The following is a 1,153,433-nucleotide window of genomic DNA, read 5'->3' on the forward strand; positions in this document are numbered from 1 at the left end:
GCAAGGCATTCGGGGTCTTACCCACAATTTATCCCAACTTCATGCGGAGGGGAATGAAGAGGATGACATCTTTACGGGAGAATATGCGAGAAAAGTTCGAGGAGACAACGAAAGCTGATTTAAGGTTTAAAAAATATTGTTTGGTTGTTAGAAAATATTTCCATACCGTATTAAGCATTTGTTATTTCATTCCTTTCATTTTAAATAAAGGAGGATTAAAATTGATAATCAATATCAGATAAAAGAGAAAAAAAAAATCCGAACGTTAAAAAATCAAATGGACGATATTTTCAATGTGATAAGTGTGAAAAGTTTTTGTTGACCCCTAAGTAATTCTAAAAATTATATAAATATATAACTGCTGAGAGCTTTTCTCTGGTTAATATATTAATTTTTTTTCTTACGATTTCCCAATAATTTCGTGTTTGGAATTGGTTATCTCTTTTATTCCTCAAAACATTTAATTTTAGAACCAATGTAGTATAATCATTTTGGCGATTTTTTTTCTGATTGGCAGCAAACATGACTACCAATTTGGAACTAATTTTGGAAAAAAACTAATTAAACCTTAAAGCAAAACTGGAATACACTGCCAAGAGGAGGGAATATATTCGACTAAATCGATCGAAATTCTGTTTCAGCTTGATCATTTATATTTCAGTTTTTAGTCTATACTTTTTGTAATGAATCAAAAATCATCACGAATTTCAATTGGGTTTCTTGATTTGCTTCAGATTTGGCATTAATGTACTTTGAAATCATAAAAGACGACATATGTGCAGAAATTTTTATTTTTAATTCCGTTTCAAAACGCCTTCAGCGTCTACATTCTCTAAATTTTAAAAGACTATTATAAAGCATAGATATTGGAGGGAGGGAAGTGTAGTTTGCTGAGATCAATAAACTAATCGTTATAGTATTTCAGTATATTTTATTTAGGCATTTAGCAGTATTTAGTTTTCGTACATTTAGCAGTATTTCAATATTTAATTTTTGCTGCTTAACTCCATTTGATTGATGATTGATTTGATTTGATTTGTAAGGTTTTTTTTTGGCGCAAGAGCCACATTTGGCTAAGCTGCGCCATGCAAATGGTAAAATATAAAACCAGAGGTAAAATACAAGTTCAGATAATAAACATAATGTGATATAAAATCAAAAATCAAATCAAATCAAATCCACACATCTTTCCTTCTGGCTGTGGGATACGTCAAAAACTTATTCTTTTGTGACCCCATTACATTATGTTTTAACTCCATTTGAAGCAAACGTTCATTAATTCACTTTGATTCGAATTAACATAAAAAAGTATTCATATTTTCAAATGATATTTAAAAGAATTTATGATCAAAACCTCAAGTATTTTACACACATTCATTAAACAAACCAAGTGAAGGTCAAAATAAAATCAATAATCAAGAAAATGGTAAATATAAGAAGTATGGTAGTATAATCACTGTTAAATATTAACTATGCACACTTCAATTTGACTAATAGAGTTTTGTATTTTGATTTCAATTTTTTTGTCTGCCTTTTGAACAATATTAATCCAAATCCATTCAGTCATTTACTTGTTAATTTCACCATATAAACAATAAAAAAAAAGGATTGGAGTGGACTTTCTTTGACTTTTTCGTATGTTTGAACAAAATGATGTTTCTTGACAATTTCTTTTCACATATTATTCATATTCGTTTTTATTTTCGTATATTTGATAAAATGATAAAATTTTGTGTTTAATTTCGCAGTATAGTTGTTGCTGCAATTTTGCTGACAATGTTGTATCAAATTGAAACATTTCCCTTTTGATGACAGGATGCAAAATTTAATATGCATCAGTAAATTCAATCTCAAGATCTTGAGGAATTTTATTTTCACCCCTTTTTTGAAGTTTATTAGAGAGTGATTCCATTGACATACCCACAAACAGACAAATCAGACAGAGCCAACCCAGTGATAGATTTGTTCCAAATGTTAGAATACACGCACAATTCTTCAACTCTCTCTCTCTCTCTCTCTCTCTCTCTCTCTCTCTCTCTCTATATATATATATATATATATATATATATATATATATATATATATATATATATATATATATATATATATCGTTCTAAATATTACCATTTGTTAATTCTACCAATGACAATAGTCAATTGTAAACATACCGTTTTAAGAACGTTTTAGACTGTGTTTTATTGAACGTTTTAACAGCTGCTTTTGAAGGTCTGAAGCAAAAATATTCTTAAAAATCACGTAGTTAAATTGCTTACTTAATTTAATACTTTCTCTTTTTGTATTTCATAGAGGATTTAGACAAAATATCATATTTGGCAAGATTGAATTTGGCATGTTAATAGATGAATTTAATTTTTTTTTTTTTGTCATTTTAGAAGAAGCTAAATATCTTGACTTAATTCAAGATAGCAAGCTCACTTTTAAAAATCACGTCAAATACAACACAGATAAATTCTGGAAAAGAATGCCTTTAACAATTCCATTAATAGGACGAAATTCATGACTATCACTTCTGTTCAATCAAATCCCACGCCCCATCCTCAAGTACGCTTCTTTTATCTGGGGCCTTTCTGCCAAGAAAGTTCAAACTGTTCTAAACAAATTACTCAGAGTCATCACAAACGTACCATGGATTATACTCAAACATGTTCTTTATAAGAATTTAAAAATACCAAAAAATTGAAGGTCATATTAAAGAATTTTGTTAGGAAATTTTTCAACCAACTAAACAATAGTAAAAACTCTACTATCAAAGATCGCACCCAACTTATACTCCGGAAAAACTGTCTATCCATACGCTTGGACTAAATGGAACCATCCAGTTAAACCATTTTAAAAGCTTTCTCAATACTTTTCATTTTATCTTCATCTTTTAAACCATTGTCGTAGCAGCTACATAACTCTTGCTTCTCACTACTTCACCACTGGTACAAGTACAAAATGTCCTTGTCCTTAATGATTTTTTTACACTCAATATGAATAAAAATGCTTCGGTACTAAGACTCAACCAAACATGCAATAATTTATTATCTTTTCCTTTTCAGTAATAAAATTTCATTTATGTTTTTATGTTTTTAAAGGACAAAAGTCAGCTGAGACAAACTTTAAAGGACCTTTGAATTGAAGATGGCTGATGAAGAAACTGTAGAGGTAAATAATTTATAATACAAAGCTGTTTTAATTTGTTTTTAATATTTGTTAATTATAAACAATAGATATATTGTGTTGACTCATCCTTTTTACTAAAAAAAACAATTAATTATATATTTTTTTATTTGAAATGCTTTTATTATGATAATATTTATATGCTATCTGTGAATTGCTTGTTGCCTTGTTTGATATAAAAAATCGCTCTAAGCTTTCAGCAGAACAAACCACTGACCCAGAGTTACCAAATTTTTATGCAATTATTAGATCCAGTTAATGAATAATGAGAAAGATGATATTTCACAATAATTATTCCACAAATACAAAAATATTGTCGTTTGTTGTTTAGACATTTATCTCGTTTTGATTAGATGCAGAACATCATACTCGAAAACATCTTCTAGCGTCTATTAAAACCAATATCACATACACACTCATGACTTTGCCATCTGGTAAAAACTATTATCCTTTTCCTCGAAGGGTTTTTGTGTTCACCGAAGGTTTGTAAGTCTCATGGGGATTAATCTAGATTAGGTTGAGGAATGGCGTCGGATTTCACGCTTGTGTGTTTTTCGTCTTCTTTTTTGTCGCGTGTATGGAATGATATTATTTGAAAACAGAATGATACTAAGAAAAAGTTGACCTTAATATTTTGATTTGATTACCTTTTTAATTTTCATCAACGTTTCACCATACCTCTGAGTATAAATTGCAGCTGTGTTTTCGAGGAATTTGATGAAAACAGGTTCTTTGCGATCCAAAAAGAATTAAAGCATTACTTGTTTACACTAGAACAGACAATCTAAAAATTTTCTGGAACAGGGAAGCTTGCTTGCATTGAAGATTTCGTCGTTTCGATTCGCTTTCAAAATGGTGCCACCAATTCTCGACACCGATGACAATAGCTAATAAATGGTCATTTCCATTCTCGTTGTAACGCTGCAATATTATAGCTTTTATCGACTGTCTCATTATCTATAGACTGTACCTAATACTATTTCGGCAATAGGTTTTTATAAAGACTTTAGTACTTGGTATTAGTAATTTAGTATTTGGTCCTTACTCCAAATTTGAAGATTTCTATCAGACCTTGAATATAATCTGTTTGGAGGAAATCTGTTTTTCTAGTTCTACGAATATAAGGCAGCACGATAGCTGCAAACCGAAGAGTACTAAATTGATGCAATTTGATGCAAATATTTATATTCAAAAGTGTAGATACCTAGCTAATTCGGAACTAAATCCTTCAAGAAGTTAGCCATCTGTCGGTCGGTATTTTCACAAGCATATAAAAGTGATAACTCAAAAACTCAACGGCTTAAATGTATAAAAATTTGTATTTGATTTTGTGATTACAATTAGTTCTGTGTCAAATTTTTGTTGAAACAACGCGTCTAAAACACACTTTCGATTTTTTGATTACCTATTCCTAAATGCCAGTGAATAATCACCAAAAAATTGCTAAGGATTAAACGATACATTGAGAAGGAACGCTAAATTCACGTGAAAGATCAATATTTCGTAACTATTGTTGGCCAGTGGCATGTAAGGTGTTCTCTGGCATACCCAAGGTCCACAATTTTTTGCAGGGGGGAGGGGGATAACACCTCTATTAGAGAGTTTTTGAGTGGTTTTGGTAATAGTAATAGAAAAATAGAAAAGTAATTTAAAGTTTTAGTAATAGAAAAATTGTGTTTGTCTGGTACCTTGCAGTAATTTTAAAGGTTGGATACAGCATATCACAGCTATCTTTTAATATTGTAACTTCTCAAATGCTTGCAAATATATAGTGTGAAATCCTGTATATCTCTTTAATCAAAGGGTCTCGTATTTATATTTATTGATTTTCGTAGTCCAATATAAGAAATTAAAGACAGTTTTTTTTTCTCTCCCTTATACTTTTTGTTTCATATAATTTTACAATTTGTCCAAGATTTCTGGAACAGCCTGCATATGCTTATTTCTGATGGTTTATATAATAGCTGTTGAATCAAAATTAGAGTAAAATTCTTGTATATTTATGTATATCTTGTATATTTTTAAACATATAATATGGTATATTATATTTCTCAAATAATTTTAAAAAGGTTTAAGAATAAAAATTACGGCTCTTTCATTTCGAAAGTTTGCCAATCCTTGTTCTAGTAATGGAATTTAAGCTCCCAACATTTTTCTTCCTTAAGATTTATAGATACGCCGCTTTATGAACACATTGCAATATAAAATAGATAACGCATGAAATGTTACGTAAGTGAAACGATCACGTAACATAACATAGATAGTAAAATGTGTTCTTGATATGTATATGTTTCTACGCATAGATATCACCAAGTGAAAAAAAAAATCAAATACCCGTGTTTTGCTGTAAGTCTTATCGCCGAATACATCTGACTTTTTAAAAGTTCATTGACATTAAATGAGGTCCCACATATGAAAATGTTTAAAAAAATACATTATGTTATTTTATCTTGTTCCACCATACTAAAATTCCAGTGCAACTAAAATATCAGCAAGGGAAATCGAATTAAAATATTTCATATTTTGAAGGCTTTAAATGCAAGGCTAAATGCCTATTGTACAAAATATGATTTTAAATCTTGATTCTTGTTTGCTTCAAAAGTTCTAAATTTTGAATGTCAATTTTTATACAGCTTTCTAGAAACTTCTATTCCAGTATAATTAAACAAACCTAAAAAAATAGTTTTAAAAATTTCATATTTTTATTATTTCATAAAAATTTCATATTATATTTCATAAATTTCATATTTTCATATACTACTAAAAAGTAATTTTTAATATTTTTAATTCTTTAATTTATAATGAATTATTGTAAGTATTATGGAGTCATGGAATTAGCTTCTTTCTCAAATTCCAATTCTAGATTTGCCATACATATGAAATCAAAATTTACTTTAATTCATTGATTAGTTGATAATTAAACATTGACAGTAACTAAGTTCTAATAATATTAAAATGGAGTATTATTATAAAGGACATCGCAATTCTTAGACAAAATTTAAAAATTCTATTATATCAGAAATGAATGAAAAATTGATAACAGACTCTATCATTGCAAATCTTTAAATAAAAGTGCACACAAATTTAAATATATATATAAAAGAAAAACTTAAACTCATAAAATAATTAAATAAAATATATCAGTAGATGTATTTTAATATTTTAAAAAAATATATAGAAATCACTTTATTTAATAAGTGGCCATTGCTTTTTCAAATGCCAACTTGTTATTTGTGATTCTTCTTAGTACTTTTACTTTATTTTATTCCTTTTCTTGCTGCGATTTAAATGGCAAATTTATGTTATCAGTTAATGCATTCCAATTAATTACTTTTTTATTTATGAATTGAAATTAATTTTTTCATTTCACAAATTCCTGAAAATGGTTTTTTTTCCTGGAATATTCCAATTTGAATGCTGTTAATAAAATAAATGACTGCAAATATTTCAGAAATATGGGAAGCTGCTTCCCATATGATACGAATGAGGGATAAAAATATTAATAAAATTTAATCTTTCCAAAAAATGAAATTTATTGATTATCGATTTACTAACATAAATAAAATTTTAAAACATTTTTAAAAAATTATAATTTTTGAAAACAAATTTCTTTAGTACATTGTGAAGTCATTAGACTTCCAATTAAAAGTATCATAGTCAGAAATAATCGTGAATCAATACTGAATACTCTTTTTGAAATTAACTATATAAAATTTATTATTTTATTTACTTCTCCCTAAACATTTTGGTCAAGTTTTTATATTACGGAACAGTTTTGAAATATTATTTAGATTACAATAGAAGTTCTCTAAGAGATCACCCTCTCAATGGCCGTTTTTGTTTGGAATGAGGTTTTTGGTCTGTTTACTTAATGTTAAAATAACTTTTAGTAGCTTTCCGAGTGGCTGAAGCGGTCGCCCGTTTATTTTCGATGAAATTGTTCTTCTGGAAATCCTTCTATACGAACGACCTTTCGCATTATATTAGTAAAAAAAGGAAACAAAAATACACATACTCAATAATAGCAGTAGAAATCAGAAATCAGATCTAATATTATCAACCTTTTCTCAATTTAGAAAAGAAAAGTAAACCTCCCACTCTACTGGAATTTTGAAGTTTTGACTTTACGTATATGCCACAAAACTGAGTTTTATTATCATTACTTCACTGAACATTTTCGCAGCTGCCTTTGAATTCAATGCTTTGCTTAAGCAATTTGAGTAATTGTGCTGCAAAATGTTCAAAGAAAGATCCAGGAGAGGACTCGTCGTGACAATGACACCTCCATTCAGTGGGAGGAAAAAAGAATATAAGAACTCAAGGTGATAGAAATAGGCGCCGAACAGAAAATTAAATCGAGCGCGAAAATAGGTCTACTCTTCACTAGATAGAATAGGATTAGATTTAATACACAATCTGTAGAAAAATTTTATTGCTATAAAAAATTAAAACTTATTTCATAATTCCATCAAGCCGTTCAATCGTACGATTTCGCCAGTGTTAAAATTAAGATAAAAAATGGCTTTCTTTGGACATTAACTCTGAAATAGAATCTTCACTTCTGTTTTATTTCATAATATATGTATGATCAGTTATTTCATGAATTAATAAAAAAAATCGATGAAGTAACTGAATCATACATTTTAACGGTGACATTTGCACTTTTTTATTTGTAGCAATTTCTAATAGGCTGATACCATCAAATTCATATTTTTCAATCGCATTATAATAAGGTAAAGTTTTAATATATTCATTTCATATTAATAGTTTAGCGTCCAGAAAAGTCATCTAGGTGGATAGTTTGTCTATAATTACTAGCGAGTCGATTACAGATTTATTTTTTCATTTAAAAAGTAAAGCTGAAATAAATTTTATTACTGAAAAAATCTGAAAGATGTAAGCAAACAAACGTTGTATTCTTTCAGAAAAAAAATGAGAAATCTACTGGTAACAGCTTTTTTTTCCAATCAATTTTAAAACTAACTGTGATAGAAATATTGATTTAGTAGTAGTTTTAATTTTCTAAAAATATAAGTTCAACAGATTGGTCAGCTTCTTTGCACGGCTGATTTCTCGATATTTGTACATTGTATGTGCAGAGGTTCCTTTGCACATACAATATATAAATTTCTAAAGAGATAATTACTTAGGTAATTACTTAAATTAGAGTATAATTTGATAAATTATTTCTAAGCTTTTTTTTTAATTTCTGTGAAAAAACTAATACTACATTAAACTACAAAATTACTACTGCACAGATTTGTAAGGAAAAACATCGATGTTACGTTATCATTAACGTATCATTAAAGATGAAACGTTAATCATTAATCATTCTGTTTCTTTTAAAACAAATGTATGATTTTTCAGAGCCCTTCGAGATCAAGGAAAAATCTGCCGACTTCTTCGAGTTCAACATCAAAACTGGTACAAGAGAAACGCTTGAAGCACATATTTGCCAGGCCTCGATATGGAGGTAAATGAAAGCTTTCGCATCTCAGTAATAATTTTTCTATTATGTTTTTCAATACAAATTGCCTTATTACTTTTGTCACTTACTGAAAGTTAGAGTGTATTTATTACTTGTAAACTTGACTCTAGAGTAAGGAGATTTCTCATAAACCAAACAAGTTTCAAACATCGTTTTGAATGAATCGATTCTTACATATCTGTAATGTATCTGTAATATAAAATCAATCATAAGCTGGTTGTTTAAATTTCAGTATTCACCGTATGCTAATTTTTATTCGAAAAGAAATGTAACTTTCTACCACTTGAATTATTACTTTATATCTAGCTTTTTATTCCGACTATTAAAAGATGTTTAATTTGTAAAATGTTTGGCTGTTTTTAATCTTGAGCTTTAGTAATATCTTCTTTATTCTTCTTTTATTTATAATTTCTCGATGCAAAAATTTTACAAATTTCGATGCAATTTTCCTTTTGTTTGACACTGTGTGACTATAAAGAGGTCAATTCATGCTGAAATCATAAAAATAAAAAGTTCCGCATCAATTTAAATGTTGAGTCTATTGCGCATCGTGTAGTTGCTGTTATAAAGCTATAAACTTTTATAGCTTTAATTAATTGTTAATTAATTGTTTTGATTTTCTTGCTTCTTATTCTTTTTTATTACTCAGTTCTATTCATATTAGAATTATATTAGGTTTTGGAAGGGTGAATGCTTTCTTTATATAATTGAAGGTTCCTTAGAATCAGATATTTTCATTCCCATCATTACAGTAGTAGCGGATGCAGAGCTGAATCCAGAAGGTCCATTAGAGTTGAATCAGTTTTTAAAAATTAAATTTTCTTTTTTTTAATCGATTTTTTTTTATTTTTACACGTTGAAAGTTTAATGCACAATCATTTTTCTTCTCCAAAAAATATTCTTTATAAAAATAAGGACAGAATTTTATCTTAAAATATCATAAAGAAATTATTCATTTTTTTTTCTTAATTATTATTTCCATAGACTCTAGAGGAAGATAATACTTTAAAAATAATAATTTTTAGAAATAATATGAGAATAGTAATATCAAAGATAATTTATTATCAAAAACAAGTTATTAACATTTACAATTTACGAAATATGTTTTTGCTGAACAATTCCTATCAAAGTTTTTCCCTAAGTAAATGCGATTAAAAATCTTTGTTTTTCTCTTTTTATCTGGTTAGAACCGAGGCATCCAATTTTTTCAAGTCCCTATGCTCGGCACATAAGTATGAGGGCATTTGGACCAAAGAAACCAAGATGGTACCAGAGCTTGACCACTGCGCAAGTAAGTTCATCGTTGTTATTTCTTATGGCGCCATAGACAAGCCCGCTGTCGAATCGTCAGGGATATTAAGCCGAATGAACGTCTCTTGTTCTTAGTAGCGAAATCTAGGGCCAAGAGTACGACTTAGCTATTCATACGTTACAACCCATTTTACGGGACTTCATTTATACAATTCATTCATTCAACCACAAATCGCAATTTAGACCTGAATTAGAGAACGATCACCTCTAATCCAGTACTCCCAGTGGTATTGTCTCGACTTGGAGGGCTTTGTGGCTACGACAGATTTATACGTGCGCCAGCCACCACACACACGGGGAGTCTTTGGCCGGCGAGGTTCGAACTTACAATCTAAGGGATGCGAATTCAACTCCCTATCAACCAGGATATCCCGGCCCTCTAATAATATTATTAATATTTTATTTATCAGTGATTGTCTTTTTTTATGATTATCTGATTAATATTTTATTTTCGATTAGCTATACTTATTCAGAGACATTATGAACTATGTGGAAGTTGGAAGGGAGAATTATTTTCGTTTCAACGATTTCCTCGAGGCTCTTCAAGATCTCGATCCAACTATAACTCGATCTGAAGTATTAGCTGTAATCGACAAAATGGAGGAGAATGAGTTTGAAGAGCTGGATTTCGGGAAATTCCTTTTCCTTCTGGCATACGGAGATCAGGATGCGGAAAATTATCCAGGTAAAAGCAACGATTCTAATTTGAGCTTTTTTAATTCACTTTTCAAACACCTGCATAATTAGTTTTGAAACTATATATATATAAAATGCTACATACGTGGAACAGAAATAGCTCTTATTACTTATTGCTGAATGGCAACAGTGAAATGTAAACAAAGCAGTATGCGAAACATATCAGATTGCTTCATTGAATGTTTTTAAAGTTGCGGTTAATTAAATGTTTCGCTAATTAATGGAGCTAAAAATGTTATTAGAATGCATACGGATTGGCATTCCATTAAATCATCGGAAAAAAGATGTAATAGAAAGAGGCGCTAATGAGAAAATTTAACAAGTGCTAAAACTGGCTTAGTCGTCGCCAGATGGATAATCACTATGGCTTGATCGCTTAAAAAGTCAATAATCTGGGAGAACAAGCCGATCGCCAATGGCGGGTATTATTAACACTTTCGCTGCCACGACTCACACCCAATATTCGGGTCCTCTATCTAGTTAGATGACCCCTTCTTTGCTATCTCCTGACTTTAGTAAAGAAGGGTTCTTCTAATAACATAGATGGTTTGGTACAATTACATATTGTCTGTAACGCACTGGCGCGTCATGCGGCAGTCAATGTGTTAATGATATTCTTTTCATTGGATACATAAAAAAAATGGTTGAAACCCAAATGGTTTGATTTGAATATTCGTTTAAGTCCTATGCACTTTACCTTAACCTAATACAAAACGGACTTCGTGGGAAAAAACTGAAATTTAGTAAGTCTGGCAACCCTAAGAGCTGTTGGGTAGCTTACTTTAATACCGCATAAAGTAATATTTTTGGAGTGATTTAGAAATGATTTGATTAATTGTGAGGTTAACGTAAGAAAAAGCTCCAACAACAACAACAAAAAAATTCAAACTCCAACGATTATTCAGTTATTAACAGCCATGATCAATTAAAAGAATATGCTTTAATAAATAAAATTGTTTATGAAAGTTTCGGTAATGCTGTACCTGCAATACGCGAATTTTATTAGGAAAAAAAAGTATAGATTCGGGAATTACTGCCGAAATTCAATTTAACCAATAACCCATAATGTAATGGTTGCAATTTGGTTAACGGCGGTAGTCTTATTAACATGTACAAAATGTTAATATGCTCTACTTATAGGGAGGATATTTGGAAGAAATTAAAAATTGTCCAACCAATTATTGCGTACAATTACTTTTTAATCATAAGTTCTCCACGAAAATCACCCGTTTACCTTTCTTCAAGCTCTTAAGCATTTTGATACCTTTGATACCTATTAACCCCAGCATTCAGAGGATGAAACCCTTCATTGTTACATATCGTATTCTATTCCAATTCAAATCATTATGGTGTTGGCTCTCTCACACAAACTATTAGAAAAATCATTGAATATTCTGAAGACACTATCTTCCAATGTTCAATCCAAGTTGAGGGCGGAAACATATCCGTGATCATATTATTAATATCATCATCACATTAGTCGAAGGGCAGTCGTTTGAGAAAGTTTAATGGTTTTATTATTATTATTATTGGCGTCTGGTTAGTATCATGATCAGATCAGTCATATACAGGAACTGATGACAGATGACAAGGTGAAACGATTCATTTTTCCTTGACATTTACGCGAGCATGGAGCTTGACACATCGAGGTCATGGAACATTCTATAGTTTGCTACTCTGAATACTCAAAATTGTTATGCCAGGCAGATCGTCAGATTTTCCAAGAAATTCTTTTACATTCGAAAAAGTTGGCAATTTGACATCCGCATTTTTATTTCCTGGGACATTGTCTATATTTCTACGTGAACCTTAATTCTATGAAGAAATAACTAAAAATGGAAAAAATGTAATAAAATATAGTGACTTGCTCCAGAAATGAAAGGTGAAAATTATTTTCACAATGATATTATTGATATTAGCATAACCAGGAGTTTGACCATCTGGAGTGTTTTTGAGAATTGCGTCTATTTCTTGTTGAGTGAACTTTTTTTACATCGAAAAACATTTGATGGGACAGTGGTATGTTGTTTTATATGATTTTTGAGTACAGTTTTTATAATAATTTTAGTACAAATTCTGCTGCGTTTTCTTTTTAAATGCTTCCCATTACTTGGAAGATATCTGAAGGATGTTTGTATGTCTTTATTGTTGAACTGCAAGGAATTCCAAAAGGTGTTTGTGTCTGGGTATAAAGTTGTCTTCATTTTTCACATTGAACTTTTTTAACTGTTTTTTTTTTTGGGGGGGGGGCTTTTATTTTTCTAAAACACACAGTTTTATACTGAATTCTTTCCTCTTCTATTCTTGTGGGAACATCTCGTTAAGCATTTTATTCTTCGTTCTTTATTTGGAGATTTCTGCTCCACAATGTTACGTTTTGTACCAAAGGGATGCATTTAATTTTAAAAACTTGTTTGTAGATTTTAAGAACTTTGAGTTGAAGGATTCTAGTTGCGTCATAGAATTCTTTCTTAGAGTTATTGGGAATAAGAATTTATAAATACTGAACTTTAGGTCTGAAGCATTTTATAAATTCTTCAGGGCATCCACGAGCCGTTTCAAACCTTGGAAATGAGAAGGGGGCGATACTGGAATTGTTACATATTTTAATAAATTTCTGTTCACTATAAGATTCATTTGCTAAAACTTCCCATCCGCAAATAGTTTCTTTTGAATGGCTAAAGATCATTTTTAGATCGGGCCAACTTTGTCTACTCTTTTGATCAAAGGTGACTGAAGAATCGCTCCTGTAGACGAGGGAAAATGTATTTTCCGCAATAAATTTTTGGAAGTGCTTTCCTGTAAGAATTTTTCCTCTCTAACCCAATAGCTGACTAAGTGCATTGAATTCCCCCTCCCCTATCAAATATTCTTCACCGCTTAAATTCGACGTTAATTCTATTAGTTCTACCAGGATTTCTTTGAAATCTGCTTACGATGATAAATACGTAGAAACAATTTTTCCAGACGATATTGAAAAGTCAACCTTTAAAAATGTGACTCCCAATAAAGTTTAATATAATCCGCCATTGAGTAGTTCATTTTAGAATTCCTAGAGTTCGGCCATCAGATGATGCATTTGTTACATGAGCTTCAATGAACCAAAACAGTTTATGTATACTGTTTCCTCATGAATAAATAAAGATATAATAAGAATTCAATGATAATATATGTTTAGTTTGTTTATGTGTTTGTGTGTCCATAATGATGAAACTTATAATCATTTTCCAATTATGTTTACATGTTCATATAGACGAGGTATCCTAAACCATACATTCCATTTTTTTTAGATGATAATGAGGAGAAGTCACCCATTAAACATGTGACTGTCCGACAAAGTCTAATATTGTCCGCCATTGCTTATTTCGTTTTGATAGCCAGTCCAGAGGAAATCGAAAGGTATTATTTCCAGAATACTCGTAGGAAAGCTACTGTGCTTCACCATCATATGGAAGCAACAAGATTAGAAGGTAAAAGCAAGATGCTTTATACAGAAATTTTGATTTTCTTATAAGTCTTTCAAATAATCCCACATTTCTAACAAAAAGGGCACTTTTCCTTGATATTGGCAATAATACTTGTTTAAATTTGAAGCCTAACATTGGAAAGAATAGGAAATTTATATTTTTTTCATATACCACTCTAACTGAAACTTAGTACTTAATTTTCAAACAGTTAGAGATAAGATATATTTCCATTTGGAAAAAAGCTTCATAGAACCTAGCAAGTTTTTGTTTATATTATTGAATTCAATAAATGTACTGCTGGAAAGATTGCAAAGTCTAAATCTTTAAGCAACTCCCCTATTACACATATTAATTGAAATAATCTTGTCACTAACAGTTTAAACAAAGACAGTTCCACTCTTCTGTGACTAAATCTAACCAAATTATGCAGTACGTATTTCATTATTTGAAGTAATCAACGACCGCCTTGAGCTGGCATCTCCGGTTATTTGAATGATCGTTCTTGAAGTAGCAGTTGAAAAATTCTAAAAACGGTTAAAATAATGATATTCAAAATTTCAAAAATCGATCAGTTTTATTAACAGAAAAGTTGATTTGTCTTTGTTTAAAATATTTGCGTATTAAAAGCATTTTATTAAATAAAACTAATGAAAAAGAAATTTAGGCTTTATAAATTAATCAATATTAGATTTATTAACTGAAACAATGTAAAATGTGCTTCTTTACTTATTTAGAGCATTCTTTCAGCTAGAAATATACACCTACCTTTCTTATTTAGAAAATTGCTACTCGGTCACAATTAGCGTGGCTTGTCTGTATATAAAAACTAAATACCGCTCTATGATTGATTTCCCGAGAAATCTCCCAAATGATTTATGCTAGGAACTTAAAATTTGGAATGCAATTACAAGTTGGTTATCAAGGTTTACAAAGAAAAGATTTTTAAATATTTTTATAGATTTTTACTTAATTAGTATTTGCTGATTAATTACTGCTGAAAAATTATTTCATAAGCACAATTTTTGCACCATTTAAATATTTGGAAAATTATCTGTTCATTGGCATTAGTTTAATATATCTATAATTTTTCTCTTGTAGAAAAACTATATTTTTTATATGTGTTGATTCTGAATGCTTTAATGATTAATACTAAATTTTTAGCTGACATACGGAAAATCACATTTTGAAAATTTTTAAAGGGAATTTACAAATTCATTTAATGATTTACTCCGATTTAGCACTAACGGCTTGGAAATATAGCTAAAAAAATTTAACAGAGACGTCACTATATGTTTCTTATAGATTGAATTTCTCTAATAAGTTAGATCGTTCTTTGTTAATTTCTTCTCTTGCATTTTCATTGCGACGTTTAAATTGATTTTTAATTAATTATTTTTTAAAGTCGATTATATTGTCACGTAGGTACTCTAGTGTAGAACTCAATGACACACACAAGAAGTAGAACTAAACCAATTTATTAACTCAACTCTGAACTAAGAACACAGTGACAGACAGATCTTCTGCTTTTATACTAACAGGGAAAGTTCCAGAATACTTTTCTGGACACAGTAAGAAAAATCCAGAACACTTATCTGATAAATTAAAGAAAGGTCCAGAAATGTGAAGAAAAAGTTCCTGGAACATGAAATAAAGGAAAACATAATATCAAAGAATTAAATATTTACACAGACTGTGAATGACATTGTCTCTAGCGAGATTCGAACTTATGATCTCTTGATTATGAAATCAGTGCTATGACCATTCGGCCATGGAGAGTCGATTGCCTGTTTTCAATTCGGCAATATCATCAGCGATGCCAAGAATTATCAATTCGATAATTATTGACATCACTGATGATGATGAAATTAATTTTATTTTCAACTAATAAGAAATTCAGTTTCTTTTCCGAAACCAGCGGAAATTATCTTCTGTACTTTTGTTAAAGTAAACTTTCTTACATACTTTTCGTTAAAGATGTTAACTTTCCTCCCCATGTTTGAAGCTATGGACCTAGGACAATGTTGTGAACACCACGAGAATTCAGTTTATTAATTTCAAAGTCCCGAGCGTGAGAGTTTTGTGCTGTGTAGTATAGGAAAGAAAACCGCACATGAATTTTGAATTCTTTTTTATTGAATAACTGAAACAAAAATTTAAAACAGAAGTAAAACTTAGATGCTAAAACTATGCACAAAGTTTCATTTGCCTAAATTATTGCGCTTTTGAGTTTACCGCATTTATATGAATGCAAAAGTATTGACCAACAGAAGGTCAATATCCTTGGACGGATTTGGTTCTAAATTTAATACAGATGATAAAACCGAATTTCAGATTTTATCTATCTAACTGTCTACATTATCTTGCCGTTATCGTGTACTTTTATAACTGAACATTTAGACAGATCGAATAACTGAGAATGGATTTCACTTAAAATTTGATAGAAATTTACAAATTTGGAGAAATAACCACATGCCAAATTTCATTTGTCTAACTGAAATTGTTTTTGAGTTACTGCGTTTCCAAACAGACAGACATAGTTCGAAAAAACTGTTTTTCATACCCGGGAAGATGAGGAAGGTCCATCAGAAATCCCGATTACGAATTTTCTTTTGTGGTGTTAACAATACTTAACAATACTCTCTTTGAACTTATCGCATAGAAGAAAATAAAAAGAAATATTTTACATTTTATTATAAGGGTCACTGAAATTTACGACTTATAATTTACTTTTAGGCCTCTCTGAAAGACAAATGGAAGTTAAGCAACTCAATGCAGCTAAACATCTAGGACCCTTGTATTATCTTACTGGTTCGCCATATGCTTTACCTGTACCATTCATACCTCGTTTCAAGAAATCAAAGTTGTACAGAGAATTGCAGAGAAGAAAAGATACCTATCCCAGATCAGGTAAGTATTTCTATAGAAGATTGCGAAATACATTTGAAACCTCAATTTGGTTTTGTATTAATGGCTAAATGAAGTGATTTCATAAATGAATACAGACTGATCATAAAATATTTTCCTGATTACAAAAATTTATTACGGAAGTGTCATTTAATATACCAAAGTTTCCTTCACTCATTTTTTCCCGTCTAGCACATCGATATGGCTGGCGTCACACTTTCTTCCTGAGCTTGAATTATAGTTTTGGTTAAATTTTCTTTCTCAACCTCGAGATAATTTACACAGATGGATTAAATACATCAGTCTGAAAACAAGAATCACACTTCATTAGTTCAGTGGCGGATTACGTGACCTTAGCCATCTTCTTCGCGTCCTTGTCTTTTTTCCTTAGTCTGCTTTCCGTCTTGGTCCTCTCTTGGTCTCTTCCCCTAGATTTCACGTGATCTGTCTGCTTCTGACTATTTTGCAAATTTCGTCGTTGAGAACTGAGGAGCTAGGGTCATGTAAATATATTCTTGTAGAATTTTTATCCTAGAATTGTCATGCTGATATTTTTTTTAAAGACTAATAGAAATATTGCAACTAATGTAGAAATATTGGTTTTACATTTAATTTTTAAAAAGGAAACGTTTGACATATTCTTTGGTTCCATGAATACAAATTGACCATTACTACCTATTAAATCGGTCAGTGTCAATTTTGGGGGTACATAAAATATGTAGTGTTTTGCAATGCGAATTGAAGATATTAAATATTCACAGATGCTGTACATAGCATGACAGCCAGAATATTGGACAAATACCTGGCAAGAATTTGAATGCCGTCTTTACACATTTTTTTTTAACTGCAACGGATATTTACATTGAAATTTACTGATGTAACGGATTCGTGCAGTGCCCCAGATTTAAGTATGACGAGACTTCAAAGATATGAAACTCTTAATAAATCCATTTAAGTGATGCATTTAATATACATGGCACTTGCTTAACATGACATTTTTTGAGGAGGGGGCGAGATATTTAAGAAAGAGGTAGACCTAATCTGCAGTTTGTGCAGCTTATAAGTAAATACCGCCTTGTATGTATATTTCAGCAATGAATTGCCACGTTGTTTATGCTGCTTCACAGAGATTTTGGCTCAGCAAAAGGAACTCGATGATAAGTCAACCATCTAACTCTCCGACCTGCCCGAAGGCACACGGATTTAAACCATAAAACTGAATGACCAGACCGCCGCAACAGCAACATTGGCGGAAACTGCGGTTGAGTCCTAAGGGCCGCCACAGGCCACGGTACAACACTCCCCGAAGGAAGTACGTCCCGTCATCGATGGGAGGAGCCAGACCCCCACTTATTAGTGTATCCTTTAGGGTGGCGAGATCCAACCACCATGCCGGAAGCATCTCATCCTCATTTCAAGGTGCCCCCCCGGGGGTTTAGAACTCGATGATAAATTTAATTTATTAAATTACTGATAAAAATAGTGGAAAACTTCCTATAACAATATAAGGCTAAGATTTACGATTTACCGATATTTGCAATAAAATAATACTGTAATTCTAGATCGTAACATTTCTATAATATAAAATCTATTGTACTCTTATCCTTCCACCATACTGAGTTTATTTTAAACAATTCTCATGAACCACTTAACTTTATTTATTTAACAAAATGACACTTTCCATTTTGGGAATATGCTATCGTACTATTCAATTAAAAGTCCTTTAATACATTTCATTACATTTGTTACATTTCATCAAATCATTTAATGCATTTGAAGATTAAGGGCAATTTTCGTATCGACTTATAGTGTCTGAGTAATTTTACTTAAATGTTTGAGGAGCGATATTTTTATGCCTGTTTGACGGATGGGAATAAAAAAAGCTATTTAAACTTTCCACAAATTCCCGATTTGTTTGCATTTTATATAAATCATTTTCCTTTCTAGTAAATATATTGTTGATAGCATTACTCGTGTAATATTTCTCAATAAAATTCAAGCACTGCCATACGCAAAGAGACCGATCGCCAGACCAATCATTCCCATAGAAGTTCGTCGTGAACTCGGACAGAAAGCCGTCTTTGAATCCGAGGCGGATGAGATGGCCAGTAAATTGAACTACGGAAGAATTCCCCTGCCAGAAATACGTTTACCTGCAGAGAAATTGAAACAAATGAGAGCTAAAGGCTACACTGTGGAGGTGAAAGACCTTATTATGGAAAAGGTAAGAACAATTTGGTTTTAACAAAAGCTTTTGAAATTGGATCGGGTTACAATCTCATTACAATCTTTGAATTGGATTGAAATACAATCTCAGTGTATGTGTTTTTAGTTATCGCGTTTAAGCACATAAGAATGAGCCGAAATGCAGATGGCCTATCCCTTGAAAGATTGATTCAGAATTTGAAAAAATGTGACATATTAGATGCTCAAACTTACTGCCAAATTTCATCTTTGCAAGTCGTTGCATTTTTAAGTATCATATTTATATTTATGAGGCATATGACAGACGGTTAACCCTTAGATGCTTTTGCTCAACATTTAATTTATCGACACCTTGGGTGCTGAAATCGTGCACCAAATTTCATTAAATATATGTGAAACTACAGACAGACAGGTGGTAAAAAACTTGACAAATTTTGTTAAAATTTGATACATGACTACTAAAAAAAACATACTACTAGTAAACTTTAAATCTATATCCAAATCATATTTATCTAACTCTTTATATTTTGAAGTTATTGTGTTATTTTATAGTCTGACAGTTGGACAGACAGATTTTATCCAAATATATCTCGTTCGAAGTCTGAAATCTATCTACAAATTTCGTGTAAAGACCAAGTACGAAATTTCATAGTTTAGCTGAAGAAATTTTGTAGTATAATAAAATTTACGATAACCAGATGGTCGATGAAAAACAATCATACCGGAATTAAATATATGTACATATTCCATTCTTTTCAGGATTCATCCATAAAGTTGTTGTATAATTTGATAATCTATATTCATTTGGTATAAATAAATGATATGATAAAAAATTATCCATATTATTCTCTGGCAGGCTGATGAAGCTCTAAAGAAATTCCGAAAGTGCCTAAAGGAAACTGCAGTTGTCTATGCAAAACGAAATATGAAACCCATGTTAAAAGATGGCTTCCCAACTAAATATGAAAGGGATAAATTTATAGAAGTAAGTTTTTAAAATATTTTTCATCTTATCAGGAAAAAAAATCGTGTCTGATGTCGTATCTATGAGTCTTCTTGTGGGGAAATTTCAAAGATGAAGTGATGAAATATTTCAACATTTACAATAATATGAGGATAATTACCTTTATCAAAAACAAGTGTGCGGGAGTGCCCATTTGACCTACAAATATCAAATTTTTCACCTTAGAGATTGAGAATACAGACCTTGGAGTGATTTTTTTAAATCTTAATTAGAATTTTAATTTAAAAAAATCACGCTGAATTTTGACGTTTATTTGCGATAATTTACACAAAAAAATTACTGCCCAAAAATGAATGTTACACCGTTTCAAAATTTAAAAAACATATTTTTTTATGATACCAGAGTAATAGACATGTGAAATTGTTCCTGAACTTTAGCAATTTTTAAAAATATATTTTTACTGAATTTCCAGTAACATATTATAGTGTTGTCCTGAAATACAATCCATTCTCCTTATTTCATCAAATAAATAATAGCATGATTTTCTTCCATTGTTGAAAATTAAAGAAAGGGGATTCTGTTTAGTATCTGTATAGTTTAAAAGAAAAAAAAATTTAAAAATAAAGTTACAATATCGCAAAATTTAGAAGAGAGGTAAACCAGATATTTATATTTTTAATAGTACTATTATGTTATGGACAATTAACATTCCCGGCAATGCAGCCGCTCGCTTGAGGCGATTAGTTAAAATAAATATTTTAAATTTGCTCTTCCTTTTTCAATAAACTTATGCATTCTCTATATATTTTCTTAAATTTTTATTAAATGTATATCATATTTTTTTTCCAATTTCACTATTTCTCTCACAGTTATACATGAAATATTTACTGAGTTACAGCTGGCTTTGACCGATATAACCTACATAGCGCAATAACGATGCACAGATAGTTGAAAGGATAAAAATACAAATCCAGTCATGAGACAGGCATTAAGATTCTATACACTCAGTATAAAAGAAAGAGTTTATTAGATTTTGATAGAAGATGTGACTGGCATAGTCCAGAAGAATTGGCATCTGATGTTTCCAAATAGTTTCTAAAACCAGTGGGGTGCTTCTGAATCTTGATTATTGTTGCTTGCCGTTGTCTAAGAGGTCATCAAAATAGTTAAGTGTGACCTCCATAAAAACTTCAAGATTATTGGAAGATTTATGATTTAATTCCATTAATCTTTTTCTATTAAATTCCTTGCCATAGCTGATTCGTTATTTGAATGCAGAAAAGCATTTACAAAAACTAAAAAGTGAATGAAATAATTTTATCAGTCAGTATTTTTTTAAAATTAGATTGTTTTCTATATTACAACTGCAAAATTAATCTTTGATTTCAAATTGTATGCCATTTGGCTCTCAACTAAAAATGTTTCTTGATAGTAAATATAAACGCAATGCAATAGCAATACTAATTCTGAGCATATAGTTACAAAAGAATCTAATATCCAGTGAATAGTTTTACGATGAAATAGTGCAACCGATAATAACAAATAATAAATCGCAATTCTTTATTCTCTTTGGAAACCTGATTCATGGTCAACAAAATACAGACGAAGAGCGCACAAAACAGCAGCAAACCGATAATAAACAACCATAACATCCCAACGTGCTCAGAGAGAATTCGCAGGAAAATCAACTCTTCAAAGACAGACTTCGTTCAAATTCTCGCTTGAGTTCAACTTACTACTGATTAAACTAATTGACTCACATGTGCGGCTCTCCTTTGTATAGATTCTTTGACGGGACATAGAGTGTTCTAGAACAAATGCTGGAACTCGCATCCTAATGGAATTATTACTAAAATTCTCGAATATCATGGATTGTTTATATTTTTCGCCAAAGTTGCCAAGTTTGTTTCCAAAGGTGGTGATCATTGATTCTGTATCCATTCAACAGGAGACTTACTTTGAAGGACAAATTCGTAACAGTAGTATGCAAGTGAAGATTAATGATAAGTGAATTCTAGAAAGCGTATGATGGGAAAACAGTTTTTCGAGAGAATAGCATGTACTATTATCCTGTTTTTATGCTTTTGTTGAGATCAAAAAAATAGTGATGTAAACAGAGAAAAGTGCAATTTTCACAAAATTATTTATATAAATAAAAAAAATATTTAGAAAAAATAGCAAATTGTTAATGCATAATTAATATTGTAAAGTATTTCGGTTTTTTCCCCCTCTAGCATTTACCTCAAATGTATAACAAATTGCTAATTCTATGTATCCAATAGCTAGGTTTAATTATATTAACATCCCGTTAGAAGTAATACTACAAGTGCTTTGGAATAAAATCTTTTTTTAACCTTGGTCATACGGGAACGATGACACTCAACCTGGCATTTTAAATCTCAAAAACTTCTGTACCGTAAAACGCGAAAACTCTGACATCAAATTTAAAAAGCACTAGGCCCACATAGATGACGGATCTTTAGTAGTATCGGGTTTTGTAACTGGAACCGTTCGGTCCCGAAGCTAAGTCCTTACCACTAAAACACCGCGACTCCAAATGCTAGGAAAAGAATATATGTGGAAATAAAACATGTATTGTTTCGACGATATTAACTTGATGACATTTTTGGCGACTTGGCGACCAAATTGGGTTCCAGGTGCTTGATTTGTGAATGTAAGATGTCCAGGCTTGTCAAAACTTGCAGAAATTTCTAGAAAGTTCAACACCTTAACTCATTAGTCTATGAAAGATGGACAACTAGCCGTTTTGTATTTAGAAAATCAGACACTGATAGCTCGGTTTTTATTGCACTTTTTAAATATCATCGGGAATTTTATTGTTCTTATGAACCCATTTTTACGGATGGTTCTAAGTCACCTCATCATGTGGGTTGCGCATTTGTTCATGGTCATCGCATTATAAGTTATAAACTCCATCCTTTTACTTCTGTTTTTACCTCGGAATTAACTGCTATTTACTTAGCCCTCAAATATATTGATGAATAACAGATCCATAAGTCTGTTATTTACACGGACTCTCTGAGTGTTCTGCAGGCTCTAAACTCTTCATCTCTCGGTCATCCACTTCTACAGGAAGTGAAGAAGATATACCGTCTTCTATATTTCAAAAATATTAGAGTTTTGCTTTCCTGGATCCCTTCGCACATGGGTATTTCTGGAAATGAAATCGCAGATACAGCAGCTAAGTCAGCGAGCGCAATTTTGCCCCAACGTATTTCTTATAAAGATATGAGTACAGCTATTATTCATTAGTGCTATCGCCAGTGGCAAAATCAATGGGACATGGAAACTAACAACAAGCTTCACTTTATTAAACCACAATTGGCCAAATGGTCTTCAAAACTAAGCAGGCGCTATGATGTAATTTTATCCCGACTACGCATTGGTCACACTCGCTTGACACACAGATTTTTACTTTTTGCCGAGCCACCGCCAGTATGTTTTAATTGTGGAGATATTTTAACAATCCGACACATTTTAATAGAATGCGCAAGTTTTACCGATCTTCGTTGGAAGCATTTTAGGTCCAACAATTTTACCTTAGATTTTTTATTGGGTGAGTCGCATCATCCAAACGTTTTTTCGTACTTTAAAGATGTTGGTATCATACATGAAATTTAACTTCTTTCCTTGACTTTTGACTAGCTTGAACACTGTCAGTTGCACTTCTCGTAACGATAAACTACTTTTTATCTTGCTGTAAAAATTTTTTGCTTCGGCGCAGCATATTCTGCAACAGGATCTTCCGCCAGAAATCTAAATCTAAACCTAAACCTAGCCGTTTTGTATTTCATAATGAGTGAATGAATGACGACGATACCTAGAAATTCTTGCGAGTTCAGCCATATTGGCATATGATTATAACTCATACTCTATTCCAATTGAATTTTGAGTTATATAATTCAATTTGTGACTTTTTATTGAAAATTTAGTTGTTTTAATCAAAGAAGCTGCAACTCCATTTGTGCCTCTCTTCACATGCTAAAAACAATATATGATGCAATAAGATATGCCAATGTTACCTTATGAATACAATAGCTAAATTAATTTTGATTAAATTTATACCGATGAATAGTATATTGTAGGGAGAGTAAATATCTTTTTTGAATTCTCAATGGGCCATGCAGTTTAAAGAGGATGGAAATAGTACGTACAAGTTGAGATTTCTTTGAGATTGAAAATAGAAAGATGATCCAAATCATGTGAATTATCTCCTCACCAAGAGAAAGATTTCTGTAATGGAAGCTTTTCAATAATTTTTCAATTGCTTATAAGCGAAGGGCTGAAAATGATAACTCCATTTATATTTAATACATTTATAAGTTAAATATTACAACGTGAGGCAAAAGTCATTCAAAATATTCTATAAAGAAGACAGTCGGATCTACGGTTTCCAAATGTGACACATAATTACTTCTTGGGTTGTTGATGCTAATTAGAATTTTTTTATAAATTGTATTTAGGATTTTAAATAAAAATTAATCAAAATATCAATGTTTTTTCGAAACAATTTCGGATTATATGATTACAAATAACATACTTAATTATATCAATATTCAAAATGATAGCTTTTTATTGATAACAGTTTTGTTTCAGAACAATTTTGTTAAAATTTCAATACTAATTTTTAAAAGAGTTGAAACAATATATTTTACAATACATTTCATCATTTCATTTATTGCTCTTATATCCATGCTTGTAGCAAAGCTATTAAATACATTTTTTTTAGTACTTGGTATCGTTGTTAAGATTATTTCTAAAACTTTTTTATATAATTTAATGACAGATAAATCGTTTTTATATTGCGATAGTTAGACCTAGAAATTCGAGTCTCCTTTCAATTTTTTAATCTACGAATCAGACATCTTGTTGGGAAGCTATCATAAGTTTTATAAGCATTTTTCCCAATCGCTTTCATTCTCATAGCTACAACTCTTGTGGATACATTATAGAGAGTATAGAATTTTCTTTTATCTCGAGATAAAAGGAATCTGTTTCCAGCTTCCGACAGGAATTTCCGCTTCCGATTGGGATCTGCACACTCTAATGCAAGTATTCCAAGTGCTGTTGACTTGCGTGTTAATCAGCTAACTGTGAAAAACCAGAAGGTGTGATCTCCACAAAACTTTCTCGCATACACCCTAATAAACTTGCAGTGACAGAGAACGCCTTGCGTGGCATTGGTGTGTAATAGTTACGAAGTATACTTTTGGCGTGAATTTCGCCTTTTTACTGAATCTATGGCGTGATATTTGGCGATTAATCCCTGGCAAGCGTTAATGATATCCAAAAATCGAATTTTTAAACAATGTTTTCTCGACTGATTGAAACAAAAATTTGACACAATGGTGCACTTGTAGTCACAAAATCCCCTATCAAATTTGATATTTTTAAGTCATTTCGTTTTTGAATAATCGCGTTTACTAATTTTTGAAAGTACAAACAGACACATTCTCAACCCTTTATTGTATTTGGCTCAAACTTTGGCAGGTACCTATACTATAGAAGTTAAATCTGTGCACCAAATCTTATTTATCTAGCTCTATTCGTTTTATAGTTATCGTATTAATTTATATTCGAACAGCCGGACAGACGGACTTCTTCTAGACAGGTTTTACTCGAAATTTGATAGAAGTCTGAAAATTCGGTGTAAAGACAGTATATTGACTTTCAAACGAATAGTTCATATCGTTTTTAAGTTATTTTTGACAAAGATAGACACATTGACGGACATTTTCCAAAAATGTGTTTTTCGAGCTCAGTGAGGTCTAAAATGTAGAGATTCGTCAGAATCTCGAGTTCGAATTTTTTGACGATTACTATACTTTCTCTAAAATACGTATGCGAGAAAGTTAAAATTGAACCTGGCTCTTGTGCCAATAAAATCCAAAAAATCCAAAAATTGACCCACTCAGAATTGGCAATTGTCAAAATTGTTGGCACCGAAATTGATCTGCAAAAAATTTGAAAACATAAAGCTTGTTAAACAAATTTGGAAACATAAAGTAATAATATTGTTCTGAAATTTTAATGATGCTAAGTTTTAATATGGATAAATTTGAGTATACTGTTCATGTAAATTAAATAAAAACACAAAATGGTGAAAAAAGATCCCCCTCCCCCCCCCCCTTTTTTTTTGAAATCCCGGCATTCTCTAAATTTTTAAGACTTCTAGGTAATTGCCTTCTTTTTCCTTCTGCTTCTTTAACACGATTCCTAATATATCCAAATAAAAGTAAAAAACATTTCCGTACTGTTCTTTGCGCCATAAAAAGCAATCAATCATTTCACTGCTTTTTAGCTATAGTTAACTATACATAAACAAAAAGATTTTTATTTATTTTAATCATTGATTTTACCTGTTGTAATTGAGTAAATTTCGATTCACAATAAAATTTCACAAACTATAAAATAGGAGATGATAAAGGAATGCTGACTATCTTATGCATTTGCTATATTTAGTTACCTATTTCAAAAACATGCACATCTATATTTCCATGGGCTTGTGATGTCACATTAATTGATTCCAATGTTACAATGTTTCTTCTTTTTTTATATTCTTTTTAAAAATCTGTTTTTTTCTCCCTCTCATTTTTTTTTTTTTGTTTATTCCAGATTTATCAGAGGTATCTCCCGATAAAACTGAGTGACGTGAAAAACTATTCTCTGTGGGTGCGACCAGCTGGCTATCCAAGAGCACGTGACGGAAAACCACTGTATCCTGACAAGTTTGCTTTCGGTTCAAAGATTCCTTAGAACTCTGCTCCGAAACTTCTACATGAATCGATGAGCTGGAAACACAGATGCAGAGAACTATTGAAGTTTTGAACGGAATAGATTTATAAGAATTACTCTCATCATTTTTTCACAATTAAAAATATATTTCTTCTAATGGTACGAAAAATCAAAATCAAATTAAAACATACATTTAACCATATTATATTTTTTATTAAAAATATTTCATATATCTTGAAAAACCTCTCCTTTTGAAAGACTCCAAGATTAGTAAAATATATTTGCATATGCTCAGCTTTATTAAAGGTACAACGTCCATAGATATTCTTTCATTTTTGCATCCTCAAATTTAATAAATCTTAATTTTAAATGCAAAAAAGTGAATGTAATATGAACCACAATTAATACCATAGTAATTACAATGCCAAATGTTTGAAATTAAAGCAGTTAAATCAATATTTGCACTTATAATGGCAAATAATTAATTTTTAAAAATAGAACGACTGAATCAGAAATTTTAATTGCATTTAAACAGATATGAAATGAATGCTTTCGAATACAAAAATATCTATGTATAGGAAATCGTGATAATAATAGCGGAAAGATGTATCTCTCTCAGCTACAAACCTTTCCTGTTACACTTATTTTAGTGGCAATATGGAAACTTATATATGAGAATATTATAAACCCTTTACAATATACACTTATTCTAGGGGAATATTATAAACCATGAATTAAATTTCAATTTCAAATTCAAATTTCTTACTTTTATGTGACGAATAAATATTCAATTAAAAGAAAAAAAACGAGGAATTTATCACTTTTACAAGGATAATTCTCATCAGGAATTCCATTTTTTGTCATCAGAATCGCAGCATATTTCAGTTTCTTCCCATTATTCTATCAAAATATATTTTTAAGGATTCTTTTTAATTTCTTCATTTTTTAATGTCAATGAAAATTTAGTCGATTTTAAATAATTTTTTCTTAATCTTTTTTCTTTTTTAGTTTTCGAAAAATGAAAAATAATAATAAACAAGCCAACAACTTGCATTTAATCAACTTTTTGAATTTTTTTCAATAATTTGTATTTTTTTGGTAATATTTTAGTTTTGTTTCTCAAATTTTGAGAAGAATATTTCTTTTTAATATACACATATATACAGGGTGTTGCCAAAAGAATCACCATACAACATGGGGTCCCAAACAACGTTTAGTAGTTCACAATCGCAAAAATATAGGAAGTCGGAGGACTGTTGGAAACTGTAAAAAATTAATAAAAGAATAACAAATGTTGCTTCAACTATGAATTTTTTTTAAGTGAAAGCACATTCTTAATTTTTTTTCATGCTGGTAACATGCGAATTTGATGATTTATGGGGTCGTTAATTATTGAAAACGAAAAAGTAGTTTAGAACCCATATCTGCAAAAGTATTAAAACTGGCAGAAAAATAAAAGCTTGAAAATGTAAGGAATTTTATATTCTATAATTTTATATAAGCGTGTAGTGTGAGAACTGGGGTGTTTTAAAGATATTCAACAAGAACTAAAATGGGAACCAGAAAACATCGCTGCAACATCAGTATCGATGTTCGCAGATATCGTCGTCAAATTCAAAAGATATATTCAGAGCAAGGATAGTGGGAAATAAGTAGATGAAAAATTACCAGAAAACATAGGGTCGCAGGTAACGTTTATTTAGTGCAAATCGCAAAAACAGACTCGAAAAGACAATGAGTATGGCGAAGAGAATGGCCCTATGAATACGAGGATTAGGAACAAGGTAATCGAGAAGAAGAAAATCTTTCATGCGTTCGAGAAAAATAAAAGCAGCTAGCAAGTATTCATTAATAAGCATTGCAGAATTGATGGTCGTTAAACTTCATTCGCAAACAACATGTCAGATTTCACGAATGCAACTAAAATGTGCTGGTGTAACATCATGCATTAACCAAATGTTCTGCCGTGCAATTGTCAGTGTCCCCTGCAGTAAATCCGGAGGAACGTGCTGGAAGAAAATGTACTTTGTGCTACTGATGCGTTCGGGCAGAAGATACGGTCCCCATAGATGACTCTGCCTCTGTTAATATCAAATTTGTGTTGTTCGTTCCACGAGATAGTGATGTGGGGATTTTCGATTGACCAAATATACGCATTGTGCGTGTTGAGGACCTTGAAGAAAGCAGGCTTCTTCTGATAATAAAACTCTAGCAGAAAAGTGTGCATCTTCCTGTGTGGCATCAAGCATCCAAACACCAACCGATTTGCGATTTTCATTGAAAAACGTTGTCTACGACCCTATGTTTTCAAGTTATCTTTCATCTACTTAGAATTTGACAACGATCTCTGCGAACATCGATACTGATGTTGTAGCGACATTTTCCATTCAGTTTTTGTTGAATATCTTTAAAACTCCCCAGTTCTCACACTACACGTTTATATCAAATTATAGAATATAAAATTCCTAACATTTTCAAGCATTATTTTTCTCCCAGTTTTAATATTTTTGCAAATATGGATTCTAAACTACTTTTTCGTTTTCAATAATTTACAACCCCCTAAATCATCAAATCCGCATGTTACCAACATGAAAAAAACTTTTAAGAATGCACTTTCACTTAAAAAAATTCAAAGTTGAAACACTATTTGCTATTTTTTAATTAATTTTTAACTGTTTCCAACAGTCCTCCATTTCCCTATATTTTTGCGATTTTCACCTACTAAACGTCGTTTGGGACCCCATGTTGTATGGTGCTTCTTTATCCTCTTGATGCTTTCTCTCACCCTTCTGAATTTGTCGGTTGAATTCGGCAACACTCTGTATATTTCATTTCATAATATGCACACATATACATTCACCCTAAGAGTTGAAAAGGAGATAAATGCTCTATAAACTACGATAGTTTTTAAAAGCAGCTCCTTAAAGTTTCTTCCTGCTGTATTAAACTTCAAGCTAATAATATTTTCTTTTTTACAAAAAAAAAGTATGATTTGTTTGATTATATTTCACATATAGTATTACATATTGTTACAAAATTTTCTTCTACAAATACCGTCAATCAATAATAATAACGCAGCGCATTTAATCGCTAGTTCAGCAGTTTGCTTGCTGTCTAATCCTCTAAAATTGTTACTTGTCGACGACTCCGACTACTCACACACACCACTTCTTCTGACGATACACACGACTTCACTGCAGCTTCAGAGTGCCCGTTTTTTATAGTTACGGGAGGCGGGGCTAGAATATTCCAGACCAAGCAGGGCGTATCTGAGTGTATCTCGAGTTCCTACTGGATGGATCGTGAAACTTCTCGAACTTTCCAGTATAATCCATTTTATCGCCAAAGTCGCCAAATTCATCGCCAAGCCGCCAAATGGTCGCCAATGATCTGAGCACACACAGGAAAGATCTTACAAAGGTTTTAACGGTTTTTTCCAGGATGACACTATTCGTGCCGGGTAGCAAAATTACAGATTTGTAACAATATACAGAATATCGCAAAAAAAAGTGCTATCACTCTTACATTATTATTGCGAAAATTAATTGCAATGTTAATAACGAATTATATTAACGTATTTTTTATTTTGTTTTAAACTTTGTTCAAAACGGATGACCATTTCAATTCATACAGCACTGACGTCGCAAAATTACAGAGTCACTCTCAATTAAAAACACGTAGGTCAGTCAAAAAGTTAGTTGCCTTCCTTCGAAGCCTTCTCAGTAAAAGACTATTTTGATGGAATTTTGAGGACATTTATCTGTATCAAACACTCATCTATATCCACGTAACAATCTTCTCATGGCAATTTTCGTTCAATATTAGAAATTAATTTTAATAATTAATAAACAAGCTTGTAATTTTTACGCACAACCATTTGCTAAGTAATATGATCGCCAACTCATTACTCTATCTAACTACTATGGCGGGGGATTAAGAGCTTTGAGTTCAAAAACTCCACTTACCTTCTTGCAAATCAGCAATTTTTGTTTGTTTGATAATATATCGTAGATATATCTCGGAAAATACAAGTGGCGTTCAAATTGGAAATGTGCGTCATTCGGTTTTTTGTGGTAAACTTGTAATTGTCCTTACATTTATCGTCAGTTTCACAATGCGCGGGGTGTAAATGCAGAGCCAAGTCAATCTATCGCAAAGCATTATAATATGTTTGAGAATGGATGTACAATTATTAATGATGCTGAGGAAGAGGGAAGGCCATCAACTATTTTATTTTTTTATTTTAAATTTCAGAGTATTTTTAATTTGAGTCCTGCAAATTAATTTTGTGCGTCCTAGTACAGGGAAGAAAATCATGTGTGCATCTTTTACATCTTTTTTTGTTGACAAGTTGAATCTAAAATTCGACGCAGAACTACAATTATAGTAATAAGATCACACAATAAATAACATTTATCAAAATCGTTGGATTTTTGAGTCATAGCTTTTATACGCATGCGATATATAGCCCAGTAGACGGTTAACCTCTGGGCTGATTTGGCTCAAAGTTTCATACAGTTTAAATTATTAATGTTTACCCAATTTTAACCATTATGTTCATTTTGTATAGTATAGCATACATACAACTTTATAAAAATATACTACCACTATAAAATAATTTTTAACTTAGTTTTATTAAACGATTTTTATTACACTATTTTTTGATGTTTTTTATAGCGTAAAGAAGCTACCTATATACATTTTTTTTTTTTTTTTTTTTGCTTTTCTTCAAAAAAGCAATCTTGCCACGATAAGGGTTAATCATTTAATCCTTTACTTTTTATATTAGTAGTGTTCACTTGCAGACGGAAAGGCAAACAGAGAGTCAAATTTTCTGTGAATTGATTTCCTTAAAGTTTTCATAAAATTTTACAAATTTGTTGTAGAGGCATCAAATCAAATTTCATCCCTATAGATCAGAAATTTTTAAAATAATTTTGATCATGAAAGATCATAATTCAAAAAATGTCTTTTTCGGATTCAAAAGGTTTTGAAATATAATATTTCATCAAATTCTCTATTTTGAATTTTTTGACGATTACAATATTTTGTAAATCCTTTTTATATTTTGTATACGAGAAAGTGAAAAAAAAATAGCATATTTTGCATATCTAATAAATATTAATTTTTTTTCTCGGATCTCTCCGTTATCAACTAACTATCTCCAACTGTCTGTAAAATTTGTGGAAATAGATATTTTTTTTAGTTGATAATTATTTTTATTTCTATATTGAAATGGATCCACCATCTTTTACACCACTCTATAATTTAAAACTCTGCTTGAAATTGAAAGACACTGAGTGTTTTTTAAGAGCAGAAAAAAAAATTATATATCACATTGTCATTCTAATAAAAATCTTTAAATAGCAGTTGGTGAAATAATATGCAAATTGGTTCATGCTCACATAAATAAAGTGAACCACATCATTTCAAAACTTCAATCTATTGTTTCTGGTAATGATGAAAATGAATATTTTATATATATTTATAAGAGTTTGTATGTGTTTGTGATATCCAAATAAACTTATCAGCTTCTCATCCATGTAATTTGATATGCAAGTAGTTGTAATGACGATTTATTGCATTTCATAGCTCGAATTTTGAAATTTAATGTAGAATTTTTTAAAATTTAATATGTGACCTTTGGCAACCAATTAGTTAGCCAGGGAAATTGATTACATTACTTAAACTCAACTTTAGATCCATGATTCCATCAAGTCATCAGGCATTGAAACTGTGCTATTTTAATACTTTTACATATTATCCGTTCAATATCCGTATATTTACAATATCCATATACATGAGATTGGTCTCCATTAGAAATGTACATTGTAAATTTCTAATGGAGACAAATCTCATAACATCATATGCTATTAAAAACGTAATTATCCGTTTCATCTATCTTTTAACTTTCGTGATGTTATAACTTTTAATTCGTCACCTCTTTTGGATTGATTAGATATGACTTCATGTCCATGATTCCATCAAATTGTCAAACATTAAAAACGTGTTATTTTAATTGTCTATATATGTTCTGTTCAATGTGCATTCTATCAATGCCACCTATCAATACTCAATGTCATTAATTTTTTGAATGTCGAGGTACTGTAACTTTAACTTTTTGTCTTTTAAATTACACAGATTAAACAGATTGATTATTTTCCAATTTTCAACAGTGGAAGAAAGTTCACGTAATAAAATATTTGATGAAACAATGAAAACGGTTTGGATTTCAGGGTACAATGTTGGAAAGAGGGATATACATATATATATAATATATGTATGTAATGATACTTCAAAATATAATTAAAAATTAATTAATTTCCCAAATTTTTGTCTTAAATTAGCTCATATTAACTTCATTCTAAAATATTCTCTTATTTCCTGATCCCATTCCACTTTTTCTATTTAATTAATGCAACAAAAGCTATGCAAAAATGCTTTAGTCAGCGGTTCCCACAGTCCGAGAGAAGGGATAAAATACTGTCCAGCTAAACAAATTCTTCTAAAAGATCCCTATGATTCCCTTGATTGCGATTGACCTATGATTCCCTTGATTGCGATTGACACATGTTGGAAATCTCTATTAAAATTTCACAGTATATATGCACAGGGATAAAATTTTCATCAGCTTTTCTTCATTTCGTTTTGTGTCGTTCTGTGTTGTGCTCTTCTCTTCTGCTTGTACATAATTCGTGCCTCCCGGGATGCAATAAAGCGAACTTAATAGTTAAAAGTCTTTTCTGTCTTCGGGCACGACTCTGCTTCAAAATTTATGCTTACGTAAATATATATATGTATATATAAGTGTGTGTGTAATGATATTTTAAACTCTAGTTTCAATTTAATTAATTTCCAAGGTTTTATCTTAATTAACCCATAGCAACTTCATTCTAAAATATTCTCTTATTTCCTGATCCAATTCCACTTTCTCTACTTAATTAATTCAAGAGAAGCTTTGTAAAATTTTTAAATCGGCTAAAAGTCTCGTTTTCCTACACTCTGAGTGAAGGGACAAAATACCGCTGACGTGACAAATTCTTTTTTAAAAGATCCCTGTGTTTCCCTTACCTCGTCGGCGCGTGTAGCGAAAATCCCTATCGAAATCTCATTGTATATAAACACTATGGAAAATATTTTCCCTATCAATATCCCATGTTGTATAAGACCAGGGATAAAATGTTCAAGAGCTTTTTCCTCATTTCTTTCTGTGTCGTTCTGTGTTGTGTGTTGCTCGTCGCTCCTGCTTGTACAGAATGTGATGTACATTAAAATCCCAATTAAAATTGCTAAAAAAATCACTGCAAGATGTAATTCCCATCCACCAAAATATTTATGTGCCAAATTTAGTAGTTGTAAGTCAAACTGTTCTATCCTGTAGAGCACCTACATATACACACAGACACACATTTATCTTTATTGTAGATAGAGACTAGTTGACTTTGGCGACGAGATAATTACGCGGAAATTTTGTTTGCATTTACTTTTAATTAAACCTCTAATGAATCATTAACTTAATAATGGAGATTTTTTCAAGAAAATATTTTTAAGTTTCAAAGTGAGACAAATATCAAAGCCAAGTTATTTTAATAATCTTACGCCTAGTCAGTTCAACGAATCTTCATTTTCTGTCCATTACGAATGCGAATAGAGTCAAAATCAGTGACACCTTAGTGCTATTAAAATGTAATTGTTGGATTCATTTATCTCTTAGCTTTCGCCATCAATTTCTTACTCTTCATGTAAATCACAAAATACGAAAAAGAATCCTTTTTCCTTCGTTTTCAACAATGAAAGAAAATCTTGCGATTAAATATTTGATGAAACAATGAAAACGATTTCAATTTCTGATTGAACAATGTAATCTGTTGTCGGAAATTAAAAAAAAAAATTATTTTTAAAAAATTGTCCAAAAAAAAAAAAAATTTGAATGTCGTTTAAATTAGAATCGTTCAAAAGATAACTTTTTTTTAGTTTTTAAATTATATAAAAATCACTTTGTGCTGTAATGTTATCACGAAAAAAACCTCAAAACTCAATTTCATTTTAATTAATTAAAATTCTTATATTTTATGAAAAAATAACTTCAATTTGCATATTTTCTCCTTCGTGCTAATTTTGATAGTTAGGTCAAACATATACTGCCTATAGGGCGTCAATACATCGGCAGGCCCACTCGCACATTCATTTTTATTACTAGTATAGATAGAGATAAGGATTTTGTGCTATGGAAAATTTTTCATATATATTAAGCTGCAATATCATTTCTAATTATAGAAAAAGAACAGTGCACAATCAAAGAAGATAAGCAATTGTCAATCTAAAGAATTTTTTTTATTTCTCTAATGTAATTTTTTAAAATTTAAGAATTAAAAAAAAACTCATTTTTCCAAAAAAAATTTTACGGATCAAAACGAAAATTCTTGCACCCGATATTTTATCTTTATTTTATTTATATGTTTTTTCATATTTCTTGAAGTCATTATTCTACCATTTTTCTCTATTTTAAAATAAGGACTATCGACTTTTTTATATTTTCAAATATAAATGCGCTTACTACCAAAACTGAACATTATCAAATATGATGTCAAAAGGTTGAAATAGTTATTCATAGCTGTACGCATGGAACATCAAACAATCCCCTCACAGCAAAATAAACCTTTAAAATTAAAAATTCTATTTAGGAAATTTTTTTTTTCATGTGCGAACTTTCACTAAAAATTGATAAACGACAATGAAAAAGAAATCAAGTGTATACAATTTACATAATATGGTTTCAGATTTTAAAAAGATGGATCTGAAAACCGACCAAAAATCATAGACTTTTCAAATCTTTTTTTTTTTTTTTTTTTTTTTTTCTTCTTCTTTTTCTTTCAGAGTGATCTCGGATATATATGAAATTTGTAGAAGTTATATTTGGTTTGTCTTTTGAAGTCCTTGATCCATTTAACTTTCATTCGGCATTCTCCCTTTTACATTTTACTAGATGTATACAAATTATTCTTAAAAATTTTTAATTGTTTTTTTTAAATATTTGCAATTATTCTGTTATATGATTTTAATTAAAACTAATTAGTATGGCATTGAATTTTAGCTATTTTAAGCAACATGCGAATATTTTATTTATCAGTTTAAACTGAATCATTAATCCATTTTAGGAAGAGAGTTTACTGGTTGTTCTTAGAATAATACAAATTATTTTTTCACAACTTCACTTGCACTTTCATCGTTTGTTGCGAATATTTTAATTTCACTGGTCCTTTTATTTAAATCCATCTTAATTAATTTAAATGTATCTGACCGATATTTATGCTAATAGAGATATCCTTATTGTGAAAAAATAAGTGGGTACAATCATTATTATTTTTTGTTTCGATATCAGTTTTCAAAATTTTATTTTCATGTTATTATTTTTGATGGCGCTGATATTGTTCATGTTATTTGCATTCTGCTAATGGGTTGAAATAATTCTATTTTTGTTCCATAATTTTTCTTCAGTTATGATTCTAACTCGTATATTTATGGGATGTTACTGGAACAAAATGTTACCCTATTAACACAAGATTTTGTAGGATTTCTTATCGATGTTATGCGATTTTCTGAAGGCCGACCAATATCGTGAAGATGTCAAACAATGTTTTCAGGCATTTTGTGCGAATAGGATAGAGTGTGAATATCCTTCTTGAAGCGAAATATGATGAAGGGGAACTATCCAGAAGCCAAATAATCATTTACTAAGTCACTGAGGATAACTAGGGCTAAAAGAAATTATATTATGCGAGCATCCATTACTCTCGTTACGCTGCAGATTCGAGAGTATATGACAGCTCGAATAACGGTTTTTTAAATCTTTTTTCATGTACCAGATTTGATGAATATTCCCAACATCTGGCTAGATTACGAAATGTTGCATGACACACTCAGTATGAGTTCGTTTTACTTTAGTCCAACATGTTTCTTTGTCAGTCTTTTAGTTTATATTATCAACCTTCAGATAAAGAAAAATATATATATAATTAAAGAAATTCTTAATATTGAATTCGAATTTATTGGAATCTCCATATAAATCCGAATTTTTAACACTTTCCTTTAGATTGCTGCTATCATATGGTTCATCCAACTTGTTGCAGAAACTTTTCAAATCATAGACAGAAGTGTAGGTGCTGAAACTGTGCGAAATGCCATTAGACAAGCTGGATATAAAAGTTGCATTTTTACAGAGAAACCGTTCATCAACTTGCGAATTCAGAAAAAGCATTTGAAGTTTGCAAAAACTCATCAATTGAAGACCAATAACCTTTGGAAGAAAGCTATATTTAATAATGAAAGAAAACTCAACATTTTTAGCAGTGACAGCCGTCGTACTGTATGGAGAAAGCCTAATACTGCTTCGGATCTAAAAAAATTACGTCCTACAGTCAAACATGATCGTGACTCCGTCATGATATGAGGTTGCATGGCTTCATCCAGGGTAGGAAATTTAATTTTTATGGATGGCATTATAAACGATATGGTTTACTTGGATATACTTCGTAGCAATCTAGAGAAAAGTGCTCAAAATTTGGTTTTAGATGGAAATTTCATTTTCCAGTAGGACAACGACTCCGAACAGAATGCACGTAACGTCAAAATATGGTGTCAATTTCATTGTAAACAGCAGTTACATACATCTCCACAGTACCCGGACATCAATACCATTGAATATCTGTGGGCCACACTCGAAGCAGTTGTCCAAAAACACAAAATTAGAAACTAAACCCATTTAAAACAAGTCGTTCAAGAAGAATGTGTAAAATATCTTCAGACACCACCAAAAATTGTTCGAATAGGTACCACGACGTTTAAAGGTCATTATAAAAGCCAAAAGACATGCGACTAAATACTGACACGTTCTTTCTATGCGAGATACTGCAAGAATTTCATTGGTGTATTCTCAATTTTTTTAGGCAAAATTCTACGTATGTTTATTTAGAATGCTTTTGAAATTTTTCTGTTTAGAAGTTTTTCGTTGATTTTTCTTTATTTTTACTCTAAATTAAACCATTTGTTATGTGTAAAAATAAAAACATGTTTGCACTTCCCGATAATGAGTTACTTATATTGAAAGTTGGATTTATCAAGTAAAAGTATGGTGTACTCTCAATTTTTTGAGCCACTGTATATATATATATATTGATTAAAGCTTGTTTAATTTGTAGACTATATAGCATCATATGATTAGAAAAATTCCCCACGACGGCATGAGTTGTGATATTGAATTTTTGCATGTCTTTGAAAAAAAGAATTTTATGATTCAGAATTTTTTGTGGAAATTATTGAGTACTAGTGTGATTTTTATATTTAGCTTTAAATCATTTTATGAATATATTCTTTACTCAGGGAATAAAATAATATTAATCGTAATTTACTACCTTTTTAATCGATTTCGTAATCGATGAGGTATAAGGTCTGGAATTCAGAACGCAATGGTAACAAATTTATGTGTTTAATATCGGCAACAGTGTATATAATAATTTCTGAAAATTGGTTCATTTGTATTTAAATATGAATGTCCTGTTGTTATGAATGTAACGTAGAAGTTCTTATGTTTTTGTTAAGTTTAATAGATAAATAACTAAAATCATGTAAATTTTACACCCATAACGTGAAAATTTGTTTTATTGTTGTTGATTTTTAGCGTTTATCATGGCAGCGGCAGAGACTGTTAGTCCAGATCCAGTTGTTTCAGTAGTTGGTAAGTTGTATTATGAAAATTCTTTAGATGTAAATATTGAATTTGTGTATTGAAAAAAAAGAATTATGATTTTTATTCGGAGGATAGGTATTTTTTATTTATTTAGATATATGCTATCTGTGACTTTAATGAATATTAAAAGTAAATAATTCAGATCATTAAAAAATATTAGAAAATTTAAAGTTATAAAAAATAATTTTTTATTTATGTTTGCTTTGGGAAATTTTAATATTTCATAATTTTTTTCCGTGAATGTCGTACTTATTCCTTGTAGAAAATCAAAATATTCTTAATTTATTGAAAGTAAACGTGCTTTTTGTGTTTTTTTTTAATTCCAAATTATTAGTTAAAAAATATTATGAATTATTTCGTTTATACAGACATAAATTAAGATTATTTTTGATATTTATGCAGTGGCGTCATCGTCAGTTTGGATAAGATGGTATGAACTTACTTTTAGCAATGGTATTATTTTATCCAAGTTTTTTTAAAAAATGAATGAAATACAATTATTATAGAATTCTATGTTTTCATAAAGGGAATTGTACTAGTTTAAAACTGTAGAAGAATAATTTTGGTAGCTCTTCTGATTTGTATTTACTAGTGTTATAAAAATTGAAATAAAATTCAGAAAATTTTACTAAGTACTTTTGGCTAGTAATCAAATATGTGTGTTTATAGTTGGGTTTTTTTATGTTATATCAATTATATGAAAAAGGTTGATACTCTCATTATCTAATTATTTTTATCTTTTATTCTCAAAAGGAAAAAAAAAAAAAAAAAACTGCCATTGTGGTAAAATATTCATTTATTGTTGATAAGATTATTTACTCAAAACTTTTGCTTAATTCAAGATAATTTACTATTTTTTTTCATCAGTTCAATTTTTTGATAATAATAAAAATAAAAACTTTTTTATCTAAATTAAATTAGTAATTATGAATTTCTACATTAATTTAAGTAATAAAATGTAAACAATTTTAGTTTCTTGTGATTGTGATTTTTAAACTTTTCTAAAAAATTTGTATCACCACTGATAGATGAATTGTAAGCTGGAAATTTTAACTTGCATTGTGCTCATTAGTTTTATTTGTATTTATTTTCTACAAATAATATTTTTATGTATATTTATTATAAGTCTGGAATATTTGCTTCTATTAATTGAAATATTAGTATCCTAAAACATTATAATACAGGTTAAAATAATTTATTTTTTTAGGAAAAAGGGGTTTTTTTTATATTTTTTAAATTATCAATAATACCAATCAAACTATAAATCTTTATATAAGATTCTTATCAAATCTTCTGTTTGTTGCATTATTTCTTTACATACAGTAACACTGGTTTCAAGATGCATTCTTTATGCTGTGTTACACTAAGTAAGAAATTTTATCATACATCATTAAGAGTTTTAGTATAATAACTATATTCTAGTATAATAACTATATTCTTTCTGCTGTTTAAATTACTTCAAACAAAACTTTTTTATCTCTTGACAAGCACTTTAATAAATATGTAAGGAAGAGAAATCTAGCATTTTAGATCATCTTTATTTTTTCATGCCACTCTCCTTCATTAGGAAAATACCTTATTAGATTAAATCTGTTTACTTTCCTTCAAGGTACACTTTTAACTGTTGTTGGTAGCAGCTAAAGTGCTTTGTAAGGAGGCAGATTCTGGTTTTTATGGAATGTGTTGTTGGTTCTAAATTGCTGAATCAGCTTTTTGAGTTTCTAGGGAAGATCAAAGTAGGCTCTTTTAGAGTCATAACAAAAAAAAGTGCAAATTCAATTTAAACACTGAACTATAATGCAAGAAAAAGGATTAACACTTTTGTAAGCTTGATAAATTGTTACGTTATTCAACAAAAATACTTTTATACCTGGTTCGTTTCTAATTTAATATTTTTTTCTTTTAAATATAAATTTATTAAGCACTCCAATTAGAGTTGTAAGTAATCTGTTAATTATAAACAATGTTAATAGTATTCATATTGGAAACTCAAAAAGTGCAATTGTTTTTTACTGCACCCTTCTTAGAAGTTTTGGTAATTATCATATGATGAATAAGTAAAATAGATTATAAATTATTTCAAGCTTATTATCCATTCTCTTCTTATTATGTATGTATATTTTTGAAAGGGTTGATTTCAATTATCCCTTTAAAATTAACTTTTTAAAAGATTAAAGCTTTTTTTTTTTCTTTTATGTATAGGGCAGCCGACCAGAATTTTCCCACCTATTGGTAATGAATTTTTTAAATACTTTATTGATTTTTTTGACTAAGACAATACTCTTTAATTGCTATCAATATAATATTTATATTGTTTTAGTTTACAAATGCTCTTATGTCTTTAAAAATTTATTATCAAAATTTTTGCCACTTTTTCAATAAAAATGCATTTAAAAATGCTGTTTTGAATTATGAAAAGTCCAGATTTTGCTTGCATTCTTATTACATTTTGTGTATTTAATAGCTGAACAGAAATATCTTACAACTATCTGAAAAATTTCATTTATATATTAACATAATTTTCTAGTCATTATAATATCTTAATTGAGAATAAGGAAAGCGATTATTCTATTGCAACTTATTCCAACCAACATTTTGAGCTAGAACTATCAAATGTAGCATGTTGTTTTGCATCAAATTTGCAGATTTCTATTGAATTTTGAATGAAATCCTTTTGCAAGAAGTTTGCTTGTCACTCCAAATGCAAATGAATGCAATTTCAAGATGCAAAGAGCTGCATCAGTAAAATTTCACACAAAATTTTAACAACTTGATTTGTATTTCTATATTGAATTTTGAACCAAATCCATTTAAGAATTTAATGTGTGTTTGTTTGCATGCTTTCATGCATGTAAATAAATTAACTCAAGAACAGAACAATTTAAAATTGTAGTTCTTTTGCATATTTTGGGTTCAGTTGGCTGACTAAAATGCTTAAAAAATGTATACTCATTTTATTATCATTATACTGAAAAGTGCAACATGCTTTCATTCAAGACTCTGAAAATAAAAATCTGAGTACTAGTGGTTTTCATGATAACCCAAAGTTCCTAATTCATATACTGATGGGAAGGGATGATAATATTTTTATTAAGGAGTATGCAATAAAACCTGGAGAGAAGTTTTCAACTAGTTTACTTATATTGCAAGAGTGTATTAAACCATTTATTCAAATGCATTAGAGTGATGGCTCATTTTTGCCTTTATACGCTTCTGATATACTTAGCTTACTAAAATGATGGGTTTTTTTTTTTTTAAAGTTTTGAAGAACATTTTGCTGTAATTACTCTGTAATTTATAAATTAAGATATAAGAGAACTCAAATTATTGAAAGATTGACATTCCACTAGAAAAATATCCAATAAAATTATGTGTTTTTCAAGAGTGATTGTCAGTATCGTGTTTTAAAAGCATTGAACTGCATAATGAATAGATCTCCAATAAATTATGTATTGGCAAGAAATATTGTCTTAGTAGAGAACAAACTAGTATTAAAAAAAAAGAAAAAAGAAGAAGAAGAAGAAGGAACACAGTTTTTGTTATACTTTCAGCTAAAAAGATGAAAAGGCTATTTTCATGGAGTGAACATATTTTTCGTTAAATCTAAATCGCTTTTATTTGATTTTGAGAATTTTAATGGCACAAAAATAAGACTGAATGTTCTTTTAATTTGAATGAATTTGCCAAATTATTGACAGTTTTGAAAGTTATTTTTATTCTTTCTTGTGAATAAGAATCTGTTGAAAGAGGAAGAAAAGAAAGTTAGAATTTGATCTCCCTACTTCTTTATGGGGAGGGGAAGGAAAGAGAAACTTTCATAGAAAAGGACATTTTTAAATTGAATATAAAGGTAATTCACTTGTTCTACAAGACAGAAAATTGTTCACTACTAACAAAAAATAATAAATTGGAAAATGCTATCATTAACAAAACTGAAAGAGTTTGCAAACTTTTATTTACATATTTTATAAAATTAGCACAATTTTTATAACCTAGATTTCTTTGCTTATATTCTATTTATTTCACGGAATTAAAATGTTATTTAAATAATAGTCTAATTTCTTTTTCATTCTTGTTGTAGTTCTTGTTTTTTTCTCTAAAAGTGTTTATTTTTTAAGATAAAATATGACTATGCATCCTGATTGCAATAGATGTTCCTGAACTTCTATAAAATTCTTGGGATTTTGCTAATAAAATTTTATTTTTGCTTAGAATGCTTACTTGAATTTATTTTAATCATCTGATGTTGAGTAGATTGATTAATAGTTTAAATTTATTGGTATTGGGGAGACATAACTTCGGATGGAAATGCTTTCTTTTAAAAGATCATGAAATGAAAAAAAAAAAACACTTTAGAAAATTGTTACCTTGTGCAAATTATTTGGTTCATTTAAAATTCCCAGGCCTTTCTAAATTAATTTATAATTTTTCATATTGGTAATCCATTAAATTTTTATTAATGTATGTTACATTTGCTTGTTTTAAAATAGGTTCATTAAAATTTTGTTATTCATTTGAATATCAAAATATATTCTTGGAAATTTTGTATATTAAAAAGGAAGTATTGTGAATTTGCATTTGTTACTTTTAATTTGATATAGTTATTTATTTAAAAATCATATTCTTACCTTTAGAAACACCCACTCCTGAACCTACAAAAGAAAGTACATTAGAAAACCTAATGGAAAAATTGAGATCAAAAGTAGGGCAATACAGGTCATGGCCTGAAATGTCTAAATCTCTGAGAGTTGCTATAACAGTAAGATCTAAATTTTTTTTTATCATTATATTGTAATTTTGGTGCAACTTGATTTCCACAGCAACTGCGATAAACTGCCAAATCATGTATAAAAATTACAGCTAAAAATAGCCAAAATAAGAGCAACCATGCATGCATTCATTTTGGCTTTGCATATGAATAGTGTGATATAGTAATTTTTTTAACTTTGAAATAAAAATTTTGATAATCTTGTGACAAATCTTGTGAAATTCATGTGTCGAAAATCCTACATGCAAGACAAGTTTTTTGATTTAATAGTGAATGCAATTTCCAGAGATATGGAAGCCACTAACTAAATGCAAATAATTTTTGCTTGCCATCGTTTTAATACTGTAGAAATCAAGATGTACCATAATTTTCATGATTATCTTGACTGATATGTATGGTGTATTAAATTTAGAAAAAAAAATGTCACTATTCATTTTTTTAAAAAATTCTTGAAAATAAACTTTTAATAATTAGAATATTGCATTGGGTTCCATTGTAAATATTTTGCTGTGTGTTTCAGAATCACTGGTGCTTTAAAAAATAACTGTTAATTTGAGTTATAACTATAATTTCTGATTATGAAAAATATTTAATATTTGATTTTACTTTATAAATTATTATTAGGAAAAACGGCACCTTATGAACAGTGGGGACAGAACACAACTACAAAGAGTATTAGATACCCTACAGAAATCTATAAAAGGTAAAATACTCGGCAGTATTCCTTGTTTTCTTAATAGACATCTGACATATCATATTTTAACACCCTATTTTTAAAATTTTCTTTTTTATGTAAGTTATAAGCATAATCTTTATTATTTTAGTAACATCATTGCAGTCAATGGTTGAAAGGTTAGAAAGCATTAGTAGGCAGGTACAAGGGTAAGTACATATGTGTTTTGTCTAATTCATTTTGTAAAATTATTTTTAAAATTCTGATTAAATTTAATTTAAAAAATATTATTGTAATGACATATATTAAGCTTTATTATTTTTTTTATTTTATGATATTTTTCAGTAAAGAAGGAAATAGGACAATTCATAATGTCTGTTTTTGTTCCTGTTAAATTTTTATTGTATCTTTTTCTAATTTTATTGTCCTGTGTATTTGTATTGTTGGTCAAGAATTTTTATTTATCTCTTAGTTTTGTTGAAAATGGATTAATATAATCCAATCATAAAATATATCACCGTATTTATTAAACACACAGTTCAGTTTAATTAATTTCCAAGATTTTATCTTAATTTGGCCCATAGTAACTTCATTCTAAAAATATTCTCTTATTTCATGATCCAATTCCACTTTCTCTATTTAATTAATTCAAAAGTAGCTCTGTAAAATTGCTGAATTGCTAAAAACCTCACATTCCCACGCTCCACGAGAAAGGATAGAAAAATGTCCAGTAAGCACATTCTTTTTAAAAGATCTCTGCATTTCTCTTACTTGTGATTGACATGCGTTAGTAATCTCCAATCAGAATCTTAATAATATATTAGTACTGTAAAGAAATATTTTCCCTATTAAAATCTCATGTTATATAAGACGAGGGATAATTCATTTCGCTCTTCTTCCCGACTTCTGCGTTTGCAAGTCGCTGTGACGAACGTGCCTTGTCCGCACCTTCTTGTAAATAATACACGCTTCTCTTATATGAAATAAAACGATGTCACGAAATCAAAGTCGCTTCACTGTCTTCGAACCTGCATTCTGCTTAACATAAAATAATGCTCACATATAAATATTGTAAAATGAGGATAAATGTTTCTCTATAGAATTTTTAATTATGAATGTATATTTGTGTAATTTGTTTATTGTTCCAAATTTTAACATAGCCCATTTTGCTATAGTGGTATACTTTTCTTAAATTGCCTAGACTTCCCCAATCTCTGTTGCAATCCTTTTTAAAAATACTAAGTCTAACTAATTGTATTATATTCTGGAAGTTCCAGTTTTCATTCTCTGCATTCTAATTTTCGTTCATCTGTGTTTTTTTTTATTGAATTCAAATCTTTTGGATATTGAATGGATGGATGTGAAAATGAACTGCTATTTAATAATTAATTTTCAAATATTATTTAAATATCTTAAAGAATAGCATTATAAATTTTGTTGGCCTTTATTTATATACTGTTATATATTAATAGCAAAAGTTTATGTCTGTTTTTAATCTCTTTCAGATGCCTAATTCTATTTTATTTGTTGACAATATGATTTGCAAATATGAAAAATATTATTTTTAAAATTGACTGTCAATGTTTTGAACACCATTTTAAAAAACGTCGTTGCCTGTAGTGGTGTTCTGCATGTAATAAGTTGATTTAAGAATTATTTGATTGAAAATAAAATAATTTTTTTCTGTTCATCTTCAAGTCATAAACAGTAGAAACTATTTTGTTTTTTCAATTATTTTAATTTTCCATTGAAGATTTAATTATACTAATGACTTTGATTACATAATATCCTCCCAACATTGAGCATTTTGATTTTTTTAAAAATCTAATGCTTAAATATATTTAATTTATAGTGTCCGTTTTTCCAACAACTGCCCTTCTCCAGAATTGTACATATACAATGATATGTTTTATGTTGAAATTATCTTAGAGCCTACTGGTGCAGTAAAGGATGTTAAAATAAATCATCAAGCTGACCCTACTGTAATAGTGGTAACTATCTTTCTACTTTTAAAGCATTTTTATCTTCCATTATCAACATAAATGTAAAATGAACTACGAATGCATAAATTTATGAACTGAAAGTTCCATATTCTATAGATGCTGATTAATGTAATAAGTTATTTTTATGAATAATTTAATATTATAAACATAAATGCTTTAATAATTCATGAGTTTTTCTACACCCAGATTAAGCTTCTTGCATTTAATTGGTTGCCTGTAAATATATTTAAAAGTTTTTGAGTTACTGATTTTTTAAAAAATAATGAAGAATCCTTTTGGGATATTGAATGCTTTAATATGAAAAGGCATTAGTAGCATGAAGGCATGTTATTTGCAGATAATTTTTACCAATTGGTGTTAAGTGATACAGTAAATTTATTCATATTTTTTTCACAGTGTAATCGCACGTTTTTAAAATAGATCTCAACATTAGTATGAAAAATATCATGAAAATGTGGAAGAAATGTAAAGAATGACAATTCAATGTACCATTCTTTGTATTATGGCATCACTCTGTTTTCCAGTTCTAATTCTACTAATTGTCAGGTTCCTCTTACATTGTCAACTTCTAATAGTAGATATTGCATTAATTTTATTTCACTCCCTACCAGTTTTTGAATGTTTTCTTTTTTCAGCTCCTTAGTTGCATAAACTAGGATTAGTTAAATACAACTCTAGAAATTGTATTTCAAGTAAGCATTTATTAAATTCCTGCAGTTAATATGCTGATGTAAGGGTGCAGAGCACTTTTCTTGGGAATCTTTTATTTAATCTCAAAAATGGTGATATTAAACAATAAACTGAAATGATCAAGTAATATATTTGTTTATGGCAATCTGATATATCCAAGAATGTAAAAACAAGCCATTCCATTTTCCTGAAATTAGAAATCAGTAAAATACTTTTTCTGTAACTAAGCAAATGTGAAAATAACATCTGATTTGACTTATTAGTATCTGTTTTAATTTTGATTTGCATTAAAAATTATTAATAAAATTAAAATTTAGTCAGCAGAAATATATATTTTTTAATTTGAAAACATTGATTCTAATAACTATTACTGTAAAAATATCTGTGTGGTTTATTTTTTATTGAGGTTATGATAGCTTTGTATTGTTGATATTATAATAATAATGTTCTAAATCTAATATATGGCTATTGGTATCTAATGATTTGGATTTAAATATATTAAAAATTAGAAGCATTTATTTTGTGCCAATTTATAAATAAATGCCTGTTATGTAGAAAAAAATGTCTTGTATTTTATATTTCATGTTACCAGTTTGTTAAAAACTAAACATTACTGAATTAAAATAATTTGCTTAAATGCATTTTCTGCTGTAAAGTAATAGCATTTGAATGAGATGTCTTCCAATCTGCATCAATTTAATTCTATTTACTTATTTAAAAACTTTCTTAAATTGAATAAATCAATTTAAGTTTTGTCCATTTCCTTTTTTTTTTTTTAACTGTATTTTTTATGGCTCAATTAACTATCATGATTTATTGTTGTGCCCTAAAGTGATGTTAATAATTAATAAAAATATTTAAGATTAATAGTTTAAGCAGTTAAAGTTATTGATTAAAATAAATATCTGATATTCATCATTTATTTAATTAGTAAAATTACATCCTCTGATATTTCTTAAATGATTTGCATTTATATAATGTTTTTTTAATGTTGACTGCTTATTGATTTATTTTTTTATTAAATTTCAGACATGTCCTGAACTTGTAAAAGTTCTAAAGTAAGTTTTTTATTTGTTTCAAACTTAATTTGAAATGCATAGTTTTAAGCATTCATATGTTTATTTTTACCCTTGTTGCTGTCTTTTGTAAAAATCCTATCATTCTAATTTTATGTATGAAAACTTAAATTCTGTTTTGTAACTATAATGAAATAATGTATGCAGATTTTAATTCTTTTGTTTTAAAAAAGAAAAGAAGTATTTTTTTTTTCAAATAACAATTGAGATTTAATTTCATTGTAAAGTTTATTTATAATAGTATTCTTATCATTGTGAACTATTAGAATTTTTTTTTTCTTATTTATATTTTTCTTTTTGCTCAGGGCTGGGAATTTTTCCGAGTTCACAAAACATGTTGAAGGCCTAGCATCTATTTATCAGTTGAATGCAGAGAAGTATTCATATTTTTTTATTAAAAAATGATAGCATGATCTATTTCCAGAGTTTGTAAATATATATTTAATGCTTATCTTGTTATTAAATTAACATTTTACTGAATTGTGACAATATTTTATAGTAATCCTTTAAAAGATAATATGAATTTGTTACTCTTATTTGAAATTTATCTATAGATTTTTTTTTTTTTTCAATATTTAATAGTTATGATGTTTCATAAGCTGGAGTATTACTGTTGTGTTTTATGCTGTTTTTTAGTATGATTTCTAAAATCTTATGTAGACAATTTTTGTTCCTTAATAGCATAAACTTAGTAGTTGATATCTAGTTCTTGAATGGAAATTGTTCATTTGTTGCTTGTGGCATATGAAATGAGCTCTGAATTAGCTATAAAATAATATTCCCTGGGTATTGGGAAGAGAACATTGTGTATTTATTTCCTCTTGCATTGGAAAGGGAATGTAATGAAAAATGTCAAGTGCTCAAATCAATCTGAAAAGATATACTGCAATTTATTTGGATTACATTTCAGCATGTTGTGCTTTTATTTTCGAATAAGAGTTTATTAGCAAACTATGGTCAGAACTAGATTCCACCTACAGGATTTTTCACTAATTGTTGTTCTGTCTGCAGGGTGCATGTACTTATTTTAATTTAAAACTGTGAGGAGTTTTGAAAATTATTTTCATTCTTTCTCGTGAACAAGTGTTGTTTGAAAGAGAATTCAGCAGTAATAAAAATATTAAAACAGGAAATTTGAATGAAAAATATTATTTCACAACATGTAATCTATGACCACATAAAGCATTCTGACAGAATTCTCTCAGTAAACAAAATCCTAAAAGAATTGAGTATTTTAGAAACCTCAGCCAATCCAAAATGCCGCCTATTTTTATGGAAACAAATGGCCAAAGAAATAATTGTCAATGACATAAAGTTGGAATCCAATTTCTTGATCTCTTTACAAAAAAAAAGAAAAAAATTTCTTTTAAGGGGAAAAAAAAAAAAAAACTGCTGAAATTGAATATAAAGCTAATGCATTTGCTCAGCAAGCCAGAAACTTTTCACTACTAATAAATTAATCCAATGAGTTGGGACAAAAAAATTGTCAGCTAATTGAATGAATTGAAAGAGTAGAAAAATCTCTAAATGTAACAATTTTTATTTACATATTTAATGAAATTAGCATGATTTCTTTTATTTATATTATGTGATTATATGTTCTTAATCTCTTGTTTGAGGAATTATAATATAAAGTAATAGTACAATCAATACTATTACTTTATTTACATTACCTTTTTTCCCTCATCTTATACTACTAACCATAGTATAAGTAACTTAAGATATGCTATAAAAGTCTTATTAACATTTTTTTTATCAAAACTTACAATTAATATTCTTTAATAATTTACTTTCATTGTGATGGAAAATATTTAGTAATTTTTGGTAGTATTCTATATATATATATATAATTGGACTATTTACTTAGTTAATATCCAATTTAATTTATTTCATAAAACTCATAGATCTCGCAAAAAAAAAGTAATTTTTTTATTACAGCAATAAATAAAGTAGTACTAAGTAAAGTATAGTAATTTGATTCTTATATTTTCTCTAAAAGTACATACTTATAAAGTGCTTACTTTTTAAGATAAAATTAAGCTATGCAGCCTGGTCTCTTTTTCATTTTTCTTTTTTGAATTGCACCCGTCGCCCATTCAAATGGAGTGAAAAAAAATTAACTTTATTTAAACCATTAATGAAGCATTTATTTTACATTCAAGAAAAATTTATGTTTTTGTTTTATTTGACTGTGGCAGTTATCTTTAACTACTATGAATCCAAATTTTACGAGAAATAAACTGTATTTGCTTTTTTGCATTTTTACCATGAGATAGTGTTTAATGTTGGTCTCTGTTTCAACAATGCAATATCAATCTAATATTTATGTCAAGGAACATATTGCTGTATTTGATTTACTTAAAATTCGTACATTAGCTTGATATTTGTGTATTTAATTTTTAACAGGATGCAAAAATCGCAAGCATTTCTTGCTCTTCAAGCCTTAGAAACAGATCTTGGTATGCTTGCTCAATTAAAGAGGTATGTGACTCTTTAGTTTTAATAAATGCAAATATTTAAAACTTTGAATGTTGCACTTTTCGTTGATTTTAGTGGTGCTAGTAATTTTCTTTATTATCATATAATAATCCAAATAAAACCAAATAACTATTTTATTATTATTTTAGCTCAATAACAGAACCACGAAATTTGGTACATAATTCACCTGTAGGAATCCTTCAAAAAAGACGTGGTGGTAAGCATTTCATTTAATTTCTTATGGCTTTTGATAATCCAAATTTTGTAAATAGCCAACTCTCAAAAGATAATATGCTAATTTAATTAATAAAGATATTATTCATTTTCTGTATTTATTAATAATGTGAACAGACATGACACATTCATCATTTTCAAATGTGAAATCTATTATTCTTGAGATCGGTTCCTTTTCTTTTTTGTAATAATTCTACAATACTTTTTTAATATCTCAAATATTTTTTTGTATAAATTTATTGTATTGTTCAATTATTCACACTTATTGTACACTTCGTTGTTTGTGTTTGGTACAGTTTATTATTATATAAAGTTCAGTTTTTTTTGTTTTTTTTTCCCCCAAATCTATGTGATGTATTCTTTGCAATTATTTCTGGAGCATATATTTTAAAATCATAGATTTTTACGCAGTTCATTGATATGGTTCTATTATTACTCAAGTTAATAAATAGTTTTAAAAAGTTGTTTATATCATCTTGTAGATTCTCATCACTTGTGGGGGGGGGGCAAACAAACAAAAAACAGAAGAAGAAGCAGCATTAGACTGCAAATTTTATTTCCTAATGTTTTTATTTCCATCCTGTTTTATTACTTGTTAACTTTTGAAAATACTTTTAAACAAATGTAAAGAGTTTATGTAAAATTAAAAGAAATTGGTTAATATTTATGTATTTAAGGTATGATTCCCATAGCTATATCAGTCTTTATTTCTTTTAAAGCATTTTATTTCTATTGAATTATGGTGGCTATTGCATTCATGTGTAACACTGATCCTGAAATTGATATATATTCTTTCTTGATACTTCTAAATCAGTAAACGATATGACAATAAATTATTTGTTTTACATAATATTTCTGTAAGTAAAGCAATATCTAACTGCCAAAGACCATTGATGATTATTTTTGAGCATAAATTAATATTTAAGTTATATATTTTGTCACATATTGAAGAAAAAAAAAGTCTTTTGTTAGAATAGTCTACTGAAGATATTTTTAAGTAATAATTTGATTCAAAAATATTTAGACTCCTAAAGATTATTTTATCGAACCCTAATAAAAAAAATGCAAGAAATATATTAAAGATTTTTAATAAAAAGCATTTTGCATTACACAATTTTTCTTAAATTTATTTCAAATGTGCTATTATTATTTATCATATGTCTTTTAGTTTGTATAGAGTTGCAAATTATTTAATTTTCTTGGAATTTCTGAATGCTTATATTATATACTAGTCATCTTTTGAAACTAGCTATTTGACCATTAATATTATTTTATTAAATTTCAATTAAATTTTTTATATGTAACTTATCTATGACTACCTAAATTTTAAAACATTAAACCCATGTTTTACTTGTCTTGCATATGTTTCTTCATTATATACATGTATCTTTCTAATATTTTCATTATTCATAGATATATTTCTTTCAAAAATTGTTTTTTTTTTTTTTTTTTTTTTTTTTTTTATTATATGTGTGTACATTTGTTGAAAATGAACAAATCAGGTAAATGATAATAACATAATCAAAATATAAACTATTATAGAAATAGTAGAAATTATTCAAACTAAAGTTCCTCGCAGTTTCATTAATCATAAATTTCTCTTACCAATTTAGGTTATTCATTGAAGCTAACATATTTCATATCGCCATATGATCTACTAGATGCTGAAACTAAAACATCCATTCCTTTAACTGCAGAAAGTAAGTATAATTTCATAAATTTACGCATATATAAACTTGCAGGGTATTTTTTTTTAACTACTTTCTATTTTGTCTACCAATTTTTTTTAAAAAATTTTCATTGCAAATACTTGAGAAATGATTTCATTACAAAAACTTGGGTTTTGTTATTTTTAACTGTAAATATTTAAAGCAAAAAAAATAAAAGTTTGTCAATTTTTAGATTTATTTTTTAAAATATTAGTTGAGGAGTCCCGTGTTGGACATATGAAAGCTAGCTTTCTTGGGATGATATTTATCTGATATTTTTGGTCAACTACCTTTTGGGGTGGAAATCTCTTTCCTTAGATGAAAAAATGTTATCTGGTGAGGAAATTCAATGTTGATTTTTATTTGTTTTAAGTACAAAAAGATATCGAAATTCCATCAATACAGTATTGACCATTTAACTTCGACCATCATTAGTAAGCTATTTAGTAAGTCTATCTGGCATCCCATCACCCTTCAATAAATAATTCGTTTTTTTTTTTTATTTAAAAAAATGTGAGTGTTAATTTTAAAAATTGGAATATGCATACACATTATTATGTATAGCGGTTGCCAGTAGATGTACAGATATTTACCACTAATTTTATACTTTTAAATCTGTGTTTCATATTTGAATTTTTCATTGTAGACAGAACCCATAGTTAACAAGATAAGTTAGATTAATAAAGGTTGGTAAATTCTAAAGAGAATATGCTGATCACACAATAAAATATACTAAATTTAAAAGCCCAGCATATATGCAAGGAACTGTCTTGAAATATCTTTATTTTTCTTCTTTGGGATTAAGTAAAAAATTCAGTTTTAAGTATGCATTTTTTTTTTTTTTCCCTCCTCTTACTTTGATTTTATCATAAGTATTAGAATGACTCATGCATCAACTGATGAATTTTTCTTAAATTTAGCTGTCTGTATTTATTTTGTTTCTTGGTTTCAATGCTGTTGCAACAGTATAGAATACAGGAATTGAACTTCAAGAGTTTGTGTATCTACACAATTCAAAAATTGAAGGATTTTTTTTTTTTTTTTAATGTTTGAATATTAGTGGTTAGAAATTAATCATTAGAATTATGGTAAATTGAATTTTCTAAATATATATCAAAGAGAATGTGTGAATAGGTTTTTTTTTCCACAATATTATTCAATAGGTTTTGAATTCAATTTAAAATTTCAATTACAAAAACATTCCTTGAATGAAAATTCCAAATTATCAAAGAATTTGTGATTTACTCTTTAAAGATGAAAATTTAAATATTGAAACCTTTGAAATATTCTGTTCAAACTGGCTTCAATTTGTTATTCATTAGTTTATTTCTAAATAACAGAATTCCAATTCGAACTGTATTAATTATATTTCATTGTCTCAAAAAGTTGGATTGTAAATTGTATATATAAGTTCATATGCAATAAAGAATTAATTATATTATAAATTAATATTTTCTTGTTATGTATTTGAAACGGATTGTATTGGATTGTTAGTTTTAATGGCACAAGAGCCAGAAAAGGCTATACTGTACCATGCATATGGTCAATAAGAAAACTAAAATTGTATAAAAGGTTCAAAGAGCGTATAATAAAGTAAAAGGTGCATAAAGTTCAATGATAAAACTGCAGAACAATTCGTTGATGTGTTTGACAATAATTAATATAGAGTTTTAAATGCAGTGGTAAAAACCAGTTGTATATATTTGAAACATTTTAATGATTGTATTGTGAATTATATATATATTAAAATTAATTGTTGCATATAGCTGTGATAGAAAAAGGCCTTGGTCAGTCAGTTACGGTGTGCATTGAGAGCTCTACTGCCCACAAACTCCAAACAACTTCATTGATAACTGTTACAAAAACTACAGATGGCAGAAGGTAATAAGGGTAGACTTTTAATTATTTTTTATCATTTTTGTACAGCATTGGATAAGATACTTGCATTCTGTGTCAATTTTTATATATTAACGAGGTTTTTACTTATCACAGTGTTTGATTATAAAATCAAAACTCTTAATTTATTCCCTCTTAAAATCATAGGAAATATAGCTTGAATGAGGAGGATTTGCTAATTATTGTTTTCTGAGGATTTTTAATATTAAAGACCAAGCTAATTTTTTTTCTTTTTGCAAAGAGTTTATTATTTATTGTTTTGTATATTTAGATGTTAACATTTTTAGTGAGAAAAAAGAAATGAATATTAATAACTTTTTTTTATTTTAATTTTGTGCTTTTCAGTCTGCTCTTAAAGTGAAAAAAAAATACTGTTGCTTTTTTTCTCTCTGTTTCTCTCTCTATCTGAAATTTAAGGGAAAAAAATGACGTGCAATAATTACCTGTTTCTTTTAAAGTATGTATGTCATTGTTTTTAAAGACTTGCCGAATTTTTTCTTGTTATCTTTTGGTAATTTTACTTCCTAGTTTAATAATTAAAACATTTTGTTGGCATTGATATTTCTTTATTTAGTAAATTTAATTAGTTTATTTTCTCTTTTACTACATAGTCAACCTCAGTTTGCTGCTTTGAGCAATTTAAATAGTACAATACTACCAGCAAATTTTGTATTAAAATTACCTAAACCAATTCCGATGGCAATAAGTTTGGTGAAGGATATACAGAATGTGACTAATGCAAGTAAGTTTGTTTTGCAGTTACTGTACCTCTCTTTTAACTTCCCAACTCAGTTTCAAAATGCTATTCCTAAATATTTAAATTTTTTAACTCTTGAATATTTATGTATTACATTGTGTGTTTTCTGCATAGATTTTCTATATTTATTACTAACCACCTTTGGTGATTAGTGTATTTGACAAAATCAGTGATAACTAAAAATTTGAATTAAATATTTGGTTAATTGTTGTAACGGCTTTCTCAACAAAATATTTTTAAACTTCATATTGTAATAGTCACATAGCATATATTATTTTGGAAGCCATGAGATGCTGCATTCTTCAGCAAAAAGCAAAACGAAGTGATACACCTTAGCTGGTAATATAAGAGTGCTGATGGCTCACTATTTTGGCAGTTTTAACTCAAGTTTCTGTTTGAGTTCATTTCAGACTTTAGCTTCCATTTTTGATTCCATTGTTTTCGATGATTCCTCTTGGAGAGATAATGACAGTCACAATTGTTCATGGAAACAACTTGTTTTGTTTCCAGAATGTACTCAATTTAAGTGATGGTTATTCAAAAGTTATTTTCCTTCTGGTTGACTGTCTGTTATTATTTTCATCTGTTAACTTACCTTTTTAACTATTGTTGATTTTGATTAAAAGAATTTATTAAATATTCTGTTATTAATGCACAGTATCTTTACTTGAGATTGGGTACTATAATTGGGTCCATTATACCATTTTAGAAACCATACTCTTGTTTTTGTCTCCCCCTCCCCCACTGCATTGTGCTATACATTTCCCTCATTTTCTGTCTTTATCTTGATGTATTCACTTATATCACAGAAAAGAGCAGCTATATTTAAAAATGGATTTTAATAGACTAAAAAATTTTCACCCTTGCTTGATTTTGAAGTTATCTTTGTAAATACAACAAATGTTCAAAAATGTAATTAAAATCTAATCATATGCTAAAACCTACTCAACATAAAAAAAAATCAACCAATATCTTATCTTGGACATTGACACATATTGTTGGTATCGGTTTTTTTTTTTTTAGTGGAAATTTATTATTCTTTAAACAAATTAATTTTCTTTTATGTGATAATTATACAGTACTTTTCATATCTCGAGCTTTTTTTTTGCATAAATTTATTCAGATGATTTTTTTTTTCAATTAACCACATTTATTTTACTTCTTAGTGTTTATATTTGGTACATTCCATTATTTTATAAAGTTTTACTTCTCCTTTTTCAAGTCAGGGATACACAATATATTTTAATCATCAACAATGAAGGGGGGGGGAACTAATGGAAAGAAATGCGAGCAGCATCAAGGAAAATGATTTGCATTTTACTTCAATAATAAAATATTTTGCTGTAAAATGTACTTAAAATATTTTTAAAAAATAATTTAAAATTAAGAATGGATTGATGCAACTAAGTTAGTTAATTTTAAACAATGTTGTAATATTTCTGGAAATTATTGTAGAAAATTTTGCTTAGTTTTTAATGAAACAAATTTTTAAAAAAAACTTCAAAGTATACATTTTCACCGTCCAAAGTATATATGTGCTAAGCTCAGTCTAACTAACTAGGTCTAGCAATCTGGCCTTGTCAATGTCAACATAGAAGCACACACATTCATCTTTGTTAACAGAAGAAATTAAGTTTGGTTTAAGAATATATATTATAGTTTTTATAATAGTCTGAATGTTTGTTTGTTTTCATTCATCAGAAATTCCTGATTGTGGGGATTTATCTAATGCACAGCCATTATTATCTGTTATCATAAATGATGCCTCAAATGGAAAACTTTCGGCTGGAGATCAAGGTTTATGGGTGGTATGTATTAATTTTATTTTTTGCATCTATAAACGATTTTAGATTGTCATGAATCCAAAACAAAACCTAATACAAAATGTATTAATTATACTTTTTTTTATTATAAGTTCATTTAATTGTTCAGATTTTGTTTGCTAAGTAGTTTCATTCTGAAAATAAATGAAGAAATAAAATAAGCATACCTGAAAATTAATTGAAATAATTTCAAATAGAAAATGATAATGGGTAACTCAGTAGTGTGCATTTTATTAAGAGTTTTTTAATATCCAAGCAATGTACAATTTTATTGAGATCATGATTAAATGGAGAGTTCTCCACATTCTATAATTTAATGCCCTTATCCCATATTTCTTGGGTGGCATTAAGACAAAAAGATAAACTGCTTAGCAAAATTAATTCTAATTTGTTTCTCCTAAGATTTCAAAATCTGTGAGGTATGCAGGTTTCTGCAATAAATAAAAAATATGAATAAGTAAAATGGATTATTATTTTATGTTATTTAGAAAATGAATTATATTTTACTTTTAATCTTGTAATTTTTAGCTATAATTTTTTTTTTTTTTTGTCCTTTTGTTTTTGACAGTAATTTTGTAATTTTTTTCTTTTTTTAGACATTACCTGATCAATATCACTGTTACTTCTTGAATTCCAGTCCTGATCTTCAAGGTGTCATGGTATCATCCATTCCATTTACTCATCCCACTCATGTGCCTCAAATACTTGTCTTCTTGAGACAACAAATGCTTTTTAATACTGTGATTAGTAGTTGTATTCGCCCAGGGAGCAAAAAAGGTAATTCTTTTTTGTTTCTTCTGTTGTTTCGAGTTATATTAGTATTTCTCTATTTTTATCATAGATCATGGGTTGTGCAATGTTATAACACCAAATAAAATTTAATCCTAATGCTTCTTATATTTATAAGTGATCTGAGAAGTGTTTAAATTCATACTAGAAATATTCTTCATAGATGGAAGGCTACATTGTGATTCTTTTTTCAAGAGATAATTGTGGATACTACTTCATTTCAGTTGTTTGGCTCTTGTGGAAATATAAGTTGTCAAAAATCACTAATATTTATATCTACCTAATCGATTAATAAGACATGATTTTACAATTTAAGCTCAATTTTCTCGGATATTGTGATATCTAAGTTACAATATTATTATTAAATTATATAGAGAGTATTTCATTGGTGCACATTACTAAATATGAATTACTCATTTGAATTTGTTCATACAATATATATTATTTTTCTCTAATTTTATAGATGCAGAATCTCCATTTATGTTTGAAGGCATGGCGTACTCAACATCTCATATTCTGGTATCATTTGAGCATCCTTTGGAAGAATCATTAGCGACTGGTATTTAAACTTTTTTTTATCAGTTTTGTTTCATATTTTGATGAAAATTTTTCATTTTTATTATTTAATGTTCGGGATTTTTATTATTTGTTACAATATTTTTATGTAAAGAAATTAAATTTTAATTATTTAATTTTAAAAAATAAGTATTCTCTAAATAAATTTTGTCATTTCATTGTTCAGGGAGACTGATAACAATCCAAATTTTTAGTAAGTCTTAATATTAGAAAAGTAATCTAGTATATTTTAAGATTATGGAAAGTATCTAACTTAACTCTAGTTTATTGATGAAGATCCGAACTAGAATATCTTCTGTAATTTCCCTTCCTACGTGAAAGTAGAAATTATGAAAACCTCTTCATAATGAACACGTGTTTCACTTTGCACTTGCAAGCATGTGTTTCTGTTTATATTTGTGAAAATCGAATGATTTATAGTTATCCGCAAAACTCCAATCTGACCTTGAAGCATGAAATTTTAATGTGCAGAACCAAACTTATGCAGGAAAATAAACTAATAGCACCACTTGAAGAAAAAAAAAATTCTAAAAACTTGAAACAGTCATGCTTCAATATTCCTGCAGATCAAATCCAATTGTAATTCAAAGATGTGGCGTTCAATCTTGTAGGGAGACAAATGCAAGCAAACACATATATGTGTCATTTGTCCAACAATGTTAATTGAATATCCAAAAGTATTGTCTTAAATTTGTTATCAATATATTTAATTACAGAAAAAAATGATAGTGCTTCATATCCTTTATGCTGTTTAATTATTATTGAATTATTATTCATAATTATTAAATCATTTATTTTACTAAAAGTATCTCAAACTATTCAGTTAAATAAATTAACTGCTCAGGCTACATAGATGTGACCTATGATCTTAAAAGTTTAGTTATGACATTCACTTTCTTGCTGATTTTGTGTTTGATAAGTTCTTAATGCAAATTTGCTTTAAAAAAATTAACTAATATTAAACTTGAAAATCTAAAATAGTAATTCTTAGGATGGGAACAGTTGCCAGTTAAATTATATTCTATATTCTCTGCAATTTTGAAAATTTTCAAAATCAAGATTAATATTTATGTTAAAAATTAGGTATGTTACTAATTTGTTTATCCTACATGTAAAAATTAATTTACGAATTTACTATGCAGGTTGCTGTAAATTCAAGTTATTCCATTTTTAATGGGCTAAATTCAATCTGTAACTTATATTATGAAAATATTTTTACCATTTTTGTCTTCTTTTATTTTCATTTTCAGCTCATTAGCATTATTTTAAGTATCGTCAAGAATTCTAAGCTCTAATGCTCAGGTTGTACCAGTTTAATTTTATCTTTGATTGTTATTGTTATTTTAGAATTAAGAAATGGGTAAGTTTCACAGATGGGAAAAGAATTTATCGAAGAATAGCATTTTATGAATAATTTGGAGTTTTATTTTATATTCATCGAACTGGCTGATTTGAATATTAGAATTTTGGATGATTGGCTAAAATTCCAAAATTAAATAACAAAAAGCATCATCATAAAAAATAAATTAATCTTAATTGAATTAGGTTTAACAAACATAAGCTTTTAGAAAGTTGGAAATATCTTTAGGTTTCTATTTAAAAAATAAATATGTTTGAAGGTTCATTATTTAACTACATATGTTTTGAAATTATAAATGAATTCTGCTTTTTGCATGCACATTATTTTAGTTACTAAAAATTTCCTCCTTTGGTTGAAAAAAAAAATCATCAAATCATTGATTGTACTCTCACTACTATTTTCCCAATTGTGATATAATTTTCTCTCAAAATGATTTGAATAATTGGGATTCTACTTTAGATTCAATCTATATATGAATATGGTATCTTCTAGTAATGCTTTTTTTTTCTTTCCCCTCACTGTAGTTGATATTGATCTGAAGGACATAAATAAAGTTAGCTGTAAAATTTATACACTTAGTAGTGATGCGACTATGTGCACTGATGATTATGCAAGTAAAGTTATGCAGAGGTGAGTGATTAAGAAACTTATTCTGCAAATACATTGCTGTAGTATTTGAGTTTTATGTTTTATCAAATGTTAATTGAAACAGGTGTATTTCTGTTTCTTTCTCTCTCTCTCTCTCTTTCCCCCTTCGTAGAATAATGGTAATCTTACTAAAATAATTGTTTTAAATGTTATATTATTTATTGTATTATCATTTAATTTAATTTTAAGAGTTTTTAGATATGGGCTTTGAATAGTTTTTTCAGCTTTATAATTTCTTTCCATCCCTGAAAATAGCAAGCAAAAGCATTTGTAAAATGATTTACTTAAAGTGTTGAATTAATTAAACAGCATTTCATTTCATTCTTGACTCACTAGAAGATATGCCCATCTTGATTTATTGTTATTTTATTAACAATATCTCAAATCTAATTGTCACAGATTAATTAATGGAAATTACAGTAGAATATTTCATGGCTGAAGATATATATTTAAATAAATGAGATGTAAATGTATAGTTACATTAAAAGTTTTATTTTGTTGCAGTGGTTTATTATTTTAACCATAATGTCCATAAAGACTTGAATCAAAACTAATCAATAAAGTCAGTTTGAAACAAATAATGATCTAATAAATAAAGTGCTATTCAAACATACTTTCATAAGCATTTCTAAGTTCTGTTCAGGATTAGCAATAATAGATGTTTCTTTGTGATCTCCCAAATACAAAATTATATATATATATATATTTGCCAAACATAAAAATTAAAATTTAAAAATGTTGCTGAAATAAAGAATTTTGTGAATTGCACCAAACTAGCTATTGGAAAAATTCTTTTTATCAAATCCTTTGCTGTATTTAATAGAATTATTTTGTTTTATCTTTTCTTAATGATATTACTGTTAGTAATTGTAAATATATTTTCTTGACTCCCCCCCTAAAATGCAAAGTCACATAATATAAATTAACCTTAGCTCATTGATGTTTGTTACAATCTGGTATTTAAACAATCTAAATAAAAATCTAAAGATTACAATACAATAACTAATTATTATTCATGCTTAATTATGTCTGTGTGCATTAAAAAAAGAATTCTTTGAAATGCTACATGCCCAAACAGAAGTTAGGATTTTGCATTAGTAGTATTATTTCTGTTTGAATTCTCTCCTGACTGAAATTCAGTTTTTGATTTTAAAAGTCTACTACTCTTTCTAGGCAGGTTTTTTTTCTGGGTATAAAAATAATTTGTCTAGTTACAAATTAAATCAAAATTAAAAGGCAATATTTTTAATGAGAGACAGTATTAAAATTCATTTTTTTAATCTCTTCTGTATGAATTAGAAAATATATACCAGAGAAATTTTTTTAAAAAAAATTTTTCGAAGATATATGTATTAAGAATGGTTTTTATTTTTTCTTAATTGAAATGGCTTACAATATATATATTGAAGTGAGGAAATTTCTTTTGTCTGGTTTCTTCTTTCAATTATGTTGATGATTTCTTTGTTCTGTAAAACTAATCATATGCTTCATGATGCAGTTACTGTTATGAAGTTTTAAATACTTTACAAAAAGTGTTATATTTATTTTCAACATTACCAATTGTCAGATATTAAAACAATGTTTTAATAGTTTCATATTTTCTGTTCATTGTGCATTTGAACATTTTAATGGAGATAATCCCATGACACCATTAGCATTGTTAAAAATGTAAAAATTTGTTTAATCTGAATTTTACAGTATTGTAATTTCACTTTTTTTATTTGTCGTATAAACTACATAGATATTTAATAGAATTCTTCTTCTACATCTTTGAATAATGGAGGAAAATCATACAAATAAGTATTTGATGAAACTGAAAAGGCATGTATTTTGAGGCTACAATGTAATCTGTTGTTGGAAATTAGGCAGGAAAAATATTTAAAAAAAAAATTGCTAAAATTCAATAAAAATTTGCATTATTATTAAATTAATATCATTGAAAAGGATTTTTTTTTTTTGAGGTGTAAAATTTATTTTTATACAATTATATTTTCTAATGTTTTTCCAGAAAAATGCCAAAATTCAGTTTAAATTTTAATTAATAAAATTTCAAAAACTGCTCTTCATAATCCCACTTTCCAAGGTATACATGTACCAGATTTGATAGCTGTATATCAAATGGTCTGACATATAGAGTTCTAGTACATACATTAATCCAGGTTATTAGTATGGATTTTAGTATTCTAAAGAGCATTGTTATCCATATCGGAAATGTATATAATGTAATGTTTTAGACTGATACTGAAATTCCTGGCAGAAACCTAATATTATAAAACCTTACTATCTTAAAAAAAATATATCATGATCATGTAATAACTTTTTTATTAAATGAATATTTCAAATACAATATATTTCACTGATATTTCAAGAGATGTTGTTTAAAAGAAAGGTGGGCATTTTTAAATTTGTATTATGAATGATAAAAGTTAATTTAGTTTGATTTAAAGCTTTCAAAAGCAGGAAGGAGTATGTTGAAACAAAAATTAGAGAAGTTCTGCAAATCAGTAAAGTTGAAACTGCTGAAAAAGAAAATGTTTAATATGATATTAAAACAACATTCGACATTTTTTTAAATAGTTAATTTGTATGCGTTGTTAAAAACTAAAACTCAGTAAATTGTAAAAACTTATTGTTTTCATTATATGTAAGATGTAAATGTTCTTTTTAAAATAAAAGGTAATAAACCTTATAAATTGTTCCAGTGTGCATTGAAATTAAAGAATCAAAAATTTGAAGTTTTAAAAAATATTTGTTTTACATTTTCTTTGCTATTTGTATTAAATTTCTGGCTTTAATAATATTTATATTCTCTTACAATAAAACCATTAGAATGTTGTAATCATTATATCTGTTTATTCAGTTAACAAATAAAGATATAATTTTTTCATATAGAATAATCAGTATTATAATATAGTTCTGAGTGAGTAGTGTTTTATGAAACTAGTAATAATAATAAATATTTTGCAAATTAAAGTAATGAAATTTAATAAATTATTTTACCACTAAACCTATTACTATTTTTTTTATATCTATATAGGTGTCTGTCTATTCCTATTACAATGAGAGCAGTCATTCGAAAAGCACAAGGACAGCAACAGCTGATGAGGTCATCGAATCAGGGAGATTCATATTGTGCTACTGTTAGCAGCAGTGGCTCTGTTACTTACCTTTCTCATATACCTAATTATGAGAACAGCCTTACTAATGGTTCAACATTTTCAGGTGGAGATTTTTCTAATTTAGCTTCTAGAATGTGTAATAAACCTTGTGATGCCAACAGTTCGGGGAAAATGGCAAAAAACTTGTCTGGCAGTCAAAATTCTGAAAGCCAGAATTTTGCTCATTCAAATTCTGAAAATTCAAATTTCAACTCTCATGATCTTGAATCTGATGCATCTGTATCAAATTCCAATAACAGTTCTAACAATTATACTTCTGATAATGAAAAATCAAAAAACTCAATGCAAAACAAAAATTCGAATTCATCCAATCAATATCAACATAATAAAAGACATGCTAATACAATGCTCATGAGCATGCTCAGTGATGTTCCCGCAGCAAATGCCTCTAGTTCATCTTTTCCATTCCTTGGCAACAGTGATAATAATAATAGTTCCCTTACCGGAAGCAAATCTCGTAAAAGGAAAAGGAGATCTGATAATCGTAGTCCAGGTGGTTCCGTTGGACGAAGCCCAAAAAGGAAGTTGAGTGAAGAGGACTATGTCAGGGACAGATCCACTCCAGATGGAGAAATATGTGATAGTCCATTAGCATATGAAGCTTGCAGTAGTCTACCTGCATCTTTACCATCATCTTCTACTGAGCAGCATATGAGTCATCCAGTTGGTTCTGTGGAGTCTCTAATAAAAGCTGAACCTTCACCTGTGAATTTTCCTCAAAGATCTGCTAGCACTGATAGCTACTTGATGCATGAGGAATTTCAGTCCCAGCATGTTTTAAATGTAAATGATTCAAGTCGTATGAGTGAAGGTGGTACATCAAACAATTCTGAACTTATCAGAAATTTTTCTCAAATAAAAAATCAATATTTTGGATCTGAAAATATTCTTGAAATGAAAGGATATCTTACTGCTTCAGAAGCTGCAAATTATCCTGATCCATCTTCAGTCACTAGTGATGTTGATATGGAAGATGACAATTCTTTTAGTATGGATTCAAATCCTCCTAATACTGTGTCAGTAAAATCAAACTCAAGTGAACGGCCAGCAAAGAAAAAGAAATATAAAGAAAGGGTTGAAAGTATATCTGAGAACATTGATTTAAATATCATAAAGCATGAAAATATTAGTAGCGATGAAAGTAGCATTGGTGAAATGTCTCAAAAATCATTTAGTGAAGCAGAAAACAGTCAGTCTGAAGATTCATGTACATCATCAAAATCTGCTGCAAGTCATATGTCTCAGCAAGTCTTTCTTGGAACTAGTTTAAAGATTGCTAAATCTGGTGATGGTCATAAAGTTTCTAAAAGTGAAACTAAATTAAAGCAGAAAGATAGCAAAAGAAGTGGTGTAGAAGGTTCTGAGAGCTCAGGAAAGAAGAAAAGTGATGCTAAAAAGGAAAAGAAGCGTAGGAAAGCTGAAAATTCAGGTAATATTTCTGGTAGATCTCCAGTTCGACCATTACATTTGAATATAGATTCTTCTCTTATGCCTCCTCCATCTTCCTCTTCTGAAACTTCTATGATGGTTTCTTCTTCTGATACACAACCTATTCGTCCAATTACTCTTAATGTTAAAACATCTCCTATATCATCATCTAATTCTAGTTATCAGGCAAAATCTCCTGTCTATTCTAAAAAATCTAGCTCCCTTAGTAGTACATCTGGTAATGTATCTAAAAGCAGTAGCTCTAAAACTAGTTCTGAAAAGGCTGTAAAGCCATCCCCACCAAGGTCATCTCATTTTCCTTCCATAAAAGTTACTAGTTCTGAATCTGAGTCAAAAAGAAGTTCTGGGCCTACTACAGTTAAAATTCAAAGTAAACATAAGCAAAGTTCAAGCAGTAAAAGTAATTCTAGCAGTAGTGGATCTACCCATTCAGGTGGCCGCTCATCACCTAGTAAAGTGAAATCTGCTACTCTTAAGTTTAAGAATTATCCTGTCCCTTCATCAGTTACATTGACACCTATTGTAACAAAAGTAACTTCTTCACCTACTTCTATATCTGCCTTACCTTCATCTGATTCTTTGGTTATGCAAACTTCAGTTTTAAATCCGTCATCACCAACAGGAAAGAGTAGTTCAAGTAATTCAAAATTGAATAAATCTGTTGTACGTTCCCGATCTCTAAATGCAGTTATTGATAAACTGAAAGTATCGGCCTCTAATGCTCAGTACAGCATACCAGATGGACTAGACAATTCTAAGTGTGAAGGTGGTACAAGATCTGAATCTGTGGTTGATAGGAAAGATTCAAAATTAGAAAGAAAAGAAAACTGCAAAGAATCAAGAGATTCTTTAAACTTATCTAAAGGAAGTGAAAGTAAATCAAAGTATTCCAGCTCTGAACAATTTACAGTAAAGCAAAGCTCTCAAGGAATCAAACTGACAGTAACTAAAACCCGATCTGGTGATGGAAGCTCCAAATCCAGTAAATCAAAGCAGTCAAATAAAAGTTCATCTGCTGTCACATCAAGTAGTTCATCCAGTGTTGGCAAAGCTACAAGTTCATCAGGGAACAGTAGCACTTCAAAAAGTGGAAGTGCTTCTCCAGCATCAAAAAAGATATATTCATCATCCAATGTCAATGTTTCTACAAAAGTTTCTACTTCTAGTAGTAGTCAGCCCAAACAGAATCCAACCACATCTCAGAAAATATCTTCACCATCAAGTGCATCTGCCATGTCACCTAGAACTGCTAATTCTGCTAATAACCTCTCCAAATCCATTTCAAAGCATATTACATCATCATCTCAAAGCAAAGTCAGTGGATCTGGTAAAGTATTTGACAAAACTGATAAAAAATCTGTTAGTGACTTAAAAGTTGCCTCAAGTGAAATAAAAGACAGTGTATCTACTAGCAGTGTAAATCTTATTACAAGCCTTATGCCTCCACCTGCTCCAAGTAAACCTGTTAGTGAGTCAAGCCGCTCCTCATCTAGTGGGAGTACCCCTAAAAGAATTGAAGATAGCTCTCGTCAGTCGCCAAGACTTACTCCCACCAGAGATACTGCATTAGATGAATTAGATAATGAGAGAGCTTTTCGAATGCTTTTAAGTCAATCGAAAAATGAATCTGCCAACGGATCAGATCAGAGTAATCTAACTTGTAGATCATCTCAGATGCTTCAGGCTCCAGTTGATTATAGTAAAGATTATTCCAAAATGGAAATGATTAAATCAGAATTGGAGGAGAAGGGACAGTGGGTGTCAAGCAGTAGTGACATAAAAGCAACTAATGCAAATTTAAAGCATAATCAAGAACAAATGCTTTTAGATGAAGCAAACTGTATACCAATGAATGATCTTGAATGCAAACTCAATGCACAGATGGAAGTTTCTTCAAGCAAGCATGACACCATTGTTAATGCAAATGTTGTTTCTTCAACCGAAGAAATGAACAAACAGTTAGCTCCTCAGTTGAAACCTATGAAACAATCAAAGCGGCCAGCTGGACCTTGTAACGAAGATAGCAGTCCAGATGAGTGTTTAGTTATTGACTGTGATAATGATGAGAAGTGGTCCAGTCCATGCTTAGAATCTAGCATTGTTTTAAATGTTTTAGATGATAAACTTGAGAAATCTGAAATGTCACCAAGTACTTTTGCACTGAATCAATCATCTCTCATAAAATCCCCTGCACAAATTCTGACATCCTCCAATCATTCATTAGCTAGACCTATATCTTATGCAATAGATGATGACCTAATGAATGAAGCTGTGATGCCCATTGAAAAATGACTTTCATTTGTTTGTCCTTCATTTCTTGTACATAAAAATTACACTTGTTAAAATACATTTCATCATTCATTGACATTTTTATAGCTATTTTCTGGTGCCTGAAGTTTAAGTGCATTTACATATTGTGTTAAAACACAATGTAATATGCAGAATATTTTGTGGACATCTTTATTTTGCTGAAGTGTGTGTTAGTCGTGTCTTTCTGTTAAACCGATTTTTTTTTTCTCTCCATATGATGTTATTTTAATGCTCAAAGTTTCATGACTTTTGTACAGTTTTAATTTATATTCTTTGGACAATTTAAATTATGAATTTTAACTTTGGGAAGGATGTACTTAGGTATATATATGTATATGCAAATCTCTGCATTAAGAGTACTTAAGGCAAAACTGCAGATATACATATGCTCCTTATTACTTTTTTAATACTTTCTAGCATTAAATATTGAAAATTTTATTTGTGGTTTGAGTCCACAAGTTTATACTGTTTTACAAGGTTTTGGTATAAATTTATATTTTTAAGAATATACAATTTTAAAAGGTTAATAAAAGTTAATTTTTAGGTTTAAAATTTGATTATTTTTTTAACAAAATTCAGGATATGTGGAAAAAATTTAAATATAATTATATGTTGAGCATATTAATGGTTTTAACATTTTCAAATCTGTGAGTAATTCAGAAGCAGATAAAACATATTTTGGTATTTCAGTAAATTCATATAATATGTGTACATAAGCAACATTTAGATTAATGAAAAATAAAAATAATAGCTGTTCATTGAAATATTATGCATTGTTTTTCTCCTGGAGGTTGATTTGCTGTGTTTACTTATTTTCTTGGACAGTACTCTAGTCACTAGATTAATAGGATTCATCATTCTGAGGGCTAGGATTTGATGATGTTGTACATTGCTGGTTTTGAATATGTTTTTAATGTGAATTTTGTCTTCATTTACAATAAATTTTCTTCTGGTTGTCATTTTAAAAAGTTGAGTTACTTTTCCTGTATTAAATTTGAGGAACCTTTTGGAGGAGGACGTTTTTTTTTTTTTTTTTTTTTTTTTGATGACTTTTTTTTTTAATGACTACTGGTCAGTTTTTTTTTAATAGGATATCTAAATATGTATTTTAATTTTTATTCTTTGGTGTCTTCAATATCATTAATATATCTTTAGTTAGTTAATCAGTTTTAGAATTAATTGATATGCTCACTTTTTTAATTTAAAATGTTATAGTTTAAAGTCTGCAGCTCTGCCTTGAATGCCGAGATTTAAAATTTATTTGTATTCATATATATTTTATGCAATGTGAAGAGAAAATATTTGTTTATATGTATTTATTTATGTGAAATTCATTTTGTACAGCTTTAGCTTGCTATTTTGAACATATAGTCTTTCTATTTTTGTAAAGTCAGCTTTGCAAAATCATTTCAATATATCTACTGAAACCATAATTATGTACTCTAAATTATTCACCTTTTTATATCAAGATATACTTCAAAGCAGTATCAGATAAAAGACAGGTACAAAATTATATTGTTTTTCAGACTTCTTTACTTATATTTAAATAAGTTATTTGTAATTTATGAACACATAAAAAAAAGTAACCTTATAAATATTGCAAAATGAATTATTCATTTTAAGTATGTTACTCTTATCAAAGACTATATTAATAGTTATTGAAATTATAAACTGAAATTGCCGTATTTGAAAGGCTATTGTATTTCTTGAAAAGTAGAATTATAAAAGGAAAGAAATTGTCTAAAACATCTTACTAAATAAATTGCAGTTTTAATTTTATCAATACTTTCATTTTATCTTTATATGAAATCACTGTTTTTTTTTATCTCTTTATTGCTCATTACAGATCTAAAATATATTATGGTAATCATTAATTTTATACTAATGCAAAAATTCATTTCAGTTTTTTATTATTATTATTATTATAAAAAGTTATATAAGTCTTGGGAATATGATTGAAAACCTTCTGAAAGACTTATCATACACTACTCAATTAAAATTCATTACTTTAAAATCATAATCTACTTTCTGACTAAAAAAGTGCAAAGACCTATAAGTTTTAAGGCATTTACAGTATATCATTATACACCGAATATGCCATGTTTTTATTTGAGAATGGTGAATGTGAGATGCAATTTCTTCCATACATGCAATAATACACATAGTTTTTTTTTTTCTTTCTGTCTTCTTTTTAAATGATAACTTGTGCATTTATGAGTTACTATACCATTGTATAGTAAGTATTTTCAATATGTTAGATATTCCATCTTTTGGAGTTAATTTTGCAAACTTCAAAATCATTAAATTTAATTGGTCTTTTGGGTGAATTTCTTTTCAAGCTTGCTCCTTACTCTGTTCTATGGAAAGGTTTATGATATAATAATAAAGCAAGCATAAATCTTTTTCAAATTTAAACTTTTTGCTTTAAAAATATGGATTATTTTCTTTTAAAATTTGGATGTTATTGCAGTTATATATGAATAAATTCATTTAGGCTTTTAAAGTTATAAAAATCTTATATAAAGAAACCAGTTGTTATACATTTAAGAAACTTATTGAAACATTTTATTGAGATAGCATTCTTAAAGTAGAATCAAAATACTCTTTGTTGCCTCATTTTTGACAATCATATCAACCATCATTCTCTTTAATATTTTATGTGGTAAGTTTCATCTGTTTAAATTTCATGTCTTTTATCATTTAATTCCAATAAATATGCAAAGAGGCATAATGCTACCTATCCTGTCTATTGTAATATTTAGTTTGATAAATATCAAACAATGCAATCTAGGAAAAAAAAAAAAAAAAAAGGAGAAGAAAGGGATTATGTGCTGTATTTACTTGCACAATGCAGTATTCCATATTATCAAATAGTTTTAATTATATTTCTCTTAATTAAACAGAGTTTATATATCAATAACATACAGTTTTAAACTGTTTGATATAATGGAATTCTTTATTTTTCAAATGAATTCAATGCCTTATCCGAGAAAAATATCTAGATATTGTTATTTGATGTCCAATTTCAATTGATATTCAATTGATAATTTGTTCATAAATGTTCCATCCAAGTGTGATTGTTGCATGTTTACCTCAATTTGTTTGAATTTTTCTTATTAAGTATTTTGTTAAAAATCGGTTTCTTTTCAGATTTATGTTTAGTTTGGGTATTTTTAATAACCATTTAAAATTGTTCATTAATATTAATATGGAAATATTTTTAATGTTTTAACATCATTATGTATGTATGTATACATATCATTTCATTTCTCTCCTCTATGTTTACTTATAAATTTTTTTTATCCATTTAGAGCTCACCTGTAGAAAATCTTGTGCTATAATTACATCCTGTGGAGGTTTGAGAAAAAGAATCAGACTCCTTTAAGAAGGTTAGAAGCAAGTTCTTTTTTCAGAACTTGCATTTGACTCTTAGGTTCTTTAAAAGAGATATATATCCTACTGTAGAGTAAAATTTATCAAACTAATTTTGTACCATAAACAAGACAAGAATTACATTAAATTATATTTTTTTTAAAACTAAAGTTGTTTTTTATGCTCTCTTTTATAATTTAAAAAAATATCTTTTTTACCAAATTTGAATCTTGTTTCTTGCTTTAATGAAATATTTTTCCTTATTTTAAAATCTCTCTCTCTCTCTCTCTCTCTCTCTCTTTTTTTTCATTTAAACTTGTCAGTATAATTTTGTTACTCTCCTGAAATTTTTATATATTTTTGATAACATCGTGTTACTAATATATATGATATAATGTACTTGGCACTTCCCCCCTGAAAACTTAGGTTTGCAATATTTTTTAAATGTTGAGATGTGAAAACTGGTTGATTGATACAGCCATTTCAGATTTCTGGTTCTCTTTCTCATTAAACTGACTTCACAAGTATTTCATTACATAAAATATATTTTCTATTCTTTAGTTCTTCAAAATGATTAATAACTTGTTAATTTTTGTCTTTTAATAACTATAGCAATAACATATATTCCACTATGCAGACAACTGTGTAACTAGTTTCTCTTCTTATGAAATTTCTATTGTCTTTATGTACTCTTATTGATTTTCCATTAATGAGATTAAAATAGTTTTTTTGGGGGGTGCAGTTTCCTAATATGGACTTATGGGTTTTTTTTTTTTTGTTTTTTTTAAGTTTTAGTTGTTTTTTAAATTTAATGTAAAGACATGTTTTTCTTCAATGTTAAGTCAAATAAACATCATCTTCCTCTAACTTTTTATGTAAATGTTTGAAAATGGACAATTGTGCATTTATGAGCAAATGGCTTGGAAAATGATAAAATGTGCAAAATAATTTTTGGCTTTGCTCTTGAATTCTTCATTCAATTTTATCACCAAATCTGAATTTCATCTTGAAGTAAACTAGTGAAAAATCATGACAAGAATATATATATATCATTTTAGTTTTATAAGATGTTGTCTGAGTGCAATTAGATTAATTTACCATAAAAATTTGTATCATTCATTAAAGGAAATTTGGTTGGCAAGAAATAAACCTTATAATAAAGGTTTATATCATTAAATAGTGAATTATAATTAATAAATAATCGAATATATAATTTTAGTCAAGATTAATAAAATCAAAACTTGGTTTATATACTTAATATATAAACACTCATTAAAATATCAATTCATTAAATAAAAGATGAGCAGACTTCCTGAAATAATGTTCTTTGCTTATCTCAGTTTATATTTTCTGCAAAATACTGTTGTATAAGATGAAAATCTCATTATAATATTAACACATTGCCGCACACTTTTAATTTGACAATCTTGCTCAGAGACACATTTTTTTTTTTTTTTCAATTATTTATGATTGTCGTATGAAATTGAGATCAGTTTTATGTTTGGAAGTGAAAATTTTCACAATTTTTCCATGAAAACTCTAGACGGCTGTAACTATCATTTGCTCATTACAGCATTTTTTTTTTTTTTTTTTTTTTTTTTTTTTCCTTTTCCTAGAGCAAATGATAGCTATAGACGTCATTTGTGGCAATGTGTTAAGTAAACATAGTTGATAGAAAGTTGCTTTGAATCAAAACATTGTTGTGTAAGAAAAAAAGCTATCAAGATTTCGTGTGACGGATTAAAATGTTTAAAAACACAGTTCCAAAACGAATATGCCATAGCACCAAAAGCCTGAAAGATATTGCATAATTCTAGTTATAAAAAGAATTGTATTATATTCTATGCCTTGAAATAGCAAAATATTTTATCATCTGAAATGTGTACTTTAATTTTGGTTACGTCATTGAAATTTAACAGTTTTAATGTTAGATTTTTCTACATTTTTTTATGTAATTGCGATTTTATCTGTGATAATTCAAGCACATGCTCTTTGTAATTTTTACATAAAACATAAATTGAAAGAAATATTGGTGGCACTAATCTAATATAAAATATGCACAAGTCCAAAATCTTCCATAAAAGACTACAGATTTTGGAAGTTTTTAAAATATATTTTAAATAAGAAAGCAATACAAACAAACTTGAATCAATCAACAACGCTGTACCACAATAATTTGGGTAATATAACCCAAATTCAAGAAGATTTTCTAATCACAGATTTTTATTGTGTGAAATTTCCAAAATAAATTATTAACGGCATAACAGTTTAACTAAACTCGCCAATTCGTTTCCCCCCCCCCCCCTCTTTTTTTTTATTGTCAAAGGAATGCCTTACTGTTATCCTATGTATCTTATTTTATTAATTCTTTTCTTAATAAAATGAAGATTATTCTTAAATTTTTCATTTTTTGAAATATTGTATTTTTACCGTTTTGAACTTAAAATTGGTAGACAATCTTTGTGTAGAAATGAGAATCTGTATCATATTGTTATGTAAAATCGAATGAAGTTACTATCAATTTATGTATCTGTTTTTCATTAAAATCCTGAAGTTTTGTATAAATGTTGAGTCCCTTTCTCCAATAATCATTTGTTACTATTGTTACATGTAATGGTTGAGATTAAATGTGCCATTATTATTTGGTATTGTTAAAAAAAATGTATATAATTAATGAAGTATTGATTAAATGATTTGAATTTGTATGAAAAGTTATTCTGACCTCAAAAGTTTCATATTTGTCCGTAACAATATTAAATGGTATTTAAGAATATAAAATTCTATATGAAGTATTAGAACTCTTGCCTTTCACAGTAATTTTATTCAATTTTTAACTCCTTTGAATTGCAATATGATTCTGTAAGCTGTTACTTTTTTTATATATATGAGCAGCTATATTCATTGTTGTCTATATAGATATGTTTTGTATGCTGAACTGTACTAGCAATAATGATAAAATTCTGAGCAATATTCTGTTGTCATTCATTGAAGTTATTGAAACAGTTAAGGTATATATAAATTTCTAAACTTGAGTGATATATCCATAGTAATTGTTTTGTAGAAACATTTTCACAGTTTTATTTTTTGAATGATTTATAAAAATCTGATTAAAATGTTATAGACTTGCATTCACTTTTATGTTACTTTTTAACTTATTTTTAAAATTTAAGCTTCACTAATAAAAATCGAAAATTTGTAAATAGTATATTTATATATTATATCTTGGCATATGTACATAAAATCATCTCTGTAGAGTAATTATATAACATACATTTTCTGCAAATCATACTGTAAATGCCTTGTACATATATCTTTGTAAAATTCCCATACAACTGTATAATTTAAATTAAATACTTTTCAGTAATTCTAAATCATTTATTTTTCTTGTTGTTTATTTCTGTTCTAATCAATTATATAATCTTTAAAATTAAATGAACTTACATTATTATTTTATATCATATATTACTAGCCGCCTTTGGCAATCAGCTGGTTCGCCACTCTAAATGCTCGTTAAATTGTTAATAATTAAACATTTTATGTAACTCCTATTTTAATAGCTTCATCATCAAAATATTTTAAAGCTTCAAATTTTGATAGTCATATAATTTATTTATAATATTATAAAGGCCTTCAGCCATAACATAATATGTATCTTTAATTTTCTTTTAGCACCATATAATTTATGCTTTAAATTAAAGTGGAAATGGTTAAATTGCGATTAATATAAGAATTTTTTACTGAAACGAAGCCTTTTTTTTTTTAATATGAGTACTGAAAACAGTCACTGAGCATTTAAATCTTATGGGCACTAAAGAATATATTTCTTAATTTATATAATATCTCAAGAAGTTTTCTACAAAATTTTCTCAGATTCATCATGAGCAGATCAATTAATTAACAATGTTTAGTTTTAAATGCATGAAACTCTAAGAAAATAAACAGAATCGTTTGAATTAATCGGTAATTCAGCCTTCAAAACCAAGTCCGTAACCGTTGAAAATAGAGTTGTCAACAATCAGAAGACAATGCGCATGCGTGAATTTTCAACGCTAATTATGGTAATGCAAATGCGTGAATTTTTTACACCAGTTTTAGTAACGCTCCGCAGATTAGAAATTTTTAATTTCCTTTATTCTGTTTTATTTTAATTCAAAAGTACTTCAGAATGAATCTGAAAGACCGATTAATTAACAATATTTTATTTTAAAATCATCAAACACTAAGAAAATAAACAGAATCGTTTGAAATAATAGGGAAAGTCAGTTTTTAATTAATTAAAATTCTAATTAAAAATTCAAGAAAAGGGACCCCAGGTGCACATTCCCGACCTCCAAGGTATGCATGTGCCAAATTTGGTAGTTGTAGGTCGAACGATCTGGCCTGTAGAGCGCCAATACACACACACACACACACACACACATTGAGCTTTATATAAGTATAGATAGATTACATATGGCAATTGTGTACACATTTTATGATATTTAACTGAAATATAATTGAGACAAAATAAACTCCATGTGTAGTTTGAATAATTAAAATTTTATAAAGAATCATTTATATTTAAAAAAATGAAATTTTTGAAATAGAGAAATAAATAAAAATAATCTATACTTACATAAAGCACAATGTGTGTGTGGGTTTAGTTCCATCGTATAGTTATTAAAAATGAAGAAATTTATAATTCAGAAAAAGATACTGAGATTTGTGTATTAATTTTGCTCCCTCATATTTATCCCAATGCTCATTACTTATTTACCAAGTCTTGTCCTTTTATTTTCGAGATATTGGACTGTAATACAATTTTGATCTGAATGAAAACATTAAATTTTTCTTTGGAGTGTTTTTCATAATTAACACTCGAATAAATTTTGGTGCTGTTTGTGATCGGACATGACTGTAGAACACACTCATGAGTCACGAAAAAATTAGAAGAAAATTGACTTAAAGACGTGGTTGTACGGTGACTAAATGAATTCTCTCCATGCATATTGTAGAAATTGCTCTGGAAATTGAAAAGTTACATTATTTATCACTAGTCTCAGGCGACCAGCAGTTCGCCAGGAATACTGATTATAATTGTTTTCAAATGAATCATTTAGATATAATTTCACTTCCATGATTCCGCTAAATTGTTTCGCGTTAAAACCTTATTATTTTAATATGTCTTACTCTAAGTACTGTCTACTTAACTCCTTCTTATTAAATAGTGTTATAATGTCGCTCCCGTGACATCATAATACCATTAAAAACATAAATAGTCAGTTCGTTTCTATCCTAAATTTTTCAGGATTGTTTTTTTATTATTATTTTATCTGTCTTACAAATTACACATATATTAAATAGAATACTTCTTCTGTAACTTTCAACAGTGGGGAAAATCACGCTATTAAATATTTAGTGAAACAATGAAAACGGTTTGAATTTCAGGACAGCAATATAATCTATTTTTGGAAATTAAAATATATTTTTAAAAAGTGCCAAAATTTGCTTGGTTAATAAGTTGATAACATTAAAAAAGCAATTTTTATTATTATTTTATTTTTTGAGATCTTTTAAAATATATTTTTATGTAAAAATATTTTTCAGAAATTATAGCAGGAAGCCGCCAAAATTCAGCTTAAATTTTAATTAAAATTTCAGAAAATCTCTCTGAATTAAAATATTAAAATATAGCTTTCTCTTTTCACTTTCCCGCCCTCCGAACTATGTATTTGATAAATTTAATAGCTGTACCTCAAAATACCTGGCCTGTAGACCGCTAACAGACGCACATATTTATTTTTATTAGTAGTATAGATTTGCTTTAATCGTATACCTGGATGCTAGAAATCAAAGAATTTCAAATTTTCTTCATTTTACGTACAACAAAATATCAAAAAAATTCTTAAAAACGTGTCTACTCAACATGGAAAAATAAATCGAACCCTAAACACAAAAATGGTAAAAAAAAAAAAAAAAAAGATGAAATAATAACAACGATATTTGAGTTTCAGTACAACAGTGAAATATGTTGTTGTAAAATACACTTAAGTATTTAAAATACAATAAAAGCAGAAAAAAATTAATTTGGCAAAAAATGGTATAGATAATTTTTAATGAAAAAGATATATATTTTTTTAATTTTAAGATGTACTGAAAACGATTTTTTGTTGTAAATTTTTGGAAATTATTGAGTGCTAACACACACATTCATCTGTAGCACTAGCCAATTTCGACGACCAACTAATTCGCCACTTAATGCTCGCTACAATTTTCAGTTAAATATTTCACATACATTTGTCTCTTAATAGCTCTCCCCCAAAATATACTTCAGTTTTGAATTTTGATAATCATATAAGTCACACTATTAAAGACGTAAGTCGCTTTTTACATTGAACTTCCATGCATCTCTCTACTTTTTTGTCAACTTCCATAATATTTATACTTTAAATTAAAGTGAAAGTAAAACTTCAATTAATTCAAAAACATTTTCGCTGAAACGAAGCATTTTTTTTTTTTCAATATGAGTACAGAAAACAGAATCGTTCGCCAATGAAATCTTGTGTAGACTAAGGACGAATTTTCATAATTCATACAATATTTCAAAAAATTATTTAATAAAATTTCTGTGGTACATCGTAAAATTTGGCTTTTCGTTTTACTTTCAAAAAAATTTAAATGACATAAATAGTAAAATTTTATTTTGTTTCGGTTCATAATTGTATGTACTTCAAAAAAATTACAAAATTTTATAATCCTTATAATTATATTCTGTGAAATATTCTTGACACTCCGCTTTTTTAATTGAAGAAAAAAAGTTTTTGTGATCAAATCGAACCGAATAATGAAGGTATGAATATTATGATTTTAGAACAATCAACATTTTCATGATTTTTGACCTATCAGCTTTGGGGTATCTTCTTTCAAACAGTGGATGGAATAGTCTAACATTGTGCGTTTTTTAAGATAGTAATATTCAAATTTTCATTTCAGTCAGTTTTAGTTGCGACAGAGTGGATCTTTCTTTATATTTATAAGTAAACTCTTTCACTTTAGCGAAAAGCGTATTCACTGTGAATATTGGTTGCAGTTACTTTTCTTTAGATCTTGTATTTATAACTTTATATCCAGGATTCAGCCAAAATATCGGGTATTAAACCCGTGTTATTTTAATTGTCTCTTACATTTACTCAGTTTATTGAATACATACTGCTTTCTAATAGAAATCAGTCTCATGACATCATTGTGCCATTAAAAACGTAAATAAGTTGGTTCATCTAATTTTGTGCCTTAAACTATATGGATATTAATCAGAAATCTTGTTCTTTAACTTTCAGCAATGGAAGAAATAACGCTATCAGATAGTTGATGATACAATGAAAACAGTTTCAGCTACAGGGTAACAATGTAATCTATTGTTGGAAATTAGGCAAAAAAATAAATAAATAAACAAGTAATATATATAAAAAAAATTTAAGTCAATTCCATCTTAGGCCCACAATTATTTTTATTTTAGTTACTTTTTATGAAATAATTACGATTAATATAAATATGTACATATATATGGCAAAATTACAATATTAAGTGGAAAATATAATTTGGCGACCAAATAGAAATTACTGGACAAATTAAATTAACTAATTAATATTTGAAAAAAAAAACACTGTATTTACATCAAGTGTCATCCACTACAAGTTTTAAAAAAGTGTATTTGAACTTGAGTGGACGAATAAAAAGTATTATATTAACAAGTATTATTTGAACAGGATACCGGGTGTTTCAAAAATGACCGGTATATTTCAAAAATCAATAAAAACTAAACGAGCAGCGATAGAAATGCACCGTTTTTTGCAATATGCTTGGGACAACAGTAAATTTTCAAGCAGACAAATTTGTGAAATTTGTTACAATTTTCAACAACAGATGGCGCTGCAGTCTGGAAAAAATCTAAACTGCGATATTTTCCAAATATCCACCATGCGCAGCAATAACATGGTGTAGTCTCAGAATGAAATGAGCAGAAACCCGTGTAAACGTCTCAGGCATCCCGAGCAGAACACACGTATGCTTCAGTTGTTCAGTTGCTTCTGGATTGTGGCAGTTCACCTGGTCTTTCAAGTGCCCCCACAGAAAGAAGTCACAGGAGTTCATGTCTGGCGAATTGAGAGACCAATCCACGCCGCTTCCTTTATGTGTGGGATAGTCCAAAGCAATCACGCGATCATCGAAATGTTCGTTCAGGAAATTAAAAACTTCGGCCATGCGATGTTGCCGGGCACCATCTTGCATAAACCACGAGGTGCTCGCAGTGTCCTCTAAGGCATTTTGTACTGCCACACATTCACGAAGAATGTCCAAGTAGCGTGGCGCAGTAATCATTGCGGATCTGAAAAATGGGCCAATGAGTCCTCTGGAAGAAATGGCGGCACAAGACATTACTTTTTTCGGATGCAGAGACGATGGGACTGCAACATGGGTTTTTCGGCTCCCCATATGTGCCAGTTCTGTTTATTGACGAAGCCGTACAGGTAAAAATAAGCTTCGTCAATAAACCAAACGTTGCCCGCATGGATATCGCAATCCTTTGCACCATATCGTTAGCAAATATCTCTCGTGCATTCATGGAAGCAGCGCTGGGGGGTTGTCGAGTTTGAATTTTGCATGGATAGAGGTATAAACTCTGGCGCATAAGACTATACGTGGATGTTGGCTTTATTTGGACCGCAGCTGTAATAGGGATGACGAATATTTTCAGACCGGTTATTACGTAACCAATATCAAAAGTCATAAATAGAAGTGATCAATACTTTTCAAAGAGGGATGTGATTCAAATCCTTGATACGATCTTACTGATGATATTTCGATTACAGATTTTGGATCACGATAGAAAGTAACAATCGATACGATATCACTGAAATTTGCCGGAGCGGTGACTTTACTGGAAAGTAATAGTCGATACGATCTGTCCAATGGAAGCTCTCGAAAGAAATCTGTGATTGGATTGAAAAGTGAACGGACCGGTTATTGGAATTATCGTATCGTATCATTGAATTGCATATCACTGAAATTTATCGGAGCGGTGATTTCACCGGAAAGTGCGAGGCTTCACTGGAAAGTGCGAAGTCACCGCTCCACTTTACGGGAGTGACCGATATTCGTATTTGATGATGCACTATTCCATACAGATCATTTTTAATTGCTCGTGACATGATTGACTTTGATTACATGTACTATGTTGACTGCTGGCGCCAGCTATTGGTAGAATATAGGACTAAAGTAAACATTTTAAAGAAATGACATATATTTTTAACTCATCCTTTCCAGAAAATGGTTCTCTCTAATAAATAAATTAAATAAATAGTTTTGAGAAAAAAATAAAATTTAAGAAGTATGCTGAAACCGATAAATTAATTCAATCACACGTTAATTAAATTAGTAAATTAAGTATTAATTACAATTAATAAATTTTATATTTAATATTAAGTAATAATTTTTAATTAATAATATGATTGAAATAACAGATATTTGGAACGCATATTTAAAAATAACAATAGCAATATTATTGGTTATTAAAAAAATCGTGGATTATGCATCTCTAAGCTGCAACACGGCGAATGGAAACCCGAGGCCGCTGTTGGATGACCTGTTGCACAAGCTCAGCATTGCCCTCTGTGATTGCCGTACGCGGTCGCCTTATAATTTTAGCACATTCATTCTTCACGTTCCCAGTCCGTTGAAATTTCCAAACAGATTCTTTATTGTATCGCTTTTCGGTCCTTTGGTTACATTAAACTTCTGTTGAAAATTTCGTCTTGTTGCAACAACACTGTGTTCTACGCGGTGGAATTCCAACACTAGAAAAATCCTCTGTTCTAAGGAATAAACTATTTTTTCACAGCAAATTTGCAATTTGTGAACAGCACACGCTTAAAGCAGAAAGACGACTTAAAGAATGGCGAACTCACAGATTCGTTTTCTTCTATATCTTTCAAATCACCTGCAGCGCCATCTGTTGTTGTAAATTGTAACTAATTTCGCAAGTTTGTCTGCATGAAAATTTACTGTTGTCCCAAGCATATTGCAACAAACGGTGTATTTCTATCGCTGCTCATTTAGTTTTTATTGATTTGTGAAATATACCGGTCATTTTTGAAACACCCGGTATATATAGAGATAGGGAGAATGTGAGGTAATAGTTGGAATTGAAAAAAATACCGCACTTCCTCAAAAATTTTGCAGGACTATTAAATTGCTATCACAAATCTTTTTTTTTTTTTTTTTTTTTTTTAATTCTGTAACCATGTGAAATTTACTTTTTTTAAATCATATTTTCAGAAGTTATTGGGTTTGGTTTGGTTTGGTTTTATGGCGCAAGAGCCATCTTTGGTCATATTGCGCCCAGAAGTTATTGGGGGAATGGAGCTTCAGCTTAATTTTTAATTATTTAAAATTCTAATTAAAATTCAAAAATAGCCCCGAATTGCATATTTTCGAACTCCAAATTATGCATATGCCAAATTTGGTAGGATTCTGTAGATCAAACGGTTTGACATGTAGAATGTCAAAACTCACTCACTCTCTCTCTCTCTCTCTCTCACACACACTTACTTACTAACATCTATATCATTAGCTTAGATTAGTAAAGATTACTGATTCAAATTGTCTGGGACGAATATTTTTAAATTGATTTTCTACTTTTTAAGTAGATAGATATTTATGATTATAAAAAAATTAATCTTTCCTCTTAAATTTTATTGCAATTTATAAATAATTTGTTAAAGAATAAAATAAAGGTGTCTAAAACATCTCAGCAAGATATCTACTTTTTTTTATTTTAAGTGTTCAAAATTAAGGCAAAAATAATATGGTAAAAATAATCAAAAATGCATTTAACAACTCCGCAATGACATAATGACGTTGTAACGAAAGCAGTAAAAGGTATCTTTTTAAAATACGCTTAAGCATATATTTAAAAGTTTGGTAAAGGAAAAAAATCGTACTGAACTAAAACCAGTTTATTGGAAAAAACTAATCATTAAAATGTTTTGTGAGATAATATATTTCGAAGTTAATTAATATAAAAATTCTCAGAATTTTGATTAATGCTTAGTTAAAAATCTCGGTAAGACTTTGAAAAAAAAAAAAAAACTTTTTCTTGGTGGAAACCTACTATCCAAAAGAAACTACATGCCAAATTTGGTAGTTTTGACATCTGTTTGATCTGACATAGTTTTGACAAAAATGACATCTTCATCAACAGTAACTACAACTGATGTTTAGCAGCAATGGTTGATAGGTGTGGTGAATACCGATTTGACTGCTGATCAGCGTTTAATCATCAGCTGATGTTTAACAACGGTTGGTGAATACGGCCGATAGGTTTAAGTAAAAAGAGGCTTGTATGTTTTTCATCATCATCGCAAACACTAAGCTTATAAACATTATCATATTAAAATGATTTAACTAACAAAATTTACCCTATTTTTAATCGATTATATCAATAAGTGTTGCCTTGAGAGCATTGTCAATTATTTATTTATCAAATAGATATTTTTATTTTTCATGAAATGAACTACTCGCTTACATAAGCTGCTACATTTCATCGAACCGATTCATTAAGATGGAAACATTTTTGCTTATTATATTTGTTTCAGTTTTTATCATCTAGTATTATTAACTACTTTTTGATTAAGCAACTTCATAGATAATTTTAGAAAGTTTTTTAAGAATTCCTACATACAGATATAATACATATACATTTTCCTACTTATGTCTTATGCATCTCTCCCCTCTCTTTTTCAAGTGTCTAATCCTTCTTTTATATTATCGGATTAACTTATTAAAAAATTAATAAATAGAAAGTTTCAGGTACAATTCAATTAATAATTCATAATTTTTTTTTCTGAAGAAAATTAAAATTTTTGAAGGGAAGGGGGGGGGGGAGAAAAAAAAAAGAAATACTTGTTCGTTTCGGTTTCAGAGTGATACAAAGAAAGGAAATGATGTGAAATGAACACAAAAGAAATTGCGCGCGGCAAATGAATTTGTAGTAAATGTGACTTTATTTTGATTTGGACATGCCTTTGAAAGATGTATAACCATGGCAAAATGTTTCACACTTCTTAATATTTGCTTGCTGTTCTTATATATTTAGTTTTTGTGACCAAGAATTCAAATTATCACGATTTTATTTAAGATTAGAAAGTGCTATCAAAATTTGTATGCGTTCAAACAGTAGACGATTTAGTAAGTTATATTTGTTTATTTTTGGTTAGCGTATTCTGCAAATTGATTCCTGTGTTTGTTCAAAATAAATGTTATTTTTCAATTCAAAATATATAGATTTAGAAACTTTTCATAGTTGATATAGAAATTTAAGATAAATTTTATTATGTATTTAGTTGCATTTACATAGTTTAAATTAAATGTTGCAGTTTGTTACGGTTTTCACTTTCTGCCTCCCCTCAGCCCAAGGTTGTTATTAAGAAGGAAATGGCAGATTTCACGAATATTCACAAATTTTCTGGTAAGGTTTGGATTTAATTTGACTTTTAAAAATATTTTTAATGTTTACTATTAAAAGTTATTTTAATAGTAACCATTTCTATACATCTTTTAATTGCTTTTAGAAATTATAAATTAAATAAGAATATATAAGGTTATTTAATAATATGCAATCTTTTTTAGATGTGAGGGCTGTTATCAATCATTTGAGAGAATGGAGTGAAAACCAAAGAGAAAAATTTCTCGACAAACAGCGGGCTGAACACAGAAATTTATTGGAGCAATCAAGAATTAAGAACATAGAAAAAATAAAGCAAGATCTTCTGTCTGAAAATAGTTTAGGTATTAATGTATACTAAAGATACATAATATATATATATATATTTGTAATGATATCTTTAAATCTAAATTAAAGCCTAATTGATTTCCTAATTTTTATCTTAATTTAGCCCTTATACATTCTAAAATATTCTCTTATTTCCTGATCCAGTTCCACCTTTTTTATTTAATTAATTCAACAGAAGCTCTGTAAGATTGCTGAAATCGACAAGTTCCCGCATTGTGAGTGAAGAGATAAAAATTTGTTGATCTAAACAAATTCTTTTAAAAGATACCTAGATTTCCCTATCCTAAATCGACACATGTACAAAAATCCGTATTAGTATCTCACAGTATATAATCATAAGGATAAATATTTCTGTCCTTTTTTTGCTCTTGTATTGCTTTTTGAACGGACACCAGTTTGTCCATGTTTCTTATACATAAATTATGCCTCCCGGATGGAATAAAAGTGATATTTTAAAATTATAAAAGTTTCTCCTCTCTTTGGCCATGAAACTGCTAAAAATGTGTTTACATATTTGCTTATGTGTTTACATATATATAAATCTTGATGGAATGATAAGAAAATATTAGGATAACTCAAAAACATGAATTACTTCCAAATTAATATTACAAAACAGTTTAAATGAAATTGCATATAAAATTATGTACGATATTATTTGAAATTCATGTGAACTGTTCTTTTTATGCTGCATTATTGTTAAACATAATTGCTTAATGTGAAGCATTTGTTACTGAAAAACTGTTAAAAATAATTTTATTTGGAGATGTATTAAGATAATTTCTGTTTTGAGTAATTAATGTAGGAAGAAACACAATGTGTTGTCTGTTTGTTAAGCATCTTTGTTTTTCCTTCATTTTTTTCAATATTTTTTAAACCTGTAATAAAATAAGATTTTGATTTCTTTAATTTCCTACTATTCTTTGTGTAATCAAGTAGTTTTATTTATTTATTTATTTTATCCAAACATATTAAAGTGTCAGTAAGAATTTTTTTTGTTTAAAATAATTATATTTTTTTACTCATTTCTGTTAGTGACCTTTTATTGTAAAATCATTTGCTAAATAAAATTTTGTTGATTCTTCCATATTTTATTGCTTTTGAAATGGAAGATTTACATTTTTGATAATCATATAAGTTTGAAGTGTTCCAGAATTACTCAAAGAACTTTAAATAAATTTTGTATATGAAGCATTTATCAGTTGATGGCAATTTACATTTCAAATAAATTTCATGAATTAAAAAAATTAGTAGTAATTTTAATTAAAAAATTAAAATTATTAATGAATTTTAGTTTAATTATTTTTAGCAATAATTTATAATTTATTTTATATTGTAAATTTTTAATTGTATATAAATGAATTGAACTATATTTAATTATTATAACATTCTCTAGGAACTCTTGCTAAGGACAGAAAACTATTAGATGAGATTGCTGATAAAAATTTATCAGAATCTGATAATACTCTTCAAGATTCATCAGTAACAGGGCATTTAATGGGTTGTTTTAGTGATTCTTCTTATAGCAGTACAAGTCTTCACAAAAGCAAGGTTCTGTACTTAATTTCTTTTCTTTTAGGTAGTATTTGTAAGCTTTTATTTTTATAAATACCTTTCATTGGAGAAATGAATTGATATTCTTTTATTTTTAAATAATACTTTAGATTGTTTTGTTACGAAAAAGACAAATGCATCCAGTTTCCTTTCTTCTTGAAATAATAATAATAATAATTTATTTATGATAAATAGAATTAGAAACTATCTCAACATATGAGAATGTCCCCCCCCCCCTCAATCTTAATACGTCAGTAATTTTTACAGTTAATTACAATAAAAATGGAATTTTGTTAATCAGTTTTTGAAAATGCTTAAATAATATATGAAAGAAATGTGATGATTTTTTTTAGGAATGCTGGAAACAATTTTAAAAAAGAGAACACTATATTATTAAGAGCAAAAATTATATAAAACAAAGAAAAATTCTTTAAAATAAAAAAAAAATATTTTTCATTGCATAAAAATATACATGTTATGTCAAATCAGTATCTTTACTAGGTGACATGTCTTGAAAGGCTTCTTTGTACATGAATTATGATATTCTTAAATATGATGTGCATAAAATCCATTTAAAGAGTCATTCAAAAATGAAAAATGGAGCATTATTTCTTTCTAACCATTTACTTGAAAATTGTCCATTCCAATAATTTTTCTAAATGTCACAAAAAGTTTGATTCTGCTATGGAAGCTCTATAAATTTAGCATGTAGATATGAAGTGTTCTTTAAGATGGATGTTATATTTTTCACTTTCCTTATATATATTAAATGTTATGTTTAAATACACTGTTACAAATTTACTGTTATTAAATAATCATGACTTTTATTAAATTTTTCTAAAATCGAGCTTTTACCTAATTTTGCTTCTTATTATTTTCAGGATGACATTGCTGATGTGGATGATGTAGTTTCTAATAGTAAGATTATTTGTATTTTATCGATCAAAGTATTAGATCAATAGACGTTGAATTTCAAGACAGAATTTGACAAATTTTCTTTAACTTTTTTCATCTTTCTAATTTACTTGATATTTTTTTTATTTTACTAAGATGATATGTATTTTAAATATTTTATACTTAGTACAATTTCAAGGTTATCAATTTACAAGATGTTGTTTTACTATTTTTTTTAATATTATTCATAACATATCATGATTTAACAGACTTCCAATTTTGTAATCATTTTTTCTTCTTGATTAGTTGGCTAAATTGAGAGCTTACTATATTGATTTTATATTCAAAATTAGTGATTTTTTTTCATAACAATATGGTTGCTTTATGGATACTGAGAATAAAAAACAATTTCTGATTAAAAAGTTTTGCTGATTTTAATTCTTTGTTTCTACATATAACAGTTATCCTATAATTTCTTGCATAAAAAAAGAGTAATATTAAAATTTTTTTTAAAAAGTTACCTGTTCAGTACATATTGTAAATTCAAATTAATAAAGAAAAGAAAATTAAAAAACAACAACATTTTCATTATTGTATTTTTTTTGTGTGTGTGCATAGAAAATGTACTGAAATTGTAATGAATCTTTTTTTTTTCTCTCCCCACAATTCAAATCTTCACAGCAAGGCTTGATATAAAGAAATAAAATTGTTTTTATGGTATATTTAATATTTTAAAAATATTTTATATCAAATTTCAGATGAATCGAACTTTCCAAGTGGTATTTCTCTGAAAGAGAATGAGGTAATTTTATTTAAACATATTTTATGTATTTTTCCTCATTTTGGTGAATGTTTGCAAAGTTTTTCAATAATTAGCTGCATTTGTTGCTAATGTTGTTATTGTATTTTCCTTAAATAATAACTTTTTTTTCAATTTTTATGCAAACCTATTATTGAAGCAGCTCAAATTTTTTTAAAAGATTTCTTACATTTGAAGTATGTAATAACAAATTGCTATAATTGTCAAAATATTTGATCACAAGATTTAAATCATTCCCGCTTTGTAGTCCCAAGTCTGAAAAACAAATTTTTAGAATTATGTCTGTGTTCTTATTTGTCATTCTTTATGTGCGTAAACTAATAAAATAAATAAATAAAAGAATGAGCTAGACATACAAAATTTGATCTGCAGTTCTTACCTTTAAATGTAGGTTTGTATCAAATTTTGATTTAAAAGAAATCCAACTATGAGCATATTGTCTCTAAGTGTCAATAAATACAGTAACTCAAAAATTCAATGAACTAGATGAGTGAAATTTGCTTTGTGTAAAAATGGATAAAATGAATTTTATGTAGAATGATGAATGAAATTTCTATCAAAATTGACTAACCATATCAAATTTTTATCAAATCCATTAGAAGGTATTATATTGGAATTCCTTTTTTATTCAATAAAGCATATGTTGTGGAAGTGTATGAGAAAGTTAAGGGGAGCATATTTAAGTTTCTGCTATTAGAGTATTTTTTTTAAATGTATTTTTGATTTCTGGACATATGACAGGAAAGAATATGACAAGATTATTATTGTTATTATTATTATTATTTTTTTGTTATTGAATAATAAAGCTGAAACTCTTTGTACCTCATTGTTATGGTATGTTTTTGTTTAAGGTATGATAGTATGATTTTTTTTTGAAGTTTTAATCAGTGATCTTTAATTTATTGTGATGTTCCTCTTTTGTAATAGAAAAGTGGAATTTGTAACCCATTTCACTTTTATCTGACAGATAAAGTTTATTCTAGTGTTTAAATATAAATCAATTTGTAGATTTGTTTTCATCAAGTTATTTGGATATTTTATTATGATTTCTATATTATCTTATTTATTATTATTATTTTCTAAAGGATAGTTCACCAATTGCAGCAATGCCCCCTATAAGACCAAAGCAGCCATTTTTGAGAAAGAGGTCAGGGTTATTACGTTACCTCCCCAAACAAAATACAAATTTGACCAAAACAAAAAAAATCTCATCAGCGCAGGTATTTAGTATTGTTAAGTTTTTAATTTGGCCTTTGTACCAATTCTGTATTTGTTGTATTAATACATGTAAATGTACATTTCAATACAATAACAATATTTTGTTAAATCTTATTTTATTTTATGAAGTGTTATCCAGTTGGAAAAAAAAAGTTTTATTTCAGTGTTTATTAAATTTTGAAGATTAGAATTCCTAATTATATAATTTTTTTTATTATTATTTTTTTATTGTTGTAAGATTTTTTTGGTATTTCAAAAAAAAAAAAAAAAAAAAAAAAAATTTGGTCCCAAAATCTGAAATATGTTGTAAATTGAATGTTTTACAATTATTTTCAGAAAATATTTTCATAATCTCTTTTGCTTTATTGTATTAAGTAAAAATTTTGAATGAGAATGCTTTCAAATTTTTATATTATTTATTTGCAGAATTTAGTTTTACATGCAAACTTTATAGCAATAACTATTTCAATTAACTATAACGATTAACAAACTTTATAACAGTTTATTCATATCATATTAACTATGTTTTTATTAATTGTTGAGCACTTTGCCCACATACTGTTGAATGTGTAAATTTTTAGATCTTTGAATTTTTTATTAAATTGAGAATATTGACTTGAAATTCAAAATCATTTTAACTGATGCCATGAAATCCAAATCAGTGAAATTAGAGCAAATGATAAGGGATTCCAATTAATCTACATCAAATAAAAAATGATTAAAAAAATAACTTTTTAACAGAAAGGAACATGGTTGCAAAATCATCACAGTTAATATTGAAACTTAAGAAACTTCATAAAATTCAAAGTTCTCATTAGAATTTAAATAATAATGCATGAATTACACAAATATTAAATATTGAATGTGCATGTATGAAAATAAATTTTAATTTTCCACCTTGAATGGCTCTAAAAATTAGATTAGAAGTCTTTTCTTTATTTTTTTAAAAATTTAATCCGAAGTACATCAGAATAAATCTGAAAGATTGATTAATTAACAATGTTTAGTTTTCAGTGCATAAAGCACTAAAAAAATTAACATTTTTCAAACAATAGGTGAAACACTTTTTTTTAAGCCTTGTCTCATAGGTATGGGAAAAAAAAAAAAAAAAAAAAACAGTATTTAAAATTCTATTGATTGGTATTCTATTAATGCTGTGAATATTTATATATATGACTCTAATTTCATTTTGAACTAGCCTATTTAGAGATATTTCTTTAGAAATTTTGATTATATTAATTAGTTTTGCAGAATAAACATTAATATTTTCTTAAAGTTATTGATTGCATTCAACAAAGTGATTTCTGTCTGCCAAGAATAAATTGCTCTTTATTATTTTTCAGAATTCAGATGTTGAACATCAAACAAAGCCTATTTTGAAATTAAACCCAGCCTTTAAAATAAATCAATCAGATCCACAAAAAATAAAAAATGTGAAGTTCATTGAACATGAATTATTTGTTCCAAACAAAGCATCATCAGATAAAGAAGAAAAATTATATGACATGCCTGGAAGTTCTTTAACATTGGATGAAGATAAATATATAGATATTGGTAATTCTGAGGAAGATTGCAATACCTTAGAAAGCGAAAATTCAAATGATGATCAAAATAATTGTGTTGAACGTCTAAACATGGTAAGTCTTCCGAGCTGATTTTTAAATTCAAATATATTTCTTTAAAATAATATTTTTTATGTCTTTTTTCCATCTGAACCGCATTTTATTTTGTATGAGGTTATTATAAAGGTTAAAAAAATATAAAGGCTATTGTCATAAATGTATGAAGAGTTAAGGGACGCGTTAGGATAGAACCTGGGACCTTTTGGTTAGCAGTCCAGTAACGATCCGATTTCACCAAAACAGCTGTTCGGGTAGAAGCGCTGTTACTGGCTTGTATTCAATTCACCACATGTATTATATTTCTTTGTTATCCAGTCATATTAATAAAAATTAACATAATTTTTTTTTTTATGAATTGTCTATGATTAAAATAATTAAATATTTAATGCTAGCAAGTATATTGAAGGGTATTTATTGTATGATATTTGTTGAATTAAGTATGTAGTTTTATTTTATATCAATGAATTGGTAAAAAGATGTCCATTTTCATATTATGGCCTTTTTTTTATTTTCACAAATCAATTTGATAATTGTAGATCTGAACATTGGGTGTATATATAGTATAATATTAGTCTCCTTTCATTAGTTCCTAACATGTTTTAATTTGATTGAGACAGAAGGACAGAACATATTCAAACTTAAAATTTTAGGTACTTTCCGTTAGCTGGGCGCAAGCGGGAAATCGCCAAATAATGTAGAATTCCGCCAAATTTCTTAGGGCCACATGCTCTATTCTCTGAATTCGCTTGGTGACTTGGCTCGCATTTGGTTCACAATTGGCAACATTTGCGCCTGGCTAATGGAAAAGTACTAAATTTTATTATCTTAAATTAAGCATTTTGGATTAATATTGTTTTTACTGATTCAGGTATCTTAACTGGAATGGTGTTATTTCATTTGCTACTAGTTAATGTTTTTCTATTATATTTCAGAAAGTTTTGAAAATTTTTGTAAATTTTCTGAAGATAACACAAAGTGAAATTTAATTGAACTCTAGTAAATATTATAGAGTTAAAAAAATAACTTGGATGCAGTAAATGGAAATTATGTAAATAACAATTTCTGCTGTTTTAGTATATGAAAGTGTAGTTTTAAGATATTCAAAAGAGGTGTCTCTATCTTTTGAAGTCTGCTGAAATTGATTGAATTTTCATTGTTTTCTTAATTATTTCTGCTAGTACTAAGTTTACTGACAGCATCAAAAACAAAGATTTGTGTAATATATATGTGTTTTATAAATAGTTTTTAAATATTTTAATTAAATTTGATTCAAACATACTAAATTAATCTAATCATAATTTGACATATTTGAATTCTTCTAAGTTATTTTGTGTATTTTAACTTTTTCGCTTCTCAATAAATCCAGATTTTTTTATTAATTTATTAAAAATACCTTTATCTTCACTTGAAAATATATTTTTGACTTTTTCATTTCATCAGTAAATTTAAAAAATAATGTCATAATAGTAACAAATTAAGAAATTGGTACTTTTATTTTACTATTGTTTACTAACATGCTCATTTTTAATGTCATTTCAATGATTCTAATTAAAATATTGCTTTCATTTTTTCATTTTTTTTTCTCACAATATAGTTACAAATTCAAACATTAAAATATTGTTTTCTTTTTCTCACAATATAGTTACAAATTCAAACATTAAAATATTGTTTTCTTTTTCTCACAATATAGTTACAAATTCAAACATTAAAATATTGTTTTCTGTTCCTGAAATATTTGAACATTGGCTAATTAGTTTAATTTTGTTAAAACTAGTTTTTATAGATAACTTTTTAAAAATGGTTTAGTAATATTGCAAGGAAAATTTTTCAAGGTTGTTAAAATATGAGCTGCATCTTAGACTCCTGCTTCAATAATTATGAAAGATATTTTAATAAAGTTTTTACTAAATAAAATTTTGTTGAAATCAGTACTGAAGTCATAAATATGCTTTTAATTTTATTTTTGTCATGTAGTTTTATTGCTTACAAAAATTTTCTTTTTATGAATGCATATATGAGTTCTTGTTTGTATACTTTTTGAAATATATGAATTTTGTTTGTATTTCTAAATATTATAAACTATTTGATTTTTTTTTTCTTTGACTGTCAGGAAAAGAAAGAACTTGCTGAATTTGAATTATTAGAAAATTGTGCTCAGAATAGTTCATTTAATAGTGATTCATCAATTGTTCAAAGAGTTTTACAAGGGGAATCCATTCAGGTATTGATAATTTCACATTTTCTATTAAGCAAAATTTAGTAATAGCTTTTATTATTAATAATTTTTTATTTAATTTTTTTCATTTTGTATTTTATTGTATATCTTATTTTAAATATATATTGTTGTTATACAGGGTGTTTATAAAGTCCCGGACCCATTTTGATGTTTAATAACTCGTAAAATAATAAAGATATAAACAAACTTATGGCATTTATTGATGGAATAACTCATATATTTTCCTTTTCAGGTTTGAATATTTTTACTTTTGTAAATATCGTCTGCACGTGTGGTTATTTTCAGATAATTTCATTTTCCAGTCTAAATATCTGTACTTTTCTAAATATTGTCTGCTTATTAATTGCATTTTTCTCTCTTTTGTTTTTGGCAACTATTGCAATGTTATGTTTACTTTTGATGTGTTTGTTCTATGTAGTACTTTTGTATGTGATGTTTTATTCGAGTGGATATTAAGGAGAATGCGTACACCACAAGAGAAAACACAGATTTTATGGTGGTTCATAGAAATGAAATCGATAGTGCAAGCACAGAGAAATTTCAGAAGAATTTACCAAAAAGATCCTCCATCCAAAAACAGCATCTTGCGGTGGAAAAAGAATTTTCTAGAAATTGGAAGTATCGAAGATAAGAAACGTTCCAGACGTCCTTGCACAAGTGATTTTGATGTTGAGCGTGTCAGGGAGACATTTTTACACAATCCTAGAATATCTGTGAGATCAGCGGCAACAGAATTGGATATGCCAATTTCGAGGGTGTACAAGGTTATTAAGAAAAAATTAAGACTGCATGCATACAAAGTTCAAATTGTTCAAGTTTTGGAACCGAACGATAGGCCTAGGAGGATGGCCTTTGCAACAGATATGCTAAGGAGGATAGAAGATGCTGCTGATTTTCTGAAGAGCATAATGTTCTCCGATGAAGCATCCTTTCATGTTTCTGGCATTGTTAATCGCCATAAAGTGCGCAAATGGCTCTGTGGATGCCGACATGCTTGTCGCTACCTGGCGTGAAATTGACTATCGACTTGATATTCTCCGTGCGACGAAGGGGGCACACGTGGAAGTTCATTGACAAGGGTCATGAAACTTTTTGAGTCTATTTAACCATTTATGTTATTAATTTTAATCTATCTTTATTATTTGATGAGTTATTAAACATCAAAATGGGTCCGGGACTTTATAAACATCCTGTATATTAATAAACAGTGTAGAAAAATCGTTTATTATTATTCTGTATAAAGTATTTATAAAATAATTATGTAAATGTGATTATAAAATTATGAAAATTTATAATCTAATTATCTCTAAATTATGAATATTTAAAGGAAAACAAATCTGAAATTTATCTACAATTCTTTTTACATATGATTTAAAACTCATATGTTACTATATTTGTATGTCGTATTCTTGTATATTTATATTCAATTAATTGAAAGTACTCTTACAGCACTTTTCTCATAAAAAATTGACATTTCTGTACTATTTTTACCTAGTTGGATTAATTTTTTTAATTAATGGGATTTTTGATATAATAGTATTTATTATGCTATTTGTATTGATGTTTAAATAGATAGCACCGATAATTGATGTACTGAAAATAGAAGTTATAGAAATTTGTGAAACACTGATGTAAAATTAAACTTATGGTTTAGAAATATAGTTGATTTGCCTGGGTGTGAAAGTATCTATTTTTAAATAAATTTTTTCAAGTTACATGTAGTAAAAATAAAAGAATTTTTAACTTTAATTATGCTAAGAATTGTACAAGTTGTATATATTATGAGTTGTATAAATTGAATTTCTTAATTCAGTTTATCTGCATTCTTAAAATTAGTCATTTTCTGACCATCTGAATTGAAACATCACTTTTGATTTCTAGTTAAATGGGCATTTGGCTTTTTCATGTTTCTCATAGTCTTATTTTTATAAGTTTAATTGCTCATAATTAATCGGCTATATTGTTTGAAAATCATGTGGCTGAAATAAATGCTTGTGCAGCTAGATGTTGGGAAGATCCCTTTTAAAGCTATTTTAACTCTGAATGTAGTTTCACTCTCTCTTTTATTCTGCTTTATTTTTCTGAGCACTTATTTCCCTGGTTATGGATTTCATAATAATAATAATAAAAAAATTAAAGCTGCTTAAACTTAAACCTTTCACTTTTCATGACTTAGTCATGAAAGAGGAGAATAAGGATGCAATTTTAAGTTAATTTTTCTCCTATTTATTTACTAGAAGTTATGTTACTCTCTCACTCCCCAACATACATATACCTTTAAAAATGTTTCATTAAAAGTCTCATACAGTAGAAGCATATTTTTTCTTGCTAGAAATATTTATATGAATATTTAAAGTCTGAATGCTGAAATTTTACACATTTGCTATGTAATTATGGGTGAATAATTTTAATAAAAACGACTAACCAACTGAATCACTCTTGAATGAAATAAAATGATTGTATACTATTTTATGAGGTTCCCTTGAGCAGTGAGATTCAAAGTTAAAGTCTGTAAACAAATAAATGTCATGTGACAAAAATTTAATTTTATAGTCATAATTTCAAAGCTTTCATAAGTGTTGATATAGATCTAAATGTCATATGACAAAAATTTCAATTCCATAATTGTATATGCAAAATTTTCAATCATTGATTTGCTACGTAATGACATTACTCACTTTTAGAATAGAATATATACAAAGTTTGTTTCGTTGTTTTGTTAACGATTTTCAATACTGTTATGTATTGCTGGCACACACACACACACACAAAAAATATTTTCTTTCCTATTTCTCCCAAAATTATATGACTGACATATTTTAAATATCATAAAATTGACTTTGGTTGTAATACTGAATAACTTTTTCTAAATTAGTTTTTAGTCTTTTTTTTTGTAGGTATTTTTTACATTGAAGTTCTAAGATATTTGTTAATTGGGGAAAATTCTACATAAATGTCCTTTTATTTCTTAGCTCATAATATAAGCAAAAACAATTTTTTGAAAATTCAATAAATTTAATTTGATTTTGTTTCGTCTTTTCAGCCATTGTATCGAATGAGGAAACCAAGCCCTCCAGTTAGTGCAGGATTTGATTTGTATGCATTAAGTACTTTCTTGTTTATAATTAATATTTAATTTTCATTTTTGATGAATCATTTGTATAAAATGTAGATGTATTTTCTGCTAAAGACAGCGGTTTTCAAAAATAGTTTTATTTTTTTCTTTATTCCATTCATGGAAATTTTATGGAGGTAAGTTAAGTGTTGAAAAATGCTTTATTCATTTTAAATACTCCTTAGATTTTTATTATCATCTAGTTTTTTTCCCTTACTATTTTTACTGACATTCTTGTTCATACTTTTAATTCATTGTGTATTATTTTAAAGAATAAGTAGGCATGCAGGAAAATACATATGCAATGTATTATTTTTAATGCAAACTTTTGAATGAATACTTATTATGGAATGATATGAATTTTATATTTTGTTTTACTGAATGCGAAAAAATATATGGAAAATTAAAATTATACATAACTGGAGTTTAATATCTGATTTAAATTTTAAAGTATTTGATTGATAATTTTTTTTTCATAATAGGTGCATATTAGTATTTATATATGAATTTAAACACTATTTTTAAAAATTGGTTCTTATGATTGACATGAAAAGAATATGTCGCTCCTCACAAAAGTAAACTATCTAGTTATTAAGAGGAGTTATGATATTTACGAAGTCAATGATAATCTTTCAATTTGACTTTGATTAATTTTATGCAAAAAAAATAAAATAAAATTATAGAGTGAGTGCTAATGTACTAAAATATGAGAATAACTAATTAATTTAAAAAAAATCTAATTCTCTTAATAGTATTGAATAAGACAAATAAAAGTCTAGATTTCTATTCATCATAAAAATTTTATTTTTATTTCAGTGATCATTCAGAAAAACTAAATAGGGATGAAATCCCTGTTAATTCTGAAAACTTGAATCTTGGTAATTTTCTGGAAGAACAAAGAAAACAACGATTGCAAGACATTATATTGGATACAGATCTTAGAATAGCATCTCTAAAAAAGGAAACGTCTAGTATAAATAAAGATGCCTATGAAGAGAATTGTGTTCATGAAAGGTGTAGCACGCCTGTTGACCTGAACAATAAAGTAAATGGTCAACTTTCTCCAGTAGTGCTTGATAGTGAGTCTAGTACAGATTCGTCATCATCTTCTGTCATATTTAATCCTGCAGCAGATGCAACCAGTCATGTTAAAGCTGTAACTGGATCAGGTAAAGTAAGCATTTTTTTAACATTGCTGCCTATTTTGAACTAATATATAATATTGTTTTAGTTGCATTTATATTATACTGCACATTTTAATTTCTGCATAGAATTCTTAATTACTAGTAATTTTATATGGTTGTATAATACAAATTTTAATAATTATGAACTCTTTGATTCGATAAAAAGTTCTAAATTTCATTTTTTGATCTGATAAAAAGGAAATTCTGATATAAATTATTTAGAAATTTTAAGTACTATACTTAATGTAAATCAACTTTCATTCCAAGATGATTTTTCATTAGTCTGTGCTAACATAATCTGTATGCCTATTGTTGGGAATATGCTCTTCAAGCATATAATTTTAAACTCAATTCAAATATTTAAAATTATTTAATGTTTTTAATTAGTGGTTTCTATTTTTAGATGTGCTTAATTCTTATGAAAATGAAAAGACTATAAACGGTTTTCAGGTAAATAATATTTTTTTTCCTATTTATTGATTGATAAATTGAGGTTATGGTATGGTGTAATATTGTATTTGATGATTGTGTATTGGATGATTGTATACTTATAAAAAGCTTTGGGAACTATTAGTTACATTGCATATATATATTTTCTTTTTAGAGGCTGTCCGATTAGTTATTTTAAATATAGATATATGAATATTGTTTGTTTAGATATATGAACTTTTACTTTCTACTTTGATTTTAAAAAGCTATTTTCTTTTCTGTCTTTTCACTATAATTGTGTCATTTTTTTAAATTTATTATTTCAGTATGAGAATATCATTACAATTTATTGTCAGTTTGATATTGATTACATAGTATTTAGCATAGTATTAAAAAATCTGATCTTGGCCATTGTTGTAGCATTGTACGGATCCTTTAAATAATAAAAATATAATTATTGAACATCATTGATTTGATTAATAAAATTAATAATCTGAAATGCTTCAGAATGAAATGCCATAGTTTTTTTTTTGTGTACATTTAATAATAATTAATGCAGAAACTTTGTAAGATCAAATTATACTAACATGATATTAATATTATGTTAATTTTATCATCTAATAAAATTTTGGAATATAACTGACTATGTTAAAAAATTTGTTTTGGCTGCAAAGTTATGATTTCTTGGTAATTAATTTATGAAGAAATACATATAATATAAAAGATTAAGAAACTAACTTTGTCATGTATGCTTTGTTTAGAATAATAATTATGGTATTCCGAAATCATCATATGATCAGAATGACATATCAGAGGTAAAAGCAAAACTTTGCCAAAAGATGGAAGAATTAGAAAAAGAAATACAAACGTATCAAGAACTTATTTCTGAACTTGAAAAAGAGAAAAAGACTTATCAAGAGCATAATTTGCATTTGGCAACTATTCGTGTTGAAAGAGATGAAGTAAGCATTTATTATAATTTGTTTGTATTTTCATTGTTAAAGATTTTCAAATATATTGTTTAGTACCTGGTTATCTCAAAACTTTCATGATCTTGCTGCTTTTAGATTAATGCATTCGTAATATTTTAGTATCAAAAGGATTTCTTCTTAGTTATGTCTCATTCTTATATCAATGAAGATAATCACATCTAAATTATATTAATTTTTTTTTTTGCAATTGTTTTTAAAAGTATAGCTTGCCAAATTATCAGTGCATTAGTAAGTAATAATACTTTGCAAGAAAGAACATTCTTAAATTTGTATTATAAGCTCCCATAAGCATTAAATTTAAAATAAAAGACCCAAGCAAGTTTTTTTTTAAATATCCATTACAATTATACAAGTAAGTTACTTTCTAATCAAACAAAGCACTTTCTTAAATTATTATAAAATTAATTAACAAAAGTTACACTGTTGTAATTATCCCTATTTATTTTTCTTTTATATAGAAATGTTTTTATAATCCCAATAAAATTATCTTTGTGCATTCAAAGAAACTACTCCCGGTTATCCTTTAGACAGCACCTAATATATATATATTCTTTGAAGTAAAAAAATGAACTCTTGCTGTGAATAATTATGAATCCTGTCACTTTTCCCTGTGCAAACTTAATATTTGATATTGAAAATAAATACTTTAATAATGAGGTAACTCATTATTTGAAAATTTATCTTTCCAACATACATTTTAAACCCATGTAACAAAATTTTTCTTTTATTTTCTCTGTTAAATTGATTTTATAGCAAAAACTCTGCACAGTTTTAATAAAATTTTCTGTTTAAGGGCATATTATTCTGCAAGATGCATTTGTGTTGAAACTGTTTTATTTTTAGAATTTGAAAAAATTGCAAAAAGGTTGGGATGAACTCCAAAAACATAAGGAAGAAGAAGAGAAAAAATTAGAAGATAAAAGGCGTCAGTTAAAGCAAGTATCTCTTTGATGGTCCTATTTCTAATTTCAAATGTTACTATATTTATATTTTGTCACCTTTTGTATTATTTTTCATACAGGTTTCTTACAGCATTATGATTCTCATTTTAGATTTAAAATCTAACAGACAAAACAAATTTTACTGACAATTCATTTAAAAAATAAGTATTTAAGTTTATAAATTTATTAAAACAGACCATGTTTTGTATTTAGAATCATCAATTTAAAATTTTGATACTACAAGCAAACTATGATGCATTTTACTGATAACTCTACTGAAAGAAATAGGCATTTTGAAATAGTTTTTTAGTTATTTATTGGCTCATAGTATGCTGATGCTATTTACCAAGCAAATTTACATTTTATTAATCTAAGTGTTTATGAATTGTGATGTATGTTTTTACCTGTTTGAAAAGTTAAAAAAATTATTTTTCTTTGTAATGCTTATTTCTTTACTTGAATAAGAAAAGTTATTCCTGTGATAAAAAGAAGTAATTCATTGTTATATCATATATGTTGTTATTAAATTAATGGTCATAGAATATTTAAATTTTATGGTTATAATTTCTTTCTGTTATTCAAATATTTTTCTATAAAAGTGCAACAACATTCCATGTATATAATTTAAGTGCAAATCTTTAGTCAGACTATCTGTGAATTTTTGCTTGGAAAAGATGAAGAAAGAAACATTTCTATTTAATCTACTATTATAATCTTGAAGTGTGGATCATCAAATTTAATGATAAATGTTCAAATGGAATATTTATTTATATCTGACATTGGAAATGAAGATACTTCAAGGGAAATGATGAATAAAACATTTAATGTTTATATTTACATTAAAATTCAATTTTATATTTATAAATGAATACCAAAAAATAAACTTGTAGATTTAATTTTGTAATTTTTTTTATAATTGTAATACTTTTTTGAATTATAGGATGCGAGAAGAAACTTTCAATAGGTACCAAAAATTGCGGAGGGATAATCCAAACAGAAAAGAACGTGAAGAATTGACAGTTCTGAGACAAGAGGTTACTGTTGTTTATGGAAATGAATATTAAAAACATTCTTTAAAAAAACTTGTTGAATAACTCGTTTATCATTTCATTATATATATCAAGAATACACTAGAAATTTAAGACGGATATAATATATATATATATTAATTTCAGATTCTTAATGAATATTGTTTGATTTTTGTATAAGATTTTAAAGACAAAAAATTAATATTGTCATTTAGTGAATTGCAAGAAGTAAGTTAAGTTGCAAAGTAAATTAAATTTAAAACAAGATGGAAATGGAAAAAAATATTTTGTTTCAGATGAGATCAGTAGATGACTTAAAAATTTTATACAGATCATCAGCTAAACAAAATAATCTTTTATAATAATAATTTAAATCTCTCTTTGGATATGTACAGATTTGATATATACTATTCTTTTAAGGTTTCTATGTTTTTATTTTATTACAGGTTTTAATATAAATGGCAGTATGTTCATGTGTTCATTTTAATGTTTATCTTAAACCTGTGAATAACTATTAAATGTGATGCCAAGTTGTATCAGAATTTATGCAATTTAGTTTTCTAAAAGGTTTTGTCTAGTCTACTTATATGTGGAATATTTCTTAGTAGGTAGAAAAGTTGCAAGAAGAATTAAAGAGACAAAGAATTAGGTTTACTAATGAAAATAAAAGGTTGAAGAATCAATTGATAGCTGCAGAACAAGAGAGAGATAGTTTAAAATTAGAAAATATAACTTTAGAAGAGCAGTGTCAAGATTTACTGGCTACTTTAAAGGTTAGTATGAATACTTCTTAATAGTGTAATAAAATAATTAATATCTAAAATAATAGATTAATAAAAATAGAACTGCCTTAATACAATAATCTTAAGTTATTTATACAGTATTTGTTTAATTTTTTTGTACTTTTGAGATGTTTCTTAACTAATAAATAAATTATTGCAAATAATTTTTGAAAAAAAAAAAAAAAAACCTTCAGAAATTTAATTCTTTTGCTTTATTTATAAAATGAGTTATATTTAAGATTCTATGTTTTTTAAGGCTTTGTTGTAAATAATATTGTTACCAAAAATTTTCAGATCCATGCATGGATTGTACAGTGAAGAGTTTAACTGGCTCAATAGCAAATCATGATGCTTTATTCAACGTGAAAGCAAAAAAACACAGTAACAAAACATTACTGAAACATGCATACATACAAAAAAAAAAAAAAAAAAAAAAAAAAAACAAGTGCAGTAAAAAGCAGCACACAATCAAGTAATCTGTAACAAACAATTGTATCAGCATGGAGTACTCAGGGACAACTATCGAAAGAGAGAGATATGTTGACTTGTCTGACTGATTTTCAGTTTTGTCTCTTAGCTTTTTATAATTTCTATGACAAAGCATCAAACAAACAACCTAACTCAAATCCTAATAGTGCTATTACCAAAATTCTTGTAGTTTCCAAAATTTCTCATATTTTTGCCAAGGCCGTAAGTCATTGGTTGAACTAATATCCATTAGAACTATTTGTAAAACTATCTTCCTTATTAGGAAACTTACTGCATTAGAAAAATGTATTATAAATTTTTAGTGGTATTTTATCTATTATAATGCTTCTTGAAAATAAAAGGGATTTGTTTATTATTTTTATTTAGAATTTATTTTACGACTTAATAATATATCTGAGATGTAAAAATAAATCTTCAGTAAAAGAAAAAAAAGTTTTGATATATTTATAATATATATGATATATTAAAAAGTTTGAAAAGATGTAAATTCTAAAGATGCAAGATTTTCCATACTGAGTAATAGTAAATGAAAAAATAAACATATGCTTATTTATTATCTGGTTTAAAATTTTCAGCTTCCAAATATTTGCATTCTTTATCTCAATTCATTAGAAATTTGATAAGCCAGTACTGCTTCACTTCTTTTTCTTTTTGGTTCTTTAACCTTTCACGTCGCAGAATTGTTTTTATTGAATAATATTTTAAGCTTAGGAGGGGGAATCATATGTATATAATTGAAAATTTAAAAACTGAAGAGCATTTGTACCAATGTAATTTCAAGAAAATAAATAATTAAGAAGAATCTGAATTTGAAATGAGCATTGAAAATGTGAAGTGCTAGTTTGGCCTCTTGGAGGTTTGACATTGTATTTGTATGCATTCTGTCTTTTTATTGAATCTGTAGTGGAATATGATCAAGATTTCTAAATCAATTAATCAATGGTCCTTCTTTTCAATTATATTAGTTATTTAAAATTAATTTTAAAGACATTAAATTCCTTTAAAAACAACTGAAAGTATGAATTCATGATCTTAAATTTTTATCATTAGCATAAAAAAATAGATAAAAGTGGTAATATAATTTTGTATAAAAATTTTACTAATGACGTGCATTGAAAGCTAAACATTGTCTTATATTTTTAATCCTGCTATCTCTAATATAGCTACTAATTAGATGTGATACAACATAAATTTTATTTATTTATATAACATTTTTGAATCGGCATTCAAAAATTCAGTCCATTTGCAGTTATAGTTATATACTTTATTGTTTTCAAAAAGGATTTTGCACTAATGATTAAAATAATAAAAAAAAAAAAACTATCAGTAGGCTTTCCTTTAAATTATTTTTGGGAATTATTTATATTTATATATATTTTTTGGGTAATGTAGCATATTTTTTAAAAAAATTCTTTTGTTTTGTATTATATATGCAATTCTATAGTCTAGGCACATAAAAAAGAGACCTGAATCTGGAAAGAAATTAGCAGCAAAAAGGAAAGAATCTCCCACATCAAAAAGTCATTTAAATAATAATGTTCCACTGACTTCATCAGAAACTACAGCTAAGTAAGTAAGAATTTCATATTAGACAGCTATATTTTTATAAAATCTTGGAGTCAGAATTATATATATATATATAATTAATAAATATATTGCTTTTTTGTTTTATTAAGTACAATTTTTAAAATTTCAGGAGCCATGATTCAGAAAATGATGATAAAGCTGATAGCAACTCTTCTAAACATCGAGTTCGCTTTAATTTGATTCCTGAATTCGACAACAGACAACCAGAATCATTGCAAAGCAATTTACAAACAGGTGATGGAGATGGTGCTAATATCTCTAATGCACCTTGTAATCCGAATGAAGCGAATAGTGAAAGTTCTATAATTAATGAATCTCTTAAAGAGGAACTTCCATATGAGGAATTAAAGCATGATAATCAAGTAAAGCTTTTTTTAAAATTTTTAATATATAAATTAATTCTGCAAACACATTTGTGTTTCTTGAATTTTTTGAAAAACAATAATGTTATTTATTTTTCATGTTCTTTTTTGGTAATAAAACTATTAAAATATCTTTTGTTAGATTGAGAGAATTTATTTTTCTGTTGTTAGATTGAGAGAATTTATTTTTCTGGTGAAAAAGAAATAATCAAACCTAGTGGTATTATAAAGCATATCAGTGCTGATGGTGAAACAATAACATATCGATATCCAAATGGTGATGTGAAAGAAGTCTATCCTGACAGCAGTGTAGTAAGTATTCAAATTGCTATGTATCATTTTCGGAAAATCAATGCTATATAATAATCAAATTATATAATTAATTTTCTTTAATATGCAGATTTGCAAGTTTATTACTGGTGTAATTGAAAAACGTTTTCCTGGAGGTATAGAAGTCACAGAACATCCAAAGTAAATTTAATTCTGATTTAGTTTTTTGTTATGTGTTCTTTTTTGAAATAAATATTGTATAATATATTATATCTTTTCATTAATCAGAAAGCACATAGAGTAGATGTTATATTAAAGCAGAATGTATGGATGGAAATGGTACTTAAAAGTGTTAACATTTAAAGAGAGAATTTACATAGGGAAGTTATATGATAGATCATTAAATCTTTGTTTCTTATATTTTATCTAACTTTTATAATAAGTAGTATAGAACACTAAACTCAGAACAAGAGAGATAGAACCCTAATAAGTGAGCAAGACAGGCATAATAAAAAGCAAATATGAATTATTTAATTTTTATAATAGATACTCGAACTTGTGATCATTATCATTGAAGAATACATTTGCAAAGATCTTAGGCATTTTACTTTCATTTCCTATTACAGCCAAGTTTGTCTTTATTCAACTCCACAATACTTTTGTAGATCATGCTGTTAATATTCTTCCGCATCCCTCCCCCAAAAAGTAAATAAATGTTATGTTGAATTTATTTAGTTGTCCTCAAAATAGTCCATTTCAAGTAACTAGCATTATATTTTATTAATGCATATTATTACTATATTATCTTAGTAACTTTATTTTTATAATAGTGGTCAAATTGAAAAACGATCACCAGGCCTTGAGGAGGTAAAATTTCCTGATGGTACTACGCAAACTCGTTATCTTTTTCCTGATGGGTCTGAAAAAATTGAATATAATGATGGAACAAAAGTAACAATAGAAGCAGATGGCACTGAAATTGCTCAATTCAAAAATGGAATAAAAGAAATTCGGACAGCCAAATATATGGTTAAGCACCTAAATGTTTTTTTATTCTTAACATTTTTCAATTTATTGTAAAATTATGCATTAATGTTTTTCCCCCCTTTTCTTTTTAGCGCAAAGAATATCCAGATGGTTCTGTAAAGATAATTTATGAAGATGGAAGTCAGGAAACACGCTATTCAAATGGTAGAGTAAAGAAGAAGGATAAAGATGGACGTATCTTGTTAGATACCAAGATCCTACAGGTAAAGAATACTGTTTGAAATATCTCAGGGTTGCCACAGCATGGGCCAACTGAAAAAAAAAATGGGAATTTAAAAATCAATTCTAAAATGGAAAATGAGGAAATTTTGAATTTCTTAATCCAAAAAGTGTTGGAAAGTGGAAAATTAATTAATTACACTTTCAAACTAAACTGATAAATATTTCTAAAATTAAAGCATGCTTACTTCATTGAATCTTGATGATCCCGTTTTCTATGCTTATGTATTGATTGTAATTTTATAGATAAAATAGAAGAAAAATTGTATCCAAAGATATAAAGTCCATAGATGTTATTTGAAATTTACTGTTAGAAATTAAATATTTCCATAAATAAGATTTTATCATTAATAGACAACAAAATTTTTCAAGTGTTGTACCTACTGAAAATATTTTCTATTTTAAGCAGAGTGTATGATTCATATTACATTTTCATTAATTAGTATATGTTTTATTGCAGAATGAATTCAAACTTTCAATTCAAGGATTCACATGTAGCTAGGTATATATATTTTTTAAAAACTTTGTACAGATATTGAATTTAGTAATGCTGCTACATTGTAAATATGAGTATTGTGAGCATGCACATAAAAAAGTGTTTTTTAGATGTTATGCTATAACTTGATATTTTTGTATGTATGTATATATATATTTAAATGAAATTAATTTTATGCTGAAGTATATATTAAATTTTTGATAGACTGATTTAAATGAATTGTTCTCTTTTGCTTATATTTTGTGAGCCCAAGATAAAAAAAAAATTAATACTAATTATACATATATGATATGGAACAGAATATGGTTGAGGTTCCCTTTTTCAGTGAAGATTCAGTTACTAGAAAATTTAGGAGAAGGATTTACAACCACCCTTTTCAAAGGCTGATAATTCTTTAGGGCTTTCGTCAATGGTTTTGTTTGTTGTGCAAAATGCATATTTATAGCAAACAATTTTTAACTACACTTGTGTAAAATATAGCATTTACTTTGGAACTTTAATATATAAGTTCCAGTTGGATAGATACTATTATGATTTAAAGTGCTATCAGCAGTAAGCTGCTCTCAAAGCAAAGCAAAATGACAAGGGATTTTCTACAAGTTGATGTTTTTTAAACTTATATAAAAGTTTAAAATATGCCAAATACCCTTGCATACTTAATTTATTACATAATAAATTTTAAATTATGTTACACAATATTATAATTCTAATTTGATTAGCATAAAATATAATAAATAATGTAAATAAGTAAGCAGGAGCATTATATTTTTAATTTTAATATAACAGTTTGGATGAAAAGCTCTCATTATTAAGAGTAACTGAAAATCAGTATCATAAATATGGAGCTTTTATATATCTGACAGAAGAAAAACACATGTTTCGCATATGTGTTGTAATCACAATAATGTATTTTATAACTATTTCACACAACAAGCAAAACTACTGATGAAAGTTCTAAAACATTATCAACTCTCTGTGAAAAAGGGCAAGGTCATTTCTTTTCCCAGTTGGTCTCCCAAATACCTGTATTATCAAATCCATGCCTCCTTTATGTGGTTGAAATTAAACACATACAGGGTAGTTATAATTAAAGTGCAAGAGTTTGAAGGACTGTAAAAGAAAAACTACTTGGAGTATGTTGAAGAAATTTGGTATATGTTATATTTACAACATGGGGAAATAAATTGCACAATAATAATAATAAATTTAGTTCATTTTTTTTTGCAATAGTTATTTGTAGATTATTAAAACATTGTTTTTGCTCTGTATTATGTTAAAATGAATACCACTTTAATTTAAAAATTATTATGATAATAATAGTCATGTATCTTTTAAGTTATAGCCATGACTTTGTCAAAGGTAGAACATGCTCTGTTAGTAAAATGTTATTACCAAAAGAATATCGCCGTCTTAAAGATTTGAGAAAAGGACCAATGTCTGTGAATGGCTCAAAGAAAATGATTTATACAAATTTAAGCTACAGGAGAACTCCCTGGAACTAGAGAAAGAAGATCTGTGAATCAGGAACCTGTAAGCATTAAAAGTGTAGCAAGAATGTGATCATACACAAAGTCTTGCGCTACATCTTAAGACGATATCCATATAAAATTAAAATTTTGCAGCAATTGCTACCAGACGAATCACGGATTCGAAAGATTTTGTAGACTGATGCACTTGCATTTTACTTCATCCGGACAAGTCAACACCCATAACTGTAGGTTATGGAGCTCATCCAACCAGCATACTGTTTTTGGGAAACCCTTGCATTCAACGTTTATAAATGTTGAATGCAAGGTAAGACTGTTGACTTTATTATTGGTTCATTTCCCCCCCCCCCCGAAAATCTAACACCAACTGAGCTAGTTCGCTGCACCATAACAGGCACTAGTTACACTCAAATTGTAGAAAGTAATGCAATTCCTGCTTTGCAAGACAGAAATTGCCTCACCGAACTTTAAGTGAGGATCGTATAGTTAGCAGATGTTTCCAAAATGCATGACCACCTCGTTCACCTGATTAGAATCGTTGCAATTTCTGGCTGTAGGGATATTTAAAAGATTGCAACTATAAGGACAAACCTAACTCTGTTGTTGCTTTAAAAAGCAACATTACTAGACATTACGTGCTACTGTGGATCACGCTGTCTTGCATCTGTAGCATTTGATAGGATCCCATAAATATTGTCATTAAAAAGTACCACCAATGATAAAAAGTTGAACTATTTTTTTTTATTGTGTAATTCATTTCACCATGTTGTAAATAATATACACCTAATTTCTTCAACAGTCCTTCTAACACTTGCACTTTAATTATAACCACCCTATACTATACATCTGAAAGTGCTAAATGATCTTCTGAACTTGCAATGAAATATTCAGTTCTTAATGTAAGAAGGTATAATGAATCACAGTTCTAATATTGTATTGTATACAAAATTTAACTCTTGCTAGACCTTTGATTTAGAAGCAGACTTTTCTGCTGTCTTCTAGGATATGTAACCTTTAAATTTTTAAGGAGAGGACTGCACCAGTTCCTTTTGTGTCAACTTATAAATTTTAACAAAAATAAGACAGCTAAAACCAAACATATATTTTAATTGATGGGTCATATTCTCTGATAAGGAATAAGATATACATATTTTGGCATATTTACAATTCATTTGATATTTAAAAAGAATCTCATAATACAGGATTAATATCATGTAAAATGATTTTCTTTTCACTAATTATGTTTTTAACAGTCAATAAAATTGTATACAAAAGATGTATCATACATAGGTAGGAATGGCTCAAGAGCATCTACCTTTTAAATATTTCTTAAACCTTTTGTTTTGATCCATCACAGAGTGCCTTACAGTTATAGTTTTGACCAGAACTCTGATCACAATATAACTTAAGGTATAGAAAGCACTAAGGAATCAACTTGGTCACTTGCCAGATCTCATGTTATGGCCAAGGTTATTTGAAGCTGCACCTTGCAATTGCCTCATCATACTTTGTAGTCCACTTATACCTCCTAAAAAAATGGCACATTTCGTTAAAAATAATCCTTGATAGTATTTATTTTTTAACAATGAGATACGTATAGCTAACAGTAGGAAGGAAAGGGGGAAAAAAAAAAAAGAATTTCATACCCATTTGTTGTAGAACTCTAGGATCCATCATTTTTGCCATCTGTTGATTCAGTTTATTGATTTGAACAGAATTGACATTTTTAGCAATATCACCTCCTGTAAAATAAAAGGAAATTATCCACAGTGAAAGAAAGTTGATCTACTGATTAAATTAACATTTTTCTTACAGACTGAAACAGCTGCTATTTCAATATTCAAATCCCTTCTACATCAAACTAATCTACCCCTACTCTTTTTTTTTCTACCCACTAGAAGAAGCTAATGATTTAAGAATTCTTATTGATAAATAAAGTACAGAAAATATTTAATCACCTTTAAATAAACCTTTAATGCCACCCATTTTCTTCACCATTGCTGCAAACTTTGTATATTGAGACAACAATTCTTGAACATCTCTAGTGGCGACACCAGCACCTCTTGCAACCCTAGTAATACGACCAGGTTGTCTAGAAAAAAGTTTGGCTCCTTCTCGATGGTCTAATTCTGAAATTAGTATGTTTTAGAAAGAAACAATGAATATGTTCATATCTTAATTATTTCAATTTAAGATATTTTTTTAACAATTGTGTATAAGCACAGTAATTTAAGAATTGAAAACAATAATTTTGGTTCAATAAAAATAACTTTCATACATTTTACTTTACAATAGTAAAAGGAACTTTGGATAAAAATAAACATACAATTTCGATATGTTTCACAGAACTAACCTCTATCATTCATACTATCCATGATTGTCATAAGTTTTTTAAGCCTAGACATAGATTCTTGTTCATTTCCTTTTGTCATGAAATCGCTACTGAAACCTGGAATCATACCCTAAAAATAGAATAATTAGTTTAATGATATTGACAGTGCATTTAAAGCAATTTTGCTATTGTTATCCAAAATTATCAAGTTGATTTTGGACACTATGAGCATAAGAATTGAATCATTAGAAAATTTTAAGAAATATTAAATTTACATACAGAAGTAACGAATCTGCTGTGTTTTGTTATTAGAAATACAGTAATGCCAAGAAATAAATCAAATTTTTAACATCATAATTTTAAATATGAATGCAAGCAATAAATTCTATTTTTATTTAAAAAACACAGGGGATATATATGGATATTCTTACCATTATTTGACTAAACGGGCCCATTTTCATTATATTTTGAAACTGTTCATACATGTCTCTTAATGTGAATTCACCTGAAATTCACATTAAAAATAAATAGTTTGAGTATACAACATATAAATATATCATATAAAATAAATTACAAAGGAAGTTTTATAAATGAGAACGTTTATTACATGCAGGAAAGTATGGTTTAAATCAATACAGAAATTAATTGCCTATAATTAACAAGCATATATACATTTATAAATGCTGGACGGTAGTATAACTTCATTTTTAAAAAAATCAATAATTTGTCATGACACATTTTTATTACCATGAATAAATATTAATAGAGACTAGAGGCCTCTTTATCAAAAGTTATAATTTTATTCATGGTCATGCAAATCATTTTAAAACATCCAGTATTATATACCAATTATTTTAAAGATGAGATTATTTTGACCATCTTTCATATAATTATCAAGATGAAATAGCATTTATTATAGATTGATTAGTTCAAAACAAAGTTGAATCATAGAAGTCTACTTCACATATTCCTGATTTGAATAAAAACATGTAACAAAAATTTAAACCCAATCACAGCAAAAATCTATATAAATATATTGTACTATATATATTAGTATACTATATTGTATTTTAGCATAGAGATAAATTATTGGAAAAGTTGCAAATGTTTGTAAAATATAGTTTAAAAACATGGCTTATAAATGTGTAATGCATACTGGTCCACAACAAAAATGTATGACAACTATCTATCTCAAATTTTACAATGATATATAATTGTTAAGCATGTTTGAACTTGTATCTCCATTTATGTTGAATCTTAATAACACTTTCAAACTTCACTATAATGTTTTAAAATAGATTTCCATTACGCATTTTTTAATACATATTTTGTAGTTTTAAAAGAATTTTCAAATTTATATTAATACTTAGACCAGCAAGAACTAGGTAAATAATACAAGACAAATCATGAAAAAATAAGTAAACCTCCTTTTAAAGGGGGGAAAAAATGATATTTAAAACTCATCCTCTTTGAGCTAAAAATTATTAAAGTTAACAAAAAACAAAAATTATGACAGAGTCAAATAATTAAAATGTAGACTTAAATTTTTGCTTACCATGCTTCAATTTCTCAATTAATTCTTCATTGTCATCTAATTTTAATTCATTTACTTTATCAATAAGGCCTTCAATATCTCCCATACCTGAAATAAGAAGTAATAATAAATAAATAGCCAGAAAAAAGTTTGCAAAACTTAATATAATATGTGATTACATAAATTAATAAACACTTTATTGAAGAATTATTGGGCATTAGAAGAAACATATTTGGAAAATTATTATTTATCAATTTCAAAAAAATTACACGATTTTAAAATTAGAATTCTATTAGATTTCTGTTCTCATTGTACAATCAAAGGTTTTTAAAATGCACAGAAAAGCATCATCTTCATATTTTCTTAACAATATAGTTCACATATAATAAGGCTTTTAATTTCTCTTTAAGAATTTGAGCCTGTTAAAGTTTAAACTGGATTTAATTATAATTAAAAGTGGGGCTTTTTTTCATTCTTTTTGAATAAGAAATTAATATTTTGAACTGCATACTATTATTTATTATTGTAATTTGATTAGAATAATAATGGATAAATATGAAAAGAATGTTTGTTAAAGAGTAGAGTTTTTGCTGTAGTTTTATGCTGTAAAAAGTTTAAACACAATTTTAAATTTCATATAAAGCAATTGAATTAATATTATATAAATAGACAGTAATAATGTCTACAAAATTCAGTTAAATTGCTATAGGTGTCTTTTCAACTTTACATATTTTATGTGCAGTTTTGCATATGAACAGTCATCATATTATTCAAAATATTATAAATTAAGAATAATTTGTCATACTACAGTTGAATTCCTTAAGAAAATGAAATATTAAACCTATCAATGGCATTGAAAGAACAGACTGATACTCCACATGACGATGAAGTTATTTATTTATCAAATGGATTTCAAGCATTCACAGTTTTTATATAAAGATAATCAAAAGAAAAATGGTTACTCTTACCCAGTAATTTACTAACAAATGGTTTTACTTTAAATGGTTCAAAATCATCTATATGTTCTCCTGTCCCTATAAAAATTATAGGACTCTGAGTAGCAGCTACCCTGTAAAATATAAAGAATAAAAAGAATCAACAAAATGTTTCACAGTCACAAGGGTGACGTTTTACACTTCATTAAACTAAATATGTATTCACTCTGGATTGGAAAAAAAACCCATTTTATGTAATTTATTTTGGAGATCTTTGTTGGTTTATAATTCATTCAAAATTTTAATTATACATTATTCTGGTATTAAATTCTATCCTCCCAAATCTATTGTTTCTCTTTAAGGTGTGATACTTTTCCTGTATCTTTTATATTACAGTAAACAAAATATTTATTATTAATGCTTGCATAATTTGTCTCTTCTAAGAAACTGATATTAACAACATAGTAATTAATCAAAAAATTTTTTTTAGTTAAATTATTATTAATTTTTATTTAAATTATAATATTCATTTTAAATAGAAAATGTATGTATGAAGATTACAAGACAAAAATAAAAAGGATATACTTACGCACTCAAAGCTCCACCACCTTTTGCATGACCATCTAATTTAGTTACTATCACAGCTCCAACATCAACCTTTTCTTTAAAAGCTCTAGCCTAAGTAATGATTAAATAAAGGAAAATGCAAAAAATTATAAATAATTTAAAATACAATCATATTTACAAAGATAAAAACATACAATTTATCCCTATATTTAAAATAATAAGGGAAGCCTATAAACCAGTCACCTAAACCCAACCACTAGTCTGATACTGTCAATTTTTGTTTCACATAAAAGCTCATGAACCTTAGATATATCTTATCAATGGACGCCTTCCCACTAACATCCACCATTTTTGAGATAAAGGAAAACATTATTTTACTGTACATTTTTAATGGGGGAAAATCTCAACAGAATTTCACACCCATTTGTTCGATTCTGAAAATTTGTTCCCATATAAATACTCATGGTCCCCAGATATGTCATGAATTTTCAGTTATCTCTTTCCTCTTTATTTCAGGAGATGCTGTAAAATTTAATGTTGAAGGAACTCTCTACTGAATCTATTAATTTGATCATTTTTAAGCATCCAAAATGAAAAAACCTGAACAATCCATAGCAGATATGAAGTAAAACTTTGAACATGTAGTCACTCTGAAGTACAGTTAACCAATCAAAATACTCTATTCATTATTGTGCTAGTATAATTTAGAATAATTCTTTAAACATGATAAGATGCAATTCATCAAAATTGATTTATAAAGCTAATTAATACTTATCTCTTTTAGAAATCATAGAATGGTATTAATATAATCATGTCAACCAACTTTTTTTTTTAAATATCCTATCAAAACAAAATAAAAGTTTATTTTAAATTGTGATTATTATTGATAGAGCATTCTGTTTGGTTAACTTTCCTTGCAAAGTGATGAAATTATTGAGGTTTCAGGTTTTTCCTTTAATTTTGAAATATCTTCCAAAAATATAAGTGGAAAGGCCAAATGAGCCTGGATGAAATATCAAGAGGATAATAATCTTTCATAGGAAATAAAGATTAGCAAATTTTGTATATGTGACTGAGAAATTGTCAAGATTTTTCTGCAAAGAGAATGTACAATGAAGTAGAATTTTTGAGATTTCTCTTCAAAGTGGACAGTGGTGGAGGGCAACGAATTATACTTATTCCACTGATGGCATTCTATCTACATGTCATTAATTTTCTATTAAAAATGAAGGAGAAAGTGCAAGTGCTGGTCAACTATAGAACAAACCATTTGATCTAAAGCTACCAAATTTGGCACAGATATTCTTTGGAGAATAATATGCACCTTGTGATTTGTTTTTATATATTAATTAGGATTTTAACTAATTAAGAAAGACTTTGGCATTTTCTCATGAGAAATTTTGAAAATATCATATAAAATTATCTTCATGCTGTTTTATAATTTAAAAACCATCTCTTCAATGATACTAATCTAATTGCCATGTAACTTTCAACACTTTTCTACAATTACTATTGGCAAAATTTTCAATAAAAGATTTCATTGTTGCAATGAGATTCAATTTTTTTTTCATTGTTTCATCAACTATTAAATTACATGATATTCTATTGTTGAAAATTGAGAAAGAAGAAATATGTTTAATATATAATAGTTTGCATGAGGAACAAGTCTATTTACAATATTGCAAAAATTAAAAGATGTATTATCCAAACCATTACATTTTTATAGTACTGTGATAACATGGCCCTTAACTTTATTAGAATGAATTATATAATGAACAGAACAAGTGTAAAGCAATTAAAATAAAGTTTTGATGTCTATTACAATTTCATGCTAACAAATATTTTTTAAAAATGTAATAAGAGATTTGATTGAAATTAAGCATTGACGAACACTCCAAGTGAACAAGCTGGTCACTAAAAACAACTAGTATGAAATGAAAATTGATGAAATAGGTACAGTGGTTGTGGCTGAAAACCGGCTCTTTTGGCAATCTTTTTAAATAACAGATGTTAAGGAACATTTGTTCACTGAAGGCAGCTATTTTACATATTAAAAACTAAATCAAAGTTCATTATCATACCATTTTAAAAATGTTTACATTTACTGTTCAAAGTGACAAGATGAATAATTTACACAGCAATATCTATAATTTTAATAAAGAATTATTATAATTATTATGTATTTTAAGTGTAACAGTATGCATAAAAATTAAATATGAAACAATTATTCTTTCTGTGATAGTTGCTCTAAATGTGTTAGACATAGATATATTTTTTTCCAGAAGAAACTGATTGCAAGTTATGTATTAAACACAATGTAAAAAAAAAGTGGTAATTTAAAAACAAGTGTTAGATATATAAATATGTATTACATACTTGGGCCTCACAAGCTTGGCCAATTGAAGCATCCATTACGAAGATAATATTATCTGGATTCTAAAATAAGGAAAAACAGAATTGTTACAAATATGTAATCAGGACTCCTATCTTGTAATACACATACACAAAATTATTCAAATAATTTCTACTTATATAAGATTGAATAAAAACTATCATTAATCAATGATAAATTCAACATTTAGAATTCAAAATAAATCTGCTTTGTTGATATGTCATAAAAAATCCGTATGAAATAAATTATTTTAACCCTCTAAATGGGCAATTACTTTCACTTAATAACTTACAGTTCTGAGAAATGAGTTTTTGAAATTGACAAATCTCAAGCAATTAATCTCAAATAGAAGAAGAATTTTTTAAACCATGGAGACAGTTAAAAAATATGCATATAAATGTAAATTACTGAATTCAGAGAAACCAAGGGGAAAAAAAGTTCAGATAAAGAATCTATATTTTGTAATAACCCTAGTTAAAAAACAAACAATTTAATTGTAATGAAATTTCAAATATTTCTAAAAAAATAAATAAAAAAAAATAAAGCACACAGTAATATTCTTTTTAAAAGAGAAATGAATTATACAGAGTTATAACAACATTAAAAAATGACTAAATGAACTTATTTTTAAAAAAGAAATGGAAAAATTTAAACTTACTGTAACATTAGAAACTTGCAACATTTCTTCAAATAGAGAATCTTCTTGTTTATGCCTACCACTAGTATCTACAATAATTATCTCAAAATTTTCATTTTTAAATTTATCCACACCTTCTTGAGCAATAACTACTGGATCAACTTCAGTGTAACTAATAGGGAAAAAAATAATGTTTAGATAATATTTATTTAATGGGGATGAATTTTTAATAAAAATATTGTTTCTGGCAACATAACTAGTTAAGTATTATTGAACACAATGTCATGCATCAAAAGTGCTTTTTGATGAATGTAAGCACTAATTCAGACATAAAGTAAATTGTAAAATTTAATACACATACCTTCCATAAAATGGTATTCTAGCTTTTGTAGCATTCTGTTTCAATTGATCAAAGGCACCAGCTCGAAACGTGTCAGCACAAACTAAGCATGTTTTCCATCCTTTTTTTAAGTAATAGTATGCAAGCTGAAGTATATAACATTTTAATATTAAGAGGCATTTTAAACAAATATTTTAATAATGTACAGTATATTTACATTCAGGAAAAATACAATAGCATTAAAAATTATTTAAATGATTAGACATTTTTCACACTATTAAGATATCCATATATACACATATATTTTCAAAAAAAAAAAAAAAATGACTAATGAAGGTAAAAGTACATATATACATAAAGTAAAAAGGAAAAGATTAAAAATCGAATTTTCTTTAACATCATTTCAAAAAGTGATTTAATTTTAAAATTAAAAATTTTAGGAAATATTTTGTAACAAACAGCAGAATTTAAATAATTGAAAGTTCAGTATGATGAGCAAAGAATTTTGAAGCAGACAATGGTTTTTTTTATCAAAAACTCCTAAAAAGTTTAAATTTGCATATTAATAATTGTTGAAGTTAAGGGACTTAAGCATATAGAATTCATAGAATGCATAACTAGTATGCTATTTATATACAATAAATTATTCCAAAATTCTTTATCAATAAGGCCTTAGAAAGTTTTTCAGGTTATTTTGAACATGGTATAATAAAATAAGAAATATCTAATTCATATAAATTGGTTTTAAATCAAAATTTATTTTAGGTAAAGTATCTACTACACTTTTCAAATCCAAAACACACTTCATTGAAACACTACATAGTTAATTAACTATACAGATCTTCAAAATATGTTCAATTGAATAATGCAATAAAAATAGAACAGCCATAAAAATTACATTAACTTCATTTATGGATATTTAATTTTGTCTTACTTTTGTACAAGTGGTAGTTTTACCACTGCCTTGTAGTCCAACAAACATTATCACATTAGGTTTTCCTTTTGTTGGCTGCCAAGCTTTCACGCCAGGATCAACAAGCTATAATAATACACAATATAAATATCTATTTAAATTAAGTCATAGCTAACTAATAATCTTTTACTGAGTTAAATAGTAGAAAAAAATGGTTTAAGGAAAGGAAGGTCTTCAATGGTACTTACTGGTACTTTAAGATGCAAAAATTTTTATAAACTAACATTTGGCTATAACAAGGATTATAGCCATAGAACTTTTAGAATTGATTTATTTATATGTAAATCTTTTTCCTTTCATTACTAAAGACATTTTTAAAAACAAAAATAAAAGGCTTGTAAATAAAATTATAGCACAAATATAGATGAGATAAAATACTGATTTAGTTGCATTAATATTTACACACCAAGACTTGATAGCAACTCAGAAAGAGAAAATTAATTCTGATATCAAGAATAAAGTTAAGCTTCATTCAGTGACTGAAGATGATGTCTGAGATTTTCTACTCAATTTATATATTTTAGAAAAGAGCCTTAATGCAAGGGAAGAACCAATTATACACCAAACACTCAATCCACATCTGTCTCTGAAATCTGTTCTACCTCACATATAATGGGTCAATTTTGCAGGATATCTACTACCATATAACATACGATGTTTTTCTGGACTTGAGCATTACCACCATCATACCTTACTGATTTATATGCTCAAATATTAGAAAGAATAACAAGTTACATTTTTTCCAATCAAATTCTGCAAATTTTTACATGTTTTACAGATTTTATGAGGTTTGCTCTTAAAGTAGGCTTTAGTCCATTTCATAAATACATATCAAAGATACTGTAGGGAAGAAGCAAGAATATGAAATTCCATTATCTGTACAAACAAAAATAAGAAAAAGTAAAAACTGTTTCAATTTGATAGGTCAATTAGATTTTTTTTCTTTCATATAATCAATTAAAAGAAATCTAAAAGTAAGTAATTTTTCTTCATAACTTAAGATAACAGTACAATTTGCATACATGTTGGTTTTCCAAAAAAATATTTGTTTAAAAAAATCACTATACAGCTTGATAAAAACATATGAATGTTGAAATTCATTCTTACTTTTATTAATTCTTTAAAGACTGCAGACTGTATCATGCGCCTTTTATTAAGACCAGCAGCCATTTCATCGAAATCAATAACAGATCTGAAATAAGAATTCTGAGTTTAAAAATGCAATATTAATACTGAAGTACATACTGGTTAAATGTAAAGTGGTATAACTTATTTGTATTAACATGTAACATTTTTTTAAAGGTAAGTAATATTAGATTCTGCTGTATTAATCTTTTAATTTGACTGCCAAAGTAGCAATTCAGATAAGACAATGGCCAAAATGACATATATCCCCCTCCCCCTTTTTTCAAGTAGTCTGGTAAATGGTGTAAAGATATTTTTTTTCTTTCAAACAGTAGCTGTTCTCCTTCTCTCTATCATTCTTGATTGATGTTTCTAGTAAATGTTTGAGAGCAGATGCTTAATTTACATACAGCTTTCTACTGTTTGTTTAGATGTTGGAAAATTTTAATTCAAATAGAAATTAAAAAGCTATCGTTCAATGATAATGATAAATAAGATATACATTTAGATGGTGGACATGATGAATTCAATATACTTCAAATTCTTTCCAATATGTAAATCTATCTATTTTATAAGAAATTATATTAATATATATAATTCAAAATTTATTAGTATTGTTATTCAAAAATAAAAATTGTCACATTATATATATTCAGAAATATACCTAATATTTGTAAACAGGAAATGTCACCTAGTAAAAGAATATATTTTAGAATATTTATTCAGGAAATAACTTTATTTTTTTACGTAACTATGTATATTTTAATAAGTTTTAACACTGAAAGCTTTTTTCTTATATGGAAACTAATAAATACATGTGAGCATTTGCTTTTATATTTTTTGTTATTCAAATAAATTAAAAACCTTCTTAATAAACCTCATAATATATAAAATGTTTAGAGGATTATTGACTAAGAATGATATAATTTTTATGATGATTTTAAAATGGTGCCTACATGCTCATTAAAATATAAAGTCAAGTTTCCATAACAAAATTCTCTTTTATTATAAACAATAAATTTTAAATCATATACTAAAGTTAAAAATGAAATTTTTAATCAGTGACATTACAAAGTGTTATTACAATTTGTAAACAATCCTTTAATAATCAATAATGGTTAGATGAAGATACAAAAACACCCTGACTACATTAACAAACACTTGCTTAAGAGACATGTTAAACCTTTTTCATCTCTCTCTCTCTCTTTTTTTCTTTTTCCCCATTTTGGATTTTTAAAAAACTAGATTTCAAAGAATGGTAGGTTTCAGAACATTAAAATAATTAATACCAATTTTTTAATCATCAACTACATTTATTGATGAGAAAAAATTGCTAAAGATTTTTGTTTTCATGTAAGTTGTTTAATCTAAGATAAATCTCAAAGATTCATACACTTATTTCCAAAGCAGAATAAGTGATTTTCTAATAAATTTATCTCATTAGCATATCAGTAAATTTTGATAAGGGATAACTCTATAATTCTTTTAGGAAAAATTGTTTAAAGCAAATCAGAAACTAAGAAATATATATCAAATATAAATAAAGATGAAAAACTTATAAAATGTAGACATATAAATATAATAAATATAGACATAGACATGAATAAAATACAGACATAGAAATATAACAACTGTTAATATTCTTTTAATTTAACTACACTAAAATACGTCAACGTACCTGACATTTTCCCGTAGTTGTTTTACAAGCTTTATATTCACATCAGCTTCAAGCAGAGCTGTGCATATTTCTTTTAGCATAGAATCTAAAACCTAAAATTAAAGTATAATGCATTCATGAAAATGCTGAAGCTTACCATAAAAAGTGCATGTAATAAAACTACACAGTATATACACAAATTCTAATAAAGAAAAAATTAAATATATCATTACAGTATAATACACACAGCTTTTCTAATTCATTAAAAATTACATCAGAACCAATTCCTTGTAACTATATGAAATTTGTTAATTATGTTTTGAAAAAATCCAAGATTATAGAGGGGAAAAAAATCCTCAATTTAAAAAGTAATTATTCAAAATAATCTTGTTTCAGTGAATATTTTGCTATAGTTGCTGAAGAAAGGATACCACAGGTATAATTTTTAGAATGCAGTATCTTAGTTAATCCTTAATTAGCAATTATTATTTTATAAATTTATATTTGGTGAGTTTGCTATTATCTTAATGGTAATTTACATAAGTTGTTTGTAACTTCTCCCTCCCCCAATTATAATGAAAACAGTCTCCAAAATCATTAACCAATGTTTATTTTTAAAAAAAATAATGATACCATATTCAGTAAAAAATACTTAATCTGAAAAATATATATCTCAGTTTCAATGAAAGAATAGAAAGGCCAAGCTATTAGCAAATATAGTATGCACAATAACATTTATTTAAATTAGAAAGGTCTTCTCTAAGTGTTTAAGTGGCATTTAGATTTTATCACGAAAGTGTGATTACAACAACCAAGACATATCACACCACATCTCCAGATGGCTGTATTATGCATAATGGAACATTGCATTGCCGAAAATCACAAAGTAAACTACGGGCCACTATAAGATTCAAGAACAAACCTTGGAATCTTACATGCATGGTGTATACAATAAAAAAAAAATTTTATTTAGCAATATTGAGAAAAAGCATCATGTATAATAGCAATAAAGTTTGCCAGATATTAGTTTATTACTTCACAGACAAAATTTAAAATAACTCTTTTCTACAATTTTGACAATATTCCTTGCAGAGTAAAAGGGCTGGTATAAAATGCAACCTATATCAATGTGATAACTTCAAAAATGTTTCTAATAAATATAGAAAAAAATGTTTGTAATACAGGAAATATAGAAAATATGCTTTTTTTATTATCCAAGTGATATAAAATTTTAACAGTTGCACATTTTATCTGTTATAGAGCCAATGAAAAAATATGCTTAATGTAGGTTGTTTTAAAATCCACTTTAGATAGTAATAATTTCTAATGGGAATCTTCTGCGAATTACTTCAGTAAAGTAAAGTTTGCAAGATAAGAATTAAAATCGTTGCATTGGATAATAGTTAATGTAATTATTATCCTTGTTGAAATCACGCAACTGAATGCCATTATTCTAAATACTATTAAACAAATCATTCTTGAACACATTAAATCAGCTTTGTAATTATTGGAATGAAAGAGTATTGATAGAGTACACTACCAGCACTTTTAACATGTTATTTAATAGTATGGAATTCAGCAATTTTATTAAAAAAAACTACAATTCAGAGATGATTTTTACATATAACAATAAAAGTACTAGGATATCACATGGTTCTAAAATATAATAGTGAATCCTTAAGGGACATACAGCATCTTAAAGATACTTAAAAAATTATATTGTCATGTGATAAAAGAATTATAAACCTGTCTGCCTATGAAGATCTTTAGGAAACCCTCTTTACAGTTACAGATAGAAGAAGAAAATAATATTGCTTATATGAACTGATACTTCTGTATAGATTTATACTGTTCTCAAAAAAGGGGGAAAAAGCACAAAAGAAATTGAGGTCGACAAAATAATACAACAATTAAAAAAAATAGTCAACATTAAATAAGTAAGAAAAATCGACTACATATTGGAATTTCAAAAAAATTATTAAAAGTAAATAAAAAAACAGCTTATATGCATATAACTTACAAATAATTAGAATATAATCATTATTATATTGTTTTTACACTGGAAGCTAAATTACTAAAATTTATTATTTAATTAGTATTACTATTATTATTTTTGTATATTTCTCTGCATTTTGTTTATATCAACCTTCAAATTTTTCTCATGGCTTTTGTCAATTAATGAAGTTTATTAAGGAATTTAAGTATATTTAGCTTCTATGTAATAATTTTAAATAGTGAGGACTATGTAAAATTACAGATTGCAATTAAAAAGTTATGATTTATATCAATGACCTACTTAAATAAAGAAAATATTTTCTATTTCAATAACATATAACATATACACACACACAAAAAAAAGAAAATTTTAGAGATCTATGGGAATGAAAAATATAAGATATATCTTAAACATGCAAAATTTAATATATTAACAATGGCTAATACAGATTTTTATAAAAATGAAAACTGATTTATTTTTTAAAAATATCTAGGCTTAAAACAATTATTATTAACACAACCGAATTAACTGCTAAAAACATTTAAATATGGCCAACTATCAAATATGTTAACATATACATACATGTTAAAAAATATTATCTCTACTTTCAAAACAGCATAGGCTTAAAAAATCTCATTAGGCATTTCATCAGTACATTAATTATAAACTTCCCCAAAAGATGCATATAAAATTAGCATACATATATGAATACGGTTAAAATTTCAGATAATATAGATTGGTTCTTTCAGTTCATAGTTCAAATTTTGAAAAAGAGCATACAAAAATATTCACTTTGCAATTCATTTTTAATTATTGCAGAATTAATATATATAAAACCAGAATATAAAATATGGTTCCTAAATCTCATTTTCTACACAGGTAAATTTCTGCCTCTTTAGAAAGGATTAAACTTCTAAAACAGACAGACAGATTATTCCCTATAACAAGATTACAAGTTTCCAAACATATTGCGAACATAAAATATAAATATATGAGGAGATGAAACATGCGCCGAAAGACTTATATTTGGGATTACGAATATAGCTCAATTAAATACAATTTAGTGATTTAAAAATTGTAAATAATTTAAAATAACTATGTAATGACAGATAACCAGTGAAACAAAACAAAATGATGCAAGATATTTACCTCCTTATTTATAATGGTTGCATTATTAAGTGAACGCAACGCATTCGTTATTTTGCGCCCTAAATCTGCAAGAACCATCTTGATAGTTTTGTAATAATTTGTTACAAGTTAACACGATGTAAATAAACAATCAGTGCTTCTTAAATTGCTGAACACAACATAGCTCACGCTCTACACGTAGGATAGAAAACAAAGTGTTGCCAACTTTTGATAATAATTAGAAAGTATTGCACTTTGTTGAGTATTTAGTTAAATGCTGGAGCACTTCTACACAGAGATGTACTTTAAAAAGAACTTTTATATCAGTAAATAAAATCTTTCTTGAAACATAAACATGCAGAAAGCAAAGAAAAAAATAGTTAAATAGGGTATTATATTTAAATATCTCATAAAAACATGAAGTTTGATATAGCAGTCTGATGTTTCCCTCCGAAACGAAACATTTCTATGAATAAGTTGGCAACTTCTGAAAGCAAGTGTAAATAAACAAATCTAGCTGTGTGTTCTGTTTCTGTTCTTTTGATTGCAGTAAATATATGTAAGTATAGCATTGATTATAGTGTAAGTATAATTATTTTGGTTTATTGCCCAAACTATTTAAATAAGAATATTTATTGAAATATTTAGCACCTCAAGACTTTTGAGTATAAATGCAATAGATTTCAAAAAGGGAATAAACTGATTTAATGCCTTCATCTGTGATAGAACATTAGTATAACAGATTATTATCTTTCAATTATAGAAATTTTTCGTTTCTTGTTTTACACATATTATACAAGTCCAGTTGATATGAATAGATGCAAATTATAAATTATAATTTGTATTTTATTATAAAACATTTGCTTCATTAAATTTCTACTATTAAATATGTGATATATCTTGTTTGAATAATTTTCATCTAATACTAATCAGTAATTCTGGATTTAAACTTTTATTTATAATGTTGAAGTTTTATGTACCATTTTATTTATTTAATTAATGTGTATTTGTACTTTAAGAAAATTCCTTGAATTGAAACAGCATTAGTTTGTTTTATTCAAATTATTTTTGCAAATAGTGTCACTTTGTATATTTAACTGGTAGTCAGTGAATGCCAAGTTTTAAAAATTTGTTAATTTAGTATAAAAAGTGTCAATAAGAACACTATTGCTTATATATGGTCTTTTTTTTTTTTTTTTTTTTTTTTTGCTACCAGTTTAAGTTTTATGCTTGTTCATATAAAAATTATCTTAATTTAATTCCAATGGATTGTTAAATAACATTAAGTGACTTAAAGATATCTTTGTTATTCAGATGTATATATCTTCATTACTCATTTGTATTCTTAAAAAAAGTTTACTTCAGAACTTTAACTATATCTTTTTTCATTGACTTTGTTCATTCATTTATTTTTAGAACTTTTGATTGACTATTATGGTTAATATCAATTTTTGAGGATTTTTTTTTCTATTGCAAAGTAAATAAACTTTTGCAATAAATTAAACTATTATTTCTATAAATAAATAGTGTGAGTACTATATTAAATCCTGTATAAAGTATTATAGGGCATTGAATTAAAAGCTATTCCATAGTACTTGATTTTTCTCTGTAAAATTTCTATCAGTACCTGTAATGTCAATGTTTACCCCCAAACTGAATAACTTTTATGTGTATGATTTTGTTAATATAGTGCAATTTTTATTGATATTAACTTAACTTATATTTTATAAATTTTTATTTGAAATGTATAATAAGGCCATTTGTAATTGAAATCTTCTAAATGTTTGAATTATCTATCACAAGTAAATTTCTATTGAAAATTAATGTTGAAATCAATTTGAATTGCTATATTTTTAGGATGCTGGCCCCAAGAATTATATCCAAATCACGGTACTATTTACCATACCTTACTCAACAAAGATTCATGAAAGTTCGTATTTTACCTATAAAATATGATGAATTTGAAACCCCCTTCATGAAAACAAGAAAACCTGGGGAATCCATATTGACAAACTTTTATGCCTTTGTAAATAGAAAATGGACATTTGCTGATATAAAAAATTACCAGAAATGGAAAAGAATGGATGTAGTACGTAATAGTCAAAGGTTTGTGCATTTTCTTTAAAAATTTTTTATTTTTTTTAAAACTAGAGTTTCAGATTTTAATTTTATTTCTTTTGCATAAAAGTTTAATTATCGATATTTTATCAGTCTGTTGTCTTTATGGCCTGTTTCATTATAAATAAAATTGGAATATATCGGTAATTAATGTTTGGAGAATCTTTAACCATAAATTTATGGAAGTAATTTATTACATTGTTCAGTTACTCAGATAAAAGGAATATTGATTAAAGAAAAATAATTTTTAAACCAGTTTATTATGTTTTTAACTAAACTAAAACTAGAATAAATAAAAAAGGATAAAATCATAGAAGTCATTTAATAATTTTTTTTTTGAATGAGATGGATTAAATTTTATATAATCATTGCTTTCTGGATGATTATACTTTGGTATAAAAATATGATAACATTTTTTTATTCAAAGCATCTTTTAGTATGTAAAAATGAAAATATTTACTAAAATACGTACTTTCTATCATAAAACTATAAATAGATGTCAAAATATGTCTTCATCAAGGAGAGAAGCTTAAAGAATCCATAGATGGAATAATTAATGAATCCAAATATTTATTTAGATAAATAGACTGCAATAAGTCGGTATGAAATAATGATTAAGGAGAGTCATCAATTAAGAAACAATTCTCTGTAGTACACTACCTTTTAAAAGTTAAACTAAAAAAAAAGTTTTTAGGTGTATAGAACTAAAGGCAAAATTTCGTGTAATTGCACTCACCAGTTCGATTGTATGGGTATTCCATCTGTTGTAATGCTTTGCCACTAGAGTTCAGCAAAGTGCAATAAAGTGAGCCTTGTAATGAAATGTGAAAATGAATAAAACCTCTTGCATATGAATAAAAAAATGCTACTTTATACTTGTGTGGCAGATTTAGCATAGCCCAGGGTGTACTATAAGAAAGCATACTAAGATTACTGCCTGAGAGTAATTCTTGAGGCATTTTCTTTGCTTTTGAAAGATTTAATAGATCTCTTTGTGCCATTTCTAATGCAATTTATTTACAATAGAAATTAACTGCAGTTACCTTTATAGTAAAAAGAATCATGTGATAGCATGTATTAAAAATATTAACACAATTGTGGAATGTGTGAAATATTGATTGTATGGAATAGCAAAACTTAAGATTGAGGGCAAGAAATGCAAAGTAGAGATGACTTTGCAATTCTTGCTCTGCAAAGTAAAAATGATTTAAGCTAATGATTAAAAAATAAATAAATAAACATTAAATTTTAAAGATTCACAGTCAGTCATTTCTAAAAATTCTACTTCTTCCTTTAGAATATTTTTTGAATTGAGTTTAATTTCTTAGGGGGGGGGGGGTGTTAAAGAAGAGAAAAACGGGAAATGAAGACACACACTTTCTCTTTCCATCATAGCATCTTGCCATGTAGCCTGATTGATGCAGTGCTCCAGCTGATGGAACTCATAATTTTATTTGACAATTATATAAATTCTTTCTGCTTAAAAAAATCAAATGTAGATTAAATAGTTTAAGACACAGCTGACCAAATAATGTAGAATATTTTTCCAACAATTTTTTTATACCGGGGGGGGAATCAAATTCCCCTGAAAAAATATTCTTTTGCATAGCTTGCTATAAGTGAAAATTATGGATCTGCTTGATTTGGATGCTATATATTATTTGAGGAGAAAAAAAGTACATCATAAACTTTTTTTTTTTTCAATTTATAGCTAAATTTAACAGTTAAAAAAGCAAGTGAAGTTGGGTATTCCATGTCATGAACACTGTGATACAAAGGATTAAAAGAATCGTACTATTTCTTACAACAAGTTTTGCTTACTATGCCTAGTGTGACAATAGTTAAATTTCAATCTTTTCTTTGTTTGAATAATTACTATATATATGTACATTATTTAGAGATATTGCAATTACAAATTGCATCTTCCAATCTAAATTGTATATGAATTTAATTAAGAATGACCATTTATTCATTATTACCCTAATAAAGTTATTATTGAGATTTTACCATGAAAATAATTTGTAATTATAAAAACAGAACACTAAGAAATAATAAAAAAAATAAATAGAAATAAAAACATATAAAATGTGTTTTACTGAAATATTTTTACAGTCCTAGTTTTTTCCTCATTACTTTTTTCTCTAATATTTAACTTTAACTTTCTTTCTGTAGATATATAAGTGAGCGACATAAAATTTTAGGTCCTGATTTAGCTACTAGTCATTTTCTGCTCACTCGAGGAGGTAAAGTAAAATTTAAAGGACAGAATGAATGGATGACTAATGAACATCTAAGCAATGGTCAGATACCATCCAGTTATGTTCCTGGTTTTTTTGTAGAGGAAATAGATGCAACGGAATCGATGTTATTATATGAAGGATTTGAAAATTTGTGTAAGTAGTTTTAAATGATGTAATTATTGTGCTGTTATTGATAAAAACTTTTTATTTGCAGTCTTGGAAAGTGTATAATCTAAATACTTCATTGATTCACATTTTGATTGTTTATTTTTATATTATTATGAAGTGTTCAAATTTTGCTGTACACTACTTATTTAGTGGTGAAGCAATTACATATGACTTCACTCTCCACTAACGGAATATTACTGCAGACAAAAGAAAACCTTATGATTAAATTTATGAAGTATTTGAGATTTGTCATATTGAACTGTGGATGGATTTGATTCTAATATCATGAAGTTATTTAGTTTATGTTTCATAATTATATGTATTTTTTTTGTAACTAATGTTTTTTGCTTAGAATATTATTTTGTATTTTATTATTCTAAATCTTGAATTATTAGTTTTATATAAGAAATGTTTATATATTTGCATACTGGAAAAGTATAAAATTACTTAATATTATTATTTTAAGATTTTTAATCTCCAAATAACGATTTTTGAAAGAAGAATTTTTATTTGTATCCACTTGTTCTTAATTGTTTTATGATGATACAATTCTTAATATTCTTAAACAGAAAGTTCCTTTATGTGGAATTTTTTTACGAGTTAATGTTTTAAAGAAAATAATTAAAAATTATTCAAAATTGAATTGTTTGAAATAGTTTGTTATCACAAAATATATTGTTTCAATTCATTGCTTACTTTCAATTATGCAGATGGGTGTTTTGGCTTTATGCAGTAAAATGAGCATTTATTATTTCATTCTTTTTTTCTTCTTCTTTTTATTTAAGTTGTTACATGTTTCAATTGTTCATGTTTGTCTCTTAAAAATTATAGGTTATTTTATCTGTTGTAAAATTTATGAAACTAATTGATATGTCTCATTTCCCGCTAGTTTAATACCTTTGAACAAGTTTAATTTATTTTCTGTTTAATTTTAGGTAACTTGCAAGAGTTGAAAAAACTAATTTTACACAATTGTCCCTTTGTGGATGATTGGTGCTTAAACAGAATGTACATATTTGCAGATACTTTAGAGTATCTGGACCTTAGTGGATGTAAAAATATTTCTGAGAGAGGAATCTGTACATTGCATGTTTTAAAGTAAGTTACCATTTCTGCTTGATAATTTGTAAGATATTAATGTCTTGAAGTAATGGATTTATGTGTTTTCAGTTTTCATGGCAAAAGATTCAAAAGATTTTTTTTTTAAATCTCAAATTAAAAATTTTAATTAGTGACTATTTATTTATTTTTTACTGGTGTTGTTCAGTTAGTAATGACTAAACATTACAGGGGTTAGGGAGAAAAATGACTGAAGTTTTCCTTATTTTGTATATTATTCTTGTATATGTTATATACTCAAATAGTGAATTAAAATAGATTGATAAAATATAAAAATGATTGACCAAAATAATCCTGTGTTGGCCTATTAGTCTCACCTTTAGAAATATTTACAATGCTAGAATTCTAAGAAATTCTGTTTTAAATTTTTAGAAAAAATGTAGGTTAAAAAATAAATTTTTGGCTTAAAAATGTTAGATATAACATTTTTAGTTAAAAATGTTAGAGTTAGATAGTATTAGGTTAACTCATGTGAATTCATAGGGACCTACTCATAGTAATTTCTCTATGAACTTAATTTGTTTTGTTATAGATCTGTATTTGTTTTACATGTTCTCTTTAAAATTTAAAATGTATTTCATTGCATTTAAAATATTGTACTGATTTTTTCCTTCTTTTTTTATTTATAAAATTCTTTTTAGGAAATTGAAAACTCTGGATATTCGTGATACACCAAATATACAAAACAAAGAACTCGTGTCTCTTCTTTTACAAGACATTTTGCCAAAATGTGAAATTATAGGTGTTGATTATGAAGACCCAATTCTTTTAAAGAGGATTGCAAAATATATGTAGGTTAGGTTTATTTAGAATAATATTGTACATAGTAATAAAAATATTGTATTAAAGAGCTTTTTGAGTTGTTATTGTTTTCAAATAAATTATTTAAGCAAAAAGTAGCTCATTTAATAGATATACTAATAACATAGAAAATTTTTTAGACTATACAAAAGAATATTGCTACTTTATTGTCTATAACATTCTGTTATAGAGTATTTGTTTAGAAATTTTTCAAACATAAGTTGAGAACTCTGATTAAATATTATTATTGTTGATTGTTATTGAAGAGGTGTTTTCTGCATTTCTTGAGGTTTTTAATCCTCTCTATACTAAAATGCAAATTATTCTAATTATGTTATTCCTTAGATAGGCAACTTTTATGAAATTCTATATGGTAATTGATAATATGAATAAGTTCTGTTTCTTAGACATTAAAAAAAGGAAAGAATGTTGATCTTAACATAAGTATTAGATATTCAAACAGAATCTTGTTTCCATCAAATTTGGTGTCTCAATGAATGAATGCAATTCAAATTCCTTTTCTATCACATTTAGATATTCAGCTCAATCCTTTTAAAAAAGGTACTCAGTACTTAAGTCTTGTTTGTGTTTTCAAATGAGTTAATTTCATTAGAACAGAAAATATATCACATCCTAAAGAGCTATTTTTTTTTATACTGTTCATATTACATATTTAGCAGCAACAACATTTTGTCAAAATATGATATAATGATCACATTTTTCTTCTGAGAGGTGTTATTAGATGTATGCATGATTTTTTTTCTTTTTTTTTGTAAAATCAAACAAATTCAATATATTTTTAAAGCATTCTTTACTTTTTACTACTCTGCCATGAAAACTGACTTTGTTGTTTTTAAATGGAGTCTTTTAATTTTAATTTGGTCTTCATAATTCCACCAATAAAGTATTTTTCAACTTTATAGTTTTTTTCAGTAAATTATTTTTCAATTGCAATAAACTTCTTTATTTTAGAAGCCTAAATTTTGATCTCTTTATTGTGCTCATGCATTTCCCTCACAAATTCTATTCACAATCATAAAACAGTGTAGTTGTGCCGACTTTAAATGAAGTCTCTTAATTGTAGTTTGGTATTTAGATTTTTTTTTTCAATAAAGTATTTTAAGTTCAATATTTCATTCATTTAAAGTACTTTTTAGTTGTGAAAGACAATAAGCTGGTTTTAGACGCTTTGCTATTTTATTGTGCTGTCATAGATGAATAAGGATGTAACTTTTAATATTATCTAGCATTCAACCATATTATTATGCAATTGTCTCATTTCATTTTCATCCTCTGCTCAATATTATGCTCTTTTACTTTGCATGAACAAAACTGGCATTAGAAGAAGTAGAGCCTAATTAGAAACATTTTTTTTTGAGGTTTCCGTAATCTAAGTATTTGGAATTAAGAATTAAATCTTAATTTGCCTTTTTGGGATATTTACTGAATATGGCATGTTATATGCTTTTTAATATAATGATACAACTTTCTGTGCAGTTCTTTACTCCCATCAAAACAGTATTTGAGGCAAAAATAAAATTTTGATGACAAGAACACAACAAATTTTATTTATCTAAAACATTATGATTTTCAAACTTTGACTGTTGACAGACAATTAACACTTTCATGGATTTGATTGAAAATAAGATTCAGATTTACAATTATCATAGCCAAACCATTTTCTAAATTTAATCATTCTAACCTTTTTCATTTTAATCATGTGCACATGCATAGGGAAAAACAGCAGGTTTGCATTCTAATGATGGGTTTTGTTCAAAATTTGCAGTTTTGGTGCTATGAATAAACCATATTTTATTCATTAAGTTTGAGTTGTTGCCAAATCAATTCCATTTTTTTTTCTTTTTGATCAAGAGAAAATTATCACCTGTTTTATTGGTCTGTTTATTGAGTCGTGTATGAATTAATTGCTATTTTTTTTGTATATTTCATATATTGCAATTTAAGAAAAATGTATCTCTTAAACTCTTTAATTCAATTTTGCATCCTCTGAAAATGTGCGCAGGGCATTTGCCTTGCCTAATCCAACCCTATTGGCACCACTGAATGAAGCTGAGATTCAGCAGCATTCTTGATCCTGGTGTCTAATTGGCTAAAGACCGATGCTGGGCATCAGAACCAATAATATAAAAAATTTTATTTACAGGTTGTTTTAATTTAAAAAGTTAATAAACAATAAAAAAAATCTGGTTGAAATTAAATTATTATCAAATTTAAATTGAGGGGAAATATTTCATAGTTGATAAAATTAGGGAATTTGTTTTATTTAAAGATTTAAGAGTAGCTCAGGAGGGAGATTATTTTATTCTGAAATATGAATATCAATGCTTTCCAGTAAGGAAGATGAAGAATAAAGTGGCTTTATTGTTGAACTATTGATATGACTTCTACCATATTATTGATAAAAAAAAGTCTGATGTATTTAATATCACTTTCAACTGCTTCATTTCTGTGTGGGTAACTAAGCTTTTGTTGAACAAAGAGAATTAGATTGGAAGAAGTTTGATTATATGCCTGCTATAGAAAGTAGTATATTGAGTTTATTCCGGAATTTTTTTGCAAAATGTTCATAGCATTCGATAATTAAATTGGTAGTTCATTTTACACTTATTATATGAGAAAGAATGGATTCCATTACATATTTTTTATTTTATTATCTCTTTTAAAATTTCAATTTTAATAAAAAAGCAGAAATGACGAGAATTAATTTAATTCGGCTGGATGCTACCTGAATAGAAATTTGATCATAAATATAAATGGAAAATAAGTAGAATCATTCAACATCCTAAGCTTATGTGTTTTACTGAATATGATGAATAGTATACTTAATATCTTGAACAGATTTTGTTTACAGATGCTATAAAAAATTCAGTGTTGCTTGACTAGCAAGTAAAATTTCGAGTTAGCATTATAATAGTATTTATTTTATATATTCAAGCTAACATATAAGTTCAGTAAAGATTAGCAGTTTTTAGAAATGAATAGATGCTCATTACTTTTATAATAACGGTCGCTTTCTCAAAATTGTTATTCATCGCATCATTTTTTACTTCTACTTTAAATTTGAATTGCAATTAATCCCAAAGCTTTAAAAAAGCGTTTAAAATTTTTATAAAAATGTATTTTACAACGAAACCTACTAAATATACGCTGAAAATAAACAGCATCTTCATATCTTAGGTTTTAATGAAAGATAAGATAAATGTGTGATTAAAAATTTGTAGTGACCTTAAAGTGATTTGAATTCCCTATAATAGTAAAAAGTATTATTGCCTATTATACGTAACATTTCTTTAAAAATTATCGAAATTAGGAGAAAAATTGCATGATAATTGTTTTTCATGTGATAATAATTTTCTGAGTTTTATGGTTGTGAAAAAGCCATTTTTGTACGATTATATTTTCCGAAATCATTCCCGATAAACGTTCATAGTTCGTTTTATTTGAAATTCAGATAAAGAATTAAAAAAACTAACTTCAAGATGCACATCGTCACCCTTTGAATAACGTTATGCCAAATTTAGTAGCTCTAGGTTTTAACGGTCTAACTTGTGAAACGTTTACAGTTTGATTTTTATTATTATTAGAATCTTGCTTCAATGGTCTAAAAGCTTTAAAAGTAAAAACACTGGAACTTTTAACTTTTAAAAAACACACACATATTTTGCCAATATCCTTTTATTCAGGTATTATACGTTTGTTTAGAAAAATAATAATATTTTATATATTTTTTATAAATATTCGCTTCTAAGTGCTGTATCAGGTCAAAAGGGTGAAGTGGGTGTGGCAATATTTGTCAGCCAAGCTATATGTGGCCCTTTTTGTATCAACAAACATGGATTTGATGGAACGAGATTTTTTTATGACCCTGTAGACAAGGGCGTTTCCTCTGCAGTTTGATCTAAATTCTATTTGCGCAGTTGATGCTTACTTCCAAAACAAAAGGTAGCGGCATCTTTTTGTAATGGATAATATTTCTGATATCAAATCAAGCACCAGGTATATTTTTTTCAGGTGAAAGTCTCTTAATATTTGTAGATACCCGTTTTTTTTTTTTTTTTTTTTTGTCTGTCAACAGTTATCAGCTAGAAAGATGAGTCTTGATCTACAATAACACATTTTTTGGGAAGTTATGCTGCATCTATTTGTACAAATTTTGCGTTATTTTCGTTGCTTTAAATATTAGCAATTCCTGTCATAAGATGAATATTTACTTTCTCGATGATACTCATTTATACTAATTGAGACTATTATTTGTTGTTGCCGCAGTAGCCTAAGAAAATAAGCCTCTGAAGTAATGACGAAACTTGAAGAACTATTCCTTTCACATTTGTGCATGTTCGGGTTCTTATAGTGGCTCTTAGCCAATGCATTTCTGCCCCACCTTCAATCTCTAACTTCCTACACCAGATGTTTTTATTGATCTTAATTATTTGTGCAAGCATTTGTTTCTAACAAAACATTTAATTATAGGGGCCCTTCCGAGAGAGTTCGTTTTGCTATAACTCATATAAAAAAGATCTATGATTCAAATTTAAAATAATTAAAAAACTTTTTGAACACTATCGAAATATTATTTAATTGTATAATCAAACAATATTTAAAAAAATATCCAATAATATATATATATATATATATATATATATATATATATATATATATATATATATATATATATATATATATATATATATATATATATATTAAGTTTTTAACAATATAATATAAAACTTGTAAAAGATATTTAATTAGAAATATTTTAATAATGTCTTAGTATTTAATTGACACTTGATATGAATTAGTTCGAGTCCATGACCTTTGTAAATGAAATATTAGCACAAAATTAATAGAAATAGAAGATACTGCAAAGAAAGGTAGCAAAATTATGGGGGCCCCAATGTGGGACCTGGAGGTAGTTGCCTATTTCGTCTATTTGATAATCCATCTTTGCGTTTGTACATTAATGGTACTCTTTAATACACAATTTAAATGGATTTGTTTTTATTACTAACCGCCTTTGGCGCCCATCTGATTCACCAAGGATATCGGCTGTACTTAATTTCATTTAAATCTCTCGGACATAATTTTATGTTCATAATTCCGCAAACAAATCAAACAAAGCACCAAACAATCAGACATTTAAATTGTTTTGATTTAATGCCTTACATATGTTCTACTCATTGTATACACGAACCTTTTTAATGGAAATCACTCTCTTGACATCATAGCGCGATTAAAAATATAACTGTCCGGTTCATCAATCTTCGAACTTTCCCGGTACTGTAATTATATATATTTTTACTAACTTTGCAGATATTAGCTCCTTTTTTAGCTTTCAACAATGGAATAAATTATACGATTAAATATTTGATAAAATAATATTATTAATAATAATTTGAATATATTATTCAAAAAGTTATGTAAAAATAAAATGCAAAAATGTTTTAAAAATTGTCAAAAGTCAGAAAAAAATTAGACGACTTATAAATTAATATTATTAAAAAATTATTTATTAAATTTTAAAACTTTATAAAATTTTTTATGTTGTGATATATTTGGAAATTATCGCCAAAATACACTGTAATCTGGTTTAATTTTTATTAAATTAAAATTCTAATTAATTGCTCTAAACTTCCAACTTATTTAACTTATCATTAAATTTATTATTAAACTTATTTAACATTTTAACTTTCAGAAGTCTATTTGTACTGAGTTTGGTAGCTCTAGGTCAAATTTAGAGTAATTTGTGTAGAGAACTAACATACACGCACCACACCACCCAGATTTTTTTTAGGCATCTCAAAAAATTGGGATTAGGCAATTGTTGGGAGACATAAAACAATTGATGACATATCTAGATATCAAGGACTTTTTAAATGAATTACACATTGTTGAAATCGGAAGAATAGTTGGGACTGATAATCTGGTTTTTCTGATTTCTCTTAATTTTTTTAATCACTACTAATAATAAAGATGAATGCGTATGTCTTTGTGTGTGTTGGTCTTTATAAGTCAGACCGTTTTATTTAGTTACCAAACTTTGTACATATATATTTCGGAGAGAATATGCGTCTAGAAGCGATTTTTAAAAAATTAAAATCAAAATTTTAATTAATTAAAAATAAGTGCAATTTTGGCGTTTTACCACGATAACTTCCAAAAACATAAAAATGTTTTTCCCATCATCTTAAAATTTAAAAAAATTATATTTTCTATAATATTTATAGGTTTTTATTTTTAATTAATTTTCAAAAATAGTTTAAAGTCCAGAAGAATTATCATGAAAAATAGCAAAATCTTGAATAAATACATAAAAGTAATTTTATTGGCTTATTTTGTTGAGCTGATTATTCAAAACAAGCCAATAGATTTGCACCCAGATATGTTATCGGATAAGCTGCTTTGATTGCATTTAAAAACATCAATTTCCATTCGCCTAAAATTATTCAACGTCTAGCTTCAAAAATTTATACAAGGAAAAAAACTGATCCAAAAAATCTCTCTTTTATGGGTATCTGGCCACTCTAGTATCGTATGAAACAAAAAAGCAGTTGCTCTTACAAAAACAGTCAAAGAATCCCTGCCGTTCATAGAGTTTATCTCTCCAGAGGATATGATCTCCAGTGTGTGAAAGAACTCTATCTAAATCGCCTCAAATACAGGGCGTGGCAGAAAAACCCGGACAGACCATTTTTAGTATAACTTTATTAAAAACAAATTAATTAACAAAATATAACAAATAATAATAAGATTAGACCTTTACTAATAAATAAATTCAGTTGGTTTCAAAATGACCGCCTTTTGAAACGATGCAGAGGCGCAAACGCTTATTGAAATTTTCAGCAATGGGCCGCAAGTCTTTTACCTATAATCTATCCCATTCCCGACGTAGCTATTGCTTTTGAGAGTCCAAACTTTTGTATGGTTTAGTGCAAGCTCTAGACTCCAAAATGGACCATACATTGTAATTCATGGGAATGAGATTCGGCCATTTTTGGCCCACTCTCCAGATGATATCGCGTCCGGAAAATGCGCCTTGCATCACTCTTGTGTCTTTTTAGGCTTGTGAGCTGGAGCGGAGTCTTATTGAAATTTCTTTTACCTTGCCGAAGTGCGTTTTGGCTCACGGAAGTAAAACAGCTTCTAGAATGTTCTGCTGGTGAAAGTTTTGATTTATTTTAACGCCCTCATCCACAAAAACCAGAAGTGTTTTGCCGCTTGCGCAAATTCGCCCCAGACAAAGATCAACTTAGGATTTTGGCGATGTTCAACAAATGCCGAGTTGCTTGGAGTGTCTAGAGACCAGATCCTATTGTTCTGTTAGTTATGAGCTCGTTGGACGTTAAAGAGCTTCTCATAAGTGAAAAGGAATCTCCCCCAGCGCTGACTTGCGGCAAAGTTTTCGGCATCTTTGGGACCGCATGAATTTGATTTCTACAGTGAGATGCTGAACTTTTTGGAACTTGTAAGGCTTTAGTCCAAGCTCTGCTTTTGCCATTCGTCACCCTGATCAGTCACTTATTTCCATTTCACAAGCGATCTTTCTCAGGGAAACCCTTGGATTTGATTGAACTCGCTTTTTGATAGCCTTACGGCTATTAAAAGTGTCCACCGTACGTTTTTGTTCAGTTCCTGGACTCCGACTATTATTGTCAAATTCTTTGAAATGACAGATTTCCTCAGATGCCACTTGCTGAGACACATTAAACAAACGAACGGCTTGACACTGTCGTTTTCCTTGCTAAAACAACTCTAAAATAGCAGCACTTTTATTTGACATTATAAAAAAGCCAAAAAACGATACGTAAACTAAAAGATGCATTATAAAATATCTCGTAATTGAAGTGGTAGACAAAAAGAAATGAATACAAATTAAAAAAAAAATAGTTAACTTCTATTCTATTATGCAATAACTTTGTCCGAGTTTTTTTGCCGCACCTTATAATTATCACAATATCAAATATCTAGCTTTGAGTGGGGATTTCACAGACATCAGCACAATCACTGATTGAACTAGAAATAGGGTTCAAGATAAACTTATTGCAGGTGTGATTAGTAAAATGGTCTCTATTCCTAGTCTTCTTTACGGGTTGAATCGCTCAGACAGTCCCCATGTGCATCAAATGCAACGAAGACAACGACATTTCCCACATCTTGTTAAAATGTTCAAAATATACAGTCTACAGAGAAGCGCTCTGGAAATAAACTTAACATCGAACAGCCGAACATTTCCTTTGTCACAAGCTCTCGTAAGCAAACATCATCTAAGCATTTTTATTCAAGCCCTCAAGTATTTTGAAATCCATTAATTGTTACTTTTTCTCTCCTATGGATTTGCCGCTATATCCCTCAATGTTTATATTCTTCAAGAGGTGAAAGCTAGTTGAAATTTCAACATCTGCCTTTCGCGTTTAAATAAAAAGCTATTAACCTGTGAGGAAAACTTTGAAAACGCCTATAAATGTAATGATAGATTAAATAGATCAAAAGTAAATTTAAAAAATCAAATTTGAAAAAAAAAATATTATTATTTTTCAATTTGAGCGAAATTGGAATTTTCTGTAGGAACATGTTATATGGAAGGGAATATTTGGTAAAATTTTCAAGACAATATCTATGCTATTTTATATAAAAAATTCGACTTTATTGGACTGAAAAAAAAATCCTGTTGTAAAAATGTTGCTCTACGATTTCAAATGATATAATGGGCGATTTTCCAAGATAAGTTGTGAAAATCAATTTTGAAAAAGGCTCATCGGTAATGATCTTCCCAAAACTTTATCTTAAATTCTTTAATAAAGATATTATCATCCCTTCTCGCAAAGAATTGCGAATCTTGGGTAAGACAGAGAACTCTTGCTTAGCATTGGACGGAATATTAAGCTTTGGTGTGAATTTAGCACTTTTACTGCATCTACCGTGTGATTCTTGACGATTTTTTTTGGCGATTAATCCTTAATTCTAACATCCTATCTATTCTATATTTATCATGCGTTTAATACTATCTGAAAATCAAATTTGTGTTTTAGATACGTTTTTCCTAAGCGATTGAAACCAAAGTTTGACATAGAACAACAATTGTAATCACAAAATTATATCTCAAATTTGATATATTTAAGTCATTATGTTTTTGTGTTTTCGCGTTTAATGTGAAAGTACAGATCGAGGGAAAGTCAATCCCTTGAAGGATTTGATTCCAATTTTCGTAGGTATTTACTTTTTAGATGTTTAATCTGTGTACCAAATGTTATCCATCATCGTGTTAAATTATATTCGGACAGTCTGAATGAATTTCACTTAAAATTGCGTAGAAATCTAGAAATTCATTTCTGAGATTATGTTTTAAGTTTCATAAGTCGAGCTTAAGGCATTTTTGAGTTATATTGTCACAGACAGATAGACATAATTCCGAAAATTATTTTTTGAATTTCGGAAGGTTTAAAGCGCCTTAAAATCTCTTCGAATTAGGTCGAATTTTTTGATGGTTGATATGCTTTCTGTATACTTCGGATACGAGAAATGTAAAAAAGTCTTACCTTATAACAAGTGATTCTCGAAAAACATCAAAAACTAGTATTTGCGAGCTTAATGGTCATTATAAAAGGCATTCAGGCTTACAAATTCAGACAAAATTCTTACTTCAAATTTAATTTTCATCAATTTTGTAAAAGTCGATAAATATGATATTATTTGAAATTGTAGAATAAAACTTTTAAAATAAATATTTTTTCGTCGTACGAAATTGACCAAAAAAAAAAAAAAGTAGTTTTTGACAATCTTGTTTTTTTCCCAAACAAAGTAGAACACAGAACAATGTAGATAATGATCTGAAAAATTTTATTATTTATTAAAAATTTTATTAGTTATTTATTCACAGATTTCACTAAAAAAAATTAAAAATATTTTTCTTCCAAATGTTCGCTTTTTTGTATTTTCACTTGACATAGTTAAACTATTATTACGTTTTCAATAACACATTTTATAATTTTTTTTTGTATTTATAACTTTTTTATTTAAAATTTTCCTCTCAAGTTAACAGATTTTAACTAGAACGTCTGGTGTTCAAATATCGAATTCTGCATAGCTGTTTAATCTGTAACATATCCCGGTGCAAACTTAGAGGCTTGTCTTGAATAACAAGTTCAACAACTCCAAGCAAAAATTGCTGTTATATATTTTTTACAAGAAATAGTACAATTTTTATTGAACTATTAAGTATTACAATATATATCATTGTTGGAGTGAAACTCAAATTGTTGTAATTTTAGCTACAATTATTTTTATTCTTCCTTTTCTTTTTTTTTTTTTTTTCTTCTTCTTCTAATCAGGATAGTTAAGATTTAAAGATTCGACTTTTTTTTTTCACTACATATTGAGAAAGTTTTATATGAAACATGATTTTTATGATTTTTTTCTTCTTCAAATTTTGTGGTATTTACGGTAAAGGTTTAATTTCAGAGAAATCAAGCAATGACGAAAACTTATAGAATTCGCCATGTTTACCGTTTGTTAACGGCATTGTTACCGTTTCCTGCGATATAATTGGATATATAAAGACAGAAAATTAGAGAAATAAACAGAACGCTGCAAAGTTTCTAAAATATTAGTTATATGTCATCAAAATTTGAAATTTAAACTATTTGTTGAAAAAACCTCAAGACCAAAGTTTACAAAATATTTAATTGAAGTTTTTAGCGACCCTTAATCCCAGCAAACGAACTGGTCAGATAGTGGGTTATATATACAAAAATACTGATGGATATTAAATCATTCTGTGAAAAAGAAATAACTGCTATTTCGTTAAAAAAAATAACAATAGAAAAACGAACCAAACATTGCACTGGCACTTAATATTAGCTACCCAAAATACAGAGCCATACACATGTAAATAAAAGCCCCCCCCCTCTCCTTTATAAATCTCTATTCTCATCAGAATCTTTCCCTTTCTTTCAAAAATAAGAATTCTGGTTTGTTCGTGGCACGTTCCAATCACATATGGTAAACTTACCATGGTTAAGAACAAATAATTTTCCAGGGTTGGAAATTGAACTTCGTCTTTTTTTTTTTTTTTTCTTCCTCTTTTTTTCCCTAGTGATTTGAATATAAAAACTTCTTCATTTCGTACGCAGAATCATCGAAAGGTTTGCCCTTTTGAATTCCTGTTAGAAGCGGATTGAAGAGTGAGAAGTTATACGTTGTTGGAGATTATTTACATAAAAGAGTTTATTGTTACCCTTCTGGTACCCATCTAATCAGCAGGCGGAACGCGAACACGCCAAGGTTCCTTCCAGTTTTGCATTTTCCAGTGCATATGTTTGCTTTTCTCATACTATGTATTTCATAAGTTTCTTTGCCACTGAATTCAATTTTTGTATGATGATATCGAAATGCACAATCGATAAGTTTCTATTCTTCTTTGAAATCAGTATCATTCAACTTTCTCCATAAAGACCTCGCCCTGATTCACGATGATGATATTCTTCTAATGAACAAGATTGGAAGTAAGCAATTATAGGCACAGTTTCAGAAATATAATATAAGTACTATTTTCTGTATTTATATTAATAGTAAATTTTCAAAGTTACAATTTTCTCGTATATTCCGTAATAAAGGTGTAATACTCCCGCATTAAATTTTGGTCCATGGGCAATATTGTGAATGTCACATGTTCAGAATTTTATTTCCTGAGTCCCGCAAGTAAGCGTTCTGTGCTCTCTAGTATAGCGAAAACTGAAAATGCATTTTTTGAAGCATTAGGCGCCGATTTAATTTTTAATTTTATTTAAGTTGTTATCGCGTTTACATGCATGAGACTGTACAGACAGACAAATGGTTAATCCATTAACGGATTTGATTCAAAATGTATTAAAATTCTTTATTTAAGATGTTAAAACTATGCATCGAATTTACTTTATCTATTGCATTTTTGTATTTAAAATGTAGTCAATAGTTTCTTGCATATTTTTCGAAACATTTTTTTTTCAGTACACATGGTGTAATATTTTTTCTGAAATGATGTGAAATCTTATATTACAATATTTGTAAGTACTATATATATTTCTGAAATTCATTTATATTTATTTCTGTGCTATTGTATATTTTTAAAAGGATACTTATAATGAAAAATATCATATATTTTTTTAGATTTTCAAGATATATGACATTCCAGAGTTTAATTTTTTTATTTAAAGTCCATTAAAAGAGATATGTTTACTTTAATTAATTATCTTAAATCTAATTAATTAATAACTTATCAATATTATTAATTTGGAAGTTATCTTATTCAGAATTCTTTGAGAATATGTACTTTTTTTAGAAATTATAATTAATTAAAATTTAAATGAAATTGCCATTTTCCACCATAATTTTGGAAAATATTTAAGCATAAAATTCATTTTTATATCTTTTTAAAATTTAAAACATAATCTTTTTAATAATACCGTTTTATTTCCGTGCAATTTTCTTTTTAAGTTTTGGCATTTTTAAAAGATTTTTTTTTACATAAATTTGGCAATGCATTTTCTTTGTCGTTATGAAATTTAAACCATTTTCATTATTTCAACAAATATTTAATTTTTTTCAATGTTTTAATTTCATTGTTAGAAGGAAAGGAACAAAGATTATGCTTAATATGTATAAATTTATATGAGGAATAACAAAGTCAAGTTACTGTAGATAGACAGATGAACCGAGCAGTTATTTTTTAAAAGAGCTATGATGTCGTCAGCGATATCTTGGCATCACCAGATAGATTCATATAATTAATGAACAGAGCAGCCGATGTAAGGCTATTAAAATAATACAGCTTTAATATTGTTACGGAACTTCACTTCAATTCCATCACTAAGTCCGTAAATTCACCGGATTCTCTTGTAGTGGGTGTATGGAGTGAACATATGGAAAACAATCAACAGACCTCAAACTAAACGACGTCGACTTTTATTAAACACGAAGACAAGGGCAACACAGAGACGACAAAATGTACACAGACAGAAACACACTACAACACACGATAGCACAAAAGTAGTAATCGGTAGAAATAATAACCAGAGCACACTAAGCGGCCAGACAGAATTCAGCAGTAGAAGGAATCTTCGCAGCTTCACTCTACGGTCTCTCCAAACGGCTGCAATTCTCCACTGTCCCCTCGCTTTAGCTGTATCCAGCTGCCGACACACTACTACGCGACTCGATGCTGCTTCCACAATAGACACCAGGACTCGACACACAGCTCAGTTCAGCAATAGCTTGGGCTCCACACAACGCTGGCACTTCGCCGGATTAATCCAACATTTCGCCATAGACTCTTTACACGATTCCGACTTCGTTGATCTCTGACTACAAATGATTACGACTCCCGTCTCTGGTTATGATTCCTCGGGAACTTGAGACTGCCGACCTTTTTATATTTCCGGGAGGCGGACCAAGAATGTTCTGGATCAATCAGGCGTATTTCGATTCCTATTGGATGAATCGATAAAATTCTCGAAATTTCCAGTGATATCCATTTTGTCGCAAAGTTTGCCGCCAAACTCTGAGAATACTGACGCGGCACCCGATCAGAACCCAACAGGGCTGATCATAAAATGGTCTTTCTAGTGATTAAACCAACCGTGCTGGGAAGCAGCATTACATCTTTGTAACAATATCTATCACAGTTTGATGCTTAAAAATAACTTTATCGGGTGAATCACAAGCATCAAACCATGGCGCTACTAAAACAAGAGACGCTCCCTTGGCTTAAAATCGCTGACTTCGTCAGCGAGCTTGTCCATGGCAAGTGCCATTATAAACAACAACAATAAATAATATGTAAATTTCTTTTTTTTAACCAAAGAGTAAAATAATAAAAAGAGATCCAAATAAAGAATGTATTTCTGCGAGTTTTTATAATAACAGTTAATTTTATATAACGCAATATTTAAAAAAATTAATGTTCTAATTATGAAAGTAAATTATAAAGATTAGTTATGAAACAAACCAACTTTAGTGAAGGAAAGAATCATCTTTTTTAAAAATCATATTATTAGATTGTTCGCTGACTATACATTCTTCTAAAATGAATCGCATAATGAAATGAGGCAATTGTGTTTTAACCATGTTAGCAACTGGTGGAGGCCAACTAAATTAAATTTTTCAAAACGAATTAAGAATATTAAAAAGCTTCTAAAAGAATTGTTCTTTTAGTATTTTTCTTTTCACTATATTTTAGGATAACATCATTTCCAGGCATATATCCCAATCTTTTTTCCTCGTTTTATTTGTTATTTTTCTTCAAAAATTCCTTATTCCCAGCTTAATTATCTAACGAAATTATAATAAAAAATTTATGATTCCATTCTTACTGTAAGCTAAAATGGATGGTGATTTGACATTCTAAAAGGAATTCAATAATAATTTAAAGTAAATGAATTTAATCTATCAGAACGTTTGCTTGACTTTTCGATTAAAGCACTACAATTGAATTAAAACTGTTTCAAGAACTACTTTTCTGTGCAAGCGCAATGGTCTTGCCATTTTCCACTCTTTAAACAGTCCAGAAACTAGTACCTCGTAATTGTGTCCAACGTCGTTTCAATTTTCTTCTTGACTGAAAGGAAAGTGAATTGCCTTGGACATTCATTGAACCTCTGTCTTACAATTGTCGGCGGGGGAATTATCTTTAAAACAGAATAGGATAGAGTTGAGAGGATTTAACAGTTCAAAATGACTCAAGCAAATGATTTGGAGTGTTCTATTATACTTAACAAATTTGTAAAACTTGTCTCTGTGGTCTAACAAAGAGATTGCTATATTAAATAAATTGAAATGAAAATTTTAAAATTTATTCTTCATTTTAAATGAATTAAATGTATCATATGTCGTGAAAAATTTTATATGCCTACGTAGTGACATTTATTATCTTTTTTTGGCAAACTTTGTTACAAAATAAGCTTTATGGGCGATTTCCAATTATACATATATTTGATCAGCAGGTCCATGAGTACGTGTATGTGAAGATTGAAATTTACGGAGACATGGATATCAAAATTCCGCAAATAATTCCAGATTCCCCCCCCCCCCTGTATTTGATTTCCTTTTGTTTAAATAGTTGTAAGGAAAAAGAAATACACAGTTATTTCACTACGTTAATTTTTCCTTCTGTTATTTAAAAAAAATGTTATTGCTAAAACCATTTTTTATTATTTTTTTTAATTTTGTTTCATATTCTGCATAATCTATGACAATCTTTCTTCAACAACATTTCATAAAGTAGTTATAAAAATACAAGCAAATAAAATTACGGAATAATTTTTATATTTGTTCAGATAGAGATTGCAAAATCAAACAGCTAAATGAAAAATCGCAGTTGAATCGTATAAAATATCATCAAACAAATGTTCATGTTTCTACGTCTGTCTACTACATGAACTTTTCCCGATTATTACATATTTTTGGAATTTTTTTGATAATCATGCGAATAATGTTACAATTATTAGCATTTTTTGCATTAATTTTTTTCATGAAACTTATTTTTTATGACTGACGCAATTATATTTAGAAATTAACTCATTAGATTTATTTATTATTTTTAAAGAGCAAAACTTAATTATTTGGTTTCTTGTACAGACTTCTACAATTTCTCATTTTTTAAATTCATTTTCTCTTGACCACATTTGAAAATATTTTTTTTTCTGCTTCATGTATATCATCCTGTAATGCAGTAAGAAAATGGGCAGATAAAAAATTAATTTAAATGAAATGCAGGCATTTGGTCTGAAATATCGTAGTATGATACTGTTTTAGGAGTAATTTGCATGCATCTATCTTATTCTTAAACATTTATGTTATTATGACTATTAATATTGTAATGATAATGTGAACACACAAAAATGCAGAATGTAACCAAATTTATCCATGATTATAAAAAATATTGGACAAAAACTATTATTATTTGGCATACATTTGCTTTGAAATATTATAAAGACGACTGTAAAATGTTTAATAAAATCATTTACGCCATCAAATTTCAATATGAACACCCTTGGTAGTTCGAAAGTGTTGTCTAAATGTTGCCAAATATTTTGCCAAGTTTTGTCTAATATTTCAGTTGTCACTCTAGACACAGCATCTGTGATCCTAATTTTGAGTTTATCAGTATCTTCAATTTGTGTTGCAAACACTGTCCTTAGTCAGTACTGACACTGCACAGTAATGGCCAATTTAAATTGAGGAAACCAGAGAATACATTGAATTTTTCTTTTGTTAATTCTATTTTGATAAGAATAGAAAGAAAAATACTATTTAGTTATTTGTTGGATTTAAAAAAGATTAAAGAATATTGTTACGAATCTGCGATGCGGCTTTCCAGCATAGTTGGTTCCATGGGAGGTCCCAGAGCTTGGCGACCATTTGGCGACTTGGCGACGAATTTGGCGACTTTGGCGCCAAAATAGATTATACCCGAAACATCGAGAATTTTCCCGATTCGTCAGGTAGGAACCGAGTTACGCCTCGAACATTCCTGATTGGTTGAAAGGCTTCTAGCCCCGCCTCCTGATGCCTATAAAAGGAAGCAGTCCTGGCGCTGCCATTTTCATTTTTTCATTCGGTCTCCAGCCATGGAAGGAGACGGTCGCTCGGACGCATCTAGTACGAGCAGCAAATGTAGTCTGAGGAATGGTTATCCAGAATATCGCACGCATGTCACCGAAATTATGATGGAGATTGAACATCGCTGTAGTAATCTGGCGGTGGCGTACAGAAAACTGAAAGATTCTGAGAAAAGATTAAAGGAATTCGAGTTACGACAAAACCTTCCCAGTCACATAAAGAGCGAGAGTGATAGACAAGCATGGATAGAGGAGCTCAAAATACGAATATCCGAGAGTGAGGCGGAGATAAAGAATTCGAAACCCTGCATCAAAAGAAATTGCCACGTGCATAGCGGCGCCAAAAACCTATGTGCACACATCAAGCATCTCCAAACCAGACTTCAGCAACAAAAAACCATTGAATCCACCTTCATAGACACCTTAAAACAAATGAGTGAAAGCAACCTTGACAACACAACCCAATACCTGGATGACTACAACAAACTTAAAGAAATACAAGCTGACATCGTCAATATTGATGGAGAGTTAGGGGAATTATTCCCATGCCCTATCAGGAATTGTGACAAACACACCCCTGTCAACGAAGAACAGCCCACACAGATGGATGTAGAAATTGAACCGCCTTTCCAACCTGTCGACAAAAGACACACGGCCAAAAGGAAAAACTCTGATGAAAGCCCTATTGTATCCACCAGTAATAAATTTCAGATCCTCGAGGAGGATACTCAGCAACTAAGAAAAGAAATTCCCCCAATACATCTAAAGCTATCAGACGGGTACAACCTGACCTTACAAGAAATTAACAGAAAATTCCCCAACACAGAAAATACCTACTATAATGGATTCATCAAAATCACTCCCAGCACCGATGCAGACAGATTGGAAATCCTCGAGTACCTGAGCGAAAAGAAGCTAGAATACGTTTTAACGGAAGACCCTACTGAGAGACCCATCAAAATTGTCATTAAAGGGCTGCCTCTCAATCATGACATCACAGATATCAAACAAGAACTGGAAGCTCTAGATTTTAATATTGGTCGCATCTCCCAGCTTAAAAATTATCGGAACAAGACCCTCTATCCCATTTTCCTGGTAGAAGTCAAGAAAACGGGTAATTATAATAACATTTACAATATCAGCCACCTGTCCTACATTAGAATAAAAATTGAAACCTACAGGAGACCTGCGAAAGCAACGATGTGCTACAGATGCGCTGGATTCCATCACAGCGCTAGGAATTGCAGATGCAATCCGCGCTGCATTAAATGTAACGGGGAGCACATGACCATAGAATGCCCACAGAAAGAGAAAATACTAGAGCCTGTATGCATTAACTGCAAAGATACCGGACATCTGGCCTCATGGAAAGGATGCCCTGCCTATCCAACTACAGCCCCAGCACCCAGAAATAGAAGATCCTTTGCAGACGTCCTTAGAAATAGAAATACTACCCCTGAAAAAGTCATTGAAATTACACAGAATCCACCCGCACCCAGACAGAGACCCCAGCGCCAACAACGGTTACCTGATCCGACCCCAACTTTAGAAGCCCACGACCCTCAAATAAGCTTACCGGAGATGAAGGAACTTTTTGAAGCCTTCAGAGAAATAAGAAACCTACTGAAAGAATTTCCCGGATTACTAACAGTGGCAGCCAAATTAAAAGAAACTAAATCCAAAGATGAAAGAAAGCTGGTCCTCCTTAACGCACTTCTCGACTAAGTCCAGACCCACCCGCCCACCATCAATAAGCAAGCTCCTGATTCGCCCTTCTCAAACAATGGATTATCCACCACCTGGCTCCGAAAACTGTCTAGAAAATGTCAACAACACCCTCTCCCGCACTCCCCCAGCTAGCTGTTCCTGATTGGTCACCGCCGCACCTACTCCCCTTGCCTTTCCTGCTTCACCGGTTCCAACCTTGCTAGGCTTCATTTCTTCCTTGCAACGAGAGAGGACGGTCCTTCGGACCGCTCCTCTCGATGTAAAAAGTCCACGGCATTTATGGAACGCTAGGTTTAATTTCCTCAACTTCCTGCCATCTACAGGAGATAGCTTCTACGGAAGCGGGCTCTCCTTAAACTCCAACGTCTCGCTGCCGAGCAGTGGTGAACCAGTGGTGAATTGGGTTGCGAACCAGTGGAGTCGAAGAGTAGTCGGAAGCGAAAGAGTAGTCGTCGTGGTGAACCAGATCGGAGTCGTAGTCATGAACCGGTGGTGAATTGAGTCGTGAACCAGATCGGAGAGTTGTAGTCGGAAGCGACGGTGAAGAATTCGTCTTCCAGGGAGTAGCGATGAAGTCGAGCTGCTGTGTATACTGTTGTATGCTGCACGTCTCGGCTGAAGTTAATCGTCTTTTGCGCTGTATATAGTTGTCTTTGTGCTGTCCTGTGTGTCTTCGTGTAAATAAACGTCGTTGCTTCACATTCTACTGCCGCCTGCTGATTGAGTGTTCTCCACACCATATAACTCCCACTATCCAAACGAACCCCGGGAAATTTCGTAACAATATAATTATTTTATAGTAAAAATTTTACAATATTATATTTGAAGATACTTTCATAATTTTTTTGGAATTTAGGAAAGATTTTATGACCACCTTATATATTTAATATCTTTGCAAGGCGTGTGCATAAAAGCAGTAATCACAACACTGATGATTATTGTTGCAAAATTTACTTAAAGTTTTTTTTTTAATTATTAATATTTGAGAAAAAATTATATAGGAAAATATTTTTATAATTGGAAAGCTAATTGCTTGAATTTTAAAATGGTGTAAAAGTGGTTTATGCACTTTCGCCGCTATTATTGAGGAAAAAAAGTTAACATTTTGATTTATTTATAATTAAAAAAAAACTTATTCAAATAATGAAAAACCGATTTTAATGAGTACCTATTGATCATGAAATTACTATGCGCCAAATTTTGTACCCTATCTCCAACAGTTGGTCCCACAGAAAGTTTTTAACGATGCATGTCTCATGAGTTTACAGATATTATGTCAGACCATAAGAATTATTATTTTAAAAAAATGATGAGATGTTTCTTTACAAGGACGATTTAATTTAAACTTTTATGAAATCTTTACAAACGTTTGAAAATAAAACTGATAAAAGGCTAGGAATCTTTGTCACGATTTAATGATTATGCATTATTTGGAATTTGATTCAAAATAACTTTTAAAAATCTTAACCAAAAAGCAGTCTAAAAGACATAAACCCTTTTAATCCCTCAAAATACTAATAATCTATATATTTATATTAATCAGGAATATCAAATAACTAGTCTTCCAGCCTCAACTATAGGTAAAATTTCTGTAATTTTTATTTTATTTGTATCCTTGTGACATTTAAGTATTCCATTCAACAGTCCCCATTCTGCATTTTAAAGTAAAGTTTAGAAAACTCTACTCAATTGTATATTCCGTAAACGGAAAAGCCCACACAGCAGCCTAATAACTAATATTGATTTGAAATATTTTTATATCGATAGTGTACGAAAACTATCATGAATGGTTACTCGATTCTCCATCATTTTAAAGTTTCAAGAGATATCACAAAAGAAAAACTTTGTCAACTCATCCAGCCTTAACAATAAGTTCGATTATGTCTTTTTAAATTTCGCTAATTTTTTTATTTATTTTCAATTTGAATGGTCTATATTTATTGTTAGTTTAATTCAAAATAGTACTTTCGTTTGTTGCGACAAGATGTAGTTGTTGCTATGACTAGATTAATATTATTAGTGTGGTTGCCACACAGTTGGTCTCTGAGAGAGGCTAATAATAACTATAATAGAAATGCTCAGTGCATCATTTGGGCATGAGGCTTTGAATATTACGCTTTTAACATTTATTTGATAATTTAAAAATTCCTTAATGAAATCTGATTATTGGAATGAATTTTCTTGATGTAAGTTAAAAGTTCGCGGGGAATACTGATATTTAATTTAAATTAAATTTACAAAGGATAATTTTTTATGGCTCCTCAAATGATATTTGTAAGTATCAAATTGTGATAGATAAAAGTCGTGTTATTTTTAGCTATAAACCTATTCTGTTTATTGTGCGCATAGATATTCTTAATGGAGTCGAGACCCATGCCAAACATAATATTATTAAAAGTATAAATATGCTATCAATTCATTTTCTAATTGCATGTTGTCCGTCATTTTATTCTAACTTCACTTTTTTTTCCCCTCATGCAAACTATACAAATATTAAACTAAATTTTTTCTTCTTCGCTTTCAACAACAGGAAAAAAAAAATAACGAAATTTAAATATTTCATGAAAGATGAAAATTACTTGATTTTATTGCAAAAATGAAATCTTTTGTTGAAACTGCAAAAATGTTTTTAAAAAAATTGTTCGAAATTCAAGGAAAGATAGCACAGTAATGGAATCGTATCATTAAAAAGGCAATTTTTCAAATTTTAAAACCGTGTAAAAATTATTTTGCACAATAATACACGTATTTTTGGAAATTACTGCAGAGAAACACCTAAATCTCTAAATAATAAAAATCGTCTAGTTTTCATTCTTTACAATTCAAAATAAAATTTCTTAACAATCGCATATTCTCACCTAAAATACGTCTGTACTTAATTTTATGTTGTAGATCTGAAAATTTACTTGTCAAGCGCTGACACACATAGAACACTTCTTTCTTTAAGTGTATAGAAATTATAAACTACTTAAGTTATTTCAAAATTACAGATTTTTTTATTTCTCATATTCTTGCTTTTTGGATAAAAAATTTGAATGAAATTTCTTTTAATTTAACAAAATGTTAATTAAAATGAATGAAAATTTTGTGAAATAACTTTATAACAAACTCTCATCTACATAATTTTCTTTTCCCCTTACAACTTTTTAATTCCTCGAATTTGTATTGAGAATTGTTATAATAATAATAATATAATTGTCCATACTCGGATTCAAAAACCCTCCGCGCTTTTGCGCATGCGTCAGGAAGTGTTTATTTTGTCAAAATGAAAGGAAGATATATTTGTATTTAGTAATAGGAGAACTCAGATTATTCTCAGAAGTAGGAGACGTAATAACCGCTCATCTTTAAACGAATACCATTAATTAGCAAAGTATAAGTCTCGAGAAAGTAAAAGTGCAAAGTACTAGTCTTGAGATCCTCAAACAAACCGTTATGATGACGATGAATAATAATAATGATAATAATAAAATTGGAATATTATTTATTTTTCGGTGTATCTATGAACACGATTACGCGAAAACTGATAAACTGATGAATGAATTTGGTATTTGACCTTTACTCTTAAATTGTAGATTTTTGTGAAATTGGGCAATGGGAAAAAAGCTTGCATATGAACATGAGAATTCAAAAATGCTCTGAAATCGATAGATAAATTAGATATATAGCTATTGACTAAACAATTGAACTTCCTGAAGCTTTCTCGCCCACTTTCAAATAAAAATGTTATTTCCCTCTTCCACATATAAAATAATGGGCCTTATGCAAGACCATAAAAGCCTTGCGTTAACAGTATTTTGTTATCAATTGCAGGCACATGAGAGTTTTGTGCTTCATAGTATAGCAAGAAAAACCAATATGCATTTAAAATCTCTTTTCTTATCGATAAAAATTAAAGTTGACATAGAACTACAATTTTACCAACAAGATTACATAATGAACTATATTTAAGTTTTTGAGCTATTACATTTATATGCATGCGGAAGTAGAGAAAGCACATAGTGAACCCTTTGACGGATTTGATTCAAAGTTTGATGCAGATCTTTCAATGACAAATCTATTTATTAAATTTTATCCATGTTTATTTTTGAGTTTCATAATCATGGTGCTAACTTGTACTCGCACAGTCCTTCATACAAAATTCCCTGGAATGGATTTCATTCAAAATTTGATAAATATTTACATTTTTGGTGTAAGCCTCACATATCAAATTTCATGCTACTAATTCAAAACATTTTTGAGTTACCATGTTTGTAAACAAAGAGACCGAATTCAAAAAATATGTTTTTCTGATTGAGGAAAATCTGAAACGTAGAGATTCATCAAAATCTCAATTTTGAATTCTTTGACGATAGCAACTCTCTTTGTATATTCCGCTTATGAGAATGTAAAAATGGAATGAATTTCTGTTATGCAATGTTCTGCTCAATGCAATTGAAACTTGGACTCTTAACTAGGTGACTAAGTGTTCTATGAACATGTTCGAGAGAAAGAACCTTAAAAAAATCTTTGGCCCAGTACTAGAGAGAGGATGTTGGTGAACTGTATTCAGTTTTGAATTATAGAAACTTTATAGGCAACCACAGATAACACTGGTTATCCGGAGCAATAGGGTAAGATGGCCATATCTGGAGAAGCCCTGAAAACAGTGTCCTCAAGATATCCACTTTTAAAAATCCTATGGGATCACAGGTCAGAGGAAGATCTCCAACTAGATGGCTGAATGATGTGGGAAGAGACCTGAGTGTTCAGAGGATAAAGAATTGGAAGAGGGTTGTGGGAGATAGAATGTGCTGGAAAGTGCGCGGGGTTGAGACAGCCAAGGTCTGCAAGGAGCTGTTGTGCTCATGAAGAAGAAAAAGGGAACGAGCTACACAAACGAAATTTAACATATAGTTTTAGACTTAATACGTCTGTTTTTTCAAAACGCATTTTCTCACTTTAATTTTTTTTTATTAAACTGCAGTGGTTACACAAATTTAGATATCATTGAGAAATTTCATTTTTTAAATTCTAAAGAGGTGTAAAAATCTTTTCGCGCTACAAGGTGCTATAAAATTAAGGAAAACCATTAAAATTGCATTTAATTTTTAATTAAAGTTCTCTTTAAAACTTTGAGTAACCCTTTATTATTCAGAAATATGGCCAGATTATCAATTAGACATAGTAGGCAACCACTTAATACATTCATTAAGACGAGATCACCACAGTATTTATGTGCTTTCAAAGTCTCGAGACTGTGTTATTTTTTTTTACTCGTTTCAATTTTTTTGCTTTCATTTGATTGCAAAAAAGACCATGTATTCGAATATGTATTCCTTGTTCAAATTAAAATCATGTGTCGTTTAAATTTCAGAATTTTATTCTCTTGTCTTTTTCACCAGAATTACAAATTCATTTGCATCACATGATAATATTTTATTTTGTAATTGTTTGACTGATTTATAAATGAACAACAAACTTTGTTTTTAAATATTTAAATTTGTTAAAAAGTTCTGTAATTCTTTTACTATTGCGTTTAAAATTGTTTTAAAAATTTATTAAATCTTTTTTTTACTCAAGATATTGAGATCTATTCTCTTGAAAGTTACTTGCAATTAACTGTTTCCTTATTTCAGCTTTTTGTAATATTTATTATTTGAAATCTGCTTAAATAAATATTAAATTAAAATCAATGAAAAATATATGGATTTTAAAGGGAAAAGGTAGCCTTTGAATCTGAAATGGCTATTTTATTAGAACAATACTTTGCTTGACCTTCATATTGCATCATATTTACGTTGAATGATATTTTCACAATACATTGCACGATCGAAATTCTGATTGCAGCATAATATCAGAAGGGCATCCTAACGTTATTGGGTATTTTTTTTTTGTTATTATAGTAAGGTACATTACAGAACTGAATGCAGCTTTATTAACACGCAACTATGTGCAAGTTTGGTAGTCCATCCTGTAGAATATTGCATTTTGCACACTAGGTATCAAGTTTCACTTCTGTTAGTGCGATTTTTGCACCGATCAATTTACGGAAAATAAACCAATCTAAAAACCTTAATAATCATGTTAAAAATACCTGAAATATATTGAACAATTTTTTTTCCATGCATGACCTGCGGATAGTATACCTGTCTATCAGTATTATTATGTTAAAAGCATAAAAGGCGTACTTAACATGCTGGTACTACTTCATGAAATATGATGGCAATAAGATACTTAAGATAAGGACGAATAAGATAGTCATCAAAGATAGAGAAGCATAAACAAATGTTTTTATAAGTTTAGCAAAAAGTGTCATAGTGCAAGAAAAGGGGCTTAATATATCAACAAAGATTTTTTTTTTCTTTGATAACTCTGTTCCAGCTAACAAAAACCTCTCTATAGCGGCCGCTTTTTACATTTTTAACTTCATGTTTGTTGTATAAACGACTTTTTTTATGTTTCTTGACTCACCCTTAAGATTTTATTCATGATTTAGAGATATTTTATATACATATATCTGTATTATTAAACATAGAAATAAAAGAATTCTTTTCTTTTATATAATATCTACATTTATTCTTCTGCGTCTTTTTCATAATCAGTTTGAAGCTTTTTTATTCCTTCTATTTACGCTATTCAAACAATATATGAGCTAATTTTTGTAGAACATTTGACTCTTTTAATTTTTTATGATATTATAAATGTCTCCGCACAATGCCCTCTGAAAAGCGATCGTTCGAATCCAGTGCGACAAGTGCCAACGCTTAGCGACAATATTTCGTTCACATTTTCATAAAATCTGGCAATAGTAGGTTTGTTTTGATGTTTTTGTTGGTTCAGAGAGGAGTGTTGTTAAAATACCGAATGAATGCGGAAGATTGTATGAGTTTCCTTTTTGCCTCCATTTCACATTTAGTTATTTTTTAACGATGGATAAAATTAAAAGTGTGAAAATAATAGAGTGTGATGAATCATTATATTTAAGACCTGTTCGAATGATATATGAGCAGGTAATATTTTATTATTTACTTTATATATTAAGTTCTTTGAGAACGATCGGTTTCGTTTTTTGATCTGCTTTATACAATTTGAATCACATTTTTGTAGTTTTAGTTTGACTTAAGGCATTCCTTTTATCAAAGGAACGAGCAGTATAATTCAAAGCATACATTGATTAAACCAAGTCTACAATATGAAAAACTGATCAATAGATTTAATATTTTCCTTATAAAATTCAATAAAATTAGTTATATTTAATAAAATGCGTTCAGTAAGTTTACGCTTAATTATCTATCTTGTCTTTGTTTTGTAAAGTTAGATATTATTTAGTTTTAATTCAATTTTGAAAGTAAAACATATTCATGCAGAATATCTATTTTATCACCTGCCTTAATAAATTTTTTATTTCATATATTCTATTTGATAGCTAAGATCTGAATTTTTTTTTTGTCGGCATAAATGTAAACATTGATAATTTAGATATTTTTTGTGAGAACAGATACATATTAGATTTATTGCTATTTAAACTAAAAACTGCATATTTCAGGATATTTTTTATATTGTTAACTTAATTTTATATTTAAAAAATAATTATTAATATTTTATAATATTTCTTTTCTAATTAAACAACACTATAAGAATTAATTTATATGTTTGATGACAAAAATTTATTGCTCTATAGAACCATTATTATATTTAAATTTTTTGTTTCAGGATGGAAATGAGAAATTTTGGGATTTAATGCGTGTTCATGATAGGTAAGGTGCAAGTCTAATTGTTACACATTTGCAAATATTTTCATGAAATTTCAATAAAAAGATTTTTATTTAACTATTAATTAAGCCTCATTGAATATATTTTTCAAAAGAAAAAAAATGTAATATTTTAGAAATTTATGTAATGAAAATATAATATGAAGATATATTAGATAATTTAAACAAATTGTGCAAATTTTTTTTATTGATTATTATAGTGATTTTGTTGTTTACTGCAAGGTATTAAAAATAGGCTAATAAAATATTTAAATGAGATAAGTATGATAAAACTATTTGTAGGGTGCTTAGACTTAAAATTAAATTGATCAATGTTATTTATACCATTTTAAATTATGATCTTTTCTTGAAAACTTTAGTAAGATAACAAAAATCATTCTTTCAAGAATTGCAAAATATGTAAATTGACCAAATTTTTAGAAATATATTAATTGCCTCAATTTGATTTGCGAGATTTTTTTGAATATTTATTACAAATATATATTTCTATTTTCAGTGTTGCTATTATCATTTACAATACCACAAGACAGAAATTAATTTTTGTGAAACAGTTTAGACCTGGTAAGTATTAGAATTGTTAACATTCATGAATGTTAATTTTTTTTTCATTATCAGAGATTCTTAAAGGAGAAACCATTTATTGTGTGGTGATTTTGTATATATTGACAAAAATAAATTTAGTATAAGAATAAATTAATTTACACTTTTTAAGACATTAATTTACAAGTATGCAATTGTTTTGTCAAAAATTTAATAATTAATGACAAAGATTTGTACTTAAATATTATTATTACATATTTTTTAATATAAAAAGTATTTTTTTTTTGTTATTATTGGCAAGTTTGTTTTTCACTCTAAAAAGTTAATCTTTTTATATATTTATTTTGTCCCAAATGATAATAAATATCTTAAAGTAAAACCAGTTGTTGATACTGTAATGAAAAAAAAAAAAAAAAAATGCTCAATACCTAAAGATAATGTTATCAATCTTTTAGAAGCAAAGTAAATAAATGGTTTTGTTATTCTATTGTATTACTAACCTTCTTTGCTAGTGTTAATTTTTTTTGTGTTTTTTCATCTTGAAAAGAATACAATTGATTGAAAGTTGATTTTTTTTTTATAATTGCACTTTCAGAAAAGTTAACTTTTTAAAGAATAATAATTTAAGATTTTATCATAAACTTTGTAGCACATATCTTCCACATTATATTGCCAGGTTATGTTCCAAAAGGAAATTCACTCCACATCATTCTTGAGTAAATTTTTCTGTTAGTCCCCATTATCATCTATGAATCTGAATTTCTTTTCTGGTTCCCACCAGTTCATTTTAAGATGAAATATCAGTTGTAATTATGTGTTTTCTAATATGACAAAATCGATGCAACTGTTATTATTATATCTTATTAATAGACATAAATAAAACTGTTTGTAAAATTTTTATCTTATAGTATCTATGTCTTATTAATAAACATAAATAAAACTGTTTTTAAAATTTTTAATAATCATAGGAATTGTTACAATGTGATTGTATAGTGTATTAAAAATGTGCAATGTTTGAGTAATTCGTAATTTATCACAATTTTTTTGTACATAAAATAATTTGAATTTATTAATTCCATATTTTCATTTATTCAGTCTAACATTTTATATCTATGAAATAACATTTTTTATATAGTATTTTTATTCATTAAACAGCTGTTTACTATGCTGAAGTGAAAAATGAGGATTGTGAAGGCGAAATTGATGTTAAGAAGTATCCCCCAAGTTTAGGATTAACTATAGAACTTTGTGCTGGTATTGTAGATAAGGATCAAAGCTTAGTTGAAACAGCAAGAGATGAAGTGTTTGAAGAATGTGGATATTCTGTCCCATTATCAATGTTTCAGAAAGTAACCTCATATAGGTAATAATATTCAATTTCCATTTTCTTAAAAACACATAATAAGATATTTTCTTTACCTTATTTTTCTTTTCTTTACAGTTTGCTGTAAATTTATATAAAAGCACTTTTTTAACCAAAGAGTTATGAATTTCTTTAATAAAGATTGTTTCTTCATAGAAAATAATTGCTCTATAATTTTAAATGCTATTTTTATACAAAATCAAATTATGCATTAAAATACATCAAATATTTTTTTGTAAGTAATAATTCCTATTTGCTTTAAATCATATAAAACTTTACTTAAAAAGAAGTCAATTTTTTTATATTAAATTTTTGGTGATATTTTACTTAACAATTTTTTTAAATGTTATATTAAAATGAATGTACATTATTATTTTTTTGTAATTAAATCTTTCCTGCTAATTTTCACAGACCAGAATGATGTTGATGTTTAGAATGAGATGTACTTATATTTAAGTAGATAAGAATTGTTACATTTAAAGACTTTCATAAGTAATTTCATTTGAATCTACTGACAGAGAGTATAAATAAATTTGTGATATTTAAGTATTTATTGCTAACATTTGCATAAGGATAAATATTAATTCTACCTTTAATAACCACTGACTAGGATATTTTTGAAATACAGCATTGCATATTGTTTGTGCACTACATTATTTTTTTTTGTGTATTTTTAATATGATTTTATTGCAATAGGGAAAGAAAGTTTGTTTAAATTATTTGATATCTACTGTAATTTTTTTCATCATCTTATTATAGTGACTTTTTCACTGCATAAGAATTCTATATCATTGTTAAATATCAGCAGATCAATATTAAAAGTTTATCCCTTTTAAAATTTTACAATTTTTTAAATAGTGATTGATCAAATAACTAACTTGTACTCAAATTGTTTTTTAAAAAGCATATATTTAAATATTAATTAAATTAATTATGTATGTATGATTATTAATGTATGTATGCATGATGTATTAATTATTTATTTTCTCTTTTAAACATTTTTTCATGAAAAATATAATAATTTTTTTTTTAGATATGTAGCTTTTTTCTATTTTAGAAATTTTATCAATGCATACAATATGCATATCTGTTGATAATATCATTTAGAACATTCAGCTGAAATTATTTTGTGTTTATTTCAATATTGTGTTAATTTTCTTTCTTATCTAAAACAGTTTGTTATCCATTTGAAAAAAGCTCCATTAAAAATTTTCTCTTAATTAATCTGTGATTTTATATTTTTAATAGCTTGTTGTTTCTTTCTATTTTAGATCTGGTGTCGGTGTTGCTGGGTCTGTACAAACTCTATATTATGTTGAAGTTGTAGATTCCATGAAAGTTACAAGTGGTGGAGGAAATTCCCATGAAGGAGAATATATTGAAGTAATCGAAATGGATCTGCCAGAGGCGCATTCACTAATATATGATGAAACTGCTCCACGCCCACCTTCTCTTTTAGTAGCTTTGATGTGGTTTTTTCAAAATAAGGCTTCAGGAAGACTATCCCAAAAATTGTAAAAATGTATATTTAATTTGTAAATATCTTTCTATATAGTGTATAAAAATAAATGTTAGTTTTGTGTGTTTTTCATTGATTAGGATTTTTTAAAAAAAATGCTATTTCCTGCAATTTTGTGTCAATTTGTTGTCATGCATAATTATATTGATAACATAGGTTTAATTTATACAATTTTGACTTGCTTCAAGGATTTGAATTTAAATCATAGTCAATTACCATTTTATCTATGCCTTGGGAATCATTAATTTAAATACAAATAGTTGATATTACAAGTAATTGATATTATCTTCATGTTTTTTCAACAAAGAATGGAAACTGAACAAATACTAACATTTGATTTGGACTATCCCTTTTTTCAACATTGATTCACTTGAAATGAAAAGCCTGAAGTGAAGTTGCAGAATGTAAAACCGTGGTACCTCTGCCTATGTCTGACAGTTATGGGATATTTTTTTTATTAAAGTTACTAAGCAGTTGAAAAATGATATATTGATCTAGCAAACCAATGAATCTATCTTTAAAGTGGACATTTTTACAAAAACACCAAATTCCTCTTATTAAATGCATTTCTATATACAAATTACATTTATAAATAGAATGTAAATGTTCTTGTCCTTTAGAATTATAGTAAAGAAAGTATAGCTATGATTAAAATAAATAAATAAGTTCATTTTAAACTTGAAGGTTTTGAAAGAGAAAGTTGGTAATCTTTCAACAGTTTATTTGTGAAATTCCCCATTTCAGAAATGAAACTAGAACTAAAATCAAGAATTGCTTGAATAATAATTTAAGACAGTAACAGTTCTTGGATCTTGAGAGGCAGAGAAAATACTGACGTCTTAATTATAAATTCTAAGTGTTTTATAATTTTAAATTTGAATTTATTTATTTATATAAATCTGAAGTTAGATCTATTTTTTCATATTAAGTAAAATCGTTTTAGAATTTACAGAAATGCTTAGAAAGCAACTATTTTATATGAATGCAAGGCTATGATATAATGGAATACAGAAAGAGATGTTATTAAATTGATTAATGATAACTCATCTTTCTCCCCAAAACAATTTTTAGCTTTCATATACAGAAGTAAATATAAAATATTTTTAGGTAAGAATTATCTAATGTCCAAACCTAATTATTGAATTTTCATGGAATCACTTTTGATTTTAATGAATGGTCCCTACATAATGCTCTAAAATACTTATTATAAATAACCTATAATTGCTGTTTTGATTTTAGAGTAATATATAATGTTATATTAAATTTATTGTTGTATAATATAAATACTTTAGTGCATAAAATATTTCATTTAAGCTAATGTATAAATTATAGATTTTTCTCCCTTTATTTTCAAAGATATTTATTAGTTGGCTTCTTTTATGTTGTTAAGGTAAATGGATTTTGTCATTACAACCTATTTTTAAAGACTTGATTATCAGCTACATCTGATCCTAAGTCTCTGAAATTTGGAAGACACAGAATATTGTTTAAGAAATGTTACTATTATATTTCAATCAGGAGCGTTTGTAGTTTTTAGTTACTTAGATACAGAAATAACAAAATGTCAGTTATTAATCTTAATAATATGTGTACTAGTCATTACTAGTAACAAAGGAGAATGTGTGTTGATATTGTACAGGCCAGGTTGTTTGATCAGAGCTCTCAAACTTGTCGCAAATATATCACGCCTCATGGCAATTTAAAAAAAAAATTAAGTGAAATTTTAATATTTTTCACGATACTTAAAAAAATATACCTGCACAAGAATGATTTTTGTATCGTTTTAAAATTATTTTTTTTATCAGTTTAATTCTCATAAAATTTTTAAATCAAGATTTAATTAATTTTTAAAGATAAGTATATTTTATATTTTCATTGTTATGAATGAACCAAACCATTTTCATTGTTTCATTTAATATTTACTCATGTGATCTCTCCTTCCCACCATTGTTGAAAGTTAAGGGGAAAAAATTCTGTTTAACATGATTTACATTTATTATTAGCAGAGTGAGTAAATTCCAGTATAAGGCATGTCTTTAATATTAGTTAAGTGTAAAAAGAATACACTGATTGGTCCCATCAATAGAAAATAAGAATACAGCAGGATGAATTTAGTGCGCCAGTGATATATCGAACATTGCAAAAGTTGTTCTAAAAAACACAGTGAAACTTCTTTTGTACATTGCACGTTTGATAATCATTCTCATTAATATGTTGTATGAAGCAATCCCTTGAACGACCTATTTAAGGGATTTTAATGTACCATATTGAATTTTAATTAATTGCGGTGTGTAATTACGTTAGTCGATCGTGTAAAACCTAGTATAATGAGATTTTAACTTGAAACCATTCATAAGTTTTCAATAACCGTGATTTCTTTTGCACCCCCCCCTAATGTAACCATCTGATTGGATCTCGGTTTTAGTTTTTAAGGGAGAACCCCCCCCCCCATCTAGATTTGGTGTTTGAAAGTTTTAAAGAAATAAAAGGTTTTCGAAACTTACAACTTTTATTCTTCTGGGTTCAGATTCTATTATTTTATAACGATGTTTTTTCTTAATGTCGATTTTTTCCCTAATGAAGTATCTTTTTACATACAAAGAGTTGTCCTGATTGTAAGATCAACGTGGAGTATAAACTATTGAAGTTAGGATCATGAAATTTGGGAAATTACTTCTTGGGTATTGGAGTCCTAACGGATTTTTCAAAATTTTAATTAGAAGTTTAATTAAAAAATTGCTAGTTTCCATCATAACGTCAAAGCATATTATAGCACAAAAATTATTTTTACACCATTTTAAAGGTTTGAAAAATTTCTTTTCTAGGATACCAGTGTTGCTATTGGCAATAGGCGAGGATCGAACTCGCAACCTTATGGTTCGTAGCCGAGTAACATGACCACAAGACAAAAAAAATTTCTCATGCCTCGTAGCTGTTATCTGGCTTATAAAGCGTCACCACTCCAGTTTCGTTTGAATGAATGGATTTTTCCCCCCTTTAGTTTCAGCAATGTTTGAAAAATTAGTTTTGGACATAATTTGTAACAATAATTTTTATTATAATGAAATTTAAAACAGTATCACTGCTTGTCCGAATCGTTGAGCCACGTTTTATTTTACCACTATTAAAGTCATGATAAAAAAAAAAATAGGTGCTTTCTTTGCTTTAATTTAAATAAAAAAAGTTTTTTTAAGCAGTTCATTTAATAACATTCATTTGATTTGTTAAATGTTGAAGCAATGGGATTTATTATCTCGCGCTGTTTTTAAAAAGTAGTTTTAAAAAATGCTTCAACTGGCATTTGTTATTTTAATATTGCTTCTAACTATAACTTTTTTTTTTTTTAACTTCGTAAATTTGTTTCCGTTATTTATGAAACCTACCACTTATAAAGCATTTTTATCTCTTCGTAAAATATATAATCATGTTTTACTGTAATTTTTTTTTTTTTGCATATAGGTTAAAGAGCAGATTTTTATTACATTTTCGGAATGTGAAACGTTCAATAAAGGCATTTACTAAATTACAGAAGTGAGAAAAAATAATATATTTTTTTATTATTTGACCATTTTTGAAAGCTGCTATTCTTTTCTATAAAAAATGACATAAAAAGACTTATTTAGAACATGGCATTGTTCTATCGTCAATTTCGTGAATCTTGTAATGTTAGCCATTCCGGAATACTTTAATTCTTAGCTTTCTAAGACTAAATAAAATTGCTAAATATAATGAGTTAGTGCGAGAGAAAATTTATACTTTCTATCCCAGCTATGTCGAATATTATTTTTTGTTGAATTTATAAAAATCAAACACAAAATGTTGGCCATGCTATGTTTCTACATCACTATCGACATTTTCAGAAATGATGTATTGCTATTACATATATTTATCGTTAATTTTAGATAGGCTATTTAATTTTTATATTATATAGGTTATTATATTTTTTTCATTTATATTTCTTTGTCAAAATCAAAAAGATATAATTTGTTTTACAATAGAAAGTATTTCAAATTTATATTACATAGATGTTGTGTAAATACAAAGAGTAAATATTAAAATTTAAAGAATACGCATTTACAATTTTTAAATGAAACCCATGCATTATTTTCAATCAGAAAACATCTTATGTTTAGAAAATATGAGGGTTTGTGTTTGTATACATGTAGGAAGGTGCTTAATTTTTTTTTTTTTTTGGGGGGGGGGCTAAGAAAATTGCTTTAAAGTATTTAATTTTTGAATTCTGGAATTCTGTTTCAAGAACATTATGGAACAGCTTATGGCGAAAGAAAGTCATTCAAAATAAGGAAATAAATAATAATAAAAAAATGCATTTAAATACGTAAAAGAAAAGAAGCTGGAACTAGCTGAGAAGCGAAATTACCTTGTTACCCTGATCGGAAAAGTTAAAACTAATTTCTTTGGTAAGGATTACACAAAAATCTTTTTATACACAAATGCTAAGGTGCATAGCAGGGAGGGGGGGGGGAAGAAAAGAAAAAAAGAGGCTAGTTTCTTTTCTGCTGATGAAAACTACTGGTTTGCTTTCAAAATAAAAATGGTAATCTCTTTTTATTAGGCATTCCGCACATATTACTTACCAGCTGTTTAGAACAAATAAAATGATCGTATCATTTCTCTAGTGTTGATATAAATATCAGGCCATAACGGCATAAAAAAAATATGAATTGAACAATAATCGCTCAAAATCAGAGGGAAGGTCTCCTCAAAGCTATCTCGCATACTCTCGTATAAAGGTTTATCCTTTCCTCTTTTTACGAATAAAGTTGTGAACCTTGGCAAGGTTGCAAATGGCCTGCATGGCATTGACAAACAATATTTATGGAATATAAATTTTTGACATGAATCTACTATTTTTTACTGAATTGGTCTTGCGAATATGTATTTTGAATGTCTTTTTTTGACTGATTAAAACGAAAATTTGACACATAATTAGAATTGTAGTCACAAGATTATATACCAAATTTCATACTTTTTTAGTCTTTGTATTTACATACATAATGTATAGGCCAATAGATGCTAAACCCTTTGACAGATTTGGTTCAAAATTTAATAAGAATGTACATTTTAGATGCGAAACCTGGGAAGCAAATTCTATCTAACATTTTATGTTTTGCAGTGATCGAATTCATTTGTACAGCCAGGCAGATAGATATCTCCACAATTTGACAGAAATCTACAAATTAAGCCTGAAGTCCTTATACTAAATTCCATCTGTTTATTTTAAAGCATTTTTGAGTTATCGTTTTTACAGACATAATATCAAAAATGTGTTTTTCGAACTTGTGGAGTTTGTAAAAAATGTGAAGATTCACCAAAATCACGAGTTAAAATTTTTTGCCGATTATATTGTTACGAATCTGTGATGCGGCTTCCCAGCATAATTGGTTCCATAGGAGGTCCCAGAGCTTGGCGATCATTTGGCGACTTTGGCGCCAAGATAGATTATACCCGAAACATTGAGAATTTTCCCGATCCGTCCATTAGGAACGTTCCTGATTGGTTGAGAGGTTTCTAGCCCCGCCACCTGAGACCTATAAAAGGAGCTGCAGCTGCCGGGGAGTGGTCGTGAATTGAGTAGAGTAGTCGGAAGCGACAGAGAAGAGTAGTCGGAATCGACGTTGAAGAATTTGTCTTCCAGGGATTAGCAGAGCAGCGACGGAGTCAAGCTAGTGCTGAACTAATCTGTGCGCTACTGTCTGCAGTAGAGTCTTGTTGTATGCTGCACGTCTCGGCTGAAGATAATCGTCTTCTGTGCTGTATATAGTTGTCGTCTTTGTGCTGTCCTGTGTGTCTTCGTGTAAATAAACGTCGTTGTTTTTTTTCTTCTACTGCCGCCTGTTGATTGAGCGTTCCCCACACCATATAACTCCCACTATCCAAACGAACCCCGGAAATTTCGTAACAATATTTTCGATTTTATTTGCCGATTTACTATATTTTCTCCCTTATAAGCACAAGATATTGCACGAACGATATTCCCACGATGTTGTTCGATGTTTTGAATGCCGGCCCAAGTCGGGTAGATATCTCAACAATGTTGTTCGGAATTTTGTATTAATAAGGTCTACACTTCGTATACGAGGAAGTAAAAAACTTCAGACACTCAGATCATAACCACCTAATTAATTTTAATACAAAGAAAGCAATGTTAAATATCAAAATGGGAAAACAGCTATTACAGACAAAATTTATTTTTAGACAATCTCACCTGCTTCCTTTAAATTGAAATATAAATGTTACCTTCTTCTGTTTCCGAACTCAAACCTTTCTCATCAATGAAAAATTATTCAAATACTGTTAATTACTGTTTTCAACATGCAGCTTCTAAGGAAATCGGAACTAGAGAACCCATATTATAATTTACTTGTCACAAATATGAAACAGTATGGAGTTAACTATTAGCAAAATAGTATTGTCCTTTTGTCTTTTGAATGCATCTTCACTCAAAAGAACTTGCCGATGGAAAAAGAAAAGAAACAATCACACTTCTTAAAAGTATTTCTTATCAACATAATAAATAAAGCATTTCGAAATCACCCTGGAATTTTTAACGCTTTGACCCACATTTCTTTCAATTACAGACGTAGTGGCTAAAAGAAAACATGTCCGAAATACCAAACTTTAACCGTGTACCATTGTGTTTCTATATTCGTTCTGGTGTAACAAAATTTTTTATCGCAAAAATATATAAAAAAATTCTGACAGTTAATAATATTATTTCTTATAATATATGAGAAAGAGAATATATTGACGGATTTCCAACTAGGAAGCTGCCTGGTCTCGCAAGGAAGTCAAAAAATTTTATTTTTCTAGCCGCCAAATAAATAAGTCTGTAAAATTTTTTTAGCTATGTGGATGATAAAATATTAGGAAATATTTACATTTAATGAAGCTTTTATTGGTCAGGTTTCTGTACGTTTCATTGCGTTCACTGAGTTATTAAAATATTTAAGACATCGAACCTTCAATAATATTGTATACAAACATGGATCTAGGTGGCCTGGAGCCAAAACAGATATTAAAAAATATATATGCATTCACAAAATTAATGTAATGAAACATATATTAAATAATCACTAACATATGAAAAATTTGAAAAGAAAATATAAAAAGGAGGGATCCCATAATGTTCAATGTCCAGGGCACCAAATACTTAAATCCACCATTAAGAGAATAACATGTGAATAAAATTAGATGAAATGATTCAAAATAAGTCCACTAGAAATAAAATAGATAGGCTTGAGTGAACTAGAGAATTTTCAGATCAACATCAAAATGACTAAATCAGCGAATGCATCTAATTAAACATAATGAAAGTACTTTTCATGATTATATATATAATTTTTTTTATATTTGTATATGTTTTAAATTGAAAAAGAATATTCAATAATTTTTGTATTTAATGAGAAGTTGTACACATGTTTCTGAAATCCATATAACTATATTTACAATTGTGAACATATATTTTGTCAAACAATATGTTCATATATATTAATAAAAATACAGATGCTTTGTATGATATCAGGCAGTAAAATATAGCAAAGAATAACGAGACATCTTACCTTTTAATCCATGAGATGATTCACTAACCATCTTGAAAATTACAATACTACAGACAACGTAATCTAAAATGAAGCAACAACAACGAAATGTCGGCCGTGGTTTCGAGGTATATGAGTCTTTAGTGTCTAGCAGTATGGCGCGCCTATAGTATTTCTAAGATGGTAGTGAAGTTATGCGTAATACGAGAGTAGATTCATCCTTTGGCACATTTGACGTATCAGTACGTCATGCATTGTTTGGGCAAAGAGCACATGACGCTCTGATACGTCATTGAAACAGAGACGAGTATATATAATGTAGTATATATAACGAATAATATGAAATGCTGGTGCCCTGGCCTAGGGGTAGCGCGCCTTCCCCATTCTTTGGGCATCCCGGGTTCGAGTCCTCGTTCGGGCATGGTTGTTCCTTACCCTGTGTTCTACATATGAGGTGTTTGAAAGGGAATTAAGCAGGCACAAAGAAAAACCCTCTACTCAACTGTAATAGAAAGAGTACTTGCACACGGCGCAGCCATCTGGTGCCAAGATCCCACCGAGAGGATGAAACGGAAACTTGCAGCCATCCAACGACCGTTTCTACTAGCCATATCGGGAGCCTATAGAACTACCTCAACAGCAGCCTTACAAATAATTTTGGGAATCCCCCCTCTGCACCTCCAACTACAAAGAGAGGCAAAGGGCATCTCGTTATATAGGCTCAAAAACCCGACCAACAACTGCGACCTTCAAATTAGCGAACTAGAAATAGACTGTAAGATTTCAGGCTGGACTTCTCATCCCTCGGTACACCTAGAAGATCACCAGATTTCACTTGACGACGGAGGCTTGAGATCGGACCCGAATGGAATTTACACAGATGGATCGAAGACGGACAAGGGAGTAGGAGCAGCGTACTGTGTCTTCAACAATGGAGTAACTACAACAACTTGGGCAACAAAACTGGCCCACCACAATACAGTATTTCAAGCTGAGATCCTGGCCCTATACAAGGCCGCAGAATTCCTGAAGTCCACATCAGCAACATCTACCATCTACGTCGACAATAGGGCCAGCATCTTAGCAGCAAAAAATCCAAAATCCAATAACAAATGTGCCAGGAAAATCTTTGCAATACTTTCTACAAATGCAAACATAAAGATATCCTGGATTAAAGCCCACGCCGGATATGCAGGTAATGAGAAAGCGGATAGACTTGCCAAACAAGCTGCTGATACAGACAGCCCTATTCAGCCCGAACCATACCCAATTTCATTCATAAAGTCCAGTCTAAGGCGAAACATGTTGGAAAAGTGGCAAACGGAATGGGACAATGGCGAAACTGGAAGACTCATCTACCAGCTTCTTCCAAAAGCCACTCAACAAATTACGCCCTGGAGAAGGGAAGAAATTCTCTTCTTCACAGGCCATGGCCCATTTCCCACCTACTTAAAAAGGTTCAATTTAGCAGACGAACCTTACTGCACCTGCAGCGAAGTGGGGTCACCACTCCACTACGCAACAGAATGCATTTTAACTACATCTTATCACCTAACGAAACCATCAGCTAACCTTCAACAGGTCTGGTTCTCCAGGGTAGCAGATAACTCTCTCAGCAGGGCCAAGATCAGAAAAATGGTTCAATTCCTGCATGAAGAGTCACAGCTGTTCAGATACTGACCACCACTCCTATAACATCGGAAAACCCATCTCACCACCTGCACGACAAGACTTCCACCCAGGCCCGGAAACTCCACCAACCAACGCAGCGCATCCTCAAGCTCAGACAACTCCATTCAGTCCTGCATAGCCCATGACATCCCTGCTCCAACCCAACCTAAAACCAACCATTCCTGCTCTAACCCAGCCAAGTCAGCTCCTCACCAGTCTAACCGAATTCAGCTCACCTACTCCAATGCAACCCACTGCAGCTTAAAAATCTTTAACCCAGCCAACTACAACTCTGCCAACATCAGTATCACATCATCAGCCCAATCACCATTACCTCCACATCATTAGCTTAGCCATCTGCAACTCTCACTCTCCATGTCCACCCAACTGTTTAAATAATCGTTAAGATTATAGTCGCAGGGGCATGGAGAGGTGTTAAGTGTTAAGGTGTTTGAAAGAGCCCCCCACTGTAAAAAGGGGTTGTGCAAGCCAGTGTGTGAGTGTCATCTTCATACGAGCTTCAAACTTCTGCCTTCGGGTGCCCAGGGGCCTTTACCCTTAGAAGCTACTGAAAAAACTCGGCTTAAAATCGCTGATTTTGTCAGCGGGCTTGTGTAGAGTAAGTGCCATAAGTAACAACTACAACATAATACGAAATAAATTAATTTTTGCATCAAATCTACTATTCTTACTTACCCATAAAATTAAATATGCTATAATATATAAAGTGCAAAAAAAAAAAAAAAAGTAAAAAATAATAAAAAAAAATAATAACAAGTAAATGTATATCCAAAGGGTTAAGTTAAGCAGCTCTAACTTAACCCTTTATGCATGGCCCCTTAAGCATGAGGCCAACTATTGTGCGAAATGGAAGGTCACGCCTACTTCAGGAAGATCATATGACACAATGGGCCATGTGATGTTCCTGATGTAGGCATGGCCTTCCATTGCGCACAATAGTTGGCCTCGTGTGAACGCTGCTTTATTCATCATCTTGTTCAGTTTTCCCCGTATTTGGGAGACTAATATCTACCTGAAGAGCTCAATGAAGTTGTAATGTTTATATGCAAGTAAACAAAACCAACAAACTTTTGCTTAGTTAGCAAGTCCTTAAAAGACGAATATTATTAAAGGGATTTTGCACTCTTCAAATTTTTTTAATGGTACCAATGATGAGCATAGGATTCGAAAACATATCCTACACTCAGAGGTCACCATATCTATCGTTGTTGGATTTTTTAAAAGACATCAATTGTTCATTAAGTGGAACTGATTTGTTTTGCTATTCAATTAACAGTCTACTTTTAACCTGCAACAAGATTTTTCTTATATGAATATCTTCATCCTTGACAACGAATACAGATTTTTACATTTAACCTATTTCCATTATTTGAATATATATACGTGACATTTTCCTGGACATTATGGCCAGAATGCATCTAAATTGAGTATTTGGAATTATGCATTTATAAAGTATATAAAACTATTAATATTTCTGTTTACGCTATTCTTGCTTAGATTTTTTATATATTATTGTTATTCAATCAAATAAGTTTTTGGTGATAAGGGAAGAATTTTCAACTTGATGCACATGTGTTAATAACTTTTCCTCAACAATATATTTTATGTATACATATTTCAAGTCGTTAGTATAAAATCAGAATTCGAACTCCTATGATATTCCAATTACGAACTCAAACTAATTACCAATTTTTAGCCATATATGTATAGATTTGAATCAGGACTTTCGGAGTGAAATTAGATACTACATGCCTGAGGTTGTTAATACTGAGACAAAACAAAGGACAGTCAATAAATTAATTAAGAGATAATTTCTTATGCACATAGAAACACTGACGTTATTTATGTGACGCACAATCTTCATTTTTTAAAAATGTATATTAGCATATCTTGCTGCTTCCATTTGTTAAATCATTCACCACAAACAAAAATACTGTTAAATATTTCTTTAATTTATTATTATTACAAATCAATAAACAAATTCAATATTTCTCACTTACAGCAGGAGGACTTTAAATACAAAATTGTTTATCATATATATTATACAAACATTCTTCGAAACTTCGCTTTTGATGCTTGCAAATTGTTTTTAAAATGTCTTATAATTTTTTTATAGGTTTTACACTGTTTTAGAGAGACACGTAGATAACTGTATTTTGGAGCGGAAATTTGAGGTTGGCACTAATGGTGAATATTTTGAGAGAACTGCCCTCTATTTTGTTCAGTAGAAATCTAGGAGGCGACAGCAGAGTAAGCTGGTGCAGCACACTTCCTCGTCTGACCTGTGCAGGGCTCTCTCTCCACGTCGACAGGATCTTCTATTGGGTAAAGGCTGCTGACTGATGGCTGTCGCTGGGGATGGACCTAATGGTGATGGAGGACTTCGCGCAGGCGCTGATGAACTGCGTTTGCTGGAACCTGGAATGCACAAAATTAAGAATTAGAAGTGTCCTTATTCACTAACGTTTCTGTTCACTCAATAAGTTTTACGGATTCACTTAAACTTTCAGATTTGTCACTAGCAATTTGTTTTACAGGATCATTTTGAGAAAAGAGAATAATTTCTTTAGTTTAGTTATATTAACGTCCCGTTGTAAAACAACACTAGGGCTATTTTGGGATGGACCTTGTAATTTTGAACCGCGATCAGATGACGAGGACGACACCTGAGCTGGCATCCCCTTCTCCACACCGCACCACACCAGCGGGTCTGACGGATTTAACGTGCAACAGAACCCCTTACACGACGGTTCTTCGGTGGAATCGGGTCACGAACCTAAAACCCTACGGCTTACAAGCCGAGACCTTACCACCAGGCCACCGCGGCCTAATAATTTCTTAAATAAATCTTCAATGGAAAATTAGTAAAAAGCTTCGAATTAAAGAAGATCCTCTTTCATTCAAAATGAATAACAGCACAGTAATCTTAAAAGCCGTGTTTTATCGAAGTATAGCAGAGTAATTATCAGTTAAGGGCAGCTTTAGAAGGTATGTGATCCATTTGGAAACAGTTTTCGCCAACATTTCTGTCTTTCAGAACTTAAAAATCCAAGGAATTAAGAGAAATCAGTGGAATTGGTTTCTCCTGGAATTTCTTATGAACTAACACAGTATGATGCATATTTTTCCCTGGTTCATGAAAGATTTTTAGCAATATATAAACATTATTTTTATCCTCTTTAAGTACATTAACATTACGGCTTTTCATACTAAAAAAAGCTTTCAAGAAGAAATGAACGAAATGAAATGAATTCAAAGCTAAATAACTGTCAATTTTTATGTCAGAAGAGTTTTCATATTTTTAAAATATTAAAATGCCAAAAATATTTTATTAAATATGACTAATCAGATAGGGAACTCCATAAAAATTTAAATTCCTTATTTTGTTTAAATAGTACATTTGTTGACTAAAAATTACATTAGATGAATTCTTAAAAGATTTTTATAGTTGAAGATATATAATTGTCAATAACCGCTCAGAAATTAACTATTGGACCCATGAACACTACCTATGTACCTTGAAATAAAAAAATTAGACTTACCGTTCGATCTTCTTCTACCCTTTCTACCTCTTTCACCCTTTTCCATAGAATCCTCATTGCCTGATTCTTGGCTGGATGATAGGGGTGTGCCTTCGCTGTCCCTCAACATGCTCTCGTAGCCACTGCTGGTCCCAGAGAATTGTTGTGTTTTGGCCCCTTTTAAGAGTAGTTCTTTGGCTTCTCGAGGTTCACTGCTATTCACACTACTTTCACTGCCATGACCACTGCTTGTCCTCTTGTGATGGTGATGATGATGGTGACTCACATGGACATGCGGGACTTTATGATAGGGCGATGCTAGAGCTCCAGAAACACTAGCATGGCGAACTGCATGGTAGTGCTCGCTGTCTGTAAAGTCCGTGATCGCAGTGTCACCACTATCCACACAGGTACTTGGAGAACTTGTACTTCGACAGATGCTTTTAGTCCTCTGTGACTTTCTACTGTCTTGTGCTGATTGCTTTTGCTTCGAATGGCTTGGTACTGGTTTAGTTTTGGATGGGGTTTTATCTTTAGATTTTGTGCCGGCACAACACATTGTTGTTACTCCTGACGTACTGCTGCTGGTTGGACTCGATCGCGTTGGAAGTTTGCATGCATTACTGTTCATTGTCCTTGTTGTTTTACTGCTATTTCCATTGGGAACATTCCCATTGCTAATGTGGTTTTTGTTACCTGGACTTCGGCTAGAGTTATTTAGATGTGTTCCTGATCTGTGTGGCATTTTTGATGTAGAAGAGGAAATTGAAGATTCTCTACTCCACAAAGAAGAAGATGAAGATTGCGTTAAAGGTTGTTGTGAATGTACGCTTTGCCCATCACCATTTTTTATTTTACCTCTGTGAAGTCTAGATTTGGGGCTAATACTGGGAGACTGTCCTACTGTTAGCATGGTAGTATCAATAGTTTTGTTGCTCGATGTTCTAGAAGCTTGCTTTGATTCACCACGTTTAATACTATCACTAGTGTCCGTAGATTTTTTAAGGTCTCTTTTTTCCGTAGACCTTCTTTCAAGCTCTGAACCTAAGTCGGTAGCTGTTCTGCTAATTTTTGTGGGAAGGGTATTTTCGGATGAACTAAATTTGGCTGATTCTCGCTGTAGATTGCTTGTTGATGAAGGCTTATGAAGTAATGTTGTAGAATTTGTTTGAGTTCGGCAATATGTAGATTGTATATGATCTTCATCGTTAATGTTTTCGTCAACAGAAGTTTTCAAATAGGAAGAGTTAGAAAATTGCTTGTAACCGCTATTGTTAATAAAAGTAGCACTCTCGGATCTCTGATTTTCTAATTTGTTAACTAAATATAGATTCTCTTGTTCATAAGTCAAAGGAGGCACAATTTGTGTAGGTTTTAATGAGGAATATTGCTCTAAAAAGGGTGGCACTTTTTGTATTTTCTTATAAAATTCTTCAAGTTTCAGTCCATTCATTGGTTTGATATTTAATTTATAGTCATATTTATCGAGATCTAGATCTGCTGGCTCACTCTGAGTACTTGTAACTTCTGCTGCTGATAAATCTTCCATACTAGAATCTCTACTGCCTCCTAAAATTTCAGGCATTGTATATCGGGAACCTGATCTGCTAATTGGACATGTTTTAAATATTGATTCGACTTTGGTTTGACTTCGATGCCTGGTTAAGGGTTGAATTAAGTCTCTTAATTTAGATATTCGTTCTAATTTATCATCAACTTCATTATTTTTTACGGTAGCTAAATCATCTGCCGTCCTGCGTTGTTTCTGTTGCTGTTCTTTAATTCTTTGAAACATATTACCATATAGAAGACGCCATGTAACTGCTCCTCTATCTCTTAAACCTTCACGAGTATCAGGCACACTGATGCTGTCTAAATCAACACTAACGGACCTGGAATCAGTGAAGGAAGAGGGGAGGTTAAGGTCTTCTTCACTTAGAATTCTTAAAGGATGTTCATTGCTACCACAACTGCTTTGATCCACTTCTGGCAGAGGATTTTCCGACGACTTATGCCTACGTTGCAACCAGTATTCTGCGAGAATGTCTTCTTCTGTAACCTGAAGACATGAATCTACCATAGGAACCGATTCTTCAGGCTCATAGACTTCGATTGTTTCTACGTAATCATCAGGCAAGCTAGCCTGAAACGTACTCGCAGAAATAGATGGATGCAGGGATTGATTTTCTACCCCATTTTGAGATATTTGTAAAATATGTAAATCTGAATCATATCCACTTGCCTCTGCATTTTCCTCATTATCTGTCTCATCAACATCTGCAGAGTTACTGGCACTGTCTGCCTCATCTATAGTTTCTTCTTCTTGTGGAAGCAAATTGATATCAGTGGAGGATATAGTTCTTACCATTTCAGTTTTAGGAGCTGTTGTTCCATGTTTAGACGATCTTTTTACCTTTGGTGAAGACTTTTCTTCCTTTTCTAGTGTAGCGCCAGATACATCTACTGTACTCCTTTGTGTTTCACTACCCTTTTCTGTGTTATTTGAGGGATAATCTATCCAAACTTCATTCTTCCTCTTAGATGAACTTTGGATTTGCTGCGAGTGTTCTTCGATCCATCGTTGAATCATATTCTGCTTATGATGATCCATAAAACCATATATATTTGGAGGACCATCAACCCATTGTTCTTTCTGTAATTGATGAAGTGTCTTAGAATCGAACTTTGGTTTCGTGAAACGAGGACCATCAATCCACGTTTCGTCACTCTGCATTTTTGATGGTTTTGTTGGTAATTGTATTTTACTACTTGATGTAGGTTGTTCGATCCCTGTTCCTTGATCTTGTTTCTGTGAAGACCTATGTTTTGATTTTCTCTGTGTGTGAGCAGTGGAACTTTGAGCGGATTTAGTACCGTGAATCGCATTTTCAGCTCCTTGTGTTTGAGTGCTGGCCGGCTGATGACGTGAAGACAGAGGGGAATTTTTAGAGCTCTGTTGCATTTTTTCACTTTTAGTCGCCTTACTCGTACTCGGATGATGACCACTGGAGTCTGCTGTTGAGGTATGAGCGATGTTGGACGATTTATCTTCCGATTTTCGTTGATCATCGGCACCGGATTGTGTTTTACTTATTGAGTTATGTCGCTTCCTTTCTAAAGATGAAGGGGCGTCTGTCCCATGCGTGGATTTGTTTTGAGATTGTTTTAATTTAGGAACTATGGGTAATGAAGTTGGAGGTCCTTCATTGTCGGTAAAGTCTCTCTCATTGTGCGTGAGGTTGCCCACGTAAATGACAGTGTCACATGACTGCTCGCTGCTGGACGTGTAATCAGGATCGCTACTCCCCGATTTAACATTATCTTCTGCATGCATGCGGACGTAAGGACGGACACATCCTTTTTCATCAGTGTCCATGAGTACATTGGGATACTAAAAATACAGATTAACATAAATTATTATTTAAATGTGAAAGAAGATGAAAGTTTACAAATCTAAGTTTAATAAAAGCAGAGTTTAAGATATACGAAATTAAATTTTGCGAAAGTCTAAAAGAATAGAAAATTTGGACAATACTATAATATAAATAATTATGTGTTATTTTTAGGTGAATATTTAAATGGTAAGAAACATGTAGGTTTTTATTTGATATTTAATTTGTTTCATGAAGCTCTGATTGATTGATTTTCCCAAACACAGGATCATGGTTTGTTTGGTGTTTTATTAAAGATGCGATTGGAAAAGTTAAGGGATTTGTAATTTTATCATGTGATTATTTCAGCTGAAAGAATACTAGAAGACCATTTGCAAAAAATTCAAGAATGCGAAGAAAAATTATTATATATATATATATATATGAAAGAATTATGTTAAAGTGAAACAATAAGTAAATAGCATATAATAAAAAATTATTACTGAAGAAATCTAGTTTCTCCCAAAAACTGGAATGTTATTTTTGTTATTTATTTGCAAAGAATGTTGACATGCGAGTTGTTATAGAGTTTTATTTTTAAAAAAGTACCCTTTATCACTTCTAAAAACAATACAAAAAGCGTGTCTTTGTGCCCAAAAGATATAGTCTGGAAGGGCACAAATATTGACGACAACGCTGTCAGAGATATAGAATAATTGTAGTAAACTTACTCATAAAATATAATTGTATGATTAAATTCCTATATTTTTGCAAACATGTTTTCTCTTCCTCTTCCTTCATATAAGCTACCTAGCCATCCGCTCTGCCGTTAGCTAATATTTGAATTCCATGTCTACATCATTTTCAAGTCGGCAGACAGCATTTAAGCATGAGTGAAACTGATGTTTGGCTGATATATAAATATATAGTGCTTCACTAAACCAACAGTTAAAAAGGAAATTTAAGTTAAAAATGATTACCATCTTTCAAAATTATTTTGATACTAGTATTATTTAAATTTATTTTAACTTGAACTGTTGAAAACTTATCTTTTAAATAAAATAAATATTTATAAAGCGCTTGCTAATCTAGTTTATCTGAATATTCAAGTAAAAGACCCGAGAAGAATTTTTATTATTCTTTTGCATTATGCCAACCTATAAATATTTAAAGCTTGAAGTTATGAGATTAAAATATACAGGGTGTCCATTATAGTCAAAGAATACTTTCTAATCTATTAGGGACTTGGAATATACTTTTTAATCGGAGGAAAGATTTAAAATAACGAAAAAGTTATACAGAAAAATATTACAAAAGGGCCATTGAAGGTAAATTTGCAACTTGTTCTTTGGTTCCATAAATTCACATCGATTGTTTCTTTTAAAGTTAATTTTGGGGTTATATAAAGAACAATGTTTACAAGCTAGTTGACGACTCTGATAATCTCCAAATTAGGCTCACAGATGATGCTGTGTCCAGTGTGGCAACCGAAAAACTGGACATTACTTAGAGAGAAATGGAGTACCGTCTTGACATTCTTCGAGCAACAAAGATTCTTCTCAATCACTTAACATCAGTAATGGAATTTACTGATGTTAAGTGATTTAATTAAAAAAATATATAAGCATATTTACAATATATTGCAAACAACCGTATACCAAGTTATGATAGTATTTTTACTGTAATTTTTTATAGTTAAGGAAAGATTTTGTGTCCATTTTTTTATATTGTTTAGTTTTATTTGGTAAAATATATTTGACATTTTAATATTTTAAGCATAAACAAAGTTTCAGTCTTCTGCGAGTAAAACTTACCATTATGAAGCTTTGAACTTCATTACTTTAAGTCATTTTAAACCATTTCCACAATCGATTCCGGCAGGATCCACGAATGGAGGTGCTTTGTTTACTCCAGATGGATGTTGATTGATTTAAAATAATGAAACTAAAAATTTCATAACTCGGTCAATTTTATCCTCAAAAGAGAGGAGCTTTTTTAAATTTAAAATATTATTCTGCCAAGATTATTTTACTAAATATGAGTAATAACGCCATGGGAACTGTATAAATATTTAGGCACATTTTTTTCTGCAATACATTTACTGATTTAAACAACATAAAATATAATTCCTTACATCATTTAAATAATTTTACCAATGGAAAATAAACGCCTAGAATGAAAAGTTTAAAAATTAGGTATTGGACCACAATTAAAGTTAACTATCTTTGTAAAACTTCCTTTATAATTTGAACGAATTTACACCAAAAAAAAAAACATATTATGTTAAACCATATTCGCTTCTGACTAACTTTCCTCATCAACTTTAACTACTTTATCCATCACTTCAGTATCCATTTTACAGAGAGCCTCACGATAACGCGCTTCCAATTTCTTCTTATTCCTTTTCACAGAATAATAACCAAAGCCTGGAAGGGGTGAAGTTTTCACTCCGCGACTTTCTGCTCTATCTGCTGTCATTACTATTTCAGGAAATCCGGACAACGGCAGCGCATTAACTTTTATTACGTTCGATATCATAACGAATCGCTGGTTTACCACTAATGGAAATGATAGCGAATTCCCCTTGCCCGATTACCGAAGATGGTCGACTTTACCGTGAATAAATTACACCCAGCGAGTCATTTCCTTGAGTTGGGGTGTTAATTAAATACAGTCAAATATTGCCCGCTGATGATCTATAGACACTCCACTACGCGGCTGGGCTCCAGATAAACGAAGCATATTTTATGCATGGCGCAGATAGCCGTTTGTTTTAATCAGCGGAGACGGAGTCGTGTTGTTTGAACAGATTCCGACGCCTTGTCTTTATACATCATCATTACGATCATTGGAATTGGAAGGAATTCTGGGACATTAAATCGAGAGCAAATATAGGAGATGGATGGATTTGGCGGATTAGTGGTGACCCGTGATGAAAATGAATGTTGCACTTTGAAGCCGGGGAAGGCAAACTTATCGAATTTGTAAGCGAGACCGAGACAAATGGGGATTTTTCCGTAAGTGGACTATCCCACTTTCAGAAGAGGGCGACAGGTAAAGGGTTGGTGAGTTATAGGCATTTTTATATCGGAGAAAGTTATGAGAAGCGTAGTTTTGTGATGAGGGATGTGATATGCGTTCGGATTAGTGGTTTGTTATGAGGCGGCTTTTGGAAGGGGATGTTTTCGTACTGAATTATTTTTGAATGAAGTGAAGTCATGTTTACATTATAAATATTAATTTGCTTGCGTTTATTCAAATGTGAATCCCATTGCGCATCGTGCAATTGTTAATCGTTTTTGGTGAATAAACCTTTTGTTGGTTAAAATAATGGTTAATTTGTTTATTTAGCAATTTTTTCGGTAGTATGATTTTAATTTTTATAATCGATTTTCAATGAAGTTCCTTTTTTTTCTGTTGTTTGTTTTATTTTATGAATTTTTAATTGTTCACATTTATTAATCTTAAATTTAATTTAGGTTATTTAATATCTTTTTCTATTTGTATTAGTATCATTTGTTTTTTAAAGTAGGGAGGCCGAGGATTCATTATGAGAAATTTCGAAAAAAAAATTAATTATTTTAACGATTAACGGTTTTTTTAGTGCAATCTTTTTGATTACAATTGTTTTTTCTAATAATTTGACTATTTTTTTCATAATGTGCATAACAGTTTTTGATAACAAATTATTATTACTCGTCATTGCTATTTAATTAATTAAAATACATGACACATTTGGTAATTATTAAGAATTGGCATCTTAGCGTAGTGATAATTAACGAAATCAAATGGTCTATAGTAAAATAAAGACAAATCGGTTCTTTTGCATCATTAACGATTGCCTAATTAAAGCATTAATGATTTTAGGGTCACTAACGATTGCTCACTTCTATGCTCGACCTCTTCATGTACGCATGCTTTACACGATCGGCAGAACTGAGTCTGCCACATATAAATATTGGTAAACATTATATACTAACCGCTTTTGGCTACCATATTTTTCATCAAGATTATTATTCAAGATGAGATGAAAATCTCATTTTGAAGTTAATGTCCAAAGAAGTCATTTCTTTTCTTAATTTTAACATTGGCAAAAGCATATGATTGAATGAGTCTGAATTCCATCAAAACATTATAACAGATTATGTATCAAATTAAATTTAAAAAACTGATTAAAATTAAAGAAAAAAAAACACCCGAAAATGAAACTTGAGCTTTTAAAAAAATATTTTTGTGAGTTTTAAAACAATGCAAAAATCATTTTTCTGCGATAATAGTTTAAAAAAATGTGATGAATTTTCATAGGTGTGTCATAACGATTACTCATTTGGCATCGGTCAAACCTATTTATGCTCTCGGTTAAACTTTCTGTTTAATGCTTTTTTCTATAATCATGATTTCTTTTTCTTCTTTCCTTTGAATGAATGAAGATTTCGGTGACATAGTGAGGTCACTTCCGAACATTTCGAATAAAATTTTGAAGTTTCATTAAGCAACTAAATGAAGCAATGAAATAAGTGCAACTGTATTACTTTAAGTGATTTGAAACGATCATATTGAGATTTATTTATATTTGGCTATAAATAGTTACTTCGATAACGATTATCATTATCGAAGTAACTCGTTCTTGCTACTTAATAACGATAATAAGTAACAAAAACAATTTTTGTGCCATGTACGTTTAGAGTGTTTTCAAATATATATTACCGTAATAGAGAGATATCTCGCAAATGTCGACATTCACAGGTGAATATTGACATTGTCTTCGATTTTTCATAGAAACATTTATATTAGAAGATGAAATAATGGAAATATATTATATTAAAAAAACGCAGCCCAACAGAGGAAAAGTAAAAATACTCATTCTTCTCAATGGCAAGGACAGTTGCTTATTTTTATTATCCGCTATAATTAATCAATCACACATTAAAAATTTAAATAACATTGTTATTCAAAAATCTTATACTTTTCTCTATGATCATTTTGATTTAATTCCTTCATCAAAAATTCAAACTCTTAAGAAATCCGAAACTTCTAAAAGTCGAGTTCGAGGCTTAGAAAATTTGAGCCAGATTCTATTTTAAGACCAACTAGAGTACTTTGTGTCGATACGTGGTCCAAAGTTTATAAAAAAAAATAAAGCAGAAATCGTGAGCACGGAAGACATTACTCTTGAGCAGATGATCATCTGCTTGATGGCACTCTGTCTTACATGTATCCTGTTTCCACTTAGAGGCGAGAAAAGAAGCAGCTCACCTTTATTTTCTTTCTCCTCATTCTGTGCACTCGAGAGGCGAGCTGGATGGTGCCCAATATTTCCGAGTAGTGACTTGGCTGGGATGAAATATGAGCTATCATGGCCACTCGACACGTCAGAGAGCTCATCGCTTCTTTAAGCAACTGCGTCAGTTTGCTTTCCCTAGGGGCAGAAAAGAGAAAATTAGTTCGTTTCGGACCATTAAAACAAGGCTCGATGACAGCGGAATTAATAAAAGTTGCGCTCTTTCAGATATATGTGATTCTTGTAGTTGTAGAAGAATCCCAACACAAAAGGGCAAGCTGAAATGATATCCATGATATCCAAAATATTTCTAAATGCTGGTTGCATTTTGTATTGTGAATGCTATTGGATCTTTAAATCTGTGATCTGAATTAAATCTCTTGAACCCTTTTTGTCTTCCTATATTTGAAATGGTAATTTAGATACAGAATTATGAGCTAAATAAAATAAAGAAAGCTGTTCAACTACCTTTTCAACGAAAGGAATTAAAAACCCCTTCCACAAATCATACAATGAAGTGATAAAAGAAATGCTGTATATACAAAACGCATATTAGTTGAAACTTTGTATACGTTCTACGTAATGTGGTTATTATATCCTCTTATCAAACTTAAACAGGAAGGTCATTTAGCATATGACCTTATCGACGGTGCTATATGACCGTATCAATATCTATATCCGTATTTAAATCTATTATTTAAATATAATTTGTTGAAGTTTATTTGTCTTTATTTGAAATGGCCATTTAGATACAGAATTATTAGCTAAATGTGATATATCTACATGTTCGTGCTAAGAAACAATTTTTTCAGAGTCAGTAAGAACAATGATTCAGAATTATGGAACAACTTTAAAAGTCAACGAGCTTAGAAAGACTGACAATGAAAATATATTTTTATTATTATTATTATTGAGAAACTAGAATTCATTGATAACAAACATAATAACAAGGTAACAAGATTATTGCATCATTTTTGCATAATTTCCGATGGTGTGACAGAACATAAATAATAGAAATGTTTCTTATTGCTGTAAAAAAATGAATAGCTCCTCATCTAATAACTGTATTTTAGCTATGAGCGGCACGTTGAACAACAATCGCCTATGACGACCAAATGGTTCGCCGGAATTAATGGTTGCTATAAATTTCAATTCAATTCCTCTGATGCAATGGTAATTTTTTATATACCTGCTCTTAAAAGCTTTTTAAGCGAATTATTCACTAACCTCAACTTTTGGTTGGCACGTAATTCATACCATTTTTTATTGCCAAGGTCATAAAGAAATGAGTCGTTTAATTATAATGTATGTAAGAAGATGATACTTTTTTTGTCTCTATTAGATGAATATAATTGGATAAAATGAATAAGAGATACATGATGCACCCTGAATTCTTATTTTAATTCTAATTTATGTATTGAACACTTTTTTGTTAATTAATTATCTTTGTTGCGAGTACCTGAGCTTCTACTAGGCAATAAGCATAGCACGATCATATTGTTTCATATTTTTTGCATCATTCAGACATTAATATTCATAATATATAAGATATTAATATACAAATTTATTTTTTATTTAAATGAAACAGCATTATTAAATGTTAGTCTTTATGCTAAATTTTATTTTTGTGATTTATTTCGTGGCAAATTATGGTACCTGTAAGGTATATGATCTGGCCTTTAATGGGCTATTGCTTACACAATGCTGAAAAATTATTATTTAATTTGTTAATTTCTGTTTTTACTACTTTTTGATAAATGTGGACTTTTAAATTTATGTGATAAGTAAACTGATTAATTAAAAGGACCACATTATGCAATACTTCATCACAAATAAACGAATCAAACTTTCAGGCTTAGAAATGCAACGATTATCGATGGTTTTCAAGATTCTTCGATGCTTTTTTGTGTATTACTTTAATTTGCATTCGAAAAAAACAATCTCAGAATATCTCTAAGCATTTATGAAAAATTCTTTAAATCAGCATCACCTCCCTCCCCTTTTGATAAAACGAATATCTTATTAATTTTACAACCTGTAGATCCCCCCTTTGACACTTCATCATTCTAGCCTTGGGATCGGCGAGATTGCTTTAAGCGACTGGCGAATTTAATTACAACTTTTCTCGCCAGTGCCAAGTCATCGCCAAATTCAATCATCATTATAATATAAGTTAATTAATGCTTCGTGGCTGAATGAAGATAGTAATAATAATAATAACACAAAAAAAAAAAGGAAGCAGGATTTTCACATTAAAAAAAAAGGAAGCAGCCTCTAGCAGTTGATGACAAGCCGAACCGCAGAATGCTTCCAGTTGAGAAAATCGGGTAATTAGTTTGTTATAAGGTGGCCCTTTCTGGAGCTGGAAGATAGCGCGTGTAATCAATTTCCAAGTAAAAACTCTTCTAAAGGACATGAATCATTCACTCTTGAATGCGATTGTGTTTGGTGTTCGGACAGAGATAATGTCAAGAATTCCGGCGTTCCTCGGGAGTGTTTGTAGAAGGGCTTTGGCGGCTCAGCCTGGTATTTGTTGAGCTGAGATAGGCCAGGCACAGGCGCGGGCGAGTGTTTTCTTTCTTTTTATTTTCTGGTCTATTGATCGCTGCACGGTAAATTAAAATGTTTTCAAAAATTTCACATACTTTTAAGTTCAAAGTACTTTTAAAAAGTAAAAGAAAGAATGAAAATAATTGTAATTGAGGAAAATGCTAGTGTTTTTCATGATTTCATTTTCATTATTTACCACGTGAAATACTTGGTTTATATATAGCAGAATTAGGCTTATTGTAATCTGATGGAACTGTAATGAAAATTATATTTATCCAAAAATTCGAGTTGATATAAATTAGGACAGAAAATGAGTACAAAAGAAAGAACGATGATTATTTATCTGAAGATGGCAATGAAGATTTATATGTATCGTTATATTTATTTATAATAAAGATGAAGTGTGTGTATAAGTGTGTATGTGTTTGCGTGCGAACGTGTGTGCACATATATGCGTGTATTGGTGTTCGTCAGGTTAATAACTTAGAACCACAAATGTGGCACATATATACTTTGAAGGGTTATAATGTGCATATCGGATATGTTATTTTTAAAAAATTTAATGAATCAAAAATTATGCAAGTTTTTTTTTGCGTTTTCCTGCAATGATACCGGAAAATATTTGTCGTACACAAATGAATTTTACATGATCTTAAAATTCAAAAAATCATCTTTTCAAAGTTACTAATTTTTTATCATGTAAATTAAGCTTTTATTTTTAATCAATTTAAAAAAAATATATATATTAAGCATATTTTGCAACAATTTTTTTTTCAATAAAAAAAATAAAATTTCATTTTTACGAGTACGTTACGCATACATGAGAAAAAATTAGTTTTTATCAATGTGTTACCATCACCTTTAGAAAGCTCAAATGAAAAACTAAGTTAATTCTTACTGTAAACTAAACGGAGAAAAGTGTAGTTTTTAGCACATATCTATAAGAAATGAAATAAACATGAAAATAGAGATACATGCAAGAAAAAAGCTTCTGAAAACTTTTAAAAATTTATATTATCAATTCAATAATTCTGTAATATTTAAGGCAAACAGGGTTTATATATATATATCCGGCCTAATTGGGTCCCAATACCTAATTTCTAAGCAGTTATTTATTAAGTGTATACATCTAATAGAAAAAATAGTTTCAATGAAGTAGTGAATACTATTTTATGAATCAATTGATGTCATATGTTCTGATGGATTATGAAATTTATATTTTTAAAAAGGTCCTCGGAATCATATTTAACAAAATATTCTTAAGACTTTAACATTATTGCTTTTTTTATTGAATGCACTGCGCATCAGTTTGTCTACGAATGATGTAAGGACCTTTAAAATTATTTATTTTCAATCACTAAGGATATCAAATACAGAAAATTTAAATAGTAAAAACAATTCAAATACAAAAAGTTGTTAACAGATTTTACAAGTCAATTAAATGGAACAAACTCGAATTATTAATAAATTCAGGGAGAGAGAAAAGTTCGTATTTAAAATTAGTCAAGTTGCACTGCTAACAATAATTAACTCTCTATAATTTTACAGAATCTTTTAAGCCAAATGAATTTTTTTTTCAAACAGAATTAAAATAAACTTAATTTTATATTTATAAATCAATAATTAAATAACTATACTTAAGCTGCTTAGTGTAAGTTTTTTTATTAATTAATCGTTTTTAAATAATCAAAGTAGAATATATTTCCCTTTAATCAAAAAAACCCTAAAATAATAACGTTTTATAATTGAAGCTAAGTAATATTTGACATCAAAGTAAAACAATGAATTCATACATAACACTGTTTGAAGCTTTATTCAGATCCTAGATTAGCCACTATTTGTAGCATATTCTTATTAAAGATTAAGCATCATTTGAAGCGTATTCTTATTTAAACATTGTTCGAAGCATATTCTTATTTAAACATTGTTCGAAGCATATTCTTATTTAAACATTGTTCGAAGCATATTCTTGTTTAAACATTGTTCGAAGCATATTCTTATTTAAACATTGTTCGAAGCATATTCTTATTATAGATTAGGTATTGTTTGAAGCATATTCTTATTATAGATTAGGTATTGTTTGAAGCATATTCTTATTATAGATTAGGTATTGTTTGAAGCATATTCTTATTATAAATTAAGAATAATTGAAGCATATTTTTACTATAGATTAGGCATTGTTTGAAGCATATTCTTATTATAGATTAGGTATTGCTTGAAGCGTATTCTTTTCATTCATTAACCATTGTTTAAAGCGTGATTAAACAATTAACAATTATTCGAAGCGTATTTTTATCATAGATTTCTTTGCATTAAAAGTTATTCTAATCTTAGGTTCGATTTTTAAACGAGGAGAAATCAATTATGCTTTATAATTGATGTAAAAAAATTTATTATCATCGAAAAATAACATTATTCTATTAGAATTAAAGTTAAATTCTAAATCGATATTCTATCTTTCTAGAGAAAGATACTTTAATTCACCTAGTTGTTGATTTAGAAAATTTAATTTAACGACTCACACACAGTATAAATTGTTTCCATTATGATAATTTTCTACTTTTGTATTCAGCTCACCATAAAATATTCAGTGTAAAAAAATAATCGCCGGGGGATAGTTTGCGAAAAAGAGTTGTTCCGAGTCAGGAATTCCCCTTTCAATGTTTGTGCCTGTGGTAAAAACCGTTGAAAATGATACCCATGGGTGATCATACACAATTTATTTCATTGTTTAAGGCAAGTGTCAATTCAGTTGAGGGAAATTAGGAAATGAGGGAAATGTGTTTCAAAGTTAAAAACAACTCACGTGACAATAGATTTTTCAAGTCCGTATTATTTCCGATGCAGATGGCGAGTGCATTTGAATTACTTTTTATTTTATCCATTCCTGTGTAATTTTCCTTCCTTTTTTTCCAGTTTGAACTGTACTTTCGGAATTTGTATGACTTTTTTTGCTAGATTTAATTAGATTTTATTTTCTGAATATTTGTTAAGGGATTAGACAGGTACTAAATCTGAGCAATGGATATTTTTAAGCGGAAAATATAAAATATGAAAGAAATTTTCTATTTAAAAATATATTATAAATATTAAAAGAAAAATATCGTATTATTAAAATATCGTTACATATATTATTTAAAAATTATTATTATTGTTGAATTATAAAACAAATGCAAAATTAGTAACTTTAAAGAGAATATAAATACAAGTAGCAAGAAATAAATTTCCCATTTCAAAGGGCTCTAAAATGCGTTCTATTGATCCAAATGAGATAAAATTTGAACTACAGATTATTGAGATGATGCGCTTTACATTTTTAAATAAAAAAAATTAGCACAAAAATTCACCGTTAGGTGGCGTTGTAATACACATAAAACCATTTAATATGGTTTATAATTGTTAAATAAAGTAAAATTAAAATTGCTCAATATGTCTTCCTTCATTTTCAACAGTATGCTCTAATCGGAGAACCATATTTTCTATAGATGACCGGAGTGAGTCTGCCGGAATGTTAAAAATTGGCCTGAATATTGCCCTTCAGATCTAATAGAAATGATGGCCTTTGACGGTAGATATTGTCCTTCAAATAACCCCACAATCAAAAGTCGCAAGGGGTGATGTCTGGTGAGAGGCCATGCTATTGGGAAATGCGGCTGATAACTCATGCTTCTGTGAAATGCTGTATTAACAATCGCTTTACACGACGATCAATATGAGGTGGTGCACCATACTGCATGGAAATGATGTATTGAAGGCATGAACGCTGTTTGAAGAGTTGGGATTACAAAATCCTTCAGCATATCATGGTACCGTTGTCCTGTGAAGGAACAGGTTTGGAGTCCATTTGAAGTTATCTCTTCAAAGAAATACGGTCCAATGATAAAGGTAGCTGTAAAACCACACCATACTGTCACCTTTTCAGGATGAAGCGATTGTTCCTGGATAACATGAGGGTTTTTCTCTGCCCAAATTCGACAGTTGTGGGTGTTAACTTGCCCATTGAGGCAAAAATGGACCTCATCACTCCACAGAATGTTCCATGGCCAAGTTGTGTCAACCACCATTCGAGCAAGGAACTGAAGTGCAAAAGTTTTATGGACCTCTAAGTCCCCGTCCTGAAACAGGTGCCCAGACTTGATTTTGTACGGATAAAAATGCAAAATCTGCAGCATCTACAGATTTTTCGTATAGTTGAATACGGCATATCCAGAGCACGGGAAACAACTGGCAAACTCACACTATTATGCGGCGACTGACTGTTGGTTTCAACAAGCGCAGTCGCAACATTTTCGATGCGGATTTTTTTTTCGTTCTCTACTTGGAAGAATGCCAAGTTGCCCAGTTTTTTTTCAAATTTCTGCATCATCTTGCATAGGGCACCTGGAGACATTGAACCTCTTCGTATCTGCTTCATACGACGAAATTTCTTTAGAGCTGCAATGGAGTTTTGTTGATTCTGATAGAACAATATCACCAGTAGCGCTTTTTCTTGCAACGTAGGCATGGCGAACAGAGAAGAAACTAATGTTCGTGCAGAACCCGTCTCTTTTTTTATCCATAGACATGCGCTGTAACGCAAATTATGTTTCACATTTTCAATATATGCAAATAAATGGCATTTGTGTTATAGCGCCATCTATTGGCGAATTTTTGTACTATTTTTTTAAATTAATAAATGTAAAGCGATCATCTGAATAATTTGTAGTTCAAATTTTATCTTATTTGGACCAATAGAACACATTTTAGAGCCCTCTGAAGTGGGTAACTTATTTCTTGCTAACCCTACATTTCATGTCTCGATCTTGGATACGTTTTCATCACAAGAAATTGACTGTCATATGCTCCATCTACAAAATTATTCATTAATATGTATAAACCTTAGTAATATAATATCAAAAACGATATTTTTTTCCAATATCAGACCCTATCAAATGTGCATGTGTAGTACAAACAGCACTTTATGAGGAGAGAAGGTAGGAGCTGGAGGGCTAATTAAAAGTGAACGTTAAGCCCTCAAATTAAACTTTATTAATGGCTTAGAAATTAATATCTATGCTTGTATGCTTGTGTAAAAATTTGCGTGAATGCTTAGTAATAAATTTAAATGATGTAAATTAATTAACTGATGTCATATTTGGTACTCAACATGGACTCTGGATTTTACAAATTAAATTCATAAAAACTAAAGCAAAAAAAAGAAAAGAAAAAAAGCTTGCTTCTTCTGAAGAAATGTGTACATAGTTAGAGAAGATATAGTTTTTTTTGAAGTCATAGTGACAAAAAACCCTTTTTTATGCTGTTTAAATATAAAAGCAACAGCAAGAAGCAAAATTTTGCAATCAAATGTAAATATAAAGTTTTTCGCTTACATTCTAAATTTTTTCCACAGTTAAATATCTATTATCCATGTTTTTAATGAAAATATCAAAGATCTTGTAATTTTTCATTAAATTAGAGAATATTCTGAATCCTTTTAAAATTTATTCCTTTCCTTTAAATAAACTAAATTAGCTCGCAAAATACACTGGTCAATCGGAAAATTGGCATGTCTGGCAATTCATTAAATATTGCATTATACAGAAGCATTCCTGTTATAATGTATGCTGTTTACCATATAGAATGGGACAGGACAAATCACATTATGCATATCATAATTAAACTACTTTATTCCAAGGTATGTTGGAGGGAATATAATATAAATTTATAATATGTTTGTGGTAAATAGGTTAGGAGCTTTCTGGTTTAGACTTAAATGATTCAATTTCATTGCTCCAAGCAGAGCTGAACATCACAATTTATACATCATTCTTTGATTATAATTTAATTTGGAATGTAACAAACTTTGAAATACCTTGTATTATTTAAATAGTATTATTTTACACAAAGCTGTAAAAGCTTTATTGTATATTGCTAGTAATGTATTGAAGTCTGTTCACCCTAAGGAATGACATGGGCATGATGTGATATGCAGCATATGGTTTAATAGAATTAAAAATCTTTCCTACATAGGTGAATTTATTTAATACTGTTATAAAAACTAATTTCTTTTTTAGGCTTACTTAATATCTTACATGCTAGAAATTCCTTTATTTACCGCTGATGCCAAACGGAGAATAACCAACAACATTAACTTAAATTGCCATTGTTGAGAAACAAACTATTTCTAAAATGCGTGCCATGATGACTTTATATATAGTATTATGCATGTTCGAAAATGATATTGATTAAGTTTAATTAATTCTTCCTTTTATAAAGTATTTTAATATTTCTAGAAATGAATTTTTTTTATTGATGAATTAATTTTTATGAATGAATTTTATTGATTTCTTTTATTTTTGAAATGCTTTTAAAAAAATTGAATTCTAATTGCTAGAAGGTAATCAATTTTAATAATGCATACATGCAATAAATATCCGATTCCAGCTCATACATTTTTAGATAGATTGTTTTTTAAACACATTACAGAAAAATATGCTTTTATTGAATCTTGCAAATATTTATAATTGCCTTTTAAATAGTTTTTGTTGTAACTGTTTTAGTTTTGGGCTGCAAATTACCTATTGTTCGTTCTCGGATTTGAAATCCCTTCGCATTTTACGCATGTGTCAGGAAGCGTTTATTTCGTCAAAATAAGAATGAGAGGAGATATGGAAGAAGGCGATGCTTACATTTAACAATAAGATGAAATCGGATTATTTGCAGACTTTGGAGGCATAAAAATTGCTGTTAACTCGTAACATCGTCGGTAAAAGATATCAATTCTCAGAAAAATACTTTAGAGCAATGTTTATGTACTGTAAAAGTAACGAACAATAAATTATGACGATTAAAGAGATGATTTCTGTTTTTAAAATTTGGTAATTCGCTGTTTTTTAAAAAATAATAATAAATTTTATTTTAAAATAATAGTTTTTTAAAATCCTTATTGGATTTTTTGACAAGAGGGAGACTAACAAAAGTAAATAATCTCGATCAAGTTTTTTGATATTATACAAAATATTCTTCTAGTCACACCTGAAAGCTTTTTTGACATTTGAACTAATCATATAAATAATCAATACGCAATTTTGAGTTAAAATAAAATAGCACGGGACTTATATACGTATAGAAAAAAAAATGACCGAAAAAGTATCGAATGGGACGGAAATCAAGGTCAAAGAATCACAAAGAATTCTTTAAAGGGCTCACCCCTTAACGAGGTAGAATCGTCGAGAAGTGATATTCTCGAGATACTGAAACGAATACTAAATGTATGTATAGTTGTTGAATTCTTATTGTATATTTGCGCCCAATTTAAATTTCATAAGAAGATATGATATCAACTACATTACTTAAAACGTAAACAAAGCTTCAACTAATATTTGTTTTGTATAGAGAGCATATAATCCATATAAATGTAACCAATTAATTCTCTTGCAATTCCGTCATCAGTTATTTCTTTTATGGATGATTTCTTCGATGCATTATTTGTGGACGGGGCTTTAGATTTCATTCGTTAAAAAAGTGGTTGAACTGATGACAGTTGCAAGACAGTGGTATAAGTTGAATACGTACTTATAAGGCACATGTTTCTGTCCATTGAAGAGGGCCAGGATAACATTTCCTAAAGCTGATAAAGACAAGCATCCTCCGTCTCGAGGTTTGGTGGAGATCTTATCGCAACTGCCCAGATCGAAAAGATGGAGACGGCTTCGACCGCCCGCCACTGAAATCGATTTAGCAGATTAGTGCTGATCAGGCAAAACAGATAGTAAAACAATTATATTTCACCAAAACTCTTTAGTATATATCATTTATCTGTAATACCCTATGTTTTTGCGGTTAGTATTAATCAGAGAAAAGTGACAATAAAACTGTTTGATCTATATTATTTACAGAAAATATCACATGTTTTCGATGAATTTATATGCAAATATATTTTCTGCTATTACAATATAAAAGTAGTAAATATTGAGATGAAAGCTTAATAAATATACACAAAATTTATTTTTTAGCCCAAATCAAAATATTTAATTGAATATATATATATCTACTTGATTAAATAATTAAAATTTCAATTGCAATTAAAATAGTTAAAATAACCAAAAGCTAGTTAACTACTATTTCAATGTTTAGAAAAATTTCGATTCTGACTTATAAGCTAAATTATTGCTTACTCATTTTCATAGAGACTTTAAAAGACCATCAAAATTGAAAAAGAATTTTTATAAAATATATAGAATTCCCTTTGTAGTAAAATTCACTCATAAGTAGAATTCACTTGCATTTGCATTGCACATAATATTCCATTAACTCCCAACTAAATTTAAAGAATAATTTTTAGTGTATTTCTTTTACATGTTAAAAACACCATGATATAAAATTAAATTCCTATAAATTTTTTTGTAGGTTATAATTTTTAATTCTTCTAGAAAAATTGTTGAAAAATCGATAGTTTATATATATATATATATATATATATATATATATATATATATAAATAAGGTTTCTTCCGAATTCCTTATTTTTGAAAATAAATCAAAGAAAAAATTTCAAAGTGATGAAACTTGAAAATTTGTCTTATTGAGTATATAACTAGTTAAATATAATTTAGGAATTTAGAAATACATTTATTGACTGTTTAAACAAACCAAACCAGAAATAAAGTACTACTTTCAGCATATCCTTATCCTTGCTACAGCTTGTTTACAATTTGTATTATATTGTGCAATATTATATGATATTAATCAATATTACACTATATTATACAATATTGCAAATACTGATCAATGTCATACAATACTACAGTATTCGTGTGCTACTAGCGATATTGAAATGAATAAAATGCCGGGCATTAACAGGTTAAAAGGAGTGAAAAGTTTCACAACTAAAATTAAAGTACTTATTACAAACAAAAATTCATTCAAAATAACTGAATGAATCTTTAGGAAAATCGTATATCGTGTTGTTTATCAACCATGTTTAGATTAAAAATCTTCGCATCACATAAAGTTTAATTTAGATTTTGATTCTTAGTGCAATAGATACACACAAAAATCATTCAAAATATAAAAGAAATCAGGAAAATCTTTATGATATTATAACGTGCCATGGAAAAGAATACAAAAGAAATCTGGAAAACCTTATGATATTATAACGTGCCACGGAAGAGAAAAGAATAAGTATCATTTTGAGATAGTTCAATTTTGGAATCTCCGAGAATTGTGCAAGTGTAGAGCTGCAAACCACTCGTGGATGAGATCGATAGCTGTAAATCCAATTTGTAGCCTACTATAAAGCATACATCTATTATAATGTATATTATGCATATCCAATGAATATTGCAGTACATTCCGAGTTGTCAGTTATTACCAAGACCTGTTAGGATCGTTGCACTTAATATAGTTGCGGATCTAATCAGAATTTCATGTTTACACGTTGAATGGATATTAACATATCTAAACTGATTTTAAATTTTGCATGATTATTTAACGTATATTTTCTCAAAATTGAATGATTATTCTATTTAGTTGTAATAAATTTGAGACTAGTTATTACTAAAACTAATTAAGATTATTGCAACTAATTTAGTTTCTAATCTAATCAGATTCTTAAGTCTGCCATTATATTGCAAATTGGCATATTTGAGTTATTACAAACTGTCTGAATTGCAGATTAGCACAACTAAATGACTGATTTTAAAATTTTATATGATTATTTAAAGTTTATTTTCTCAGACTGATATGATTATTTTACTCAGTTATAAAAAATTTGAATCAGTTATTATGAAAAATTAGATTTGTTGCAATCAGTATAATTTGATTTAATAAGAATCTCGCAAATATATACTCTGACCTATAGACTAACACATCAAAATGTTTTATCTATAGGACTATCTTACTTGTTTTTTCTGAAAATCACATGATTCTTTCATTTATTTATAATAAATTAGGGAAATATGATTTCTTCCTTTCTCAGAAATTATTATATAATCTATAAGATGATGCTTTTGAACTAGAATAGCAATTTAGTTCAGTCATATTAACTTAGGTTTAGAAGCGGCACGAGGACTATTTTGAGGTTAGCCGTAAAGTTGAGTCCTAAGGGCTCTCAGAGACCACAGTACAACTTTTTCCGAGGGAAGCACTTCCCATTATAATAGGAGGTAGCCGACCCTCAGCATTTCTGTACCCATCCGGATGGCGAGGACCATCCATTATACTGGAAACTTCTTATTCTTAAATCTGAAAAGTCCTCTCGGTGGGAGCGTTATATAGGGCAATGGACATAAAATCTGGGGATGATGTAGGCATAGTTAAAATATATCATGCATACTCATAGTGTTAACAAGGTAGAATCAATTGATATCAGTCGAATTCAAAAATAGGTGCAGTACCCGATTATTTTAGTCGGCTACAGTTTTCGGTACCTTATACTTTGTATCAAGTAAGATAAATATATAAACTGTATCAACCTGATGCAAAGTATCAGGTTGATGTAGTATCGTCCAACTATACATCCAATAAGCCACTACTTTAATCAAAGTTCTTTTGTCATGGCCTTCCCTCTTCTACAAGAATCTCAATGAAATCCAATACTAATTTGTGAAGTGCCTTTGACGTGCATTAAGTGAGCTTGACTAATTCCATAATAAAAGGATGAAACGATTTTTTTTAGCAAAGTAGAGATTAAAAATAAATTAAAATGATAAGCAATAAGCTCTTTTACAGGCAATTTTTACTTAAAACTGAATTAGCACAGGCCAAGGAATATTTAAAGTCTATCAAAACAAAATTTTTCAAGCAAAAATCCTGGCTCTTCCGTGTGAAAGATGCAGGCAAATATCACTATCCTTAAATGTGAAAAATGCAAAGTCATTAGAGATACTTTATAAAAAAAAATAGCAACTGCATAAAGGAACTTCTGCAGGGTAGTCAACAAAAATAAGGCATGAAATTGATTGTTAAAAATATTTTAGCTTCCAGAAAAGCGAAATAAAATTTAAAGGGGAAAGAAAAAGAGAGAAAAGATTTGTGAGTTTTAAAATATTTTATCTACGAAAATTTCTTTTAATGTATAGCATTTTTCACGCTAAATTTTTTTGATACAGCTTAATCATTTAATAGTTTTGCAATAAATAAATAAATACTATTTAATCTATATGCTGATGCTTTGTATTAGCCATTAGATATTAAAGGAAACACAATTTTTCATCTCATAAATATATGATAATGATAAAATGAATTGGTATGCAATTTAATGTATTAGAATTATTGACGAAATATTATATTATCCCTTTTGATTGTATTTGTTTTTATATAATTACAATGTTTATGACATATAATACGGATTGTTTATATTGTAAAGTAGTAGTTTTGCTACATTTATGATAATGTTGAACTATACTGTGTTAATCATTAGAATAAAACATTTTTATGATTTTTCCTTTGTTTTTGTTTAGTTATTAGTTAACAAACTTTGTATAGAAGAATGAATATTGATTGCTAACTTGAGAACTTTTTTAACTAATATTGATTCATTCTATCATAGATTTTAGAAAGTAATGTTGTGGTCCAAATTGTTGTATTTTGAATATCGATTACGCTGATGTTCTTCAGAAATGCTAGTGGCTGTAATTTGTACACCCATAACGGCAGAGCAAATTATCAAATTTTTATTAATATTTCTATTAGCCAAATAAAAATTCCATACACAGAAACAGAGCCAAAAATATCGAAAGTCTTTCGAAACTTTATTATTTATAAATAGAATTATGCACGATGTGAATTCTTTTTTATTATTTGGAATGTGTTATTACAAGTTCAAAAAATCTGAAGAGAATCTTAAAGTTAATTATATTTTTTCAGATTTGAAGTAATTATTTCATGTGATACAGAAGCTTATGTTCAAAGGATAATGAGTGATTTTGATACTTACCTCCTCCTTTGCCTCCTCTCTCCACTCTGTACTGATAGAGGTGCAATGTGAAAAGGAAATGCGAATTTCTACCTTCATCATCGCCATCTAAAGGAAAATATATAAGCAATGATCACATCAATACATTTTTACATAAGTATTGATTACTCTAATAAACCAAAGAATATTTTTTTGTTTCGGATATCTTATTTTGAAATTCACTATTTAATATTAATTCTGTAATCTTTAATTTATCTCTGAAAATGTAATAAAATCCTTAATTTTTCTGAATATAATTTTGCACTGACATAGAATGTTATTTCAATTTATTTTTACTTTTTTGTATACAAAATATACATAGCTAAAAAAAATCACGCTGAAAATCTTTCCGAATTCGAATTTTTTTATATATTGTATATCTTTGTCTTTCAATGAATAGTATGATTCAAAAACTCGGTTTTCTAGGTAATTTAATTTTGGTATCTGGCCTTTGCAATAAAAGTTCAAATATGGGAGAAATCCGGCAGAGCTTGCCCATATGAGCCTTTGCCTTTGCATATGAATAGAATTTGAAAACGAAACTTGCTAAATGGATGAAATACAGCTAATGATTTTGTCACCAGTATTGTACACTTATTCCAAATTTTGGTTTCATTTAATCAAAGGGAGTAGATTAAAAATGCATTCTAATTTAGCATTATATGACTAGGCTAAACATGGTAAGTTTAATATTTTGTAAATATACGGGAAAGTAAAGGAATAAACACTCGCGCTGATTTTTCATATAAACTCTCATTGATGGTAACACAGCTTCATAGTTTGTCAACAACCAAACAAAGCAGAAGTAGTTGTGGTAAAGTAAACCAAATATTCGTTTTGCAAGAACATGTTATTGACGATAAAAATAATCACTGAACGCTTGCAGTAGCATAGAATTTTCGAACAGAAGTGTTTTAATAGTTTTTCTATGAATGACAACTAATGAAAGATCACGCACTCATTTTTAATAAAAATGGAGTTGAAAAATAAATAAATTAACCCCTTAACAGGAGTGTCTATGTTTGGTTCACGCATTGAATCATCGTATTTTTAAGCTTAAAATTTGAAATCAATTCAATGATTTATCCATGGTCAGTATTAGGTAGATAGAATACAACTAGAAAGAATATTTGTAAGCTCCAGTTTCAGTGAATTTACATTGCAGGTTTACTCCTTTAAATTTGAAGTGAATTAAAAAGAAGCCTTAAAATCAAAAAGAAAAATAATGCAGACTCATATTTTTAACACTTACTTTTAGGAGTTTGGTTCAAAAAAGGAGACTGGAATTCTATTAAAACATTATTATTGTTTTATTTCTTGCCTATTTTATCTTCTTAGAGTTCTGACGCTTTCTATCAATAGTTCAAATCTCTATCGAAGGAAAGAAACATGAAATAAAAGAGTAAAACTTTGGCTATCGCTGACGATATTTGATTCACGCCAGTGATTCATACTTGCTATCTAATTGGATGACCTCTTCTCTACTTTAATTAAGAAGTATTAGAGAAGGGACTCCTTTAATTAGATAGAAATTGTGAACCGCAAACATGAGTCAGGGCAACGAATACGTTAAGATAACTAGAAACCAAACCATCTAGGGCGTAAAAGAGATTTTATAACTTGATATAAAATATATATTGATTCCAAGGTTTTAACCTATAATGACTTAATTGATTCTAAGGATTTTAACATAGTTTCACTCTCTGATAATGATGCCCAAGGCACCAATCGGAAGTAATCGCTCCAATCGATTAAACTCAGCCCTGCGTAGATCTTATAATTCAATAAAAAATACATGCAATCTATAATCATATCGAGTGCCGAATAAACTCTTAGCAAAATCAATATGAGAACATATTTACAAAACAGATGTCATTTAATTTAATAATAAGGAAAACAACATGATTAAAGGATTAAATCCTTACTAGATATAAGATTTAAATCACTACTAGATATAAGATTTGTGTATAATTGGAAATATCGATTTACAATCGTATTGTTCTAAAAATAATAATCGAGAAATATATTGCTTCCTTGGAGAAAAGGAACATGGAATAATCCTCGCCCAAAACTAATAATGACCTCATTTAAAACACATATTAAACTAATTCTATCTAAATAAAGGATTTATTAAGAATGGAAATTCCTTTTACTACTGTAATCACCACTTCAATTATAAAGCAATCCAGTGATCAAAATGGCTCGAAGTAACGAAAGATATTCATATCTGTCTTCCAAACATGTTGCTGACCCTTTCACTTTCACATCACACATACACAACTGTATATTTTTCACATTCCGCCCCTTCACCTCTGAGTGCGCTAATTAAAGTGTGAATTTTTGTTATTAAAACCGCTTTTAGGAAATTGCTTGTAATGCGCGTTACTACCATCAAGGAAGTGAGTCACGCAATCCTCAACAGGAGTGCATGAATGATGTGGAACACGCCAAACGTTTAGGAGCTAATGCTTCTTGGCGTAAAAAGTACTTCGTCTTGTAGCAACCAACGGCTGGTTTTAAATTGCGGTTAGAAGCTGAGAATCGCAAATGGCAGTTCTCATCGATTTTTTTTCTTATCATTCTCCAAAGGGCTTTGATTTCGGTATTCGAATAAAAACGAGCAATTTTGCTAATTTTTCATTAGTTCTTTTTTTTCTTTTTGTCTAAGTAGAAAACTTTTTCGTAATGGCATAAAAGAAACTAAATAATTTTTTTCACAAGGGAACAGATTTCTTGGTCATTAACTACTCTAATTAAAGAATGTATTTTTTTTTGCATTTTCTTAATTTGGACATAATGATTCAATAAGAGCTACAATCCGTAAGCGGATAAATCACTTAAGTCATAGACAATGTTTTATACGCTACATCTTTGTAATTCATGCTTTCGAATGATCGAATGGTATAGTTATTGACATTTCATGTGACTGAATAGATAAACAGTAAAATTGAAGAATATGCATGAGATGGATGTTTGAGTTTCTCAAAGAGAAATGATTCACATCTGTGCCTTACCATATTATAAACTTGGATAAAATATGTATTGGCGAGTATGTTCAATGAGTTTATACTCTTAAAAGTTATTTTTGACTATCCACATCGTGTTCGGGAACAAAAACAGGTAGTAAAAATCCCAAAAGAATGCCTATTATGAAATAATCAGATCAGCTTACAGCACTCATTTGTAAATTTAGAAATGGGCAGCAAATGAAACATTACTAACAATCAAAAGGATATTGTAATGTTTGACACGACCATAATATTCTAGAGTATCGACTTGAGTGAGTGTCATAGCATATACAGCAAGTATTATGCTATACAGTGAATGCATACAATGTTGAGTTGACATAATTAGAATGTTTTGGCTGCCATTTATCTCATGTTTATGAAGAGACAGAGAGGAGAAAAGAACAAAGGAAGATCGATCGTATTGCGAAATTTTTATATCAGTATGCACTACTCGTTTCCTAATTTAGAAATGGTCAGAAAATGAAATATTTCTGGCAGACCAAAGAAAATTATAATGTTTATTCAAGAACAAGATCTCAAAGTTATAAGAATTTTGATATTCTTAGATGTGGTAATATCTATAGTAATCAAAGTGAATATAAAATAGTGTATACTAGGAACAAACAATTATGGGAGATGTTGTTGCGGCAAGCAAGCAAACAATTCTGTATGATTACTTTTAGCTTGAGTGGCATCACTTTGTTTTGTTGTTATTCTAAAACTACTTATATGCTTGTACGTCTACTTATTGTGAAGAATAAATGTATGTTTTACTAACGCCTTCGTCTGTAATAGATGTAATGCTGGTATAAACATGACACTATTCACCAGTCAGTTTTAGCATATAAACAGCTTGAGTATTTATAATTCCTTCTAGATTAGAAAACTGAGGAATTTCCAGAGTAGGAACTCAATGAATTGCATCTATTTCCAAACTCAGGCTGTGCTAGGAGCGCCAGTGCATGAAAGTATTCAAAACATTTGCCTCGGCGATGTTCTAGGATCATAACACAAAAGCAGACCAGATTCCAGTGGGCTAAACTATATCAATACTGGATTGTCGTTGATTATTACCAAGGTATAGACTTAAATGAATTGATATAGCATAAGTCTTCTTGAAAAAGTTCTTTTTGGAAATACTAGTATAGTTATTAGTGCTTGAGAACTTTTTTCAAGTAGTACGTGAAATAATAAAATTGCATTAATTATTTTGCATGAATTATAGTATCTGTTGTATAAAGATGCATAATTATTTCTCGCAAAATATTTGCAATGTTTTTCCAGTCAAAAAGGATAATATTTTTTAATTAATTATTACATAGAGATTATTATGTAAACAACGATTGTTAATTTGTATAAATAAAGTGATAGAAATAATGCAATTTAAATAATAAAATGTTTTTTTTTAAATTGTTAATTTTGTCTTATCTTTCTGCAATGACGAACAATGATATATCTTGATATCCTACCCTAAGTGTGAACATTTTTACAATGTATAAGAGTCCATCAAAGTATTTCCGCCAGCTTATTTAATGCATCCTTTTATCCTTTTGCGTTCTTATGAGCTCCTAAAACTCTATTTGAATTATTGAGCATTAAACCTGCGTGATGCCGTTGACTCATTCATTAACAACAGTACCTTTTTATTGCTTACCATGCCGGCCAGGTTAAAGCACTTTCTTCCTAAATGAGGAAATTAACGTACAGGTATTCGTCGTTTTATGCGAGTTTTATTCCTCGGTTTAGTGCAAAAACCTGTACCAGAAACAACGCCTTTCTTTTTATTCATGCCATATATCGATTCGACAGGCGCAAGAGGTGGTAAAATGGTACCCGAATAATTTACATAAAGACTTAAGTGCCAGAATAAACTTCTTATTTCTGCTTATAGATCATATATCTTGGCAATTTATTTATTTGGAAATTTTTCGTCCGGATGATTATTTTTTTAGATTAATCCCTTGTAAAATGCATTCTGTAAGTGAAAGTTTTTGTCACATGGGAAGATTTTTAAAACATACAAGGAAAAGTTGAACTTTGATATTATAAATAAAGTAGTTGCTGCAACGATAGGGTTGGGAGTAAAATATACATGGTAACTATTAAAATAAATATTTACATCAGAAAACTGAATGAATTCAAAAACATTGCCATTTTTTGCTATGAAGAGAATTGTTAACAATCTTTAATGTCGTACTAAATTTTCAGTTGATGTTATTGAACATAGTGAAAAAAAAAGTAAACCACATTTATGTATTTTCAATGACAGTAAGCAATTTAAATGTTTTCAGGGATTAATTGCCAGTTCATCGATTCATTTAATTAAAATTTGGATTTCATACAAGTGGCGCCATCTGGTAATGAGCATAAGAAAAATCTATTTAAAGATTCCATAAAATTTATAATAATAAATTAAAATTTAAAGTGTAAGAATAATAATAAAAAACATACCTTAAATAAACTAATAAAAGTATTTTTTTAATACTTATTTCAATAAGATATTAAAAAATGATATATTTTACTCTTATTCCAGTAGTAATAGAGTTTAAAAAATACCAGCTACCCAACATTTGCAACGTGGAACTGAGCATTTATCTTTCAGCAAGAAAACAGAAGCGAGCAGTTAAAAAAAATACCCCCAGTTAAAATCTTTTTTTTCCATCCCCACTATTAACATTTTTCATCACAGAGCGTAATTTTTAACGTTATGAAGATAGGCAGCCAACATAAATGTATAAACAACAATAACAACAAAAAGAATAATCCAAACCCTTACCAGGCATAGTTTTTCAAGTCACGTAGCTCCCTGCTTTTAGCTTCCATTACAGAAGCTTAAGAAGATATATGAAGGGCCGTGGGGAGAAGGCAGGGGCTGAAAAGGCTTTATACTGATCTCCCCTCTTTTTTTTTTATTCTCATGAATATTCGCAGAGGATCCCCTGAAAATGGGGCATTTTTTGAAAGTCCGTTCACGCACTTTTTTAAGCGCTTTCTGAAGGGTGTTGGGCTTAAATGTGTATCAGTGTGCTCGTCCTACCCTACCAGCAAGCACTTGCTTGCCGTTATTTACGTCCGCAAGAAGAAGTGGAAGCCCATTCAATAAGGTATTAAGTCCAGTGCAATTTATGATCGGCTTGTTCAGCGCTGAGGTTCTAACGTGAGAATGGCGATAGGGTCATTGTGGCCGAGACAAAGTACTTCCGGAAGGTCTTTTTCTAGGGTCTTTGTTCTGGGAGACTTATGCCAGATCAACTCATTTATGCCAATCCTCCGCTAAGCCCTTCTATGAGTTTGGAAAAACACTTATTCGACAGTTTCTGTCATTAGATTATTGTTTTTATATGCAGACCGAGGAATAAATGGAGCCCTCTAAGGATGGGGAGGGGTGGAATTTAAGCTGTAGAACAGTGGGAACTCTTTATTCAATCTCAAAATACCACTGAATTATCTTTAGGGGACTTAATTCTTAGGTAAATCCTTAAAGAGGATTATTAAGAGGAATTATATCCATTCTTAGAGTGAGATGTTTGAATAATGTTACAAAATATTTGAAAGGATGTGTGTTTTACTTGTAAAACAATGCGTATCTTTTGTATTAGAAAGGCATTTCGGTTTGTTTAAGAAACTGAATTCTGTATTTCTCTCATTCTCATATTACAGAGAAGTTGATTCATTTCCAGGGATTATAAAATGAGAGTGGAAAAATTAGGTTACAAAGCTTTTTGGGAATGTTAAATTCTCTAAAATATTTATAGAATATTTTAATTGTGGAAGTCGTTTTTATTTATCAAATATGAAACAATCTATTAATTTACTGTAAAGAAAAATTAGAGGGAAAATACGATGTTGAAAAATTATAGGGTGATTAGCAATAAAATGCGCAAATAAATTCTTCAGAGAATTATAATGATAAAATCAATAGTCATGAAAATATAAACCTAGTAAACGGGTATTAAGTCACTGGTAAACCTCAATGAGAAAAAGAGAAGTGAATGATTATTCACCCTGCCTCCCAAAACAAAAGGAAGATAATTATTCAAAAAATAATCATATTTTTTATATTTAGTAATTTTGTATTTAAAATATAAATATCTATTAAATTGACATTCGGGCTGTTATAACAATCAGTATTTTTTGAATTCCTATAATGTTAATAGCTCACATTTCATATTCATGACTACTTTGATTGAATTATTATACTACGAGAATTTAATTATGCAAGGAACTGCTCATTTATATGACTTATTTGTATATGACTTATTTGTGACATTCTTTCCATTTATTGAACTTATTTGTGACATTTCTTTCATTTGCAAGACTTTTTTGTGACATTCTTTTCATTTATTGAACTTATTTGTGACATTCTTTTCATTTATTGAACTTATTTGTGACATTTCTTTCGTTTGTAAGACTTATTTGGTACATTCTTTTCATTTATTGAACTTATTTGTGACATTTCTTTCATTTGCAAGACTTATTTGTGACATTTCTTTCATTTGCAAGACTTATTTGTGACATTCATTTCCTCGTCTTTTGAAATTTATATCACTGAGATCTTATGTTCTGACGAATTCTATTTTTTTTCCTATTTAGCGCGGTAAATAGGCATATTTTAATTCGAGTTATCCGGCATATATATTTAAATCTATGGTTATAAAATCTATATCAGTTTTAAATGTTGAAGAAATGAACACTCTAGACAAATTGAGAATTTTAGTTTAATGAAGTAAATTCTTAATAAACCAATTACATAGTTGTATAAAAACGCAATTACAAATTTTACGCAGCTTGATAAAATGGCATATAGGATGCCAGCAGTATTAACAACAAATCTTTGAAGCACCTAAAATCAGCACTAAAAAAACTCGTCGTCTCGTTATTCACGCTTCGCATGTTTTTATTTATGTAATTGCATTGTACTATATCAGATTTATATCCAACTGATTTTATATTAATTATTATCTTGTGAGAACATGAACGTGATGTTGTTTTGGTTTGAAGTTTTTGAATACACAAAATATATGGGCAGAAAATTGGCGATTTATCGCTTTGAGGCGTCAATTTTTCGCTTTTAGGGTTATTAGAAAATGATAAAGAAAAATTAAAGAAAAGATAAAATGTTGTCACATTTCCCGATTTATATAATTTCTAGCTGGCAAAAAAAGTTTTGGAGCTCGAATGATTTTGAAATGGGAAAAAAGCCTTGTTTTCTAAATATCGGCGCATGTGTAATCTCATTTGATTGTTTCAAACGTGTTTAAACTGGTTAATGACTTAAATTAATTAAGGCAAACAATGACTTAAAATAAATAATGTTCTCACATGATAACATGAAATTTGCGATAGCAGATTTCACTTTTTTGTAATTTCTTTTATATTTTCGATCCGTTTGGTTTATTTAATTCGCTGGCAAAGAGCTTACTCTAGCAATATTCTCTTACCGTACGATCTCATGTTCAATGGTTTATAAATAATTTGTTCCTGACTTATCCTTAACGTTTGTCTAAGTAATTTTGACTCTTTCTGTAAGTCACAAAATGAAAAAAGAAGAACATTTTCCGAAGATTCAGAGAATATGCATTACCTCTATTTCTAGCAGCCAAAGCCGCGTCCAGAAGGTAAGCGGCTTTCTCTGCGGTTGGGGCTCTTAGCTCGCTTTGGTTGATGAGTTGAGCCCCAAAGATGGGATCATCCCTTAAGTACACACCTGGGGATGTTCCGCTACCCTCTGTACCTGAAAGTATAAAAAAGTAAGTCACAAGATGCGTCTTGAAAGTCATTTGAATTTTGATCTGCTTAATTTCCTCATAAAACTGAAGGGTTAGCTTAATATTTTAACCATTTATTGCTTTGAAAATGCACACAAATGGTTTGTAATGGTTTGTAATGTAACACAATGGTTAAGTAATTAACTATGTGGTTTTCTCTGATTTTTAATTCGATAGTTTATTCCAGTTTAAGTATGAATAGTTAGTTTGGTTTCTCTTTAAAGTCATAGAATACTTGAGATATTTACGTTTTGGATAAAATTTTTGGTATTAGTAATAGTGTAAGCGAATAATTTAATTTTAGTTTTATAAATTTATGAATACGATTATTCGATATTTGTGTTATTCATGGGTAAACTAGAAAAAAAAGGAAAAGAAAAGAAAAAAAAAAAAAAAAAAAAAAAAAAGCTGGCATCCTGGCATAGGGGTAGCGCGTCTTCCCGTGATCTGGCCTTACCGGTTTCAAGTCCCGGTTCGGACATGGTTGTTCTTCAACTACGTTATATTTGTGAGATGTGTGAATGTGGCCCCCTGTAAAAAGGGTTTGTGCAAGCAAATGTGTTGCATGAGTAGATAAGACGTACTTTTGACCCTAGATGGCGCTACTGAAACAAGAGACGCTCTCTGTGCTTAAAATCGCTGATTTCAACAGCGGGTTTGTCTATGACAAATGCCGTAAAAGACAACAACAACAAGAAAGAAAGAACTTAAAGGAGATTTCAACTTCTAGTTCAAAACATCGCAGTATGATAACGTTTTAGGGTTATTTCTTCAATCTTTATTTTTTAAAACGTCTCTGTTAATGACTACTGATGTTCTTAACATCGTCGCATTGCTAGTGAGTGTAAATTCTGTAACTAAAACAATCAAAAGTATTGTTACAAAATATACATAAAATATTTTGAAAAAATATTTAAATTCGAGAAAAAGCTGCAAGGAAATATAATTGGTATTATTAAAAAGCTAAATTTTAGAGTTTTAAAATAATGTAAAAACGGGCGGTGCAATAACTTGCTTCGAAGATATTGAGGAATATATTATTTTGCTTAATTCTTAATTAAAAAGCTATTAAAATTTTGGAAAAATCCTACTTTAGTGAGAATTTCTATCTAAAAAGTAATTACATGGGAAATTTGGTAGCTCTAGATCCAACGGCCTGTTCCGTTTCAACTATTTTAAATTGTGCACACAGAGATTTACAGATAATTTGACAAAATATAAATAAAGGATATCCCAAAATGAACGCAAGATTTGAATTTGCCACTATTCTTGCAGTAATGTGTTGGCAACTCTATTAAGTATTATTCTACTCTATCTACTCTTATTAGTAGAAATGCAACGTTACATAACAGAAGTAAAAACATTTTTTTTCTTTAACGTTATATTTTTATTGAATCGTAAAGCACACAGGATAAGGTTATGTATGGAATAATACATAGGGCAAATGACCACCACGGCTTTGCTGACACATACGCACTCTTTTGTCGAAATTTTCCATGACCATTTTGCATAAATGTGGCTGAATTTTGTAGATGCAATGTACGCGTGCTTGTGGGATTGTTGGCATAGACCTTTGACTTTAAATAACCCCATAAAAAGAAATCTAATGGTGTTAAATTCACACGATATAGGGAGCCAATTCTCAAATTTTTGAAATGTGGCCGAAAGACTTTTATTTTTTTTTGACATATTGTTCAACAATGAGAACACGTTGTTCTATCTGTAATGCTCCTTTTTTTACGAACCCTAAACTATCAGCTATAAAATATGTTTTAGTGTAAATGTGTGTGTGTAAAATGTGTAATAGGTGGCCAACACTTTACTGCATGAATGGTAGCAAATTCAAACCTTGCATTAATTTTGGGACAATCTTTATTATCATGCTAAAACTTGATATCAGCCAGTTCAACTTTTTCAGTTCCTTATGGTCTATTTAAATAATTTTTTAAATGAATGGATTTCTCCTTTTATATAATTTTAAAAAAATGTTAAACCAAATTATCTGTTTATAGAAAACTCTATTACAATTTCATTGACATGCCAAATATTTGTACTATAGGCTATAATTTCTCTGAAAGTACATTAAATCATATACATTCAGGTAAAATTTCTAATAATTACTAATTTTTATAAAGTTTTTCATATAAAAACTTTATAATAATTCAATCGAAGAATTTTTTAAAATCAAAAATGGAGATTGCTTTTAGAGCAAAAGATTTTGACTTAAAATTAATAAACCTTTTAATATGTTGTTTAACACAGAAAACAGCTTTCAAATGTCCAAATAACTGCTTTAGTTGAATTTCATTTGGGCCTATATTTACGAGTTTCCGAGCATCAGCGATAAATGTAGTCTCAACTCTTATCATGTCGTCCTGACATGCAGTTTCCGCACAGACGCCACTTGTAGACCGTTCGCTGCTGGCTTTAATCTGATTTAGAAGATATGACGCTGCACATTCAAGGGCTGATGAGGATATGCATTCTGCCAGTATCAGGAGCATTTCCTCATTTCAACATTCACAGAGTTTTATTCATCAAGGGTTTCAAAGCGTTTCTGGTGTTCTCTAGCAAGTACAAGAGATAAATACATCGAATTATTTAGTAATAGAGAAATGCCTATGGGTTCCATAATTTTGGGGATCCAAAGCTTGGAGTTTTTTTTTACCAATATAATTTAATTCTGCCCTTAAATTAAATGTAATAGTCGTTAATTGATTAGAAGCGAAGAATAGTCATTAATTGATTAAGTGCAGAATTATAATTTAATTCTGCGCTTAATTAAAATTGTGGTGCGCTCGCACTTATTCAAATTCAAATCAAATATCATTTAAATTTTGGAACAATATTATAACAGCATTCGTCATTTACTTCCAGCAAGTTTTATATTATGCTATTTTATAAGGCCAAAATGGTATAATGCTTTATTATTATTTATTTATTTTAATCAGTCGTTAATTGATTAGAAGTGAAATAGTTAATAAGAACATATATGTTAATGTGTATGTATAGAAATGTGATACTTTCTTTTAGAGTTTTGTTAAAAATAAACTTTTAAATTTTAATTTTCGAATTATTTAAAAAAAATCGAAATAACGAAACCGGCTGTCATAAAGTGACTTAAAATTAAATGTTTCTTTCTTATAGTTTCTCAGCTTTGGTACTTAAATTGGATGTATGAATTTAAACATTAAAATCTATAAAAATATAACTTCTTTTGAGGTAGGGGAAGGGAAAGGAAGACTTGTATACAAGGGAGACTTGTAGTGTAGACGCCTAAAGAGTTTCCTCCGGCCCTGGTTGCACAACTGTTGCTAACTTATAAGAAGCAAAATAGTTAACAAGAATATACATTTTTACAGGTATTTTTTTCTATTTTTAAAGTAATAGTAAATTCTTTCTTCTATTTTTAGGTAGAGAAGAAATTTTACTTCTGGTGAAGAAATTTTACTGTACATTCTAATTTATTGAATTTTAATTTAATTTATAAATTCATGATGCCCAGATATTTATACTATTTTCTACTTTATTATTTTATATGCTCTACTATTAATATTTGTACCTTTATGTACAATATTCGTAATCGAATACCCTTTTTGGGTTGCGACTGCCTGCTAATAAAGTTTTTGCTTCGTGGTCATAAGATTTCAGGCTCGAAACTCGATTTCACAGAAGAACTACAATGCAAGCGAGCAGGTTAAATTTGTCGAAATCAAATGCCATCCAGTTCGTAAGGTGTAGAAAAGGCAAAAATGTCGACTCATATGTCTTCCTAACCATTATATCAAAATAGCTCGTTTTGCTTCTAAATGAAGAGTAAGCATAACAAAACTTTTCATTATTGATTATTTTAAAAATTGAATTTTAAACTTATATATTTGTGTTCTCTAAGTGGTAAAATTTTTTACATGTTTTAATTTGAATATTAATACTTCAGTGTTTAATGCATTTACATTTTGGAATTTATAGGATTAGTTTCGATTTGAAAAAAGATGAAACTAGAAGTTAATTTCTGAGATATATGGCAGTATAAAATTTGAAAAAAATATTTTACTTCAGTAATTTTAACTTTTTTTAAAGATTGATTGTTAAAATTACTATAATAATCAAAATAAAAAAAGAATATATTTCTTTAAGAATATAATAGAGCCACCAATTAATAATAAAATTTTTTTTAGATAAATACAGTTTAACTCTACAGTGCATTGTGCAGCTATATGGTTACAAGTTTTTATTTACGTTTATAAGCTTCACATGACTGTAACAAAGAACTGCAATGAGCATATGGAAATCCTTTTTTAATTGATAAAAATTTGTAGAAAAGACCGATACAAAGCATTAGCAGTATTAGAATTAGATTTAAACTGAAAACGCGGAGAAAATATGAAGATGGCCATTAAAAATATTATCCATTATTTCCTATAAAAATATTTTCAATTTTTTTTTTGCATTGTAAAAATATTTAAGTAAAAAGTGACTTTTATCTTTATTGCAGATTGTTATAATCTGATTTGTGTCACTGGGATATTTCTGACACATTGCAATCTTTAAAAAAAATTAAACAAGATTTTTTAAAAAATAATTTTTTTAAATTATAAAAGACTATTCAAAACACACACAAGCAAACGCATACACACACACACGCATACGCACGCACGTACACACAAGCACACACACACAAGCACGCACGCACACACATGTAAAAAATAACGCATTCTAGGGTTAATTGAGGAATGGTAAATACACTTTCAGAAACGGCAAATCTACTTTTAGAAGGAAAAATAGTAGTCGAAAAGTTGAATCACATTCAACTATATCAATTCAAATTTTATGTTCCCGAGTTCTTTCAAAGAAGAATTCTTTCAGTCGTATACCTAAGTATACCCGAACAATGAAATACACACAGAATTTTTTTTTTAAAGAAGGAGGGAAAAAAGCTGAAAATTGTTACAGATCATTTCTGATACAGCGAGAACAGGCACTCGTTACCCACGTGGGACAGTCCTTGGGGCTAAATTTTTTTTATTCTCTGACCAGTGGTCAACGAACCGTTAAGAAGGTTTCCTTCTCTCATGCATCCCGGAGGCTCCTTCACTTCAATCCTCACGAGGTTTGGATCCCGGCTCTCTCTCTTCCTTCAGGTAGATGTAGTACAACATCCAGAAAGCTTGGCCCGGCGTTTCTTTCTCCGCGTCTCTGAGACTAGTAATTGGATGAACAAACTGAAGGAATCCAGTAACAGCACGTTAATGCAGTTTGCCGCTGCAGATGGAATGGGGGTGCAACAGTTCCGGGTTTCGATTCCCGATGTGGGTATTCCAGTTTTTCCTCACTTTCTGAAGGGGAGGGCCTGATGAAATTAGGACCTTTCCTGCAACCTTCATTACAAGAACGTTATGCACTATAGGAGGAGGAGAAAGAATCAATTGTTTCCACCATATGCAAACAACCCCCCTCTTGTCTTGGCGAACCAAGGTCTTGTTGATAGAAGATAGTGGTTTGGCCCATGTAGCTTTCTTCTTGAGGATATATTTTTTTTGTGAAAAGTGGTATTTTCAGTTAGAAACAACAGAATAAAGTTGAATGAATAAGTATTACACTATGGGATTAGTATTGATTTAGTAAAGTTGCTGGCGCCATCTGGCGCCCCCTTTTTCAATTCATGTATACACCCTTTTGTTTAAGATTTGTTATTTTCTGCAATTTATTTTTAAAATTTATTGTTTTGTAATGGGGTATTTTAAAAAGTAGCTTAAAATAAAATTAATTTTTTTACCTTCTCTACAAATTGCTCATTAATAATATGATAGCAATAACAACAATCATAGCAATAAAGCTAATTCACAATCCATTGTTATAAATTTGTTATAAAGTATAAAAGAAACTATGAGTAGAAATTTTCGTTGAAAAATTAAATGTGAAGAAAAAGTTAAAGCAGATGAAATATTTATTGTTCAAAAATAAAAAAATGCATGACTTCACTTATTATAAAACAAGCAAACAAACAGACGACAAAAAAAAAAAAAAAAAAAAATGAACATTAGAGAGAAAACTTGGAAATTTACATATGAGGTCATGACTGCTCATTTCTTATATAAAAGAACTCTAAGAAGTAAAACCATGATATTTTCAACGTTTCTGACAAGATAACAGATTTTATATATAACAACAACAAAAAAGAATGTGACAGCAAAGATACATTGCACATGTTCGTTGTGTTGTCTATCATTTTTTACAGAAAGATGAAGGCTCGATGTCGCTTTCTTTAAAATATTTGAATGTTCATGTGCTGATATATTACGAATATGTCGAATGAATCTTTCAGTTTTGATATTTCCTGTAGTAGGGAAGATGAGAAGAAAATGCCTTACAGAAAAATCCAAACGTCATATGCTGAATTCATAAAACTGAGAATTCATATAACTGAATAAAAAAAGTGACATTTAAGCTATCTATTGTCATTAAAATTTTGCCCAAGTAGCTTATCGGATATGAAGCAAAGACCCTTCGTTCATAGAGATAATGCTAACAAAGATGTCTCGATGTTTATTTACATGAGCACATACGATGCCTAAGATTACGTACCACGTATTTTAGTAACACGAATTAATAGCGGATGGAAGTGATGAAGCATGTTATGGATTCAGACACAAATATTCTTCAAAGAAATATAAATAAATTATTAAACTGACTTTAAATATTAGATTTTTGGATAAATGCAATTAGATGAAAAATTTTAGAAATTTCTTGTAAATTAATTCTCTAATTATATATGCTGATATCTCACTTTAATGAAATCGGGACTTGCTCTTTTATAAGATGACAGAAAAGAGCATATTTCATTTTTTTTGAGGATAATAGGGAAACATCTTTTGAACGATTATAAAAGTTTTATGGAAATATCATGATTTCTACAATGTTCTACAATCATTTCTACAATGTTCTACATGTTACAAATAGCTCTGATGAATATTGAAGGGATGCAGTTCTGATGAATGCTGTATCCCTTCAGAATCATGTTCAAACTTATCCCTAAAATTACTGGCCTCCAGCAGTCATGAAGAATTTGATGACAAAAATCGATCCCAGAAACAACAAAATTATTGACTTTAATTCCATTATGATTCGAGTTATATAGCTTGTTCTAGAAACTTCTATGTTCTGACTTGAAAACAACAAAAAGTGGAAGATAAAGCTGAGAGTCAGCCAAAATCAGTCTGAAAGTAAAGATTAGCAGACAATCGGGAGCCGTGAATAGTTGAACGCAGTCTCTTTCCTGCGATTTTCTTTGAGTAATGCAACATTTATTTATCATCGATGCGCTGCTTGTGTGCTGCTGTTTAATGCAAGTTTTATTCTTGTGTTCGTTTGGGCCGTCTTTTGGTTGCCTTTTTGTGTTTGTATTTCATGTGAAATAAATCGTCCTTATCTGTTATTGATCCCTTTGGATAATTTCAACCTTTACCCACTTCACCGGACCTTGTTTTTCAGATAAAATTCCGTAACATTATCCATAAGAAGTCCTTGATAAAAGCTCCAAAGATACTTCAGCAAGATTCTCAGTGTTTCTGTCTTGATCATGGAGCTCTTGTGGTCTCGTGGCTTGTGTTTCCACCAGACGGTTGGGAATTCGAGACTTGATTTAATCAAAGATTTACTACATAGTCAGTTCTCTGAAATATTTACGTAGTTAGAGTGAAATGTTCTTCTTTTGATGTGGTGTAGACGTTTGCAGGTGGCGATGCTAGCTTACCTGAAATGAGTTTCCAATTAAATTACGAGGTCTGATCCGAAATGGTAATTTCGAAACAGGATCCAGTTAAACAGAATCAAACTCGCAATTTTGCAGAAGACAAAGTATATATAAACCACTTAATACAAATGGACTTAATGTAGCTAATTAAAATAGCATAGCATATTAAAATGGCAATTTTGAAAAAGACAAAAATTGTATATGGTGTGTTACAAAGTGTAAAAGTTAATACAAATGGACTTAATATAGCTTAATACAATGTAATTAATAGTTGAAGGTACAAATAAAGTACAGTAGAAATATCCTTGAATTAAGTATTTCAACTCAGTATTTTATGACACTTTAGAAGATGTTTAATGAGCTGTTCTTTCCTCTAGTCCAGATCCACAATTTAAAAAGCCTTGAGAGAAAATGCTTTTTTATTGATTCATCTTCGAAACAAAGGATCGCTGTTCAGAACAATAGCATACCAGGACGAAACTAAAAGCTTTTAAACAGATCATAATAACTTTTATGTCTTCAGTAATATGTCTAAGCTCCCTGAAAGTTTCACTACGATTATCTTTTAATTTTAGGAGAAATATCCTCATAAAAAACACAAAGGATCCTCACTTTATAAACCATGCCTCGGAAAAGTTCTCTTGAAATACAAAACTCTACAGATCCGCAAATTCGTTCCGTGTGCCTTCATTCTTTCTAAGCCTCTTTTCTCCGAAATATTCCCCTTGGAATTGCCTACAAAAGAAAACTTAACAACGCACTGCCTCAGTTGTGCAAGCATTATGTTTCTAGTTTATTAAGGTAACTCCTTCGCGCTTGCTTTTACTACAGATATAAAAAAAATCGAGAAGGGGGAATACTGAATTCTTTTTAAAAATAATAAAAGCAGGCGTAAGAAGACACTAAAACAGGCTGAGTCGATGGAGTAATTATTTCTTTCATTTCAGAGTAACACTGTAAATGTTGTTAATTTTAGCAGCTAAAGAATGAGAGTGTGAGAAGATACACGCACGAAAAAAAAATGTTATTAAAAGAATGGATTCTTTTTTCCCCCCAGCAATGATGGCCTTTTTTTAAATCGGCATTCAAGGAAGAATTTATACCTGAAGGATAACAATTAGCTTTATTTAATTAAAGTTAAATTCATCGAAAGGTCACGAGGGTGCCTGAATGTGTGGCTTATTCCTTGGGGAATTTCAGAAATTGTTTACAAATAAGAAAAAGTTTCAATTGTATCTGAAGTGGCATTGATATAAATTGAAACTGCCAATAATTAGATTTATTTTTCTGTTGTTTTCCATTGCCTAGAGATGTTTATCGCCAAGAGAAAAAGGGAAAAAAGTGCTTCTAAACTGTATTTTGCAAACTGAGTTGTTAGTATTTAGATCTTAAGGTGAAGCACTTCATTGCTTTAAACAAGTAAATGACTGAAAAAGAAATGTTGGTATTGTTAAAATTTTAATGATATAATTTAATAAGACTCCACATATTTAATGGAAAGAAGTCCTTTGAAAATAATTAAGTAAAATACCAAATTTGCATTTTTTATTATTATTGTATGATTATTTAATTCCCATTGTTGTAATAAAAAGATACAAAACTACGAATCAGATTTAAAATTGTTATTTTTTTAAATCTCAGAAAGATCTAGAAATGAATTATCGATTTTTTTTATGGAAGAACTTTTCAAATGCTTAGCAATTAGAAACTCTAAATGCAATGAGTCTTAGTCCATTTATAATAAAAACTTGATTAAAATGCTTTATAATTAAATATACATACTTCAGATGAGAATATACTATAATATATAAAATAGACAAGGGATATATAAAGAAAAAATAAAATAAATAGAAGACAAAACGTAATAGATAGATGAATAAAAAGGACATCTATGTTTTTAAAAATTATAAAATAGCACTGATGACTACAAGTTAATTTCATAAAATTTTCATTATTTCATGAGTTCTTGCATATTAAGTCACTTATGCTCTTTGAAAATAAAATTTAAATGACAACAAATAGATTTTTAGTTCATGAGAATCTGTGCTAACCTGTAGTTATAAGTTTTAATTATATTTTCAAATTATTTATTTAAATATTCCAAATAGAGCATCTATACATTTGTTGCCATTGAAGGAAATTCTTTAAACTGCTCCAAGAAAAATTGCTCACTTATGTCTGAAATAAACTCAAATTGAACAAAAACTTTTTCCCCTCCAAAAATTAAGGTTACAGAGATAAAATAAAAATCCCTTCTACACCACATCTGTTCTACAGGGATTCCGCTAACTTTTCTGTCAACTTGATATATATTTCTTTTTCAACAGAATTTTCTTTTTGTCTAGTTTACTGCGGTTGTTAAACATGACGGAAACTAGGAAATCCCCGAGGGAAATCCTAGAACCGAACACTTAACCAATCCGAAGCAACAATGCGATGAAAAATGGAAGACAAGAGAACTCGATTACTAACTCGAACCATTTGTGGGAATCTTGCCATCGTATCCAGTAGGGATTACTGGCATTTTCATTGCTTCTATTGCTTTTTTTGCGTCTCGTCTTACCTGCTGCATATTCGGACAGTAGGTCCCGGAGTGTTTCGCTTCTTCCTGACAGCTCGAGCGCGGAGACTCGAACAGAAAAGCGGGCTCCAGTCTTTTGTCTTTGCTCGTAAATGAGGCGAAAGAGCCAAGAAATGGCGCAGGGCATCACACCCAGATCTTGAGGCGAGTCACTTTTCCCAACCATTGTATGGGTTTTGCCTGTATAAAAAAATAAATGGGGTAAATACTTATGATTAAGATAATATTATTTAATATGTCATAACGATTACAAGCTTTTACTTGCATTAAATATTGAGATTATTAAAAGATTCCACTTGTAGATTTTGTGGATAGTTTATTTCAGTTATAGTAATGTACCGTTTTAAAGCAACACTAGGACTATTTTGGAATGTACCTCGTAATTTTGAACAGCAGTCAGATGACGAAGACAATACCTGATATGCACCCACCTCTCCAAGCTTCCACATCATCAAGTTTGCCCCAACGGATTTAACACGCACCAGAACCGCTTTACACGACGGTTCTTCTGTGGAATCGGGTCTCAAACATGAAAACTTCTTGTTCCGAAGCTAAGATCACCTTACCGAGACCACCTTACCACCAGACCACCGTGGCCCATTTATGATCAAGATAATACCATTTAGTATTTCATTACGATTACAAATTTTTACTCGCATTAAATATTGCGATTATTAAAAGATCCCAATTGTAGATTTTGTGAAAAATCGATGCTTTGGATTTTACTGAATCCTGAAATAAGTTTTATGGAATAAATCTTTATTTATATGTGAGTGTAAATGCGATATTTTGCTCTTTTAAATGTTGTATGAGACCAAGGTGACTTAATGATAGAGTTTGAGCTTCTGGACTATGGTATTGTCTATAGCTCAATAAAATGAAGTGGGCTGTAGTTTTTTCAAACAGTTTATTGTGAAATTTAACAAAGATATATCAAATTATGATTTGACTAATGCTAATTAAATTATTATAACATTATAAAGTTACAATATTAGATCACACCCTCGGTGAATAGTAGGTGATGAATTTCATCTCCTGCTTAGTAGAGGAGCATCTGTCTCTTGGTCTAGCTCATACGGGAACTCAATCTGACTGAGGGGTTTCCTCTTTCACCACTCTTGTGGAGGGGGGCTGACGCTGCAAGTGATCTTAAACAGGTATCATGGGTTTGAGGCACAGTTCCATCAAAGATACCAGCGTGTGTGGAAATAAGTGCCAGCTAATTCTGTAACTGTTAATCGGAAGCCTTAATATTAGTGGAAATAGAAAGTTGTGCGCATAGTGTCTTCATTATCTGATTTCATTAAAAATGCGAGGCCCATTCCAAAATATTTTTATTAAAAGATTCAAAATGACAGACCGATGAAGTAAAAATAGCATAAAAGAATCGATATTCAGTATTTCAATCAAATAGGAACATACTGCAGTTTTAAAACAGCAAAATGATGAAGCAAAAAAATCGATATTTAGTATGAAATAAATAGAAACATACTGGTAATTTTAAAACAGCAGACTGACGAAGCAAAAGAAACAGTATTCAATATGAAATAAACAGAAACATACTGCAGTTTTAAAACAGCAAAATGATGAAGCAAAAGAAACAACATTCAATATGAAATAAACAAAAACATACTGGCAGTTTTAAAACATCAGAATGCTGAAGCAAAAGAATAGATATTCAGTTATGAAATAAATAAGAACATGCAGCCAGTTTTAAAAGATCAGGGTGATGAAGCAAAAGTGGCATAAAAAGAAAAGACTCTCAGTATGAAATAAATAGGAATATGTTTGTAGTATACTGTATAATAACTCGATGTTAAAGTGATGTTATACTGTATAATAACTCGTCTTAGCTACTCGCCTAGTACAGACAAATAGACTTAACTTGATGTTAACAATTCCATGTTAAGATTTCTTAACTTTTCCATTAGCATTCTTCATGCAGATGAAAAATAAATTTTGAAAAGACAATAACAAATTTTTGTAATAGCATTTTGTAAATAAAATAAAATTACTCTTCGTGAAAAGACATTAACAAACTTTTGTAATAGCATTTTATAAATAAAATAAAATTACTCTTGGAGAAAAGACACTCATAAAAATTACAATAGCATTCTGTAAACAAAAGATATTCACTTCCTTCAAGCATAAAAAAATTTATTTGTAAAGATATATATACAATGTTTCGTTACGGCATTCTTCACCTTTAAGAGAAATTGCTTAAATGTTATTTAAAAAAAAATTCTTGCCAGAAATCATTTGTTTTAAGACCTGGATATCAATTAAATTTCTCGAATATAAATTAATCTATAATATAGTTACAATTTATTGATATCACATCAATAGGTTATATATTAAAAGAGTTATACATATCTTTGTTCAAAGCAGCACACAGTTTCTACAAGAATGGAAAAATAGATATAAAGATGTCACCGAATATTTTATTAGATAGCTCAAAAGATAGAAACTGTATTTCACACAATATATAATTTATAAACATTTTTGTGTCTCATTGAATTGCGGGAAGTGAGAAAATAAAAAACGCTTACTCCCCAAAACTATACAGTAAAAAATTATTCCCTCACCGAATTTTAAACCTGAGAATCTGCTGCAAAATAACCGCATAACTTTATTCCTTATTTCTTCACCCCTCACAAAAAATTTTCTTTTTTTTTCCTCCCTTTCTCCTTCTTCCTTTTGGAAGACACCACGAAACGATGACGTCATAAATCCTCACAGTAAAGGATTTTTGCTGAGTCCTCTCTCTCCGAATATTTTCTGCCTCAAAAAACTCTAATCCGATGGACATTTCAAATGAAATATATTTATACAAAGAGAAGTATAAAAGAAGGAGAAATATTTTCTATTCTTGCGAAAAGAAGGAGAAGAAAAAAAGAAAAGAAATATAAAGAAGGATTCTATCCAGTGTACGTCAAATACGCTAAGGCAGATAACAATAGAAATTTTATGGAGCAGAACTTGAAGGGAAAAAAAAAGATAGAGATAAAATTGAGGGTGTGCGTTTGTGAATGAAACTTTTCTTGTAAAATGTATTTGAATAGAATAATGCGTAATGTATGGAGGTAAAAAAATGATTTTTTTAAAAAAAAAGTAACAAATGTAACCGAATTTTCAAAAAAAAAAAAAAAAAAAAAAAAAAAAGGTTGTTTGCTTATGACAAGATTTTTTAAAATTAGATTTATGAATGGTGTACTAAAATTAAAGAATAATCTTTGACAAACGTAAGTAAAAAAAGAAAGATTTATTTTAATGTACGTTACCGAAATGAAAGAAAGAATAATAGAAATTTTATGAAGCAGAACTGAAAAAAAAGTATGGAAAAAGAAATATAAAAAGTGAATGATATTTTCCTATAAAATTTGATGTAATGGAAAAATATATTATGCATGTGAAAAAAAGTATTTTTTTTTCTATAAAAAATTAAAATAGTTATATTAGCTTGCCATAAACTATAAATATAAATCATCATGCGAAAATAAAATTAAAAAAATAATCAAATAACAGTGATTTTTTGAATTTTTGAAAAAAGGAACACTAAAATAAAATTCAGGTCAACTATTCCCAAATAATATAAATTTTTTTCTTCAAAAAATAGACATTTATAAAGGCTGTTCGTAGATGGAATCACTTAAAAACGGCAAAAATTTAATATGTTATTTAAACATAAATATTAAATAAAGTTTTTATGAGAATTTTAATATAAAAATTAATGAGAATATGTATATATACATTTCAAATTTCACATATTTTCAGGAAAGAAATTAAAACAATTTATACAAATTGCATAGTTTTTCCATGAAGCGTTGGGAAATTTTAGATAAAATTATTTTGGCATTTTTATATAAAATTATTTATTTAAATTTTTACTTTTCAGAATAAAAGATTTTTTTTAAAAAAATTAGTAAAGACGGGATCGTTTTTATATTTATTTTTCTTAACTATACTTAATTTTTTACGGCGATATAGGTTATTAAAATATTAATGATATGTAAATTAAAGACATTCTTATAGCATAATTTTGATTAATATTTCATGAAATATAAAAATGTGAAGTACCAATTCCCTATAAAATGTAATTTGCATCATAAAGATAATATTAAAAATAATTTATCTGTTAATTTCCACTATTCACTTTACAGTAATTTCTTTAATGATATGGTAAAAATATTCTAAAATCTAAATTTATTAAGAATTATATTCTTCGCATCATACAAGCAGAGAAATATAAAGATCCATATGCTTTCAGATGTAATGACATATAATTAGTTATTAAAATTATTATTTATTTATTATTATTTATTATTTTATTTTAAAATTTATTATCAGTCTTTATCGGTATTAAAAGAATTGCTCTTAATTTGTCAGTTACCATAAAAAAAAATCAAACAGACAGGAAAAATTAAAAAAAAAATGCATCGGAATCAATAAGATTAAAAAGTTTTAGATTTATAAATTCCGAGTTCAAATCTTTTGACAATTGTAAGCTTTCTTTTTTCGTACTATAATTATATGCCAGAAATCAGAAACCCACAAATATTAAAAAAATTTATGCAATTGCTTTTGCATTTTAGCTGCAGAAGCAATAATATGAATTGAATGATATATATCAGTGATTTTGAGAATTATTCTTTTGTTTCATTTTTATTTTACTATATTTTATCATTTTTCTCTATTCTATCATATGTCTTATTTGTATAATTAACAACAATGTTCAAAAACTTAATTATATTTATATTTCCCCCAATGTATGCATATGTAGTTCTGGAATAATATATATCATACTCATTTGCATTAGGATATAAAATTTTTGAATTGTTGTAACAGCATTTTTGCTAATTTTGCATTTGTCCATTTACACTTATTTATATTTTATTTATTTATTTTTATTGAAATTAAAATTTTTTTATTTATATTTAAATGAAAACGATATGAGTTTTCATGTAGGTGTAATCCGCACCAGCGATCTTAGTGATGTATTTAACAACTGAACTCACTGGAACCGCTAGTCATTGTGTTCTTTACTACAAGCTGGGTGGAATGTATTAGCTTTCATGTCTATGTTTATGTAGTCTGTATTATGATTTAAAATCTTTTATATTTTTAATGTTTTTATGAGTATACTTATTTAAATGATAGGGCTATTACAATTCCGAATTTGGGGCATACTATGATGAAAAGTAAATCTTGTTGTTGTAATTTGTGTCTTGTTTTCAATCAAGAGAACTATGAAGACAGCATTTTATATGTAAATATCAAGGGGAATATAGACGACGGAAACACACCAACTCTCTGAAGACGTCATGCACAACCCTATATATTAATCAAACACACGAACAACTCGATAAATTAATCAAACAGCTTAAACCTCATTTAAAAATTTTGATTCAGAACAATGAGGAGGAATGGTAATCCCTTAAGTAATTAAGTAATCCTTTAAATTAAGTAATTAATTAAGTACAGAGATAGGATAATTTTTACAATCTCGTTCTCAGTTAGTCTTACTCCCATTAGCCGCATAAGAGAACATGTTATCTTCTTTATTTGACATGACACTTTCACTGCCAACCTCAAAAGCTACCGTCTCTCTGCCAGTAATCATGTAGCTATGACGGGAATAGCACGCCACGCCACTATGCTAAGGATTACAATCTCACAATGTTCTGGTACATGAAAAAGCCAGCACCAAATTTCGAACAACAATGACCAAAAAAAGTCATTAATAATTTCTTCTCAAGGTAAAAAAAAAAATCCACAGGTTAGTTTGAATTTATCAGTGAAAGTACAGAATCCCATCCTGCTCTCCTACGCTAGCATGCAGCTTTCGTGTGTTTCAAATGCGTGACAATTCTGTATCTGAAACATCAAATGTCTAGCATGCAACGTATAAGAAACAGCAGCATTACCAATTCACCACGCTTATTTGTTTAGATATCCAACTATTTAAAATAGTTTTTATTCTCACATTTCATAGACAAAATTTTAATTTACACCATAGTATACCACCATATATTTTCACTACAACAAAGTAGAAAATTTGTTAAATTGGTTATAGTTTATATAAACTGTAGATACTTTTAACAATAAATATTTACTTTATTTTAAAATAAAATATCTTTGTGCCATGTCCATCAAACAATTCATTGACCAAAATCATCTAGTGTATAGGGGTGTGTGTATAAGATGGTTTTCTGTTCTGCAGTATAAAAATACGTACCACTATATACTACTTAAATAAGTTTGCCCACGAATGCTACTTTATGAAAGTGAGATAAAAAATATTTCTTAAATTCCCCAGAAAAAAAAGATAGGACGATGTGTGAAACTGACTTCTCCCACTACTGGATAAGCTTCCTAAAAACTACTGCCAACAAACAAAATCTCAAGGAAAAGAGCTAATCCTTAGATTTCAAGATGCTCGTCTCTTGAGGAGAGAGGCAATGGAAGATTTCTGTGCTCTTCAGTCGCTCTAAAGAGCAATTTTATTTTATTTTGAAAGAAGCAATATGTGTATACTTCTGGCAAAATGTCGAGATTTCAAATACAGAATAGATTTTACAGAAAGATATAAGGTTCAAAACGTTGCACACAAATGAAATAAAACTTTAAAAAATTTATCTCTCAGATTAGTTTTGCGTGATTTGCTGTCAATAAAAAAAAATGGTTGAAATACCATGGATGTTAAATAATATTTTTACATCTTTTTGATATATAACTGTACATTCTTTTCGAATTTAAATAATGAAAGATTTCCTTTTCAATGTATGTATATATACATAAACTTTTATTCATTTAGATATATAATTCAAATTATATAGATTAGTTTAATATTTTAATTATATATATATTTAATACTCTTATTCATTATTTAATAATATTTAATTCGTTGGCTTGATTTTTCTACTGAGGTGTTATATAATTCTTAACTATATCGTTGCCGAAATATATCTCTACGATTAATAAAGGAGAAAGTGTATATTAGCACTCTATGAAGCAAGCCGATTCCCTTAAAGTTATCAAATTTTTTACTAAAATTTACTTTTATACAAATTCATTGAAAAGAATATAACTTTTCAAATGAATAATGCAGGTCAATAAAAAATGTGAGCTAGTATTTTTTTCTAATTCACAAAAAATTAGCTCGCAAATTATTCCGTGCATATATGCGCTTATGACAGAAATGTGTTAATACAGAGAAAAGAACATTTTACAAGTTCTCATATGTCAATTTCCCAATTAACCCCTAGCAACTGTAATGATGAAAACTTTCGTTTAAACGAAGCAGATCTTTATTTATATAACAGTTTTTGAAAACAGAAATCTCCTGAAAGCAAAATTAACTTCTGAGGAGTGTCTGAAATGTAATATCGATATCGTGATTTCGGATTAATTCAAAAATCTATATATTAATAGAAGAAAAATTATCTGGGTTAATTTAAGCGATGAAGAAGAATGTAAACAAGTTGTTTCACTATTCTTCAAAGACTTCCATTTTGTCGAAACAGTATTGAAAAGGCATTCAATAAACTTAATTCCCTTCATAACGCTCTACTAAATATACACACACCATCAATTCATCAGATGATGATTAACCTCTTATCTGTTTTGCCCGAGTGACATGCGTACATCAATTTATCGAATTTTGATAGTTATAAGCAAAAAATAAACCAGTCGTAACGATTATAATTCAATATTAAAATTACTTCGAATACATAAATAAGTCAAGTATTCAATGGATTTCCATTTGAATCAAAACAAGAAAATATTCTCAAAATAGAAGGTGTCATCTTATTAGATAGTAAAGAAAATAAAACAGTTAAATGGTTAAAGCTTTAAAAGAAATTAAACTCCTATTTGCATTTACGTAAATTATCTTCACTAATAATAAAGATGAAAGTATGTGTGTTGGCTCTTTACAGGCCAGACAACTATCAAATTTGGCCTATTTAGAGATTGAAACTATGCCTCTCGAAGCGATATTAAGTTGCATTTGACGTATTTTTGCAAAGTTGCATTTGACGTTTTTCGGCGACAACTTCATAAAAGAGTGGTGCAAAAATAAAAAAAGTGTTTTTTTACACCATTTCAAAATTGTTTCTTTAATGATATCAATTTAATGACTAAGCAAACATTTTTCTTATTTTTGGAATTGAAAAAAATATTTTGGCTAATTTTCTACAAATATTATATTGTTGACATGAAACTTATTTTCATTGTTCTATCAAAGTTCAATCCAGATATTTTTGTATCATAGTTTATAACACAGAAAGAAGGATTCTGTTTAATATTTGTGTGGTTTATAAGACGAATAAAAAGAGAGTTTACAATATAGGGAAGGTTTGGAATGAGGATCGAACAATTGCATTTTTATAGTACTACAATGTCATTGGATTAGACTCCATTGAGAAAATTTATGTATACAGTAAACAAAACATACGTAAGGCTGTTAAAAAAACATGGTTTTAATGTCTGAGACTTTATCGGAATCGGATATGAAATTATGCCTACGCGATTCAAATGAAATTAAATATAATCAATACTCCCAGAAAACCAGCTGGGTGCCAAAAGCAGCTAATATAAAATCTAAAAAAGATGTATAACTTATTCTCAAGATAGATATAAAGATATGTTTTTTCTTATTTTATTATGCATGCATAATTTTGGATTTTATTGTTTTCAATATATGCTGTAATATCTTAGAAAATTTTAAATTCATTATTTTTAAATGGACTTCAGTAGAAAAATTAAATTGTTAATAGCCAAAGCTATTTATTAAAATTTTGATTATACATCTATCATTATATAGGATCGAGTTTTATTAAAATATGTGCTTTAATTGCTAATCAAAATTTAAGAATTCTCCCTTTCTAGAAATTGAGGGTATAATTTATAGCAGGAATTCTTTTTTTACTTCTTTTAACTGTCGCTCTCAAAGTAATTCATTCTTTTTTTAAAAACTTTTTTCCCGGATAATTAGACGAATAACGTTACCTCCAGAAAACTTCATTTTTAATAAATTCAAGATTTCATCAAATAATCTCAGAGTAAACTCATACATTCCCTTATTGATAATAAAACTTTTAGGAGTAATTCGGCCGACGTGCTTGAGATTATCTTCAAGAACTTTACGATTCTAAACCTCTATTTTTAAACTGTGGTAACATTTTTTTGAAATACGTTTTTTTTTTATCCTTGTGGTGTTGGAAAGAACGGCATATCCGTCCCCTTAGGTATTCGCTTCGTATGGGAATAAACGAATTTTTCAGCAGCTTGAGCAGTAAAAGTTTTATGATCCCTTCTTTTAAGAATATTTTTAACAGAAGGTTACTATCTAGGTCGGAAGATAAAAAATAAAGAAAAACAAGATAAAAACGCTCGACATTTTTGTCCACCGCCAAAGTCCTCTCTTTTACTTTCTTTGTATTATAGAGAAAACATTGTGAACTTAAAGCTCCAGATTAGCACCGAAGTTTACAGAATTCAAAAATGTGACTTTCTAAGTACGGTAATTTAGAAATGTGACTCGATGATAAAACTATAACTGTTTGGGTGATTTCGATCTCTTTTTTTGACCTGATCATGACCTAATGTGGCAATAAGTGGACCTGCGTTCTATACTCTAAAATTTATATACCTTGCAAAAGTGCGGTTTTTAGTTAGTCAATCCCCCAAATTTACTAGCGTCATACTAAAAAATAAGATGGACCTTATTTAAAGAACATGAGGGATGGGGATGAAAAAAATATGATTGAAAGTCATGATAGGCAACAAATTCAAAAAAATAACTTTCTTAGTACGATAAATTCAAAAATGTATCTCGATTACAAAATTATATCTTTCTGGTGATTCCGGTCTCTTCTTTAGATTTGATCGTGACCTGATGTCACTGCAATTTTATACGCTGAAATTTCTATATCTTGCAAAAGTGAAGATGCTTAGTCAATCCCCAAAATTTATCAGCGTCATACTAACAAATACGTGGATCTAATTTAACAAACATGAGGGATGGTGATGGAAAAAATGAGATTGAAAGTCAGGATAGGCAGCAAATCCAAAAATGTGGTTTAAAAAATGAAAATACAACTTTTTGGGTAATTTCGACCTGACCTGATTGTGATCTGATACCAATGACAACACTCGGATCTGCATTCTACACTTTTCATACATTCTACATTCTCATTCTACTCTACATTCTTCTGTACATAAGAGACAATAATTCAACCAGAGCAATATTAACAATCAAAATAAATTTTATTTAAAGTATATGACGGATAGTGATGAAAAAAGGCGATTGGAAACCATGGTACTTGGGCAGCAAATCCAAAAATGTGACTTAATGATAAAAATACCTTTTGGGTAATTTTGACCTTATCGTGATGACAATAACAGCACTTGGATCTGCATTCCACATACTAAACATTCTATACCATGCAATAAAGAGAAGACAAACAATCTTTCAACCAGCTTCATATTAAGAGAAAACACGATGAACCTTTTTAACAGATATGATAGGCAGTGAAGAAAGAAATGTGATTGAAACTCATGATTCTTTGACTAAATGTGTGTCTTAAAAATGTGTCTTCAAAAATGCTTCTCGAGATAAAAGATACAGATTTTTGGGTAATTTTTCTTTCTACACTTGAATCGTGATTTTTAAGGAAATGGCAATAAATGATTGATTCTGCATTCTACATTTTAACACATTACATGCCATGATCAAGTGTTTAATATTTACCATGAAAACACGGCATTCTTTTTTTCTTTAATTCGCATTAGATTAAATTATTTTAGTTTTATCTATTTTTTGCTTATTTTGATGTCGCTTACATACGAGTGACGAGGTGACCACGTACTATTACTTTATATAGACAAATACCAAGCTCAAAAAGCAATTCCCTAGAGGACAAAATATCAAACACTCATATAAAATACATTGTAAGGTCGCTGAATACAATGCGACGTAGCTATAAAGATGACAATACCCGTCACACACATTTGCGCGACGAACGCAACTTCTATTACATTTCTGGTTACAACATTTGTACCATATAAATTTGAGTATAATATTGGCATGAATCAATAGATTTTATCAGGTTCACATTAACAGATATGATGGATCTTGTGGTGTTGTTTCTCCGTATTGATGGAGAACTGAGTTTCAAGATAAACCTTCGACTTCGACAGTTGTGTCTCCTACTACAGGTGTAAATAACTATTTATTTAACCAAGATTAGAACAAGTTGTTCTTTTGTATATATAGGGCTGTAAAATAAAGAATTGTCTGGAAATTCGGCTTCGTTATTTGATCAGTCTAGATTAAGATATTACAATCTTATTTCCCGAACATAATAGACAGTGACGAAAGAAATGTAGCTGAAACCATGATTCATAAATAGAGAATCAAAAATTGTACTACCGAATGAATGATTCTATTTGCCAGTTTTATAGATTTCATAAAATTAACTTTCTTATAATTAACTTTTCTTATAATGATAAAATTTACTTTTACATTAAAAAAAAAACTTTTACTCAATTTTATTTGTTTAAGGCTTACAAAGTTGGAATTCTTGAACCGCTTTTAACTCTCTTTCAGATGTGATAGAGTTTTGAAATTTGATACATTTATATATTTCAATGAAAATATTCTTAGAGTTGAGTTATTAGTTAATCATTATTTAAATTTAAAAAGTTAAAAATCATTAAAATATTTTTTTGCCTTTTAGCACCCTAATAGAAATGTGTTCTTAAACACTGCTTTATTCAAATTTAATGCTTTTAAGATCATATTTACGTTTTGCATTTGAATCTCTTAAGTGTCTTAATCTTTTTAAAAATTAATTACTGCGGTACTTAAGGTTTTAACCGTTTGAAAGTTTAATCGATAGCTGTATATATGCTGATTTCTCTAAAAGTTTATAAGTAGTTTACATTTTTAGCGTTTGGATTGGAGGAACATGATTATAACTGGCATTTTACCTCATTAGGACGAACGAATACATAAAATACAAATTTGAAGTACAAACGCCGATCGAATGGAACACTTCCGAGAAAAACCTTCTTATTTTCGAGTAGGGATATAAGCTCTAACATTCTGAAGTATAAATATCTGATCTTCTAAACATATAATTAATGATCTGATGTACAAAAAACCGATGTCCTAAAAGTATTTAAAAAGTGCCCTTCGGTGGGTGAATAAGTATCATAACCACACAAAGCTACTCCATTCCGCCTAATTAAAGGTATTCGGATTAAATTTGATTAACCTCCAAGTCAGGAACTAAGGTTGATTTCTAAGGGCCATCACCGGCCACGGTACAACCTTTCCCATGGGAAGCATGTTGCATCATCGATAGAAGGTGTCCCTCCCCAGCACTACCATTTCTGCACCTATAAGGGTGGCGAGAAACAATACTAGCAGCTTCTCATCCTCATTTCTGGTGATTCCCGGTCGAGAGAAATGAATATCGTAAGAAAGAAAATTCGTATGAAATTTGAGGATTGGACAGTGACTATTGTCTACGAAAGATTGTCCCCCCCCCGTGTTGGAAGGAAACTGCAAGGGAAAAAATCATATGAAAATAGAAGATTGGACAATAACTATCGTATTCGAAAAATTGTGTCCCCCCCCCCCCCGTTGGGAGAAACTAATATCATGAGGGAAAAAATCCTATGAAAATAAAAGATTGGACAGTGACTATCGTCTTAGAATGATTGTCACAGAGTTATAAGGGAATTAAGCTATAGTGAAAATTATAAGAAAGAAAAATACTTTGAAAATCGATGATTGGACAATGATTATCATTTCCGAACGATTATGTATGTAAACAGATCACACTCGATAATGATTAAGATATGATTTATGTATATGTTTATTTATATATATATATATATATAACATATGATCTATTATTTATCATAACAAAGTTTAATGATAAACCAATCAACGACTCATTTATATTATTATTCACAGCTTCTGCTAATATATCGATTTTGGGATAAAGATAGTTCGTATCGTAATTAAACTTGACCAAAGATGGCGTACGGATTAAACCAGAGATGACGTCTTTGCCATAGAAGAGGTCTACAGTTCTCACCTCTAGAGACCATTACCGAAGAATAACAAAATAAAAAGGGGAGTCCTCACGAAATAGGAAACACATGCAAAAAAGCAATTTCAGAAGTCCCCGAAGAAAAGAAAAATCATGTTTGCTCTCACATGAAATGTATATACACACAAGTACTACACCTAAAGGAATCTAAGAGATCTTGCAGGGAAAAAAAAAGGAAAAACTTTCCTACCCTTTGGTGGTAAAAAAGGAAAAGGAAGAAGAAGAATCAACGCGAAGGAAAGTGAAATTGGAATCTAAAAGGAGAATCGTCTTTTCCAGGTAAAAGGGGAAAGTGTCTCTACGCAAATATAAAAAGCGGGGAAAAGGGAAAATATGTTTCTGCGAACCGTTTTTTTATATATTTCTGCGTGCGTACATGGCGCATTGGTTAATGAACATGCAAAAATATAATGAAATTTCTTGTTGCAAATTTATTCATTTGGAACGCTTTTTTCTTCTAATCTGACAGGATTGTAAAAGGTGGTTAGCGATTTGTTTTGCAAGACCAGCTGTATTTTATGGATTTATTTATTCCATTAGCTCAAACGCATAATTGATAACATTTAATTAACGCAAGGCTGGATATTCCCTAAAATAGAAAAATGTGAATCATTATTCCTCAAATCATGAGAAAAAAACCCAGTGAGTTAATTATTTTTAGCATGTATTTTAATATAAGACATTTTTAATGGATGGGCCATAAAATGTACGGGAACATTAATCAGGTTGTGATGCAATGGTATAGTATATGACAAATGATTAAAATACCTAATAAAATTGCAATCTATATTCCACAGATCACGCCGATTTAATTTTGGGATAATTTATGCATCTTTCAAGAGCGGAAAGAAAGGATCATCAGAGTACTGTTTAACCCTGTAACTGCCAGTTTGTTTAACATTAGCATTTTGATGTAACGGTGGCAAATTAACTCAAATATTTTTCAGAAAACTCAGAAAATTGTTCTATATTACTACGCAAACTCTACTAATAATAAAGATGAAAGTGATTATGCCTGTATTGTTGGTATTCTGTAGTATGAACTAAAGCTATCAAACTTGGTGTGTAAATATATATATATATATATATAATGGATTTCAAATCCTGTCGGCTAAATAATATGTAACCTTATTTTGGTTGAAGCAGAATGCAGGTTTGACAAGCAGTGAAAAGACTTAGTATTTTTAATTTCGTTTTATTCTCTCTCCACCACCATCCAGGAAAGCATAATTATTTACAAGAAGATGCAGCACGACACAGAAGCAGACGTAAGAAAGAAGCAAAAAGGGCCGAACAAATGATCACTAGTCTTATATAAGATGGATTTCTGGTCATGCGCCAATTCAATACATGTGGTGCTCTTTGACACCTTTTCAAGGGTACCGAATTATCACTTTCATTTGAAACGTAGTTCTGATGGCACATTACACACACACACACACACACACACACACACACACACACACACACACACACACACACACACACACACACACACACACACACACACACACACACACACACACACACACACACACACACAAATTTTGGAGAGATGATTATTTAAAAAAATTTTCATTAGAACTTTAGTTAATTAAAAATTTAACGTAATTTTAGCGTGCTTCCACTGCAGTCATCGAAAATATTATAAGACAAAAAAATTTTTTATCTCATTTTAAATTTTACCTTATTCTGTAAAAATATATTTCAACTAAAAAGGGTCTAGTACTATAGCTTTTGTCTGATTCCCGGAAGTCGCAAATTATCATTAACCATTAAAACAAAGTTTGTCTTCCCTAGCATCGCACATACATTATACAGTATTGTATGATATTAAACACTATTCGGAATATTGTATAATATAATATAAAATTGCACACAGGATGTGCCACTTAGGTTGATCAGATTCGAGTTCTTCAAACTTATCACCTTTAGTTGATCACCGTCAACACCATCAATTTCACAGAAGTATGAAAAAATGGATATTACTCAGGTACTTTCAATACAATCAATAAAAAATGTATATTTGTTGAAAAATCAACCATTGAAGATCCCAGATTATTTCCTTCATTCGCTTAACAATCACAATCGTCATTTTCCGATTCTTTTCTCAACTTTGCATTTCTACCTTCTTAGACCTTCCTTCTTTTCTTCTATTTTTGGATTCAAGCGTCTTCAAATAATTATTAATAACAAACTATTATAAATGAAAAGTCACATTTATGTAGATCCCATGGGAGATTCCTTGAAAAATATCAATATTGATTTGACATAAAATAATGAAAATTATTGGAAGGGAATTGATTCTACCGTGTTCCCAAATTAATATCAGTTCCTATCGTATAATAAATTATTCCAAATGCATGACAAATGAAGGCTTTTATTAAGTTAAAAACCTACACCTAACAATAAAAATTGCCGATGGTATTAAGAATACTATCTTATTTCTTAGAAGAAAAATCCTAAAATGGAAATTAATTCTTAATCATAACCGTTATATCTTACAGATTCAAAATATATAATTTAGCAAATTATTTTTCATATAATTACAATATAATTTTCATATAATTATTTTTCATACAATTACAATATAGTTTTCATAAAATTATTTTTCATACAATTAATGATAATTAGGAGAGCTTTAATTTCATTTTTTAAGTAAGTAACTTTAGAAAATAATTCTGAAAATTGTGGGAAATAGTTATTTGTGTACCTCTAGAGTACTTAGAATCAGGTACATGTATTAACTACATTTTACCACATTTTTAATAATGAAAAATGTGGTCGAGTTTTTTGCGAACCTCTAGAGTACTAAAAATCAAGTGCATGTTTTAAGTACTTACTCTAGAGGTACACAGGTGATTACATCACCTGTATGTACTGTAGTCACCGTTCCTAATTGCACTTTCTGACCCTACTACAAAAAAATTGTAAAGTATAAGTTGTCAATAAAATTGTTAAGCATTTTTCAATTGTGCGAGGTAATTTATTATTTAATACATCAAAATTAATTTTACAAAACTCATTCACTTACTTTATTAAAAAAAATGTAGATAATTTCCGAATGTCGATTGCTGTAGATAATTTCCCAAAAAATTATAAATTATTAAAAAAAATTTTTTTTATTGGCGCCAGAAAAAACTTTGAGTGGTCTAACATATTTTATAAGTTATATAGTATAAATTTATTCAAACTTTCAAAGAATTTAAATGATATTGCCATTTTTTAACTAACACACTGTTCCAAATGTTAAGATAACATCAGTGAAAAGCATTAATCTATTTTACATTTTAAAATTTTCAAATAAATCCAGTCGATATCTTGAAAAACTCCTACGTATAAGAATGCGTCCTCAGAAGCAAATGTAGCAAAAGCATTAATACTCAAGTCATACAGTATTTATACTACGGAGGGAAAGATCTCTTATCTCTTACTCTGAGGTCCTACGGTGTTTTCCATCTTATTCACCTTTCAACATAAACTTTCTCACACAAGAGCGTGAAGCGTGTTTGCATCCAATTTTTTCCAGGAGTGAAATATAGGAGGGATAGCATCAAACGGGCTCAAGTCAACCCCTAAGAACTTTCGATAGTGCTACGCGTCTCACTCTTTTTTTGTTGATGGATGTATATTTTTCTTTTTGGGGAGAGTCTTTTTATTTCTAAGGATCCTATTTCCAAAAATAGTCGAAAGTTACTTTTAACTCCTTGTCGTATTTTTATGAATCTGATACGTGATAACAAATTTGATTCAGACATCAATATCAATAGTTACACTAGTGCAAAAAAAAAAAAAAAAAAAAAAAGATGCAAGCCAAATGTTATTGTCAAGAGTTAGACTCGTGGAATTGAGATTGCGTTAACAGTGAACATCACGATTCAGATCCGTGGAATTGAGATTGGGTCAATGTTGAATATCACGAGTCAGATTTGTGGAAATGAGATTGGTTTAAAGGTGCACATCACGAATCAGGCTCGTGGAATGAATATCAGACCATATATATTGTTGTATAAAACACGGTTGAATCACCTATTTAATCGTGTTAGCAACTCTCGGCATATTAATGCTGTGAAAACGCTAAAGGAAAAACTAATTCTCAGTTACAATTTATTCTTATAAATTGTTAGTTTGTTGTTGTTACTAATCTCGGAACCATCTAGCAGGGCTTGACATCCCCATGAATCCAAAAACGTCTAAAAACAGTTGAGGGTCCCGGGGACTTCGTCTTAAAACCCCAAAAAACCAAAATATGGTCAGGAGAAGCCAGGTCTACTGAACACCAATGGCACTCAAGGTATATTTTTTGACCCTGCCGAAAAGTGAGGGCTGTATTGTGGTTACTCAAGAAGCGCGAGAAGGCAGTTTGGTGGGATCTGGGTCTAAGCTGGAAGGACCCACTCGGATTTTTTGCGAAATATCATGAGTGGTTGGGAGGGTTTTCGAAAGTTTTTTCAATTCTATTTTTGCCAGGGAAGAAATCTCACTAAAGGTGAGCTTCCCACAATGACTCGCATCCTCCTCAGCAGCGGAGCTGGCTAAGGAGTCGGCGTTTTCATTACCTTCAACCGCAACATGTTAGTTTGCAAAAGCAATTTACTTGCATTATTATATTGTGACAAAATATATCTAAAGAAAGAATTAAATTAATTTCGATTCCAACTAGAGTTATATCCTGTGAATCATATGTACATAACTCATATGCCGACACGATTGCGATTGTTACCGTGCATCATTCTGGTCCGTTTAGCGCGTACCATGTTTTTTACCGCTGATCCAGAATCTCTTCAAGATTAACGATACAAAAACTGGTTAATATATAACATAATTAGAGAATAATCGGGATTAGAAATATATAAGAAAACTGTGCGAAATTTTTATTCATTCAAATCCCCCCCCCCCCTGCTAAAACGTATATAAGTTAGCAAAGTCTATATATGTTACTGGCGAAATTTCAGATCTGGCATTCCATAGATTGTCTAGATATTTTTAGGCAAATTATATAAAGAGTAGTATTTCACATATTTTCTAGGCTTTTTATATATTGCTAAATGGTAAACTAATAAAACATGAAATACTTCGCCATTTCCTTGGAATATCAGTTCTTTTCATACTTTTCTTAAATAGTTTATGGCATTCTATTGAATTCTTAGATATTTACCTCATATATAGCGAATGCCTAGTGAAAGTATACAACATATTAAAAAAATCTCATATTTAAAATTTTGTTTAAAAGCTCCCAGGCAATAAAAAGATATAGCTGAAAAAATCAAAAACTTGATTAATTTTTTAATTATATTTTCATCAGTTTTTAAATTTTGAAACTTTGATAGTGATATTCTGTTTAGAGAGTTTCTACATGCTAAACTTTATCAAAATTTGGCAAAAAATAGTAGATTTGTATAAAAAGTCATACAAACACGCACTCATCTTTAGATATATATATTATTAAATGACACGATTTTAATGCTAAGGTCTTAAGAAAATTGTGTAAATCTTTTAGACACTTGCTGAAATTGTTGTTTATGGTACCGCGTGAGGTATCACCTGCGTTGCTAAGTAACCAAATATAAATAAAATAATGGGTGAAATACAATTCAGCTATTCGGCTCATAATGTTTGTTTCATTTTTGGCAACTTAGATACATTCTATGCGTTCTGTTAATTCTTCTTGATAAAGACTTCAGATGCACTAAATAATGGCTGCTTTGCTAAAAGCTGCGATTCTAATATTTTTTTTCTTTTAACTGAGACATTCTAATAGTTTACTTCGGAAAAAAAAATACTAGTGAGGCAATATAATATTTATCTTGCATTCTAAATGACCTACTGCAGAAAATGATATAAAAATGGTAGGAATCATTTGAAATACTTGAATCTATTTGTATAATTAATATATATTCACTCGGTAATATTAGAAATGTTTAAAAACTGGCAAAAATTTAACGATGAAAATTTATAATATTAAAAGAAGCACCATTACTTTGGCAACAACTTTATGATACTCTTACACAGATTAGTGTAATTTGAAGATAAGTTATTCAGATGTTCAAAGAAAGAATGACATTATTAAATATTTTCTTCAAAGAAATAGTAATATGATAATTACAATTTACAAGTTTGAAACTTAAATGAAAGTAATACTTTTTAAATGTGAATTTTTCATATAGGTTTTTATTTAATTTTACGTTTGTCAAACACTTTTATTAATAAACATAATATTTATAATTATTTCTGAAATCCCAGATTACGGAATAGCCTACTTACAAACTTTTTTGAATTTGACTTGCTTCATTTTTGTGAAGATGGAATTTTATATCACTTTTTCTTTTACCTTTTTGATATGCTTGAGTTTTTAAACTTTATGCATTTATGTGTCCTTGATGACAATACGCTGTTTTAATATCTTCTGTTTTCAATCATTAATCAAATAATTGCTTCAAACAATTATTTGAAATTACTTAAAAAGTGTTTAATTTACACAATAATTAAATTTTGAAATTATTAAATAAGTGTTATATTTAAATAATTAAATTTTGAGCTGCACAAGTGACGCCCTCTGAAGTTTGAATCTGAGAAAATATGATTAAAATATTCCATAATATTTATAAAAATTAGTTATAAATTAAAAATTAAAATCAATAAATAATTAAACTAAAAAATCTGACCTTTTGGTGTATTAATAAAGATGTGTTTTTGGAAATAGTTTTGATTAAATTCTGTTTAAAAGGCGTCTTATAAAATCTCGATTTTTTTGTATGGAAACTACTAGACACATACATATTATATATGTTAGTACTTAGAAAAAAACTGAACACTGTATAGATAAACAGATTAAAGTATTAAAATTTATTGAAGCAAACATTAAAACTTTTTTAAAAACAAAAGTGAAAATAATTCTATTTTGCCGATTTTACTATCAGTTAAATTAGTTCTAAAAAGAATTTTTTAAATTAATTCAATATGAATGCAGTCATGAAATAAGGAAACAGTATGTATGTTTCACAATTTCAGTTTTGAAACAGATATTTCAGAAAAAATTACAGTAAAAAAGTTTCCAATGAATAAATTTTTTTTTCTGAAAATGAATTTCTTAATTATAAATAATTTTTTAGTGGAATAATTTTTATTTTGGACGATTGTATATTGACTAAAGGCAGTTAATGATGTTGAATGGAGTTTCATTAAAATTGCGAGATAAATATTTTATTGATTTCAGTGCTTTGTCTGAATGTTTTATTAAGAAAGTAAAAATTGTATTTTGCAAGCGAAATAAGAAATAAATAGGAAAAAACAAGGCAAGAATGTAATCTTAACTTTTTCATGTAGGAAATTTAAAAAAAAAAAAATCAAATGTTATACGTAAAAATGAAACCAATACTTCATCCAAATACATCTTCAAGAGCATTGCAACATAGACCACAGTTCTCTTCAAACTTATTTTTGAACAACTAACTCAAGTTCATTCTTTTTTCTCCTTCTTTCGCTCAAATTTTTCCTTTAAAGCTGATGTGCCCCCAGAAGCAAGCTGCAATGATTATCGAAAAATATATATAAAAAATAAGGGAATGCAGAATTCTTCCAGTTTTTCCTCTCTTGTTTTTTATCAACACATGAAGTTAAAAAAAAAAAAGAAGGAGAAGAGAGACAGGAAAAGAGAGAAAAGGAGATCGATGGTATATCCAGAAAAAAAAAGTCAGCCGGGTTTTTATTCATATAAATTTTTTATATCTTTCTTCCTCTTCTGTTTCCGTGACTTAATACTTTGAACCAGATCTAAAAAAGTGAAAAGGAAGAAGAGGAACACATTCACCAAATACATGGCAGTGTGAGTGAAAATGATTTTGTTTTGAATTTTTCTGTTACCTGTTTAAGATGGATGAAAAAAAAGTATTATCTTCTCTTTTTTTTAAATGGTGTTTTTAAAAAATGATTTTCAAAGGTAACGTTTTGAGATTTTGGTGAAAAGTAACTACTGCGATAGTTTTTATACATGGTGGATTTTTACTTGAGAATATGTAACGGAAAATTGTAACGACAAGTTGTTACATTGGGTAATTATGAGGAGAAAGTATTTCATAGAGGTAGTGAATCTGTATAGTTTTGAAATATATTTTTGAAAATGAAGCAATCTAATGCAAAAAGTATTTATTTAAAATGTAAATTGTTTTTAATACTGATATTATAAGAACACTATATTTTATTCAATACTTCATATCTGCAATGTATTTTTAAGGAGGAAATTTTTACTTTGAAGCTAGAAATTAATGGTATAATTTCATAACTTCAAGGAATTTAAATGTTTCAAGTTATTTAATCTTTTTCAGTACTTGTCGGTTATAACGGCCGTCAAAAAGCGCCAAAAGATTTTGCCAATTTGGCGATTTCAATCGTCATCTATATAGCATGTGATTCTACTATAGAGCAACCTAGACAACATGCGATATAGCACTTGAGTATATTTTTATAATTTGGTGAAATGTTTCCTTGGCGCTTTTTGGTCGCCGTTAAAATAGAATTGTACATTTTTTTTACTCCAAGACAACTGTATTTTATGACGATGGTTATAATTTATTCTTATTTATTTTATTGTAACAAATTATCTATATTTTATTATTTAACTCCATGATACCTATATTCCGTAATAGCATTGTTATTATATAGTATTGTTAAGACATAGATTCTCATTTTGATTTAAGTTAAAATTTGTTTTAGCATTATTTGTTTATTAACCAGCTTATTGCATGTATATGATATGATGTGATAACACTATTCGTTCAAAAGATTCAATAAAGCAGACCATTGTTTTTTCTTCAAAAATATAATAAAATTTTAATTAATTAAAAAATAATTGAATTTTAAAGTTTTCAGTCAATAATTTTAAGCTTATCAATCGCGTGAAAACTATTTTTTATTCAACTTGAAAATTTAAAAATTGGCTTTACAAAGATATCAATTTTGTCTACGTAAAATCTTTTTTCTTTAATCTTACTAAAGTTTTTAAATTAGCTTTAAACACTGTTTTATAATAAAGTTTTGCCTTTAAATCAACGAAGCAGCAGAATAGCATATCTGTGAGTAATCAATGTTTTTAACAATTCGCGTGTGATTAAGTAAAAAATAAACAGTACACTTTTCAGTTTACCACTAACTATTACTTATATTTATTGCATTAAATATTTTTAATATGATGTTGCTTTTAGAGTGGCATGCTTTCTGTAAATTTATATGATGTAAAATTCTTTTACTGAATGTAACGGCTTATGCAATCAAGCTAAAGGAAGGCAGATGATTTGAAACTAAAACATTGTTGTTTTGATCTAACGTTTCGAATTTTCTTTAATTGCTTTTGGGTTGAGAATATAAAGTACACTATAAGTGTTCATAAAAAATATTTTTTAAAATTTATATTTGAAATTCAATTTTGGTTGTAAGGGTGATTTTCCAGATTGGAAATCCTCCTTGTTATGGAGCATTTTAAATTAATGATAAGATATTTCCTTTAATTCGAATTTTGATAAGCTTTCTAAAACATCATTTTGATAAAAAATATTAACCGAACAGAAGGTAAATTTACCATTCACTCTGTCGCCATTAAAATTTAACAATAACAAAATTTTGCAAAATATTCAATTTTCCTAGTTAATTAACGAAACAAAAATTTAATCTAAAGCTATTACATAAGGAACGAAGTGTTCTTTTTGTACTAAATATTATTAGAGAGGAAATTTAATGTTTTTATAAATTTTGATGAATATTAATATATTAAATGTAATTTCTTATAGGTATAAATTTGACTATATAGTTATGTAATCAAGATTTTCAATACTTCAAGTCAATGAATTTCTGCTTTAAATTGAAATTATAGGTTATTTCGTGTCATAATTTGAATGCAGTATGTTCTAATAAAACATGCAGCTATATTTCATTTTCAGAAATTCAATTAGAAAAAATGTTCGATGCATGTTTATTTTTTACCTGTGTCAATCTATGTATTAAAACTGTTTTTATCTGATAATAAAGAGCAAAAAAAATTCTTATTGTTAGTTAACAATAGAAGGGTCAAAATGTATCTTTTAAAATTCATTTAGATATCGCTGTTATAAAAAAAGAGAATACAAAATTACGGAAATTTGTCTATGTACAATTATTTACAAATTACTATATACAATTACTTTCGGCCAAGAAGTCAAAATTTGCAGTCCTGCGATAAACCAAAAAAAAAAAAACTACTTATAGTTCGTACTGCACACAAGTTATATGTTTGAAGGTGTTTTGGCATCGTTAATATTTCCAATTCAGTACTTTATTTTGGAGTGGTGCAATAGGATATATATTTATCGATGATCTTATAGGAAAAAATTTCTTATAAGATCATCGATAATGCGTTCATTCTGCGCATTATCGATGCGTTCATTCTGCGATATTAACTTACTTAATTAATTAATTAATTATGCGTTCATTCTCCGATATTAACTTACGCGACAAAAGCAAAAAATATTTTTTTAAAAGAATTTAGAACATATTCCAATTTCTAGATAGTATTATATTAGATTACATATAATCATACATATATTATATTATATTAATTGCATATAATAATTAATATTAGATTACATATAATCAATTATTATTCTTACTATCAATAACTATTCTTTATCTATTAAAATCTATTTCACCAATTTAAAGTCTATTTTAACCAACTATGGAATATAACACATACAAATTGATAGAAATTGGCAACAAGAAAAACAAAATAAGCATACATTATTAAATACTTTCCTTCCTGGATTACATCGCAACTTTATTTAAACTTAAAAAAAAAGATTTATAACATGGAAATTTAACGTGTCTATACAACATGAAATGTAATTAAAAGAACAAGTATTTCTTAAGAATGAAAAATTCCGAAATTCTTAGCATTCCTGACATTCACCTATAAACCTTGTTGATATAATTAGCACACAAATAGTTTAAGCACCATACTCATTCCAGTATATCTTACTTTTTTCAAAAAATTCCATTACGAGCAAATAAAATAAGGGGAAAAAATGAAAGAGCCCTACACCCGCCAGATGTACAACGTTTCGGTTAGTAGTCGCTCCCCCACCTTTTCCCGCGGAGTTTTCCGGATGGCCGACCACCCCCTAGCTTCTTTCCAAAGAATTTTCCTTCTCCATACTTTGTTCTTCGATGGTCTATTCTTCACGCTTCGGGTCTTGCGGCAATTATTCGCTCCAGCTCAGCCCTTTTGTCTTCCGCAAAAGTATCCGACTCTCAAAAACGCCGACGGAAGATGGCCCATCTCTCTCCCTCTCTATCTCCCTTTTACCGTGCGGGAATCCCGTGAATAACGGGCTACCGTAAAAGTTAAGGTGAAAGAGTTTTATCCATTACGTCTCTCTTTCTCTCACTTCCAGTAACCAACACCTGATGGTATTCTCCACACTCCCCCCACCCCTTCGAAAAGATCGCCTTATCTGTGGTGGTGGGAAAGGGAGGTTGGAAGTTTCATGATGAAATGTGGAATCGGTTTAACTTCCATCAGTCGTAAATAAAAGATTTCTGTAGTTAGGAAAAGGATGAAACCGATTGTAATGATGAAAGGGTTGGGATTCACTTCAAAGTGAGCAGTGGGAAAGTGACAATTTTAATTAATAGTGAGAAAGGAGATATATATAGAGAGGAAGCGATTATGTTTTTCCCACCAGGAACAATGGAGTTCTATTGATGGTTCTGTAGTTGTATATAGAGTCGTAAATAAACGATGGTATAAGAAATATTATGATATTTAAAGCTACTATGTAATTTAATGAATTTTATGGTCTTTATACATGAAAGCTTAGAATTTAATGGGAATCTTTATATGCATTTTTCAGAGCATAATTTTAATATCATGAGATCATAGTTTTTCTGTACAAGTAAACGTTTATAATGCGATCAAATATCCTCTTATTCTTTTTATAAAGAATTCTTTGAGTCATTGGTTCGATAGAAGCAGAGTTTCTTTTTATATGTATGCTCATTCAACCATTCTTTCAAGTTGTATGTAGATTATAAAGACTGAGTATTAAATAAATTTATTTTTCAAAGTCTTATGACAAACGTTCAATTAATTTAATTCTAATATGTCCGGAAAAAGGAACCTGCATAAATTCTTCAGTTCGTTTTTGGGTTCTGATAGATAATGGCTTCTGCCATAAGTAGTGCTAAGTTGTGAGTCCAGAATTTCCAACAGCGATAATACCATTGTTTTAGATGAAAAAATAAGTCGCTAAGACATACAGATGTGCAATTAACGACGTTCAAACACGCGAATGATTTGTAAGTTGAATCGATGCTTGATTTGCAATTATTTATACAACAGAGTAGTCAATTGCTCTGTTGGTGTGCTATTCTAACTGATATAAAGAAAAGCAGTGATTTAAATTCAACCGACACAAGTAAGCCAGTGTTTCTTTGATACTGATAGATAGTTGTTTCTGCTAAAGGTAGCGACAAGTGGCGAATCCAGAATTTCCAGCAAAGATAATGTTATTGTTCTAAATGGCAAAATGAGTCGCTGAGTCATGCAGATGAATGGAATCAATGACGTTCAAGCACATGAAGGATTTGCAGGTTTAATCGATGAAGGATTTGCAGGTTGAATCGATGAAGGATTTGCAGGTTGAATCGATGAAGGATTTGCAGGTTGAATGATTTACAATTATTTTGATAACAAAGCAGTTAGTTGGTCTATTGCTTGGGTATTCTAGCTTATAAAGAGAAAGCCGGTGGCTTGTATTCAATCGAGACACATAAATCAGTGCTTCAATAAGCAATTTGTTTTCTAAAACTTTTGTTTAATTATGTCTGATCCAATTTATTTTTTAATGAAAACTTTGAGAAATACGATTGTGTTTTCCTTGTATCTTCGTACGAGTATCAGTATAATTTCTTAAAAAAACGCCCTTTTTTCATTATTTTTAATTTTTGAATCGATTCTGGTAAAAAATACGTGTTTAAAGGAAGCGAGTGATTCGCGCTATATCTCTGCAGTTCACCAGTTTCCTATTGGTTCGCCGAGTTCATTTGCTTTATGTAATATCACGCTACTTTTTTTGGTGCGATCCATTTTTTATGACTTTCTTTCAGGTCGTAGGTGCAGTGATCAAATGATTCATGTTTCAATTCGCCACCTCACTACAGACTACTTTGATTTCATGTTCATTACGTTAGTTTCTTTTTCACATTGATCGCACAAATTTTCAGAGCGGGTGTTGAGCATGCATACCTTCATCGAAAGAACAAGATAAATCACGAAGTAAATTTTTTTTATGATTGATTACTCAATTAAGAGTGGTGTTGAACCTTTTTACAGTCTAGTGTGGATGGACTGGTAACTGATTTTTCTTTAAATGCGTTTTATTTTAGAGCTTCTTCACAGTAACATTCTTATATTTAGCTTTTTTATATCTTAACATAATTGTTTCATTAATATTATTGTATGTTTACAAAACCATAAAATTACTTTTATTAAACCTATTAAAATTTTGATTGCTTCAGTAGCTTTTAGAACTAACGCGTCCATGGAGAAAGCCGATTAATCAAACTGAATGATGTAATAGACATATTCATTATTTTTGTATCAAATGGAAATTTATTATCTACAGCTACGTATTCATTATGAAAACAAATTTTTTGCCTTCTGATTTTAGTATGTCAGTGATAATATACTACTACACGTGCAATATATAGCATCTACAGCAGCAGCAGCAAAGAAAAATTCAAAGATCTTTCGACAGTTAAAAGTTTGAAACGTCATGTCATAAATATTTCATCTTCATCAAACTCTAAATACTTATCTTTCCTCATTAAAAATAGATAAATACAGTTTGAAACGGATATAGTCGTTTAAAACTTTTAATGCAAATTAAAAATTTAGTTTATCATTAGCCATTATGTTTATCAAAAACATTTTCTAATCACTTCTAACTATATGTAAATATTTAATGCTTTCTTTGAAAAAATGAATTATTAAGAATACTGTTATTAATTAGAGGAATTATTATTATATACAGGGTGGTTATAATTAAAGTTCCACTTTGAAATGGTAATAAAAAGAAAACTACTGGACCAAATGTTATCAAACTTGGCAATAGTTTAAAGGAAGTCATGGGAATTTCTTTTCCTCCAAAAAAAGTTCACAAATTCATCACCAGGGGAAATGACGCTGTATGCAATATTGTTCAGCAAAATAGGACAAGGTGTGTTTAATCGTTTCTGAAACGTATTACAAAGCATGTTCAATGTGGCGTCCACCATTTTTTGAAAGCAAGTTAAATCTCATTACTGCATTTTCAACAGTAGCTCTTATCATATCAGGAAGAATTTTACACACACGTCTGTGTATTGCATCTTTCAGTTCCGTCAAATTGTTTCAATTATCACCATCAACAATGCTTTTGAGATAACACATATTGAACATGCTTTGTAACACGTTTCAGAAACGATTAAACACATTTGAAACCGGTGTCTTCGTGCCGTATTTTGCTTAACAATATTATATATAGCGCCATTTTTCCCCTGGTGGCGTGTTTTCGAATTTTTTTGGCAGAAAAGAAATTTCAATGACCTCCTTTAAACTATTGCTAAGTTTGATAACCTTTAGTCCAGTAGTTTTCCTTTTATGACCATTTCAAAGTGAAACTTTAATTATAACCACCCTATACATTGATATTTGAAATATTAAATACAGCTTTAATATCAAATTTTTTATATTATTTTCTTATCGATTGATGTTTTATATGTGAAGGCTATCATTAAATCGAAGAAAATCAATTTTCTAAGGGTACCACATCGAATTAAGAAAAGGCCTTCTTAAAAGAAATCATTTCAATATAAAATGAAATTACTGAATACTATTAAGGTTTTTTCAATGCACTGTCTGTCTGAATTTTTAATCAACGGAAACGATTAATTTAATTTTCTGATGAAAAATAATGCCGCAAAAATTTGAGATGGGCAGACGGAGAGACATCCCATTTAATTAAACGACACTTCAGAATTTAATCATGTTAATCTCTGATAAGAAAAAAGCGAGGTCAAAAGTTAATTTCCGCGGATAGGCATTCAGCGAAAAATTCAATTTTTTACCGTGTTTCCATTCAAGTAAATAAATCGACTTACCTGGAATTGTTTTTGAAAATTTAATGAAACCAGCAACACATTAACATACAAGAACAAAAATAAGAAAATTCTTTAATTTTAAAATTAAATAATGTAAAATTTTATTTCCCTTTTTCGAGATAATCATCGAGGGTAATAAGTGAGGTTTTTATCGCATTTAATTAATAAATTTTTCCATTTGAAAGATTCATCCTAAAAAGAGAGAGAGAGAGAGAAAAAAAGAGCTACAGTAAGGAAATTGAATTACTGCTGATTAGCATATTTCGCTGTCAAACAAAATGTAAATTTATGCTCTAACTTTTTGGGATGTAAATGATTTATCTTGAATGCATATTTTGTTTTAATGCCAGATTATAAGAAAAGGATTTGATCAACCATTTCTAAGAGATATATTGAACTTTTGATGTTTTATTTCACAATTTTATGAAGTGAATCACATATCGATCATAAATTAAAAAAATCAATGCGCAAGTTTTCAAAATAAGGAAAGTACAGCCATAGCAGTATAAATGTAAAATTTAAGGTTTCTCCAACTTTGCCTTCCGTGGTTCAACGGAGTGTGCATTAGAGAGTATATACTAGGTAATTATTTTTGTTTATTAAAACTATAACTGTATTTCTGTATTATATTATTAATTTAATTTTTGTCTTTTTAGAATTTTATTCTTGTGCTATAAGATGGTAGTTATATCCTTCTCAGCAATGGCAACACTATTTTAAGTGATTGCCATTATATTTTTCCTTCCCATGAATTATCTTCGGGTTGCAATCTCGTTATTTCATTCATATTTCATATTTAATACTTTAATTCCAGATTATATATATATATATATATATATATATATATATATATATATATATATATATATTGTGCATTTATAGTGTTGTCTGAAAAATCGACTGGATTTCGATTAAATATTTATTGCCAATTATACACATTCAGTTTTTAAATTAAGTGTTAGAAGTAATTTTAAACATTCTCTTTAAATGGGAATTTTGTCGAGGAAAAATTTAAATTCCTCTCTATCTTTCAAGTCATTCGAAGAAAATAACTTTTTACCTGCCGAAAAAAAATGGAATTTCGCATTCTCCCTCCAGAATTAAATATAATACTGAACACGTAGTGATATAATGGATCAGAGTGAAACTATCTATAGGGTAATTAAGGATTTTACAGATAATATACGAGAGGATTTAAGTTAGACTAACGTTCTATTTTATTATATAAGAGATTATATAAAGTTTTTGGAAGAATTTCATGATTTTGGAGAGCAATAAGAGAGCACAAGACGCTTAATTCGTTTCTCAAGTAGGGCGGCATTTGACCTTCGACGTATTTAAGGTGATGCGAGTTCGTTAATGGATCTCGAATTCACAAATTTTCAGTTCAAAACCGAAACTGATATGAAAACCCTGAGACAATAATAAAGTTAAATCTTATTAGCTTAGTAGTATCAGGGTTTTAAAGACCTATTTAAATTGCGATATAAAAACGGTGATACCAAATTTTATACTAACCATAAGATAAAGTTCAACATAATTCTCGAAAAATTTTGGATTAGATCCATTTCAACAATCTAAAAATTGACTATTACGAAAGAAGATATATTCTCTTTAATCTCACTCAATAGGGCAGATGACTGAATTATGCCTTTTAGAGAGATTTGTGTAGAAAACTTTCTATTCAAACATTTGAAGAAAACTGGTATACATTTGCTTTCATATCAGATAAATACACGAGAGACTTCTGAACAATTCACAGCAATTCTTTTACAATTTTTAATCTATTCATCGTATTTTTAGGGATCATTAAAAATTGAAGTTTTTTGCACAGACATCTAGAGATGCCAGTATCGTGCCAGAAGGTTTCAAAATCTATTCGACATATATAGCAGTGTACCGCCGATGATGAATTTCAGGGTACTGGGTTGAGGACGAGGATCAAAACAACCTTGAACCTATAAGCTCATATTGCCCAAATCTGCCAACACTGGCTAGTAAAAAAAAAGTCCATTCTAGTTCGATCCAAAATTTCACAAGTTTCCACACGCCAGAACACTAATTCCACAATGTACATTGAATATAACCAGGAAGCTTAAATCCAATCATTTACACATATTCAAACATGTTTAACTGAAACAACTTCAAACATCTTTTCATTTACAATTTAAATATTCTTTTCTTCGAATTAGGAAACGTAAAATACTTTTCACGGAAGCAAATCAGGAAGAAAAGTCTCACGCGAGAGCAGAAGAGAGGGACAGAGAAAGAGAGAGAGAGGAAAAAAGCACAGAGAAACAGAAAAACGGCTCGTACGTGGTGTTTAGGTTAAAGTGATTATATTAAGTGCTGCATAAACTAGATAAAAACATCTGACGAAACGACTGAATCAGAATATTTAATTTCAAAAAAATCTCTCTTTTTCTCATTTTTTTTTGGTAGGCAGCAGCAGATAAAAAACGCATCCTATCTCATTTTCTTTTATATCTTGTTCATCGCAGTACGCAACAGCCTGTTTCCGTTGCAAAAATTGAAGGCGGTTAAACCACACAATGCATTTCATGTTAAACGCCTTATGCCTAGTTTCCCTAATGTGGAGGGTAAATGGATTTCTTTGAAAAAACGAGGGAAGCCTCTAATCTAATAGTCTGGCAGCCTTTGTGCGGTCAGCGGTGTTTGCAGAATGGATGAGATCTTTTTGGGGGGTGATTTCCTAAGGCGTCAGCAGCATCTTCACTTATCAGGCCACAAAAGAATTTTCTGCTGTCATAAAAGGTACCTGATTATACATCGGTGGGCATTTTTCGAAAAGCAGGTGTGTATAGGGAGTAAAAAAATGCGCTGGTTCTTCTTGTTGTTGTGAAATGACGCATTAGAAAATTGTTGAAGGAGTAGCTACACCCTTTATGTAAACAATATGGCTGAATATACCAGTTGACATTTAAGTCATGAGACTTGAGGCGTCTCATGACTTAAGTAATGGAAGATGTTGATATATTGATGGTACTAATCAAGAGAAAAAGTATTCATAAATTTTTTTCTTTCTCAACAGTAATTAACGATACTGTTCATCTCGATTTTTATTTTTGGACAAGGAGAAGTACCATAAAACTGGCAGTTTGTATTACATGATATTCCCATTCTTTTTTCCTAGAATAAAAACTATTTGGTTATATCAGTTTTATTATTATTTTTAAAACTCCAAGAGTAGAACCGACTTTAAAAGATTTACACTTATATGCCCTCTAGGAGTAAAGAAGAATTAAGGATAAAAATGGACAAAAAAAAAAAAGAAATTAACATATAATGTGTACTGAAAGGGTTCACACTGAACTTCTTAATGACTTATAAACGTATTTCATCATCAATTAAAGATGACACTGTGCCTTCATAATCACCGTGAATCAAAGAATCACCGTACCTTTTCAAGAAATAAAAAAAAAAATATTGTAAAAATATTATTATTTGGTATAAGGATATTTCGACACATTGTAAAGACGTTTATGGAGTTTTAACAAAATCATTTAATGTCAGTAAATTTCAATGAAAGAATCTCTGGTAGCTCGAAGCATGTGAATGCGGCGTTCCAGTTATCGCCAAGTATTGTCCAACATTTCGTCTGTCACACTAGACACAGTGTAGTGAAAGCTTATAAGCCAGTTAACAGCCACGCAGCACGAGCAACTGCTTTTGTATTGTGGTCATGTTACTCAGCTGCGAACCACAAAGTCCCAGGTTCCCTCCCCGCTCAATTCAATCCACCACAACGGCATCTGACAACCTAACTTTCAATGTATCGATATCTGTAACTGCTGTTGCAAACACTTTGCCTTTATGCATAGTATTGGCCGATTTGAATTTATGGAACACATTGAGTATTCCTTCGTTGACGTCATTTTGCTAACAATCGAATATAAAATCTTTAGTTCTGCATCAGTTGAGCCATCTGTTGAACTAAAAATATTTAAGAACATAACTGATCCATAGTAAGAATTTTTAAGTATTGTAATTAATGATTCTTTCTCAATAATTTTTTGTAATCAGTTAAAGATTTTATTGAAAATCCTATAGAATTTATATAAACTTCCCAATATGTGTTCCGGATTCTTTGTTTAACAATATTTTAGCACAAGGTAAATGAATTTCCCAAGCTTAGGTTGGTGAATTCAAAGATTTTATTTATAGAAGATAATTTAACGTAAAGATCTGGATAATCTACTTCACCGTAGATGCAATAATAATGGGAATATAATGAATTATATCAAACTTGCTGTTCTTTGAATGGAGACTTTTTTAGACAGATAATTTATGCACTCTCTAATTTGTAATTTATTTTGTAATTTTAAACTGTAGCCAAAAGACGGTAATTGAATTTCAATCGCATCTGCATGAAGATTTTTTGGATTGTATAATTGTACGAACCTTCTTTCGAATCTGATATCAAATATGCAATGCTCTGCATATTTGATAAAGTTTTTTTTTTTTTTTTTTTAATTTTGCAATAATGAAAGCTTAAGGAGTTCAGGCTTTTTTTTGGAATCTGATATCAAACTCACGATTCCCTATTCTAAAAGTTACCATAGCATCCTCAAACCATTATGGTTTCATGGAAGAAAATATAAACTGCTTATCATTTTGTAATAATGAAAGGTTAAATTTAGGGGAAGTATTGTGTTTATTGATGGATTGAAGCTCTGAATATTTGAATTATTATAAGCAGAAATAAATTAAGAAAAGTTACGGGTGGGTAGAGAGTTGATATAAAATGGTTATAATATATGGAATGAGAAATTGGGGATTATTAAATAAAATAGTTTATGCTTCTTCAGAATTTGATATCAAATCTGCAAACTCCTAATCCATAAGCTAACACTACATCACTAGGCTATTATGGCTTCATGTAAGCAAATAAAAACTCTCTTTCTTTTTATGATAATGAAATGTTAAGTATAGGATAAAGTCAGGCATCTTTATTTGTATTTGCTATTGGATTAAAATTTTAAATATCTGTATTATCATAAGCAACAACAAATTCAAAATGCTTACGAACAGCTTGGAAAGTTTAGATACTGCTTTCTTGAAGAACATGAAAGGGAGTTTAAGATTATAATCTCTATTCCCTGGTTTTACTTTTAAAATTGATAGAAGAATGATTGATTTTCTAATAAATGTCCACTGAGGTTAGATTAGTGTTAGAGAGTTCCTGGTATTTCCAAAGTGAAACAAAAAGTGGACCAGTTTATCTTGAAAGTCATCTAAGAAGGCAACACTCCATTTACAGATATTAAACCAGACTTCTATTTTAGATGCTATCTAGCTCTTTGTGTGAATTTGAGTAGAAAAAAGATGCTGCATTTCTGTTTTATCATGATTCAAGGATTTAGGTATGTACTAGACTAAATGAGATTGGAATTATTACCAAAAATTAAAAAAAAAAGTCTTATGGTATCAATACGACAAAAAGAAACATCACATTCTTACATGACTTATATTTCGCAATCATCAACATTTAAAAAAAAAACGATGGTTTTTAACCATCTGAAAAGAATCGAGTTCTAAATTTTTTTTTTCTCGAAGTCAGAATTTTTTTTCATGAAAAATCAGTTTAAACCAGTTCTAAACAATCATTTGACTACCAGATGACGCATGCGCCGATATTTAGAAAACGATGTATTTTTTTTATATATATATCTCAAAACCGTTCGAGTTCCAAAACTTATTTTTGAAAGCTAGAAAGACTGAAAATTTTAAAATATTGTATATATATATAACTTTCGATACCTTCCACGCTGTTTCGCGTTCATTCCCTTTTCTTCTTTGTTCTTCGGGGGCTAACTTCTTACGACTCTGCCCTTTATTCACCAGACAGGAGAATCGGCTGCATGAGGGACATTCGCGTCAAGCTGTAACTTTTTGTTGGCGCTAAGTCACCAAATGTGACAATTTTCTTTATCATTTTCTAATAACCCTAAAAGCGAAAAATTGGCATCTCAAAAGTGATAAATCGCCAATTTCCTCTGGTGCATTTTGAGGCTTTAAAAACCCCAAACCAAAACATCATGGTCTCACACATGATAATAATATCGCAAAGAAAGTCTGAAGCACTTATTTGAACAAAATTCACCATCTAAATTATGCAACTTCACTAACAGAAGGACTGAATAAGACCTTTAATTGAAGCCCTCTAATTATATTATCAGAAAAATTATATCTTTCGAAAGTGAAATAAAAATATAACTTTAAATGTCAAAGCATTTAACATAAGTAGTCTCCAATTTACAGCCCTTTTCTAACTAATTAAAGATAAAAAAAGATTTGCATAACCATGATTAAAACGATTTTCGTGCTTTCAATTTCGTACTGACAAAATTTGCCATCTAAATTCTGATATCTGAGTGTCATTAAAGCCGAGAAGGCAAACTTCCACTACTTCCAACTACTCATAATTCATGTATTCGAGGGTGCTTTGCGTAAAAGTGGAAGTAAAAAAAAGTAAACTAAATGGCCAAGGTGGTCATAAAATGAAAAGAAAACGAAAAGTTCCGAGGAAGAGCCACTTTTCACTCAGATAGTTGGTGGGGAGAAAGTTCCTGCGAAATATAAAAATGTTGTAGGCCAAAATCACCGGTCATAAGCATCAGTCATCAAATTATTCAGCATTTTTTTCCCGCTGCTGTATAATTTTGCAACTTAGATAGCAAATGCTCTTGGAGGAAGTTTGATATAAGTCATCAGATTTAAAATTTTTCCGCATTTCCAGAGTTTTTCAATTTTATAGTTCATTATTGAAAGTAAGAAAAATTTTGATACTCTAAAGGTATATTTGGCTTCGATGAGAAACAATGTAAAACTTTTGTGTGTGAAGTGTAATAGAGAAAATTCAATGCTTGAAAATTTCGAAACTATTTATATAAATTGTAAAATACCCAATCTGATATATTTTTTGTAAATTAACGAATATAATTGTATATTCAGTACAAGGAATTTTACTAAATCCATGGCAGACTGCCTTCTAGTTTATATCAGTTTAATAATCCATTTTAAGGCCTCCCCAACACTTTTTTTGCATACTCCCTAATAAACTTGTCAACCCAGAGAACGCCTTGAATGACACTGGCGTACAATAATTAAGACATATTAACTTTTGGCGTGAATTTAGATTTTAATGCATATATCATGTCTTCCTTGGCGACTCTTTTGGCGATTGATCAATAGCATCTGTCAAAAGTATCCAGAAATAGAATTCGGGTTTCAGATATGGTCTTCCCAACCGATTGAAGCATGAATTTGACATAAAGGTATACTTAAAGTTACAAAAATCGCGTACTAAATTTGATATATGTAAGTCAATGCATGCATGAGTTATGCATGTACTGACATGAGTAAAAACATTAGGTTTTTGAATTATAGGTTTAATATGTTTCTGAAAGTACAGACCGACAAACGGTCAACCCTTTGTTGGTTTTGTATTCCTCTTTGATTGATGTTTACATTATAGATATTATTTCTGTATACCGAATTGTATTTATCTAGCTCTCTTCGTTTTGTAGTTATCAGGTTAACTTATATTCGAACAGCCAGACGGACTTCCTCTGAATAGATTTTACTCAAAATTTAATAGAAATCTGCAAATTTGGTTAGTTTAGTTTAATTTAGTTATATTAACGTCCCGTTGTAAAGCAACATAAGGGCTATTTTGGGACGGACCTCGTCCAAACCTGCGGTCAGATGACGAGGACGACACCTGAGCTGGCATCCCCCTCACCACGCCACACCACACCAAACCAGCGGGAAGACGTTTGGCATGACTGATTTAACGTGCAGCAGACCCCCTTACACGACGGTTCTTCGGTAGAATCGGGACTCGAACCTGAAACCCTACGGCTCACAAGCCGAGACCTTACCACCAGGTCACCGCGGCCCCCTGCAAATTTGGTATAAATATAGCAAATTCGTCTAGCTCAAAGCTTTATCTTTCTCACAGACAGAAATTTTTAAATCAAAGATAAATATCTGACGCATTCCTATGCTATAGATTTTTATTTAATAATGTCTCAGGAATTCATCCCTTTAATCGAGACGTATATCTTTAAAACAGATATTGTACATCATTGCTACATGCATTTAATTCAACAGTCAGTTTAAGAGATAAAGGGGATACATATTTCAGACTCTCACGAGTTGAAAGTTCCTTACATTAAAGAATTTTGAGTTCTGCAACTGACAAAATGGAATTCATTTGATAGAGATTAAAAGAACAGTTTAAGTGCAATTAGATAATTAGTTATATGATCTGTTTTAAACCAAACAAGAACTATTTTAAGACGCATTTGAACCATGGTTAAATGTGTGCACGAAAACTATAAAATCTTGACTACACTATATCAAAGGATGTTATCTACATTAAGGGATCTATATCTCAGTTCATCAGATTTTCTGTTAATTTTTTCCATTCAATTGTTAGTTTAGTTTCTTTGGTTACCATGAAGCCATTTTAAGTAAAATGAAACATTTCGAAAAACAATTATGGTAATAAATGAGATACGAAGGTGGGTAGAAAAGTTTCCGGCTTAACAAAGAAAAAAAAATCTATTTAATGATTGATGTATTTTTCAACGTGATCTTCTTCCAAAGATATACACTTGCTCCAGCGATGCGGCAATGCTTGGATCACCTTCCCGTAAGAACTTTCTTCTAAGCCTCAAAGTAAGCATTCGTCACTGAGATGACTTCGATATCAAAACATAATTTTTTTCCGACCAGAAATTTTTGAAGTTGGGGAAGAAGTTGTAGTCCGAGAGGACCATATCAGGAGAATAGGGTGCATGAAGAAGAATTTCCTACTTCAGTTTATGAAGTTTTGCCATCACAATGATAGCCTCCTGGGCGGGAGCATTGTCCCGAAAAACAGGACTTTCTTCTTGGCTAAATCTGGTCTTTTTTCTTTGATTTTGGAATGCAATTTATCCAAAAGACTAGCGTAATATTCAGCATTAATGATCCTGACTTTTTCTAAATAATTCAGTCATAAAATTCCCTTAAAGTCCCAAAACACTGTCGCCATAATCTTTTCAGCAGACGGCGCACTTTTTGCTTGTTTTGGTGGTGATACGTCCTTTGCTGTCCATTGTTTTAATTGCTGTTTAGCCTCTGGAGTATAGTGACGGATCCATGTCTCATCCACAATAAGGAAACACCTCAAAAAATCAGTTCGGTTTGAATTGTACAGCTCCTAAATTGTCCGAATTTTTGATCTAATGTCAACAAATGTGGCTCCAATTTGCTGACAACTTTCTCGTACCCAAAATATCGATTAAAAAATATCGATGATATGTTCGTTTTAAAGATATGCCAACAGACTCAGCAACCTCTGTCAATTTCAATCGACGATCATTCATAATATTTTTGGGAACTTTTCTAACGATTTCATCTGTAATGGCTGATTTCGATCTTCCAGAACGCTTCGCCTCTAGAGTACTTGTACAACTATGTTTAAATTCTGTAACCCATGTTTTAACAATTTTAAATGAAGGAACAGATTACCTCAGTGCAGTATCTAGTTCATTTTTAATTTCCGTTGGAGATAAGCCTTTTATAAAAAAAATATTTTATCTCAGCTTTATCTATACTCGGCTAAAAGCAAAAGAAGACAATTCTGAAACTGCACCGTACAAAAACAATCAAACACAAATATTTTAAAATATGCAAGAAGCACTAAACAAAGATGGCCCTTTGAAGTGTTTTAGTCAAAGTAATTCTGGGAGCGCCATCTCTAGGTCAGGCCGGAAACTTTTCATCCCACCCGCGTAATTAATAATAATTTTTCAAATTTTATAGGATAGGCTATGCTTTCAGATAATATTTAGCTATCCATAAAAATAGACTCGAAAAGAGATCTTTTATTAAAGACTTATAATTCAATCTTTCGTCGGCAAGGTAAGGTTTCATCTTAGAAAGATTTCAAGTTCAATATCGGATCGAAGTTCCATCGTATGCCTGGTTTTAGTACACATTAAATCTGATATTGCAATTCATATGTTTAGAAATTTGGAGAAGGGATGCCTGATCTAGTGCCACAATCCTCATTTAACCTTTATATAACCTTATTTTAACCATATCGTAATTCTAATTTTTCATTAAAATTATGATAATTTATTCCCCAAACCTATAGAAAGCTTTCACTGATGGAATGAGACATGATATATAAATTGAGGAAGGACCTGGTAGCTTAAGGAAATAGGATATAGATGTCTAACCGAAGGAAATGAGAGGTCCTAATATGTAACCTGAGGAAATGGTACATAATATATAACCTCAGAAAATGGCAGTGTATATTAACTAAAATGAATAAAATGAGGAAATGAGAAAGACTTGACATATTGTGACCTGTGACAATGACATTATGTATAAACTATACTATTACAGGGACATAATGCATAAATTGTTCTATGACAGAGACTTAATGGATAATCTGAATATATAAACTGAGTAAGCGGGAAATTCATGTAACTTAATTTAAAATCCCTGTTAATGAAAATCAGAACGACATATATGAGAATTATAACTGGGAACGTTTCAAACCAATGACATATCTAGGAATCTTAATTAAGAAAAAGTTTCGAACCAATGGTATATGTGGGAATCTTAATTAAGAAAATTTCGAATCAACGACATATGTGTGAAGAAATAGTTTCGAACCAACGACATATGTAGGAATTTTAATTAAGAAAGAGTTGCGAACAATGACATATGTGGGAATCTTAATTAAGAAAGAGTTTTAAACCAATGACATACGAGGAAATTTTAATTAAGAAAATTTCGAATCAACGACATATGTGTGAATCTTAAGAAATAGTTTGAAACCAATGACATATGTAGGAATTTTAATTACGAAAGAGTTTCGAACCAACGCCGTATGTGAGAATCTTAATTAAGAAAGAGTTTCGAACCAACGACGTATGTGGGAATATTAATTAAGAAAGTTTCGAACCAAAGACATATGTGGGAATCTTAATTATGAAAGAGTTTCGAATTAACGACATATGTGGGAATCTTAATTATGAAAGAGTTTCGAATCAACTATATATGTGGGAATCTTAAATTAAAAAGTTTCGAACTAATGACATATGTGGGAATAATTAAGAAAAATATTCAAACCAAAGACATTTGTGGGAATCTTAATGAACCAATGACATAAGTGGAAAACTGGATTGGGAACTAGATTTGATTCTTCGATTTCAAAGCCATTAGATTACCGCAATCTTAGTTGCATATTAGGTGAGCAAGTAAGAAAATTTATTAATTATATTCGTTTGAATAGCAATAAATACGCATTAGGCAATCTATTGGTTTTTAGTTGTAACATTATTATTAATTGCCTTTTAATAGAAAAACATATGCTTATGAAACATTTAAAATATTTTTTCTTTCTTAATAATTTTTCAAGCCATATTGACCAAAAGCTAGTATAATCCACAGCATGGTTTATTGGCGAAGAAATTGCCTGACATACACCAGTTTGGCTTTGAGTGAAATTGCTTTTTAGGGAATGGAAAGGAATTTGGAGCCAAAGTGAAACAGCCATAGTTTTAAACTTTCAGCCACGATAGATTGAATAGGAAAAGAAGAACATTTCATGGAGTTGTAGATTTGTATTTGAAAGGAAGCAACCCAATTTCAGAAAACAAATTTCCAGGCTCTTGACTGAAATTTGCTCTTTCAGGTTTCAGTCTGTGAGGGAGGTGAGCTCGTTTAAGTTTCAAATCACTTGAGCATAAAGAGTAAAAGCAGGTGGAGATCTGGAATGGAAGGCCATAACATCTGCAGTTTTTAGTAAAAGCTATCAAAGCTATCTTCATATTTCAAGTACAAAGAAAAAAACCTGAAGACTCAAGATCGTTTTGTTGCGCGATTCAAAGTTATTTATATTCCTCTTAAAACTGAGAATCTTAAATTTGGAGAAATGAAATGCCTAAAACTTCCGAATCTTCAAAATGATTATTTTAAAATATTCGGTAAGAAATTCCGTGATTCTGAAATGAAATGTATCTACTTCTGAAGTCGTCTGCGGAAGGATCCTTAAAAGCATAGATGGGAATCCGAAAATGTATGATTGGAACAATTTATTGCTTATAATGATAAAGAAAAAAAAGCCATATACACATATAACCTGAGGAGAAGAATTTTGACAAAAGTAAATTTGGTTTGAAAAGCAGCAGCAGCTGTATAATTTGGAGTATATTTTGTTAGCTCTAAGTGGAAATGATAGCTTTTAGGAGTAAAAGTTTTAAGAGAAAGAAATATAATTTTACGAAAAACGAAATTTTAGTTTATTATAAAAATACTGTAAGAAACATGCATTTCTGCTAATGGAATTGTGAATTAACAAAATATTATTTTATAATAAATAACCTTTATATTTAAAATATCTATCAGCTTAACGGTTTGTGCATTAAATAATTTTGATTTAACTATTAAAAGTGAAGAATATATGCAAATTTATTTTACTAGTTGCGTGGTTTGTAGCCGAAGCCAAGAAGGAACATTTTTTTTTATGTACAAGAAAAGCTGATAAAACTGCTCCCGTTTACATCGTGATACAAGTGCAAAAATACCATAATTTTTTTCCTTCAGTGGTTTTACTATGAGATTTTGATACGGATTTTTTTGACACGTGTCAATTTAGGCAAAGGAATTTTAGGTATATTTAAAAGAATGTTGAATGTTGTTAGCACAAAGGATTTTTTTCACTTCACTCGAAGCGTGAGAAAATGCTGAAGCAAGCAGTTTTATAGAGCGCGTGTAAAATTAATTAAATAAAAAAAGTGGAATTGGATCAGGAAATAAAAGAACATTTTATAATGAAATTAATATAGGTTAAATTAAGATAAAAATTAGGAAATTAATTAGAATTTAAATTAGATTAAGAGATATCATTATATATATATATAATAAAACTTCTGATAAATGTGCAGAAGAGAAATGAAATCGTTGTTTTATTCTTCTTCATAATTAAGCAAATTTTCAGTTTTTTTAGTATTATTTAAAGTTTTCTTGTGAAATCCATGACAAGGGAGCGGTGGTCTCGCTATTTCAAGAGTACAAATCAGAAAAAAACCCATGGCATTATATTTCGATTTTACATAGCTTCAAAGGGAATTTTAATAAATGTAGCTGAGAAAGCGTTAATTTTACTCCATGATTAACATGGTATTGCAGCTTCACTTTGAATAGATAAAATTACTGAAATTAGACATTAATAATTGGGAAAGCTAAAACACGGTCCAAATCAAGAATTAAATTTAAATTTAAATTATTAGATAAGAATTAATTTCAAGTATAAGAATAGTTTAATTTATTATATTTTTTATGCATCATTTTTAAACTGTATTCATTTATTTCTTAATAATTTAAATGTCATATTAGTACCTGTCAAGTAGTGTACAAGGAAAAAAATTTCTCAACATGAATATAGTTATGGATTTATATAAATATTTCGAAAACATAAATAAAAAAATAAAACCACATGCAGAGAAGAAATATAGTACTATTTCTCAAGAAATATTAAAATAATATAGCAGAATTTATTAAAGGTTTTCTAAGCTGCCACATTTTTGTAATTTTCCTCTCGATTGGTTTGGTTTGGTTTGTTTATATTAATGTCCCGTTTGAAGCAACACTTGGGCTATTTTGGGACGGACCTCGTAATTTTGAACCGCGGTCAGATGGCGAGGACGACACCTGAGCTGGCACCCCCCCTCTCCACACCACACCAGCGGGAGGACGTTTGGTCTTGACGGATTTAACGTGCAACTGACCCCCTTACACGACGGTTTCTTCGGTGGAATCGGGTCACGAACCTGAAACCTTTCGGTTCCGAAGCCGAGACCTTACCACCAGGCCACCGCAGCCCCCCAATTTTCCTCTCGAATGTAAGTAAGGTATTGGCTCATATTGAAGAGATTCTAATTGGCCAAAGTGCCATATGAATTTTTTTTTCTTTAGAAATGTTTAAAATGATTTCAATTCTTAATTCTTAATGATTCTTAATGATTTCAATTTTTAATTCTTAACGTTCCGTTAGTCGCGACTTATCCTTTAGATATACGATTACTTCTTTCTTTCAGTAACAGATGATGCTAAATCTAAGAGAAAATTCTTTTGTGCCTTTTCGGAGTTTGTTTTGGAAAAACAAACATTATTGTGTTTTTGTTTGTATTTGCTTTAAATTGAGTTTATTTAAATCTTCTTATTAATTATTATTCTATTACTAATATACAAATACCGCACGACCATATTTATTTGAAAAAAAAAAAAAAACGCGACTAATAAGAGTTAAGCCTAAAATTGAAGCAGTTCGGTGGAATCAAGTTTTTGCGCCATTAGAGTGTAAAATAGTTTAAACTTGAAGCACATACTATAATCCTTGCCTCTTTTTACTTCTTTATTTTTCCATTTCTTCTGCCATAAGAAAAGAAAAAAAAATTAAATAAAGAAAAGTAGTGAATTTAAAAACAATATGGATATTATGACATTCTCAAAGGAAAATTTAAATTAAATCTGGGATTTACAATGAAAAAATAGATGAAACAGTTAAAAATAAAACACAACATGTAATATAGAAATAACTTGATGGTTTTATGTGTTAGATTTATCTGCTAATTTCAATTTGTAATAAGGACTCTCATAAAATAGATATTTTAAATTCAAATCATCATATATGATTAGGTAGCATCTCTTTCTCGAGACTACCAACAAAATAATGAAAAACAAATAATAATATCTCTCCGATCATTTCGGAAAGAAAGCGAAGAATGCGAAAGAATTCGCTTAAAGCAATCAACAGAAAATAATAAGAAAATTAGATTTATTGGTGATAGTGCAATCGGATTTGATAAAGAATCATGTAAAGAATGCTTATTATTTGGTTGATGAGATATATTGATAATTATTCATAAAAACATCTCCAGGAAAAATTCATTCAATAATCGTAATCTACACACCAGAAACAATACGATTAGTTTTTTTAGGGGATTTTTATTTATGAGAATCTTTTACGTGGTTTATTATCTCAATGAATGCTTGTTCTTTCAGATGTGAATATATTGATATTGCATAACTGCCTTCGAGTTATTTGGAAAATGTGAAATGAATTAGAGTGCAATCAATTTTTTATTTACCAAATATATAAAAAATGAAAAATAGCACTAAATCTGAAATAGAAACATATTTTTTGGTTGTTTACAAACAATATGTTTTTGTTACGTCTCGGTTTTTACAGATTTTAACCCACGTATAAATAGCCTGATTTAGTTATATTAACGTCCCGTTTTAAAGTAACCATAGGGATATTTTAGAACGGACCTCATAATTTTGAACCGCGGTCAGATGATGAGGACGACACCTGGGCTGGCACCTTTCTCTCCACACCGTGCCACATCAGCGGGAGAGCGTTTGGACCGGACGGATTTAATATGCATCAGACCCACTTATACGATGGTTCTTTGGTGGAATCGAGTCTCGAACCTGAAAACCTCAGGGCGCGAAGCCGAAACCTTACCACTAGGCCACCACGGCCCCTGAATATCTTTGACAATATAATATTTATTAAAGAGGTTTGGAATATATATAGTGCTATGTGTTATTAACAAGAAATCATCGATAAACATAATATTTTTAGCACAATAGAAGAGAGTATATAAAGGTTCTGCTTCATTGCTGAAGATATAAAGAAAGAAAAAGCCATGCTAGATGACTTCCTAAAAATTCTGGTCTACATTTGAGACCGAAAAAAGGATTTCATTGTTAAAAAGCTGTAGAGTAGCAGTTTTTACTGGAGTTTTCATTCTACGAAATTACTTGTTTTTAACTACTTTAATTGACAGTACAACATCGCTCTATCTCCATTCTTATTCTTTGAACTAATCATATCCTTTTGCATTTTACTATTCCCAGCCAGCGGGTTTGTTGGACAACCGTTGCTAAAAGAATATTACTAATTAGATATTACATGTACTGACATATTTTAAACAAATTACTGAAGTTTAACAACTTAGAAATAACTTTTTAAACTATGCTTTTTCAAAAATCATAAAACATCACTGTATATAATATTGTAAAAAAAAAAAAAATCTTTTCAGTGAAACGGAAATATCTGATGAAAATGATAAATGCTTGAAAGATTTGAATATTTCAGGGATTAGAAATATTGCACATAAAATTTCTGCTAGAATCAAGTAAATTAGAAAGACTCTAGATAGAGAAATAATAAGAAAGCATATTAAAAGAGCTATTCGAGCTAAACGGAAATGAAAATTTTTATAACATGAGCTAATAACATCAGTAGACAATCACTTGCTATTTTAAACACACAATCGGAAGCAGTAAGAAAAAATATTGAGAATGTAGGTACTGCTTTCTTTGAACTCCTGCCGACTACATAATAATGGAATGTTGCTCCAGCATCTCACTCACATCTTAATTATCAATCATTCCAACATAATGATAATACTATTACATAATAATACTAAAGATAACAATACTTTTGTCTTAAGATGACTGATTTTACGAATCTGATTTCACTTTTAGTTCGCTTCCTATTTCAGACATTAAGCAAGACCACATACAGCGACAGAATAAGTTCTAGTTGGAGCAGAGGATTGTTTTTGGCTAGTAAATCAGAGGAAGGTGGATACGAAACCGATTACAAATGAAGATCCATTGTGGATCTTCATTGCGGGATTGACGTTCTTTTAACATATTGATGAAGTCACTATGCCAGGCTGGCCACGTGCTGAGTTCGGAAAGACATGTAAGAGTTCAAGACATGATCTTGCAGTCTGTGGTTTGCAGCATATTTGGGTTGGAGTATATCTAATGTCAAAAATGATCGATACTCGAATTTTTAAGATGAAAATTCTATGATTCAATTAATTACAAATAATCCAAAATCGCTCCAAGTATTCTATGAATTCAGTAACACAGCAAGTTCTTGCAACTAAAAGTGTCATTTAATTAGAAATTATGCTCTGGTGTGAACCTGACTAACGTCTGTTATGAATTTGACCATGATTCAGCATTAAGAAGGCTGTTCCAAAATAGCCTTTGTGTTGCTACAAAGCAATCGTTATTTCATTGCTGTTATTATGTTTTCATAAGATTTTAGAGCCGGCGTCTTGGTATAGGGGTAGCGCATCTTCCCAGTGATCTGGGCGTCCTGGGTTCGAATCCCGGTTCGGGCATGGTTGTTCTTCATCTGTGTTCTATCTGTGAGGTGTGTGAATGTGCCCCCCCCCCGTAAAAAGAGGTTGCGCAAGCGAATGTGTGAGTTTCATCTTCATATGAGCTAGAAGGCAGACTTCTGCCCTCGGGTGCTCAGGGGTCTTTACTCTCAGAAGCTACTGCACCCTCTTTCCGTGGTAACGCGGACACGACATCATCATCATAAGATTTTAGAAGAATCGGATACTGGTTGAAATGACATCATCATTTTTCCACGGTATAAATTTACGAGATTCATATGGAAATAGGCCTAGTTAGCTTTATCTTTAAAACGTGGTATAACCCAAATTGACGATTAATGGTTTAAATGTTTTGCTTTATTTATTATCTTATTAAACGACACTTTTCGTTTCAAGAACGTTCTATATTACTGAATTGATAGAATGCTTGAGACGGTTTTGGATTATGTGTAATTTTTGTGTTGAATTATGGGGTTTTTACAATATAAATATGATAATAGATAGTTCCAGGCACGGGATTGATGATTAAACGATTAATGCACTAAGAATACCAACAGTCACATGAGTAAAAGCAAACAAATTATTCATTTTATAAACGATAATTAGATGCCGGTATGACGCACGGACATGACGTTTAAAGGGTTAATGCACTATGAATACCAACAGTCACACGAGTAAAAGAAGATAGATAACCATTTTATAAAAATTTTAAAACTCTATAGAATTGGATAACTTTGTTCTAAAGACGAGAATCCAGCGAAATCGGATTTCTTTTTATCCAGTTTATACAACTTCATCCAATTCGACATATCCATTCTCTAAAAGACAAAAATAACGGAGTTACGTCTCACCCAATCAGCACCCAGACCACATTCCCAAACATTTCCAGAATCTGCCTTATCTAAACAACGCCAGACGTCTCCATTCAAATTAATAATTCAGAGCGTAACGTCGTAGACCGACTCAAAAGAGTAAATATGAAGACAAATTGTTTCTTGACACAACTTTCATCGGGGGAAGTAAATCACTGGCCGAGCGATGACACCCACGTGACGCATCATCGGTCAACATCGCTCCTCGATTGGCATCCGGATATGGGAGACAAGTCCGGGTTTTTGTTTTTGACACGCATTAACCTGCTGAGGGAGAGAGTGTTTAGGCAATGAAGGTAGGAAGGAAGCTGAGAAAATTGATCGCACACAGAGGATGTGACTAGGGTAAATAAATAAGTCCATCGCTATCTTTACGACGTCTGTCATTAGCCAAAAATGTCTGAAGCATAACGCCTAGAGTATACTGAAATACATTTAGTAGGGTTTATAGATGTGACAGAAGTGGTAAATGAATTCTATTAATTATATCATATCCCTGAAGAATTTATAACTTAATGGTTAAGATCATACGAAGAGTTCAAATCTTGACCTATCAAATAATTTCATACAATTTTGAAAGGTTTAGGTTCAAATTTAAGGTTCCGATTAAGTTGGCGAGAATTTTAGAAAAATAAACAATTATTTTAATGCTTATATAATGTCTTTTACTGATATTAAAATAATATGATGAATAAAACAGAAAATATTTTAATATATATATGTAACTTTTGAAGAAAAAGCATATTTTTGATGCCAATTTTAGCATTTATTTACAAAAACTAGGATCATTCAAAAGAAAAAAAAAATCATTTTTTTCTTCCAACTCTACATGTTTAATGTATCTTAGAGTGCAATTAATTATTATCTAAGATTTATATTCAAAAATAAAATTCTTGTCTGTAATATATGAAATTTCGGAATATTTTCAACAATATTTATATGAAATAATAATAAATCCATCCACTTCTGGAGCATTCAGTAACATGTATCCATAGTTCATTACATTCTATATAACATAATGAGTATTAATTATAAATTTCATTGAAATATCTTGATTATTTTTTCAGATATAACGATACTCATACAGTAGAATTGTAAAAAATACTCGTTCTTCAGAAAATGCATTTAAAATTTTTAAAGCCTTATAAATAAGCCTCCCTTACATGTTAATTGTTTGTTATAATTTGACTTCTAAATGACACAGGGACAAAATAAAGATATCACTGAAAACTAAAACGAAACTATTTTTTAAAACCACACACACAAAAAAAAAATGCGAATTTTATTCCAAATTCATTGTTTTTACCTAGTCGGATATCTTCAGCTTTAAATCTTTTATAAAATATTGAATTAAATATCTTCATTGAGAAAATGAAAATAAATTTCTCATCTCGAAGAAGTTTAAAATAAATAGTTTTTTTTATAATGGAAAAATAACAATCCAATTTATAATTTATTTATCCATCTCGAATTACTGGACATCTGAAGGAAAAAAAAATTAATTGCTAAAACTTTTCTCAAACATATACTACTGAAGAAGAAAAACTTAATTGAGATTTATATAGACTTAAAGACAAAACTTCAAAAATACTTTTAAAATTTTCTATTCATTTTCAAAACTGCTGTCAACTTTTTTCATCTTTGAATCGTTGAATGTCAGTTACATTCCTTGGCCACAAAATTAACCCTTTGCATTCAGAAAAGTAATTCGATGCATAATTATTTACCTAATACAAGACCTTGTTTATTATTATGGAAAATAAATTGTACTTTTTTTTAAGTTGAATGTTCCTGAAAAATTTATCTACATATTCTTACTTATTTGTAGGTATTTTTAACAATAAAAATAAATAAATAAAATGATGCACCGCCTTGAAGGTCATCTGAGAAGAGCCATCCAAGTGCAAAGGGTTAAAGACTTCCATATAATTTTTTTTATCAAAATAATAAACTATTTTACGATGCGCACTGATCGAAAGAAAATGTAGATAATCTCGCTCTAAACTATAACGGAACATTTTACAAGCTATAAATACAGAAGTATTTTGTGACACAAGCAGAACTGAAGATGACTTGAATGCTGAAGTGAAGTAGTTTGTAATTCCACAATTGGAATTTGGAATTTTTGAATGATTTTTGAGTTGCATTTTTTATTTTTGTCTTATTAATAGAAATTTCTTCGAGTATTTATTGTGAAATATATATTTTATCAGATTTGAGAAATCTAGAATACCAGGATCAGCTGTTAAGGTTTTTAGACGACTAGAAACATAATAATTTATTTTTTAGAAGTGTAGAAAATAATTAGAAGATTTGAAGATTTTTTAAATTTTATCTGGCTGGAATAAATACATAGAAAGTAAGAAAAAAAAATGGAAGATGGTCAAAAATAACATACAGCTTCTTGTTTAATTTTCCATATGGGCAAATAATACAATGCATATAATTGGGAAAAAAACGTGGTTGAATTCATCAACCACGTTTTGAGTTTAGATTGACCATAAATGTGCTTCAGTAGATAATTTTTCTTTATCTAAGTAGCATACGGATAGCATATGCTACTTATATGGATATACATATATACGTAAAGCAATGCGTTTAAAATGTAACTAGAACATGGAAAAACTCATAAATGAAGATTAGTGTGTTTTGTCTAATTTATATCATAAATGAAAAAGAAAATCGATGCATCTAGTTGTAACAAGAGCATGGTTAAACTCACCAAGTTTCGATTGGCCATAAACGAATAAACATCCATCTGTTCCGCCAACGACGGCTTGGATTACATCAGGTAAAGAACTAGAGCAAACCTCAGCCTATTAACAAAAATATTTTATTACATTTATGTAAATTAAATACGCATATAATAAAAAAAGTGGGACAAATAAAGCATTTTTTTTTTGCAAAAATGTAGCTTTATAATAAATTTTGTGTAATTATTTTTCCAAAATCTATCCTTTTTCAAAACTTTTAACAAAGATGAATATCATTGAAAAATAAAATCAGCCACACCCAATATTAGGGCAGAACAGTACTCTGTGAGTAATCAAAGATCAGTTGGAGACAAAGAAAGTGAAGGAGAAATAAAGGCCATAAAGTGAAGAAGTTGATGGACCTTTTTGTATAATAAAAAAATTGAATAATCAATTCAAGACGATCTATTTCGACCTATTTTGGGAATCTATACAGTGTCTTAAAATGTCTTTTATAAATTTTCATCGCTCACAGGTATATAACAACAAATTTTTATAATAAAGTATGGGATGGCAATGTAAACGATTACCGCTACAGTTGCCAGTTAGTTAGCGACATAAATAAGAAGAAAAAAATACACCATATAAGGTGAACATCACAAGTTTAATGAAATATAAATTCACAGATGCATGTATAAAAAATTGAAAATCTTTTGGAGCATGGCAGGTATAATGGAGAATAGTATGAAGTATACATAATCAACTTTTGGGGTATTTCTCGTAAGTGTTCAAAGTGTATATTTGCCGAAGGAAGATTTAACACACTCCATATCCTATTATTCGTGGAATTGTATTGTTGCAATTGGTCTTGGTATATGCTTTATTTATTGTATCTTTTTCTTTTACTTAATTCATAGACAAATAGCCTCGGCAATTGTCGTCATTTGCATTCACAACTCCATGTTCTGAGTGAAACTGATCTCTTTATGTGCGCTTAACTTACCAAAGTTTGATCATTTTAAAGTTTTGTAGATCATTTATGTACTTAGGTATCGGAAGCTATATACACTTATAGCTATTCATACAATATACAATTTTTGTTATCTCATTTCACTGATAAATAATTCCTTATAGCGACCACCGTTTAAATTTTTAGCTCCATGTTTGTAGAAAAATGATTTTACAACTGCGTACCTTTGTCTTTTATAATCTTTGAGCCTATATATAAACAAATGAAGAAATGACAAAATTATCAAGATTTCATTTTAAGCTTAACATTTAAAAAATTAATTAATAATTTCCAGTTTTAAGAAACAGTAAATGATATTTTAATAATTTTATAAACAAATTTTAAAATAATTTAAATTATTAATTCAAAAATGGAAATGTGCAAAATGCAATTTACATCATACATCTATATAGCATAAAAAATAGGACTTTTTCAATATATATAAGAATCAAATGACTATATTATATACGTATATATGACAAATAGAATAAATTGGATATATATAAATATAAAAAACACGTGTTATCGAGAGAATAACACGTGTTTTTTATATTTATAAAAAGCACCTGTAACAGAGAGAATTGGAATTGTAGAAAATGTTAAATATGAGAAAAAAAAATTCCAAAATTTTGGATTTACACTCTGAATTACAATGATTTATATTGAACTCTAATTAGATAATTGAAAATATCTCTGCAGAAAGATTATGGTATTAAGATCAATCTAATTTTTGCAAAATATTTCAGATCTGCTGATTAAGGAATACATTTAATGTGATTAACTATTGTTTAATAATAATCTCTGAGCAGCTCTCAATTATTTTTCAGGATCAAAATTTATCCTGGAATTTTTTTTTCACATTAATAAAATTTGCAACAGCAGATTTCATTAAAAAAATTTTTTTTTATGAGTAACAAAATATTATTTTAAAGATATTTAGAACATTTAACAAGTACAGAAACCAAAATATGTTTACCAATCCAGAGATCTATAAAGATTTACAATGTGTTAAATTTCTTATTTCGCATTCTCAGAATTTCTTATTTGAATAATATCAAAACTTTTTTTTTCAGGAAGTGATTCATGAAACGTTAGAATCCATAAAAAATACATAAGAAAACAGAAACAACAACAAGAAAAAAACATTGGCAGAATTTATTCTTACTTGAGCGTCATCTGGAGAAAAAATGGCGTCAAAGGCGAACATTTTTGGCGCGGAAACTCCCGTTCTTCTTTCTGCTGGCGACGATTGATCACTCGCAGAGAGATCATACACCGTGATCTGTTTCTTACGTGCGTCGATGTTCAAGAAAGAAGAATTCAGTTCTTCGGAATCACCTTTGATTCGAAGCATCACCTTCACCTGAAAAAAAGATATCCATCGTTGTCAGAAAAACAGAAGAAAGAAAAACTGCGTGATGGTTTTTTTCTATATACGATTCTGCTACAAGAAAGTAAAGAATCAGAACTAAGGCCTTTAAGTCTCCTGTCTTAAAAACATTAATAAAAACGATTCTAATTTTTTTAATCGGCAACATATCTCAAAATCAATCTCTGTTTTTTCTAATTTTTTTAACTGGCTTGGTAGCTAATTAAATGCATTTTGGCATAAATATTTGTCCATTATTTATCTGCTTATCTGTTAATTTGTTCATTTATCTGTTTATTTGTTCATTATTGTAATTCTGTTAACAATATTTTAGATCCAATTATCACAGATTTGTTAACGAAAGCTGTAATAAAAAAATCTCTTGCATATTTTCAGAATGTTGAAGAAATCATATATATATAATTGTAAAATGAAAAAAAAAAAAAAAAAACATTCAAACCAACTGCCCATGAAGGCCGAATATAAAAAAAATCAGCATAATAACAAAAATACTGCAGATCTCAGTTCATTGATCTTTGTTACAATCCAGCATAAAAAATGAAAATAAATCATGATGTTTACAATTTCACAACTAATTTGTAATCATTTTTATCTTTATTCGCGTACTTAAAAACAAGCCTGTCTTAGTGACTTGACGCTAAAACAAAAGTTGGAATTTTGCATTGGAACAATTTTAAACTCCATCCACTGTTAGAGACGGCGATGGACAGTTGTGTATACTACGTTTTTGATAATTGTTTTGAAACAAATAAAACTTATAGTTTACAGACTTAACACCAGTTAACTAAGCTAAGTAATTTAATATTTTTGGCTTGATTATAAAAGTATTTCCCAGCATAAAAATATTGATGGGTTGGCATACTAACTGGAAACTGTGTGCGACATGCATGATGCAAAAAGGGTTCAAGACTCTATATGGGTCAAATATATGACCTGGAATCATGAATTTTTGCATAGAAATATTTCTTAATCAGAACTTGTTGAACTTGTTGTTGACTAAGAAAGGATTTTTTAAAATTCTAATAAAAATTTTAATTAAATGCTAACCGAAAAAATCTTTTTCCATAATAATTTCCGAGCCTATTATTGCATAGAAATTGTTTTTACGCAACATTAAAACAAACTTTCCGAAGATGCCAATTTTATTTCCCTTGTAGTTTTTTCCTTTAATTTTAATATTTCAAAATATTTTAAAGTATAGTTTAGAATAATATTTTTTTTTATACTTTTAATTACTGGATGCATACTGATGCGCATTCTGACGTTATTAAATATAGTTTTTGGTGATCTGTTATAGAATTAAGCTCAAATTTAAACCTGAAATAAAATGTAGTTATATGAAAAAAAATCTAAATATAGCATTCCGATTCATTTGAATTCGAATATTCGTTACTGAGTTTGAAATTCAAATATTCTTTAAATTTTTTTACAGATCAATAAATTGTTTGACAGATTAATAAATGCATTTAACGTACACCATGGTTCATTTTTAAGCTTTTCATTTTATATTTATGGCCTTATACGTGAAGCATTTTGACATCTTAACTGTTATTATTTAATTAGATGACATCTTCTTCCGTTTTGGGAATAGGCTGTCAATTCGGAAGCCTACTTTTTTGGTGGATTTTGTGTAATTTTTATATCGAATAATTATAGCACCTATGAGTATTTTAATTTCAGCTTATACATTTGAGAAGCAATAATTCGACTTCAGTGTAACTCAGGGCAAAAACATTAAAGATTTAAAATATTTTTAAAAATTTTTTTAGAGCCTTATACATCTATATCTATACTTATAAATAAAGCTCAATGTGTGTGTGTTGGCTCTCTACAGGCCAGGTCATTTGACATACAGCTACCAAATTTGGTACATGTATACCTTAGAGGTCGGGAATGTTCGCCTGGCGTCCCTTTTTTGAAATTTTAATTAGAATTTTAATTATTAATTAAAAACTAACTTTCCCGCCAAAAAAATCTTCCATTTTCCCCACCGCCAACTTTTCTGCCAAAAAAATCTTCAATTTTCCCCACCGCCAAATGAGTAAGACTTCAGTTTTTTTTCTCCCAACAGTAATGAGGCTAGGGTTAACCTTTTTTGGCGGATTATTTCAAACGATTCTGTTTACTTTCTTAATGTTTTATGCATTTAAAATGAAACATTGTTAATTAATCCATGTTTCAGATTCATTCTGAAGTACTTTTGAATTAAAATAACACAGAATAAAGGAAATTAAAAATGTATAATCTGCATAGCGTTACCCCAACTGGCGTAGAAAAATTCACGCATTTGCGTTACCGTAACTGGCGAAGAAAATTCACGCATGCGCATTGTGTTCTGATAAGTTGACATGACAACGGATTATCAACGGATGATTTAAATTATTTTTAGGTTAGTTGCATGCTTTTGTAAGTAAATTGTATTTATGTTAGTTATATATTTTTTGAATATGCTTATAGTTTTAAGTACATCGTTTTTTAAGTAGTATTTTTTTACCTGTTTTCAATGATTGAAATTATTTTTAGGTTAGTTGCATGCTTTTGTAATTAAATTGTATTTATGTTAGTTATATATTTTTTGTATATGCTTATAGTTTTAAGTACATCGTTTTTTAAGTAGTTTTTTTAAACCTGTTTTCGACCGATTATTTTAAACGATTCATTTTATTTTCTTAGTGTTTGATGCATTTAAAATTAAACATTGTTAATGAATCGATCTGTTCATGATGAATCTGAGACAATTTTGTTGACAAATTCTTGAGATATTACATAAATTAAGAAAGATATTCTTTAGTGCCCATAAAGTTTAAACGCTCAGTGACTCTATTATCAGTAATCATATTATTAAAAAAAATGCTTTGTTTCAGTAAAAAATATTATATTAATTGCAGATTCATCCTTTCCACTTTAATTTAAAGCATAAATTCTACAGGAGCTAACAGAAAATTAGAGACATACATATTACGTTATGAATGAAGGCTTTTATAATATTATGAGTGAATTATACAACCATCAAAATTTGAAGTTTTAAAATATTTTTATGAAAAATCTATTAAAGTAAAAATTGCGTAAAATATTTAATTATTAAAATTTAAACCAACATTAAGATTGGCTTCTTCTTGCGTACAGCCGACCACCCCGCCACCACTGAACGTAGGCGGCTAGTGTTAAATAAATTGAGTGGCTATCTAGTTTTATGATTAATGCATAACAAATGAAACTGTGGAGATCTTTTAAAAGCAATCTAAATCTTAAGATATTTTAATACAAATTTTGTATAAAAACACATTGTAAAAGCATCTAATAATGAGATTTTGGTATGTCAGGGTGTTTTAGGTCCCACTGAATTGCAATTATTTTCAACATTATGTCTTTTAATCTGCATATATACATGATATCAATTAATAAGAAACAAAGACAGGTGAAATTTGAAGTGTTTTTCTTACTTAATAACTGAATATATTGAGCCAAATATATCCGTTTGAACGAAATCTGTCAATAGAAAATAACATATTCGCAACACAGATTCGATTTTCTTCAATTTGCTAAGAAAAAAACAAAAAAACAGATAAGAGTTATCTTGATAATTTTTTGATTCATTGCTATCCACATCGAACTCCATAATGTAAGCTAGACACAAAATCTCATATCCATTATAGTTCATAGGCACTTGTTCAAATCCTTCGGAGTTGCATTCGTCAACGCTGTCCAGCCAAAACTTTTTCAGCATAAACATAAGGGTTATCTTCAAAAAAGGACTCAACACAGTCTGATAAAGTTAATCCAATTTGTTACATCATGGTGACTTCTTCCCACTCGTCCTGCGAAAAATCGCTCTCTAAGCAAGTCTCTATTTACATTTTGTTTTGTTCTTTTTGTACTTGTAATGCGTGGCGCTCGTTCAGCGAGGTTTAGTTTTATAACAATTTCTGCCGATATATGACAATTTTGTGATAATTTGACGCAAAATAATAGAAAAACATTTCCCCACCAAATCAATACAATTTTCTATATAGTAAATCAGGAAAGACCGGAATTTTATTAAAGCAAAAAGTAAAAATTAACAATCAAAACAAATAATTTATGTAACTGTAAATTATAGTTTTCTCTTTATTTGTTTGAACATTTTAAAATAACAATTTGTGACCATTTCATGTGCAAAATTATAGAAAAACCTTTACATCATATCAATTCAAATTGTAAGAAAAGGATGGAATTTTATTAAACTAAATAAATAAAAAAAAAAGGTTGAAAAAACGATATTTTCTAATATAATGGGGTTAGTGAAGAAAAGAGTAACGTAAACATAAATAAATTTGATAACAATGAATAGTTATTTTAAAATAATTTTTTTGACAGTGTCGATGAAATAAAGAATGAAAGCAAGACTTTCAAAAAGAAAGCTTCGTATAATATGTAAAATCTATATGAAAACACGAAAAAACTGTTTCTATAACGAAAAGCGTTTTAGACAGAAATAGAAAATAAGATTTATATAAACGTTATTCAAAAAGGTTTATTTAGAAACAAATAGTTTTTGGATTGCAAAATGGAACATTTATGATCTTCCATGCTAAAACAAAATCGGGGATTTATTGAATAGTAATTTTTGATTTAAGAAAGGAAGGCAAGCCATCGGAATCTGTAAATCGATACGCCGATTTGGAAAGCAAAACGACTTTTTAACATCTGCTCATGCAAAATTTAGCAGATGTAAAACTTTGACATTTGGTTCGGAAATACTTTGATCCTGTATGCAACGTTTTACTTTCACACTTGAAGGGGAATATTAACTACGGAAGGATTTCACGGGATGCATCTCAAATGTGCCGTGACAGTTTAATTTTGGATTCTATTGAATTTTTTTTACGATAAGAAGTGACATGACGTAATAGCATACATAAGATAGTGTTTTTTAATCTCTACTAAAACCATAAGGTGTGGTCTTCCCAAAGCTTTCTCGCATACTCTCTAATAAATTTGTCATGCCTTACATGAAATTGGTGTACTATAGTTACGAAATATTAACCTTTGGCATGAATTCAGCATATTTACTGAACATATGGTGTCATCCTTGGCGAGTTATTTGGCGATTAATCATTGGCATGCTGTTAATAGTATCGAAAAGCGAATTTGTGCTTTAGACGCGTTTTTTCCAGCCGACTGAAATAACAATTTCACACAAAACTACAAGTGTAGTCACAAAATTAAATGCCGAATTTGATATTTTTAAGTCATTCTGACTTTGAGTTATCCCTTTACACGTTTATAAAAGTACATAACGTAAAGGAAGAAAGATTATGTAAATAACCTGAGTAATTTACATGAGGAATTAGAAATAGAAATTAAATAATAGTAAAAGGTAACGTGCAGTTTGATAATAATTACCCAGACTCAATTAGAGTTTTTAATGGCATAATGATATCACGGGCCCAGACGCTATATAGAAAATTCATGTACATAGTAAATTGAACAGGTATAAAGTAATACAGTTTTATTATCTATCATTATTTCTTTTTAAAAAAATACTTTATTGACGAAATCATGAACATCAAGTTGTACAAAAGAGATTTAGTTACATTAAACATAACCAATCGTCTTGTCGAATCATATGGTTGCCAAAGATAATTAGTCTTTATACTCCCAAGACACGCTCAGAGATAGTCTATAAAAATATTTTAATAGCGCGAATTGTATTTTAATAGTATAATAAGTTTATATTAATGCCCCTTTCTTAATTTTCAGTGTTCAATTCAAGAATGCGTCCATCTTTTTTTTAAAGTTATGCACACATACAACGAAAACCGAAATTTAAAACTGCAATTAAATAACTTTCTCCTTATACAAGATATAAAAGAATTAAAAATATAGTATACCCATTGTAATAGTGTTCTCAGTAATTGATTTTTAAACTGTTAGAAATAAACATATAATTCTAATTAGAAAAAAAAATCCCGATATTTTTACAATGAACATTTACTTTTGAAATAATTATAAAAACTACAATTTTATAGTTCCCCAGTGCTTATTAGTTATATTTAATAAAATTTTATAAACAATCAAACATTTGAAACACAAACAAAATCTTATGTGAATCTGACTGAATTATGAAGCTTTGAATTCCTTTTGTTAGACCAATTACTTGTTACTTCGATGAAAGTGAAACCATTGATTGGATAATGTTCCTTGAGGCAATCGTCAAAATTCTCTAAAATCGCATAAAATAGTGATATGCAAAGTGTTATGACTTACTCAGACTTTGTTAAAAATGATAATATATTATTAATTTTTTAATAAATCATTAATTAAATAAGATTAATAGGACGGAGAATCATAAACATTTAGACATCATTATTGCAGTGGTATATTTATTAGTTAAATCAGGGTAATATATTCTACACGTCAATTAATATATTTTTGTCACGGGATCTATATGTCTGTCTCTAATGGTTTAAAAATTAATTATTGGACTAAAATTAGAGTGGTCATCTAATTAATATAGATAAATTACAGAATTTATTTGAATATTCATCTGCCAGTATCAAGGAAGAACGAAAAGCACATAACTTAAGGATCAATGCACATTGCAATTTACATCGACTACAATTAATTTGAACTATTTACAGCAAAATTTAATTAAACGTAAACAGGCATTAAATGGTTTCCAACTTGTAATTTCATACGTCGTTTCATTTATGGAAACCAAACTACCAAAGTGGTTTTAATTTTCAGCAATCAGAAGAAAGATAAATCATTAGAGAATTAATTGGCAGTTAAGTTTGATTAATGTTTTTGGAAATAAAGTAAATGAGCTCAAATTAAATGTTTGTGGTACAATTGAATAATATGAAGATATACTGATATGCATTAAAGCCCAGAAAATCGTGGCTAAATGAATGTAATGAATTATCAAACATAAGTATTTCAGTTAGTTACGAAAAGTTTTAAGTTATTACAGTATGATAATTCTTTTACTACTTTCTCGTACATGAAATGCACAAGCAGAAAATATTGTAATTGTCAAAAAATTCGAGTTCGAAATTTGACGAATCTCATTCTTCGTTTCACATTTCAGATCTTCATGTAGCCAAAAAACGACATTTTTATAATTATATCTGTCCATGAATACGATTATTCAAATGCATTTTCAGCTAGATTGATGAAATTTGGTATTATACTCTGTACCATATCTGTAGATTTCTATCAAATTTTGAATGAAACCGATTTAAAATTTGATATACAAGATTTAGAATTTAAAATGTAGATTCTTGTGAATCAAATTTGTAGAAAGGTTGACCATCTCTAGGTCTATACTTTCGTACGCATATTAAAGCGATAACTTAAAAACGCAGTGACTTATATGAAGTTTGGTATGTGATCTCTCCATAGCAAATTGAGTTCTATGTCATATTTTTGTTTATATCAGTGTGAAAAATGGCGTTCAAAATATATATTTGATTCTTGGGTATTTGCGTATTAATCGCATATCAAAGATTAAACGCCAGAGGCAACACGATGGATTCAGTAAAAATTCTAGATACGAGCAAGATCAATATTTCGTATTAATTGTTTGCTAATGCCATATAAGGTGTTCACGGGTTTACCAAATGTCCACAATTTTATGTGGAAATAACACCGTCATTAGAACGATTTTAGTCTTGTTACAAATCCATGGAGAATCATGCTTTCTTTGGCAATGGGTGGAGTTATGTTCAATTAGTATTGGCGCATGATAAGTTAAAAAAGGCAATGAGTCAGATACGAGGAAATTGAACATGCAATTTTAGTGCGAAATCTACAGATATATATCAAAATTTGGACTAAATGTGCCTGTCTGTATGCAAATGAAGATACATATTGACAGATAGAAGGAATTGTTTCTCAAAGTGCAAAGAGTTATAGGTATAAATTTTAACGTATAGAATTATCCTGAGAATTGTTGATTTTGGTTCAAATCTGCCAAAAAGAGGGCCATTTGTTGTTTTCATAGTTCATATTTGCTTGCATATTAATGGGACAGCTTAAAACGCAATGTTTCAGACAAATGGAATTTGGCGTGCGGCCTTAAGACCAACATTTTAGATTTGTGCCAAATTTTGGATTCAATCGATGAAAAGGAAGGCATCCAAAAGGGATACTCTGTTTTCTTTATAACATTACTAAGCACAAAACCCGTCATATTGCCTCAATGTGAGATAAGGACATTCATGTTCGCGGACTACTGTGATCTTCGAGTGTTTTGTCACTTCTCACCTTGTAATATTCCAACCCTACTAAATGTGAATACACAGGAAGAAGGAAAGAGAAGAAGAAAGAAAATACTGATCATCTAAATGTTGGAGATAGTCTAGGGGAGAACATTCCATATAGTTAAATTTATTTCTATGCATCTATTTACACGATACCTCGGAAAAGCTATCAGCTAGATCAATGAAATTTGGTATAAGTTTATTTAACAAAATTACATATTTTTATGAAATTTTGATCGAAATATATCCAATGGAAGTTTTACTCTTAGTATAAGTACAAATGAATATGATAACTCAATAAAATAACGAGCTAGATAGAAGAAAGGAGGAATATCGCTTTTTTTTACTAGAACAGATCTATTCCTAATTTTGAATCAAATCCTTCTGAGCCAATAGATTTTCCAGTAGAGTTTAAAAGTTGACCTCCCATGACATTAATAGCTGACTGCCGATGATTTGGATTTTTTTAATTAAAAATATAGATCTATTTCAAATTTTAATCGAATACATCAAAATGTATTGATCTTTCACTAGACTTGTTAATAATGACTAGACTGAATAATGATTTGGCCGTTAATAATGATTTTGACTGTCGATTGATCTTTCAATAGACACATTGTGGATCAATATAATTCAAAAGCACAATAAGCTAGATAGGTGAATCTTAATATAATATAATTTCATAATAAATTATAATTACATGATAAATTATTCATTAATATAATATTATTACAAAATAAATTAAAATTATAGAATAAATTATTAATTAATATAATATTATTGCATAATAAATTATTGATTACGTTTTTACTTTTAGTTTAAATTTGTCAACAGGTAGACTGCTTGTTTGTCTATAGGTCTATTTGTTCACAATAGCTTAAAAATCAGCAATTTTAAATTTTTTTAAATGGCTATGTATAGAATGGTAATCCCATTTACACCAAAATTAAGTGCTTAACTAAATTTCTGTTGGCTTAATGATAATCAAGAATTACCATTCACACCAAAATTAAGTGCTTAACTAAATTTCTGTTGGCTTAATGATAATCAAGAATTACCATTCACACCAAAATTAAGTGCTTAACTAAATTTCTGTTGGCTTAATGATAATCAAGAATTACCATTCACACCAAAATTAAGTGCTTAACTAAATTTCTGTTGGCTTAATGATAATCAAGAATTACCATTCACACCAAAATTAAGTGCTTAACTAAATTTCTGTTGGCTTAATGATAATCAAGAATATGTTTTTTACTTATTTAATTATATATTTCTTTATTAATATTGATGAGTACTTTTAAAGAATATAAGACAGTTTCATTTAGGAGCTTCGACTAAAATTTAGAGTGTTTTATTGTAAGAATTATGAAAGGAGTGTCTTCAATTTGATAACGCCCCCTAAGATTATGAATCTTGAGGAAAATTCTAAGGCTTTGGCGTTTTATGGTGGGACGTCGAGTCAGCTTCTCCATCTTCCAGCCCTCCTCCCTCGTATTTCCCTTCAGCATCTTTAGCAGACGCTACAAATCAATACAAAACCATTTAGGGGCCCTGAAACCCTAAGAAACGGAGAACCTATAGGATAAAGCATGGCTAGAGTACTCTGATAAGATCTGCGGCCATTTTTGGGCACGTGCACATTGCAATGAAGCATTTTTTTTAAAGGGAAAAAAATGAATTATGGCAGGAGTATATTTTTTAACTTTTTAGTTGAAACTTATGCCATTTGTTATTATTCTAACGATAGTTTTTTTCAGTTCTTCAGTTTAAGTTGAAAGAATGAATATGTGAGGTATCAACTATTTTAGATTAGATCCAGGTTGAACATTAATCCAGGTTGAATTATTAATCAACACGTTAAATTTTTGTTTCAGCACTAAATTATAAAATATTTCAATAATTTTTATACAAATCATGTATCTTTTAACATGTATCATATATCGTTTATCAAGGCGAATATTATTTCAAAGAACCAAATTAAAGCTTTCGGTAGTACCTATAGTGGTAACATGAGGCACTATAAATTTTGGTTGCGAAGATATGAATGTAATAAAGACAAATATTTTCCAAAGAAATTCTATTAAGAGCTTTGTTCAAAATAGGCAGGCAAAAATTGGCATAAAGAACATAGTCCAAAATAGCTTGTAGAATCTTCTATATTCAAATTATTGTTATTTTATTTCAATTTCTTATTTTTACTTATTTAATTATTGCTCTTACATTTTTATATGTGCTTAAATTATTTCATATTATTATTATTTATTTAATAGTTACTCTACAAGCATAGGTTTTAATGTGCATTTTCAATGCATTATTCATACTAATAGATTATTTAATAAAATTTTGGCTGATTAATAATTATCCTGAAATCTGTAACGCTGTTTCAGAATCTAACCAATTTCTGTTTTGATTTTTTTTGTTGCGAATGAAACTACACATGAAAAATAATTAATTACGGATAACTTATTTCATACTTTATTTATATTTTTTATGCTGGGTTGTAGCAAAGTTTAATGAGCTGAGGTCTGCTGATTCATAATATTCTCTCTTCATTTGGGCGTTTACTAATATTTTCTTTTAGCTTGATTATAATTTAGTATTGGAATTGCATTTTTTCTACTAGTGGACCACTATTTGTTTCACACTGATTTTAGTGATTAGTTTTGATTTGAATATTCGTGAATAATATGGATAGACAGAATGCCACTACAAAGGAACCATACTCTTAATATAACAATGTATATGCATCTAAAGTAAATTAATAATAATAATATATATATTTTGTATTATAGATTTTTAAATTAAATTTTATTTTAATTAATTTTTTTTATTTTAAATTTTCTATTGTAGATTTTATTGGAAAATCTGCATCATCCATATCTGATATATTGTTAACAAGATAGCATCTATCAACGTAGATATAAAAATCAAAAGGACTATAAAAAAGAAGAAATATTTTTATTAAATATATTTGTATTTATTTGCATATTAGAACTTTCACCTAAAATTTTGAATATTAAAACCGAAAATAGAGATATAATCATACGCTTACAGTCATACGCTTAGACTATATAATCACACGCATTATATAGTCTAAGTATGAGCATATAATCATATATATTAGATACACTTTTGAATGTCTCAATATAGACTTATTGATTTGCATCTACCTATATATTTTTTCTTTTATTCGAGTAGTTGAAATAATAAACGTAGAAATTACGAGAATTTCTCATTTTTCCTTAAATGAAAAAAAGTCGAAAATTTACTGTCAAAAAGTCGATTGGTAAAAATCTCATACTTAATAGATGTTTCCTAAGTAAAGTTTTGTTTTCAAATTATTGATAACACAGGACAACGATGTTGCAGTATTAAATTTAGATGAAAAGGTTGAAGTGCTTGGAAAGTTGAGTGTAGGTCGTAATCATGACGGCAATTTTCCTTGACCGGTTTCAAACCCGAATCTGACAAACATGATATGCGACTTTCAAACCTCCATAGCTTCTTCCGAAATTTGAATTGCATCTAATGAACTACTTCAGTTTTCACCTTAAAACTATTAAGAAATCCTTCCTCTAATCAACCGACACATCAATGGTAGATTACTTCTGTTTTTCCTCTGCTACTTATTACCTCAAACTGAGTAGAAGTACCTAGGCACTAAGCCTCTCCATGCATCTAATTCAAGAAGATTAAAGTATTAAATTTATAGAAAACTAATTATACATTTGTATTTGACTTTTAAATTTCGTTTGTATAAATGATTTATCTGAAAACTGTACTTCATCTTTCTTTCAGAGTTTAAAGGGAAAGAATTTAAGCTATTTATGTTAGCCGATATGAATAAGATTCATGTTGATTACTAATGGTTTCTTAGTAATGTTATACCAAAGCATTCGGAGTCGGTGATTTATTAATGCCGTGACAGTACGGAAACAGAACTTAGATTGAGCCATAATGAGCATCATCTGCTGAAGTACAATCCCTTCATCCGTCATTAAAGTCGATGTAACATATCCCGATAACATCGATGCACCCAACAGGATAGCGAGAACTAACCACTCAACCGGAAATTTCTCATTTCCATACATGATATTCCTTCCGATGAAGTAAGTTTCTCATTCAAATTTAGCAGATTAAAAGAGGTACTAATATTTTAATATTAAAATATACAGAATATTGATAGAAGCATTCGAGAAGCGTACATTAACAAAAAAGATGTTGGGATTATATTTTCTGTAGAATAACAATTAGTTTTCAAATTAAAAAAATAGTGTTTAAATTTCTATTTAAAAGTAGATAGGACGTAGATAGTTCTATATCAAAGTAGTGTTTAAATTTCTATCTCCACTAACAATAAAGAGAAATGAGTGTGTCTGTGTGCACTGGTTTTATATAATCAAACTGTTTGACCTAATATTATGAAATCTGACACGATATTACTTTGGAGGATGGGAATGTGCATCTCAGCGATTTTTTTTGGAATATTAATCTTAATTTTTAATTAATTAAAAATTAAGCGAGAATTCTGCGTTTTCCTACAAAGACTTCCAAAAATATTATTTTAGTGTTTTAAAAATTAAAAAAAAATATTTTTATTGATATAATTGCATTTTTCTTAATTCTTGATAATCTTTCAAAATTATTTTTGGCAAACATCTCAGTAATAGTTTTCATTGCTGCAATAAAATCCAAATGATTTTCTTTATTTCATCAAATATCTCATTACATGAATTTCTTCCATTATTGAAAACTAAGGAAGAAAGATTCTGCTTAAAATATGCACAGTTTGCATAAAGATTAAGATAGTGAAGTTAGAGCATTACTTACAATTAGAGAGTAGAATATAGCTTACAAGCACGGTTATGATTTTAATGGGATCATAATGGCCTGAGATTTGACTCCACTAGGCACGTTAATGTACATAATTAACAGAACAGATGTAAGGATATAAAGATAATACGGCTTTAAGTATAACGCATCTTGAAGCTTAAAAATAGTTTGTTCGGAAAACGTGAGTATTTCATATGTATGATATTTAATTGAAATGAAATAAAAATCAGAAAATTTCACGGCGAAACAACTTGTTGCCAAGGACGATTAGTATTTAATACGTTTTGATACTTCAAAATAATTGACAAAGATTTAATTATGAAAAGATTTATCAGATGATGCTACCTGAACCAAATAATCTTAGCTTATTGTATTCTAAGCAATATTAATTTTTAAATAATTATTGCGAAACAAGCATCAGAAATGTGATACTGTTTCTATTGTATTTTACATTATAATTTTAAAAACAAATATAAAGACAATTTGGAAAATTATATGGGTACATACTTGATATTATACTGAAATGCATCGAAATGAGAAAGAGAAATTTGCTAAATTAATCACAGTTGTTTGAGAGAAAACAATTTTCAATAAATATTTTCTTTCCAATTTGGAACTCATTGGATAATTTATTAGATTTTCGAAACCTAGTTAAACTTGTCACCGTCATTAACTTTTATTATGATACAAATAATTCCATCTCTCTTTTACGCAATTAAAGTGTTATTGTTAATAGAAGTGAGAATTAATTGTAAATATTCCCAGAAGACTTTCAAAATTAGATTTCCAATTAAATGATTAAAGGAAACAGCTAAATTGATTTCAAATATAAATTATGGGCAAATAGGAAAACAATAACCTTTTCTCTGTTTAAACTGAGAATTTTCATCCTTGCTATTTTCCCTGCATAATAAAATAAACTAGATTCACTCGAATAAGTTATTAATTAATCAGGAAAGTTGTTAGAATAACACACAAATGTTTGCAATTATTGTTGCAGTCTCAATAATATCATTTGAAAATATTCTAGCAATAAATGAGTTAAGTTCTGAAAGAATTTGAAAGAAAGTTAAATTAAAAAACAACAACCAAACGATTCGATCTGAAACAATATCTCTTGAGAATAGATTCAATACAATTACAGAAAAAAAAATTAAATTAATATTTAGCTATACAAATTCTTACTATTTTTAGACCATTTGTGTTTTTGTATTAAAATATATTATTTAGAACACAATATAATCTGATTTATCGTATAAAATGAATTTGTTTGTAAAAAATTTTAACTATAATTTTTTGATTTTTTTTCTTTTTTTCTTTGATTTTTTTACATGGAAACATATATGAAATCAATAATTTCATTAATATTTTGAGGTAAGAAAAGTTTTGTTAGTTTTTTAAAATTTTTTTATTGAATAGAATTTCTTACAATAACTATTTTGGGCAAAGATATTAATATACAGCTAATTACACCGTGGATTCTTCGTTTCTTTATAGTTTTCTATAACATTTCAGGAATTTCGAATGTAACATAAAAATTGTATTGTACATTTTTATGAGAAAATATAGTAATATTGTAGTGGCAAGTGACAAAGTCACCAAACTTTGAAATTATTTTGATTTGGTGCTTTAATCTTAATAAGCTGGAATTTATTCGTCAACTTTTACTGTAATATCGAATCTCATAGGATAATGAGATTGACTATGAACAAGGTCTTCATTAAAAAAATTGAAAATCACTTTTCTGACTATCCATTTTGTTTGAGGTTCGAAATAAAAAAATTAAGTTTCAAATATATTTTTATGTTCGGAATTAAATTAAAAAATATGTTTCGTTGTTTTGGAAAAAAATAAAGGTAATAAAGAAGCTGCAATACTACAAATGTGAAAAACTATGTGAAAAAGTGAATAACATTTTATCAGTTGTATAGATTTCGAGTTCTATATTCGTATAATAATGAAAATGAATAAATCTCAGATATTAAAAATGAATTACGATCACGATTCGAAACATATTAAAGAGAGAAAATTTAATTATGAAACTCTTTTACTTTTTGAATTGGAAATATATTATGTAGCACCTCATTTTCCTCTTGAGCAGAGAGCGCCCCCTTGTGGCGTTTACAGACAAGCAGTTAAACGGGAGACCTGCATCCTGAGGTGGACTTTTTCCTATGCGCAAGCCTTGTGTTAACGCCGACTGCTTTCGGTTGGAAACGGTGGAATCCCTCCACTATACTGTTTACTTTAACCTAATTGTTAATGTGTGGTTGTAAATCTTGTAGTGTAGATGTGTTTGTGTAAATTAAAAATATTATATTTAATACATTATATATATTTAATCATACAGTTCATTAGAAAATCGCAACACACTCACTATATAATTATAATTTAATTGACTATTAAAACCTCATTTATCTAGATGTAACACACTATAAAATTAAGAATTTTTTGTGATATTTGTTGGATACATAATTAAAAGCTTAAAGAAAATACGTTTTTTCATAACTAATTTGTCAATCAGTTAAGAACAGATGCGATTTTGACAATTAGATAAGAGTTTTTCTTTATTAATATTTCAACTAATGTATCAATTCTTGAATGCATAAACCTTTAATTTTATTCTATATATGTACTCTTCACACAATAATTACTAATTTAATTTGATCTTTTTGTATATGAATTATTAGTTAACCTTAATTTTAAAGTACTTGCAATAATTTATTTAAAAATATTTATAATTAAATTATTTATTATATAAAATATGTTTAATGGATTAAACAGTAATAGAAACAGTAATATTTATAAAAGACGGTGAGAGTATTATATTAATGATGTAAATATTTGCAAATATAATATAATTCTCGTTTATTAAAAGTGATTGAATTTCATTCTGAAAAAGTTATTCTTATTTTAATACAATTTGGAGATTTATTTAAAGAAGGATGATGACTCAGTTTAAAATTTGTATGCCGCATTCTGTTTATTGAAAGATAATATTGAATACTAATAACATGTTTTCAATATAAATATTGTTTTTGACTGCGGCTGTAGCCTGGTGGCAATTTTTTGGGAATTTCTTTTGTTGAGAATTGCGGCTATTCAAGTATTATCGAACGTTAATTCAAAAATGCGAGATTGACTATATTTAAGTATCATTTTCAATCAACTAAGATGGAAAATAAAGTTAAAGCTGCCAGTTAAAAAAAATCCTACTTTCTCACTTTTCAAAAAAATAAATGATATTACTTTTATATTTTTATCATGTTAATATAATGAGTATAACCTTAAAAACCATTCTATTAAAATGAAACATTTTTAGTCACTTTAAGAACATTTATACTATATTTCGACTTATACTAAATGTTTCAGCATTTTCTTTTTGTTACCTATTGTGACTTATTATTATATTTTTTTTACATTTAAGTTTTTGATTCAAAGTATTTTCTATATTCTACAAAGTAAATTAAAGATTATCAATCATATTTTTTTTATTTTGATTATTTTCAACTTATTAATCTTTAATATATTTTATAATTCATTATAACAAATATTTATTTATTAAAAGAAAATGCACACTACACAGAAAAATTCCCTTCAGTTACGGAGTGCAATATAAAATAAACGCCACACACAAACTAAAAACTACAGGAAGGGAATTATAAAAGCATTAAAAAATATATTAGGGATTTAATATGTGTTTGCAGTCAATCAAAAACATTAAAAACATATTAAACAGTAATTATATTCAGAAACATTAAAATATGTATAAAAGATTTTAAGCTAATTTTATTCAATATTAAAAACAATTGGGGATTTAAAAAATGAATCTAATCAATCTTAAAAATTATTATAATACCAGGAATTTAAAAAACGTACATCATCAATTTAAAAAACTTTAAAAACCGTATTAAGAGTTTAAAAACTGAATGCTTTTAGACTTAAAAAATTAAAGAAAACAAATCAGAAATTTAAAAACTACAGACTATGGTTTTAAAAACATCAAAGTACGTATTAAAAGTATCAATTTTTCCAGGAAAATTTTTTTGAATATTTTATAAAATTATTAAATGATAATTTATTTATGTCAATAGATTTGACAAACATATTCTCATAAAAGTTGTTGGTTTTCTAAATGTCCTGAGTGGTACAGCAATTATATATTCTTATCATCAATTGTTTTGTAAATTCATCATCAGATGGCGCCACGCATTTAAGGATCAAATTTTAATGAAATTAAACAATTAATAGATAATTATGTTGAAAAATATTAAATAATTATTTTGAGGCAATAGAACACGAAATTTCAAAAATCAACTATACTTATATTCTATACTTATAAATATAAATGAAACAAGTTCAGTAAGACCAAACATGGCTGCCTGTACATATTCGATAACGGGTTTTGTTCTCACGCATTTTCAAAAGTAATCGATATGGACACGAGTTGCATACTGATGTCACATATTTTGCTTTAAGCCCCCCTCCCTCTCATATGTCGCTGTCAGCTCCCTATGGACTACCCCCAGCTGTGACTTAATTGACTGCGGATTCTTAAGTACGAACCCTCTCTCGATCTTTTGCCTTTTCAGAACTCTGGTGCAAGTACTTTTCTCGCCAGTATTTTTCTTTTCTAGAAGACACATTATGTAATTAGGATGAGGCGAACTTGCCCAGAGTTTATGTTGATGCATCAGGTGTTTTAAGTCCTTAAACTGCTTGGCTAACACTAAATAAATTGTTGGTAGGCGAAGTAGCTGGAGGGGAAACAAATAGCTTCATGCTTGTTTTTAAAACTTTTAATTACCGTAATGAAATCAGTTTCTAAGTCTTATAAAAAATAATTCATTAACTAATTGCTTATAAGTACAAAATTAGGTATATGATCTAAACATGATAGCAAGCATTCAGAATTTGGGAAAGTGATACCGAATATAATTGTATTTTTATTTTATAATTAAAAAGTTATTAAATATACCTATTAAGTTAATATCCATTTGTTAAATTGGATAATTAGTGAATTTAATGGGTTAATTAGAAATTTGTATTGTGTCATGCAAAATTCAGGATTCTGCTGAAATTTTAAAATTGCATTATATTGAAAATAAGGTCTTCGAATCCAATAAATTATGGCAGCTGTGTTGAATCTGTACGCCAGAATATTTAGTCGGTTAAAATAAATATATATCCAAATTGTATGAATGAATTAATGAAATTAATGTAAGACAACATAACTTTGTATATACAAACTGTAATTAATTCTGGAAATTATATAAACTCAGAAACTAAAGTTACAGAGTTTATATACAGTTTCAGGAAAATATCTAGTTTATTTATGTTATGTTTCTTCAGAACAGTCTCAATTAATTTAATATTTTAATTAAGTTAATAAAGTATACTGAATCTATGTGTCTGGACTATTAGTTAAGAAATGCACTTAGGAATAAATTATTCTACGAATATAAAATTATTTCATTGTATTTGCATCGCGATTTAACATATTGGGGTTATTTAGAGAAATAAAAGAAAATAAAATTAATTGTAATAATAGAAAAAAATAATATAGGGAATCACAGGGAAAAAATATCTTTTGTTATTCATTTGAGTTCAAAGCAGTCTTTATGGAAACATTTTTAATTCTTGCGCAGCTGTCAAATTTTTCATTCCGAAGTGGTAAATATATTTTATTATAGATTTTTGAAATATATTTTTAAAAATATATATTAATACAGCACTTTCTCTATTAAAAATGAAGGCAAATGTGTATGTGTATATGGTACAAGTAAGACTGTCTGAAATTTAAACACACACAATACACCTGGCAAATCAGCTGTCTTCTAAGAACAACAAATTTATTATATGCTGAAATTTTAAGAAGCCTTATGTTAATTTTTGCTATAAAGTGAAGTAAAGTCTTACTTTTCTAATAATATTTGCAATTCTTTTCATTATACAAAAGCATTTTGATTTGTTAAGTTCAATTAGTGGAATATTATAGCAAAATATTAATGAAATATAATGCGCCTTATCAACATAAGTAAATTATTTACATTTTATGACATCAATATTTTAAATAAAACATTAGCCTCCATTTATATGATTTATTTTTATTATTCTTATTATTTATTTTTATCTCATTATACAAAAGCATTTTGATTTGTTAAGTTCAATTATTGGAATATTATAGCAAAATATTAATGAAATATAATGCGCCTTATCAACATAAGTAAATTATTTACATTTTCTGACATCTATATTTTAAATAAAACATTAGCCTCCATTTATATGATTTATTCTTATGTAAGTATATTTCTTTCAATTTTTCTTATTTTTTATTTTCAATATTATCTATATCACTGTATATAAAATATTATCTTAATACAAATTAAGTCATTGTAGCTATGTTTGTATATTTATATGTATGTTCCACATCTCATCCTAAATGACGTGGTCAGATTCAACTAAAAGTTATACTCTAATTACTATAAGAATATGAGAATGAGAAAGAATACTGTCAATTTTCTAAAATATATATAAAAAATTAACTGTTCAATTAATTCAAAATTATCAAAATCTTTGTCTCTTTTTTGCAATTTGAATTACTTTATCACTATTTTCTTTGAATTTATCTTTTATTATAGTAAGACTTTTGAAAATACTTATAGTAGTGATTTAACTATGCTTAAAAATAAGGTTAAGTTAGTCGTTCACACTAAAGCAACCTTCCTTATATTTAAGAATTGAGCAAAATTTGTTGCACTAATATAACAAATATTAATTTATGGATAAAGATATGGGTAGGTTTTAAAAATCGTCTGGTTCAAATGATATTCTAATTTCAATTAAAAGCAGACAATAAAACACGATCAAAATTTTAGATGGAAAAAATATCTTTTTTTATTATTATATTTTAATCAGAAGTAATTTTTATGTTAGATATATTTCACAGGGAAAAATTTTAATCCCGAGAAAGGGCGAGTATATCAACTAGTTTCTTATTAATGCAAATATTTATGCGATATCTGAAATATTTAATGACGACTTCAAAGAAGAAAAAAAATGAATATGCTTTCATCACGAAAGACTTCGAAAACTTTTTATTTTAAGATTCAGATCACTAATGCTTAATTTTATGAAAGACAATTAATCTTTTTCTGTGCCCTGAGCGATTTGAGCAAATCAAAACATTCTTTTTCTCTCTGTTTTCCAATTATGACTCGCAATAAAACATTTCCCCTCAAAGTTAGTCCCTCTTATCTTTATAAATAATTAAAATACCCGTTATGATTCAGTCATCGCTCGAGAGCATTGCGTAACTTCTCACAATTCTCAAAGACAACTCGGAATTCCACTTCAATTTGTCGTCCCGACATTCCTTTTGAGCATACCGGAATGTCATTTTCCATTCATTACTGAGAACCTACTCGAATCGAATAAAGAGCTCAGCCAAGGATACGGTCCTTTAATAACGCAATCTAGAATAGCAGAACAAAATACATATACAAAATAAGGCAGTAAGAGCCTTATTTTGTATATGAAAGGTATCTTAAGGATTAGATTATTATATTCAACAGAAAAATTTAAAACCATGCCATATTTTAAATAATCTATTTTAATAAATTTTAATGCTATATTTAATGTCTTTTAATGCAGTTCTATTTAATATAATTTATTCGAAATTTGTGAAAAAAATTTTTAAGTTGTTTTTTATTTACCTTTTGATATGCTAAGGTTTTGTAATGTTATACTCATTTTCAATGTCAAATAAACTATTTTGAAAATAAACTTTAGTAATCTTTTCATTTTAATATTCGATCCAATTAATTAAATTTTGATTGTATACTTGTGGTACCACCTAGTAGTCAATGAGAGAGAAAAAATCTGATTCCCAATTAACATTTATTATAATGAGCTATAATTGAAAGATGAAAATAAGTAAGTACAATATTTTACTTTTTAGTACAATAATAAATATGTGTTTTGGACACGTGGTTTTGTCATTTTTTATAAGTAAGTTATAGAAATGACAAGTTATAAAATATTATGCGAAATTATTCTTTATTTTCTTGTTGATACAATTATGAGCAAAACAGCAGCAAAGAAATTATTAAAATGAATTCTGCGCATGAGCATCATGTTTACGTCTACAAATGGACTAACTATGGGTAGCGCATGCGCGATATGACTTTTTATTGTTTGTTACATTTGATAGTATCAGTTATAAAGAAAAATACATTTTTAAAGATCAAAACAAAAGCGAATTAGAACTATCTTAAAAATTTTAATCTGTCTTTTTTTCAGGAGAAAGTAAGCTAATAATTAAAACACTCATACATGTTGAGGTCAATCTATATTATTTCTTCTTTGTATTTGAATTTTATACAGATTTTAACTTCATAATTTGCATTTTAAAACATTACTGAATTGTATTTCTTTTATTATAAATTCACCACTAAGAAATGTCCTGATTTTTAAATATTTGTAAAACTTTGAAAGAAAGCAATCATTATAGAAATATAAAAACATTTAATAGTTTGAAATTGAAGAAAGTGTGTTTCGGAGTTTAACATTTTAAATTAAATTGTACCTGAATACATAATTCGGAAATAATCGAATAAAAACCCAGGATGAAAAAGGAAGAATTTACCTATCAAAATCTTAGAAGCTGCTACTATTTTGAAACCATCTTTATTAAGTTCAAGCTAATTGTGAATGCAACAGAGATAATAGAAACTGGAATCTAAAGATTTATTTCTGCTAGAAATATGGGGAAGAGATTATCAACAATTAAATTATCAATTATAATTATTCAGTTAATTTATTTGCAGTTACACTGAGGACATTTATGAATTGGTTACTCTTAAAACATTGTATTGTCTCGCTAAGGGAATTTTAAACTCAGGAACAGGAAGATTCATTTTTCAATATTACTGGTTGGTTCGCTAGTTGATTGATTGGGTTTATTGGCTGAAGAGCCATTTTGTTCTTGCTGCGCGAAACGTATGATTGCTAAACAAGATGGTGGTCAAAATATAGGTGATTTTGCGTAAAAGGAGTTAAAATTCTAAAATAACATTGAGATTTTTCATGGCGTAATTCATAAATGGTAAAATACATTTTGTCAATTTTCACATCACAAAACTATAGTGTAAATTATGTTTAAACATTCAATTACGGGTAAAACAAATAGCAACAGAGGTGTAAACTAAGTATATAAAATGATTAAACATTGTCCAAGGAAACAATGCAGTGTTAAAAATATACACTAAATTATATTTTAGGAGTAAAGCTTAAAAGAAAGCTGAAGATAAAAAAATAACAAACAATCCTAAAGAGAAAAAATGACGCAAGATTGCTACATGCCTTTGTATTTTATCGGAATAAAAAAATACATACTAATAAATCTATATTTAAAAAAAAATTAATACGACCAATAAGAATCTTTCCGCATTATTTATAGCAAATAAAAACAGGAAAAAGTTGAAGGTTGCAGTCAATATTAAGTACAGTTAAGTCATCAATGGACACTCAAATCTATAGGCTCGATATTTGCTTTATTTCATGTTTAATTCTTTCGATTTTGTACAGTTTCCGTTTAAATTCGTAAAACCGAAAACATTCTTTTATCTGGGTTCTGTCGATCATTTTGCCAACCCATATTCTTCCAGAAAGACTCTGTATCTTTATATTATGTAGTTATTTTAGTAATTTGAAAGCGGTATTCCAATATAATTAAACAACACTGAGTTCAGAAAATGATGAGAAATATTCTTTCAAATCACTTAGACTAACATATATCTGCATTCCATAATGAATAAATATCAAAACATATCTATCTTTGGGCGTCCAAATTAAGAATTCATTATGCCTAACTTTTCTTTGCTTATCGTAATAAAAATATAATCTTTCAATATCAAAACACATCTAAAACCCAAAAGCTATCAAAGATCAACAAATCTGATCATTTCCAAATAAATAATCTTTAAATATCAAATAATCTGCTTATAGGTTTTCAAATTAAGAATTTCTTATACTTGACCTTTGACTATTTAAAGCAATAAAGAATATAATCTGTAAATATCGAGACACATCTGTCTAAAAGTCACCTCAACTAGAATTATAGACAGAACCACCAGAAATTCAACTTCCTTACAGACAATTTCGAGCTCGGATAATTCCACCAATTTCACACCTCCATTCATTCAGACATTCTTTTTTTTTCTTATTGTCTCTCTTTCAGAAATGATAATGGAAATAAAAAAAAATGGCGATAAAAAAGAAGAAAAGAAAAATTCCCCATTCGTCTTCGTCACGGAACAACTTCTGACTTTAAATTAATCGTTTTCCTCGGAGGCCATCAAACATACTTACTCTTATTTTTCATTTTCTTTTACTCCTTTGCTTTTGGCAGCACCACTGGTCTAAAAAGTGAGCCTGGTCATCACAGGAGACCCAGGAAAATTCTTTCATTACCGCCAACAGCTGAGTCTACAGCTAATTACCAGCTTCACGAACATTCCATTCGGTTGTATGGATTTGGTAAGTTTCATTAAGTCCAGCACGAATGGTTGGATTATGGAGCTGGAATTAAATTGCCGATGAAGATTCAACGAATCGTAATCGGGTAGCCACCTATTAGCTGTTTTGAATAATCGATTGGAAATGAATTTTAAACGTGTTTGAATGAACAAGATTCAAAAATTTGATATTGGCTTTCGAAAGCGCAGGGCAGTTTACTTAAGATAAAAATAATAAGGGTTAGTTTGGAGCTTTTTGAGAATTATGTATTTGGAATAAGGGGTACAAATCAGTCAGTTTTGTGAAAGAGTTTTACTCTTCAGTTTCAAATAAGATGGAAAATACATGTAAAATAACGTTATATTGAGAAAATACGCATTATTAAGAGATTAACCATCTTTGGAGACCATATTGGTTTGTTTAACTTCAATCGAATCTCTTATATATGATAATTATGATTCTCTCAACAAAGTATTTTTAAAACATCAAATTAAGATTCACCTATTCTATTTGTGGTGTGTATGAACATTCCCTATGGAATCCGGAGTCAGGACATTTAAAACACAAATGCCAGGATAATCTGTCATCTAATTGAACGCTGTCTTTCGTGGTACTGAAATTTCCTTTTATTAACTAAGCAAACATAAATAGATTTTTTTTGTCTTAAGCTTTCAATGGTTTAAGTAGTCAAACGATTAAATATTGGATGAAACATTAAAAGCAATTGGATGTTTTTATGCAACAATAAAACGTATTACTGAAAATTAAGCAATTTTTTAAAAGAAATTGTTAGAATTTAGGTAAAAATTGTATTCAGGAACATTGAATTGTTAAGTGAATTTCGAGAATTTTAAATTCCTGACAATTATTTAAACATAAAAACAGTTTTGGAAATTGTCCCGGGAAAACGTCAAACTCGTGCTTAATTTTTAATTAATTTCATTTAAAAAGAATTGTTTCCAGATGCACATTCTTATCTGTAGGGAAACGGACTACAGAACAACAGCAACATACCAGGCTAAATTTTAACCAGGCGCTCACGCACGCGCACGCACGCACGCACGCACACACACACACACACACACACACACACACACACACACACACACACACACACACACACACACACACACACACACACACACACACACACACACACACACACACACAATTCCAAGTACTCCACATTTCTACGACAAACACTGACCGAATTTAAAATTTCGTATTTCATTACTTATACACAATTCCAGATTATATTAAAGGCCATCTCCAAAAATGTACCAATCAAAGGCTGGCATCTGTAGCGGCCCTTAATTTCCCTAAAATAATTCAATTATGAAATTCAAAATTTATAACTTAGCTAATTTTTATGCATTTTTTTTTGTTTATCTAATTATATAGCGATAACATATCTTTAAAAAATACATCTGAAATATTCAACATACAAAGATGTTGCAAAATGGTTTTAACATATTTCTTCTCAAATCATTCAATGTTTTGTATATAGTAAGTAAAAGCAGAGAACAAAGAATTTTATTTTGTTTCACATCACTTCCAGCAATAAAATTATTCGAATTCTGAAAAATGATTGATGCCATTTCAACATTCTGTAATGGTATCAATATTATTCACAATCAGATATGACATATACGACAGAAAAATATTTGCAACCGCATCGAAATTTTGAGGATATGGTTATACCGAATGGCAATGCAGATTAGCGTCGCATTTCAAAAAAACAATCATTCTGGATATCTTTTTGTCTTGGGTCGTTACGAGGCGGAATTACATTTTTTTTGGCGGGAAACTCAGTATATTTCAACTTTCCTCATTCCATCCATCGTTTTTGTCGTAGCTCACCGAAAAGCTGAAAATATACGAGAACTATTTTCCCTTACTGTGGATTTCTAAAACGGAAATGGATTTTGAAAAATTATATTTTGTTGATTCGTTGTTTTTCTGTTTTTATTTATTTTATTCTTTTCATTCGCGGACTTGGTGTAAAAATAAAACGGTAGAATATTTCTTGATGCGAATTCGAAGTCACCAGGTTGTGCATTATTTGATCTCGAAGCGAAAGCCCCCAAGCGATTTCTGTTTTTGTCGTTTGTCATTGAAAGCGCCATCTTTTATTTCCATCCTTCGTATCTAAGAATTTTTATTAGAATTTTTTTTTACTTCAACTCCAGAAAGATGAGAATTTTTAAATTTGTATTCCTCTCTAAAGGATTGGTTTTGTATTAAATATCAAAATTAAGACATTCTTGAGCTTCTTTGTATTTCTTTTCATATTTCAGCATAAATAAAAGTCATTGTGGCAATATTTGCATGTATGTTTATTCTAAATCTCTTAAGAAACACGGTTGAATTCATTCAAACCTTGCCTACTTATTATTTAAGAAAAGATTACGAACATTGTCACTTTTTCAAAATGTCAATATTAATTAAAGTATACAATGAATTAGAAACTAACAAAAGTTTGCCTTTTTACATAGCAACTTTGGAACAAATTACCTTATGGCAAATAATTTTCTGTGATTTTAAATTTAAAACTTTTAACTTTCCAATCATTCCAGTTTTATTTTCAATCAATTTTTCTTTTGAATTTTTCTTGATTTTTTCATAATTTAACAAATGATTTAATAGATACAATCGATATTGGAATAAAGAAATTAAAAGATATCCATTGCTAAACAACGTCTAGGACTTAAACTACTTTACATTTACTTTTGATTATTCTGATTTATTTAAAAAAAATCTTGGCAGTTTTTTTTATCGGTTTTAAAATGTCAATTCGCACAATATGTTTTAATTTTAAAGAACAAGAATTCAAAATAGAAATTGTTGCCAGAACAGAATTGAAGAAAAGTGAAAGCAAATGATTTAAAATTTATATCAAGAAGAACTGGCGATTAAATTTATTGATGTGGAAAAAACTGACTATTGGCGTTTTTCAAAAACCATCTGGTTTAAATGCTATTCGCATTTTAATTAATAAATGTTCCAGATAATTCAGTGTTTTATAAAATTTTCTTCAAAAATAATTTTTAAATTAAAAGTATTACTTATGAAATTGTTGTAACTTGAACAATGCTGTGTATCTCAGTTAATATTTAAATAAATACCTTAACATCCATGATTTTAATTATAAAATCGTAGTGAACTTTATCTTTACTTATTATAAAGATGAATATGTGTGGTATGTGTTGATACTCTACAGGCAAGACTGTTTAATCTAGAGCTACCAAATATAGCACAAACGTATTGTAAAGAGTGGGAATGTGCACTTTGGATCTATGTTTTTGAAACTTTAATTGAAATTTTCATTAAAAATTAAATAAAAGTTTAACGTTTATTAATTACAACTTTTCAAAAATTACAGTAGAAAATTAATTTGTCCATCATCTTAAATTTAAAAAAGTCACTTTTCAATGATATCAACGGTTTTTACAGAAAAAATATTTTTTATATTTAATCAATTTTTTGGAACTTAAGCAGAAGTACGATTTATCATCGGGTATCGACTTTGTTAAACAGGCAATACTACCATTTCTGTACTATCTATTAGGAATAGATAAATGTGATCTAATCATAAAGATTTGTATGAAACTATGGATGAAATGGAAGATTTGTGTATCTATTCATTATCCATTGCGTATGGTAATTAAAAACAGCAGCAGGCTAGGTGGAATATCCATGGAATCTGACATATAATTTTATTATTTGAAACATAGATTTTTATCGTTTATTGTGAAATTTTCTCTAAAGCTTTCTTTATGGATCTTAGTACAAAGAAGTAAATCTATTGGGTTGTTTGGTTTTTTTATTGCAACAATAAAGAGACATTTCAATTTTAATTATTGTGATTACTGTTTCCTTTTTCATCCAATCTATTTTACCATAGCGAATTTTTTATATAAAAATAATATACATGAAATTATTTGAATTCAAAGCAATGCCATGTAAATCAGCTTATATACAAATAAATACCTTAATATCCATGATTTTAATTATAAAAGCGAAATAGTACATCATAAAAAATTCTTTTTCAGCATATGCACTGATTATATATTTTAATAAAGAATAAAAGTTAAAGCGAATTTTCAATTTTGACATTTTCCATCTAGAAATGGATGATCGAGTAAGATTTATATCCAGCTGATCTGTTCATAAAATATATTCTAAGTTAAAAACAAAAATGATATATCAGAAAAACAAGCTTAAAAACACTTGAGAAATTGTGGCAAAAATTTAAAAAAGATCGACAAAACTTTTATAGGAATACTATACTTTGAAATTTCAAGAAGGCCCTTTTTAAACAGAGTTGTTCAATTAAGCAGGATTAGAGAGTAATGGTGAGAATTTCCAACATACTTGCCATTCTTTTGTGTTGCCCCATCATTAGTTCTGAGCTCCCATTATCTTACGCTTTGTAACTTCAGTGTTAACTACAAAATACGTATGTTATCCCAACTAACTGTCTAAAAGGCAGGGAAAAGTTGATATGAATCATTACTCCAGTGTATAACCAAATTAATGTCATTTAGTAGCTGGTTGGCAATTTATCTTGTTTGTAGGAATTATTTTAAAAAATTCTAATTATCTAAAATTTGTTATAAAAGGTAGTTTCAGCCAATATATATCCATCGATCAGAAATAAGGAACAGGTTTCGTTTCTTTTTTTATACGAAGAGTTGTAATTAGATTATTAGATATATTATAATCATGAAAAAATTCGAACTCATGTTTCTTCATCATTTAGACCTTCATGGCTCTGATTACGAATTAAGCTCGCCTGTCTCTGAATACAATAATTCAAAAATTCTTTGAGCTGATTGGATGAAATATGGTATGGAGTTTTTATATTACATTTTAAGATTTCAATCCAAATTTTTAATGAAATATATTTACAAGAAGTATGTCTGTCTGATAGTAGGTAATCACGATAACTACAAAACGCAAAGAGCTATATAGATAAAATTTGTTATACAGTTCTAAGTGTAGATTCTTATGTTAATTTTCACCCGAATCTGTTGAAAAGTTGATTATCTGTCAATCTATATGAATTAGATTTCAGACATCATTTTGTCTGAGATAAAGAACTGAAGCATCTAAGTTTCTGAGTTACTAAAAAAATTTGTCAGAACTTATGCCAGCCTACATAATTTCATACAAAGATTGATAAATTTGGTGGGAAGCATACTTCCAACGGCCTTAGAAAGGGTTAAAGGCAAAATATCATTAATGACCCTGAAAATTCTAATTAAGGTATATGTAAATATATATAGAAATCTTTCTATATAGTTCATAACAGCTTTATATATTAAAGAACGATAGTTGCATTATTAGAATGTTTTTTATGAAATAAAAAATATATTATACAGAAAAAAATTACATAAATTAGAATATTTATTTATCACAATCTGTTGCGTATTTAATTCTTTTTTCAAAACATTATTTCAAACAAAACTCATGACTTAACTTTGCTCAAACTGTAACGTACGTGATTTACAGAATAAAGAAAGAAAATCCAATAAAGGTTCAACAAGATTTTTTTGTTGTTGTTTCACTTTGTTCCGAAGTTTTCCGCGAAACGTAGCATTTTCTTTGTAGAAGTCAGTTGGCTGATTAGTCGGTAATTCTTCCCTGATTGGTCATTCAGCACTTTGTCTCAAGTCAGCAAATCGTTTTCGGATGCTTCGATGTATGATCGTAATTTGTGTTTTCTGCAGAAACCTTTTTCCAGAATTTGCTGACGAATGACGGAAATTACAACTGCGGGAATCGATCTTTGATATATAGAGAAAAACAGACAGAAGGAAAAAAAGATTGCAACAATTGTATAAAATTAGTAGGTTTAATTAATTTCAGAGGAAAGAAGTGTTTATCTTATATTCAGTTGATTGAAAAAAATGCTCTTTGCTAGAATTTAATATGTTCTAAATGTAGCAGAAAATTGCACCATCCAACGTTCTTCCAAATATTCAGAATTTTAATAAAATGTATATCAAGCCTATTTATATAAATGGGACTGAATATATTTCATATCCGATTGAAATAATGCATATCTTTTATTTCATAACACTGTAGAAAGAGACATTGTTTCAAAATAAATGAATTCCAGTGACACGTGTGAATTCTTATTTCAACATTTTAAAAATAAAAAAATAAATTGAGTTTTAAAATTTTACATTGTTATTTTAATATAAATATCGTCTGTTCTTATATTAAAAATTTAATTTTGGAATATTGCATTGTTATTTTTATATAAATATTAGTTTTAAAATTCTACATTGTTATTTTTATATAAATATCGTCAGCTTTTATATTAAAAATTTAATTTTGAAATGTTTCATTGTTATTTTTATATAAATATTGTCTGCTTTTATTCTGCGATTTTTACTTCATAATGAAATCAGTCGGTTCATGTTTAACTCAAATTTAATAATGAATTTCCATGCGTATCTTGTAAGAGAATAAAAGAAGTGACATCACAGTTGAGAATAAGCCAATGTAGAATTAGAAGGCAAGCACAATTACATTTATCATCTTATTGTACTATCACATTAATTATTTAATCGAGATTATTCAACTTTGATTTTGCAGTGGTATAAATAGTATTTATTTTATTATTAAATAAACAAGCGTGTGAATTCTGAAATGTATGGCCATTTCTGTTATTATGATAAGTAATTTTGCATTTAGAAATTTCATGAAAATTTCTCAAGAAATTGTGAGCGATTAATGTGGTTAATTGGCTAATAAGATTTATTATCGGTAAAAGTGATTAATCGATTCATCACATTTACAGGTTAGGATGAATAATTACTAGTAAAACTGATGAATCGATTTATCACATTTTTAAGCTAATTGATTTATCCTATTGATTGGTTAAACTGAATAATTACCGGCAAAAATTAATTAATCGATTTATGATATTGATTGTTTAGTATGAATAATTACTTGTAAGAGTAATTAATATCAATTAGTATGGATAATTAAGGTTAATCGATTTATCATTCCCTACTGGTTTACTGATTAATTAGAATAGTGGCCTTGTAAAAGTGCTGATAATATTGTAAAAATCTAGATGATAAAATCAATGAAATCTAGATGATAAAATCAATGAAATCTAGATGATAAAATCAAGGAAATCTAGATGATAAAAATTGATACATAGATTTATTACTAGAACTATAGAGCTGTATCAAATTTTTGAGCAAATTGTTTTATCTGTCGGTAAAAGAGGGCAATGAAAAATGCCACAAGCATTGATCATGATACCTAAACTGTTAATCCGCTTCAATTTATCACTCGATCAGTGGAAAGCAAGTTTAAAATGAGTACCTTCATTTTCTATGAAAGTACAAAAAAAAAAAAAAAAAAAAATACTATTTTGCGTAATCTTATAACTTGAAACGAGCAACTCTTATATATAAATAAATTTATTTCGAGTATATCGGAAATAGTTCTAACGATGTGGATAAAATTATAGGTGTCTTTACTGAAAAAACGCGATTCCACACACACACACACACACACACACACACACACACACACACACACACACACACACACACACACACACACACACACACACACACACACACACACACACACACACACACACACACACACACACAAATTATGTAATTAACTATCAAAATATGTATATTCAACTTCCGGTTTGAAGTGTGGTTAGTGCAAAACAGTGGTCAGAACAACATGAATGACGTTTGAGTAAACAGTTCGAGTCACAATTTTTGCTTTATCTTTTTTTACTTATGTATTTATATTTAATATTTTTGCTTTTTAAGTTTATCTATATAGGTGTCTTTCCTGCAAAAATGCGATTTTACACACACGCACACACATAACATTTTTTATAACTATTAGAGATTTTTTCTATTTGGTCTCATGCCGGCGATGATAGCACCATGTTCATACAGCACCATCTCGTCCCTGATTTCATCATGGCAAAATTGAGTGCATGTTCAAAAATATAATTAATGATAGATAAACTGTAAAATGAATACTGTCATATGGCAGATAGTTTCGAATAGCATGTTAAACTAAGTGCATTCATGATTTTTTAAAATTTAGATGACAAGTACTCATATGTGATTCGCATCTAAATATTTTATCTGAAAAAAAAACACACAATTTTACAAGAAAAAGAAAACTGCCAAGACAAGCTCTGTCTTCCAGGTATTTATGAGAGAAAATTTATAGAAATACGGTGAACAAAATCAAAATTTATAACATAATACCTAAAGATAATAAACAAAAACAACCACAAACCACATAAATCCGAAATGAATGATCGAAAGAAAACATAATTTTGCCTCATCTGTCACTTTATTGCCAATTCCATTGGGGCTAGCAAGCACTTCATATAATTTATTTTACAGGTATTATAGTGAAACAATACTACCTTTCAGTAATAAATTAACGCAACAGGAATGAATACCGATGCTATTTTTAATTTGAGGCTCTTTTACTACACATTTTTTTTCGCCAAATAAAGAAATTATCCGAGCGAAGAAGCACTACAATGCTTTTTCTTTCCTCGAAATACAGTTGTCTTTTATTTCATTCCCGTTCCCAGCTGGCATAAGAGAAAACAAATTCCTCTCGCTGATGCAGTCATCAACAGATAACAAAGTATTCCGAGAATTCAGACGGTGTGATGTGATCTGCTACAATCAGAAGGCGCCGTCCTATTCACTCGGCGAAAATGCACTTAAAATTCAAAAGGCAAATAACAAGGGCACGTCTGCAGTGCTCATTGAAAAACATGAAATGTATCCTTTGAGAGGAAGACTAACGAAAAAGGCGGCGAAAGAAGCGGAAACCTTGATCCATTTGCCGAGTGAGAACCCAGGATTCCGTTCATGAATAAGATTTAAACGACTTGTTTTCTAGCAATATAGATCAAGAGTCGTTTCTCTTAGGGTACTTCGAAGGGTGACATGAATTTGGAATTCCGCAGGCAAACTAAGTATTGGATCACGAATTTGGTATCAGGTATTTTTTTTTTCGTTGTAAAAGGCAACATTTTCGTATCATTGATGGCCCTTGTCAGAACAAGAGTTCACCTGGTACACCCTTTTGAGTTTGGTTTATGTGAGGTTGGAGCTAGAAGCTGTGAATCATGATAACGTGATTTATGGATTAAAGAACATTTTATCCACCTGGTCGATTGAATAATAGGAGTATATTTATTTTTAATATGAATTGTAAAAGCTGTGTTGTTTTGTTTGTTGTTTGTTTCGTATGGCACTTGCCACTGACAAGCCCGCTGTTACGAAGACAGCGATTTAAGCCTGAGGGGGACGTCTCTTATTTTTTATAGCAGCGCCAACTAGGGCCAAGAGTACGACTTTGCCACTTCACGCATCATTCATTCGCTTGCACAACCCCTTTTTACAGGAGGGCACATTCACACATCTCACAGATAGAACAACAGAAGAACAACCATGCCCAAACCGGGACTCGAACCCGGGACGCCCAGATCACGGGGAAGACGCGCCACCTCTATGCCAGGACGCCGGCAAAAGCTGTGTAGTTTGAGCATGAAAGATGTGTTTGATTACATTAATGTCAAGCTGAAAATAAGAGACCCAGAAACATGTTTTCTTCATTGGAACGGATGGGTTGTTATACTGAAAACTCTTTTGTAAAATTGGACAAATGATACGATTTCTTTCTATTTTGCATAACTAAATGGTCACCTAATAAATAAGTTATACTAAACTATTCGATGTGCAAGTATAAAGCCGCGTTCCGACGGCCCGTTGCCTTTACGAATATGAACGTAAATCTGCCATTTTACTCATTGTAGGACCACACCCTCTTGTGGACGTCGATCGGGAGCTTCTCGCAAATTGTCGGTAAAATGAAAAGACATCAAAGAATCCGGAAAACCAAAAGTGAGGTGAAAGAAGGGAAAATACGCTTGTCTCAAGACGCGCAAGGGGCTTAATATGAAGCATTCACCTCTTCTGCTAACCACTAGGAAATGTGCTGAATGAGCAAGTGAAATTTTAAATCCCCGTTTCTAAAAATTAAGACTAATTTATTCGCTACCAGTACTCGACATGTAATTCGGACCATTTTTCTAATTATCTGACATATTCTTCCCCTTTTCTTAATTGAAATAGAAAAGGTATCATCTAATATCTATCTTAAATAACAGGTGTGAATCACAGGCGAATTACGCAGCAACCAAAGTGTTGACTACCTAATTAACTTACAATTTAGACAGAGCTTTTTCTACAATTTATAACATTAATATTAGAAACTCAATTTTTGTTTAAGATAGGAGTTAATGAAAAAAGAAATATGAATGATAGATAAAATATTGCAATACCAATAAAGTGGAAAATAATATTACATTATTCCACAAAATTTCTCTTTATTTTATTTTTAATGAATGCCATATAAATTGAATTCATTAAGAATTCTTACTCCGTTTTATCTTAGGTCTATTCAAAACCAAATATCGTCTCAACTCATAGAAACACACAAAGAATCCAACCAGACAACCGACAACTATTAAAAATAATTGCATAAAGCTTGAAACGGAAAAGGAAAGCGCCAGAGAAGTATTTAAAAACTTCAGAACCAGACCAGACCCTAATCCTTATTCATAAGCTGTGATATAATCTGAAAGGACAGACTTATCATCCAAGCCGAAGAGTCTGAAGCCTAATTTCGAGCGGCGCAATTGTCAGTTCCTTTTCTTAAAGACTCTTTTAAATGGACTCTTTTTATCCACCATCGACAGAATTAAATGTGTTGACGCTCTCCAGTCAGCGCGCAAGTAAGAAGATTAAGATCCCACTTTCGGTTTTCAGCATAAAAACAAATTAAAGAGGCCCGATCGGGCAATGCATAATGCATGGAATCATAACGTGGATTATGGACTCCGGAAACGATGCCATGCATTATGTAAACGACTATTGAAAAGTGAAATTGCTTTCGCCCCACTGCCTTTATACGTTCTGACGGAAGAGAGCGCTTGACTGATGAAAAGAGAGAGAGAGAAAGAAAATAATAATAATACAACAAAATAATAAAAAAATGCTCGCTTATCTTATTAAATAATTTTTCCTGATGGATGAAAGAATATTTCTATGCAGTTTGACAGATAACAAATGTTCCGTAAAAGACGGAAATGAAAAAGGACATATTTTTATAAGATACAAAATGGGAAATCCTTCATCTTGGTTGGGTATAAATTAAAAGAGGGGGAAAATGGAAGAGATTGTGATTGGATTATTTAAAATGTCCTTCTATTTCTCTTTCTCAATCTTAATGAACGTAAACCTTGGATCTGTGTCAATATTGATGTTTCTGTCTTTTAATAGAATGGTCTGTCTTAATGTATTTCTCTTCTTGTTGATTGGCAACGGAATAAAACGATTCTTTCAGCCTTTTCATAGGTTAGCGGTTGCCAGATTAGCGTAAAATTACAGTAACTTCATCTTAGAATTTAATTTCTCGTCAAATATTTCATTTAATGGAGTGCAGTTTTGGGTTTCTATTGATAAAAATATATTAGAATAAATAAAAGATCTTATCAGCTTTATTTGATACTTCATTACGCTGGAGTATATTTAGTTTATTTCTTGGTTTAAGACTTTATTGATTTACGTCTTCTTACTTGTTATTATAACTTATTCCATTTAAAAAAGTTTATGGATTATATATGTTCATTCAATTTAGTAGAAAATTTGAAATGATAACGAATGTAATGTTTCTTATATAACCCTGTATTAGTGTCTGTGAAATAAAAATGTTTATTTACGTAGCAATGCAGAACAATAATATATTCTATCCCAGAGACTCGATAGAATTCGATAAGAATATTGAAATAAATGATACAAAATGACATTGTTATAATCATTCAAATGTTAGAATCTCCTTTTAGATACATTTTGCAGTTGATTTATACTCAATCTGCAGAAAGATTTTTTTTATGCACGATATTCATCTATTCTAAAATTGTAACATGATAAATATGTTCCAAAATTTTCCCAGAATCTTATAGCTTTATGTAAAATCATCATCATATGCTAGGAAGTAGGCATGAAGATAAACTCTATTTTTGGTAATAAACAATATTGAGTCATACAATTAAAAGAAATATAAATAACCATTAAAGTTTTTTGCAGATGTCTGAATATTTTCTCAAATAAAAATTGTAGTTCACGATTAGTAAATAATGGCCATTCATTACTTCCCCCCTCCCTTCCGCGAACACCTTACTAGCATGCATCGTGAATCCCTCCATTCCAAGCATTCCAAGCCCCTGCATCCTTACCCATATTTATTGGATACCTAAAATGAACTGAGGGGATATTTATATAAAACTCTAGAGTTCACGCCCCTCAACTCTAGAGTTCACGTCATTTCTGATAAGGTGTTTCGCTTTGACGATAGATTAAAATGCCTCCATTTCTTTGACGAGGTGAAGAGTGAACATCGGAGTTCATCGTTTCCTGGAGACACCAAGATTCCTGGTGACGAGACACCCCCTCGTTTCCTGGGAGACTCCAGGAGTACGAGGATGAAAAGTTGCTGTTTAAATAAGTAGGCTGTTGCTTCCTTGATACTTATACCCCAATGGTAATACTACATGTATGTTGCCCCAATTCAGATTATGGCCATATCTCATTTATAAAGGGTTAAAGCATGGATCGTGATGAAGGATTTGTAACGTTTATATTGCAGCGTGTTAACATGGCAGTGACAATTTCATCTAAAATCCAAATCCCAAGGTAGAGTAGGAATTTATCATTTTGGTTATTTCTTATTCTCTAAAAAACAATATATATTCTTATAAAAAATAATATTTATAAAAATAATGATCCAATAGCTATTAATAAGCCAATGAAGCTATATAATTTCTACGAAAAAGCAACAATATTTTTCTAATTTTACGCAGTTCTGCCACTGAGAATCAGTGACAAATTTATGTTTCTAGTTGTAACTATTTTTACAAAATGTTAAAGTAGGATGATAAATTGCATGAATTATCGAACATTATTAGATATTTCTTTTTAAATTAGATAATTATAATTTATGGAGTTTGGTTTAATGTGATTCAGTGAACTGCATGCATACATGGAGATATTTAATGCAAATTTAAGTTTATCTTAAATCTGTAATAAAAAAAGTCATGTGGTTAGGCATATACTATGCATGTTCTGTTTTATTTAAAAATATTTTTGGCATTAGTCCTAAAACCCATTTAATCAATACAATATCTGTAATAAGATTTTTAATACAATATTATTTGTAATATTATAAATGAGGAAATATTACCAGAACAAATTAGAATTCTGGAAGAACCTTAAAAGAAAAGACAATTAATAATTTATATAAGAAAAAGCGTTGATTCGGCTTATTAATATGTTAGTTTGTAATCGGATAGTTGAATCGTCTGCTTTAATTAATATTTTCATTTTAATTAAATAATATATCAGATGATAAAAGGATTTTTATGTATTATATTGTATGTAAAATTAGTTTTTACATTAACTATTTAAAATATAAAAGTATTTTTATTCTGAGCAAATACGGGTATATAAACTATTCGATTAATAAATTTGTAATTAGCTTATAATTGTTGCATATTTCTGACAGAGAAATTACTGAAGCAAAGCCATTAATTACATTGAGTTGAAAGTGTCTAGGGGTTGGAGATTATACAATATGATTTTCCTTGACGTTTTTTCTTGGAGGTTAAATACAAGAAATTCCGCTGAAATACAAGATTTTTCATGCAATTCGTTACCACTTTTAGCCTTCACCAATAATTTTTTAAAATTCAATTGCAAAAGGATAAGAATTATATAAGAAATTATTGAATATCGTAATAGCTACAGCAAATACTTTGAATTGAATTACTAGGGCTTAAAAGCCTTGCTATAATGGAAAAGGCGCTTAGAAAACTAATATCCAGTAATGTAAAAAAATTGGTATTAATTACTAGATGCCTTAATAAAAAAACTACTTGGTTAGCCAGAATTTGTTAAATACTTATATCATCCAGAATAAAAATTGAAAGCTTCAAATTAATAAGATAAGAGTAAAGCACATTAAAGGAGATTTGACTGTGCCAGAAAAAAAATTAACATTCCAGAGCTCATTACTAGAATAGAAGATCCTTATCGATTTCCGAGCTTAAAGAATACTATTTACTCATTTTAGTGTCTTGCTAGACAAAATCTGTGTGCAAACAGCGTGTTAATTGCGTTAGTTAGTCTTCGTAGATTTGTAAAGAAATGCACACAGGACATGGAGGGGAAAAAAATCTGTAACATGAAGCTTTAATGAAAAATATGTTCATGAAATCCTTTCTACCACAGTACGATGAATGTGATTAACCTCTTTCTTTGCTGTTTCTGGGGTGGAACATCGCGTTTTGAGAACCTTTTCTAATCATGCATAATTCATTTTGAGTTGTGTAACTGAAGATTCGTTGCGTTTTCTGTTTCCGTGTGGGTACACACACATGCGAATTTTTGAACCTTTATTTATTTACTTATTTATTTGTGTTTTTTCTTGCGTTCCTTCATTGTCTTCTCTCTCCCATGCTGTGTACTCTCCCCAGTACCAAGGCCGCCATTTTTTTGTTACATAAAACTCGACGATGGCGATATTAAACAAAATGAAAAAGGGGTACAAAATAATACTAAAAAAAAAAGAAAAAGAAAAGGAAAGACGCTACAGCGAAGCTCTAATGCATTATTTATGAGCTTTGTTCAATTTTTTCCCAAGTCGAGCATAAGATGAACAACAAGTCGGTTAATTTTTGCAAAGCGAATTTTATTTGTGCAGTTTTTTTTTCTCCTTCCCCCGCTACATAGTGTCTTGTAGTAAAAGGGGAAGAAGAAGAAGGAGTTATTACGCTACGCAGTTTTGAACTTTCTTCTTTTTTTATTTGTGCGTAGCTTATGTTTTTATATCATCCCTTTTCAGAGGGGCATATGCTTGCTTGATCGTACATTAGTAGTTCAGCAAGCACGTGGTCCTGAAGGTTTTTTGAAAATATTTTTCTCGGATTTTAATTTTAGTTGAAGAAAAGTGTTTTTAAACTTATGTTATTCAAATATCGGAGATCGCGATGCAAAGAACCGCTTCGAAATATGTTAACATATTCATTCTTTGAAAAATTGTGACGTTTCATTTGAAAAGCGGGTTCTTCAATTCAGTGGTTTGGATCAAAAAATATTAAAAAGATTCTTGTAGCAAGTCTTTTAGCACTTCTAAGAAATTATATTTTTATTTCCTGGTTGCTTCGTTTTGAGGAAAGTATAATTATTTTTTTCACTGATGATCCTCCCCCCCCTCAAACATTAGGAATTATTTTAGCATGTGTTTGATTTATAATGCACGGTAGACATATAAAATATGTATAAGATATTTTTCTTACTCGATACAATGGTTTTGTTTTATATTTTCAGTTTCTACATAATTTAAGATTTTTGTGTGAATTTTAAAATGCCAACTTGATATCTGAAAGAATGATTATGATAAATTATCACAAATTATTCATTAAAAATAAATGCTACATCATGCTATTGTCGAATAGTATATATTAAACATTTGTTTCAATAAAAAAATAATAAAGAGAAACATTTGAACGTGTTTGATAAATGTTCTATCTATAATGATATTAAAAAAAAAATGGCAGTTGGAAGATAGTTAGCTGGCTGCAATTTTGCAACTAGGAACTAATTCAATTACACATTTTAAATTAAGAGCAATTCAGTAATTTTTCAAAATGAATCATTAGAACTGTTCTGCAAAACATCTCAGAAAAAATCGAATGCTGTCTTTTTCAGAAATTAATTAATATATTGGTAAATAATAAGTTACAAAATGGTCTAACTTATGTATGGAAGAATGGATTTTACTTGCTGGGAAAACTTCATCATCCTTACTGAAGTTATAATGGAACGAAATCCTTAATGGAATTCATTGGAATCGTGTCCAATCTATCAATTGGACACGATTCCAATCAGTTCTATTATACATACTATTCAAATTAGAAATCTGTTGACTGTATACAGAGTGTCTCAAAAACCTTGATCGTGGTTTTCCTTCCTTAAATATTGATCATAGACATATACTGTAAATTACAAAGTTGCGTAAAAAAAAGGTGCAAAATGTTATGAAATCGATTAAAATTTTTAGAGGATTAAACTTTAAAAAAATACAAAATTTAAATTTTTATACGGCCTCTTAGAAAAAATTCCCAATGAGTGAAATGTGCCCCATCCTTTAATTAGGTAATGTACAAAATTTCAGAATTTTATCATAAAAACTCCCAAATACATGTTAAAACAAAGTTGGTGAAGGGTCAATCACAAATGGGTGGTGAAGGGTCAATGCAAATGATTACAGCTTCAGTGCAGATGACGCGACGCAGTAATGCACCATAAGGAAATAAAATATGCTTCATATCTTTAGTTTTAAATACAAATTTTAAAATATATGCTTCCTGAAAAATACTTTAAAATTTTATATCATGAATTACAGAATATAACTTAAAATAGCAAAGTCAATGAACTTGTAAAAAAAACTTATGTAATCTTTCCTTTAAGCTATTATTTCTACAAATTTTCAATTCTTTTGAACCAATAAACAACAAAATTATTATTTATTTATTCAATCATTACTTTCTTTGTTAATTTGTGTACGACCCCTAAAACACGAACATCCGACATGATTTTTCCTCTTTGCGAACTCATATCTAGGCATCGAAAAGTGGTTTAAATCAGCATTTATGTAGTTTCATATCTTTGAGACTTTTTGTGATAAATTGCTGAAATTTTGTACATGACCTTATTAGAGGATGGGGCACTCACTGTTAAATTTTTTACGGGGTCCGTACAAAAATTTGAATTTTGTATTTTTTGAAGTTTAATCCCCTGAAAATTTTAATTGATTTCATAACATTTTACACCTTTTTTTACGCAACTTTGTAATTTACAGTATATATCTATGATCATTATTTAAGGAATAAAAGCCACGGTCAAGGTTTTTGAGACACCCTGTATATATCAAAGCGAAATTTTGTTTCCACTTTCAAAACGCATACATCTTGAAAATGTCTCTTGAATAAAAATATGATAGATTTAAATATCGAAATATATCTTTGTATACCGAAATTAAGTTCACTACGTGCGTTATAGTGAAGAAACTTTCAGTTGTGAATTAATATCCATTCGCTAATAAATTAACAAGCGTTATCACATCTGAGATGAGAAGAAAATTTCTAATAGTAAATATTGTAAGTTGGGGATTTAATCTCAAAAACTATGACACTTAACAAAATAAGACCACTGCAGAAGTGTAGAACATTTAGTTTAAAATTAGAATAGATTTACGATGATGAGCTTTCTTGTAGATACTAGATTACAATTTATATTGGTAACTTGATTAGAAGTTCTGAAATTCGAGAACTCATTATTGTAACTGCTCAAATAATTCAAGAGCGACATTCTTTTTTTCTTCTTTATAATATCATGTTGTAATAGAGGAGTAACATTCATATTCAAATACAAAATGCTTCGACAGTTTTAAAGATTTACAAAATTCTACTTTTACTATTAAACCATAACTATACTATTAAATTATAACTATGTTATAAAATATGTTTATTACAGTACGAATTGAAATATATGTGCATGCTTAGTAATAGCTATCATTTCTATCATAATGAATATCTTTTAAATATTCATAACATTTTAAATTTTGTATATTTACATAACGAATAATTCTTTTAAAACCAAAACATATTTCTACAAAATATATTACATAATCAAGAAAAAGGAGGAAACATGTTATGCCCCCCCCACATAAATCCATTCTTTAGATTTTCAAAATAATTCAATTATCTGCTTGGGAAATATTGACGAAATAATGTGAAACAAACGCAAGGAAATAAATTGTTCTCGGTTTTTGAAAATAAATGATTATGTCTTTATTTTTTACGTTACTTTCAAACGAGTCTATTGTCTAACAAAACTAAAACACGTTTTTAATACACGAGGGTGTTTCAAACGCGAATCAGAACTATACATTACTCAGCGAAAATCTCAAAATAAAACACAGTTTAGAAAAGAGCAACGGCTGAAACAAAACAAAGCCCCAGTTTGTATTTTAAATGATTTCTAATTCAATTATAAGGAAGTGAAGTATAAAAAGAGAGCAGCAGAATAGCAATTAACGAGGGAAAAATGTCTCTTCTGTTATTAATGATCGTTGTATAGGAAAGCAGCACGGCAGAATGCGCGTTTATTGTTTTAAAGCCTCTCCCTCTAGTTAAGTTTATTGAAGAAGACAACGCAAATTGAGTGAAAACACTGGTACGATTTGTAGTAAGCGAAAATCCTTCTCTAGAGTGTCTCCCATTCTTTTCAATTAAACATATTCTGTTATATTGTGGAAATAGAAAGTTTAGGTATTATTTAATTTGGGAATGAAGATTTGATATTTTTGACTGAATAATTAGAACTAAGTCAGATAAAATTTTAATATTCTGTTATTTAAGATATTCGACGAAGTGCGAATATTTATTGAATGGTAAAATATTAACATGATGATGTTTATAAGATAGTTTGAGCACTAATTGGGAATTGCGTCATGTAACGTATATGTTGCAAACAATCGTTCGAAACTCTATGTAGGTAAAATCGTCAAATACAAGTAATCTTATTTAGTATTTACTATCTAAGAAGTAACTATGTGTCAATTCATTTCTAGAGTGTCTCCCATTCTTTTCAATTAAACATATTCTGTTATATTGTAGAAACAGAAAGTTTAGGTATTATTTAATTTGGGAATGAATATTTGATATTTCTGACTGAATAATTAGAAGTAAGTCAAATAAAATTTTAATATTCTATTGTTTAAGATATTCGACGAAGTGCAGAAATTTATTGAATGGTAAAATATTAACATAATAATGTTTGTAGGCCGGAAGGTATATTAACTAGAAATTGCGCCATGCGATATGTATGTTGCAAACAATCGTTCAAAACGCTGTACAGGGCAAATCATTGAATCAGCTACAAAACTTGGCAATAGTTACTTCTTAAGTAGTAGATGTTAAATAAAAAAATATTTTCCGACATTTTGATTAGATTGTTTTAAATTAAATATCAATAGAATTAAGTTTTCCGTTCATAATTTTGGAGCATATTATTGTAAAAAAAAGCTATATTCAAACACATTTAGAATTAAAAAAAAACCACTTTTTGTTATTAAAGTTATTTTAGTGCAATTTTTAATCTAATTTTAATAAAGTAAAAACATTTTATGATATTTTTTATAACAAAATGTCTTATAATTTCAGTAACTCGACTAGATAACTTAATTTGGAACACTGTTACTTCTTGGGTTTTAATTGCTCTCAAGGAAAGGACTGCAGTTAAAAATCCTTCCAATAACCACAAATAATTTTGGAGTATATTATTTCATAAATATGTCCTTTTTTTTACTTTAAAACTTAAAAAAAACATTAATTTCTTTTTTACAAAATTTATTTCCTGTAAAATTTTTTTCTCCAGTTTTAATATATTTTTTACTTTTATGCTTTTCATTGTTTTTACAACTAGATTAATATTCAGGCGTTTTGCAATGATATTAAATGCAGTTTATGTGTATGCGCGTTATTGCGATTATATTATAAAGAGCGAATTTCAAAAATGAAATGAATATGGACGAGTTAAACCTTAACTAATACCACATTGTGACTCTTCAGAATAGAGTTTCGAATTTCCTTAAAATTTTAATTAAAATGGATCAAAATATAATTAACTTATCTTAGATATGAATTATTGAAATTAAGAGATACCAGATGACCAAATTGTGACTCTTCAGAATAGAGTTTCGAATTGCCTTAAAATTTTAATTAAAATGGATCAAAATATAATTAACTTATCTTAGATATGAATTAACGAAATTAAGAGATACCAGATGGCCAAATTGTGACTCTTCAGAATAGAGTTTCGAATTGCCTTAAAATTTTAATTAAAATGGATCAAAATATAATTAACTTATCTTAGATATGAATTATTGAAATTAAGAGATACCAGATGACCAAATTGTGACTCTTCAGAATAGAGTTTCGAATTGCCTTAAAATTTTAATTAAAATGGATCAAAATATAATTAACTTATCTTAGATATGAATTAACGAAATTAAGAGATACCAGATGGCCAAATTGTGACTCTTCAGAATAGAGTTTCGAATTGCCTTAAAATTTTAATTAAAATGGATCAAAATATAATTAACTTATCTTAGATATGAATTATTGAAATTAAGAGATACCAGATGACCAAATTGTGACTCTTCAGAATAGAGTTTCGAATTGCCTTAAAATTTTAATTAAAATGGATCAAAATATAATTAACTTATCTTAGATATGAATTTATGAAATTAAGAGATACCAGATGACCTCATTGTGACTCTTCAGAATAGAGTTTCGAATTTCCTTAAAATTTTAATTAAAATGGATCAAAATATAATTAACTTATCTTAGATATGAATTTATGAAATTAAGAGATACCAGATGACCTCATTGTGACTCTTCAGAATAAAGTTTCGAATTTCCTTAAAATTTTAGTTAAAATAGATCAAAATATAATTAACTTATCTTAGATATGAATTAATGAAATTAAGAGATACCAGGTGACCACATTGTGACTCTTCAGAATAGAGTTTCGAATTTCCTTAAAATTTTAATTAAAATGGATCAAAATATAATTAACTTATCTTAGATATGAATTATTGAAATTAAGAGATACCAGATGACCACATTGTGACTCTTCAGAATAGAGTTTCGAATTTCCTTAAAATTTTAATTAAAATGGATCAAAATATAATTAACTTATCTTAGGTATGAATTATTGAAATTAAGAGCTACCAGATGATCTCTGATGCTGAAAGATTATTATCTTTTGAATTTGTTAAATTATATAGAATTAATTTTCTTTGATTTTATTTTTATGATATCATTTGCCGATGATCTATCCGAATCATTTATTGAATTACAAAATTATGATATTTATGTCTGTAATTAAATTTAAAAAAAATCAATTAATTTGAAAAACAAAAATCACTTCGACATGGTTGCGTAGTTCAGTTGACTTTCAAGCTTTTATCTGCAATGTATATGTTTCAATTTACAGCTGTTATCATTTTAACTGCATTATTGAATCAAGTCAAAAAACTTTTACATCCAATCACATTAAAAGTGTTATTTTTACATTGTGCACAATAAATATATATCAAATAAGGGGGTAACAGGAGCGTTATTTGTCCCTTTCTTCATCATTCGTTTAGAAAAATTAAATAGCATCTTTGCATAGTATTTTTTTTTCTGTATATCCATTCAAAAATTGACGTAAAAACATGTTTTGCATCAAATAATCACATAAGGATCGCTTGGATATCTAATTCTTCTTGATGCCGCTGACAGATCTATAAAGGTTTAAGGTAGCCGACTACGTTCGAAGCAATATTTTTGAAAAATGGGATTTTTTTAAAACTATTTATGGTTTTTAGATGTATTGTCAATTATAAACACTATATATACAAAAAAATTATTTGGAAATATAATATATTTTGAGAAATAGGAAAATGTGTAGTAAATTTTAATGAAATTTAACCTAAACGGTTAACACTCTACACAAAATTGTAATGCAGCAATCCTATTTTTCTTTGTACACAAGTTAAAGAATATAATGATGAATGAAATGAACCAAAATCTAAGAAACATTTTGAGATACAAAGAAATTATGGGTAAAAATGTACGTATATATACATTTTTTCCATAAATTTACAACTTAATTTTTCTAAAAACACCTATAAATGAAAAAGTATTTCACCAACAATAAAACTTTTGGTTCATTTCATTGCCCACAGTATTTAAAACACACGCTGAAATTTTTATGTAAATACCTCTATTAGTTTTGGAGATATCATGTTAACGGTGGATAATTTTTATAAAAATTAAAGTTTAAGAAAATTGAAGTTAAAGAAATATTTTAGCTAAAAAATTGTTTAAAATTATCCTGGATGATAGATCAGACCTTCCTTTTCCTAGAAAATACTATTTTGGAAAGAGGAAAGCCTGAACTACAAGAAATAATAATAAAAGAAGAATTCGCCAATGTGGTCGAAAACCAGTATTTTTAACGTAGTCGGATACCAAATATGCTTGAAAAGAGACTTTGCTTGAAATCGGACCAGTTATTGAGGTGGAGAGCTCTCAAAATTTTATTTTGCATAGTATCTCAAAAACGGGAGGGGGGGTAATTGAGATCATGCGATAATTTATGGTATACTTAGGTGCCATGAAATTCCATATGAAATAAATAATGGCGAAATCGGTGTAGTGACTGACATGCATTGAATATGACAATGATGAAATGATACATTGTTGATGACATATATTGAAAGATATGTTTTTGAAATTTCTTCCAAAAATCGAGGGGAGAGATAAAAGGCCATTAATAAAATATACAAGAGACATAAACTTTCATAAGAAATAAAAATTAGAAGGAGAAATCAGTGCAGTTAATGTGGGTAGGGACTCCTTCGAGGTTTCTTCTCATATAGAACCTACAATGAAGCATGTTTTTCAGCTTTCTTTCAGAAATGCGTGGTGGTGGGGGACACCCATCCGTTGATGATATATTTTAGAGGGGGGAAGAGTCATCAGCATTCCCACAAAAATAAATATTAGAGAACCAGTTGTTGGGACTAGGAAAATGGTTCTTTCGTTTTTGTGAATTATTTTAAATATATATTTTGATACATAAATCAAGATCGCAGTTTAAAGAATTCGATTTATTTTAGAACGAATCTGGTAATTTTGACTCTGAAACGATTATAAAAAATATACAAGATATTTTTGTGTTATTATTCATATCCTGGTAATATCAGTATGGTTAGTTCAATAATCACCTTATTATTATGATGTTATACTTTACCAATTTGTGATGAATCTCGAGATTTTGATCCATAGCGAGATAATTAGGATAGCACCTAACTTGTCTATTCTTCGTCAAATTTCCACACCACTTCAGCAAACAGGATGAAGGAACGCACAAAAACTTTACCTCTGATTATGGTGCAATCGAATATCAGACCCATAACGTTGAAATCACACACCATGCTTCCAAAAATAATTAATTAAAAATTCGATATTTCTTGAGATTTCATTGAAATCCCTCATAGCATATCGTATTTTATTTATTTATTCTTTCGTAAATTCTTAAGAATGTAATTTTCGAATATATTTCTGAAATGAAGCTTATCTAAGCTGATATATGCCACCTTAAAGAAAAAAGGATTTAATAACATCTTTTCGTCTGCCAATTCTAAATTTTGCTTCAGAAATAAAACGCGAGAAAAATATTTCGAAAAATATAACGTATCTCAGTAACATTAAATCCTTGTTTTGCAGAGCTTAAAAACTATATTACCCCTCATGAATTTTAAAAAAAGAAGGAGCGCCTACCTGAAAAACATTCTATACAGTTTCGAATACAAAGGAAGCTGTATCATCCAGGAAGGATTACTTAAAAGCAATCTAGAACGTCTGACAATGCGCTTCTAAAGCATTAAACCATTTTGTATCACAAAAGAGATTCTTGTTTTATTCTTAAAAGGTTCGATCCATTTTTTTTCACTGGATGATTATAGAGAACAGTACTGTGATATTGAGTTTTGGATTAGGCCTCATATTTCTCGTGAATGAGAAGAAAGTTAATCTCAACTGTTTTAGATAGAGAGAAAAAAACATTTTTGTTTGAAAATAATGTGCTTTGCTCTAAAATTAAAAAAAATATTCGTTTTTAAAGAACATACTGAATTGAACAACATTGATTGAAAATTTAAAAAAAACAAAACAAAAACGAATATTTATTTCGGAGCAAGAATATAACCAATTTAAATCTTGGGAAACAATAATTTTGATACCTTTATTTTATTTTTAATATCAATAATTAGTTCTCAAGATTTAGCTCTTTTTAAACTAAACAAAGTATTTATCCGATTAGATTTAATACGCAAAAAGAAATTCCACATTTTATTATTTTATTTTTTTCCTTTTTTGTGGAGGATATAACACCAAACAAGAAGCAGTATCAAAAACAAACCTTTAGGATACTTAAAGTAAATATTCACAGAATTTGCCATCAGAAGTTCTAAATACGATTTGTTTATTTTCATTCAGACGATTGTGTTGTTGTGATACTATAAATTTGCATTCCTTTAAATGCGTGTCGTACACTTTAAGTTAAGTATTTTTTTCCTTTTATTTCATTCTCTAAGGAGTACCGATTTTAGTTTTGTGTTGGTATGTAATATTGTACTGATGATTTTTAATTAATGTTATCTAATTTTAAAACTAGTCCTAGAACTTTAAAATCACTTGTATTTGTGTATTTAATTATGGCTGGAAAATTGAAGGACATTATTAAATAGATATTGAATAAATGTGTGTTTTCAGTTCTGTATTTGATAAAAGTGAATATAGATTATTGCCTTAACACACTATTATTCATTGAAGGAATTGTTGTATTAAATTATGAGAAAAATTTTAATACTAGAAATCATTGTCGATGGATATTTAACTATTAAATGAAAAATGAATCTAATTTAAATTAACTTAGCCCTACATTATTGGGAAAGTTTATGAAGATAATAGATTATCTGATTGCGGATTTAAATTACGAGGTCCATTTCAAAACAGACTCAGTGATATTTCAAAATATGACATGTAGAGGAACGAGATTCTTTATAACTTCATTATGAGGTAGATGAAAATAATCGAGGAGTTTCAGGAATAATTATTTAATTATTTTCTAAGTTCCACATTTCACAAGACAAAACAAACACGAACACGAAAATACACAACACTCACGTAGAATACAATCTGATAATGATTCCCAAGAAGAATCATGGGAAATATTTCTTGATATTAAGAAGGTAACGCCATCTGTTGTATTAAAAGAGAAGGTAATAGAATTATATAACCGTCCCAGATATTAATATAACCAAAACTACAAATTAATGATGATATTAAAAAATGGATGACTTAAATGCAAAACGTACAATACTTAAATTTTCCAGAGTGTTTGTACCACCTGCTTCTTCTTGCTTTAATGTATTGTGTCGCCCTCTATATCCTGTTAGAAATTACTTCATTTTACTAATGAAAATAAAACAAGCTATCTGAAATAGCTATAAACTTTCCAGTTTCATTCAGAATAAACAAAGTATTTCTTCTTGAATCAGTCTGTTTATTTCGGAAGATTCAATACTGAATTCAAATATAAGGATAATCGAATGATTTCTAAGTATAGGGACAAACTTCGTAATTTATCGTATTTCATTTTAGTCTTGGCTTCGAACACAAAACAATGAGAAGAAGATATATTCCTTAGTCCCTCTTAGAAAAAAAAGTACGACAGAATTACAAGAACAACTAGATTCAATTCCCGAGAGATTTAACAGAATTGGCTATGCTAATCTCTCTGTTGGAAAAGTGCTACAGACTGGCGCTGATACAAATTCCTCAGTTCGTGTAAGATCCTTAATTCAATTTCAGGCTTTGTTTATACCTCTCAGGCGCTTACGATTGATTTGTTCCTTTACATTCTCTTTCTTCTTTCTAAAAATGATCATTACACGCAAGAAAGTAATGTATTTATAGTTTTTCGTACTTTCGATTGCCGAGAAAGTAAATTTCATTTTTTTTATTTGCTTTTTCTTTTTGTTATTCATTCACGCGAATAAATGCCATTAAATTTTTGGTAGTATTTTCAAGTGTAAAATAAAAATATATGCATGATGTAAGCAATTTACATGAAGCTCAAAAATTAAATTCTTTTAGAGGGGGTGTCACCAGTTTGAAAGGTATATTTTTGTACTCCAAATCAGTCTAATTTTATCAATAGGTAAAAATGAAGACGTATGAAGATGTTAATATTTTGGGAAAGAAGCTCATGCATTAGCTAAAACTATTTTTTTAATAACTTATTGTTATTAAAAATAATTATAATAACAATAAAAAAAAATTGAAATTTGCTATTAATCTTTATCAAGTGAGAACATTACTTTTTTATGTCACGTCATATCAATCCGATAGAAAAACACCATGTTCTCACATGACTCATATTTCGCAATCACCAACATTTAGAAAAGCGATGTTTTTTTTTTATCATCTTAAAATCAATAGAGTTCTGAAATATTTTTCTCGAAGCCAGATTTTTTTTTGTGAAACACCATTTGAAACTAACTATCAGATTACTCACGTGTCGATATTTATAAAACGTCCCCCCACCTTTTTTTAAAGCTCCTCCTTAAGCTCCAAAACTTTAGATATATACAAGACTTTCGATACCCACCTCGGTGTTTCGCGTCCATTCCCATTTTCTTCTCTGTGCTTCCTTGGACGATAACTTATTACGACCCTGCCTTTTATTGATCAGACAGAAGAATCGAGTACATGGCGGATATTCGAGCCAAGTTGTAACTTTTTGTTGGTGATAAGTCGCCAAATGTGTTAACATTTTTTTTATCATTTTCTATAATCTTAAAAGTTAAAAATTGATGTCTCAAAAGCGATAAATCGCTAATTTTCTGCTGTCATTTTGTGGCTTCCAAAACCTCAAATCAAAACAACATCATGTTCTCACATGGTAATAAAAAATAATCAAAGAACAACATTAAAAAACTACAATAAGATTTCTTTAATAATTAGTGTAATTATAATAGTTATATGTTTGAAAGAACTAAACTAAATCCAAATTTGATTTTATGCAAACATATTTAAATTGAATATACAAATTACTGAATTTTTTCTCATCGCCACTCAGGCAGGGTTGCTATTTCTAATGTCAAGGCTTTAGTTTGAAAATCGAAGGTTGAAGTTCAAAAATTGATTATATCGAAGATTCATTGGATGGAATCGATTTGGATCTGACGAGTGTTAAATATGATTTATCGAATTTTCTTCGATTATTATACCATGGAAGGTTAAAGATGAAGGTGTCAATCTGGTCATTCAAACATCAAATTACTCTACAGATTTCAAAATAGTTTTTTGAATTTCGTCAAAAATTGCAATTTAATAATTTTTAACAGGTTTTACACTTTTTTTTGTCACTTTTTGTCAAAAATAAGGAATTAAAATAAATGCTTCTTTTGTTGCTTTATTGTATTGCTAAGAATTTTTTATTTTTAAAGCTACCTTGTTATTATTCTATTTAATTACTTTTTAACAACGGAAGAATAGACAATCATGTGAATACATTGCTTTCAAGATTAAAATTACTAACAATTATTAGTTGAAAACATCGTTAAGAAATTCCTTTTAAGTTACTAGTGAAATTAGTATGGTATTAAATCCGAATTTCAAAAAAAGTTACATTTCGTTAGAAAAAATGAACTCACGAGTAGGTTACAGAAACCTTTTAGGAAAGTTTACAGAATCTGCGAATGCCGAAAGAGGTAAAATATATTGAATATGGTATTTCAGTTAGTATTTAACGATTTTCAAAGTAAATGGGACAGGAAATCTTTACTTCCAACATGAAACTATATCATGTAAACAATTTTCATCATTTATGATCGCTATCTGAAATTACTGAAATAAAATTTTATCAGTAATAATAGCAACAGTCTTAATGTAAATCAAGAACTTTTTAATCCTTTATTAATGTATATAAATAATGAAAGTATCTTCTTCTAAAACAACGTACATCAAAATGAAAGTTTTTTTTTTAAATCGATTTAAGCCCTAATTATCACAGCAGTTATTATTGCTATTCTTACAAATACAAGTGAAGTGAATTTGTAATCTTTCGACTGCTGCATATACATATATATATATTTATTTATTTTACAAATTGCATTTTTTTGTACAGATATACATGCCCATTAATGTTCGAATTTTCGGTTTCAAACTGCATTTTCTAGAGCATTCAAAACGACACAAAAGCAATTTCAGACAGAATACCAGAATATTTTTAGACACAGTGAAAAAAAAAACGCCAGAAATAAGCAACATAAAGAAGGATTGTTAGTGCAGTATACAGATAGATACCTGAATAGATTAGAAAAACTGCTCTGAATTCTGAGATTTTCTACGACATGCTATAAATTCACAAAGCAAAGACATTATCATTCCTGCAACGATACTGCAGCTGCATACACATCGCCATTCCACGAGCACGTTGTTATGGCCGAGACATCTGTAACCATTAAAAAAAGTACGACTTTATGGACTTCTGAAGACTTGTTCTCTTTTAATTTTATCATATGTCTCCCTTGAAAATACATTTACCGTAGGGGTTACGAATCTGCCCGTTTGTGAAGATACCTTAATACACCGCTTATTTCGGTAATTTATTTATATTCTTTTTATTCTCTCTCTCTATATCACCCCCTTCACCCTTTTTGTGTAGAAGAACAAGTAATGGGTTGCAAAATAAATGGACGCAGAGAAAAAATTCGTTTTCTTTTCTATTTTTTCTTTTCGTTTTTTCATCTGCATCCTTTTCTTTTCCGTGTTTGGATCTCAATTTTTTGGTAGTTGATGCCGTAGCAGCCAGGAATGGGATGGCCACACATAAAAAAGCCATCACAGCCGAGTTTGCTTCCTTCTGGTAATGAGACGGGGGGTTAGTAAGGAGGGGAGGGACTGGATTCTTGTTAGCGATACGGAGTTCTGAAATAGAAATTCGTCACTTGACCTGGGGACCGAAAAGAAACTTCCTATAAGAAGCTCAAATCGCATTAGTGTCATAAATCCGACGGAGCGTAGCTCTGACCCGTTTCACTTTTAAGGATTCGAAGGCAGAAGCAACATACCTTTCAGATTTCACAAGGGAAGGGAACAATCTGCTTTTAAAACAATTCTTTTTTTTTAATGATATCTCAATACCATACATGAAATACAGTTGCATATGAATTTATTTCAAGAAATGAAACTGATCGAAAAATGTATTCAGTTTGCGATCTCAAATACAGTGTGGTTATAATTAAAGTTCCACTTTGAAATGGTCATAAAAGAAAAACTACTGAATCAAATGTTATCAAACTTGGTAATAGTTTAAAGGAGGCCATAAGAATTTCTTTTCTGCCAAAAATTCACCACCAGGTGGGAAATGGCGTTGTATGCAATATTGTTAAGCAAAATAGGACATAAAGGAAAACATCGGTTTCAAATGTGTTTAATCGTTTCTGAAACGTGTTACAAAGCATGTAACAATGTGTGCTATCTCAAAAGCACTGTTGATGGAGATAATCTAAACAATTTGGCGGAACTGAAAAATGCGGTATACCGACATGTGCTTAACATTCCTCCTGATATGCTAAGAGCTACTGTTGAGAATGCAGTAATGCGATTGAACGTGCTTTCAGAAAAAGGTAACGTCACATTAAACATGCATTATCACACATTTCAGAAACGATTAAACACATTTGAAACCGATGTTTTCCTTTATGTCCTATTTTGCTTAACAATATTGCATATAGCGCCATTTCACCGCTGGTGATGAGTTTTTGAACTTTTTTTTTAGCAGAAAAGAAATTACTTTGACCTTCTAAATTATTACCAAGTTTGATAACATTTGATCCAGTAGTTTCCCTTTTATGACCATTTCAAAGTGGGACTTTAATTATAATCACCTTGCATATAAAAAATATTGCAATTGTTAAAAGATTTAATCCTGAGGTTTTGACATATGTTCAAAATTTAGGTTTCTCTGAATTGCAAAAATTATTTTTTCAAATGAATTTTTTTTTGTTTACGAATAAGACAGCCCCATGAAGGTAGCTGAAATGTGAATAAAATCTTTCAAGTATCTTTAAATAAAAATTTCAAATTTGTATCAAATTCCTCTAATATCTTATTACTATTTTTTATAATATCTTAATACCATACAGGAAATGCAGTTGTATATAAATTTATTTCAAGAAACGGAACTTATCCCTCAAAAAGTGTACATTTTACTATCTGAAATAAGAAGTATTTAACAAATATTGCAATTGTTAAAAGATTTGATCCTGAGGTTTTGATGAATGATCATAATTTAGATTTCTATGAATCCCAAAAATTACTTTTTGAAATAAATCCTGCATGCTTATGAACAATATAACTCATTACTAGAAGGTGCAATGCGAAAAAAATTGGTCAAATGTGTCTAAATGAAAATTTTAAATCTGTATCAAATTTTGCATCCATTCTTCGAAAATGAAGAGTAAATAAAGTATACGAAATTCATGAATAAGAAGTCTGTCTGCTTATCTGCAGTTTACATATGAACATGATAACACAGAAACGTAACCAGTTAATGAATGAAATTTATCATATATTTATTGCACAAATCTATATACATTAAATTTTGAATAAATAGTTTAAAATGGCTAAAGATTTATCAATCTTTCCAGTTGTGTGTATGAAAACACTATGAAATAAAAATGAAACAAACTACGTACATGAAATTTGATATGTAATTTTAATACCAATATTGTAAATTTATATCATGGTTTGGAGAGAATGGATCAGTTGAAAAAAGACCATAATCAATATTCGAATTTCGACATAAAAGTAAGATATATAATGGAAATATTTAAGAAAATGAGAAGAGAACATTTCCCTTAGTACTTTTAACCGTTTGCGCTCAAAAAAAAAAAAATTGATGCATAACTATTTACTTAATAGATGAATTTACTTATTAACCGGCGTCTTGGTCTAAAGGTAGCGAGTCTTACCCGTGATCTGGGTGTCCCAGATTCGAATCCAGGGTTATTTTTTGCCCTGTATTCTGTGAAAGAACCCTCCTGTAAAAAGGAGTTGTGCAAGCGAGTGTGTGAGTGTCGTCTTCATATGAGCTGCAAGTCAGACTTCAGACCTCAGGGGCCTTTACCTTCAGAAGCTACTGCGCAAACTCGGCCTAAATGGCTACTTTCGTCAGTGGGCTTGTCTACGGCGTCTTAAGAAACACACAACAATAATAACTTATTTATCACACCAAAAAATAAATACATACAATTGTTTTATGTTGAATTTCTCTGAAAAAAATTAATATACATCTTTTTACTATTCTGTAGGTATTTTTAACAATTAAAATAAATAAATAAAAAGTCAAAATGATGCATATCTTAAATGGTGATTGAGAGACACCATCCGAATGCAAAGGGTAGATAGAACGAAAGCTTTAATTATTGCTACAACAGCTTACAGGCATGACAGATCACAGTTTAAGTCAGCATTTCTACCTCTATATTGATTGATACTCACTAATTTTGTCTTTATTTTGGAGATACGAGACTCAACAAAAATGTGCTGTGAGCTAACATCTGTTGTATGTTGCATGCGAATTAAGCCCCTTGTTATCCCTTTAAACTTGTTCCAGACATTTTTATTTCGATGTTTTGTTTAAATTTCATACCGCCATTTTAAAAAGAGAATCTTCATCTAATCCATCATCTTTAAATTTTGGGATGGTTTTCCATGTTTTTTTCTCATAGGTACTTTTAAACCTCAGAAACCTCTCCTAGAAAATCATTTTCGATGGAGGATCTACTCTTAAATACTTAACAACAAACAATGTATTTCGGTTGCATCTTCCTTTGAAATAAAGTGATTAAAAAACTTCTATTAAATCCCGTATCTTTTATTAAAAACAAGTTATTTTTAATCCTGTAAACGTATTGATTATACTTTTATTAAACGTATTTGCATAACTTTTCGAATGCATGTGTTCTCTTATTCCAATTGTTTGCAAACAATGATTTAATATGATATCTATTAATAAAGGGGTAGGGGAACATATTTATACATCTGAAATTTGTACCACTTAAAAATAAGATAAATTTTCGAAATTTTTGATTGTAATAATATGGAAAAAATTTATGCTAAAATTTTAAATTATTCCCTATAATTGACTGAGATGATAGAAGCACATTATATTTGTCATTCACAAATATCATACATATCCTCAATGCTACCTATGCTTACCAGTGACGAGAATTTTCTACACTTCTAAGTTGGAAAAATGAGTCACAACACGTGAGAAAATATCTGAATTTTGAAAAGTTCCTTGCTATTCACTCTACCTAAAGTAATCCAGTGATTTCTCTGATAAACAAATTAGTGATTTTTATAAATTAATATTTTGACAAAATAAAAGCGTGTTTTTTAACATAAGAAATAGAAAGAACTAACAATTGAAACTGAATGATTAATCTAACCATTAATGACATTCGTATGAGTGATTGTGCTTTATTCCTTTATGTTACTGTAAAGAGGCTTAAGAAGGGGAAAAGTCAAATATTCCATTTATTCAAAATATTTCATCACCATTTATCATAACCTTAATGTTAGCATCAGTTACGGAAACATTTAATAGAATGAAAAGTTACTGAGTTAACAAATCAAGTGGATTAATGACATTTGTATGAGTGATTTTTCTTTATTCCTTTATGTTACTGTGAAGAGGCTTAAGAAGGGGAAAAGTCAAATATTTCATTTATTCAAAATATTCCATCACCATTTATCATAACCTTAATGTTAGCATCAGTTACGGAAACATTAAATAGAATGAAAAGTTACTGAGTTAACAAATCAAGTGGATTAATGACATTTGGATGAGTGATTTTTCTTTATTCCTTTATGCTACTGTAAAGAGGCTTAAGAAGGGGAAAAGTCAAATATTTCATTTATTCAAAATATTCCATCACCATTTATCATAACCTTAATGTTAGCATCAGTTACGGAAACATTTAATAGAATGAAAAGTTACTGAGTTAACAAATCAAGTGGATTAATGACATTTGTATGAGTGATTTTTCTTTATTCCTTTATGTTACTGTGAAGAGGCTTAAGAAGGGGAAAAGTCAAATATTCCATCACCATTTATCATAACCTTAATGTTAGCATCAGTTATTGAAACATTTCATAGAATGAAAAAAAAAAAAAAACTTACTGAGTTAACAAATCAAGTGGATAAGAATAAAGATTTCAGCTCTTTAAAAAAAATATACTTTCAAAATCATTTTGAATCAAAAAAAGAAAGTCTCAACCACTGTAAGATTTCAAAATGTAGTGAACTTTATAAGATAAAGCAAAACATAATGCTAAAATTATAAATCGGCATGGTGGCAGCTCTAACTCATTTTCTAAAGCATATGCAGCCAAATCTATGAGACTAGAACCAATGGTAAATTAGAATGTGATTTTCTGTTAGTACCTGAGGTAGAAATCTGACTTACTTCTGTAAGTGTGAGCAGGGTGTTTGCTTTATGGTATTTCAGGAGAAACTATGTACACGTTTTATTTTTAGAAAAACCTTCAGTATATAGCCATATCGCGATGAGCACGCATCTGTATTCATTACTAACTTATATTTTATGCTGCCATTTTTTAAATGAAGTAGGTTGCGAGAACTGTTTTAACCGTTTTAAAGGAAATTTATAGTCTTTTCACATAGATTCACATTTCTTATAAATGTCCTTCTCAGTGGTACTCAAAAGCCAATAAAATGAGTTTTTTCCAACTTTTACAAAAAATAACTTTTAAAACAACCTTGCAATGAAATGTAATAAAATAAAATAAAAAGCAATAGATTGTTACTTTTCATTGTTTTGCGAATTAAAAATGCATTAAAACAGTATAAAATAAGCCAACATATGATGCCTCAAATTAATTAATCGTGATCCGAGAATGATTGAAGACAAAAATACCTTAATGATCAGAACCATTTGGTTTCAGATTGCAAAACGGAGCAACCCCGAACAAAAAAAAAAAAAAAAAAAAAAAAAAAACCATCCCTTTCTCTTGTTTAAATTAAATTCTCTTTTCATTACCAAACCACAAATTGGGTTTTTTTGTTTATCTCTTCAGCTAAAAATAATTAATCATTATTTTGCATAGAAATTATCCAACCTGACCAAACTTCGTCATTTTCATCGTCAATTTGAAGAAGACCCCCTCCGCGATCAACGTATTTTTAACAAAGTATCTGCTCTAGACACGCCTGATGAGTATGTAATCTGAATTCGGCATCTGTTTTTGTCACCCAAAGTACCATTAAACGACAATCAAGTTCCCTCGTATGGTGGATAGAAAGTCAAAGCAAAATACCTTCTGACGTTATTTAGAAGCCATCCTGCCTTAAATAGCGTGTAATTTAAAAGAAGCCATCATTTAAATGGGTAAATAAACATTTAGTCAAAAAAATATTTCTGAGAGCTCGTTCTTGGAAGATTCAGTCGTTAAGACTTATTTCGTCCGATGGAAAAATCAAGATTTATTTATTTGTTGTTTATTTATTTATTTTATTTATTTTTTACAATTGCTTTTCCTTCGTCGATGAACGAGCATTATAAAAAGTTTACGATCCTCATTTGTAATTTATATCGATAAAGATTACCTTTAAGAAGGCTCATTCCATGGGAAAGGCGATTTATTTGGTGCCGAATAGAAGTACTTTATTCTAGATAAAAGTGATCAGCTGGAGGGGGAAAAAAAAGGAATGATGCATTAAAAAAATTGGTGTTTATTTAAATCTTAAGTAAATAAAAGAAGAGAAAGTCAATATATTTTTAGATGATGAGGCACTAAGTGTAAATGCTGCACAATATTTATATTCGATGTTTCTTGTTTTTAAATTTGTGAAATGGATTTCCTTCGAAAAATGTTGAACAAACTCATTACTTTTTCCCGCTTTAAAAATAAAAATTAGGCTATAAAAATAAATGACTCACTGGCTGAACTATTTCTATTCGTGTAGTTTATTTTATGAGCTTTTTTATCAAGCTTGTTATTTTGGAGTTGATTTAGAAAGATGATGTCTTTTTATGTATTAGTAATTTTCTAGAATAAATTACAGGATAGCATCATAATGGATTAAAACGAAATACAAAATTTGCTATATTGCAATACATAAAGATGAAATATAAAATCTATATAATTTTTTTAAAATGCAAATAATTTTTTTCTTGTTAAATATTGTAATTGGATTAATATTTCATTCAAAAAATGTATTTTAAAAAGCAAAAACAAATTTTCTGGGCATTAAGACAATATTAACGTTTTCCAGTCGAAAGCACAATACAATCAATTTTCTATGATAGAGTTCTCATTGTATGTTTTACTCAAGATTCTAACGATATATGTATGATATAAAAATCAAAATATGGGTAAATCAAGATTGCTATATCGAAGTATCCAAAATAACACTTATACTTATTGACTGATAAATGGAAAATAATTTACTGAATTAAATATTCTGGATAAAAACTTTTTAATATTGTTTCTTTTTTTTTAGGAAATAATAATTTTAAGAGACACAAAATAGAAATAATAATTTTAGCATTGAGTGTAAAAAACATTAATGATATATAATAATTGCAGAATAGTAGGTTTAAATATAGTTTTTTTATTGTACATATAACCTCCAATAAACAAAATTTAAATATTTACTTTCAAATATAGTTCAGCTTTTATGCAAAAAAATATCCAAAAACGTATAATTAAATATCAGGAAAGAAGAAAATGTATGTTTTAATTTCTATAACAATTATTTTTCATAATTAATAAAAGTTATAACTTTAACCGGCCACTCCGAACCGCTCAAAGGCACAACGGAAAAATCCGATTGATCGGACCGCCATGACTGCAACTTTGGCGGGAATTATGGTTGAGTCTTAAGGACCATCACCGGCCACGGTACAATCCTTACCGTGGAAAGCACGGCCTGTCATCGATAAGAGGTAGCTGACCCTCCTACCATTTATGTACCCATAATGTTTGCGAAAACTAACTACCATATTAGAAACTCCTCATCTTCATTTTTGACATGCCCACTGGTGGGAGAATAAAAGTCATAAATAATTAAAAAGCATTTCTTTATGTGTTGACATCTTCAATATTTAAATGAATTATTCTGTAAAATGGAATGCCTTTTTTCCCTGACAATTTTTTTTCGGAATAATCCAATTTATTGTAAAATGCATGTTTGATACATAAATTTTTCAAATAAATTAAGAAATTCATTTTAAAAATTTTGAGATGCGTACATGTATGAGTAATGAAATATATCGAATCATAAAATATGACATAAATTGAATTATTTATTACTTTAATCTATGATTCAAAAACTTACAATCAAATCATGTAATATTAACATCATATAATCAGTTATTCATAGATTCTTATATGAAATATGAGTTATGATGTGAAACGTTCTACCCTAATTTTTATGTATTTTTACAAAATTTTGTAAACTGGTATGCTTGGTGAAAATGTAAAAAAGAAATCTAGCCATTAACCAGAACAGCAATTCAAATAATAACAATAAACACATTTTGAAATAAATTTAATAATTCACTTCAAAATATTTTGTGTATGGATAATTTAGATATATCAGCTTCGAAAATATGAAGATTTTGAATTATCATTTTGATTTATGGTGCAAAAAAGCAATAATTAAATCGGATAATATTACCATTATATATTTACTCAAGTGTTCTCATCTGAAGTATATATAATAAAGATAATAGATTTTTTTTTGTTCCAATTTTTAAAAAGTTTTACAAAATATTGTAAATTTTTACTTTTGCCGATATCTAGTCAATAACCAAATAAACACCTAATCAATTAATCAAGACAGTTATTCAAATAACGAGAAATATTTTGCATGTCTAAAACTTCGATTTTTCTTCATTTTACATTCTATTCTAATTCTTGAAAACAGATTCTTTTTAAAACAGTTACATCTTAGAAGATACCTTCTTATTAAACTTTACTAGAAAAATTCAACGATTTTATTAATCAACTTCCCTGGGAAAAAAATCCAAGGAATACACAAAAGAAATACACTAACAGACTCCAACTCTTCAACATACACATGATGCAATAATCGATGAAAAGATTCCGCTCCCTTTAGTCGAAGTTTGCAAATTAACTGAATTTCTTCTCAGTTTAACACTTCCAGATTTCTCAAGCAGGCAGTCTTTTGAAAAGCACCCCGGGCGATATTGTTCAGTATTCTGGCTGTCAAACGTGGAATGACAATCGGCTTTATTAAAATGTCAGTCTCACCTGATACCCGTCTGTTATTGCTCTTGTTGCATGTTGGAGGCAGAGGGGAAAGCAATGCCATCCCTTTCTTTCTGTATCCACCAGGGCGAAACTAAATAAAGCACAATGGAGAAGAAAAGGAGGTGAAACCGTTTCTTTCCGTGTGGCTAGAATGAGTGGCCTTTTGAGATCTATGTTCAGGTTGCCAATGGATGTCATTGAACTTGGCAAGTTGGTGACCGATGAGTGAAACAAAAAGATGTAATTCCAATAATAAAAATTGAAGAGATACCACAGTGATATTCTATTTTGGTTTTATTGCCTCAAGTTACACATATAATAATACAATTCCACAATGCTACATCACTATGGCCATTTTTATTTTTTCGTATACAAAATATACAAAGTGAAAGCATTGGAATCGTTAAAAAAGATCAATCTCGTGAGTTTAATGAGAGACCTGAGCCGGAAAAACATATTTTCTATCTCTCTATTAAAACCATTACTAAAAAAAATAAAATGCATTGATCTAAAGAAATGGTTTCAGAGAGTCCTGAGTTCGAAAAACATATTTTCTCTCTATTAACACTATTACTAAAAAAATGCACTGATCTAAAGCAATGGTTTCAGACAATCCTGAGTTCAAAAATATATCTTATATCTCTCTATTAACAATATTACTAAAAATACAAAGATCTAAAGAAATGGTTTCAGACAATCGTGAGTTCGAAAAGCATATTTTCTATCTCTCTATTAACACTATTATTAAAAAATGCATTGAGCTAAAGGAATGGAATTCGGCATACGGTCCTAAAATGAAATCTGTGGATTTTATCAAGTGAGCGACACAGGATCCATTCACAGGAAACCTGTCTGTCAGTGTGTATGTGAACGCGATAACTCAGTAATGAAATCTGATGTATCATGTTATTACGAGAAACTAAGATATGTATTAAATTTTGGATCAAAGCCTCAAGGGGTGACCCTTTGTCGAACTGTTTATTCATATGTATATGAACTCGATAACTTAAAAATGCAGGAAAAAAGGAAATTAACCTTAGAAAAATGGAATTCGGTGTGGCATTTTGCGATTACTATTGTAGATTAATATTAAAATTTGGATTCAATCGGACAAAAAAAGGAAAGGATTCCAAAATTCATACTCGCGATTTTTATAATACTACAAAACACAAGGCCGGGATAGCCCGGTTGGTAGGGCGTTGGATTCGCGTCCCTTGGGTTGCGAATTCGAACCCCATCGGTCGAAGACTCTCCGTGTGTGTTTTGGCTGGAGCACGTATAAATCTGCCGTGGTCCTTATGTCCTCTATATCGAGAGTAATACTACTGGAGGCACTGGATCAGGGGTGATTGTTCTCTGATTCAGGTCTAAATTACGATCAGTGCATGAGTGAATGAAATGATTGAATGAAGACCACCCCGTAAAAAAAGTTGTGACGTGTGTGTAGCTATGTCGCACTCTTGGCCCTAGATGGCGCTACTGAAAAAAAGAGACGCACCCTTGGCTTAAAATCACTGACTTCTAAAGTCAGTGGGCTTGTGTATGACAAGTGCCATCAGAAACAACAAAACACAAAACTGCATATTTTGAGTTATAATAATGAAAATAGAATGTGGGAGGGACTCTCTTTTACGACTTGCCGTGACCTTAAAGGATTTGCAGTTCGAAGGCTGCAGATATTTAATACAGCCAAAAAGAAGGTGCAATGTTGTCTGAGTGTATGAGAATGACGAGGTGAGAAAATTTCAATGGCAAAAATTAAAATAAAATTGAAATGATTAAAAGTAAATAATTAAAATGATTAATATTATAAAATTGCAATGATTTTTGGCGATAAGATGACATTAATTAAAATCGTCTTATTAGTTATGTTTTTGCTACTTTTTCATTTAGATCCTTGATTTTTTTCCTCTTTACCTACTTTTCCTCCATTTCCCTTCTTTTTTTTTTTACTTTGACTAACAAACGATTATATTTAATTTGGAGAGAAGACTTTAAAATTTCGAACTTTTTAAGTGGATATAACCCAAGATTTCAAAAATGTCTTTGTAATATTTAGAACGTTAGTGATATCATTGTATAGTATTTATTTTTCTTAAACCAATATTTTAATTATGAGTTTATCTATTATGGTCGACATAGGTGGTTAGGGAATAATAAAGTTGAAAATCAATGTAGCAGAAATTTATAAAACGATGTAGCATTGTCATTTAAATGAAATACACTTAAGTTGATTTTAATCATTGTTTCGATTGCAGCTCAAAATAAGACATGGCTATTGTTTTTGTTACCATATAAAATACATTCATAATAACGCATTTAATAAATAAACTTCAATTCTTTCCTTTAACTTTTACAAATGCAAAGAAAGCCCTTTTATGAGAGCAAACAAGACTTAAGATTTTTTTAGGACTATTCAGTTTCTTTTCCCGTCAAAGTATAAAAATTTATTAACTTTCTGGATATAATAAGGACAATTTATGTTCTGGAAAGCTGAAAATATGTGATTATCGTTCTGAAACTACCAAAAATATAACAAGAAATTTATCATTTTTTTTTGAAATTGGATAAATATTGATTACATAATAGCAAAAAAAAATGAGGACTCAGCCATAAAAAAAATCAGGTTATAAATTTATCAAGCCAAGGTTTTCATAGTCCACTTATTAATTTATTTACTTATTTATTCAGTGAAGATCCGATAGTTCATGCCTATTAATAAATGTTTGCTTCTAGCCAACGCCCATTAAATGACAATGACACAAAAAAGCAAGAAAAAGACAAAATTTATATGAATATACAACCCAGAAATGAAGCCCCTACCACATGGAATTTCAATAAAAACAATTGTAATACATTCTCTGCTGTGAATAAAGAACAGTTTCAAAGGAGAAACTTTAAAAAGTAAAACTGTATCTTAAAACAAAATATAAGCTAAATAAGATAACTCTATAAGAAACGGTGTAGATATATTAAAAGCTTATTATTTATTTTTAGTACATTCATTTGCGCATAAAAATAATTAATATTAATATTTTTGTAGCTAGATTTGCTGCTTTATGTCAAAAAAAAAAAAAAAAAATTTAGTCAATGTATTTCTTTTGCTTAATTAAAACTGCTTCCATCATATTTCGCTTTTATTTAAAAGTAAGAGATGTCGAAGCTAATTTTTGCGAACAAAGATATGAAAAAGATACGAACGTGAAAAAAAAAAATGATGAATTTTGCACTCAAAGACAAAAATGAAAACAAAAGCACTTTTTTTCACCCAATGTAACATTATTCTGAGATTAAATTTTTGAGAGTTGGATCAAAAATATAACACATGATTAAAAATAATTCGATTTTTTTTCAAAAACATGCAACAAAATGTTTTTTTACGTAATATCGACATTGCTTAATTAGTCATTCGAAATTTAAAATTATTCAAGGAAAAAAAAAAGGAAATTAAACTGATATATTTTTTTTCTGAATATATTTGGACAAATTTGATAAGGTGTAAAGATGATGATGTTAATGAGAAAGTTTTTTTTTCCTTTTCGAAAATTACAGTTTTGATACATTATTAAAAAAGAAAAAAAAAGGCTAACCTTTCTGTGAAAAGAGATCGCTTTCATTCTTTTGCATAAAAATCGCGTGAATTTGCTTGTAATTTTCTTTCTTAGATAATAGATTAAACGTTTTTATGCTCAGAACAAATAATGCAGAAATATCTATTTAAAATAAATGTCCGGGATTAAATCTCTGAACTAAAGCAGAAGTGGTACATCAATAAAACTATGCAGAAACAATGCAAACGAAAAATGATAATAATAAAAAAGATTTAATGTTTTCAATAGCTTCTCGACTCTTTCGTGTAATGCAAAATCGCTGCCAGAATTTTTTTATTCTTCTTTATAAAGGAATTTTTTTTTGTTGAAAAATTTTCCTTTTTATTTTGAGATTGCAGCAGCCATTTTCACGAGATTAATCTTTTGTTATCGTTCTGAATAATAAGTGAGATAAAAGAGTGATCCGCTTTATTCTTCGACAAAATTTGCATAATTGCCTCAATTTGTGAGAAGAAATTCATTTTGTAGAAGGGAGAAATAAAGTAGCCTCTGCTGTTCTTACTGGCACTTTTGAGCTTTAATTACAGACATAGTTAGACTATGAAATATTTCAAATTTATTTTTCCATTTCTTCTCTGTCACATCTTTTAGCACTCAAAAGAAGTAAAAAAAAAACTAAATAATTACATTCATATACTTAAAGGAGAGAAAAAATAATATAAATAGTTTTCGGATGTTTTACGAATACATAATCAGGTCTAGTCTGGAAATGTTCTTAAGAAATGATTGGTAATTTTTTAATGAAATATTGCTGGCATCTGCTACTCAACTAAGCTCTTTGTGAGCAAATTCGTAGACTTAATTTTAATGAAGCTTTGATGAAAAATCTTTATACATAGCACTTTGAACTAAAAAAAATCAAGCAGATATTTAAAATTTAAAAATTTAACAGTCTCTTTTAGTACTTTTATACTCTAATTCATGATTGTTTTTAATTGCATATAATATATTTCAATCTTATATAAACAAAATGATAGATGAATTCTTAACAAAAATAAAAAAATAATAAAGCGAAGTTATCGCAAAGTAAATGAAATCTTTTTAAAGCAATAGATTTTTAAGTTTTGAAGGAAATGATATATTCCTAAAATGCTATAATTTTAATCATTTGCATGCTATCATTACTCTGTTTACTTATCAAGTTCTTTGCCGAAAAAATTTAAACGGTAATTTAAAAAGTAACGTTTTAACGCATTAAAGTCCTTAATGCATTTTCAAAGTATTTCTGTGTAGGCATAAAACGATTATCTTTCTTTAAACTATTTCAATACACATGCTTTTAGTGCGCTCAATTCTTAAGATATAAGATATTTTAAAAAAAAACATAATGCAGTCTTGCCTATATGTAAACACATTAAAAATAATTTCATGCTCTTGTCTGAAAGGACTTACCTCTATATCTTCAATAAATAAACATGTTTTGAGTTTCAAAAATTATTTATAAAATATTATAAGTATATTCTCAAAGTAAATAACTCTCTGATTGAACAGTCTAAAAATACTTAATATTTTATGATGGTAAAATAAAAATATCCTTTGAAGTTGTCTTTTGTAAATTTCAGATTCAATTTATCTATTATGGAACTAAAATTCTCAAAACCACCCACGCTTATAAAAAATATATAAACGGAATTCCATTAATTTTTACATAAACAAATGCCTACATACAGTGGCTCAAAAAATTGGGAGTACACCTTACTTTTATTTGATAAATCCGACTTTCAATGTAAATAACTTATTACCGGGAAGTGCAAATATGTTTTTATTTTCACAAATAACAAATGGTTTAATTTAGAGTGTAAATGAAAAAAAAATCAACGAAAAACTTCTAAATTGAAAAGTTTCAGAAGCATTTTAAATAAACATGCGTAGAATTTTGCCTCAAAAAATTGAGAATACACCAATAAAATGTTTGCAATATCACGCATAGAAACAAGGTGTCACTATTAAGTTACATGTCTTTTGGCTCTTAAAATGGTCTCTAAACGTCATGGTACCGATTCGACCCATTTTTGGTGGTATCTGAAGATATTTTATCCCATTCTTCTTGCAACACTTGTTTTAAATGGGTTTTGTTTCTAATTTTGTATTTTTGAACCACTGCTTCGAGTGTGGTCCACAGATATTCAATGGTATTGATGTCAGGGTACTGTAGTGGTGTGTGTAACTGCATTTTACAATGAAAAATGTACAATATTTTGACATTACGTGCATTCTGTTTGTGGTCGTTGTCCTACTTGAAAATGGAATTTTCATCTAAAGCAAAATTTTTAACACTTTCCTTTAGATTGCTTCGACCATATGGTTCATCCAACTTGTTGCAGAAACTTTTCAAACCATGGGCAGAAGTGTAAATGCTGAAACTGTGCGAAATGCCATTAGACAAGCTGTATATAAAAATAGCATTGTTAGAGAAAAACCGTTCATCAACTTGCAAATTCAGAAAAAGCATCTCAAGTTTGCAAAAACTCATCTATTAAAGCCCAATAACCTTTGGAAGAAAGCTATATTTAGTAATGAAAGAAAACTCAAATTTTTTGGCAGTGACAGCCCTCTTACTGTAAGGAGAAAGCTTAATACTGCTTTGGATCCAAAAAATTTACGTCCTACAGTTAAACATGATGGTGACTTTGTCATGATTTGAGGTTGTATGGCTTCATACAGGGTAGGAAATTTAATTTTTATAGATGACATTATAAACGATATGGTTTTCTTGGATATACTTCGTAGCAATCAAAAGAAAAGTGCTAAAAATGTGGGTTTAGATGGAAATTGCATTTCCCAGTAAGACAACGACCCCAAACAGAATGCACGTAATGTCAAAATATGATGTCCTTTTTATTGTAAACAGCAGTTACACATACCACCAGAGTACCCCGACATCAATACCATTGAATATTATTGGGCCATACTCGAAAAAGGGTTTCAAAAACACAAAATTAGAAATAAAACCATTTATAACAAGTGGTGCAAGAAGAATGGGGTAAATTATCATCAGATACCATTAAAAATTGGTTGAATCAGTACCATGACGTTTAGAAGCCATTATAAGAGCCAAAAGACATGCAACTTAATAGTGACACCTTGTTTCTATGCGTGATATTGCAAACATTTCATTGGTGTATTCTCAATTTTTTGAGGCAAAATTCTGCGTATGTTTATTTAAAATGCTTCTGAAAATTTTTCAATTTAGAAGTTTTTCGTTGATTTTTCTTTATTTTTACTCTAAATTAAACCATTTGTTATGTGTAAAAATAAAAACATGTTTGCACTTCCCGGTAATAAGTTATTTACATTGAAAGTCGGATTTATCAAGTAAAAGTAAGGTGTACTCTCAATTTTTTGAGCCACTGTATATCATTTTATAACTCAAATTATTAAGTGCTTTTTCCATATTATCATTATCTTGTAAACGAGAAAACAAGAGTAATTTTATTCCAATTTTAAAAGGTTTTGGAAAATGTTGCAAAAAATGTAAAAATCTCCAAGGAATTCAGATGGTCCATCTAGTTAGAGGGATAGGAAATGGTGATGGTGCTGGTTTGAAATTTTCATTTCGCCAGACCTTCCTTAATATTGAAGATAGAAAAATGAATGAAATTAACTAAGTTAGAGCCTCATTGAAATGGACAACTTTTGTATTGAAAGTTTTTCGAAAATCTGCAGTTGCTTATAAGTTAGGGATTAAAAATAATTTTCAAGCACTAATTTTGACTGTTTCTAACATCAACAATTTAAGTTGCCAGTTTTGAAAAAAAAAAGGAAATAAAACTTCTATTTTTATTTTTATAGTTTGAAATTGTTTAAATGCGCGTGGAGTAAAGATTAAAAGCCTGAATAAACTTAAATAAAAATAAAAAAAAAGTAAATTTAATGGCCCCATTATGTACAAACGATCAGCTTAAAAATTCTCAGAAGTTTCTAGTTTTTTATATATATTTTAAAACTGAACATCGTTATTCCAGAACTTTTGTTTATTTGATGATCCTTTGGTTTGATGATTGCTGAGAGTATACTGTATTAAAAATATTGTAATAATAAAAGGCAATCTTTATGGTTTAAACCCAAGTATGGGTACTTTTACAGCTAGTAGCAATTAATTGCAAAAAAAAAAAAAAAAAAAACAGCGGCAAAGATATCATGTTAGTATATTGATTATGTTCGCCAATGATATGAGGTTAAGGCTAAAGTTGCCAATGGCATGCTGTTAATAAATAAAATAGTGCCAAAGAATATTTAAAATAACTGATGATAAATTTCCTTTCACTTCAATTAATAGTTATAATTTAAATATATAAATGCGCAACAATAAGATCTTAGTTCCAATATTAATCAAGAAAAGCAGACGATTTTCCCCTCCAAAAATAAATGAAAAATCAAAAGATAAATTCTTACTTTCTACCATAAAAAATTATTGTTTGCATTTAATAGACTGAACAATATTTGCAAACGATAGCTAATTTCTTCAAATATATTAAAATGCAGAAATAAATTTTCAGGTTTTTTGCTGACTAATACAGCCTTTTGGCATTTGTTAAAAACTTCAAAGCTTTTCAATTATATAAACTTTGTAACAAGCCTACATTTGAACATTATTTTTATAATATTTCTACTTTGATATCATTTATTTCTCGATAAATACTGAATTGTTCGATAGCAATCTAAATATTACTATGGTTGCGTCAATATGTATTATTTCATTTTCACTTTATTATATAAGAAGTACAGAAAAATTGTCAAAAAATTGAAACTAGAGATTTTGATAGACTCTTATAGAGATAGATAGACTTTTCGTTTCGGACGTCTCTGAATCCGATATTCTTTATTTGACTTTATGATTCCATTCTTTTTTTACAACAAATGATCAGCATCTACAGTGGCTCAAAAAATTGAGAGTACACCTTACTTTTACTTGATAAATCCGACTTTCAAAATAAATAACACATTACCTGGAAGGGCAAGCATGTTTTTATTTTTACACATAATAAATGGTTTAACTTAGAGTAAAAATAAAGAAAAATCAATGGAAAACTTCTAAATTGAAAAGTTTCAGAAGCATTTTAAATAAACATACGCAGTATTTTGCCTCAGAAAACTGAGAATGCACCAATGAAATTCTTGTAATATCTCGCATAGAAAGAACGGGTCAGTATTTAATTACATGTCTTTTGGCTTATATAATGGCCTCTAAACTTCATGGTACCGATTCGATCAATTTTTGGTGGTATCTGAAGATCTTTTAACTTTCTTCTTGCATCATTTGTTTTTAATGGGTTTTGTTTCTGATTTTGTATTTGTGGACCACTACTTCGAGTGTAGGACACAGATATTCAATGGTATTGATGACGGGATACTGTGGTGGGGTGTGTAACTGCTGTTTAGAATGAAAAAGACACCATATTTTGGCGTTACGTGCATTCTGTTTGGAGTCGTTGTCCTAATGGAAAATGAAATTTCCCTCTAAATCCAAAATTTTAACATTTTCTTTTTGATTGGTGTGAAGTATATCCAAGTAAACCATATAGTTCATAATGCAATATATAAAAAATAAATTTCCTACCCCGGATGAAGCCATGCAACCTCAAATCATGACGGAGTCACCATCATGTTTAACTGTAGGACGTAAATTTTTTTGGATCCAAAGCAGTATTAAGCTTTCTCCTTACAGTACGACGGCTGTCACTGCCAAAAATGTTGAGTTTTGTTTCATTACTAAATATAGCTTTCTTCCAAAGGTTATTGGGCTTTAATAGATGAGTTTTTGCAAACTTGAGATGCTTTTTCTGAATTTGCAAGTTGATGAATGATTGCAAGTTGATTGTTGGTTTTTCTCTAACAATGCTATTTTTATATACAGCTTGTCTAATGGCATTTCGCACAGTTTCAGCATTTACACTTCTGCCCATGGTTTGAAAAGTTTCTGCAACAAGTTGGATGAACCATATGGTCGAAGCAATCTAAAGGAAAGTGTTAAAAATTTTGCTTTAGATGAAAATTCCATTTTCCAGCAAGACAACGACCCCAAACAGAATGCACGTAACGTCAAAATGTGGTGCCTTTTTCATTTTAAACAGCAGTTACACACACCACCACAATACACCAACATCAATGCCACTGAGTATTCTTGGGCCATTCTCGAAAAAAATGGTTGTAACACAGAATTAGACACAAAACCCATTTAAAACAAGTGGGGCAGGAAAAATGGGGTAAAATGTAATCAGGTACCATCAAAAATTGATTGAACCGGCAATATGACGTTTAGAGGCCATTATAGGAGCCAAAAACATGCAATTTAACAGTGACACTTTGTTTCTATGCGAGATATTGCAAAAATTTCATTGGTGTACTCTCAATTTTTTGAGCCATTGTATATGATTTGATTTGGACTTTTTTTGGTGCAACCTCCATCCTTGGCTAAACTGCTCAAATATCGATATAATAACCATCTTTTAGTGCAAATAAACAAAATTGGGTTTTTGGCCATTGTTTTTCATCCCCTTTTCTGAATTATTTAACTAATTTAGCTCGTGATTGTTTTATAATCACTACGAATTAATCAAAATGTCATCTTAATCACAGAGCTTGAAGCCTTAAGTATTGAAGTACGTTCTTTTTAATTATTCAAAGAAAATACATAATCTAATTTAAAAAGAAAGCTAGCAAACATCGAATTATTTGAAAGCAGAAATAAAAATACAGTGGAAGCACTTACAGAAATAAATAAATACTTAACAAAAGCGGTTGAAGTAAGATTTCAAATAGCAACCAAAATTAGCACTGAATTGTATTAATATACCGATATAACAATAAAAAAGCATACTGGCATATTTAAAAAGTGTAGAAAAACATTTTTAGCTGCCTTAATGTTCAATCACCAGGGACAGAGTGTGAACAATTTTCGTAACGTTACTAGTAGATCATATCTCAGAGCAAATTCTAAAATCTCCAGCATTCAAATTTTTTTTTTTTATATTTTCCTATTTTTCCATTTAGAAGAAATCCTACACTGTGAGGAAATGAAGGAGGAATGCTGGTACGCTTTTAATTTCCCTCTCAAAATCCCTACCTGTCTCCCAAGAGGGATGAAGAACTTGGAAACGAATTGGAACAGACATGACAAAAAATGTATTCCAGATGCAGTTTAAAGTGGGAGCATTAATTTTTCCCCGTCTCCCCTTTCTATACAGATGAGAATTTAAGCTACAAATCGATATTAAAGGGAGAACAGGCATTGGAAAAAAATTTCCGCTTAAATTGTAATATCTCAGCTTACACATTTCTAGTGAAACAGGATTTTATAAGGAAGCAAATATAATTATGTATCATTTTTGTAATGAAAGATAGAGAAATAATAAATTACTTATTTATATGATTTTTCTCTAAACTAAAGAAAATTTTATAACATTATTATCTCGATTTCTGTGAGTTTCTCTTTCAAAAGAGCGATATAACCATTTTTTCCCATCAAGTTAAAAGGTTTGTCGAATGGTGAGAATAATTTTTTGATTTGATGTTCTTTTAATGAAATAAATTATTGGATGTTCTTAAAAAAGATTTATGAAAAAGAAAATTTGAATAAGTAAATTTAATATTTATTTAAACTAATTTCCTTTTTTTTTAAGAGTAAATCTCATTACTAAGTATATTTCAATTTAAGGAATGTAATAGTTTGTTGTAAGCTTAATTTTTTTTTCGAATAATTTTTTTAAAGAAAATGATTATGCGTAAAGTTTTCATATTTTATTCACATTATATCTGATTTAGTATTATTGATCAGTTATTGAAACATAATAACTCTTAAATATTTTATTTTTTTATTCAAGAAAACTCAAATAAAACACTTCATTATGACAATTTATTGTTCTTAAGTGGAATGGTAATTCATAAATATTTAATTTTTTTTATTCAAGGAAGCTCAGCTAGAATGCTTCATTATGGAAATTTATTGTTTTTAAGTGGAATGATAATTAGTAAATATTTCATTTTTTTATTCAAGGAAACACAACTGTAATAATGCTTCATTAAGGAAAATGCATAATTTTCAATGGAAAGATAATTCTTAAATATTTTATTTCTTTATGTAAGAAAACTTAACTAAGATATTTCATTATGGAAATGGATTTTTTTTTAAATGGAATGATAATGTGTAAATATTTTCTTTTTTTGTTCAAAGTAACTGAACTAGAATCTCATCAATTAGAATCAACTTAAGGAAAATCTCTTCTTTACAATAGAAAGATAATTCTTAAATATTTTAGTACTTTATGTAAAAAAATTCAACTAGAATGCTTCATTATGGAAACTGTTCTTGAATAGGAAAGTTAGCAATGTCCAAACACAAAATAATGGTTAAAATAAATAAAAAGATTTACAGAAGTTATAGATAATTAAATAAACATTTATACATTCATGCAATCTTCTATAGCTTGGCAGTGACGAATTGGTGAGTGTTATGTAAGGTTTTTATGATAATAAAGAAATTTACTTTGATAAGATAAGTGACGGATACGAATCAAAATTTGCCCTCTTTGACTGCTTTGCGATTTTCCATGATACTCATTTAGATAAATCAGTAATGAAAGGTAAAGTAAAAAGTGCCCTCGTTGAATTTATTAAAACGCTTATTTTGAATGTTATAGTTGTATTTATTATAACACTTACTTTGAATGTTATAGTTGTATTTATTACAACACTTATTTTGTATGTTATAGTTGTATTTATTACAACATTTATTTTGAATGTTATAGTTGTATTTATTACAACATTTATTTTGAACGTTATAATTGTATTTATTACAACACTTATTTTGAATGTTATAGTTGTATTTATTACAACACTTATTTTGAATGTTATAATTGTATTTAATACAACACTTATTTTGAATGTTATAGTTGTATTTATTACAACACTTATTCCTTCGCAATTTTTTTCCCTCTTATCAATTTCACGCTTGAAGACACATTATATTAGTTAACATTTTGTAGATTCTGGGTTTGTTATTTTGAATAGTACACATAGGGTTTTTATGAAAATAAATCTGACCTAACTTCGCATGTTACAAAATAAACTGCTTACAATGCAATATTTAATTTTGAAAGAAAACAGCGACTAAATATTTTTCTGTTTTTCCATACGAAAGTAGCTCATTTCAAAATGCTTGTGAAGAAGCTGGTTCCTAGTAATGTGCACACACTTTTATATAAAGAATTACTAACACATATCAATATTTCATAATTGTAACGAAATAAAATCAATGTAGAATCTTGTTTATTGAGAAGAGTCATCAAAATGTTTTTCTATATCCACTAAGCATTGTTGAAGATTACGACTGCCGAAATAGAAATGTCGCAAAGTGCACGAAGTATTATTGGCCAAATTCTATAACATTGCTCATTCTCAGCATGTATATTATGGTTGAAATTGAGTAATAGGTTTTGCATTTCACAAAAATTATTATTAGAAGAAATTCATTGAGAATGAAATCGAGAAGTGCATGGAAAACTGGGTTTCACATTTCACTTTAACGTATTCGCTAGAATTATATTAAAATAGTCTTCGATTAATCAAAAAAAATTAATAAAACATTTATTCTCACGGTACAAATTTTTAAACTGAAAGCGAAGCTTTAAAATACTCCACTAAGTGCCTTAGTCAAGATACATGCATATCTATATTTTTCTGTTTCAACTAAAATAAATCAGTTGTTTTGTTGCTGATTTCTTTGCGATATAAATTCGATTAGATTCCTAATATTACAAATTTGTAATATTGCTTTCCTGATTAATTAATTTCCTGGTAAAGAACAAAATAGCGGCCGTGCCAGTGACACATGACTTTACCGACAAATTTAGTGATACAAATTAAGGACTTGGAATATTCGAGAATATTGGCGATATCTTGGTTAGGAGCGAAGATACTATATACTTCTAGAAGCTTCTTCACGGAAACTATAAAAAGTCAAGAAACTGAATTGAAGTTGAGTGTAATCTCTCCAATGAGTTTTGTATGAAAGCTTTGTGCTGTTGTTGTGCTGAGGAGGTATCGTTTTCAAATTATAATTTTTAACATTTTAGAAGTAATGCTGTATCCCTAATGAATACACAGCAAATAAAACTTTTCAAGATCGCGATGAAAAAGATATCTAACAGTTTTTTGGACTCGGAGTCTACTATTCACAGAACTGTTAATCTTAAACGGAGAAAAAACGTGTTTGATACTATGTATTAAAGTATCAAGATATTTTTTTTTAGTCTTGTAGCTTATTTCTTTTAGGAACACATTTCTCCCTTTCCATTTTTTATATATAGGCGTATAACACTTTCTGGCAGAAAAGGCGCACCATCCAACTTTTCAAGAACTCCGAGGAAATAAAAACATCACGCGCTGCAAAACTTGACGAAAACTAAGAAATATCGGGGAAAAATTCCTCTCCCTTCATTGTTCCTGGATGTCACGTAATCGACCCCCCTGCGTTCGATATCTCGATCAGATTCAGTTCAGATTCAAGACTGTGCCCACGTGGGGGGTTTTGAATTACATGAAGCTCCGTCAGTTGTTAGGCAACTAATACACTCACTTCGTTGAACATTCAGACATTTTATTTTTTTTTATTTTTTATTTCTCTCTTTACCCCTTGCCCGTCTCCTTTTCATTTCTGTTTTGACTGACCCTCCTTCTTTTTCTTTTTTCAAATTTTTTGCCCAACCCACACCCGAATTTTCGTCTCTCGTCAAAGAAACTGATACGTGACAAGGTTTGTAACTGTGCAGTGGATACATATGAGATTAAATGAAAAAAAAGCTCAAAGCTGGTCGAACGGGGTGATATTATTATCGAGGTGGATTGAATTTGGTGTTGGGTGGATGTAGAGAATATATTTATAGATGAAGAAAGTGAAATCAAATTTATGTTTGTGAATTCTTCGGTGTAGAAATAGTTTTCATCGAAGGAGACATGAAATTCTATGATATGGAAATTATAATGTGAAAAAAGTTACTCCTCGTTTTTTTTAAAGCAGGAGCGTAATTTCGTTTTAAAGGAGATTTGTTAATATCCTTTGTTACGTGAATCTTGAATAGAGTGAAATTTGAAATTGAATTACAAAAAAATATCTTTATGTTTTATGTCTTTGATAAATATAAAAGTTAAGATTTGATTTCATGAGTATTAAATATTTTATGATTCAAAACACGTTAAAGGAAAATATATCGACTTTTCTTTGAAAGCCAGTAATTTAATAGACAAGGACTTAAATATTTATAAGTTGTTGAATTTTTATTTCAGGCTGAAAGGATATGCTTACGAAATGTTGATGTATGAAAATAAAATTTTTTACTAATAAAAACTATTAAAATTAAACTTTTTAAAATTCTGTGTAAGATCTTAATGATACATATTTAAAGAATATATAGATGAGACATGTAAGATGCAATACATTTATTAAGAATCGGGTATGAATGTGATTATAGTTTAATACTACAATAGCAGGAAGAATGGAAATGTTCTTCAACAAAAATTGTCACAATCAAAGAATTTGTAAAAAAGATAAAATCCTTTATAATCAAGTAGAGATCTTTTAAGAGTTTTTTAAGATAGTAGCGAGTTGCGCTTTTTGATAAAATGACTTTGGATTATAATTGATACTCACGATACGGGATCAAAAAGTATGTTTTCTGTAAAATATAAGATTGCTTGGTCTATATACTAGGTCCTAGGCTTGTCATCAGTTTCCTAGTAACTAGGAAAATGATGACAAGCACCCCCTCCCTGTACTCTGCTGCTTAATTGTCACACATGCATCGATGGGGGCCAAATTATTAAGTGGGTTATCGAAATAAACTTATGCGCAGATACCTATTTTCCATGAACTCTCTTTTCTCCACTGACTATTCAATGATCACAATATTTTTTAACTTCTTTATTATATTTAATTACTAACTTTATAATTTACTGTTTTTTCTCTTTTATATGAATTGATTGCTTTGTTTAAGTATACATATAATTTTGGACTATCTACTCACTATGTTTGTAAAAAACTGACGGTTAAGTAAAGTGTTGTCCGCGCAGTTGATGGCTGAGTAATATGTAATTTTTCTCGTGAATAAATGTTCTACTAATGATCAATATGGAAGGTTTTGTTATGAAAGTACCAGCTTTAGTAGCCTATGCTTTCCTTCGCGGTTGTTGTTCTGAGAGCAGCAGCTTGTCGATTGTGCAGGTAGCTTTGGCCAAATCGGATTATAATTTGCACACATTTCTACTAAGATGATCCTAATTAGCAAATGTTGGCTTTAACGCAGAACATTATTCACATTGTATTTGCTATTTAGGTCAATAGTGAGTCATCCTGAGATCATGTTTTATCCTTCCATTTCCTGCAAAATGTACTGCATTGCAGGGTTCTACACTTTGTACAATGATATGACGCAACACGGAAGATACCCGCCAACCAGATTTAAATTGCTTTGACTCTAACTGTAGAAAATCCATGGCCAAGACGAATGTCCAAGGATTGTCAGACTAATGTTGGTGAAAGAAAGGAGAAAGTGTGCTCTTGCTGTAGAGAATTCATGGTCCATGATTTGTCAAATAACTGTTTTTTCAAGAAACGGGATATATTTCTTCTATCCGCAAAGAATCCTTGGGTGAAATGCATGTACAAGGAATGTCTGACTAATATTGGTTAAAGAAAGCAGAAAGATTGTCTTTTTGCTTTAGAGAGTTTATGGACGATAAAGGTGTCCACGGATTGTCAAATTATAATAATGATTAAGGAAGAAGAAAGCGGTAAAATTGTCATCGGTTTGATCTGATTTAGTGCAATTTAATAACGAAAAAACCATTCTTGAGCATGCTGTGCCAAACTTATGGCATGAATTAAAATTTTGTCTTATAAACTTTTAAATAAAATCTTGTCAGTTCTCATGATTTGTTAACTTTTATGATATGTCTTAAAAAGTAGCTGTAAGAAAATTTCAAAATAGAATTATTTTTAATTAGATCAAATAGTAGAAAACAATTATTTTTAAGACAATGGGAAGATGTGGATGATTAACTTAATGAAGAATGCCCTATTAGCACAAGATATTGTACGATATCTCCACGATAATGTTCGGTACTCTGAATGTCGGCCATATCTTTTATACATCGTAATATTATTGGGCATTTTGTGGTAATAGGGTGTCTTTTAAAATGATACAGGAAGACTAAAAACAACAGATACATTGTAAAATAAACTGTGGGCAATCTATTAGAATGTGTTGAAGTGACATTGGGCTCTGGCATGCTGTACATTGAGGGGTGGGTTCTCTCAACAAAAAATGTCTATGTATGAATCGAGTGTGACCCTATTCTGAATCGAGTAAGAGTTGTGTCATGCTTTCTGTTAGATGAACTGGGAAGATGGAAGAGGCATGTGTCCACGGATTGCTGGTTAAAGGAAGGAGATAGATCGCGTCTGGATGTAAAGAATTTTTGGAGGAGATACGTGATTACGGATTGTCAGACTAATGTTGTTTAAAAGAAGGGAATAAATCATGGCAGTAAGAGGCGACTTTGATTCCTATTATTCAGATAAGGGATTTAATTTAAACTTTTCTCTTCTGTTTTTGTTACAGATAAAAGAAGTTTCGAAAGTCACACAATCATAACGGATTCTTTCAGAACTGAAACATCAAGCAAAAATGAATTTAAGACAGAGATTCTCGTACGTAATCTTGTAAACAAATTCAATTCGTCGAACATAATTTTCCATCCACCAATTTTTGTATCTTTTTATTTATAAATATTTATGTGTCTATTTTTGTATCTATCAACATTATGAAATTGGGAAAAAAAACGTGTCATTTTCAAATTATTTTCGACAACATTTGAATTTTTTATGTCAAAGTTTAAAAATTTAATAAAAAACAAAAGTTAAATGATAATTGAAATTTAAATTAAATTTTACAATTTTCCTGACATTTTTTAAAAGTTAAGTTCACATATTTTAAGTAAATGTAGCACTTTTATCAAGTAATTACTAAAAATTATAAATTATAAAATGACTTTACATTGTTCGTAAAGATAAAGTTAATAAAAAAACACATTACAACAATAATAAAAAATTGTGAGATCCTTAAAAATGTTCAGATATACAACCGAAATCACATTTTTTTATAAATTAATAATTAATTTGTTACTAATAAATATACATCAAATAATAAATATATTTTTTTAAATGACCAGTCATTCCGATATGTTATGAAGTTACGTTTAGAAACCCAAATAAATGCGCTGCTTCCTTGGTATTTTCGTTTTTGGAAAAAGTTCAGGAAAACATGTATGAGTACTCACATGTACCCATTTGAACCGACAACTGAAGACGGTTTTGATCCACTGCCAGTAAGCGCATTCAATTATCCGGGTAATCCCATTCTAAAATTCAGCAATCATTTATTTTCTTTAATATCTGCATGATGAATCGGCTGAGCATAAATAATGAGTGTAAAGACAGTTAATTAACTTCTGTGCTGGTGCTCAAGTGTTGAGGCTAACCCCAATTGTCAAGGAAAGAAAGAAGAACGCTGGCACAAGGACTGAGAAATGGTTTCTTGAGACGATAAAGAGTCCGATAGATCTGTTCGAAGAAACCGAACTGGCTGGTGGCAGACGTGACGACGCACGGTTGGATTGATCGCCACGAGGGGCGTAATTAAATACGCCCTCCCTATTTGAGCAATTAATCATCTTCGTCCGCACCGTCTATCTGACGATGTGGCTTTCCAACCCGGTTTATCAGATTTTGAAAATTTGCGAAGCTCGGCAGCTAAAAGACGAAGGATTTAGGTTCACTTTCCCTGCAAATTAGTTCAGAGGCAAAGCAAAGATAAACTTAATTTTTTTATAATATTTTTTTTATCAAAATAGTTAATATGCAAGAACAAGTTATTTTATATTATTGATGAATTAGAATTTTAAGACGCGGGAGTCAGAATTGAACACGCAGCGCCAAATATACTGTATAGCAAAAGTTATGCTACAATTACAGCAACAAATATCGATTATTAGCAATCATTTAACATCATTATCTGATGGTGTGCTAATAGTGATTCAACCCGTATGGCCAATATTGGTTCTTGCATCATGCACTCCAACTAATAAATCAATCATATAGAATAAATTATACTTTCTAATTATTACTATTATACTATAAGCAATTTTGATAAAACAATGTTTAATGAAAAAAAAATGTTCATTTTTACCTTATATAAGAATTAATTTGCAATGACGGGGAATCTAAATTCTTCATCTTCATTCTACAGAGTTTTAAAATACGATAAACCGAATTGGAAAGTTGCATCGTCAGATAGCCAGATTTAGTTCAGATTGATGGATCGCTTTGACGCTACAAGAACATTGTTTTCGTAATCTTAATCGACAAGAAAGAGATCTCAGCTATCACTTAATTGCTGCCGGCGTCCTGGCATAGGGGTAGCGCGTCTTCCCCGTGATCTGGGAGTCCCGGGTTCGAGTCCCGGTTTGGGCATGGTTGTTCTTCTGTTGTTCTATCTGTGAGATGTGTGAATGTGCCCTCCTGTAAAAAGGGGTTGTGCAAGCGAATGAGTGATGCGTGAGTGGCAAAGTCGTACTCTTGGCCCTAGTTGGCGCTGCTATAAAAAATAAGAGACGTTCCCCCTCAGGCTTAAATCGCTGTCTTCGTAACAGCGGGCTTGTCAGTGGCAAGTGCCATAAGAAACAAACAAACAAACTTAATTGCTCAAATTTCCAAACCGGAGAATGTATAATCCGATGCTCATAGTCTAAAACGATATCACTTCGGCACAGAGCGGGTACAGCAGAAACACTGAATTTAAAACATAATATCGTTATCTTTTACTTCTCTACTAAGTTTCACCAGCATTCGACAGACTGAAGACTACTGTACAATGCGGTTGCACATTATATGATTTCGCATTTCAGTTTAATTTAGTCGTATTAAGGTAATCTTTTAAAGAAATATAAGCCTATTTTGGGACGGACAACGTAGTTTTGAAACTTGGCCAAACGATGATGAGGACGACCACCCGCAATCTGGTAAAGTGTTTTTTAATTATTGTGTTAGCTGGCAAATAACGTCAAAAATTTGCCAATTTTGTTGATAACGCCAAAACTGTATTTTTCGGAGATTTGAAATGAAAAGCGTCCTCAAAATCTCGCACAAGACACTTTTTTGACGATTACAGTACTTCCTCTATACTTTGTATACAAGAAAGTAAGAAAAGAATGAAGAAAAAAAATGATGTAACTTAATGATTTCTTGTAACAAAAACTTTAATATTAATAAAATATACAATGTCACTCAAGTCAATATTCCTTAGGGCACAGCTGATGATTTTATTGCTAATATATATAAAAACCGAATTTTATATATATGACTAAAAAAATATTAAACCATAAAACATTTTAGTATAACAACGGTCCGGTTGTTAAATCAAATAAGCAATTTTTTTGAGCAATCACATTATTACAACAGTAAAAAGATAAGAATTTCGAAATTTCAATCATATAAATATTAGAGAGAGTTTAGATGATCAAAATAAGACAAACTCTCAAATAATGACTGTTTCTTCCTTTCCAAAACGGCGGATCTCTTGTCCATAAATGAAATGACAATATGAGCTACATATAATAAAAATTAATAACATAAGGGGGGGGGGTTAAAATATTGTAGTGTCTTTATCCTATAAAACTCAATGACCATGCATTGTAATATTATAAATCGGGAAAAAAAAATCTTTAGAAAATTATTTGAAAATTAAATCCAATTGTTTTTAAAACATATGAAATATTTAATACTTTAATATAAAGTACTGCTTTCAAAAAGAAATATTTATTGTTATGGAACTATTTATCTCACATTTTATCTGAAATTTTGACAATCAGGGATAATGTATCAAGCCAGGTTAAGAAGGCCAGAAGATGTATAATGTTCCTAAATAACCCAAAAACGTCTTATTCGTTTCTGCATTTATGCATATAAATCATCTGTTTAAAAATGCTGAAAAATTTTTAAAAACTAATTTGAAAAATAAATTTAGTTGCTTTTAAAATCCGTGACATATTTAATACTTTAATATAAAGTACTGCTTTCAAAAAGAAATATTTATTGTTATGGAACTATTTATCTCACATTTTATCTGAAATTTTTACAATCAGGGATAATGTCTCAAGTCAGGTTAAGAAGGCCAGAAGATGGATAATGTTCCTAAATAACTCCAAAAAATTTTATTCGTTTCTGCATTTGTACATCTAAATCATCTGTTTAAAAATGCTGGAAAAGCTTTAATTGTAAACAGCCTTTGCATTTGTTTCAGCATTGCAACTAGATTTTTTCATTAAAAAAAAACCAAAAATAAATAAATAGATAAAGCAAATACAACATTTTTTTTTTCTAACAGACCTCAGCGAATGACAGTATTTCAAATCAAACAAATATTTCAAACTAATTTACTAAAAGATTGCTTTTTCGACTTTTAAAGCGCGTAACCGCTTTTAGCGTGTTTATAGTCATTTGAAAAAATTATCATTGCCATTTGTGTACAGAAGTCAAAAAGGCTAACTTCACAAACATCACATAGACACAGAGAGCAATATTAAATATTCAAAAGTTAATTGATGTTTGGTAGTGGCGAATACAGTTTGAAATCGAGAGCTGGCGTTTTGGAAGCAAGTTCTCCATTTTCTGCCGACGGCCAGGAGGCTTGGATAATTAATTTGTTAGCAGAATTAATCATGAGAAATGTACACTTCGGGGGTTTTACGAGACTCCTGGAACAGCTTTTACGAAAGGATCTCGTAATTATTTTTGCGGGAATGAAATTCACTAATTAATAATGAATGCTTCGACCGTAAATTGAAACAAACCGTCATTCGGAAGCGAAGGTTTGAAAATTTTATGCCGTAATTGAGTTGAAAATCGAAGCGGAGGAGTCAGAGAAATCACGTTTGGTTGCACCGATTGGTTTCGGGGAAAAAGTGGTGTGATGTCACTAGATAGCTTTGTTTTATACTAGCTGATTCGGGGGGAGGCGATATTGGTTATGTTGAATGTTATTTAAATCTTTTACATTTAACTTGCTGTTTATGGCTTTCTAAACAATTGGTTTAAGCCTTAAAATGTGACAGATATCATAGGCGTGTTATATTAATAACCATACAACTATTTTTGTCCATTGTGCAAATGAATAATTTTAATTGAGTTATATGCCAAGAATCCATGATGTCTATGAGAATCCATGAAATTGTAAGTGTTCTATTTCATCGATTTTTTTTAGTTTTTGTAGCACTGTATTGTCATTTTCTAATTCATACAATAAAAGGATTACACAGATATTAAGTAAAATCTTTCTTTGCCTTTTATCGGTGGAAGAATATCACGCGATAAATATTAAATGAAGTAATGTAAAAGGTTTAAAATTCATTACAACAATGAAATCTATTGTTTAAAATTATAAAAACCAATAATTTTGAAATTTGAAAATTCTTAACAAATTCGCGAGACAGCTAAATTGGCATCTTTAATAGGATTTTTAAAAATTTTAAAATAATGTAAAAATTAGTTTTGAAAGTAATATTTGAGGGAATTATTATAGTAAAACGAAAAAACATTACTAATTTTTAATTTGATAAATCTGCGCCAAATTTAATTATTCTCTCTCTTTCTTACACACACGCACGCACACACACACACACCGAATATCTCCTGGATATTGGTTGGAAATTATTAATACTCAAGAAACCATAACAAAAAACATTTATTCTTTTTAACATAATGTTATTTTTGAATAAAAAAAGGAAGAAAGATTCTTTTTTTCGCAATTTGTTGCCACAATTTATATTCTCTGTTTGTTATGATGCTTTTTAATTTGCGCATGAATCAAATATTTAAGTTTCTTTCGAATAAAATCGGTATTTCTTCATGAAAGAATATTTTACTACACAAGAAAAGCCTCACCTATAAAACTGTAATCACACAGGAATAATCTTGTAAGACTAATTTATCTAGTTAATCAAAGATCAATCAGTATCATTTTAAACTCTAATCAGCGCGTCTATTCAATACTAACAGTGGATGTATATCTATAGACATCATGATTAATTCAGGTAATCCAAATACATTCTAATACCTGAATAATAGATACTCTGTTTGGGTAATGCCAAAATCTATTTAGCCTTGTAAGTCGAAGATCTTGGGAATAACAGTGATTGGTAACATATTGATAAACGTGTGAAATACAGACAAAATATTGTATTTGTCAAAAAAATTCGAAATTGTGATTTTGACTTATCACCACGTGTCAGGCCTCCCCGAGGTTGAAAAACACAATTTTTATTTTATGTGTTTGTCCGTCTGCCTATGACAAAGATAATTAAAAAACGCTTCGAGCTAGACAGATGAAAGTTGGCATATGGTCTTTACTCCGAATTGTGTAGATTTTCATCAAATTTTGAACAAAATCTATTAAGAGGAAGTATGACCATCTGTCTGAATGTCTATTAACACGATAATTCTAAAGCTAAGAGATTTAAAGACATATTTATAAAATTTAGTGCACAGATTTAACACCTATAAAATAGATGCCTAACAATTTTGAAGCAAATCCGACAAAGTGGTGACTTTCTGTCAAGCATTTAAACACGATCACTCAAAAACTCAATTACTTAAATATATAAGATCTGGTATGTGATTTTTTGATTACAATTGCAATTTTAATCGATCGGAAAACAATGCCTCTAAAACAAAAATTCAATTTTAGGGTATTATTGCTAAATGCCAGAGATTAATCGTCAAGGAAACCCCCCAAGAATTATACGATGAATTTGGTAGAAATGCTAAATCCCAACAAATACCAATATTTCATAACTATTTTTAAAAAATATCATGTAGGGCATTCGCAAGGGCACATAATTTTATGCTGGTACGGGACATAACACCTTTATTAGAGAGAATGCGAGAACATTTTATGAACACCACACTAGCTGGTTAAAATAACGTTATTTTAGAACAAAATGAAATATTTTTAACAATTATCTCCTAATTATGAGGATTTTATTTAATTTACTCATTAATCTGGTATAAAGAAACTCTTTGGTATAAAATTCCATACCCACCATACAAAAATCTCACACCTCCACGTAAAGTTCTTTTTTAATAACATACATAGCAAGAAATATTTCATATCTATTCAATAACATTTAATATATTCATCAGCATTAATAATACGTATTTAAACAGCAATAGAACCGATATATTAACACTAATCAATAAAGACTGTTAAGTGCAAAACTAACCCATTAATCCAATTAAAACACAGGCTACCAGTGAGTTATCTTCCATTGCTCCCGATAATCTGCAATAAATATTTAAGGGGAATATTTATTTTCATTTAGCTATTAGTCGATAAATTCTGAAATCGTTAAAATTGGTATGAGTAGTGGTGGAGCATATCATGTTAATGAGTCCGCCGCTGTCTCTAGGGGTGAGGGGTGTGCCCGCTGAAGCACGACACAAAGCAAGTGATTGTAATTAAAATGAAGGGTATTTCACTTCCTTCTGTGCGTTTTACAAGTCTCAGGTGTCTTTCCTTTGAATTTTATCACGGAGGAATGGGATGAGGAACTCTTCCGATAATCCTCGGCTCTATTGGAGGGGGTCGTGCACTAAAATGCAAAAGAACGGATGGAACACTTGAGCCTGGAGAGTTGGTTTGGTGAAGGGGGGAGATATGAATAGAGTCAATTCATGTGACTTTATAACCGGACGACAAAGGTCATTGAACATGTCATTTTAGAATGCATCTAATTGTTGTTATTGTATATCACAATGCCGTGCCATCTAAAGTCCTACGCTTAAATTTTACACAAATCTTTTGAGTATAAGTGCAAATGTGATGAAATTATATTGCTTTGGCTGTTTTAATGTAAAAATTAAAGTGGTTTTTACTGTTATAAAAATGTGCAATGGTAAAGAAAAGTAATCGAGTGTTATCGAAAGCATAATATTTTTCTCTTATTATTAAAATAATTATAGTTTCAACATTATAATAAAGTCTTACCTTTTCCCCTTGCTATAAAAAAGGGGAAATATTATTATTATAAAAATTCAACTTTATAATTATAAATTTTAAATTTTATTATAAAGTTTGAACTTTATAATAAGGTCTTAACTTTTCCCCTTGTTATTAAAATTATTGTAATTTCAATACTGTAGTAGAGTTCACATATGTTATTACAAATTTACAAAATGTGTTAGAGAAAATGGGAAAAATCAATAAAAATAAATTTAATAAACTTATCCAACCTCTTCGTGAAGTAACAGCTATTTTTGTTCAAAAAAAATTGCCCTGTTTAAAATGGAAAGATTTTCTTTATTTCTTTAAAGATTTTTCTTCCTCTCTATTTCATTTTTAATGTTCCCCTCTTTTTTTCGTTAAACATTTCCATCTTCATTTTTTAAAAATCATTTAAAAATTCTTTATGAAAGACTCACAATTTCCTTTTTTATTTATTACTTAGGTCATAAAATTTCTACTAATGTACCTTTAATTCTGTTATCTTTACAGTATTTAATTTCAGTTATTTTACTTATTGTTTTAATTATTTTGTTTATTCTTGACATTTAGTCTCCTGCAAAACATGGCACTTCTCTCTAACTACGGTAACCATTCACTGATTGGCACACCTACCATTGTAATTATATGGCTTTAGCGAGATAGAAATGTTAATTTTCTCCAATATAACAAAGCTGAATATAGTGTCTCGATATTATTACAAACAAATACGATGTGCCATTTTCAATGAGGAAAGCAGTTCGAATCTATAAATAAAGTAATTATAATTATTAACTTTTGTATAAATAATTTATCTGCATGTGATACCAATACTGTAAACGAAGGATGGTCTTTATTTTTCCTTTTCTAAATTTTATTAAAACCGTAATTTTCGTTTTTAATTTAAATTAGATTATATGCATAGATTTTTCTCTTCTCGAGATTGTTTTACAGACTTTTAATTGCATTCTGTGTGTAGATACTTGGCATCTCGTTTTCCTCACTATTACTTAGTAAAACATAAAAATTTTAGCTTTTTTTTCTTAATATTATTATTTAATGCATTAATTAATTCATGTATTTATAAATATTATTTATTATTTTATTTATTTACAGGTCTGTTTATTGATTTTTTTTATTTCCTTCTTATATTATGTAAATGTTATTTATATTTTTATTATTCCTTTTTCTTTTTATTGCTGAACGTAATTTTACAAGTATACAATATCGCTCCCTTATTCTATTAGACTTATAAAAAGAAAGAATGATTTATAAAGATTCTTAATGGATGCTATTGTCCCAATTTCTGAAACAAACTTGGTAGTAATTTGTGGACAAAAATAAAGGTTTTGGAAAACACAAGAATCATAGTCCTATCTCTCTCAAGATACAAGAGTTTGAAAGTGACGTCACATTCTGGTGGAAAATTATGTACATTTGAGATGCTCAAACGAATTATTCTCTTTGTAGTTTTGCTTATAGAGTGAATTATTAAGCTATTAAATGCTGAGTGCTATTGATAAAGCTATTATTATTACTTAAATAGCGAATTTCTGCTTACGTTGTTAATCTCTATAAGTGCTATTCTTTCTGCACATCTTGATTGCATTCTTGTAACCTCTGCTCCTAGCTTCCTGGATTAATGTTATAAAACATATTTTTCCATTATCCATTTTATTTCACTGTTGCCATCTACCGATTTTTGTAACAGTATATTTTGTTATTTCATTACTGTTCAAATAATGTGAAACTTCAGTACACCCATCAAAGGTGAAAGAACTTTTGCTGGGTATACTAATATTTTTCTATCCGCCGACCCATGTCAGCTTTACATCTCTCGGGTAAGCTAGGCCGGTGAGGGAGATAACAAAAAAACTTAGAATATTAAAATTTCGAATAAATAATGTAACCACACGTGGCACCAACATTTTCCTTGCAATCAAACTTTGCAAATTCAATCCATCATAAAAGAGAAAGCGGCAAAAATGTTGACACCAAACATCAGAAGAAAGCAAACTCACCTTCCCGATAGAGAAGTTCTCCTTCTTACCAACTGAGCGAAGGAGAGAGGGTGGTACAGGTGGGGGAGAGACCCGTAAAATCTCGGCGAAATTCGTCAGGAACGGTGGAGGTTCTGAGTCTGGGTGATGATGTTGACGTCGCCTTTTCTTGGATGACAAGTTCAACCGCTGAGCGGCCCTGTGTGGGAAAGAAAACACAAAAATCAAATTACACATCTTAGCGCTACCGACACTTAGAACATCCTGTCACATTTTGCTACGTTCCTGAAATTTTAAGTGTGCTAATTTACAGCTACGGTGTGGAGTTCACATAAAGTATTTAAAGCCGGCTACAACTGCAGAGTTGTGGTTGGTTTAATTTGTTCTGTCTAAAATTTCTGCATGGGCAAGATATAACAAACTTGATAAGAATTTATAAAAAGGATTTGTATTTATTATTGGCTTTGAATAAAAATTAAATTAAAGGCAAGAGAAAAATTGTTTATTTATGGATAATAATGATTACTATGATTAGAGTAATATTAATATAACCACATCAATAATTATTTTTAATAAAAAATCAAATATGAATGTTATCTACATTTTTATTAATGATAAAAAAATGTGTGTGTTTACCAATATTAGCAGTCCATAGGTCACAGACTAGTTGTTTTTTTGTTGAGCTAACAAATTTGTTTAGAGGGCAAATTAGAGGACAAATTCAAATCAGAGCATAGAAATATGCACTTTGAAGCTTTTTTTAAAAAAATTTATTAATTAAAAATTAAGCAAGATATTTTCGTTTTGCAGCAATAGATTTTAAATTATTATTCTACAGAAATAATTTCCTTCCACGTCATTTAAATCTTAAAAATTATTTTTTCAATGATATTAATTTATTTGTTGTGTTATTTATTTGTTTTCTCAATTTCACAATTTTTAAAAACATTTTCCAAAAATTATTAACAATATATTTCATTGAAGGAAAGAAATTCAAATCAATATCATCGTTTGATCAGACAGTTAAATACTTGATAATCTTCTATTGTTGAAACCTAAAAGATTTTTTTTTCTTTATTTCCTGCATAGTTTATATGAATAATTTAAAAAGTTGAAATTAAAGTATAGCGATTGGCAACGTGCGATTAATAGAGTGTTTACCTCGGTAATTATACTTTCAAATGTCCCCATGGGATTTGGCTACATTAGGAAGGTTCATACACTGAATAAATAGAACATGTGTAGAATCAAAATAATACGACTCTAATGTTTATCGCAATTGATGCTTAAAAAATACTTTTACTGGAATTATAAGCATGTAATTTCCGGATAAGATGTTTAGTGGAAATTTTTAAAAAAAAATCAATATTTTTAATTAACTTGTTGGATGTCAAACACATTCAAATTATGATAGAAAATCTTATTTAAAAAAGTTAGCTGCAGAATGCGAACCAATATTTATCTTTGCTTCAAGAATATTGCAAAAAAAATCTTAAATAATTTTATAAATTTATCTTCGTCTATGGATGTTATAGGAAAATAACATAAAAGTATCACAGAAATAATTAATAACCGATTGATATGAGTTTAGAATTAAACTTATCCTCTACATTTTTTTATGAAAATCTTTATTTATGATAAATTAAAAAGTGTTAAATAAAATTTCTCTGAAAAAAATCACCTTTATTCTAAAAAATGTATAAAAATATTCTAAGCATATTTTACATCGATAAACTTCATTGTAAATCAAATCGTTTTTGCTGTTTTACCCTGATTCCCCCCCCCCCTAATATCCATGTGCGAGATATGAAGATTCAAGTTATTTTTTTCATGTTGAGCATATTTCAGAATAAGTTATAAAATAAAAAAACGAAATTTTCTTGTACTAATAATTAATGTTCACTTCATAATAAAGCAGTGGTTAAAATTTTTTAAAGCGCGTCATTTTTTAAGTATTGCTGTTCTTTTCTGTGATATAAAGATACGTACAAAGATTTAGGCACAATATTACAAAAACGCGCGGCTCAGTGAACAAAATCATGTAAAACTTCTGAAATTATGTGAATTATAAATGAAAAATTTTAAACAACCTTTAATTTTGATGGATATCAATTGGTCACAAAAAGCGACTTGAAAGTAATATAGTTTGTTTGCCTCTTTGGTTCTCGTTCAGCCCCTCCCCCGCATTCTTCTTTATAATTAGAATACGTTTAAATATTTCAAAAATAAAAATCACAACATTTTTTAATATAATTAATGTTTTTCCTATTTTCACTATCATTGCAATTCTACTTTTAAATGAATATATATATATAAACTCTCAAAATTTTAAAATTAAAACGTGTAGTTTATTTAATTTGACAAAAAATCAATTCAGCTATTAGTTTAGTACAATTAGATTAACGTCAAGTTTGAAACTATAGTATGCCTATTTTGAGATTAATTCGGCACTTTGAACAATGCTCAGATGACGAATATAAATTCGATTCGGTCGATAGGTTTTCGATTAGATATTTGATTGCATCTCCACCCCCATACTTACACGCGCATGCACTCGCTCATGTATACGCTTACATATACACATTCAAGAATCTTATTTTGCAGTAAATTTATTCAATAAAATGTTTATACTGTTCTTCCAATTTATATTAAATTTCATATTACTCTAGAAATATGGTTATAAACAATTCCAGTATTATTATATAAAATCAATCTTTTCGTGAAAATAAGCTTTTCCTTTCTAGTTTTGAATCATGATTTATCATCAATATTATCAAGTGTATGCATAAGATATTAAATAGCATTAAATAGTCACTACTTGAAATTGTTGGATAAGTTTTGAAGAAGACAGTTTGAAAATGATTTATTTAATTTCACAAGTACAGAATATTCGAAAAAGAATTTGTTGCGTCTATTTCAATTACTTATTAACTTTCACTAAATTGAATTTATTATCTGCGAGAATAAAATATTTTGCAGTATTTGATATAATTCGAAAAAATTAATTTCTCTGTCGAGAAACATCACCGTTGAAACATTCACTTTCCCCATTACTATGCAGCTAAAATCTTTCATTTCGGGAATTTAAAATTCTAAGCTGATTATATATTTGAATGTTCGTATCGTTTTATGACAGAAGCTATATCAAACCTCCGTAAAATCCAAATATTGCATTCTTGGTTCAAGTAATTATTGAAATCATATTTGTATTTAAATAAATATAACTTGACATTGAATACTTAAGTAATTCTGTAAATGTATTTTCCGAGCATGAAGAGTTTATATGCTAGAAAGAAAACATTCTAAGCAATGAAATAGAATTGAATGATGGAGAAATTTTTTAATTTAAAGCGTATTTAATAGAACGTTTCTTTATGTATTGATTTTTTTCATTATAATTTTATGAAATTTTTTTTTATTATGAAATTTTACAAATTAGCTGCCTTTGAATAAAAAAAATTGTATTAAAATAAGTTCCTAACATTTTTTAAGAGATGTTTGTTTAAATTTGAACTATATCTGTCAACAGGTAAAGCATCTCTTTGTTTTGTCAGTACGTATGTGAAAAATATAGTTAACCAGGATAATGGTCTCTCTAAAATTTTCTCGCATGCTTCTTAATAAATATACTTTTGTATTATTAATTACTTGCCATTGGAGAACGGTATTTACCAAAAAGCCTATTTATGCGTTATCTTATAGTGAGTTTTTAAAAACGATTAATAGCTGGGGTGCGGTTAGTACATAAGTGACAGAAAATCGAATGTGCATTTTGGACGTATTTTTTGCAATCGACTAAAATCAAAATTTGACCCAGAAATGCAATTGTAGTCATAGTTAGTCACATGTCACATGTTAAATTTCACATATTTTCACTTTGCATCTTTGAGTTAGCGCATTTACATGTTTGAGAAAGGACAAACCAATAGACGTTCAATTCCTCAATGCATTACTTTTCAAATGTGATTTATTTCAAATTTCAAATCTTAAATGTCTGTACAAAATGTTATCGATCTCTTCGTTTTGTAGGCAGGGTATTAATTTTTATAGCGGTAGCCAGATAAACGTTCTTTCGCTGAACAGATAATGTTTAAAATTAGATAATAATCTACAGATTTGGTATAAATATCATAAACCATTGTCATTTTCAAAAAATTATCGGCTGTACAGGCCTGTTACTTGTATTACCAGCTTACTAAGTTCTTTTATGTAACAGAAATTTTTTTTTACAACGTTCTCGAAATCCTTATATATCAAACATTAACTCCTTTTTTTCCTTCTTCCATCAATTATAACAGCAATTTCTCGACACAGCCAAAGCCAGCTCTTTGCTGGTGACTTTTTGCGGCCAAAACCCAGGCAACCCCATCAGAAATCCCGTCCGTTGCCCATTTGTTAGTGATAGCATCGGGCTTCCATTTTCCTTTGGCTCGATCGAATGAATAGCCCACCAACTGCTAGACAAACAGATTTACAGGCAGCAATTTTTTTTCAAGAGCTGTCAAGTGACGTTTGTGTGTATACACGGGGGAGAAGGGATTTACACGGATTCTTTTGGTACGGAGGGAAAAAATACGAAGAAAAAAAAGTTACCAGAAAAGACCGGTGTTGAATCGGCTGCCTAGAATTCTCTGACAGGTGAAAATAGATAGCTAACTAAACGCCTATTGATTTCTAGCATCGAACGGGGTGTATAAGCCAAAGTGAAAGGAAGAAAAGAAAAAGTGAAAGAAATAAAGAAAAGTGGAGATGATATAAGGCGTCCAACGTTCCCCAGTCGCGCGCTTCGATTTTTGAGATTGAGATTTTTTTTTTCCAGGGAAGAAAAAGTTAAGTCCTAGAAAATAAAGTGGGAGCTTGTTTACAGATTTTTTTTTGTCTTAGTAACAAAGTGAAAGTAGGGTTTGTGTTTATGAGAGTCTTATTTTTTATATATATATATATATATATATATAAACATGCATTAAAGCAGAAAATATGGAAAATTTATCGCATGGAACTTAAAAGGACATCTGTTAGCTGTCTTCATACATAACAGAGATTGCAATTTAAGTATCTGAAGCATGGATTTTTCACAGATGTGTTAAGAAAACTGGTTGTTACTTAAGATAATCCATCATAAATGGCTGTAAAATTGGTTCTCTGTATAGTAGAAAATTGACTACCAACAGATGTTGCTTCTTTGACCAAGGCAAGCCACATAAGACAACTATTATGTATCTAAACAAGGTAAAAGTTTTTTTCTAATCTGCAAGCCATGGGGAATAAAATAATTATATTATCAAACGTAGAAAATTTTCGTTAAAATTTTTTTAACTAAAATTGTAAAAAACCTACACAGAAAATAATACCTGTTTCGAAAGAACAGGAAAAAAGAACATAGGATGACATTTTTCTAATCCAATACTTGAGTTTAAAGCCTAGATACAAGCGCCTAAACCTTGACGAAATGCAAAATCAGATTGTCACCTTATTTTTTAACGTTGAATACCGGAAATACCGTGCCGTTTTAGCTATAATGAGTTAAAATTACCAATGACTTTTATATTCCATCAGTTTTCGAAGCAGCTTATAATAAACCATATCAGAATTTAAATCCGAGTATCTTGATAAAAATGGTGTCATCTTATAGTTCCTTTTTGTTCATCATCGGTTCTTTCAAAATATATATTTATTTTGCATGTAAATCTCTAAAATCCTATAAAAGGGGATTTTTTTCCCGACTGGAACATAATTACTTTATCCCTCATAATTTACAAACGATAAGAGAGAGCAGAATTCCCATAATGTTTTATGATTACTATTCTTGTGCCATGGATTATTGTGTCACATGGATTCTTACAAATCCACTTTCGTTTGGTGGATTAGATCAAACTTACCTTTCATATTGAAATATTATGTTGAAATTTTGTTTGCTATCATTACTTGCAAAGGTGACAACCCTTTTTAATGGATACCATTATTATGAGAAACACTGCACATTTACGATTTAATAATAGTAATTATTAAAACGTAAACACGCAGAGATTAATTACCATGATAATGCGAATTAAGTTAATCATGATCCTATTTTATTATTTAGAACATGGAAACAAATACTGCATTACAAATCTCAATATTGAAGTTCAAATTGAGGAATCATCAAAAGAATCAATAATAGTTAGAGAGTCAAAGTATTCGATAAAAGCGTTTCTTAATGTAACTGCATAATCGAATGCTATAATTATTACAGGGTGTATAAATGAACAGCCCATTTTTGTTCAACTATTAAAATAAATAAAATAAAATAAGATATAAATTTGTTATTCATCGGAAATCAAAAATGACAGTTGAAGGTTTTGTGCGGTGTTATAATAAGTGTTCAATGTGAGTCGCTCCACAAACATGAGCGATATTGAGGAGACAATTATTCATTTTGTATTTTTTCAGCATGTATGTTGTGACGCTTTGAAGTTCTGCAGATTTGCGTATTTTAAGTTTGTCAAAGTTAATAGCGACAAAGCAAGCTGCTTAATGTAGACCCAGAGAAACAGTCACGCACTTATATCTGCAGCTCTTCAAAGCGTCACACCAGACATACAGAAATAAAAAAGTGACGGATGAGTTATCTTGTCGTACGATACTGTTTGTCTTTCTGGAGGGGTTCACTTTGAACACTCATAACTGCTCTGAATTTAAACTTTAAGCTGTTTGTTTTTGATTTCCGATGAACAACAAGGCTGTACTTTGTTTTTTTTCCTTTTAATAGTCTTGCTAAGTTGGAATATTTGTTTATGAATACTCTGCATTTTAAATACTTTAAGTATGAAATATAGTAAAGATGACACAAAAATAATTCTGGAATAAACAAACGGGGTCTTTCATTAATTGCGTGACCTAATACATTTCATTTTATGTCTAATAATTTTCTTAAATTTATTTCGTTCAATTCTGTCAAGATTTTTTATTTGTGAAGGCACGCATTTTTGTAAGGGCGAGTTCATTAAAATAAAATCTCAATAAAATAATTCCTGGAAACTATACCGATATATTTCGAATGAATTTAATGAAATGAACATAATAAATTTTTATTGAATTCATATATTCAAAAAGGTTGAATTTTAACAGAATCAAATCAAATACCAATTTGTAAGGAAATGAGACAATATAATTTATTTATAAATAGATTTTCATAAACACATATTCATATTCTATTTTCATGTACACCAAGGAATAATTCTTTTAAATAATTTTTTAAATCTTTTCTTCTATATTCTTTTAATTTAGTAATTTAAAAATAAATCACAAAGGTGCTTCTTTATAGAAAAAGAAAATTCTTTACAAACTTAATACAATAAATTTCATAATAATGAAAAAAAAAATGGTTTAAAAACACACTTTTTGCAAACATAGTATTTTAATGGTAGCAATTTTGTCCCCTACTTTTTAGTCCTTAATCTGTAATTCGTAATTATGGATTCTGCCGATCAATATTATACATATTTACCACCAGGTGGCGCCACTGTTATTTAATAAAAAATTATTTAATTAATAAAAAAACCCTGCTAATTAAGTTTTGAAAATATTAAAATAATGCATTGATATCAATAATACATAAGAGTACAAAATTTCAAAAATTTATTTCATCAAAAAGGGAGTGAAAAATGGATTAATAATCTTTTATTGCAAATATGAAACAAGCGAAATTATATAAAGGCATATAATAATAGATGCATTTTTATCATTTAACAATTTTTAAAAACTGTTGATGAAAATTAAATATCGGAGGAATAATTGAATACAAATTCTAATATTGATTATTTTATACATCGTAAATAAGCTTACAATACTTAAATTCAAGCGTATTTTATATCATATTATTTAACTTAAACAGAAGTCTAGAGTGGAATTAGCACGCCATACAAGCTTCATATCTTTCTAATGCATCAGCTTTTATTATTCCGAATATTATTAAATACATCCTACTTTAAAAAAAATTTAAATAAGCCAACTAAATTCCAATAGCTATCAGCAACGCGTTATGAGCAATCATGCACAAGTTTGCAACAATAAATTTACTTCGTGCATTAAATCTCCGCAACACTCCAATGAGTGAGCGTGACTTGCAATAATTATAATTCCGAAACTTATTAAAATTATTCTTCATAATTCCGAATTTTATTTATAAATCCGAATCTTATTAAAAATTTTTATTTATAATTCCGAAGCTTATTAAAAATTGTATTTATAATTCCGAATATTATTAAATGTATCCTACTTAAAAAAATTAAAATAGACCAACGAAATTCCAACAGTTATCAGTAACGCGTTATGAACAATCATGCAAAAGCCTGCAACAATAAAGTTACTTCGTGCATTAAATCTCCGCAACGCAGCAATGAGTGAACGTAACTTGCAGATCAAATCCAAACGGGTAAGTCATACTCAGAAACGCATAATAGATTTAGACGATTTGCATGTTGCTACGAGCTTAAATTACTCATTATGCATTCAATCCTTTCCATGCTCGATCGAAACAAGCCTAAACCTCCGTTAAAGTCGAGTCTCTTAAATCCTTATATGAATATAATCTTCGACGACAGAGCGTTGGTATTAGAGGAATTCTGCATTCACTGTCTGCGATTTCGAAGTGGAAACCAAAGCAAACAGGGTTATTCCACGCATTCTGCCAACTCGGCCGAACTTATTTTTGGTCTAGAATAGATATGACATTTGCTGTTGGGCATAACAATAATTAGATGATCGCAGCTATTCCTAAATCAGTAAAATGCAAGTTAAACTTGCCAAACTGGTTTGACAGCATTGTTTAATTAAGTACGGTGGCAGAACTGTACTATTTAGTATAAATTATAAGGTTATATTTTACAGCTTGCAGTATTGTTCAAATAAAGCGAAAGTGGTATATGAATTTTCAATGTTTCTTTGAAATCGAATAAAGGACAGTTCTTTTAATATCTTACGCTTCATATACTGTATTTGTTTAACTATATTTTAATAGTCTTTAAAGGATTTCAAGGTCTTTAAGCTTATTAAAGTATAAAAGGCTGAATATCAGTTATTGTCAACTGAGGTATACATGAAATGACAAAATTTAAACTGATAATTATTGACAAATAACTATCAAAGTGATTATAGAAATAAAGGCTAGAAATCTGTAATGTATATAAATATTCACTGCAATTGCTGAGAGTATAAATGAAAGGCCACCATTTCTAATTTAATACGTTGAACCAGATTTTTTTTATTTGAAATGATTCATTTGAAATCTTTCTGTTAATACTATACAGTATAGTAAAGCATTAATAGAAAGACTTTCTTTAAATTTTTATTAGTATATTATAACATGTTAACTTTGGAATTTTTGTTGCACATTTTAACTCATTATGTATTTTAAGCTCATAGTTACTGCTATCATTACTGCTATTTGTCAAAGTTAAAAATTTGCAATTTGAAAAAAATCTTAATTGTAAATTAATTTGCATTTCGAATTATATTCCAAGCATAATTCATTGCACAAAATTTTAAATAAAGAAGAAAAACTATGCCTTGTCATATCTCCAATAAAATTGGCATTATAAAGAAAAGCAATGATGATAACAAATTAATGATCTAAAAAATTAAGAAAACTGAGCGATAACATTCTATAATGATAGCACATAAAACATTGAAGTGATAATATACTAAGGTACGTAAAGAACTCCGGTCTACAATATAATATAGTGTTACTATATAGAAAACTATAGGCGACCGCATGCTCTAGCGACAGAAAATTACGGGTGATTGCTGGCGACAGTGAGGGCATAGAAACAACTGGCGTCCGCACAATATAGTAGCACTATGTAGAAAACAAATGCAGGCCGCATACTATAGTGACACTAGGTAGTAAAAAAAATGGTACCCACACAATACTATATTAGTACTATGTAGAAACTACTGGTGATCGTATACAGTAGCAGTATATAGAAAACTACTGGCGGCTGCACACTATAATGATTGTATATAGAAATTTAATAGTGGTTAGAAACTTTCAAGAGAGTTTATAGAAAATTATGGGTGAACCTATAATACAATGACTATATGTAAAAAAAAAACTACTAGTTATCTTATGTTTTAGTGATAGTACGTAAAAAATTACGGGTGACTGTTTTCTGCAGTGAGTGCGTAGAAAACAACCGACGGCCGCATAATATAGTGGCACTATGTAGAAAACAACTGGTGGCCAGATACTATAGTGGTACAAAGTAGAAAACTATTGGCGGCAGCATAACACAGTGACACCATGTAGAAAACTACTGGCGGCCGTAAACTATAGTGATTGTACGTGGAAAGCTAACAGTGGTCAGAAACTCTGAAGAGAAAATATAGAAAATTATGGACGATCGCAGGCTATAATGAATATCGTTAAAAAACTACTGGTTATTGCATGTTGTAATGACAGTATATTGGAACTATAGGCGACCACATACATCTCATGCCGGTTGCATTCTGAAGTGACAATACGTAGAAAACTACGTTCGATCACATATTATAGTGGCAGTGCGTTGGAAGTTAGTGGTGCCCAAATAATATTGTGACAATGCATAGAAAACAAATGGCAAATAATGCGATTCGCATTTTAGAATATAAATTAAAAAGCCTTTATTTAAAATAAGTGGAAATTAAAAAATTTCGCAGTATATATTGAATTTCTTTATCAACAATATTGATTATTATTGACCTAATTTAGATTTTGATCAAATATCAGAATCGTTTAAAATTAAGATCATATTTACTTTGCATTAGATCTACTGGATTAGATGTGATCGACATTTAGATCACATTTAGCAATATTTAACCGATGTCTTTAATAATATATAGCATATTTACTCATTTATTGAGGTGCTGCCGAACACAATGTTAATAGAGACTGATATTATCTGATAATACAAATGTCTTAAAGACATTGTCTACATATTGACATTAAACATGTAATAAATCCTATAATAATAATAATAATAGGTAATTTATTTTATTACACTTCTAAAAAAGGACTGTTTCTTATGGAAGGAATCAAAATAATATTTACAAGTAAGATATTATTATAGTAAAGGAATCCTACTTAACATGCACATTTCTTTCTTAGAAGAATGAAATATAATTCAAATCAGGAGAAATCTCTGAGTTTCGCAGCTGATGAAAAAGTCATTTCCAGCTATGTGGTTTTCGATTAGCTCAATCATCTGATATATATACAGTAATCATCTCTCTTGGCTGTAAATTAAATTTGAAGACTTCATTTGCGGATTCAAGAACTTTTCGCTCCTTTTTTCGATTTATTTGATTTTTGGCGTCGAGAATGGCGAAGTTAAGCCAATCCATGCCCGCAGGATGAGAGAACAACAAAAAAACGTTCCACTTTAGCAAAGTCGTCATTCTTTTAACTTTATTTTGGCGTCAGCCGCCATCTCGCCTCGAGCTGGTCCTCTCAACTGCAGATTCTGAAATTAACTTCGCTGCTTTCCAAAAACCAAAGGGGTGGGTGAAATTTTCTACTACCCTCTTCTTTTTCATCTCACTTCCATTTTTTCTTCTTTTCCTTTCCTTTTTTTGCTTTTGTTTTTATTTTTATTCATCTCTTTGTTCCTTCTCAAGGATGATGTAAAAGTTGTGCAGAAGTAGGCTGGGTATTTTGTGGGAAATCTCGCCAAAGTTATGGTAGTTGAATAAAGGACCACTGGAAGCGTTTCTGATTAATTTATGCTTGAAAGAATGTATGATATAACCAGAATATGCTTCTCATTTTTATTGTATCAGAACAGATTTGTTTAGAAAAAAAAGGGAAAATATTTTTGGTTAATTTCAGTCGTATTAAATTCTTATCTCTTTCATAATTATAAACGGCTTACTAGTTTTAACTGATTGAAATTATTTTATATTTCAGTGCTATTGAACATCTACTTTGATGAGTTTTATAAAAATATCTATCCTATTGAGCCATTACCACGATGTAAATGACCAAATACTACATGATTTTAGCAACTTGTAAAATATTCATATATATTGATCCAGAATTTTATCACTTAATAGTGTATTAAAATATTTTATTGGTATTACACGCCTATTTGCAGAGATTATTTGTATATCTTTAGTGCGCGTAGTTGAGGAAGCCACGGTCGGAAAGGGACTGTTGTGCTCATGAAAAAGAAGATTTGCATATCTTTAGAAAGATTTTTATAAAGAATTAAAAAAATACATAAACGTTTTGAAACAAAGATATCTGGAAAAAGCTTATTTGAAATAAGAAATATAATCAATCATTTTTAAATTTAATCTTCCTTCAAAATGTCTCATATAAACAAGCAGTGGATTGAATATTCCTTCCGAAAAGAAATGTCTCTATTCCGTAATTCAAAAACATTGCAAAATGCATTGTACAAAAATTTCCAAGTGCAAAACAAGCAACATTACTAATTGGAAAGGGAAAAATCGTCAATAAATTGTAAACTTCATTAAAATTTCTTCCATATTCTTTTGTGGGTTTTAAAGAATACCTTTAAGTACAGTTAATTATTAAATTTTAGAAGAATATAAGCATTGAAATCAAAAAAGTAATGCGAGAACTATGGGATATGTGAAATTCAATAAATTATAAGTAAATCTGTTGTAAAATAAAATTTGAAAATCCAAAAAACTCCGAGCCAAATTTTGAAATTCGAACAATATTTTAAAAAGTAGGGTAAAAATTCTGAAAGGAATGATACCATAATTAAATAGGTAGATTACAGGTAGGTAATTTACAATAAATCTATCATCATGAATTTTATAAAAATGTGACTAGTTCCGGTTTATCCTGTCATATTAAAGCCAATGTAATTGCTCGGTTAATATTAATACTTAATCACTTCATTAATCACTTTTACCAATTATTATTAATAATAAACGGTTAATCACATTAACCATGAGACACTATTAGATAGAAATTATAATCAAACGAATATATCAATACCAACAACTAATAATGAACCATAGCAGTCACAATGAATTTATTATGCATTATAATAATAATAATTACTATGATGTTAAGCATATTAATAATAACCATGAGGGGAGAAAGAGAAGAACGAACTCTCTTTGCATTGCTGGCATTATCTGCTTAAGAAATAAATAATGAATAAAGGAAAATGTAGTTTATGCACGTATGTAATAATTTTTAATTAAATTACGTTCTAAAAATAATTTCTTAATCACGCAAACTCCAGCTTAACTGTAACTTTAATTCCTGGCAGCACGAGCTATTGTTTTTTAATTTTTTTAGTGGAATTAAAAAACTGTGTCGACAAATTCTTTTCTGAAACTATAGAAGTGTTGAAGACTTTCTCGCAGAGTCTTTACTTTGTTTCTCTATTTGGTATGCTGCTCGACACATGCCATGTTTTGAACAAAGAAATCTTGATAAAAGATGAAACTCGACAAAGATAATATTTTATAAAAAATAAGAAGATTAAAAAGTGTTAAAGAACTCCATGACTCTTTCTTCAAAGCAATGCTTTACATATATATAACAAAATGTAAATCATTTATGGTAAAAGGTAAAACAAGCAACCAATTACAGTTCAAAAATAGGAAAAGTAAACGGAAGAATTAAAAAGAAACAATAAATGGAGACAAGATTAAAAAAATTCCACGTCCCTAAAAGAAAATATATAATTCAAATATATTTTATATATAATGATTTTATATATTGAAATACATTTTATATATTGAAATATATTTTAAATATAATGTTATGTTTCTTCTGAGATAGCATAACACAAGCACTATGCTTTTTAACAGTTAAGGAATATTCCATCCTCTATAAGATTGTTATTTTTCAGAGTCAATATTCATTTTTCTACTTTTTTACTGTTGACTTGCTATTTGACATTTCAGCTTATTTTCGGTTTTTGAGTTGTATTTTGTTTTCCAGCGTCTTTTTTTTTTATCTCATATATATAATCTTATTCTCTATAAAATGCAAAAAAATAATTTACTATTCCGGACATTTTTTGGTACATTTAATATGTCAAAAACATTCTTAAATATTTACTTTTATCATTAAACTAAAATTTAGAAATTATTTTTTTATTTTAATTGTTTTTTACTTTTTAGTTTTGAAATTTATTGTCATATATATTAAGGAACTTTGAAATCAAATAAAAAAATTACTACCAAGTAGTGCGATACGTATGGAATTAAAATTTAATTAAATTAATCAAATAACTGATAATTAAATTTTTAGAAAATTAAAAAAAGTGCATCATCAGCATTATATAAATTCACTAATTTTCAAAACTCTAGTAAATGAAGAAATAATCGAGAAAACGATATCAAAATTTCATTTTTAGAAACAAAATTTCAATTTCATAAAAATAAAAAAATATATAAAAATGTGTGAAAATACTTTTTAAAGAACCAAGTTCAAATATATTTCTTTAAAAAAATGAAATGAAATATATAAAATATTTCAAGCTTTGGATCAAATAAGAATGCAAAGGAAAAAACATAATATATACTTCCAGAAACATAAAGCTATAAAAGTAAGAGGTGGTGGAATCGATTTTATCTTGTCAATAACTTCTGCGACTCGAAGCGATTTAATTAAAAGTTCCTTTTTAATATGTGTCTTGAACAAAACATGTTCAGCTCAAGGCAGTTTAGAATACAGATTAATCAATAAGTTTGTATGTTTGAGTTTTTCTCTATCTAATATCAAACCAAATGTTTACGTAAGAGAGATGTTTGTTTAAAATTATGCATAGATTTTTATCCTTATAACACAACATTTATTATTCCAAACGTAATAATTTAAAGAAACACAGCAAACACACAACAACTACTTTTTCCTGCAATTCAGTTCATTTTCTTGTTTTTCTATATATTAAAAATGATAGAAACAGCAGCAAAGCCAAGAAAAAATGAATGTAACGAACCAACTGTTTTGAATAGATTGAATTTTGTTTTGTATTTCATTGACTAATCTTCTACTATCCATGATTTATATTTTGTAATCGATTTTTCTCCAGCATTTGCCACAGTCTTTAAGATAAAAGCTCTAATTTCCAGTTTTTGTTATTATTAGTTAAGTTATGCCATTAGTCTTTAACGATAGGAAATGGACATTTTATTATAGTTAGATTAATTAGATTTTATTCCATAACTCTAGTTTAAATCGTTTGAGTTAATTTTGTTGTATAAAGAGATTCAGATCTTACTACTTCATATTCAGATAAATTCATATTGACATGATAATATTTGTAGGTTTAATTTGTAAACTGTGTCATTATGACATGTCTAATTGTGTCATATGACAGAAGTTATTAAAAAGTTTAATAGAATAAATCTTTGGATCTTGTATATAAAATTAAGCACATTAATTTTTGTGTAAAGTAAATGCAAAATAAGATTTAGATTATTTTATTTGATAATCGGTGGAAATTTTTACATTCCCTCTCAATAACATCGGAGTAAATTATCGTAAAAAGGCTATTTTTACATGATTTCAAAATTAAAAAAAAAAGTGCACCAGTATTATTTATGTACTTTTATTGTTTAATTTTCCTATAATATAATTAATAATTTCGGAATATATTATTGTAAAAAAGCCATTTTTATATGATTTTAAAGTTAAAAAATTGTTTACCAGTATTATTTTTGTACAACTATTTTCCTATAATTTTAATGATTTCTTAAAATTATTTTTAAGTATGAAGTTGCGACGATATTAAATACAGATTTTTGTGTTATCACTGCTAAATAATTAAGAACAAATTTTGAAATAAAATAAAAAATAGAGGAACAAATTCTGCAATTTAATTCTTTGCACTTGGAAAAGTAATTCGATACATAGTTAAGTTACTATATGGACTTGTTTATTACTCCAAAAAAAAAATACATACAAATTATTTTAAGTTGAGTTTCTCTGAAAAATTAATCTAATCTTTTTATCATTCTATAGATAATTTTAACAATTAAAATTAAATAAATAAATAAAACGACAAAATGATGTACCGTCGTGAATGGTGAGAGGCACCATAAGAGTGCAAAAGGTTAATTATGTAATGATGTTTCGGACCAGTGAATCTCCTTTAAATTTTTATTTTGGACTAAACAACAGGTTACAGCAAATATTTACTAATATATACAAGTTTCATCACAATATCAGGCCATTTCACGCGCCAAGACAGAAAATTTGAAGAAAGGGCCCAAATCTTTCGTTTTTACCAGAATCACAGATATGGATCGAAGCTCAGATAAATGAAAAATCCACGCCGGCAACTTACTTCTTCGGACAAAAGTGTCAATCAGAAGGACTAGGCAAAGAAATTTCTGGAGATTTAAGCCTCCAGGGGGCTTTTTTTCGTTTTTTTTTCTTTCCCATTTTTCGGGTCCCTTATTTTTTTATGAGCAAAAAGAAATTCGTTTCGGTTGTATATGGACTGATTCTCATACAGTTTTTTTTTCTTCTTTTCTTTTTCTTTTGGCGAGATATCAGAAGGATCTATTTTTGCGGTGTTTCAAGTTAAACCTCCAGGGTGCGTGAAACAGACTTTGTGTATTTTTATAGCTTATGTTTGTTATTATGTTTTGCTCCTAAGGAAAAAAGTGTTTTCCACTGCGTCTGAGATGACGTCTGTGGGATGAAAAAATTGTATGTGTGTGTGTTTGCTTTGATGTGATAAGAGAGTCGCGTCAAAAAATTTATTGCTAAGCCTCCTTTCAACAAATTAGGGGGTAGAAAGAAATACAGAACGTTGAAAGTTCCTGAGACAGTTTTAGTTTGGCAACATTGAATAACGTACAAAGAAACAAAATTATATTTATGAGTCGAGATTTCGAATAATCTCATCACAAAATTTCAGAATTCTTTTACGGAAAGGGTATTTATCATGCGCATCAGTCAATAACATGCATGTAATAAATTCAATTTATCCATGTTTTTTAAAAATTAAATATTTTCTATTTCCTTAATTTCAAACTTAAAAAGCACTTCAAACATAACTTCTCAGTTGCGAGGGATTTTCATATTCCTAGGGATCTAATAGCTGTAAGTCCAAGTAATTTACACTGTTTAAGAAGATTTTTAAATTTTAGTTCTAGTTTCACTTTCAAAACGGAGGATCCCTCTTTCTGAGTTCTTGAAGGATTGCAAATATCCTCTTTCGTACTCTTTCTACTCTACAATCTTCACTTGCGGATTAACTGTTTTTAGGTCTCTTTTAAATTGCCATAGATCAAGTCAATTATAATATCTGCGAATGTTTTAAAATTTATTTTTAATCCAATAAATACCGTTTAAATTAAAATTATGATTATTAATACGATTGCATTTTATTCAAGTCTCTAATGCACAACATAATTATGTGTGCATTAGAGACTTGAAGTTATGTGCGCAAGTGTGAGCTTATGTGTATGTTAAACAAGTATACACATAAGCTCACACGAAAATGCTTATCATTTAATAAAAAAATATATATTCTTCGAAGTGTTACGTGAGTAATACTTAATATAATTTCTCTAAAGTTTAGACTTTTCGATTGTTTACTTTGTCTTAAATTTGTATGTATGGTATTTTCTAATAGTCCTTCTTAAAGTACAGCTAATTGAATTTAAGGCGAAATTAATTACTAATACCACAAAACTTAACTGTTGGATATCGATACTCTATCTGAATAAATACGTATATAAGATTTGATATCTGAATGTATTAATGAATTTACTTATAAGCAAATGTTGAACACATACAATTTAAAATCCCTTTTTTGTCTCAAATCTTACATTTTATGTAGTGATTTATAACGTATAACACACATTCTACATATTAGAGATTTCATTAAAAGAGACTAGCATAATCGGATGAATACAGATTTTCAACGTCTCAGTAAATGAAAACAAAAAATGATGCCAAATTGAAGCTTTGAAACAGTTATTTAAAATAGATTTTACTAATGCATTTTAGAATGCTACGAATAACGGACACTTTGTACCTTACGCTTTGTATTTGAATAGATCAGACATAATTAGACAGAATAGATAGACAGAATTGCATTCTGATTTTTATGGAAGCATATGGTAATTTAGAATACAGAATTCAATCACTTTTTCATCGCATTAAATATCGAAAGAAAATTCATTCATATAATTTTTGATGGAATTTTGATAATAGAAGTTATAACTGTTTAATATAATATCATATATGCAGGAATTCAGTTATCACATGAAGAATTACATTATTTTGCAGCATTATTATTATTTTAGAACAATATGAGAAAAAATATTGTTGTTTAATGCTGAGAAAAATAATTGTTTTTTTTGACAGCTAAATTATTTAATGGATGATAAAGCCTTAAACTACTACGAAACATTATTTCAACTTTTTTCTTATTTTATAAAACACACAACTTCGATAACTGCAGAGCAGTCTGGTGATCTAAATTGTAAACATTTCTACTAATAGTTCATGCACAGAATAAATTTTAGTTTATTGACAAAAAAAGTTTGGTTGTGCTACCATCCTTTCTATGCTAATGGCATCTTTCAGTCTTCATTTATTTGTAAATTACTGCATTTTAAAATTTCTTTGAACTTTTGAATCTTCCTGTATGTTATCCATTCCAATTCAGATACAACATGCCTAGTTCATGCACACAATGTAAGTGTTCTTCTCATTCAAAAATAAATGTATAAAGTAAAACAAAAAAATTTGAGGAAAAGTAACCATATCTCAAACCAAAATCATTACTTTTCACCATTTGAGAACCAAACTTTATCAGATTGAAAGACAAAAGATATAGCCCAAAAATCTCGAACCTCCCGATAAAAACAAAAGCAGTGAAAATAACCAAATCTCGGCTCCGTCGTGTCACGTAGCGTAGTTTTAGATCATTCATTAAGATCGAATGTATATATAGCTCGAGATATCTCGCTGCCTTTTCTTTTTCTATGTAAGACACACACGCACACACGCGACTGGCAATTCCTGAGTCCCGGATCAATGGGGCTTGAGGAACCCTGGGCGTCGAGCTTAAGAGGTCAGTTAAGGGAGAAATGGGGTAGATAGGGAGAAAGTCGTTTCCGAAAATGAGATATTCTGATTGGCAGATAAGAACTCCGGTTCGTTACGGGACCGAATTTTCTCGTTTTCCGAATCGGCTAACTTCTTCTGAGCCAATCAGGGTTATCGGGCTTTATTGAGTGGTACCTAAGAGCTCGCCGGAGCATAAAAGTGAGCTTTTGATGCACGCCATGCTGCTGTCCATGGGAATAACTCGACGCTGAAGTCTCGGGCGTGCGTGAGATTCCCATAAGAAGAAAAATCCTATACCATCCAAATCTATCGTTTAATTTACCGGATTCTTTAAATAGCCTCACTGCCTTCGATTCTGATGGTCTGGGATGAAAGATTCTGGAGAAACTTGTCGTCCTTATTTACTTATTTAGTATTGGCAGCAGAGAAATATGGTGAGCTAGCTGTACCATTTCGGATTAAATGATCTTGTAGACGTGTTTATTGTGCTGAAACAATTAGAATCAAAATATGTTCAAATATCGGTATTGGCAGCAGAGAAAACTGATGTGTATAGAGTGCTAGCTGTACCATTTCGGATTAAACGATCTTGTAGATGTGCGGATTGTGAAGAAACAATTGGAATCAAAATAAGTTCATAGAATGATATTGGAAACAGAGAAAAAAGTTCTGCTAGATGTACCTTTCAGATTAAACGATCTTGTAGGTTTGTTTAATGTGCAGAAGAAATTGGAATAAAAATGTTCAAATATCGGTATTGGCAGCAGAGAAAAATGGTGTGCTAACTGTGCCATTTCAGATTAAATTATCTTGTTGATGTGTTTATAGGTGTGCCATCTTGTAGGTTTGCTTATAGTGCAGAAAGAATTTTAATCAAAATAAGTTCATAAATTTAAAAGTTTTAGTGCAATTTTAAGATTAAAAATGATATACATGATGTCTATTTTAACAGTTATCCGATAGCTAACTTTTAAATCGTAGAAGATAAGTGTACATTTCCAGATATAGAAAAGCTTTATATAGATATATATTAAGTTCATAATGTGCTAATTAGTCAAATTTAGTAAAGTTATTGCTAGTAAAGTCACTTTAGTTCAAAATTACTAAAGTTATAATTTACTATTAGTTAAATTTACTAAAATTCTTGGAGCACTAATATTAAAAAAAAAAAGAAGAAGAAGAAATCCACACAGCTCTACAACATAAATTAAAAAGCCTTTGGATCTTTTTATTTTAAGTTATTAAAATAAAACTGTGGCCTCGAGGAAACTTTGTGCCTTCTTTCACAAATTTTCCTTCAGGTAGGTCATGAAAATGATTTAAAATAATGAAATTCAAAGTTCATAACGCCGTCAGTTTTAATCACAGAAGAGTAAAGTTTATTTTTGTTTAAAATGTTAATGTATTTTTACCAAATATGACTAATAGAACAGGGAAATTCTATTAAATTTAGATTTCGTAATTTTCAGCGGTGCATTTATTGACTTGAACAACATAAAATTAACACTTTCTTTTATTTAAAGTATTTTTTTCAATTTGAAGTGTTTGTCGATTTTAGACAGTTTAGAAATCGGGTATTAAGCACTCATTAGAGTGCAAAACCTGAATGTTGTTTATTTGTCAAGCTTTAATTGAATCTAAAATATTTTCTTTAATTTCTTTCTCAAATGTTTTATTCCAAAATATAATAATTAGGATCGAAAATGATATTTTTGAAAGAAAAAATATTCTTCTGCATAAAATGACCTAAAAGAAATCTCTTTTATTTCAAAATGATAATTTAATTCTTTATAATAGTTTAGAAAGATATAATGCTTAAAAATTTTATTCATTTCTCAAATTGTATTAATTAAAAATGTGAAAAATATTATTAACGAGGAAGTTTTAATTGGAGTATTAGAAAGTATCTGCTTTCAGATCGAAAAAAAGCTAACTATGAAGCTAACGTAATTGAATAATTTCTCAGTTAAGTAAGATAAAAATTTAAAAAGCACAATTTCACATGTATTAGTGCTTAATACTAAAATATAAGAATAAAAGATAACTTTTGATTGTTATCTTATAAACGTAGATACTATGTTCTTCCATATTTAAATTCTTTTAAGATAAACAATTTCCATCATCATATTTTATTGTTATTTTTTAAATTGGTATAAATATGTTTCAAACTCAGAACAATTATCTGAGATATAATCTCAAGATTAAAGATTGTGTTTTTAAAATTAAGTATAAGGGCCTTCACCGGTAAAATTCTTTTTTTTTTGTTACACTCATACTTTTTATTCCTAATAAATAACTAGCGATGATATAAACATCAAGGATTAGAGCAATTTATGTACACTTATAATTTTATTTTTGAGCTATATTCTTTTTCTATTTGTTTCATCTTAATAAAAAATGAAGCAATATTCTTATTCGTTAATGAAGCAAAAATTTATTATAATTATTAATTGTATAGAATGAAAATAATGTTAAAAGTGCACCTGTATAATTCAGAGCTTTATGTGCATATAAAATGTAACAGAACATTTTCTTGTTAATCGATCTTAAATAAAAATCAAGAGACTTTTTTTTTAGTTTGAATGTTGTAATAATTCATCAAATTGATTTATCGTTAAAATATTTATTATTTAATAAAATTTAGTACTTTTTATTCAACAGACAATCATAGTAACTATGCAATTCAAATTCGATAGCCTCTAAGATTCATTTCACTGGTATAATTAACATTTTTTTTTATAATATACTCCCTTTATCTTTCGAAATGGCTAAATACACATTGGATATATATAGTTTTGAAGATTTAAAGGATTTCAGGGAACTGACTTCCAGCAAGCTTTGCCAAATTGCCAGTCAAAGATTTGTCAAAGTCTTTGAGCGCTGCTCTTACGGTTATCTCAAGAGAATTAGTTGATTTTTCCATCATTCTGAGCAAATGCTTGTTCTCTATTCCCAAGAGTGTCTGGAAAGTTTAAGAAGAGTTTTTGGTGTTTACATTGCAGGATTAAACGTCTAAAAAAATCAAAACCCTAAGGCTGCGTTAGTTTTCATCGGCACTGGGAAACTAGTTACGTAGATTCAAAGAAACAATAAACACGAAATATCTAGAATGTCAGAGAATGAGTCGATTTTTCCATCATTATGAGTTACTGATTGTTTTTTTTTACAGAGAGCGCCTGATAAGCTTTAAAGAGAATTGTGAGTAAAAGCAGTGGTTGAGGGTAGTTCGAAATGAAGTTGCTTTGATTTTTCATCTGAACTAGAGCATTAGTTACATACATTCAAAAACATAAAATGTGTTAAAAAAATATGAAGAGTTTAACAGAAAAAAAAGGAGTAAAATAAAGCGAAAAAGTTAATACCGACATTACAATTTACTTTCTAATATACTAAATATATAAATAAAAAATAATGTAATTGTCAAAAAATTTGAACTCCAAATTTTGAGGAGTTTAATTTTCAGACTTCTCCGATTCCAAAATACGAATTTTTGGAATTATTTCAGTCTGTGTATGGACGCTATAACTCAAAAAATATGTTTACACCAAATTTGTAATCTTTTTATCAAATTTTGATCAAAATCCATTTACAGAGAATATTTTCCCGGATTTTTGAGAACAAGAAAATACGGGCACTATAAAACTAAAAAAGCTAAACAGATAAAATGTAGAATTTTTTTCTTCAAATTTTGGTTCACATCGAAAACATAATGATTTAAATAAATGAATAAATTTTGGTATGTGATTTTGCAATTAGAATTGTTTTTCTTCTCAGTCAAATTTTAGTTCCAATTCGGTGGAAAAAATGCGTCTAGAATTCAAATTCTTCTGGTATATTAACCACATACAAGGATTAATCGTCAAAGACTATATGATAGATTCTAGGGAAATGTTAGCTCTTTATTATTATTCGCCAAAGCGAAGCAAGGCATTTTCGGCCTTACCCAAGATGCATACATTTTGGCGGAAAGAAGGGTATAATACCTTTATAACAGAGTAGATGTGAAAGTTTTTGGAAGACCATTCCTCCGGTCCATTTCAAAATGTTGAAAGTGGCCTGAAGGTTTTTTATAGGTATGTCCAATTACTTTTAATCGAAATAACTAAATTTCATACTTAAAGGGTTTTTAATACGGAAAACCATTTTAAAGAATAGAAAGTTGTTAAGAGTATGCTATAGGAGATGTGAAAGTGATATCATATATGAAGACGACCTCATATGCAAATTTTATTTTTAGATACTTAAAAATGACATATCGCTGAGTCGAAGTATATATTATGATTGATTTTAACATTCACAGATTGTAACAAAATAGGAAATATTCGAATGCTTTTCTGATTAATTAAAGATACTTTTATTTTTTTAGAAAATGATTCCTTTATGCAATATTAGAATAATCAATGTTGCTCGGAATCTGTTAGCTTAGCTTGCAAAAGATAAGCAACAAAAGAAAAACATATCACATTTATGATTTAATCCCACGATATACATAGGTAAGTCAAAAAGTCATTTGGATTTCTTTTAAAAATTATAGGTGAAAGGATATTTGATGAAATTTTGTGGCAATATTTCTGACTTGTTTCTGTATTAAGTGACGAAGCAGCTTTCAAGAGACAATTTGAGTTAGCCTGATACCCAAGTATAAATAGCAATAAATGAGGTCCAAATTGGAAATGTGTGCAGTAATTCGTTTTTTACTCGCGGATAGGGGTCATTGCACTGTAATTATCGGAAATTGTATGAAGTGTATGTCGAAAATGTAATGGCAAGCTATAGAGAAGTAGTGCAACATACTTGAGAAGGAATGTCAAATATCGAAGACCAACAGTTGAGTCTCGGATCTGAGATCGCTGCTCGCGTGCGTGGCATTGGACGAGATTTCTTTGAAAAAATTGTGACATGCCTCAGCAAATGTTTAAATAACGAAATTAAATACATAGAAAAGTAGATTTTATATGGAACTTTAAGATACCAATACAGTCATTGTAAAATTTTGATGCAACTAACTTTCTCCTTGGTTTTCGTATTTTCTTATAATTTAATTTAATGTTCCATCATTATGTAAAATTCAATTTAAGGAATGCACCTGAAATAATTCTGTTTATGATATGCTAGGAACAAATTTACGAAATATTCTATTGTGACAAAATATTTTTTTTTTCTATAATATATGGGAGGGCTGTCTAAAAAATATCCGCTCATTCCGTTTGGCTAGGAGAAATATATTAATTACGTGACGAAATTGGGACCCTAATCCCCTTCAAAGTAGGCCCCTTACGCCTTCACACACTTAGCCCACGGATTCTTTCACTCCCGGAAACCCTTCTAGAAGCCTTTATTTGGAATGTTGTTCATCTCCGTTGTAGCATTCTGCACTATCTCTTTTCTACTAACAAAATGAGACCCTTTTAAAGGCATCTTCAATTTCAGGAACAATCAGAAGTCGCAAGAAGCGATATCTGGAAAGTAGAGAGGTTGGGAGATGACTGGAATTCTGGGTTTCGTCAAGAAAGTATTCATCAAGAAAGGTGAGACGAGTAAGACGGAGCATTGTCATAATGCAATCACCAGTTTTTCATCGTCCAGAGGTCTGGTCTTTGTGCCAAACTGCCTCTCAGAGTCGGCTTTTGAACTTTTGATAGTGTACTTTTGTCGCTGTTTGCCCTTCCGGTATGTATTCATGATCATCTACACCGATGTGCAGCCATTTTTGAATCGGTTAAACTACTCCTTCACTTACGTTACTCTTATAGTATCGTCTCCAAATATTTGTTGAATCTTTCGAAGTTTCGCTTTGAGAATGGCCAATTTCAACAAAATTTGATGCAGTATCTTTGTTCAACTCGTTCAGTCACCTTAGGAGATGTCAAAAATCGATGAACATTTATAAGAGCATATTACTCAGCGACCATTAGGCAGCGACTGACACACCCGAATACGGAGACAAAAAATTCAAGCAAGCGTATTAAGCAAGCAAATTAAGTAGTTTTCTTCCACTATGCACAATGGCGCCATCCTAGCATCATTACCGCTGCAGGAAAATTCAAGGTCAGCTACTTTTTGACAGCCCTCGTAAAATAATAACCTTGCTTCAATACTGACTATAATTATTTAGAAAGAAAGGTATTTTAGTTAATTATCATTTTATCGACCAAACATGAAATAAATGTTTTAAAATTACTAATTTTAAGGAAATACTTTTCATCCTCTATGAAATACATTCTCTGGGTGTCACTGAACAGTTTGGCTCATCATTTTTAAATTACGTATCTTAGTAATAGATTTATTGTTACACAAATGAAATTTTAAACTCGACCAAAAATTGAATAAATGTTTTAAAATTACTAGTTTTAATCAAATATTTTTCATCCTCTGTGAAATATATTCTTTGGGAGTCACTGAACAGTTTGGCTCATCATTTTTAAATTACGTATCTTAGTAATAGATTTATTGTTACACAAATGAAATTTTAAACTCGACCAAAAATTGAATAAATGTTTTAAAATTACTAGTTTTAATCAAATATTTTTCATCCTCTGTGAAATATATTCTTTGGGAGTCACTGAACAGTTTGGCTCATCAATTTTAAATTACGTATCTTAGTAATAGATTTATTGTTACACAAATGAAATTTTAAACTGCTGGGTACAATAATTGCATTTATATGGGGCACATTTATGTAATGAATAGCTTGTTTCCAGTTTTTCAAGCAACGTCTCGTTAAGAATTAGTTTACGAACTTCCATACAACAAAAAAAGAAACCAACTAATGTTACTTTGAGAGTTAAAAATGTCTCATTTGCCTCATGTGTTCAGTTTATGCTCTCAAGTGCATGCAGATTACTTTTAAAAACGAATCCCTATAATAATAACCGCCACATTTTTGGAAAGGAAAGACACAATCCATTGTTTTGAAGTTTTGGAAAATACTTCACCGAAAAGTATTTTATTCCAAACTCTCCATTCTTAATGACGCACTTGCGTTTCGCATTCCGGTAATTGCTAATTACTTGTGTGAGAAACCTAAGTCATTTCGTTTCGACAGACTTCGAACTTCAAAGGGCAAATCGGAAAATAAGATAATGCCTCAGAGACACAGTGAGCAGCCGGGTATCTGTATTTCTTAATTAGCTTTCGTGAGCAAAAGAGGACATCTTTGAGAAAAAGCTTCGCTCAAAAATCTTGAAAGTAATAGAGCGGTAACAAGTAAAACCGAAAGGATTCGTTCGGCAATGCAGTTTTTAATGCGTTATTATGATGGAAAAGAAAGTGAGTTAATTGGACTTATTTTCAACAGAATAATGACGTGATTTTGTTTTGAACACTTTTGTAAAAGGAGATGGGTTTGGAAGGAGGGGGGGAGGGGTCTTTTTTCGATTCCTATTAATATTAATAATGTTTAATTTGCGCTTAATAAAGGAAATGCGAGTTTTTAAAGTAGTTATGCCACTCAGTTTAGATTGGAAAATGGAGATCTTTGAAAAGGCGAAATGGAGTGTTGCTCTTAAGAAATGTTTGTTGATTCTAAAGGAAATCTTAATTAAATTTAAATTAAACGAATCTGTAGATGTCTGAGAGAATAATGAGATGCAGTTATAGGGAAAAAAACTTACTACATTTCGATCAGTTAGAGGAAAATGAGGAGGGAAATCATTATGAAAAATTAGGCCATGATTTATTAATTATTAAGTAAATATTGAACGGCTTATGCCTGTGGGGCTCTAAATAAAAGTATGTGGAAATATTAGTGGGAAAAAATGAAATTCAATAAAAGCAAGGTTCTCGCGGGTTTTGATCAATTAAATATGGTTACAGAAGCAAATGAATATCATTAATACATTAGACGGTAGCATTCATTAATTACTGAATCAATTAAGATTAATTTTTATTGATGAAATATTATGGCTATATTAATTAAGATACTGGTGTAAAAATTTAATTGCTTTATAATATTATAAAGATTTCTTTTTTATTTTCGTATACGAAGCATGGAGAAAGTATTGTAATGGTAAAAAAAAATCGAACGCGAGATTTCGTCGAATGTCCACGTTTTAGAAATCTCTGAGTTTGGAAAAATTGTTTTTAAAATTATGTCTGTCTGTCCGTCTATCTGTGACAAAGATATCTTAAAAATACCTTGAGCTGTACCTATTAAATTTGGTATATGGTCTTTACAGCAAATTTGTATGTTTCTATCAAATTTTGAGCAAGATTTAATTAAGAGGCTCATCCTTCCGGTTGTTCAAATATAAATTAACAAAATAACTATAAAAAGAAGAGAGCTAGATAGATAAAATTCGGTATACTGATTTCATATCTATAATTATATTTAATTTTAGAAGTATATAAGAATTATCGAAGAAGTATAAAAGAATTTTATCTTTACATTTCTCTAGCATTGTCTGATACATTGCTGCTAAGTGGAAGAGTTCAGTACTTATTCAAAGACTTTATAACATATTGCAGAACATGAAAATAACATTTTACATGAAATAACCATAAATAAAAATAGTATAATAGAGATTATTTTACCTTTTCATAATACGCTCATAAAAAAAATCTTACGTGAACTTTATTTATTTACATTCTGAGCAATTATGTTGCCAAAATCAGGATAGAAAATATTTCTAAATCTCATAAAATCTTTTAAAAATTTTACGAACAATGCGTTTCACTTTTCTTTTATTTTTTAAATCTATTTTTTTCTATCTATAAGCAAAATACTCTCATGCCACTATTGCAGCAAGCGAAATGATTATATAGTTAAAACTTTTTAAACATTCTTTCAAAAGAGATTTAGAGAAATAAAATGTTCAAAAAAATTAAAATATATCAAATCATTCGTAATGCATGGGAAGAAACAATATGCTAGGAAAGTTGAACAGAAAAAAAAGGATGAAAGTAACAACAAAAGAGCGAGGCATACATACACAAAGAAAAGGCACTATGTTTAATCTTCCGATCAAAATATTCATGAAAATGTCAAATGGTGTTGCTGTTTAAAGTATCCACCCCACGTATCGGCATCTTTCCATCTGCATATATATCTATACGAATGAGAACGCACGTAACAAATTCAGAAAGTACGAGATGTGTTGATCGGGAACATACGGAGACCTCGTATTAAAGGCTGAGTTGATAAAAAAAAAAAAAGAATTCCGAAAAGTCCAAAAGAAGGAGAAAAAAAGACACACAGAGGTAAGAATAAAAAAAAAAAAATAAAGAATAGATTTAATCACAGGCAAAAGCTAAGACAGACAACTGGAAGGAAAAAGTAAGAAAAGTAGGCAATGAATTACAAAAGAAAACGACTGCTTGAATCAATGGGTAAGATGTCGAGAATTGTGACACGGTGATACACCTTGTCCAGGAATGATTCTTACTTCATTGACAGAATAGAAGAAAATTGGATTGAGTCACTTTCGTAAGTTGGTGCAATTGGGAAGATTGCAAAACAAAACATTGATATTATTAAATGTAATGTTTTTAAATATTTCCAATAGGATTGCACATTTGAGTATTAAAAAGATCTTTAACCTTAAAAAATCTTTTGAGATCGATATTTTAAACCATATTTGTAATGTTTTTTTTTAAAAGTTGATTGAAAAAATCTGCAGTTTTTATTAGGATTTATTTAAAGTTTTTTTTTCAGTAAAATAATAAAAGAAACTATTTATAACAAATCATAACTACTTTATACTGTACACTTATTAAAAATTAAATAATTTCCGTTGAAAGTACAATTCCAATAAAATGCAATGTATAATTTTTCGTCGTAATAACGTTATAGTGAATAAGAGCAAATAATATTTGATACTGGATGCTATATAAAATAAAAAATTTGATTATTTACTTTTAATTAAATATTTAGTGATGTTTGTATGATTATTTTATTACCAAATATGAACATATTTTATGTGTGTTTGCTTATACAATGAAAAAGAAAAAATAATTGTACTGCTAGATTAAAGATATGCTATCATAAGAATGCATTTGTTTTTTTATATAAAAGGAATAAATATTACTTCAACCTCAATGAGAAAATTTAATTTTTATAACATTTCATGTAATTTTAAATCCATAAATATTATTCTAAACTATTTGTAGTATTTTTAATAATAATATTAAGTAATAACTTATTTATTGCAATAATTTAACAGTAATTATTCTATTCAGTGTCCTTAATATTGAGTTCTCATTCTACGCTGTCCTATTATACATCACATATGGTCATGAGTCAAACATTAATATGGTCATATAAACATTTAAAATATGGTCAAGAGTCAAACATCAATATGGTTATATAAACATTTAAAATATGGTCATGAGTCAAACATTTTCATGATGGCATAAACATTTTCATGATGGATTTCATGGTGAGGCATAAGCTCAGATGCCGTCCATGTTATAACTTCACAAATGAAACTTTTAAGGTCATTTTCAAAATTGATCAAGAAAAGTCATAACCAAATTTTCAGCTTTAGTTTTATGAAACGCATAAAAGAATGGAGTCACATAAAATTACTTAAGCAATAAAGATATGCTTTTTCATAGTCATTTTAATTATACATAACCTTAACCAATTGCAACTTTCTGTACTTTAATATATTAATAATGAAGTAACTTATCTTACAAAATAACAGCATTATAATTACTTAAGTAACGTTTTGCTAATAGACTGAGTCAACAAATATGCAATTTAGAAATGGTCCTGTAATGTGTATTCAGTTTAACAGATTAAAATATGAATGAATTTTACACTATTATTTCCACATCTGAGTTATCCATTCCCTGCTTAGGGATTCAATGAAATCTATATCACCGTTATCATGAGATTAGAATAGGGATAGAACGGATGTAGGAATTAAGGCTGAGTTTTAATGAACATATCGATGACGGCACAGGTACTACTATAGAACGTTTCGTCAAGAAAATGGAAATTCCTCGACTTTACAATATTAATGTTTCCAATAGGAAAGCGAGAACTAACCAGTAGAAGCTTCTCATCTCTATAATTGAGATGACCTTTCCTAGGAGGACCCAAAGAATAATATTACACAGATAAATATATATTAAATAAAAACAGAACTGCTTTATAATATAATTTATCTATACATGCTTGACACAGAAAAAGTGTGACCTAAAAATTGAAATTTCACAAGAAATTATATTCACTAATCTAATTCATTAAATATTTTGTTGCATCATATTGGGTATAGCTTTCTACTACCATTCAACATTTGGCTCTGTATCATATTTTTAGAACTTAACTTCTTACAAAAGATTCACGATTTCCTCGACAGTATAATAATGGTGAAGACTTGAATAATCTCAACTAAAATGACCAAAAATGTCCCTCGAAGAGAAGGGTGGAATGGAGCCGCACTGAGTGATCTTTAGCTTCCTTTCCGAATGCTTTCATAATGACAATCATTCACAACCCCGATTGTTAAGGCATGGTGGCGTAATTTATTATAAATTTGATTAAGAATGCTAAATGAAAAAAAAATTATACATTATAAATAAATAAGTAAAATAAGGCAATAAGGGAACCAACTTCAATAGTTACATTTGCGGTACAACTGTTTTTGTAAATCATTAAAACATATTCAAATGTTCCAGTGTTCAAAAATCACTTATTGCCTTATTGGGAAACAAGATGACCAAATTCAAATTTACTCATCTTCTGCGGTTTCTGCAAGATAATGAAGAATTGATTTTCCAAGACCCAAGCTCTGAAAAATTTTTTTGTCTCCTTCCTCAATCAAGCCCTTCTCTAAGAAATATTAACTTCATCAAAATTCTTGAACTCATACTTCCCATCGAACACTAATCATTATTGTATTATGTATAATTTTTATTTTGTGTCCTGTATATAAACTTTAATATTATTTTTCCATTTAATAAATCTTTCTACGTATATCCATTCAACCGACAGGGAATCCTAGAGATTTCAAGTTCGGGGTTATCCTGTGAGAAAAAGAAAAGAGAGGAGAAAAAAAAAACTACTGCCTTATAACATTTATTGCATACCTTCTGAGACTGTTTCAGTTACCCATTAAAAACATCTCACATTTTGATGAGTTTGAAACAATGAATGCGAAGTCTACAAAATGATTGCTAATTATTTCCTTTTAATTGTTTTTTATCGAAAGATAATTTTTTAAATATATAAGTGTTAACAAACATCAAAACTATGTAATATATAAATATTTTTTTTTTCAATTTTCATTTAAACAAGAGAAATAAAATAAACAGAGATAAAAGTTTCTGTATCATTTTCATTGCTACAATTAATTTTGCAATTATTTTTATTTCGACTCATACCAATTTCATCCGAAAACCTCTTCCAGTCTTTGCAGGGGCCGAGTGTAGTTTCACGGTTTTGCAATCACAGTAAGGGAAATTGGCTTTCTTCTTCCTGCTTCTTGCTTTGACTTTGGAAAAGAGTTTAAAGTTACGGTAATAAATGGAAAAGAGGTAATCTAGAAGCGATCTGTTCAAGTCATTAAAGCCTCGGTAGAGAAAAAAAAAGAAACAAAAAAAGAAAGAGGAAGACGGTAACTGGATATAAAAAGATACTCAGCAAAAGTTAGGTAGAGACTACAGAAAAAGTAACTCCAACCGATGTTAGGTAATGGCAGTTAAAAAGAGAAGACAATTGAAACGAATGGCTTTGCCCTTTTTTATTTAAGAGTAACACCAAGCAACAACCGCATTTAAATTTTATATGGACATTCGGAATCGGGAGAAAGAAAGAGTGACGTTAAAAGGAAGAATTTAATGTTGGTTTTATTTCCTTTGGGAATGAATTAATATAGTTATTACTTTTGTGTTATGTTTTACTAGCCGCTATTGAAGATAGTTAGTAAGCTTAGAATATTGCTTAGGTTTAATTTCAATTAAATCTGCCATGCATAATTTAATTTTTCAGGATTCTCAAAGTAAAATAGACTTAAGCACTGAATTGTGAATAGCTATTAAAGTCTGGCTGTTTCAATAGTCTTACACCAGTCTATTTATCGTATACATAAATTTTCTTATTGGAATCAAGTTGAAAGATATCATAATAGCATTAAAAACATAATTTTTTGGTAATTTATCTTCTAATCGTGCGTTGTCTATCGAGGTCAAAAACTAAGTAGAAAATTAACAGAATATTATTTTTAAAGCTTTCATCAGAAGAAATTTCAGAGCTAATAGAGGTCTATAACAGACGAACATTGCAATTATGAATTTTGGCTAGATTACCAAATCCATCTAAATTGATATCCGGGATATCTATAATTGATATCCTATTCTTTATACTTTTATATTTTGTCAACTTGAAAATAAGGTTAAAAGGTAAGATTATGAACAAAGTTCAAGATTCTAGCTCTTTTTCTTTTCTCTATTCCTTTTCTTGTTCTTAAGTTTATATATAACATTATTTTAATTTTTATTTATCATGAAGATTTCTTTGTTAAAGCCATTAAGAGCGAATAGCAGTATATCGAACTAACAAAGCAGAAAGAGAGAAGAAGGCGATGAGAGAAAGTATTTTGAACCTATACACTTTTAGAAAGCAATTTGTTGATACCGCTTTTCTTAACTTAGCGAGAAAATAAAAGTGTGACAATCCTACAGTTCATGTTGAATTTAAAGCAGAGTAATTAGGAAAGGATTTTTAGAGGAATCGTATCACACACACACACACACACACACACACACACACACACACACACACACACACACACACACACACACACACACACACACCTTATTAGGTTACTATTAATGATAATCGATTAACTACACTAACGGTAATGTTTGCATTAAGACCAACCACTAGATTTTGTAACACTAATCCTAAAATAAAGTAAAATATTGATTAACCCTTTAACTATTTCCCTTTTTTTTGTTATCAAACACTTTCCGCTACGAGAGTGTATATTGTTTTACTGATTGAATTAAGAATCCAAATAACAATTGAGGTGTGTTGTGGATTAATTGTAATTCTTTATGGAATTGTAACATCATCGAATGATTTGATTTCAGTTTATAAATTTGAGGAGCGAGAACCGAATCATAATTCGATTCCCATGTTATACACGGATACAATAATTAAGCGGTTAAAGCAAAGATATCAAAAGAATAAAATATAAAGAAACTTTAAACTAAAACGAATATCTAAGAATTGAAAAATTTTCAAGTAGAAATCCAAAAGATGGACTTGCTTTATAATATAATATTGTTACGAATCTGTGATGCTGCTTTCCAGCATAGCTGGTTCCATAGCAGGTCCCAGAGCTTGGCGACAAACTTGGCGACTTGGCGCCAAAATAGATTATACCCGAAACATCGAATTTTCCCGATCCGTCCAGTAGGAACGGAGATATGCCTTGAACGTTCCTGATTGGTTGAGGGGCTTCTAGCCCCTTCTCCTGATGCCTATAAAAGGAAGCAGTCCTGCCGCTGCAGAGTAGTCGGAATCGACGGTGAAGAACTGGCCTTCCAGAGATAAGCGGAGCAGCGACGGAGTGAAGCTAATGCTGAACTAAGGTGTGTGCTACTGTCTGCAGTTGTCTGTTGTATGCTGCTGTTTTGTATGCTGCACGTCTCGGCTGAAGATAATCGTCTTTTGTGCTGTATATAGTTGACGTCTTTGTGCTGTCCTGTGTATCTTCGTGTAAATAAACGTCGTTGTTTTATTTTCTACTGCCGCCTGGTGATTGAGCTTTCTTCACACCATATAACTTCCACTATCCAAACGAATCCCGGAAATTTCGCAACAATATGTATATGTACAAGATTAGAATACATGTTTGATAAAACTATTTATGTATGATGTGTAAGCAATTAAATATATCGGTATCTTAACATCCTTTTCTTTTGATTAAATAAGCTATCCTATAGTTAAAACACAAATTAAATCACTATCAGACAAACATTTCGTTACCTGAGCGAGATAAACATTTCGTCACGTCATAGATTATAGAAAATTATTTTTCATAGAATTTAAAAAAAAATTAGTCATGGTTTGTTTATTTCAAAGAGGCATGTTTATTCAGAGCCGAGGGTCTCGTAACAATACCTTGCAATTTTATTGATTAAAAGGGAAATTAATGAATTGTTGAATTGTTTTTACCTGAATCTTTGAAATTTTAATTATAAAGTTCTAGACTTTGCTTTTTCTCCAATCATGATTAATCGTTTTCCGGTACTTTGAAAGAATGGAAGTCAAGTGAAGAGATTAGTCTTTAAGAAAATTTTCTTTTGGCCTATAGCGTTGAACAACTTTTAAATAAATCTTTTTTACTTCTTACTTTTAACTAACTTTTAAATTTGCTTTGTTGAGCAGAAACTAATTTTGACATTCCTAAAAGTTGAAATTAAACAAAAAAGTTTTCAGTCTTGCTTTTCATTTACATGGATTTTTTCTTTTCTTTGAAGTAATGGAGAAAAGAACCAAGTCATTCACTGATATAATGCCCTGTTGATAATTCTAGTGTTTTCGATTAAAAAAAAATTTCTAAAAAACGGGATATAAGGCAAAATTTCTCGTAAAATACGGGTTAAAAATACTTTTAATATAGAAGTAGTAATATAATTACGAGTTTTTAATACTCACATTTTTTGTTACTTTAAGCATTCTCAAGTTTAAAAAGTTTATTTCAGAATTTTGGTTCTTCTGTTTAAACATTACTCTGAACTTATCATTTTGAAATTAACGATTATAAAGTCAATTTTATTAAAACTTGTATTGGATTTAAGGCGATGAAAAGGGTTACACGTTTCAGAGTATTTATTATGAAAAATTGAAAATGATAAATATAAGAAAGATTTCCCAAAACACATACTTTTATTACTGTATTAAAAGTAGAAAATAATATTTTTCTGATCATAATTGTAAAGGACTGATGTTTTTGAAACAATATTGTAAAAAATTTTGAGCCTAAAAGAAAATAAAGAAGGAAAAATACAAAACTTACAATAAAATAAAGATAAGTGATAAATTTGATTAAAGTACCAATTTTCTTCGAATATTTCTATAAGCGCCTTATGCTTCTATAATTTCCTTTTTACTTGCATGTTACTGATAGAAATTATTTTGTGCTTTTTAACACACTAATGTTTTAATAATTTTTTCATTGCCCTAGAACTTTACCAAATAGAGCAATATGAAATACAATATCAAAATTTTCATCTTACACTAAAGCGGCTGCAAATTTTAATAGTTATTTTACTCATAACACGTAAATCTTATCAACTTTAAAATAACAGAATATTACTGATTTAGAACAGAAGCCTTGCACAAAGATAACATTTTATTACAGCAGTTGTAGTACTTAAGTTTCTACACTTTCATATTTACCTTTATATCTTGAAAACGCAATAAAATCATATTTATTATAAAGACTGGAAACATAGTGCTTTATGAGTTCCGAACTTACCATTTATGCGATATTAAAAATCACATGACTTTTTTTTCATTTCTTTCCTTATCTTACTAGTTCACTTTCGTTGATAAGACCTAAAACCTTACAATAGTGGCATAAACTTTTTTACGATATGAGGTTTATGACCGTCAGTATATTTCAAACCATTGCCTTAATTACAAAAATTCATTTTTATGCGAATAAAATTGCATTTTCCACTCCAGCGAAAACTATAAAACGATTCTTATCAGTTGAAGTGAAATAATTTTAGCGGTTTATAGCTCCCAAACTTTATATTATAAGTAGAAATAATTAAGATTAATAGGTGCAAAAGACGGTGTAAAATTTAATATGCAGCTCGTGTTTATGATTTTTGGGGTTATTTTTCTGAAAAATCGTACATGAGCCATTTTTCAAGTATCTTTTGTTTCATTGTTAAATATAGAGATAATATTTATGAAAACTAGAAAAAATAAGGAAAAGCTTGCAGTATACGTAATTTTTAAAAAATGAAAAACTTGGTGTTATATATAATGCTATCTGATATACCTGGGTTTGTTCAAGATTAAAATATTTTCATGCCTGGTATTTTTTTATGTTGAAACTATTTTTGTATAAAAAATTATAATTTCTAATATTTTTTATCATTTGAAATATTTGTAATAATAATTGCAACATCTATCGAACCAGATAATTTTTAAAAACCGACGATAATTAACTTTCTACATATCAATAAACCGAATCGAGAATTTTCCTGATATAAATTATTAATCGTCTTTTTTTCAACTTTTCTTATACAGTTCTTCAAAATTTTTCAAAAGGGTTCTGGAAGCTGTTCTTCGCATAATTATTTGAAAACTAATAAAAAATCTGCCAAAATTATTTAAAAAATGAATAAAAATAAATATAAAAATGATGATGGACAAGTTTAAATACTCATTATTGCCTAGGAATAGAATATCTATCGATTTCCTTTCTTCAAAATCGTTCGAATCTATTAAAATATTCATTAAATTAGAAAAAAAGTCATAAAAATAGAAGAAAAGTTTGATGACAATAAAAACTGACATAACTGAAAAGATAAAAGTTTGAATTTTAAGATAGTATAAAAAAATTTGTGCGATAATTTAATTTTGAATAGCCCTGTGAAGAATTTAATAATTTCAACTTCGTTCTTGAGGAAAAGAAACAACAATAATGGAGCGTTTTCCTTTGTTGCAGATTTTTGGAAAATAATTAGTTCATACCTATGATTATTAGGAAAATGATACCTAAATACCGTTAAAACATTCCACCTTACTAGTTTAATTAATTAATTAATTATCTCGTTAATAAAAAAAGGTATTTTCTCTTTCGCTCAAAACTAGCCTTTCTTTATTAAATACTGACTCAAAACAAATTAAAATTCCTAGTTTCTTGATGAAACTGAAATCATTTTATTATTTTTTGAACAAATAATAAAATAATTCTTTTTCATTACTAAATGAGTAGTATAATTATCGTTTGGCTCATCCAAATAAAGTCTTTAATCATTAAAAATGCAAAAATGTTAAAAAAAATATTTTCACCATTTTATAACTTTTATAATTTTTGATATCATTATTGATTTGGATAGACTTTAGGCAACAAAAAAAGTTTTCTAATAGACATCTATAGGTATTTTATAACATTTAATTAAACATAGAAAAGAAATACAAATAATCCAAAAACACAAACAAGTTTTTCGTTACTAGAACGGGGTAAACCACCTATAATAATATAGTGAATCGATCATAGGTTGTATAATAGAACCAATAATATTAAAATAGGCAGATTAATTTCAGGTAAATATTAAAATATCTACTTCAAAGCTGACTTCATTTTTAAATCTGAATACTTCTGAAAGAATACTTTGAATTTCAATAAATAATTTATATCAGAAGGAAAGCGAACGTGTATTCTACATTAACACTTCAATTTAAGAAAAAAATTTACAGATTTAATAATTTAGAAAATATTTTAGAACCTGTTCGATAAATAAATGATATTATAGCTTACAATGGCTTTCATTTTTCAAGCATAATCCTCCTACGACATACAAAGTAAAACATAAATAGATAATCTTCAAGTGAAATGATTAAAAATACAATTAAAGAATTCAGCCACGCATTTATTTCTTACCGTGTCTTATTTTTCCCTTAGGAAAAAAATTGATATCTTTATTTCTTTTATAATTTCCTAAATATTACTAAAATGATATTCAAAATGAATAGTCTTAGTGAATTCTATACAAACAATTTACTTACAGAATATGGTATTTGATGCAGGAATGCATGATCTTAAAGATGTCGAAAATGGCCGCTTATTCCAAGAAACATGAAGCAAGTGTAAGCAAACGAGAAAATGTGAAGTCGGCTTGCATCCATCGAAAGCCAGAGAATGTTCTGCAAGTGGAATGCTACTTTTGCTTAGTTTGGCTCTTTAACCAGAAGTATGACTCATTTGAAATACTTCTTGATGAGTTTCTGAGAAAAAGAACCCATGATATCGATTGTTTTTGGAAGAAAATCATCCATTTCCGGAATAAAGTAAATGGGTTTTTCCTGCTAAGTTTTAGCATCACTCTGAAAACTATTTGTTGATTTTTGGTTGGTTTATTAAATTAAGATCCCATTTTGTAGATAAGAGAGAGGCTATAAAGGCTGTGTGTTGAAATTTGAAGTCTTTGTCAAATTGCTTATTGGAATCAAGTAACGAATAAGCAACATGAACTGGAATTTCATTTTTCAAATTTTTATGCACATTCAAGATAGGACAGATGAATTTTCAAGTGTTTAAAATGCGCTAGATCCGGAAATACGGGAATTTTTTTTATAGAATTATGTTTCGAATTTGAGATAATAATTCATATTAAAGCAAGTGAAGGTTATAAAGACTGAATTTATCTTTGTAGTATAGTAAAGAGTGTCTCAGAATTAACGTAAGATTTGAATTCGCCACCATTCGTCCAGTAAAGTGTTGGCAATCCTATTAAAAAATCATTTGCCAGCTGGTAGTTTAGGGTTAATAAAAATTGAGTGTTACAAGATAGAACAAAGTGTTATTGCAAGATCTGAATTGAATAAAAAATACAGTTATATTTCTTTAAATCATTATATTTTTATTGAATCGTTAAGTACATAGGATAGGGTTATGTATGGTATAACACATAGAGCAAGTGGTCTCCACGGCTTTGCTGGCACATACGCACTGTTTTGTCGAAATTTTCATTTTCATAAAGGTGGCTGAATTTCGTTGATGCTGCATTGAATTACCTCCATCAATGCACGCATGCTTGTGGGCTTGTTGGTATAGACCTTGGACTTTAAATAACACCATAGAATGAAATAAAATGGTGCTAAATCACAACATATAGGGTCCAATTCTCAGATTTTCGAAATGTGGGTGCCAGACATTCAAAATGTTTGAAATATTGTTCAACAATGAAAACATGTTCTATCGGGTAACGATCTATTTTCACTAACCCTATACTATAAGCTGTCAAATGTTTTTTTTTTTGTTTTTTTTTAATAGAGTTGCCAAAACTTTACTGAACTAATAGTGGCAAATTCAAATCTTGCGTTAATTTTGGGACACCATTTATTAAGGAGACGCATACTTGCTCTTGATAAAATTTAATGTTTATATCCAGGTCAAGTCATGTATTTTTCAATCAGATGATAATATTCTGAACGAAAGATTTATATTGTAGGATACATAATTTTTGATGCATGTATTCCATCAATTCATATATTAAAGATCAAAGATTACAATAAACCTTTGATATTTTCAACAATGACGTTACACCAAGAGCCAACTCGCATTTGTTAGATTTTATTTTCAAATCTGACTTGAAAGTCAGTGAGTAGAATTGAAAATTTACTTTTATTATCTTTATTTGAAATGCTTTCAATTTTAATTTAAATCGAATTTTTTACCTTTTAAATTATATACAAGCTAAATTTCTTCTACAAACAAAAATGATAGATAAAAAATAGGAAAATGTTTCTATTCTTATTAATTAAAACAAGATATGTAGTTCTTTTGGATCATCTATACGGTAATACTTGTCTTACAACGTTGTCAACAAAATTACAGACTAGATCGGAAATGGATACAGGAGTATTTGGATAGAGAAAAAGCCAAAAAAGTGAGGAATTTCAATACCGTAATGACACAGGCATATTCATTTACAAAGTCTGTACTGCCGAAATGGAAATGGTAAAAACATCATTATAATCACCTGTAAAAATATCTTCCAGGATTAGTGTTACGTTAAAAATCCATTTATTACTTTTCAGAGTTCTTGTCATATTCTTGATATTAAAACTGCATGATTATTGAAGGTTTTTTAAAATAAAATATGTCGCCAAGACGAAAAAGTTACATGCTTCTTTTAATGTTTCAAACCATTTGTCCTCTTTTTTACTACATACATATAAATTTCTTTAAATTCCCGATTAATTTTTCAGGGACAATAAAATCGATTCTAGATCTCAATTTTCCTGAATCTGTGGATCGAACAAATAACGATTTAAAATGGTTAATTGCAGAAGTGCGCGGGTAAATTATTTAAAACTGGTGCTTCGGAGAAGTAACAATTAAAAGGTGGGAGTTGAATTATGTGAGTTTTAATTGCCTCCGTTCCAAGTTTTCATTGACTGTCAGGTTTAATAACCCATTTGATTGTGAGCTGGATTATAGCCGTCCTTTTGGCTTAATTGAGAAAACGTTATCCCCGGCATCATCATGTTTTCTTACACCCAAACAGTTCCGAATTATTTCCTCATTACACTCCACCTGGAAAAGGAAGAGGAAAAGCGTTTTGCAAAATTACGGATGCAGGGGTCGGAAAATTAAATTTTACTTCCGACGGAGGTTCGAATTCCCTCCTGCAATTGAAGATTAAAAGCAAGGAATGGGCTCTAATTTCATCGGCTCTGTTTCCACTCGCAGTAGAGAGGATAATTATGAGGTTCTCGATCCGAAATGAGCTGCTTTACGGGTGGAAAAAGGGAATAGTTTTTGTAGTTTCTGTGTTTGTTGTTCCAATATTTTAGGATAGGTTTCTGAAAACTGTGAATTCTAATTCAAAGTGGGGTCACGTAAAAAAAAATAATGGCATCGAGAAATTTCTTATAGGACTTTTATCTTTCAGGATGTCATCTTTGTAATCAATGAATTACTGGGTTTGAACATTGATGATTGAAAACAAAGGAATGGATTCATTGGTTTGGTTTTCCACTGACAGTAGAGGCTTTTGATCCAAATTGAGCTGTTTTAATTGAGAAAAAATACCGACTGATATTTGTATTTTTTGTACATGTTTTAGGGTAGAATTTTGATGATATTGTATTCTAAGTAAAGTCACATAAACAAATGGTAAGGGTGTGCAATTTTTCATATGATATTTATTTTTCAGAATGTTTAACATTTGCAATCAATGAGTTGGAATCTAAGCATTAAATACAGGAACAGAACAGTGCTTGCATTTTATCAGGAGAGGAAAGTTATGCACCTTTAGATCCAAAACAAGCTGCGACATTTGAGAAAAGTGAGTTGTTTTTGTGTTTCCTATTTCGAATTTAAAAGCAGAATTTCTCAAACTGTTGCTCCTGATACTAAAATGGATTGCATAAAAAATATTAAAGTCGCTATATTTATTCATAGGAATTTTATCTTTAAAGAATTTGACATTTTGTAATCGCAGTATTATGGGTTTCTCGTTATCGAAGATAGATACATGGGCATCGTTCTATTTCTATGCTACGTTTAAAGGAAAATTTTAAGACTTCGATACAAAACGAACTGTTATAAGGCAGGAAAAAGAGGGCTTGTTTCCTGTGTTTTTATGCTAATATGCTACAAACAAAAGTTAAATTATGATTAGCGATCCGAAACGTTGCTGCAAAGCAAATTTTTATTGAACTTTTTCAAGTTTTTTGACATTTGTAAATGAAAATATTCGCGAAAAAATTCTGCACTTCACAGACTTCGCTACAATTTTCTAAATCTTAATTTATTACTGAATTTAGTCTTAGTTTTCAATAATTGGTGGGAAATATGAAATAGTGTGCCTACAAACTTTTCTTGATTTTGAGTAAAATATTACAAATTGCACAGAAGTGAGCAAGAATTGAATAATTTCCTATCAATTTCACAGCAAACCAATTTTAATACAATAATTAAATTTTGAAAAATGGAGCATTAGAATAATTTCGATAAAGTTTAGTAAAAATATCTCTTTCGAAAATATTTGTATTTTGATACTGATTTCCGATGACTTAACTACTTCAAAATAATACTTCACTTTGTCGCTTTATTTTTAACTTTGCAGGCGTGCCAAAATTCTTCAGAGAAGAAATCGAAAAATTTTCGAGTTTGAAAAGGATTACTTAAATGAAGGTTAAATATATAAATACAAAGGTCCTGAAAATGGAAAATGATGTAGTTCTACTAAAATCGCTTTATTTGAAATATTAACTAACGACTTCATTTATTAACATAAAATTTACTCCAAAGAAACAAAAATATATTATTTTTATGCATATTATAAACAGGAAACATCATATTTTAAATCATCACGAAAATACAATATTAGAAAATAATTGCCAAAAAAATTTTTTAACATCCCAATATGAATGAATCATTTTTTTAGATAGGACATCTGAAATCGAAATTCATATAATATTAGTTTTTTTCCCTCATTTGTGAATTGAATGATGTTAAGAAATGACAAATAATAGAAAAATAACATAGGCAATGCAAAAATCAAATTAATTAAGAAGTTAAAATACAATCTGCATGAAAGTTACATTCCTGAGAATATATAAATAATCCCTTTTCGACTATGTTATGACATTAAATGAAAAAACATGACTATTCTGTAAACTTAATTAATTATCTACACTTTAAGCTAAAACACTAAAAGCTAAGTTGCTCTTCTTAAGTAACATTAAATCTTACTTTCATCGATTAAGTAAGTCTGATAAACGACTTTTTACACCAAATGATACTAAACCTTGTAATTCCAAGTATCTTTCTTACAGGAAATTAAACAAGAACTTAAGTCTCCCTGGAGTAGCAAATGACAAGTCTTTGACTCCCCTCCTTTTCTCCCCCCTATAGAATCGAAGCACCCCCTCTTGGATCCCCCCCCACACACACACAGAGCCCCCAGGCACCAGTACACTAGTAGGTTCCTTGTGAACGGAAGAAGGAGTAGATGTTTTATGAGATATTTGCTCTTGTTCAAGTGCTCGTTCCTTTTCGGCTCTCGCAACTTCTGCTTCTCTGCCAGAAAAATAATAACAAGAAGGTAAATAAGAATGCTTCCCCACGGATTCGTGATGCCCTGTAAATTACAGTCTGTTGAGAGAGATGAAACTTGTTGCCTGGCGATGTTGGTAGTTAACTCTGGGATGATCAGAAAATTTCTTGCAATATTGGGAAGATGGGGTGAAAGTTCTTGGAAGTAAATAAGTCTTTTTTTCATACCCCCCCCCCCCTCCACACTATCTTTTGTTTTCTTAGGGTAGGGATGGAGATGCGTTTTTGCGATGAAAACTTCCAGGTTGAAGGATAGTTTCCAGTCAGAAAATTTAAGTAAATTAGTACAAGAGGAACATGAGATCGATATCTTGACAGAAAGATTGCACTTAAGTAAATTATTAGAATTTTATAAGATATAAATAATATGAGATTATATTGCGCAAAACCAGTTTTGTTTAACATAGTTCATATCATAATTTTTTTACACCTTTCTTATTTGTTAATAAAAGCTATTTTATTATTATTCCTTAAAATCTAAAATATTAGAAAAGGAAACATGTTTGATACTTGTTATGTAAAAGCATTGTTGGTAAAAATTTCGTCGCTTTCTTCAGTCCAATAATCAGTTACTTTTTTTTTCAATTTAATTGTTTGTAAAGATGGAATTTTTAAACTGATTCAATGCTGTCTTCCTAATGGGCTAGAAGAATAAAATTTCTATACTTGTGCAATCTCGTTCATTAATCATTGTTTTAATATTTTCAGAACTTAATTATCAGTAAATCATCTATTAAATCTGGTTTTGATTTTGTACCCGTGGTTCCATCTAGTATTGAATTCAGGAGACAGTAGATTTGAAGACTATAACATAGAAAATAATTAAAATAATAAAAATTGCAACCTATTTCAATATCACGAGTTTGTTTTGAAAAAATCCTTTAGTCAAAATAATTTTTTTAGACAATATATGCTTATTTCCTATATTTTTTCTTTTTATGATCTCAGTATTCATCAGAAACATAACATTATACAGAAATTTGTAGCATTTGCAAGGTAGCTGTTTTTAATTTAATGAAATCATTCCCAATATTAAAATTACAAACTATTTAAATTCTAGAGTTTTTTTCTTCAGATAACATTGAATTGGTATTCATAGTCTGTTAAAGTAATCTCATTCTAAAATTTCAAGAAAAATACAATCACCTCAATAAAATATATTCTGGATAAAAGAAACACTAAACCATCGACTATTAAAGATTGCTTTCGGAACTGAATTTATCCGAATCAGTTATTTATTTCGGAATAAAATTATGTGATAAAAATGCATTACTTTAATATACTGTAAGTTTCTGAATATTTCAGGATCACTATTAAATAACAAGACATTTGAAAAGACCCATGGCAAATAGATTTGATGCTCCTCACCATTGTTTGAATAATTTTAGAAAATGATTATCAGTTAACCATTCACTAAATCAAATTTTGATTTCGTAACAGCGGTGAAACCTAGTAGTGAATTTAGGAAACAATAGATCTTAAGATTAAAATATTGAAAATAAGTGAAATAAAAAATGTACTGTATTTGTTCACTACTGAAAATATATTGTAAATTAAAAAAAAAAAAATTCTTAACGAACTGAGATCATTTAGAAAACTGAATTTATTCAAATTAATTATTCATATTTGAATATAATTACATGATAAAAATGGATTATTTCAAGACCACTATTTCAGAAATAAGAAATTTGAAACTCATGACATGAAGCTTTCGACGCTCTAAAAAATAATAGGAATTTCCTCATAAATCTGACGTGTTTCTTAAATGAAGGATATTAAACTCTGAAATATATCATGAAAGCAAATAAAAAACAATAATATGAGACAATGAAATCTCATTATTAACTAAAATAATGACTTAAACCACTGTTTGCATCAATAAGACAGATTTCTCCCTGCTTACTTTTTCGTGCTGAAGATAGCGCTGCTCCAATTTTAATTGCCTCGCATTTATACTTAATAGGATTACTTCTCTGCAGATGAAATATTCTTCACGTTGAGCCTTTCTAATTGCTCTGGATAAGAAAACAGTGCCGCTTCGATTTTTGGGATTTTATTTTCCTAAAGTGATGAAAACGAACCCTGCAATATCTACTGATGCCATGCTGTGAGTGAAAAAAAAATGTAGTGTAAACTAGGGGATGATATTTAATTATCGTAGATGTCGTCTACAAGTTGAGGAATGCTTATTTAGTTTCTTGAGAAAAAATTTTGCTCTCTTTCATTTCTTTTTGGGACTTAGGAGGATACTATTATAACATAGTCTTCTATTTATGTAATAAATCTGACAAATTTCTTATAGCAGAAGTTCCAAAAGATTTAAAATATAAAATCTGTAGCGACCCACATGATTTTTAATGCTATATTTAGACGAAAAGTGCATAAGCTTTCCGAAAGAGGTTTCATGCTCCAAAAAATTGAATTAAGAAATTAAATTTAATAATTTTTTTACATAAATAATGACGAACCACTTCAAAATTAACGTGTACAGAAACTGAGTTGTTGCTTATGAAGAAATTAATTTCTAATTATATGGGCAAAATTTGAGTTGGCACGAGTCGCTAGTTTACGTATTGCTCTTTTTTTTTTTTTTTTTTTTTTGTCGTGTTCCTACCATACGGCAAAATTGAGATTTTAAGTTCGCAATAGACTTTTGAAAATTGAGGAAATTTATAGATTATATTTCCTGTGATATATTCAATTCAAGATTTTCTCACGGTTGGTCAAAAATTGGTTTGTGAATCACCAGTGAGTCGACACCCACAGTTTAGGAACTCCCAATGCTAGAAGACATTCGAAGCTACAGAAATATATCAATCAATTTTAAAAGTTTTTTTTCTTTTACTATAATTATGATATCGAAAGCATGTGTTAATATCGAGCATTGCATAAATAACTTGATTAATTTTGTCTATCATGGTTACGTCCACTTCACAGCGGCTGGCCATTATTGGCGTACATTTTCGCAGTCGCAATAGAGATGAAAATTTCAAAAAGACTGACTTCATTTTAAAATTATTATTCATCAAATATATACCTAATATTTCAAATTATATATTTTCCCTTCAAATCATTTTTATGAACAGATGGGGATTATAAGGCCCAGGAAAATGGGGATTTTTATTTATAAAATAGTAAGATGTATATAATATGAAAAGTATTAGATGGTTCAAAAATAGTTTTAATTTTAGAATATCAAACATAATAGTATTTAATAAAGAATTTTAATGATCTAATGAAGAAAGAAAAAGTGTTTTTAACAATAAATAGCACATTAAATAACTGAATAAAAATTTCAGTGGAAGAAACATTTCTATTTTTTGTTATATATGGATTATTGTGGGTTGTTACAATGTTTGGAACAGAAAGGAATTTTTTCATTTGATAACGAACAATAGCAACAGGAATTGTAGAATAATATAGAATATAAAATACATTAGAAATTGTAGAATTAAATAAAATCTAGAATACAGAAATTGTAGCATTGAGTCGAATCTAGAATATACTAGAAATGGAAGACATAATCTAATTGAAAAGATCGCCGATATATGTAGTTAAAAAAACTTATCTTTAAAATTAGCGGATAGGAAAATTTGTATTAAAACATCGTTTTTATTTCTTTATATTCGACAAATAAATACTAATAAGTGTGCGAATCCTTTATTTTAAAAGCTATTTAAAAAGTATTGAATAATTAATTATAAGTAAACGTCACAATTTAAAATCGCTGCCAGGAATACTAGTAAAACTTCTTGACACAGATAATACAAAATATAACTTTCTCCCAAACTGTGCTAGCACCAGACAGGGATTTCGCCTCGATGAAAATTGTAAAAAACTTCGCAGTAGTTTTCGAATTTTTCACTCCCAGACGAAAATATTCGAAGACGCTTGCATTCGACTAAGAATGAAAATAAAAAAAGGAAAGAAATGAAATCCCTTAAGGGTAGAGAAAAATATCAACTGTATACACAGATTTTTATAGAAATTTCTTTAAAAATTGAAATGCTTGCAAATACTCGGTATTGGAATTCAAGAAATGACCTTTCTTCGAGGTTTATCTCTCTTCATTTATTAAGTTCCGGCGAATATGTTGACATTGTGTATCTGTATTTCATTTCAATGTTATATAAAAATTGTTCACAAAAGAAAAAGAAAACTTTTCAAATTCTGATGTTTAGAATTTTAATAAACCAATAATAACTTCTTAGTGAAGAAGTATTTTTAATGATCTATTAGATAGAGAAGAAAGTATTAATTCATAATTTAACGACAAAATAAAAATATTTATTGAATATAAACAAATTCAATACCGAAATTTTTTATGAAAAAATATTAATTTAAATGCAATTACTTGAAGTGAATAAAATATACAATCCCTTTAAATTGCATGAAAAAATTTTAGATTGGTTGATTGACACATTTTTTTAAATAAATGTCTCACTGTTATAGAATGTGATTATTTAAATTCATTTAAGTTTTTAATCATCATTTTTCAATATAAAATTTTTATTGACAATTTTTTAAAATTTTCTATTTTATTTCTCAAACAAAAATTATGAGTAATTTTTTAATTATAGAAATTTTAAAGTCTTTTCTACGAATTTTAGACTGCCATAAATAGGTTATGCATATTTTTGTAAATTATTTCTTGATCTGAAATTAATGCATCTTCTTTAAAATTTTCATTTAAAGCATTAAGTAGAACAATAGCTTTTGAATATTCATAAAAATGAACCACAATTTACTATAAACGATTAATCAAGAAAAAGAATCTGTGGAGAAATTAGAGCATTTGTGGAACTGGATAATAAAATTAATTTTAAGGCACCCTGATTAATGTTTTTATGTTAATAAATGGTGAAATATAAAATTTATTGCTTAATATAAGGTTTTTTTATCCTTGCAGAATTTCGATCGAAATATATTTATGAAACAAAATAGAAATATATCTGTTGATCAAAAGGAATTCTCCGAAACGCTAACAGTAACGATATAAAATTATGCATGTTATTCAAAGTTATATTTCTAGAATAATTGCGAACTTTATAAAATAACTATTTATACAAATTTTCAATTTATAAAATAACTATTTATACAAATTTTCAATTTATAAAATAACTATTTATACAAATTTTCAATTTATAAAATAACTATTTATACAAATTTTCAATTTCAATCAAATTTCAAGAAAAATTATGAAATTATTAATTAAACGATTAAAATAATTATTTAAACTCATTTATCAAAGTTAAATTTTAAATTATTTAAATTAAAAGCATTATTTAAGTGAATTTAAAATAGCGATGGAAATGTTTATTTATAAATAATTCTTACTCAGGTGAACCCGAACGTGTGAAATGACTTTAAATTGATTACAAAAAATTATTTAAAAAAACTAAATTACTAAAATATATTTATATATTTAAATTTAAAACTTTGAAAATCACGAGGTATTAATATTATGCGTATAACAAAAAATTATAACAAAAAAAAATATATAAGAAATAAAAAGTTCAAACTTTTTTCAATTATTGCTATGATTTATAATTGTCTTCTTTTAATGACTGCTACATGAAAAACGCAATAATGAAAAAAAATATTTTTAATTGTCAAAACAAGACAATAGTGAATGTTGCAGAGCATCACAAATATTGCTGCTTTGTTTATAAGCTTCACAGAAATTTTTATTGTATTGTATTGTACTTTATTTTTTAATATACTTTTATTGCATTTGCTTATATTTAGAAACTATTTCTTTTTTCTAGGCATTTGCATGTTCTTTTAGATAAAATATTTCATAAAAAGAACAAAAAGATATTGATCTCCCACTTTCATATTCAAATACACATGTATTTCAAGATATTATGTATTTCCATACAGATATTAAAAGTTTAGAGGGAATATTATGATTCAATTACTTGTTCAAAATAAAGTGTCTCAAAAATGGTAAAAGACGAATAATATAAAAAATAGTAAAAACATAAGCGAAAAAATTATTACTATTTAATTCCCTTTAGTTGACGTAATCAATAATACAACTAAAAGTTAAATAAATTTTCAACTGCTGCAAAATTTTAAAATTATTTAAGGGGAATTGATTTCCACGTCGGGTTTAATTAGATTTCAAATCCCTGGATATATTGCATGATGTAGAGAAAACCAACCAAAAAAACAAATTTTAGATTTTAATGACATAACTATCGTTTAATCTTTCTTCACCAATTTTGTCAACTAGAAAAAAAAAGTAATGGACACATCTATCCTATTAATGATAACGATATCATCAAACGGTGAGCTGGTTGATGATTCTTTTTCCTCCCCCATCTCTTCCAGTGCTCCACGAATAAATCTTCCACCCACTCTACCTGTCCACTTCCATCAAGCGGTCACGACCCACTGACCCAAACAAAGTGTCCTTTTTGTCCATCCATACCCCTTGACCCCCTTCCTTGTCTTTTTGCAAGGTGGTTATTTGGACACTGAAGGAGACATCTGACAATGTATCCCTCCGCCGGGAAACATCTGTTCCTCTCAGCAAAATAAGTGCGCTAATCAAAGAAGTCCATGGTTCATTTCGGTACCTCTCCTGGGAAAGTGAGTGGAAAGCATCACGTGGCAGGGGAGGACCATTTATGATGCTGCTAAATCTTCTCATTTTCCCTTTTTTATTTGTCCACCCCTCTCCAGATTGCTTTTAGAAGCTCTCTGAAATTGATACTGGCCAATTGCCTTTTAGTTGAGTCTTCAGAAATGATTCTTCTTTTTTATTGAATGAGATAACGAATCTTAGGATCGTTGTTGTATCAAATGGCTGTTAGCAATAAAACGCAATATCGGGAGAGCTCTGATCCCCCCCTAAACTTAGATAGTAATTGTAAATTGGATTATGTATTGAGTAACAGTAAAGAAGCAGGATAATTTTACGTTCTGAACAAAGATTAGATTAGTTTGTCTTTCTACACATCTTCGGATTAATTCAATCAGAAATAGTGAGTGCTTTGAAATTGAACTATTTAGTGTTTAAGCGTCATCATTTTTACCAAATTCGTATCAGTAAATAAACAAAGAGGCAACTGCCTAAGGGTTTCGCAGTTCTAGGGAATTATAAAATCACGAGAAATTTTATAAGGTTTTGTGTTTTTAGAAATTTTTTTTGTGCTTTTATTTAATTTATAAGTATCGTATGGTCAAATTTGCTCAAATAAAATCAAGTATTGTTTAAATTTTTTTAGCATTATTCTAATAACAATCCTAATTAATTACCTTTTGCAATCCTTTTACCTTATAAATTTATTACCTTATTTACCTTATAAAATTACCTTATAAATTTATTACCTTATTTACCTTATAAAATTACCTTATAAATTTATTACCTTATTTACCTTATAAAATTACCTTATAAATTTATTACCTTATTTACCTTATAAAATTACCTTATTACCTTATAAAATTATTATCCTTATTTACCTTATAAAATTACCTTATTACCTTATAAAATTATTATCCTTATTTACCTTATAAAATTACCTTATTACCTTATAAAATTATTATCCTTATTACCTTTTACCTTATAAAATCACGAGAAATTTTATAAGGTTTTGTGTTTATAGAAATTTTTTTTGTGCTTTTATTTAATTTATAAGTATCGTATGGTCAAATTTGTTCAAATAAAATCAAGTATTGTTTAAATTTTTTTAGCATTATTCTAATAACAATCCTAATCAATTACCTTTAGCAAGTTTTGCTTTTATAATTGTAAAAAAAATGTATAACTTAATTTTTTTGAAAAAAAAAATCTACAATTTTACACAAAAATAGAATTTTGATTTGCTAAAAATGTTTTACCATTTCTTCTATTACTTTATTAAATATAAATTGAAACTTTATTTAATGGCATTGAAACGAATTCTCTTGAAAGAAGTCCGAATTTAAATGTTTTTTTTTTAGTTTTAGTTTGTCAAATTTTGTTATTTAAAACTGATTATTTAGAGATTAAAACAAAAGCCAAATAAAATATATCTAATTTTGGACATTGAAAAAATGAGGGGTGAGATTTATATCGCTTAAAGGTCTCTAAAGGAATCAACCCGACACTGATTCTTATATATGGAAGAATGGTAACCATTTAACAAAAAGTATGACGCATGCATTTATATAATTCTGTTTCTTATCATTCTCTGGTAGAAAGAAACCATATGCCTGAATATTAAACTGATGTATTTATATATTTATGACATTTACTCAGAGGGCCAACTTTACCTATGATCAGGGCCGTGTTATGTCATCTAGGGACCTTACATAATGCAAATTTTTATGTTGATTTATCTCTCGAAACTTTCAAAACTAAATATTTTATTTTATCGATTTTAATTTCAGTTTTATTATATATTTATAACATTTTCTCAGAAGGCCAACTTTACCTACGATCAGGGCAGGGTTAAGCCATCTAGAGACCCTTAGATAATGCAAATTTTGGTGTCATTTACCTCTCGAAACTTTCAAAACTAAATAAATTTTATCGATTTTAATTTCAGTTTTATTAAATAGTTTAAACTAACAAAAATTTTGAAAGTTTGAAATATCAAAATGCTTCATTGCAGGTCACTCACTAAAAAGTATTCCAATAGAGTACAAAAAGACGCACATCTAAAATTTAAACAAAATAGTAAACAAATTTTTTTTGAAAAATTATTCTTAACAATAAATTGTTAATAATAAAATACGACATTTTTAAAAATGAACAATTTATAATATTTAATAATTATAAAATACCATAATATAAAACATCCGAAAGGTAAGTAATTGAGAATTTTATTTGGATGATATTATAAAGCTAATTTAATCATTACTGAATTTTTATTTGAATACGTTCAAATGCACGGTCTTAATGATTCAATGAAAGCACAAAATTAAATAAATTTCAAAATTTGACAAATAAATATCGAGAGTTTAATCCCTTTAAAGTTGTGCTTTAAACAATGCTTTTATTATCTATTTAATAGTTCAGTCCTTCCAGTTATATTAATTTTTATCTTAAGTGTGAGTCAATTTTGAATTAAAATACAAACAAAAATATAAATTAATATGTAGATATAGGATAGCATAGATTGAAGCAAAGTTGATTAAAAGTTAGTTCATTAAATAATGATAAAAAGTAATATATCAACACAATTTATCGCAAAATCTTTGACCAAAATTGAAAAAAAAAGTAATATAGAATAAAAAGTAATTTTATATAAATTCGGTGTATAGTACTTCATACAATATTATAACACTATCACTAATTTTACTATTTCATCACAAAAAATATCTTATTTACGTAAAAAGATAACGACGATAATTAGTATAAATAAGTGACAAATAGTAAAAAAGTAAGGATTTTTCAAAAAGTAATCTACTTTTAGCAATAAACTTTTTAAAAGAATTATAATTTTGATGGGAAACGACATTCAAGTAGTTCATTGTTTTTGTTTGCCATTAAAAATAAAACTGAATAAACACAAAATTAAGTAAAAATGAATTATAGCAAAGTTTATACTATTAATTAACATCTTTGTTAAACTGATTACGTGCATCTCTTTCCCTTCGGTTTTTTTTTTACTACCAGCTATTCCTTTTTCACCAACACGTTCAACAAAAATATGCAAATTTGCTCTGCCATAAAAAGCGAGAGAAAGACATACTACGTGCAAACTTTTTCCTACGCTTTCCAAACTAATTTGCTCTTTTGAAATTCATAATGAAAGAGAAATAACGCGAAATTTTTATCATTTGCAGCTCAGGAAGCTTTGAGGTAAAAAATTATAATTATTTTTAGTCGTACCGAAATAATGCACGTTGCTTCGCATCGTGTTAAAAACGTACAGGGCAATCTTCATCTTAAATTACGCTTTTTTTTCCCCTTCTCCTTTCTTGAGAATTTTCATTCCAAATATCTGTACGCTTCACATAATTCAGAGATAGAAACCAACTAGCAGTTATTTTAAAAATGCAGCCCACGTGGATAATTTTATTCATGTTATCATTTGTGGTACTTGAGGACTGTTGATGTTTTATTTTTCTATCGTTATAAAATAGCATTAGTTTTTTTATTTACTTACTTAACGAACTACAAAAGTGTACTTTGATTATGAGATTCCATAAAAAATTCTCTTGTTCTTTTTTGTTAGCAATTTTGATTGGTTTTGAAAGCAAAAATCAAAGCAATTTTTTTAACGGCTCGTTATTACATCGTTAACATTTATTTTTTTGGATGATTTTCGGCGGCTTTAATTAAAAGTCAATTTATGTTTATTTAAACAATGCATTATTTTTTTAAATAAAATAAATGTAAACGTCCATTTTTTTTTTTTTAGTTTCAGTATTCAGAAATCTTCAACAGCGGAATTTTTCATTGACTTACGACTTTGTGATGTTAAACATGAATGAGGGTTGTAATTTTTGAGAGAAATTCATGGAAAAATGCGAAAAATAAACCTTTTTTGCTTCTTTAAAAATAATGTGTTAATGTATTTTATATTATCTATTGCTTTTTTTCAGACTAAAAATTTCATTTATCTAACAAAAATTTGATATGTTTTATTTATAGCGAGTTACAATAAGGTTTGAACGTTGAATAATTGAAATAAATATAAATAGTATTCCAAAATTTCTGCCTCTTCTTTAATAAAAATGCAAGACAAAGCATATAAGAAATTTTCATAATTACAGAAAAACAGTTATGCAATATTTTATGTGCATTATAGGCAAACAAATGATTGAAGAAGAGAGGATCACGTTCTTTTTTGTTAATGAATACATTCGACTACTTTTAAATAATTTGAATGCATGTTACCATTGCCAGTTTAAAAATTTATATGATTATAAGCGTTTTGAAAATGTTTTAACAAATCACATATGTTATTTATATTGTCGCATAAAAGATTGTGATATCCATTTCTAACTGGAAGCTTCAAAGGGATTATGAAAGAAACTTAAAGAAAGTTTCTATAAAAAGGGAGAATTCTGCAGCTAAAATTATACTAAAAAACCCAACCATAAAATTTAAATGATCAAAAATATTCCTATGACGATCTAATGGCCAGAATCTTCACATTGGAACTAGGTATTCACAAGTTTAGAGATTGGATTCCACCGAGAATTCCACACCAAAGACTTCATGCTAGCCTAGTGTATAATAAATTTGTTAAACAAACATCCTGAAAAAGAGTGAAGGAGGGTGGGTCTTGAAAAAACGAATTTATCGTTATACGACTTAATTATTTTAAAAAAATAACATCTTTCAAGTGCATTAGAATTTATTCATTTTAGGCTCTAAGACATGCAAAACCAATTGAAAAAAAATTACGAGTTTTGAGTTTAATAATTTTAATATTTTTAATTTGTTCAAAATACACTTTTAAACGTTACAGTATAACATTATGCGTATTCGGTATGTATTATACATTATAACGGTTTGAGATTTGCTTTTTTTATTGTTTATATTATTAATTCAAGTTATATTGTACTCTCTTCAGTACAATATAAAAATAAGCTTGTGAGTGTTTAAATTACTACAATTCATAATTTATCCAAAATAAAAATTTTACCCAATTGCGAAGTCCCATTTATCAGAACAATCTTATAGAGCGACAAATTAATTTGAGTTCAGATAATTTGTATAAATATGATTTCCTTCTCTTGAAATATTTTTTATTAGACAACTAGTCTCTTTTAATGACCAGCTAGTTCGTCGAGAATATTGGCAATATTAATTTTCAATTAAATCTTTTAGATATTACTTCATGCCCATGAGTTCTTCAAACTGACAAACAATAAAGCTCTGTTATTTTAATTGCTTTATGTTCTGTTCATTGTGTATACAAATTATTTTAATGGAAACTAATCCCATAAAATCATAGAGCTATTAAAGCAATAAATATGTAATTCATCTATGTTCTAAATTTCGTAATATTGTAAGTTATGTAATTTCTGTTGAAAATTAATATGATGTTAAGCAATGACGACCATGAATTTACTTGCATCAGTTTTCCACGTTTACTACTTCAACAGTAAATTGTTATTTTATTATAGCTACAATTGCAACTATGAAATCGTAATTCAACAAATATCTAAAATGCACTTTAATTCAGGAATTTCAAATCATATAAAACATTTAAAGTAGTTAAGATTCTAACCATAATTGGATTGAAATATCTAACAAAATGAAGGAATCAAGGACTTATGATGAGAGCTCGAAATAAAAGAGGACTGAGGCATCTTGTATAGTTTAACCCTTTAAAAGGCCATTTTTTCAAGTCAAGATATATTAAAATACATTTGATTGAAATTCATTCAAGAAAGGTGACTAATTTAGCTTATAAGATAAATTAAATTTGATTAATTAATTAATTTGGTTAATTAATGAGTGAATAACAGATCAAGAGACGTCATTTTGTGTCAGATGAGGAACTAAAGTATCTAAGTTTCTGTCTTATTGGAAACTTTGTCAGAATTTATACCAACCTACATAAGTTCATATAAATATTGAAAAATTTGGAGTAAGCATGCACCCCATGGCCCTAGAAAGGGTAAAAGCATCAGAGAGATTATAGATAGCGTATGACATCTTATATATGGAAGTAAATTACTCTAACAGAAGCATTTGTAGGGAAAATAACATAAAGTTTGTTAGAAAAACTCGGAAAATCTTAAGTAGCTGAGCCAACTGCTGAGAGCACTTCATTGCTAAGGCATTTTGAATAATGGTGAAAAATAAATCTAAGTCAATACAAAAGTAGAATCCAAATTCCTTCCTTTAATCAATTATTTATATGCTTTAATCCACTATAACAAAGGTATTAAGTTAATCTGTAATAGAAGATTGCAAATTGGGTCGTTGCCCAAATACTGACCTCATTATCTAACTACGAATCTAGTATGTTCGTTTTCAAGAACCTTGGTGCAATTATAAAAAGAGACATGTTAATCCAGCAAATCAAATTATTTATAAATAAATCGTAATTAATTGTGAGTGATAAATTACAAACAAAAAGGGCATAAATGAATCAATTACTTAACAAATAATAATTAAATCTGCTTAAACATAGAAAGAACAGCTCATAACAAAAAGAGAAAATCTCGCAGATGTTAGCTATTTTTATCCGAACACTACATAATGTTTTATCATTACATCTAAAGTAACAGAGAAAACAAGAGAATTCTTAGATACATTGCATTATTTGGACCCAATTCTAGGCAACCGAGTAATTAGTAATAAAGAGAGTCATCAGAGAAAAAAGAAGACGCTACTTGGTCGAAATTATTTCTCCGCAAGTTGTTGGAAAGAAGCCAAAGTCGACATCCAAGAGAAAACACTGAGGTTCTTTGTTTATTTCGGTGAATAGCGTAAACAAGAGAGGAGAGATTTACCAATTAAAAGACTGGAATATTACCTGTGAAAATTGGTTTTCCAGATAACTGAAGAAATGGCTTAGTTGATAACTTGAATTAATGTGACATCCTTAAAGATCCCAGTACAAAAGGCAATAACATAAAAGCAAACACAACAAGCAATTGCTTAAAGTGAACTGAAATTCCTAACTAAGCTGTCGTCTCCAAGGATCATTTTTTTTCTCGCAAAGCACTAAATGTTGGATCCAATGATGAATAAACTACAGATATCAAGAGAAATGAGAACGTGTCAAATTGTACGCCTAAAATTTCGTTAATATTACATAGAAGCAAAATTCTAAAAATGGTAGCTTGTACTAACTCGAATCCAAATGAAACAACAGTATGATACGAACTCTGCTTGCAATAGATGGTGCTGTGTGACACCAAGATTGCACAATGCCCTGTCCAGAAACTGCCAACCACGGATCCAAACTTTGTCCTATTGGCACAAAATGTTCAAAAATATAATTACGATATCTCCATGATATTGTATAATATTAAGAATATAAAACAACATCGTGAAAATGTCTTGTATTCTTACAGGACAATGTCCATCTAACAAGCTAATATCTTAATCCATTTTATGAGAGATGGATTTCTAGAACATTTATTCCTTAAGGAGGTTTTGATAGTTTTTGTCTGAAACAACAAGAGTTGTTCCTTAATTATGGCACAACAGATTATTTGCTTTTAAATTATTTCCAATACATTAAAGAGTCTTTTGTACAATGTACGCCAAGGTCACATTATTCATTGTCCTGTATGGCCATGAATCTAACTTCCTTTATTACTTTTCCAGGGATTTTTCCTTTTCCCCCAAGAGTTTGATAGTTCCCATGATCAAGGTTAAAAGTTTTGTGATGCGAGTCTCCATAATTGATGAATTTACAAAAAGTTACGTCAAGTATTTACAAAAAGTTAATATCCAAGGGGAAAAATCATTAAAAAGATAATTATTTTAATTCAACAATGATACTTTTTCTGCGTCTCTCTCTCTCTCTCTCTCTCTCTCTCTCTCTCTCTCTCTCTCTCTCTCTCTCTCTCTCTCTCTCTCTCTCTCTCTCTCTCTCTCTCACACACACACACACACACACACACACACACACACACACACACACACACACACACACACACACACACACACACACACACACACACACACACACACACACACACACACACACACACACACACACACACACACACACACACACACACACACACACACACACACACACACACACACACACACACACACACACACACACACACACACACACACACACACACACACACACACACACACACACACACACACACACACACACACACACACACACACACACACACACACACACACACACACACACACACACACACACACACACACACACACACACACACACACACACACACACACACACACACACACACACACACACACACACACACACACACACACACACACACACACACACACACACACACACACACACACACACACACACACACACACACACACACACACACACACACACACACACACACACACACACACACACACACACACACACACACACACACACACACTTTTTTTATGTACATCCATCCATTCAGACTGTACATTATAAAAATATTATATTATAAAAATAAGGAACATATATTATAAAAAGAAGGATATATATATTATAAAAATAAGGAAAGTAGTAATTAAATAAAATTTTCTCGACTTCCCTACTTAAAGTAGAGAGAATTTTACTTATTATATTTTTATATTTATTTATCTCAGTGTTGCCTTTGACGTTGAACAGAATGTTAAATATATCTATTTTATACGGGAGGTAGAATTAAATTTCTTTTATTGTGAAAATTATAAGAGAAAGTAATATGCTATTTAAACTAACATAGTTGAAAATAAGATATTTTTGAAGTCTTTTAGAGACAGGCAATAAATGTCATGAACATAGAAAAAAAATTCTACATGTTTTTCTTCTTTAAAACATAAAATATTAAAACGGTATTTCTTATGAGTGATGAAAACAGTTCAAAAAGAAGCATTGGTACAAAAATAATAAAATGGGTCGTATTTTAAAAAATAACAAATAGCCACAAGGAGCTACTTATGCATCTGTTCATCAATTATTAAAGAAATCCTGTTAAAGCGAGTATACCAACTGCTTTTAAGAAATATAATCCTCTAGAAAAGTCTTATCAAGTACTATTTCAATATAGTAGATTTTTCCTTGGATATAAATGTTTTATAGTACAAACAAAAGTTTTCCTTTAAAATGTGCTGTGTTTACGATGCATCATATTACAAGAGAAATAATATTTGCCTTCCTTTATAAAACTCCATTTTATTTCAAATTTTATACTTTGAAGATGTTGTTTTAGAAATGTAAGGAATTTTTTTCGATAAGGAACAAAGAAAAAAAGAATTTATAAATATATAAACTGAAGGAATTTGAGCTTGATCTGAAAGTTGTTTTGAAAATGCATTTTATTTTTAATGTTTTGAATATTAAACATATATTACAATAGAGTATATGAAACTGAATTAATGGAAAAGACAAAAAGATGATGTGTTTTTATTTGAGATGCTAATCTTGAAAACATACTAATGTTCATCGTTTCTGATGTACTCTGTGCATAAAGTCATTTCATGTAAAATTTATTTTATTTCAATATCCTTAAGCTTTTAAGAATTTTACCTTTCAACTGGAATAAAATTGTTTTTGAAAAGAAACAGGAAGAAAAATGTATTTTAATAAGAAATGCTCAGTTATATTTATTTTGTGATAAGGAAACTTAGCAAACAATGACGAGTAGAGAAAAGTTTTAGAATAATGGAGATTGATTTTCAGTTTTTTTAAAAGTATGTCTTGAAAATATCATGCTGAATATTGCTAATCACCGGATTTTATAAAAATTTAATAAAATTTTTTTGAGATAGTTAAAGAATATTTGAGTATGTGTTAAGTTGAACATAATTTTTAATCAGCTATCTCAATCTTTATTAATAATAAAGATGAATGTGTGTATGTTTTGGTGCTCTACATGTTCGAATGTGTAATTTACAGTATAAAACTCGTAATATATGTGTTTTGGAGAATAGAAATATGCACTTAGGAATTTTTTTTTGAAAATTTAATTAATGAAATAGTAAGCAGAATTTTAGCATTTGTTGGGAATAATTTCACAAAAGCTTATACAAAATATTATAGAGCAAAAATAATTCTTCAATTATCTTAAATTTTTAAAAAGTTATCTTTTCAATAACACTAAATTTTTTTATCTTAAAATTTTATTTCTGTTTTTAATTAATTTAAAAATATTTTATCCATACTCTATAACAATATATTTCTTTACTAAATTGAATCTTTTTTTCATTGTTGTTACCAATAATTTATCCTTACGTTGATGCTCAAAATATGAATATTCGACTTGCTTTTCTATATTGAGTAGATTTCGGTAAAAGACATGTTTTTAATATAAAATTATGAAATTTTGTTATATTTAAGGCTTAGTTTCAAAATAAAGCAATGATAAATTAAAAATTTTGTAGTGCACCTCATTTTTAAATACTGCTATTCTTTCCAATTATATATTTCCAATGTAATTCGTTGAAAAGAAGTGGATTATCAAAGTACAAAAAATATCGAGAATAAATGAATAGATGCTTGTATCATTAATTTGATTTTTCTAATTTAAGAACACTTTGAAAATCAATTATAGTATCATTTTCATCTAGAAGCTCACTAGTATTTTGTTTTATAATGACATAATTTTAATTGGCAAGTTACAAATTACGTGAAAGAAGTAAAGAATCATCCAAAACATTCCATCGCCCATTGGGTTTAGAGAACAAAATTTCCAAAAGTTGAAAGGCTTAGTTTCCTGTGTAAGTGACGCTTCATTTGCCGCCTTTTGAATCCAAGGACTTTGACACCTGTCGACCGATTCCAATCTTCAGTGTCTTCCATTATTTCCATTGTGTGTTCCTTTGAAATCCCAATTTCTTTCACGGATCCTCTTTAAAGTGCGAAAAAACCAGCCCATGTCGGAAACTGAAGATTTCTTTTTTCGTACTTCTTTTGGGGAAGAATGTCTGAGAAATGAGCCAAGAAGATGTCAGAAAAGAACAAAATGGAACTAGTTTAAGAATTTTTATTTTTTAGGAAATTTTTACCAGAACAGAAAAGATAGCAAGCCTAATTTGTGGAAGATTTCAGTTTTTTTCCCACTATTTTTGCACTAATTGGAAAAGTACGATTAATTCGTACTCAGCAACTGTTCTTCTAAATTAATTTTTACAGACGAAAATTAAAAATAATTAGTAAAAATGTCTTCTATTTCGGATTGAAGTTTAGGAATAATTGTAAATTTTCTGAGAGATTCAGCAATAACTGAAAATTTTCTGAGAGATTCAGCAATAATTGAAAATTTTCTGAGAGACTCAGCAATAATTGAAAATCTTCAGAAAGATTCAGCAATAATTGAATTTTGTGATCAAAAGTCATAGTCACTTACTTATTCTATTTCTACCAATAATAAAAAACGAATATGTGCTTATTTTGAGATTATACAAAACATATCGTTTGATTTATAGTACCAATTTTGAAACAGAGGGATTAAATTGTACATATAGATCGAATTAAAACAATTTTTTTTAAGAATTTCATTTAATTAAAGAGATATTTTGGCGTTTTGTAATACTAAATCTGGAAAATAGTTATTTTTATGCGAAACTGATTCTTATATTATTTAAAAAAAAAAAAACTGTTTTTAGCTAAGCCAATTTAATTGAGACAAAATTATTTACTGAATTATTAGAAATTTTTTAAACATAACTTTGCTGACTTCAAATAATATTGTTCATTACCGCAATTAAATTAACCCTTAATTGACTGGAACTTAGAGAGTAGTTTCAATGAGTTTTGCCAATAGCAGCTGGAACGCCTTCGGTTTAGAAAGATCCAGCTGTTGGACAGTTATCGGTAAAAGAGGTTACAAGCATTTACATTCTTTCACCAAATATTTAACCACGTTCTTTTTTTTCTTATTGTTCAAAGCCAAAGAAGAATGACCATCCTTTAACTTTCAGCAATGGAAAAATAAAGAATTAATCAGGAAGTAAAATTAAATTACAGCAAAATTTAACATGCAAACTGAAATATATTACATAAAAACTTGCATTTTTAACAGCGCTGTGATGTCATGGGATTCGACACCTTTAGGAAAATACATGTACGCAATAATATAACGCTATTAACATATCTGTGCTTTAATATAAGTCACAATTTGATGCTTTAAACACTCACGAAGTTTCATGAATACAAAATTTTATGACAAAATCATGAAATTGTGTATAAGATATTCAAATAAAATTAAACACAAGTTATGTGACGGAAAACTAGTTGAACATTAAAGGTGGCTGGTATTAAATATTAACTAAGATATTGAAAGAAAATTAAATGAAAATTGAGAAACGCATATGCAATCGGAAAAATTTTAATACAAATTATTAAAGAAATTAATATTAATCTTTTGAATGCCATTTTTTTCTTCGAACATATTGTAGATATGTTCAGTATATAATCATCAGTTTTAGTTGATTATTTTTTCTCTTTGATTTTTATAATAGTAGATTAGTTTGTCAATTACTTTCAAGGAAAAATTCCTATCGGTAATTTTTTTTTATTTCTCTAAGAAAGCATGAAAGATACAAATTAAATGATTAATTATTCGTTAAGAAAGGGCTTGATACTTTGAAATATCAGTAACAAATGCTTTGTCATTCAAATGACAAAGCAGAATTGAAAATGCTGTTTGTTAAAAATTTAACCAAATCCTAAATGTAGGAAAACTCGACAGTACACTTTAAATTCATTCTAGTCACAATAATGATTTTAGAAATTTTTTAACTGAAAATATACCAGCAATTTAAACATCTAATTTTAAATGTAATTAAGAAAAACTCCTACAAAAATTTAAGCAAATATCACCAATATAAAAAATTTTATGATGATATTTACATACAGTATCTTTTTGACAAATGAAAATTTAAGAAAAAAAACCACTCTTAAATTCCTCCTAAAAAAAGAAAATGATATCAGACACGTTCATTGAGAATTTCCGAATTTGATTGATGAAATCTAAACTACTGACATTACATAATATAAGGGAAATAGAACTTAATGCTGAATTCAAAATCATGCCTTAAGAAATCATTACTTGACCTCTTTAACCCTTTCTAGGGACGTGGGAAGTATGCTTCCCACCAAATTTATCAATCTTTGTATGGAATTATGTAAGTTCATAAGTTCTGACAAAATTTTTTTAGTAAGTCAGAAACTTAAATGCTTCAGTTCTTTATCTCAGACAAAATGATGTCTTGATTTGTTACTTAATTATTAATTAACCTAATTAATTAATCAAATTAAATTTATCTAATAAACTAAACGAATCCCTTTTCTTATTCTAATTTCAAGCCTAAAAATATTTTAACATAATATGACTAGAAAAAAATGGCCCTCTAAAGGGTTAGCTAACCAAACTCATTAGAAACATTACTTAGCCATCATTATTTAATAAACAGTTTAGTTTAGTTATATTAACGTCCCGTTTTAAAGCAACTCTAGGGTTATTTTGGGAGGGACTTCGTAATTTTGAGCAGAGGTTAGATGGCGAGGACGACACCTGAGCTGGAACCCCTCTCTAAAATTCCACACTACACCAGCGGGAGGACATTTGCCCCGAAGGATTTAACGTACACTAGACCCGCTTACACAAAAGGTCCTCGGTGGAATCGGGTCTCGAACCCGAAATCGTCCGGTTCCGAAGCCGAAACCTTACCACCAGGCCACCGCGGCGCTGTACTTAACAAACATATAAAAAATGCTTCCAAAAATAATTCGAGGCAAAGAGGACCGTGGAAATACATTGACATAAAAATAAACTCAAAATTATTAAAATACATTTTATTTTAAAAGCATTAATGCAAAGTGAAAAATTTTATTTAATCAATCATCTCTCTCAATTGCTTAATGGTATTACATAGAAACCATAATGACTTAAAATAATCACAGTTATGATTGCTATTCAGATTTAATTTATTTACAATTCAATTATTATAAGCAAATTGAAATTTACCAATGGCGTGTTAAAATGCTGAAACATATCTTTATCCCTTTGTTTTACATTATTTAATTCGACCCACAATGTACCAATTCGATCATTAAGTCCCACTTTCATTCCAAGTAATCCACCCCCAACTTCTAAATTGTGGCTTCCCTGTCATTCCCCCGAGGGCAAGCAAAAAAGACAGTTTTACAGGCTATCGAAGAACGGAACCTGTCAACGGCACTTCTTATTTATAGATTTTTATGAAGGCCTCGCCTTCCAGTTTTGTCAAGGGGTAATCGTCAGAATTAACGGCCCTCCAGTCACACGACCCCGAATTTTTACACCAGCTTCTCATCTTTCTGTGCGAAAGCATCAAGATAATGGGGAACACAGGGATCCTAAAATTTGGAGATTTACATGCGTTCTTTTATTTTAGTAGCTTGGCCCGATTTTTTTTTTTACTTTTGTTTTTTCCTTCCAAAGCACAGGTAAGTCATAAAAGACTGGAATGATCCCAAACTTTCGCCGTTTCCATGGGCACGAGGTGGTCGAGATGAGGGTGAAAAACATATTTATGCAAAAGTAGGAGGTGCAAACGAGACAATGGAAGCGCTGTGTCGGGACATAAATTCTGCACATTCCCATTGGGAGTTTTTACTTAACGGAAATGTCAGATGATAAAAGAAATGCAGGTCTGCTGGAGGAGGTGCGGGGGACTTAATGGAAGATTAAGATAAAGCGGCAATGAGAATTGTTTGGTTTACACATGGATAAAAAAGTTGATGCTGTTTCGTACATGGGAATTTGTGAGTTATAATGTATTGGAATTAAAAAAAAAAGTTTATGATACTTCATTTTACGAAGTATCTTTCTCTTACTAAGGTAAAATTTGAAAGGCATTTCTGTTGAGTCGGATAATTTTTTCCATAATTCAATTAATATAATGATATTAGTAAATCAGCCTGATAGATATTACAACCTCAAACAAACAAATACATAAAGTATGAGTTCTATAGGAACAAACATTTCTGTTTAAAAAAAATGAGAATTGTATAAAAAAAATCGTTTGGTTTTCAAACTATTCTTGCATATGAAATACAATATCTTAAAGTTTTCATAACCCTTAAAAAATAAAGGCATAAAAATATTCGAATTATTTTAAAAATTTATTAAAAGTAATATAATTAAATAAACGTAAATAAACAATATAAAAAATAAAATTTGATCTAGGAATTGCAAAAATGAAACATAGTTCAGAGTTAGACAAAGAATATTAATGAATACATTGGGACAACAATATTGTCAAGAGATGCAAAGAATAACTATATCAAATTTACTAGCTTTAAGCAGCTCGTAACATGCAGGCGAAGAACTGATCCCACTGCTAGTGGAACTCAGAATTTATACCTTTACAGAACAATCTAGAATTATAAAGAAGGTTATAGAGAGTTCTAGAAGCTTCTAGAACATTAACAAATGAATAATAAGAAATTAAAATTAAAGTTCAATCTTTAAATTAATGCGACTTGGCTGGGATTCGAACCCTTGACTTTGTGCGATGCAAGCGCGTAATTTACATCTTAGCCACGCTAACTGTGCGTAGATGTTCTTTCTGCGACAATATCATGACTTTTGAATTACTCAAACTAGATGAATTAATACAGACAATCTAGTATCAATCTGAATTGGGTCGCTAAAATATGGCGAAGTTGACATTGTTTGATCCTCTTTAAAAATTCAACAAATTTCAAACTTATTTTATTTTTGAAACCATTAGTGGATTCATAATAATGTATTAACTCATAGACAGTCAACGCATAAGAAGACAATTGAATATTTTTTTTATTACTCTAATCAGCATGTGCATAAATTGTTTAAAAAGAGAATTTGCCTTCGAATTATGAATAAAGGTATGATTTTCTTTACTTTTAAGTTAAATATATAATTTTGAAAATTAATTGCTGCCTTCAGTACTGGGTTATCATACAGTAGCACTATCCTTAAAGACTTAAAAATTATTAATTTTTAATTAATTTTCATGATCAGATACAGATTTGGAACAAAAACTCTGAATTTCATAAAATAATGAATTATACCAAACATAAATATTGAGAAATAAACTAAATATGATTATTTGAACACTATAAAAAATTATATAAAAATTACTTTAAAAAATATCTTTGGATTATTGCATAAAAGAAAATCAATTGATATTAAGATGATAAAATTCAATTCCAAAAGCACTAAAACCAACGTTTCCATGATATTGAGTCACTTCTGGTAATAAACTTAAAATAATCAAAATTGCTTATAAAAATTTTGATTATATATCTTCACATTTGTCTGGCATTTTAATATCACACCTTTGAAAGATGCATAAATAATATTTTATAATAAATAAAACCAGATTAAATTAAAATACAAATTTAATAAATGAAAATACAAATAGAAATCTATCTGCATTTAAATTTTGTCAACAGAAGAATATCATCAGGTAAAAAGCACAAAATAAATTTATTCACTCATATTTTTTTACATTCAGTTAAGATATCTGATTAGATTCGTAGGGGACTTTTAAAAATATATTTTAATGTTTATATGATGTTCTTTATTAATATAAGGATAAAATGATGAATAAAAATGAAATTATTTAAATATATATGTAGATTTTGAAAAAAAAAAGCATATTTTGATTTAAATTTTAGCATTTATTTACAAAATCTAGGATTGTTCTATAGAAAAAACTTTTCACGGTTTTTCATTTTTTTTTGTAACATGACGTATGTAACACATCACAATGTAACTGACAATTATGAATTATATTTAAAAGTGCAATTTTTGTATGTAATATATGAAATTACTACGAAATTTAGGAATTTTTTTTCAATAATATTTACATTAAACAATCTTAAATCCACTTCTAGAACATTCAACATCAGATACATAGCTCATTATATTCTACATAACATAACGAGTATTAATTATAAATTTCATTAAGATATTTCGTTTATTTTTTAAATATTACGATACTGGTACAGTAAAATTATGAGGAAAAAAAAACGTCCTTCAGAAAATACATTTAAAGTTTTTTAATGCTTATAAATAACCATCACTGACATGTTAATAGTTTTCTATAACTTGGATTAGAATTTATATCTAGACAAAATAAAGATATGACTAGAAACAGATACGTACCTATTTTTTAAAACTGCAAATAAATAAATAAATAAAAATTAAAATGTGAATTTCATCGAAATTCATGTTTTCGACCTAGTCGGATACCTTAACTAAAAATGCAAAAATCATTTATCAGAATGTCAAAAAATTCAAATAAAAAATATTTCCAAAAACAACCTTAAAGTATAAATGCATAAAACAATACAGAAAGAAGAAATAACTTTTATTAAAACTAACGATCCAATCGAGACTATAATTTATTATTGGTTGTGGAAACCAATTCAATCTTTCCAGCTTGCTGAGGGATATCTGAGCTTTAAGTGGTCAGCATTTTTCTTCGAGAAGAAAGGTCCAATATTTTTCTAGTCATTAAAGACATAAGGCATCTTTGGTATCAAGATAGTCTGTCTTCCAAAATCCGAGGCAGCGTGTCGCCTCTGAGCTGGCTAATACGGGATTTCTTTCAGCAAGAAATTTTCTTTTATCTCCCCTGTATTCTTCCAACTAAGCTCCATTATTTTTTATTTGCAGAGATATAAGTTGAAGAAAACAAGGAGGAAAAAAATAAAACAGTAATTTAGACAAAGATAAATGGTAAGGTTTGAAATGAATGTTGTTTAGAGTCGGAATTAAATGGAAGATAACTTTTGGAAGAAAACGTTATGATGCTGGAAGATTTTTGGGAATGGTGTAAAAATCTGTTGGTATGTTTTGTTACAAACGATTTTTATTTTTTCAAAATTTACATTTTTGCTTGTTCAATAAAAATAAATAAGAAGAAAACTTAATGATGCTAGATATTTTTGTTAATAATGTAAAAATCTGTTGGTATGGTTTGTTACAAACGATTTTTATTTTTTTCGAAGTCTGCATTTTTGCTTCTTATAGAAATAAATTGTAATAAAATAGAATATTTAGCGATATACAGCATAGACTAAAAAAATATTAATCAATATAATGCTATTTTTTCCACTAAAATAAATATTTCTAACTGCAGTAGGGAGTTTGAATTTCATATCATATCTGCATTATTTGAAAATTAAATTATAGTTTTATCTATATTTATAAAAAAAGAAAATGAATGTGTTAGTTCTCTACAGGTCAAACCTTTAAAATCATGATTATCTAATTTAATGGTAAATAATGTGTAAATAAAATTTTAAAAAATATAATACATTTTTAATGAATTAAAAATATCGCGAGATTTATCGTTGAAATAATATCGCTTTCGTTGTTTAAAAATATCGCTTTCTCACTGTAATTGAAAATATAATTGAGCAAAAATAATTTTTATATTATTTTAAAATTAAAAAATATCTTTTTAATAATATTAATTAAATTCTTATATAATTTTTAGATCATTTTCCAAAAATACGTTTTACATAATTTTAAAAAATACTTTTCATTATTGTAATGAAATTCAAATCACTTGCATGGTTTAATTTCACTGCTTAAAAATAAAAATAAATTCTGTTTATCGTTGGCACAGTTTATATTTGGAAAAAATGAAGTTACAGCTTAAGAAAAGATTGGAAATAGATTCTCTAACATAATATTTTAATGACATTATCGATTGCATTAAGAAAGCTCAGAGTTCAAATTACTTTATTGAAGGAATCATATTATCTCTCAAGCTATGCATATGAGATTGATCTGAAATAAAACTTAAACACTATTACAAGCAACCAAATTGGTTGTTAAAGGAGCTGGTAATAGAATATAATAATTTTCTGTATCGCAGAAACTTGCAAATCATATATAAACATATGTATAATATGCTTAAATTATGTAAAGAGCTTTATATATCTATATATATAATCGATTATAATTTTTTAAATTATTTTTTTCATATGCAACAAAAAGTCGAAAAATTATTTTTGCTTCAGTAAAATAAATAAACAATAGCAAGAAAACAACTGGGTAATATATAGAAAATTCCAGTATTAACTTTAAAAGAAAATAATAAATTAATAAAAAATCTATCTTTTACTTAAAATCATTTCGTCCAATATAGCATCAAATAAAAAAATACTGTTCACATTTTTGAAAGATTGATATTCGAATATATACTGTTTGATTCAGCAGTTGGTTGATTGGACAAAAATATCCACATTTTCGCAAAATAAGTAAAGTCACATCAGTATAAAATAAGATTGAAATATCGAAAACTGAAAGGCATGTCTATAACTATATTTCAAAGAGAATTTGGGTGATTTAGATAACTGAGAAACTGAAAACTTAAAGTACCCATAGCAGATGTAAAACTCAGAGGAAATATATTTTACTCGAACAGTTTAACTGAAAACGTATGAAGACTTTAAGCGCCCGGAAAAAATGCTAGTTTTTTTCCTCTGATTTCTACTATATAGCTTTGTTAAGAATCTACGGTAAAAAAAGACAGAGAAAAATCGGCAAGATGGAGCACCCTATTTCATATCAAATCTTCTCTCTTTTTTATTCCACATTCGAAGCTAGAAAGAAAGGGAGAAAATGTCCGTTATTGTAAGACAGCTTTGAAAACATGCTTTCTCTCTGTAACATTATGCATTTTTGGCGGAGAAAAGGATTACTTTCCTGTTCTTATTTTGAAGCTCCTCATTTTTCATCGATGATCGGAGAGATAGTGTATTCATCCTTTTCAATATTTGACGAGCTCTCTGCCTGAAACATAGGCAGAAATAAGTTTTATGCACAGCTGTTTGGACCTCTTATGGTACTTCCTCTTAACTTTGCGAGTTTTCCGTAGCAGAAAAGCCTTTTTTTTTTTTTTTTTTTTTTTTTTTGTAATCAAAGTTTTTAGTCAAATGCCGGATGGGAAAGAAAGCATGAATTTCAAATAGAAAAATTGTGTGAAAAAATAAAAATAATTTCAATTTAACAACTGTGCAGTTGAAGATAAATCATGATGGTAATATGAAGGAAATATAACAGATGTGATGATTGTGAGTTTTCTACTAATTTTGGTTATTTAACAGATCAGAAATAATATTCACCTGTAAATTAGTTTCTAATAAATAGATATTTTAGTACTCATAAAAATATACTAATTCCGAAAAAATAAATTAAGTTTTATAGAAGGTAAACCCAGCTTCCACTCAATTCCTCAACATGTTGCTATTTAATAGAAAAACAGACATATATATTATAAAGATTATACAAAAAAAAGTAACAATGTCCGTTTGAGCAGCATATACGGAAGATGGAACAGATCTAAACATAAATATTCTAGTACATTGCAAGAGACTAGTTTTTTTCGCAATCAGTCAGTTAATAATTAATGTCCGTTTGAGTAGTATATACAGAAGATTGGACAGATCTAAGCATAACAATTCCGGTATATTGTAACAGTCTTAGTTTTTGTTCGCCATCAGTTATTTTTTTCCACCATGCTGCTACTACAGAAAAAAATTGAAACAGGGATGTAGTACTCCAAGGATAATCACGAATACGGCACTAGATGATTTGGAATTTTACTTAACAAGTATTAGTATCAAGTAGTTATTTTGCCCTAGACATGTGGCTAAAATAATGAATAAAACGATGATAATACACATTGTAAAATCATAAAATCAAAAATAAGTTAACGATACGGATTCTACGAATTATACAAAATTTGTAAATGGTTACTGTTAAAGTAATGCAAATAAATTCAACCAAATCTTAGAAAAAGGGTTCAAAATGCCATCAATGCTTGCATCTTATTGGTATGGTAATGTAAAAATATCCATAATAGCAGACCGAGAAATTGAATCCAGAATTTAATGGTATTTATTTTATCAGATGCTGGTCATCTTTTAAAAGCCTTTTGTGTGTCTCTAAGTGTATCCTCAAGAAGTACATACATTAATCTAGGTAGGTGATTAAGTATTAAGTTTTGTTCTCTGAATGCCTGAAATTAATCAACGAGTGTTAATAAAAAATATTTTTATTTGTTCCCAATTTAGCTTTTTGTATCGTGTTTTTTACCCCAAATAAAAGAGACGTGTTTTGCATTTTTAAACTCGCAGAATAAGAGTCTTTGAATGTCACAACATGATTAAAATATTCTAAAAGAATTTGTAGCCAAAAAGCACTGACAACCCCTTTGAATTTCTTCCACATATTATTTTGCAGTCTGGGCAATAAAGATACAATATACTTACATTTTATAATTTTAAACCACATTCATACTTTAGAATCTGATCCTTTATTGAATTATTATTTCTAACACTGTAGATAACGAAATTCCATAGATAATGCTAATAAATGACCATCCATAAAATGTATCTATTTAAAAATAAATTAGACCATAAACCAAATTATCTAATAAAATTTTCTAAAACATTCTAATATTAATAATTGTCTGATAATTTCGCCAAATATGGTAATTCATTTTTAAATCAATCAGACATAGAAATTACATCTGAAAGGTTTAGATTGAGTTATTCATATTATTTCTTAATTATCTCAAACAATTTTCATTTGAAATTCCATAACAAACAGGCAAAATTGTGACATGGCGACATTTTAGACACAAAACATTCTGACAATTAACATAACCATTCAGTAGCTCATTAAGCCTTAAATCCACCTCCATCCACCCACTTTCGTCAGAATTTTACAGGCCTTTCCCGCCATACAAAAGGGGATGTCAAACAGTGAATGGCGTTCATCCGAGGGGCACCAAGTTACTAAACAGAGCAATACCATAATGCCCTTTTCCGTCCTTGGACGCGAGTTCCGCGCACAGCCAGCATCCAGTCCGTTCCAAATGGCTTCAATGAGTCCAGCCGCGGTGGGCGCAATTCATTTAACTAATTAAAGATCTTAAGAGCTTTGCACACATTCCGCCATTAGAATAACAATGATGATGAATATTTACTGCAGAGATAACCCTGGACGGATACGGACATTTCCGCGACTCGTTTGAATATTCATGGTTGAACAACGTGTAATGTCTTTGTGGGGGATTAGGTCGCGATTAATCGACGTGTTATGGGGCGCGCGGATGCTAAACGGATTATCGAATTATAAACCGACGTAGTTTAAATAAGTGCCGTTTGGTCGACAAGAGAATTGGAGGACACTGCTCTCGAAGTTGGAAAATAACAAGGTTGAAAGAGCTGGGTCTACAGAGATGTGCAGGAAGTAATATGGTTGTGGCAGGTTTGGCAAAAATGGTGAAACAATGTTGGGTTTCATTATGGTGTGCTATATACAAAATGAATTATAAAGTGTTGTTTTTTACTATTTATAATAATAAGAACGATATATTTTAAAAATGAGGAAAAATAATTAAAAATATAATTATTAAATTTCGTTACAAACATAGATAATGTATTAAATATACATTATCCATCTGTTATTTAGATAGATGGATATATGTATTTTTTCATTCAGAAAAATGGAATCTACAATGGTGTTTCAGAAAATAATATGACTATGGATGGTTTGGAAAAATTACGAAATAGTGACGGTTTTTTGTTATGGTTTGCGACATATAAGATGATTTATTTAATAGAGCCTGCAACGTTTTATAACGGGATGAACGATGCATATTAAAAACGAGAAAAATATTTGAAAAAATAATTATTAGGGCACATTTAAAAAGGTAGATAATGTGTGGAAAATGTTTGTAAAAAAAGAGAGAGAGAGAGAGAAGAGATCTATGAGGTTGATAGATTTGACAAACCCATCATCTATGAGATGATGGGTTGGTGGAAGATTTGACAAAAATCAGGAAACAATAGCGTTTTTCATCATGATCTGAGACGTGTAGAATAAATTATTTAGTATAGTTTTTAATGATTTACAACAAAAAGAGCGAAGCATTTTTAAAATTAAAAAATAACATTAAAAAAATGTTGCGAAGGTATTCTACAAAGGTGGATATTATGAAAGAGATACTTACAAGTACAAGAAAATGCTGTTAAAATAGCTTTTTCAAATTTTCAAAAATGAAATAGAAGCTCACTCGTTCTAAATAATAATTTAATAATTCTAATGAATTAAATAATAATTTAATAATTTTAATTATTTAACTAAATAGTAAATTAATAATTTTAATTATTTAATTAAATAGCAATTTAATAATTCTAATTATTTAACTAAATAGTAATTTAATAATTCTAATTATTTAACTAAATAATTTAATAATTCTAATCATTTAACTAAATAATAATAATGTATTTCTAATTACTAAAGCTTTTACAAATTTTCCAAAATGAAATAGAAGCTCATTCACTCATTCTAAAAAATAATTTAATAATTCTAATTATTTAACTAAATGATAATTTAATAATTCTAATCATTTAACTAAATAATAATAATGTATTTCTAATTACTAAAGCTTTTACAAATTTTCCAAAATGAAATAGAAGTTCATTCACTCATTCTAAATAATAATTTAATAATTCTAATTATTTAACTAAATAATAATTTAATAATTCTAATCATTTAACTAAATAATAATATTGTATTTCTAATCACTAAAGCTTTTCAAATTTTCCAAAATGAAGTAGAAGCTTACACATTCTAAATAATAATTTAATAATTCTAATCATTTAACTAAATAATAATATTGTATTTCTAATTACTAAAACTTTTCAAATTTTCCAAAATGAAGTAGAAGCTAACACATTCTAAATAATAATTTAATAATTCTAATCATTTAACTAAATAATAATTTAATAATTCTAATCATTTAACTAAATAATAATAATGTATTTCTAATTACTAAAGCTTTTACAAATTTTCCAAAATGAAATAGAAGCTCATTCACTCATTCTAAATAATAATTTAATAATACTAATTATTTAACTAAATAATAATTTAATAATTCTAATCATTTAACTAAATAATAATAATGTATTTCTAATTACTAAAGCTTTTACAAATTTTCCAAAATGAAATAGAAACTCATTCACTCATTCTAAATAATAATTTAATAATTCTAATTATTTAACTAAATGATAATTTAATAATTCTAATCATTTAACTAAATAATAATTATTGTATTTCTAATTACTAAAACTTTTCAAATTTTCCAAAATGAAGTAGAAGCTCACACATTCTAAATAATAATTTAATAATTCTAATCATTTAACTAAATAATAATATTGTATTTCTAATTACTAAAACTTTTCAAATTTTCCAAAATGAAGTAGAAGCTCACACATTCTAAATAATAATTTAGTAATTCTAATCATTTAACTAAATAATAATATTGTATTTCTAATTACTAAAACTTTTCAAATTTTCCAAAATGAAGTAGAAGCTCACACATTCTAAATAATAATTTAATAATTCTAATCATTTAACTAAATAATAATATTGTATTTCTAATTCTTTAAAGTTTTATTAATATACGAGAATGAATTTGTTAAATTATTCCATCATTTTTATGAAATAAGTATGACTGTATGAATTAAGATTACTGCTAAAACTAATTTCCTCTGTCATGAGTAAATCTGACAGCTGAGATTAGCATTGAAAATTAAGATACAACATTCCTTTATAATTTTTTTTTGTTCAAAATTGCAGGAAAAAAGAAGAAAACACACAAGTGCGCAAATTAATGTTATCCCCCCTCTGGTTTTCAGCCTTATGATAAAGTGAAGCTGATAAGGCTTCAGATGGTAAAACACGTCATATGATCACTTAGGATCAGAAGCCATAAATAAAAATGAAAAAGCTTAAGAGAAAATCGGATTATGCTTTATTTTTTCAAGAGTAATATAAGAATGAAGTATATTTTACTAAGCGACAATTTATGTTTGGGCCAATATAAAAAAATTGATTTTTATTGAATAAATTTATAAATATTTGCTTATTTAAAGTTTTAGAAATAATCATAAAAGGACAGTTTTTTTATATGAACAATATATTTTAACATTTTCCATTGTTGAAAAGGGCAAGATTATCTGAAAATTTCAAATAAAAAACAAAATCAATGAATTTATAAATCCATTTGAAAAGCAAGATTTCGATGAAATAAATTCTTGAAATTAATAGTAATTATAAATCGATACAGCCAAAAATAATTGTTATGAGCTCTGTTGAAAAAATAATTGCTAATAGATATTTGTCAAAAATGATGAATTCATAAAATGTTGTAAGACAGAATAAAATCAAATTAGTCTTGAATCATGCAAGATATGAGATAAAAGACTTAAAATTAATGCAGTCAATACTTAAAAAAAATAATATATTTACTCAATAAAAAACGCAGTTAAAAGCTGTATATAAATTAATGGATATTATTTTCATTATTGTATTTATGGTCATCTTTAAAGTGATTAACAATCGACGACAAAATCAACCACGATATTCTTTTGAATTCAGTTCATTTTCGAAATCCAATTTAAAATGATAAATGAGACCCACTTCTCGTAAATCTAAATAATAAGAAAAAAAAGACATTTAAATTAATAAATATTCTTCATTAATTTAAAGAGACGACTTTTAAAACGATTTACCTGCCATTATTATTTTAAATTATAATCGAACCTATTTATAAAGAGTGAAAAGAATTTCTTTTAATTAGCATTTATTGAGTTTTTATTAGAAAATAAAATACAATATTACATTGGGAAAAAAATTCAACAATCTAAAATAATGTAAACAAATAAAAATAACCGCATATGGTGATGCATGTCAAAATGCTAAATTAATCTATTTAGTCAATCTGTATCTTCTCTGTTCTTTCAAATATATTCAGCTATAAAGCATTGAAAACTGAATTATAAAATGCATATGAAACAGAATTATAAAATGCTAAAAGACTTTTCAAATGTGCTTCCACAATTTCTCAGTCATACAAAAGAGAATTCGCACTACTTAATGAAGTAATTTCACTTAGAATAATGTCTCATTTCGGAACTTCATATTATTTCTTTTTCGGAGTTTTGAATCCATCTCAAGTGATGATACAACACTTCGAGCCTTTGCCCCAAACTCCAAACAAAAGTCCTAACAATTTTGGCATTTTCTGCGATAACTTCCGAAAATATTACTACACAAAAATGGATTTTGTCCCATTTTAAAATATAAAAAAAATTATCTTTTTAATGATGCCAATTTAATAAACACTAAAACTAAATGTATTTTAACAACTTTTTAAATATTTTTTTTCCAATAATAGATTACAATGTTACCCTGGAATCCAAACTGTTTCCATTGCTTCATTAAACATTTAATTGCATGATTTTCTCTCATCATTGAAAGATAAGAAAGAAATATTCTATTTAATATTTGTATAGTTTATATCGCAAATAAAAAATGCTACAATACTGAGAAATATAGAGGATAGAGGAGCTGGATATATACATTTCTAATAGCGCTTTGATATTATGAGGCTGTGATATTAGAAAGGTTAATGTACGCAATCAATAAAACTTAAGACAATCGAATAAACATGACTTTAACCATCAAGCTGCGTATCCTGTGATTTCCATGGGTTTATGGTCAGTTCATTTTCTATTGCATCTTGCGTTTTTTGCAGTTTATTGTATTTATTTTTACGATTACAGATTTTTTTATTATATCATATTATTATTTTGCAACTTATAGTATCAGCTCACTTTGTTTGAAAAATATTTGAACTTATTTGCAAACATCGCATCTAAATAGTTATTTTTAAGAATTAAGCAGACAAAGGGTTTGGTAATAATGAAATCAAATGATTAGGTAATAATGGGCATGAAGTTATATGTAAACGATTTATCTGAAAATAACTATAACCAATAATCTTGCCGGATCATCTTGTCACCTATGATGACTAGTAATCAAGATGATAAATCCTAAGTCACACGCTTCCAAAACAATACGATACTGAAAATATTTACAAAGATATAATATCCATCCCAAAATGCATTTCAGTGTCTTTTTCTAACCAACAGGAATACCTTAAGGCGTCCGCGAAAGTAAACAAACAATTAAATCCATTTGCCACAAAAATGTAGTCAATGTCGCCTCTTTGGGCATCAGCAGACAAGTTATTTTTTCCATTGCCCTCCTCTTAGCCCTTCGAAGAAAGAAAAAAAAAGGAAGACAGCTAAGAATTCGTCCAGGAAAAGAGCAGAGGCAATCTGCAGTTACAGGAGGCGATCCCTACGGTGACAGATATGTGACAGCTTTCGTTGGAAGATGACTTAAGGGAGCGGTGATGGAAATAACTTTCCCGATTGTATCTCGTCACAGAATATCCCTCCTGCTTCCGATTTCGCTCATGTCGAACGTCGTTATCATTAGCTTCAGGTGCGGTTTGCGGTTAGATGAAGAGATGGAAATGTTTCCCTCCGTCTGTCTGGTGATATTTTTTTCCCTCTCTTTTGTGCATGGGAAAGGTCGCGATTACAGTGTGATTTGGGTGGGCTGGGAAGAATTGAAGTGTAATTATAATGAAATTTCCCTCGTAGAAGCAATAAAGAAAAAAAAATTAGAAACAATTTTTATTTTTCATTTATCTATGCTGCTGCTGTTCTACTTTGGTATAAATTTAAAATGAATACAAATATGTATCTATAAAATGTACTCGAATGTCCAAAAATTGATTTTAATATTGATATTTAGAGACAAAGAGTCTTTAATGATTATTAATTAACAGTAGGTTTACCAAGGGGTTGTTTTGACCCCTCTGAGAAAACTTTTCGTTCATTTTCTTCAAGAAAATTATTGCCGTATTTTATGAGAATATTTAAATTAATTTTTACTTACATTTATAAGACATATAATCGAAAATATTATCTATTTATTTTTTAAATTTTGGTCGGAATGTATACCTACTTTTACCGAAGGGGTCATTTTGACCATTCGAGTAAATATCGCTGAGAATATGTATATTTATATTTAAATATGTAACGAATTGATAGGGACACATATATATATATATATTTATATATATAGAAATAAGTAAGTGTTAGTAAAATGTGTGTATATAAAAAGCAAGAAGCCGAAGCCGAAAGTCTGTATGATAGAAGTTATAGGTTGTTAGTAAGAAGACGTGTGAGTCAATGTTTTCGTAGATGATGATGGTTAAAGAATATATGGTCTTGACGATCTAAACAAGAAAATAAACACTTTTTTGGTAAATAAACATAGAGGAACTGCCTTTTCATCACATCACACCTAAACAAATATATTGAAATTATAGAAGTTTTTTCTACTTTAACTTCATAACAGAGAAGCCATTTTTTTTTCTAATTAAATACCGAAAGGGGTCATTTTGACTTTTTTGGTAGAGATAGGTATATGGCACCTCATGGCAAATCTAATGTTGATGCCATCATCATTCTGCATGAAAATGTGAGTTTAATTTAATTATTTTGACCTCCCATTTTAAAACAAATTAGGACTATTTTGGGACTGACCTTGTAATTTTGAACCGTAGTCAAATGACGAGGACAACACCCTCCCCTACAAACATCCACATCACACCAGCAGGAGGATGATTGGCTCGGACGGATTTAACGTACACCAAACCCGCTTACACGATGTTTCTTCGGTAGAATCGGATCTCGAACCTGAAGCGAGACCTTACCACCAAGCCACCGCGGCCCTGTATGGAAGCGTAAATCTTATAACTTGTATAAAAATTTGACATCGGACTTAACTTTCGCTTAGATTAGACTGTTGATTATGCCATGACGCAGAACAGAGTCGAATACCATTTCCTTTCAATATCATCTAATAAAAGTGATTTGTTACCAGTTTCTATTAAGCGGATATTTCTATCTAAGCAGATTAACAGCATTTGTTAATATTACCTATCATAGTACAGAAAAATATTAATTATCCAACAAAGATGTGCAGATATGACAAATCCACTTGTTTATCCATCAGCATAATACAAATAAAATATCTAGGCAGAGTAAACACTAATGAAAGTATTTTGCGCTACGGCTTGACTATAGAAGAAGTGTTAATATACATCTACCTGCGTTATAAATTCTCATGACTTAATTACTTTATCCGTTATTCTTACGAAAGAATTATTCGACGAAATAATTATATTTTTACTCAAGCCTATAACTATTTTAACAATATTTTTGAATTTTATATGCATGCAAAATGTTTGTGGTTCTATATATATTCCTATTATGTACATTGGAAGTACTTCAAAAATATATACACAGTTAAGTCATTAGTTAAATTAATTTTTTAATGCAGTAAGCCTTATTAGTACTGCAAAAATTTCAAATATGGATCGATAATTACATGATCTCTTCATATTTCTAACCAAATTAACCGTATACCAAGCTGCTTGCTTTATTGTATTTTTTATAATATTAGGTACACTTTTAAAAAATTTCACAATTAATTTAAATAAAAGCATTAAAGGCCAGATTATAATTCTAGACGTTTCAAGCAATAACACTGGAAATGGTCCCGAGTCTTGCTGGCTGGGTAGACAGCATCATTTAGCAAAGGGTTAGAGAAATGAAAAATCAGTAAAACACACGAGAGCCCGGAGCAATCGTTTCCGGATCTCTAGAGAGGACCGAGGAGATTATGAGATGAGGGTACATCCCTCAGAGTCCAGGGGCCACCTGCCATCCATCAATGTCTGAATTCCCACCCCCGCCTCGTTTTAAAACAGCCCTAGAAATCACCTGAGTTAAAGTGTTTCCCTTCTTCTTTTTCTCCCCTTTCTTGCCTTTTCCGCGCGTCGATTTATTCGAATTGTTCTTTTCTTTTTCTCTCTTTCTCTTTCTACCGCCTTCGCCCCCTCCCCTGCATCTCGCATTTTTGCAGTGCACACAGATCAATGATAATGTGATTAAGTGACGCACTATTGAATACGCAGTCTCTTGTGCAAATACAGGCTTCCTGTCGCTTGTCAGGATTGCAAACTTTTTTTTTTTCAACTCTCTCTTCTTCTTTTCCAGCCTTTGTTCTGGTGACTCTTTAAAGTCTGCTCTGGTCCAATGAAAAGATGATGATTTTTTTTTTTTTTTTTGAAAATAAAATGTGTCTGAAACTGGTTTTGATCTGTTTTTGTCTTCATTTCACAAATTTCAGTTTCTTAATATCGATGAGATATTTGTTATTTGAATGTCTGAATTACGATGAAATCAATAAATAAAGCATGAATTTCTGTTTTTCCAACAAATGCTCGTTTTTTCCACCAACTTGGATTTTAGCATTTTTTTTAACTATAGCAAAGGAATTATTTGTACTTCTATATCCATATGAATAATAATAAAAAAAAAAAATGTGATTGTTATTCGAAATTATAACTTACATATTATATATATATATATATATATATATATATATATATATATATATATATATATATATATATATATATATATATATACTTAGTTTTTGGCCTATAAATATGCAAAGTTTCGAATTGCTTATTCTTTATTTTTTATTTATTTTTACTCATTATATTATTATATTTATTGGGAAAACAGTACAATTTCGATCCCTTTCCGATTATTCACTTGTTATGTGCTTCATTCACTTCATCCTCGCAATATTCACTCAAAATAAATTCATCTTTTTTCTCATGCGCTCTTTAGCTTTGTCAATCACATAATATGTGTGCACTTCCTAACTAAAAACAAATACATGTATAAATTCATTTTAAATAAATAAAATTACTCGTTGGCATTTTGTATTCCATTATGTATCGTTATAGACGTGATACAAATTTTATATATTAATAAAATTAAAAAAAAGCAAACATTCCAGACCTTCAAGATCATTGCCACGATTTTTCTATAATGCCATATATGTTTTTTTTATTTTCATTAAATAAAATAAAATAAACGTTCGTTAAATTTTGCTTCATTTTATTCAAGGCTTTATTTGTCTCATTCCTGGATTATTCACTCAAAGCAAATGCCTACTTCCTGCATAGCTCACTCAATCCAATTGTTTCATTTACCTCATCTTCGGATTATTCACTCAAGACAAATGCCTCATTTTTGTATAGCTCACTCATGCCAATTGTTTCATTATCTCCGGATTATTCACTCAAAGTAAATGCCTCATCTTTGGATAATTCACTAGAGACATGTGCTTCATTCGCCTCATCCTCGGATAATTCATTTCAGGCAAATGTCTCATAATTGGATAATTTACTCAAAGCAAATGCTTCATTTTCCTTATCCTCGGATTATTTATCCAAGGCAAGTGTTTCATACACCTCATCCTCAGATTATTTTTTCAAGGCATGTACTTCCCCCGCCTCATTCTCCGATTATTCAAGGCAAATGCCTCATCCTTGGATAATTCACTCAGTCATAATGCTGTAAAAAATCAATTCAATTCTTTTAAAACAAATGCTATATATATTCAATCGCACATTCAGAAATTTGTTGTAAATAATCTTCTATTACATTCTTCCAGAAAATATTTAATGCTTATAACCAAAACTATGCAGCCATCAGTAATCAGCAAGTTTTTCTATCTGTTTTTGATTTTCTTATCATTTTTATTACATAAAATTTTACATTTTAAAATTTTAATTAGGAGTTTTGAACAAGATAGAAAGAAATTAATAGTGATTTTCTTCTAATAAAGTATATTACACAGACGAGGTACTAAAAGTCACTTTAAAAAAAGAACCCTGTTTATTCTTTGTTGAGGTAATTAAAAGAATTTCGGTGTTTTTGAAGAATACCATGCTGTTTGTGGATCACTTCCGCTTTTGAAGTCATGAGTTGCTTGTTTCGGCATCAAAGAACTATTAATTATTATCAGAAAAAAATAGGAAATAAAAATCAGTGTATTTCGAATCAATTTGATTAATTCTCTTCATAAAAGAATCCTTTTAAAATCAATGAATAAAATCAAGATATGTATAATTAAATAAAGTGGTATTTTGAATCAAATATTACTTGATAAAAGGGAGAAGTAAGACATTTCAATAAATATAAAAAGTATACATTCTGAGATGGAAATAATGCTTCATACAGCTCTTTATTATTTCGTTTTTTTTTCTCATAGAACTATTTTAAAGCGAAGCGCAAATTTAAGAGCTAATTCGCTTTTAATTCAGTAAAACTTGAATGCCCAATTTTTAAATAATTTATTTGCATGTGATGACGGATTGTATTATGAAGAGTTTTATTCTAAATGAAAAGTAAGGAAATAAAAATATTAAATGTTCCATCCAGCATATAGGATGTGAAGAACTCTTTGAATTCTTTAAATTTAACTGACTTTAATAAAAATCCAATTTATGCTAAATTTATTTAAAGAAGAGCATGAGCAATGCAGGTTTATTTGGATATTCTAAGAAATTTCGAAAATCGATAATTCAGAAAAGAGGTAGTAAATGTCCTGGAAAGATTGTAATTATATTTTTTTTTCATTAAATAATTAGGTATCAGAATTTATAGGGGAGAGAATTTACATCTGAAGTCATATTATGGTGCCGCATTTCTTGGAGGTATGTATTACATCTGAAAATACAATGAATAGAGAAACAACTGAAAAGTTTTTAAAATCTCATCCACCATTAAAGAAAATTACTACACCAGGAATTATATCTGACACAGAGGCAAATATCTATTCTGCCTATATGACAGGATATAAGTGAGAAAAATATTATTCTTTTGATTTGGATGATTCCTATTTTTTTTTATTTTGGCTTTGAAGAATTGAAGCTTTGAATTTGAGATTATGACTTAATTATTACTTATGGTTATTTTCATGATAAATAAATTCTTAATGCTAAACGGAACATAAATAAACAAAAAAAAATTAATATTTCTACAAGAGCATCATAGGAAAGGAGAGGATGCAAGAAACAATCAATGATTGTGATTGTCTGACAAGCTGTACGACTTTTAAGGCAGATTATTTCAAGAAATAAGCTAAATATGTATTTCTTTGAATAGTTGCCAAATAAACTATTTCGGATAACAGGAAACGGATGAAAGGAGCGATTAATACGGAATTTGTAAACTACATAGATGAAATAGTAATTTTTATATTATTCACATATAGATTCACATAATTTGTAAAAATGAAAATCGCAAGCTTACAGAGGAAAAAAACCCAATCAGGTCTCAATAGGATTTCAAAAAACAATACAGCTTTCAAATTGAAATGGGATTTCCAAGTGTGCTTCGCTATACTACAATTAACTTATACTTCGGCACCAATCAGTTTCAGAAAATTTTCCCAAAACAAAATCAAACGATATCCCGGCAAGTTTAGTAATTTCAAAATCTTGTCCTTGGTCCTGCGTTTTTAAATCATCACTATAAATCTGAGGAATTTTATGATGATTCACTATATAATAATAATTCTAAGAATTCTCCTATATAATTCTTCTGCATAACAACAATTCTATTATTTCAACGAAATGCTCCAAAAACTAGTTTCAACTGGGAAAAAAAAATCTAATGCGGATTACCAACAAATTAATTATTTGGGAAATAAAAAAAGAAAAGAGGCATTTACATCAATTTTTTAACAAGGCTCGTTTCAGTTATCAACCTTGGATCTGACTTAACCAAAGATCCACCATACTTAAAGCATCATAGACGTTGAGATAAAAGGGGAACTAAATTGTTTCTCTAAATGAAACAACTTGGGGCACGTGCCCTTGGGGGTGGAGGGGTGGAAACCATCCCCTCTCCTAACCTGACCTCCTGAACCCTGAATCCAGAATACCACAAAATAAAACATCATCGGAGTGGTTTCGTTTGAGGCTTTTCCCCGCGTCCCATAAAGGGGTACTGGGGTGGTAACTATTGATCGGTTTCTGGAATTAAGGAACAAATAGGCGTTCCGCTCTAAGGACTTATTGTTTGGGGTGGAGACCTGGGGGGGGATAAGAAGGGAATTTAATGCATACTGTACTTTAAATGGTTTCTTCATCTCCGTTCTCTTTTTCTCCAAGGAGCAGCCACAGACATGGGGTGTAGGACATTAATCATAAAATAATACATTTATCTAATTCAAGCAGCTGGGCTTATAGGTAAACAGCTGTACTTTAAAGAATTTCAGATCTTTTAAAAAATTAAAGTTAGATCTTCTCTTCTATAGCTTCTAAGTTGCTATTGCATATAATATTTAGTACGATACAATTAAAAAAATGATTTATATAAAGATCTATTAAAAAGAAAATGTATATTTGAGTTTCTTTCATATAGTTATATGTATTAGTTTGCGTATCATATTCTATCAGATAAATATATTTGTAAAGAATAGGAAGAGAAGTATATCTGTAAAAAAAAGAATGAATATTTGAGTTCCTTTTTTATATATATTAGTTATATTAGTTTGTATATATAACTAATATATATGAAACTAACTATTATTAACATTATATTAGTTATATATTATTATAGATAATTAATATATTGATTATATTATTATATATATTAATTTGTACATCGTATTCAATCAGATAAATATATCAGTAAAGAAAGAAAAATATCTCTAAATATATCTGTAAGAAAAAGAACATGAATATTTGAGTTCCTTTCATATAGTTATATATATTATTTTATGCATCACATTCTATCAGATAAATAGATCTGTAATTCATATTGAAAGACAGGGATGAGTATATTCAATAATACAAAAGTTAAGTTGCATTCGAGAAAAAAAAATTAGTTAAATGTTAAGAAACCAACTTATAGAATATAAGTCCAAAATTGGAATGTTAAGGTACCGAATGAATTTAATATTATCTCTAAAATGATTTTAGGCATATATGTTAGTGTTTACATCGATCAATTCTTCCAATGTTTACGGAAATTTCCGAGTTGATTAATAGTAAAATTTATAACGAAAAAATTTACTGCAAATTAAAATAACAATATAATTAATGGGGAATATCAAATTTATAAGCTAAGCTAATACGAAAAATTTATAATCACTAAAATTTATTTGTAATGTGTAAAAGTTTTAGAAAAACTATCAAAATTAATAAACAAACATAAAGCAATTTTAATGAATGTAATTTAAAAGTTTTTAACTTTTAAAGATAATCTAAATAAATAAATATTTAAAAAAAACAATACACAATACTAGTGAAAAAAATTATACAGGTAAATTTAAAAATAAATAAGAAATAAAATAAGCAATTGTAAAAAGAACAAATCAAGTCTAAAGCACTCACAGTTTTTTAGAAAGTATAAAGCTTTCAGTTTCTTTGATTGAATATGCTATAAAATGTTAAAATCTCTGAGTTATTAATGATCCTATACATTATTCCCTTAAAATGTCTGAAGAGTCAAGATAGAGCGTATTTTAAAAAAAAACGAAAACTATTCAGAAATAAACACAACTTATTTGTTTTGATTTATACTTATTTGTTTTGATTTCTAATTAATCAAAATACATTCAAATTATAGATCATAATATAATATAATAGGAAATTCAAACAAATACACGAAAGTCAAATTCCTGACGAATTCGAATTCAAAGTGCTTGAATTATACAGGTTCCATTATAATAATTGCTCTTAATAATGGTTAAACAAACAGGAAAAAATAAGATTTCACCCTACTATTCTTCTTTGAAAATAATCATTTATGAATATTGGATTAGTTTTAGTTTAGTTTAGTTATATTGACGTCCCGTTTGAAGCAACACTAGGGCTATTTTGCGACGGACCTCGTCATTTTGAACCACGGTCAGATGACGAGGACGACACCTGAGCTGGCACCCCCCTCTCCACACCGCACCACACCAGCGGGAGGACGTTTGGTCATGACAGATTTAACGTGCAACAGACCCCCTTACACGACGGTTCTTCGGTGGAATCGGGTCTCGAACCAGAAACCCTCCGGTTCCGAAGCCGAGACCTTACCACCAGGCCACCGCGACACCCTTATGAATATTGGAATACCGCCGCATATGAATTATATTTGAATCTTGGCTTATTGACAAAGTATAAAAGAGAAGAAAGTGTTGTTTAACATTAAAAAAATTTAATTGCTCGCAAATGATTTGCTCATAACATCAGACTCATTTCCGAGTAAAAAAAATATCACTTTCGAGCAGGGCCAAATAAGAAGCACCCATACAGATCTACATTTAGTTATACAATTGGAATTGGTTCAACGAAAATAAATTCACAAATAAAAACTTTTTTTCATAACTGACAAAATGATTGAACCCTTTAAAGGGCCATCTTTTTCTAGTCATATTATGTTAAAATATTTTTAGGCTTGAAATTAGAATAAGAAAAGGGATTCATTTAGCTTATTAAATAAATTTAATTTGATTAATTAATTTGGTTAATTAATAATTAATTAACAAATCAAGACACATCATTTTGTGTAAGATAAAGGACTGAAGCATCTAAGTTTCTGTATTAAAATTTGTCAGCCTACATAATTTCATACAAAGATTGATAAATTTGGTGGGAAGCATACTTCCCACGGCACTAGAAAGGGTTAATGATCATTGTTTCATAATGAGAAAATTAACTAAACAAATTCGAATAATAGATTCGATTATAATATTTTTAACAAAAAATTAAAGTTAGCAAAAAAATTCAAATTAAGGATGAATTAAACCTTAAAGCTCTCGAATAACTCAAGTTCCACTATAATACCTGAATCTAACGAATGGGCAAATAAACATGGGAGACAAAAACTTTGAGCTGCCATTCTTCTTCCTGGAAGAATTATTTACAAATATCTGAGTTCCGCCGCATATCAATTACATTTCAATCTTGGCTTAGTGACAAAGCAAACACTACAGAAGAAAGCGCCATTGTTTAACTTCGGAAAGAATTTCATTGGAAGCAAATGATTAGTTCATACCATTGTACACATTCCCATATAAAAAATATCACTCTAGTGCCGGAATAAGAAACACCCATACAGATTTATATTTCGTTATACGACTGGACTTAATTTAGCGAAAATAATTCTAAAACAGAAACATTTTTTTCATAATCAAAACAAATTCGAATAATAGACGAAATCATAATATTTTCAAAAAGAAATTCAAATTACTACAGAGATATTCAAATAAATAATGAATAGCTCAAGTTCCACTATAATAACTGAGCCTAACGAACGGGTAAATAAAATGGAATAAAGAAAACTCCAAGCTGCCGTTCTTCTTCTTGGAAGAGTTATTTATGAATATTGGAATTCAGCTGCATACGAATTACACTTCAGTCGCGGCTTGATGACAAAGCTAGCAAGCGGAGAGAGAGCGCCATTATTTAACTTCGAAAAGACTTTCGTTGGTGGCAAATGATTTGCTCATAACATTAGCCCCATTTCCGTAAAAAAATATCACTTTAGAGCAGAGCAGATAAGAACCACCCCACACAGAGCCGAGATGGAAAATTTCCATTACTAATGATTGCACACCACGGGAATGATATATTAACGGTTTTATTTTCTGAGGCAAAGCTGTTCTGGAAGAATTTCTTAATCGTGGGACCGCGAACTCAAGGAAATCGATAATGAGAAAGGGGAATTTTCTTTGCATTTTTGGTACTAATAAGCCACAGATATGCCTGGCTTATGGTGATTAATACGATTTTTATGACTGAAGTGGCATATACTTTATCACTTAAGTTAATTATTAAAATTATCTATTGTAAAATTAATTAATTAAAGAAGCGAATAATGTTTTCATTGATGATATTCAGCCATGAACTTTTTATTAAATTTTATTTCAATCTCTTTTCTATTATTCTCATGTGTGTTTTTCAACAAACAATGAAAACATTATATTGTTCTGAAACTATTATTGAATTGGAATTTACTCAAGCACATAAAAATTATTTTTTTATGGAACAAAATTTCGCAACCCAAAAAATATATTTTTGAACAATATTTATTTTTATTTACCCTACCCACTTTCATTGGCTATTTGTTCACCGACCGTATTAACAATATTAGTATAGTCATATTTATCACTTTCTATTTAATATATCTTATCCAAATAAACGAAAGAATCATTTATAATTATAATTGTATAATAATGATTGCTCATTCTGATTAGTTAACACTATTAATTAAATAAATTAAGAAGAAATGAAAATTAGCAAAATTGATCCAGCTGTTAATAGACCCTGTTCAAAGCTTTATTTTGCAGTATCTCTCAAAAATGGAAGAAATAGACAAACTTTTGATGACTTAAATATGAAAGCTTAAATAAGAAACATAAATTGGTGAAGTCGAGCTATTGTTGAAGCTTAGATATTTTGTAATGATTTTGTACAAATATCTGTACAGACAAGTAATATTTTGACAGTTTTCTTGAAAAGGAATTGCAGTATAGGGCAAGCAATCATTGTTGATCTATTTAGATATCATTCATATGAAATAAAAGTGGCAAAAACGATTCAGTGTTTGTGGTTTTAACCATACATAATATAATGTTTGGTAATATTTTTGAGATTTTTTTTCAAAACTGAAAAGTAGATAGGGGCATGATGATATATCCAGGTGTCATATCTAGAAATCATAAGAGTTAACATAAAATAAAATTCTGTGAAATTGGATCAGTGACTGGTAGGGATTGCAATACCGGTATTCCGGGATACCGAATACCGGTATTTTGAGCCATTTGTTCAGTTTTGTAATACCGGTATTCACAAGTTTAAATACCGGTTTTTCGGTATTTACTAGAAACTTTTAAAATTGTCTCCGCTATATGTTCAGGGTGGCCAACATAGAAAAAAAAAGGAATAGTATACGTTTTTGTTTTTATATCTCCCTAACGGGCGAAATTAATTAGCTAATTAATGAATTAATTAATTGCTTAAATCTAAATTAGCGAAACATGGATTATCTCTGAAAGAAAATATTGTATCCATAACGGCTGATGGAGCAACAATTATGAAAAAAGTTGGAAAGTTGACTGGTGCAAATCAGCAGTTGTGCTATGCACATGGAATTCAATTAAGAGTAATAGATGTATTATACCAAAAAAATAAAGAACAGAAGAACACAAATGCTGTGGATATAGAAACTTCGGATTCCAACTTTGAAAAGAGTAAGAGTGAGAGTCATATTGACAATGAAGATAATAACAATGTAATTATTGAAGAAGATATTGCTAATGAGGATGAAATATTAACCTATCAAGAATTGCTTCCTATAATTTTGAAAAATATAAGTTTGAAAAATTGTTAAGATATTTAAATGTTCCTCTATAAAAAAGAACATATTACTGAAATATATACCAACTGAAAATAAAACAGAATATATGTTAATATTAGATTCTAAAACACATTGGTACTGTTTACTCCTAATGATGGAACTATTTTTGAAACAGAAATCCAATCCAAAAAGCAATAATCGACTTTAATCTGTAAATTAAATTTTCAGATAGTGAATTCGACTTAATATCCAGAACTGTATCAGCTCTACTTCCAATAAAACTGACTATTGAGGTATTATGTCTGAGAGATTCTAATTTATTACGACTAATGCAACAATAAATTTCATGTTGCAGTCACTGAAAGAACACCACATCACTATCTGAAGAATTACATATTATACTGAAAAATCGCACAGAACAAAGGCATACCGAAATAGAAAATATCTTATGGTATTTACGTAATTATAATGATTTTAAAAATGAAAAGAAAAAAGAAGAAAAGAAAATAACCAATTTAAATCTGATTAAGTATAGTAAATTTTCTAAAAATTTTTTACCCACAAACCTATCCACATTCAGAAGAATTCGGTTCAAATATCGAAGATTATGATGATACTAATGTCGATAGTGAAAAGGAATTGTCTCTTGAACAAAAATTAGAATTAGCGATAAAAAAAAAATCATCAACCCAAAATACAATACAGAAATCAGCTATATCCAAAGCCATCCGAAGAGAAATCGATTTACTTGAAGATAGGGGATTTAGAGGTAAATACTTGCGAAAAGTATATCGCGCATTGCTAACAGTACCACCAACTAGCGTAAATGCCGATAGAGCGTTTTCGACAGCTGGTAATTTTTACACAAAATTACTTTTCAGGCTTAATGACAGTGCAATGGATGCATTATGTTTTTTAAGATCGCATTTCAAAAATTTGTAATAGTACCACAGACTGAGTAGTGATATTTACACTTTTTTTGTGATTTAAATAAATAAGACGTTTCTTTACTTTTTGGTGATTATATACTGTTATAATTTATAAGTTACAAATTATTTTTTGTGATATTTACACTCTCTAACAAAACTGACAAATAAAACAAAGAAACACCTGTGTTTTCTTTCTTTTTCTAAAATTTCTAATACCGGTATTAAAACCGGTATTCCGGTATTAAGATTTAAAAAATACCGAATACCGGTATTGAAATTTTGGTCCGGTATTGCAATCCCTAGTGACTGGGGAACTAGTTCTAGATTCTGTCAATTATATTAATTATATAGACATTTTTAGATCCCATTATTAATTATTATTTTTAGGTGTTTAAGAACACTAAATAAAAAGTTGTATTACAGGAAGTTCGTATTAAAAAACAAAATCCAAGAAATGTTATAGAAATTCACTTTTAAAATATAGCTAGCTTTTAAGATTTTATTTCTCATTATTAACATATTTATTTTTCATTACTAACATAATATAAAGGGGTAAATTTTCATCACGTAGGTATATCACACACACACACACACACACACACACACACACACACACACACACACACACACACACACACACACACACACACACACACACACACACACACACACACACACACACACACACACACACACACACACACACACACACACACACACACAAGAAAATAAGCTTTAAATAAGAGATTAAATTCAAAATTTTTAAAGGAGAGGGGAAGGTGAATTAATTTAGCTTACATCGATCAAATGGAAGAAATGTATATTGTTACGGAAAAATCCGAAATCCATCCTGGTTTGACGGCGGAAAGTCCTACAAAATCAGTAAATGATCAATATGTTTTATTCTTTTCGAAAACACAGATGCATGGCAGGAAAAAAAACAGCACGTGCACAAGAGCACTGCTTGCAAGTTGCACATCAGCAGAAAATTTCTAGTAAACAAGTGCAACAGCACAAGCGCTCAGAGAAAACTCGCAAGAGGCATTGCTCGACAACTTGTTTGAGATCAACTCAATTCTCTCTAGACTAAAACTAGAATTTCCGTTTCTCGGGGTTTATGGCTTTCGTGAGTGGACATCGAATATTTTAAAACAAATACAGATGGAGCTGTCATCAAGATTTTCAAATATTGTGGGTCCTTCATTTTTTTCGCCGAAGACTCCATACGGGCACCAAGTTTGCCACCACATTTGAAACATTGATAAACATTTGATATATCATAAACATTTGATATATCAAATATTGAAATTTTAGTTTTCCATTACAATAATCTTCATACAAATTTGTGATCTGCATGTGAGGTATGGAAAACACTACAATCAATTTACAGAGAGTTTAAATTCTAAGACTGTCCAATTACTATGCATATGGGTACACGTAATTTTGAATTACTAGTAATATTTCAGCCTAAAACTAATATTGAAAAAAGGAACGCTTCTGTTTTAATTATAAATTGTATTCTGAATGGAGGAACTAAAAATTATAACTTAGCATCTCACAGAATGCGTGAAAAAACTGCCATAAATGCTGTTTAAATCATGGAACTTCTGAACTGTCGCTTGACGTTCTTCTTGATAAATATATCGTAAGGAACAAGAAATATCATTCATCAATTTGATTACATACCGTTTCTTTTTTTTTTAAATCACCAGGATACATTTATTCAAGCACTCTTTTGAGGAATATTCAAAATTTGAGAAATGCATTCTTTTCTCCATAAATTCTCTCTCTAAAGATATATGATCTAAAATTTCTATGTTCTTAAATCGACAATTCCAAAGAATGAATTCTACCTGAAGTTTATAAAAAAAAGAATTCTAACATTACTCAAAAATCCCAAACCAAAATGCGACGAATACTTTAACTAAAAGAAAAAGTCGAGGAACTTATTCTCGATTAAAAAAAAAAAAATAACCAAGATGGAACAATGTCTCAAGTCGGAAATGAAACCCCTTATAAAGATTTTGTAAAGCCGCAAGAAAAACGAGTGCAGCTCTTTTTTTTTTCTTTCAGCTGCCGCGAAATCGATAAAATGTACTTCTATCCTTTTAGACATGAGGTCGAAGAGAAACTGCGATGAAACCATTAAATCCACGTGATTTAAATTTGGACAGCTATAAAACAGGCCGGGCGTACCTCCCCATCGATTGCAAAGGCCATTTCCTGCTCTGAAAAATGATTCAGGCCTCGAAAAGAAAAGAGAATAATAAAAAGAGTGTGAAAAAATTTCATCTTCCACCAAGAATTAGTAATGTGCCTTTTAGAAGTCGATACGGAACGCAAACTGTTGCTGTTTTTGGAAAACTACGTGGCTTTCTTTTTATTTTTTAGGTGTGAATGGAAATAAAGTAAGTTGTGTTGAATTCAGTGGAAATGTCAAATGGAATTTTTTATTGTTGTGAAAGTTATTTTTTTCATCATTTGATGCAGTAAAAATGAAAGCATTCAATAGAAGAACGCTTGTACTGTATGATGAAGGTCCTTATTGGCATATAAAACACGTACCTTTATTTCTCACAAAATTAAATCAATATATTTAAAATAATAAGCAAAATTTCTTTTTTTTTTCAAAAAAAAAAATCAAAATTATATAATGTTTAAAAGATTTTAGGTAATTTAATTTTATGTTGCATGAATGGTATAATTCAGTTTCTCTGAACTTTGCACATCATAACTCTTATATCAAATCATAAATGTAGTTGAAATTCATTAACGGGTATCCCTTCACATCGCCAAAGTATGCCAAGTTATCAATGCCAAATAGTATCCTACAGTTGGTGACTTGCCATTTGTTAGTGTTAGCTAATGTATATTCAAGTATATTCAAGAAAATTTAGTTTTCATATTCAATTTGTTGCGCTGTTTGTGGTAAATTTAATATAACGAAAGCCTCACATTTTTTCTCGGATCATATATTGATTTCTCTTCACTACAGTAATTGTTTCTTACTCTGCTTATATGTATATAACTGCATTTATTATTTCTTAAAATAAATTTTTTAAGCATAGAGTATATGGCTAACACAAGTAATATTATCTGAGATAATCAAATTCCAATCGATTTTTAATATTTATTTTTATTTTAAAGTTTCATTACTTTGTAATTTTATTTCGTAATTAGAAGTTAAATCAATCTATTATAAAATTAGTTTATATAATTTTCCCTTCTTACATTCAAAGAATAGCAATTTCACAAAGATGCTTCTATTAATAAAAAATTATATTAATATCAATGGTTGAAAAATTGTCAATCATTGTTTTAAAAGTAATAATTGAAAAAAATAAAGAATTTTAATTGGAAACCATAAAAAAAGCTAAAAGCGAATTATGATGCACCAAATAAAAGCGTTTGTTCAATACTAATCAAATTTGGCGATCAACGGTTTCTGCAGAAATACTGGAAATGGTGAATTTTAATTAAATATCACTTAAGTATAATTGAATCTTGGTCACATCAATAAAATATTTTTAGGCATCAGATTCTGAAATATATAAAAGTTTTTTTTAATAGCTTGCACTTTTTCTATGTACTGTTGTATTGCCTGTAAAAGAATATGTTTGCAAGGCATATTGTCTTTCATGGTTTTCTAACTTCTCTTCCTTATTTTCCATATAAATTACTGAGATAATAGATTTTTTTATTATTATTCTTTAAAACGGAATAAATTTACAGGATAAAATATCATATCGAAGCCTGAAAACGTTTTTGATTTCATTGTAACAATGAAAACTAATGGTGAAAGTTAAACAAAAAAATTGAAATAATTATTGAAATTTCAGAAAATATTACTTGACAATTAATTTGGTATCATTAAAGAGATCATTTTTAAAATTTTAAAATGATATAAAAATTGTTATTGTGCTGTAATATTTTCAGAAGCCATGGTAAAAAAATTACCAAAATTTTGTTTAACTTTTAATTAATTAAAATTATAACTAAAATTTCTCTAAAATCTAACAAATTGTTCAAAATTGGATATATCTAGGTCAAACAATCTGATCTGTAGTGCGCCAACACACAGATAGATGTGCCGATATTTTCTTTTGCTATTAGAAGAGATTTTTTTATATATAAATAAGAATTAATTTGTTAAATATACAAGGACTTTAATTTAGGATTCTGAATAAATTATAAATTAAAACAACAAACACAACTTCCATTATTATTAGAAGTTCCTAAATATTTCATTTGCTTTAAAGTGTCAACATTTTAATGGAATTGTAATTTTTAAACCACGCATAGAATTAAAATTTTATTTCCAACATAAAATATATGAAATTCATTTTAAATGTAATGATATATATTATATTTTTAAATATCTATTAAAGCGGTTAAGCTATTGAAACGGTAGTCATATCTGGCATACCGATTACAAATAAAATTTCTTAAAAATATAAACAAAAATCAGAAAAACTTCTTTATAGCCTTTTTTTTTCCTCGCATACATAATATTGAGAAAGTATTGTTATCTTCAAAAAATTCGCACACGAGATTTTGACGAATTTTCATGTTTTAGACCTCCCTAAGTTTGAAAATACATATTTAGAAAATATCCATCTGTCTATCTGTGACAAAGAAAGGATTTGAGCTGGATGTTTGAAATTTGATATAGGTCATTACAAATTTCTATCAAATTTTCAGTAAAATCTTCTCAGAAGAAGCTCATCTCTTCGAATATAAGTTAACACGATAATTATAAAAGAAAGCTAGATAGATAAAATTCGGTATGCATATTTAACATCTATATTGTAGATTCCTGACAAATTTTGTGCCAAATCAGTCAACATGTTGACTGTCTGTCGGAAACATGTAAACGCGATTATTCAAAAACGGGAGAACTTAAATATATCAAATTTGGTATGTTATGTTTTGACTAACTAAATTTTGTGTCAAATTTTTGTTTTAATTGGTTGAGAAAAACAAATTTTAAATACATATTAGATTTTTGAAAACTATTACCGTATGCCTGGGATTAATCGCCAAATAATTCTCCAAGAATGGCACGATGGATTCAGTAAAAATGGTACCCAAAGTAATATTTCGCCATTTGTACGCCAATGCCATGCAAAGCGTTCTTTAGCACGACACATTTATTAGAAAGTTTGGGAGAAAGCTTAGGAGGGACCATTCCCTCTGTTTAATGCTTGAAAGAATTTTTATAAATTAAGACATATGTTTCTTTTTTTTTCAGTTGTATGATTGCAGCATAGAAAAGACGAATATGAATATAAGTCCGTTGTATTTAAACCACATTCTTCTGAGCAATTAAGAATAGATATTAAATACATATACACGGAAAAATATTTCATTATATCCGATATGGATAACTCGATTCTAACCATTCCGATATTCACCACTCAATACAATAATAACAAATGTTTTAAAAATAATTTCCATGCCGATTTTCAGAATCTATTTTGGAAATTTTCCATGCACAAATTACATTTAAATAGGCAGATAAAAATAAGACTATTCCATAAACAAAGATTATTCACAAAAAATCCTAATATCCGTTCTTCCACTTAAGGGTTCCCTTCGGATTTTAAAAACATTTTTCTTCAGGAGATGGCGCGCCAATCGATCAAACCTTTACCGCTAATCCCACTTAATTTGACAAATTTCTTACCACTATCACCACTCACTTCCATTTTATTAAGCACAGGGTTCATAATTACTGCAATCAAGACAAGCCCGGGCAAATTAGGCACTTACACAACTCACAAGACAAAAATTTCTTCTCTCCGTATAGATGAGTGTATTGGTGATGCCCCAGAAAAGAGTTAAATAGATTCCATCATCTTCTTTGCAGACGATGTTAAAGGGGGTGGATGTTTCCTGGATGTTAATGGGCCAGGAAGTTTTAACAGCACCTGAGACCAAGAGAGTCGTTAGGCCGTGACTTTTTGAGGGCAGGTTATACACGCTACCGATGGCAGCAGCGGAAAGATTCTCTTTCCTTTTTCTTTATTGGTGTTGGCAACCAAATTATGTGCAGTTTTGGAACCGGGAATTAGAGTGGTGCAATGTAGTGTGAGAGAGAATTTCGATTTTTGCTGGTTTCTTCTTGGAAACGGAGAAAAGAGCTGCAATTTTAAAAGTAATCGTTGGTTTGGCTTATTTGCAATATTAAGTCATAAGAAAGATAATGATAGTGTGATTTTTTTAAACAGAAAATAACATTTTTTATTTCTCTACGATTTATTATATTCTTATAATGATAAAAAAATCAGAAATTACTTGTTTACGAGTGATTTGAGTAATTGTTGGTTTCAATTATATATGCCAGTTACTGCGATGCATATTAAAGGAGAGCAAGTGAGGCAAAGCATTTATTTTTCTTTTCTATAATATTTTGGGGGGAAATTTGAAAGAATTATTGTGATTCTTTGAATCATTCCGATAACAAAGATCCATAATGATAGTAATAGATCTTTGAAAGAAAATATGGAACAAGAAGAAATTTATCAATAATTTTATCTCTGAAATTAATATTCGGTATTTTTTTCAAGAATTAATACATATGGCAAAATTTTAGATTGTTAAAGTTTGAATACTTGAATATATATTAATAAATATTACATGGATTTTCTGATTCTAGAAACAATACAGCACACAACTGAATAGGGTATCTAGTTTTGCTTTCCGTTGTATTGTTGGTTAACATCTCATAATATTGAACCAAAGGATCAAATTTTGTTAACCATACTTATTCAATAATCCTACATAAATTCAATAATCCTACATCAATAATCCTACATCTTATAGAGAAATCCTGATAATAATAACTATTTTATTCCAGTGATTTTTTTTAAATGATAAAAACCATATTGTGACTGAAGTTCCAGTATTGCCATTTACAATATACATAACACTTTAAACTAGATGATTTATCGATTAAATATAGCCAAATTAATTTATTTACTGTAATTAATTCATTTCTGAGTTTTGGCAATGTCGAAACAGATAAGGCTAGATCGTTATTTAATATAATACAGGTACAGAGTTTTTTCAACAACTGACAAGGATATAAAAAGTTTGCTAAGAAGTTTGATAGGTGTGTCACATGTTCCACCTACAATCCTTTCCGTGCGCCGGGTTGCAAATTATAATAAAACTGTTGATTCTCGTGACGAAGAGTACAGATTCCTTGCTAATCTTAGCAGATGTAAACGCCGTTTTTTCCTCTTGACCGCAATTGGTGAGGATTAACCGTTAACCATTACCGTTTTTTACATTCACTACCCTTCTTTTCTTGTAAGTTTAGAAAGAAAGGCAAATTTTATTATATACATGTCGCAAAAGATATTATTTTAATTTTTTAAATCTTCAAAGGTACATTTCATTGGATTAATTGGTTCAGCCTCTAATTAATTATATAATTTAATTAAATACTTTCTAAATACTTATTGTAAATATACTTTCCTTTGTAATTGTATTTAATAAGTAATGATGTTCGGTCATAAAATGTCCTCGTTATTTAAATTTTTTATTTGATAATAAAATTTGTAATAATATTTGATAATTTATTAAAAACGTGGACGTTTGCTCAATTTAAGTTAAATTGCGCTTTACCAGCGCGACGTGTTCTTGCTACCTGGATACATATTAATAGACGAAGGTCTTAAATTCAATTAAAATAGTGATATAAGAAATAGTAAAAACATTTAATTTTCATAATCGGAAATAGGGAGGAATTAACAACGGTATTCAATTTATAAAGATATTTTTCTGAAGTTAGTAATATCAAAGAAAACAAGTTTGGATTATATTAAATTCTTATTTCTATGCATGGCACTCCTCGGTGGAATCTTTATGAAATATGACACTTATAAACTAAATCTAACCCACGAAACTTTCAATAAACGAAAATTAAATCAGTCGATTCCGCAACGGAAAATTCCAGCATTAAACCACCATTTCCAAAGCCTATTCTAAATCTCACGGCTATTTCTTGGAAACATTTCATTCACGAGCTCTCCCTGCCCATATTAAATATATTTATGAAGATGATCCGACTGAGAAGAAGTGCCCTATAAATATAGCAAGGTGAACTACACTTTTACAACCACCGCCTCCTAGATGAAGACGTTGGTGACCGGAAATGGCGATCGCGTGATACGCCTTACCAATGAATATCGTGGGTCATTTCGGTTCATTCAATAACGATGGTCATCAGTCATGTCGGCATAAAGTGGACTTCTCTCTTTCCTGATCAGAGGCATTCCTCTTCCAGGAATATTGCTAAGGCCAGCTTCCTCTGGTACGCCTGATGGCTACTGATTTTTATTTGGTTAGTGTGAGAATCTTACTGGATTTTCTGGTAGGGCTTGACTTGCCTTAACCAGAAAAGAATGGCCTTGCATTGTTGAGGTCCATAAAACAAAACGCATTCTCTTGAAATATTAGGAGTACTCTGTTAAAGTACCAGAATGTAAGAATTAAAGTATATCTAGTTAAAGGTACTCAGGCAAAGTACCTGGCGAGAAGTTTATCTTCAGAAGTACTGTCAGGAATGGAAAAAAAGATCAAATGGATAAAAACTTCAAATTTCGATAGTATATTATATATATATATATATATATATATATATATATATATATATATATATATATATATATATATATAATGAATGATACAAAAAAGCTCTAAAAGGGAAAGTAAGTTGAATAGATTCCTATTTCTCTCTATTTAGAGTTTCACTTTGAAGTTCTCCAAGTTCTCCTAATTCTCTCTATGTAGAGTTTCATTTTGAAGTTCTCCTAATTCTCTCTGTTTAGAATTTCGCTTTGAAGTTCTCCTAATTCTATCTGTTTAGAGTTTCGCATTGAAGTTCTCCTAATTCTCTCTGTTTAGAGTTTCGCTTTGAAGTTCTCCAAATTCTCTCTGTTTAGAGTTTCGATTTTAAGTTGTCCTAATTTTCTCTATTTGGAGTTTCACTTTGAAGATATTATTTGAAAATACTATCAGACCAAAAGATTTCTAACGAACCACATTTTATTATTAGTACCAAGAACTTAAAATCATAGTACTATAAACAATGGCCACAAATTTGTTTTCTCTGATTAGAAACATCTATGTCTTTAAAACTAAAGAACGGAATTAAACTTGTTTCATAGACAGACTGTTGAAAGCATGGGCAAATGAATTCAAGGAAAAAAAACATCCATAAAAAAGTAACAATAAGAAAAGAAAAGAAAAAGGTTAGGAGAAATTTCAGCTCTGTTGGAACGAAAATACTGAAATCAATAATTACAATGAACGAACTGAAAAATGGATTATGCAAAATTTCATTAATATTCGAGTGATTAAGAACTACACATACAGAATGAAGGAGAAGAAGCATGCAACTCAGTGGAAATATTCATTTATTAATCAGCATTAAGATAAAATTTTCAAAATACTGACCTTACCTTTGTAAATAAGACATTGGATTGACTTTTTTTGCTGACTTTATCTCTTTTACTGTCCCACGATCTGCGGATACAATTTTGTTTCATTTCGTTCATAAATTTTAACAACACAGATACAACCAAATAGTGAAGGATATTTTATGGCCACTCTATATTCATTAAAAAATGAATGACGCAAATCCCAAAATGAATGACATAGGAACATAATTGGAAAGTTCCCTAACCCATAATCAATTATCAACATACTTTAATTCATTTACATTTGAGATTCATATTTACTAGCATAAGAAATTATTATTATTGATATTACTAATAACTCTCATAAATTTTCCAATAACTATTTTAATAAGCGTATTCAGTAAAATGAAGTAAACCATACAAAAATTACTCAAGAGATTCTGTATTTTTTACTTGATTATTTGTCTTAATTTTAGTCATCTATCAATTTTTCTTCGTTTTCTGAAATGTATACCATTTATATGACAACTCGTAAAATTTTTACAAATCGATTTGTTTGCTGTTTGAAAAAGTAGAATTTGTAGTAAAATTTTCACTCATGTCCTGATATGCTAGCGTTTCAAAATTTTGTAAAAAATTTTTTTGATGAAAATATGCTATTTTAACATTTTTTAGAACTTGATTACTAGTTAATTTATTAAGAAATTTAAATTTTGTATTTAAGTGCATGGAACTTCCTGATAATGGATTTACCATATTGCTATCACAAAGTGAAAGCAATATGATAAAAACTTTCACTTTATACTAACACTTTCACTTTATAAAAAAATAGTGGAAGTTTTAAAGTGGATTTCCAAAATGTTTATAATATTGAATTATAAATAATTATAAATTAAAAACTATTATTTAGAAAATAAGGAAAAACAAATTTTTAAGTAGTAGTAGAAAATGTAGCATGCATCCATCCTACTACGATCCATGCATTTATTAAAATTATTTTTTAAACTTTTTATTATATGATTAAAAGTGCACTTTTAAAAATTAATTTTACGAAATATTATCTTATTTTGAATAGAAAATTTTTATACTAACCATCATGCTTAAGCTATTTTTGAAATCCTAACAATAAATAAATTTATTTTTAATTAATTTTCAAAAATATTTTTAATGTAGTTCAAAAAGAGAAAAGGGAAATCGTATCCTTTTATATATATATAGCCTAATAAATTCTGAAAGCATTCTTTTATCAATAAGCTGCATTTAGAAATTAATTTCATAATTTAAAACTTTTCATCATCAGATATAGTGGAGTTTTTTTTTTACAAAAAAAACAAAAACAAAAACGTAGATTAAAGCATGTTTTCAAATGTTTTCTTCCACTTTTAATTAATTTATAAATTGTAATCAAGGAAGAAAATGAATAGTGAAGAAATAATATGTTTGAAATTTTTTTCAGTATAAGTAGTTTCAAAAACTTGAGAAATAATATGGATTAGTAAGATGTTACGTAATTTAAATTATTTCTAAAGTTCATTTTCGGTTTTATTTTTATGATCCAAAGCTTAAGACAATTATTTATTGAGTTCGTAATAAATCTATAGTACGCAACAAATACACCCAGAAAGAGAAGTATTCCGCATTTTTCATAAAGTAAAATTAAATATTATTATCACGTATAAGCATTATATTATTTGGCTAGACGTCTGGTAAAAACCAAAACAATAAAAAAATATGAATGGCTGCAGCAGAATAGAATACAAACATTTTTGTTTCGCCAGACATACTGTCGAATTCGTTTTCAATGTTTTATTTCGTATCGTTTTATTTTACACTTTGCAAGGTATGAGCATATTTAAAGAGATTTATTGTTTACATTTTCTTAAGCCATTGTTTAACAAAGTATTCTAAAGTGTAACAAAGACAAATGGTTGAAATATAGCAAACGCGAACATTCTAACACGAAAAAGTGTTCAATTTTTTAATAAACTGGGATTAAATATTAAATATTTCATTATACTTTTATTTTCGCTTATCCTTTCACTTTTCATTCATGCATTTAATATGAAAAAGAAAATTTATTTTGAAGAAATCATCACTAAAACAACATTCATACTATTGCAAGGCTTCTTTTTGACAATACTCTTGGTATTGGAATCATCATAGCAATACCGAAACATATAATATGACACGTTGGATTAAATAGCATATTTTGATATTCAAGATAATTTTCAAATTTAAACAAGAGATAAATGAACTTGATATTTGAAAATTGTGAAACTGATATTCTCTGGATATTATGTTGATTGGGATATTATGTATATTAAATAAATATTTCATATTTGCAATGAAACGCTTTGCTCTTTCTATGGGATAAAATTTCATACAACTAATTTGTAATTATTTGCATATTTTTCGTAGTATTTGGAGGAACAGAACTTTTTATTCTGCATTCTAACCAAGATACGAAAAATAATCAGTTTCTAATTTTGAAATAATTAGAAAATAAAAGATGACTCTTCTTACAATCAAAAAGGCAATGATGCTACGCATATATTTTAAAATCTGTTCATTTCGTTGATGGTAAAATTCAGTTTTTATAAAATTTTCACAACTGAATCCGATAAAAATGTATAATTTTATAATTTATGATCAATGAATTAATTAATATAAATGCTATTCAATTGTTAGAGCTTTCAAACATATTTGAAGTAAAAAAAAAAAAATATATCCTAGAAATTTTCTTACTGTTCTCACAATCATAGTATCTCTTCGAAATGTCATTTCAGTTATACACAGGCAAAAGTGAACTTACCTAGAAGGAAAAAAAGAAATAAAATTAATGTACATAAAAACAATCATACATACATATTATATCTTATTTTAAATCCTAATTAATTTTCTAGATTTTATCTTAATTTAGGCTATGTTGACTTCCTTCTGAAATGTTTTCTTATTTCTGGATCCAATCCCCACTTTTTTTTATTTAATTACTTCCAACACAAATTGGCTGATTCCGCCTTTCCACACTAGAAAAAAAAAGGATAAAAATCCATAACACCTGCACATCTTTTAAAAAGATACCCAAGATTCCCTTGCCTAAGTCGATACGTGGCATAAGAATCCTTATCAGAATCTAATACTAAAATTACTGAAGTGGAAATTTCCTATGAGTTTGCTCTTGTGTGGCGTATAAAAAGATGCCATTTTATGATCGCTTCGCTTCTTTCCTGTATAAATTATGGCTATGGTGAAATAAATCGAAATTAAAATTTCAAAAGTTTCTTCTTTTTGGTCATGCATCTGCAAAATTATATATACGTATTTTTATTTAACTTGCTTTCATACCTTAAGACATTAAGATCACAATTAAGACCAAGATATCTATTTCATAGAATTTGTAATAAAATTATGATTTTCGAAATTAATATATATTTTTAATATTGTTAGTAAATGCTTTCAGGAGTTTACTAGTTTCCATCATTTACTATGCTTTTAATCAAACTATAGTTTTAAAAATAAAATAAATTCATATGCAAAAATTTCATTAAATTACTGCTCCTATATAAGAATCTTATCAACTGCATTTAAAAAAAATTAAGATACAGAAGCGATTTTAGAGATGGCCAATCATACATTTAAAGACCTGTCATACAAATAATGATAATCAATATTTTATAATTAAATAAAAATATCTTATATCAAAAAATATTTGCCTTTATTCTGATTAAATGTGTCACACAGAAAGTTTAAAATTATTTGAAATAATTAATTTAAATCTAGAACTGCACGTTTATGAACGAAATAGAGAGGCAAATACAGCAGTTGAATTCATCAAAATAAACTGATTAGAGGTATAATTTAGTCACGGTTTTACATCAACTAGTCATAAGGATTTTCCCCATTCCTCTTTGATGACGTCATTTAGAAAAAGATGACAAATAATTTATCTTCAGCGGGTAATGAAATGATGACTGGTGATTCCTATCTAATTCACCGAAATTTATATCACTATATAGTTTTCAAATAACGTTTGAGCTTCCGATAAGGAATCGCATTATACACAAATGCCAAACGATGCTTTTCAAGAATAAAAGGGCGTGTTTTAATCAGTGAAAAAGGAGATTTTGATACTTACATAATTTTTCAGAGTGGCTTTTGAAATTTCTTAACCTCTGTTCATCGAGAAGTGTAAATTAATTGTGATAAACAATTCTCTATATAGCATACTGACTTTCAAGTTTCGCAGCAGTTATTACCAAGTTTCAACAGAAAATCCCAACAGGATACATGACAAAAGTTGATTTGATCCAATTTATTTTAGTTTCACCTAAATACAGATTTCTTTGGTGCATTTCTGACCAAAGGGATATTTAAAAAGAATATTTTTTAATTCAAAGTTTGAATTTTATTTTTGATAAGAATAATGTGATTTTCTTTACAAAAAATTTAAGACAATCATTACTAAAAAAAACGTTTATTGCTTCATTTTTGTTAGAATTATTATTTAGAATTTTAAAGAAAAAAAAGAAATCAAATATGCCTGGAAATTTAGTGGAGATTTTAAGTATCAGAAATTTGAATTACTCTTGTTTTTTATTTCAATTTTTATGGATGCTGACTTGAAAGAAAACATTTAATCGCGGCAATGGAAGTTTTTTTCGAGATTATTTCCAAAAATATTATTGCATAAAATTTATCTTTGCACCATTTTAAAATATAAAAATATTCTTTTAATGATCTTGTAAGATTTTACTGAATTTTGATAATTTTTAAAATATTCTTTGCATGACATTTAACAATAGATTTTTTTAATTGAAAAGAAATTCGAAGTTAATTGAAAAGAAATTCAGCTCTATGATGTCATAGCATTTTTCTCTGTTAGAATAATTTGTCCTTATTTGGAAGAATTATAACCAAGGCATGCATAAGAAATTTAATTGAAGTTAAATTCAACTAATAATCTAATTGGTCACCGAAGGCAGCTAGTAGATCAATATAGGCACGATAATATATGAGAATCGGTAATAGTAGCTTTAAATAGAATATTTTAATAAATTCACAAGTTTTAAATATCTTTGAAAATATTTAAAAAAATACTCCAATTCATTTGATATGGATACTGAAAATTTTATTAATGACACCAAATAATTTATAAAATAATTACAAAAGTCTTTTATATATAAAATTAATATTACTTTTGATTTGTGCCATCATTTGATTGTATTATATATGTAAAGTAAAGAATTTTAGTTTCGATCAGCCGATTTTTGTTAGCAAATTTTCATTTCAGATTATACATATTTTTCGTTGCATACATACATGCATACACATATTATATTATATATATGTAATTATATATCTTAATCTAATTTAATTCTTAATTAATTGGCAGATTTGTATCTTAATTTAACTCATATTAACTTTATTCTAAAATTTTCTCTTAATTTCTGATCCAATTTCCACTTTCTTATTTAATTAATTATACACATGCTCTAGAACACTGCTAAATTCAGCAGGTTCTCACGCTCTGAACGAAAGGAGAAAAATCCCCAATGTTTATAATATTCTTTTAAAAATACCTAAATTTCTCTTTCCTAAGTCTACACGCGTCATAGAAAATCTCATTGTAAACCATTGAAAGGAAAAAATTTGATCTTTTCTGCATTTGTATCACGATGTAAACGGACTTCAGCTTATCATCCTTGATTATAGTACGCATCCCAAGATGAAATAAATCGAAATTTTAAATTTTAAAAGTTTCATCTATTCAGTCATGCAACTGTAATGTATATATGTAATGTTTTTCGAATCCTGTCGGCTAAATAATATGGAATGGGTTATTTTGGTTGCAACAGAAGGCAGGTTTGAAGACATAGACAAGACGTTGTATTTTTAATTTCGTTTTATTCTCTCTTTAATATCTATCTCGGGAAAACAATTTATTTACAAGCAGACGCAGCATGCTACAAAAGCAGAAGTAAGAAAGAAGACAAAAAGGAACGAAACAAATGACCACTAGTCTTATATAACATAGGATTTCCGGCCACATACCGATGGTATGACCTTTGACAAAGGCAAAAGTATCACTTTCATTTGATACGTAGTACTGATGACGCATTATTTTTACAAAGGGATTAATTAAACCGAAAGTGGAACTGGATCACGAAATAAGAGAATATTTTAGAATGAAGTTAAGATGGGATAAATTAAGATAAAATCTTGTAAATTAATTAAATTGAAATTAGAATTAAAATATCATTACATATATATATGTTTTTTTCATATTTCTTTCTCAGGAGCAAAACACAAAAAGACAAAAATGCTAAATGTTTTATTTCCATGCAAATTAGCAATCACATTTACAATAATAATTTAATGATCATTAGGTTAAATCAAAATATTTATTAGATAATATATTCAGGTTAAAAAGACTACATGTCGAGCCATAGTAGCGTTTAACAAGACGCGACGTATTTCAACCAAAGACAGCCGCCATTTCCTAGGTAATTGATATGTGATCAATCTCATTTGATCATGCAAACAATTGACACAGGATTAGCATTGATTTACATAAATGACAGACAGTGATGTTTTTGATAGATTAGGGTTGGCAATTAATTATTTTCTGTCAGCTTCGATCCAGAGCTGTTTACAATCCATTCGTCTCCGTGCAGTAATTGATATACTATACTGAAAGACGAATATGTTATATTGATTTTAATAAACCATAAATCAAGGGGAGAATATTTTATATAACTAGAAAATTATCTTTTAATGTAATTGCGATACTTTTTCTGCTGTTTTCAAAATACAAATTAGTTTTGATTAAGAAATTCAGACAATTTTTCGTGCACGAATTAATGTGGTTTCTAAGACATAATAATTTGTTTTATGTGTATATTTTCGTAAATTTATATCGAAATTTTTTTTGTTATGCATAGTGCTGCTTTTGTATGACAGCTTTAAAAGCCATTAAGTAAAAATGGAGTGATATAAACCTTTTAAATTAAAATAAATCAACTTTTTCTTGGCGTTTATGTTATGTTTTTGTATATTCCGAGGATCGTATAAATTCACACTTAATTCTTATTTATTATTAAACTTTTAAGAAAACGAGCCACTGTTAATGACTTAAGTCTAGACGTCACTAGAGGTTTGTCCGGTTCTCTAAGAATAATTTGATGCGTTTAATTTTATTTTAATCTCTAATGCGAAACTTGACTTTTATTAGTGCCTCAGCAAAAAAGTTTTAAGCATCAAATTGTGATGGCTATTAAAGATGGATTATTTTAATAGCCTTACACATGTTTTATTTATTGTACATGGACCTTCCTGTTTGAGACGAGATCCGTGGCATCATAGTGCCATTAAAATGTGTCTGTTCGTAACCTATCATCGGAAGTTTTTCCAATTTTAAGATATTTTCCCTTCATGTTTTCATTGTTTCTTGTAGATTGGGGTGACCCGGTTTGTTCAGTAGTTGACCGGCTGATTTAACAACCTTGACAATTTTTTTTAAAATTATTCAGATTGCACACACACACACACACAAAAATTAACATATTTAAAAAAAATACGGTAATTTTTTTTAAATGTAATTATTATTTAAAAAATACATTTAAATTCACTCAAAGTTTTAAAGCGATATAAGGGAAACTAAATCAATTAAGATGACTTACAATCAAATATTTTGTTACTTCAATTTTTATTAATTATTATTAGTTAAAAAGTTTTGGAAATCGGTGAAAGGAAATTATTCTAGGCGAACCAGCCAATACCTAATAATGTCAGGACATAAGTCTTCAAATGTGGTTCACTTCCTTGCAAGTTCAACTACTTACTTTTAGGTAATAAATAAGAAATAAGATTAAATTGATATGATCACCTGTATACACAAAAAATATAACTTAAAAGCCAAGAAAAAGTCGATTTACTTTAACTTAAAAGCTTTATATCACGCCATTGTATGATGCTGAGTTTGTCTATAGAACCATCTGTTTTTTTTTTGTCATAAAAATATACCACAAAAATTGACACCATTAATAAATTGGTGGGAAAATTAAATAGCAAAAAACTCTTAATGTTTTTGAAGTCAATTTTAAGCAGGATTTATTTAAGAAATGCCCACTATATCAGTGAGAATCTTATTCATTTCTAAAAATATTAATTTTCAAGTTAATCTAAAAATGTTAAGGAAATGACTTATTCTAAATCTAGTCAGTCTTTCAGACTTTTAACAAAAAAGGGAAATGGCAGTCATTATTTTTTACTACATAAAGCTCCATGAAAATTTTATTATTTTTAAACTTCCAACTTTTTTATAGAAAAATCCTAAAGAATAGGAAACTTCTTTTAAGTTATCTTTGAAAAACGAGATGCAATTTAGTAGGTATTAAAGCTACTTAATTAGTATTCAAGAGCGGTATGGTATTTGGAAGTCTCTCCTTTTACATTACGTTTTCTTTTCCTAACTCTAAAGCTCTGGTATCTCTTTTTGTTCACCTTAAATAAAGTAGTTCGAATATTAACTAAAAGTCTTTATTTAAAGTTTTATAAATAGCGCAAATAAGCCTTTTTAACTGTATTATTTCCATCCAAGAGCCTACAATCTCTTTATTATTCTTTGGTCTGCTGTAATTTGTTATTTAACGATCGGGTTGGGAAAAAAACTGTTTTATTTATGAGTATATTTAACGTGAAGAATCGTTTTGTATTTTCTCCGATCGAATTTCTTTTGTATTGGGGAAATTTAAAACTCAAAGAAACATAAATGAAAGTTCATTAAAAAGATCGTTTGACTAATTTTCGTTAATTTCTTAAAAAGAAAATAACTACTTAAAAACTGCCCAAAATGGCTCTAGAAAAACGTATAAATTCCACAGAATAATCTTCAAAATATTTCAACAAAGAATCGTGAATTTCGTTTTCGTTTCGGCTCTAGAAAAAAAGTATAAATTTCACAGCACAGTCTTCAAAACATTTCAACAAAAGAACGCGAATCCCAATTTGTTAAAAACCTATATACAAATACATTACCTTCCTTTTCTATTTATTGTATGAGATTTCGATGTGTTATTCCTTATAACTTGAAATGAATTGCAATATTATCATTTATTGTCATTTAAATCGCAGAATTGTTGAAGAGCTAGCTATCTACTTGAGTCATTCAAATATTTTGAAACAGAAGATGAAATGTTACCTAGATCTCAAGTTTATGCATCTGTTCTTTGAAACAATCAATGCAGCTTTTAATTCAAAGAATATAATATCTGCTCAAATACTTGTTATGCTTCTTAAAATGCGAAATGGATGTATTTTCTATTCTGGAGCTCGTGAACAGTTTTAAGTGAGATGTTCTATCATTTGTTTAATAAACAAAATGAAGTCAAAAATCAATAAATGATCCCTTAAGATGACCAGTTTAAGCACTGAAACAAACATTAAGTATAATAACATGATAGTATATACTAATTTACACTATGGAAAGCTCTAATTATTGAAGCAAAATTTCTGTCATTTATTAGATTTACTGACTGATCTACATAGTCTAATGCATATAGCTAAATCCGTCAGTTAATGATTTTTGACAGAAATGCCATAATTTCTATTACTCAAAAATGTCATTGGAGTATCAACGATCATTCGATATAGGCCTTGCTTAATCTCTAGTATATAAAGTATGCATCTTTTTTAAATATCTTTTAGGACAAATTGACCTGTTTTTATCTTTCGATTTCAGGAAAATAACGATAAATAGCAGCACCCAGTTATGCCAAAACGCTTACAGCATACATGGGTCAATCAGTTTCTGAGCAATGCTGATTAAGAACACAATTAGAACAGAATCTATGACCTTCCTGCTCTGATTCGCATTACCTTAGCCATTCATGATTTTAACAAAATAGAATGCAGGAAGTGCAAAATGAGAAACAAATAATATTTATTAAGCCGAAAACTAACAAATACGCTATGCATTTAATTGAATAGTCATTGCGTCTGGAGTTTTGTCAAATTTTGCAGCTTCCGAAAACATCAACTATATCAATATAAACTTCAATTTAAATATAAAAAAAGTAAAAAAAAAAAAAAAAAAAATGCGGACTTTTAAGAATCTTTTTTTTTTTTTTTTTTTTTTTTTTTTTTTTTTTTTTTTGACTGAGAGTAAGCACTAAATTATTTCTGTAACTTCTTATTAGGATCTTCTTTGTATTACTTTATTTTAAGTTCAAATCCCCTAGGGGGAAAACTTCTCCCCTCTCAGATATGGGGATGAGAATCTTCTGGTATGGTGGTTGGTTCTCGCCACTATGGTGTATAAAAAAGATTGTGAGGTGATTACCTCCTACCGATGACAGGACGTGCCTCTTACGGGTGGGACGGTATATGGTCCAGTGATACCCATTAGGACCATAATTCTTGCCTATGCTGCTGCAGTGGGCCGGTCATTCAGATTTATCCATGTGTCTCAGTATGGGACAAGGAGTCGGCTGTAATGATTACTTTATGTTCATAATCCCATGTGGCATTCAAAAATAAGAATGAGAAGTCTCTGGCATAGTGGTTGCTTCTCTCTGCCCTGGTGGATACAAAAATGGTGCGTGACCCTTATTGAGTTATGACTAGACGTATGCCTTTAAAATGGTTTGTACCGTGTCCGGTGATGGTCTTTAAGACTCAATTATACTTCCTTAAATTTTCATTTATGTTTTTAATTATTTCAAATGCGGTGGGTTTAATAAAAATAGAATATAACACTACATATTGCTCTAATAAATGTTGAATAAATCTTATACTATTGCAGATTAACATATTTTTGTGAAAAATATACTTCAAAAATTAATAGTCTTACCAAACGTTATTGCATTCATTTCGAGATCCTTTCCAAATAGTAAATCCCTCAAAGAATATGTAAATAAAATTAATAAAAGTATGATTTTCGTATATATACATACTAATTATAGACTAAATACAAGAAAGCAGATTTTTAGATTCAAAAAGCAACATTTTATATATATGGATCAACATTTTATAAATATTTATCAACATTATATATATATATGGATCAACATTTTATAAATATTTATCAACATTTTATATATATATGGATCAACATTTTATAAATATTTATCAACATTTTATAAATATTTATCAACATTTTATAAATTTTTATCAACATTTTATATATATGGATCAACATTTTATAAATATTTATCAACATTTTATAAATATTTATCAACATTTTATAAATATTTATCAACATTTTATATATATATATGGATCAACATTTTATATATATATATGGATCAACATTTTATAAATATTTATCAACATTTTATAAATATTTTATAAGGAATATTTTCCCGAAAGTTTCAGGAAATATTCGAATTTAGAAAATAATTCGGGGCAGTGTAGATCAGTATAAGAACAACTAAAACAAATATTTAGATTAGTACAGTCAAATAAGCGAAAAAAAAAGTGGTAATTTGCAAATCCATGAATTAGTATTTTAGCCCTTAGCAATATTTATTCAGGAGTTTAAGCGAATTCAACTGTTTAAAACAAAAACAGAGAGTAAACAGCAATTACAGAAAATATTTAAGAATCTTAGCACAACAAGAAGGAATTTCGGCTCTTAAATTTTTTAGAAGGTAGCTGAAAAAAAATATCCGGAAATACTTCTGGGTATCTGAAATAGTTTTAAATATAAGAACAAAACGATATGATGCCACATTCTTCTTCTGTGTAAAACACATATTTTTCCAGGAATTACATGCATTTTTCTTTTGCAAATATTTACTTTGAGGTTCAAAATGCCAGAAAGTATTCACTCGAATGTTTGCGATGTATGATCTCGGCTAAGGTTCTGATTCGATTTTTTTTTAAAAAAAAGAACTCCACTCTTGCGAAACGTTCAACGAGGCCTATTTTGTTTTCAGAAGGGCAACCAATCAGAAATGGTGCCTTGAAAATTCTCTTCTGCATGGAACTAGTATGTGTATGTATTGCAGCCCTAAGGTGCAAGTTGAGGAATTTCAATCATATGTACCGTTAGAAGTTCCAGATCATTCGCATTAACCCGGTTATGTGGAATATATATATCTCAATTCAGTAAAAAATATCTATTCTTTTCTATTGGAAGTTTTTTTTCTATTGGAAGAAGTATAAGTTCTTGGTTTTCGAACAGCATAAATAATTCAACAGAGTCCGAGTTCAATCTTACAAGTTTTTCTTTTTTTTTTTATCAATGCCTTCCCTCCTTAACCCCCTAGCTGTGAAAAATTCATGATATATCTATATTTTTTATGTTGAAAAAGTGGTACAGGCACATGTTTGGGACTCTGCGTCAGTGACTAAAATCATAGACTAGAATTTCAGGGGAGGTTAGAATTTTAGAAAAAAAATGAAGCATATCTCGACTCTAAAATAGAAGTAGATATATAGGAAGTGACGTTTCTTTGATAGGAGAATGAGAATATTAGATAGGTAATAAAAATTGTAAAAAAATGCTTTAGAAGATTAATAAGAGCCTATTTTTTGAAAATGATAAAATCTATTTTGAAATTTCTATTTATTTAATATAACAGCGGCTTGAAAATAAAAAAAATAAAAATTCTTATCTTGTTTTAAGCAATATTGAAAAGCTTCTAATTCATGCATTCAATTAAAATAATGGAAAATCTTTAAGACATCCAATATTTATAATATTTATTATAGAAATTTTATTGTAAACACAAGAACACTTAAAAAAATTTAGCTCACCCCTTTTTTATTAATAGATATTAATAGATCAATGTATAATGTAGGTATTGTATATCTAAGGCAATTTTTAATATTGAAATGAATTTTATTTTTTAGATAGCAATTTTCTGTATCAGTTTAAATTAATTAATATTTCAGTTATTTGTAGAGATTAATTTACCACCTTGTAGTTCCTTGAATATTATTTTAAGATTTCATATTTTATATTGTGTTACGATCCTATTCCAAGGAAGAACTTGAACCGATAACCCATTCAAAATTTCTTCGCAACAATATCATAAGACGTTTGACTCAGGTCGGCACATTAAAAAAAGTATCTTTGGCAGGAAAAGATTCTAATCCGTGATTTCCAGATAAGGAAGTTAGCCAAGACCTTGCTACGAAAGGTGTTTTTCTACTATAGAATCCAGGCGCTCATAAATAGAAATGTTTACTCTTATCCTAATAATTCAAAATTTTTACATCAATTATGAGAAGTTCTGTTTTAAATGATTTAAATGCAAACTCGGGAATATATTTCAAAAAACAAATTTATTAGTTGCACAAATCCATTTCAAATTTACTCGTACATTGTGACTAAGAATGAAAAATAATTAACGAAATGAATGCACATTCTTTTTAATATCACATATTCCCTTTTTCATAGAAGTAAGAACTTAAGTAACTTTTATTTAAATGCAAAAGTCAACAAACTATAGTATGTTGCCCTTTAATCTGCTTTTAAGTTTTAAACAATTTTTTAAAGTATATTTTTAGCACAATAATGTATAAAAAATAAACAATATAGTTAATATTTTTATAAATATGATTTTATGCTATAATTTATACTATAATATTTAAATGAATATAATGGTACTTTTATATACATTTCACTAAACTGTTTCTAGTTTAACACTATAGATTGGTAATGTTTAACAAAGAGAGGAACAAGTTTTTTAAATAAAATAATTCAGTTTTCTGAAACTATACCTAAGCCATCTTGCTTTGGATATCCATTGCTTCGTATTTCAAAAGGCAAATATACTGCATTTTTTTAAATCTTTAAATGCAAATATTTGTCTATATATACACTGATTAATTTAGTAGTTTAGAAAAAAATGAACGCATTTATTTCTGTTTAGTCCTTATAAATAATATCTAAATTTATTTTTAAAAACGTTTCAAAACGTTAAAATGTATATCATATATACCATAATCAAGTAAATGATTTAAAGTAAATACTTCGAATAATTTGGTTATCCCCTTGATATAATTAGAATTACGATTTTCTTATGCAGCAACAGTTAACATATTTTTAAATTCAAGTAATATCAATTGCTTATTAGAAAACAAATTAGAATATATTAAATAAAAACCCTTAGCTAATTTTTTTATAATTTCTATGCTTAAAAAATTATTATAAAAAAACTAAAAAATTCCCAAATGGTGAAAACAAAAACTGAAAAATTTTCAAATAGTAAAAAACTGAAAAATTTCTAAATAATAAAAAAAGAACAAAAAAAAAAATGAATACACGAGATTCATTGCTCAACAAGAATACCATTATGGTTCTTGTCACAGAACTCAAGCGCATTTCAACTAGAGGGTATATTTCAAATACCAGATAAGAAATGATGTGACGAGCTTGAGCGAAAAAAAGTGCAAAAACACGAATTTCAGTACGAATCCTCCGTTAAGTCTCAAGAATAACTGACAACGTCTTGCTGTCTTCACTTCTGGTGAGAATTTCTTCTTTCTTTTTCCGTGAAAGAGGCCCTCTTGTGAAGAAAGGTACTGAAGAACCATTTATTCTTTTTTTTGTTCTTATTTTTAACAACCCCCTGCCCTATTCCTAACTAGAGTCGACCTCCTCTCATCAGTCTTTCACCCACTCTCACCTATCCACGCTCTGGCAATGCCATCAGACTTTAAAGGGACTGATGACACGGTTTAAGAATGCTCCTTTATTTTCACTAATGTCTTCTATCATACCTATGTCTTTCAACCAAGAATATTATCCCATATGCTCTTTCATATCCCATATGCTTTTCTCATATGTTCTTTCATATTTGCATTATTACAATGCAGATATGAAAGAGCATATGGCAAAAAGCATTGAATGGCACAGAGACGAAAAAAATTCCCACTATTTTTCTTTTTCTGATGGAACAGAATTAAGCCGTATATGTGATCTTAAGCAAAATAAATTTTATGACCCCTTTTCCCTTACAAAATCAGTTTCTCAATAAATTTTAATTTAATTTAATTTATTGAAGTAAAAGCAAATATTAGAATGAAACAATAAATGCTGAAATGATATAACATTTGATAGTGATACACATTTAATTGATTGATACACATTTAATTGATTAATGATACACATTTAATTGATTAATGATACACATTTAATTGATTCATGATACACATTTAACTCTGAGGCACCTTCAAGTAAGTTTCAGTATTTCGAGTATAAAAAGTTCAATGTAATTTTATAAACAGTATGATAAAATATTTTTATCACATTCTTAATACACAATCATCTGTTGACTTATAATCCAATCACCGAATTTAATTTAATCTATCGAAGCAAGAACAAATATTAGAATGAAATAATAAATGTTGAATATGCTGAAATTATAAAAAGTTTAATTATGAGACACCTTGATGAAAGTTTCAGTATTTCACGTATAAAAAAAATCGAAAGAATTTTATTAACAGGATGGTAAAATGAAATAAAATATTTTTATCGCATCAATGTTTTGTTTATTGACTTAAAATCCAATCACCCAACTCGGATTGAACCATATTAATCCGATTGAAAACATCAAACTAATTATAAATTTTAATACTAAATTCTTAACTGAAATTTAAAGCATATTAGATTTTAACATGAATACAAACGACTATACAATACTTGTAAATCAAATGAAGCCATGAAATTAGAAGACTCTGAAAATAACGCAAGAAAATTCGATAACTCTTATATTAGGGGTATCTCTTAGACTATCACCTTTTTAGTGTATTTTATAATCAGATCATAAATAATATAATTCAATTATTCCTAATTAGAATAAAAAAAGTCTTTATAAATTCATTTCCATTATAATATTAACGTTATGAAAATGGTATGAATTTAAATAAATTTAATCTTAAATCTATAATTTTTTTGTCAATTAACTGTAATTTATGAAAAATGACAGAATTTTAGATTAAATTTACACAGATAACTCTAGTTTGAATTGAATATTGAACATATATCCACAACTGGGTGCCATAACGTTGGAAAAGATGCATAGAATCTCCGAAAAAATATTAAATTTCTGTCTCCTTCGCAAATAAACCATAATCACTTCCATTATTTATTTATATTTTTTTGCTTAATTATTATTTAAACGATGCTCTAATTCATTGGCTTAATATGTCAAAAAATAATTTTAAAAAAAAGAAAGAAAGAAATCATATTTTTCTGAATGAAATTTACAGAATATATGTATAATTGACATTTTCCTATAATTAATAGCTTTATCCGCAATACTATCTTGAATTACCTTTAAATATTACTCTTAGATCTTAGCCAAAACGCCAGAAACTGATTCATTAATACTGAAAGTTTTAGAAACATTTAATATAAAATAGATCATATAAATCCAAATAGAGAAACCAAAACTATGAGAGTGCAAAATGAAAAGGTGTCAGTGTAATAATTAAAAAACCTATATACATGATATGAAGATTACTTACTACAAATATGGAATTAAGGCTCTAGGAGGACTTTTCTTGTAATCATATCGGAATTCTGATTTTAACATAATTATGTTTAAAAGCTGGCGTACTATCTATATTGTAACATATGTGATGAAAATATCGTTTACAATGCTTAACATAACGAACTAATGAACTTAGTGATATCAAATTTGGTACATGGTCACATCTCGGTAATAGTGGTTATCATTAAATAATTTTAAAATTTCAATTAATTTTTAATTAAAAATTAAAAAGAAATTTCGAAGAAAACTTCAAAGCATGCAATCACAAAAAAAACCTCCATCACTTTTACATCAAAAATAAAATAAATAGTTTCTCTATGATATCAATTTTATTTAAACAGTTTAGTTCGATAGTTTTTCCCTCTATTCCAGTTAAATTTCAAAAAAATATTTTTACGAGTATTTTACAGCAATATGTTTCATCGTTTTGAATTCTATATTTACTATTAGTTTGAATTTGTATATTTACACGGGTTGTGTGTTGTGTATTGCGGAATTTTGGAGAGGGGCTGCCTGCTCCGATGTCGTTCTCGTCATCTGACCAAGGTTCAAAATTACGAGGTCTGTTGCAAAATAGTCTTAGTGTTGCTTTAAAACGGAACGTTAATGTAACTAAATTAAATTATACTTACTCGCGTTGTGAGGATTTTAAATGAACATTTCTTTATATATATATATATATATATATATATATATATATATATATATATATATATATATATATATATATAACATGTTATTGATGCTATATAATTAACAATTAATTTTATAAATAAAATTAAGAAAGACGAAGCACTATCCAACCTAAAACATTATCATATTGTTAAATTTTAGACGAGAGGTTGGGAACTCTAATTTTTTTCTCCCATTTTATTCTCAAAAATTCATTCTGTTTTATCTATAGTCTTCTGAAGAATGAGTCGATTTAATTCATAGGTAAAAAATGCGGCACCATGTTTGATAAAGTGCGCCTTCCATGTCTCCGGAAAACACCCGGATTATGAATGTCATTCATTTCCTTTCGGGTCATACCTGACCAGTTCCCCCTTTTTCCCGTCCGCGGCTAAATCTTGTCATTGGTCACTTTGCCTGACGTCGCCCACTTACACTTGATATACTCGCCAGATTAGCGGAAGCTATTTCTGACTTTTTCAAAGCCCAACTTCTGGCTGCCAAAAATAATATTTTATATATACATGGTATTTTAAAAAGTAGGGGTAGATTTAAAACATTTCTTACTATTCGCCTTTGATGACTAGCTGATTCCACGAGAATTTAATTTTATGAAAATTGTGTAGACATAAGCTAATAATTATTATTCGTCAATTAAAAGACAATAAACTCGTAATATTTTAATTGCCTTACACACGCTTTATTTATTGTGCACGTGTTGTGCATTGTGTTTTAACAGAGAGAGTACCATTACATCATAATGCTATTAAAAACGTAAATAGGTTCATTTATCCTTTGAATTTCACGATATTTTTATTTCCCTTTTTTATTTGGCTTGTAAACTACACAGATATTAAACAGAATCACTCTTCCTTAGGTTTCAGTAATGCAAAACAATCACATGATTAAATATTTGATAGAACAATGGAAACTATTTGAATATCAGGGAATAATGTAATCTATTGTTGGAAATTAAGAAAAAAATATTTTGATAAAAAAAATTGTAAAATTCAACAAAAATTCGCACGACTATTAAATTAGTACCTTTAAAAAGGCATTCTTTTTTTTAAAAAATTTTGAAGCGTCCTAAAATTTACTTTTGTATAATAAGATTTTCGGAACTGCGAAAAAAAATCCTAAGATTTACCTTAGATTATCCAAGATTATCATAATTAACTAAGATTCTAATTAGAATTCAAAAAATATCGCCAAAAAATAAAATATTCTTATCCTTTAAGGTATATTATGTCAAATTTGATAGTTCTAGATCAAACGGTTTGACCCAAAAACGCACAAACACACACATCATGAAATTTTGATGATGATTATGATCGATAATTATACATAGTTATGATATCTATAATTTCTCGTATTAGTAGAAATGCATAACAAAACGGCGATCAAGTGAATCGAGCTGACATCACGTAGTGATTACAAAAGAATCACATTTTGATTCTTGGGGATTGGTGAATGGAGCGAACAGAGGCCATAATCCTCTATTTATTAGTTTTTTAATTATCACGACAATTTTTAATTATCACGCCCATTTAACTTAAATTAGTTCTTTATTTTTTATAGTATTCTTCAAGAAGTTACTTTATGACAGTGAAAATTAAAACATATTCAAGATAAATCTCAAACACCGATAAATATTTTCATAATTCTAAGAAATTTTTATGAATTCACAAAATTTTTCTTTTTCTTTTTCAGTCTCGTTTTATTTGCATAGAATCAATTTCTTATTAAAGATAATTTTGAAGTAGTCGAAAACAATTCTTTTTAATAAATCTAACTTAAATTTCCCAAAACGTATTGATTTTTTTTTAACTACCTGAAACTAAAATACATAAAGTCGGAAACAGAATGAATAAAAAGCAAACGATAGTGAAAGGAAGTGCATATAATTAAATCTAAGAAAATGGCAACAGTAAAAATAGATAGATGTTTCCGGTAATAGAGATGAATGAAAGGCTTAAAAATTCTCAGAAAGAAATTCTACGACAACTGTAGTGAAGCATGAATTGAAATAAAATTATTTAGGGCAGTTTTAAAAATTTTAAATTAAAGAATGACTTCTTCTCAAACAAGAAGATTCTTCTTGCGTATGTAATAAGCAATTTCCTTAAGTCCTGCTCTTCGTCGTTTATTTATTTTATTGAGTTGAAACACAAAAAGAAATTCTTTGAGATAAAGATTTAATTTTCCTAGATTCCGGATTTCCTCATTCCTTTATTCTCCGCCATTTTTTAAAGAATAATAAGCAAGCCATAAAAACTACTAAAAGCTAAATGCATTAAAGCCTTATGTGATTCTCCAGAATCTAGTTTAGAATTTAATTAAGTCCATCTCAAAATATCTTTTAGGATTTCTTAATGAAATCTTTGGTGCTAAAAAGGTAAAATATAATCGACATAGATAAATTAATTCATATATACGCGTCCATACTATGCCTATTTGATGGGACTACGATTTCATAATTAGATTTGAGCGATATGCATTTTAAATAGCAGATGATATGCAACAAAAAAATTAATAAATAAAAGATACGGGGTTTCATTATTCTACGGTATCTCTAAACAATCTGAAAGAAATTCAATTATCTTAATTCTGTGGGTAAAGGCAAAAGGTGCCATGAGCGCTCATAACGTGATAAGCACTTTAATAAAGGTTATTAATCATGATGCAAAAGTTTTGGAATAAAAGAATAAATAGCTTTCAAAAATTTTTAGGATGGAATTACGTATAATGTTTTCCGTCTAAATATCTCGAGCAAATATGTTGGAAATGGATCTTTTTTCCTTACTCTTGGAAGAATCAACAAATGCATTTAAAGTAGTTCTGTTTGGCATTGAACAGGAATTTAAATTAAATTACGTAATTGACTACTTAATTGAAAATAGATTCTAATTTTTATTTCAAATGAATTTCCTTTTTGATCCACTTCGTATTGCGTAAATAAAATTAAAGTATACTTTCTTTTATGATTGTGTTTATCACTTTAATGATAAGAAGAATATATGTTTCCTTATGCTAACATGTTACCGAGTACATCGCCGAACCAGATTTATAAAGTTTCGTATCAAGATAATTTGAAAGGTAAAAATATTCATATTAGAGTATTTTTTTAAAATTTATTCGAAGTTTTGATTTATTAAGAAAAAGTTTGGGGCTTTTCTAAGAAATTTTAAGAAATATTATAGCACAAATCTTAAGGGATCTTAAATCTAAAAGGATATGTCAATCTCTATACTGGCACTCAACAGAGTAGACTTTTATGTAGAGAAATATATTTCTCTACATAAAAATACCTTAAAAGATGAAAATATTTATCCTCGGAGCATTAAAAAATTCCTTTTCAAAATTTTGAATTATGAAAAATTAAATGAAAGTTTAATTTTTTTCCTTGAAAATTTCATGAAAAAATATAGCACAAATATTGTTTTTACATCAATTAAAAAGTCAAAAAATTATCCACTCTTCGATGCCAGTTAATTACTTTGATTTTTTTCTCTAATTTTAATAATTTTTCGGAACGTTTTAAGTATATTTTATAACAATATTTTTTTCTGTTACAATGAAATACAATTTTTTCCATTATTAAAAAAAATATTTTAACAGAGATTTTTCTTTCATTCGCTGTTGGCAATCAAATTATACATTGAGTAGGTTTATTTTTTAATAATGATCTTTAAAATATTTTTGATTATTTTTAGTTTTGTGGTTATCTGTGATAACTGCAGATAAAACTTAACGTCAAAACTAAATAATGATGAAATATTTTTATGGAATGTATAGTTACAAAAACTATTGCCATTTCGTGTTGATAAAAAAAAAATGATTCTTAAAATAATTTTTAGCTAAATCTTATTTCCTTATTTTCTTTGAATGTTACATTTGATGAGAATTTGAATACCAAATAGTAGGTAAAAGATATTTCTTCAGGAAAAATTATTTCGTTAAAAATATTTTGAGTGATCTATGGCATTATTTAAACTTATGAGAATTATAATGAAAAATCTACTAAAATTTATGATGATTAAATTTAATATAATTTCATCATTCTTAATAATTCGGGTTTGCGACATATTTGTTTAAATTAGCATTATAAAATATGACAAACCTGAATGTAAAACTCTTTACTCTTCAGAATGGAATTAATTTGCATCTAATAAATAATGTTACAAAATCTAATAAATTCTAATAGGAGCACAAGACATGTAATATTCTTTAATAGTCTTTATTTTTAATATTTTTTTATTGTTAAATTTATTTAAATTTATCAAGAAAGAAATTATTAAAATTTATATTGCAATGGAATTTTTTAAAAATAATTTTTTCGTATTTAAAAAACTTAAAACTTTTAAATAGATTTTTTTAGCATAAATAAAAACTATAATAAATTTAATTTTTACAAGAACAATTTTCAAATACCAAATCTACAACTATGAAAATTTTCAAAAATATATTATTTTAAATTAGGTATACGCGATAGAATTTATTTTAGTTGCGATAAAAATCAGCTGCAGTAATTCAACATTATTTAAACAGTAAAAGTATAAAATTGTTATCGTTTCCGTCATATTTTCGCTTTTATATAATTTAAAAGATCTAAAATAGACTTTATTTGAAATAAAAAGAAAAATATGTTCAATTTCAATATACGACATTAAGTAATGCGGAAATATTTTTTCATAACATATATTAGAATAAAATAATGTACGTTATATAAAAATAATTATGTATATTTAAGTTTTGGTGTATTTAAAATGAGAATCAAAATGACTGAAAATGGAATTTAGTATGCATCAAACAGAATGAAACGCTGAAGATAAACAGAATAATGAAAATGGAATAAATAATTTTCTTCTAAGACATTTTCTCAAAAACAGAAGTAATTTTAAAAAGGAAACACAATATAGCACTATTTTTTTTTTACCTCATCGTTGTTTAATGCAGTTTGAAAGAAGAAATGAAACTCATAAACCAAAAGCTTCAGTCAAATAACAAAGCAGTTCTTTCTATAATTCTGAATTTTAAAAATGAAATAAATAATCCTTGCAAGAAAATGGCTAAATGCATTTCAATAAAGTTTCATTAAAATGTCTCTTAAGCTTTCATGAAAAGTCATTGCACTATGACTTCTGATTAAAATGCAATGTTCTGTTTTATTAGGCTTAGGAACTCGTATTTATGCCCTTTACGTCTTAATAGAACTTAGAATTTTTTTTTTAAGGAGGAAGGTAAGTTATGAAGACGCTAAAGGAGTTGATACCTTTATTTTATGGGAAAAAAAATAATAACTTTTAATGTTTTCCTTTATTTTTCAAGCTCACTTTTTTCTTTAGAATTTTTAGAGACGTTACTTTCTTCAAAACGGTAATGAATTCTGAATAATAAATAAATGTAAGAATGAATAAATAAAAAAAGACATATATTAGATACGGCTACAGATATATTAAAGTTTAGCTTAATGATTACAACATGTATAAAAAAAATGAAATTTTCAAGTTTTATTATTTTATCTAAGGAATGAAATTGAATAATGAAATTTGCTTTTATACTATTATATAATACTTAATATTACTGTGTTTAGTTCAAAAAGAAACCGGTAAAAATGGAATAAATTCAAAATGCAAAGTAAAATTAAATTAAAAATTAGAACTATTATTAAAACTATCTTATAAGATAATTTGATATAATGATTATTACAACTTTTTCTAATTAATTAATAATAAAATATTTAAAGTATTTGACATGAATTTTATTCTTTAATATTTAAAGTATTTGACACTAATTAAAAATAAAAACATGAATTTTATTCTTTAACATTGAATAACATATACAAATATTTATCAGAATACATTTGTTTTATATTATAATAATCGTTCCATACTAGAAAATATAATTTTATAATAAGAAAAAGTATTATTTTGATTGCTATAGAAAATTTCTAAAAACCTTTGACGGATTTAAACAACAAAACAGAGCTTTTATTTAATTTCGAATTCTCTCACAAAAAAATATATATTTAAGATATATTTTGAAAAATAAAAGGTTTTTTTTTTTTTTTTTTGTATTATGAAACAAAATGTTATCGAATGCTTTTAACTAAATTTCTCTTTCATAATCGAGATTCTATTTTAAATAAATATTTTCTGTTATTGTAGTTCAATTTCATAATTTTAATGTTTTTCAGCTTAACTTCTATTCGACGTAAATAATTTTTTGTCATCTTGCAAGTGAAAATGTTTATCTATTCAACGATGGTAATTTGATTTATCTTCCCCCCTCTGATTTTCTCAAGTTAAAACATTTGCTTTATTTCTATTTCTTATAACGTACATAGATAAATAAATGCATTTACATTTCCACTGTGAGTGATGGCACACATGTAAATAAACTAATAACTCAAAATATACACAATATTTTCTTTGGACGTGAAGGAAACTCTAAGATAAGCAAATTTAGTAGTTTTAAATTTAATGCGCATATTAAAAATACTATAATTATAGTCTTTATTTGTTTTTCGTAAACCATTGGATTGACCACCTGGATTAAATGGGAAGCACCATTATATTTTGATGGATTTGCTCACAAGGATAGACAAAAACACAGATATAATTTTTAAAAAATATTTTTATTTCCTTCTTTAAGATATATATATATATATGAAACTATGTTAAGAAATTTTTTAGAAATTTCAATGGAATCCGTTTGAACAAATAAACGATATTTCCCCAATTTTTGAAAATTTTTTAAAAAAAGCTAACAAAATTATGGATTTATAAGTTTTTTTTATAGCTAGTAAAGAAAATATTAAATATGGTCTAATTGTTATTTTCTTTAATTTAGACCATATTTTGTTATTTTCTTCAATTAACCTTCTAATTGTTATTTTTAACAATTAAAAGTTTTTATCATATGAATGTTTTTTATCATAGATAGAAGGTACGGATGATTAATATAATATTTTCGGTGATTCTGAAAGGTATAATGGATTTCGACTTTGTAAAATTCTACGAATGGTTAAGAATATGTCAACAATTTATTAATGATTTTGATTGCATATAATTCGCACTTTAGGCATATTTCTGTTCCAGACAGAAATTTATTCGTTACATATATTTATTTACGTACATTTTCCTACATTTCTTACAATGACGCAACGTAGAAGCGATAATGACAACATCAGTGAATGACAACATCAATCAAATCGAATTCGGCACAAAAAAGTTCTTCATTTAAAAGGAAAACATTGGATTCTTCATTTACTGAATTAAAAAAATTATAAAAGTGTATATCTTTGCTAATTGTTTAACATGAACTTTGAAATGCGTAAAGATAATTTTCGCACAACTTTTATTTTAAGTCCTATAAAATTGCGAAAAAAATCACCAAAAATAGAAAAATAAGAAGAAAGTTTACCAAATATTTTGCGGATATATATACACAAGAAGATTTCTTTCTAGTTTTGAATTTTATCAGTTACAAATTCAATTCATTAAATGATACTAAGTATGAAAGGAAAAGAATTATCCATGGATTCTATATTATCAATTATTAAACTGCTGACATCGTACTTCTGTTATTTCAGAAAATTTCAATTGTGGTAATATATTAATATTCAAAATGAATATAATATGATTATTAAACGCAATTTTTAAGCACCGAGAAAGGCATTGTAACATTAAGACATAGAAAATGCCGTTTTCAAGATGCTTTTCATTTTTCTTTCAGTTAATAAGCATAAAAATAGAAAGCCAGATTTATATAGAAGAAAAAAACGCATAAAGATTAAGAGATGTGTGTCCTATACATTATCATGAATTCGATTTTTCAATAATATTAATTCATTAACTATGATGGAATAGTTAAAGAAGAAAGAACAAATTCATTTCTCATCAGTAAAATATTTAATAACGAAATTTTATCTTTGTTTAATATTCTGATCTCTAACAAAACAAGAACATTAAAATATAAACTTCTAAACAAACTTCAACTTAAGTGGTGTAAAAGTGCATAATAACATCATCATATCCCCTCGAAGTTGGCTCCTTTCCAATAAAAAGCGAGTTCAAAAAAATAAAGAATAAAAACAACACCTTATTCCCTACAACCAACACCAGCATCAAAACAAAAGGTTGAGCAAGCCTCACACGAGCAGTTTTATATTTTGATATGGGTGTTCCGTTCTGGAGCGTCGGGAGAATATACGAACACTTACCTGTCGTGCTCCAAAACTTCGAGAAGGAGCAGTTCCTCCTTTGAAGGCTCATTGAAGACGTGAGGATTATGTTGATCTCTGAGCGGAGTGTAAAACCCCGCTGCAGCACCCCCTCCAGCCATCGATGTTGGTCCTTTTACTTTTCTTGGGAGGAGGAGGAGAGGAAGAAATCCTGGAGAAATCCTTTTTAGGACTCACCACCCCCTTAGAGTTCCTCGACAGGGATTACAGTAGGCACATTAGCAAGCGACTTCGGCTCTAGGGATCATATCCTTCTCTCTCTTCCCATCCTGCAGCCAGGATAAGGGATAGATGTATGGATGGATGAAGTGATGATGGTGATAGTGAAACCTCGGCTAAGGATTTCGACGTAAAAAGCTACAGAAATGGTGGGTGTTACGTACACCTTCAAAGTACACTTAGCGTTTTCTTTTTTCTTTTTTTCCTTCTCACTTTTTCTCTGGATCTATTTTCCTCGCATAGGGTGGACTTTGATAGATAACCATGACCCATATAGAGGTATCATATTCTTTCTGCTGAGTATTATTGTGTCATCGATGGTAAATTGAGGCAAAGTCGTAGTAAATCGCATGGGAAATCAAAGAACGCCAAATCTAAAGATTGGATAGGGATGGAGCATTAATATTGTTTAACAAAGAAAGTCTTTTGATGAAAACAAAGCATTTGTTGAGTTTGTTTAAATGCTGTAAGTTTCAATTGTTTATCTGAACACTGCAATAAAGCAATTTTATGTAAGCAACAAATAAGCACATACTTTTACTTAGTCACTCATTAGTCTTCAGGTGCATATATTTTCTCAAAACTAAACTTCTAACAACTTTAAATGTTTCGAAACAAAAACTACTTTATTTTCATTAGTAATTTAGTTATAATTTTAATTCCATTGAGATATTATTTAAACACTACGAAATGGATACTACAAATCAAAATCACGAAATTTTAGACAATTATTTTCAATAAACTTCAGGTAATCAATCAATCAATCTCTGTTATATTTAAAGCATGAAGCAGTTGAAAGAAGTTTATAACTGTTTCTTCTTTTAATTTTTCTTTTGTAACATGTGATCATATGCGAGGTTCGTTAAATAATATGTTAGCATAAATCTTTCACTTAAATAGGTAACCTTTCTTACTTCGCCTTTTTCCATTCAAATTAGCTGAATCTTCTATCTTACAATGTAAAATAAGCACAAGTTTTCATTTTTAGTCACGCAAAGTGTGTATTCAGCGTCTGAGAAAGTTGCCCGAAACGATGTTTAAAACGTATAAAAGTATCCTTTACAATTGATGAATAAATCTCGCTCTCACAATGCACAGAAAACTGTCACATCGTCATCAACGCTAAACGTATTCCTTGCACCATACTTCACACTCACGAAATACATCCATCATATGTGTAAATCCCGAAAGTTCTCTCACTTAACAGACGATCCAAGTTCAAACCGCACCGCATGAGGCAAGCAAAATAATTGACATAAGGCTGAAGACAATGCGAAAAGTCACGTCTCCTTCCAGAACGTCTCCAGGCAATACCTCGTGGTAAGACCCGAGTCCGACGGAAATACATCAAGACCTAATCCATAACGAAAGATAAAAACTCCTTGACTTGGGACCTCTCGCTACTCATCAACGTGAAAAAGAAGTTCTCTTTCGGTGACAGAAGACGGGGAAGACCCTAACGCATTCTATAATTGACCTGGAACAACGCGGGAACGCCCCCTTCTTGCTGTCGAAGAGCGAAAACGATTCCTCCAGCTGGAGATGACTGTCTTTTAGCGGTAAACAGTCACCCGGTTGTGCACCAGTGTCTTCTTTTAGGTTCTTTTTTAAAAGGAGGGTCTTTGCTTAAGAAGGAAGGAGGGAAGGGTGGATGTGCTCAGACGATGTGGTGAGTGATTCGAGGATGATGGGAGGGAGTGATGATTCCGTGTTCGCGAGAATCCGTGGGGATTAATGTCAGTCTTCGTGACAAGAGGCAGGTGATGAGCTGTTCACTAGGTGAGGAATTCCCTTTGGATTGAATGGCCCGTTACACAGATCATTATCGTAGGCGTAGAGAACTTTTCAACAGAGGGTCTTCTTATGGGTTGTTTAGGAATTATTAACCGTCTAATTAGTGTCAAAAAGATCCTATTAGTCGATTTGTTTTTTCTACTACTAGCCTTATAAATAATGGCTTGCGCACCCTACAACGGAACGAAAGGTGTAAAGGATCTGCCCCAAACCTTGTTGTGGATTGGGTTACAGTACCTTGGCAATGAAAGATTCCATATTAAAGCTCAGTTTAATTGGGGATTTTAATATCTTTTGAATATATTTGAAGACACTGTTTTGAGATATTATACAAATTGCTTGAAAAATGCTCAAACTTAATTTCAAGAAAATATAGTTTTAAAATAAATTTCGGTTTTATTTTTTATGAAAAATTATTATACGTTTTTATTATAATTATTATTCCTTTAACCCTTTATTTACCGAATAAATTAATCATAATTTTTTCAAATTTATTTTTGCACCAGTAGTTAAGCTTCCTTGCAAAATAAATGACAAGAATCTAAGAATTTTTTTTAATTAATCGAAATATCTTAGATAATAATTAAGCATTTTATATCTGGGTTACATTCTCCATGTTCTTTTGAGTACCATCAGAAAATATAGTCATATTACGAAAGTGTAAGCCGGATTTACATGGTACTTTTAAGTACCGTCAGTAAATAAAGGGTTAATATTTCAATTTATGCTCATATCATATATATACTTTCAATTGATGGTATTCATTAATAAATATAAATTTCATACGAAAGTCCTTACAACAACCAAATGAAATTAATATAAGAAAAGTTTTTTTTATTTGAATAAAAAAAATGCATTATACTATTAACAAAAAATTGCCGAAAGACACTGTTGTGATATCTTACTGACATTGGCCGGCATTCAGAACATCGTAGGAGTATCGTACAGTATCTTGTTCTAATAGGGTATGGATAATTAATTTATATATCTTCCAAAAATTGTTAACTAATAATTCCAAATTAAAAAAGATTTTGAATATATTTATCAAAATGGGACATAATGCATCGTTTTAAATCGACAATAAGAATCATCCAGAAAAATTAATATTTCAGAATTCATAGTAATTTCTTTACGAATATATACTTTTCTTTCATGAATGTTTTTTTAACCGTAATGTTCTGTCTGTAAACAAGTTACCTACATGCCCAAATCTACATGATCTTAAATCTTTGTTCGAAAGTTCAATAACTTACTCATAACTATGCAGAGGAAAGTACATGGCTAAGGAGGGCAGAAAATCCATTCGGAAAAATTCCACACACGATAATTACACGCAATTCAAAAATCTTCCACGAAAAGGGGATGGGTTTCGGGATTGTTGTCATTCCCCGGCCATATCCAGACAACCAGAAGCTCCCAGGATTTCCAAACAAGACGGAGTCGGAGTTTGCTCTGATCCTCCCAAGAAACCAATTACAAAGTGTTTGTGGGCGTGGGTCCCCTAATCAAGGAAAATAAGGGAAGCGGGAGAGTTATGGAGGCCATTAAGCATTTGCATACCTGAGCCGTCACGATCGCATCCATCCTACTGAGTTATAAGGGCCCATAACCTATTCATTACCCTCCAGGAAGGGAAACAACGGGATCCGGACCGTAGAAATGGACTGGCTCCGCCCTATGCTATTTCGGGAAATGAATAGAGGTTTCGTAGAAAAAAAATCAACCTCCAATGGAAAGCATAATGGGAGGCGTAACAAAGGGAAAATAACATACGATATTACAAAAAAAATAAATTCGGAACTATTAATCTTTATATATATATATATATATATATTAGTGAGCAAACCAAAGAAATATAGTGCATTTCATCTTGGAATCAAGAAAAACTAATAATATTATCGTAATTTAGATTTTATCTGATCAAACTTTAAGGAAAAATAGTCAAGAATTTTTTTTAAGAATTTTATTCAGGGCCAGTTCCACTAAGATCAAAGAAGAAAACCACTTAAATGCGTTAAAGCGTGAACCACGTAAGGAAAGCGTTATGGGAGGCGTAACAAAGGAAAAATGCACCCGATATTACAAAAATATTTTGAAACTGCTAATCTTTATATTATATAATTTTAATTCTAATTTCAATTTAATTAACTTCCAAGATTTCATCTTAATTTAGGCCATAGTAATTTCATTCTAAAAATATTCTCTTATTTCGTGATCCAATTCCACTTTCGGTTTAATTAATTCCTCTGTAAAACTAATGCACCATCAGTACTACGTATCAAATGAAAGTGATACTTCCGTTGCCCTTGTCAAAGGTCAACATATCTATTCCATCGGCGCGTGGCCTATGACTAGACTAGAATAAGACTAGTGATCATTTGTTTCGCTCTCTTTCTTACTTCTGCTTTTGTGCCTCGCTGTGGCGGACGTGCCTTGACAGCGTCTCTGCTTGTAAATAATTATGCTTTTACGAAATGGATATTAAAATTAATTTAAAAATATAACATGTTTCTTCGACGTCTTCGAACCTGCATTCTGCTTGAACCAAAATAATGTTATATATATATATATATATATATATATATATATATATATATATATATATATATATATATATATATAATGATATTTTAAACTTGAAATTTCAATTTTCAATTCTAATAAATTTAACTGAAGCTTTGTAAAAGTGATTGCGTCAGCGGTTCCCATGTGCCGAGTGAAGGGATAGAGAATCTGTGATGTAAACAGATTCTTTTAAAGGATCCCTCTTTTCTCTTGTCAAGGTCAATATGTGTGAGAAATTCCTGTCAGAATCGACAGGTGTCAGAAATAAATATCAAGATCTCATGTTATATAAGATAGGGATAATTTGTTTATCCCTCTTTTACCTCTCTTCTTGCCTAATCTGTTGCTGTGAGCAGACGTGCTTTGCCTGCGTCTCCTCTTGTAAATAAATTATTCCTTCCAGGGATGGATTAAAGAGAATAAAACGAAATTAAAAGTGCAAAGAATTATTATTGTCGAACCTGCCTTCTGCTTTTAAGAATTATTATGTTTACCTATAATATTAGTGATACAAAGCAAATCAAAGAAATATGATCATTTTGTCTTGGAATTAAGAAAAAATAATCTTATTATAGTAATTTAGGATTTGTACTTTATCAAACTTGAAGGAAAAATAGTGAAAAAGTTTTAAAGCATTTCATTAGGGAGGATTCCTCAAAGATCATTGAAGAAAACAGCCTAAAAAAAGCGTAAAGTGTAATGGGAGGCGTAACAAAGGAAAAATGGTACAGAATATTACAAAATATTTTTGGAACTTTTTTTTTCATACTAGTGATCAAAGTAAACCAAAGAAATATGGCACATTTTTTCTTGAAATCAAGAAAAAATAATATTAGGGTAATTTAGAATTTACCTGATCAAATTTTAAGGAAAAATAGTCAAAAAGTTATTAAGGCTTTGATTCAAGGCCAGTTCCCCAAAGCTCAATGAAGAAAACCACCTATATTAATTAATTATTGGAACGAAATGTTAACACTATTAGGATCGAACATATACACAAATCGAACATCAAATCTATAATTTCAAATTTTGGTTATATTTCTGATCCTGAATTTAGGAACAGTTAGTCTTATAACGGAAAATATTAATTTCTTATCATAAAAAAGCATCCGGATTGAATTTTGTACCATTTCTAGAAGCTTTAACCTTTTGCAATCGGAAAAATAATTCGATTCAAAATTATTTAGCTAATACAAGGACTTGCTTATTGCCAGGAGCAAAATATTTATTATAGTTTTAAGTAAAATTTTACCTAAAAATTAATCTACATCATCTTACCATTCTTTAAATATTTTTTAAAAATCAAAAAATTAAAAAAATGTTAAATAAAACGTTAGAATGATGCGCCGTCTTGAAGACACCATCCGAGTACAAAGGGTTAATATTATTTATTATTTTGGAGTACAGAAACTCATAAGGAATGAATCCTTTTAAATCTTCTAGGAGCGTCAGATGATTTAATAATATTTTTAAATAAATATAATTCCTTATATGAAAATTATTCTTTTACATACTAAATTTGGATTTCAGCAAAAATATTATTATTAAAAACTTTTGATATCAAAAAGCTTCCTGAATATAAATCCAGTATTAGAAAACAGATAAAAAGTTTGTAAAGCTAGAGATAGATAAGTAGCATTGAAAATATCACTACTGATCCATTACATTCGAAATCGATATTAAGGCTTCATCAGTAACTCAGAGATAGTAAATGGCGGATAAATCTAATTAGTTCGAAAAATCCTTATAAGCCTACAAAAATTCAATTATAGACGTCCCTAAAATCGTGATGCTAGTCGGAATTCGTATGAAAAAATGAGGAACTTCTATATGTTTTAATACAGTACTAAGATTATGAAATATCATTATTATTTATTTGTTAAAATATAACAAATTCTCAAGCTTTGAAAATTATCATAGCTCATTAATATCTACGTAAGGAATGTATTTTGCAAACAAAAGGAAAAATAATTTCCATGAATAATAAAATATTTCTCAACTAATGGCACAGTTAAAAAAAACATACCAATTCAAACAAACGTTAAAAATTATTTGCATCATTCTGATTAATGTAATACCGTATTTGAGGACTTTATAACGTGTGAAATTACATCCCTAAGCAAATCACAAGCTGTTATTCATAGTGGGTTTACAATGACAAAATTATACAAATTTTTCTTCCTTGCTTTAATTAATGATAGCATTCACGCGTTTTAGGTAATCTATGACATCACGTCGGAGTTTGAATTACGCCGCGAGACATATTTCATGGACCATTAATAAAACACTTTTATTTATCTTAAAACAAGCGTAAAAAAATTATATAATTTCGCAAAAAATAGAACAAATGGATAAAAAAAAAAGATCAGGAACGTGTAAACATACACTTCCATTATGTTAATAGAAAGGGGGAAACTGAAATTTATAGCCAATCTTCGCACCAATAAAAATTAAAACAACAAAAGCAAGATAAAAGAAATAAAAAACGCCAACAGCGCCCTTCTGTCATGTCGTAGAACTTAAGGGTGAGAACATGCTGGAGGGAGGGGGAGTAAAATAAATCGTTCAGAGTGAAACTGCTATTACACGGCCAATTATTTGCTGAAGGACTCAAATAAATAATGGGGACAAAGAATTTCTTCTATTAGTCAAAAAGTGGAAGAACAGCCAGAGTAAAGAGGCGATATTTTTTTGTCCTGACTATTTGTTTTCCTACTGGCAACGAGGCTTTTGAGAGCATGGAATGCTCATTTTGAGAAAATTTGTGTCCCTTTAAACCCTCTTGGAGGGGGAGATGGGCCAGATTAATACCTATAATATTTTTCGATTTGGTAATTTGATAGAGCTACTCGTTGCAAATGCACATTGGTTAGATCATATTTAAGAGATTTGTTTTTTGGTGTTGTTCGAGGAGAATAAATTAATCTAAATCAAAATAATTTATGTTTTAAACAATGATTTCTAACAAGATTTTGCTTATTTATTCTTTTCAAAGATGAAATTTAAAAAAAAAATAATCAAAGAATGGGAAAGACACAGTAATTTTTTTTTTGAAGTTTTCAAATTTAGAACCGTGAATTTTTGTTTTTTTTTATAAAGAGTTATTTATCAATTTGATTATTAACTCTAAATTCTAAAATAAAAATTTTAAATTTTAAAATAAAAACTCTAAATTCTAAAATAAATTTTGGAATAAAAATTCTAAATTAAATAAAATCTGAATGAATAATATTCTAAATTCTAACATAAATAAAATCTAAATAAATGATATTCTAAATTCTAACATAAATAAAATCTAAATAAATGATATTCTAAATTCTAACATAAATAAAATCTAAATAAATGATATTCTAAATTCTAACATAAATAAAATCTAAATAAATGATATTCTAAATTCTAACATAAATAAATTCTAAATAAATGATATTTTAAATACTAACATAAATAAAATTTAAATAAATGATATTCTAAATACTAACATAAATAAAATCTAAATAAATGATATTCTAAATAAATGATATTCTAAATACTAACAAATAAAATCTAAATAAATGAAATTCTAAATTCTAACATAAATAAAATCTAAATAAATAACATTCTAAATTCTAACATAAATAAATTCTAAAATAAAAATGATAAATTCTAAAATAAATTAGTAAAATTCTAAAAATTTCTTTTAATCTACGATACTAAGAACAAGCTACAAAAGATTTTTTTTCGTTTAAATCACATGCCAAAAGTCATAAATTTTCATGTATTTTCATAATTAATTGAAAAATATTACCTAACATAAAATAAATCTCTTCTGTTAAAAGAAAATGTGTGGCTGCCCGTATGTACTGATGTTCTATGAACAGAACTGTCTAGTGTTTCCAAATTTGGTACACATACAACTTGGAAGGTAAGAATGTACACCCCGAAGCGATCTTATTAAATTTTAATAGAATTTTAATTTATTAATAAATAAGCGAGATCTCGTCATTTTCCTCCAATAAATTCAAATAACATAATTGTATAAAAAAATTTGCAACAATTTTAAAAATTAAATTTTTAATAATATCAATTTAGTTGTAATGAAAATATTTCCTCAATTTCGGCTACACTTTTGAAAATATACTTTTTTGTATAGTTTTCAACAAAATAGTTTTTTTAATTATGAAATTCAAGCCTCTTTTATTGATTCGTTAAATATTCATCGCACTATTTGCTCCTATTGTTGAAATATAAGGAAAAATAATTCGATTTTTAATTTAGGTAAATTATAAAGTATAGTAACGCGAAAGTTAGAAGACTGATTATCAGGAGAGTTATTTTTTTCTTACCCTTATGCTGTAAAAGGACTCGGCTGTATTCTAAATGCTCTAGATATGCACAATACATAGAACAGGTGTAAAGCAGCTTTCACACGAGGTTAACTACTGCGGGCAATGGAAGACCAAGCCTACATCAGGAACATCATGTAATCTCAACGGGGCAATGGCAAATGGTTAACTCACCGAGGCAACTATTTGCTACTGTCCTATTGCGGTTAAATGATCTTCCTGAAGTAGGCGTGATCTGCTGTTGCGCGAAATAGTTGCCATCGTGTGAGACCCTGCTTAAGGCTATTAACACAGCCTTATGTCTGTTATAATTCGATGCTTATAACCAATTTTTGAAGGAAATTTTTAAAATTATGTATTAAATATTTAATTGAAATTAAACATTACCAATATTTCCCTCGAATCAGTTAATCGCCAAATGTAGGCAATACTCTCTAAATGTAAAATTTCCGTATATTTTTGTCCATAAGATTATATAATAACTATCAGCCTTTGGCGACCAGCCGGTTCGCCAATCTTAATGTTCGTTAAAATTTTCATAATTAAATATTTTATGCAATTCCTACTTTAATAGCTTCTTCATCAAAGTATTTTAAAACTTCAAATTTTGATAGGCATATAATTCACTCATAATATTATAAACGCCTTCAGTCAGAACGTAATATGTATCTCTCTCATTTTCTGTTGGCTCCCGTAGAATTTATACTTTAAATTAAAGTGAAAAGGATTAAGCTGCAATTAATATAATAATATTTTTTACTGAAACAAAGTATTTTTTTGTAATATGATTATTGAAAACAGTCATTGAGAGTTTAAACTTTATGGGCACTAAAGAATATCTTTCTTAATTTATGTAATATTTTAAGAATTTGTCAACAAAATTTTCTCAGATTCATCATGACCAGATTGATTCATTAACAATGTTTAATTTTAGATGCATCAAACACTAAAAAAATAAAACGTATCGTTTAAAATAATCGGTTGATCGCCAAATGTAGCCAATACTCTCTAAATGTAAAATTTTCATATATTTTTGTCCATAAGATTATATAATAATTTTGTATTGCATTCTGGGCATTATAATTTTCTTTATTTTTCTCTGTATATATTTTCAGATAATCGTTTCTATATTTTTCTGCGAAAATTGAAAATATGTATGAGAAGCGTGAGTAGTACATAGATTTTTTTTAAAAAGCGATTATGTGTTTGGAACCCCAAATGCATAAACGGATATATTTAATCTTTATGTTAATTATCAAAATAAGGCGATGTAAATACAGTCATTAAAAAATCGAAATTACGAATTGCAAGAATCGAAAATAATTAATATAGAAATTAAAGTTTTTGCCATCATTAAAGGCCATCACAGAAACTTCAAGGTTTTAATGTCTCGGAGTGAAATCATTTTCGGAATTAAAAGTGTTACGAATCTGTGAGGCGGCTTCCCAGCATAGCTGGTTCCATAGGAGGTCCCAGAGCGTGGCGACAAACTTGGCGACAATTTGGCGACTTTGGCGCCAAAATAGATTATACCCGAAACATCGAGAAATTTCTCTATCCGTCGAGTAGGAACGGAGATACGCTTCGAACGTTCCTGGTTGGTTGAGAGGCATCTAGCCCCGCCTCTTGAGACCTATAAAAGGAAGCAGCCGCACCTGCCGGGCAGTCCTGAACCGGGACGGTGAATTGAGAAGTCGGAAGCGGCAGAGCAGAGTAGAGTGAACCAGAGTCGTCGTCGTCGTGAATTGGGTTGTGAACCAGTGGAGTCGGAGAGTAGTCGGAATCGACAGCAAGAACTGGCCTTCCCGAGATTAGCGGAGCAGCGACGGAGTCAAGTGAGTGCTGAATTAAGTTGTGCACTACGGTCTGCATTAGAGTCTGTTGTGTGCTGTTGTCTGCACGTCTCGGCTGAAGATAATCGTCTTTTGTGCTGTATATAGTTGTCGTCTTTGTGCTGTCCTGTGTGTCTTCGTGTAAATAAACGTCGTTGTTTCATTTTCTACTGCCGCCTGCTGATTGAGTGTTCTCCACACCATATAACTCCCACCATCCAAACGAACCCCGGAAAATTTCGTAACAATAGAATAAAGAATGGTGTTTTCAAACTAGTTATTTATCGCTCTTGAGTTGATTAATTCAGTGAATAGGCAGTGCACTTTTACTACATTATTCTAATTTCTTAAATTTTAGTTAATCCAAATCAGATATTTATATTCCTTTTATATTAATTATTAAAAATTTATACCTTTTATTCTACTTTTATAGAAATTCTATAGAAATTAAGTATTAATAAAATCATTTTGGAAATTACAATATAAAAAAATGAATTTTTTTCATAAAAGAATCAATTGTATAGTAAATAGATTAATTTATGTTAAAAGTACAGCTTGCTAAAAAATGACAACTTTTTTGTATCTCCATATTTTTTGTATTCCTATATTTAACTTTATTTTATTCCAAATAAGATATTTATATTCTTTCTACATCAATTATTCAGAAGTTATATCTTTTTTTTCTTTTTTGCTACTTCTATAGAAATTTCATAGAAATTAAGTATTAATAAAATAAATTTTTCATGTATTTAAATTAGCATTTTCAGAAATGATGCGCCATATCTAACTGCCGTATCTGAAAGTTTGTATCGTCATTTTATTTTCAGTTCTCATTATTAGATTACAAATAATAATAACAAATGATAAGATTCTGAAATAAAACAAAGCTAATAAATGGAAAATATAACTATTTGTTTTACATTATTATTCATTTTATTCAAAAAACATTTTTAAAAATGACAATATAGTCTTGAAATGTAAGTCAGAGGGATTTGCATCAATTTTATCAGTTTTAAGTCTTTCCCCTTTTGACAGTGTAATTATCCATAAGTAAAAAAACAAAAATTAAATAATGATTATATCATAAACTAGTTATATTAGTTATTTCAATTTTTGTTTAGTTGATATTAAACTGACAAAAAACGTAAATTTATTTTTAATGTCATTGATCATGAATTTGCTTTGATCCATTAAGTTAAGAAGCACATTTAATTGGTCATTTGACATTTTTTTTTCTTGCTCAATGATTTGTTAGCGATTAGGGAAAAAAAATTACTGTATTTTATTTTGACAATTTTTTTTCTTTGTATGGCCAGTTAAGTGAAAATGTTTTTTCTTCCTCTCTAAGGGAAGGGTAATAGATTTGAAACGAATGACGGATATTAAGCTAAATGTAAAGTCGTTAAAAATTGCTCGTACAAGAGTCGCCGTATGCTTTTATTAAATGAAACTATGGACGTTTAATCGTCAATTTACGAAGCCAAATTAAACAAAACAGATGGCCACTTTAAATAAATGAGTGTAATTACAATTTCAGCTTTTCTTCGCTGGAAACTAAGTGAAAAAAAAAACGATTAGCGGAATTTCAGGAATTAAGTGTTTTCTCAAGAACCAGCAATATCGTATCATTTCTCTCAAATATCAAGAGTATGTTGTTATTATTTAATTGAGGATTAATAACACATTGTTTAAAAGCTCTTTAATGATATTCATGATGAATAGAGGATATGTTATAACAAGCGATGTAAAATCTATTTTTTTCTCGAATAAGTTGCAATTTACTTCGAATTAAATAAGAATGGGCGGAATTTAAATCAATTGTATAGAAAGAGTAGTAAAATTTTTATAAATTGATTAAGACGAAATTTATTTCACAAAAAAAAAATGAGGAATAAAACATATTCTAAAGAAAATGAGAATTCCTTTATATTCGTAATAAGTAAACGATATCATATAAAGGAAATGGCAACATTTGAACCTTGAGATTTAAATTTTAATTTCAGAGCATGAGTTTTAAACATTTTAGTTATAATACCTAAAATCTGACAAAAATAATGCTTCTATACTTAATTGTAAATGAAATATTCTCCTGAAGTTTCAAATAATATTACAAAAAGAATTCTTTGTTATTTTGGTATTAGGATTTGAAAACAATCACTTTAAATATTATTTCAGCAACCATAAAAAAAATGGAAAAAAAATTCGTCAAAGAAGTATCAATCCAATAATATTCTATAAGCTCAAAAACATCACTATAAGAATTTCAACGAACTTTCTTAAACATTATTAATTGTACAACGATTAATTTTCATTTCTAAAACAAATAGTTTACAAACAAAGATTTAATTATCGTTTTTCTTTTCTGGGAAATTTACAATTATAAATTGGCATTGCCATGTTATACAAAATAATCTTATATTTTTTATGTCTTTTTTGTATGTTTTTGACAATTTTTACATCATTTTTATACATTTTTTTTTAAAAAGCAAATGATATGTTTTGTGCTTACAAGTTTACTAAAGAATTTGAATAATTTCTATTTTCAATGAAGATTGTATTGCAGGAAATTTCAAAATCCCCAAACCCTCAAGTATTATATATTCATAATATTTGATAATTCATAAAACCCTAATACGTATCTTTATACTACGTGTTGCCTCTGAACTGGTAGGAAAATTGAAACACATACGGTTTCAACAAACTATGAAATATTTTTTGTTATTAAAAGTAAAGTAATTTTATTCATTCTACTAGTCTTCTGTCTCGAAATTAAATCATGGACTATTAAAATGTGAGCACAAAATGTAATAATCAATATTTTTCTTAATCATGCTTTGCATCATCAGAGTAGCAATAACTAACAATTTTTTTAGAATACAACTTATTACAAGAGTAGATGTTTACTGCTACGAAAATTCAAAATTTGACTCTTTATCTGCTGGTCCCAAATGTAGAACAACATATCTGCAAAAAGTTACTTCAATTATTGTCGTCTTTTATGTCAAACCTCGCTTCTTAAACAACATAAAAAGCAATAAGTTTAATGATATTATAAAATTTCATTGTAAATATAAACTATATTAAATTTAAACTTAAATTACAATAAGTGTAAACTATACTACAATCAATAATATCCAATTAATTCATTTGGATTCTAAATAAACAAACAAACCTGTCCAATAAATTCAGGTCTCAAAAGGTAATTTTATTTCCATCCTTCCTATCAATCTTCATTTAGCAATTTATTGATTTTAAATGTTGCTCCAGAGTTCGCAATCCCCCTATTAATTGCATTAGCAAAACGATTTATTTAACATGGCTTAGTTATATAATTAAATAAAAAGAAACTGGATAAAATAAAGGGAAAATATCGTATTAGATATGCAGATGGAAAGAAACAAAAGCGTCTAAAATTTTAAACAACAATGCACCCTTCCGTTTTATATCGACCATTCCCCAAAAGCTGACCGTGAATCCGGTGAATCTTTGAAATATGAGCTCCATGACTACCACCAGTACTCTCCCCTCCTGCACTGATTCCGTCCATCCATTCGAAGTGGCCATCCATTTCAGCCAGCCCAGGAGACCGAGCAGACACTGAAGACCTTCCCTTCTTTATGTCTCTCCTCGATCCCGAAGTACCCAATGCCGCAGAAATCGAATTTAAAGGGATTTCTGTACGAATACATTAAAGGAGGAGTCAACGGAAAAGAGGCACCCCACTCACCATGGTCAATATGTCGAGATGCGAGACGGGTATTTACGCTTTATTTATGTGTATATGCAAAAAGAAAGTTCTGTTTCCTCCTCCTCCCTCTGCAGGTGCTTTGTCTTGGGAAGATCCCTGTAGGAGAAGGAGATTGTTGGACGGTTTTGAAGGGGGTTTCGAGGAAAAATGGCCATCCGGCTTCGAGTCAAATGCCGTGACGGAAGATAATGGTGAATCGTTTCTGACGAGATGAGATGTGCATAAATTTCAAATAGAGAGCCTTCTCATGTATCTGTGCAAGCAAGGTATGTATGTCTTTACATTTTCCAAGTGTTTCCTTCGGGGAAAAGACATAAAAATGTGAAAGAGACAATACTTCAAGATGGCAATTAATTGCTTAAATCTTCTTCCACTGCTTTTTGTCATTTATAAAGGTTATTTATAGTATGGGTAGGATAATTTTATCCTTGTCAGAACTTTGTAGAATATAATCAAGGTTACAAATGCTTCAACTTTTGATGGAATATACTTTAACACTAGAGCTACCGATGTATTCAATATCGGTAGTTCTAGTGTCAAAGTATATGTCAATAAAAGTTGATGAAATTGTTATGCTGATCAACTTTTGATGACATATACTTTAACACTAGAGCTACCGATGTATTCAATATCGGTAGTTCTAGTGTCAAAGTATATGTCAATAAAAGGTGATGAAATTGTTATGCTGATCAACTTTTGATGACATATACTTTAACACTAGAGCTACCGATATATTCAATATCGGTAGTTCTAGTGTCAAAGTATATGTCAATAAAAGTTGATGAAATTGTTATGCTGATCAACTTTTGATGACATATACTTTAACACTAGAGCTACCGATGTATTCAATATCGGTAGTTCTAGTGTCAAAGTATATGTTAATAAAAGTTGATGAAATTGTTATGCTGATCAACTTTTGAAGACATATACTTTAACACTAGAGCTACTGATGTATTCAACGATGTACTTTAACACTAGAGCTACCGATCTTATGATAAATTACATTTCTTTAAATCATTCACGAGATTTCAGTCACATAACATATTTAACCCGAGGGATCGGTCTCTTGAGAACTTCCTTCCATATTCTCTAATAAATTTGTCATGCCAGAGAACCACTTACACGGCAGTGATATATAACAGTTATGAAATATTAACTTTTAACATGAATTTGGTATTTTTACTGAACTTATCGTGCCTCCTTGGAGAGATATTTGGCGATTAATTCCTGGCGTGCATTAAAGTATATGTCAATAAAAGTTGATGAAATTGTTATGCTTGATGACATATTAAACATTTTTTTGATGACATATACAAAAATCAAATTCGTATTTTAAACGCGTTTTCCTGGACCGATTTAAATAAAAATTTGATTAAAAATTGCATTTGTAGTCATAAAATCCGATACGATATTTGATATATTTAAGTCATTGCTTTTTAAAATTATATACTTTATATATTTCTGAAAAAGTACAAATCGATAGATAGTCACCCATAGTTGGATTCGGCTCAAAATTTGTCAGATGTCTATGCCGTACACTTTAAATTTGTTCACTGAATTATATCTATTTAGTTTTTTTTGTTTTATATTTATCGTGTTAACTTATATTCGAACAGTCGGGCAGACGGACTTCCTCTGAACAGATTGTACACAAAATTTGATAGAAAATACAAATTCGGCGAAAAGACCGGATAGAAATTTCAACAATCTAGCTCAAAGCACTTTTGACTTTATCACAACAGACAAAAGGGCTTCCAAAAATACATCTTCCTAACTTGGGGAGGGGGGGGGTCTAAAACGCGAAGATCCGTTAAAATATCGAGTTCAAATCTTTTGATGATTGTTATACTTTCTCTATACGAGAAAATAAAAACTGGTCTTTTTCTGAACAGAAACATTATTTAATATAGTATCACACTGCATGACCAATGTGGTTGCCGCCAAAGGCGCTAATTTAAGGAGAATAGGAAGGATATATATAAATGAATATATATATGAAAAAAGCAAAAATTTATAAAAAAATCTTATTTATTCGATTATGATTTATTAATCAAGAATTTAAATCTTTAATGCTTTTAATTGATTTACCAAAAGTAATTAAATGTACCGCCAATGGTACATGTACAATAGGTTGGGAAAAAACCAATTGTATGGTGATCTGCCAATATTAAATTATTTAAGGAAATTATATTTATATTACATTAATATAAAATTCTCCTGTGTATAAAATAATTTAATAATTCTATCAAGTCTGACTGCTTTGTTCTCAGATTTCTTTAATTCAACTTGCATATTATGGCAGGGAAACAAAATTAGAAGTCAAAAAAAAAATAATAATGAAAAAATTTCAGTTGAACTCAAAGTAGCTGAATTTAAATAAGTAATTTGGAAAACTCATTTGAATATATCGACTCATTTATATTTCAAAATATGTAACATGTTTCATCATGGTAAAGCTAAAAATTCCTACACTTAAACTGCATTTAATTTAATATTCAATAAAACTTCTCATTAATATTTTAATAAGAGATTCCAACAGAAAGTTCTGTGATAGATAGAATTAATCGTTTATCATGCTTGCGGAGTGATCAGGTCATTCGGATGCATAATTGAAAAGGTCTGAAAACATAACAAATTCTCGATTATCCTTTTCTTATTTCTAGAAGTAGATCGATTTCATTTTTTATTCATGTTTCGTGCCGTTATTAATCAAACGGTACGGACGTATGCTTCATTTTGCAATTGAAAAGAAGATAACATTAGCCGATTGCATTTATTCCGCTCGATTTTAATTGTATTCTTGATTCGCCTCTCAGAAGTTCATTCTGGTTTTTTCAATTACTGATTTTTTTCACTTTCTCCTATACGAAATATACAAAGAATACTTACAAAAGTTTTCAAAGCTTCGAACTCTAGATTTTGACGAATCTCCTGGTTTCTTACGTCATTGAGTCCGGAAAACGAATTTTTTTTTTTTTAATTATGTCTGTCAACAAGATAACTTAATAAACGCCTAGGGCTGATGGCTAAAATTTAGTATATGGTCTTTATACAAAAATATGGCCTTTACACTAAATTTTTGATGTAGATTTCCAGCAAACTGTGAACGAAATCTATTGAAACTGTAGGAAATATTTAGTATATGGTATTTGCATCAAAATATAACTTTGACAAATCGTTGATGTAGATTTCAGTGATATTTACACCAAAATATGGAAATTACAATAAATTATAAAAATAAATGAATTTCTTTCATAAAATAATCAATTGTATAGTAAATAGATTAATTTATATTTAGAGTACAGCTTGCTAAAAAATGATATCTTTTTTTGTATCTCCATATTTTTTGTATTCCTATATTTAACTTTATATATTTAACTTTATATTAACTATATTTAACTTTTAACTTAACTATTTTTAACTTAACTATATTTAACTTTTATTTTTAACTTCCAAATAAGATATTTAAATTCTTTCTACATCAATTATTCAGAAGTTGTACCTTTTTTTTTCTTTTTTGCAACTTCTGTAGAAATTCCATAGAAATTAAGTATTAATAAAATAATTTTTCATGTACTTAATTAGCATTTTCAGAAATGATGCGTCATATCTAATCTGAAAGTTTGTATCGTCATTTTATTTTAAGTTCTCATTATTAGATTACAAATAATAATAACAAACGATAAGATTATGAAATAAAATAAAGCTAATAAATGGAAATATACTATTTGTTTTACATTATATTTCATTTCATTCAAAAAACATTTTTAAAAATGGCAACATAATTTTGAAATATAAGTCAAAGGAATTTGCATCAATTTTATCAGTTTTAAGACTTTCCCCTTTTTTGACTTCGTGTAATTATCCATTATTAAAAAAGACACAAATTAAATATTGATTATATCATAGGCTAGTTATATTAGTTATTTCATTTTTTGTTGGTTGATATTAAACTGACAAAAAAAATGTAAATTTATTTTTAATGTCATATAATCATAAATTTGTTTTGACCCATTAAGTTAAGAAGTACATTTAATTGGTTATTTGGCATTTTTTCTTGCTCAATGATTTGTTAACAATTAGAGAAAAAATTACTATGTTTTGTTTTGATAATTTTTTTTCTTGTATTGCCAGTTAAGTGAAAACGTGAAAAAGTGTAATAGATTTGAAACGAATGACGGTTATTAAGCTAAATGTAAAGTCGTTAAAAATTTTCGCACAAGAGTCGACATATGCTTTTGTTAAATGAAACTATAGACGTTTAATCGTCAATTTACGAAGCCAAATTAAATTAATAAATCAGTAAATAGTACTTATACTAAAACATCTTTGACTAATAACTCTTCGATATAGACTTCCAGCAAACTTTGAAAGAAATCTATCGAGAAACTGTCGGATAAAATTTAGTTTATAGTATTGACATCAAAGTATGGCCTATACACCAAATCATTGAAGTAAATTTCCAGCAAACTTTGAATGAAATCTTTTTAGAAACTGTGGAATAAAATTTAGTATATGGTATTTACACCAAAATATGGCCTTTACACCAATTCTTTAATGAGGATTTCCAGCAAACTTTGAATGAAATCTATCGAGATGCTATCTTTGTCTCTCCAAAACAAATTAATGCGATTACTACAAAATTTAAATACATAAAATAATGGTATATAAATTTATGATCTGAAGTGCAGATATATATCAGATTCGGTACCAAATTTGTCTAGGGATTGATCGTCTGTTAGTCAGTATTTCCACGTGTATATAAATTCAATAACGCAATGACTTGAATAAATTTAATTTGTTGTGTGATTTTATGACTACAGTTATAGTAACAGGATTTTATAAGATCTGTATAAAATTTTGCCTTTAATCGGCAGGAATAGAAAAAGGCATCTAAAATAGATATTCGATTTCCTGGTGCTCTTGTACTAAGCACATCCCAGCGATTAATCGTTCAAAGATCGCATATTAATGAGCTATTTCGAAACTATTGTTCGCTAATGACATGAGTTTAAAAATTAAGAACACAAACATGCACAGATATTGTTTTTTTGTATTACGAAGCGCACAATTCTCATGTATGTGGATATGAAGATAAATATCTGAGCACTCATGGCGTTCATTACCTTTCTCAAGGTTTTTGAATGTATAGAGAAAGGAATAACATCTTTATTATGCAGTATGCTAGGAAGTTTCAATATGCAATATATTGTTTAATATTTAAAAAAAAAACATTTAAATATAACAATGGTAGCTATAATCCAAAATTTGTGCTATAAACTATACATACTTTTATATATATATTTATCTTCTTAATAAATCTCGATTTTAGTAGCAAGATTAATTAAATTTTTATCATTTTGAATAGAAATTAAAAACATTAGGTTTAGAACCAGCTGAAATTTCTTCCCTGAATTTTCGCAATTCAATTTACATACTCTATTTTTTTTTTTTTGGTTCTTCTATTATCCTTTGCATCTCCTGAATACATAGCGAGGATGGGTAATTTAGAGCTAGAGTCGGCAAACTCTTGAAGGTCACGGCATTCCGTGACATGACCAGCACATAGTGATTTAGTATGTTATTCTTTATGCTTCGTAATAGGATGAACAAAATTGAAAATATATTTTAAACGAGTTCCTTTACAACAAATAGCTCAAAAATCTCACATGGTTTTACAATTTTGGCAATAAAATCACACAAAAAATTTTATTTATCTAAGTCATTACATTTTTCAATTATCCTGTTCATTTACTTGTGATTATACATATTTATAAATTGCCGTAGACTTATTTGGTTCAAAACTTAACGTACATTTACAATTTTAATGATAAATCTCTATATAAAATTTGATTTATATAGCTCTTTGCTAAACTGTGTTATCCTATTCGCATGCATATAGGCAGACATATATCGGTATTATATTGCTTTTCCCCGAAGAAAATAAACTTCCAGTAAAGATCTGTTAATTTATAGAGATGATAATAAGTTTTTGTTTGACAAAGAATTCTAGGATCTTAATTCAAGATCTCGATTTGTTTCATCCTTATTACCAGCCCTTGCTTTGGAAACGAAGCAGTCCGTATTCTCATCAGTAGAGAATTCATCTGAGATTAATTCGGCGGTGACATAATAAAAGTGAGAATCGTGAGCAATAAACGTCTAAGTGGTGCATTAAGGTGAATTACAGACTCGAGGGAAGTTCAAGAAGGATGACCAGGATCTCGACACGCATGACCACAGGAGAGACAATTGAGTAGAAGAGGATCTGTTTATCCGAATATACGAAAGAAGTTTTTTTTTCTATTCATCTGCAGGTTACTAAATCTTACAACTTTAAACGAACAATTGTTGTATATATAAATTTATTTCGTGTATCTCGGAAACGGCTGTAACGATTTTGATAAAATTTTATGTTTAGATAAGGTTTTGCTTTTTAAGTTTATCTGTATAGGTGTCTTTTCTGAGAAACGCTATTTCACAAGAAACATTTTATACAACTAAATATTGACATGTGGCAATACATAACCTGCATAAGTATATCAGAAATGGAGTAGTTGTTAGAGCTTCAGACGCCCATGTATTTTCCTCATGTTCAATCCCGCGTTTGAAATACTGTCACGTGGATACTTTAGTGTGGAACGCAATGGCACACACAAGAAGTAGAGCTAAACCAATTTATTAACTCAACTCTGAACGGAGAACACAGTGATTGACAAATCTTCGGCTTTTATACTAGCAGGGAAAGTTCCAGAATACTTTTCTGGAGACAGTAAGGAAAGTCCAGAACACTTGTCTGGTAAACTAAAGAAATGTCCAGAATCTTCTGGAATATAAAATAAAGGGAAACATAAAATCAAGGAATTAAATATTTACACAAACTGTGAATCGCATTGTCTCTAGAGGGATTCGAACTTACAATCTCTTGATTACGAGATCAGTGCTATGACCATTCGGCCATGGAGAGTCGAATGCCTCATTTCAATGCGGCAATACAATTAGATTTCGTTTATAACTTTTAGCGAGCCATAAGACAAGGTTTTATTTACGATTTTACATTTAAAAAAAACTTCCGGTAGATACTCGATCTCCCATGTACTATACAGAAATAAGAGATAATTTTTTGAATTTCTTTTCCGGGACAACTGATGAGAACATATAATATACAGAGGTACGAAATTTTAAGGTCTTAAAAATAACAAATACATAAATAGTCTTCAAAGACAAAAAAATTTATACACATTTCTTTGTTGAAAATTCATTAACTGCTTGTCCATCATCTGTATGAACTAATGGGCTATTACTCGAGCCACAAGCACAATATCAGTTTCGCTAATTATTTTCGTATGAAATTAATATCACTGATAATGATATGAAGGTTATTATACAAAATCTTATTCTGTCCAATCCTGACGATCAATTCAAATTGTCACTAAATAGCTTCACCTAATACAAGATACAAAAAGAACCTGTAGACAATAAAAAAAAAACCAATTCGAGATCATCAATCAACTCCACTTTCCTTTACACAAATTCATATGAAGGCCATATGAATTATTTCACTAAAATTAATTTAAAATAATTTGGTTATTATGGGGTTTTTATTTCAGCAGAATATTTTGAAGGTTCAATTTTTCAAATGCATTTGAATTGTATTTTTAAAACTTTAGCGTTTGACCTATTTATTAATTATTGAACTGTTTATCTTATCCTTTTCTATTATTATTTATGTCCTATAAATAGTTTTCTTTAAGAGTCTAACTCCACCATTCAATAATCTAGTGCTGAAAATAGGGTTATGGAAGTAGGTGGTTATATTCTATGGCCCTGTCCTTATCCAACGGTATTTAGAAATTGGTAGATCTAAGAGTACGTTAGCAAAGGATTGCCCGCTGTGGTCTGAATGACTCTAGGTTTTCATCGAGTGGAGCACGAATTTGGACTAGTTTTTCTTAAAAGTTTTTCAGTTGCTTAATTCACCTCCAAATATTAAAACTAATTCATACTTCAATAGATGCTCCAAAATCTCAGAAACTAACGGAATATATCACATTTTACCTTCTTGATTCAAAGATTTGGATAAATATATTAGTACGAGTAGAATTTGAACTAATAGCATTAGAGACGATGGTTTTTTTAAAAATTATGAATCAAAGAACTATTTCATTTCATTTATGTAACAAAATTTATTCTCTCGATTCCTTCCATTCTGAAATGATGAAAAATAAACAAATGAAAATTTAAAAGGAAAGTTTTTCAGTACTATAGTAACAAAAGATGGGATAGAATTTCACAGTTCTTCCCAGACGTATAAAATTTTTCGTTTCTCTTACTGTAGTCGCAGTGGAGAAACTTTATTACTTTTCGTTGCCACATCCACTTTCACAAGGTGCCTGGTATTAAATAAGACACGCGTGTTCAAGACAATTTCCTCGCAAGATATCGAGAAAAAGTCAATTTTTGCACGACGTAAAACTGACACGTGAGATTCTGCAAGAAATGCGTTTAAAGCGAATGGATGTAGAATCCTAAATTCCGAAATGTACGTAGGGGTATATAATTTTTTTCTTTTTTTCATTTACCACATTGTTTGGTAAAATTGCTTTTGGTAAGATATTAGGGTTATTGGAAATAATGTCTGGTGAAAAATGTTTGAAATGAACAGATACTTTTTGTACTTATTTCCAATGACGAACTTTGTATCAATTTTTTTAAAAATATTTTCAGAAAATAAGTAACATGTACTTTTGAATGAGATCTGGTACTATAAATTGTTGCTTCGAATGAATTATGCTCTGTTATTAAGTACAAGATTTATGCAGATAAAAAAATTGTTTATGAAATAAAATTTAAGCATATGATAAATTGAGTTGCTGCACTAAATAATATTTTTTAGTAATTCAGAATGGATATTGGAGAGATTATAATTAATGGCCCATATGTAAAACGATTTAAACATTGATACAAAAATGATTTTTATTTCATTAACAACTGATCTGATCTAAGTTCATTCCCAAACAAATTATTTATTTAATACGCCAATTATGAAAAGTTTCAAAGTAATTATTTACTTAGATTAGTTTTGTTAGATTTATATACCCTTAAAAAGACAATCGAGGGTTGCTTGTATGAACTTTATTATTTTGAAGCATTAAAGTTGAAGGGCATAGTAACAGAATTTGGATACCATTTTTAACCCTTTGCACCCGGAAAAGTAATTCGATGTATAATTATTCTCTTAATACTAGGGCTTGTTTATTTCTCCAAATAAATATATATACTATTGTTTTAAGTTGAATTTCCCCGAAAAGTTAATCTATGCCTTTTTACTATTCTGTATGCATTTTTAACACTTAAAATTGAAAAATAGATAAATAAAGCGTCAAAAAGATGCACCATCTTAAATGGTGCCTGAGAGGCACCATTCGAGTGCAGTGGGTTAAGATATTTACACATGTCCATTGTGAAAATATGTGACATGCAACCGACTAATTATCAACAATTGTATATAAATGTATTATCTTTCGATTTTGAATTGAAAAGCCATAGATTCTGGCTACAAACGCAAATAAAAAAGTCAAATTCAACATTATTGAAATCAGCTGTTATTTAGTCTTCAACAAAGGGTACTTTTTAATTTTAGTTATATTAATGACCTGTTTCTAAAGCAACACTAGGGCTATTTTGGAGCGGAGTTCGTAATTTTGAACCGAGGTCAGATGATGAGGGCGACACCTGAGCTGGCATCCCCTCTCCAAACTTCCACACCACAAGAGTGGGAGGACATTTGGCCCCAACGGATTTGGCGTGCACCAAGCTAATTTACACGACAGTTCTTCGGTGGAATCGGGTCTCGAAACTGAAACCCTCTGGTGTCGAAGCCGAGATCTTACCACCAGGCCACCACGGCCCTTCAAAAAAGGGTAGATCTCTCATTATTTCATATCAAGATTCTATGGCTGTCACAGTATCATCTATGAAATTCTATTTGATTCTGCTCTAGCATGGGTTAAACAGTCGCTGACATTTTTCAGGCATCAGATACTGCGTTAATATTAATTGACAGAAATGCCGGGAATAAATATCTCGATGATTGCCTGTGTCATATTTGTGATTGGGAAGATGAATATACACCTTTATGGTAATAAATAAAATTCAGATACGTTTTAATGTGATTTCAATGCTAGCGCACTAGGTTTTGGTGTCAATACTCCGTTTGATTATTATTTATGTTAGGTTGACCCCAAATATTTGCATGACATGAAAAATCATGTCACTATTTTACAAAAATATAAGATACGATTTAAAAGAGTAACAGAATAAAACTAAAAAAAAAGCATCAAGTATATGTATCTAATACATACTTCATTGTAAATATTTCATTTCTATGCGATTATTTAATTTTTATTGAAATATACATATTTACAAACAGCATATTCACAAATACAGATTAAAATATTCTGGTGTGAATCGAATGCCACAATGTAAAGCGCATCTAGCTAAATTCACGCGTCATGTCTGGTTAAATCCATTCTTGATAAATGTCTAATATTGTATATTCTAATTGTCAAAATGATCTTGGAGGACCTGAGGTAGATGTTTAACTAAGCTCCAATATATTTGAGTAAATTGCTTTTCAGAAGAATTTTCAGAGTAAACTGGTAAAATTTGTGTTTTATATGTAAAAAACTGGAAAGAAACTTCAGCAATTAGTTTGAGATTGAACTTCAGCAATTACTAACGAGCAACTTATTTTTAAACCGTGCAGTTGGTCTATTTACTTTGATTACTGCTGGTTAAGACCATAGGTATACCCATGTAGTATTTAGAATCTATAGCCCTTCATCTTCCTATTGAGTTTTCTCAGAAATATATCTCAATTCACTACATATGTGACACTTTGGACAGTTTTAATTTTTTCGTCAGAAAATATTGTGTAAAATGTGCTAAATATTGTGTGCCCTCGATCAAAACAGGAATCAATAAGTTCAGTTTATAAAAGATGCGATAAGTCTTTGTTTCCGCTTCATACCAAATCAATTGAATGAATCACATGAAACAATTGATTTAAATTTCATCTAAGCTACCAAAACAAAGATTTTATTATTTGCACACATAAGACCTTTTAAAACTGATGCTTTATATCTTTTACTAGCTTAACGAAATGCGACGGATTTTTATCTCTTCCTCTTTCAGTTTCGCGCGTGTGTGCTTTTAAGATAGATAGAATTCCTTCCTCAAACACGGCCATGGCAGATTACGACCTTTCCCCATTGTACCACTCTTTTCCCGATAATCACACGTAAGCAAAGCCTCATAGGTCCAAAGAGATCGAGACCGTTTTACGACTCATTCAGTAGCGACTGCTTTACGAGCGAATCAAAGCGACTTCCAGGGCCTTTTATGGCTCCCGGGGCTTATGTGCCAAGCGACCTGCATTCCACCGACTCAGTGGTGGAATTAGAGATACCCAGACAAGGTTCACGAAATATGATCAACATCTGGACCGTGTCATCTCTTAAACGCAAACCCGAAGAGATGGACCAAGTGAATAATAAAATCGCATCAGTTTATACTGCCTTCTCAAGAGATACAAGCTTCTTCCAGTGATTAAGCCTAAAAGAACAAGCTCTAATCAGGAAACTTTCTCCGGAAGAACATTAAATATCATCTGGTACACTGAGTCATATATATAAGATCCAATAAATCAACAAACCTAACATTTCAAGAATTTTTATTTTTCAGAGATATTTGAATTAATATGGATACATGTGTATAGAACGAATTTTCATTTTAATGCTTTTAATAAATGACCCCACTCACGAAAAAAGAGTTCCCTATATCTTTTGCTCTTAATTATATAAAAATACCCTAATAATCTCTCAAAATCAAAAAGAAAGGATAATCCAGGATTAATTTATTTTTGTTTGAAAATTTAAGGTAATAATTTAAAATCTAGAAGAATTTCTTAATCCACTCACGATAATAAACTTTAAAATCTCTTACGCCTTTCCCCTTTAAAGATAGAGACTGCTTTTTTTTAAAAAAGTTTTTTTTATTATTTGAAACTTTAGATATAAACAGAAAGATAAAATTACCATAAAAGTATTTAATGATGACATGAAATATTCGATACAATTTTATATGACATCATGCATTAAACTTTAATGAATATAGTTTTTTCAGTGTATTTGTTGATTATGTCACTGCAATTCTTATTTGAAAAGTTGCTATTTTGAGTTTAAACTAGTCCTTTAAGTAGATAAAATCGCATCATTACAGTACACTCCCAAATATCGGGCCTAATGTCGCGGAAGGGCAGGCCTGATAGCAAAAAGCCGTATAGCCGGGAGTTCTAAGAATCCATTTCTTCGCCCACCAATACCAGATTACAAAGTTTTTATACCGAAACTCACTGTAGTAATACGTTTTTTCTCACTTCTTATAATAAGCCCTCCATTTATCTCAATGTGAACGCAAGCAGTTGCCGATAATGTGTCGAGTTAAAATAGAAGGCTCTGTACTTATAGTTTATATATATTTACATACTGCACTGCACTGCACGTTTCAATAGTTTATTAGAGAAAAAATAAGTTAAAGGATATAAACTGTTCACATTTTAGCATAAATTCTGTAAAGCCCATCTTAAATGCAGGAAACATGAACAAAACATTAACATTGATCATAGGCCTAATTGTTAAGAAAATTGACTCAAATTGATTTTATTTTTCACTGATAAATGATTACACAGATACGAAAAGTTAACTCTAAGATAAGAGTCTAAAATTACAATTTTTTAGGTTTTGAAAAAAATTAATAGATAATTTAATAGACGCCTTGCCTTCCTCATTTAATTACGATAAAAGAAAACTAGGCCGGATAGTATGGAAGCCGGATAGTCACGAACCGGATACTCGGGAATTACTGTATTCATAAATAAAAATTTTAGAAATAAATAAACTGCGTAAAATTTAGAAAAATTATCTTAACCATGATTTTTATAATATTGATTATGCATTCTTGAAAGAGATATTTCTTTACATAGCTTCGAAAATACTGATATGAATCATTTAATAATTTAAGAATTCAAATATTCTTTACCAATATAATTTTTCTTTAATACAAAAATTAAATTCTGAGATGCGATAACATATGTAAGTAACAAAGGCTAATGTTATTTCATTTATTTATGTATACATCAGTAGATTAATTTCCCAAATAATTATTCCATGTTTCTAAGAAACGTCACAATTAATGGAACAGAAACATTAACCTTGAATGTGAAATATTCCATTCAGCAAGACTCCCTCTGACATATTTGACATACGCATGCCAAGCAAATATTGTCCAACGGGATTCAATTTCCTTTTCCGATACGTTCAAAAAAAGTAAAGCAAGATACGAAACGCGTTATGACGGATATTACGACGAAGCATGCGGAAAAAAATTCCAGCTTTCACGGCACTTGCCCTTAAAATTGCTGCTGAGCCCTTTGCGGTCTGGTGGAGGACGACTTCGAATCAATGACCACTACCTCCCACCGTACCATGAACACTTACAGAAGAGGAAAAAAGATCTATGAAGCATGCAAGCTGTTTCTTGACTGTCTTCGGATATTATAGGGCCCCATAACTGAGGATCACCCTTCCCCTAGCGTTCCATCAAGGCGCCTAACTGCGGAACCAAATGGTGCAATGCTAAGAAAACGATAAATTTTTCCGCTTGCAGGAGCATTGTAGTTTCAATGGATGTCGACCCGTTGTGATTCTATGAGGGAGGAATAACAACCTGGCGGGTAAAAACCTTGCACTTTTTTGGTGGGGGCAAATTGTTGCTCCACCCCACCCACGTCTCCAGGTCCTCCAGCTGTAGAGAATTACACCACCCGATTGTTGCTATCGCTCGAAGAAGGATTGGATCTGAAATATTCTCCCTGTAGCAGGAATCAGTTTGGCTTCTTCCCAAACCTCAGCAATGTAGCTTTATGTCTTTTCCCTTTATGTTCGGCTTCCGTTCGGAAGTTACAAGATTTATGCCTTCGCCGTTTTACTGTTCCGCTCTCTAACACTTATTTTAGAGGATGTTTTGAGTCACTAAAACGAGTACGATTCAATTTTCTTTTCTGGTTTTTATCAACAAAAGAATTTCTCCTTTCTCTCTTTTTTTATTTGTACATGGTAACCGTAGACTCACATTAGATTTTATTTGATCATCTGGAGAACTCCGTTTCGAAATATTTTCGCTCGCGGAAGGAGAAATATTGCCCATATCTGCTTCCAATGAAATAAAATAATAATAAAAAGAAAAATCAAAGGTTATCACTGTGTGTATCAAGTGAAGTGAAAGGAAGCACGTGGTGAAAGTGCGAATATTCCGTTTCCATTTTCTTCAAATGAAACTTGATGTTTATAACATACTTTACAAAATGAAGATAAAAAATAGAAATCGCCATTGTTATAAATATCTATTCATTATTAACATCAGTAGCTCCTTATAAAAAATACGGGAATGAAAACGATGGTGTACGTTTCTTATGTAAATGTTGTACGTAACACACGTAATTTAATATTTAATTAAAAGTTATTTTTAAATATCACTTCATGTCAAATTTTTAAACATGTAGTTTTGTCTTATTCTATCACTAATAATCATTGGTAGCCGATTCGCCGAGAACGCTGGTTACGATTAATTTCAAGTGGCTCATATGTTGTACGTTAATTTAAGACACAGATCTGCTAAAATGGTCTAAATGGAAAATGATTATATTTTATGTAACTTGATTCAATAAATGCTCTAATAAATAACGAATTTTTGATTTTACATAAAACTTCTGCTGTGGAAATCACGAATAACAAAATGTTCTTGAAACACTAATATTTTAAATAAAAAGAGTTAATTTCCAATCAACTAAAATCAATCACTTAAACTGACTGATTTATGAAAATTTGAATATCACTATTCAATAAAAAAAGGATAATTTTAGATTTTCCATCGATCGTTTCAAAGAAAATACGCCAATCAGCGCGAAGGTTTCTCAAGATTCATTGGCCTAAGATTATGAAAATGTTGAGTGTTTCTAAATTTTTAACATTCAAAACTTCATAAATCAGTCTTAGTTAATCGTGGAAAATAGAAAAATTCATTCCTTTATTTAAAATTCGGTGTGTTCAGAATATTTCTCAGAATATGATACCTTACTGCATAAAATTTAGACTTCATAATTTTTCAAATATATTTATAGGCCGGAACAAAATATTATTATTGATTTCATTTCAATCCTTTTGAAAGCAAAACTAAAAACTGAATTTTATGCTGAATCTGAGAAATTTTTGTTAAATTATTCTTTGAGATATTACATAAATTATGAAAAATATTTTGTAGTTCACATAAGACTTAAATACCGAACGATTCTGTTTGCAGTACTCATATTCAATAATAATAATAATAATAAATAACAAAAATGATAAATAAAATAAAACGCTTGGTTTCATTAAAAAACATCTTTACATTAATTGCGATTTCAGCATTTCCACTTTAAATTAAAGTTGAAGTTTTACCGGAAATGACAACAAATTAGCAAAATATATATAGTAAATTGAACGAAACGATCTAAATAACAGTATAAGTTTGGTATGACTATCAAAATTTGAAGATTAAAAATGTTTTGTTTGAGAATCTATTAAGAGACCAGTTACTTAAAATATTTAATTGAATCGGCTGGTCGCTAAAGGCGGCTAGTTATTAATAAAAGTAAAGTGATCAATATACTTTCACTGCTTATGAATGAAATTAATTAAGATCTCCCAAGCTCACAATCAGAATTTTAAAAGAACAATACATTAATTAGCTACACATAACATCAAAATCACATGATAGTTGCAAATGCATCGATATTTTGCATCCTTTTAAAAGATGTCGCAGACTATTTTGTGAAATAAGTGCTAAAAATTTCAAAGTTAAATTCGCATGATGCTTTTATGAGGATCATATGAATTGTGTCCATTAAGTGATATTGTAAATTGGATTCAACCTTAATTATTTCATATAAAATGTATTTTTCTATTTTATTAGATTATTCATCAATTAGATCATTCATGACGCATTTTACACAAATTAAAAAACATTCAAGGATATAAAAGCTGTCCTTGTTCTGTCGAATCTTGCAAAAGTTGTGCATATATAAAATTCCAAATTAAACTAAGCTATCTTGTTTTTCCTTTTGCATAATGTTTCCTTTCCATCGATGCTCAAGTCTTGTTAATTTATGTGGTGAATCAAATTATATGGTATCAGAAACTTTTCGTTTTTAATATCCCCCACACATTTCATACATCATTAATGGAAAATGTAATAATAGAAACATAACTCTTATAACCAAATTGCATAATATATGAAAGCATAAATAAACTAATGTAATCAAATATATTTATATGGAGTCAAATTGAATTTAAATTCTATGTATTCTTGCCAATATTTTAAATCAGAATGTTTTTCGAAAATCAGAATGTCTTGTTACATGACACTGCATTCATTACTTTGTTTCATTTCACGGCATGATTCGATAACACTGTTACATATAAATTCTATTCGATATTATTTCGATTATATTTTACATATTATCAAGTTTTGTTGATGCTATACAACGAATAATGTCAAAAATAACGAGATTGCGCTCAGAAAATTTCAGACATAGACAGCTAGATAAAATGTATTTGTACTTCGGATTTGCATGGCGAATGCAAATGAAAAATAAAGTTATTCCGGAGTAGTGATTATCAACTGTCTAGATATATAAAGTTTTTTTTTTTCAGCATTCTCATATGAATTTTTAAAAATTGTTTATAGGAAATGTAAAAATTGTATATAATGTATTTTCTAGAAATCAAATGGGCATGAATTCTAAATTAGCCCCTGATATTAAAATTGTTATTTCCAGATAAGGTAAAATACTATAAGGTATTGTTCAATATTGCTCTTTATTACAGAATACTGTATAATATTCAACAATATTCTCTATTAAAAATAAAGAGACTGTGCGCACCTGTGTGTATGTTTGGGTGTTTATGAGTGTAGACCATTTGAAATATAACTATTATATTGTGCACATACATAACTTAGAAAGAAAAACTGTGTAACTTGGGAAGATTTTTAAAAACTTTTAACAAACTTAATTTCAAATTAAGCTAAAATTTGGTGTTTCACCCGAAATAACTTATGAAATTATTACTGTTATTAATCATAATGTTATTATAATTGCTTAGAATTATAACTATATTGTTACGAATCTGTGATGCGTCTTCCCAGCATAGTTGGTTCCATAGGAGGTCCCAAAGCTTGGCGACCATTTGGCGACGAATTTGGCGACTTTGGCGCCAAAATAGATTATACCCGAAACATCGAGAATTTTCCCGATCCGTCCAGTAGGAACCGATATACGCCTCGAACGTTACTGACTGGTTGAGAGGCTTCTAGCTCCGTCTCCTGAGACCTATAAAAGGAGGCTACCGCAGCTGCCAGAGTAGTCGTAGTCGAAAGCGACAGAGAAGAGTAGTCGGGATCGACGGTGAATTGTTGAGTAGAGTAGTCGGAATCGACGGTGAAGAAGGAGTCTTCCAGAGATTAGCAGAGCAGCGACGGAGTCAAGCTAGTGCTGAACTAAGCTTTGCGCTACTGTCTGCAGTAGAGTCTTGTTCTATGCTGCTGTGTATGCTGCAAGTCTCAGCTGAAGATAATCGTCTTCTATGCTGTATATAGTTGTCGTCTTTTGCTGTCCTGTGTGCCATCGTGTAAATAAACGTCGTTGTTTTTTTTCTACTGCTGATTGAGCGTTCTCCACACCATATAACTCCCACTATCCAAACGAACCCCGGAAATTTCGTAACAATATTAATATAATAATTATTATTTTATTATTAATATGCTAACAGATTTTTATGCCGTTTTAAAAGTTAAAAAAAATGTCTTTTTGTTCATTTTAGTTTAATTCAATGCAATTTTTTCTAAATTTTCAAAAATTATTAAAATTATCTTTGCATAATTTTTAACAATAATTTTCATTGTTGATCTAAATTCATACCAATATCATTGTTTCACCAACTATTTAATCGCCAATTTTTTTTAAATATTAAAAGCTAAGAAAGAATTATTCTTTTTAATATATTTACAGTTTATTTGAGGAATAAGAAAATAAAATTACAGTATATGGAAACGCTTTCAATAGCATTATGATATCTCGGGAGCCATAAGGAGATTTTTGCGCAAACTGTCCGATTCTTGCACAAGGCTACTAAACACAAGACTTTATCATGATTTGATACTCACGATCGTTTTGTTGAAGGAATAAAAATACCATTAAAAGGAAATTTTATTGAAATTTGAAATATTGAAATACTCAATGTTCCTGGCAAATAGTTACCAAAGATGGTCAATATTTTGACAAACGATAGTATGTAGTACTATACAGTATTATATAATATTGTGAATTTTTGATTATATCACACAATGTTGTTGTTGTTGTCGTCGTGTGACAAGTGCAATAAAAAATAAGAAGAAAAAAATGGAGAGAGGGGAACATAGTTAGATTGGGTCGACCTGACGACATCTTCAGCTTTATCGGAATAAAGAATATTCATACAATGTACATTCAGTTATCATACAATATTGAAGAATATTAGTGCACTACTTCGGATGTTTGAGCATCATATAATAAATAATTAACAACTCATAAATAATTTTTCTTTTTTCTTTTTAAATAAATTGATTTTATGTATTCATAAATTTCATTTAATAAACCGATTCGTTCTCTCTTAAATCTGAATGAATAATAATAAGAAATTATTTAAGGTCTTAGTTTTGAGGTTTGCATTCTGTTTCAGTTTTAATATAGTAGTTAAACTAGATACATAAAATAGATACATGAAATAGGAATTTTTATATTTTAACACCTACCCCTTATTATTATTACTACTTTTTATTATTACCCTTATTAATATTAATTCTTATTACTTTATACGCATTACACTGTGAGACAATAAAATGGACATTATAAAAATCGACGCTAAAAAGTTTTCGCCTCTTTTCCCCTATACATTAAACAGAAACAAAGAGCAAAAACATGCTCACCTCCCGATAACATCAATATGGGCTGAATAAATAATTTCCTATCGTAAAATGCACAAAAGTTTTCCCACTGAGTGCTCAGCAAATTCAGTTCATGGAACAAGCAAAGCAGGCCTCATTTTATTTCCCTCCGTGATTGCGCGTTCGCGAATTATTTTATGTATCATCGCATATTTACGACCCTCGTTTAACCGGCTTCCATCGCCGCCTTCGGGCAAAAGCAAAGCAGATATTTTCTTATCGTAAAAATAACGAAAATGCGGTATCCATCCATACGGATACGAATGCAATCTCCCCAGATCCAGTGAGGGACACTCCGGAGATAACACCCAACCCAAACAACCATTTTAGATTGCCCATTTGTCCTGGCACTTTGTAGGCAAATTGCCGTCAAGAGAAACTGCTTCCTATCTGGGAGCCTAAACAGTGGAAGGAAGCCCCTGGTCCTATGTATCACCTGAAAAGCAGGAAGCGCGCCCATCCGGACAGGAGTAATACTTCACGCCCACCCCCACCGACCCCTGGACTCGCCCGTTCTAGCTGCCGGAGCCAACCGTTTTTGCTTTTTTGTTGGCTGTGCTACTTGCACCGGGGTGTTCTGGAACAAAATGGCTATAAATAAGCAGCACGACTTTGCATACTGCGTTAAAGCGTAATGAAAAGAATGAAACATGCATGGGATCTAGTAACAGCTTCTTAAGGACCACCTGCGCTGGTTTTCAGTGTTAATTAAGTGCTAACACGAGATCATTTTTCGTTCAACTCAACAGACCCCTACCGGGCATTTGTTTGAGTAACAGGTCATTAAAAGTACTCTTTAAAAGCCGTCAAAGTGTGTAAGCACGCACGGCGATTTAAAAATTTATCACCGGAATTTCATAAATCACAATTCTTTAAATATGATTTGTGTTCTCTTATTGGGTGAAAGTAGAACGTGGTGTGTTTATCATCGGCAGGGATTAATTTAAAATTTTCCACACCAGCGGTTGGATAATGTTCCGGGTTACTAGTACAAAGTACTATAAGGCATTGGTTAACAGTTGAATTAAAAGACGTTTTCGAAGTATTTGTGTTTATATAAGATCCCCCCCCCCTTCATGAAGTTATGTGATGTTAAAGGAATAAGATGGATGTTGATACCATCATGTAATTTCAAAAGGGAAATTATCTGAAATACAATTAAGGCTCATGCATTGAAAAAAAAGCGAAATTGAAAAAAATGAATGAAGGATTTCTTTCACAATTCCTTGATCTTCGAAACTAATCACAACTCCTAATTCATTTTGCGAATACGAATATCATACATCCTTCTTTAACCAAAATTAGCAGCCAAAGAATCAAAAAGAAAGATTAAATGAATCCGGCCCGAAGACTTTCTCAAGGGTCACCCTCAGGCAGGGGTCAGTTTGTTGGACGAAAGTCAGACCCCTCACAGAAAAAATCCCTGGTTTGAATCCTTGCCTGAGGGTGGCCCTTGAGAAAGTCTTCGGGCCGGATTCATTTAATCTTTCTTTTTGATTCTTTGGCTGTTAACTTAATATTTATTTCTAATTTTGGTTAAGTTCATTTGTGTTTTAGTTGTAGCAGCATTAGCGCTCTCTAAATACAATGTATATTTTATATTTTATTATATAAATTATATAGGTGTTTTTGCACATTGTTTATTTATGGATTGATAGTTTCATACATCCTTCTTTCATATTATTCGAAAAGAAAATAATATGTTATTGATTTTGCATAATATATATTTCGAATTATATATATTGAAAAAAAAATGTATATATAATATTGATTTTGCTTAAAATTTATTCTTAGAAGGATTATGTTTGGAAATTAACTGTTTTTTCAATAAGATTAAAAAATCTTATTCGCAAATCGTTTAATTTTTAATCTGATATCTCCTATAATAATTTTATTTATTCCATAATATGTATGAATCCCATGAAATTTATATGTTGTAGCCGCTGGCTGCGCTGTGTATACTCAATAAATTCAATTACTCAATAAATGTTGATTGATGTTACTTAATGAAAAAAAAAAATCCTTCTTACAGGCTGGATATCAACTGAAGGATTTACAAATATGGCACAGAACAATTGGTAGATTACCAAGCTGACAAACTGTTCTCATGTTATAAAGAAAAGCTAACCTTCGAGCTTACGGATTGATAACAGGGTCTCTTCGACGAACAAAAACTAGAACAGTTTTACTATAGTTATTGTCTTCTTTAGACATGTTAGCTCAAGTAGTATAAGAAACACCATAATATTTTTACAACAACGACACATCTATAATAACACTATGTTTTTTTCAGGATCTCTTTTTTTTTTTTAACCTTCCGTCGGGTGCAATATAAATCCTAACACGATCGGGCGCAATTCATCTAAGAGATTAATGTACTCAATTAATGCAATTTTTGAATATATGTTAAAAAAACATATTAAACAGAATTTTTCACTTACATTTGAGTATATTTAGTATGAGTATTTGAGTATATATGAGTACTCAATTAATTTGACTTCATCTCACAGATTAGTTGCGCCCAATGGAAGTTTAACTAATAGAAGATTTAGCTTACAGAAGCTAGAAAAGTGAAATGCGTTATGTTGAATCGATAGAAATGGGCAAAGTCGACACTTGCTGATTTTGAAAATTTTGCCTCTCACTACCTTACAGAAAATAATATTTCACCTGTTATCGACCTAAAAAAAATGGAGAAAATTAAGGACAACGACCTTGTTGCTAAAGTGAGCTGAATAAAAAAAATATTTATAAAGATTTGATTCTAATAATTGCACTTTTATTTAAAACTTAACATTTTTATTGGATTTTGATCATTTTATTACAAAGATGCAGAATTGTTTTTGTACTTTTATACGGAATGACAATGTATTACAAACAAAATTAGCCACATGAATTCGAAGAGCACTATAAATTGTATCACGAATTTCGAAAGCAAAATAATTTAAATACTATATGCATAACAACGATTAAAAAATAAAGTAAATCTAAAGTATATGTTTTTTAAAACTATTAGATATAATATCTAATTAGAAAAAATAATAAAAATGAGAAAAAAATATATTTCTTTTATGAGTTAGTTATGATTGACAAATAAAATTTTTTTATTGATGATAGTTAAGCATTTTTACAAGCTCGTGATATATTTTTGTTAAGAAATTTTAAACTAATGGCAGTAATTGAATTTACATTTACTAAAATGAAATTCCATTTCAGTATTAATTAAAATGTTGATTGATGATTTTTAACCGTGTTTTAATTTAATTAAAATGTTGATTTTTTTATGGTATCTATGATTGTTTTATTATAGGCGAAATGAGGAAAATGCTAAAAAACATACGTACATAGAATTAAAAGACATTGAACATTAGAGAAAAACATTGAATAAATTAAAAACAGTAAATATTTTTAATTAAATAAAATTACAAGAAACATATATTATAAAATTATAATGAACATATTACAAAATACAATTACGTAATTCATTCCCGCTGATTTTGATCAGTTATCAAAAGTATAAAACTCTGAAATTAATTGGGAATACATATTATTCATAATTTAATTTTAATAAAATTGCTGAAAACAACATTTTTAATTAAAAATACGTATTAATACATGACATAAATTTGATTAATTTCCTTTTTTGTGCTATATTTTAGATTATCTGAAACTGAATCGCAAACTTAATTATAGATTTAGCAAATTAAAAATTACTAAATTTGATATTTGTTATAATCATATACTTAACGCATTCTGATTGTCAGATATAAGTATTTATTGAATCAATTTTCATCCTTCAGTGACAAAAAAAGAAATTCAATTTATTAAATCTCATTTATACCTAAGCCGACTGAAGAAAATTCCTCATATAAATAAATTCGCCGAGATCAGACTTCCAAGTTCGAAAAAAAAATAATGAATTTGTTTAATTATGAAAACTTTTGTATTGTTTGGTATTAACTCTTAATCATGCTCCTCAAATTAATCAGAAACCACAATATATGGACTAATCTTACCTCATTAAATGATTAGAAATTTAATTAAAACTAAATATAATTTTGTCTAACATATTAGGATTTATTAAGATAATAAATCCTAATACGTTAATCACCAATTTTTGCATTATTAAATATTTGCTCATGATCTTATTTTATATGTGTCTTAGTTATTCAAAAATCACAATTCCATGACATTTTTTTTTGTTCTTATTTAGAGATTAATAATTGGGATAAAATAAAAAAGAAATCACCCAAATAATTCACTAAATTCCAAGCTGGGGCATAGATAATAAATCCTAATATATTAATTAACAAATTTTGCTCATAATCTTATTTTATATATGTTTTAATTACTCAGAAATCCTAACTCCAAGCCAATTTACCCAAATAATTCACTAAAGTCCAAGCTTGGACAAAGGTAATAAAACCTCATACGTTAATCAACAATTTTTGCGTTATTTAATATTTGCTCATGATCTTATTTTATATGTGTCTTAGTTATTCAAAAATTACAATTCCATGACACATTTTTTTTGTTCTTATTTAGAGATTAATAATTGGGATAAAATAAAAAAGAAATCACCCAAATAATTCACTAAATTCCAAGCTGGGGCATAGATAATAAATCCTAATATATTAATTAACAATTTTTGCTCATAATCTTATTTTATATATGTTTTAATTACTCAGAAATCCTAACTCCAAGCCAATTTACCCAAATAATTCACTAAATTCCAAGCTTGGACAAAGGTAATAAAACCTCATACGTTAATCAACAATTTTTGCGTTATTTAATATTTGCTCATGATCTTATTTTATATGTGTCTTAGTTATTCAAAAATTACAATTCCATGACACATTTTTTTTGTTCTGATTTAGAGATTAATAATTGGGATAAAATAAAAAAGAAATCACCCAAATAATTCACTAAATTCCAAGCTGGGGCATAGATAATAAATCCTAATATATTAATTAACAATTTTTGCTCATAATCTTATTTTATATATGTTTTAATTACTCAGAAATCCTAACTCCAAGCCAATTTACCCAAATAATTCACCCAAATAATTTTACCCAAATAATTCACCAAATTCCAAGCTTGGACAAAGATGATAAATCCTAATACGTTAATCAACAATTTTTGCATGATTAAATATTTGTTCATAATCTTATTTTACATGTGTTTTAATTACTCAGAAATCAAAATTTCTTGGCACATTTTTCTCTCTTATTTAGCGACTAATAATTGGAATAAAATAAAGACAAAACCATTCCTAAACCGGTTCGATAAAAACCTTTTTTTCCAAATCAAACTCACTCGAATCGAAAACTTCCGTGTTTGAACGAGGACAATAAATCCTTATACCCCTCTTATGAAAACCCCATTAAGGGAAAATCCTACCTTCACAAAGTTACGCTAAACGAACGAAACAAAAAGCCTTAAATGGAAAAGTAAATAACTTCATATGCTTCTACTAATAATAAAAAAATAAAATAAAATAAAGACGCGCACGAAGAAGAAGACGAAGAAGAAAAAGAAAAGAGTTTTAGTTCGTATGTGATCTATCGTGTGAAATAATTCCACGGTACCTTAAGCCTGCGAGTTGAAGAGTTCCGTTCTTTTTCTGTTATTGATATAGTATTAGAGGTTTGGCCAAAAGTGCTGGTCGGAATGGCCGCAAGATAATACGTGTGAAGAGAAAAAGAAGAGGGCGAAGCAGAAGAGCAAACAAATAGGGATTAGTGGCCGGGTGATTAAATGGTGGCAGGGATGGCGCAGGGGGATTTGGGGCCCGAAACAGGAAATGGACGGGGAGTGCAACTGCTTCATAAGAACATTCCCTCATTCTACGTGATGTGCTTCTCCACGAGAATTCTGAGCATTGATTCGTGGAAGAAAGATTTCTGAGAAGAAGTCATATCCAGCAGAAAAGGTAATTGGTCAATAACGAGGTAATCGAATTTCTCCTCACCAAATTTGGCAATCTAAAATTACCATAAACCATATAAGTAAAATTTCTTAATCATATGAATCCAGTTTTATATCTATTAATATAATTCCGTTAAGTCTTAATGCCGAATTCATTAAGAAATTCGATACTACAATTGTTGCATCTATTTTATGTGTGCACATGTGTAAAGACTGAATATTCTTAAAAGATGCGAATTCGATCTTTTAAGAATAGTGAAATATTAATCCTTTCCATTCGAGATGTGACTCATGGTCACCATTCAAGATGGTGAATCATTGACATTTTATTTATTTTTCAATTTCCATGGTTAAAAATACCTACAGAATTGTAAAAAGATGTAAATCAACTTTACGTGGAAATTCAATTTGAAACAATATGTATATTTATTTATCGGAAAAATAAATAAGGCCTTATATTAAGTGAATAGTTTTACATCGAATTACTTTTCCGAGTGATTTAATATATCGTAAGGTTGAAATATTAAATTCTCAAAAATAAAATTCTGGACATTTCTTTTGCAGAATTTTTTTACAATTATTTAATTCTGCATTTCATTTAACTATGAAAGTCGTAGAATAGAATTTATATTAAAATCAAGTATTGATTAAATTTTGGAGCATTGTTCTAATACCATTCTCAATTAATTGCCATTTGCAAGTTTTATATTATACTATCTTATAATTTTCAAAAAATATGTTGCTTTATAATTAAAAAAAAATTCGATCCCTTAAATAAATATTATTTAGATTGTGTTTAAAAACATTCTGTTCTCTTTTTCAACTACTTTATTTGAAGTTACTTTGATATTTTAATTATGTTTTTTATACACGATATACTGAACCCACTCTTTTAAAAGTGATCCCTCCACAATTGATTTTTTTGGATTTTAAGTTTGTCGAAATTTGTATTTCAATTTAGTAATATGTAGTTCAATTGAATTCAATAAAATTATTTGGTTTTAAAAGATGAAGAGGGAAAACGGCTCCAACACGCGCAATGCCTATGGATCTTTAGAACATTTAATTTAGCCCATTTTTGAAAAGCATACATTTTTCTATAAATTTTATGGTAATATTTATTACCATTTTATTAAAATTGTTATTATTTTCATAACTCTGATTTTTGTAAGTTACTATGCAATTTAATACGATAAAATATGATTTGATAAGATTTATTTTAAATTTCTAGTTATGAAATAAAAACACTTAGAATTTTCATATAATATAATTCTTACATTGTGTCGTACATATTTACATTTTAATATTTCTTTATTAACTTCATTAAATAAACATATTTTTTCAATAAGAATATTGAAAAGGACTTTCTTCTAAAATGCTACGTTTTAAAAACGTTTTTGCAGCGTATTTTAGGGCTATTTTTAGGATAGTAATACATTAATAATATACATTTAAATAGCGATGTTATGAAGTGAAAAAAATTGATATTTTTCTGAATTCTCCTGAATACAAATTCAGGTGCACAAGGTAAATACAATTTTTTAATGCTGAATATGAATAAATAAATTACAATAATCTCTCAACAATTTTATTTTTAAATTATATATATAATTTTATTTTATTTTATTTACCTTAGAACATTTGAAAACAATGTTTCAAAAACCAATAGTGTTTTTATCCATTAAGACAATTAATATGTTGTATATGCATCTGTAAACATCTACGTGAAATAGATTGTTATACTAAAAATATTCTATTTCAATATATTAAAAATATATCAAAAAGATTCTATCTAAAGGAAAAAAAACTTGGCAAATATAGAATAGTTTAAATGGTGTGAAGAATAATATTGATGGCTTTTGAGTTAACAGTTTCTTAAAAATAATAATAAAATTTTTTAATTGCAATTAAGAAATTAAAACATCAAAGTTTCTTTACTGAAAAGTATATTTTCTTTACTACTGATATTTAGACGTTCCCCAAAATCTTACATAATAATAATAATAAAAACTTTGAATTAGTGTCGTGAGATTTAATATGAAAAATCTAACTTAGAAGGTCTTTGGTGGCATCACATCTTCCGAGTCCTGATACTTTTGCTTCAGCTCAGACACTACCACTATAATATTTTGAGATCCACGATCTTGACATTAATTATTAGATAAAATATTTTAGTAGAAATCGCAATCTAATTGGAGATGTTCATTTCTATACAGTATTTTCTACTCAGAAACAGTACATTAATTTCAAATAACCATATAACACATTTAATTGAATTTTACATTTTCTTAAATATTTCATTTTATTTTATTGGTTTTGAATGAGCGGGATCCTCGAATGTTGTAAGCTGCATTGGAAACTAAAAAAAGGTTTTCCGAACCAAACACTTAAATGTATTAAAAGTTAAAAAATTCCAGCAAAAGTATATGGAAATAAATCTACAGCAATGTCACAAGACTCGAATTTAAGAAAGATAAGAATAAATAAAATCAAGCATTATGACAGATATCAGCAGATATGATAGATATCTTCAAATGCATGAAAAAAAGTCACAATGTGTCCTTTCTCCAAGATAAAAAGCAAATTAAAATTGCTTAAGTAAAAGCATTTCCGAGTCCTCAACTTGTATCTCTTGAAAGCTGTACAGTCTATTAAAATATGTTGAACAGTTAATGTGTAACCGCAATGGCTACAAATTGGAGAAGCATATTATTATTATTATCACTGTTACATTATTAGAATTATAATATTGTTGAGGAAAATCAACCGATGAGTATACAATAAGAAGGCTAACAGATTCAATAATGGATAACGAAGTTTTATACCACAAAGAAACACACAGCTAAAGTGCACATGAATATAGCATTTACAGAAACTTACAAGCAGATAGAACACAACTATAGAGCTCAGAGTGCATCTAGAGATGTTTATGTGCAATCAATACTCTCAAGAGAGAACTCACTAAACTGCATCGCTTTAACTTTCACACGTTAAAATAAGTTTTCTGAACAGGGCATAAGATTTTCTAGAAGAATTTATGAATCTGGAGTCCCAAGAGATATCTTCATAATTCTTGTATTTTCTAGAATCTCCTTTTTTGGTCACCATGTAATCGACAAATATGTTGCAAGGTCATAGGGAATTCGTCTTGTATCTATTAAAATGGTTGTAAATATTTCTTTCATACTATGAGATTAACTGGCAGTGAAGAAATATTTTAGATTCTTAACAATATATTTGTGTTACAGCAGGTATATATATGAAATATAAAATCGAGCGAATATTAGAACTTTACCTCCTGAAGCTAAAGAAAATGTCTTCCATCACAGTCTGCTTTTCCTGAGTTTACTCAACGCACTATCAACTGCCTTTCCGATACAGTATATTCTCTTTCTATACAATACCACAGATTCCTCTTTTTGTTTCAAGCCATGAAAAAGAGAAGACATAAAATATTTCCCAGCTTATCGCCAATTTTTCTGCTCCTCTGCACCTCATTTCCTTTACACATTCCCACCGGACCATCGGAACCAAATACACAAACAGTCCAACACGAAAATTTTCCCACCCCAACATCCAGCCTTACCAGGGTTGGGTGAAAGGGGGGCATATTATTATAGGTATACTCAAGTTGATTGCTCAGCCCCCCCCCTACTCCCAAAAAGAAAGTTCAAACTCCTGCGTATTTTCATCCTGGATTTCTTCCGTTCTTTGCACACTTATTTTTACCAACCCTGTCACGTGACTAGAGGTCGAAACTAGTCGAAGTAACGAGATTAGATCGTGGCAGTCGCCAGCATTGACCGGTGGTTGCAATTTCCTGGCTTAAGCCCTCAATGGGTAGCATTAGACGGCTATTTCACTTCAGAACGAGTGTTTTTGAGATCTGATACATCCTCGTAATATTGTGAAGATGAATCTCCATGGCTGGAGAGGGAGAATTATCCGATGGTGATAGATCTCCATTGGAAATTCAATTCAGGAGTCGGTGGAATACTCGTTAAAAGTGTTTTGACGGTACTCGAAAAGTCGAATCGATCACAGACGCAGTTCATTTATTCAGGTGTAGATTATGAAATTCGAAGAGCTGTAACAAGTAGGAGTGAGATAGAATTCATGTATTTAGAATTTGTGAAATTGAGCTTATTGGTGCTTTCTGGTTAATATGATGCATTTCTATTTACTACATTTTTTTTTATCATTTCTATTTACTACAATTTTAATCATACAGATTCGATATTTTTATTCAGTTAATTTTATAAAAATTAATTTATATAGATAATTTTATAAAAATTAATTTATATAGATAATTTTATAAAAATTAATACATATAATTCATAATACATACAGATAAATTTTATAAAATTAAAGCATAAAATTCATAATACATACAGATAAATTTTATAAAAATTAATGGGTAAAATTCATAGTACATACAGATAAATTTATAAAAAATTATTTTAGGATGAGTACAATTAATTTTACAAAATTATTTTTAAAATAGAGTAATATCATATCATTTTACTAAAAATATTAAAATTTTAATAAACATCGTGGATATAAAGATAAAACCAAAAATTTAATCTTTTATTAATAAATTTGTATTTCTAATAGCACACATGTCAGAGAAATGTAAACATATTTTTGAATCTTAAACAATAGATGTATTTTGAAATAAATATTTAATGTAATAGAATTGATCTAATTTAGATAGAATATATAAAAATATAATAGAATTATTTGAAATAATAGAGTTATTTGAAATAATAGAGTTATTTGAAATAATAGAATTATTTGAAATAATAGAGTTATTTGAAATAATAGAATTATTTGAAATAATAGAATTAATATAATTTAATAGAATAGAATTAAGCATTTAATATAATAGAATTTGCAAAAGTATTTTTGAATTAAAGTAATGAAAGAAGAATAAAGAAATAATTAAAATTTCAAATCAGATAAATATAAATTATAAATACCAAATTAGCAATCTTTCATTATGAATATATTAAAAATATTTCGTCAAAACCAAAGAGCTAGTACCCCGATCTCGCCAAAAAAAATTTTATATGGAAATTCATGACACGTGAATATATTATTAATGGTCACTTGTACCCCAATCCCTATTTTCGAATAAAATTTCAAAAAACTGCTTCATTCTCTAACAGATAAAATAATCACGACAGAGTCTCCCAACCTCTGCATCTATTTCGTTAAATTTTATTTTGCATGAAAGCTCATGTAATAGACGTATGTTATCAAGGGTCATTAGTTCCCAATCACCCTTTGGAAAAGATATTGGAATGTAAAACCCTGATGCAACTCGAGGCTCAACAACTGACCAAGTGTTTGATAGTTAACCAATCGGAATTTATATATACCAGGAAAATATAATTCAAAATAATATTTTCATATAATAGGACAAGATGCATTTTATTAAATTACTTTGACACTACTAAACTGATATTAATATGGTGGGCAAAGGAAGATAGTTACGGAAGTATAAGGAATTTATAGATTTATTTTAATAGTTTTTAAGTTATACGAAAAAATTTCTGAAAATGGATGGAATTTTCTTTTATTAGCCAAAACATTATATTAATAATTTCGAATTGTCTATTTTGAGTTATCGATATAAATCAAAGAAATGAATAAGAATGAATAATATGAGAAACATGCAATTCACAATGCAACACGCAAAGGATTATACCAGAAAAAGCTATTTTACCTCCCTTTTTGTGTTATTTATCGAAAATGGGTGAAAATAATTTTCTAAATATCTTATTAAATGTTAAACGTTTTGTCAGATAAAACCAAGGAAAAGTGAAATCCTTTCTACAATTGACATTATTTAATTTTACGGCTAGAAGAAGAAACAAAATATTAAAAAGTAAATTTGATCTTTTATTATATTCATTGCGTTTTTATCAATCTCAGTATTGCTATGCATTTTTATATCAAAACATATGATACCAAATACTCTTTTCTTTCTTTTAGAAATAAACAGTGTTGATCCTAAACATTATTCAATGACTTTTATAATCCTAACAAATGCCGCAAAATATTTTCCAATTTCACAAATGACGAAAGGAAGATTATCCTACACTACCTGAACATCAAGATCTAAATAGCGTTATCTTAAAAAGCCTGTACGTTGCTTTTCGTAATAATACATAATAAAATATAATTTTGATTTATATTTATTGATGTTATTTAAAACATTAATATGCTTTGCGATGAAAGAAATTACAGAGAAAATCTTTCTTAAGACGTTTTACAGTTTTAGTAATATTTCCAACGCTTCCGGAAGCATAGAACCCTGTAAAACAATAAAACTCTTTTGTAATATCCATTTTACAAGCCTCATAAAATTCTTAACACTTTCTGTAGAGAAAAGTATTCGCCTTAAAAGCTAATTGCGCTGCTGCAAGGAGTCGGATTTTCCGAGCATTAGGATTTTCTCTCGGACGTTCTATCATTTATTCTCTTTATTAGTAGAACTGCAGTTGTTGAAATGAGAGAACGTATAAGAAATTACTTTTACAGAAACCTGAGATGCCTTCATGCTAATTCTTTCTTCAACGCAAGCAAAAAGAATACTTAAGAAAAAAAAACTAATGTAAAATCAGGTGTAAATAAATAAATAATATTTTTATAATAAAATTAATGTTATAATCACTTTGTTAATTGTTTGATAATTTATAGCATCAATTTAACCAGTAATAATCTTTACTTATAATAAAGATGAATGCATGTGTGTGTGCATGTTTTGGAGTTCTGCAAGATAGACTCTTTCACCTACAGTTACCATATAGTTCAGTACAAATATACCTTTGAAGATATAAATGTGCACCTCAGAGTGAATTTGTTTTTAAAATTTTAATTAAGCTGAATTTTGCCATTTTCCACGATAACTTTCGAAAATATTATTATACAAAATTGATTTTGAATCATTTCAAAATCTAAAAAAGTGTCTTTTTAATAAATACACTTTAATAAGCGATGAAAAAAATGCCATTAATTTTGCTAATTTTTTAAATATAATTTTTTGTCTAATTTTCAACATTAAATTTCAAAGCAGAAATGTTATCTAAACAGTTTTCAATGTTTCATCAAATATTTAATCGCATTATTTTCTTTTGTTGTTGAAGGAAGAAGAAAGTTTCAATTTAATATCTGTTGAGCACCCAGCTTTAAAATGTGATTAGTATATTCCATTTTCAAATGTTTTCACTCATTTCTTTAATCATTTTGATTTTGCTTTATATTAGTGATGATAGAATTTTGACAATATACAACTTTGGTACTTTTAGTTATAAATATCAGTTAATGCATTAATTTAATTAAATTTTGATTTCATAAAATTACACTTAGTGCTTGTAAAAGATTTTAAAAATGTTTCATAATATTTCTAGAGATAAAATTAATATTAATGATTAAAAATGAAAAATAATTAAAATAGAATTAATTACTTTTTAGTATTCTAATTAAACTGGAGTTTTAAAAATAATTTTATTAGATTTATCTTAAAGTACATCAATTGTTTTGGAAGTCTTGTGATTGCTGTGTAACTTACATCATCAATTGCACTTTCAAAAGAAAAAAAAAATTATCTTCTTAAAAATTTGGTTTAAAAATTCTTTCAAAATTTACTTTTTAAGTTCTTCAATAAAGTATTTACAAATGGAGCGATGAGAATAAGACTTGACAAAACAAAGGTAACAATGATTTAAACAATATAATCATAAAAAGTTGAAATCCGGTGTTTAGATAATTTTATATAAAAAAATGTTTGACTATCTAAATTAAAGAAGTTTACACGAAAACTATAACATTTATGACAATGAGTAGTTTCAATGTTATTTATTGTGAATTCAGATAGACATACAATCTATCTTACCGTATTTAACAGGCCCCCATAATCATCTGTGCAATTTTTACAATCAAAGCATATGTTTTAAGAAGTAGTAGAGGAGTAAATAGATGACGGATAACGTTTAAATCACAACTCTATTCTAAATGTATTCTGTTTCAAAACTTATACAGCATATGAAAGCAAGTGTAGCAAGAAATTCCATTTTCTTCTGGTAAATTCATTGTACATTTTTCAGTCGTAAAATCTTTGAACAATTTTTATCATCAAAATAAACAATAACAACTCCATTAATTTTTTTAAAAAAATAATATGGATAAAAAATTTTTAAATATTTTTATTTGTTCCTGGATTCTCTGACGGAAAGTGGTAGATAAAATTATAAAGAATTATAGAAATAAAACACATTAAAGAAAAATTACAAAGAAAAACCTAAAAATGAATGAAAATGTATCCATGATTTAAAAAAAAATCAAAGAAGCAATACCACCATACAGAAATTATTATATGAAAGTAACCACATCTGACACCAAATCACATTTTTAATGATTTGATGTTATTTGAAATTATAGCTGTGGTTATTAAATATAAGAAGATTTTTGTGCGTTTGCAGACAAATCTAATGTTTCATTTAAATTGAATTCTAAAACTACATCGTATGTATATTAGTGTTCTTGTAGTACAATAACAAAATCATACGAAACGCTTAATCTTTATGACGACGTAGTGTTTCGCTGCTATTTTTCATGCTTTAAATAAAGGGAGAGCATCTACCAAAACCTACAAGCCCCGTGAAAATCTGAGTACTTTCCTACAACAAAAGACTCGCGCCTTAAAAGCTAATTGCACGGCTGCTACGATACGCATTTTTAGCGCACGGATTTCACATCTCTTCATTCTTTCATTTCTTCTCTTCCTCATTAGAAGTGTAGCTAGTAAAAGGAACGAAAGAGCAAGAAATCTGAAAAGGGAAAGAGGGTGGGGTGCAGGAGGAATAAATACAAGGCTGAAGACGTCCTAATCCTGGTTCTCTTCTAAATGTGTCCGCCGTGTTTCTTTTCAATCCCCTAGTTCCCCAGTGTGACCAAATCCCCAGCGACGCTTACGGAATTTTGATTCGAATGTACTTTCCCCAGAAACTAGCAGCATCCTGACCCCCATCTTCTACTGGGAGCTCCACCCCTCCCCCCACAAGCTTCCTCAGCTTCTTCTTCCCTTTGTTTTTGCGCGAGAAATTGACAAAGACTTTCAATGTGAAAGTGTGGACGGGGGATGTAAGCTGGTTCGAGTTATTTCTTTCGTTTTTATGGAGCAGTGTGCCACGCTGAATTTATAATAAGATCGTATCGGAAGAGATTTAATGAGGGTTTCGATCCGTTCTGCCGAGTACACTAGGAATTCGGTTTCATTTTTTTTTGGAGTTTCTGTCAGTTTTTGTTGTGGTGGATTGTTTTTGATGATTGTTTAGGGAAAGAAGTAATCGTTTATATTTAATTTAGAGAGTAGTGAAAAACACAATAAAGAAAATTAAAACTATTTATAATCATAAAAGTTACAGAAAAGAGAGGTTATATTTTATGGTATAAATTTATGACTGGAAGAGTTATATAAATTGATATACACTGAAAAATTATGCGAAGAAAAACTACCTAACCTTCAACTCCTTGAATTATTGTAGGAAAAAAAATTAGGATAAAAGGGATAAGTATTGTACAATGAAGAAAGGCATGCTAAATGACATCTAATCATTATATTCTAAAAAATGTTTATTACCTAGAAATCATATTTAGTTATTATTATTTCATCATAATAATTGATATCAAATTTCATATTTATGGAGTTTATGCTCATTAATACACCTCCACATAGATTAAATATTTTTATTAATAAAGAATGCACACTCTCTAATTATAGCCGAATATCTTATTTTTAATCGTTAGAATTAGACACATAGTTTTTGTACAAAAAAATTAACTATATATCATAAAGGATAACATTTTTTGCTATTTATGAGAAATACAATACAACGGAAAAAAATTTCTGAGTTTAAACTTTTATACGATCTCTAATCATAACAAATATATTTAGGAAAATATTCTTGCCATACTGACATTTTTTGAATTTAAAAAGTACACACACACAGTAACAAACATTTTTCGCACTTCTGCGCGTAAAGCTGACCAAGACATAAAACTTTGGACATCATCATTTTTAGATGATTTTAGACCCTTCCGATCGTTAATTCTAGCAAAATTCATCAGTGAACAATTTAGTTTTCATGAATAGAATGGGTACTCCATATATTGCTTGGCAATTTTATTAGAATCATCTTATAGAAAAATGAAAATCCAGATGGGTAGTTGGATGAAATATAATTTGATGAAATGAAAAATGTGTAATCTAGAAAGAATATCTTAAACCTCCGAAATCTATTGCAAACTACTGCTATAACAAGAGACGAATTAAAAAAAAAATAATAAAAATAAACATTTAATCAAAAACAGCTTCATTCTCAGTGTATATTGATTAATGGGCGAATTATGGGAAATAATTATATATATTTGAAATTTCTAATTTAAAAATAAATCAAAAATAGAAGTATAAAAAATTATTCTTATTGGACCACGATTAAAATAGGAAACCTATATATTATTTACGAATATAATTAAAATTCTATCAAACCCAAACGCCATTTTTCCTACCCATTTAAGAAATCTATAAACAATATACTTCTGAAGTTTATTTCTAAAAGTTTATAATAAATTACTATTGTAACAGAAAACAAATATAAATATTACTTCGATAAATGCTTCAGCAAAAACAGTTTCATTCTCAGGGTGTTTTGATAAATGGTTACTGAACAATGAGAAAAAAATTATATATACAGAAGTAAAACCAACCACTTTCAATTCACAAAACTCAAGAATAGGAGAATAAAAAATTATTCTTGTGAAACTCATTTGACAACCATTACAAATTTGATCAATTATTCTTCCCCGCATAAAAGAAACGCTCATTCGACAATTCATAAGCCATCTGCTTGTGATTCTAAGATTCGATTCTGTGCCGCAGCGAAAAGAACGGAACCACAAAGGCAAACACGAGGCTAACCACAAAAATGATCAGCGAAAAGAACAGATACATTAAGAGGAGATAAAAAAAAGACAGAAGAAGACTCAGGGGAAATTAATAGCTGCGTGTCATATAAGATAGACCCTATCTTTCGCTAAAGAGCAGCTCTAGCTACGTAGCCATATTTTTCTGCTCCTCATGCTTTTGTTTGACTTGCAGCTCGAAGATGGATTTGCAGTTGTCAAGGTTATAACTCGAGGTCATATTTCATATTTAAATATTCGACAAAAAATGAATAACTTCTTTCAGTCGCTTTAAAATGGAGAGCTCTATTGCAAAAAATAAATAGCTATTTTATTGTTAAGATATTGATGGAAGTGGAAATATGTAAATATTTTATTTGGAATAGTCCAATCATTATAATGAAACTTTTTTAGACATGAATAAGTGAAATTGTTTATTTCCATTTTAAATAGAAGCAAGGAGTTTTATTTGTTTTCAAAAAAAGTAATTTTAATTTCAAAAAACCCTGCAAACATTTAATTTAGAAAAGTTTACCAGTGACAGAAACTAAATTTTCAATTATATTAAAAGAATTAAAATTTTGCTTTGCTAATAAAAAATCATAGAAAATATCAGAATTCGGTCTTCTGTTAAATATCCGCAAAAAAATATTTGAATTTCGCTTGATATAAATTTTTAAAAACAAGGTAAATACAAAAAATAATCGATATTTGGGTAATTTTGAAATCTTAATACGCCTATTCATATTTTCACAGCTTTTTTCCCTAAATAACAGTCCCTGACTCAACTTATTGCAAGATTTCTTAGTGAAATTAATAATTCACTTTATCAATTTACCACTAGACATTTAGTGGAAACTATTTCATACTATGCTTTGCTTGGTGTAAAAAAAAACCATTAATAGTCAGTGTGACCGTAATAAGAAACTCATTAAAATATATATATTGGCCTATAATTTTTTGAATAAATACTGGTTATGTGGAAAGCCAATGCATAGCCCCCAAAATCTTCTTCCTGCAATCCAAATCCCTCAATCAAGCATTGCTTTAACACATTAAGGCATTCAATATTAACAATTACTTAGCAGACAATTAATGGTAATAATTTACTTGAAATTTCAACTTTTTATGTAAATTACTGACTAGGATTTTAAATAATATGAAAATTTAAATACTAAATATGGTAATTACTATCTGGTAACTTGTTAGATACGAATATTAGTTGCACTTACCTTCAATCAAGTCTTTTATGCAAAATTTAATATTCATGATTTACTCATGAAAATATTTTGAAGCATCAAATAGTGATAGAAATTAAAGCCATGTTTGTTTGATGTACTTAAACATGTTCCATTCATTGTATATATGAATAATTCTAATGGATTCAAGTCCCATGATGTTGATACACTTTAACATCATTTACATTCAACCTTTAGCATCACTGTAACTTCACTTACTTATTCATCATGTTAACTAGACAGATATTAAACAGAATCCACAACCTTAACTTTCAACAGTGGAAGAAATTCACACTATTATATATTTCAGGAAACAATGAAAACATTTAGAACTTCTGTTAAACAATGCAATCCATTGTTAAAAAATTAGACAAAAATATTTTTATAAAAAAAAGTCATCAAAATTCAGAGAAATTTTGCACGAATATTAAATTGATATCATTAAAAAGTACAATTTTCAGTTTTAAAATGGTTTTGTATTCATTTTTGTATTTTAATATTCGTTAGAGTTATCGTGGAAAAACGGAAAAATTTCGCTTACGTTCTAATTAATTAACATTCTAATGAAAAGTTTTTAAAAATTCGCTCAGAGGTGTACATTCCAATTAACCAAAATATATATTTGATAGTCATATGGCGCATCTATAGAGCGCACACAAACATTCGTTCTTAATATTAGCAGAGAAATAATTTTTGAGTAAATTGACGTTATAAATTATTTAAGAGTTATCAAGGTAGCATTAAATTTAAAATAAGAAGATTTTTTAATTATTTTTTTAATTCTCGATTTCGCATTAGTTTTGTAAAAATTTTATTTTATTATCATTGAAAAAAGAATTCGCATTCAGACATCCTTTTTTTTTACGAATTCCATCTAGAACAAAGATTTCTTATTTGTTCTCTCTTATTACCAGCTTTAGTTTTACTAATAAGGAAAAGACATGATAAAATGGAGATGATTCATTTAAGAAATAACATATATTGATTATAAAAATTACTATGAAAACAGTATGATATTTTATTACGATACAAAGAATAGAATCAAAAGGCCGTGGGAATTCAAAGTAAGAATGTTACTTGAATCAACAAGTTTATATAATTAAGCGCAAACATTTAAAAAGAAAAGAATTTTAAAAATAAAGAAAGTGAATTTAAGATTCAAGACTGCTGTTTGCATTTCATGATTCGAAGATCTAAGAGAGCTATTACCAAGAATAAATGGTTAAAACATGTCAGAAGTTAATTTCACTAGACAAACAAAGGAATTAAATTTTCCATTTAAATTTATTATGTCTCGAGTCGAGAAAATAAATTATAAAAAGCAATTTCTCTTACTCTGTCTCTCTATTTATCTCAAAAAAAAATATATGTTTTAAAAATTCTCGAATACACTAGCATACAAATAAACAGACTTTATAATTGAATAACTTTCATTGAAAAATTCGGGAAAAATTCAAAATAACAATACACATACTTGAAGTCAGCAAATATTTAAAAAAAAATTGAATAAAAACTTGTGAGTTGATTACACATTGGAGATCTGCTGTTAGGATTCTATTTAAATTATAAGGCAGAAATTTCTTTATGAAGATGTTTAAAATATGCAAAAGGTGTTTGCTGCTGTAGAGAAACAAATTGTTTTTGAAAATCTGGAGGATAATTTAGTATGAAATTGTATAATTTTCGAATGTTTCATCCTGTAATTCCTTTTTTCTAAATAATGTTAAGAGATTTTAATTTTACGATAGCTTTTCTCCGAATATTTATATAACTTTTTCATTATTTTAATAAGAAAATAATTTTGTCCCTAGATTAATAAATTCTAATTTTTTTTCTTGTTGTACTTTAAACTTTTTATTTGTTGTACTTATACCAAAGCTTAATACGGATCTTTCTCAAAGTCGCATTACTTTCTAAAAAATTTTAGTTAAAATATTTCCATAAAATATTTTTCATTAACTTTTTAAAAAACTGTTCAAAACCAGTCATTTTAACTCTTTTTAGTTAAAATTTTTTAAATGATAAAATAGAAGAAATTGTGATTGATTTCAACAGCAACAAAAATAAAACATAGATATATTTCTTATATTTCGAAAATTCTAAAAATTAAATATAAAACAATGAAACAAATAAAACATTGTGCATCTTGTGAAATGCTTTAAATAATGTAAATATTTATACTTTATATCGTTTAATATTAATATAATACTGAAAATTAAGAATCTAAATTCTTCTTTTGATCAAGTGTAGAAAAACAATTATGCATTTTTATAACAATAATAATATTTTAAATAATACACTACATTTCTGCCACCAAATATAGCCAAGTTATGATGCTTATAATCTCATTATATTAAACTAGTTAACAGTCACCAAGAACAAACGTTTGATTCGCAAAGTTTAGTTTTTACCTCTGAAATTATCAATGATCGTCTAATTATTGTAATAAAAACTTCAGAGATAGGTCTGCTGTAATCACAAAGGAGAAAAATGAAAGGAGGAAAATATTAATGTGGCAAAAGATATTTTATCTAATATGACTGATAGGATAGGGGGACTGTATAAATATTCACCATTCATAATTTTTCCAGCAGTTAGAATCATTAATCGAAGAAAATAAAATTTGAATATTTATATCATTCAGATAATTTTTTCAGCTGAAAATATACGGTTTTCTTCAATGATTTAGAAATAAATTATCGCGATATGTTTAGAATAAAAATCCGGAATATAAAATACAATAAAATTTTCTACGTGTCCAAATTTCTGAATATTATCTATACTTTATAATCTTTGATAAAGCGTGTTTTGGTTAATTGTCATTTTACAATTTGGCAAAAAATGAGCTGCTTAATCAAACAATTTTTAGTGCTGAATCCCAAATTTAAAATGTATTAATTATTATTAAATTACACTTTATCACAAACATTTATCATTTCAAATAATATAAAATGTGTTTGAATCATTTGCAGCAAGAATTTTTATGTTATAATGGTGAAATTCGTTAAAATGGTTTGGAAGCATGAAAAAAAGCTGAATTTTAATTTCAAATAATTAATATTAACATTGATCATATGAAAATTTTTCAGAAATTGGATATATACTTCTATACAATAATTTGTTCACATTCACTTTATATATTCATATTATATTAATGAAGGGTAAATTAAACATATTTATAGTTTAACAATTATCTATGATATAAAACCATAAAGTTTCTGTTAATGTACATAAATGGCATATGTGAAATTGGGTATATACTTATGTACAATTAATTATTCACATTCGTTTAATGTATTAATATTATATTAATGAAGGACAAAAAACATTTACCGTTAACCAAGGATCTACGAAATCAAATCAAATATTTTGTTTATATATATATATATATGTCATAGATGAAAGCGTTACTGAGTTTTTTAAAAACAAATTTGAAGTTTCGAAAGCGCAATATGAAATTTACCAATAGATTTAAATAGATTACTAAATAAATTTTATATATTTCCACATTCATTAAAAAAATAGAAAAGAAACATACTTCCTCAACCATCATAACCAGTAGTATGATCGACTGGAATAAAATTATAAATTCTGTTATTATAAATAAGTGATTCCCAGAATAGAGATCTTGCACGTCATATTTCTCCAGCGAGAAAAATTGCCACGAGGGCGTCAAGTATCCATCTTCTACTCGAACTCCGTACATTTGAAGAACGTCCCCGGATCTTCATGGAAGCGAAACATGATTTTGAAATGAATCAATATGCCATGAAAAATAAGATGTAGAGCAGAAAAGCAATTCACTTCGGGGAAGAGAATAGTGATCATAAATTATTTTTGCATCTTGTTCTCCCAAAACCGCCGTTTGAGCGATCGCCATAAAAACTGATCCTGTTCCTGATGCCAAAGGAGATTGGGGAATTATTTTTCTCTGCCCAGCGCCAATGCAAACGATGTTACTCGATGAACATTCCATAAATATTTCTCAATTTGTTTTTATGGAGCTCGCACAACACCATGCCTATCTGGTAAATGCGAGAAGAGAGAGAAAAAAAGTAAGCAGAGACAGCGGGTTGTCCATTAATCTCATAAATTAAAATGCCATGATCCTAATTTGACGGAAGGAGTATCGTCGGTTTTGACTCGCCAAGTGTAATCTATCCCATAGTTTATTAATGGAAAAATATTAAGTACACGATAATGCGATTTTTGGTATTTTTATAACTAATTACATAGGACGAAAAATATTTTATACAATTAAAAATCCATGGCGGAATATAGACACTGATTTATTTTTCAACCTTGTATTTGTTACGGTCCATGAAATTAATCGGTTAATATTAACAATAACTGCTCAACAGTATAAAGGAAACCATTGTGATTAATGACTTTTATCAGCTGTTATTAAAAATGAATGATTTATTACATTGAGTCTTATATATATACATTAATAAGGATAAAAGAATATCGCAAAATGCAAATTGCTGTCTGACTGCATGAAATCAAATAAATGGTGTGAAATATTAGAAAAACTGGAAACAAAAATTATGGAAGATTATCTAAAAATTTGAGATATTTTGAAATTATAATTGGGATCTTCACAAAAAAAAATCATCAACAAAATGATGCGTATAGTAATGATTATATTCTCGACATTCTTATATTTTAATTCCAAAATGCTAATTCTGTTAACAACTTTTAGCATTTAGAATATTCAAAAAACTTCATACAATCAAGAAAAAAAAATATTTTTAAATAATACAAAAATGGACAACTCATTACTTTTAAGTGAATGCAAAGAATTCTATAAAATATTGCCTGGCGATCTTGGAATTCTGCACCATTGTTAATTACATACACAGTCATTGTAGTAAGTCATTTACACTGATACCATCAATTCAGTCAAAGATGACTCATTCTTAATCATAGACGCAATTATTGCAGTAAGTCATTTACACTGATACCATCAATTCAGTCAAAGATGACTCATTCTTAATCATAGACGCAATTATTGCAGTAAGTCATTTACACTGAAGCCACAAATTCAGTAAAAGAAGCTATGTAGTTCACCATTAACCTGTTAACCGGGTAGTTAACTTACATCAATTTGTTCCGCATTGAAATATTTCGTCATACCCAGTTAACATGTTAATATCTTCAGTATCTTTTAGGAAAATGTTTTTTTTTTATTATTTGACTCATGATAATAAACATGATTTCCATTTGCTATTCCTTATATACAGATATATCCTCAATACGTGCTGCGGGTAACTCCGTCCAATGAATAAAAAGCTGCTCATTCCATTTGCACTGACAAGACATAATAAGACGCCAGGCACCATTCCTCAGCAATACCACAATCTCGTTCCATCTGTCGCAAGAAATTGCAGACTACATCGAAAAGGCAGGATAAATGTTACCACAGAGGTTAAAGTAAAGATCCGTATCACGGGGACTTCCCCCTCCTCGGCTCTGATTGCCTTGGCCAGAATTAAGATTGCTCCAAAGCACCCTCCTTGATGAACCTTTTGGCCCGATCGTGTGGGAAGAATGAGTCCATTGTTTAGTCAAGGATGCAGGCGGGGGAGGCAGAATCCCTTGGGTGTCAGGAGGGGTTGCTCCAGAAGATGCTCATCTGCCTCAACATTTTACCTCATCCACAAGAAGGTGAGATACAAGGGTAGGAAGAGGGGGGGGTTAGTTGCTTGCCTCCAATCAAATTAAACATTAGCCAGATGTGCAGCTGGCTGTTGCGAGAAGTGAGAGCAATCTTTCATTTTGTGGAGTAGAAAAGTCAGCCAAGCGTGGAGAAGGTAATAGACTTAAAATTGGTATGGTAGAAGGTTGTTTAAAATTAAATATAAAAAAAAATAGTAATGCAAAAGGTCAAAGGGTGATGATATCGTTATTTAAGCAATGCTATAATGTTTCTGTAAATAACTTCAATATGAATTTCTTATTTTGCAGGTAAAAAATAATGTATGTTCTATTATAAGGAAATTATTAAAAAAACTGACCACTAAATATAAAAATATGGACATTGATTGCTCCTGAATGACAATAAAGAATGATAGCTTTAAAAATCGAGGAAATGCATTCTTACATAAGATGCATCTACCGTTTGATCAAACAGAAATATATATATATTAGCACACAGGAGGAACGAAAGTCTCAATGAATTTAAATGATGCAAATAAATGTAGTTCAAACTTCTAAAATTTATTTAAGTAATGCTGTTGCTTTGTTTTCCGAATGGGAATAAGGTAAACTAAAACTATTGCCAAACATAAAGATCCGATATACCAAACATATCTGATACCAAACATAAAGATAATAGTGGAGATAAGATAAGCAATATTATAACAGTATATATAATTTTAAAAGAATCATTTTACTAAATTAAATTTAGATTTAAAATTGCCGAAAATTAGATTTCAATATATTTGAATACAATAAGAAAACAGCTTTAGCATAATTTAATTGATACTTTTCTTACAAAACATTACAAAGATTATAAAGCTGCATTCTTCTAAGATTAACTAATGTATTATAACTAATGTGTTAGGTTACGGATTGACTTTAGTTAAATTCTGCAGAGCAAACTAGACACCATGTATTGTTTGATATTAAGAAAACGAAATACATTAAATTGTGTTTGAATCCATCTTTCATAATGTGTCGATTTGAAAGTATTTCTAATTGTAACACTAAGTATTTATTTTAGCAGCAGTAAATTGTTTTACATTTTTATGTTAAAAAGTACATTTCAAACTTTAATAAGCACTATGACTGCATACATGGTCACATTCTTTTATAAAATTTGATTATTTTCATTACCTTTACGACGAATCATCCAAATGCCAAAATATTTTTATAGATTAAAAATATATTTTAACTTTTGTTTCGACAATTTTAGCCTGAAAAATATGAAAAATTGTACATAGAGGTTCAATTAATTTTTTGAATATATTTACATATATATCGAAATTTCTCAAATATCTTCAGCATCAATAATTATTCTTCAGCAATAAACACAAATAATAAGTTTATATATACGAAGCTATGCAAAAGCAAACAGAAATCTGAAAAAGAATATTAACAAAATGGCATTCAGAATAATATTTCTATTATTTTAAATGTAAGTAAAGATGCACTCAAAAATATCTTAGTATTAACAATGTGCAATTTCCTATTATATATAAAAAAGAGATTTCAAATGTATGGAAGAAGAATGCTATAAATTACAGCCAATTATCAATGGCTTGATATGCTTATTCTTCAGATTATTTGACCAAATGTCTAAAGATAGCAGAACCAAGCAGACATTGCTTTTATTACCAGGAAAGGAAGCGAACTAAGGGTTCTATATCTAATATCTTAAAACAGATAGTTCAATTTGAAATATGTGGTTAACGACACCATCATGCGTTAAGCCAATACAGCGAAGATTTATCCTTTCTGCAAATGGCTCCAAGCTATTCGATAAGAATACAAGAAGTTACATTTTTCTACAAATTTTAAAAGTAAATAGATAGTTTATTTTGAAATATTTGATTAATGACACCATCATTCATCAAGCCAATACTACTATACTTTGTGTAAATGGCTCTTAGCTATTCAATAAGAACGGCCAGACGTTACAATTTTCTATAAATTTTAAGAGCAAGAGGGAGTAAATAGATAGTTTATTTTGAAATATCTGATTAATGATACCACATTCATCAAGCCGATACAGCTAATTACTATACTTTGTGCAATTGGCTCTTAGCTATTCAATAAGAACTGCAAAATTGAATAGCTAAGAGCCAATTGCACAAAGTATAGTAATTAGTTGTATCGGCTTGATGAATGACAATGTTATTAATCAGGTATTTCAAAATCATTCATCAAGCCGGTACAACTGACACCATCATTCATCAAGCCGGTACAACCAAGTATTTTCCTATGTACAAATGACTAAGCCATTCAATAAAAGCTACAAGAAGTTGCATCTTTCTATAAACATTACGAGTAAGAGCATTTAACCTAATGAAGGCCATTCAGTTACAATGAATCATTTAATTTTCCGCTCGCTGATGAATGGGCAAATTACTTCCAAAGTTACCCGAATGCCTTACTGAGTGGACATCAGCCAAACAGGGTCAGGTCCAATTGGAAATATCCCTGACCAAATTCAATTATACCTCCTGCATCAAGATCCTGAGAGCGTGACACCAATTCAGTAAACACCCAAGAACCCGGATGAATTCGACATCGGATGGGGTGGAACACTTTAACTCCCTTTTCTCCAACCCCCTAAAAATGCTTCTCCAAGTTCTTCAAGGGAGAAGAGGGGAGACGCAATTGAATAACACCCCAAATAACTCATGCTTTTGCCCTGCCATGTCTTCGTTTACGTGGGGTTGGCCGAGAATTTAGTGGCCTTGGGGGGTTGGGATCCCTTTCCACATCCTAACGATATCATGGAGAATTAATTCAATTAAGGGATACTTCTTAGGGGGGTGGATGGGAGATTTGTATTTGTTTAAAAGGCGGGGGAAAAGAGAGGCTGTGTTGATTGTGGTGTCAGCAGTACAGAGGTTTGTCTCGGCGTCACCTAGCACTATTAATTGAGCAGATCGTTAGATCGCGGGAGACGTAGGGTAAATGACTCATGAACCCTGTTCTGTGAGGTTTTTATGCCTTTTCCCAGAGATCGTAAAGCAAATGAAGGAGAAGGGATGTAAAAACGAGGTGCATTAAGTGCTAAACTTTTCTCTTAAGTGCTCTAATTGAAATCCTAAATAGACCCACAGGAAATGTGTATATTGAGTGCATGATTGTAGAGTTCCAATTGAAGAAGTTTTGTTCTTCTGGAAGAGGACAGAAAAGGTTCTCACTAAAATTTATTACATTTTAAAATTTTAGTCCCATTTTATATTTAACTTGTAGCTATTTAAATAAAAAAATATGTATTCAAATTTCCATATAATGAAGTATAATGCTAAAACTATTTTTTTTTTCGGATAAGATTAATACATAATGACTATCTTTACTCATGATGATTACTGATGACTCTTTATTTTTATTAATAATGACTATCTTTACTCATGATGATTACTGATGACTCTTTATTTTTATTCATAATGACTATCTTTACTCATGATGATTCCTGATGACTATTTTTATTCGTAATGACTATCTTTACTCATGATGATTCCTGATGGCTATCATTTTTCTTCATAGCTAGAGGTTATATTGAAGTAAGTTAATCTAATAATATTAATATCAAATTGAGCCATATCCGAATTAAGTAAAAAATTTTATCATTGGCTTGAAAAAATAATTTGAGTAAACACAGAATAATCACAAACAGAATTCAGCGAACCTTTCCAAAATAACAACTACAGGAAACGTTAAGGTAATTCTCACATTCGATTAAAAATGTTCATTATAATTAATTGTATGGTTATCTATTTTTAAACAAAATTATTAATTTATAGTATGGACAGCATTCAAATTGCTATCATTCATGGAGTGAAAAAACAATTGCAGATAATCACTACTAATCCAGATTAAATAGAATGCAGAAGTTTCCCTAATCACCTTCTCATCTTTGTGCTGAATAATAGAAAACTCTAAGACAGGACATGTCTGATAATTTTTTTGATTTTGAGCTAACATTTTGAAATTTCCAGAATATTTATTTGCCAGCAGATTTTTTTTTTTATAAAAATGACCTAATCTGAAATAAAGAGTAAAATTATTTTGTTTTTAAACCCAGATTCTTTAAAATTTCTGGAAAGACTTTATTCAGTTCCAAGAATTTAATTTTTGTTTTCATGATAGAAGCAGTATATTTTAAAATTTAATAAGAATAATAATTTGAAGCAAGTAAATACAGCAAGCAAGAATACTTCAAATAAAGAAATAAAAACAGCATACTGAAAAGATCCAAGTAGTTATTTTCAAAACAAAAATCCAACTGGAATTCTTTGCAACAGTTACAGGTTTGCAGAACAAATGATTATGTGAAGTAAAGATAAAAATGTTTTTTACGCAGACAGTTTAAAATAAATTGAGAGGAGATGTTTCCAAAGAAAATAAATATTACTGTTTTTAAAACTATGGTTATAAAATTCAGAATTATTAGTTAAGTATTAAAAGGTCCATAATATGCTTTGACGTGCGATCGTTGCATTAACATTTGCCGAGGCGAGCATCAACTTTCAACAGCTGTAAGTCATTCTCGTAGCTTCATAATCCAAGGAAACGTAAACTAATAACTTTCAGAGAGCAGTAAAAGTGCCTTATCGGTTTTTCCCTGACAAAAACAAAGTCGAGTGGTAAGTGACAATTTTGCGCCATTGGTGTTCAAGTGGGTGGATTTAGTTCGAAACGGCAAATGGAGTAAGTCCGAGTTATGGTCCTGGTGTGATTATTGGCACTGCCCCAAAAGTCCGCATACTCCAGAACAGACAAACTTAGCACAGCTGTAGCGAAAAGCTGCAGGTTTACGATGTACTTAGCTAAGAGATACGACTTCGCACCGCGCTCTCCTAGACGAACTGATAGGGGCCGTACCAAAAATGAATGCACATTAGCTTGAGGTAAATTTCTTATCACTATAAAGACATTATTGTATCATACATATTTTGTATAAATTTTATTATTATATTTTTTCCCAAACGTCCTTGCTTAAGTTAAAAATTTAAAACCCTGGTTTGAAGCATTTAACATTTTAATCACCTTTCATACAAGAAAAAAAAAAGACTTTATTTTTATTGATTTTAAACAAAGCCAATAAGAATATTTTACAGTTGATTTGCTCTTGTATTTACACAATACGAAAGTGTAAGTAAATACAAGAGTAATATATGCATTTTAGATTTTTTCCTTAAAATAATTATATATATATATGAACAGATTAAAAGACAAACTCTCATATATTATTAGAAATCTATAGATTTAATGGACATATAAAACCCCCACCATAGTTATTAATGCATATAAATACATGATCTATGACTTTCTATAAGCTTGTATACAGAAAAAAAAATGCCGCCATTGTTGCGTGATTGTAAAATTTCTCTCGAATCCTGTTACATAAAAAAATTAATACTTTCATTAACTTAGTTTCTGGAAAGGTCAGTTTCAATTCAAATTTAGGTAGCTTTTAAGCCAACACGCTTAGAACAGATTAATCCATGTTTCTATAAGATAGCTGATTAATGTTACGATCGAACAAGTTACGTCATGCAAATATATATTGAGATCTCAGCAAAATGGAGCGAAAACAATAATGCAATTAAATGAATAAATTCAAATATTGATCCAAAGAAAAATGCAAAATAAGATTATGCCCATATTTGAATTTTAAAAATATAATTAAATCTATTTACTTACAGTTTGCAGTTCAACTTGGGAGATTGAGCGAGTTAGATCGATTTGATAGGGGCCATCAGTTTTATCGTAGTCAAGTATCAGAAAATATATGCCGAGATTTGAGCAAAATACGCCAAATCACAAAACAGTAAAGCAATTAAAGGAATGAATTCAGGTATTCATCCCAAGAATAAAATGCATAGCAGTTTCATGCGCCATTTTGAATTTCAAAAATAGAACCAAATAGATTTCCATACAGTTGACAGTTTAGTTCAACCTGGGAGTTCAGTTCAGTTCACTTCAGATATCGATTAGCTGGAACCATAAATTTCTTCGTAGACGATGAGCCAAAGAACAATACAAATATACATTGAAGTTTGAGTAAAATGTAATAAAACAGTAAAGTAATTAAATGAATGTGTTCAAATATTGATCCCAAGAATAAATGATATAACAATTTCATTCCGATATTTGAATTTTAAAAATAGAATTAAATCGATTCACATAGAGTTGACAGATCAACCTGAAAAGTTGTATTTAGTTAGGTGTATCGAATTCGCTGAGGTCATAAGTTCCATAGTAGCCAATAAATCAAAGCATCGTATTAGCTCAGGAATTAAATATCGGGATAAAGCGTTAAGCCCAAGAAGATTCTTCCCAAGACCAAATTCCCGATGATGGAGTGGCAGGAATGCTGGATGCTTGCCACATGGTAGGGACAGGTTTGAATCCCAAACGAGAATGATGTACATGCTGTTGTAGGTAGTCGGTCCCAGAGAATTTTAAAAGTTTGTGCTCCATTAGATGTTCAATAACTAATCTGCTGGGCGTTGTGGAATCAGCCTACATTTTATGCTGCAGTGTTGAAAATATAATTTGTCTCTATATAATTTTTTAACAGGGTAAACATTATCTTTGATTCAATTTTAAATATATTTAATATTTCATATCAATAAATGCAGAAAGTACAAGCATAATTATTTCTTTAAAAGACAAAAATATGATGATGAACAGGTAATTTAATGATTACTTTTTTAATGTTTAATAAAGCATCCTTTTAAAGCATAATGTTTAATGTAGCATCCTTTTCATTATTTGAGTTGTGCCAATGACGTCATATGTTCCCTGATGTTTTGTTATTAAAAATGATTATGGTAACTAAAGTACGAATTTGTTGGAGATAATTGAATGCATATTTATATAGAGCATTCATTCCATTATATCATTTACATACAATTAAAACATAATTTTAATTAAAATGGGAATATTTCATCGGATTACAAAAGAGTCAGAATTTCCATGTCCATTTCCATTAATCTTAGTATCTCTTCAAATCGTTCTATTAATTTTGCAAGACAATACTTACCTTTTATGTTAAGTATGGTCTTTTCATATGGTAGCCTAATGAATAGTTATGAATGATGAATATAATCTGTAGCTGAAACTTACAAAATCTACAAATCATTTGAAAATATAAAAGAAAATGTGTCAAACTGATTAATATTATGCTTGAAGATGTTTCAGTAATAACAAACATATCTTATCAGTTTTTATCTCATAAAAAGAAAAGCACTTTTTTATGATTTTTTTAAAATAATGCTTGAAAGAAAAATTGGAATGTTACGATTTATTTTCTAAATGTTTCATACATTTAATAGAACTCAGTCCACTCCCTAAATAGAATTTCACCTGCTTTGAAATGAATTTCTGATTAATATATAATAATTTTACTTAACTTATTCATCTCTTCGCATTTATAATTATATTTACTTTGAGGACTGAGAAACTGTGTTGTATGCAAATAATTTAGCACCTAGAAAGCTCCAAAGGCATACAATCATAACTGAAATGTTAATAAGAAGTTTATACGGAATTGTATATAATGTAATTTTGTTATTACTTATTGATGTGTTGCAAAGTAAAACAGTTTATCTAATTACGTTTTGAGCTGCTTTAATCGTCCAGCAGCAATTTCATATCTTATACAACTCATTATATTTTACCTTCAAGATTGGATCCGTTATGAGATTTAATATTTATGCCAGTATGTCTGCTGTCTATAGTTAAATCGAAACCAATGTTTTGTTAGTTAATAGCAAATACCAAAAATATTAACTTCTGTGTGTTTGCAATCCCTTATATTCTTATTTTAGGAAAGTTATATATATTGAGGATACAAGCATAATTTGATCACTTTTTGAGAATGATGTTGGCATTAAATTTCTTGGATACAATTTTGAGTGTTATTTATGAAACTTTGTATGTGTTTAAAAAACATACATCTTTGAAAGTTATCGTCTTTAAGTACATTCTGATTTGTACAATATCTATCAGCATGAAGGAACTCAAATATTTCACATATTTTCTTAATTTAAAAAAAATACATCTAGTAATGAAGGCTGAATTTGATTTTATCATATCAAACGTTTTTGTTTTCTTATCACTGATTTTTTTTTCATTCACTATGCAAAGTGGGAAACCTGACATCCTGTTTTCTTTCTACTTAGAACTGAAAAACTTGAGTATCTGGGGTCTACATTTCCCAAAAGTACTTTTCCGCGTGGGATAACTTTCTGATCCACCCCTTCGATTGCAAGCTGTCACGAAGGGGGTTCACGGACCCAGGGAAAACGAAGTGCCTCTGCCACTGCCAAGATTGGATCTCCCTTTTCCCCTTAAATGGTGGGCTTTTACTTCCTCGGAGATTTCTTCTCCCAAACAATCGCCACAGCTGCGTCGAGTGACCACCTCCCCCAGCTTTTGTCTTAAACAGCCCCTACCCCTGCGCCCCTGCACCAGCTATCGACTCGCTTACGATCCGTATTCAAGGGTCGTAAAACGTGTACCCCCAAAACATCGCTGTGACAGTTATGTTCCGAAGACAGCGGCTGGAATGATTCTGCGATTGCATCTCCTCTGGTACAAGAAGGGGCTCGTGAATTGCAGAAAGATCGAATTCGGGTCCGAGAAGTAAAATCATGTTAGGAATCCGCAGGGAATGTGAAGAGGGGAAGTTATCAGACTTTTGGAGAGGGAGATTTTGGTTTTCTTCTGGATATTACTTGATGGAAGTGGCAATAATTTATGTTGTTCCTATATTGGGTGCGGTTATTTGTTTTTAAACTGACAAAAGATATAAGGGTAAGAAAGGGTTGCAGAGATATAGGCAGTTTGATGTGCTTGCTAGTTGACATAAAAATCTGGAGATGTATTATTTGAAAGAAAAAGAGAAAAAAAAAAACTATAAATATATGATGAATAGATGCTGATAATGTTTCAGTCTCATTTAAGTCAAATTTCTTCCACAATTCAACAAATTTCAAGAAAGATAAACTATCTCGTAGCGTTTTTTGTATTTAATAAATACTAAGCATAATTTTGTGTAATTACCTATGAGTTCCGATTTTTTTTTTTTTTAAAGAAGAGCGATAAAAATTTTGAGAGACACACATTCTACGAGAAGTGCTTTCTTCATTTTTTTAACACATGATAAATATAAATAGCTATTTTTTTCTATTCTTAACCGAACCATGCATATCATTTCTTTAAAATCAACTAGAATTTTTTTAATTAAACTTTCTGAAAAGGATATTTATTTATACTTTTTTTAATTACATCTATTAATAGATGGACCAAAGTTTCATTATACGGTGAGAATATCTACTCTACATATTTAATATTTTTAGGTGGAGACATTAAAAACATTTTTTTATAATCACTTTCATAATTATCGGGTAAAAGAGAAAGTTTTAATGATTATTTATCAAGAGTAGATAATTACCAACTGAGCACAAGAGAATTATATGCCAGTAATTTATTTTTTGAAAAGAATAAAAACGTAACTTTCAGAAAATGATTTTTTTTTTCATTTGCATGTTTTAGCACGGGTAGAGTGAAATAAAGAAAACTTTATTATAGGATATAGAAACTTATTGTTGTATATGAAAAAATTTCCTGTTTTAAGGACTGGTTTATAACAAAGAACATATATTTTCTAATATCCATATTACATAAGAATTTAATAAAGACATTATTTTCTCTTAGTATCAAATTTGGATATTAGAAAGATCTTAGTGTCAGTTTTCTTTACCTTATACAATATCCCCCCCCCTTGGGTGGGCACCTCGAAAAGAGGATGAGATGCTTCCGGTATGGTGGTTGGATCTCTCCATCCACCAAGGGTACATAAATAGGTGGGGGATCTGGCTCCTCCCATCGATAACGGGACATACTTCCTTCGGGAAGGGTTGTACCGTGGCCGGTGATGACCCTTAAGGCTCCACCATAGTTCCCGCCAATGTTGCTGTTGCGGCGGTCCGGTTATTCAGTTTCTTTATCCGTGTGCCTTCGGGCGGGTCGGAGAGTCAGTGATATGACTTACCTTATACAATAAATTTTTTGACTGCACTCTTGCTGAATAAATAACGTTTTTATAAACGTCTTTAGACATAATATGTATTAAAATAATATGTATCATAATATGTATTTAAATCAGCAGCGGTCGAGATTTATTTCACCAACTTTCCTTATTACATTCAAAGACTTTTCCCCAAGAAGCACTCAACAGAGCTTAGATTTTACACGCATTTTGCATGATAGAACACGCCTCTCATGTAAAATTAATTCTATCTCTTTCCTATGCACAGATTTCTAGGGGAGAGGGGAAAAAACAGGCCCACCCACGCCCGTAAATCATATCTAAGCGGGCCGCCTTGGTTCTAATAACCGGAGCTGACATTCCGCAGAATTGAAAAGTTGCCCTCGCGAAAAATGGAGGCACAACCAAGATTTGCGATTGAATTTGACTGTGTTTATTGTCCAAGTTTCGGCGGCTGAACGCAACTCGTTTTGACGGGGGTGGAAAAGGGAGGGACTGTTTCTATTCCAATCGTTTTCCAAGCTGCGGAAATTTACGTGCCTCGAATATCTCTGGAAAGCAAGTCGACGCGCCTGCAAATAGATTTAGCCACCCTCCCTTCATTTCTCATTGGATTTCAGACCTGTATGTTTTGTTGAGTATTGTGTTTGTTTATATTTTATACCTTTCTGTGACCAACCGATTTCGTTTTTGTTCCAAATGTTAGCAATAGTTATGTTAATAAAGATTTCACAGTAGAATCATGTTCACTAGTTCATCAGATGTGAAATTTGTGTAAAATATTTTTATAATGTCAGTAGCATTTCATTACAGTAATAAAGGTTTCACCATATAATTTCGCTCATCGGTTCAACTGCCGTGAAATTTGTGTAAAACCTCATTCTTTATAATGTCAGAGAAAAATGTTTTCATTTCGTAAGGATTGGCATGGTCTATGGTTCTATATTCATGGTCTATAAGGAAACCATGGTATTAGTTTCATAAGGATTGGCTATGGATTTTTGTCTTCTCTTATGCGATCTGCATCAAGAAAAAGACTAAGATTTTCGATATTGAGATATTAATGAATCTACTTGTTATTCCCTATTAGTGCAATATATTGTACGATATTTATCTCTATGATGTCGTTGGATATTCTGAAGGCTGGACAATATATTGCAGTCATTGTAACAATACTGTGATGAAATTTGTAATAATAAAGTTAGATATTTCTAAGGACAATAAAAATATTTATTCTCTAAAATATTTATTATTATGTCATTAAATCAAAATCACAAAAAGTTAGAAAGATGAAATTCTGCATGTAATTTGTACATCAGATATTAGATCTCAATGAAAGTTTAAATGAAAACCGTCAGATGGATGTCCATTTACTTGTATTTCACGTGTGTATGAACATGCTTCACACGAAATAGATGAAATCTGGCATATAATTTTATTTTACAATCGGAAATTTGATTAAATTTTGAGCAAAATCTACTATAGATTTGACTGTCTGATGGACTGTCTTTTTGTGTGCATATGAATTAAGTAGTAACTGAAACAAATTATATGTATGCATTTTTATTTGAAACCTCAATACTTAGACATTGCTGTGTATAAAATATTGCTGTATTATTAATTAAAAACATATTTTAAATAATAAGATGTGTTATTGATTAATACTTACTACATTCCTTGCAAAGAAAATGGCTGCCACTTAGCAACATGTGTTTTCTGATCTTTATACTATCACTTTACCTCTCATGAAAATAACATTTTATTTTTTTCAAATTCCATTCGACCATAAAAAAAATGAGAAGAATAAAGAACAAAATGAATTTATTACAAAAAGTTAAGCCCAAACATGGTTACATTTTTGAAGTAATTGATCTAACGATTTAAGCATTGACCATATCAGTGGAATCAGCTTTTCTGAAGAATGTTTAAGTCCGATATATATATAAAAAAAATTTTAAAGTTTCTTTGAAGATCTTTTGATGCTAGAATCTCAGGCGATGAGCTGGTTGATCAGTATATCATAATTGCAATTTGAAGTATAAATGTTTAGATATTCCTATTTCATATTGCATCTTAGAAAAAACTCAAATTATTTCCAGACTAATGATATTTTTTTTAATAAAAAGAAGAAGAATGTTTAAGTTATGGCGGCAATGATCATCAATAAAAGACATGGAAACTTGGTCCACCGATATGAGAAATATCAGGATCTTCAAAGTGATTATGCTGAAAAATAACGATGTTTTATGCATAACTTTCGGTAAAAAATTCATTTCATTCTCAACTCTGCTTTTTCTTACGGTCCATCGGATATTTCTAAAAAAGAAGATGAAAAATCCTTGCATATTTCGATTTGCTGTTATATGTCGATAAAACTTTCAAGGCCTTGTTTTATGCATGAATTCCATTATCAGAGTTATCCTTTCATTATGCTTGTAAAAGATAATCTCCTTGACGAAGAAAGATTGTTATTTTGATATTTCACTGTTAAGTTATTGTAAGAAGAATTTTTAGTTATATTTCACAGTAATACTAAGAGAGGCTTGAAAATTGAAAGTAACAATAAAAGCTGTCTAGAAATGCCCAATCTAGAAGCATTATAGATAAAACTGGCAAAGAATTTCACCCGTCTCAGTAAAGATGTAAAACTGCCACTGACTTACCCTTTTATACTAGTGACGAATACTGGCATTGTCATCCTTATATTTTTTGTGCACTTTTTTTTACATAGATGCCATTATCAAAGTGGTGGATTATTCCATACGCTATTGCTAAATACATTTCATTTAAAGTCCAAAATAGTAGAAAAGTGAGAAGAATAAGAAAGGAAAAACACGTTTTCGAAAAAGGGAGAATTATGGTAGATCTAATCGGTTTTTCAGTCGAATTCAGGCATTATAAGCTCCTTTCAAATCTTTAAGTGGTATTATAAAACTTTTCAGGTGCAAGTGAAAGGTATTGTCAACCTGAAAAAAAATTCGTTTGTCGCCCTTTCAATATTTTCTTTGAAAAGAGAAAGCGGAGAAAGAGTTATATTGACGTTGATTATACATCGGTCATCTTAAGGTTGATTACACAAGGTACAAAGTCTATTTTAATAGCTATTTTATATACCATTAGTATATAATTATATAAATATACAGTTGCAGATGGAAAATTTCTCTAATTGACGTAGTAAAATATTATATTTAATGTTTTTTGAGTCAATAAATTTGCTAAAAACTGCGGAAATTTTTTATATAACTTCTCAGTTCTTACAATCATATATCATAAAATATTTTTTAACATACTAATGTTTTAAATAAAGAAGAAGTTCAACACTTTAGAGAATAATAAGGCTTTCAATTATTTTGTCAATTAACGGCCAACCCGAAAAACGGAGGGTTATCGAAAATTATTTAAAACTATTATCATGCTATCAGCCAAGGCTGTCATTATAACAGTCTAAAATCGTCTAAATATGATTTGTGGAGAATAATACATTTTTTGCCATTATTTTTTTGTATTTAACCCTACAAGTTTCAAATCTTTTTTTTTTTTTTTTTCTGTTTTCCATATGTAATTCGAAAAAGTAATTCACATTTATATTTTCTGGATCATCCATAGCTATATGATTCTTGAGATCTCAGAGACATAATTTAATACATAAAAGTTCAATTCATTTACTTTAAAAACCAATTTTTCTAACTTGAAATCTATAAGATTAAAATAATGAAACACTCAAAAGTGTTTAAGATCATTTCTTAAAAAGTTAATTGCAATTTTTTGCAGCAAAATAAATGAGAAAATATCAACCACTTTTTGCAAAATAAAAGTATTACTCTATTATGGTACATTAAAAAAAATGATAAATTGCCTTGATACTTGGGCAATTTTCCTGTAAGTTTTAAAATCTTATAAATACTAAATGAGTTTTAAAATTTATTTCATTCGCTGTTTTCTTTCAGGTATTGACAAATTGTCTTTATTTGTGTTGCCAATCGTCCCACTCTCTATACGTAAAAGAAAAGGCTATTTTTACTAAGAAAAAATAGGAAGAAATATTTTTGTTTGAAGAAGCATGACAGTGATTTTATAAAACAGCAAATGAAATAAAATGCTAAAGAACTTGGGAGAAAAAAATTTCAATCTTTCCTCATTTATTGATACTTTATACACAACAAAATAAATATCTTTGCTGTCTTCCTAGGAGTCCATATTTTATAATGAAACGCTCTAATAGAGTTACGTCATTTCTGAAAGGTCGGTCCAAAAAATAACTGAACACAAGACGGACCGACTCGCATCGGTAAATGTGATTGAGGGGTTCCACACCCCATCCAAGCGCTGTCACCGAAACTGCACAACCAAGCATTATGGACCGACAAACAGAACTGAAACTTAATTATGGATGACGGAGTGGCAACGGTGCGAAACAACCCTCTTCTGCCCCCTGGTGTTCACTTAGGAAATGGGATTTGAATTACATCGAGGACCGTTTTATGGAATTGCGTATAAGAAGAACGATTATATGGAAAAGTACTTAGGATTCGACTGTGTTGTTGTGCCATATGTAGAGGAATTTCTGGAATTCTTTGAAGGAATTTTACTAACTTAATATCCAGAGTTTGATATAAAATATCTTCTGGTCTTTATATCTCGATGCATTTTAAAATAAATGCGGATATATTTCTTTTGTCTAACAATTGTTACAAAACCAAAATTATTCCTTTTTATAATTTATTTTTTTATAAATTGCTCAAAATTATATATTTTTTTTTCAGGCGACGATGGAATATTGAAATGATTAAAAACGAATAAATTATGAAATTTCCTGTCTACTATTTAATCATCAAAATATACATTTATATTAACCTAAAGTAATATTATAAAATGCGTTGCACATTTAAATGAATATTTAAAGGGCTTAAAAGTAAAAATATATTTTATGACACCGTCTCTAAGCGATGCTAAAATTAGATTTTAATACCTTTAAAATGTTCCAGATGTCTTAATTTTTGAGAAAATTACATAAAATATATATTGAAAATTTTGATTCAATAATAAAAGATAACTGGGTATTCATTTTTCTTTCAAATTCTTTTAAATATTAATAGTCAAATTCACTTCCCGCAAATACAAAATTCTTCTGAAAATTCAGAGCATGATCGTGAGATTATTTCTAAAAACTTTTAATTGTAATTAAAAGAATTGCACCCATTTTTGTTCTAAATAAAAAATAAAATTCATATAGGGCAATAAAGAAAAAAGTAATAAAAAATTAAAAATTCTGTCAGCTGAAATATTTTAAAATCTTTAAAAATTATATGTATTTTTAATTTTTTTAAAAAAATAATATATTTTCTTTTGAAAATTTTTTAAGATGTTCGTATTTATATTTTATTATATATGCATAAAAAAAAATCATAACTATAACTGAATGAATCGTAAAGGCCTAATAGAGTCCTTCATTTCCTTAAAATGTTTGAATTTAATACTTAAAACAAAAGTTAAATATACAAGAAACATAATAAATACCTTATATTTACTATATTTATGAAATTTTACAGCACTTGATTATTTTTATAACGATAATATTCATATAATTAAAAAAGGCAACTTTCTTTTATTTGGATGTTCCGTCATTGAACGAACGTTAAGGATATGAAAACCAAACCGATTGTTGAAAATTGTAGGTAAAATATCATTTATTTAAAATTTTTACAAATAATTTTAGCACGCTGATGCCTTGTAAAAAATTAATTATTAGTCATTAAAATATTTAAATATTTTTTTCAATAAATCAAAAGAATTACACGAGTTGGATATATAGGTTGTATAATATTTTTCTTTATTTGACATCTCACTATATGGGAAACTGAATAATTGTACATTTTTATAATGCGATACATAAATAATAAAATGTTATTTGTCCCTTCCTTATTTCTACCCTTGAAGGCAAATCCCATGAAGCAAATATCACCTAACAAACCAACAACTTTGACTTTACTCTAATGCATTACCACTACTTTAATGAATTCATGCTAATTTAAAATAAATCCCGGAAAACACTTTCAATTCGAAAACTGAATTAATACGGCATATCAGAGGATAATTAAATCCCCATGAATCCATTCGATTACGTTTACTACACTTGATAATCAGAACTCTATAATACGATACCTCGATGATGCGATAGCTAGACCTTCAACACTTTAAGACAGTCAAGCAGACAACAATATTAGTTTACCTTACTGAAATGCTCTGTTATTTCCACACATAATTACACAACAGATTTTTTCATTTATCAACTACAAGTATTATTTACTTGTAGAATTTGTATTTTAAAGCACCATAATTAATAAATGCAATCGTATAATTGCTTAATCACTCTTGTTACAGAATCCATCAAGTTTAATGTCAAGTAGCGTGAGATATTTTAGATGTTAACACTATGTAACTGAAATTTTATAACATTTCCAAAGAATTACAAAACATATTTCTTTATTTATCGATAACGCCTTCGCTTTATTTTTGAAAACTTTATACTCAACAATAAATAACTGCTTAAATTTTATCTGCTTTCGAGCCCGTTATAAATTGGTCCCGGACTAAATCCATCGAGTCAAATATTAACTTTTTACGAGACATTTTAAAATTATCAAATTTTATAACACTTTCACAGACAATTACAAAACATATTTTTTGATCTATAGATAATGCCTACTCTTTATTTTTGAAAACTCTATTCTCAATGGCAATCCATCTATCTTTATCCATCATATCTAACATAAACTGGTACGAATCATGTTAAATTTAAATCTAAATTTTGTAGCGTTTCCTTTGTAACGAAACTTTCTACTTAATCGAAACTTTATAGCGTTTCTACAGATAAGTGAAAGAAATATTTCTTGATCTATTGATAATATCTACTATTTATTTTTGGAAATTCTCCATTCTCACCGCCCAATACCATCTGTTTAGGCTCAACTGTTTTCGAGTCTATCATATTCAGCGGCATTTAATAAGAGCTGTACCAATGAAGTTTCGTAATTAATGTAATAAGTCATTAACCAGCGGGCACTGTTGTCGCCAAACAGTTTGGAACGGCGATCTGCCATCATAAAAAGCAGCAGCAAATATTTTTTGATGAAATTACTCTCCTCGCCCCTTTGTTGCATCTTCTTTGTTATCGCCCCGTCTCGACCCGACCCATCTGCGTCAGAAGGGTAATGGAATATGAAATTATGCAGTCTTAATTATCTTTATGAACCGTTCATTAACCCCGATTGTCTGCAGCTCTTGATGAGGGTTCCCATTAAGAGGGGAGAGGGGGGGGATGCTTGCGAATCTTGATTAAAGAAACACACACAACTTTTTAGCCCTAAAATTTGCGGAAACTGAATTAAAAAGTGAGAACTCCTTTCCCACCGTAGCTTAGTTCTACTCAGGCGGAACGGTTATTAATATCGATTCAGTAGACGAAGAATTGATGAAAGGAATAACCATTGGGGTGATAATTTTTGGTAATGGAAGGTCTGCTGTGGCTGTTATTTGAAAATGAAAGGATTTTACTGCATCGATCTGGTTGCTATCTTTGAATGTAATAAAAAAAATGACTATGCTGAAGCTAAACTATTACAATTCCTTCTTTATTTTTATTAATTACGACAAATGCACATTCCTAACACTTTATATACCATCACTATTATGACATGATGAAAGATTATATTGATAACACTATATTGAATTCAAAATATTGATAAATGAGAAAGATCTCTATCTCTACTGCTAGTAATGAAGGAAAAAGTTGTCTGCATGTATGTGTATATTTGAATGTGCGTGTGTGTATGTCGGTGCTGTATTGTCCATTATCTATAAAATTTAGCAGAAATATAGTTACAGGTTTACTGCATCGGTTTGGATGTTATCTATGAATGTAATAAAGAAAAACGACTACGTTGAAGCTAAGTGATTACAATTCCTAACGGATTATTTTTCTTGATTAGGACAAAGTGCATTCCTAATATTGATATTCCATTACTTGTATGCCATTTATGAAAGATTATACCGATAATGTTATTATGAATTCAAAAGAACTGATAAATGAGAAAGATCTCTATTACTAGTAATAAAGGAAAGGGTGTATCTACCTGTGTGTGTATATCTCAATGCGTGGGTGTATATTGGTACCCTATTGACCATTAGATATAAAATTTGGCAGAAATACAGTTAGAGGTTTATTGCATCGGTTTTTAAGATATTGTTACGAAATCTCCGGGGTTCGTTTGGATAGTGGGGGTTATATGGTGTGAAGAACGTTCAATCACCAGCCGGCAGTAGAAAATAAAACAACGGCGTTTATTTACACGAAGACACACCGGACACCACAAAGACGACAACTATATACAGCACAGAAGACGATTATCTACAGCCGGGACGTGCAGAATACAAAACTCTACTACAGACAGTAGCACACAGCTTAGTTGAGCACTAGCTTCACTCCGTCGCTGCTCCGCTTATCTCTGGAAGGCCAGTTCTTTAACGTCGGTTCCGACTACTCTTCGACTCCACTGGTTCGCAACTCAATTCACCGTCGGTTCACAACTACTCTCTTCTGTCGCTTCCGACTACCACTCTTCGACTACTGGTTCACCACTGGTTCACAACCCAATTCACCACTGCCCAGCAGCTGCGGGTGCTTCCTTTTATAGGTCTCAGGAGGCGAAGCTAGAAACCTCTCAACCAATCAGGAACGTTCGAGGCGTGTCTCCGTTCCTACTGGACGGATCGGGAAAATTCTCGATGTTTCGAATATAATCTATTTTGGCGCCAAAGTCGCCAAATTCGTCGCCAAGTCGCCAAGTTTGTCGCCAAGCTCTGGGACCTCCTATGGAATCAACTATGCTGGGAAGCAGCATCAGAGGTTCGTAACAATATCTTTGAATGTAGCAACAAAAAAAATGACTATGCTGAAGTTAAATTATTACAATTCCTAATTGGATTTTTTTTTGATCCAACAAACGTGCATTCCTAATATTTTTTGTTCCATTACTTTTTTATGATAAGATGAAAGATTATATTGATAACACTGTCATGAATTCAGAAGATTGATAAATGAGAATGATCTCTATTTCTATTACTAGCATTAAAGGAAAAAGTGTGTCTGCATGTGTGTATATATCTGATTGCATATGTATGTATCTGTCCTTCTCTATTGACCATTATCTATAAAATTTGTCTGAAATATAGTTTAGAGGTGTACATCAAACAGTGTACAAAGAATATAAAATGTACCCATCGAAGAGGCTTTTTTTAGAAAAATTAAGTAAATCTTATTTTAATTAATTAAAAACTGAACTATATTTTGAAGTTTTCCATATTAACTTCTGAAAATGTTATTCCGAAGACATTTTTGTGGCTTTTTAAAACTAGAATTTTTACTTTTTTATGATACCAATTCAGTCGTCGTACAATTTTCTCCCTGAGTTTTGACAAGTTTTAAAAATATCTTTGCTCAGTTTCTAATAGTAGTTTTATTTTTAGCGTTGCACTGAAATTCAACTTGGTTTCCATTATTTCATTAAATATTTAATCGCATGATTTTTTTCGCCATTGAAAGCTAAAAGAAAATAAAACATCACCCGCTTTATCGACATGAGAAATATTAAAGTAAAGTTACAGTAGCGCGAAAGTGAAAGGATTATTAAACTACACGGACAATTACATTTTTAATGGTATTATGATTTTATGGGATTTGATTCTATTAGGAAAGACAATTTGCGCATTAAAAAGAACTGGTCTAAGGGTTAATTAATGTTCAAAGTGCATTTTAATATGATGCTTAAAAAAGTTTGCTGAAGGAATCAAAACCAAATTTTGCATGAAGGGTTGTTGCGTTGAAATTGAATGGAACCAATATTCTTGGCGAACCAGCTTGCTACTAAATAAGTTAAAACAAAAAATGATTAATGATTAATTAAAACATGTAGCTTTTAGATAAATATTCAATTTTCTAAAAAAAGTACACATTATAACTGAAATAATACACCTAATCGCACAAAAAAATCACAAATTATGATACCTTGGGTACTTAATTTAGTAAGGGTAATTGATTGTTTTCAGAAACTAGTCATTTTTTCAGTTATCTATGATTCTTAATAACAGATAACGTTTGATAAAAAAAAAATGTTTTAAATCTTAATGGAAGATAAAGCAGCCTTTTGGTGTTTAAAAAATGAAAATGTGACACTTCCTTCGGTTTAAGGTCGAGAAAAGCGTTTCCGCAGATGTCCAAATCAAATAACAAATAGAATATCAATATACAGAAATGTTCTAGATACCTAGGATCTGTATTACACAGAAAAAAAATCATATTGTGGTATAAATAAATTTTTTGGTCTAAGAATATCACACTTTATTTTTCGACAACGCTAATGGTACATTTTGTTACTAAAAAATTATACACTAGAAATTCAATAGGAGCACCTTCAAGCACTATTGCATTACAAGAAGTCATCAATACAATTTATTTTTCAACAATCCTGTCGACTATGTTAATGTCATAACAATTTTCATTATTTGATGTAGATGTTATGATTATTTTCCATGTTCTTAAAAATATCGTATATCTTTTAGTAACTGAAAACTTTGCTTTAATTTATTTAGTTTGCCTGGACACTTTTATTGTATTTTTTATTGATATAGTTGGTTTTGAAGTGATTTTGCCCTACACTAAAGTAGCATTTTCATTCTTCGATGGCTTTCGATCAAAGATTCACAGCAAAAAGTTCACTCAGTTCTTTTTTAATTCAAAAAATTCACGCTTTAGTTTTCGCCAACCCTAATGATACTTGTTTTTTATTGAAAAATTTACTCTAGGAATCCAATAATTCTTCAAGCTCTACTACTTTGCAAAAAATTCATAAGTACACTTTATTTTTCTACATCCCAGTTGACCATGTTGATGCCATAACATTTTTCATTTTATAATGCAGATGGTATGCTCGTTTTACATGTTTTTCAACATCTTACGCCTTTTACTAACTGAAAAATTCATTTTAATTTATCCAATAGGTCTGGATATGTTAAGTGTATTTTTTTTATTGATATAGTTGGTATTGAAGTGATTTTGTCCTTCACTAAGATAGCATAATAAAAAGGATAGCTTCGTAAGTTTTTAAAATATCTTTTAATGAAAAATTGTTCACGTGAAGTTCACTCAGTTACTTTTTGGCTTCATTTCTTTTACTGACTTAATTAGCGTTTCTCTTCGGCTACAAACTTATTTCAAAATCGCAATAACATAAGTCTTAGGATAATAAACTTCCCAATACAAAAATTTACAAATGCTAACCATCATCCAATATTTACTGTTCTCCATTAACTTCACCGATTCAAGAATTACATTTTCACCCAAATTAAACCCACGATTATTAATCGCGTTTAATCTAAGAATAAATTAAAACGTGTTCTTCAGGAACGAATATTCCGGAGCATCCCCCTAATACTCCTCAGAGGACACATTCTCTCCAAGCCAGCAGAAATGCTTAATTTAAAGCACGATATGAAATTACCTGCCCACTCGGAAAGACCCGACCAGGTTATAGCTTATGATTTCCACCCACCCCCCCTTTTCACTTCAGCCCTTCTCACTTATTACTGGATGCTCCCTTAAAAAGAAAATTCACTCGGAAGGGTTTTAGGTGGAATCCAAAGCCGTTGAAAATTCCGCCACTCGCAAAATTATGATCACGAAAGAGAACAGAAGTGTTTAATTAATTCGGGATTGGTACTGGGGCTGAATTAAGACGACGAATGCGAGGGCTTAAAGTCGTGATTTATGGGGCTTTGTGTTTGAATGTTATGAGGGGGAACGCTCGCAAGCCCGACTGGAATGCCACAGGCTCGAAAGAAGTCGTAATTTTTCGTTTTCGTCGACGAGTTCGTCCGTTTTTAGGACCGTCGTTTTCCGCTCCCAGAATGAAGAGGGTTAGAGTTTAAAGCCGTTGCTTAAGTGGTTTTGATAACCGAATTTCGCAAGAGAAGTAATTTATTCTGGTAGAGGATTTTACTTTGTGTGCTGTTTGTTGCCATAAAGGTTTGTTGGAGATCAGAGATATTAATAATAAAATCCGGTACACTGAGATATTTTGAGTAATTATCTTGTTTTCCATCTTCCTTCTTTCATTCATTTTAATAATATATTTAATTTTTACATACAATTTACAAAGAAAAATCCGCATCCAGCAAAATTCTACCAAAAATGACACTAAAACAGATGCAATTTAATGACTATTAAATTGTTAACATTTCAAGACAGATGATGATTACAGATGTAATTTGTTGATTGTCAACATTTCGATGTAGAACAGATGTAACTCATTGAATGTTAATATTTCGAGTTGACTTAAAATATGGTAATGCTTCTTATAAATAGCGTATGATAATAACAATCTATAAGGCAATAAAATAAAGAGATATGTAATGAGTATAAAAATATTAATTTAACTTTCTAGAAAGAAAATTTTTTCAGTTACTTCATTTGCTTATCCTCCTTTGACATTTTTAAATGTACATTTAGATTGCTATAGAATATCGAATAATTTCGAGAACTATCTAATAGATAGTTTTTTCATATATTATTTTAATTCATCCATTTTTGGAGATATAGCTAATATTATATAAATATATATATATATATATAAATATATATATATATATATATATATATATATATATATATATATATATATATATATATATATATATATATATATATATATATATATATATATATATATATATATATATATATATATATATATATATATACTCATGTCCATAAATTAATGATAATGCAAGTTCAGGAAAAGAAAGAGTCAGAAGCAAAACAAATGTGACTTATTTGCAACGCCTATTTATTAAACAAAAGGTAAAGAGCAGAAAAGATGCTATATGTTTGATATCATTTATAAAAATTGCGGTTTTTTGCTCCCTGGAGCAAATTACAAAAAAACCATATTTACAAAAACCAATATTACATGGTTGTTATGATGGTTAATACATAGTATGTCTCCCAGGTGATGCAATACAGTCCGTACATCGCCTAGGCATGCTTGGTATCAAATTATAGATCTGATCTTGGGGAATATTACACCACTCCTCAAGCAATGCTCTCCGAAGTTCCGGTAGACATGTAGGAGGTGGTTGACGGGCTGCAACTCGTCAGCCAAGCATGTCCCACATATGCTTTACTGGATTCAAGTCCGGTGAGAATGCTGGCCAGTCCATATGACCGATGTGCTCCGAACGAAGGCATTCGTTTACGATGTTTGCACGATGAGGATGGGCGTTGTCATCCATAGACACGAATTCTGCGCCCATGGCGCCCTGAAACAATCGTACATGTTGTTCCAGAATGACGCCCCGATACATTTGGCCTATCATGGTTCCAATTTGAACATGCAGGTCAGTTCTGCCACCCAGAATAACTCATCCCCAAATGAGCAACCCTGCACCACCGTAAGGTGTCGTACAATGATATTCTCTTGGTGGTAACGGGTACCTGGCGCTCTCCATATGAAAGTCCGGTGAGAATCAGACTGCAAGCTAAAACTGGACTCGTCGGAAAACATCACACAAACACAGTGTTGCGGTGTCCCCCAATGCATGTTCTCTACTCCAGGAAAACAGCAGGCGACAGTGAGTTGCAGTAAGTGGAACACATCTGACAGGAATAGGAGCATATAGACAAATCTGCCCTAAACGTCTGTATATGGTCTGCCTTGAAACTGTCGTACCAGTGGCTGAAGAGTGTTGACGAGACAGGTCTGATGCTGTGCTCTGTCTGTTTCTTTTGGCAGTAACTGCCAAATACCAGTCCTCATTTGGCATTGTAACTCGGGGGCGACCTGTGCTGTAACTTCTACCTATATTACCATCATCTTGGAATCGTTACCAAAGCCTGAAAATGACACTCTGGGCTATTCCAAGTTTCTAGGATATTTCCAGCTGGGTAGGCTCACATTCCAGACGGCCGATAATTCTACCTCGTAAAAAATCATCCAAATGCGTCTTTTGTGTCATAACTATGCAGTTATTGCACTGAAAGGCTTATGAAAGTCTTGTGGACAATTTTACTTCTTTGCCTGTATTCTTATTGCGTGATTGTGACGTACTATCGGTGTCATCTGGTGGCTACCTGCAATTTACATATGATTTTTGAAGATGTGTGTAGTAATTTTACGGGTGATATATGTATTTTAGAATTCGATTTCCGCGTGACTCTGAATTATCTTTAATATATGGACTTGAGTGTATATATGTGAAGGTCATGAAGTAATTTTCAAATCAAATATCTCATTCAACTTTCACAATTCCAACTTTCTCCAAGTTATGACTTTAATCCAACCAAATGATTGATATCGGAGATTTTTAATCACTATTAGGTATACTTTTATACGGTTTCTTGTCAATCCCTTCATAGCGCAGACACATCTAATATTCATTTTTTTTCATGGTAATTCACAGTTACCTTATATTCAATTGGGTAGACTGGAAACAGAATATAGTTGTTTATATGCATATATGGCAATTCACAAGTGTATGCACCTTATTAGCACAAAATTCCGAACAATATTTCCACGATATTGAGCGGCATTCAGAATGTCGATCAACAATTTTAAGATACTTTCATAATTTTGGCCGGCATTCAAAATGTCGAATAACACCGTGGAGATATCGGACAATATCTTCCAATAGGGACAATATCATTCTAATAGGGGATACTTTAACGTTGCAAAATGGATATTTCCAAATGCACAATCACCTGATCTTGTATTAAATGATGAGAATTTTAATTCTGACATGCCATTTAATACTAAAATTTATTTAATCTTTCTAAAACACCATTTAAGATACGGAGGATTTTGTAAATCTTAAAATGATAACTCTCTCATTTCCCAACGAGTACATGCTAACATTATCAATCTTTACTCAAAAATTAGCAAGCTTCCTCAAGAATTCAAGTTACTTCAATTACAATAGGGATCTGATCATTCAATATAATCGCTGATTACTTCCAAACTTCCTATATATTACTTGCTTAAAGATGCAGATGCTATTTCCTGTCATCTTACACTTTTGAGTAACATGTATTGCCACATGGTGAAAACAGGGTCACGAGGATTTATTAATCCAATAGCTGCCATGATATTCATTAGGGGATTTTGAAGTTTTACTTACACCGCTCGGCACCAAAAATATATTTGGTATTCCTGACAGTTTAATTTCAGTATATATAGGATGCCTCAAATACTTTGACCGCGGCTTTTATTCCTGAAATATTGATCGTAGACATATACTGTAAATTACAAAATTGTGTAAAAAAAGGTGCAAATTGCTATGACATTAATTAAAGTTTTCAGATGATTAAACATTAAAAACTACAATATATGGACAATACAATATAATTTTATACGGACCTCATACAAAAAAATTCCCAGTGAGTAAAATGCGCCGCATCCTCTAATAAGGGCATGCATGAAATTTCGGCATTTTATCACAAAAAGTCTCAACGATATGAAAATACATAAATGCTGACTTAAACCACTTTTCGATGATTGGATATGAGTTCCCAAAGAGAAAAAATCATGTCGGATGTTTGTGTTTTAGGGGTCGTACACAAATTAATAAAGAAAGTAATGACTGAATAAATAAATAATAATTTTACTATTTATTGGTTCAAAAGTATTAATGTGTAGAAATAGTAACTTAAAGGAAAAATTATATAAAGGAAAGATTACACAAGGAAAGATTACTTTAATGAAAGATTACATAAGAATTTTTACAAGTCCACTGACTGTGCTATTTTTAAGTTATATTCTGTAATTCATGATATAAAATTTTAAAGTATTTTTCAGGAAACATAGATTTTAAAATATGTATTTAAATCTAAAGATATGAAGCATATTTTATTTCCTTATAATGCATTCTTGCCTAGCGTCATCTGCATTGAAGCTGCAAACATTTGCATTTTAATTTGTGATTGATCCTTCTCCAACTTTGTTTTAACATATCTTTGAGAATTTTCATGTAAATTCTGAAAATTTGTACATTACCTTATTAAAGGACGGGTCACATTTTACACACTTGGAATTTTTTTTGTAAGGGGCCAGTATTAAAATTAAAATTTTGTATTTTTTGAAGTTTAATTCCCTGAAATTTTTAATCGATTTCATAACATTTTGCACCTTTTTTTACACAACTTTGTAATTTAGAGTATATTTCTACGATCAATATTTAAGGAATTAAAATCTCGGTCATGGTTTTTGAGACACCCTGTATATATCAATCAATATTGTAAGTAGCTGAAAGTTTGTATTCTGTGCTTATTTCTTTACAACAAACGAACAAATCTGAAATTCGTCAGTAAGCTAATGGAACAGAATTGTCATATATGAAGCATTATATTTTTGATTTGGTTTTTATATTAGAATGAAATACCCCACATAAATATGTCATTTAGCGGTTACAGTAACAAGGATTCTAAGAGCTTACACAATCTGTTATTTAATTTGTCGTTTTTTTATTGAAATGATTTTATTGATCCTTTTCTAACAGTACCTTTTTTTCAAAACTTCAAATATTTTCAAAATAAAATATAATTTTTGTTTTATTATAACGTTATATAACTTTTTGTACATATATATAACTTATCCGGTTCAAAAGTTTAAAAAATGACATTTGAGGAGTTAACCAATTAATTTCAAATATATTTTACTAATATAATCACATAACGAATATGAAATTTTGCCATAAAATGATCATTTAAAATTAAATTATAAAATAAGTAACTGTAAAAAAAATATGAAGACCCATGTTCATAAGGTACTGGTTCTTCCACGGCAAATAAAAAGAGTAGCTAAAAAGGTCAATTAATAATCAATAGCCTTCTTATCTTAGTAAAAGCAGTTTGACTATAAGTAGAATTAATTTAAAATAATTATATTTCACGATGTAATTTCAAATATAAATTTTCCAGTACTTGGCATTTCTTAGATTCTTAGTAATTTTCAATCTCTTAGAATAAAAGGTTACATTTTAGAAGAATACTTTAGAGTAAAAACATGTACCATAGATGCTGAAACTTTAATTTTTTTTCTCAATTCCCTTTTTCTTGAAGCATTTGCGATTTAAGAAACCACCTAGGGAATTTTCCACGATTTAAGCATGAAATAACATACCTTTTTCCATCGTTTGAACACCTGATTTTTACCAACTGTCGATTTCAAACCTGAGATGCAAGAGGCTTCAATTTTCCGGAAAAATATTATTATTATATTTTTTTTTCTTTGCTCGGCTATCGATGGCAGTCTACAGAAAAAGAAACAGCGTGAAAAGTTTTAAATTTCTCGTTCGAACGCCGAATCGGGATTTTCCCCTCATGTCTACGGTGGAGAAAAAAAATCGTGGGACTCTAGTCCCATCAATCTTCTAACGTATCTCTGCTGTGACAAAAAAAGATTGATGGTCAGATTGTCACCACTTCTCCCTCCCACCCTCAGAGCGTCTTAAAGTTTAGAAGGGAATTCCCTAGGAAGAGGGCTGATACCTCAAAACAATGATTGAATGGTTCCATTCCTCGAATTCAGATACCTGGTCACGAACATGGCACCCTCTTCGCAACCAGAACACGCTTCTCGAATGGAAGTAACGCCTTAACAAAGTTTTAGAAAGAAAGCTCTGATATTTCAATACTTAAGTGGTTTTAGAAGGTGGTTTGAAGTTTACAATTCGGCTGATGGATGTATGCAGATTTTGAGATAAAAGTGGCACAATGTTGCTATTCCGTGACCATTAAGTTTTAGGAAGTACAGATGTAAATTCAAGAATATAAATAAAATTAGCAACCAAAATAATATTAAGACAGAATAAATTTGTAAGAAACTTATTTTATTACACATATAAATTCTTTTTTTTTTTTGCTGACATTACTCGTATTTTTGAAAGTTATAACGGAAAAGCCTGAAATTTTATTTAATTCCTCATTAATTAAAATTTGGAAAAGGCTCCAAGGTACACCTTTCAAAGTATACATAAATTTGATAGTTCGACTCAAATAGTCAATACACACGCACACACATTCTTTTTTTATTATTAGTTGAGATAAAAACGTAAATATTACATATTTATGGGTATATGGTAATAATAACAAAGTCAGTAATGGAGTTATAGAACTTGCTATTTATTATTGTTATTTTACATGCAAATTATTATTATTATTGTCACTTCACACGAAAACACAAATAATAAAATACAGACGAAATTTACTCAAATAAAATGTACAGAAATGAATTTTATACAAGTAGCAAATTTTTAATAAGATACCATACAGGGCAAAATGCTCAGAGCTCGCTAACCAAAATCTTCATTCCAAAAAGAGAATTCATTGGGCTCGACTACTGAATCACTTTTGTCTATGCCTCCGCTTTTTATAGTTCCGGTGACATGGTATCGAATGTTTTAGAAAAATATCACTTTTTCGCTATAAATCTATATATTGCTAAAAGTCAACAGATTCAGAAATTTTTTTTTCTTGTCGCCAAATTATCGCCAAGGCCTAGCTTCATTAATCTAACATCCTCTCAGTTGCCGTTAAAATATTTGTAAAACTATCTGCTTTACCAAGAAATTTACTGCGCTGGGTAGCAATATCGTAGATTCATAACAATAGAATTAACATGTAAATATTATAGATATTTAAAGTACAATATTTCTACCTGTATATACCAAAGAAAGTCATAATTTCAGGGAAATTTATTTTTCATTTTATGTTCTTCTTTTACAAATTATAAAAAATTTTAATAAATAGTATTCCAGAAATTTTGAATAATTTATTAAATTTCGGAGGATAGTTCATTATCTAATTGCAAATGAAATTTTGCTTAACAGGATATATCATGTGGAAGCACTTACTATTACGATAATGTACCTCAGAAATAGTTCTCTTATTTTATAGAAAACCCCTTTTAGCCTCAAATGAGCGACTTTTGACCTGCCAAGTGGCCTCATTAGGACATCTACAATGATTCCGGAAGGAAGAGGCAATAAAAGAATTCAAACATAGACATTTCTCCAGCTTTTGTGAAGTACCTGGCAAACACTTTAGAACACCCATTGTCTTTAGAATAGCATATGCATTCACTTATTCGAAGAATTCTGTTCATAAGAGTATTATAATGATTATGTTTTCCAGAATTCTAGTGGTAGAGGTTACGTTTATTAAAATTATCAGAAAAATTCTAGGCGCATTCTTGGAGAATAGTTTGGATTCTTGTTGGATTCAAAGAATGCTCACACGAATTATTATTTTAATCTTTTCAAATGAAATATTATCATCTTAAATAATAACATAGTTTATTCTTTACAACTAATTACAATTTATTAATAAAAGATCTCTTGAGATGCATCGGTAATGATACATTAGGCTTATACATGTACATTTTTATACCTTTGTATATTAGGTACATTTGTACATTATTACTGTAAGAAATTATGTTGTATCTGTGTACATATAGTATCATAACTGATATTTATTAAAGTATTTAAATAGGATAAATTCAGTTCTAACCATGAATTAATTTTTTAAACCTGAGATAATGATGTTTATCAAAAGCAAATACCCGATATTTTAAAAATCTCAGGAATTTATTGTTTATAGTAAAGAATAGATGATAATTGATTTCTAAATATTTCAAAGTTTATAAATTATTCTTTTAAAATTTATTTGAAAGAATAAGTTGAAAATTATAATATCCATGAATTTGAATTTGTGAAATTTCGAAAACAAATGCTTGAATAGAAAATAAATCGTTCTAGTTTAATATGTTTTTATTTTTAAAATATTATGCAGTAGTTATTATGTTTACTTTATTCAATACCATCAGTATCTTTAGGGATAATATTAAATTTTCCAAGTAAATATAAAGATTGATTTTTATATTTTGCATACACAAAATAATTTTTTCAGTCCTGAATAGACCGCATGTGTGAATGATATGCTTTTAGTGTAAATCCTTAACCATGTTACATTGAAATTATTATTTTAGTAATTTAATTGACTTTAAATATTTTTATCATGTGAGAACATGATGCTCCATGAACATTTTAGTTTTAGGGTTTTGAAGCGACAAAATGCAAGGACAGGGAATTGGCGATTTATCGCTTTTGAGACATCAACTTTTCTCTTTTAGGTTTATTAGAAAATGCTGAAGATTGCCAGATTTAGTGACTTATTCACTAAAAAAAGGTACAAACTTGGCTCTGATGTCCGCCATGTACCCAATTCTCCTGTCAGGGTCATGAGATGTTATCGCCAAAAGCATATATAATTTTTTTAAATGCTCAATTTTTCCAACTGTCGAAAACAGTGTTGGAGGTGGAACAATTTTGAGATGGAGAAAAAAAAAACATTGCTTTCCTAGAAATTGACGATTACACAATACAACAATCGTTAAATTTTCACAATATATATATATCCTTGATGACAAGTTTTGGAGCTCAAGCAAACAATTTTGAGAATTAAAAAAAAATCATTTTTCTAATTATCGACATATGCGTAATCTGATAATCACATGATTGTTTCAAACCGGTTTAAACTAGGTTTTCACGAAAAAAAGGCTGGCCTCGATATGATACCGACTTAAAAAAATAATAATTTTCTCATATAATAACATTAAAATTGCGATAGCAGATTTCAATTTTTTTTCTCATTTTTAAAAATTTATTTTGAAAGAGACAGAACTTGAGTGAGTTCTCAAATAAGCAGCTTTCATATTTATTTTTTTCTCTCAGTAGGTAACATATTTATCAACACCAATCAGAAGGTCATCTGGGAGCAAAGAAAATTTACGATGACAGTAATTATTGACTTTTTAAAGCAAGCCCTAAGGATTAATTAAAGAGAACATCAACATATCTGATACGAACACGTTTCTCCGTCAATTATGAAAAATGAGAGCAAGCTGTTTCTATGATGGATGAGGGCTTTCATTTTTTACGAAGAGGCTAATTTATTTTGTTATTTGTTTCAACCTGTGAGGGAATTGGAACTTATTTAAAAATGCGCATATCTTTAAAAATTGTGGGTGTATAATCTCGAAAGATTGTTCCGTTTACAACTTTTTTCTTAACGTTCTATTAAACTAATTTAGAACGCTATTTTTATTCAGAATAACAAGTGTTGAAATACGATCATTATTTTCTGCAGTTGATGTTATCTATTAATTATTTTAAACAACACAAATTGTTTATATTCTTAAAATTTTCGATCAGGAAATATTAGGACAGTTTCTTGACCTAGTTAAAGGACATGCACAGCTCCGTATGGATTAATTAAAAAAATTTTAACTAAATTTTCAAATAAATGTATACAAAAATACTAATTTTATGAATTATAAAGCGATGCAACGACTTTATTATTATTTTAATGAGCATAATTTGTCAGGTTCTTCTGTATTTCATCAAGTTCACTTAGTTTTTATAATACTTAAGACACCAAATATCTGATTAAATATTGTTATGAACAAACGTAGATGACACTCAGTCATGAGTAATAATAAAATAAATAAAAAAATATATTCTATTTAAATTACCGAAATAAAAAATGAAACTAAAACAAATAATAAACATGTTGATGACGGAGAAAATGGTATTAGTCAATTTAGTTCAAAAGTGAAACGAAATTGATCAAAAATGGTGTCAGAATATGCGCAGCATAGGGTCAGAAAATGATTGAATCCAATCCTGGAGAAAATTAAATTTTACTCTTTACGCCCGGTGTAACTCGAAATATTTTCTTCAAATTATTACCTATGATCATATACTTGAAACTGAATGCGCAACTAAAGGATTAGAATATCTTTCTTATCTGGTGAAAATAATATTTTTTGTTATCTAATGAATCTAGTTTAATTTAATTATATTAAAGCTCCGTTTAAAAATAACGAGGGCTGTTTTGGGACGGAACTCAGGATTCTGAATCCCGGTCAGATGACGAGGACGGCACCTCAGCTGGCACCCCCTCCTGAAAGGACGTTTGACTTCGAAGGATTCAATATGCACCAAACCCGCTTACACCAAGCTGGAATCACGTACGAATCGAATATGTTTCGTGGAGGACTCTGCTGCTTTATTCCTAAAACTTGAATTTCGATATACTGACTAACTTATATCGTATCATTTTGTTTATATTAAAAATTGTCAATTAACTAAATTTCCCTCTCACGTCTTTCTTCATGAAATATAAATAAAATGAAGATATAAAATCTATAATTTGATCATTAAAAATAAATTTAATTCAGAAAATATCAATAAAAATAATGATGGCAGAAGTGAATAGTAATGATGACTCGTAAGAAATAAAGGCATTCATGGGAAAACTGGTCTTTCATTCTAAAATGTTGAAAATCTGAGAACTGAAAACTGTAAGATAGTTCGAAAAAAAAAAAAAAAAAGACAACCATATTTTTAAAAATATTCTGAATTTCAAAAAAAAAAAAAAAAAAAAAAAAAAAACCCGACTACAGTGGTTTAGGAGTACTGCATGTAACCATCCATGTCAAGTAAATAAATAAGGCATTAGATTATATTTTTTATCATGTTTAATAGTAACCATTTCTCAGTACAGGCTAAATTTTAGTTTTTGATTGAAAACAATTGTATGAAATAAAGTATATAATCTTGAATAAAATAATATTATGAAACTTATTTAATAACTTTTTCAGAGAGAATGTAATATAACGAAGTGAGAATCAGTACGTAAGAAAACCTTCCCACCTTTTCATATTTTATTTCCCACAAACAAGGAAAAAATTACATTCCTTCCTTGCAAACAGTGAAAATAATTTTTAATTTTTAATTTGAAATTAATTTTAAATATTTCATAAAAGTAGGTATTGATTAGATTTTGAGCTCCATATTTTCTTTTTATTAGATATGCACTCAAAACTTTTGTTTCTATATTTTAATTTGAAAAAGTATGACTTTTATAATGGTTATTGATACTTTTTGAATATTTTTAATCAAAATAATAGTTATCAATTATAAAGTAGGGACACTAATAGTTTTTATACTCAAACTTCAATTTTCATTTTATGAAAGTCTTATATGTCTAAATTCTGGAACATTCTATCCAAAATACTGCTTTAAATTTATAATTCTAGAGAACAATATTTTTTTATTAAATTTTTTTTTTTTTTTTTTTTTTTAGAAAATCCAAGTACAAAAAATGGCACACACCAAACTAGGCACTAAATAAAGGGCATATATCTTTACAAAGTAGCGTCAAACGTAACGAAATTTGCGGCACTCCCGAAAAGAGCACTGATGCAAAAACTGAAGATCCGAGTATTAGCCAAAAGGGTAATTATTTACTCCCATTAAATTGAAAAATAAAATTACCTTACCTTATAAAAACCATACCATTCCAGAAAGGGCTCTACTTTTTCTCACTTAGCCCAACAACATCCATTCTTTTCCGCAGAAAAAGGGGAAAAAATATATATGAAGGCGCATTTCTCTAATGGATGTGTTCAGAATAATTCGATTGACTCGAGTTAGCACTGCTCTTTGTTTTCCAACTGTCAAACTCTATTCAACGTGAGGTGCAAATTGAAGCACCTCACGTGTGTCTCTAGGACAAATGATAATTTCATTATCAGGGGTGGGCTGTTCTATGGAAATAAAAAAAAAAGAGGAAAAACTGATAAACAGTATTTTCTGTAAGTGACAAAGACAAGAATGACAAATGTAATTGAATATATCTTGTAAGGTTCGCGAAAAAAAAGTGGAGGTTGGTTGTTTATGCAGGGACGTCTTGAGAAAATGCGTTTAAACATAAATAACACTGAGAAGAAAGGATATTTTTTTTTCTTTTGTTACTTCCAGAGAGTTCTTCAAAATAGAGGCTGAATTATTTTGATGGAAGAAGAAAAGGACTTCGCTTCATAAGAATTCAACACCACGAGGCGTTTTTGAGAGATAAAATTTACTTAGAGGGCTTCTTAAGAGTGTACAAATAAGTATTTTAGAGAAGCGAGGCGGCAGAGAACGGAACTTGATTATCGTGATGAAGGAAGAGCTTTTATTTCGAGATGTTGGCAATAATTTCTTTAGGGCTGTAGAGAAGTGCAACGAAAAAGTGTTTCGCCTTTAATTGAGAAATAACGTAAATAACTAACTCACTGAAGCATTTCCACGGAGTTCATGATCGGAAATATAAGAAGAGGTTTCTTAGAGAATTTAATAAGTTTATGAAGAAAGGTACAGAAAAACTGAACGAATTGTAGTTTGTATGCAATTATATAATTGTATGGTTAAGGGACATTGTTCGGTAAGTATAAGATAAAAGATAGAATGGAAGGATAAAGCATATTCCACAAGAAAATAGAAAATGTAAGCAATGCAACAAAGAAAAAGCATACATAAAGACAGTCCTTTATTCAACAACACACATACAAACTGCAAATCTCTATTCAACAACAATACCCACAGAGAAAGCACAGCTAGAGAGCTCATTCCACGATCAACACTCTAAAAAAGTAACTTTTAATTCTTCCTGATGTTGCATCGCCTTTTATATTATCCTAACAGGTATAAAATTTTCTAAAAAGATGCATAGACCTCGGCTTCTAATAGATGCATTGCCATGATTCTTGTAGTTTCCAGAACTTTAATTTTTGTCACCAAACTCGCTACAATCAACAAATGAGCGTTATGTTTGTCATCAAATAAGTTAAAAAAATATCTGTAAATCTCTTTTCCTTTATTACAGGGAAGCAACATGAATCAAAGTTTAAACTTTCTGTGCTTAATCTATAAACAACTATATTGCCTTTGAAGATTCTAACAAAGCTATGACTCTAGGCAGGGAGAGGTGTAAAGGAACTATCGAAGAAGGAATTTGCAACGTAAAGGAAAAATTCACTTTAATTTCACGAAGTTCACGATTAAAAATATAAATTGATACAAGACTGTAGAACCTTAAATGTAAATATAAGCCTAGAAGAACTGAATCAATAAAAAAAACTTCTAGGCACAAACGTATTTACATGAAATTGTAATTTATTACATTACATCTGAAATTACTACCAGAACCCTGATGATCTCAATAAAGTTAAAACCAATCACAGCGAGATTTATAACGAGACATGGTGAGAATTAGAATTTTCAACGCATTATAAAGCTATTTTGAAATGTGACCATACTTTTATATATTCGTAGCTTTATGAGCTGGAGATGACATTTGATGAAATATAAATCCTACTTAAGTCAGATAAAACATCGAATTTTCATTTAGAAAGTGTTATCAATTCTACATACAAAATTTTTATTAACATGTTTGAAGAAATCATATTAATTCTTTAAAATTCTTCTTGAAATAAGAGTTATAAAATTCATAATAAATTTGCAAGCTATAAGTTTTGTTTTTTAAATTAATTAAAATTATCTCATTTAACATATAAAAATATTTTTCATAAAAAATGTAATAATTAAATTATGGTAATGACTATTCCCTCCCTACCCCTTTTCATTTTTAATTAGTACTGTACAAGAAAAATATTTAGTTTTCAATTTATTTATATATAAAAATAACAGTTTCTTAAAAAAAAATAGCAATTAACATGGTTTTAAAAAATAATATTACGACTAAAAATCGAAACTGAAATATATATAATAATGATAATAATAATAATAATAATTTTAATTAGAAAAGCATTATAGATATTTGCCAATGTTTGTTCTAAGGATAAAAATTATAAATTTTGAAGTCCAATTAGTTAAACATGTAATGACTGCATCTATAAAGACAATTTCTTGCCCTTATGTTGCCCATTTTTAATCTGCTTGTAAATTAAAACAATCAAGTCGTTAAATTAATTATTGCGTTAATAATCTAATTTTGTCCTTAAATTAATCGATCTTGCACTTAAATGAGTTAGCAGATTGAGTCTTCCTGTTTTTAAAATTTAATTATAACCACAGAGGAGTTAACTCACGAGACGTCATAATCAGTTGACAGATAAATTAATTATATCATTAAGTAATCAAGTCAGTTTCATTGATGTGTCTCATTAATTTGCATTTTAGATGTGCATTGCTCTCTAAAAATAAATTGTTACGCTTGAATTAATAAAATTTGAAACATATCACGAAAACTCGGTGTGACTACAATATTCCTTGACAATTAATGCAATCAATATGAAAATAAAAGGAATATATCTATATATATATATTGATTTTTTAAATGGCATTTTATTTATTAGAAGAAATCTGATTACCATAAATTTTGAGTAATGAATTTTAATACATTCTTTATAAAGGGTCTCCCAGAATTTACGCAAGATCTGAATTTGTCACCATTCGTGCAGTAAAGCGTCGGCAACCCAACTGAAAACATTTGACAGTTGATAGTTTAGGGTTAGTAAAAACAAAACGTTACACGATAGATCAACGTGCTTTCATCATTGAATAATATTTCAAAAATAATGAAAATATGGCGGTCACAGTTCGAAAATTTAAGAACTGGCCCCTTAGATCGTATGATTTAACACCAATGGATTTCTTTTTATGGGGTTATTTGAAGTCAAAGTCAATGCCAACAAGCCCATAAGCACATGTGCATTGAAGGAGGAAATTCACCGCTGCATCGACGAAATTTAGCCATATTTGCGCAAAATGGTCATGGAAAATTACAACAAAAGAGTGCGTATGTGCCTGAAAAGCCATAGAGGCCATTTGCCTTATGTGTTATTCCATATCTAACACTATCTGTGTACTTTACGATTCAATAAAAGTATAGCAATTTAAAGAAAAAAAACTGTGTTTTTTATTTAATTCAAATCTTGCGCTAACTCGTTATTCTATCGTGTTACTCTATCTTGTTATTCTATTTTAAAATAATATTGTGACTAAAATTTAAAATTTAAGCACACACACACATATATATACATAATTAGAAAAATATTGTAGATGTTTGTCAATGTTTATTGATAAGAATAAAAATTATAAATGTATAAAAATTAATTATTACTAACTCTATTTTTACTAACCCTAATCTATCAACTGTCAAATGGTCTTTTTAATAGGTTTGGGTTGCCAACATTTTACTGTGCAAATGGCAGAAAATTCAAATCTTGCGTTAATTTCGGCACACCCTTCATATCACCATCCCTTTATTTTCAAGTTTCAAATTCTCCAATATAAATTTTAAAGCATCTATTTCTCTTACAACAGTCACATTTTAGAAGAAAATAGAAATGTTTCTTCCTTATTGTATACAAGTTATAAAAATACAACACACATTGTAAACTCAAAGAAAGAGCTTCTATGACAGAGATATACAAAAAGACAGAGCCGAAAACAGATACAAAAGGGAAACAGATACATTAACTCGAATTCCATAAATAGAAATAAAGAAACAAAAATCTGTAACAAAAAAGAAAAAAAAAGGCCTACGAAAAAACCCAGGTCGTAAAATTTTTTTCTGAATATAACAGCAAAAAAAACAGAATAAAAACAAAAACAAAAAAAGAACTAAATAGACGTAAGGGAAAGATAATTTGGTCAAAGATGGGATTTTTTTTTTTTTTCAACTTCATGCTCGGAAAAATTTCTCTTTCTGATGCTCAAAAATATACTTAAAATGGCGCAATGTCATCATCTGCAGAAGATTCCTTATATAGAAAAAAATGTTTATGTGTAATATATATCTTGCAACGAGAGAGAGAAAAAGAAAACTAAATTTTTTTTGTCCGAACCTGGCAGCGCGTAGCCATACCTTGACATTGATGGATAACAGCCATAAACCAATAAAGTTCCCCATTGGCTTGGCGCCAAGGTCGCCATAAGACACTGGGATTGCCGCCAAATGGCTTGGAATCTCACTTTTAGGTCTCGAGTCGAATTTAGGAAAAGGATGAGACAGAGAAGAGAATTTGAATCGATCAAACAACTGAAGCGTGTCCTTGTTCGAATCTCGAGTCCTTCAAACTGAGTAAACAATAAATTTTTCTGTAACGTCAACTTGACTTAGCAAAAGAAATTTCGGATGTTGCTGAAACGAAAAATAGTCCATAGGACATAACTTAAAAATTTGAAAGGACAAATACAAGCTTTCTAAAATAAATTTTTATCTATGTATTTTAGATACAACAATATGTTTACCAAAGTTTGACATATGGTGAAAATCAATTTATCAACCTTTCGCAAACTTCTCCAATGGCTATAATAATATCGAAGTGAATGATTAAATTAACTTGCCGTAGTATAATAACCACTTGAAGCTGTAATTTTTCTAAAAACATTTTTCATTTATAACAAAATAATATAAACGACCCAAGTTATTTTACGATGTTTTCATAAAGTAACTAATAAATATTTATTAAATTTTTTATTACTAAAAGTTCAGAAAGAATAAATTTTGTTTGTTTTTAATTAACAATAAAAATTTCACGCATTTTATGAGCAGTAAATTCGCAAAAACATGTTTGGATTTTCATATATTGTTTAATAAAAATCTTTAAAAAATATTGCCGACAACAATAATGATATTTGTTCTCGTGTTATTTAACTTTTTATGATGTATTAGTCAAATATTAAACAACTATGACTTCCATCTCTAGGAAATAAAAATCAGATATCTACTAAGCAATATAAGCTTTAAATTTAATTTTTTAGACGCAGACAGCCACGATTTTTAATATTTATGTGCTTACAAAATAAATAGTTATCTTTTGAATATTCTATCAGGTTTCTAAACATAAAATAAAAATTCAAATAACAAAATTATAAAAAAAATAATACATTGAGTCTTAATATTTTTTCTAAACAATGTTTATAGTTTTAAAAAACAATTGCATAGTTTTTAAAGTAACTCCAGTTTCTTTAAAATGATTCGTTTCTACTTATTTCAGAATATATTAGACTATAAAATTAATTTGAAATACAACTGACGTACAGAAATAAAGTTTCAGTTTTCTTATACTATGTACATACGTACAATCTACTTCCAAATGTTTTTCTGTATCAATTATTTTGGATCTGAAAATGAAGGACGGCAGAACTATTGTATACAAAAATTATTTTTTAGCATAGGAAAAACAACAAATGCGTAATATTACATAATTCTATTTTGAAAAATAAATGAAGTTGAAGTTCACAAATAAACTAAAACTTCATATAAAAAGTGAAACTCAGTGTTAAAATCTACTATTAGAAAATACATATTACATTTACATATCTATTACATATTATATTTACATACGCACTAGATATTACATTTGCATACATATTACATATACATACATATTAGATATTACATTTACATTCAGAATTTATTTTCAATATAGACTAAAGTCAAATATTTAAAACACTTCATACAAGCGCAAGTTTAAGCTCAAAATGAATCTTCTTTAGCCAATGGAAATGGAATTTCTTCTGTATTGATATGTAGACTTTTACAATAATCACATGGATGAATCAGATAGAATTTAAAAAAAGAGTTGTTACTAGATTGATGCAGAAAAATAGTGGTGAATGAAATGGTGAGCCATATGCTTCTATAACAACAAAAAAAACCCTTCTATTTCATTGGAAAGATATATACTTTGCTGTTTAAAGATGATGCTTGACTGTAAAACTTTGCAATGATTTACTTTTTTAATCACATGATAAAGTATAAAAAATGTAATATGCAGATTTTTAATAAAAAAGTAATTTTAAATGAAGTAAGAGTAAAATTAGTTTAAAATTATCTTAAGTAATGAACTGTAAATAATTTTAATTCATAGTCTAGAAATGTTGTGTTTTTTTAATATTCAATACGCTAATATCCTTAAAAGAATTAACTAAACCTCATCAAATAAACAAACTCCAAAATCATTCACCTTTCTTGTTTCATTTGTCTTTCAAATTGATATGATAGTTCCGTTGTTTCAAACAAAAAAATTATGTTTTTTTGTCTCTGAATAGAATTTGCTTCATATACATGAAACCTTGTTCAGATAAAATAACCTACAAACTGACCAAATAATAAAATTACGATTTTTTTATTGCAGTATAACCTTTAATCACAACTTTGTTCCCTTAATTTTTTCACCACTTAAATCGCAATTTGTGCCCAATCCCTCTTGTGGATTCTTAAATTCGGCAATACTAACGGACAGTCGACTTAGCAAAGAACTAACAGCAGCACTGATGTTAACAAGAGAATTAATGAAGGAGAAATCCAAAACTAGTTTTTCTGTGTTATTCAGTGCCAATGAATGTTTTTTCTTCTTCTTTTTCTTCTTTATCTTCTTCTTTTTTTGATAAAACGTCCCTTTACTGTTTTCGTTTTCTTCGGGGTATTTTTTTAATTATTTCCCCCCGATGTTTGGCTTACGAACTTTATTTTTAAAGTAAAGAAAAAGAAGCAGGAAAATAGAGCCCTGCCTCTACTGGAGCGAAACGATGTCTGCTGTCTTCATTAGCAGCTCTGACTTCGACCGGGACACTTTCACAAAAGCAGTAATGAAGGTAAGGTGACTGAAAAAAAATCTGGAAGCGAATTCACCCTCAGTTTGGAGGTGTATATCTGAATGGAACAATAACGATTTGAATTGATCGAGAAAAAAAAATGCATAACCTTAAATAGATTTTTGTAATCATTTTATTTGTTGCCTCATTTGCTTTTCACCTGGAAAAGTAATCTTATAATCTTCCTTGCTCAGAAGTTTTGTTTTTTTAGTTAAAGGGATAAAAAAAGATTTAAGAATATCTTTTACTAAATAATATTGATTAACAGAATAGAGCGAGGTCTTCTTTCAATTCAAAAATTCACATTTTGCCTGTTTGTCATCAAATTTGTCCATTATATAATCAAAACATACATTACAGAGGAAAATTTTTTTACTAAAAAAATTTAATATACTTTTTTGCATAATATGACTCATTTTTATATCTATCTGAAGCATTTAAAAAATCTTAATTCACCACTATATACCAGCAGAAAAATATGGGGCTTAGATCATTGTGTTTTTGACTGGAAACATTTCATTTAAATAAATCATCAAGTTGATTAAAATATCTAGTTCAAATATCTACCACTATATTAATAAAAATGCTGTTTTTAAAAATGATATGATAAAGAACCAAAGGATATTCGAAATGAATGATTCAATATACTACAGACTATATAGTAATTCACATACTTAACTCATTTTCTTTTATTTGGCTCAGATAGTTTTCAATTTTCTATTTTTTAACTTTCCTAAATTTTATTAAACGTATGATATTTTTATATATAAATAGGATTATAGGCATTTAATTATATCAATTACATCAACTATAAAAATATTCTTATATCCATCTCTTCCCCCCTTTTCTTAATTATTTTAAAGGCATTTCCTGAGTAGATACATGGCAGCTTTGTTTCCTTAACGTCGTTGGGTGAGATTTGTTGATTTTTGCAAGTGGACATAAAATATTCTATTGTATGTGTTCATAAACTCTACATGTGTTTAATCAGGCCGGATTCTTTTTTTATTTGGTTTAATTTTGATTTTTCCTATTACCTTGGTTTTCATTACTATTGTCTCAATTCATCTGTGTTCTAAAAGTAGCTGCATTTGCACTCTCTAAATACTACTGTGTTTTTTTCTGTCAATTTTTTTTTGGTTTTGGTTTGAATAAGAAATAATTTTTAGTTGCGATTCCGAAATTAATTAGTTCCGTTTCCAAAATATTTCTAATTTTAGATATGGTTATATATATGTTACCGTTAAAGTATGAAATCCGTTATTTTATAGAATACATAGTTATTCCATGAAATAACTGATCGTGTCCGTTAAAGTGTAAAACTCTCTTGAATTTCATGGTTTAACTAGTTATTTCATAGAATAACGATCTGCAGCCCGTTAAAGTGTAAAATAATCTATATCATATACCTCGCATGACAAATACATTTACCTTCCACCCCTACTGCATTTATGTTTTTGTTTGTTTGTTTTAGAAATAAAAAATGTTTTTGTTTTAGAAATAATGTTCTTTGTAATTCCAAGTGTCATTTTAGTAATCCTTGTTGTAACAAATTATTTTATGGTACGTTGCCATAAATACCATTTATACGCTGCATAAATTAGATAAATTGCTTCTTTTTCATTTTAATTGCCTATCATTAGTTTAATTTCATTTTAGATGAGTTGTTTATTTTACCCTTTAACTGTCTCTCATTAGTTAATTTATAGAATACCTTGTTATTTCATAGAATAACTAGTTAAAGTGTCAAATTAATAACATATTACACACTTTAACGGACACGATCAGTTATTTCATGGAACAACTAGGTATTCTATGAAATAACATTATATACTTTAACGGACACGATCAGTTATTTCATGGAACAACTAGGTATTCTATGAAATAACTGCATTATATACTTTAACGGTAACATGTATACATATTATTTCATTTCCTTCTACTTTTGATGGGTGTCGATATTTTCTACCCACAGATTTGTGTCAGATTTAAACCCTTTGGGTAAGCTTGGTCGTCTTGGAATATAATAAAAAGAAATGCATTTTGAGATTTTATTTGAATTTGTCTCCTTGAATCTTTTAATCTCTTGAAGGCTCCTTAGAAGTCATGAAAAAGACATATACGTAAATATTTCTATTTTTAAAATTCCTTTTTATAGTTACTTTTGTAATTATTTCAATTTCAGGTGAGTCAATAAAGTTATAGATCACTCTCTCTTTCTCTCACACACACATTTAGATGTACATTAGAGTAACCTTTTATTTGCCGAATTATTTTACCATCAGCTTTTCAAATTTATTTTTAATCATGAATTAAGTTTTGATACAGAATAAACCCAAGGAAGAATTTTTTTATTAATTGAAATAATTTAATTAGTAATTAAAAATGTTTAATTCTGTTTTTAGTTTATATTTACTGGTTTCCATTGGAAATATTCTTTTCGTGTTCTTTTAAATACTGTTAGAAAAAATAGGCATATTACAAAGAAATCAGCCGGATTTAAACGGCACTTTAAAGTATCATCTGTAAATAAAGGGTTAATGATTCATAAAACTACAGGACTTATAGATTCATAGATCAAATATCTATAAGACTACAAAGAATTAAGCATAGATTAGATATAAAAATCACTAATAGTCTAAATAGATATAATGGTCTTAGACTATAGGTTAATATCAGGTATAATAGTCATAGATAATATCATAGCCATAGATAATTATCAAATTCATAGATGAATAAAAGTCCCCGATTAGAATATAACTTTACTTTAAGAGATAGTATTTTTGCATCAAAGTGTGATTATTAATTTAAGGATGCAAATCCCCAGAATAATCTCAATGTATTCCATTTAATTCAGGTCACTTTAGGTTCTACGATCTTAAATGTAAATACACATATAAAAAAAAGTCCTTGTTGTATCAGATTATAATCCAACATTTAAGCCAGATGCTGCTGTTTTCTTTTCTGAAAAGAAAACCCACTGAAGCCGTCTTCGTATAAAAAAAATAAAACAACAAAAATATACAGATTCAAGATTCTTCTAGAATTATTCCAACATCTGGAAACGAAACAGCACTTTATTATTTACTCCTCCATTTTCTTTTTTAACTGCTTAACTCTCCAACGAGGGTTTTTTTCATGTTTTATTTTTCCTGGTTTCGGGGCTAACGAGGGAAAGATTGAACCGAAGCTTTTTCCGGGACTTCGGAAACATGAACTAAATAGCCGGCATCTATATTCATTAAGCACAACCGCATTCATAAAACAGCTCCTTGTGCGAGCGCTATGTCGACAACACGCCGGAACATTAGTCGCGGGCCCCAGCTCCTTATAAATGGGCCCTAATTTATCCCCACCCCCTTTTGCCATGTCGCTACTGATTGGTTTGGCGCTAACGGGGTGTTTCAGAGTAATGCTGTTAGCTGAAGAAAAAAAATTACATATATTACTCTATAAAAGATGAAGGAATTTATTTTCCACCAAGAATAAAAAATCTTACCTCCATGGTAAATGAGACGCTGCTTATTTTGTATGGTTTGAATCGTAGTCAAGAGTTTAATTCTTGTGCTTTTTTTTAAAATCTTCTTTATCAAAATGTTATATTTTGAGTTTTCATCTAATCTTTTCGCTTCTGAAATAAGTTTTGAATAGTAGGATTACAGGGATCAGGGTGTTGGTATTAAGCTGCTATCTCGTTCGATATTTATGATGATGGGATTTTTTACAGCATTGTAGAAAGAAAAAGGTCAATGGTTTGGTAACATACTAAATATTGCAATGAAAGAAAATTAGATGAATTTTTTTAAATCTAACGTGTGTTAATTTATGATGTTGCTTTTTTGATTTTTGGAATTAAAGAAACTCAAATGATGGTGAAGATTAGAAACGCGTAAAACTATTTTGAGTATGAAGGTGCCAGAAGATTTCTTTTCAATATTTCAAAATTATGATTATATTGCATGTAAATATAATCATAATATATATTTACATGCAATATATATTAAAAAAATCTTTTAATATTGTATGAAACACTAATTATGATTAAAATTTAGAGTATACATTTTTAACTATTTTAATGTTCCAAAACAAAAATATTGATTATTAATGTAATTATTAATCTAATTTTACAATAATGTTTATAATTTCTCTTTAAAATATATTATCTAGAATTTTATGAGAAAAAATGTTTAAAACATTTTAAGTAGCAAACACAACGCGTTTTTTTTAGATTCTACAGTGTATGAGAGAAAAAATCTGAAAATCATTACTTTTTTTAATTAAAATATTACACGAAAACTAAAGTGAAAATATATAAATATATATTTTTGTGTAGCATTATTTATGAATTTATTTGATCGCTAAGAATATTTATGAATACGAAAGAAGCTGCAGCAAAATCATCTTTAGGTAGTGAATATGATTCTGGGAAATGAATACAGAAACCCAGGTGTATGAAGTATCTCTTTAACAAGTGTGGTTTGTTCGCTTTCCTGCAAGAAGAGTCTTCGTGACCAGTAAACAGTTTTACAGATAAAAGAAAACGCGTCGAAATTTAAAGCGACTTGAAGCACCGTTAAATGAAGCACCGTTCTTAATAATGTGCGTTTGCCTTTGCAGTACATACATTTGTTACAGTAGTAAAATATTGAAAACAAACACCGAGCTCGCTATTAAGTGTCGAAATCACACTTAGTACTGAGAAAAGATGAACCATAACCAGCTAAACCAACCCATCCAAAAGCACACAGAAAAATTTGAATGACTGGATAGCCGCGACAGCAACACAGGTGGAAACTCTGTTATGTCCTAAGGTCCATCACCCACAACGGTACAACATTTCCAGTGGGAAGAAGTCATCGATAAGAAGTAGCCGATCCCCACAATTTCTGTACCCACCAAGGAGACGTAAACCAACCATTCCGTACCTAATACCGGAAGTTTTTCATGGTTGTGTCCTAAGGGCCATCACCGGCCACGGTACAACTCTTTCCGTGAGAAGTATGTCCCATCATCGATAAGAAATAGCCGATCCCCATATTTCTGTACCCACCAGAGAGGCGATAACCAACCACCTCTTACCCACTATCTGAAGTTTTTCATCCTCATTTTTATGGTGACACCCTTCCCCCTCCCCCAGTGGGATTGAGAAAAGACTTAAGAAATTCCTTTACATGAAAAGAATTTTGCATGTATAGAACAGATGAACCCTTTTCCCAAATAAAGTACATGTATTAACTCACCTTGCAAAAAAGGAAGCTGCTGCCGATGGCTGAGCTGAACCAAATGTGCTTGGACATGGTGAACTGAATGATGTCCCCTGCAGCAGAGAGTGGTGAGAATACCCAGAGAACGAAAGAGAGTGGGGTATCGAAGAGCAGCTGGGTGGCATTCCCATACAGGACGTTCCAGCCACACTAGGGGATGCATAGCTACCACTGCTCGTCGCTCCACCGATAGGGGAATATGGACTCGTCATGGGTAGTTGATGTCTCGAGCCACCATGTGTTTGAGTCAAATTGTGTTCTTGGAGAGCTTTCTGACTCATAGGTGTTTGAGTGCCTGATGCCCCTGTTGTCACGAATGACGACAGAGTTGAAGACAAAATTTGCTGAAAGAAAAAAAAGTGGGAATAAATATTTCATTGTCATTAACCATAAATCATCAGTAGATTATTAAACTAGGAATAGAACCATGAATAATTTATTCAAATTTCTGAATTTTTTCAAAATAAATCGTTTTTTACAAGAATAAATTTTTGTTTATTCGTGTGAAAAAATTATGCCTTATTTTACATATTGAAATATTTGTAAAATTTTCTTTTTGGTCTGTATTTTTGGCATTTTTTAAAAAAATTAAATATTTCTACTATCTATTTCATAATACATTCAGCATGAATCATACAAAATACACTTAAATATTCAGATTCCGTAAATTTTTTGGATTCTTACAAAATTGAATTGGCAACGATCACATTAACGATCACACAACGATCACATTCGAAAAGAATAGATTACATTTGCATGTCTAAAAGTTGTTAAAGGTTTCAAGCTGTTAAAAAATATAATGAATAATGAATATAATAATGTATAATGAATGAAAATCTTATTATTTATATGAAATATTACAAGTATACTCAATACATATATGCATGAATATTGAGGACAATTTTTTTCTAAGGATAGTTATGGTTCCTTTACTGAAACACAAGACCAAGCTATATCTATATTTTCATTAAATATAATATAAAATAATTATTAATTGTAATGTCGCAATAATAAAAATTATCTCTATTATATTTTATATATGAGATGGATAAATTTACCAAAGATACAATAGCCTGAATAAAGCATATATTAATGCAAGGAAAAACTTGTTTTTCCTCGATATTAATACGAATATGATTTATACTATATGGGTAATGTAGCCCGAATTGTGAGGAAAATAGTCAAAACCATTCGACACAGAGCGACTAAATTTGGTTCATAATTTCTTCTCGGGATCCTATTATTAATTTAAAAATGATTTTCATAATAGTAATTATGGTTAATGAACATTTTAACTCTTTCTCACAATAATTTCGAAAAAGATTATTTTGAAAAATTTACTTTTACGTTGCTAAAAATTAAAAAAAAAAATGGTTTTCAGTGATGTCAATATAATATTTATGCAATTTTTCCCTACATTTTATAATTTACAAAAATATTTTTTCTTAATTTACATCAATATTTTTGATTACTTATATTACACGATTTATATCTATGCGCGTTGCGACAGTTTATCTTTTGTTTAACATGTTTCATTACAAGTTAAATCACAATAAAGTTTGTACAGTTTAATAATTAAACAATAAAATTTCAGAATACAGTTTTTGTGCGCGCGCACATTATCTCTGTTTTATCAAGGATAAAATTTAAAAATAAAATCAAAATAGGCAAATCAAGCCAAAACATTAGTTTGCAAAATTGTTTAGAAATTAGTGGATAAAATCTTAATAAACTATTTGGTATTTACATTATTTTTAAAAATATCTTTTAATATGAATTAAATTTTTTTTTCTGTATTGATGTCAGAAAAAATAAAAACCAGCAAATGTTAAGATCTCTAAATAATGTCAATAATTCTAATTTTCTGAGCGAGCATACTTAAAAATGCAAAAAAATATCAAAAATACCTATGCCAAAGAAGAAATGTAGGAAAATTATGAATTTTGGTTATTATGCTTAAAAAATGTATTTATATAACCGATATCGATATCCCTGGTAAATATTTCAAATTATTCTAACGTTTTAATAGTAAATAACAAGAACATATAGAAAGTTTTGGTATACGTATTTTAAAAATATTGTTCTTTAAAAGCATTCTTATATTAGACATCCCAAAAGAGATACATGTATTATGTATGAATGCACACGAGCATTATACATCTATTTTTGTATGTAAATGACATACAGAAATACATAAAGATACATACTATTTGTTTGTATTATTAAAATTATTCTACATTGAAGTGACATGTAATAGTAAGAGTAACTTTCTGTACACAAGACTCCCTCCGAAATCAAATTCAGATATTAAAAAATTATTTCACCTTGTAATAAAAAATTAGAAACCCAATTATAAATTAGATGGATTTTACTGTTCGTACCATATATAACTATTTAAACAATATTAATAATTTATTTCTATAATGAATTTCTTTAATATTTCACACATAATTGCTTAAGGGATATGTATTTGATACAGAAAATATAAGTAATGGAGATATTCTTCAAACCATATTTTGTCAGCAAATGCGTTCAATCATCATAATCCCCTTTGATCGCATTTTTAAATCTTACACACGGTTATAAAACGACGCTCAAGTACCCCTTTTATAGCCCGAAAAGCGATAAAACAAACACAAACATTCTTTTGTTTTCCCACATTTCACAGTAACACGTATTTCTTTGCACATGCTACCGAGGCATATTTTTTTTCTTTCCACTTTCGCGGAAGTGAAGCATGTACTCAAAGGGAAAGAATATTTTACTCTCTCTTATTCTCGCATGGAAGCAATTTTTATTTTTATTGCTCATGAAGATTATTTATATGCTTTTATTTTCGTTTTCGTCCCGCTTTCTTCATAAAGGGAAAACATTCACTAAGACATAGAGAGACGAATTTGTATGCATCTGTTTTCAATTTACAATGTATTTTTAGTCATGTTTTGTTTAAAAATTTATTGGCTATATTTTATTATATAACATCCATTATAAATCCAATTATTTCTTACTTTTATTTTAAAATGTTTGCATTATTTAAAAATAAAAACTTCATATCAAAATTTCCGGAAATTAACATTTTAATCTATTTAATCTGTCACGATTTTTCCCTTCATATTTTATAATTTATAGTTAAGTAATATTAATTTGGATTCTAATTTTCCAAGTTTGCGGCACACCTACAGTTTTAAATATTTCCATTACATCCGATAATTTTCTTAAAAATATTCCAAAATTCCAATTACAGTGTTATTTAAAACTATTGCATGTTTATAAACTTGATTCTAAATAATAAAAGATGTATGTATCTTCAGTCATTTGCTGATGCACGCAAAAGAGTTAGGACAAACCTGGGGATACGTCCTAATGAAATGAAAACCAATAAAATAATTTGGATGATTTAGAACAGTCCCAGAATATATATGCGGCTATGGAACAAGTACCACAGTTTTCAATAATGAACTACTGAATGAATGTTCCTCGTGTAACCAGAATTAGTCACATAGTGTAAATTTTTAACGTATCCCAACCCTCCGTTTATCTTCTTTCTGTATTGTATTAAAATTTTATATTTTTTCTACAAGAATTGTACGACCAATATCAATTACAAACAAAATAATTTAAATGATTTAGAAAATTCGTAGAATATGTGTGCTGTTGAATAGGTAGCGTTGTGCTCTATAATGAACTGCTGAATGTAATTTGTTCGTTTCAGAAGAAGTCACATAATGTAAATTTTAAAAACTCCAAATGCCCTCAACCTCACGCTTATGTTCTTTCTATATTGTGCTCAATTTTTTTATTATTTAAGAATCTAATTATTTTATTATTAAGAATTTATTTTTTAAGAATCAAAGGACCAATATTAATTATTAAGAGATGTTATAACCTTTTGTAAGTTAGTAACTACTTTGTTTTCAACTAGTCACTTTTGGAAATCAGCTAGTTCATCAAAAATATTGGTTGTGTTTAATTTCCATCAAATCTCTAAGAAATATCTTGCTTTCATGAATATTTTCAGCATCAAATTGTGGCAAACGTTAAAACAGAAAAATTTTAATACTTTTAAATGTTTTTTATGTTTCCACGATATCATGGAATCATTGAAAAAAAAGTACTTGAAAAATTTATTTCACGATTTTTTTTTGTGGTAATGTAATTTTACTTTCAGATTCTTCATTTAAGCCTCAAGGATAGTAAACAAAATTCTTCCACTTTAGCTTTCCACAACGGAAGAATATTATCCGATTAAATATTTGAAGAAACAATAAAAACGTTTAAAAATTATTGTTAATAATTAGGTAAAATATATATTTATAAAAAGATGTCAAAAGTCACTAATAATATGCTATAAATAATTTGGAATCACTAAAAAATAATTATTTCTATTTAAAACGGATTAAAACATTTTTGTTCCATAAGATTTCAGGAACGCCAAAATTCATTTTATTTTTACTTTATAAAAAATCTCGTTCCTAGGTACACATTCCCACCATCGGTATTTGTACCAAATTTGGTTTCAATATTATAAATAAGCAGAAATGACCGAATATATAATTTAAAAAATGCTGTTATTTGAAAGATACGCTTATAATTTGTTTTTTGGAAACTTATTTTACATATAAAAATCAATGAAATATTTCCATTCAAAATTTGGAGACGTCCGGTTTTATCATCTATGATATATTTATTTTTGCTGATAATAATTCAAATACGCACGCTTTGTTCAGACGCAATGACGCATAATGAAAGCTAAATTAACTGACCGGTGCAAATCGCAATATTCTGGGCTATGTGATCGAGGCAAAATAGACCTCATTACGATCAGCACATATGGCGACTCTTCATACTGTGATACGACCACAAAGGACTTTCTAAGAACAATAGTACTATTGTTGTACCAACCATTTAAGCAATGATTGATCTCCAGTCCAGAAATTTCTCATCTTCACTTTTAAGTTGCCAACCCCTGGTGGATTTAGTTTAATCATACTTACGTTTTGTTTTGAAGCGACACATGAGGATATTTTGGGACAGATCTTATAATTTTGGATCGTGATCAGAAGACTAATCTCTTCCAGTGGACTGTTCATAAATAAGACATTTTAGAGGAATGGAAAAGCGACATTATTTCTACTGTGCAAACTGACAATGGAGGTGCTATTAGTACCTAAATTTTTTATGTCTAACATTTGAATTTCGGCTTTGGCAATATGACAAAGACCAAAAGAGGCTTTTAATCCAAAGAGGTGTGATTTGTCATTTACTTCATGTTCGTGTTCATGTGATGGCTGAAATGACATGGAATGATGTTATATCATGTTATGCCATGCCATGCCATGTTTTGTTGTATTTAAAAGAAATTTAAGTAACGAGATAATAGATGCGCCTTGATGAAACCAATAACAATAAAGAAATTTATTGTAAATATTACAATTTCACATGATATCTCAACCCACGAATATCATCTGACTCATTTCTGAATTCAAAACGTTAAATTAAAATTCATTAATAAAAGCTAACAAATCTGATTTCAAAATGATCTGTCCTTGAACTCAGGGAATTGCTCAACATGCTCAAGATGGAAGCAAAGATACCAAGCTAAATGATCGTCTCGAGAACTCCATTTAAGACCAAAAGTGGCAGTTTAAAACTTTAGGGCAACTAAAAAGAACAGTTTTAACGTCCAACAGAGATTCAAAACTTTATAAGCAAAATCTCCGAACTAATTGACACGTAATACAGAACAGCCGCGATGTGCAATCTAGACCATTCCTCCACCACCTTGCAGACGGAGCATCTCAGATAAACTAGAGAGAGGAGAAACACAACTCATCCCGCAGAAAAGCCTCTAGAACAAAGGGAGCAAGGGCTCACTTAACTTGATGAGGAGAAGTCTACAACGTCGAGGAGGAAGAAACTTCTCAAGAAAATATCTCTTAACTATTCCGGCTTCGCAACGCAAGTGCTTTAAAGAGCAACAGTATGCGATTCTTTTCAAACGCATTCGGCGAATTAATTGCTCTCATTAGGCTACTCGTTAATTACCCCATCCCAGGCTGTTCTTGGGGGTGCACAACTTCCGCAACAGTCGCCCTTCACTTAATGTGGCAATTTGGATCCCGTGGCCCCGCTTTATCCGGCCTCTTTCTAATTGCGGGCGACACGAGGGGAATTTTCATCTATTACTTCTTAATTTCCAATTCGCTAGCCCCGGGTCGACTATTGTGCAGTTTTGCCGGGGCCCTTCAAGAAGTCGTTCGTGCTAAAAGCGTGCGCGCCGGGGCGTAATTAGGAATTAACTGCGTAGTTAGTGGGGTTTAAAGTGCTGAAACCAAACGTTTGGGCTGCCCCCGGATAAAAGAAAGAAGGGGGGGGGGAGGGGTAATTGTTTAACGGTCGGGATCTCGTTTTAAAATGTTAGGAGGAGTGTAAAAGTATGCCCCGTTCTGATCTGGGAACACTTACTGAAGGAGAACGCATTAGTCTTCGCTATCACTTTTACGACAGTGATAAGCTTAAGTCCAAGTTCCTTTAAGAGGAGATTGAATGATGTACGACGTTGATCAGTCGATTGACTCAATTAGCGTCAAAAGTACTCAGTAGCTACATATTTAGCTAAATCTGAAATTAGAAATAACCTAAAACGTATATAAAAATAATCACGCTTTTCCAGTTCTTTCTTTCTCTCGCGATAAAATGTTAAATAATTGCTTGTACACCATATTAGATTACAGTTATTCTTAACATATCATATTTTAAAATAATTACTAGCGCCAGTTTCAAGAAAATATTGATGGTTTGACTTATTTATGATTGTAAAGATCGAAAAAGGACGTAGTAGATACGGAAAATAAAGCAAGATATTTCTTAACATTTTGTAATAATCATCTTTGAATAATGAAAATAAAGAAATGAATATATAAATAAACTTTGTCATAATTTTCTGTAACCCTTCATTGAAAAATGAATATAAAGAAATAAACCCCTAAACACACCCTAACATTCTGTAACCTTTCGTTTAGTAATGAGAATAAAGTAAGTTTTGTTTAGATTCACTCTGAATATTCATCATTAAACTTGGATAAGTAAAATAAAAAAAAGGAATGTTTAAACATACTATATGACAGTTTTCTATAAGGGTGTGTCAAGCACGATTCTTATATGGTTCATATATTGCTCTTTTATTTAACTACAATGTTTTCATGTTTGATTTTTATTATTAAATATCTAGGATATGTTTATCTTAGTATTTGATAACTATTTCTCAAATTTATAAAATCTTACTCTAACCATATTCATTGCAAAGATTGAAATTTATAAAACCCACAACCATAGTAAGATAAAAAAAAACTATTAGCAATAGTTGGAATTATTTTAGGCAATTATTTCACAGTTACCAAATGACTGTCTGACCGCCTTAAATCAAATTCGTCTTAAAGCAAATGAAACAGTATAGATTTAAAATAGGTAAATAAGAAGAAAAAAATTATTCACGACGATCTCACACATCAAAAATGTGATTTTTGACTACAGTCCCTTTGTAACTGAAAATGAAATTCTGTTAGTTCCCACATGTCGAAAGTTTTAGAAGATAATTGAAAGAATACGAAGGCATTTCTATTGTTTTCGATGAGGAATCTAAATTAAACTCAAACGATCTGTTAGGCAAACAGATTTATATCAAAATATACCCAAGCGCATATTTGGAATATCCTAAACCAAATATAATAGAGTATTAATGCTTTTTAAAGTCACAGGATAAACGTACCATCAAACTCATCAATTTTTAAATGTCAGTTGCACAATGCTGAAAGTCCGGAGATTAAGCTGCTATTTTTTAATAACTTCAGAAAAAATATTATTAAACACTGTGATTACATAATAATTTTTAACAATCAAATCAATAATAGGTTCATTACCAACAATTATATAATTATTATTTTGATATAATATGTCATTACCTATTGCGGAGAAAAAGACTGAGGTAAATTCTTGCCAGACTTTTCAATGAAACATACATCGAAATATCATTTTTTAAATCTGAATCTTTCATGAAAGTGCCTTCATTTGTTAATAATTCATTAGCTAATTAAATCACTCCGAATATATAACTAATTTTATTTAATAAACTAAACGAATCTTTTTTTTTCTCAAATTAATCTTAATAACATAATTTTAATATACGATCCATATGAAAATACTCTTTTCAAAGTCTGAAAAACTGAACTGAATGCCATTAAAAACAGAGCTTATAAAGATAATTAATGAAACAATGTTTTCAGAAAAATTTCAAATCATTTCTTAGTACAAAAAAAAAATAATAATGCTTTATTCACTGTTCTAGACAGGGAAATAGATTCGATTTTCATTATGCGTATAAATTAAAAATACTTTTTTTTTCAATTTAATAATCGAAAATAAAGCACTCTTATCTTTCATTTCGCTTTTCCTCATCTCATTTGATAGATCAATTATAATTTATTGTCACAACAAATAACGAAAACGAAAACTATTTACGACTCAAATTTTTGTTATTCAATATCTTATTATTTTAATTAATTTAATTTGTTTTGTTTTATTCCATGTTTATATGAATAGAATTTTGAAAGGAGTTTTTCACTAACTTCTAAATTTGTTGAAGGCATGAAATTTTGAGCATAACAAATGATAACAATTAACATTAATTGATGATACTGATATAATGTAATTCAAACTCTATAAATATACTCTGCAAGAAGTATCCAGTATCAATAGAAAAAGTATATATGGTTTTATGGTTTAAAAAAAGAAAGTAACGAAATCATTCAGTGAATAGGATTCTTAATGCTTCAGTAAATGTTTTGACATGCGAAAAGTCTAATTTATGTAACAGTTCATTACACTTAAATATTACCTTTTCATTCAACAATTGAAGGCAAAACCAAGTCTCGCAATTTTTTGGGTTAAATTTCTTCTAAAAGTAATGATCTAATTTTGAGCGTTCCTGTTTCCTCTTGAAATTCAAATTTAGAAATTCTATTTTCTATTAAACTTATTTTATTTTTACTAACTTCATTTTAATTAAGAATAGCACAAAGAGATTATAATCTTTTCTCCTTTTTTAACTTCGACATTAAGACGTATTGTTCAGAAGAAGAAAAGAAGGAAGTTGAAAGAGTACCTTTCAATATTGAAAAAAAAAAAAAAAAAACTTTCTCAATAGCCCCAAACGATTGTTTTAAACGCAAAAAAAAAAAGAAAAAAAAAACGTAAATGGTGAAATTACATACATATAAAATTACAGGTCTTTTAATAATCATTTAACTAATAAACTGAATTTATAAGTTATAAATACACAGATTTATTCATCAATTTATTTGCAATAATTGATGGATTTAAGTAATATGTGGCTGTATGCAGTACATATTATGAAATGGCATTTTTAATAAGATGGTCAATTGAGTATCATATTTCATCACATTTTTAACGTGATAATAATATAATTTAAATTAATATTGCTTATTTTATTAATTTTATTAGTTTAAATTTGCCTTTATTAATGCATTATGACCCCAGACTGCCAGAGATCCATATTTGAACACAATAATTTTCATGTAGATGTTCGGTTTTATAAATATTCTAATATCTAAGTGAGCATTACGAAGTAGATAGAAGCATGGCATGTATAATTGATAAAATGTTAATATTATTCTAATATTTCATCATTCATAGAATCTGTATTTAAAAGAAAACATTTATTTCCCAACAAGATAAATATTTTTTAATCAAACTTCTTGCAAACTACCTTAGTCTAATAGTACTAAGTGGGTGCCTTTCCTAGTTAAAAATCGCCACTATTTGCATTCACATATTCATCTTTTTTAACGTGTCATCTACTTTTCCTATTACAAAGATATAGTAAATTGTTAACCTTAAATATTTCCTTGCAATTTTTGTGATAACAGTTCTTTATTTTGCATTTGCTTTATAATTGACGAAGTGAACCTGGAAAACAGAAAAGTAATAGATTTTAATGCAATTTTCTATAAATTTAACAAACTACTTCACTGAAACCTTCCAACATGCCTACAGAAATTAATTTTTAAGCTTGTTTTAACAGTATAAATGTAACAATTTTAGATTTTACAAATTAGATAAAACAATCACCATGGGCGATTCTAAAAGTTAGAGCCAAAAAGCAAATTTTAGCTCCAAGAATTTGAGATTCCTTGATAAGAAATCTGAGGTTCCTTGATAAGAAATCTGAGGTTCCTTGACATGCGCAATCATCGCTCTAAATGTCCCTAAATTGCTAAAAATACAGACGTCAACAAAATAAATTTTATTTCCAACAAGTTTGACAGATACTACGTAGAAATCCTGAACCTTAGCACAATTTGTGCCTTATCTCTAAATTGATGACAAAACAAAGCACAGTTATTCAGGAGCTTGCTGGCTCTTTAAATATGAAAATATATGCTGTATTCTGTAACATTTCAATTCTGTGAATTTTCTTTTCTTCCCAAAGTTGAAACCTTGCTTGAAATGTCAAAGATTCGAAACGAATAGACGAGAAAGAAGAAAATTCTCGTTCATTCTTTACAGAAATGAAATTCGTTCAAAAAAATCTTTAAAGAAGTATAAAAATGCTATAAAATCTATCTATATATATATATATTTAATTTAGAAAACTTAAAAGTTTTATATATTTTTAAACAAGTATTTATAATAGATGCCTGAAATACGGGAAGCTAGAAATATGAAAACATTTTTCTCCTGTGCGATTATAAACTACTATGATAACTAACAAAAAATTTTAAGGATTATTAAAATATTTTAAAATCAAAGTTTATATCTTTTTACTAATTTTCATAAATATATGATTGCATACAGAAAAATAATTTACTTAAGATTCAGTGCATTTTAATAATTCTTTATGAATGCTCTTAAAATTTACTTTTTACTATTATTAATAATTTTAAATCAAAATTAATTTTGAATCAAGTTACTATTAATGTTTAATATCTTTTCTCATGAATGTATAAGATAAAATCTTCTGCTATAAATTTTATTGCAATGATAGACGTTTTCGATTATATACAAACGGCATAAGAAAATCCCATGAGAAATATATCAAAAATGGAATTGGAATTCCTTTTGTCCTAAAGCCATCAGTGACATAAAGTAAAAAAAAAAAAAAAAAAAAAAAAAAAAAGGCGAATGCGAAAAAGCTCCACTCTAACTCTTCGAGAACCTAAAGCCATTTGAAGTAGTTCTAACGATCTTACAGTGAGTCACTTCCTCAGAACAAAATCATATTTTTCTGACATTTATCCCCTATAAAAATTGCATTCCGAAGAATAAAATGAAAAAAATAAAAAACAAAACATTGAAGTATTTATTTCTAATCTTTTTTTTTCATTCAGTCTATGACTAATGGATTTAGAGCCATTAATATTTCTTTCATAAGAGAATGTATTAATATTTTATTGCTAGAATAGAATTGAGTAAATGTTTGAGTATGTGTAAGATAAATTAGTCAACCTAAAAACCGCAGGCGATAAATAAGACCACAGAACAAAAAGCTTATTATTATTGTTGAAAAACAATGACATTAAGGTATATTAATTTTTTTGCATTGATTTAATTATATCCTAAAAAATATTTTTTTCATTTTGAGTACTTAATTTTTATTTCTATTATATGATAATTCTAATATCATTTCAATTAATGCATTTTTTATTTTTTTTATTTTTAGTAGCATAAATGAAACAACTGATCCATAATATTAGAAATATTTCAAAAGTATTGGTAAACAATTAAAGAAATTTAACTGTGGGTATGTAGATTTTAAAGCAAAATAAAGCTTTTCATAAGTTAATTATTTAAATTTAATCTAGAAACTTTTAACTTTAATATTATAATATAATTTAAAAATTTAAAAAAATCTCATCAAACGAGAAGTAAAGAATTAATATTTAATGACACATAAGCTCAAATATGAAGAATTATCCATTTTAACTTCTGCTAAATTATAAGAAATGTAGAGTTATTCATTTTAATGTCTGATAAAAATAGATAAAGAAAAGAAAAATCTTTGATAAATAATATTAGCAAAACAGGAAAAATTCTTTCTAATTTCGAATATGATTCCCGATACACTCTCGCTTTGGAATATTACCAATTCTTACTGTTTCTCAATTTATGATCTCTATAATACACATTTCTTTCTTCATTTTGATACTTAATATGCTTCTGTAAACCGAACTTTCTTCCTACGGTTGAAATATTTTATAAAGAAAAAAAATGTTTGAATTAAACAAAACAGTTTTCTATATTTTTTTCCAAAAAATTTAATATATCGAAATTAATTCTTCAGTTCCCCACAGCGATCAAAATAAACAATGCTGAATTTCTTTCTTTTGGCATATAATCTGCTAAAAGTCCTAGGAATGTATCCTATATGGCATCTAAATTAATACCTTTCACGAGCCGAAAAAGAGGGGGAACATCTCAAATCTTCAAGAAAACATACGCTGTAGATTAAAATTACCTTTCAAGTCTTATTTTCTCCAAATGATGAAATTCAAACATTCTCCAATAGACGATATAAAAGCACAAGTTAACAATAAAAAATTGTTTCTTACAACTAAAACAAATAGATCTTTGACGCAGTAATCTGCTGTCGAATTCTGAATTTCTTAGTCTGCCAAAGAGGTTTCAGAAAGGATTTACATATAAGATAAATTCCTCCGTACATCATGTATAATGTTTGAAAATCCGAACTTTTAAAAGAAAAAGCATTTTTTTAAAATCATTTCTTAAAATTTCGAAAAAAATCAGAAGTGAAAAACATAATTTCTTCACTTCCTCCAGAAACACCAACGAACCATCTCCATTTGCCACAGATACATCACCAAGAATAGCCCCACTTTCATTAACGACCAGATTTAAACTCCAGAATTTCCTTTCATATCCACGAAAACGAATAAACACTTTGACACATTTTAAAAGATATATCCTAATGATATGCAAAACCGATGTCTTCACCAGGAATACAGTGGGGGAGGAGGGGGGTCAAAAGCGTTGACGAGAGCAAGAACGATGAGCTGTCGTCAGCTAACTTGTGCTCTGACGAACTTTTTTATGAGTTTCCCGGTTTTCTCTCTTTCTTTCTCTCTCTTTTTTCTTTTTAAAAGCTCTTAGTCTTAATTTTGTTATTTTTCAGGAAGCCGTCCGTAGAATCGATAGGCAGCTACTTCATGCTCAACTTATTATAAGTCGTTGGTACAATTTGATTACTTTTTATGGAAGCCGCTGTCAGTTTTTTTTTTCTGTCGTCATCATCCTGCTATAAATGTATGAACCCTTCCATTTTTTTTATACGCATCTTTCATTTTTTTTTTTTGTCAAAGAAGCTCTTTATTTCGTTATATTACTTAGTTGAAACATGACATAACATGACGTTGCTAGTTTTTTTTTTTTTTTTAACTTCTTGTAAAGGTGAAAGAAAAACGCAAAAAATATTGCAATTTTGTTCTTTTTTCTTTTTTTTTTCTTGCTTGACGATTAACACGAGCTATGACATTAAAGAAAGATTAGTTAACTGAGAAAGGTTTTTTTGCGGTGAAATCAGTCTACCGTAAGCTGTTAACTTTATTATATACTTCCGCTGTTAATCAATTACACAATTAGCTCCTGGTCTGTTTTTATTATATTGCAAAGATATGGTATCGCTGTTTTAGATACTTGCTGCTTTATCTAGATTGCTAGAGGCTGGCAATTATTTTTCTAAATGTAAACGCTAGCAAACTAAACATAACTTAGGCAACTGTTATTTTCAAATAGCAAAACAAAGCAAATATAACTTAAAATATAAAGGCCAACCCTTCCCATAATGGGACTCAGATATATGAAAAATTTTCGAATCCTAAAATAGTTTTTAAAAAATAAAAAGATTTAAAATTAATATTAAACGAATATAATAAAATATTAATTTATTTAAATATGTTTATTTTATTTTAGGATTTTTCTAGACTCTGTGACGCATCACAATTAAAAATGTTAACAATTTATTACTTTTATAGCTCTGAAACACAGGATCTCCACTGCGAGAAATCCGGCCATGAAACATACTTCCATTATTACCATTAGTAAGCTCACAAAATTTTTTCATCACACCCTTGTTGAGGAGGCCCTGTTCAAATGCATGAAAGAAGCATAGTAGAAGTTAATATTAATAAATAATTATCACTAAAACAAGTCAACGAAGTTATCGAGACAACCGCATCTTCTCGCAAAACATTCTTATATCCCTTTATAATGCTGAAATTTGTAATTTAGGCTCACGGAAAAACATTCGAGAACGCGAATAAATAAATTCGTACTGTATAATTTTTCGTTTTTGAAAACATGAAAAAGGAACAAATTAAGCTTTTAGATCTTGATGGCTATGAGGGCCACCTCAAGTCATGTGACTTGGGTGCATTAAATTCGTTACATTTTCCGTATGACCTGGTGATGTCAATATGAATAAGAAAAGGATATAAATAACAGAAAAAAATGGTAACTATTAAATTTTATGTTTAAAAACTTGATTAAACCTGCTGTGACCGAACTCATGGCCCTTTTACAATGGAAGTCTCAGTGTACTGTTGAAGTATCGGTACGTTTAGTGCTAAATCAATCTATTTCATAAATCTATATCTTCTTTCTTATATTAAGCTTCTATAAATTCTGAAACAGTGCAAAATTTCTTAAATGTTTCCTATTCGGATTTTTTTTCGAAATAAATTAACTGAATCAATCTTGTATATTTCACAATAACACTTTTGTATCAAAAAATTCGACCCAAAAATGTGTATATTTATGGAACAATATATGTCAAAATATAATTGGTAATATTTAGGGAGAAAAGTAACTTAATATATACCTTAGAAGTTTCCATGAATAGTTTCCTCTTCATTAATTATTTTTTCTCTTAAAAAGGTATTTATTGAAATAATTTTGTACTTGAAAGTTTTACTTTTCAATTTAAAATTTCAATGGAATTTGATTCGAATGCTGATAATTGCGATTAAAATATACTATTGTTAATGATGCATCGGATATTTATAATTTATTTACATAAAACGAATTAATGTACAAAAAAAATTACGGGATAGAAGATCATATCTTTGACATTAACCCTTTGCATTTAGAAAAGTAATTCGATGCATATTTATTCACTTAATACAAGATCTTGTTTAATGCTCCAATATATATATATATATATATATATATATACAATTTTTTAAGTTGAAAATTATTCTGCGGCTTTTTACTACTCTGTAGGTATTTATAACAATCAAAAATCGAAAATAAATAAAATGTCAAAACGGTCTTGAACGGTGAGTGAGAGGCACCATCCGAGTGCTAAGGGTTAAAGACTCGAGAGAGAATGTGAAATATCGTACTTTTAAATCGATTCCAGTAACAAATACAATTAATCGCCATGAAATTTGCAAAACAACATTATCGAAAAAAATTTCATAATTCATAAAAAAAATAGTGTAAAAAGTAAGAAATTGCGAGAAACAAAACACAACAGATTGCATATTAAACTGAAAAGATCGATGCAGAACTAAATAATATAATGCTTGTATTCGAAATGAAACAGAAAAAAAAATTGTATTTTTTATTTCATCTATTATGCTGCCCACTGGCGAGTATACTACTATTTAAATTCTTCTATATTCTAAGGATTAATATCCTTAACATATTTCGCTCAGCATTTACAAAACAAAATACAGTGTAATTGCATTATCAAGCTTACACCATTTTTCTAGTCACACTTTCCATGATACATCTTTATTTTCTCAGTCAGAAGCATTTATCACGTATTTACCGAACACCCAGTAATTCAGAAGCCGGTGTAATTTATGTTCGGCAACCCGTACTAGGTTTTTACCACAAATTGAATTTCCTAATAAGACATAAACAGAATTCGACAGTAATTGAATTTGACTGAATTTATTAGTTCACTTCTGGCGCTGCGGGTACTTATGATAAACATAAGCTTTCAATACAAGGACAAGGAAAAAGGACAACTTTAAAGTTCCGTGAATATTTTACGGAATATTCAGATGGAATAAATCCTCTGGGAATTATATTATTCAAAGTCAAAAGTTTTATTCTTATTAGGATCATTATCCAGGGCATGGACATTCTTTTTTTTTATTTCTTTACAAGGTAAGGGTATTGAGGATGTAAAATTTGTTCCGGAGATTGTCATTGGAGAAAAGATCATTCTTTTTTTCAGGGAAATGATGTTTTTACATATGCAAATGAGACGCATAAGAAATTGTGGCACTTTCAATAATATTGAGAACGAATGGAATAGTCTATTTTTATGGTGTTTTTAAATGAAAAAAGCAAATGTTTACGAGACATATTTCGAAAAGAATAGTAATATTAAGAGATTACAGTAGAAACATGATTTGGGAATGTTTTTTTAAGAAGGAAGACGTGTGTTGTTGTTATAATTTACTCTTTATTAATTTGTGTAGAATTTTTATACTATACATCGGAAAATCGCAGCAATTTTGGATTATTACGTCACTTACGTTATAAACTCTGTGTTATAAAGTCTCTTTTTCATCGAAGAGATATTTTTAAACATGTAAATAGAGGCATAATAGACTATAGAACTTTCAATATTATTGGAAATGTGTGGAATGGTTGTCTTTTAAAATTTTGCTTGATTGTAAAGTTTTAAATAAAAAATTGCTATAGAAATGTGATTTATTTTCATAAGAATATACATCCAAAAATATTTAAGAAGCATTATATAGATAATTTATCTTTTTTAATGCAAATAAAACGAGATGAGTATTGATTTTTAGAAGAACCAAATAATAGCACTATTTTGAAAAATGTATATTTACTAATTTAATTACAATTGGAAACCTCTTTAAAAATATCAATCTACAAAAATATGCTTTTTATAAAATAAAATGTTGAATGATACTTCTTCATAATAGGAAAGATTATGTGGATGTATATTGGCAATTAAAAGGGCAAACGATTTAATTTAGAATTATTCACAAATATAATTTGAAGGGTGGGAATGTCCTTCAGGTAGAGAGTTTTTATTTAATAAACAAACAAAATGTTGCCAATTTCTGGCATAAATTCCGAAAATACTATTTCACGTAAAATTATTTTTAATGAAATACTGCATTCAATTGCTAATGAAACAAACTGTCTTTTTAATGATATCAATTTATTTACTGTTTCAATTTTGTTTTAAATTTTGAGATAGCTTTATTTTTTTACATAATTTTAAACAATAGATTTCGATACTACAATGAAATTGAAGCATTTCTCACTGAAATTTAATCGCGAGTTCTCCATCTGTAGTTGGAAGTTAAAAAAAGGGGGTCTATTACCAGAGCAATTTGTACAAAGAGAAAGAAAGTGAAGTCACAGTATCGCGAAAGATACATGTCGCTAAAATATGGACGACCATTAAAACAATTAAGTTTTTAATGACTCTACTATGTCATGATACTTGACTGAAATTGGGAATATTCATTTACACAAAAAATAGAAAAAGTTAAAACTTGTTAAAATAGCAGGATTCTTATGTTTACAATTTTAGGTTTAAAAACATTTTTTTGAAGGAATCATAAACATTAAAGCTAATCATATTTAATGGAGATTAAACGCAACTAATATTCTTGGAAAAGCAGCTAGTCGAGAAAGCTGACTTATACATAAGTTAACAATGAAAGTTGTGTCCTCAGAACTTTCTTGCATACACTCTAATAAAGGTATTACCCCAGAGAAATACTAAATTCTGGTGTGAATTTAGATTTTTCCTGAATTTATCGTGTGATTCTTGCCGAGGGTTTTTTTAATGATTACTCCATGTTATGCAGTTAATTATATCCTAAAATCGAATTTATGTTTTAGAACAATTTTTTTTCCTACCGATTGAAATAAAAATATTAAACAGAACTACACCTGTAGCTGCAAAGTCACATAACAAATTTTATATATTTAAGTCAATGTGTGTTTCAGTTATCGCGTTTTCATGTTTCTGAAAGCATAGACCGACCGACAGATAATCAATCCTTTATTAGATTTGTCTCAAAATTTGGAAGATGTTTACACTATATATTTTTTAGACTCTTTTTGTTTTGTAGTTATCATGTTAACTTTTATTCGGACAATCGGACAGACAGACATCTTCTGGACGGATTTTCCTCCAATTTTGTTACAAATTTACAAATTTTATCTGAAGACCGTATATCAATTTTCATCTGTCTAGTTGTAAGCGTTTTTGAGTTATCTTTCTCTCAGACAGACGGATGGACGGACATTTTTCACAAGTGTTCGAACCTGAGTTCGAAAAAGTCGAACTCAGGAAGGCATAAAACATAGAGATTCGTCAAAATCCCTAGTTCGAATTTTTTGACGGTTAATATACTCCCTCTATACTCCGTAAACGAGAAAAAAAAAAGATAAAATAGCAGAAAATACTTTATCAAATATATAAATATAATCATATAAATGCGTTTGGAGGCAAATGATTTATGTTTTAACAAATAAAAAATAAAATAATTAAGCATTTTTGCGAAATAAATGAGAATGTAGAAAAACCTAAGAAAGAATATCTGTCTGATTCTTAATATTACATGGTGTTATTTGGTCCAAGTAATTACGAACAAAGTTTCCTTGGGTTGGCAAGAACAGGCCTGTAATCGGTTAAGCATTATCCAATAATACGAACATGATCCCGTGAAAACTTTTCTTTTTCCTCATTAAAGACCACCCTTAAGCATTTACAGATAATCGATATCCTCATTAGTCTTTTAAATGGGTGTAAAAATAGTTAAAAGCTCTTTTTTTTGCTCTATTCCATGATGATCGATAAGCTTTAGCAAGCTCGATAATTGTGATGGATTTTGTAAAATGCGGTTTCTTTCACCATTTTTTTTCCACGTGGCTTCAGGTTTAACACTTTCTTTTGGATGAAAAAGGAAATTTTAAGCAAGGGGCTGAAAACTGCTCAAAAAGTTTTATTCTGGCGTATCTTGAAATCAGTTTCAAACAAATGATTATCTTGATTTAAAAAAAAATCTTGCCTTTTTTTATTGAAATTCACTTTTTAATTTATTGAAATTTGAAGAGTGGCTGATAGTGATACATTATCTATATATTTTGTATTTTAGTTTTTTTTTATTATTGTTCAAAAAGATTATATTTTTCAAGATTCAGCTAAATTTTGAGAGCACTCTTATCATGCAATTAAATGCTCAAGGATAAGACTTACACTCATTTCACACTAATTTTTTTTATAAAAAAATTATATCTTATAGTAATAGATTCAAAAATGTATTTATTATCGAATACTCTATTTTCTTCTCATTGATAATAGACAGATTATCTATACACTTATTCGTTTATGTCTTTAAATTGCAACTTTTTAAATACTGTTCTGGAAATTGTATTTTTTAAGATTCAATATAATTCTGATAGAAATATTCGTATAAACAATTCATTATATAAAGCTAAGGCTCACATTTATTTATTGCATAATAATAAGTATGTTTTTATAAGATATAGATGCTTTGTATTGATATTTTAATCCTAAATCCTTCGAATGCGCAATTAATATCGCCCACTCTTTTCTTATCTCCTTAATCTGAACGCAAATATATATGTATAGATTTTTATTCTGGTAGAATAAATATATTATAATTTTTGACTAATTGATGAAGGTCTATTATATAATAATACACTATATACATACGTATATGCAATATAATAATATTTACGTACTGTGATTAAAATAGGATAAAGGGTTCAAACAGCATTTAAAATTTGGATATGAATTTTAGTAACTATATTAACGATATTGCATGTTATGATTTGACCTCCATTTTGAATGTAACATTTTGCAACTTTGAACAAAATCAGATACCTGATGGAAAGACTGTGTTATTTCAGATATCGTATTTTAAGTTTGTAATATATATATGTAATGAGTTTCGAATCCTGTCGACTAAATAATATGTAACATATTTTTGGTTGAAGCAGAGTGCAGATTGAGGACATAGACGATACGTTGTATTTTTAATTCAGTTTTATTCTCTCTCGGGAGGCAAACATGATTCTTCACAAGAAGGCGCAACGCGGCACAAAAGCGGAAGGCAAAAAAGAGGCGAACAAATGATCACTAGTCTTATATAATAAAGGATTTCTGGCCAGGCGCCAATTCAATACATGTGGTAACCTTTGACACCTTTTCAAGGGCAACCGAAGCTATCACTTTCTCTTGATATGTAGTACTGAAGGCGCATTATTTTTACAGAGGAATTAATTAAACCAAAAGTGGAATTGGATCACGAATTAAGAAAATATTTTAGAATGAAGTTACAATGGGCTAAATTAAGATAAAATCTTGGAAATTAATTTGGATTAAATTAAGAGTTTAAAATATCATTACATATATAAGTTAATCTAGCAATTAATTACATAAATGTGCTACAATCTCTACAATGTATAATCTGCTACATCCACATACGTATCTGCGCTACAGCTGTAATGTGTACGCATGTGCGCTGATTACTTTCCATCATCTTCAGGACAGAGAGATATTATTGTTAGGCAAGACATCAAAGCAAATGTTTCGATAATTCTCAAGAAATTCCCCAAAATGAACCTTTATCTCTCTTAAATCATAAGCATCAACTTACGATTTCACATATTTTTCTAACTTAAATGATTTCCTCTTGCGGCAAAAGCTCCAATTCCACAATGCTGTGAAATAAGCTGTTATCATAAAATTATTATAATTGACTCATTTTTTCAATATGGACGTTATTACGACAACTTTATTTAAATTATAGCGATTTCACAATGGTGTGAAATAAGCTGTTGTCATCTATTATCATCAGGGACGACTCATTCTTCGATACGGACTTTATTACGACAGCTTAATTACTTTTAAATTATGACAATTATATTTAAAAATATTTTAAAGCCTGACCCTCAATCACCAATATTATTCCATAACGTGTTGTATTTTGTTGATTTCCTATAGTAGCTTATCTAAGTAATATTGTTGAACTATTTCAAGCTTTTAAATGACGATTGATACTTTTATGCAAACCAATATTTATTTCACTACACATTGAAGTGTATCACAGCTTTTGAAGGTAATATTGGCTTATGAATGGTTCACTAGTGTTTTTATAATACATAAAAAATTAATCCTTAGAAGTTATTTAAATCGTTACAATACATATAAAATAAAACTGACAACCTCAATATCTCCATAAAATAAATTTTTTTTATCCATTTAAAAACCTACAGAATTCGAAATCAAGTTAAAGAATTCAATAGCCATTCAACGAAACAATGCCAATTTCCTTTGCATTTTTTTTTCCCTCCCTCAGTACTCTATGAAAGTTCTCTTCCAGAATCGGGCAGCTGTGATTGCAACAACAGAGGAATCGAGAGTGCGAAAGAAAATGCCAGGAAAAAGAAGTTTCCTGTGTGACATGTTGATTGCGTTTCCGTGTAATGGAGGGGATGCAGGGACCCTGGGAGGTTGACCCAGAACGCATGCCAAGGAACACACTAATTGATTCTCGACACTGAGTCGAATGTCAAGAAGGGGGACCGAGAAAGAACTTCATCCACCCTTCTTTGGTGAAGGTGCAACACTTCTGGAGTTCATTAAGCTCTTCTTAGCTCAACCTCCCTTGATTTTTACTTTAACTTTTTTATTGCAGTAAGTGGGCAATTGTGGAGATTAAAACTTGAGATAGGAAAGAAAATATATAGGACTGATATAAATAAAATTTTGAGATGCAACGACTTTTTTTTAATGTATATATAAATTGCGAAAAATTATATTGAATTTTAGATTTCTTATAAAAATACTTTTTTATATTTGTTTTAATTTCTGGAGTTTTAAATAACAATTTAAGTAAAAAAATAGTATTTTTAAAAAATAATTAGCATGCTTTTCTTACGCAAATTCTTAATTTTGCAGCACGTCATAGATAAAAATCATTAAAATGTATTCATTTTAAACATGCTTCTGCTTTTGCTTTAGATGTAATATTCATTTATATAAAGGTTTATGTGATTTCAAATTTTAGAAAATTTTACATTCATGCAAATAATGAAATATTTCACGAAAGAATTACTATATTGATTTTAGAATTCCTACATTCATTTCATTTTATAAACAAAAATAAAAATATTTGATTGATTTAGAGTAAATATTTTTATTTATGCTCTCAATAGTTTTTGTGATTATAATTATAATATTAAAACTTTAAATTAGCTTAGTTATCATTTTAACATGATGACATTCCAAACTTTTCTTATTATTGTTTCGATTATTTGCTATATTAAAGGATATATTGCTGTTAAAAAATTCATAGAGGTAATTTAAAGTACATTTTTTGCTTTCGTGATTTATACGAAATGCAGAGATAAGTAAAATAAAATCATTTTGATTTAAAATAGGACCATATCTATTGCTATTTTTTATGACAATGGCAAATTTGTCCCAGAGTAAGAAAATAATTCAATCGGTCCTAATTATTATTTCAATCTTTCATTAAGATGGTTAAATAAACCCGAAAGTTATTTCAAATCTTTAGTTAGTCAGCGGAATTGTCTTAGAACTGATAGAATGCATTAGTCATTTAAATAATCCTTAATATAATTCTATTATCTGTAATCAGTTATATAGGCATAAAAAATTCTAGTGTTTTTGTAAGTTAAATAGTCTGGAAAGTGAATTTAAGATACAAGTTAGATAAATAGTCCTGAAAAGGATTCTTACACCATGGTCAGTTAACCCTTTCAGGGGCCGTGGGAAGTATACCTCCCACTAAATTTTTCAGTTTTTGTATGAAATTATGTAGACTGCTCCAAGCTCTGACAAAGTTTGCGATTAGACAAAAACTTAGACGTATCGAGTCCTTATCTCACGTACAATGGTGTATCTTGATTTGTTTCTTAATTAGCCATATTAATTAATTAATCGAATTAAATATATTTAATAAGCTAAATGAATCACTTTACTTAAGCCAATCTTAATCCTAAAACTATTTTAATATGCCATGACTAGAAAAAAATGACCTTTTAAAGGGTTAAATAGGGCTGAGATTTATTCAACTGTCTATATTTAGTTAGCTAAGCATGAAAATAATTTCAATATCTTTGTTAAATAGTCCTGAAAAATGAATCCACTGCATCAATTAGTCAGTTAAATATTAAACTGAAAAGGATTCCAACATCATAATCAGTTAAATAGCACTAAAAATTATTAAAGTATCTTAGCCATTTAAGTAATCATGAAAAAGATGACGATATTTTTGTCAATTAAAAACTGTAGACTAAAAAATTGCACTGCATTTATTGAAAATAATAAATATACGCTACAGCAAATAATAATCTTCACTATTTTAGTAATTGATCATCTAAGTCATAGAATGTTCATTTTAGAAAGACATATATATTTTTAGTTAATGAAACTTTAACTTGGAGAAATTCTCCTTCTTACAAAATGATTTTGCTCTTATTGCTATCTTTTTCGCCAGATAAAGATAAAGATATCATACAATAGTATCCAGTTTACTCTATCATTTTGATTTGTTACTGAATTTAGGTATAACTTGCTCTATAAAATACATTTCCTATTCTCCAATCAGCATAAAAATTACAATTAATCATATATTAACAAATGTTTCTAAACCAATCTTTTAAAATCTCATATCACACCTGATCATTATTTTTTTGACAATTTTAAATAAATTTGACATAAAAATCTAAAATTATTTAATTAATTAACATGCATTAAAAAGTAGCAATTTCATCGTATTAAATTTTAAGATACTATTAATACGTCACAAGATAATAAGATCATTAATAAAAATTAAAAATATTGACAAAATTTTATCTCAGCAGAATGAATTATTCTTAGCAATTGCAGAATTTTATTAATTGTTAATTTATTTGAGGTGAAAATTGAGTTTCTTACTTGTCCTTGAGGTTTCGGTTGCATCCAGGCCATAATGTTTTGTTCCAGATATTGTTGAGCTTGCTGAGCTACAGGTCCTGGAACGGTTGGATTTGGAGGAGTTGGACCTTTGCCTTGACGGGACATTCTGAGAGAAAAATTAAAAATAAAACATATTAATTTATATAAGAGTTTCCCAAAATGCTCTTCAGCTATAACTAAAAACTTCATTTAAATCTCTCAAACAATTTTATAAACTGACTAATGCATATTATTCGAGTTTCCGAAACTATCCAGTAATTTTCCAAGGTTTCATGAAAGAATTGACTAATCAGTTCAAGTATTATTTATGATGTGATCTACTGACTCAGTATTTAGAAATCAAACATGTTTGAGTAATATTACTGAATATACGTGAATGACTTTCTGGTGAAACAAATTCAATGCATTACTGTGAAATGTAGTAAAATCAATAAGAACTTCAGAAGCAAGACTCAATAAGAATTTTAGAAGTAAGAATCAATAAAAACTTTAAGAGTTAAATTTGGAAAAAAACTAGAAATTTTTTGAAAAAAACTTGTAATCAAAAATACTATTGACTCCATATCTCCTTTTTAATATTATCTCCTTTTCTCCATATCTACTTCGTTTAGAGGGGAATTTGAAATGGAAATTCATATTTTCTTGGTAATGTCTGGATTATTTTTGAATGCAAAAATAACTTTCTTTTTTCAGATACATTTAATGCTAATAAACATAAAGTACTTAAGAAACACAGCCAATTCACAATACTATACAAAATTGTGCGATATTATATGAATATTAAACAATATTCCACGATATTAAACATCGCGATTATTTACCAATGTCATCCAATATTTGAGTGTGGGTATATGGCTAGAGTATGCGACTACGTTAGGGATGAATTCTTTGAAAAAATGTTTGAAAATAGTTATATTTTTGAATTTTTACATAAAAACGATTGAAAAAAAAATCTATGAAATCAAAACCTATTATTTAAGTGACAAAAGTTTTATTTAAAAGATTGGGAAAAAGGACATTTTTGGCTAAAAAGTGGCATGTAGCAAAAACCTTCTAATTTAGATGTGTATCAAATGATTTGTTTAAGATTTTGCAGGTAGCTTGAGAAATATATTATATAGTTCCTGTACCAAAAAATAAACTGAATTTCTATCCATTCTTTAAATATTGGGGTTTGACTGATAAAAAACACAAAAGTTTCAACTTTTTTTCACTTTGTGAAGTACTAAAATAACTAGAAAATATTTCTAAATGAATTTATTATTTTTATTTATTCTGTAGTTCAGAAATTGTAGAATATATTGAGAGATTTTTTATACCGAATTTGAACAAAATATGCACCAGATATTAATTAATGACTTTTTTAATAAGAAAATTCAGTCAAAGATTAGAATTTGAGAAAATAGAATAAAGATGTAAAATAACATTAAAACGTAAGTAAATGCAAATATAAAAATTAGTATAATTTTCCCCAAAAATAGAATTAGAAATAAAATTCGAACGGCTTTATAACAAAAAATCTGTTCAAACATTAATAATATTAGATTAAAAAATCATGATTTTGTAAAAAATAGCCTTTTTAATGTAGTCACCTACATTAAACTTCTAAACCATGTATATATTTATATTTTTATACAGCTTCATCTGTATACGATTATAACGATAAGTTAATAATAAAAAGCTAATTAAACTTTAATAAAACGGCTGACAAAAAATGGGATAATACACATATGACGACCTAAATTACCTTAAATGACCTTCAATCACCAAATATATTAATTTAGAAAATTAAGAATGAGCACAAAAAGCGAACGTTACATTTTTCTTTTAAATGCTTTAAGCTGCTGTATGTTACTTTTACTATGATGGATTGCCATAACTAAATTAAGTTTCAAAACAAAATTAAAATATAAGAAATTCAACAGGAGAAATTATTTTTTTTAAAAATTTTGTTAGTAAAATCCTTTTTTGAATGAAATCATTTTCCCATGATGGGTTAGTAAATAATCTCTTAGTTTATTATGATTTATATCGAAACAGACAACCAGAGATTTTTGTAAAATAATAAATAAATGCTGAAAGGAATATCAATCAATTTTAAATTTTTGAAACAAATGTGTTTTCGAAAAGCATATGAAACTATATTTAGAAATTTTGGATATAGACTTTCCATTTAAAAGTTGTGAAAATGAAAATTAATAAATTAATCCAGAATATGAAATTTTCCAATTTTAATCACAAATTTATTTATATATTGATCTTTTATTTGCATTTGAATGAATTTTCAAAACGATTTTCTTCGCGTCGGCATCGATGGTTTTCCAGAATCACTTCAAGTAATTAAATTATAAATAGACTATTGAATAGAGTTTAGTTTAGTTAGATCTGTATCTCTTTTTGAAGTAGCAATTAGAACAGCCGTCGTGGTTTTGAGCCATGACGAAAACGTCAATGGTACAAACACGAAGCCATCATAGGCAGAACACTTCTAAATTTTCACGCCTTCCTAACAAACATATATAGAAAATCAATTTTGCGATTAGGTTTGGAAACCTGCATATTTCAAAGTCGTGATGTTACACAACAGATAATTGTCAACTCTATCAATTAAAAGAAACATTATATTAACAGCAATAAATAACTCTCCATTTGTTGAAAATTACAAAATATTTAGAATCAAATTTGTAAATTTAATCAAAATATAAATTATTATTCAATTTTTTAAAAAATTAAATTATAATTAAATAAATTACTAGGAACAATTCAATTATTATTGAACAACTGATTTCTTCATTACAATCTATTTATTTACTTTGCCATGATAAAGGTCATTAATCTTTTAAAATTCAATTACAACAAATTCCGTTCTTCTATTAGAATCACTTCTAAGTATTTACATATTATTTAAGCGTTGAAATACTATTTATAATACATCCAACTTTTAACTGTGAGTTTGTAGTTGATCAATCTCAAGAGAATTAAACTTTCCAAGTAAAATACATTAATTTTCTATGTCACTCGGCTTCATGTAATAAACTTCGTTAAAACTTTACATTTTGCTGATACATATTGCATTAAAACACTTCTCTTCCGAGTTACGTAGTGAAGAACACTATTTAACCAACCATTTATTTAATTATAAAAGAGAAATAGGATTTCCCTTGTTAAAATAGGGAGTCATAAACAGGGAACGGTAGATTTAATAGGACTCAGACAATGTCCTGATGGAGTTAAAGATTCCAGTTTCCCTCTTAAAAGAATAATCCATGGAACTGCGTAACCTTACGAAACATCGTACTTCATAAGGGACTGGTGAGGATTTTCTGCGCTCATCAGCTCTAGAAACTAATCTAGCTCTTTTCAAAGGTTCCACAGTCCATGTTCCGAGGCACATAAACAATGGTATTCTTAAGACTTTCTTAATTCACGGTTGACAGTGCTTATTTAATACTTAGTTTGAACTGAGGCTAGGTACTGTCACCTCTCATTCGCGCATGTGCATAGAGAGAAAAATGAGAATCATTTGAGAAAAGATTTTCGTTGCCAGTCCGCAGAATTTCAGCTAAATTTTCTAAAACAATAGGATGAATGTATTCAGAAGGGACCTCCGAATTCTCATTGTTGATAACAAACAGGAATATATTTATTAAAATCAACTAATTAATTGAATCTTTGTTATTTTCGACACGATTACTATGCGAAAACAATTAATATCCTCAAATAATCGAAAATTTAATATTACTGAAACTATTTTAGAAAATATCCAACAACCCTTTATATGCAAAACGTAAATTCTATTCTTAAAATTAGTTTTAAAAGGTTTCTGTATAAAATATATAATTTTATTTAAAAAATCACATTAACATATTTCAAGCAAATTCTAAGAGGAAAATCGTGGTGTAGAGTAAACAAAAATATTTTTTGTTTTGTATTTTTTCATAAAATATCTGCAATGAATTCAAAGTAAACACTCTTTAATATAAAAGGTTTACAGTTAAGGATTTTTTTTTTATTTTGCGTTTGTTTATAAAATATCTTTTGCAATTTATGAGTATAATTCAGCATTCTGCTTCTCTAAATAATTTTATTTTGAATAGGGCTCAAAAATTGTTTTCCATAGTGTATCCGTATTTCATCTTCATGCATTTGATATATAAACGTTATTTATTTCATAAGTATTAGCATTACAGAAAAAGAGTTTTTTTTTATTAGAACGAAGTGCTAATATAAATTCTTGATGTGAATTTGAAATATATATTATATATATATTACTATCCAAATAAAATAAAGTAAAAAAAAATATATTGATAAATATTATCCAAAAATGATTAGACACTATAAAAAGGACAGCACTAGCGCTGATAAGAGTTGTTTGACACTAATATATTATTATAGAAAGAAATGATGAGTCATTTGAAAAGAATAAATCTGAATCTTAAAGTAATAAGCTAAAGTATTGCGGATTTTTTATGTTTAATTTAAAAATAAACTCTTATTAAAAAATCACTTTTATACCAAAATTCTGTAAATTATAATATTTTGTAAAAAAAATGTGAAAATTTGAATACATTTTAACGCATTCAAAATCAAATAAATGGTGTAACTTTATATGCTCTTCCATTTATTTATGTACTAGCTGGTTTGCTGAGAGATTGGCTGTATTAAAAATTTAATTATAATTTTTTTTACATATAACTGAATGCTCATGATAAATATATGTATTAGGCTATCATACTTTATCCGTAATTAATTCATAATATATATTAATATACAATTAATATATAATAATAAATAGATGACGATCAATGTATTTTTAAGCTTCAAATTGTGATCGATATTAATCGATTGAATAGAATAATCGAATCGATTGAATAGATGATAAATATTTGATTAAAAAATGAAATTAGTTTGAGTTTTATTGCAATACTTAAAGTATTGCTAAAATTAATTTAAAAATATTATCTTAGAAATTGGCCAAAGTAAGGGAGGGGGGAACGTATAACTAAATTGGTATCCATTTTTAAATCTTCAAATAGTAGAAAAATGATTTCTGTGAAAAATGTATTCGAAAATGTCACTGAAAAAACGATTCGCTCTATTGTGCATATGATCACACTTCATTTTTTTCGTCAAATTTGGAAAGTCTAATTAAACGATCTGACCTGTAGAGTCGTTGGTTTTTTTTTTTCGGCGCAAAAGCCATTTTTGGCCATGTTGCGCCAAGCGACCTGTAGAGTCGTATAGACAGGCAGGAAACTCGCTCTTTCTACTTTAATATAAATAAAGATTTATTACTTAAGGAACGCATATAGCATTCCTTTATACAATATTGACAACGAAAATCAATAAATTATCAGAAATGCGTTTAATTAAAACTCGAACTGGATTCATTCTCGATCTTACATTGTCTATGAACTGTCAAAATACAAAATTTTATTATGAAAGCTAAAGCGAACCAATTCCTATTTTTTTTTCTTAATTAGGTTTGGGAGTAAAATCCAGCAGGTATCAATATGTATCTCTGCCTGAAAAGAATGCAATAACTAATATCTAGATAGTATGATATTAATAAATTTCTCTAACCGAGTTGAACAGTTTTCAGAACTCCTCACTTGGCTGACTAATCAGCAAATTATGCATCTTCTTCAGTCTAACTCTCAGTTTCATATCCTATTAAGACGTCAAGACTTCCTCTTACCCTAAGAGACCCGGTTTCGTTCCGACCGTAATTCAGCATAAAATTAGATTTCGCATCTTCGTCCAAGCCATTTACAGAGTAATATGATTCCCCCGTTCCCGTCATCAGACTTCTTATTGGGTTTACGTGTATCACCTAATAAATAACCCTGCTCCTCTTTTATGACCTTCTGCTCTCTGAAGGTCACAGGTAAGCTCCTATTAAATGCCAGGGACATTAACGCCATTACTTATTTATTCCTACAACCCACAGCTAGATTTTCATTATGGGATCATCGGTCTGTGGGTAATACAGTAGGAAAGTCAAGGTACATTAATAGATTCTTAACCCGGATATGCTGGTTATATTTATGATGTGCTGATGATGTCTTTAGTTAGGTTTAGTGGATTTAGAGATAGAAATCAAAACATTAATAAATATTTGCTTCACTGGAATTAAATATTATACATATACATATATCTTTCGGCGGGGATGTTTTTGTTCTGTTGAATTCGAAATACTGAAAAACCTGTAATCGTTGGATTTTGAAATGAAGTAAAATGAATGAAAAGTGGTACGTAATCTTCACTTCAAAAGTATAATGATTACACGCCAATTCTATTATTTTTAAAGAACTCCCGGTGGAGACGCTTCATATTTGAGACTGAGAAACTCCCAATATGGTTCTTACTTCAATGGAAGATACAATGATGGTGAGAAGCCAGCTACATTTAATAATGATGAAGAATCGTATCTCTGCATGAGGGTTTAGTCTTGCTGAAATTAAGACTATGGTGCATTAAATACTGCGTTAGTTTTAATTTTCGTGTTGAATTCTGTCATTCAGATTACCCCGAATGCTAAGGCATGCAGGGAGTAACTCTTTAAAAGTTGCAAAAAAGTGTCGATCTGTAGCAGAGCTTAGAAGAATCTATTAATGAGAATGTGTTCATCTGTCTATCCTTTTCTAAAGTATCTGCATATGAAAACTCAAAAACTATACTATCAACGCTTACAACGCTTGTGATATAATTTCGGAAGTGGCTTTACCTTCAGAATTTTAGTCCAAATTCAAATTTCACTCTAAATTCCTTATATGTCTGTATGTTTATCAAATATGTATCAATTAGTGGGCACAGTGTATGTTATTCACTCTCAATTCCTTATATGTCTGCGTGTATCTGTATACAATAAATTATTTAAAAGAAATTTAGTGATATCAAGATAGTAAATTTGTATTAATTAGTGGACACAATCGATTGAAGGAAAGGAATCAGAATATATAAATTCGATTTTTTTTCGCAGTATTACGAAATTAAACACAAAAAATTGTCATTATGTGTCAAAATAAGACGAAATCCAAGTCTAAATTGTCTAAAAGAACTTTCTCACGCGCTCTCTTTTAGACAAGTATTCTAACACGATGAACAGAAAAATGTATTACGATTTCATGTGTGAAAATAGTTTAGATAAAATTTATAATTACCTAATGTATTATAAGATTATTATGATTAATCTTATGATATAGCCAAGGACAATGCTAGTTGATTACGATGAAAAATGTTGGACGTGAACCTTACGCCCAGTTAAAGAGTTCTGAATATAAGCCTAGTATATTTGGAAGAAATTTAGATATCTGAATAGAATATAGAGTTATATACTAGTAATTTATACTTCATGTTATAAAACTCTGTAAAAATTCATTTTTAAAAATTTCAGAGCTTTTTCTTATAATTCTAAGAAACATACAATAATGTTCTACATTTTTCATTATTGATGAGATCGTACAATAATGTTCTACCTTCTCCACTATTGATGCGATCGTACAATAATATTCTACCTTCTCCACTGTTGACGATATAGCACAAGAAGGTTCAAACTTCTACACTATTGACGGGATTGTGAAATAATGTTCCATCTTCTCCACTATTGACGAGATCGTACAATAATGTTCTACATTCTCCACTATTGACGATATCGTACAATAATGTTCTACTTTCTCGATTGTTGACGAGATCGTACAAGAATGTTCTACCTTCTCCACTGTTGACGAGATCGTACAAGAATGTTCTACCTTCTCCACTGTTGATGATATCGTACAATAATGTTTTGCCTTCTCTACTGTTGACGAGATCGTACAAGAATGTTCTAACTTCTACACTATTGACGGGATCGTGACATAATGTTCTATCTTCTCCACTATTGACGAGATTAATGTTCTACATTCTCCACTATTTATTGACGAGATCGTACAATGATATTCTACAATTCTCTACTATTGATGCGATCGTACAATAATATTCTACCTTCTCCACTGTTGACGATATAGCACAAGAAGGTTCAAACTTCTACACTATTGACGGGATTGTGAAATAATGTTCCATCTTCTCCACTATTGACGAGATCGTACAATAATGTTCTACATTCTCCACTATTGACGATATCGTACAATAATGTTCTACTTTCTCGATTGTTGACGAGATCGTACAAGAATGTTCTACCTTCTCAACTGTTGACGAGATCGTACAAGAATGTTCTACCTTCTCCACTGTTGATGATATCGTACAATAATGTTTTGCCTTCTCTACTGTTGACGAGATCGTACAAGAATGTTCTACCTTCTCCACTGTTGACGAGATCGTACAAGAATGTTCTACCTTCTCCACTGTTGACGATATCGTACAATAAGGTTTTGCCTTCTCTACTGTTGACGAGATCGTACAAGAATGTTCTAACTTCTACACTATTGACGGGATCGTGACATAATGTTCTATCTTCTCCACTATTGACGAGATTAATGTTCTACATTCTCCACTATTTATTGACGAGATCGTACAATGATATTCTACAATTCTCTACTATTGATGAGATCGTACATATTTTTCTACATTCTACTAGATTGAATAATGATTGACTGTTTTATCTCATAAAATTCTGAACATTTGCATATTATGATTTCTTTTATAAATCTTAGATATATGCTTTGAATTTATCACTTATGATTATTTATGTGTTTAAATGGTCTCATTAGATTCGAAAGATAAACGAAATAAGAGTATTATGCAATTCAATTAAAAAAAAAATAGTTTAATTTTTTTTCTGGAACTGAAAAAAATAACAGTGTTTATATGAATCATCTGATATTAAGTCAAGATGAATTTCACAAACTATGCAAACTATAATAGATATTTCGACTTAGATAACAATAGCAAAATAAAAGCTTAAAGAAGGCAAGTTTCTGCATAATTTATTTACTATGTTACTACTTCTGTATGTTACTTTTCGTCGGTTCTGACGGATGGGGTGGTGGGTGACATTCTTTTCCGGTAATTTATGTTTATTTGCCTTATTTATTTACACAGCATATATCAAAATAATTATGGCCATGAAAATATAAATAAAAGAATTAGGAAGGCATTTCATATTCAGGCAAATGTTCCGAAAACTATGTCATCGTCTTTCAATTTTCTCCGCTTTTAAGAAAACGACAAGTACCCTAAGTTAAAGAATTCAATTACTTCAAACGAGATTCTTTTTTTTTTCCTAAGAAAATGTCATCTTAACATTAGAAGAAAGAACAATAACAACAATTCATGGTAATGTTGTTTTCATTTATAAACCACTTGTATGAAATATATATGTATATATTTAAGTACCCATTTTCAGTAAATAATTTTGTGCAAGAATTTTTTTTTCCTCTCCCTCTGGAAAAATCCCTTTTTAAACATTGCTCTTGTTTACTTTCTTGGATTATTCTTGGAGTAAAAACAATTCAATTATGAGAAACGAGAAGAAAAACACATTTTTTTTCTCCTTCTCTTTTTTTCCTTTCTCTGTACTCTTCTTCTTCACAATTATCAATGTACCAAAAGAAATAAAGGAAAAAGAATGTTAATTATTTCCAACGCTCGGTGAAATAATCCATGAAATTACTTTCTGCGCTGATTTAGAGAGAAGCAGTAGAAAGGACAGAGTCTTAAGATTCGTGAGAATTCAGTACGGGCTTAACGAAAAAGATTAAGTTTGGGTAGCAAGAAAATGATACATTTTTTTTGTTTGTAAATTGCAGTTTGTTTTAATGAGCCTCTATAAAGTTTATGCATTTTTTTTTATTATCATTATCAAATGTATAATACGTAGCAACTTGAGATCGCATTTTTCTTTCCTCTTTAAAACTCTGTGAATTTAATTTTCAAACGGATTCTGTTGATGAAAATTTCAGTTCCTGACGAATTCGTAAATTCTGTTAATGTCTTTACAGAAGAAAACTTTATTTTTATTTTTAATCAATTATGGAGATAAAAACACTAAATATAAATTATTCCTCTGCAATTTTCATAATTTAATTAGCCAGGTCCTTGATTAACCTTCAATCATCTGCAATGGTATTCTTTAATATTCGAAAATCGTTTTAGATTTAAAAATTCAATGACGCTGTTTTATGAATCTCGTTATTCGAGAATACATGACTTATTTCTTATGATATGAATATTTTTATTAGCAACGAAAGATAGAATACTTTCATTAAAAAAAATATAATTTTGTAATTTTTTCAATGTTTAATGAATTATGTTGCATTAAAGCTTTACTTTAAATGTAATTCAAATACCAGAGTAGTATAATTTTTCTCTCTTTTTATGCGGGATTATACACATATTGAACTATTAATTTTTTAAGATTTTACTCCCCATGCCGAATCTATCTGTGCAACAAATAATCACCATGGCGAAAGTTTTATTTTTCTGTTTTGTTATATCACCAGGTATAATGTAACGGGTGGATTTATTTATAATGAGAATAGATAAGAATATGAGAAATTAATGGCAATGTAACGTGTCTTTAATAACTTTAACTGTATCTTTCCTGCACGCGCATCATGTTTTTGTGTAAATTTAGAAATTTTCAAATTATTCTCGTTTTGATTTTAACTAGTAAGTTGCATTTTTTTTTGTCTCGTTATACATTGGATTTTCAAATAAAGTTTAAAATATTCTTTAAAAAATATGCGTTACAATAGCAATGACAGAAAAAATAAATATTTTTTTCCGAGGATAGAAAGAAGTTAAAGCTATTATGTTTTAATGAAGATAAAAAAAAGTGGTTAAAGATAGGTTAATTTGCCAGATTTCAAATCATATAATTTTAAATCATAATTGATTGATTAATATGATAACAATCTCTTTTTGATCAAAATTGCGTTATAAATTGTCGCTACAGATTTATAAAAACATAATTTTCTCCTAAGAAGAACTTAAAAAATATCGTACTTGAAAGATGACTAAAAGAGAAAATGCATAGAAAATAATTCTTTTTCTAACAGATGATATTGTTTTCGTAGAAGAAAAAAATTTATATTTAAAGTCAAGAGAAGCAAAAAAGTACCAAATGTTCATTTTCAAGAAGCAATATGTTATCTCTTTATAAAATGCAGAAATATCATGCTATTCCAAAAGAACAAAAAAGCTATAAAGAAATATCTATTTTTTTAAATAATTTTTTCAAACCATTTTTTATTGACTTTTTGTAAAAGAAATGAATAAATTCGAACCAATAATATTTATTTCAAAACTTATGATAAGCGAAAAAAACAATGTAAAAAGTCAGAATAAATTTAATCAAAAAGTAAGAAATTATTTAACTGCCAGAAAAAAAAAAATCATAAAAATATATATATTGAAGTTTTAGTTCGCAGTCGAAATTACCTTTTTTTTTTTTTTTTTTTCTCCTATCATCTTCCGAATTGATGGTTCACTTCACAGCAAGGTAAGTTCGTTTACCCAGTAAACGTGAAGAATTTTTTTTCTCCTCTTTTCTTTAATGAGGACTCAGCTAACTTTCGTGTTTGAAATACACAAAATAAAGTTCGATAGTTTCGACTATGTTTAATTTAATTCCATTTCCTGTTAACTCTTCATTTGCTTTGTTCTCAAAACTTCCACGTCGGAAAACAATGTCATTTCCACATTACCGCTCCAGTTAGATATTGCAAGGGTGAAAAAAAAAATTAACCTTAACATTACTTTAAGAAAATAAAAAGAAAGGATAAAAAAAAATAGTTCGCCTTAACGAACTTAATTCCTTTTTTTTTTCTGTGTTCCTTTCTTTTCCATTCCCGCAATCACGCAGGTCATCCAAAGTAACTGCTACTTTTTCAGCTGGCATTAGATTCCGGTGAGCGAGCTTTGAGTTAAGTTCAGAGCTACTCGAGAAACACATCTTGCGTGAAAGGCTAGCGGTAAGCTAATTTTGACGGAATTTTCCGTTTCAAGGTCATTTAAAAAAAGATACAGTAGTGGATGTTCTTATGAAATCAGTGTTATTTTTTAACTGATATATGAATATTTCATTATTAGCTAAGTTATAGTAAAAAAGATTAATACTGTATAAGGTAATCGTAAATATAGGAAAATAAAAAAGTTTTATTTGTGTTTCTGTAATTAAGAGAATGAAAAAAAAATGTTTTTGCTTTCAAATCAATCTTCCATTAATCGATATCTTTATAGAATATCTTCACCTTTATACAAAGATTTACCCAAACAATTTATGCCAAATATTTCAATAGGTGAACTTAATCTGCTCTAAAGATTGCTATAAATGATTTTCATAAAATAACCTATGTTACGAGTAGTTTCAATTGTGGCATTAATATTTTGCACATTTTTCTGTGTTTTGGCTTTTGAATACCGGCGATAAGATTTTATAAAGAGCAGCAGAAAACAAAGGGAATACAATAAATGTTTTCATGCGATTGTTACATATTGTCAAAAAATGTTTCATGCCAATAATAGTGTGGCCGCGGTGGCAAGGTCTCGGCTCTTGAGCCATAGGTTTCAGGTTCGAAACTCGATTCCACCAAACAGCCGTCGTGTAAGGGGATCTATTGCACGCTAAATCCGTCACGGCCAAACGTCCTCCCGCTGGTGTGGTGTGGAGAGGGTGTGCCAGCTCAGGTGTCGTTCTCGTCATCTGACGGCGGTCCATAATTACGAGGTCCGTCCCAAAACAGCATTAGTGTTACTTTATAACGGGATGTTAATATAACTAAACTAAATGCCATTAATAGTTTAATATCCCATCAAATTCTCATGTTTTGCTGCTTATGATTTTTTATTTAATAGAAATGATGCGACTTCATAGTGAGAGAGATATATTTTTTGACCAAGACAAAATTTGAAAGTAAAATAAAAAAGATTTTTAACTAAATATATGTATTCAAAATAGACAAAGAAAGAAAACATTTTGTTTTCAGTGTATAATGAATACATCTTGAGAATATATTTTGTTAAATTCTATTTTTGCCATTTACATTATTTTTTAAATATCTAATAAATGCAGTTGCATAGACTAAATCATATAATTGTAGCAAGCTTTCTTCATTATTGCTTTACTATATTAATTGCAATGATTCAGTTTAATTCATTCCCATTTTTCAATATTATTACTTTCAGCATATTAAATGCAAAAATCCTGTTTATTACTTGCCCCTTTTTTAATATATTAATTTCAACATACAAATGCAATAATTCTGTTTATTCATATTAGCATCTTTTTATATTAACAATTTTAGAACTCAAAGAGTTATGTTCTATCTTTTAATAAATATTTTGCAAACGTACTTCATTGCTCCTCAAAATACTCTTTATATTTTTTTTTTCTACATTAAATTAAAAACTGAATGGATTTTTTTTGTTTATTAAAACAAATAAAAAAAAATTCCGGCATACGTTCTTTCCAAAACTTCAATCTCCTGTTGAGCGAAAATTATAAAAGAAGAAAAGAAGTGATAGAGCGAGCGTTCTTTTTACCAACCTCAAGCCCACACCACAAAAGAGCCCCCTCAATTTGCATAAAATAGTCAGAGGCAAAGTCATCTTTGCCAGCGTCTGTTCTTTAATTATGTCAAACAATGCAAGGAAGTGCACGGAATGTTCCTATAAATAAATATTCACTTGCTCTTAAGAGGCGGAAGCTTATTTCCTTGGAAAGAATGTAACATGGCATCAAAGGGAACTTATTCAAACTCTTCCAAGGTAACTGGTATTAGTTTTAAAAGTTAAAGGAGTGTTTTTTAACGAACTGAGTAGTCCTTTTATGATTGAGAGCTTTGTGTGTGTGTGTGTGTCTTTGCTAGAGTGCCATTTGAAAGTTTTCTTCAAAGTACTTCGATGTTTTTAGCATCGCTGTCTGCATTTAATTAACGTCTCAGTTGCATATGCTAATGACGCTTTGTAGTTGATGGCCTTAACTATATTTTTCAAGAAATGGTACAGAAATCAGATATTTATTCCCATCAACAATGGAATATTGACTAGAAAGACGTATCCTCATTTTTTTGGCGAGACTTTTCTTGAAATAACTTCTGTCAGAAAATTGGATGATAATGTATGCTTCAGATTTAACAGATTGCATAAAATGTATATTCCTTTTATTTGAAGAAACATAGAATACATTGAGGATAATAAATATAATGAGATATTTTTAAAAACACCTGGGATTTATTAAATCACATCAACAATTGAAATAGAATCTAATGCATGTGATTGTATTTCGGATGAATTTTTTGAAGAATGCTATAAAATATTATATTTGTATTAAAAATTATTATATTTGAGAGTTTTTCGGAAACAATGAATTCAGTAACGTTCATGAATCGGAAGTATGTGAATTAAGAAACTGTTTTTAATATTAAAAAATATATATGAAGGTTTCTTGGGAAGGGGTGCTAAAGGATATTTAAAGCAAAAGCTTTCTTGTTCAAGTAATTATCAAATGATTTGTTAAAAATTAAGCAAATAACTTAAATATGTTCCAGATTATTCAAGAAATAGAGCTTACTTTTTATTTCAAGAATTAAAACTTAAGCTATATTTCTATTCTTTCTATAAGTAATGGGTTCAATCGATAAATAGCATAAAATTTTCAATTTTTCTTCTTCTGAAACCGTAAAAAATTGTTAAATGTTTTTTTAAATAAGAGATTGTTTTTTTGCAGTTCAGAAACTTCGGAAAGTATTGAAACATAATTATATCAAATTTAAACAAAAAGCATGCAGTAGATTTTAATATATAAAATTTTGCGTAAGAAAATTTTGCCAAAATTTAGAATTGGCGAAAATATTATTTAAATACATATAAGAGTATTAAAACATCAATTATGCAATTATAAAAATGAATAAAAACTTTGCAAGAATTAAAATGATTATCACACAATGACTAATATTGAAATCAAAGTGAATCGTTTGATATACATATATTATTTCAGAGAGAAAATAATCTTAACAAGAAAAGTTAGAAAGTATTTTTGTAAAGGAAACAAAAAAGACAATGGTAATCTTAAATTAGCGATAAATATTTATTTGAATCTGTTAACATTATAAAAAATAATTCGATAAAAATACTGTAGTTAATGCTACAAACTGTACACAAAGTAAAAAAAAAATAATAAAGGGAATATTTAACTATTTAAATCAAGTAATTCTAATTAATTTTTACTTTCTGAGTTAACAATTTAAACGTGACAAAAATGTTGGTAGTTGAATAAGCATCCAGTTTTTTTTTTAAATTATGGTATTTTAACAGCATAGGAATAAGAGTTTAATTTTCAAGTTATTTAAGGTAAATTTATCTTGGTGTTTTTTTCACCTAGGAAACATGAGTATGTTATCTTAAAAGAACCTCAAAATAACTAGTAATTTCCATGCATCATTAAATTACTCATGAGTAAAATTCATGAATAAAAGATGGAAATAAATTGTTACATAAAGAATTTAAATGAGTTGGCCACTTTTAAGAATTATGGAATTTATATAATTTTACTTCTATTGTATTTTTTTTATATTTATACTCCTTTTAAACCCAAGAAAATAATTTCTCAAATAAAAAAATGCGATTTATTCTAGTTGAAAGAGGACACCTAATGAGCACAATAGTGAGATTACTTTTTCTATTAATTTTCAAAATATTTGTAATCTAATTAAATTAAAAAAAATCCAAATGTTTTTTCACTGACAATTTATTTGACTAATTATTATGTAAATTAACGAATGACATTTTGTAGTTAGAACCTCTTTCCTCATGTACAGTTTGATTACATTGCCGATTAATTCCTTCAAAGCGACTGAAGAGCTAATTTCATAACACAGAATGTTTTTGAGTTTCAGTCAGATAAAAAGGACACCACTTGAGCCTGTAAACCCTTTCTAAACATCTTACCATAGAAATGTCAGAACATTTAATCCTTACTGTCAGATTTAGCTAACGTGCTGTTATCTTATGTCATAGGTGTCATATCTGACAAATCTTTTCCGATCTCATAATCGAAATAGTATCGTCAATCCATGTTAGTATTTTCGATTTCTAGAGATTTCATTTGAATGTCGTTTAAGCTTTTTAAATGCCCATCAAGTTCACTTCAAACAACGTATCATGATTTATTTTAAAACACATTGAAACTGACTTAAATTATATTAAATTTAAATCTGGTTTAAAATAAAAATATTGTGGACTGAAATGGAAAAATAGAATTCACTCATTTTATTAAAAGAGAGAATTTAGAAAAATAATAATCCACTTTTTTTTACTATGGACGTTAGGATAACTTATTAACTTTATATAATTAACTTTCGAATTTTCGAATCATAAATAAGATTTGTTATAGTAATCAAATTTTTTAAATACACATTATTATTTTCTCTTTATCAATGATTAGAAAACTTATTCTTTCAGTAATTAAAATATCAACAGAATTTCTGAATCATAGACATTATAAAAGTAAGTTTTAAACAATCAATAGATTTATCAAATAATCACAATATCGTTTTAATTGCATCTAGTTAAAATGCGAATCAGATTTCTATGTCATGCATAGTTAAAGATTTTAAATAATCTTTATATTTATCAAACTATTTAAAATTAATATGACATAAAGATTAATTACTTTATGATATAATAAATCATGATTTCATAATAATCAAATCAGAATAACATTCAGGTGGAATAATATTTTTAATATATTCTTCGCTTAAATCGTAAGGACACTTAAGTTATTATTCCAAAAAAAATGATAAAAATTGATAATACTTAAAACTTGGTTTCATTATCTCAAGTTTCAATATTAATGAAGAAATGCCGGAAAGTTTATTTTAATAAAATTTTTAATTAAATCAAGAATGACAGCATTAAAAAATATTAATTAAATAGATTTGTTTAGAAAACTTATTAAACTTTAGTAATTAAAATTACCATCAGATTTTCTGAAGCAATTATACTCAAAAATTAGATTTTAATTAATGAGATATTTTAACATTTAATGAGGTCGATTTATTCCAACTGTATTTCTCATCATTTATTTCTCTCATAAATAGTTAAAAATTAGAATTTGAATAATCTATCAAATTTATCCAACTACTTCTACTTAAAATTAACATAATAGAAGTATCAATTACTTACTACTAATAATTAAAAGACATAATAAAAATCAAATCAGAATAACAGTTATGTGTTATAATTTAATATCTTTCGTGCTTAAAGCGTAAGGACAACATACTTGTTATTCCAAAAGGGGATAAAAATTGATAATACTTTGTGCTTGGTTTCATTATCTCAGGTTTCCAGGTTAACCGGAAACTGCCTACAAGTTTATTTTTTAAAGAGGAAGCTTTAATTAAACCAGGAGTGACACTGTATAAGGCACATTTCTTGACTACCCTATAAATTAGCATCGCTGGGGAAAATCTCGAAACCAGATGGCTCAGGTCAAGAGCTTCTGGCACAGATCCAGAAAAATACGTGAGCTACGAATTTAAGATTGGAGGTTCATCATTTTTGTGTTTCATCTTTCTGCGACGACGTGTTTTGCGCAACGGCAATTCGTGTCCTTCTTATTAATGGAACAGTGAACGCATCGGCAATCGGAGAGGGTCATTAAGGGAAGCACCACTCTGGCCCTGCTGACTGGATGTCACCCAAATTTCACACTTATTATTTCTTTTGTTAACAGCCTGGTCTTTTATATTCCGTTTGTAAAAAGTTTTAACTCTTTATTTTAAAAGATTGTTTCATTTATTTTCGCATGTTTCCCTTCTATTTTTTTTTGTTGTTGTTTTTTAAATTTTTTAAGACCATGGAATTGAGTTTAAAGTTTAAATGATTGTGTAAAAAATTTACTTTTTTACTTTCAACTCTGCAGATTTATTCTTTAAACCAGTTAAGTCTCCCTGAATCTTTCTTGGATACTCTCTAATAAATCTATTATCCCACAGAACGCCTTGCATGGCATTGGCGTACAAAAGTCACGAAATATTAACCTTTGGCGTGAATTTAGCTCTTTTACTGAATCTGTCTTGTGATACGAGTTTTTTGGCGATTAATACTTGGCGCGTTTTAAATGCGTTTCTCCCAACCAATGGAAAATCCCATAATCCCTTAAAATGCCATACGAAATTTGATATATTTAACTCATACCTTTTTAGAATTATCACGCTGATATGTTTCCGAAAGTACAAACTGACAGATGGTTAATCTATTGCTGAATTTGTTTCAAAATTTCATACGTGTTTACACTATAGATGTTAAATCTGTGTACTGAATATTATCTGTCTACTCTCTTCGTTTTGTAATTATAGTATTATTTTACATTCAGACAATCGGACAGACAGAGTACAATTGAATAAATTTTACTGGAAATTCGAAAGAAATCTAAAAATTTGGTATAAAAATTGCATATCAAATTTCAACTGTCTAGTTCAAAGTGTTTTTGAGTTATCTTTGTCAGACAGACAGACAGACGGACATTTTCCAAAAATGGGGTTTCGACTCAGAGAGGTTTAAAAGGAAGAAATTCTTCAAAATCTCGAGTTCGAATTTTTGACGGCTACAATATTTTTTTCTGTATTGTGTATACGAGAAAATAAAAAAAAAAAACTTTTTAAACCTTTTTTTACATTTTCACACAAATTGTAGTTGTCATCTACTTTAAAAAATGTTCTTCTTTAATGAATTTTTCACGCAAATATGTGTTCTTTGTTTGGTTTTATAAAATTATTATATTTTACCCTGTAAGAAAACTCTAACACAGAATATTTATTTTAGTGTTGGTTTCTAATAGCGTAACTGTGTTCAGATTTTGCTATCAAGATTAGTAAATCGTAATGTGAAAGAATACGTAAATAAAGAAAATAAAAAACACAATATTTTAGTAGTATTTAATATTTTTTTTTTATTTTAACTATTTGCTAATTTTCAGTTTTCAATTTATGTTTTATTACTAAAAATATTATGTGATCTTCAAACCATGTTTACTCAAATTAATTACATGATGGTGCTGGTTACATGGAAATAAAATGTAACTAAGCGGATTGAGAAACTGATATCTAAAGGGCTGTAAACATAAAAATAAAATAATATCATCTGTATTTTAGCAAACTAGCCTAAACTATTAATTAACTAAGTGAATCAACATTCAGTGAAAATGGAAAACCGTTCAGTGAAGTAGTTTGAAGTTCGTACGATGCTTTGTCTCCATATGTTTTCTGGAATTATGCAATAAGTAATAGAAACTAATTCTGTGACGCGTATTCAAGCAATTTCTATATCTTTCTCGCGACAGGCCTGAAAATAAATCTAAAATTAAATTCGATATTTTAAAAGGATACATTTAAAGACATCCATCTAAAATTTTCTAACTCTAAAGAAAGAAAAATGTTTTCGCTTTATCTATAAAATGATTTCGTTGTCAAAAAAAAAAATGAAAGTTTTCAGTTAAAATTATAAAAATCTTTGAAAAGGAATTTTACTTAAGACTATATACGTAATTCAGTTGAAAAATTTATCTTTAATATATTTATCTAAAAAATGTAACTGAATTTGAACTGAAAAGTGTTTTAAAAATTTATTTTTCCAAAAGCCTTGCAGATTAAACACCATTCGTGAATTTCGTTTGAATTCACGAATGTTTGGAATTCATTTCTAAGTAATATTATCAAAGGTCTGATTAAAAACAGAATGAATTGTTCGAAGAAAAAAAAATGAAAAATGCCTATCTGTCAATACAAAATGAAATTATGCCCATCTGTCAATACAAAATGAAATTTTACAATAAATTAAAAAACATTTATCAAAACTTTATCAATTAAATTAAAAGCAGGCCATCGCATCTTGAAAAGATTATCCTTCATTTATTTAAAATCATTATTTTCATTTTTGAATTTCAAAATATAATATTTCAGAATTAGTCTATGAAGTAGATGTATTTCAGGGTGAATACTAGAATAATGGAATTGAGTAAATGCGTATCTAGCCTTAATAATTTGTTCCATGAAATTAAAATTAGATTAATGAACAGATGAAAGTTACATAAAATCCTCAAATCCAATTGAAGAAATATGGGAGCACATCGCATCTCTTCTAACTCTGTAAAAGTGTTTTCTTTTCGCTAACACAGACTAAGGAAGAGAGCACACTTATAGGTGATTTTGGGTCCTCTAATGAAACTACGCGTTTACATGTCATTTATTCTATTTTATAACCATAAGATATATGGAAAAATATTATGCTTTTATTGATAAAGGGATGTGGAGGATTACGAATGAATTTATGCATTTTTGTAAATCATTATCAGTTGAAATAAAAGCAACTTGTACGAATCTAACATTTTAAGAAGACATACGTACTCTCTTCAGACAAAGAAGGAAAAATTAATAAAATTAACTGCGAAATTTCTAATTTCCTAACGAATGAAATTTGTTATACAAACGATACCGTGATACAAAACTCCTTCGTGACTATTTCAATCGCTTTATACACATTTCAAGTACCAGGAGGAACCTCTGATTAATTACAGAGTACAAAGCATTTGGACACTTTCGGATTTGGGTATTTTTCTGATTGGAAGTTTAGACAAATTAAAAACACGTCTTGAGGAATGTTAGAATACTGTCGAAATTCAGAATCACATTTTATCATGCAGATTCTAACATAGTGTCATTTAAGGGAAAGTCCAGAAATTGATGAAAGGCAATGCATTTTGGTTTAATTCATGTCGCAGGAAACAGATAATGATTTGAAACTTTCGGCAATAATATTATTTGTTTTGAGCAATATTTGCATGCATTTTCGTAAAATGAAATCTAGTCTATATTTAGGTTTTAACAAAAAATGCCAAATTTTTTCGCTTATTATTTTATTTATTAAATAAAATTTTAATAATTTATTAATTAATGAATTTTACATAATACATGACTAAGTATTTTTAAAGCCTTATATTAAGATTTGATCATAATTCTTTAATATTTGGGATAGTATGAGTATTTTTACTAAATAATATTTTCTTTTTTACTGCGCTTGCTAACAATATCGATTTTTTTTTCAGAACTTCAAAGCCAAATATATAGGGAAAATTATGGGGCAATCAGATCATATTGTAACGTCGATATCGTTTTTCCAGGGAAAAAAGATATCAACATTACAATGAGCTGTATCTCCGTTGCTGCTTCCTTTTTTTTTTCTCAAAAAATTCACTTTATTCCCTATACGCCGTCCTTCATATTATTGTACACACACACACACACACACACACACACACACACACACACACACACACACACACACATATATATATATATTCCAATAACAAAAACAAAACTCAAATGAACTAGTTCCCATTTATTAATAAAATATTCTTGTATTTACGAATATAATATCAGTATTGAAGGAATCAGCATAAAGAAGAAAATAATTTTCAACACGAGCTCAAATGGATTATTAAAAGAAAAATGAGAATAAAAAGGGAACCTACCAAATAAATGGCCGCAATATGCATTATAAAGTTGAAATGAAAGTCACCTAAACCAATAATTTTCACCGAGATAAATCATTCATATTGAATTTTTCAGTAAATTTGTATTCAAAAAAAAAAAAAAAATGGAAATCAATCCGTATTTCCCGTTAAAAGAACCATTCTTCCACCCGTATTCCCTATCACTTAATAGTTTTCCGATAAATATCCTGAAATAACATATCGCCACTTCTGAGCGTTAAAGGTACCGAGTTTGAGTTAGGAATACATTCTTTCCCTTAAGCTAGAAAAGAGTGGAGAACCGCATGGAAAAGAAATCATGAAAAATCTGAATTGGCGCAAAGGGGTAAAAGAAAGGTCCGGAAAAACAAGTTAAGCCTCTTTAGGTCTTGACACCTGACGCACAGCCCTGCCCCCAGTACTCCCGTTTTCCCACGTCCCGGAGCGCAGGTGCTTCCATTACGGAACCGTGTTCCGGAATCCGGGAAAAGGAAAAGTTACGAGCGAAATTTTATCGAACTCGTTCCTCCACTGTCTTGAAGTATCATGTGATTATTTCACGCCCCAAGTGACTGGATGGGAGGTTGGTCGATAGTTTCGCTCGGTTCGCATTTAGCCTTTCAATTGCCAACGATTCGAGAAATGAAATGATTCCATTTATTCTTATGTGGACTCTCGGAATTGACTGAGAAGTTAACTAACCTCCCTCACAGTCATGGGATAAATTTTATAATGTCCCTTAGTGACATTTCATTTTGAGTGACTTGGAATGAAATTTCAAAGTTAAGGGATTTTGATAAGAAATTAAAAAAAAATAATACTTAGGACCAGAAGTAAGATCACTAAATAACAGTTACAGTTATTTATTTGGAATATTGCTTTGTCTCTCTAACATTTTAAGTATGACATGACCAGGAAAATTAACTGATGGAGCTCCTTGGTGATATGAGTTTGGAGAAATTCAAAATGAAATTTCAGAGTCAAATGATTTTAATAAAGATTAAACAATCATAAAACGGAGAATACAATTTTAGCAATAATAATATTACCGTTAAGTTATTTCGAATACACTGAGTTTTTTTTTTATTATTATTATTATGGTATGACCTCGAAATAAATGTTTTGAGAAACATCGGGTTACTTTTATTTTGAATGAATTTAAATGAATTTTCATGTTAAATGTTTTTAACAAGGACTCACAAGTTTCATAGTTAACAAAAAAAATCAGTTTCTTGCTATAACAATTATAGTTATATTATTTGGAATATTTATTTCTTTAATTTTCTAAAAGTGACATGACTATGAAATAAATGATATCAGAACTTTGTTGAGCCCCGATGGTTTTAATTTAGAAATAAGTGGAATGAAATTTTAGTTTAAAGCAATTTAAATAAAGATACTAGAATCATATAAAAAGTAAGAATCAAATAATAATTACGGTTATGTCATATGGAATATCCTTTCTGTAATTTCACTCCCTAAAAATGGTATACTCCAGAAATACATTTTAAAAAAGATTTCTTGATTTTCATTCAGGAAGAATCAGAATGAAATATTTCAAATTTGCATAATTTTAATAAATAATTATAAGAATAAAATACAGAACAACAATTAATTTCTCACAATATTAATAAAAATTACATTATTTGAAATATTTGCTTATCTATCTAACATTTTATATACTGCAGGAGCATGAAATGAAATTTATAAGGACTTCTTTTTAATTTACATTAAGACATAATTATAATATTTCAGAATTTTAGCAATTTTAATTAAAACATAATAATCATGCACTGAACGCGAATAAATTTCTCTCATTATCAAATACCATTGCGTTATTTGGAATATTCGTTTATAAAAATTTCTAATTACGGTATGAGCGAGAAATAAATTTTGTAAAGACTTAATTTTGATATATTAATTAAAGTTAATTAGAATAACACTTATTTCAGAATTCAGTGATTTCCAAAAGGATTCATAAGAATCACATGCAAAACAAGAAGAAATTTTTCGCAATATCAATTACCATTATGTTATTTGGAATATTCGTTTATCTGACATTTTAATTACGGTATGAACAAGAAATAAATTTCAGAAGGACTCCATCATGATTTGGATTCAGAAGGAGTTTAATAACTTTAATAAAGATTTAAGAATCATGAGCAGAATAATAATCAAGTTCTCGCAATAGCAACTATCGTTCCATTGTTTAAATATTCTTTTTCTATCTAACTGCTTTAGTATAGTTAGAAAAGAAATTTTATATGGAACTTATGGTGACTTTCAATTTTAATAAATGGAAATGAAATTGCAAAGTAAATCAATTTAATAAAGACACAATATTTCTGTAGAGATCCAAAGTCATTAGTACTAGCAATAACAATTACAATGGCAGGCATTTAGAATTGCTTTTTTTAAATAATATCTAATGAAAGAGATAGCTATGAAATAAATTTTATAAATATCCTTAATGATTCGCAATTTGAGTGAAATTTCTGAGTCAAATGATTTTTAATAGACTATAAAGACTTATGTACAAGTCAGGAATCAAATTTTTGAAACACAATTACAGTTATTTTATTAACTTAGAGCACTTAGCTCTAAGCTCGACGAATTACATATTTCGCACTATTAATTATAAAATGCAGAAAGCTGTTGTACAAATTAACATTTTGCACACCCTTTAATCTTTACTGCTAATCGGTGGTGTAAATTCTATACGAGTGAGGAAATTTCTATTTCAAACAGTGCACCATGAAAGCTAGGGAAGTTTTGTGACAACTCGTTTTACATTCCGTACCACTCGTTTAAAACAAACCTGGGCCACCTGTGTAGAATTTGCAAAGCCTATTGGGCCTGATCAGAAGTGAAAAGGATAATTAGATTTGAACAAAGAGAATTTAAAATGTATAGTTCCCCAATTTCATTTTAAATTACACTTCATTATATATAAGTCGATTTTACATTATAGATAAAATATAATTACATAATTTCGAACACTAAAGATTTTTACACTTTTATCTATAAAATAGAGGGCAAAAGTTTGAGAATCATATCAAGATCCCAAATATTTCAGAACAATTTTTCAGAGAAAAATCAATTTTTAATTTTTATCTGTCTTCAAATTCAATACATTTCTATTTCTAAATCACGAAACGTGATTTAATTTCCGTACAATTCAAAGAATTGAATTCCATAAAAGAGAGAAATTTTTATGTCCATTTTATTCAAAAATGTTTAATAATAATGGGGAATCAAGATATTATTTGAGTATTGCGAACTGAAATCATGCATTAAATGAAATACCATTCATGATTTTTTAACACATCATAAGATGCGATTGAATACAATAACCAAACATTTTCTCAATCTCTGTGACAAAAACTATAAATAGAATAATACCAAAAATCGCAAAAATTTCTACAAAAATCATAAAATATTGTAGAAACAAAAGAAAAAATTCTGGAAACATTCAATAAATATATAATAGGTATATGTGAAATTATTTGGGAACTTATAAAATAATATTTAAAATAACTTAATTTGATAAAATCCATGAACATGCTATAATTTTTAGTTAAAAATTAAATGTCGCTTCATGAATTGTTCTATAAATAATTATTTAAAAACTTTTGCAACAGAATAGTTCCAATTCAAAGGAGTTAAATATTACCGCTGTTTTGGAAAGAAGATATCCTTACATTTTTAATCATGAAGATAGATAAAAGTGAAAACATACAAGATAAAAGAAAAATTAATGAAAAAGAAGATTTCAGAGAAAAGAAAAAGATAACTGAACTATTTTTTTTTTCAAAAATGAAAGAAAGTATTCAAAATATCGTGATTGAAAGTCGTTTCAGTTTAAATAAAAAAAATTACTCTTAATCAAATTATTATTGAATATATTAAGACTTCAAGAATTGAATTCTATCAGTTTTTGCCAAAGTTCCTTTCCAATTAAACATATTTTTTATCTTCAAAGAATATCAATGCACGAGAAAGTTAAAATGTATCTAGACAGAATCAACTTCTTTTATTCAAACGCCTTCAATATTTTTGCCAACAGTTCACCCTATAACGTTAGTTAAAGTATAAAAATAAAGAAAGCAGCAGACGATGAAAAATGATTTAAAAAAGATAAAAAGAAAGGAATAAAAAAAAAATTAAAACCTCAGAATGAATATTTTTTACAAGCTTTTATTCGAATTCGATCCAAACGCTTATGCATTCTTTATTACGAGAGAAAGACTGCCTGTAATTGGACAATGAATTAAACAGGCTGTAAGGGGATTTCCCATTGGTTGAGAAAAAAGATGAGACGAAAAAAATGATGGAAAAATGTATTTTTGATCGTCTGCTTTTTGATGAATTTTCTTCCATGAAGTCTTTCTGCTTCCACCATTCCCTACCAATCTCGAAATTTGTTTCGATAATATGGAATACTTTCATACATTTCTCCATTATTGCATTGATAATATTTCTCCACGAATAGGTATTTCGAAGAAGTATTTTTTTATGAATGGAAATTATAAAAAAATAGTTTTAATTTTGACGGAGTTTTAAAGAATTTAATATGATTTACGATTCAACTTCTCTCATTTTATTTGAAAGATAGATTTAATTTTCTTAAATATTTTTCTTCGCAAGCGTATTTTCAGAAACAATTCCAGAAAGAGCAATGATTTATTCAAGCTTCTTCGGCAAATTTTTCATTTGAATGACTTTCATTTCACAGAAAGATAACTATTGCTTTTAAATGATGACATAAAAGAAATAATTTCCAAAACTTTTGAATATAAATAAACATACTTTAAGTTTCCAATAGCTTTAGAAGATATTTCTGACAGATAAAAAAAAAGAATTTTTGAAATAACTGGATTAGTCTCGGTTGATTCATAAAACTAAAATGTTCGAAACAGAGCTGGGTTTCAAACAGCAAACTCGGTTTGGAAATATTTTAGTGAGATAATTTTTTTTTTCTATTAAAACATTTAAAAAATTTGTAAGCCGAATAAAATAAGAAATGGACTGAAAGAATGAATTTTGGAAATCATGTATATTTTTAGAAAACAGCAGTTATCTACTTCAACTATAAATTAAATCAATTAAACGGAAGAGACGGCTAAATAATTTGAAAGATTTCATGAAGTTGTCTGGATAAAAGTTCACCAAAAGAGGAAAAAATTCTATAGAAACTTTTAAAGGCGATTTGCTTTTATTTATATCTTCTTTTTCTTTAGAGGAATGTATATCAATGAGGTGCTTGTTAAAACGATTAAATAGAAAGTACCCTCTACCATGCGTTATCTCCAATTACTTTACACTTCTCCAATTACTCCAAAAACTTTTCAATTCAGCTACTCCAATTACTTTTCCCATCATATTTGTCTGATTATAAAGAAATACAGTATTTCAATATTATTATTGTCGGAAATTTATACATTATAATAGAATTAAAAAGCAATGGCTATGTATCATAGTAGAATACATACCTGCATATTTTATTTTTAAACGATCAAAAGATAATGCAATAGGTTGAAATTTTTCCAATCACAGTAATCAGCTAGGTCAAAAGCTGATACTTGGATTATTAAAAAATCAGTCTGCTGTAACACAATGTATTCTGTTAAACTAAGACACAGATTTTTTTTATTTCTTATTTCCTTGTTGTTCTTTTTTTATTATAATAAATTAATAAATGTAAAATGTACACTAATCAGAATTTTAAAATAAAGTTATAATTAATCTTCTCGAAAATTTAACAAATGGAATCCGCAAATTTCAATTGCCTATTTAACGTGTATTAATTAGATATTTAAGCACAAACTTTTTTTCTCAAAAAAGAAACATCAGAATATTAGTTTTCTATTCTATTGCCACATCGAACGAACATTTTTTTTAAAAAAAATTTTTAACACAAAATAAAGCTTGGGTCAAAATTACTATAACTAAAGATCGTTTTATTAAAATAACTTAGGGTTCGAAAAATTTTCTTCACTTTAAAAACAGCATCTAGAATTTCAGTTTCAGATCAAGAATTATTATGAAAATCGCGCGGTAGGTTTACGATTAAGGTAATTAAGCACACATTGAAAATCGATAAACGATGCAATATTCCATAAAGAAACAAATCATGGGCAGCAAAACATAGAGAATGGCATTTACAGAAACTCACCAAACAAGCAGATGAAAAAACAGCAACAGCATTCAGAGGGAAACTAGATAGCTCGCTCTCCGATCAACACTCCAAATAAGGAATTCCCTTAACTGAAATTCTTTCGACTCTTACATATATAAGTTATTCTACAGAAGAATTCTATCTAGAAGGAACTACTTAGAAGAATATCTAGATTTCAGTTCCAAATAGTGATATCGCTAAAACTTACATTTTTCAATGAATAACATTCCAAATAAGGAGTTCACTTAACTGAATAGCTTTAGATTCTTGAGTATATAGGTTATCCGATAAGCTCTGGAATTTTCTAGAAGAATATCTGTATCTTGGCTCCTAATACAGATACCGCCAAAACCAGCATTATTGCTTCCAAGTTACCAAATTAATTGCAAAGTTTTTAACAGGCCATTGATTGACATCCTTTTCAACATCCATTAAGAATATCTCTAAATATCTTCTCTTCACTATAAATTACAAACTGTGCAAGAAGCACCATTAGCGAGCCATAGCAACAATTTCATCAATATTGCAGCAAAATCGGATTTCAAGAAGCTCCAATACATTATCTGAAAGAGATCGTGATAGAATTTTTCTCTTATTTGTGGTTTATTTTTTTTTCTTTCTAGCTGACACCACTGGATCCTTATCCAAAGCAACATTATGTTTGTTCATGATAATAAGAAGGATTTCCACTAATGATTGCATTGACTTTCTAGGATCAATAGAGAAAAAAGATAACTGGATGGGAGGCTTTGTTTGAAGTAGAGATGATTGCGAGAGTATTTGTTATGAGTTTGCTCTAGTTCTTCTATATTCTCTTAATAAACTCTTTCTTTCTTTCTGAGCATAAGAAGTAATACTCGAATAATATATTTATTCACATTCTTGCATGAAACTGCGACAATATAATTGACAGCACTAATAAAAAATGCACACAATTTTATTGAAATTAATTTTAAAAAAACAGTTAAGTATCAGTAGATTAATATTTCACAAAATTAGTAAAAATGATTAAAAAAACGATAAATTAAAAATAGATAAAGTACAACAGGGTAAAGATATGAAACAAATAAATTAAATTCATACTCTTGCGTCTTGATATCTAATATAAATGCTATGTTATAGATATTTGGTTATTTAAATATCACGCAGAATGAAGTGATGGTATGGGGTAAAAATCTGATTTAGAGTCAATAGCTAGTAATACTTTGCCTTCAAAGATGATTCTTTCAGGAGAAATTGGCCCATATCTACATTTCATTTGGACAAAACTAAAAGATAATCTCTAATAACTAGTACTGCCGCTAACCTCACAATTCATGATAACACTAAAGAGCATACAGATTTATTAGTTTTTTTAATAATTTTGGTTAAGAAAGTCATGAGGGCTACGGATAACTGCACCTGAATTACCCGCTTTGTTTGAGCTACCGAGGTAATCTTAAAGAATGACATTGCAATAACAGGGAGTGGGAAACTAAAGTTTGATTTCTGATGCCTATGAGTGAAACAGCGTAAAACCTCCCCGCTGCTAACCTCTCACGTAGGAATTATATTTCTTTATTAGAGGTAACTCGATATCAAACGTTACTTTGCTCAAACGTTACTTTTTTTATTCACATACTCGTGATGTCCACAATTGGGTATAGTCTGAGGATAACATCAAAACCATTTCGATTCTCATTTCTTAGCCACAGTATTCTTAAACAACAGGTGGGTGTCTTTCAATATACAAGATAAAACTAATCACATTTAATATCCTAATGTCAATTCAAATCCATTGTTAAAAATCCGTAAGATTGTTTCCCTACGCATTTATTTTCATCATAAGAGATATATACAGACATTATTAATGGTTGCTGAATGAATGCCTAGGCTATAACCACGGACCTCAGCGACAATTTGGCAAGGGAAATGAAAGTTCTCGAAAATACATGAATTCTGACGATATCTCTATAAGAACTCGAGATTCATATATTCCTATATAAAACGCTATACCCTCTGAGAAGTTTTACATGAACAAAAAAGTCCTAATGAGAGATTATATTAATACAAGAGAGTGAATTTGGAGAGTTTTGAGCTCCTTAGTTGTACACTCGAACTCGAGATTTTGACGAATCGTTATATTTTAGACCTCCCCGAGTCCGAAAAACCCATTTCTAGAAAATGTCCGTCTGTCTGTGATTAAGATAGCTCAAAAACACTTTGAAAATTTGAAAATTTTTATGAAATTTGGAGTAAACTCTGGCTGTTCGCATATAAGTTAACACGATAACTACCATACAAAGAGGGTTTGATTGATAAGATTCGGTACACATATTTAAGATCTATGGTATGAATACCTGCCAAATTTTGAGCCAAAACTAAAAGCGTGTTGACCATCTGTCGGTCTCTAGTTACAGAAACATGTAAATACGATGATTCTAAAACGATATGACTTAAATATATCACATTTGGTATTATTCTGTGACTACAAGGGCAGGTTTGTGTCAGATATTTCTTTCAATCGAGAAAAAGTTGTCTAAAGCCCAAATTCAATTTCCGCTTACTATTAACCGCATGCCAAGTATTGATTGCCAAAAAATTCGCCAAGGATCACATGTTAGATTCAGCAAAAATATTGAATACAAGTCAAAAGTTAATATTTCGTAACTATTGTAAGCCAGTGTTGTGCAAGGCATATCTGGCGTGATAAATGTTTAGAGAAGATGCCCACTCTTTTTTTTCCTTTCATTTTTGTGTGTGTGTGGGGGGGGAACGAAAAATCGTTATGAAATAGCTATAACAAAATTTTACGTTTTTACTATAACATGGTCCCAATTAGAAATATTTTTTTAATGTATTTCATTAATAAACATCCGTTTAAAACCACATCTCCGACTTGCTTATTTTCCTATGATTGATATTAAACAAACTCCCATAAAAAATAATTTTTTATAAAAATCACGAAAAGTTCCAAGTTTAGAACTATAATTTGAGAGGAATAAACACATTCTAATCTCCCCCTGAGAGTGGCTTTTTTTCATATTTTCATTTCCCTTGGGAATCATTAGGAAATCTCTCAGGTTCTTTCTAGGGTCCTGCCTAGCGAACCGAATAATGGGAAAAGCTCACTGATTTCGGAGCCATCCAGTGATCAATAATTCTTCAAATAATTAACTTCTTTATCTGCAATTGTTTTTTTCTTTAATTCATTTTCTTCTTTGCTACTTTTAAGGATTTCTTTTCTACTTTTAAGGATTTCTTTTCTACTTTCTTTCTTTCATTCATTCTTTCATTCTCTCATTATTATTTTTTTTCTTTTTAGATTCCCTCCCCTAGCTCTTCCCTTTCCATTCGAAGCATACCTGCTTTCTCGACCCCCGTTTATGTTAATTTGAAAAGCGGAATTCAATCAACTGAATTTGATGAGTGAAATAGATTTTACTTGAACATTCTTCAGTTTTCAAAACAATTTTGAGACTCTGTAATCCAACGGTGAGATATAATCTGTCTCATTCACTAGGAAAAATATCGATTACTCACGTTGGGATAAAATATCGATATTTTGAATTAAATATGCATGGACACGGAATAGTGCAGTTGGCAATAATCTAATCTATACAACTCACGGGATAAACAGATAATTCAATGTATAAATTTAATCGTGAAATGGTTTATTTTGTATTAACAAATCATTATTTTCGAATTGATGAAAGTATCCGAGACCGATATTACACAATTGTACAAGGTATTGTTTAATGTACATTTCATTATATAAATGTAACTATTTCTATTCATAATATGGCGTTATTTGCTTCAATATTTAATTACATCATGAACATGAAGATTATAATAAGACAATTAGATTTAAATGCGTAATAATTCATGGATTCATTGTTCACAGATATACTTTGAAGAGTGGACATCCTGGAATAATTACTAAAAGCTTTTCAATTAAAAATTCAGCAAGAATTTGACATCTCTCCACGTTAACTGCAAAATATTTAAGTATAAAAGTGATTTATACATTTTAAATTTTAAATATATAAAGTTTTAAGATATCAAATCAATATCTGTTAAGTTTTTTTCTTGAACTTTTACAATTAGTATTATCATTACTATTTTCGTCTGATTTACAAAAATATTACTCCAATAAAATTTAAATTTCTCGCATTGTCTAATCAAATATTTAATTGCCTGACTTTTTTTTTCATTATTGAACGCCAAGAAAAAAGATTCTCTGATTATCTGCGAAGTATAAAAAAAAAAAAAAAATCAGAAAGTTCAGCTAACCTACTGCGAGAGATAACACGGATACTGAACATTAGTTGAAACAATTGAAAATTAGTTAAGCAGTTTCATTTTTAATGGCAATAGGGTGTCATTGGGCTTGCATTCAGGAGATTCATTTACGCAGTAAAAAAATAGAAAAAAAAAGTAATTTCAAGTGCACTGCAGTTTGATACTTGATACTTGAGGAATGTAAAACATCAAGTTATACGCTGTATATTAACTCCTGGAAAACCAGATAGATGTCAAAAATAGCTAATCTTATAGTTAATGAATTACTATGCAGCCTAGTTAAATAAAAGTGGATTAATCAAAAGAAACAACTGAATTCAGAGGAGACTGGTTTTTATAAAATGACTTTTTCTGAATACTTCGAAAATAAATTGATTACATCCCTTTCAGTTCTATGCCGCGTTATGAAATATTTTTAAATTTAAGCTAAAGAACAATTCAACTCCATTTGTGGTTTGCACGTTAAAAAGACCAATAGACTCAGTAATAAACATCCGTAATAGCTCAAAGTGTTCAGAGAGAACTCGCTTTAGTTTCCATGAAAAGAGCAGCTAATGTTCTGAACAAACGGTGGAATTCGCGTCCTAATGGAGCTATCGCCAAGATTCTCGAATTTTCTGTGTCTTTCGTTTTTGTCGCCAAATAGACTTGCCAACTATTCAGCAATCATTTCTATATCTGTTAAACCTCCTTTCTTACTGCTCATGGAAGCAATATTAAAGATTCTTAACAATATACTTTTTCCTAAGTTTTAGTCTGCTTTAAAACATTTTTCAATTTAAATTTCGAGCTTATCATGCGTATTTTATATAATAATATATGAAATAAAAATATCTAAACAAAATATATGTAATCACCAAATTGAAATCAGAAAAGCAGTAACATTTTTTTAAGAATGATGGTATTTTTAGGTTGGTATGAAATGGTCTGCTTATGAAAAGAGCATGATGCATGTTTAAAAAAATGTAGAAAACGTTTTTCAATGCTGACTATAAGATCAAAGTTTCGAATTTCCAATATGGAATATGTAAATATGATTGTGTCTTGTAATATATTATATTTTCCAATAAATATAGTAAAAATAGCTTTATATTTATAAACTATTATAATTTTAGCAAAATAGCCCATAGGCTGCAGCATTTTATTACAATTACTAGCAATTTATATAACGCTTGAAAAAACCTTAAAATATTTCATTAGTGGAAAAATATGAACTTTTTATGAAAAAATCAGTGCAAAGAAAGAAGACTAAAGAGAGGAAAACATTTAATGAAATTAAATGAACAATTTTAAAAAGAACATTTTGGCACCAATACCGAAAAAAAAAGATGTCATTATTTTCTTAATAAGCTGCTTAACGAGCTACAATTTTCCACGGTACCTCCTTGGCTTAGAAAAATTAATTATATTGTTTTTACATTTTTGTGATCGAAATTAACTGGAAAAAAATTTATTTAAAAAAAAAAATTAACAGCAGCTAAGAGTAATAAATGGCAGGAAGTAACAAATAGATAAATTGTCGAGGGAAAAAAATCGCAGAATGCACTTAAAGAGAAGACTTTCTGAATACCAATTCTGTGTGCCCCTTTTCTAAGGTTTCGTATTCCTCATAATTACCTTAATTGTTTTAACTAATTAAGGAAAAAACGCGCTACGTGTTTCCCCTTCAAAGCAAGGTAAAATGATACAAAGGGAAAAAAGGTACCCTCGTAAAGCCAAATGCGTTACACACTTTCGCTGAAGCAGGCAAAAATTCAATTTAGCGGCATAATAAATTTATCATTTTGCATAACAAGCAGAAATCGTGTCTCGTTAACAAATATTAATAGCTTTTAATGGATGGACGAGGGAGAATAAAAAATGGTACGATGACGGCTCCTTTGTTGTAGTAATGGACTTTAAAAGCAAGATTTCTTTAGAGAGATTAAAGAGTCTTAGGTATTTCACACAGAGAGAACGTGATTGAATGTCCTTAAAGTCTAAAATGATGGTATCAAATTCACTAAGATGCTAAGGAGCCTACCGGCTCTTTAATCTCCGACTCTTTTGGGATGTATATTAATGGATGCCGGTCACAAAGAATTTAACATTTTCTTCTTAGCTATTTAAGTATATTTCCGGTGTTTACTATAAATCAATGATATTTTTAATTATTTAATAAAAAGATTTCTAGTATTTTTCCATATTGAATTATTGGTTTTTACAAAACGGTTTATCACAAAATCATATGATTTCTTTATTAATAAAAACAATGTCTAGTTAATTGCTTTTTTTTTGAAAAATAAAGAATTTTTGGTAAATAAAACTTATTAAGTCATCTTAGAAAAGTATGAGATTTCATTAAAAACTAAATTTTTCGCAGAAGACAATATAACTGAGCAAAAAGTATCAGCATACTAGTGGACAGGAAATTCAATTCAGCTTTAATTGAAGGGCTATCGATACAATAACCAGTAATCACCAGACTAAGAAAGTATATGAAAAGTTGTTGGTGTTTGGAAACATAACATTGGCGATATAAGGGGACAATCGAACCGATATGTAAGAATTAGGAAGGATTATTTTTGGTTATTGAAAAATATTTATAACTTGTTTCAGGGACTCGAATTTATCTATCTTGCAAAAATATTCCAATTACTATATACTTTAGAGAAATAACCTTAGTCGGAATTGTATATGATAACTGAAGTAAAACAGCTTTAGACAAATTCTTATATCCAAATTATTTTTAGTGATCGAAGTCAGCTGAATTTAATTCTCCGTTAAAATACATCATTAAATTTTCATAGCATATTATGCCATTTCCTTTTAATAGAAAATAAGTAAAAAATAATAATAACAATAATTTTAATACATATTTTCAGTTTTCTTGCTTGATTTTTTTTATTGATTATAGCATTGATTTGATTGCGGAAATTTTACACCAAGCAAATCATTTCGGATTTAAAAAGTTTAAAAAAATCTTACATCACAAAATCAATGTCCTTAACATATTCTGGAGCTAAATAAATTGTATATATAAGGGTGTAGTATAAGTTTCTTTCTTATTTCTAATATAAAATAAAAACACAATATTTACTGAATAAGATATTATTTATTTTGTTTTATAAGAACCCTTTTGCTTTATTACCTTCTTCCATCGCTCAGGAAGCTTCATTATACATTATTTTTAAAATTATTGTGTTTCGGACAAGAAATAATCCTCGAGGTGCGCTTTTATTTCGCTGATGGATTTAAAGTGCTTATCGCGAAAAGAATTTTTTAAGGACAGAAAGAAGTAATAATCAGATGGAGCGAGATCTGGAGAGTATACAGGATGCGGTAAAACATCCCAATTAAACTGTAAGAGCTTCTCTCTCACGACTAATGCAATATGTGGTCTCGCGTTGTCATGCTGTAAAACAGCGCCTCGTTGGTTCATTAATTCTAACCATTTTCTTTCCTATGGCAGCTTTTAATTGATCCAGTTGATGACAGAATTTCGTAGAATTTATTATTTCCCCTTGAGGAAGGAGCTCGTAGATAATTACGCTTTTCCAATCCCACCAAATGGACAATAGAACTTTTTTTTGGGTGTAGTAAAGCTCTGATACGACTGAAACCGATGGCATAGACGGCTAATAGATAAGCCTACATGTTTGCACAAGCAGAGCTAAATAAAGTCATTCACGGGGCAGTGAGAAAGAAACATTTGGGGCACCCTAATATTTAACCAAAATGATTGATAAATACTTTTCGGCAGAAAGCAGCTTGACCGAAAACCAAACAGTCACATTCGTTAGGCACTTCAAAAGAAATGCCAAAATTAATCGCGATTGCCACTGTATCATAATCAGTAAATGAAAAAAAAAAAAACACAAGCACCAGTGACAATCACTAGAGTAAGCCTTTTAGAACCCCCTCATAAGCGAGAACCATTAAGCACTACAATAAAAGGCCCACAACCTTGGTTCGCAGTGGAATAGAAAGAGTTAAAAGGTCCATAGTACTTTTGTGGAGAACGTGGTCCTTCCATAGGAGTACTGTAACAGCAGGAGACCGCAGTCGCCAGTGCTGGAGGCCTAAAGGATTGAGAAAAGCCTTATTTATCGCCATTTGAAACCCCTCTTGAGTGGCAAAGAGGATTGTGGGCTGGATATTTGAGTTTATATGTCTCTGGAGTGGATCGTTTGGTACGTAATGGGCAGTGGACCGAGTCGTAAAAAATACTTTTACTTCAACTCATTCGCATATTGAAGAAGTCAGTTTGGGTAAACCTTGAATATGTTGTTTTTGAATAAAATTGTTTCTGTTTCTAACGGTTGAGGTATGGGGCACTACTCTTTAGGAGAAACGGAAACAATTAAGAAGTATTTGAAATTAATTTATTCTCTCCAATTCTTAGATTTGGTGGTTTCCAATTCAAATACAATATTAAATAGTAATTCATTCCTAAAATTGAACAACTACACATTTAAAACATTATTTTTAATAAAAAATGCACTTGTTTTTCTATAAATTTCATTTTAAATTCTTGGTTTTTTTTATAAGGAAAATGCAATATAAATTTTGACAGTATTAACTTTAATTTGCGCATAATTGTAACAGGTTTTTAAAACGAATCTGAAAAATGTAGACTTATAGAATAACTACTCAGATAATGAATGCAAAGGAACTGAATAGAGTGTCTCTGTCTCCAATACATGGGACTGCAAAGGCTTTGCAAGGTTTCAGGAACAAACAAATTGAAGAATATACAGCACATGTATTATAATATGTAGGACTGTACGTTTAAAAAATTATTTCCAAGATTACTATTTATACCCATCTTTAGAGAAAGAGATTTTGACTTCATATAAACTTGACGACAAAAAATTATATTTTTCTATTATTAATGCCCCAGTCTCAATGAAAACGGCAATAAGAAACTCTTTTCATTAAGGATGGTTTTTATTATAAATTTGACGAGCTAATATAAGAATTTATATTTTATCCATAATTTATATACTTCGAAAAACAAAGCATTTATTTCTTCAAATTTGAATTTTAATACAAATACGATTTGCTGATGAGTGTTCAAAAATCCTCCTCTTTTTGTGTTGAAAATGACAAAGTACAGAAAAATAAACTGTTTTATTAAACTACGATAAATGAATTAATATATTGTTAAAAGTAAGAGAAGTAAATAAGAACTAGAATATAAAGTTACAAATAAGAAAAAAAAATAAGAATTAGTGTATAATGTTAAAAATGAGAAAAAATAAGAACTCTCATATGATGTTAAAAATAAGAGAAATAAATAATAATTGATGCAAGTCATTGGGCGCTTTCTTTTTATTATTTCAATAAAACAAATGTTTAAAATCGATTCATCAAGATTTAAACGACATTATGTTTTAATTGACAATGGTGAAATTCTAGTGATTAAGTAGAATCAACTATTTTCAACAAATATAAATTGTTTATGTTTTAAAATGTATTATATTTATGTTTTAAAATATTTTTTAATTGCATTATTTATTTATTTATACAAGAAATTGCTATCTTTAAAGCATTTAGCAGCTGCTGTCCTGGTAAAGGACAGGCTGGTACCTGTCCTGGTAAAGGTAAAGACACAATTTTATAAAATTCAAGGAAAGTTTAAATTTTTATTAATTTTTTATCTAATTCAGTCCTGAAAAAAAATAATTTGCTGATTTTTTGTTACAGGCTTGAAGACATTTTTAAATCATCCACAATTAAAAACAGAGCCAATTGTTTTCTCACAGGAAATTTAACTTTTTTCGATGAATAAGTAAGATCCATATATAAAACTCTAACATGCGTCGCACAAAAATTGTTCTTATTGTTGGATCGCAGCAGTAAAATGCAAGCAATCTAGTCCTATGAACGTTTCTGAATAATTCACTGAAGAATTTTACAGGTGCCCCTAATTCAACGCTTTGCTTAATTTATTAATGGAACTATAAAATATAATTAGAAGTGCTGGAAGCGGGCTCATCTTGTTACAGAAACTCTATTCGATCAGAGGAAAGAAGGTATGAAACAAGTCAAGATGATATAAATAGGTATGAAATGGAAGATTTAATTGACAAGTGACAATTCCATTAATGTAACTTGGCAATGAAGAATGCAATTCATATCATCTTAAATAATTAATAATGCTCACAAAAGCAATTTTTTTTCATTATGTGACAACTCATTTTTTTTTTTAATTACAGATCAATTTTATCTCCATAATATTTTATTCCATATGTATTTCCTTATTTTTAAAAATTTAATTTCATGCACAATTTGTAATAATATTTTTAGTGTTATGATGATATTCAAATTCATTCATCAAAATACTCGATCGTGTAGTTTGGCAATGTTAAAATTAAGATAAAAAATTGGTTTCCTTGAACATTGACTCGAAAGTAGAATTTTCTTTTCCACTTTTATTTCGTGGTACATACGTTTTTTGATATACATGTGCAATAATTTGCAGTTGATTGATTCAATCAAATTAATCTTTTTAAGTCTTATTCCAATAATAACATGAATTTTTAAAAAAAAATCGCATTAATTGTTTAACAGTCTAAAAAGACAGAAATCTGGGTGAACAAGCACGTTAAAGATGGTTTAGTCACTCAAAATTGCTGCACAGAACCGGCTTGAATCATCTATAAAACGTTCCAGTAAAACTTTTCCACCTCCTAAATGACACACGTGGACCAATTAATATTCATTCCCACTCTACCGGGGTGAATATAATACATCTGCTTTGCGCTTTTATTCTTTAAATGCATCATTAGCTTGACACCCTTCCAAAATCAGGTCCAAATTCATTCCAACGACGTCGTACTTAACCCTTTTCACAAGTAGAACATTATAATTCTATTAGCACTTGACTCACGTTTAACTCGGAACAAAACGACTCTGAGTGTCAAGTTCGTAAGTCTTGCGTCGGCGAAAAAAATGTAACAATAAATAAAAAATGAGAGTTATGTATATCACGTGTTTCAATCCTTTTCTCCCCCAGCGAAGCGTGTCAACCCTCTCTGCCCAACACCCCTTTGAGTACCCCAAAGGGGTGAAAGGCAACCCTTGTATTGTGCAGAGGTGACAACAGAGAGTTAACTGATGAGTTTACTGAAATGGTTAAATGGTTTCCGATTCTTTTTTAACTCTAGGTTATTCATTTTAAAGAGCTCACAGTAAGGCTGGGTAATGGATACGCTTGAGTAATGTTAATGCGGTCGACTTACTCTCTTTGAAATAAATATATTATTTTTTTAAAATATTTTTATATAAATTGCCCAGTCGTATTGTATTTGTATTTTCAAGGCTAATATATAAATGGTGACAAAAACATTGCTATGTTTGAAAAAAAATGATATAATAAATGGACCTTAAGGTAGGTTGAATATGTTGAAAAATCGATTTTTGTAGGAAGTATTAAATATTATTTTTATTCAATATTCGTAATTTTTTAAAAAGTTTCATTATAAAATCTTTTGAATTTGGATTCTGATCTATATTTTTTTCCCATTCTATAATCCGTTGCTACTCAGTAAGTATAGGAAATATCCTCATGATTTCAAAATTGGTATCAACATCTTAAATACAAAATAATAAATATAAAAAAGTGTTGATTGAATTCGTAATTCAAACAACAAATTATTTTGAATTTCATATATTTATTTTAAAAAATAAATAATAAATACGGAAGAAACGTGCCAAAAGTAAGAAGGTTTCAGTCCAAAACTGCCCATGAAATACTCTCTGAAAACCATCAACAAATTTAAATAAATAGATTAAGTTAACTTAATTTAAATATTAACTGTTTTATTACATATTAAGTGAAATTTCTATGATTGATAGCTTAATTATCTCGCTAAATTTAAAATTCTAAATAAACAAATTATTTACTCACTTCTAGGATATAATATTCCGTGAGTTTAAAACATTTTATCTAATTTTAGACAAAAAAAAAAAAAAGCACCAAGCACGTTTTAAAAAATAAAAAAGATTTATAGACTAAATCCTCTTTGCCTTTAAAATCCTCACATAAATAGTAACGCTATGTATTAACCTTGGAAGAAATGCCGACTTTCACTTATCAAACTTATCTTGATACTCTGTCACTCTCTTATTTCCGAAGATTATCTACTTTTGTTTCCTTTTCGTTTAGCCAACACCAACAACTTAAATCTCAGGAGGCAGTTAATTGCTCTGACACATCTTATCTAAGTAATAATCGCCACTGAGAAAAGGTTAAATGGAAATAGCGAGCAAGAAAAAATAATGTAAGCGATGAGTTTTGTTATTTAATGCACTTAGTGCAGTTTTAAAACTGGATAAAATAATTCACTGTTATTTTTAAATGTAATAAATAAAAAAAATGGATAACTATCATTACCCTTGCCATTAAATATGAATGAAATCGTTGAACACTGATCTTTTTCTGGAATCAGTTGAATAATTTGTACATAAGAAAAAAATTTAGATCTGAACAGCTAACCATTATTGCTATCTATACAGTAATTAGCTGATAAGATTAATAATTATCTCTACATCTATATATTCCTGTAGTGAGAGTTATTCAAAAGATTTGAATTCATTATAAATGATTATAATTTTTTTTCTGAAAATAATAGAAAGGATAAATTAACTCCGGTACAGAAGCCTATATAAATACTGTGTGATACCTTGACCTAGCCAGAGGTCATGTGAGAAACTTGATGGGGCCACCGAAGAGCAACCCCACTTTCAAGAAGAAATAAACTAAACTTGATGACATTGGACCCTTGCAAACTATAAAGAACCCTCTAGAGAAAACGCATATTGGTACAGAAAAAGAATAGAAAAACACATTACATTTTACATTATATATTAAGTTGTGAAACATTACAAAGGCCTAAAATATATTAAATTAGTGTTAATTTTTTACATTAGGAGAGAGCTAAACACAAAATATTTAACAAAATATCCCTAATAGAAGATTTAATGATTGGAATTTTTATAAATTCTTCGACTTCAAGAGACATCCAATTTCTTAGTATCCGAGTCTGTGTTCTCGCCATAGTGCACAGGCTTTGATCATGTGATTTACAGATCCTTCTTCTGTGCCACACTGACAAGTCGACACTTTGGTCAATGAAGCTATTTTGATGCGCAGAAAATACACCGTGGCATTGATTAAAGAAAACAAAATCACCCTCAGTTGACAGAAGCTTATATAATAAATACACTAAGTGATTTCTCCTGGTCTTATGGGGCAACACATGAAACTGTCTAATTCACTAACGTATGAAACATTTTTTATTCATACCTTCGGTTTATTTACTATATCATGTAAAGGGGGCCTTAAATTAGAATCTCCGACATATCCCGATAAGATGAAGACACAAGAAATAATTAATGAAATTTCAGATAGCTTTCATGTAGAACATACAAATAAATGTTGAACAAGTATTGGTCGCTCTTATTATGCTTCACAAAGACTGATACGAAACGAAATATCGCATTAATGCCAGTCATGAGACCAAGAGAAGTAACAAAAAAGTGATTATTACGTACATAAAAAAAAGCTTTAATTTTTCTTCTGCAATGAATACCATAAAGCCAAAACGTTTTGCTCGCTTTTCAGGTGTTGAATGAATTTATGTACGTTTTTTCTCCATATATAAATTCCTTCAAAACCTTGAATATCAAGTAATAATTTTAAATATCAAGTAATATTTAATATTATTCCCCCGATTAAGAATCAGCCACAATCGATTAAAACATGAGCATTTGTTATTGAGAGAATTCGTCTTCTGATTTATATTATTCAATGATTTCTAATAAAATACATGTAATTCTCAAAGTATCCACTGCTTTGCGCATTATTATTTTAAATGACAACCTTCATAATGTACCTCTTTTTTTTTACCTTTTTAAAAATTGCATTTTTTTTAATCTTATCTGAATGCTGTTTTATTATATGCTAAAAAGTTTTTTTTTTTTTTTTTTTTTTTGTAGAATAAACTAATTGATTTTTTTTATGATATAGGACAGGAAATTTAAACAATCTTTCAAGACATGACTTTATCTTTGCTATAAATTATATGTAAAATAACTATATTCGCTAGGCGCAGCATAATAAAATATAGGTGCTCTTTACCAGATAACTGTTTAGACCTCTACGGAAAATGCGTATCTAAATTGTCATAAACATATTATATATTATATAAATATTTTAATAATTATAAATATAATAATTAAACAATTATTATATAAAAATAATTCTCATTGAATAAACTCGTCATAACACAAAATGTTATACTTTTTCCGTGACGAATACACTCGTCAAAAACAGTTAACCCTTTCTAGGTTCTCGCCGAATTCATCAATCTTAGCATGAAATTAAGTAGGTTTGCTGATACATTTTTCGATAAGACAGAAAATGAATGCCTCATTTCTTTATCTCAAACAAAATGGTGTATCTTATTTTGTGACTTAATTATTAATTAATCAAATTATAATTATCTAATTAATTAAATGAATAAATTTTCTCTCAAGCCAATCTCAGTTCTAAAAATATTTTAATATGCCATGATTAGAAAAAATGGCCTTTTTAAGGCTTAAATTGCACTTCTTATAGTAGTTTCGAAGAAATTTATAGTCAATTATAATAAGAGGAATTATTTTATATCCGATATTAAATCTACATAACAATTTTCTCTCATAAACTGAATGTATTAATATATAGATAGCCGTATTACCACCACAAATTACTTTACTCGGGCGCATAGTGTAATTAAGTCAGGTTTGTGTGAAACAAATCAAGATCAATGCATCAGTTTGATTTGCAAATTCGTTGCACTAAAAAAGAACAGACGTAAAAATACACTTTCTACTATACTAATTTTGCATTAATTGATTTCACTGGTATTTAAATTTCCAAATAAAAGTATTAAGAAGGTTTTATTGCCTCATGAACCTTTACGCATTTAAAAGAGCAAGAAAATGGCGCTTTTTAATAATTCCTTCTATTACATACGAATAAATATTTTTAATCTTAAAAATACAATACAAAATCTGAATTAACAATCTATATTCTAAAAGAGAAAAAAAAATTGAAATTTTTTTTATTGTCCCTAATTTAGATACTCCGAATGGATATCAAAGTCAAAATCTAAATAATATAAATAGAAAAACTTCTTTTTTCCTCATATGTATTTATTATGATTCGATTTCATTATAATATGGTTTTCAGAGTTTTATGTGTTTATTATTTTAATTCGATATCCATATTTTAGATAGATTAACTGGAAAAAAATAGATTATTATATACCACACATATTTTATCTCATAATCTTATATTATTGTGGTTCCCTGAAATTATTTTTTTCAAACTATCTACTAGATGGCACTTTTCTAAAGAATTAAAAATGTAATAACCATCAACCCATTAGCAGAAACTTTAAATCTCAAAATAAACACCATATTTCATTATCATGAGGACTACGAGCACATCAGTGAGTGAAAATAAGATTACAGAATTACTGTACAAGCATGGCAATTAGAGGACATAGACGAAAAAATAATAATAATGTAATAAATAATACCACTATATGCTTGTAAAGTAAAATTTACAATACCAAAAATTAACATACAAGGTATATTTGCAGGAATTAAATCCAACGCGGTTTAACTATCGCACTATCTATCACTCCAAGAGTGTTAAATCCACCGATTTCCTCTAAGCCTCTAATCTTATAATTTAATCGAGAACATTAAACCCACTCTGATTGAGTCAAATACACACCCATAAAGCAGCAAGAAAAAAATATCAAACATAATTATCTTGCCTAACCACTTCTTATTGAAATATCTCCAGACACCCTATCCATGTCCTCTCTTACAAAACTAGCACAGAAAAATCGTGGCGACATAATTAACCATTTGAAGTTCCGCGGAAATGGCAAACTCATTAATTTTGAATTCCTCTTCGTCTCTCCATTTTCAAGAAAGATCAACTCAAATTAGCATATCTCCTCTAATTTATTCATTAGAAAAGACTTTCTCGGAAATAATGTCCTGGAACGGTTGTCTGGGCACAGGGAAGATACAGATCTTTCTCGATGAGTACGCGCTCTCAGCACTCATAACACCCCTCCTGGACGATTGAAAAGGAGAATCATCCAGCCAGGAATGGTTTCCCTGCTTATTTAATCCTATTGCTGTGTTAATGAAGCAGTGCTGTGACAGCCGCGTTATTCAAGAGAGTGCCATGGAATATCGGAAGAGACAACGTTTGTGAAACGCTATTCTTATAAATGCCAAGGTAAGGACAATCGAATGCTACGAATTTATCAGTGTTTCTAGGTAGGAAATACTAAGAATTGTTGTTATATTAGAGGAATAGTTCATGGCATTAGGACAGAATGATCAGGTACTGCTGATTTCAAAAATAAAAATACAAAAATAATATTGATTACAATAATGTAAAATTTTTACCATGAAATAGCTGTCTCCTTAGTTATTTATTTTACTTTCTTTTATACTTAGTGTAATGAAAGTATAATAAGCGTCCAAAATTTCGAACTCGACATTTTGACGAATCTCCACGTTCCATACAGGCCACGGTGGCCTCGTGGCAAGGTCTCGGTTAGGGTTTCAGGTTCGAGACCCGATTCCACCGAAGAACCGTCGTGTAAGGAGGTCTGTTGCACGTTAAATCCGTCATGCCAAACTTCCTCCCACTGGCGTGGTGTGGTGTGGAGAGGGGGTGCCAGCTGAGGTGTCGTCCTCGTCATCTGACCGAGGTTCAAAATGAATGAGGGCCGTCCGAAAATAGCCCTAGTGTTGCTTTACAAGGGGACGTTAATATAACTAAACTAAACTAAACCATGATTCATACTACCCTGAGTTCGTAAAACTGTCTATTTATCGGTGACAAAGATAACTCAAAAAGTTTTGAGCTAGATAGATGAAATTCGATATATAATCTTTGCACTAAATTTTCAGAATTTTGATTAAAATCTGTTCAAAGGAAATTCATCTGTACGGTTATTCAAATTTAAGTTAATACGATAACTAGAAAATGAAGAGAGCTAGATAGATAAGATTCTGTACACAGATTTAACATCTCTAGTGTAGACACCTGTCAAAGTTTGAGACAAATCCAACTTTGGGTTGACAGTCTATCCGTCTGTACTTCAAGAAACATTTAAACACGATAACTCAAAGTCGCAATAACGTAAATATATGACATTTAGTATGGGATTTTGTGAATACAAATACAGTTTTGTGTCAAATGTTTGTTTAAATCGATTGAGAACATTGCTCTCTGCGATCTCAAATTTTTCAAGTTTTTAAGGAAAATACAAATGTGGACCAGTTTTCCCTGATAGCTATCGAACGACGGTATCTCAGTTCCATATATTGGATCTATATCAAATTTCTCTCTGAAGTGGTTTCTAAATTCTTCAAAGCTGATTTGTATAATAAAAATTGTTAAATAATTTAATAAAAAATAATGTCAAATCTAATTAATTGTATAGGTATTTTCAGGGAGATACAAATTATCATATTATTAAATAAAAACTATTGACTTTCCGATTAATTTTTGGGCATTGGGATCCTTAATTAGTTAAAGCTTGGTTTAATTAATATTATTTTAAAGGTATTTCCCACTTTAAATTTTGATTAAAATCTTATTATTATTTATCTAACGTTGTCATTTATTTAACATTTTGTTATTTTAAGAATAGGGAGGAACTTCTGTTTTCACAAATCAGCAGAATCACTGACATATTTTCTTATCAAAGAACTACATCAAAATAAAAAGTAAATTCCACATACAACTATCAAATTTGGATCGACAGCACATTATAGAGTAAAAATACGCACCTCGAAATGACTTTTTAAAAAAATGTTCGATGAATTTTAATTTAATCTCTCTCCTCCCCATATATTTGATATTTTCTTCGATAAATCCTTAAAATATTATTGTACAAAACTGACTTTTACACCATCGTAAAACTTAAATACACATAAATTTTCTTTTAATTATGTTACTAGAACTACCATGAATCACCCACCCCTAAATTGACAATTTTTTAAAAGTAATTCCTGGTTTAGTTTTCAATTTTAGACTTTATTTTTGCTGTGAAATACAACCGGCGTTATTGTTTCATGAAATTTAATTTTTAACTGCATAATTATTTCTGTTGTTGAAAACTAAGAAATAAATGCTTTTTTTTTCGAATTATCTAAGCAGTTATAATCAGGAATCATAAAATGAAATTATATTTTATCAAAAGACAATATGAAATTTGAAATAGATTAATAGAACATTTTAATTTTTAATGGCACAAAGACCATTTGGAAGGTTCATGTATTCAATAAACAGAACAAGTGTGAATCTATTAAAATATCACATCTTTACTCTCTGTAACAATTTAATGCTTAGTAATATTTTGTTGAGTTCATAAGAGATTTTATTGAATTGAAAAAGAACTGATATTCATCGTGGCTCACCTGTTGTGAAAAATGGTTATGAACATATCAGTTATTTTCTAAATGCGAACTTTAAATTGTATTGGTTAAAATCCGGAACCATAATTAATTAAGCCAAAACAAATCATTATAATAAACTGCATAAACTTTATAATTTTGTTACATAGATATATACTTTTCTAATTACTGTATTGTTTCCAAAACCCCTATCAGTGAAATGGTAAATCTGAACACTTCAGACACTCAGAGATAAATTTTATCATGTAATCCAATTGAGAATTACGGGGAAAGGCTGTACATGGAGATGCAAAATGGCATTAAATAATGAATCAACTCAAAACATTTTTTTTTCGACGCCCCTTCTAAACGGGTATATATTTTCCCCTCTGATTTCTAATTCAGACATTTTGATAAAAAAAATAGAGAGATAGATAGATCATATTAAAATTCCAGAGACTCAATATGAAGATATTTTATATGAATTTTCATTTTCCTATAAAAAATATATCAATATGATAGTACCTTAACAGTATAATAAAATTGTTTTTATTGATTAAAAGAAAAGATAAAATTTAATACTTCCACATATTGTTTTAAGGACTTTTGTTTTAAGGCATGAACAAAATTTAAAAGAAAGAGATAGGATAACAATTTTTGAAAACTGTCAACATATCTATGAAGTTTCTAAAATGAATAAATCTTGTGAGTTGAATTCTATCTATGAACAAATATTTAAATAAGTGATCTTATTCTAATCAAACAAATGAGAGTTTTGTTTAATCATTTATTTGTGTCCTGTGCTTTTCAAATATTTCTGATTTAGAAAACTTTGATTAGAAAAGCATGCTAAATATTTAAAACATAAAAAAATTAAATACATTAGACAATGAATACAATACTAAAGAATAAAGAATTTTGAATATCAAATTAGCCACTGTTAGATGCCATTTTTTCCGGATTAAAAGTTGCTCAAATTAATTCAATAAAATGGGTTTTTTGTAATTTAGTCTTAAATACTCAGCAAAATAATTTTTAATTTCAAATATTGATATACATTTAACTTGTATTATTTTATAGTTTTGTTATATAACCGCTTTGCAATGCATATCCTTAATTTTCTGTCTATATCTTTATATCCAATTTGTATATCGCAAAAGCAGCAATGTTGGAAAATCAGCATGTTTAAACATTTTGTTTCCTGTCGTTTCATTCGGGGGTTGAATTTTCGATTGTAAGTTCAACAAAATTTCTAAATTTAATTCCAAGAGTTCAACAAAATTTCCAAAAGCATGTCTTATACTAAAACTTACACAAAATGGAAAAATAAGCCGAATCTTCATTGTTTAATTATCAATAAAGAGGGAAAAGATTAGTATAAAATATTAGTAGCAACAATGAAAAGGATTTGAGATTCAACTTTAATAATGAAATTTATTATTGGGAATAATAAAAATTTGTTATTATGGAAAAAGGAAATAATATGAATTCTACGATGTTATGAAAATAAAATTTTATACTATAATATTTGTTGAAATTAATGTGGAAAAGCATAAAAAAACACTCAATTTTTTAATTAATTAAATTCTAATTAAAATTTTAAAAAATTGCTCCGAGGTGCACATTTACATCCTCCATAATATATATATGGGCCAATTATGGTAACAGCAGATCAAAGATTCTGTTATGTTGAACGTCAAACTGTATGTTCAAAAGTAAATACTTGGAAATATCTTTTTGTAATAACAATGCATTAAAACATTAAGTTATATACTATATTATTATTATATAGTTCTATTTGCTCACATTTTAAAAACAGTTACTATAACTATAGAGAGCAAACAACATATTATGCTTTTCGAAGTTCGCATAAAAAAATGAAAGGTAAATATATTTGTTTCTCTCTCTCTCTCTCTTTTGTTCCAATGATTCAATATTTTATTTTATGTTATTTATTTATTATATTTTATTGTTTGGCTATTAAATATGTCATTTAATCGAACTACGTCATGTTTTTCAATGTACGTGTAAATCGCTTCAATGAAAGGTTAATCTTTATTTAATTTATTTATTTATCTTCGTTCATCTATTCATTATTTTTATTATTTATTCATTTTTTCCTTTCAGTTATTTTTTTTTCTTTTTTGGATACGCCATGCTGCTTTTTATATTACTATGTTTGCGTAAACTAATTCTAAAGACACAGTTAACTGGCCGAATAAATAATAAGCGCACAGGAAATTAAGACAATGGTTTTTCATTAAAAAAAAAAGATCCAGCCTCGTACAAGAAATTTACTAAATCTCTGAGTTAATTCAAAACGGCTTAAAAGCTGACTTTGTGAAAGTGAAGAAAAAGCGTTTTTCTTGAAAGAAAGGATGAGCCTAGAAGAGGGCTTCGACGTAATAACATGAACTAATTAGGCGCGCCTTTTAAATTAAGCATAAAAATTAATCGCTAAGCCCCCCACCCGTTTTAGATAATCGCTAACAAGGATGAAATTTAATACCTGGTTCGTTCTCGCGGGAGACTTAAGGAAAGAAGTAATAGGTAAAATTTGGGATAAATACGCAAGGGACGGGTTTGGAAAGAAACATTACTAGCGCCATCTATCGCATTGATTGATCGTTAATTTTGTCTTTGAACTAGTTGCTGAAGATTGCGCCTTGTAAGGTGTGCTTTGATCTTATCTCTACCGTATAACTAGGTGAAAAAGAGTTAATATTAAGGAGGCGGTGAGATAAGGAAAATAATTATTTTGGAATAAAAGGGAGAAAAAAAAAGGTTGCTCATCATGTTTTTTTTTAAGTTAAAACATATTTGGAAAGATATATATATATATATTTAAAAGAAGAAATTTCAAAAAATAAGCAAGTAAGCAATAAAACTGAAAAAAAAGGTATTTTTTCAGTTTTAACCTTATGCATTTAAAAATAGAAGAGAAATTCTTATTTAAAACAAAAATAATTTAAAGCTAATTTTTTTTTCTTTTCCAAAAGAGGAAAAAAAGAAATGCAATGATTTCTAAAAGAACAAATCATAAAATATGTTTATTTATTTCTTTACAGAATATTAATGTATCACACATATAATAATTAATAATTAATTTAAAATAAAATAATTAAAATTCTTTGTAAAAATCAAATAAGAAATGGCTTGACATGAAAAAAAAATTTTTTTGATTCATGAAATATAATGAAGGCTTATAAAATGAAATTTATTTAAATACAGTTTATTAATATATAATTTAAAGGCAAATAAAAATCTACTGAATGATAATGAATTCATTCTTTATGATGAATATTTTGTCCCAAATGCATTTAAAATCAGTTTTAAAAATTAGGAATTTGAATCACCGCTTCGATTAATAGAATTAAAGACAGTAGAAGTCTAATATAATATATTTTGATGTTTTGACAAATAGATGTTTAATTTGCAATACAAAAATAATGCATATATAACCAAAAATTAATAAATGTCTACTATCCTTAATATAAATCTAAATTTAAAGCAGATTTTTATTTATTTATAGATTTGACTGTGTAATTAATCAATTACAAAAAAAAAAAAAGACAGCATAAGTGAAGATCGAAACTAAAAACTGAGTAATTTTGTTAATCATTTGTTTTCCTGTTTTGCGAATTTCATTTCAGAAAAAGATTAGTTTGAAAAAAAATAACCACAATGCTTCATTTTCTTCCTTTTAGAAAAGAAATCTTCTTTATAAAAAACATGGAGGACATCATACCAAATTTTGTTTTAATTAACATTATTTCATGAATATTTAAAGAAAAATTTCTCATATAAAATTATGATAAATTCATTAAAACTAGCTCAGTCATAGCCACATTATTTTATACTCACAAAGAATAAAATATCAAAAATTGCTTACAATAAAATAAATATTAGTGTCAGTTTATTACGTAATGTCTTATTTCATTCATATAAAGTTCATATCGAAACGAATCACGACGAGATCCAGGCTTTCTAATTTTTTTCATTCGGAGATCCTTTCGTCAAAAAACGTATACATGATAATTCTTTCAAAAAGACAAGGGAACATTCGATCAAATACAAAAAAATAATAAACGTCAATAAAACATTAATTATCAAAAATCACATATAAATTATGTAATATATATATAAAATATTTCATTGATGTTTTAAATTAAAAACATACTGTTAATTAAATTTTTATCGACATTAAAATTAACACCTAACCATATATTTCTAATATTTTCGGATCACTAAGTTAATATACTGATTGATTGAGGAAAAATGGGGAAAGATGAATGGCAGGTTAAAAAGTCAATTTAGACCCAGTCGGAAGGAATAATCTTTACCAACCTAAATTATCAATGCTCCATGACAGAGCGAAACTGGCATCAATCCAAAAACTAAATTGTTCCCAATTGTTTGAATTCCTCACTTAACAATTCGAGAATATTTTCCAGAATAGTTGCGAGATATTTGTTCACCATTATTTTGCAATTCGTTTAAAACACACATTGCTTCATGATGTCCAGTTTGTTTCTTGAGATACGCTTGTTAGATTTTTATTAAATTCTAATAATGTAATTCCTGTTGCTTTATTAAATAATAATTTTCTATGAATTATCAGTGCTACACTATTTTAATAATTTTTGAAAAGAACATAGCTTTTAAGCTGAAGGCCAAAACGTAATCCATCACCTACCAGTTGCAATAATGATTTATTTAATAAAAGATATTTTCTGTAGTAATGGTAGGATCCTAGTTGTTATAGTTGTACATTTTGTGATCATATAACTGTGGGTGTTAGTATATAGTGACTATTAATAATAAAAAAGAGTCTCGATTGATTATGTAGAAATGCAACAAATCATGGAAAAGATTTGTATATACAGCGATGGTGACTTGCAATCTTGATAATGCATCAAGTCGTATACCTGTTACATCATAATCGTTATAAAGATATATCTTATTCATCACCTAGTTTGCCATGAATGTGATTTGAATTATCGCAAACTACCAGAAATAGGCGAACTCAAAAATGGCACTAAGCTCCATTCCGATGTTAACATATCAATAAATCTCCATACTATGATTAATCGAAAATACAAGACACCATTGATGCAACCATAACTCTGTTGCGATCAATCAATATTCTATAGAGCTAATGCGGAACATTGATAGATCTGATCTGTATATTAACATTTCAATCAAATGGAAACAATTCTTCAAGACACACAGAATTTAAACCATAATGGTTATATCTCTATCATTACTGTTAATAAAGACGAATGTATGTGTTTCTATGTGTATAGGCCACATAGCTACGAAATTTGACACATGTGCACGTTGAAGTGAGGAAATGTACACCTGGGTGCAATTTTTTGAAATTCTTACTAAAATTTTAATTAATTAAAAGTTAAGTTGAATCATGGTATTTTTCTGCTATAACTTCAGAAAAATTAAATATTAGTGAGGTTACGCCGGTTATTAATACTGTTAAACAACATTTTATAATACACTGTTTCAGATTTTGGAAAAATATCCTAATAATGACAAATTTTATAGTTGTGCAACATTTTTTCTGATTTTCTACAATTTTTAGTGTGTGTGTGTGTTTTACTTAATTTCCAGCAATGGATCATATTGTTACCCTATAATATAAACTAATGTTTCAGATATATTTGATCCAATATAAACTATAAAAAATATAAGCTATTGCTTCAGATATATTTGATCTTGTGGTTTTTATTCTTTTTTGGTGATTGAAAGCTTAAACAGAGAAACTCTTTTTTAATACCTGCCTAATTTAACAAAAAGTGGCTATAGAGTGAAATTTAGGAAACAGATGAACTACAAAGTTATGTTTTTACTGAGCCAAGAATCATGGAAAAGTATCTCCATTACAAAAGGTTCATCTAATCTACAGAACATATATAGAACAATTAAAATTAGAGGGCTTTAATGTCTGACAATTTGAAATATTCATTTAAAAGTTGTTATATGCAAACGATTTAAATGAAATTAAACAGCAGATATCCCTGGTTGATTACCAATTGGGATTAGTATATAAAAAATAGTGGACAACTCTTTTCCCAAATTTAAGCGAAACGTTTATTATTAAATTTCCCATTTTAATGACAAGTGTAAAATTGCATTTAATATCAAAACAATAAATAGATATTTATATTTAAAAATATTATGATTGGGATTATTGTTCATATTCTACTGCCATCCTTAAGCTGCCTATAACAGTCTGTCAAAATATTCCGTTGTATCTCACGCAGCATTAGAAAGATACTAGATAAACAGGGTTACGGAAATGTCCAGAGTTGGAACTACATAATAGGTACCTACACGATATGATCCTGTAGAACCCTTCTACTCAGAGATATGTGCGACCACAGCTGTAATTAATGTCCAACTACCCTGCCATAATAAGACTTTTCGAATAAAGCTATTCACGAAGTGGGGGCGTCTGTTGAAAGCACGCCGCCTACCTGTGGGACTTGAGCACCTACCATGCAAGTTATTACATTCCAAGGATATTGACGCTTCGGACTTGTTATACTCGGGATCTGGAAGCGTTATGAATATCCATTTGGACAAGGATGCGATGATCACTATTCGAATTGCCTGCAGTGCATCACGATTCATCTGGGTTCGAAACCATTAAAATATCTCTAGAATGTAGGGCATGGATACAGAAGAAAAAGATTCTGCTTTATAGTAGTGTTTTAATTCAGAAAATGAAGTTTATGTTCTTAAACTTACATATTAACTAGGAAGGAAGAAATAATTTGTTTCTTAATACTGAATGATTTAAAGACAATAAAATTTTAATACTCCACTATTGATATTGCTAATATTCAAATTATTGTCATAAATAAAATATTATAGAAAAATTAAAATAAATTTATCAATTTGAAATAAATCAGTAACGATAAAAATCAATCGTAAATTTAAAAAAAAAACTAATAGAAAATTTCAGATATATATTTTCGGATATTCAAATTAATTTGACAATCGCACGATCATTTAAAATTACTTTTACATACTTCCAAGTATTTTTAAGTAATATTAAGCTACTTTTTAAAAATAATTTCAATTAATACTTATACTTTCTAGGATTTCAATAACATATACTTTAAGTGCCCTAAAAAATGTCATTTATTGTTCTTAAAACAGATTCAGTAGGTTCATCAAAATTCTAATTTGATTAACTGCATTTTGTAAATCATTGAATTGTATAAAACTTGGTTGGAAGATTTGGAAAGATCATAATCCGAAATGATTTAAAGACAATAAAATTCCACTTATCCCCCATCAATAATGCTAATATTAAAATTATTTTCCTAAATAAAGTAATATTATAAAAAAATTAATATAAAGCAACAGTGATAAAATCAATTGTAAATTTTAAAAGACTAATAAAAATTTGCAAACATATATTTTTTTCTAAAATTCAAATTGAAATGGCATTCGCACGACTATTTAAAATTAAAACTAATTTTCATGATTAAAAATAATTTTAATATGTAATTATGCTTACCCGGTTTTAAATAATACACATTTTAAAAGTAGTAAATGTTGATTATTATCCTGGAAATAGATTCATCAAAATCATAATCGAGTTAACTATATTTTGTAAATCATTGAATTCTAGAAATCTGAATTCACATGTATTAACATTAAAATGTTTTCCAGCATCTTTCTATGGATATTATTCAGAATTTTTTCAAAGTTATATGAACTGAAATACTGTTTTTTTTAGTAACAAAATTTTAGCATAAGGAAGTTTTATTTTTATTTTTAGATTAAAAATAAATACAATGAATATTAACTTTTTATAGAAAACAACATAGTTCAGATGAGAAACAAGTTTTCGAATAAGATTATCTCTAGCGAGAAATTATTTCGAAAAAATAAAATATACCAACGAACCACGTAATTTGCATAAAGATATTAGACAACAAAGGAAAATGATTATAGAGAATATGCAAATGGTTTCCATCAAAATCAACCATATCATAACAGCATAGGAATAGTTTCAAGTGAAAAAAACTAACTTTATTTCAAAACATACAGTAGTCGTTAAATTATATAACCATCCTAAACTTTTTTTTACATTTGTTCATCTTTTTTTTAAATAACAAATAAACTTTAATTTAAGGATATGCAAGCCTTTCAAAATTTCCAGCGAAAACATAAGCATTATGAAATTTCTTTTTCTAATTTTGAACTATTAAAATATTTCTAAATTAGCAAATATCACGAAATAATTTTTTTGTTGTTATTATTTTCCATTATATAATACAGTACAAAAATACAAAGACAACACGAAGATTAATTTACCATTCTTCAAAACAAAAATGATGATATCTAGCAGATTCCTTTCAAGATTTTAAGTAGCAATAATAACTAAATATTTGTCCGGAATCAATAATAAATTTAATATGCACGCATTATAGAGGTCATACAAGCATTACAACGCACGTATAATTACCCAAACGAATCATAAATCTACCTCGATATTAAAAACAAAAACAAAACAAAAAATCAGAGCAAAGATCTCAGCATATGTACACATATCGAGCCAGCCTCATAAACTCATATTAGAAAAATCAGAAAAAAGCCAAACCATGTACCTCTCCTACCAATCTTATCTGTTCGTAAGATTTTCAATTTCGTGTTCTTCAACACGCAGGGTGTGAGATTCTAAAGACCACCTTCGTTCATGCCTTCTTACCTGGTGGAACCTGTTCAGAAAGCGAAACTTAGTATCACGACCGTTTTATCTGTTGATTAGGCGTTTGTGCTGGAAAACCGTCACGCGTCACGCAGTATCGGAGTCACGTCTGGCAAAATACACACTCTTGGCGATTTTTGTTCACTTTATTGCAGCGGTAAAATTAAATGATAACGCCTAAAGTACTGTGTAATTTCGCCTTTTGGTGATTGAATGTCGTATTTGCGAATAGGCCCACGTGAATGGTGATTGCCATGTGGTTGGTACATACTCGAGGGAATGAGACATTATGTGTGGGAGAGTTTTATTTCACATTTTTATTCTATTCAGGAATGTTTATCAAAGCAGGAGAGATAGTCTGTTGATTGAATTGGTATATATCCAAGAGTTGTAAAGAACTGAATTTCCATTAAGCGTATTTTGGATAGAGTCAAAATTTGTCCGAATAAAGGCAATGCTTTCATAACATTAGAGTAAAAGCGAAAGGGAAAAAAATAAGTTAAAATGAAATTAATCGATGATATCTTATTTTTAACGAATGCAACTTGATGTTATAGTATCAAATTAATTAATTCATTATATGAGTTTTAAAAATTAAAAATTCCGTTCCCACATAATCGTGTAGGATATTTTTGGCAAATGAATTGGCATTTGAAAACTCGCAATTACGATTTAAAATTTCGGTAAACATTATTTATGTTTTCCGATGATTGATTTTAAAAAGTTCATTTTGAAGTGTTTTGTAATTTTCATGCTATCTATATGTCAACATGCGCGTGTATTATTTGATTATTTTATTTGAAGCCAAAAATTCTTAAGATATAATATGAGAAAATACCTGCAGAATCAGAATGACATGATCAGTCTTTACAAGAAAAATTAGTTAGCAATAATTACCTCAATGTTTAGATATAAACAAAGTTATTCTTAGAAATAATGCATTATGTTTGAAGGTTAACTCGAATATACCCCAAAGAATAGTACAAAGAAGTCAAAGAAATTATTTCTTTTAAACTGAAGCTGATATTAAAAAAAGATTTCCTAGTTCAATATGAATACATTTTTACCATTGAATCTTTAACGTCTATAATTTTCCAAAGGAATTTCTTAGAATGATCTTTCTCCTTGAATCAGATTTTGTCTTTCATCAAATACAAACACAATTTGGCCCTCCTGTAAATCTATCTATTTTTTGAATAAGTTAGGGGTCATAAAAAAACTTTAAATTTTTTTAATATATGAGTACATTTTGGTGATTAAAGTCTGACGATGAAAGCAAATTTATAAAGGAATAATCGGAAATAAAGCATAATAAAAAGAGGAAACAAAGTACATTAAAAAATTTCCAATCGGAAATTAATCTAAGGTATTGAAAAGAATAAAAAAATCATAAAAAGAAGCCATTATAAGTTAGTTTTAATTCATTTTGTTAATTAAAATTAATATTATAAAATCTTTAAATATTTTCATTTGAAAATATAAAAAAGAAAAATAATGTAATTCTAAAAATATGGTCAGTAGACAAAATAAACTTTCGGCCATTTTTCTAACAACTTCACTGAGTTCCTTCTTCGGTTACATAAGGTAACCTGAAAACGATATCTACACTTCAGTAAAATATGACAATTACAGATACAATATTCTAAAGCATATTTTTCATTCAATGACTTTGAATTGTAAATACGGGCAATCAAAATTCTGGAAAACAAATGTTTGGATATACAGAAAAAATAATCAAATTTTCTGGAATTTAAGTCGAATATTCTGGAACCAAACATTCGAACATTCAGAGAAATCCTAAAACTTAATTTAAATATTACGCTCTCTTGAAAGAGGGGGGAAAAACAAGAATTTCGAATAAATCACTAAATACAACCTAATTTTAGCGAATGTTTAATTGATATTTGAATGATTCAAATGCACTTAATCAAGTCTGGAATGTAACATTCCCTTACTGTCTTGAGGAGGACAAGGCAGGCGTATTGTCTTATCTAATTTCGCTTTGAAAACTCTCTTAACTCACTTACCCAGAGAAAGGAGTAGAAAGTAAGGTAAATAATTAGACTTGGACCGTAGCTTCACTAATTGCACAATAAATGAAGACAAATAAAAGCATGGCGAATGCCTCTCCCTACGATAGTTTCTCCCAACTACAGAGGCAGAATTTAAGAATTCTTAGACTTGGCTTGTTTCATTGGATTCGTTTTCTTAGTGGATCGTTATTAATGTGAACAGCACAACAGTAGCATGTAATTAAAGATTGTTGTATTTATGGCAAGGGGGGAGGGTAATCATTGTATTTTATCAGCTTGTCCATTTGTTATTTGAATTGCCCAATCCTAATTCTATTTTGCTCCAGATGCGCAGCTGAAAAATTCTTGGATTTGAATGAAACGATTCATTTCTCAATGAATCGTAACTAATTTGGACATAATATGAATGTCAACCTCAAATAAATAAAGTCGACGATGTTAATAATGTAGAAAGAGATAATCACTGTATTTTATCAGCTTCTCTGCTTATTGGATGAATTGTCAATCGAAATGTAACTTTGCTCCAAAACCGCAATTTAAAAAAATCGAATTTGTATGAAATGATTCGTTTATATGATTTATTTCTTAGTGAACTATTCATAATTTGAATTGAGTGAATTTTAAATATAAATAAGGATTATAGTAACTATGTTGTCGAATGAAATAATAACTGCATTTTATCAGATTGTCTGATTATTTTAATTTCATTCAGTTGTTTCTGAAAAACTTAGGAAAATGCATGTCCCAAATAACGCATTTTCATAGAAAAAATAATAGTCCCAAATTTGAGAAATACAATAAAACATTCTGCAATTCAAGAACTCTTTAATTCATTCATAAACTACGAAATTTTATCAAATTTTCCTCGCATTAAATTCGGCAATAAAAAGATAAAAATAAAAGCGAATAAAAAATTGATAAAAGATTCAAATACATTCATATGTCTTCAAATTACATTCAGAAAAATGAATTGATTACCATACGTTATTTTCTTCGAAATCTATAAAAGTTTAAATTTGACACTGTATAATTGTTAAGTAGAAATAATTTAAAATTTTAAAAATCACAAAGAAGCTATACAGCGGGAAAAATCTTAGTTTTAAAAGAATTCTAAATTTAAAATATGTATTGGATTTTTGAATATTTTTAAAAAAATTTAATATAATAAGTTAAATATCATGTAAATCTTAAATATTTTAGCATAAAATACAAATATTATGTATTCAGCACTAGCTTTAATTTGCAATTGCTGAAAAGTAATTCATATGCATTAATTACCATAATTCAAGCTTTGGATAAAACTGTCAAAAATTATTTATAAAAATTATATAGCATATAGCAAATTGATTACAATATATAACTTAGAAGCTTTTTTAATAAAATTTGACTAATATTTCTAAAGGCATATTTAGTAATGGAAGGTTCCATATAATAATTATATTAAAAACATATTTTTAAAAAATCAAATTTTTACTCTTTTTTAAGATAAATATGTGCATAACTGAACATAAAGTACAAAATATTTTAAAGCAAATAATTGATTTTGTATACATATCTTCAAACATATGAAGCTTGAAAAGATGATTTTAAAATACACAAGAATTTTCTTTTATATAGTAAACAATATAATCACAAAAAAATTATTCATATCGAACATACTATTCAACAGACAGCTTTGATTAAGTATCATTATATTTATCGTAAAAAGCAAAGGAATTTTATTATTCTGTAGCTTTTAAGATTATTTTATATTGTTAATAGACAAGAATTCTTTTTCTAAGATGTATAATACAAATGTAAATACAAATTACGAAAAAAAAAAAATTAATTCAACAATTTAGATAAATTATCTAAGAGTTTTACACCCATATAAATGCGTCATCGATTTTTAATAATAGACCAAAAATAATGAATAATAGATCGATTTGACGCTAATACATGGTGAAATTGATAAAACACGCTCTGGAACTTTAATCCTTTTAATAATTCCCTGAAATACCCACTTTGAGAGACCATAAATTCTCCTCGAAATCCCCATATTTCGAGTAGAAATGCCCATTTTTTAATGACAAAATTAATTTCTTTAAAAAAATAACATGATACATAATGTCAATGAAATTGAGAAAAACACGCTCTGGAACTACCCTGAAATACACACTTTGAGAAACCATAAATTTCCCCCGAAATTTCCATATTTCGAGGAGAAAGGCCTTTTTTAATGACAAAAGTTATTTCCTTTTTTTTTTCTTTAAAGAATAACATGATATATAATGTCAACGAACCTAAACACTAAAGAACAAAATAATACGAAAAATCCATAACAGCATTTAACACAAACTCAAAAGACCGGCAAAGAAAATTTATATAAATAATGAAATATTATCAATCAATAAAAAAAGGGAAAATAATCAGTTTTCAATACTAATCATGAATACCTGAATCAATGAGCTCTTGAGGTAAACCTGAGTAGAATCTTCTCAGAATCGACACTGCTTAAGCAACAGTGGGCGAAAAATTCCACCAAATATTTTCCCGTTCAGACATGTAATGTACCAAGCTTACATCACAACACGTGGACTTACTTTACAAGAGCAAGTCAGTCAAAATTACTTTAAAAAACTGGATATATATATGAGTGTTAATTCAGAATATATTCCATTAGGGGAGCTGTTACACTCGTCACTTTCATATTTAGATGATATCCAGAGGTGCTAAAAATCTCCGCATGGATAGAGTATAATTTACATTAATCCACTATGTCAAATTCTAAAAAAACTCTAATTATTATTAATTTGTGGCAATATAAACTTTGTTTGGTTAAGTCACCAACCTATATACATTTAGAGAACTATAGTACACCGATAGATATCCATTGGATTGGATGAAATAGTTTTTCCTAGAGGGTGTTACCGGTGCCGGAGGGGTGTATTGGGCGAATTGGCGGTGAAGGCGATCTTTTTCGGCCGTCCGCTCTTCGGTCGGGGCACCGATAGAAACTGCGGAGCTAGCGCCCGATGCTCGACTCGACGAGAGCCGGTGGCGATTCTGCGCACACACCGCCTAGTTTGGAGGGGGCACACACATATTGAAAATGTAAGCTGGAGGGTTCGGAGATTTTTTAGGGGGTTTAAATAAAAAGCCTGCCATTGATTTGATGTTTTTTTAGGGGAGAAAAAGCAGGATCGCGGGGCGCGCTTCTTTAATTTCATTGCCGAATTTTGAAATTAAATTTGATCGCAGATATGTAATTGGGAAATGAACTTTTTAATGGATGTTAGATCCATTAGTGAATCTGTATCTAAGTGCATGAAAATTGACACTAAATAAAATACAAGTTTTTCGAACAATAGAATACTTAAAATAGCGATAATAAATTTTCAAATATAATTCAGAATAAGAATTTATTCCTGTGGTGTTTTATAAATACAGTATATCTCAAAATGTTTATCTTGTAGTTGCTTACATACTTCTTAACTTTTGTAATTACCTTTAAACATAACAAGGCATTTTAACCATTTCTGAATCTATGCTGCCATTCGACATTATCGGAATAATTTGCCTCTTTTTATGAATTTCGGCTCAAAATGTCGACAGGAAAGAGTTGATGAGGCCTAAAAGGCAATATAATATGGATACAAATAAATAAATTCAATTAATCTGAATGCAATTAATTAATTAATATGTATTGAATGAATTGTTTCAGATATGAAGAATTTGTAAATATTATTTCACAATTTTTTTAGGTAATTAATAATAATAATAATAATAACCAAACAAGATTTTTTTTTATCTTGCAATAGTTATGTAGCAAGAAAAAAATTCACTATATCATATTTATCCGAAAATATCTATTTTCCAAACATCAGATTTGTAAATAAATATAGGTAAATGAATAAAATATTAATGATAAAAAGAACATTCTTATCTAAAAAGTTATTCATTTTCAGTCATTTAATGAAATGCTTTACGCCAAATAATTTTCCATGTTTAAATATTAAAGATCTAAAAGAAGACAGAGTCACCCACAAATAAAAAAATTCCGGCATATGAAATTGCATTCTGCCTGATGCCCCTGAAAAATTACACAAGTTAAATTAAGTTTTAATAAAAGAATATAAAGATACTTTAAATACGAAGCATTCACCAATATTATGAATTCGTGAGTTTTATTTTTTTTAACTGAAAATCTATACTGCTAATTTTTTCCAAAGAATTCACTGGCTTGTAGGCAATGAATTAAACGAGAATTTTGTGACATGAAATTATTGTTTCGAATCTATTCTTTTACTACAGTTTCCCATAGATATATGATCGCTCTATTATTTTTTTTAAAAAAATAGATGTTACATAAAATGCTAAAATAAATGATACATATGTGAGGCCAAATTATGCATTTTCGCGCTTTTATTCAGCAGATGTATACATGGAAAATTTTGAGGAAATGAAAATTCGACCCAAATAATGTCATTGAATTTGTCATAATTCCAAATTGACAGATTTCTACTCGAAAGTCTTTCTTATATTTCGAACAGAAGCATAAATTAATCGATCGGATTAATTGGAGAACTTAACAGATTCTATGATACAAAAAGAAATTATAATAAATTTCTTTATTACGTTTGAAGTGACAATGCATAGTAAGTATAAGAATATATTATGTTTTCCTAAATATCATTTTAAATTTTGGAGGTCATATACCTTTAAAGAGATACTCTTACCGTTAAATGTAAAATGAAAAAAAAAAAAAAAAAGCCTGAAAATTTTGTTTATGAGTTTTGTTTGTTTAATTTTAGTAAAGAAAGCAACTTTTAAGGGGGGGAACATACTGTAATATTTTTTCAGGCCTTTCATTAGGTTTTCAGAAATAAACGCCAACAAAATTGTGCTAAATATGCTTGGATTGCTTTAACAAATACTTGAGGAACAAATAGTATTGTATTAATGAAAGAGGCGGCCTTGATTTATGGAAATCTATTATTGAAAATTTCAAATGATATTTTCATTAAAGAATGTTATTTTCCAAACTAAATCAACAATTTTAATAGAAAATAAATACTCTCTAACTAAATAGAATAAATTACTTCTTTCAACTTTTAGCAAAAATTGTCTCCGACAGGAAATGCTCAAAAGAGCAAAAAATTGCTTACAGATGGTTGTTGAAAAAATTAAAACTTCAAAACTTTTCTCGGAGCTTGTGTACAAGGTTTTAATGAAAGGCGAATTAATTTCGTTCTTTAAAAAATTTCCTCATAACGATTGGGGAATATAAGTATGCCATATATTAAGAATATTGATATATTAATTGATGAATATATTGCCAGTTTATGAATCCTCCAAATAAATGAGCCATGATATGATAAAACATACATTTTAGGATACTTTGATGCTAAAGAAGTCTAAATGTTATCAGTAAGCTGTTAAATTTTCTTGCTAGTTAGATCGTATCTAATGCATCAAATTGATCACATCAAAGAGTTTGATGAATGGTCAGAGAAGATTGGTCAATTATATCAGTTGCGTATCACTTGAAAATAATAAAAGCCTTAATATTTTTTCTCCAAACTTACCCAAAGCCTTAATAAATCTTACCATTTTATAGTTTCTCTAAATGGATCTGCCTTGACGTTAAGAAATACAAATTTTAAGGTACTTTGAAGCTAATAAATTCTTAAAGCTACTAGAGAACTATCAAAATATTCTGGCGTATTTAAATTCGCATCTAATGTATCTAATTAATCACATCAAAAGATTTGTCGCTAATCTAGTGTATGGTCAGAGAATATTAAGAAGTCATATCAGTAATAATGCGTCTTCACTCTTACATTGATCATATCTGAACGTATACAATTTCTATCCATATTCTCTGTGATCACAAATCACTGAAAGTAGTCATAATAGTTATGATTGGAGCTTTGATAACTATAATTTTAATCTTCTTTCAAGTAAGCTGAATTCATTCTATTACAGATAAACAATGATCATTATTAGCTTAAGACTGCATCAAGAGTTTTGTAAAATTTCAGCGAAATCTGCACTCGCCGTGATTAGGTTGCATGTTGGGAAAGAATACAATGAACATTGAGATCAAAAATTTCTATCCTATTCTTGTTCCAATTCACTGCAATCGATTTTTTTTTGTAACTGAACAACTGTATCGTATACCTATTTATTTCATTTTTATCATATGAGAACATGGTGTGTTGCGTTGTGAGATTAAGAGTGTGTAGAGTTTTGTATAATTTCAACTGCTAAACTCACTCGTCGTGATTTGGTTGCATGTTGGAAATGAGTACAAATAACTTGGAGATTAAAGAAAATTCCATTTTTGTACTTTTCTCAATTTACTGCAATCGTTTTTTTATATGTAATTGAACAACGTTTCGTATACCTATTTATTTAACTTTTATCACATGAAAGCATGATGATTTTGGAAATGAGACTTGTGACGCCGGAAAAAGGTACTCGATGATTATTAAGTATGGGAATTTGTTTTAAATCTGCATTGTATAAAACATAAGATATAAAAAAATATTATAAATTCCAAACGGTTGAGTTTAGATTCTGATTTGCCATCATTTACTTTTAATTCTAATTGTATCAATGAAACTGCTTCTATAAAAAGATCATAGCAGGATGCTCAATCTACCTTTTATAAATCTTTTATGGCGGTAAAATTCGATACATTTCATGAAATAAAATGTGGTTTAAAAAAGTCAACACTTAGTAATCAAAATTTATTTTATAAAATAAAAAATATTCTCACATAACTTTAAATACGCTATAACAGATCTCGATTTTTTAAATCATTTTTCTTCTGTTCAATAACTCAGTGTTCAATTCATTATTCCCAATTTTATATTTAATCTTAATTAGAAATACATCTTCATACAATCTACCAGAAATTATCTCAGTTAGAAATGTTTGCATTGATTCTTAAATGTATAACAAATATAATTTTTCTTGATAGAAACGTCTACATTTAAACAATTCGGCAAAATATTCTAACAATGTATTTTAAAAGTAATCACCCCTCACCCCCACCAAATGAATAACTTATGAGCGCAATACTCGCGTTAATATAACATTACAGTCAAAGTCTTTATTTTAAATACAATGAAGTACCATGTTGTAAATATCTACGAATGGAAAAGTTTCGTTACACTTTTAAGTTCCGATTCTGAAACTCAGAAGCATCATAATGTTTTAGACTTTTATTTGTCTTGTAGCAGTTGCATTACTCTTATCTTCTCTTTTGGATACTAGATGGCGATGCCTGATTAGACCATCCCATATGACATCCCATAGTTCATTTCGATTGTAATTGGAATGAGATGTGACGCTGAACTGTGAAGCCGCGCGCGTGAATGCCTTGTCTTTGTGTTTGTGCTTTTTTAGTGTATGAATGTGATTATTAAAAGAAATGTTCCTAAAAACATTCTTCCTGTTGCTTCCTGCATGGATCATAATAATCTACATACCATCACAGTCTTTTATTCTTCTGGTTTGACTCCATTTGCCTTTCCATATTATGCCTAGTGATTTTTTGCTTAAAGAAAACACTTCACGGATAAAAATAGCATTATCATTGGAAATCAAAAAATAATTATGAAATTGTAAAGCATATGGAGAAAAAGAAATGCCAATCGTCACATAGCCCCATCGGTATAGGGTATCACCCCTTGGAATGTGATGCCAATCCAAGCTTCTAATCGAACACCTTATTTTCTCTATGACCAAAAGCCATAATTTAAAAAGCTTCCCTGAACTATTAACGAGTTCTGTCCGAACAAATCAAGTGATACAAATAATATTAGAATTACTAATAAATTAAAAGCATTATCATGGCAATGAAAGTGAAAAGGACTATTCTGTTGTGAAATTAATGTTGAGGCAACGGGAAACGCAAACGTGAAATTAATTAATTTTAGCTTCATTATAACAAAAAAATAGCATTTCTACAAAATGAACCTAAAATTAATTGATTTAAAAAATTGAAAAATTCATTAAAATTAAATAAAATTTTGCGTGTAAAAAATATAATAATTGAAAAACATAATTTTTCGAATTTTGAAATGTGATAAAATCATTTTTTGAGAACTAATACGTTCCGAAATCACCGAGTTAAAACGTTATAATTTTAATGAATTTTTAATTAATTTAAAATAAAGTAAATTGAATTCTTAGACAGGTAATTACATACTAAATTTATGAATATAGAATTTAATGAAACATTGCGCGATTTTAAACTAAGCAATTTTAAAAGTGAGTCGATATAAAAAAAATCTTCATGTTTAAAGAAAGAGCAAAACATTCTCCAGAAAATTTGATAGTTAAATTTAAAATTTAACGTCAAATAAAAATTTAAGCACTAAATACTTAAAACTCTTTGCGATAATATTTGATTCCTTTCTTTTATTCAATCATAAGCGATGTTATACATGTTGTACAGCAGTATATCAATTTTTAGAATCTCTACTAATAATAAAGAAAACGTTTTGTGTGCTTTGGGGCTTTACAGGATAAACCAATTGATCTAGAGGTAGCAAAGATATACTTTTATGGGTATGAATCATTCTTTGGGTCGATTCTTTTGAAATTTTGGTGAAAAGTTAAATGAGTTAAAAATTATATGAGATTTTGGTGTTTCTCGCAATATTTTCGGAAAACATTATTTTATCAATAATATTTTCAATTTCAATTAAGGTATTTTACAGATTCTTTCTGAATATCGGTTATTATTTATTTATTTTCAAAATATACTACAATAGGTTAAAACCTATTACAATGAAATTCTAATAGTTTTCAATGTTTTTTCAAATACTGAATCATGTAAATTTTTCCATTATTGAAAGCAAGTACAGTGATTCTATTTATTATCTGCTCAGTTTACATGCTAAAAATCAGACAAATTATATTACCACAAAAGATAGCGTGCAATTGAAAAAAGATCAGATGATTTCAGACAAGAAAAAAAACCTTTATTGACACTATGATATCATGGAGTTTAACTCTATTAGAAAGGCAGATGTACACAATAGATGTAAGTATATTGAAATAACATGGCTTTAATATCAATATTTATTTAAAATTTCAAAAAAAATTGACGTACATATTGTCATTTTTCATTGTCTATCTAAGTCATATTTAGTAGTTCAAAGTTTCACAACCTATCCTTCAAAGCATCAGAAAAATAACATTCATTAAAATTTATATTATTAATATATATTTATGAAATTAGTTTATTTGTAATTTCTTTAGTACTGAATTTCACAAATTCAACTAGGATACCCTCCTTATTGAAGCATATTAAGAATTTAGAATTCCCGCAGCTTCTAATAATCTTAATAAGTAATTTAATTTAGTCTGAAAGAATGAAACAAAATTCATCAGATTTTCCCGCATATTAGAAACAGGATTTAGCAGATTTTTCATAGCAGAATTTTCTCAATTTAATCATTTTGCATTTGAAAATCTTTGCAAAGGATTTTTTTATGAGGTTCCAGTAGGATTAATAAAATATAAAATTTAGAAACAATAAAATAATTATCAATATGATACGACAAAATAATTTTTGACAGAATTTTCTTATCTGCTACTTTCAAAATTCTTAATACTGAATAGCATCAAGTTTAAATTACAAAGTTCGAAAGAAATTATTGTTCTTATGCTTTTCCTCATGGAGTAGGACCTATTCATGATTCAAAGCAAAACAAAAATGAGGTTTACATTTGTTAAATTATGTTAAGAAATGTTTATTTTTATTTTCCGTTACATAACTTACTCGATTTTTTTTAACCTAAACATCTTTTACGAATTAGAAAAGTTCATTTTCGGTTCAACTGATTTATTTTTAATACTTAGGAGTAGAAAACGGCCTCAAAATAAAATACATTCGAATATATTTCCCTGAATCTACTTTAATTTTTAAGTCAAAAAGGCCATTCTAAATGCTACAATTTTTGAATATTACTACAGCTTCAAAAATGCATATACCCCAAAGTATTAAACAGTATTCAAACAAGAGATTGGATGGAAGAATTTATTTTCCGTTTAATAAGAAAACAAGGGAATATAACTGTTATCAATATTCATATGGGAAGGAACATTCTTAAAAATAATAATAACAAAATAAATTCTCGTATAAAAGAAAAAAGAGAAAACAGTAGAGACCAAATCCTATTTCGTGAAAAAAAGAATAGAAGAGCAGATTAAATAATAATCCTATTTCGCATCTCTCTTGAAATATTATTTCTTACTTCGAATCACAAAAAATCTCAAATTCTCAAAGAAAAAAATGCGTTTAAATGCATAGTTAAATACAAAAAGAAAAAAAAAATCAAATTTCGCATTCAGCGTTTTATAAAATAAAATTGTTTAGAAAGGTGGTTAAAATTTGTTATATGTTTAAAATCTTTGGAGTCCGATGCAACTTTTCTATTTTTAAATAAGATGATTTTATTCAGCTGAATAAAATCAAATTTGTATTGAAAACAAAATGCATAAACAAATTTTAAAGCATTTCAAAAATAACAAACGGCTAAAGAATCTCTGTATTATGAAAATTATATTTATTTGCAGTTAATACATCTGTTTAATATATATAAATTCATATAATAAACTGCATTTATTAATCAGCTTGTTAGAAACGCTTAGAACAGTTGCGGGTTTTAACTATTATAGTTCAGATTCTGAAAGATTTTCACATCACTGATCTTATAAATGTATAAAATGTCAAAAAAATTAAAATACAAGGTTAGCGTAAATGAATGGCCAGATACAAAACATTTATATTTTCTAAATTATAACATGTAATGTATTCAGTGAAACATGAAAATAAAGAGAAGCATTAATTAATTTAATTGCGCATGTTTGTTCTACTAATATTCATTTCTACATTGCCTATTGTTCTAAATGCAGCACTGATGTTTTCTTTGAATTCACTGACTGTGTTCGACAACAGTATTCTAAAAAAGCCTTTTGACGTATTTAAAAAAACAAATAACATTTGGTAAGATACCGCGATCTTGATGGCTATATGACGAAGGAAAAATCTGCGTTACCTGCAAGTCCAACTCAGCGTTGTGAGAAACCTCATTTACGTCGGCTATTAACATCTAAACCCTAATAAGATGGGACATCATCTTGTTGAAAATTAAAATTTGTTCCATCCTCCCTAAGTTGTGGAAATAACAAAATTTCCAACATGCGAGTTAATTGCCACATTGTTGCGTGGTGTTGAAAACAGAATTTGGGAGATTTTTCTATATTTTTATGTAATATTATATCTAATAGCTTTGTAAATATATAATATTATAAAATATAGTATTGTAAATATAAAATATTAATATTCATCCACTCATGTATATTATTCCTATAAATGTGTATAATGATATTAATTAAAAGTAAGTAAACATTCACAAGCTGTTATAAAGTCTTAAAAGGAAGAAATATTTTTATTTAATTAATTTCATCTCATTATCTATGCTTTAATTAATTCCATCTCATCTCTTCATTTCAAAAACTCTTAATATTTCTAATCGTCATCAAGATTGGAAATATTAAGAATTTTTAAAAAAGGATTCTTTTACTAGATACTATGCTCTGTAATTTGGTCAGATATATCCCAGATAAAATGTAGGTATAGAGAACGCTGAAAAGTTTTGAGATGTTAAGAATAAATTGTGTAAATTTCAATTTGAAAATGATAAAAACATGGCTGCATATTACATTAAATGTAAAATATAAGAATCAAAATCAACTTCCGTTTATCAAACGGATTTTTAAAAAAGAAAAAACAGGGTACGGTGTAGATATCGGTTGATGCAATGAATACTTACTTAAGTTATGATTTATCATCGTAAAGTAATCACAATATCCAAAATGTCATATTAATAACTGGGTTTATTAAATTTATACTTATTAAATTTATATTTATTAAATTCCTTATATTCATCAGCTTTTGATTTTTGTAGATGCTTATCCAAATAAATAATATATTCTCAACATTTCGAGAAGCAAACAACAATCAAAGAAAGCTATAGAATTTATTTTCTTATGATGTAGAATGAATGAAATATCACTCGGGAAATCAGACTACGCTTCAATAAATGTTATTTTTCTGTTGGAATAAGTCTGCTGAGCTCTAAAGCAATTTTACTAAGATTTATTCGGATAAAAATGAAAGTTAGAACCTAAACAACATCACATTATTTTTATCATATATCAAATAAAAATCCGTCTATAGTTATCATTCTATGTGAAATTTACAATACATTGAATTTAAAATTCATATAAAGGGAATGCGAAATTCGTTGTCGAATCCATGTATTTCAAAATTACTTTTGAAGCCAGTTTTTTTTTAAATTTTTAGCTATGAAATTGTTTATTGTCAAGCAAATTCTATTTATTGAAACTTGATTATTATTTTACATTCAATTCACCAAACATATGAATGGATAGAATTAAGAAATTCAAAAATAATTGTTCTTTTATAGAGAACATTCTTTTATATAGAATATTCTCAAAGAAAAGTTCATAAAAATTAAAAAGGCATTATAAAATATATGGGGCAATTCGAAAGGGTGCCTAAAACATAGATCCTTCAAATGACTAATTATTTTTACTAAACAGTTTAAGCGCCGGCGTCCTGGAATAGGGATAGGGCGTCTTCCCCGTGACCTGGGCGTTCTGGGTTCGAGTCTCGGTTCGGGCATGATTGTTACTGTGTTCTCATTGTGAGGTGTGTAAATGTGCCCCCTGTAAAAAGGGGTTGTGCAAGCGAATGTGTGTGTTTCATCTTCATATGAGCTAGAAGTCAGACTTCTGCCCTCGGGTGCTCAGGGGTCTTTACCCTCAGAAGCTACTGCAGCCCCTTTCCGGACACGGCATCATCATCATCAAACAGTTTAAGCTCTGAAAAATGATTTTAAAAAATCGTCCTTTTCATTATATAATCAAATTCATGACATTTTAAGACATTTATATGCTACTTTTATATGATTTTATATTTTGAACTCAACGGAAATTTTTATATGTTAAGAATAACGTGATAAAAGTTAAGATAACGTTTTTTAAAAATTGAATTTTGAGAAAAAGGACAATTATTATCGATCTCAAATTGATTTGAAAAGAATTAATCAGTTTGTTAAATAAAAACTTTTTAGCAACACTCACCTTTTATGACAGTAACTTTAAAGAAATATTAATTTTTCGAGAAAAATACTTGCCACATTCTAATACATTGATTATTTTTCAAGGGAACAAACCAAACGTTTCTAGTAATACTACAAAAGTTTTCATTTATAAATATTTAGTTTTTTTTTCAAAAATTTGATTTATCTAAAAAATAATTAGAAGTTCAAATAAGTTGCTTTGAAAGAAGTAGCATTTAGATGAATGGTGAAATCAAGGAATCTTGATATTTTATTATGAAATAAGCAATTACTTTAAAATATATAAAGTTGAATCTCTATTCGACTATTTTAATTCGATTCGTCAACAAAGCGTTTTTTTATATTATATTGATTTCATAGTTACCTTATTTCATTTCGAATGGAATTTCAAATATTAATTTAAAATAAAAATCTAAAATCCTTTCAAAATCGTAAATTGATCTACTCATGTACAGAGTGCGAAATCTCAATCCCAGATGACCACCAACTGATGGGACTTAATTCAAGCGGAACCGAGTCTCATTATCTGATCTTAATGCACATTCCAGGAAATCTTAGCCGGACATTCCACCGGACACGTACGCTATGAATCAAGCACTTTGCTTTGATGATAGGCCATCACAGAAATATCCAGGATAAATTCATTTTTATCTGGTCCCTATTTCATTCACATTGTCCATTCGCCTCACGATCTGGCAGCTCGAATACCTCGCCTTCTGGAACTTCTTCTCTTCGATTTTTTTATTTATTTTTCCTTCTTTCTCCTTATTCTTTGCCCACCCCCCATTCCCTTCCCCCCCTTTTTCCATCCTTTCTTGCCTTTTCTTCTTATTGGAGCGTCATCCACTGAATTCTTAGCATCTCTCTCCATCGGCCGCAATTCTGTTGCAATTTCAGTAATACTCGTTTTTACGTTTGTGTTTTGCATAACAGTTTCGCAAGTGTGTTTCAATTTTTTCGCACTGCTCCCCTCCCCCCAACAAGCATTTGTTCCCTGTGTAATGATGGCTGTATCTCGAAATCAGCATCTCGATCTCGTTTTTTTTTCTACATTGGAGAAAAAAAAGAAATAACACTCATTTCTTTTGAAATTAGGAGAAAATTTGAAAAAAAAAAAATGTTACTGAAATTGCTTTATTTTTAGCTCGAGTTAATCCATTATTGCAATGATAAATAACTTATCCATCTTGATTGCTACATGCCTATACGTATACATACAAAAGAAAAAATTCTGAATGTTATCAGAAAAGAAACATTCGTCTCTTTCGGATACTATTCACGCTTTGCTACTGTTATTCACTTACTATAGATAGCTCCTCAGAAATTTGGGATATACATACTCCACTATGAAACTATTACTCACTTACTAAAGCGTCGACAGATAGCTCCTCAGAAACTCATTACTAAACTTATTACTCATTTACTAAATTGTAGATAGATAGCCTCTGAGAAATTTGAGACAGATATGCTACTATTACTTACTAAATTGTAGATAGATATGTCTATCCCAAACTTCTCAGGAACTAAGTAGCAGTAAAAAAGGACTAAAGCGATAATTTTTAGTACTATTTAGAAGTATGGGGAGAAGAAAACGAATAAAATAATTTTGAAAAATTTACAAGGTGTTCCCATTTGCATCCATTATAGTGGAGACCAGCTTTATGGAATTAATTCACATATCTCCACAGTTACATAAAATGTACAATTCAATGGAAAAAAGGGACGCTTGTCACAATTTGATGATTTTATTCGTGGTAAGGGTGATTGATATACATATTGACCAAGATTGATAATGTTTAATATTTTTAAGAAAGTCCAAATTTATAACAAATCAGTAAATAAAAATAAATTTGATTCTGTATTTTTCTAAATAAAAAGTAAAGTTTTTGCTTTATCATTTTTCATCTCATTCCTATTCTACTAAAATCAGAGTCATGTTGCCCATAAACCAAAGATAGAAGATATTTGTTTCTGGAAACGGACAATACTACACGTTATTTTTGCTTTGTTACTATTATCAATGTTACTTCTATAATGCATTTCTTTTCTTACAAAATATGCCCCTAAACTCCGAAATTAATTGGCGAAATACATATGACGTAAGTCATAGAATCCAAAATTTATTCTAACATCTATCATCATCTATCTTCAATTATAAACTATAATTCCCTAAAATGACTAAATGTAAGAAACAATTAGAAGCAGAAATTCATGTATGCAATATCATCTGGATATGATTCAATCCTCCAATGTAGCTGAACACCTAAATATAAAAAATATAATTTATTTTTAAGAAATTTGACCTTTCTCATTCCTCTACAAGATCTTCAGAAAATTAATGCATTTTATAGCAGCTTCATGCGCTCCATGATCTTTGAAACAAGAAATATTAGTAACAGGATTAATGGAATCTGCCAATGATATAGTGTTTAATATGCCACCAATCTATTTGATCAAGATTTATAGCACCGATATTCATTTTCAAAAATCTTACTTTCATAATTTTGTTAAAATTTCTTTTTATTTAAATTTTTGTTTAATAGAATTCTTTCATTGTCTTGAAGGTATATAATTATCAAAGTGTAACCGATGTCACAAAAGTTTCGCAATCTATAAGAGATATCGAATGTATTTCAAGCTGAAATGCTCTTAAATTAAATAACCAATTAAAAATAGAATAATATCAAAACATTCATTGCTTAGACTGCTAATGCTCATTTAAATATTTATAGAAAAAATTCTTTAAAATAAAAAAGAATTCCCAATGTTTATTTCATCTATTAACATATTTCAAAATATTTAGATAATTTCACCCTCTTCTTTGTAATAATAGCACCGAAATGCAACATTCATTTAATGAATACAAGACCAAAGAAAAGAAACCGGCTAAAAGTAATCATGTAAACTCTGTATTTCCAATAATTCAATTATTTTTAAGCCAGCAGTTTTGTAATTTTAAATTAAATATGAAAGGCTTATTTGAAGATTTTTAAATATAAAAAAAGCAACAAGAACTTCAGCACAAGTTTAATTTTCAATCGCAATTTTTATTCCATACTTAAACAGAAATGGCCATTATGGAATTTTAATTGCATTTTGGATATTACAAATTCAACTATTATTAATAAAATATCAAATACCATGGAATTCTTCCTTAAAATTTTGAAAATTAATAATGATGATGATATTAAAATTCTCTACGAAAATGTCTCCCTTCACGGAAAGAATTTACAACTGCTTGCTTCGCTGCAGATTTTTATTTTTATAAGATATATCATAAAAACATTCAAAAGAAGGGGAAAACACATTACTCCAAGAAGCACCCGAAAAATATTTGCATAGCGGTAGTACAGCCGTAACATAGCTTATTGACACCACGAAGGATATGAGTTCACCAAGTTGCAAAAATTTGACACGTAAAGTAAATAAAATTGACGCCTGTACGTATAAATGCACATACATTTCACAAAGGAAATTTATGGTTTTCAACAACAACAAAAAAAAAAAAAATGCTAATTGTTTATTTGTGAAATACATATTTTTTTCCAACCAGTTGATTTCTGTACTTTAAGATCGGTGGTATTAACTGACTGTAGCTGAAGTGTGTGATATTAATAATGATAAGTATGAGTAAAAGTTTAGCATTTCTAATATCTTAACACATATTATGTTATTACAAAAAAATTCGTTCCAAATTTGACATCAAAAATGTCTTCAAGGTTATTTCAATATTTATAATAAAAGTTGATGTATGAGTATATGGATATGGATTAAATATTTATATTTTATAGTATAGAGAAATTTTTGTTTTAGTAAGTTCAAAAAGACTATTTAGGATCAATAACAAAAAAAAAAAATATTAAAAATAGAGAAACAGAACAAAAATAACATTTTTGTGAGATAAGATAATTAATTCCTTAATGTAATTTTGAATTTTTCAAGTTGCAGGCTTTAGTAGACACTCCTGCGCTACAGAATCTGTATTACGTCTCATTGAGAAAATTTAAAATATTATTAGATGTTAACTTCAATCAGCCTTTTAAATAAATGTTGCCAAAACATAGTGTCAGTAAATAGGCGAAATGTTGAAGAACGATCCGATTTAAGGTCAATAAAACCAATATTGGTCAAACATTCATTGGTCCATAAAATGACTAGCGGTCATTTTCTTTCGCAATTGAAACATTGGCTTGCAAGGTCACGATTTCTAAATGTAATTTCATAAAAAAGGAAAAAAATATCTAACATTCACAAGACTAAATGTAATAAATCCATCCAAATATTATCCTGTTAAGTGATGTATAGAATTCTGAATAAGTGAACCAGACCATACGTCGCCGTCGGCATCGGCATCTAAGTACAGTTCGGATTTAATGAAGTTATCAGTAAGATCTGATGATCACTTTATCAAAACAACGAGAATACATCGCCGATTACAAGATTCTTTGGAGAAGATCCCACACAACCCAAAATGGTGACCCATTTCTTGGGCTACTTCTCAACACATCAGTGAAATAGAGTCAAACATCAGAAAGAATGGAGGTTTCTCTTGGACATCGAGAATCTTTTATACAACAGTATATGAGCAGAGAAGAGAAAGAGAAAACATAGAGATGAATGAGTGCAAAGAGGGATGGATGATTTTTTAATCTGTGAAACGAAGATGATGTATTTCAAATCAGGCGTCGCTCTCATTATATGATTTTGACTCAAAATTAGGATTTCTATAGTCAGATCCTAATAACCATCGCACTAAATCCATCCAAGAAAGTAAGAAACCACTTATTACAAGAATTTGTGAAGTAAACCAAAAGGCAACCTTTTTTCTTCCAACAGGGTTTAAAGGAGCCAGTAAGAATGGAGGTCTTCTTATGGACCTTGAACACTATACAACAAAGGCTAGGCATGACCAGAGAAAAGTAAGAGAGAGATAGAACAGTATATACATAGGGCAGATGTATGCACTTTTATTAGTTTAAACATAATCGTTTAGTCCAGTGAATGCTACTGTATAAATGTAATATAACATAAAATACTGTTCATAGCATAATTAAATATAATATTTAAACCCTTTTCTTAAATAAGAGTCCAGAAGCTAGTCGTGGAGGTCTCTAAGACTTTGCAACAAGCGTTGAGCATGACCAGAGAAAAGCTTGGAAATGAGTGAACGCAAGGATGGACGGGTGCAATTTTATTTAGACAACTTTATTGTTATCAATTTAAATAGTGGATGTTTCTGAACCTATATAGTAAATTTTCAAACACTGTTCTTAATTATAGGTATATGGGAAAGGAAACTATGGTTTATGAATTTAATTTGGTTCATAGATCTTAGGCATATGTTTCGAATAGACACAGAAGATTAATATTACAAATAAATAAATGGAGTAGGCTAAAACAGAAAGAAATCAAACAATCACTTCTCTATCCCTAAAATAAATTTAATTACAGTACATTCCCAAGTATCCAGCCAATGAGACGGAAGGGCAGGTCGGACAACAAACAAGCTGGATAGACTGGAGTTCTGTGAACTCATTTCTTTGCCCACCAATACCAAGAGAACAAGTTTTTATACTAAAACTCAATATTATAATAAGTATTTTCTCATTTCTTATTGAGTACTAAGTCTTCCATTTATCTCAAACCACGAAGGCTATGAACGCGCATGTGGTTCAAGAAGAATACTGCCCTTTTTTTGTCGCAACTTATATTTTGCACACGACACGTAGGAGGATCGTAGCAGACGCCCGCTTCCAATGCTTGGCAATGCTGCCAATGCAAAATCTTAAATTACTCGTTTAATTACTATAAAAGTAAACTGGGTCAGATAGTCGAAAACCGCATACTCAGGAGTGTACTGTAATTGTAACTGAACCGCCAGTTTAATACATCCATCACAAATAGAGTAACTGAAATGGGTGGTTAGAAAAATTGATATGCCGCTTTTCTTTTTCAGCAAAGTGAACAAACACAATCGAACATCTTTATTTTATTTCATATCCAATTACACCTTAAAAGCTGCTCATTTGTCGTAAAACAAAGACATGAAGACACTTGTTATGGATATGAATATGAGAGACAGAAATCCAATCATGACAGCAAAGAAGACCCGGCCGGAAATTTCTTCAACTGCAGAAATCCCGAGCAAGACGAAATGAGTGAATGGCAGAGGGGAAATTAACTTAAAGCACTCCTTCGTTAGGTGAATTAGGTGACATCCGAAACTAAAGGGTGCCGTTAAAATATCGATTGTGTTTCGCCATCCAGCGAACATTTCCGGACTTAGTCCGGAAGATAATTTCTGCGAAGTTTCCGCAAATGAGTTTAACGGAAAGGATCTCGGAAGGGACATTATTCTAAAAAGAGATTTGTCGCCTTTAATTAAACGTTACGTTTTTGGTACTTCACTTTAATGGAAACCCACACAGAGAACGTTTTATTTTCGCCATTTTTTCCCCTCCCGACTGCTTGTGATTGGGAGCGTTTAATATTGAGCTTGACTGCCACAGAGAGCTACTTTAGAATGAATCTTCCGAAATTGATTTCAATCAATTGAATTACTCTTTACTGTCTTAATTTGTCTAATGTTGAGTGAATAACACACAACAAAATAACATTTTTTGATTTTTGAAGTTATATTAAGATGGAATCATTAAAAATATAATAATGACGACCATAAACGGATTTCTAATCACTTGGTTATGCAGTATAATTCTTGTAGCGGCACTGTCTCACCAAGAGGCATTTACAATATGGAAAGAGAGGGACATCATATATGGTGGCTGGTTCTCTCTTCCCTGTTTGGTTTAATAATAGTACGAGGTTCACTACTCTTTCGGATGACATTTCGTAAATCTACAAAAAGAGTGAACTCTTGAGTGTACTGTGTCGTGGGTAGAATTAATATCTTTTGAACTTCTTTTCTTTGAAGTTATATTAAATCGGTATCATTTAAATATAATAATGTTAACCATAAACAGATTCCCAGTGAAAATCCACACTGGAAATCTCCTGATTGGACACTATAATCCTTATAACGGTACTGTTCACCAAGAAGCATTTACAGTATGTGGATGAGAAACTTCAGATAAAGTGGTTTGTTCTCATTTCTCACAATAATGTTGTCAGGCTTACAACTCTCACTCGGATGACATGTCGTAAATCTGCATAAAGAGTGGATACCTAAGCCGCACTGGAATGTGGGGTATTATGCGTTTACCACAATGTCTATCTTAATTTTCATAATGAATTGATCAATAAGACCATCCCGGATGCTATTTCAAAGTGGTAGAAAATAGCTATGAATATGTTGACACAGACGATAATTAAGAGTCTCTATATTCTATTACGAAACAAATAATATCTTTTTTCTACTTTCGTTTCCTTTTTTTCAATAATTGACACAATTTCTCCTTGTGGATTAATGATATTTTTGAGCCCATTCCAAGAGAAAGGCAAGCAATTTTAAAACTCAAATTTATTTATACACCATACCGGGTAAAAAATCAATTTCCATTGTTTGTTTATACCTTTAAATAAAGGATGCGATCTCTTAATTTACAATAAAAATGAAATTGAAACAAAAATTTAAATTTATTATTGTGACCCACTTCTACACCTAATAGTAAAATCCATACTGATGAATTCCTTAACAATCTAATAATACTATGAAAACTTAAATAATTTAATATACATCAAGGATTTTTTTAATTCATTTGCTTTTACTGATACACATATTAGTTTATATTAATCTAATTTAATTTAGATCTAATTTGTTTGCCATCATTTTTTTTATGGTTTCTACATTTAAAACTACAAAACTACGAAAAAATTGTTTGGTTTGCTTTTAAAAATAAGCAGACAAAAAAACTTGGTTACATCTGAAAAATGACTTGCTTTTCCATTAAAAAGAACCCCCTTTTTAAGAGGGTTATAGACAAATATCGAGAAGAAAAAACTTAAGATATATGTTTTTGGTCCAATGCCACCATCGAAAAACAGTTCACAATCTTTGTACTTAAAAATATCTATATTGTACATCATAAAATGTCATCAAGTGGATGAAAAAAATGGTTTATGTTTTCCAATATGTGGCCGAAGTCAATTGTTCGTAAATGTCTACAATAAAATATTACTTAAGTACAACATTAGGAATTTTAAGTCCGCATAAAATCGCTTTTAGAATTTAATATTCAACAACGGAATGTTATTTATAACAATATATTCTAGCTCATTTATTTTCAGTTTAAAACAGGAAAATAGTTCCAGAAGACATAATATTGAAAATAAATTTATCTAAAAATATAACTTATGTACAGAAAACAAGTTTATGAAAATAGAATCTAAGAGCACAGTATTCTTTTACTATAATATCGAAGTATTTTTAAAGAATTGGTCTTTTTCGAAATTCGGTTCCAGTAAGAAATAAAATTAACCCTTGATCCACTTAAAGTAATTGAAACACTATAATGCTTTCAAAAGCGCAGCAGAAAGTTCGTAAATAAGTGCCAATAAACCATTTCGAAAAGAAACGCAAGGTAAAAGAATAAGTGAGTGGAGAGATCATTGTATTTAGCGGTAAATTCTGAACGCGAGAGTGGGCTAAAGTGGGTTAAGTCACTTTTCTGGTTTCTCTCTTTAAAATAAGCTATACTTTCTGTCTATTACAATGTTAAAATATAAAGAATGATTTTATTGATAAAAGATGAACATGACTATTATAACGAAAATAGAAGTTTGAATTTTCTTTCAAATACAAAATTTATTACATTACTCAAAAAAAAATAGATAGTGAAAATATATAAATTCAAAACTATAAAAGAAATGTATAAGATTTCATATTTTATGAAGAGGAAGTAAGAAAATAATAAGAAAAATAACTCAGTCGTTAAATAGAATAATACATTTTTAATAAAAAATTAATGAAAAAAAATTCTACCAATCTACAATGGATTTCTACTTAATTTAAAGTATCCTCAAAATAATTTTTATTGTTACAATAATAAACCAGCGAGCATAGTCTTCCCCAAACTTTCTCGCATAATCTCTAATAATTATATCAATGATGATATAATTGATATCCTTGTCAGAACGTAAAATTGAAGACATTCAGCAAGATCGCAATTTTCTAACATCGCATTAGAGAAAAATAATTACTAAGCATAGATCTTTGACGTGAATCTAACATTTTTACCGAATCAATCATGTGATCTTTGGCGATTTTTTTGGCGATTAATTTCTGACATGCGGATAATATACAAATACCCGAACATTGAAAATAAAATCTGACATAGAACAATAGTTGTTGCTAAAAGGTCATGTATCAAATTTTATTCAATTAAATCATACAGTTTTTTGGTAATTGCGTTTATCAATATGAGAAAAAATAGCCCAAAGGATGGGCAGGCCTTTGATAGATTGGGTTCAAAATTTTATTATAATATGAAATTTAGATGCTAAATCTGTATTCTAATTTTTTTTTCTTTATAACTCTTTATTTTTGGTAATTATTGAATTCCTTTGTACTCAAAACTGTCGATAGACAAATTTTCTGATTGGATTTCATTAAAAATTTGCTAAGAGTCTACACATTTGGTGTTAAATCCATTTATAAAATTTCATCCGTATAGCTAACAGTTTTCTGTATTCACACAGAGATGGATCGACAAATAGACAGACATAATGCCAAAAACGTGCTTTTCGAAGGTTTGAAATGTAGAGAAACCTTTGTTTTGAATAATTGATTCTCATTTCTATTTTGTAATAATGAGAACAAATAAATCTACAGTTAATTTTTTTGATATCATTGCATAAGAAAACAAAAATCAATATAAAGTTAAATCAAAATTTCAAACCACTTCAGTACATTCAGTACTAGATTGCATTTTATTATGACCCACTTCTGACACAAAATAACAAGCTTTCTCAGAATGGAAAAATTTATTACATGCAAAAGAAACTGGCGTAACGTTCGTGTGAATAAAGAAATAAATTTTTCTAAAATATCGAATCTCTCAGACTATATTAATAATATTTAAATTCTTTGAAGTTTTTTGAATAAAACTTGAAAATTGGATATTATATTTTTTTATTTACAATACAAAAATCTAAACCAATTTATACCACGATAATACAAAAAAAATTGATTACTAAACTTTATGTATTAGTAATACTTTACTAAACATATGTATTAATAATACTTTACTAAACATATGTATTAATAATACTTTACTAAACATATGTATTTCATCATTCTAAAAAAACGAAATTATAATACAAAAATAATCAAATAATTTGCATTTTCACTGAACTGTCAAAAGGATATTAATTTTATGTATACGACAATGGAGTACATTTTTTTTAAAATATTAACGCTCTGACTGCCTTGACATTCATATAAGGTTGACAGTAAAAGTTCTCATTCATTGTAGAATTTGATGCGAGTAGAATATGCCTACATTTAGTTTATATATCCTTGTTTGACATGATTTTCATCATATGAATCACCTATGATTCACTGTTTTAAAATGATTTTCATCATATGAATCACCTATGATTCACCGTTTTAACATGATTTTCATCATATGAATCACCTATGATTCACTATTTTAACATGATTTTCATCATATGAATCACCTATGATTCACTATTTTAACATGATTTTCATATGAATCACCTATGATTCACTGTTTTAACATAATTTTCATCATATGAATCACCTATGATTCACATCTATTTAATTAGATATTCTGTTCTACAATGAAGAGATAATAAAGAAGCAAGCATCTTATTAAATAATGGACTGAATCAAAAATATGAATTATGACAGCAAACGTGTTAAAAGAATATATGGTCACAATTATTTAATTTTATTGTTTTAGTGCCATTTTCACATTTATTTGACAACACTTTTAAATTCATAAATTTATAAAAAAAGATTAGAATGTGAAAATGGCACGATTAAAGAAATTATTTATGGAATATAATATATCCCTCTCTTAATACTTAAATTTAAAAATATTTATTATTCATAATTAAAAACAAAACTACTCACAAATCAGCATTTCTCCAAAAAAGGTCAAGTCCAAAAGTTAATAATCATCGTATTTTAAATGAAAAATTCATTTAAAAACCTTTAACGTACTTTTTAATTGGGAAATGAGCAATATATTTATCATTTTCATGTGACATATCGTAAATCAAATCCTTGACAAAGTTGTCATCTGTTTTTAAACAGAAACTAAAGTAAACAAGCTGTCTTCGTTGGAACCCAAAATATCAAGAAATTAATCTTCAATCCCACTCTCGTGATAGATAATTATAAGATAGCGGCGAACATCAGAAAGTCATTTAACAACGCAGAATACTGGACAATCAAAAGGCAATCCTCGATCAATATCTACGGTAGGGATGGTAACTTTTATCTCTATAATATCACCATAAATCATATGGCGATTTTTTTTTAGTTAAGGTGTCATAGATATGACTTAAGCATGCCAATATCAATTAGATTCCGGATTGTTTCCGCGTAATTATAAATGGTTAGTTACATTTTTTTTCTCTCAAGAGAAATATACTCTTTTTAAGTCTTCACAATTCAAACATTTATGTTCTGAAGGTATTATGAGTTTTTTTTTTTTTATGTTCCTGTATGAACTTTCATTTGTGTATTATAAAGATTAATAAAATAATGTCACATATTCAATATTATATTTATTCAGTCTTTTCTCGACAATTCATAGAAAATAAAAATTACAGCATTACCTAAAGTGTCAGTTTATTTTCTAAAAAATTAGATTTTTCGATGTAGTAAATGTTCTGCATATTCTTGTTTTTGCACTCTTTTAATTAGAGGATACTTTCCGTTTCAATTATAAACTGTTTAACTGATTTCCGTCCATTTTGATTCTATCTTATTGTTTCCATTCCGTAACCCGAGTCGATTGTGGATTATGTGCAATTTTTGTATCTAATTATAGATACAAAATTATTTATTAGAAATTTTTGTTTCAGTTTAGATTATTAATTAAAATTATATGTTTATTTGCCAAATAATGTCATATACGTTTATAAAAAAACACAGAAGAAAAATGAAGAAATTTGAATAGCAGATGTTCGTTATGTGCACCTCAAATCCTAGCCAAATTAATTTCAAAAATTTCTGCGCATTTTCGGAGAAGAAAAACAGCATGAAATATAATTCAATGCAAGTAAAATTACAATTAGATATTGGATGAAATTTAGAATTTACCTATGTCATATAAGTGTAATGTTAAATTAATTGATTTCACTTTCTTAACATTTTCCTACTATTGGAAATATCAAACAATATTGGATGAAATTCAGAATTTACCTAGGTCATATAACCATAATGTTAAATGAATTGATTTCACTTTCTTAACATTATCTTGCTACTAGAAAAACCAAATAATATTGAACGATATTTAAAATTTATGTAAGCTATATAACCTTAATGTTAAATGAATTATTTCATTTTCTAAACAGGCAACTAAAAACCAGGCAACTAAAATTTGCAAAATAAGTTTAAATGGCGATGGAATTTTCCTTAAAAATGCAGTTTGCAAAAGCAAATTGGAATCCAATACGAGAATTTTAAAATCTTCCATATTCGGAAAATATAATGTTACTATCCATCACTTCTGGAATTGTCTATAAAATCCACAATCATTCGTTAAAGAGTAAATAAATTTTCAGCACATTGATTTATCTATTACAAAATTCTTCTTTGTCTATCACAAAAGTGCTTTATATACTTTATAAGATTATAAATTTTATTATCAACGTAAAGAAGAAAAAAATACAATCATACATGCGTTATATGGATGCGGTATTACTTCAAAGTTCTCAAAATCTGCTGCGTATAAGCCTTCAAGGATCTTCGAAAACAAACCGAAAGCAATCTGTAATTCAAGCAGCTTCATTGATTGTACCACACTTATTTGTAAACTCAACTCTAAAAAGGCACCTCTGGAGAAGGTGAGGAATTGATTTGCGCCACTTTGCCCTTGTTTGCACTTGGCAATAGAGAAGAGATCCCCCGACTTAGGAAGGTCTTCACTCCCTTTTTTGTCAAAATGAACCGCGGCTGCGGCTGTTCTTATTTAATTTTTCTGATTCACAAAAGGCAAGAAGGTGGTGTCAAAAGGAAGAACCTTCTCTTGAAGAAGAACACCTTAAAAAATAAACAACAAGGAAAGGGTAAAAAAAAGGGCCACAGCTAACTGGATTTGGGGTGGAACACAAAGGAATAGAACAGGGGGCTCTCTCTTTTTTTTCCCCTTTCCCTCCTGAAGTTTATTTTATTTTACTTTCTTCGTGGATCCTGTAGCTTCATCAGGGATACTCTCTAATGACGAAACGCCAGAAGAGGAGAACAGTTCATAAAAAAACTTAAAGCACCATCAGGGTGTGAAGAGCTAGTTCGCAGTTTGTTGAAAAGTTGAAGGAAATTCGCGGGTACAGTTACCACAGAAGATGGTAGAATCTCTACTGATTGCATTCAAAAAGCATTTCGAATTCAATGGGATTAGAGTTTGGTTTGAAAAGATGGTGGGGTTTAAGAAATTGAGAGAGGTTGAGAATCAGGGTATAGCTGTTTGGTATATGAAGAGGTAAAAGAAATAAATAAAAGACCCCGCTAGAGAAATGTATTAGATTGCTATATAAAATGTTTTGGAAATAGTTTCTTTTTTTATGATTTAAAAAAAATGCAAGAAAATACAAGAGATATCAATTGACAAATTATTTTGAAATACTCATCAAAATATATTGCATTGGTGTATAATATGTTCTGCAAAAATATTTTCCTTTTTTTATGATTTAGAAGAAATGCAATAAAATATTGTATATTAATTGACATATTATTTTGAAATTCTGATCAAAGCAAAATGAAATTATTATTTCCTTTATATAAGCGATTAAAATTGTGATTAAATTTAATTTAGATATCAGAAGAAATTCATAAATTGTTAAGTAAGCAGTTCACAAAGACAGTAATGAAATCATTAACTGTTCTGATCTAGGTAGTAGAAGCAGTATTCTCAGGAGCTATGAAAAATTATTAACAACCATACATGCATCCTATTCATTGCCACGCAACATCTCATCATTTCATATTTTTTATATATTTTCAAATCACATACGTATACATTGCAATTGCAATACATAATTGTAACATTAATTAGACTATTTGTTGAATTAATTTAATCCATACTGAAATAAACGCGTATACAGTTTTGTATTAATTTTAGTTACTGCCATCGCAACAAAAATAATGGAATTTTTCAGTCTCGGTTAAGAATACAACGACAAGTTTCCTCGTGAAAAAAACTTAAAATCAAATTATAGTATCACTTATCTAAGACAAAAGACCGTAAACTTGGATTTATAAAATTTGTCTTCTTTCAAAAATGAGTTCAATTAATTAATAAAAATTAAATGCTTTTTAAATAAGAGTCTATTTGAATTAAATATAATGAAGCTCGTTTTATAACAGTAATTCAATTTTTATTTTTTTATGAAGGAAAATTAGCAAAATATATCAAAACTATTATCTTTAATTTTTATGAAATTACATAAAATTAAAACGACTTTATTAAAAGTTCACATCAAAACGAAGGAATAATTATGTTTAAATTGCATTTTGTAGGTATTTCTCTCAGGGTTTTAGGCAACAATATGAATTTTGGTCAATACGTTATTGGCTTATGAAATTATTGCTTGACAATTAATATTGCCTATTTCAATTTTATAAAAGGAAGGGTTGAAAAAAACCTGAATCCTTATCAACCAATAACGAATAGAAGGGATTTTTTTCTTGGAATCGCATGAAAATGAGACGATAAATTAAGTTCTTATTTGAAAATATAACTGTCACATTTGTTATTATTTTTAACAAATTCAGTACTTTCATCGACTTCCAAGATTTCGGAAATTAAGATAATTGCTGTTTGTCAAGTGATGAAATACTCTTGCATATTACTCTGAAAATTTCTATTGTAATATAAAAATCTTACAACCTTCCAATTATCGAACAGAAAGATTTCTATAAAAGTTTTCCATTTATCGATGAGTATCACAACTCCTAATTCATAGATTATTCCGCTGTTTGATTAGAAAAGCAGATCTGAATACAATAATTATTCTGAAATCACAATTGACTTAGAAATTCAAATGCTTCTGAATCATCTTCAGATAAACAATTTGATGAATTTGGAATTCCGTAAATAGATACACATTTTAGAGAATTTCCACTGAATTCCTTCAGAAAATAATCAATGTATTTCTAATAATATATTGAATAATGCATTGAAGAATATATTTTTCGAATCAAAAGCATTTTCTTTCACCCACGGACATCATATTCTTACATGTTAGTAAATGAATCCAAGCATATTATATTCCCACACGATATTCAATAAATCCAGATACATCATATTCCCACATGATAGTAAATTCATCCTGTTCCCGCATGATAATAAACTATTCCAAGTATATTATATTCCTACATGATAATAAATCAAGACAAATCTGCGGAAATATTATCATTTGGCGTATTCGTTAATATAATACTCAATAGTATCTAAACATAACATAATACATGTTTTATATTTAGATTCATGGTAGTGAAATGAAATAATGTATTTTCAACCTGTTACTTTTGACCGATAAGGAATAAAATGTAGCGCAGAACAGCAGATTTAGAACCATGATCTGATACTTCTTTTCATATTGTTAGTTAGTTGTATTGTGGCGTTCGCATAACATGAATAATCAGACAACAGTCTACCAACCTGTTTTCGTTTTGTCTGTAATTTGATCCCAATATGCAATTTTCTAATAAAACCAGCTCCAGATTTCATGTATCTAGGTTTCTGAATACCATGTTCAAATGCACACTGGCAAACAAACCCTCTACAGACAAATTTTATAAGAAATGCGACGGAAATTAAAAGTTTCGATGTGTAAGTAGGCTCCCAAATTTGATTTAACTTGCTGATTTTTATTTATAACAACTCTATTGAAATTCAGGCAACTATATGCCATACTCAGGTAAAGCAACAATGAGGATTTTAAATTTCTGATTATTTATATATTTCAAACTGTTAATAAAATTTAGAGAAATATTTTCTTTAAGAATTAGAAGAAATATTTGTATTTTAAACAAATGGAGGTTAATTTTTTTTTAACAGTGATAAATGTTTCACTCGCAGTATTTATTATAGGAAAGAAAAACTGTGATTCGATCAACCATTTTAAAAAATATCATCTTATATTAAGATTTAAATGAATGTAAGCTATGGTTTAAAACAGAAATAATGAAGGTTAAATCTCTAAAAATAATAAAGGAAAATAAGAGTGTATGTCGGTGTTTCAAAGAAAAAACAAACAAAGATGTCTTTATAGTAGTTAATGTTGATTTCAATACTTTTAATATTTATATTCAATCATAACAGAAATGTTCATAAATACTTTCGCTGTGAAAAAAATATTTTCTAAAATTATGTCAAAATATTTAAAAGTTGTATATACGCGTTTATTAGAAAAGTATATTTTAAATACCATATATAAATTATCATTATAAAAAATTTGAATTGTTTTTCATAAAGAATGATATTATGAGAAAGGAATTTTTGAATACAATAGTTTTACATCGTTCAGACTAAATAAAACAAAAAGTGCATCCAAAGAAGTGTAGTTTTATTAACATTGGCGAAAAAGAAATTAATAGAAGTGAAATATATTTAATGCACCATAAAATAATTATAAATTCAACTTTTTAAAAGAAAATAATTGTTAAAGAGATCTCGCTAAATAAAAAAAACACTGAAAGAGATTAAGCAGGTTAATTTAATATGCATTTTTCAAAGTTCTCTAAAACAGCAGTGCGCTGTTAGCTTTCCCTGACTAATTTATCTTGTCCAACTTTATTTATTTGTTTGTTTTTCCATTTCCACATTTTTCTTTACGATGCATTCAAAGGAATTTACATAATTCAAATTAAATTATTTTTTGCACTTCTAGAAGAGACGTGTCACATTCAATTTGTGCGTTATTTACCAAGTAAATAAACAAAATTATTTCCAACATTTATTCTTAAGGGAAATATAATTTAAAACTAACTCAACAAAACCTCCCGCATCTCTTCTACCAATTTCTGAAAATAAATAATAACTACAGACTTCTTAAAAATTATGCCCCCAGTGAATTTTAGACAAGCTTATTTTCTTTGGTATTTTAGATAATTATGCTATAAGTATTGAGGGAGTATACTTATTTCATTAAAATATTATTAATCGTTAAATGAGTATTTTATTACGAATGTTTATGCTTATTTGATTAGATGTTTTAGAATAAAGTTCTATGAACCTAGAGAAACAAATTTTGTATAATGATAATTTATATACGGTAAGAGATGCTTTTTCGAAAATCTAAGTTTCTCATTTACTTTTATTTAAACAAAATCCTAACTTAACTCATTAATTCTAACGTAACACCAAAATCTATCATATTTTTTATTGTCATTTAAACTCAGTTCTGGAGCCTTACAAAGCATTCTGTTGAAGCCTTCTTAATTTCGTCTTGTAATCATACCATTTCTTTTTCAGCTGATGTTTATTTTATTTGGCTTTTGAATGCATATGATTGTTAATGATTATTGAAATTTGTTTGAAGCAATTATAGTCTAATTTTTAAATTTTCTATGACTAAAATATGTACTTTAATCAAAATATATTCTTGAAATCTGGAAATTCCATAGAAGGAAAATTTAGATTAATATTATATCATCAATTTTACAAACAAAATGAAAGAAAGGCGTGGAACCTGATTTTTTATTCAATACATCAATAAATAGCTTATTTATAAAGTTTGATTAATAATGTAATAAATATCACATTATTATAAATAAGCCACATAATAAAAAGTTAATTTTCAATTAATTTAGTTGAATTAATTTTAAATTTCACCAGTTGTATTTACACAAATCAAGAAGATAATCATTGTATTTACACATTTTGTTGAAACTATTTGTATTTATACAAATCAAAGAGAAACAAAAAGATTATTCATTATCAGGAAGATCAAAATGTTTATGGAAAACAATGCAAGTGCTAGGAAGAGAACTGATCGATAAATAAGAGCAAAGATTTAAAATCATGTAACAATATTCAACTGAAGTGACGAAATGCATCGGCAACAATGGATTCAACAAATAGCAATAATAATTTGGGAATTGTTTCCCCTAATGTTTGACATAGCATTTAGATCCATTAAAATTTATCTTTGCAATTAAATAAACATTTTTGCGCCTCAAATAAACACAAACATTCATTCAAATAAACATTTTTTTCATATTCTGTGCCTCAATCTTTTACTAAAATGCACCTAATATAACAGAAACAATAAGAAACCATTATAACAAATATTTATTAAAAAACGATAATTCATTATTGAAACGATTAAATTGACCAGATAGATAAAAGATGATCTAAAACTTTAATATCGTATAATAATATTTAATTTTATTGAAGAAATATCTGAACAACAATGAATTCAATAGATAGCAATAATGATTTAGGAAATTATTACTACCGATATTTTATATAGTGTTTAAACTTATTCAAAGATTAATAATTTTATAATTTTAAATTAAAATACGTATCCTTATCTGTGTTCTGTACCTCAATTTCTTATTAAAAATAACACATAAAAAACATGAAACCTTTATAACAAAAAAATATCGTAGCACATTAATGCATTATTGAAATGATAACCAAAATGACCAGATGGATAAAAGATGGTGTAAAAATTTCCTATCTTTTAATAATATGTAATTTTATTGAAAAAATACCTCAACAACAATGAATTCAAAAATGAAATCAATAATTTAGGGAATTATTACTCCAGCTATTTTATATAGTATTTGGCTTTATTCGAAGGCTAATTTTATAATTTTTAACTAAAATATGTATTACTCTTCTTGTTGAGTATCTCAATTCCTTGTTAAAACGCACACATAAACAATAATAAACCTTCATGACAAAAAATTATATCAACACGATAATTCATTGTTAAAATACGTATGACCAGATAGATAAAAGATGGTCTAAAACTGGAACATTATTTATTAATATCGAACTTTATTGAAGAAACACTTCAACAATCAATGCAACAGAAAGTAATGATGATTTCAGGAATCAACTCTACCGATATTTTATACAGTATTTAGGCTTATCCAAACGATAATTTTGTAATTTTTTAATTAAAATAAGTATTCCTGTTCGTGTTCTGCACCTCAATTCCTTATTAAAACGCACACAATATCACTTAAACAACAAGAAACGGCTCTAACAAGGATTTCATAAAAGGTTCGAAAGAGGAAAATAAACGAAGAAACCAATCTTCTTCTCCTTTAATCTCTAATATCAAATTATTTCCATAATTAGCATTCGTGCCCATCATTTGAATGCAATTTTGACGCAGCACGAAATATTGGGGCAGGTCGGAACTGCCTCCGCAAACACTGGCCTGGGAAGATTGCTTGGGAGGAAAACTTTTCCCAGATAGATAACATTAAAATATTTGTTTTTATCACGCAGTTATGCTTGCAGTCCCATATCAGTTTCCCGTCCTTTGCCTTTCAGGTATTTAGCAGATCGATAGAAATGCCCTCGTTATAAGGGAACCCTATCCAAAACCTGAATAATCAATATGCATGAAGGAACAAGTGAAGCGCTTGTTTCAATATCTTCAGCTACCTCCAGATAGTCCTGGAGGAAAATATTTCCTCTATTTATTAAATAGCATTCTTTTCCAGGATACAGAAATAGTTGGTGAAACTTTAGGAAAACGACAATGAACTAGCGTTTCAGAGAAATAAAGCATTTACGCAAACGAATAAAAGCGGAATAGCTTTATCGTTTTGAGAAGAATGATTTTCTTTAAAATATCGTTCTCTTCAAAATACTTTGCTGCTATAGAAAAATCGATACATTTATACAACAATGGTGTCTTTTAAAATAGATTTTACATCAGTATAATGTTAGTTCTTCAGTGATATTTTTATATGAAATTCTTTTTTTGTTTTTTTAAATTTTAAATGGCTCTTTGAAATGGGACAGATTTTCATTAATTCAAGTAATGAAGGACAGTAAAAGATAGAAGTTTCAAAACAGATAATTAGAGGAAAGGTTTTTAAAAATTTAATATATTTTTTAAATAATTAGAATTTAATGAAATTAATTCTATTTCATTCTTTTATCTAAATTAATCTGAATGACTAATGCACTTTTCTATCTATTAAATTAAATCTGAATATCTAGAACAAGAAAGCTACTTTTAGTTGCGATTTCAAAACACCTATAAAATTATTTTTACTTCTTCATGATTAGAGCATTTATTAGAATAGAAGAAATTTAGACAATCGTGATTTACAAGCAACCGTCTTTTGAATTTTATTTTCAATTGATTCACTGGTCAAGATTTTGTATTAAATATTGAATGAAAGACGTCTTAATTGATTTCGCAAAATGTGGAAGTTATTAAATAAGGAATATTTCAATAAGGAAAGGCTTTATTAAATAAGGAGTCAATAAGGAAAGACTTTCCCCATATTTTGATTATTTCAATATACACTATAAGATACGTTTGGACCAAACATCTGATGTAAATGGATACACTTAGACAGTGAGATAACACACCTACACCTCCCCCAATAAATAACTATTGTTACAGGGTTACAGCATGTAATGATGAGTTTAGAAACTACTCATCATTACATGGACAACAACAGGAATTTTCAAAATGTAATTTTCAGATCTTCAATTAAGGATTTTGACAGATATTTGAAAGTACAGCTGTTTTTTAAAGAATTTCAATCGATTGGTAACATTTACCATTTCGACATAGAAAAGTTTAACAAGAAAAACATGATTAAAGAATGCCTAGATTGGCCTATGATTCATAAGTGCCACTCATTCAATCTCTGACTCACTTATACAGCATATACGCTGACGATATTATACATTATATTTACAATATAAGCAATATATAATAAAGGTTTTCACTTAACTACAAAGAAAATTATTAAACAGCACAGTTCACCAGTTAATGGGGATGAAAAGGCATTTGTGTAACTTATGCACATCATGATTATGAGCGCAAGAAGACCTGATTCCAGCTATCTCCGAAACTATCTAGTCGGGGGGGGGGGAGGCACCTCATATATAAGGTGAGAAATTTCTGGCATGATGGTTGGTGCTTCATCTTGGTAGATAGAAAAATGGTGTGGGACAGCTATCCCCTTACCGATGACAGGACGTGCACTTACAGGTGTGTTTGTACTGTGACCGGTGATGGCCATTACTACTCAAAAATATTTTTGTTTCTGCTGTCGCGGTATCCGGTCATTCAGGTTTATACAAGCATTTCAGCGAGGGTCAGAGTAGTCGATTGTGATTATCTCTGAAATTGCTTTCTTAAAAATTAGTATGAGTTTTGAAATAATTTTTGTGAAATTAGTATGATTTTTTAATTTTGAGCAAAAGAAATCGCTCTTGAGTGAACGAAACTTTCAACAGAACTCATTGTACTTGTGGTGAAAGCATATAAGCCAGTTAACAGCTACGCTGCACGAGCAATTGCTTTTGTATTGTGGTCATGTTACTGGTCTCAGGTTCTATCCACACTCTAACCAAACCGCCACATACTTTCAACAGAAGAGCTACAATGTAAAAAAAACAGAACATAAGGCTACTATGAATCATCGTAACTTATATATCCCCAGACATGGTTATGAGCGAAAGAAGAACCGATTCTAATTATCTTAGAAACTGCTGTTCCTTTTTATTTCACAACAGGTAGCGTCTTCAAATAATGTAAGTAAATCCATAAAATATTCGAATAAATGTTAATCTTTCATGAGTTATAGAGGGGTCACTTAAAAAGAAGAGCTACAATACAACACGCAGAGCGAAATATGAATAAGAACCAGCGCAAAGCATGCTCATAATATGCACAAGATGAATCTAAAAGATTATAGGTTTTAATAGTCCGCAACCAATAAGAAATCTTTTGATTTCGTTTCAAAACTGAAGAAAGTGACTTTTGACTAAAGAATACCTGTTCACAGCTTCCAAACATCCCCATCTAGTATGAGAGTTACCAGAAGAAGGAGTAAAGAGTCACGTTTCCGTTAGTTGTCTCCTCTGGCGGTTTTAACATACTACCGAATTCATGCTTTGAAGCATATCTATTAGAAGATATGAAATGATAAGAATGATAAGTTCTGAGTACGTTCTTGATATTTTGCTCACTCCGTGTATTTGTTCTATCTTTATCTACTAGCATCTGATAGAATTCAATTTCGTAATTAAATTGTTATTTGATCACTGAGTTTATATTAAATATAAAAACTAAAAGAGGAATAATTAATATCTATTGCCCTTAACAATTAGTAATAAAAATTAACAATAATGCATTTTGATTATTCATTGGACATTCAACAACAGTTTTCATCTTTCTGATCAATGAAAATCTGGCTTTCACTCATTAGAATAAAGATTTTTCCAACCAGTTAGATCCGGACTTCCATCGGTAATGCCAAAATTTCATGATGTCTTAGTATCTATTTTTAGATCATTGTTTATATGCCATGTATAAAATCAAATGAATAATCGGTAAATAAATTACTCGAATTAAGAAGTTACAAAATGGGTATTTATATTTCTTTGAGTGATTACAAGAGAAAGCAACGAAATGGATAAGACATGCATGATTTCATTTTTCTCCCATTTACCACAGGAGAAGCTAAAAGATTTTTCAAGAATAAAAGCAAACTTTCCAAGTAAAAAGATGCGAGTGAAAATGAAAATAAGAGAATTATATTTCTTATATACGCAAATCTATGAATGTTTTCATAAACGACGTTCTTACGATTGTATTTCTTATGTGCTACTAAGCTGTTTTTCCTTCCTTCAAAATTTTCAAAAGTTTTTCACAATATTTTTAGATGATAACATTGTAGATATGGGGTTAAAACAGAGTATTAATAACAGTAAAACGAGAAAAAAAAAGGAATGCTGATAATTGCATATATAAAAACATAATTACATCGTTGAATGTTCTTGGACGAAATAATTTCTTTCTCAATAAACTTTTCTTAAAACTTTGTTATATCAATCATGAATTAACAATTAATACTGGAGACAAACAGTTTTAAGACTTTAAAGGGCCATTTTTTCTAGTAATATTATGTTAAAATATTTTTAGGCTTGAAATTAGAATAAGAAAAGGGATTCATTTAGCTTATTAGATAAAGTTAATTTGATTAATTAATTAATTTGGTTAATTAATAATTAAGTAACAAATCAAGACACGTCATTTTGTGTAAGATCAAGAACTGAAGCCTGTCTTTCTAAAAAAATTTGTCAGAACTTACGCCAACCTACATAATTTCATACAAATATTGATAAATTTAGTGGGAAGCATACTTCCCACGGCCCTAGAAAGGGTTAAACGGATAATATTCTTCAATTATAATTCAATTATTCGTTAAATTGACATTATGAATGCAACTATTAGATCACATTGTAATGCTACTATTTAATATTTGTAAATGTCATACGCACTCACAGAATTATACAATATATGTATTATGTATTTAGTATAACCTTGCTTTGAAGGTTACACATTTCTACCATTCTTTTACTAAAACTGCCAATTTTTGTTTTTAAATACGTAATATATCCTGTAACGTTTGAGAGAGAAATTAGGAAAAATAAAATATAAAATAAATCACTCAACGTAATCAAATATGAGCTATCCCTTCTTCCTCGCATTAGCATTTGAGGTAATGATCATCGTTGAATAATCGAGGCGTCCCCCCCAAATTAAAATGGTCAGTGTAGTGACCACAATACGACTCCCATACGATTATTATATATATGTAAAATGTAAAATTCGGGAATTGCGTGGCCGAATAGAAGAAATTTTGAAATTTTAAAACTTTGGTTTATTTCACCATGGGAGACATAATTTACGTACAAAGAATAAGCGGTAAGAAATAGGTCAGTCTACATCGCGATACAAGAAAAGAAAAGACCAAATTTTTTCTCTTTACTGGTTTTACAATTAATTTTTGATAGGTATTTCTTTGACACGTGTAGATTTAGGAAACGGAAATTTAGGTATCTTTAATAGAATGTTGCAAATATTAAGGATTTTTATTCCTTCACTCGGAGCGTGAGCAAAGGCTGAAGAGAGCAGCTTTATAGAGCGCGTGTTTAATTATTAAATAAAAAAGTGGATTAGAATCAGGAAATAATAGAACATTTTAGAATAAGATTAATATGGGCTAAATTAAGATAAAAATTAGAAAATTAACACGCACACACATTATATATAATCATTAAAACAGCGAGATTCAGTCACCATACCGAAAACTTCACATTACCTTAAATGGATATGGTTTTCTGGATTGATTATCGTTCAGCAAAAAAATAAAACAAGAAAAGATTTCAGAAGAAAACCTCTTCAACAAGCACCTACATAAATATATTAAATAATTCTTTCACGAACAAACCTGAATTTCATCTAAAACCCCCAAAATAATACTTCTGACTGACTACAATATTTTCTTGGGATAGCATACAAAAACCCAAAGTGAAAGCATTTCTCTTTTCTTATCTAGATGCGAGTTCAAAGTCATCTTCTCATCATTTCCTGATTAATATTCGTTTGCAAGTCTCTTACAGGACGGTCGATCAGCCGTCAACTTCACTTCTGTACACCCTCTCTGCCCACCCTCTTTCTCGTTGGCATCTTCCTCCCCCTCTTCAGATATAAGGGAGTAATTAGCGCGAGAGGTAGCACCTGTGTTCCACGATGGCACGCGATGGAATGAAAGGGGTGCGGAGAGTGGATTTCGAACGATGAAAAGATGCCGTCGAGCTGCTCCGAAGAGCGATGGTAAACAAATCACTTCTTGTCTGTATTTCGGTCCATTATGAAACGGACAAATGAATGTACTGATTAAAAGAAAATAGATCGATAATGAAACCTCGAAAGGTTTTTATTATTTTGATTTAAGTGAATTTGAACTGAAAGGCAGGTGTTAAACAAGAAACATCGATTTAAAAATGCGAATATAAGTTTAAAAATGTTAGTGTTAAATTATATTTTAATATTTTTATGAATATAAATGTGAACACCATATTTAATTTAAATTCAAAAAGTTTAATTGCATCAAGGGGTTATCCTTAGGGGCAGTGACCGCGTAACTTTTGAATTTGATCAGATGAGAGAGTCGTAAATGGAATCTGAAATTAAATGAAATATATATGAAATAATGTGTAATTATAATAAAAACATCTTTTAAACCCTTTGCACTCGGATATTGCCTCTCACTCACCTTTCAGGATGGCGCGGAGAGGGGGGATGCTAGCTCAGGTGTCGTCCTCGTCATCTGACGGCGGTTCAAAATTACGAGGTCCGTCTCAAAATAGCCCTAGTGTTGCTTTACAACGGGACGTTAATATAACTAAACTAAACTAAACTCAGGATGGCGCATCATTTTGCCGTTTTATGCATTTATTTTTCTAGTTTAATTGTTAAATATGTCTAAAGAATGGTAAAAAGATGTAGATTATTTTTTCAAAAAAAAAAATCGTCTTAAAACAAGTAAGTATATTTATTTTTCAGAACAATAAACAAATATTTGCATCAGGTGAATAATCATGCATCGAATTACTTTTCCGAGTGCGAAAGGTTAAAATTCTCAGATATATAAAAATTTTTTATATGGCCAAATGCCATATGAAGGATAGGATTACCAAAGAAGAACATAATATAATAACAGTACTCACAGAAACGAATTAAGTAAGGATTTTTAATTTAATTATATATTAGGTCTAAAATATTCAGTTCACTTTTAATTGTCTATTCCCATTTCTTCTTCGTTGTTTTCATGCTATAAACCTGCAAAGTAATTTTTTTTTTTTTTTTTTTTGACGAACCCATATTACTTTAATCTCCAGTGTTCATAAATCACATGACAACTACATATTCTTAGATAACAAAATCGTTTTATTATGCTCTATTACATTATATATGCACACTTAAAACTTTCTAATCTCTGCAATTAAAATTTCGGATTTATTGTCATATGCTTATTAGTTTTCATTAATCAAATTCATTAAAGTCCAAGTCCAATGACAAACTTCTGATAATCCGATATAAAAGTGGATTTCTGCTTATTTTATTTAATGAAAGTTTCACTCAATGAATTTTTCTTTTCATTTCTTATGATAAATCAGTTATCTGAAGGATAGAGAAAAAAGAAATAAGTTGTTTCATATCATTTCAAGCTCCTTATGTAATAATTCTTGATATCACTATTTTCAAGCTGCTATTTTCTTTAAGATTCAAAATTATTTGATAAATTTAGTTTCATGTGTTTCAATATTGTTGTCATATAGATATGAAAAAAAGGTATTGGCAAGTATTTACGTATTTATTTAAGACACAGGTCAAATCTATTATGGCAGCTTAACGATATATCATAAATAGTTAAAAATATAAATGAAAATGTTTTAGCTATCATAAATAGCTAGAAATATTTTGAAATCTTTAACTTATTTGCTCTGCGCAAATACAAATCTTTACAACGATTTTTTAGAACTATATGTTTTCTATGTTTTTATTGACATTCAAAACCATGTATGGACCATAACAAGTCACAGAAATGACGATCAATACAGATTTGGATTTAAATTAGAGTTTTTTTCAAATTTAAGACTTATCTTTCTAAATCAGATTTTATTTATCATTTTTTTTTCATAAAAATGCTTACCACTGCTAAGAATTATTACAATTTTATCAGCGAGCAATATTATACTCAGAAGACTAACAAAGAAAGTTCAGACTCAGTTTTCGAACTGCCCTTTAAAAAAATCTAGCTTATCAGCATAATATTTCGAATCTCCTGCATAACAATCTTAATTCTCCGAAAATAAATTGCTAATTTATGTGTAAAAATATTTATGAAATATTTTACATTTAGATATAGATAAGACATTTAGATAAGGCTTTGCATTTTAAATTTATCTATATAGGTTTCTTTCCAGAACAAAGGAGATGTTATATTTAAAAAAAAACATTTTTATAACTAAATATTGATATGTGGCTATACATGATTTGCATAAACATATCAGAAATGGTGTAGTGGTTAGAGCTTAGGACTCCCATGTATTTTTCTCATGTGCAATCTTCTGTTTGCAATTCAATTACATTTCGCTTTTATAACTTTAAACAAGGATTTATTTTAGATTTACAAAATGGGATAGGATTTTATTTAGGATTTTACAAAAACTTCCAATCAAAAATAAAAATAATTGCTGATCCAGGTAAAGGAGATTTGTAATAAGTCTAAAATATCAATTAAAAAAATAAAAGAGTTACAATTCTATTACATTTTAAAAGCAAGCATTGACTTTTAACTTCCTTTACGATTTAACCTTATAACTTTCCTAACAAAGATTTCAAAATTCTGGAAGAAATGAAGCTGGGAATTATCGCTATAGTTCCATAATAATATATATTATGTATCTTATTGAATAGTTTCAAAATAAACAATATCGTGACATGTAAATCCATTTTTTTTAATTTTCCTGGAAGCTTTATTCACATATCAAATTATTATTTTTAGTATTTTTATACCAAGAATCTTTAGAAATAATTCCGCAAATATCTCATCTTTCAGGGTTGCTTCGTGGCGAAAAGCCATATTTCCCATCGCACTATTTGATTGCCGCCAGAATTCACTAAGATAAATATCCATGTTTAAATTGCCATTTCAAGAGTTCAGCGGTACTGTGTCAGGAAATACAAACGATTCTCGAAAATTCCTCACCCCATTTGGTACTTCAAATAACGCGTGTAACTATAATTCCAATCCTTCACCTGTCCCAGCGTGCGCGAATCAATCCCCGATTTCAACACCCGTTCCCATCCCAACAGCCAGACTTCGGCGGCGGGGGCCTTCATTAATACCCAACCCTTGTTGCCCTTCCATTAATCAACCCGCAACGTGACAACATGCCCACACGTCAAGTCGAGACCACCTACCCACCCATTTGGACGACAAGGCATATGTACGTTTCCCCGGTTTACGGCTTCGCACATCGTTGCTTGCGAAACGCATGTAGCAAAAAGGTCGTCGGTGGAAGGAAGGAAAAAAAAGGGCAACAACATTTACAGGAAACCGAATTCGGGAAAATCCACGCTCACATTTAATCGCTAATGATATGAGTAAGAAAATTAATTCTGGAAAAGTTTCTCCTTTTAGAGATGCCCGACCGCTTAAAGGTGATGAATTAAAAGGAGAGTGCATTTAATTAAATCGCTTTGATAGATCGCCGAAAGTGCAAGAGTTAGTTGCTGGCGCGTGGTGTCTTACCGGTTCGGAAAAGGGCCATCTCTGGTTTAAATATTTTTACACTAAGGAATGATTTGCATTAATTTGATTCAGGAAACGCGATGTTATCAGATAGACGCATTCATTTATTTAAAGGAGATGCGAATTCATGTGGATTGTTATGCCATAATTTAATGCTTTATTGAGCAATAATGTAAGTTTTCAATATTTGTTAGAAAAACATTCTGGAATAAATAGGTAAGATAATATGAAGATGTGTTATTAATATTTCAAAATATTTTGCATAGATTTTATTCGTTAACTTTATTTTCCAATCAGTGTTTTACATGTTATTCCACATGCTACATATATATAAATGTAACAGCATTTACACATTTTACTATAAGCAATAGATATCGCAAATAAACACTAGAATATTTAATAAATGAAATATTTTGTTGATTGGCATCATTTTGGAGCTATAAAACCATTTTATTAATTAAGGAATTCTATTATTATTTATGTTTCGACTCTTACAATTTCTCCATTAATATATATATAGCTATACGATTATTTTATGCATTAATGTCATTTTTTACGGATTTTCTAATGATCGATGTTTTAGAACAGCCTCTTTGATTTAGATCACGGTTATTGGAGTGTTGACCTCACAATTTTCCACCATAATCTGATGTGAAAGAAAATGGTTAAACCAGTGCACATTTTGCTATACGTCTTCATCATACCCAAAGAGGGGCACACATTTCTTAACAAGTTGAAAGTGTTAAACAGTTTTGAAACTAGAACCTAAAATCCATAACCCCTTAAAACTGCATCTGCTATTATATTTTCTGTTAAACTTAATGCAATTGTGAATATATTAACTTAACATTATAAATGTATTCATTGACATACTAAAATCTTATGAATTTCATTTAAACGAATTATTTTATGAATTTCACCTCTCTTGAGCAGATTTTTGATATGAAAACTTTATAAAATATGCATATAAGATTTGCAATAACATCAAATTTAATATACATATTTAAAAGTGAGAAGTTTAAATATATATTCGTAAATATTATTCATATATTGTAGAAGATCTAACGAAAATAATTCGAATAACCAAATGAGGACGATTTCGAATTATTCTGGCCAATTTAATTTCTTGTAAATTACACCAGATAATCAAAAGATAAATTCAATTATAACTTGGATAAATTATATTTCATTGTATAACATCGAGTTATAATTGGTAAATTTAGCAAATCAGACATATCTCTTGACATGAGGTTAAATTCTCGATAAAGTAAGTAAATGACATTGCAGAAAATTAATACCACATAATGTCGAAAATCTGGTACAACTATTCATCCAAAGAAGCATCAATATAACGTCTAAATCCATTTATCCAGACAACTTCCGAGGATAATGTTGGATAATAATGCAACTAATTCCAGTTAAGTCTAATCATCCACTCTTACTTCGAATAATATCAGTATATGAGGTATAACCGTAGTTTGTAAGCAATATCGAATTTCCACAAATATTTATTTATAAATGTAGATATTTGATATATGATGGCCACTCAAGTCAGGTCCAATTGTTCATTTATACTTCATTAGAGAAAAACATATAATTGGGCAAATGCTTAAAATGACAAATGAGTCAGATTTTATGTTGTTTGAGGCAAAAAATTTATTGCTGAAAAAATCCGTCTAATTATTTATAGATGCCAACGATCTTTTTAATCATATATAAGAAAATGATTTGTACAGCAATAAATTTTAAATAAAAAATATCATACGATTCTTTTGCGATTAAAAGTCAACAAGTTATGAAGTTTTAAGTGCCATTATTTCAGACGATATAAAACTATTTCAAATGCCTTATCTAGGAAATTTCGCGAAATATTTTTTCTTGATGTAGCTGTTGATTGATTTTAATAGTATAAAATTTAAAAACTGTATAAATCGACCAGCTTTTATATCAAAAATATGAAATTTTTCTTTATTTCATAAAGAATAGTAGACTAATAGTAGTAGAGAATTGCCTAAAACTTAGAATTTCCAATTTTTTCAGCAGTTACATATTTTGACTCAGGTATTCTATAAAATAATCAGAATTAATATATTAAAATTTTCTTTCAATTTCACTTTCTTTTGTCAAATCTCTGTGATACAAATTTTCTGCATTGTTTTTAAACCTATTATTTTCTTAACCGAATCAAAATATACCAAAAGGATATCAGCAGATAAAGAGGTTTATTTCGATTTCTCTATACTTTTTTTCCTCATATCGTAGGTGATATTTCTTTGTTGTAAAAAAATGGAACTGTCTTCTCTCAAGGCAGCGTTGATCGATATGGAAGAATGATCGTGCCGAATCGAGACATTTATTCTTATGTGTTTGATTTTTATTTATCGATTTGAAGATAGCCGATACGGATGTCTTTAAAGTGATACTATAGTCAATGCTTTTGAAAATTACATTAACACGGTTGAAATAAACCAATTTTGAAGTCTTTATCTCCTTAGAATTCTGTTTAATAATATTATCACAGATAAAAATAAGGAATTGTCGGATTATATCTGTAAAAAAATAAATAAATGAAAATCAGAATGGCTATAAAATATTTTTTCCCAGTTTAGTTTTGGCAACAAATTCTTCTAATGAAACAAAATATTTTGTTTTTTATTTAAATAGTTCAAAAATTTCATTTCGCCACTTTGTAACAGAATTCGGTGATATAATTATGATTAACAAAAATATTTTCGAATTTATAATAACTGGGAAATATTTCCATTTCTTTTCTATTAAAATTATTCTATATTTTTAATGCTATTTATTTCATTATTTAGTACCTTATCTCATAGCATAGTATTATAATGAAATGTAATATATACATTTAAATTTGCTATGATTTTGTTTGGTACAGTAATGTCAACTTAAGGTTTTTCTTCCTGAAAACAGCCCAAATCATCTAATTAAGTATGGAATTATTCATAATAATATACAAACATTCAGAGAGGTTGAAATATTTCTGGTGACAAATTGGAAATATATAGAAATATATGATCAAACACACCATCTTTTGGCATGAAATGTGTAAAGAACCCAGTAAAATGGAGACACATAATCAGAATATTATTAAATAATCAAAACAGCAAGGCAATTAATTAATAAAACAATTCAAAATGCTTTTATTTTCCGGATAATTTAATCCCACCATTGCTTTTAAACGCAAATGACGTGTACTGAAAATTGTTCCAACTAAAATCAAAGTATCGTTAAAATTTCAAAATAATCTTTAAGAAATTATTTTTTTTATGTTTTCAAACGCTTGCCTATCAATGTAAATTATATGTCTGACTCACGAATCATTAGATAAAAAAAAATTTTACAATATTTAGATTTTGTTAAAAAAATTTGCATTTTTTTAAAGAAACTGCAACTAAATTTAAGTTTTATATAAGAGTCGCACTGAAACTTATTCTCTTTATATTGACACAATTAAATCTTTCATCATTTCAATCCATCTTAATATTTATGCCAACTTCTTACACAAAAATAAATTCAATACACTTGATTTTACATGTGATAGGAAAGAAAAGCCCCCCCCCCCCCACACACACACCAAAAAAAAATCCATCGTTACATAAGCGCCTCTTTAGGGCTTAATCCAACCATGTGCAAAAGTGCACATTATGTTATTAATAAGAATAAACAAATATGTGAAATGAAAATAGGAGGCTGGAAGTTGTTGATGTTCCAATAATCATCTTTAATATATGCCCGCCATAGTCTGCGAATAGAATCATGAATTTGAAGCAAGAATTTTGGCATATCTATAACATAGATGTCAGTGTCGATAAGTGAGCGACGAGATCGACAGATTTGTCAAAAAACAAGGTACGCTAAAGTTTTCAGCTAATTAAAGCAAAAGTAATCTAGATAAAAGATGTCAGTTATTCGCCAATCTACGAGACAAACGCACCAGATTCACCATTTTTAAATAGAACGATTAATTGTTGATTGATCTTATAGTTTATATAAGAGCTCAATCAGGCTGGATTGAACGGCAGCGACTGTTTGACTTATGTTTATACGAAACATCGGGCAAAAATTCTTGTAGAAGCACTCGGTTTTCTAAATATTCAAACATGAGGTTTTAATTTCATACACAACAGTGGATTAAATATTTATTTGAATCTTCTATATAACAATGCGGAATGAAATCTACAACAACATCCAAATCTTGAAAATAAAGTCTTGAATGTCTATATTACTGCAATGTAAACTAGAGAGTTTTGCCATCTCAAAAAGTGTTTACTTGTAATAATGAAATGTACCTCGTATTTCTGTAAATTGTTTACCTAAATTTTCTTAAAAAATTGATGAGAATGAATAACTGAATATAATTATTCAATATTGTATTATTCCCTTCCAGTTATTTATTTATTATATAATCTAAAAATATTTAAAATTATTATTGTATTTTTTAAAACTTAGTTCATGTATATTATAAAAAGGTGGTAGAATTAGCATGTAAATCTTAATATAGAATGTAAATATTTAAAATTACAATTTAATGGAATCTATAATCAAGAATTCTATGATGTAATGTCATGCTTGGATGTTGAAAAGAAAGGGAAACTTGACATTTCATCCAGTTACGTCGTTTTCTAATGTGGTTATCCCGCCTCGACCACAAAATGAAAAATGTGACACTTTTCATTATGCATCTGAAGAAGAAGAAATGCAGAGAAGAAGAATTCCAAAAGCATCCATTTGTTAGCCCACTATACTGCTTCGTTCACAACAATGATTCATTAAGAAATTATTCGGGTTTGCGCCTCCCTCCTTTCCTCAACAAAATGAGGCTTTGTGGTCCTTCTAAGACAAAACAAAAATTCTTTTGCTTCATGAGATAATTGTGTGCACCTCGCAAAAATTCTATACAAAAGGGAATTGCACAATTAATCAAATTTTATTTACTGTCTTTTCTGGTACGACTGGTTAATGAAAGTGAAAATTTGGGGTATTGTAAAGCTTATGTTTTAGAATCTCTTCTCAGCAGTAAACACAAGTAATTTTTTTAGAATTCAGTAGAGTATAGTTCTGAGAGAATAATAGACTTCACAGCAGTTATAAAACTTTAGCATACACTTGTGCAATAGTGTAAAATATTTAAAAATAAGACTTCAAAGCTCTTAAAAAGCTCAAGAAGAAAAACATTATTTGAAAAAGCAGAAAATAATTAATTTACAATATTTGAACATAAATACAATAGGTATCGAATTAACCAAACTTCAGTTATCTACATAGCTTTGGGAGGAGGGAAGGATCTTTAAATAAAATACCTTGAAACAAAAAACAAGACAGAGAAATAATTGACTTTGACTGATATTTCCAATAAATTATGTTAGTATGTAAGAATACAAAATCTAAATAACATTGTTTTCTAATTTATTAACTTAATATGTTATAAGAAGATTCTGTTTCCATCTGAGAAATAACTATCATCAGTTATTCAAATACTTGTTTATGTGGATCAAATCGAGCACCAATTTATAAAGAAAAGATAGTTCTAATATAAATAGAGGCAAAAATAAGAATTCTATAAATATTCATTTTTATTTCATAGAAAATCTTAATAGCAAGACCATGCAACTATAAGAAGGTAGTGTTATAAGTGTTGTAGCTCAAAAAAATTTCTGTAATTACTGACATATTTGGAATAGCAAGCAAAAATGTTGCTCGGTTGGCACACAAGTTTTCTAATTTGTAGGAGTTTAAATCGAACATGTACTTTTCCCAAATCATCACAATGACCGATTGGAATCAATGTCTTCAACGCTTCGTTCAATTCTCCAACACAGGGCCATTATAATATGAAAAGTTCACGCCGTTTGTGAGCAAAAGTAACTGACGGCGTCCCCAATTGAAATGTAGATCTAATATCCTCAAACCTACCTACTATAGCGCAACCTACAGAAGGTATTTCACTACTTAGGATTTTAATTATTTTAGAAAATACCTCATTTAATACACGGTGTTATATCATATAGGATGATGAGATTTTTCTGCACATTATTAAAAAATTAATCCGAAAACGAACTTCTTTAATAGAGGTGATGAGGCCGCGGTGGCCTGGTGGTAAGGCCTCGGTTTTGGAACCGGAGAGTTTCAGGCTCGAGACCCGATTCCGCTAAAAAAAACCGTCGTGTAAGCGCGACTGGTGCATGTTAAGTACGTCGGGGTCAAACGTGTTCCCGCTAAAGTGGCGCGGAAGCTTTGAGACGTGAGTATCAGTGCAGGTGTCGTCCTTGTCATCTGATCACGGTTCAAAATTACGAGGTCAGTCCCAAAATAGCCCTAGTGTTGCTTTAAAACGGGGCGCTAATAAAGCTAAACTAAATTTAACAGATGTTATTTTTTTTTATTTTTTATTCATTAATGTGGTTCTGTTACTATAAAGCCATCACCTCCCATTACTGAATTTTTATGTATTGTTAAAAGTGAAAAAAAAGTTGGCGAAGTAGAAAAAAATCTAAAAATAAGGCATCTGTAATAATACATTTTATTTTGAAATTGGCAATAGAAAACTGAAAGAATGCAATGTTTGTTTCAATCTGTTATTTTTTTTTCAATTCTTTCACGAAAGTTCAGCTAATTTCACATTTAAAATGTCGCCAATATAATTTGAAAACAATTTCAATCACGTTTATTACATTTTGATGAAAAACAGCATAACTCTGATCTACAGAAAGAAAAAAACTGAATACTAAACACTATGTATTAACAAAAATTATTTAATGACTGCACTGAAAATTATTAATGGTTATATGCTTATTGCTAAGTTAATAAAAATTATTTAAAAAAATAAGTTGGGTGCTTTCTTGCAAGGTAACAAATTTTAATTTTATTAAGTTTAGTTATATTAGCGCCCAATTTTAAAGCATCACTAGAGCTATTTTGGAATGGATATCGTAATTTAGAACTGCGTTCAGATGACGAGGACGACACCTAAGCTGGCACCACCGTAAATCTGTTAGCCTCACGAAGTACAAATCGAAATTTCACACAGATAACCTTATACTGGCTATTCCGCCCCACCCAAAAGCACTCGGAAAAATATGGACCGCCGCCGCAACAGCATAACTGATGGGAACTGTGGTTGAGTCTTAAGGACCATACCGGCCACGATACAAACATTCCCTTTGGAAGTAATTCCCGTCATCGATGGGAGGGGCCAGACCCCCACTTTTTTCTGCTCTCACTAGAGTTTCGACAGCCGACCACCATGCCGGAAGTTCCTCGTCCATAATTACGAGTTGCCCCCTTGGGGGATTATTTCACAGAGATAAATTAAAATCTGTTAGTGCAATATTACATTTTTTTCCTTGATTAAAGCAAATTTCGAATACTTTTTTTAAAAATTTCTTTTATATGTAAAACTGCTTTTAGTTTCCTATTAATAAAATTTTAAATAACCTAGCAATATTCAAAATGAATAAGATATCGTAAATGACAGATTCTTCAAGTCCAACCCAAATTTAATTGCAATTTATATTTAGCAAAATGTTAAATTTAATTAATTAAAATACTTGTATCTATAAACTCATCTTTAAATTAAGAAATTACGCAAATATTTCCCTCGGAGTTCTTGAAGACGTTGAACGAAATCCGTACCATCCATTTCTCACTGCCATCTTCAAACAAGCGTCGAACTGCGGGGCTTTTGGGATGCATTACATAATGATCTGCGTACTGTTCACTTTGTGATAAACTTCATCACTGCGATGCCGCCAGCAAGAATCGGGGCAATTTAGAGAATTGATTAAATCAGAATTTCGACCAGTAACCCGATTTCTCCCCTATCCCCTTCGAAATACGTCTTTGCTGAACAGGTTGGCAGTTCCCTCCCCCCTCCCCGGGCTGCTGAAGTCGGAGCAATTAGTTTCCCTTTATTACGTAGTCAGCTGATTGGCTTGATACATATAGACCTCTGCCGGTTCAACACGGTTCTGCAAACAAGCGCAGCGAACAGTCTCGGTTTGTGGCTGATGGTATAAGGTTAAAAGTTTAATCAGTGGTTGAAACGGAATGGAACCTATGATGCAATTTGTTTGACATGGGATGCAGGCATGTCTGCGGAAGCTACTGAAGGGTATTCTATTTATATTATACATGCAAATCGACCGAAAAATGATACAATGTAGTACATTTCATTCTAGTAATTGGGAATTAGAGAAATTATAGATTTATTCAATCGATATTTGTAATAAATGCTAAAGAGTAGAGGAATTAATTTATTTCAATTCAATATGGACCTCGTCACAAAAAAACATATAACCAAATCATTCCTTGCATTATGACAGAAATATGTGAAACTATTATTAGGATAATTTTGTGATCGATTAATCAAAATTTAAATCACAAAATACACTTTTATATATTTAACACCTTAAACTACAATTATTTGGGCTATAGATACTTTTTAAATAGAGATCAGGTCAATATTTTTATTCCGAATTTCGACCTCGTCAAGTAAAAAGTCATCCATGCCGAAATCGTTCCTATTCACCTTTTCAGAAATATGTGGGTCTATCATTTTATAACCAATTTATTAAAATATTGATAAAAAAATGTATTTTTATAATTTCAGCACTTTCAACTACCGATAATTGGTTTGGTGATGCTTCTTATATAAAGACCAGATTTGATTCTATTTTAAGGTTTATAATGCAAGAACTAATATGTAAGTTATGCTCCGGAAAGCAAGTTTATATAAAGACCACATTTGATTTGATTTTAAGTTTTGTGATGCAAAACCTAATTATATAAGTTCTGTTGCACAAAGAAAGTTTATATAAAGACCAGATCATTATTGTTAAAGCTGCCTAAGAAAAAACACCGTTTTCTTTCGCTTTTTATATTAAAATAGAAAAACGATATCCCACCGGTAAAAAATTCAAACTTTGTTTATTCCATCTTGGGATTGATCTACAAGTTGCCATCTACAAAATGAGACAGCAAAAAATATTTCTTAAATAACGTTGCCATTCTAAAATAAACAAATAAATAAAATAAAATATTAATACATTTTCAACATCCTCCCACCTTTTGATTATAAATAATAATCAAAATATAATACTATTAGTTAAACACAGTTAAGAGATTCAATAAATGGCAACGTTTTACAAATTTTCAATTAATATTTAAATATAAAAATGAAAATTAATGGGAAAATGTCCAATCAAAAACAAAATAAATCACAAGTTCAGTCTCTCTGGCAATTTAATTCTTCTTCCGGCTCTACTAAATTTCATCTCGTTGCCAGAAGTACTGTCAGAAGTTTTGGTGATGTCATTTGACTTATTCAAATCATCTGGTGTCATCGAAGTGGAGAAGTCATCAGAGGATGTTAACTCTAATGGATATATTCTTTGAATTGGTCGCAGGAAATTCTGCTGTGAAGTTTGCACTCGAACAAGTCGTACATGTCCATCTTTACCTGGTATGATTTCTGTGATACGACCTAAAGGCCAGACAAGTCTCTTTTTATTATCTGCTCCCACCATAACAATGTCACCAACAGTAACTGTACATTTTCTTGATTTTTTTTATTTCTCCGCTGTATGAGAGCACCCAAATACTCAGATCTGAAGCGATTTCTTAAGTCTTTAAGCACTGCTTGTCTGTATTTGAATCTATTGCTCACAGAATTTTGCTCTACAGCATCTATATCAGGAAGATTGCATTCATGCACATCTTGTATGAACATCGATGGAGAAATTGGTTTTATAGCTTCCTCTTCGCAAATGTAAGTTAGAGGTCTTGAGTTGATTACACGCTCGCAGTCTGCCAAAACCGTTATCATCTCCTCATAATTGAGACGTGCCTGTCCTAACACTTTCTTCAAAAGATCTTTTAAAATTCTAATTAATCTCTCCCACCATCCGCCCCACCAGGCAGCAGTTGGAGGATTAAACTTCCAGTCAATAGAGTTTATTGCTCCATATTTTTGGATGCGGTTCCAATCCAGTTGTTTTAAATAGTTGGCTGCTCCAACAAAATTGGAGCCATTATCGCAGTATATTGTTGTGCATCTTCCTCTGCGAGAAACAAATCTCCTAAATGCCATTAAAAAAACATCAGTCGATGCAGCAGTAACAAGCTCGAAATGAACTGCTCTGTACACTGCACAAGTAAAAATCAGAACCCAGCTCTTCTTGTCTTTAAGGAATAAAGGTCCAGCCATATCAACGCCAGTTATCTGAAACACCGCAGCATCCTTTACTCTATTTTCTGGAAGGGGGGGACTTATAACTTCTATGTTCTTTGAGCTATATCTTTTACACGTAATGCAATTGGCCACCACATGTTTCACCGCTTTTCTTCCATTTAGGATCCAGTACTTTTCTCTAAGTGCATTCAATAGTATCTGGACTCCAGCATGACAGTTCTTAACGTGAGCATTATAGATTAACCGCTTTACCACTTCATGATTCGGAGGAAGAACAATAGGTTTAAGAAAATCTTCACTGTCCTTGCGATAAATAATTTTAGTTTTCAAACGGATGATGCCACGATCGTCTTTAAATACTTGTAGGGTTTTTAATCTCTTTTCTTCTTCTGGGAGAAAAGACTCATTCTGTATCATAAATAAAACCTTCATTTCTGCTTCCTGAAATTCTGTAGCGGTTAATTCACCATGCTTCTTCTCAGTTATATTTTTGCAGTTGTTCATGAAGCGGAGGATCCATGCAACAAGACGAACTATTCTATCATAGTTCGAAAAATATCTGTAGTACCAGTTTGCAACACCACAGGCTTCATTATTTGATAATATAAAAGTCGTCTTAGACTTTTCCTTTCTAATCTCTTCTTCATTCCAATCATGGTTGGTGGAACCCATAATGTTTTGAAATTCAAAAGCATTTTTCATCCATTGTGGACCCTCCCACCATCTTAGGAAGACTAGATGTTTTGCCTTGCAGCCCCTGGAAGGTAAATCTGCCGGATTCTTATCACCAGGTATGTGTCTCCATGATGTAGGATTACTCAACTTCCTTATCTCTTGGACTCTGTTCCTAACGAAGACAGACCAATTTTCTTCTCGTAATATCCATGCAAGCACTGTTGTAGAATCACTCCAGTAATATATCGTAACATTTTTCCAACCAAGAGCTTCAACAACTGAATTCGCTAGCCTCGCTCCAATCACCGCCGCAAGAAGTTCCATTCTTGGGATAGTTGTGCCTCTTAAAGGAGCCACTCGAGATTTCGCTGCAAGTAGAAATAGCTCGATTCGACCATTATTTTCTATTCTAAGGAATGTAACAGCAGCATATGCATCTTTGCTTCCATCAACAAACGTATGAATAGTGCAGTTGCTTATATCTTTTGAAGATGCTTGAACACACCTAGGAATCTGTATGTCAGACAAATGCTTAAGTTCTTGAAACCACTGTAGAAATTCTTTACGAAGCTCACCAGTTACTTCTTCATCCCAACTTGTACCTAATGTCCATGCCTTTTGTAGCATTATTTTCGGACAGAGCATCACTGGTGCAGTGAATCCAAAAGGATCAAATACTTTATGTACTGTAGATAACATACTCCTTTTAGTTACTTTTTCCACATTAATGCCATCCAGCCATTTCATGTTAATTTTCAAAGTGTCTAATTTCTTATTCCAAATAAGACCTAATACCTGAGTTTCTTCCTTTGAATTAGTTTCACAGTCGCCAGACCATTCCCATTCTCTAAGATCAAAACCACCTTTTGCCATCAAGGTTTTAGAATTTTCAATGAATCGATCTAATTGGTCTTTACTGTCGACACTAGTAATGACATTATCAATGTAGAAACTCTCCAAAAGTCTTTTCTTCAAAGATTTTTCAAATCCTTCACATTTTTGAATATGGTACTCAATTACTGAAGCTAAAAGAAAAGGGCTACATTTTACCCCAAAAACAACTCTTGTGTGACGAAAAACTCTCAATTTCTTTTCTTTTCTATTTTCCCACCACAAAAACCGAAGGAAGTCTCTATCCTCTTTACGAATACTAATTTGCAGAAAAGCTTTCCTGATGTCAGCTATAACGCCAAGCTGTCCCTCTCTGAATCGAAGAAGAATATTTGGAATAAGCTCAATGAGATTAGGACCACATTCCAAGCACTGATTCAAAGATGGATAATTTGCTAATCTCGCTGAAGCGTCAAACACCGGACGAATTGGAGTAGTGCTGCTGCTTAGTTTTATCACTGCACGGTGAGGTAAATAATTACCATAAGAGTTCATTTCGTTGGTAGGAACTTCCTCGATTATGTCTTCATCTAACCAATTTAGAAGAATATTTTCATATTTCTCATACATATTCATAGCTATAAGTTTTGAGGTAGTGTAGTCGAGCCTTTTCCTCGCCAAATCCAAGTTGTCGGGCAAAGGTGACTTATCATCAGACCATGGTAAACAAACCTCATATCGACCATCTTTATTAATTGTTACCGTTTCTAGAAAATGCTCCTTGGTCCGAAGATCAATCTCGTTCTTAGATTTTTTCTCAACAGGATCATTGATTCCGATTGAATCTAATTTCCATAAATTTGTGATTTCAGCTTCATTTACAAATAAGGACAGCACTGTTAAAGCCAGGTTTTCTTCCGAAGATTCTTCCTGTGGTACCTTACCCATTAATGTCCATCCTAAGAAAGTTTCTACAGCGACAAGACCTGAAGATAAGACTTTTCTTTTGCCAGTTAACATTTTCCCCATAACGTCAGCTCCAATTAGAATATCAATGCCTTCACAAGTATCGCTAATATCAGTTAGATTAATCTGATTTTCCTCTAATTCTTTTATCCAGGGACCTTTAAAAACCGGTCTAATATTGTCACAAATGATAGATTGATCCAGAACTTCAAAATTACAGCCGAAATTTCCAATCAAATTTCTCAATTTTACTTTATAACAATTATGTTTAAATTCATTAGTGATAACGCCACCAAAAAGAGAATGTACCAATTTTTCACATCGAACGGGTGTATAATTCATTTCTTCAGCTACACTTTTCAAAATGTAAGATTTATGTGATGCAGAATCAAAAAGTAACCTCACAATTTTCTGTTTATTATCCGATACCACTTTAGCTTTGAGAGTTTGAAGAAATATCTTAGGGCTGTGTTTATTAAAATTAGCCATATTAACATCTAGTGCGGGTTTATCTTCTTTTCCCTCTACAGACATCTTTTGCGAATCAAGCACATCACACATTATAGGAAAATGTTTTTTAGAACATATCAGGCATTTTAAAACTGCTCGGCATCTTTTAACTGCGTGAAATGGCGATAAACATGCAAAGCAGCATCGTTTTTCCTTGACTATTTTTTGTCTTTCCGATAGAGTCATTTTTTGAGCCGTAAAGCAATCTGAACTTGAATGTTTACCACCGCAAAAAACGCAAGATTTCTTTACATCTTTATCTGCAGCAGTCGTTAACAAACCTATAGCTGTAGGTACTTTATTTCTCAAATTCTCCGAGCTATATTGTTTCTTTTTCAAAGGTCTGTATTCTTGGCCCTTTCCTAAACCGAAACCGGCTACAGCCAAACATATTCTTTCTTCTCCTTCAACTTCCGTTTTCAAAAATTGCATCAAATTATCCAATCTTCCTTTCGCGTCAGAGTTAATACTGGAAATATTACTACGATTCCAAGCCTTTAAAAATTCAGCTGGGAAACACGATTCAACCATAGGATACAAAATGGATGCACATTTATCTGTGGTTACACCTAATGTTTCTAATGCTCGTAAATATGATTCAAGCTTATCATACAAAGAAGTTAATGAAAATGTTTCTTTTGTTTGCACAGAAATAATTAATTTTAATAATTCTCTCACATATACTTCCACTAAAATATCTTCTCTACCAAAACGCGATTTTAAACCATCAATAGCCTTTTGATAGTTGGCGCCAGTTGGCGGAAAACTTTCAACAACCTCTCTAGCACGAGAACCAGAAATTGTTGCTTGAACTAGGTACTGAAATTTGTCTTCTGGTGCGATATCCTCATCTTTATGTATTTGCTCAAATTGACTCCAAAATGGGAGCCAATCTTTAATATCGTCGCCAAATTGTCTAAATTCTAATCTAGGCAGTGTAAACTTTCTCTTATAATTATTTAAATCAGCAGTAGAATTAGCAGAAAATGACTGACCTCTATTTTGAGATTGTATTCTTGCCAATTCTATTTCTTTTTCAATTTCAAGCTGCAATCTTCTATCTTCCTTTTCAGCTTCAAGCTGCAATCTTCTATCTTCCTTTTCAGCTTCAAGCTGCAGTCTTCTATCTTCCTTTTCAGCTTCAAGCTGCAATCTTTTATCTTCTTTTTCGGTTTCTTCTTTTAATTTCCTTTCCGAAATAACATTACTTAAAAGTTCTTGAACGAATTCTGGATCATTCTTATATTCACAACTTTTTAAAATAAGATCTTTTAATCCAACTATCGTAATATTTTCTGATACGTCTTCTCCAATTTCAGACGCAACGTATTTCAGATCTTCTTTTTTAAAACCTTTTATTGCTTGAAACATCTTGATTTATTTTGTTTCGAGAAAGTCCTGTCGCGGACGCCAAAAAATGTTAAAGCTGCCTAAGAAAAAACACCGTTTTCTTTCGCTTTTTATATTAAAATAGAAAAACGATATCCCACCGGTAAAAAATTCAAACTTTGTTTATTCCATCTTGGGATTGATCTACAAGTTGCCATCTACAAAATGAGACAGCAAAAAATATTTCTTAAATAACGTTGCCATTCTAAAATAAACAAATAAATAAAATAAAATATTAATACATTTTCAACAATTATTTTCATTCCGAATATCTACCTCATCAAATGAACACTCATCAATAACAAAATCATTCCAATGCATTAGTTTCTAAATTATGGGGACCCTTCATTACAACCACTTTATGAGTGATTTATCAAAAATTTAATTAACAAATGCATTTTGATATTTTCTGTACCTTAAACTAGAAAAATTTGTCGTTTAATGATGCTTCTTATATAAAGATCAGGTCATTATTTTTATTGTCGATACCGATGTCGTTTAACAAAAGCTCATAAATTGCAAAATCATTCCTATACATCCTGCCAGAAATATGTAAATCCATCATTGCAATCATTTTATGATAGATTTATCAAAATTTTAATAAAAAAAACATTTTTGTAGTATTAGCTTCTTAAACTACAAGAATGTGGTTTAGTGGTGCTTCTTATATAAGGAACAGGTCATTATTTGGGCATCACTCTGTTATTATATTTTCTTTGTTCTATATAACGACCCTTTAGTGATTAATGTTTCCCTTCTCTTCTCGTCAAATAACATCAGATCACAATGATTAGTTGCTCATAAACATTTAGAAAGGCGGCAAGATTGATTTTGGGAGTCAAAAAAATATTCATTAAATGCTGTTTATGCGTATACTTTGATCATTTATTACAGCTGAATTTACATTGAGTTATGATTTATTACAGATGAAAATTCTTAATGATTTGTATTCTTGTATTTAAAGGAAATATTTTATGAGTTATCTTTTTTTTTTTTTTAATTTATATCCAATTCGTCCAAGAGGTCTGCAGAGCTGCAGAAATTCCTAAACCTGTTTTTAGAAATTAAATTTTCTTTTATTTTTTTTATCGAATTTTCTTACTCTATGAATATATATAATCAATTAAAATGTAAAAAAATCAAAAATGCATAAAAATAATACACCACGAGCCAACAAGCAAGAGAAAAGCAGGTCCGGTGATTCATTGTGCTGTTCACAAAAGGAAAAAACACAATTTGGTTGCTTGATTTGAAGAAAAAATCAACCTTTGTAACCTTTGGTGTATGCGTGTGTGCGTGCGTGCGTGTTTTTTTCTAGAAGTTACTATTCGAGAAAAGGTTTCTTGAATGACTTTCTAAAATATTATTCAGATTTATAAGTATAAGAATTCATTTGTATAAGAATACAATTTTTAATAATTACATGCAAAAAATGATAAAAATTGCAGATTATTTTCTACACATCTTATCTGTTATTCATTTTTGGGTAAGCAATACAGAGTTACCTAGGTAAAGATGGAAGTACGTGAAGATTGAATTATCATTTCAACAATACTTTTTTATTTAATATATTTGAAATGCAAAAACAAGCTTCATTTGTGGATTTGAAATTTAAAATTTTGAACTACTTATGAGTAAAATATCTGTTTCAATTGCAATTTATTGATAAATTTTTTGAGCACTTCTAATTTCTGAAATAACGTGCCAGACTGTTTATATATACGATACAAAGCGGAATTATTTCAATTGACAAACATATTGAGTCAAAAAATTTGGTTTCGATGTATTCATAAATTTTCACATTTCAAACATTATTCATTCACAAAGAGAGAAGAACTCATTTTTGGAATTATATCTTTCGGCCATTCTGTTTATAAAATAACTTTAAACTAGAAGAATGAAGTCTGGAATGTGATCCTAAACACCAAATTTGGAGATTTCTATTAAATTTTGGATGAAATTCGGTCGTAGCATGTATCATTCTGCATGTTCATGAAAATTATAAAGCAAAAACATCAAGAGCTTTACAAATGAAATTTAGAATGCAGATTTATCATCAAAATTGTAGTTGTGTATTAAATTTTGAACTAATTTTGTCACATGGATAATCATTCATTGTACTGTTATATTAGAGATACATGAGCGGGTTAGCTCAAAATCGCAACCACCTAGATAAATAAAATTTGGTATGTGGTCTTGTGGCCAGCTTGTAGTCCTGTGTCAAATTTTGGGTTCCATTCGATGAAAGGAACCAATTTTCTTCATCATATTACAAGTATGTATTACACCATATTCCATCATTATACACGATAATCGAGGGGAGGAGGCTGACGACGAGTTCACGTGACTTTTGACGATTTGTCGTCACTTCCTTATACCAATTCACTATTCATCACAACTATACATTTGGGGGGGGGAGGGCAAAAGAGGAAAGAAAGGGGCGAGAGTCGGTGGTGGAGTTTAGTATTTTGAGGCCCTAGGCACTGCACTTTATAATGCTCTTCTTTTAATAAGATGATCAATTTTGTTTTATATTTTTGACATGTTAATAATTATATTTAAATTAATATTGTTATACAATACTGGATAATTTAAGACTATCCGGCATCTATTTTTATACACAATATTATTGAAACATATATTGTTTTTTATAAATATTCTAATAACTAAGTAAAAATAATGGTCAATTATATTTGATAGAGTGTTAATGTTATCATAATATTTTATCATTAATGGAATTATCCCTTTCTACAAACTTTGTAATTAAGAAATTTTAGTTATACGATTATCTTTATTAATTAAAACTTAATTACTATTTTTTTAGTAATTTAAAAAAAAAAATTGCAGCCTCTTTTTGAGCTAGTGGTTCTAGGAAGTTGCCTAGTTGAAAAACTGCCATTATCTAGGTTGCCTACGAGAAAATCGAAGCATGAACGTTCCCAATGGTTACGAATGCAGAATCAAAAACTGATAAATTTTTTTTTAGAAACCCACCATTGTTAGCACCAACTTAGCAAACACATAATATACCTGGTTCGCTGCAAGTTCTTAACATTTGTGAAAACTTCGCTTTCATTTACTGGAATTAAAATTAGGCTTAAAGATAATAATAGAATACATGAGATAGGCATATAAACTGAATACAATAATACGCTTTTCCTGTAATTTACTTATATATAATCCAGCCTTAAACCTCCTTACCAAGTTTGCATATGGAAAATATAAACGGAAATGCAGGATTGAATACTCAAAAGAAAGTCAACATTTACATTTCGGATTGCGACAAAGTGACCACCACTCTTTAAATCATGATAAACAAAGAAGCTTATTACCGCCGAGGACAATTGCAATCTAAATTGAGACATCAAACTGACGACAAATCCTCATCTGATAAGAAGATGATTGCTTTCAAGTAATGTGCGTGCAGTGACTGGCTCCTATGATTACCGATGAAAAATTGACTGCGAAACGTTATACACCCGATGACAGCTGTCTTGCAGTGCTCTTTGTTCTTTTTGCTTTTAAGTCTTTTTGTGTAATCTTTGGTATGAAACGGAACAGTGGATATTCACCCCTTATTTTAAGATTATTCCCACATTTGGTATTCGATTTCAAATCTGATTATAAGTCGGACGAATCTATGTGTGGATTATTAGTCTCAGTATACCACCTCAATAACATGGGACAATCACGATAAGAAATAGATACATACATGCAGCCAATGACACCATCATTATTTAAAATATGTAGACTATTATTGGTTAGTTCTGAACCAGGCCAGAACCAGACTTTTATTGGTTACTCCAAATTTATATTGGCTCTCAAGAACGTGGAAAAGTTGGTTATTTGATTACCAGTATTTCTGTATTCACTACAAAGTTAAGATAAACATCAACATAATTTAAATTCTTGTAAGTAAAAAATCATATTTTCATATTAACTATATTGAAGCTCCGTTTTGAATAAATCAAGGCTATTTCGGTTCTATCTCATAAATTTGTACCATAATCAGAGAACGAGGGCGATACCTGAATTGGCATCCCTCAGCAAATTTTCGCGCTAGGTTAGCATGAGAGATTTGTTTTCCGAGATATTGTATGTGCTCTATGTTCCTTTACATAGATAATGTTCAGTGAGATTGTGTTCAAATCTGGGAACATCCACTTTCTAAGTTGATATATTACCATTCATCTCCAAAAAGTAATGACTTGTCTAATTATTTTACTGAAAATTTTACTTATGAAATTAGTTTGGTTTTAAAATAAAATAAATAAATACAAATAAAATTGTATTTAAATAAATATAAAAATGATAGAATACTTTACATTAATACCATTAAGTTTAATAAAAATATTTCCAAGCCAGATTTCGCATTTAATAATAATAATTCTCTATTTGAGATCAGATGGTTGGCGTTCAAATATGCATTAAATTACTTCAATGATCTTAGAGTAAATTCTCAATAAAAATAAAAACAATATTCTGCAGACTATAAAGCAAGTTTATTCTGTAAATTCAAAAACATGCAAGCCCATATTTAAGTTATTTTCATTCTAGTTGCAAACAAAGAAGATGCTGCATTCAAGAGAAAAATATTTGAGCAATAAAATATTATAATCTCTCTCGTGAATACGCACACAATTCGAAGCTTCTGTTCAGATTTTTTGAAAATGAAAAATACAAATAAATTTAGCCTTTCTTAAGATTTATTCATCTGCGATTTTCAATAGAAAGATTAATTTTTATTATTTTTTTTACTCAAGTTAAGTTGGTTAATTTTTATAAAAAGGAAATTTCAAATTTGATTTTTCACTCAAGTCCTGAGATGCTAAAATTTAAAAATATTATTTAATTGTACATTATTTTTATATTTTCAAAAAATGGACGAAATAAATGTTTATCGATATCAATTAAAAAAAAAACTAAAAAGTCGAAAATAATTAAAGTATAAAAATGCTATTTTTTAGAACACTGATAAAAATGTATTTTTATAAATGAAATTTAAATAATTTACTAGAAGTTTCGCTAAATTTTAAATTTAATTAACAATGTTATATTGAACTTCATTAACAATGAAAAATTAACAGTGCTAAATTATAAATTGTTTTATTTGTATTAAATTATTAATTGGCCAAAAATCCATTAATATTTACATCAACAATATCTAATGCATGTCATGATAAATAAATTTGTTCATAATTATATCGAGATGATTTTAATTTGATCATTATAAAATAACGATATACAAATAAATTTTCTGAGAATTTTAATAAAAATAAACTTTTTTTTCTCTGTCAAGAATCGATATAATAATTGCATATCATTTGTGTACTACTCTTCAAATCAAAACTGGAAAATTTTTTTAACTATTTTTACAATTAAATTGAATGATTGACTAGATTGCAACATGTCCTGACATTTCCATTTGAGCATTATAAAGATATTTCACTGCAAAAGTTTTCTTAATATTCTATGAAATTATTGTTCGAAAATATCAGTTTATGATTACTTCAAGGTCAATTTTATTACATCTCTCAAAGTATAACTAAATCCTACGCTTATCATGGAGATAAGACCTACTCTAATCACTGCCAACAGAAAATGCGTCACATAATCCTCTCTTTCCAGGCAACTTCCCGTGCTTTATGTATTAAATGTTTTGAGGATAAAGCCATTAAAGTCAAATCAATAACCAATCATTATGTTAAGTGGATCAGAGGAGCCTGAGCAAATTTTAATCATGTATCATAACAGAGCAACGTGTGGACAACATGGCTGCTTGCAATTTAAAGCGTTATACACCTGAACGTGCCTACATAAATTGCCGTGTCTTACACACATTACCGTAAATCATACTTAAATAAGCGCAGAGACCTAATAACGTCCCCACCCGATTTATGGCTTCTGGAGTCGTATTTCAATTTTCATCGGTCCGAGCTGATAGTTTTAGTGACTCGTTCGAGAGGAACAAGCACATGTTAGCCATCTTGGCGAGGAATAAAAAATAAAATTGTTTCTCAGAGGAGACCATGAAATGTCATCGATCCTAATGGGGTGAAAAAAAATCTAATGGTCTTAACCTAAATGTCCTTTCTGTGGTTTATATATGTGTAATTTTTTTTTCTTTTTGTTAAGGTATCACACTGTTGCTCGGTTCTCGATTTATCAAGACACTCCACATTTTATTAATCATTATCATCTTATTCGATTAATTTCAGTTTAATTAAATCCAATGAAATGTCTTCCTTATGTCTTGAATTATAAAACTTTTGACATTTAAATATGTAATGACATTTTAATAGAAAAAAATTTAACAAAAAAAATGGACACTTTTAAGTGTCATAAGTGTTCTCACTATTTTCACGTGAACTGATTTAATTAAATCTTAGACAGGATGTGTTTTTTTATTTGTGATCTAATTGCATTTCAATTTAATCAGCCTGCACAGCTAATTCTATTAATACTTTCAAGGCGAGCAGCAGAGGAGGGAGTTTGAATGTCTATCAAAGGAAGTATGAAATGTCATCGATAATAATGGGCTAAAAAAATCTAATGGTCAAAAACTAAATTTCCTTCCTGTGGCTTCTATATGTGCAATTTTCCCCCTTTTTGTTAAAATATCACATTTTTACTTTGTTTTTACACATTTTTTTCAAGACACACAAAATTTTATAAATCCTTATCTTATCATTGAACTAGTTTTAGTTGAATTAACTCCAATGGAGAGTCTACCAATGTCACCCAATTAAATGCCATATTTTAAATTGCAAAACTTTTGATATTTAAATCCGTAATGAAATTCAAGTAGAAAAAATTTAAAGAACAAAATGGACACATTTTAGTATCATAGGTGTCCTCAATATTTTTACATGGGTTGAACTAATTAATCCTTTGCAGGCGAGTGTCTCCTCTCAGCCATCATTCAAGATTGTGCATCATTTTGACATTTTATTTATTTATTTTTGAATTTTAATTGTTAAAAATAGTTATAGAATGTTAAAATGATATAGATTCATTTTTCAGGAAAGCTCAAAGCTTGTATGTATTTATTTTTTGATATAATAAACATGTCCACGTATTAAGTTAATAATTAGGCATCGAATTATCTTTCCGACTACAAAGGGTTCAATCTGACAGGATGTAATCTAATTGCATTTCAATTTAATGAGCCAGCGCAGATAATTTTATTAACTCTTTCGAGATGAGCAAACAGGTGCTTGGAGAAGAAGGAAGGGGGAGGGGAGTGTCTATAAGAGGAAACAAAATGACATCGATCCTAATAGGGTAAAAAAGATTATAATGGCCTAAATCTAAATACCATTTGGGTGATTTACATATAAATACTTTTTTTTGGTACATTGTAACTATTTCTCCATTTTTTAAAAAAATTTTGATTACAATCTTATTTAATTTTCCATATCTTATATATTCTTACCATCTCCTTAGTCACTAAATTTCAACTTAATTAACCTTAATGAAGTGTGTCGCTTGCAGTGAATTACAAAACTTTGGCATTTTTTAACACATTGACTGCCGTGTGACTTGACTGAGATTCGCACCTACTATCTAATTAGCCCATACTATTTAATTAGATCACATGTACTCTGCAATTAGTTCACACCTATTATTTAATAAGGTTATATCACTATATCTACTACAACTAAAAGATAGCAACGAAGAGGTAATCTAATTAGAAAAACGACCCGAGTTTGAGTTTTGTGAGTCATGTCAGCGAAATCTGCAATAAAATGTAAATAGACAAAAATATGGACACAGATTAATATCGCAGATCCCCTCAATGCTCTTGCATGGATTAAAATAACTAAATGTCTTTAACAGGACGTGAAATTTGCATTGCAAGTCCTACAATGAAATACAGACAAATCTTGATAACAAACACATCTCGCTGAATGAATGATGTGGTGGTATTGCGATGTCGCATCTAGATTGACCTGTATCTCGGACATCTGTCAATGTTAAGCACTTGCTCGAAGAGAACCTTTACATCTACATGAAAGAAGATTTGGCTGAATGGTGTCGTCGAGCGCCCTTCCTAAAGGTTTGGGCAAGTGTCTATGGAATCTTAAGATTGTGTCTCTGGCCAAAATTATGGGGCTGGAGGTGGATAACTATGATATATGAACCGGTGGAATAACATAGCCAAAACTACCAAAGATGTTATGGAGCCGTATTTTGTGTCACGTCAACAAACTGAGGAAGAGATTTGGACAAGAAAGGAGGGAAAAAAAGCCACAGCAGCACCAGGAAATCAAAAAGAATGCTGAAAGCAAAGAAAATTATTCTTTCTCGTAATGAGAAACGTCACCTCATAAGGCACCATCTATGTGCGCGACAAACCCATTTAACAATCATGCTGTGTCTCATTTTCGTCAATTTTCTAAGCACAGCTAAAAGTAAATATCGTCAGTCAACTCTTTGTCAAAAAAAATGCATGCATTTTGAATAATAAATTATATTATTAAATTGTTTGAGTATGAAATATACTTATTTAGTGAGATTTCCCTAGCACTCGAAAATTATATTAAGACATATCTTGCAATTGTTAGCAGCAGCCATATGAGGAATACACTTGTTACGATCTCCACTCTACGAATTCGACACTCTATCATCATGAAAACGGTTGATCCTCAACGGTCCCACATACACGAGTGATCTTAAATAAAACTGGAACTGGAATTTCAATCCTAATGGACGAGATAATATCATTAGACTTCCTTAAGAACAATGAAAGGCTTGTTGTCAAATGATTTGGAATCCTATGCTGTGAAATCACTTTTTTTTCTCAGATTGAAATACGGAAGATTCCAAAATTAACTATTTATAGAAGTTATTTAGTCAACTCAATTAGTCTGAATATGAGTAATGAATTTAACATTTTAATTTTCGTGGCTAAAATTGATTTTTGGTCATTTGCTTAGCTCATTCTTTAATCAATTATATCAAAAAAAGTTCTTTAAATTTTTCTATTTTATTTGATTTAATCCTGTTACCGCCCTATTTTAAAGCAGATTAGATGGTATTTGTAATGATGAACAATAATATATGGCGAATTTTTTAATACACTAGAAATAAATTTCTCTCATCAAGACCAATCAATATTTTTATTTAAAGGTTGACCTAACAAAAGCAAAATGCATACGTAAATTTTGCTTTTATAACATATGCTTTGTACTTTTATATTACAGCACTGCCACTGCTTTTATATTACAGCACTTACTTACCATTGTTCACAAATTATCATAGCAATCATGATAATGTCTCTGGCCAAAGTTACGTTTATCATAGCAAATATTTGCATGATAAACATAATTGCTATCATCAAATTATCGCTTTAATAAAAGGTAATTGCTAACATCAAATTATGATATAGCAATAACAATGCTATCGATTTAATATTGAAAAGTTTGGAAATATGATTTTAGAGAAAAAATACTTTAGAAATACCAATAGGCAGAAAATAAGAAAATTCTTAAATAATTTTAAATATTTAATTTTAATTTTTAAAAATATAAATGTTACTTCTGGAACAAATTTTACAATATAGATATAAAGGATTGGAAATCTTGCTTAACTGATTATCAGTTGTATAATCATTTGTTATCATTTATATGATGGTTAACTCATTATTTTACTTCATGGTTAAAAATTTATTAAAAAACGCATTTTATAATTAACTTTAGGCAACAGTTAATTAAATAGTATACATGTAATAAATTTTCTAATTATGCATAAAATTGTAAAATGCTTAATATTTACTCATTTATAAAACAAATATAAAATCAAAAATCTTAAGAGCAATTTTAAAAATATAACTCTTTTATGTGAAAAAAATCATGTGTATTTTACTTTATTGTTTTATTATATTTTTAAATTTCAATTAAATTTCTTTGATATGATAAAAAAAGGAAACCACAAAAATGAAAACTGTCTTACAAGTCACTATTCATATTTGCCATTACTTCTGTTTATTTTTTCTGTCTATCTCAGCATTTGCATTATTTTTTTATTAATTACCGTTAAATAAACAGCATAAGTTTTTTCCCAGCTATTGTATCAGCATTAATCTTCTTAACTTAAAAATATCTTTTTAAAACAAAATAACTGCAAAATGTTTTATTCATCGAATATTTTTTAAAAAAAAATATCCATTTGATAAGCCTAATGACACTCTTAAATACAGTTTGTACGAAGCAACTTGCTTCTCAAAATAATAAGCAGACTAAAAAAAATCACATTATCTTTATGTTAACAGTCACGCCTTTGTATTTATTTAGGAACAAAAATAACATGTCTTGGAAAAAAGATTTCAAAAGACGACTTTTAAAGAATGAGAAATTATTTTCATTCTTTTAAAACGCTTACTAGGAAAATAAAAGATTCACTTTAAAAGACACGTTTTCTTATTTAAAAAAGAATTATTCACTCCCTGATTTTTACAAAGCACTTCTAATGAATTCTGTTTAATGAAAAAAAAAAAAAAAAGATTAGAGTCTGAAATATATTAGTTTTAAAAGTGACATGATTATGTTAGGTACGAAAATAATACCTACTCACTTTTATTAATATGACTTTAAACTGAAAAAAAAAGAATTCTGTAAAATTCTTAAGATATTCGAGAACTTCCGAAATATTTTAAACAATTAAAAATGTTAAAAAATTATTGCATGATAATTTTTATGAAGAATTTGGTAATTATCTCTACTAATAATAAATATAATGTATATACCTTTGAAGGTGGTAAAGCGCAACTCGGAGCGATTTTTTAAAATTAATAATAATTTTAATTAAATAATAAGCTGAATTTTGGTTTTTTTCCAAAATAACTTTAGGAAATGTTATTTACACTGTTCCAAAATTTAAGCATCAATATCAATTTATTATTTGTCACATTTTGCCAAAAGTTTGGCAATTTTTTAAAAATATTTTTCTGTTTCATTTTCAATATATTCTTAATATTATTCTGAAATTCTTACCATTTCTATTGTTTCAGCAAATATTTAATCTTGTGATTTTCTCTATTGTTGAGAGCTAATGAAGAAGGATTGTGTTTAATAAAGTAAAATAAAATAAAAATATCGCGAGATTTACAAAATAGATGAAGCGAATATTTAGCTTTGATTTTATGGAATGTTCCCATTAGAATGACTCATAGTCATAATTAATAGAACTTAAAGTAAGTTTTAAAAAAAACACAGTTTTAATATCTAACAATTTGGAGGAATTAGGAGAATGAAGTTATATTTAAAGGATTTAACTAAAATCAAATTCCAATATTCCTAGCCGATCAAAGAGTCTTTTGAGGCGACTTGTAAATAATAAAGAGCTTTTGTTCTATACTTCGTTGTTGAAATATAATTTCATTTAATTAATATTAAATTCAAGTTAAAGATATAAAATAGGTGTGTAAACTCGAAAAAATTATCAGTAATGATTTTAACTAAAAAATTAATGAAGCTCTTGGTTGACACAATCTATTTGAAATAAATTAAATTTCTGCCCTAAATTTAATATATTTAATGAATATTTCAAAGAAAGGAAAACTCTGCCAAAAAATATAAAAACAAATATCCATTAAATTTCAAAATTTCAAATTGTAAAAACTATAACACGAGTGTTATAATTTTCACCTTAACTTGCATAAAATAAATTTAAATTTCTGTCTGAAAATAAATGTATTTTATACATAAATTTCTTGAAAACACCACACCAAAATGCCAGAGAAATTTAAATTTTGTTTTCATGATAATGCTATTGGAATATCAAAACCGTAGCTATGCATTTAAAGTTCTTTAAAATTTTTTCAATAAGATTTGCAATGAGTAGAGTAAATGACATACAAAATCCACAATATTTCATTATTTTTAAAAAGAAAAAAATATTCTAAACTTAAACACAGTCTTCATTTTAAAAGTATGTTTATCTTCCTTTAAATTTTTTTTCTATTTTTTATTAAAAATATTTATCATTATATCATGATATTAATAGTCACAAAAGATAGCAATCAGCTTTCATAAATTAAATAAAATTGTTCGATGTATTTGCAATCCCACTTTCTTCGAGCAATAGTAATGCCTGGATGTTAAGCATAATCGAATTCTAGAGCTATTTTCTACTACTCCACACTCAGTATGATAATTAAATAAAGTTATTTTGATGTAATATATTACATCAAAGTAACAAATTATCAGTGAAGATTAAGGATTTACTGTAGAATACATTGTAATAAAAGACCAAATCAAAAATTTTAAAGTGTAAATTATTAAATTTATTAAGATAAATACAAATATTTCTGAAGATAAACATATAATATTCTTTTGTAAATATCAAGTCATGGATCATTGCATCTTTCTGCATATCCACACCTCGACCTTTATTTAGAGGTCAGATTCGAGGGTTTTCTCCTAAACCTTCAATATCTGTGAGATGCCGATATCAAAAATGAAGTGATCAAATTGCAATATCGTCAAATTTCTTTTTTTTTTTTTAACTGGTACGCATCCTATGAAATATAACTATCACCTAGCAACAGATGCAAAATTCTCGCCAAACATCGCCAACATTATTATCGCCCGAAATTTGGGGTCACAAATGAGTTGCCAAAGAGTTCTCCGAAACAATAAAAAGACTTCAACTATGCGACTGTATAAAAAATATGATTAATAAAACAATTTTTTTCCTTATCCCAAATGCATTAATCTTTGTCATTTGTCGCTATTAAACATTCATCAGTTAAAAAAGTAAAATAATTCAGTCAAGAAGTTCAAGTCCTGATTACATTGAGTAACATTGTAAAAACCAATATTTTAACTAACCAATCTTTTAATGGATTTTCAGATAGTCCTTTAAAAGCCACAAGTGGCCCATTAAAGGTATTCCAACTCTGGCACCCAACCAACATTTAAGGACGCCATTTATTATCGCATGAAGATGACAATAAATTAATAGAATCGTGAAGAAATAACCATAATTTAATGGACTTTACTGTAATTTATAAAAATTCAGCTCATAGTTTGAAAAAAATCATAATTAGTTAATTAAAATCATAACATTAAGAAGTTAAATAATCTTATTCAATCGATTATTAAAGTCTCTCCAGCAGAGATGACCAACTGGTTAGCTGGGTAACCAGAATGTATTTAATTTCGATTAAGTACCTTATCCATAACTTGATGTTCATAATTCCTCCAATAAAGCAATTTTAAACATCAAATTGTGATACTCACTGAAACCGTATTATTTTACCAGCTTTAAATTTGATTTGCTTATTATGTATATGAATTTTCCAAATGGTTTCTAGTTTCTTATATCTTAAAACCATTAAGTATCTGGATATAATTATTTCACATTGTACGTAGCCTTTCGAGGCAATTTTACTTTCCGGTTTTCATGTAGACTGTGTAGATAATAAACAGGATCTTTCTCTTTCAACAAAGGAAAGAATTTAAGCGAATATATATTTCATGAAACAACGAAAACGGTATTAATTTCAAATGCTGAAATTTATGCAAGGAAATAATTTTTTAAAATATCAAAATTCCAGAAAAATCTGCACGTAAACTTATTATTAAAATACATTTTTTTTTAATTTTAAAATAATGTAAAATTTAGTTATGAGTATCTCGTAGACATAGTATAGAGAAAGTATAGTAATCGTCAAAAATTCTAACTCGAGATTTTGACGAATCTCCTCCTTTTAGATCTGAGTTAGAAAAACATATTTGGAAATTACCTGTATATGATAAAAAATAATTCAAAAATGATATGAGAGAGGCGGTTGAAATTTGGTATTCGATCTTGACATCAAATTTAAAGACTTTGTGGTGAATAGCTTATAAGCCAGTTAACCGCTACGCTACCCGAGCAATTGCTTTTGTACCATGGTCATGTTACTGGACTGCGAAACACAAGGTTCCAGGTTCTATCCTCGCGCATCTCAATTCGCCACAACTTCTATTAAATTTTGAGAAAAATCTCTTCGGAAGTCCGTGTATCTGGCAGTTCGAATATAAGTTAATATGATGATTACTTACTAGATAGATAAAATTTGGTGCATAAAATTTAGCATCCATATTATAGACACCTGTCAAATATTGAGCCATATCCAACTATGGGTGCTCTGTCTACTGGTAATTTCAAAAAAAGAAGTAAGCGCGATAATTCAAAAACATGATGACTTCAATATTTCAAATTTAATATGGAAATTTGTGATTTCAATTGCAATTTTGTATCAAATTTTTGTTTCCGTTGTAATGCCATAAAAAGCACGCCAGAGTTTAATCGTCAAATAACTCGGTAAGGATGACCCGATAGATTCAGTAAAAATGCTAAATTTATTCTAAAAACATTTCGCAACTATTGCACATCAATGCCATATAAGGCATTCTCTGGCATGGCAAGTTTATTAAAGAGTAGGCGAGAACGTTGTGGAGTCACTAAAGCTGGTTTGTAGTAATATTTCTGGTGGTTCAAGCAAACAAAAAAAAGCAAAATTAACACTTAAGCAAAATTAACAAACTTTTTTATAAATTAAAATTCATATTAAAAATTTTAAAGAATGACTTTACATAATAAAAATGTTATTTCAAAGTATATCTGGTAGCTTTTGGTCAAACAGTCCGTTATGTGGAGAACTCTTACACACACACACACACACACACACACACACACACACACACACACACACACACACACCTATATTATTATACCGATTACCAAGTCTTCTAGTCAATTCATTTTGAGCGGAAAATACAGCATTCGGCTCAAGCTAAATGGAAGCGATATTTTTAAAATGCGCCCCATTTTATAATTTACAGCAGAAACACTGTGCACAACAATACCAGCTCAGCAAATTTCTGCTTGACAGGAATCATGGGCGTTATAAAGCCCTGGACCATGAGTCAATGTGCTTGGGATTGTATGGAATGCGATGGGGCGGTATAGTTTTCGTACCCCCCATTTCAGCCCCTTTTCCATCTTCTCGCTATTAAGGGAAGGCTTCTGGGACATCATCAATTTCCACGTCGGAGACAGAAGGGAGTGACGTAACAGAAGAATAAGGCACTATCAGAGACCGATAAGCGGAAGTGCTGCCATAAACAGTTTCGAAGAAATCGTTACTAACTTAATTTGCACAAACGAAATGAGTGACAGATATGTCAATACAAATTTTGGGACAAACGAATATAATTATTGATTTTTTTTTTATTTCAGTTTTAGGATGTTTTGATAACTGAATTCATTATAAATTACTGAAGTAATTTTTTTTTTTCAGGAATTCTTACAATTCATTTACAATATACGAAAATACCTGAAAGTATCAAATTCACAGTCAATATATATTTTATAGTAAAATATTTAATATTTTACTATAGTATATTACATAATAATGAAAGCCTTTCTTTCTGAAAGGGCAATTTATTAAAGTAAGAACAAAAACCAGTAGACAATTATAAAACCATAAAGGCATCCAGCTTATGCTTTCATTTTTATCTGATGAAATTCAATTATTCCAGATAAAATGAATCTACATGAAAAACTAATTTATTTAGCGAATATTCACAATTATGTAAAATTAAATTACTCTTTGGTTTGTTTAAAGATTTTTTCTTCCTTTGCATTTTTCAGTAAATATATATATTTTTTTATATTTCATTGATACAAAACTAATACAATACAAATAAAAAAAATAAAACGCAGCAGGCGTCAGCTGCTGTACGAAATCTATTATCAAAGCATTAATCTAAAGTACATCATTTCTTATTATTGCCATACCAGAATTGCCATAATTTAGTAATCATTTTAGTATTTTAACCGAGCAAATTCACCATTATTTTTTTTAATGAGCCTTCCGATATTTATTTTTTTCAAGAATTTCTATTCGCGATGTTTTATAAAGCTGAAAAGAATTGAATAATAATATAGAGTATAACGAAACTCTACACAAATTACAATTCAGATGTTAGCCGGATTTTAATATATCCATTTTTCTAAAACATCTGTGCTACAACGATAAAAGTGGAAATATTTGAAATACAGACTTAAATATTCAGAGAACTTACAAACGACAGCAAAAAAAGCATTAGCAATCATCTCTGCTTAAAATATACATATATAAAAATCGTTTCAATACAATGAATACAATAATAGCATTTCAAGTTAATCTACGAAATTGATGTATCAAAATAATCCATGAAACTAAACTATCAAATTAATCTATGAAAAGAGAAAAAATTCAATTATAATTTGATTAAAATATTTGGACTTGAATTGAAGCTCAACAGATTTGCTTCAATTTTTATAACAGTAACTTGTTCTTATTAATATTCAGATACATTTCATGGTATATTTGTTCTTTAAAAGTATGAAACATAATAATGTTCGAGTTTTTATTTCACAGATAGTAACATGTTTGTTTATCTTACTGTAAAAAAGGAAATAGTTCTTAGGAAAAAAATTACATAATAAATAGATACATTAGGAAAGAAAATTACGAAGATGCTATTAGGAAAGAAAATATGAATAAGTTCTTCTTGAAGAAATAAAATTCTTATTAAATGAAACTATACAATAAAATAATTATTTAAAATAGAGTTTTTTTTTTTTTATTTCACTAAGTGCTCAATGTAATTTTCAGGAAAACAAATACAGAACTAGATACAGTCAGGTCTAACAGTGCACATATTTAATGTAGGGCATATAACAATGCACACATTTAGTACACTGCATCAAATACATAATAGATTCAATCAAAATAAAAACCAAAGCAGTCATTTTTAGCATTAAAACATATTTGAGTGTGAGATATTGAAGATATACCAGCAAAACCCAAAGCGGCTGATATGCTATTGAATATTTTTTTATCTTTTTTTTATGTGCACATGAAACGAGCGAACGCCCTCCTGCACCAGTAATACCACGATACAATCTTCAAGAAATTGCCATTCTCCGAGCAGCACAATATTTCTTGCTCCCCGAATCTGCTGAACTATAGATGATTCCCTGCAAGTTTGCAAATACTTTCTGCAGGGAACAATGTATATGCGATACCATCAGAAAAATGTCAGTAACGTACGTCAAGTGACACAGAGGCAATGCATAGCGTGAGTGAAGGAAAAGGAAAAAAAGACGCAGGGCCATGAAACTGGCAGTCGATCTATGCCACCGACTCCTCCAACCACCCCCACCCGAAGGGTCGTCGAGGAACGTCAAGGAACATCTGTTTCCGTCTCCTCGACCCCTAGAGAATGCATCGGGGTGTTCAATATAGATCTAGAAGTCATATCGAAGCCCTGCTCTCATTTGCATATTTCTCAAGTCAGTTTGAAAGTGGCGTTGTTATTTTTCCGGCTTCTTGACTTCCAAACCAGCAAATGGATTGTTGCAGATAACAAGTGGAAGAGATAACGATCTGTTATCAGTTATTTAGTGTAAGTAGCGTAAAGTTTGAGTGGATAATTTTTTTGAAAGATAAAATTGAAAATGTATGATTTCGTTATTTTTTTAAACTTTGATGTTAAAATGTATAAACCAGAACATCAAAGTAATAATGATAATAAAAAGAAAATCAAAAATATAATTCTGAAATTGAAATGCTATAAGCAAACTAACAAAATGTTACTGGAGTTACTCAAAAGTATAAATTCTAATGAAAGTAAATAATTCGAGTAATTCTTTGCTTATATGTTTTTATCCATGTATAGTTACAAAAACAATGCCATATTTTAATAAATTTTTAAAAATTTAAATACTTTGTTACCAATATAATCTTTGAACTCATATTTATTTAAAAGGCCATTGATTATAGAAAATATAGCTTATCACGAATTCTCCTGCATTCTGTCATGATTCTACAGTTGAAAATGGAAAGCAAAATATTGATGTTTAAAAAAAATCATATTGCGAATTTGATTGGATACTTTGCTGTTAAAAATATTAGCCATTATTTCAGCATCACACTTTATAAAAGAAACAAATTGTGACGTTAAAAGAATTAACTTCAAAATATTTTTAAATATTTATGATATTAAAATATTTATGATTATGAAAAGAAAATATTGTTTCGAGAAAAGGCAATTCTATTAAGATTTATCGAAATTCCATGTAAAAGACATTAGTTATTATATATATGAAATGCTTTATGAATACGAAATGAGTTCCCTAACTCTCATCAGAAATTATCAAGAACAATTTTCTATTAGCACGGCATTAATACTAATGCGGCCAAATATAATGCCAAAGTTTAGTTTTTATTTATAAGTTATTGCTACAATCTCTTCCATAGTTACAACATGATCGACTGCAATCAAAATTGGACATAGAACAACAATTTTATCTCCAAGATCGCACTTTATTCATTAAAATAAGTCATTGTTTTTGTGTTTTTTTGAATTATCGCTCTTAAATACGTGCAAAAGTACAGTCTGATACATGAACCTCTGACAGGCGTATTCTGAAATTTATATGGATTGTAACATTCCCCGTTTCCCAGTACTAATAAGACATTTACAGCCAGCTGTGTCGTCGCTGTTACTTACTAAACGCCTCGAGAAAGTCAGATGCTGGATCTTTTCATTTGGGTGGTCTCGCATCTGTTCATTAGCGACTACAATGAAAGACCACATGTAGAATTCCTTGTTCAAGAGGTGTTGATAATACCTTCAAAGAGAAAGGGGTGTCCAAACATCTGGATGCTAGATGTTTCTCTTTGTGATAGGACCTTCCCACGACCCACTACCTCCGCTGAGAGAGCATATTGCTGAACCCCGATTGGCCGAAAGAGAGCTCAAATGACCAATGTAAATTAAGAGGCGGAGATTGTCGCCAAAATAAAATGCGGATTTTTTAAAATTATTATTATTTTTTTTTTTTAAGGAGGAGAGAAGAAACGAATTACAGGAGACGGTTGGACTACGCCCACGAGTTCGGAGGCTGAGAAACTATCTCAGAAGTGGTCGTGATGGAGAAATGAGTTTCAAGAAAAACCTTCGACTTGACTGCTGTATCTCCTACTACAGGTGTAAATAATTATTTATTTAACCAATATTAGAACAAGTTGTTCTTTGTATATATACAGGGCTGTAAAATAAAGAATTGTCTGGAGATTCTGCTTCGTTATTTGATCAGTCTAGATCAGGGCATTACAGGGTCTATAGTTTAGAGGCTAAAATTGCGAACCAAGTTTCAATTCCTAAGTTTGAAACTTGTCACGTTTAATGAATTATAGCATTTATATGCATGCAGAAGTATATGTTGACGGATGGTGATTGACAGATTGATTGCAAATTTGGTACCGGTCTTCACTTTAGAGTCTAAATTATATCTATTTAGCTCTTTTCTAGTCGTAAATATCGTGAAAACTTGTACTCTGACAGTTGACCGGACCAATGTCCTCTGAATAAATTTTGTTTAAAATTTAATAAAAGTACACAGATTATGTGCGTATACCAGATATCAAATTTCACCCATCTAGCTGAAAGTGGTTTTGAGTTATGTTTATAGGCAAATAGTCGCAATTGCAAATATATATATTTCATACTCAGAGAGGCTTGAAATGTTGAGATCCTTCAAAATTTTAAGCTCGGAAATTTTTGATGATTACTCGTTATTTACTCAAATAATTTCTCGTTATATGCTTCATATACGAAAAGGTAAAAATAATATCATTTGACTCTCTAATTTTTCTGCATTTCAAATAAAAATACAACGTCTTTACATTCACTTATTCAAACCTGAAATTTAAAAAATATATATATACAGGAAACGCTGCATAAATTGCATTTATTATTTCTTTAATCATACATTAAGCAAAGTAAATTACTGCAAAGGATTCCTTGAATTTCATGATTCTTGGAATGGTAGGCTATGCAAAGTTTTATTGAAATTATTAAGTTATCTTTGATTATGGCTCCCTGAGGTCATGTGCTTCAGCACTTAATGAAATCTGCAATGTGTTTGCCATGACATGTTATAAGCTGAATTAAAAAAATATATATAAATACAAAAGAATTTTCATTGAAAATGGTGGACAAATATTTATTATTCCTTGGACAGTAAATTAAACAAAGTTTTAATTTAAGTTATCGACAGCTCTTTGTGATTGTGTTTCGTTGTAATCATATGCTCCATTATTTAATTAAAACAGTAAGAATTTGTAATGATTTAAAACAAACTAAATTAATATACGGAAACATAATTCGTCTAGGAAATGGTGTATAAAATGTATTTTTTTAAATTGAATATTAATCACTGTGAGGTCTTGGATTTCATGAGCTCTCCTCAATATTAAAAGATTTTTTTTGATGGCCTTTTTTTTTATTTAATTTTAATTTGTGATTTGAATATTTGGTGTTTCAGTATAAATATTAATAATAATAATTCATACAGTCATACCGTGAAATTTTCATTCCCCCCCTCATCATTAACATTAATTTCGATTAATTCGTAACTTTTCTCAATCTCCTTTATTCAAAATTCAAACTAATACAATTACCCCAACAATTAGAGCTTAGATTTTTAAAAATATCATAAAAAGAACTAAGAACAAATTTGTACCCAAATATGGTATTCTCTTCAGATACGAAAACATATAAATTATATTTAATTTAATAGAAAATGTAAAGAAATCGATGCGTATACAATATATTTGCAGGATATACTATATTCATAAATAACAAATACAGCATTTATTCATTTTCCTTAGCTTTCAATTTTAAATCTATTTCAGAAGATTTTGTCTTTGTGATAGAAATCTATCGCCCGAACTAAATAAGAAGAAATCAATTTTTTTTTCATACAAAATTACCTGATTTGTCAAAGACGTATCAAATATGGAGGATTTTTCTTTAAGAATTTACTAATTTCAATAAGCAGTTAAAGTTCTTGTCAAAAAATGTTACTATAATGATAATACGCCCATGAAAATATTTATCCTTGGTTTTTGAATTTAATTTAATAACAATAAATAATCATTTATCTCAACAGATGGCGTACCAATGAATTTACTCTTAACTGTATAACTTAAATCGAATTAAAATAAATCAACGAAACATTTAATGGAAAGTAAGTTAATTATTAACAAATATAAATGTAAAAAGATGATCCAAATACTAAATTAAAAAATAAACTTTTAAAAAATTATTCAACAGTGAGTGTTATTTTAATATAAACAAACAAGATAAATAAAAATGCCCTAACTATACAAATCGAATTTACCTTATTATTTAATTAGTTTATGGTACCAGTAATATTTTTTAAAAATTCTTTAAATGTATTGCAAACTAATGTAGAAAAATCTTTTAAAGTTTGAAGTGTATATAACATTTCTTTAATGTTTAGATTTTAATCTTAGGATTAAATACAAAATTAACTGACTAGATTTTGAAAAAAAGTACTGACAAGGTTTTGAAAATATTCACATTTAATTTCTTTTGAGTGATATAAAACAGAATTTTCTAAGTGAAACGAAATAATACAAACTTTTTCAACGATACAAATAATTCGAAAAGCAGAATTTAAGTGAAACATAATTAACCTCCATTGTCCTATTTTTTGCATAGTTAACAAATTTTGTGCATACAGAAAAATAAAGCAGACTTCAGGAACAATATTTATGCTTTGACATACATGAAATTATGTATACGTCAAGTTTCTAATATTGTTTATATATTTAGTAACAGGAATCAACCTTTCTTTATTTCTTTTTTCAAAATATTAATTAGTTCTATGCGCCTACAATAGATGGCAGCTCGTGTCAATAAGTAATAAACGTTTGATCAGAAATGGAGGTTGAATTGTATGATTCTGAATAGGAATACAAACTAATGAAATAATAACCTGCCCATTAACTGCATGACCGAAATTAGTAACTACTTTTAAATGCTCACAAAAATGGGCTTGTTTACGAATTAAAATTGGAATTAGTTAAATATATTAAATTAAATTTAAATTTTTAATCATTGTAATAAAAGATTTAAGATCATGAAAGATTTAGAAATAAGATTTTAATTCAAATAAATTCATTAATAATAAGAAATATGTAATATTTCAGACTTAGAGTAATTACTTAATGTTCGAACATGATTCTTAAAGTAATCCAAATCTAATGTTTTTGTATAATTCGAAATAATTAAATAATTAAGATAAAATGAAGATTTCTCGTGAAAAAAAATCACTATCAAAAAATCAAAAACTGTTGAACTTTCATAATTATAAATTCAACAAACAACTGACTCATAAACATGAAAAAAACATATACCTATTTTTATATTGTTTGCCTAAGTAAAAGTACTCATTTTCCAAATTTAAAGCAGTTCATCGACTTCGTCTTCGTGTTTTAGAATAAATATTTTCCGAATAAATAACTTCCATTTCCGAATAAACAACTCCATTGAAATCAGAGAACAGAAAGAATCAAGAATTTCATATAAAAGCTAAAATATAAAAGAACGGAAATCGAATATAAAAAGTATCCGTTATTAAAATCCTAAAATATAATTTAATTTTTTTTTTTTTTTTTTTTTTTACAAAAACATTAGTAAAGTAATAAACTTTAGTAAAGTGAGATTCACAACCAAAATAGGTGAGATTCTTTATTGATATCAAATACAGATAAATTAAGTAAAATAACTTCCAAGATAAAGAAACCAAGAATTTAAGCAAAGGTTAATTTCTTGTTTAAATTAAGAACATTTACACTTTATCATTTCAAGACAGAAAACATCAGTTCGTATTATCATTTTAAGACAGAAAACATCAGTTCGCATTATCATTTTAAGATAGAAAACATCAGTTCGCATTATCATTTTAAGACAGAAAACATCAGTTCGTAAATTCACTTAAATATGAAAAAAGAAGTAATACAAAAACTGAAGATTTAATTTAAAAAATAATATTTTAAGACTTGACCTAAAACCTCTTGAGATCATACAGCTATATTCTTAAATGCGCAACAATAGTTTAAAATGTACAACTTCAAGCAGTATTTGACATTAAAATGTTTATTAAAATAAGAAGGAAAATAAAGAAATCACCTGATTAGTTTTTTTAGAGTAACACAAATACACTTCTGAGTTCAAGCTTTTACTTTAGCGTATTCGTAGTATAGAAAAAGTATAGTAATCGTAAAAAAAAAAAAAAATGAACTTGATTTAGAACTACGACGAATCTCTAAGTTTTAGACCTCTCTGAATTCGAAAAAACAAATTTTTGGAAAATGTCCTTCTGTATATGACAAAATAACAAAAATGCTTTGAGGTTGAATCAAATTTGGTATACAGTCTTTACACCAAATTTGCAGATTTCTGTTAAATTTTGAATGAAATTTGTTCAGAGGATGTCCGTCCTTCCCGCTGTTCGAATATAAGTTAAACGATAACTACAAAAAAAAAAAAAAAAAAAAAAAAAAAAAAAGATAGATAGACATCTTCAAATTTTGTGCTAGATCCGATCCGAAGAGAGTTTGAACGTGTGTTTGCCTGTACTTTCAGAAAGACTTAAACACGATCATTCTAAAACGCAATAACTTAAATATATCAAATTTGGTAAGAGTTTCTGTGACTACAAGTGCAATTTTGTGTCAAATCTTAGTTTTAATCGATTGAGAAAAAGGTGTCTGAAGTACACATTCAATTTTCGGATACTATTAATCGCCAAATAACTCGCCAAGGATGATACGATGGATTTAGTAAAAATGCTAAATCCACGTTAAAAGCAAATATTTCATAACAGTTGTACGCCAATACCATCTAAGGCGTTCTCTGGCATGACTAGTTTATAAGAGAGTATACGAGAAAGTTTTAGGAGACCACTCCCATTGGTTATAAAAACAATTTTCAATTGTTCATAACGAAATTTAAAAAAAATCACATTATCTTTAAGTTTATTAGTATAAATTTGCGGTTGTACTATATGTTTTAAACATAGAAACCTCCTTAAACCTTTTTAAGGCCGTGGGAAGTATGCTTCCCACCAAATTTATCAATCTTTGTGTGCAATTATGTAGGTTGGCATAAGTTCTGACACATTTTTTTAGAAAGATAGAAATTTAGATGCTTCAGTTCCTTATCTCACACAAAATGATGTGTCTTGATTTGTTACTTAATTATTAATTAACCAAATAAATTAATTAATCAAATTAAATTTATATAATAAGCTAAATGAATCCCTTTTCTTATTCTAATTTCAAGCCTAAAAATATTTAAACATAATACGAGTAGAAAAAAATGGCCCTTTAAAGGGTTAATAAACATTTAAATCTCCTTAAATAGTAGCATCTTTAAAAAAAAAGAAATTTTTTAATTCACACATTAGAAAGGCATGATGGCAAATATTGCACATCTAGGAAAAAAAAAGTGAACAAAAGAGTAAATCAATTTATTATAATATTTATTTTTAAGCCCACTAATGTATTTATGACTCTTTAAAATAATAAGCTACTTTTATAATTAGAAACTCGAATTCTGATTTCTATTTGAATTTATTTTTGACAGAAAGTACAAAAAATATCAGATAAGAAAAAAAAAAAAATCTTAAATTACGGTTCACAAGAGAGCATTCTATTTAAAAATAATTTATCGCACGCACACACACACTTAAAAATTTATCTCATTTAAAAATTTACTGTATGCTTACATAATTTTTTTGGTTTCTAAAATAGAAGAAAAAAAAAAGGAAAAATAATTTATAACTTTTAAAAACAGAAACCATATAAGCTGTCCATTTTACATAAAGTGTACAAGACTGGGCCCCGATAACAACTAAATTATGATTCAGAAACAAAATATTACTTCAGATATACGTTACTTGATAATGCGGCTCAGTTTCAACCGACAGTTGCTTGTCGATTCAAATCACCCCGTGCGCATGCATGCTAATTGGACAGATTTATATCTTGATCACACAGCACACTTTCAAAGATGCATTATGGAATCCCAGACAAGATATAAAAAGTGGAAGGGGTGGAGGAGGGGGGAATAAAGTCTGGCCCAAGCTATTTAACGGACGTAGTACGTGGCACTCGAAATGAAAAGACGTTTTTTTTTTTTTTTTTTTTTTTTTTTTTTTTTTTTTTTTTTTAAACGGACGACTTATTCCAAACTAAAAGCTCATTTGCAAAGGAGCTTAAATAACATAGTAATTGGAAAGAATGTCGACTTCCATAAAAAACAGTCGAGAAACACGAGAAAATTGCTTTGCTTACTGGGACATCAAGTAGCTGAAGAAAGAAGGGGAAAAAAAAAGCAACAATGCAAAAAAACATCTGTCTTTTCACTGTATGCAAACTCACGATGATACTTTTACGTAATGACAAAAAGAAAAAGATTAAAAAATAAAAGTGCCGTCAAATTAATTCAATAGACACTGGAGTTGCTGCTGTTTTATAGACTTGTATTTATGATGGTTCTTTCACTATCTTTAAACTAAAGTGTTTCGACTAAGACATTTTTTTTACGCCTTACCGTTTCCATGTGCTATTTCACTAGAAATACTTAATGGGATTTGAATCTTTCGGCATCTTATCTCAAACAGTCAAACAGTGACACTGAAATCCTAATCTCGTCTAAACCTTTTTTTTTATTATAAAATAATTACTGCTGCTAAAATATGCCTTAGAAAATACCAAGTGTAAAGCTTTTATCCTATTTTGTCTTATCATTCTGTATATTAGTATACGAGTTAAGATACTCCAATTAAAATGTCAGTCAAATTGTAATTAAAATTCAGTCAATGAATAGAAAATAATAAAAATTATTCGAACAAGCTTTTATTGTTGGCATGTAATTTTTAAAGTCAGTATAAAATTATTATTAATTAAAAGTTTCGAAATATAAAACTTAAGATTATGGGTTTTTGAGGAATTTATACTGATTGACTAAATATCTAAAAAATTTTTATTGATTTCCTTTTATTTCATTCAATAGTTAAATAGTTAATTTTAAATGATGATAAACGAACTGTTTCAAATAGGAATGTTCATGTTTATAAGTAAGATAGTGGAAATATTCGAAATGTATTCAATTCTCTTTCTTCCAACATTCTCTCAAATCATTAAAAATATTTTTCGAACTCCAGACATTAATACGAAAAATATGAACATTTCAGTATATATCTATTAGAAAAAAAATCGTAAATATACTGATTTGTTTCCCTCATTCAGTATTCAAACTCGCTTTTCTTCTAACTAAAATATAGTAGAATTTTTATTGGTAACTTCTTAGATTAGGTTCAATTTATCTTTGTATTTATAGTTTATAGTAAAAAAATCACCAATGGATTTGGTTTTACTGTACCAGTAAATATAGCAAATAGATATATTCTTATATATAAGAAATTTCCAATTATGTGAGATTTTCTAGTAAATCCAAAATAAAATGTTTACCCCTGATTGATAAAGGAAATCCATATGCCGGAGAATTTTTGTTTTAAATACAGACAAACATGCAAATTTTTTATTACTTAATTTCAGGAAGTAGCAATAATAGCATTGATCCTTTTTGTTGGTATGTGTATTTGAGAAGCTGAGATGCTTTAAGTGTTTAACCCTTTATTTACCGAATTACGTTGCTATCAATTCATTTTAAGTTCCCTTGCAGAATAATCCCAGGGATCCCAAGATTTTTTTAAATTAAATATTTGCAATTCCTACTTTTAGCTTATATTAACTTCTTGCTATTTGGGTTACATTCTCCGTGTTCTTTAGAATACCATCACAAAAATAGTCATATCACGAAGATATAAACCAGATTTAAATGGTACTTTTAAGTACCGTCAGTAAATATAGGGTTAAATACCATTCCGAAATTCATCAATTGAATTTGTATCTTCAAGATGTTTTTCAAATGATTTCTTGGCTTCCTTTTAAGAAGTTGGTGGCTGGTTAACCCTGAAACCACTGTGGTTTTTTAAAAAGAACTCCAGTGAAGGAATTGATAAGTGGAAGTTATGTCATCTTCCCTATACGTTTGGTCAGACTATCATTTATGTAGTCTAGACAAAAAAAAAAAAAAAACAACTAGGAATTTCTTGTAGACTTGAAATCAATGTCAAAGATGTTTCAATTGCTTAAAAACTAATTACTAAATCAATTTTAGACAGGAGATTTCAAAAAATTTTATTAACAGAAAGTGAGATTATAAGGCTTCAAATGAAAAAAAAAATTGTGCAGAACAGTGATAAACAGAAATTACAAATTCGGATTAGGAAGGAATAGGGAATTGAGAGCAAAATAATTGAATTAAATTTTCTAGTCTTGTTGACTTGTTTCTTAATATTACACTAGCGTGAGTTTTATCATGTAAGAGAACAAATTATAATTTCTAAATTCATAAATTTTCTTCTTATATTTCAAAATCAGATGCCTTTTAACACAAGAGATAACACAATATAACTAGAATGTTGTTCGACATTCGCAGTGACGTATAATATCGCAAATATAGCAAATTATTCGGTATTTTATACTAATATGGATATGTGTATATTTTTAATTACAAAGCTTTCATTAGGAGTTAGACTAGAGAATTTAAAAGGCCGAATTAAATGTTATTTACATGAATATTATATCTAATTCATTTCATACATATAAAAGTTAATTTTTTTATAACACAAATTCGTTTGTATTTATTAAATCTTTTTTGTTAGTAGGCGTTTGGGATTAATTGTAATACGATCAAGCTTTTAACATGCATTTTCACACAAAGTTTTTAAAAATTTTTAATACAAATTTTCGCTAAATGCGATTCTTATGGCAGATCTTATTATATGAACACACCAACCGAAACGGATAGTGAGACGTTGTGAACACGTACTCCATTGTAACTAGTTAATGGGGGAAAACCATTTCGTTAAGATAAAAAATTAAAAAAAATATTTATATTTATTTATTTTACTCATGTATTAACTCTTAAAATACCGCTCTAATTTTTTTACTAGTCATAATATTTTTTTATTAATCGGAAGAAATCCTAAACTATGAAACGGGACAAGTTGAAACATATTACGATTTGCAAGATTTATCTCAATTTGCATTTGAGTTATATAGTTCGATTTCTGTTTTAAATAATAGCATGAAACCATCTCTTTCTCCCTAACGATTCATTTTTGAAAGAGCAAACAAAGGCTTACGTTATAAAAACCTCTCTGTTCCTAAATCGCCCACATAGAAGATATAAAGAAAGAACGCGACAACATAATAATAAGAAATGAAAATAAGTTACGAGAGAATTAAAGATTTGCAAAACTCCAAAAGAAAAAAAAACGAAAAAAGATTTTGATCTAGCGCAAAGATTCTTAAAAAGAAAAAGGGTTTTGTTCTAGTTTACTGAGATGCATACAATAATTTTAACGATATATTATAGAATATTATACCAACATTCTGTTTCAAAATAACGTTAGAAGTATTTGAGACATATGACATAATTTTGAATAATGTTCAGATGACTAGGGCAGTGCCTGAGCTGACACCTCCTCTTTAATCTCCCATTTCACACCAATGAGAATATGTTTGGTTTCGATAAGTTTCCCTTACAAGACAGTCCTTGAGTTACAAAGGGTTCTGGCCAGAGTCACTCAAACCCCAGAGCCAAGAAATTAAAAGCAGATCAAAATGATTTGCAATTCTCTGGAAGGAAAACGGGTTCAAAATTTAATTTTCAAAATTTAAGCACAAAATGTTTATGAAAGGAAGCAGTTTATCATTTTCTCGAGCTTGCAGCAATTCTGATGCAGACTCACTTTTATGAAGTTCACTTAAATAATGTTATCTTTATTTTACTCCAAATCACTTGTTAACATTTATTATCATTATTCCAAGTCATAATAACTGCCATAAGTCTTGTGCATTTTAATTAATAAAATAATGGTAAAGAGCAAATGATTTCAAATATCGCTGTTTTTATTGTTAGGACTTCCCCAATAACCAGGGAACATTGTAATAGTCGGCAAATTTTGAATAAATATTTCTGGTTGGTAGCATCAACACAATCTTTTAATGTTTTTATGATATATTAAAATTAAAATTAAATGAATGCAAAATTAAACTATTAAGAAAGTAGTTAGAATCAAGGAATCGCAAATACATCAAATAAATATGTTAGAAATAGCTTCTTTTTGCACAACTGCATGAAGTTTTCAAATAATTTGTTTTATATGCGAGTTTTTAAAGGAATTTCGATATAAAAATTGAAAAAAAAAATTACTCGCATATTTAAATTTCCACACCCAAGTCTAACGAATTATTTAGGTTCGCGTAACCTACATACTTGTGGAATTATATTTCTACAAGCTTTTTTTTCCCCTCAGATTGTGAACTAAATGTATATGTAGATTTTTATGCTTGCAATTTTTGTTTCCAGGTGTACTGAATATATTTGATAAATTATTTTAGGCAACCACATGACTGCCCGAATAATTTTCAAAATATGAGCCAAAACATTTGCAGTGTCAAAAAGAAATGATGAACGTGGAGTATTTATGGTAACTGCTGAAACAATCTTATCCAGCATATTTCACGATAAGCAAAATATTATGAAAATTTCGCTCAATTAAAATATCTTGTTGGAAAGAAGATGCATGTCATACAAATTAAATGGATCTTCTTATCTTTCCGATTACTTCAGAGCGAAGTCTAGTCTGGCAAGGAAACCCAATGCCTTAAAATATGGCACAAAAAAGATATCACTATGTACCTGCTTTGTTTAATATGCATAAGATACAAATATGCTTATGCTTTTCTTTTCTTTTTAACAGTTACTGGGGTGAGGAAAATATTTTAAAAATATACCTCAAAAACAGACAAAAAAACGGTGATTACTATCTCTTTGGAATGCCCGAAAGAAAATTTATAAAGAGCTCAAAGTAATTTAACTTGCTAGGAAACAAATAAAAAAATTAATATTAATTTAATATATTCTATTTCTAATGAAAGAAAAATTCTAGTTTCAATTCGGGTATTTTAGGCCTATGATATGAAAATAGAATAAATTATTCATTTAAATGTTTTATCTTCATTCTGTGAAGATCTATGAAAAAAAATTTTTTTTTTTTCGTGTACCAAAATTTTGTCAGCATACTGCGTTTTATGAAATTTCTTGCAACTGTGGTTGAAAATTGTATCGATTGCATATATGCAACTCATAAAATTGGTTATCTAAAGGTACAACTATTTGCACGAAATGCCCAACAATATCGTTATAATATCCTCCGCCATTTAGAATATCGAAGAATATCATGGAAATATCGGACAATATCTTGTGCTAATCGAGATATTAATTTTACCATAGATCACAAAAGTTACTCAACAGCTGAAAGTTTTAAAATAAGTATTGAAATTTTACATCACAAACAAAATGTTTATGTTCATCATGCTAAAAACAATGTTAAATGATATTCTTTGAAAAAATTCAGAATGAGTGACAGATAAACTAAGTTTATGTATCTTAGTTTATTGAACTTCACTGAATGAATCATTCTTTGATAACTTTATTATCTGAGGTTCGAAATGTAATTACGTGAATAATTAGTTCAAACAAAAATAAAACGATAAAGCCACCGTCATTTTTAATGAGATTATCAAATTCCATATTTATAAGGACAAAAATAAGTTATTAGGTTTTAAATTTGATAGAGGGCAAAGATTCTTTTTTATAAAGTTGTCAACACTTTCGAGATAAATTGTTTAAATAAAATTGAGTTCATGTTTTGACGTCTTCGATTTTAGTTTATTTTAGGCTTGATTAATTATGGAATTAATTGAGCGTTGTTGGTTAACATATTATTAAAATAGAGCATCAACGGTTTTATAAAAGAACTAATTGATAATGAAGTTCAAAAATTCTTATAATAATTCTGAGAAGAAATTTGTTTATATTAAAGACGTTTACTTATGGCAAATAGGATAAAGGCTGAATTGTAAATATTTTAGGAAAGCTTACTGAAAAAAATGGAACTTCGTATTATCAGAAAAAGAAAGTGTTTACACGTTTTATTATGCCTTCGTCATCACGAAGTTTATTTGTTTCAAGTCTTAATCAGTTCATAACATTAATAAGATAGAATCAATATCATAGATAAATATAGAAACAAAAATAGACTTCTTGTCTAAGTTTGACGAAGAGAGTTTATAAAGCTGAAACTACAAAAATGATAATAATTTTTTTTAAAAAAGCTTTATTCTCTAGTATAATTATTCTATAAAGCTTGTTTGAGCTACAGCTTTCGTTTATTGCATTTTCAAATGTTTCCATTGGACAATCTAAACCCAAAATATTACTAGAAAAACATTACATTAAAACTAGATTTTCCTTCAAATGCAACTATACTGGCAGACGATTATAATTACAATTCCCCAAAATAGACTGACAGAGTAGATAAATATATTATGCTGTAGAAATATAAATACAAAAATAAAAATGCAAATACAAAATAAAAAATTGTTCTCAAAATAATTGTTTCTGTATATCTGCAAACATTGTTCAGCTTTCATGTAAATCATAATAGGCTTTACACGATTTTGTTTGTTCTTTGAAAAGTTATAATTTATTGCTCTTCTGCCTTCTTTAAATTAAAATATTTATATATAAATAATCATATTTCAATTACTCACAGCTTGATTAAGATTGCGTGGAGAAATGTTGTATTTTTAAGATATCTAATTGACGATATTTCGAGATTTTTTTAAAAATTTAATTACAAATACAAACGCACAAACAAAAAAAACATTCGTTCTTAGTATTTTTAGTTAAATTTAATTTAAGCACAGAAATGGATAAATAATATGTTTTATTAAAAAGACTAACTTTTTACATATCAAAACAATTGACTTTTTTTGTTTATTTTTGTAAAGAATATGAAGTAGAATTTCTCGAATTCTAAACGGAATCTTTCCATGGGAGCTATTTAAAAGTCATACTATTTTACATTACGTTAGAAAAAAGAATTCAATCTATCAAAATTCTTTTACACATTTAGCCTCAAAATCATCCTACACTTCTGTATTAAGTGTTTAATAGTTAATATACTAACAACACATTTATATGCGTAAAAGAAATGATAGAAATGAAGATTGAAAAGAAATATACAAAAACCTTTAATAAGTATTGAAAAGAAATATACAAAACCTCTAATAATATTGAAAAGAAATATACAAAAACCTCTTAATAAGTATTGAAAAGAAATATACAAAAACCTCTTAATAAGTATTGAAAAGAAATATACAAAACCTCTAATAAGTATTGAAAAGAAATATACAAAACCTCTAATAAGTATCGAAAAGAAATATACAAAAACCTCTAATAAGTATGCATGTGCCGTATTGTTTTTAAAATTCTAACATGTGAATTATAATTGTATTTGGAATAAGGTCATTTTTACTAGCTCAGCTAGCTTTGATGATATTTCGCTAATGAAGTTTAATTTAGATATTTAATAATTAAATGCCTTTAAACAAGATACCCAATTTCATCTTCTATTGTGAGAAAAAGACTGAAGTTCAAATGCTTGCGGCTGGCTATTGAGATAGATATTGAAAATGTTATTTATCTTACAAAATGTATATAACAGCATCAGTGCTGATGGAAAACAAAATTAAATTCATGTTTTTCGTTTCTGACAGCATTTTATTTCGTGATAATTATACGCGTGCGAACATCATATTTTATTCTGCGATATTGGATGAAAAGTTTCAGATTGAAATGTGACGTATTTAAGTATGTTTTTATCACTGTTTTCAAATCTCGTTCTCAATTTAAGCTCAGACTTTCGAGCTCGACCCTTTAATTTTGCGTCACGTACGATGCACTGTTGGAAAATATCGAAAAGTTTTTATTTTTTTCTAATTTAGTTTGACACTTTCACCTGTACTGTCTTATTTAAATCTATATCTTTGAAATTTATGTTCATTTAGATTTTATTTCATTATGATTATTAAAGTTTAATTTGTTAACAAAATTTGAGTCCTTTAAAGCCAATTCATTACGGAACAAAGGCGATATATATGTGTATATCAACATCCTCTACAAGCCGATTGATAATAGGCTGTGCCTTGATCGTAAAATATACTTAAAACAAAATATAATTTTTTAAATTATTTTTGCCATGATTCATTTAAAAAATAAAAGTCAAAAATCATTTTCTAACCTTTTTTTTTTTTTAAAAAATCAAGCCTTAAGTAAGGAAGAAACCTAAAATCTACATAAATTGATCAAAGTAAAAAATTCTTCTAAGTGCCAAAAATGGAAAGATAGTTTTATTTTTTATATAATAAAAAATTCTTCCAAGTACCAAAAATGGAAAGATAGTTTTAATTTTTATATAATAAAAAATTCTTCCAAGTACCAAAAATAGAAAGATACTTTAGTTTTCATATAAAGAATATTTTTTAAGAAAGCAGATTCTACCCATAACTGCTTTTGATTATCGATTATAGGAAATCTGCTATAAAACTGCAATAAATTATATTAATTCCGTACCTCAAGTCATCACAGCTGACACTTCCAGCAAAAGTTGCTTCTCTTTGCACTTCATATTCTCCAAAATGTCCGGCAGGGGATGCTCGAGACAAAAATTTTCCATCCAATCCATTTTGGATTCTCATAGGTACCTTGCTGACCATACCATCTGAACGATGATGCAAGGGCTGCTGCACGTGCAAATTGCGGTGAATAGCGCCATCTATCGCTGGGGACCGCATTCTCGAGGGATCGGTATCCGGATTCAAAGCCAGATCAACAGATTGGACCATGGTTCTATGCAGATAGCACAGAAGTTCACATTGGGAGCATTAAGGCTCGGCTGCACTCCAAAAGCTTTTTCCCCTAGTGGAAGACAAAACAAAAGCAGAATGTAAACTCAGTTGTGGACACGTACTTGAATAAGAGAGCAATCATGAAAATGGAACAAAAATTTTAATAATAAAAGAGGGAATTTTTTTTCTGCTGCGATAAAAGAATTCCGTTTTTCAGTTGTGCACGAGGGTCCACTATTTTTCGTCACGTTTGGACCATGATGGAGGATAAAAGAAGTATGAAATCGTGTGCGAATATAACTGGAAATTTCATAAATTTGAAGAAAAAATATAGCATACCGATGTTTTAAGGATAAAAGTTTACTTTTGTAAATTACACAGCATTTTTCTGTCTGCTAAAAATAATATCTTAAAGTTTCTTTTTTCTTTATTACCAAACATTTCTTATAATTCAAAAAAGTGGAATATTGGCCATACTGTATTTATCAATACAGTATTCTTGTAAAAAAAAGTCAAACGAATAAAGAACTTTTAATATGATATACAAGCTTATTAAAAAAATAGTTTTCTGTAAATGATAATAAAATGGTTATGAAAGATAGTTACTAGTTATTTTATTAATTTGACAATATAACTATAGAAAACATAAAATTAAACTTGCATTGAAAAGACTTTCTGTGTTGTTTTTTTTTATTAATTCTCAAGAAAAGAATTATACAAACTGGAAAAACTTCGCTGTCAGAGAGCAAACATATACGTTTTTCATTTTGCAAGTAAACATTACAAAAAGCTAAATAATTAAAAAGTAATCGTTTGAAATGGGATGAAATATTTGATAAATTTATGGAATTGAAATTAACAGAAAAAAATTAAAAAGACACATTTGTTAAATTAAAATTTCAAAAATATTTCATAATTTTAAAATTAAATAATATTAATTGTTAGTTGAAACACCAGCTATTTAATACAAATTATAGTTTAAAACAATAATAAACTTTAAAAAATTTATTACTTTAGAGTCGATTGTGGATTATTACTTTAATTATTTAGTGCTCAATTATTATTATTTATCTAGAGATTACCTTATTTATCAAGGAATGCTGATTTTTAAAAATCTTTCCAAATCTTAAAACTGTTATATAAAATAATCTCATTTTCATTTCTGTACGAAGTCGGTACTTGAAAAGTAACCATTAAATTACTATTTTAATAGATTTCACATTAATATAAATAAAATCAAGAAATAATTACAATAACATTCGGAGTTTTCGCAATCTCTTTATATATCAGAAACAATCCAAATCAAAACAAACATTTTATGGTTGAATAAAGAAATATATTTCTTTACATGAAAAGAAACCTTAAATAATCTTAATTAACCTTCATGAAAAACAAGTGCATTTTTCATTTTATACATATGTCTTCATTGTAAATAAAACTTTAAATTAATTTCATGGAAACATAAGAAATAAAAGTAAGCGATTTTTCGAAACCTATACAAATAAATATAAATGTCGCCAAACTTAAATATTGTATAATTAAAATAGGCATTTAAAAACTTACTCAAATAACCATTAATTTAAGAGAGATTTTCGATGTGTTATTCAACATTTATTTAACAAATAATAATGTAAATGTGTTTGTAAATGAAGAGATAGTAAATATAATTCATTTCATAAAAACAGTTTAAGGAAAAGGAAAAATACACACACACATATATATATTCTAAAGTTCAATAAAATCACACTGACAGCAATAGTAGAAACTTTTAATTTTTTATCTGAAGAAAAAGAAAATATGAGAAAAAATTATCATAAATTCGATACTATCCAAGTAGTCCTGACTGGTGTTTTTATCAGATTTTATTCATCAGATTTTGAGACCTCAAATTCAAAATATTTATATGTTTTCTGTTTATTGTCCACAAGAACCTTTCAAACTGAGTCGAGTCCCATGGCATCGTACTACCATTAAAAGCTTAAATTTCTGTATAATCTATTTTAAATTGCACGCTGTTTTTTTGAGATAATGTAATTTCCTTTCTGCCAACCATAAAATCTATTGATCAAAATTTTACAGAAAATATTTTTAAAAAATATTGCCAAAATTCAGAATGATTTGCAGGACAGATATATATATGGATCATTTAAAAGACATTTCTTTTTAAATTTTAAAATTATGCAATAATATTTTGAAGAGTTCGAGTTTTTGCAGAAAATATCAAAATATCAAGTAATTTTAATGAATTGCAACTCTAATTTTTCAAAAAATAGCACATTTCCTTCCTTCTAAAATACATCTGTGACAAAAGTTAGTAATTCTGGGTAAAAAAATGTTTAGAGTTATTAAATTCTGTCTAGTGCCAGGACTCGCACAAGTCTTAGAGGCAACGACATATTTAAAAACATGCATCCTCTTTTTTTAATACTACAGATTGCACAAGGAACAACTCAGATGGCTTCAAATAAAGAGAGCTGATAAAAATGAGCTCAGATAAATTTCAAAATTAGAGCTTTTTATTTTTATATTACGGTAAATTATTGATGAAAATTTCATTGAAATATCTTCTGGAATATTCTTTTATATTTATTAGTTGAATACACGGCACTTTTTATTTTATCATGCACAGTTGATTGCGAATTTCATAGACAAATTATAAAAATTTGGATATTTTTATACTTTATATTTATGATGTACATAAAAATATTAATTTCGTATTATTAAAACATCGGTAGCTTATGGATTGATATAAAAAATATTTCTTTCTAACAAAATAAAGAAAAGCAATTACAAACTTTCTATATTAAATAGAAATATTTCTCAAATTATTTTTATTAATTTCCTAATATATTTTTTCGTAATTATTTAACTGCTTCAAAATTAAGTTGCTCATGCTTAATAACATATTCATAATATACTTTCATTTCCGCGTTTAATCCATAAGCATTGTTTATCTAAGAAATCACTAAATGTCTCGAATTTTTAAGCAATTTTCAACCAACATATATAATCCTTTAGCCATATTTTGAAGTTAAAAGGTCACATTTTTCTTTAATTTTGCTTTAATTCATCTTCGGGAGAATGCAAAGAATTAGATAATACTCTTTACTTCTTGAAAATTTATATTTTAAAAATCTTGTAATGTAAAAATCTATAAAAAATATTAATGCATTTTTTGCAGATTTTTTTGATAATTTTTGCTTTGAAAAATATAAATAAAAATAAACTTTCGCGATTTTTTTTGAGAATTAAAATGATGATGGGATTTAAAGGAATTAATAATTAATTTAATTTAATAATTTAATTAATAATTAATTTAGAGTTAGTAAATTAAAATTTTTAATGCATAAATTCACACATATACAAGAAATGCGTTAAAGAAAATTATTCCAATAAATGTTCAATGGAACATTTGGGTAAAATATCAAAGTAAAAGTCGTTTGAAAGTTGCACATTATATTTGAAATCAGAGAAATGTAATACATATAGTCAAATTCCTATATATCGAACCTGTTTAAATCGAAAATCTCCGAGACTTTTTTCAAGGAATTTGTTTTTTTCTTAAAAAAAATAGTTTAAAAAAAACCCAATAAAATATTATCCCAATAATATATAAACCCAATAATATATAAAATATTATTAAAACCGTTTATAGTGAGCAGAAATTTTATTCAATAATCATAATAAATCACGGTAATAAATTCAAGTAATTTATAAATTTTTGCAAAAATTTAATTACAATTTTTTCATCACTAATTAGAGCTATAATCATAATGAAGTGCAAGAGAAAACAACTAATATAAACTAATTGAAAAATTATGTAAAAAAACTAATAAATTCCAAACTGTCTGTTAAGACCAAATTCTTTTTTCCTAACATCCCTGTAAAACTTTTATCTCCCTGAATAAAAATGATTATTATTTTGAAAAGGTTTAAGTAAAACAATCTAAAAAATATAAAGGCTTCTGATATTCGAAATAAAAAAAAATTAGCGGATTATTTATTTAAAGATAAATAAAAATTTGAGTTTTTACGTGTTATTGTTTATGAGCATATATTCGTATTTTTTAAGCCATTTTAAGCAAATTTGTGAATTATTTAATATTTCTACATTGTTTAAATAGATTTCTAAAACAAATTTGGTATCTTTAAGTCTTTTTTTAAACTATGAATCATTTTTTGTTATTAAATGGACGATATAAAATGTGCCTTACTTTTTTTCTGCGTGTGAAATTTCTTTATATTGAACTTCGTTCGGGTGTTTTTCGATGTGAAGAGTTTCGACTGCACTGATAAACAATCCCAGTTGGAGCCAAATTACTCTTATGACTAACAAAATAAATAAATAAAACCTATTTATCCATTAGCAGGAATTTCTGAATATTTAAAAGGAAGACGACAAATGCGTCGTTCTTTGGAAGAATTGTGAATCATACTCTGAAGGGGGAGTGCTACAGAAATCCACACTCCATTAACCCGATCTGACTGCAGGATACAGTTCTACATATTCAAAAGCTGACTCAAACTCAAGGTCCAACAACTTCCGAACGTCCCTTGCGGCTGGGTTAAGAAATTCTGCCTCGCCCCCACACCCGATCACCTTCCATTTTGGCAGCAGATTTTCGAGTGATATCCTTTTCCTCTTTTTTTTATTATTTTATCTTTTTTTTAACAAATTAGTGTCGATTGATTTATTGCGAGAACTCGGAAAAGACACATGTTTTCAGCAGCCGCCTGTTAGAATGCCAATCGATAAGGCAGTTCACAAATTCTTTGTCAAGTGCCTCGACGGGTGATTGGTGATTCGACACTAAAGCGAAGGAGTTTTGTCAAGGGAATAATGAGCAAAGTTCGAAAGATAAAATAAAAAAAAATATTTTATTTTATTTTTTTAAAGCAAAGTTCGAAAGATTAAAAAAAAAAAAAATCCTTCTTTGTTTTAAGAACTAAACGATTTCAATGAGTATGCCTTTTTATTTTATCTTATACGAATTATACAAAAAAAATATACTGTACTCGTAAAAAAATAAAGTCAAATTTGAGATCTTAAAAATTTACCAAATTTGAGTCTAAAAAACGCATTTTTGGAATTATGTCTATTTTTCTATCGCAATAAGTCAAAAACGTTTTTAGCTCGTTAGATGAAATTTGGGGCGCGATCTTATCAAATTAGTAGTTTCTTCAAATTTTGATCCACATCCGTTGATAGGAAATCTGTCTGTCCATACGTAAGTAAGCACCAAAACAACAGAAAGTAAACAGCTAGATACGTAAAACTTGATATCTAGTTTTAGTATCTAATGCGATATAGATATGAATCAAAATTTTAAAAAAAGTGAGTCAAAAAGTGCACCATTTATCTATTTGTACATACGGATGCAGAAACACTTTGATTTTTAGAAAAATTAACTTTGGTATGCGATCTTAGTTTTAAAATTGTAGCTCTATGTCAAATTTTGAGTTCAGTCGGTCGATACATACACAAAAAAGGCATTATAAATGCATATTCGTTTTTTACTCCTGCTAAAGTATGTTACCCAAAGGCTCATTTAAAGATTCTGAAAATAAAAATCTGAGCATTATTGGCATTCACGGCCTAAGATTCACAATTTTTCTAAGCAAAAGAATAGGGCAATACAATTTTCAAAATGAAGGATACGAGATAATTTCGTGGAAATAAATTCCATTTAAACCTATTTTTATTCCTTTTTTTATCTTCCTTTTAAAAGTGATGGTTAAGTTCTAATTTCTATCAAATACGGAACTTGATTCTTAGAAAAACTAGTTTAATTTTCATTTTAAAATATTTATGAAATTTAGTTTTGTTTTATGCGCAAAAAAAACGCACTCTGTAAATCTGGACAACTTCTATGTCCAAATTTTTATTTCTGATATCGATATAGCCCATTTTAAATATTAACTTATACATAACGTTTTGAAATATTGTTTTGTTTTGCTTTTTTTGAAATTCTGAAGAGTTCATCATTTGTAAAATCCTCATCTATAATGAATAATTCACAATATTATAATCCATTTGATGTAATTAAAACTATATGCAAGGATGAGTTATTAGTATATAAAAGGAATACAAGTTAATGTATTCATGTTAATAGGCAATCTCTGCTAAAGCTTTTATTGCCTTAATTAAAAGCTAGGCAATCTCGGCTTTATAAATATCTACCTTTATAATATTTAAAGCATTTCAAGCTGAAGTTTTAAAAAAAAGGGCCATTTATTTAATATATAAGAACTTCTATTGCCTTCTATTCTTAAATCAAATACATTTTTCGCTTTTCAGTTCAAAACCAATGCTACTTTTAATCAATATATATTTCTCTACCCAGATATCTATTATTAATAAAGAATTAAGTACGGGTATGTCAGTGCTATTATTCGGACAAATCTAGAATAATCAGATTTGGCACAAACATATTTTGAAGGATAAGAATGTGCAACTTTTTGAAACTTTAAAAATAATTCCGATTGATTAAAAGTTAGGTAAATTAGGCAATTTTATTAATTAAAAAAGGCAAAAGGATCATTTCGTAGACTATTTGGTAAAACAATTTTTTATTTTAAAATATGTAAAATCATTGGAATTATGTCATTCCACAAAACAATATTGTTGATAGCTATACATTGCTGCTGAAAAATAAATATTACAAATCTTTGAGCCAACTTGACATTCAGCAGTTTTAAAAAAATGCAAGATACGATGAGATAAAAAATGAATTACTAAGATTTAAATTCTTAACAGAGAAGCAGATAAAAATTTGTAGGAATTTTCATCCAAACATTTCATGATGTAAACACTTTTTAAAATGTCTGCCGAGGTTTCTCGTTAGAGAAATTTTATTACCAAACACGTTTTCATAAGCCAGAGTTGAGTAAAAAGCTTTAAAATGCCTTTTCACGGACATGAAGTCGTATTTTACGCTTTTTAATTATGGTATGAAATATTTATCTTGTCTTGCATCTGCGGCGGAATATGACTCTTTTCGAATGGAATTTTTCTTTTTTATTTTATTTTGAAGCTCGTCGGAATGTTTCTTTTAGATGTTTGAAAACACTAAAAAATACGACAGCAAACTTTCTTATTATGAGAGATGTGACATTTAAGATACAGCGTTATGAAAAGCATGACGTTTCGTTTAAGATATTATTTACTTTACTCTCAAAAAAAACTCACTCGTGCACTCGTTTTATGTAATGAGTTTTTTTAGTGTCCATTGCTTTCTGTAAGTGTGCGTGCGAAGGGATTTCTTTATTCACTTTAATGGAATATATTCATTTTATAGAAAAAAAAAACTTTGTTGTTCAACATTATGAACAGCTTATGGAAAATGCTTTATATCAATGTCCATGAATCCATTCATTTTTTTTAAAATAATAATCAACTTTTTCGAAATTCTTTTTTTTAAACATAGCACTACAATTTGTATTTCTTAAAATATTATAGTGTTTGGAAACTATATATTTTTAATTCAACAGTCAATCAATAAATATGTTTTCAAACTATAATTATCACAAGCTTCGAATCAATAAAGCATTCATAATTATCAAAATCTCCCATTCGTTAATAAACTGACAATATCTCTTAAAAATATAAAATTCTTTAAAGAAAAGGAAAGTTGAAACACTTTGAAATTATTTTTAAATGTATATTTTTCTTAATTTTTATTGATTTAACTCTCTAAGAATTCGATTTTCTTTGTTAAATTTTCAAAAGATCAATTATCAATGAAAATGGAAAGAAAATAAAACGTAAAAATCAGAAAAAAACAAAAACAAAAAAAAACAAACAAGAAAGATAAAAGCAAGTCGAGGCGTTCGTTATGCAGCCCTTGAAAGTCTGCATTATACAATAGATTGATTGATTGATTGAAGAGTAAAAGCAATCCTTTTCTCCCTTTGAATTTAGAGACTTTGTAGCTGCGCTTTTGAGCAGCCCCAGCTTTGAACGTTGATTTTAACTCAGATCCAAATTTCGGCTTTGTCCTGTTGGGCTTTTTCTTTCTGTTTCTCTTATGGAAGTTTATGAGTTTTCATTTCGAATTCTTTTGCTTGACAGAAATACGTCTACTTTATTAAATATTCACTTTCTTTTAATAGAGGATCTTTTGATGCTCAAAAAAATGCACATGGCGGTTTCCTAAAACGTTATTCAGATGAACATTTTAAAAAAGTAAAAATCAGAAAACAAATCAACAAGAAATATAAATTATTATTAAATTAAAAATGAGAAGTAAATTATTATTAAATATTAGGTGCAAGGAACGACTGATGTTGCAGTTTATTTATTGTATATCCAATTAAATATTCATTTTTGGACGAGAATTATCAAACTGACTGGCCAAAGATGGAAGTGTTTGGAGGGAGGCTCTGGGACTTGAATGAATTATTAATTCAACATTCAAATAATTTTATACCGAAAAAACACTACAAGGAATTCAAATTATTACATGCTGAATATTTAATATGTTGTAAATGCAACAAGCTTCATATGCTTCCTTTGGAATTGAAAGTTTTAAGTTACATACGGGTAAAGAAACTTTTTTTTAAAGTTGCCATAGCTTGGAAAATATTTTTACAAAATTGCTAATTTCTCAGCTGATTGACACTACTAATTTGCACAGTGTTACCGGCTGTCTCTAAAACGCTGCCTCCCTCAAGGAAGATTAGGTAATAAAGAAAATATATCCAAGGGAAATAAAACTGAAAGAAAATGAACATTTTCTTTTTAATTTAATATAAAGTGAAAAGAAAAGCCTTTTATAGTTATATAAATATTGAATATTCTCTTTAGAAAGCTGCTATTTTCTTCATAAGTTAAATTATTGCATTGATTGTTTATTCACATTTTTTTTAAAATTTAAATAAAATTAAAAGTTAAATAAAATATAATTATTTAAATTATTAAATTTAACTAAAAGTTTTCAATGAAATTAAATTTATTTAAAAATTAAATTAAAAGTTAAATTTAATTGAATTAAAAGTTAACTGAAATTAAATTTAATTAAATGTGAAGTCAAATTAAACGTTAAATCAAATTTAATTACTTAAATTAAAAGTTAAATTAATTTCAAATTTAATTTTTTATTCACAATGAAGAGATTTAATTTACATCGTTAAAACAGTTACCAATTTATAATTAAAATTCAATAACACCTTAGGAGAAAGAAAAAATCGTTTTTCTTTTTCGCATCTTAAAATAAATCTGTCATTTCCATCTTTTCCGGTCCCTTCCCAAATAGTTTTGACCGAGCTCTTTAGCCTCGACGTTAACATCTCAGTCATGGACAACGGGGCGGGGAGGTTCGACCCTTTCATTTCCCCTTTTATACGTCCAATAAACAAATCACTTTTCCTCCCATTGGTTTTATTGCGTGGGCTTAGCAGCGTTGTCGAGGCACGCGTTGACAGGTAGCGCCTCCAGTTGCACGTGGCGACGAAAGACGTATGGACGGACAAAAATGCCCTATCCGCCACAAGAAAAGCGTAGGCTTCATAAGGCTGTCAGAAATCTATAAGAAAGACATCCCTACGATTTAAGGGCACTTATCCATTTCTCACAAAAGAGGGACAGATGGCTCGAATGCCATTGGCCATTCTGTCGAAATGGGAGAAGTGAATATATTCCTCAGGAATAAATGTAATTTTCAGTGAAGGTTGAGAACCCATGGTCATTAAAGAAAAGGTCAGTTGAAAGGCCATATTGTCCCATTTTCAATATTAATTATTTAATTATGGTTATTAGAAAATTTTAACTTTTGATAAATGGAATTTGGATCGCTTTAGATTTCAGCTTTTAATAGTAAATGCAGCAATCATTAGCATAAATACATACTTCATTATCAGAAAAAACTAATATAATTAATTAGTTTCTTTCAGTGCTACGATTTCTATAAGTAATATTTTGTTAGTTAAATTAATGCACTATTCCCAAATTTCATGACAATTTTATTCGAATATATGTTATATTTTTGAATCATAGATAACAAAGACGGCATTCGAGCCATCATCTTAATCTGATTCCCATATCTTTTGATACCACAGGGCAGAGTTGGTGCAAATAAGGTCCCCGTGCACAGAAAACCTTAGGCGGAATGCAATTGCAGCATGAAACTAAGCATGAAGCATCACTGCAGCATGAAACTAAAGCTTAAATTAGTGTGAATTTTTAATGCGTAGAAGAAAAAGAAAACATGTGTTTTAACAATCAATCAGTCTCCATAAACGTTGTCCTACATTACTATTATGAAATATATAGGGAAACAGCAATAAATATCTCGACATTGAAAAGCTTCAAAACGAAACATATCAAAACTAATACTGACCAATTAAAATTAAATTGGTTAAGTTATAGTGTGTATGTATGTTGTTGCGTTCTACAGACCAGACCATTTGACCTACATCTAGCAAATTTGGTACATATATACCACGGAGGGATTTTTTTTAAATTTTAATTAGAATTTTATTTGAGTAAAAATTAAACTAAAATTTGTCGTTCTTTGGTGATAGTTTTAAAAATATCTTTGCACGCTAATTTAATAACCATTCAAACTGTTCCTAATTTTGGCAATATTTAAAAAATAGGGATTTTTTTTTTTGCCTCATTTTTAAAAAATATATTACATTGTCTTGCTAATGAAACCGTTTAACGAATATTTGATTGCGTAATTCTGTTTCAGTGTTGACAGCTAAAGAAGAAGCTTAATGCATTCAAAAAGGGAAATAACAATATACGGAAATTCAGAAGAAAGATGGACTCATTTATAACTATAATCTCGTTTTAAATAGCGCTATTATGTTATGTGCGCTCTCCATTAGAAAAGTTCATGCATGCATGCACACACACACAAAAAAAAAAAAAAAAAAAAAAAAAAACTTCAGTAAGACAATTAAAATAATGCTGCAGATCACTTAGACGTGAAGTTATCAATTGAAGGAATTATGGGCATGAAGTTATATTTAAACGATTTATCTGAAATCAAATATAATCAATATTCCCGGCAGACTAGCTGTCGCCTGAGGTGACAAGTTTAAAATAAAAAAGTAGATAAGGTGGAAGAAGAATTTTTTATAAGGAAGTTTTTAAAACTGTATATTAGAATTAGTAGATTGATATGGCTATTTAAATTTTCTTGCAATAAATAAAATTGAAGCAGAACAGGTTTTATATTCTTAATCTAATCTGCTCATATTTCAAGCACTTTAAAAATAGATTAAAAATAAAAATAAAATTATGCATAATTTATGTATAATTTCTATAATAATGTGAAAAGTCATGAAATGCAATGCATGAATGCTTTTTTTATTATACATTTTGAAATTAATCTCGTATGTCATCATTTCGACACACATTTATGTCCGTGTATTTTTCGTATTCAAAATTCAAAACTTTGCATTTTATCTATAATACAAGTAATCTATTACCTTGACCTACCTAATAAAATACATCAGAATACTTTGGAAACCATAAGAAAATTTTTGAATCAACTATACGAAAAAAAAATTCATATTCTAAGAAATGCCTCAAACAATGCATATTAAGAAGTCTCTTTTACCAATTCAAACTCAATTTAGTTTCACATTCCAAAACTTCATTCAAAAATATTTAACATAATCAATACATTAATGATTTCTTTTATTGTAACTCTTTATTTTGGTACGTTTTTGCATGCTATTTTTTAATAAATATATCATGAAAAGAGTGAATAAAATACTAAACATTTAGAAAAATTAACTATAATTACGAGTTAATGATTTTCTTTCTTACAAACAAAATCATTTAATTGTTATGATACATTGTAAAACAACAATTGATTGAAAAACAAATTAAAAATTTTTTAAGTACCTGTAAAATGAAATGAAATATATCCAGTTATATTAATATTATATTATGAATAATTAATTTTATGATAACTCATTTAATAATGATTATAATACGTTGGTGTGGAAAACTTAAGCTACAATGTAAATTTTAAGAAGATAGCCATGAAATTGCGATCAGTACAATGAACACGCAATTCAGTAGAAAGGTGATGAGTATGCAAATGTCAGGAATAAAATGTCATAGGCGAAGTAAGTGCACGCAAAACGCGTGTGGTCGTCGCAAGCAGCTCAAGACTACGAAGAAAGAAAGAATGGTGGCGCAATTAAATACATTCGCTACAAGTGCAAGTGAGTTCTTTCGTGAAATATGGCTAGAAGAAATCACCTGGACGACGTCACACGTGGAAGAATGATCGGAAAGTTGGAGGAGGGGCGTAGTTTGACCAGTGTAGCTGAAGAGTTCAGAATTAACAAGTGTCGTTTCGCCCGCTTGGAAAGTCTTTTAAACCTTAGGTACAGCTGTTAGAAAGGTCCGTGGTGGCCGCCGTAGAAAAACAACTGTAGTGGATGACCTATATATCGTCCTGCAAGCAAAAAAAGCTTGATATCAGTCAGCAAGTGCCATTGCTCATGTACGCAACAAGGCGGCAAGTGTCGCAGTTTACTGTGATCAGATGCCTTCTCAAAGTTGGGCTATTCGCCCGCCGTCCTGAATGCTGCATCCCTTTGAAAGTTGGCCGTCGGCGGCACAGTTTAGAGTGGTCTAAAGAGCACAAAAACTGGACATCTCTTCACTGGAGTTGAGTCCTCTTTGCGGACGAGAGTCGTTTCAGTGCCACAAGCGATTCTCAACGCCAGTTGATTTGGAGAGCGGTCGGGACACAGTTTTATCTCGAAAAGAGACCATGAGACCTGGAGCCTAGAGGCATTATGTTAAAGGATGGATTGAGCTCCGTGTTTCCGACAGAGATTCTGTAACTGGTGATCGCTATTATAAGGGGGTGATTCTTCCCCATGTGCGTCTTTTCCGAAGTGCTATTGGACCAGACTTCGTTTTTATGAATGACAATGCTCGGCCACGCCGAACTGCTGATGTTCAGCAGCTACTGGAAAGTGCAGATATCACTCAAATGGAATGGCTAGCGTTCTCACCTGATTTAAATCCCATAGAACAAGTCTGGGATGCTTTGGGGAGACGCCTTGCAGCACGATTACATCCTTCTGGGAACACTCAACAACTAAAAAAGATGCTGATTGAGGAATGGACACACTTACTTCAAGTACTGATGGACAATCTGGTGCTGTGTATGGAGAAACGGTGCGAAGCAGCCATTGTAATAAGGGGAGACCATATCCCATACAAAGGAACATCTGTTTGTCGTTCCTCCCTTTGTAATGATGCTATGAGTTCAATAAAGCCTTTTTTTTTGTTTGATTTCATACTATATGCATCGTATTCAATTTTGCGCAATTATGCTTTCGTCATCATCAAATGTACAAAATGCTGTCTCTCAGGTGATTTCAAGCGGAATTATGGTAAAAAACACACCTGTTACTTAAGTTTTGCAAACCAGTGTATTTCAATGCAAACACACACTGTAGTCCTAAAGTTTTATATTACATATATTGTGTACTTTTTGCAAATTTATTTATTTATTTGGCAATAAATAAAGCTTTAGTCGACTTTCTTTCGGGTCACTTCAATTTAACAATCCTAGGTATCTTCTTAGTCTACCTAGTTAGAAATAAGTTAAAAACAAAAATATTTTTCGGCAGGTATTTGATTAGTTTCCTAAATCTGAAATTAAATCTACTATGCAGACCATCCATATTCCTCTTTGTTTCGTTCTCAGAGATGCCGAAACATAACCGAAAAATACTCTGCTGAAAATTTCCGAAGTAATGAAAAAACAAACATTCTTAATTATAGTTTTACGCCTGCGTTACAATTCTTCTGCAATTTTAATATATTTATTTCATCAAGTTGTGCAAAGAAGATCTCTCAATTCATTTTTATAGCAATTGCATATATTACAATTGTTGCTGAGTTTTAAACAGTGTTCATCATTGCAACATGAAGCAACGTTTGAAGGATGTTAGTATTTTTTAAAAAAATATAGAGAGAAGATATATAGAAAAGTAGGCATGGAAACATTGTCGTCAAACAGTAATGTTCAATAAACACAAGAACTGTGCAAAAGTAATATAAGTATTATATATTGCCTTCGTTAAAATGTAATGAATCAAAAATAAAGATTCTCTGCTTTGGTTGTGCAACATATAAACTATTGAAAAAAGTCTGAGACAATCCTTGACCAAATATGCCTGTAAATGCTTTGGAAAATTATATTTCTTCTACGAGATGACTTTTCCCAATCTGGTATTAACTATATTATTCTGGTTAGTCTACAAACGATGTAAATAAAATTAAAATTTTAAATTCATTTTGAAATTAGAAAATTTCAAAATAATTAAAATGTTTACTTTTCGAAACTGAAATTTTTTTAATATTTATTTTTATAATATCTAACTTAATTACTTTTCAAAGCGCATTCTTTAAAAATCTCATTTCCAAGATCAGATAAAAATTTTCATTTGAACAATTTTGCCGTAACTTTTCTACTTAGGAATATTGAAAACTTTTCTCATTAAATAAGATATCTGAATACCAATAAATTTCTTTTAAAAATGGTACAATGTATACTTCCTAGAGTTTTACTCCTAACTCGTTTCCAAGGTTACGTGAAAGAATTTTTAAGTAGTGAATCCCTGTCATTAATAAGATATTTAATAATGCCTCATACTGCTTCGGGAACATGATTGATTGATCATGTAAACACAGGGGAAGAGTCACACTGTCGTGAAAAACATGATAAAATTAATATCTTATATCTAAGATCTTCACAGGGCGACGGCTTTTTACAAGATTTCAAATGAATGCTGTCGAATTTTTAAACGATGGAGAACATTTTTATTTAAAGTAGCAGATATATGATGTCACTAAATGAATATGAACAACAGAACAAAACTGAAATATCTGACGCTTACGGAAAGAATATGCATTTCAAATTACTCGAGAGTATACATTTTCACATCTTGTATCGTCACGCTTTCATAAAATGAATGCATAGTTTTTATTGCGTTTATTAAGCACTTTTAAGATTACGAAATTAAATAATATAAATATTAATTTGAAACAATAATTTAAAGAAAAATATGCAACCTACAACAATAATTTAAGTAAATACAATTTTCAATGCGTTTATTAAGAACATTTTTAATAACGATAATTAATTTAATTAATACTAATTTAAGACAATAATTTAAAAGAAGAATGTACAACCTACAACAATAATTTAAGTAAATTTATCGTTAATGCTACTGATGATATCAGAGCGGTTACGACGTTTTCGAATTTCCAAATCACAAATCCGGGAAGATGTTTTAATTTCGATGGTATACATGAGCAATACCGTCATACAACAATAGTTGAGGGAATTAAGTTTCTGATACACATTACATTTCAATTAATAATAAACGTGTGTGTGTGTGTGACAAAAGACAGGTCATCAAATTTGGTTCACATATACTTTAGAGCCGGATATGCACGTTTAAGTTTTACTAAACATTTAATTAGAAATTTAATTAAAAATTAAAATTAAGAGGGAGTTTGGTGTTTTTTTTCAGGATAAAGCTAAGAAATTTAGAGTCTGTTAATTAGCAGCGCAATTAATATGCAGAATCAGAAAGTAAAATTGCATTAAAACAAAATACAATGTGCATTGTGAAATAGATTATATATATATTTAAGCATTTTTTAATTATACTTTGATGTCATAAGACTTCATTCTATTAGAAAAATTCATGCAGATAATAAACGAAACAAGTGCAAAGTTTACATGTCTTTACTATCTGTTAAAATTTTACGCTTAAAAATATTTTGTTGTCGGAATCATGAAATGTGATGAGAATGATTTGAAACTATGAATGACCAATATTTCTGAACAACAATCAATCATTTAATGAACAACAATCAATCATTAATATTGGCAATTACTGTGCAATAAATTAAATTGATCATTTTTAAAGATTTGTATGTGCATTTCTATGAAATATAAATACAATAAATAGTATAAAATATATAAATAGTATATAAATACAAATACAATAAACAGTATAAAAATTCATCTCATCTACCCAAAAAATTACATTTAATATTCTTTATATATATATATATATATATATATATATGGGAGGCAATAAAATCAACTTTCTTGAAAACGAACTGAATTCAAATCGGTGTAGAATAATTTAAAAGCGTATTAAGACTAATATAATAGAATCATGCAAACAGCAATAATTTGCAAGCTAAATAATTCGTAAAAAAGCTGCATTCTGATAAAATTATAAGAATTCATTTTGCTAAATTTTTTTTTCAAAATCAATAAATTTATTATAAATAATGAAAATAAATTGCACTATAAACTTTCCTTTCTAGATATTTTTTTTCGATTTACATCGAATACTAGGTTTTATAATTAATATTTTTTACAATGCCAAATTTTAATTTTGAATAATCTTTTGCCAAGATTATATTAAAGTTTTTTTCTTGTTTACAGTCAAATAAATTCTGCCATCCTCATACATTTACTATTATAAAATGGTTGAGGAATTTAAAAAATATTTCGAAAATTTCTTATTTATTTTTTACACTACATAAAAATAATATCCTACATAAAATTTACATATTTATTTTAATATTTCATCAGAAGAATTAAAATTATTCCAAGCAAACTGACTGTTTTAGATTTTAAAAAATATCAAATTAATTTTAAAATTTCAATCGCAATTGTTCCTAAATTAGAATACATAAAATGTATCTAAAAAAACAAATTATACTTTTTTTTTCCACATTCCTTTGCATTCTATTTCTCCTAACATATATAAAATGATTTGAAAATTATTTTATGTACATTCAATGATTACATTATTCTCTCTAGAGAAAAGAAAAATTATATGAAAATATAGAAGAAAAGAAGGCGAAGTTTTGTTTCTAAAAGATTCAGAAAACATATAACAAATTTAAACAGGTAAAGTTACAATAAGCATTAATATTACGTTCAGTAATATTGAAGAATATTCGTCAACACTTTGAAAAGAATGAAGTTTTTTAAAGCCACATACGGGTAAATAGATTTAAAAAAAATATGTTTGTGAAACATCAGCTTTATAAAAATAATTGACCGTGTGGTCTTCAAAATTTAATTTCAATTCCAATTTTTTTTTTGAAAAAAATTGAAGCATTAGGGAAGCAAAAACTATGCATAATCAGACAACGCCCACATATAATGGAAAATTTTAATTGTTTAAATCGTGTTTTCGATGTGACATTAGCATAAAAATTCAAAGGAAGCAATCAAATCTACCGTGAGCTATTTCCTTGTTTTCCTTCACAAATTTTTAAGAAAATACAAATTCAATTAGAAATTCAATTTAATCATTCGTTAAAACCTTAAAGAGTGAAATGCAATATTCGACTTTTATAACACGAAAACAGTAATTATTTTCTAATTTCACGATAGAACATTGCCCATATTATTCAATATATAAGAGCCCGCCTTGCGTTTTTCATCAACTATCTCTAACACCAATGTCAAGGTCAATTTTTCATTGTGCTTACGAAGGATGGTCAACTAATAGCAATTTGCGTTTGATTGTCATCCGTGGGTGTCCGCAGAATGTCTTCTGTCAATCAAAACTAAAAAAGTTATAATTAACTTTCGAATTAGGATTTTATTTTGTGTGACCTCGTAGATGTCGCCAAAATTTCAATGTATCATCAGTCTAAATCTGTCATCAGGAGTCCCGCTCCACAATTAATCCGCGAGTAACACGCTTTTTGACTCCAGAAAACTCATCAGTAGGTAAGATGGCGACGAAACCATCGGTTCGAAGCGTGACCTTGAACCGTGATATGAAGCCCACGAGTTCTTTCGATCCTGTGCTTCTTTTCTTTTAGTTGTAAAGAAAACCTTTCCTATTAATCAGTAGCAGTGGCCGTCATTCATAATTCAAAAGCAGATTGTGTTTGAAGAAGATAGAGGAATATTTTGAACTACGGACGAAAGGCAGTCTCGTTAAATGACTAAGGTAAAAAAAGAGAGATTGTTTTAAAAAGGTTTCGATTAAAGGTTGTTTTCAGAATAGAAAGATTTTTTAAATGCTTTTTTTTTTTTTTTTTTTACTTTCTTGCATACGAAGTATACAAAGAAAAGGTATTTAATCGTCGAAAAATTCGAATTCGAGAGATATTTGCGATTCCTTACATTCCAGATCTCCTTTATTATTATGTCTGTTATCTATTATGAATTATGTCTGTCTATTTGTCTATTTTTTTTACTCTGATAACGATAACTCTCAAACGCTTTGATCTACGTCAATGAAATTTGCTATAAAATCTTTGCATCAAACTTGGAAATTCGGTGTGAAGATTTTAACCCTTTAGGTACTTATGATGTATCGGAACGTTCCGTATTTGTTTGAAATCATGTTTATTAATGATTACGTAATCTTGTTTATGTAAAAATTATTATTTTTATTTATTTATTTATCGTAATTCTAAATAGCTTAAGTTATCTCAATAGCATGCAGCAGTATATATTCTGAATAATAAGAAATAAATTAATTCTTACGTAAAAGCAACTGCCTTCATATGTACAAAAAATTAAATGCGCTTCAAACGCAAAAGTCGTTTCAAATAAATTTGTAGTTAAAGGGTTAAAGATCAAATTTTGAACGAAATCTCTTCAGTGAAAATATGTTTATCCTACTATCCGAATACAAGATAACACGATAAATGCCAAATAAAAAAGTGTGCACAGATTCAGTATCTAAAATGAAGATCTGTTTTAAATTTGAATATTACGTTTTACTCTTTTTTTTCAAACAAATTATTTGTTTCTACATAAAATTTGGGACTATTCGCTTTACATTTACTTCAAAATAGAGGAAAAATCGGAATGTTTTTTCAGTCTGGCATTATAAACTGAAAGTTGGATTATTTTTACTTATATAGGGCAGTTGATCATTTTAATCCTTATATAAAGAGATATTCCAAGCACAAATTTTTACGGTTACTCTATTTGAAGACAGACATTATTAAAAGGATTGTTATTGTATTACTATAATTATATTGTATAGAGTATTAGAGATAATTATGATTAGTAATTTTATTAATTGGGAAATCAAATTTCTATATATACTTTTACTAATGAGAGAAAACTAATTGCAGTTATGGATTATTATCATTGCTAATATTAGAACTTTAATTTATTAAATATTATTAGAAGAAATTATTATGAATATCATTTATTATTAATTATTATTAATAATAATTTTTGTTTATTCTTATCACTGAATTAGAAAGCGAATTACTATTAGTACTAATATTAACAAGACAAAATTCAGTAATGTTACTAATAATTAGCAATTTTAATACTTTAATATCTATCATTAATTACGATTATTATTGTTGCGAGTTACAATTTATAAATAGAAAAAATAATGTAAGAATAAAACTTCTATAAGAAAGAGTAAAATAGCTTACTAAAATATACTTCCTAAAGTCATTAATCCTATTTTTTTAAATTTTGAAATCGGATTAGTAATTCATTTCATTACATTGATCGTAAATAAGTTAATTTTTAGAATCTCAAACAAAATTATAGTTAAAGTATCCTAAAATTAAATATTATATAATTCGTACAGTAATAAAAAGAAAATACGTATTTCAGAAAAGTTTTTAATTCTTTTTTACGCATAAGATATGCAAAAATTATCCAAATAACAATACCAATGAACACTTAATATTTCATATTAAGATTTTTAACTATTATTTAAGTATTTATTTCCTTGGTTAATTATGAATTCTAGTGTAATTATGAAACATGTTTTAAATTATTTTGACTTAGTTCTAATAAAAAATTAAGTTAGAAATTTCATGCAAACTATTTATATTAAAACTGTACCCAAATGCAAAGTTCTGTAAGCAATGATAGATTTCAAGCATTTATCAAGATATTTAATATCAGGTATTATTAAAAGTTAATAATTGAAAAATATATTAAATTAATAAAAATATTTGATTATATATATCAATTTAAAAAAGAAAAGGGATCATTTAAATCGTTTGAAAATAACATTAAATAAGCAGCAAAATCTAGGTTAAACAAACAAAATGTGGGTTTTATTGAGGATTTACAAGAACAGTTAATTTCAAGCAATAGTAATTTTCTTTATCAAAAAAAAAAAAGATATTAGCTATAATTCAGAACTTATGTCATTTTTTATTTCAACAATAACACATTCTGGATTGTTTATCAACCGAATAAAGAAAACATTAATAAAATTGAAATTTACTTTTATTATTCAATTCATGAAAGCATTTACTTCCACGATCAGTAAATATTAATGGTATACAGCTTTTCTAGCAATCGTCCTATTTATTTAAAATTCAGGTGTTATTATCCATACGTCCATTTCATATCTATTTCAATTTATAAAGAGTGATTAAAAAGAATTTATATTCAAACCATCTGTATCACAATCAGAACATGAACTTTCCCCTAAATTGATTTTTGAGAAGCATTTATAAATAAATAGAGAATCTAATCACACTCCTGATTTATGACAGTTTAATAGATTATTGGATAAAATGATGTTAGAAGAAAATGGTAACAGCTAAACCATTGATATTTACTATCTTTAAATATAATTTAAAAATTGTCTTTTGCTTGAAACGATAATGTATTACATTTGAATTTATTTAATGCTTTTACTACAAAATATTTAAGAAGAAATTTTCTTTTTAATTAATTTCTATTGAAATTAGACGTTAGGCATTCTGAAAATTACCATAACCCATTAAAATTAAATTAAATGTTTACTAAATAAAAATCTTTTTTTAAATATCCTTATTGTTACTGTTCATTTTATATTCTTGATATGATTTACTTTCAATATATATTAATAAAACGGGAAAAAATATCTTTATATTTTCTTAAAAAAGAAAGCATATTAATGTTTAAGAATGTTAAGAATAAATATTAATTTTTTACACTATATATTTATTTGCAAAATTCGCCTATGTAATTATAAAGAAGACATAGACAAGAAGAAGACAAAAAGTCGAAGCAGTTGTGTAGTGATTTGGGGCAAGAAAGGTACAATTTTCCTGAAAGCCAATTTAAGAGGGCTATTAAAAAAAAACTTTAATGTCTGTATGTTACATTTTTACTTTTTCATATACGAAGAATAAATAAACTATTATAATCATAAAAAAATTCGAATTCGAGATTTCGGCGAATCTGCATATTTTAGACCCCTCCCCCCTAAAAAAAAATATTTTTTGGCATATGTCTGTCAGTCTGCGTCTCTGTTTATGAATACCATAACTCAAGAAACACTTTGAGTTAAGTAGCAAAAAATGGAGCATGAAATTATTACATATACTAAATTTGCTAATTTTTATCAAATTTGAACAAAATCCATCAGCAGGAAGTTTGTATAGATGTTCAATCACACGTGAATTCGATACTACAAAACGTAAATATCTAAATAGATTAAATTTGGTGCACAGGTTATTGCAGCAATAATATAGACACTTATCAAATTTTGAACCAGTTTATTCAAATAATTGACCGTCTGTTTGTCTCTACTTTTGCATGCATGTAAATTCATTTATTGTTGTTGTTGTTTATAATGGCTCTTGCCATAAACAAGCTCACTGACGAAGTCAGCGATTTTAAGGCAAGGGAGCGTCTCTTGTTTTTATAGTAGCTCCAACTAGGGCCAAGAGTACGACTTTGCTACTCACACATCACTCATTCGCTTGCACAATCGCTTTTTATAGGAGTTCATATTCCCCCATCTCACAGAACAGATGAAGAACAACCATACCCGAACCGGAACTCGAACTCAGGATGTCCAGATCACGGGGAAGACGCGCTACCCCTATGCCAGAACGCCGGCGCATTAACTTATAACCGCAATGATTAAAATCAATAAAATTCAGTATGTTAATAGTTGTTTTACGCGTCATTCAGCCGTCAAAAAGACGTTCAAAATATATATTCTTGCGACAGATTCAGTAAAAATGCCGGATTTAAGTCATAGAACTAACTATATTTCATAAATATTGATCACTGATGTCATGCAAAGAATTCATGGCCTTACCCAAGAATCACAATTTTCTACGAATGAAAGAACATAAGACCTTTATTGGGCAGTATAAGAAAAAGTTTCAGATAGATCACTCCTTCTGATTAAACTTAATAGGATTAATGAACCAAAAATTTATATCATGCCCCAAGAGCCATTTACACTTGCTAAAACACTCATGATAGCTGGGGCCAAAAAACTCGTGCCATGCTCCAAGCATACTTACTCCTGATAGCTACTGAATGGGGAAGGAATAACTAGGTTCAAATAGGAGAACAAACATTTTCAAACAGTTTAGCGATTAAGTTTTTAATTGATTTCTGTGGCTTCACTTCTGAGATTTGCACATAGCTTATCTTACCTCTCAGACTTATGTAACGCATTATTTAATCCCAAATATAGCTAATAAATTCATATAAATAATAATAAGTTGCTCTTAGACGCATTTTATTAACAAAACTATTTTAATAGCATGGCGCAATTGTTTTTGGTATTGTTTCGCTCCGAGAATCTGTATTCATCTAATTAGTCACAAATAAATTATTGTCATTTCATTTTTCATCCTTTTTTTTTCCTTTTGTTTTGAAAGAGATCAATATCACCATTTCTATATATAATTTTAAGAATGGATTCAAATATGACATTTTGAGATCATTCGTAAATCCAAGTTATTCTTGAATTCACATCAGGATTATTTTACGATGCTCGGATTTCCGAAACGATATTCCGCAAAACAATTACCACGGAGGAAACCTGCGACAAATAAAGAAGCCAAATTACAACACAAATAATTCATAGTGTTTGAATCGTATTAAAACGAGAACACTTCGTTTGTTTTAAATTTCAAAACAGTTTTCTTTAAAAATAATTAATTACTATACTTCAAATATTCTTCCTTGCAGCAGTATCCAAGCTATAACAATGATATATACACAAATACTAAAACCTCATCAAGGAAAAAATAGATGTCAAATGTCGATCATCAAAATCAGTTTCAATTCTTATCTCGTAACTGTAGTACTCCACAGAACCAAATAGCACGCTTTCACAAAGAAAAATAGAAATCAAAACAACAGGACTCAGACAGAAGCTACAAATTCCTATTTTATTTTCAATGTTAGTTAATATGTTTATATATGTCCTATAAATGTTTAAAATATTAATTATCAATTTTTATCATTCTTTTCAATTTTTTCCTTTCTCTTCAATTACTAAACTATATTTAATTTACCCACACAGTCTCAGAAATGTTGAGAAGTTGCGTTTGTTAATATCGACTTTTCCTTTATAAGCTCAATCTATTGTCATTTGTTTTTAGGTATTTTTGTATCCCTTAATTTAATTGTTACTTTGGTAAAACATGAAACAGAGCTGTCACTTAAATTGTTGGATATCTCAGTGTTATAGGTACAGGATGGCGTTATGTTATGTCTTAATTCATGAGCAAGTCTCAACGAGAGACGGCTGCAGTGACCACGTGATCAGAGGATGGCTTGTTGGTTTGTCTAATTTTGTGGAGGGTTCAAATATCTTCTAGCTGGGGTGGAGAGAAAGTTTGCAGGGTTGGTGCTAGATAAAATTCGGTCTTCATCATTTGACTATGGCTCGTGATGATGAAGCTCATCTCCAAACAGCCCCAATATAAATTCGAAACGAGACTTTAAAATTATAGTTTTTGTAAAAGAATCATGAAGTAGTCACTTTTGGCGAGGAAGAAAATATAGGTATAATAATATATTGATTGATGAATGGAATGCAATGGCACTAAATGCCGAATTTGGCTGTGCTGATCCATATAACGGTGATCATATTAAAAGAATCCAATCATGAAAATTTCAGACAAATAATGAAATGTCATGGACACAGCTTAAAATAGAATTGAAAGAGTGTAAAGATCCAAAAGTAAGAAAAATCAATTTAAACTGTAACATATTTAAACAATAAAATAAAAATTTTAAAATCATAAAAATTAATAGATACATAAATTTTACAGGAAAAGAAGGCAATTAAAATATATTAAGTAAAGAGAGTCAAAATTTCTAACATTATTTATATTTTGATAAAACGGTTATATGAAAATAATCAGCCGTCATTTAAACCATAGTTTCGCTATTTAAGAAAGAGTAAAATTTAAATAAAATCTCTTTTTATAAATAAGACATTTCTAGACTCCAAACTGGTTTTATTTTACGCAAATTAAAATAATGGATAAAATAGAATAAATAAAAAGAGAAAAAGTAATGTACTAAGAGAAATTATTTTTATGGCGATATTTATCTATAAATGATTGACAAAAATTATTACACGTTAAAAACAAACAGCAAAAATTAGATCAAAGTATCATTACGTGCAATTTTTTTAAAGCAGGTTAAAAGCACTTTTACAGCCTTGGAGGACCATTTCTGCTAACATAAAAAAGATACTCTTATTTGTAATACTGAACACATATTGAGTGTAAAACAAGCCCTTTAATCGCCAATAAAAGAAGACGCGTCATCCAAAACAGAAGAAAAAAATAAAATATCGGTAGACATAAAATTATTGGGCAAGGTCGACCAGACCATTATATAAATTGTGTTACAAATTCTGCAATTAGCCAGAGGTCAATTGGCGAAATCAAAGAAACACGTGGGCTTTTTAAACGGAGTTTTAATTCCATGTTGCATTTCCCCACGGGAGGCGTGAGGAAGAGGGCAGTCAAACGACATAATTAACTGCCAGCCACGGAAGGTAACTTAAATTATAGTAAGCCCATACCTGTCTGTGCTATCATACGTCTATCTGGCTCCTAATAGAGCCATTAATGCTCCCTGTGCACAAGATTTCGGTGGGATAGAAGCGTAGTTGTTTATTGTGCTTTCAGACTAATGGATAGGGCAGAGGGTTGTCAGTAAATATACCTGGCAACAGGTAGCATATGCTTACAAATAAACAAAACAATAATAGTATCATTTTCTTTAAAGAAAAATGTCTGAGTACTTCTAGAAGCGAAAGTAGGTTTAATGAGGTCCTCAGCTGTGTGTGTATGTGTGCTAAGTGATAAATACAATTTTCTTATATCTACAAGATTAAGTTAAAATACAAATAAATATATTCATAGTGGAATAATAAATCTTTATCTAAAAGTCATTTTTATTCATAACAATAATACCAACTCTGGCCAAGGAAAAGAGAAAAGGAGGGTCCCTAAACAATAGCTTAGTATATACATATATAGCTTTGTATATGTATAGCTTAGCATATATGCATCTTAGAATGTATAGCTTTCATTCATTCATTCAATGCACAGGAGAGTAAGCGTAAACCCTTGATTTTAGAATATTAAATAGTACCTCCGGAATAATACGAACTCTGGCCAATGTAAAGAGAAAATGGGGCTCCCTAAACAATAGCTTAGTATATTATATATATATATATATATATATATATATATATACTAAGAAATAATAAAATGAAATGGTTTTTAAATAATAAATTCGGGGAATTAGAGTTTAAAAATTCGTACACTAAATGTATTATTCTAGATCTTATTAAATGTAAACTTAACATTGGAAAAAACGATTTACTTTTTAATAATAAAAATAATGTTTACAAAGAATACTGTGTGATTAAATTCTTGGATATTTACTTCGAATATCTAAAATTACCCAAAATTATACATAATAATAATATATTTTTTCCTCTTGCAGATAAAACTAATGTTTCAATAGCGTTTAGTTACACTTCAACTTTAAAGAAAAAAATTTGTAATTATAATTACTATAGCAAAAATTTAGATAAAATAAATAAAACAGATTGTTACTGTAACAAGGAAAAATATAAAGATTTTATAGATATTGATAAAGGTCATATTATTACAGGTAATTTAAAAATTATTGAATCCAACTCTTTAAGAGATTTGATGGGAAGAGGAACAAAATTTAGATTAAGAGAAAATATAAACCATAACAAAATTTTGATTTCTATTGGTAATGATTTGGATGTTTTTATTGCCAAATTATCTGGAAAATACCACTGGCCTGCGGAAGGTTTCGGGGAATGGAAAGTGAGAATTTTAAAGGAAATTAAAATAAAATTGAATACTGATTTTGACAGATCTAAAGAACGTGGGATTTATTTTAGTAAAACATTAAAAAATGAAATAAAAAATTTAAAAGAAAAATTTGTTATTACAGTAATAGATAAATCAGCAAATAATTTCTGTTTAATTTGTAAATATTATTATAAAGAACTTTTAATTAATGAATATAACTCTAATGCAACTTATATGTTAAAAAACACCGGGAAAAAGGAATTAGATAAAAGAATGCTAGCTTTCGCAAAAAAAAACCAAAACTAAGACTTGCTCTCTTAACTATCCTTATTTATTCCCAACAGTTAAATTTCATAAAACTCCATTAAAATTCAGATTCGTAACCTGTAGCACTGGTAGTTATAATTACTGTACGGGTAAACATTTCTTTAAATACTTAAAAATTATCCTGGACAAAATAAAAAATGAAGACAACTTTATTATTTCTAGTAACAAAGAAGTATTGGATTTTCTTAAAGATAACAACATTAATAAACTTAATACTTTTGATTTCGAAAATTTATACACTAATCTACCTCATGAAAAATTAATAAAGGTCTGCACTTTTATATATGACGAATATTTAAATGAAAATATCATTCCTAAAAATAACTGGCTTGAGTTATGTAATTTTAATATTACTGAAAATTACGTGTTTAATGGTATTAATTTTTATAAACAAGTCAAGGGCATTCCAATGGGGACAGCTTTCTCAAGTGCTTTAGCTAATATTTTCCTGCATTACTATGAGAAAAAAATAATTAAATATAATTTAATAAACGGGTGGAGATATATTGATGACCTACTTTTGATTAACTTCGACAATACTAGTATTATTACTAATTGCTATCCAAAAGATTTAATTCTAAAAGATACAAATATAAATCAACTTGAGGCTACCTTTCTGGATTTAAAAATCGAAATTGCTAATGATAAAACAATAGTTGGTATATACGATAAAAGGGATGATTTCAACTTTAAAATAACAAAACTATGTAACTACCATTCCAATCTAAACTCTAAAATTTTCAAAAATCTAATTTTCTCACAAGTTAACAGGATCAAAAGGGTTTGCAATAATAAAAATTCTTATATTGAAGCATCAAATATCCTCCTTAAAAATTTAATTAAAAATTATTTTCCTAGAAATTACTGTAATGTCAATTTTTTAATTAAACAAGGTATGGTTTGGGATTAATCTTTTGGCTTAAATAAAAATAGAAATTTACTTGCATATTGGATCACTCAATAGATGGCGCTGGGTGCCTACCTCTGTTTACATAATTTACCGTTAACTTTCAAAAACAGGAAATCACAATCGATTGTTTCAAGTTCCCTTCACTGTTGGATGGTATGTTCTGGCCTTTTCGTTTTTAATTTTAATTTTAATTTTAATGCTGTTTTTGTTTTTATTGTTATTGTTTTTATTGTATTTTTACTTTGTGGTTTTTTTCTAATTTGTTATTTTGTATTTCCTTTCTGTTAAAATGGTATATCTCTTGAGCATAATTTCGGGGGATTTTCGGGTCAGGAGGAATCATTATTAGACTTAATGTCTGTATGTCCTCACAGAAAAAATCCCTTTATTTGAATCCCTGCCTGAGGGTGACCCTTGAAAAAGTCTTCAGGCCGGATTCTTTTTTAATATTTTTTAATAATTTTTTGGTTTAATTTTTATTTGATTTTTGTTTTTCCTATTAACTTGATTCTAATACTTTTATATATATATATATATATATATATATATATATATATATATATATATATATATATACATCTTAGAGCGTATAGCTTTCATTCATTCAATGCGCAGGAGAGTAAACTCAAACCCTTGATTTTAGAATATTAAATGGCACCTCCGGAAGGTGGACATTCAATCAAAAGGAGGCAGAGAATAATAAATATATACAATAAAATAAATAAAGGTAATAAACCAAGGATAGTAAATTCTGAAACGTTTAAAATTTAACAGAGTAAGATAAATTTTAAAATATAAAAAAAATGCAACAAGTACAGCGAATATAATTATATAAAATAAATAATATAAATAGCAATGAAACTTTTAACAATATAAATAGATATTATAAGAATTTTGACAATCTGAAAACTTAAAAATTACTAGATATTGTAATGAGAGAAAAAGAAATCATTGACCGAAACATTAAAACTATTTACAACATCAAACATTAGATGAAATAAAAAGCACAAAATTCAGCAAGCTAACTTTAAAAGGAAGTTAAAAATGTCATATAGAATTACAAAAATATGTATGAAACACAGCTTATATAATTTATATGCAAATGCAGTAAAGAATGTTTTTTATAACTCCACGATATTTCTGCTATTTTCATTTACTTTTCTTGTTAATTTTTCATATCAACTAACCCAAATTTGAGAAAATGTACCTCATTCACCCACCCCAAAGATATGTTCCTTTTTAACATATTGAAAAAAAGTGAAAATTACGATCCACTTTTTAACATATCTACAAATTTTGTACATATTATTTCTAATTTTGTATTACCCCAAATATTTTTGATTCATTTACTTATTAAATCAATAACATCAAGCATGGTGCTACAATGCACAAGTTACTGAAGATTATTAAAACAAAGATTTTTAGGAGGGAATCTTAAATTATTGAATTATTACTGAAAATATTATTAGTAAGAATATCCGAACTTTAAGAATTGTGTTTTGAATTTAAAGTAAGAAACGAAATTTTGGTGCTTGGTAAATAATTAAATATATTTAATAATAAAGTCTCAAGTAAAAATCTAACAGAAAAAAAATTCGCCAATATTAGCATAATAATAATGAAAAAGTCAAGATATCTTTCTTTAAATCTGACGCATTTCTCTTCTTAATATTTCTGGGTTTATTACAAAGTTAAAACTGTGAGATTCATTTTATCAAAGAGCTTATTTTATGTTAGTTGACAAAAAAATTATTCTCTATTGGTTTACAGTATGAAAGAATATGATTATTTCAACCAGAACATATTCTTATTATTTTAAACAAACGAAAATCCGGGATCTTCCGTTCTAAAAACGACGCTAATTTTCTTCTCAGAACAGAGATAGGCATACAAGGCAGAAAAATGATATCGAGAAGAACTCACGGAAACACGCACTGAGAGAAATCCAACTCTTTCTAACAAATGAAAGATTTCATGAAAACTCCCACATTTCACATAATGGTATCTTTCTATGCACTTCCTTTGGCGCAATATGCTAGTAGTGAAGAACTTTTCATCTGTGAGTGGAGAATCAAACGCCCAGAAGTGACAGATTTCCGGATAAACGAGTTCGCAGAAAATAAAATAAGAATTTATAGGTTTCTTCGATTGTGGAAATGGGACAAACTTTTAGAGGGACAGGAATTCTTGTCACCAAAAACGGGGAAGAGAAGTCTTTGGCGACAAGAAAAGTCTTGTCAAGGGAAAAAAAAAAAAAAAAAAAAAAACAGAAGTGAAGCATGACTGCAACATTGGCTAAAGAATTGTATTAAAAATCGTTGATATAAATCTAAAATTTGTGTGACAATGGTAAAAAATACGACACTATGCTTTAAATAATTGCTGGAGAAATAATTGGAGTATTAAAGGCCTTTAAAGAAAACGTTTACTGCATAACTATTAAAATGATATAAAAGATTTTATTTCCAACTATTTTCTTTACTAATTCTCAAGTAACAGTTGCGAAAGTGTTTATTAAATACAGCAATTAAACCTTTTGCACTAGGAAAAGAAATTCGATGTATAATTATTCGATGTATAATGCAAAGACTTGTTTACTGCTCCAAAAAATAAATATCGATAATTGTTTTAAGCTGAATTCTCCCGTTTAATCGATTTGCATCTTCTTACTATTCTGAAAGCATTTTTAATAATCAAAATTAAATAGATAAAACGTCAAAATGATGCACCGTCTTTAATGGTGAATGAGAGTCACCATCCGAGTGCAAAAGGTTAATATGATTAAGCCCATTAAGTTTTTATTTCTAATTGAAATCCGATTGTTAATATATCTGCATAATTTTTATATTTTCTCTTCAGGAAGTTATATTTTTCACTGTATCCGTAAAACAAATATTTAATTAAACATCATTCAAATTTTGAATGTCTAATCACCCATATCCCGGTGATAGTATCACTTAGTGTAGAATTTTAAGCGAGTAGAACATGCTTAGGCTTCTTGTTTTAACGCGCTCGCTACCATGATTGATACCTGTGATTTGAACCACTATCTAATAAGATGCTTACTTATTTGCTCTTTTAATTGTAGTAGAGAAGAAAATATCTAATTATAGTTCATATGCAAGAATCCCAGACGGTTCACTTGCTGAACTGACTGACTTTTGACTGAGAACTTTTGCTATCTTACAAATATGAATTAAACGGTAGTTATCGTGTAAACAATTTGTTTACCACGTGAGTCGCATCTACTATCTAATTGCATATTCCTTTCTTCACACTACAATGAAGAGATAGCAAAGAATTAAGCATCTTATTAGATAGCCGTCCGAATCGCAGGTATGAATCATGGTAGCGAACTTGTTAAAAAGAAATAATTTCATCTACTTTCTTCAAATATAGGGAAGAATAATTTAAAACTTTCAGGCTCGGTAAAAAATGCTAAAAATTGTAAATCAAATAAAATTAGCATTATAATTATTTCTTTTCACAGGTCATTTTGAAACATTCAGCTCATAATTCAGATGGCACTTGTAACGACTTTACACCCTGCCTTGAAATATGATTATCAAGTTACATATTTTTGTTTGCCTTTTTGATAAAGTTTCGAAATAGATAAATTATTCCGCCGAGATTTTGCAACAAAATCAATTTATTGATTTTTTTTTGTTGTTATTAAGAAGTCAGTTATTTTTTTTTTTTCAATTTACGTCAAAGTATAAATCAGTTCATTTCAAACATGAAACCGAGTTTCTTTCAGGATTAAAGATAAAATAATTTTTATGGTTTAAATCTAAGAATGCTTGGGTTAACCGCTTAAAAGTTTCACTGATCAAGATTCAAGGCAGAAACAGAGTGAAAAGGGAAACAGACAATCATAAGTTAAAATGAAAATCGTATTAACATCGTTTCGAATGTGAAGTGATAGTAAATCCAAATATATGCTTGTGCAGCAGTTTATGGCAATTACAGCTATTAGTTCTCGAAAGGCATGGGAAAAGGCAGAAGCTTGCATAACTCAAAAGTTAAAATATTTTTAACACACACACGTATGTAATATTCAAATCACTATAATACATATTTAACAAAAAATTCCATCAATGTTCGAAGAAAAATATCATTGATTAGTTTATATAATATAATAATAGGTAGCAAGTAAATGGATAACCATGCAATGAATTTAATATTTTATTAATTAAACAGAAATTTTAATGCAATAATACAATCAACAGGAAAAAAATCAAAAATAATTTTTAAATTTCCTTTTACAGGACGGGTTTGATTAGAGCTTTCAATAGTATAATACAAAATTCTAACTATTTTATAAAAAAACCTGTTCAGACATTAAGAATATTAATTTTAAAAAAATCATAGTTTTGCAAAAGATCGAATTTTCAGCGTCGTCGCATACCTTATTTGATCGCTAAGATTAAGAAATATAATCTGATGTATTTTTTCAATGCACATAAAACCCAATGGTTGAAATTTGAATTAAGAAATACTACAAAAAGTAAAAACTCAAAATTTAATTGTATCAATGCTGAATTATACAACATTCAATAAATAAATAACACAAGAATATGCTTCACTATGGACAATAGAAAATGATCCTGATCTTAGTGTTGAATGTTTAAAAGCGAGGCAAAATACTTTCCGCTTCGTCTACCAGTATTCCAAGTTCAAAAGAACAATTTTAAGATAGTATCACTTCTTGGCGCACTTAATCAACATTTTATGTTTCAAAATATTGGCCTCATGATCAGGAACAATACAGTGTTTTTTAAATAAACTGCAATATAACAAAATATAAAAAAGTAAACAGGAATATTTTTTGTCGAAAATGACCCTAGAATTTTATTATCAAATGTTGTAAATAGGAGGAAAAGTTCTGTTTTGTCCATCAAAATCCCAAATTTAAAACGGTATTATAAGATTTGAAGCATCTTACATAAGCAACTTTTTATGTGAGAAAATATTGACCTCATAGTCTTAAAAGAATTAATTTTATAAAATACAGGAGACAATTAATATAGCGAGAAAAAATCATGCAAATCTATATTCGTTACAGATCAGTGATGATTAAAAAAAAATAGAAAAAAAAACTGAAATCATATGGAATAAAATTCAGATCTTATATATGTTGACTTTATAGATAAATATAAATAATGAATGCTTCGGTTCACTCACCAGTAATTATTGTTCAGAAATGTACTTCCACAGGGCATAAGATTTGCTGCCCTCAAGATCTTTATTTAAAAGATGATTGTTTTCTCACTAAACAATGAAATATAACAAAATTGGAATTCCGAAATGCTGTGATACCGTAAAAGACGCGACCATCAAGTAACAGTCTCAATCAGCCAATGCTTACCAGACTGTAACGCAATTATTTGTTTCAAGATCAAACTACTTTTTTCATTGAATTTCTGTGATGATCCAGGAAAAAAAAGAAAAGGCAAATGCCGATTTCTAAACACTGAGTTACTTTCTGTTGAAGTAAAGCAGGGGGTCATTAAACATGTACAGCCATTTAATTCTAAGGTCAGAACATGGGCTTGATGAATGCGTGATCGGTAACCGCAACTGTAAATAGTTAATGATGCAAACTAACTTCCTTCATTTTTTTTCTTTCTTTCTAGAATGAAGTTTCTTTAAGACGCTTGAAAGAAAAATAAACAACCTTGGCTTTATTTATTACAAATTAGATATCAGATTAAATAACATAGAAACAATTTTACACCATTAACTGTTAGTATTTATGCAACAAAAAAGAACTTAAGTTGAAACAAATCTAAAAGAAAATAATAACCTCTTGCAAACACATAATTGATGCAACCCAACCGACGATGATTAAAGAATGGGAAAGCTATTAAAGCGACAGCATTCATGAAATACATTATTAAAATTATTTTTTAGCATTTTCACGATTGAAGTGCAAGTTTATTTTGCTTGATATATTTATCCATACTTTTTTTAAGGTACATTGAAATTCGCATTCTGTATTATCAATTCTAAATAAAATTATAGGTATCAGAAATTGGAAGTTGATCAGGTAAATAAATCCAAAGCTATTAAATTACACTATTAAAAATTCTTATTTGTAAATTCTTAAGGATGCAATTTAAAACTTCTCACTTATAAATATTCAATGCATTTCAAACTTTGCTGTTTCTAATAATTACAATATAATAATTAATAACAATTTGTCTAAAGAATAATGTGCAATATTAATAAATATCCTCTCCTATTTAATGCAGAAATAGTAAGACTTCTTAATTTATTTAATAATATAATAAATATGATTTTACAAAAATATAAAAAGAAATAATATTAAATATATAAAAACAATAGCAAAGATTTTCCCGGTTGTTTATTTAGAATTCAATTTAACATTTATTAATAGGTATATGAAATAAACAATATAATGGCATACAATTTAAACGTAATGAATGCGTTAAAAAATAATTTCAGCATGTTCATTTTCACTTCAAAAACATCGCATCTTCAAAATTTCAAAATTAGAGCTTCAAAGTTACGATTTCATTTCATAAAAACTATAGCTTAATAAACCAATTGCATATGTTCATATCTTTTTAGTTTTCCTTTTCAAAAGTAATATCATATAAGATATTTATATATTTCATCCATAAATTCATTTCATTAATTTAATAATTTTTATTTTGTAGAAATAATATAAACTCATGAATGAAATTGACAGATACAATTTTAAAGATATCTAACAAATAAAAGTTTTATTCAGTTTAATTTTTAATGGTATTTAACAATACTTTAGGGGAAAAAAAAGATACAAAGAAAATAATAAGAGGAAACACAAGAAGGCACCTCATCCTAGATTACTTCAGAATTGGCACATTTTTCATTGATTCTGTGTAATGCTAATTTTATCATTACTTAAAATTTTAAATTAAAATTGCTACGTAAAATCTTCTTGCAATGGATTAAATAAATTTCAATGGAAATTAGTGTTATTTTAACATTTTGTGATTGTCTTTCAGCTCAAAGACATTTATTTTGTACATTAATGATATTCTGAAAGTTACAAAAAATATTTGCAATATAAAGTTGTAAGCAAAACTACCAATATGAACCAAATGCTTGTATAAGAAAACAATTTAGTTCAATTCATTAAGACGATTAATTAAAGCATTTGCGTAAACTTTGCATCTGAACCATTCTTTATCTTGCATATCAATTAATATCTCATTGTAATCTTTCTTTTTCATTGCGTTTTGATATATGAGAATACGTGCTATAATATATAATACAGACATGTCTTAAATCACGCATTTAATTAAATTTCATATTTTTCTTAATTGCGTAATTTTTTTTCCTTTTTGCTTAAATCAGCGATTGCTTCTCAAAAATGTAGTTTTGATTGAAAAATTCTTTAAATTAGCTTTTATTTTATTTTTTTGCTGCTCATTAAGATAACTAGATAATTATAATAATATCTTTGGTATTGTAAAATTCAGAAGAAAGAAAAAGCGCTGCTTTGCAAGAAAGTATTGAAATAAGATAATCCATGATCTCAAATTCTAATTCAACAAATTGTTTTTAAAACAAAATTCCTCTATAAATGCATCCGAATCATATTTTATTCGAAACATGGGTGAATTATTTACGCTGAAGACATAAAATGGCAAGATAAGTAATAAGGACTATGTAGTATTTGAAACTCTCATATGAACATGTAATTTAGTTTCAATTTTTCATCCCATATTTGCCAAATTTAACATTAAAATCAACCTGCATTATAAAAATAGTATTTTTTTTCAACATTATGCTTCAAAGGTCATTTTTTTTTAATTATGAAAGCATGAAATTCCGATTCAAACCTTAAGAATATTAACTGAGAATAATTATTAAAAGCAATAATTTGCTTTCTAATACAACTTCGAGCAAAAAGTTTCTCTCGAATGTTGATATTTGTTCTTAAAATTTTAAAACTGGTTTTACATTTTTTTTTTTTTTGATAAATGTAGCACAAACTCAATGCATTTTTGTAGATTTCTTTTTATTTGACAAAACTCACACTTCAATTAAGAAACTATTAGTACCGAAATAGCTTAATCCTTTAATCGTAATGTTCGAAGATGGTTCGTGCATCGAATAATCACATTTTAAAAATATTATGAGCAAATACTGAATCATTGGGAAATGTTATAATTCGATACAAAAAGCATGACGAATACATATACATTCTTACATGTTCTTAGTTAAATCAATAAGAGGACATATTTCCAAAATGGACGTTATCATCTTAATTAGATAACAGAGATAACTACGCAATTAAATATTTAAACATATAACTAAGCACATATACATAGGAAAATTATAAAGAAATTCAAATCTTAAAAAAATATATTTTGTTCATTGAAACTATTCCAGCTAGTCTTATGCATGATCGATGAAATTTATAATAGGATTTGTAAAGAAAAATTTAAATTTCTAGCACGTAAATTTTACACAAAAAGTAACCGCACTAGAAGAATTAATTACCTGTTCAGTAGTCAGGAAAATAATGTAGTCAAATAAAACAATAATCCTCTGGTATCAAACAACAAACCGAGTTATCAATCCGAAAAGTTCGCACATGTGTAACACTGGGAAAAGAAAACAAACCCACAGCACGTTTCCGCTGCTTGTCAACTGGGCAACGTCGATCGTTAGCGAAACCCACAGTCTGAATGTTGCAAGTACAAAGACGGGGGTTTTCGCGCTTCTACGGCGGGTTTCTGGACCGTCAGCCAATCACAGAGCAGTGCGTTCTCCAAGTCGAACCCGCGTTTGATCGGCCAGAACCAGTTATTAATGTTCGAATTGTGATTACTCGATTGAAAGGACGGTTCTCAATAGCTCAGTTCTACAGTTTTTGTAATTTCAGTTTCCGACAATGCTCGGAGAATACTAAGTAGCAGAGAATGGAATCAACTAGCCAATTAATTGCAGAGTCAGTGTGGATAATTTAAGTAAATCAGTGTGAAATCGATTTGTAAGTATAAAAAACGAATAGAAATGAACAGGTTTACATAAGTGATCCTTTTAATGAGTAGGAATATAAAAGATTGGGGAGAACTATTCAATTAGAACATTTTATATTTTTGATTTTTAAAAAATAAGTTCCACGTACAAGAACTATATTTCTCAATATTTTGTAATATCATGTTAATATTGTAGAGTCTTGTGGCATTTGCATGTAAATGAATTGAAAAGTAGTAATTATCGAACGAATCAAAAGTGAAAATGTTTAGAAATCATAAACTAAGTGCCAGCATTATCAACTTCTTTAAAAACTATTTTGAAGTACTAAGGATTTTTTAAGTTCATCATTACATTACACGTTTGTCATCTTAACGTGAAAAAAAAAATTGGAATTTTTTTGGGTCCTTATATTATTTACTAGCCGCCTTTGGCGACCAGCCGGTCCGCCAATCTTAATGTTCGTTAAAATTTTAATAATTAAATATTTTATGCAATTTCTACTTTAATAGCTTCTTCATCAAAATATTTTAAAACTTCAAATTTTGATTATCATATAATTCATTCATAATATTATAAAGGCCTTCAGTCATAATGTAATATGTATCTCTCTCATTTTCTGTTAGCACCCGTAGAATTTATGCTTTAAATTAAAGTGGAAAGAATTTATCTTCAATTAATATAATATTTTTTACTGAAACAAAGCATTTTTTTATAATCTGATTACTGAAAATAGAGTCACTCAGCGTTTAAACTTTATGGGCACTAAAGAATATCTTTTTAAATTTATGTAATATCTCAAGAGTTGGTCAACAAAATTTTCTTAGATTCATTATGAGCAGATCGATTCATTAACAATGTTTAAATTTAAATGCTTCAAACACTAAGAAAATAAAACGAATCTTAAACTAAACTAAAAAAAACTACTTAAAAAACGATGTACTTAAAACTATAAGCATATACAAAAAATATATAACTAACATAAATACAATTTACTTACAAAAGCATGCAACTAACCCAAAAATAATTTAAATCATCCATTGATAACGTTGTCATGGCAACAATCAGAACAGAATGCGCATGCGTGAATTTTCTTCGCCGGTTACGTCACGCAAATACGTGATTTTTTTCTACGCCAGTTGGGGTAACGCTATGCGGATTAGAAATTTTTAATTTCCTTTATTCTGTTTTATTTTAATTCAAAAGTGCTTCAGAAGGAATCTGAAAGATTGATTCATTAATAATGTTTAATTTTAAATGCATCAAACATTAAGAAAATAAACAGAATCGATTGAAATAATCCGCCGAAAAATTTTAACCCTAGCCTCATTACTGTTGGGAGAAAAAAAAACTGAAGCCTTTCTCGTTTGGCGCTGGGGATAATAAAAGATTTTTTTGGCGGAAAAGTTGGCGGTGGGGAAAATGGAAGATTTTTTTGGCGGGAAAGTTAGTTTTTAATTAATAATTAAAATTCTAATTAAAAATTCGAAAAAAGAAACCCCAGGTGCACATTCCCAACCTCCAAGGTATACATGTACCAAATTTGGTAGCTGTATGTCAAACGGTCTGGCCTGTAGAGCGCCAACACACACACACACACACATTGAGCTTTATTATAAGTATAGATTATTTTTATTTTTTAAATCCCTACTTGTTTAAATATTGCGTACTTTTGATTGTTTTTTGAAAACATCTCATATTAACATGATGTTTTAACTATTATTCGCTTAATGGTTATCCAATACTTTTAAATATTAATAACGATAACTAAAAATTTAAATAATTTAATATTTCCTCAAAAAATTTTCAGTTTTTTTTTTTTCTTTTTTCCAAATAAGAATGCAGAATAAATGCCAAACCATATCTAGAAATATCAGGTATTTTAAATTCCAATTAATATACCGCATACAGAGTAGAACTTGAAAATTTCACAAAAAGAATGAATTATAATTAATATAATAAGCCAAGGTCTTGAAAATTATATAATGATTGTGAATTAATTCCATATTTTCTCAACTTTCTTTTTCAACAGTATCAACATCACTTGGAGGAAATGAAATTCGAATAGCTGTTTTGAATTTCTAATCTTTGAGCTAAAATTAACGTCAATGGTTCTTAAAAAAATTTTCAAACCACAGGAAATAAGTAAAAAATCTCTAACACATAATCATTATTCTAAAAACTGAAGACAATTTTTCTTTTAAACCGCCTGGAGGAAATCCGCAGATCAGTCACGTGACACTTAGTAAGAGACCACCTAGGAGATTTAATGTTACATTTTTCTAATTGTTTAGTTTTTTCAAAACTCTTTCTACCATATAATACTTAAACATACGTTTAGCATGACATTTCTAGTCTATGGTTGTACTGACATTAATGCTTTAGACACTATTTTTCAATTTTTGTTCTTTCTACTATCTTGTGGCAGAATATTTTGGCTTGATCAACACAGTATTATGTTATTAACATTTGAGAGTGGCTATTAATTCTGCTGAGCATGGTATTCATTAGGAATAGACACCATCTTAATCGGAAACTTTCGAAGAGTTTCAAAAGTGTTTCTGCAAAATCAAAACGAAGTAATAATTATCTTCTTATATGTATGTTTGGATATAAGCTACACCAGCTATAGCTTAAGTTCTCCTCCCAATTAAAATTTATCATATATATTAAATATATATATATATATATATATATTATTTAATAGACTTACAAAGGGTCACGTATCTCAAAAAGTAAAGGGTCTCAACACGTATTTCAAACGTAAAGGGCCTCATCAAATCATTATAATTACATTATAATTATAATTAATGTAATATGCCAAGGTTTTGAAAATTATTTAATCACTGCGAATGAAGCATTTAAAAAATATTTCTGCAAAATGAAAACGAAATAATTACCTTTCTACTTATATGTATGCTTGGATATAAGTTACATCAGGTATAGTTTAAGCCCCCCCCCTCAAAACACACAGACACGCACTCTTCAAAATTACTATATATTAAATATACTTTTAAAAGGCCACGTATCTCAAAAAGCAAAGGTTCTCATTAAATAATAATAATTACATTATAATTATAATTAATATAATATGCGAAGATTTTGAAAGTTATTTAATGATTACGAAGGAAGCGTTTAAAAAAATGTTTCTGAAAAGCGAAATAATAATTATATTCTTATTTTTATATATGCTTGGATATAAGCTACAACAGCTATAGCTTAATTCCCCCCACCACCACACACACACTTAAAAACTATCATGTATATTAAATATTCTTACAAAAGGCCATGCATCACAAAAAGTAAAGGGTCTCTACACGTATCTCAAATAGTAAAGGGCCTCATCAAATAATAATTACATTATACTTATAATTAATGTAATGCTCCAAGGTTTTGAAAATCAGTTAATCACTATGAATGAAGCGCTTAAAAGTTGTTTCTGAAAAACGAAATAATTATCTTCTTATTTATATGCATGTTTGGATATGAACTACACCAGCTATAGCTTAGGAGCCCTCCCCCCACTTAAAAGTTACCATATATACTAAATATACTATTTAAATAGATTTACAAAAAGCCACGAACTCAAATAGTAAAGGGCTTTATCAATATATCCTGGTTCTATCTAGTATATAAAGCTGGTATGAGGATTATTCTTTTCACTCCTTAAGAATTTATTTAATATAGCTTGGAAAATCAATATGCAGTCTATTTCATTTAAAAGAAAAATTTAGGCATTCTTTTATTTCAACAAATTATTAACCATGCATTGTTTTTGTTGACTGCTCTATGATAAGATATTAAATTCAAGATATCGTAAATAAAAAATAATGCATTGCCGTTTTTTTTTAAAGTCACTTGAAGATAAAATACTATTTAGAATCGATCATTTGTGAAAAGTTGTTCGAATACAATAAGCGTTTTCAATAATAGCTGGGATGAAGGAAGGAAAGTGCAATGAAGGAATAGGGGCATTGTTGAAAGACGGTAGATGGTATCTAAAAAAAGTACATTTTTTTTTTCAATCTACTTATTACTGTGGAATGTAATAAAATATTAGGTATCACTGACATTATACTGTAGTTTCCATTAAAAAATGCTATCAGATTGCATAATAATAGAAACGGAAACGATATGTTCAAAGAACTCGATTACAAAGATATGAATATTGACAACAACGATTCTCAATTCAACTCTCAGATATCATGGGGAAAAAAAGAATGGTTTCTTTTGAATTACGGCAAAAGAAAGTATTAAGTCCATGATATCTTAGCGGGTCTCCTTTGAAGGATAACTTGTTGGTTATTGATATTTATGTTTTGAAATTTAAAGATTTTATTGCTTGATAACTAGTTTAAAAATGAAAAAGTAATCCTCAATTCAAAACTTTTAAAAGAACGCTTTTTGAAATTTTCTATTCTTGATTACTTTTATGTTAATTTCTTTAAAAAGTTTCTGATAAGAATTTTTTATAAGAACTTTTTTTAACTGTTGTCACATGAAATATGCAATTAAGTCCATTATGTATTGATATATCACGTCAAATTATATATATATATATATATATATATATATATATATATTTGTACTAAAATTTAGTAGCACAAGGTAAAAATATACTTCATATGAAAATATGCTCTTATATTTCTTTAAATGCATTTTTGGACATCGAACATCTATTTAGCAGTGAAGGTAATATATTCAGTAAATATTCATGAATTTTAACTATTGAAATAGCTGGAACATAATTATTCTAAAGGAGATTCACAAGATGGAAGCGTTTCACTTCCTTATTTAACGCTTTGAAGTATTGTTTATTGCAAATTGTTCATCATTTTTGCATCTCAAGAAGAAAATATCAAAGTGACCATTTTAAATAATAAAAAAAATGTTACTTTTTATAGTACTTTTATTACGCCATTTTACTATTTAAAAACCAATTGGAGAAAAATATAGGAATGGACATGAAATTTTGTTAAAGCTAATTAATTAGAATATATCCGAGCAATTTGGCTTTTTAAATTAGCACGTTTTTATTTCACATCAAAAATTACTATCGCAATCCGAAAATTAAAAATAAACAAAAAAATATACTATTCATTATTAATGAATTGAAAATAATTCGATTGCAATTATCCAAATTAGAAAAAATAAATATAAACTTAAATAATAAATTAAATTTAAAAGCAAAAATAATTAAATGGAATAAAAATGAAGAATCCTGCCTGAGGACTTTATCGAGGGCCACCCTCAGGCAAGGATTCAAACCAGAGATTTTTTTTTTTTTTTTTTCTGAGGAGGCCTGACTTTTGTCCAAGTATTTACTTTTAAGTTTTTGTAATGTAATTAATTATTCAATATTTACTTTTTAATGTAATTAGTTATTCAATATTTTGTATTCAGAAACAGAAGGATTTTCTTCAATATCTGTCTCCTCTTTCTCTTGCTTTTTTTGATATTGAATACAAGATAAATAATACTTTATAAAAATGTACACGTTCTTGCTGCTTTCGAAATTTACAATTTTAAAATGTTTTGATTTAAACCGATATTATTTTTTCCATTAAAGCTTATTCGTACTTCTGGCTTTTGAGAAATCGATATACATGGTGTTGCGTATCGATATACAATTTGTATCGTAATCTTTTTAATTATCTGCTCACAAAAACAATAATCTGTATCTGGCAACGTATTCATGTATTCATAAAAATAAATGCAATGGTTGTTTTTTCTTTTCTTTAAAAAATAACATTTATTTTATTTTTATGAATACATGAACCTGTTGCCAGATACAGCTTATAATTTTTGTGAGCAGATAATTAAAAAGATTACGATACAAATAGTATATCGATACGCAACACACGGAAAAAAAAATACCCATGTCATTTTCTGTAGATAAACAGGGTGACCCATTACTCTGACAGGCAACGAATAATGTTGAGTGAGAAAAATGAGATACAATAAAGAGCAATAGAGAGGAATCAGCAGCGTTTTTTAAAATCATCCCAATGAACAATTCTTCCGCTTCTCTAAAGCGATCCCTAGGGAGCTTGTAATTAATAGCAAGGCAGTGGCTGCGCGTCAAAACAGAACACTAATGCCTCTATCGCCCTAGACATCATAACTCACACCCCAGATCCAGAAGACTGCATCTTGTCAACGCTTCAATTGGCACGTCATCGCTGCCCTGCAATCCCCCCTGTCGAGACTGATAGCACTCCCACCATCCATTTCTGCCTGATGATTCAAGTGCTTTCAGTGCGAGACTTTGGGCTGGGACAGAGACGCTAATCATTCAGTTATTGAAGGTTCGGAAGTTAGCAGAACAATACACCACATTCCGTGTAAGATTCTCGTGCTTTCCGATCTAGTCATGCTTTTTTGCGAGCATTATTGTCATCCGGCCTTCTGTGCACAAAGCGTGAAGACTTTACCACATGATGAGGGTGTTTCCTTGTGGGTATCTATGTTTCTGAGCGGATGGGTGTAGCTGGGTTGTAAATAGCAAATTGTACCTAAAGGTGTTTTAAATAATACTTCTTTCCGTTTCTTACACATGTTTAAAACGAAACTTTGAAACCACATCTTGGGATAAAAGGAAGACCAATGTCATTTTAGAAGGTTTCAATCTTTGGCTATTAGTCTTTATTATATTTATTAATGAATAATTCTTTGTTGAGTGTAATAAATGCCTTAAATTTGTTAAAAGATTTGGAATTTTTTGTCTGTTTGCCAAGCGTTTCAAACAAGGCCATTTTAACAAGCTTTAATATTTGGCTACTGTTTTGTATACTATTTATTAGTGAAAAATCTTTGTTAAATGTAATGAATGTCTTAAGTAAAGCTGTGCCAATTTTCGATTTTTTGATGCCAGTTTTCGAAAAATATCGATATGTCAAAATCATAATCATAAATAATAGTTCACGATAAATCGCGATACAAAAAAACCAATATTCAAAATTAATTTGCGTTTTCGTTTTCGATTTCGTTTTGGTTATCGGTTAGTGTTTATTTTTGTAGCTCTTAATTTTTTTCACCTTTATACAGAATTTTTGATAATATTTCTATAAATAATGTCATATTCTAATATATAAAAATACTTGTTTTAAAAGCAATGTTATAAATTATAACATGCAGACATTGCTTTGACATTGACACACTTTATTAAAGGGGTTTTAACAAAATTATTTTCTATTTTTGTTCTAAATATTTTTATAATATAAATTGAAGCTTTATTTATTTGTAGTCGTTTTGATCAGTCAATATGTCAAAGAGATTCTATTTATAACTTATAATAACTATAAATAAATTTTGATATCACGATACATCAAAAAATATCGATATGTGTTGGACGATATATCGAGATGATTTAGTTCTTTCAATGCCCAGTCTAAGTCTTAAGTGTGTTGAATTTTTGAACTGTTTTGACTGATTCGTTCTTATATAATACTGTTTTTTTATTATAAAAATAATCAATAAAAAGAATGCGTGTTTACAAATTATTTCTTAATGTTCACACAATTTAAAAAAATGCCGAATTCTAAAGCGAAGTAAAATTAAGCTCCAATGTTATTTATTTCACGAAGAAAATCATTTTTAAATGGTTTGTAATTTAATTGAATTGTGAAGGCGACTTCAAAATCTCTAAACAGCATTTGAAATAAATTGCTATTTATTTTCTTTCTCGAAAACACGTTAGTAAATTGCTTTGCACAGTTTCTAGAAGTTCTATATTTTATCCAATTTCCAAGTAATTGATTTTATATTTTAAATTAACCTTTATTATATTAGAGTATGAAATTTTTTTTTGTCCGAAGTCTTCTATAATTGTTGGTTTAAGCGTCCGATACATTTAAAAGTTTCAAAATTTATTTTTAAATGAAAAAAGTATGAAGTCGCTTATAATAAGAGTTCTTTAAAAGCTGTTTAATTACCATATTACTTTATGACAACACAGAATATAATATATAAATAAAAGATAATGCATAAAAATAAAGTAAGATAAATAATACATAAAAATAAAAAATGCTTAAGAAGGTAAGTAAATAATAAAAATAAACTAAAAAATAATAAATAATATGTAAAAAACATTTGAAACAGAATGAATTTATAAATATATGATGGCATAGTCTAAATTGAAAATAGATGATCGAATAAAACTGACTTGCTAATTTTACCAAAAGATTTGAGAAAATATTTACAATTCAGAAAGAATTGGAAAGATTTAAGAAACGGTAGATAATACATTCATTTTATAAAATTAAGAATAGTCTCAAGATATGCAATAAATGAGCAGGCGCGTAACTAATTAAAAGTTTTTCGCCGGAAATAATGAAAACAATTTTCAACTTGAGTTATTGTGTTATAATTTTATTTCTTATGACGATCGGTGAAAGTTGAAAAAAAAAAGAAAAAAAGAAAGAAAAATCGGAGAAGCGAATGTCGAAAACAAACAATGTGAACAATTTTGATGAGTAGATTTTACTGTGATATTTAACTGAGATTTTTACTTGGAACAACCAAATCGCTTAAAATTAATCTGAGTTGCTGAAAACTAAGTTTTGATAGTTAAAAAAAGTATAGTTTAGATGTAGGCAAAATACATAATATATATGAATACAAAAACAAAAGATTAACAAAGTTGAAATAAGTCTTCGACATAAATTCATGGAAAAGAAGCAAATTAATTTACATAAAAATAAAAGGAAAAGGAAAATAGCAATTTTATTTCTACTCTTCAAATATATATTTCTACAGACTACGTTGTAAATTAAGCCCTAGATTAGTTCACTACTTTGTATTCCAGAAGCCTTTTTATGAAAATATATATATGAAACGCCTAAAAGCATCGGATGGATATGGAACATTAAATTAAAAAGATGTTCGGTTTTATTAATCGGACAAAATACAACCGGGCTATTTGTAAGGCGATTAAAACTGTATTAAGTGAATGCAGAGAAAAATATATGTTAGTAGAAGGACATGAAACACTGAATTTAAAGGATGTTTTTTTCTTATTAATCAGACCAAAAATATATCTGTGCAATTTGTAAAACGATTAGTGCTGCTTTAAGTGGACGTCAAAAGTAATATTTTCCCCTCTCCTTATCTGCTGTTACCTTTGGTCTGATAGTAACGCATTTGAAAAATGAATTTAATTGAATGAAACCTAAAACTAAAAAGCTTTTATCGCTTTGGGTTGTCAAACGACGACAAAAACACGTCGAAGAACGACTTCCTGCATATAAAATTACGATTTGAAGGCCGTCCAATTGGAAATGGCGGCATGAATTAAAGTTGAAACCAACTCTTATCCTTTGGAGTTGCACATATCTCACGTTTTTTCAAGTTCTCGCACTTATCTTATGACACGAAGACTTGAATTTCTTCTGTATGCAGTGTTCTTTTTATACGATTGCAGATGGTTCGGATAGAAAAAGAGGATCTCGTTTTACAGCGAAGAAGAGAAAGGATTTTGACTTCTCAAAAGTGCACGTCTCTAGAATAGTTGAATAAATTATCGGTGTTGGCTATCTTGCTGTCTGTTGTTTGATCGAAGTTGAAGTTCATTTCTTGGTACTGAATAAATAAATTCTAGAGAAAAAAAATTTAAAATGATATGACTATTAAAGTAGCTAGATTTTTAATACATTTTGAAACCGACCCTATTTTCGAATTGTGTCGCCGTATGAAATGTCACATTTATTCCAAATTTTCAATAGAATAACCAAACTTTTATCTAGTAAGTAAATAGACAAGGTGTTTTATATGGTTATTATGTTATTAGCTTTTAAATTAAAAAAAACATATTAAAAATAATAAGCACTATGATCATATATTATATGAACATTTTATTGAATACGATGTTCTTATATTATATATGCTTTTTGTTAAATACAATCATATGATTTTAAAAGATTAAATTATTTGGGACAAATATTTTGAAAATGATCTTGTTTCCAGGCTAGGACAATTTTAGAAGTTTGTACGCACGTCCTGTGGAAACTGAACTGTTAAAATCGAGCATTATCTAGCAAGTAAATAGATACGGTGATTTATATGTAATGTTATTGGCTTTTAAATTAAAAAAAATATTAAAATAATAAGCACTATGATCCTATATTAAATGAACTTTTTATTATATACGATGTTCTTATATATGCTTTTTGTTAAATACAATCATATGATTTTAAAAAGATAAAATTATTTGGAATAAATATTTTTAAAATGATCTTGATGATTTCAGTCTAGGTCAATTTTAGAAGCTTGTATGCATGTCCTGTGGAAACTGAACTGGTAAAATCGAGCGTTAAACCAAAATTAATGACAGGTAATTAATAACTTCGAAACTGGGAATAACCTTAGCCAAAAATGCAATAGAGAAGTTATTGATTAAGTGTTTTCAAAAGGATAGATTGACGCTGTTAGATTATAGGTAAGGGTTACAATAATTTTACTTTGAAAGTCCCTGATAACAGGATTTATTAAACAAATTTTAATAATTACAGCATATGTTACCGTTTATTTAACTCCATAATATCTTAAAATTTCGTTAATTTTCATTTATCTTTAGTCTGCGTTAATTTAAATGTCAGTGGCAAAATGACAAAATGTATTACTTGTCTGATTTTTCACACAGTTTATTCTTACTATAATTATTGTTATTTATTCTTAGCTTATTCCTACTGTTATTTTTTTCAACCTTTCCAATATATTTTCAGTGTCTTTGAAAATATTGAAGATCAGGTAATATGCTCATAATAAATAATCAAATGCAAAATTTAATTACATTTTTTTACACACTTTTATTTAATTTCACATGTTTCATATTTGAAAAAATAGAATATTGTAATCATATTTTTACTCACGAGTTAGAATTTTGAAATTTTGTGTATTTATGTATTCTTTATAAAGATTTATTATTTTAAAAATTTCAAAACTTAATTACAAATTAATAGAGATAAATAATAATTAATAAAATTTTAATCCTACGAGTGAAGTCACTTGTCAGTATATTTAAGAAAAAATTGATACTAAAGTTCAATCGTAATTATAACACAGTATTAAATAAAGATTAAAAGTAAAAAAATAATTGAAATAAAAAAGTATACTTTCTAAAGTACTAATAATTGTTTTTAAAAAAAATGCATTCAATTAATTTTGAATGATCTAATACAATATTGACTACAAATTAATGCAGTTAGAGTATTTAAAACTATCACAGTATCAAAAGGCACAATTATTTAAAATTCAAATGCATGTCCAGTAAAAATGCAATTTCAATTTAATATAAAATAAGTTATAAGCAAGAGGATTTGTGATATATGAAAAACAATTTGCTGAAATAGATTATCAAAACACCAACAATCTTCTACGTGACTGCTTTTAATTATCATAGAAGAATAGATAAAATACCAGAAACATTATTAAAACAAAATACCTAAATAAATATTAACTGGAAGTTAGTTATTATCAGTTAGAAGAAATAAAACACTTTCTAACCCGAAATGGTAATATTTTACAGAGCATTAAAAATCATAATATATTAAATATCTAAATATAAGGGGTTTGAAGGATTTTCATTTTTCTACTATGATTTCATTTCAAAGGACATTATTTTTTTTAAAAGATTTCAATTAAGTGCTTTCTCGAATTATTTTTTTTAAATATCAAAAAATCAAAACTTACAATTTTTAAAAATTAAAATGTCCAAATTAAGTTGCTTTTATGTGGAGTAATTGAAAGATTGTGTATATTAGATGCCCTGCAGTAATTTGCAGGGTCTGAAACGACATATTATAGCTGCTATTCAATCTATAACTCCTCAAGCACTTGCAAATGTAAATGTGAAACTGAGTGTCGTTTGGATAGTGTATGAGTTAAAAAAATCTTACATTAAGATTTATTAATTTTTGCTATTTCGTGGTAAGTAATTAAAGTTATTTTTTTTTCGATACCTTCCGACTTTCCGATTTTGTTTTACATAAATTTGCAGTCTTCCCAGGATTTCTCGAACATCCTGCATATCTTAAATATTCTATAATATAAAAGAATTTATATTATAGAATATAATATAAATTCTTGTTATTTATTGTTGTTATATTTTTGAATTTAATATAAATTCTTGTTATAATTACTTGTTGTTTATTGTTATGACTTATGGTACTTTACAAGCCCGCTGTCAGCGATTTCAGCCGAGTGAACGTCTCTTGTTTTTTCAGTAGCGCTAACAAGGGCCAAGAGTACGATTTAGCTACTTCATGCGTCACATTCGCTTGCACAACCCCTTTTTACTGGGAGGCACATTCATACACCTCACAGATAGTACACAGATGAAGAACAACCATGCCCGAACTGGGACTCGAACCCAGGAAGCCCAGATCGCGAGGAAGACGCGCTCCCCTATGCCAGAAGCCAGCATTTTCATATGTATTCAACAAAATATAAAAAATGAGAGAAAATAGAATGGGATCAAATGAATTGCTTGAAAAAAAATGAAAAGAAATATCGAAGGAAATTAAAGAAGAAAGAGAAAAGAAAAAACCGTGTAGGAGGGTTAGAATCGTTAATCATAATGCTAATGAAATTTGTTAATTAAGATGGCAATGGCTTACTTTAATTTTATTCCACTAATGTTAATTTATACCATATTACATTTTTTATTTCTCTTTTCCCTTGAAGCAAATATTAAGATTATGCAAAATATACTTTAATTAGACCATTATTTTTATACAGTTACCTTCGAAATAAAAAAAAAAGTTTCTGACATTATCTAAAAGAATAAATGAAGTCTTCCAATAAAATTAAGAGTCGTAAATTTTTAAAGACTTATTTGTGAAGAGATTATCCAGTTTTATTAGGCCATTAAATAGTATCATGATTTACGGTTACAAGAAGCATCTAGTAAGAAGAAAGAGACTGTTGATCCAGGGGATGAAAATGCATGACAGAAAGTTGGCTTGTTTCAGATTGCCATTATTCGTGGTATTTTATCATACTAATGATTACAAAATCCGTTTGAATGAAGGTATTTATTTTAATCCATATATCATAAATGTACACATCTTTCAGATGCTAATAATCATAAAATCAGACGATATCTTTATTGTCCTGTTTACGAAAAACAACAGAATACGAGTTAGGATCAGTGTCTTACAAAAACCTTATCGCTGATATGTATGGAAGAAAAAATTTATCCATTTGAGTACAAAATATCGAAGTCTATCATATTGGTGAAAGTCCAATATTCTTCATTTGAAGGAAGATATCAAAGGTCATTCTTTCCCTATGGAGTGTATTGTCCTATAGAGGCAAGAAATTAAGATATCGAAATTCCTTCCAATTTTTTATTTTTATTTTGCACTTTTAAAGGGATTTATTTCGGTGCCATTTTATGGTTTTAACTCGGATACTCGTAAATTTAGTTTCGTCATTATAATTCTCAATGGATGGCGTAGTCGGCCTGTCTTGAATGACAAAGTTTCCCAAACTTCTATCCGAAATCTTCTAGAATATTTATATGCAAGAAAACACAACGGATATATAGAATCTAATAAATACGTGAATGAATTAATGAGATTAAATCAAAATTCAAAAACAATAAAATAGTTAACTATTCAGAAAAGTATAGTGATAAGATTACTCTGAATAATAAAAATGGGTGGGATTGGTTTCTCACAGAAATCTTATCGCCCATATCTCCTAAAGGCAAAATTATTCTTACTCTTGATTTTTTTTATTTAGTTCTATCTATCGCCAAATATGCTCAATTATATCGCCAACTAAGAATAATAGTGAAGAAAATCTGATATTCATAGTTAAAAAAAAAAAAGCGTTTTCTAAGGTCATTCTTCCCTTATGGCGTCGGTTTCCCCGAAGAGGCAAACAACTGCGATATCCTTCCGTTTTTTCTTTATACGTGTAACTGGCCTCATTTCTGCGCCATTTTATGGTCTTAACTGTGATAATCTAAATATAATTTCATCACTATGATTCTCAATTGATGATGTTCTGTTTGTTTTAAGTGAACGGATTTTGCAGGATTTCATCCAAAAACCCGAGAATTTTTATAAACAAGGTAGAAAAATAATGCTGCGGATTTAAATTTATAAAATTCGAGTGATTTAGTTTCGTTTCTAAATGAAAGGTATCAGTATACCTTTCGATGCTGCTATTAAAACTTGAAACTTCTAATGGCAAATGCAGGTAGTAAGCAATAAAAAAGTGGTAAAAGCAGAAAGAGCGAGTCGTGGCGGGTTTATGATAAAACGAGAAAAGTTTTATGTTGACATTTTTTCCTTTCTGAATATAATTTTTGTTTTTTTTTAAGCTAAAATTTAATCTCCATTGTTATTTAAAAGACTTAATATTCATTTCCAAGGTGTTTAATTTTGCCGAAGCTTATTAAAACATTAGGCGCATTGTATGCTGTATAGAAATCAATAAATATGCAAATGACTAAATTGATTGAAATTAAAATTCAGAAAAAATAAAACAGTCAACTATTAAAAAAAATCCTAAGCTTTCGGACGATAATAAGAGTAACTTAAATTGCCTGCACTTGCTTCAAAAGCAATTCTTTAATAATCAATTCTGTAATTCTTTCTCTTTTTGCTTCATATTTTTAGCGATAAAGCTTTATTACTTTCACCTCCCAATGGTCATAGCTCGGAATCGCTGCAGTAATATTGAAAATCGCATTCAGGCTTCGTATTTAATTGTTCAAGTTAACAATAATAGATCTTTTTATAAAATATTGCAATTTTCTTTTAAGACTATAAAGCACAAAAATTGTTATCTAACGTTTTATCTGCATACTTTATTATAAGTAGAGACTGTTAACTGTTGTGTACTAACCGTTATAAAATGAGCCACGAACTCAGTGCTACGAAATAGATATTTTTAAGGCAAAAACCATTGCTTTAATGGAAACGGTAATCGACAACACATTTGCTCAATGTGTCTCACGCAGGATACCTGAAGCGTGTCTTAAAATCTTTTTCACACACTTTAACTGAGTACATAAAAACAATAAAAGCGAGACTACAAAAGAGCTCCGATAAATAAAATTTTTCTCATGAATCCGAAGAGCTAGCCAGAGTTAGAACAGAACACCTATATTGTAAATAATCGTGTGAATATCCGCAACGTGGAAACCGTAGCATGAAGTTGCACGGATTTGCAAGAGTTATTCAATTTCAATGAATGCGCGTGGGGGACCTGATACAAATTGAAAGATAAACTGATATTACTCATCATTAAATATAGAGTATTTTTAAGCAGTGAATTAAGTTATTTTGAGATTAAAGGCAGGTCACATTATGAAAACCCTTTTGGTCAGTTTCATTTCTTATTTCACCACACTTTTGACTTGATCAAGACGTTAATGATTAATTTTAGAACTATATTTTAGTAACTGTATAAAAATATATATATGCTTGTATTTTTGATACGTATTTTATGGAATAAATAAAATAATATGATGTTTTGAACAGTATCCACAATTGACAGTATCCTTACGTATAAACAAAAACAATCATTATAACGTATAACAGGGAAATGTTAAATTAACATTATAAAATAAAAAATTAGTACTTAACGTTATTCTTCAAGTGGAATATAAATAACTGTTAAATGAATGATAAATAATCCAATACATTATAAATGATACGAATTAATTATACTTTATTTAATAGTAATTTTAATAATTCATTGTGATACACATCGCAGTTCTAATATTTTATTAATTTTATCCTTTTCTTCAGATTTATTCATTTAACTATAAGCAAATAAAACTTTATAATTAATACGACAGCGAACCTCCCCAACTAAGATGCCCTAGGAAGCTGCTCAGTATGAAAATCAACACTTTTGCAACAAGTTATAGAATATATAGAAAATATGATTTAAGTTTATTAAATTTGATACCAATTATCGGTCCAATACAAGAAGTGACCCTCCCCCTCATTTCCAATATTACTATAAAATTTTTTGACTTTCCAATTTATACGTAACAAATGAGGGAAAAAAAACAAATTTAACTCACAAAATTATTTTATATAAATTTGAAAATCCTTAAATTATGACAGTTTTTTTGAGAATAGTCGTTCACATTCACAGTTAGAAATGTTGAACAGATAAACACTTTCTCAAAGTCAGGTTTTTCAGTGTCAAAGATTTTACATTCACATAATGAAACATTCTATGATCGATTCATTTAAGGAAATTTTTTTGTTCAAGAATATCTCTTATAATAAATTTTATATTATAATTTCATAGATTTATTTTAATTACCTCACATTTAAATTTTTTTATTACCCCACGAAATACTTCACTATTTATTCATAAAATATTATATTAAAAGTATTTTAATTTAATATTTATAAGTGAATGAAGAAATTAAAAGTATTAAATTTCAATTTAATGCGAAAGAATTCCAACACTCCTTCTCTTTGTATTCCCTTTAAGAAGATTTTCAATTCAAGAATCAAACTGCTTTTAAATATATTGTAAAGTTTTGCCTCTGAAATGCGTCTTTATTGAATTATAAAATACTTTTAAATTTCCTGTATTCTAAGTCTTGGATATTTTTAGCACTAAAAATATCCAAGACTTAAAATAAGGATAAATATTTTACTCTTCCAATATATTTCAACACCAACAGTCAGACATTTATAGCACATTTTCAGCACTAAAAATGTCCAAGACGTAAATTGAAAGGATAAGTATAAAAGGTCAGGATAAAGAACTTGCCCGTCCAATATATTTCAAGAATTGTGCTGTTCTAATCTTTTTGTACCAGGGAAAATTTTTGCATCCCATCTTTAAACGACCCTCTATTTGCTTTGAAAAGCTAAACTAAAATACAAAAATCAGACATTTGCTATACTGTTAATACTGTTGCTAAAAACAAAGAAAATTTAAATCGAAATTAATCTTTGTTTTTAATTTAATCAAATCCAACAGTATTAACCAATTCAAAGAATGAGTCTATAAATTACATTTTATCGCATGAAACGAGCTATCTAAAACAAAACTAAACCGACTGAAAAGGGAGCTGAATTGTCTTGCTCAAGTCTGACTGCAAAATTTAAAACTTGAAAGCTAATGTCTTTGCCGAGCAAGTCAGGTTTTTAATATTTCATATCACGTTATTTGCTCGGAAAACGTCAGTATAAGTAATTCTCTTCTGATTAATTCTTAGTTCTCCTAAGCCCAGTGACACAAATTTGAAAGATGGGCTTGGTGGAAGTATTAATTCATCAGCCTTGCTTCGCCGAGTGTGACTGGAAACGACAAGGGATGTAACGAAGTTCACACGGTAAAAGCGGCCGAGAACGATTAAACGGTAGGAAGGGGAGAGTGGAGCGGAACGAGAAAGTTTAGCATGGAAAGTGAAAAAGTTTGTTCGAATTTCACCACCGTTTATCAACCAAATTTTAACTTAGAATATGTTTTATAGATGGATGAAATGATGATATACGTTTCTCAAAAATTGAAAAGAAAAAATTTAATTGATTGTATTATTAGAATAAAGATGTAATTAAAATGCTATAAATATTAGTAATTCTTAAAAAAAATCGATTCTATCGATTTTTATCATTATATTATTAATTGGTTTATAAAATTAAATCGCACACAAACATGACTGGCAAAAGCAGATTTCCAATAAAATAAATGAAACGTGCTAAATATCGTTTGATATGATGTTGAAGCTATTGGCGATAGACAAGGATCGAACTCGCAACCTTATGGTTCGTAGCCGAGTAACATGACCACAAGACAAAAGAAATTTCTCTTGTCTCGTAGCTGTTATCTGGCTTATAAAGCGTCACCCCATTACTCCCCCTCCAGTGCGTCGGAGGTGAGACGAACGATATTTTGCCCTGTTTTTGCTGTTATTAGTGGTGATATATTGGCTGTTGCGCCTTATCCATTTTTTTATTGGTTGATTATTTATCAGTTTCATTTTTTATTTAATGGCTGATTTTTTTATCAGCTTTTTTTTTTATTTATTTCTGGTAGAGGGCGCCACAACAGTTGTATGAAGTTTGCGTATTTTCGTCATCGGGTCACCAATGTAGCTATTGGCGATAGACAAGGATCGAACTCGCAACCTTATGGTTCGTAGCCGAGTAACATGACCACAAGACAAAAGAAATTTCTCTTGTCTCGTAGCTGTTATCTGGCTTATAAAGCGTCACCACAATGTTCTGTTTTTATATTTGGATGAATGAAGGGACGGTTTAAGGAATTTAACAAATTTTGATAACGAAATATATAATCATTAATATAAATCTAATATTACTTTAATAGAGAAATGAAAAAAAATCAATCGATTGTATTATTAGAATAAAAATGCAATTGAAATGTTATAAACATTAGTAATTCCAAAGCGAATTGATACTGTCGTTTTTTACCGTTATATTGAACTCGAATATAAACAGTGAGGGATATAGCGACAAAGACTGTTATCTCATAGGAGCGAAAAAGTTAAAATTAATGGATATCAAAATACTTGAGGGCTTGAATAAAGATGTTTAAATGATGTTTATGAGAGCTTGAGTCAAAAGAAATTTACAGTTATATTGTTTATTGATTAATAAAATTAAATCATACACAAACAAAACTGGCAAAAGCAGACTTTCAGTAAAATATATGAAAATGCTAAATATCGTTTGACATTTTACATTGCCTTTTGACTTGGATAAATGAACGAACAATTTAAGGATTTTAACGAGTTTTAATAATAAAATATATCACCATTTATATAATGTAATTGCTCAAAAATAATTAGAAATGATCTTAAATACGAATTTGATACAGAAAAATGTATTCTATGCATATGAAAACTATAATATATTCAAAAATTTATATGAATATGTCTAAATTTGTTAGGTTCTGAGATTTCTCTCTCGATGATTTAATGTAATAAATTCTGAGATTTCTCGGTCCATGATTTAATGTACTAAATTATGAAATTTTGATGCCCATTATTTAATAGATTAGATTCTGATGTTTCTATATGTATGAATTAATAGATTAGTCATTAGATCTCTTTATATAGGATTAATATATTATATTCTACGATTTTGTTTTCATCAGTAGCATTAGAACCGATAATTTTGTAGCGGTAGCATTAGACTGATGCTGAATATGCAACAACCTTATTTTAAAATTATAATTTGTAAATATAAAATTCGAGAATGATTTGTTTATTTAAATTGTTTTGAAATATAACTTTTTTTAATGCACTTTTGGTATTTCATCGCTCTAATAAAAAACGAAATGTTCATTTCTAGAATTATATCAATCGTTTCTATATTTAATGCTGCTGAAATTCTTGTATCTCTTTGAGGACATGAAAATTTAAATTAAAAAATGAATCAGTTTGACAAGAAACACTACAGGATTTTATTTCTTTGATCAGGAAAAGACCTAATTTTCTGACAACCTAATTTATTACTGAAAGCGAGCATTATTCTTTTTTACGAATGTATTATTTATTTCCGCATTAATATACGTGCACCTTTTATTGATCTGAAACGTTGTAGGGTGGATTTATTTTTACATTTATTTGAAGCAATTTAATATACTTTAATTAAAAATAAAGTCATTTAAAAAGAATGATTTGCACTTCTACAGTAAATAAGCAAATATTTTAATAATGGTATTGTCTCATGCACCATGACAGTTAAAATCTGTTGTGCCGCTTTAATATTGAAATTAATGCTATATCTTGCAGGAGGGAAATGCTATGGCGTCAGAACAGAGTAAGACAATCAGCAGTTTCTTACTAAATGATGAACACAGGAATCTTTGTTATATGCCATCAAAGTCAGGGAAATATATATCATAGATTGTAGAATCTTTTCCCTTTTCACATCTATCTATTCACACAGGGTTGCAACTCTTACCTGAAAAACTAAAGAAACGAATTTATAACAGCAATGATGTACAATGGCACATAACAATACAAATTTGTAATATGGAGAAAAGCTCTGAATAGCAATCTTTCTATATTAATGGCAAGCCACCAATGGCAACCAGCTATTTCGTTGGAATATAGGCTGTTTTTAAATTTAATTACGTCTTTTATGCATAACTTGATGATCCTGATTCTTTCTATAAATATTTTAAGCATCATTAAACATTTAAGCAGTATTATATAAATAACCATAAACTTCTAGTTATTGTGTACTTGAATATTCTAAATGGAATCAAGTCCCATGACGTCATAGTGCTGTAGATAGATTTCTTGGATAGCTATGTTTTCAAACTATCTTCTAATTGCATTCATTGTCTTTCTCTATACTACTGTCTTATCTTCTTATTTCTTATGCAAGCTGCACAGATAATTAAATTATTAAAAATTATGTGAAACAATGAAAAAAAATGGAAAGACGCGCATAATGTAAGAAAATTCTAGCTTTCAATAATAGAAGAAAATCACGCGCTTAAATATTTGACGAAATAACAAATACGGTTGAGTTTAAAAATTACACAATAAATCAATTAAAATTTGCTAAAATTAATGAAGAAATTTATCGACAACTAAATTGATATTAATGCAAAGATAATGCTTCGAATTTTAATTAGTATAAATTAAAGTATTTATTCAGTAAGATTATGTTCCGCAATCATTGCGGACAACGGCAAATATCGCTAAATTTTTTTATTAATTAGAATTTTAATTTAAATTTCAAAATAAAATCTTTGTGAATAGTATTCCAAATTATATAAGAATCAGGTAGGTTAAAAGTTCTTCCCAATCGGATTGAGCATAAATACTCACGCACTAACATACAATTTTCTTTTATTATTAGAACATATAGAAGTAAATAAACCAAGAGATACGTTATGTTACTTGAATATGTACTTGAACATACTTGATGTTAGAATAATTACATCAAGGATATTGTTTAATAAATATTTAATGATAAATTTAATATTGCGATAAAAGAGTTTCTCGAGAAAAATAAGTCAACCATAGAAAAATACAAAAAATATAATGTTTTCAGATATTATCATTTCACATGTATAATCTGATATTCCAAATCGTTTTCACACAGTTAATCCAAATGATTCAACTAACGAACCCAAACGTACTTCATGGTCACACGATTTATAAGTCGTAGATGTTTAAGATAGCAGATACGATTCTTGTACGTTAAACATCTCTTTTTAGACAAGTTTAACGTATCAGATTATCATTTATGATGGAGTTTTATGGAATAGGGTTTCAAACTAATGACCTTCCATTTAACATTCAAAGTTTCATGATTTTAACTCATCAGATAAACGCTTTACGAGTTGTATGAGTCAAAAGAAATCTATAGTTATAATTTAATAGTCAATATACTGTACCTTTTTTTAGGAATATTGAATTAAAGTAACTTGCGGTTTGCATTCAGAGTTTTTGTCACTCTCCATTTTTTATAGCATAATTAATATTAAATTAAAATGAAAACGTGAATTCTTTAGATAATAATGACAAACTTACAGAAGGTTTAATTAGCAATGCGAAAAATAAATGTAATATATAAAAATGAATTTTTGTTTGTTCGTATCTTGTACGTTGCCGTACCATTCATCCGATTGCGACAAAACTTTACCAATTTTTTACTTTGAACCTACAAAATCCATGTTTTTCAAATGGCCAGTTGTATGTTGGATGTTTATGAGTCGGACAGCCACAAATTTTGTTTTTGCTGAAGACGGAAAAACAAAAACAAAAAAAACTTATTTTCTAACCTGAAGTATACTTGAATAATAAAGTTAAAAAAAATAGAATACATATTATTTATACTTTTCCTTTATATATCATTCAATTTCACTGAATGATGCGAATGATTCATATCATTCATTCATTGTCGATAAGAAAATAAATATCATCCTTTCTATTATTCCTAATTAAGCAAGATAGCTACTTGAAATTTCAAACGATGTTTCCAAATTTATTTCTTCTGTGGCAGCAACACGCCGGGTACTAGCTAGTCACTGATAAAAACCTCCTAAATGAACGCTTCTTTCATTTTCTCATAATTCAGATATTAGACAAGTGTTTAAAATGGAATATGTCTACAAGATATTCAATGGAATCTGTCAATAATTAATCTCAAGCGTTAATTAATCATTAACTTGTATAGAACTTATTTTTTACTTTATAAACTTACTGCAACCTCTATTCATTCATATTTCTATTAATACTACACTTTATTCTAAAAAGCAATTAGCTTTGATTATTTATTTAATATGTATCAAAATTCAAATAAAAGGAGAAGTCCCATGGCAACAGAGAATCAAAATTAACCATGAGAGATTAAAAAAGAGAGTAAAAGAGAGTACATGCAAAAGAATTTCATGAGATCATTAGCCTTTTTTTTCTTCATACCATCCTGTTTAACAATGTATAGCCTGATCTTTTTTTTAAATCGCATATTTACTAAAAAAAAAAAAGATCTGAAACTGTTTGACTCCGTTTTCTGTAGGGATTTAAGCAAAGAATAGTCGCAAAACGCCGAGCTTCTCTTTGGCTAATATTTAGCGAACCTATGGAAATCGAGTTAATTGCCTTTCTTAAGTAAAGAGTCTTAACTTTGCGAAACACGGATCGTTGCACGCTTTGAGGGTTTGCCTTTTGGTTGTAAAACAAGTTGAAGCTATAAAGTGAACCACTTAAAAGCGCATTGAGAGAGCCGTGTTTGAATAAGCCAGTTTATAGTGTTGACTCGGAGGGAGGAGTAATTTAAGTGAACTTTAAAGTAGAAATGCATTTCTTATTCAAGTAGCATGGTTCCTGTTGCCTTACGTGATCTCTGAAAACTTAGGATAAACTCTCCTTTCTTGGATACTAGATTAAAAAGTATATAAAAATTTCATTTTTAAGAAAGTAAAGACAAATAGAAGAAAATAATACCGCGATTACACATTTGTTTTTTAAAAGAATTCAATCAATTTCCTTAACTAATAATATTTTTAAATTATTAAAATAGAAATTGTGAAAAATTCTTAAAAATTAGTTATTTAATAATTTGTTTCGAAAGAAGAGATCTTGATTTAATACCTTTGTTTAATAAAGAAGTTTCTCGAAGTTAATACTTTATTTACTTAGCAATCAAATTCAACTTTATAACTTATTAGATTTTTTCTTTCTTCTTTGTAAATACTTATCAAAGTAACATCTGAATGCCTTGCCTGGGTTCAAATGCTCTGAATTTTTTTAATGACTATCTTCTTTGCAAATAGTCATTAAAAATATTTAAATTCATCACCAAAATTCAGTTGTTCAGTTAAAAATTTTGAATGTCACCCAGGGTTGATGTTAAAATTAATGATTTGAGGTACTTGATAATTAATATATCTTATTAGTTTTTTAACCCGTCAAATGAGTTCAGATAAATTTTGAATTTTTTTTTTTTGTTTTTTTTTTTTACTTTAATGTATCAATTTTTAATATTACTTAACAGTAACAACAGCCTTTTTTAGTAAAATTAAACATTATACGCATAATCTGCTTATAAAGAATTCCTAAACTATTAAAAAGATATTAATTTTTAATATAAGAATAGCTCTAAAAAACAAACTTTTATCTGATTGTACAAAATAAAATCAATTTACTGAAAATCAATATCTGAATTTAAATGAGTGCAAAGATATTAATTTTTTTTTTTTACTTTACGGTCTCGAAATCTGGAAAACTATTTAGAGAAAGAAAATATTCTGCAATATCCATCTTAAAAATATGCATATGAATAAATATATTAATACAAATAAATTCTAAAATGACAACACAGTTAAGAAATTAAAAAAGCATTAATAATATATTTTAATATTATTTATGCTATCCATTCTTAAGGATTATTCTTTCTCATTCACCGCATTTTAGTGATGCAGTTGCGACTCTGATTCTAACTAAAACTATGATGCGACTAAATTTCGAAATATTTTTTTAGTATTTAAATTTAGATTATATAAACACACACACACACACACACTACAGTACACTCTTTGCTTTAAAGATGAAAACCACAGAAAAAGTATTTCAAATTTCAGGTGCTTTTTCAAACCAGAACAAACTGCACAAAATTGGTACAGACACCTAGTTGCAATGTAGGTACAGTAATGACACAATTAGGGATTGCAATACCGGTATACCGGGATACCGAATACCGGTATTTTGAGCCATTTGTACAATTTTGTAATACCGGTATTCACAAGTTTAAATACCGGTTTTTCGGTATTTACTAGAAATTTTTAAAATTGTCTTTACTATATGTTTAGGGATCGCCAACATAGCAAAATAGTATACGTTTTTGTTTTTATTTCTCCCTAACGGGCGAAATTAATTAACTAATGAATGGCTTAATTAATTGATTAAATCTAAATTAGCGAAACATGGATTATCCCTGAAAGAAGAAATTGTATCCATAATGACTGATGGAGCAACAGTTATGAAAAAAGTTGAAAAGTTGATTGGTGCAAATCAGCAATTGTGTTATGCTCAAGGGGTTCAATTAGGAGTAATAGATGTATTATACCAAAAAAATAAAGAACAGAAGAATAAAAATACTGCGGATATAGAAACTTCGGATTCCAACTTTGAAGAGAGTGAGAGTGATATTGACAATGAAGATAATGACAATGTAATTTTTGAAGAAGATATTGCTAATGAGGATGAAATATTAACCCATCAAGAATTGCTTCCTATAATATATAAAGTTCGAAAAACTGTTAAGATATTTAAACGTCCCCCTATAAAAGATGACATATTACTAAAATACATACTAACTGAAAATAAAACAGAATATATGTTAATATTAGATTTTAAAACACGTTGGAACCGTTTACTCCTAACAGCACACATCACTATCTGAAGATTATATATTACATTGAAAAAATCGCACAGAAGAAAGGCATATCGAAATAAAAAATGTCTTATGGTATTTACATAATTATAATGATTTTGAAAGTGAAAAAGAAAATTACCAATTCAAATCTGATTAAGTTTATAGTAAATTTTCTTACAATTTTTTACCCACAAACCTATCCACATTCAAAAGAATTCGGTTCAGTTATCGAAGATAATGATGACACTAATGTCGATAGTGAAAAGGAATTGTCTCTTGAACAAAAATTAGAATTAGCTATAAATAAGAAAATTTCAACGAACCAAAATACAATACAGAAATCAACTATATCCAAAACCATCCGATAAGAAATAGATTTATTTGAAGATGAGGGATTTATAGGTAAATACTTGGAAAAAGTATATCGCGCATTGCTAACAGTGCCACTAACTATCGTAGATGCCGAAAGAGCGTTTTCGACAGCTAGTAATTATTGCACAAAATTACGTTCCAGGTTTCATGATAGTACAATTGATGCATTATGTTTTTTAAGATCACATTTCAAAAATTTGTAATTGTACCACAGACTGAATAGTGATATTTACACTTTTTTGTGATTTAAATAAATAAGATGTTCCTTTACTTTTTTGTGATTCTTTATATACTGTTATAATTTATAAGTTACAAATTATTTTTGTGATATTTACCCTTTCTAATAAAACTAGCAAATAAAACAAAGAAACGCCTGTGTTTTCTTTCTTTTTCTAAAATTTCTAATACCGGTATTAAAACCGGTATCCCGGTATTAAGATCTAAAAAATACCGAATACCGGTATTGAAATTTTGGTCCGGTATTGCAATCCCTAAACACAATATAAAGAATTTATATTATTTTTGAGTTAACATAGTTTAGTTAATCGTTTAAGCTGAAAAATGCATTTGAATATTTAAAAGATGTATTGCATACACAATTATCTAACTTTTCAAGTCGCAACTAGATTAAAAGCTTGGATTGTCTTGAATTTTTTTCATTTATTTGTGAAAATAATAAAAAATATAGCAGCAATATCAAGTAATATAAAAATACTGGCATATACATACAATGGTACCTTAACATCTAATTTAAATCCTAATTAACTTCCTAAATTTTTATCTTAATTTAACCCATATTTACTTCATTCTAAAATGGTCTCTTAATTCCTGATCCAATTCCACCTTTTTTATTTAATTAATCATATACGATCTATTTAACACTGCTTTATTCATCTCCGAGCGAAGGAATAAAAATCTGTCATACTTATCAAATTCTTTTAAAGATACCTAAATTCTCTTTTCTAAATCGATACGTGTCAAAGAAATCCCTAACAGTATTTCATAGTATAAAATAACTGTGAAAACAATTTGTGTCTCTTTTGCTTTCTGCTTTGGTATCGCTTGTGAACTGACGTCATTTTCATTATTACTTATTGTACATAAACTATGGCTCCCGAGATGAAATAAAGTAAAGTTTTAAAATTTTCAAAAGTGTCCTCTCTTCGGCCATGAAACTGCGAAAAAATAAGTTCACATTTTAAACATATATAATATGTGTAATTCATTTATGTGCTGAATTCGACGCATACCAACCTATTTTTGTAGTACGGAAGAAATATAAAAAAGTGTGTTTGTTTAATAGTGCCTGATGGTTTATGAACCCTAACAATGAATTTTTACAATTACGAGTCGTAAAAATTCAGTAACACAGCATTTTCTGCATTTCTAATTGTATCTTATTTCTTCCTAGTAAATAATTAACACTTGTCATTATTGAAAGTATTTAAAATTATTGAAAATGTTTAACAAATATGCCCATTAATATCTCTCTAAAACGTTTGCACCACACAATCAAACAATTATCGTTCAAGTCTCTTAAATTACAAAAATTCAATATTAAAATTACAAATTACTGATTCGTTGCTTGCATTTCTGCAGTAGAGCATTTTCTAACAATAGATTCATCAACCTAAACACGATAATGCATCATTCCATCCTTTCAATTTCAATGACTTCTCTCATGGTTGTTGCACTTCCGGCCGAAAACAGAACAATATAATTCCATTTTCCTCCGTTCTTCCCCCCTTGTCGAAAATGGTCTTTTAAATTTATCTTCCTCACACCACCCACTTACAGCCGGACTCTGTCTTGTGGAACACTGGTCAAAATTCGGAAGCTTTTTACCACTTCGCTGACTTGTCATTTTTGTCACTCTACCTGAGAATCCTTTGGTCAAAGATCATTGAAAAACTAACCTTCTACAGGTTTTGAGACCGGAAACTATCAAATGCAGCGGATGAGTCCATTAAAAGGAAAAGTGGGGGTGTAGTACCATTGTTCTTTTAAAGTAATTTTCTTAAGGTCGGTAATCAGAAGAGCAAATAAAACAATTTATCAGTCATCATTCTGTTAAGGGTAATTTATAGAATGTAAAAGGACAGTAAATGCCTTGAATTTTTATCGACTTTCCTTTGTAAACAGAAATTACCGCCTGGTTCGAATGAAAGTGTTGAATATGGATTGCCAGATAGAAATCAAAGGAGTGGTTTAGAGAGGAAGCGGGTTCTACCAAAAAGAAACTTTTATTTATTATTCCAAGGTTCAAAATTCGTTGCCAGTTCATTAACTTGACCTACTTAATGAAATACGAATCTGTTTCGCTTCCAAATCCGCAGTGTTCATCGCAGTTGCAGTTGAAGTTTGAAGTTTTGTAATCTTTATGAATCATAATGCATAGCATGCCCAAATTTAGAGCTTCTTGCTGCCTCACTTGAAGTATTCGTGGGTGCTAATTTTAAATTCCCTACTGATAAAAAGACACATAGAATAAATTAAATGATCAAGACAGTTCGAACAAGGAAAACTAAATCATAATTAAGTTATTTTTGAAGAATTAAAGAAGATAAGATAAAGGATTAAAACTGAAACATTTTTAATAAATATATTGTTAGAATGTATCATGTAATTATTCTAATTATTGAATTTTAATAGCTTTGATTTAAATATATCTTTTGGAAATAAATAAAATAATCCAAGAAATGAAATATATTCGAAGTTTTAAAATATTAGGATGTTGAAAAACAAAATTATCATTAATATTCATTAAAATCCTTTTAACCTCTTGGGCAATATATAAATATGTATATCCAAATTTGATATAGCTCTTAATCAATATGCTTTTCAAAAGATTTACGTTATTAATATGAAAAAAGATGTTCGCAACCAACTGAAATTTAAGTTCCTTTCTGTAAAACGATGGACTCGTACGTTAAATAATATGATGCTAAATACCTAACAATTAAAATATATTTAACTAATCTATGTGTTAATTATTCCAGAGTTTACTAATAATGATATCAAATAAAATGCAAAATAATTATAAATTTTATGAATAACACACAATTTTAAGTTCAACAGTATAATTTATAAAATCATCTTATATAATACTATCCTTAATATTGAAATGCTTTTAATCTCAAATACAAAAAAATGCTTTAAAGCAGATATAAAACAACCATAAGGTAACTATTTGATTTGCTAGTAAATTTTAATGTGGTGAAATAATTAAACAAAACACTGAATTAAACAGCTGAACTGAAAACTGAAATATTGAAAAGACTTTGTGTATGTGTGTGTGTGTGTGTGTGTGTGTGTAATGATATCTCTTATTCTAATTTAAGTTTTGTTTAATTAATTTTTATCTTAATTTAACCCATATTAACTTCATTTTTAAATTTTATCTTATTTATTGATACAAATCCACTTTTTTGTTTGTTTGTTTTTAATTTCATTCAACAAGCTCTCTAGAAAACTGACGGTATCAGGAGTTTCTCACGCTCCGAGTGAAATTCTTAATGTTAACAACATTCTTTTAAAGTTACCTGAATTTCCGTTTCCTACTCGACACATGTCAAAGAAATCCCCATCCAAATCTCATTCTAAAACCCTTGAAGGGAAAAATTTTGATCTCTTCAGCTCTTGTATCGCGATGTAAACTGACAGATCTTCCTTGTATATAAAAGGCCTCCTGTGATGAAATAAATAGGAATTTTCAAATTTTTAAAATTTTCTTCGATTTAGCCACGCAACTGCTAAAATATGTTTACATTATATATTTTCATATTACAAAATCTTCAAAAAAGCTTTTAAATTTTAATGTTTAACATAATTTTTTTTAGCAATTTAAGAACACTGATTATCATTGAACAAAATTTCAATGTAGAAATAGACAAGTATTTTCATATCAAAACATAATTATAATTCGATTTAACTTAACATTTCGAAATTACAAAAAAGAAAGCATCTTACTAATCAGAACTCAACAAGACTCCATCTAAAATGCTCTGTAAACTTTTATTTTATTCAATGTATTTTTTCAGCTTAAGTGACTAACTGAGTTACGCTTCTGTAACTCAAGAATAACAACAATTCTTCCTTCTTTATAGCGTGTCGAAGGGTTCAAAATTAATTGGGCACTTATGTTAATTCAATCAAGTGAATTTATGAGCAACTTGTGTTTTTTTATTTGTTCACTTTTTTCAACAGCATTGCATGTCCCAAATTGAATTTGGAAATATTTAACTCAGCAACATACCACAGAAAATTGGATCACAGTCCTTGAAGAAGGACTTAAAAAGCATATCTTGGCAATAACAAAAACAGATAGCAATTTACATTTGCTGTATCATTTATCGCACTTAATTTTTTAAATTATCTTTTTATTTAGCTGAAAAAATTATAATTTAATTATTTCAAAACAAGTAAAGGGTACTCTTGTTTGCCTTTTCATTTATTTCTGAATGTTAAAAACAATTATAGAGAAAAAGGGAAAGAATATTTAGAGTGCTGTATAGAAAGAATGCTAGATAATATCTTGAACATGAGTAAATTTAAAGCAAAATGAGTTGCCAGGAAGTAATAAAGATTATTTTTCAGACTAGAAAGATTTTTTTTCCAAAGCATTTTTGATTGAAGAATTGAACAGACATGTGTTCCCTGATTACTGAACATACTGGTCTAGTTTCTAGGGGCCATATCACGTGGAATGTCAAATTCTAAAAGAAATAATTTGGATCAATCAAATAATATAATAATAACTTTAAGTGCAATTAAAATTATTTCTGACTTTCAAAAAACCATGAGAAGAAAAGAAACCATATAATCTTTTGAAAACATTTGAAGATAGTGCCTATATATTTTTTTTATATCATTTGATTTGATTCCTATATCTTTTACTACTTTCAAGAATAAATATATATAAAAAAAATCAAGACAATCCAAGCTTCTAACGTAATTTCAATTTTACTTAGTCATTCAAATACATTTTCAGCATAAGTATGTTCAGATATGCTCTGTAGTTTAAGAATCATAACAATTCTTTGTATTGAGTCATTACTGTACTTACATTACTTTTAGGGAGATTTTTTAGAAAGAATGTTAGATTGGTTTCTGTTGCCAATATAGCCATTGCAATAGTTCCCATAACACAACTTTCAGAAAATTTATTTATATCTTCACAGATCTTGGTATTTAGAATTTAAAAATAAATGGAAAAATAATCTTAGTGTTCATAAATGGGAGAATGAAGGATGGAAATAAGGTGGCAGGGGAGATGGAACGGACATTTTCATTTTCTAATAACTCCTAAACTTTGAAAGATAGAGAGATTATTGATACTAAACGAAAAGTGATGTTATATAAAGAATTCAGAAAACTATTGCCCTTTTTTTTTAACTGCCACACCTTAGAAGTTGAGAAAAAATAACTCTATCCATAGATTGCAATTTAAATTCAGATTTCATTAAGATTAATTCATTCAAAGTACAGCGGTCATAAGGTATATATATTTTCAACTTTGCGACTCAAATTCGTAAAAGATTCGTCATACTTATGGCTATATAATCTACCAGAACAGACAAGAGGCAATTTCCCTTCTTTTTTTACTTTTCAACCAACATTTTTTATGTAGAGAAATATAAAAATAGGAAAGAAACTAAATCTCAAAAATAAGAAAGTTTTGAAAATTTAATACTACTTTCAAATTGGATTAAAGTAAGAAAAGAAATAAGATACGCCACAATGTAAAATCGTATTCAATATGGGGTAAGAAAATTAAGAATCGTATAGGATTAAACATATTGAAAATATTTCAACATAATATATTTTAATAATAGCATGTGAGGGCAAATGTAATAACTGAAAACAAAAATGAATGTTCCCAAAAGTAGAATATTTTAAAAAGTAATTTTTTATAAAATTACTTTTTACTTAAAGAGTAATGTTTTGGAAATTTTACATTCAAGAAAAGTTATATTAGTTTATGACGAGTATTTTAGGGCGTGACTATTTTTATAGGAAAGGAATCTTGAAAACTCGTTTCCATGTAAATATACAAAAATAAGTTTAACATTTTACGAATAAAACACTTTATAACTGCGCACATAAATGCCTTCATTTTGATTTTTTTATACTGGCAAACCTCTTTTAATTTTCCAATTCATGTAAAATGGCCTTTGGAAACTTCTTGAACATTTGTTTTTTTTTTAATTAGACAGTATGAAGGGTAATAATTAGAAAAGAATTATCATTATAATGCAGAACGTCTGCTTTATAATAACCTTGCCAACAGCAAAATTGCTTAATTCTTCATCAGGTGAATATTACACCGAATACTACTTATTACAAAGATAAGGGATAATGCGTTCATTATTTCTGTAAGTTGAATTTATTTTCATTTCGTTTCATTTCAACTGACACTTGCCTAGAAGTTTGCTCTTTGATATGTTACCGGACAAGCAGGGAGGAGATTGAAATTCCGATTTTCTGCGTTCTAATAAAAAGTTATAATATATAAAAGTTAGTTATAATATAAAAAGTTATAATAATATTAGAGGAAAATTTTAAATTGAAATTTATAGGTTATAAATACAATGAGCTGTGAAAGATAATAATAACTTGATTAAATCAGGAGTATATTTAGAAAAATTGCTAATTTGGAGAAACATTTTCCATTCTCTTTCTAATTTGAGCATTTCAGGTTTGGAATTTCGTGCCATTATGTGTTATATTGAAGGAAATAACTAGTAAATATTCCTCATAAATATCTGCATTATTTTTTGAAAAATTTGTTCTTGTTGAAAAAGACAAAAAGAATTCTTATCAATACTTTTTAAAAAAATTTATCAAAAATTATTATCAGTACTATTTTTTTACCAGCCAAAATTCGGGGATCCCTAAAATATCCTATTTTAAAAATGTTGCTTTACGATTTCAAAACATTTCTTAATGGTCTATTCTCAAAAAATGTTTCACTTGGAAACGATTAATTCTCGAACGACATTAAAATGTAAGATTCGCGAGAATAACAGCTTTCGGAAAATTCAGGTTTTATATTAATTGTAAACACATGAAACATTTACATTTCTCATTCACAGATGACAAATTGGTATAATTGATATTATATTTAGTTTCTGTCACTTATTTTCCCAAATTGATTCCTTGATGCATTCCGACTTTAAATTATGATTATCTGCATAAATTATTGGAAAGCAACGATATCATAATTATTAATTTCATTTTCTTCTTATAATAATGCAACTTTGTATTAAATTCAGCAAATAACAAATGAAATGTCAAAACCGTCTAGTTCACATAAAGAAAAGCAGGTTTCCTTATATTATATATAGTATCATATATATATTCCCCTTTTATATACAGTGCCCTTCCGAGTATCCGGCCTAATGTGGCAAAAGGACAAGCCGAATAAAAATAAGCCGGATAGGCCGGAGTTTGATGAACTCATTTCTTTCCAACCAATAACAGAAGGCACAAGTTTTTATATCAAAATTCACTGCATAATTCACTGCTCTTTCGTAACTAATCTTCATCAATGGCTATGCTTAATAATACACAAATACATTTATTAGAGAATATGCGAGAAAGTTTTGCAAGAACTATTTTTCTATATTAAGACAAATATCTAGAAACATGCTAGAAATATATCAATTTATATTATGAAATATGTATTTAATCATTACGTATTTAATCAGTACGTATAATCAGTATACGTATTTAATCATATTTATTGAGTACGTATTTAATCATATTTATTGATACGTATTTAATCATACGTATCAATAAATACGTATGATTACGTATTTATTGATATATGGCTATGCTCAGATTCTATGTGGCTTGAGATAAATGTAGGGCTTAGTACTCAATAAGAAATGATTAAATACGTATTGAGTACGTATTTAATCATATTTATTGATACCTATTTAATCAGTATACGTATTTAATCATATCTATACGTATTTAATAAGTACGTATTTAATCATATTTATTGATACGTATTTAATCAGTATACGTATTTAATCAGTACGTATTTAATCATATTTATTGATACGTATTTAATCAGTATACGTATTTAATCATATCTATACGTATTTAATCAGTATACGTATTTAATCATATCTATACGTATTTAATTAGTACGTATTTAATCATTTCTTATTGAGTACTAAGCCCTACATTTATCTCAAGCCACATAGAATCTGAGCATAGCCACAACCGGGGGAAGCATAGAAACAATTGCCGATAACTTGTTGAGTTAAAATAGAAAGCTCTGTAATGGTAGTTTATATATGATTATTATATACTGCACTTCACATTTCAAGAATTTATTAGAGAAAAAGTAAATTAAAGGATATAAACTGTTCATATTTTAACATAAATTCTGTAATGCCTAACTAATATGCAGGAAACAAAACATTAACTTAAATCTTAAGTCTAATTTTTAAGAAAATTGACACATTTTTTTTTACTGTTAAATGATTACACAGATATGAAACGGTAACCCTAAGATAAGATTCAAAAGTTACAGTTTTTAATTTTTGATAAAGCCCTTAATAGACGTCCGTTACCATAGACGAAACAATGAACAACGAGCAGAACACTACTCTTTTCCTATCACAACTTGTATTTTGCTCGCAATTCTTAAGATCGTAACAGTCACCCCTTTCCAATGTCTTGACAATGTTGCAACCAACGCCTTGCTTTCCTCATTTAATTATGATAAAAGAAAACTGGGCCGGATAGTCACGAGCCGGATACTCTGGAGCGTACTGTACTTATTAAACTTGCATGGAGGGAGCACGTGATAACTTTTTTCAATAAATGAAGAGGGAATAATTATAAATGGGAAAGTAATAATTTAGCATTGCAAATTATGGAGCCACCATAAAAAAGAAAAAACCCTATAAAATGGGGTGTATTATTAATGAAATGTATTGATTATGGCATTTTGGATATAATTTGTTGTTGTGCCACCGAAATCTATATAATACTTCATCTTATACTGAGGATATACAGAAATTGTATTGTAATCTTTAAAAATTCGAACTCGAGAGTTTAACCATGTTTTAGAACTCTCTTAATCCGGAAAATGTATTTTTGGAATAATATATTTCTGTCAATCTGTAAAAACAATAATTCAAAACATTTGGAACTAAACGGATAAAATTTGATGTATGAACTTTACATTCAATCTGTAGAGATCCATCGAATTTGAAAATTTAAAATCCATTCAGAGGAAACATATGCATATTAGTATTTAATTTAACTCGATAATTACTAAAAGAGAGCCTAGAGGAGTACAATTTGGTTCACAAATTTTAACATTTAAATTGTAGATGTTTATCAAATTTTAAACCAGATCTCCTGGAGTTGAACGTCTGTCGGTTTGTATTATCACAAGCATGTAAACGCGATAATTCATTAACATAATGACTTAAATATATAAAATTTGATATATTAGTTACTTTGGAAACTACAGTCATAGCTCGTTGTCAAATTTGGATTTTAATCAGTCGGAAAAGGAAGCGCCGAAAATGCGTTTGATTATACATGTGTATTAACAACATTCAAGGGGTTAATAACCGAAGATCGCATTCTGATCAGCTCTTTCGTACCTAATATTCACCATTAGCTATGCTTAATAATACACAAATATATTTATTACAGAATATGTGAGAAAGTTTTGCAAGAACTATTTTTCTATATTAAGACAAATATCTAGAAACATGCTAGAAATATATCAATTTATATTATGAAATATTATATAACATTCCAGTATCCATTAAGGATTCTGACCCCCTCCCCCCCATGTACAATTCTATTTTGTCCGTGTTAAAAGAATTTATTTTTTTCTTTCAGTATAATACGCAATTGACATAGCTATGATGAATGCAAGAATAAACCATTGAACATTTAAAGACTTGATGTTGCACATAGTATTTATTGTCTTTTGACTCGAAACATAATCGGACTATAAAAGATCTTTGTTTTTACAGCTCACACAAATCAAAGTAAAGCGCAATTTTTTTAAAGATTGATTATTGCATACAGCATTGTCTTTTGATTTTAAACAAAATAAGGTTAAAAATAGTCTTTGTTACACAAATCAACGTAGCGCGTAACGAAAACCATACGAACTCATCAATATACAGAAAAGCGGTCACTCTTCTCTTTCATAAAGGAAATATATAAAAAAAATATATTGTAAGAAAAAAAAGGAGCTACAAATTATAGGGTGGAACAATGAAGTGCTGAGTCCTATGGAAACAAAAAAAGTGTTTTCATTTGTTAAAAAATTCGTCGCCGAAGTCAAGAGGTGACATCTACCATCTGTTGGCTCATGCAGCGATAATTACCGTTTTGCACTTCTGAAAAAAGAAGGAATACAATAGATTTTTTTTTTAACTAAGTGACATCTTTTATGGACATGACTTTCTGAAACGTTTCATAGTGAGGGCAATATTGGGGGCTGATATTTTATTCAAAATGAGAAAAAAAATTGCTGGTAAACTATATAATTAGAATTGAAGAAATTTATTATTGTATAATATTCAGTAGCCAACCTTTTATTAATAGCGTTTGGATTCAAAAATGTTTTGTTATTTTATGCTCGATAAAACGTGAGAATTTTTTTCAGAAATGTAATTAGACATTAATTATTTCTTTTTCCAACTATCTGACATTGCGGATTTAATTTTTAAAACATCGCATTTTATTTCATTAAGTTAAGTTTAATGCCATTGAAAGTTTTTATATTAAACTGTTTTCGATGCAATCAGAAGTAGATGGAATTTCATAAAAAACTTATTCGATGTTTCTAAAATTTGTTTCCCGAAATAAATGTTTTTAGTTCTTTGTATTAGAAAGATTGAAAAAAAAATTGATTAGAAGGATTGAAAAAAAAAATTGATTAGAAGGATTGAAAAAAAATTGATTAGAAGGATTGAAAAAAAAATTGATTAGAAGGATTGAAAAAAAATTGATTAGAAAAATTGAAAAAAAATTGATTAGAAAAATTGAAAAAAAATTGATTAGAAAAATTGAAAAAAAATTGATTTTTCAGTTGTAAAAATATTTTTAATTTCTGATTGTTTAATATTTGTTTTTTATATGGTTATTGCATCACCGTTTTCAAAATCTCCTTTTGCAATATTATATGGAAAAGTTGATTTTTAAATGAAATTAAAATGTTTTGAAATGAAGTATACTTTTATTACAATCAATCTAATCTGAGTTATATCTCAGCCTAGTAAAAATTAATTAAACAATCTTCAAATTTTAAATTATATAACAGACACATAATACATACTACATAAAATTGTTTGCTTACTATTTTTTGTTACTTGAAAAAAAAGTAAAATTATTTTATTAATGAATCTTTAATAATTTTTAATTATATATTTAAAAATAATTTTGATTTATTTTACTATTTATTTTTTTATTTAAAGTAAATAAAATAAATTTTTTATTATTTATATTAAAATAGTTTATGCTTTGATTTATTTTCAAAAATATCTTCTTGAATTAATTTTCCTGCATATATTTTATTCATTTATATAAATATATTTAAATTTTGTTCAAACAAATATAATTTCAACAAACAGCTCACAGTTAAAAGGATATCAATATTTACGAAACTAAATTTCAGAACAAAATGAGTACAAATGCACAAAGAAAACGAAAAATACAAGATAAAATTACTGTACTTTTCTATCTTGCTGATTTCTAAGGCTTAATTTGGTAATACTTAAACAATATAAAGAAATGCTGACAAAGTATTTTCAAAGTCTGAAAATAGAAATAATAGTTCGAAAGAGCAAAAAAATTCCAATAAAAAATATTCCAATTTTAAATAGTATGCTTTTGATGCACCTAATGCATGTTCATAGTCAACTTGACTCATCATCATTTTCTTTGTATAGAAAACGAATCATTTGCTTATCTTGTATTCTACTTACTTCTGTTTCAGACGCAATAAATGACTCCTCATTACAATGCAAAGAATATTTTGAACGAGCAATCATTATCTTTTGTGTCATGGTTCAATTTAAATATAGGGAGTAACCATATAAAGAAGACCACCTGCTGGTACACCTTTTGTATTCATATGAATTACTCTAATAGAAGCAGGTAGAGAATGCATTTATCATTAAAGGTCAGAAATCTTATAAAAGAAATCGATAATGATGCACGGAATTATGACCAATTACAATAGTTGCGGGTGTTTCCGATTACATATAATTATATGGGGGATGAATCAGTCTTTTTTTTTTGTGTGTGTGATTATGTATAATAAAAAAGAAGCGCTCAAAATGTATTTTTAGGCTCTGTTGAAATTAATTACTTATACATGTTGCTAATATATAATTGAAACAAATTAAGTGAAAATTCAGTAACGATATTTAAAGCAGAAACAATGTTATATTAAATACATTGTCTTTTTACGTCTATACTTTTGTTATCGAAAGTTACTTTCATTATTGGAAACTGGTGGCTGGAGTTCGAAGCTCTGTATCACTACAAACATTTCAGAAAATTAATGTTTCTTAAAAAATTACTTTCTTGAAAATCTTGTGAATGAAGTATTGACTAATAATTTATACATTTCTGCCTATACGAAAGAATGGATTATTAAGTACTAATCGTGTCAGGTAATCAGCTGGTTTGCCAAAAATATTGTTCATTTAATTTTAGATAGATCAGTTGGATATAACATATCTATGATTCCGCCATATAGTCAGACATTAATGTCATGTTATTTTAACTATCTTAAGTTTGGTTTATCGTATAAATGAATCTTTTTAATAAAGACTAGTCTCGTAATATCAGAGCGCTATTAAAGTAAATGTCCAGCTTATATATATCTTAATTTTCGCGATGTTGTAACTATTTTTTTATTCATCTTATAAACAATGATATTACTCAGAATATTTCTTTAACTTTCAACTCTGGTAGAAAGTCCACCGATTAAATATTTCACGAAACAATGAGAATGGTTTGAATTTCAAAGCAGCAATGTAATATGTTATTGGACATTTAACAGAAAAATATTTTTTAAAGATTGTCGAAATTCAGAAGAAAACTTTTTTTGATCAACTGTAAAATTGGTATTATTAAAAGAACAATAATTTCTAAAACGGGATAAAGTTAAATTTTGTTCAATAGCATTTTTGGAAGCTATCCAGGAAACGGTAGAATTCAGCTTAATTTTTAGTTAACTAAAATTCTAAGTAAAAATTTTAAAAAAATTGCTTTGAGAGGCATATTTTTGTTTTTCAAGATACATATGTGCCAAATTTGATTGCTATAAGTCACACTGTTTGACCTTTTAGAGCTCTATCACAGGCAAACATGGGCAGGCATACATAATTTCATCTTTATTACTAAAATCTACATTTTTTTAAAATTCAAATATTCTCTAAAAAGGGGAAAAATACGAATATCATTATTTCTTGCACAAAAAATAATGAATATATTTAGCAGCCAAAAGCAAACAGAAAATGAAATAGCTTTGAAAAAAAAAGTGAGTGGAAGGGACCCCCCCCCCTCAAGTGAAACTAATAATATATCACCAGAAGTTCCCTCTCCCCACAGCACCCGAAACGTTGGTCCCCTTCCCCTGGTTTAATACGCCCACCGCTTAACACCGCACGTTTCATATTGTTTGTACACACCATAAACACAACATCTGCCTTGTTAATACCCCCGCTTACGATTGTTCATCTGCCTTGCTATTCTCCGCATCGCATGCACGGGAAAGTAAGTTTGTAAAAGTCAAAAATTGACTGAAACTTCCGTGACGGACAGAAATGGAAGCTGAATGTAAGGGAAGCAGATGTAGAGCGCGTGAACTTGAAAAGCGAAGACTTTTCCAGGGGTGAGGAAATTTCCACCGGTAATGTTTGCCCGTTTACAGGCTGGAAGGGAGGAGATGTACGCTTGACATTCTTTCTCAACACTGCTCTCCCTCCCTACCTTTTAAGTTCCCTTGCTTTGAAAGAAAGGTAATTTCTAGAACACCTAAACGAATGCCAGCGGACGTTTGCACAATATGTTGCATCGGACGTTGTAAATGCTAACATTTGAATAATAAATGATTCTAATAATATAATAAATAATAAATGATGCTAATAATGTAATAAATAATAAATGATGCTAACTAAGCCTCCTGAAATTATAAAGCACAATCTAAATAATTCAAAGAGAAATAGAAAAACTACTCATAGGTTTTATTTCCGTTTGATTTGTTGGTTTAAACGTGCTATAATATTTCTCTTGTATTTATTTGTACTGAATTAAATAGCTTTATTTCTTTCTGTTTACAGTTAGTCCTTAGGGCTACATGCACTAATAATTTTAATTTTTCTGTTCAAACTGAGTGCACCAATAATTATATTGAGAGCAGTAACAATGATTTCCAATTAATTGGATAAAGGAAACAGATACCTTCAAATATGATTCTTAAATTGGCCGAGAAATATCTGGTATTTTAGCATAGCTGACTTAAAATCATAAAAAGTTAATAATAAAAATAAATATTTATATTCCTCCACCAATTGGAGAATCTTAATTTTATTTTCATTCTTTCATTTTCTTCAATTTTTTCTGTCGAAGTTTTATATTTCTTAGCAATTATTTTGAACTTCAAAATTATCAATCAATTAAAACCTTACATCGAAATAAACATGAGATATAAGAAAATTAAAAAAAAGTGATATTTATTATACTTTAAATGATTGTATTATTTAATGGTGCCTTCGATTTATAAATTCTCATTTTAGTGTCCATTATCCATATTATATTATGTTGATATAGACAAAAGAAACTAAAAATTTCCCATTTTGCATAAATTTTAAGAATACTTAATTTCTACTTCATATATTTGTAAACAGTCCGCAAAAAATTATCAATGTTTAACTTGTTTCCTTTCTTAAGCAGTTAATTTATTTTAAATGATTCCTGTATAGACTGGTTTCAATACTTCATGAAGACGTCAAATGTGAATTTTACAATAGCTAAAATTTTCTAATACAGAGTCGGTTGCTTTAAAATATTGTAATTTCATAATGAAGTTTGTGTGTTTTTATTTATACATACACTTAAACATATTTATGGTAAATATAAATAAATTACATATGATAGCATATATAATTTAGAAATACTTACAAAAATTGAAGACGTATTTATTTGATAAATAAAAATGTCTTAAAATAACGAAGAAATATTTATTTGAATAAAGTATGAATATTTTTTATTAGAAGATAAAACATAGCATTGTATAAATGAATATTGTTTTATGCAAGATGTGCTAATGAATATTTTATGTAAAATTCAAAATTGCTTCAACAATCTTATTCCTTATTGTAATCAATACCATACGTCTAGCTTATCAATACTTAAAAAATGAAGAAATGATTAAATTCTTTTCAAACTAATAACTAACAAAAAATATCCAAAAATTTGGCAGAATTCTTTCAGATTTCTAAATTTTAATCAATATTCTTACATTCAATTAAATTCCAATTTAAATTTGAATTTATCGAATATTTTATAGATTACTGTAAATACTTTAAAAACAAAACGTTAACGAAAAATTTAATAAATAGCAAATTTCTATATTTTCCATTTTTGTCTTATATTGTAAGACATTTTTCATAATTTTATCTTAAAAATCACTTGTTTGCAATTACCTTGGTCATTATTTTAATCCAAAACTTATTTTGATAAGTTTCAAAGTCACTATTCTTAGTAGATTTAGAGAAAAAAAAAACCATGGTCTTTGTTCACATCAAATTGGTATTATTTACATGGTTCTTTAATAACATAATCCACAGGTCATTTATTCAAGGCTTATTTAAGAATTCTTTTTTTCACTCTGAAGATATTCTTTTTTGGTTTCAAGTATTTTATTCTCACATAACGCTTCCTAAACATTTATTTTACACAGAAGAAAGTTTATTACAGACTGAGATCCACGTGTGGATTTCTCAACAGCCACCCAGTCTCTGTAATAAACCTATGATTATCTCACCCGCTTACCATTTGTAGATGCTTATCTGCATTATCATCAGGGGCATTTAACACCAAGATGGATTCTTCTGACGCTTCCTCTTCCGCGATCCTATTGATAAAAACCTGCTTATTACGATCGAAGCGGTTACATTGTGATGTACAACGTACCATTAAGTATAATAACAAACGTTACTTTCACACAGATATTCATAAATTATTGTATTTCTTCGCGTTTTTTTTAATGTCCCTATTCTATTGTTTGTAACATATAAATATTTGCATGTTTTGATATCTCTCTGAAAAATGTGTATAATCCTAGGGATTATTAAAAAAAACAAGTCTCATTCTGTTATAAATAAAGGATGGGGCAGAGAGGTACCGAAGTTATGTTGTAAGTAAATCCATGGAACAAGGGATTGATTTCAGATATTACATTTCTTTAGATAGGTTAACGCTAAACAAAATTTGAAAAAGATAAAAGAATGATTGGCTGTAACTTAAAATTATAAAAATTGTAGATATTATTCCATTTATTATTCGGCATATAATTCAATCTGACTCATTCGCAAACAAAGGAATGCTACCCAAGCTTAAGCTATTGCAAAAGATTTTGTAATACTTTCAATGATTTTTTTTTAATATAACTTACATTTTTTTACTGTAAATTAAGAAAAAAAATCAGTATAAGATGTAAATTTTAATAAAACTCTTACATGTTTCTTTAGAATAATTTTGATGTATAAGGTGATGAAGAATTTTTATGTGTAAAATGACAAAGAGGCAGTTTAAAGAAAGAACTTCAACAGCTTTAGGTAATTAAAAATCAAATACTTGCAAAATATTTGAAATTAATTCTCATGATTATTGAAATAAAGCTTGGGCTTAATAGAAATTTCTAAAATGTTGAGGTGATGCTATAACATTAAATTCTGCCAAACAATTATTAACAAGTCAATTCTTTACCAAGAAAATTAGAATTCTGGGATACTGCAATAATTTGAAATTTTTTATCGTGTATACAAAAGGTATCAGATATACAAAACAGATGCAGATTAAGAATATCAGATATTCGATATCAGTTTTGATTCGTAATATCCACGATTTTACTCGATATCAGTTTTGATTCGTAATATCCACGATTTTACTCGATTTCAGTCAGGCGATACTATGTAAATCCCATACAAAATATTAAAATCGATAAAGTCTTATCTTATTTCGAAAAAAGCTATAAACATGTGTGACATTTTAGTAATTAAATATATTTCATCAATAACTATAAATGCCCTTTAACCCTTTCAAAGGCCGTGGGAATTATGTTTCCCGCCAAATGTATCAATCTTTGTATGAAATTATGTAGGTTGACATAAGTTCTGACAAATTTTTTTAGAAAGACAGAAACTTAGATGCTTCAGTTCTTTATCTCACACAAAATGATGCGTCTTGGTTTGTCACTTAATTATTAATTAAACTAATTAAATTTATATAATAAGCTAAATGAATCCTTTTTCTTATTCTAATTTCAAGCCTAAAAATATTTTAACATAATATGACTAGAAAAAAATGGCCCTTTAAAGGGTTAACCCATATATCAATCCATACCACTGCTGAATCATCACCTCCTATATTTACTATATCAGCAAAACCTTTTTTTTTTCTCCCCCTCTCCTTTCTTAACCGTCAATCATGGTCAAAACTGAGTTCAGTACCTTTTGTGCGGAAGCGAAATCCAAATTTGGAAACACATTCGTATCATTATCAGCAACAAGTCTCGTTAAGGCTGAGTATGAAACTGATGCTTGTATAAGCACGATACAAAATGGTGATACAAGGTGAGGCTTGCATAAACATAACAAACTATCAGAATCACTCCTGTATCAACATGAAATAAAGAATCTGATCATTTCACTTTCACCTAATCCTAGTCCAGCATTATGCCTCAGCGACACCATAAGCATGTGTCATGTTTTAACGACCTGTATGTATTACTTATCATTACTTGGAACAAAAATATTTCTGCTTTTATTATAGGTAACGATTTTGCTTATTATTTCTTGTATATTAAGTATACAAGATTGGTGAGACTTTCAATGAATAAATAAATATTTTTTTTTTAAATTTAAGCAATTTTTTTATTCGAAACAAACAGGTAATTAAAAAAAAGTTATTGTTAGTAAATTAATTGAGAGTAAATAAAAATTAAGTGTTGAACATAAATAGTATTTTCAGAATAGAAGTATGTTAAAAAATGTATTTAAAGAAAAGATATTTATATTTTTATAACTAAGAATCTAAATAATTTCTTAATAAATGAATGACGACATGCTTAAAAATAAAAATAAATTTCTTGCTATATCAATATTCTTTTTTATTAAACTTCTTACCTTTTAATATATCTTTAATAAAGAAAACAAATATAAATTAATAACCAGTCATAGATAATGAGACATATGGGTAGAGGCTAGAGCTAATATCTATTAACAAATATTGTTTAAATACCATTGATGGCAAAGGGATCGGTTACTGACTGTATTAGATGCGGAAGTTTCGAATGCAATTGAGTATCAGTATCAATGTACAGCGATGCTTAACCGTAGAGAAAATACTTTGAAACCAGACTTTTGCGGTCTCTTTTCACTGCATTAAAAAATAATGCAATCAGTATATTGCGTAAAATATTCTTTTATAATTACTTATGAAGATTTAGATATTTCTTTTATAGCTTTCATATACTCCTTCCACTATCTGAAAGAAATTTGAGTGTAAATAAATTAACAAAACTTGAGATGACTTATTTTATTTGTTGACTTAGCACACAAAAATATTAAAATAACGTATTCTTAATTATTAACGTAGTTTCACTCCACAGTTTCGATTTGGTTCGGGGTGGATATTTCATAATTTTCAAACAATTATATATGTTAATTGGTTTATCTTTTTTTTTTTTCGTTTAAAATACCTACATGCAAAAGATCATTTAGTATTAAAAATATATTTATCAATAACCTGTAAATAATCTTCGTCTATTAATAGGACAGACATATTTCACTTCCATGACTAAATCGAATTCATTCTAATGCTTCTTTTTTGCTTTGGCTAACAAACAGACCAACGTATATTGAAACTTCTACAACAGTTTGGCTACTACATTTGGCGTATATTATCCATTAACTAGACTTTGAAATCAAAACGATTTATTTTCTTTTGATTTATTTTCAAGGTTAAGAAAGGAATTTAAAAATAATTTTTTTTTTGGGGGGGGAGGGGAGATTATATACATTTATTATTTGGTATATATAATAAATATGTACTTTTTATGCCGTATATATATATTATTTGAAACATATTAAAAATCTTTTAATATGTTTTCATAAAAATGCAGTTTATCATTTTTATTTGGATATTTTTTATGAAATAAAATTCATAGTTAACTTTACTTTGGCCTTTTAAACATAATTTTAAAAAATACTAGAATTGTCGCTTTGATTAATTTGGAAATTAATGTAAAACTATTAACGTAACACTCTTGAGTAACTGAGCATAGCACTCTTTTCAGCTAAATGTATATCATTAAAAACAAAATAGTAGTAGTATTGTGAATTTTTCTATAAGTTTCATTTTGTTGTTGTTGTTGCTTTAAGCCAATTTTTGATGTTAAACGAAAAAATAAAAGTTAAACAACAAAAATAAAACAGTAGTGGCATTGCGAATCTTCCAACAATTTCTATTTGTTATTGCTGTTTATCATCAATTTCTGAACCATTTTTTTTTTAACTGACAAGAATGAGAAAAATCAAATACGACAAATGAATAATTAAAACATTAGTCTAAACTTCCCAACAATCTTCATATCCACTTTAAAGAAAACCAAAAGCATGTACAGTCATATAGCTTGTCAACATCTTTTGAGGAAATTTTAAAGATGAAGACAGATGTAGAATTTGATTCCAGAAGCAAAAGTATACTAGCTACCCTTTTCTATTAATTCATTTTCAACAACGCTTTATTCTAATTTGATTATGATCGATAACGTTTCAGAATTTAAAGCTTTAATAGCTGCATCGAATCTTTTAACAGATTACGGATAAATATACCTACCACTTACTTCCCTTGGTCTCGCCAATACATTAGATTTAATTCCCCCCCTTTGTGACGAGGAGACATATGCAATTTGTGATAATTTCCGAGAAGAAGACCTACTTGCCCGGGAATCGATCATCCACAACAATTCAGCTAACATCATGGGTGTGGTAAAATATACAGATCATCTACCTGTTTCGACGCCGAAAGAAATTAAAACGCCTGCAGATTGCCGTTATCTTAACCAGACGACCTTCAAAATTGTTCCTCAACCCCCTTTCTAATCCCCCCCCCAATAGCCCTGGGCTGTGTGTCTTATTGCTAGCGATGGGTCGCAAAATTGATGAGATCTGTTGAGAAAATCGTGAGAAAGTCACGGGATGGATTCACGGAATAGTTTCTGTGGTGTCGTTTCTTTTTTTATGATTGGTAGTTGAAGCATAAAGACTTCTTTGTTTTGTTAGTTCTATTCAATTAATCTATTTGTGGTCTCGTAACAGGTTGTTCGGGTAACTTCTGGCGGGAAAAAAAGGTACACTGAAGGGACAGAAATAGAGACTAACTGGAAAAAAGAAAATTTGTTTGTCTTATGCGGTTTGATTTTTTTTAATGAGACTAGTTACCCAAAATCCAGGAGCGTATCAAAAAGTTTTGAAAACAAAAACAAGATTGTTCTAATTTTAAGTACGATATATGTATTTTAAAAACCTCCAATAAACAAAGAAAATAACTTAAAATAATTTTTTATGGTCGAAATAAACTGATTTGGGTAGTTAAGCACAAACCAGAAACTAGTAGTTATTTTTTTCTATGAACAATGTGTGTTCCACCAGGTAACATCAACAGTAATTTAACTTACTGGCATCAGTCTAAGCAATCGTTAACGGCAACTAAAACAGAAATTGTGCTTAAAAAATGGTGCCACGTAAGAATTGACAAACAATTACGCAATAAAATTATTTTAACCAGTTGAACTTAATCTTATAGGATAAACAAAACTTGATTGACCACACAGAAGACACCATGTTTATCTAGAACGCTTTTTTATTCGAAGTGTTATTTAATGTAATTCAGGCTGGAGATAATTGACACTTTCCGGTAATTATTTCAATTTAATCGCTTTTGCCATTTAATTTTTTTTTATCGCTCTGTTATTTCTCGTATTTTCTTCATAGCAATTATCGCTACGTGCTATGATTTATTGTAGAAATGTAGTAATAAAGTATATCTATTCACATCAGTTTTTTTTAAAGAAAATAAACTCTAATGAGAAGGAAAAAAAAGTATGGAATTTAGCGGATATATATTGCTTGTAGACTAATATTTTTATCAGACTAATAATCTTAGTCTGATGACAAGAATTTTTTTTTCTGAAAATAAAATGTACTTGCAAATGATATCATTGCCATTAGAATAATTTAGAATTAACATTGAAATATGAAAATTAATACATGGGTCTAGCCATTCATTTAGGACTCAAAATATAGAATCAGAAGAATTCAAAAAGAAAGAAAAAACTTAACACAAAAGACAAAAAAAAAAGCATAAACTCATTTTAAATTATTAAATTCGTTATTTCTTCTTTACTAATATCCGTATATTTATACAACAAAACCTTTACACATGCCCTTTTATCTTGTAAAATGATACCAGACTAAATTAATGCTTTTAAAGACTTCGAGATTGTAAATTTTCTTTTATCATATCTTAATATTCAAAAACTCGTTTTATAGATTTTTTTAAATGCCTATAATATTCCTATATAAATTTTTCTTCGAAGATTAATAGCCTTTTATTGAAATAAAAAAGCCAGAGTTTCAAATTTCCAATTTTGTATGTCCGACACAACAACTTAAATAAAATTGCTTTTGTGTATTTTTTTTCTATGAATTCGATTAGACTACTGTTTATTATAACAAGCATTGTTCAGACGTGACATTCTAAAAACTGAAATATATTTTTATATTATATATATATAGAGTGATAGATAGATACCGAATTAGTTCTTTTAAAATTTACATTAATTTATTTTACTCTAAATATACAAATAAAAGGCAGCATAAGGTTGTTTTTATTTTTTTATTATAAAAAAAACAAGATGTTTTTTTTAACATACAAAAAAAAAAAATCAAAACCAAGATAAGCACAGACGTATCCAAAATGACCAATCTTTTCAAAACTTTAAAATATATACTATTAAAAGTTGTACCATAATACTAAGTATAGAATTTTAAAGAAAATTGTCATTACGATGTTAATCATCGCTGTTTTATGTAGATTTTACAATATGGTTTTTGAAATATTTTTCAATATTTTTAAATATCTTATATGCTATATAGTTTACATAGTACTCTACAATATTTTATAATATTCGGTTCTTAAATGAAAACTGACTCGGTGAATTTTTTTAAATAAAATTACAAATAATTTGAATTATTAAGCACAGATTAATATATTAAGGCCGAAATCTTACATTTACAATACTTTCAAAAATTTCGAGCCATCTTTAACATTATATAATATTATTGATACGGTATACCTATGTATTCACAATATTGTGATGCTACTCGGAATTTCACGCAAAGTCGCAAAGTGGTAATATTCCTCTGAGGACTACATCGCACATATGTATGGGATATGCAATTTGCACCTTAATACATTCAACTGAGTGAAACTACAATGTATTTTATATGGGTGTTTGATATTGTGGCCTGTTTTGAACATCTTTTAACTTTGGTTTTCGCAGATGTATAATAATCAAATAAGCCAAAAGTTGATAAATAAAAAAAAAAAATCGAAATATCCATAGAATATATCAGATTTTAAATGAATGTTAGTTACAAAATGCTAGTTGCCTTCATGAAATATTGCATTAATCGTGGTACACAACAATTTAAATATCACTATATAAAGGCACTTTATGACTATAGATCCGATTAAAATGTAATAATTTATATATAATATTAAATATATAGTTCCTATTCTCTTTTTCTTAACTTAGTGTTTTGGATTGCTATGAACTTTAAATTTAAACACAATCTCAATTTTTCGGATGTATAAAATATAAACTTAAAGTTAAATCGACCCATAAATAGCAATTATAAAAAAATAAAGAGCTAAAAATTGCCTTTTTAAAATAAAATCATGCATTAAAGAAAAAAATCAAAATGAAAATAGTTATGCATAACTCTCAGCTCTATTTTAAACTCAATACATCACAGTTATACCGTGTAGCAGAATTCAAACCCTGTTAAGGAATCCATCTTTCTTATTTTAACATTTTACTGAACATTATTCAAGCTTGATTAGCACAATTCCTTTTTTTTATTGCAAAAGGTTTCGAAAATCTTTTTGGAAGTTTATTTAAGTTTAAAAAAGACAGAAGAATAATGAGTAGTATGTATAACGGTTAATCGCCCACCTGTGACTGTAAAAATAAAGTAAAGTACTCAACAAAAAAAAGCCGATGACTAATTTATATACAAGAGCCAAAATTGGATCAAATGAAACCAGGATGTTTTTCAAAAAAAACTTAACAAAAGAAAAGCAGATGCAAAAGAATACTAGCTGGTTAAATAAACAAGTTTTATTAAATAGGTAACAAATTTAAATATCGTTAAAGAATAAGAAATCACAAATAGATAAAATTAGATAACGTTAAATCAACTAACATAAAATTGCTTAATTCAATGCCCGAAAAATAAGCAAACAAATCTTTAGTTTCTATATATGCAAATTAATGGAATAATTAGAGATGACCAGTCAAGTTGAAGAAATGAAGAATTAAACAAGAAAATTGATATTAAATTTATTGAGAACTCATATTATTTTTACATAATTTATATAATTGTAATCTTAATATATATAGATTACGTGTCATTGTTTGTCTTTGATGGACTCCTAAACTACTTAACCGATTTTAATCAAATTTGCACACCGTGTGCAGTTAGATCTAACTTAAAAGATAGGATAGCCCTTTTTTGAATTATTAATTAGAATTTTAATTATCAATTAAAAACTAACTTTCCCGCAAAAAAATCTTTTCATTTTCCCCACCGCCAAATGAGTACGGCTTCAGTTTTTTTCCCCAAGAGTTATGAGGCTAGGCCTAAGATTTTTCGGCTGATTATTTGAAACGATTCTATTTATTTTCTTAATGTTTGATGCATTTAAAATTAAACATTGTTAATTAATAGATCTTTCAGATTCATTCTGAAGTACTTTTGAATTAAAATAAAACAGAATAAAGGAAATTAAAAATTTCTAATCTGCATAGCGTTACCCCAACTGGCGCAGAAAAACTCACGCATTTGCGTTACCGTAACTGGCGTTGAAAATTCACGCATGCGCATTGTGTTCTGATTGTTGACATGACAACCCCTAATAACGGATGATTTAAATTATTTTTAGGTTAGTTGCATGTTTTTATAATTAAATTGTATTTATGTTAGTTATATATATTTTTTGTATACGCTTATAGTTTTAAGTACATCGTTTTTTTAGTTTTTTTTTAACCTGTTTTCAATCGATTATTTTAAACGATTCGTTTTATTTTCTTAGTGTTTGATGCATTTAAAATTAAACATTGTTAATTAATCGTTCTGGTCATAATGAATCTGAGAATATTTTGTTGACAAATTCTTGAAATATTATATAAATTAGGAAAGATATTCTTTAGTGCCCATAAAGTTTAAACCCTCAGCGACTGTTTTCAGTAATCATATTACAAAAAAATACTTTGTTTCAGTAAAAAATATTATTATATTTATTGCAGATTAATCCTTTCCACTTTAATTTATAGTATAAATTCTACGGGAACTAACAGAAAATTAGATACATATTACGTTATGACTGAAGGCGTTTATAATATTATGAGAGAATTATATGACTATCAAAATTTGAAGTTTTAAAATATTTTGATGAAGAAGCTATTAAAGTAGGAATTGCATAAAATATTTAATTATTAAAATTTTAACGAACATTAAGATTGGCGAACCGGCTGGTCGCCAAAGGCGGCTAGTAACTTATATAATTTTTATTTTGAAATTTAGGATGTTGCCAGAAAATAGATCTGTGTAAAGAATATTCTCTCTAAAGAAAACTATAATTAAAATTCTATAAAATGAGAGTTTAAATTTGTATTCAAAATATGCAAAATAAATTAATCTTTTGGTTTTAATCGTCTATAACCTTCTTACTATTCATAATGTGAAAATTTAATTCTCTGAGAGTATTTGAAGCAGGCTTAATTTTCTATAAAATTATTTTACTTCAGCCTAGAATTTAATTTTCTAGATAGCACTACTAGATGTCATATCATTTATTATTTTTCGTTATACATCGTTTATTATTTCATGTAAAATATTTCAAGTTGCTAAAAAATAATCTCTAATAAATGAATTAAATTTCTAATCCACAAAAAAAAAAAAAAAAAAAAAAAAAAAAATTGTGCATCGCAATATTTTAAATTGATTTTTCAATGTTTATTCCATTTTTAATTAATACCGGCAATATACACATAAAATGTATTTTGATTTCGTTGCTGTATGCGTGAGCATTAATACAATAGACAGAACAATAAAAAAATTCAAGAAAAAATATTTAAAAATATTTTTTGAATATATTATGATGAAACAAAGGAATTGCCATCGCTTAAAGCATATTTCGGTGTAATAATAACAAATAATGTAAAAATAGCTTTTGTGACATGATATTTTAAGCAGTTAGAGGAAATTTTCCATTTCTAATTATTTTTTAATTAAAAATGTAACTAAAATTTTGAAATTCTTTTTCTAATGAGCATCTATTATTTTCAGATCAATAATGTGGCAGCCTAAACGAAGATTTTACTCTGTAAAGCGATTTGGACGATATTTCACCATGCACATCACAATTTATAAATACTATGCCGCTGTATAAACAGTGTCATGCCACAATTGGACCAAGGTAGACTCTAGATCATTTAGATAACTGCTGTATTCAGTTAGTTTAGATCCAGTAATTTTGCTGTATAGAGTGTTTTGAACAATTATTCCTCATTCATGTCGTTATTTACAAATAATATGCAGGTCTATAAACATTGTTATGTCAATATTTAAATATTAAAATGCTCGTTAAATAATATTCATTAAACACATTTCTTCCTTAAATGTTATGAGAAATACTGGGAATAATGTTAATGCTTCCAAAGCTATCACAGAAACATCATACAAATCATTACCATAGAAGATGCAAAATGTTTTACTTTTGAAAAGATTATATAAAATTTAAAATTCTAAATTTTCCAACTTTTTTCTGATTTTATTTGACACTAAAAATTATAAACATTTAAAGCCATAAAAATTATGTGCAGTTTTATTATAATAATTTAGGGATATATTAAAAAAAAACATTCATACAGAAGTTTTCTAAATGAATTTTTTTTATATTAAATGCTTGTTCTACTGCACTACATTTCACGAAATACTTATGCTATTAGACTACATCAAAACTATATAACTGATTTGGTTATATTAACATCCCGTTTGAAGCAATGCTAGGGCTATTTTGGGGCGGACCTCGTAATTTTGAAACGCGGTCAGATGACGAGGACAACACCTGAGCTGGCACCCACCTCTCCACACCACACCAGCGGGAGGACGTTTGGTCATGACGGATTTAACGTGCAACAGACCCCCTTACACGACGGTTCTTCGGTGGAATCGGGTCACGAACCTGAAACCCTCCGGTTCCGAAGCCGAGACCTTACCACCAGGCCACCGCGGCCGAAACTATATAACTGAAAACAGTATGTAGAATTTTAAAGATGATAATGCCTACTGACTCTCTCGTGGCACATGAGGAAGCCAGAAACAAGTCTCGAGGAAGAATGGTACAGGAGAGTTGCATCGAATACCCTTTCACGCGGCAAGATCCACTCCATAGTAAACCATATTCATAAATACCAAGACCTCTTCAAAACTACACAATAGCTGAGACCAAAATGCCACTTATCAAAATCAGCCGAAATTATAACTTCAAAAGTGCAGTTCTGACAAAGGAAATCAAAACCACAGGACTCAGAAGGACGTTACAGATTTCTGACTTTTCAGTGATAATTTATATGCTTATACATATCATACAGATGTTCTCAATGTAATTTATCAATTTTTCAGTTAGTAATCTCGTTTTCCTGTAAGTTGAACCTATAGTGACCATTTGTTTAAGTATCCTTGTCCCCTCTATTCGGTTATTACGTCACCAAAAAATTAAATACAGTCGTGTAGGATTTGACACCGTTGGGATTCTCTCTGGAGAACCCTGGATGGTCTGTCGTCTCTTTCTTTCTACCAACATTTTCTTTCTTTCTTTTTTTTCCCCCTTCCATCTTGTGCTCATCCAACTGGTTAGATAACTTAGTGTTATAGGCACCGGGGGCACAGGATGGCGTTATGTTATGTATCGTTATGCCATTTTCTAGGAATGTTTATAAAAACGCAATGAAGAAAGTCATGGAAATTCAAACAAAGAGTTTAGTGGCCTAATAGGAAAAGATCGCCTTCAGAGTCTACGGATACGAAATCCGATTCTATTGAAAATTTGCCGTGGAAAGCTTTGTTCCCATAGATATAGTAGATATAAGAATAAATCCATATTACCCATCATGCGAGCGCAAATCCGTTGTTGCGCCGAGGTATTTGGAATGGTGTGATCTTTTCAAAATGTCGCTAGAAGCTCGGACATCAAAGACTAATGAGTGGATAATTAGCAATATAGACAAAAAATACGACCATTGATCGAAATCCGATGACCGCAAGTGCTCAAATACGATCTCGGACAACTCATATCATGGGCTTGCCATTTGCTATTTAATGATGTCGGCATTGTCATCAAATGTCTTCTTGCTGGTACGGCAAAGAGATTCGGAAATGGGTTTATGGTTCAGATGTCGTCGTCATTTGATCATGACTGAAAAGTATGAGATCCACCCTAATTCCTTCAAGCCTTCGTTTTGCTTTAAAATGAGATGCAGATGCAAATGCAATTAAACTAAATGAAAATCTTTTGAATTATGCTTTATTTTCAGTGATTGTTATCTTATTTATAATTTAAATGAAATAATATTGTTACGGAATTTCCCGGGTTCGTTTGGATAGTGGGGGTTATATGGTGTGAAGAACGCTCAATCATCAGGCGGCAGTAGAAAATAAAACAACGACGTTTATTTACACGAAGACACACAGGACGGCAACTATATATAGCACAGAAGACGATTATCTTCAGCCGAGACGTGCAGCATACAAAACTCTACTACAGACAGTAGCACACAGCTTAGTTCAGCACTAGCTTCACTCCGTCGCTGCTCCGCTTATCTCTGGAAGGCCATTTCTTCATCGGCGGCTCCGACTACTCTATTCACCACTGGTTCACAACTACTCAATTCACCGTCCTTACCCCGGCAGCTGCAGCTCCTTTTATAGGTCTCAGGAGGCGGGGCTAGAATCCTCTCAACCAATCAGGAACGTTCGAGGCGTGACTCGGTTCCTACGGGACGGATCGGGAAAATTCTCGATGTTTCGGGTATAATCTATTTTGGCGCCAAAGTCGCCAAATTCGTCGCCAAGTTTGTCGCTAAGCTCCAGGACCTCCTATGGAACCAACTATGCTGGGAAGCCGCATCACAGGTTCGGAACAATATTTTATATTTTAACAATTTAAATAATAAATTAAGCGTATCTGGATATTCACCATAATAAAAGCCTTTCAAGCCTTGTTTGTTGCGAGTGAATTTTTATAACATTTATTTGCATGTTCCGTAGTTTTTTTTTTTTTTTCCTCACTTTGTGTGCAAGCAAAATTCCTATTCAAAACTTTTATAAACTTCGTTCGCTATATGGACTAGCATTTTTCTTAACGTTAGTGCACTGACTTTAAAATTTTTATCTATAAAAGTATATGCAATATGCAAGTATGGTAAAAAACAAACATTTCTTTAATCATTTTGATCTTTTTTATGACACACTGATTATTTTCAATAACATTCTCATAGTTAAAAATTTTATAACCCTTTAATGATAATACTTTATCACTTTAAGCTGATGCATAAAATTTTAAAAAGATTACTTTAAACAAAGATTCCTCCCGTCCACTATGATTTTCATAAAGCCATTTTTTTATAATAACACATAATACAAATATGAAAATACGAAAGGTTTTAATTCATATGTCTGATGAGAAGAGTTCAAAATGCAAAATTTATCATTATTTTAGGGACAACTAAACAAGAAATTACATAGAAATGAATTAAAATGGCATTTCAGCTTATTGATGTGAAGCAATAATTAAAGTAATATTTACAAGGACATTTTTATTGAAACCATGGTGATTTAATTTAAACGGTATCATTACCCATTGTAACAACTCAAAATTAAAAGTTCAACGCAAAATTGAGTGGTATTTTTACGTAGTTTTAATTTACTATAAGGCATAGTTTTAACTTACTTTAATCAGACTAGTTTCTGTTCCAAGATCATTTCTGAAAGTGATAATGCGCGGCAATGGATTTTCATAAATCCTTTTAATTATAGGAATAAAACAGCTTATTAAAATGTTTTTTTTTAAATAACTGTAACCAGTATTTATATATGTTTTAATATTAATAAAACGATGCAGTATATATATAATGCCTCCTTAATGTATTACGTAAAGTTTTACATTGCTCAAATGAATCAACCATTTTGTAATGGATATATTTATTCCATCACAAAATTGTTGAGTAGTTTGTTTTCGTATATATATTATTCATGAATTCGTCTCATCAATCTTAAAATGATTGCATCGAGACCCTTTCAAACTAATCTAGCATAACTGTATGATACAAACGCAAGACTGATTACTTTATTAACCACTAATCTAGGCAGGTATCATAGTAGCCGTTTCCGAACAAGCTTAAGGTCATCCTCTCATCGTATCGCCAATGCTTTAACGCTTGGAAAATCCTCAGCCATCTCGACTCTGCGCGAAGCCGGGGGCATGGCTGGTTTAATTGCGAAGCTTATCTTTGATCAAACGCATTCATTAATCGTTTAACCGTTAGGAAAGACGAGTTTTGTTTTCTTTTCTTGATTTCTTGATGGACGCTTTGAGTCTCTGATGGCGATTCCATTGTTCCCTGATCCCGCAGGCTGTCACTGAATATTAATGAAAGAGCTCGTTGTGGAAGTTCTTATCCTTCCAGCAAGGATAAATCTTCCATACTTTCACCATTGCACTTTTCCAGAAGCAAGATTTGTTTATGGATTTTATTGGCACGACTGTTAGAATGGGAAAAGTGGAAAACGTCAGTGAAGAAAGTTTTGAAAGTTGAAGAAAACGGATCCAATGAATATAGCATGTACACTATAGTAGAGAAACGTTGTGTGGTAGAAAAGAAAATGCTGTTTTAAAGTACTGGGGATAAGTATTTAATAGCAGCATTTGAAAATTTTAGGATAATAAGTTTGTGAATTCATTTGTAGCTCTAGCCAACTATAATTGCTTGATAAAGATTTTAGACAGAAGTTATGATTTATAAGTTCAGTAGAACTTCAAATACTATGTTACTTTTCAAACTACATTTTATTAAACCGGTGCTAAGAAAATCGAGTTGTTTTAGTTTATTCCAAAAAGTTGACAGATTTTTCAAGAAAATATGTCAAAGTTGTCACTAGAGGCAACTTACAAATTGCAAAACCTTGTAAATAATTGTTATTTGGAAGTGACCTTTTATATCTCAAGAAGTTATTTTGATTAAATAAAAAAGAAACTAAATTAACTTGAGTGACTAGACTGAAAGACTTCAACAGTGATGCAAGCAGATTTCATGAATTTTCTTTACAAAAATAGCTGCTTAATAGTGCCGACAAGTTCCATGCTATTAAACAGAGAAAATATATTTATATTTTTAAATCGCTTGTGAAATCCAAACAGAGACGCAGAAAATTGGCATCATCCCGTACTTCTTTGATTATTGGTGGATTTAAAAAAAATTTTTAAGTGTTAATATGCGGTTGTACTTGATAACAATTTTGGAAATTTTTGTTGAAAGAAAGAATACGATGACGAAAATTTAGTCTAATAACCGAGTTCTCATTTATCTGACTCGCGTCCTTCTAAAATAGTAGAGGTTAAATTATATTGTAATGCAAACGTACAGAAACATGGGCGCAGTTACGCAATTACGAATCAACTCCAGAGTTTGAAAAGCAACTGCTTTTATGAAAATTATACACGAAATTTAGATACTGCAGAGTTCTTTTTATAATCATAGTATTATATATAATTTATTGCACAACTTGTGAAAGTGCTTTAATTTTGCACAACAAACTACACATTTTTAGGTATAATTTAAAAGAACTTCGAAATGGTAATTGGTTACAAAATGTATATCTGCATTCAAATGTAAATGGCGCAAATATGCAAAATAGCAATTCTTAGAATTGAAAGCTTTAACAACCTCAAGATTACGACATGCAAAATACATACGATTATAGTTTAGTTGGTTTTCTTGAAAAACCCTCAAAAATTATTCAACATAATTAATAATTTTCAATCATCAAACATAAATTGAGAAAGATAATTAAATAAAGATTTTGATCTTAATTTGGAATTACGAAATTGTAAAATTAGGAATTAAGATAGCAAATTGAAATTGTGGAGGATTTGTAAAGGAACTACTAATTTTTTATTCATAAACTGAACAATATTTTTCTTAACTTGGTTTAAGTTAATAAATAATATAGGATTATTTAAAGAGTCTTTTTATATGCTAATTTTATAATGATTTTATGTTAATTTTATAACATAATTATCAATTAAATTTTTAAACTAAATTAATAATTATCTGAAATAAATTTATCACTGAATTATATGCATTAATTTAAAATATGCTTCATAAATTGCTTCACCACAGTTCATAATTTGAAAGTCAAATTAAGATTTTAATTTTGTAGAAGCAAAGGCATTTGCTTTTCTCATGAAATTTCAATACTCAAAATACATTAAAAAATTATTTATGACTATTTTATTTTAAGGAAATTTGTAAAATTATGACTGCAAATAACAATATAAATATATATTTAATTATTGAACAAATGAGTTGAAAATATTAGTCTAAAGACAGCACACATCGCATAAAAAAATCAAAAGTCTTGTCAGCATATTGCAGCAGTAATAACATTATGGAAACTCAAAAGTCTTAAAGAAAAAAAATTATTGATCAATTAATTAATTGAAGGAAACTAGACCAAAAATTATTGTGAGAAAGTTTCTGTTTCTAAGGTGCAGTTACTATATGGAACTAAATAAGTTATAAAAATTATATAAAAGTTATTCATGGAAAAAGCAATATTAATAAACCAATACAAAGCAATTGTTATTTAAAACAAAAGACAATTTTTGAAAGCTGATTTTAAATAGAAACAATTTTTCTTATTAAGCGCCTTATTTAATCATCCTGATGTTTAAGCGCGTTATGTAATCATCCTGATGTTTAAGAGAAACAAAATTTATCGTCCTTACTGAAAATTTTAATGTTATTAAATTTTAATTAGCTGTTAATTAATGTTATTAAATTTTAGCTACCTTAAATTAGATTTTCATTTAGTATAATTTATCTTTAAAATTAGCTTACTTTAATTTAAATTTTGAATATACCTAGTAAGCAATTAAATTTGAATATACCTAAATAATTTGCAATTCAAAATATTAATGCTGAATTATATATAAATGATTAATTCTAGTTATCATATTGAGGTGGTAATGTTATGGAAACCCTCTAAGGTCTTTTAGAGAATAAAAGAAAAATAAGATAAATGATATTGCAATTATTTGATGAATAATTATAAATTAATTATTCATAAATAATGAAATTATTTTATGGAATTAATGAAATAATTACTTTTGAAAATAGAAATTAATGAAATGAATTATTTTAATGAAATTATTAGGAAATAATTTATGAATGTAATTATTATATTATGAATATAATAAAATGAAATTGTTTTATGGAATCTGTTTCTATGAAAAGCCCGACTGATAAAATTTAATATTTTCTTAGTAAGTGATATATTGTCACAACCTTCCCATCTATTTAAGAATACCATGTCTATTTCTATTTAGTCTCATGCATTTTAGAATCATCAATGCAAATAATTGTATCTACAACTGCATGTTTGTTTTTCAATTTAAACAAAATATCTTCACGTTTTAACGATATAACAAGCATCACTTTCTTAACAATGAATGAAACGAATTTCTTTGAAGTTGCTTATGTCTGTTTTACTATCAGATGCAATGAATGGCTTTATCACAAGTCGGATGAATACGATTTCTGTAGTCTGGGCTTGTTTATCTCAAAGATAACAAATGATTCATTTGGAGATAAAGATAGAATCCTTAACAGGAAGGAACAAGTTGAATGAATTACCAGTTTGTGTCGGCTTTGGTGTATGTTTTCAAAGAACCCAAATTACATTTGATTTTGGTTTGCGCCGATTGACGATCGGTTATCAAAAGAAATATATCTAATATGTATTTAAAAAAAATAGTCGATTTTATTTCTCGAAAGCTGAAGATTTTGGAATAAAAATAATGATGTGAATAAAAATAACAGTTTTGCTAATAAAGTTGATAAATGATTCCAGATTAATTGAGATACTTGGTACCAATACTGGATTCAAGTATTCGGTTTCCAATACTTTAATTCAAATAAATATTTTATAACTATCCCAATTATCACATGCAATATGTCTTTTTCAGTAAAAGAAGTTTCATGAGATTTAAGCAGAAAATTTATAAATACCATTTTTTTACTATACATCGAATGTTGACATTTTAATATATTATTCTGTAGGAAAAATTTTCATATCAGGATAATACAAAAATTATTATTTATGCGTCTTGAAATTTTGCGTTTGAATTTTGTTTAATAATTACTTCTTCATTACTCCTGAAGTAGTGTTGTATATTGTTTCCGTAGGACTGAAATATAGAAATTTTGTTTATTTTAATGAAATATAGAAATTTTGTTTATTTTAATGAAATATAAAATCTTTACAGTGTTTAGTATATTCTTAACAAGACATATTCAAAATACATCATCCATTTTTTAAAATTAAATCATATTATTTTCTTTATTAAATGTGCTTGTTTATAAAAACGGTAGAAATCTCTTTTTATCCAAATTCTAAAATTTTAGTCTTTCTTCACAAACAAAAATTAATAGTTTTTTCAATATAATTTTTTTTCTCATAAGGCAGATAAAATAGTTAGATACCATTAGAAGTCAAAAACATTGTCTGTATAGGTTTGGTGTTAATTTGTAATTTTTATCAAATTCCAGGCTTCTTGTATGGTCTGAATTTTACAGTATAATTTTTCCTTTATGTTTTTGTTGATTAGTATGAGAGAACAGAAATTTTGAATCCAATTATAATTTGGCCCTCAAAAAAGAATTTTTCTTCACCATTCTACTGTACATGGAAAACGTACAATAGTTTACGCATACTGATTTAGTGAAATGCATTCTGGCTTGTAAAGTCTTCATTGTACTGCATATGTCTGAGACTTGCTGTATATTTTCGAAAACGTCAATCAAAATACTCCGATTATAAAGCAGATGTAATCCTTAGAGGTAAACCGAACAGTTGATTAGAAACTTGGATAAAAACATTTTCTCTATATTAAAATTATACCAAATAAAACATCTATTTGATACTGGCTTTTCATTTCTGCACATTCTCTGGTTCATCTGAGTTGCTTTTCATTTCTGCACATTCTCTGGTTCATCTGAGTTGCTTTTCATTTCTGCACATTCTCTGGTTCATCTGAGTTGCTTTTCATTTCTGCACATTCTCTGGTTCATCTGAGTTGCTTTTCATTTCTGCACATTCTCTGGTTCATCTGAGTTGCTTTTCATTTCTGCACATTCTCTGGTTCATCTGAGTTGCTTTTCATTTCTGCACATTCTCTGGTTCATCTGAGTTGCTTTTCATTTCTGCACATTCTCTGGTTCATCTCTATGGCTTTCCATTTCTGCAGTCTGTACATCCTCTAGTTCATCTCCGTGTCTTTCCATTTCTGCAGTCTGTACATCCTCTAGTTCATCTCGGTGTCATTCCATTTCTGCTGTCTGTACATCCTCTAGTTCATCTCGGTGTCTTTCCATTTCTGCAGTCTGTACATCCTCTAGTTCATCTCGATGTCTTTCCATTTCTGCAGTCTGTACATCCTCTAGTTCATCTCAGTGGCTTTCCATTTCTGCAGTCTGTACATCCTCTAGTTCATCTCAGTGGCTTTCCATTTCTGCAGTCTGTACATCCTCTAGTTCATCTCAGTGGCTTTCCATTTCTACATCCTCTAGTTCATCTCAGTGGCTTTCCATTTCTACATCCTCTAGTTCATCTCAGTGGCTTTCCATTTCTACATCCTCTAGTTCATCTCAGTGGCTTTCCATTTCTGCAGTCTGTACATCCTCTAGTTCATCTCAGTGGCTTTCCATTTCTGCAGTCTGTACATCCTCTAGTTCATCTCAGTGGCTTTCCATTTCTGCAGTTTGTACTTCCTCTAGTTGTTCATCTGAGTGACTTTTCAGGTAATAGAATCTTTTTTTTTTTTTTTTCTGATTTCTTCGTTTCTTAACATTTTGTAGGCTGAAGTTTGAACTAATTTTACATAAGAAGATATTTTTTCAAATTTCATTTAAATAGGCGATAGTTTGTATACCATATTGATAATTTTCCAGTAACAAGCAAAGCATTCTAATAGTGTTATGAAAGTTTCACTAAATCGTACATCTGCAATACAATTCGTGACAAACTGTTACTCAACTGAAAGGAATTAGTTTTATAATGCTATTCCTTGGCTAAAACATACATAAAATTAAACGATTCCATTTCGAAATCCATTTACGTTTGTTAGTAAATAATTCGCAGAAATAAGAGCATAATATAACAGAAAAACAGAACGATTTTATTTTTATTTTTAGTATATTTAAGGATAAACAAGATTCATAGAAGCGAAAAAAAAAACAGGCATTCGATTTTCTAAAGAGCGGATACAAATATAATGGAAATTTCTTTAATTTCCTTCTATTATATGTTATTATCTACAAATAGAGGACTACAAACTACAATTTATTCATTAAAAACTATTTTCTCTTTTACAATATAGCAGATGCAAGATTAAAAAAAAACTGAAGAACATTATTTGAAAAACATTCAGTACTTTTTCATTCCTCTAAAGGTCTATTTTAGACATTCAAATATATTAAAAATAAACACTACTTTTTATTCAATCTAAATGGCATTAGGAATAAGATTTTTGAGGTCTTTGACACTATATTTTACCATTGTTAAATGTAGTTTTTGTTCTCTGTCGGTCTAAATTTGTGACCGATATGTTGTTCATGAAAGAATTTATTTCTAACAGGATACGCCATTTAACTTTGATATTCAAATCGTTTGCATTATCTCACTTTATTCCAAACAAGTGAAATTATGTGGTTTCAATCTAAAAGAAAATTTCTTATCTTTTTCTTCCCATTTCATTCTGTCCTATTCCTAAGCCCTTTTAGTTATCTGGAATCTTCTGTTTTAAAAAAGAATGGTTATCCCTTATTTGTTCTTCGCTCAATGCTTTAAAAATTAAAAAAAAAAAAAAGAAAAGCAAATTTCTAATAAAGAAAGTGGTTTACTGATTAAAGCAGAAATAATATTTTTATTAGGTAAGTATTTTCCGAAAGACGGAAATAGAGATAAGTACTATATAAAATCGCACTAAAAATATTTTTTTGATAAAAAGAAAACACTTATCACTCTTCTATAAAGTAATTTTTTAATATATTAATATAAATATTGTGGAAGTTGGAATAAGAATCTTCGGGGATAGGAATTTTCCCAAAACTTCTGTCAGTTGTTGTAACGCGTATGAAATCAAGATTTTATGAAGTCCTTTAATTAATCAATTATAAAGTTCCAAAAAAATTAAAATAACAAAATAAGTGTCAAAAACACACAAAAGTATAACATTTTAAAATTCTAGCAAATTTAATATTCTGCTTCAAAATTGTGCTTTTTGGATAATTTTGAATAATAAAAGTAATTTTAAATTAGATAATTGGTTTGTAGTGCGTATAATAAAGGATTTTTTCATATGTATATGGACGTAAATACTTTTATTGATTATTGTTTAAGTAAATACTTAAAATTTATATTGCAAAACCGACATTTCATGCGGAAAAACCGGGAGTATGAAGTTTAAACAATTCCTGCTTGTAAAGATGGACTACTGTAATCAAGTTTTCACTCTCTTTCTGAAGTAGTCCAGTTCTGGAATTTGCAATATTTATATCCTTTAATATCAAACACTATTTTAATATTTGCAAATATTACTTATCATTTAATGGATTTATTCCTTTGAAATCTTATTATATAAGCTTGGTACCAAATAGTAATCTCATAAGAAACCTTTTTAGAATTCTATAATATTTTGTAAAAATAAAGTATGCATTAACGACTAAAAAACAGAAGATGACTAGCATTAAAAGTTGAATCTTTTAGTATACTAGCTACTTTTTAATTAATATACACTCCACAAATAATTTCCTAATTGCTGTAACTTAAACTTCTGAGTTGAGCAACTATTATTTGTCCCACAAAATCTGAATGTTGAGTCAGAAAATTCTTCTCCAAAAGGATATAAGTTCTAAATACTCTCTCCCCCTTCCCCTCTCTCTAAAGGACAGACATATAGTCCTAATGGGAAAAAGGTCTAAATGATATAAAGAATTGTATTTTATCTTGTCTGAATCACTAAATGCTCTTCCGTAATAATTAAGTCTAAAGTCTTGTGTTATCTGGTTATTTCCTTAACCATATGTCATGTAATAAATACTCGTGATACTTTAACATTAAAAATATACGCCTCATTCTTCTGCAAACAAAATAAAGTAGCTACCCTCTCGGGAAAGCTCCAAGTGTTAATCGGGTCTTCCACGAAACGCTCATTAATATCCTCTTAAATAGAGAAATTCAGAACTCCATAACATTAACAGTTTTATTTCTGAAGTGCAAAACATTTTTTTTTGTTTAAAACGATAGTATGCAAAAAAACATTTTATTAAATATCGCTAATACGATCGGCGAACTATATAAAAATTTAGATTTCGCATTTTTTTCAGAAGTGCGTTTATTGATTAGAAGAAAATAAAACAGAATTCTTTATGACATTTAAGCATTCTTCAAATTGAAAATATATACCAATCTCTAGCAGTTTGGAAATTAGCTATTGTCACTATTAGAGTGGAATCCTGATTGTAGTTAGATATATTGTTTTCTCTAGTAGCCATGGCAGAAGCATGAGAAATACCATTTTCCACAATATATACTACATTTTACGATGGGCTTCAGATACTTTTCAACATAAATCTGAGCTATTTTGAGCAGTAATGAGAAATTTGGCTAATTTTACAATTTCAACTTCGATGTCATAAAAAGACAATATATTTTCTTAAATTTTGTTATTATACAAAGTGATTATCAAATTTTTTTATTTACAAAATTTGTTAGGAAAAGCTAAAAATATAAAGGAAAAGGAAAAAAAAAAAAAAAAAGAATAACACTTTTAAACTAATTGCATGGAATGCTATAGATTTGTAGGCATAACCTAATGTATGATCCATTTTTGCAATAAAATTTAAAAATTAAGGTTTCTTCAAGCTTTTAAGTTTTATCAATTATAAATATTGACTTGGCTTTATTCAAATTATTTCCAAGAAATGCTCCACCTCTTTTGCATTATTTAAAAGGTCTACGACTTCCCTTTTGAGTACTGCTGAATCAAGTTTCTACTTGCTGTTTCAGAATCATCCACCGGCTAGCAGTAAGCAACCGCCCCCGGAATTATGATTTCCATTCCAAGTTTGCAAAATTACGTGGCTCCTGTGAAGGAGGGAGGGTCATTTTCCAAAGGCAAGATAGGCAGGAAAGGGGCTTTTATCTAGGCTCCTTCCTATGCATCATCTAACAGTTTCCGGCAAGTATTGAAGAGCTGAGCACACAACAATCTTTCCATTCCTCCCCCCATATCTCTGCCCTCTCGACGACTTGCCATTGTTCAGTGATTTATGGTCGGTTTTTTTTCTTGCTGATATTTTCATTTTTTTGCGGCCGTGGACTGGTATCGGATTTCGTTAACGTTTTTCTGTTTGTTTTTCTTCTCCCTTGCTCTCTGGAATATTTCTCTGTGAATAAGAGCTGTTAAGGCTGTTTATTTAAATTCATTGATAAGGACATGCGGTTTGAGTGGGATCGTCAATTACAGAATGGTTGCTTGTCAGATATAGCGTTCTTTTTGTCTTGTTTTTTTTTTATGTTTTGACTATTATTTGATGAAGTATGAACAGAAGAGATGTTTTTAAAAAGTATAACAGAGAGAGATTAATGTCGTAGATGAAGTTTTTTAGAGAAAGAAACATTAGAAAATTTTAAAATTATTTTTTGTTTAAAAAGAATTTTCGACTGTTCATTCAAACAGACGAAAATATTTATAACTGCCATATCTAAAAATGTGTTTAAAATTATGTCATTACATTTATTTTGTTTCATTCGATTTATACGATTTCAACCTCATAATTGAAACAAACAGAAAACGGCTATCTATTTTTAATAATAATTTGATATGTATTGTATATATTGCATATGTATATGTATATACTGCATAATTTTTATCCATCGATGTTATTGAAATCTAAAAGATAGGAAAAATTTATTTTTCTGTAAAATTAACCGATAAATATTCTTTAAATTACAGCAAAAGATAATTTATTTTTCTGTAATATTAACCAATAAAAATTCCTTAAATTACAGAAAGATTTTTTTTTTTTTTTGTAATATTAACTAATAAATATGCCTTAAATTACAGGAAACCCTTTTACAAGCCGATTCTTAATCGTTTAAAATAAATAATTTGTTATTTAAGTTAAGAGGTTTCATATTTACCTTAAAAACTGAGCTTTAAAACTTTGTTAAAAACCGTTTGTTATTTCCTTTACGTAATAATATTTTATTTTTTTTATTCCGCATAAATTTCTGTCGAAATTTATGAGCTCGGAAAAATTTATGAAACGGCTTTTGGCAAAATATTTCATTATTTACATTATTTTGAACATACATAAAATAATCAATTTCACTAACGAATATCAAGAAAAAGTAAAATGAATCATTTAAAAGTAAGGATTTCGCTCACAGCTAGTTTCAGTATATCGTGTATAAAAAATGTAAAACTAAATTTTAAAATAATTTAAAATTTGTAAAAATATTACGACTTAAGCACTCATTTACAAAGTTTGTTGAGATTCTTGATTTGCAGATCAGTCAGTCAACAAATCATTTTATCTGCTAACAAATTAAAAAAATATTCAACTAATTTAAACCTTTAAAAATGGTTCGAAATTAAAATGATTTAAAATTTTATGCCAAATTCTTATATCTTGATCATCAAAAATGAAAAGAAAAAAAAAACCCAGAATGATATATAAAATAGGTTTAAAAGGAAATTTATTGAAAAAAACATTTAACAACATTCTTAAAATTAAATGTCAAAATTTGGGATCAATGAAACGATGATATTTAAAATTTTGTTATAATGTTAAAATTAGTTTTGTGCTGCAGGATTTTCGAAGTTATAAAAGCCCCAAAATGTCTCATAATTTTTAATTAAAATTAAAACTTATCATAGGTGCATTTCCACATTTTAAATTGTATAGAAGAAGTAAGGGTAATTAGGACTAATGATTTCACTACGCTTAGGTGAATCTTGGGAAGTGTGTCTCCATTTAAACTCTCTAATAGTAGGGAATAAACATTCCCCCCCCCTCTCTCTCTCTCTGTGTGTGTGTGTGTGTGTGTGTGTGTGTGTGTGTGTGTGTGTGTGTGTGTGTGTGTGTGTGTGTGTGTTTTAGGTAAGATGTTTGATAGTTTCTTTTCTTTGGTTGCAACAGTAGTTAAAAAGAATGAAACCAAAAGTTCTCTAAATATCATTATTCAATCCCTATACCGATTATTTCCACGGTAAGTTGCCAATTTATATATTATATGGATGTACAGGATATAGCGGTTTCGACTACGATTTCCTTTTCCTTTTTAGATTTTTATCCTGAGAAACATGATAAGATTCCCTTTTTCCCTGACAGTTTCTATTGTAGTGTAGTTAGGAACAGATTTTTAATGTAATAAAATCTTTATTTTTCCTACATTGAATTATTTATTACATGATAGGAAATATCAATACCGCCAATAATGTTTATTTTATGCCAAATGAACAATTGATATTTTTAAAGAATCTGTTCATATGATTTACACTTAAGTTAGAATATTCACATGAGTTGCAAACGTAACTTTTAACGTTACATGCTAAGTTTAACGTATGGTTAATTAATAATTATCTAATGCCGATTGAAATCAAGTAAGAAGGAAAACTGTTGTCAAGGCAGAAAAAAATATTGATCGATTATTTTGAATGCACTCGTGCGTTATATTTTCGTCCGAAGGATTCATGGAATTGTCAGTTGAATGTGACAAGCCTGAGGAACACCAATTTGACCAATTAAAATTTAAGAGAATGATTAATAATAATTTACGATTACCGAGAATTATCGTTATAATATCAGATCTTATAACTGAATAAATCTTTTCAGGAAGCGTAGATGTCACAGAAAAATGAGTTGAAGTAAAGCTTCAAAATTCTACTTAAAATGAGAATGCTATTTTCTTTTACAAAATTGAGCTACTAGTGCTTATTCATCTTAAAATAAGTATCTAAATCATATATATCTCATTTTTGTGTCTCAAAGTGTTCAGCCATTTCTAGCTTTATAGAGTTTAATTTTTCAAGAAAATTGGGGATAGAAGGTTATAAATTATTAAAAATCGAAAGTATCAAATAGCTATGACAGTTTATATGCGATTATTTAATGAAATTGAATACATTTATTTTTTAAAAAATCAGTAAAAACAAAACTGTACTTTGGAGTACTTGGGAAGGAGCGATAAAATAAATTTTGAGACCATAAGCAGCTATTTTTATTGCTGATATATTTTTTTTCAATTCAGTTTATTATTGTATGAATAGAGTTCATTCAGAAATAGAATAGAATTCGGTTCATTATTGTATTGTACAGAAGCCAAAATAGATGGATGTCCCCAAACATAAGGGAACATAACAGGTTAATTATGGAAGTTTCTGTATCTAAAACTGGATAATTAATAAAATTATTCGAAAAAAAAAAGACATTTAGTAATGAGCTCACCAGAACAAGACTATGCACTCAAATAAATCACGTTTTTTTTTCTCATTTCTTTTAAATTTAAAGCAATAAAAGTTAGCTTTACTGACCCTATGTGCCAAGTTTGGTAACTCTGCCTATTTTTCGCGTGATATTCAAATGTGCAATGAGACATCCAACTTTTGTTACAGGGATATGCGAAATCCGAAAAAGCTTCATCATTACAACAATGCAATCGATTAAATATTACTTGATTATCAAGTGGAAAAGTCGAAAACGAGTGAAAAAGGAAGATTAATTCAACAAAGGCTATCACATCCTAACAAGCCCGATGAGCATTTATGCATAATGAGAAGAATAATTTCAAAAAAAAAAAATCACTTGATCCCGGCTCCCAGGGCGTGATCGAGGGTGCCTTATAAATAACAGCGTGACGTCACGATATCTGGGGATGGGACCAAACGATGTGTATAACTGATCTCGGTTGATCACGTGGATATTTCCCAAATCCTTGGTCATCCGTCATTGCGGGATGCCCCCAAATCATACAGTTCCGAGAGGGTGGTGGGCGGTTACTTTTTGTATCAGAACATGCAGAACTGAATGGGCAGAAAAAAAAAATGTGCCCATATGACGTCACTTTCAGAAGGTTGTAACAGGTCTTTAACAGAGGTTGCGCGGGTTAACGTATTCCTAATGATGTTTGCGGGAAGTCCCCCTATGGATTGAGAAGCGAAATCACTTAAGCTATAATAGGCTTGTTTCATGTCGAATAACACCTGCTCGGCTGCATCGAATGTTTTTCGATATATCGCGTTGGCTTGCATATTTTTAAACATTAAGTCAGTCATAATTAAAATCAACAAAAATGATTTTTTAAACCTACTTTTATTTCAAGAGTAATTTATTAAAATTTTATTTAATTTTTAGTTTTTATTTTATAATTCATTATTATAAATATTATATAATTCTAAAATCATTTTTGTTTCTTCAATCTTATTATGTTGATGATAATGAGGAATACAATGTTTATAAAATAATTCAAAACTGGATAACAAAAACTGAAATTTTATAATATTTTATTTTATTTTATTGAAAAAAAAAATTGAAATTCTAGCGCATAAGGAAATGTATTAGAAAAATCGTGTAAAAATTCCATCTTTGCAGACATGAAACAAACCAAGTCACATGAAACTGTGTAATTAGGATTAAATTAATTTTAAAGTTTACTTATACAACTCGTTTAAATCGAATTCAATAAATATTTTTTTAAAGATTATTAAAAAGATTTTATTCCACAGATGTGTAAAGTTTATCTGAAATTTAATATATTTTTGTTAGTTTTATTGAATTACATAAAATTTCTGAATTAAGTTCCCGCTGTTTGAAATCTAAATGTCCAAATGAGCAGGATTATTTCTGACAATAGTGCTTATGATGGTGCATCAGGAACACGATTTAACATATTGGTACTCGCATCAAATGAATGTAAAAACATTGTTCCCAGCGCCTATTTATATTATTTAATATCAAAAAATAATCATTCTTAAAAATATCAAAAGTGCGACTACATTGTTCACCCCAGAGGCGACTACGAGGGTATCAAGAACAATGCGAGAGAAAAAGGGCCAAGGATTCCTAAGGCCCTGTGTAGTTGATTTTGCAAAAAAGCTTTATTTATTTTGTTTAATCTAAATACACATATATGCTTTCGAATATTCTGACCAAGTTTGCACACATCTGACGTCCACCAACAAAATGCAAGGTTGGATACGTTTGTTATCACAGCGCATGAAATCCATCTATATGCGCTGCCTCTGTAGTTTTTGTTACAATTCAAAATGTCGTAAATACAATTTCATATAATAAAATATTCTAAAATTATCACGAAAGTGAGAAATTAGACAGTTTTCTAAGTTTATTTCTTAGATTTCTTAAAGAGTTTTTGTCATAATTAAAAATGTCAAATGTAATTTCATATAATAAAATATTAGAAAATTATTTCCAACGTGAGAAATTAGATAATTTTCTTAGATAATCAAAATAATAATCTCAGAGGATTGATGATCTTCTCAAATATTACAATAAATTTAAATGTATTGTAGATGGAAGAAATGAAGAGTTTGCATTGATTTGTTTAATGATTCGTTATACATTTCGCAAAAATTAATTATAAATAATTTACATGAATTGTTTCTAAATTTTGTTACTTTTCTAAAAATAAATCTTGACCTTACCAATTACCATCGCTTCTGCACGAAAAAAACTTTTCTGAAGTAAATAAAAATTGTTTCAGATCCAGCATGATTCAAAGATGAATTACCATTTTGGACATTTCCTATTTTAGATCTAAACGAGCCAGGAAACTAAATTAAGACAATATTAACGAATTTATTATGTACCTGCGAGAAAATGAAACAAAAATCGCATATCGCAACCTTATTCTAAAAAATTTGCATATCAAATTATGATCTATAAATTCATGATATAATTATCTTTATTAAATGCTTAAAAATGATTTCGATGATTAGATATTAGCTCTATAAAATAAATTTTATTTTTGCATGAATTCCTGGAGTTTTTATTGTATTAATGTGTGCCTTATCATAAATGGCAATGTAAAATATTTGTGAATAAAAAAATGTTTCCAAATCTCTCAAGTCAACTTTGCACCACGACTCGCTTCTGTTCGGACGAGTCTTGATCCGTCGTATTTTTATAATCTTTACACTTCCGTCAATGTCGATGGTATTGAATCCCTCCTCTTATTCCCCTCTTAGAATCCACCCTTTACTTTTTTTGTATACGAAGAATACAGAGATGAATTATTTAAAGAACCAAGAAATTAGAATTCGCGATTTTGAGGCATCTCCATGTTTAGAACCTTCCTCAATCTGAAAAATTACATTATTGTAATTGTGTGAGTCTCTGTTACTGAATATGATGACTCAAAATCTGTTGGAGCTAGATTAATGAAATTTGAGATATTGACTTAACACCAAAAATTTTCCTTTATCAAATTTTGAACAAAATCCTTCCAAAGGAAATTTCTATCTAGCTATTTGTATACAATTGAATATGATACATAGAGATTATAAAAAACTAAACAGATAAAAATATGGTAAACCAGTTCTGTATCTAAAATGTAGATCCATATAAAATTTCTTTAACTGCTTACTATCTGCCAGTCTGTACTTTTGCATGCATATAAACGCTATAATTTTTTTTAAAAAAATAATTCAGTTAAATGAAATTTGGATTTTAGTTTTAGCTTCTAAAATGAAGAATTTTACCAAATTTAGAATCAAATTGGTTGAAAGGTTGATCATCTGTTCTTTCGCATGGATGCAAACATAATAAATCAAACATACGGAATTTTAAATATATGAAATCAAACATACGAAATATTTAATATATATGTCAAAATTGGTTTCAAAGTATTTAATTAAAAAATACCAAAGTATATATCCGTTTTTTTTTGTACTTAATGTGTTAACCACACAGAGATGAATCGCTGAAAAAATCGTCAAGAATGGCAAACTAGATAAATTAAAATTACTAGATTCATCGCAAAAATCGATTTTTTAATTATTGCTAGCCCAGTCACATGGAATTAACATTACTGATTATTTTTACTATACAAAGCACTGAACTTTCAAGCATGGGACTCAAAAAAAAAATAATAATCTGAGCGCTTCTGGCGCTTATAATCTTGCTCAGTGTCCTCATTTTTACTCGGAATAATACTTTCATTAGAGAGTACATGAAAAAACTTCGAAGACAGTCACTGGTTACCTTTTGCAATAATGAGCGAATATCTTATCTCCATGATGACATTCAGATACAGTGAACCACAATATTTGATGTGCACTTTCCTAAAGCAACTGCCAAGCAATGTTCTCTCATAACTAGTAGGGACATATCACTTGCAGGAAAACAACTATCACCGGCTGGGCTATTTTTCCTGAACAATTTTCTAAAATTTTCCAGCGTTCCAGAAAGTTCCCCATACGTTCATACAATGTTGATGAAAGCGAGTAGCTCATTAATGATACGATTTTTTTTATATTCCCTAATCATTCACTTTTGAGTTTTTTTTACTGCAGTTTTCGTTCTTAATGCATTTCAAAAGCACTTGGAATAATAACAGATGTATTACCCGCAACTTTTCATAATTATTTTCCTTAATGGAATTTTGTAATTGAATGATTTCAACTTTATCTCGTCATTACGTTTTGCAGAGATAAAATGTAACTAAATTAAAAGTGATTTAGATAAATTAATTAAATCTATCGAACAATACTTTTTATCAGAGCATAAAAAAAATGTGGACACTATTTACGCCAAACTTTCAAGACTTTCATTACTCCTATTTTCTTTCTTTCATTTTACCCTTTTCTTCGCTTTTTAAATTTTGTTGAAAATGTTCTAGAAATGTTACGTTTTTTGTAAAAATAATTTTGTTGGCGTTAACATGCTAAGTTTTAAGCGATAATACTATCTTAATTCCTCTTTCAAATTAAAATAAATGATATAAAATAATCAGAGTTAAAATGAATATTTCCCATTAAAGGTTATATTATTAAATATATTTCCTAATTATAATTTCTCATTTGATTCCTAAGTGATAAATACAATTCTGCAAATTCATTCGTATATGTTGCACATAGATCACATAAAATAAATCCTTTCGCAATAAATTAAATATATTACATGAATTTGAAACTTTAAACATATTCAAAAAATATAGCATATGATTTCAAATATGTTATATCTTATTCAGCAAAGAACGAACTTTCTGAACAGTATTCAAAACAATTCCTTTAATTTATAAAAAGCAATTTAAAAAACTGACGATACAGCAAGTTTCATGGCGCCATCTCTCGCACAAATTAGTAATTTATTTTTAGAGGCAGAAGTGTTGATAATTAATTTGGAGAATAAACATGATTAAAAAAGAAAGATATCATGCAGTAGAGAGGAAGTAGCTTAGAATTTATGGAATTGTATTTTAAATATTTGCAGAATGGGAGGAGATAATAAAAAGACGAATATCAACAATTTTTGCTGAAATTTTATGCATAAATTAATAGACATTTACAAAATATTTTTAGTCTATAACTTTTTTGGATGATAAAAATAAAAAGTGTACAATCGTTAAAGAACTATGAATTTAAATAAAAAAATCAATGCATATTTGATATATTAATTTAAAATTAAAGGCTATACTTTTTATATCTCCGCGAAAAGAATGCTGCCAAAAATACAATAGAAACATAATTAATACTTGCGAAAATCGTTGGAACTGATCTACATAGAAGGCTGTTTTTGTATGTTATCTATAATATACATTTATATGCATTTTAAAAAGTGCTGGTATTCAAAATTATTTTAGATGATCAGACATCATGGTATAGTGCTGCCATCTAGGAGGTATATTTAAATCTAAAAGGATTTTAGTTAAATGCGCGGATCTGTTCATATTTTTTGGTTGAATGGGAAATACACTATTTTAATTTTGATAGAAATTTATTTCTCAAGAATTCAACAATCATTTTCAATTTAAATTCAATATATAATATTAATTTATATTTTTCTTAAAATTTCAAGTTTTTATAAAAGTGAGAGATTTATAATTTTATTGAAAAGATTTCAAATGTTTAAAAATAATTCAGCTCACCATATATATTTCCTAATATACTTATCTATAAAGGCTTTAGTTACAAATTCAATAAAATAAAGTTAATTAAAAAAAAGAATATAAAATTCATTATACTATTAGCAAAGAGTATTTAGAATCCTCCCTCCTTATCTTTAAACAACAGAAGAGAAACATAAAATTAACTATTTATGTAAATAAAAACGGCTTTAATTATGAAAAATTTTATTGTAAAATATGTATTTTGTGATTTCAAAATATACCAAAATTAGAAAATATTGTGCCAGAGTTGAATTGAGAAAATATTTTTCGCCCTTTAAGACAATGTAAATGTCTAATTACGTCTTAAATGTTTATAAGCGATTTTACACGAAAAAGTTCACCAAAATTCCAAAATTTATTAAATTTCAAATTACTGCAAATTTTATTTAAAATCCAAAGTTTAATATATTTAAATATTGGATTTTTTTTTAATTATACATTTTTAATATTTATTGTATAGTTTTATCAAATTTCAGAGTTCTGATTCAATCTTCCGATAGAGCTTCAACATATCACACAAGAACACACATTCTTGTTATTGTTATTATTATTAAAAGGCATATAAATTTTTATAAGAAGTTCTAATTTATATTCAATTAAAAATGTGGAAATAAATTATTTAAAAATGATGGAATACGGCTAAAAGAAATAACATTTTACTTGAAAATTTATTCAAACAAAATTTCTATTTTCCTCATTTAATTTTTTTTCATTCCTAAGGATTTTTTTTAAAAATGCAACTGCATAATAATCAGCTTGAATTTCAAAATTATTTTATAGAGAGACAGAATTTATGGGAAAGTTGGAATTTACAAGTAACAAAAATCAAGAAGCTTTGATAAAATATGAATGTTTGGTATATGTCTAAAAATGCTCAGTTCGAAATTTTTTTTCTATTAACATGTAAAAATATTTTTAAACATTTTGTTTGAATTTTTTTATATCCTGTCCTATAGACTGAATAAAAGATATGAAATAAAATGTTTCGTACTAATTGACAATTCTGCATAATAAAATATGGTGATCTACATTGATAATTCTCAAAAAGTTATCAGTTGTGCTATATTTAATTCTAAATATTTAGAGAGCTGAAAACCGATATTGTAATTAGAAGTCAAAACAATACATAGCTATGAAAATTATACATAATAGCGCAATATTTGCTTTTACAGACAAGAAAATATTTTAAAAATCAATTAAACTATAAAAAAACTATTGTTTTTAAAAATTAAATTTAACCACTAACAGCTACTTTGTTTTCAAATATCTGTCTTATAGATATTCGAAAAAATCTGGCTGGAACATCGCGACAGCTCTGGTTTAAACAATCAGTCCCATAGGAGGCACGTCTCGACATTAGTAGGGTTATAACCAAACCCACACTTTGTTAAGAAAAAAAAGACATCAAAAAGAACAGTGGTCAACGTGAAATTAATTTTTAACTGGAAAATTCACCTTTGTAGTAAAGATTTGTGCTCATTGCGAGAATGAATTTGAGTTATCTGAAAGATCGAAAGAGACATGGGAAGACATGATGCGGACCTGATATGATAAAATTGGTGGCCTAGCTGAACAAGTTTGACTATCCTTTTTTACACCAGATGGATTGCGCATAATTGTTAGATATCTGAAGATTAAATAATCAAACGTCGTCATTTCTCTACCTGAATGGGTGACGACCAGATCTGTAGGAAATTGAATTATGGTTTTCTCACCATAATTCAAGCTTGCTGCATAATCATTTCTTAATTATTCAACACGATACCAGAGGCTATCATTCAGTGTCAACAAATGTCTAGCTCAGTACGGAGTCTCCATCTCAAATAACCTTTTTTTACCCTATCTCACATCAAACGACATTTTTTTTTTAAAATCCAAATGGTCACCCAATAATAAGATAGTCGAAAATGACTGCCATTGGAAGTTTAAATTACTGAAAGGAAGAACATGGAACATTGCCGGTGAGTAAATAGAAGGTAATTATAATAAACTTATAAAAAGATTAAAAATAAAAACGTTTTATGCATCAGTCAATCTAGGTGTCAGTCATATTTTATATAGCCCAATGAACGTTATTTCCAATTTAAATTTATCAGTTTAATTTTAGAGGTGATTTAGATTTCATACCCTATTTATATAACATTTAGATTTTATATGAGTTTGTTATTTTGATTTATAAGAGTTGCACTTTAGAAGAAAAAAAATTGAGCCATTTGAGTTAATGCTAATTATATTGTTACGAATCTGTGATGCGGCTTCCCAGCATAGTGGGTTCCATAGGAGGTCCCAGAGCTTGGAGACGAATTTGGCGACTTTGGCTCCAAAATAGATTATACCCGAAACATCGAGAATTTCCCCGATCCGTCCAGTAGGAACCGAGATACGCCTCGAACGTTCCTGATTGGTTTAGAGGTTTCTAGCCCCGCCTCCTGAGACCTATAGAAGGAGCGGCCCGCAGCTGCCGAAAGGTGGTGGACCAGTGGAGTCGAAGAGTAGTCGGGATCGAGGGTAAAGAACTGGCCTTCCAGAGATAAGCGGAGCAGCGATGGAGTGAAGCTAGTGCTGAACTAAGTTGTGCGCTACTGTCTGCATTAGAGACTGTTGTATGCTGCTGTTTTGTATGCTGTACGTCTCGGCTGAAGATAATCGTCTTCTGTGCTGTATATAGTTGTCGTCTTTGTGCTGTCCTATGTGTCTTCGGGTAAATAAACGTTGTTGTTTTATTTTCTACTGCCGACTGCTGATTGAGCGTTCTCCACACCATATAACTCCCACTATCCAAACGAACCCCGGAAAATTTCGTAACTATATATAATACAATTTGCAATGCACTCATTGTTTGGCTAAATATAAAACGTTTATTTAAGAGAAAAACTAATCTTAAAACTTTCAGATTTTTAAAAGACATTTTTTGTTGTTTACCATGGGCAAATCTGAAAGCATACAGTATTATTCGATATGATTTTAATAATATGATTTACTAATTAGCGTAAAACATGGGATATTTCATGCTTTACTAAGACAAAAATTGACTTTTTATTAACCTTTTGCATTCGGCTGGTGAATCTCACTCGCCATTCAAGACGGTGCATCATTTTAACGCTTTATTTATTTTTCAATTTTGATAGTTAAAAACACCTACAGAATTGTAAAAAGATGTGGATTAATTTTTCAAAGAAACTCGACTTTAAAAAAAATGTTAGATTTATTTTTCAGAGCAATAAACAGATCTTTGTATTAGGTGAATAATTAATCATCGAATTACTTTTCCGAGTACAAAGAGTTAAATTGTTAATATAAGTTTGAAAGAAATTATTTAAGATTCTTTTAACCATGCAGGAAAACTTATCTCAATTTCTTAAACTGTTGTCTATATTTTTCAAAATAGTAGTATAAGATTATAATAATTCTGCCCCTGAAAGGTTGCTATTTACCTTTCACAAAGAGAGACAAATAAATCAATCTTTTCATTATTCAAATATAATTACGATAAGCCTGTTTCATAGGTGACATCCCCTGGATTAAATGACAGATTAATTAAGAAGTTAGCAAGATTCCAATCGCAGCACGGTAGGTAATTTAATTTGTTCCATCTCTTATAATCATTAAATTACGCATGATAATTAAATTACTCTTAATTCATATATCAATGATTAGATTATCTGCCAAATGGATTTAATTAGGCGCTGCTTGATTCGCAAATAGGGAAAACGTATCACGTATTTTCATGTTTGCAACAATGTTTTTTGGTTTTCTTGTAAATTTGTTTGCAAAATATTGCTTTAATATATTCTGAGACAGCTTGATTTTTTCTTCAAGATATGGCACTTTTATTGATCTGTAAAAACTTCTTTTATGAAACGCTTATCACCATGAATGTACTCTATTTCAGTTTCCATAAAAAGAAAACCCATTTCTATTAAAAGGGCATAGTTAAATGGGTATTTCAAGTAACAAAATTCGAAAGCAAAATTCAAAGTGCAAAAACTTTAATCTTTTTTTTTCCATCCATATACAATTTCTATCTGAATTGTAAACCTTTTGTAACAGTACATATAAAAGTACAATAGCAAACAAAATAATGTATAGGAAATGAACAGAAAATTAGCATAGAAACAAAAAAAAAGCAAAATTTAGAATCTGCATTATACAGCGTACCTAAAATCATTAGTGCAAGTATACTGAACCGTTAAAAGAAATTCTAATTGTTTAAAACATGCTACAGAAATTATAGTAAGACGACAAAAATTAGAATATTCGTAAGTTTCCTAGCAAAACTTTTTTTTTATACTTGCTTCAAGCTGAAATTATTGCACGAAAATTTACATCAGTGTATAAATTTGAAACAAACCGATATGCTCTTAATAGATTAGTTGAGGGAAATAGGTAAGACCCTCAATATATTTATTTCGGCAAAATCGAAGATTCTTCAGATGTATACGACAATGTTTAACAACTAATCCATTGTTGGTATCAGAAATCCATATTAGTACCTGATATCTTCCTGACGCTGTTCGATATTTTAGTATCCGATATCTTCCTGACGCTGTTCGATATTTTAGTATCCGATATCTCCCTGACGCTGTTCGATATTTTAGTATCCGATATCTCCCTGACGCTGTTCGATATTTTAGTATCCGATATCTCCCTGACGCTGTTCGATATTTTAGTATCCGATATCTCCCTGACGCTGTTCGATATTTTAGTATCCGATATCTCCCTGACGCTGTTCGATATTTTAGTATCCGATATCTCCCTGACGCTGTTCGATATTTTAGTATCCGATATCTCCCTGACGCTGTTCGATATTTTAGTATCCGATATCTCCCTGACGCTGTTCGATATTTTAGTATCCGATATCTCCCTGACGCTGTTCGATATTTTAGTATCCGATATCTCCCTGACGCTGTTCGATATTTTAGTATCCGATATCTCCCTGACGCTGTTCGATATTTTAGTATCCGATATCTTCCTGACGCTGTTCGATATTTTAGTATCCGATATCTCCCTGACGCTGTTCGATATTTTAGTATCCGATATCTTCCTGACGCTGTTCGATATTTTAGTATCCGATATCTTCCTGACGCTGTTCGATATTTTAGTATCTGAAATTTCCAGGGTTTTGTATCATGCCATAAAGATATCGTAATAATAATTTTGACCATTTTGTGCTAATAAAAATGCATCACTCTTAATCTTAAAATATGTCTTCTGAGATGAGTCAGTGTATCCAAACGGTATTCATTGTTTATTTGCTTTCGATAAATTTTCCCAATTGCTTTCTTTTGAAATCTCTTACACCTTCTGATGTTTCCGGTTTAAATTCCAAATCAATTATCTTTATTCTTGCTGTTATAATCATTCTCTAAACATTTAATTTAATAATTTTTTGCAGGAGCCTAGAATATACCTATGATAGAAAACGTATTTCTCTGTATCTCTCTCTTTCTTTCTCTCTGTGTGTCTGTGTCTGTCTGTCTCTGTGTGTAATGATATTTTAAGATCTAGTTTAAATTCTATTTGATTTCCAAAATTTTATCTTATTTAGGAAATTAATCTCTTGTATCCTGATCAAATTTCCATTTTTTAAAAATTCGGCACAAGCTTTATAAAACTGCTCCCTTCAATATTTTCTCCGAGTAAAGGGGTAAAAATCAGTAACGCTTACAGCATTCTTTAAAAAGCTACCCGAGATTCTCTTTTCTAAATCGACGCGTGTCAAAGAATTCCCTATCAAAATCTCATAGTAAAATCACTGAAGGGAAAATTTTCATCTCTTCTGCTCTTGTGTCGCGATGTAGATTGACGCATCTTTTATGATCGTTAATTGTATAAATTATGCCTCCCGGGATGAAATATATAGAAGTTTTAAAATTTCAAAAGTTTCTTCTATTAGGCTACACAACAGCTAAAAGATGTTTGTAATGTAACACACACATTTTTGTGCAGTTTCGCGGCCGAAGAGACTTTAATTTTACGTCTAAGAGACACTTTTGTAATTTTAAAACTTAGCTTTACACCATCCCGGGAGGCATAATTTAAATGGAAGCAAGAAACAACGAGATACCTCAACATCAAAACACAAGATTGAAAAGAGAAAAGAGCGAATGAAATATTTATACCCATTATTATATATTATGAGATTCCGATAGGGATTTCTTTACACGTGTTGATTTAGGTAAGAGAATTATAGGGATCTTTCAAAAGAATTTGTTTAGATACACATTTTTATACCTTGATTCTGAGTGTGGCAATTTGTCGATTTCAGAAATTTTACTGATTAAATAATAATTAAATAAATGTAGAATTGGATCAAGAAATAAGAGAACATTTAATGAATGAAGATACAAATTAGGAAATTAGATTGAGATATTATTGCATATATATGCAAAATTATGTATTGAAAATTAATGATCTCACTGTTAAATTACCACCCAAAATTACCTTCTAAAATTTCGTCCCAATTCCTCCAACAAGATTGCCTGTCCTTCCAAAAGCAATACATTTTGACACCGAATTCCATCCTTCAATCTTCACTTCTGAGAGGGAAACCTGAACTTTAACTGATGCGCGTTGTTGGAGAACTCTCGACATTCGAGAGGTGTCAAAGTATTTTCATCGGGCCCTTCTCTTTGTGGACAGTTACCGACGAAGGGCACTGATCCCGAAACGTGATTACCGACTCTTGGATGGTCGTTTCCACCCTCCGATCATTCATCTCTCTCGAAGAAAATGTCCGGTGACAGTTTGATCCGCCCCCACAGGACTCTCTGCAAAAGACAGGGACAAAAGAGGGTTTACAACGCCAGGCATTGATGTATAACACTAATTGTTTCCTTCTTTTGCTGACCCCATCTCCAACTCTGTCTAAATGTTCCGGAAGTTAAATTAAATAACAATGTACTAAGATCAGGCGAATGGAGCGAGGGCATTTGCTAATTCATTGAAAAAAAATTTGTCTTTGATACAATATTATATATACATAATTGTTTGTATACATACATTAGATAGTATCTTTCAGAATTTTTTATTTACGAGCTTTGCTAATTTCTATAATATGAAATTTTTTAAATGAAGTTATATTAACGTCCCGTTTTCAAGCAAAACTAGGGCTATTTTTACCTAGTAATTTTTAACCGTGGTCAGGTAACGATGACGGCGCCTGTGTTGGCACCCCTTCTCCAAACTTCCACACCACACTAGAGGGAGGACGTTTGGCCCTGACGGATTTAACGTGGACCACGACGGTTCTTCGGTGGAATCGGGTCTCTAACCTGAAATCCCTCGGTTTCGAAGTGGATATTTTACCATCAGGACATCATGGGCATTGAAATTTTTTAAGATTAACTTTTTGTATAAATTCTGGAATTTTTTGAATTAGTTAAAAAGAAAATACAAGTAATTGAATTCTTCCTCTAACTTTTGAATTGGGGCTTTATTATGGAAATTGTATTTGATAAATTTTATTGCAAGTGCCGTCTTTGGCGATCCGTTTGTTCACAATGAATATTAACCTTAGAACCTAATCTTAACCTATGCTATTAATATAGGCCTCATTAATTAAATTGTTAGATTATTATTTGATAAGATTGAAAAAATATGAATTTAATGGGATCAATGTACAGCAGATTATTTCGTGAGCAAATTAAAAATTGTTCATACTACTGAAAAAAAAAACGAAATGAAGATTCTAGAAAAAAATGTGAAAAGAAAGCAATTTTTAATTTTATTCACTGATAAAAGCACGCGTTGAATAGCTTGATGAACCCTTACATTCTTTTGAACTTAATCAAAATATTGTCGCAGTTATTAAAATTGTACATAAATGAAATTGGTATTAAAAAATTAATTTTTCAATTTTTAAGTAGCGTAAAAATATTTTAATGATAGTACATTCTCGACAGATAACGTTAATAGATACCAAACACTTGCTCAATTTTTTAATTAATTTTGGAGTTTTGAAAAGTTGATAGAAATATACCTTTTGTCTTGAAAAACACTTTCGATAAATTTCATCAATTTCGAACCAAAAACGATAGATTTGTATAAAAGACGTACAAAAAAAAAACAAAAAAACATTAATCTTTACACATATGGAAAAGTAGATTAGCTTTAATAGTAAGAGTACATTCTCAAATCTCTTTAAACTTTTTCCGATTGGTATTTTTAATACATTTGGTGTCTGTAAAGTCAAAAGGGTAAGAGAAAAGCAAAATTCTTAAGGAGTTTACGAAGAAAGATTTGTCTTATATTCTAAGTTTAAAAATGAAATATAAAAAAATTAAAGTCTAAAATAGTGTGCAAACGATCGAAATTTATCTATTTAACGGATTTTTTTCAAAGAAATTTTATTCAAATGACTTAATAAACTTAAAAAAAAAAATCAAAAGTTGAACTGGAAATAAATTGCACAGAATTGTAGAGGTGAATATTATTATAAATTGAAAATACGATATTTTGGAAGAAAGTTTTTGAAATATTAGACATATACGTATACGAGAAAGTAAAAAGAATTTTCAAATTTATCACTTGCGCTTCTACGAATTCATGAATTATGATGCATCTTAGTATTTTGTTACATACTACAGAAAACATTGTCTCACATATTGTTTTTATGACATAATTTCAATCTTTTTAATATGAGTAAAAATGAATTTTCTATTAAACATTTTATAATTATAAATGAATAATTACCATAACTTGAAGCAAATTCATAATTGATGTAGAAATGGAATAAATTGATGTTCTCTTCCATATAAATTATTTCTGATTGAACAAAAATCAGTTACCATAACAAATATCTTCCGTTCGGAGACTTATTGATGTAAATTATGCCCTAAAATATTTCTCCTGAAACCTTTAAAGAGAACAAATATTAAATCCACCCTTTACGCCCGACAAAAAAAACATCAAGAGAATTTTCAATTTTACCACTCTCTCTTCTACAAACTTTTTGTCACTTAAAAACAAATATTAGAATGTTAGTAGGTGGTAATTCGATTTCGTCCAGACATATCGTAAAAAGTCAAATATAAGAAGTCTAATAATTTTTTCCTTCATCATCATCTTCCTTTGAACCGCGGCAGAAAACTATTTTTTTCCCTCTCTGGCCCCCAAATCACCCTTTGGCACAAGCAGAGAATGAATCCAAATAAAAATAGCGACGATAATATGCGAATAGAAATTCTCCGCGAATAGATTTCAGGCTTCAAGTGCCGAATAGAAGAAATAAAATATCACCATTGAAAACTCGGCGAGCAATGCAGTGCTCCTCTCAGTTCTTGCAGGGAATATATTTGACTTTAAAATTATTCAGGGGAGCTAGATAGGCTGTATATCTGGAAATTTCCATGAAATATTATTTGAAGCCATGTATTTGAATATCAGTTGCACGTGATATTTTATGGGTCCCTGTGGGACTTCTCGAACATTGCACATTTTGATTTGGAATCCTATGTTTCGCAGACGGGATGTTTTGACATGGAAAGCCAGAGTAGCGTTTTATGCAAATGGGGGCACATTTTGTACTGAAGCGTTTTTATGACTCGAAAGATGAAAGTACGTTTTCAGTGGAATTTTTAGAGGCTTTTATAGCGAGTGGAAGTTGCGATGGTAGAACTGAGTATGATGATGTTTGTGGTCTCAGAACTACTTCGAACTATATCACGTAATAAAAAGAATGATTTTATTTACTTAAAAATAAAGTGTTTATCATTTTCGCGATTCCAATAAAGTGTTTCTCAGTTATAATATTCTAACCAACGTGCATAGAAATATTTCAGAATATATAACTATCATTTATAATCTGTGTGGATTCTATGAATTTAAGTTGAGTTGTTTTTTAGACCCCGAAATATATTTTAAATTTGCTTCATATTTAAATACATAAACCAGCAGGAGTAATCTCTGAAATTTTCTCACATACTGTTTAATAAATTCTCACATACTCTGAAATTACTCACTCTTTAATAAATTTTCTCACATACTCTGAAATTACTCACTCTTTAATAAATTTTCTCACATACTCTGAAATTACTCACTCTTTAATAAATTTTCTCACATACTCTTAGATATTATTGACATACATGTCCATGGCAAATAATAGCTCCGAAAGAACCTATAAGTATGGAATCTTTGGCAGTTAATGATTAGAATACGCTTAATACAGAAATATCTGAAAACCGAATTTGTAATTTGGGTTTTTTTTTCCCAACCGATTATAACAAAAATTTGACAAAGTATAACTGTAGTCATGAGAGCCCAGACCAAATTTCACATATTTAAGTCATTGCGTTTTTGAGTTATTGAAATACATACTTGTGAAAATACAAGCCGATAGACGTTCAACTCCAGGCGAGATATGGCTCTAAATTCAATGTACATCTACACTTTAGATGTTAAAATATATGTATCATTTTTTTTTCTATTTAGAACTTATTGTTTTGAAGTTTCGTTCACTTATATTAGGACTGCCAGATAAACTACTTCATGGATTCCGTTTAAATTTTGCTACAAGCATACAAATTTGGTGTTAAGAACTATGTACTAAATGTCATTCATCTAGCAGTATTTTTGAATATTTATATTCACAGGCATAATCCCAAAACTGTACTTTTCGAACTGTAGACGTTCTGAAAAGTGTAGATTCCTCAAAATCCTGAGTTTAAATTCTTCAGTGATTACTTTGTATAGGATAAAGTAAAAATATTCACACAGTTTAATAGTCTAGTTATGCAACACAGCAAAAATTTTCTTCCGTTGCAAACATTAAGCAACTAACTAAATCAAGAGCCTAGACTTTCAGTTGCTCTTTCATCATAATTCATACAATGCATTAGCTTTCGCTCATTTGGTGTAGTTTACTTAACTTTAATTATGTAGATTAGCGACTTCAGGAGATTTATTAGGTGAATATTATCATTTGGAAATTAATCGATAAGACGAGAAGTATACTTTAGTCGGCCTCTATATCGACGAATTTTCACAGCATAATTGGAGGATGGTTCACTGAAACAGATTTCAAGTGAATTGATCTCAAAGGATTACTTTTGTTGGGATGCGTCTACGTTCTACAGTGTATTAGGATGTTTTCATTATAATATTTCAGTGCATTAACATATTCCATTAGAAAATTTTAATTAGATCAACCTTATGTTTATATAGTAGATACTAGATCTTTGGCATCCATTTGGTGATATCACAATTTTGAGCTTAATGAAAATAGACTGCACTTGAAATGACATTTACAACAGTATATATAAATTTTCAACCACACAGATAGGAGGATGCATTTCTCCGTTGGATTTCTAGTGAACTCATTTCAAATGCAGACGTAACTTTTTTTTAGGATGTGTCCAGCCTTCTATAGTGCATTAGTGTGCTTTTATTACAATGTTTTAGTGCATTGTATTCCATTAGAGAATTTTAGATCAAACTTATGTTTATATAGTAGCTGCTAGATTTCTGAGCGTCCATTTGGCGATAATGGAATATTGAACCTTATGAAATGGAAACTACTCTTGAAATGGAATTTACATTTACAACCATATGGTATATGAACTTTCATATCATACAGATAGAAGGATACTTCAATGCTTCGGATTTTAAGTGAACTAGTTTCAAATACATTGTACCTAAGTTGGAATGTGTCTTCTACTCTGTATTAGAATATTCTAATTTGGTTTAGTATAATTATATTTAATAACATCACGGATAATTCGTTTGGCAATCTCAGTAATTTCCATTTGCAAGAATCCATTCGGTAAAATCTTTCAATCTAGGAGAGTCCATTTGGCATCATCGTAACTTTGAATCTCGTTGAAATGATGAACTGCCCTTCGGTTGGCATTTATTTATATGAAATTTCACATTGTTCAAGAGAAAGGATGTTTCCCTTTCATGGATTTCAAGTAAACTAGACTCACGATAGTTTGTTGTTGAAATGAGTTTCGAACTCGCAGCTTTCTGGATTTGAAGCCAAGGTTCTGTGTCACTTGCCATTTGCAACTTCATCCTACCATATATAATTTGTGTTTTACTTATCTTAGTCATAATATTTTAGCTAATTTTTTCGATATGAACTGAATTCCAGTTTTTCGATGCACCTCATAACTTCTATAGATGTATTTTAAAAACAATTTCAATTAGTAAGTGGGAGCCTTCAAAATATTGAAATTCATGCTCCAGAATTTAAATCTGTATGCATTAGAACATCTTGTTACGCTGATTCAGAAGATTTATTTACAAGTAGAAGTCTCCAAATGCATTTTTTCCCTCAACTTCAAATACTTATTTCTTTTCAGTTATAAATCCCCAAATGAAATTTTCTATGTGATTTAATGCACCAAATTTCATTTAAGATGTGATGAATTCTCAATTAAAATTCGGTATACGATATCAACACCAAAATAAGTCTAGCTCGTTGAATTTGAGTTATGTTGATATACTTAAGAATATACAAACGGACAGATAGACAAATTATAACAAATTTTGGACCAAGTTCTTTAATAAATCTTCGATTCTAACAATAAAGCCATATGCCAAACTCATTTGTGTTGCCCATTGAATTGTTAAGTTATAATACTCACATGAGCATGGGCGCATAAAGAGATTTCTCTTACACGAGTGCTGTTTAAAATTTCTCTCACATTTGATATCTTGATGCAAAGAGATAGCAAATAAAATTTTATCGTTTGCGTTTTTTGAGTCCTCGTATCTGTTGGAAGAATTTTTCCTGCTGGTGTTTGGCAGAAGATTAGAGGGGATGTGGTTGCCTAGTGTTAGGGTCTTGGAGCGAAGGTCAAAAGGCTCAAAAACTGATTTCGCTAACGATCCGTTAGGTGTGTCTGGTGTATTTTAAAACTGATGTGGACCAAACGTCTTCCAGTTGGTCTGGAGTGGAAGACTGGAGAGGAGAATGCCATTCAACTAGGGTTCAAAGTTAAGATGACTATACCAAAATAGTCTGCGTTTCTTTCAAATGCGACGTTAATGTAACCAAACAAAATTCGAAAAAGGGGAGTTATTCAGCTCAATAGTTGACCCCGTCATCTGATTACAGTTCAAATTTACGATGGCTTTCCCTAAATAGCTACAATCCCATTCCAGATTTGTATAAATAACTGTTTTTTCTTTCAAATTAGCTGAGTTTATTTTATTATTACCATTTGTTTTCTTGCTTGTTCTTTTGATCTTTTTCCAAAGACTAATGATTTGACATTTTGATCATGTTTCGCCGTACGCATGGCGCAATATGGTCACATGTGATGATATTGCTCCATATATGGATTTTAGCGCCAATAAACTTCACCAAACCAAACCTAAATAATTATATTAATATTCAATTATAAATTTAAGTGAAACTAATGCCACTTAACTTTAGCTAAAAAATTAATAAAAATATAAACTTCAAGAATCTGCTTTTCTATTCAAAGAAGTCTAAAATCAAGGAAATCTGTCAAAATCTTATGATCCAATTTTTCGATTAACGCATGCAAGAATATCTTTCAAGGCGGAAGAATCGATTTTCACAAATTGGCTAAAAATGAAGAACTGATTTTTTCCACCGTATTACACTAATATGATTCATATAATAAGGCTAGAAAACAATTTTGATGCTACACTGGAAAAATCATTTTTAATAGAAAAAACACAAAGCTTACATAAAATAATTTATTTACCATCGCTTTACTAAGATCTTCAAGAAACAAAATAACATTATTTCAGGAATCGAAAGGTTTCTGTAAAAGAAAACGAAACAAAAGAAACCTAAAATTGGATTTCACGAAAAGGGGAAAAAAAATATGACAGAAGTGCAGACAATGGAAAGATAATTGCACAATTTCTTTGTCAAAACATAAAAAGATTTGATGGAATCTCGAATGGTTGACTTAAACAAAACCAGATTCTGCTTTTTTAAAATCTGAAGTGGCATTTGCGAATAAAATAGCTGACGAAATTTCGGATTTAAATCTGTAACCGAAGCGAAATAAGCCTCTTATTTCGAAGCCATTTTTTTCAATCTGTTTTACAAAAGTGAATTCATTCATACGTATCTGTTTGATTTAAAATTGAAACGGGAATACAATATTCCAGAAGAATTGAAACATTGTGATGGATTGTAAATATATTTATTTGACTTTGGAGCCGATAAAAAGTTCCGATAACCGAATGTTATTAAATTTGAGCTTTGTTTCGTTTCGGCCAAAGCATTTGCTCTGATATAAAAGACGAAGCTGGAATTAAATATTTACGGAAAATATATAAAACTTAAGGTTGATGAACAAATTTCTGTTGAAGACATTACTTTTTATTATAAATTGTTAAATATCTATTCTAATATTTTATGTAAGTTTCTAATTCGTCCCTCTTCATTTAATTTGCAAATGCAATTTTATGGTACTTGAATAAAATAACAAAATGCATTATGAATTTGGCAAGTTTCTGAATATAAAGTCTCTAATTTCAGTTTTTAGGTTCTGCCTTAATTTCAAGTATACAAATGTATTGCAATAAAAAAAAAAATCCAAACTCGAGATTCTAACGAATGTCCACTTTGTAGATCAACTACTCCGAAAAAATTATGTCTGTTTTGGAATTATGTCTGTTTTTGAACTGGACAATTCAAAAATGCTACTATAGCTAAAGGGAAGAAATTTGGAGCGAACGAATTTTATGTGGATTTTACAGCATATTTGTAGATTTTAAAAAAAATTTTAAATGAAATCGATTCCGAGAAAATCTTTCTGTCCGATTGTCCGAATGCAAGTAGAACGATAGATGAAAACTGAAAGAACCCGTATAAAAAATTTGTATACATATTTCACATGTAAAAAGTAAACTATATTAAAATGTGAATCAAATATATTGTCTTTTCTCTTTTACTTACCAGACAGCGTACACAAAATTATAATCAGTGGTGCCATTACAAAATAAGTTTCACCGAACTCGTTTATCCGAACTTTACTTAATAACTTCTTTTCCTTAAGCAAGATTCTTTTAAATGTTAATGTTTATAAGTTGACATTCTGCCTGTAAATTATATCATGTGACATACATATTGTTACGAAATTTCCGGGGTTTGTTTGGATAGTGGGAATTATATGGTGTGGAGAACACTCAATCAGCAGGCGGCAGTAGAAAATGAAACAACGACGTTTATTTACACGAAGACACACAGGACAGCACAAAGACGACAACTATATACAGCACAGAAGACGATTATCTTCAGCCGAGACGTGCAGCATACAACAGCATACAAAACAGCAGCATACAACAGTCTCTAATGCAGACAGTAGCGCACAACTTAGTCCAGCACTAGCTTCACTCCGTCGCTGCTCCGCTTATCTCTGGAAGGCAAGTTCTTTACCGTCGATCCCGACTACGACCTGGCAGCCGCGGCCGCCTCTTTTTATAGGTCTCAGGCGGCGGGGCTAGAAGCCTCTCAACCAATCAGGAACGTTTGAGGCGCGTTCCTACTGGACGGATTGGGAAAATTCTCGATGTTTCGGGTTTAATCTATTTCGTCGCCAAGTGGTCGCCAAGTTTGTCGCCAGGCTCTGGGATCTCCTATGGAACCCACTATGCTGGGAAGCAGCATTACAGATTCGCAACAATATGATGAAAATAGCAAGAATGGTCTCACTGAAACTTTCTCGCATAGTTTGAGAAAAAGTTTGCATAAAATTGGCTCTTGGGCAAGTGTTCAGCTCCAGATTTCGCACCAGATCCAGAGAGTTTTATGCTTCGTAATGTAATAAAGAAAACAAAATATGGATGTTGAATATCCTTTCTCAATTATAACCAAAATTTGACTCAAAGCTATCGTTTTAGTTATAACATTACCTACAAAATTTTTTCAATCTAAATTGTTGCGCGTTTGAACTATAGCAATTAAATGTATTCGAAAGTATAGGTAGACAGATGGTCTGCATTTTGATAGATTTTATTCATAAGTATCTACACTTTAGATTTCAAAACTGGGAGCAATGGTGTATTTATTTTAGTTGTAATTTTGAGTTTTCACTTTTATATGCAAGCAAAGGTACATACCGACAGTTGGTTGGTTCCCTTGACGAATTGGATAAAAATATGATGGGATCTATACATTGAATATTACACAGAAAATTCTGTGAATGTATTTCGTTCAAAATTTGATATCTAAACATTTGGTACATAATACTACATACCAAATTTCATTCGTTTCAAGTCTAAAGCAGTTTTGAGATATTAAGCTCTCAGACAGATGCATAGACAGGCGTAGTTCGGAAACGGATCTTCGGAACTACGTCTGTTTGTCTTAAAGAGGTTTGAAAGGTGGATATCTGTCATATGTTAGAGTGTGAAAATGTTTTGACAATTACAATTTCTTTTTATATAATTCACTAAATGAAATTTGGTATATGACTTGATGCCTCAAATTTCCTTTAAAATGTAATGTACATAAAAGTTTCATACTAAATTTCACTTATATATCATATGATATACTTAATTTAATTTAAAATATTGCATCTTAACCAAAATAAATCTACCTCTTAGAATTTTTATATCATCATATTCACATATATACAAATTTATAGCTTGGCAGACAGATCTTTGTTTACTTTTTGTACGAAAAAAATGTTTAAAATTTGAGGGTATAACAGACATGGGATTGCGAAATTTGCAAACAATTAATTCGAGATTTTCAGATGTTTACTAAGAATGAATGTTTCATATAACTTTAATTGGATTTTAATTAAGAATGAATTGCAATGTTAAAGTTTTTTCTCAATAATTCAGAGGCTTATTATTTAACCAAAATATTTTTATTGTACTTTAAAATTTAAAAAATAAGCTTTTCTGTGACATGAATCTTATTTCAAACGTTTTTTTTTTAGTTTAAAAACTATGTTTAAGTATATTTTGCAACATTACTTTATTGAATATTTTTTAAGCAGAGCGCGACGAAATTAAAATTTTATTGACATTATCGCTACTTATGAGCAAGAGAAAATCTTGAAAACAAGAAAAATTGGCGAACGAAGGCTATGAAAGAATCCTGGTATGATGTTTCCGAACTCGGGGATGGATTCAGATGCCTTTTAATTTTTAATTTATAAGCAACTTCCTGTACTGTATTATTTTTTTTTCACACATTCTGCTTGGCAAAAGTGGAGGAACTGAGAGGAATTCGAGATTTCCACTGAAAATGAAATTCTCAAAACTACAGAAGATAACTTTTTTTTATCGCACATATATTTGAACTTTAGTGCTTATAAATCAAAACCACAGATACGATAAAATAAAAAATAATAAGGGTTAACTGCAGAAAATGAAGGGTCAGAGGGAGATCCTTCTTTCAGTTAATCAAGAGTTAAAAGTAGGAAAAAAACTTCTAATGTCACTTTTTTTTTATTTAATATTAAATTTCACTATCAATACCATATTCTAATATTGTCAAAATGTTATCAATATCATTTATTTGTGTTTGACGTTACTAAGAGTTAAAAGTTCCAAATGGAAGTGATAAAATAGCTTTCCATAGATATTTAAAAAATAACTATTTCCCAAGGCCCTAAAATGGATTAATTATCGACAGTAGAATAGTTTATGATATAAAGAAGTTCTGGGAGCTTAAATGATGTCAGCTGATTGGATATCTAATTCAATTTAGAGAAAGCAATAAAACAATACTAGGATTATCTTATGAATACATTTTTTTCTATACTTTAAATGAACCGAAAACTTTGATAATCAACGAAAGTTTTGGTTCTGCATTAACTTTTCAAATAAACTTACTAATCTTTTTGTTGAACTTATTCAGGCCTATTAATATCTTATAGTTGATACTGAACTTGTTTGACATCAAGTAATGAAGTGTTGCCTTTGCGCTATTAAATTCTACAATCCGAATGCCAAAAATATTGGATACTATCAGATAAATGTAGAATAAAAGACTATCATTGATTTTTCATTTTTACTGTATTCAATTTCTAAACAGCTTGACACCTAAACTTAGATATCAATCCTCATTCCAGTTTCAAAGAATTTATTTTATGTTCAAAATTTTTTTTAATACTCAAGTTACTCAATTAAATCCTGGGAAATACTTCCTCAACTTCAGAATAGTGAGTCATATTCTTGAAAGTGATGTCTAATTGTAGTAAAATGGTTATACGTGACACGATGAGATTACTTAGAGAGCTACCCAATTCAAAAATTCTCAAAGCATATTATCTTCAAAATAATGAAACAAGAGAAATAAGCCAATTATAAAGTTGTATGATATCGTCGATTTAATACGAAAAAAATACCTTGAACATATAAATGCAAACAATAAAAATCATAAGACAAACATACATTTGGCCACGTTTCAGAATTTATGATGTCACAATTAGACTGCACGCTGTTCAAAGAAACTGATAATTCGGAATTAAGAGCTCATTCGATATCGACCAGTATCTTTATATTCATTGCTTGAATGAAATGTTGAGAAAAGGCAAGGATAATGCAACTTTATCATATGTGATAAGTTAAACTTTAATTAGTGTGGGAAAAAATATTTTTTGACAATGCTGTAGAATTTTGATCGACGCATTATTGATGCTTGAAAATAGCGTATAACTTATGTTGCACAATACACTGAACAGATCGCAATCGATTCCTTCCAAATGTTCTTTTGGATTGAATGAAAGATAAATCAGCTTAATAATAAGTAAATGCTGCGCTTTCTAGTGCTTTGTCGTATCACAATTTTTAAAATCGTGGCTAAAGAAATATTCTATTATTTTAATTGTTAAATTAATTGGCGAAATGTATATATTTTTATAAAATGTGATGCTCTTCAACTTCGCAATTTTTTTTTTTTTTTGCATTTTTTACTATTTTAGAGATATAGGGGTAACTAAATTTCTGAGTTAGATGCGGTTTTCATGGTCTTATTGCATTGTTAATAGCTTCTTTACTATAACTAGACATCACTTTTATGACTAACTGTTGTTGTTATGAAGTTAGAAAGTGACTTCAAAGGGCATCTTGTACATTGAAAAAATGAATAAATTTCCCGATGGTCCATAGTTGTTTACATTTATAAATCATTTCTTGTAAAACTTTATGAATGATTTTTGACAACATATTTGTCTCTGACTTATGCATCGTTTCTAATATCTTAAAAAATAAAGAGCCTTGTAAGGGATGAGCAAATTATCCTTTTCATTGTCCTGATTAGTTCCAAAAGACAGACGAGGACATTATAATCTTATGACAAACGTAACTGTTCATGCCATCAAAGATTGCGTATTGTTCTTGCATTATACTATCGCATACCTACCCTATACAAAGTATTCGATTATCCTACGGATTCAATTTGCGTAAGTTACAAGGCTTATATCACAAATATCAATTAATTTCATTAAATGTAAGAGAAAATTGCTTTTTAATCAGTTTAGTTCAATACTGTGGAATTTTTAAAAGCTAAATGGAAGAGGACAGAAAAATTTTATTCTTTGCCTAAGTAAAATTAAATTATATTTTAGGAAGTCAGCACTAACAAATCATTTCATGATTATATGATTGAATTTAAGAAAGATGTTTTAAAACTGATTTTAATGATTATAAGCAATTTTATATTTTTTCAGAAAAGAAAATCACCAAATTTATGGCTAATTAAAAAAATAATATATATATATGCAATGATTAGCATGAACATAATTTTATAACTGCTTAACACAAAAACAAAATTAAGAATTATATTCGTTAAAAAAATTAATAAATAAAACTCCTTCGTAGCATACCCGATTTCAAAAGAAAGAAAATTATACGACAGTCTTTTATAAAAAAACACTCAAAGGAATTTAATTGCTTTTAATGCAACGTATCCTAAAGTACCAAAAATAGTTATAGAGTTCCCATAAAATGCTCATAAAATATTTTGTTAAATAATCATTTTTACATTTTTTTAATTAGATCCACAGAACGATTAAGACTAGGAGAAATTCAATAGCTCTGAAAGCTTTCTTTAAATTTCAAATGCTAATTATAAATGAAAAAGACTCTTTGGACTGACGCGCAAAAGAAAAAAAATACCAAATAAGTCATTAAAGAAACATTCTTAAACATATTTGTTTTATTAATCGTACGCAAAGAAAAAGAAAGAAAGGGTAATTTGTTTGGCGACAATCTTGTTTTTCATTTTTGATTTGGAATTCCGATTTAGAGTCGTTTGTATTTTTTTTAATAAATGGTATTTAACTTTTTTTTTTCTTGCAATAACAAAATAATATTAAAAGAAAGTTAATTTCGGATATTGCGAGTTTAGTGGAATTTTGACGAATATACAATGAATTTGGTTTTTCTTTTTGAATTCAACATATTTCTGTAAAGGTCTTAATACAGGATTATATGCTTTAAATAAGTGAGTAAAAATTCTCAAATATAAGCATCAAGAATTTTTATGAAGCAATTGTGGGATTTATACTCAAATTATCGATGTAATTTGAAAAAATTTACTTATACCTGTAACAAGGATTATTGTATTAAATAAAAAATAAATAAATGTAAAAATGAAATGAATTTTTACGTGAATGATTGAAGGTGGTTGCTTTTATATAATATTCAAATTATTAATGTAAATTGAAAAATACTACTAACGCATATAAGCTTGTAGCAACTCATATCCATATTTATGCAACATGTGTGAAAATTTTTTATATTTTTAAATGCCAGCTTTGCATTGACGATGCATGTCCGAGAAATAAAAACGCATTTCATATATGGGGAAGATATTTGAATATGTTTGTTGGTAGTGCATAAAGAATGTTACAGGTTTCCGAGTCATAATATTTATTTTAACCTCATTTGTCACCAGCGTATTAGCAAGTGTAAGTGGTGTTAGCAGCATGCTCCTCTTCATGTTTGGCCAGCAAACTAACATCCCATGGATACCTCCATGAGAGGTGCCTGAGATACCTCTAAAACCCATCATTGTCACATCACTATTGGTTAAAATATATTTGGTCTTTGATTCTGTTTTAGAGTTTGTCTATTTCTGAACTAACCCTCTAGCGACGGCTTGGGCGCAATCGAGTAGTGTGATGATTATCATGCGACGATGAGAAAAGCCCTTTTAATGTTAAAGATTTAAATTGAAATCTTATAGCAAGTGTTTACAGTGGCTGAATCGATTTAATACTTAACAAAATGTGGAGTGTCTTTGATACTAAATTTTTTATGCAAATAGTGACTCACAAATGGATAGTCACTTTACAATTATTTCATGCATATATCATTAACACGAATCGATAAAATTAAGAAATAATTCTGTGAAATCTTTGGTTGTAAGATTATTGCTCATGGTAAATATAGAAGAGGTTGACTATTTGTGCTCTTTAATAAATTCTTGCAGAGAACGTACTAACAGTTTGAGGAAATCACAACTTGATGATTGCATGAAAGCATATTAGAGGTGCCCAAGATAAATCTTTAGGAAATGAAATTGAAATACGTTTTCGGCAGCCATAGGAAGAGTTCTTTAACCAGGATACAGACGTTTATAGTTTAACAAATGGCTAGTCAATGATAGAATCTAAGCATACAAATAAATGTTTATCTTTAATTTCGGAATAACCCTTATATTTTAGGCTTCGGGATCTATTATTTCATATTCTTTTATCTGAACTAATCATTAATAATACTCTTAAATCTTGCAATTACTATATGATCAAAATAATATTAAAGTCCCTTTTAGCTTTGATATACAGGGTGGTTATAATTAAAAATCCATTTTTAAATGCGCAAAAAAGGAAACTACTGGACCAAATGTTATCAAACTTGGCAATAGTTTAAAGCAGATCGTGAAAATTTCTTTTCCGTCAAAAAATAAAAAGTTCAAATACTCACCACCAGACGGGGAAATGGGCTGTATGCAATATTGTTAAACAAAATAGGACATGAAGACATCGATTTAAAATGTATTTGTTTCTGAAACATGTTACAAAGCTTGTTCAATGTGTCATCCACCATATTCTGAAAGCAAGTTAAATCGAATTACTGCATTCTCAACAGTAGCTCTTAGCATATCAGGAGTGATGTTACGCATTGGTAAACAATGCACACCATTCATTGCCATTACATTTATCGAGAAAAGCAAAATCTTGCATGATTAGACACATTGTCGATCCGTAACAATGAGAATTCTGATAAAGAGGCTTACTTTTATCTGGAAAATCAAATGACGTGTAAAGCGCATCTGCATAAATTATTTGCTTCTTGCCGTAAGCCAATTACAAGCCATTGCAGTTTTGTCTAATCCCAGGAACAGCTCCGTTTCAGAAACGATTAAACACATTTTAAACGGATGCCTTTATTTCTTATTTTGTTGAACAATATTGCACCCAGTGCCATTTCCCTTCTGGTGGTGAGTCTTGGAACTTTTTTTTGACGGAAAAGAAATTCCATGACTTTCTTTAAACTATTACCAAGTTTAGTAACACTTGGTTCAGTGATTTTCTTTTTATGACCATTTTTGCTGTTGAACTACAAAGATTCGATACCAGAATACACCTTTTATTTCCGTCCTCATCATTTGACTACCGTTCAAATTAATGAGGTTCATCTTCAAACAACCCTCACATAGCTTTAAACACGATTCGATTCCAACAAATATCTATCGTGTACCTGTGATGAGTGCAAATTTATCCCATTCGGATCAAAATTCCGAAGTAGATCTCGTGTAGCTTCAAATAGCACGTTTGACTAAAAATAAAGCATGAATTGTTTTTATCAGTAAACAAAAAATCAATTTCTTTTCCAAGGTGTTTATGTTTGAGAATTAGCTACATTTCTTGAGATTCATTTAAGAAACAATTACAAAATAGCAAAATATATTCAAAATTTTCATTTTCCTTAAAGACGAATTATTAAATTAATAATCCGAATTATTACATTAATAAGACGAAAAATTAATACTTTACAGTTGCTTTAATTTTATTTCGTCTTTCAGCATCTTCAAAATAAACAAAATCAAATTTTCGTTCAGTTTTCTGAACTGAATTTATTTCTTAATGGAAAATTGAGGTTATTTCTCACTGGAATCTTTATTACCAAATCTATATAAAATAAGAAACGCCGAATTTTCCAGTTTGTTAAAAGTGTTCGAAAGCTATAGACAAAATTGAATGTTGTATTCTTAAAATTTTTAGAGACATTTTGTTAAAATTTCTAACATTGAAATTTTGATTACTGAAAGAAATCATTATACCGATTTTTTTAAACTTAGAATATTTGTTTTAATGCTATCCTGAATATTTCAAAATATTTTGTTTTCATATATAAGCACATTAAATATCTGTAGGCTCAGGCGCGTTCATATTAGGATAGTCATGAAGGAGATTTTGGGATGATATTCAAACTTTGATTTCTTCATCCAAATACAACCGATCATCCTCCCACCACTGAACGAAGCATTATCGATATGTCATCAAAATACAGTGGGGTATTTACGAGGTTCCTTACTTCTTAAATGAAGTTTAATGTTTTTTTTTAATTGAAGAACTACATATGCATCAAGTAGCATTGAATTAAATTAATAAATTCATGCATCGAAATTCCTAGAAGAAATACTGTATTAACCTGATTTTCGTACTTCTACTAGAATCGTAAGATCATGCTAGAATTCGATAATCGTCTGCTAAATATGGAAAATAAATAAGTGAATAAAAACTAGCCGAATTTCGAAGAATCTTTAAAAAAGTTTAGTATTAAAAAAAAATCAAGTTTTCAAAATGCTAAAAGAAATGATGTTTGAACTTGTCTTTTTTAAATATGTAATCTTGATTTTTTTTATTTATCAATTCAAACATATACAATGGTAAAGCGAAATCATGCGAATGCAATTTTTAAGTATATTTGTTGTTAATTTCCTGGATGTTTTGTGGAAATTTCAAATATTTTTTAAATGCATCACATTTTACTCGACGTCTGATGAAGAATTGCATCCATTTATACAAATATGATTAAATGTGTAAATTTTTAATGTTTTAACGATGTAGAATGTTAAAGCATTGATTATTTCCGATATTTTGCAAACCAATTCTCCAAATTTTTAACTAACATTCACTGATTTTTCTAAAACAGGTTAGCTATTATATATGTACGTATTGCATGATGATACTTTAAATACGACTACAATCCGTTTCTGCAATTAGTCTTTAGCTTTTCACCTATTTTAGTTTCTCTAAATAAGAAATGTATTAAAAATAATTTTTTTATACATTTTTTATCTTTTGTGAAGCATAGTTAAGTTTTATTGACATAACATTGTGAAGGTAAACTTACTGTTTATGAATACTGTCGAATCCTTTACCTCTTAAAATTCACTATTTCAAATCCATAAAGTAAGTTTTTTTCCCTTTAGAAATAATTTCTAATTAAGCCATAATTCTAACTATTATGCTGAATCTGTATATAGGAAAGCGAGTTCGCAAATTGTACAGACTAACTCTATGGCAAAGGATACCGAGGTGCTCTGATTGGTTTAAGTCTTGGCATCTTTTTGGCAATGTTTTGCACTCATAATAGTGTAGTTATCGCTTATTTGGCTCAAACCTTGCAAAACTGTGCCAAACTGTTTGTTGATCTTCTTGAATCTATTCCTAAAATATGTGTTGCAGAAATGAAAGAAATAAGTTTTTAAAAGAAATGTATAAACTATTTATATATTTATAAATCTTAATATTAAGTTAATAACAAATATCAAGATTAATAACTAGATTGTTAATAACTATATGAATTTAAATATCTTAACAAATATAGCACATTTGCAGATAGACATCTTATGGTAATAATTTGAATACGAAATTAATAAATATCTCCTTGTGTTATTTTATTTTGCATGAATATTCAATAAGAATTATAATTATTTCTATTCCGTTTAATGTCATCTAAATATCTTAATAAATATAGCATATTTGCCTATAAATATTTTGTGGTAATGATTTTAACGGGAAAATTTAACTAAAAAATTGGCCGATTATTTCCCGTAAAATGAAAGCTTAATTTTCAAGTCTTATTTTAATAATACTTCACAGAAAAATTGCTACCTGAGCTAATTCTTTATTTACAAGGTCTGAAATACGAAAAATAGCTCTATTCTCATCAATCTCAATTATTTTATAATTGTATTTTTCTGGAAGATTTAATTTCTCCATTTTGAAAAATTGCAGGCAAAAAAGTACGTAGAAATTAACAATGCAACAGGGTTGCAGCAGCTACAGCATAGAAAGTCTGTGCGAAAGATATCGACCAATCAGAGCACGTCGGTATCCTTTGCCATAGAGTTAGTCTGTACAATTTGCGAACTCGCTATAGGAAATACTAACGTAAGAAACACAGAACTCGTTCTCATTACATATTGCCGAATGGCAACAGTTAAATGTAAATAAATCACTACGCGAGCATTTCAAACTGCTTTTTTGAATGTCGTTATAGCTGTACTTAATTCAATGTTTCGCTAATTAATGGAGCTGAAAAAATATTAGAAATGCTCTGGATAAGATTCATCAAAATCTCTATTCACTTAGAGGAAAGAAGATGAAAAAAAATTCCAGAAGTAGGTCTCAAAGTTTAATCGGAGGTGAAAAATAACCATTTCCAGATTGGTAATCTATGACTTGGAATATCATATGAATGATCTATGGAAACTGATAATATCTTCCAAAACTATTGTCCCACGAAAATGGTTTTTATATATAAATAACCTATAACAATTTTTAATATTATAAAATTCAAATTCATTCATGAAAACATACAATCGTGTACTTTTGCCAATATTAAAATTTTAAAAAATGTCTTTATGGGACTTAATTCCAAAGTAGGATTTCCATACCACTTTTATTCCGTAATAATATATAAATTACATGCGTTTTATAAATTGTTGCGACTCATTCAATAAAATTCGTGTTTTTTCCCCTTATCAGATAAAGTGAAATTTAAAAAATATATATATATTCCAAATTAATATTCAACAGACCTAAAATTTATTGTCCAGATAGGCAAACTGGTCGCAAAGACGGCTAGTAATTTTAGTAAAATATAAGTAGAGAGTTTCTACAATTAAATAATGCACAAAGATATTGATAAATATCATCTTATAATAATTTAAATGGTAACAACTTACTTCATATTTCTTGATATAACTAGGTGAATCAATAAGAATGATAATATGTATTTTGATGCAACTTTTATTGGAATTCCTATAAATAACAATTATATTTATACATGTAGATAAATATATGCATCTATCACAACAGAAAAAAGCTTGTTTTCCTTTCAATTCGGATCTAATATTCTTTTTTTTCCTGCTGACAATTATCATCGGATGCCTACACTACGATGCAACGCAGAGACATTATCATCAATAACAAAAACCAGCGCAGCCAATACAAAGAGAAAAGAATACCCATCTTTTCAGCCGGCAAAAACAATAAATCCTCCATTTGTTTTTCCTCATCAGGTGCACATCTTTTATTTTTGTTTCTACTCCCGAAGAGGTATTAATAGAAGTTGAGAGTAAACGACAATTCCAATATCCATGGCGCATCTCAGAAAGCGAGAACTGAAATAGGAAACAACACAAATACGAAAAAAGAAGAGGATCTAATGATCGATAGTTCTTGAGCATCGGGAAAAACGCTAGGACTGTCAAACGTCACTTAACGATGAGCACCATCATCGATCAAAAAATCCATTTTGGAAGGAAGGGTTTGGCTTTTTTTTATTTTTGGTATATCCTTCTGTAAATGCACTCCTTTTTTTATGCCTTGTTTATCTTGCCTCCAACTCTCCAGACCGACCTAAGAGTACCTTTCGAACATTAATATTAATTACAAATATATCTGAACGGGAGAATTTAACACAGAAGAAAGTTTCTTCTTTGAGCTTGTCAAATATTGGTATCGATTTTGACTGAAGGCCAAGTATTTTAAGGCATCGCCGTTTTTAAACAATGAGTTCTTGATTTTAAGAGAAGGGTTGATTGGCTTATGAAACACCAAAAGTAATTTTGATTATGTGTATTATTTTATTGAATTTTGCTTGGACAAGTATGTTATTACTTTTAGAGAATGCAAATATGCGAACTTGCCAAAATTCATTACAAGTTGGAATAAAGTTAAAGGGTTTTAATACAATGAATCCAGTACCACGGCTGAGAATAAATTGAAAGATGCCAGGACCTTCTTTAATTAAAAATTCTTTAGTAGGTACTGAGATCTGATCTATTCAATATGCGTTGAAGTAGTCCTTCACGAGAGCATCGCTTATCTGCTGGATGATCAACGAAGTGTGTCACCCCCAAAGGGATCTGATATCTAGTATTAATGGTTTTAAGTCTGGATGAATTGAATTTGCTTTGAAGCCGTATGATATTATTGTAGGAATGTAATCTCTTCGCCAGTCTGGATGGACAATCTTCCTCGGGCACTGCTTTGAGAAGGGTTGATGAGATTTGTTCTATAATCGTGATATCTTATTCCTTTCCTCTCAAACAAATACATATATCCTAGCAGATTTTCCGTTGTCTAATTTTAGATACTTCGAATTGTTGAAACGTTTTCTTAAAATATTTCATTTTTAATGTAGGAGTACGAGTAAATTTATATTATGGGGCTCATTTATCAATTAGCTGAACTGATGCCTTACATAACATGTCAAAGATATATTAAGTTGTGGGTTCTATGTTTATAAATTTATAAGATAAATTTATTTCCTTAATATCATCTTCATAACGCATGTTGAAATTAGGTTCCCAGATTTAGCTTAAATTATAAATTTTAAGAAAATAAAATTTTAATATTTTTTCAGGAACACCCAGACAGGGAAACTTTTAGACTGGATAAAATAACTGTAGACGAGAAGTCTATTTCAATCTGAATTTTTCACCAATAATTGATAAAGTTCTCTTGAGATTCCAAGAAATTTTATTTTAATTTCTGAAAAGTTTTTTTCAGGTACATTTAAAATAAAGTATGAAAGTTTTTCATGACAATGAGGTAATTATTCGCTTATTTTTTTTTTTAATTTTCAATCCTTAAATAAAAATTTACCCCCTCCCGTAATATTAACCTTCCCCTTCGAGCTGGATAACACTTCTGCGAATGCATCCGAGATTTCCACCCTCAGTACAGCTTGTACCTCATCTATTCAAATTCAATCAAAATTATTCTAGTTAAGATAACGAGGAAAGTGATTTTATATATATGATATTGCCAAAAAAAAAGAAGTGTTCATTTCTTTAACTACATATATTTCCAATATAAAGTTTTCATCAAATAATACACCAAAAAGTATGAGAGTGCTTTGAATTCTTTAGAAATCGATAATTAAAATATTACAATTAATAAATAATAAAATTAAAATATTACTGATAATTAAAATATTACTGATTACACATGAATATTTTTCAATCTTACCTCCTCTCGCATTCATCAGCGCCATCTTACAAAATTTTGAGGTACCAATAACTTGTCATCCAATGGCAACGAAGCAAGCAACACACACAAAAAAAATGACGAGATGGCGCTATAGGGTATTGTCAGCATGACAGCAGATATGAAAAGATTAACAGTTATATTTGTGTGTGTGTGTGTGTGTGTGTGTGTGTGTGTGTGTGTGTGTGTGTGTGCGCGCGTGCGTGCGTATAAAATCCCGTTTTTTCAGGAAAGACACCTATTTAATTAAAAAACAAAAATCTTATCTAAATATAAAATTTAATCCAAATCGTCAGAGCAGTTTCCGAGATACACGAAATATTGAAAGATATATACATGAAAGAATTGCTCATTTAATGTTATAAAATGAGGGAAACGTTTTTTTCCTTGGCAATTTTCTGTACAAAAGTTGCATAAAAATTTAATTTTTGTAATTTTGGTGGGGCATAAGTTAATTTGCGACTTCAAACTATCTATTCCTTCCATGTTCTAAGGCATGTAGAAAATTTGTATGATTTGCATATTACTTTTATGAGTTCAAAAACTTTCATGTTCCACGATATAATCCCTCCAGTAGAAGACACTTCCCGTCATTAGCAGAGCTCCTCATCCTTTTATATCAATCGGGGGGAGAGGGGAAGAACCGATGATCATACCGGAAGCTTCTGATCCCCTTTTACCAATTAGTAAAATCAACTGATTTAATAACTATAAACAAATTAATAAAGTCAATTTTGTTTTTAATTATTATATCGTTTTTCTTTGACCACTCACAATTCATTTTTAAAAACAAAAATTAGAACTTTATTTGTTCCTTAATTCATGGTTACCAATAAAAACATTCTCTAATAATGTGCCTAAAATATATTAATTATTTTAAAAAAATACTGCTTTCTGGATTAGTCTATTAATAATTAAATTATATGCATTCAATTAATTTTATTATTTTACATTCGTTTATTGAAAACAAAAAGTTCATAGAGTTGAAGCTTTATCTGAACTAGAAGTTAAACATAACCCTTTTTTTAATTCATATTATAAAAGGAAAAGTTTTGGATAACCTCGTATTTTAAAGAAAAAAGATAAAGTTTCTTGAACGACATTCAGAGAATTTCTTTAAATGTGATGAGAAAAACAAAATATGTTCCATAAAACTCACATGATACTTTTTATCTGAACAAGACAAGTTACAAGTTATCTCTCTAAACTAAATTTTTTATACCAGTGAAAAGCATCCGACAGCTTTTCCGATAAAGAGTAAGCAGACAAAGGGCAGGAAATTATTTTAACAGTGAGAAATTTTGTACTTTTTTTTTCTTATTGTAAATTACACAAGATTTCATTCCTTTTGTTACATTATTTTATTGTAAAGTTTAATTTTTCATTAAACAGAACAAAAATATGACTTATTTCTTAAGTAGTATACTTGAATGAAAGAATACGCAGTCCAGAATCATAATATCTATATAGAACTATATTAAAAAAATAAAAGGAAGATTTATGCTTTAAAATGTTAGACCATTCATTTATTGATTCAATTATTGCATTAACTTATAATTCATCATTCATTTACTATACATTTGATTTATTTTCATTCATATATGTGCTTTCTCCAATACGCATAAGTCAACCATCTAACTCTCCGACCCTCCACGATGGCATACGGATTTAAACCATAAAAACTGAATGACCGGACCGCCGCAACAACAACATTGGCGGGAACTGTGGTTGAGTCCTAAGGGTCATCACCGGTCACGGTACAACCCTCCCCACAGGCAGTACGTCCCGTCGTCGATGGGAGAAGTCAGATCCCCCACCTATTAGTGTACCCTCCAGGGTGGCGAGATCCAACCACCATGCCGGAGGCATCTCATCCTCATTTCGAGGTGCCCCCTGGGGGTCTCTCCAATACGCATAAATAAAAAGAGCAATTTTTGAACTTTAAAAGCTTCTCTTAATCTATTTTTCAAGATTTGTCAATAATAGCTTTTTTTAAGCAACTACTATAAAAACTAAAAAAAATATAGAGCAAACATTTGCTTTTGAATACTTTCATTCTGAATATGGAAATACATGCCCAACATCTGAGCCTGGAAAAGTTTAAAAGGAAACTGGTAGCGATGAATTATCTTGTTTTCTTTCTCTTCCACATTTAGAAAAAGCTAGAACAGGCTTAGGGTAGTAAGCATAAATTTTCCAAAGCGCAATAATTTCTGCTCCAGCCATTTGCTCAGATTTTCTATCCCACTTACATTTCCTATTTACCTTCGTATATTTTGAATTATTAACACTCAATTTTCAAAAACGAGCCCATTTCGGAATGGAAAAAGCACTGTGCTTCTCAAAATGTTCTTCCTGAAGAGCAATTTGGAATTCAAAAGAACGACTGAGTAGATGCGCTAATACTTCCAACAGACATCTTCGAAATTGCTTTTATTCTAAAACTTCGTACAGAGTTGGGTTATATGAAGCTTCTGTTTTGTTTTCGTTGTTTCGTTTGTTTTGTTAAACTGTGACATGTAGTCATTGTCTAGTACATTTGGAAGAGACATGGATATTTTGGGTAAGAACATTGGTAGTAAAAGACTAATACCAATGCTTGCATCGAAGTTGCTTGATTTTCGTTTGAATCGTTTTTTGCCATTCTAAATAGCTAGGGTGCCTTTTCTTTTATATCTGAAAAAACCTGGCTATAATTTTTAGCATGAAAGAAAACATTTATATTTGGACTTTTATCTTACAAATAAAAAATGAATAGAGGAGTAATTCAAGCTTTATGATTTAAGTATGAATTCCAAGTTAAATTAGTAAAATACCTATAATCTTGATTGCTAACTTATCTACAAACAATTATGTGTGCATAAATTCACATCGTTTATTGTACAGTAGACTCCCGATTATCCGCGGGCGGGTTATCCGCGCCTGCCACACAAAGTTTTTTTTTTGGCTGATTTTTTCAAAAAGGTGTGGTTTTACAGTTATGCTTTTGTAATTACATAATATATTACAGTATTAAAACAGTACATATGTATTCATTTTTCTGTGCATCCTTGACGCCTCTCGTAAATACATAATCTAAAACACTTTTCTGTTTTCATTAACACAATGCATTTTAGGTTAGTTTTGAGTGATATACTAAAACATTAAGCGTTAGTGAAACATTTCCTGCTGTTTATTTTATGTTTTATTGTACATAAAACGATGTTTCAAAGTTGGAATGACTTTCCTTTTTTGCTATACCCGTTTTTAGCTTTTTTCGGATTATCCGCGATTTTTGTTATCCGCGGATAATCGAGAGTGTACTGTATTTGGAATTCATTAATTACATGTATTTAAATTGCTTAAATAAATCAAACATTAAATGGGAAATATTTCCTTGTTTTTGCCAATGTGAACAGATAAAATGTTTATTACTTTACATTAATAAACATTTTTAGTCCGTGAATTAATAATGATTTTTCTTTAACAGAACATTTTTTGGACAGATTAGTCTTTTTTATCAGTCGATTCAAACTTTTTGCTATCATTGAATATTCTGAATTATTTAATTTCAATAAAATGACAATGCATCTTAGTAAAAGATATTTACATTGTAAAACAGATGTCACCAATTTAATTAGAAAAATGACATGAAAGTGCAGTTTTAACAAAACAAAACTGGATAAGAATTTTTCCTGGACAGAAACCACTTACTTAATGCCCCGATAAGAAGAGATTTACCGAAAGTATTGACTTTTAAATATTTTATAATATATAATATGGTAGCGTGTAATACAGTAGAGATATAATATGGTGGCATGATTTGGCATAAAACAATTTTGTATATGCATATGACAAAAATGTCAATTAGAAGTCTTTAACATGAAATTGTAAAAGTAGCACTCCAAAACATACAATATATTCTTATTCAGAAATAAGTTTTGACAGAAAGATATAAAGCATGGCTTGAATAAGAACTATTTTCAGTAAGTGTGAGAATATTCGATGAAATCTTTATCTTCTAATAATGTATTCGTTTAATTTACTTAATCTTAGTTATTTACTTTCCCCATAATTTTCTTATATCTGCTTTTAAAAAAATAAGTATGTCAGTAAGTTGGAGCTGAGCAATATAGAATGTCTGACGTAAAATCACCAAATTTGACAAATATATTTTGTCAAGCATGAACATATTTCCCAGGAGCAACAGATTTGAAATCTTAATTATAAATTTTGCTATATTTAGCAGTTTTATCTACGATAATTATCAAAAATATCATAGCTCAAGCTTTGTTTTTATTCCAGTTTGTTTCTTTACTTTCCATTTTGCTTTATTTAACTATACCAGTTTATTAGATTTTTTTTTAATCTTGAGATTTTTTCAAATCCCTTTTTGCATATTTTTCAACAATAGATTGTATTATTGCTCTGAAATTCAAATTATTTGCAGTGCTACTCACTTTACTTATGGATAATTTAAATTATTCTTTAAAAGCTATAAACGAATTTTGAACAAAATTATATTATGGATTAGAATTAAAGTCTTCCAATAAGTTTTTTAAATAAATGTTACATTTTCCTTTACGTATATGGGATTGAAAAACAATTTTTTGGAAAATAATTCTGTCAGGTATAGTTTTTAAATAAATTTTTCTCATTCATGGCGCACTTTTGAATCATATCGAGACTGAATCATAATGACATTCATAATCAAAATCTATATATATTGTGATTGGAAATCAGATTCTGTTTATCTAAATCCATTGAAGAGTTCATAATTGTATTTGAAAATTACCGACATGAAAAAGTTAGCGGTAAGTAGTTCTAATGTGATAATAGTAGCGAAGGATTAAATATCCATAATTTTTTTAAGTGAAGATTCTCTCGATCATTCGAGAAAGATAAAGCATCTTTTTGGATTACTTAATAGCTAATCTGAATAGATACTATTGCATTATTTGGGACTAAATTTCTATTCAAATAAAAAAAAATTAAATCACAATTCTATTTGCGGTGTTAACTATGACATGGGTCGCAAATAATTAAAATTAAAATACCAAGAGGCATTATAAAAAGCATTTTGTATGGTAAATTTAGAAAGCGGGAAAATGAGCATTCTACTTGTTTGCTACCAGAATTTAAATATTTTTAAAGTGCTACCGGGAAATTAGCAACTTGTTATTCATATGAATATTTGGTGAAACAGTATAATTTCTACAGAGCAGAATTATCAAATACAAATATAAAGCACTTAAAGGTCAAAAAATTTTGGGAAGCTTCCAATAATCGATACATTTGTTTTAAATTTGGGAAAATTCAGCGAAATCCACAGTAAGAACATGAAAGCAAACGAAATACATAATATTCCTTAATGTTATTTAGAGGCAAGGGAATTAAATAGTATAGTACCGTTTTTAATCTTAAGACAAATTGGGATTTTCCAATGAATCCTACCAACACAGTATAAGAACGAAATTTGATGAGCATGAAATTACATTCAAACCATTAAACTATTAAAATTTACATTTTAAATGCTTTCAAAGACAAATTTTAGGGCAATGGTTTAATTTCAGAAATAAGAGATCATTATTTTTTCTGTTTATTTTGAGAGATTATTTGCATTTTTCCATGAAATTCATAATTTTCAGTTCAAAGGAAGCGAGTTATTTGGCTCATATATTCGAAGATACTAGTTGAATTAAAAGAATATCTTAAATCTCATGTTAGTTGGGTTTCCGAATTCCAAAATAGCATTCGTAAAATTTTGAGCAAAAATTTGACATGACATTTCTCTAAAACCAACTAGCAAGTTCCTTCAAGAGACATGTGATATTACGATTTTATATAATCGATAATCATGCTTTCTCGAATTTTGATTTATTTCTATACTATTTCATATCAAATAAATTAATTTATTAATGAGAAATTAGTGTGCTTTATGCACCTCTATATATGTACTCGGATATATCTAATTAGTGAAGGACAAACTTAACTTTTCTTTAACAGCCAAATTTCCTTTCTCTTCATTGCTTTGGAAAAGTTTCTCTTTTTTTAAAATTCAACTGAGATTACATAGAATTCGAAATGTACATGAAATCCAAATAATTTTTTAAAACTAAATAAAATTTTTTATAAATGACTTAAATTCGACTTTACCTTTTATTATTGTAATTCAATGCATTTATGCTGTACGGATAAATCCGTAAAATGTTAAAACATTACCTCTTCTCCAAAATGAATCTTTTTAGCTGCTATTTAGATGCAACTCTGCAAATGTTTACTCTTTGAAAGCTATTTTCGATTCCTATGTATTATAATTATAATGCAACATAATTCGGCACCACAATAGCATAACAAATCACTGTGTCCCATGGAAATTGTGAGATGTGAATTAAGTTATTTGACGAACATTAAAAGTTTAACATAACATGATTAGTGGCCCATATTGCTTCTGCCTTTTTTGCTTCAATTCATCTTTATCCATGTTGATTATTAATTCTCATTTATATAGTTGATATTATTTTCATGACTTTAATATGAATGTAGCAAGATTTGTGATAGCATTTTGCAATTTAGGAACTCCAAGTATCTTGCCATGTCAATTAGTTCTATCATTTTCTACTCTTAAATCTAATATTTTTTTTTCTCATCGAAAGAATATTTTGTTTCAGAAATATACTTATTTTGAGAACACTTTTCTTAATGCTTAAACAATATTTAAATACGATATAAAACAAAAAAAATGATTAAATATCATGAATTTTTACCAATTTGTGCATCTTGTTTAAATTCCAACTTTAATTCCAAAATTAAATTTCAACACTTGGATGTCCCCTCTAAAAAATTCATACAACAAATTTTATATGTCTCTTCATTGCAGATAAATAGTAAGCTTATTTGGTATAATATAAAATTTGAGTTTTCAATTTATCAGTAGTTATTATTTCTCTCCTTATCAAATCATTTAATTTCAATCAAAACAAATTAAAATTAAGAATTATTTCCTGTCCCATTAATTATATATTTCTTAATAAAACCACCACAAATGGAATCCTTTTCGGGTCAGGTTATCTCTAATGTAACAAACTTGTGTATACTGTAATAAGCATAATTTAATATACATAATCTCAAACAAAGTTTTGCTTCCTAATTAACATAATCATTGAAGTTTACGTTCCGAATTATTTTATTATTCCCTAAAGCAAATAAAAAAAATTAGTTCATAAATTAAAGAAACATACTTTCTATTCTAATCTTAAAATTATATTTTTGTAACGCAATTAATATGTCACTCTTAGTTTCAGCTTACCAAAAAATGAAAAACTTCTAAATGCGAATGTTAATAGTAAAAACACATTTTCAAAAATGAGTAATTTTTATCAGACAAAAGTGTTCATTGAAAAGTTATCATTTAATTAACAAAAAAGATTTCATTAATAAAATTTCACACCTAGATACAAATAAATAAAAAGCAACAAAATAACTTACCATTTCGTTATCCAAAATTTCAGCATTCCTTATTTGAATGCTGCTATCTCCATAAAGTAGGACATTATCCAATATTGCAAAGAAGAAACTACCAAACAATCCACATGGAATCACATTAAATAGAATATCATGAAGGCATATTAATAAGTGTTGCAAGTCCAAAGGATTTGTGTGATATTTTTTGGGTGTAAAGAAAGTATGAAAACTAGAAAAACTGTGAATAACGTGGATAAGTAAAGCAAGGTTCACATGAGACCAATTGTTGCGCCCAATAGAAGGTTACGCCTACTTCAGGAAGATCACGTGACCGCAATGAAAAAATGGCGAATAGTTGTCCCGATGAGACAACCATTTGCCATTACGCTACTAAGATGAGGTGATGTTCCTGATGTCGGCTTGACCTTCTATTGCGAGCAATAATTGGTCTCGTTTGAACCCTGCTGAAGAATTTAAAGATAACTTTAAAAAAAATAAATCTTTTTCTGTTCTTCCCAAGATTTGTAGTGAGTAGTTGCTCAAGAGGCATAGAAGTTAAAAAAAAATATAAGAAGATTATATAATTGAATTACAATCAGAAGATTCATCTGGGATTGTAGGGAAGAACATCTTTATTGTCTTATTTCTTTATGAAAAAAAATATAATAAGGAATATTTGACACGTATCAGTGATTTGACAAATTTAGAGAAAGAAATAACTCGGTCGTCTTTCATTCGAAACAAAAGAACGCAGGATATGATGATGCTTCATTTAATAACATGCTCAATAGTATAGGGAGGTATAGTGGCCTAGTGGTTCGATTTCGAGACCAGAAGAGTTCTTGTTCAAAATCCGATTTGGGGAAAAATAATCGTACCAACTGGCTTGATAAGCGCTAAATAATGTAGGATTAAATAAATTATGGAACATAATACTATATAATATAGCATGGAAAGTTTTGGTCTAATTATCTAATAACATATTAAAATTATGAGACCTATACCAAATTATCCCTTATATATCTTCAAGCGGGATTGCAGTCTTATTGAAGCATATAATGTTTCATTGAATTAATACTATATAATCATTTATCCTAGTCCAGAAATCGAGTTGCAGTCATGGAAGAACTTTTCCCAAGATTCAATTTATATCAAATAACATTCATAAGTCCTTTTAGTACAAGAAGTTGTACTAAAAGCAGGTTAAAACACAGAAAAGAGTGTTAGAGGTTCAAACACAATTAGCAAAATTCCAAAAACGGTTGCAAATAATCCATTTTTCAAGGACTAATATATAAGATACTGCTAGAAAATTATGTCTATGTAATGGCTCTGTTGGTAGAGCATTGATTGAAAATCTGTCTGTTTCTCCTTCGAAAGCCAGCCCATAAATCTAATCCAACGACAAATGTTTTAGTTTTAAAATGTTATATTTTCTTGTGTTTTAGGGAACTGTATTATTTTTTTACTGTTTTTGAAGTTCTGGGTTAACTTTTCTGAAATTTTCAGTATATATATATATATATATATATATATATATATATATATATATATATATATATATATATATATATATATATATATATATATATATATATATATATATATATATATATAAGCAGAATCCTACAACTTACTGCTTCACATATGCTGCGAACATATAAATTTATCTTTTTATTAATTATGTTCAAAATTTCTTCTTATTTTAGAGATAATGTTTTTGGGTTACACATGATAATAGCCAACTTTGTATTCTATATAAAAAGCTTAGAAATTTATTATCAGAATTTTTTAAATATTGTTTTTATTCTGTTTATGCTTTTTAAATTTTGTTTTTATACTGTTCATGCTTTTTTCAATGATCATTATTATTGAATGATCAATGTAAAAAGCTAATGATATGATTATTAACAATGAAAGCATTAAGAATGATATGATCAATGACCATTATCATTGTTAATTATCTTTTTAGAGTTCTCTTTTATAATATTTTGTGTTTTATGAAAAACTCATTTTTGTGTTTACAATTGTATTTATTTTTTACTTTAAACTTTTGTTTTATCACATTATTATTATTATTTTGGCTATTTATGTTTTCAACATTAGGCCCTTCAACATTAGGGAATTGAATGATACAGTTAATTCTTTTAGTTTTCCCTACTTTTTCAAGACGAAATAATTCTTATCCTTTCTTTTGAATTCGATGCAGCTATGCGTTGTAATTTCGAAACAAAAATATGACTGGCCCCAAAGAAAGGTCAATTCATATTGTAAGGTCTGCTATATAAAGTATTATATATTATTATTTAATAATCCTACTATAAATGCTTGTTGTTATTTTGAAACTACAGATTCCCAATGAGAATTAATCAAGCATTAATTCATATTAAGAGAAATAGAACACTAATGTTTACAAGCAAGAAGTTCTGAGGAGTAAATTTTTTTGCCTCATTTGAAATAACATCTCCAGAAATGTAATAAATAAAGTTAATTTTTCACCATGATTTAAATAATTAAATTTAGTCTCCAAAAGATTTAATTTAAAGAAGAAAATGAATTATAGCAAAAATATATTAGAAAAAGTGTTAAATAAAATAACTTGTATTTTCAATCAAGGCATTGGTGAAACTTAATAAGTATTTCTCGATAAAATTGAAAAATTAGTTTTATAAGCGGAAAGATCTTGAATATTTCCGGGTACTGAAAATTCATATGATTTCTTAATTGATTTTTAATTCTACTACTCACAATTTTTTTCAAGATTTGGGTGAAAAATTTCTTGAATTTCTTGTTCGTGTTTTAAATACTTAAATTATTGTTTTTTCTTGCATATCTTAATAAAAAAAAATATAACTATAAATAATTTAGACCTGAAAATTAAGCTTTCAGTGATTTGTTTCCATTGTGAACAATAATAATATTTTAATTAATAATAAGATTTCAATACTATAATTAACTGATAGATAACTTATCCTTAACAAAATTTAACAAAATTCCAAGAGTGAAGGAATAAAGAAAAATAACATATATATGCATAAAAAATGATTTCTGTAAAAATATTCGAATATGGAATTACAATCCATACCTTACGAGAAATATTTCAATTCATACCAAATTTAATTGCATGCGCATACATACAATTAATTTTAAAATATATCTGAAACTCTGTGATATCTCTGAAATTAAAAAAAAAAACGAAGCAAAAACTCCCAGAAATATTGCAAGCTTCAGTAATCTTGTCACAACAGACCTATAATCAGTATATATTCTTATATTTCATAATAAGAAAAATATTTTCACTTATTTTGTGAATAATGATATGAGAAAATAACAATGTTTTTGAAATGAAAAATGAATTTTAGGTCATTGATTATAATATGCTATAATCAATTTTGCACTATCTGCATGAAAAATCTTGACAATTTCTGACAATTTTTTTCCTGTTTCAAAAGATTTAAATGTCCTTTCTCAATAGTGAAGACAAATAATATATTTTTTAAATATTTCTGCTTTTACCACAAATGCTCTAGATATTGGGAGAAAGGAAACCAAATCCTCTCTAGGCGAAGTTTTTATTTAAAACCTAGCGTTAATTTACTGAAAATTGAAAGGGCTTATAATGAGAAAGTGGCTAGATAATAAACCTGGAAGAAAAGGAGAAGCACTAGGAGAACATTAATTATTTAAACAAGAAAAAAGAATATTTTAGTAGTTCAAGTGGAGTTAGATTAATTTAAGAATAGCTTTAATTAAGTAAGACGATGATTTTTGCTTTTTATATTGGCTGCACTGGATTATTTAGCTTAAATTTACAAAAGATCTATTAACGGCGAGTAAATAGAAATTCATTAAGTTTCGAATTAAGAATAATTTAGTAAAAATTCGAATTTAAATTCCGAATTTATTTTGATAATATTTTTCTAATTGCATTGTTATAAAAATATTATTAAATAGTAGCGTTTAAAATTTACGATTCTAAAATTAATTAATAGTAAAAGCCAAACATTTATGTAACAACAAAAATAAGTTAGAATGTATATTCTCTTTTGAAATCAATTTATCATTTTAATTTTGCAGTTTCCTTATTATTTTAGTTGGGATTCACTAGAAACAAACAATTTTGATGATTATTATCAATCTTCAAGTTTTAGACCTCCTTGAATTTGTAAAACGCATTTTTGGAATTTGCTCGTCTGTCTGGTTGTGGACAAGATAACTAAAAAAGACTGTAAGCTAGACAAGTGAAATTTGATATATAGTTTCTATACCCTATTTGCAGATTTCTATCAAATTTTGGATGCGTAACATTACAAACAAACCATGAAATGCTCATGTGTGGTACTTTGAACAAAAAATCACGTACATTTGTTTGCGTTTACATTACATTAAAACTCTCATTCTTCTAATTTAATATGTATGGGGGGGAGGAAATGATATTTCTTTAGAGAGTTTTAGAAAGAATTTCATAAAAAACGGCTCATGCTTTTACCTCGTTTCCACAGCTTAGTCTTTATTCTGTTATGTGATTTAGATTCCTTCAATATGAACCAACATATCTGCATATCTATCACACAATTTCTCACATCTGTTAATTCATCCTTCATATTCATTTTTGTGTACAAACTTTATAACTTTTTTAATTTCCCAATTTATAGGAAATGGTATGGGTAATCTCCAATAAAATGACTTTGAATAAGGAAAGTTTCATGTCAGTCCTCCGTACATAGCAACATTTCCAAATGGTAAAGTGGTTTGTAAGGGGAAAGTAGTAGTAAATGCTGTTTTAACATATATAAAACCGTTTTGCAAACTGAAGTTGCAAAATGAAAAAATACGAAAAGAAAACTAGCTCGTACTGAAAGAAAAATAACATCAACAAAGATAAATATAAAAAGAGAAAATGCTTCATAACAGATGTCTTTGTATGAATCAAATTGTATGAATTGATAATGCATAAAGTTTTCTAAATTTTCAAATGTAGGTTGGTTACAATATCACGATTAGCATGGGCTTATGACTATATCGCTACTCTTCACAAATAACATAGTAGTAGAAAATACAATTTTCAGACAATAAAATGGTGATTGACATAAGTTTTTGAAATTAAGTGGATTCTGAATTTTATTCAAAATGTTATTCTGTAGAAAATACAAAAAAAAAAAAAAAAAAAAATACACATAAAAATGATCTAATGCAGTATAACAAAATATCCAATTGTAGGCAAGCTGAAAAATTTATTAAGCGTATAAAAGATTAATTCTTTTAAATTATTATCATCTGTTTTTTAAAAAACATATTTTTACACATCACGAATTAGATTAAATTTTAAAGCGTGCTTCATAAATGCATCTATAATTTTTCTTTTAACACACTTGTTAAAATTATTTTAATAATTATCCCCGATTTTTTCTACAGTGTTTATTTAAATTAGTGAGATTGGTCTACCCAAAACTTTCTCGCATGCTCTCTAATAAAGGTGTTATCCGAGAGAACGCCTTGAATGGCATAGGCGTATAAAAATTACGAAATGTTAACCTTTGGCGTGAATATAGCATTTTTATTATATCTATCATGTAACTTTTGGTGAGTGTTTTGGCGATTAATCACTGTCATGCGTTAATAGCATCTGAACTGAAGACAGTGTTTTAGACATGTTTTTCTCACCCGACTAAAACAAAAATTTGATACGTTTTTCGTGACGTATTTGTGACTACAATTTTCGTGACGTATTTGTGACTACAATTTTCGTGACGTATTTGTGACTACAATTTTCGTGACGTATTTGTGACTACATTTGATACGTTTTTGTTACTACAAGTGTAGTCACAAATGCCCATAACAAATGTGATATATTTAAGTCATTGTGTCTTTGATTTATCACGTTTATATGTTTCTGAAAGTAAAGATCGGGAGACAGTCAATCCCTATTTGGATTTGGCTCAAAATTTGAATGGTGTCTAGAATATGGATGTTAATTTTGCGTATTGAATTTTATCTAAACTGGCTCTGATAATTTTGTAGTTGTGTATAGTTATATTCGAACAGCAAGACGGACAAACTTCGTTTGAGCAGATTTTGCTCAAAATTTAATAGAATATTCAAATTTGGCATAAAGAAACCTTTTACAAAATTTGAAGCATTCTATATCAAAGCTTATTTGTGCTATCTTTGTCACAGACAGACAGATGGATGGAGAGTTTCCAAAAAATGTGTTTTTCGAACTGAAGGAGGTCTGAAACATGGAGGTTCATCAAAATCTCGAGTTTGAATTTTTTAACGTTTACTATATTTTTTTTCTACTACGTATACGGTAAAGGAAAAAAAAACATTTGGAGTTTTCCAAGTAGTACTAATATTTAAAAGAAGTAAATTTATTCTATAAATTTTATAAAATAATGTTTTATATTCTTTTTAAAAAACAAAAAGTTTGACTCAGAGTTGGAACGTTATCTCTACTTGAAGTGAACGATAGATTTTTTTTATTCATACTCGAATGAAAAAGTTATGAATTAACTTCGGATTTTAAGGAAAAGATAAAGCAGATTTAAAAAACGGCCGTCCAGAGCAGAGATTTTCTTTAAATGTAACGAGAAAAGCAAAAAGTATTCCATTAAACTGTCTCAGGATATTTTTTTTTTTGTTTGAACAAGACAAGTAACAAGTTATCTTTCGAAACTAAACTTTTTATAGCGCTGAAAAGCTTCCGACAGCTTTTCTGATAGCAAGTATCAAACCAAAATGTAGGAAATAATTTTAACAGCGATAAATGTAGCATTTACAGTTTATTTCTTATCATACTGGTGTAAATTATGAAGGACTTTCATTTCTTTAGTAATATCATCTTATTGTATTATTTTCAATTTTCTTAAAAATCATTAATCTTTTCATAAACTTTAAAAATGCGTTATTATTGAAATTAATATGAGTTTTTAAAATAATAGCTAATTTCTTAAAGTAATATGATGGATATAAAAATATTAGGAAAGAGTTTACGTCAATAAAAGTACAATAAAACTCATCATTTCTACTAGCGTTTTAAAACGCTTAAAATAATTAAAAAAATACTCACGCCTTGCCTAAGCATCCAGAGTTTAATTAAATAAATGTCATAATGACAGTTACTTGGGAATTCAAATTTTAGTTTTATGAATTTCTTTAAGGAGCTACGCCTAACTTTTCCAAAAGAGAGATACGACCGTCATCTAAATAGAGGTAACTGGAGTCTGAACTCCCATGAGAAGTGAGAAACCACACGTCTCATAGGGTCAAATTTCCTTTTCCTTTCATTTCCCAGAGAAAAATTTTACTGTATGCGACTTATCTATTTGCATATAATAAATTAAAAAAAATTGCTTTGAAAAAAAATGTGGGTAAAAATTCTGGAATTTTTTAAATGAAAAATACTGAAAATTTTATAACCTTGTGAACTTTTTAATGTAATGTTATTTCAAATTAAGTTAGCTAAACATTAATTATTACTAAAAAAGATTAAAAAAGTCATATTTTTAAGTTGAAAGTTTATCTGATAACTACTTTGAGAACTTATAGCTTATACAAAGATTTGTGCATTTATGCATCATAAAACAACATTTCTTTAGAGAATTAAAAGTATTGCCTTCTTCCAAAGTCGTATTCGTGAATGATGAATTATATTCACCATTCACTTTTTGAAGCAACGCGAAAATGTATGGACAAATATATTAATACTGAATCACGGTCAGATGACGAGGACTGCACTTGAGTTGATTTCCACTCACTCCGAATTCCCCGCTACAATAGATGGATTATGTTTGATCCCCCAAATCAGATTAAATATGCACGTTTCAAAAATATATGTACTTTGTAGTACCTTATATAATTGGGATTTAGTGGGATTGGTACAAATATAGGACATTCCTCATCGAAGTCTAGATCTTACCACTAGGATAATTAAAGGACAACATTTTGAAGATTTGAAAATGGCTATTAGGGTTATTGTTTTATTCCCACAAGATATATTCCAGGAATATGCTATATAGCGATTTAATTTCAATTTAATGAAAAAATTTCTGTTTACTCACTTTTTATTTCTGCAGAAAGTGGTTTAATATAAAGTGGTTTCTTTTTGTTAACACCTTATTGATGGTTAATTTTGCTTTTGAGCTTTGATCAACCAGTAGATAGCATATTGTCCTTAAAATTTCACATTATTTTAGTTAATTTATTGCTATTTCAATAAAATTAATTTAAGATATCACCTTTTTTTAAATATTAAAGAAAAAGTATATATATATATATATATATATATATATATATATATATACACACAGAATAGTTTAAAGATTTCTAAATAAAAAAAAAAAATTCGTCTAAATATACACCTGAACCTTCATATACCTGCTTTTTCACGTGTAGAAAGGCAGAAGAAAAGACATCACTTTAAGACTTGGGAGCTTTCTTTTAATCCTATTTGGCAAGTTTTGTCAACAAGTACCTTTCTTTGAAGCGACAACTAAAAAATATAAAAAGTAAGACAAACATTTGTTTTTTTTTCGCATGCCCAACGTTTGAAAGAGCTGAAAAGAAAACTCTAGGTGATGATTTATCTTTCTTTCTTTCTTTTTTTTTAATCCCCACTTGGAGGAAGCTAGAAAGGCTTAGCTTTGCAAACATAACTTTTTCAAAGTGCACCGATTTCTGTTTCAGGCATTTGCTCAATTTTTTTTTCCAAATACATTTTGTATTTACATCTATATATTTTGAATTATTAACTCTCAATTTTTATAAACGAGCCCATTTTCGAAAAAGAAAGAACATTGGTTTCCTCAAAATGTTCTATCTGAAGAGCAATTTGGAATTCAAAACAACGACTAAGTAGATACGCTAATACTTCCTCGAGAAATCTTCGAAATTGCTTTTATTCTAAAACTTCGCAAGGAGTTGCGTTACCTGATGTTACTGTTTTGTTTTCGGCACTAAAAGAGAGTACATTGTCTAGTACATTTGAAAGAAACACGGATATTTTGGGTAAGAACAAATGGCAGTAAAAGACTACTACCATTGCTTTAATGGAAGACGTTTGCTTTTTCATTTATATAGTGCTTTTTGGTAATATCTAGCGAGCTATTTCTTTTATATGATATGAAGGAAAATTTAGGAAAAAATGTTATAGAATTGAAGCTCTGCTATTCTTGTATGACATATTAAACGACTAAGTTTTATGTAATTGTTATTTGAATGCATTACTGCATATAAATTTGAAATATGTGTGTACAAATTCACATTTTCTGTTGCACCAATTTTTTTTATTTGCTCGAAAAAAATGAAACAGAATGCTAAATTTATCCTATTTTCACTTTCTTATATTCTTAGTACAGAGAAAGTATAGCAATCGTCAAAAAAGAAAAATTCAAGCTTTTAACAAATTTTCATGTTTTCCACTTCCCTGAATTTGAAAAACACATTTTTTGAAAAGCTGCTTGTTTGTCTGTGACAAAGATAACTCAAAAACGCTTTGAGCTAGACGGTTGAAATTTGGCATATGGTCTTTACACCAAACTCGTAGATTTCTATCAAATTTTGAGCAAAATCTGTTCAGAGGAAGTCAGTCTGTCCCGCTGTTCGAATATAGTTTAACATCGATGCTCTACACGCCTTTTAAATTTTGAACCAAATCCAACAAGGGATTAAACGTCTGTCCTTCTGTATTTTCAGAAAAATATAAACGTGATAAATGAAAGAAGCAATGATTTAAATATATCAAATTTTGTGTACGATGTTGCGGCTACAATTGTAAATTTTTGCTTCAATAGGTTGGGAAAAACGCGTCTCGATTACAAATTCGATCTTCGGATACTATTAACCTCATGTCAGCCGTTAATCGCGAATGATCACGTGACAGATTCAGTAAAAGTGCTATATCCACACCAAAAGTTTATATTAAAATTGCTGTACACCAATGGCATGAAAGGCGTTCTCTGAAATAACTCCTTTATTAGAGCTTACGAGAAAGTTTTGGAAAACCTACTTATGCTAGTTTTTTTCAACGTAAATGGAGAGAAAAAAACTATTTTCTTTAATTTTTTTAAAAGTTAAAAATGAATTATTCTATTAATTATCTAGGTAGTTTCCATAGGAAGCCAAAATATGATTGACAAATAAAAAAAAAAAAACTTTGCAACTTTAAATAGATTATCCAGGCTCTTAAATTACTTCAATGTTATATTTACTTCATATGAAAGGCTCATATGAAGTGAATGTTATGTGTTATGTTAAAAATATGAAGTTATTAAAATAGCATTGTTTTAATGCGCTTAAAATTTAGCGCTTAAAACATTGATGATAGAATCATGAACATCAAGTTATATATTAGGAATTTAACTGTAAATAAACATAACTAATACTGCCTGCTAATCTGCTATGAAAATTACCAAAAGCTGGTTGTTTTAATTTAGAAAAATATCCGATAAAAAATTATATGCGAGTTCAAATTAATCTGAATTTTCTAGATCAAACTCAGTTTAAAATTTCTTCTGTTGGATGAGTTTTCAGTCCATTTCGAGAGAAAATGAACCTCTACCAATTGTCAATTAGCACTCTAACAAATTCCTGAAAAACTGAAAAATGCTGACTTTCATTCTTTTCGATTGCAGCGTACATATTAGTTTTATTATGCTGCTTTCAGTTGAAATAATGATTCATATGTGATTAATGTTTAATAAATGATATAGATAGGGTTTAACTCAATGTCATAGTGGTCTAAATGCAAAATTTTTCTAACAGATGATGTTTGATTAAAGCACAAATATGGAAAATATGGTATCGAAATTAAAATATTGAAAATTCGGAATCTAAAGGTGTTTTTTCCCCCCATCATCAGATTTGCATGCAAAGAATTAATGTGTATTCCTGATACAAATACTGTCCCATATTTGTTGCTTTTAAAAATGTCAATCCATTTTTTTAATTTTAGACAAACAGACACAATTTGTGCAATTCAACTAAGCCGAAAGTAAATTTAACTAAATTATGGTTTCATATTTAAAATAAAATTCAAGCAAATATTTCAAGCTACGAAATTCTCGAATTGCAAGTAGTTCAATTACCGATGCAATGATTCACATTTAAATTTAATCTATCAACAATTTAAAAGTCTGAAAATGTCGCACATGAATTTTGAATCAAAAATACATAATAAGTTAAACTTAATTATTAATTAAGTTTCCTTTTGATTACATAATTTCTTTTCTTCTTCTCTTTGCACATGGAACTAAAAGAATCTTTTCTAAAAAGTATATCTATTGAATCTAATTTTTGAATTTTAATAATTTTCTCCAACCATGATACATAATTGAATCATAAAGACCAAAAAATATTTGCTTTTTATTATTGTGAAAATAATATGATAATCAATGTTGTTTTTGAAATGAAATATATAATGGAATTTTATCGTCTAGATTTTAAAATTATTCTTTATGAAAATAATAGTTTTAATTCATCAATTTTGTGCTATTTGCATGTTTTTTTTATTTCCAAAAGTTTTGTTCTTATTTTAAAAGATTTTAATTAAATGCCATTAATGAATAAAAGCATATTCATTTAAAATTATGTGCATTTACTACAAATGTTTTAGTTATTAGAAGAAAAATGAAACCGCATCAATTTAAACGAATACTTTTTATTTGAAGACTCTTATTACTATATTAGAAGTTGAAAGTACTAGAAAAGTAGAATTCGTTAAATAATAAATCTTGAATAAAGGGATAAAAGAAGAAGAACAAAGTATTAATTATTTTTATGAAGGAAAAGTGTACTTCGGCGGGTCAAGCGGAATCAGATTAATTCAAAAATAGTTTTAATTAAGTAATACGATTTTTTTTCCTTTGCACAATGGCTTTACTTGCTTCATTTAGTTTCAATTTATTCTTGATCTATTAGAAACGAGTAAATGGAGATTTATTAAGCAAGATTTGAGGTAAAAAAGAATGTGTAAAATAAGGCCAATTTACATCCAAAGATGCATTTTCATTGTCAGTTACTGTTCGCATATCTCTATTATTAAAAATATTGTACGTTTAAAAAGATAGTTTTAAATTTTATGCTTCTAAAATTAATTAATAGAGGAGCTAAAACTAATTTCGATTGCATTTTCTCTTTTTATATATTTATTAGTTTAATTTTAAAGAGATTTCTTATTATTTTTGTTGGATCCTTCAAGAAAAAAATAATGTGGAAACTTTGTACAGCATCAAATAAAATATTTGAATATTAATTAGTATTATGTGTATCAGAATTTAATAATTTAATATTTTAAATTCTGATGCAGTACCTAGTACTACTATAATCATTTATAGGATGAGTTAAGAATTATGTATTAGATGCAGATGGATTCCTATAATTATGAATTCGAATTACGTGACGAAAATGTTCTAATTCTTATGATGATGATAAACATTACGAGATTGATGATGATAAACATTACGAGATATTAAGAAAAAGCTAACAATATTTTCCAAAGGATTTTAATTAATTTTTGTAAAGAAAATCAAATATATATACAGACTTGTTATTTGTTAGCAATAGTCAAGATAACACTTTAAAAATATTACGATTTATATTGAGGTGACAAAAGTCACGAGGTAATTTCTAATAATATGTGAGTCTTCTTTTTCCTGGCAAAATGCAGCAATTTCGCAATTTAGACTCAACAAGTTATTGGAAGTCCCCTGCGTAAATATTGATCCATGCTGCCTCTATAATGTATATAATTGCCAAAATGTTGCTGGTGCAGTATATTGTACATACACTGACCTCGTTATTATGTTCAATAAATGTTCGATGGTATACATGTAAGGCGATCTAGAAATTCATATCAATCACTGGAATTGTCCAGAATGTTTTTAAACCAATCGCAAACAACTGTTGCTCGGCGATTTGGAACATTTTCATCCATAAACATGTGGTTTGGGTACATTGTCATCTGTTTGGTTTGAGTCCATGAAGTCCATGAATGGCTGCAAGGTTTCTGCAAGTAGCATGACCTTTTCCAATCGATGATCGACTCAATTGGATCATAGGGCCATTTTATGTAAAAACAGCATACACCTTTATGGAGAAAACACCAGCTTGCACAACGTCTTGTTGACAACTTGGGTTCATGACTATGGCATTCGATCGTGTTCCATCTAAAATAACAGAAATAATGAAATAAATAATTCAAATACAAAAGGGTAACTATGAAAAATTTACAATTAATTGTTTTTAGTTATTAAATTTTTTAATTCAAACGAAATAAAACTATATTCTATAATAACACTATTTAAAGAATTTTTTAAGTGGAAATAAATGCCCATTACTAATGGTTTAGAAAGGCTACGAAGTTACGATTATTGCTGATACCCTTTATTTTCAATATTGTGTAACAAAAATGGAAATAACTTTCATTTTTCTTACATCTACAAATAGTTTAATTTTTAAGTGAAGGATAAATTTTTCGAGGAAGAACTAAGGAGAATCTTATACTTTGGGGGGAAGTTTGTGAATTGAAAAGCTACTTTTGTTTTCCAATGGAATGCAAGGAGCTTTAAAAATGATCGATCAGTAGTAACTTCATATTTGATAACAGCCAGAATTTTTAATCAGTCTACAATTGTACTGTAAAGAGACATTTATTATTCTGAAGTTCAGCTGGTAGTAAGGTCCCACTAATAACGACACAGGATGCATCAATAGAACTCGGAAGATCCCAATATAAAACATCCCTTTCTCAAATAAAGATCTATTTTTATTGATCGACACCCTCAATCATTCGACATTTTGCAACAACTACAAAATATCGCTGTTAATTTTGTGTTTTAGTTTTTAGTTCTCTTTTTCAAAGATATTATTTTGAAAGTACGATAAGAAATTTTAAAAGAAAAGATCAAGAAAGATAAAGAGAATAACTTTGAATAAGAAAGTCGACGATAAGTTTGAATAATTTCATGGAGCCTTAAAGAAAAGAAAGGAAATGAAATGTGTTGCTTAGGAAGTAAGGTGCTTTTATGTTAACCAGTAACCCAACATTTAAAATTTTGGTTTTAAAAGATTTAGCCTTAATTATAGTTATTTGCTAATAATAAATAAATATAATAGTGGATTTTTATAAATCATATGACAGTTTTGCATAATTATGGAATTACATAAATTCATGTATAGACCTTTGTTCTGTTGTTCTGTTAAGAACAAACTGTGTGTTTTGTTATGTTTCTTCTTCTACTTTCACTTCAGCACTATAGCTTAGTTAATTTAATTAAAATCGATATTTATTTATCAAGAATGCGTATAAAATAAAGTCTTTATCGTTTATTTTTTTCATTAAGGGACTTTCAAATTTCATCATATAACAAATTTCTTGTTTATTATGTCGTTTGTTCTATATCATCATGTGTTATAGTGTTACTAACATATAACTATGTTAAGGTATAACAAATAAGGTTATAAGGTATATAAGATTATAACCTATAATTATGTTATTTATGACTTTTGTTTATGAATTAACATATAACTAGCGTAAATTCATAAACAGAATTCAAGAGCTTTAAACGTATCGTTCTTTTTGAACGTAAACGATATTAGAGACTTTCCTTTCTGCAGATGTAAAAACTGAAGTATTCTTGAAAAGAATTAAATCTCGAATGCATTTAATGAGTGGTGTACAATAGATACAAAATCAGTTGTAGATATAAAATGGATTAAGAAAAGTTCAAAGAATTTTTTGTAAAATTAACCAACATTGTTATTTTATTTCCTAAACTTTAAAAATATTATACTGCTATCTAAAAGAAGAAACGAGTCGAAGATATTTTCTTTCAAAATGAATTCTTTAGAGAACGGCAAAGATAATTTTTACAAAATTCATATTGAAAAAAGTTTAATAAAAATATGAATCTAAAAATGCTCGGAAATCATATTCCGCAACATCAGCATTAGTACCAACTTTCTGTTTTGTTATACTTAGTATTATAAAGAAAAATTCATTCAACGCAACGAGATAAAATATACTTCTATTTTATCTGCCATCTTCTGTTTCATTCGAAAACAATTTCAATTACTTCCTTTTACTGATGACAGAAAGCTTATTTTGAAGTATTTTTCTTCTTTAACAGTGTGTCATCTCTGCATTTTTTTCATTAATACCTCTAATGCAAGCTTATTGTCTTCACAGTTATCATTTCGTTTTGATATCAAGAACCATATATAATAGAAGATTTCTGTCCTTGCCATAATTGCCAACAAGTATTTTTTTCTTATTATAATTACTTAGGTATGAAGAAATACGTTGATCTAATCGATTTATTCATTCTCTGTAAACTTGCTCTGAAGTTATCACGATAGAAAGGTCTATATATTGTACATTAGTGAATTAATGTAGATATTCAAAATATACATGCATTTTATAATATTTAAGCATCAATTCTTTTTTAGGGAAACTTCCATTTCGAGTTAGTATTGTTTGCAATGGAGATAATTTAAAATTACATAATACATGTTAAATTCATCTATTTATTTATTTTCTTTTTGCAAACTATTGTGAAATTTGTAAGAGGGTAAGGGTTATATTTGAATCTAACAACATGAAATTGCGTTTGTTATGTAATTAGAACACCCAATTTTCGTATAATAAGAAATTATCCGTCCAGAAAGCGGACACCACAGATATAGGGATGAGAAGCTTCCGGCTTGGTGGTTGATTCTCACTTCCCTGATGAATATGATATTGGAGCAGGACAAGCTATCTCTACACTGATGGACCATAGCTTTGTATAAAGAGCGAGTGAATGAATTCGATCTAATGGGAATTATAGGCTTTCACCACAAATCCTATTTAAATTTTTCTAGCGACTCGTCATTCAAATTACACTGAAAGCTAGGGCAAAACGGTCCTAGCGATAGATATAGTTGTAATGAGATAGTTGCTTATTTGGTTTCTTTATGGTTATATTGTGTCATTTTCTTTAAATTTTTTTCATTTTATTTATTTATTTTTAATGCCAATGTATGTTACTTTGATTTACAGATTGAAACAGAGTATGGAGATAATTTAGGAGGAGCACTTGTTCTTGAAAATGCATATTTAGCACTCACTGTATTATTTCAGTAAAAAATTAGATAAAAAATAATTATAATTTCTAACTTGGCTTATCCTCTAAACAAATATTGATAAATATTTGTCTAGAGGATATTGATAACGAATTAATCGCCGTGCCCATGCGTCATACGAGCATCAAATTATCGCTTCTCACATTCATATGTTGTGATTAAATCATTGAGATAAACTATAATTAGATACAAAAATTGCACATAACCCAAGAGCATCTTAAGTAATGTAATTATATATGGCTCCAAGATTGCAAAGCAATGTAAGAAGACATTGGAAAGACACCTTAAGCTTAAATATATGTAGAATTACATTATATTTCTTAAATAAAAGCGTCGTCTAATTTGCTAAAAATAGCAAAGATATTTCTGAAACTAATTATAATGTTGATAAAAGTAATGGAATTTACTTCACGGTCCTGCAAAAGATATTTGTAATAAATTGTCAATGTCTCATGGTATCTTATAATAATTGGTAACTTATAATCTAATTGGAAGAAACTTATTCTTTTATAAACGATAATTTTAATTAATTCGAAATCACTTACAGCTTGAAAAATCACAGGAATTTCATGATATACTATAGTCATTTTATAAATTAAATAAATACTCGAAAGGGGAAAATAATTATATTTTATGATAGAACCAAACAATTACACCATTATTCAACATTCATATTTAAAAACAATATATCCGAATGTTGAGTGACAATAAGGTACTAAAAGAAATTCGAAGATTGGATCGAAGATTTTAGATTTTTTCCAAGACATTTTTATGCCAAAGGCTATGCTGAGCTGATAAATAGGACGAAATATAAGCTGCCGTCCTGTCCATGTATATCAAAATTGAAAAACATATTATTTGTCAATTCTAGAAGATAAAAGTCGACTTAAGTTTGATATACATTTTTTTTTCATACTATACAGTAGTTGTAAAACATGGTTTCAAGTTGTCAGTCTGCAATAAAAATGCGCAGGCAAAGGCACATAGATTTATTAGTTCAATTTTGTTCTCAGGATTCACAATAGAAAAATTGATAACAAATCTGAATTAATGATAAAGAAAAGCCTAGACCACATCAACATAATTTAACGCACCTAATCTGTTGGATATTGTGTGAGTTCAAATTGCTGATAAATTCTTCCATATAATTAATTTTTGCCATTGCATAAAATATTTTGAAAGCAACGAAGTGCTTCAAAATGTTGTGTTATTATCAAGGCATAATTAGTTAAATCACTCACATAAGCAAATTATCAAGAAAGATGAGTCTCCATAATTTAAAATATTTCTAGGTGGCTACTTATTAAGAGATAAACAACTCACTTTTTCATCCGATTTTAAAACTTTAGGCCTTCTAAAAGAACCCAAAATGTAATTAAAACACAATTTCTTCTTCATCTAAAAACTAAAACGCAACAACTTATATTCTTCGCATGAATTTAAGTTTCAATATTTAGTTAAAAAAATATTTTTTGGTTTTTGAATACTAAAATGCGAAATTTTTTAACTCTATTAAAATTTAATTCTATAAAATTACATTTTTAACTACATCAATAAAAAATCATTATCACTTTGGAAATTGTTTTTTAAACGCACCATTTTGCCAGTTGCAACAATTAGGTTCAAAAGACAAATTCTTTGGTGGAAAAACAATCTCTGCACCGATTAAATGACAGCTTCATATTCTCAGAGAACTTTATTATTTATTTAAAACATATCTATAATAACCAAAAATAATTAATGAAACTATATTTGCTTCTTTGTTTTGAAACCTCCCTAAAAATTACAACTCCAGCGATAATACAAATTTTTGCAAAGAAATCCTAATATGCTATTCAAACATTAGCAGTATTTCTAATTAAATGTTGTTTTTTTATATTTCTTGCTAATGGTAATGAGAAAAGATAAATGTTAGTTTCAGATAATGCGTTACCTGCAAGGCCCGATAAGGAATTAATCGGGGTATTTCGGCAGCAAAAATATAAGAATCGTATTAAGAACTGATCAAGGATCATAAATGTTAACTAACATTTGTGATTTTTGATCAATTTTGTTTTCAACCAGCAAATCTTTGACTGTTAACCTATAGTAGTAATGAATAAATTTTCCCTGTCACCATGGCTATTAATAAAGTTTTAACCAAGAAGTAAAGAATTGGGTTTATTAGCAAACAGTTCCTGGAGATACGATAACGTTTTAATGAACAAAACAATTATTTTCACAAATGAAGTAAGGATAAATATTATGTTTTACATTTTGAAAAATAACTGATATTTTAACAAAATCGTCATTCTTAAGCAACGTCAAACTTTACATCAAAACTCTGAAATTTAGAACGAAATTTATCATTTTACTGTTAAAATTAGTGGTTACCAGCACACATAAAATAAAAGTATATTCCTAATTGTAATAAATTTCGATTTTGTTATCATTAGGAATAACCCATTCCACACACAAAAAAGAATCTAACGATTAAATTAAAAAAAAAGTTTTATTATTTTTTTTAATAATTTTTTTAATTAAATTTGGCTCCAAATAGGTATTAAAATATTAAATACAAACTTATTTGTATAAAAAGTTCATCAATTGACATAAATATATACAAGTCTTACTAGAATGCACATCTCAAATATTATCTTTTTTTTTTCTGACTGTCATTAACAAATGTTTTCAAAGTGAGAATGCTTCGATACTCTTCGATATATGATTTCTCCAAGCCATTTGAGTGTTTGGGTCTAGACGTTTTAAATTACGGTCGTGACCTCAATAGAATCATACAGAATGCTAATTTAATAAGATCGAAGTTTCACTTTAAGAATCGTATATATCTAACTTTATTTCATTAAGCAATGTTTATTAATTGAGGTACAGTACATCCAAAAATTATTGGATATTACAATCACAAAGATATTGTTTTGTAATTACCAAATAATTTTTTCAACATTACCAAAAGATTTTCATGCATCGATTAATTATATATTAACTTCATTAATTTGTTAATGATGAATTGAAATGTTTTGTGGAAAATCAAATAAATTAATGTGTAATTTTATATATCAAGAAAAGTCGATAGTAGTCTTTATTACTGTTTTTGAAAATGCTACAAGAAAAATTTTGTAAACGTAAATATCATGTATATTAATTTGGTTAATTTACCTTAAATGTTCAAAAAATTAATCATTTAACTTTCTTGTTTGTTTTTTAATCTCAAAAAATATAGAAACATTTGTTGTTATATCCACTCTATAACTAAATGAATGTTTCGCCCTGCAAAAATTGCGATGGAAGTCATATTTCAGATTGTCTTGTTTCATATCCTTGCCTTAACATTCTGATATTTTCAGTGATATAATGTGAATCACTTATATATTTCTATCATGTTTTGTATGCTTAAATTAAATATTATATACTTTTATTATATATTTTTATTTACAAGACATATTTTTAGAAATTTCTACGTTATATTTACAAAAAATGTTTTGAAATGAATAATCAAATATTTATACAAAGTCTAGAAACACATTTATCAAAATACACATTTTTTTTTTAAAGGTTAGCATTTTTAAGATGTTTTTGAAAGTCAATTTATAATTTTTATTTTGCCCTTAAAGAAATAGTTTTTAAGAAATTTGATTACAAATTATTTGGTTAAATATTCTAAGATGGGTTATGAAAAAAATGCGCAATAATATAATCAAGGAATGGGGTTTAAGTCCTCACGCTTTTATGAAAATATATAAACGAAAAAAAAATTAAAAGACTTTTTTTTTCTTTTCATGATTTTACTTTGAATAAAACGAGCATATAGTAATTAAGCAGCAGAATTTTGTAACTCTTAATTTTTCAGTATTATAATTTTCCAGTGTATCCCTAAAGTTATTCTTCTGATATAGAAATATTTAATTTATTTAAAAGGGCTTTAAAAACTGCGAAATACTTTTTTTGCACAGTAGAAGTTTAGCGAAAAATATGTGAGAGTAATTACAAGATGATGCATATTTAAAAAAATGTTTCAAGTGAAATAACATTTTACCTGAAACTGTGAAAACACAAAAAATGTTTTCTAAGTGGAATAAAGCAATAACAATAAAAAAAGACGAATTTTTCCAGATGAAAAAGTAAAGAGGATACTAACTTCAGACACCAGAAAAAACTTAAATTCTACACCTTTTTAAAAAGAAATGTTAGAAAATTGAATTACAAAACTGATAAAAATTCACACTTTTAACACACAGATAAATAAAATTTATTTTATGGAAAATATTTTTGAAAGGTATTCAAATAATATAAGCGTATATACAAGTGATGACTTTTGAAAAAAATCTGTTTTTTAAAATTACTCTTTGCTCACATGATTACTAAAAATATTGTTGTTGTTTCTTATGGCACTTTGTCAAGCCCGCTGTTCGAAGACAGCCGATTTAAGCCTGAGCGGGAGCGCCTCTTGTTTCTATAGTAGCGCCATCTAGGACCAAGAGGATGACTTAGCTACACACACGTCACAACCCTTTTTAATGCGCGGACTTCATTCACTCAACCACAGATCGTAATTTAGACCTGAATCAGAGAACGATCACCCCTGATCCAGTACCCCCAGTGGTATTATTCTCGACATGAAGGACTTTGTGACCACGACAGATTTAACGCGCGTCAGCCACCAAGAACGCGAGAAATCTTCGGCCGGCGGGGTTCGAACTCGCAAACTAAGGGACGCGAATCCGACGCTCTACCAACCAACTAAAAACTACCATCCCGGCCAACTAAAAATATAAAATTAGCTGATATCCATGTAGTTGTTTAGAGATGTGATTTTCAGATTGTGCATAAATAGAGAAAAGAAAATTATTGATACGTTTTGGAAAGTAACTCTAATTAACGTTTCATTTGGAAGTCAAATGTACTAGAAAGCTGGATCATTTTTCTGATTTTCTATCAAATAATAAATCTTAATCGGTATCGAAAACTTTTAAGAATGCTGTTAGAAGTCTACTTTGAATTTTTGAGGTGCTTTTAAAAGATAAGGAATAAACCTGAGTTGGAAACTCGCTCCTCAAAACAAGATTACAAAAGAGCTAGTTTGATGTATAATTAAAAATTTGGATTAAACCTGACCCTATACTTCTAATGACCCCAAAATATACGATAGAATGCTTATGACCCCCGCCAGATACAACGTACAATAATACAAATATCTACTCAATTCTCTATCCAATTCAGACATTCCTTTAATGAGATTGATATGATTTGATTATGGAGCAGAAATATCGTCATATGGCATATATGATATATCGTTATGGGCAGAAATATTGTTGTCAAATAATCACAGAGTCATATCAGTTTAATTTAATAATATATTGAATAGCGAGTTATACATAAATCAAAGTAAGAGACTAAATTAATCGTGTGCAATCAGATAAGCATTTTAACCAGACTTATAATTAAATGAAAAAAAAAATCATTACCAACATGAGACTGAAATTTAAACTACAAAAGAATAAAGCATCATTTGGAATCGATATGTATTTCTTTAATATGTCAGAACGATTTGTAAAATAAAATTACATATACTAAATTTAATATTAGAGATATGCATTATGTCGTAAATATCAAAGTGCAATTCAATAGACTTTAAATAATACTAGGACATGATTCCTAGATATTGAATTGAAACTCGATATGTTATTTAAAAAATATGAAACATTTCATTTTCAGTTTAAGGTAATGAAGTGATATTTTGTGAAAAAACAATTATAATATTATCAATCCAGAAATAAAATAACGCAACATAATTTGAAATGAAGTGTTATTACATTATTTTAAAATTAAATTTTTAATGAAATGTAAATGTTTGATAATAGCACGAAAAAAGTATTTTTCTCTTAATCACGGTGTAATGAATTTCAAGAAATTTCATTCTTCCTTTACAATAAAATTATTTTTTCCAAATTAATTTTTTTTAATTAAGAATTCAAATTTTCTGATGATATGGTAGCAGTTATACAATAATTTCGCTTGTATATTTCAATAAAGTTTATTTTTAACTAGCCGCCTTTGGCGACCAGCCGGTTCGCCAATCTTAATGTTCGCTAAAATTTTCATAATTAAATATTTTATGCAGTTCCTACTTTAATAGCTTCTTCATCAAAATATTTTAAAACTTCAAATTTTGATAGGCATATAATTCACTTATAATATTATAAACGCCTTCAGTCATAACGTAATATGTATCTCTCTCATTTTCTGTTGGCTCCCATAGAATTCATACTTTAACTTAAAGTGGAAAGGATTAATCTGCAATTAATATAATAATATTTTTTACTGAAACAAAATATTTTTTTTTTTTTTTTGTAATATGATTATTGAAAACAGTCACTGAGTGTTTACACTTTGTGGGCACTAAAGAATATCTTTCTTAATTTATGTAATATTTCAAAAATTTGTCAACAAAATTTTCTCAGATTCATCATGACCAGATTGATTCATTAGCAATGTTTAATTTTAAATGCATCAAACACTAAAAAAAAAAAAACGAATCGTTTAAAATAATCGGTTGAAAACAGGTTAAAAAAAACTACTTAAAACTATAAGCATACACAAAAAATATATAACTAAAATAAATACACTTTAATTACGAAAGCATGCAACTAATCTAAAAATAATTTAAATCGTCCGTTGATATTGGTTGTCATGTCAACAATCAGAACACAATGCGCATGCGTGAATTTACAACGCTAGTTACGGTAACGCAAATGCGTGAGTTTTTCTAAGCCAGTTGGGGTAACGCTATGCAGATTAGAAATTTTTATTTCTTTTATTCTGTTTTATTTTAATTCAAAAGTATTTCAGAATTAATCTGAAAGATCAATTAATTAACAATGTTCAATTTTAAATGCATCAAACATTACGAAAATAAACAGAATCCTTTGAAATAATCAGCCGAAAAATCTTAAGCCTATCCTCATTACAATAAATGTTAATTTTTTTAATAACATGATTAACGAAAACAGAGTCACTGAGCATTTAAACCTTATGTCAACTAAAAAATATCTTAATTTATGTAATATCTCAAGAATTTGTCGACCAGCCGGTTCGCCAATCTTAATGTTCGTTAAAATTTTTATATTTAAATATTTCATGCAATTCCTACTTTAATAGCTTCTTTATCAAAATATTTTAAAACTTCAAATTTTGATAGTCATATAATTCACTCCTAATATTATAAAGGCCTCCAGTCATAACGTAATATGTATCTCTCTAATTTTCTGTTAGCACCCGTAGAATTTATGCTTTAAATTAAAGTGGAAAGAATTAATCTGCAATTAATATAATAATATTTTTTACTGAAACAAAGAATTTTTTTATAATTTGATTAATGAAAATAGAGTCACTCAGCGTTTAAACTTTATGGGCACTAAAGAATATCTTTTTCAATTTACGTATTATCTCAAGAATTTGTCAACAAAATTTTCTTAGATTCATCATGAGCAGATCGATTAATTAACAATGTTTACTTTTAAATGCATTAAACACTAAGAAAATGAAACGAATCGTTTAAAATAGACAGTTTAAAACAGGTTATAAAAAAACTACTTAAAAAACGATGCACTTAAAACTATAAGCATATACAAAAAATATATAACTAACATATATACATTTTAATTACAAAAGCATGCAACGAACCTAAAAAGAATTTAAATCCAGTCCGCATCCGTTGATAATAATTCGTCAACACAATGCGAAATTCAGAACACAAAGCGCATGCGTGAATTTTCAACGCCAGTTACGTAACGCAAATACGTGATTTTTTTTCTACGCCAGTTGGGGTAACGCTATGCGGATTAGAAATTTTTAATTTTCTTTATGCTGTTTTATTTTAATTCAAAAGTACTTCAGAATGAATCTGAAACATGGATTAATTAACAATGTTTCATTTTAAATGCATCAAACATTAAGAAAATAAACAGAATCGTTTGAAATAATCCGCCAAAAAATACTTACCCTAGCCTCATTACTGTTGTGAGAAAAAAAAAAAAAAAACGAAAGCCTTACTCATTTGGCGGTGGCGAAAATGGAAGATTTTTTTGGCGGAAAAGTTGGAGTTGGGGAAAATGGAAGATTTTTTTTGGCGGGAAAGTTAGTTTTTAATTAATAATTAAAATTCTAATTAAAATTTCAAAAAAAGGGACCCCAGGTGCACATTCCCGACCTCTAAGGTATACATGTACCAAATTTGATAGCTGTATGTCAAATAACCTGGCCTGTAGAGCGCCAACACACACACACACACACACACACACACACACACACACACACACACACACACACACATTGAGCTTTATTATAAGTATATAGACTAGAAAATGAGAATTTATATATTTTTTATTGAAATTTATCAACTTATTTATTTTTTGATAATGATCTTTATAAATTGAAGCAAAATTGGAGTGTTATAGAATTTCTTTGGAATTTTGATAACAAACTGACAATCCCTTTTATTCAATGCACAATTTTTAAATCTGTACAAACCGATTTATTTTTCTTTGTCTGTTTTTGTTCTCTAGCTAAGAGATTATTGGCTGTTATAAAAGAAATTTTTCCATTCATTCATTCTTATTTTAATAATATAAAATTGAAAGGAATATTTACGGTATACTATTTTCAGGCGTAGATATTGAGATATTATGTTCATTAGCAAAGAATGATATGCTTTAATTATGTTATTAGAAAGCTTTTAATTTTAGTTGTTATAGAATACTCTTTTTCAAAATTAATTAGTATTATAAAATATCTTTGTAAAATGTCTATTGATAGTGCCGGGACTCAAAAAATTTTTTTCAATAATTAAGTAGATAAATAATCGACTTCCGCAAATAATTTTTTATATAATTCTATAGACTGTTTTCCTTATCTAAACATTATTAGACGAATATATTCATTTATTAAAAAATACTTTTTAGCTTAGATGAATAACTCTTACTGTTTTTAGTCTCAGAAGAGACTAAAAACTAATTCACTAGAGTTTTTTGGTACTACATTTCAGATTTCTTTTTTTAATGGTTCAGCAGTGGATATGTTTAAGATGATGTGAAATTAGAAAGCTATTCAATTTTGAAGAAAAATTTTTTCGGCTTGCTTAATTAATGAAAAAATATGTTTATTTTTAATGTTCCAGACATGAAAGAACTTGCATCGGAATTTATTCATTAAATTTTAAGAGGTATTATAGTGTCGCCAAATATAATATTTTCTTTTCAAAAATAATTGGATCTGCTCACAAGAATAGTTTTCTAGAACCTTCTTTCCCTGCCACGAAAGCTATAAAAAATAAGAAGACAAAGCAGGAGTCAATATCCATATCAGTCAGCAGTGAAGCTGCATTTGAGTTCAACTCAAGCAAGTAGATAGTTGAGAGAAGCAAACGATTCGGTAGGTGTGAGTAGTCGTAGGAAGCCTCTTTCCTGCAAGTTCTCTTTGAACGATTTGTACTATTATGGTTATTTATAATGATTGGCTACTTGTGTTATGTTATTTACTGCAAGTGTAGTTCTTGTGTACGCTTTGTCTGTTTTTTCCTCGTGTATTAGAATTTTTTTGTAGAATAGAACACCAATATTTGTTGGACAATGTCCATCGTACATCATTGCATTAGATCTTGTTAAGGAAATAATTATAAAAATCAATAGAAATAGAAATATTTTACCAAATATCTATGCAATATATTTTTCTTCTGAGTTAATTTTTTTTTTAAATTCCTAATTTAATTCAGCCTGGCGATGTGATTTAGCCGATATTCCTCGATTTTTAAGAAACTTCGAATATAAACTAGCATAAGACTAAATTAAGACATTTGAAATTTGAAACAGATTTTTCAGTTTTTATGAATATTTTCGCCTTTCTTTCACAGTGTGCAACATTTGTCTCTAAAGAATAATAATGGCGGAAATCCTGTTACATGATTTCATTTAAAAATCCTTGAAATGTTAAAAGATTCGTTGTGAGAAATACGCAGCTCAACGATGAAAATTACTTACTTTTTTCTTTAAGTGGGCTAAGTAAGTCCATTACGATGTGAAGAGTAGAAATCTAATTAAGTTTTTGCTATGTCGCTGAGTAATTGCCAAGGCGTCAATAACATCCCTGTCCTCATAAATGACATTTATAATCCTTATCGCGTTTTGTAAGAAAGAAATCATTTAAAATGGCTTACAATTGCGAACGATACGCGACAAGAAAGAAATGCCTCAATGGTAAAAATAATCCATATTCTGAGTAGATAAAAAATTCTGGATATAAATTAATTGACTTAAGGAACTGGTTCTGCACAAAAAGAGAAGTGGAGATATTTTGAAATAGAAAGAATAGAGTAAATTGGGATTTAGTTTACTTTGTTACTATTGATCGGCCTTAATGAGCGAAAATGGTAAAGATAAAACAATTGTTCTATCCGGATTAATAAGCTGGAAGTCAGTTCCTAATTATACAAGTGATTATTCCGATAGTTTTCAAATTTCATCACATGTTTGAGTTTCACAAAATATGCTTAGATTTTTTTTCTTTTTGTTAGGATACGAAATCATATAATGACGTAAGTTATTTCCTTTTTTTTAACTTTCTGACTAAAAAGTTCAACAAATAAATTTGCAATGATTTGATTGAAATAATTGACTTAAATTTACTAAATCGTATCAATTTATTTGATAAAATGAAACTGTACATTTACAATAGATAAAATGTTATTATTATTCTGTTTTTGTAATTTTTATTTACCTAAATTTCTCCTTTAATTATTCTAAAAGTCTAGGTCTAAGTTTTAGAAATCTTTACTTACATCACACACGTTATATAATTCTAACTATAATTGCTTTTCATGCAATGATTAAAAAATAATTTAATGATATTATTAATTTTTTATTATTTGTATTCATATTCATTGATATAAAAAAGTATTTTTCAAATTCTTACACTCAATTCAGTTTACATCATATAATGAGCCGCTTTGGGAACTCTATTTTGGGATGAATATTATTCTGCTTTTGAGATAAGTTGAATAAGCAGTAAGTTATCAAACTACCTACCATACGACATTTTAAGAAAGATATTTTCTCAGTTTAGTTTAGTTATATTAACGTCCCGTTTAAAGCAACACTAGAGCTATTTTGGGAAGGACCTCGTAATCTTGAACCGCGGTCAGATGACGAGGACGACACCTGAGCTGGCACCCCCCCCCCTCTCCACACCACGCCACACCAGCGAGAGGACGTTTGGTCATGACGAATTTAACGTGCAACAGACCCCCTTACACGACGGTTCTTCGGTGGAAGTGGGACACGAATCGAAACCCTCCGGTTCCGAAGCCGGGACCTTACCACCAGGTCACCGAGGCCCTTGATATTTTCTCAGATGAATTATACATTTTAATAGACCCAATGTCATGATAAATATTTGAGGAATTCAGGCTCAAGCCCTGAAATATCCTGTTATTATTTCAAGACTTCGAATATATACTGCTAATGTACATTTCATTGAAAATATGATCAATTTGTGTTCAGTGAAAAAGAAGACATGAGAAATCAGTTGCTGCAACTGTTTTAGGGTAAAATATAAATTTGTACGCACTTTTTTTCCCTATTCAACTATACCTCTTTAACTAAAAAATACAGGGTGTCCCAAAAAAATGTATACACATTTTAGCAGCTGATAACTAAGTTATTTCTTCTTTCTTTATAAACTGAACCCATTGAACCGAGTGATGGCAGACAGACTTGAATTTGAAGAAAGGAAATTTATTCTAAAATGCTACTGGAAGAATGAAAATGCAGTAGAAGTGCAAAGACAATTTAAGAGGGAGTTTAACAAAGACCCACCTACACGAGTTACCATCACTCGAATTAGAGATAAGTTTGAAGCTGATGGAACTGTTCAGGACGTCCATAAACCTGCAACAGTTGTTCAATTGAGGGCAACCATTGAACATGAATGTACGAATATCCCAAGGGAATTGTTCCATCATGTGTACTATTCCATCGCTTCGCGTTGTCAGCAGTGTCTGGAGCAGAACGGACATCAGTTTGAGAACATGCGATAACAAGATAATAGAATGATATTTGTAGAATCTTTTACATGTTGAAAATTATTCGAATTATAATAAACCCCAAATTTACAATTATTTAAAGTGTGTATAAATTTTTTTGGGACACCCTGTATATTTTACCTTCTTGTTCATGAAGTATTGAAAGAAAAAGTACTGTAATAGTCAATAAATTTCGTAGAATTTGATTGATCATCTTTCGTAATTGATAAGCGTCGATAATATCTCTTTTGCATATAGATGACGTATATAATCCTGCGTTACAAGACGAGCAATCTCTTAAAATAAAATTCAGGAAAGAACGTCAGGGAACAACAGCAAAAAATGCAAATCTCAAAAACAAAAAAAAATTATCTTAAACTGAAGTGAGAAAAAAAATTGAAGATAAATTAAGCAACTTAAGAAAATTGTGAGAAAAAAAAATGGTTCTTTATAAAAATAAAAGCACAGATAACTTTTAAATAGGAAGGATCGAGTAAATTGGGCTTTCAATTTACCCTGTCGTTATTGATCGGCCTTAATGAGCGAAAATGGCAAAGTCAAAACAAATGTCCCGTCGGGATTAATAAGTTGGAAGTCAGTTCCTAATTAAACTAGCGGTTATTCTGATTGTATTGAAATTTCATCACACATTTGAGTCCGTATAATGTGCCTTTAATTCTCTTTTTTTACTTAAGCATAAAATTGTATTAAGATCAAAGTGTTCATTTCTATTAGCAATTTTGCCAAAATATTATGTTAACACATTCGCAAAGATTTCAATAGTAAATAATTGATTCAGATATGCTGATTCGTAACTATTTTTTGATGACACAAAACTACACGTTTACAATATTTAGTTATTTTCTATTGTTTCAATTATCGGTTTATTTGTTCTGTTGTATTTTGTAGCTATTTTAAAATTTATATTTCTGTTTTGACATGCATACTGTCTGCTTAGTTCCATTTTAAACGTCTGTTATAATTATTTTTTCCCTTAATTATTAAAAAAGTGTTTTATTGTTTTTAAATTCTGTATTTATTTGTTTTATATGCACTCATAGATATGAAAGATTATTTTTAAAATTGTTTAGTTTAATTCAATTTACAAAATTTAATAAAGCGTTATACGAAGCTTATTTTGGAAATGAACTAATACTTTTAATTTAGTCTTGTGAATTAATTAGTCGTGTGAAATTTAAGCCAGTTTACTTGTCTCCAAAATTTATAGGATATGTTTTATAAGACATTCGTTTGCACGAATTTTACATTCTCTAAATCCAATATCATGATGGATTTCTGTTGGAGTCGGAACTCAAACTCTCTACTATTCGGGTTCGAATTCAAGACTTCGAATAGATCACTATTATTGATTTTTTTTCGTTCTAAATATTATCACTTATATATTAAAAACATAAAAGTATCACACATTATTTCCTGCAACAAATTAGAATGGAAATTTAAGTTCGAACTTACTTTTTCTCTCATCTGTTAAACTTTCTAAATGGCAGATTTATTTTATAGATATGTAGGCAATTTTACAAAAGGTCTGCACCTTACACAACTACTCGAGTTATAGAGATAATAATGTTCTGTTTCAGTACATTGGTTTTCCATTTTCCTAGTGGATTTAGTAAATTTGTGAGATCGAGTTACCTTCAGGCCAAAATGTACGTACACCTAACATGGGAACTATAGTGTGTCCATTAATGGCAACTAAGATTCTGGCTTTGTTTCCTTCTCTGAGTTGCCACACCAACCATTATTAAATTATTCTAATTGCATTGGCCGGACAAAGGTAGATGCTACATGGTTTCATGATCCAATAGATAATTATTAAACTCTTATCATATATTTTCAGTTTGAAAAATTTGGAAGAGTGATATTTTATGTTATTCGAAAAAATAAATTAATTTATAAAAATTTTGCAATGTTTAAATTCTTTTACCTTCCTTCCACTCTGTTACTCATACGCACTAAAATATTGTTGGTACACTATAATACTGTTATTGGCACATTGTATTACACTATAATATGTACTAAAATGCTGCTGAAAGAAAGAAAATCCCAGACTTTTGCAAATAATTATGAAATGAATACCACTATTTTTAGATATTGTAATTTCAGTCTTGGGGAAAATCCTTTGAGTAAGGATATTGAGTTGATTAACCTGTTATATTGGCATTCAATGAATCAAACTGAGGGTAAGCATTTTGGTCATAAAAAAGTGAACTTTTTTTTAATTGTTAGTGTATTAAGTATATTTTGCAAAATAACTTTAAATGATCTGAGGGAGTCAATGTTTTTGGAAGCAGATTAGTATATTGAATCAAAATAAAATATAATTCTTGATTCCATTCAGAACATCTACACATTAGTAAAATAAATCCAAGGCCAATGACATAACAATTAGTTACTGGACCACCATTGAGTGGATACCTTGTATAGATTTTTATTCCAATACATATGCAGTGCGAGTAATTGTGAACAAGGAATATTTGAAACAATTATTCCTTGCCTTACAAATTATGTCTTAGAAAGCTCTGGGAAACATGTTCTTTGAGTAAAGCAATCTAGAGAAAAAAGATAAATATTTTTCCAATGTTTTCATTGAAATCTTCTAAAAGTTGTTTACTTTAGTCTCAACCGGATGAAAAAAATTCCTCTCGGTAAGGTGGAAGGCAAAGGCTGATTCCTTTTCATATAAGTTAATATTTTCAAATTCCGATGTCCTCTCACCACATCTTTTCATCTTAACAAATCCGCCCATGACCTCGAACGAATCTGGTGGATCAACGTTATGGAAAACAAGATGTCCCAGTCAAAATTGGAAATCTTGCGCGGTTCTTGCAAGACAACGAGGAATTGATCTCCCCAAACCCAAGCCCTGAATAAATTTTCGTCTCGTACCTCAATGAAGCCCTTCTACAGGAAATATTAACTTCAACGTAATTCCTTAACTCATACTCCCCTACCGAACACTCCCTTTATCATCATAGTATTGTATATAATTATTTATTATTATTTTTTTTTGGATGTGTCGTATGTTAACTTAATTTTTTTTTCTCTTCTTAGTAATTCTTTCCACGTATATATATCCTTTCAACCGACAGGGAATGGGGATATTCTGTGGCGAAAGTCTTTAGAGGAAAAACCAACGAGAATGGTCTTCTCGAAACCTTCTCGCATACTCTACAACTAATCCCTCCCTACAATTGTGGGTCTTGGATAAGGCTACGAATACTTACAAATTACAGATATGGGTATAGTTACAAGAAACAGATCTTTGCCGTGAATATACAATTTTCACTGAATCTATTTTGAGAATACGTGTTTTGGAAGCCTTTTTGTAGACCAATTTATTACTTTTTGAAATGAAGAATCATTGTTGGTAATATTATGAGAATTCTCTTTAGGAGACCAACTGGTTCGTAAGAGTATTGGTTATTTGATTTCAAATAAATCATTTAGATATTACTTTATTACTTCATGTTTATGATTACACCAAACAGTCAGAAATTAAAGTCGATAAATATATTAAAGCAGTTATTTAATTTTTTTTTTTGCTTAAATTCTATTTTTTATGTATATGTACCTTTCCAATCGAAATGATCTCATAGCTATTAAAAACGTAAATACAGGGTGGCCATAAAATCACTTTTCCTGTTTGTTGTTATCTGCATTTAAAACGAATGAACGAAATGAAACACATTTCATATACAGACTGAGGAAGATTTGGGAAGGCAAATTCCGCAGCAAAAAATAGCAACAAAAGTTGCCGACAGGGGAAATACTGGCATTTTAGGAGTACAGTTATGAATAAATTTATGAAATTCACAGAAAATAATCTTTTATTCATCAACATTAAGGTCCCATGGACGCCGTGTAACATTTTCAATATACTGACCTTTTCTTTGTGCAACATATCGCATACGATGTATGAGTGTTGCGTGTAAACTGTCAGTTTCGATGTTCATAGAAGATGCTTATATGTTCTCTTTCAAGTCAAGCAGGTTCGGAACCCCACGAACATACACTACGGATTTCAGGTATTCCCACAACCAAAAGTCACATGGGGTAGTGTTCGGGGAATGGGGTAGCCATTCCGTCTAAAAATGGCGGCTGATAACTCTCTCAGTACCGAAATGCTGTTGTAAAAGGCTTACTGAACGATGAATATGTGGCCGCGCTCCATTTTGTAGAAAAATTATTGAGTCTAAGCATTGTCTTTGCTGCAATTGCGGAATAATAAAAATTTACAGCATTTGCCCATATTTTTCGTCATTAATGGTGCAGGTAACAGGATCTGTTTGAGTGAGTAGGGCGTTCCGATTATGAAATTGACCATGAAACCGTACCACATGGTCATATTTGGGGAATGCAATGGCATTTCTTTGATCACTTTGGGATGTTCACATGCCCAAATACCGCAGTTCTGAGTATTGACAGACCAATTAAAATAAAAATGACTCTCATCTCCCCACAATATTTTCCAAGGTCAGTCAATGTCAATCTCCATTCAGGGAAAAAAACATTATAATGAAAGTTAAGCTCGTTCCTCGTTTGTACATGACAACAACGCCCCTATCCGCAACTTTTTGTACATTTTTTTTTTGTTTTTTTGTTTTTTTTTTTTTTTGCGGAATTCATATTCTCATGTTTTCCACAGTATGTATATGAAATGTCATTTCATTTCGTTCATTCGTTTTATATGGATTCGTTCATTTTGAGAAAGTTATTTTATGACCACCAAGTATAAAGTACAATAAAAAGCAAAAAACACTATAAAAAAAGGTCACATAATATCGCCATTAGAAACGTAAATATCCGGTTCATCTATCACTTAAATTTTGTTTTGTAAACTACATAAATATTAATCAGAATCCTCCTCCTTTAGCTTTCAACAATGGAAGGAAATAATACGATTAAATATTTGATGAAACAATAAAAAGGCTTTGAATTTAAGGGTGATAATGTAATATATTATTGGAATTAAGGAAAAATCAAAGAAAAGCTAAAGTTCAAAACAAAAGTTGCATTACTAATAAATTTTTATGATTAAAAATACAATCTATTATATTTAAAAAAGGTGTAAAATTCCTTTTTGTGAAATAATATTTTCGAAAATTATCGTGAAGAAAACTCCAAGGTTCAGTTTCATTTTTAATTAATTAAAATTATAATTAAAGATTAGAAACAATGGCTACGAGGTGGAAAATGATATGCCAAGTTTGGTATTATAGTTGTAAGTCGAACCGTCTGGTGTGTGGAGTTCTGCATGTGTGGTAAGTATACATGCACATTAGTTTTTATTAGTAGTAAAGAATATAAACCATTTTTTAAATTTTATATTATGTGCTTGAAAAATTATTATAGTCATATTTCCAAAGATCAAAAAAAATCTTTAGTCAATAGCAAAAAAAAAAAAAAAAAAAAAAGCAAAAGCAATAGAAGACTTTCTAAAAATTCTGTAAATTTGCCATAAAAGCTTTAACTAAGAAAAAAAAAGAAGCCAAATAACTTATAAACGTACAGTTATTTTTATTTAGAGACTAGCGCTATATCTTTAAAAATGCTTATAAAGAGAAAGATGCTAGATAATAAATCTGATATCAGCGAAAAAAAATAAGCACAAACCATTAATTATTTTCATAAAAAAAATGTGCACTCTCGTAGGTCAAGTGAAACTACTTAAATTAATGAATAGCTTCAATTAAGTAAGACGATGGAATTTGCTTTATACATTGATTATACTTGGTAAATTTAGTTTATATTCATGAAATGTATAGTAAAGACTTGTAAATGGAGATTAATTTTGCAAGATTTAAGTTAAGTCGAACGCATTTATACGGCCAGCTGAATTTTTTCTTGACGCTTTTTTCAAAGAAAATTGTTATTTATGTATCTAGAAAGGAAAACAAGGAAGTTTTTTTAAAAAAAGAAGCTTAAAGAATTTATAATTTTAAATTTTGTTTAAAATTGGTATCAGTTTTTTTATATAAATATACGAAAAAAATGTTTTTAATATACACTCTGTTTTTGCCAATTTATTAATTAAATTTTAAATAGGTTTTTTTTCTATTATTGTAATTAGATTTTGTAAGAAATAGATTAATTGAATCATTTTTAAAAGCTTATTAAAAATAACGAAATAATGCACCGGAATTACTTAAAAGCCTAATTTCGTTGCTAGAGTCTAAGATAATTATAATCATTTATATAATAAACAGACTTCTTTTAGGTATTAACTGTTGGAACGTGAATTTGTAATACGTGATAAATTAATTTCAACTGATATAAGATGGTAACAGTACTGTATTACGCGCGTAACAAATGAAATTATAATAGATATAAAATTTCTTTTTCTACGAACAAAATATGTATGCATTTGAATATAACTGTATAAGAACAGTGAAAATGACAGTTTTTTTAAAAAGCAATGATTTATTAGTTCATGCATAAAAGTACGCGTATTTTAAAGCATGAGATAAGGATATTTTATTCCAAATAGTTTTAAATATTTATATTTGAAAGATATATTATTGCATATTTATATTTGAAAGATATTTATTGCATATTTATATTTGAAAAAGGTTTACTGAGATCAGTCTGTTCGTCATGAAATATTATTTCGATTTACTGATTATAAATCAGAGATCAATTTCAAATTGCTTAAATACGTGTAATAATGCAAGTTCAGTATAATTCAAATTTCTAATTATACTAAATTAAGTCAGTCATTCTTGATCATAATCAGTCATTCCTTGCATTTCTGCCGTAAACCCATTTTAAAAATCTTTTAAGTTGTCATTTGATTCAACATTTTGGGTGCTTTGAAATCGTAAAATGATAAGGTATAAATGAACACTTGATGGATTTCATTTTAATTCTACAAGATTCTAAGGATTACAAAATAGGAATTTCTAACGAAATAATTTAGAAAAAATAATATTTTCATTTCTAATTTCTTAAGACGTGAAGTGTTGTACCTTTATCCTATTTTAATATCCTATTATCCTATTTGCCTGTACTTATTATAAAAACAATTATAAATGGGAAGATGGTGAATTTACTTACATTAAATAATAAGATAGTTATTTTGGATTAAATTTAAATTTCAAATTTCTACATATAAAAACAAGTTATTTACAGGAGTTCGTAAAAGGATCATTCTTTAAAAATATATTCTTAATGCTACCGTTTAATGGAGAAAAAAATCTGTATAATTTGAAGAAAAAAAATATCACTACTCTCAGAATCCCATTTTTTCTTCCTACTTTTTTTCTCGAAGCAGCAAAGTTTATTTTAAGTCTCTTGCTAAGTTGGGTTACAAATGTTTTTTTTTTTTTTTTGGCCATCATTTGATCTCAGTGCCTGTAAGGTTAGTTTTTAAGGACTTTCAGTAATAATCTTTGATATCATTTTTTTTTTTGCTTGTTCAAATTCTTCACTGAGTCTTGGGAAAGGCATCATATTTTTAGAGAATATCCCTGAGGAGGTCAGTGATATGTTTAGAACGATAGCAATTTGGGTCAGAATCAATCTTAAAGAAATTACAATAGCTGCAAAATGGATGAATTATTAGCCTATCAATTATAGTGTAAACAGAAACTAGTCATTGATAAAAATATTTTTATTAAAAGGAACAAAATCTATAATATTCCCATGATATTTCCTGAAGTTAATATCCATTGGTTAACTTAAATAATTTTTGAATGGAGATCCCTATCTAACGGATACTTTCGATAATTCTTGTCAGAATAATCACACCATTTTTCATTTAAATAACAAGAATAATTACATGAGTTCCGTCGTTTTCAAAAAGTAACAGATCAGAATCTCAGGACACGGAAATTATTGATAAAGTATTTAAATAACTAAAGAAAAACGTCTTGTGAATTATAATAAATATTGAAAAAGATAATCTAAGAGTAACAAAGTATCTAAAAGGAAAAGAAACGTAAACGAAAAATAATCTAAAGATTAAACCACTTAGAATTAAGAGATTGAGAAAAATTGTATATCAATTTATGTATTAAATAGGCTTAAAATTCCCATAAATGTTTTAATGTTTTTTTTTCCAAGAATAAATTTACTGAGAAATGAAACAAAACATTTCTTTGTGCTTCCAAAATAAATTTACCTACCCACCATTACAAATGTTTGTCAATTTGGAATGAAAATAGACACAAGATCAAGTGGATAGTCCTTAGACCGAAGGTCAAATACACATTGTACATCTTCCCCACAATCTGAGAAAATAATCTTTAAAGAAATGATTTCTAGTTTCATCTCAATAAGAATTATTGTACCTCTGACGTAGTGCTTTTTTGCTACTATTTATGCTTGCCTTTACCCATATGCTTTTGTGCTTTGAATGGTGTGCTACTGTGATCAAAAGTACGTACATGGTTCATTTTCACATTTAAACATCTGTAGCTTATTTTGTTTTGGAATGGAAAACTCAGAATTTTCACAAAATAAGAGTATTAATCGTCTTTACCATTCATACGGAAATATGATTTCTTAATTGTATAAAAATGCTACAGAACAAAATGTTTAATACGGAAATCAGATAAATTTTTATTCGTTAAAATATGCATTTCATTAAAACAGTAATAAATTAAACTGTTAGTAGTTAAACTAGTAGTTAATATTTGTATTAAACACAAAGTTTCAAATTTTTTAGCTTATTGCAACCAGTGACAGAAATGGTCACTTGCACAATATTCACCCCCTACAGTTATCTGAAAAAGCTGGAGATTCCATTCCACTAACATTAACATAACGATAACATGTTACATTCTTCATTTCTAAGAAAGTGCAAGATAAACTCTAACTTCTTATGTCTTTTACTTCACAGCGATATAAAATGTTTTTTATTTCTCTCCGTTTTATTTGTAGCAAAGCAGTATGTTTCGTCGGAAAACAATTTTGATTACGTCCTCATCTTGTTGACAGAAGGCTTACTTGGATGCATCTTTTCTTCTATTTTCTGTGTCATCCCAATTCTTTTCATCAATACTTCTATGAAAAGCTTATCTGTTATTATTTCGTTTTGATATCATCGGCTACATTTAATAGAAAGTTTCTGCTATTGCCATAATTGTTAATTAGTTTGGGTTTTTTTTATGTTCTCTTCTTTCTTATTGGTATATAACTATGTTAATCTGATAATTTTATTCTTTCTACGCACACTTTATTTTAAAGTTTTGATCACAGAAAGGTCCAGAGTTTGCATTCTTGAAATTATGATAATATTTCAAATCTTTAAAATGCATATAATTTTATTTACCTTAAATAGAAACTCTTTTACAATTATAGAGACTATTGCTGAAAGATAAACATCTGATCTTAACTATGGAACCTAATTGCAGTAACATGATACATGTCAAATTTCACTAACCATTTTAATTTTGCTTAACTTAATATATCACTTGCTTAACTTAATATTAGACGATATTCCTTGCCTAGAAAATTTCATTCTTTATTAAAAACATATCTATAATAGCCAAAATTATGTAATAAAATCCCACGTTTTTTTTTCTTTTTGAATCTCTTGAGCTTATCAAAAAGTAGTAGTATATTTACTCATATCTGAAGGGGCTCCAATTTGCAAATCCAGTTATCAGTTTTCATAATGATACGTTTTTTTCTTCTAAGTACTTAATTTTTCTCCTACATTTTTGTAACGAAAAGCAAATAAATGTTGCTCCAGGATTACGTGTTACGTTAATAGCCTGATAAGGAAACATTCGGGACATTATCGAAGTGAAAGGGCAAGAATTATTAGGTGTCGAACTAAGTTCATACAACTCAGTTGATTGGTTTTCCTATGGTGTACTAGAAAAAATACATCTTTCTGCCATTGGTTTTGAAAGGAGTTTTAATCAAGTATTAAAAAAGTAGGTCTGAAGTCAATCATTTTGGGGAGACATGTATAAAGTTTCAACGAACTAATTAATTTTAAAACTTTTGTACGATTCGGTTTATTTTTATGAAAAACTATTAATTTTTTTCAAAAATACGAATTCTTAAGCAATTATTAAATGACACTGCTCGTCGTTGTAAGTATATACAAAACTCTGAAATTACTGATATCACTTAGAATCTAATGAAATTTAGTCACCAGTATAATATATATATATATATATATATATATATATATATATATATATATTAGTTTCTAGAATCATAATAAGAATAGGTTTGCTTAAAACATCTGAGGATTACATTAAGCAGAGATATTTTAAGACAATTTCAAGTATATCCTAAATCTTTTCGTCAGAGGGATTGAAATTACAGTTCCCAGAAACAAAGTGTCTTATAAGTAACTATTTATATTCCGTTTGAGAAAATTTAATTTTAAATTATATATTAATATATATTAAATACAAGTTCATTTGTTATAAAGTCTTTAAATCATAAGGGTTTGGTCATTTAATACAAATATTAGTAGAAATGCAGAATATAACTATCTATCAGTTTATAACTGTTATCTATACATTTTTGATGATTTTTGTTTTTATGATTTTTTTTTGTAATATTAATACAATTACTGATATTCTTTCAAGTATTGTATTGCTATTAGCTCTTTGATATTTATTCTGTCAAGTCATCGCAAACTACGGTCATAATCACCAGTATAAATCGTACAGATTATTATTTCAATTCAGATGCAATTTTTACTTTGGTAACTTTCTTCTTCTTCTAACTTCTTTTTTTTTCTTAAAAAGTGTTGTTTACGAACTATTTATAGGCTTCATGTGGTGCCAGCTATCTCAATTCCCTCCACTGAGCAGCGCCTCTGGCGGAGGAAACGAGAATTGCTGGCAGTTGACGCCAAGACGTCTGAAAATTTAAATATTACGACGTGTTGCTTAAAAGACGAAGACGAATTATTACAACGTGCTATTTAAAAGACGAATTTTTATGCTAGATCTGAACGTGATTATCACAGTTTCATCCATTAAATTTGACATCTTCAATTTGCTCATTATAATTTTTGCATCATCATTAACGTAACTATATTGTTACTCATTAAAATCTCAAATATCAACTAACTCGAACTTGTTATTGCTTGACCATCAGCCCCACATGTATAAGAATTATTAGACACGGCCAAAGAACTTAAAATTACTGTGCAATTTTTTCGATGCCACGTATTAATAACATGATTTCTAAAATTTTGTTTCACATCATTGTTTTTCTACTGAATCCATTAGATGGTACTAATGTGGTTTTGATTTCATTGTATAAAAAAAATTTCGATCAATATTCATATCATTCGATTCGTAAATCAAATTTTTATGTTCATTTGAAGTTATATGATAGATTATGTATTTCAAAAGCTATGTACTAGTTTGCAGGAATTGTCGGAGTATTTCAAGATTGCTTTTTGATCATCAATTCTTCAGATGCTTCCAAATACATGTGGGTTTGACTATTAATCTCAGAACCAATAATAACGAGAATTTGATCATTTAAAATATTTTTAATTAATAATTAAAGGGACTGGCACAACATTTAAGAAGAGCACAACACTTAAAATAATGAAAAAGTAAGACTAGCTGCCTTTTACACAAATTAAAACATCACATCATAAAACATTCGTTTTTCGTACTGTGTGAAGTTCTTCCAACTCTCTCCATCTAGCGGGGAAAAGCGAGCGCCATCACGTCACTCCCATGTGTGTTGCCATCGCTTGGAGCTAAATCTATCTCACATACATGAAGTAAAAAAAATCGATTATCTCTTTAATAATTAATCGCTATCAAAGGAATTCACATCTAGATTGTATGTTAATAAAGGCATTCTTTCTATTGTATTTTAGTAAAATCATTTTGTGTCTGCATTTTATATTGTTTTCTTTATATAATTATATTTTCAAAAATATAGATGTTGCAATACCACTGTACGTACACCTGCACTTTCCCAGAAAATAATTAGTATATGACATACAATTTATAATGTTAAACAAAAATAAATGTACTTAGTTATAAATCAAATAAATTAAATAGTGTTAACTATTAAGATTAATTATTTAATTAATTATTAATAATGTTAATTATTAATAATAAACAATGCTAACAAAAATATACTTATTTGAATAGCCTAGCCAAAAGGACATAAAAATGATTTCTGAATTATTTTTTGTTTATAATCTCAAAAAAAGCTTAACTATCATATTTTTTTAACTCTATCATTCAATGCAGGCTTAGTCAGACAAAAATTGTCAAAACAATTAATCTTTGAACTTATATTTCCTATCAATGACTTGAAATTATAATATTGTCCGTTAAGTAATGTGAATCACTGATGTAATTCTAAATCAATCATGTTTTTATACATTTATATAAAATATTGCTCTTTTATTAAGAAATCATTCAAATTTTTTTTATTTTTAAAATATAATTTTTTTACACCTTTCCTCATCGGAATTATAAATGATACATTTAGAAAAGCAATACATCATTTATAGAAAAATACTGAAAACAAAAATTAAATATCGAAATTTTGAACTTTTTAAAAAAAAAATTAGCATTTTATAGATGCTCTGCTGGGTTTATTTTTTAATTGTATTTAATCCAAAGAATATGTTCGTTAAAAAATTCAATTTTAAATTTCCGTGTTAATTAATCTAAGATCATTGACGAAAAAATTTATTAAATCTAGGACATATTTTTAAATTCACAGTTTTCTTTTATAAAAATATTATGAATGAGAAAATTAAGATAAATTTTTTTATGTTACGATTTGAATAAAACCAACATATGGTAAAGACAAGGGACCAATTTTTTTAAAGTTTTGAGAGCTTATCATTATAATTTTCTAATATATTTTTCTAAGATTATTTCTCTCAAGAAAAAAATATTTAAACACTTTAAAAATGAGAAAAAATTACAAAAGGTTTTTGTTCCGTATTTCGTTAAAGTTTAACGAAAATTATGAGATAACAAGAATTAAAAATAAAAATTCTCCTCTGATTTCTTAAAAATATAAGAAGTATTTTCTCAGTAGAATAAAGCAATAATTTTTTTTTAAAAAAAAGGCGAAGTATTCGAAAGGAAAAGGAGAATATAATATAATGTAAAAATAAGGAATGTTAGACTTTAAAAGTAAATTAAATGATGTGCCTTTTTAAAAGCATTTTTGAAGAATTCAATTACAAGCGAACGTAAGTGCAACTAACCGTTCAAAATATTTACCATCAGATTAACAATCTTTTCTTTATGGGCAAATTTTTGAAAGAACATTGAGAACAATACAAGCTAACGTAGAGAAAAAGCATTTTCTTACACTTTCATTCATTGTTTCCTCATTTTAATATGATCATTCATCTAAAATTGATTTCCGTTACATTATTGCACAAAAAAGGTTTTTAAACTTTCATACGAAATTTAAAAATGAGCTTTTTAATAATATTTAATTTAATAGAAGTGTAAAATTTTTCTGATTTTTGGAAATTTTAAAAAATGGTCTTTGTCTCATTTCCAACAATAGATTATATTGTTTATCTGAAATTCTGACAGCTTTTATAGTTTCATCAATTTTTTAATCACCCGATTATTTTCCATCATTGAAAGCTAAAGAAAAATAATTCTGTTTAATATTTGTGTAGTTTACATAACGAATAAAAAATGAATTTGCAAAAACGTAAAAATTGAAAGATAGGTAAAAGAGATGATTGCTTTTTCTTTATCCCTGTGCAATCATGGAATTAATCTGCACTAAGCAAATTCACAAGCACAATGAACGTATATGAAACTATGGAAATAATATGTTTTTAACATCTAATATTTTGATGGAATCTTGGATATGGAATAACGTCTAAGCTATTGAATTGGAATTATACATAATCAATATTTCCAGGGAACCTTCTAATCACCAAGGTATCTTGTATGAAATAGAAAAGCACAACACAAATAGAAATGGGACTTTGCTATATTTTTTATATGAAAGTTTTCACGAAATGTCAATATATTTTAATAATGAGAATATAAGACAAAACTTTTCTTAATCTTGATTTATTGAATAGAAACCTCATTGATTCAAAATAATAAAAAATTTCCCATTTTATATTTCAAATTCTTTTAAAAAGCTTTGTCCTCCTATAACGATATATAAAAAATCTTTTATTAATGCAATGACAATATCCATATATTTAAATGATTCTCAGTTTCCAATAAAATATATTTTAGCTATGAAAAAAAAATGAATTCACAGAGTACATATATATCCCATATAAGTGTGATTTGAAACTCTTAATATTTTATGCAGTAATTTTTATAAATTATTTTAACTCTTTTTAGGGCCGTGGGAAGTATGCTTCTCACCAAATTTATCAATCTTTGTATGAAATTTTGTAGGTTGGAATATGTTCTGACAAATTTTTTTAGAAAGGCATAAATTTAGATGCTTCAGTTCTTTATCTCAATCAAAATAACGTGTCTTGATTTGTTACTTAATTATTAATTAACCAAATTAATTAATTAATCAAATTTATCTAATAAGCTAAATGAATCCTTTTTCTTATTCTAATTTCAAGCCTAAAATATTTTAACATAATATGACTAGAAAAAAATGGCCCTTTAAAGGGTTAAACTGCAGCGCCTATGAATTTCATCAACAATACTTCATTCCATTTTATTCAACAAACAATTCCCGAATTTTTAAATCTGCGCAAATCAACAATTTTTTTTGTTTGACTGAATTAAGTTTATTGTTAAGTAAAAGAAGAACATTATAAAGAAAGTCAATTTTTCCATGTGCATTTAATTTAAAAACTAATAAAAATTTAAGAAAAAGAGTTTAAAGTAGTTCTTCTCATGTAAAATGAATAATGTTTTGTTAATGAAATATTAAACACTTTAGTAAATACTGAATACTTAAATTTAAGTTATTTATGATTATTATTCACGCATTTAATTTTATTCTTTATGAAATATTCTTTCCTACAATCAATTCATTTTTATCATAAAGTTCTTGCGTAAATATGCTTATTTATAGTGCTTCTGCATATGAAAGAGTGTTTAATACTTAAGTAGATAAATAATCGATGTGCACAAAGATCTTTTTATACAATTTCAAAGCTTACTTTTATTTTTATATTTTAATATATAAAGAAAATTAAGCATTTAATAAAGTAAAGTTTTTTTACCTTAGATTAATGATTCTATAATATACTTAATATTCAACTACAGAAACAAGAGAATATTAGCGGTGGTGAATTGCGAAACGTTTTCTTTGTGATTTCTTTACGAAGATTATTATTTTTCTTGTTTTATCTATAAAATAATATTCCTCCTTTTTAGTTAAACATAGGCAATAGAATATTCTGATATATTTAACATAAATATGAATTAATTGTAGCGCTTGAAAATTAAAAAAGTTATTATTTATCAGTGTTAATAAATCAATTAAATAACCTTATTTTATTATAATTATATATTATTTCCTTATAACTATACTCAATATATTTAATATATTTATAATATTTTTTTATTACAACAGTAAACAAAATCATTAGATGATAAAATTCTTTAACTTGAATTGTGTTGAGAAAACAGCAGCTTGTGAATATTTTGTCAAGAATTTTGTTTATTTTCCTCCCGAAGTTAAGTTCATGCCACGCCTATTCTAATTCAGTCAGGCTGATAATACGTAAATTGGCTAATATTCTAAGATTCCAAAATAGCCTCCTAACGCACACTATTTTTTCCGATATATCAAGTCATTTAGGCGATGAGAATTTTAAAGAGGATTTTTTCAATCCACGTGATATTTTTGCAAAATCCCACAAAGTTTCGTAAGTAGAATAGAATCGAAAGAATAATAAGAAAAATAGTAAAAATAAAGAATAGTAAAATGAATTAACAATAAAGAATAATAAAGAATAGTAAGATAATAATAATAGGATAGTGATGCAGTAAGATAAAAAGAATAATAAGATAATAGTAATATAATAATAATAAGAGAGTAAGGTAGTAAGATAATAAGAATAGTAAGATAGTAATAATAAGATAGTAATGTAGTAAGATAAAAAGAATAATAAGATAATAGTAAGATAATAACAATAATAAGGTAGTAAGATAATAATAATAAGATGGTAAGGTAATAAGAATAGTAAGATAGTGAGGTATTAAGATAATAAGAATAGTAAGATAATATTAATAATAATAATAAGAATAGTAAGATAATATTAATAATAATAATAATAAAGAATAGTAAAAATAATTCCGAAAGAATAGGTTTGGTTTCAATCCTCTGAAATGGTATCTTTTTAAAATCCTTTAAAGAGTTAACAAATTAGCGTGTTTCAGATATGTCTCACAAACAATGCAAATTACTCATCTTTTCTTTAAGAGGGTTATCTTAAAGTGTTTTAAAACATTGGAAGTTCATTAAGGATTGTGATGAGCGGAAACCTAATTAAGATTTTGCTGCGTCTCGGGGTAATTGGCAAGGAGTCAATAACAATCCCTTTCCACATAAATGACGCTTATAAACCTTATCTCGTGCTGTAGGAAGGAATACCTCTAAAATGGCTTACAGTAGTGGACGAGATGCGGCAAGAAAAAATATCCCAAAAGCAAAAGGAAAAAAATCTATATTCCCAGTGGATAAAAAAATATATCTTGAAATAAATTACGTGACTTAAGAAAAAGAACTTATGAGAAAAAATGGTTCTGTGTGTAAAGAGAAATGGGGATATCTTTTAAATAGGAAGTATCGAGTAAATTGGACTTTTAGTTTGCTCTGCCGCTATTGATTGGCCTTAATTAACGAAAATCCCGAAGACAAAACAAATGCCCCTTCGGGATTAATAAGTAGGAAGATCCTAATTAAACTAGTGGATAGTTCAATTGTATTGAAATTTCATCACACAGTGTTTTAAAAGAACTGCTTTTAATTTCGCGTGTTCTTAGAATGTAAAATTGTATAAGGGCATAAAGAGTTCATTTCTATTAACTGTTTCTCTACATAATTGTATCAATACCAAATTTGCAATAGTTTCGATTACAAAGAGATGATTTAAATTTTTTAATGCACACAACTTTAATTAATTTCTCAAACCATTTTTTCCTTTTTTGTCACAATTTCCCTGTTTCGATTACAAAGAAATGATATATTTTTTTTTATTACACACATCTTTACTTATGTATGAATATTCTCTACAATATATTATACCTGAATGTTTAAGAATATAATGACAAGATAAATTTTATTATTTAAAAAATATTACTATAATTTATGGTTTTGTTTATTAACTTTGTAATTACTTTATATGATCATGTCCAAATAAGAAAATCGTTTTCCATTCGAATAAAAATATAAGAAATATTTTTTTTTGTAATCATTAATATATTTTTATGTTTAAACTTTTATACAACTCAATGTGCTAAGTTTTGTATGATATTGTTGTTTTATTGTTTCCGAAATGTATATTAATAAGCTATAAATAGAAGAATTAGAAATTCAAAATTATTAGTAACTTAAAGAAATCAAAGCAGATGAAATATTTCACAATTTCTTACTATTCCAATGTTTTCAATGTTAAATTGAGATGTATAGAAATTGAATACAAGTTAATTTTATCGAATTCCATATATATTTTATTAATTATTCCATTCTATATACGCTTCAAGTATTAAATAATAAGACGAATGCAGAATGAAAAATTCAGAAAAATCTGTTATTAAAAAGTAAAATTTCTCCAAGTAGATTGTAATGCTTAAAGTGAATTCCAAAAGTATAATGATTCATATAAAGTATGATCAAGTAAATGTAATTCTTAAAATATTAACAGCAGTAAATATTCCAACATAAAGATACATTAGATAAAACATTACATTAGATAAAATATATTTTGTTCTTTATAATTAATTTCTTGTCGATAACCAAAATATTAAATGTATTCCATTTTAAAATAATTTTAGATTAATACTGATAAAATTTTGACAGAAAAATGAAAAATTTGTCCATAATAATTAAATTTTATTCGCAATTCACTATATTTTTGTTACAAATTTAACACTCTATTTTATAAGAAAAATTTTCAATTCAGCATATTTAACTAAAAAAGCAACATGAATAAAACACAAACTTTAAATAAATCACTTTAATCGGATTTAAATTTTCCAAATCCCTCTCAGATTCTAATCATCCAAATAGAGTTAAATAGCTGAAAATACATTCCAAAAATCTGCTAATCTTTTTTTAATGATTTTTGTGTACTCAAATGTAAAAGTAAAATAGTGTGTATTTAATTGCATTTAAGCATTTTAAGAAAACGCATCAACTTATTTCTAAAAGAAAATTAATATTAAAATTTTATTTTACGAATGACATATAGACATTTTATGTAATTTTTTCCCATAAAGATGGAAGAGAAAGCATCACCAAGCAAAAAAACTTAAGGTATCTGTCTACGTCTAAAAGGCCACTTTTGGTCAAAATTCACAATTTTTTTTATTTTTTTTATTTTAAAGTGCATTTATTTAGCTTTCTAAATCTGTATTTATTTTTCTCCTACGATTGATAGAAATGGAGATATGAAGATTTATGTAATTCAAAAGAGTCGAAAACGAAACCGGAAGTGCTTACCGGAAGTTGAATGTTTTTCGTCGTTTCATCAAACATACGCTCCTAAAATCATAAATTAATTATTTTTTTAAATTTATACAAAATTATGTGCAAGCCACCTAAATTTGAATTAATTTTCAGCTCTTTATATACAGAAAAGATTGGCAACAGCTGCTTCTCGAACATTGTTTACGTTTGAAAACATCTGCTCGTCTCGTGTTATATGTTTATTTACTTTGCTTTTTCGAGTGAATACAGCTTAGTTTGATTTGAATATTTATTGCTTTTTGTTTAAAAAGTGTTTTAAATGGGTGGAAAAAGCATTAACAGAAGTAAGAAACGAAAGTTTCATGGAAATAGGCATTCTTCTTCCATGCAAGCTGCAGACTCTGTTGGTGTATCAGATTCAAAACAAAAGACTTGCATCGAAAAGAAACTGCTGAATTCGCAGTTATGTGAAGATAATGTTCCTGATTTGAAAACAAATAACCTTTCTGGATTTCGAATTATGGATATCGAGATATTAATAAGTGTTTTTACTCTTTTATGTTGTCCTTTATGCTTCAAAAGCAACTTGTATTTGATAGAGGATTCTACCTTTGGATTGTGTTCGAATTTCTGCCTCAAATGCAAGAATTGCTCCTTTTACAAAGGTTTTTCTTCATCTAAAAAGAAAAACACATCCAATGAAATAAACACTCGACTTGTGTGTGCACTTAGAATCATTGGAAAGGGTTATACAGCTGGAAAGAAATTTTTTGCTACCCTCAATTTTCCATCTTTTCTTTCCCAACAAGCATTCAGAATGCAGGAACTGAAGCTTCTTCGTGCTGCTCGTTCTGTTGCAGAAAATTCAATGAATATTGCTGCTACTGAGTTAAAAGACAATAAAAACCCTGCTGCTATTACTGAATGTGGTGTATCTGTTGATGGAACATGGCAACGGAGAGGGTTTTCAACACTGAATGGAGTAGTGAGTGCAATCTCTGTGACATGTGGTAAGGTGCTGGATATTGAAGTGATGTCTCAGTTTTGCCAATGGTGTCACACGAAAAAGCTGAATTTATCATGAGCATCAAAACATCAGTGTGCAAATCATAAGGGTTCATCTGGAAGTATGGAAGTGCTTGGTGCTTACAGAATATTTGAGCGTTCCAAGAGTTGTCGTAAACTCATTTATTCACAATACTATGGAGATGGTGACTCTAAGGGCTATGATACAGTTAAAGACATTTATGGGAAAGATTCTGTTTCAAAACTGGAATGCATTGGCCATATTCAGAAGCGAGTAGGCACTCGTTTGAGAAAATTAAAGTCATCGAATAAATCTCTTGGTGGCAAAGGGAAATTAACAGACTCCTTCATAAATAAGTTGCAAAATTACTATGGGATAGCAATTAGAGCTAATGCAGGGAATTTATTGCAAATGCAGAGTGCAACCATTGCTGCATTTGCTCATACATGTTCTAATAATAAACATCCCATGCATGGACAGTGCCCAACAGGAAAGGACAGTTGGTGTAAATATCAACGTGCAATTTCCTGTGGAAAAAAATTCAAAGAAACAAATGCAGGTCTTCCAAAGAACATTATTAAAATCATTAAGCCAAAATATATGCAGCTATGCGATCAAAACTTATTGAAAAAATGCTTACACGGTAAGACTCAAAATGCCAATGAAAGCTTCAATAATCTTTTGTGGACAATAATTCCCAAAAACACATTTGTGGAGCTACAGACTTTACGTTTGGGAGCATCAATAACTGCAATAATTTTCAATGATGGATTTTATGGTCTCTTGGCAATTTTTTTTTGAACTGGGAATAACTCCTGGGGATTATACCCTGAGACACTTCCTTTCTCTCGATAAAGAAAGAATCATCACGTCAAAAAGGCAGTCATTGGGTACAACAAAAGTTGCCAGGAAAAAATTAAGAGCTGTTAGAAAGAAGAAAACAGATAAAATTGTTAACAAAGAAGGTGTATCATATAAATGTGGTGAATATTAATAAAAATAAAGAGAGATATTTTTCATAAAACACAATTAAAAACTTTAAATGCATTTTTTGAGGAACTTTAATTTTGTAAAAATTTTGATACGCAAAACATGATATCTCAAAATATTATGAATATTTTTTAATGAAATTTTGTATGTATGTTATTTATACTATCCTAAAGGCAATGAACTAGGATTATAGTTTTGAGATGAATAGTTTTTTATTTAGAGCTCATTAATGTTGTTTATGCATAAGAATTTTGATAAATTTTCAGTTAGGAAATACTCGAACTGCTATAACTTTCTTATAAATGCAAATATTTCTTAGATCCTAGTTCATTGCCTTCACTAAAGCTCTAACTATATTTTGTAGAAAAAGAATTTGAAAATTTTGATTAGAATTCTTGTTAGGATGTTTTGCGTTTTACACCAATTTTCACAGTTTTTTACCCAAATTTCCCCATTTGACTGAGTTGCAAATTACATAAAACTTTTTAAATGGTATTATTCATTGTTTTGAATTGCAATAACCTAAAAAATAAACTAAAAATGAAAATTAAACAGTTTTTTCAAAAATTTGTCTTCGCACGTAGACAGATACCTTAAAAACATGTTTTTAATCGTAATTGCAAAGCTTTATCAACAATTTCTTTAAACGACTGCTGAAAAAAAAATTCCCAGACACACAGTCTTTTATTATTTTTTATCCTTATTTATTTACCATAGTTCTTATTTACTTTTACATGTTCATCATCTGATTCTCTAAAAATTCAAAATAAAACTCTAGACGATGACTTATCTTATTTTCTATCTTATACACGACCCATGAAAACTAAATAAGCTAAAATCGTAATTGCAAAGCTTTATCAACAATTTCTTTAAACGACTGCTGAAAAAAAAATTCCCAGACACACAGTCTTTTATTATTTTTTATCCTTATTTATTTACCATAGTTCTTATTTACTTTTACATGTTCATCATCTGATTCTCTAAAAATTCAAAATAAAACTCTAGACGATGACTTATCTTATTTTCTATCTTATACACGACCCAAGAACACTAAATAAGCTAAAATCGTAATTGCAAAGCTTTATCAACAATTTCTTTAAACGACTGCTGAAAAAAAAATTCCCAGACACACAGTCTTTTATTATTTTTTATCCTTATTTATTTACCATAGTTCTTATTTACTTTTACATGTTCATCGTCTGATTCTCTAAAAATTCAAAATGAAACTCTAGACGATGACTTATCTTATTTTCTTTCTTATACACGACCCAAGAAAACTAAATAAGCTAAAGATCGCATAAATAACTTTCTTAAAACTTACTAATATGTGATTCATCCATTTGTTCAGATTTTCTCCTCCACATACTTTCATTTATTTACGTCTACATATTTTGAATTATTAAATTCCAAATTTCAAAAAATGTGCCTATTTCCGAAAAGAAAAGAGGGATGGTTTTACTTGAAGTATAATTTGAGATTCCATAGAACGGTTGAGTAAGTAAAGAGTTGGCTCATTCGAAGCTTCTGTCTTGTTTTCTGCACTAAAGGAGAGTGTTTATGGTACCCAGACATTTTCTAGTGTATTTGAGAGAATTACGTATTTGTGGCAATACTTTTGAAAAAACGAAATAGCTGTTATTGCTAGCAATGAATCTCTTGATTTCCGTTTGCATCATTGCCATGCTGTTCTCCAGTAGGTTTGCTAGTCGCCGCCATTATAAATTTCGAGCACTTTTATTTTATCTTTCATTTTATATAGAAAAAAAAATTAGAAATGAAACTTTTATGATTGTTCAAAATACAATTATTATCTTGGTTTCATACATACATGAAGCAGTGGCATAATTCAATACTAGGGGATATGATATGAATAAAGTCTTCATGATGCTGTTAGGAATTTTAATTTTGAATTGTAAATATATAGATGATATATATACGAATTCACTTCTTTTTGCTTTTTTGATAATATTTTTTAATTATGTTCTCTTTGTGTATTTGCTTGGTTAAAAATAACTATTTCGAAAACTCAATCCGGATTCTAAAGCTTGATCAAAACTGATCAGCATCAAGCACTCAAATTAGATTTAAAAGCAAGTTGAAATTCTAAAAGCCGCTAATAACCAGTGCTTTAGGAGAAGGTTTATTTTCCGTTGCTTTTTCTGTGTTTTTTATAACGGCAGGAAAAAGTTTCCCATTCACAAAATGGACATTTGCACAGTTTCAGTATATACCTTTTGGTACTATTTTATGTAGAAATTCGCGTTAGAAATGTATATAACGTATGTTAGCACAAATGTAGACAAGATTTTAATATAAGATCTTAGCTTTAAAAAAGCAGATATTAGATCTTTAAAAAGAAGATCTTAGGTAAAGATCTTAGTTTTAAAAAACACTGATAATATTCACAATTAATTATATTCAAGGGCCTGTCAGGTCTTTTGATTAAAAAAACAAAATATATCTACCAGTAATGATGGGTGATCTAAAAGATTTAAAAGGCTGTTGCATTTTCAGTTCGAAAGTTGATGAAGTCACATTCAGATGCACACAATTACTGAGTTTTCAATTCCAATGTGCTGCTGAAAAGTTAAGTTTTGATTTGATACTTTTACATTTACTTATAAATTAAATACAGAATACTATAGGGAACAGTAAGTCATATATCTGACCCGACCAGCCACGAAAGCATACGGAAAAATTACTGGATGACCGGATCGCCGCAGCAGCAACGCTGGTGGGAACTGTGATTGAATTCTAAGGGCCGTCACCGACCACGGTACAACCCTCTCCAAAGAAAAGTACGTCCCGTCATCGATGGAAGGAGCCAGGTACCCCACCTAGGTGCACTCTCCAGGGTGGAGAGATCCAACCACCAATGCGGAAGCATTTCATCCTCATTTCGAGGTGCCCTCTCTGCGGGTTATAGGGATCAGTAATGTTGAATTTTAGCAACAATTTTTCTTCAAAAAACTCTCATTTTTCAAATCTTAGCTATATTTAGTTATTATTATTCTGTTAATTGCAATGAGATATATTTTTTGTATATCTTATTAATAGAAATTTCATTTTAATTCGAAGTTTGTTTGACAAGATAATTTATGTGCAGAGAAAGGATCTTCTCCCACTTAAGTGCCTAAGGCAATAATACAAAGATACCAAATGGCAAAAAAAAAAATAAAATTATTAAAACCAATTTAAGATGCTGAATTGAATTTAGACTTTCCTAAGCTCTTAAATTATTACTAAAATGAAACTTAATTTATATATATATATATATATATATATATATATATATGGGAATGAGGAGTTTAAAGTATGCTGGTTGGTTCTTGCCACCCTTGTAAGTACAGAAATAGTGTGGTGTGTCTATACCCAAACAACGTGCCTCTTACGGAAATAGTTGTACCGTGACCAGTGTTGACTCTTAGGACTCAATCATAATTACCGTCAATGCTGTTGTGGTGTTCCAGCCATTCAGAGTTTTCTAGATATTTTCGTGGTGGGATGAAACAACATTTTTTGTCAGCCCTTATTTGGGAGGGGAGAGGAAACATTTCAAAATCAATGAAACATAACAAGAATTTGCTTGAATTGCACATATATCTGAAAATAAAACATACATAATGTTTTATTCTATGTGAATAGTAAGCAGTTTCTCGAATCTTTCAGTTCAAGAGAGAGAACACAATAGGTTCCAAAATTACATATCTAAACAAGAATTTTTTTATATCAAAATATGATGCAGTCTTTAGATAATGCTTTACAAAAATTTCCAGGACAGAAAAAGTAACGAATGCAACAAAAATAAATAGATAAATTTTCATCAAAATCTATCCATTTTTGTTTTCGAAAAGTAGGATAGTATCTAATGAACACCATTTAAGCACCGAGAATGAAGAAAAGTAATTGTCCATATCGATTTATTGCATCGTGATTCATCGAGGATAATGTTTTGATCTCATGATACCCATAGATGCATTTTTTTTTTCAAAAACTGCTCTCAGAAAGAAATTAATTTTTCTGAAATCGATTTCGATTAATTGAGATATCGATAAATCGACAGTCGATGTATCCCTAGAAATGGGAAAAGATATACATGACTTAAATCGTTTGAATATTCTGGTTCCATCTTAACTCTTTCTAGTGCTATAGGAAGTATGCTACCCACCAAATTTATCAATCTTTGTATGGAATTATGTAGGTTGGCATAAGTTCTGACAAATTTTTTTAGTAAGTCAGAAACTTAGATGCTTCAGTTCTTCATCTCAGACAAAATGATGTGTCTTGATTTGTTACTTAATTATTGATTAACCAAATTAATTAATTAATCAAATTAACTTTATCTAATAAGCTAAATGAATCCCTTTTCTTATTCTAATTTCAAGCCTAAAAATATTTTAACATAATATGGCTAGAAAAAAATGGCCCTTTAAAGTGTTAATATGAATATCGCTTTCTGCCTCCTTACATCTTTATTTCATTTTGCGAGATTACATAATAAATAATATCCGAGTTTTCGATAATAACTAAGTCTGACCCATCACATTACTGCGCAATAAATATTCATTAATAATGTTCTGCTTTAAAGAATATATGTTGTCTCAAAGAGTGTGCTAAAAATTTAAAGAAGAGCTTAAGTAAAGAAAATTGGACTTTTAATCTATAATAGTGCTTAGAATGCAAAACTTTTTTAAAAAGAATATTATTTGAACAAAGAATGGAATAATCTAACTGATTTTGAATTTCTTCCATTCATTATATAATTTGTATATGCCAAGATTAAATATTTATTAATTACAAATACAATTGTTTATATTTGTTGATTTCTGTTCAGAAATGCACCTCTATTCGTAAAGATTTCGGGGATTAGAAGAGATTATTTTGAACATATATTTATGATAAAAAAATAAATTTGATAAGTAAATCGTTCAAAGATTAATAGAGAAGACATTTAATATTATTAAAAGTAAATATTAAGGCATTTCTAAAAATTCAAGAATTTAGTGGTATTCACTTCATTTTGTGTTTACAATGTAACAAATTTAAAATTTTGCTTAATAACATATAGAGCACTTAAAATATTACATATGGTACTTTAGGCACCTATAATTTTATACAATATTTTTATGTTAATTACCTTTGATTTCCTTTCATAATACAAATGGAATTCAAAAATTCGAATAACATTTTCTCTAATCATTTATTTTTAAAATTGGAGAAAAGTTTCCTCCCCTCCCAAAATTTAATTCCAAATTTCAAATTTAATTCTCTTTGAAGCATAATAGTTTAAAATTTTAATATAAAATGTAATATATCGTCAATAATTCAAAATTTAATTCTCTTTGAATCATAAACATGTATGATTTCTTAACATACGAAAATATTAGATAAATATTACTCAATTATTTTTTTAGAATGGCTTAAGTCTTTTTCAGACATGAGTCTCTTAATCTGAAATTAAAAAATAAATTTAAAACAGGATGAAGGGAAAACTTATCTTCTATAAGGATGAAATATTGGTAATAGAAAATATCTATTTTGATGTTTATGTCATTTTTTTTTCTTATTTGAAGCAGAAACTTCTGGAATGTAACTTAAAATTGAACATTCCCTATATGAATATTAAATTTATATTTTCAAACAACCTTAATTATTTGAAGAAAAAATTCAAAAACTGAATCAGCGTAAAAAAAGGTAAATAAGTGAGTTTAAATCTCGTTTTTAAAGGAGTTTTAAAAACTGAGCTGGATAAAAGGAAATTTTTTTTGATTAAACAGATGCCAGGTTTATTAATATAAGCAAAATTTTCTATTGCATATTTTTATGTCTGTGGATGTGTGAAATACGAAGAATTTGACAAATTTATTATATTTATATTCTGAATAATTTTTCTGAATATTTGGAATAAATATAATTTCTTTCAACATTTTTCAATGAAAGTTCCTAGTTGGAATTTTAAATTAAAATAATGTTACTTTCTGCATCTCGAAATAAAAAAAAAACTATTTTTTTGCATGAAATATTCCATTTTTTGCTCCTCAAAAATATTTTATTACAATATTTTTTTTTTCCTCTTATATATTTTGGAAGAAAATTTATCTTGTGAAAGAAAATAAATTATCGTATGTTTATAGGTTCTTTCAAAATTGTAGAATATGATGAAATAATTTTTTATAAACTAACGTTGTTAAAAATTCAACTGAAACTTTGCTTTCCATTTTAAACAGAGATCATTCAAAGATGTTATTTAAATCACGAATAATTCATTTCTAATTCGTATATAAAAGAATTTGGAAGTACATGGGATGTCAATTTCAGTCACGAAAATCTCATAACAGTAAATTTAGAGTAAATATATTCTTTTGAATTTTTTGTTAGAAAATTAATTACTTTGATTTTTGTTACTGATGGCACACAATAACAGATGTTTAAGGTTTGAACAATAACTTTCGAGTACTCATTATACAAACATTTAATTAATTTTAAGTGACATACATAAAAATCGTCGTTTATTCATTTTTCTACTTTTGCAACAAAGGTTTGACAGTCTTTAAAAATTGACCACAAACAAGCTACACCCGTTTCACCCGAAAACATATGGAAGGGTGCCGGTGACAGCATGGCTGAGCTATGGCTGTGATCTAAGAACTATGACCGGCATCTGTACAATCCTTCCCGTATGAGGCACGTCCTATCATTGTTTGGCGTTACCACACACCCTGCCGTTATTATATCCACTAGAATATCTTCAAAACTAGATGAAAAGATCAGAATTCCGTTGGAGTTATAAGAAATCACTATGATAATTTAAAGATATTCCTTAGAAATTGTTGGATTAGGAACTGAATAGTAGTAATAAGCATAAACAATATTTATCTTTAAACTGTAAGAAAATATTTTAATTTTCATAATTTGTCTTATCCTAGTTATATAACTAAATTAACATTCAATAAAAAATTTATATTTGAATGAAATGTTTATTGTTTAACACTAGTACAATTTTGTGAACGAAAAAATATGAGATTCTGAGATTAAGTTGATAGTATTTAAGCTACCGAATTTCTGGAGTAGATTGAGATATGATAGATTAAGTATGATTGTTAATGCACAAAACTAATGAATCACTTATGCATATTTGAATCTATAAAATTAATTGTTTTTCATTATGCAAGAATGAAGTAGAGACAAAAAATAATGATGAACATTTGAAATCAACGACTATACTGTTCCTTGTTCTAAAAATATTTCTAAAATGCCCGAAATAACCTCTAAATGACGGAGGGAAGCTCATTTACTATAGATCTTTAAAAAATGGAAAGAATGATGTTTAATTCTCAGATGCGTGAGAAAGGATGACAGAGGAAAGTTCATTCACTACATAATTTTAAATAATGGAAAAAAATGATGTGTACTCACTCAGATATGTGAGAAATAATGGGTGTAACACCTTGAAAACGAGAATTTTTTTTCCTTTATGAGAAATGAATGTTATTAAACAATAGAGCAGTCTCATTAAATTTTTTTTTAATATTCTGTTGCCAAAAGTAACAAATTTAATATGATAATATGAAACGAATTTTTAAAATATTTTCAAATATGTCAAAATTGTTTTGTAAAGTACATTCAGTTAAGAATGATAACTTTTAAAGTTTTTTTGTAATAAATGAAATTCTCGAAATTAATAATCATAAAAATTATTAAATGCTCCATGGAAACATTTTTTTTCTGAAAATTATTCATTGAAAAGAAATAAATTCAAATATTCAAGGAAATTGTCTTTGAATCCTGGGTCGATTTATAAGAAGCATATTCATGGAAATGTTTGGAATCTTATCTCAGATTCGAGATAGTCAATTATTACTGCGTTTCTGCCTTTTTGATAGTTTAAAATTCTGTATCAATATATATTTTTTAAAAACATGATAAATATTACTGTCCCTACATGGGGCAGTACTGTCCATGTCCTAGGGGCAGTAATATATATCCCGCATATACGTAATAATTAATGCATACATAATTCATGAAATGAAAAAAAAATGAAATATATTTTTTAGTTTGGTTTTTTATTTTTTTTTTTTTTAATTTTCAAAGAAATAACTGAATCCTCTGAGTGATTGAAAATTAAACACACAAACTGTTAAAAAAATTGGGAAGCATGAAATATTTCCAAACTCTTCTAAGAAAATATGAACAGAAATATTAATAAGATGGAATTTTTACTGCTACAATAGTTACAGAATTACTTAGCTTTTAGACTGCTAATGAAGAATACAGAACAGTTAGCTTATATTCAGATGCTCGTTATGTACTTTGTGTGTGGAATAGCTAAAAACAACAAAAGAGACCGGAAGCAATTGCGTATCCGAACGGGAACGTACTGCATTGTCAATATTTGCAAATTAACATCGGAACTTCCGCCCATAAGAGTAGCAGCAGTTATGACGAAGAAGGATTACTACACGTGCACCTGCTTTGAAAAATGAGATGCTGCATTTTGTGAAAAAAAAATTAGAAATGCCTATATACCATTTATCTGTGTATTCTTCATAAGAATCCAATGCTTAGGCATTACCTTTAAGATAGCAGCATCTGGAACTTGAATAATGTATGGCCAAATAAAGAGATTCCATCCATAGGGATATCCACGAACTGTTAAATAATTATAAAAATAGGTGAGTATTTGTGTTTGGTGACATTTTGATAAAATGTATTTTGCCACATTAACAATCTGTCAATGTCACATTGACTTTTTGACATTTTTTTAAACTTTTGGTGACAAAATTGGTAACCCCAATGTATTTATGAAATACAATACAAACTATTTTTTTCAGCTTATTTGTCACCTTTGTTAAAACATTTGTCTTAGCAAGACTGGAGCTTTTGCATGCCCTTGCAGTAGAAAAATTCGGGTTACGATGTTGAACAAAAAAAGAGGAAATGTGAAGAAAATGCTTTGGAAGAGTCCTAATGGAGAAGATGTGATACTTCTCAGTCTTTTCTTCAACTACTATGAACAAATCATCATCAATCAGAGACCTCTGCTCACATTTTTTTCAACGTAAACAACTTCATGTTCTTCTTTAAAACCGCACCCACTTCAATGCTATAGAATCACTCATCGCTTTCTGTCCATTAATATCATAAATTTGGCTGTGAATTTCAGTTGGTTTTATATTCCTAGCATTAAGAAAACGGAGGGCAGAACGTAACACGCATGCGGTAGGGCATTCCTTTTTTTTAAACATTTTAAATGCTCAACATGCAACTGACCCAATACTTAGGAATCTAAAAATGACTTCTACTGTTTGCCAGAGAGTCATCAAAATGCATGTGCGGGTGTGGAATCAGGAAAGTCACGCTCCTGCAGCTAAAATTGAAAACGGAATCTATTTGCTGTATAAACTTCGAACATATTGCATCACATGTATTCTCCAATTCATTCGGATTACTTCTGTGATCGTATTCTGTTTTCTACTATTCTTAAAAATTTCCGTATTGAATTTGGCAACCCTCTATGTACTTTAATTCTCTTGTACATTTGATGGGAAATTTGGAATAAAATTTCAAATAATAGAAATATATTCCCATTTTGATATATTAAACTGTATATATAATATTTAATAAATTTGTTTTAGACATTATAAACTGTGTAAGAGAGAATTGACAATATTAGATAAGAGAATGAAAAGATAAGGAGAGATATAATCATAAAGATATAAAAATAAGGTCAAGAATATTCGGAATATTTATTATTCAAATTAATTCGAAAAAGGATAGCAATTAATGTAGCAAACTTAAATTACCGCTTAATTTTTTTTAAATACATAAAATGATAGAAAAAGTTTTTTATTCGGGAATTCTAAATTGAAATGATCGGATGCTAATTCTGAACAGTGACAATATTTTTTTAAAATAAAACGCATTTCGTACTCATTAAATATTATCCCTCATTTTCCCTTATAGTACTGTTCTATATCTAGCTGTTATACCCATTTTTAATACAGAATTCTTAAAATTAGGATCTTGCATCATAAAATATTTACAAAAAAATTCTTTATTTACAGCAAAATATTCTCCTTATCTTTTCTAGCTCATGGTTGTGGATAAAGAATATCTTCATCCTACAGCAAAATAAAATAAAAATTTAATTTTATGCGAACATTTGAGTGAAAATATATCTTCCAAATAAGACAAATCAAAATTTGTCAAAAAAAAAAATAAATAAATAATCAACTGTCAGTCCTTCTTTACACATAAGGGTGGAAACTATTTTTATTCAACCACGAAATGGAGTTTCACCTCAAGCCATTCTTATTGCTCACCTCACATTCATAAATCTCTTTTAGCACATTAAACTTCAAAATCCACAAAAACCATCCATCAAAATGCTATTAAATCATAAAAACCATTTGGCATTGAAAAAAAATCTTCAATTGCTTCAAAAGCTAGTACTTTACTCAGAGTATACGTCAAATTCTTAAAAAAATACCAAAGTGAAAGGAAAATGGAATGCCAGTGGAGCTTAAATGGTTATCTAAACCGAAAAATAATTATTTAAAATTCAGAAAATGGTTCAAAATAATGGCCGAATTGGCAGGCATCGATAGAAATAAATACTTTCTTTCTTTGTTTTTTGTTATCGAAAGAGCACGTAAGTTATATATAGTCCTAATTTAAATCAGCACTAGAGTTATTTTGGAATGTAATATGAAATTTTGACTCCGATTCAGACGACGAGGATGACATCTAAGCGGCGTCGTTATTAGGGTTGTGTGTATTTACTGTGACTCCAATTATTGCAAGGTTTTAGAAAAATAATTTTATTTAAAATTTAACTAAACAAATTAAACATTTGATCTTTACTACAAGCTTCACCAAGGTAGCGCGCAAGAGAGCGTTCCGATGAGAAGGAGAGATATTATGATAAGTATATATGATTTATGACAGGCATTCACTACATTGGCATCTTCTTTCCAAACTTCAATACCACATCAACGGGAGGGCATTTGGCCACAACTGATTTAACATACAGTAGACCCGCTTACACGGAGATTCTTCGGTAAAATCAGGTCTCGAAGCTAAGAGCTTGCCACCGACGCCCTACGAAAGAAATCGTGACTGCTATTTTTTCGAATTTGAAAAAAAAATGTTAATCTTTGAATTAATCTATAGATTAATCTATTGTTTAATTCAACATACTAAAGTTATGTTTTAAATTATACAGCATAATATTTCAAAGATTCTTTAAAATCCTTAAGGAATGCAAAATATAGTTTGCTTCTCAGTGATTATTACAAAAACATTCACATATTTAAAAAAAATTGTGAATATTGTAACAGACTATATCTAAACAAGCAATTTAACATAGCAACATAAAAAAAAAAGAAAAAAAAAAGAGTTGTACCTACACACAAGATTTAAACATTAAACTACAATATAATTCTACTAATTACTAGTGAGGTGGTACAATTCTTTACCGTATAGTGATGACAGAATTGTCAGGATAAGGTAAAATATATTAAAGTTACAAAATATCCTTTTTTTCAAAATCATAAATAAGTCTAATTGGATGAACTCAGGATTATAATCATTTAGAAATTTAACACTGGTTTAAAAAACAGGCTTTTGGTGCATAATGCATTGTGAAGTAGAAGCGCAGCTTAGAAAATGACACAGGCTAGTTAAAAGTGATAAAATAACCGAAAGAAAAATTAGCATTAGGAATGCGATAATATGTAAACTTCATATGCACACATAATGTATTTGATATACATAACACTTTAAAACCTTCTTTAATGATGGATAACATGTATTTATATGCACAGTGCATAGAAATGTAAATTAGATTAATTTTAGTAAACATAGGAAATTAACTAGATATATTTATTTGTATTTAAATATAAGTACATGATAATTTTATTTTATTCCCACAAAGAAGGATAAATTGTGTTTATGGGCGTCTAATGCTCTTAGAATTCTTTTGTTTTACATGGAATTCTGGGATCTGTGAAAATGATCGATCAGAATAAACTTCACAACTGACAGCAGCAAGGAATTCATATGGCTCTGAGGCTGCGCTGTCATAAGACAAGTACTACTGTGACGAGTTAAGCTGACAGCAGAGTTCAAAAGGCGTATTATTTCGACAAAGAATGTCTCGACAAAACTCGGAAAAAACATATTCCGTTTTCAAAACAAAGCACTTTATATTGATCAACGCCATCAATCATTGGACAATATAAAAGAAAATATAAGAAGAATTTATAAAATCGTAGTTTTGAAGGCGTGATTGAATATAATATAGGTTTTCAGACGTGAAAGGTGTTCTGGGAGAAGATTCTGTTTGTTACAAGATATATGATTATCATAATTTAATAAAATATTATTTGGACAAAGTAGTGATTTCTTTCCGATTATAGATTTGTATTATGTTGATTGCCATGCGATTCCTTTACAATTCACCCATATTATCTAAACAGATACTCTCTTCTCTATTACAGTTAAGAGATATTAAATAAATTGTCATCTAATTAGATAGGTAATTTGAATCACAAGCGAGAGTCATAGCTGATAATTTTTGAGAACAGAAATGAGTACTCTAAAAAAACAGTTGACCATAAGTAAAAGGAAAGAACAATAATAAATAATAAATAGCATACTCTTTTTCAAAAAACATGTAAAACTAGCCATCTTTCGTGACCAGTTAGCTCGAATGGAAATATTGCCAGAATTTATTTGCAATTAAATCACTTATGTGTAAGATTTCTGAAAAAAATATTTTTAAGCATTTTATCAGACATTAAAGTTGTGTTATTTAATAGCCTTACATCTATTTTGTCAATTATGTATATGAACTAAGAAAAATTAAACCCAACGACATCATATCATTATTAAAAATGCAACTAACCGGTTCATTTAAATTTTAATTTTAGTGATACACTAATTTCCATTTTTTATTCTCCATGTTGACTACACAGACATTAAACAAAATCCTTCTTTCGTCGTTTTTTTTCAATCTGAAAAGAAATCAGGCGATAAAATATTGAATGAAATAATAAAAACGATTTGCATTCAAAAATGGAAGTAACCATAAACAATGGTTTATAGAAGAAAAGAAATCAGGCGATAAAATATTGTATGAAATAATAAAAACGATTTTCATTCAAAAATGGAAGAAACCATAAACAATGGTTTATAGAAGGAAAAAAAAAACGTACAAAAATTTGGTAATTTTGCCCAACAATTAAAATTTATAATTAAAAAAACAATTTCTATATTTGCTACAATAATGTTTTCGGGATTTATTGCAGAAAATTTTTTCAAAAAATCGATCAATTTATAATTAATTAAAATTTTACAAATTCGATGAAAATATACATTACTACCCCTGAAAGAATATCCGAACTCTGATTTCTGAAGAATCAGGCACTCATGCCCGAGGACATTGACTCATTTTCTATAATTATTACTAGAGATTATCAGAACAGTAAAACGTAAAGCAAAATGATAGCATCTACACTTTTGTTTTGAAAAGAAATTACCAACAGATATAAAACTTAAATTTAGGGGTGACACTATATGTTCTATTTCACTTAGAATAATATTTTTAGCATGAAAATATCCAAAAGTATTGCATGATATAGTATCGCGATCATTCCGAATTCAATAATATAAACTAGTTTTTTTATCAATAAATCAGAATTTCAATGTAAACCTTGTATATGTCTAAAATTTTTCATTATATTTTCAGTTCAATAATACTTTTTTTTTTAAATTCATACAACAATATTCTTAAAAAGGGAATATGAAATGCAATATTTAAATGGAAACTGCTCTTTTATGCTTTAAATATTGTGCTCATATATGACAAACATAAGGTAATTTACTTAAGTAACATAAAGGTAATTTACTTAAGTAACATAAAGGTAATTTACTTAAGTAACATAAAGGTAATTTACTTAAGTAACATAAAGGTAATTTACTTAATAGTTTTTTAAAAATGTTCTCTGCGTTTTTCTAATAAACATATGGATAGCGGGGATTTGCAGGTTAACAATACTTAAAAAATCATATGATAACTAATATACAAATCAGAAATATATCAAAAAGGTTGTATGCATGTGCAGATTTGATTTGCATTCTTAAAGCGCTAGATTTAATCAGATTCCAAGTATAGTTGTTTATATTGTAGCGAAACCTGACCTAACTTGGCTTGGATTGAATGGCTCAGTAGTAGTGTTGTGAACTGAAAGCGACAGCTCGCAATTTCGTATCTGACTGCTCGCAAGTTGCCTCAAAATTGTTTTGTTATTCATTTACTTTCTGTTATTTCTCGTTTGTTCTAGAATGTTCTTATAATTTCTGTATCTTTCTAAATCTGGAAGATTCGAGTCATTGTACTATGAAACTCTTGTGGATAAAAACAGATGAAAGGTTTTCCTTGAATGAAATTTCGAATGGATTAGCTAGCTTTATCTTTGATTTTAGTTAACACATGGTTTATCTACGGTAATTTCATCTACGCGACAATATTTTCATTGCTAAACTCGTTTACTGAAGGAATACATCCAAGCAAATATCTGCATCTTCTCAATGATTACCAAAACTTTTTATTATTAAATTTTCTCTTCAAAGGGTAATGCAACATATATCAATAATCTGATTCAAGATAAAAATTTGAAAAAAAGTTATTGAAAGTGAAAAATACAATATTTAAACTTTAATAGAGTACTTAAATTTAATTAAAAGAAAACTTTCATATGATCAGCATTTCACTATTTCTGTTTTAAAAGATATATTATCGTTCAGAACAAACAGCAAGACAAATTTCAAACGACATAACTTTTACCAGAGAAAATGCAATAACTCCAAATGGGGATTTTGTATAAACAGGGAATTTCACCATCTTCTTAAAAGATATTGATAATAGTTGGAAACATTTAACGACGTTATATTTGTTGAAATCCCCCCCCCTCCTCTTTTATGTTTCGAAATCATACTTCAAATTACAACTTTAGATTTTTATCAATTGTATATAACACAAATGTACCTATTTCTGCGAATGAGCTCCAATTTTCCATTCGATTTAGCACTATTTCTAATGACCTGTACTTCCATCTAAGTACCCTATTTCTACCTATGTCTTCCTAGCGGTAATGAGAAAAGATAAAATGTTGATTCAAGATTACGCGTTAACTACATTGTACGATAAGGAATTGCTAAGAGTATTACATTAAAAAAAAGACAAGCTTCTTTAAGTGTTCACCAAAGTTTACACAAATCAGTTGATTGGTTAGATTATGGCGATGGAGAAATTTTCACTGCCGCCATGACTTCTAATAAGATATTTATTTATTGATTAAAGAGTTAGATTGGTAAGCAATAATTTCTTAGGGACAAGTAAAGGGTTTCAGGGGAAAAAATGAAATTATGTTCAGATTTGAAATAAGAAGAAATAATATACCTACTATCAATGCACTTGTAAGAAAAAGAGACGAAAGAATCGATATTGTTCTTCTCATTTTTATTATTTAAGTATGGAAAATAAGGCCGATTTTGGAAAGTTGAAAAAATTATTAAAAATAACATCTTGGAATAAATACTTGTCAGAATTTATAAATGGAGAATTAAAAGTTTTATAAAATTAATCAACATAACTTTCTTCAAAGGGACGAGATAATAAATATTTTAACTGAAACCGCCAATAGGATATTCCTGAAAGTATGCGATTCTTGCCAGCAATATTGTTAGGAACATATACTTGTCCTGAAATATAATATTTGATAGTTTAAAATTAATTTTGAAGCATAAATTTGCTAGGTAGAGTTTATTCATTTATTTTTCATATTCATATTTCAAGTATTTCAAAATCTATACAACTGGGGACAATATAATAAAAGATTATTCTAATAAAAAAATATAACGAAAAATAATTTACCTCAAAACTTGAATTTATTGGAAACGGCCAAATTTGCGAATTAAACTTGCGTTTGGGGAGGTGGAAATATTCATCCTTTCAAAGAAGCGAAAAAAAGAATTTTAACAAATTTAAATCATGTAGCTATAAAAAAAAATAATTTGCCCTGATTTGATCATTTGCATCAAATTAACGCAAATCACCTACAAGAACCATTGTTTTTGAAAATAAATTAAAAAATTGATTTTAATTAAATCTAGTTAAGGCTATTCTTTTTAACTCTCACAAATTTCTCTTATTTAAGAAGCCTTGGATTGTTCTATATATGTGAACATTTAAGAAAATCTTAATATTAAATTCAATTACTTTAAAAAAAAATACCAATATTTGAATTATCACGGAAACTTTTCAATCCATGCATTCTTGAAAGAAATGTATTTTATTAAACTTTTTTTTATCTATTATATAAGCAATCGAATATAAACACATCGTATATCTCTCAAACTCATTTTAAAACATGTTATTTAAGAAAATAAGTAATTCTAACTTTTAAAAATTTTAAATAATTTCATCACTCTATTCTTTTACTTTTTCAGTATTATCATAATATTCATATAAAAATAAATGAAGCAAACAATTTTATATTATTTTGCAATTTCATTTAAAATTTAATTGTTTAAAGATTTAAAGATATTTGCATACATATGTTTCTAATTTTTAATAATTTTTTGAAACAAAATTGATTTTTAAGAATCTAAAAAAAAGTCGAAAGCTAAATATTCATGGCCAATTTTATTTTTTGTTTAACAAGGATTTTTATTATAAATTATGCATATTTTCTTCGAATATTAAAACGCCTGATACATTTTAACTAGGTATAAATTCGAAAAATTCACTGTTTCATAGTAAAGTTTCTAAAAATATACCTACTTCTCTAAACCCAATAATTGTTCATTTTTATTTAACGATTTGAATTTTAATTCCATTTTTACTTATACGTAAGCATATGTTTTGATGATAAAATATCTAAAAGAAAGATTTATACTTTGAGATTTTTTTCTAATTTCTTGCACCCTCTTAATTTTGATGCAATCAGGAAATCTCTTGGTTTTCAAACAATTTTTAATGATCCTCTATACATCTACAGGCAATTACCGGCTAATCCCTTTTCTATTTGCAAGTTGAATTTCGTGATACTATAATTTTCTTTTTCTTTTCTTTTTAATGCAAAATTAGTAAATAAAAATCAGAATTACAGTGGAAGAATCATCACATTAAATATTTTTTGCATAAAGAAAAAGATTTGAATTTCATTGCAACAGTAAAAACTATTGTTGAAAGCAAAAACTAATTTTTTAAAAATATGCGAAATTAAAGGAATGAAAACATTGGCATTAAATTGAAACCATTAAAATTGGAAAATTTTTGAAATTTTAAAACATAGTAAAATTAAATTTTTTTGTAATATTATTTTTGATAATTATAATTATAATATTTGGATTTCATAACAACAATAACAACTATTGATGAAAATTAAGCAAAAAATATTTTTAAAAATGTCAAAATAAAAGGAAGGAAAGCATTGTAATTAAACTGAAACCATTAAAATAAAAATTTACTGATTTTCAAAGCAGAGTAAAATTAAATTTTTTTGTAATATTATTTTTGGAAACTATCATGAAAGATCTCCTTAAACTAACATTGTTTTCATTCACCACAGATTTAATAACAACAAACTGCTCCATGGTACACATTTCAAACATTCAAAAACATTTTTTGCCAAATTGATATCTAGATGTAGATTATAGAGACGTAGAGAGCCAGAAGACAGATTTATATATACATTCTCTTTTATTATAAGTAAGAGCACAGAAATTGTTAGCATTTTTGATATAATATCAGGGATAGCCATAACACATTTATACAGAATCTTATACTCTCTCCTTTTTTTTTTCATTTTTTAATCTAAAGGAACAAGATATATAATTTAGATCATATGGCTAATGAACTAAAATGTTATAATTTTGAAAAAAAAAATTAAAAAAAAATATAATGGATAGAAAATACGTACAGAATTTGTGGTATATTTTTATTTCTCTTGTATGCTTAATTCGAAATGAATACTTATTTCATGGTTAAGATTTATAAGTAATTTCTTCATACTTATATATATATATTTGAAATTATAAAAATTATGCATAAATAAGTAAAATAATGAAAAAATATATGGAATCAATTTAGTGCAGACATTGCTGTCAAAGTGAAATTTAATGCATTTTTAAAAATTATTTGCTTGTTAGATATTTTACTTTTATAGAATCTTTAAAGATAACATAATACATTACCCCGCAGAAATGTTGCTTAAAATTTCAACTGCAAAATCCTTCCTTAATTATTCTAAGGTTAAACCCGAAAAAAAAATGCAGCAATTTAATCCGGGCTGTATTTTTAAATTCTCACTTTTTTTATGGAAATATAATGGATGAGGAAAAACAAGATGCATTTATATTTTTATGTTTGTTTTAAATAAAGCCAGCATATGCTAATGACAGGCGTAAAATTTTGTAACCCTTCAGCTTTTATCATTGTAATTTTCCCCCATCTTCTCTAAAGTTTATTTTTCTTAAGGGAAAATATTCAAACTCTTTTAAAAACTGGGAAAAAAATTGCAAAATATTTTTTTTGTTCCATGCATCGTAAAATTAAAAAAAGAAAATTATGTGAGAATAATTATGAGATGACACAAATTAAAAATTAAGACAAAGTTTCATCTTAAACTTTGAAAATGTAAATTTTTTCGGAAGAATGAAGCAATTACAATTTAAGGAGATTCTCAAATAAAAATAAGAATGAAATGACTGATTCTAGACTTAAAAAAATGTAATTTAAATAAATTATGTTTTTATAGAGAATTTTTTAAAAAAATTAGATAGAAAAAAGAACTCTAATACAGTAAATTTTAAGAATAACACTATTCCTTTGAAAAAATAAAAAAAAAATAATTATTCATTACAACAATTCATTTATAGAAGAATTTCCAGAAGACAATCTCGGAAAAACTTTCCATGTATTTTTCTTATCCTCTTTTCAATTTTTAATTTTCTTAATACAGGAGGCAGAGAAAAGCCATTTGAATATCTAAAATAAATGAACGTATTGATAAAAAAATTATTTCACTTGTTTCAACTCTTTGAGCTCATAATATGGTACAGTAACATCGTTTCTAATCAAATCGTCTGTATGATAGCTGCAGATATCAAGTCTTTCTACATAAAGCGGGAAATGTTCAATCCGTATAAACAAATAGAATGACTGACTTTAAATTAGACAAAGATGTCTCATTTGTCAAACTGAAAGCATGGTGGAGTTAAACTTTCTCTAATAAACTCTTAAGAATGATTATAAATTCTAAGGTATATAAAGATGTTTTTTAGAATTACTTAAGTAAATTTGAGGAAAGTGTGTATACACATTTCTTATTAATCAACTAAAAATATTGTCAGGATAAATGATTTCTATTTCATCTTCTCAGCTGAAACATTGAGAGATAATAAAAACATAGTAATTTGAAATATTTATGTTTTGAGAGTTTATAAATATGCTTCAAAACATAGTCAACTATTCAAGAAATACGTGAAATTCAATGCACTGTTTTTTTTTAAGTTGCTGAAAAATCAAAGCATATAAGTAATTAATTAAATTTTCTAATTAGCCTATTAAAAGTACTAAGCAATTTTAATTTAATCATTATAAAATATTAGTACTGAAAATATACTTATTCTTTTTTATAAAGTGCTTATTATTCTGGCTAGTGCTTTTTTATTCTGGCTATGAAAAAAGAAAATATATAAGGGAGGGAAATAAATGAGATACTTTTTCTTTATAAATTTTATAAATTAATTTTATTTCTATGTTTTATTACACAATATTCATTTTGATATTATTTTATATAATGATTATTATTTAATGACTGTTCAGTTGTAAAAAGATTGAATTACAGAATTTCTTAGTTTACGTGATTAATTTCAAAGTTTTTCCATGATTTTAGATAAAAACGTTTTTTTTTTTTACATTTAATATATATTTAGTTATTTAGTGGCCTATTCATTAAAAAAATTACTGAGCTTGCTTGATTATGTAAGGATTTTGCTGTTTTGGCTCCTTTGCCTTAGATAAAGTAGGGAAACTCATTTCAATATCCGCATAGAATTTAATGAGCTTAATTATTATAGTAATACATATGAATCATAATTCACTTGCAAACCTTATTGTCCAAGTATGTAGATTCATTAAAAGGTGTTGTACATTCAGGGATTTCTGTCACTAACTTTTATTCTACCCTGTCGGAATATGTAATTTTATCCTAGAGCATCAGCATTAAGCTGGACTTTTTTGGCCGGAGGGGGAGGGATGATGGAAAGTAACAATTATCACTACAGTCTGCAATAAAATATTCATATTTATTGTATCCATAGTAGTTTCAATACTTGCGTGATATTAATTCTGCTTTTTTTTTGTTTTTTTAGTCCTTTAAAGGGCCATTTTTTTCTAGTCATATTATATTAAAATATTTTTAGGCTTGAAATTAGAATAAGAAAAGGGATTCATTTAGCTTATTAGATAAATTTAATTTGATTAATTAATTAATTTGGTTAATTAATAATTAAATGACAAACCCAGACACATCATTTTGTGTGAGATAAAGAACTAAAGCATCTAAATTTCTGTATTTCTAAAAAAAATTGTCAGAACTTATGCCAACCTACATAATTTCATACAAAGATTGATAAATTTGGTGGGAAGCATACCTCACACGGCCTTAGAAAGTGTTAAATAAATGTTTCTTGTAAAATGAAGCATGGCATTAGTCTTTAGTTTTATGGCTACTCTCATAAACTGATTAGAAATAGTAATTTTGTAAGATAAAACAATCTACTGAAGACTTCATGTAAATTCTCTATTAAGATTTTTTTTAATAAAATAACTCACATGTTAAGAAGGATGACTTATTTATAAACTTAAAATATAAAAAGAACACAATAATGAAATTTTGAATAAATCTTATTTAAATGTAGCGAAACACGCCTTTAGACAAAATATAGTAACATAGCTTTTGAATATTTTATCAATTATGTAACTAACACATTTTTGAAGCAAAATCCGCATATCATTGCATTTCATGTTTTCAACACGTACAGATAAAAAACAAAAATAATAAAATTGGGGAAGATAGTCACATAATATCGTTTAGATAACTTTCCTCTATAAATGTGTCCTAACTTAAAGCAAATTTTCTGTTAAATCAAATCAAGTGGTTATTTTCTTTAATCCAAAAAAAGGATTTTTCAATCCGTCTTTATAATTTCCCATTCTTTTGCAACCTCACAATTCCTTCTTGAGGGTAATGTTGGTAGTAATCTTATTACAGAGAAACTTTTGAAAATCTCGAAAGAATTTTGAAACGCGCGGCAGAAAATATGCTGCCTATCGAAGCAGCATTTAACTATCTTTTTTTTAAAATCCTGTCTTTTACGGCGAGTTCAAAACATTGGAAGTCCATTAACGATTGTGAAGAATTGAAATCTAATTAAGTTTTTGCTGCACCTCTGGGAAATTGACAAGGCGTCAATAACACCCCTTTTGCGCATAAGTGGTGCTAATAAACCTTACATCGTACTGTGAGAAGAGGGAGGTGGGCGTTTAAAATGGTTTGCATTTGTAGTCGACAAGAGAAAAAAAGTTTTCGAAGGAAATAAAAAATTCCAATTCGGAGTCGTAAAAACTGCTTCAGATAAATTGAGCAATTTTAAGAAGAATTAAGAGAGGAAATGATCTTTAAAAAAGAGAAGTGATGATATCTTTTAGATAGGAAAGATCGAGTAAATTGTGGTTACTGTTTACCCTGTCACTATTTATAGACCCTAATGAATGAACATGGCAGAAACAAAATAAATCCGTAGGGATTTATAAGTCTGAAATTTAATTCCTAATTAAGCTAGTGGTTATTTCAACTAAGTTTTTGAGTCTCATAAAAACGGATTTCAGCTGTGTTTATCGTAAAAATAAATAAGAACAAGATGATTTTTTTCTTTTTTGGCTGGAAATTAATTAGTTTATGATATTTTATATATCTACACAATAGCGAAAAATCATATACCAAATTCTTTCTTTTTACTAATCTAATGCATTATTTTAAAGTTATTTAACATGCTATTTCAATTTTTAGAGTATTCATTGTCAAATTCTTACTAAGCTTTTATATATTATTAGCAGAATGTATATTCAGTTATTATAAAAATATTTCAATGTTAATCATCATTATTTTACATTTTGGGTTTATAGATTTGGATTATAACGTAAATAGCTAAGTTTCTTTTTATGTAAGATTTATTTAAAGTTTCATTATTATTATTATTATGAAGGAATAGATATATTGCTTTTGAATTATTAAGACATTGATACTACATTCAACAGCATAATTTACTTACAATTCCACATAAAGCAAACGGAAAGACATTTTGCTTCGATTCATTTCACTTGTATATCACTTGTTAAAGGAATAGAGCTTCACAGCATGGACATTCCGCTTCTGTATTCTAAACTAACTTGATGTTAATATGAAGGTATATTTTGTTTAAAATATATTGACATAAAACTACATAAGTATTTTTATATAATAATTCATTTGAATATGATTGATTTCTTTTAAATTTGTTTATGAATATGTTTAAATATATTAATTATTATTAAATTATTTACTTACAATTCCACATAAAGCTAACGGCAAGACATTTTGCTTCGATTCATTTCACTTGTATATCACTTGTTAAAGGAATAGAGCTTCACAGCATGGACATTCCGCTTCTGTATTCTAAACTAACATGATGTTAATATGACGGTATATTTTGTTTAAAATATATTGACATAAAACTACATAAGTATTTTTATATAATAATTCATTTGAATATGATTGATTTCTTTTAAATTTGTTTATGAATATGTTTTAAGATATCAATTATTATTAAATGATTCTGAAGTTGCACATTGCGGAATTTAAATTATATTATCACATTTGGCTCTCCCAGTTTAATATCAGTTTTTAAAAGATTTGAACATGGATGTTTAAAAAGTAAAATTTTCGTTTGCTTTTAAGTGCCTTCCTTTTTATTCTATTTGGAAAATACGAAGAAAACTATTTGCAATATCAGAAGAAAAATTTAAAATTTCCACATATATTAAAATAAATATTGCTTTAAAATTTAAGGTGTTTGCCTCCCTTCTAAGCCCTCTTTTCGAAATTTAAAATTTTAATAATACAAACATATTTTTAACCACATTAGAAAATAAAACTGAGAATTCCAATGAAATTCCATGGAATTTTTAAGATTATAAGCAATTAAGGTAAATTTTATTGAATATCAGAAATTACGCTAGAAGTCCTCTAGCAAATTCTAGTGAATATGTTTTAATTACTTTTTAAACCATTTAAAATTAATATATTTAGCCATCTTATGAACTTAAGATTTCCTATAACTCTAAAAGTTTTGGAAATATCCACAATTAGGTGAGAAAACTCTAAATTTTTATTCAAAATTATCATTTTTTTTTCCTAAAAGAAGGGTAAGATAATTAAATATGAACAGAAAAGTTATCTTCTGCTTCATACCATCACCAGAATTAAGTACAAGATTTTGGGAAAATTACGTTTCAATATCTGAAAGATATTTTCTCAAAGGAGGCTTGTGGGAAAGAAAATAAAAATGCAGTTTTCCAAAAGTGCATTTAAAGATTTTAATCTATCATAAATTTTTTATCACTTTAGAGAGTTAAAATTCATTACATTCTCAGGTCAAATTATCTTTTTTCTTGATTTTCAACTGCGTTTTTTTTCTTTTCGTTTTTAACGCCATTTTTTGTGCTTTATTGTAATAGGCAATGACTGATATTTCTATATTTAAATCTGTTCTTTGTAAATTCCCATGTATTATTTAAACATTAGTGGATCAATCGTTATTTCTAAGTATATGTATATAGGTTATATATATATATATATATATATATATATATATATATATATATATATATATATATATATATATATATATATATATATATGCGTTCCTTAATTTTTTTTCTGCTAAGCTAAAGCTTCTTTGGGCAAAACAAACCATTAGATATTATTAAATGTTTCATTATTTTCTGTTGGATAATGTAACAGTTCTTGAGAAAATTTTTATTACATTGTGATCAGTAAGTTGGTTTCATATTTTATAGCTGAATCGGAAAGGCCATACGGATTTTTTTTGAAAACTATTTTACATCATGTTACTTTATTTATACAAGTTGATTTACACTGATATATGGAGTTTCATTGCAATAGCAACAAAGAAAAAAAATGATGCTAGTTCATTAAATTACTAGTTTTATAAACCACCAGGACATTTTTACAGATAAAAATAAAGAACTTGCTTGTAAATTTATTTTTGAATTTTATAATAAAAGAATTTGTTCTTTTCTTTTTGTATATGTCCTATTATATATTCTCATTTCTCAGAGAGGATTGTGGTTTTTTTCTGAAAGTATCTTTCATAATCAAAAGAGTTTAGGAATCATAATTTCCATAAATTGCTCTGTATTGCAGTTTTTACTCTGCCAGTGATCTTTCAAAAATTCTAAATGCTCTCAGGTTTTCATGTTTAACAGGTTTTTGTAGTTTGATTGCGAATACACTTCATATATATAATGGTATTCTATCATTGCTTCTTAGTCTAAAAATTTATGTAACTGAGATACAAACATTTAGCGACATATGATTTCTCTATTATAAGCTCTAACAAAAATTTCAAAAATATCCCACCTAAAAAAAATCAACAAAAATATATAAAGAGAATGCAATCTAAATTTTTCTTAAGAATAAGAAATATATTACTTATCGAAAAATATTCCTTAAGAATAAAAAATTGACTGTTCAAATGAATTCTTTGCAATTAATTTAAATTGTTATTCAATTAATTGTTTGTTTTGAGTTCTTTGGCAACCTCCGATTATTAATCATACTATAATTATACTATAAAAATTATACTATAACTTTACTTTTAGCAATCGTAAAAAAAAGAAAAAACATCCAGATACCTAAATGTGTTTCATTTTATTTTTTTGGAGTTCCAGATTTTCTAGAAAAATTTCCGGATACCTAAGTGTATATACTATAACGAAAAAAAAAAAAAAATGAAAGAAATTTCAAAAAAAATTCAGTAAAACAAAGAATTCAGCGTAAGCATATATATTTAATAATAATTACCTACTTTGATTACGGTCCAAGAATAATCCTTCAAGAATCTGATTTTCTATTGTTATATGCAACCGTTAGTTTCTAGTTCTTAAGAAATTATTTGCTGCTTTTTCAGAAAGAAAAGTAGAAGCGGGTTACTTGAACAAAATAACCAATTTATGGACATTCGTTCGCATAGGTTTCAAGTATAAGACGTAAGTTTCATTTTTACTAGCAAAGATAAATTTTTAAAATTATATTAAAACTTGCTATAACTAAGCATTACATATTATTGAATTGGCTGCATCTCTTTTTTAATGCAATTTGCACTGAGTTGTTCTACATTGGAGCACAGAGCTATGGATTCTTGAAATCATTCATTAATTATTGCATTTTCGAAACTCAGGAAAGTTCCATAATGAGGTTCTCTATTGTGAGAAGGGGCACAATTCTTTGAAAATTTAGATCACTAGAGGATATATATTAATAGACCTTAAACGTCTATGAAAATTCGTGTATTTTTTTATAGAAAACTAAGAAATTTTCTTTAATTTGTATTAGGGTTTCAATCCATATTCATATATCAGAGAATACTAAAAATATTATCAGAAAAAATTACAAAAAATTATGATTATATGGTGAAAAGAAAATAAATTTGATACTGTGGTTGCTTTCAAAAGTTCCACTTATTAACTGGAAGGCCAAGACTGAAGAAAGGGGCATGCTTATCGAAAAATAATTTAGCTTCTTATTTCTTTTTTGAAACAAGTAATTATCCCGCATTCACTGACTTTGTTAAAAAAAATCGTCATATTTATAAAATACATTTTAGAAATTTCCACTAAAACGTATTTTACCTATGTTTTCATATCCATATAAGTGAATCATAAATTAAATAATATAATTTTTCATATCGACTCTTATGCTCATAACCTGTAATCAAACAAAAATAATATCAAGATGCATAGAAATTTTCACATCAAAATTATATAGATAGATAATTAATACTATTAATGTCTGTTAATAGTTAATGATGATTAATAGTTTAACGTTATTTAAAGTTTTTTAATAGTGCAAAGATAACTAATACTTTTAATCAATATAATGACTATTCTTGTTTTTATATTAATACTGTTATGATTAATTAGATAATGTTATGATTATGAATGTAATCTAATAGTGATTAACGACTGTTAATATTTTTAGTTAAAGACAACGAACCTATTAATGATAATGAAGATTCATACCATTTTATTAATGTAAAGATTAATGAAATATGTTCATTAATTTTTTTTTCATAAAATGATCATTGATTTTCTTAAACACAAAATATAAATAGATTTATGTGTAAGTGTTAACAGTTCTGGAATAGTCTAGTAAACAGAAAGTTAGAATTTTAACAGTTGATCAATAAAGTTGGGCTTTAAGACCGTTGAAGAAAAAAGAAGAAATTTAAATGAAGAAACAAGAATATTAGATAGACTAAATGGATAGATTCCAATCAAAATAGACAACATAACAAGCGATATATCTGTTGTCAGTAGTCATAGGAGTAAACGGAGAAACTCTTCCTATAATTGGGTGCATTTAAGGATTGAATTAGCATTTTATATCTTCTGCCTGCTATATAATTTAGTGAATAATCGCACTAGTACTAGAATAACTCGTGAATCATCTTTGCATCGGACACTATAGCAGGAAACTAATACATTATCTCAGATAATGCTGATAATGCTCAGATGCAATGTATGCTGACTGCATATCTAAAGCACTCATGTCATTTTCATGCAGCTAATACTATTTAATCTAATTGTTTAAATAATTAGATCATCAGATTATATAAATTGGATAATAGTGATACATTTACTAATTCCCTCTTCTCAGTTGTTGAATATTAATAATTAGAAATTTATTCCGGCTGATAGATTCGGTTTAGAAATAGTTTAAAGGGAGGAAATACTTTGAATATATCGCGTATATACACTTCGCCTATAGATCAGCACAAATTATTTAATAATATTTCATGCAATTAATGCCTTCTTGAATTTTAATTTTATTTATAAGAATAGTTTCCTGTCATATATAAATTCAGCCATGAAAAACAGAATTTCAGATGCTTTTCATGTTTAACATTCTAGCTCATATGTTTATTGGTATTACAGAAAATATTAATGAGTCTCTGCTTACTATTTATGTTATTCCCCAATTAAGAATTGCAGAAAATAATTATTAAACGATTATTTTAGACATTCGTATGAGGCATTTTTTAGCAACAGGAAAAAAAAAACTGTTTTCCCATATCATGAAATCCTTTTACCACAGTCTTAGAAAAATAATACATTTTTTTTCTATGTGACATTATTGAAATTTGTTGAAAAAAATAATACTAATCTTTTAGAGAATTTTAATACATTTAATATTCTTAAAATAAGATGTTTCTTATACTGTATCAAGGGAATTTCTGTTTCACTTAAATCGTAATCTGAAATGACTACTATGCATGAGAAAATAAGCCAATGATAGCAAACGATAAATATATCATTTAAACAATTACTGTTCGTTATATCATCGATTCAGTCTCAAAACAATATATTGTAGCAAGATTAATTTTGTGTTAGTAATAGTTAAATACAGTACTGATTAACTTATAAAATATTGAAATACCAATAAATCTTTTTTGACATCAGATGTCAAAGAAGGATTTCACCATTGATGTTATCAAGATAAAAAATTACACTGGAAAAGAGTTTCTGAGCAGCGATTTCACAAAGTGAAATGGATTTTATGAATAGCATTTCCCGAAAGGTCTGAATAACATTTTCACATCTGAATAATGCATGTCTATATAAGCTCACACATATCTGAATACATAGACGGAATTTTTTTTTCTTTGAAAATTTATATTAGTTGGAAATTCCTTTTCAAATCCTGTCAAGAATATTTCGCAAGAGCAGAAAATGTTATCTTTTGAAAATCAGTGCATGTATGTTTTAAAATGGTATTCATTCAGTAAAAGAAGTTACTACACATGCTTTCAAAAATCTGTAAAGAGAAATTTAAAATAGGTTGGCTTTCTTGCTTCTATTCTGAATTCACTGCATTTTCAGGTAAAAGAAAATTGTGAATAAAGTTAAGAAAGGGGGAAAAAACCCACACACCTTTCAATTTTAAAGAGGCATTATTTTTTCCTTCAAAATATTATTGATTTTGAGAACCACCCAAAATTTTTCTATTGTTTATTTCCTCTATATGATGTCTTGAAACTTAAATTATACATTTGTTGCATTTTTGTCTTACTGTTTGGCTTCGTTAGGATAGAGATTTGGTTGAGAAGTGAAATAACTGTTGTATCATCATTTTTATTACAAGATTATAACAGAGACTCAGAGTTACGACCATTTACTCAAACGCAGGATTGTAATTAAAGGAACAAAAAAATATAATTTTATAGGCATTGTTTACAGAAATTGATAATCACCCCACACAGTGCATGGTACTGTCAATAGGAGTTTCATATACAAAAATTATCATGCCCTTTTCTTCTAAATGAATAATTAATAATTAATTAATGAAAATATTAAGATGCTATATATGCATTGAAAACAGATGCCTTTGTAAAATTTTATTTCATGTTTCTAACACGTCATAAAGTTATTGATAATTTGATTAAAAAATCACGCCTTAACTTGAGAAATAAATTACGCTAAGAAAAAGAATGTTTAATGTAAAAAAAATAAAAATAACAATTTTATGTTAAATATAGTGCCAATCTTCATTTTTCATTCTATTTTTATCTTCCGCAAGTTAAGTTTTGTGTAGCTGTTATTTTAATTCGTAAAATTTCAGAATTAATAAAATTTATAAAAATTGCCAAAATCAACCAAAAGAAATTTATATTCAGTATTACAGTATTTATATTCAACAAAACATTTATAGACTTATTAATTAAACAGAAACTTGTTTAAATATATAATATTTTGCTAATTTATACTAAATATTTCTTCCAGTCAAAACAGCTCAGATGTTTAAACGAATTCTTAAAGAATATTCCTTATCATCTTTTATATTCATATTTTTACAGTAGTGAATAAATACATTTTTAATAAGTAATCATTTTGTTATTGCATTATTATTTCGTAAACAAATTAGTTTCCACTTAAATAAATTTATTAAGAATTATAAAAAAAAATCAATCGAGATACATAATATGAAGCAATAAATAAAGGTCCATGAATTTTATTTAGATGTTTCGCATGAATTAGTGAAGTTTTTAAGAAGAAAAATATTCATATTTTATATCAGTGACAAATTTTTTACTACCTTAAGGTTTCCGCACTAACTTTTTAATATGTTCAGCAAAAACGCTGTAAAACAAACTCAAATCTACTGTAAAAATATGTAGCTTAAGCAGGCATAAATAAAACAAGGACCATAAAGAAAGGGACAACTTGTTTTTGAAAAAAAAAAAAGAAACGCAGATTGCCGAAGAGTTTAGAAACGAATATATTTCCTAAGTGACTTCGGTACTAAAAGGCAGAAATGAATCCTAAGCTTCAACAAATTTTTTTTATTCATAAATCTGAAATAAAATATGGTATCATAAATTTATGGAGAAAAAAATGTTCATGTTCATAGTTTAAAATATGTTTTTCTGCATTATTGATGGCATGTTTTTTCGCGAAGAAAAGTGGAATTTATGGCCAAGAGTAATCGGAAGGAAATTACGATTCGAAAGTTTCTGTTCCGAGCATTATAAAAACAACCCATAAAAACGTTTTAAAATAAATTTTATATTTTATTACTCTGCGAAATTATTTCATACTTGGAGTTAGAAGTAGTAAAATTATAATATCAAAACATAAAAGCAACAGATTAAAGCGTGGGGTATTTTGAAATGTTAAACTTAGTTATGTTTAATAGTTTTTTTACAGAAAGCCTTAAAAGGTCTTAAAATTGTGTTGAAAATCTTTAAGAAAATAAATATAAAATTTTAAAACAATTCCTAAACATATATTTTAATATTATTGTTTATCATAGGTGTTTATATTTTCTTTAACACCTGTTTATATTTACTTTAACGCAGGTATTTATATTATATTATATTTTATTTAAGACAGGTGTTTATATTATATTATATTTTCTATAACACTTAACAGAAAAGTTTGTTACATAAAGATTTGTATAAGAAGATTAAAAGTATAATTTTATCTATAATTTTTATAAATAGCCGCGAATATTCAGAAAATGACATACGAAATAAAAATACTAAATACTATTGAATATTAAGGATGGAACAAATTAAATTATCTGCGTAGTATATTTGAAGAATCAGAAAATGGAATTACATTGCTGCAAAAGACAAAGTGCCACATAATGATATTTATTTAGGTTTCTAAAAAGTCTTTATAAAATTATGAATATAACATAACGCATAAGAGATTTAATGGAAGTAAAACACAACCAATTCAAATCAACACAAAACTCCCGGAGGACCAGTTGAATTCTTGATAAAGTTATCCTCATTTTTTTTCTCAGGAAGTTAAAATTACATATATTATACATTTCTTAATTAAAAAAAAGATTTATATAATAGCAAAATTGTTTGGCTTACAAGAGATGAAGCGCGGATTTAATGTCAAAGCAGAGATGATGTGCTGAAAGTACTGATCATTACCAAAATAATATGAATCCTAAGTTTTAATTGAACTTCGTAGAAGAAATGCACATTTTTTCCCCACATTAATTTTAAAATATATTTTAAAACAGCACTAATCCTCTAAATACACAAATAGTATTATTATGTGAACATTAAACGCTGTTTCTTTTGATAAATGTAATTTAATTCACTATAAATAGTTTAAAATGAATAATGCGAGAATGCAAAATGAAATAATCATCATTACATTGGCTGTCCATTGATGATTTATCTTTTCTTATACAGATTGAAATCAATTCCATTGATTACGAGTAAATCAATAAAAAGAATTTAAGGTTGACAACCATTACCATTCTCCTAACTATTCTATACAATGAATATAACAATTTAAAAAATCAGTTTCAGGTTATTAAACTTTTGTGCGATTCCTTACTGATGTTTAGTTAAAATAGGGTTTGGAGCTATTTATACGCAGTTTAATCTGGGAGATAGGGAATGAATTATTTTTCTGACACTCATATAAAAAATAATGATAAAATCAATAATGACCTCCTTTTGAAATAATTGATTGCGTCCAATAGTTTAAAATTTTCCACAGAAGTTTTAACAAGTCGCTTATTATCAAAGCTAACTAAAATGATTTTTTTTCAGATTTTAAAAAGTAATAAATTTCTTTCATGAAAGAATATTTTAGTTTATGGATAACTTTTTTTGGGCCATAAGACAAATTTGTAGTGAGTTTCAAAGTCAAAATACAATTAAGGTTTCCTAAACCTAATTTATTTCAAAATGCCATTTTATTTCAGCAAAATTTGATCATGCTATAAAGCTGCATTTCAATAAATTTAGAATCTACTTATGTGTTTCAATCGAAATATACAAATTTCTACATATCTTTGGAATTTTTAATTTTATAATGTATTTTTTTTGTATATACAGAAAGGAGTTTTGGAGAAATTGTGCTTATTTATTCCAATATTACTATAACATTGATATCCAAAGCATACATTTGCTTCCATAAAAGTACAAATATTATCAATATTTTAATACATAAAACAAGCATGATTGTTAGTATGTAGAAATTTATCAAACTTATTCTGTTTAAATTAATTAAAGCTATCCAAATGAAGATATGAAAATAAGGTGAAAGAATATCTCAATAATGTTATGCAAATCCACATTAGTGCTATTATAGCAACCCTTTAGAAATTCTCACTAGGGAATACTGAATGCTTTCTCTAGAAGTATCGCAATAATATGAATTTTAAACAGATTTTTGACAATGTTTAAGGGAATAAAAACATATGTATGCATTAAATCATGAGTTAATTACCCAGTATATTATGTGTTTAAAGAGTAGATATTATTAAGAATAATATATATAAAAATTGGATTTTATTTAACTGAAATTGCAAATTTTGAAATTACGAAATATATATGTGTACACAAATTTCAGTTTCTCTCTATTTTTTTTATCTGTATAAGTCGGTTAGCATTCGTAATTTGCATGATTACTATATCGCTCGAATTTTTCCATTCAATTAATTAGAAATAAATGTTGATTCGGGAATCAAACTCACGACCTCCATATTGTAAATTAGTGATTATGCTACTATTTAAATAAATAATAAGAATGAGATTCTAAAAGGATAAATAATTTTTAAATAATTGAATATAAAATTGTTAATTCGTCTGCATAATTATTTTCAAAGATATGAATTATTGTTTATGTTTTGTGTTTTAAAATAATTATTTTTATATTTAATACTTTTAACTAAAACCAATAATAGAATAATAATATCTATCATTTTATTCCGCTGATTGCCAAATGCTAATGAAATATATATATATTTTAATATTTGTAAAATCCATGTATTTATGCACTTTATTCTGTCTGTGTAGGTAAAAAAAACGCTAAAAGTAAATAGCATTAAATAAATACTTAACATAATGTTAGCCTGTGTTAATTTTGAGCTATAAAAATGATAGATCTGCCTTCACAACGACTAGACGAGTTAGTCTTTACAATTATAAAGCCTCGTTGTCACAAATGATCATTATCATGAAAAGTTAATCAGAAAGCATATTTCTAAAAGACACAAAATTCTGATGACTGAAATATTTTGAAGAAAAACTTCTTTTTATTAGTCGAACATACTAGAGCTATCTAAAACGCACCCCACCTTGAATTTTACTGTCTACGGTAATGGTGCTAGAGCGGCGCCATAGTGCACAGTGGAAGAAAACAATTTAAAGCGCCTGCTTGGATATCAATCAATTTTCTGGGGCTTGTTTGCAGAATGAGATTTAATGCAAATACCGTGAAAGTCTTTTGTGTAATTTACAAATTTTTAAATCATAAAGTATTATATTATAAGTATTCGAATTATTTTTTTATTTAAATAATTTGAACTTCAATAGGAAAGGCTAGAAGACTTAATGAAAAAGGCTATCCACTGCAGTATACATTTGCCCAAGAAGAAGATAAAAAAATGTTATGCTCAAGTATAAGGTAAATACTTAAAAAAAAAGCCGAAAAGGTTAAAATTTTCCATAATTTTACTATTGCAATTTGGATAATCTTCTTGCTTAACTCATAGGTCCCTTACTATCATAAAAAAAAAGGAAAATAAATTAATTTTTCTTCAAATGACATAACACGCATTTCAATTCTAAAATCAGCAAGTCCAAAATTATTGATGTTTTGTAAAAATATTCCAATCCATTCTTAATGGAATCACTTTTCAGAGAATTTCATAAAATGTAATAAGGGAAAATTTGCTTGAATTCGAAATGTTTTTTGCCGAAACAGTAAATGTAGTTTATTCATTAGATACCATTGTTCAACATGGATTTTTCTTCGCGCATTCCGATTCGTTAAGGTAATTTTGATGCATAATTGTTCTATTTAATGAGCATGATAAAAGATTAAAAATGTTTAAGAAATGAGATGTATTTTCAGTTGTCTTAACTTTGAGATAGAGCAAAACTGAGTAAATGTTGAAAGGAAGGCATTTAGATAATTTTTTTTCATTAATTTATTTTAATTACCACTTAACGGGTTTTAATTGTCAAAATAAGAGATCCAGAAAAATAGTTTCTCAAACGTTTAGCCTTCTATATTAGTTTTCTGTATTATTAAAGTTCTTAAAGCAGTAATTAAATAATGATTTTGATCAAAAATTCATTCTTTTTTTAAGTATGGTTTTATGTCTATTGCGCAGATAAATTTTACGAAGTTATTCATGTTTTTATATAACAAACTAAGTTTCTTAGTTTTAATGTGATTTTAATCAATAAATATATTTTACAAATGCGGTTGGCCAATTTAATTTTGTTTATATGTTAAATCAGATTTACGCACATTCGTACGATCTCTTCAAAATTAAATATTGTTAAAAACATTAATTTTAATTACATGTGAAAAAGCTATATGAAAGTGGTTGTATGATGGTTTAAGTAAGCATGTAATTTTATACCAAATACTTTGATTTGAGTTTCAGACTTGAAGGACAATGATTTGACTCTTAATTATTATTGGTTAAAATATCAACAGATATCCTATTTTTTTATTCCTCTTATGCCATCATAGCACATTCAGAAAACATAAAAATTCCTGCATCTTTGTTAAATAACATGACCATGATACAAAAAACAATTGTTCATGCAGCATAGTTGTTAACTAGCTTATAAGCTTTCACCACAATACCCATGGTTATCTAAATTTGCAACTTACCATTTCAAAATTTTTAGGTTGAATAATGTTTGCCTTAAAACCTACTTGCAAAAACTATTAGATTTTATCTGTTATTGTTAATTTTTTATTAAAGGGAATTAGCTTTTGCATATATTTAACAAATATAACATATCGTTTGAGCTTTTCTGTATATTTTTCATTATCTGATTGTAAATAAATACCTACATACAAGTATATGCATCATTTATGCATACTAATAAAAAGATGAATGTTGTGCATATACGTGTCTGTATGTTTCAAACATACTAATTTAATATTTGTACAATTTTTTCTGAATTTCTGCAGTTTTTTTTTCAGAATATTGTTTTGCCTAACTTCCAACAATCGACTATGTTTTAATAAGAAATTCAAAGTTTCCATTGTTTAATATCATCATTTATGTATACTAATAATATCATATATGCATCATTTATGTATACTAATAAAAAGATGAATGCTTGAGCATGTGCGCGTAAGTATATTTCAAACATATTAATTTAATATGTGTACAATTTTTTTTGAATCTCTACAGTTTTTTTTTTTTTTTTCAAAATATCGTTTTGCCTAATTTCCAACAATCGACTATGTTGTTATAAGAAATTCAAAGTTTCCGTTGTTTCCTAAAGTATTTAAAGACTTTGCTTTCTTGAATTATTGAAAATTAAAGAATGGCCTTGTTTAATACATGTGCAGTTTACAAGACGAATAAAAAAGTGAAGTTGCAATCCAGTGAAATTAGAACATAGATAAATCATATATTTACATTTTTAAAGCGGTATGATATCATGGAACTGATTCCCAATAGAAAGATGCATACAATAAACAGAACATTTGGAAGATAATGGAAGTAAAAGGGCTTAAATTTCAAATATTTTAGTGGAATTATAGGCATAAAGTTATATCTAAACGATTTATCAGAGATAAAATGCAATTAATATTCCCAGCGATCTAGCTGGATTGCCAAAGACAGCTATTTAATAATATGAGATTAACCACATTGGTCATAACATGGATATATAACATATAGTTTTATCACAAAAGGAATTAATTAAATTCATAAAATAAAAATTTCAAGATTTGGAACGACACTTTATATGATTTTTTTTTATATAACGTCATTTTCTTTAGATATTTTTAAACGACAAATTATCTAATAACTTTTAATAACTTTAGTTATTTTGTTTTATGTCAAATTTTATTTTATTTTTGTTTAATAAAGACATTTTAAAAATGAGTTTTTTTACAAATATTTAATTAGATTCAATCTTTATGGTTGGCTACTTTTAAAAAATTTAATAAAAATTTAACTTTTATATTTTAAGAGGAAAAAAGTATTAGAAAACCATTACATTCTCACTAAATCTGTGTAATGTAAATTAATAAAAGAATATAGGTATATCATAAACTTTTCATTATGCTAGAATATTTTTAATGCAGAAAATAAAATGCTTTAAAAATGTGAACTTCAGAGCGATTTCTTTTGAAACTTTCATTAGATTTTATTTAATTAATATCAAGCAAACTGTCTGCTATAATTTTCGAAAATATAACATTAAAAATAATCTCAATCAATTATTTTCCTCACTTCAAAATTAAATTTAAATTATTTATTAAATTTTTTAAAATATTTTAAGCCTATTTCATAAGTTATATATTTCATGGTTCAGCTTCACTGCTTTAATAATATTTCATTTTGGGTTTTTACACTGCTGTTGATCAAGATATCGTTTATTTTTCTCATACCGGATAAGTATCAGTTGAAGGCATACTTTTAATAAAAAGTTTTTTGTACTTATAGTGAAGAGTTAACTTCAGAATCAATAATTGCTAAAACGTTTTAAAATTGCCTTTATTTTTTAACTGTTGCTGCTATTTCCTGTGATAAAATTGGTTGCACAAGTTATAGGGAGAAAATCAGAGAAGTATAACATAACACAATAAACATAATATGAGTTATATGTCTAACAAAATTTGAGTTTAAAACTATTTTGTGATTAAAACCAAATTTTCTTTTCAAAAAAATGAAGGTTTAGTAATAATTAAAGCCAGTTAACCAATTGGTCATCAAAGGGATTTAGTAAAAAAATAAAGGCAACTTTAAAGTAATTTACAGTTCCTTAACTATCTTCTAGCATGGTTTGAGAAAATCATTGGAACTCTATTAAAAATGATGGGTAGTGGGGAAATAATGAAATTTTCTTTGCTTCCGTATAATTGACAAGTTGTCAAAAGCAATCGCCGAGGAAAAGACCTTACACACTTTTATTTTTCTCACTGAAGGGCAGTGACTTTCTCCTTATTCTATAAGAACCAAAATAATAAATAGAAGATTTTTCAAAAAAAAAAAAAAAAAAAAAAAAAGCAAGCTAAGACTTTGTTGGAACTTTTGAAAGGATAAATTGAATGAATTGGTGAAGAAAATCTTCTTGAAAAATATTATTAGAAACTAGGAAAAGAAATTGTAGGTAAGAAAGATAACTAAATAAAAAAATATTTACGTCCATTGCATTTTCTAATTTAATAAATCAAAAGTAAATAAAATAACTACCTGTAATTGTTTATAGAATATTGATTGTTATGATTTTTTCAGAGTTTGAAAGAGAATAAGTCCTAAGAAAACATGATTATATTTTGCCAATATTATTTGAAAGAGAATAATTCTTAAGAAAACCTTGATTATATTCAACCAATATTTTCTCATAGAATTGTTTTTTCTAAAACGTGTTCATAATAAAAGTAATGAACTATTCTCTTAAGAGTAATCTCCAGTATGAACAAATTAAACAGAACAACAAATTAAGAAAAAAAGTTTTTTCTCTGAGATTGATTGAAGCAGCCCTTTATAAGTAATTTCAGATTTTAGGAAAAGAATATTGAAATAAAAAATGAAATTGCCTCCTAACCTATTTGAAAATTAGCATTTTTAATATGAAACATTATGTTAACTCTCGGCTTACCTATTTAATCCAAGTAATAGATCCGCTTAGATTGGTGCTTATGTGTTATCTAACGATAAGAAAGGAAACTTTTAATTTTTTGTAAATTTTCTACCAGCATTAAAGTGAGCCAGTTTTAAATATCCAGATATTTCTTCTTCACAATATTTTGACGAAAAAGTTTGCCATGTTCTTCACTAATCTGATTTCACTTTTCAGGAAGGCAATCTAAAAATATATTATAAGAAATGCATTTATAGACATTGAGCCTGATAGTCTATTGCAAGCAGGAGTCTATTTATGGTCAATGGATTTCGATTACCTAGGAAAAATTCTTTGGCAAACCGTTCGTTATAAGAAAATAAATAATTAGAAATTAGTGAATGAATATCAATTGAATCGATTTCATGCAGCAAAAAATGGCAAAACACAGTTTCCTTTTTAAGATTATAGTGATATTGAGTTTCGAAATTCAGATAATATAATTTTGCTAATTAGAATATAGTAGTAATTAAATGAAGTTTCTTTTCCTTTTTGCCTTCTTTAACCAAATTGTTTACAAAAAAATGCTTATTCTTTTTGCAATTTTTTTAGAATGGAGAAAATCTGGCGTATCAAGTACGAACTATTATATAATGGTGGCATCAACACATGGCGCGAGTATAATTACGATTGGCAGCAGTCACTGTTAAACATGAAAGAATTACACATTGAGGAATCCTATATTTAGAACATAGAAACAATATAAGCTGTTTGAATTCAATCATGGAAATGATAGATTTCAATCCTATAATGAGTTACTAATTCTCAGTTACCTTGTGTAAATTTGTTATACAAAGTTTAACTATTTTAAATCAAAAATAATTTATTATATTACTTATCATTTATATGCTATAAAACTGCATTTCATATGTGTGGAATACTTAGAATCCACTTACGTGTTTCAGTCGTTAAATGCAGGTTTCGATTCATTTCTGAAAGTTTTAGTCTCGAAATGTCCGCAATGACACGGTAGATGGAAATTATGTTACTTATTTTATTAGTTTTTATAGTACATTTGTTGTAGTCAAACATCTGTATATTATGAGTTTATTGTTGTTGTTATGTTATTACTGTTTTAAAATTAGTAATTATTTAATTAAATTTAATAACATGACTTTTTAATTAAAATTTAAACTTTTTCGCATAAATCGAAATTTTATTTTCAAGTCATGAGTTTCTAATTAATCAAGTTTGATCCTATTTGTTGTTTTTCTTACTTTAATGGAAGGCATATTAATAAAGACGTGGAAAAAGAAGAATTAGGATAAGGTTAAAAATGAAATATTAATATATTATGGATACTAGCAACGTTTATATATTCTGTTTATTTGAAAGAAAACTTTAAAAAAATATGTTTTTATCTAATAGATTTCAAATTCCTATAATCAATCATTTAAGTGTTTTTAGAACATTTAACTCTAATTATAAAAAAATAATTAATTGCTACTTTAAAACATTGTTATAAAATATAGTTTTTGATTTCGCCCTTTGACAGATAATTATATAATAGAAATTAATAAACTTGTAGAATAAAATAAAATTTAATTCAGTGAATTCAACTAAGCAAAAAAAAAGACAGATGATGCATTAAAAATTTCAAAAGTGTTGAAATATAAGACAAATTGGGTCAAACAGTTTAAACAAAATTACAAAAATTTAAAAACAGTATTTACCTGAATTCAAAAGAACGACATTGTCAAATTGCAGAGTTAAGACTTCTCGTCCCACAATCAGCATTCCAAAGGCACTTTGCTTAGAGACTTCATATTCTGACATTTAGATTCTTTTTTCTGATTGGTCATCGAATATTTATGAAGGATGTCTGATAACAGACGTACTACATGAATCTTGTATCTTCTAGTACTTTCATGTATGTCACCATAAACTGCAAATTTATCGCCAAATGATAACTCAGGTGTCATTGGTTTAGCATCAATTAAGTATCTATTAAAAACATTTGTCAATTCTTTTTCCCCTATTATAGGATTAATTCCACAAGGGATTAACATTCGTGGCGATACATTTTCTAAACACCAATTTTTATAATATTCACAACATTCTAACGCTTTTAGTTTTTTAGCTTTTTTATAGCAAAAATGAAATTTATAATTAAATCATTTCTGAAATTTTCATGCAAAAAAGCTTATTTAAAACACATTTAGTCGTCTAATGATATACTAATAAATAAAATAATGTTTTATTACCATTTATTTGCATTCTACTGATATAATTCACTACTTGTTCTGTTGAATGATTTTGTTTTATTACATTTCTGACCACAATCCCTAACAGAATATTATTTCCTAAATTTTTAAAGAAACTTCCTGGAAAGTTGAAAAGGTTGCAAATACCAAATAAATTCAAAAGAAATTTGAAATCAATTCGGAAAGTCATTATTATTTCACTATTTCTTAAATGCTAATGGAAAGTATTTAATTATACGTAAACTCGATATGTTTCATCATCTCTATACTTAAAAAACTAAAAAAATATTGTCGCATTAAATAAATAGTTCACATTAAGCTGGCCTCTGTGGATTTTGAGTTCTAAGAATGATTGATATGCCCTTCAGAGGCAAGAGTTAGCCTTAGCAGTTATAAAGCCTCGTTGTCACAACTGAAGCATTATACTGAAGAGTTAAGCTGACAGCATATTTCAGGAAGATACAACACTACGGAGGCTAAAACTATGCGAGGAAAACACTTCAAAGATATTTCTATTAGTCGCAGCTATCAATCAATCTATTTTCTGGAGCTCCTCTACAGCGGAGCAAATATAGTGGAAGTTATTATGTTTATGTATTTTCTAAGCTTCAGGATATTTAATTCATTTAATGCCATAAAGTAATAGGAGGACATTTATAACAATTTGATGGAAAATGAATCTTAATCTTTGAGTACACTTGTGGTTCGAAATTAATAGAATGATAAATATTGGACTCTAAAAAGATTTCAAATGTGTATCAATGAACAATCTTAACAAATATACCGAGTATATCCGTATGTCCGTTTTTAAAATTTAATTCCCGAGTAAATAGATATAGGCATACACTTCATTTAAATAAATGATCTGAATGAAGTACAGAAATGTTTTTGTGATATTTGGGTAAATAAAGATTTTCAGAAAAAATTTGAAAATAAATATTTTTATATAGTTTTTATCTTAATAATTAAATTTAGAAAGTCGATCCTACCACAGAAATATTTTCTACTAATTATATGTGTCTTTTAACGCTGTATTGTTTAGATTAGTTGACCTAGAAATACCAAAGTTGGCACATATGGGTTGTAGAAGGTGGGGTTTAACAAAGAGAGTTTTGTTAAATTTTAGTTAATGGAAAATAAATAAGATTTCAAGATGCTTATGGAAAAAGAACCCCTTCGAAAAATATTACTGTAAAGAAGTTTTTACAGCTTTAAACACAAATAATAATAATAATAATACATTTAATCGCAATTTCATTGCCATTTAAATCATTTCATGTTATTCTTGTTCTGAATTTGTCTTTCGAATTTGACAACGCTCTCTGCGAACATCGGTACTGATGTTGCAGAGATGTTTTCTGGTTCCCATTTTAGTTTTTCTTGAATATCTTTAAAACTCCCCAGTTCTCACACTACACACTTATATCAAATTATAGACTATAAAATTCCTTACATTTTCAACTTTTATTTTTCTTCAAGTTTTAATATTTTTGCAAATATGGGTTTTAAACAACTTTTTTCATTTTCAGTAATTTACGGCCCCCTAGATCATCAAATCTACATGTTAACAAGATAAAAAATAATCCTTTAGGAATGTTCTTTCGCTTAAACAAAATTCGTAGTTTGAAACACCAATTGTTGTTTTTTATTAATATTTTACAATTTCCAACAGTTCCCTGACTCTCTATATTTTTGAGATTTTCACCAATTCAACGTCGCTTGGGATCCATGTTGTATGGGGATTCTTTATCTTCCTGATGCCTACTATCACCCTTCTGAATTTATCAGTCGAATTCGGCAACAGTCTGTATAATCAGTCAAAGATTATTATTGAGTGCATTCACACATTTCTCTTTTTTTAATCGTTATTTATCTGTCCTAAACATTTCATTCACTATATTAATTCTTTTTTTTACTTAAAATAATAATTACGAAATCCAAAATGATAATTGCTTATCTCATGATATAACTCTTCTTCCAACTTTAAATATTATGGATATGCGTCACATTTCTTTAAAAAAAAATCCCATTTTTGAGATGTTGAATGCCTTTGTCCTTCATACCATAAATAAGAAATACCTTCATAATAAGAAATTATCTTTTATCTTTACATTATTTTCAGGACGAACATATCTTGCAATTTTTTTTTAATATTTACTTCTTATTGATTCCCAGAGAAAACATTTCAATTTATACCTAGAGTTTTGCTGTGTAATATATGCAATAACAAAGAGTTGCCTAAACTAAGGCTTAGTAATCAAACATATAGATATGGAAAAAAAAAAAACTTCAAAATTTTGTCCGGTGGGCATAAGGCGAAGAATTCATTATTCAGGCTCAATAACAAAAGAAGGTGTTTTATTCTGCGCAGGAATACAAATACACAAATAACGAAACATAGTATAAAAGAACAGTATTTGCAGTAAACAGCAACCTACAAACAGCAAATCGTTAATAAATATCTACAACAGCACAAAACATTCCGAAAAACTTACAGGAAAAAGACTTCTCTAAACTACTCATCTCGATTCGTTTACCATTATTATTGACTCGATACTTAGTTTTCCAACTTTTATAGCCTCCGTGATATTCCTAATGAAGTTAAAGCCATTATTCTCGAATATTCTGAGAACGTCATTTTTGTCGCCAAGGTTGCTACTCGTAGTCAAAACTGTCGTCGGTGCTGCGAGACATTGATTCGGCATTTGTTCAGCAGCCATTATTATATACTAGCCGCCTTTGGCGACCAGCCGGTTCGCCAATCTTAATGTTCGTTAAAATTTTAATAATTAAATATTTTATACAATTCCAACTTTAATAGATTCTTCAGCAAAATATTTTAAAACTTCAAATTTTGATAGTCATATAATTCACTCATAATATTATAAAGGCCTTCAGTCATAACGTGATATGTATCTCTCTAATTTTCTGTTACCCCTCGTAGAATTTATGCTTTAAATTAAAGTGTAAAGGATTCATCTGCAATTAATATAATAATATTTTTTACTGAAACAAAGCATTTTTTTTAATAATATTATTACTGATAATAGAGTCACTGAGCGTTTAAACTTTATGGGCACTAAAGAATATCTTTCTTAATTTATATAATATCTCAAGAATTTGTCAACAAAATTTTCTCAGATTCATCATGAACGGATCGATTCATTAACAATGTTTCATTTTAAATGCATCAAACACTAAGAAAATAAAATGAATCGTTTAAAATAATTGGTCTAAAACAGGTTTAAAAAAACTACTTAAAAAACGATGTACTTAAAACTATAAGCATATATCAAAAAATATATAACTAACATAAATACAATTTAATTACAAAAGTATGCAATTAGCCTAAAAATAATTTAAATCATTTAAAACAGGTTAAAAAAACTACTTAAAAAACGATGTACTTAAAACTATAAGCATATACAAAAAAATATATAACTAACATAAATGCAATTTACTTACAAAAGCATACAACTAACCTAAAAGTAATTTAAATCGTCCGTTGTTAATGGTTGCCATGCCAACAATCAGAACACAGTGCGCATGCGTGAATTTTCTTCGCCAGCTCCGGTAACGCAAATGCGTGAATTTTTCTACGCCAGTTGGGGTAACGCTATGCAGATTATACATTTTTAATTTCCTTTATTCTGTGTTATTTTAATTCAAAAGTACTTCAGAATGAATCTGAAACATGGATTAATTAACAATATTTAATTTTAAATGCATAAAACATTAAGAAAATAAACAGAATCGTTTGAAATAATCCGCCGAAAAATCTTAACCCTAGCCTCATTACTGTTGGGAGAAAAAAAGAACTAAAGCCTAAATCATTTGGCGTTGGGGAAAATGGAAGATTATTTTGGCGGAAAAGTTGGCGGTGGGGAAAATGGAAGATTTTTTTGGCGGGAAAGTTAGTTTTTAATTAATAATTAAAATTCTAATTAAAATTTCAAAAAAAGGGACCCCAGGTGCACATTCCCGACCTCTAAGGTATACATGTACCAAATTTGGTAGCTGTATGTCAAATGACCTGGCCTGTAGAGCGCCAACACACACACACACACACACACACACACACACACACACACACACATTGAGCTTTATTATAAGTATAGATGTAAAAAAATCTTTGCTTATAAGAAATTTTATTTCACGAGAAGCATAATTATAAATTAGATTACAAAATATCGAATATTGCAAAAATATCGATACCAAAAAAAAATTAATCGAACTGTGAAAGTAATAAAAACATTAGAATTGAAAACTTCCTGTGTTTAAACAGATTGCAAAGATGTGTCTATCATTTTTTTTACTAATATTTTTATTAAAATACATAAAACAGCGTTGAAAGGTTACTTTGATTTCATACTATTTGTCATTATAAATTATCTATTTTTGTTTATCGATGTTTGCTAACACAAATTATCTATTAATTTACATTTAAATAATTTGAGCCGTGATACCAAAGTGAGAAATGCCCGATATAACGGATTTTCCTTCCATTTATTTTCTGTAAATTATGTCAGTGAATAACTATATTTTAATTCTGGTATAAAGGATTAGTTTGCATGAGAAAAAGATAAAAAAATTATGACCAAGTATAAAGAAAGTACTTAAATAAAAGAGGAAAAGTTAAAAATTCCCATAACTTAAGTACTGCTATTTTTGAAACTTCTGGCCTAACTCACAGACTTTTTTTATAACTCATAGAAAAACGAAAGAAATTATTCTTGTTCAAATGAAATACCACATATTTCAATTCAAGTAGAAGTTGGAACGAAAGCATTAATGTTTTGTAAAAATCTTTTAAGTCTTTTTGAATGGAATTGTTTTTTGGAGAGTTTTGTGAAATCTAGTGAGAAAAATTTGCTCGAATTTGATATGTTTTTTGCCAAAACGATAAACGTAATTTATTCACGACACAGGGTGGTTCAACGTTGGTTTTTTCTTTGGTAATTCCGTTTCATAAGGGTACAGTAGGCACGTAATTTTCTATGTAATGGTCAAGATGAAATGTTTAAAAAGTTTTTAATGTATTTGAAGAAATGAGATCTAATTTTAGTTTTCTTAATTAGAACTAAATTACTGAACTTTTGATAAGAAGTCGTTAAAATAAATGTCTCATTCATTAGTTTGCTTTTAATTATCATTTAGAGAGTGAAAATGCGCGAAAAAATAGAAATTTTGTTGCTATTTTTCCTTTAATATAAAAATTTCTTCCAAAAAGATCTATGCAAAATATTTTTACATATAATTCTTTATTTTAACATCCATTATTCAAAAATTAGTATTTAATTTGATTTTCAGTAAAAACAAATATGCATTATCTTAAAATACTTAAAGTTACAATAATTTTGGAACATTTAGTCTGTAATAATATTGTTCTGCATTGCTGGACTTAAAATAACTCTTAAATTTTCATTTAGATGAAATATTTATTTTATCATTTATTATCTAATCTCTCTATTATTATTAATTTCGTTTGACCTGAAATGAGCATTGAAACTGAAATATGAAGTTGTTTCACACTTTTAGGATATTTGTAAATTAATATTTTTAACACAAAGAAATATGTTGACAATCTATTTACTTATTTACTTCCTGTGACAGATCGCTTAAATTAGAACTTATACATTTTCTCAGAAACAACACTTAAAATTTTATCTCAATATTCTGCCAACACTATGATTTGAAGTAGTTTTCTGTATACCTTTTCTTTGTTTTAGCAATGTTCCGGTGAAATACTTGCCATATTCTTCGTTAACATGTCCACAGCTTTTAAAAAAATTGCAAAATATAGGTAAAAAAATGCATTTTTAGAGGAATAGATCATTGAAAAGCATCAATATGTCATCATGCAGATGATATATCAATTATTTCTTATCGGCATTCTTATTGTCTATCAATCAATTCTCATAGACATGTGATTTCAGATTTCCTAGGAAATTCGTTGATATACCAAGAGACAATTAGAAATCAGTGCATGAATATTATTGAAATAGATTTTATACAATACACAATTTTTCTTTCAATAATTAAGTGACATGAACAGTTATTAACTACAAGTAATATATTCTTGATAATAAGAATACATTTCATATTGAAATTTCTCTCCTTTTTCGCTGTTTGCCATGTTCTTAGTTAACATGGAGAAAGTACTTATTTGGACAAAACAAATTTTTGTGAAAAAATATTTATTTGCTTTTTAATTCTTTGAAATGTAGAATATTTGGGTAAAATCAAGTAAATCAAGAACAAACTACAAAATAATAATGAAGTAAAATTTCTGACCCCATCAAATTACGAAAATATAATTACAATTGATAGGTTTTTTTTTTTTAAATATGAAAGAAATATGAGCCACGGAATCTCATATTTAGAATATTGGAACAACAGAAAATAGCTACATGTTTTCAATTATGTAAATGTCAGCTTCTATCCTTTAATGAATCATTAATTCTCTTATTACCGTTTGCGCATTTGGTATGTAAAGCTAAATCAATTCTAATCAAGGAGCCAAAAAATATAACTGTAAATTTCCGAAAAATATGAAGTTAGAGTACTTTGTATTTTTTTGGAGACGACAGATTTATCCCCAATTTCTTTTCGTTAGGGAATTTAGCCTAAATTTACTTGGGGTGTGAAAATTAAAGTAAAAGAATTCTTTCCTAAAACAAGAATTTTTTCTAAAACATTTAAATCACGTGATTTATATTAAAGTTTTCAAATTAATAAATTTCAATATGAATTAATATCAAAATATTTCACAGATAATATATATTCAAGAAATAATAAGAGGATTACTTTTTTTAGATATTATTCAAACAAGACTAAGCATTATTTAATTTTTATATATATTTTTAGATATTTAGTTTGATAAATAAAATGATATTTTCAAGGCGAATATAATATATCATCTTTATTTCTCATAAATTTCACACTTTTCATTTGTCAATTTTGGCATACCAAGTTCACGGTACGATCACAGAAACTACTTAACTCATATCTCTCCCAGCACTGCAGTGACAGGTAATTCTTTAGAATTCCTGTCCACAGTGCTGGAGCGGCCATACATCTTGCCAGGATAAATGGCTGAATCCATTACAGCATCAAGATATTCCTCGCCCTCGGGGAATTCCCTCAAACCTCAGGTAAAAGAGATTACATGTTGTGATATATATGCAGTATTCTTTACACCTCTCTTTTAGTGTCTAAGTTCAGTTTTTGCTCTCAAGAGAACAGTATATCTACAAAGAGATGATCTTTTTATTTTAACATTTTGGAGAAGCATTTAGTCTCAAGTTACAATGATTGTAGTAAGAAAACAAAGTTCCTCATGGACCTTCTTCAATTTATAAGATTGTTGATTTAACTGGATAGTTTTAAAATTCTACATGATGTTTCCTTTTGAATATTCTGGAATTATTTATTTCAATAAAAATATCAAGGAATGGTTGATTATCTGCTTTAAAACAAGTCAATACGTTTTTGTATTTAAATTTTAATTCTTGCCAATTTAATTTTGAAATAGAATTCGATATATAGCTCTGCTTTGAAATAAATTAACAAAATAATTAAAATAGGAACTGCATTTACTATTTTCTTATAATGTTATTTTTTTTTCATTTCCTGGAAAAAAGTTTAAATATATAGTTAGAATGTATGTCTTTCTATGAGTGATAAACAGAGCGTCCTCAAAAGGTTGTAACGTGGTTTAAACTTTCCTCTATTTGAGATAAGAACATACTATAAATTGTAAAAGTATTCATAATGAAAAAAATTAGTTTTTATAACAGAAATAGATGTGTTATCAATTTTATTTCGTAATTCAAACTGAAATCGGCCAAATAGAAAAAAAATTGGTTTTCGACTTATGTATCTTAAAAATGATGAAAAAAAATGTCAAATTATTTTTATTTATGTTTTTGAATAGCCCATGCGGTTGGAAAGTTGTCAGCCAAATTTCAAATATCGTATCTAAATAATAGTCTAAATAGTTCATTTTTTTTCTTTTGCAAATGTATCCCTCTGCTCCGATTCTTTTCCCCCCCTTTCGTCTAGTCTTGATAGAGTCTTGAAAATTTTTGTAAATGTTTTTCTACATATGTACAATATATATACATATGCAGGTACATAGACATATGTACTTACATATGTGCAATAAGAAATAATATGGATTCACGCCTGAGAGTTAATATCTTTAATTTAAGCATAGAAGATAATATTTGTATAATTTGCATTTTTTAGGCTAAGATTTCCTTAAAATTTGAAACATCACCAAAGTTTTTTTTCTTTTCTTTTGTGTGGAATGGCATTTAAAATATAAAAAATTCTTTGGTGCAACTACTTTTGAAAGCATTCCAATTACACATATTGTATTTTATATCTTGTACTTTTAATCTATAACATAAAAATATATTAAAAATATTTAATACTATAAAATATTTTCTAGTAATTTATATAAAGAATATTAATCTAATTTATACGTATGAAGGACATTAATTTATCTAAAGAACATTTATGCATTTTTCATTAATAACTTAATTATAAAGAAAAAAAATAATTTTTTCTCAAAGATATTAAAAGTGTAATTATTTTAAACAAAGAGTAAAACTATTATATTAAAATAAGTTTATTTTATACTTTATTCAAGCCACTTTTATAGTTAAGGGTGCTGATAAAATTATCTTAAAAGGAAAAATTAAAAAAAGTGTTTGAAATTCTTTGTAAAGCTGAAAAAATTTGCAATTTAACTTAAGTCTATGAAATTTTTCTTGATTCAAAAAAATAAAAATAAATAAATAAAAAAATAATTTAGAACCAATTTTTTTAAACGCGGTATAATACTTTAATATTCTTAATATTCTATGAATAAGAAATGATTTAAAAGTCTCAAACACTAGATATTCATAATGGAGAATGTAATTTTGCAAATGGATTTTTTTAACAATCGAGTTGATTTATTTGAGATATTTTATTAATAATTACTCAAGTGAGAATAAATTTAATTATATAATGTTATTTTTTTATCAGAGAGCCATGCATGGAAATTTTTTACTTAAGGCCTAATGGGTTTTTTTAATTGTATCCATTGTAATTTACTCTGAAATGATTAAAAAATTCTTGCATTAGGAAAATATTTCATTGCGAGTATAAAATACTTTTATAATATTTTCTTATTTAAGATTACAAAAATTAATTAAATTTTATTATACTGAGATGTCTGTACAGTATGGGTTAAGTTAATTCAAAATATTAAAAATGCTAAATTACTTCAAGCAAAAAATCATTCTTTAATATGAAAAGGATTAGATGATTTAATTGTTTTTATTACTGTATTAATAATATAAAAATCAAACATTCTTTGAAGTATTTAAGAATGAGATGACATATATATATTTTTTTTAATTTCACTAATTACAATTGAAGGTTAGTAAAAGAGATAGAACAAAAGGATTTTTAATGTAGAAAATAAATTTCATACTATAAATTTGGTAATGCATATAGATATCTAAATGTTATTTACGATTCAAGTTAGTGTTAGCACTAGTTTCTTCAATTATATGGAGTACGAAAATAAATACTTCAGTGGAATTCAAACATTACTATGGATTATTTTATTCTTTGTACTAGTGAAAAAGTTCTATTTTGTTAATAAAATTTAACAGACATTATATATATGTTTATACTTAAAAGGAGGTTTTCTTATAACATGTAGTTAAGACACCATCGCTTCAAAAGAAATGTGTTTTCCCACCATACTTTTTTTGTTAAAAAAATATTGTTCCATTAATCTTATTATATATTAGTTCATATTTTCTCACACATTTTCTTCAAGTTTCTGGAATTTTCTTTTAAAACTGTTTTCCTAATGTGTCCCATAGGAAATTTCTGATACTTTAACTTGATGCCAGGAAAGGCCTTGAGGAATTATTTATATTTTTCACCTTATTCTGACAGCTTTTGTTTCGTTTCTGTTTCACTTTACTACGGAATTCAATTAAATGATTTTTTTTAAAAAAATAGGCACGAAATATCTGGAATGTTCAAAATAATGTTACAAACTTCCCAAATTTCATTTGTCTTGACAAAAGAAAGTTAGATACCAAAAAATAACATACGTGGAATTGTAATAAACTTTTGAGATAGAAAAATGAGAAAATCAGTGATTTTTTTATTATTGATAGCAAAGAAATAACGTTGTTAAAGTAATAATTGAAATAATATCTAATGATTTAATGATATATTCTTAAACATTAGAACAAAATTTTAGAAAATGAACAAAACAATAATTAAAGAATAATAACATGGTCAATTAAAAAATCAAGGGTGAATGAATGGCATGAAATATTGAAAGAATTTCAGTAATATCGTTTAAGGTGTATGTACACACTTGAAACTTCGAAAATCGTTCAAAATATCGAACATTTTTTTATTGCTTAATAATTTTCTCTGATCCTTTAGCTTTCAAACGATACCAAGATGTTGTCAATATTCGAAATATTTTTCGAGTTATAATTATTTTTCTTGAAGTGCTTTCATTAAAAACTCTAGTTACGGTTTTTTTTAAAACTCATTTTATGAAGAATGATTTTTTTCCACTATGTTGCTTCATTCAAACAATCATAAACCAACAAGAAATGAACCAAATACAGTTATTTATATATCAAAATAATCTGTATGAAATAGCGGATGTTTTGTGCCTCAATCAAAGTTATATTTATAGAAATAAATTTTTAATAGCTGTTTAAAAGTTAAAATTACAGAAAAAATCTCGCTTTTTCTATTCATTGTTGATTAAAAAATTGTTAAAAAAACTATACATTTTTATAACTTGTTTGAGGCAGACAACATGAAGACTAATATTAGGCATCATTTCCAACTAGAATTGTGTGTCTGTACAAATTAGAATTTAAGATATTTTGTTTCAAAAAATAGGCTAATTAGCTCATTAAATATTATTTAATTAATTAATAATTAGTGTAATATGATTTTTTCTCACTGAAATGAGTTTAAACATATATCAATAACCTACTGTGAAAACACTGGATTTTTAAAGTTAAAATTAAAGAAAAAAATTTCTAGTGTGTACGTACACCTTAATTACCATAGAAAACACTTTGCATGTGAAGTACATGTATAATTTATTGATGTCAGCAAAAGAAAGATAGTTGAATGTATTTAAGACCCAAATAAATTATTAAGATATTAACATTGTTGATGTTCTTGTTACAATAAGTAATTGAATAATCACAGAATATAGAAGCAGGGAAGAAGGACCGTTAAAGGAAAGATCTACTAAATTCATTGCGAAGAATAAATTAGTTGAAGCTGTTTAGAAAACTTTCTACAGGCGTTGTTTCACTTACAATGGTAATGTTCGCCAATGTATTCTCTTTTCAACTGGTCATTCTACACAATAAAACTTTTCATATCATCATTTCGTGAAGTTTTATTAAGTGGAGGAGAAATCTAAGGTAAGATAATGTTGGCGTAGGTGCAAATTCATGGTAATTATTCTTACTACAACCCATATTTGATATTTCAGTGATTTATAATTGCCGTAAATATGCTCACGTTCTATACTCTGTCCAAACATATAGACAAAAATGAAATCCACAATAAAAACGAGAATGAGATGACATTTGTTTTCAATGCGTATCACTATTTCATTGTATATAATTACAGGTAACACACATTAGAATTATTTGTTAGAAAAACAAAAACAAAAAAAAATGCTGAATTTTTCAGAAAAAAACAGAAAATAGGATGTCCCATAATCATAGACAATATTTGTTTTATATATTATATTTAAGTCTCACTAACGCAGTTACAAATCTTAGTATTTAATTATGTTTCCATTATATTTAATCACTTCAAATATTTTCTGAAAGATATCGAAATCTAATTCAGGAATTTATATATAAATATTTTCCTTTAAAAAATTAAGATAGAAAATTGACGTCGTCTTCTGTCATTATGTAGTGGCAAAGGCTCATTGCATGGATATCCCATAATTATAGACAATATTGCAATATTTGTTATATATATTATATTTAAGTTTCACTAATACAGCTATAAATATTAATATTTAATCGTGTTTCCATTATCTTTAATCACTTCAAATACATGGTTTCCCATTGAAAGTACTAAGTTCTGCATTAATTCTATGGGCAGTCCATGCCGTGCTTGCTCGATCGCTGCTTTAAAGCTCCCTGGTCGACAAATATTGTCCATTTTCATGTACTTTTCGTGCTAGATGTCTCCACACATTCTCCATTGGGTTTAAGTCCGGACTAAGTGATGACCAATCATTGGCATTGATATTATTCATATATTTGTCGCGTTGCACACATGAATATGCAACTGTTTTATTGAAATGCACCGTGTGGTTTTCCCACCAAATCCTATAGTAGAATAAAATGGTCCCATGAGTTTAATTTCTAGCTACAAATTGCCCAAAATTTTTGCCCCCACCGAATTACCCATAAAATCGCTCCAAATCACTGATGACCCTCTACTTTGCTGTCAATTAAAGGTACTTCTTGATTTATTAAATCATAGCAGTGAAATTTATAGCCATCTGGTCTATCCAAGATCCAGTTTATATCGTCACTAAATATTATTGACAACCATTTATCACCATAAGACATCATTTTCTTTGCCCAGTTTAAAGTTCACCTTCGTGGATTACTTTTAAGCACGGTTTCTTTGATATTTTCTTGAAGCTTATTCGTTTAGATTCTAATTTTTTTTCTGTGAATATTTAAATGTCCAGTGCTTTGGTGTCGCAATGGCATATTTTTTCTAGATGCTGTGCTTAGGGTAATTCTATATCCGCGTATAAATTTTTATTATTTTTCACCTATGTCTTTTTTATTAGATTACTTTTTGCCATTACTCAAACTTCTGCAAACGCTTTTAAAGAAATCTTTTTTGAAAAATTGGATATATCTTTGAGATGATTGATTACCTTTAAGTTTTAAATAAAGAAATTTTCTGGTCACATCTTTCAAAATTTCTTTACCTGTACACATTTTGTTTAATTTATAAAAACAGCGAATTATTAGTCAAAGACAAAATAAAAATTTATTTCAAATTAATAAAATTCAGAAAAAGAGAAAATAAACATTTTCAAAAAATATAAATAAATAATTGTCTGTTGAAAAAAATTTAATAATATTTTTAAGTGAAGTCATACGATGTTTAATTTGTTTGCATTGCTCCGATTACAAGATTTAAAATGATTTGTCAAATTATTATTCAAGTATCAGGATTAAATGAAAATTAAAGAGCCACTGAATTTGCTATCAAATCCGAAAGAGATAAATTAAAAAAAAAACAATACATTTAGTGTAACATAATAGTGCAAACACTGCAAAATAATGTGAGCAAAACAACCCAAGTGGGTGTTGTGGATCTTAATTTGAAATGAAAAAAAAAAGTCTTAATTAGGAACTTTTATTCCAGCTACGAATTTTGAAAGAATATAATAATAAATTATTGTTTCCGAAAAAAAAATTAATTAAAGCCTTCATTAAAAATGAATATTTTTTCATAAATATAGGCAACAAAATGCTGCTTTAAGATATTTTCCTCCATAGACAAAATTTTAAAGAATATTATTCTCTTTTCTGCTTTTGACATTTTAAATTAAAAACTACATTTCGAGAATTTTCTGAAATCTATTGAAATCTAATTAAGGAATTAAATATAAATATTTTCTTTTTAAAAAAGAAAATAGGCGTCATCTTTGTGTTATGACAAAGATTCATTGCAATTTGTTTACCCTGGAATTACCAGTACAAATAAAATGAGATTAAAATTATTAAAAAAACATTAAATTTGTGAAGTTAAAATTACGTTTTCTGTAATATTTGTAAAACATAATGAAAGTCTCTTACTGTATATTTTGAAAAATAAATTTTAGAACATGACTGGCTACATTATGTTCGTTAAGATTTTAAGGATATTTATGCAAAAAAATATAATTTTATCTTCTGGTTTACAGTTCCAAGGAAATAAATAAATGCATATTTCAAACTAGAGTAGCTTTATAAATTTCAAGCAAGCATTATTGGGAAAATATGATTAAATTTTTTGCGTGAACAAAATACGTTGTTGACAATATTGCTAGTCTAAATGCAGATAATATCAAAATTGTACAGTTACATTAGAATTGATTTAATATACACTTCATGAGGAAGCATTTAAGAATATAAAAGAAGGTATTTTATGAAAGTCAACGCTTTCATCCAAATTGTAAGGACATTGTGTATATGTAACTATTATATAAATGTAATTCCTTTACTGGAATTCAAAATTTGAATTTTCATCACTTCTGTATTAATCAACAAGAAAGTATAAACTTTTTCAACTTTGAAATTGTAAAAAAAAACCAAAATAATATTTTCAATTAATTTAATCAGATATAGGATAGTAATATAGCACCAAAATTGTATTAGAAGTTTATTACAAATTTAATAATGTCTCAACGAAACATACTGCATTACTCCTCTATAATCATATGTTATGAAAGCTGACACTTTATTTCATTGCTGCATGGATTATGTCAGTTGTCGTATGAATGTCGCCATATAACATCTTATCTCAAAATATATGCAACAAATATTTGTAAACAAATATCATTTATATCTCTCTTCTAATCTTAATCACCGCATTTATAAATATCGTTAAAGTGGTATTATTTCTTTTGTTATTTATTGTACGACTGAGAGACTAAATATTATCAATTATGTTCTTCTCTATCTTAAATTCGAAAAATATCCCCAAAAAATTATTTCTTTAGATATTTCCTTATTATCACAAGTAATTGCACATTATTATCAGATATTCAACTTTCTGAATGCCGCACATTATTGAATGTTTAATAGTAATATTGTTCAGAATTTTTAATTATATTTTCTTTATCTTTCTCTATATTATTCTCGCATTCATTCTTAAAAAAATAAATTTTGTACAAAACAAAATCCCTTTGATTCGATGACAATGTTTTTATTACAATTATATGAAAAGAAATATGCTTGACTGTAATTTAATGCATAATATGCACATCAAAGACGTGAGAAATATTATATCAATCTAAAATATTAAAATTATAGCTAATAACTTGATCAATTTATAGTATTACTGATTGTTTTCCATACATATCTTTTGCAAAATTATACATAAATAATGCAATACATAAGGCTCTCTTATTTAATATAAATGAAAATGACAATCAAACAATTTATAAGGGAGTTAAATATATGTTTCTGCATTCGCGCATACGTGTGTTGGAACTTTTGATCAAACCAAATGATATAAAACCCCAAACTTGGAGGAACTCTTTTGAAATAATGCAATTCATATATCCATCATAATTTGTTTAAAATATTTTTTGAGGAAACAATTAAAAATTTAATAACCACAAGTCCCAGCGAGCCACTTGATAGCCAAAGATGGCTTGTAGCAAATAAATCTAACACAACAATATCATATTTTGAATATTTGAAATTGTATGGGAAAAAAATAGTGCCATATTTCATTTTTGAAATTAATGATATTAGTAGAAAATTTACAGTAAAAATCCTGCATTGTCTTTTTTTCAATGAAATTTATCTTACGCAAACTCCCACATTTTTTACATTAATGTATTAAAAAAAATTAATTTAAGTAAGAACGAATTCTATAGTAGGTACAGCGAATTTTCATTCTTTTTCTTAAAATTCTTTTGTTACTTATTCTTTAATGTATATACACTCATGCAAATTGTATTTTTGACAAACAAAAAATCTAAACAAAGATTAAAAAAAAAGGCATACCACAGAATTTATGAAAATTTTATAATTATCGATAAATGATTGTTCAGTATCATATGAGGAAATGAAGATGTTATTCCTTTTTTTAGTAAAATCTATTGTTATGTTTTTACTTAAAAAAAACGAACTCTCAGATGTCTATAAAATTTTTTCTTTGAAAATTTTTTTTTCTTTTCTGTAATTCTTCTTTCGAATACAAATTGATAGGTATATATTTTAATTGATAGCAAATTATACGTTAAAACAAGATAATTAGCGAAAACATCTTTGCTTATATTTATAAATCATTTGAAAAACATATTAATCATGTACGGGAAATAAATTCCGTTAAGCAATTAAGTTAAAGTAAACATTATTAGAAAAAAACATTTTTGTTGCTTACTGAAATATAGTGCTTAAATTATTTTTTATGTTATTACCATTCTAGAGGCACCAGGGGGCGCGCTTTTGTATAATTTCATTATAGAAAGATGCCGTCTGAGGTGATTAAGAAGGGAACAGCAAATTGGAGGAAGATGCATTGATAGTGTCGTAACAGTTAATCTTGGGTTTTCTTTAACATTCTCTTCAATTTCTGTAAGCAATTCATCATAATATCAGAGAGGTCAAACAATTCTTTTTTCATTAGGAGCATTTTCCTTTCCATCATGGAAACTGAGTATCCACTTCCTTTATATCGAATCACTCATCGCGTTTCGTTCGTAAACTTCACAAATTTGTCTGTGAATTTAATTGACTTTTGTTTTCTAGCATCAAGAAAATGAATGACAGGTTTTTATATGCTTGTGGCTGAATATTAATTTTTTAAAATAATATTAGCTAATGTAATATTTTTAAATGTTCAATATGCACCTGACGCAGTATTCAGCATTCTAAAAATAGTTTCGACTATTTACACAAAGAATCTAAAAAGTCGGCATGTATGTAAGAAATCCTGAATCCAGCGTTCCTTCGAGAAAAACTGAAAATTGTACTTAGTTTCTGCAGACTTCTTCATATATCGAAGCCCTTTAAATTTGAAAAGATAATATATTAAATATAAAATTCTTATTTTGATATTTTTAAAATAAAGTTGAAGGGAATATTTACTTTAAAAGTAGTGATGTCTTTAGTCATTTTGCATATTAAGAAATCCTTCTTTTACTACAGAGGTCAGTTTAATAGTTTTATGCTTCAACATATTTTTTTAAAAAATAATTGATATATTAATGGATTATTTAAAGCTAACGTTTTATGATAATAATTTGTGAAAATATAAGTTTTATTTATTTATTTATATTGACTCATGACTGCGAGTTGTCTATGTTTGTACACAATATTATTTCAGTAAATGCTGGGAGCTTATAAACATTGTAATAATTAATTGAACTAATGAAACAGGTAAGAATTTGTCTAATCATGATTAATAATGTTACTATTATCTAATATTTTATAATTCATAGAATTTATAATTTTTACAAATTTATTTATTTCGCATAGAGGATAATAATATATTTCATCGACCTGCTTAAGTCCACTCACTGCCCAGTGGCCCTAGGCAGCTAACTAGTCTTCCTAATCAGAAATTTGACACTGTTTTAGAGGATTTTACATATCATACATAAAACTTGTATATCTATTGAGCTTAAGATCTTGCAAGGCATAGAATTTCATTAACTTCCGTGCGCATCTATATTTAAAAAGAGCAGATCAATTTTATTACTATTAAAATCTTCTATCTTTAATATCATCAGATTCTCATAAAGCCACTTGAAATTAATGAATTCTAAATTAGCAATCTAATCCTGCTGAATATCTCAGCTCTATCAAAAGGAGATGGTTGGAGCTCATTAAACCACCTGCAATGCTCCGAAAACAGTGTACGTCTCCCTCAAAATTGATAGACAGCGGCACGACAAATTACTATCTATGTACTCAACATCCCCAAATGCCCCTTTGTAGAAGAATAGAACATTTAAAGAGCAAAGAATTAATTTGTCTCTGAAACTAACGACATGAGATTGAGAGCATGTACATTGTCTCTATTCCAGCATTTTTCTCTTTGGTCCATCAAAGAAGCATGTTACAATGGAATTTCATTTAATGACATTTGGTCGAGGCTTCACTGCTTATATGCTTTAAATTGAAAGAAGAAATTAAATGAGATTGTTGCTATATTCGAAAAAGTTCTTCATTGCAATTAAATTAATTATATTGATATTTTAAAACTAAAGGTGAAACAAGCCTAAAAGTAGCTTTGGAATTTTCTATCTGAATAATCTAATTTGGAATATCTGAATAATTCATCCAAAGTTTAATAAAAGAAAAAATACGATTTATATGGTGATAACCACAAAGGGAGTTTAAATTAAAAAATAATAAACCACAAGGAATAAAATAAATGCAAACTGAAAAAAATATAGAATACAGTCTTATTATTACTTAGATGAATATATTTTATCCTTTTTGACTATCATCTTAACTAAAGCTAAATGTAAACAAAATATTTAACTAAGATTTGATTGTTTTCATTCATTTAATGGTAATATTATTCATTTAATGGTAATATTATTCATTTAATGATATTTTATTCATCAACTGATGATTTATAAACGATTTCTAAGCTTAAAACAGCTTAAAGAATAAGAAAGTAATGCATTTTGTTAAACGGCTTCGGGAAAAAGGAAAAAAAAGGCGTTTTCCAGCTAAAGAACTAAAAGATCATAACCATATTTAATTAATAAATGTTTGCTTAGTTAAAAAATTATAAATTAAAAAAGCACGAGAAAAAAATACAGATTTTTCTAAAATTCTTGTAAGAAACCCAAACTATTGGCCAAATATTTATGGTAATTCATTTAAATATTACTCAATCTTTTTATTAAATCAAAAAAGCATATTTCCGAAGAAGACAATTGTTTTGAAAGTTTAATCAAATTGCGTGTCAGGTACTTGAACAAGAAGTAACATTTTAAATATTTGTGGGTTTCCACTTACAACCATCGATATCAGATTTGTTGTTCATCATCTCAGCATGCGAGGCGGGTGGTCAATAGAACACGGCAGCCTGGAACATGAGAACTTATTCCCAATGATCCATCAATCCTAGTATAAATTCAGTAGAATACTATTAATTTCTTGTGTATTTTTCTGAAATCAGTCAGTTAGCGTTATTTCGGGAAATGGAAATTTAATATTTATTAATATTAATTATTTATCATTATCGTCTATTATTATTATTCAATAGTATTTTTCTGTAGCTTTTTATTACACTTATTTTAATATTATATTTTTATTATATCTATTATAATATATTCTGATGTTCTATTTAATTACCATTCTACGCATATTGTTGTTATTATTATATATTTTTAAATATGATTGCATGTTTAATGCAATGTATCAAAGGAAGTCATTTTTAAAAATAATGAAAAAAACTATATAGTTATAAGTATAGTTCTTATCTGCATTTTCAACTCTGCATTCAACAATTTCTATTAAACCAAAAATTTTCAACCTATAAATTTCAATATTTTCTTTTCTATAGCAAAACTTTGTAGTGATAAAAATATTTGAAATTCATCCGTTATTTTCAAGAAACTAAAATTCCGTTTATCGAAATGAAACCAAGACAATTATATTTTATGGAATGTTTTAATATGAAGTAAAAATAAAATAAAAGTGCAGTATTCCATTCAAAAACTTTGTACACTTTTAATATAGTGCCTATCAGAAGCATCCTTAGTCTAGAAAGAACAAAAATAGTCATTTTCAGTCGTAAATTGACTCATTAAGAAAATTTTATGGTTTCATAACTTCAAACTTTAAAAAGAAAACAGTATAAAGAGATCCTGAAACAAATTTTATTGCACAAGAATCTAAATGAGAGCGAGAACGGAAAAGAAACGATATCTGAATTGATATTTTCTTTGAAATTCTATGAGAGTTATTTCTTATCATTTACAAAGAAAACAGGGCTAAGCACAAAAAAATATATTTACAATCGCTTTGACACTTTATGTAATGGAGACTATATTTATGAATGGTTCAAGTGTAAATGTCCAGAAGTATTTAGATTTAGTTTCTCTGGTACATTTAAAAATACGTGAACTTACAAAAATAGTATTAACTTCTTGTATTAGTTCATTTTATAAATGGTGCGACTTGTTTTTAATGCTGTATATTTTCAAATAAACATATTAGGAGAATTCAGTAAATTATATGGTAAGTTAATATAAACTTTTACTCGTAAATAAAAGTTAAAGGGCATACAAATTTATAATAAAATATATAAGCAGACATCAATTCCATTTTTTAGTTTCGAACTGCGCATAGGTTAATACGTATATACTAGTAGCACACATCATTATGCAATACTGAATGATTATATTTCACTGTTAAATAATATTGTTGAATTTCAAATAATAAAATATAATAAATAATGATGAATTATATCATTAAATAATATAACATAATATTATGCAATAACTTGTGCTATCTGGGTTGGAATTGATTAAAACATCAGTGATTTCTAAATTAAATTATTTGCTGATTTACTTTCTCTTGAGTAATTGTTGTGATTTAATTGTTTGTGAAATAACAAATTTTTTTAGAGATTTCAGTATCGGTATGATGTGTCAATTGCGAGCCTAAATCGTAATAATGACACATGACGTTTATTGTGATAAATGTAAATAGCCTTTATATTGGTAGGAGTATTACATCTTTTGAAAGAATTTATGAAAAGAAGAAATGTTTATTCCTTAGAAAAACATCAAATATAAACAAGAGTTTATATTTCAGTTGTTATGAGTTTCTATTGATTTATTACAGTATAGAAAGTTAACAAAAAGTTTGGATTTCATACTGCACAGATGCTGTCACCATATTTTATAGATAATAATGTTCTTGAATAAATTCATGTATTCTGATATTAAGATTTCAATAATGACGTAAAATGACAATCTTACTTTTATAATACTTTTTAATGAACTAGTTGTTTATTTATTTATTAAACGGTTTCTAATTGGATTGTAAAATATCAAACATTGGTTATTATAAATATACAATACTCTATGAATTAATATTGAATAAATGAAATATATTAAAAGAACCTACACTTTAATTTTAAAAATATTTCTGACAGAAATCTATGTTTGTAGATTTCATACTAATAATTGAAGGGAAAAAGCAATTGCTTCAGAGTTATTTAATTCATTAATATTTTCTCTTATTTTTTACAAAACCACTTTCAATAAAAAATGTAATAATAATGAGAATTTCAACTTAAGATAACTTATCAGAATTAATTTATTTATGTTAACATGCGTGTTGGTATATTTTGGACACACAAAAATGGAATATAGAAAAAAAGAAAATTTTTTCAAGAAATGTGAAAGAAAATACTTATTTCTCTTTTTCTATTTCCATTTTTAATTAAAATCCTTTGAGGAAGCAAAGACAGTAAAACCATGAATATTTATGTTGCTATCTCATAATATTTTGAAAACTAAAATAAAATATTTTTGGTCAAAAGATTTCTATCCTTTCAACAGGAAAGTAATAAAAATATTTATGACATTTTAAATTAAGATGATAAAATTTCGATTCTTTTAAAATATTAATCCCATAAGGGCAAGAACTCACATAATTTAACAAAGATTTACCCAAAATCTCAAAAAGAATGTTCAATACATTCCGCAAAAGGATGCAAACTTTTTTAAATTACGAGGACGAAATTTTCATTACATTCATGAAATTTCAGTTTCATAATTAAGTACTTTAGAGACAGAGGAAACAACAAATGACAGTTTCATACATCACGGAAACAAGATGTGTAATGAAAATTAAAAAAAAATGATTTAGATGTTTTAAGTGCAAATTTTCTAAATTGATGATAAAAATGTGCAGTGTTTGTTTTAGAATACAATAAAATCTAGAAGCAATTTTTCATGCATTATTTCCAACAAATCATAGCAATTATTTTGAAAATTTAGTATATGATATGAAAATATTTTCACATTAATATTTAGCTGATTAAACATCTATGATAATAATGAAATTTCTGAAAAATAACAAATCGATTTAATATCCACTGTAGTGTAATCTTCTATTAAACTGATGAGCGTATTCAGGAATATTAATCCTATTTGCAAACAATTTACTTTACTAATAATTTATGGCCCACGATGAAGCAAGTACATATGAATATGTAAGAAATTAAAAAAGTAAAAATGTCAAATCGTTTTAATTCTTTTTACTACACATTCCTGATTGCAATTCCTGCAAGTGGTACATAACTCAAGTTTATAGATGATAAAACTTCTGCGAATTACATCTCAAAAGCCCTTCACAAAGGTTCCAATTCAATTCTTTTGATTTTAAACAAATTAGGTTTATATTTAAATATATATTGCTTTATTTTTAATTATCTAACATTAATTCTGATAAAACTTTCTTATTTTACTCAAAATATTATACTTTCTGACATCAATAACATGAAGTTTTAGTATCGGATATTTGGATCATATTAACATTACATTTGTATAAATATATGCGAATACAACATAAATATAAAGCATCTAGTTTCTACTTATCACAAGAACTAATCTATTCAGTTACACGTATATATTTTACTGAATAAATTACTTTAATTTTAACTTTTTTAAATTTCTACTACTACAATCTTGAAAAATTTCACTAAGCGTTACCTTTCTTACTCAGAGAGCTCATACTGCTTTTGAAAATTAAGTAATGACCACACATAAAAATCAAATTAAATAATCGCAACTTAAAATCAATGTCCATTAATTCAAATTTCATTAAAATTGGTTGAAATATCGCTTAAAGTATAAATCCTTTTTACACTGACAAATTTCTTTCCTAAGTGATCAGTGATCATTTCTTTAGTGATCAGTTTTTTTTTCCTTTCATGATCACTAAAATAAATCAGATTATTTTTATTCGTAAGATTTCATGAAACAGTGATTTTTCTAGATATGTCAAATAAACCATCTTAATTGTTGCCATATATTTTATTTAAATATAATTTTACAATCTAAATTTAATAATAATTTTGGGATAAGAAGACAAACTTAAAAAATTTCAAAAGTACTGGACCAACTTTTGGTCTTTAAAGCTTGGAGTTGCTGTTACAAGTTAGTTATACCGATGATTTTTAGATAACCGTTTCATTTAGAGAATGTATATGTTGCCGTTGAAGTGTATAATTCATTTATTTCATAGAATAAATAGGTATATTCATGAAATAACTAGACAAATCAGTTAAACTGTATGAAATTATTAAATTCTACGATTTAACTAGGTGTAACTATAGAACAACGCTTACTTGATCGTTAAAGTATGAAATACTGAACTCGAAAGGATTTTGAACCGGTTCTAGCTGCATTTAGTCAATTTTGAACCGCTTATTATTTTGTGATAATATTTAAATATAACTATTTCTGTAACATTCTTTTTTTCTCTTTCTGTTTAACTAATGTTAGCAATATGAGCAATAATAAATTATATCATTTTCTTCTTATTATTTTTTATCAATTAATCCTCCGCAATAGGAATAAAATGTATTTTTCAAAAGATTTTAGCTACCCAAAATCAATTAATTTATAAAATAACATTGAAATTGTTTGTTTTTATCTTTAACGGTCCATTATTAGTTATTTCATAGAATAACTAGGTAAAATATGAAAATTTTGATCTTTTATATGTAAATTATATACTTTAACTGACTTATCTAGTTATTTCATGAAATACCTAATTATTCTATGAAATAACTGAATTATATAATTTAACGGTAACACATACATGGAAATTAATGTTAAAATGGAAATTTTGAATTTAGGCAGTTATGCACTTTTAATTGATTTCAAAAAATTTCTGCATTTGGAAATCTAAATACTTTTACGAAAAATTAATCGATTTTCGGTAAAATACATAAAAGAACCACTTTTCGCACTTTATAAGTTATGAAAACAAATTAATGAAGAAAATCTATTTACTCAATGAAAATCAGAAATGATTCAGACAAAAAAATTATTCTGTGTTTCAAATCAATTTTAAAATGCCACTAGAATATCTAAAATATTAAATATATTAATATTAATAGAATATACAAAAATTCATTTTTAACACCATGAGCAATTTTTTTTTGTAAGCAGAACATTAAAATTAATTTACTGCCTTTCTTCAATCTTACTTCATCAAATATTTAAATTTTGTACTCAAGTAAGAAATTCAAATTTTGAATTACGGGAATTACCCAAACTCAGATATATCAAAATGAATATATTTCATGCATATTGGTATCGTTTTCACTTTCACCGGATACTCTAATCGTGAATTTTAAATAAAAAATTTAGAAATAATTCTGAAAAAATCTTTACTGCTATTTGTTTTCAATAAACCATATCAAGACAATAAATATTTAGAAAATCTTACCATTATTTAGAAAATCTCAGAAAGAAGCTCTATAAAAGCAAAAGAATGCACATCATAATAACAATTTTAACATGTTTTTTGACATGACAATACAGTAAAACAGTTCATCATAAAGAGTATTTCTGTTGTATATCATCCAGAATTTTGATTGTCTGAACGATAAAAATTTAAAGTCACAAAACCACTCAACAAATTACACCATTCCCTATTCATTTCATTTAAAAATATCTATTATTTCTTGAATACAAAAAGAAAACGAGTTTGTCCTTTATAGTTTTCCTTAATGCTTTTTTTAATGTAAAGACAATTTTTGGAAACTTTGTTTTTATTCTTCTGATTTTCAGTGCATGATAATTGCAACAAAATCAGCCTCCAAGAAATGTAATATTTTATATTCTTATAGTTCAAAGTTCCTTTAGCTGTTATAGATCCGTTAAGTTTCAAATGCTTATAAAACGCAGAATTCGGCAAAAATTAATTTTAATTAATTAATTTTATATTAATTGGGAGAATCATTTGGAATGACGCTTTTAAACATATCTAGCAATTGTCTTCTGAATTATAAATTTCTAAAATGTTTCTTAAATTTATAAAAGTGCAAATAAAATGCACAGAATTCAAAAGGTATTCTAATTGTTTTCCCTCCTTAACAACCCGCCCCCTTCCCTGCATCTTTTAAACTACTGCAGACTCAGCACTTTACTGCATCATTTGCATAAAAAAGAAAAATTTTGCCTTCCGCAATTTATCAGCAAGAATGCTTGAAGGAAAATGTGGAAGGTACGTTGAAACGTTTATCGTTAGAATCTTTCATTATTTACGCTGTAGCTGAGGTGAATTCAGTATAAATAAGGTATTATCTGCTTTTATTTAAAAAGATATTCTTCATTCTTGAGTGAAATCGATGCAAAGAGCGAAACAATATTCGTGGAAAACTCTAATCATTTTTCTCCTTACTTCTGCAGATAAAGAGGGTCAATAATTTTACTTTTTAATTTTTCAAAAACACAAGAATAAACTTCGGATTTTTAGCCAGCTTCTTAGCTAAATATAATTATCACTAGAAACTTTTAAGCCATTTCTAATTATCTGGGAAAATGATAAATATTAATGCCATATACGAGGAATAACAATACAGTCGTGCTACACAGTAAATTTCATGTGAATTTTTTTGCAAGTGCTGATGAAAAAAAAAAATATTTATTCCATTACTAAACAATTAATGCATAAGGTATTTTATTATTTGAAAATAATGAAAGCTTTTAGTTGAAAATAAATCAATACATAAATTTAGTCACAGATTAAATTTTTTCTGTGTCGAAATTAAATTCTCTTCAATATTAAACTACTGACTTTTAGCTAATATTTCATAAATCTCCCATATGTTTATTTTTTATATATAATTGAATAAAGAATAAATAAAAGAAATAAAAATATTTGGTTTTTAGTGGAATTTTAATCTTTAAATGAAATTACGCATGCAGCTTGATTATAAATATCATTTGACATATTTCTATTTAAAATTACTTGTTCCTCATTAGGTGCTCATCAAGTATGTTCATCATCATAGAAACATCAATAACTAATTATACCTTCTCGAAATAGTTTTTGACAGAATCGAAAATTTTGAATTACGTCACAGTCAAGCACTTCAGATAATGTTTCTAGATGATAAATGATAGCAAAATATTGGTATTCATATAATTCTATCGATTGGTCCTCCATTGTGTCAAAATCTTAATAATTTAAAGCAAAGAATATCTAGAAGATATAGCCATTGTAAGAATATTTTATGTATTTAAAAATATATATATATTTTCCCACATCTTAAAAACTGTAGATGGCAGTTTCTTCTTTAGGATATATAATCTTTTTTTATGTCATTTATCAGCTTGATTTTTCTCTGCAGAGTTTTTTTAAGTTATTTTAAGATTTCAATTGCATAAATGATAGAACGTCAACACTGTTATCTATGAAGGGAATGCCAAATTAATTCCAAAAATAAAAAGATGCTTTATGTTACTATACAAAATTAATTACTAAAACAAATTAATTAAAATTTAAAACTCTTCTTACCTGTTGAAATTAAATTTGTACCCGTCCAAATTTACAGTTTTAGTCTACGTGTTTTAAAAAGTATTAAGTGATGAATATTTTTGTGTATGCAGAAGTTTAGACTAAAAATATGAAATTAATGGGTTTTTTTACCATCAGCATTTATTTAGAGACAAAAAGAAATTTCAATATTTTTTTCCAGATTATTCAGAAGTCATCAATAAATTGTTTAATCCTGATTTATATTTTTATCCTGCTTTATATTTTTGGTACCACCAATATTTATCAGTATCCCAGGAAAATTAAGTTTTTGTTTATTTATTTTTACCTCAAATTTAAAAATATATTTCAATACCATAGGTCTGGATTATGTATCCGATATGACATTATCGAGTCAAATTAAATACATAATTTATTCAAATATTTCTTTCTCAAATTTCGAATTACGATGGAAGAAACTGATGATTTTGAATCTTTCTCAGAGCACTTACTTTTCCTCATGAATGGATCAGGGAAAAGTTTGTCCACGGAACAGTTTCCAAAATGGGTGAAATTTAAGAGCTAATGGTTTCCTTTTAAAAGACCATTTTTGGGAAAATGTTTGAATACTCCTTTTAAAATTAGAATTAACTGCCGATGGATCGATGAAATGTCTTTATCGAATTTTCTCTATTTTTCCATAAATTTGGGAAGAATATTTATATGGCTTTATATTTTCATCATAATTTTTTGATGCCAGTTTTTAGAAATGCAGATACATGCCATTCTGATTACTTTAAACAAAAGAAATTCTAGATAGAAGGGGAATTCCGAACCAGTGTATTTTAAAAATGGTGAAGACAGGCAGTATTTATGCTTTTGATTCCTTTTTCTGAGTCGGTGCCACTTTTTAATAAAAGCTTTTTGTTTACGTATCCAAGTTCCGTGCTTTTATTTGGGGTCCAGTGGAATGATATAGTTTTACAAAAATTATAGGATTAATTTTAATTACTCTGTATTTATAATGTAAACTGACAAACTAGTAGCAGATGCGAAAATTTAATCTAAATAGATCTAGAATCCTTAATTGATGCTACAAAAATCTAGTGCTGAAGCAAATTACACCAATTTTTACAAACCACTGAAATAATAGCCCTATCTGTCGTGTAAATATATCGTGTAAGTATAGCTAATTTATATAATTCACTTCTACACAATAAGAAATGAAAATGCAGAAGTGATGAAAATTAGATAAAGAAATATAAAAAGATACGTTTGAAAGAGAACAGAAATTTCATTCATTATTTCAAGAATCATTAGCCCAAATAGTACAAGAACGCTGTACAATATTGAATATTAATCAATTTTTAGAATGCAAAGCAACATTATAAAAATGCTTTTTCAATGCTTTATTGCAAAAGTATTGAGTAAAATGTGTTTGGAGAGTTATTATATTTGTTGTCTAATTTGGACTACACAACAACGTTTCAAAGTAATATAAACACAGCTGACAAAAAGTAGGGTGCAGGAATTCTACTTTATATAGACTTTCTGTCTGTCATCAGTTAATGATTTAATTTATTATTAATTTTTCATTCCTAAATTTCGCACAAATTCTTCTGAATACAAGTGGAGTTGAGAAAATTCTACACCAAGTAATATTTCAAGCTGGAAAAAACTTTTCACTCCGTTCAGACATGTCTTACCTCTGATATCATTTATTTCATGGTATTATTTTTTACCATGTGTCAATATTATCAACTTTTGTTAATGAATTTAGAGATTTTCATGTCGTCTTCCTCCTTTAAAAATGGTTCATAATAATAAGAGAATTCGCGATTTATTCAGTTTAATTTAAAAATTGAACACTAAATAAAATAAATTAAAAATAATATTCAAATTTGAAAATTCGTTATGTAAAATTTGCATGATTAAGGATCTACTTCGTTTCCGTGAAGATAAATAGTAAACGTCTGCGTTACAGTTTGCACTATTTTGCATATGTTCACAAATATGCTCAAATGAAAATTTAACATTTAAGTAATAATTTTAGAAAAAAAAATCTTTATTTCTTAAAAAATATTTTTCCAATAGATATTTTTATGTGATTTCGCAACGCTTATCTATTATAAAAGAAATGTCACATTGGTTTGTATTTTATGACTTTTACAAGTACGTCAAACGCAATGTGAAAAGAGCAAAACTAATTATTTGACAAAATAAAGAATATTGCCAAATGATAAAATGAGATAAAAAGAGCAATTATATCTGCTGTTTATTTCGTTTTTTATTTCTCAATTTATCGTCTATATTTCTTTCCTTTCTAATATTTGGCAAAAGTTATTAAAAAACAAAATGGAATGACAAGTAAATGTGTATGATAATAAAAATGGAAAAAAAATATTGTTATAAAAAATACAAAGAACTTAATTATCGTTTGTATTGATGTGCAATACATTTATTCATAAAATAATGATTCATTCTATAACTTCATAATAGATTATTTACAACAATTTTAATAATAAATCGAAAGATATTTAGATAAAAACATAATTTTCATGAATACGTAATCATGTCAGAAATAAAAAAAAAGACATTTTTTGTATTTAGATTTATTCTTCTCTATATATTAAGATAAAAAAATCTTCATAGAAAACCTACTCAGTTATTGAAAAATCCCTCTTCTTTCAAAGTAGTATTATAAATAATTTGAATGCTTCTTTACACCTTTAATTAAAAAATTATATATTTAAAAATATACAATTCATCAAAGCAAAAACATGTGTTTTAACTTGAGAAGGAGTATTGGTTATATTTAATTCAGAAAATCACCTTGACATGATTTTATCCGCATGTTTCCATCATATCAATAAGCATTAAAATATATTAATTTAATTAAATATGTTCTTTTCGTGAACTTTCTTAATGGATACCAGTCTTATGATTTCATAACGTTATTAAAAGAGATGAACTTGAGAAATTTGTTTTTAATTTTTTTAGTATGGAAAATTGACTATTTATTCGTCTTGCAAACTACACATATCTCTCTTTTAACTTTCGCAACATTGCAAATTAAAAGATATCTTTTATCGTCTTTTTATTCGTCATGCAAAATACAAAAAATTAAATAGAAATCCTTCTTTTCTAGATCTTACAATGGAAGAAAATACTGCAATTAAATATTTTATGATAATCCGATTTTACTCGATTTGAAAATGGTATGCAATTCAGGTCAACAATGTAATATAATTATTGAAACTAGACAAAAAAAAACTAGAAAAATTTCAATAATTAGTAAATTTCTATTATTAAAGAAACATTTTTGTATATTTAAACAGCATAAAAATACTGTGCAAAATAATTGTGCAATAATATGTTGTACAAAAACTTATCACGAAAAATTTCAAAATTCAGCTTAATTTTTAATTAATTAATGTTCTAAACATAATTTTTTTCATGGTGCACATTTCCACCTTCCAAAGCACATATGCGCCAAATATGGAAGTTGCATGTCAACTGAACTGAACTCTAAAGCGAAATACACGTACGAAAACACATACATTCATCGTTACTATTAAAGATTAATAATGTCAAAAAATAGCAAACACTTCTAGGTATTACCAAAAACATATGGGTTGGATCTTAAATTGAATCATTTCAAATTCAATACAAACTACCAAGCAAATTTGAATTTCCTAAAGAGACAATAAGCAGCAATTGTTTGGAATATACCATCGTAACTTTGTAACAAAGAAGATAAGGAACTTGTCATGTATTCTTACATCCTAACAACATCCCCAAAAGTTACCAGATGCAACTCCGAGAAAATAACTTTTTTTTCCTGGACATAGTATTCATTCAGTTGAAGGGGAGAATACTTTGGCCGGATCATAGAGAACTCTGCAATTTGAACAAGTTCTTTCAAAAATTGTTAGGAAAATAAAGAGATTTTCAAACATGATAAGAAATTTGATAATCATATTATTTTCACTTAAAAGTTTTTATACTTCTTATAAGTTAAATACTATGTATACAATCTTTCACAGATTTTATCTTAATTATAATACTTTAGAAAAACAGTGTATTTAATTTCAAAAAAATTAATAAAAAGATTTTTAATTTTAAAATGAAAGAAGTCATTAGAAAAATCATTATATTATCTCACTAGTGCTTTGTGACGTATCTAAATTTGGAGTTTTGGCCTGTTATATCTATTTCATAATATTATCATTCGAATATTACTGATGCAGAAGACGGAAAGGTTTCAACATATGAAGATTGTGAAGCATAATTAATTTAGTAATAATCTGAGGCTTCCCAAAGCCTTGTTTAAATATTTAACTAAGTTGAATAGTTATTACGATAGAAATCAGAATGGAGACACGTATTTCAAAATGAAATTTTTTAAAAAAATGTTTTTTTAATTTTAAATAATTAAAAAAGCTAATAAAAATTTAAGAGCTTCATCACATAAATTCCAATTTCATTACAGAATAGATATTTTTACGTGATTTTAACATTTAAAGAAGATTCTTAGTAATTATATATAAATATATTAAAGTTTTTATTTATCTTCAAAAGGTATTTTTATGGCACTTTACATTAGTGTATTTCATTAAGAATTGAAACTGAAATCGTTTTCAATGTTGCACTAATATTTCATTCTGATTTTCCCCACTATTTAAGATCAAGATAAGGCTTATTTTCCTTATATTGAAAAAGTTACTGTTAAGTACTTTATAAATTTATATTATAAGGTATGATTTCAATAAAAGGTTTGAAATTTTGCTGTACTTTCAGTTAAGGTTTTATTTCAGAGTCAATATTTGCGAAAAGAAAACAGCAGTTAAAAGTACAGTTAATTTTAATAACAGCTGCTGTCTCCTGTGATAAAATTGGATGCACAAGATACGGATAGAAATTGTATAGTATAATTATTAAATCATCTTTAATTCCAAGATTCTATATAATTTAATTGTTAAAAGGAAAATTGTGTTTGCCTTTGTATATTATATAAATTTTTTCATTGATTTTCATGCACTACTGATTTCTTAATATTGCCTTGCAACTGAGAAATGTCTCTAAAATAATAAGAGATATGTCCATCAAAATTCGAAGTTAAAAAATATTTTTCTAAGGAAATTTAGATTAAATTAAAAAAATGGTTTTTTAAAATTACCTTTAATGCCAATAATCCAGTTGCTTACCAAGGACGGTTATTAAAAAAAATGAAACTTTATATAAATCATAGTTTTTGTACTGTTTTATCGTACGATTTTAACAAAATATTGGAACTCTATTAAAAGATGCGAAGTGAAAGAATCTAATAAATTTTTGTTACCTCCGTATAATTGGCAAGAAGTTAAATCCAAAAAAAAGGAAAACGTCTTACACATTTTTTTTTTATCTTTCTCGTCAATTTTTTTCAGAAAAACGATAAATAGAAGGTTTTCGAAAACAGAAAGCTAAAACTTCTTTTCCGAAACTTTTGAAAAGAAAAATTTGATGATTTGGGAAAGAAAATATTACTGAACCATTGTTGGAAAATGAGAAAAGGAATTGTAAGTAAGAAATATAGATAAATAAATATTTACATTAATTGCATTTTCTAATTTATTAAATCAAAAGTAAATAATAGAATTACATGAAATTGTTTATAGAGTTTGATTGATATGAGTTTTTAACAGTTTGAAAAATATTAAATGTTATGTAATCTTGATGATAATTGTCAGAGAGATTTATTTTCTAAAACGTATTTTTGATTAATGCAATAGTTTATTGTGTAAAGAATAATTTTAGAAGAGGCAAATAAAATAAAGCAAATATTTTTGATAAAACGATTCTTCCTCTTAGTTTGATATAGCCATTCATTATTCAATTCGGTTTGATGGAAAAGGATATAAAAATTTAAATTATTAGCGATTCCTAAGATATTTGTAAATTAATATGAAACACTTGACTTACTTATTAGCTCCATGTAATGAGGTCGCTTGTATTTGTGCCTTTGCTTTAATCTCATAAAGAACGCTTAAAATTGTCTGTCAATATTCTGATAAAATTAGAAGGGAAAATTACGGATATTCCATCTTCCAAGGACATCTGCTTTTGACATGTAAAACCCTTGCCATGTTCTTCGTTAATAAGGCCACAACTTTCAGGAAAAAAGACCAAAGGATTTAAGAAATGAGTTTTTAAAAACATAGAGCATTGAAGTTCCATGCTTGAAAATGATAAATCTATCAATTATTGCTTACATTTATGTGTTATTTTTATCATTATTTTACATTTATTTCAGTTTTACCAAGGAAATTCTTAGGCAATCTTCTTTCTTATCAGATACCAATAATTTGAAACTTACTACACACGCCCTGTAGATTTTTTTAATTACAGTTGATACAATTTTGTTGTTAACGTTATTAAATGCTATATTTAATTTTGTGTTTTGCTACCTTTGATCGATTTTTTTTTGAAAAACTGTCTTGCTAGTTTTGTGATTAAAAAAATAGAGATAGAGAATATTTGGATAAAATCAAGCCTACCAGATACAAGCGTCGAAAAAGAAATGAAGTAAAATTTATAACATCAATAAGTGAAGTAAGTATAATTATGATTTGCAACAAACTGTATTATGCTTAGAAGAGTTAGATAAAACAAGAAATACTACATTTAAAATATTAAAATTATAAGAAAGTTACATGCATGCAATGTTTTGAATGTCTAATTTATGTCCTAGTTTTAGAGTTCTCTGTTAACTCGCGTGTATTTGTTAATGTGTTCTAATCAAAGGGTCAGAAGTTTACCTATAATGCAACTACAAATTTCAGAAAAATATACTGGTAGCACAGTTTGTAAAGAATGTTGTAAAATAAAATTATAAAATTTATTCTCAAAATATTCAATTTACATTATTTAAATTAAATTTTTTAAATGAAGGAATCTAATTATGAATTAGATTAATATCCCTTTATAGAAAATATACATCTAAGATAATAAGGAGTTTAAAATTTTCAATTTCATTGAAACAGAAATAAACACAATTTAATTTTATTGTATTTTTACGTACACTTATTTCCATATCTAAAACAATTTTTTTCGTGACAAATACGGTTATATTAGTCATTTTATGTGATAATTCCCCACTTTTCTGATGTCATTTTCAACATGCCAAGTTCACGGTACGATCACAGAAACTACTTAACTCATATTTCTCCCAGCACAACAGTGACAGGTAATTCTTTAGAATTCCTGTCCGCAGTGCTGGAGCGACCATACATCTTGCCAGGATAAATGGCTGAATCCATTATTGCATCAAGATATTCCTCACCCTCGGGGAATTTCCTTCAACCTCAGGTAAAAGAGATTACACGGTGTGATGCAGATGCATTATCTCTACACCTCTTTTCTTGGTGCCTAAGTTCAGTTTTTGATCCCTGAAGAACAGTATATCACTCTAGAAAAAGATGATGTTTTTATTTGGGCATTTTGGTAAAAAGCTACAAATGTTTAGTTTCATGGAAGGATGATTGTAGTTAGAAAACTTAAGTCCCAAGAGACCTTTTTCAATTGATGAGATTGCTTACTTGCCTAAAAGATTTCTAAGATTTTATCCGAAGGAAAATTTTTCTGTCTAAAACTCTGCAATTATTTAAGAGCCGCAAGCGAATGATTGAATATATTCTATGTTAAGATCATGGATTAATATTTAGCATTTATTACCATAGAATTATCTGGGTACGGTGGATCGTTTGTTTTGAAAGAAATCAATCTGATTTTGTGTTTAAACTTCAATTTGTAACAATCTATTTTTAAAATAGAAATCAAAATATTGTTAACTTTCTGAATAAATGAATAAAATAATGAAAATAATGATTGTATATATATTTTCCATTATTTTATTTTGCTCTTTCTCTTCTTCTAAGAATTCAAAACTTAAAATAAGTATTGATTATGTTTTTCATCGGAAAATGTAAGTTAAAATACATTGCCACATTGCATTTCATTTTATGAATGATAAACAGATATAAAAGTATGCGAATAAAATTTCGAAAATGGGCTGTAAATTTCCATCTATTTGAGATAAAAACACACAGTAAATTGAAAAAAGTATTTATAATAGCGAAAAAGATCTGTTATTAAATTTAAAAATATTACATTTTTCAAGGTTTTATCTCATAAAGAAATGGGCCGATATGAAAAATATCGGTTTTGCTGGAGCTGCATCATTATATAAAATTTCACATGTGAATCTCTAAATTATGTTAAGTATATAAAAAGGACAAAAATATCAAAACTTCTTTTAGATTTTTTTGATAACCAATACGGCTAAGAAGCATGTTTCGTAATTTCGATTATGTGTAATATAAAAATAATAATTCGATGTGATTCAAATGATGCGATAAATTATTTTTTTTCCTTCATATCAATGAATTAATTTTATTTTTCACCAAATTAAAAATGTATATATATTGTATATTTATATAGAAAGGGAGGTTGTGGTAATAAGTATCTCAGATGATATTGCTTCAGAAGAAATGTAGATTCCAACTATATTTATTTAAAAAAATGTGGCAGTGAACGTGTTAATCAATCGACGACTCACGCCTGATATCTGGGCCATCTATGTAATTAGATGACCCCTACTTTGCTATCTCTTAACTAAAGTAGAGAAGGTGTCATCTAATAAGACAGATGGTTTGGTACAATTACATATTACCTGTAACGCGCAGGTGCGTTTGCGGCAGTCAATGTGTTGATTTTATTTCTATTAATTATATATTCTAACAAATTTCTACAAAATGTTCAGGCGTGAGGAATTTTCTTTTAAATTGTTTTAGGAAATGAATTACAAATAAAATCTCCAAGTAAATTCAAAGCTGTTGTAACAGTATCTTTAATTATTCCAATAAGTAAAGGAAATTGGAATGAAAATCTAAAAAAATATATAAAATCCAAGAGTTTTTTTATTCTACAAAAGAATTTATATACAGGTTTATTGCATAGACTGAACTTTTGAAGAAAAATGTCGCCACTTTAAGAGAAGTCGTCCATTTAGCTTTTATTTACATATTTTTTAAATCAGTGAATTATTATTACAAAAGTTTCAGAAATCGTTCATGAAGACTAACTAAATCAGAATATACCTAAAAAGTTTTTTTTTTCGTTTACACTACAACAAGGTTTATCATCCACTTTCTCGCATAAAAACGCAGTTCTTGGGTAAGTTTGAAAATGTCTTCCTTACAATGGCGAACATTAGTTACGAAGTATGGATCTTTGTCATGAATCTATTACTTGTAAAGAAATTATCATGCGAATATTTATTTTAAACGATTTTTTTTCCGATCCATTGAAACAAAAATTTGACACTAAAATACAGATGAAGTCAAACGATTACATATCAGTTTTCATTTATTACACTCAATTCAATTATGGATTATCGCGTTTGCATTCAGGAAAAAATACAGTTGAGCAGAAGATCAACCTTTCGGCAGATTTTATTCAAAATTCGATAAAAATTTACATTAAATCTTGTATAAATCTTCATCTCCTTAATACTTTATATTTTGTAATTATCAACATTACATGTATTCCAATAATCAAATAGACTACCTGTGATTGGATTTCGTTCAAAATTTGATCGAAAATTTATTTACCAAATTTGAGTTTTAACTCGGGCCGTTTTCAGTTATCTTGTTCACAGACAATGAGCGTTAAAAATGTGTGCTGAGGAAGTTCAGAAACGCGGAGATTGTCAAAATCTCATGTTCGAAATGTTTGACGTTTATATTTTTTCTACACTTCATATACGAGAGAGATAAAACGCTGTGTTTTATGCAAAATTATTAGCAATATATATAAAAAAGTCTGTAAATAAATAAGAAATTATTAAAATATTAATAATTTGTAAATAAGTAAAAATAATTTCCAATTTTTTTTTATGAAAGATAATTTGAGCTAAAAAACATTTTTAAATAGGCTTTATAAAAATACATAAAAAAAATAAATATTTTTCATCACTCTTATACAGAAAAAAATAAAAGCAGTCAATTCAAGTAAAAGTACAATTGCAACAGGTTTTGGAACCAAGTTTTATGTATCCGATTTTAAATTCATTGCATGCATTTGATTGCTTACATGAAATAAGCAACTTTTTATTTTGTCATGATCATAAAATGCTGGATAATTGATAATAGAGTAACTTCAACCAAGTAATATAAAAATAAAATTTTAAAGTCAATTCCTACTTCCGCAAGAACTGAACTCGCATTCTTCACCTTCACGTGAAAAAAACTGAAATCCTTGCATTTTATCGATTGAGCTACTGCCTGTTGATTTCAATTTTCATTACACTAACTACATTACATTAACTACTAAAACTCTAAAGTATTAAAAATTAATTAAATTTAATAATTAATGAATTGATATTTGAAAAAAACTGCATTAACATCACGTGTCATCCAATACAAGTTAAAAAAATATGTGAACTTGAGTGGGTAAATATTAAGTATTTTATTAACGATTGAAAATTTGAACAAGATATATAAATATATATAGGGAGAGTTTGAACTAATAGTAGGGATTGAAAAAAAAATGTTTTCTATTAAACTATTTCAGATTTAATATAAGTAATTTCGAATTTCATTTAATGAATTGATTTTAAGTAGGCTTATAAGGTTTTTTTTCAATTAATCAGTTGAGAGAATGCTGAATCATTATAGTGCAAAGAATTTATCGAAAGATAACAATCAAAACCATTGTTCAAAGATTTTTCCTTTTAATATGCTAAGAATATTGTAAAAAAAAATGTCACGGAGGATGCATATTATTTTTTTCTGGATTAAATATTGATTCTGGATTAATTTTAGGAAATTTTTTAAACCTTTAAATAAAGATTGAATGATGCGTTGAGATACTTTAATAATTCAATTTCTTTAATTATATGCAACGTATGAAAAACGGATATATTACTTTTGTTAAGATTTTTGCAATGTGTATAAGCATATTGAAAATTATCTGAAAGAGAAATGACTGAATATTCTCCTTAGAAAATGCCAGAAAAGAGATTATTTTTGGTTTAAAAACATTTTTTATTCGGTTTTTGGAATATATAGCCCATGAATAAATTGTAAAAAAAATAATAAATCAAAAATGCTATCAAAGAAATATGCTAAAATGTTTGGAATTCTTTTTTCAAAACGCTATTACCGATGAAAGGGGCAGTGACGCTAAACATCAATCATATCGTGAATAATATGAGATAACATTTTGATTAAACAGTAATTTGAATATAAAAATACCATCAAAATGCTTTCGCTTTTCAAAAAAATATTTACATAATAAACGCAATTTATGATAAAAATATTTTAAATGGGATAGTTTATAATACTAAGTATTTTGATATCTTAACCAGCTAAAAATAAATATCTAGCAGATGTAAATAATGCCGATAATTTATGTTAATTGCCTTTTCTCCCATTTTTTGCGTGATGTAAATCCATAAAGTAAGAAAATGTCAAAAGTAATTACTCTCTAAAGCTTTATATTATATATCCGAAATTATTTTAGTATGATGTTTTACTTTACTATTCATATTTTATATGCCATGTCAAGTTTATGCTGTTTTAATATTTGAATAAATAATATTATTGAAATATTTTTACTATAGCGATGAATATATTTCTTTAAAATTGTCATTACTTAGATTCTACTATTATTTAGGGTTTTTAAAAACATTTATGTTTTAAGACATTAATTTATTGTTTTTGTTATGTTTGATTTTCTGATCTTAATTTAATAAATTATATGTCTTATCTTAATTATTACTTTTCTATCTTAATTTAATTAGTTAATCAATTTTAAGTTGATTAAATTGAGATGGTCTTCATAATTTTGATGGGCGGTCTTAAGACATAGTAGGGATTTGAGCCAGAAGAATATATTTCAAACATCCATGAATTGCTTTTTTTTTAACTATCAGATTTATCGGGCACTACACCAACATATACAGCAAATTATCGATGAAATCGGGTTTCGAAAAAAAAAAAAAAACTTCCGGCAGTTTAGAATTCCGGAACATATTGTCAAGTTCAAAACGATCAATCAATCAGTACAAAAATAAACTTGGTACAATAGCATTTATTTCATGAGCATTTTTCTAAAATGAGTTAGTCGACAAATATGAGAATTTAAGAGATCAATATTTTTCCATTTATTAATTATTCTATTTCATCTTTATTATTATTTCATATTATTTATTTTAATATTATATTTATTTTTTTTATCTGACACATTATTATATTCTTCTATTATTATTATTATTATTATAATCATGTGCTTACTATTATTACTACAATTAATAATTTTTAAACATTAAAATACTTGACAAATTATATATCTCATCAAGATGCTTTTAGAAATAATGAAATATTTATAAATGTTTTAATTTCTTATGCCATTTTGCTTCTAAGATATTACATTTGCAAAAATAATAAAATTAGGTTGCACGAAACAGTCATAAAGTATTTGAAAGCATGTAAATTAATTGTTGACATTACATCCCATTATAAACTCGGTAAAATTTACTAAAATTCAATTGATACGTTAATTGATATTTAGCAATGAATGAATGAGATGTAAAATAGGACTAACTATTCGCCGAAGAAAATAAAATATAAAGAAAATTCTTTCTATGATGACAAAATTTCATTAAAATACAAAAAAAAAGCTACAAGAATTATTTGTTTGTTAGAAAAATTAATTAAATAATAAAAATGTGTTCAACGGTTTTTTATAGAAATTTACAAGAAAAATAATCATGTAATGAGAAGTGAGTAGGTCAACTACTTCAGATTTACTTAGGTCATTAAGAATGTTATAATATGTGTATAGCCTCTATAATAAATGAATTTTGTTAACTCTTATAGGACTCATTTAATTTCTATCAAAGGATATATTATTAAAAATTTTAAAATTTTAATGTTAATAAAAATTTTATGAAATCATCTCCACGAATATTTATTGAATTTTTAAGAATATAAAAAATAATCTAATTTTTAATTATCAACTATAAATACATACGTTACATTGATTCGAAAATTGCGTGACTTGAAAATGCAATTTTTCTATATAATCTTTATATTTTATTGCAATTTCTAATTACATGAAAAGTCTCAACTTAGGAATTTCTATATTTCTTTTTCTACAACAAAATTCCAGAGTCATGAAATTATCTGATAGTCATATGATATTTCCAAGAAATTAGCATTCTGTTTATCGAAGCGAAAGAAACATTTGAACTTCGAGAAACGTCTGTAAAAATAAACAAAAGAAACAAACTCTTGTCATGATAAGCATATCAGTTTGTAATAACTCTAATAAAGAACCTTTCTGAGCTATTTTTAGATTTTAAACAAATAAAGTTGCAAAACTAAAAGTCCAGAAAGAATATAAATTGTCTATTTTCACTCTTGAATTCACTCACCAAGAAAATGTGAGGCTTCATAATTCAAAGCGCTAAAAAAAGAGAGATCGTGAAGAGAATCTAAAACAATAAATTTTATTGCACAAAAATCTAAAAGTTTGTGAGAATGAAAACGAAAATAGATCTAAATTACGATTTTCTTTGATATTCTATGAGAATGAAGTGCTTATTAGAAATAAAATATGGTTAAGCATAAAAATAAATTATTTACAGATGTCTGGCCGCTTTCTATAATGAAGACTATATGAATTGGTCCAAACTAAAAATCAAGTTTTATTTAGAATTTTATTCTATGCTACGGATATCTGCAACAACAAGCGTAGTTTAAATTTCTTCAGCTGTCTCATTTAATAAATGACGCAATTTCTTTTGAACAGTTTCTTCGAGGGGAGGGACTAGATGAAAGCTTATGTGAAGCAATACATTCTCTGGTAATTTATTATGAACATTTATTTACAAATGAAACGACATCAGTTTTTATAGTAAAAATATAAATATAAATAGAAACGAAATGTTTTTAATTAGTTTTGAAATGTATTAATTTGTAATAAAATAATAAAACCTCCGTTTTCCTTAATAACACACATTTATTGTACGATATTTCATGACATTAAAAAGCAATATCAATTTTACTTAATATTTTTGAATATTGAATAATATTAAACATTACTGCACAATATTGGCAACAGGTTGGACTTCTTAGGTTTGATTAGATTCTGAAGATATCAGCGATCTCTAAATTTAAATAATGTTTTAATATTACATTCTCGTAAGTAAATGTTTCTATTTAATTGTTTCAATGAATTTAAAATAATATAGTGGTATCAAGACACAAGAACGTTACAATTACATGCCTAAACCATGATAAAATGTTGAGAAATCATTATGTTCGGATAAGTTTCACATATTGTGAATAGACTTATGAAAAGACAAACTCATTGTTTAAATACAGCCTAGTATGAAAAAAAGATCATATCCCACTTATTATGATATTCTATTGATTTTTTTCATTGTAAATAATAAATAAAATTTTTACTGGCACCGATATGGTAGCGCTTTGTTTTTAGATAATGATCTCGCAGATCATTTGTTAAATTCAAAATGTATTCAAAAATTAAGATCTGAAAAATGATACAATATGGCAATTATACTTTTTGAGTACTGTCAATTTGCATTATTATTTGGTTATTTTTCAAAAGGTCTTTAATTGTATTGAAAAGGTATAAAGCTGAGTATATCTAAAATATTGAAATTTAAAAATAAAAGAGAAACTAATGAAATATATTCAAAACAGCCTAAGTTTGAATTTTAAAAATCTGTCTGATACAAATGGGCGTAAACCGTTTCATTACATGTGGGGAATAATATATTTTTTCAGAATTGTTTAATTCATTAATACTTTGTTTGTTTAACAAAATTGTTTCCAATGAAAGCTAAATTTAGAATTAGAATTTCAATGTTGAATACTAAAAAAATGATTTAATTTTTCTTTGTGTTAACTCTATTTTAATAATTTTAGACACGCAGAAATGCAATACCTAAAAAAATTATTTTTCTATGAAATGAGAAAATTTAACATAAATAGCAAAATATCCTATTATTTCCTCTACATTTCAGTAAATGCTGTGATAATGCTGCTTTCAGTAAATATTCACAATTTTTAAACGGATAAAAATTATGGAATACAGATTTAATACCACTAAACTTTAGGAATTTATTTAGAGCATTTTAATATTCTTGATTGAAAGTACAAGACAAAATGGATTAAAATTTAAAATTCTTCATATCCGCTGAAACTAAATTTTGATGATTCATAGTTTTATTCAGCATGTTTTAAAGTTTCAAGTGATAAAAATAAATTTTAAGTGTTTAAACATTGTGATTGATTTTTTGCATATCAAAGTAAATTGAAGTTCAGAATATGAAAACGAAGAATACGTTTTTCTTCCGCAATTATTTAAAGAAAGAAAATAAACTTAAATATTTTTAAACATTAATAATTAGTCATTAACTCACAATTCAATTTATCTTTAAGCATATCTTGATGACGTTTAACTTTCTACCTTTCATATAAAAATTAACAATTCATTTTATTATTATAGCTCTGAATAAAACTTCCTCCGATATGACATTATCGAGTCAATATAAATAAATAATTTATTCAAATATCCCTTTCTGAGAACTTGAGTGATGAAGGAAGAAGCTTATGATTTTGGAACTTTCTCAGAGCACTTACAATATTTTAACGAATGGAGCAGGGAAAAAAGTTTTCGACGGACAAACTGTTTCTGACTCTGGGTAAGATTTAGAAGCTAATGGTTTCTTCTTAAAAGTGCATTTTTGCAAATACGTGCGAAAACACCCCTTTAGAAACTCGAATTAACTCAGCTGGATCGATGAAGGGGTATGCGCCGAATTTTCCCGTTTTTCCTTGATTTTGGGGGATATATTTATCGTTTTAGATAATCGCGCCTCCATCTCAATTTTTAAAATGCCAGTTTAAGGAAAGCGGTTAGGCGTTATTTCTGATAGTAGTAGAAAGTAGAAATTCTCCGTAGAAGTGAACACGTATTTCAAGGTTGGTGAGTATATAACAAAAAAATGTTTGAATATTTCAGTAGAATAAAAGGATAGTTCGAGATGAAATTAATTACTACAATATTTGAAATGAATGTCTTGCACGAGTGCGGGGATAAATGATTTCTGATTTTAGGTACATATGAGAAAAGATATTTTACAGATATTATAAAATTTTTTTTTCTTCTGAGTAGTAATATATATTAATTTTATATGAAAAAATGTACACCGTTTATTCTCATTATTGTTTTATATTTTTATATCACTTCATGCATAAGGTTATAATTTAAAATATTTAGTCTTACAATACTGCAAGCATAACTAAAAGAAAATGACATTAAAATAATTTAAATTCATAAAAATTTCATTCATTTACTCATTTGTTCATTCAAAATATTTCTTTCATTCAATCATTAGTTAATAGTTTATTTCATTCATTTAAATTCACTTCATGCATAAGGATATAATTTAAAGCATATGATTTAAAATATTTAGTCATAATATTATAATTACAACAGAGAGAAAATATTAAAATAATTTAAATTCAGATATATTTTTTTTGTTTCAAATAAGGAGCCACAATGTAATTATTTTTTATATAATCTGCAAAGTAATTACAATCCATGAATTTATTTATTATGTAACGAAGAATAAAAGTTAAGTGACTTCATGAAATTCTGTGTAAAAGGCTCTGCCTAGACGTTATTTTTAATATCTGCAATTATTTCATTTTAGATTTAACTCTATAATAAAACGTAATTGTTAATTAAACAAATCTCACACATTTTATTTATTTTTTAAATATTAAAATTTGTGTTCATACACACGCATATACACACGTTGTTTGAAAACAGGATGAGAATTCTGAAATCAAATTAAAAATCTCAGAAAAGACTTATGTTTAAATACGTTTTCACGTCTATTTTATAATCTTATACAATTTATATACAATTATATATATTTAAATTACAAAAGTAGGTTGTGAAGCCAAAGACATTTCATGACATTCAATTATTTGTCTTTGAAACGAATAGTAAATGAATTTTAAACTTATAGGTCTGCCTTCTCCTCATTTCAAACATTTATGCTTAATATGAATGCTTGAAACTAGTATATAAATTCTAGTCATTCATATTTAATACTAGACATTCATTCTTACTATTCATACTTAATATGAATAATCAATTCCTGAAGAAGAATTTCTAATTACTGTGGATTCTTTATAGTCATTTGGATCATAACTATTTATATAAATATCAATGCAAATTTCATAGTCATTATATTTCAAATTGAAGAACATAATACATTCGCGATTTTCACAAGGTATAATTTTTTGCATCAATTTAAGATAACATTCAATTTTAAATGAATTTAAAATGTCTTAAGTACTACGACCGAATATTTTTAATATGTAACAAAATATTAGAATAATAGTACGTTCAAACGTTAAATGATATCTATGTATTCGTGTAAACTTTAACAATAATTGTGTTCGAAGCTGTAAATTAAACGTTAGTACGTGGGAGATCGAGTTTCGCTAGGCAGGGTATTTTTTTTCGTAAAAATGTAAATAAAATTGTATTCCATGTCTCGTATAAAGCTGTAAGCAAAATTTAACTGAATTGCAAACACGGGATCGAACTTAAGAAAAATGCATCTGGGTCCGAATCCCTAATCATTACTCAATCTCTGATTCGCTTATGCAGGTAATATATAATTATAAAAACAATGTTCAAAACCGCATTTTTTTTTCCAGAAAAGACACTTATATAAATAAAATTAAAAAGCAAAACCTTATCTAAATATAAAATTTGATTTAAATTGTTAGAGTCGTTTCTGAAATACACGAAAAAAATATATTTATATACAAGAATTACTCGTTAAAGATGTCCTGCCAAAACCTGATGACTCACATATAAGACTAATTTTCTTTCGTAATCTTTTAAAAGGAAAATCTTTACTTTTAAATCGGATGACTTAATCGGATTTCAATGGCTTTAGGGAAAGTCTCTTTAAAAAGTTTTTATTTTAAAGTGTTTACGGACATGATTAAAATAACAAATGTTCCAGATTTCAGAAACACAAAAATTTAAAAGAAGGAATATTTTTAAAATTGTGTAGAGAAATTCCTTTGAGTAAGTATGTTGTTGCTATGCAGATTTATAAAAGTTTTCATTTTTTTTTATCTTGGTTTTGTTATCTCCCTCACAATATATTTTCTTGTTTTATTCTTTAATTTGCAAATCCTATTTTTTATTTAATTTAGCATAGGTTGTTTTTACTGTTTAAACAAGTTTGGTAGCGTTCAATACATTGCAGATTTTGTGAGTGTGATTTTACTTTAAGTAGCACTACTTAAAATATTATTATTTGATAAAAATAATATTCAACGAAATATTTCTTTAAAAAATTTCATATATTTTCAATATTAGGTATTTATATAAATGTGATAAATTCCTTCTTTAGAAAAAGGAAAAGATTCTATATCCTTAATTATGCAAAATTGGTTATTTTTCAATGAAAATTTAATTAGACAATTTTTGCAAATACATTATTCTAGCAGGGAACCAAAATGAAACATTGCTAAAATAAATATATCTTATTTATAAATTCTTTTGAAGAGTGGTTTTATTTAATTTTGTCTCTTTTGAACGATGTTTAAAACAGACAAAATTAAATTCAACTTCTTTTCCCCAATAACATTAAGAACAACAGTCGACAAATGCTCTGACATAGTGATGAGAAGTATAAGAATCCTTCAAAGCTTTTTACATATTAAGAGCTACGCTATTTTCATGTATATTATTAATAAAATGACATTATTTATATATAAAACGTTATACAAGAGTACGGTTCCAATGAATAATGTGTTTACGACAAGTACACCATTTCCATGAAAACATTATTTGTAGGCATTATAATCATGAATAAAATTGTACCTATACATCTATTATATATTTTGTTTGGTTCAAATTCTTTTTCCATATAATAAATTAAAATGATTAAAATGGGTAACATCCTTTCAACAAGCACATTAGCTTCTAAATATCTTTACTTAAAATTAGAATAATGCCATTGATAACTAAGTACTTTTTCTTACAGGCAAATTAGGATTTACCATTCATTTATTTCAGGTTTAGACTAAAGTAATTAAAGCGTATAAAATACTGAATATTTTAAAAATGATTAGATAAAATTCAAATTTTCAAGTGGGTAATTTAAGCTTGACATCATTTATTATCATTTAGAAACCGACATCTTTTATATTAAGATGACAAAATTAAGACCTAATGGTTTTGTCCCAATTGAACCGCCAATGCTCATTTGAGAAAAGAAAAAATGTTTATTATATATTTCAATTTTTACGACTGTTGATTTGAAGTTATTAATTAGAGTTCTATTTCAAGTATATTAGTTCTACAGTATAAGTAGAAAGAAACTTATAGCAATCAGAATCAGTGAGGATAAAAGTACAATATATACCACTTCCTCAAGTGAGCTTAAAAAATCTAATTCAGTTGCACTAATTTTGCAAAGTTTATCCAAACTAAAAATGATATCATGATCCATTTAAATACCAAAATTGATAGTATAAAAAGTCCTAAATCAGTAACAAATCGTTTATTCTGAAAAATTTAATTAGCGGATATTCGCCAAATATTTTTTTTTACTGTTTCCCACATAGTTGTTGTTTAATCCCTTACTGGCTCTTCATAAATATGTTAAGATAATAAAGTTTAAATTTATATTATCTGAAAATGTAGCAGGGACATTTATAAAAATAATTCAAGGATATAATTATACTTAATAAAAAAATTAACGACTTTTTGCACAAATTCTTTCAAATATTTTCTATTACAGTTAATAACACACTTTGAAATACAGTTAAGGATGTAGTAAAAAAATCTATAAATAGACATAAAAATATATCTATGAATTTATAAAGAAATTCGTTTAATTATCCGTAAATTAAATATTTAATTTAATCTCATTGAATTTTTTATCACAATATATTTAACTCGTATTTAAACACTTCTAATGATTTTTTGTTGGTTATTCTAACATTTTGAAGAAAAAAATTCATTCCCTTCTAAATTTTTAAAATCAACTTTCAAATATTAATGATCTTTTATATGTTAATAAAGAATTTCAGTAGGTTTCTTTCTGTTTTATGAATCCATTCTTATTATTTTAATTAACTATAATTAATAAAAATGTTAAGCAATATTTTTTTTACTTACTTAATGGATTGTTAAATATTGAATTGTCCAAAAAATTTATAAATTAAAAAAAAAATAGATGAATTTATGTTGAAATGTTAGAAATCCATTAGAGATTTTATGCTTACTTTAGACATTATTTTAAAACAATTTTCTCAAGAATCGTTATATATTATCAATGCATCGATACTTTATCAATATATGATATATTTTATTGGTATACTTGATAAAATGTTTGATGAGGCATTTCATATTGATTCAATTATTTACTCACTGAAATATTTTCTTGCTAAGTTATGTGAAAAAATGACAAACTATTGTAGAAATGCATGTCAGACGGGTGAGGGGAGGGGGGAACTGCCGGAAAAGAACATCGTCATTTCTTTTGTCACTTTGCATATTGACTTCTATTTTCCTTTTTATGAATAATTGTTTTTTTATCGTATGAAATTCGAAAGAAAATTCAGAAGTGAGTAATTCTTCTCAAAACTGTAATGCTTCAATTTTCAGAATAATACTTTTAAAAAGAGGTAATAAATATATCGAAACTGCGGAATTGCAACACCCCAACTACTGTGTGAATTTAACGCACAAATTTATACACTAAATTATTTTATTGTATTTAAAATATCTAAATCCGTTGATAATGCAATTTTTTTCGATACTTTAGATGCAAAAGTGAAAAAAAAATGCTTTTATGAAAGTCAATTTCTTTGGAATTTTCCCCATGAGAAATGTGAATTTCTTTTCTCTTATTTTCCTCCTGTTGGCGCATGCGCATTTAAAATGATTTATAATACTTTAAATAAAGAAACATACTTTTACCTTTGTCAATGCCAGCAATATTAGAAAATGAATTTCAAATTTCCAATGTAAAAATATTTTTCAAAATTAAATTTGAAAAAAAAAAAATTCTAAAAAAATTGCATTAATTAAAAAAAAATATGAAAATAAGGAATACACTTTTTTTATCCAAAAGAATTATTTCACTGTTTTTATTTTTTAAAGTTTTACATATATTGAAAATTCTGAAAGAAGGCCCAGTCAAATTCATTCAATTTGCACATTTTTGCAATCCCATTCTTGTCCTATATGATCTTATTTAATATCGTGAAGAAAACGCTTTAACTTAAAATAAAACCCTAGTAAATTCAAGAAACAGAATTTCATTAAAAATATCAAAACCGCTAATCCTGTATTATCAAATATTGTATTGTCTACTTAGAATAAAAGGCAAATAGTTTGAAAGAATGCTGTTTCTAAAAAAGCTTCACATTGGAAGCTATTACAAAATCTCTATAAATTGACATAAATTAATCGGGGTTTTTTCTTTCTTAAATTAAGTATATAAAAAGAAATAAAATCTGTATTTGTTGAATCGTTTGATCTTGAGAATTTTAGGTATATCTCCGTTCGTCTTTCCCTCCACACAAACTGTGTCTGTTTCTTTATCTATATAGGAACAAACTTCAAACAAACACAAACAACATAATTAAAAAACGATCCGACTGGAGAAATGAAATTTAGCACAATATCTTATATTATGATTGTGTGGTCCGGCAGGAAATTTCGAACGAAATCTCTTAAAGGCTGTCTTTTCTGTCTATCTTTCGACAAACGTTGACAGACAGAAGAGAGGGTCTTTGTGCATATTTACGTGATTTAGTAATCAGATAAATACGAACATAGAAAAAAATATTATTGATCTTTTCATTCTAAATAAGGACAGAAAAGTACATTTTTATTTCAGAATAGTTTTAATTACTACTAATAAATAATTTATGCATCCCAAAATATGTATTTACTTTAAAATAATGCTTCATGAATATTTTGAAAGTTCTCTAAATCAGCATGAAAAAGAATTAAGAAGCATCAAAAATAATAAAGAAAATTTATTTTGCATTTAATTTTTAATGAAATTAACGACATTAAATAATATTTTAAGGAAAAATTTACAAAGCAATTAGGATTTTAATTAATTATTAAAGTAATGAGTTTTAATTTAAAAAGTGCAATTCAAGTGATGCGTATCAGTTCACACTGAAAAGTTGCAAATTGTAGAATCCTCATGATAATGATGCCCTTGCTGCCACCACTTCCAATCCTACGCTATTGAAAATTTAGTAGAATCCATTGAGGGATGTTTAAATAAAAATAAAAAGATAATATTTCAGAAAAATGAGGAATCATGATATTTCTCTAAAGGAATTATGTTTTAATCAATCAATAATGTGGACATTGCTTTTAATTACATGATGTTGAAAACTGTATAAATAACTAATTGATTAATCTACTGATAAAGATGAAAATACAAATTTACAGAGGTAATAATTACACTTCTTTCGTAAAAAAACAGGATATTTTTTTCGTTCAAAATATATCAAATATTATAAATTGAGAAAATTAAAATAATATTCTTCTAAGTTTTTACTTAGATAATTATATAAAATAATTTAAATTTTTAGGATATTATTTCTCAAACCAACCGACAAAAAATGTTCGATAACCTTTAGATAATTCTGAAAATATCGCATAAATTGTCGTATTATGAATTGCTGAATTTAATTTGTTTTTTATAAATTTAAAAAATTTATAAATTTTAGATCTATATTGAAAATGAGTAATTATGTTTATTTACTCATCTCTTACTTAATCTCTACATTATAAATTGTTTTAAAAATGAATGTGTAATTTTATTAATTTATCTGTTCATCTAAAACAGTCTTTCTAAATCAATAATAGAGTTGAAAAAAAGTATTTGAATCCTTTTATTTACTTTTTTTTATTTAAATTCTTTAAGTTTACCGACAACTTTTTCTATAATTTTTTCTTCCCGAATTTTTTATTTTTATCTCTCAATACTTTCCAGTCTATTAGTTCATCCCGAATAAAAGGGCGCAAAATACTCTGGCCTATAATGTGAAAAATAAGAGTTGTGCATAGCATTTACGAAGGCGTATGTTATTGACGTCTTGTCAATTATCAGAAGAAAGCAGCAAAAACTTAATTAGATTTCCACCCCTCACCCTAGTTAATGGTGTCCCAATGCTTTACGAAAGGTAGAAGAATATAGAAGATGTTCAAGAGACCTTGATTTATTATAAAATTTAGTTTATTCTATGCATTTATCTTCAAAAATACTTGGAGGCCTACTTTATTAAACTAAGAAGTGATAAAGCAAAATTTAATCGCTTGAAATATGAAACATTGTTTAAACTGCTTTGAACATAAAACGTATAAGTAAGTACAAAAAGAAAGTTTCTTCATTCAGAAAATTTCTTTTTCCATACACCAAGTCCTTTTCATTTTGGTACTGTTGTATTATTCTGAAAAATTCTTACTAAGCTAAAGCTTCTTTTTTAGTGAAATGTCAAAAAAAAAAAAAAAAAAAAAAAAAAAAACCGAAATCTAGCATTTAATGGCTGTTACAAAGAAGATATTTCTTTGAAGTTCAAAAAAATGTCTTTTTTTTTCAATCTATTCTAAGTGAGAGAGAAGGCGCTTAACATAAAAATTAAAGATAAAGTATATTATTTTAGTCAATATTGTATTCCAATTTTTAAAAATGTCTATATTCTAGAAATAATATTTTTCATCGTCATACTGAGTTGAAGGCTTCCAATAAAGAGAAGGATATGATTTAAAAAGTCTAATGAAGTTCAATTTAACGCAAAGATTTGTTATAGCACATATAGATAAACATTTTCCTTTTGAAATTTTTTATATCCTATTTAAAGTTAATATTCCAATTTTTACAATATATTACTAATTACTTTTAATCTTACACAATGTAACTATACGTCAGAAAAAGAATATTAAAATAAGGTTTATTTTACTAGGTTGTATTTATGCATAAAATTATTAAATACGGTAAAAATCTTGAATATTAATTAAAACAATAATAAGTAAGTTATTTGACAATAATTGAGCCAAATAAATTCTTAATGTTTAGACATAAAACATCTTTCATGATTAGCCTTTAAGTTTCCAAATACTTTACAAGAATAACATTAAATCCAAATAAATCATTCAGTCCTTAATGGCAATGTCTGTTGCCCCTGACATTTAAATTATATCTTTAAATCCACTCCAGCGCTACAAATGCTATATTGCCCCCAATTACTCTAAAATGTCTGTCAAAGTTATAAAACTATTTAGCATTGACATAAGCAGCGAAAGAAAGAAAAAAAAAGAGTGAATAATAGATAATAAAGTTAGAATGAAGTATTGCGAAAATATGTTACTTAGTCTTCTGTAAAGAATTTCACACCGACATATCAGCTTAAATAAAGTAGACTATATAGAATAATCGAATTATATTAATTAAAGCGTTTGACAAAGTGAAATAAATTAACTTCATAAATAACACCGGCGGCACTGAAATTTATTTTGGAAACGTGTAAACATAAGTTACTCTTACAATATATATATATGCTAACACCAAAGAAAAAGGACGTCTACAAAAATTGAAGCAATGAAAGAAGCTAATTTGATCATTATTGTACTCTAAAAAGTTCTTCTATAAGAACAAAAGAACATTTGGTATCAAATTCTGATGAAACCAATGAGCAATTATTATTTTTGTGCGTGCTCTTTCCTTCATTCGAAATGCGACAAAACAGATACTTTTAAGTTGAAGAATAATCATCAGTAATTACGGTGACCTATATACCTTAATATACACAAATTATTAATTTTGAAAATAATTATAAAAATGCAATGAAACATTATTCTCAACAATCATATAAACTAAAATATAGCCATGAAATGGACAACATTTTTAGAAATCTATTTCTGCAGGACTTAAATGTTAAAACAAAAACTAAACAAATGAATAAATATTTTTAGTTACATAACATACTGGGCTGAAACATATGAAATACTTTTATGAAACTCCTCTAATATAATATATATTATTTCATATGTGAAGATAAATCCCCGATTAGAAACACTTTGAAATTGGTTGTTAAACGCATATCCAACAATACTTTTGCAAAAAAACGTTCTTTCATTTCCACATACTGCCACAATTTCCTTTTTTTATATTCTGGTATATATTATATATAATTTATGCAGAAAAACAAAATATATGTAGTTACAATAACAATCATTCAGAGCTGTAAAAAAATAAAAAAAGTGTTATATTGTTAATTTCTTTTTACTTCGAATGTTTTTAAAATTTCGTCTGTATATATTATCGCTAGATTTATGCATTTAATGAAGTAATTCTGAGAAGTCAATTTGCGATTTAAGAAAAATTAAAAAAATTAGATCTGACTCATAAAACAACTGTGACAGTAAATGCAATTATTATAAATCACAAATATATTTATTATTCACAGTGGATTAATGAATATTTTTCAGATTTCATGCTCTTTTAAATTGATGAGTGTTTTGAGACAAATTATTCACATCAGAAGACTTTTCAATAGAAGCCACACCACTAATAATTTATTATTTATGAAGAAGCGAGAGTATAAAAATACATATGAAGCTTAAAAAATGTTTTGTCTTTTTTTTTTTAACAAATTCTCATATTTCTGGTAGGAACAACTTTCTCTTTTTAATTTTTGGTAATGCAATTTTAAACCCTTTAATCTCTAGAGATTCAAAAGAATTCTTTTTGTTAAATCTTTGAGTCCTGACTTTTACCTATTTTAATCCAATAATCAATTAACAAAAACCAATCCACTGTTTACAGTTATATATGAATCATTAATTTTAAGGATGCTTTTCTTTTTTCGTATTTTCGCATGTTTTTTAAGGAGTAAATTCATGTTATATCAGTGGAATTAATTCTTGTAGTTACGGGTATGTGCAAATATCATTCCACTACGACATTTGACTTTCAGTTGGTATTCGACATTAATCTTAACATGTCATTTGCCGCGTGACATGGCAATGGATCAACCTACGATCTAATTAGTTCACACTATCTAATTAGATGATCGCATTTCTAATACAATTAAGAGATAACAAACAAAAGATCATCTAATTAGATCTGAATTACAGATATAAATAATGACAGCGAACGCAGTAACATAATATATTTTATTACTAAATTCTATTGATTTTAACCCCAATTAACTTCTCCACTTACAATGCTTTAATTTCTTGCAAAACAGTACTATTCTTATTAAAAACAACTAGCATTAACATGGAAATATTTAGATCTTTTGAAGTCATACAGTCGCAAGAGAAACTTACTATATAAGAGGCTTTTTGAGAGGTAACTCAACTATTCACTATCATATTAACAAGACATCACCTAAATCATACACATTTTACTGATAAAGAGCTGCTTAATTAAGATCCATCTCCAACAAACTGAAAGAGCCTCTTCTGTTAGATCTCACAAAGCATGCAAAATGTTAGCCTGATGTTTAAATTAGTGAAAAAATAGATGCATATCATCGTTGGAGAGTGGTTTCCGTAGAGGACGGTCAAATTTCAAAACCCAAATATACAACGTATTTGGGAAGAGATAACACCTTTCTGTAATTTTTATAAAGAAAAAGCATACAGCCGTGCATGGCTCCAACGTGCTCTAAAAGGGTTTTCATCTCGGTTTTAAAGGACACTTAAGGTTTGGAGTTCCGCAAGAAAGTTTCCTCAACGTCCCACTTTCTATTGTTCCGCTTTGTCAAATTTTGAATCATTTGCTTTTATCTTTTAACAGAATGCTTTATGTTAAAGATCTGCAGATCTTATTTCAAAGTAGTGATATGAATCTAACAGAGAGACAGTGCAGTAAGCAAATCGATGGTTTGGTATGATAACAATTAACCCTATCCCTACAGAGAAGTGTCGTTATTTGCACTTTTACCGCAAGTGAAGCATTCACCTGGATCCTAATATTCAAATTAAAATCGTTGCCATTCATTAGTGAATAAAATAAGATTTTGGAAAGCTGTTCTCGATCATAAACTCACCTTCCTTTCACTCATCTTAAACCTACGAAAGAAATGTGGGAAGTTATTAAATATATTAAAGTTTCTCTATAAAACATCATAGGATCCGATCTAAACTTTCTATTCCGTTTTTTATGTTGCAGTTCATTTATATGGTTCATCCTGTTCTTTTATTTTGTAGCGATTAGATAATGCTCACCACTCTGCTTAAGGATCTGTTTCGGTCCCTATCGCTCTTCTCCAATAGAGAGCCTGTATGTTGTCTCCAGTTGTTTTTTTAAGGCGTCAGTTCGGAAATAATACAGGTCAGAACTTTTCCATGTCGATTTAAAAAAAACAAAAACAATAAGCCAAATGACAATGCCGGATTGTTTTTGCAGAATGTATGATGCCCGTCGCCCTCACATCCTTCAGTTTAGTAAGAAGGTCATATTGCCCTTATATGACCAGAATCTCGAAAATATTACAATTAATCTGTTGAATCTCTCTTTCCTCCTTGGAATACACTGCAAATTTCTTTGAATCCCTTTTCAATATTCGACAAATTTTCAACTTCTTTGTGTGTTTTCCAAACTCTTTTTATCTATTTGTTATCACCATGCTTCTTTTGTTCCAATGAAAATTCTTTGTTCATAGAAATAGTAGGATCGTGTTTGAATTACTTTTTCCCTGTAGCAACCTTAAGAATCCAATTGTTATTCGGATTCTACGAAATAACTTTCAACTAGAAAAAATGCTTGCATTAAATTTCTAAAAGGCTGATAATTTTCAAATTTTGCTAAAATTATCGGCATTTATATTTAAAATAATTCCAGCATTTTTTTTTCGTTTCCCAAAGAAAAGTTTACAGGGTGTATAATATGATTCCACTCTAAAATTTAAAAGAAATACTTTCGTTTGTTATCGAATTATTCAAAATATTTCGCATGAAAAACTACAGATTTCATTCATCTTTTGAGAAACAAACGGATTCCGCGAAGTCAAAAGTCTGAATGCTTAGAAGAGATCATGTTAGCAAGCAAATTTTGATATATGCATAGGAATTGAATCTCTCTCGAAAGGGCACTCTGCATGGGCAAAACAAATAGTAGTTTGAAGGAACAACATCTTTGGAATACGACAACAGATACAAGCGAAATGATTCTGTTTCTTTCACTAGCAAGGCATTATTAGGGCATATATCTTGCAATATCCAGATATATATTTGATGTTATATATCATAAAAAACTACAGATACAATTCTTTGTTCAAATTGATGAACGGCCACATATATCGTTCGTCGCTGATGATTTCGCTATGCAATACTCCCATATATGCATTTTTTATAGCTTACCACAGCCTTTGTAAAATGTATTGAAGTTAATTTTTAAAGCTGAAACCATTCCTTGCAAGTTGTATAATGCAAGTTAATGTTTATCATATAGGCCCAACATCTATATATGTGTTACTGTAAAAGTTTTCTTTGCAATGAAATAATGTATCAAAACTTCCCAAAAGTGCTATCTTTTTGACACTAGATCGACATATTTTTTCATCTAAAAATATTTATGAGATTCAGACGCCAATTTTAAATATGTTTCCAAAATTTTTTAATACAGATTTTCCGATTTCATTATAATTAACGAGTTTAGCTAGGGTTGCGCCACTAAAACTCATATCAATCATTCGATCCTGATTTAGTTGCAGACAACCAGTACTAGCACCATTCGTTACAAATGGGCAAAGTCATATTTATACGTCCAGGAGAATTACTTTGTAATAATATTGTTAAAAAATAGATTATGGATTTCATCTAAAATTTAAATAAATTAAACAGAACGATTTTAGGAAATTAATATAAATATACATGATATTAATACAAATTGTTGTCTTTCTTTCATTTTTAAGGAAAATATTAATCCATAACTTTAATTTTGGATAAACACTCAAATTTAATTACAAAAGTAATATAAAATATATTTTTGTATATTTCCATAAAATTAATTTTTAATAAATCATCTTGGAAATCAAACATTCGTTTAAAGCTGAAAGAGCTTTGAATATTGGATATAAGTAAGTGCTGTTTTTTTGGGGGGGGGGGAATAAAAAGAAGACAAAATATACCAGTTTTATAGATTATAAAACAATTTGTTCTAAGTTCTGCAATTGATTTTAAAATTGCGTTACTCTATTCCTGCTATTGAGAAATCAGATGCACTACTTTTCAATCTTTGAATAATTGGTTCAACTGATAAAGACATGAAATTCTTAATCTTTTTTTTCAATTCAAAACATTAAAATGGCTTTTATAAAAGAATACAATAGCAGTTTAGAAACTGTGGGATATAAGGAACAAAATAATAAATTATTATAAGGAATTTTTCAATACATGCATCAGAGTATAGTTTAAGAAATATTTTCTAAATGAGATTCCACCGAAAATTTAGAATTTTGGAGAATAACATTGAGAAGTGAATAAAACTGTAAATACATTTTTGAAAGAAAATAAAAGAAATTAATTTTCAAACGGTTTAGAGAGAACATTATCCAGAAATTAAGAATATTAAATAAAAATAATTAATATTTTCACCAAAAGCATTGGTCTAATCATTTCCCTTAAGAAAATAAAATATAAGAGTTTTCTTTGTCAATGTTTGTGAAAAATCCATTATGCGCTTCACTATTTACATTTATTTAAAAACTTAGAGAGTGGACATATCTTCAAAGAACTATTATTTTCATGATAATAACTGTTACTTTTAAATGACTATTTCTATTTATAAAGTGAAATTATTATAGATAGAAATTCAAATTCCAAAATTTCTCCCAAATCTCTTACCACCACCCCCGCGGTAAGAGATTCTCATTCATAATATTACCATTAATGATTTGGCACCATTTAATAGTCATAAAATCTTCAATATTTCTAATACCCGGAGAATTTCTTCTTTGATGTTCATCTTTAATACTCTTTTAAATTTATAAGACATTTTTAGTAACACTACATCTGTTCTTCTATTTTACCTTATATAAGGTCAGAAGGAAAATAAAACTGTTGGGACTTCAAACAGATATAGCTGTTTATGCCCTTATATCCAAATGCTCTCCAACTCCTATAGATCCATTTATTTTAATGGTTAATAAAATGCGAAAGTCGTCGCAAATCGAAGCAGCCATTAGGAATGAAAAATATGTCTAGCGTATGTCTTCTGAATCGAGTGCTATTCCCAAAACTGTGAGTTCATAAAGTGCAGAGATATCAAAAGGACTTCGCTAGCGTTTTCCCTAATGCATCTTTTCAGCTGCTGCATATTCGGTACTTTACCCTAATAGTTGAATCAAAGAATCTCTCATATTATCAGAAACAATGTTTGAAAGGAAATGTGGAACAAGCTATTAACCGTTTATCTTTAGAATCTTTCATTACTCTTGCCATCGTAGATGCATTCATATTGAATTAGCAGTTACTTGGATATATTCTGCTTTCATGAATAAAATAGATGTTCTATAAAATAAATATAATAGATATTCATGATAGAATAAAAAATAGATAGAAAAATAGATAGAAACATAAAATAGATATTCATGAATAAAATAGATAGATTATTCTGAGATGGAAACATCTGGAACCCAGTCTAATGCTGATTCACCATTTGAGGCATATTTAACAATGAAATAAACGTCGCACAAATTTAAAATCTGTCACTAGATTTTCAATTTTATAGAAAGCGAATGATGCCTCCATTTTTTTTCTTTGCTATATTCATCCGAATATGTAAATAAATAAATAAATAAAAGATTTAGAAAGTAGACATGCCTGTGTGCAGAGCTATTTGTTTATTGTAATGTTGAATGGCTCTGATTCAATCAAAATAAATGTTGCCTGAGGAAATGTTTACAAAATATACCAGACACTAAAATTTATAAACCAAACTTCTCTTTAGAATGAATGTCGTGTTGCATATATTTTCGACTTGTGTTTACGAGCTGTTTGCGTGTTTCTTTATTCCTTAACCGTTTTATTTCAAGGTAAATAAATATTGCTTGGGTAAATATTGGAGAAATAAACCAAACTAAATAATTGCTGTTAGAGTAAATTATATGAGAAATTAACCAGATACTCATTGAATTGAATTTTGCACCTGATATGTACATATCAAGATAATTTAAAGAAAATTTAAAGCTGTTTCTAAATCTTTAAAATTTCATTTCCAATAATGTTAAATATATAATAAAATAAATGTCTTATTTTATAGTCTAAATAATTCACTGCTTGCAGAAAAAGCAGCAAAAGATAATGATTTTAATACAAACAAAGGCGTATCGATTTCGAAATTAAAAATAAATGTTGAAATATTTTAATACCGCTTATTCGAAATTGTCACTATGAATATTTTTTTCCCCTTTTGCTTCATTTTATTATTTGTTTCGCATTTGATAAATCATTTGTTTAATGAAGTTATTTAAATTCTTTGTCCAAAAGATATCACAAGTTTCTTAGAATAAAAATAAATTAACCCTGAAGCTTTACGATTCTTTATTTTTTTCTTAAAATATCAAATTTAATCTTCTATCCGAACAATTGATAAATGGAGAATATAAATGTGTTTCTGTTACAAAAAAGTGCCCCTTTCTTTAATGAATGCTTATCGAAAAAGACAGATGCAGTAGTGAATTTATTTTCTAGAAAAGGATTTTAAAAATTCACTTATATGAAAGATTGATTGATTGATTGATTGATTGATGCACAATATATTTTGGCAAATCTTCAAAAAGATTAATATTAGCCAGATTATCCAAGGAATTTCGATTTTTTTTTTGTCTGAAGTTTCTTGTAAAATTGAATTACTTGTTTTATTCTAATAACTTAAATATTTTTTGTAGACTTCGTTGAAGAGATTATCATTAAGATTTATCTGTTATCTTTCATTGAGAAAGCTGGATCCATATTTTTTTGTGAATCGGCATCTTTAGAGAACATTTAAATTTTGAGTTAGGTTCATAAAAGCATTGAATTTTATCTTTCTTTTAGTTATAAATTTTTTAAAGGGAAGATTTATGTGAATAAATTATATTAAAAAACATTATTTCAAATATCTTTATTATCATTTAGGTAGCAACCAAATTACATTATCTTTCGTTTATTTTATTAGAGATTCTATTATGTAATACCACAATGAAAAATGGAATTCATCTCCGGTTTAGCAATTCTAGTGCATTTAAACTGTATAAATTTGGTATAATAATATCCAATAAGAGCCATATTATATTTAGAGTTATTATTTTAAGATAATATCAATCTTAAATTTAACAGATTTGATGCTTGATATTATGAACTGAACTAACAAATTCACATTTAATTTCTTCTTTCTGATAAAAAAAAAAGTTATTTAAGTTTGTAAGATATTTACATTTACAATTAACTGTATAACAAGTTAGCACAACAATTTACAAGGAAAAAAGGTATATATATCATCGTATTTGACACATCCATCTATTCATATCAAAAATTAATACACATATTTATATATTTTTTTCTTTTTTCTCAAAGTCACTCAGCCGTTTCGAAAACACTTTTGCATTCAATAAGGATTAAAAATTTAGTAACATGTTTACATACATTATGTCATAAATTGATGAACTTGTCAGAATCTAGTAAGTAATTGTAAAAAAATGCAGAATAACTTTCAACAATTACATACTATCCTGCAAGGTAATCAAATATTACCGAAATCAACAATAAATATTACTTTTGTTTTAGCAAAATATTAACGTTTAAGGAGGTCCGGGACACATTTTGAAAAAAATTTTATTAATTAATTTAAAATTTTGAAATTTTTTGTACTGATCAACCATTTTATTAATAAGCAAAATCACAACACAAAAGTTTTCAAAATTTTTTTTAAACTTAAAATTTAAATTTTTTTTTAAAAAGTGACGTTGTTTTAAATCGATATAAATCAAAATATTTTTGATCAATTTTCAATTTTTTTTCATTAAATCAAACACAAATATATATTCTTTCATTTTGATACGGCAATTTAAAAAATATTAATTTAAAAAAAATTTAAAAAATTTGAATGAAAATTTTGAAAAAATCTTGGGTACGTTTTTATAAAAAATTCATTTCTTAAAAAGTAATTTTTTTTTTTTAATTTGCTGAATCAAAATTAGGGCAAACAGTTTGAAAATTATGTGTTTCAAATTTCAGACCTCTATCTTTATATGATCTGGACTTATATCAATTTGATCACAACAGATAATGAAAAAACGCAACATGGTTAAAAATGCGTTTAAAGTTTAAAAATAAAATTTATAAGAATTAAAACTATTTAAATACATTTAAAAGCTTCCAGATGCATAAGAGACGCCTCCCTTCCTCACAAGTGTTTATTTTAATTTAATTTTACATTTACAATTAAGACAATCTTATAGGAAATTTAGCACTGACTGCTTTTAACATTGCTCAATACAAGCATTTGGAAGTATGCTGTTTAAAGACAAATGATAGCAAAATATTGTAATTTCATATAATTGTAATGTGAATTACTTCAACATCTTTAAGAAGTTTACAAAATTATTAAAAAATACATGCTTTTTTCATTACATAAAGGTGAATAATTTTTTTAGCATCCTATCTAAACATGGCTTGAAACTACTTACGCCTTTCTTCGATTACTTTATCTATTTAACATTCTGTATTATCTTTTTTGCATTTATTTATTTCTTTTTTTAGAAAGCGGCAAAAAGCAGTAAATCAACGTTTTATCTAAAAATTAAACATATGAGGCGATATGCAATTTATAACTTTAAGTTTCCTTCGAAACATGGGTTTGAAATAATGCCAAAAATCTATGTCACTAAATAAATATTTTATATGATTTTTTGCAAAAAAAAATGAATTACCGAATAATTTCAGAACATTAATGTATAAAACGAGGTCGAATTTAATAACTGTTTATACTGAATCTGTTAAATCAGAATGATTTACATCTGTTTTTGTGGGGGGAAGTTATCGTAAATGAAATTATTTTTTTTAGTTAGCGGCAAGTCTATTATTTACATAGTAATTATTTTACAGTAGATTATAAATTTTCAAATATTAAATAAAAAAATTGTAAGATCTTAATAAAAGACTTCGATTTTACAAGGCAAATGAATTTCATAGAAATATCTTTTCAGAGATTAAAAAAATTGGAATTGAATAATTGCTTGGGCCTGTTAAGTTTCGAACATGGAATACCTATAAAATTATTATATGCATCAGTTTAATGACATCCTTTGCTCAGAAGTATTTGTACAAAATATCAGAACTGACATTTGTGTTATGACGACTTTGAATGGCAAATCCATTTCTCTAGTAGCATACATATATTTCAAAATATTATGCAATAACCGAAATATTGTGCGATATTGTAAAATATTGCATAGTAATGTGCTAATGGATTGTACTACTTTGTATGATATATGCATTCAAAGTATAAAAAGTAAACCAAAATTTACAAAAAGATTCAAATAAGCATGCTTCTGTTTGTAGAATATTATAAATGCATGAATCAATGACAAAAATAAAAAAGACATTTTGTCAGCTTTGAAATTTAAATTCATATTTTTTTAATGAATTTTTCTATTAAACTTAAATCAAACTAAATTTAATAACATCTTTTAGGAATTTTTGGTCTAATAATGCACCTTGTATAATAATTGTTTTACAACAAATTTTTGAACGTTTTTTCAATTGCTAAGGAAAAATTATAATGATTTTTTGTGCTTTACGTTTGTAAATAGTAATTGGCAAAGAAATATAATGTAACTTTTAATTACTAACTTTATATTAACTTTTGAGATCGAAATTATATTTCTTTATTATTTGCTCAAATTAAACATTTTTATTTTGCTGATATTTCAAGTTCCTGTAAGATATATAGATAAGAAAATTATACAAAGTAGTTTCAAATCAGAATATTAGCACTAATCCATTTAAAATCTATTTTCATAATTTTGATCGGATCGTTCAATTCACACTGAATCAAATTTAAAACATTTCATACCTGATATTTGGCAATAGAATCTTACGGGTTTTTGCTTTTGTGTCTTATATTATCAACTGTATAATAATGAATTTTAAAGCAGAAATTCTTGGACTGTATTCTTGTGTACTAATATAATTTTGGGGATGCTGTGAAAATGAACTCTTATTTCCCATTTGTTTAATGATAAAATGAATGTTGAAATGACTTTCAAAAATCAATTATGAATTAAAAATTTCACAATTCAAATTCAATCAATTCTGATCATTTTGGTATCACAAATATTTTTATTATTATAATCGAAGGAAACATTCCCTTTTTATGCTTACAAATAAAGGAAAACATAAATGGATCATATGACAAATCATTAAATGATCTTACTTTTACGTCATTATCGACTTAAAATAAGTAATTTATTCAAATATTCTTTTCTTAGATCTCGAGCGATGGGGAAAAAAGCTGTCGATTTTGAAGCTTTCTCAAAGCACTTATTATATCCTAACGAATGGAGCAGGAAAACTTTTTTCCACGGGGAACCTATTTCCGACTCAGGGTGAGGTTTAAGAGCTAATGGTCTCTTCTTAAAAGTCCATTTTTTGAAATACGTGCGGGAAACTCGCTTTAAAACCGGCATTAGCTATTGGATCGATGGTAAAAACGTGCTGAATTATCTCAATTTTTCAATCATTTTGGAAAGATATTTATGGTTTTAGATAATAGAGCATCCATCACAATTTTAATACATCAGCTTGTATAAAAGCTGTTAGGCGTCATTTTGACAGCTATGGAGAGCAAAAATTTTAGAGAAAAAAAAATGAATTCCAAGCTTGTCTGCTTAAAAATTTGATAATATTGGTAATACTTTTTAGAAAATATTGTTAGATCAGTGCATTTCCTTCCCAATTTTTTATAAATGTGTGGTATTTTGTTTATGAAAGTCACAAAACAATTTATGCCGATTCAATCAGTTGTATCATGTACCAGCTAATATAGATTGATTTTCCTATATTTTTGTCAACTCTAGCATAACATCGATTCCCATTTTCTTAACGATAAGTTGTCATTTTGACCACTTGACCGACTTAAAAATTAGAGCACTTTTTGATAATATTTTGTAAAGTTAATAAAGCAGATGAAATCAACTGAACACTTTCGGACCATGATGAAGATTAGGCCTTATATGTCTTTCTTTTAGACCCATAAATTACCATTCATAAAAATACTTCTTTTACTATTGTTGAATTTTGAAGCAATAGAAAGGCCTTTTGAGTTGGATCCTGTAAGCATTAACGGGGATCAAATTATGTGGAGCCGTAAAAATTTCTCAACCTTTGGCGTTCAACTTCAAATTTATTATGCACAAGATCTTAATAAGTTGCATATGTTCGTATGGGGGAATGGAATTGAACCTAGATATTTTGAGCCTCGAATCCAAGACTTAATTATTTGACCTCTGAAACTCTGTCAATTAGTAAAGAAAATCAAAATTTTTTAGTAATACTGAGACAGCACATGTGTATTTGATGTGTAGAACATTAAGAAGGAAAATGGATTAACAATGGTATATTCGCATTTTAAAAACATCTCAAATAAGGAAAAAAAAAAAAAAACATAAATTTTCCCAATGATTTGTGTGATACTCAATTTTTTCAATTAACTTTCAGTATTTGGCACAACAAAAGGCATGATACATAGCTGCCACAAAACCAAGCAATTATTGACGTAAGTCTATTATAGAGGAAAATCTCTCAGCCAAAGTCGTTGATACATTCTTTCATGAGAAAATAAAATTCTTTGACAATATTTCAAAATACTTAATTCGTCATAGTAAATTTCTTATAACTGATGTTATTTAAAAATCTAATAATAATTTGGAAAAAAAAAATTAAAGCATTTTAACCGTATAATCATTTGTTAATTTTTATTCTTCTTGAATTGGAGGCGAATTATTCGCATGATATTCCCTTCGGTGCCTTTTTTAAATAAAACTGACTCATTTCTTCTTTTAAGTAGACAGCAGAGTCAAAGAATCAAAATACTAATTAATAAATAATATAGGAAACGTCTCAAAAATATCTAATTTCATGTTTTCTTTCAACGTAAATGTCTTTGATCATCTGACAACACAGTATTTCAAAATGTAATATTTCTAAAATATTTCTGCTGAAATCTTTTTGAATCAACTTTCACTTGATAATTTTTATCTGAAATCATTTAGAAATTATTTTTTGAAATTGTTAAAATAATATTTCTCTGTCATATAAATTTCTTTACATATCCACATATTGTTGTTTTGACAAACCATTGAATTAGTACCAAAACATTTGCCCTTTAAGAATTAATTTTTTCGAAATCTTATACTTCTGTTAAGTCTATTCTATTATTCTGTCATGTTTATCTTTGGCTTCAAATTATCAAGCAAATCAAATAAACAGATTATTATGAATAAAATTCAACTTCTGTCGATATTTCTGTTCTTAATAATCTGGTTAAAGTAATACTGAATGTCAATAAACGATACATTTAGAAAATAGGCACATGAATTCAATAATAAATTTACTTTATTTGTTCGTTATTCTTCAGTATTAGTTTCTACGAATTAATTTAATTGATTAAATATTTATACGCTTCGCACCATGTATACCTTTTATTTCAAACAATGCTTTCATTAATTAGATGTTGTGTAAGTGCAGTACATATACAGATAACTAAAAATACTGAAATACCCCATTAAAATACAATAATTATTGTGTAGAAATTAAATTTCCTACCATTAATTTCTAAATAATTACCACGAGGTAGCTAATAATTCATTTTCCAATTTAAATACAAAGTAAGTTCTACAACATCATTTAACTGTTTACTCTGCTATCTAGAAATAATTATATTTTTAATTAATTTTTATTGGCGAGAAGTTTCCTTGTTGAATCGCCAAATTCTTTATTTCATTGTATATTTATAGAAGCAAATTAATTTTTAATCTCGATTGTTAAGATTAAAATTGGAAACTGTATGACCATTAAAGAAATAATAAATTTTTAATCCTAGAACTCTTTTGGTTATCCTAATAAAATTGCCTAAACCAGCTTAGACTTTTGAATTAATGAAAGAAAAATCTTATATTTTTGCTCTCATATAGTTTTTGGCTTACGAATAAATATATAAGAATAATGAATAAATTATAAAATAACGAATGAATTAGAATTTTAAATAATAAAAATCTCAACAAAGCTACATCAAATTTTATAATGGGATGTAATGAAAATTTTTCAGTCAGTCACACAAAAAAATTCAGATGAATTGTTATAAGTGAAATTTTGTGGCCGAATTAATTTTCCATATTTCGGATTGGTTAATCCGTCAGCATAATGTGCTTTGGATTTCATTGAGTTATTAGAAAAATTTATTAATTTACATATTTACCATTAAAATATATATTTTGCATTCATTTTAAACTTATAACATTCAATTATAAAATGATTCATCATTTTATACCACGATAACTTAAGGAGAAAGATAACAGTTGTACTTGAAAGGACATCTTCCTTTCAAGTTAATTTAAACTTGCACTGTTAATAAATTTTGAAGCGCTTAATGTTCGAAGAAATAGTTACAGTTGATTTCAAATAAACTTTTGAAACATTTGTTTTGTTAAAAGTTTAATGTAAGTATTTGAAATTTAACTATAAATATATGTGTTATCTCGTAAATGGAATTAGATAACACATTTTTTTATTTTCTTATGACGTCCTAAAAAATTGAATCTAAATCAAAAATTTGATTTCCGAGAGCCACACAGCATTTTATAAGTACCATATCTTAAAAATAGAGGAATGCTATTGATAACCGTGTATAATAGATAATTTCATGGATTTTAATTTATTTGCAGATCATATTACAGTGTGTCTCCTTATTTGTAACAAAAAATTTTTGTAAATGAATTTAAATTATTTTAATATTTCCTTTTTGTTGTAATCGTAATATTATAAGACTAAAATATTTTAAATCATCCTTTAAATTTTATCGTTATGCATGAAGTGATGAAATTAAATGAATGAAATAACTTAAATGAATGAAATAACTTAAATGAATGAAAGAAATATTTTGAATGAACGAATGAGTTAATGAAATAAATGTTTATGAATTTAAATCATTTTAACGTCATTTTCTTTCTGTTATAATTGCAGTATTGTAAGACTAAATATTCCTTATATTATATCCTTATGCATGAATGCATGAAGTGATATAAAAGTATAAAATAATAATAAGAATAAACGATGTACATTTTTTCATTTAAAATTAAAATATATATTACTACTCAGTAGCAAAATAAATAATTTGATAATATCTCATTCGTGAAAAACATTTCAAAAATTAATTGTTGATTTTTTTTTATTTCATCTCGAACTATCCTTTTATTCTACTGAAATATTCAAACATATTTTTGTTATATAGTCACCAACCTTGAAATACTTGTTCCCTTCCACAGAGAATTTCAAATTTCTACTACTATTAGAAATAACGTCTAACCCCTTTTCCTAAACTGGCATTTTAAAAATTGAGATGGAGGCACGATTATCTAAAACGATAAATATATCCCTCCAAATCAAGGAAAAACGGGAAAATTCGGCACATTCCCATCATCGATCCAGCTGAGTTAATTCGAGTTTCAAAGGGGGTGTTTGCGCACGTATTTGCAAAAATACACTTTTAAGAAGAAACCATTAACTCTTAAATCTAACCCAGACTCAGGAACAGTTTCTCCGTCGAAAACTTTTTCCCTGTTCCATTCGTTAAAATATAAGTGCTCTGAGAAAGTTCCAAAATCATAAGCTTCTTTCTTCGTCACTCAATTTCTCAGAAAGGGAAATTTGAATATATTTATTTATATTACCTCGATAATGTCATATCGGCGAAAGTTGAATTCAATGCTATAACAAATGAATTTTTAATTTTTGTATATAAGGTAGAAAGTTAATCTTCATCAAGACGGTTAAAGATAAAATTGAATTGTGAGTTAATGACTAATGATTATTTTTTTTAAAAAATTAAGTTTTTTTTCTTTCTTTAAATAGTTGCGGAAGTAAAACATATCCTTTGATTTCATACTCTAAACTTCAATTTTCTTTCATATGCAAAATATACAAAAAACAATGTTCAAACATTTAATATTTATTTTTATCACTTTATACTTTGAAACATGCTGAAAAAAACTACGAATAATCAAAATTTAATTTCATTATTTATGAAGAATTTTAAATTTCAAATCAATTTTGTACTTCCAATCGAAAATATTAAAATATACTAAATATACTCCTAAAGTTTAGGGTATTAAATCTACATTTCATAGTTTTTTATCAGTTTAAAAATTGTGTAAATATAAAAAAGGAGAATATAAAATCAAAGAAGAATTAAATTTCGAGCTTAACTATTTAATTGGTATCAATTCTATCATTTAATAATTAATTCAAAATTTATAATCATAAAATTGCCTTTTGTAGGCCCTAAACATGGGATACAAATTTCATTTGATTTAACACATTGAAAATGCATTGTTTTAATAAATTATATTTTAAAAATTTATAAATTACTCTAAAATGGATGAAAATTACACAAAAAGGCGAAGTGAACAAACAATGAACATTTGACTTACAACAGCTTTTTCACACAAAGTGAATCCATGTTTAAGTTCTAATATTTATTTTAAGCAATTATTAAATTCGTCCACTATCCATAACAATCGGAAGTTAAATCAATTTTTTAATTCTTTCAAAAGAGATAATTTAGAAAATTTTTTTAATGATTAATATTTTTTAACCTGTACTATCTGAAATATATTTCTCAAGGCAACTTGACATAAAATGCACATCGATAGTTAGGAACTTTTTATTTTTAATGGATACTTTTATCCACTGATTTTACTACATAAAATAAAAAGAACAGAAAATTAGGTGCAAATATGCTTTAAAATTTTGCCTTAATCATATTAAAATATCCGTGGTAAGACAGATATTTTAATATTTGATTAGATTAATTTAAAATAATCAAGACGTGATTGTACATAGGCAAAGTTTATTTTTCCGCACTGATAATCAGATTCGTGTAATGGCATAAAACATCAGTTTTGGAAAGAATTTTGATATCTTTTTTATATGAGAAATTAAAATTTCTAACATACGTGCAGTTTAAGATAAGAATAATGTTTTAAAATCTGCAGTGTAAGGGTAATTTTATAAATGACATAACATTAGACTATATACAATGAAAAATCTGTCAATTGCTAATTAGAATATATGGAGATATATACATTTAAGAAGATATATATGAACTTTATCATTCAATGATTATCCCCTCTACAAGTTTAATGCTTTAAATTAATAAACTTTTGAAATAATGAAGACTTATTTTTATAGACAGCGTTATACGAAAATCAACATTTTGCTATAGTACTTGCTTCATCGAACCTCCTCATCCCACATTCTAGCACAAGCAGTAAGTTCAAAATTTTCAGTACTATCACAAATTATTTTGAAAAGGTGTAATTAATTTGATAGTTGAATGTGTGTTAAAAAGAACTATAAATAAAATTAAACTATATTTATAACCGTTATGCATGCAGAAATACATTTAAAGAACATAATTCCACGAAAGGGAATGTAATATTAACTACGACTTTCAGTAATATTTTATTGTCTTGAATAACAACATGTAGATTGTTAGAATTATTCCATATTGTTCTTGAATTGTCAATTATTTATTAGTTACTGACAAGTTTATCAATTTATCAAGTTATTGCATGTCATTATTTAATTTGAGCATTTCTGAGCTTTTTAACATTTTTAGGATCGAATGTATCAATGCAAGAAATAATATATTATAAAGTATGAACTTTAGATGAAATTATAGTTTTAAAATTAATCTTTTGTTTTCCGGCATACAAAATTTGAGTTCGATAGAATAAAAAGTTTCATTTTCGCGCTTCCGAATTATAATTAAACCTTAAATCATTTTCTCAAAAAATGAGATTTTTCAATTTTTAATTACATTTCTTAACAAATTGATATGTCCTATTAAAAAAGAAATTTAACATCAAACTATCAGCTTAATTTACAATAATATACATCAAAACTAATTAGTTATGTTGATATGATCTTAGGGTTAATCTATCTCAAATTAATCTGCTTCTTGACGTGCAATTTCTATTATATTAAATTCAGCTACGCTATTATTAATATAATGACTTGGGATAGAAATCTTATATTTCTTTTCAGCAATGAATAAGAATATTCCTAATAAAACAGTGAAATATAAAGTATTTATGATATTGTACTGATAATAATGATTATTGGGAACGTCTTTCGGGAAATAAATCAAATTTATCACCACATTTATTTAATTTATATTTCTTACTCGAAGAATTTAATGCATGAAATTTTCAGACTCATAAGCACAAACTCATTACATATAAATATAATATACTTCTATTTAGTATTACTTTTCAAAAAATACTAATCAAACGTTCCTATATCTCTTAAAACAAAAATAAAACAAACATTTAAATGAAATCTCTTAAAAGAAAAAATGCATAAAATAAATTCCGCAGAAAACTGCAACACAAATATTTCAATTTCATATCTTCGTACAAACAAAGAAAATCGAAATTATCTAAATCCTCTCGATAATATAAATCTCATTTAAAGTTTCACGAAATAAGGTTTTTATTAAATAATTTTCCAAACAAGAGGATTCTTTAAATTATGTTCCAAGAAAAAAAATATTATAGTAACTCTTTTATAAGTATTACTCACAGAAAGAGAAGCATTTTATTACAGCCGGAGTAAATATTTCTCCTTCATTTATCAGCCAAGTAAATAGAAGATATAGAATTATTTACTTATTTAGATTCGGAATTATTACTTATATTTTAAAAGAATAATGTAATTCAGGATATATCGGGGCAATTTTATTTTTATCGAGGAAAATATTGTGACAACTTTTGAGAAAATAATATAAATAAAAATAATAAACAAATGGGTCTAGATCTGAAAGGGAAATAAACAATAGAATAAAATGCAAGAGATGAAGATGGAATGACGCATGCTCTATATTAAAATATTTAGACATTTATTTACGATTTCGAAATTAATCATCCTTTATATTCTTGAAAGCCTTTTCTATTCATTCGACAAATTTGTTGCATGCTGAGATTGAATTGTGCAGTATACTTCCAAAGTAAGCAAGTTAGTTTAAAACATAGTAAATAATATATTAAAAGAAGTGATTCTACAATTATAATGTTTCAGGGGAATGGTTTTAAATTCTTATTTAACTTATTTTCGTATTTATATACCATATGTAACTCAATTCAATGAGTAACTGGATTTTTTTCGAGACAATTCCTCGAATAATGTTTATTTTCAATTAAATTAGAATAATTCAACATTAGAAAGGTTTTTGAGTAGACTAAACACGAAAATAAGATAATTGTAAGGAGATATTGAACATCAATTTTAAGCTTTAAAAATTTGTGTTTAAGTTTTTATTTACTATAATTAACCATCTTTGCTTGAAATTGTTCATAATATTGTAAAGTGTAAACCAGAAAAATATAAAAATCAGTCATGAGAAGAATAAGAACAAAATAATAATGAAATAAAACTTTTCTTTTAATCGCGATATTAGTATATAAAAATATTTTAAAAATAAGTGGGAAATGATAACCAAATGCATATTAAAATATCCAAATTAATAAATTCTTAGTATTTTCATTCACTTGATGCATGAAAACAACATTGTATGGAAAAAATGTCAAAATTTTCCCGTAATGTATATATTCAGAATCCCTCTCAATAATCCCTTTCTTTACTCTATTGTCGTAGTTACTTAAAAACATTTTAATATACGATATAAATTTCATACATTTCAACAAATACAAATATCATCCATCATAATTTTTGAAGCAGAACCATGAAATGCTGCTTTTTATTATGCTGCAATCATAAAACTTAATGTAAAAAATTAGGATAAATAAAAGAATTAATGAATGACATGTTTGTCTTTCAGTATAAATATTTTGAAATTGATTAAACAACATTTCATGAAATGTAAAGGAAATAATAGGATACTTTGCTATTTAAGTTAAATGTTTTGCTCTAACTTATTTTCTATTCATAAAAATTAATTTCCAAGTTTATTTTGACTCATAAATAATGAATTCATGAAGTGATTATGTTGACTTTAATGAGTTAGGTTACAGATCCTTTAACTGCAAAATAAAGAAGTTACAAAATTAACTCAAAAATTAAAAATGTCGATAAAAAAAGTCCATTGCAAAAAAGGCAGGCTATATTGTAACAAAAACACAGGAAGCATTTCATGGACAGTTTCATGAAGTTACCTGCGAAGTTGGTGGATATATTTGAAAATAAAATATGAACTTTCTGTGATTCGAACAAGGTTCGTCCTAAACTGAAAAATATATTATCCAGTATCCCCATCCCCTCACCCTCTGGAGAGCGTTTTTCATTTTTCTTTCTCTTTACTTTTATTTACTTTAATTACTTAAATTTCGCTTCTCTGTTGCTTAATTTGGAAAAACTGCATGCTAATAAAGGAGAATACATTTCATGTAAACAAATGCTAAATCTTATTTCTAGCAATTTCTTCATTTGAATAATATATGAGTGTTATACATAACATACATAGTGAGTGAATACATATATTTAGGCCAAATATTTTTTGAAATAAATTTTAAAATCATGGACCAAATAAATTCATATGAAATTGTATTGCGCAACATGACTGTACTTTTATTCCTCGATGTTGGTTTAATTTCCTGGCGCAAGTGTCATTCTAGGCTATACTGCGCCAAGCTTTGATTCCTTGAATATGGGATTAATATTAGTCATTTTTGCAGATATTTAGATTTTAAAATCGCCCTAAAATACTCTCTTATCTAAGTATCTAATCGAAAACTAAAAGCTTATTATTGTGTTTTTGAAGTCTCCCGGAAAAATCCTCATTGGTGCTCTTTCTGTAAAGAACTAACGGAAAAAATGAATAGCCGACGAATAGCTTTACGCTCATTGCATCGATTTTCTTCTAAAACGCGAAATATCTTTTTAAAGTAAAACAGATAACAGCTTATTTAAAGTGAATGCATCTCAACTATAGCGCAAATAATGAAAGATTCTAAAGATAAGCGTTTCAAAGCAACTTCCACATTTCCTTTCAAACATTCTTGCTGATAAATAGCGAGCGACAGAGCTCTTCTCTTCTCATGCAAATGATGGGGTAAAATGCTCAGTCTTTTAGTAGCTGAAAAGATGCAAGGGGGAAAACGGAGAGAGTACCTTTTGATATCTGTGCATTTTATGAAGTCTCAATTTTGGAAATAGCTCACCATTTAGAAGACAATTGCTAGGGACAGTTTTCCTTCAAAATGACTGTATCAGTTTGTGTCAAATTTTCGCTGAGTTCTGCATTTTATAAGCTATTGAAACACAATGGATTTATTTGAGCTAAAAGAGCTTTTGGATACAAGAATATAAACTATGATATTTCTTGGAATTGATTTTTTTTACCATTCCCATAAAATGGAAAAATTGAAAGAAGAAATGCAAAGTTTCAAAAATTATTTTTAGGCTTAAAACTTTATTACAAAGCAACTGCATTTCTATAACAAATTATAATATTATGCAAACTTTATTACTTAATCAATTTTTAGGTGCTTCTTACAATGTTGCGTGGAAGGTTCTTATTCATGATTTCTATTTCAATATAAATAAAAAGTAACAATTTAAAGCAACTTTATTTAAATTTATAGGTAAAGATACCTTCCAGATTATTTTTGCAAGTTGTATTTTTAATTCTCTATTAATGTGTTCAGTAAATGCTGAACAGGAATCAAAATTCATTCAAGTTCTTTCACTTTAAAACTAAAATTTTCAATTTTCGAAAATAATTACTTCATTTATCCGAATTTTAGATAAAATATCGAAGGAATATTTTTAATATTTTACAATTAGCAAAGCAAAAATAAACTCCTTTATGGATTAAGAAACAATTTTTGCAAGTTTCATTAATATTGGAAAAATTAATGTAATAAATATTTGACTGACCTTAATTGAAAGTAATGCCTACAAAAAGTTTTGAAATATTGAATAATTGTCTCCCACTTTCATCAGGTTTCCCATATAGTCACTAAATGGCATTTATTTGTTATGCATGAATAGAATTTGTACAAGTGAGAAAAGCGACTTTATATATACTCCAAACTTCCATTAATTTTCAGTATATGAGGCTATGATTAAAAATATATAAGCTTTTTGAAACCAAATAAAAATATATAATTGACTAATTGAAATAACATAATTTTTATATTTCACTTACTTATAAACTTTACATTAATTCATATAGATTTCAATAAAATTGTTAATGCAATATTTTTGACTCGAACAATACATTCACATAATTTGAAATTATATATAATTTACTAGCCGCCTTTGGCGCCCAGCCGGTTCGCCAATCTTAATCTTCGTTAAAATTTTAATAATTAAATATTGCATGCAATTCCTACTTTAATAGATTTTTCATCAAGATATTTTAAAACTTCAAATTTTGATAGTCATATAATTCACTTATAATATTATAAACGCCTTCAGTCATAACGTAATATGTATCTCTCTAATTTTCTGTTAGTTCCCGTAGAATTTATACTTAAAATTAAAGTGGAAAGGATTAATCTGCAATCGATAAAATAATATGTTTTACTGAAACAAAGTATTTTTTGTAATATGATTACTGAAAATAGTCACTGAGCGTTTAAACTTTATGGGCACTAAAAAATATCTTTCTTAATTTATGTAATAGTTCAAGAATTCGTCAACAAAATTTTCTCAGATTCATCATGACCAGATCGATTCATTAACAATGTTTAATTTTAAATGCATCAAACATTAAGAAAATAAAGAGAATCGTTTGAAATAATCAGCCGAAAAATCTTAAGCCTAACCTCATTACTGTTGGAAAGAAGAAGAAAAAAAAAACTGAACCCTGACTCATTTGGCGGTGGGGAAAATGAAAAGATGGCGTTAGAATTTTTTGGCGGGAAAGTTAGAATTTTAATTATTAATTAAAAACTAATTAAAAATTCAAAAAAATGGACCCCAGTGCACATTCCCGAACACCAAGGTATACATGCACCAAATTTGGTAGCTGTAGGTCAAATGGTCTTTTCTGTAGAGCACACACACACACACACACACACACACACACACACACAGCTTTATATATAAGTATAGATAAATGAACTACGTTTTGCGATATATAATGTAATATCCTTAATAACAAAATCACAAAATATCAGAGAAATAATTTTATACCATAGTTTTCCATAAGCAGTTCATAAACTTTTATGATTCAAATAGACACGATCAACATAAAGTATCCGCAGTTAAAAGAAAAGTAAAACATGGATTCATATTCTTTAGTTAGTTAGTTTAGTTCTTTTTTAATTAATAAGATTATATATGTGATACATGAACGCAGATTCACTAAAATATCACTTTGTCGTAAAATGATTATTACATCACAATAGGTATAGAGTAAATCAGCACAATGAGTAAATGAGAAAATAATTTCTTTTTATTCTTAAAAAGTTACGAGTATTTAATAAATAGATACAGATAATATGACATGCGCAAATTTGTGGTAAAAAGGAATAAAAGGTTTTGACATCACCGTTCATCAGACTTCCTATGCTCTTTTAGGTGATAACTCATAAAACAGAAATTGTTAGTATTATAAAGTCTATTAAATTGTTATCTGTGATTTAAAAAAATCTAAAACTTCTCATGAATTTAATAGAAGATGACATCTAAAAAATATCCAATGGTTTGCAATGAATAATAAATAGAGTTGCGTTTTTGCAATAATTTCATTGATATTATAGTTGTTTAAATCAGCTAAACCTTACATTTTTATTTCAAAAATATTTTTAAATCGAGAATTAGAATTTCAGAAAAATTACTTTTATTTATAGGAAATAATTCCAAACAAAGAATCTGGAAATTAAAAATAAATTTGTGTTCTCAAAAAATGTTGCACATTATTTATTTATCATAAACTTTTGCAAATTCATATATGAAATACATAAATCATATTTTTCGGGGGGGGGGACTTTCATTATACATTTTATCTCCGTTCTGTATATAAAAACTGACATGTTTTCTCTTTCTCGCCGAGATATTTAATTATGAAACTGAAATTTCATGAATATAATAAAAATTTCGTCCTCATAATTTAGGAAAAGGAAGTTTTCTTTTGCTCAAAGGCATAGAATATTTTTTTTTTTAATTTTGTGCAATTCTTTGTAGAATTATGGAACTTTTTGTACTTGCGGTATTATCAAACGAATCCAAATTTTACTATCCTAATTTATGACATAATTTTTATTACGTTTATTTAAAAAGGCAGGGAACCTCAAAAAGATTTCATGTTTGCATTGCAAAACTTTATGAGATAGCTATGATATATATGTTTTACTATTTTTGCTTCCTCACTAGATTTTAATTAAAAATGGAAAGAGAAATTAGGATTTTCTCTCTCATTTCACAGGCTTTTTTTTTTAGAGAGATTGCATATTTAAATCTGAAATATATGAAAATGGGTGTTTGGGTGACCGCAAATAAATCAATTATGATTAGTTATTCAACAATGAAATTTTAATTTTAAATTTATTTTTAAAACGATTTTGTAAAAATAAAGGAAAATATTAATAAATTATATAAGTCTGAAAAAGTTGCGTTTTTTTCCACATTTTTATTTATAAGTGAATTGTGAACGCGCGATCAAGCCTACTTTTATATTAAAAGTTTAGGCTCTTTTCAAAATGTTTCATTTATGTTTTATTTCATCACAAAAATTCTATATTTTAGATGTACATTGCCTATATACTATTCAAAATAATTAAAAAAATTGGTAAATAAATAAAGGATTAAGTGAATCGATAGTTTTCTAAAAGTAAGGTTGTCACATTATATTATTAATTTTAGAATACAAATATGGTTGTCACATGTTTCTGTTAATTTTAGAATACACGGCGACGTTTTCATGAGTGTCACTTTCTATAAAACACCTAATAAGTATCCGCGGAACATCGATTTTATAAATATTAGTTATAGTTTTAAATTTAATAATTCGACGGAAAATAAAAATAATTTGAATAAAAATTTTATTTGATTAGTGCTTTAAAAAAAATGTGCGTTATTTCAGTAATGAATATTTTATAAATCCATTTATTTTCTTTCTATAAGAAATCCATTCACATTTCTAAATCCATTCCCAAGACTTGATACTTCTCTAGACTAAACAAATACGCAACATCAGGGATTATAATTTGACAAGCGTCTTTTAATAATTTATACGTACGATCATATATAAATCTTTATATAATCAAAAACCATTATGTAAATTTAATTTTTTAAATATAACTGAATGATATAAAATATTCAAGAGAATGTAATATCAGTAAATGATTTGTGAGTAAAAAACTTTCGTCTTCAGAATCGATAAAATTAACAAAGATTAATGTCTTATTAGAAAATAATGAAAGTAGTAGCAGTTACGCAGTTCGAAACTAGAAAAAACTTATGCATTTCTGCTTATCATTATATTTTTTTATTATGAAAACTCGTATTGTTAAACGTTTTATTTACAACTAATGATTTATGATAACTTACCAGAAAAGATACTGACTTCATATCAATTGTTGCTTTAACAAAATTAAATACATTGTGTCATTCATAAAGTGAGACAATTCAAGAACTTGAAACTGCTTCAGTAATTGCTCATATTCTTAAATACACTGTAAAATCCAATTTGAATTCACTTTTACCTTTTTTAAAATGATAAAGAAATCATTCGTAACCATTTTAATAAATGATAAAGAAACTAAACAATTTATTTTTGCGCTTAGTCATGTTTTATTTCTAAATGGCAAACAAACGGTCTTTTGAGGTCTTTGTTTATCATTCGCATTTAGGTTTATTTTCTTGTGTAGTAAAATGTGTGCTACTGAATCTCTTTTCTTGTAACATTTTGAATTATGAAGTCACGAATTTTCTTAATGTGGCCATTTGAGAATGAAAAAGATTATGCCCATTCTTTCTAGACTTCTATTTTGCATGCCCCTTTCAGAATTCCAAGCATGACACTAATGGCATTACATTGAAGGTTTTGCAAAATTTTTTGCTTGTAATGACACTTAGTTATTTCATTTGTATTTCTTAGTAAACCGTTTTCGAAGTACAAATGTTCTTTTGTTTATTTCGACAAATGGAATTAAATTTTGGATTTTTGTAAATAGCAAATGAATTTCAGATAATTTTATTACTACGGAGTTCTGCTATGGAAAAATAAATATCTAAATTCCTTTTGATGAGATTTTTGACGTTAAGAATAATTACCAAAAACATGAATAAATTATAAAAGTGTACAGGAAATTTTTTCTAATTCATGCAATTTTAGAAACAATATAATAAGCGTATTTTTTAATGAGAATTAAGAATTTCAATAAAAGGTATTTAATTAGTTATACACTTAAAATTCAATTAGAAGCTGGGAGTTGATTTCATATTTTAAAAAAAATTAGTAACAATACTTTTTAAAGAAATAAATCTTGTAATTTTAATCATATTATTAATAGAATTTTTATCTTTGATTAAGTTGTGAGAGTATTCTCATCAATTTAATTTAAGATAAATCTGAAAAATATTAATTTATCTACCGTAAAAAATAGAGAATATTTTTAGTAATTTTATTAATATCAATTGTTTAATCAACTTAATCTCAAATTTTTACTTCAAAAATATTTGTAAATCTTAATTTAGAAGTAAGGTATAACAAATATTAAAAAAAAATGTAAATAAGTTTGTGCTCTAAAAAATAAAACAGTTTTATCAAAATGTATTGCGAATTTAGTCATAAAATACGCAAATAATATTCTTTTAATTTTTATTATACATTTTAACTGTTACATAAAAATTGACAGGTTTCTGCTCCCTCATCGATATATTTAATTATAAAACTGAAACTTCATGAAAGTAATTAAAATTTCATTTTCATAATTTAGAAAAAATTTTTATCCTTTCATTCAGAGATATTTAAAATATTTTTTCTAATTTCTTTTTGGATCTCTTTAGAGTTACGTAGATTTTTGAAATCATAGGATTAATATTTTTTTAAGAACTCCAATTTTATCATCTTAATTTATAATGGCCTACATTTTTCATTGGATTTTCAGTTGAAAGGACAAGACACATTTTGATCAAAAACTTTTTTTTTGACATTGCCATACATTATGAGATAAGAAACAAATATGAATGGTTCGATTATCTTTGCTTTCTCAGACGATTTTACTTAAAAATGGAAAGAGAAATATTAATATTTTCTTTCCCATTTCATAGAAAAATAATTTTTTAGATATTGCATTTCTGCGTGTCTAAAATTACTGGAATGGAGTTAAAAATGGTTCGATTTATATTGTGTTAAGTATTCAGCATCGAAATTCTAATTTCAAATTTAGTTTTCATTGAAAACAATTTTGTTAAACAAATGTTCAACTTGTATTGCTTGGTGATTTTTCTGTTTCAATCAATATCACTTTTTTCCTTGTTTCAACAAATTTTTGAATCCATATTGGAACTAGACTGGAAATCAATCATTTCTATTTCAAATTCTTAAATTTGCGAACTAACCGAATCGGGACAAGTTCAGTTTATTAAATGAGATCACATCAGGGTACATAATAAACTTGATCGTTTCTGATAATTCTTTGAACCGAGAAAATTCCTTATTTGACGAATTACGGAAATAAATTCTTCAATAACTTTTTCTATGTCTGGCTTCATATATACATCTAAATCTTTTATATATATTGTTTTTCAAATTTAGGAAGTACTTGCAGTTTTTTTTAATAATATCGTTCCTAAAACATGCAATCCAGCTTCAAAAGCGCGAATGAGATCCATCATGACGATAATTGTTTTATTTATATCTTATAGCTTTACGTTTAATTCATTGAAATGTTGGCATATGTCTGTAAAAAACAAACATCAATTTTGAAAGCCACATAACATCCAAAACTGTATATACTGTTCAATGCCCCCCACATTTTGCAGAAACAGTCTGATTTCTCCCAAGCAGTCAACAAATCTTTGAAGTACATTCCCGCTGCTCAACTAGTGAACATTATTATACTTTAGTAAGCCATTATACACTGAGTTGACTTCATGCACAAAGCCTCAATTTAAGTCTTTTTGCTTACTTTAAACCTATTCTATTATTATTAATTTCGCATATTTCAAGCCTACAACGATACGAGGTTGACAAATTTTGTGATTAACCATAGTCCATTATATTATCAAGAGATGATTATATATCATGATATAAGATACCCATTATATTAGCAAAAGATAAGGCTTGTTGGTGAATAATGCAGTAGACTTCAAGAATCGAATGCCCTAAGTCTGTTTGAAATAAACTAATGAAAACATTTTTTACCACCATATTTGAAGCGCCATTCAGATATTGAAACAATTCTTTTCAAATCAATTTCTTCCTCATCAAGCGAATTTTTAACAGTCGTACAAATATATGCGTTTCTTTTTTAAAATGGAATGGGGAATTTTAAATAGAATGGGAACACTCGCGTTTGTTCATAATGCTTTATAGTGAATTTTGTTATTTTGAACTAAAATGCAAACCGTTTTGATCGGCGGCGTGCCCAAAATATTGTGTCGCGTGTCATCAATGGCACGCGTGCCACTGATTCGCCATCCATGGCTTGTATATTAGTGAGAAAGATAAATACACAGCGCTGCCTGAGTATAAAACCCTTACGATTTTTTTAACGTAAAAACTGGCTTTCTACAAAATATTTTTTTATCATTACAGTTCTAACTTTTTGCATATTAAATTTTTCTATTTGCAGCAATAATATCACAAAATTCTTTTTTTTCTGAAACGTTTCCTTAAAATATCTATAACGCAGACGATTTAAAAATCACCAATAGTTGATTTTCTCATTAGTTTGAAATATTTATTATGTAGGTCCTGTGCAAATTTTATTCATGTATGCCGAAATATAATAAAGGTTTAAAGATCAATTTTATGGAATTAAAAAAAAATTCATTCATAAAGAACTTCAAAATAAATAAGTTTTCCTTATACCAAATTGTTAATTTTCTCCGTTTCTGAAGCTCTCTTAAAATATGATTCACGAGGTTTGGCAACAACTATTAGTGTGTATTTTTGTTTATCAACGATAAAAAATTTTATATGCTCACAAAATATTTACTTTTGCAGTTCTCCGTATGAATTTGAGCATTGCACTTATGTTATCTTTTGATCATCACTAAATCATTACTTTAAAGCAACAAAATATTATTAATTGTTATTATATTAGCTTAAAAGAGAAATTTTAAAAATATGTCAGAACAGTATCTATAAATTTCTATAAAATTTCATTATTCACTATCTATAAATTTCATTATTCCAGAATCGCTTCTGCAAAATGTTTTTAAAAATCAATATCGATCAAAAAATTGCATAGTAATAAAATTTACATAGTTGGAAAAAGTAAAATTTTGAATTCTAAGATGGTGCAAAAATATATTTGTTGGGATAATTTTCTTGACGTTATTATAAGAAGCATGCAAAATTTTGTTTATTTCTTATAGTCTAAAACCACAATTGTTGTAGTTTGTCTGTTTCATTTATTGGTAAAAGTTTTACTTTTCCTGTCGACGTCTTTGCGATTGAAGTATGTTTATGTTTCGTCAATGTTAAATCATTTAAATGCCATTAAAAATGTCAAAAGGTGTATATAAAAAGAAATTTTAAAAAAATTTCAGCAATTCAAACCTACAAATGTTCTTATTTAAAGATATGCGCTAAATTTTTTGAATAATTGAAAGAAAAATTGCACAAACATAATGATATTTTTATTGTTAAAAAAATAACTTAATTTATGATATTTACTTTAATCTTTAAAAAAAGTAATGCGCAAAATTATAATTCATATTAAAATAATTAAACATTGAATTTTAAAACGGTGATATCAAAATATTACTTGAAAGATTTTTTTCCGAAATTACTCCAGAAAAAAAGGTAAAATTTAAGTTAATTTCTAATGAATTGATATTTAACTTTTCCCCCTTTGAAAAATAGACAGTATTCTTTCTCTTATCTTGAAGAACTAATGTTCAAAGTTTGTTGAAAATGGGTCCTATCGCTTGGAAAATATGAAACACACACATAATAACATTTATATTAAAATTGTCGTCTTCTTTCATTACCAATCAGCGCGGCCATCTAGGCAATCGCTTATTAACCGTAGAATAAGGTACGACCCTGATTTTTTTTTCAAATTTCAAATTAAGCTAACAACTTAACGTAACTTTAATTTATGTGTCAATCATGAGTTTCCGATATGCAAGTAGTGCCCATATTTAGATATTTGGAGATTCAATATATTTTAACTACCCATAATGAGTTAAAGCAGCCAGAACATCCTCGGCTCCTTCTGTGTTTACTTCTGTTTAAATACAAGTAAAATATGAATTAATTTCATGCTCTGAAATTTTTGAATTCTTACATTCAATTCTGTAAGATGTTTTAGTGCCATCTTTAATACTAATTTCAAAAGTAATTAATATTAATGATTTTGGGTAAACAATTACATTGAGTCTCGCACTTTTCCTGTATATAAAGATTACTTGGTGTTCTCAGTGAAGAACACTTCAATAATATATTTGAAAGTAGGATGAATAGGTTGTTCCCGTGTTCATACTATTAATTTCTTAACTAATAAAATTCCAAGATATCAGTTTTAAGAGAAGATAGTATTAAAAGGTTCTTTGGTTTTAACTACTTTATTCTTCTTTGTTTTAGTAGTTATGACATTTAATAATACACACATAGCTCTTAATATTAATTACAACTCAAATAGAATTCCGATGATTACACAATTCAGGTAAGTTCTAGTTAATAATTTTAATAAAGAACGATCCAACAGATACACAACAGGGCAACAAAGATCATAAAATATCTTTGGCTTCGTGCATTCGTTTTTGTTTTCGATATCCACCCTATACTGCTTTAGAAAGCATGGTATTCAATCAAATATTCATAATCCAGCATTTGAATCTTAAACCCTGCTAATGGTTAAAAGCGGGGGGGGGGATGCCTTTATTGCAGACATCACCAAGTTAAAAAATTAAAAAAGGCCAGCAATTTATAGTTTGTGAATACTATAATACGGTATCAGTAACAGGCGTTTTTAGAAAATAAGGCATTGAAGCCGTTGCAATAAAATATTAAGTTAATGCCACACAATAACAAAAATTTATCGAGTGAAATTTTATTATTCATTGAGCTAAATCTAAAAAACAATCATGAAAATATTATGTCAAATGAGACAAAAATTTTCAAAGAGCCGAAATATGAAATAAAAATGACAAGTGTCGATTTAGGATAGGGAATCTTGAGTATCTTTAAAAGAATGTGCTAAGGATTAAGGATTTTTATCCCTTTACTCGGAGCGTGAGAAAATGAAGTAACCATTTCTATAGAGTGCGTGTAGCATTAATTAAATAAAGTAAGAATTGGATCAGGAAATAAAAGGACATTTTAGAATGAAGTTAATATGGGTTAAATTAAGATAAAAATTTGGAAACTAAGATTAGTATTATATACTATTCCAATCCATATTTTCTACTTAAGAATAATAATTCAGGCCGTCTTAACAATTTTGGGCACCGATCAAGATCGTAATGAAAAATGAAAAAACATAACCGAGCAAAGAGAAAATATCTTGATCATGGCTTATATATCTTGCAAATCATTGTCTTTCAAATTAGAATGACAATCTATTTTCTCCACTATCTAAGACATAAATTTATTTGCTATATTACAAAAAAAGTATCTATTATATTCAATAAATAGTTTAACATCAATATAGAGCAATATTTTAATATTAAGGATATAATAAAACAAACACCTGGCATTTTACTTAACACTAAGACACTTGCATGATTCAAAAAAATGCCTTTTAACCTACAGTATAAAAAAGTATCTTGAAACGAATTTCATGTTCGTTAAATATATGTAATACATTTCATGTTCGTTAAATATATATAATACATTTCATGTTCGTTAAATATATATAATACATTTCATGTTCGTTAAATATATATAAGTATATAATAATTGCATAAACATTCTATCACTTAACTTTAATTATTTGGCATAAAAATTGCAATAAATTAAAAAGATATTCTACGGTATTTATTAGTACACCAAATTTCAGAATCAATAAAGTAAATTTTCAGGCGCTTTTAACATGACTGGCACTCCTTGTTACATCCTTACTAAACTAATGGATAAGATTAACCTGGTATTAACGAATTCTTTCTTTATATCAGTCTTCAACTTTTGAAATAGATACGAAAACTTTCAAACTTAAAGTTTCTTAGACACAATTACTCTCAAAGAATTTTATGATTACCTCATAATTTTGGAATTTATGATATAATTAACACAAACGCATGCAGATTTCAATACTTACCTAAAGCCGTGGAAATTTAAATATTAAAGCAAAATGTACCAATAAATTCACCTGTAAGTATTGCTTACCTTCAAAAGAAAGCAATTAATTCATTAAATATCAAAATTATAATACAGAGATTTAATATGAAATCGCATTATTAAATACACATATGCAAATGCGAATTTTTAACACAGTTATCGAACTACACATGTGTAAGTAAAAGGAATTCTTCCTCTAATCAATGTGACGATCGTACCGGTGTCGCTCTGGTGTTGTTCTCATTTCGTTGGAGCGATTCATTCGACGCGACAATCCTCGAGAAGGAACAAACCGATCCCTAAGTGTTGATCAAGCATGAACTTTTGCTCCTGCAACACGTTTTTTTTGGTGGAGAGGGGTGAAAACAGAAATTGCACAAAGGCGGAATGGATTTGAAACTATTTTTAATGACAACGACTTATTTGTAATCATTCATTCAGATAGCATCTTGCTTTAATGATTGTCATTCATATAAAAAATGAACCCCCATCAGCGGCATGATTATAATAGTGAGTGACAAGTGTAGAAGGAGATTAATGGGGAGGCACACCATATGTCAAGCAGAGAGGGTTCCAAATAGGAAGAGAAGTTTTAATCCTATGTCCTCGGAAAAGATGCATAATTATTCACTAAATGCAGGGACTTGCAAGTTATTCCAAAAAAATATAAAAAAAAATACATATAATTATTTTGAGTTTTCCTGAAAAGTTAATCTACAGTTTACTACTTTGCAGGTTTTGCTAATATTTAAAATAAAAATAAAATGTCAAAATGATACACTGTCTTGAATAGTCATTGAAAGAAGACATTCGATTTTAGTTTAGTTATATGTACGTACTATTTTAAATCAACACTAGGGCTATTTTGACACGGACGTCGTAATATTAAACCGCGATCAGATGACGAAAACTATACCTGAACAGGCACCTCACTCTCCAAACTTTCCACACCACACCAGCGGGAGGACGCTCGATGAATTTAACCTGCACCAGATCCCCTCACACAACTGTTCATCGGGGACATCAGTTCCGAAACCGAGACCTTACCACCAGGCCACCGCGGCCCAAAGACATTCAAGTTCAAAGATTTAATTTTTTAAACAGTTGTAAATTAGGCGTTGGATTTTTGTGTGCGCACTCATATATTTCAGCATTGGGGAGTGGGACAGTTCCAATTTTTTAAAAAATATTCTGGAGTTGAGAGCGTTTAAGTTATGAAAATCTATTTTCAACAATTTATAGCTTTGTTGATTTTTCCATACGGAGAGGGGAAGCCATATGAACTTAACAATGCCGCTGATGGTATTGAAAGGTATTAAATTTTGCGGGATGTTTGGCGATTCCCAAATAGAAACAATCTGCAAAATTCTACAGGTATTCGGGGACGAAGCAATGGTTTACACGAAGATACACTAATGATGCCAACATCTTCAATCTCACATTTGTGGAGAGAGAAGTTGTTCTGATAGGATTCCAATTTTCAGGTTAAAGATCGTTATGATCAAGTTTGGATTCCATTGATGCAGAAACGATTAATCGGTATCAGAAAACTTGGATACAAAAATTAGCATTTGATCTCTCAATTCTCTTTTGATACAGGTTCAATGACAATACATCTATCACGATAACGCGCCCATTTATCTCCCCCTCCAACCATTTAAAATAAGTGTTTGGCCTAAACCAATATCCGTACTTTGTTAAGATCCTTACTCATACGATATGAATCTTTCCACCAAGCATGAAAAATAATCATTTCATTTATGAATAAAAGTTGGGTATCATACGAACTATCATTATTTTTTCAGTAAATATCAGAATCCTAAGCCTGGTCGTTGAGAAAGATGCATTATTTATTAATTTTTTATCTAAGAGGTTACAAAGATACTTTTCAAATCTATACTTAAAACTTTCAAAGTTTAGTCATTTCTCCACAATTAATTTTTTTTATTCATTAAATTATTCAGCAATAATTTTCTCCAGCTCATCCTGCTGGGACCTAAAATTGTACTTATAACTATTTCTAGCATTCATCTTTTGGTACTTTAATGATTCCATCATAATTTTGTATGTAAAGTTAGAGTTTCATAGCTGGTGAACTGATGAATTGCTAACAATACAATTGGGGACGAAGAGGTTAGCATTTCATCTGTTAATTATCTTTTGATATAGGTCATGCACTAAAACTAAAAATATAACACCATTTTGTAGCATCATATTAAATATAATTAGATTGGAAAATCCCTGTTTCAGTTGCAATGGAAAATACAGAAATTGCTGTATCATTTTTATCTCCGCTTCCCCTCCCCCCGTAAAACTGCATTTTAATGTAGAACATTGCAGTGTTAATTCTAAAAAAAAACATTAAAGGTGTATTTCTCTAACTTTTGTAGCGAGTTCGCTATCTGAATTGTATTCCAAGAATTGTGTTTTTACTCGTCAAAAAATTTGTTGTTGTTGTTGTTTCTTATGGCACTTGCCATAGGCAAGTCCGCTGTTCGAAGACAGCGGATTTAAGCCTCGGGGGGAGCGCCTCTTGTTTCTATAGTAGCGTCATCTAGGGCCAAGAGAACGACTTAGCTACACACACCACAACCCCTTTTTATGGGGCGGACTTCATTCACTCAAACACAGATCGTAATTTAGACCTGAATCAGAGAACGATCATCCCTGATCCAGTACCCTCAGTGGTATTACTCTCGACATGGAGGACTTTGTGACCACGACAGATTTAACGCGCGTCAGCCACCAAGCACGCGGAGAATCTTCGGCCGGCGGGGTTCGAACTCGCAACCTAAGGGACGCGAATCCGACGCTCTACCAACCAGGCTATCCCGGCCTAAAAAATTTGTAAAAACACATTATTGAACTTAGTATTGCAGGTATACAAATAGTAGAAATAACGCAGGTAATCTAATTTTTTACATATATTTCAAATTACTGACTTATTTTTTTGATTCTGCGGATGTCTCGAATTTCAGAAAGGGAGTAGTTATTGCAAAAAAATAAAAATTAAGAATATTCTGAAATTAATGAAAGCTCACAATCTGGAAGTGAAGAAGATTTAAATAATTAATTCTTTCAAAAATGTCGATGAATTCGATGTCTATCATGAACATTACTTGCCATGCACTAATAAAAAAGGGGAAAGTTTAAATATAAGTAGACGGCGAAATAAAATGATATTGTTGATAGATCTTGAAGAGGACACTGACGGAAGCAATGGAAAACAAGATATTGAAGTTGCTATTGATAGAACAGATTGTGATATCCAGAAGAGCACGTAACAACATGCTCCTCTTCTGTAAGGCCGTTTCTTCAAACTATTTTCAAACATGCATCTAATCAAACTGGATACACAAAATGAATCATTAAGCAAAAAGGTGTGCACCTTATTTTATTTAATGCAAATATGTCAAAATACATTTTATGTTCCAAATAGATACACATAAATTCATGACAGATACAATGGTAAGTAGAAATTGTACTTCTTAAAAATATTGTAAGATTTAAATGCTTGATCCCCAGTATTTACTACAAATTCCTTCCTTTGAAATTAAAATCACGTTATTTAAGGGATTTTTATAGTGTAAGCAATATATGCATTATAAACACAAAATGCAAAAAATTTAATTTTTGCAGCATGGTTAAAAGTCCAAACATGAAGACGCTAAAGAAATCCTTTGAAACATTCAGACATTAAGAAAAATCCAACTCCTATTTGAATATATGGTTTTACTTCGATTATATGATACGAGAATAGAAACAGAAAATTATGCCTCATTTGTCACACAAGTTAGTTCTAAAGACTGGCGTCATATCATGTCTAAAAATGAAGCTATGAAGAGTCTCGTTAAATTACATCTGCAGTACACCAGATTTAATATAGTTTTAGAAATTATTGTTAGTAGAATCGGTTTTTGCTTGTAGTAATTAATAAATTTCGATATTATTTTTAAAGTTATCAAAATTATAGATTCCAAAAAAAAATATTTCATATTCAATGAAAATGGAGAGCTTTTATTTGTGAAAAAAAACTGTTTATGATGTAGGTATGAACCAGATTTACGCGTTTTTTCAGACAAACGCGAATGAAGTATTTTTTACTCCTTGAGTACATTTAACGACTAAGACTTATCATAACTCGTTCTGAATAGGTTAAAACAGCAAATTATTTCATCAATAAAACTTGCAATATCTTTTGCCTTTTGAATACTATTAAGCGCATCACCAAATTATTTCTGTTCGAAACGCAGAAACTTGCTAAAAAATCGCTATTCAAAGGATTAAGGCGATGAAAGAAAATGGAATAATTAAATCCCTGGCATCTACCTGAAACGATTTTCGCATGAAAAATGTATGATTCATCGCAGGATAATTCTTTGGACTAATTAATTAAAAATGAAATTTTACAAAAAAAATTCATATATCCGAAGACTTAAATAATATACATTATTTTTAAAACTAAAATAAAAAAAAGAAAGCAACATTCAAAATTGGCAACGTTATGCCAGTTTGTTTTACATCAGTGAATAAAGAAGCATTGATTTAACTTGGAAAAAAAGTTCACGGCTTTATAATTTTGGATTTTTAATATTTCGAATACAACCAAATCATCTGAATATTGTAATTTCGAGAAAGATTATGGAAATGCGATCGAAGCAAACGTAACATCGGGAAAGAGCCGTTAATTTTTCCCACTTGAAAAGATTTAAGTGTTGCATTTATTTCAAATATATTAATGATGGAATAAAAATAGATATTCAGGACATCAAAGATTTAAACCATTACTTCTTAAATTTACTTGCTCCAAATGCTTTGAAGTTTAGCGTACTTGAACATAAATTCTCAAAAGAAAGCATTTGAATTGCAAAATAAGGAAGAGTTGGTTGCTTTCTCAAAAAGAAAACACTCCTTAAAAGCAAGGCAAAGTGAAAAATATAGCTTCGGAATTTTTAAAAGTAAAGAATTTAAGAAAGTTGAATTTTTATAAGGAAAAAAAATGAAGAAACTATAAATCTTGAGCTCAAAAGTACTTTATTAGTGTCTATATACAACCCTCTTCCATTTAATAAAATTTTCTATAGATTCCGAATTTAAGCGACATTTGCGTGTGACTTAAATGCCCTTTATGAAAGATATTTTCTATTCTACGAAGTTTTGCTCTACTAATTTTTATTCCAATATTTGGCGATATTTCATTTGTCGAATTCCCAATAGAACTAACCAAACTGACTGCCGTAAAAATAATGGCATTAGAAGATAGGCAATTCTAATATGCAATAACTCTCAAAGTTTCTTCATACTGATTGCAAAATCCCCTTCGATGACACATGTTACGAAATATTATGACATTACAGTGAGTTATGAAGATTCTAACGAAGTATTTATTAAAAAAATAAATGCCACTAGCACCTGATGCTATGCAAGGAAGGTTTCAATTTCGGAAAAGAATGTCAGCATTAAAAAAAGTGTGAAAATTTTAATGGGAATTATGTTATACTTAATATAGTACAAGGTACGATTACAAATTTTTCCATAGTTAAGGATAAGTGCAAGACGCTAAAAATTGCGTAACCAAGTTTCAGTCTGATATTTTTTAAAAAAAAATTTTAATTTAATTCTTGCATAGCGATTTGGAATCCGGATGATAAGAATAGATGTCATCCAGAATAAAGAGCAGTTCTAAAAAAATAACTTCCGAAGATCTAATCGAATCTAACTTCATATTATTCTTTACACTATCTGAAAGTAAAAACTTAACTCTCAGACAGTAACATTAAAAAGGGAGCCTCGGAATCTTTCTTCGTAATTTGCTACAAGACCGAAAGAATGTAATGGCTACTTAGAGTCACCTATTTACTTTTCTACCGAACTTAAATTCAGAGACAGTGGCTTGCTTAAAATTGTGTTAATTTTTTTGCATTGTCATCTAAATCTTGAATTTCACAAAATTTTCTTGACATTGATATTTGGAATCCTAAATATTATAAATGCCCTAGAATACTTGTCAAATGTGTTTTCTATATATTTTCAATGTTCTTAAATGCTTAGAACTTTCCAAACTTTTTTATTATTATTTTGTGCCAAGCCGTACTGCAACTGATGATCCTACAATGTAGAATATTTTAGAACAAATAAAAACAGATATATACTGACACTTTGTTTAAATATGGTGCGATCACCGAAATACAATGAAAAGTTGTGTAATTCTGCATCTAATTTAAGACTAATTTCTTGATTAGATAAAAATGCGTCACTTTATAAAAATAAAATCTAAAATTTAAACAGCTCATTGAATTCAGATTTCTTTATGAATTAACGAAAAGAAATATTTTCCTTATTCTTTTTAATCATATAAAAATCAATAATTAATAAAAAGAGAGGAGAAAGTTTTCTACAAATCAAATTGTATATTTGTGGAATTAAAATCGAATGCGCTTTGCTTGTATTCACGGAACTCTTCAAAATGGACACCATTAAGTTGCATGGCCTGCATTTCTGTTTTGATAAATTATTCGAATGGCCATATTTCCAGAAAAGGAAGGAATAAAAGACTTAATACCTTAAAGAAACTTTACATTAAACGTGCAGGTATTTGAATAAAAACATACATCCATATCAAAATGTCAAACCTCATTGAAATTTGGTTCGCCGTTTTTAGTGAGCAAAGGAATAGTTTCTTTTCGAACAGTGGCATTCTTTTTCGAAAGGTTCTCATATTTATTAACAGAACATTGTCATTTGGGTCAACTTGGTTCAGAACTATCTAGTAAGAAGTTTTATCTATTCGAATATAATAATACAAGAGAAACTTCAAAATTATCTTTTATATATGATTAGCTGTTTTTGAAGCGCTTCATTCAAGTTGGTAATCAATCCTTCAGGAAACCTACACGCCTCTAATACCTATATCTGCACGCCTAACTCACAAAATTGTAAAGGAACATTGCTATACATCTCTTCCCTCATTGATAATATTTTCTAATAAAGAAAAAAAAGACATGTTACTGCTCCATATCTTTTTATATATTTATCACCGTTTTTACGATTTTCTAGACTTCAACTATGACATTTTTGTATGAACAAAACTCCAAACAAAATGGGATTAAGAAAGAATTCAATACATTGAAATGAGAGAAAGGATCATTTCAATATCTCCAACTTAAGATAATTTTATTTCTTAGCAATTTTGAATAGTGAACATTACAATACAATGAGATTTTTAAATTTCATTTAAATTTCAAGATTAAGAGGTTCATCGACGAGTTCTGTGGCGGGATACATTTGTTGTTAATCAGTTATTTTATTCTTCTCTCGAGCTATTACCTGTTATGTAATAACTTCATCAATAAAATTAAAACTATCGATATAGCAAATAAATTATCTTTTAATAGTATCAAAAATAGTACTTGTAATACTTTAAAAAATGGAATGTTGTCTTTTCTACCCTCCGGGATTTATAGCTTTGTGGCGCAGATCTGAAGACATCTAAATTTTTAACTCTAGACGTTAAAATCCTGTCAAAATTGAATACAAGATATTTTCTTTATTTCAACACGAAATAAATGCTTGACACTTCCAGCAAAGCTGCATATCAGAAAACATACTATGTAGCAAAATGATAAAATCATGGGATATATATTGTTACAAATCTGTAATTTTGCTATTTGGCACGGCGTGCTGAGCTTGGCGACCGTTTGGCGAGTTGGCGATGAATTTGGCGAGTTTGGCGACTAAATGGATAACACCAGAAAGTTCGAGAAGTTTCATGATCCATCCAGTAATAACAGAGACACACCCAGGTACGCCCCGATTGGTCTGAAGTTTCTAGTCCCGCCTCCCGGAGCTATAAAAGACAGACCTCTGAAGCTGGAGAAATGTGTGTGTATCGGCGGAAATTGTGTGTGTGCGAGAGTCGGAGTCACCGACACGTAGAGATTTTTGGAGAGGATTAGACAGCAAGCAATCTGCTGAACTATTAGAGATTAAATGTGCTGCGCTATTACAATTGATTAGCGGTATTTGTTGTAGAAGAAAAATTCTTGTAACAATATTAATTATTACATTATTGTACCGCGCTGCTCATATCTGTACTGTTTGGCTACCATTACAAGGATAAGTATTCTGCATTGCTGCTGATCAGAAAGTAAAAATCCTAGATTATTTCTATAACAGCTCGGCGAAGTTATAGGGGTATTGCTTTTCCAAAAAACCATACCTTAAACAGAAAAACTGTACGGTTAAAATAGTTTTTGAAATGCGCATGGTATACAAAAGATTATAGTTGAGGAAAAATTTGCATGCATATCATTCACTTGCTAGGAAGCTATTAATTTCACTTGCATATGAAAAAAGCGAGTTTTGTTCATAATTTGCTCCGAAACTTTTAGTGATGTTTAACATCCGCAGTTAGAGGAAAAATATACTGAAAGTACTTTTCCCAGTAGATTTAATTTCGCGAATCTAGTTGTAAATTATTTAATTATTGGATTAAATTTTAAATGAATTAAAAAATGTCTCAGCAATGATCACGACTGATCAGAATTACACTGCTGAAATTGTTCAAAACTCTTTTCAACTCAATTCTTTCTTAGCATACCGTAAGAAACCATGAAATATTTCGAAGTATAGTGTTTTGTTTTATGACTGCAAATGCTGCATATGATATTTGCAGAAGGAAAAAAGAACTTTTGCCATTTTAAAATTATCGTTTAGCCAAAAAAGATAAATATTTGAGAAAATTAAATTTTCAGCGTTCATATTCCATTTCTAGTGTTTCGATTTTACCGCTTTTCAACATGCGCAGAATCAAAACTTATAAAAATTATTCATTGTATAAAAATGTTTAAGTAAAGATCAATGGATAATTCAACCAAGGAAGAAAATTTTGCTCAAGTGGAAATAAAAATTATCCACGTAACGTAATGTGCTCTAATCAAAATGTAATGATAATCGTCTGCCTATGAATCACTAACCTATTGACTTCATTTATTTAATAATTGGTAATAATTTCTATTTTTAATGACTTCTTTAGAGAATGAAGTTTAGTTTAATTTCCCATTAAGAAGATATATAAATTATGAACTGCAGTGAGATGAAGAGGACGATACCCGAGCTGGAATCTATCACTGCCAATGGGAGAAACTGAATTCCTAAAGATTTAGAGAGTACTAGACTTATTAATACTACGGCTCTTCTGTTGAATCGAGTTTCGAAATTGGAACGAGCCTGCTCCGATTCCGAAATCTTACCACTAGATCGTCGTGGTTCTTCACAAAATAAAGAAACTCGTTAAAAGTTTTCAGGTTTCTTTTCACCAGAAAAGTCTAAAAATTTATTAGACTGAATGAAATGTTTCCAACAGAAATTAAATATTAAAGTTAGACATTATTAATATAAATATTGCAAAGAATCGGAATCTTATAAAAAAATATAAGCGTATCTTAAATTCAGAGTTTGAAAATAAAACATTTTCAGAACAGTTTTTTTAGTGATCTTGTTGATAATCTATTATACCATTTAAAAAAAGAAAAAGAAATCATAATAAAGGGCTTTATTTTAGAGCTATATAAATACAAGAATATTTAAAATGCTATAGATATTAAGCTAAATGTCGAATTTTTGACCTATGAAACGAAAGGCCAGCAGTTCATTTCCATACTTTTCTAGAAAGTTAATGAGATTTTTTGATAAGAATATCTTTTGTTGATAATTCAGAACTATAATTTTAATTGATGCATTCTTCTCACTTCCCTCAAAATTCAAAATTCTTTTCGATCTTTTACAAATTCTAATGAAAAACTGAAACCTTACTTAGGTTTATAATGAACTGTACGAAATTCGTATCGTTAGATAGATAAATGAAAATTAGTTTTAAACAAGACAATTTTAAATGATGAATCAAAATGAAGGATTTTGGCACAACCTAAATGCATTGAGAAACATAACACGTAAGCATTTGTAAAAACAAGGAAAGTACGGTTGTTTTTAAATGGTCTTCATGGTTACTTATCTTATTTTTACCAACTTTTATAAAACTTTAATTCTAAGTGATCTTATTTTTTGCAAATGTGAGTTAAATATATTTGCCCAGTCTTGTAGTGAATTGAATAAGTAATAAATAAAAATGAACATTTTTAAGAGGAATTTAAATTTTATGGATGCATGAGATAAGTTCATATTCCTGTATTCACGGGATATTTCATGCTGTTAGGAAGTAAACAGAAAATAACTGAAAATTGTCAAAAAATTAGAAACATTTCTTCGAACAAAAATGTTTTAGTTATACATGGAATTACTGCATCGTCATCACACACGGCAAAAACCTCAATCTAAGATGAAGTTCGTGAAATATAAGTTTACGTTTACAGCATTTCAGAGAAAATAATACAAATCGACGCATTATTTACAATTATAAGTCTAAACACTAAATAAATAATTTATTTAGTATGCCTTATACGTCTATGTTAAAGCAAAAATTATATTTTATTATAGGAAAAAGTTCAGGTTGTTCAAATGCTCTGTCGTAATGACAGACTAAAGTTATGAAGACTAACTACTTTAAAAAGTTTTTTAAATATTGTAACAAAAAGTATTGGTACTTAAATAAAAATTCATTAAAAAAGTATTTCTCAATTCAATCTCTAATATATGTATTTTTTTTAAAACTCAGAATAACTACCCATCTTAAAATTTCTCATCTTCATAAAAATGCGATTCATTCTCTTAAATGCATAATATGAAGCAGTTTGAAATGCGTTTTTTTTATCACGCTTCTTAAAAAATTTATTTTAAATACAATTTAAATATATTCAAATAGAGCATAATGTCAAATTTCATTATTTATCTCTATCCGCCTATTAGTTTAAGGATCATTTTTAAAGAACTACTGACATGATTCCAAAATTTTTCCAATGAAAATTACTAAAATTCAATCAAAACAATATTAGAAATATTCTTCGTATATAATATGCAAGAGAATGAAATACAATAAGTATAACCAATTAAAATTTCTAAATAATTATAATGAATTATTACCAGAAAATAATGTTGGTGAATGTAATTTGAATTCAATTTTTGATCACAAAGTACAGATTATTAAATCTTAATCATAGCAACAAACATTTCTTAAGTTCTAACAATGATTAAGAATTCAACTTCTTAAAATTCCTTTCAGTTCATTTAAAAAAAAATGAATTTTTATAGGCACTTAGTTACGTTAACACACAACGCGTTTTCTCTGTATCTTATAAAATTCTTCAGGCAATCAGATTTTTAAATGACAAATATAAAATTCCAATATGCAAAATACACATTTACTGATTCATAATTTCATATTATTGAAAAACCAAATTTAAAAATTTTACAATTAAGTACATGCACATCAAAGGCATTTGTAATGAGATTTTATAAAAATTTTTATATCATTTTCAGGTGTTTCTTTGGGGAGAAGGGAATCTTTTTTTTCCTTCTTTTCCCACCTCCCCTTGGAGTTTTTTTTTTACACTTTTAAGAGACAAGAACTGCAGTGAAATACACAATATTCATTAATTGCATAAAAATAATTGATATTTTTTTCATTTTTAAAGGTATAGGAAAAATATAAATCAAACAGCTCTAAAAGCAACCATTTAAAATATTACTAGTCTCTGAATAGGCTCCAGTTTTCGATTTCCAGATACCTATAGGCTCCAGTTTTCGAACTCCAATATATGATTAGAGGAATTTCACACCCGATATTAAAATATAACATTTAAATATTTTTAAGAGTTTAACAAAATATAAACTTCGACATTATAGGAGCCATTCTAAAAATTAAGATTATACAGAAGATTTCATAACAGATATTCATAAAGGGTTTTCGAAATTTCAATGATATCCGAGCTTGCCCAGAAATTGTGTTTAGAATAACAATGTTTTGGACAGCTCCGTCCGTGATGTCTATTTCAATGAATTATATTAAAATTTTACTAAATAATTTATGGAATAAAACAAAATATAGCAGACAGATGTCAAAACGCAATCGCATTCCTTACACAACTTGTGGGCAATACAGAAAAGAATATTTAGTGAAATGAAATTTTTAATTTGTACAGACAAATCTTTTTTTAAAATTCTGCAACCGTAGGTGAAGTTTTTTTTTTTATTTATTTAAAGACCTCCATTTTATGTAAATTTAAATAAAATTGGAACTTTTTATCAGTCAATAAAAAAAATATTGAAAGATCAAAATTATTAGGAAACATTCACAGATTTATTTACGATATTTCATTTACCAAATATGAAAGCATAAATGCTGTTAAATTTTGCTCCAGTACTTAGTATTGCATATTTAAAAAGATCATTGTTGAACAAATATATAATTTAATTTTATTTAGCGAGTTGACCCTTTTCGTAATAAACAATTATAGAATTTTTTTCTTGCTAATTAGATTATAATTATTATCTTCAATAATTTGAAGTTTATTTGGGAAATATACTATTTTTGAAAACTGCAACATCATATAAACATAAAACAAGATTTGTTATACAAGTCAATTATTTTATTCATCACTATCTTCTAAACACATTTCAGCCTGCAGCATCAGTTTATAAATGGGAATACAAAAAAAATCAAAAGTTTTTTTGAAGATGACTGTTTATCAAATTGAATGAATAGATTCCCCATAGAGTTCTAATTAAAGTTCGTTTGTACTAGTTTTTAATTGGTTTGAAAGGTGTTGATAAGTTTTCGAAGTGACCTTCAAAACACATGGCAGATGAATATACTGAATGCAGGAGGATAGTCTTTTCAGTTCGTTTTTTTTTTTTTTTCAAAATGTTAGCAGTGTTTATGTGTCAGACTTTTCCTCCTATTGAATATTGTTTCATAGAACATAGGCATTAGAACAGTCTCGCACTTTGAACAAGCTAGTTATGCTACGCTCTCTCTCCTTTAAGCTCACAGGCACCATTATGATGGGGAAAGCAAGTTATTGGCGACGAAGTACATAGGATAAGTCCAGCATAGTCAATTCAAGAGTGAAGGTCATTCTTTGCCCAGCTGGAATGTCAGACACTTAAATCTAAGTAACTATTCTCATGTCGGACACTGTCTTAGTAGGTAGGCACTCGCTGTAGGTCAAATGTTAGGTTTGCACACATTGATCATATCATTGGCAGCCAATCATTTGAAACCGAACTGTTCGCTTTAATTTGGCAGCCAAATAAGACTTTCGTCAGTTTCTTTTAATAGGGAAGACTTCTGATCCAATGAAGTCGACACCATTGGTATCCAAAAATGTATTTTCCAAAAACTGTAGATAGAAATCTTTGTCTTCTCATATTGACCACATCACTGCCAGAATGATTTGAAGTCAAATTATTTGCCTTAATGGGTTAGCAAATAGATAATTTTATCGGATTTTCTCAGTGGAAACTATTTGATACATGTAAGACAGACAGTTAATGTTGCATCCTTAACATGAAACATTATGGAGCCCATAAAAATTGTACTCGATGGAGAACAGACAAGACTGTCATCGAGAGGCTGGTGTATAGTCCTGGGCGGCAAGTCTATCTATGAAGATTAGTTATTCCATGAGCCTGCATGGCTGAATTCATTTATCCAAAGATGTCCAGTACTTGCCATGAGCTTAAGCGATTAAGCGACTTCTGCACCATGGAAGTTTCTTGCATCTTTCTGCAGATTCGAAAGAAAGGACACTACTGGATACTGACAGATATGGCGTTATCAGAAAAATGGCAGTTTTGTAAACTTTTTTTTTATGCTTGGAGCACGAACATTGGACTGACTGCTTAAAACTTTGAAAGTTATTTTTTTTTTTCAGTTAGGCATATATAAGGTTATCCAGTAAAGATCCCAGCAATGCGAGTTGCTACTTTGATGGCAAACAAGTACAAAATTCCAGAAGCTGTTTTCACGTGAGAGTACATACAATGTTATGTTCAGTAAATCTAATACTGTTCACAAGCTACAAATATCTAACAAATTGCAATGAAAAGGTATTTTGGCACAAGTTCATAATATCCATCAACAGTAACAGTGCTGTATATTTCATATTTTTGAAATGATCAAATAATTTATGATGCTGCCGTTTTTAAAAAACAGTATATTTCATACATAACTATATGCAAGTTTAAAATTTTGGAAAACATTCTAACAAAGTCAATAAAAAAATTTTATACATGCATCTTAAATAACTCATTTTTAAATACAGAAATCAAAATATTATTTAAAGGTTTACAAATATAATTTAAAACACTTTTTAACATTAACGGCTGTACTTCAAATCTGAAACGAAATATTTACAGATATGGTTTCTGCATTCATAGCTGAATATCTACGGATACATATAACATCTTATAAATAGTGATACATATTCTCATTCTGACAGTGAATATAAGATTTATACTGAATTCTTAATAATTCGTTTGGATGCAATATTGCATAAGATTTTTTTTTATGATCCAAAGGCACTACATTATTATATATATATATATATATATATATATATATTAAAGCAATTTTCTATTTGTATTTCAGAATAAAATAAATGCATGTAGTATGCAAGCAAGCAAAATGAACGTTTATGTGAGGTATTTTAAGACAAAGTTAAGAAAAAATTAGAAAATAAAGGTAATATCTTTCTTAAAGTAATGTTACTTTAAGTTAGCTTTTTAATTTCAAACACGCTTTAAAATTTCAAAACAGGCTATTTTAAAGCTTTAACGTTTCACTCGATTTTAAACTATTCAGTTTTAAGATTTTTCTTTTAATTTCGAGCCGTTTTTTAATTTCAAATTATATATATTTTCAAATTTTCATCCGGATTTATTTAAATAACCAGCCGTTTTTATTTCCAGCTGTTTTTTTATTATTTCCAGCTGGTTTTTTTTTTTTAAATTTCCAGCTGGTTTTTTTTAAAATTTCCAGCTGGTTTTTTTTAAAATTTCCAGCTGGTTTTTTTTAAAATTTCCAGCTGGTTTTTTTTAAAATTTCCAGCTGGTTTTTCTATTTATTTCCAGCTGGTTTTTCTATTTATTTCCAGCTGGTTTTTCTATTTATTTCCAGCTGGTTTTTCTATTTATTTCCAGCTGGTTTTTTTATTTATTTCCAGCTGGTTTTTTTATTTATTTCCAGCTGGTTTTTTTATTTATTTCCAGCTGGTTTTTTTATTTATTTCCAGCTGGTTTTTTTATTTATTTCCAGCTGGTTTTTTTATTTATTTCCAGCTGGTTTTTTTATTTATTTCCAGCTGGTTTTTTTATTTATTTCCAGCTGGTTTTTTTATTTATTTCCAGCTGGTTTTTTTATTTATTTCCAGCTGGTTTTTTTATTTATTTCCAGCTGGGTTTTTTTTTTTATTTCCAGCTGGGTTTTTTTTTTATTTCCAGCTGGGTTTTTTTTTTATTTCCAGCTGGGTTTTTTTTTTTTATTTCCAGCTGGGTTTTTTTTTTTATTTCCAGCTGGTTTTTAGCTATTTTTCAGAAGTTTGCATAAAGTTTTACTCGATTTTTAAACAATTCTTTGAATTTAAGTATATTTTTTATTTTGAAGATAGAGATTAAAAGCGCTTCCAGTTTACGCATTTACAGCTTACTTCGAGTTTAACAAGCAAAAAACTTTCAAAACTTCACAGAAACGCTCAATTCATTGACATAAATGATAAAGAAACCAATTTCCAAATTAGCAACCTAGGTACTAACGCAAAAAATTCTATTCTCAAAATCTAACATATTGCATTTGGACATCTCAATTTCTTCAGAATATTTATACAGACATAATATCAATAAATTTTTTAATGAAAAACCAGATACTATATAAATATTACAATATTCGATATTAATACTTAACAAAAACTTTGGAATCATTTTCTTCGGTGAGATATTTAGGTTTTAAATAGAAGTTTCAAAAATCTGTTTATTCTGCAATTTTCTAATTAAACTTTAAAGGGGTAATCCTAAAGAAAGCACATGCATTTTCTTTTGTTTAAAAAAAACTTAAAATCTGCTGTTTAAGGATACTATCAACAGTTTAATATCAGTAATTCTTAATATAAAAAAACCAGAGTGAGAAAAAAAAAATTAGATTTTTTAAAATTTAACAAATATTTTAACTGAATCATTCAACAGCGTATATTTGAAGTAAATGAGTACCATTTGCTTTACACACGCTGTCAAATGACTTGGGAAAATGAAATGAGCAACCATAATTATGCAATTATTTAATCAGACGAGTCTTCATCAAAATAAATAATATTCATAATTGTAACATACTAATAGTATAACCGTTATAATGCTGTAAACATAAATAAGTCAATTTTATAGAAAGTAGGTTTAAATACAGTTATTAGCTGTATTTTGAAAAATAAAAGTTGATTTCATAACACAATTCCGTTCATTCCAACAAGATTTGTAACAGCAAATCATTTCGCATTTTAATTCAGCATATTTCGGTGAAAAGCATTCACTCAGTTTTACAGTGTAGAATTCGTAATCAAAGGAAGTGAAATATCTTAAATAGAAATGAATATTAAATTATCAGACATCTGCAAAATATACATGAATTCGCAAGATATTTGATGATCTTATGAATATAAGAAGTTGCTATAAATAAATTTCAACCAATCCCAAATCAGCAATAAGCGTTTTTACCAACGAAAAAAGTTCCTCAGTTGCGACGATACAGTAATTCCAGATAAATCTCACATGATAACTACCGAAATACAAGACGAAATTGCTGCAGAAAACAGAATTTTGTTATAATATTTCAGCTTTTATAGCTATTTAAATTCAATTTATTTATTTTAATTATAAGCTTTTTACAGGTGTAATGCCACTTTTAGCATACACCTAAACATCATAATATTTCAGCACGCATGATGCAAGCACCAGCATCTTATGTGCAGTTAGTGGATAATATACGAAATACGTTACAATAATAGGGAATAACGCAATATAGTTCAGAATAACTTATGTAATAGAATAAAGTAAAACTTTCATATATACGTTTGTGGTACATACGAAAGTTTAAATTTAGCTTACAAAAATTTCAGGTTGCTCAAATAGGTAGGGATATCTGTACAATCGAAATTCCATAAAAAATAAATACTTTAGGAAATTATTCATTAGCTTTAAAATTTCTAAAATTCGATTTAAATTTAAAATTAATCGGAAATATTTTTCAACCCAATTTGCTTTTGATTCAGATTTGTGCATCTTTTCATTGCTCATCTTCATATATTTTTGCATTTTCAAGATTATAAGGAATATCAAGTAGCTACAAAAATTTATATCTTTCATCACGTTTAGAAGAAATTATTTAAAATCGAATACAAATAGCTTCATGGAAATAGAATAAAATTATATTAATTCCATTTGTTTGTTTAAAATTTTGTTTTGTTTTTGTTTTTTTGAAAATAATCACCAATGGGATTCCAAAATTTTTTACACAACGTAAAAATTGACTGCCATTACACTGGAATTCGAGACAATACATTGAAGTATTACATTTAATTCTCATAATTATATTATTGGAAGTACATACTATATATTAAAACTAATATTTATACAAGAATTTATAACCAAGAAATATTATTGGTATAAATAATATCAATTAAATATTTAAACATAATGCACAGAAAGACTGCACTTAACTATGACACTGAAATCTTCAACTTCTAACATTATTATATTTGGTAATTTACAAAATAAACTTCAGGTTTCATTATTATTATTATTATTTGCTAATAAGCACTTTGTTACTTCACTTTGTAATGTGCAATCTTTTGGAATGTTATAAAAATTTGTGGCAGTCAAATTTTTTAAAAGTTACAAATTTACAATTTGTATATGCAAAATATGCATTAACTTATTCATAATTTTGCAGTATTCCAAATATAGTTCACATATTCAAAAACATAAAAAGCCATCAAAATAATTTAATAAAAGTTGGTGAAACTTAAAGAAAGGCCCTGTATTCATCATTGTTTCTTTCCTTTTATTGGGAGAGGGAGATTTTTTTTTCTTTTCCCACCACTCCTTATAATTTCCATTCTCTTTTAATCTTCAAAAATAAAAATCTGAATAAAATAACTGGAACAAAATTTATTTAGTCCAGTAAAAAAATTAAACTGTTCTAGTTATATTAATTTGGCTAAATATTAATATTTTTTTTTCATCTTTCATTTTTAAACGCATATAAGTTATAAATCGATCAGCTCCATTTAGAACCATTTAAAATGTTACTAGTCTCAACATGGGACTCGTTTTTTAAATTTACAAACAAAATTTGTATATCTTTCTTGTAAATACTTTAATAATTTGAAAAAATAAAAATATGGAAACAGGGCTATAACAGAAATAAAGCATTTTATAAATCCAGGCACGGAGGTATTTTTTTGATTGAAATGTACGAGAAGTTTCCGAAATTTTACTGTGGTAGCTAAGCTTAGAAAATGAGCCGTATTTCATTTTCCGTAAAACCTCGTGCAGTTCATTTCAATAAAGGAAATTAAAATTATAAGCAATACATTTATGGATTACAATATATGAATGACGGACTGAGACATCAAAATGCAATCCTAATTCGTTTAATCAATTTGCGAGTAGTTTAGAATAAAAAGAATCTTAAGACGGACTTTTTTTTTTATATAGAGTAGGATTTTTTTTTCTATTTCTAAAACAACTTGGTGTACTTTCTCCGACCATCCAGAAAGTTTAAAAAAAATTACAGCATTTCTATACATTTAGGAATCAGAACTATTGAGAAGCGTACACTGAAATTTTACCTGGTAAAATATCGGGGTTGCTTTAGATAGATTGTTAAAGAAATTTTGCGCCAATACTTAGATACCGAATATTTTAAGAAATCGAAGTTTAGCAAGCAAGTGAATAAATTTTAAATCCATTTAGATAATTTCTTTTCATGAATACGTTTAGAATTTAATTCTTATAAACATTATTGTAATTTTTATTTTTGTGGAAATACTGCCTCTTTGAAAACTGCATTACCATAGAGAAATTGTACAATATATATTGTATAACCAGTCATTTTCATTCACTGTTTGGAAATTTCATATTAATCAGTTCTGAATCTTCTGACCACATTACAATCTTCAATGACAACTGCTGGATATTACAGAAGAGAAAGGCTACTATATATTCAAGAGAAGCTGTTAATATTGTGGAAAATCTATTCGTCCCATTTTGAAGTTCCGAGAAAAGTTCGTTTGTACCATGTTTTTAGATACTTTCAGTACATATTCGAACTTTTAAAATTTCGTTTCAAAGGGCATGGCAACGGATACACAGAATGCAAGAGAAGGATATTTGTTCAATTTTCAACTCGAACATTTTATTGAAAGCAACAGTTTTTAAGAAATTCCCAGAGTTCATTTAGGAGAAATTTTTTGCTGTAGAAGATGTATTTAGTTTCTTAGGGCATAAGATTTTGAACAATCTTGTACTTCGATCTCTCCAGTCATTCTACGTACGTTCTCTTTAACCCCACATGTATCAGAATGGTGGAGAAAGCGGGCCTTGGTCAAACGGCGAAGGTCATCGGATACGATATGACAATCTTAGCGTGAAGGGCATTCTATGTCAGCTGATGTGTCAGGCGCTTAGATCTATTCCCGATGACTCCCAGAGCTGCCATGCGTGCATGTTATTAGTCAAATTAGAAAAAATCTAATCAATACAGCTTCATGGACGCCATCTCTGCTTTTCTGAGTCCAAGAGATTTCTCTTGGAGAATTTTCAAAGTTGCCAGCTTGTAGTTTTTGGCAGACACGGTAAATTGTCTATAAAATGGTTGTAATTTGATAATTACATAAGTAGATTCATTTAACCAAAAGGTATTCCGTATCACCCAAAAGCCTTCCGAAACTAATTTTACGCGAGGCCTCCTAATTATTGCTAGGAAGCTAATCCATAAAAATTTGTCTTGCATTTTCCTGCAGATTTCCCCAAGGATGAACACTGCTGCACTGGAACAAGAGCCTTGGACCGATTGGAACTTTGTGTCTTCTAGTGATAATTATTACTATAGCATGAAGTTTATATATAGGGTGATGAGGTTATCGAGGAGTTATCCTTGAAAGGGAGTTGTTTCAATTTTCTTGAGGTAAACAGTAATCGATGCAAAAGTTCTAACATAAGATTTCATGCAAGAGTACATAAGATGTTATACTGAAGAGTGATTCATAAGTTGCAAGCAGATTTAGCATAAATGAAAGTTTGAGATGCTTTTGCACAGGTACATAGAACTAACAATGACTGTATAGGCACACAGAACATGAGTCATTTGAACATTTTAAAATGTTGTTGCAGTTTTCGAAAAACAGTATTTATATATTTCATTACACATTTTTAAAGTTAAGGCAAGTGTTCTACCCAATGCTTGTGTTAGTGAATGGAAGGACAGTTATAAACATACATCTGCCCAAATTACTAACGTTTTTTTTGAACACAGAATAAATATAAAAATATTTCAAATACTGAATTTTACATATGTTAAAAGAATATTTTCGGATTTATAGGTAACTTTGAATATATATAACTTATTTACACAGCATATCTGAACATTTTTTAAATTTCAAGCACGTGCTTTATTATTTTTTTTTTAAATTTCAAGCACGTGCTTTATTATTTTTTTTTTAAATTTCAAGCACGTGCTTTATTATTTTTTTTTTAAATTTCAAGCACGTGCTTTATTATTTTTTTTTTAAATTTCAAGCACGTGCTTTATTATTTTTTTTTTAAATTTCAAGCACGTGCTTTATTATTTTTTTTTTAAATTTCAAGCACGTGCTTTATTATTTTTTTTTAAATTTCAAGCACGTGCTTTATTTTTTTTTAAATTTCAAGCACGTACTTTATTGTTATTATCTTTTTTAATTTTAAGAGCGCATTTTTAACTTCAAGCGAGCGCTCTGTTTTTAAACAGGAAGCGTCAAGCGAGCGCTCTGTTTTTAAACAGGAAGCGATCTCTAATTCAGATAATTTAATTTTTTATTAAAATATAAAATTGAACTAAACTTTTGACGATAAAAAATTTCTGTATAATGGTTTTTTTTTTAATTTCAGAGATAGTCTCAGTTTGCTTATGCAAAAAATATAAAAATAACAAAATTTTCTATCTATGCACTGGCGCAAAAATTAGACATTTTCTGAATCTAAAATATTGCAATTTAAAGTCTCAAGTCTTTTAAAAAAATAATTTTTATATTATATATATATATATATATATATATATATATATATATATATATATATATATATATATATATATATATAATATCAATACTCTTCAGTAAAATTCATGAAAATTGTTTGCGATACTTGATATATCATTAATATATATATTATATAAACATGCATAATATATATACATATATACAATACAGCTTAAAATTTTGGAATCCTACTATTCATTTAGGCGATTTTTGTTTTAAAAAGACTTTTTTAAAGCAATTTAACTTGCTGTTCTTAACTCAATTTTAAATGAGAATGATAAAGCGGCAAAATGCGTTTCATCGCATTTTTTTACTGAAAATAAAGCTACATGTTTGCTTTTAAAAAGATATTATGGTAAATAATTAAATGACAAAAATGTACACGTTAATAGGAGAGATTAATAAATTTAAAAAATAATATCTTTCACATTATCTTCAATTTATCAGAAGGCTGGAAGATTTTAACCGAACCTTTGCAAACTGATCCAACAGCGTATATTTCAATGAAATGCCATTTGTTAACTCCCACTGTTAAATCAGTTGCAGAATTAAAAGAACAGTTGTATATATTTTATATAAATGAGCAACCGTCAATTTTATAAAGAACGTAAATTTTAAATTCAAATGATACTAATTATATTTAGAAATATAAGGATTCCTTATTAAAATTGTATTTTTTGGCAATTATTCATTTACCAGTTTATTGTAAGTGAACTTATGCGTCCAATAAAAAGAAAGAAATCCTTTTAGTATATTCTTATTGGATGCTTATTAATTGGTAGGGGGTGGGAATTACCCCCTACCAATCACAAGAATAGTTTTCATTGTTTTATGTTGCCACATTCATATTTCAAAATTCAACATCACTATATAGCATATTTTGCTATAATAATTTGCTTTTCTGGTGTTAAAATTTGAACAGACATTTTATTCATAGCAATTGTATTTCGTCTTATATAGAAAAAATCTCAATTTCCTTGTTTAATAGTATTAATGACAATTTTTCTTCGAAAACATGAATTAAAAATGGGATATCGGACTGAGCAACTTGTTCATTTTCTAAGACTTAAAACAGTAGAGACCGAATAATTCGAATATTATGAACGCCTTGTCCCGAGAAAATTTAATTTTGAATTAGAGACAATTCACTACAAAACTGTTTAAAGTACGGTGAAATAGTAATAATATAATTTTACGTATGTTTATGAAATAAGTTACGACAAAACAGTAAGGAGATAATCTGTAGAACATGAAATTGTAAATTTTGCTTTTCCACTAAATTCGGAATATAGGAGTTTATTTAAAAAACAGATTAAAAAATTCTTTAAAAAATTAATGAACTAGCTTAGTATTAAAATGCTAGTTCTTTCCAAATGAAATGTTGCACAAAAATGGTTAGAATCAAATTCAATAATGAAATTTCGAAAAAGAAATATAGATTGATTCACCTCTTTTAATGACACTGGATATTCATTTACAACTATTTCAATAAATACAAACAAAAAGTGTTTTTATCCTTCATTTAGGTATGCCTCGATTATGGCGCAAAATAGCATCAAATATAAAATACAAGTTGCGCAAAGCAGAAAACAGGAATGCAGCATATTAAATAAAATAAGCTGTCTAATTATACGTACAACAGATATGTATTTACTAAAGGTACCCCACAAATTCATCAGTCCACTTAATTTTTGGAGAAAACTGAGAATAATGCATTGCCATTTGGAAACTTCAATACGATCGAGTCCAATAAAATTTCTAACTAATTTACATAATATATAATTAAATATTTAATATAAATTTACGTATTTTAACTTTCTACATTATCTTGACTTTAAGTGATATTTACACGTATTATTTCCCATATTACAAGAGGAATTATTATATAACAAAATCTTAACTTGTATTTTCTGATATAACGTTCCAGAACTTTTCACTTACTAAAGTTTTAATTAAATAAACTAAATCAATTGCATTATTAATTAGAAGCAATAGAAAAGCAAGACAGCTGTTAAGATGATATAGAACTGTAATTTTCTTCATATTGAAAAGATACAGTGATTACTGTAATCAATAATTCATATTGAAAAGATACAGTGATTACTGTAATCAATAATTCATATTGAAAAGATACAGTGATTACTGTAATCAATAATCACGCAGAAAACAAGGCATATTGAAAAATGTTAAGAAAAATAATGAAGACATTTTAGTGAGCGATAAAGTTGTTTATGAAAAGATTTTTTAAAAATCTTCACAAAGGATCCCATGGAATTTTTATACAATACGAGGAAATTATAATTTCTAGAAAACGGTGAATATAACAACGTATCTGAATCTTTACAAAATTGGAAAAAAAATTAAGAAAAATGTATTCTTTATTATAAACTTGTGCAAAAGAAATTTTTACAGTAAAAGATGTGTATTAAAATTCAGTAAAATGGATAAATAAAATTTAGACTAGCAATAGAGTTTGTAAATTTACATTTTTTTTCTTTCTATTGTACTTTTTACATCACACATTTTTAAGCGGAACGATAATGTTGTGATAATAAAGACCAAAATCTTTACAAATAAGCAAAGTAAATATCCAAAACCTTATGCGATACACCTATATTTATAAGATTTGACAAGTGTTAATAGATTAAATATAAACATATTTGTCCCATCGGGCTACTGCTAATAAACAAATTCTCCAGAAGACTATTTCTGAAACTCGATGAAAATTGAAAATAAATTTTCAAAAGTGAATTGGAAATTATTTCTTATATAATTATGATTCATAGGCAGATGATTCACTCTTGATAGACAAAAACTGTTGGTTCGAAATTAATAAAAATTTATGAAAGGACATGTATTCAAGGGGAGTTGGATGTCAAACTGTCAGCTGAACACAACCTATCCCAATGAGTTCACCAACTTTATTTGAAGTAAAACTGTGCTTAAACTATACATTTTATCAAATGCATTGACTGCTTTCAAGATTCAAGAAAGTTCTGAAACACGAAATATAGACGAATATACACGAATATTTATGCTACTGCTTAAAATCTAAGAAGTTTTCGGCATGGGATATAAAGAATCAAGATATTCAGTTGACTGTATAAATTGTTGGAATCTGAAATAATTCTTACACGAATTTCTTTATCATTAGACTAAAATGTCTTATTATTCAGCGTTCTTTTCTGAAAACCTATCTCAAAACTATATTATGCGAGACTAGCAATATTTTTCTATAAAAAACAAAATATTTATAGCCAAAGTAGACAGAGGAAAGCTTTCCTATGAATAGCTCGATTTCAATCGCCCCCCCCCCCGAAGATACACTTTCCTCCTAACACGCAAAGAGTATTACATTAAAAATAAATTCAATATTTTCAACCCATTTAAAAAATATCCCTCTAAGCAAAGAAAATTTATCTTCCGCTTCTAAGAAAGGCAAAAACAGTTTAGTTACATTACTGTCCCATTTTAAAGCAACTTTAGGGCTATTTTGGGACGGTTCTGGAAATTTTGAACGGCGGTGAGATGACGAGGACGAACCTGAGGTGGCATCCCTCCCCCTCTCCAAACTTCAACGCCACAACAGCTGGAGGACGGATTTAACGTGCACCAGACCCGCTTACACTACTGTTCTTCGATGGAATCGGGTCTTCAACCTGAAACCATCCGGTTCCGAAGTTGACACCTTACAACGAGGCCACCGTGGTCCATAAAGGCATAACCAGAAACCTACTTTTGAGCTCAAGAGCATATTTTAGAAAAGAGATAACAAGTCGAATAAGAAAATTTCTATCAAAGTTATCTATGTTTAAAATATTATAAATTACAGCGATAATTCATAATATTGAAAAATCTAACGAAGTTACTTTTCCTTGAAATTCATAATTACTGAAACATGCAAGTTGCCAATTAATCAAGAGGCTGGATAATGTAGCAAAAATAAATTTTTCAATAAGAAATGCAGTACAAAATATACCACAATTTACAACAAAGCAGCTAAATATTGATCGATGCATAACTGATTATTTGATAATGTTTGGGTTCATTAGGTCAATCTGTTCAATTTATGAACATTCAACAAACAATTTAGTATTTTTATACTGTAAATGAGAGTTGCTTAAATAGTGTCTCAAATCCATCCAATTGAAAATGAACTAGTGGATTATATTGAAACATCACGAAGGTTTGCTTGCTAACATCTCCCGTGTTAGCAAGCGAACATGTAAAGAATCAGAAGATAAACGCATCACAAGAAACGGGTTTCTTTTTCCGTTATAAGAAAAACTTCTGTTGAAGAACTTGGTTTTTTGATTATGGATTGCATTCCGAATGCGTTTTTACTCCATTTAAAAAAAATCGCAGGGAAGATGTTTTATTACATTCTAATGAAATGCCAAAAACATATTTAAATTATCAGAAACATATGCGTGACTCTACTTTTCACCCATTCATCCTTTGTGCATATACTCCATTGCATCATGAATTTAGAATATTTTAAATTTCTTTTATTTCTACTGAACTATTCTTCACGATACCAAACTTCTGCTTAAAGCTTGTTGATATGTGATGGCAAGTACATATTAAGGACAAATTTATTTTCTTTAAATGTTTGAATGTTTTAATATCAATACGATTAAAAAATATCAATACCTGTCACTGCATTTACTTCCAATATGTGAGCAGAAAAATTCTGATTTTCTTTATAATTAAGTAAAGTATAATTTCCAACTATTCTCTATGTTATTTGTATAGATTTCAGTATTTGATTATATATATTCCATTATTTGTCATAATTTTAGGGTTATACGAGACGCACTACATTTCGTTTGAAGTCCAAATGATGTATGTTGAAAGAGAAGAAATATTCAGCATTCCAGATGAGAATGAAATTCAAAAAAAAGTTGAAATTTTTATCTGTCAATGGTACTTTAAGATCGCTTATTACGACTTTCTATACTTGTAAAGGTTATCTGAAATACTTCCCCGACGTTAGAAATACGAAAACTATACAATATTAGTATAATATTATTTCAATTTCTTTTTGAACCAGAAAGAGAAACAAAACCAAAATTTTACGTAGTCTTCAAAGTTTTTCGAGTTTTAAATTCACATTTTATAAAAAATGTCATCTTCAAAGTCAACACTTAAATATTGCAGGCAGCGTGCACACTTCCATTATTAAATAAAGGAAATGAATATGCCATCTATTGTAACCTTCTATATTATCTACAGTAGCCAATGGCAAGACTTAATATTTAGTCGTAAAACATATGCCACCTTCAAATTCGGAAAAAGCAACTTTAGGAAATTGTAACAAAAATATTAATTGAAATTCTTCGAATAAAAACTAACCAACTGGATTAATAATGTTTTTTTTCTATTTAAGCAAAATAATTCAAACCAAGATAGAGGAATATTTGGGAATTTGGTTTCATAAAGAAACCGAATGATCTCAATTGTTTGAATTAACATTTCAAGGAGATCGCTTGCATCGGCATCAATTATTGGCTTTGGTAAAATTATTCCCCAAAATGCTTGATTAAATGAAAAACTACCAGAGCTGTCCAGAAATTTTTCAGTACACAAAACAAAAATCAAATGTCAGTCGTGCAATCACTAAAGCAAACAATGTGTGTGTGAACTACAGTCTTGATCAGAATACACCTATGATCCTTGAATCAAAAGAGTCTTTAGGCTTTTAAAACGCTACAGAGACGACAGAATCGGAATTTTTGAAGTAATTTTTGACACTATTTTTTCATTTGCAAAGAACATCAAAGACTTATGAATCAGCGTTCGATATTTTGTATTTAAACTTTTAACTTGCCATGTATTTTTTCAAATTCTTTCAAAAATCGTTTGATTTTTTATTAGCAGATTGGTTATTTATGATTTTGTTTCGTTTTTTGTCTTTAAAATTAGTTCTAAATTTGGTTTTCTTTCAATTTGAATTCGTAAACATGCCTTCACTGTGACAATATTCAGCATAATATTACATAGTACAAGTTCAGACAATTTTATTGTACTATAGCGATAATTCCCTTTTATCGCAAATTGTTACAGTTTACGACAGCGTTCTTTTCGATTCGAAATATTCTTAAAGAACTTCATCTCATGTCAGTTGCTGCCTGTATGGAACTCGTCTAAGAATGAAACTGGACAGATTTATAATTCGATATGCATTTAAAAAATTTGCACCACACAACTGCCGATTTTCGCCAAAATAAATCCATCATTTCTCTTAGCTTCAATAATTAGAACTTATTAACTGTTCTAATGAGCAACTATTAACTTAATTATGAAATATGCCAACTTTTGATTTTTAGATGCATTTTATTCTGAGCGATGTAATACATCTTCAAAGTATTGTATATGAATGTCTAGACATCAGTGAATATTGCAATGAACTGATGTAATGGAAAGAATACATTTATTCAATTCTTATGCAAGAATTGTACGTCATTCAAAGAAAGAATTCATCAGCTTTGGAATAATGGTTTGGCTGCTACAGAGAGCTGCGGTAAAAATTGAGGTAAAATGTTCAAATTCCAGATGTTTCTCAGGAATCAACAACTCGCATGAAGCTAAAAGAAATTCCAATTTTAACTCATTCACTGCCACTGTTAGATTTAGAAAAGTTTTTATTTCTGCTTTTCCCGAAATAAAAGTTCAACATACAAAAGGTTCATAGGGTGTCGAAAAAAAATCTTAACGATTCTTTTTATTTTTAAAATAATCAAATAGCTATGCAATCTTTTCCGACCAGTCTCTTCAGTTTATCAGGAAATTTAGTTATCATTAACGCAACTGCTTAGAAGAAATTAGTTGACCTATTTCACGAACTCAAAGTATTTGATGGAGGGCAGAGATGTATTGAAATCAAACTTCAGAACGATTGAGCAATGTGTTTTCCTAAATGGGAAAATAAGATCTTCCGAAGCAAGGATAGATAAAAGGTTTTGCTGGTTTATGCTTTATAATTGTACTCGTCTAAGTTCATTTTCAACGTGTCTTTAGTTTCTCATGTATACAAAGCAGAAGGAATGCATTCAACGAACCATCATTTCGGTCTATAATTCGTTTTCTCAGATGTAATAATTGAATTCCAATTATATTTTTATCGAGAAAATTTCCAGAAACAAAATTGCATTGTTTTCTTCCTTTTCTTTAAGGACCGGTGTGTCTCCTTAACATTATTTAACTTCTCAGTCGATCATGGGTGCTATGCAAAAATGCATCTTCAAATTGAACAGACAACTTCACGCAAATCGCCACATCGCCGTGGCTTCCGTTGAGTTTATTCTCATTGTACTATGTTTTATTTACATTAATCACATGATTTGAAAGTGGGTATCGAGCATGGGTATGAATGCGCAAGAGAAAAGCTATGAAGTGAAATCTTTTCACGATTGATATATTTACAAAAGACTTTGCATCCTATGATAATATTGTGTTGCAAGGCAATTTTGTTTACATGACACTTTTAGATCTTCTTGCCAATGTATGATAAATTTATTTTAATTTTGGAGTAGTCATTATTATTTAATTACTATATATACACGAATAGCACTGAGCTTATACGAATCGAAAATTCGATAGCTTTTGTAGGTTTCTCAAAACCATCGCAAACCTTTCTTGCGAGTTCGAAAGAGTTGTCCTCTCGAGTTAATTTTATTCCAAGCCCCTTAAATTTCTTTGAATTTTGATTTTGAATTATCAGTTTAATTAAGAGATTCGAATACTTTTTCAAATAGTTATTTCTTTAATTACATGATTCCAGATAAATTTAGCAGTGATATTAGTAGTTCTAGTAATAAATGTCATAGATAACAAAACAGAAAAAAAATTAACATACGTATATTGGTTTTGAAATTCAAATCCCTGCTTTTAAATGTTTCAAGCCTGAGTTCTGTGCAGCTATATTTGCTTTATTTTTAAACTGAATAGGAAAAGAAAAAAATATGCTGCTAATATGAGAACAGTTGGAGAAAGAATAACTCGTCTCTTCCTAAGCAACAATTAAGCTAATTTAAGGGATGCTACTTTGCGTCTTGTATATACATTCATAATACAAAATTCAAAATAAAATAGAGTATTTGGTATCAATCTTACAAGAAAAAAATTAAGCTGCTATATTCATTCGATCCTTCCTAAATTTTGAAAGTTGGGGAAAAGACGTTTGATCCTAAACCGTGCTTTAAATTCACGGCTATTTGTTAATAAGGAATATTGTTCATTTTTCAGTAAATATCATTTATAAATATTTTAACCGATCAACAAATTTACATGTATCGTAACTATTACATTAAATTCATTAAAGGATCAACACTTAATAGGCGATTTTTTTCCCCCAATAGAAACCAAATTTATCCTCTCAATGAAATGAAATGAGAAAAGTTCACATTTTCATTTCAGACACAAATTCAACCTACGCGAAATTCAAGTAAAGAGAGGATTTCGCAGAATGCATTATTTTCGATAATTCTCAGATGACTGGAGACTAGAAAATCATACTTAACGTATCTGGCAGTGAATGAGTTAAAAATGGTTCCAAATTCTGAATCAAGACTGTAGCCCAACGTCTTGTAAAAATACGAGATTCAAATTCGTTCCACCTTTGTGCAATGTCAAATTTTCAGCCCTTCCCACTAGATAAAACGCGTTGCAGAAATAGAAGTTCATTCTTGATCAACACTTAGGGATCGGTTTGTTCATTCTCGAGGACTGTCGCATCGAATGAATCGCTCCAACGAAACGAGAACAACAACAGAGCGACACAGGTAGGAGCGTCACATTGATTAGAGGAAGATTTTCCTTTTAGTTACTCACGTGTAGTTAAATAACTGCGTTAAAAATATACATCTGCATTGCATATATTTTAAAACGAGATTCCACTACAAATGTATTGACACTATTGCAAAGTAACCCTTTTGCATTCCGATGGCCACTGGAAGAAAATGTGAATCCTAAAACTACAGAAATTGAGCAAATTTTCGAAAATGTTTTTATACAATTATTTCCCGTGGATAGACATTTACAATCTCTTCCCTGTTTCTGATCAACTAGTCCTAAATCGGAAATTTTTAGAATACCTGCTTATAGTATACAATTATAACAATTATACAAATTATATAGTATAATATTTATTCAATTAATTTGAGTAGACTGTTTAAGTTGTATTTAAGGATCTATAAGTATACGCTAGTCATTTTTTTCCATTTGTGCATTTTTATGTCATTTTCTGCTGAAATACTGTGTATTTTGAAGCTATATAGCTATATTCCCTAAATGTTAGCTGGTAATTTGGAGTAGAATTTTCATCATACACAAAAATATAACTCCAGATTTACATTAACTAATTTCAGTCTTACTTAAAATCCTACATTAAGAGTCATTTTGACGAGGCGGTTAATTAACTGTCCGTCATTCATTTAAGCATTCATTCGATTTAGCAATGCAAAACATTTTTGGCATTAAATTATTTCTTCAATAGCGAATCAAGTTCCTTATTTCTTTTTGCGAATTTTCCGATATTTATTAACATTGATATTATCCCTTTGCGAATGGAGAAACACCGCAGTTCATTTCTTTAAATCTTATGTTTATTCTCCCTTTCGTAGCTTATACAAATAATTTAACGATAAAATTGCCTGTAAAAAATTAACTATATACCGTTTACATTAGATACTATTCTATAGATTAGATTCTAGAATAATGAATTAGAATTAGTTATTAGATTCTATTTAGATTACAGAGTTAAACATTTTATAGTTTAAATGAGTGAACCTTCGAAAATTTGAATCTTTTAACAAATTATACCATCTATGAATGATTTATTTGCAGTTTATAAATTTTATTTTACAAGCTCAAAATATCATTCAAGCATAAGGGACACTTGAGCAAATGATTAATCCGACTGTTTTAATTCAGTTTACTAAAAAACTTGCAACTTCTTTGAGATAACTAATACATGGCACTTTTTTAGCCTGCACTCCGATCAAAAGGATAATTTTTGAAACAGGCAAAATTTCATAAGCAAAAAAAGATAAATAAAAGATTTCTTAAAGCTTAAGTGAAACGGATCTACATTTTTCAAAAGAATCTGTTGAAAAGAATTTTAAACAATTCTGAAACTATATTATTTTCAGTAATATAGACTTGAAACATGAAATTCTTAGATTTAAAATACTTTTTTTTTCATTTTAACAGGAGAAGAATCAATTCATTTAAAAATACATTCATTCACTATTTCAGGGAAACAAGGTCCAAAAATTAAATGCAAGCTCTGATATATTTATAATTAAGAATATTATTTAGAGATTATCTTTAAATTAGGTCAAATCTGAAAAGAACTTGATACCCTAAAAATCATTAAAAATACTAATTTTCAAATTATCTCTAAACTTTTGATTAAGTATTCGAATATTTCGAAAAAATATTTAGTCAGTTATGCTTTTGGTAGGTGTTATTGTCGCTCTGTGTTTGGTATAATTTTACGAAACAAAAACAGCTAGCATTTTCAAGATATCAGTATAATTCCTTTATTGCTTAAATTTCGGAAAGGTTTGAAAATGTCCTTTTAAATTAATGGAATGTCAATGAAAAATTTTTTATTCTAAATGGCAAGAGGGGAAAGATAAATTGGGTGTTGCAAATAAAACAATTTAAAAGCGATTTCAAAATCTGAGAGTCAAATTTGTCAATTAAACCGAAATTAATGACATTGCGGATACAACTAAAAATTTCAACATGTCAATATTTGGAATAGCTCTTTACATTACAGCACTGTTTCCAGCAAAATATTTTGCGATTAAAATTTTTGCAGATTATTTTTTTATTCCATATGTCTTCATGAAAAGTGTCGAGTCGTTTCAAAACTTATTTTCATAGTTTACAGTTATTTCCCTTCTTTTATAAGATTTTTTTTAATATAAAGAAGAAATATTTTGTAAATACGTTGACTAAAAAATGTTATCAAATAAAAAAAAAGTTTTTTGTTTAATTGCTAACTTAAAATGGGAATATTAATGACAATGTCATAAAAATTGCAGTAATAGCAATTATTAAATTGCTGCTTTCCGATTCAGACACCATTGGTTAATTTAGTGAAGAACATTTTATATCAGCCGGTATAATAAAATTTGTGATGAAGCCTTTTAGCTCTCAAATTAATTTTTTCGAAATCGTCTCCATTGAAATGTCAAACGGTCAAATGCATAATTTAAATTGAACTTTTTCGTAAACTTAAAAATATCATTTTAAGAGAATTAACGATCGATTTGTAAAAATTTTAACAATAAAAAGTTTTAGAAATAAATGAAGCATCCGATTTTCGATCGATTGAGAGATTTACAAAATTAATTCTTTGCTTCCAAAATCAAATCTCTATTTTTATTAAAAATTTTATAAGCATTTAAAAAAAATGCCTTGCAAAAATTAAATTTTTTTTAAAAAAAGGCTATTTTTAAAAAATAAGTTTTTAATCTTAGTTTTCTAAATATGAAAAATATTTGAAATATTAGTTAATGTACAGTTTATATGCGATCACTGCAAAAAAAAAAAAAAATGTTTCAAATTGTCATCCAAACGATTTTTTTCCGACATGTTTACTTAAACAAGTTAAAATTGTAGTTTTCCAACTAATTTAAGAGCTAAATATTTTAAAAAGTATCAAATCTGTATACGCAGCCTTTTAAACCGCAACTGTCTATTCCTGATGCGAAAGTATGGTAAACATTTTGATCTTCAAACTTCGACTAAACATACAGCCTAACAAGTGCTTTAAGTTAATGATTTTACTATCTTCGTATCTTAATACATATTGCCTTATTATTTTAATAAAACCAAAGTTCATGAGAAATCAATGAATATAACCGAGTATATCCGTGAATTTGACAATAATGAACACTCATTTATGAGTTGAGGACGAAATTTTTCCTGCATATGCAAAGGAAAGGGACAATAACTGAATAAGACTAACAACAATTAAAAATTTTGTATATAATTAACTTTTTTGAAAAAAAAATATTGAAAAATACAATATGATAAACAGTTTTTATTTTAATATTCCATTGGTCATTTTAAACTTACTTAAAGCAATTCAAATAGCAAAACATTTTTTCCAGCTAACCTTCTACAGCAATTCTTTGTTAAAAACAAAAATACTGAGGTGAATGGTTCATATTCATACAAGAATATACGAGTTAAAAAATTTTTTTGGATGTTTCATCTTTGCTTATGGCATAGAGCAATTAAATATCGATAAACATGTACGATTTCATTCTATTACAGCTCTGATAAAAGTTTCAAATTAGCTCAATTTTCATAAATGAGGCTAAACAAAAACAATGAAAAACGCTTGGGACCTTAGTAAGCTCAACAGCAAAGTTATTACTGACTAAAAATCTTGAATATTCGATGACAAAATAGTTCTTTAATGGACTTTCTAGATTATTTAAATAGAAAAAAATGCAAGTAGTAATTCAATCACAGCAATTAAAAAATCCTCAAAAAAATGACCGAAAAACATAATTCGTATCTATTGCCGATAACAGAGTTGCTTATTGCTCGAAAGATATTTTTAAAAAATATAAATTGGCGCAATTTAGAGTAAAGACTGTCCTGAATTCTATCCTAAGATTTTATAAGCATCTATTATTTGTTCCTATATTTAATAAGAATCCTGAATTGTTCTTTTATATAAAATAGTTCACATTATAAAAAAAATGACTTTGCTTAATTGCTTTTTTGAAGTTAAATTTTGACCCCCCCCCTCTTTAAATTTTTCCAGTTTAATAATCATTTGAAATGAATATAATTTTTTTTAAAAGCAAACAGCGCCTTTTTATTATTTTTAAGTAGAATCTGGTTTATTTTTATCTCATCTATTTATTATTAATAAGAAATTCCTCGAGCACCAAATTCATCATTCATTACTTTTTAGAAAACATGATTTTAATGATGTCCTTTATGTATGACATCTTCGCATATAAATTAACTTTTAAATTTATTATCGGAAACATTTTTTATACGACTCCTCCTTCCAGTGACAAATTTAAACTCGTGTCGCTAAGTATGGGCGTCCCAATTCAATAAATTAGCTAACCTCATAATTTTTAACTTAGAATATTTAGGTTACATTTTTATTTTAGCAGCTTGTGAAGGTGTTCTTATTTTTAATTATTTATAATAAACCACGACTGAGCGGTCTTGACGTTTGTATTATTCAAGTGAAGGCTCAGTGTTTTGTAAATTTATCCAAGATTTATGTGAATGTAAGGAAACAGATAGGAAATTGACTATTTGTACTTGATAAACTATCAATATATTCTAAAATAGACCAGGGTATTTCTTCTGTCAAATTTGTAAAAAAAAGGGGGAATGTTTCTAATTGGTCAGCTTACAGTCCAATGTAATAGCTTAACCTTCCTAAAAAAAATAGAAATATTAAGTTATTCCAAAACATACCAATTTTAATAATGCATCATTCTTCAACCCTATATTAAAAGACCTCGAGACTCGATGGAAACTTAATCAATTCGAACCGAAATTATTTAGAATACCGAGAAATACCCGACATCACAAAAGAAAATGTGTGAAATCTACGAGTGTCTTGGTAAAAAATATAAATGCTTAATTAGCATGGATTTGCTTTATCACCAATGACGAACAGAGAAAAACAAAAAGTTTGTGCCAATTGAAAGGCAATCCGAGAATTAAACAATATAAAGACAAATAATGAATATAATGTGCTTTAGCGGTCTGTGTTTGGCTTCAGTGGATGGTATTTTTTAAATAAGGGAATGACTCTTATTTACCTTATGACTTTATGTATGACTCTTATTTACCACAGTGGCCATAGAAATGTAAAAGGCATATATCAACAATTAAAGCTGTAATTCAAAATACTCACATGACGATATAAACTGCTTTCTTACAGGCTAGGATGCTTATACAGTATGTAACTACTTGCCTTCATTAATGTTTTTTTTTACATATTTTTTTAATTATTCACTTCATGATTAAAATTCACTGTCAAGTAGAAGCATATTTACAATAAGACAATTGAAAATAATTGGGACATTATAACTAGCACCGAAATTTTGTGAGACTAAAATCATACTAACAAACCAAGTTAAGTGAAAAAACTAAGTTACGTCATTTTGTCTCCTAACTTCTTGAAAATAAATGTATCGAAAATTATATTTAAATTATTCTTTCTTTTAAAATAACGCATAATTACAGGAAGTGCTAGAGAGTAGTCTAGAATAAATATTGTCATTTGAAAATAGTGATCTAATGACATTTTTTTAATCATCTAATGAAAAAATTTTCTAATACAAAATTATAAAATACACTAATAACATAAACCTATTGTTTTTAGTAAAATATCTAAGAATCTTGTCTAAAATAAATATAAAAATAGGAAAAGTATGAAAACTATTAAATAAGCAAATATAAATTATATTTATATGATAATGTAAAAACAATAAAACTAAGCGATAATTAAAACAGAAGTAACAATGTTTTGAATATTTAGATGGATTACAACGCCATTTATCGTATACACTCCTAAATTCCACTTATTTATCAATTCAGAAAGAATTTTGATAAACGGGACAATGATTTGCATTAAATAAGATGGAAAATGTTACAAGTTTTACCACGAATCGAAAGTTAAAAATATTTATTTGTACATTCTTTGGCTTATGCTTTTATTTCCTCCTTTGGTTATAACAAGTGCTGGTTTCTTAGAAAACACACTTTTTTTTATCTGTTGCATTCCAAAATGATGCTATTCTCCATTTCGCAGTCATACTATGATACAGTGTTATACCAATTTGACTTTCATAAAATGCAGAAATGATTTCAGGCTGAATATTCCTTAAATGCTCATGAATTGGAATAAACTGATTTCGAAAATTTCACTAATTGTCGAATTTAAAAAGTCTTATGAAGTTAACAGTAACAAAAATCATGTTCATGAATAATTTATTTACATTCTCGAATACGAAGTAAACAAAGTAACTATTGCAATAATCAAAACGTTCGTGACCGAAATTCTGATGAAGCCCACATTCAGACTTCTCCGAGTCCAATAAAATCGTTTCTGAATTCGGACATCTCAAGAATACTTAGAGCTAGATGGAAAAAATATGTTTGGTTTTTAAATCTCATCTAATTATTTCTATCAAATTTTGGGTAAAATGCATTAGAGGAAATTTCAGGATAAAATACACAATACTTAGAAAATTTAGAGAGTTCAGTATATTTAATATAATACATAATTGTCGCCTCTAGAGTACAAACTTGTACTACATTTCGAATGAAAGCTGTTTAATGGCTGGTCGTCTTTCGATACGTAAATTATCACTATTACACAAAAACGCAACAGTATATAAAAATTAAATTTGGTACATAGTATTGTCACTAAATTTGTAATTCTGTGTCAAAGTGTGGTTTCAATCCTCTAAATAAAAGTCATCTGAAAAAGCATACTCGGGTTTATTCATTATACGACGAAGCGCAAAACGTCCATGCGCAAAATTAGGGAATAAAAAAAACATTGAACACTCTTGGAATTCGCTAACTTGTCCCAAGGTCTAATATTTATGCGATTCAAGGGAAGAAATCACCCTTAGAGATTTTCAGAATTTGTAAGCACATAAGCTGATTTATCCACTGCACTCTTAATTCAATGTTAAATCACCAAATTATTATTGCAATTGAACTACATAATTATGAAAAATTGCATAATTATGACTCAAGAAGATCAATTTAAAATTTTGCATGTTAAACAAAAAATTTTATTTACGAATAGATAACAATCAAACCATCCTATAAAGCAATACTTAATATCTACAAATAAGTGTCTGGTGGAATTGGACTTCCAAAATGTATTCCTCCTACCCAAAACATTTTCCTTGCAACAAGGCTATCACGATTTCAGCACACATTGACGAGTTCTACACTTGAATAAGAAAACTCCCAAAAACAAAACGGATACCTCCTCCCTATTTCGGTAGGTACTAGTAAAGACTGTTTATATGGTAACAACTACTTGAAATTTTTTTTTATTAGTCAAGGTCTTATGTTTGGCCAATCTATCACAAAAAAAATGAACTGGAATAAAACTTACATTGCCGTAGAGATGATTTAATGAATTGATGAGTCGACGACAGAATGACGAGAGTCAAAATGATACCATTTGCCTGCAAGAATAAGTTATGAATAAAAAATACAAGTGCATGTGACAGGGTATAAATAAAGATTTATAAAAAACAAAAATAATAAGAACACATAAAATTAGACATTTAAAAATCTGCAGCTATTTTTCATACATCACTAAAGAAAAATAAATGAAAATAATGGAGAGAAATGACACATAATCTGTGGATGACACACTATTGTAGATTAAGACATTTTAGGACCGCCTGCAGTGCACATTGTCCTGCTTTTCTTTTCATAGTTTTAGTCAAAAGCATATGATCAGTCCAGTTTCATTTTTAAATGAGTAAAACAAAATAAGTTTTATGAAATGAATTTTCTTTAATTATAAAGACATTTGGAGACAAATATTATTGAAGCAGATGCTCACTTCTTTACGAACATTACAAAAACAAATTGAGCATAATGAAAAAATAGGAAACAGGGCATTTCTAATTGTGAAAGTATTAATAAAAGGTCCTTTTTACATTCTAAAGAATTTGTAATTTTTAACTAATTTAGTGACTACACTAATAAGATAGTTTAACATAACCCCATCATATACTATTACGTGTCTTAGAAGCGCATCGAATTACATAATTTTTAAATTTAAATATGCAATTAAATGAAATATTATATAATTTAAAATGCGAAAAGCTCATAAAAACGTTCCAATATCTCAAAGCTGCTTATATTATAATGGGAATTAAAATAGCAATAACTGTCCCAGACAAGATACGTCTTCTACTTAAGAAGTTAAATTTATCTGTCAAGGGGTTAACCTCCGACCTCGGTCCAGCAGTCCTAGATATCTGTCTAATCCAGAAATCTACCACTAAATACATAGTGGATATTGGTTCGAATCGAATTTCGGAATTGCAGTTCTCTGGTCACATACTTAAAAATCATCCATGAACTGATTCATTCTTACAAAAGCTATTCTATTTTCATTGAGTTTTATTTGCCGATCCTCTTTTCTTACTACTCGCATTCATTTTTATTTAATACTTAAAATGATAGAAAATTTCAGAACGGAAATTTCAGAATAGAAAAAATCATTTATTATTTAAAAAAAATCCTTTAATATAAACTGGAATATAAAAAGAAAACCTGGTCGTTAATATAAAATGACTTAAAACTGATAACGAACAAAAAAAATTTGTTTATAAAAGAAATAAAGTAAAGCATGGCAAGTAGGATTAAGGTAGCTTTACGGTTAAGTTTAAAAGCCGTAAACTGCACCGCTAACAAAATCAGCGATAAAAAAATGAAAATGGCATGTATTAATATCTTTAATCTTGATACACTTTTGATTTTGCTATTTACTATACTTAAGTTATAGTAATATTAATCTATAATAAATACTTTTCTCATATGACAGATTTTTATTTTCAAAAATATAAGTTATTTAAATTTGACACAAATGTAAAAAAATAAATCGCCAAATACAATTTAAATAAATATGCAAACTTCTATAAATAAAAAAAAAAAAAACTTTCCAAAAACGTTCTCCAATTCTTTATAAAAAATTTAAATTATGCAAAATATTCACAAAAATGTTCTGCTAAATATTGACAAATAAAATCAGAATTTTTTTTAGAATGATTATCTAAAGCAATGTCTTACACGCAATTTTCTATTTTTGATAAAATTTCAATTTTTTCTTTGTAAAGAGGATTGCAGAGGAACTATATAATTTTTCAGATTTAGCCCAAAACTCATCACTGAATAATGCGCCTTGGTCCTAGAATTATACATGTAGTTATGAAAATTTGTTCTAAATGAACGTACTTCAATTTTTACATACTGAAACAATATATGTTAAGATGAATGAAATATAGTATCAGGGAATTTTATACTTACGTATCTATGTTACGTACGAATATGAACGCTCGCAACTTGAAAGCGAAAGAAACTTAAAAAAATTCCTCACTGTGCTCTTTAAATAAAGATTAACATCTGTTCTGAATATAAAGGGAAGAATCCAGTAAAATTGCATGATAATATGAAAGATATAACTCAACTGGACTGAAAAAAAAATCAGAGTAAGGTTTAACCTAGACTTCTGTATACCGCTCCTAAGCAATATCTAGTCATAACATCCCGTATACTTACAGAAAGGGCGAATTCTGGATTGGGCAAAAGTAATGCACAAATACTCATTATAATACATAGTTTAGCTTGTATTTGTAAGACTTAATCGTCTCATCTTTCATCTGCGAGAGGTTTGTATAAAGTAAACAGAATTTAATGAAACTTCTATCAGCAATTCCCATCGTTATTTATTCGAGGCCAACTTTTTTTAAACAATTTGACAGGAGCAGATGAAAAAAAGGGTTTCGATTTGCAGAAGTTTTGATTATCATTATTATTCATGACATTCAAGCCAAACTTCCCATCAAGAAATGTTATGATCAGTGGGTGTTGAAATTGCTTTTGCGAATGCAGCTGCTGGAAAAGCTTACAGTAAAGACTAAATAAATGAGGCAATGGCAGACTATTATTCTAAATAAATGTAAAAGACCGAATGGTTGATATTAACATCTGTTTTGGAACTCTTGAAAGTTTTTAAAATGAAGTAGAGACAGAATATTTCATCTGATAGAAAAGATTAAAAAAATAATGCAGAATGAATCTAAATTTCTTTGATTTAAAAAGAAAAAAAGTAATTATTTACTGAAGTATTTAAACTCAATTATATTAGTATATAGGCAATCATACTCCGTGTATAATGAAAATTGAGGACGTTAATTCATTAAACGTAATGCTTTAAAAACGACATTTTAATAAATTGCTTACTTATCTATACTTATAATAAAGCTCAATGTGTGTGTGTGTGTGTGTGTGTGTGTGTGTTGGCGCTCTACAGGCCAGGTCATTTGACATACAGCTACCAAATTTGGTACATGTATACCTTAGAGGTCGGGAATGTGCACCTGGGGTCCCTTTTTTTTTGAAATTTTAATTATTAATTAAAAACTAACTTTCACGCCAAAAAAATCTTCCATTTGCCCCACCGCCAAATGAGTAAGGCTTCAGTTTTTTTTATCCCAACAGTAATGAGGCTAGGGTTAACATTTTTCGGCGGATTATTTCAAACGATTCTGTTTATTTTCTTAATGTTTTATGCATTTAAAATTAAACATTGTTAATTAATCCATTACCCCAACTGGCGTAGAAAAATTCATGCATTCACCGTAACTGGCGAAGAAAATTCACTCTTGCGCATTGTGTTCTGATTGTTGCCATGACAACCATTATCAACGGATGATTTAAATTATTTTTAGGTTAGTTGCATGCTTTTGTAAGTAAATTGTATTTATGTTAATTATATATTTTTTTGAATATGCTTATAGTTTTAAGTACATCGTTTTTTAAGTAGTTTTTTTAAACCTGTTTTCGACCGATTATTTTAAACGATTCATTTTATTTTCTTAGTGTTTGATGCATTTAAAATTAAACATTGTTAATGAATCGATCTGTTCATGATGAATCTGAGAAATTTTTGTTGACAAATTCTTGAGATATTACATAAATTAAGAAAGATATTCTTTAGTGCCCATAAAGTTTAAACGCTCAGTGACTCTATTATCAGTAATCATAGTATTAAAAAAATGCTTTGTTTCAGTAAAAAATATTATATTAATTGCAGATTAATCATTTACACTTTAATTTAAAGTATAATTTCTACGAGGGGTAACAGAAAATTAGAGAGATACATATCACGCTATGACTGAAGGCCTTTATAATATTATGAGTGAATTATATGACTATCAAAATTTAAAATATTTTATTAAAATACTATTATCAGAAATATTTTAAAATAATATTTTAAAATAATTTAAAATATTTTATTAAAATACTATTATCAGAATTTAAAATATTTTGCTGAAGAATCTATTAAAGCTGGAATTGCGTAAAATATTTAATGGTGCGACCGGAGTTTAACCCCCTGCTTGGCGCAATTTTTAAAAATCGCCAACAACGGCCTTTCGAAATGTTCAAAAGCAAAAGAGATGTTCAATTATAGTCCATAATAAAGATTGCCAGCTTTGGCGCGTTATCGCAACTTGGCGAAGAAGGGGGTTAAACTCCGGTTCAACCTATTTAATAATTAAAATTTAAACGAACATTAATATTGGAGAACCGGCTGGTCGCCAAAGGCGGCTAGTAATATATAAAAATAAGGGGTAATAGTCAAATGCAGGGCAAAAAGAAAGTTGCAATGCAATAAGTGAAATCCATTTATTGAGCTTTTATCTTTAGATTTTAATTCAAACAGAAATAATTTTACCTTTAATATTTATGGATTAATAAAATCTACTTATACAACAAATGCCTTGATTTGATCAAATTCGTGAGGCTGTTATTACGTTTCCCTTTCTTCAACATCTAAATTATACTTGACATATTTCGATGAACTATTCCACTAAAACGAAATTTTCTAGAAAACGTCCACTGAAAAATTACTATCGAAAACAAATATCGTAAAAAAAAAATCTGAATAATTTTTCCCAGAAAACAGGCCGCAAAATTACAAAAATCCATTTAAAATTCGGAATTAATAATTTAAAATAAAGAAGTCATCAGTTTCATATGAATCGTTTCATTACAGATTGTTTTAAAAATCTAGTCATTTAAAGAGGTCAAGTATAAACATACATTTGATTCACTCATATCATTTAATAGCAGAAGTTGATCCTAAAAGCTAAGTAAGTTTCTAGTCATTTCTATAACTTGTAAATCGAAATAAAAGCAAATTACTAAAACTATTATATACTTAAGTTGTAAAAATTACATCACTATCCAATAAAATAACATTTCTTAAGATAATCAAATGGACGTTTGATGCAATAGTTATTGTATCAACTGGTCGTTGGTTTATGTAGTCACTAGAAATGATATTCTGAGCCTTATTATTCTTTTCAATTTTGCGACCTGCAGATATTTGGCTAAAAGTGATCCCATTAACAGAAAAAAAATGAGTTATGTTCTTGTCATAAAAATTCGATATCAGGGAAACAAACAAATATCAATAAATTGTCGGCTTACTACAATAAATCTTTTACACATTCATAAGAACATTTTATTCAGTGATAGATATGGCACGTTTCCTTCTACAATTATTTCTTACGGTATACCGACGACATGAGTAAAGTTTGTTATGAAAATATATAGTTTACACATAATATATATGCTCTTAAATATATATGAAACGATTGCCTTGCATATACTGATTATCCTTCATACGCCATTACGCTGAGATTTTCAAAGTTTTCAAATGGAAAATTAATTATTCAATCATTTTTATTCGCCAATATAAAAATGATTCATTGAGCCGACTGTACTGATATCTATAGAAATTAATTTTGAAAAACTTGAACGTATTATAATTATTTTTAGTGAACAATTTCATAATACTTTAATAGTTACTTAGCCTACCTACTACTTTTGGTATTCGATTTAACCGCAAATTTCAACCCAACATATTTACTTTTGGTACCCTAAGCAAGCTATAAAACTAAACCTCAATTATATTTCAAAATACAATAAGGGTAGGTAGAAAAGGCAATAAATACATAACATAATTCACTACCTTCAAGTACATATACAGATTAATTGGTCTGTATATTTTTATACATTAATGACATGACGCAGGCAAAAACGAAAAAAAAAATCGCAAGATGCTGAGACTTGGCAACAAATACTGAGAAGTAAAACATGACTAATTAAACAATAAAACAAATTATAAATAAAATATTCGGAGTTATTATACAAAGGGGGAAAAAAACATTGTAAAAAAGACGAAATTCACGATTCCGCTAAAATGTGCCTGCCATCAAAATGCATTTCTAATGCCAAAATTTGATTTAATTTTTTTTAATAAAAGCTTTTACATCTTTTACATTTGACCCGCTATGAGCACGGACATAAATATTAACCAGACTAATTTATGCTGTAAGAGAAACTCCAATAAGTATCTTCCAAGTAGTTTTTTTTTTTTTTTTTCCAAAAGAAAAAAGAAAATCTGGTGCAGAATTTTCAGATTACTTCAGTTTCGTATAGCGAATACACAACTTTCATATAGTTTAAAAATAATAATCATGAAAAAAAGTTAATTGCATCTGGATGGCATATATTTTTTGAAGAAACTAAACAACAAAATAGAGAAAAAAAATAAAACTTATTTTCATGTAATAAGATAAAAACGATAACTAAGAAATCGCATTTGAAGATAATCGATAAAAAACAGCGATTTACTTATAGTACTGTATGATAATTGTTTTATTTTGCCTATATGATGCACTCGGATATGAAAATTTGCTTTAAATGCAATTTAATGACTATCGCAAGTTTTAAACAATTCATTCCAAGTTACAGTGATGATTAAATTTATTTTTTACGAAACGTAGTATTCAATTTAATTTTTATCGAGGCAATATTTTAAGCATTTTTTTATTTGAAGTTAATACTACGTTAACAGCGATCCGTTTTAATCATAGTATACTCTTGAATACGAACATGTAATGACGTTATTTCACGTATCTTCGAGGATTCAAGAAATGCCATGAAAAAAACTGCGTATTTATTTCGTTTGTCAAAACATAGGTGAGAAAAAAAATCTTAAATTAGTTTCCACAATTTATAGTACAATAATTATATAGTAACAAATATTCAGCACATCAAGTAAGATTTCAAGACTTCATATTATATACCTAACAGCATGCATATAAATATAATAAATGCATCAATACTAAAATCAAAAATTACACAATTTTCTTCCCAAATAATAAATATTTCATTTTAATTTCTGATTATTTTCAATAATTAAAAAATTATCGTTTTTAAATTAATTTTGTTTTATAAAGTTTTTAATAAAGTACTCGACAATAAGTTTTTACATTATACGTTTAATGTCATTCCTTGAAAGGCATGCAGTCTGTCTTTACTGTCCATGCGAAAATAGCTTCAACTTTCTCCAATACCGATTATTTGAAAATTTGAGAATAAAATTACATCCTATAAAAAATTTATATTCAGTTAAAAATTATTAACTAATGAATATATAAACAATTTTGCCTTAGATACTTATAAAAAAAATCGCAAAATCAGGAGTGTTACAGTAAACATCAAAGAAATTAGATAAGAAAAATGTTAAAACTTACCAAATACATATCCAAAAAATGTTAAGATAGACAGCAATTTAGAAGTAGCTGTTTCGAATACGCCATTTTTTTTCTTTGTCCGATATTTTAATGGCATCCACAAAAGATTAAATTAATTCAGATAAGTCTCTTGACTGTTTCAAATGATAATTAAAGACACATTTCTTGCATTTGTTAAGACATCAAAAATCTTGAAGAGAAGAAATCGTAAAGCCTCTTCAAATTGGAAATTCAAAGTCGAATCGGAATCTAATAAACAAAACGAACGGAATATCTGCGACACTTCTCTCACCTCCACAACATAACAAAATGATTAATAACGCGAAAGCAAAGTGTAATGCGCAGAAAATATGTTAATCAGAATTTTGACGTCATATTTTCGAGAAACTTCTCTAAAAATTCAGCAAATGGCTTTCAGGAATGATAAAACGCTATGAATCTGCATCACATATTATCCAATCGGGAACGAGTGATGTTTTATAAGAATAATTTCTAATGATATCCATCTGGGTTATTTGCATAAATGTTTTTTTTAATCAAATGAAATGTTTATCACCTATCTGAATGTAGAACAAACTTCTGAGCTAAATTCGCGTCGATTTGGCGAACTTTGTTTTAAAAAACGTGGCCAAAATATCTTTCTGCATTTCATTTTATGAAGCATTTTTGTGTTTGATAAAAATTCATTTTTCAAGTTCACGATATTTTAAACTTATTAGGAAATATAGTGCGATATAATAATTATTAAAATTCAATAAAACACAACCTTTCAGTTCAGATCAAATTCATATGCTAGACAAAAAAATAATAATAAATAAATAAAGGAAATTCGGGATTAACCGTTAAATATTTTTGTTTTAATAACTACGCAATAGAATTTCGTATAACAAGAATTTGCTATATTTCTTATTAAAATAAGAGAGTTTATTTTTGTTTCGCTTAGTTACTAATCATCTTTCACCTTTACATGGAATTTATTGAAGTTTCACATGTGTATAAATATCAAAAAAATATATCAGACCGAATGGACCTTATTTAATATTTCAACCTTGCATCGTAGTTTGTGATTGCATACATTACTCTCCTAAATTGTTCAGTTATGAAATTAATGCCGGCGAAATCATACTCTTAACCCTAGTTGGCGCTACTATAAAAACAAGAGACGCTCCCCCTCCGGCTTAAATTGCTGTCTTCGTAACAGCGGCTTGTCCATGGCAAGCAAGTGCCATAAAAACAACAACAATAATGAAATTAATTCGGACATTAAAGCAAAGAAAGTCGAGACGAGAGATGTATTTTTAACTGAGATCGGTTAATAAGGATAGCGCATATACAAATAATCCTTCCAAATCATAACAATGTTAAAACGACAGTTCAGTTTTCCATTTTGGAAAAATGTGGTTTAATATTAATTTTCGTACGAGTTTGGGGCACATTATATATATCAACAGGAGTCAGATATTTAGTTTAGTTACATTAACGTCCCTTTGTAAAGCAACACTAGGGCTATTTTGGGACGGACCTCGTAATTTTGAACCGCTGTCAGATGACGAGGACGACACTTGAGCTGGCACCCCCCCTCTCCACGCCACGCCACACCACACCAGCGGGAGGACGTTTGGCATAAAGGATTTAATGTGCAACAGACCCCCTCACACGACGGTGCTGTGGTGGAATCGGGTCTCGAACCTGAAACCCTACGGCTCACAAGCCGAGACCTTACCACCAGGCCACCGCGGCTTTAGGAATCAGATGTCTAAAAGCTTTAAAGAGTGCGTGGGATGCACAAAATATATTATTATGAATTTTTAAATTGAGCTTCTATGCAATTTTTTTTTCTTTTTACTTTTTCATATATAAGCGCATAAAAAAAGGAATGCTGAAATTTCGCCAAAAAGATACGAGATTTTGACGAATCACCATGAAAGTTTTAACCTTCCCGAGTTTGAAAAACAAATTCGGAATTAAAATTGTCTATATGTCTACAAATATTATAATTCAAAAAACATTTTTAGATAGATTTATGATTTTTTTTTTAATTTGGTCCTTACACCAAATTTGTAGATTATTTTTTATCAAATTTTAAGCGAAATACATTTTTAGGGAATTTCTTTGCCTATTTGCCTGCATATTTACAAAAGGCAGAGAGCGGGCAAAGTAAAATTTGTGTACAATCTCGCATATCTGTACACAAGCTGAACTAAATTCATATAAAATTTTGAATCAAATTTGAAAAAGTCGACCGTCTATCGACTAGCATGCATGTAAACGCAAACTCAAAAACACAACAGCATAGATAAATTGAAATCAGTAAGGGATTTTGCTACTAAAATTGTAGTTTTATGTCAAATTTTGTTGTCAATCGGTCGACAAAAATGGCAAAAAATAGATACTTAGTTTTATTTTCGCTAACGAAGCATGAAACGCTCATGTGCGGAATTATGAATATACTTGTGTTCTCCTTACTCTTGATCAAAGTATATAATTTATATGTGCAAGGGGACGAGGAAAATATAAAATCATTATCTGGGAGTTGGCGAGATGTTTCGGGGAAAACGCACTGTTGGTTGTTTGTCCCCCCCCCATTTCTTTTGCTTGAATCCGCTTTTCCATGATGATGCAAATCTTATTGATAAGATATTGGTTCTAGATGAGTTATTTTTCAATGCTCTTTATTCTATATTTGTCCACTATAAACATTTTTTATTTGTTAGATTCCTATTTATAAATAGATTACATTTCATTTCTGTGGTTGAATTCAACTCATTTTATTACTTCTTTTTAGATTCATCTAAGAAGTTAATAAGTTTTTTTCACGATTCTGAAGAATTTTCAACTGGTATATGCCATCTATGAGCCAAAATGTTTTTGCAACAGTTCATTTTGGAAATAATGGAAGAAATTCGATTATAGATTTTATTATCCGATATTTTATTGTTTTAAAATTTATTATAATATCTATCAATAAATACCAAATCTATTAAAATGACTTTTTATTACATCTTTGCTAATTTTTGTAATACAAATTTAAATTCATTTTCTTTTTAGCGGAATTTTATTGCACATCACAGTTATCTCGATTTTGATGTTTTCACTAAATTAAAAAAAAAAAAATTGCGAATATATATAAATTAGGAGTTAATGGATTACCATTTGATATTCATGATATATACGATGGGAATGAATTTCGAATCAATGATTGTTTTAATAAAAAAAAAGTCGAAAGATTACTTTAAACAGTATTTTGTTGGTCAAGATTCCGGCTTTGCGACTAGAAAGTTTAGAATTCGAATCCCGATTCGTCAAAAGATCCATCATGTATGTAAATTCGGCACATAATTATTCATGCACCATCCCTCCCACTGGCGCAGTGTGAAGTCAGGAGCCGGTTCGGATACCATTCTCGTCATCTGCAAACAAGCTGCTGATTTAAAAAAAAATCTTTCTCGTTATCTTTAAAAATATTTAATTCTAATAAATTATTTTTCGGGAGAAATATATTTGATATTACTAGATTAAAATTTTAGAATTGGATTTCTTATTAAATATTTACAGTCCATTTCTTTAACAAATGCAATATCATTCACCTATGATTAGAGGCACAAAGAAGTAGGCGATCACCGATTTCTATTTCCATTAAAGTTGAACTAAAATCAGTTCCTGACTTTCTAAGTTCATGTTGTTATATTTTAAAACAATAACATCACATTAAACGTTTTCTTTTAATTTTAGTGGTACAGATTATTTATAATTATTTGTGTGAAAAAAATGTTTCTTATGGTTCACTAAAAATGATTTTTTTGCTTTAAAATGCCATAATTATTTTACTTTTTTTAAGTGGCCGTAAGATTGTTTGCGTTTGATATGTTTATATGTAAAAATTTACGTGCAAAAAATCTCTTGAAAACGAAATTTTTTAATCTCCTTCATTTTAGTATAAATGATAGTCATTATGGCTACACATTAATACGTGCACGTTTCACATCTCCACCTAAATCACTGGGCCTAATTCAACCAAACATTTACATTTATTACTCATGACAAGATGGCATCAATTTCTCTAAGTGCAAACGTTAATTAAAGATCCAATTAAATGGAAATTAACCGAAATATCGTCGTTTATACCGCAGCGACTTCGAAATAAATCCTATAAGAAATATTTTTATGCAATCGCAAAATCAAAAGCTTTGTTTTTTGAATAAAACCAATTTCCTTACAATGAAGTTTTACTTAATTTTTTTATTCATTCTATAACTTTAATAAATATTTAATAGTTGCAAACGATTTTGATATAAAGAAATGTGGATGCACTCCATTGCCAAACAGCAATGAGAATAAGAAATACTCATGCATTTTAATACTTTTATTTTACTTTCTAAATATTTCGGCAATGTTTTTATAGATTTTAAAAGACAATATATACAATACTTGTAACAACCTTTCTTTTTATTGATGAAGAACAAGAGTAACAAGAAAAACTGTAGCTAGAACACATTGGCAGAATTCTGAAAAAATGCAAAAGGAAAAATTTAAAAGCAGATTATTAGCATTTTGAATCAAGAGCAAACTGTTGATATGATTTATTAATATCGAACAAATTAGTTCTTGGCATCTAAAAAGTCGATTCAGTCGATGAAAAGATTACTTGTTTTTATGAAGATTCTACACAAAAATAGTTTTTAAAGTTAAAAATACACATGTGAATTATTTTAATCCTAATCAAAACTGAATATTTTAATTAGCTTTATCTAAAAATGTAATTTTTTACTGACGATTTCTAATTTTTACTTTACAGCCGTTTCTGTTTCTAAATACAAATCTGTAATAAGAGAGAAAAAAATTAGTGAGCAGGATGCGAGAGAAAGCTTATATCTGTGTATAAATTCCTTTTTCCAAGGTTATAAAAACACGAATCCAGCTGTTCTGCTACGGGAGATTGTGATTGCACTAGCTCTTTTATCTCTATATTACTATGCATGGGGTCGAATCAAATCAATTTTGCTTTCCTTTATGAGATGTCGCAAAATTTATATGTATTTGATTTTGGAATATCACATCAATTGTCTTTCGTTTGAAAACACGGAGTCAATTTAACTTCTAAAATATAGTCGCTCAAAAAAATATTGGGACACTTGGCGTGAATAACTACAAAGCTATTTATAAAACTATTTATCACATTAAAATAAAAACAAAGTAAATCAAGAAATAGTTTTACATTTGGTGTACAGATTGTAAGGAAAATTTAATTGGTATTCCAGAGTTATAATTTGATATAGCTTTTCAAATATAACTCAAAGGCAAATAGAAGTCAAAAAAGTATTCGGACACTTTTGGAGTAAGAAACTCAACAAATATATAGCACATGAATAAAATTGAATTTACTACCAGTTTTTTAGACAATAATTTTAAACATAATAGTTTCAACAAATAATATTACTTAGAGAAAAAAAGTGGGGAAACAAAGATATATCGGTTGATGTGCGAAATCTTGTGATAAGTCATTGGAAAAATGGAAAATCAGTTCGCTTTATAGTATATATTTTGAAATTGAGCAAGTCTGCTGTTTTTAACATTATTCAAGGTTCAAGAAAACAAAGTATAGAGTTGAAAATAAGCAAAGATCAAGGCTTCCAGGGACATTTAATGAACGTGAAGAGAGGTAGATTGTGAAATAAGTTCACTTTAATCTAAAAATTAATGTAGTAAAATTGACTCTGCAATGTAAAAGCAAGTTCGGATAATTTGTAAATCCTGAAACTGTCAGAAATGTTTAAAAAAAACAAATAACATGGCAGAGCACCTCAAAGAAAGCCCTACATCAGCAAAGCAAATCGATAAGCTCGGCTGGCCTTTGCTAAAAGTATGTAAAGCAGACAAAAGAATTTTGGGAACATGTAATTTTTGTTCATGAAAGCAAATCTTTCTTATCGGACAGCCAGCAAAAAGTTTGGCGGAAACCAGATACAGCAATGCAAATCAAAAATTTATGACCTACTGTAAAATATGGAGATGGCAATCAAATAGTCTGGGGTTGTATGGCAAGCACTGTGGCCAGGTTCTTACATTTTTTTTGATGGAACAATGAATAAATATGTATATCTTGACATTCTCAAGCGAAATTTAAAGCAGAGTGAAAGCAAGCTGGGAATCTCAAGATATTTTAAGATAGACCAAGATAATGACCCGAAACATACTTATAAATTATGCTGATATTTACAAGTTATGGGTCCTCTACCACTGTCCTAGTGTTATTAGGACTCCTGCATAAAATCCAGACCTTAATCCAACTGATAATGTGTGGGATTATTTGCAGCAAAAACTGTATGAACATCAAATTTCTAACAAGCAGGATTTAAGGAAACATTTGGTCGAAGAGTGGGCCGAAATCGATCGATCATTTTGCAAAAAATTGTTCCAATCCAAGCCAAATAGATTACTAGAAGTCATAAAAAGCAAGGGCTGCCTAACAAGATATTAACTTTTAAGTTTGCATTATTTTTCTTAATTTATTGGGAGGTCTCCCAATACTTATTTGAGTAACTGTTTTTACTTGATTTCTTTATTTTTAATTATAGCAGTAATTGCATTAATATGAGAGTTTTGTTTGAATTAATATAATTTGTATATATCAAAATAATATTTATTTCTTTGTTTTGCTTTCATTTGTATATTTAATTAAAATATTATGATAAAAGCAGTGAACTCGTAGTGTTTCCCAATACTTTATTGACTGACTGTAAGTCTATTATGATTAAATTAGTCGTCTCAGTAGGAGATTTAGGTAGGATATTACTAACACTAACATTATGCTAGGGGAACGAAAAAAAATCCACTTAGTTTGGGGAACTTTACAAGCAAATGTATGTAAAGTTTGATTAATTACGAACAAAGGCTAAGAAAACATCAGCTGAAAGAAAAGTGCGCGAAAAAATATTTTTCAAAAACATCGACACAAAGAAGCATATATGAAAATAAAACGGAGTTTTTAAGACGCCGATTACTTCATAAAATCTAAACCAATTTGCTTGAAGATTAAAATTTCTTGAACATTATTTCGCACAAAACCATTTCATACTAAGCTAATAAATTTTAGCCTTCACCTTATAATTAGAATGTGTTATTAGAATTTAATATTAAAAGTTGATTTCCTCGCTTATAAAACAGTCAATATAAATTTTAAAGTCGATTCTTCTAAATGACTGTATGCAAATTTTATTTGGCGTTGCTTGTTTGTTTTTTATACAAGAACCATATTTGTATATAAAAAAACTGCGTAATTTTTTATACAATAGCTCTTGTTTGTAAGATATGACATTAGTATTATTTACAACAAATTCTAATATTCTTGTTAGGAACCACTTTCTCTCTATAATTTTTGGCAATTCAATTTTAAACTCTTTAATCTCTAGAGATGCAAAACAATTTTTTTATTCAGTCTTTGAGTCGTGATTTTTTATACCTATTTTAATCTATTAATCAATTAACAAAAAATCTACTGTTTACAATTATATATTAATAGCCTTAATTTTAAGGAAGTATACGTTGCTTTTCTTTTTTCGTATTTCCGCATGTTTTTTTGAGGAGGTAATTCGTGTTATATCAGTAGAATTAATTCTTGTAGTTACAGGTACGTGCAAATAGCATTCCACTACGACATTTGACTTTCAGTTGGTATTCGACATTAATCTTTTAACATGTCATTTGCCGCGGGACACGGACATGAATCAACCTACGATCTAATTAGTTCACGCTATCTAATTAGATGATGGGACTTCTAATACAATTAAGAGATAACAAAGAAAAGACCATCTAATTAGACAGATCTGAAATACAGATATAAATCATGACAGCGAATATGATAACATAATAATAATATATTTTATTACTAAATTCCATTGATTTTAACCCTATTTAACTTCTCCATTTACAATGTTTCAAGTTCTTGGAAAACAGTACTATTCTAATTAAAAAAACAACTAACATTAACATGGAAATATTTATCTCTTTTCAAGTCATATAGTCACAAGAAAAAATTACCTCTCAAAAAGGCTCTTATATGCCAACTCAACTATCCACTATCACGTTAACAAGACATCACCTAAATCATACACATTTTACTCATAAAGAGCTGCTTAATTCGGATCCAGCTCCAACAAACTGAACGAGCCTTCTCTGTAAGATCTCGGAACGCGTGTTCAATGTTAGTCTAATTTTTAAATTAGAGAAAAAAGAGATGCGTATCTTTGGTGGAGAGTGGTTTTGGTTGAGGACGGTCTATTTTTGAAAACAGCATCCTTTTCAAAACTCAAATATACAACGCATTTGGAAAGAGAAAACATCTTTCTATAAATTTTTATAAAGAAAAAACATACAGCCGTGCATGGCTCCAACGTGCTCTCAAGGGTTTTCATGTCGGTTTTAAAGGAAACTTAAAGTTTAGAGTTCTGCAAGGAAGTGTCCTCAATGTCACACTTTTTATTGTTCCGCTCTGTCAACTTAATGAATCATTTGCTTTTTATCTTTTAATGGAATGGTTTATGTTAAAGATCTGCAGATCTTATTTCAAAGTATTTAAAAGAGGGACAACGCAGTAAGCAAATCTGTAGTTTGGTATGATAACAATTAACACTATCCCTACAGAGAAGATTCGTTGTTTGAACTTTTGTCGCAAGTGAAGCATTCACCTGGATCCTAATATTCAAATTAGAAATGTTACCATTTATTTATGAATAAAATATGATTTTGGGGAGGTATTCGCGATCATAAGCTCATCTTTCTTCCGCACATCTTACACTTACGAAAGAAATGTGAGAAGTTATCTTAAAGGTTCTCTATAAAACATCATGGGATTTGATCGAACCTCTATTTCAAATTTACGTTACAGCCTTTTTTTTCCCACTTGGATTATGAGTGCATGATGTATGGTTCATCCTGTTCTTTTATTTTGTAGCGATTGGATAATGTTCACCATTCTGCTTAAGGATCTGTTTTGGTCCCTATCGCTCTTCTCCAATAGAGAACATGTATGTTGTCTCCAGCTGTTTCTTCTTTTAAGGCACCAATTCAGAAATAATACAGGCCAGAACTTTTCTATGTCCATTTGAAAACCCGGAATGCGGTAACAGCGGCAACATATCCATATTTTATATAAATGTTCCTTTCTCTGATCAGGCATTAAGAGGGAAGATATCTGGTAATATATATATATATATATATATATATATAAGCATTATTTTATGTGAAACAGAATGCAAGTGGGACAAGCAGTGAAGAGACTTTGCATTTTAAAGTTTGTTTTATTCTCTCTCGGGAGACAGGCATGATTATTTACAAGAAGCGCGGCACAAAAGCAGAAGTCGGGAAGAAGAGTGAAATAAATTATCCCATCGTATATAACATGAGATATGGATAGGGAAAACATTTTTTTACATTTCTAATATATTATTAAGATTCTGATAGGGATTTCTGTCGCATGTCAATCAAAAGTAAGGGAAACACAGAGATCTTTTAAAAAGAATGTGCTTACTGGACATTTTTCTAGCCCTTCACGCGGACCGTGAGAATGTGTCGGCATTTAGCCGATTCAGCAATTTTATATAGCTTCTCTTGAATTAATTAAGTAGAGAAAGTGTGATTGGATAAGAAAAAAGAGAATGAACTTATTATGGGTTAAATTAAGATTAAACTTTGTAAATTATTTAGAATTGAAATCAGAGTTTAAAATATCATTACATATATTTCTCATGAAAAACTACAGATTCAATTCTTTGTTTAAAATGATGAATTGCCACTTATATCTTTCGTCACTGATGGTATCGCCATGCAATACTCCCAAATATGCATTTTTGGATTATTTTTTTTACAGTTTACCATACTCTTTGTCAAGTGTATTGAAGTCATAATTTTTAAATCTGAAGCCATTCCTTGCAAGTTATATCTATGGGAAATGTTTATCATATAGGCCCAACATCTATATATGTGTTTCTGCAAAAGTTTCTTTGCAATGAAATAATGTATCAAAACTTCCCAAAAATGCTGTATGTTTGGCACAAACTCGACATACTTTTAGAGCTAAAAACATTTACGAGAGTTCAGACACCAATTTTAAAGATTGTTCAAAAAATATTTTTAATACAGATTTCCTGATATAAAATATATTTAGTTATATTTTAACAATACGATTGGCGCAGTTTAGCTAGGGTTGCGCAATTAAAACTCATATCAATCAAACAATCCCGATTTAGTTGCAGACAACCAAAACTAGCAACAACCATGAAAAATTGGGAAATCCATATTTATACATCCAGTAGTATTACTTTGTAATATTATAGTTAAAAAATAGATTATGGATTTTATCTAAAATTTGAATAAATTAAACAGAGCGATTCTAGGAAATTTTATGAATTTTACTATAAATATACATGTTCTTAATACAAATTGTTGCCTTTCTTTCCGTTTTACGAAAATTATTAATCATAACTTTAATTTTGGATAAACACTCAAATATATTTATAAAAATATTATAAAATATATTTTTGAATTTTTTCATAAAATTAATTAATTTAATCATCTAGATAAATAAAGTAACATTCGCTTAAAGCTAAAAGAGCTTTGAATATTGGAAATACATGAGTGTTGTTCTTTGGACAAAAAGAAGTATAAGGCAAAATATTCTAGTTTCATGGATTATAAAACGATTTGTTCAAAGATTTGCAAATGACTTTAAAAATGCGTTACTCTATTCCTGCTATTAATAAATATGCATTACTTTTCAATCTTTGAATAATTGAGAACAACTGATAAAGGCATGAAATTTTTAACCTTTTTTTACAATTTAAAACTTTAAAACGGCTTTGAAAACTTTTACAAAAGAATATATCTGTAATTTAGAAACTGTAGGGCATAAGGGACATAATAATAATTTATTATAAGGGATTTTTGAATACATGCATCAGAGTATAGTTCAAAACATTTTTTTTCTAAAGGAGATTTTACCAAAAATTTAGAAATATGGAAAATAACATTGAGAAGTGAATTATAAAACTATATATAACTTAAAAAAACTAAAGAAATCAATTTTCAAGCAGTTTTAGAAAGAAAATAGTACAGAAATTAGGAATATTAAATTTAAAAAATATTAATATTTACACCAAAAAATTGGTCTAATCATTTGCTTTAAGAAAAAAAAAGTTTTCTTTGTCAATGTTTGGAATAATTCATTATGCGCTTCACTGTTTACGTTTATTTAAAAAGAGAGTGGACATATCTTCAAAGAACTTCTATTTTCATGATAATAATCTGTTACTTTTAAATGAGTATTTCTATTTATAAATTGAAAGTATTGTAGTTAGGAATTTAAATTCGAGAATTCCTCCCAAGGGGTGCCGTTGCCACGAAGAAGCGATTCTCATTCATAATGTTAGCATTAATGAGTTGACACCATTTAATAATCATAAAATCTTGAATATTTCTAAAACCAGAAGAAGTTCTATTTTGATGTTTATTTTTAATAGTCTTTTAAATTTGTTAGACATTTTTTGTAACATTACATCTGTTCTTCTATTTTACCTTATATGATGACAGTTGTAAAATAAAACTGCTAGGACTTCAAACAGATATATCTGTTTATGCCCTTATATCTAAATGCTCTCAAACTCCTATAGATCCATTTATTTTAATGGTAAATAAAATGCGAAAGTCGTTGCAAATCGAAGCAGCCATTAGGAATGAAAATATTTCTAGCATGTCTTCTGAATCGAGTGATATTCCCAAAATAGTGAGTTCATAAAGTGCAGAGATATCAAAAGGACTTCGCTAGCTTTTTCCCTAATGCATCTTTTCAGCTGCTGCATATTCGGTACTTTACCCTAATAGTTGAATCAAAGGATCTCTCATATTATCAGAAACAATGTTTGAAAGGAAATGTGGAACTAGCTATTAACCGTTTATCTTTAGAATCTTTCATTACTCTAGCCATAGTTGAGATGCATTCATATTGAATTAGCAGTAACTTAGACATATTCTGCATTCATGAATGAAATATATGTCATATATTCAATTCAGTTCCTAATTCTTCAAGCAAAGAGATTAATTAAGCATTTCGCCTTGAATATTTCAAAAAAAAAAGAATGAACAAAAATAATCTTTAGGTTTGGATCAGTTTCTGAAGTATGTAAAATAACGAATGTGATCTTTCAAGAATATTCTCAGATGGAAACATCTAGAACCCTGGCTAATATTGATTAACCATTCCAGGCATAATTGACAATGAAATAAACGTTGCATAATTTTTTTTAATCCGTCACAGGATTTTCAATTTTATAAAAAACAAACGATGCCTCCATTTTTTTCTTTATGTAATATTCATCTAAATATGGAGTAGAAAAATAGATTTAGAAAATAGACAAAATTTAATTTTTTCGTTATCAGGTAAAAACTTAATTATTCCAAACACCAGATGAATAAGGACAAAACTTTTATTTTCAAAACGAGCCTCATTCAGCTTAAAACTGAAAATTTTCTATCTTTAATGCAGATTTACTATTCGCCTGAGAATGTATACCGTGTTGCATATATTTTCGATTTGTGTTGACGAGCTGTTTGCGTGTTTCTTTATTCCTTAACCGTTTTATTTCAAGGTAAATAAATATTTCTCGAGTAAATATCGGGGAAATAAACCAAATTAAATAAATGCTGTTAGAGTAAATATAGGAGAAATTAACCAGATACTCATTGAATTGAATTTTGCACATGATGTGTACATATCAAAATAAGTAAAAGAAAATTTAAAGCTGTTTCTAAATCTCTAACTAAGATTTAATTTCCAATCATTTGTTTTATTATATATTTAAAACGTCTTATTATAGTGTCTAAATAATTCACAGCTTGCAGAAAATAACAGTAACAAATAATGATTTTAATACAATAAGGCGCATCGATTTCGAAATTAAAAATAAATGTTGAAAATACTGCTTATTCGAAATTGCCACACTATGAATATTTTTTTCCCTTTTGCTTCATTTTATTATTTGTTTCGCATTTGATAAATCATTTGTGTAATGACGTTATTTAAATTCTTTGTCCAAAAGATATCTCAAGTTTCTTAGAATAAAAATAAGTTAACCCTGAAGCTTTCTGACTTTCTTTATTTTTTCTTAAAATATCAAATATAAACTTCTATTCAAACAACTGAACAATTGATAAATGGAGAATATGAATGTATCTGGGTTACAAAAAAAGTGAGAATTCTTTAATGAATGCTTATCGAAAAAGACAGATGCAGTAGTGAATTTATTTTATAGAAGAGAATTTTAAAAATTCACTTATTTGAAAGATTGATTGATGCACCATATATTTTGGTAAATCTTTAAAAATATCAATATTAGCCAGATGGTTCAAGGAATTTCGATTTTCTTTGTCTGAAGTTTGTTGTAAAATTAAATTAATTGTTTTATGGTAGTATCTTTGGAATTTTTTGTTAAAGAGATTATCATTAACATGTATCTTTTATCTTTCATTCAGAGAAGCTAGATCCAAATTTTTTTGTAATCAGCATCTTAAGAGAACATTTAAATTTTGAGTTAGGTTCATAACAGCATCGAATTTTATATTTCTTTGAGTTATAAATGTTGTAAATGGAAGATTTATGTGAATAAATTATATTAATTACTTAAAAACATTATTTCAAATATCTTTATTATCATTTAGGTAGCAACCAAATTACATTATCTTTCGTTTATTTTATTAGAGATTCTATTATTCAATGCCTCATCGAAAAATGGAATTCATCTCCTGTTTAGTAATTCTAGTGTAATTAAACTGTATAAATTCGATATAAGAATATCCAATAAGGACCATATTATATTTAGAGTAAATAAAACCAATATAATATCAATCTTAAATTTAACAGATTTGATGCTTGATATTATAAATTGAACTAATATATTCACATTTTATTTCTTTTTTTTTGATAAAAAATTTATTTAAATTGAAAGTTATTTACATTTCAATTTAACTGTATAGCAAGATAGCAAAAATTTACAAGAAAAAAAGGTATATATATATACTTCTTCGTATAGGACACAAAAAAATTCCTTTATTCATATCAAAAATTAATACACATATTTATGTATTATTTTCTTTTTTCTAAAACTCACCCAGCCGTTCCAAAAACACTGGACTATTCAAAAAGGATTAAAAATTTAGTAACATGTTTAAATACATTATGTGATAGATGAATGAACTTGTCGGAATCTTGTAAGTAATTGTAAAATCGTGAACAATGCGGAATAAGTTTCAACAATTACATACTATCCTATAAGATAATCAAATATTATTTAAATCAACAGTTAATACTACATTTTTTTAGCAGAATAACATTTATATATATTTCAGCTTGCAGGGCAATCAGATTTTTCTTAACTTAAGACACCTTTAATAAATATATATTTTCTTCTCATTGTATACTTATTTATTATGCTAATGAGTTACACATCGACAAAAAATATTTGATCTTATTGGAAATTTAGCACTGACTGCTTTTAGCATTACTCAACACAAGCATTTTGGAAGTATGCTGTTTAAAGACAAATGATAGCAAAATATTGTAATTTCATATAATTGTGCTGCTAAGAATTGACCCATGTTGCGTCAATGGTACAAGAATTTGAACGCTCGTAAAAAGATTAGTACTTGAGAGATTGCATTTATATTTTGTTTTTTTGTGTATATATACATTTGTTTACTTCAAAATTACAATTTCAGATTTCTCTTCAGAATTCTTAGTTAAATTTTATATGAAGAGTTTCTATGAAATATTCTAAGATTTGAATTACCCATAAAGTAGATGGTGTTACTTCAACGTCTACAAGAATTTCATAAAATTATTAAAAATGACATGTTTTTTTTTCATTACATAAAGCTGAATAATTTTTTGGCATCCTATCTAAACATGATTCGGAATTACTTACGTCTTTCTTCAATTACTTTATTAATGTTAATACAGAATGTTAAATAGAACTTTTTTGCATTTTGTTTTCTTTTTCTTTTTCTTTTTTTAGAATGTGGCAAAAAGCAGTAAATCAACATTTTAACTTAAAATTAAACGTATGATTCGATATGCAATTTATAATTTTAAGTTTCCTTTGAAACATAGATTTTTGGCATTATTTCAATCCTAAGTCACTAAATAAATATTTTATATAATCTTTTGCAAAAAAAAAAAAAAAAAAAAAAAAAAAAAAGAATTACTGAATAATTTAAAAAATTAATGTACAAAACTAGATCGAATTTAATAATTGTTTATACTGAATCTATTAAATCAGACTGATTTACATTTGTTTCTGTGGGGGAAGTAAACTAAATTAATCTTTTTAGGCAGCGGCAAGTCTTTGCTTACATTGTAATTATTTTACAATAAATTATAAATTTTCAAATATTAAATATTAAAATAGTAAGCCCTTCATAAAAGACTTTGATTTTACCACACAAATGAATTCCATGGATATATCTTTTCAGAGATAAAAACATTGGAATTGAATACTTGCTTCGGTCTGTTAAATTTCGAACCTGGAATACCTATAAAATTATTATATGCATCAGTTTAATGACATCCTTTGCTCAGAAGTATTTGCAGAAAATATTAGAACTGACATTTATGTTATGAGGATTTTAATTGTGAAATTCATTTCCCTAGTAGCATACATATATTTCAAAATATTATGTATCATCTGAAATGTTGGGCAATATTTTAAAATATTGCATTATAATGCACTAACGGAATGTGCATTATGCATTCGGAATATAAAAATTAAACCAAGTTTACAAAAGGATTCAGCTAAGTATACTTCTGTTTGTGGAAAATGATTAATGCATTAATCAATGAAAAAAATCATTTTGTCAGCTTTCAAATATAAATTCCTTTTTTTAAAATACAATTAAAGTTAAAATTAAACTAAATTTAATAACATCTATTGAGAATTGTTAGCTTTATAGTGCATCTTGTATAACAATTGCTTTACAACAATGTTTGAAAGTTTTTTTTCCAATTGTTAAAGAAAAATTGTCAAAATTATAATGTTTTTTTATGGTTTACGTTTGTAAATAGTAATTGGTTAAAAAATACAATTTAACTTTTAATTACTAACTTTAAATTGACTTTTGAGATCAAAATTATATTTATTAATTATTTGCCCAAATTCCACATTATTATTTAGTTGACATTCCCGGTCCTATAAGATAGATAAGAAAAATATATCGAGTAGTTTACAATTAGAATATTAGAAATCTACTTTTATAATTTTGATAGGATGGTTAAATTAACACAGAATCAAATTTAAATCGTTTCATACGTGCTATTTGGTAATACACGTACAGGTTTCTGTTTTTGTATTTTATATTATCAAGTGTGTGATAAGGAATTTTAAGGCAGACATTTTTGGAATGTATTCTAGTGTATTATTATAATTTTTTTAATTTTGGGGATTATTATAATTTTATAATTATTATATATTATTATTATAATTAATATAATTATTATAATTTTGGGGATACAGTGAAAATGAAGAACTTTTTACCTTTGCCCATTTGTTTAGTGATAAAATGAATGTTGAAATGACTTTAAATAAATCAATTATGAATTAAAAATTTCACAATTCAAATTCAATTAATTCTGATCATTTTGGTATTACAAATATGTTTATTATAATCATAGAAGGGATTTCATTTGTGCCTAATAATAAAGAAAGACATAAATGGATCATATGACAAAGCATTAAATTATCTTACTATTACGATACTATCGACTTAAGATAACTAATTTATTCAAATATCCCTTTCTTAGATCTCGAGCGATGGTGAAAAAAGCTGGCGATTTTGAAGTTTTCTCAAAGCACTTATTATATCCTAACGAATGGAGCAGGAAAACCTTTTTCCACGGGGAACTTATTTCCGACTCTGGGTGAGGTTTAAGAGCTAATGGTCTCTTCTTAAAAGTCCATTTTTTGAAATACGTGCGGAAAACTCGCTTTAAAACCGGCATTAGCTATTGGATCGATGATAAAAACGTGCTGAATTATCTCAATTTTTCAATCATTTTGGAAAGATATTTATGGTTTTAGATAATAGTGCATCCATCACAATTTTAGTACATCAGTTTGAATAAAAGCTGTTAGGCGTCATTTTCTTAGCTATAGAGAGCAGAAACTTTAGAAAAAAGTGAAATCCAAGCATGCGTATTTAAAAGTTTGAAAATATTGCCAATACTGTTTAGAAAATAATGTCAAATCGATGCATTTCCTTCCCCCCCTTTTTTTATAAAATATTATTGTGTAGTATTTTGTTTATGGAAGTTACAAAACAGTTCATGCTGATTCAATCAGCTGTTTCATGTACAACTATTATGATTTGTTTTTCCTATATTTTTGTCAACACTAGCATTACATTAATTTCCGTTTTTCTTAACTATAAGTTGTCATTTTAACCACGTGACCGACTTAAAAATTAGCTCACTTTTTGATAATATTTTGTAAGAATTTATTAAAGAAGATAAAATCAACTGAATACTTGCGGACCACGATGAAGATTAAGCCTTATGTGTCTTTCTTTTACACGCAAAGATTACCATTCATAAATATACTTCTTTTAATATTTTTTAATTTTGAAGCAATAGAAAGACCTTTTGATTTGCATCCTGTATGCCTTAACAGATATCAAATGACGTTGAACCGTAAAAATTTCTCATTTGTTGGCATACAACGTCAATTTTAGTATGCACAAGATCTTCATATGTAGCATATGTTCGTATGGAGGAATGGAATTGGACCTTCATATTTTGAGCCTCGAATCAAAAACTTAATTATTTGGCCTCTGAAACTCTGTCAGTTAGTAGAGATCAAAATTTTTCAGTAATACTGACACAACACATGTGTATTTGACGTACAGAACATTGAGAATGAAAATGGATTAACATTGGTATATTCGCATTGTAAAAAATCTCAAATAAAACTACAAAAACCATAAATTTTTTCCGAGATATGCGTGATACTCGATTTTTTTAATTAACTCTCAGTGTTTTGCAGCACAATAGGTATTATACATAGCTGCCACAAAAAACAGCAATTATTAAATGTAAGCCTATTATAGATGAAAATCCCTTAGTCCGAGTCGTTGATACATTCTTTCATAAAAGATTTAAAATATTTGAAAACATTTGAAAATACTTAATTCGTCATAGTAAATTTCTTATAACTGATGTTATCTACAAATCTTTAATATTTAAATTTTATTCTTCTTGAATTGGGGTCGAATTCGCTTGGTATTCCCTTCTGTGACTTTTTAAATAAAACTGATTCATTTCTTCTTTTAAGTAGACAGCAGAGTCAAAGAATCAAAATACTAATTAATAAATAATATAGGAAACGTCTCAAAAATATCTAATTTCATGTTTTCTTTCAACGTAAATCTCTTTGATCATCTGATAACACATTATTTCAAAATGTAATATTTCTAAAATATTTGAGCTGAATTCTTTTTGAATTAATTTTCATTTTATAATTTTAATCAGAAATCATTTAGAAATTATTTTTTAAACTGTTAAAATAATATTTATTTCTCTGTCATATAAGTTGCATGACGTATCCATATTTTGTTGTTTTGAAAAACTATTGAATTGGTACCAAAACTTATACATTTTCCCTTCAAGAAGTGAAAGTTTTTCAAAATGTGTTACTTCTGTTTAACTGAATTTCAATTAGTCATGTTTATCTAGGACCTCAAGCAAATTAATCAAACAGATTATTATGAATACAATTTTACTTCTCTTTACATTTCTGTTTCTTATAATCTGGTTAATGAGGTATTGGATGTCAATAAACGAAAATATGTATATGAATTCAATAATAAATTTACATTATTTATTCATTATGCCTCAGAATTAGTTTCTACGAATGAATTTAATTGATTAAATATTTATAACACACTTTGCACCATGTAGACCTTTTATTTCAAACTATGCTTTCATTAATTATATTTTGTATAAGTGCAATACATATACAGATATTAACTAAAAAAAATACTGCAATACATCCTTTCCTACCGTTAATTTCTAAATAATTACCACGAGGTCGATAATAATTCATTTTCCAATTTAAATACAAAGTATGTTCTACAATATCATTTAATTATCTAGAAATAATTATATCTGTAATTACTTTTTAATGACGAGAAGTTTCCTTGTTGAATCACCTAATTCTTTATTTCATTGTGTATTTAGAAGCAAATTAATTTTTAATCTCGATTGTTAAAATTAAAATTGGAAATTGTATGATTATTAAAGAAGTAATAAAATTTTCCTCCTGGAATTGATTTAGTTGTCGTAATATAAAATTGCCTAAACCATCTCACACTATTGAACTAATGAAGATAAATTCATATATTTTTGCTCTCATATAGCTTTTAGCATAAGGATAATAAATATATAAGAATAATGAATAAATTATAAAATAATGAATAAATTAGAATTTTAATAACAAAAATCTAAACAAAGATACATCAAATTTTATAATGGAACGTAGTGAAAATATTTCACAGTCAGCCACACAAAAAAATTTAGATGAATTGTTATAGATGCAATTTTTTGGCCGAATTAATTTTCCATATTTTGGATTGGTTAATCCATGAGCATAACGTGTTTTGGAGTTCATTGAGTTATTAGAAAAGTTTAGCAATTTATATATTTACCATTACAAAATATATTTTACATTCATTTTAAATCAATAACATCCGATTATAAGACGATCCATCATTTTATACCACAATAACTTTAGTTAAAGTGAAAAAGATATCAGTGGAGCTTCAAAAACTACCTTCTTTTAATTTTAAACATGCATCGTTAATAAATTTTTAAGCACTTAATGTTCGATGATATAGTTACAGTCAAATTCAAATAAACTTTTGAAACAAATTAAATTTGTTTTGTTAAAAGTTTAATGCAAATATTTGAAATTTAACCATATGTGTTATCTTATAAGTGGAATTAGATAACACATTTTTTAAATTTCCTAGAATATAATTTCCAGGACTTATGATAAGTGGAAATTCTGAATTCAAAATTTGCTTTTCGAGAGACACACAGCATTTTCTAAGAATCATTTTTTAAAAATGGAGGAATGTTATCGATAACTTTGTAGACTTTGACTGAGGTAAATAAGGATTTGAAGATTGTTTAAGGCTTCACAAATATTTAAAATCGAATGAAATATTGAATTTAATTAACATCAATTTAATCCTGATTATACGAAACAAATTTTCACAGAGATTAGCTGTGAAATTCCCGAGGTAGAAAACGACGTAATTTACATAAGCGATTATAAAACTAAGATCTGCAGATGGTTTCTCGAGTAAGTCATTAAGGATCACTTGGGAATGGGGGAGAGATTTACTTATTCTCTATAGTGTATTTTAATTTTTATGGCTGGTTATTCAAACAAATTAGTTATAGATCCGTTTCAAACAAATTATTCATGGAGTTAAAGATAAAGGAAAAGATATCTTCCGCATTAACGGGGATAAAGTTAAGTTCTGCAAGTAAAATCCCGACTATGCCACTGTAATGATTCGGCTTCTTCCCTGGGTGACCACTGTGACATTCCTTTTTCCCACACTCGATAATTTACATTCCGGGCCGTTCTTCATCAACGAAACTCCCACAGTGTTAAGTGCCTCCAGATTGCCAAATGGAAGACCCTCCTTTTAAGTACGGTCGTCTGGCCAATTAGTGCTAATCCAGATAAGGAATCACACGTGCGTTTCCCAGGGAAATAAATCGTGTCTTTGAAAGGCGAGAGTGTCAAACACTCCAGATGTCCAGATGTCCTTCATTTTTCCCATTGTGGAGGGTGGATCATCAATGGGCATTTACCACGGGCGACCAGAGACGATTCAGGTTGTTCTGAACGGTGATTGGGTAACAGGGAGTGGACAGGAAAGGTGGAGTCTGAGAGAAAGATAAAAGGTGAGATTTTTCGGAAGCAGGGAGAGAGAGGAGCTTGGTATGAAGTGGACTTCTGAGAAAAATTCAACCCGAAGGAAATTCGGTGGATTCCTAGAGCTAACCCGGCAGTAGCCTGTGACGCCAACCGCCTGTTAGCTGTTCTTGTGAAGGCGTTTTCTCCAAATTTGTTCGAGGAACTATTCTTGTTTAAATTTCGTGCTATAAATAGCATCATTCATTTAACCTAGATGAGAAAGAGTTGTTTTTATGTAATAAAGCTGTAAATAAAGAATTTGATCATAACGCTACCTGTTATTGGATCGAGACTTTACACGACTAAGTTTTAGTTGGGGTATGTAAGAAAATATTTAGTTAGCTCCAATAATATTTTTTTAAAAATGTATTTTTCAATATTCATTCTTCAGTAATATCGTTACGTAGTACCAATTCTTGTAGTGTGTATGGCAAATGTTATTATTCATTTAAATATTGCAAAGTATCTCTCTGATATATTTATGTATCTGAGAAATTTAATTCTGTCTTGGTATCACTTAATTTAATTCGGTAGCGCTTTTCGGTTTGATACATTAGGATTGGGGTGTATTGCTATCGCTACTTTTATGAGGAATGTATATCCTGCTGGAAATGCTGCGCCGCCTCAGGCAATGGTCATTACAATTCAACTTTACTTAGCACCTACTTGCAATCACGCTAGCTGTCATCAATTTTACCTTGGATGCTTAGTAAGGATGGTGATATTTCCGAAATGGTTTGGCATTGAGTGTTTATTCGCATAGTTCATTTTTTCTTACCCATTCTTAATAATTATTTTGAAATTCTTATTTTAGGTAAAGAAAATCAACCTTTCGTAACCTGAATAGTATCTTTTAAGATAATGAAAAAATAATTCAAGAGTATTATTATCCATTACAAAAAATTAACAACATGTTATGATTAAGAGTGATTTTTAAATTAAATTTATTGATGCAAGACTATGATTAACTAAAATGAAAAAAGAATGCCATTTGTGCTAATTCATTGAAATTACAATGCAGCTTTTATGATGAATCTGATTGTTCTCATCATGGATTTGTTTTCATGTATGGATCATCATCCAAATGAGACATTTTACGTTGATGCAGTTATTAGATCTTTGAAATATTTCTTTCTGATTTCAGTGTCGATAAATAAGTAATGATCTAGTGTAAGTGGAGTGCCACCATGTTTTTTTTCTCATGATCCTATTCTTGTTCAATTTTAATGTCTATAAACAAATATTTCATTAATAATTGGATCGAATCTCTAAACAAATTCAGAATAGTGTGATTCTTGCGTGAGTTGTAATGTTTCTGTATTTTAAAAGCTACATTCAATATCAAAACGTTGGAAATCCAAGAATTTATTAATGGATGTATTTGTAAAACTGAAAAGCTAAAGTTACAGAGAAAAAAAATGATTAAATGGATAAACATCATGTTTTAGAATATCTTTTGTTTCGAAGCGTACAAAATAACATGAATTAATAAAATAAAATATGAGACTAATCATTCTTAAAATTTTTATTAAGGTGATTATATAAAAAAAATAAGATTTCAATTTTGTCACTTCTATTTTTCAAAAAAATAATGAAAGCCTAGGATTTAATTAATAAAGATAATTGCATAAGTATTAATCAAAAAGCTACAGTTCACTCTTTTATTTTTATTCATTAAATGAAGAATTTTAATAAAAATATATTATTAATTATATTTATTTAACTTTATATCCAAAAGGTAATTCTAAATAAATAATTGTATTAAAAATAAAAATTTAAACAGAGTATTACATTTAAGTTATTAATTTTATTTATTCATCTTTATACCTAAAAAATATTTCTAATTTAATAATTGTACTGAAAATAAAAAAATAAATACATTATTACACTTAAGTTAATTATATTTATTTATCTTCATACTCAAAAAGTACTTCTAATTTAATAATTGCGTTGAAAATAAAAATTTACTACAGTATTTCCTTTTCCTTAAAACTTTCCTGGTTTATCAACTGTGCTAAAAATAAATATTTAATTTCATTAATTTGTCTTTTTTCTTGAAAAAATTATTTCTTCAGTTTAAAGACACAAGCTTTAACTTTATTTCTATTCAGTCTATCTTCCAGTCTATTTATTTCTTTCCTACTGATTGACGTGAAAGGTTCTAACCTTCAATGGGTAACATAACTGTTGTGTGTGATATTTACGTTGGCATGTATTATTGAACTCTTGTCAATTGTCCAGGAATGCCACAAAAACTTAATTAGATTTCCACTTTTCTTCACTGCTAATGGAGATCCTATGTTTTACTCAAGCCACAAGAGAGGATAGTCAAGGGACAAAGATTTTCTATAAAATTGTATTTATTTTTTTCCATTTAACTTCAAAAATATTGAGACGATAAAATTGATTCTTATGGAGATTTATTGAGTGAAGAATTGATAAAATGTAATACACGTATATAAGTACTTGAAATATGAGGCGTATTTAAAATTACTTTGATATGATATCGGCTGAAAGATATGGAACTTTAAGTAATATGAATGACCAGGGAGTTTATACGAAACATAAAATTCTTAATCTTTTGAATTCATGTTCAAATGAGTTTTTGAAAACATTTGTTTTAAAAATCAGGAAAATTTCTTTGAAAATATTTGCGACGACGAGCTTACGCGATTATTTTTGTCAGATTATATTTTTGCATATTACCATCTCAAAATAATATGAATAATTAACTGAAAATTAATTCGAATTTTAAAACTACATCATATGATTAAAGTCTTATTAATATATTTTTATAGATTTAAATTTATTAAGAAATTGCTACTGTAAAAAGAGATGGCAAAATCATTTTCGATAGATGCTGAAAAATTATTGAATTTGGCGATAGGTAAACATGCTACGACCTCAGAAATATTTAAAATATCTTTTAATGAATAGCTTTAAAATATGATATTTGATACTTGTTGCCATGATGATGATCAATTTAAACATTAATTTTTATGCAAAACGTCTTTTGTTAAGTTGGAGTTAATTAATACGTTGCTTAGTATAGCAACTTTTCAAACAACATTTATCAAAATGATTCATGTGCTATTTAAGAAAATTTGATAGCACAAAATATCTTCAGAAAATGGCGAACCTATTTGAACTATTTTTATATTTAAAAAAGGATGAAATTAACGTTACCGGTTATGTTTAATTGTCATTTGGGCCTAAAACATTTAATTTTGAAATTTTAGTATGCGTTTATATTCAAAGAAAACACGGAAGAAGAAAAGATTAGCCAATAATTCAAAAGAATAACCAAGGAAGGGAAAGCAGTTTCAATATTCTAAAACAATGTCGTACGGAAGAAGGAAAAAGGTGAAAAGAAAAATGAAACATCATTCTAATTTATAGATAGTAATTAAATTCTCAAGAAAATTTTAATGATTTAATATTTTTTTAAATAAAAATAAATATAGAGGATAAAGTTGTATTTTTCTAAATATATTTGTTTCATTGTTGTGTTATTTCATATGTTTAGAATCTTGGAAAACAATAAACCAGATTAATTCAGGTTTGTATTTTCAATGAGAATTATATTATAGATATTATAATAAGCAACATTCTTATGGTTTCTTTGTTAGTGTAAGCTTTTTCTGAATTTTTTGTATTACCTATTAAGACATATTCGAAAACGGATTTCGGATTCTGTCATTGTCACATTTTTAAAAGATTGCTGATAAAAATTTTGATGGCTGTCAGCAACTTCCGAATAGTTTCCCGTCAAGTCGAATCCTCTTTTATGTTTTCTTCTTCAGATGTGTCAGTCATCGATTTATATTTATATTTTTGTATTATCCTCCAAATAGGCCATGACATCTTGAAAAATTGCATTTTCAAGATGTCACCTTAAAAATTTAACTTATTTCTTCCAAAATAATGCTTCAGTAAGGGGGAGTAATAAAGGATATTTTTCATATTTAATCTGAAAAAAATCATTAATTGTATTTAATATTTTTCCCATAAGTTGCAGTTATTTCATGGCGGTTTCTTTCGTAGTTACCCTCTTTTAATATTTATAAGTAATTATAAAATTACGTTTTCAAAATTTTTATTTTCGTTTCATCAATGAAATGTTCGGCTGAAGTGTAAGTTAAGTAGCAATGGAAAAATTTAAAGTAAAAGCTTATTTACAGAAATAAATAACATTTCAATCAAAAGTAAATATATGTGGATATATTAATTTACTTCATTGAAAAATGGTTTTAGCTACTCAAACAGAAAACGGCAGCGTTTATTGTGTTTCAGTCTTGACTGAAAGTATAGAGTAAACTATATAAAAGATCCTCAATTCATTGCTTATAAAAGAAATCAGAAAATTTCTGTTTCTAATTTTTTACTTTCTCGTATGCGTAGTTAGAGAAAGTATAGTAACCGTCAAAAAATTCGAACTCGTTATTTTGATAAATCTACACGATTCTCACGATTTTCCTTAAGTACACAACAAATCCTGTCCTTACTGCTTATTTCAGTGGTGGCGGGATGGTCGACTGTACACAAGAAGACCTCCCTAAAGTTTAAAAAACACATTTCTGGAAAAATGTCCATCTGTCTGTTTATCTGTGATAAAGATAAATCAAAAACAATTTAAGCTAGACAGTTAAAATTTGGTTTCATATATTTGCACTAAATTTGCAGAAATATTATCAAATTTTGAGTATAATCTGTTCAGAAGTCCGCCTGTTAGAATACATGGTAACATGATAACTACAAAACGAAGAGAGCTAGGTACATAAGATCTGGTACATGGATTAAACATCTATGGTGTAGACACGTGTCACATTTTAAGCCAAATCCAACTGCATGTGGACTGTCTGTCGGTCTGTATGTTCAGAATAAGTAAACGGGATAATTAAACAACGCAATGATTAATGAAGCTTGCAATGATTTAAATATATCAAATTTGGTATGAGAAATTGCGACTGGAAATGCAGTTTTTAGTCCAATTCTTGCTTCAATCGGTTGGTAAAAACATATCTAATACACAAATGTCTATTCGATTTTCCGATACTATTCACCGCATGCCGTTGATAACCGACAAATAACGCCAAGAGTTAAAATTCCGTAACTATTGTACGACAGGCCATGTAAGGCGTTCTCTGGCATGGCAAATTTATTAGAGAATAAGCGAGAAAATTTTTGGTGAGACCACTACTGCTGGTTGTTTTGTAGAATTTAATCTACACATCTTACCCAAAGTGTATGCAACTCAGAAACAGAACATTCCATTCTCTTCATTTCATCGGTTACTATTCTTAGAATTTTAAAAATTTATATTCGAAAACATTTTTTTTTCTTGAGGAGAACAATGAATAAATAAATGAATAAAATTATTTAAAAAAATATTTCTTTCATGCATATAATATAAATATGAATGATAATGTACATTTGCTATTATGAAAAGTGAGATCAAAAGTTGCGAATCATAATAAGACTTGTTAAGACTAATTTAAATAGACGATTTTGAAATAAGAACTGATTTTAATATTTTAAAAGATAACGAACACATTTTTATATAAAAAAAGATTCATAAAATTAAAAAAGTCTCAAAAATTAAATGCAGCAAAATTTAACTTAATTTCCATCTGATTCGATTTTTAAAAAATTATAAAGGATTTACAACATAGCAATACTTGCTTATGTGAAAGGAATAATTACGCATCAAACTTAACTGCCTGAACAATTAGCAGAAAATATTCTTATATTAAAATAATCTGTGCTTATATGCATCACTTTAAGAATCAGCCTGAGTGGTATTTCATAAAGTTTCTCATATACCATCTAACAAAATTTTTTTCCCCTCTTATCACATTTTTTTTTTTTTTTTTGGCAAATCCGTAAATACCATAAAAGCTCAGATTTTAATTCTTACAAATGAGAGTTTTCATTTATTTTTATAGCAAAAAATGCCGGCAATGTGTATTAATTATATGCCATTTCATAACAATAATTACGAAAAAAAACTAATGTTTTCACCTGTAGAGAATTGGAATGAGCGAGGATAGAACATGGAACCTTGCGGTTGCCATGATACAAAAGCAATTGCTCAGGTAGCGTAGCTGTTAACTGGCTTATAAGCTTTCACCACAGACTCTCCCTCCAGTGAGTCGGAGATGAGACGAACGGTATGGCTGTTGAGTGGTGATGAATTAGCTGTTGATTCTAATGCGCCTGTACACATTTGAGTAGTGCCAAGCGTTATGGCGAGCGTGTGTGTGTGGGGGGGAGTTGTTGCGGATACTATAACTGCGTCAAGTGAGTATGACGACTTTTAGGTTGCTGCGGCCTTTTTGCGTGGCTGCGTCAAGTGAATCTGACGACTTTGGGTTGCTGCATCAAGCGAGTCTGACGACTTTGGTTGCGGGTAGATGGCGCCACAACAGCTTTACGAAGGTTGAAGGTATCACGTCCGGGTCACCAATGTAGTGAATTGGAATGAGCGAGGATAGAACCTGGGACCTTGTGATTCACAATCCACTAACATGACCATGATACAAAAGCAATTGCTCAGGTAGCGTAGCTGTTAACTGGCTTATAAGCTTTCATTACACATCGAATCTAACGTGCAGACTTTGGCGATTAATCATTGACATGTGGTTTAATACACAAGCACCAGAAATTTCATTATGTTTTAAATAACCTCATTTTAGCTGATTAGAATAAAAATTTGATTTCGAATTACAATTTGACCACATATCACATTTATGTTAATCATTGCGTTTCTCAGTTATCGCATTCACATACACGCGAAGGTACAGACTAACAGACGATCAATTCCGAAAGACGATTTTGTTCAAAATTTGATATGAACCAACATTATAGCTGCTAAAGCTGAGCGCAAAACTTCCTATATCTTTACATTTTGTAAGCATGAAAAGTACACAAATTTTATGCTTCTAGCATAAAGCATTATAAATGAACGTCTTCACTTATAGAAAACGCAATTCCAAAAATGTATTTTTGGTTTTCAGAAAAATTTGAAATGTTGAGTCTCGAGTTCTAATATTTTGACCATTACCATACAACTCCTTTGTATACTTTGCATAAGAGAGAGTGTAAAGTAAAAGAATAAACAAATAAAAAAGTTGCATTTGATAATCGAGTAGGGTTCCTCATAAAGTTTAGCAAAAATTCTTCTAAAGTAAACACATTTTAAATAATTCAGGCGACAGTTTTCAAAATTCCCTCTAAAGTAAACACACTTTAAATAATTCAGGAGACATTTTTTGCAAACATAAAAATGTGTGATTTAGCTCTAAATGGAAATGAAAAGATGAACATTGTTTTTTTTTAAATAATAATAATGAATATTCCCTTCTATTTTTTAATAGTAGTAAAGGATCAAATAATTTTTGAGGGGATATTTTTCTTGACCTCTGCAGTTGCGTTGTAGAAATTTCAATCATTTTTATTTTCACTTCGTACATTCTTTATTTCCGTTCGAAAGTAATTCTTTCTTCTAAATAGGGAGAAATGAAACTTGATACTAAAAGGGATAAACAGTTCTCAATGACAATGACTGAAACGACTTGAGAAAAAATTAATGCATATCTACACGAATGCCGTACATTTTTTTTTCTACATTTCAGCAATTATTCAGATGAAGAAATTCATTATCTACATTCATTAGCTGTTTGTCATTAATATATTAATTAAATTTCATACACTGTATCGAAAATAGGTTTTAAGAAATCGTACCTTTTCCTGGTAATTTTATTCGACAATTCATTTGCATAATTTTTCATTATTGATTTTGATTTGATTCTGAATAAATTTTTAGATTTAAATCTAATTCTCATTGGATAATCGCGCAGGGAATTTCAAAAATTTCACAGTAAAACTTTTAAATTAAATGAAAATTGTTTATCTCCTAAAATCTAAGGGTTGTAAGAAAGTAATAAAACAAAACTTCCTTAAGTAATCGGATTCCTAAAGGAGCTTAAAAACTTTTAATCAGGGCAAAAAAAATTGATTATGGAATTATAATTATTATAATTTTGTCATGTTTTTGCTCATAATGTATCGTACAGAGATACAAAGTCCATGTAGTTACAAAGTTAATATTTTATCAAGTAATGATGTAAAATATTCAATTATGTAAAATTTCTTAAAGAAAACAATTATGGAAATTTTGGTAATATAAATTGTGTATAAGAACTTGTAATAATTGATAACTATAGAACGAAAGTTCCATTACATTTTCGACAGAATTGCTATTCAGTGATGCTATCAAGCCTATAATTAAAATTTTAACTGAAAATTTAAAATAGCGAAATATTCAGAAATTTTTCTAACGATTTTTTTTCCAAAAATAAAATAATAAAGGGTTTTTTGATTAAATATTGTTATGTGATTCTTCTGCAATTCAATCAATTGAAAATTCTCATTCTGTAAGAATAAAATCAAATTCATTAATGATATATACAAATATAAATTCTTTTTTATGTCAGAAAATGTTTCTTTTTGAGAATTAGGGGAAATATTTTTTTTTCGGTTTTCATTTTTTGTTTACAGAAAAACTAAAATTACTACACGATTCAATGTTTCAAATATCTTTATCAACATCAAGAACAAATGAATTAGAAGGTTTTAAGAATTATTTCTATTTGAATGGAATAATTATAAAACAACAAATTAACAAATGCTTAAAATTGGTTCTACAGGTTTTGCAGTTTATTTAACATATAAGGATAAAATAATAAGAATTATCAAATTTATTTTTTATGCCTAATATTTAAAAAACTATACGTTTTCAATATTCATCATCAACTAAAATAATGCCGAATTGAAACTACTTAACTGTTAACAAATTAACTTATTTATTTTTAATAATTTAAACTATTAAAAGAACAAATCCATCTAATTCTTGGAAGGGAACAAAAATAAAGTGATCGAAAGTTGAGAAAGATCGAAATACCTATTTGTGTAGTAAAGTATCAACGTTGGAACCGAAATATGTTGTCAGCTTAATTTTTCAGGACATAGCTGACATAGCTTTTTCTTGACATTGGAGTTTTATAACACGTTACGGTTGTCTCTTCTTTCCGATCTGAAGAATAGGTCTACGATTCTTAGGACTTAAAATACATAAAAATGACAATATTTATTTAAGATGTCATGTCTTATCTTTTTTCTTGATAGGGTATACAACTTGATATACATAGTTTTAAAAAAATCTTTATCATTTTGGCAGCACATGAAGGAAGGAAATATTTTACTTTTTCAAAGACATATTTGCCTTGTTTTAGTAATAAATTGGTTTTTTTCCTCTTCTTGCAATCTTTTGTTAGAAATTATTTGATAAACATATATTTAATATGGCTGATCAGAATATCTTAAACCTGATAAGATCAAAGCAGAATTTTTATTTTCGTTTTAATTATCATAATAAAGTATTTAATTTTACATTTGTTTACAAACTGCGTGCCATAAAAATTATTGTGCACAGAAGGCAAGGGCTTATGCAGTGAAGCCTCAGGAAGACCAAATTAAATCGTACGCAAATGTCGTCTTTTTTTACTTTTTTGTCAATTCAAAAATAAATTATCTTGGAACTATAACATACAAAATACAATACACTGAAATGATTTTTGAATAAATTAAAACTTAGAAAAGTCACAGTTCAGATATAAGCAAATCTAAATGAATATATTTTAAAGATATTTAATTATATAAAATTGCTATTCCATAGCTTAAATTGAAAACGTAGTTATTTAGGCTTAGTGATTTTTCATAAATCTATCAAATTATTTAAAATAATTGTACATAAAAAATAAAAAAAAATATCATTATATTTAGAAAATCACAGAATGCTGATAACAACACCTTATTTAGAAAAAAAAATCGAAGAGAAAATTGTTTTCCCATCAGACGTCGGAAAAAACATATTCTCTATATTATAAACATTTCTTTTATCATTATCCTCTAATTTAATATTATATAATAACTAGGATGCAATTTCCAACAGGAAAATTTGTGTTATATAAAGAATTAGATGAGGAAATGTTGCATTCGTGTCAGAATGAAAAATCGGCTTGTCTCATGCCTGTACTCATATTAGATATATCTACCTGTTTTTGGTAATATAAAAATACATAAACATAATTTTTTCTGTTCAATGTTGAATTGCTCTATGTGAAAAATGTCTGTATTTCTAGAAGCAACTTTCTATTTTCCAATTTTGTTACTATTGCATTGTTTCTTAAAATTCTCAGAATGCAAAAAGATTTTAAGGATTTTAAAATTTCAGTTTCAGAAGAAATGTCAAGAAAACTTTTCGGATACTAAATGTTAAAATACTAAGGAAAAGTTCAGCAAAGAATTACTTTCTTTTGAAAAGGGACATTGCTTTGTAAATGAAATAAAAATATATCCCATTCGAAATTATTTTATTCTATTTTTATCGAAAGTGAATTAATATAAAAATTTAAAGATACATAATTTTTATAATCGATATTAGTTTGGAATTCTTTAAATTTTGAAAAGAATCCTTTACTTCGTGATATTCATTTAAAATTTCAGAAGAAGGAAAGATATGGAATTCTGAAAATCAATTGAATGGATTTTTATGATAGTTTATGAATGAATTAATAATCAAAAGGCATTGCGAAATTTAAAAAAAAAACGTTTTATTTTCGATATATTTGCTTAAAACGTTCCTTTACAGCGAAATTTCCTTATATTCTATAACTTACAGATAGCCGATACAAAAAAACAACAACAAAACAACAAGAACGTAGTATATGTTTTTACCAAATACTTTTTAGATAATTTTATTTCTTTGCATATTCAGGCTTTTCTTTGCATTTTATATATTTTGATTCTTTAATTTAAGGAAGATTAGTGTTTATTTCTATATTTCAAATTATTTAGCGTTTTCTACAATATAAATAAAAATTACAAACAATGCTTTCTCTTTTGCATTTATTCCTAATTAATACAATACTATAGTTTTCTGTTAATGAAAATTAAAATATTTATGATCATCAAGAAAAACTGAGCCGTCGTCCTGGCATAGGGGTAGCGCGTCTTCCCCGCGATCTGGGCGTCCTACGTTCGAGTCCGGGTTCGGGCATGGTTGTTCTTAATCTGTTCTATCTGTGAGATGTGTGAATGTCCCCCCCCCTCCTGTAAAAAGGGGTTGTGAAAGCGAATGTGATGCGTGAGTAGCTAAGACGTACTCTTGGTACTAGTTGGTGCTACTAAAAAACAAGAGATGCACCATCGGCTTAAAATCGCTGGTTTCGTCAGCGATTGTCCATGGCAAGTGCTATTAGAAACAACAAGAAGAAGAAAAACTGCAACCACGATGCTTTAAATGTGAAATATACATTTAACGCGATAAAAGTTTTAAAATTCAGCATAACTTTTAGAACGACATTTAAAAATGAGCCCATTTTTTTTTTTTTTTTTTTTTTTTTTTTTCCCAATAATAGTATTTGTTGAACATTTTTTCAAAAATATTTTTCTACAAAATCTAAACAGTCTTTGAAAACAAATAAATTAGTTATAAAATATTCTTTTTTTATTTATATTTCGATATTAAGTTTCATTTCAATTTAAATTTTTACTAAACAATATGCTTTATTCCAAAAATATAGAATTCCTTTTTATTTATAAATAATTTCTTTCGATAAGTAAAGTAATAGATTAAACAAAATTGAGATAGCTAAATGATTTAAATGAAATGGAAGTAATGTATAACAATAGATAAAGCTTATAAAGAAAACATATATAAATACTTATTTTTCATGAATACTCTTTCAACTTCTTCAATAACATCAAAGAAAAATATTTTAATTTTGTTGCACTTGAATACTTGAATTCTTTTATTTGATGTTCTTTTAACATGTAACAAATGAGGGAGCATTTTTATACGCTTTTATTTAAGATGAAATATTTCTTACATAAAAATAGAATTTAATCATTTCTTTCTCTCTTCCTGAATGATTAGAAATCCGAAACTCTTTACTTGCGTATTCTTGGTAGCAATACACATTTTCAGTATTTTATAGTATTACTTTCCTTAAAGTGATTAGTTTAATTAAAGCCGCGTAGGCTCCATCTAGCAATAGGTTTGTTAAAAAAATTGATAACAAGATTTTATGATATAATAATCATTTATGTATTAAGTACTAAAAAGTAAGGAGTTACTGAAATGAAAAGTTTCTGCATTTTAATAAAAAAAAATCAAAGTGCTTTAAAAATATTTCCTTTAAATTAATTGTTAGTCCCATATAAAAGTGTTTCTAATTGAAATACGTCTCTCAGATTTAAAGCATGCTTTTCTAAATTATATTGATATAATACCAAAAAAAAATTTTTTTTTAATTCAAAAATATTTATAGTTTTAGAATTGTAAAAAGTATACTTTTTAAAGCAATATATGTGTACTGTTTATGTTTTTTTTTTCAAAATCAAATTTATTTAAGTAAAAGCTTTGGATTAATTTCAGATTTCAAAGGAAAGACAAAGTAAGCGTCAAGAATAACAACAGTGGACTTCTTTGAATGTGGTATGAAAGGAAAAAACCCGTTTCGTTAAACTTTTTTCGGATACTTTTTATCTAAAAAATTACCATTATTAAACGAAATTAAACCTTTTATCCTGCTGAAAATTCAGCAACAGCTTTTCTACTAAGGTATATTGAGCATATAATGTATTATCTTTATATGAATGCTATGCCAGGAAATTATATAGAAAATAAATTCTAAATATCAGTATATTTTAAATACATTTATTCACTTTACTAAAATAAATGCAGACATGAGCTCTAAATGACATGATTTGAAAAATAGTATATCGCAAATGATATTTTATAATTTTAATGCTATGTTAATGATATATAATTCCTTATATTCAGAGATACATATTCTCTCCTATTAATATAAAGGAGAATATGTGTTCGAGTTCATCTGATCTATAATACAAAATTTGGAGCCGATATACTTTGAGGGCGAAACAATGCATTTTTATTAAAATATTAATTAAAAATTAGCAAGATTTGAGGAGAAATTTTAAGAGCAAAATCTGAATAAAGTCTGGAAATCTATACTTGGATTTTTTTTTAAATACATTTTATGATGTGTATCAAATTTCTCATACAATGGACAAATGGAAAAAAAAAGATATAAGACAAATATTCGACAAAGTTTACATTCACGTTTTTGGTGTCTCATTTCTTTTCCATCCGGAATTCAAGATCAACAAACGGCAAATTCGTATATATAATATTTTTAAAGCTCATCAAATTCTGGTCCAGCCATTTGCTGATGCTATTTTTTGCTGACTCTAATCTATTTCGTATTCCAAACCCACAACTTGAAAAAACGGCTCCATTTCGGACAAAAAAGGATGAAAAGTTTCTTTCAAAATACTCTACTTGAATTACAGTTTAGAATTATAAAGATTATTCCAAGATTTCCTTTCGTATTTCCTTTGAAAGTTTCTAAATTGTTTTTTTTTTCTCTAAAACATCGATAAACTTAGTAATTTACTGTTTAGTATTCTTTGTTTTAAGGTATTGATTTGGTTTTTAAGTCAGTCATTTTCTTAGAATATTTATGAAATAAAAATGATCTTCTGGAAAAAAAGTTTTGTGAACATGAAGAACTTTCCAGATTTCTTGTATTGAAGTCTATTTCTTGTATCTTTTCACGTATAACGATTTATAGTTATTATTAAGTCATATTCAGATTAAACTGTTTAAAAATAATTTTTTAACTTCCAGTTTTATTACAATACCTCAGTAAACATCAATGCACCCTTGGTAAAGTAAGAACTTGTTGCCACGAAGCTATCTTATGAAGTGAATAACTACTGAATAGAAAAGTGAAAAAAAAAAAATACACTAACACTTTACCGTAATTAGCTGCTTACTACAACCAATAAGTCAAGAGTTTCAAACTCAATGATTACTACAAGTTAAACGCATAAGTTTTACGTTTATATGGGTCTCAAAATATAACTATTTACTTTTAATAGAAATATAGATATTTTTAGCAAACAATAAAAATAAATAAGTGAAACAATAATACATTAAATGTTATTTTCTCAAACAATTTGCATCGATTTCTAGTTGTTAACTTTTCTACTTCAAAGATTTGTATTAAGCATTTTTAACCTTCTGAACCTAATTAATTTTTAATTTTATGAGTGAAACCAAGGTGAAGGACGGGGATTCTGACTCTAATAGGTCTAATTTAAATAAGAAAAGAACTTTCGATAATTTAATATACAGAGTCTTATCAAAATGACAATTGTTTTTTTGAACTTTAATACTTAATACAATAAAGTACATTAAAAGGTAAAAACCACCTTCTGATATACAGTATATTAAATATAGTAAATCAAAAATTTTCATGGAATTCACTTAATATTTTTTCAGTAATGCTCGAAAAGAGTGAGTTTATTTTTTGGCTTTTGACCTGGAGCTACGGGCTTTTGCATATAGACTATAATGATGCAGATTGCAGACTATATGCCGTCTCCGATCTGAACGACATTTCTTTATATATTGATAATTAGTATATTAAAGTAATTTTAATTGGAAGCTTTTCATTGTTTTGCGAAATTTAAAAAAAAAAGAAATCAATTATTTTATTTCGTTGCGGTCGTATACATGCAAAAATTTACTTTGTGATTGAATATAATTTTGGCAGATACGCTTTCCCAAATTTTTAATTTCGGGTATAGCCTGCAAAATAACGATCACTTAAACTTTTTTTTTAACTTTTGCATTAATACTTTCAAACCTATCCTTAAAAAGCTAAACAATATGGGAAAAAAATCAGTATTCTGCTGAGTTTACCTCAAAAACTTTATGTATACGAGAAAAATGAAACCAAATTACCATTTAATGAGGTTCTTTCTTTAAGAAAAGGGTGTTGAACTAAGAATTAAAAGGACATATAAAAAAAAAGGCGCTAAATAATAAAGAAGTATAAAACGGCAAATAAGAAGCCTGACAAATTTTAAAAGAAGAATAGCGAATTGCGGTAAATGAGACAAAATAACGCTAGCTTAAAAATCGTTTTAATTAGTAAGACGGAGACTTTTGTTAAATAAATTCACGGCAGAAATTTCTTCACTTAATTTCAATTTATTCAGTACCTTAACGAAAAATGCATGGGAATTCCCAAAGTATATTAGGATTAAAGAAGAATAGCTAAATCCCGTTATTTAAAAACATTCCTGTTTAAATTAGGAATATTTATTCTAAGAATATCATTCATTTGTTTTTCTTTCTTTTAAGAGCTTAGAAATGAATTTTGAAATAGAAAATCTTAAACCAAATAATCTTAAAATGGATTTAGGTCATAAGAAAATTCATTTAAATAACAAAATATAAATACAGTGAATAACATTAGATTTTCTACTTTCATATCTAATAAATTCAATTTATTCGCTTGCTGAAAAATAATTATTTTATAGCATTTCATAAGCATCTGGGTTTTCTTATCATCTCCACGGGGCCTTAGTTCAGTAAATTTAATTGTGCACAATTAAATTGAAATATCCCGGGAAAAATAAGAACTTAAAATTGAAGCTTGTTCAGCAAGATATAGGAAAAAAATCTTTTTATATTAACTTTAATTGCTTTACTACAATCTCTTTTTTCCTATTTCCAATCTTGATTTACTCTAAACGTGAAACCTTTGTCAGGAATTTAAATCGTAATAAGTACTAAAATTGAACCTTCTGCCTCTTCGTAAAGAAGATGATATGATTTAATTTAACATCCTCGCCTACTCATTTATTAGAAATTGCGTTACATATATATGTATTCTTAAATCTTTTAAGAAAATAAACATATGGAGCATTAAGAAACTTTATATAGAGTTTAAAATACATAAAGTTTATTTATCAGGAAAATGATTTTTTTTTGACATTTTAAAAACATGCAGCATGAAAAAGATTAATAAATTTTTACTAAACATCTAAATAAAATGTTTTATATTGAATGAGCACTAAACCATTTTCTGCTTTAGAAATGACATAAAATAATTATTTTAATTATTTTTACAAATTTACATTTTCTGCCCAACAGAGCAAAACACGAAATATAAAGATGTTCGTAATTAAAATAAAAAATTATATCTTTTGGTATACAGAAAATACGTTCCTGTATTCAGAGTACATGAAAAGGAAAATGTTATATAATGAGGAAAATACAGCGCATATTGTATAGTTAGTTCGAAAAATATAAAGGAAATAAACCACAAAATATGTGACATATTCTGAAACAAAGCTTTCTGATTAATGCCCATATTTATATGTTTTCATACAACATTGGAACATAAAAATAATATACTAATTAAGAATAATTCTGAAATTCAAGAAGCATTTGATTTTAAAGAGTATTTTAAGTCAAAGTACTCTATGAGATTCCAGGATAAAGTTTCGCTGTAGTGAATAAATAAGCCATTTCTTATTTCATATAATTTTCAAAGGCACTCGCTATGTTTCATATACATATATTTTCGGAAAATATATACCGTAGTTGTAGAGTTAAAGTCATAAGATATTTTCATCCTTTTAAAAGATTTCACACATCTTAACTGTTAATTGTATCAGAATTATGAACTTGTTACATTTGGATCAATTTATTAAATACAGGATTGATACGAGACGAGTATGAAGAGCACTTTTTAATAGTTGTTTGTCTGGGTTTTTTTTCTTTTCTTTCTGATATTGATTTTAACTTAATATTTTATTCTAATTCAAAGCTTGAACAATGTTTACATTCATTACTTAACTTAAACTGAATATATTAATTTTTCATTTTACCCCTGTTTGGGGGAAATCGCAAAGGTGTGCCTCGCAAAAGCTCAAAATATTCGGTATTTGAAAACTGAACGCATCTCTCTCTATGTTTAAACAATGAACATAAAATATAATTTTTATTTAGAAAGCACATGACAGAGTATTTATAGGAAGCTTATTGAATTGGTATGAGAACTGAATATATTTTATATTTTCATTAAATTCAAGAAGTTTTTAAAATTGTGTAATAGTCCTTTATACTTGACGGCAGACAAGTATAATTGTAAAGAATTAAGAAGTTAGCATTTAAAAAGCATAATACATCAAAGAATAAGTTAACAAACTCGATTTTTCCAAGACAAAATATTCCTTTCTCCATATAAATTAATTCATAACCATATAGACGCTACTAATCTTTTTATATTTTAAGAAAAGTTACCCCTTATTTTATGTTTCAATTTTTAATTCCTGAAAAATCGTTATTTTCAAATTCTATCGAATCTTTTCATAAAATAAAAAGGATCATCTGACTGATAAATTTATATGATTTGAAATATCAAATATATATTATTTTATTAATGATATTATTAAAAACTGAATGTTTTCCTTTATTTCATGAATACATTTCCATACATATTCTTAACTATCATAATTTAATAGAAAAGCTTCTATAAAGATAGCCATTTTTTTTCTCCCATCTATTTAAAGATTCAGTGTATTTTTATGTTTACGATTCGTTTTAGGAAAGGCAAGTACATTTTCAGTTGATATACCTGATTTTTTAGAAATTGTTTTATTTCTTATCTAAATACTTTTTGAATATTTACCGATCAACATCTTGTGAATCTATACTCAATAAATATTAGTAGGATTTCGTATCTTTCAATTATTTTTCTTTCAATGAAGATATATCTTGATATACTATATCTGCAAATTTGCGTGAATGCATATTATACATAATTTGCTATATCAGCAAATTATGCAGAATGTCCAATAGCTAATTTCTAAACTTTTAAATAGGTATATACTTCCAACGAGAAAAAGCTTTACATTAGGGATATCATTATATTTTATATTGATTTTGTCAATAATAGTTTTAAATTTAATTAATTTTAAATTTTATAGTCCTTTATTAATTATATTTAGCAGAATAATTTTCAAGTGTAATATTTTAAATTATGAAGTTCCATGCTTCTCAAACTAAAATTAACTGAATTATACAATTTTTAATCTCATTAATTTAAATCAACCCACAGTCAAATCAAGCAAACGCCATATATTAAGCGATGATTTTTTTTCAAATCAGTGTAGCTAAAAAAATCACCTAAAAATAATAGTGAAAACATCATAGTTCTACAAATTTTAGTTACAGTTGAGAGGATCTTTTTTTTTTGGATAACATATTAATGTATCAAAAATATTTTATTAAATACGACTAATTGCCCAGGAGGATTCTATAAAAATTTAGCCATTAAAATTCATCCAGAAATATATTTTATGTTTGAGTCATTTAATATAAATAATTTATGCCATTCTAAGCACTTTATTCAAATGAAAGTATATCTCAATTTCTAGCGATTTCGATATAAGCTTTTGAGCAACAAATAAAGTGGGTATAAAAGTATATAAGTTTCAAATAAATTATTGTGAAAGTCGCATTAATACATCCGTAGAATACGTCAACAACAATCTAAAAGTAATAAAATCAGTGAACAAAAAAAAAAGGAATTTATACAACTAGATCACTTAGCTTTTTAAAATTTAATCTGAGCGGTGGAGTTTCTTCTTTTTATATTGAAGGAAATATATTATAATATTTTTTTAATGAAAAGATACAATTCAAAGACGAATGTGCAGTAAAAAGTTTTTAACATTTTTTTTTTTCATTTTGGTTACTTGAAATCACTATATCTCTAACTGAAATGATTTACTTATCTGAAGAAACTCCCGGAATCGTATTTCATAAAGATACGTATTTCTTCTTATTTATTATATGAGAATTCCTTGTCGTTTTTATACATTCATAATCCTTTTAGAAAAACTTAAATGCCATTTCTTTATAGCTTACTAGTAGAAAAAAAATATTGCATTTCTTTATAGTATTATCAACAGTGCACAATGCTTGTCTTGGTAATATTACTATAAATATTTCATCTCTATTTGGAATCTGATGTTAAAATCGATGATGCTATGCAGCCAAAAATATCAAAATTGCAATGTTAATAAACAGTTTTATGAAATCACTTTATTTTCCATTATTTCAGAGAAATAAAGTAGAAAGCCAGCTAAAGAGAACACAATATTTTTATAGGCGAAAAATAGCATTATTAATTATTTGTTTGAAGACTGCTTATACCCTATTTTATTTATATATCGAATATTCTATATGCAAATATAAGTCGTAAACGCAAGATATTCCAAACTTTTTTATATATCTTGAAAAGCTGTTATGTAAACAATTGATAGCATACATATAAGTTTAATAATTCAAACTAATAATAATAAGTTTTCAGTTATTAAAAATATTCAAATTGTTGGCCGTTATAGTATAGGAATTGCCGTTAATACTGGCCGACGAAGTAGTAAAAATCAATAAATCATTCACTTTATATTTGGGTGCATTTCGCCCCGATAGTTTTAATCAATTATTTTCTTACAGTTGCATTTGATTTTTTAATATTATCCTCTCTCTCTACATAATTAGCAATTCATAGTTGAAATAAATAGCCTGTAGTTAAATAGAAAAAGCCAATTAAAATAATAATTCCTGGCTCGAATATAGAAAAGATTTGAGCAAATATATAAAGGGGTATCAATAAATGATGCACATAATTTTGAACACAATTATAAAAAATACAATAAATGACATTATGAATACAACAATAAATGCAATAAAAGTGGGAATGCTGGTTACCACTTTTCGACATAGCTGCCAATCATTTTGAAGATTTAACCTCAGCGTTGAAACAATTTGGAAATCCCGCTCACATAGAAGGAGGACGGTCTGTTTGAGGTCGTTATGATAGTGAAACTTTTTATCTCCCCCCCCCATCATTAAGCTTTTCCTGGTTATGAAATCTTGGCTGTATGGTGGCTTTTCTATAGCTTCACAAACAGATTCTTTTTATTTCGCAAGAACAAGGCAGGAGGGCGAAAAGGATAGCATTTATACCGAAAAGTAATGAACTTGATTTCTATTTCCGTTGTTATTCCTTCATTTGTCCTTTTTTAAAATATTT

At 28.6% G+C, this 1,153,433-nt stretch overlaps 9 protein-coding genes across 14 annotated transcripts; 7 read left to right on the forward strand and 2 right to left on the reverse strand.

Moving 5' to 3' along the window:
- The first annotated feature begins 3,144 nt into the window (after nt 1-3,144).
- LOC129972762 (uncharacterized) lies at nt 3,145-17,300 on the forward strand. The gene is made up of 7 exons (XM_056087014.1): nt 3,145-3,168; nt 8,551-8,656; nt 9,859-9,962; nt 10,442-10,667; nt 13,969-14,148; nt 16,879-17,052; nt 17,242-17,300. Exons 1-7 carry the CDS (start codon nt 3,145-3,147, stop codon nt 17,298-17,300), a joined length of 873 nt encoding a protein of 290 aa, XP_055942989.1.
- Nucleotides 17,301-19,109: 1,809 nt separating this feature from the next.
- On the forward strand, nt 19,110-27,022 carry LOC129976338 (uncharacterized). The gene is made up of 3 exons (XM_056089892.1): nt 19,110-19,273; nt 20,111-20,239; nt 26,855-27,022. The coding sequence occupies exons 1-3, from the start codon at nt 19,151-19,153 to the stop codon at nt 26,993-26,995; spliced, it is 393 nt and encodes a 130-aa protein (XP_055945867.1). The 5' UTR covers nt 19,110-19,150; the 3' UTR covers nt 26,996-27,022.
- Nucleotides 27,023-38,453: 11,431 nt separating this feature from the next.
- LOC129962945 (mediator of RNA polymerase II transcription subunit 1-like) lies at nt 38,454-68,176 on the forward strand. The gene is made up of 18 exons (XM_056076952.1): nt 38,454-38,708; nt 40,923-40,952; nt 43,355-43,479; nt 44,113-44,191; nt 44,313-44,370; nt 46,014-46,152; nt 47,884-47,912; nt 48,236-48,307; nt 50,337-50,411; nt 50,558-50,625; nt 52,256-52,342; nt 54,118-54,232; nt 54,859-54,989; nt 56,706-56,812; nt 57,424-57,604; nt 58,080-58,175; nt 60,077-60,182; nt 63,238-68,176. Exons 1-18 carry the CDS (start codon nt 38,660-38,662, stop codon nt 67,118-67,120), a joined length of 5,430 nt encoding a protein of 1,809 aa, XP_055932927.1. The 5' UTR covers nt 38,454-38,659; the 3' UTR covers nt 67,121-68,176.
- A 14,351-nt stretch (nt 68,177-82,527) lies between these two features.
- On the forward strand, nt 82,528-104,700 carry LOC129966334 (centromere protein J-like). 2 transcript variants are annotated; one of them, XM_056080756.1, is made up of 23 exons: nt 82,528-82,735; nt 82,924-83,015; nt 83,177-83,335; nt 84,733-84,887; nt 85,772-85,808; nt 86,543-86,586; nt 87,690-87,824; nt 89,166-89,459; nt 91,555-91,665; nt 94,724-94,776; nt 95,612-95,964; nt 96,383-96,429; nt 97,170-97,370; nt 98,244-98,335; nt 99,282-99,375; nt 99,978-100,142; nt 102,085-102,209; nt 102,337-102,589; nt 102,761-102,901; nt 102,990-103,060; nt 103,690-103,888; nt 103,978-104,109; nt 104,586-104,700. In XM_056080756.1, exons 2-23 carry the CDS (start codon nt 82,982-82,984, stop codon nt 104,625-104,627), a joined length of 2,937 nt encoding a protein of 978 aa, XP_055936731.1. In that variant the 5' UTR covers nt 82,528-82,735; nt 82,924-82,981; the 3' UTR covers nt 104,628-104,700. The 2 variants fall into 2 exon arrangements, with proteins under 2 accessions (XP_055936731.1, XP_055936738.1); XM_056080763.1 differs by lacking the exon at nt 87,690-87,824.
- Nucleotides 104,701-107,195: 2,495 nt separating this feature from the next.
- Nucleotides 107,196-121,938, reverse strand: LOC129966964 (signal recognition particle subunit SRP54). Its single transcript, XM_056081589.1, has 15 exons — nt 121,746-121,938; nt 118,622-118,713; nt 116,926-117,010; nt 115,780-115,884; nt 114,867-114,991; nt 114,527-114,677; nt 113,853-113,912; nt 111,499-111,587; nt 110,943-111,043; nt 109,996-110,082; nt 108,872-108,945; nt 108,462-108,570; nt 108,067-108,237; nt 107,755-107,850; nt 107,196-107,636 (listed from the first exon to the last, which is right to left on the reverse strand). The coding sequence occupies exons 1-15, from the start codon at nt 121,821-121,823 to the stop codon at nt 107,548-107,550; spliced, it is 1,512 nt and encodes a 503-aa protein (XP_055937564.1). The 5' UTR covers nt 121,824-121,938; the 3' UTR covers nt 107,196-107,547.
- A 273-nt stretch (nt 121,939-122,211) lies between these two features.
- Nucleotides 122,212-128,220, forward strand: LOC129968190 (distal membrane-arm assembly complex protein 2-like). Its single transcript, XM_056082043.1, has 5 exons — nt 122,212-122,283; nt 123,582-123,830; nt 126,015-126,235; nt 127,186-127,348; nt 128,011-128,220. Coding segments are annotated over exons 1-5 (789 nt in total). The 5' UTR covers nt 122,212-122,281; the 3' UTR covers nt 128,165-128,220.
- A 25,094-nt stretch (nt 128,221-153,314) lies between these two features.
- Nucleotides 153,315-157,756, forward strand: LOC129968293 (uridine diphosphate glucose pyrophosphatase NUDT14-like). Its single transcript, XM_056082151.1, has 5 exons — nt 153,315-153,500; nt 154,204-154,247; nt 154,759-154,823; nt 155,958-156,165; nt 157,437-157,756. Exons 1-5 carry the CDS (start codon nt 153,420-153,422, stop codon nt 157,681-157,683), a joined length of 645 nt encoding a protein of 214 aa, XP_055938126.1. The 5' UTR covers nt 153,315-153,419; the 3' UTR covers nt 157,684-157,756.
- An 8,054-nt stretch (nt 157,757-165,810) lies between these two features.
- Nucleotides 165,811-166,926, forward strand: LOC129972771 (uncharacterized). Its single transcript, XM_056087026.1, has one exon. It carries the CDS (start codon nt 165,811-165,813, stop codon nt 166,924-166,926), a length of 1,116 nt encoding a protein of 371 aa, XP_055943001.1.
- Nucleotides 166,927-168,869: 1,943 nt separating this feature from the next.
- On the reverse strand, nt 168,870-786,530 carry LOC129956775 (kinesin-like protein KIF26B). Of its 5 annotated transcripts, XM_056068736.1 has the most exons (14): nt 786,360-786,530; nt 750,245-750,589; nt 603,351-603,477; nt 579,296-579,663; nt 351,667-351,844; nt 263,977-264,174; nt 261,832-261,925; nt 212,688-212,885; nt 202,188-202,337; nt 193,578-193,664; nt 189,216-189,366; nt 179,087-179,249; nt 170,481-173,850; nt 168,870-169,356 (listed from the first exon to the last, which is right to left on the reverse strand). In XM_056068736.1, exons 2-14 carry the CDS (start codon nt 750,514-750,516, stop codon nt 169,160-169,162), a joined length of 5,553 nt encoding a protein of 1,850 aa, XP_055924711.1. In that variant the 5' UTR covers nt 750,517-750,589; nt 786,360-786,530; the 3' UTR covers nt 168,870-169,159. The 5 variants fall into 5 exon arrangements, with proteins under 5 accessions (XP_055924711.1, XP_055924810.1, XP_055924899.1 ...); XM_056068835.1 differs by lacking the exons at nt 750,245-750,589; nt 786,360-786,530 and adding an exon at nt 695,851-695,915; XM_056068924.1 differs by lacking the exons at nt 750,245-750,589; nt 786,360-786,530 and adding an exon at nt 684,764-684,835.
- Between the last annotated feature and the right edge of the window lie 366,903 nt (nt 786,531-1,153,433).

Source organism: Argiope bruennichi, chromosome 1, assembly GCF_947563725.1.
Source record: "Argiope bruennichi chromosome 1, qqArgBrue1.1, whole genome shotgun sequence".
Taxonomy (NCBI): domain Eukaryota; kingdom Metazoa; phylum Arthropoda; class Arachnida; order Araneae; family Araneidae; genus Argiope; species Argiope bruennichi.

What these genes read in the sequence shown, in the direction of transcription:
- LOC129972762 (XM_056087014.1), top strand. Translation starts at nt 3,145, where the DNA reads ATGGCTGATGAAGAAACTGTAGAG. An exon ending in GGAAGCAACAAGATTAGAAG is followed by an intron (nt 14,149 to 16,878) that starts GTAAAAGCAAGA and finishes ATTTACTTTTAG; the next exon opens with GCCTCTCTGAAAGACAAATG. An exon ending in AGATACCTATCCCAGATCAG is followed by an intron (nt 17,053 to 17,241) that starts GTAAGTATTTCT and finishes TTTCCCGTCTAG; the next exon opens with CACATCGATATGGCTGGCGT.
- LOC129976338 (XM_056089892.1), top strand. Translation starts at nt 19,151, where the DNA reads ATGGCCAGTAAATTGAACTACGGAAGAATTCCCCTGCCAGAAATACGT. An exon ending in AAGACCTTATTATGGAAAAG is followed by an intron (nt 19,274 to 20,110) that starts GTAAGAACAATT and finishes ATTCTCTGGCAG; the next exon opens with GCTGATGAAGCTCTAAAGAA. An exon ending in AAAGGGATAAATTTATAGAA is followed by an intron (nt 20,240 to 26,854) that starts GTAAGTTTTTAA and finishes TGTTTATTCCAG; the next exon opens with ATTTATCAGAGGTATCTCCC.
- LOC129962945 (XM_056076952.1), top strand. Translation starts at nt 38,660, where the DNA reads ATGGCAGCGGCAGAGACTGTTAGTCCAGATCCAGTTGTTTCAGTAGTT. An exon ending in TCCAGTTGTTTCAGTAGTTG is followed by an intron (nt 38,709 to 40,922) that starts GTAAGTTGTATT and finishes TTTTATGTATAG; the next exon opens with GGCAGCCGACCAGAATTTTC. An exon ending in AAAACTACAGATGGCAGAAG is followed by an intron (nt 54,233 to 54,858) that starts GTAATAAGGGTA and finishes TTTACTACATAG; the next exon opens with TCAACCTCAGTTTGCTGCTT.
- LOC129966334 (XM_056080756.1), top strand. Translation starts at nt 82,982, where the DNA reads ATGGCAGATTTCACGAATATTCACAAATTTTCTG. An exon ending in TCTGTCTGAAAATAGTTTAG is followed by an intron (nt 83,336 to 84,732) that starts GTATTAATGTAT and finishes AACATTCTCTAG; the next exon opens with GAACTCTTGCTAAGGACAGA. An exon ending in TAAAGCTGTAACTGGATCAG is followed by an intron (nt 95,965 to 96,382) that starts GTAAAGTAAGCA and finishes TTCTATTTTTAG; the next exon opens with ATGTGCTTAATTCTTATGAA.
- LOC129966964 (XM_056081589.1), bottom strand. Translation starts at nt 121,823, where the DNA reads ATGGTTCTTGCAGATTTAGGGCGCAAAATAACGAATGCGTTGCGTTCA. An exon ending in CAACCATTATAAATAAGGAG is followed by an intron (nt 118,714 to 121,745) that starts GTAAATATCTTG and finishes CTTTAATTTTAG; the next exon opens with GTTTTAGATTCTATGCTAAA. An exon ending in GCCCGTTTAGTCAAATAATG is followed by an intron (nt 108,571 to 108,871) that starts GTAAGAATATCC and finishes TTCTATTTTTAG; the next exon opens with GGTATGATTCCAGGTTTCAG.
- LOC129968190 (XM_056082043.1), top strand. An exon ending in GTAGTACGTAATAGTCAAAG is followed by an intron (nt 123,831 to 126,014) that starts GTTTGTGCATTT and finishes TTCTTTCTGTAG; the next exon opens with ATATATAAGTGAGCGACATA. An exon ending in TGAAGGATTTGAAAATTTGT is followed by an intron (nt 126,236 to 127,185) that starts GTAAGTAGTTTT and finishes GTTTAATTTTAG; the next exon opens with GTAACTTGCAAGAGTTGAAA.
- LOC129968293 (XM_056082151.1), top strand. Translation starts at nt 153,420, where the DNA reads ATGGATAAAATTAAAAGTGTGAAAATAATAGAGTGTGATGAATCATTA. An exon ending in TTCGAATGATATATGAGCAG is followed by an intron (nt 153,501 to 154,203) that starts GTAATATTTTAT and finishes TTTTTGTTTCAG; the next exon opens with GATGGAAATGAGAAATTTTG. An exon ending in TGTGAAACAGTTTAGACCTG is followed by an intron (nt 154,824 to 155,957) that starts GTAAGTATTAGA and finishes TTCATTAAACAG; the next exon opens with CTGTTTACTATGCTGAAGTG.
- LOC129972771 (XM_056087026.1), top strand. Translation starts at nt 165,811, where the DNA reads ATGAAACGGAAACTTGCAGCCATCCAACGACCGTTTCTACTAGCCATA.
- LOC129956775 (XM_056068736.1), bottom strand. Translation starts at nt 750,516, where the DNA reads ATGGTCCAATCTGTTGATCTGGCTTTGAATCCGGATACCGATCCCTCG. An exon ending in TTTGGCTGCTAGAAATAGAG is followed by an intron (nt 193,665 to 202,187) that starts GTAATGCATATT and finishes ATTTTCCTTTAG; the next exon opens with ATGGCGATGATGAAGGTAGA. An exon ending in GGGTAGAAGAAGATCGAACG is followed by an intron (nt 169,357 to 170,480) that starts GTAAGTCTAATT and finishes TGTGCATTCCAG; the next exon opens with GTTCCAGCAAACGCAGTTCA.